This window comes from Macaca mulatta, chromosome 10 (genome assembly GCF_049350105.2).
Source record: "Macaca mulatta isolate MMU2019108-1 chromosome 10, T2T-MMU8v2.0, whole genome shotgun sequence".
In the NCBI taxonomy this organism is placed as follows: domain Eukaryota; kingdom Metazoa; phylum Chordata; class Mammalia; order Primates; family Cercopithecidae; genus Macaca; species Macaca mulatta.
The window spans coordinates 64,262,220-65,238,933 of record NC_133415.1 but is presented as its reverse complement, the minus strand read 5'-3'; the positions used below and the strand labels follow the sequence as shown (position 1 = coordinate 65,238,933).

The following is a 976,714-nucleotide window of genomic DNA, read 5'->3' as shown; positions in this document are numbered from 1 at the left end:
TCTTTTTTCTTAGTTGGGTTAAGGGTTTGTTGATTTTGTTTATCTTTTCAAAAAATCAACTTTTCCTTTTGTTGATCTTTTGTATTTTTTTAATTTAAATTTCATTTATTTCTGCTCTGATCTTTATGATTTCTTTTCTTCTAATTTTTGATTTTGCTTACTCTTGCTTTTCTATTTCTTTAAGATTCATCATTAGGTTGTTTATTTGAAGTTTTTCTACTTTTTTGATGTAGATGCTTATTGCTATAAACTTTCCTGTTAGTACTGCTTTCACTGTATCCCATAGTTTTTGGCATGTTGTGTTTCCATCCTCATTTGTTTCAAGAAATTCTTAAATTTTCTGCTTAATTTCTTTTTTCTTTTTTTTTTTTTTTTTAGACAGAGTCTTGCTCTGTTGCCCAGGCTGGAGTGCAGTGGTGCTATCTCTGCTCACTGCAAGCTCCGCCTCCCAGGTTCATGCCATTCTCCTGCCTCAGCCTCCTGAGTAGCTGGGACTACAGGTGCCCACCACCACACTCAGCTAATTTTTTGTATTTTTAGTAGAGACGGGGTTTCACTGTGTTAGCCAGGATGGTCTCGATCTCCTGACCTAGTGATCTGCCTGCCTCAGCCTCCCAAAGTGCTGGGATTACAGGCGTGAGCCACTGTGCCTGGCCAAATTTTCTGCTTAATTTCTTTGTTGACCCACTGGTCACTGAGGAGCACATTGTTTAATTTCCATGTGTTTATATGATTTCCAAAATTACTGTTGTTATTGATTTTTAGTTTTATTACATTGTGGCCAGAGAAGATATTTGATATAATTTCAATGTTTTTTAATGTTTTAATACTTGTTTTGTGGTCTAACATATGGTTTATCCTTGAGAATGATCCATGTGCTAAGGAAGAAAATGTGTATTCTGCAGCCATTGGATGAAATGTTCTGTAAATATCTATTAGGTCCATTTGGTCTGTAGTGCAGATTAAGTTCAATTTAACTTTGCTGATTTTCTGTGTGAGTGATCTGTCCAATACTGAGAGTGGGGTGTTGAAGTCTTCAGCTATTAATGCATTGGGATCTGTCTCTCTCTTTAGCTCTAATAATATTTGCTTTATATATCTGGGTGCTTCAGTGTTGGGTGCATATATATTTAGAATTGTTATGTTCTTTTGCTGAATTGACCTCTTTATAAATATATAATAATGTTCTTTGTCTTTTTTTATAGTTTTGGTCTTGAAATCTATTTTGTCTCACATGAGAACAGCTACTCCTGCTCTTTTTTAGTTTTCATCGGCATGGAATACATTTTTCCATCCCTTTATTTTTAGTCTATGTGTGTCTTTATAGCTGAAGTGTGTTTCTTGTAGGCAACAGATTGTTGGGTCTTGTTTTTTAATCCATTCAGCTACTCTATGTCTTTTTATTGGGTAATTTAGTTCATTTACATTAAATGTTATTATTGATAAGTAAGGACTTACTTATTCCATTTTGCTATTTGTTTTTCTGATTGTTTTATGGTCTTCTCTTTCTTCTTTCCTTCTTTCCAGTCGTCCTTTTAGTGAAGGTGATTTTCTCAGGTGATGTTTTAATTTCTTGATTTTTATTTTTTTGTGTATCTATTGTATGTTTTTTTGATTTGAGGTTACCATGAGTCTTACAAATAATATCTTATAACCCATTATTTTAGACTGATGACAACTTAACACTGATTGCATAAAGCAAACAAGCAAAGAGAAAACTAATAAAATCTCTACACTTTAACTTCGTCCCCTCACTTTTTAACTTTTTGTTGTTTCTATTTATATCTTATTATACTGTTTACGTCTTGAAAAGTTATTATTTTTGATAGGACCCTTTTTAGTCTTTCTATTCAAGATATGGAAGTAGTTTATATACCACAATTACAATATTATAATATTCTGTGTTTTTGTGTACTTAGTATTACCAGGGAGTTTTTTTGTTGGTTTGTTTTGTTTTGTTTTGTTTTACCTTTAGATGAGTTCTTATTGGCCATTAATGTTTTTTCTTTCAGATTGAAAAACTTCTTTAGCATTTTTTGTCGGACGTGTCTGGTGTTGATGAAATCCCTCAGCTTTTTCTTTTCTTTTTTTTTTTTTTTTTTTTGGTCTGGGAAAGTCTTTATTTTTTCTCTATGTTTGAAGGATATCTTAACTGGATATACTATTCTAGAATGAAAGCTTTTTTTTCAGGCCTTTAAATATGTCATGCCACTCTCCTGGCCTGTAAGGTTTCCACTGAGAAGTCTGCTACCAGATGTATTGGAGCTTTTCTGTATATTATTTGTTTCTTTTCTCTTGCTGCTTTTAGGATTCTTTCTTTATCCTTAACCTTTGGAAGTCTGATTATTAAATGTCTTGGGGTAGTCTTATTTGGGTTAAACTGACTTGGAGTTCTATAACCTTCTTGTACTTGAATACTAGCATCTTTCTCTAGGTTTGGGAAGTTCTCTGTTATTATCCCTTTGAATAAACATTCTACCCCAATCTCTCTCTCTACTTCCTTTCTAAGGTCAATAACTCTTAGATTTGCCCTTTTGAGACTATTTTCTAGATTTTGTAGGCATGCTTCATTTAAAAAAATTCTTTCTGCTTGTCTTCTCTGTGTATTCTCAAATAGCCTGTCTTCAAGCTCACTAATTCTTTCTTCTGCTTGATCAATTCTGCTGTTTATAGACTCTGGGCTGGGCCTGGCAGCTCCTGCCTGTAATCCTAGCATTTTGGGAGGCTGGGGCAGGTGGTTTGCTTGAGGCCAGGAGTTTGAGACCAGCCTGGGCAACAAGGGAAAACCCTGCCTCTATAAAACAAACAAACAACGACAAAAAAAATTAGCCCACTGTGGTGCACACCTGTAGTCCCAGCTACTCAGGAGGCTGAGTGGGGAGGATCACTTGAGCCCAGGAGGTCAAGGCTGCAGTAAGCCATGATTGCACCACTGCAATCATGGGTGACAGAGCGAGACCCTGTCTCAAAAGAGAGATAGAGAGAGCCTGGGTGACAGAGCAAGACCCTGTCTCAAAAGAGAGAGAAAGAGACAGGGAGAAGGGGAGAGAGAGAGGGAGGGAGGGAGAGACCGAAAGAGAAAGTGGCTTTGATGCATTCTTCAGTATGTCAATTGCATTTTTCAGCTCCAGAATTTCTGCTTAATTCTTTTAATTATTTCAATTTCTTTGTTCAATGTATCTGATGGGATTCTGAATTCCTCTTCCATGTTATCTTGGATTTCACTGAGCTTCATCAGAACAGCTGTTTGAATTCTCTGAAAGGTCACATATCTCTGTATCTCCAGGATTAATTGTTGGTGTCTTATTTATTTCATTTGGTGAGGTCATGTTTTCCTGGATGGTCTTGATGCTTGTGGATGTTTGTTGGTGGCTAGGCATTAAAGAGTTAGGTATTGATGACAGTTTTTGTGGTCTGGGCTTGCTTTTACCCTTTCTTCCTGAGAAGGCTTTCCAAGTATTCAAAGGGGCTTAGGTGTTGTGATTTAAGTCTTTGGTCACTGCAACCATATCTGCTTTAGGGGCACCCTAAACTCAGTAATGCTGTGGCTCTTGCAGACTCATAGAGGTACTGCCTTGGTCATCTTGGGTAAGATCCAGAATTCTTTGGATTATCAGGCAGAGACTTCTGTTCTTTTCTTTTACTTTCCCCTAAACAAATGAAGTCTCTCCCCTTGTGCTGAGCTGCCTGGAGCTGGGAGTGGGATGACACAAGGACCGCCATGATCACCACAACAGAGTCACAGCCAAAGCCAGCACAGCACTGGGTCTTGCCAAGGCCTGCAGTAACCACTGCCTGGTTACTACCAACGTTCACTTAGGGTCCAAGGGCTGCACAATCAGCAGGTGGCAAATCCAGCCAGGCATGTGTCTCTTAGTTCAGAGCAATGAGTTCCCCAAGCCTGGGAGCCGCCCAGAGATGCTGTCTGGGAGCCGGGGCCTGGAGTGGGGAACCTTAGGAATCTACCTGGTGCTCTGTTCTTCTGTGGCTGAGCTGGCACCAAAGCCCCAAGATAAAGTCCTTCCCACCTTTCTCTTTTCTTTCCTCAAGCAGAGGAGTCTCTTCTTATGGCCATCACTACCACAGCCCATGGTAAATAGTGCCTGGCTATTGCTGATGTTCACTCAAGGCCCAAGGGCTCTCCAGTCAGCATGTGGTGAATGCTGCCAGTCCTGAGACTCTCCCTTCAGGGCAGTGGGCTCCCCTCTGGCCCAGGGCAGGTCCAGAAATTCTGTCTAGGAGCAAAGGCCTGGAATCAGCAGCCCCAGGAACCTGCTTGGTTCTCTACTCCATTGTGGTGGAGCTGCAGGACAAACTCCCCTTTGCTCTTCCCTCCTTTTCTAAGCTGAAATAGACTTTGCTCATAGCTGCCACAGTCAGCAGTATGCTGATTTACACCCGAAGCCAGTATGGCTCTGAGTCTCACCCAAGGCCTGTGGTGAGTACTGCCTGGCTACCACTGCCAATGATTCAGGGTCCAAGGGCTCTTTAGTCAGCAGGTCATAAATCCTGTCAGGATTGGGTCCTTCCCTTGAAGGCCTTTAAGGCCTGGGCTGTGTCTAGAAACGTCATCTGGGAGCTAGGGCCTAGAATGCCTATTGCCCTGTCTACCGTGGCTGAGCTGGTGTCCAAGTTGCAAGACAAAGTCCTCCTCACTCTCCCCTCTCCTCTCCTTAAGCAGAGAGAAGGAATCTCTCTTGGAGTTATCAGCTTCTCTGCCTGGGGTTGAGGGAGGACATGCAAATACTCCCTTAGCTGTTGCCTCCCTAAGTCATGTGCACACCAAGTCCACTGACTCCAAGCCCAGCACAGCATCAAGACTTGCCCAGGAATTGCAGTCCTTGTGGCTTAGACTGCCTTTCAAGTTTATTTAGAACCCAGAGCACTTTAGCCCACAGCAGTGAGGCTTGCTGGAACTCAGGTTTCAACCGCTGGGATGAGCGATTCTCCTCTGGCTAGGGCTGGTCTAAAAGCTCTCTCCATAAATGTTAGCTGATTTCTGCCCAGTGTTGCTTTGCACTGTGACAGGGCACCACTGAGTTTCAATGCAAAGTGCCATAATCACTGCGCTGTCCCTCCTCTTAGAGCACAGATGCTCTCTCTGCACCATGTGGCTATTGCCAGGAGATAGGGGAGGGTTGATAAAAGCAACTCAAGACTGTCTTTCCTACCCTCTTCAGTGCCTCTTTCCTTCATATGATGTTTAAACCAGGTATTGTGATCATTTACCTGATTTTTGCTTTTTATGAAGGTGTCTTTTTGTGTTGATAGTTGTTCAATTTGGTGTTCCTCTGTTGTGTGTGTAAAAAGTAAAGTAGAGCTTCCTCTTCAAAGACTTTCCTCCCCATTTAACTAGGAATAAATAGTAACTTCTCTTAGAAGCAAAATTTATTCAAAGACCTGTGCTAATGTTTTTAAATATCTGCTCGCCAAAAAATGACTTCTTTTAGAAGGACAAACAAAGCAATTAAGTCAAAACATATTAAACAAGTTTGAAGAGGAATTATGAAATAAACAGAGGGGGAAATTGTAAAAAGTAAAATAGAGGGTCCTCTTCAAAGACTTTCCTCCCCATTTCATTAGGAGTAAATGGTAACTTCTCTTAGAAGCAAAATTCATTCAAAGACCTGTGCTAACATTCTTAAACATCTGCTAGCCGTGATAAAGAAATCAATGTACTTTATGTTTTTAGCTCCCACAATTTAGCCTAAATATTTGCCCTGGCATCCTTACACTGGCCCAAGCAAACATTAGGTCATAGTCTGTTCCTCTTCCTTATCTGAAGGTGTTTTTACCTTTCTCAGCATTCCACAAATTACTTCCTCCTTCCTTTATTCTCCTCTGGCTTTGCCTTTTTAAAAAAGTTCTAAGTTGCTAGCCAATTGGGACAAATACAGAATGTGAGGTCCCGTTCCAGCCAATGGAAACCAGACACGGAAGTAGGGTGGACACTTTAAGTTATAAATAACCCTGTCTCCTTTTTCCGGTGTACTCTTGTGGCAAAACTGCTGGTGAGTGTACCCTTTCTGCAGAAAGTAAAAATGGCCTTGATGAGTAAATTAAATTTATGTTCAAGTGCAATTTTGTTACGGCACTGGGGAACAAGCATTTCAAACAGGTGGGGGAACGATCGCTGGAGACTTCTATTTAGCCATCTTGTTCTGCCCCCTCCTTCCAGAAATCTCGGTTTTAACAAGCCTCCAGCTAATAGTAATGTGCCTAAATTTTGAGAGCCACTGCTTTAGTCTATTCCGAACAGGAGAGTGGCAAGCATCACATGTCTGAGTCTACCAGAGGTCTCAATCTAAGCTGCATATTACAGTCACCTGGGGAAGTTTTGAAAATCCTGGTGCCCAGGCTGCACCCAAAACCAGTGAGATTTCTTAGATGTCTCTGATGAGCAGCTGAGGCTGAGAACCAGAGGTGTACTAGCTTTTACATTGTGCCTTCCACCTTACAAAACTCTTTGATCATGCCCTTCTTCCTTAAAACCATAAGGATAATGCACATGGCAATGGTATCTTGCATTTGAAAATGCTCTAGCAGTTGTTACTTTTTTTCTGGAACAGATATGTGCCAGAGAAGATTCTTCACCACTGCACAGATGAGGCCACCTAGAAGGCAACTGACTTGCTCAAGATCAAAGAAAGTGACTGGGCCATGGCTCAAAACTAAGAATCCTGGGGCTCACTAATTTGTTTGTTCATTCATTCATTTATTCAACAGTCTATGTTGGTTACTGTGCTAGTTTCTGGACACATAAGGACAAATGTCACCGAGCCCTGACCAAAGGATTTATAGTCGGCTGAGAAGATGGACGGACAGACAGACATGCAGCCACAACAATGTGGAGAGTACTTCAGGTGGCAACAAGGTCTCCTGAGGTGATCCAGCAAGAATTCCCAAGCTTTTGGTAGAAGGGATAGCTGAGGAGAGTTTCCAGGGAAGCTTGGTTGGTGGTCTGGGACATGTAGGAGATGTCCAGGCAACAGCAGACAGCTTATATCAAGGTGTACCTAGAGAACAAACCTGGAGAAGCAGAGTATCCTGAGAATCTCAAGGAAGGCCTAGTACGCAGACATAATGCCCCATTTAAGACCTTGCAAGCCTTTTTCATCTTAGTCTTATTGTCCGTTAACAGGTTATTCAGTTACAGTGGAGCAGTATCTGAGGGCAATGCCAGCACTCCAGGCCCTGCACCATTTTTGGTGGTGTTCCAGAGAAAATGGGCTTTGGTCTAAGGGTCTTGTCTTCCTTTTCTGGGCCAAGTACAGGGATAGGTTTTGCCTTCTCTGTGGTATAATAAATGGGGTGGAACTCAAGGAAATGGTCAGTGGGGGTTGCTTGGTGCATGAAGTGGGAAACTTTATGCCCCAGAGCTCAGCATTACCAGAACCAGGTCTGGCTTCCATCCTGTGCAAGTTACTAGAGGCCTGACCCTTTCAAGTCATTTGACCTCTGCATCTCTCATATTTGTACGGCAGCCCTGCCTCCCTCATTAGGTTGCTGTGAGGCTTCAAGACAATAAGTCCTGTGAACAGGAACAGTGAGATACCAGCTGCTTCACTGATGCTGTCACAGTGGAGGGAAGCAGGGGGCTGGAAGTGGACGACTGTGCTCGCTATGGCTGTGTTCTCTCCAAACCCTTGACTCCAGATATGGGTTTCACTAGCCATGGGCTGAGGTCAGATCAGGAGTGAGAGAGCATGAGAGGGGCCTGCTGGGACTCCCTGGCTATGCGACTCTATTCAGGTTTTGGTTTTCTTTCTGGCACACATCGATGCAAGTGTTGCTGCTCAACAAGGAAACAGAAATGCCTCGTGGAGCACTCGTGGCAAATAATGTTCTCGTGGCAAATAATTCTCTCCCCACGTTTCCAAATAATGTTCTCGTGGCAAATAATGTTCTCGTGGCAAATAATGTTCTCATGGCAAATAATGTTCTCCCCACATTTCCTACTACTTCCTGAAGAGGGCTGGTTCTGCATGAGGACATGGAAAGAGGAAGCCCTCCCTGCCTAAAGATGGATCCCAGAGGGAGCCAAGCAGTGGCTGTGCTTTGATTGGAGAGTGACGATCCTGGGCATAATCATGATCCCCCCAACTCCAGCACCCATTTGGCTCCACCTAGAGTGGGGTCAATTTCCTTACACAGGCTGCTTCAGATGCCCCTCTCTCCTCAAGGTGATGGTCGCCCATTTTAGCAAACTCACCACTCTGAAAATCAGTCTGTATTAACAAGAATAACAGACTGGATTTTGGCATTTTGGGGTCAACAATATGGAAGAAATTAAAAATAAGGAGAAAAATCTCTGGATATCTAGGAATGTAGGATTACAAACTACTATGATAAATGACTTAAAAGTTTACTTTAAAGCTTTTCATTTGAAAACAATTTCGAACTTGCAGAAAAGTTTCAAGAATAGTACAAAATGTATCCCATGTACTTTATTCAGATTTACCTGTTGCTAACATTTTCCTCCATTTGTTATTTCTTTCCACCCCCTTTGCATATATACATTTTTTCCTGAACCCATTCAAGGATAAATTACCTTCATACTTGAGAGTAATTTACATATTTAATGGTTACTCACCTCTAAATACCTTAATGTGTATTTCCTAAGATTAGGGACCTCTTTTTACTTAACTACTGCATGATTGTCAACTTCAGGAAGTTCTGTTCTGTAATTTATTGTCTATAAGGTGTGTAAGAACAGTAAAGTGTGTGTGTGTATGTGTGTGTGTGTGTGTTTTGTTTTTTTTTTTTTTTTTAGTAAAAGGTTATATGAAGGCATGGGAATGTAAATTTTTGCTGAGGCTTAAAGGATTGTTTTAAGTTAGATAAAGCTTAAGGTTCAAAAAAGTTGTGGAAAAATAGTGAAAATTAAATTTGCAGAAGAGGTTCTCTGTGAGAATATGTTGACTAAATTCAAAAGGGTTATAAGGTTTTTGCTTCTTTAAAATTTCTGAGTCATGATTTTGGCAAAAAAAAAAATAACTTGTGGTCATCTGGAATTCTCAAAATCAAACTTCAGTTTCAAAATTGTCTTCCCCGGCACCTGACTTTTCAAATACTTCAGAAGGCCCCTGAAATGTCCAGAAAAGAGAGGTAAACAGGATGATTTGACATGTTTAGGTACCTGGGACTGCCAAAATGATGCTCAATCTTCTTTAGGTTACATTTTTGTGAATAATACTAATATATATTCTGAAATTTTATAGGATTTCTAAAATTCTAATGTCTAAGTATATGTTACCAATCACAATTATAGTTACGTTAGTTATTGTAAACCACAGAAATAACCAAAGGGCGTACGCCGTATATGACTTTGTAACTTTACTTCATCCTCTTCATTTACATAGGGTGTGCCCCAAGTAGAGGGTATTTAAACTCACAAAAGCTCTGTAACAGGGCCTTTGAGCCCCTGCGCTCAGGCCTGCTCCCACACTGTGGAGTGTACTTTCGTTTTTAATAAAACCCTTCATTCCTTCCTTTCTTTGTTTGTGCGTTGTGTCCAATTCTTTGTTGAAGATGCCAAGAACCTGGACATCCTCCACCATTAACATATTGACTGTTTCTTGCAGCTGGAGTCCATTTCCACTCCAGTTTGCCCTGCACACATGCATATACACACCCTAGCCCTGCACATGATGCTGCTGCCACTGCTGCCACTGCTACTAGTGTTTCATAGATGCTGTGTCCTGTGCTCCATTTCTTTCCTCATCAATTGATTGGCTAATTTAGTGGCTTAAAATACACCATTAATTATTTCTCACATTTCTGTGGGTTGGCAATCTTGGTAGTTTCTCTGCTGGTCTCATCTGGGTACACACACATGACTGTTAACCATCTTATGATTAAGCTGGGCTGAAGAGTCCAAGATGCCCTCACTCACACATCTGGCTGTTTGCAGGACACCTCAGTTCTCTAAATGGCCTCTAATCGTCCGGGAGGCCAGCGTGGGCTTCCTCACAGCATGGCGGTCTCAGGGTTCCAAGAAGTTGAAGATGGAAGCTGCAACAAGGCCTCTTAAGGCCTAGACTCATGAAACCACACACATCACTTCCACGATATTTTATTGGTTAAAATAATAGACAAAGCCAGCTCATATGCAGGGAGGTACAGAAATAAACTCCAAGGGTGAAGTCTTGATGGGAGGGAGAGCAATGCCACATCGTAAAGGGGCATGGACTCATAAGGGGCCATTATGATAATGATCTACCATACCCCATGATCTGGTTAGCAAGAATTAACCAAAACATACCCCAATAGGAAAAAAGCAAGGCTCTCTCAACTACAGCACTGGCATGCCAGCGAGTGATCTTTGGTGGCAAACAACAGAAACAGACTGTAGCCAACTTAAACAGAACAGCCACCCATGAGAAGGGCGTCAGAAAGTTCACAGGCTTGGTGGAGGAGCTTTGCAATGAGACCTCAAAAGCATCAGGAACAGGGCAGCTCTAGGGGTGGGGGGCAGTCTCTGAAGCAGGGATTGATGGACAGTCATTTGAGGGGACTACCATGGGAACCATTTTATTTTTGCTGACTTTGTTATTGTTGTTCTTTGTGTCATTTGGCTCAAGATTCAGATTTCTTGGGGAGCACTGGCCTGACTTGGGACATGTTCCCAGGGCTTCGGTGGGTAAGTGGGCAGAAACTTGATTGATAGGACCACATGGGGTGGCGACAAGGGAGCACCCCAAAGGAGAAGATAGACACTGTGGCAAAAAGTGGAGGAGGTGCCAGGCAGGCAACAATGCCCACTGTCCCCTGATGTCCAACTGGTTCCTGGGGGAGCTCACTTGGCTCTCTGGGGTCTGACAGTGATTTAGGAGTGATCACTTAAATCTAACTCAATGCTTCTGCTTTCACCCAATGAATGAAAACAATCATTAAAAAACGTTGTTCCCTCCTACATGCAAAATGTAATTTTAGGTTAATTTTGTCACCCTGGACCTTTTTGTCCTCATTCCACACTGTTTTCACGGGTCTCAAAATCCTGTGACAGACGTTTGGTCAAATTGATTCTGATTAATAAGAACTGATGTTAAAAACTAATAACTTCAAAAAACTGTCACACACACAAAAACAAATGGTCCACAAAACATTCTCCTTTCCTTCTGGAGGTTTTATGATGCATTTATTGTTCACCAGTCTTGCACTGTTAACTTAAATGTCGAATTGAAACAAACAGTTCTAAGACTGTTTCCACCACTGATTAAGACTTGGGTGGCATGTATTAGGGCTAATATTCATTTGGCCTTCTGAGATTTCTGGGCAGACTTGGTGGCCTAGCCAGCTCCTGCAGGCTTCTTGTCCACTGCTTTAATGACGTCCACAGCAACTGTCTGTATCACATTATCAACAGCAAAGGGACCCGGAAGATGGTCAGAGAAGCTTTCTACACACAGAACCATATCAACGATGGCAGTATCACCCGATTTGAAGAATCTGGGTTCATCTCCCACCTTCCCACCAGAATGGTGACCAACCTTCTCCATCAGCTCAGCAAACTTGCAAGCAATATGAGCCATGTGACAATCCAGCACAGAGGCACAACCAGTATTGATTTGGCCTTGATGGTTCAGGATAATCACCTGAGTGGTAAAGCCAGCTGCTTCCATTGATGGGTCCTTTTTGCTGTCACCAACCAGGTTGCCACAATAAGCATCTTTGACAGACATGTTGTTGACATTGAAGCCCACGTTGTCCCCAGGAAGAGCTCCACTCAAAGCTTAATGGTGCATTTCAGCAGACTTCAGTTGTGATGTTGACTTGAGCAAAGGTGCGGTACCCATTCTAGGCTTGAGAGCACCAGTCTCCATTTGGCCCACAGGGGCAGTATCGATACCACCAATACTGTGGACATTCTTGAGGGGCAGACTCAAGGGTTTGTTAGTTGGACAAGTTGGTGGTAGAATGCAATCCAGAGCTTCCAGCAGTAAGGTTCCACAGGCATGGCCATCTTTACAGGTGACTTTTCATCCCTTGAGCCAAGGCACGTGAGCACCTGGGTGCAGCCTTCTGTCACCATTCCCACTGATAATTGGCACAAACACTTCTGTGTCTGAGCTGTAGCCAATTTCTTAATGTAGGTGCTGACTTCTAATATAGGTGCTGAAAAATGACCTGAGCCATTTTGCACTCCCACCAGCACTGTAGTTCAAGCTGCTTTGTGTTCTTGCCAGCAGCTACTTTGTCAGCATGTTATTGATGTTGGTAAGAGAAACAATGCAATTAAAAAAATGTTTCAATATCATGGTGTGACTTTGGGTGTGGGGCAAAATAGTAACACACCTTTCTATTCCTCTATCACTATTTTTACTATTAAAAAAGCACACTTAATTTCAGCCTAATGCCTCCCATTTGTTGACCCATATAGTCACAAGTGGAGAATTTGGGGAAGTCTACCCCTTGAAATATTGTTTCATTGAAACCAGAGAAATGTCTGAAAATGTATAGACACAGCTTCTCCAATTGTTCCTGTCCTCTCTGCAGGATGTGAGCGCATGGTGGGCAGAGCTGTCCCACCACTGGTCCAGGGTAAATCGCTTCATCTCCCTGGGTTGTCCTATGAATGGGAAGGAGACTACGAATAAAGTGAATCAGATATAGCAGTTCAGCTTCAGGATCAGTCTGGAATTTAGTTGTCATTTTCATGTTGGATTAGGAAGCACATTCAAAGACAAGAGGCATATGGTTAGTAGCTAATTAATGGCCTTGATGGAATTCTTAACAATTCAGGACATTGTGCTGATAAGATGTGCTCTGTGCCCCCTCATCTCTGACTCCCAGAGTCTGCTGCAGAGTTCGATAAGGATTTTAGCCTGCACGCCCATCAGGACCCAACTTGCTGGGGCTGGATCTGATCTCAGAATCCCCAACTTCAGTTTTTCATCTACAGGAAATTTTTCTTGTCTTACCTTCCACGGCAATTATCTCAGCACATGATCCCTGACATCCAGAGAAATCCTTGTTATCAGTGTCAGGGTCTTTTAATAAGAGACTGGGCCCAATTTGTGCTCACTGGTGTGTGAGAAGAAGACAGAGAGCAAGGTGGGTGGAGGGGAGGCAGTAGAGCGGTGGTGAGCTCACTCATTCCAAAGAACCAAATAAATGATTCTGGATAATCCACCCTTTCAGTATTACCTTTTCTCCCCTCTTTGGTGCAGATGGCATGGGACTGTACTGATCAGGTGGTGGGAGCAGGACAAGGACCTGGTGAGCTGCTCAGGCTGAAACATCTCATCCCCTCTGCCTCTTTAAAAGTAAACCTAGGAATTGCATTTACTCTATTGTAATCCATTTTTGAAGCTTCTAAAAATATGAATTTTGTTGCCAAGCCTCAGTGGAAGTAATTCATTTCCCTAACAATCAGGAAGGAATTAAAACAGCATGCAATGGGGCTGGTGAAGTGTGTCCTTGTAAAATATTAGACTCGGCTTGTTGTCTGGTTTTAACTAATAAGCCAAACTATAGGTGTGGATATAACTTATTCCTGAATTCCGTCATGGTCATTTTATTGCATGTTTTCTCATTTGTGTATCTGAATTCTGAAGTGACAGAGACTCAATTTCCCTTTGATTCTCCTCCCCACCCAAGGTTTGACCCAGTGTATCAGTTAGCTTCTGCTATGTAATGAGCCACTCCAAAAGTCAGTAGCTTAGAATGACATACATTTTTTAAAAATAGACTTTATTTTTAGAGAAGTTTTAAGTTCATGGAAAAATAGTGCAGAAAGTAAAAAGAGCTCTTACACATCCTCTACCCCAACACATATGCAGCCTCCCTGACTAACATCCAACACCAAAGTCATACATTTGTTACGATTGATAAACCTACGTTGATACACCAAGATCAACCAAAATCTACAGTTTACCATAGGGCTCACTCTTGGTGTCCTATATTCTATGTGGTTGGGGCAAATGTACAATGACTTGTATTCACCATTATAGTATCATGTAGATTGGTTCACTGCCCTAAAATTCCTCTGCTCTGCCTGTTCATCCTTCCCTCTTTCTAACCCCTGATAACCACTCATGATTTTATTTGTCCCCCAATTTTGTCTCTTACAGAATATCATATATTTGGAATCCTACAGTATGTAGCCTTTTCAGACTGGTTTCTTTCACTTAGTAATATGCAGTTAAGGTTCTTCCATAGCTTGACAGCTCATTTTTTTTTAAGCATTGAATATTCCATTATCTGAATGTACCATGATTTATCCACCTACTGAAGGACATCTTGGTTGCTTCCAGGTTTGGCAATTATGAATAAAGCTGTATTAGTCCATATTTCATGTTGCTGATAAAGAAAGACATACCCAAGACTGGGCAATTTACAAAAGAAAGAGGTTTAACCGGACTTACAGTTCCACATGGCTGGAGAGGCCTCACAATCATGGCGGAAGGCAGGAGGAGCAAGTCACATGTTACATGAATGGTGGCAGGCAAAATAAAAGAGTTTGTGCAGAGAAACTCCCGTTTTTAAAACCATCAGATCTCATGAGACTCATTCACTATCACGAGAACAGCATGGGAAAGACCCATCCCCATGACTCAATAATCTCCTACTGGGTACCTCCCACATGTGAACTAGATGAGATTTGGGTGGGGAAACAGAGTCAAACCATATCATTCCACCCCGACCCCTCCCAAATCTCATATCTTCACATTTCACAACCAATCATGCCTTCCCAACAGTCCCCCAAAGTCTCAACTCATTTCATCATTAACTCAAAAGTCCACAGTTCAACGTCTCACCTGAGACAAGGCAAGTCCCTTCTGCCTATGAACCTGTAAAATCAAAACCAAGTTAGTTACTTCCTAGATACAATGGGGGTACAGGCATTAGGTAAATACAGCCATTCCAAATGGGAGAAATTGGCCAAAACAAAGGGGCTACAGGCCCCATGCAAGTCCAAAATCCAACAGGGCAGTCAAATCTTAAAGTTCCAAAATGATCTCCTTTGACTCCATGTCTCACATCCAGGTCATGCTGAGGTAAGAGGTGAATTTCCATGGTTTTGGATAGCTTTGCCCCTGTGGCTTTGCAGGGTACAGCCTCCCTTCTGGTTGCTTTTATGGACTGGTGCTGAGTGTCTGCATCTTTTCCAGGTGCATGGTGCAAGCTGTTGGTGGATCTACCATTCTGGAATCAGGAGGACGGTGGCCCTCTTCTCACAGTTCCACTAGGCAGTTCCCCAGTGGAGACTCTGTGTGGGAGCCGCCACCCTACATTTCCCTTCCGCACTGCCCTAGCAGAGGTTTTCCATGGGTGCCCCACCCTGTAGCAGACTCCTGAATGGACATCCAGGCATTTCCATACATCTTCTGAAACCTAGGTGGAGGTTCCCAAACCTCAATTCTTGACTTCTCTACACTCACAGGTTCAACACCATGTGGAAGCTGCCAAGGCTTGGGGCTTGCACCCTCTGAAGCCATGGCTGGAGTGGCTGAGAGGCAGGGCACCAAGTCCTTAGGCTGCACACAGAATGGGAACCCTGGGCCTGGCCCAGGAAACCATTTTTTCCTCCTAGGCCTCTGGGCCTTTGCTGGAAGAAGCTGCTGTGAAGACCTCTGACATGCCCTGGAGACATTTTCCCCATTGTCTTGGGGATTAACATTTGGCTCCTCGTTATTAGGCAAATTTCTGGAGCTGGCTTGAATTTTTCCTTAGAAAATGGAATTTTATTTTCTATTGCATTGCCAGACTGCAAATTTCTCAAACTTTTATGCTGTTTCCCTTTTGAAACTGAGTGCCTTTAACAGCACACAAGTCACCTCGTGAATGCTTTGAAATTTCCTCGCCAGATACCCTAAATCATCTCTCTCAAGTTCAAAGTTCCACAAATCTCTAGGGCAGGGGCAAAATGCTGCCAGTCTCTTTTTCTAAAACATAACAAGAATCACCTTTACTCCAGTTCCCAAGAAGTTCCTCATCTCCATCTGGGACCACCTCAGCCTGGTCCTTATTGTTCATATCACTATCAGCAGTTTGGGCAAAGCCATTCAACAGGTCTCTAGGAAGTTCCAAACTTTCCCACATTTTCCTGTCTTCTTCTGAGCCCTCCAAACTGTTCCAACCTCTGCCTGTTACCCAGTTCCAAAGTTACTTCCACATTTTTGAGGATATTTTCAGCAACACCCCACTCTACTGGTACCAATTTACTGTGTTAGTCCATATTTATGCTGCTGATAAAGACATATCCAAGACTGGGCAATTTACAAAATAAAGAGATTTAATTGGATTTACAGTTCCACATGGTTGGGGAGGCCTCACAATCGTGGTAGAAGGCAAGGAGGAGCAAGTCACATCTTATGTGGATGGCAGCAGGCAAAATAAAAGAGCTTGTGCAGAGAAATTCCTGTCCTTTAAAACCATCAGATCTCGTGAGACCCACTCACTATCACAAGAACAGCACGGGAAAGACCCACCCCCATGATTCAATCGTCTCCCACCAGGTCCCTCCCACAACATGTGGGAATTATGGGAGCTACAAGATGAGATTTCTGTGGGGACACAGAACTAAACCATATCAAAAGCTGCTATAAATATCCACGTGCAGGTTTTTGTGTGTACATAAGTTTTCAACTCTTTTGGGTAAGTGCTCAGGAGAAAAATTTCTAGATCTTATAATAATAGTATATTTAGTGTTGTAAGAAACAGCCAAACTGTTTTCCAAAGTAGCTGCACTATTTTGCATTTCCATCTTCAGTAAGTGAGAGTTCCTGTTGCTCCACATCCTCACCAGCATTTGTTGTTGTCAGTGTCTTAGATTTCTGCCATTCTAATAGATGTGTAGTGGTAACACTCATTTTTTACTTTTTAAGATTCTATGGGCTGTTCAAGTGGCCCTCCTCATCTGAACTTCTCAGGTGGGATGCCATGGTCTTGGATGATCTTAATTCTATTACTGGGGATTTGGCTGGAATGGTTGTGGCCTCACTCCATGCGATCTCTCATCCTCCAGCAGGCTAGACCAGGCTTCTTCACATGACGGTGGAAGGGTTCCCTATAGCAAAAGGGTATGTCCAAGTAGAAAGCATTTTTCAAGCTGCTATTTGGCTTGTTTGCTACATGAAAAAAAAATGCAAGTCACATGTCTAGGCCCAAATTGAAGAGAGGGAGAAGAGCTGGATTTTATTTCTTCATAGAAGGATTTGCTCTATTTTCCCCTTCGATAGCAATTGGTGACTGTGATGTCTAATTCAGCGCAGAGATAACCTCTGACATTACATCAAATCACTCTAAATCCCCATCTAAGGGGGCACCCATAACATTAGAGATTACTTGGTGGGTACAACGTATGATACTTAAGTGATGGGTACACTGACAACCCTGACTTCACCACTATGCAGTCCATGCATGTAACAAAATTACACTTGTATCCCATAAATTTATACAAATACAAATTAAAATAGATAAATAAAAACAGCTTCATTAGTTAGTACAGGGAAATATTATAGAAAGGAGATTAATTAATTTTGCTTTTCTATTTATTCAGTTGGTCTTGTTCCAAGGAGACAGTCATCATCCCCCTAAATCCCCAGCTGTAGGAGCTCACAACCTTTGGTCTTAATGTTCCATAAAATAAAAGCAATACATTTACTCTTGCCTGCATTCCTTAACTGCTAAACAAGAAGTTTTTGAGGTTTAAGGGGTGACAATTAATTGTACTTCTTTGCCTTCCATCTTTAGAATCAGTTGAGAAATAGATACAAGCGATGGGAGTTTAACATCAAAATCATACCTCTATTGCTGACAGCATTGGTCCAGAGAATGCAGCTTGGGGTACAGCCAGACGGGGCTCCTGCTTCTTCCCATAAGGACAGACTTGGGGTGCTCCTTGGGAGAAGAGCCTGGGTCTCCAGAGCAGGTCCACTGGCCTGGCCAGACAAAAGGAAAGCTGTTGCTTCTCACCTTCCAGATTATGGCAGTCAAGACAGAGGGATCAGGGAAGGGCTCAGGAACAGGGAGAAAAGGGGCCACTAGGCTGTGTGTGAGTATGGCTCCTTCTCCCACCTCATCACCAGTCAGCTACAGCCCTGCCCTTTCCAGGGGAGGAGTGAGGAGTGAAAGGATGAAAAATTAGATGGAAGTTTTTCCCAAATACTTTCTATTTTGGCTTTTGGGGCAATTTTTCCATAGGCATATTGTGTTAACTTCTTGTTGAAGCAAAAGATGTACACAGAGGAGAGCGCTCAACAAGAGCAGACAACTCAGCACATTTTCACAAATGGAGGACACTTGTGTAACCAGAACCCGGGTCAACAACGGGGCATTACCAGCCCCTACAAGCTGTATGGGTTCTTTTTGTGTCTGACTTCTTTTGCTCAAAATGATGATGGTGAGGTTCACCCATGTTGTGTGTAGATGTGAACTGTTAATTCTCATTCCTGTATAGTATTTCACTCTGTGAATACAATTGCCATTCTACTGTTGATGGGTAAACTGCATCAACAGTAGAGTGGAGTGCTCTGTGAATACATCTAGAAACCGGGTCTAATTTCTAGATTTGACTGATTAAAACATTCTGCTATGTGTCTTTTGTGAAAATATGCAGGTATTTCTGTTAGGCATATTCCTAGAACTATCCTTTAGAACCCAGAGGCTCCACTTACACAGATATATTTATAAAAGATGCTTAGAAATTTTAGACACTAAAAACTGTTTTCCAAAGTGGAACCGTGTGGCACTCCCACTGGCAGCATTATGAAAATTCCACATGCCCACCTCCTTGCCTCCCAATATTTTGAAAAGGGCAGAAGTTCTTGTTCTATAGATAAGTAAAATACCGAGAGAAAGAGAAAATAAGTCCCATTATAATTGAAAAGGGAAAGATTTTCCAAATAATTTTTAAAAAGAAATTTAAAAAATGCATCAATCCATCTTATTTTCTGATGCAGTTCAAAATAAGTTGCAGACAATTATTAATAACAGACAGGGTCTTTTTAGGTGCAATACCTCCTTACAAGCAGAAAGGTGATTTATGATCTAACTTTAGAAGCTTGAGATGCTCTCAAAGTCTCATCCAGCTCTGTGGAGGAAGGATTCTGCAGACAAGATGTTCCCTCCACAGAAATTGTGATAAAGCACCAGTTAGTGACTACAGCAAAGAAGTGGGAGTGTTTAACCTTTTGGGTGCACCAACAATGTGCTCCTTAATTTGAAAATATGGTACCAAGTGTTAGCAAGTAAAGAAGAGTAATTGTTCATCACTCAACTTGACATATCTCCTTTGCAGCAGAGGCAGGAGAAGGGATCCTCTCTGCTCCATTTATTTTGGCTTTCGTCTAACTTCTCTGAGAAAGGACCAGATGCTCTAATGAGCGGTACCGGACACTGAAACTATCTGGAGATCAGGATAAAACATGCTGACAGCTTTCCCCTTGAGAAGCCTACCTTTCCTCCGAGCTCCTTAGAGCATTTTATATGCATTACCCAGCAGCAAGTCTTATTATCCTTTTTTTTGCAAATGGTAGAAAAGTGATGCAGGGAGGCTGAGCTGAAAAAGCTCACTCGAAGATACCAGGGAAGCCAAATGTTCAGCTCAAAATAGAAACTGAGAGCTCTGGGAAACTCAGACAGCCTGAGAGCGTTCTCTCATCTCTGGACACTTCTGTATCTTTTCAGACAATGAGCCTTTCCCTGAAAGAATTTTCCCCCCTAATGACAGGGCTGCCAACTCTCCCTCCAGGATGTTGTAAAAAGGTGACATTTAACGGAGGAAATGGAAACTCTAATTGATTTCTCCTAAAGCAGAAAAATAAGTGGTCTGTATTCCTTCTCTTGGCCAGATGTTTGTAATTGTTCCCTTGGGATTCTACCTTGGGGGAAGCTTTCAGCCTCTTTCAGAGGGAAAACAAAATAGTCCACTTGAATTGGTCTATGTACACACACAAGAATTGTTTCTACTTCACGGTGGAAGATGTGGAGAGCCCATCCAAGAAGACAGTAGTTTCAGGAAGAGAATTCCAGCTCATGTCACTAGCTGACAGCCCCAGAATATCTTGCAGAGATAAATAAGGAGCTTGAGGCGAACCCTCCATTTTTAGATCTGGATATATGGAGGCATGTGCTTATTTGGATCAGTTGTGTTCCTTGCTTTGGATAATGGAATTTTAGCAGAGAAGATGTGAGCAAAGTCTTGAAATGTGCTTGTGTAGGATGTCTTGCCCTCTTGTGTCGCAGTCATCACCATGAGAAGAACATGCCCCAGGGAGTCTGTGGGTCCAAGGAGGATGGACCAGCTGAGCCCAGCCTACATGGACCAACTACTAGCCACTCTGAAAACATGTAAGCAAGAAATAATTGTTTATTATTGTGAGCCACTGAGTGGTGGTCTGTTATGCAGCACATTATGTTATAATGGACAAATATAGGGCTATTAAGAGTAGAATAAGTAGAGGAGGATTCTTAGTCTGCTGTGGACAATGCTTGCAAAAGTGTTTGGCTTAGGGTAGTCACATAGCAAGCACCTGGTAACTATGAGAGAAATGGAGCTCAACAGGTTGATTGTATATGATATAATTTAAAGATTAGAGTGAATCACATTAAATATTCTGAATGTCTGGACCGTCTGTCGATATCTTCCTATTAATTGCCAGTAACTTTTCTCTCTTTTTTTTTCTTTTGAGACAGAGTCTCACTCTGTTGCCCAGGCTGGAGTGCAGTGGCATGATCTCAGCTCACTGCAAGCTCTGCCTCCCGGGTTCACACCATTCTCCTGCCTCAGCCTCCTGAGTAGCTGGGACCACAGGCACCTGCCACCACGCCCGGCTAATTTTTTGTGTGTGTGTGTGTGTTTTTTGTGTGTGTGTTTTTTTTTTTTTTTTTTTTTAAGTAGAGACGGGATTTCACCATGTTAGCCAGGATGGCATCGATCTCCTGAGCTTGTGATCTGCCCGCCTTGGGCTCCCAAAGTGCTGGGATTACAAGCGTGAGCCACTGCACCCAGCCACTTTTCTCTCTTTTTTTGTATCCTTTTCCCATGACTTCTTTACTGTCTCTTCCCCAATCAGTATTTCATTATCTATCTATGACTATCTGTCTGTAACATCCATCTATCTATGACTCAATCCTGGGCTGAACTATATACTCACCACATAGATTCTGCAATTAATATTCTGCTGTATTTGTTTTTTGTATATGTCTATCTACGCTTGTATACATCCATCGATCCATCTTATTTTTTGATGCTTTTCAAATAAGTGGCAGGCATCAGTACTCTTCACCTCTACGGTGAATTTTGACAAATGCGTACAATCATTATCCCTGAAGGTGTCCTTAGGCCCCTTCCTAGTTAAGTCTACCCCCAAACCCCAAGGTGAACACTATTCTGATTTTTTCCCACCATAGATTAGTTTTGCCTGTTTTAGAACTTCATATAAATGAAATTGTACACGGTGTAATCTTTTGTGTTCAGCTTCTTTCATTAGCAAAATATTTTCGAGCACCTGTGTTGTTGTAAGGGTCCTCATTTTAAAACTAATAATTTGACAAGATCTTTGCAAACTGATCTTTACCTTAAAAAGTTGGACTTCTCTGATGTGTACATAAATATAGTAACCACTTTTAAATTAAATAGCCTAAATACAGTAGCCACTTGAACTAAGCTTCTGAAACAGACATCTCTTTCATGTGTCTGTCAGACCTTGTCTTTTTGTTTTCATGCTCCCCACATCCCCCTACCTTGTTTAGCATTGATAGATATTTCAAAACTGCAGAGGAAATTTATCGTATTTGTCTCACGGGCACAGAGCTTTTGATTTACTGTGTTCAGTAAGATGTAGGGGGCTAACCAAGCTCTTAGGATTAACTGCATCTGACTGTCCTTCAAAAGGTCATCAGCAGTACATCCTTAGTAGGCCTCACAGTAATGTGTCCACACTACAGGTTAGTGGGAGTGATTGAAAGGCTTGACGAGTTGTCCTGGATTTGCTCTGGTGGGGCGATCAGAGTCCATAGCACTGGGTGGGAAAGCATGAAAGAAAATAAGTGAAAGTGACGTATTCCTCCAGAATAGCTAAAGGTCAGTGCTCACCCCATTCAGCCACTGTATTCCCTAGACTTAGCATGACGCGGTTGTTTCTAAAAATCAACGCCACACTTAGCGTGGTAATGTGGCTTTGTACTAAGGCCACCTAGCTAAGCCGGAACTACGTTTCCCAGAATTCCCTTGCCTGTAGGTTTCCGGGGTTAGCGCAGGCCACGTGACCTGATGCGTGCTTTGTGAGGCGGAAGTGATGCTGCGTTGTCGTCTCGTAGGCTTGAAAGGTGGGTGCCGGAAGTTAGGTACTGTCGCAGCGCAGGGAATTGTCCCAGTCTGCTGTCTCACCTTGTGGGCGTGGAGCCCCTCTAACTTTCCGAACTCCCTGGCGGCCCGCGTGCCTGTGGCAGATTCAGCTCCCAGTACTCCACCTTCGGCTGTCTTCCACTTCAGGGCCAGGCTGTGCTACCACTGTCAGGCCCCCCACCAGACACGGAAGCAACAGCTGCCCCTAAGTGTTCAACTCGCTCCTTCCCGCAAATGTAGAAGCTCAAATCCCTATAGCAAATTCTATATTCTATGTCATTTTTTTTTTTTGAGACGGAGTCTCGCTCTATCGCCCAGACTGGAGTGCAGTGGCCGGATCTCAGCTCACTGCAAGCTCCGCCTCCCGGGTTTACGCTATTCTCCTGCCTCAGCCTCCCGAGTAGCTGGGACTACAGGCACCCGCCACCTCGCCCAGCTAGTTTTTTGTGATTTTTTAGTAGAGACGGGGTTTCACTGGGTTAGCCAGGATGATCTCGATTTCCTGACCTCGTGATCCCCCCGTCTTGGCCTCCCAAAGTGCTGGGATTACAGGCTTGAGCCACCATGCCCGGCCTCTATGTCATTCATAATGCTTCCATCTCTCTGGTTGAATCTAGAATGGATACAATCAGTAATGCACATTTACCAGACAGAGGATGTGCGGCGTTTACTGTTGATTTATCTCTTTTCCTCCCTTTCATCTCAGTTTGGTTCCAGGATCTACACTCCTCCACCATAGTCAGGAGATTCAGGAAAAGCTGGCAGGGTTCAGCTTTCAAGTTGACCCTTGACGAACCATGGCCAATCCTGCTAAGAGTCATGAAAGTCAATCCTAACCAATGAGACCGAGGAGAAATCACTGAAGAACTTGTGGAAAACAGGCCCTCTGGATAAAGAGAAATGTGTGGGGAAAAAGGATTTTTTTAATGTTATTCTGGATGTTTCCCAAAAGTACTGCTGCTGCCTTGCCTTTCTGACAGACACTGGCTTTGGATGACATGCCGCAAGAAGGAAGGACGGATCTGGGGTTTTTGAAGACTCACTGAGATGCGCAAGGAACCAACCCTGAAGTAGCCAACTCATTCCTGTTTGCATGTGTTGACTGAAAAGAATCAAAATAAACAAAATATAACTTTACTTCTAAGAGGTTACAACTTGCAGGCAGGAAGCAGGCCTCTACCTGAGGCCATAAAGCATACTTTTAAGGAGAAAAGGTAGGTATTTATGCTAGGTGGAGAGGTAGGATATACGTATTCTGTAGCATACAGGAGAAGCCTATGAAAATTAGTGGAGGAAACTTGTTAGACACATGCTACTGGGCTTACGTATGAGGAATATCTGAAAGTGGACGACCTATGTTCACTTTGGGGTGAAGATTTAACATTTAGATGTATTATAATTAGGCCATAAATGCAAAAAGGTGAAACACAGGGCACAAGTTCATGATCTGTGTGATCTCCGGAGACCAGTCTGATCTAGCCCGCAGCCGGCAGTCATCTGGGCTACTCTTTGTAGCCCAGAGTAGCTGTCAGGTTGGAACTATAAAACCAAAAGGAGGGCATCAGCGGTCAGATGAAGAGAAGTCTTTTGGCCTTTTGTCCTCTTGAAGTCAGCTTTGATAAGATCTGGTAACAATAAGGGGATGGGGATGGCTGCAGGTGGGACATGTCTGTTCTCTGTCCTGTCACAGCTGAGAGCTAGGAACTTTAGAGTTTTTCAGCCATACAGGGTCCTGTCATCCATTGAAGGGATCAGTCCATTGGGATTTTGCCAGTTTTAGCGTTGATCCTGTGTCCTGGGAAACCCCTCAATACTTGTCATACCAGAAAGTCAGCCACTCTAGCCCTACCTCAGGGCCTCTTTTATGGGAAAGAATGATTCCCTTAACTGCTTGAACCATTTGAGTTGTGGCTGCTTTTGGCACTTGTAATTGAAAGCATCCTGAATGTTCTGGGACAGTAAAAGAATGTGCCTTTATTTCTGACAGCAATTATAAAATCAATTATATGGTTATATTCTAAAAAATGTTTTGAGTAATCATTGGAAAAGTGCATCACTTAGAAAATGTATCTGTGTCCCGGGACCTGTTGTGGGGTGGGAGGAGGGGGAAGGGATAGCATTAGGAGATGTACCTAATGTAAATGACAGTTCACAGGTGCAGCACACCAAGATGGCACATGTATACATATGTAACAAACCTGCACGTTGTGCACATGTACCCTAGAACTTAAAGTATAATAATAATAATAAAAGAAAAAGCTAAAAATAAATAAAAATACAAGAAGAAAAAAAAGAAAATATATCTGTGTGTCAATTTTGTTTGTTCAAAATCAGTTTCATTAATTTATGGGAAGATACACCTCGTACATTTTAATTAAAAAAAAATCTTGCCAGTTGAGGATACCCTGATATATTCAAAGATAAACAACCTTTTTCAATTTTAGCTATTCATATGTCTTTGGGCCTTTGTTTAGTTTTGTCCTAAAATAGGATTGCTTTTATATGGGCCAGATTCCTGCAGCGATGCCATCTGGGAAGAAAGGGAGGGCATGATCTTTGTTCTACATGTTTAAAAGTCTCAAATGAGTTACTGGGATTTAAAAAATATATTCGCACTTGAGTTTGGTACAGTTCAGTGATTTTTTTTTTTTGAAAGAAATAAAGGTTTCCAGGGCTTGACACTGTCCTGTGGGTGTGGTCGATTAATTGCATTATTGGTCCCAACTCTTTACACCTACCCTTTGCCGTGTAGCCTGCTAGTGGCCTCTCACTATGACACTAGGATTTCCCATGTGATGTTCTTTGGCCAATAGGTGCAAGCAAAGGCTTGAAGAGCACTGGGGAGTTGAGATTGTTTGCTCATATCTCTGCTTTCATGATGACAGTGTGCCTCAGTTAGCCTGGGGAGAATGAGTGTCGCATGGTCCAAGCACCACTATTGCCACAGCTGATGATAAGTCAGATAACTGCCATATTTAAGTGGGCCCAGAGGAGACAAGAAGAATCACCCAGCTGAACCCAGCCTAAATTGCTGACACATTAACTCATGAGCTAAATAAATGCTTACTGTTTTAAGCCACTAAGTTCCAGGGAGGCTTGCTGTGTAGCATTTTTGAGTTATTTCATAACCAAGACATTTTTAAGCATTAGGGACATTTTGGGAAGGGCTGGAAGAGTTAAATATGTTGGCTTTATAGGCAGTTGTACCTTATACAGTTTAACTCAGAAGTTACTCAGTAATCACCCACTTATGCATGTGTGTGTCCTATTCAAAGATGAGTGCAACAGTACCATTTTAAGTATATATGTGTGTCTTTAGGCCTTTTGCCTTGCCCCAAAATGGGAGTGCCCTCAGATGGATCACATCCCACTAATGGGAGCTGGTTTCTGTTTCACATGTGTAATAGTTGTTGGGGGTTTTAGGAATGGGTTTTTCTGTGTTTGGTGTAATTAAGTGATTAAAGACTAAAGACTACATCCACCAGATTCCTGTGTAACTTCCTTACAGTAATTTATGACCATGTTGGGGTTGTTTCCTACAGTTCTGATGGGAAATCATATATGACTAAATTTAAGTTAATTATAATTAAATAAAATTAAGAATTCCATTTATCATTTGCACCAGCTGTGTGTGAAGTGCTCAGTAGCCACATACAGCTAGTGGCCACTGCTTTAGCCAGCACAGATGCAGAACACTTTTGTTACCTCAGGAAATTCTATCCAGCAGTGTTGGTGTCAATGCTTGTGTTCACGTTTTTTATTTACAGACTCTTTTCTGCCTAAACTAGTTTCTGCTGACCAGTTGCTTATGACAGATCCTCACTCTGGACCTCCCAGGAAAAATATTATTGTTCCCTAGTTTATTATATAAAACTCAAGCTAACTTGTTTTGACACCTACACCACTGAATGTTCTCTTAGTTTACAGGTCACAGAGCTAGCCATTAAAGTGGAGTTTTTATTTTACAGAGGGAGTTTCCATTCTGCCAGGGCAGAGTGAGGCTGTGGGAGGGAGTGATGGCCCCTGAGGAAACCCCCAGCTTGAGTTGTGAAAGCCCCAGCAAAAGCTGAGGGGAGAAAAGGAGAAGAAACCAAGGCACAGAAAAGGAATTTTGGGCAAAATCAGGAAATGCCCAGGTATCACTGGGCAAGGTTCCCTTGTATTTATCCTCCCACGTCCACCCCACTTTAGCTATGATTTACTAGAGGGGATGACCTGTCTCTGCTTTCTGGTTTCCTCAAAGGATTTTCCTCCAGTTTCTCTCCAAGCTTACTCAGATGGGGTGACCTTTTTGGATGATGAATCTAGGGAGTATAAACTAAACTCCTCAATGTCTGGAACTTTCCCTGATTGGACTCTTCACTACCAGCCTTATGTTCAGAGGCCTCCCAAAGAGGGTGACTGATGGGTGGGTGGGCACTCTGCCTTGTATTGTGGGGTTTAGTTGCAGGCCCATTGGGCCCTCATGTTGAGTCTTTTCTTTCAACAGTGCTTCTGTCAGGGATAAAGGCAAAATTTTGGTTTCCATCTGCCATTTTTTTTTTTTTTTTTGGTCTTATTGCCTTGATTTCTTTGAAATTCAAGTAGGGAAGAAAGATGCTGTTTGTTGGATGTTCCTGCAGACCTCAAAGTCTTGGTAAAACGTTTTCTGAGGCTGCTGTATACTTGCCTTGGACTGCATTTGTTCCCAGTTTAGCTTGTGTCTGACCCTCGTAGTCTGAAGTGTATCCAGGTCTATGTTCTTGTGGATTCTGCTGCATGGTGGTGGAAGGGCTTGATAAAGACTGATGGCATTTAACTGAGGTTTGAAGGAAGGACACAGTTTGGGTAAAGATAGAGGACAGGATGCAAAAAACCTAGAGTCAGGAAGCTCAAGGAGTGTTCAAAAGGGGAGTGTGAAGCCGTCTGGGTTGGACTGAAAGACTCCTGCAGGCACATGATAAGAGAAAGGTCTGGAGAGATCAGGATCATCAGCTGGTGATATTTCTCTTCACCTCAAAATCATTCAACATCTTTGCTCATTGTCCTTTCTAGACAGGAATAGGAGTCCTCCACACTCCTTCAAGGTCTACCTTCCTATTCCCTGCCACCTCCTCCAGCATCTTGTTCCCCTTAGTGCACCATTTTATGAGAAGGGTTAACCTTACTGAGCATTTATCTGTGTTGGAGACTTTCTATGGATTATTTTATTTTATCTTTAGAGCAACAACCTGTGACACAGGTAATATGGTCCTCTCTTTGTAGGTGCAGCGTCAGAGGCACCAAGTGGATAGGCAGCCTGTCCAAAGTCACACTGCTGGGGTTTAAACCAAGGCCAGGGTGAAGCTCTTAACTACACTACAGCTTCTTCCTATTTCTTTTGTAATTTCTTTCTTGTTTTACGCTCCCCTTCTGCATATAAAGATGTTCACATGTCCTTTCTCCTAAGAAACAACAACTTCTTTTAGTTGTCTCATCTCCTCAAGCTTTCCTCTGCCTCTCTCCTTCCTATTCCTGCCAAATTCCTTGAGGAGTCTGCATAGAGACACTTCTTCCTCACCATCATCTCCATTTTGCTGCTGGAAGGTGTGGCATTCAGTGATGGCTTTCTCTTTATTTTCACTTTTGCAGTTGTCCTGTAGATTTGACTGTTTTGACCATTTGTCTTCTTTCTATCCTTCTTTCCTCTTGGCTTTCTTTAAACTCAAACTTTCAGGTCTTTCTCTCTGCCTGATCATTCTACCTGTTCTGAAAGCCTCCCTTGCTCCTCCTACTTCCCTATCAATGTCTCACCTAGGGCTTTTAATGCATCAGAGAGCCAAGTCCTGATAGGTCCTTAAAGGCCGAGCACAAATGTCCTCCAAGAAACATCCTTTGATTCACCTCCCTCTTCCTGAACTCTCTGGCAATGTGTGTATTTTGTATCTGTTATCTATTGCTTCTAACAAGTTACCCCCACACTCATCAGCTTAAACATCAAACACTTATTATCTCACAGTTTCCATGAATCATACATTTTGGAGAAGCTTAGCTTGGTGGCTCTGTATTAGGGTCTTAATTGAGGTAGCAATTGAGATGTTGGCCGCAGTCATCTGAAGGTTTGACTGGGGCTGGAGGATTGTGTTCCAAGATGGCTCCCTCCATGACTGTTGGCAGGAGGCCTCAGTTCCTCACCACATGGAAGTCTCCAAGGAGGTGCTGCTTGGGCATCCTTAAACATGGCTTTTGGTTTCACCTAGAGTGAGTGATTCAAGAAGAAGCAAATAGGAAACCACAGTACTTTTTATGTCCTAATCTTAGGGGTTATATACCCTCACTTCTGCCATACTCTATTTGTTAGAAATAAATCACTAAGTACAGCCTACCTTTAAGGAAGAGGAATTAGGCTCCACCTTTTGAAGGTAGAAGTTTGGAAGAATTTGTGAACATATTTTAGAGCCACCATATGTATTCCTCTCATGGCACTTATAATTGGTTGCCTTCTGTCTTAGACGTTTATGTATATGTTTTTCTCAATTCTGCTAGCTATAAGCTGCTTCTTAAACATATTTACTTTTCTTTGTATATTCTTTTTTATTGTGATAAATATATGTATATATATGCCATTGAAACAATTTTTAAGTGTACAATTCATTGGCATTAAGTACATTCATATTGTTCTACCGCCACCACCACAGTCCATCTCCAGAATGTTTTCATCTACCCAGACTAAAACTCTGTACCCATTAAACAACAACTCGACATTCTCTATTCCCTGCGTCCCCTGGCAAGCACCATTCTACTTTCTATCTCTATGAATTTGACTACTCCGGGTACCTCACATAAGTAGAGTCTTAGAGGTTGTGTCCTTTGTGAATGGCTTATTTCATCTAGTGTAATGTCTTCAAGGTTTGTTCATGTTGTAGTGTGTATCAAAATTTCGTTCTGTTTTAAGGCTGAAAAAATCCATTGTACCTAATGTAGTTGACGGGTTGATGGGTGCAGCAAACCACCATGCACATGTATACCTATGTAATAAACTTGCACATTCTGTACATGTATCCCAGAACATAAAGTATATATTAAAAAATTCCATTGTATGTACAGACCACATTTTGTTTATCAAGTCATATGTTGATAAACTCTTGGGTGGTTTCCACCTTTTGGCTATTGTGAGAAACGCTGCTATGAACATGAGTGTACAAGTATTGGAGTCTGCTTTCAGTTCTTTGGGTATATGCCCAGAAGTAGAATTGCCGGATCACGTAACAATTCTATGTTTAATTTTTAAAGGAGGTACTACACTGTTTCCCATAACAGCTGCACCATTTTACATTCCCACAAATAGTGCAATTTCTCTGCATCTTTGCCAATAGTTGTTGCCTTCTTCTTCTTCTTTTTTTTTTTTTAAGACAGAGTCTTGGTCTGTTGCCCAAGCTGGAGTGCAGTGTGGCCATCACTGCTCACTGTAACCTTGACCACCCAGGCTCAAGCAATCCTCCCACTTCAGCCTCTCCAGTAGTGGGGACTACAGGAGTGAGACACCATACTCAACTAATTAAAACACATTTTTTCTGTATAGACAGGGCCTCATTATGTTGCCCAAACTGGTCTTGAACTCCTGGGTTCAAGTGGTCCTTCCGTCTCAGCCTCCCAAAGTGTTGGGATCACGTGAGCCACAGTGCCCAGCCGCCTTTTGTTTTTGTGTGTATTCCCAGCCCAGTGCTTTCCACACAATAGGTGCTTAGTAAAGATTTGTTAGATGAATGCATATGAAGGCATACTGCATATTGTCCAAATTCTTGTGGGATTTCTGGTGGAATGTAGTGAAGAAAAGATATTGGGAATTCTGGCACATCTCCTCTGTATACTTGACTTTTGGAAAGGGGTCACCAGGGGTCAGGCAGGTTATGACCAGGAGCTGTTGGAGTGGGAGCCCCTGCCTGCCTGAGGCAAGCAGCAACTTTATTTTCAAAGCTGGCTAATTGTCACCAGATAAAGGTGCAGATCCTTCCAGTGTAAGAAAAGCCAGAAATCTGGATCTTAAAATTTGACATCTCTCCCTTTTTACACGCCAGTAGCTATGGCAGATTGCATTTTCAGTCCCAGTTTTGTTCCCCTTGCTGCCTGTCACCTAGTTATGGCTTCATCATGGACACAGAGTGTGTCCCAAATCTTTGACTTTAAGCCTGGCTCTTGAGTTTTGCTTTTGCCATTGGTGCGTGGGCAAAATGGCTGTGAGCCAGTGCTGGGCCTTAAGAGGTCATGTGTGTTTCCGCTGCTGCTCTTATGCTGCTGTCATCATCATGGGAAGAACACACCTGGCTGTCCCAGAGAATAGATGAGTGACACGTGTGTCCTAGAAGAGCCGCCTAGTCAGTCTCAGCCCAGGTCTGTATTTCCGACAGACCTGTGAGAAATAAACAGTGAATGTTACATGCTGCTGAAATTTTGTGGTGGTTTATTTCGCTTCATAATGTAGCAAGAGTTAACTGATGTAAGAAGGAACTAAAAAGCTAACATTTTTGCATCATAATGCAATAATAACAATTGGTACTAATATGGAAACTAATTTAAAAAATAAAAATCCAGTATTCTAGATTTGGCTGTGACCTCTGCTTTAGAAAGAGCTCAGACCAGTAGCAATGCAAATCTGCTCACACATCTTTTTGCTTTTCAAGTCAGGTTTATTGAGGTATACTTTACATATTTAATTAAATCTTTCCAAGTGCAGTTCTGAGTTTTGACAAATGTAAAACTGTTGTGTAACCACTGCCACAATCAGGACAGAGTAAAGTCCCATCACCACCTCCGCTTAAAAAAACCCCAACAAAACTCTGTGCCCCTTTGCAAATAAAATCACTGTCTACCCCCAATGCCTGCAAACTACTGGTCACTTATTTTTGTTTCTGTAATTTGTCATGTTTAGACTGTCTTAAATGGAATCATATAGTGTGTTAGAGAATCTGACTTTTCTCACTCAGCATAATATATCTGAGATTCACCCCTGATGTTGAGTGAATCAATTGCTCATTCCTGTTTATTGCCATGTAGTATTCTAATCCATGATTACACCACAATTTGTTGATACAATTTCCTGTTGAAGAACAGAAGATGAAGAACCGAAGATTTGGGGCTGGGTGTGGCAGCTCACACCTGTAATCCCAGCACTTTGGGAGGCTGAGGTGGGTGGATCGCCTGAGGTCAGGAGTTCGAGACCAGCCTGGCCAACATGGTAAAACCCTGTCTTTACTAAAAATACAAAAAACTAGCCGGGTGTGGTGGCACGCATCTGTAATCCCGGCAACCGGGGAGTCTGAGGCAGGAGAATTGCTTGAACCCAGGAGGCAGAGGTTGCAGTGAGCCCAGATTGTGCCTCTGCACTCCAGCCTGAGTGACAGAGTGAGACCCTGTCTCAAAAAAAAAAAAAAAAAGATTTGGATCATCTCCAGTGTTTTGCTTTAATGAGTAATGCTGCTGAGAACACTCATTGTATGTCTTTCCGTAGACATACATATTTCTCTTGCATAAATAACTAAGAGTGGAAACAACAGATTGTATGGTAAGTCCATATTTAATTATGTAACAATACCAAGCCGTTGGCTTCAGAAGCAGCATCATTTTGCACTCTTATTAAAAGAGCACAGAGTTCCAGTTGCTCCATCTCCTCACCAACATCTGACATTGCCAGTTTTCTCCAATTTTAGCCGTTTTAGTGGGTGTGAAGAGGAATTTTATTATAGTTTTAATTCAAATTTCCCTAATGACTAATGATGTTGAGCACCTTTGCATGTGCTTCTTGGCCAGTTGCATTGGATTCCTCTAATTGTAGAAATACCTACCTGTAAGACAGACACTCACGAAGGGGGTGGAAACCTCTTTCTTTAAAGATACATTTTATTTCGTAATATGTAATAACAATTCAACAACAAACATTATTCCAGAAGGATCAGGTGAAACAAAAATTATGGTTTTGAAATGTCAAAACCCATAAACTCTTGGGTTCAAAGTAATTAGCTATGTGTCTTTGGACAAGCTACCCAGCCTCTCAATTTCCTCATTTCTAAGGTGAGAACAACGTTAGTAACTACCCCAGAATGTTATGAGATTTAAAGGACTTTACTACAGTGCTTGGAGGATTGTTATTGCTCAGTAAATATTAACAACAATAATAATAATATCAATAATTGGCTCAGTTGTTACGTACTTCAATATTTAAAAAAAACCTATAAAATAGCATAAGCTTCTGTCCACACAAAATTTTGCACACAAGTGTTTATAGCAGCTTTTTAAATAGCTGACAAAAGCTGGAAATTACCAAGATGTTCTTCGGTAGGTGAATAGATAAACTGTGTTGTAGCCATATGATATTATTTAGCAATGAAAAGAAATGAGCTATCAAGATATGAGAAGACATGGAGAAACCTTAAATGCATATTGCTAAGTGAAAGAAGCCAATCTGAAAAGGTCACACCCTGTATGATTCCACTATATGACATTCTGGAAAGGACAAATCTTTAGACGGTGAAAAGATAAGTGATTGCCAGAGGTTAGGGAGGAGGGAAGGATGAATAGACAGAACTCGGAGGATTTTTAGGGCAGTAAAGCTGCTCTGTATGATACTGGAGTGGTGGATACATGACATTATGCATTTGGCAAAGCCCATGTAATGCACCTCACTAAATGTGAACCTTAATGTGAACTGTGGACCTTAATTAAAAATAATGTATCAATATGGGCTCATCAGTTGTAACAAATGTACCACACTGAGGCAAGATATTAAAAATAGGGGAAACTAAGCAGGGGAGCAAGGAGATGAAGTGTTTCAGAGCTTTCTGTACTTCTCAAATGTTCTATAAACCTAAAACTGCTCTAAAGAATAGTCTATTAATAAAAAAGCAAGTGAAGAAAAAAAAAACATTTTTACTTGAAAATGTTTAAATTAAATGTTTCTTCTTAGTTTGAATCACGTTTTTCCCGTGTGTGTGTGTGTGTGCGTGTGTGTCGTAAACTTTAACCTAAAGACAAATTATGAGATAGTTTTTATTTTCAAACCAGCGAGAATGCAACAGGTATGTGGGTGATCATATTTATATCTATATCATCTATAACTATCTATATCTATATCTATCATCTATCTCTATCTAATCTCTCTATCTTTGTGTTGTAGTTCAGTATAGCCCACATTTTAATGAGCAGAGGAGTCATTGGGCATCCTGTTAAAATGTGGACACCAATTAAGCAGGTCTGGGTGGGATCTGAGATTCCACATTTCTAACAAGCTCTCAGGGATGCCACTGATGCTGGTCCACAAACATTTTAAGTAGCAAGTGTGTAGACAAAAGCAACTGAGTGTGTGGAGCCTGACTCAGGTAGGGAACGTTATGTCATCATCTCAGCCAAGCCCTAGCACTGAATGTGTCTGTTTGTCTGCTGTGTGGAAAGACTGCAGGCTGTAACTTCAGTAAGATTTGTCTAAGTACCGAAGACTTTGCCCATAAGAACTGGTTTGCAAGCCCAGCTATTACTTTTTTTGGACCTTACCACAGTCAGTTAGGGCCACAGTAATGCTGAGTAACAAACCACTTAAAAACTCAGAGGATTAAAATGAGCAGAATTTATTCTCATGGGTCTACATGGTAATTTCCTGCTTGGCTGATTTAGGTCAGCTCCACGCATGTCTCATCCTCCCTGGACCAGCAGCTCCCTAGGGCACGATCTTGTCATGGCCATGGCAGAAGCACAAGCATGAAAGCCCCACTGCACAAGGACATTTCAAGCCTCTGCTTACATCACGTCCGATAACATCCCGCCAGCCAAAGCAAACCCCATGGACACAGCCACCTTCATAAGGGTGGCGAATTTTGCTCCACTTACAGTGAAGCCATGGAAAGGTTATGGATGAATAATCCTACTACAGGTGTAATGGATTAAGACCTGTAATTTGACCTATCACAGTCTTTGCATCAACAGAGTAAGAGGTGAAATTCTACTTCGATAAGAGCCTCACTCACAGTAATACATGCCATTCCCTGAAGCCATATGAAATACAAAAAAATTGTTCACCACTGCCTCTGAACAGGTTTCCTGTTGCTGCCGTCACTGCAGTCAAGCTATAGGACATTCCCATTATACTAGAAAGTCCCTGAAAATCCCCCAACCCTCTGTCCCAGGCAACCTTGAATCTGCCTTCTGCCTTCTATCATTATAGATTAGTTTGCTGCTTCTAGAACTTCATAGAAACGGAAGCAAATGGTATGTAGTCTTTTGTGTCTTCCTGCTATATGCTGTTTGAGTCCATTTATTTTCTGATGTAATGGGGCCAGAGACATGCCATCCTAAAGCAGATTTTGGTGATCCTTGGGTATGGCAGGCATTACTGATACACCACCCATACCCTGCCCCCAACACAGTGGTGCCCACAGCCTGGCTCCCAGCTGGCTGCACTTGCCCCAGGGCTTTCTCTGGCCATTGACACCTGCCTTGTTCCCATCTCTGTATGCTGGAATTAATGTCCTGGGAGCAGTGGCTGATGGAGTGGGTGGATAAGTCCCAGCTCCTCTGTCCCTCATGGGAGTGGGGTTAACTTGTCTTACATGAGTTTCCTAGAGTTTTCCTGCAAGATTAAACTCCAGTGGCCCAGGGTAACTTCTTGAGTACACACCCTCTATTGGCTGGTTTCCCTTCTCCATCTCACTTCTGCATTCCCCCAACTTCATCTCACAAATAAACTACTTTGAATTCATATCTCAGGTTCTCTGTCTGGGGCGTACAAAAAAGATTCCAGGAAATGATGTAAGTTTCAGACAGGAGGCTGCTGGCTGTTGAGTGTGCAGAATGGGGATCCTGACATGCTACCTCACTGTCTTCTTCCCTAAGCAGTTATTATCATCTCTTCTCATAGTTGGATTTTTAAACTTGTGTGCATCTTCTCTTGCCCATGTTCTGAGTTTCTGGGAGCAGGGATCATGTGTCTGCCCTTCTCTGTATCCCATGCAGGCTCCAGCTCATTATGTTGGGCATGATTGGTACTTACCAACCCACAATTGAACCATCAATCCTGTGAGTATTTCTGGGACCCAGGCCAGACCCCAGCATTGTTAAAAATGTGGCTGGACTCAGCAGGGGCCAGGGAAGTGGGTGATGGTCCTACTGGAAACCAGATGGCCCACAGAACAAAGATTTTAGCCTTCAGAGGTGTTCATAAAAGTTGATTTCCCATCTTTGTCGACGCGCAGAAGGTGTGATGTCTTCTCCATGTGGAGATCCTGGTTTATGCCTCTGGTCTTTGGGTCTTTGACAGAGACGCTTTCAGGCCTTCCTCCAGGGACTCATGGTGACAGCCCCATGCTGCCAGGAAGCAGCCTTCCACCTGATGAGTGAAGAAGAAACCCCACCTCCTGCTTGTTCATGCTTCTCCACACACTGCAGATGGCTCCATGCTCAAGGCAACTGGGGGCTGTGGGCCACATGACGTTCAGATACTTAGTACTAAAATGTGCTATATTCAGGTGTGTGCATTGGTCCACTCTCAGCAAATGTACACTTAAGATTTGTGCATTGCTTTGTGTGTAAATTTTATATTAAAAACTAAACAAATATTGAACTGTAGTAAATGCTTTGCATGCTCAAGTGTTTGGGGTCTACTGATACCTTTAATTTACTTTGAAACAGAAAAATAAGATAAAAATAAGATGGAGAGCTTCAAACAAGTGCAATATAATGCAACGATAAGATATTGGTGAATATTTGAGTGTTCACTGTAGAAATCTTTCAACTTTGCAAAATGTGCCTAAAACTTTTGGAAAAATTGTATTCAATTAAAAAACCACAGAGTGAGTGCATGCTCATTACAAACAAAAGCAGAATACATAAAGTAAAAGGTGAAAGTCCTTTCCTTCTCCCCTCACTGCATCTGACAGCCAGGTGCAGGCACCTTGTCTGAGGCCCCAGGGCAAGGGTAAACTTGGTAACATAGATTTGTTCCCATGCAGGGGATGGGGCTGGGTGACACTTCTTAATCCCCTTCCCCCATTCTGTTAGACCCATCTGCCATCCCGACACCTGTGAGTGAATACAACTGCCCAGGTGCTGGGTTGGCAGGTGGGAGATGGATCTGTAAACTTTCAGAAAGAAAGCCCCCAGGCACATTTTGTTGCCAATGAGGAGGCTGGCAAAAGGGGAAATGACCTTTGATTATTGAAATGTAATGACACCAAAGCTCTCTAAAATGATGGGGTTTCTCCTTGTGGCCTTCCAAGGAGCAAGGGAAGAGGCTGTGGGTACCTGTGGTGGGCATTTGTCGCTGTGTAACACCCTTTTCTTTCCTGTTACCCCAACTCCAATTCTGTCCAAGGGATGGGGAGCCCTGCCCAGGGGTGTGAATCTTGATGGGCATGTGATTCAGTCCTTGCCAATGAGACCAGTGGAGGCCTTGGTACCTTTTCTTTCTGGTAAGCGATAGGTCCAAGGAGAGGCCTTTTTTTGTCCCTTTGGCTTAGGATGCTGTCTTGTGAGGATGTGATGGAAGGAGCCATGGCAGCCCAGCAGATGTGAAGTGACAAGCTGGGGACCAAAGGCAACACACTGAGGACGGTAGAATGCAAGAGTGGACACAGCACAGAGATCTTGGCTGACCTCTCCAAGACACTGAAAAACCCAATATTCAGACCATGGAGGGCTTGTTATAACTCTGATTGCTGGCATGATGGTTCACTTTATGTGTCAACTTGACTGGGCCATGGGATCCCCAGACCAGGGGTAAAACATTATTTCAGAGAGTGTCCATGGAAGTATTTCTAGAAAGAGGGGACCACATTTGAATTGGTGAACTGAGTAAGGCAGATGGCCCTCCCCAATGTGGGAGGCATCATCCCATCTACTGAGGGTCTTCATAGGATAAAAAGTCAGGGAAGGTGGAACTCACCCTCTCTACAGGCCTGATAGGTGGATTTTCTCCTGCCTTTGGACATCTGGGCTCCTGGTCTTCAGGACTTACACCAACCCCCATCGTCCTCCAGTCCAGGCCTTCGGACCTGGAATGAATTACACCCCCTGGCTGTGTCCCTCGTTTGCATGTGGGACTTCTTGACCTCCAAAACCATGTGACCCAGTTCCTATAATAACTCCTTTTATCTCTCTCTCTCTCTATGTCATATTGGTTCTTTTTTCTTTGGAGAATCCTGATGAATACAGCAGGGTCCCATCCCCAGAGTTTTTGATTCAGCAGATCTGGTGTGGGGCCTGAGAATGTGCATTTCCAAAGAATCCCTAGGTGGAGTTGATGCCACAGGCTTGGGGACCCCACTCTGGGACCACTGAATTGAACCATCATTAATTTTTATGGTAGTGGTTGTTACTTGAAGCTAAAAGCAGCCTACTTAATAAAATGGCTTTGCAATTTTTTATTTTTAAATTTTAATTTATTTGTATTTTTTAGGGAACAGATCTCTATGCCTCTCACATTCCTTTAAAGCATTTGAAGAATTCAGAAACGAAAAGCTACAAATCTGCCAGGACCAGATTCTTGGGTCTGAATGGCAACCAAAGGGGAAAGAATCTCAACAAGGCAGAGGAAGATTGTGTCCACTTAGAGGCGGCGTGTTTTCAAGACGCCCATGGCGTGGCAGTCAAGGTAGGAGAAGCAGCCTGCCACGGTGCAGATAACAAGGCAGCGGTACCTGTTGAGAATTTAAATAATAAAACTGACTAGACATTGTGTCTACTTTTATGATTTCTATTGGCGGACAATTCTAAACAATGTCATTGGGGAAGTGCTCCCTCGAGTCCTGGTGTGTTTTGGATTCTTATGTATGAGCTGTGGAACTGCGTTCCCCTCTGACACACTGTGGCAGGAGAATGAAAGCCCCATTGGGGACCTGCCTGAGTAATTTAGAGGGGACAACGCTGTCCTTGAGGAAAATGAGATATGGGCAGTGGTGGGGCTCAGTTCTCTGTTGGCTGCTTATAGTGAACTTGCTAGGGAACTCTTGCCCTCCTCATTTTAAAATCGCTGTGCTGATGTTGTCCATACCTGGTGACCTCATGGCAAGAACATGGTTTTGGAAGACAGGGCTTTGTTTAACTGCTCGACATTGATAACACCAGCTCATCCATCTTTGCAAATGTACTTTGAAGCCTTTTTCATTCTTCTGCATAATTCCCAGAAAGGACAAAGTTTCCAGCAACTCCATATAATGGAACTTTGCTTACACGTAAGAGCAGTTTGGTGTAGGAAAGATACAGGCTCCAACTTGATGAAGCTCCCTATGGCCAAATCTGAGACAATTTAGCAAGAAAATAAACAATGATAATAATAGATGATGACCCGCAGAATAAACAAATACCCACAAATTCATGCTGAGATAAATAAATGATTGAACAAATAAAGAAACGGGAGAGAAGAGGGTGCTTTCCCTTAGAGCAGAATTCCAGTTATTAAACCTCAAGGGAGTAAGAAACATAGAAAACGACTGCTAGGCCTACATCACACTGATTGCTGCAGGGGTGGGCCATGGATGGATGCGACAGAAGTGGGCCAGAGGATGATGCAAAACAGGCCATTTGCAAGGTCTCGAGGCTCCTCCCCCAAAGATGTTAATCACAAAGGGAAAAACAGCAACTCCGCAGTACAGAAGCCTGAAGGAGCCGCTTTAGCCAAGTGATCAAGGACGACATCGACAGAAATGGGACGTAACATCATGAACCTCTGCTATGGCACGGTGGGAAAAGCACAGGTCACCTTTGTGGTATTCTTGTCCCAAAGGCATAACCTCCACCTAACCAGGAGAAAGCATCAGGCAGTCTTCAAAGAAGGGACATTTTGGAGAATAACTGGCCAGTATTCAAGTGTCAAGGTAACGATGGACAAAGACCGAAGAGCCGTCCCAGACTGCGAGGCACTAGGGAGACCTGAAACCAGATGGATATGGCCTCATATGGTCTGTAGATTATTTAGTAGTCATGAACCAATGTGAATTTCTCAGATTAGATCACTGTATTGTGGTTATAGAAGATGTTAGTTTTTGGGAAAGCTGGGAGCAGGTTAAACAGGTACTATTTTTGCAAACTTTTTATAAGGCTGAAATTATTTCAGAATAAAAGGTAAAGAAATAAACAGGTGGACTTTGGAGTCATTCTGCCTCTCTTCAAATCTGGCTACACTACTTGCTAACTGTATGACATTGGGCAAGTTACTTCATTTCTCTCCTCAGTTTCCTTATTTGTAAAATGGGGATAAAAAGAATACCTATCTGGGAGGCCGAGGCAGGTGGATCACTTTAGCCCAGGAGTTTGAGACCAACCTGGGCAACATGGTGAAACCCCATTTCTACAAAAAGTACAAAAATTAGCAAGGTGTGGTGGCACTTGCCTGTATTCCCAGCTACTTGGGAGACTGAGGTGGGAGGATCAAATGAACCCAGGAGGCGGAGGCTGCAGTGAGCAGAGATCGCACCACTGTCATGCAGCCTGGGTGACCGAGCGAGACCTTGTCTCAAAAAAAACAAAAGTTACCTATCATAGGGGGTTGTAATGAGAGTTAAATGTGCAGTACTTAGAACTCTGCACCTTGGCCCAGCGTAAGGGCTATACTATTATGTGTAATTATCAGAGGAGACTGGCAGCATCTTCTGATCTTAGGGACATTTACTCTCTCTGTGTGTGTCTCACTGTGCTTCTGGAAAGTTTCTGATGCAGGCCCCTGGGCTGATTCCTTCTCCAATTGATTACTCTGGCCTAAAAGCATTTCCCTTTCTACCAGCAGCCAGATAAAGCCAAATTCAGTGTCAGGATCTGTAGTATTACCTTAACTTAAGTATTACCCACTTAATGGGACTTAAGTATTACCCACTTTTAGAGGAATAAGAATAACTTCTGTCTCACTTAGGGTTTCACCGAGGAGATGTCTGCATTGGAAAGACAGAGTTCATGTCACCAAAGAAGCTTCTGGGGCCAGTTTCCCTTATCCCCATTGCAGCGGGCAGACCTTTTGGGCTTGCAGGACCAACATCCCTGATTGGTTTGGGAGGGGGGTGTGTGTGTGGATCTGCCTCACAATGGCCTGTCTGAGCCCTTATCTGATGTCACACGTTAGCATTTGTTTGGCCAATAAGATGCTAGCACACACACCAGCTTCAGTCTCCACTTGGCCTTACCTTTGACGTCACAATCTGACCTGTGGGTATTAATCTGGTCACAGCTGCTCATGGACCAGATGGCAAGGTCCGGGGACTAGCACAGGAAGATGTGGAAGAGAAGTGGCCATCAACCCAAGATCAAAGCAGAGGATGGACCTCTGGCTGGCCAATTCGAGGTTCTGGGTTCAGTTCCAGAACCTGCCATGCCACATCCTCTAGAGCTGTCAGAACTCGAGAGCTTCTCGGTGTTTGAGGACATTAGGCTTCACATCAGGGAAGTGGGAGCTCAATTGGTCAAGAAAGTCAATGCCATCTTTCAGCTGGACATCACCAAAGATGGGAAGATCATTCTGCAGTGGACCATTGATCTGAAGAATGGTTCTGGGGACATGTATCCGGGACCTGCCAGGCTCCCAGCAGACACTGTCTTTACAATCCCGGAGCCCGTCTTTATGGAGCTGGTTTTGGGCAAAATGAACCCACAGAAGGCTTTCCTTGCTGGCAAGTTCAAAGTGAGTGGCAAGGTTCTGCTTAGCCAGAAGCTGGAAAGGGTTTTCAAAGACTGGGCTAAATTTTAAGCATGCAAAAATACCAAGGAAGAACTTCTCTTCGATGATAATGTCGAGTGGAAATCATGCTTAATCTGAAGATTAAAGTAAAAAGTATCCAATATTTTTACTCAAATTCTTCCTATTCAAGTTTAATTGATTTTCCTGCAGATGGGTAAATTTTCAGGGAGGGTTCTGAAGCAGTAAAAAGTGTTGCAGTGCATCAATTAGAATCTTTGTCTTTTTCTTTCTTTCTTTCTTTTTTTTTTTTTTTTTTTTTTTTTTTTAGCTTCATTTATGCTCTTTATGCTCCATTTATGCCAGGGTGAGAGCCACATGTAGAGAGATGGGTGATTATGATCATTGGAATTAAATACTCCAATGATGGTGTTCTTGAGACATTTTCCCCTTTTTTAAAAAAAGTTTAATGTTTTGGAGAAAGAAGTGATAACCATCATTGCGCAGGTGTGCATTCCGCATGGTAACTTGATTCCATGAGGAAAGTTTACTATGAGATTGTGGGGAGCTAAGCAAATTGGGCACCCCAGGTCTGTGGGTGGAACCCAGGCAACAGAGGGGATGGTGCTCTTGGTGTATTATAACTTCTGATGGTTTCAATTCCAGGATACTTGAAGGGCTTGGGAGGTGTTCTAGGCCAGTGGTTCTTAACTGGAGCATGCATCAGAATCGCCTGGAAGGTTGGTTAAAGTCTGGATTGATGGGCTCCATCTCAGAGCTTCTACTCAGGAGATCTGGGCTGGAGAGAATGCACATTTCTAACAAGTTCCCAGGTGACGCTGATGGCACCACCCTTAGAGAATTCCAGCTCTGCTTCACTTCATGCCAAAGCCCTCAGTATTGACTCTAACTATTCTATTCTAGGCCAATGAGATGGTGCCATTAGTTAAAGGATCTCCCAGAGCCAGATTCCACAGCCCTGTGTGAGCCATCTCTAAAGTATCCATGCTGTCAGGAGCTTGTGTGTTGAACATTTTACAAAATCAGAGGGCAGCCTGGGAGATTTCCCCTCCGGAAGCTCCCTTCACATGTTGTCTGGGAGAACAGAATGAAGTCCGATGCAGCTGATGCAACTCCTTGTGGGTGAGCGTGTGTGTGTTCTTGGCTCACATGTGGTTTGTGTGTACTTTTAACTTGTGGGCTAAATATACACAGCGCGGACACGCCGAAACCTAGAGGAATGTTTCATCACAACTGCCATGCTCAAACACCTGCACAGTGTGGACGCTCTGAAACCTGGGCGGCAGTTTCATCACAACTGCCGTGCTCAAATACATGCCTACCGAATGATCCCGCCATTCTGTTCTTGGGTATCTTGTCAAGAGATAAGAAAGCATATGTAAATGTATAAAATAAACACTCGCATGCATGTGACTGTTCATGGCAGCTGTGTTGGGAGTAGTCCTAAACTGGAAACAAGCCACATGTTCATCAACAGGTGAATGGGTGGACAAATGGTGCGGTGTCATACCATGGAATATTACTTAACCACGAAAAGGAAGAAATGATTGGCGTACACACAAACAACAATGTCGATAAATGACAAAATAATTATGCTGAGTGAAAGAAGCCAGAGAAGACTGAGCACATACCATACGATTCGATTTATATTAAATACTGGAAAATGTAAACTGTAGTGACAGAAAAAAAAAAAAAAGATTAGTGGTTGCCAAGAAACAAGAGCATGGGGAAATGGGGAAGGATTATGACAAATGTCATGAGGAAACTTGGGGGTAGTGGGTATATTCATTATCTTAATTGTGGTGATGTTTTCCCAGGTCAAAGCATCATCTTGTGCACTGCATATAAACACATGCAGTTTATTATGTGTCATATAAGCTAATTGCGTTGTTTTTAAGAACCTGCCACCCTCCCTTAGAAATAAGGCTTTTGTGTGGCTGTGTTCCTGAAGAGGAAGGATCCTCAACTCTCCCCTTCTCTCAGCAAGATGAGCCCTCTCACCTCGTCTTGGTTTAGTGTTCAGCTCCTGACTGATTTGGATAGTTCTGCAGAGGCCTTCCTCCATTTCATATTAGACAAAGGCAGAGTGAGAACTTGTTGCTTACCAAATATCATCCTCTCTGTGGGAAAGGAAGAGACCATTTGTCCTGAGAGTGCTTTACTCCAGGGTTAGACATTGCTAAGGGGATGGGCATGGACCTAGTGCACATCCTGGCTTCTTCTCTCACGTGCGTCATTAAAGGGGTGATCTGCATCTTGTTCCTGTCAGTGCCCCCAGCCTGTGAATGTCTCAGAGGCTTCCAGTGGATTCTGAGCTCTGTTGTGAGCACTCAGCTCCACTGGCCCAGGCCACTCCCATTCAACCATGTTTGAGTGTCAGACATGGAGCCGGCAGGTGTTTGGGGTGCCATTGTGCCACATTCCTTTTCTCTTCTTCTTTAGTTTTTTGTGACAAAGTCTCGCTGTTGTGCCCCAGGCTGGAGTGCAATGGCGTGACCTCTGCTAACTGCAACCTCCACCTCCCAGGTTCAAGCAATTCTCCTGCCTCAGCCTCCCTAGTAACTGGGATTACAGGCGCCTGCCACCAAACCCAGCTCATTTTTGTATTTTTAGTAGAGACGCGATTTCACCATGTTGGCCAAGCTGGTCTTGAACTCCTGACCTCAGGTGATCCGCCCGCCTCAGCTTCCCAAAGTACTGGGATTACAGGCTTGAGCCGTCATGCCCGGCCGTGCCACATTACTTTTTAAGAGAAATGGCTCACCTAAGCCCCTACTACCTGGGATACTTGCTCATACCATGTGTTAATCGTAGCCTCTGCTGTTTGGTCCTGAGATAGAGGTCGCTTAGAGGCAGGAGAGTGGGCAGAGGGGTCATGCAGGCTCATGCCTGGGCTGGCATCTGACCTAGGACCTATTCTGACTTGGGACAAAAAAAGTGACCTGAACTAACTCAATTCCTTCCTCAAGAATTTGGAACTGGGAAAGTGAGAGCCTGAGCTACAAGCAAGCAGTGAGAATGGAATCGGAGAGGCTGGGATGCAGGGGGTGAGGAAGGGCTGTGGGGAAGGGCAGCCATGGGGCAGGGGCTGGAGAGATGGAGGTGCAGGAGCCTGGAGTAGGGAGAGAAAGGTGGTCAACAAGTGAGGAGTGGAAAGCCCAGGCCTCAGAAACGTGACCGCAAACCTCTTTCAATCTCAAGAAAACGCTCGATGCTGGATGCCACGGGAAGCTGCTGGAAGGACTCTGATTCTGGAATCAGAAGCGGAAGTTTGAGCCCAGCATCACCATTTTACACCTGTCTGACCACAGGTGGGTACTGAACCGCCTCTTGCCCAAGCTTCTTCATCTTTAAATGGGACCAGGAGCCCTCTTGACAGTGGATTGCTGGGGAGCCCTCACTCGGGCAGCCCGACAGAGCTCCTGGCTGGAAGTCGGCTTCCCATGCATGTGAGTCTCTTCTCCACTGGCTGAGAGGAAGGGGCAGGCACTTAGACTGGCTCCCCACCGCCTCTGGGGACTTTCCTGCTTTTTCTCCTCTACTCGACCGGTGCCCTGGAAGGTCACATGTGTCTCAAAACACACATCTGTGTTTTGTTTGGTCTATACAAGGTGGACCAACACAGTGTTAGTAAAGTTTGAATTAGGACAATGTATATAAAAAATTGGATTTCTGTATTCTCTTTAAAAATTGGGTCATCTGGATACACTGAAACTGTATTCCTGCCAGGCAACAGCTGCGGGTGTGGAGCGAGTGGGTTCTCCAGATAGACCCAGGCCCCACTCCTTCCCGCTTGGCCTCCCTGGCTCTGAGGCTGAGAGTTGGTGGCTGCAATTTCCTTGGGCTGGGCCAGTCTTGCAGGGCCCCTGTGGGTATTTGGGCTCATGACCATGGCTTCCTACCATACATGGTCTTACTCTTCGCCTGTCAGTGTTCTATGGCTGTGTAACAGATTACCACACATTAAGCGGCTTGAAACAACACCCATTCATTAACTCGCAGCTTCTGGAAGCCAGAATTCCAGGTAGTCTGGGCTGTAGTCTCAGCTCCCATGGCTGACCTCAAGGTGTTGGCCACTCTGGGCTCTTCTCTGGGGGCTTGAGGGGAGAATCTTCTCCAAGCTCATTCAGGTTGTAGCAGAATTCACCTTCCTGTGGTGATAGGACTGTTTGCTATCAGCCCAGAATGCTCTCAGCAACTTGAGACTGGCCACATGGCTCCTCCATCCGCAAAGCCAGCAACGGTGTGTTGAGCCTTTCTCAGGCTTTGAATCTCTTTGAATTCTTCTGTCTTCATCTTCTGCCTCTTCATGAAAGGACTCATGTGATTATACTGGGCCACTCAGATAATTCATGGTAAGCTCCCTATTTTAACGTGAATGAATTAATAACCTTAATTATGTCTGCAAAATTCCTTCTGCCATGTAAGGTAATGCTGTGGAGTGAATGTGTCACCCCAGATTCATATGCCAAAGCCTTGAACCCCAATGTGATGGTATTTGGAGGTGGCGCCTTTGGGAAGTAATTTGGGTTAGATGAAGTCACAAAAGTGATTCCCCCATGACAAGATTAGCGTCTGTATTAGTCTGTTGTCACATTGCTATATGAAACACCTGAGACTGGGTAATTTATAAAGAAAGAGGTTTAATTGGCTCATGGTTCTGCAGGCTGTCTAGGAAGCATGATGCTGGCATCTGCTCCGCTTCTGAGGAGGTCTCAGGAAACTTACAATCATGGCAGAAGGTAAAGGGGGAGTAGCACTTCACATGGCCAAAGAAGGAGCAAGACTTGGGCAGGGGAGGTTTTACACACTTAAAACAACCAGATCTTGTGAGATCCCCATCAAAAGAACAGCACCAAGGGGATGGCGCTAAGCCATTCATGAAGGAGCCACTCCCATGACCCAATCACCTCCCACCTGTCCCCACCTCCAACACTGGGGATTCCAGTTTGACATGAGATTTGGTGAGGACACAGAACCAAACCATATCAGTGTTTTTATAAGAGGAAGAGACCAGAGCGCTCGTTCTCTCTCTCTCCTCTCTCTCTCCATCCCCTGTCCGCTTTCTTACTCTCTCTGCCATATGAGGATGTAGCAAGTAGGTGGCCATCTGTACGCCAGGAAGAGGGCCTTCACCAGACTGGCACCCTGATCTTGGACTTGCCAGCTTCCTATGATGAGAAATAAGTCTGTTGTTTAAGCCGCCTGTCTATGATACTTTGTGATAGAGCCCACACTAAGACAAATAATGTATTCATGGGTGTGACATCTCATCCTAGCCACAGTCCTGAAGACTGAGGTGTAGGATTTTCTTGGAGGCCACAATCCTACCAACTCCCCCGCCTCCACCATCTACATTCCATGCGTGTCCTCAAGGTCGTCCTCCAGGAAACTGCCTTGATTGAGCTGTTGTCTTTCTCTCCCACAATTTGTGTTCTGCCTTTGTATGGGTGTGGTTTTTTTCCCAGCTCTGTGTTCTGCCTTTGTATGGGTGTGGTTCTATTTGGGCCACACAAATGCCCTGGCTTGTCTAAGACATTCCCAGTTTGCCCTGCAGTCTTGATGCTCAGTTAGTGGAATCTCCTTCTTCAGAAGAGGCGCAGTTTGGATGACAGGTGACATGGCTCCCTCTGACCTCTCAAGACCTGTGAGTCTTGAGGGCAGAGATCAGTCAGGACCCTTGCCTGTTGCCTGCTTTCACTTTACTTCGTTCTCTCAATCCCTGGCACCTACACTAGATTCTCAAAATATTTGTTGAATGAATAGACAAAAGCCTGAAATTAGAAAAAATGCACGTGGAAAAAAAATCAAAATAATAGAAAAGGGTATACAGAGAAAAATCAGTTCTTTATACTTCTCCTGACTGCTTTCCCCAATTTTCTTCCCCAAAGACACATACAGCTACCAGCTTCTTGTGTTTTCTTGCAGATATGTGCACACAAGCATCACTGTACATGTTGTACATGCCCTACCTCCCTTTGTGGTTTTTTATCTTTTCACAGGGATGGAAGCCAACCCCAGATGTGATTCTCCACCTTGTGATTTGAACATAGATCTCTCCTTCAAGTAATGCCCTCCTGAAGAGTAAGAGGTTGACTTGACTTGCCCAACTGAAACTTTTCTCACATTTGGCCATGCTCTGTAGGAAAAATCTCACAAGGGGCAACTTTACAATTGAAGGATGCAACATGAACCCCTCTTCCTTGGAGGCAGGATTTATTTTTCCTCATTGTGTGAGCAAGCAGTCCTGCCAGTCTTCAGTATTCCAGGAGCCAGGAGCTAAGCTGGGATACTGACGGGACAGGAGAAGGTGCGGGTTGGAGTGCCTGAGCCCATCACTTCTTCTGACTCTCCTGTCCTTGCAGGCTTCTATCTGCCCATGGCCCGGCAGAGAGTGTTATGATGTGAGGGGCCCCAGACCGTGACAGGCATGAGGTTCTTTCCCTCTGGGACACTAAGAGTTGTCTGATCTGGGACAGAGTCCTAGCTCTAAATTGGGACTCAACAGAGAGAACTACAAAATTAGTTCTTTCTGCCACCATCAGAAATTGGGATAGGAGAGTGGAAGGCTCACAGTGGGGTCCTAGGTCTCCTAACAAGAATCTTCAGTTTATCTACAACCAGGAATATTCCATTCATTGCTTGAAGGAGACAGAAAACCTACTCTGATGAAGGATTTGTATCACTTTTCTGTTAGAGGTTAAGGAAACTCTTTTCTGGGAAACTGTCACCCCCCGACCCCCCACCGGTTTTATGTAGGTGTTAATAAAACCCATAAAACCGACACTTACCTGTCTTTCTGTTTCTCTGCCAAAGGGTGGGAGGAGGGAAATCAGGCCCAGGTGATGACCATGGACACCTGGTGCTGAAGTGAAGGGCTCCTTCCAGGGACAGCTCGGAGGTGAGAGTGTGTCAGCTTATATGCTGGACATCCCTGGAAAGTAGCCCTTCATTCTCTGTTTGCAACCTGCTTCACACCTTCCAAGGGACCTGCATCGCTCAGTCAGTGGGTGGTACATGGGAAGCTCTCACTGAGCACAAGACCTGGGCACTGTAAGAACCTAATGCCATCTAGAATTGAAATGTTATCATTTCATTGGTTGAACAGTTCATTCATTTAGCTGTTGATTGTGCATCTTCTATGTGCCAGGCTCTGTGCTAAGCATTGGGATGCAATGGTGAATGGAGCCCTTTCCCTCCACCCAAGAAGATGACCACTGGAAGATAATCCTGACAGCAGGAATCTGAGGTTCAGAGATTAAAGGCACGTCTAGGCAAGGCTACTAGAAGGGGTTACTGGCAGAGGTTGGGCTAAAAGAGCTCTCCCAGAGATCCCACCTCTTTTGTCTCTGAACAGGGTTTGATGCACACTGTGCCCTAGGAAGGATGGAGCAAATGGCTCACGGCCCCTGTGGGAGTCTCAGTGAGGTGAGCCTGGCTGCATGGAGACGAGACTGAGATTCTGGATCCTAGGGCAACTCTTAGGGACCTCACGATTTTGCAGGTGATTTTTTCCATTCTCCAAACAAGAAACAGGGAAGTAGGACTGTCTCAGCTCCCATGGGTGGATCTGTTCACGTGTGTTTTGGCACAAGAACCAGGACAGCACCACCAAAGATGGCAAGGTTTTTATTCAGGTTTTAAGTTAGGGAAGATCTTGGATTTTTAGTCATGAATTGCTAGTTTCATCTGTTCACTGACTGACTGAGCAATTAATCTATTTGTCTAAAAAATATTTTTTGAGCACTGATGATGTTTTAGGAGTGAATTACTTTTGGCAGGGCTGATAGTAAGCTGGGATATATGAAGCCAGGATTGGTTCTGATTGGTCAAACACCATTCCGGTTTTTCAGTGACCCATTCTGATGGATTTTTTTCCTTTGCCATATGGTTATGAAACATTTTGGAAATCACTCCTGGTTTGAGGAGCTGGTGGCAAGCAAGCTGAGGTTTCTCTTCTCCTGCAGCTTGTCTTTCCAGATGAGGGTTGTGGGTGGGTTGTGGGGAAACAAGCCATAGACAGCAAACAAATAACCAGAGAAGACACTTGAGAAAGGAAAAGAATGTGGCTAAAGGGACCTGGGTGGCCAGGGAAGGCCTCTCTGAGAAGGGGCTTCCTGAACCTCACGCTCCAGTGGCAGGCCCTGGGGCAAATATGCAACTGCCAGCTGTGGATTTGTGAGGTGATTCCAGGAAATACCCCTTGGAGAGTGGGGCAGTGGGACAGGGAGGGAAAGAAAGGTGATACAGGGCATATTATTGAGCACGTCATTTTTGAGGGGCTCAACCCCACAGAGCAGTTCAGGGAGACAGGGCAGAACACCACTCAGTGTTATCCAGCCCAAGGAAAGAGGGAGTTGCAGAGTTTTTAAACTAAATCCCATCAGTGTTTGGTTGAGTGCTTGTGATGGTAAATACTGAGTGTCAACTTGATTGGATTGAGGGATACAAAGTATTAATCCTGTAAATTCCTGGACACATACACTCTCCCAAGACTAAACCAGGAAGAAGTGGAATCCCTGAATAGACTAATAATAGGCTCTGAAATTGAGGCAATCATTAATAGCCTACTGCAAAAAAAGTCCAGGACCAGACGGATTCACAGCTGAATTCTACCAGAGGTACAAGGAGGAGCTGGTACCATTCCTTCTGAAACTATTCCAATCAATAGAAAAAGAGGGAATCCTCCCTAACTCATTTTATGAGGCCAACATCATCCTGATACCAAAACCTGGCAGAGACACAACAACAAAAAAGAGAATTTTAGATCAATATTCCTGATGAACATCAATGCAAAAATCCTCAATAAAATACTGGCAAACTGAATCCAGCAGCAAATCAAAAAGCTTATCCACCATGATAAAGTGGGCTTCATCCCTGGGATGCAAGGCTGGTTCAACATACGCAAATCAATAAACATAATCCAGCATATAAACAGAACCAAAGACAAAATGCACATGATTATCTCAATAGATGCAGAAAAGGCCTTTGACAAAATTCAACAGCCCTTCATGCTAAAAACTCTCAATAAATTTGGTATTGATGGAACATATCTCAAAATAATAAGAGCTATTTATGACAAACCCACAGCCAATATCATACTGAATGGGCAAAAACTGGAAGCATTCCCTTTGAAAACTTATGCAGCCAACAGACACATGAAAAGGCACAAGACAGGGATGCCCTCTCTCACCACTCCTATTTAACATAGTGTTGGAAGTTCTGGCCAGGGCAATCAGGCAGAAGAAAGAAATAAAAGGTATTCAGTTAGGAAAAGAGGAAGTCAAATTGTCCCTGTTTGCAGATGACATGATTGTATATTCAGAAAACCCCATCATCTCAGCCCAAAATCTCCTGAAGCTGATAAGCAGCTTCAGCAAAGTCTCAGGATATAAAATCAATGTGCAAAAATCACAAGCATTCTTATACACCAATAACAGACAGAGAGACAAACAATGAGTGAACTCCCATTCACAATTGCTTCAAAGAGTATAAAATACCTAGGAATCCAATTTACAAGGGATGTGAAGGACCTCTTCAAAGGACCTTTGTGAGAACTACAAACCACTGCTCAATGAAATAAAAGAGGACACAAACAAATGGAAGAACATTCCATGCTCATGGATAGGAAGAATCAATAACGTGAAAATGGTCATACTGCCCAAGGTAATTTATAGATTCAACACTATCCCCATTAAACTACCAATGACTTTCTTCACAGAACTGGAAAAAACTACTTTAAAGTTCATATGGAACCAAAAAAGAACCCGCATTGCCAAGACAATCCTAAGCAAAAAGAACAAAGCTGGAGGCATCACACTACCTGACTTCAAACTATACTACAAGGCTACAGTAGCCAAAACAGCATGATACTGGTACCAAAACAGAGATATAGACCAATGGAACAGAACAGAGCCCTCAGAAATAATATCACAGATCTACAACCATCTGATCTTTGACAAACCTGACAAAAACAAGAAATGGGGAAAGGATTCCCTATTTAATAAATGGTGCTGGGGAAACTGGCTAGCCACAAGTAGAAAGCTGAAACTGGATCCCTTCCTTATACCTTATACAAAAATTAATTCAAGGTGGATTAGAGACTCAAATGTTAGATCTAAAACCATAAAAACCATAGAAGGAAACCTAAGCAATACCACTCAGGACATAGGCATGGGCAAGGACTTCATGTCTAAAACACCAAAAGCAATGGCACCAAAAGCCAAAATTGACAAATGGGATCTAATTAAACTAAAGAGCTTCTGCACACCAAAAGAAACTACCATCAGAGTGAACAGGCAACCTACAGAATGGTAGAAAATTTTTGCAATCTACTCATCTGACAAAGGGCTAATATTCAGAACCTACAAAGAACTCAAACAAATTTACAAGAAAAAAACAACCCCATCCAAAAGTGGTCAAAGGATATGAACAGACACTTCTCAAAAGAAGACATTTATGCAGCCAACAGACACGTGAAAAAATGCTCAGCATCACTGGCCATCAGAGTAATGCAAATCAAAACCACAATGAGATACCATCTAACACCAGTTAGAATGGCGATCATTAAAAAGTCAGGAAACAACAGGTGCTGGAGAGGATGTGGGGAAATAGGAACACTTTTACACTGATGGTGAGACTGTAAGCTAGTTCAACCATCATGGAAGACAGTGTGGCAATTCCTTGAGGACCTAGAACTAGAAATACCACTTGACCCAGCCATCCCATTACTGGGTATATACCCAAAGGATTATAAATCATGCTGCTATAAAGACACATGAACATGTATGTTTATTGTGACACTATTCACAATAGCAAAGACTTGGAACCAACCCAAATGTCCATCAATGACAGAATGGATTAAGAAAATGTGGCACATATACACCATGGAATACTATGCAACCATATAAAAGGATGAGTTCATGTCATTTGTAGGCACATGGATGCAGCTGGAAACCATCATTCTCAGCAAACTATCGCAAGAACAGAAAACCAAACACCGAATGTTCTCACTCATAGGTGGGAACTGAACAATGAGAACACTTGGACACAGGAAGGGGAACATCACACACCGGGGCCTGTTGTAGGGTGGGGGGAGAGGGGAGGGATAGCATGAGGAGATATACCTAATGTAAATGACAAGTTAATGGGTGCAGCACACCAACATGGCACATGTATACATATGTAACAAACCTGCACGTTGTGCACATGCACCCTAGAACTTAAAGTATATATACAAAAAAATTAATCCTGGGTGTATCTGTGAGGGTGTTGCTAAAAGAGATTAACATTTGAGTCAGTGGGCTGGGGAAGGCAGATCCACTCTTAATCTGGTGAGCAAAATCTAATCAGCTTCCAGCAAATATAAAGGAGACAGAAAAACATGAAAAGGCAAGATGGGCCTAGCCTCCCAGCCTACATCTTTCTCCCGTGTTGGATGCTTCCTGCCCTCAAACATCTTACTCCAAGTTCTTCAGTTTTGGGACTCGGACTGGCTCTCCTTGCTTTGCAGCTTGTGGGACCTTGTAATCATGTAAGTTAATACTTAGTAAACTCCTAAAAATATATATAGTTTTGTCCCTCTAAGAGAACTCTCACAAATACAGGGCTGCTCCTGGGACAGGGGTTTTTGGTTCCCTGGCTTCTTTGGTCTGCCTCTCATGCAAGCAGAGTGGGGTCTGGGCATTTGAGAGAAAGCTCTCCAGCAGTTGGAAGTCAGGTGCAGCAGACTCTGTTGATGAGGTCCAGAGAAGGATCAGAGCACGTGCTGAGTACTGGCGATCTCCAGCAGCGCTTGCATTTGAAGGGGCACCAGGACACGGCAGTTAGAACTCGAACTCTGGAAGTAGACTGCTTGGGGCTGGATCTTGCCCCATTGGGCAAGTTGCTTTTATTTACTTTATTGTTTTATTAATTTTCATTTTATTTTGAGATGGAGTCTTGTTCTGTCACCCAGGCTGGAATGCAGTGGCACGATCTTGACTCACTGCCACCTCCACCTCCCGGGTTCAAGCGATTCTCTTGCCTCAGCCTTCTAAAGAACTACAGGTGTGCACCACCACACCCAGCTAATTTTTGTATTTTTAGTAGACACTGGGTTTTGCCATGTTGGCCAGGGTGGTCCCGAACTCCTGACCTCAGGTGAGCCACCCACCTCGCCTCCCAAAGTGCTGGGATTACAGGTGTGAGACACCGCACCTGGCCTATTTACTTATTTTTAAATGCATTTTTTAAATTGAAGAATAACATACATAGGAATAAGTCTACACATTCTAAGTGTGCAGCTCACAAACTTTCCCAGATGGAACACACCCGTGTAACCAACACAACATCTGGTTCTTGAAATAGGGTGTGACTGGCGCCCCAGGAATCCTCACTCACACGCCGTTCTAGTTACTATTGCCTCCAGGATAACCACTATTTTGACTCTAACGCCATAGACTTTAGTTTTGCCTACTTTTGTGCTTTATATAAATGGGACCGTGCAGTGCACACTCCGCTGTGTCTGGAGCCTTCCACTCAGAATTCAGTGTCTGAGATTCATCCACACTGTTGTGCACAGTTACTGTTCATTTGTTTTATTGCTGAGCAGTGTTCCATTGTATTTGATTGTTTCCAGTTTAGGGTGATTTTAAATAGTGTTGCTGTGAGCCCTCTTGTATACCTGTGGGAACGGAAGTCTCATTTTGTCACTTAATATTAGTTAGTGTCTTATCCAAGTTTGCAGTGGCAGCTACAGTGTGGTGTCTTGCACACAGCTGGTGCTTTATAAATGTTTGTGGCTGAATCAAGAGACAGGGCAAGTCCAGAGGTAGATAAACAACCCTTGCTGGGATTTGGCGTCTGGGTCACTGGTTCACCTGCTCCATGATTCTGGACTTTGGGCCCCACTTGCTGGGTTTCAGAGGGAAGCTGACAGCCACAGGGCAGAGGAGACAAAAACGAAGTCTCCCAGGTGTGCCGTTAACAAGCACAGCGCTTAACCATGTCGGGAACTATCCCCAAATGACAGCTGAGAATCCTCACTGATTTTTCTTTGAAGGAAAAAAAAAAAAAATTCTTCCAGACCTGTAGCTAGGCTAATCACAAGAAACATCTGTGACCTCCTAAAAATATCTGCTTGGTACCATTTTGTAGAGCATAATATTTATACAGCCCAGCAGTGTAATTAAATTGATGTTTAGTTAACTCTTGGAAACAGCTGAAGGCTCCCAAAGCCCAGGATGAGATCTGGAACGGGCTGGAAAGGGGCCCTGGGAGGTGTTCCCGCAGGCTCTTGGTGGGGTATCCTGGAGTGGCCACAGAGATGGGGGGGCATGAGAAACTGAGGAACATGCTGTGTTGAGGGACTGCGTGGCTTACTCAGGGGCAGTTGGATTATAGTTGTTTCTATGTTTCTGTCCAGCAGCCTCTGGAACATCATTTCCTGCTGAGGAAAGGTTTTCCCTTAAAGGACTAATCAGAAAGTGCCCTGTCTCAAAGCGCCTTTGCTGTTGTTTTGTAGCCTGAGGAGATGAAGTGGGACAAAGGTGAGTTTTTCTGCAGGATTTCATGCTTGTTCCTGGAGAACTGCTCGTATTGGTGGGGATCTCAGCTGGCAGGGAGTAGAGCCCGTGCTTTCTTTTTCTCCTCATCAATAAAGAAAGGAGCAAAGCTGAAGCAAGTTTTTTCTTTTTTGGAAAAAAAAAATTCAACTTTTATTTTAGATTCAGATGTGCAGGTTTGTTACCTGGGCATATTGCGTGATGCTGAGGCTGTGGATGACTGATCCCGTCCCCAGGTACTAAGCATAGTTTTTAGGCAAAGGGACTCCATAGCTTTTCAGCTGGGCAAGTTTCTCACTGGAGCCCCCGAGGCCTGCAAAGCAGGACTGGAGCCTACTGTGGGCAGGGCCTGGTGTGGGGTCTCCTCTGAAGTCTTGAGATGACAGAAAAACATCAGACCTTTATAGGGGTGCCTCCAGAGTGCAGTTATGGGTGGGATTCAGAAGGGTCTTTGGGGAGCTTGAGAAGTCTGGAGTTGGGAAGGCAGTCCAGGGACAGTACCTCCTGCTTTGGCCATCCCCTTTTTGTGGAATTCTGCTCTTTGCATGAGGAAAAGGGAAAACACATTGATGTTTTGAGCCCATAAGCATTCCTTTATTCGTTCATTCTGTGGTAATTACCAAGCAACTACTACCTAATGTACCTTCTTGGCCCTGTGCTGAGAGTAAGGGATGAAAGACTGAGCAAAATGGACACCTCCTGACATGGTTTGGCTGTGTCCCCACCCAAATCTCATCTTGAATTGTAGTTCCCATAATCCCCACATGTGGTGGGAGGGACCTTGTGAGAGGTAACCGAATCATGGGAATGGGTTCCCCATGCTATCTTCATGATAGTGAGTAAGTTCTTGTGAGATCTGATGGTTTTATAAGGGGCTTCCCCCTTCACTTGGCTCTCATTCTTCTCCTTCATGCTGCCATGTGAAGAAAGACATGTTTGCTGTCCCTTCTGCCATTGTTTTGTTTCCTGAGGGCTTGCTAGCCCTGCGGAACTGTGAGTCAATTCAACCTCTTTCCTTTTTAAACTACTGAGTCCCAGGTAGTTCTGGGTTCTAGCAGCGTGAGAATGGATTAATACACCTCCCATCCTCAGGGAACTCCCAGTGTAGTGCCTAGCTACACACACAGTGAGGGCTCAGGAGGGAAAGCTGAGGGACTCTTCATAGACTTGTAGGGGCTTAGGACAGACTTCCTGAGGAACAAGATCAGAGGAATGAGTGAGAGGTCCCTGAGATAGGGCAGAGATGAGACCATTCCAGGCAGAGGAAACAGCATGTGCAAGTGCCCTGTGGCTCACAGAGCATGATGAATTCCAGGAACAGAACAAGACCAGTGAAGATGGAGAAAGGGGGTCAGTGGCAGAAGGCTGGAGACTGGGGCCAGGCTTTGTAGACTGAAGCCAGAACTCTGGTGGTCATCCTTACATGTTCTGAGACCTGGAACCACCTGCTATGGGGTGGACTCCATGCTGGCCCTATTTTATTCTGGAAAAGAAGGTTGGGTGGAAAATGGCTGGAGTTGCCAGAAAGATTTAGGGTTTCTCCCCATCTTGAAATGTGTAACCCCAGACTCCTCCAAACCCTGATGGTGAACATCAAGATGGAGGTGGCTCTATGACATCAATGAAGGGACAGTGAACAAGGACCTAGAAACAAACCCTGATCCATGGAATTGAGGGCTTCATCTCAGTGTCTGTCCAAGCCACAGCCTAATAGGTCCTTAAACAGACTCAAAGGGAGAAACGGCCCAGGGAAGAAGGAAAGCCACCATTTGCATTTCCCAGTGGTGCCACTTTTTATTCCAAGTCTAAAGTTATCCCAAGGCCACACATATGTGGATAGGGGATGGTGTGCTTGGGTGGGCTTGTGGTGTTGTGCCATGGGAAGTGGTTTGGAGGATAAGAGAATGTGGTGCCCAGATCCGCAATGCCATCCTTGCCTCTCCAAAGGTTCTTGGGGTACCCCTCCACAATGGAGGGATGAGTCCAGATGGTCTCTGTTTCCCTTGGATATTTATAATCCTAAAAACAGATCAGTATTTAAAAGTTAACGAAGAAAAGGAAAGTTAGCTCAGTGACAACAATAAAAGGCATTCAGGGCTTAACATGTATTATCTTATTTCTTGTCACTACTACTTCTGAAATTAGCTCTATTTCCATGGGGAGGGTGAAAACCTGCTGAGGTTTTGGCCTTAGAAAGGTGGTGGTGCTTCCCCCTACTTCCAACCCATGTAATTAAAAACTTAAAAAGTAAAACTATGCTAAACCATAAATCAAGTGCAAGATAGATGAATCAAGTTCTGGGTGTTTCTCCACAATGACTAGTTTGATGTGTATTTTTCAACATTATTATACACAACTGTGGTTATTTTTATGTAAATTCGAATTATGTGATTCTGAAATAGTTTAATATAAAATAAAAATAAAGTCTCACTTTACAACCCAAATATGAAATAGAATACCAAGAGATTAAAGAGAGTTGGGAATCTCATAATTTCAAAGGCATTAAGATAGACTGGTCTGTGAGCTTTGCTGAAACTTGTCCAAGATGGGGCTGTTCTCAGCTGGTAAAAGGGAAACCCACCATGCTTTGTGTTGTTACTATGGAAAGGTTGGCCTGGACTTAATTGAGCTGGGATTTACATGAGGTATTCAGGAAGGTATGTCTCTAATAAATATAACTGCCATATAGCAAATTATGTTGGAAAAAAATCCCTTGGTGCCTTTGAATTATGTGTGGACACAGTAGGTACTTTCTCTGCCTCCTGGGTCACTTAGGGGAAGAGAAGTTAAGTGACTTGCATAACAGCACAAGGTCATGGAGCTGAGGTTTGGAAATGGGTCTGCTTGGTTCCAGGTGTCTTGTTGAGAGAGATTTAGTGTTCCTGCCCTCCTCTTTAAATTACTTTAAAAAAAAAAAAAGAAAAAAAAAATCAAAGAGCTAGACAGGGCTTTGAAACTCATTTAATCCAGGGCATGCATTTTTTTTTTTTTTTTTTGAGACGGAGTCTCGCTCTGTCACCCAGGCTGGAGTGCAGTGGCCGGATCTCAGCTCACTGCAAGCTCCGCCTCCCGGGTTTACGCCATTCTCCGGCCTCAGCCTCCTGAGTAGCTGGGACTACAGGCGCCCGCCACCTTGCCCGGCTAGTTTTTTGTATTTCTTAATAGAGACGGGGTTTCACCGTGTTAGCCAGGATGGTCTCGATCTCCTGACCTCGTGATCCGCCCGTCTCGGCCTCCCAAAGTGCTGGGATTACAGGCTTGAGCCACCGCGCCCGGCCCAGGGCATGCATTTTAGAGATGAATGAACTGAAATCCAGAGAAGAAAAACTGAATGACGCAAAGCCATGGTTGCTGTGCTTTGGTTGGCTTCACCAGTTTTCCAGGGAAGCTCTTGAAAGAGGCCTGAGCTCTACTTCAAGCTGGTTCTTAGCCTCACTGTGTGGTCACCAGGAGACGACTTGCTCTCTCTTGGTTCAAGCCCTGCCTCTCAGGGAAGCAGGTGGGTTGGATGAGGTGTCCTCTCACATTCCTTCAAGCTTGAAAGCTCTCTATGTCTGATTCCAGCCTCTTCTCATTGATTACTTCCCATTGTCTCTTGGGGATAAAATTGGGGTGGTGGTAAGGGGAGGCCCCATAAGAAATGGGGTGGAATAAATGAACCAAGAATGTAGAGGCAATAATTTTTCCAAAGAAAATTTAGTAAAAAGAAAATAAAATTTCTTTCCTTTTTATTTTAAAGAGCCGGTATCAGAGTTCAAGATGACTGACCAGTGTACGATGAATTTCCATTTTTCTTTATTACAAAGAATCATTCAGAGATGCTCTCCCATTTTCATACCCACACAACACATAAAGCTCAATACACACTTGCACACACATGCACATCAAACATGCCCTGGGAATGAAGCATCACAATGAGCTGAATGAATGAGTTGTTCAAGGCAGACAGCCCTGGGCAGGACTTGGTTATAGCTTTGGTGGGAGTCTCTTTGGAGAAGTCCATTTGGTGGGGTGCATAGGCACAGAACCTTGAAAAACTTTCTGAGATGTCACTGACCAGTTTGGCCGGTATCTAAAATTGTCTCCTGTTTATATTTTCTTCATCTTGAATAACTCTGTGACATATGATTAGTTATAAGGTTTCTCATATCTCCCAATATTTTCTCTGAAGTTGGATTCCAATGTCTTTTTTGAGTGGCAGTGTCCAAATTACTTACAGCCACAAAAACACTGAGTCACAAGCTATCTCAAAACTCTGCAACTTAACTGATTTATGCTCATGGACCTGCGGTGTGACTGAGAATCTGCTAATTCAGGCTGTCTGGGCCCTGCCCCTCCAGTCTCCTATCTCCTTTCCCTCCCTGCTATGGTTTGAGTGTATCCCCCAAATTTCATGTGTTGGATACTCAATCCCCAATGTGGCAGTATTGAGAGGTGGGGCCTTTAAGAGGTGATTGGGGCTCTTCTCTTTACAAATAGATGAGCTCATTCATGGGTTGATGAATTAATGAATTGATGGGTTATTGTAGAAGTGGAACTGGTGGCTTTAAAAGCAGAGGAAGAGAGGCCTGAGCCAGCATGCTCAGCTCCCTCACCACGTAATGTCCTGTACGGTATCGAGACTCTTCAGAGAGTCCCCACTGGCAAGAAGGATTTCACCAGACGTGACCCCTGACTTCCCAGCCTCCAGAACTGTAAGACATAAATTTCACTTCTTATAAATTACCCTGTTTCAGATATTCTGTTATAAGCAACAGAAAATGAACTGAGACACTCCCCTTCAGACCAGTGGCATGGTCCAGGCACATTTTCCCCATGGTGATGGCAGAGGGGAAACACATCATTGGGCTAACATCCCACAGGCCAGAGCAAGTGACATGGCCAAACTCAGAAGTAGGAAATATGGCATTAAAGTGCACGTCAGAAGTGAAGGAAGACAGTGGAAATGTGAAGAAAGTCATCGTGGTCAATATCCTCTGTGAAAAACTTATCAGTTGTGGTGGTTTTAAACATTTGCAAATTCTTTGTTACTCCTCCCATCAAGAGGTGGGATCCAGGTCCCCTCCTTCTGAGCTGGGGTGGGCCATTTTGGCCGCCTCGATGAACACAATGTGGCAGAAGTGACACTGCATGACTTTCTAGGCTTCTGCTGGTTTCTTGCAGACTTCTGCCCCTTGTGAGAAGTTCTGATTCCCCGAGGTCCCCATGTGGGGAGACCAGACAGAGATGCTCGGGGATGCCTGGACTCCCAGCGAGGAATCTCTGGAGAGGGCCACAGACACTGCATGTCTCTGGAAACACATGTGAGTCCCTGAGCAAGAACTGCCCAGTGGAACCCAGTTAACCCCCAGATCCATGAGCAAATCATTGTTCCGGTTTTATGCCACTGTTTTGGGGTGCCTCATTATGCAATATTAGATAACTGGAAAATCAAGGCTACAATTTCTAGCAAGGAATTGTGCATAGGGGTGAACTCCAGCTCCCCTGTTTGCCACCCGGTTGTAACCTTGGATAAGTGCTCTGATGTCCCTGAATCTCAGCTTTTTCATCTGTAAAAATGGGGATCGTGTTCCTTGCCTCCTATGATTACTGCCAGATTAAACACCTAGCACAGGCCCTGGATGGAGGCAGGTGTTCAGTCAGTATTGATGGAGTAAATAACTGCTTACTGCTCAGTGGGGCTCATAGGGTGAATTCTGGCTGGGTAGAGCTTGCAGGCCACAAAATGGGCAGATGGAATGACTGAAATAGTGCTGTGGTTCAGCCCAGGCTACAAATTATGACCGTTAGAGGCTATTGAGTGTGTGTGAGTATGTGTGTGTGCACGCTTTCAAATCTTCCTTTAATAAGGAAGTGGAGACCTTTTGCTTTTTTTTTTTTTTTTTGAGATGGAGTCTCTCTCTGTTGCCCAAGCTGGAGTGCAGTGGCGCCATCTTGGCTCACTGCCACTTCCGCCTCCCAGGTTCAAGCATTTCTCCTGCCTCAGCCTCCCGAGTTGGGATTATAGGCAAAAATTACAAGCCTGGGTAATTTTTGTATTTTGAGTGGAGATGGCCAGGCTGGTCTCGAGCTCCTGGCCTCAGGTGATCCACCTGCCTTGGCCTCCCAAAGTGCTGGAATTACAGGTATGAGCCACCACGCCTAGCCCCTTTTGCAGTCTTGATGGATGTGTGTGAAACCCATTTCCTGGAGCTCTCAGGGGAACACGTTTTTATGTGCGGATCCCTATTTCATGAAGTTGCAGGGACATAGAATATATAATTTGTTTGGGGCATTGCTTTGAGCAGGCTGATGAAAGTGGAAGCTAAAAAATTAATGTAGTCTCCTACTTCAGATCCTGTAGCCAGCCTGTTCGGGTTTCTTCCCCATCTCTGCAACCCAAACGGAAGGATCTTCCTTTTTTTGCCTCATATGATCCACAGGAAAGATCTTCCTTTTAACAAACTTCTTGACAGCACCCATACTGCAGAAGGTGCATGCATCCTGTGTTCATTTTGATGAAGTTTCGTAAACTACAGGCACCCGTATTTTCATAAACCAACTTCCAGATCCAGAAACAGAATCCCTTCCAGCACCCCAGATGTCCCTTCTCCCCTTTCTCATGAATACTTAGTCCCCGAACCCAGGGAAACCACAATTCGACTTAAAAATAACACCCTTTAGTTTCCCCAGTTTTTGCTCTTCCTGTAAACAAAATCATGCACTCTGATTTTGTGTCGGGATTCTTCAGCTCCACACTGTCTCTGTAACACTCATGCATTTCTTGCACATATTTTGGCTCATTCATCTTCTTAGTTGTATCATATTTTATTTTATGACTATGCCATAATTTATTTATCTGTTCTTCTGTTGATGGGTAGTTTCCAGATTTGTGTCCCATCTTCCTATCTCCCCAGCATGAGGCTTATCTCTTACCTCCCCAGCATGTGGCTTAAATACCTGGAACATTTGCTTGGAACATGAAGGAAGGAAGGCAGATTCTTTATAAATTCAAATCCATCTTGTCCGGTTGCCCACATTGTGCTGAATGTCCTCACTGGCTGCTCCAGCCTCCCACCCACATGGCTAGACTTCAAGGAGTGGAGGGTGAGAACCCTCTCCCTTGTCTGTTCCAATGACCAGTGCCCGAAATCCCACTTTGGGAGGGCCCTTCCTTTCCCACTGTTAAAATACAACACCCCCTCCACCCGGAAGGCATGTTCTCCAAAGTGAGCCTTCTAGGTCACTTGTCCCCAAAAAGAAGAAAAGAACAAGACTTCCTGAGAACTGATCTGGGCCAGGAATGCAGCAGCGCTTGATGTCTGAGGGAAGCGGTTTTTCATTCAAGAGGGAAGGAAGAGGAACGTGCCCCAAAGCGAGGTGGGGACTTTGACTACAAACTCAGTGGGGCTCAGCATTCTGCCTGTCTCTGGCTCATTTTCCTGGGCACTGCGACTGAAGCAGGAGATTAGACTGGGGGCCTTTAACTCAACCTAATCCCAAATGCACCTTTATTTTATGTCTCACTAAGGAAGAACTAACATTGCAATGGAAAACTACGGCATCCTGCTTTCTTTAGAATTTTATTTTTAACTTATTTGAAGGGGCTTTACATTTAATTAGGTAAAAATTTTTATAATATAGTACTTGGGTGAATATAAAAAGAAAAATATGAGCAAAATAAAATTGGTTAATATAGTCTAAATTTCTTAACATTGATCTGGTTTTTCTGATTCACTTTTGACTCCCAAATTGTTGTTGCCTGTGGTCTCCTCACTCCTCTGGCAATGCCATCCTGAGTGCCATGAAGAGTCTTGGTAATACAGTAATTCTGTTCTTTAATTTTATCTTTAACTAACAAATAATGATTGCATATATTAATGAGGTATAATGTGATGTTTTGGTATGTGTTTACATAGTAGAATGATAAAATCAAGTAAATTAACATATCTATCACCTTATGTACTTACGAATTTTTGTGATAAGAATATTTAAAACCCAATCTTTAAGCAATTTTGAAATACACAATGCTATGATTAATTATACTCATCATGCTGTACAATAGATCACTAAAGCTTTGACCCTCTGCCTGGCTGAACGTTGTACGTTTTAATCAACATCTCTCTTTTCTCCATCCACCCCCATCCCTGAGCCTTTGATAAACACCATCCTACTCTCTCCTTCTATGAGTTTGCCTTTTATCATCCAAGCATGAACTGAAAGTGTTGGCTCTGGGTTCTGAAGCTGGTTTTGCAGCCTGCTTCTGATTCCTGCTTTGGGGAGGGCTCCTGAAGGGATATTTTCCCTTCTCACTCCCAGACCAATTAGGAGAGGCTCCAGGATTTCCATGCACATGGCGGATACCACTCTCCAGGGTTTGACGCTGGTGCTTCTGATATTCATGCATGTAATAGTCAAGGGCAACTATGTGGCATGACTACTTCTTAGAGGAAGTGGTTGTAAGGAAGCTTTGATATATACTGAGATGCATCCCAACTTCAGAACTGCTAAGATACAGAAAAAAGTATAAGTTAGAATCTGCAAAAATCGCAGTCCCATCCCTGCCTGCTGCTCAGCTCTGCCATCCCCCAGAATCACGGCCTCCCAGAAGCCTGCAGCCTCGTAGTGAGTTATAACCTGTGTCTGAACACTCGATTTATCTTCATCTTTCTTGAAAGACTGTATGAAAACTGATCACATTGCTCTACTCCCCACTTCCCTCCAAACTAAACCAAGTAACACTATTCAGTGGCTTTTCTGGAGCAAGAGGACAGAGAGTGATATCAGCGTTCAGACCCAGGAGTGCTGTGGGTATGTTCATTATCTAGGCATAAAACAGCTCGGCATCAAAGCATCCCTGGGGAAGGTCAATATCCAGGCTGTCTTCTGCTTCTGCTCCTGATCTCCATCACACCTACCTCTTTGCAGAGTGTGCTGCGGGTCTGGACTGGTGAGAACTGAGCCTAGGAGAGGAGACCAAGCAAAGCTTAATTTTCTGCTCTGTTTTCCCCAGTTTGCCCGGGGATCATCTTTAGCGGTGGCAGATGGGAGGCTTTGTTCTTCATTGCTCCTCCGTTAAAGTGCTGTCCCTGAGATCCCTAGAAAGAGTTCGTTTTATTTGTTTTTTGGCCAGAGGTGCATTCAGAAAAAGGCGCAGGCAACTCCCCAGAGGAACTTTATTCTTTATTTTAGTGGCTCAGGAGCCTGGAGATATTAATCTTTTTCCACTTCAGAGCTTGCTGAGAAAGGGTTTGGGGGCTTGAAAGGGGATGGCTTACTTTTCTTTTGGTTCAGCATGATAACGGCCACAGACTCTGTGAGGGGACTCTGTCTGTTCTCCATGAGGTTTTGAACAGATTACTTTTCTCAGCCAGCTTCCTGGGGAGAGACTCACTTTCATTGAGAAGATGTCCTGAGTTTTGTAGAATAAAACAATGCTTCAGGCCGGATGAAAGAGACACCGTTCTGCAGAGGCCAGGGAAGCCTTTTCTTGACGTTCTAGAGAGAGGCAAAGCGGAAGAGAGAAAGGAGAGGGGGGCTGGGGACTGGCAGGAGGCCTCACTGTGGGAGCTCAGATCATTAATGTTAATTCTCCCACACCCCTGCCATGGCCCCAGACGTGGGGGAAGGGGAGGAGGTGTTTTCCTCTGACTTTACCTTTGGCTGTGTGACTTGTTTTGGTCAGTGAGATGTCAGCAGATATCACATGGGTAGAGGCTTGAGCTCTTGGGTGGGGATTTTGCTCTGTTGCACTCCTGACTTTTATCATAGCAAGAACATGCCTTGGGCATTTGTAGGACCAGGAACAAGAAGAAACACATGGAACAGACCTAGGCCCAACCCACAGCTTGTGCCAAGTCCACCCAAGTCCAGACTATTAGCCAAACCCCAGCCAACCCACAGATATGTGATCAGAGAATAAATTCTCATTGTTGTGCAATACTGTGCTTTGGGATTATTTGCTATGCAGCACATTGTGGCAATAGCTGACTAATACAGAACTCTTTCTTTACTCTCTCAAATCATTAATAAAGTCAATAAATTCATGAAATGCTTGGGATAAATGATGTTTTAAAAATGGGAACCAATGAGGGATTGTGTGTGAATTGTAAGGCCGTTTTGAAGAAGAAGGAAGCATTTGGAAGAAAGTTCCAGATGGAGAGAGTCTGTAGGGACAGCTTTAGAGCCTCATAAGGCCATGGAAATTGGGGCTGGGCTAAGTTTTACTGGCTCTCTGAGAGACGTAGATCACTCAGTGGATAGTCGCTTAAATAAGAAAGGATACAAGACAGACACCAAGAATACAGGTCCATTAGTCAAAGTTTTCCAGAGAAACAAAACCAATAGGACTTGTGTGTGTGTGTGTATTTATGCATATATATATATATATATTTTTTTTTTTTTTTTTGGAAAAAAAAATTTATGTTTTACAAGAATTGGCTCAAATGATTATAGAGGCTGACAAGTCCAAATTCTGCAGGGTGGGCTGGCAAGCTGGAGACCCAGGGAAGAGTCATTGTGGTAATTTGAGCCTGAAAGTAGTCTGCCATGGAGCCAGGAAGAGCCAATGCCATAGAACAAGTCTGAAGGCCTTCTCATGGTTGATTGCTTCTTGCTCAAGGGAGGTAAGTATTTTGTTCTATTTCAAGTCTTCAACTGACTGGACGAGGCTCACATTATGCAGGATGATGCTTTACTTCACCAATTTAAATGTTTATCTCATTCAAAACCACCCTCACAGAAACATCAAAATAATGTTTGAGCACATATCTGGGCAATGTGGCCCAGCCAATTTGACACATGAAATTAACCATCACAGTTGGCTTTAATTTTTCTCTAGCTCTACAAAAAGAAACCCATTTTCTCCATATTAGCAAGTTTTAAGTTACCAAGGAGAGAGCTAGCATCCAACTCAAATCACATCCCAAAGGATGTGACTTGTGGCTATTGTTGAGAAAATTTTCTACTGGGCCTACTGAATCCACCAAGCTTTGTCAAATATCATTGCTACTATTCTTTAAAAAGTCTTTATTGGGTTATAGCATACATAAGCAGAGTGCACAAGTCATAATGTGCATCTTGATGAATTTTCACAAAGTGAACTAGCACTGGGTCAAAAAACAGAATATTATGAACACCCCCAAGCCCCTCTCACATTCCCTTCTAGTCACTACCTTCTTCCTAAGGGTAACCATTACTTTTCCTTTTAAAACCACAGATTAGTGTTGGCTGCTGTGTACCTTATGGCAGGTGTATTTTCCAAAGACTGCTGCACTAATATATCCCATCCTTCCTTTCCTGAGAATGTGCTGCTGATATTCCTCCATCTCTGTTTCCTCCCTTTGAGTATGTGTGGACCTGGGACTGTAGCAGAAGTAATAGCATGCGACTTCTGGGGCTTAGTTATAAAAGACAGTGACTCCCTGATCCTTTTGGGGTGATCACCCTTGGAATCCAGCCACATGCAAGGCCAAGTTGATGTGTTCCAACCACAGCTCCAGTTGAGGTCTCAGCTGACAGCCAGCATTGGCTACCACCCATAGGAGGAGAAGCTTTCAGATGATTCCAGCCCCCTGAATTCCCGTCTTCCCACGTACCTCAGAATGGAACAGAGATGAGTTGTCCTCTACCAAGCCTTGCTCAAATGCAGACTTATAAAAAAAAGTTGCTGTGGTTTAAAGCCACTAACTTTTCAGGTCATTTGTTGCACAGCAAGAGATAGCTAGAATGTACTTTATACAAATGGTGTCATCCAGTAGGTGTACTTTCCTGACATTCCACATTATGTCTGTGAGAGTCTCCATGTTGTTGCATGTAGTCATAGACTGTTTATTCTTTTTGCTTTATAGTATGTGATTATATGAATAAAATACAGCTTATATATTCATTGTGCTACTGACAGACATCATATGTTTCTAGTTGGGGCTATTAATAAAGGCCAAAGATTCTAGTACATGTCTTCTGGTAAATGTCAGTACATGTTTCTATTGGGCATGTACCTAGAATTGGAATTGCTGTGCCTTAGAGTCCATCTGTGGTCCACTTCAGTAGTTACTGCCAAAAAGTTTTCTAATATTCTTTTTTGAACAAAATGTTAAAAGCCATGTCATAGGCTTGTTTATGGAGTGGTGCTCTGAGGTTTGATCCTGTGAGGGAGGGAGTTCGGATCAGAGGTGCCCTAGTCATCTCTAGAAAAGATACTAGGCCAGCACTTGGATTTATTCACTCTGTAACTCCAGGGCCAAGTAGGCTTGCAAAGAATGTGAACTTCAACAGCAACAATTTGTAGACTGGGAGCCTCCTGGTGTTACACGACTGTGGAGTAGCCCTTTCTTATATTCCTCTTTCTGACTTCCCTTTAACAAATTTGTGAAAGCACACACAAAGTCAAAGTTTGGCCTTGTCTTTGGAAACAATCATTGCCACAGTCCAAGGAAGTTTCCAGTAGGTGTTCCATGATTAAGAACATTCATGAACCATGCACCACAGGCCTTACCCTCTAAATCAGATTAGTCTGGAAAGACCCTGACGGAGTAAAGGGACAAGGCTAAATTGCCCTTTTATATGCCTTGGTTTGTATTTTAAATGGAAATTAAACCCAACAACCACAGAACCTGCAACGTACAACTGAAGTGATGACATAATGAACCATGACTGAGATCATGGCAAAGACAACTGTAGCATTGTTGCTGCCCATCCAACAGCAATTATGAAGATGCCATTTATAATAGCCAATTTCAGGTTGGTGAAATATGAAAAAATGTGCTTGTCAGAATGGCCACAACACAACATTTGAATATCATGCCCAGCCACAATCTCTCTCCTTTTGCCTGTGTATTTGAATTGTACATGCTGATTGTTGCCTCTGTCAGCTTAGATAATTAAAGATAACTTAAATGTGATTCCTGATTCTGTCAATGGTTTGAAATAAGTATTATACCTTCTCCATGTCCCTATGTCTGAATTTATCAAATGTTCAGGATGGACATTTCCCAAAAGGAAACATTTCTTGTACCTGTCACTAGTGTTGAGGAATGTTTGGGGTACTCCTAGTAGGAACTGTTCCCTTGGAAATGAGATCTTAGATATCACCGTTAGGGCAAACAATGTCTGGGAAGCTGCTGAGTGGTCCATGATGTGGACAAAGGAGAGAGCAGGACAGGGAAGTGAGAGAGAGAAAGACTGAGAAGAGAGAAGCAATGAGACAGCAGCAACCAGGAAGGCAGGAAGATGTGGAAGAGGGGAGAAAACTACAGCTGATAGAGATTGGTCAAGGCCTCAGAGGGCCTCCGTGAACTGCTCCCACTTTGGCTATAAAGCACAAAATAATGCGCTTGAAGGATTCTTGTGAGCTTCTTCTACAAAATGGGATGATGTTAATTATGGCAATCGTGATGATCTACATCTACCTCCTTGTGTTATCATGAAGATTTGTGCAGATGATACATACAAGGTCTTTATCTCAGCACCCAGAGGGTAAGTGCTTAAGAAATGCAGCAGGCATTTGCTCCCGCTGTTTCTGCTCCTGGGTTAACAATCAAGATGGTACATGCTGAAGCCTTTTCTCGTCCTTTGAGTCGGAATGAAGTTGTTGGTTTAATTTTCCGTTTGACAGTATTTGGTGCAGTGACATACTTTACTATCAAATGGATGGTAGATGCAATTGATCCAACCAGGAAGCAAAAATTAGAAGCTCAGAAACAGGTCACTTGGAGTGATATAGCAGGTTTAGATGATGTCATTACGGATCTGAAAGACACAGTCATCTTACCTATCAAAAAGAAACATTTGCTTGAGAATTCCAGGCTTCTGCAGCCTCCAAAAGGTGTTCTTCTCTATGGGCCTCCAGGCTGTGGTAAAACGTTGATTGCCAAGGCCACTGCCAAAGAAGCAGGCTGTCGATTTATTAACCTTCAGCCTTCGACACTGACCGACAAGTGGTATGGAGAATCTCAAAAATTGGCTGCTGCTGTCTTCTCCCTTGCCATAAAACTACAACCCTCCATCATCTTTACAGATGAAATAGACTCCTTTCTACGAAACTGTTCAAGTTCTGACCATGAAGCTACAGCCATGATGAAAGCTCAGTTTATGAGTCTCTGGGATGGATTGGATACTGATCACAGCTGCCAGGTCATAGTAATGGGAGCTACCAATCGTCCTCAGGACCTTGACTCTGCTATAATGAGAAGAACGCCTACAAGATTTCACATCAACAAGCCTGCTTTAAAACAGAGAGAAGCAACCTGAAACTCATCTTGAAAAATGAAAATGTGGATAGGCATGTAGACCTGCTAGAAGTGGCCCAGGAAACTGATGGCTTTTCAGGAAGTGACCTAAAAGAGATGTGTTGAGATGCTGCCCTCCTCTGTGTTAGAGAATATGTTAATTCTACATCAGAAGAAAGCCATGATGAAGATGAAATTCGGCCTGTTCAACAGCAGGACCTGCATCGGGCAATTGAAAAGATGAAGAAATCAAAGGATGCAGCATTTCAGAATGTTTTAACACATGTTTGTTTAGATTAACAGTAAAGATCACTTGTACAGTTCAGAGATCTAGTTTGGTGTGTCCTCTTATCAGTCAGTGGAAATAGAATGGAAAGAGTGCTGTTTAAACCATGAGGGAGCTCAGTGTTTATGGTTTTATACTCTGAATTCTAAGTTATTGAGATATAGTTGTTATGTAAGTGGTATTACTGTTTGTCAAAAATCACGAGGAGGAGCAGTTGAATCCAGCCTGAAAGTGGGTGCCTGTGTTTGACCTCTTTAGCCATATATTGTACAGCCTTATAGAATCTAAGCTGGTCTTAAAGCCATAAATGATTCATTGGGTCATTAGTGAGAAACAGGGATGTGGTTAGGTGCTGTTTCCTAGACATGTGAGTATGTGTTTGTGTGTGTGCGTGTATGTGTGTGTATATTGAATGTATATATCCACACATTTTATATTGACATTCTGTAGATATGTTTGAATACAGAAACATTTTTTACTCCAACTACTGAATCCAGGAGTACCAAATAATATATAGTAAAACTAAGATTTAAGGTTGTGTCAAAAAGGCACAGTGATTCAGCCATTTCCATTTGTCATTTCTTTCAACCTTTTTTAAGTTGAGTATTTTTCTTTCTGGAGTTGATTAGTTGGATCCTCCACATCTTGCATATATACACGGGCTCAATTATTATGTTTGTCAGGATAATCAAATAAAAATACTAGTTCATGGTCAGCATTGAATGGTTGTTAGGCAGTCATGTGCTCAACACTGATTTCACCTCTTTCTGTAAGTATACTGAGTATAAACTTTTTAAGTTTAAATTGATTTACATGAAAGTGGATTAAAAGACTTTTCAAAAGAAAAGGTTTCAAAAACCTCAGTACCCTTTAATACATGTACATTTCTTTCCTTTCTTCATTTAATGTACATACGTCTGTTGTAACTATGTTTCTTAAATATTATTTTAAGGTTATGTGTTCTTTAATTATGGTCAAATATAATTTGGTCAACAAAAATGAAATAATAGTTTAAAACAAGTAGTTGTTACTAAGTGTGCTAAAAATACTCATTTTGTAATTAATTTTAGTTTTCGTAGTATATTATAAATTGTGCCCTGGTCAAGTACAAATGTACACATCAGAATGCCCATATTGTATCTATCTGTAGTCATTTAATGTGAATTATATGTGAATTTTTTTTTCAATATTTTACTAACCAGAATTCTGTTATAGGCACCTAAACACGCAGCATGAGGAAAACGCCACAACACAATCTTGGGGTGCTTTCTAAATCATCAGATTAAATTGTGCTTCATGTTTTTGCTTTTACTGTATTTATTTTAAAACTCTCAATCTTTTTTCATGTCATACTGGATTAATTTATCCGATAATGTCTCTCACAGCAATCTATTAGATCGTTTATTCTTCGGTTGTACTTTGAATGGTGGGGTAGAAGTTTCAGTTGAACACTGGATAACAAAAAGCAAGTTATGGAAGATTGTGAAGAGGATGGAAAAATTGAATACAAGATACCAAAAATGAAAAAAAGTGTCCCATTTTTAATAACTATATTATACGATTATTTTATAAATGTGTAATAAAGGGGTCCCTCTTTAAAAAAAAAAGAAATGCAGCAAATATTAAAATTCTACACAGGTGGTAATATAGATTGTAAATAACAAACCTTGCTTGATAAAAATCCAGACAATAATCTGGCTATTTTTTTTTGTTTTTAGCACACATCAATGACCAGTTTTCAAAACAGATTATCATCAGGTAAATGTAATTGAAGCAAATAGAGTGACATATAAGACACCTTGGAATCGTGCAGAGTCCCAGGAAATCTGCTGGGACCATGCTTCGCTATAGGCAGTAAAGCCTTTTGGGCAGGAGTTTATGTACTGCCTGGGTTCAAATCCTGGCTCTGCCATTCACCAGTTTTATGGCCATGGGTGAGTTACCTAACCTCTCTGAGCCTTGAGCCTCAGTTTCTCATCTGTGAAAGGGAAATAGTGATAGTGTCCATTACATAGAGTTGTTGTGAAAGCTTAATATGGTTAGGTAGGCAAAAACTTAAATAGGTCTGGGCACACAACAGTCAGTATGGTAGTTCTCCTTATCCATGGTTTCAGTTACCAACTGTGAAAATAGTTGGAAGTGGCTGTGTCTTTCCATGACTGTAGCTCCTGTCTGATCCCTGCCCTCCACCCTACACCTGACTCCTCAAGGCTCTAGCACTCACTGGATTCCAGCTCAGACCTAGGTATGTTAATGATTTCTGAGAACTAAAAATAAAATCCTAAGCCCTGCAACTGACTGAATGGACCCCCTCTTGGCTAAGGGGACCCCAGAGAAACCTAAAAAACTGAGTTGCTGGCCATGACAGGATGGGAGGTCATACACACCTTATTACCCCTTCCCTTTTGCAGTTTAGACACAACCACTAGCATTAATGCTAAAACAGAGATCATACCATTGACAGTACAGGCTCTCTGTGGCAACAAGATACCAAAATAGGACCTAAGGCTGTGCCAGGCAAGGGTTAAATCATACAAGTAAAGAACTACACTAAAAGAATAAACTGTGTTCTACCTGCCACAAGGCTTTTCTTTTTCTCTATCAGCTAAACAAGTACTGGTCTTGAGACAGGCAATATTGAAGCAGTTGCAGCTCACCCACCACCAGATGCTGACCTCCACCTACTGTTCCACAAGTCATAACTATAGCTTTGATTGGACAAGAGACTGATTTCTGTAACTTACTCCTAGTTAAAGACCATTGACCACGGACTGGCTCTGGCTGGTTTTACAGAGGCTGCACACTTAAGTCCCTTTGTATCCCTGCTTCACCTTTTGACATATAGGGCCTAATTGTAATATAGTTAATGTTAAGTCTCCACCCCAAGATGAACACAGGTCTTATGTAACATACATGTTTATTCAGTATGCATGTGTTAAGATTCCCCTCTCATGAATATTCATGGAGCATCCTATAACCTGTTGAATATTTATACTTGGCCAACCCGCTCAGTAAAAATTCCTATCTTACCCCTTCCTCCTTCAAAGTGCCTGCTAAAGGTCTTTGTGGGAGACTATGCTTCCTGGCCTGTCAGGATGGCCACCTTGCAGCCTATAACCCTGTATAAGGCAGGATAATCACTTGAGCCCAGGAGTTTAAGGCTCCAGTGATCTATGATCATACCCCTGCACTCCAACCTAGGCGACAGAGCAGGATCTCATCTCAAAAGAAAAAGAAAGAAAGAAAAGAAAGAAAGAAAGAAAGAAAGAAGAAAGAAAGAAAAGAAGAAAGAAAGAAAGAAAGAAAGAAAGAAAAAAAAAAAGAAAGAAAGAAAGAAAAAATCTTTTCCAAATTTAGAGGTCTCATGATTAGCTATTTCTAGTCTTTGGGTGCATCAGCATCCCCTCTTTTTGATCTTTTAATCCTTTCCATTTTATTATTATTATTATTATTATTATTTTTGAGACAGGGTCTCACTTTGTTGCCCAGGCTGGAGTGTAGTGGTGTGATCTCTGCTCAATGCAGCCTTGATCTCCTGGGCTCAAGTGATCCTCCCACCTAGGCCTCCCAAGCAACAGGGACTTCAGGTGCACACCACAAGACCTAGCTAATTTTGTTTATTTTTGTAGAGATGGGGTCTCACTTTGCTGCTCAGGCTAGTTTGAACACCTAGGCTCAAATGATCCTTCCACCTCAGCCTCCCAAAGTGCTGAGACTTACAGGTGTGAGCTACTGTGACTGACAATACTTTCCATTTTAGTAAACGTCTTTCTAAAACTACCCAAGGTCATTTGCTGTTTTTGCTGAACCCCTAGAAGCCTTCTCTGCCAAGACTTGGGTTTTGCAATGTTGCTGCTGCTGCAGTTGTTGGTGTTGAGATTGATGTGTCATGATGAAGGAGTTCCTTGAATTTTGGAGGGGATAGACCTTGGGTGTTCTTTGAGCAAAATTGCTTTATAAAAGATCTTTTGAGTCTGTCTTCATAGCTATGGGACAGTAGATGACTGGGCAAAGAATCCCTGTGGCTGGCTGCAGAAGGTTGCAAAAATGGCCATACTTGTTCATTCCTTGCTGTATGCATCTGTCTTGCAATGTGACTTTGCAGCTCCTCCCGTTGAGAAGGGAGTCTATTTGTACGCCCCCTGAATCTGGCTTTTTTACTTGCTTTAACTAGTAGAAGGTAGTAGAAGAGAAGGTAGGTCAATTCTGGGACTGCGCTTCAAGAGGGCTTGCATGTTTCTGCTTGTTTTCTTTGAACTCCTGCCTCTACTGTGAAAATAATCCAGAGTACCCTGCTGGGGGACCACAGCCAACTAGTCCCAGTTGAGGCCCATACCTGTGAGAAAGCCCAGACAAGACCAACACAGCCAATTTGCAGCTGCAGACATAGGGGGGCAGCCAGCTGAGACCAGTATAATCGCCAGCTGAGCCTAGCCTAAAGTTCTGACTCACAGAATTGCAAGCTAAAGAAATTGTTTTAGATTAATGTGTTACAGAGCTATGCACAATTGTTATTCTGTCTGTTGGGTGGCCTAGGCTATAACCCCCATTTCCTGGTGACTCAGAGATATCTTCCAAGGGCATGTGGGTAGGTGGGCATTTTGGTCATGCCAGGCTGTTCATACTCCCCTATTGCTAACTTCATTTCTCAAGAGAGGGAACAAAGAAAAACTCCTTTGTTACTGAGCCTGATAAGGGCAAGAGGAAAGAAGCAAAGCAGTTACTTCTGCCTTCCATGTCAATCTCTCAGCTGAGAGCCGAAATTAGTGGTTTGCCACCTACCACTCCGCTCAGCACCGCTTCCCCTGTCCTGACTCCCCTGTTTTTCTATGGAAACAGCTGCTCCCTGCTTCTGGTATGTCTGTATTTCAAAGCTAATCCTGTTTCACAAAGGCAGACTCCAGAAGCAAAGAATTCTTGTGTCTTGACTGTTCAGCTGGCTTCTGAGCCATTCAGGAAGCAGTGGGAACCTGCCTGCGTAGTGCTCTAAATGGGAAATTAGCAAACACAATATGGTAAATTACCCCGAATTGGAAGGATTAATGTAAAGATGTAAGATGGACGGGAGCAAAAACTGTAATCAGGAACAATGGCGGGCGATGAATGGAGGGAAATGAGAACGCCCTGGCGGCACCAAAAGCCTCGTCTCAACGTTCCTTCCCACTCCATTCTTCTCCTCCAGCCTGGAAGCCGATTTTGTTTGCCAAACCCTTGCCATTGGCTTCCTTGCACCATGTCCCCAGCCACAGGGTGGGGTGAGCACGTCTGTGCCCTGCACGCTGGGCTGCCCAGACTCATGTGTTTCTCAGTAAAAAGATAGTGCAAATGCAGGCTGACCCCTCACTGGCCTTACTTCCTTCCTGCGGACTTGACTGCTCTTGGATTCCATGTCCTGGATCTACAAGATATTCTTTTTTTTTTTTTTTGAGATGGAGTCTTGCTCTGTCACCCAGGTTGGAGTGTAATGGAACGATCTCGGCTCACTGCAACCTCCGCCTCCCGGGTTCAAGCGATTCTCCTGCCTCAGCCTCCCAAGCAGCTGGGATTACAGATGCCTGCCACCATGCCCAACTAATTTTTGTATTTTTAGTAGAGATGGGGTTTCACCATGTTGGCCAGGCTGGTCTCCCACTCCTGACCTCGTGATCCGCCCACGTCGGCCCCCCAAAGTGCTGGGATTACAGGCATGACCCACTGCCCTTGGCCTCTACAGGGTATTCTTAGTGTGGATTCAAGGGTAGGGGAATAACTTAGGTTAGTGTTTCTCAGCCCTTATCGTCTATTAAATTGGTGACTGGCGAACTTGTTTTTAACCTTAACCCTAAGAGAGGAATAGGGGCATCTACAACCAGAAAGCAGTGGAATTGGAAACCAGACTGTGAGGAGTTATCTTTTTGGTGAGTTCCTGTATTTGCGGAGTCCTGAATTGAATGACTTTACAAAGACAGAATTAGATTCCCAAGAGGCAATTACTGATATGCTAGTAGTAACTTTGAGGGGAGGCCTGGAAACCTGGAGGTTTGTCTGACTGACTTTGGGATGACCATCTGACTTTGCTCTCATGACTCAAATGAGCAATCAAGGGGTTTGTAAACACGTAAGGCTTTTGATGTATGCTCAAACTGTTCTCCAGAAAGGTTGACTTGACATCTAGGCATGTGTGAGAGTGCTTTGACCCATCTCTTCATCAGCACCAGGAGTTGTCATGGAAATGGTAGGTGAAAAATATGCCATATTAATTTGTGCTGCTTTATTACCAGAGAGAGAGAGAATAAATATGCTTAATTTGATATTTGTATTTCTTTTGTAAATTGCTCAAATTGTTTTTTTTTCCTTTGAAGTTTTACAAATTGATTTTTGAAAGTTCATTATGTATGAGCTATTATTTTTATACTTCAGGCCACATCTAATTGGCATTGCCACATTTCTTAGTCCAATATAATAGGAAACTCTGGTTAGGTGAATTACATGTAGTTATTAAGTTTATCAAGCAGTTGTCTTTCCTATATGGCACACTTTTTTTTTTCTAGATTGAATTTTGCTTTTAAGTTTGAGTGGATAAGTGTGTTTTTGACATTCAGAAAACTTAAATTTATTATAATGAGATCAATCTTTTCTTTCAAAGTTTCCTCCTTTTAGTGCATAGAAAAAGCTTCTCCAACCTAGATTACATGGGTCTCTACTAATTCTATTGTCATTTTATCTCTTACATCTAACTCATTCAGGCATCCAAAATTTATTTTTGGGTTCACTGTAAGGTAGAGACCTAACTTACTTTTAGAAAATGGTATTTAGATGCCTTGATGGGCATCTAAATATGCCACAGTTCAAAGCCTCCTGGGTAGATGTCAGGAAGAGGCTGTCCCCATGCATGGCTGGCATCTTGAATGAAATTAAACTCTGTGTGGCATGGAGGCAGAGCATACCCTGGGCTAGGGGCCAGATGGATATTCAGCTATTCACTGACAACATGCTGCCTTCCTAGACCATTTCCCCAGACCAAGACCTCAGGAAAAACTCCAGGCAGGATGGTCATACATTTACCATCCAGCCAGGACACTTTTGAGAGTGAAAAGGACATCATTTATAATTACACAAGGACTACAGGCATAAACTGGGGTTTTCCGCAGGCCAGCTGGAATAATTTGTTATCCCACCCTACAGAAGACTGACTCTCCCTCTTCTAAGGTCTGAGGATTGACATCTCTCTGTGCAGGGAAAGTTGCCTCTTGGCAGCTCGTATTAATAGAGACCAGCTTCTGGGTGAGCAAAAGTTGACTAGCCAGATCCTTGGACAAATAGTATGTCTCTTTCCAGAGAGGAAACAGGAACAGGAAAGAAGTGAAGAGAAATCTACATGTTTCCATTAGGATGTGCATTATTCCTGAGAGAAGGAGGGACTGAAAACACGTTGCCTTTGGAAGGGATGCTGTTGGGCATCAGTTACATAGGAGATTGATGGGCATTTTAATGGACAATTTGCATATCCATGGATCTCTGCTAGTTCTGAGAACAGTAATTAATTTCCTGGAACAAGAATGACTTCATTTTCTAGGAAAAGGATGGTCTGAATGGTTTTCTGAAGAAACATGACAGTCACAAATATCTTCCTGTCTCTCCTTTCTCCCCTTTTCAGTGCCAGAGCACAGCAGCCCCAAGTGTAGATACTGGATTGGCTCTTGAAGGAAATTCAAACAATATCACAGTCTGTTGCTGACCTTCAGGCTTGAGGAGCAACATGCCTATTTTACTTGCTCTGCAGAAAGTTTGCTACCAATTGCTTGGATGTGTCATGGTGTCCCCACTACTTCATGAGGGGAAGAAGTGGTGGCGATAACTTATCACCATGACTGGGGTATCTTGAAAACAGAATCATGCTCTGGGAACAGGTTCCTGCTTTGAAAGCAAATCACTTCATCAGGAGATAGTTAAAAGACACCTTTCTGTGACAAATCATCACAGCCTTAGTGACTAAAAGCAACACCTTATAGACTTCCTTTACAGACCCTATGATTACATCTGAATCCACCAGATAATCCAAGATAATCTCCCCATCTGTGTTAGTTCATTCTTGCATTGTTATAAAGGAGTACTTGAGACTGGGTAATTTATAAAGAAAAGAGGTTTAATTGGCTCACAGTTCTGCAGGCTGTATAAGAAGGACGGCACTGGAATCTGCTCAGCTTCTGGGGAGGCCTCAGGGAGCTTACAATAATGGCAGAAGGCAAAGCGGGGCTCTTACTCACATGGGGAGAGTAAGAGCAAGAGAGAGTGGAGGAGGTGCCGCACTCTTTAAACAACCAGATTTCATAAGAACTCATTATCATAAGGACAGCACGGAACCATGACCCAAACACCTCCTTCCAGGCCCCACTTCCAACATTGGGGATTACAATTCAACATGAGATTTAGAGGGGACAACATCCAAACCATATCACCATCTCAGGGCCCTTAACTTAATCACACCTGCAAAGTCCCTTTCCCATGGAAGGTAACATTCACAGATTCCAGGGATTAAAATATGGACATACTGGGAGTTCAGCCTACCACTGAGTCACTTGAGATGCCTTTCAGAAAATGAATTCTAAATTCAATCAAGGCCAATGGCTCCACACAAAACACCTCTGTCAGGACAGGGGTGACATCTTTGATTTTGACAGCAAATCCCCCAAGCAGTGTTCCTCACCGGCTTCTAAAATGCCAAGCACTTTCAAATGCCAAGGGACATATTGATGGAGGTGGAGGGCATGTAGACGGCAGATGGCATCATGGTGTGACATGTTTGAAAGAATGTTTCCAAAAGCAAACTCCAAAATATCACACCAGCTACAGATCATGGGGAGGCAGTGGAAAAATGAAACACAGTGTCATAGAAGGGAACCAGATGGAGGCTCACAGAGCTAAGGAGGGTGAGGGTTGAGGGAGACTTGCCGCTTCTTGCAGGATACAGACAGTGGGGTTTTCAGAGGTGCTGAGTGGTTGTTTTTTTCCTCTAGCTTAGAGCACCAGAGTATCTTCTTGCATTTCATCACTTGCTCCACTGTCTGTAAATATGTAGGAGGTTTTGTATAAATCATATAGGTGAGAATTTCACAGTAGCCTCTGTTTAGTTTACAGTTAGCAGAATAGAGGAAGACAGCAGGCTGAGTCCTATGCCACCGATGCTTGCAGGCTCAGGGGATGACCAAGGAGGAGGGACAGGGCAGATGTCTGCCTTAATGGAGAGAACCTGGAAGGCCTGATATTTCAGAACAAGACAAGAAATTCCAAACCCTGCCTGGACAGAAAAAATAAGAGATGTGGTTTGGATAGGAAGTAAGTCTCCAAGACCTTGGACATTAAGGCTCAATGTGGTGCCCAAAAGAAGGAAATACCAGAAAAACTGGCCCCCAACCCCATATGTGGCACCTTTTGATCATGCAGGTGGACCCATAGTCATTCAATATATGATATCAGGAAGAGATTACTTTCTAAATAGGCAGTGTGAGAGAGTGAAAATCTAGGAGCTTTGGATTTTGGTTGGAATCTCTTTTTTAAAGACCCCGAACATTTGTAGACCATTTGTAAAATGAGGGTTTAACTAAATCAATGGTTTTCAGATAGTTTGGGGCCTCCTTGAAGACTCCCACACTAGTAGTTGTATCTTTTTTAATTGAAAGAATATATACGTGTAATGTAATTCAGAGATCATATAAGAAGCCATGGCCTCCTACTTGTATTCTGCCAAAAGCAGACCCCAAGACAAAAGCTTGAGTAGGGGGAGTTTATTTGGGAGGTGATTCCAAGGTAATCCAAATGAAGGGATGAGAAAATGAGATTGGAAAGAGAAGCAGCCAAGGAAGTGTGCACTAGTGATCAGGGTGGCCTCTGCGGGCAGTAGGGACTCCGTTCTGCTGGAGTCTTCCTGAAGAACTGCTTCTCAAAAGGCAATTCCAAGATCAGACACGTAGCATCATCTGGGAGCTTATTAGAAATGCAAAATCTTGAGTCTCCACCCTGGGAGCTCTATCATGAGCTTCAGCAATCCATGTCATGCAAGCCTTCTGGGTGATTCTGATGCATACTAAAGTTTGAAAACCACTGGTACAGAACATACCATAGAATTGTCCCACTGAGCGGTTGAGGGATGAGGAAGCTGGAGTGATAATCTGCCAACTCTCCTCCCTCGTGGGCTGAGGTTGCTTGGGAACTTGGATTCCTCAGCACACTGGGCTGCTCTGTGCATGGTCTGAGCAAGGTCCCCTGGTGTTAGAGAAAGCTCTCAGGCAGAGCTGAAAGGAGGAGGTGCTTCAGTGTGGATACTGCTGGTGTACACAGGAATTCTCCATCACAGCTGCAGGTGAATCCAAGAGGTTAGCCAAGGGGCTTGGGTGGGAAAGCAACAGAATCTACTACACAGGCTAAGAATTTGGGGGCATTGATCCATATTTGCAAATAGAGGTGCATATGTAGAGGTGCCTACATATATTCATTAAACATATGGTTAAGGCTAAGGTAGATGCGGAGGGGATACTTAGGGCCTTTGCATATTTAAATCAGTATAGAGTTGATATAGTTTGGATATTGTCCCCTCCAAATCTCATGTTGTAATGTAATCCCCAATGTTGGAGGTGATTGGATCGTGAATGGCTTAGCATCGTCCCCTTGTTTATAAGTGAGTTCTTGCTCAGTTAGTTCATGCAAGATCTGTTTGTTTAAAAGTCTAAGACCCTCCCCCTAACTCTTGCTCCCACTCTCACCAGGTGAAGTGCTTGCTCCTGTTTCACCTTCTGCTATGCTTAAAAGCTCCCTGAGGCCTCACCAGAAGCTGAGCTTATGCCAGTGCCATGCTTGTACAGCCTGTAGAACTGTGAGCCAATTAAACCTCTTTTCTTTATAAATTACCCAGCCTTAGGTATTTCTTCATAGTGATTCAAAAATGACCTAACACAAGGGTAGTGTTTTCACATCCATGGATTTACCAGTCATGTGGTATGTAATAACATAATTTTGCCTTGTCACTCATACTGTAGCTTGTATGGAGAGACACAAAATTGATTTTTCTGTGAAAAGTGATTCAAGAAAGAAAGTGATCAGTTCAGGTTAAGTCATATATGTGGAGAGAAACAAAAATTCTTAGCTAAAAGAGAAATGTTATTGGAGAAACAATAGGCAGTGGACCCCTTTATGAGGAATTTGGGGTGCTGGGTGGCGTGAAGGTGTTGGACTGTGGCTTTTCCAAATGTCAAAGTCTACTGGCCTGTGTCCTTAATTGTTTTTATTGATTCTCCCAGTGTAACTCAGGAAAAGGGGCTGGCAAGAACTAGGCAAGGTCCCAGCTGAGAGAGCTGGGGTACAATGCATATCCCTCGTTGCAGTAGAACTGACGTGTTGTCTTAGTCCGTTTGTGTTGCTAGAAAGAGATACCTGAAGCTTGGCACTTTATAAAGAAAAGAGGTTTATTTGGCTCACAGTTCTGCAGGCTGTACAAGAAGCATGGTGCCAGCATCTACTTCTGGTGAGGGCCTCAGGCTGCTTCCACTCATGGTGGAAGGTGAAAGGGAGCCAACTTGTGCAGAGATCACCTGGCAAGAGGAGGCAGAAGAGCAGGGAGGCGTCAAGGTCTTTTCAACAACCAGTACTCTTAGGAACTAATAGAGTGAGACTTCATTTGTACCCCGAAGAGGGCAACAGGCCATTCATTACAGATTCACCCCCCATGACCCAAACACCTCTCATTAGGCCTCACCTTTGACACTGGGCATCAAGTTTCAACCTGAGGTCTAGAGGGTCAAATACCCACACGATAGCAAGTGCCATGTGAAAAACGGAGGCGAAAGCCCAGTTGTCTTGTCTAAGCTTGTGGTAAAAATTAGGTGAAGCTTGGTGGACATTAAGATGAAGGGCTGCCCCTGATTGGACACATTCCAGGCCTGCAATACCAAGACAAATTGCTGCTCTCACCTGCTGGGTTGTGGGACTAGGAGTTTTCCAAGGCTGGGCGGCAGCAGAGGTGACCTATGAGGTGTTCTTGTTACCTACCATCATATTCGCTTGCTCCACCTCTCACTTCGGCTGCAGTAGCAGGTTGTATTTCCTGGAAAGCAAATGCGGGGTCAGTGCTAGGAATGCAAAAGATTTACCGAGAAAGGAAAAAGGAGAAAACAGGATTGCACAGGGGGAGCTGTCAGTCCCTGATACAGACCTCACAAAATCTGCACCCATCGAGATTGTGCAAGAGAGGAGTCCTGTGTTGGATGGAGAGGTCTCGGCCCTTCTTTATATTGCTGCCTTGCTCAGTTATTGGTGGGGCACTGCCCTGAGAAGAACCTGAACTTGGTTTGATGATCAAGGTGGATCCTGAGAGTTAACAACTGGAGGATGTCAGCAGGACCAGCAACATAATTTCTGAGGTCCAGGGAAAAATGAAAATGGGGGTGTCTTGTTAAAAATATTAAGGATGTCAATTAAGATGATGCCACCAGACTATTAAGCCAAGTGTGGGGCCCTTCTAACTATGGGACCCTGTGAGACTGCATGAGTCTTACCTATCCCAGCCCTGGCTGCCAGTTCACCATCATTTGTACCTCACAGCGTGTCCCATTTTGAAGGGGATCTTAGCACGGTCCTCCCATGTCCTCTGCAGGTCAGGACCTTCTCTGAAGTTGCAGGAAGTAGCCCAACCTGTCCCTGGGTGCCACTCATAGCTGTGGGTCTGTGAGTCTACTGGGGTCAGCCCTCAACCAATGGAGGGACAATGCTGAGGTGTGTTCTACAGAGTTCTCAGAGAGTTCCCAGCAAGAATGAGCTGCAATTGTCCACAGCAATGATCAACTCAGTAAAACGCATTTTTTTTTTTGGCTTGTCCTTCTTCCCTGTCCTGCTCTCTCCACTCTTTCACCCTGGCTTTTCAGAACCATCTCCTAGATAAGCCACCTGCACCTAAGTCCTTGTCTCGGGCTCTGCTTTCAAGAAAACTAAAACAAAAACACATGCTCTTGTTCAGGACTAACTCAGGAATTGGTGTCCCTGGCAGAACATGGCTAAAGAAGGAAGAAGCAGATATGCATAATATAAGTGATGTTTTCTCAAATTCCTAAAGGAAGAGACTGAGAGAAATAACTTGACTAACAACCAGCCAACACCCATTGCCAGGGGAAATGAGGTTATTATTTGCTTTGGCCACAACAGGGATTCCATCCACCTTTTCAGTTAGAGACCCACATGGTCATCGCCAGTCATCCTTCAGACCGGGGGAAACCTTGGATTGGGGCTTTATCGCAAGTGGATTGGCCACCCATGCCATGTAATGGGAGAGTGGGGTTTGCGCTAAAAGAAATGACTCCTGAGCATGGAGGGATCATGCCTTCTTTCGCCACATCAACTGATCACTGGATGCAGGCTGCCCCTGGAAGGAGGTATAACCCTGAGCCAGCCAGTTCCCAAATGGGCTAACGGCTGACAGATGTCTACCAGCAGCACTCTCAGAAGCTGGATTTTCATAAGGTGGATCTATACATCTCATAATCACAAAGCCCACCACAGTCTCCAAAATTAACTTATAGCAATAACTTTCTCATTTCTTTTAGCGCAAACCCCACTCTCCCTGACTTAAATTTTTATGAAGAGTTGGCACTTCACCCTGCTTGAAAGATCAATATTTACACACAGTTGAAGACAAAAGTTAACCAGGGCAGCCCTAACTTTTACAGACCTGTGGAAAGTTCCCTCCTTCGTTCCCCAAATTAGATGTAGAAGTCACATCAACTCAGGTCTTAATTGGAAAGAACCCATGCCAATAACCATTTTCTGAAGAGAATATTAACTCTCTTGGAGCTTCTCACGTTTTTCTACTAAGTGCCTCTGATGTCAGAAGAGGAGAAAAGCATAGTTTGGGAATGGAGAGTGTAGACTGATGCAGTTAACCATTGTTTATACTAAAGGTTCATGGAAGCTTGCATTCTACTCCATGGTGTAGATACACTATGTACTTAAAAGTATTAACCACGGAGTTGGAGTTCCCATAAAGATTCTACAGCTTCATCTCATGGCTTTGAGCCCTGTTTTCCCCCTCCATCAACTGCGCACACAGCCCTTCTCTTCTGATGTGTACATCTGATGGATTTAAGTCTGTTCTTCTGAAGCATAGATCTAGTAACCCACTTTGTTTTACTGATTGCCACTCAGATGCAGAGAAATGAAGTGGCCTTTGTAAGGTCACACAGCTATCTAATGAGAAAGCCAATTACTTCAACCTAATTTGCTTGCTTGCTTTCTTTTTTTCCTTTCTCTATTTTAGAGACAAAGTCTTCCTCTGTCACCCAGGCTGGAGTGCAGCAGTGCAATCATAGCTCACTGCAGCCTGAGACTCCTGGGCTCAAGTGATCCTCCCACTTCAGCCTCCTAAGTAGCTGGGACTACAGGCATGCACCAACATGCCCAGCCAATTTTTACATTTTCTGTAGAGATGGGGGTCTCACTATGTTGCCTAGGCTGGTCTCAAACTCTTGGCCTCAAGCAATCCTCCCACCTCAGCTTCCTAAAGTCTGGAATTACAAGTGTGAGCCACCACACCCAACTGAGAACCTGATTTTCTTAACCAGCAGCCAAGAAAAAGGAAATTAGACAGAGCAGCACTCCCACCTCCTCCTTGATCCTCAGGTGGGGACAGTGAAAGATTTGGCCCAATGCCCTTTTCTTTGGCAAGGAGAGTTTTGTATTGTTTTAGACCTCAACCTTGCCCCTTGCTGATGAAGCAATTGCCACCAGTTCCCCAGAAGGAAGAAGGGGTCTTTAGTTTTTCAGGCAAATAAAATTCCATCGTTCACTTTAAGCAGCCTTGGGATGCAAACACACACAAAATTCCCATGGGTTAAACTGTTAATACACCAGAGAGGATGCCAGCAAGTGGCAATAGCGATTAGAAACACAAGCATCAAACTGCAGGAAACTGCCCAGAAATAGCAGCCTCCTCCAACCCCCTGATGGGGATATTAGCATGTAAGGGGGAAAGATGACAGTGATGCAAGGAGGCATTTGGCTCTGTGTTCTGTCTGTTGGCAGAGAAAGCCTCTTTCTTCATTCTATGCAAGAAGTCAGCAAAGGACTAGCCATACCCCACCTTAGATGGATTCGCAGCATGGCAGCTGCAACCCACAGGGCCCTGTTGTGAAGGGCTATGAGCTGGCCTGCAGGTGTTCACCCCAGACACCAGTCCTCAGCAGACAGAGTGTGCATAGTGGTGGTGCCATGCCATGACTGTTTCATCACCAAGCCATGGTGGAGAGAAACAGAGATCTGAATTCTGTTTATGAATCCGCTATGAACTAGCTATGTGACTTTGGGCAAGTTACTGCATCTCATGGAACTGTTTCTTCATCTGTAAAAGAAAAAGTTGTTTGTTTATTCATTCATTCTCTTCCAAGCTCTGTTAATGACTATTAACCACTTCATGGCTGGCACAATGATGAGCTTCTAGGATACAAATGAGTAAGATAGGACTCCTACCACAGGAGCTTGGGGAAGATGGCATCATTGCCCTAATTCTCTATTCCACCCTGTATCTAGTCTATCCCCTTTGCATTTGATTTTTCAGCATCTCCTACTAAAGAGGTGGAGTCTATTTCTCCAATCCTTGACTTGGGGTTAGACTACGTTATTTGCTTGGGGTCATAAAATGAGGTGGAAGTAACTGCCAATTCTGAGCCTATGCCTTAAGAAACCTTGACATAGTTTCTGCTTGTGTCTCTGCTACTGCCATGAAAAATACATGTCCAGGCTAGCCCGCTGGTTCCACAGGAGGATGAGAGACACATGGAGCAGAGCCATGCCAGTTGAGGCTAACCTGTATCTGCTGACCCCAGTCAACTCATAGACACATAAACAAGTCAAGCTCAGATTAGCAGAGCCACTTAGCCCAGATCAACCAATTACTGGCTGACCTGTTTGTATGTGGCATTACTGTGGTCATAGTTAGCTGTAGAGAGTGCCCAGGCACTCAGACATTTCCATACAGGGAGATGAATACTCTGATAGAGGTAAGCAGAGGATGGTGGGGAGGTGGAGCTGGGCAATTTAAGTACAGAGAAAGGCACTTAGCCCAGTCTGGGGCTTGGGGAAGGGTCAAGAAAAAGACAAAGCCGTCACTAAGTCCTAATGATGAGTAGAACTTAATCAGATGAGGTGGAGGAAAGGGGTGTTGGGCTAGACTAAGGAGCAAGAACTAGAGACCTGAATTTTTTAAAAATATAATTCACAGTTGTGTTTTGTTTGATCTTCACAGTGTTTTAGAATTGTTAAATTAGTTGGAAACATTTAAAAATGGGAAGATTTCTTATTAAAGTCAATAGTTTTCTAGAAAAATTGAAAAATTAGTGACACTGGGACTGCTTCATTGGTGATGAGTAGTAGATTCCTCTTTAGATGGGATGCATCCTCTCTGGTCCCCTGGTCATCCCACTTCACTCATTTATGAGACTTCTCACTCCTGAAGACATCTGAGCCTTCAGATCCTGGCCTGGACCATCTTTATTTTCCTGGCTGCTTCCATTCTGAGTATTCTCTTGACTCCATCCAGCCAAGGTTACCCCATCCATTGTGCTTCTTCCCATGGCTGTATTTTTTAATTTCCAAGATTTTGGATGAGTCTTTTCATATACATCTCTTCTTTTCTTGTATCATTTTTAATTAAAATTTTAATTTTGAGGTAACTGTAGATTCACATGCAGTTATTAGAAATAATAGGGAGATCTCATGTAACCTTTATCTTAGTTCCCCTTAATGACATTTTGCAAAATTATAGTACAATATTACAACCAGGATATATACATTGATATAACCCTTCTTGTTTAGATTCTGCTAGTTTTACCTGTGTTCATTTGTGTGTGTGTGTGTGCGCGCACACCCGTTCATGTATGTGTGTTTAGTTCTATGCATTCTTATCACATGTCTAGGTTTGTGTATTCACTACCACAGATATGATACAGAACATTTCCATCACCATGAAAATCCCTTCTGTTGCCCTTTTGTAGTCACACCCATTTTCCTTATGTTCTGCCTCTCCCCTCCATCCTTACTCTGGCAACCACTAATCTGTTTTCCATTTCTATAATAGAATCATATAATATGTAACCTTGGGATTGACTTTTCTCAATCAGTATAATCCCCTGGAGATTCATCCAAGTTGATGTGTGCATCAATAGTGTGGAGTAGTATGCCGTAGTATGAATGGACCACAGTTTATTTAACCATTTACCTGTTGAAAGACATCTGGGCTGTTTCCAGTTTTTGGCTATTATGAATAAGGCTGCTATAAACATTTCTGTGCAGATTTTTATATAAACAAAAACTGTTATTTCTTTGGGATAAGTGCCCAAGAGTGCACTTCCTCAGTCATATGGTAATTGTGCATTTAGTTTATTTTTTACGTTTTTAATTGTAGTAAGATATGCCACATAAAATTTGCCATTACTATTTTAATTATTTTAACTATATATTGCAATGGCAGTAAGTATATTCACATTGTTGTGCAACCAATGCCAACATCTATTAATATCTCCAGAACATTTTTCATCTTGCGAAACTGAAACTCTACCCATTAAATGGTAACTCCCTGTTTCTTCCTACCCCCAGCCCCAGCAACCACCATTTTTACTTTCTGTCTCTACAAATTTGACTACTCTAAATACCCAATAGAAATTAAACTGTACATACAGCATTTGTCCTTTTGTGATCAGCTTATTTCAGTTAACATAATGTCTTCAAACTTCATCCATGTTGTAGCATATGTCAGAATTTCCTTCCTTTTTACAAATTATTACCTATTCATGTACTGATGGACACTTGAGTTGTTTCCACCTTTTGGCTATTGTGAATAATGCTGCTTTGCATATGGGTGTATAAATATCTGTTTGAGTTCCTGTTTTCATTTCTTTGGAGGCATATATCCAGAAGTAGAATTGCTGGATCATATAGTAATTGTATTTTTAAATTTTTGGCAAATTTTCTTTTTTTTAATTTTTTGTTTTGGCTGCACCATTTTACATTTCTATCGGCAGTGTACAATTTCTCTACATCCTCACCAACACGTGTTATTTTTCTTTTGTTTGTTTGTTAGTAATGGCCATCCGAATACATGTGAAGTGGTATCTTATTGTGGTTTTGATTTGCATTTTCCTAATGATTCATGATGTTGAGCATCATGAATACTGTACTTAACTTTTAGTACAGTGCATCTTCTGTGGAAAAATGTCTATTCAAATCTATTCCCATTTTGTTATTGGGTTGTATTGTTGTTGTGGAGTTTTAGGAGTGCTCTTTATGTTTTGGACATTAATCCTTTATTAGTTAAGTAACTTGCAAATATTTTCTCCTAATCTCTGGGATGACTTTTTATCCTATTGGTTGTGTCCTTTGGCACAGAAACATTTAAAATGTTGTTAAAGTCCAATATGTCTATTTTTTCTTTGGTGGCCTGTGCCTTTAGGTTCACATCCAGAAAATCATTGTCAAATCCAATGACATGAAGCTTTCCCTGATGTTTTCTTCTATGAGTTTCATAGTTTTAGGTCTAAGTCATTGATCCATTTTGAGTTAATTTTTCTATATAGTGTAAGGTATGTGTTCAACTTCAGTCTTTTGCATGTGGATATCCAGTTTTCGCAACAGCATTTGTTAAAAAGATTATCCTTTCCTCACAGGTGGTCTTGAAACTTTTGTTGAAAATTATGTGACCATAAATGTGATTGTTTATTTCTGCACTATCTGTTCTCTTTCACTGCTCTTTATGTCTGTTGTTATGCCAGGAACACAGTTTTGATTATTGTAGCTTTGAAGTAAATTTTGACACCAAGAATTGCGTGTCTTTCAATTTTTCCTTTCCTTCTTTTTTAACATCATTTTAGCTAGTCATATGGTCCCTTGAGATTTCATATGAATTTTAAGGTTTATCTATTTTTGCATAAAAACACTGTTGGCATTGACAGGATTGCATTGAATATGTAGATCACATTGGATAGTATTGACACCTTAGCAATATTAAGTCATCCAATACAGGAACATAGGTTGTTTTTCCATTTATTTATGTCTTTTCTATGAGACATAGAATAAATTATCCATGAGATAATTTATGTCTTTTCTATGAGATGTAGAATTAAAATTATCTGAGACAATTTTACTTCTTTCTTTTGAATTTGGTTGCCTTTTCTTTTTTTTTTTTTTATTTTTGCTTAATTGATCTGGCTAGGACTTTAAGTACTATGTTGAATAGAAATGGTATAAGTGGACATCTTTCTCTTGTTCCTGATATAAGAGGAAAAGCTTTAAGTCTTCTACTATTAAATATAGTAGCTGCACATTTCTTTTCTTTTCTTTTCTTTTCTTTTTTTATTTGACGGAGTCTCGCTCTGTTGCCCAAGCTGGAGTGCATTGGTGTGATCTTGGCTTGCTGAAAGCTCCGCCTCCTGGGTTCACGCCATTCTCCTGCCTCAGCCTCCCAAGTAGCTGAGACTACAGGCACCCACCACCACGCTTGGCTAACTTTTTTGTATTTTTTAGTAGAGATGGGGTTTCACCATGTTTGCCAGGATGGTCTCGATCTCCTGACCTTGTGATCCACTCACCTCAGCTTCCCAAAGTTCTGGGATTACAGGAGTGAGCCACTGCACCCAGCCCACATTTTTCATATATGACTTTCATCATATTGAGGCAGTTTTCTTCTATTTCTTGTTTGCTGAGTGTGTTTGAATCATCAAAAGGGTATTACATTTTATTAAAATATTTTTCTGCATTAATTGAAATGATCATATGTTTTTTCCCTTCATTCTGTTAATGTTGTGTTACAATAGTTGGGATTCTCCAGAAAAACAGAATCGATAGGATATGTCTAAACATGGAAGAAGATTTATTTTAAGAAACTGGCTGGTGTGATTATGAAGGCAAATAAGTCCAAAATCTATGGGGTGGGCTTGTAAGTTAGAGACCGAGAGAAGAACCAGTACTACAGTTCAAGTCTGCAGGCTGTCAGGCTCAGGACTCAGGAAAGAACTAATGTTGTAGTTCAAGTCTGAAGGCTGTCTGCTATAGAATTTCCTCTTGTTTGGGGGAGGGTTTATTTTTTGTTCTATTCAGGCCTTCAGTTGGTTGGGTAAAACTCACCCACATTATGAAGGACAATCTGCTTTATTAAAAGTCCATCAACTTAAATGTTAATCTCATCCAAAAACACCCTCGCAGAAATATCCAGAATAATGTTTGACCACATACCTGGGCAGCATGATTCAGCCAAATAGACACATAACTTTAACAATTACAAGTGTATTAATTACATTGATAGATTCTCATGTTGAACCATCCTTGCATTCCAGGATTAAATCTCATGTTGTCATGGTGTATCATCCTTTTAATATGCTGCTGAATTTGGTTTGCTAGTATTTTGTTAAGGATTTTTGCATTAATGTTCATAAAGGTAATAGCCTATAGTTTCTTACAGCATCTTTGTTTAGTTTGGTATCAGGACAATGCTGGCCTCATAGAATGTGTTAGGATGGTTCCTCTTCTTCAGTTGTTTGGAAGAGCTTGAGAAGGATTAATGTTAATTCTTTCTAAAATGTTTGGTAGAATTAACCAGTAAAGCCACCTGGTCCAGCTGTTTTCTTTGTTGATTACTTATTCAATCTCCCTACCAGTTATGGGTCTATTCAAATTTTAGTGACTCAGTTTTGGTGGATTTTGCATTTCTATATATTCGCTTATTTCATTTAAATTATTCATTTTTTCATACAATTGTTCACTGTATTTTTTTATAATCCTTTTATTTCTGTAAAATTGGTAGTAATGTCTTCACTTTCATTCCTGGTTTAATTATTTGAATCTTCTTTCTTTTCTTGTGGTCGATCTAGCCAATGGTTTGTCAATTTCATTACTTATTTAGAAGAATCAACTTTTGATTGTGTTAATTTTCTCTATTTCCTATGATTTACTTTACTTATTTCTGCTCTTACTTTATTAGTTAATTTCTTCTACTAGCTTTGAGTTTAGTTTGTTCTTTTTCTAGCTACTTAATTTGTAAGGTTAAGTTGTTTATTTGAGATCTTTCTTCATTTTATTTCTTATTTCTTTTGCTTAAAGCTGTTACAACTTTAATTTATTCTTTTTGAATGTAAGTGTTTATAGCTATAAATTTCCCCTTTGGCACAGCTTTTGCTGAATCTTATAAGTTTTCATTTTCATTCATCTCTAAATATTTTATAATTACCCTTGTGATTTCTCCTTTGATCAATTGGTTGCTTAAGTATATGGTTCAATTTTCACCCATTTGCGATTTTTAAAAATTTCTATCTTCATTCATTTGACTGATTTTTAACTTCTGTTATTAATTTCTAACTTTATTCTATTGTGATTGGAAAAGATAATTTGCTTAATATCTTAGTCTTGTAAGATCTATTGAGGCTTAATTTGTGGCCTAACATATCCTGGAGAATGTCTCATGTGTACTTGAGAACAATGTGTATTCTGTAATTGTTGGAGAGAGTGTTCTGTATATGTATGTATGTTAGATTTAGCTAGTTTATTGTGTTGTTCAAGACCTCTATTTCCTTATTTATCTTTTGTCTGGTTGTTCTATTCATATTGGGACTGAGATATTTACATCTCTGACTATTATTGTAGAATATGTATTTCTCCCTTCAATTCTTCAATTTTTGCTTCATAAACTTTGATAGTCTGTTAGATGTGTAAATGTTTATAATTGTTGTATCTTCTTGCTATGTTGAACATTTTATTAATATATAATGTCCCTTTTGTCAATTATAAAGTTTTTCTACTTAAAGTTTATTTTGTCTGATATTAATATAGCTGCCCTTCCTCTCATTTGATTACTATTTGCATGGAATTTCTTTTCTCATTCTTTTACTTTCACTTTCAAATTTTGGAGATAAAGGAGTCTCTTTGAAGGCAGCATATAGCTGGACGTTGTTGTTGTTTTTTAAATCTATTCTGCCAAATCAGAATTTGTAGGCTTTAATCTATTTATATTTAAAGTAATTATTCATGAAGAGAAACTTACTTCTGTTATTTTGTTATTTGTTTTGTATATGATTTATAACTTTTTGTTCCTCATTTCCTGAATTTGTCTTTTTTGCATTTAGTTGATTTTTTGTAGTGACATTTTTTGTTTCACTCTCATTTTCATTTGTATATTCTATAGCTACTTTCTCTATGGCTACCATGGAGATTACATTTAACATCCTAAAGTTATAACACTCTAACTTGAACTTACAGCAAGTTCAGAAGCATATCAAAATGCTATTTCTTTACAGCTCTGTCCATATCTCCTTTCAGTTATTGATGTCACAATGTTACATCTTTATGTATTTGTGTCTAAACATAGACTAATAATATTTTAATGCATTGCTCTCTTAAATCATACAAAAAACAAAAAGTAGAGTTACTAGTTAAAATTATAATAATACTAGCTTTTATAATTTTTCATACATTTACCTTTAGGAGAGATATTTATTTCTTTGAACAGCTATGAGTTACTCTCCAGTGGTTTTTGTTTCAACCTGAAGGATTCCCTTTAGCATTTCTTGCATGGTAAGTCTAGTGGTAAAGAATCATCTCAGCTTTTGTTTATCTGGCAATGTCTTAATTTTTCTATCATTTTTGAAGGATAATTTTGCTAGATATAAAATTTTCAATTGATGGTTTTTTTCATTCAACATTTTGAATTTATCAATCCACTGCCTTCTGTCCTCCAAAGTTTCTGTGAGAAATGTGTTACCAATCTTATTGGGACCTCTTGTAAGTATGAATTGTTTCTCTCTTGCAGCTTTCAAGATTTTCTTTTTGTCTTGGTCTTTTGAAAATTTCATTATATTGTCTTGGTGTGTGGTGTTTTGAGTTTATCCTGCTTGAAATTTATTGCTTCTTAGATGTCTTTACTCATGTCTTTCATGAAATTTGGGAGACTTTTAGCCAATATTTCCTCAAATAATCTTTCTTCCCCTTCCTCTCTCTCTTCTCCTTTTGGTACTCCCACAATGCATATGTTGGTCAGCTTGATGGTGTTCTATAGGTCCCTTAGAGTCTGTTCACTTTTCTTCAGTTTTCCTTTCTGTTTTTCAGATTCAGTAATTTCAATTGTCCTATCTTGAAGTTTGCTGATTTCTTCTTATGCCTGCGAAATCTGCTTTGAATCATTGTAGTTAATTTTTCTTTTTAGTTATTGTACCTTTCAGCTCCAGAATTTATTTTTGTTCCTTTTTGTTTTGTATCCTAATGTTTTATGTTTTCTGTACATCATATTCCTGTTATACTGTCTTTATATTTCTGTTTGTTCATACATCATTTTCTTTATGTAATAATTTGTCTATGTTTTGTTTTAGGTATTTGAGAATCTTTAAAACAGTCATTTTAAAGTCTTTGTCTAATAAATCTGCCAGTTATTCTTTCTTAGGGAGTTTCTGTTGATTTGTTTTCATTTGACTGGGTCATACTTTCCTCTTTCTTTGTATGCTTTTTGATTTTTGACATTTGAATCTTATAATTTGGTAACTCGGAAAATCAGATTCTTCCCTTTCCATGTGGTTTCCTTTTTTTTTTTTTTTTTTTAATTGTTGTACTGTGTTAAGAGTTTAAATGGACTGAAATTAATTGCAACTTTCCATTCAAGCTTTCACCTGGAAGTTGAAAGCCTTCAAATAGATGAGTTTCAAAATAGTTACATCAGACAGATCCTGCCAGTGTATTTTTTGTATTGGTGGGGAGATAGATTCTTGTGCTTTCTACTTTGCCAATCTTCCTGTTGTCACTCTGCATATTTAGTTTTATAAGAAACTTTCAAATGGGTTTCCCGCATGGATATGTCATTTCACATTCCTGCAAGCAATGAATGAACAATCCCATTTCTCTACATTATTACCAGCATTTGGTTTAATCACTACTTTTTATTTTAGACATTTTGATAGGTGTGTAGTGATGCCTCTCTGTAGTTTCAATTAGCATTTCCTGATGACTAAAGATGTTGAAAATCTTTTCATATATATATATATATTTTTTTTTTTGCCATTTGTATTTTCTCTTTGGCAAACTCTCTGTTCTTAAGGTAGCAGGTGCCTTGATTCAGCTCCTGGAATCAAGCTTCATTAAAGTCCTTCTACATTTCTTGGCCATAAATGTCATAATCTCAGGCAACAGCAGTTTACTTCCTTTTTGCCAGTCTCCACGGAAGCCTCGTCTTAGCTCCTGGCTGCAAGCAGTGACCCTGGCTTGCCCTCTTGTCTCAAAATGGAACACCTTTATTCCAATTACCCTAGCTGAAAAGAACCAAACTGGCCTGTTCCTGAGAAAATCCACACAGAAAATACATACTTCCTTTGTGTTCACTTAAGGCTTTCTGATTGTTCATTCCATAGCACCTGATTCTTTGTTTTCCAGAGGATGGATATTAACTCAACTTCAGGCATACGTGTTTTTTGAAGTTTTTCTGCCTAAAAGCCCTTTGGGTGACAGATGACTGGATGGAGGATGCTATGCTAGTGGGTAGGAGTTAGGTTGCGTCACTTGGTAGACACTGCAGCTACTCTGTCCATATCCTCTAATCCTGTACCAGAGTTCATCTGCAGGCCATTCTTGTACACATCATGGCTTCTTGCATCTCTCTGCCTTAGGGGTTCTGGTGGTAGGCATGTGCTCTGTCTGTGAACAGGGCAGCATGAAAGTGTTGGAGATTTAATGCCTCAGAGACAATTCTCAACCAAAGAGGAATAAGAGTTGGTGGATTAATGCCCCTGCTTCCTCCTGCCTCAATGATACAATATTAAGACTTGTTTTGCACAGACTTTGATCACGGTTTCCCACCAAGATTGAAGATTCTGTCATGTTTACTCATAAAGGCTCAATGTGTCTAAATAATAATGGGTTTTATTTTGAAATAGTTTCAGACTTAGAGAAAACTTTTGAGAATAGTACTATGGAATTCTTTTACTCTTTTCCCAGATGCCTCAAACATTAGCATTTATCATGTTTGCTTTATTATTCTTTCTCTCTATCTGACTTTTTCGCTCTCTTTTCTCCATGCCCAAAGCTTCAGTTTCTTAAAAGACAAGGACATCCTCTTGCATAACCACAGTACAATCTTCAAAATCAGGAAATTAGCATAGATACAATACCATATCTACAGGCCTTCTTCAAATTGTGTCAAGTGTCAATAGAATCCTTTATAACAAAACAACATTTCCTGATCCAAAGATTCCATCCAAGGTTATGAATTGCATTAGTCACCATTTCTTTCTTCTCTTTTAATCTGGAACTTATTTTTCAGTCTTTCTTTGATTTTCATGACATTGACATATTTGAAGAGCATAAGACACTTATTTTGTAGAATGACCCTCAATTTTGTTTTGTCTGATATCCCTCCTGATTAGATTTAGTTGATATATTTTTGGCAGTAATATCCCAGAAATGATGTGCATACATCTTTCTCAGTATATCATATCAGGAAGGAGATGATGCCTACTTGTTCCATAATTGGTGATGTTAAGACCAGTTGTTTTTTCTAAGTGAAAAACTTAAGAAGAAATCATCAAGTAGGAGCTCTGTTCTTAAAAATGAGGATTCATGTGGCTGGTGGAATCAGATTTCCCTTAGATATTCTTCATTCCTATCCCCTATTTACATGATTTGTGCCTTGAGGGAAGGATTATGCAAGTGAGAAGTGATGGATACACCCACATGTCAGACCTGAGCTCTGGCCTCAGGAATTGTATAAGATGAGGATTCTGCTCTTCTGCCCAGCTCCTTGGATTCAGAGGAAGTTGGGAAATGAGGAGATGGGATGGGGACAGTAATGTCCCTCCAGCATAGTCTGTTTTACCCAGTTCTGATTGAGACATGGGTTAACAAATCCAGTGGGATCTATGCCTATCTATGTAGGTTTTAGCTTCTTTGACCATAGACTAGGCATTCCAGCTGCCATGTTGTGTGTTTGTGGTTTACTAATGCAGTGCTGCCCATAAATACTCTTAGAGAATATCATGCAAGGTTTTAAAAGTTTCTTAAACTGTTAAATCCTAGTTTCTTCACCTGTAAAGGGGTGATCCTAATACTTTCTAGTGTAATTATGAGAATTAAATGTTATAATTGATATAAAATGTGGTAAGCACCTGGAATACATAAATGTTCAATAAATATTTTCTGTTAATGTTAATGGTAGTAACTAAAGAGAAGTCTGCACTGTGAGTTAAGGAATCTGAGTTTGAATTTCAACTTAAGTACTCCCTGGCTTAGTGAATTTGGTCAATCATCTAATCTCTGAGCTTTGGTTTTCTTGTCTGTAAATTGAGGGTAATAATATTGTTCCTAGCTACACCCTGGATTGTTGGAAGGACGAGGTAGTCTCATATGTGTGAAAGCCATTTGCACAGTGGAAGAATTTTGTAAATATGAGTGGACACTTACGTTCCATCTCTATACCATGCTGGGCTGCACATCCATGAAAATTGTCTGCATTTAGCTCATAGCAATGGGGCTGGAAATGACCACTGGCTCTAAGACCCACCAGGGAAACTTACATTTCCTGCCTTGTCCCTCCCATAGATCCTGACTGTCATTTAAGTCTGGCCCCAGAATGACCCTTGGAATGCCTTTGGTGGTTCCTATCCCCTTGGTGGCTGAATAGCCTGCCTGCTGTGGTATTGTGCCTCTACAGTCTCATTGCCCATGTGGAAGGCTGCTAGGCCATGTGGGGCCCCTAGGCCCTGCGGAGCTCCACCACTGACACTACTCACGTCATTCTGCTGGCCATGAGATGTGGAAGAACACTCTCATCTGTGTAATTGATATTGTTAGGCTTCATCACAATTTCTTACAGATCCATTGTACAAGTTGTTCTCAACCTTGGGTGCACACTGGCTATCACTTGGTGTGTTAGAGTTCATATATATTTATGATTCTCTTTCTGTGGAGTTACACACGCACACACACACACACACACACACACACACACAAATATATATGAGAGACAGAGGTTGATTTATTTAAATAATTGGTTCATGTGGCTGTGGTGGCTAACAAGTCCAAACTCTGTAAGAACATGCCAATAGGCTGGAAGTTCACGTAAGAGTTGATGTAGTCTTGAGTCCCAAATTCACAGAACAGGCTACCAGGCTGAAAACTGAGGGACAATTTATATATTGCAATCTTGAGACCAAATTCTTTCTTCTTTTGGAAACCTTAGTCTTTTTCGTTAAGGCCTTTAACTGGTTAGATGGAACCCACTCACATTATGGAAGGTAATTTGCCTTAATCCTTGTTTACTGGTTCAAAGGTTAATTACATCTAAAAAATACTTCCACAGCAAGCAACATTTAGATCGGTGTCTGACCAAACAACTGGCCACTAGAGTGTAGCCAAGTGAACACATAAAATTGGCCATCATATCTGATTCTTTGAAAAATACCAGACTGGAACCCAGATGAGTCATTCTGGGATTTTCCAGTTTTCTGTTACTGATTTCTAGTTTAATTCCATTTTGGTCTGAGAGCAGACATGTGTAATTTATATCCTTTTAAATTTGTTATGGTGTATTTTATGACTCAGAATGTTGTCTATGTTTAATTTTCTATGTGAGCTTGAGAAGAATGTATATTTTGCTTTTTTCAGATTAAATAGTCTATAAATGTCCATTATATCCAGTTGATTGATGGTGCTCTTAAGATCAACTACGTCCTTATGATTTTCTGCCTGCCGAATCTATTCATTTTTGATAGAGGGGCAATATGGCTTGGATGTTTTGTCCCCTCCAAATCTCATGTTAAAAAGTGACCTCCAATGTTAGAGGTGGGCATAGTAGGAGGTGTTAGAATCACGGGAGTGGGTCCCTCATGAATAGCTTGATGCCATCCCCATGGTAATGAGTGAGTTCTTGCTCTGGTAGTTCATGTGAGAGCTGGTAGTTTAAAGAAGTCTGGCTGTTCCTCATTGCTCTATTGTTTCCTTGCTTGCTCTCTTGCTTCCTCTTGCCTGCTCTCCCTTCAACTTCTAAACCATAATTGTAAGTTTCCTGAGGCCCTTACCAGAATGAGATGCTGGCACCATGCTTCCTGTACATCCTGCAGAACTGTGAGCCAATTAAACCTCTTTTCTTTATAAATTATCCAGTCTTAAGTATTCCTTTATGGCAATGCAAAGAGACTAACACAGAAAATTGGTGCCAAGGAATGGAGTGTTGCTATAAGGATACTTGAAAATGTGGATTGGCTTTGGGACTGGGTAATGGGCAGAAGTTGGAAGCGTTTAGAGGGCTCAGAAGATCATAGGAAGATGAGGGAAAATTTAGCACTTCTTAGGGACTTGTTAATTGGTTGTGATTAAAATACTGATAGTGATATAGACAGTAAAAGCCAGGCTGATGAAGTCTCAAATGGAAACGAGGTAGTTATTGGGAATTAAAGTAAAGATCACCTATGTTACGCCCTAGCAAAGAACTTGGCTGCATTATATCCATGCAAAGAACTTGGCTGCATTATATCCATGCCCAGGGTATCAGTGGAAGTTCGAATTTAAGAGTGGTGATTTAAGGTATCTGGCAGAAGAAATTTCTAAGCAGCAAAGCATTTTAGAAGTGGTCTGACTGCAGTGACTCATGGTAGAACCACTGCACTCCAACCTGGGTGACAGTGAGACCTTGTCTCAAAAAAAAAAAAAAAAAAAAAGAAGTTGCCTGGCTGCATCTAACAACCTATGATCAGATATGGGAGGAAATGAATGATTTAAAGTTGAAACTTATAGCTAAAAGAAAAGCATAGTGTATCAATTTGGAAAATTCACAGCCTGGTCACATGGTAAGAGAAGGAAAGAGCATTTTCAGGAGAGGAATACAAGCAGGCTATGGCTGCAAAACAACCACTTGCTAGAGAGATTTACATGACTGAAAGGGAGTCAGGTGCTAATATCCAAGACAATGAAAACAAGGTCTCAAAGTCATTTTAGAAACCTTTAGGGCAACTCCTACCATCACAGAACCTGAGGCCTAGGAGGAAAGAATGGTTTTGGGACCAGGCCCAGGGCACCACTGCCGTGCGCTACCAGTCACAGTGGGAGACTATTGCCCTGATCCTTGTTGCTCCAGCTCCAGCCATAGCTCAAAGTGCCCCAGGCATACCTGGGGCTGCTGCTTTGGAGAGTGTAAACCATAAGCCAAGGTGGCTTCCAGGTGGTGTTAAGCCTTCAGGTGCACAGAATGCAAAAGTGAACGAGGCTTGGTAGCATTTACTTAGATTTCAGAGGATGTATGGGAAAGCCTGGGTGCCCAGGCAGAAGCCTGATGCAGGGGCAGAGCCCTTGCAGAGAACCTCTACTAGGTCAGGGCTGAGGGTAAATGTAGGGCTGGAGACCCCACACAGAGTTCCTACCAGGGAACTGAATAATGGAGCTATGGGAAGGGGGCCACCATCTTCTAGACTCAAGAATGGTACAGCCACTGGCAACTTGCACCTTGTGCCTGGAAAAGACACAGGCACTCAACTCCAATCCATGAGAGCAATCATGGGGGCTGCAACCTGCAAACCCACAGGGGTGGAGCTGCCCAATGCCTTGGGAGCCCACCACTTGCACAGTGTGCCCTGGATATGGGACATGGAGTCAAGGATTATGCTGGAGTTTTACAATTTAATGTCTGTCTTGCTGGGTGTTGAATTTGTGTGAGACCTGTTGCTCCTTGGTTTTGCTTGATTTCTCCCTTTTGAAATTGGAATGTTGACTCAATCTCTGTACAACCATTGTATCTTGGAAGTAAATAGTTTGCTTATCTTAAAGGCCTATAGGTGGAAGCAGCTTTACTTGAGTCTCAGATGAGACTTTGGACTTTGGGACCCTTGAGTTGATGCTGGAATGAGTTGAGACTTTGGGGGACTACTTGGAGGGGTAACTGTATTTTGCAATGAGAGAAGGACATGAGATTTGGTGGAGGGGTGGGGGGAAAGGGGCTGAATCAGATACTTTGGATATTTGTTCCCTCCAAATCTCATGTAGAGATGTAATCCCCAATGTTGGAGGTGGGGCCAGGTGGGAGGTGTTTAAATCACAGGGGTGGATTCCTCATGAATGGCTTGATACTATCCTCAATGTAATTAGTGAATTTTTGCTCTGAGTTCACATGAGATGTGGTTGTTTAAAAGAGAGTGACACCTTTCCCTATCATTTCTTCCTCTCTTGCCATGTGATATTCCAGCTCCTTCTTTGTCTTCTGCTATGATGTGCTCCCTGAGGCTATCACCAGAAGCAGATACCAGCACCATACTTCCTGTATAGCCTGCAGCAATATACATCAAAATAAACCTCTTTTCTTTATGAATTACCCAGTCTCACATTTTTTTTATAGCAGTGCAAATAGAATAACACAAGGAGTGTTTAATTTCCAACTATACTAGTGAATGAATTTGTTTCTCTTTACAGTTCTGTCCAGTTTTGCCTCACATACTTTGATGCTCTGTTGTTAGGTGCATATATGTTAAAGAATTTTATGTCCGCTTGGAGGATTGGCCACTTTGTCATTACGTAATGCTGCTCTTTATCTCTGATAAATTTTCCTGACCTGAGGTCTACTTTGTCTGAAATTAATATAACCACTCCAGCTTTTTGTTGATGAGAGTTATAATATTTCTTTCTATATCCCTTAAACTTAAAAAAAATTTTAATACATATCTTTTACAAAAAATTTTTCAAAAGTTATTGGGGCACAAGTGGTATTTAGTTATGAGTAAGTTCTTTAGTGGTGATTTGTGAGATTTTGGTGCGCCCATCACCAGTATACAGTGCAACATATTTGTAGTCTTTGATCCCTCGCCCCCCTCCCACCCTTCCCCCCAGGTCCCCAAAGTCCATTGTATCTTTTTTTTATTATTATTATACTTTAAGTTCTGGGATACATGTGCAGAATGTACAAGTTTGTTACATGGGTATACACGTGCCATGGTGCTTTGCTGCACCCATCAACCCATCATCTATATTAGGTATTTATCCTAATGCTATCCCTCCCACAGCCCCCCATCCCCTGACAGGCCCTGGTGTGTGATGTTCCCCTCCCTGTGTCCATGTGTTCTCATTGTTCAGCTCCTACTTATGAGTGAGAACATGCAGTGTTTGGTGTTCTATTCCCGTATTAGTTTGCTGAGGATGATGGTTTCCAGCTTCATCCATGTCCCTGCAAAGGACATGAACTCACCCTTTTTTATGGCTGCATAGCATTCCATGGTGTACATATGCCACATTTTCTTTATCCAGTCTATCATTGATGGGCATTTGGGTTGGTTCCAAGTCTTTGCTATTATGAATAGTGCTGCAATAAACATACATGTGCATGTGTCTTTATAGTAGAATTGTTTATAATCCTTTGGGTATATACCCAGTAATGGGATTGCTGGATCAGATGGTATTTCTGGTTCTAGATCCTTGAGGAATTGCCACACTGTATTCCACAATGGTTGAACTAATTTACACTCCCACCAACAGTGTAAAAGTGTTCCTATTTCTCCACATCCTCTCTAGCATCTGTTGTTTCCTGACTTTTTAATGATCGCCATTCTAACAGGGGTGAGATGGTATCTCATTGTGGTTTTGATTTGCATTTCTCTAATGACTAGTGATGATGAGCTCTTTTTCATATGTTTGTTGGCCACATAAATGTCTTCTTTTGAGAAGTGTCTGTTCATATCCCTTGCCCACTTTTTGATGGGGTTCTTTTTTTTCTTTAAATTTGTTTAAGTTTCTTGTAGATTCTGTATATTAGCCCTTTGTCTGATGGATAGATTGCAAAAATTTTCTCCCATTCTGTAGGTTGCCTGTTCATCACTCTGATGATAATTTCATTTACTGTGCAGAAGCTCTTTAGTTTAATTAGATCCCATTTGCCAATTTTGGCTTTTGTTGCCATTGTTTTTGGTCTTATAGTCATGAAGTCTTTGCCCATGCCTATGTCCTGAATGGTATTGCCTAGGATTTCTTCTAGGGTTTTTATGGTTTTAGGTCTTAGGTTTAAGTCTTTAGCCCATCTTGAGTTAATTTTTTGTATAAGGTGTAAGAAACAGTCCAGTTTCAGTTTCTTGCATATGGCTAGCCAGTTTTCCCAACACCATTTATTAAATAGGGAATCCTTTACCCATTGCTTGTTTTTGACAGGGTTGTCGAAGATCAGATGGTTGTAGATGTGTGGTGTTATTTCTGAGGCCTCTGTTCTGTTTCATTCATTCAGACACATGTTGAATTCCTCTCTTCCTATTTGACTATGCTTTGTTGATTTCTGTTGCCTGATTGCCTGGGCCAGAACTTCCAATACTATGTTAAATAGGAGTGTTGAGAGAGGACATCCTTGTCTTGTGCTGGTTTTCAAAGGAATGCTTCCATCTTTTGCCCATTCAGTATGATACTGGCTGTGGGTTTGTCATAAATAGCTCTTATTATTTTGATATATGCTCTATCAATACCTAGTTTATTGAGAGTTTTTAGGGTGAAGGGGTGTTGAATTTTATTGAAGGCCTTTTCTGCATCTAATGAGATAATCATGTGGTTTTTGTCATTGATTCTGTTTATGTGATGGATTATGATTATTGATTTGCATATGTTGAACCAGCCTTGCATCCTGGGGATGAAGCCAACTTGATCATGGTGGATAAGCTTTCTGATGTGCTGCTGGATTTGGGTTGCCAGTATTTTATTGAGGATTTTCGTATTGATGTTCATCAGGGATATTGGCCTGAAATTTTCTTTTTTTGTTGTGTGCCTGCCAGGTTTTGCTATCAGGATGATGCTGGCCTCATAAAATGAGTTACGGAGGAGTCCCTCTTTTTCTATTGTTTGGAGTAGTTTCAGAAGGAATGGTATCAGCTCTTCTCTGTACCTCTGGGAGAATTCAGCTATGAATCCATCTGGTCCTGGGCTTTTTTGGTTGGTAGGCTGTTAATTACAGCCTCAATTTCAGAACTTGTTATTGGTCTATTCAGAAACTTGTCTTCTTCCTCGTTTAGTCTTGAGAGGGTGTATGAGTCCAGGAATTTATCCACTTCTAGATTTTCTAGTTTATTTGCATAGAGGTGTTTATAGTATTCTCTGACGGTAGTTTGCATTTCTGTGGGATCAGTGGTGACATCCTCTTTATCATTTTCATGGTGTTTATATGATTTTTCTCTCTTTTCTTCTTTATTAGTCTGGCTAACAGTATATCTATTTTGCTAATTTTTTCAAAAACCAGCTTCTGGGTTCATTGGTTTTTTGAAATGTTTTTCGTGTCTCTCTTTCAGTTCTGCTTGATGTTAATTATTGTCTTCTGCTAGCTTTTGAATTTGTTTGCTCTTGTTTCTCTAGCTCTTTTAATTGTGATTTTAGGATATCAATTTTAGATCTCTCCTGCTTTCTCCTGTGGATATTTGGCACTATAAATTTACCTCTAAACACTGCTTTAGCTGTGTCAAAGAGATTCTAGTACATTGTGTCTTTGTTCTCATTAGTTTCAAAGAACTTCTTTGTTTCTGCCTTAATTTCACTATTTACCCAGTAGTTATTCAAGAGCAGGTTGTTCAGTTTCCATATAGTTGTGCAGTTTTGAGTGAGTTTCTTAATCCTGATTTCTAATTTGATTGTCGTGTGGTCTGAGAGACTGTTATGATTTCTGTTCTTTTGCATTTGCTGAGGAGTGTTTTACTTCAAAGTATATGGTCAATTTTAGAAAAAGTGTGATGTGGTGTGAAAAGAATGTATATTCTGTTGATTTTGGTTGGAGAGTTCTGTAGATGTCTATTAGGTCTGCTTGGTCTAGAGCTGAGTTCAAGTTCTGAATATCCTTGTTAATTTTCTGTCTTGTTGATCTGTCTAATATTGACAGTGGGGTGTTAAAATCTCCCACTATTATTGTGTGGGAGTCTAAGTTTCTTTGTACGTCTCAAAGAGCTTAATTTATGAATCTGGGTGCTCCTGTACTGGGTGTATATATATTTAGGATAGTTAGCTCTTCTTGTTGCATTGACCCCTTTGCCATTATGTAATGTCCTTCTTTGTCTCTTTTGATCTTTGTTGGTTTAAAGTCTGTTTTATCAGAGACTAGGATTGCAACCCTGCTTTTTTTTTTTTTTTTTCATTTTCTTGGTAAATATTCCCACATTTCTTTATTTTGAGCCTATGTGTGTCTTTGCGCATGAGAGGATCTCCTGAATACAGCACACCGATGGATCTCCTGAATACAAGACAGATGGGTCTTGACTCTTTATCCAATTTGCTAGTCTGTGTCATTTAATTGGAGCACTTAGCCCATTTACATTTAAGGTTAATATTGTTATGTGTGAATTTGATCCTGTCATTATATGATGCTAGCTGGTTATTTTGCCTGTTGATGCAGTTTCTTTATAGTGTCAATGGTCTTTACAATTTGGTATGTTTTTGCAGTGGCTGGTACCAGTTTTTCCTTTCCATATTTAGTGCTTCTTTCAGGAGCTCTCATAAGGCAGGCCTGGTCATGACAAAATCTCCCAGCATTTGCTTGTCTGTAAAGGATTTTGTTTCTCTGTCGTTTATGAAAGTTAGTTTGGTTGGATATGAAATTCTGGGTTGAAAATTATTTCTTTAAGAATGTTGAATATTGGCTCCCACTCTCTTCTGGATTGTAGGGTTTCTGCAGAGAGATTCACTGTTAGTCTAATGGGCTTCCATTTGTGGGTAACCCAACCTTTCTCTCTGGATGCCCTTAACATTATTTTCTTCATTTCAACCTTGGTGAATCTGATGATTATGTGTCTTGAGGTTTCTCTTCTTGAGGAGTATCTTTCTGGTGTTCTCATATTTCCTGAATTTGAATGTTGGCCTGTCTTGCTAGGTTGGGGAAGTTCTCCTGGATAATATCCTGAAGTGCGTTTTCCAACTTGGTTTCATTCTCCCAGTCACTTTCTGGTACACCAATCAAATGTAGGTTTGGTCTTTTCACATAATCCCATATTTCTTGGAGACTTTGTTCATTCCTTTTTATTCTTTTTTCTCTAATCTTGTCTTCATGCTTTACTTCATTAAGTTGATCTTCAATCTCTGATATACTCTCTTCTGCTTGATCAATTTGGCTATTGATACTTGTGCACACTTCACGAAGTTCTTGTGCTGTGTTTTTCAGCTCCATCCGGTCATTTATGTTCTTCTCTAAACTGGTTATTCTAGTTAGCAATTCCTCTAACCTTTTTTCAAGGTTCTTAGCTTCCTTGCATTGGGTTAGAACATGCTCCTTTAGCTTGGAGGAGTTTGCTATTATCCACCTTCTAAAGCCTACTTCTGTCAATTTGTCAAACTCATTCTCCATCCAGTTGTGTTCCCTTGCTGTCAAGGAGTTGTGATCCTTTTGAGGAGAAGAGGCATTCTTGTTTTTGGAATTCTCGGCCTTTTTGCACTGGATTTTCCTCATCTTCGTGGATTTATCTATCTTTGGTCTTTGATGTTGGTGACCTCAGATGGGGTTTTTGCGTGGACATCCTTTTTGTTGATGATGCTATTACTTTCTGTATGTTAGTTTTCATTCTAACAGTCATGCCTTTCTTCTGCAGGTCTGCTGGAGTTTGCTGGAGGTCCACTACAGACCCTGTTTGCCTGGGTATTACCAGTGGAGGCTGCAGAACAGCAAAGGTTGTTGCCTGTTCCTTCCTTTGGAAGTTTTGTCCCAGAGGGACATCCACCAGATATCAGCTGGAGCTCTCCTATATGAGGTGTCTGTTGACCCTTGCTGGGAGGTGTCTCCCAGTCAGGAGGCACCAGGGTCAGGGACCCACTTAAGGAGGAAGCCTATCCCTTAGCAGAGCTCGAGCACTGTGCTAGGTGATCCACTGCTCTCTTCATAGCCTACAGGCAGAAACATTTAATTCTGCTGAAGATGCACCCACAGCCACCCCTTCCCCCAGGTGCTCTGTCCCAGGGTGATAGGAGTTTTACCTATAAGACCCTGACTAGGGCTGCTGCCCTTCTTTCAGAGATGCCCTGTCCAGAGAGGAGGAATCTAGAGAGGCAATCTGGCTACAGCGGCTTTACTGAGCTATGGTGGACTCTGCTCAGTTTAAACGTCCCTGCGGCTTTGTTTACACTATGAGGGGAAAACCACCTACTCAAGTGTCAGTAATGGTGAACACCCCTCCCTGCACCAAGCTTGAGTGTCCCAGGTTGACTTCAGACTGCTGTGCTGTCAGTGAGAATTTCAAGCCAGTTGATTTTAGCTTGCTGGGCTCTGTGGGGGTGTGATCAGTTCAGCTAGACCACTTGGCTCCCTGTCTTCAGCCCCCTTTCCAGGGGAGTGAACAGTTCTCACTGGCATTCTAGGTGCCACTGGGGTATGAAAAAACACTCCTGCAGCTAGCTCAGTGTCTGCCCAAAGGGCCGCCCAGTTTTGTGCTTGAAACCCAGGGCCCTTGTGGTGTAGGCACCTGAGGGAATCTCCTGGTCTGTGGTTTGTGAAGACCATGGGAAAAGCATAGTATCTGGGCCAGAATGCACCATTCCTCTTGGCAAGTCCCTCTCAGCTTCCCTTGGCTAGGGGAGGGAGTTCCCTGACCCCTGTGCTTCCTGGGTGAGATGATGTCCCACCCTGCTTTGGCTTGCCCTCTGTGGGCTGCACCTGCTGTCTAAACAGTTCCCGTGAGATGAGCTGGGTACCTCAGTTGGAAATGCAGAAATCACCCACCTTCTCTGTTGATCTCATGGGGAGCTGAAGACCGGAGCTGTTCCTATTTGGCCATCTTGCTTCAAATCCCCGTTATATCATTCTTATGCCTTTGAATTCTCATAGCTTAGCTTCCACATATAAGTAAGAACATACTGTGTTTGGTTTTCCATTCCTGGGTTACTTTATTTAGAATAATAGTCTCCAATCTCACCCTGGTTGCTGTAAATGCCATTAATTCATTTTTTATGGCTGAGTATTATTCTATTGTATCAATATTGTTTATCAACTCACTGATTGATAGGCATTTGGGTTAGTTCCACGATTTTGCAATTGCAAATTGTGCTGCTATAAACATGTGTGTGCAAGTATCTTTTTCATATAATGACTTCTTTTCCTCTGGGTAAATATGGAGTAGTGGGATTGCTGGATCAAATGGTAGTTCTACTTTTAGTTCTTTAAGAAGCCTCCACACTATTTTCCATAGTGGTTGTACTAGTTTACATTCCCACCAGCAGTGTGTATGTGTTCCCTGTTCACCACATCCACACCAACATCTACTGTTTTTTTGATTTTTTGATTATGGCAATTCTTGCAGGAGTAAGGTGGTATCCCATTGTGGTTTTGATTTGCATTTCCCTGATCATTAGTGATGTTGAGCATTTTTTCATATGTTTCTTGGCCATCTGTATATCTCCTTTTGAGAATTGTCTATTCATGTCTTTAGCCCCCTTTTTGATGAATTTTTTTTTTTATTACTGATTTGTTTGAGTTCATTTTAGATTCTGGGTATTAGTTCTTTGTCAGATGTATAGATTTTGAAGATTTTCTCTCACTCTGTGGATTGTCTGTTTACTCTGCTAACTGTTCCTTTTGCTGTGCAAAAGTTGTTTAGTTTAATTAAGTCCCAACTATTTATCTTTGTTTTTATTGCATTTGCTTTTGGGTTCCTGGTCATGAAATCCTTGCCTAAGGCAATGTCTAGAAGGGTTTTTTACAATGTTATCTTCAGAATTTTTATAGTTTCAGGTCTTAGATTTAAGTCCTTAATCCATCTCGAGTTTATTTTTATATAAGGTGAGAGATGAGGATCCAGTTTTATTCTCTTACATGTGGCTAGCCAATTATCCCAGCACCATTTGTTGAAAAAGGTGTCCTTTCCCCACTTGATGTTTTTGTTTGCTTTGTTGAAGATCTTTGGCTGTAAGCATTTGGGTTTATTTCTGGGTTCTCTATCCTGTTCCACTGGCCTATGTGCCTATTTTTATACTATGGCCTTACAGTATAGTGTGAAATTAGGTAATGTGATGCCTCCATATTTGATTTTTTTGTTTGTTTGTTTGCTTAGCCTTGCTTTGGCTATGAGGGCTCTTTTTTGGTTCCATATGAATTTTAGAATTGTTTTTTCTAATTCAGTGAGGAATGATGGTATTTTGATGGGGATTGCATTGAATTTGTAGATTGGTTTTGACAGTATGGTCATTTTCACAATATTGAGTCTATCCTTCCATGATCATGGGATGTATTTACGTTCATTTTTGTCATCTATAATTTCTTTCACCAGTGTTTTGTAGTTTTCCTTGTAGCCGTCTTTTGCCTCCTTGGTTAGGTGTATTCCTAAGTATTTTATTTTATTTTTTGCAGCTATTGTAAAAGGGGTTGAGTTCTTGATTTGATTCTCAGCTTGGTCGCTGTTGGTGTATAGAAGAGCTACTGATTTGTGTACATAAATCTTGTATCCAGAAACTGCTGAATTATTTTATCAGTTCTTGGACCTTTCTGGAGGAGTGTTTAGGGCTTTCAAAGTAAACGATTATATCATCAGCAAACAGTGACAGTTTGACTTCCTCTTTAGCAATTTGGATGCCCTTTCTTTCTTTCTCTTGTCTGATTGGGACAAGTCCTCTGGCTAGGACTTCCAGTAATATGTTGAAGAGGAGTGGTGAGAGTGGGCATCTTTGTTCTGTTCCAGTTCTCGGAGAGAATGCTTTCAACTTTTCCCCATTCAGTATTATGTTGGCTGTGGGTTTGTCATAGATGACTTTTATTACATTGAGGTATGTCCCTTGTATGCCGATTTAGATGAGAGCTTTAATCATAAAGGGATGCTGGATTTTGTCAAATGCTTTTTCTGCATCTGAGATAATCATGTGAATTTTTATTTTTAATTTTGTTTATGTGGTGTATCACATTTATTGACTCATGTGTGTTAATCTATCCCTGCATCCCTGGTATGAAACCCACGTGATCATGATGAATTATCTTTTTGATATGTTGTTAGATTTGGTTAGTTAATATTTTGATAAGGACTTTCGCATCTATGTTCATCAAGGATATCGGTCTGTAGTTTTCTTTTTTGGTTATGTCCTTTCCTGGTTTTGGTATTAGGGTGACGCTGGCTTCCTAGAACTAATTAGGGAGGGTTCCTTCTTTCTGTATCTTATGGAATAGTGTCAAAAGGATTGGTACAAATTCTTCTTTGAATGTCTGGTAGAATTCTGCTGTAAATCCATCTGGTCCTGGACTTTTTTTTTTTTTTTTGTAATTTTAAAATTATCATTTTAATCTCACTGCTTGTTATTGGTCTGTTCAGGGTATCTAATTCTTCCTGATTTAAGCTAGGAGGTTGTGTTTTTCCAGAAGTTTATCCTTGTTTTCTAGGTTTTTCTAATTTATGTGTGTAAAAGTGTTCATAGTAGCCTTGAATGATCTTTTGTATTTCAGTGGTGTCAGTTGTAATAGCTCCTGTTTCATTTCTTAATTTATCTGTTGTATTTTGTTGTTGTTATTGTTTCAGTTTCATTTAGTTCTGCTCTGGTCTTGGTTATTTCCTTTTGTCTGCTGGGTCTGGGTTTGGTTTGTTCTTGTTTCTCTAGTTCCTTGAGGTGTAACCTTAGAATGTCAGTTTGTGTTTTTTCAGTCTTTTTGATGTAGACATTTAGGGTTATGAACTTTCCTCTCAGCACCACCTTTGCTGCATCCCAGAGGTTTTGATAGGTTGTGTTATTATTGTCATTCAGTTTGAAGAATTTTTAAATTTTCATCTTGATTTCGTTTGTGTGTGTGTGTGTATCTCACAGTTTCTTTATCCGTTTGTCCATCAAGGGACGCTTAAGTTGTTTTCATTATCTTGGCTATTGTGAATAATGCTGCAATGAACATGGTTTGCAGATATGAGGTCCTGACTTTATTTCCTTCCAATATATACTGAGAAGTGAGATTAACTAGATCATATAGAATTCTATTTTTAATTGTTTGAGGAATCACCATACTGTTTTCCACAACGGTTGTACCAATTTACCTTCCCTCCGACAGTGTACAAGGGTTTCTTTTCTCCATATCTTCACCAACACTTGTTACCTTTTGTCTTTTTGGTAATAGACATTCTAACAGGTGTGACATGATATATCTCATTGTGGCTTTGTTTTGCATTTTCAGGATGATTAGTGATGTTGACTGTCTTTTCCTACATCTGTTGGGTATTTGCATGTTTTCTTTTGAGAAATGTCTACTCAGATCTTTAGCTCATTTATTTTTAAATCATGTTATTTGCTTTTTGCTATTGAGTTTTTTGAGTTCTTTATATATTTTGAATATTAGGCCTTTATCATATATGTGATATACAAATATTTTCTCTCATCCTGTAGACTACCTTTTTGCCCTGCTGATTATTTCCTTTGTAGTGCAGAAGCCTCTTAGTTTGATGCAGTCTCACTTATCTGTTTTTGCTTTTGTTGCCTCTGCTTTTGTTGTCATGTCAAAAAAATTATTCCCCAGACCAGTGTCAGGAAGATTTTCCCTTACATTTTCTTCCAGTAGTTTTAAGACTTCAGATTTTACAGTTAAGTCTTTATTAATTTCGAGTTGAGTTTTGTATATGGTGTGAGAGAAGGGTCTAATTTCATTATTCTGCATGTGGATATATAGTTTCCCCAGCACCATTTATTTATTTATTTATTTATTTATTTATTTATTTAAATTTATTTATTATTATTATACTTTAAGTTGTAGGGTACATGTGCATAACGTGCAGGTTTGTTACATATGTATACTTGTGCCTTGTTGGTGTGCTGCACCCATCAACTCATCATTTACATCAGGTATAACTCCCAATGCAATCCCTCCCCCCTCCCCCCTCCCCCCTCCCCATGATAGGCCCCGGTGTGTGATGTTCCCCTTCCCGAGTCCAAGTGATCTCATTGTTCAGTTCCCACCTATGAGTGAGAACATGTGGCCCCAGCACCATTTATTGAAGAGACCATCCTATCCCCATAGTTCTTGACATTCTTGTCAAAGATCATTTGACCATAGAGGCATGAATTTATTTCTAGTCTCTCTTTTTTGTTCCATTGGTCTATATGTCAGGGTTTATGCCAGTCTCATGCTGTTTTGATTACTTTAACTTTGTAATATATTTTGAAATCAGTAAGTGAAATGCCTATGGCTTTGTTTTTTCTCAAGATTGTTTTGGCTATTCCATATAGAAAAATCAGTAAGAAAACAGAAGAACTAAACATTTTACACTAAATGAACCTAACAGACATATACAGACCTTTCTACCCAGCAGAAGATGTACATTCTTCTTAAGCACACATGGAACATTCTTTAGGATAGGTCACATGTTAGGTCACAAAACAAATCTTAACTAATTTAAGAGGGCTAAAATCATTCCAAGTGTCTTTTCTAATCACAATGGAATGAAACTAGAAATCAATGACAGTAAGGAAGTAGAAAAATTCACAAGTACATGAAACTAAACAGTACATTCTTGAACATCCATTGGGTCAAAGAGGAAATCAAAAGGGAATTTAAAAAGTATCTTAAGAGAAAGAGAAATGAAAATACAACATACCAAAGCTTATGAGATGCAGCAAAAACAGTGCTAAGAGAGAAATATAAAACAATACATACCTACATTAAAAAAGAAGAAAGATTTCAAGCAACCTAACTGTACACTAGAAAAAAGACAAAATAAGCCCAAAATTAGAAAAAGAAAGGATGTCATAAAGAGTTGTCCAGCTTTTCACTTGTTATTAGGATGGAGTGGTGACTTCCAGGTTCTTACATGCTGGACTGGAAACCAGAAGTCTGATATGGGCCTTTTTTTTTTTTTTTTTTTTTAGACAGGGTCTTGCTTTGTTGCCCAGGCTGGAGTGCAGTGGCACTATCATAGCTCACTGAAGCTTCCACCTCCCAGGCTCAAGCGATCTTCCCACCTCAGCCTCCAGAGTAGCTTGGACTACGAGTATGCACCACCACATAAGGCTAATTTTTAAAATTTTTTGTAGAGAAAGAGTCTCACTATGTTGCCCAGGCTGGTCTCAAACTCTTGGGCTCAAGCAGTCCTCATGCCTTGGCCTCCCAAAGTGCTGGGATTACATGCTTGGCCTTTAAAGCTGCCCCAGTGTTTAAAGATTGAGAACCACCACTCTATGTGAACCAGAATTTTAATGTTGTGGGAACTCAGAGATAATCTTCCTTATATGGACTTGGATCTTCCTGCAGTTCAAGAGGTGGCTGTAATTTAACCGACTGGTTAACCAGGGGACCAGTGTGATAGAAAAGCAAGACAACCCCTTTAAGAGCATTGCAAAATAGTAACTAACATTTATCAGCCTTTAGCCAATTTTGACCCTACATGATTTGCCCTTTTGACTTAACTTTGAAACATTCTGTCTATAAAAGCATGGCTCTGGTACTCAAAGTTATTTCACATTTTATTTGATCCCAATAATGATTCTATAAGGTGAAGACTCATGTAAAACTCACTTTGCAGCTGGGAAAACTGAGACTCAGGTGAGTGAATAAACTTCACTAATTGCTGAGTGACATTATGCACAAATCGAGGTCTTACTACTACAGGTTACCAAAGTACTTGCATCTCCAACTTTTGTGGTATTTTCCACTTCTAGTACAGGACTGGGCACACAGTGGATATTTATTATAATTTATAAAAAGCATTTAATAAAACATGGCAAGTATTTGTAAAGTATCTTATGGTTTACAAAGAACATTCAGGTCCACTCTTTTTCTATTGAAATGCTTGCAAAAATTATGAATAAATGAATGGACACATACAGTTTTGAAATAGAATTTGGGTGTTTGCGCTAGTGTCCTTTCAAACTCCCTAAATATTCAGGGGACCAGTTTTATGGTCTGTGCCCATGGATAGCCTGCATCTCCAGTCCATTTAAAATTTTACCTTGGTTCCTCACTCCCACATCCATCCTTTCTAGCAACCAACCTCATCTCATGGAGTGATAAGGCCACTCAGAAAACACTTGGTTTTAATATTGCTTTTGCCACTGACTACCAAGGTGAATTTTAGCAAGTCATTTCTCTGGGTTTCAATATCTGTGCATGAAAAAGGAGAGAGCTGGACTAGACTGGTGGGCAAATACAAGGAAAGCGCATACATCTCTCCTCATCGTGCACAAGCCAGACATTGCTAATTGGTCATGCAATGTCCTTCTCACTGTATTTGGATACAGTCTTAGACTCTTTCTGAATCCAGAATTCCAGGCAGCCATTACACATTAGCTGGGATTAGCACTCAAGATGAAACTAATTAGTCATCTTGGCACCAGATGACATTCAAGTTTCCTTCCAGCTCTGCTATTCTATGGTTTTCTGGTTTTAAAGGCTGGGTTGCATGGATCTCATCCTGCAGGCTGTTACTTGAGGATGATCCCAAAGGTGGAACTGGCAGCATAACTTGGAATGACCAGAGCATTCATGGGGCTCAGAAATTTCTCTAAAAATTTCTTAGCTGTCCTAAGTTTGGCTGTACAGCAGAGTCACACTGGCAGTTTTTTCAGAAATTCAGGTAAAAATATATCATACATATGACAAAGTGGAACATTCTAATCTTAGATGTACAGTTTGATGGATTTTTACGTACATAACATCTGCATAACCACTACCTTAATCAAGATATAGAATATTTCCAGCACTCCAGAAGGAGACCTTATGTTCCTTGCTATCAACACTTGAAGGTAACCATTGTTCTGTTTTCTGTCACCACAGATTAATTTCACCTGGTTTTCAGTTCTGTATAACACGTGTGGTCTTTTGTGTGTGGCATCTTTTGCTCAACCTAATGTTTTTGAGATTCATGTGTGTTGTTGAGTGCATTGATAGTTCTTTTATATTGCTGCTTAGTATTTCATTGTTTGAATATGTTACAATTTATCCATTCCCCTGTTGATGGATGACTGAGTCACTCCCAGGTTTGGACTATTACGAGTAAAGCTTCTCTGCACATTCTTATACTTATCATTTTGTAGACCTATGTTCTCGGTTCTCTAAGAATGAAATTTCTGGGTCTGTGAGTGCATGTACAGTCAATCCTCATTATTCATGGATACTGTATTTGTGAATTTGCCTATTTGCTAAAATATATTTGTAGCCTCAAAAATCAATACTCATGGCACTTTCGCAGTCATTGATGGACATGTGCAGAGAGGTGAAAAATTTGAGTCAGCTGATATGCACATTCCCAGTAAGCCTGAACATGGCAAGACCCCGTCCTCATACTGCAAACTGCTGTGCAGCTAGTGCCCTGTATTTTGCACTTCTGTCTGTTTTTGAAGAGTGATTTCATTGTTTTAAATTCCAGCACCAACTGTAGTGCTGAAGTGTTATGTAGTGTTCCTAAGCATAAGAAGGCTGGGATGTGCCTTTTGGAGAAAATACATGGGCTAGATAAACTTTGTTCCAGGCATGAGATTAATATGAATGTAGCAACAACATACATTAAGTAAGGGGTCTTTAAACAGAAACACACATAAAATAAGGTTATGTATTGATTGGCTGAGTAAAGTCTTTTTATTTTTTAGACAGTGTCTCACTCTGTTGCTGCTGGAGTGCAGTTCTGAAGTCACCACTCACTGCAGCCTCAGCCTCCCGGGCTCAAGAGCTCCTCCCATCTCAGCCTCCCGAGTAGCTTGGACTAGAGGCATATGTAACTGCATCTGGCTAATTTTCTAAAAAATTTTTGGTAGAGGTCGGGGTCTGTATGTTGCCCAGGCTGGTCTTGAACTCCTGAACTCAAGCAATTCTCCTACATCAACCTCCCAAAATACTGGGATTACAGCCATGAGCCACCGCACCTGGCTAGCTGACCAAAATCTTGTGATCAAGGGCTGGCAGGCATCTAATCCTGCAGTTCCCCTAGGAGCAATGGTTCAGTATTCACCAACTCAGTATTCACTGTGACTTTATAGAACATATACTGCTGCGAATAATAATATACTATATGTTCAATTTTAATGGCTAACAGTTTACTAACATGATTGTATAATCTAGGGAGCTTTAAAAACTACCCTTGGTCAGGCTATGCCTAGACCAATTAAATTAGCATTTCTGGTGGAGGACCCCAGGGTAGGAGCCTTCAAGCTGCTCAAGTGGACCCACTCTATGGCTGATGTTGACCATCACGGGTCGAAATATAGGGAGAGAAGACAGGGCAATCACAACAGAGTGCAGCCTGTGCATCAAGCTGTCACTCAATAAAAAATTGTCAGTTTTACTTAACTATGCTCTCTTTGGTTTCTTTTTATTCCGCCTTTTACTCTCTTCTCTTTATGGATGGTTCATGCACATAAAAACATACAATCAATAGAAAAAGCAATCTCTTGCCTGGAAAATAAATGACAAGAACTACCCTCATACCAAGGTGGAACTCTTACGCACAGACCTGGGCTTAATTATAAAGAACAAACAATGGCTTGGTAAACAGAAAGAATCACCTACCGGACATATGAACATTCATCATCACCTATGATTCTGAGCAAAGGGAGGGAGGATATGTCTGTGTAGTAATCAGAGACACTGCAATGGGAAACAAAGGCGATGATTGATCGCCAAATGCAAAGGAACAGCTCCTTGTCATCAGGAAATCAGTATCTCCTACTCACAAAATTAGCAGGGCCAACTTCTATGGTAGTCTGCACAAATTTAGCCAAGAAAATCAAATTTCCACTGTCCCAAGAAGGTTAGCTCTGTTGTTGAAATTATTATAATCACTCAGTTTAAGGGGTAAGTTTTTAAGAACCACTTCTCCATTACCAAGGCAGACAGAGCTGTCAAAGGCACCCAGCTTACCTGGTCGTCAGGCACCATATGAAGGTACTTAGGTATTTACCTCCAGGATGGAAAACTCCAACCTTTAGCACTCAGAATTGAATTGGAAATTGCTGAAGTGGTGTCTGAGTTGGCCGGTGGTTCTCTAAGTGCGGTTTCTGGTCAAGCAGCATCAGCATTAAGTGAGAACTTGTTAGAAATGGGAATGTTTGGGATCCACTCTGGTAAGGTTGTCAGAAAACACACAGGATGCTCAGTGAAACTTGAGCTTCAGATAAGCAATAATGACTTTAAAAATAAATATGTATGTCCTATGCAATATTTGGGACTAAATACCAAAAATAATGTTGTTCAACTGAAATTCAAACTTGACTGGGAATCCTGTATTTTTATTTGTAAATCTAGTAACCCTACACCCTACACCCCAGACCTATGGAATCAGAAACTCCTGAGGGTGCGCTCAGTATGATGTGGTTCAGTGAGCCTTCCAAGTGATTCTGATGCCAGCCGAAGCTTGAGCTCCAGTGCTCTAGTTATAGTTCCCATCTTGCTGTTAATGATAACTCACTATCTTGCTCCCTTTGTAATTCATGTTGGTCAGGGCCCCAACTTTAAAGTGTCACAAATTGACCTCTCCAGATACAGGTGTGTGCTTCAGGGCTCACACCCCCTGGTTTCTGGTATCTGTGCCCTTTGCAGTTCACTGCCACTGGATGGGACCTCTCACCAGACAGACGGTGAGGCTGCCCATCTATGACTCATGGCAGCCATGGGTACAATCTCCTTTGCCTCCATTGCTGCCATACCACAGTAGCTGTTTGGTTTTGAGACCATCCTGGCTAACATGGTGAAACCGCGTATCTACTAAAAATACAAAAAATTAGCCAGGCGTGGTGGCGGGCACCTGTAATCCCAGCTACTGGGGAGGCTGAGGCAGGAGAATGGCATGAACCCAGCAGCGGAGCTTGCAGTGAGCCGATATCACGCCGCTGCACTCCAGCCTAGGCGACAAAGTGAGACTCTGTCTCAAAAAAAAAAAAAAAGTAGTCTTAGTTGCAGCAGGTCATATCAGCAGCCATTAGATAAAATTGGTTTCAGGTTATGGCAGGTAGTTCATCTGCCAGGCTTAGAGAGAATTACATTTTTGGAGCAATGTTTTGTGCCCTGAGTACTTTTTCCCCTGGCCTCTTGATTCTGTTTTAGTTGGGTATGACAAGAATGACTCAATTTGTATGATCAGCTTTCACAAGGGCAAGGGAGCTAAGATAAAAGAAAAAGTTATCCTTTAACACTTGTCTGAGTTGAGGGTTGAGATTCCTACCTGCTTCAGGTGTGTTTGTGGAGACAGAAATGGCATAATGATTGTAGGGAAGAAGGAACAATTAATTAGCTTTGTCTGGGGTGTGGCAGGGTAGGTCATGGAAGCCTTCACAAAGGAGATGATATTGAAGAGGGGTTGTGGTGAAAGTTTTGGGGTCAAGAGAGGAAGGGACTTCCAAACAGAATAAGCAGAATGTGGAAAGGCATGGACGTGGGAAACAGCATAGTGAGTCTAGAGGACAGTACCCCATCTGGTCCTCTGATCACCTCGTCTTCTAGTGCTGTAGAAGCCTGGGTTTGAGATGGGTCAGGGAGTCGGTGGGGAGGTAGGGATGGAGAGATGGACCACAGCCAGTCACAGAGGGTCTTATTTGTCTGGATTTTGTTCTATAAGCAAGGGGGTGGCATGGAAGTGTTTCAAATGAGGTCAGATTTGCATTTTAAGAAGACCATTTTGGCCAGTGTGGAAGGTGACTTAGGGCCACGGTGGGGTGGTGGTTGGGGTAGAGTGTGCAGGAGGGACATGGAGGCAGAGAGGCTGGCAGAAGGCTCTGAGAAGAGCTGAGGGTGATAAGTGAGTGCTGGGAGGGAACACGCAGGATTCATGAGATAAAGGAGCTCCAGAGAGAGAGGAGTTGAGATGGTGTTAACTCCTGTTTCAGCAACAGCAGCAATGCTGTGAGGTGGTTGTTAACTTCTCTTAACTTTTAAATTTTGATGAAGCTTCAGACTTTCAGAAAAGGTGTGAGATTTTCTTTTCCTGTTTGAAAATAAGTTGCAGATGTGATGTCTACTGTAGACCGAATGTGTTCCCCAAATCCATGTGTTTAAATGCTAACCCCTACTGTGATGGTATTAGGAGGTGGGGCCTTTGGTAAGTGATTAGGTCAGAGAGCGGAGCCCTCATTAATGAGATTAGTGCCCTTATAAAATAGGCCTCAGAGAGTGCCCCTGCTCTGTCCACCATGCAAAGACACAGCCAGCAAGAAGGCACCATCTACAAACCAGCAAGAGAGCCCTCACCTGAGACCAACTCTGCTGGTGCCTTGATCTTGGAATCTCAGCCTCCAGGACTGAGAAACAAATTTCTGTTTTTCATAAGCCACCTGGTCTATAATATTTGTTATAGAAGCCAAAATAGACTGAAACAATAACCCTTTGCATTTTTAGTTACTGTTTTTCCCTTAAACATAAATTCTCTTATATAACCATTGCACAATTATAAAAATCAGGAAATTAAATATTTATAAAATACTATTATATAAACTATAGACATGATTTAGATGTTGGTCCCTTATAGCAAAAATAAATAAACAAATAAATAAATAAACCAATAAATGAAACAAAATTCGTGACTGCTGCATTGAGTTCAGTTGTTATGTTTCTTTAGCCTCCTACAACAGGAACAGTACCTAGACTTTGTCTTTCATCTCATGTGTGTGTGTGTGTGTGTGTGTGTGTGTGTATACACATATATGCATATATATACATATATATACATACACACACACATATATATACTTTTTCATATACTTATTGTATACATATACACTTTTTTCATATATACACTTTTTGATATATTTGAAGTGCACAGGCCCATTGTGTTGCAGAATCTCTCTCCACTTGAGTTTGTCTCATGTCTCCTATGACTAGATTCAGGTGATTATTTTTGGCAGTAACACATAGAGGTGTGTTGTGTCTTCTCAGGGCATGTGTGGAAGTATGTGGTGTTGACATGTCCATTATGAGGGTGATAGCTTTAATCACTTGGTTAAGGTGGTATCTGCCAATTTCTTTTGGTTTAAAGTCGCTATTTTTCCCTTTGTCATTTATAAGTGCCTCATGGGGAGATACTTTGAGATTAGGTAAATAACCCATTATTCCTCAAACTTCTACCCTGAGGTGTTTACTCTTAACCCATACTTCACAGGTGAGGAAACTGATGCTCAGAGAGGTGGAGCAACTTGCCGGGCTCACGAGGTCAGCAAGCAAAACTCAAGTTAGAATTTTGTGACTGTAGGTCAGACCTCTTCACTTACCCATGAGTGATCTCTATTCCTGGCTTAATAATGTCAGTTTCTAAACCATCCTTTGTGTGGCAGATCTGCCATGCCTCACATTCCCTTAGCCCTTACATTTGAACCTTGCTTATGGGTGCAGCATCTGAGGGCTCAGCATGATCACAGTCCCAGCTCTGCCACCCTGTGCCCATCAGAGGTGGCACCCCCTGGGAGCAGCCCTGGACTAGTCAATGAACCCTCATACCAATCCGGAGTTGTTGTAGACATTCCTTGGCAACCTTGCCCATCGTGTGGGAAGCTCTGAGGTGTGTGCTCTACATGGTTTCCCAGAGGGTCCCGGCAGGAGGAAGCTGCAGTGCCCACCACAGGGACCTGCTCGAGTGATGTACTCTCATTGGTTTCCTTCACATCCGCATATCACCCGTCCCCATTAGTTCTGGGATCACCTCCTAACTAAAGCATGTGAATCCTTTTCTTGGACTTGACTCTAGGAAAATATAAACTAAGGCTCTTTGTGAAGTTTTGTGTTTCCTTTCCATTCTGGTCCCTCCTGTGAGCCCCCTATCAGTGTCTCTCAAAAGTCGTAAGCCCCAAAATGAGCACAGCCCCGAGGTGGAGTTTGAGCAGGCTAGGATGGAGCCTACTGAGTTCTCAGGAGGGCACTTGAAGGGTAATCAGAGGAACATATTCCCTTGCTCAACTCCAGCGAGCTGGAGTCTTCCAAATCGGAGGCTGGATCCGATTGTATAGTCAGAGACATGGTTGAGAACACACATGTGCCAGAACTGGAGGACTGAGCTCACTGCAGCCAGCAGTAGCCCTTCCCATCTCCCTTTAGGAGCAAGTGATAAGAGGAGTGTGAAATATGAAGTTGGCTTGAAGCTACAATGTTGGGGTGCACACATCTTTTGAGCTAGCACCTCAGGAGGGGCTTCCTTGAAGCAGGACCTATGACAATCTGTGTGCATGTGTTTCATTAAGGCAGGACTCTGGAGAGAAATTGAAAAGGCAGTATAGCAGGTAGGAGAGAGAAGCAGCAGCAGCAAGCAAGGGAGTAATTTCAGGTGATAGCGTGGGCAGTTCTGGAGTGTGAATTGCACCAAGAGTTCACTCCACCTCGAGGCCAGGGAGTGGGGCTTTCATACCCTGCACCAGGGAGGGCAGGGCCATCAACTCCAAGGCACTTCTTGCTTTCTTTGTTCTGGGTCATAGTTTCAGCAGTGCAAGGACATTGAAGTGGGTTGCAGGTGTGAGTGGTAGGAGTGAAGGCTGGGTGTGGTGGCTCTTGCATCTAATTCCAACACTTTGGGAGGCTGAGGTGGGAGAGTCGCTTGAGGCCAGGAGTTTGAGACCATCCTGGGCAACATAGAAAGACCTCCTCTTTACAAAAAATAAATAATTAGTTGGATACAGATATTTTGGTGTGTGCCTGTGGTCCCAGCTACTTAGGAGGCTGATGTGGATGGATTGCTTGAGCCCAGGAGATTGAGAGGGCAGTGAGCTGAGATCACACCATTGCTGTCCAGCTTGAGCAACAGAGCAAGAACCTGACTCAAAACATAAATTAAAAAAAAATGTGAAGTGCACAGAAGAGGGCTGGGCACCCAGGGGTGCCTTAGTCTGGTTGGGCTGCTATGACAAAATACTACAGATTGGGTGCTTTGAGCAACATAAGTATTTTTCTCACCATCCTGGAGGCTGGAAATCCAATATCAAGGTGCCACTGGGTTGATTTCTGGTGAGGGTTTCTCTCCTTGGCCTGCAGGTGGCCACCTTCCCAAATGGTGTCCTCGTTTGGCCTTTCTTCTGTGCCTGCACATCCCTGGTTCTCTTCCTGTTCCTATGAGGACATTAGTCACATTGGATTAGAGTTCCACCCTAGCAGCCTCTTTTTTTTCTTTTTTGCCTTTACCTGAGAATCTAACAGCTTTATTTAACCTTAATTACCTCTTTAAAGGAGTTATCTCCAAATACAGCCACATTGGGGGTTAGAGCTTCAACTTATGAATTTGATGGGACACATTCAGTCCATGACAAATGGTGAGAAGGCTCTGAGGTCATCTGGGTGGAGTCCCAACAGTATATATGCAGACACTTTAAGCTGAGGCCTCACAAAACCTTCTTTAGTGATCACTTCACATTGTGGGCTCATAGTAAGCATTCTGTTACCCAAATCCTCAACCCCAGAGCTGTCTCTAGCCTATACCTATACAGTTGACCATAGCCATGCTCTTGGTCTTTACCCATTTTCAGGGATGGAGCACTCCCCTAGAGCTGAAAAGATCTCTGAAAGGGCTGAATCCATGGCTTCATTTTGCAGATGGAAGAAAATAAGGCTGGGGAAAGTCAAATGCCTCCCTGGAAGTTGGTGTCCTCATGGCAGAGTTGGGCTCACCGTCCAGGCCTCCAGACTGAGCAGGGGAGAAAGACCTAGCTTTCACTGGATGCTTCTTCTTTTTTATGTGCAAAGGAATGTGTAGCTGTTTTCCCCCATCAGATTTGCATATTCTCTTCTGGCTGCCAGGGGTGCAACCTTTTTCTCAGGGTTAATGGTATTTACATCAGTCTGAGACACCAACAGGCGCTCAAGACCCAGACTTTGCAATTAAGACGTTCCATAAGCAAATAGGAGCTTATGGAGCTTTGTGACAGGTTGAATATTTATAAGCAGGCTTATCTTAATTAAGATTGCTGAGTGGCCAAGCTGGAATGTGTTTTCCTCTTTCACACAATGTCTTTCAGCTGGGAGGTCACTGGCGGTCAGGTTTTTGGGATGGTGGGTGGGGGAAGATTTGGTGATTGAATGAGCCACCTGCAGAAAATGAGAGAGGGTCAGCAGCTCACTCACAGGCCACCCTGAAGAAATTCTCTTGAGCAATCTGTTTACTTACCCAGCCAGCTCACGCTTAGCCTGGGGCTTGGCACAAGCTATCCTCTTCAAAGAAGCAATGTGTGCAATAAGCAACATATGCATCTGGCTATGGTTTATGGTAGACTCTGTCTGGTAGGCACAAAGCTATTTCATCTCAGCAGAGTCATCTTTTCTCCCTTGATGCAGCTGGCCAAAGCAAATGGCCTGTGGAACCAACTGGTCCTTCTTTGCCTGGGATGCTTCTGGTTTTAAAAGTCAAAATTCTATATCCTGAAAGTTCCCTCAGTCTGGTAGGTCACTCTATTTTTAGGCCAAGAAGAGAAATCTCATGGAATGAAGGCCCATTACACCTTGGCAGACCCTATTTTAAAAATTTTAACTGACAAATAATAATTATATATATATATGAGGTACAGTGTGATGTTTTGATATGTGTATACTTATGAAATAATTAAATCAAGCTAATTAATCTGTCCATCACCTCATCTACTTATTTTTTATAAGAATATTTAAAATCTACTGTTTTAGTAATTTGGAAATATATAGTATTGTATTAGTTCATTTTCACACTGCTATAAAGTTACTACCTGAGTCTGGGTAATTTAACAAGGAAAGAGGTTTAATTGACTCACAGTTCCACATGGCTGGGAAGGCCTCAGGAAACTTACAACTATAGTGGACAGCAAAGGGGAAAGGAACTTGGACCTTTTCACATGGCGGCAGGAGAGACAGTGTTAGCACGAGTGGGGAAAACTGCCTTATAAAACCATCAGATCTCGTGAGAACTCACTAACTATCGAGAGAACAGCATGGGGAAACGGCCCCCTTAATCTAATCACTTCTTACCAGGTCTCTCCCTAAACACCTGGGGATTACAAGTCAAGGTGAGATTTGGGTGGGGATACAAAGCCTAACTACATCAAGTACATTGTATTAATTGTGCTCACCATGCTGCCTCTTCTTTACAGTTCAGCTGGAGGCCAAGGCGTTTGGTTTCCTGGGTGTGATCACCTCTACCTCTCTATAGCCATTTTCTCCGTAGACTTGCTTGTAGCCTAAGGGATACTCCGTTCCCTGTTTTCCCTTCTATAACAGTTCTGTGGATGGCTGAGGGGATGGCAGAAGACTAAGGGGAAAGTAAAGGTGTAGGTGACCCAGTCATTCCTGTCTTAGGGGCTAGGTTGGCTGGATCCCTAGACTGAGAGGCCAGGCTGAGGGTGACCTGTGGAGACCCAGAAGGTTAAGAGGACTGGATATTGCCTTGCAGGGAACGGTAAGCCATGAAATGCTTTGGAATAAGGAGTGGCACATACAAAACATTGTTCCAGAAAGCGTTTTCCTTCAGGAGTTGATAGAATGGGCAGAGCCCTGCAGACTGGAATTTATGGACATCCCAGTGAGAAAGGGCATGACTCAGGAGGCTGTGGAACAGAGAGTGACCCTAGCCTGAGTGAGTCCCTGCAGTGTCTGAGAAATGATGTGGAGATATAACCACCCAAGAGAAGAGACAAGGGTCAGAAAACCCAGCTGTCCAAGCTCACTAAGGGGAAAGAACAGTGTTGCAGATGTGGTTGCTGCCTGGTCCATCTGTACCCAGCACTTGCCCTTCATCTCTCCATCCAAGGTGTGCGTGGTCAAAGCTGGGCAGGCTGGGAGATAGGACCCCAATGATGATGCTGTTTGATGGATAAATACCCCCACTTCCTCATCATTGTCCCAAGATGGGGACAGCTCCGAGCTGTGTTGTACACTGTCTCCCACAGTGCCCAGCATGATTGATGTCAGTGGCCTGCAGTGGTAACCCAATCAATCCCAGGCATTGGCTGCCTTCCCTTCCTGGCCTCACATTCCCCTCTGCCAGTGGTGGTTTTTGGGATCACCTCCCAAATAAGCTACTTATATTCAAATTCTTATTTCAGGGTCTGTTTTTGGAGGATCCTAATCTAAGACAGATTAAAACCAGATGCACTGGTATTCTGCATCTAGACATTCTCCTTTAACATTAGACAAATTACGATCACTGCTCTTTGAACTATGAGCTTCAGTTCTTTGTCCTTTTAGGGGAGGAGTTCTCTGGATTTACTTGTCCAGATGTATACAGGTTTCTGATGGTTTGCTGTATGATGTCTCACAAGTCCTCTACCCGTTCTGGGCCACTGCTTTCCTTTGAGTGTTGTGCTGTCTTCAGGTTTCTGTAAATCAGGACATTCGGGGACATGCTGTGAGAATCAGCTTTGCACTGTTTGGTGGCTCCGTTGATGGAAGAGGGTATGTGGTTGCTGTGTGGCATTTGGAGGCAAGGCCAGATCTAGGGATGGAGGATAGGTGGCAGCAAAGTCCTGGTCATCTCAGCTGGAACTTGTTATCCTTTCCTCAAAGTGTTGGGATGAATTTCAGTCTCTCTACTCCAGAGTTTGGAAGTCTTTTACTAGTCCTGACTGAGTTTTCCAACAAACTGACATCCCTGCCCATGAACCTAGCACCCTCCATAACCATATTGTTTCTGTAATTGTTCAAAGTTAAGTTTGAAAATGAAAAGCCAGCAGGGGGATGACTCCTATAAAAGCAAATTGAAGAGCACTTTTACGTCTTAGAAATCCACTCATCCACACATCTGAGACTAATAATTGTTAGTGCATGTGCGTAAAAGTAATTTGTTACCTCACTTAGTCTCTTTTTTACCCCCTTTTCTGAGCCTGACTCGACTATGGTTCTTCAGAGAGGGAAGTCAATGGAACTGAAATGGTTACTAATAGCGGGTCCCAAAGTGGGCAATGTAGCCCGAGCCAGAGAAACTATCAAACACTAAATGGGTATCAGAGAAGTTAGACAATATGCAAATATGGATTTTGAAGATCAAAAAGTAATTCTAAGTAACCAGAAGCATTAGTATTGTCATCATTCAGGAAACACAGTCGACGACTGAAAGACCCCATGGGGCACTTTTCTTAGGCAAATTTCGTGCCAATAATATTTTGAAGCCTCTTTGCAAGGTCATAGTCAAGCTCGAATTTCATCTCGAGTGTCTAAAGTGGACCTTTGTGACTACAGACATCATGAAATCTCTATTTCTTTTTATGTTCCCTCTGGAACTATGCCGATTCAAAAGGTGATTTTAGGACAAATTTACAGCAGCAACATAAATAACATTCCATCTGTAATTAGCTTTCACTCTGGGTCCAGGGGGTCCTGACAGCCTTTTGCATCCTAGAGAGCCCAGAGGAATCAGAGAAGGTATCCATCACCAACTGTTCTCGGTAACATGCAGAGGAGATGAAGATACTTTCCTTAGGGTGGTGGGAACCTTTGATGAAGGTATAAAAAGACTGATCTGGAAGAGGAAGGGAGTTGGATGAAGGTACCAGAATGAGCATAATTGCGAATCGTACTCCCTTCTGCACTAGATCTCTAGAAATTACAGAAAAGACATAAAACACATCCATTACAGCTGTAGAAAATTAGATCTTACTTTTCTTGGATGTGAAATTATGTAAGCTAGAAGCGAGCGGAAATGAGGTTGAAAGTGGAGTTCACTGATCAAAACACATGGAGGTGAGTTTTTTAAAAAGGCAGCAGTAGTCCGGGGGTGCTGCACAAGAGCCCCAGGAGAGCTCCCGACTTGAGTTTGTGGATGCAGAGGGTGAGGGGATTGCCTGAGGTCGTCTGTCCCGGTGATTGATGACGTGCCTCTGGTGCAGCCTGGTGGCTTGCCACCTATCTGTGTCAAGCAGCAGCAGACGGAAGCATTTTCTGCCGGGTGTGAGCAGAAACCGTGAGGACTTGGGAAAGAGAGGCAGGTACCGGGTAGCTGCTGATATTAGGAGCTGACAAACTACGGACACATACATTTAAGATAACATGTCGATACAAAGTATCTACCAAACACTATAGCGTTTCTGTCAAACCTGGAAAAAAGATAGCACAATTGTCACTGCCATTCAACATTATGGTAAAAGCCAGTGCAATAAGAGAGGTGAAAATGAGATATTCGAAGATGATATGATAATTTAGAACATCTAAGAAAATCAAATGACAAATTATTAGAACTTAGATTTCTACAAAGGAGTCTAATATAAAATCAACATTAAAAAGTCAAAAGACTTAAACATCAGCAATAATAAATTAGACAATGTAATACCAAATAGGATTCCATGATCACAAAACTGTAAAATACCTAACAAATATAATGACAAATGTGAAAGATCTACATAAAAAATTGTGAATCCTTATCAAGCATCACCAATAGAAATCTGAGTAAGTGAAAACCTATACTATGTTCCTATATTGTATATTTCTCAATTCTCACTAAATTAATCCATAAAATACCAGTGGAATTTTAAGAAAGCATATAATACATAGAGTAAGTCAGCCAATTTCTTTTTATGAAGAGCATGACAGGGTTCTTGTCTTATGAGATATGAAGTATATCATGAAGCTACATACAACAAATTAACAGTCAGATGTGTAAGTTGTAACTATAAAAGTATCAGAAGAAAATACAGGAACACTTGTTAGTAATCTTGAGATAGGGAAATTTTCTTAAGCAAGGCACAAAATACAGAAGGCATAATTGATAGATTTTGATAGACTGCATCAAAATGAAAACTTCTGTGTAACACACGATGGTATAAAACCACACATTAAGACAACTTAAATAACCAGAAAATATTTGCCACGTATGGGAGTTAAAGGATTATAAAAATGAGTGTGACTGAATCACAAAATTACCATACACTCCAAAGTGCAGATAAAGTATCTTCTACTTTATCTCCTTGCATTTGATTTCATCTCCTCTATAAGGCCTCCATAATTTTGTCCACTCTAGTAAGTGTAATATGAACCAGTGCATCCAAAAGTTTCTTTAGACAATGCAGATCTCATTTGGATGAAATGCCCAGACTTCCTCCCTAAGATGCAGGGGGTGTAGGAATGAGGCTGTGGCTTGTGTGGCCTTGCGATGCTAAGGACAATGGAGGATTCATTTCTTGTCTTCTGGATTTCCCCTCATGTCCACTTCAGTTCATGGATTAGTGACTGCCCAGGTGCAACTGGCGTCATGCCTGTCTGCTTAATTTCTGGAGGCACTTGGGGCTGAGGTTCACGTTGATGTCTTTGTTTCTGGTTCCGTTCCTAGCTTGGCCAATGCCTATGGCCCTTTTGTCAGAAGCATTCAAATCAGAGTGACTCCATCTTGAGTGAGGGCTAGGAAAATGAGGCTGGGACTTATCGGGCTGCATTCCCAGAAAGTTAAGTATATTGCTAGCCTCTAGATGTTTATGGTTAAGGGAACAGACTGATAACATTTACTAAACAGACCCAGACTTGAGAGTGTCCTAATATCCCAATATCTCGAGAACAGAAGCAGTCCTAATTTTGCTTTAAAGATAATATTGGTTCTTGCAAAATATAGTAATTAAGAAAATTAGTCATTTATCACGCATCCTTGTAGCAGAGCACATCTCCTGTGATCTTTGTTTCTTCTATAGAAATGAGTATTGTACCTAGGGTGGACGTGTTCCTCCTCTTACTTTTGGAAACACCCTGCTCTGTCTGTGGAGTAGCCGTGCTTTATTCCTCCACTTTCTTAATAAACTTGCTTTCACTTTACTCTGTGGACTCACCCTGAATTCTATCTTGTGTGAGATCCAAGAACCCTCTCTTGGGGTCTGAATCAGGACCCCTTTACGGTAATACTTTCTGGCTGACCCAGCCCCACTACTGCCCTCACTATGACCTTGCATGAGGTCTATGTGTGTCCCCAGACCCTGTGGCCTGTCCTGCAGCCCTCACCTGGAAGCTGCTTCCCGTCATCTCACGGGCTGTTTGGAGTGCTCCTGTCTAGCCATCTGGGTACCTCTGTACCTGCTCAGGGCTACAGGGAACTCTGGGTTCCCTTAGAGCCTCATGTAGGGAGTGTCAGATAAAATACAGGATGCCCAGTTAAATGAGAATTTCAGATAAACAGCAAATAATATTTTAGTATAAGTGCATTCCAAATATTGCAGGTCTCAAATATTACATTATATTAGTATATTAGTTGTACTAAAATAAACGTTGATTGTTTTTCTAAAGTTCTTATCTAACTGGGCATCCTGTATTTTTCTTTGTGAAGTCTGTCAACACTAGCCATGTGGGAGCCAAAGCCTGCTTGGAAGAGTTGAAGTCGAGGCCTTCCTTCTTTTGCCTGGCCACCTGGCACACTGGCTTGACTTGGTTGTGCTCACTCCAGTTAGGCTGGGGGGCTGAGCATAAAGCTGCCTCCTTCCTCTGTCTGGATAGAAAGTGGGGTCGAGGTTCTGCTGCTTTTTTATTTTTCCTCAATTTATCTCCTCTATGCCTTCAATCCAGAGCAATTAAACTAAGACAGTCTGTTTACACAGGCTACTGGGACTTCCCCCTATTTTCCTCTCTGTGTGGACTTTCCTTAGGTCCTCTAGACTCTTAATATGTTCAAGGAGGGAGATAAAGGAATTTAGAAAATCTCTTCTCTCTCCACAAAGCCTGGATTTAGAGCCCATTATCTTGCTGTGAATTCAAGCCCTGCTTTGAATGTCAGTCGCTGAATATTAATTCTTGGTATCACTGCTATAGATAATTCTAAAATCCCTCCCCGGTCCTCCACTGCAAGGGCAGTCAAATTCCTTAGGCTGATTAGGGGAAAGGCTGCTAGAATATAATTTCCTAGAAGTTGGAAACATGACTTTTATTCAAATATAAAGTGAACAGGTGTCAAAGATTTTATTTAGCTCATTAATTATCGAAGGGGCAAGTCAGTTGTTAGAAGAGATTCAAATCAGAATTTGAGTTACAAAGAGTTATATTCTCTTTGGGACAAAATTCATTTGCATTGTTAAGGACAGGAACCATTTACATTGCTACCAGTTGTCTTCACTTTAACTGCTGCCCCTACAGGCATGTAAAATAGACTAATAATGGAAAGTCAATCCAAAGGCACAGGCCTCTCTAGACTCAGATCATCCCAGAAGGTCTCCTAGGCAATGCCCAACACTCTACTGAAAGAATCCTCAGGGAATCTCTTTTGCCCATTTCCACATCTTGGACAATTTTTTCCTGACAAAGTATAATCTCAAAAAATTGTTTTTATCCTGTTACAATATGAAAAGATAATAAATTCAAAGAAGAGGAACTATAAATGGCTGACAAATATAAGATTAAATGCTCAACCTCACCAGCTTATTCATGGGAAACATATTAAAGCAACATAAGAGTTTTTGTCAGTTACTATCCCGGATGGAAAGACAGAGATTTCAATGCATTGATGTTGGAAGTATAAATTGGTTACATCTTTTCTGGAGCACGATTTGGTAGTGTCTATTGAAATTTTAAATGTGGGCATCTGTACGCAATTCCACTTACAGATATATCTTCTAGAGAAATAGTAACAAGCATGCAAGTGAATAATGGTGAAAGCATCGCTAATTCACTTACCAAATATTCATTAAGCACCTACTTTGTGTCAAGCTCAGAGATGCTTGGGACATACCAGTGAACAAACCAGCCAAAGCTCCTGTTTGCTGGAATGTGTATTCTCACAGGTGCAGGTGGACAATAAAAATATAAGGAATATATAAATCCCCTAGTTTTTTGGAAGATAATAAATGTGGAAAAAAAGAGTAAGTAGATTAAGGTAAGGAAGAATTTGTAGTACTGAGAGTTGGGGTGGGAGTGGGGTAACCAGTTTGAGTATTAAATATGGCGGTCAGGGTAGACCTCGTGGAGAAGGTGAAATTTGAAGGAAGATTTGAAAGGAGTGTGGGAATGAGTCATGTAGGTGTTTGAGGGAAGAGCAAAGGCAAGGACCCTGAGGTGGGAGTGTGCTTAGCATGTTGGAGAAAAATCAGGGAAGCCAGTGTCTGTGGATCCAGGGGAGGGTAGCAGGAAAGGGAGTCGGCGTGGATAACAGGACACCCACCTTGAGGGGCCTCACTGGACTTTGTAAGGACTTCAGCAATCTCTGTCAATGAAGAGGGGAGTTGGTAAGGTTTTGAGCAGGGAAGTTACACCATCTCAGTGTCATGTTCCCCGAATCCCCCAAGGTTGCTGTGTAGATAATATATATATGGTAGGAGCAGGAGGGTGGACACAGGACCAGTCCAGGAGTGTTGCTCCTGGCTTAGACTAGCCTAATGGGGCAGCAGTCGAGGAGTTAAACGTGGTCAGCTTCTGCAAGTGTGTGCGTATGTTTTAAACAAATTTTATTGTGTATATACAACATGATGTTATGGGCTATATATAGATAGAATAATTACTATAGTAAAGCAAGTTAACGCATTCACCATTAACATATCACATAGTTACCCACACTTTTTTTTGGTGACAAGGGCAGCTTAAATCTTCTCATTTAGCAGGAATCTCAAATAAAGTAAAATTTTATTACCTTGTAAACTAAAAATAAAATTCTACGCCCCTCAATCGACTGAATGGATCCTCCTCTCTGCCAAGGGCTTTCTGAAGTAAACCTGAAACACTAGTTCACACCATGTTGGGAATGGGTGGTCGGACATGCCTCACTTCCTTTGGAATTCAGGCAGAGCTGACCAGCACTAACTCTAAAACTTAAGACTCACGAAACGGACTCTTTGTAGCAATAAGATAGCAACATGAGATAGCAGGCTCTGAAAGAAATCAAAGTATTTACCCCAAAATATATTTCTTTGACATATTTTGAAATGGCCTTGCAAAGTTGTCTCTTGTGGGGAAAATCTACATTGTGTAGAGAATTCTCTTTCCTTTTCAGGTCTTTTTCCTGATCCAGGAGAGAGTTAACTAAGTGTTTGGCACCTTTTTAAATCTGATAAGAAACCTTTACAATGTATTCTCTCTGAAGCCTGGTACAGTAATAAGAAACATTTACAATATATTCTCTCTGAAGCCTGGTACAGTAATAAGAAACATTTACAATGTATTCTCTCTGAAGCCTGGTACCCGGAGGCTTCATTTGCCTAATAAGAACCTTGGTCTCCACAACCCTTTATCTTAACCCAGACACTCCCTCATATTGATTTTAGGTCTTTAAATAAACTCTTTCGGTCAATTGCTGGTCAGAAAATCTTTGAATCCACCTGCGACCTGGAAGCTCCTGCTTCAAGTTGTCCTGCCTTTCTGTACCAAATATACATCTTATATGTATTGATTGATGTCTTATGTCTCCCTAAAATGTATAAAACCAAGCTGTAGCCTGAGCACCTTGGACACATGTTCTCAGGATCTCCTGGGGCTGTATCACAGAACATGGTCACTCATATTTGGCTCAGAACAAAATCTCTTCAAGTATTTTATGGAGTTTGACTCTTTTTGTGGACAACCTGTAGTTCTCATGTTATACGTTAGATCTTGAGGCTTGTTCATGCTACACATCTGCTACTTACAGCCCCTCATTTCCTCCCCACTGCACTTGTACCCACTGTTTTATTCTCTTTCTCTGTATATTTGACTTTTTTTTTCTTTTTTTTAGATTCCAGGTATAAGTGATACTGCAATATTTTTCTGTCTGTGTTTGGATTATTTCATTTAGCATAATGTCCTAATGTCCTCCGGTTTCATCCATGTTATGGCAAATGGCAGGATTATCCTCCTTTTTTTTTTTTTTTGAGACAGGGTCTTACTCTATCATACAGTTTGGAGTGCAGTGATGTGATCACGGCTTGCTGCAGGCTTGATCTCCTGGGCTCAAGAGATCCTCTTGCCTCAGTCCCCCAAGTAGCTGGGACTACAGGTGTGTACCACCACATCTGGCTAATTTTTGATTTTTTATATAGATGAATTCTTACTTTGTTGACCCTGTCCCCACGTTGATTTACTAGGCTGATCTTGAACTCCCAGGCTTAAGCAATCTTCCTGCCTTGGCCTCCCAAAGTGCTGGGATTACAGGCATGAGCCACTGCACCTGGCTGATTTTCTTCTTTTTTTAAGGCTGAATAATATTTCATTCTCTCTCTCTCTCTATATATATATATGTGTGTGTGTGTGTATATACACACATAAAAATATATACATATACACATACACTCTACAGTTTCTTTATTCACTTATCTGTTAACAGACACTTAGATTGTTTCCATATCTTTCTGCAAGTGTTTCGAAGGTAGAACCCACATGATTTTCCACCATGTGAATCATTGAGAATCAAGGCGAACTCCTGGGTTTTTGACCTGAACAATCTGGAAGGAAGGAGTTGTCTGTCAGCTTCTGGGAGGCTGAGGGTGGAGTAAGGCTCCTTTCTGGTTGGTGGGGGCACATCATCAGGAGCTGAGTTTTATAGAAAAGAGGTTAGAAATAAAGTATTTTTTTGATAATAGCTAGAAACGGAAAACAACTTAAGAGATCATCAAAAGGGTAACGATTATGTAAACTACGGCTATACAGAATACAGTAGGTCCATTTTTCAGCATCGCGAGTATAAGGGCCAAAGAAGAACATCCCCTTTGCCCTCTGAAGGTTCACTGACGATGAACTGACAAAAGACAGGTTAACAGGAGGAAGGGCATGCAAATGTGTTATCACGCATGGGCAGGACCGCAGAGTGATCTCCCCCTTGTGCAATGGCGTAGAAATGGCTGCATATCTTCTTCTTAGGGGAAAGTGGGGATAGTAAATGATTTTTAGCAGAATTCAGTGGTCTACACATAGTAGCCTGAGACAAAGTTTATTGGGCCTGCAGAGTAGACAATGATTTGAGACAAAAGTCTGTCCGGGTAAGTTGAGAGATTTCAGTCTTTCTTCCTGCGACATGAATTCAATTAATGAAAACTCAGGGAAGGAACCGAAGGTGATTGTTTTCTTCTTTGTCAGGTCAAGACTTTAGACGGATCAGGGAACTTCAGGAAACGACTCCATCCTGTGCTTTAGGGGAAACAGAGGATTGAGGGTGGCAGGAGGTCAGAGAGGACATGAAGCCTCTGCTTCAGTCCAGCATGTCAAAGTGCTGTCTATTGGGGTATTGGTTTCTGGGCTCCAGCAGAAGATCTCCAAGGCACAGCATTACAGAAAAAAACAATGTTCAATACTACCTCATTCATCCACACACCCCAATGACAACACAAACAGAATTGTAGACTTTTATATCCATAGCGATGTGGATAGGTATCAGAAATGATACACTTTCAGCTTCCATAGATTTCTAACATAATCAGCTTTTAGATAATGCTCATATAATTTAAATTTAATGCATAGAAAACAAAAGAGAATGATAAAGAAAAACCTTGTCTCATCTTGGCTGGTGTCCTCATCTATAAAGTGGCCTGCAAGGTCCTTCTGCCTCTGGGAATCTGTGCTGTGTTACATCAGGTGAACTGGATTCTTCTCAGTTTGAAGCCAAGGTATGTTTACTCTTTTTGTAAACTCATACCTGGCTGTGACCAGAGAAGGACAGAATTTGGCTTTTCCCCCTTATAAAGTTGGGGGATCGCTTTGAAGTATGACTAAAATTTGGATGTACATTGGCTTTCAATTGAATTTCAGACAGGATTTAAAGCGAGTGGCTGCCTAGAAAGTTCACACCTGTCAACGTGGTCTCTTAGAAGGAGACAGTGACATGTGTGGTGTTCACCATCAAGTTCAAGTCAGACAGCAGTCTCATGACTGGGTGGTTGAAGCCTTGGGGCTTCCTTAGGAAATGTTTTCTTTTTACTTTACATGGTTGACCAACCTGTGGTATTTTATATACATGAGTTTTGTCCATGGTTTCCTGGTTTATAACTCCTAAAATCCTTAAGATCTCCAAAGGGCTGTCTTTTAGTGTGACTTTTGACTGACAGGTTCACAGCGGGGGCTGGTCACCAGAAAGATCAAGACAAGATTAGACGGCTGGACTTTCAGCCACCTCCCCCCATCTCTGGAGAGTGGCAAAGGGGGCTGAAAGTTAAATTAATCACCAATGGCCAATTGTTGAACCAACCATTCCTACTTAATGAAGCTTTTATAAAGACCCAAGAGGACTGGGTTCAGAGAGCTTCCAGATAGCTGAACACATGGAGGTTCCTGGAGGGTGGCACCCCGGGAGGGCATGGAAGCTCCAGGCCCCTTCCCCCATGGCTCGCCCTATGCATCTCTTCATCTGCACCCTTTGTAATATTCTCTTAATAAACTGGTAAATGCACATTTATAAATTTTCTCCAACTAATTAATCAAACCCAAAGAGGGGGTCATAGGAACCCCAGCTTGAATTCAGCCAGCTGGTCAGAACTTCTGGTGGCCTGGACTTATGACTGGTGTCTGGGGGGGCAGAATTGGGGTCCGAGTCCCCAACCTGTGGGATCTGACACTATCTTGGAGGACACACAGCTGGTGTCTGTTGTATGTCTGTTGTGACGAAACCCCCATACATTTGGTCACAAAAGTCTTCCTGTTTATTAACGATTGTTGTGATGTGACAGTAGAGGAAAAACATGGTGGGATGGAGTGTTTTTCTGACATAAACCCTTACACATATTCAAATAACCAAAGACCTACTGTGCCACTCTCTTCCTGACTGTTTCTTCTGTCTCCTTACAGCCTTAGCTCTCTGATCAGGTTAACAGTCCCTAATCACTGGCTGGTTGGATGTTTGAAAAGAAGGTTTGGACAGGGCATGATTCTGAAGGTGAATGTGTTTCCACTAGACACTCCCTTCCACATACCAGTGCCCTTTAGGATGACTCATGGTGGGTAAGGCATTTCTTGCTTCATTAAAACAAAGTGGCATTTATTTTAAGAAGCTAAGAATAAACTTAAAAAATATTTGATAGGCATGGCTTTTGAAAACTTCAAATTATAATACTTTCATTTAATTTTTTGATTATAAAAATCAATTTGTTGTACTGATATACAACAAAGTATACAGTCAAGTATCATCCAGAGGTAATTATCATTCATGTTTGGTTTATTTCCTTCCAATCTCTCTCCCATGTACATGCTGTTAAAGAAAATGCTATTCTGGCATTCATTAAAATGCTAAGGACAGCCTTATTCAGGCCTATTGTGATCAGTGTCAAGACTCACAATAGAGGAGAGATGGAGCTCAACTCTGAATGCAGCAAGGACAAGTGGGTATTTAATGGTCAATGAGCAAAATGAAGTGGTCAGTGGATGGAAAATTACAGGCGGAGACATCAAGGATGGGGGATTCGAAGCTGACAGGGTCCTTGCTGAAGACAGGCGAGGGTGATCCAATATCATGGGTGGATTTGAGGAATTTGATCAGATATTGAGTGTGATCAGATACCAAGTGTGATGGGACCAAGGCCAAGGCTGAGACCTCATTGAGAAGAGGGCTCAGAGGAGCCTGCCTGAAGTTTGGGCAAGGAGAGTCCTGGACAATGCAATGGGGACAAATGACATATTTATGAAGGACCATAGTTCCTCCTCCCATCTCTCTCCACACTAGCCCACCAGGCAGAATTGGAAAACAGGAGAGAAAATAGCAAGAATAGGATACTAGCAAGCCAGTTGTCTTGAGAAAGGTAAAGTAAGCTGAGCAGAAGAAAAAAAACTCCACTTGTTTTGAGGGTAGGAGAAGAAGGCTGAGTCAGAGAAAAGCAGTGGGAATCTGGACGTGATATGTACTTTCCTCACAGTGCCTCTTGATAAAAAAAATGAGGTTGAAAGTAGGGGAAGTAATATCTTTTTCCTGTCTCCTCACAATGTTCATGACCGAGACCCCTATGACAACTGATTAATGAGAGAAAGTCATACAAATTTATGTAATATAAGTTTTGTGTGTGAAGGAAGGCTTCAGAAATGATGACCCAAAGAAACACGGACACTGTGTGTTTTTATGCTTGGATTTGATGGTGAGTAGACAGTTATGCAGAAGTAGAATTGGACAAAGGGAGTGTGATCTAGTGGTAACAAGCTGAGAGGAGCTGAGCAAGGCTTGTTTGTTCAGATTCTTCTTGGCATATCTGTGTCTTTCTTCCAGGCATAGGACCCCTCTGGGATTAGGGTTTTATTACCTACTTTAAATAAAGGTCGGAGAATTCTTTTATGGCCTGCTTCAGGGAGAACAGCGAGAGAAAGCTAGAGACCCGTTCTGCTCCTTCTGTTTTGCTAAATGCCAAGGTACTATATTTTGGGGTAGTGTGTCCTAATCCACATCAGTGTATAGCATTAGATATTGGAATTAGTCTTTGGGTTTCCCCAGGGAAGCACCAATTTTGACCCATGATAGAATGGAGAGCCCTTTATTAGTCCCCGAAGAAGCCAGTCTTGAACTATGAACACACAAAAGACGAACTCGGTGTTATAAGAAGAGGGTCTCTGCATTTCATTTATTGGTCTGGTTCTGGTTAGTCGTGTGGCCTTGAGCAAATCACTTGCATTTCTGGGCTTCACTTTCCTTATCAGTGGGTAAATGAATGAACGGAATTGGTCCATTTGTAAGCCCCCATGTGTTTATAAAATTAGAGCTGTTGAGAAGGGAGATCTGTGCTCTGCCCTTGTCTGGGGCAGCCTCACCCACTTTCACCTGGGCAACTGTATGTGCCTTTGCAGTCCTTCAAGATGGCAACTGGCCCTTGTCTTCTCTCAGCTCTTATGATCTTTCTGGCAGAGCTCCTCCTGTTGACTCATCTTCCAACCTCAGGCTCCTAAGAAAGTAGAGACTAGCGATGACCAGGATGGGCCATGGTGGTTGAAGATTCAGAGCTTGGGGTAGAGTGAACCTGAGGAAAATAACATTTTAATGAGTTTAATGTGGGCAGTGAGATGATCCATGTGATGACAAGTAGAACTTAATGCTTCCTGCTCCCTCCCCTTCCTTCTCCCTTCCGCTCAAGGCTGGCTCCCCACCAGAATTGTGCTATTTAATTATCTTTGCTGATAAATGGCAATCATTCAGCTCCTGAATGAGTGAAAAGAGAAATTTCATGTGAGTCACCCATGGTCTTCTTCCAAACCTCACTGGAAACTGAGCTGTGGTTTTTTATGACTCCTGTGCTTTACAGGGACTCTAATTTCCCCCATCGGCGACAATTACAGTGCTTTATATAGAACAGTAAAACAACATGGCACATTAACCTTTGTGAATGACACAGTCAGAAGGTGCCTTCGTCAGCAGTGGGCTCTGATGTAAACATGGGGAAGTGAGACACAGCTTTGGTACAGATTGCTTTATATAACTTATGCCCCTGAGGCCCGGGTGACACTTTTAAGAGTCACAGACAATGCCAGCTTTGTCCCTCCCTGTTGGAGGTGGAGGAGGGGAGTCACAAATGGCCAGTTTAGAGCAGGATGTGGATATCTCACCAGTTCTCATGGCCTTCTCTGCTGCCACCATGCTCTGAGCCACCACCGCCTCTCCCCTGGACGATTGCAATGGCTTTGGGACTGGTTCTCTCTGTTTCTGCCCCCATGGTGTATTTTCAAATCAGCAGCCAGAGGAATCTTTTAAAAACATATTAGATTACACCACTGTTCTAGGTAACCCAGCTTCAGCTCACACTCTGAGTAGAAGACAAAGTCTTTCCAATGCCAAATGGGCTCAGGCAGTCTGCCCCAGGTACTTTTCTGTCCACCCTCCTGGCCTACATTACCTGGAAGGGCCTTGGCTCTGGCTGTTCCTTCTGCCCATAATATTCTTCACCAGATTTCTGCAGGCCTCTCCCTCTCCCCTTCTTAGGCCATTATTCAAATACTGTCTTTTCAATGGGGATCTTTCCTGTCTTCCTGTCTGAAGATGCAAACTTATCTCCCACATTCTCTTTCCTTTTTCCTAGCACTTATCAATGTCTTACATGCAATTTTCAAAATTTAAAGCAAAACAAATCCACTGGTTACTTCCAAAAGCACCAGTTTCATATCTCTAGTTAAATAAATAAATAATATATGTAACATTATTGTTATTATTTACCATTTATCTCTCCCAAGTGAAAATATGCCCCGTGAAGATGGGAATTTTTCCCTTTGTTCCCTACTTTTGGGACTGTATCCTTTAGGTCAGGGCTTCTCTAACTTTAATATGCCCAGGAGTCACCTGGGGTTCCTTTTAAAATGTAGATTCTAATTGGTAGCTTTGGGATGAGAACTGAGAATTTGCAGCTCCAACGAGCTCTCAGATGATACTTGTTATTGAACGAATCCGGGGTCTGCCTGCCCAATGCAGCAAACTCAAACACTGATATCGGGATTGCAGTGAGAGAAAATGGGGCATTTATGGTAGGGTGCTAAGCAAGGAGAATAGGACTGCTAAAGCTTAAGACCCAAATTCCCTGATGGCTTACAGATAAGGGTTTCTAAAGGTGGGGAGGCAGAGGTCACAGGCAAAGTCACGAGTCAATACATGGGGGCTACGCATTGCTTTGACCTAAAAAGGCAGGACATCTTGAAGCAGGGGCCCAAAGGTCATAGGTGGAGTCAAAGATTTTCTGATTTGCAATTGGTTAAGGAGGCGAAGCTTTGTGTAAAAAGTTTAGGATCAGCAGAAAAGAATGTTAGCTCTGGCTCATGGGTGTGACCTCCTCCAGGCCTTTTAGGAAGAAATTTAGAACAAAGGACAGCAGTGACAGTTTCCAGTCCTCAGTTTCTCCTTATCTGAGGTCTGTGTGCCAGTAAATCTGTTTGGTGTAGGTCCACATTTCTGAAAAACAACTCAGGTACATACTGATATGGTTTGGATCTGTGTCCCCACCCAAATCTTGCATTGAAATGTAATCCCCAGTGCTGGAGGTGGACCCTGGTGGGAGGTGATTGGATCATGAGGGTGGTTTCTCATGGTTTAACACCATCTCCACTTGGTGCTATCATAGTGATAGTGAGTTCTCATGAGATCTGATTGTTTAAAAGTGTGCGGCCTCTCCCCTCCTCTCTCTCCCTCCTGCTCTGGCCATGTGGAGCACTGGCTCCCCCTTTGCCTTCTGCCATGATTTTCTGAGGCCTAACCAGAAGCTGAGCAGGTGCCAGCATCATCCTTTCTGTGCAGTCTATAGAACCATGAGTCAATTAAACATCTTTTCTTTATAAATTACTCAGTCTCAGGTATTTCCTTATAGGAATACAAGAAAGGGCTAATACAGAAATTGGTACCAAGAAGTGGGGGCATTGTTATAAAGATGCCTGAAAATATGGAAGCAGCTTTGAAACTGGGTAGCCAGCAGAGGTTGGAACAGCTTGGAGGGCTAAGAAGACAGGAAGTTGAGGGAATGTTTGGAACTTTCTAGACACTTGTTCAATAGTTGTGACCACAATGCTGATAGTGATATGGGCAGTAAAATTTAGGATGAGGAGGACTCGGGTAGAAATGAGGAACTTATGATTGAAGCAACCATTGCAAAATTATAACAGAAAATTATTACAGTAAAATAGATCTGACCTAACCAACTTCATCTTGCTTCTAACCTCCAAGCTGTCCTTGTTCACTCCTGGGCATAGGCCAAACTAATTATGGGAGGAACTTATAGTTTAACTTTGAGGCAAAGATAATAACAGCCCTTTCCCAAAACAAACCCCCTTTCTGCCTGGGGACTAGACTGCCTTTGTAGGACTAACAAATTAGCTACAAGATTAGAAACTATGGTTTAGGAGTCATACAGCTGGAGGCTACAAGATTCTGACCCTCCCCAAATTGCTCCTGGGGATAACATCACTATTGTAAAACCTATGATCAGTGCTTGAGATATTGATAGATCAGCTGGAACCACCTAGACTGATAAACTGGCTCATCTGATCTTGTAGCCCCCACCTAGAAACTGACTCAGCACAAGAGGACAGCTTTGATTCCCTTTGACTCATCTCCAACCCAACCAATCAGCACTCTCAACTCACTGGCCCCTATGTACCAAATTATCCTTAAAAACTTCAATCCCTAAATTCTCCGGGAGACTGAATTGAGTAATTATAAAACTCCGGTCTCCCACAGAGGTGGCTCTGCATGAATAACTCTTTCTTTATTGCAATTCCCTGTCTTGATAAATCAGCTCTGTCAAAGCAGTGGGCAAGACATACACTGGGAGGTTACACTGGGAACTAGATAAATGTCACTTTTGCTATGCTCTAGCAAAGAGCCTGGCTGCATTGTGCCCCTGCTTTAGAAATCTGTGAAACTTTGAACTTGAAAGTGATGATTTAGGGTATCTGGTAGAAGAAATTTCTAAGCAGCACAGCATTCAAGATGTGGCCTGGCTGCTTTTAACAACCTATGTTTATATGTGTTAACAAAGAAATGACCTGAAACTGGAACTAAGATTTAAAAGGGAGACAGAGAATAAAAGTTTGGAAAATTTGCAACCTGACTATGTGGTAGAAAAAGAAAAGCGCATTTTCAGGGGAAAACTTCAAGCAGCCTGCAGAAATTTGCATAAGTAAAGAGGAGCAAACTGCTGGCATCTAAGACAATGGGGAAAAGGTCTTGAAGGCATTTCAGAGACCTTCATGGCAACCCCTCTTATCACAGGCCTGGAGGCCTAAGAGGGAAAAATGGTTTCCTGGGCCAGGTCCAGGGCCCTGATGCCCTGTGCAGCCTTGGGACACTGTTTCCTGAGTCCCAGCTGCTCTAGCCCTAGCCATGGCTAAAAGGGACCCAGGTACAACTTGGGTCACTGCTTCAGAGGGTGCAAGCCATAAGCCTTGGTGGCTTCCATGTGGTATTAGGCCTGTGAGTGCACAGAATGCAAGAACTGAGGTTTGGGAGCCCCAACCAAGATTTCAGAAGATGTATGGAAAAGCCTGGATGTCTGGGCAGAAGCCTGCTGCAGTGGCGGAGCCCTTATGGAGAACCTCTACAAGGGCAATGTGGAAGAGAAATGTGAAGTTGGCACCCCCTCACCGAATCCTCACTGAGGCACTGCCTGGTGGAGCTGTGAGAAGACAGCCACCATCCTCCAAACCCTAGAATGGTAGATCCACCAGCAGCTTGCATTGTGCACCTGGAAAAGCTGCAGGCACTCAATGGCAGCCCTTGAGATCAACTGTGGGTGCTGAACCCTGCAAAATCAGAGGGGCAGAGCTGCCCAATGCCTTGGGAGCCCACCCTGTGCACCAGTATGCCCTGGATTTGAGACATGGAATCAAAGCATTTTATGTTAGAGCTTTAAGGTTTAGTGACTGTGCTGCTGGGTTTCAGACTTGCTTGGGGCCTATAGCTCCTTTCTTTCGGCTGATTTCTCCCTTTTGGAATGGGAGTATTTACCCAATGCCCATACTCCCATTGTATCTTGGGAGTAACTAACTTGTTTTTGGTTTTACAGGCTCATAGGTGGAAGGGGCTAGCCTTGTCCTAGATAAGACTGCACTTTGGACTTTTGAGTTAATGCTGAAATGAGTTAAGACTTTGGGGGACTGTTGGGAAGGCATGATTTTATTTTGAAATGTGAGAAAGACATGAGTTTTGGGAGGGGCCAGGGACAGAATGATATGGTTTGGCTCTGTGCCCCCACCCAAATCTCACATTGAAATGTAATCCTCAATGCTGAAAGTGGGGCCTTGTGGGAGGTGATTGTTTCATGGGGGCAGTTTTTTTCTCATGGTTTAACAGCATCCCCCTTGGTACTGTTGTCACGTAGTGAGTTCTCATGAAATCTGGTTTTTTCAAAGAGTGTGACACCTCTCCCTACTTCCTCCTGCTCCAACCATATGATGTGCCAGCCCCCCTTCACCTTCTGCCATGATTGTAAGTTTCCTGAGGTCACCCCAGAAGCTGAGCAGATGCCAGCATTATCTTTCTTGTACAGACTGTGGAACCATGAGTCAATTAAATATCTTTTCTTTATAAATTACCCCTTCTCAGATATTTCTTTATAGCAGTGTGAGAACAAGGTAATACACACATGTTAGGATGTTATCTTTAGTTTCTATAGGGAATCAAACATCTAGTGACTCTAATGTCCTTGGCTATTGTTTTAAGCTATTATTACCTTCTTGCATATCAAGTTGCTCTCAGGGCTAGCCAGGTGCCTGGAATTTCCCTTGAAGGAACTCAAGATTTTCTTTTATTTCCATGCTTGGAAGGCCCTTAGGCCTCTAACGGGAGTCCCTGCTGTGTCTCACTGTGATGTGGAACAGCAAGGCTGAAGACCATTTGGTTTCATGCCTGGAGGCAGGACCACTAGTTGTTTTCTTTTTTCTTTTTCTTTTTGAGATGGAGTCTTGCCCTGTCACTAAGGCTGGGGTGCAGTGGCGCAATCTTGGCTCACTATAACCTCCACCTCCCAGGTTCAAACAATTCTCCTGCCTCAGCTTCCTGAGTAGCTGGTATTATAGGCGTGAGCCACCATGCCTTGCTAATTTTTGTATTTTTAGTAGAGACAGGGTTTCACCATGTGGGCCAGGCTGGTCTTGAATTCCTGACCTCAAGTCATCTGCTGGCCTTGGCCTCCTTAAGTGCTGGGATTACAGGCATGAACCACTGCACCTGGCCCCACCAGTTGTTTTCTTTCCAAAGTCAAGTTCAAAAACCCAGGGCTGAGTTGATGGTATCAGTCACATGGGAGAGCTTTAAGTTACAGATTCCTGGGTGTCTACCTCAGAGTTTGTGATTTAGTAGGTCAGAAGAGGGCCCTAGGAATCTTGCTTTTTTTTTTTTTTTTTTAAGATCACTGGTGATTTGGATGTGCAGCTGGGATGGGTAACCAATGATATGGAAAAATAAAGACTTTCTTACATATGCAAATCTGATTCTAGTTGTGGCCAAATTGTCATCTAGTCAGTACAAAATGGAAATTGGCATCTCAAATGAAAATTAAAAAATGTCTTTTTTCTTGTTGGCATCTTTTGGTTGAGTTCCAAAAATTTAATGATTTCAACAGGCAAAAAGGAAAATGTGTATAATCATTTCAGAATATCCCTATTCATCACTTTAAAATTCTATTTAGTACTATGAAAACAGCACGAGCATATAGAAAACAACTCAAACAGTAAAAAGGTATGCAATGAAAAGTGAGCTTTTCTTCTATTTTGGACTTCCAGTCTCATTCTTTGGAGGAAATTTTTGTTAACAGTGTCTTATCAATATTTCCAGAAAATTTCTAGGTACACACACACACACACACACACACACACACACACACCCACACACACCCACGTATTTCTTCTTTGTAAAAGTAGGGGAAGTGTGACCAAACTGTTTGTACCAGGTTTTTTCTTATTACTGTGTGTCTTGGTTAGCCATGTATGGAAAAGTGTATTTTTACCCTGAGATCTACGCTTTCCCAAGCCCCTGCCACCCCTCACATTGAATCTGGGTGGGCTTTAAACCTTTTGAATCTGGGTGGGCTTTAAACTATGTTGGAAGTGATACTACGTGACTTTTGAAGTTAAATCATGAAAAGTAATACAACTACCACCTGGTCCTCTTGGCATTCTTGCTCAAGAACCCAGCTGCCATGCTGTGAGGATGTAGAGAGACCACATGGAGAAGCCATGTTTAGGTTTTCTAGCCAACAGCCCTAGATGAAGTCCAAGACAACAGTCAGTATCAACTTCAGGAAATGTGAGGAACAAACTTGGGATGATTCCAGCCTCCAGCCTTAAGGTCACTCCACCATAGAGCACAGATGAACTGCAAAGGAACTGGAGACAGAATGTCCTGATCCCATTTAAGGGCTCGCAGCAGGAGTTACAGGAGGGTGGTATAACCTGTGTGTCATTCATGGGTGATCTTGAGTCAATCACTATGTGTTAGTTTAGCTAGTCTAGACAACACTGCAAGAGCAAACAAATCTTCATATCTCCCAACTTCACGACATACACATTTATTTCTCACTCTCATTGCAATCCAATGAGAGTCAGGCATCTCTCTTTCCTATCATAACTTAGAGATCCAGTTTCCTTCTATGTGGTGGCTCTTCTATCTTTGAGAACTTCCTTGGAATCCTTTATTGTATTCTTGTCATTTGGCTGGCCTATGAGTGGAAAAAGAGGGCATGAAAAAATCACATGGGAAATTATATGGCTTGGCCTTATATGAACTACATCACTTCTGCCCACAATCCAGTGTGGCAGATACAAACATATGGCCCCCTCCTAACTGCAAGGGAGTCTGGAAAATGTAGTATTTTTGAGTACCCAGGTAGAGGACACGAGTGGTGGGTGTCTGGCCAGTTTCTGCCACACCATGCCTCAATTTCCTCTCTTTAGATGAGAATAATGATGTCAACCTCCCCAGGCTTGCTGTAAAGATCAAACTATAAGAAGTTGTCTTATCTCTGATGAAGTTGAATGGACTATACACATTTTAGGTATTATGGTATTTCGCATCAGAGAAAGATGCCTGAGACACTTTTCCTCCACAGTCCAGGGGCCCCATAAATGATGAACAATGATAGGCCATTGCTCCTTCCCTGGGCTATCCTAAGTGTAACCACTGGCAACTACTGCCCCAATGCTAATGCCAACAATGCTTCTCCCCCTACGGGTGGAGAGAGTAACATGTTACAAAAGCAGCCCACCCACGTGCTATTCAGGCTCAGAGAAAAGACTCACAGGAACACAGCTGACCCCTCACCAGGCAACGTTCAAGTGGGACATTAAGCGGAGATACACTTGTTCTTTTTCTCTCCAGCTTTGTACCACACTGATGGCTACCCAGGCTCTCTTTCCACGGCAGCACATTCATTTCAGATGAATGAGAGCAAGAGAAAAGATTAAGTTAAAGGACCTGGGAGCAAACACTGGCAACTCTCTTAGGATCTGGTGGTTCACAGGCTTTCTTGTCCATTCCCTTAGTAAAAATATTTAAGTTCTGGAAAATCTCAATCTTCTCACTGGTAAAATGGGGATGATAATGATATCTGAGCTGCTGAGCATACACAGTGGTAGAGAGGATCAGGTAAGGGAACGCTTACAAAGGGCTTTGTAAAATTTATAAACTGCCCTAAACAGAGGTGAGTATAATGGCTCAATCATGATTCACTGCAGTCTCAAATTCTTATGCTCAAGTGATCCTCCCAACTTAGCTTTTTCAAGTTGCTGGGACTATAGGCATACTCCACCACTCCTGGCTAATTTTCCTTTCTTTTTTCTTTCTAAGACTAACCTCCATCCCCCAGCATTTTTCTTTTCTTTTTTTTTTTTTTGAGATGGAGTCTTGCTCTGTCACCCAGTCTGGAATGTAGTGGCATGAAGTCTGGAATGTAGTGGCATGATCTTGGCTCACTGCAAACTCCTGGGTTCAAGTGATTCTCCTACCTTAGTCTCTGGAGTAGCTGGGACCACAGGCATGTGTCACCATGCCTGGCTAAATTTTGTATTTTTGGTAGAGACATGGTTTCACCATGTTGGCCTGGCTCAAACTCCTGGCCTCAAGTTAGCTGCCGGCTTTGGCCTCCCAAAGTGTCGGGGGAATTACAGGTGTGAGCCACTGCGGCTGGACAGCCTAACTCACTTCTAAGTCTAACCCACCTCCTTATTCCTTACTGCTGGGGGGGTCCATAGCATGGTCACTACATCCATTATTTCATTCTGGATCCTGAGCTTTCAGCTGCATTTTTTTTTTTTTCAGAGAGGAGTCTCTCTCTGTTGCCCAGATTGTTCTTGAAACCCTGGGGTCAAGCAATCCTCCTGCCTCCACCTCCCAAAATGCTGGAATTACAGGTATCAGTCACCAAACCCAGCCATAATCATCCCTTCTTTATACACCTCTTCCCACTACCTTTTCTCTGATTAAAAAATTTCTGTATAAATCTTGGAAAATATGAGAAATAATAATTGTAACTTCTGCTTACTGAATAATTTCTATGTCCAACTGATGTGCCCTCACGGACAGGTGGTACAGTTCTGCCCTCCTACTTGGATAACAGACCTCTGAGCAGGCCTATGAGATTCCAGGTTGTGAAGCTGCTTGCTTAATCTGCCTATTTCCAAAGGAAGTAGCTCATCAGTTTCATGACACGTGTCAAGGGCCTTAACAGCATCCTTTTCCTTTGTCCCTGTACATTTCCTCCTAAGAAACTTCCCTAAACACATAATCTTTAGCACAGCCCAGGTTTATGGCCAAATATTAGAAGATGGTTTCTTCAGAGGTATTTATAAAAGTAGGAAATTAAAAATTTAAATGTCTGTCATTAAGGTAATCGGTAAGTAAATCATGGAACATTCATACAGTGACATGTTATATGACCTCTAAGGATCGTGTTTATGTTATACTGCTAATGACATAGAAAACTGTTTATTATGTAAAGGTTCACAGGATAGGCAAAGTTACGTACAATTTTATATCAACTGTGCTCAAAATGCACAGAATGATGGCAGGGAAGAAATAGGTCAAAATGAACTGCATCGGTTTTGGGTGGTAGAATTATAACAGACTTATTTTTCTGTGTGTTTCCCTACCCCCACCATCCCCTACTTTCTCATACCTTAAAAAGTTTCTACATGGAACAAGATTAGAAAAAAAAATAAATAAATAAAGTAAAATGGTGAATATAAAATTCAAAACCCCCCAAATCTCACTCTCAAACTGACGTTCCCTATCTTGACTCTCTTTGTCTAACCTATTTAGTTTCATTTGCTTTTCCTTATAAATGCGTAGGTTGCCACTGATGCTCTCAGAACGAGGTGAAATTCAATTCAAAATACAAGAAAACCGCAGCCACCCACTCACTAAGAGTTCATGTGCCAAGGAATCTTCAAAGGAACTGAGACGTAAGTGGTTCTCATATTAAATGCCCACCTTCAGTCATAGGTTAGGGAGCAGAGTTGAATGATTTTTATAATACTAAGCATGTCTTTTGCAAACAAGAGTAAGAGAAAACGAATGTTTATCATGAATCCAATTATAACTGCAGCCTTTTAGAAATGAACTGCTGCAAAGAATCAGATCAATGTAGAGAGTTCAAGTTTGCTAAAGATGCAAACAGCTTTGGTGTCCTTTAGAATTTGACAGTTGCTGTTAAGGCTCAGAGGAGTCTTGTGTGAGTGCAGCCTTCAAGGCTCTTGCTTGGAGGATAGTCAATGAAAACAACCTACAACTAGGATTTCCAAACCTTATCAGAAGAGGAATGCCCACAGGGGGACGTGTTTTCAGGATCATCTTGTCTAGCTTATCTGTTCATGCTGGCTATCCCCAAAGCCATCTTGAAGTTAAATAACATGTGGAGTGACTGCTGAGCAGAAGCCAATGAAGTGTGATGTGTATTAAATACCATTCAATGTATCCATTTGTGACAGAAACAAAGGCAAGGGTATTACTTATTTCTAAGCGTCAATATTTTATGAGGCCTTGCAGAGCCCTTAACAACTGGGACCCTACAAATATTTACTCTACATCAGAAGATGAGTCAAGTGCAGACTTCTTTTATTAGAAATTGCCTCAAAACTCAAAATAAAATATTGGTTTTGCTTGGGGTGTGGACTCAGTGAATCCTCTTGGTGTTTGCTGACCCTAACAATCTCAGAGACATCCACACTCAAAGTAAATCTCCAGATTGAGCCTTTAATGCTTTCTGATCTTTCCTGATTAGTAGCTGATGTCAGTCCATATATCAAGTGGGGCTGGTGTTTATCATGTGGCCTTGAACTGTTTTGGGAACAGAAGTGTTTGCTAAGTAGGATGTTATATATGAGATAGTTTAGCTTTGAGACTCAACCACATTTTACTTGGTTTGGTAAGACTACCATTTCCTTGCCTCTCTCCTCCTCTGCACTCACAAGGGGTTCACCAGCTCCTCTTACCTTCCTGGGCTCATTCTCACATTCCCCTTGCTGTCTGTCTGACCAGTTCTGGTTAAGGCACTGCCTTTCTCATTTGAAGCCCAGAACCTGTGTATATAAGTTATTATGGCAGGTTCTGCCATGTTTCCTGTCATGAATTTCCTGCTCTGGTGACCTGATGTGTACCCCTGCACACTCTTAAACCTGGAAACCTACTCTGCTTTTTCAGGATACTGCCAGATACTTAAGCCCTGCCCTGAAACCCAAGGGTAGGCCTTTCAGGTGCCAACCACTTCTAAGTCTAACCCACCTTCTATTCCTTTCTGGTGGGAAGGTGCATAGAATGGTCACCACATGTGTTCTTTCATTCTGGGCCCCAGAATGAAATGGCTGCATTTATGAAATTCAGCCTATCCTGAGGACAGCTGCAGAGAGATACTCCTCCTTAAGAAGATGCCTTTTAGATGACTCAGCTCCACTCCTCAGATCCAGGAGATGACACTAATTAACTCAAGTGACTGCTACCCAGAAGGTGGTGCAAGTTGAAAAGTGGACCTTCTCAGGCAGCTTCCAATGACACCAGCTTGTGTTCACTCTGTGTGAGTGAGATTGAAACAACAAGATTCAGAAGAAGAGATAGATCTCCTTGCATGAAAGGAAGATCATTCAGGAAAGTAAATAAAATTACAAGGGTAGTCTTACAGCCTCTGATGATGGGGATGGTACTGCCAAATATCCTCACTAATATCATGAGATTGTATAGTCAACTGTGAAACTGTCCACCTTCCTAAATGGGAAAACAAAACACAGATTATCTAAGGAGACTCTTTCCTGTGTTGGGTAGCTGGATCATATGGCCCAGGTCTTGTTATCCCAAAACTAACCTTCTTGGAGTTTTCTCACCTATGTTCCGGCTCAAATGGGCAATATAGCCCTTTCTCTTAATAGTGTAATTGAGAAAAGACTGACCTTCCTAAAGGTTTCTGGGTTACAAAATGGAAGTACACATCAAAAAGAACCATAAATTAGAAAATCTGACTGTAAGGTATAATACTTTTTAATTTTTTTAACATTTTTAATTCTTGGTTTGGGATGTTTGACAGAGGGTAGACTCTTCTTAGGCCCTGGATTGCTGCTATATTGGACCCTGGATAGAGGTTGGGAAGTCCATGGATGAATTTGACCAAGGTCAATGGATCCCCCGAGATTGTAATTGAATGCCTATGTGCCTATTTATTTTTAGGGAATAGAGTTCATAGCTTTCATGATATTCTCCGAGATGCTTTTGTATTCCCAAAATACAAAGATATTATAGGCATCTTAGTTATAGGCATTTAGCTATATGCATCTTCATCCCTGTAACTGAATCCTATGTACCTGGTCATCTCCACTACCACTATTCAAAGACAAGAAAGAGAAAGCAAGAAAGCAAGAAAGCAAGAGTCAGTGGATGGAAACTCTCTCCAGCTTCCTTCCTTGGGTGATTTACTCCAAGAATGATTCTTTTTTTCAAGGTGGGTCAACCTGCATTGATAATCAACTCAAAACACAACTCCAATAGGAATAGCATCCCAACATTTAGGATCATGTTTTATTATAGAGCCAACCTCTACCCACTCTGGAAAATATTCCATATAAATCAAAGTTCTTCATCTTATGCTTTAAGACAGGGAACAATTTTCTTTAAAGCCTGCATATCTTTTCTTCCTGGACCTCAAATGAATTGGGTTTTTAGAATGTTAAGCAAATTTTGTCTTGACAGACACTCAGTGGGGAGAACTTTAATCTGTTGTACGTTCTCAGAAGGTTAGATCAATAAATATTGTAGAAATAATACTGCATGTAGTCTCAGGGATAGCTGTGAATATAAAATGAGACATTAGCTTAATTTCCCCCAATGAATGGCTTATTGTCTTTGCCAGCAAATATGGCTCATGGGTAATTGGCAAAATCACACAGATGAATCTCCAAAGAATCCATGTTGGGCTATTAGGGGATCAGTGGCAAAAACACTGGTTCCAGCTTGATTGATCAGATGTTGATAGTAACTGATGGGGTCATTGCAAAGTAAAATGACAGTTTTGATGTCCTTTGGAAAGAATGCTACCCTTGGAATGGAGAGGCCAGAGTTCTGGAGCTGTATTGAGCACCAATCAGGTGTGTGAACATAGAGAAGTCACCTGGTCTGGCTGGATGCCTGTCTGGGTTCTTATCTGTAGAAAGAGTCGCCCTAAGAGCAGCTTTGACTTCCATTAGTCGCTTGGCTGCACAAATTTGAGTGACTCTGAAAAAGTCTTGGAGAGAACAAATGGCCTTAAATGTTGGCAAAAAGAGCAAGTGACAGAACAATTGTACTGTGAGTTGGGGATTGTACTGATTTAGGTCTCAAGCAATGGTCAATTTTAAAAAATTTTGGGACAATGATGATCTTAATTCGCTATCTGAGATGTTCAAGTAGGCGTTTCTGAATATATCAAATGATTGTATAATTTCCCACATATCTTTGTCTCTACCAGGCAAGCAAACTTGAATTGATCCCCAGAATAAGAAAGAAGCATAAACACATTTATTAATTAGCATCACATTTTGACTTCTACCCTCATTGGTTGGCCCCAGGGCACTCTCTCCTTCACTCATGGCAGTGATCTGAAGTAACAGGTGTACATTGGACAACTATGAAGTAAATTTTATGCTTATATTTCCTGGGAGGATTCTGATTCACTCAACTCCTGCCCTCAGGGACAAGGCACAACGTCCTAAGCTAGAGAAATACTATTTTCTAAGTAGCTCTAGATTAGAGCCTGAGTGGCAGACATGTGGAGTGATTTTCATTTGCAGATGTTGCTCAGCAGTTTAAGCAACCTCCATCAGTCTTGCCAATTATGTGCATGTTCCTCCCAGCTCTAACTTGGCAATTTACTGTTTTCAAAACCTGAAGCAATCGGGCTCAGTGGTGATTTAGCAAAAGCTGAGTGTCTTCACTTGAAGTGTCTACCAGCAAACTTGGATTTGAGCCCCAGAAATATTTTTGATGGATAAAATTTACAGTGACCCCATTCAAACTGTGATCCAACAGAAGGCACCATTTATAAGTATTTACCAATGGGACTAAGGAGGGCAGAGTAAAGAAAAATAAGAAGACATCCAACTGAAAATAAATGCAGTCATCTTATCCCTCATGTACTGAAAGTTTTGCTTAGACCCAGTCAGTGACCTGAGAAATTTTTGGCTAGAAAGGTGGTGCATCAAAATATTTCTGAGTAAAATAATTTTCAGCAAATATTATTGTCAAACATAAGCATTGTACTAAGCAGGACACAAATGCAAATCAGGTAGAGATAGTCTATCATAACTGAGCTTAAGGGGGAGATGAGTTCATAAGTGACCAGAACATGTAGTGCTATGGGTAGGAATATTTGAGAGGGAGGAAAGGAATATATGAGTAGGAATATTTGAGAGGAACAGTCAGAGCTGTTCAGAGCAAACCCCCCAAAATCTGGCCATAAACTGGCCCTAAACTGGCCATAAACAAAATCTCTGCAGCACTGTGACATGTCCATAATGGCCCTAACGCCCGGGAATGAGGTCAAGGAACACCTGGCCCGCCCAGGATGGAAAACCGCTTGAAGGCATTCTTAAACCGCAAACAATAGCATGAGCGATTTATGTCTTAAGGGCGTGTTCCTGCTGCAGTTAACTAGCCCAACCTATTCATTTAATTCGGCCCATCCCTTACGTTTCCCATAAGGGAAACTTTTAGTTAATTATTAGTATCTATAGCAACAATGCTAATGACTGGTTTGCTGTTAATAAACATGTGGGTAAATCTCTGTTCAGGGCTTTCAGCTCTGAAGGCTGTGAGACCCCTGATTTCCCACTTCACACCTCTGTATTTCTGTGTGTGTGTGTCTTTAATTCCTCTAGCACCCCTAGGTTAGGGTCTCCCCAGCTGAGCTGGTCTCTGCACAGAGCCATGGAACAATGGTGGAAAATGCTAGATGTGCACAGGAAACTGTAAGCTTAGCTTGGTTGGAAACTGGGTTGAAAGAATAGACTGGAGTCAGAAGCAGTTCATGATGCTTTTATTACTACAGGCTGGAATGACATTAACCTTTTGAAAGCGGACACGCTGACCTATCATATAGAGCTTTTGGACAGTTGGAGGCCCCTGGTAGTCAGGAGGTCCCCAGGAGGCCATATCCCAGCTGGATTGTCTTTCAATAGTTTTGAGATACTTATTGAACACCTGTGTAAAAGTATTCTACAAGGCCTAACAAAAGATGCTAAAAAGAATCACTTTTGAGAATCTTGAAGTGTAGAAACAATTATAAGTATCTTAACAGAGGTCCAAGGAAAGACAAAATAGATGCTGAAGGGGCATTTGGTGAATGTCAGTATCTGTTTCTTTTATAATAAAACTCTTTGAACTAGAAAGAGAAGGATGGGTCTTTAATTTGATAAAGGATAATTATGGGGGGCATTCACTATTTTGGATCATTCTGTATATTTAAAAATTGTTTTGTAGCTTGTTATTTCAATAGGTTTTTGGGGAACAGGTGGTGCTTGGTTGCATGAATAAGTTCTTTAGTGGCGATTTCTGAGATTTTGGTACCCATCACCCAAGCAGTATACACTGTATCCAATGTGTAGCCTTTTAGCCCTTGCCACCCCCCTTTTCCTCCAAATCCCCAAAGTCTAGTATATCATTCTTATGCTTCTGTGTCCTCATAGTTTAGCTCCCACATATGAGTGAGAACATGCAATGTTTGGTTTTCCATTCCTGAGTTACTTCACTTAGAATGATAGTCTCCAATCCATCCAGATTGCTGTGAATGCCATTATTTCATTCCTTTTTATGGCTGAGTAGTATTCCATGGTGTATATCTATGTATGTATGTATGTATGTATGTATGTATGTATGTATGTATCTATCTATCTATCTATGTTCTATCTATCTATCTAATCTATCTATGTATCTATCTATCTATGTATCTATCTATGTATCTATCTATGTATCTATCTGTGTATCTATCTATCTATCTATCTATCTATCTATCTATCTATCTATTACATTTTATCCACTCAATTGGTGGGCATTTGGGCTGGTTCCATATTTTTGCAATTGCAAATTGTGCTGCTATAAACATGTGTGTGCAAGTATTTTTTTTGTTTAACAACTTCTTTTTCTCTGGGTAGATACCTAGTAGTAAGATAGCTGGATCAAACAGTAGATCTACTTTTAGTCCTTTAAGGAGCATTCACAATGTTTTTCATAATGGTTGTACTAGTTTACATTCCCACCAACAGTGTAAAAGTGTTCCATTTTCATTGCATCCACACCAACATCTATTATTATTTTTATTTTTTTCAATATGACCATTCTTGCAGGAGTGAGGTGGTATTGCATTGTGGTTTGATTTGCATTTCCCTGATAATTAGTGATGTTGAGCATTTTTCCATATGCTTTTTGGACATTTGTTTATCTTCTTTTGAGAATGGTTAATGGTTTATTCATGTCCTTAGCCCACTTTTTGATGGGATTGTTTGTTTTTTACTTGCTGATTTGTTTGAGTTTTTTGTAGATTCTGGATATTAGTCCTTTTCCAGATGTATAGATTGTGAGGACTTTCTCCCACTCTGTGGGTTGTCTGTTAACGCTGCTGATTATTTATTTTGCTGTGCAGAAGGTTTTTAGTTTAATTAAGTGTCATCTATTTATCTTTGTTTTTATTGCATTTGCTTTTGGGTTTTTGGTAATGAAGTCTTTGCCTAAGCCAATAACTAAAAGGATTTTTCGGATGTTATCTTCTAGAATATTTGTGGTTTCAGGTCTTAGATGTAAGTATTTGATCTATCTTGAGTTGATTTTTGTATAAGGTGAGAGATGAAGATATGGTTTCATTCTTTCTACATATGGCTAGCCAATTATCCCAGCTCCATTTGTTGAATAGGGTGTCCTTTCCCAACTTTATGTTTTTATTTGCTTTCTCAAACGTCAATTGGCTGTAAGTATTTGCCATTTAAGTATTTGGCTTTATTTCTCTATTCTGTACCACTGGTCTATGTGCCTATTTTTACACCAATACTATGCTGTTTTGGTGAGTGTGGTCTTATGGTATAGTTTGAAGTCAGGTAATGTGATGCCTCCAGATTTGTTCCATTTGATTAGTCTTGCTTTGGCTATGTGGGCTCTTTTGTGGTTCCATATTAATTGTTTTGTTTTTTGAGACAGAGTCTCACACTGTCACCCAGGCTGGAGTGCAATGGTGTATCTTGGCTCACTATAACCTCCACCTCCCAGGTTCAAGCAATTCTCCTGCCTCAGCCTCCTGAGTAGCTGAATTACAGGCGCCTGCCACCATGCCTGGCTATTTTTTTTTTTTTTTTTGTATTTTTACTAGAGATGGGGTTTCACTATGTTGGCCAGGCTGGTCTCGAACTCCTGACCTTGTGATCCACCTGCCTCGGCCTCCCAAAGTGCTGGGATTACAGGCTTAAGCCACTGTGCCCAGCCCCATATTAATTTTAAGATTGTTTTTTCTGGTTCTGTGAAGAATGATCGTGGTATTTTGGTAGGAATTGCATTGAATTTGTAGATTGCTTTGGGGAGTATGGTCATTTTCACAATATTGATTCCATCCATCCATGAACATGGGATGTGTTTCCATTTGTTGCTGATTTCTTTCAGCAGTGTTTTATAGTTTTCCTTGTAGAGGTCCTTCACAACCTTTCTTAGGTATATTCCTGAGTATTTCATTTTTTTAATGCAGCTATTGTGAAAGGGGTTAAGTTCTTGTTTTGATTTTCAGCTTGGTGACTGTTGGTGTATAGCAGAGCTACTGATTTGTTTGCATTAATTTTGTATCCTGAACTTTTGCTGAATTCATTTACCAGTTCTAAGAACTTTTCGGATGAGTCTTTAGGGTTTTCTAAATATATGATCATATCATCTGCAGTGACAGTTTGACTTCCTCTTTACCAATTTCTTTTTCTTGCCTAATTGCTCTGGCTATGACTTCCAGTATTATGTTGAATACAAGTGGTGAAAGTGGTTCATCCTCATCTTGTTCCAGTTCTCAGGAGGAATGCTTTCAACTTTTCCCCATTCAGTATAAGGTTGGCTGTGGTTTTGTCATAGATGGCTTCTATTACCTTAAGGTGTGTCCTTTCTATGCCAGATTGAGGGTTTTAATCATAAAGGATGCTAGATTTTGTCAAATGTTTTTTCTGTGTCTATTGAGATGATCATGTGATTTTTGTTTTAAATTCTGCTTATGTCATGCATCACATTTATTGACTTACATATGTTAAACCATCCCTGAATCCCTGGTATGAAACCCACTTGATCATGGAAGATTATCTTTTTTATATGCTGTTGGATTCAGTTTGCTAGAATTTTGTTGAGGATTTTTGCATCTATGTTTACCAGGGATGTTGGTCTGCAGGTATCTTTTTTCATTGTGCCCTTCCCTGGTTTTGGTATTAGGGTGATACTGGCTTCATAGAATAATTTAGGGAGGATTCCTTCTTTCTCTATCTTTTGGAATAATGTCAGTAGGATTGGTACCAATTCTTCTTTGAATGTCTGATAGAATTAGGATGTGAATATTTCTGGTCCTGGACTTTTTTTTTTTTCTTGGCATTTAAAAAAATTACTGTTTCAATCTTGCTGCTTGTTATTGGTCTGTTCAGAGATTCTACATCTTCCTGATTTAATCTAGAATAGTTGTATATTTCCGGGAATTTATCCATAAAATGGTTGTGTATTTCCAGGAATTTATCCATCTCCTCTAGATTTTCTAGTTTATGTGCATAAAGGTGTTCATAGTAGCCTTGAATAATCCTTTGTATTTCTGTGGTGTCAGTTGTAATAACTATTGTTTCATTTCTAATTGAGCTTATTTGGATCTTCTTTCTTCTTTTCTTGGCTAATCTTGCTAATGGTCTATCAATTTTTAAAAATCTTTTCAAAGAACCAGCTTCTTGTTCCATTTATCTTTTGTATTTTCTTTTTGTCTCAATTTCATTTAGGTCTGCTCTGATGTTTGTTATTTCTTTTCTTCTTTTGGGTTGGGTTGTTCTTGTTTCTCCAGTTCTGTGAGGTGTGACGTGCTCTTCCAGATTTTTTGATGTAGGCTTTTAATGCTATGAAATTTCCTATTAGCACTGCTTTTGTCATGTCCTAGAGGTTTTGATAGGTTCTGTCATTATTATCATTTAGTTCAAATAATTTTTGAAATTCCATTTTGATTTCATTTTTGATCCAACAATCATTCAAGAGTATGTTATTTAATTTCCATATATTTGCATTGTTTTGAGGATTCCTTTTGGAGTTGATTTCCAAATTTATTCCACTGTGGTCTGAGAGAGTACTTGATGTAATTTTGATTTTCTTAAATTTATTGAGAATTGTTTTGTGGCCTATCATATGGTCTACTTTGAAGAATGTTCCATATGCTGATTAATAAAATGTACATTCTGTAGTTGTTGGGTAGAATGTTCTGTAAATATCTGTTATTTCCATTTGTTGTAGGGTATCATTTAAGTCCATTGTTTCTTTATTAACTTTCTGTCTTGATTACCTGTTGAGTGCTGTCAGTGGAGTTTTTAAGTTCCCCACTATTATTGTGTTGCTGTCTATCTCTAGTAGAAATTGTTTTATAAATTTGGGAGCTCCAGTGTTAGATGCATATATATTTAGAATTGTGATATTTTCCTGTTGGACTAGTCTTTTTATCATTATATAATGTTCCTCTTTGTCTTTTTTTTTTTTTTTTTGAGATGGAGTCTCGCTTTGTTGCCCAGGCTGGAGTGCAGTGGCCGGATATCAGCTCACAGCAAGCTCCGCCTCCCGGGTTCACGCCATTCTCATGCCTCAGCCTCCCGAGTAACTGGGACTACAGGTGCCCGCCACCTCGCCCGGCTAGTTTTTTGTATTTTTTTTAGTAGAGACGGGGTTTCACCATGTTAGCCAGGATGGTCTCAATCTCCTGACCTCGTGATCCACCCGTCTCAGCCTCCCAAAGTGCTGGGATTACAGGCTTGAGCCACTGCGCCTGGCCCCTCTTTGTCTTTTAAAACTGCTGTTGCTTAATGTGTATTTTGTCTGATATAAGAATACTCCTGCTTGCTTTTGGTGTCCATTTGCATGGAATATCTTTTTCCATCCCTTACCTTAAGTTTATGTGAGTCATCGTGTATTAGATGAGTCTCCTGAAGACAGCAAGTACTGGGTTGATGAATTCTTATTGATTCTGCCATTCTGTATCTTTTAAGGGGAGCATTTAGGCCATTTACATTCAATGTTAGAATTGAGATGTGAGGTACTATTCTATTCTTTGTGCTGTTTGTTGTCTGAATACCTTGTTTTTTTCATTGTGTAATTGTTATATAGGTGAGATTTATGCTTTAAGAAGATGCTGTTTTGGTGTATTCTGAGGATTTGTTTCAAGATTTAGAGGTCCTTTTAGTAGTTCTTTAGTAGTGGGCTTGGTAGTGGCAAATTTTCTCAGCATTTGTTTGTCTGGAAAAGACTATCTTTCTTTCATTTATGAAGCTTAGGTTCACTGGATACAAAATTCTTGGCTGATAATCATTTTGTTTATGGAGGCTAAAAATAGAACCCCAATCCCTTCTAGCTCGTAGGGTTTCTGCTGAGAAATCTGCTGTCAATCTGATAGGTTTTCTTTTTGTTTTTTAATTATACTTTAAGTTCTGGTATACATGTGCAGAACATGCAGGTTTGTTACATAGGTATACACATGCCATGGTGGTTTTCTGCACCCATCAACCCATCATCTACATTAGGTATTTCTCCTAATGCTATACCTCCCTTTGCTCCCATCCCCCAACAGGCCCTAGTGTGTGATGTTCCCCTCCCTGTGTCCATGTGTTCTCATTGTTCAACTCCCATTTATGAGTGAGAACATGCAGTGTTTGGTTTTCTGTTCCTGTGTTAGTTTCCTGAGAATGATGGTTTCCAGCTTCATCCATGCACCTGCAAAGGACATGAACTCATTTTTTTTATGGCTGCATAGTATTCCATGCTATATATGTGTCACATTTTTTTAGCCTGTCTATCATTGATGAGCATTTGTGTTGGTTCCAAGTCTTTACTATTGTGAATAGTGCTGCAATAAACATACATGTATGTGTGTCTTTACAGTAGAGTGATTTATAATCCTTTGGGTATATACTCAGTAATGGGATTGCTGGGTCAAATGGTATTTCTGGTTCTAGATCCTTGAGGAATCACCACACTGTCTTCCACAATGGCTGAACTAATTTACACTCTCACCAACAGTGTAAAAGTGTTCTTATTTCTCCACATCCTCTCCAACATATGTTGTTTCCTGATTTTTTAATGATTGCCATTCTAACTGGTGTGAGATAGTATCTCACTGTAATTTTGATTTCCATTTCTCTGACGACCAGTGATGATGAGCTTTTTTTCAGATGTTTGTTGCCCACATAAATGTCTTCTTTTGAGAAGTGTCTGTTCATATCCTTTGTCCACTTTTGGATGGGGTTGTTTGATTTTTTCTTGTCAATTTGTTTAAGTTCTTTGTAGATTCTGGATACTGGCCCTTTGTCAGATGGATAGATTGTAAAATTTTTCTCCCATTCTGTAGGTTGCCTGTTCACTCTGATGATAGTTTCTTTTGCTGTGCCAAAACTCTTTAGTTTAATTAGATTCCATTTGTCAATGTTGGCTTTTGTTCCTATTGCTTTTGGTGTTTTAGTCGTGAAGTCTTTGCCCATGCCTATGGCCTGAATGGTACTGCCTAGGTGTTCTTCTAGGGTTTTTATGGTTTTAGGTCTTATGTTTACATCTTTAGTCCATCTTGAATTATTCTTTGTATAAGGTAAAAGAAGGGGTCCAGTTTCAGTTTTCTGCATATGGCTAGCCAGTTTTCCCAACATCATTTATTAAATAGGGAATCCTTTCCTCATTGCTTGTTTTTGTCAGGTTTGTCAAAGGTCAGATGGTTGTAGATGTGTGGTGTTACTTCTGCAGCCTCTGGTCTGTTCCCTTGGTCTATATATCTATTTTGTTACCAGTACTGTGGTGTTTTGATTACTGTGGTCTTGTAGTATAATTTGAAGTCAGGTAGCGTGATGCCTCCAGCTTTGTTCTTTTTGCTCAGGATTGTCTTGGGTATACAGGCTCTTTTTTGGTTCCATATAAAATTTAAAGTAGTTTTTTTCTAATTCTGTGAGGAAAGTCAGTGGTAGCTTGACGGGAATAGCACTGAATCTATAAATTACTTTGGGCATTATGGCTATTTTCATGATATTGATTATTTCTATCCATGAGCATAGAATGTTTTTCTATTTGTTTGTGTCCTCTTTTATTTTTTTGAGCAGTGTTTGTAGCTCTCCTTGAAGAGGTCATTCACATCCCTTATAAGTTGTATTCCTAGGTATTTTATTCTCTTTGTTGCAGTTGTGATTGAGAGTTCACTCATGATTTGGCTCTCTGTTTGTCTATTATTGGTGTATAGGAATGCTTGTCATTTTTGCACATTGATTTTTTGTATCCTGAGACTTTGTTGAAGTTGCTTATCAACTTCAGAAGTTTTTGGGCTGAGACAATAGGGTTTACTAAATATACAATAATGTCATCTGCAAACAGAAACAATTTGACTTCCTCTCTGCCTATTGGAATACACTTTATTTCTTTCTCTTGCCTGATTGCCCTGGCCAGAACTTCCAATACTATGTTAAATAGGAGAGGTGAGAAAGGGCATATTGGTCTTGCGCCAGTTTTCAAAGGGAATGCTTCTAGCTTTTGCCCGTTCAGTATGATATGAGCTATGGGTTTGTTATAAATATCTCTTATTGTTTTGATATATGTTCCATCAATACCTAATTTATTGTTTTTAGCATGAAGCTGTGTTGAATTTTATCGAAGGCCTTTTCTGCATCTATTGAGACAATCATGTGATTTTTGTTATTGTTTCTGTTTATGTAATGGATTATGATTATTGATTTGCATATGTTGAACCAGCCTTGCATCCCAGGGATGAAGCCCACTTGATCGTGGTGGATAAGCTTTTTGATGTGCTGCTGAATTTAGCTTGCCAGTATTTTATTGGGGATTTTCACATCGATGTTCAGCAGGGATATTAGCTGGAAATTTTCTTTTTTTGTTGTGTCTGTGCCCGGTTTTGGTGTCAGGATGATGCTGGCCTCATAAAATGAGTAAGGGAGAAGCCCCTCTTATTCTATTGTTTGGAATAGTTTCAGAAGGAATGGTACCAGCTCCTCTTTGTACTTCTGGTAGAATTCAGGTGTGAATCAGTCTGGTCCTGGGCCTTTTTTGGTTGGTAGGCTATTAATTACTGCTTCAGTTTCAGAACTCGTTATTGGTCTATTCAGGGATTCAACATCTTCCTGGTTTAGTCTTGGGAGGGTGTATGTGTCCAGGAATTTATCCACTTCTTCTAGATTTTCTAGTTTATTTGCATAGAGGTGTTTATAGTATTCTCTGATGGTAGTTTGTATCTCTGTGGGATCTGTGGTGGTATCCCCTTTATCATTTTTTATTGTGTCTATTTGATTCTTCTCTCTTTTCTTCTTTATTAGTATGGCTAGAGGTCTATCTCTTTTGTTAATCTTTTAAAAAAACCAGCTCCTGGATTCATTAATTTTTTGAAGGATTTTTCGTGTCTTTATCTTCTTCAGTTCTGCTCTGATCTTAGTCGTTTCTTGTCTACTGCTAGCTTTTGAATGTGTTTGCTCTTGCTTCTCTAGTTCTTTTAATTGTGATGTTAGGGTGTCAATTTTACATCTTTCCCACTTTCTGATGTGGGCATTTAGTGCTATAAATTTCCCTCTAAACACTGCTTCAACTGTGTCCCAGAGTTTCTGGTATGTTGTGTCTTTGTTCTTATTGGTTTCAAAGAACATCTTTATTTCTGCCTTCATTTCGTTATGTACCCAGTAGTCATTCAGGAGCAGGTTGTTCAGTTTCTATGTAGTTGTGAGGCTTTGAGTGAATTTCTTAATCCTGAGTTCTAATTTGATTGCACTGTGGTCTAAGAGACTGTTTGTTATGATATCTGTTCTTTTGCATTTGCTGAGGAGTGTTTTACTTCCAAGTATGTGGTCAATTTTAGAATAAGTGCTATGTGGTGTTGAGAAGCATGTATATTCTGTTGATTTGGGGTGGAAAGTTCTGTAGACATCTATTATGTCTGCTTGGTCCAGAGCTGAGTTCAAGTTCTGAATATCCTTGTTAATTTTTTGTCTCATTGATATGTCTAATATTGACAGTGGGGTCTTAAAGTTTCCCACTATAATTGTGTGGGAGCCTAAGTCTCTTTGTAGGTCTCTAAGAACTTGCTTTATGAATCTGGTTGCTCCTGTATTGGGTGCATATATATTTAGGATAGTTAGCTCTTCCTGTTGCATTGATCCCTTTACCATTATGTAATGCCCTTCTTTGTCTCTTTTGATCTTTGTTGCTTTAAAGTCTGTTTTATCAGAGACTAAAATTTCAATCCCTGCTCTTTTTTTTTTTTTTTGCTTTCCATTTTCTCGTTAAATATTTCTCCATCCCTTTATTTTGAGCCTATGTATGTCTTTGCACATGAGATGGGTCTCCTGAATACAGCACACTGATGGGTCTTCATTCTTTATCCAATTTGCCAGTCTGTGTCTTTTAATTGGGGGCATTAACCCGTTTATATTTAAGATTAATATTGTTATGTGTGAATTTGATCCTGTTATTATGATGATAGCTGGTTATTTGCCCATTAGTTGATGCAGTTTCTTCATAGTGTCAAAGGTCTTTACATTTTAGTATGTTTTTGCAGTGGCTGGTATCTGTTTTTCCTTTCCATATTTAGTGCTTCCTTCAGGAGCTCTTGTAAGGCAGGCCTGGTGGTGACAAAATCTCTTAGCATTTGCTTGTCTGTAAAGGATTTTATTTCCCCTTCACTTATGAAGCTCAGTTTGGCTGGATATGAAATTCTAGGTTGAAAATTCTTTTCCTTAAGAAGTTTGAATATTGGCCCCTACTCTTTTCTGGTTTGTAGGATTTCTGCAGAAAGATCCACTGTTACTCTGATGGGCTTCTCTTTGTGGGTAACCCACCCTTTCTCTCTGGCTGCCCTTAACATATTTTCCTTTGTTTCAACCTTGGTGAATGTGATGATTATGTGTCTTGTGGTTGCTCTTCTTGAGGAGTATCTTTGTGGTGTCCTCTGTATTTCCTGAATTCGAATGTTGGCCTGTCTTGCTAGGTTGGGGAAGTTCTCCTGGATAATAACCTGAAGTATGTTTTCCAACATGATTCCACTCTTGGTTCCATTCAGGTACACCAATCAAACATAGGTTTGGTCTTTTCACATCATCCCATATTTCTTGGAGGCTTTGTTTGTTCCTTTTCATTCTTTTTTCTCTAATCTTGTCTTCATGCTTTATTTCATTAAGTTGATCTTCAATCTCTGATATCCTTTCTTTTACTTGATGGATTCGGCTGTTGATACTTGTGTATGCTTCACAAAGTTCTTGTGCTGTGTTTTTCAGCTCCATCAGGTCATTTATGTTCTTCTCTAAACTGGTTATTCTAGTTAGCAGTTCCTATAATGTTTTATCAAGGCTCTTAGCTTCCTTGCATTGGGTTAGAACATACTCCTTACTTGGAGGAATTTGTTATTACCCACCTTCTGAAGCCTACTTCTGTCAACTTGTCATACTTATTCTCTGTCCAGTTTTGTTCCCTTTCTGGCAAGGAATTATGATTTTTTGGATGAGAAGAGACATTCTGGTTTTTGGAATTTTCAGCCTTTTTGCACTGGTTTTTCCTCATCTTTGTGGATTTATCTACTTTTGGTCTTTGATGTTGGTGGGCTTCAGATGGTGTTTTTGCATGGGTGTCCTTTTTGTTGATCTTGATGCTATTTCTTTCTGTTTGTTAGTTTTCCTTCTAACAGGCCCCTCAGCTGCAGGTCTGCTGGAGTTTGCTGGAGGTTCACTACAGACCCTGTTTGCTTGGGTTTCACCAGTGGAGGATGAAGAACAACAAAGATTGCTGCCTGTTCCTTCCTCCGGAAGCTTTGTCCCAGAGGGACCCCTGCCAGATGACAGCTGGAGCTCTCTTGTATGAGGTGTCTGTCAACCCCTGCTGGGAGGTTTCTCCCAGGCAGAAGGCACAGGGGTCAGGGCCCCACTTGAGGAGGCAGTCTCTCTCTTAGCAGAGCTCAAGTGCTGTGCTGGGAGATTTGCTGCTCTCTTCAGAGCTGGCAGGCAGGAACATTTCAGTCTGCTGAAGCTGCCCCTACAGTTGTTTCTTCCCCAATGTGTTCTATCACAGGGAGATGGGGGTTTTGTGTATAAGCCCCTGACTGGGGCTGCTGCCTTTCTTTCAGAGATGCCCTGCCCATAGAGGAAGAATCTAGAGAGACAGTCTGGCTTCAGCCGCTTTGTTGCACTGTGGTGGGTTCCACACCCAGATCGAACTTCCCAGTGTCTTTGTTTACACTATGAGGGGAAAACCACCTACTTAAGCCTCAGTAATGGCGGATGTCCCTCCCCCCACCAAGCTTGAGCATCCCAGGTCAACCTCAGATTGCTGTGCTGGCAGCAAGAATTTGAAGCCAGTGGATGTTAGCTTGTTGGGCTCCATGGGAGTGGGATCTGCTGAGCAAGACCACTTGGCTCCCTGGCTTCAGCCCCCTTTCCAGGGAAGTGAATGGTTCTGTCTCTCTGGCATTCCAAGTGCCACTGGGGATGAAAAGAAAACCCCTGCAGCTAGCTTGGTGTCTGCCCAAATGACTGCCCAGTTTTGTGCTTGAAACCCAGGGCCCTGGTGGTGTAGGCACCCGAGGGAATCTCCTGGTCTGTAGGTTGGAAAGACTGTGAGAAAAGCATAGTATCTGGGCCAGATAGCACCATCCCTCATGGCACAGTCTCTCACGGTTTCCCTTGGCTAGGGGAGAGAATTCCCCAACCCCTTGCGCTTTCCAGGTGAGGCAATGCCCCACCCTGCTTCAGCTCACCCTCCCTGGGCTCACCCACTGCCCAACCAGTCCCAGTGAGATGAACCAGGTACCTTAGTTGGAAGTGCAGAAATCTCTCATCTGTCTTGGTCTTGCTGGGAGCTGCAGATGGGAGCTGTTTCTATTTGGCCATCTTGCCCTCTTCCTGATAGGTTTTCCTTTATGGGTAAAGCTCATGCTTTTCTCTCACAGCTTTAATATTCTTTCCTTCATCTTGACTTTAGATATCTTGATGATTATGTGTTAAATGATGATCGTTTTGTGATGAATTTCCCAGGTGCTCTTTGAATTTCTTGTATTTGGATGTCTAGGTCTCTAGCAAGGCCCGGGAGGTTTTCCTCGGTTATTCCCTCAAATATGTTTTCCAAAGTTTAAGATTTCTCCTTTTCCTTGGGAACACCAATTATTCTTAGGTTTTGACATTTAGTCCAAACTTCTTGCGGGCTTCATTTATTTTTAAAAATTATTTTTTCTTTGTCTTTGATTGGGCTCATTTGAAAGTCTTGTCTTTGAGCTCTGAGGTATTTTCTTCTGCTTTTTCAGTTCTATTGCTGAGGCTTTCCAGTGCACTTTGCATTTATCTAAGTGTGTCCTTGATTTCCAGAAGTTGTGAATTGTTTTTTGTTTATGCTGCCTATTTCGCTGAAGAATTTTCCTTTTGTATCCTGTATCACATTTTTGATTTCTTTAAGTTGGACTTCACCTTTCTTTGGTGACTCCAAGGTTAGCTTAATAATTGACCTCCTGAATTCTTTTTCTTGCAATTTAGAAATTTTGTCTTGGTTTGGATCCATTGCTGGTGAACTTATATGATCTTTTGGAGGTGTTAAAGAACCTTGTTTTGTCAGATTACTAGAATTGTTTTTCTGGTTCCTTCTCATTTGGGTAGACTATGTCAGAGAGAAGATCTGGAACTCAAGGGCTGCTGTTCAGAATTTTTTGTCTCATGGGGTGCTCTCTTGATGTGATGTTCTCCTCCCCACCCTAGGAATGGGACTTCCTGAGAGCCAAACTGTAGTGATTAGTTTTACTCTTCTGGGTCTCACCACCCAGTGGAGCTACCAGGCTTCAGGTTGGTACTGGGCAGTGTCTGCAAAGAGTCCGGTGATGTGATCCATCTTCAGATCTTGTAACCATGGATACCAGCACCTGCTCCAGTAGAGGTAGCAGGGGAGTGATGTGGACTCTGTGAGGGTCCTTGGTTGTATTTTTGTTTACTGTGCTGGTTTTGTGTTGATTGGCCTCCAGCCAGAAGGTGATGCTTTCAAGAGCACATCAATTGTAGTCCTATAGGGAGGATGCAAACTTGCCCTAGGGACACCTGGTTAAGTATTCAGGATTCTCATGTGGCAGGCAGGGCCAGGCCATAGAGCTCCCAAGAGATTACGACATTTGTCTTCAGCTACCAGGGTGGGTAGAGAGAGACCACCAGGTGGGGGCAGGCATAGGCATGTCTGAGATCAGGCTCTCCTTGGGCGTGGCTTGCTGTGGCTGCTGTGGGGGGTGGGGGTGTGGTTCCTAGTCCAGTGGAGTTATATTCCCTGGGGGATTATGGCTGCCTTTGCTGAGTCATGCAGGTTTCCAGGGAAGTAGGGGAAAGCTGGTGGTCAGTAGCCTCACCTTACTCTCATGCGGCTGGCAGTCCTAAAGGCTGGTCTCACTCCCACTGTGCCCTGCCAATAGCACCGACTCTATTTCCAGGCAGCCAATGGCCAGGGCTGAGAACTTGTCCCTGACTAAGAGCCTCCCTCTTGAGAAAGCAAGCCGACTTACAGTTTTTTGGCATCTCAGGGAGCCTGCAGCGGTGATCCAGTTTCTTCAAAGGTTCTGTGGATTCTCTTGGCTTTCCTGGTGTGTTCCTCTGGTGGTTCTTAGTAGCAAAAGTTCACAATGTGGGTCTCCACATGCTGCTCTATTTGTCTGAGTGGGAGCTGCAAGCTAGTCCTGACTCCTGTCCACCAACTTCCCAGGATGCCCTCTCTATATCTATTTTTAAATTGACTGAAGCTTGGCCATCATGATTTGTTCAGGAATGGGCAAGTGACTGTAAGTTGGGCCAGTATGGCACAAGGATATTTCCTCTGGCTCCTGGGAAAACAGCTCCCTAGAGGGATGTTCTCCTTCTGTTGTATGTGAACTAGAAAATACACAGCATTGAGTGGTCTCTGGCAGCCACTGTGGAACCAGGCGGGAACGTGGTCTTAGACACAGGCTGAGCAGAGAGCTGCATCGAGCTTTGCTTGGACTTGCTGTGGGACTTATATTTCATGTTATAAGCCAGTTTACATTTAGTTTTCTGTTACTGAAAACAGCTGGAAGATTGCTAACTGATTAAAACATTGACCTTAAACTAACTCCACCACATTTAATGGAGAAACAGAGACATTTTCATTGAGGTCAGAAATAAGAAAAAATTGCTGTGGTTCTTTCTACAACTGAATATTGTTTTATATGTTCTAGCCTTAGTTAGAACTCACATTGTGAACTCAGCCTTAGCTAGAACATACAAAAGCATAATTTTTGGAAAGGAAGACTTTGGAAAGGATGATATTATCATTATTTACCAATTATACAATTTTCTGTTTGGCAAATAATCAGCTGAAACAGTAAGAGAGTTCAGGAATATGGCTAGAATAAAATATAGGAAAAAATTTGTAATTTTTCTATATAACAGTAATAATCAGTTATAAAATATGATGGAAAATGAGTTCATTCATGATTGAAAGAAATAGTATATAGGATCATGTTTGAAAATAACAGCATTTGACAGAGGGCAAACATTTCAGAAATACATTTAAATAATCCACAATGTAAGTGGGAGTGCAGGCTCCCTCAGAACACTAATATCAATAATAACAAAAGTGGTATAATCGTTTTTGGAACTCTGTAAGGCAATGAGTACTAAATGCTATAACAGCCTAAAAACTCTTCGTTTCCTTGCCTTTATCTGTCAAGAAATTTATCCCATGAATATTACTAAAGATCTCTTCAAAGACTTAGTTCCAAGGATATGCACTGGAGTATTTTTTATAAATCCAGGAAATAATTGAAATGTAGCACAAAATGGATAAGGTAAATAAATTCTGTTCTATTCATACACAATGGAATAGTTTGCAATTATTGAAAAGATGCTTGTTACAAGGATATTTGTTGGTTTGGAAGGACTTATATAATATGATAAATGAAAAAGCAGTTTTCTCAGTAGTAGGTACAGAGTGACCTCATTTTAAAGCAGACATGATGTGACAGTGGGCAGATTTGGGAGAAAGACTGGACTAGGTGTTGTGGGGCTGTCACCTGGCATAGAGGCCATGTGTCTGCAACGTGGGTCTTCAGAAGGTGGCAGTTCTGAGAGGAAACACATAGAGACAGAGCCAGGGAAAAGGATAGCTACACTTATGTGCATAGTTCTTCCCTATGGCTCTACATGTCTTTAGTGAAACACTTCCCATGGTTGGATTTCTTGTGGAAGGTGCACGGGACTGAATTTTGCACTATCACTGTAGACAGAGGAGAGAGTCAGTTATTTATTGCTGTGTAACAAATTATCCCCAAAGTTAGTAGGTTTTATCTCACATGATTTATTATCTTACACAGTTTCTGAGGGTTAGGAGTCTGGGATTGACTTAGCTTGATGGTGCTGGTTCAAGGTCTCAAATGTCAGGCTTGACTGGGGTGGGAGGTTCTGCTTCCAAGCGACCTTCATTCCTTACCATGTGGGTCTCTCCACTGGGCTGCTCACAGCATGATGCCCACCACAGCAGAGAGAGAGAGAGAGAGAGAGAGAGAGAGAGAGAGGGAGGGATTGGGTACACAGGACAAAAGCCACAGTCTTTACAAGCTACTTTCAGAAGTGACATCCCGTTCTTCTGCCATATGCTACTAGACAGAGAGATTAACCCTAATACAATGTGGGCGGGCACTACACAAGGGTGTGAATGCTGGGACACCATTAGGGGACATCTTGGCGATGGTGGGAAGAGAAGAGAGAGTGGAGTTAGGGTGGAGAGTGAGCTCTGATGACACGGGAGCAAACAGTAGGGTGATCACAGGTAATATGTTGGATTCATCAAGTGGTAAATTAAGAGTTTGGAGCTGAGTTCATGTACATCTCCAAGGGGTCTTATAGGCTTAAATTGCCATATGGAATATACACAAGATTGGACTGAAACCTTTTGCTGTCCATTAGGGAAAAATTTGGGGATCAAAAAGAACCTGCTTGAGAATGGTGCCCTTCAACACATACAGCCCGAGCAGAGGGACTTGCAGTTAACATGAAGGATCTTTACAATGGAATGCAGGCCTGGAAGGAAGACGACTGCGGCTTTTGCATAAAAATGTCTACAGTTATTATTATTAATTAACAAATGGAAGGGGCCAAGTTGTGCTATAGGAGGAACATGTGTTCCTCGTGTAGCTGTAAATGCACAAGCCCTGCTAGCAAGTTCTCAAACCAGCAAAGAATTTTGGTTTTGGCAACTGAGTTGCACTCATTTCAGGTAGAGAAACGCAGAACCAAATTCAAGGACAATGGTTTCCTCCCACTTTTTCATCCCACCACGGTGAACCCACCCACAGAATCGAGCCACCCTGCTTTCCCATGGAAGAAGCAGAAGACTCCTTGGACGTCCAGCTGAAGCTTGAAGCAGCAGAATCTGTAGGTACAAAAGGAGAGGGGATGAGACTCTACTGCCCTGTGGAGAGGGGTCCTTGGTAAAAGATGGGGTCCAGCAGCAGATGGAGGAGGTCTTGAGGGAGGTCTATGAGAAGAGCACAAGGAAGGTTGGAGGATAGAGAGTTAGGAAGTTAGGGTGTGCCCTTGAGGGGCTCCTTCCAGAGGCCCCTGTGTGACACAGGATTCCAGGTAGCTAAGTAAAGGTGTGTCTCCTCATCTGCCTACCTGCAAAAAGGAAAAATGTAGATTTCTATCAAAATTCTGTGCCTGGTTTGTGGCAGACAGAAGAGGTTGTGTCAGGGAGAAGACAACCAGAATGCTGATAATCTGATAAGCAGTAACCATCCTGTGTGGGTGCCTGGGTGAAGGCCAACCAACCATGGACAACTCACAGTCCAAGATGCACAGACCTGCTTCCTCTGACCTGTACCTGAACCCTCCACACCCACCACCTCCTGCAAAGCACAGAAGGATAGTAAAGAATCCTAAGGCTCTGTTCTTCTACATACACATACACCAGGTGCACACACATACACACTCATGTGCACACATACATGCAGAGACATGTGGTATACATGACAACATAGGAATAATTTAATTTTATATAACTCACATAAAATCCAGCCCTTTCAATGGCTCAGTCTCAGTGCTGTGTCACATTCAAAGAAACAGTCTAGCCAACAAAGGCGACTAAATAGCCCATGCTATTATACTCTTGGCAAATATCTCCCAAAGAACATTAAAGGGGAACTAATTCTTAGCCCAGAACAATTTTTAAAAATCTCCTCTGCTCCCCTTTTACTGTTTCATGCCCTGCAATTGCTTTCCAAACTCCTGATTCTCTGTCATGCCAGTCCTCTGCTCTTACCTTTTCTTTCTCTCTTTTTTTCCCCCCAACCCTCAAGGAATGTTCCTCTATAATTCATCTTCCAAATCTCCAGGGATCAAGAAAGGGAGAGGTCCCATCTGCTTGTGGACAATGAGGAAATTGTCCCTGGAAAGGCTGGCATTGGAGATGCCCCCTGATGAGTCAGCGATAGAGAAAAGAGGGAGGACAAAAGGAGAGAGAAGAGATGGGGAGCTGCAAGTTACCTTAGAATCCCAAACTCATGGGTTCCTGAGCTGGAAGGGCCATTAGGGCCAGGCTTGGCCATGGGCAGTTTAACAAAGCTGCAAAGATGCATGATACAGTCAACACCTTCTAGGCTCACGTAACGGAACATTGACAGCAGTGGGGTGAGGGCAGTCCGGAGGTTTGCACTGGGAGATTTTAGGAGACAGAAAAAGGGCGGATGGGAGTTAAAGAAGACTGTCTGGGAGAGGGTGAGGCCAGAGGTGAGCTACCTTTTCCTCATATCCTCACTTGTCAGAGAAGAGAGAGAGAGAGAGAAAAAGAGAGAAAGAGAGAGAGAGAGATCTTTCTTTTGTCTCTTCATCTTATCCCATCATGAGGGCTCCACCTTCATGACATAATTACCCCCAAACGTCCCACCTCCTAATACAACCACATTGGGGGTTAGGTTTCCAACATTATGAATTTTGGAGGAGATATAAACATTCAGTCTATAACAACATACAGTAAGTGCTATCTGCTTCTATTATATATGTTACATATGCTATTATTATAGTAAATACTACTAATATATATTAGTATATTAGCAGATGTTTGTAATATTTATAATATATTTAAATAATATGTGACACATGATTTAAAATAATATATGATATATAATACAGTGTATATTATGTATAATATATTTAGTAATATGTATTATATATCAAATACTATATGATTGCAGGTACTGCTGGTGTAGATTCTGTATATATGATTACTATAAAAGGAATTATTATCATTGTTTTTGTTATTAGAATCCATTTGATGCCACTGATACTGAGATTAATAGGGAGATAGTGAAAATAACATAGAAATTGTGAATCCTGTTGATACTAGGACTAGAAACAGATCTGATTGTGTGTGTGTTTGTGTGTCTGTGTGCTCACGCACATGTGCACGTTGGTAGGTAATGAATCTGGCGAAAGAACTGATAGGAATACTGCAGACTATGTGGTCCCATTGCTCATTTGGTTGATGAGGAAAGTGACGTCAGTGCTTCATCAAGCAGCCTAAGGTCCCACTACTGCTGGCAGGTCTTGTCTCCTCCCTTCTTGAATTTGGGTGTAATCCAGTGAAGATGTTTAGCAAAGAAATGAGAGAGTGGTCCTGGGAGGAGGATCCTCTACTGGAAGATTCAGCTATTCTTCCTTTATGTAGCCTAGCGCCATGCTTCTGTCCTGCCCTTCTCTGCTTCTCTATACTTTCACTTCCCACCTTGGCATTTAAAACCTCTGTTCTCTGAGTAACAGTGATGCTAATGTTTGCCTTTTGGGGGCCTCCTTCTGATGCTAGGCTCAGAGGACATTCAAAATATTAACAGATCAGTGCTTCCGAAACCCAATTTAATACAAGAAGGAGTGGGTGCCTGTTTTGTCTTCAAGTCCAGAACCAGGTGAGTCACTGTGCTCCCTGTGGTCAATTTCCTGAGAGATTATCATATTGAGGAGGACATATCAATTACCCTCCAAGGAGGCATCCAAGACTCAGGACTGTTTTGCCAGCCCATGGAGTCCCAGGAATTGTTTCTTCTCTATTGATTGATTTCTTCTCTATTGATTGATTTCTTCTCTATTGAAGACCCTTATTGAGGACCAATTTTTTTTTCTCTGTGAATTTTCCACACCATCTTGGCTTGAGAGAATATATAGTAATTTTAGGCAGTTTGTGAGTCTAGAGGTGTTATGAAAGACATTTCCAAATACATTTTGGGATGTTGTTGGATAAATCTAACCCCTGCCTTCCCCCTGACTCCACCGCAGGATGACTGGGAAGCAAGGCTGTGATTGCAACTGGGTGTCTTTGCAGCATCTCAACCTTGTGTCCTACACCCAGTTCTTCTCCAGCATCCGGGACTTCCACGCTGTCGACCGGTATGACCTGAGGACCAGTGTGACCACTCCACCTGTCCTCCCTAAGCATGCCCCTGCCATGCCCTGTCCGTCCTCTGCCCCTGACTGGCATCGACCCCTGGTACCTCAGCCTTAGTGCAAGGACATTGAGCCAGGAACAGCAGATGGGGGAGCCAATGTGAGGATGGGGAGAATGAGGTCTGTCATGGTCTAGGTCTAGGCTGCTTTTGTCCAGTGACTCTCCCAGGGTGACCACCCCTGAAGTGGACATCATTTTTGATCTAAGTGGAAGAGTAAGACATAAAGGACAACTGAAGTGAGGGTGCAGGGGGCTGCCCCACTCAGGCCATGGTGTTTGTATCAGAAACTCTTCTCTGTAAGGGGAAGGTGGGAGCACCAGGATCTTGATTGTATTTTCCAGCTGAGTCTTCCTGATTTGGACACGTTTTAAAACTTTAGAATTTTTAGAGCATCAGTTTAGAGTGATGGCGCCCACTTCATTGGGTCAAGCATATGTAATTTACATAAAAGTACTAAACAGTTCATTTAAATTACAGTTACACACAACTCGATGAAACACTGAGTTTTAAAATGTCTTAGAAAATGGCATACCCTATGAAACACTTTTAATACAATTAAAAGCAACTAAAATGAAACAACATATTTTTAGAAAAATATGTGTTAAGACTATATGCAAAATGAAAAAGAAAATGTTAATCCAGGTGTGGTGGCGTGGCCTATAGTCCCAGCTACTTGGGAGGCTGAGGCAGGAGGATTACTTGAGCCCAGGAGTCTGATGCTAGTCTGGGCAAAACAGCAAGAGCCTGTCAAAAAAAAAAAAAAAAAAAAAAAAAAAAAAAAAAAAAGAAGATGACAATGAAAGAGAAGAGAGGAAAAAAAGAAAAAAAAAAGTTAAACCTTTGGTTAAGTTAGTTTTGAAGAGGTGGAGGAGAGTGTGGAAGAGAAGTGTGTATGTAGATATAAATTATTTCTAGTATTTTGGGTTTTGTGTTCATAATATATTCATAGATATTTGTTATATTAGATTATTAAAATAATGTAAATTCTAGTAATAGAAATGAAATTGTTCAGGCCAATTACAAAAATGAGTTATTGATCTAGTTAGCACTTATTCATATGCCGGGTAGTATTCTAAGCACTTTATATATACCATCGACTTATTGAATCCTCAAAACAGTCCTATAAGGTGGGATAATTATTATTTCTATTTCCATGGGGAAACGGAGGCACAGAGAGATCAAGTAACTAGCCCAATACCACACAGCTGAGTGGGAATTCTAACCCAGGCTGCGCGTCTCCAGAGTTCTGCTCTCTTAACCACAAATGTTGTGAATGAGGTACTTCTGTGAATCGAAGGTTCATTAAAAAAGAGTTACCTGAAGGAACTGGTTTCTACAAGAAGCAGGTAGAGCATACAGGAAAGGAGGATGTGTGGCCTTGGTCTGGGAGGAAAGCTGGTGGTTTTGTTTAGACTAATGTGTCGGTTGGTTACCATCTCTACCCTCCCAGGCAAAATACTTACACTTTAGCAAGGCCTTACTGGGTTGACTCTAATAGTGGGGATTCTGGGTGACGTGGCAGACTGATGGGAGACCATCTATTGACTGCATGAGTCTTTGAGCTCTTTTAGTATCATGCTGGTGATCTGGCTGCTGACTAGATGGAGTTAGTGCCCTTTTCTGTTTTGCCTCAAGATTGATCATCTATTAAGCAAATATTGACTTCTTAAATGAAATTGTAATGCTTCTTGCAACAGAAGTCAGTATTTGTTTGATGACAACTGGTGACTAAGTGTGGCGAGGTGGCTAGTCTACCCATCAACAAGACCTAGCATGGAGGCCTCCTTTTCCTTTAAGGCAGAGGCTCTCAGAGAGTAGTTTCCAGAACAGTAGGACTAACATCCTTTGGGAAATTTTTAGAAATGCAAATTCCTGGGCCTTGCCTCCGTTCGACTGAATCCAAAGAGATGGGGGCAAGGTCCAACCCCACCAGTGGTTTGCTGGCAAATGTTTAACAAGTGGCTCTTTGAAAAAAAATACAGATCTTTATGTACGTAAATTTTGCTGATACTTTGAATGTGTAGCACATAATTTACAAATAATAAAATATTCAATATTCTTTACTATAAATGTTATGTAGCCAATTGACTTTCGCAGAATGCTTTCATTCATTGTTTTTTTTGTCAAACTCTTGTATCAGAGACAACCTAGAGTTGCAACTGATGAATGAGTGTAGTTCCAACATGAATGTTGATATTTTTGCTTATATTAGGGAGTAAGATGAAAGTGAAACAAAATGAAGACATATGTCACAATGTCACCTATTTATCAGTGATGTGAACAATTTCTTTGCTGAATTAAATGTTGGAAGACTATTTTCTCAACTTTTTTTCTATTCACAATGTAATAGCTACAGGCTAACATATTTTGAAGCTTAATCTGCATTTTTACAATTTTCTCCATTACTTTCTTAAGTCTAGACAATCAACAAAATAATAAATCAAGCTCACTTGCTCATTCCTGTGGTGTAAATATTTCTGTCATGGCCAATTTCAAGCTACAACATGACACTACTGAACAAGGGGTTAGAAAGAGATGTGTGGCCCCACATCATTACGTACTATGTCCATTGTACAGACACAGTAGATGTAAATATCCTCCACGGATAATGGAAATATGTAGTACAATAATTACGAAGTTGCTTCTAATGCAATTTGTTTTTCACATAATTTATTTATCTACACATTTTTATAATTTATTTTTTTAATGATGGCTTGTGTTTCACAATTGGCTTGCAGAGTTCCTGAAAATTTAACAATGGCCCTCATGAGCTGGTATGAATTGGGCCCACAAATCTGTGTTTTAACAAGCCTTCCACATGATTCTGATGATGCGAAATTTTGTGCTTAAGCAGATGGTGAGGACAAGGAATGCATGTAGCTACACTTAACTGGTACTACATGCTCTATGTCTGGGCAACCAAATGCTACACTCAATGTTTAAGCAAGTTCACACTGAAGACAGTGGGGAAAGAAGGAAGTGTATCTAAAGGAGAACAGAGGAATGAGAAAAGGTTTTAATTTTAGATCTTTGACTTTTTTTTTCTTCTGGATTTAGACTGCTTTGGTTAACTGTTCATAGACATTCAAATAAATTAGGACTAAATTATGGCTCAATTTTTTCTCTTGAAACAAAATGGCAGCCAATGCAACTGCTCAAATGACATATCTTCTGAAGTCTAAAAAAAACTGGTTAGTTCATTCAATAAATACTTACTAAGTACCTACGATGTGCCAAGCACTACGCCAGGTTTTGGTTGTGCAGCATCGAACAAGGTAGATAAGAACCCTGATCTCAATGTTTTAGGAGGAAGAAATAGAAAAACCCAAGTTAGTGCCTTAGGTAAGCAAGATAATTCTTTGAGAAGGAAATTATGTGGGTGGAGGGTGTTGGGTGGGAAGGGACTGCTTTCTGACTGGGGGATTAGAGAGGGCCTCGTTGAGGAGGTATCAATAAGGTGGATGATGAATCCAGCCATGTAAGTACCTGGGCAAAGGGGACAATAATTGCAAAGATACTGAGTTGGGAACAGATTTGAGGTGTCGAAGGCCTGCCTGGTAAGAGGTCTGATGTGGCTGGAGCAATGTGAATGAGGCCAGAGTGAGAGAATATGTGTTGAAAGGCAGACAGGCAGGGGCCAGATCAAGTTTTAGGCTAAGCAAACATTTTGGATTTCATTCTGAGTGATGGGAATCCTTTGGAGGCTTAAAGCAGGGAGTGACTGGTCTAATTTCTGCTTTAAAAAGATCACTCACTGCTGTATAGAGAATGGGCTATAACAAGCAAGACTGGAAGCAGGAAAATGCACTGGGAAAATGTTCAAAGAGTCCCAGGTACCAGATAACATGGCTTGGAATGGAAGTGGCCAGATTTGGGAGGTAGTGTGGAGGAATAGCAGATTGTCCTGGTTGAGAGAGCATGGCAAATTCTAAGAACAAAATAGACCATTAACTCTACCATTTTTAAGCAAAGTAGACTAGAATCCTTTATATTTATGTCTGCTCATGTCTTACCACACTGGTTGATCTGCCTATTTCAGAAATATGTATATAGGATGTACTAGATAAGTGGTGGCCCCTTAACTGGATGGGTGGCTGAGGAGGTAACACTCAAGACAGTCTAAGAAGATGAAGTATAATCCTCTAACTGCAGCCCCATGAGCTTAGGAAGATAAGGGCCAAGCATGAGTAAGAATGGAGATCGCCCCATTACCTCCTCATTCCTGTGTGTGGATGTGAGTAGCAATTACTGGTGTGTGTCTGTGGGATTCTCACTGCTTGAATTGGGTGATGAAACCTGTGGCATGGGTCAGGAAACATTCACCTTTCCCATGCCATCTCCCCAGGCTTGGTGTGTGCATTTGCCAGGAGTGGGCTTGGAGAATAACCTTCCAAGGACTCTGGCCTGCAGGTGGCTTAGCCTGTGGGTAACTGATACGTCTTCTGATGCATACAGAATAGGAGCTGCCACAGGGAGACTCACAGGGATTTCCAGTCCGATGCTGAGGTTGTTACTGTGGTCCATATTTTGTGAATTATTCAACATATGATTTTTATTCAGTGACTTAAAAGAAAATATGAACACACTAACATTTATCCAGTATTCTTTGAGAATACAACATTCCATGTAAATGCATTTTTCACGTATGCCTTTAAATGTCAAGACAAATTTTATGTCATGAAACATTTTGAGCAGTTGGGAGAGAAGGCTTTCTATAGCAAGCGAGACCCTGAAGCAGAGAATCTGCATGGTTTAAACTTCCTTGAAGCCTCCTGTTCATCATTATGATTGTCAATTACCACTTCATGCTATAATGCAGTGACACAGGGACTTCAAGCTCTGTGAATCAGACTATTGTGCAAATTCCTCATTCCCTTGTTTTCTTTTTGGAGAACTAGGCCCCCCTTAGAGTGTTTTACGTCATTAACACCTAGTAATGGCACCCAGGGGCAAAGTACAAGCAAGCCAGGGTCACCTACCACAGCACTGTTTCTTGTTAGAAAACTGGTGCTTTTAAGAAGATGGTTCTTCCATAAGAGAGGTTTTGCCTAGTTGTTGTTCAGTTAGTTTTCTGGCCTGCGTTTACTGGACGTAGAAGTCTCAGAGTCTCCAGAAGCTATATCTCTGTTTTTTTGTTCATCTGAGTCAAGTGCACTGAATGTGACTCCCCCCCACATCTGTATTACTTATCGATACAAAAACTTAGTATTTTCTCCTCACTCATAAAAAGCATCCTTAACATCTGAGAGTCCAAAAGAATGAAAAGGAGTCAGAATGAGAAAGGTGAGATGCCTTCTGGGTTATCCAAGCAGAAGCCAAAGGAGGAAATTTGACTGCAGTAGACCAGGGTCTCCCTAGTATGTAAAATAGTGTCAGTGAGACCTGGGTCACCAGTCCCCACCATGGGGGCCATGCTGCAAGTGATCGTAAATAGGTGGATGCTGATGGGGAGCTCTGGGGCAAACAGGCACAGCTGTACTGTGTTGAATGTTCTCCTAGAGCCCGTTTGTGTGTTAAGATGGACCTGGCTCTTGGAAAGGCTACATCATAGAATCTTCTAGAGGTCTTACTACCTCGCTGTGATGTGTAATGGCTCCCTTGCTCCAGAATTTGTGACAAGAAGCATTTGATGCAGTCATTTACATTAAAAAATAAATGGTGTCCTTCTTCCAGTCCCTGGATCCTGGCAATCAGAGGGCTGTTTCTAGTGTGCTGTGACGGACATGCTTATCTTCCGCAGCAGTTCATCCTGCAACAGTAAAATTGCAGGCGGCACACAGACCAGTTTCTGCTGACACTCCAGATACCAAAAGTGTAGGTGGGAAGGTTCAGGGCTGCCTTTTGAACCAAAACAGAAGAGAGATGAACCAAGAAAATGTCTGCAGTTTACCTGCTGTTTTGTCCTTTCTTTGGGGAAATATATAATTACTTTGTATCTACTTATACACATATGCAGGTAATTTTTCTTTTTTAAAGAGAAAGGTCAAAGATTGCCTGTGTCGCATCAAACTGAAACTGCTTCAGCCTCTTCCTCTGTATTTCTGTGGTAATTGGTTCCGTGAGCTACAAATACAACAGACGTGGACTGAATAGAATGAGACCATCTGTGCCAAGTCCAGGCATGCTTTTCCCAAATGTGGAAAAAAGCAGGGCTGTCTTGGGCTGATGGCTTTGACTTGAAGAGAAATTTATGGTCTAAAGACTCTCTTTTTTTCTTTGTTTTTCACTTAGACCCAAGGGACAAGCACTCCATCTGTCCTGCAGTGGAGACTGTTGCCTAAGCCTGTGTCATGTAAACTGTCCATGAACCTTTACTCCCATTACTGACATAGTCTATGGTGCATCTCATTGTAAGTAAGACCCTGTTCTTGGGCTGGGCTTGAGATGCGTAACATCCATGACACCATCCTTCAGGGAGCTTACAGTTTGGTTAGATAAACAAGAGTGATGCCTGAAACAACAACAACAACAAGAACAACAAAAAACAAGACAAAACCAAAACCAGACAACAACAAACAAGACAAAAGGAAAACCAGACAGCATAACCACCTACCCCTCCAACCAACCAACCAAAATCAAAAACCAAGAAAACAGAAAAAAAAAAAAACCAGCCACCATCCCCCGCATTCCTTCCCTCCTCCCCTTGCAACGTAAGCAGCTAATTTTGTTATTGATTTCTCTTACATGGAAGGTTTTTGGGGGCAGAGGGGTGACCACTTGTGGATTTCTTGAGCTGGAGATTGTTAGAACTTCACACCCTATTAATGTGTCCAAAAGAGCTCTCTGTTTTCTAGGTTCAGGGACACAGTCTACAAATCACAGCCATCCAGGAAACACTTTACAAAGAGCTTTCTGAACACTGCATTTCATTTGTGGAGAGGAAAAATGCCTGCATTTAACTTCTGCCTCCCAATCTTCAGTTGACAGAAACGAGGAAACTGCTCAATTTCAGGTGTTTACTTCAAAATACCCCATCTTAGCCAAGTGCATGGCCGCTCCCTTCTGCGAATGCAAGGCTCCGCTATCATGCCTCATATTTTTTTCCTCTCTCCTGGTGTTGGCTTAATGCTCATGTCCAAAAAGCAGGCTTTCAGCAAATTGCACTCTGATTGACTGACCTGGTTTTCTGCTGGGGAGCCGAACACTAAAGCCAAATGAATTTGACCAAAACTTGCTTTGCTGAATTCCTTCAGTTTCTTCGGGGCAGCCTCAGACATGCTTTATAAGAGGGATGAAGAGCATTATTTAAGAAGAATGGTACAAGCTAGAATCACAATAAAGAGGGTTTTACAGTTGGATGAAATCTCAGGTTATTTGTCCTAAGCTATTAGCTATTCGCCTCCTGGTCTTCTTTGAAGAGCACCTATTGAGACCAGGTTTCTTTTCTTTTCTTTTCTTTTCTTTTTCTTTTTGAGACAGAGTCTCACTGTGTCACTCAGGCTGGAGTGCAATGGTGTGACCTCAGCTCACTGCAACGGTGTGTTCTCGGCTCACTGCAACCTCCACCTCCCGGGTTCATGCGATTCTCCTGCCTCAGCCTCCCAAGTAACTGGGATTATAGGTGTGTGCCACCATACCTGGCCAAGATCAAATTTCTAAATTCATAAAACCACGTGCCTTTGAACAATTAGATCTTGTTTTTTGACTTTCTGTTCACCTTGCCATTTGTTTTTAGCTTGAATCTCATACCCGTTTAATTCATCTAACTTAGGACACTGGTATCCAAAGTGAGGTATGGCCCCATGGGCTTTATAACAACACTTGATAGTGCTGGAGTAATGTGTTTTTGTTTGTTTGTTTGTTTGTTTGAGTTGGAGTCTCACACTGTTGCCCAGGCTGGAATGCAGTGGTGCAATCTCGGTTCACTGCAACCTCTGCCTCTCGGGTTCAAACAATTCTCCTGCCTCAGCCTCCCGAGTAGCTGGGATTACAGGCGCCTGCCACCATGGGTAATGTGGTTTTTTAAATGAGGTAAACTGGTAAAACCCAGGGATTTAGAATCTCCTGATTGTTCTCACAGACCGTTGTCTAAGCCATCCCCATCTTGGACTCCAGCCATTTCCTCTTTCAACCCAACAGCACTGTCTTCACAAACCCTAGGACTGTCACGGTCTTCCCTAGGCTAAACACTTTAATATCTCCCTATTAGTATTCTTTGAAATGAACTTTTTATTTTATAATGGCTTTAAATTTACAGGGAAAGTGCAAAGGTAGGAGAGGGTTTCCATATACTCCAAACCCAGTTTTCCCTTTAATAATATTTAATATAGTATGTTTGTTATGATAATGGACCAATACTTATGCATTGTTGTTACCTGAAGTCTATGCATTATTAAGATTTTCTTAGTTTTAACCTAAAGTCCTTGTTCTGTTCCAGGATCCCACCAGGATACTACATTGAATTTAGCAGGCATATCAGCTTCTGTCAGCTGAGATAATTTCCCAGACTTTTCTTGTTTTCGACAACCTTGGCAGTGTTGAGGAGTATTAGTCAGTATTTTGTAGAATGCCCCTCTAATGAGATTTATCCAATTTCTTATTCCTCATGATTAGACTGCAGTGGTGTGTTTTTTGGAGGAAGACCACAGAGGTCAAGTGACATTTTCCTTACCCTCAAATCAAGGGTTCACACTATCAAAATTACCTATCACTGCTGACATCAACCTTCATCACCTGGCTGAAGTAGTCTTTGTTGGCTCTCTCCACTGTGAAGTTATTCCTCTTTCCTCTTAGAAAGGAACTTATCATCAGCAGCACCCACTAAAGGAGTGGCAAGTTTTGCTCTGTCTCCTTGAGGGTGGAGTATCTACACAAATCATTTGGAATTCTTCTGCATGAAGCTTTGCCTCTTCTATCCTTATTTTGAGTTATTCAAACATTTATGTGTGTTATTATGGACTCATAGATATTTATTTTATACTTTGTATTGTTTTTGACAGAGTTTTGATCTGTCTCCCAGATTGGGGTGCAGTGGTGTGATCATAACTCACTGCAGCCTTGACCTCCGGGGCTCCGGCAATTCTCCCACCTCAGCCTCCCAAGTAGCTGGAAATACAGGCACACACCAACACACCCAGCTATTTTTTTGATTTTTTATAGAGATAGGGTCTCCCTATGTTGCCCAGGCTGGTCTTCAATTCCTGGACTCAAGTGATCTTCCCACCTTGGCATCCCAAAGTGCTGGGATTACAGGCATGAGCCACTGGTGGTGCCCCGCCTATTTTATACTTTGAGTTATAATTCAGTGCTAGTTTATTTTGTTGTTCAAATTGTTCCAGCTTTGGTCATTTGGAGCTCTTTCAGCTGCCTCTTGTGTCTCTTTGACATAAGCCTACCGTTGTGGAGGTTTTTTGAGCACTTCTTATTTCTGGTGGTACGGATACTCCAGGTTAGGTTCCTCTCGTATCTTTCATGTCCCAGTCTTTTTTCCAAGGTTCCTTGGTTTCCTCTTTATTTCTAAAGCTACTTAGGTAAACACCTGTTTTCTCCAACTTCTTCATTCAGGTTATTGCATACATTTTTAATACAGTTAGATTGTTTTATCACATTTTGCATTCCATCCTGGGATCTCCTGACATCCTAAATGATTTTTTTTTTTTTACATTGCATACATTAAGGGTCATTCATTGTGCCATAAAGTTCTATGGGTTTTAGCAAATGCACAGTGCCATGTATTCACCATTACAATATTTTCGTTGGCTGAATGACTCCTCCAAAAATGTGCGTGTCCTAATGAATATATTACTATGAACCTATAAATATATTACTTTACATGGGACCTATGAATGTATTACTTTACATGGGAAAAGGACATTTTCAGATGTGATGGATTTCACTTTTCAGATAAGTGAAGGATTTTGAGTTGGAGAGACTATCCTTGATTATCTGAGTGGACCCAATGTAATTACAAGAAGGAGACAGAGTTAGGATTTAGAGATGTAATAGAAGCAAGATATTGGGGCTATCATCCAAGGAATGAAGACAGCCTTTAGAAGCTAAAAGGCAAGAAAATGGATTTGCTCTAAAGCCTCTGGAAGTATTGCAGAATCTCTGGGACACAGCTAAAGCAGTATTAAGAAGAAAATTTATAGCGCTAAATGCCCACATCAGAAAGCTAAAAAGATCTCAGATCGATACCTGGATATGAGAATTAAAAGAACTAGAGAAGCAAGAGCAAACAAATCCAAAAACTAGCAGAAGACAAGAAATAACTAAGATCAGAGCAGATCTGAAGGAGATAGAGACATGAAAAACCCTTCAAAAGCAATAAATCCAGGAGCTGGTTTTTTGAAAAAATAAAATAGACCACTAGCTAGACTAATAAAGAAGAAAAGAGAGAAGCATCAAATAGACACAATAGAAAATGATAAAGGGGATATCACCACTGATTCCACAGAAATACAAACTACCATCAGAGAATACTATAAACACCTGTTTGCAAATAAATTAGAAAATCTAGAAAAAATAGATAAATTCCTGGACACATACATCTTCCTAAGACTAAAACAGGAAGAAGTCGAATCCCTGAATAGACTAACATCAAATTCTGAAACTGAGGCAGTAATTAATAGCCTACCAACCAAAAAAAAGCCTAGGACCAGACAGATTCACAGCTGAATTCTACCAGAAGGAACTTTGGAATAGTTCCAAACAATTGAAACCATTCCAAACAATTGAAAAGGAGGGACTCCTCCGTAACTCCTTTTATGAGGCTAGCATCATCCTGATACCAAAACCTGGCAGAGACACAACAAAAAAAGAAAACTGCAGGCCAATATCCCTGATATCCCTGATGAACATTGATGCGAAAACCCTTAATAAAATATTGGCAAACCGAATCCAGCAGCTCATCAAAAAACTTATCCACCACCATCAAGTCCACTTCATCCCTGGGTTGCAAGGCTAGTTCAACATATGCAAAGTAACAAACATAATCCATCACATAAACAGAATCAATGACAAAAACCACATGATTATCTCAATAGATGCAGAAAAGGCCTTTGACAAAATTCAACATCAGTTCATGCTAAAAACTCTTAATAAACTAGGTATTGATGGAACATATCTCAGAATAATGAAACTGAGTCTTGCTCTATCATTCAGTCTAGAGTGCAGTGGTGTAATAATGGCTCACTGCAGCCTTGACCTCCTGAGCTCCAGTGATCCTCCTGCCTCAGTCTTCCAAGTATGTTGCTTCTTTTTAAGAGCAGCAGTTGTACCCAGCTACTTTTTCTAGTCTCCTATCAGCTGGGTATGACCATGTGAATAAGTTCCGGCTAATAAGATATAAGCAGTAACTGTGAAATAGGACTTCTAGAATATTTTCTTAAATTGAGAGAAAGACTGACAGGGTATGCCTCTCTGACCTTTCCCTTCTTCATCTTTTCTGTGCCTGGAATGTAGCTAGAATGGCTGGAGATTCAGCAGCCATCTTGGCCCATTTGGGTAAGCTGTATGAAGAGGGAAGTCATATGATAAGAAAGGAGGAACAGAGAGAGCTAAGGAACCTAGGTTCTCAGTGGCTTTACCCCACAACTGTATACCACAACTTTATATCTGCTGTACACTGCCAACCTCTGGGATCAGGATCTGTAATAGTTCTTCATTGCTGTGTGACAAATCACTATACATTTAGCAGTTTAGGACAACATACATTCATTGTGTCACAGTCTCTGTGGTTCAGGAGTCTGGGTATAGGTAATCCAGGTCTTCTGCTCTGGGTCTTTCAGGCTGAAATCAAGGTGACTGGGACTGCCTTCTCTCCTAAGGCTTGGGATCTTCTTCCAAGCTCACTGGTTCTTACCGTAACTCATTTCCTTGTGGTTATAACTAGCAAGTCGCAGAGCCAGGCTTTGAACCCAGGCCTATTCTCAAATCAACTTTATTGTGCACAGAAATCACCTGAGAACCTTTTTAAAATGCAGATTCAAATTACCACATTTTACACGGCAAGTCTAGTTGCCTTGTGAGATCTGCCTCCAGCCCAGTTAAGCCCCCACGTGAATTTTCAGCTAATTCTTGAACTTACTTGCCGACTCCAATGATCAACTAGGTTGCATCTAGAACTCCTTATTAACCACATTCCAAGCTGAGCTTTTCCTGGCTTCCTAACCTCACCCACCTGATTACCGTACTGCCTGGTTGCTGAGCTAGAAGTCACAGGGATGGTCCTGCCTGCTTTCTCTCCTACTCCTGTAGATTCTCATTCCTGTTATCTTTCCTCCTGCCACTGCTCTGTTCTGATGCTCATCACCTCCTGTCTGGACCTGTGCAAGGGTCTTCCTCATGAGTCTTCGTTCTGTGTTTCCTGGCTTGTAGTTTGGATTATTGGTACCAATTCTTCACCCCTCTGTAAGAGAATTGTTCATCCATCCTGTTGCCATGACCTTATGATGAATGGTCCTTGGCCTGGGGCTTGGTAATGTGAGTTGATTTGTCAGATTGAAATGTTCACAAGTGTGATCTGAGCAGAGGCTTGAAGTGTGCTCGCACAGTTGGGCTTGCCCTCTTACACTGCTGCAAGCACGAAAATGCCCTAGACAGTTTTTGGTGCAAGAAGCATGAGAGATGTGTGAAGCAGACCCACACCCCACTTGTTGTCCAGAGCCATGCCCACCCAATATCAGCCCAGGTCAGCCATACTTAGCCCAAATGCAGGTGCAAGAATGAAAAATAAATGCTTATCATTGTTTTTAACGTGTTTGTTACTTAGCAAAAGCTGACTAATATACAGTCCTAATTTACTTTCTCCACTGCCAAAGTCACTGTTGTGAAATAGATCTATCTTGTTACTGGTATACGATGTCCAATTTATTCCACAGGATTAACTCCCAAATGTTTACCCTGCCCTACATGTAAGCCCATCTTGCTCAACCTCAGTCTATCATTCCTGTCTCATTCTGTCGTGACTCTGACTCATTTGACATTCAGAATACTTGAAGGACTGAAGCAAGCTTTGGTCTTTGACCACTTTAAACCTTTGCCTTCTCTTTCTCTCTGCCTGGACTCTTATCTCATATCTGCTTCCTGCCTCGTCAATTCCTGCTCATTCTTCAAAGCCTGCTCAAATGCCACCACTCTGAAACCTTACTTTGCTCTCCCAAAAGCGGCCCCTTGCTGTCCCCATAATAATGCTGTTAGAGTACTCATTTCAATGCACTGTAGCAGATTGTGTCTATGACCTGGCCTAGCCCAATAGCTTCAGGGAAGTGATTCTACATTATTCATGCGTGTGTTCCTTACATCTATGGCCAGCTCATGTCCTGGCACACAACAGATGCTCAAAACAGGTAAATGAGTAATTTTAAGGGGCATCATTTGGCAGTCTGCCCTTTTAGGCAATGCAGTGAGCTTGTGGAGAGCAGATTATTCAGAGTTCACATTCAAGCTGTGTTGCTGTGGTTCTCAGAGTAACTGCCAGGAAACGAGTTAGGTGTGTTGAAGACTTACCTGCCCTGCTCCAGGGCAGATGGTGAGTGGCATAGTGCCACAGTGGGAGCACAGGACTGAAAGTTGAGAGCCAGCCTGCAGCCCTGGCACTGTCCCCAACTTACCCTTATCTCTTTGAGCTTCACATTCTTTGCACGATGAAGCATGTAGATTTGAGAGTCAGCCCAGCTCCTGTTGACTCCGATGTCCAGTTGTTGCATTTTGTAGGAGTTTGGAATAGGAGAAGTGAAGAGCCATAAGGAAAGGGCCTCTCACAATGCAATTAGGGGAACCTGCCCCTTACTGTGGGCAGGGGACTTGGCTTTCACCAACCTCTCCCATACAATTGCTCTTGTTATCTATTTGCTGGGCAGAAATGGCACCCAAACTTAATGGCTTAAGACAGTAATTTTTTTTTATTATTTCTCATGCTTTTGTAGGTTGTATGGGCTTATCCGGGTAGGTTTCACTCAGGGTCTTCTATGCAGCTGCAGGGCTGGAGTTATTTGGGAGCCTGACTGGGCTGAGTACCTGGTATCTCATCTACACAGCTAGCAGTGATAAAGGCTGTTGGCTGGGGCTGTCAGCAGAGCACTGCTGTGTGGCCTCTGTGTGTGGCTTGGGCCTCTCGCAATGAGATGGCTGTGTTCTGAGTGGGAGTGTCCTAAGGCTGAGGGTTCCCAGTGACCCAGGCAGAAGCCGGGTTGACACTTCTTGCAAGATTTCTGATGACCTAGCCTCAGAAATCTCAGAACAATTTTGCCACATTGTTTTGGACAAGCAAGTCACGAAGGCCAGCCCAGATTTAAGGGTGGGGACTCAGACTCCCCCTCCTGATGGGAGAACGTTGAAGAATTTGCAGCCATCTTTCCTTGCCTCAGCATGGAAATGTGCTAAGAATCTTGCAATTTGGAAATAAATTAAGACTAAAAAAAGGCCAGATGAATAGCTCTAAATATTTTGGGGGTGCTTTGAGGTCTATCCTCAAGGCTGGTGGAGAGGCTTTATGTCTTATCCCATCTTGAATCAGAGCATCTCTCTGAGGTTCAGCTTCAGATGCTATTAAAAGAAGAATTCCGTGGCTTCTAAGGGTGATGTCATGACTAGGGTTAGGTGTGCACACACAGCCTTAGCAAACAAATGTATGCTGAGTGAGTTTCTCCTTGGGTGCCCCTAGGCCAACGTAAGTGCCTACAGCAGAAGACACAGATGCAGGCCTGGCCTGGCCTTATAGGGGCTACTTCCTTAGTAGGCAGAGCTCCGGGGACTCCGTTTCCCTATTCGGAACTTTGTTAAATTTCTCACTGGGCTGTAAATCCCTCAGCATCTTGTTAACTCAGTTTTCCACTTGGAAATTGGGTGTACAGACACAAACTGGAGCACTTGTCACATTTCTATCCTCTGCTGTATCACGAACTGTAAAAGGAGCTGCTAACAGGAAGCACTTTTTGTGAAAGTCCAAGAGTCTCATCTTCCTGGGCTGTTTGTTGCCATTCTACCTGGAATCTCTCTTAGTTTGCGTTTCCCTCCACAATCTTGCTGCAGGTGGGCAAGGGGTTTTCGCCATCTCTGTGTCCTGCTTGGTGTCTTATTTGCACACAAGAGGCTCTCCATAAAGTTGAGACTTGGGTCGAAGGAGTTAAAGAGCTCCACACTGTCCCACTGACAGTTTCCTTGGGAATCCCTCCAGGAGCCTCTGAACAGCTCTAACTTCACTGCTTTGAGGATGTTTTACTGCTAAAAGGGAGAGGGATGTCTTTTCTCTTTTGATGGATTGGTGGCTGAGCTGGAGGGAGAAGAGGTTACTCGCTGCAGAGGTCAGGGTGGACAGGGAGGCAAGGAGACCTTGGCTGGCCATGCTTCTTGGGGAACTGCTCCAAGTCTGGGCTTGTCATACTCCTTGCCTGCTTTTAGTCATCGGGGTCATTAGGCTCTGTGGCACATGGCTCTGACTGTCTCCTCGTAGAAGCATAGAAAGATTGGCTAAGGACAATCTAAGTCCAAAATGTCATAAATTTGTCATAATTTGATTTCCCTTTTTAGGCCTGCACTGTGTATGTATATTTATAGGTGCTTGATGAAGGCCTGGGAATTAGATAACTCAGGGACAGTTGGCTGTCTGACCACATGTTCTTGGCTCCTCTGGAATTAATGTTACTGGAGAAAATGCAAAAGCAGTAACTGGTCCCTGTAAGGGCAGTCTTCACTCTGCCTCTTCCCTCTCCCTGCAATGAGTGGTTGGTTCATCTCTTTTTTTTTTTTTTTTTTTTTTTTTTGGAGACAGAGTCTCACTCTATCACCCAGGCTGGAGTGCAGTGGTGCGATCACAGCTCACCACAACCTCGGCCTCCTGGATTCAAGGTATTCTCCCACCTCAGCCTCCTGAGTAGCTGGGTCTACAGGCGTGCACTACCATGCCCAGCTTATTTTTGTATTTTCAGTACAGATGGTTTTGCCATGTTGGCCAAGCTGGTCTCAAACTCCTGGTCTCAAGTGATCTGTCTGCCTTGGCCTCTCAAAGTGTTGGGATTACAGGCGTGGGCCACCATGCCTAGCTGGTTGGTTCATCTTTTAAGAATGACTGACTTGAATGATTCTTCCCAGTGTGTAGTTCCACGATGGGGGCTCAGGAGCAATCGGAATGACTCTTTCTGGGTCAACAAAGCCAGACAATTCTGAGATCCTGAGCCTTCAGTAATGGAATCTGTCTTAGTTTGAGTTTCCCTCCAAAAGTAGAACCTGAGAATAGAAAGATGAGTGCAAGTAGTTTTCTAGGGGGTGAACCCAGGAGTCAGGTAGGAAGAGCAGGCAGAATGAGACAGAGAAGAAAAAAGAATCAAGTTGAGAACGTGTTGCTTTGAGCAGCTCGACTTGATTTTGCTCAGACCTCTGAGAAGCAGGATGAGAGGCTGGGACACTTATCCATGGGCCTGGCTCCTCAGCTGGTTGTGGTAGCCCCCCGGATGCTGGCCTCCCTCTCATCTGGCTGCTCTGCTGCTGGACCTGAAAGGGTCTGGTGCACTGTAGAAGCAGACACTGGGGAGAGAGAGCAGAAGAACAGGGGGCATGTGCATGTGCTTGAGGAGAGAAGCTATCAGTGCTGGGTGAGTCTGAGCTCCTAAGGAAATGTCCACCACTCTGGCTGGAGTCAGAAGTGGGCTGAGCAGACAGGATGTAGAGCATCTTTTACTTTCAAGTGGGGAAAACCTCTGATGATGTCTTCAACCATAAGGAGGCATGGGTCCCTAGGACCTACTCTATGAAAGGGAACAGGAGCAATGGGTTAGGCGCTGGGCTTGATTAATTCTGCAATGTTTAGGACAGAATTGTTACCACACAGAAGACTCATCACTATTGTTTCCTCCTGGTTCTTCTTTGACCAACTTAAGGTAGTTTCTCATCTGAGACCAAAAAGCTACCCGTGGCCCCTTCTTTGGGTTAAAAAATATTCCAGGTCATGCCTACTCTTTTTTTTCCCTCCCTCTCTACTTCCTTCTTTCATACCCACACTTGTTTGCTCTCTTATCTTTCTCTTTCTCTTCCATTTGTCCTCCCTCTGCCTTCCATTTCTTCAATTTCCCTCTCCTTCCTTCCTCCCTCTCCCTCTTTTTCTCCCTGTATTTCAACAATTATTCTTTAATTTTCAAATACTTAAAGATTTTCAAGATTTCTTTGTTATAAGTTTTGAGTTTAATTCCATTGGATAGAGGGTATATTTTGTATGTAGAGTACATATTTTATATGCATATTTTATATGAATTGAATGATTTTAAATTTGCTGTGATTTGTTTATGGCCCAGAATATGGTTATTTTTGGTGAATGTTTCATTTGTACTTGAAAATAATGTGTATTCTGCTGTTGTTGGATAGTGGAGGTTCTTCTTTTTTTTTTTTCTTTTGAGACAGAGTCTCGCTCTGTCGCCCAGGCTGGAGTGCAGTGGCACGATCTCGGCTCACTGCAAGCTCTGCCTCCCATGTTCACACCATTCTCCTGCCTCAGCCTCCCAAGTAGCTGGGACTACAGGTGCCCCCTACAATGCCCGGCTAATTTTTTTGTATTTTTAGTAGAGATGGGGTTTCATCGTGTTAGCCAGGATGGTCTCGATCTGGACAGTGGAGGTTCTTTAAAGTTAAATAAGGTTAACTTGGCTCAAAGTATTGTACTTATCTCCCATATCCCTAACTGCTTTTCTGTTTACTTGCTCTGTTGATTACTGAGAGAGAAGAGATAGTTTCTCCAAAACTATAATTGTGGATTTGTCTATTCTCCATTCCCTTTTACCAACTTCTGTTTGATACATTTTGAAGTTATGTTGTTAGGCACCTACGCACTTAGTATTGTTATATCTTCTTGGTGAATTGTTCTCTGTATCATTACATACGGATACTCTTTATCCCTGGCAGTTGTCCTTGTTCTGAAATCTAGGAGGTCTTATTCCTTGTCTGATGCTGATACAGCATTCTAGCTTTCTTTTGGTTAGTGTTTGTATGGTGTACATTTTTCCCATGCTTTTATTGGTGATCTATTTTGTCTTTATATTAACGTGGATTTCCTGTTGAAAGCATGCCAATTTGACAATCTCTGTATTTCACTTGGGATGTTTTAAACGATTTAGACAAATTTAATGTAATTATTGGTATTGTTGACTTAAATCTATCGCCTTTCTAGTTATTTTCTATCTGTCCTATTTGTTCTTTGTTTTGTTTTGATATTTTTTTCATTTTCTTGCCTTCTTTTGGATGTGTTGGATATTTTTCATGATGCTAGTGTATCTCCACTATTGGCTTATTTTGCTTATCTATGTCTGTCTAACTTTATCCTGATTGGGGTACACAGAGCCTCTCACATCTGTAGTTTATAGTCTTTCATTAATTTTAGAAAATTATTGCCTATGATCTCTTCAATGTATTTCTTCTGTCTAATTCTCTCTCTTTTCTCCTCTTAAGACTTAAATTACATGTATATAAGACAACTTGATATTGTCCCACAGATTTTGCATACCTTTTTTTTTCCCTTTTGTGTTTCAGTATTATGGTTTTTATTGACCTATCTTCAGATTCACTGGATCCTTGCTTAGTTGGGTCTAGTCTGCTAATAAGACCATAGAAGGAATTTATCTCCGAAATTGTGTCTTGCATTTACATCTGACTCTTGTTTTGACTCTGCTGAAATTCCCTATCTGTCTGCTGGTGCATGTTGTTAACTTTTTCCATTAGATTTCTAACATCTTAATCATAGTTATTTTAAGTCTATGTCTGGTAGTTCTAACGTGTAAGTTATCTCTAAGTCTAGTTCTTTTGACTGTTATATCTTTCTACAATGTGTTGTTCTTTCTTGCTTTTTTGTGTCTTAAAATTTTTAATTGCATGCCAGACATTGATTGTAGAAAAACAGTAGAGACTGAAATAAATAGTATTTACACAAGAAATGAGCATGCCTCTTCTGTCAGCCTGTCAGCATGGATGGTTCAATCAATCTAGTCAGCAATTAGGCTGGATTTTGATTTTGTTGTTGCTATCACTTCCTTCAGTACATCACAGTCTTCATATACCTCTATCAGTGGACTTTTGTTAGTGTGGAGATTGGAGTGAGAGGGGTTGTTTCAGTTTTCCTGATTTATACACAGCTCTTAACAACAGTACCTGTGTGGCCAATTTCTCCAAGGTTTTGACCCTCCCCATTAATAGTCTCTGTTGCTTTTTACTTGGTATTCATGGTGGAGACTGGGGGTAGAAAGCGTCTCACCTTTCCTTGTCTAGCCTCAGACTTAGGTAGGGATTCTGTACCTGAGTCTTGAGGATAGAGTTTTATCAGTGTATCCCCGCTCCCGCCACGGAAACCAAACTCTGTTTTGTCTCTGTGTTGTGTCTTGGTTGGGAAAGAGTTTCCTGCCCCTTACCCAGCAGTAGCAAACCTCTGCTTTGTCTTGGTGCTGGGTGCAGGATTCTGAGCTCAAGAGCATTTTCTTCCCCTAATCTAGCAGCTTAAAGCTGTTGCTTCATCTGAATGCATAGGGTCTGGGAAGAGGGCAGGATGTGTACCTGTATTTCAGTGGCACCACCTGCACGCCTGCACCACTCTAGGGATGTTGTTCCAGTCTCTTTTCTCATGAGTTCCTGGTGAGGGCCTCTGGCAAAGAATGTGTGAGTGACTGTGAACCCTCCTGGTATCCAGGGATCCCGTAAGTGCAAACTGATATGCTGGCCCAGACATGATGTTTCATTAATATTTTAAATGATATCTTCTTGTCTACTTTTGTGGTGGGTGCTTCTTCTTCCTGTGCTCTGACAAAGGTGAAACACGTGGTGTGCCCCACCTCTCCTCAGAAGGGCTTTTCACCCTTTAGAATTTAGTTCATTTGGTTGCCTTGTGACCTCAACACTGACGGGCTCAAAAATGTTGGATTTTGTAGATTTCCTGGTTTTTCCTCATTGGTGTCATGGGGAGTATTCTCTTGTGGCTTTCTACATCCTAAGCAGAAGTGGGGGAACTCTTATCTGAATGTCTATGAAAAGCAGGAAACTGGGACAGGCCCTGGTGGTTGAGTTTGCACCATAACTTGTCCCTTTTGACTAATCCCCATCATTTGGACAATTCTTTGGCCACCTTTCTGATTTGTGGAGAAGCCACCACCTGGATTTATCCCTCAACTGTAAGCACCACAGTCTTGGGGAAAACAAGGTACGACTCCACTTCTGTGCCTGACATTCTGGGATACTGCCACCCCCCACCCTAACCCAGCAACACTTGCCTGGGAGAGACAGTGGACACATCTAATTTGCCATCTAAGGGCAGTGTGGTAGAGGGGGAGATCAGTTATGTTATCAGAACCACCAGCTCCATGAGGGCATGAACCAGGTCAGATGTACCTTTCAGCTTGTGGCAGATCCCTCTTCTCCAGTTTAAGCAGGTCTCCAGAACCCTGACTCGCAGTTTTCTTGTCTGTAGAATTAGAGGTTGGACTAAATTATCTTGGAATGGATGGCCCTCAGACCATGGTGTGCCAGTAGTTCCTGGGGTTGTGGATTCTATCTGCACATATGCATTTTCTCACTCAAGAGGCAATGAAAGGAAACTGCTGTTATGTGGGGTTAGGAGAAATGTTCTGTGTGCTCAGGTTTGGGAAGAAGGAAATACCTGCTGAGCTTCTATGGTTTTCAAACAGGGTTTCTAGATCTGCCCCACTTCATCCAGGACAAGCGCAGACTTCACATAGCTTATTTCTTGGGTTCCCCTCAAATGTCTGTTTGAAGAAAAGGTTTTGTGAAAAAAAAATCCACTCAGAAATCAGGTCAGTGGTTGCCTGGGAGAAGGGAGTAGGAGCACGGGCTTCAAAGAGGTGAGAGATTTTTTGGGGGCGGGGGTATTCTGCACCTTGAATATGGTGGTTGTTATAGGAGTATGAATTTTTGTCAAAACTCGTCGAGCTATATGTTAAGATGGGTTAAGTGTGTTTTATGTAAATCATACTTAAGTTGATTTGAGAATTGAAAACCACTGTTTCGGACCAGTGTTTCTCAAACTTTTAAATATCCATGCTCCTTTAGATTAGACTAAAAACCTCACTTTTTTTTAGTTACTGAGAATTTTGAAATGAATTAATGGTAATGGGAAAGATTAAATCAAAACGATGGGAATTTTAGAATATGCTCTGTTGATTTGGAGACAAGACTAATAAAGCGGGTACCCAGTTTTGAATTATTCAGAATTTGTATTTGCACTTTTTTTTTTTAGTATGAAGGATGTTTTCAGGACTCTGGAAGGTGCTAATCTGGGAAGTTTCAGATAACTTTGATAACTAAAACTTTTTTGATAACTATATAATCATATTAATCATACACATTTATTGATGCCTACTCTGAGTTTTAAACAGTTCATAGAAATGAATTCAGTTGATCTTATGCTGGTAACAGAGAGACTATTATTATAATCTCCACTTGGCAGATAAGAAACTGAGTTCCACAGAGGTCATGCAGTTTGCCTAGAGTCACACAGTTGGTAAGTAGGTGCACTGGGATTTGAACTCAGATACATACAGAATCTTTACTTTTAATTTCTACTGTACTACCCCACACTTAAAACAACACAGGGGACCTGGTTGTCTGAACTTTCAAGGGTTCCTCTGTAGAATCTTTGTGCAACTTTTAGTTTATTTACTTTGTTTTTTTATTTTTTATTTTTTAAATTTTACTTTAAGTTCTGGGATACATGTGCAGAACATGCAGGTTTATTACATAGGTATACACGTGCCATGGTGGTTTGCTGCGCCCATCAACCCGGAATCTAGGTTTTAAGCTTTGCATGCATTAGGTATTTGTCCTAATGCTCTCCCTCCCCTTGCCCTGCACCCCCTGTCACCCCTGACAGACCCTGGTGTGTCATGTTCCCCTCCCCGTATTTGCACTTTTTAAACTTTCATTTGTGTGTGTGTGTGTGTGTTTCTGTGTAAGGATAAAATATTATTGATACATTTGAAGTTCTCTTTGGCTACCACCATTTCATCTCTGTCTCATTTTGTCCTCCCTCCTTTTTCTTCCCTCTTTCTTTCCTTCTCTCTCCTTTCTCCCTATGGAGGGAACAATATAAAAGTATCCTGTACATTCATTCTTCCAGTCTATTTGTTGACATTTTTTCACACACACATATGTGCACACACACACACAGACACAAACACTCCTAAAAACAAAGTCTTATTTTGAACTTTTGTTTGTACATTTATGCAATCAGTCTCAGAGTATACAGCTCATTCTGCAATTTGCTTTTTTCTAATCAACATTTTTGAGATCTACTCATCATGGTATGTGTCTAGGTCTTGGTAATTTTTTTAACCTTTTACTGTTGTGTAGATTTCCATCCTACTAATATATCACAACCTAGTTTTCAATTTCCCTTTTTTTGTTGTTGTTAGTACCCTGTGGCTATGACCTTCCCTACACATGCAGCAGCATTTCTCTAGGTGAAATTTACAACTGAAATTCCTGTTTTATGGAGGTAGAATATGCTTTCCCAACTACACAAGTACATCCCAATTCTCGGCCGAAGATTGTGATATTCACATCTTCTCCTTCTGTTACTTTGGTTCAGTTGAGAGTCACAGCTATGGACTGTGAATGTGGGCCATGGATGGTGAATAGGGATTGTAACTGTGGGTTGATAAATGTTTTCTTAAAGATCCAAAAAGTAAATATCCCAGGTCTTGCTGGACAAGAGTTAAAATGGAGGAAATTATGTATAGAGAATATTTAAAATGTAACTATTAAAAAATGTGAAATGTGAAGATAAGCTGGGTGTGGTGGCTCATGCCTGTAATCCCAGCACTTTAGGAAGCTGAGGTGGGAGGATCGCTTGAACCTAGGAGTACGAGACCAGCCTGGGTGACATAGTGAGATGCCCATCTCAATAAAAGAAAAAAAAAATTATAAAAACTAAACTAAAATAAAAATGTAAAAATCATCCTTAGTTTGCTGGCTGCGAAAAAGCCGCAACTGGATGGATTTGGCTAATGCACTGTAGTTTACTGACCCGTGTCCTCCATGGTCTTCTAGTTCTAATGTGAACTTACTTATTAACAGATAGGTCAGTGCATGTGTTGAAACACACACACAGGGTTTTTGAGCAATGTGAGAAGTTAAGTTGTTGGCACACACACTGGCTGTGGCCAGCCCGGGGAAAACAGTATCCCATTTCCTAGAAGGCTGCTGTTGCCCTTTGCTGTCAGAGGCAGCAAGGCCTGAGACTGGCCTCATTTCTCACCCCAAGGTGCCCCCTGCCTCTCTGCCCTCTCCACAGGTGTGGTGCCCCTTCCTTGGTGAGTGGACACACAGCATTGGTGCTCTGTCTCAGTGCTAAACCCAAAGGCCCATCTTCCTCACCCTATAGCACCCTATGACACTCTCTTACAAGGAGTGTGAAGTATGTGTTGGGCGGGGTCCCTCCAGTGGGCTCAAGGACAAAACGCTGTGAGGCATTTGGAGGCACAGTGGAAGGCAGAGCCACAAAAACAGGCCGTTTTGAAAATATGAAATCAGGGACTGTCAAAGGGTTCAGCCTTTTTCCAAAGATGGGGTCGGAATGGGATATAGGCAAAGCTGATAGGGTGGAAATACCCGACCCAGCTTGTTCCCTGAGATAACTAGAAGAAGTAGGATTAATGGAATAAATGACAGTTTTAAAAAGGCTCAGGTAAAAACAGTTGTTTGTAAAACCCTTGCCCTAGGCCATTTCCTGTCCTTCCAATAGCACTGCATTCAGATTCACCGTGACCACTGACATCCAGTCTACTTTTTACCATTTCTGCATAAGGCATCTCTACAATCTCTTTCTCCAACAACTTTGAAGGTACCCTTTAGGAGGTGCCTGCCCTGGGGACTCTGTAAGTTCCTCTGGTACAAGGAAGGGAGTTTGCAGGGAGTGGGAGGGATTACAGGAAGAAGCAAAGAGTGAATCACCTGTGTGTGTGTGTGTGTGGAGGGGGGGGGGGAATACAGAAACTCTCCCTTTTCACAAATGTCAAACTTGCATAGAAAATACTGTTGCAAAGCCGGGCCTGGTGGCTCACGCCTGTAATCCCAGCACTTTGGGAGGCTGAGGCAGGTGGATCACGAGGTCAGGAGATCTAGACCATCCTTGGTGAAACCCCATCTGTACTAAAAATACAAAAATTAGCTGGGTGTGGTGGCACGCACTTGTAATCCCAGCTACTTGGGAGGCTAAGGAAGGAGAATCGCTTGACCCCGGAGGGTGGAGGTTGCAGTGAGCCGAGATCATGCCACTGCACTCCAGCCTGGCAACAGTTCAAGACTCTGTCTCAAAAAAACAAACAAAAAAAAGGAAACAAAAGAAAATACTCTTGCAAATCTCAGTGCCCACTTAAATTCTGTCAATTCCACCCAATGTGGATGAGTCCAGTGCTACCACTGTCCTCTCCCACCACCCTGCTTGCTTTTTGTTGCCCACCTCTCCAGATTAGGACAGCCCTCTTTGTATTTCCCTCCGACAAACACACTCCCTACTTCTACCCCAGCCCCATTCATTCAACAGAGATCAGAGAAGACATGACAACAAAGAAGAGACACAACTGTCTGAAATTCTTCAAGACCCAGGATGCACCTGAGTCCGTTCCAGGCCCCACACCTGCGGAATGGGGCTTATGCCACGGCTCTGTGAGGCAGTCCCATGAAAAGATGAGCTGGAACTGTCAGAGATGGTGGACCAGGTGAGGCCCCTGGCCTTCTTTTTCGAATCTCTCTACACATGCCATCTGTCTTTGCAGTGATGACTACACAGGCGAGGAGGTGGTTAGCTGGCAGGGCTGGCAATCAGGTGGAGGTTTCCCACTGCTGGTTTTGTCATCTGTTGACTCAAGCACTCTGCCTTTTACCTAGAGCAAACAACTCAGCAATGAAATCCCATGATCCCCTGGAGCTCGAGTTTGCTGCAGCCCACACATGGAGGGCTAAATTAAGCTGTGTGCACCTTGGCTGACATCTTCTAAATGGTTCTGTGGATAATGGTGTTTATCCCCTGTAGAGATGGGGTGACACAGAGGGAAGAACTCAAAGGTAGGATTCCGTGAGCAAACAAAGCTCACCAGTGAACTAACCATCCCCAAGTTTAAGTATTTAAATTATAGCTTCAGTGGAGAGGAGAATGTGTCATTAAATATTGTCAGGCTCCTGTGTTTATTCCCATAGCAGTAACATGGGGTTCACCGGAGAGTGTTTTATCTCCCTCTGGCCTTTGTGCGCACTGCTCCCTGAGCCAGGAGCTGGCTTCTCCCTCCCACTCTTCCTGGCTGACCTTAGTCAGGGGTTTGACGTCACTCTCTAGCTGCTCCTCCCATGCTCCTGCAGCACCCTGCACTCTCCTCATCAGAGAACTGATCAGAGTGGGTTGTAATTGCCCATGCACTTATCTAAGTCCTCTACCAGATCAGAAATAGCTGCTGCGTTGCTGTCCTCACAACCTGGACCAGGATGAACAGAGCTGAGCTGGCTCTGAAATGGCCAAAGACACAAGACTCAAAGAGCAGATTCCCAGAGTTCAAGGGTCAGAAAAGCAAGAGTCCTCTTCAAGCCAGTGGCACAGTGAAGGTGCAGTGAGGAGAGGCAGGCAGGCAGGAGCTGCGGGGGTGGGGACCAGGCCTTGGAGTAAAATTCCTGGTGGCTGGAGTTCCAGATGGCAGCAGTGAACTGTGCCAGGGTGCCCAGGACTCACTCCGGGGCTGCTGGCTGAGGATCAGGAGAGGCAGGCAGGGGTTTCATGGTGCTGGGATGGGCCAAAGGCTTAACATTGGGCACGAAGGTCCTAAGCTGGTTCTAGAAGCCCACCCTAAGGTGTGTCTGGCCTCCACAGCACTGGCCCAGAGAGTGTGGCAAACCCGGGAGTGGCTTGGAAACGGAAGCTCCAACAGTCAGGCAGGTGAGATGCTGCATATCAGGCGAGTTTAATTCACAGCAGGATTTATCTGGGGCTTGGGGATGTGGAGTGCAGGAGCCAGGCCCTGGAGGTGGGAGATGATACCAATAGAAGGGTTCCAGGGTCCAAGTGGAGCCAGCGAGGAAAAAAGCAAAAGCTTTTATTAGGCTGGGTTTTCCATGAAGCAGATGCTGTGACAAGGACTGCAGGTCAAGTGGCTTATTTGGGAGGTGAAGGAAATGGTGGGAGAGTGAGGCAGTGACCAGGAAAGGGAAGGCCGCTGAGGTGCGTTATGGGATGAGTGACTACTGTGGGTAGCTGGGGCTCTGTCCTGCTGGGAGCTCAGGAAACCGGGGTGGAATATATCAGGATTGCCCCACCTGAGGAGTGAGGGAGCTGGGGCATTTACCCACCACGTCCCATCAGCCACTCTTTGAGAGCTGGTCTCCAAGGACATTGACTTATTCTCCCTCTAAAGTGACTTTAGCACCGGAGGAGACCCTCAGACAGAGATGGGGGTGCTGGCAGTGGGAGGCTGGGCTAGTGTGCACTGGATTCATCAGGCCTGAGGGCTAAGCTGCTACAAGCTTCAATGTAAACACTCATCCCTGGATTATCAGACCTGAAGGCTGGTTTGGAGCAGCCACACGTCGTCGTGAGGCTGTGAGCGCGCTTGAGCAGGCTGCTAACGCACCTCCGCCTCATGGCTCTGCATGTGGCTGCTTCTGCAGGCAGCGGCTGCCGGGACTCCCCCTGGACTGAGTCACTTATGCAGAGAGACCCTACCTGGCTCCTCTGCATACCCCTGTCCCCCGGGCCTGCTGTGTAGAAGATCCTTTGGAACTACTGGTTGAACAGAACTAAAATCCAGTTTGGGAGGGTCAGAGAGGAGAGGGGACCAGCTGCTCACTTGAAGGCCCTGAGGCCACCATCAGTGACCTGTATCCCAGGTGGGAATGCCCACCGCACGTGAGCCCCCGGTAAAGAGCCGCAGCGGCCATCTTAACATCAGCTGACCACAGAAGGCTTTCTCCCGCCAGGCACGGTGCTCTAATGTTCACATACATTCTCTCATTCCGTCTCCAATACCCTCCTAGCTAGGTCCTGGAGGCATCCCCACTGTACAGATGAGGAGAACTTTGGCCCAAGGACTCAGTTTCTCTTGGATCTCTTCTCTGAAACCAGCTGCATGTAGGATACTTACCTCTTCCTTGCCTGGTACTGTGAATGCACAGCCTTTCCCAAACCCAGGCTGGTCATGCCAGGGTGAACTCTGAGCAGGATCCTTGCACTATGTGAGGGCAGAAGTGGACAGGACTCCAGCTCTCATTGAGCTCGGCCCTCATTTCACAGCCAGAAAACGCCTTCTGCAAGGTCACAGAGCTTGGCCTAGCAGCCCCCTCTGTGGACTCCACGGGTAGAGCTGTGGTTGTTCCTCCACACTCCCTCTCCTGCAGATCAAAGACAGTTTCTAAAATAATTTGGCTTAGGTAGCCCATTTTCTGGGCTGTATTTTCTCAGACGAATAACTTTTTTTTTTTTTTTTTTGGTGGGTAAGTGGATGACTTATGGGATTGTCATGCAACGTTTAGTCTAGGAGAAAAGGCCAATTTTTGGCTAGAGTCTTGTGGCTAGTAAGAAGAGCTCTGTGACCAGAGCAAGGGCTGAACCTTGGGGAAAAACACTGAAGGAAACTGAGGCAGCCCTCTCCTCAAGTGTCCTCAGCTGCCTGGTGCTGAGACGGATCTGGCCTAAGGGCAGGACTGGGCAATGCCCTTAGGAGGCCCGCTTTGTCTCTTTCCCTGGATTCAAAAACCCCACATCCTTATTCCAACACCAGGTCATTGTCTAGGAGAATGATTTTGACTGTTGCTGAAAAGGCATGTTTCTTCCTGGGATTTTTGGATGAGTTTCATTTCCAGTTGTGAAAAGTGAGAGCAATGTTTTTCCCACTGGGTCACCATCACTCTTCTGCCAGGCCTCCCTCTCCCTCCCACGTGCTCCTCTCTGCTGTTGGCTTGGGAGGGCCCAGGGTCAACCTTCTCCTTCAAGGCCCTGGAATGTTGTATCTCTGTCCTGTCCAACTCATCCTCCCTCAGGCCCAGGTTTCCAAGAGACAGAAAACCCGTGTGTCCCATTTCTATATCTTCTATTTGTCCACATCCAACGTGGAACTAGGCTGTGGTTATTTATCATGACTGTTCCCCATTATCACCTGTCTCTAGAATTAACCTGGAAAATGCCAAACTTTTCCATCAGATTCTGGGGTGGGGTCCAACATTGCCAGGCAGACCCCATTCTCTGTGGGAACTGAAAGGGAGTGGGTCTCGGGTGGAAGGCCCCCCTGGAGGCCTCCTTCTCCACATCCCACTCCCTCAGCAAGGCCACAGCCATGTTCACATAGTGACACTGGAGGAAAGGTAGTGGGAGGTGGTGGTGATGGAGGTAAACACAGCATGGGGTCCCAGACCAGACTGCATCAGCACATGTGCCTGGAGCGCTTAGAGAAATGATCAAACCTTGGTCTTACATCAGTTAGCTTTTCCTGCATAACAAACTCTTTCAAAACTGGATGACTTAATTTGCCAAGAAAGTAGATTTTAGATGCTCTTACCACCCACCTCCTCCACCAAAGAAAAGGATGTGAGGAGATGGATCTGTTAATTTGCTTGACTGTGGGAATCATTTCACTATGTAGATGTACGTCAAAACATTATGTTGTATACCTTAAATATATACAACTAGAAGAAAACACTTAATAGCTTCAAACACCAGCCGTTTATTTAGCTCACAGTTCTGTGGGTTTATTGCAGGAGGTCAAAGCCTGTCATTTGGACAAGCCCAGAGTCACATGGGATGGGACCCAGGGCCATGAATACGGAGAGGTGTGGACAAATTGGAGCATGGCTGCTGTCATTCACTGGATCTCTACTCCAGGCTAGAACGGAGCCAGGCTCTGGGGATGCTTTGACTCTACTTTTAGCCCATTTCCTGGGTGATTCTCACACAGCTGCACCACAGAAAGTCAGGTGGGGACCACTGTAAACAGTGACTGGCTGGGGTTCCCACTTCTTATTGTAACATCATCATGAGTTAGAACTCAAAAACTTACAAGTAATGTAGGTGCCTGAAGTGTCCGGTGCGAGGCAAGCCGGAGTGCTCAGCCTGGGAAACCCAGGCAGTCCACAGTGGAAGGAGCTCAAATTCAACTTTGCCACATGCTGACCAGGCCCAGTCTTGGGTCCGAGTGGCATGTGGCTGTAAGCTGGCATCCCTGGTGGGCTCAGCTCTATGGTGACTCTTTCACAGACTGTAAGAAAGGTCAGTGGTCCCAGAATGGGGGTCCACATCACCCCACACAGACCCCCATTTTCATCCCAGCTGTCCCAACCGTCGGGTCAAAGCAGGGAGAGGCGCTCAGCGGTTCCCCCTTCCTTTTATCTTTGACTCCAGTTCAGCCTCCTGTTGAAATCCTCCCTGTCATCCCCGACACTTGCCTACTTTATTTTCCCTCCTTACCACCATCTGATGCAGAGTTTCTCTGTGTATTTGTTCTCTGCCCCGCTCTCTTCCACAAGAACGTAAGCTCCACGGATGGACTCCTGTCTGTTCTGTCCACTTTGGGATCCTCAGGGCCTGCTGCACAGGGGGCCCTTATGAATAGGTCTTCCGTGAATGAAGCCCTCTCACTGGCATTTTTCACTGTAGTCATTTCTCTTTGCTGGCCAACCTGGCCTGCACCCCCCTCACAGCCCCCTGTGCTTGCTCTGTGGATGGAAGCTGTGTTGATGGAATGGAGCTTCCTCCCATGAAGGCACATCTTCCCCCAAGTCCATTTGCATTGCAAGAATTTTCTCTTGAGGAGTCTCAGAGAGATGATAAAATCTCCCATTTCCCTCAGAGCCAGGCCTCACCTGGAGGCAGAGGCAGGAGGGAGTGGGTGCGGGGCCTGAGTGTTGGAAGGTGTTTGGAGGCCTTGGCTTCTGGTGTTCCTCCCATCCCGGGTATGGAACATAGACCATTAGGACTAGAAAGTCCGTAGCTGTAATCTGTGCCAGAGAACCAGAGATGGGGAGGCTGTGTGAGTGTCCGGTGTGGGCTTGCCACTCAGGGAATCACAAGACCCCTTACATGGGGCATTTGAATTTGCACTCCCAGGTCTTACAAGTGAGGAAATAGAGCTGCAGAGATGTTAGAAATTTGCCCAGGGCCCCACAACCAATGTGAGACCCCACCTCCTACCTCCCACCTCCCACCTTGTCCCACTATACCATCCTGTCCCCATATATCTTAAGAGGGTGAGCAAGATGGAGTTTCTTTACCAAACCCAATTTTATTATATTTTATTTTTTATTTTGAAATTAAAATTTTAATTAATTAATTAATTAATTTTTAAAAATAAAGACCAAATCTTACTGTATTGCCCAGGCTGGTCTTGAACTCCTGGGCTCAAGCAATGCTCCTACCTTGGCCTCCTAAAGTGCTGGGATTAACTTGAGTACTCCTGAAGCAAAGAATATACATGGACCCTAAAACACTTTTAGCAAAAGAGGAAAGGATTTTACACTTTCATAAAGACAAAAACTGCCAGGAGGCATGGGGTCAAATTGGTTTAGGGAGAACCAAAGCCCTCCAGATAGACTTTTAATAAATCAGTTTACAATATAAAGGTCAAGGAAAGCAGCATGGCAGGACTCAGTCTCTGTGGCGTTTGGGGGCGATGTTTCCACAGCACATATTTGGTACCGTCATTTCTCAGACACCGTCATCCGACTGCTTGTTTTCCATCTTGCTGGAAGCAGCCGTGAGCAGCCCAGGCTGTTTTAGATCACGGTTTATTGGCTGGAGATGTGGAGCGTTTCCAAGGGCCAAATGTTTCAGGCAGACACACCATGTTCCTATTAGGAAACTCGGGACTTCTTGGATGAGAACATCTCACATAAAACATGAAAATTCAGCAGTTCCAACTATCAGAGAAGTTGCAGATCTGGGTCCTTTTCCAGTATGCCTCAGAACATGTCCAGGCGACCCGCTGGAAAAGACATGTTGCTTTCGGATGCTAGGAGGGTGGCCTGCAGAGGTCTCCCCTAGTCCAGTCCACAAGGGGCTGGTGGTGTCACCCCACCGGCCTGGGTCTGCGCCTCCAAAAGGGCTCAGCTCCACACAACACTCCTTCACAGGAGATGCTCTGGATTTCATTTGTGGGGCAGTGGGTTTCCCCTCAGCCTCCCTCCCAGGGACCTAGCAGAAGGGGAGGCTAATCCACCCCTGCCAGAGCATCCCAGATTGTAACCGGATCTGTGCATTGGGGCCCATATTGCACAAGGACAGTGTCTGCTCAACTCGCCTCCCCCAGCATCCTTGGCTTTAATGTCAACAGCCAGTGCCTGAAGCCAAAGGGGCGCTGATTCTCCAATGGTATCAGTGGAAGGACAGAAAGGGGCGATTCACAGACACCTCTCAGAGCCGTCAATCACCCAAGAGACAGCTACCAAGAGGCAAGCCTGGGGAGAAGAGGCCTATGGGGATGAGCAAAGGAGAGACCTGGACACGAGTGAAAGCCCAGCCCTATGCCCTGAGAATTTGGGAGCCACATAAATGTTCAAAATGTTTCCCTACTAAAGGGAGTCTACTGGGTTGTCTGAAGACCAAGAAGGGAATCCTACAGGGTTGTCAGAAGGATTCATTGTCAACTTCCAAAACAACTGTCTGAGCCCAGCAATAATCAGTAAAGGAGTTACAGGTACCCTCCAGTTTAATGGGGTTATTATTCATTTTTGCCCTCAAAGCCTTTATATGTTCATGTGGAGGCCAAAGCATCTCCATCTTGAGTGCTAATCTGCCATGTTGACTTCTGATGAACCTCTGTTCTGGGAACGCCTCTAAGATTTCCACCTTATCTACTAGTACCATAAATCCTACCCTTAGGTCAAATCGAGCTTGGCCATAGGTCCTGTCCTTAGGCAGGTCCACGTAGCATTCTTGCCTTTCCCTGGTGGGGAAGCCGGGTTTGGCTTTAATTGTCCTACACATTACTTCCCTATGGCATACAAGCCCTGGGTCTGGGGGTGATGGCACAGGGATCCACCATCTTATCTCACTGTCCCCCGAGACACAGACATGGCTTCTGCTCATAAGGCCCCTGTTAAATGTTTCTTTCTGAGAAACTGCTTATGTCAGCCTCTTTCTTCAGCCTCTCAGCTTCCTTGAACTTTTGAGGGGTTAGGTCTGCATAGAACAGTCTAGCCCAGATCTCTGCCCTGAAATTCGCATCTATCTATCCAACTGCCTATTTGGCATCTCCAATCAGATGCCCAGGAAGCATCTCCCATTTCACATGTCTAAAGCAAGCTCCGGACTCTTCCCCATCCACACCTCCTCTTCCTGGTCTTTCTCATCTCAGTTAATGGCAAGTCTACCCTTCCGGGAGTGTAGGCAAACTATTTTCCAGGCACCCTTGATGCTTCCCTTTGTTCACACTGTACATGTTCCTGGTGGCTTGACCTTCAAAATATGCCAAAACTGCCCATTTCTTACAGCCTCCACAGTCCCCATCCTGGTCCGGAACACTGTTACCTGTTGTGTGCAGTATTGTGGCAGTCTCCCATCTGGTCACCCCTTACCATCCTTCCTCAGCACAGCGGCTGGAGGAATTCTCTTAAAAACAGGTTGGATTATGCTGCTCTGCTTCGCAGTGTACTCAGAGTAAAATCCAAAGTTCTGACTGTGGCCTAGAAGGCCTGCATACTCTGGGCTGCCACCCTCTCTCTGACCTCATTTCCCAACCTGCTTCCCTTGTTCCTTCCTCAGGACCTTTGTGCTTGCTGCACACCTCTCGTTGAGCTAGCCATCATTGAAAGCACCTTTGCAAAATGATAATAGTGAGAGAAATCTGACAGAGTTGCCTCCATCTTGCTTCTAACTTCCAAGCTGTCCTTGATCACTCCTGATCATAGGCCAAGCTAACTTTGGGAGAAATTTAGTTTATAGTTTAATCTTAAAACAAAGATGCTTGATCAGGCATGGTGGCTCATGCCTCTAATCCCAGCACTTTGGTAAGCTGAGGTGTGAGGATTACTTGAGCCCAGGAGTTTGAGACCAGCCTGAGCAACACAGGGAAATCCTGTCTCTCTCTCTAAAAAAAAAAAAAAAAAAAAAAAAAAAAAGAAGAAAAGAAAAAGAAAATATAATAGCTGGGAGTGGTGGCATGCCCTTGTAGTCCCAGCTTTTTGGGAGACTGAGGTAGGGGATTGCTTGAGCATGGCAGGTTGAGACTACAGTGAGCAGTGATTGTGCCACTGAACTTCAGCCTGGGCAACAAAGCTAGACCCTATCTTAAAAAAAAAAAAAAAAAAGATGCTGATAGCCCTTCCCAAAACTAAACTGCCTTTGAAAAACTAATGAAAGGCCACAAGGTTAATATTTTGAGAGGAGAGCCTGAATTCTCTAAGACATAGGCTTAGTTAACCAATAACCAGCCATTGTTTTGGTGGTCACAAGTCTTGCAACATCCCAGATTGCTCCTATAGATAACATCACTACTGTAGAACCTAAGAGTGGTCTCTTGAGATGTTTTTTGGACTTCTGCATTCCTGATAACTGGCTGACTCCACCCAGACCAATGACCCATGACTCAATGAGTCCCGTGACCCCTACCCAGGAACGCACAAGGAACAATTCCCACACTCCTATGATTTCATCCCCAACCAATCAACATTCCCCATTCCCTAGCCCCCTGCCCAACAAACTATCCTTGAAAAACCCTAACCTCCAAGCCTTCCAGACTAATTTGATTGAAAACTTCATCTCCTACTCACCAATTAAACCTTTTTTTTTTTTTTTTTTTTTTTTTTTTAAGAAAGGGTCTCACTTTGTCATCTAGGTTGGAGTGCAGTGCTGTGATCATGGCTCACTGCAGCCTCCATCTCCTGGGCTCAAGTGATCCTCCCACCTCAGCCTCCCAAGTAGCTGAGACTACAGGTGTGCACCACCACACCTGGCTAATTTTTTTTTTTTTTTTTTGTAGAGATGAGGTCCCACTGTGCTGCTCAGGCGGATCTTGAACTCCTGAGCTCAAGAAATCCTCCCCCACCTTGGCCTCCCAAAATGCTGGGATTATAGGCATAAGCTGCCACACCAGGACATACATTCTTTTTTCTTTTTTTTTTTTTTAAGGCAGTGCCATGGTCTTAGTGAATTGATTTTGTCTGTGTAGCAGGCAGGAAGAACCCATCGGGTGATTATATTTCGGGGTAGTCAGGTGATGGCTTCCACCAGCTCTACTACGGTAGATGCCTTGGCACTTTGTCCATCTTTAAGGTGGCTCAGATAGACACTGCTGATGCCTGTCCATAGCCCTCAGTGCTCGTCTTTCTCATGGGTGTCAATGGCATCCTTCTGGAAGCACCTGCCACTCTCTACATAGAGTACTCATGGCTTGCATGGCACAGGCCAGGTGGGATTTCGGAATTATAATTCCTTCCTTGTCCATTGGTTGGGACAATTCTGAAGCACGTTTAACATGCTCTCCCAGAGTTCCCCACCAGAATCTCCACTGCCCATAGTGTTAACTGACCTGATAGCACATGTGTTATTGGCTTCCTTCCCTTCCCCACTTTCCTATGCATTTACTTGGATCACCTTCCAAATAAATCACTTGCTTTCAAATACTCATCTCAGGGTCTGCTTTTGAGCCTCAAGCCTCTGCTGGTGTGACAGCTATCTAGGGAGGCAAACAAGTAGCCAAGACCCTATCTCCTTGTGACTCAAAGCTCAGTGTGCAAAGTCCCTTTTTCCTAAAGCAGCTATTGTTCATGATTTCTACATGGGCAAATGACTGTAGGTCTCAAAAATGTAAAAGCAGATACATATTGGAGGCCAAGAAAGCAGTCCTGCTGTGGTTCCACATGTGTTCCTCATGACCCAAAGCATCTAGTCTGCAGTGAAAATACCCATGCAGACCCAAAGAGGTGCTGGCTGAAGTTGATGTAGCAGAGGATCGCGGCTGGGCTTGAACTGGGACCTACTTTCTTCTGCCAGGAGGTTGGGCGATTTCCCAGGCCAAGTGTCTGCATGTTCCTGCAGTCTTGCTCTGTTCCTCTCTCACATGCCAATGGACCATCATTGCTGGTGTTAGTGATTTAAGCTTTGATCACCCAGGTGGAAGGGAAAGTCAACCTTAGTTCCTATGAGACCTTGGAGTTTCAGAGCCCAGGTTTTTCAGACTGTCCTGGTAACTGTGGCTGTGAAGCAAACCACCTTAAACCTAGTGGCTTAAAACAATGACAACACTTATTTTGCTCGTAAATCTGCAATTTGATCAGGGCTTGGCAGTAGTTCATCTCTGCACCCATGGCATCAACTGGAGCACCTCAAAGGTCAAGGGCTGAAATCTTCACTCATCCATGTGTCTGGGAGCTGGTGCTGGGAAGATGTGAGTAGCCAGAGCTGGGACAGCAGGGGGCTACAAGAATCTCTCTCTGCTCTCAGTGGTCTCTCCATGGGATCGCTTTAGCGTGATGACTTTAGGGCAGCCAGACTTCTTACACAATAGCTCAGAGCTCCAAAGCTACATGTCCTGAGTGAGAGAGAGCCTGGTGGAAGCTGTGTGACTTTTTATGATTTAGCCTAGGAAGTTAAACAGCATCAGTTCTGGCACATTCTGTGGGAAGGAGTTATAAAGCTTCACCCTTATTTGGCCATGTTTGGTAAATATAATCTGCCACATGGATCTTTGCTTTGGAGTCTGATGGTGTGATGTTCCTCATGGCCCAAGGCATCTAGTCTGCGGTGAAAATACCCACGCAGACCCAAAGAGGCATTAGCTGAAGCTAATGTGGCAGGGGATCATGGCTGGGCTTGAGCTGGGACCCACTTCCTTCTGCCAGGGGATTGGGCAATTTCCCAGGCCAAGGGTCTGCATGAGTTATACACATGGCTTGCTGATGCTGTTGTTGAAGAGAGAGGAAGACTTTTGGCAGTAAAAGAAGAGAGATGAAATGAAGGGAGGGATGGCAAGGGGTGGTTCCCTGCCCAGCCTCTGAGACTGCTTGAAATTCCCAGTGGGACAGCCAGAGACAAAAGGCAATAGAGCTTGTTTACAGAAGGTGCTTTTGAGATGCTGAGTGCAAGCAGCCATACTTCAGGGTCCAGGCAACGACATGCAGCACAGAATGGGGGAGCAAGGAATCCTGTTCTGCTCCAGCACCTTGGGAACCAGGGTTTGGGCCGTTCTGGGAGGAGGGATTTACAAGGGTGTGCTCATGGAGGGCACTGAAAGTGATGGGCAAGGACCATGACAAGGGCCTGCAACAGAACATGGGAGTATCTGTGCCTCTACATTTGTAAAACACCACCTGGGAACATTCCAAAATAGTGGGAGGAGATGAGGAAGGACCTGTGTCCCGCCAGGTGCAGGCTCGGAGCTGGAACAGGTATATGATGTGAGTATGTCCTCATCGTGTTCATAGTCACGGGTGTTTGGGGAGGGTAATAGAAGGTTAAAGACACAGTCACAATCATAGCCATTTTTGGTAAATTGCAGTGGCAGTCATGTCTGTGTGTGTGTGTGGCTAAAAAGTGAAAGACAAAAGTTGAGTGGGTGAGTGGGTGAGACTGACATTTGCACTAAGTACCTGAGTCATTCTGAAGCAGGTGGCCCACCACACAGCCTTGTTGATTAAAAAAAAAAAAAAAGACCACTCTTCCATGGCATGTCTGCTACGCTGAGAATCCTGTCATTTCTGTGGCTGGGATTTGAATCTCAGCAGGAGAAGAGGAGTTGGGAATTTTTAACTGAAAATTGGCCATATGGCTTCAGTGTTTCAATAAGGAAGATATCTCCTAGAGACATCCTGGGGACATCGTAGCACTCCTGGACCTCTCCAGAAGGTGCTCACCATTTCGTGGCATGATTTTTTAACAACAGTCACAGGACATTTATAATTCCTTCAGGGAAAATTATGAGACTTCTAAATGCTGCTGTGTCCAATATATTTTTATCATTCAAAAAAGATTTTTTTCTCATTTAGCAAAATGCATGTTGACTTTTGAAAAATCAAAGAAAAATTTGAGTAAGCAAATAAGACAAAATCCCTTTACATCTTAACACTCAGATATATCCAATATTAATAGTATACATACATAAAAGACACAAAATAATAAATCAAAAGTGCTTGCATTTCTCTCCTCCTTTTCTGAGAAGGGATGTCTTTATTATTCTGGGTAGAGAGACTGGTGGAAAAGAAATCTGGACAAGCTGAGAGAGACCAGGTTGATCTATACAGGAAAGGGCATGGAGATACCAGAAGGAGGAAAAATAGGGAAGGGGAGGAATTTGGAAGAGAAGGGGGAGGGGTGCAGGGAGAGAGAGAAGAGGAGAAGGAAGAGGAGAGAGTAGTGAGGAAGAAAGGCAGAAAAGCTGGGAGTTTTGGGGGATGGGAGAGATAAAAAAGAGAATAGGAGGATATCCCAATAGCTGTAGTATTAAGTAGAATTTTAACGAAAATATGGCAAAATATAATTATTAAAGAAATATTTGTGGCCAGGCGCGGTGGCTCACGCCTGTAATTCCAGCACTTGGGGAGGCTGAGGAGGGCAGATCACAGGGTCAGGAGTTCGAGACCAGCCTGACCAACATGGTGAAATCTCCTCTCTACTAAAAATGCAAAATTAGTTGAGCCTGGTGGCGCATGCCTGTAATCCCAGCTACTCGGGAGGCTGAGGCAGGAGAATCGTTTGAACCCAGAAGGCAGACATTGTAGTGAGCCAAGATTGCACCATTGCACACCAGTCTGGGCACAAGAGCAAAAAACTCCATAGCAAAATAAATAAATAAATAAATAAATATTTGTTATCATACACCATCAGAAAACTTATTAACATACATTACTCTTCAGTTCTGGCTTGATGATTGGAGTTATATTAAAGCCTGAAGATGACCCAGTTGTATTTGGTGTATTTATATCCATCTGTATAATTTAATATTATTAAAAAATCAAAGTAAGATCTTATTCTGTGTATTCTGACCTGCCATTTTTACTTAACAACACGTGTAGAACATAACCTTTAATGGCCACATAACATTCCAGTGCATAAAATAATGTACTATGATTTATTTAATTTATTTTTCATCGATGATTGGGCTTGTTTCTTTTTTCTTCAGTCCTTTTTTTGGTATGATTCTAAGCAATATACCAATGATGAATAACCTTATAAAAAATCTTCGTGCACATGTGTGATGATTTACGTATAGAATGACTTCCTTTGGATACATTTCTTAAAGTGGATTTACTGAGCCAAAGGGATTATAAAATATTATAATTTGGCCGGGCGCGGTGGCTCAAGCCTGTAATCCCAGCACTTTGGGAGGTCGAGGCGGGTGGATCACGAGGTCAGGAGATCGAGACCATCCTGGAGAACACGGTGAAACCCCGTCTCTACTTAAAAAATACAAAAAACTAGCCGGGTGAGTTGGCGGGCGCCTGTAATCCCAGTTACTCGGGAGGCTGAGGCAGGAGAATGGCGTAAACTCGGGAGGCGGAGCTTGCAGTGAGCTGAGATCCGGCCACTGCACTCCAGCCCAGGCAACAGCGCGAGACTACGTCTAAAAAAAAAAAAAAAAAAATTATAATTTTTAATACTCATTGCTGGACTGTCTTACAGAAAACTTAACTAACTCTTCTCCCATTGTGAGTACAGCTCCTCACCTATTGATTCTAAACCATCTTCCTTTGCATTGTAACAATATCCTGAGAGTAAGTCAGCCAGAATGTTAGCTCCGGAAAGGCAACAGTTCCCTCTGACTTTACATAACATGAAGGGGAGCTCAATACACACCTTTGAATGAATGAATGATTGGCGTGCTGGGTGGCTGGCTGGGTGGAATTGGAGGACTCAAGGGCAGGGTTTCTATTTATCTGAAGCCCTCTAATGTCGGACACACTGCCAAGCACAAAGTAGGTATCTAATGCTAATACTCTCAGGAAGTTGGTTTTCGTCCAGCTGTATTGCCATTTGGAAGTCAGTAATACTTTTTAATCTAAGAAAGTGGAGAGTTGACTTGAAAATATCTGAATCCGGAAGAAGTCTGTTGCCCCAAGAATGGGTTATATTTCCTGGAGGATCGTCCACCAATATTTACTACAGCATCCATGCTAATAACCTCTGTTGATAAGTTTCTCTTGGCGTGGGCCCAACCTGAGTAAATCTTTGTTGTCTTCAGATAATAGACCAAGCAACCTTTTGGACATTGCTTTAAAAATCTGTGTTGTGAAGACTGAAGGAGAGAATGAGTGGGTGGCAACTAGCGCAGTGCCTGGCACAGAGTTGCCCCTCAAAAATGGTGCCTGTTACTGTGAGTAAGTCCATGACTCATCAGTGTTGCCTGGTCTCATCCATTCAAGAATAAAATGAGGCTGCGTGTGGTGGCTCATGCCTATAATCCCAGCATTTGGGAGGCCTACACAGGAGGCTCGCTTGAGGCCAGGAGTTTGAGACCAATCTGGGCAACGTAGGGAGACCCCCTCCCTACCTACAAAAAATAGAAAACTTGGCAGATGTGGTCGTGCATGCCTGTAGTCCTAGCTGCTTGGGAGGCTGAGGTTGGAGGATCTTTTGAGCCCAGGAAATCAAGGCTACTGTGATTCATGACTGTGTTACAGTAGGTAGCTAGTCAGGCATGAGCCCAGCAGGACAGGGCTCCCATCACCACCAGGAATATCAGGTGACCCTCAGGTGATAATCAGGTGGTTGTTACATTGTCTTTCTAAAGTAATAATTGGTCACAGCCAGTGCCAGGGAAAGGCAGTCTCCCAATAGATAGAAAAACATAAAACTGGTCATCAGCAGCTTCTGGATAAGATCTCAGGAGGTGGGCGAGTGGGCTCACGCATGCACACTAAGAGGCAAAACGGCGGAGCTTAACTGGTATAACCTTTCTCTAGAAACACTGTTAAGGGAACACCTCAAGTGAGCGTACACACAACTTCAGTAAACACACTACACATGAGGCCCCTCCAAAGTGCTGGAAGGCCGCGGTGCATGCTGACAACCCACCCCAAGAGAAGAATCGGGGAGAAGTAAGGCAACATCCGGAAGCACACCAACATATAAAACCCCAAGTCCAAAGGTCAATCCATGATCTCTCATGTCACCCACTTGGCTCTCTTTCAAGTGTACTTCATTTCTTTTCATTCCCGCCCTAAAACTTTTTAATAAACTTTCATTCCTGCTCTAAAACTTTCCTTGTTCTCTCCCTCTGCCTTATGCCCCTCATTTGAATTCTTCCTTCCGAGGAAGCAAGAATCGAGGCTGCTGCAGACCTGCAGGGATTCACCACCAGTCACAACTGCGCCACTGCACTCCAGCCTGGGCGACAGAGCAAGGCCAGTCCCATCTCTTAATAAAATAAATAAAATAAAAATAATGAAATGGCAGATAACTCACATTTTGTTACTTTTGAGTTTATTTCTCCGTATGCCGCAATAAGTTAGGTGTATCTTTTCCATTTAACCATTCAGGAAACTGGGGTTTGGAGAGGAAAGGCGACATTTCTGCCATCTCACAATGGTTAGCGGTCCGTTTGACTCAAGGAATGTGCGCAGCATCAGTTTTAGTCACTGTGCAGATTTCACCTTGAATGTAGCTGCCCTTTTGACCAGTCAGTGGAGATGAAGCACAGAGCCGCCTCTGTCTCTTGGGCACTGCCGGTTGCCTGGTGCTTGTTATGTCCTTGATGAAGGTGGAAGCCGTTTTCATCACAGCCGCCTTTCTGACATCCAGGCAGGTAGAGGCCAGCTGTGTTTAAGAAGCTCCACTGAGGTCAGACAGACAAGCTGTGATCGCTCAGGTCAGACACTGTCTGTAAAAAGGAAGGCAGCTCCTAAGAATTCTCTCACCAACACGAGGAGAAGGTCCTGTGTAGAAAGCACAGTAGTCAAGGTTCGTTGCATCAGGTTGAAAATGAAATGCTTATGTTGAAAATAAAACCGATTGGGAAAGGCCAAGTTTTTTTACCTTGGTTGACTCAAGGTGTGGACCTGGCACTTTATTTGGCCTGGGTTTATGCAACTTTTAGTCAACTCCTGAGCTGAAGGAATACAGTGAGTTCCTCTGGCTGGGCACAAACACTTGTTCTTCCCTTTCAAGGCCCTTCACTTGATCCTCTTTCCGTGTTTTCCCAGCTTTGCCAGCAGCAATGGAACAGTGAACTTGCTCATGTTGATTGCTTTTCCTTTTGGATGGGAGAGTTTTTGCTCTTGGGATCTTCATTGTGAACCAGACCTCAAAGTCTAAATAGCAGCTGTCTCTGCCCCGGTGTGAGGGATAAAAGCTGGTGTGTGGATCAAAGGCTTTTCTTTTATTCTCTCAACACTCAGCTCTCTCTTGCTCTGGACAGGGATTGCGTCTGGTGCCACCAACTTACCTAGAGGACTGTTAGGTGGACGGGACCGAGCAGGCTGGGAGGAGAGGCAGGCATGTGTACGTGTGCGGGCACACACATCACAGACATGGCAGAGAGCGGTTTCCTTTTCATAACTCTTCAAACTTGATTTGTGTGTGTGTCTAAACAGATGCCCGAAAGACATCTGTGTGGCAGACACTGTGCTTGCAGGCTTCTCAAGGGCATGACAGGGCTCTTGATTCTTGACCAGCCGTGTGACTTTGAGTGAATCATTTAAGCACATGGAACTTCATTTCTTAAGCGCAAAGTGAAGGCCAATGGTATCCTAGGTAATGTTAATATGTTGAAAAGGGCCCAGCATGTAGTGAACACATAATAAACTCCCAATTCCATCTTAATTCCGTCAACCTTAATTTTCATTCAAATGCTCTGGATTACCTCACACAGATGCCCTTTAGGCAGCTGATTGTAAGGACAGTCACTGCAGTTTGTGCTGGGTTGAACTGATGCCGCTTCTAAGGCATTCAAGGTCATCTTCTTAGGAAGTCTAAGAGACACATCTCAGACAGTGTTCATTCTTTTCCAGATGGAAAATGGAAAAATGTGGTCAAACATCCAAATGTTTGGTCTATAAAACACTCAAAACATTCAGACATTTGGTGTTGGGAGAATAAGGTGCCATCTAAGCATGTGAGTGTCATAAAGTCAACTGGCCCTGCCATTGGGATCTTTGGCTTTAATCCAGTTACCCAGGAGAAATAACCCTGGCGTTGTGGTTTAACTCATTTTTTTCCCTCTTCTTTAGGAAAATTTGAATTTTCATCCTCACTCCAGAAGGTTAAAAAGAAGATTGCTTTGAAATTAGTTGATTTGCAGGGGCTGGCTAAGATTCTTATAAATTATTAAAAAAGATGACTTTATAAGGATTCAGATTTGGATGTTGGCTCCTTATTTCAACCAAACTTGTTCCAAAGGAAATTCTGAATTTACCTTAAAGAAAAAAGAAAATAAATTGTTTTCAAGATTAGTTTTTTTAAAGCCAGATCTTATTTAGTTCTTTAATCTTTTTGGGTTAACATGTTAACCCAAAAAATATTTTTCATATTCCTTAGAATATGGGTTTATTTTCAATGCTGTTTGCAAATGGATGCCATAATGTTAAATATTTCCCTTAAAAAACAAATGAAAGTCTTGCCACCAATGTTTCCTGCACCCATGGAGGAAGAAAGGGCATTGGGCATATGAGATCCATGTGTCTAGGGTAGATTTGCTTACATCAATGGCCTCAGTTGACTCCTGGCTCAGCCATGTGGTTTGATTTGGCAATGGGATGTTAGCACATGTGATGTGTGACATATAAGCGTGAACAATGCTTCTATGTTGGGGCTTGTTCTCCTGCTGCTCTTGTAATAACCACAAGAACATGCTTGAGCTAGCTCGTTAGAGTGTTACACATGAAACAGAGTCCCATTTTCCCTGATCCCAGCCAAGGCCATCATGAACCAGCTGACAGATATGAGCACCCCACTGAGAGTAACCCCAAACCTATGGCTAACCAACTGCATGGAGAGGACTGACCAAGACCAGCAGAAGGCCCAGATGATCCACAAACTCAGGAGCAATGAGAAATAGCTGTTGTCAGCTCCTGAATTTCAGGGTGTTTTGTTACAGAGCATGATTGTGGCCATTTACAACTGATACATTGCTGTGTACACTGCCCTGTGCTCTGAAATCAAATGGACCTGCTTCACCCTAGCTTCATAGCATACTACAAGGAGCATGCTGCTTAATCTCTTTGATTGCCACTTTTCCCACCTGAAATACGAAGAAAACAATTCCTATCAGGCAGGATTGTTGAGCAAGTAGATATTAATTATCACTGGACAATTAATAAATAGCCCCCTTAATAAGGAGGCTACTATTGCCCTGCCTTCATCTTTATGGGTAGCAAATGGAGAGAGTGAGGCAGCTGATGTTTTGTTGCACCAGTGTGGATTTTATAGACCCTTTTGTTCAAAGTCCTTGGGTTTCAGAGACCCAATTATAAACTCACTCAGAGGGAAAGTCCTGGGATGTCCTGCTTGGAAAACAGTATGAATTTTACTGCCAGGAAATAAACTTTGAATCTGAATTTTGGCCTTAGTTTTCATTTTTCATATTGAAGTGAGGATAAAGTAGAGACCAAAGAAACCTAGAGACATTTCCAGACTGAGTTAGTCTCTTTAATCCTGAACTTTTGGATACCCAGGCAGGACCAGTTGATTGTCTCTTAAGCAAAGACATGTGAGCGGGGATGGAGAATAATATAGTTTCGGAAGAAAAATTCCACTGCCTCAATAGGTTTTTTTGAAATAGATATGAGGAATTGATCATCTGGGGCCCAATTCTTGGTTGATGGAATTATGGCACTGTCCTTTTGGGTTGGGTCTGTGTTTACATTCCAGGCTAAGAGATAAGAGAGCTGACCATGAGAAATACAGTTACGTTTCTACTACATCCCACTATGTTTCCATCCTATGAGGCCTCTTCATTCCAAAAATCTTGTTCAACAGAAGTCCCAACTCTTCAACTTCCTATAGAATTCAATCAGTGTCAGAGCATGGCTGAACACAGACACGTATTGAATGGCTGTTGGATGAATAATTGAGTGTATAAATGAATGAATTAATCCTTGCCACGAGATGGTAGTCTTTGTAAACAGAGGAGACCATTGATTAAGCATGGTAAGACTCTTAGAATGTGCACACTTTAGGAAGCACTTTGTTCAGTTCTCTCATCGACGAGGAAATAGTCTTGGACAGATGAAAGAGCTTGTCCTGGGTCACCCCAGGACAGACTTAGAAAGGGGCCCAGGGCAGGAATCCAGTTCTCCCATCTGCTATGCCACAGTTTCTCCTGCTCTGGCCTGCTGGTTCCTCACCCAAGATTCCCTTCTTATATGCCAAGTTATAATGTGTAGCCCAGGTGGTGGGCAGGGCTGGTCCCACACGTATAGCATTTTAACTTTAATGTGTGTACTGTTACCTTTGGGAAGTTCTTTATCAGAATTTTCCTAAAGTCCTGGATTTTACATATATACCTACACACACGCACACACACATATGTGTGTATAGTATATACATATATATTATGTGTGTTGTACATTATATATGTATATAATATATACATATATTAGATATACATATACAAGCGTATATTATATATTATATATGTAACATACATCATATATACATATATGTGTATATACATATGTATATACTATACTGTCCACATATATGTATATATCATATATAAGTGATATATGTGAATATTTATGTAATATCCAATCATTGTACAAAACAACTTTCTGCAGCCATTGAGCTATACCCATCACACTGGGGCTTCATTGTTTCCATAGCAACTAATGTACTACAAAGTGAGGAGCCCAGAGAGGAGCTTGGTAGAGGATTAAAAACTATACCAAATAGGGATGGTTAATGGCTACGGAAAAATAGAAAGAATATAATATCTAGTATTTGCTAGCACAACAGGGTAACTATAGTCAAAAATAATTTAATCGTACATTTAAAAATAACTAAAAGAATATAATTGGATTGTTTGTAATACAAAGTATAAATGCTTGAGGTGATGGATAAAAACAAAAAAATGACCCACCCTGACAAAAATACACCATATATGAGCATCAGTAAAATGTGCCATTGGATGGGGTGAAGGAGTGGTTCATAATCTTTTAAACTGATGCCTGCTTAGGAAATCTCTGCCTATCTGACTCAAGGCTTTGCTATTTATAAGCAATCAAAATTCTAGCATTCCTAGGCATTACATCCTCTCTACTGATGGTGCAGAGGTGTTGAGAAGCTGTTTGCTGCCTGTTCCTGACAGAGACATTTAACTGAAATATTGAGGTTTTCATTTTTTTTATTTGTGTGGAGACTTCAAGGACCACAGGAGGTTCCAACTTTCTACCACTGGCACTTGCGTGCTAAATCAGCCTTGCAAATTAGCACCCGCCCACATGCCTGGTGCTTGTTAGAAAGCTGGCCAGACTAGCAGATAAATGAGCTAGTGAACCACTAAGGGCTTTAAGGAGCTGGGCTTCTGTCCCAACCACAACTTCTTTCTTCCTTTTCCTGCTTTGTTTTGATTATTTTATTCTTTGGTTGCCTTTCTTTTTCACTTTTGTTTCCCCCTTCCCTTGTTTTTCCTTTGTCGTGCACGCTTCTAGTGCTCACCTTCCTACAACCCCTTATTTTTATCTGGATTGCCCATATGGCTATTCTCTCTGGTGTTTTATTGTTGCAAGCACTTGCTTTCTCCTTTCTCCCACATCAGGGACTCCTGAAGGACAGAAGCTCTGCTTCCTCCCAGCTCCTAGGACTGGGAGTAAGGGGTGCCTAATTAATGAGCCTAGGTCAGTGGACTTCGTATTTTAACATGCACTGGAATCTGGTGGGTTGCTGGGCTCCATGCCCAAGAACTTCTGATTTGGAAAGTCTAGGCAGAGATGAGGGCTGATAATTTGAATTTCTGATAGGTTCCCAGGTGATGCTGATGCTGTTGGCCAGGGGTCACACTTTGAGAACCAGGATCCTAAGTCAAGCATGAACCCTTGATCAAATGACATCTTGTGGTTTATTCCTCTAGCATTTCTCGCTCTTTCCTTTTTTTCTTTAGTAGAATTGGCATCATGCTGCACACACAGTTTTGTATTCTGTTGATTTAACCTCTCAGACCCATGGGAATATTTCCCTGTGGTGAATATTCTCTAAGCCCAGGTACAGATCAGCTCTAAAAAGCTAAATCTCACTTGAGGTCAGTGTTAATGGGAAAAAAAGGGTTTTGCTTTCTCTGAACAAAGTGGAAGAATTTGTGGTAAGTGGGTCCAAGAGTTCCAACTGAAAAAGCTACACTTGCTTTATCCCAGTGACACTCAGCTGAGCTCAGGACAAGGCACAGCACCGCTTGATGGCTGGAATGTGCTCCAGCTGAATGCCTTGCTGTGGATGAGCTTAGCTACTCACAAGGACAGCTAGGGCCCAAGATGCAGCTGGCAGATGCCCATCAAGGGAGCGCTTCTGCAGTCTGGGTGGGCTGGGTCAGCCTGGATGCTACAACCCCTGTTCTTGGAGCCTGGAGGAGCTGGAGGCAGCCTCCATGCCGAACTTCAGGCAGAAGCACAGAGACGTGGGTGTGAATATAAGGAACTCCTCCTTGGATTTCAAAGTACATCCACAGGGGATGGGTGTTTCTGCATGAGGAAAGTCCTGGAAGAGTCGCACTTCCATTTTCTGTGTGGTTTTTGATAATAAGCATACGATTTTTAAGGAGATGTCCTGCCTTTGAAAGAGCGCCTCATGGCATCCCCAAGGACACTGATGGGTCCATAAGTGCTTATGTCTGATTTCAGCCACTCCGAGGGGGACAGTCCATCCAAGCAGCAAGAGTGTAAGTGCAATCCAGATGTGTGTATGTGTGCACATATGTGTGGGGAGTTAATGCCCTGGGGCAACTCTTTTTCAAGGACGTCCAGAGCTAGTGATAAATACCCAGCTGTCCTTCCTTCAGGCAGATACTTCTGGGAGTACTGTGTACACTTCCCGGTGGAGTTGAACCCCTGTTGCTCAGCAGAGACCTCAGTAATGCACCCTTTCAGGGGAGTGCCTCTTCTCCCCGTCTCAGTTTTTTTTTTTTTTCAATCACTCTCCTAAAAAAATTACCTGTACCCAAGTCCTTATCTGAAAAGTCCTTACTTTTGGAAGAGCCCAAACTGAGATGGGTGACATGATTTGCTTGGTCTCTTCTGGGTGACCATAGGATGGCAAACCGCCATGACCCTCCATTCTGTGGGGCCATCAGCAGATCTCCAGACATATCCCTGAACTGCACAAAAAGTACCGATTGAGAGAAGAGGGCACCACACATTAGGACAATAGTTTGAACTGGGTTTTGTGGGAGCCTAGAGGTCCATGCAAGGGTTGAAGAGCTGCTGTAGGGTTGGGGAGGAGAGTGGACAATGAAGACCCCTGGCATCAACCACAGAAGCTCTTTGTTATCTACTTGTGGTGTGGGATTCCTAAGAAAGAAGCTTTATGAAACACATGATTTTGCTGCTAAGAAATGTCCCAGAGCCACTGGGTTAGGGCCTAATGCATGTCCTAACAAGAGTGAATGCTTTTCAACAAAGGGATGTAAGCAACACTCTTCTCCCATGTGTCTGTTCTGTGTTTGTGCCTTTCTTGGCAGGAGGAGGCTGGATGCACCATCCTGGGGGCACGGATGGGAAGTTGAGGCCCTTAGCTTCAAGATGTTCTCCCATTCCCTGGGATGGAGCTGGAGAGAAGGCTCTGGTCCCCACAGTGGTCATACTCCATGCCCGCCATCCCTGCTGGGTGAGGCCAAGGGCGAATCACATGCTCTCTGGAGCATTCCTGTTCATCTGAAACCAGGTTAGAACTCCCATCAGGGGTAATAAAGAAGGGGGATAGAAGTCACAAAAATGCACCATGCTGTCTGAATTAGGATTTAGGAAAAGTCTGAACCCATAAGGCAGAAAAGGGTTGATACTTTGCCATGGTGGATTGTTGTTGTTGTTGTTGTCGTTTTTGCTTATTTTGAAATGCCCATAGTAGGCCTAAAAATACACACATGGGTTTTGTGGGAGCCCAGAGGTCCATGCAAGGGTTGAAGAGTTGCTGTAGGGTAAGGGAGGAGAGTGGACAATGAAGACCCCTGGCATCAACCGCAGAAGCTCTTCGTTATCTATTTGTGGTGTGGGATTACATAACATAAACAATGTGAATGGATTTGAAAATCACTGGCCAGTGACCTCTATGTGAAAGCATCACCTTTCTAGGTCCGAAGTTCCTCCAGGGTGGTGGTTCTAAGAGATGAGTGGGGAGGTATTGAGCTGGCTGCCTGGACTCTGTCCCTGCAGAGTCTAATTCAGTACGTCTGGGGTGGGTCTTGGCATCTGGATGCCTTTTACATGCTCCTTAGGTTATTCTGACATGCAGCCAGACTTGGGAATCATCACGTTAGGGTGTGTTGGTCTTGTTTGTAGGTCATTCACAGCAAGAGCCCCTGTGGCCAGTTCTGACATCTTGAAAGCTGTGGTACAACCAGCTGTGGTAACCCCCTGCAACTCCCGGGGCTAGGAGACACAGCAACACTTGTACTAGCAATGCAGGGAAAAGGGCAGTGTTCTCTGACAGGAACTTCCAGAGATGGCGACAGAAGAGCTGGTTAAAGTGCAGATTGGATTAAATAGCTGCCAGGGACCTTGCCTGCAGTTCTTTCATGCCAATTTGAAATGTCCCAAGTTTTCAAATTTGTCAGGGGATTAATCAAGGCAACCCACTCTCCTTTCTTCTAGAAAGCCTAATATCATGGACATGAGTACACTAGTCCTATTTTATTCTGAAGAAAGTAGAAATGTAGACTGAGGAAGGCTTTGCTCCCAGGGTATTGGGAACTGGGAAGGGAGAGCAAAAGGAAGGAGAGAGCTGTGATGAGAAGAAAGAGGGATGTGGAAGAATGAGAGGGAGAGAGAAATGGAGAAGACAGAAAGGGAAGTGGCATAAGGGCTAGAAAAGTGAGAGGCAAAGGGCACCTGTGGCTTGCTCAAGACTTCATATCCAGGTGGGATAGTTTCCTCTATTCCATGGGGTAGATGCAGTTCCAACGGTGCCACTGAAGAGCTGGATTGTTGTGGAAACTGCTTTGAACCTTGCCTGCCACATATAATACCTAGATGTCAGGAGGCAAAATGGGAGGAGAGGTGTGGGGCACCCTGCATGTCAGGAAAAGGGCTGAAGTAAAACCATGGTAAAGCCAGAATCAGACTCACTGCCTTGATGAACACGGGATGGCAACTCTCTGTAGACAAAGTGGATCCGCAGCTAACCTCTCATCTTTTGGATTCAGTAGTTTGCATCTCCTTTTGGGAATCTGCCTGTCTCTTGGCATTTGGTTCATTTCAGGTTAAAATATGTTTTGTTTGGGATTAGCCTTAGTGTCCAGATTCATCTTTTTTTAGCACCGCCTTGCTTCTGACCTTGACCCTCTTCATGTTCCCCCTTCCCAGCTATGGTGTCCCTCTGATCTACCTGGATCACCAAGGGTTCTGGGGCATCACTGTTCTGCATTCGTTCTTTTATTCATTCATTCATTGAATACCTATATATTAAGTATCTACTCATTCATTCATTGAATACCTATATATTAAGTATCTACACAACCCTGTTGAGCCGGACACTGTGGTACTACTGAAGAAGCATTGCTGCTCTTTTGGGGCTTATGCTCTGATGCACCAGTTCTTAACCCTACCTGCACATCACAGTCCCTTCAAAGTCCCCCTGCCCAGTCCTTGTCTCTGACTTATTGAATCAGAATCTCTGATCTGGGAATTCAGCAGATTCTGAGGCTCCTCCAGGCTTTATTTTTTCTTTATTTTTAAATTTTTTAAAAATTAGCTTTCTCAGGTTAAATCCTCCAGACTCTGGAACCACTGAGAAAGAATACTCTCTAAACATTGGTATTATTTGGGTCTTCAGAACTGCACCCTAGCCCCCGGATGTGGGGGCAGGAAAAATAGCTGACTTTCCGTCTTTGCTCTGGGTAGCATTTCCTCCCTGGCTCTCTTGCTGCTGGACAGCTCCTTCCTCCATAGCCCTAGACCCACTGCTCATGCCAGCTGTGGCTTCAACTTCTGCACCACCAGTAACACCATTTCCTCTCTTTGTCCTTCCAGCCCTGCAGGTGGAGTGGCCTCCAGCTGTCACTAATCTTTATGTGGCTTCTCAGTGGTTCCATCACCTGTGTAAACAATCCTGTTTCATGAATTCCCTCTGTTTGAAATGTCTGGAGTGGCTTCTGTTTTCCTGACGCGATCCTGACTGATATAACCTGAAACATAATGAAAGGCCTCTGTAAAGCGGCACTTCTCCATTTCTTGTGAGATGGTGCCTGTGGTGTACAGGGAGGCAGAGACCAAGGTTGCTGGGAAAAGGATGTTCATTTCCTGCATCCAAAGCATCCAGAACAGAACTTTTTTTTTTTTTTTTTTTTTTTTTTTTTTGAGACAGTCTCGCTCTGTAATCCAGGGTGGATTGGCGTAGCGCAATCTCAGCTCACTGCAAGCTCTGCCTCCTGGGTTCACGCCATTCTCCTGCCTCAGCCTCCCGCGTAGCTGGGACTACAGGCGCACGCCACCACGCCAGGCTAATTTTTTTTTTTTTTTTTTTGTATTTTTCAGTAGAGATGAGGTTTCACCGTGTTAGCCAGGATGGTCTTGATCTTCTGACCTTGTGATCCGCCCTCCTCAGCCTCCCAAAGTGCTGGGATTACAGGTGTGAGCCACTGCGCCAGGCCTGGAACAGAACTTTTAATAGGTGGACCATGGCCTGCCTGCATCCAGCTCACCTGGGAAGCAATTCCTGGCTGTCACTGCAAAACGGCTGAATCAAATTCTCTGACTGGGGTCAGAAACTGTCAATTTAAAGAAGTTCCTCTGGAGGTTGATATGTCTCCTGATACGCGCAGCCAGGCTTCTACAGAAAGCTGCCCGTGACAGGACACACAAGTTCTTGCCAGGCACACTTCTTACAGGCCCAGTTTCCGTTCCACCTCTAACTCATGATCTCTTGGAGAAGGAGAATGTCCTTCCCTGCACAGGGCAGTTATTTGAAGTATGACTGATCTATGGTTGGAAAAGCACAAACTTACATGCAGCTCTCTCAAAAATCATGGTAGTTTTGGAATCGGGGAGCGGCTTGGTGCATAAAGCAGTGTGACCTGCCAGAGAGCAAAGGGCATGAGTCTTTGACCCTTTCAGGCCTGCATTCAGATCTAAGCTCAGGAAACCCTGGCTGGATCCTTAACCTCTAGAAATCCTCAGTTCTTTGACAGTAGCCCCTCCTTGTATGGTGGGGGTGAAGCATAAATGAAATAACAGCTCGCATACCCCCAGCATCTCTTAGGCACTCAGCAGTGATTGGTTCCCCTCCCCTTTCTCCCTTCCTCCCCCAAGTTGAAAGATGAGTCCAGCAGACGAGACTGAACATCAAGAACTATTTGGGTTTCCACTCGGCTTGGTCATTCCTTCCTCTTTCCTGTCACAGTAAACCATGGATCCTGTTGCTTGCTTTGGATATTTCCTTTCTATAAACTCCAGTAACACATAATCTTTATCATTATTTTTCTTCTTAAGTATTTACTGCTTTTTTAGCTAAGCTCTTTTGAGGGTGGGGACAGCATTACCTCATAGTTTCTAAGCATCCTTTTGGGCACATTATAGCTGTTCAATAAATATAATCTATTTCAGTTATTCTTCCAGTGATAACTACCACCTCTCAAACAGGATTGAATATGCAAGGTATATTCCCCTAGAAATGGAATACATTCTCTCAGATCCTATGCCTGCAAATGGAATAGCTGTCATTAGATGACGGTGTGGTACTGCGGAATGCCACTGGACTTGTTTGGCTCCTCATCAGGCATAGGGACTGATACAATACTATCCACTTGACCTGCTACAGAGGAAAAAGACCCTTTATCAAAACTACCTTGTAAAACATTTAGCTAATCCTCAATTAACTGCATCTTCTCTGATTTCTCTGCCCAGTCTTTTTCTGCCCGCTGCTTGTTATTTTAAGTGACATCACTGCACCCTTTTCTTAATTTACATTCTACTCACATATCCAAATAGCTCTTCCTAGTCCATGACTCTCACTTTCTTGTTAGAATGCTCACCTGAGTGCACTTACCTTTTAGGGTGGGAGGCTTTCCCCTCTCCTTTTAGTTTCATGAATCATTTACTAAGATTCTGCTTGCTGTGGAATAAATGCTTAATTAATCAATCTAGTAGCAGTCTTTCTTTTTTTTTTCCCAAGAAAACTGCAGAATTTGCTGGTCTGTAAGCTACAGCCATTCTCCACTGGGAGGCTGTTTACCTTTCTTAACATTGGAACTGAGCAAAATGGAGCTGGAGAGAGAACTTCAAAATGAGTGTGACACTGGTTACTTCAAAATGAGTGTGACACTGGTTACTTCAAAATGAGTGTGACACTGGTTTCCTCACAGTGCTCTCAGGACAGTTTTGTGTGGGTTCGTGAGACACAACTGTAATTATTTTCTAAAGTGTGATATAAGATTATGATTACCAGGAAAACCTCTCCGCCCTTCAAAGTTCAGCCTTCCAAGTTTTGGGGGTGAGAAGGTGTGGGTAGCATATGTGTGTGAGGGGGTGGGTAAGTGTAAGTGCAGAAGTCTGTGTTTGCCCACAGGGGCGTCTGGTGCACTTTTCTCACCCAGTCATCCTTAGAGTTCTGAAGTCTGAGCCTCTCTACACTTGCTTCTTCCTTGGGACATTATCTCCAAGCACAGAAACAGAATCTGCTCCCCATGCGTGAAAGCACAAACATCTTTTGAGTGGTGCCAAGCAGAAAGCCCTGGCTCTGAAATCCTTCCTGCTGAAAGGAGGGAAGGCGAATGAAAACTATTAATGGGGATAACAATATCTGATGCCATTTGGTGGCTGGCCTAGGGGTTTTATATGCCTTATACCCAAGCCTCCCTTACCGTCCTACTGCTGTGTAACCTACTGTGTAACTGCTGTGTTACCTACTGCTGTGTAACAAACCATCCCAAGACTTAGTGGCTAAAAATGATTATTGCCTTATAGCTCATGATTTGTGGGTCAGAAATTCAGACCAGGCTCAGCTGGTGATTCTTCTGCATCACACCCGTCACTCTGTGTCATTTGGTCCCACTCAGCTGGTGGATGGACTCCTGTGGAGGGCCCACATGGCTTTGTCATGCGCTTGGTCCCTTGGCAGGGACGACTGGAAGGCTGGGCACAGCTGGATGGTCACCCAGAGAACTTACACGCGGCCTCTCCAACAGGTGGCCTCGGGGAAGTCAGACTTCTTCCTCGGGGGCTCTGGACTCCCAGAAAGAATGTTCCAAGAGCTGCAGAAGAAAACTGAGAGTCCTCTGGCATTGTCCTGAAATTCCCACATTTCTCTGGCACATTCTCTTGGTCAAGCAAGTCACAAAAGAAGCCTTGATATCAGGAGATGGGAATTAGGTCTCACCTCCCAACAGAAGGAGTAAAATGAGGAGGAAATAATATGTGGCCACCATCCTCTACCTCGTCTGCTTTATATTCTCTTTCCTGTATCATGTATCACCCAACTTACTGTAAATTTACTGCTTATTGTTAATCTGTCCACACTTGAATATAAGCTACATGAGGACAAGGATCAGTGTCTATATTATTCACTATTGTATCTTAAACACCTAGAAATAGCGTCTGGCACTGTGGCAATTCCTTAAAGATCTAGAAGCAGAAATACCATTTGACCCAGCAATCCCATTACTGGGTATATACCCAAAGGAATATAAATCATTCTATTATGAAGATACATGCAAGTGTATGTTCACTGCAGCACTATTCACAATAGCAAAGACGTGGAGTCAACCCAAATGCCCGTCAATGACAGACTGGATAAAGAAAATGTAGTACACATACACCATGGAATACTATGCAGCCATAAAAAGGAATGAGATCATGTCCTTGCAGGTACATAGGTGGAGCTGGAAGCCATCATCCTCAGCAAACTAATGCAGGAACAGAAAACGAAACACCTCATGTTCTCACTTATAAGTGAGAGCTGAGTGAGGAGAACACATAGACATATGGGGAAACAGCACACACTGGGACCTGTCATGGGGGGTTGGGGGAGGTAGAACATCAGGAAGAATAGCTAATGCATGCTGGGCTTAATACATGGGTGATGGGATGATCTGTGCAGCAAACCGCCATGGCACACAGTTACCTATGTCACAAACCTGCACATCCTGCTTAGGTAACCCTGAACTTAAAATAAAAGTTAAAGAAGAAAAAAAAAAGAACATGATAGGTGATCAATAAATAATTATCCGATGTTGAATGAATTTCATTTAGTCCTCTCACTACCCTTTGAGGAAGCTTATTATCTCTATTTTACAGATAAGAAACTGAGGTACAGAGAGGTTAAATCACTTGTTCCCAGTCACATAGCTGGTGAGTGGCAGAGCCAGAATTTGAGCTCAGATCTCTCTGATGTAGTTTTATAGATCAGAAACTAATAATAAATTCAGCAGAGAAGAGAACAAGCAAAAAACTGTGATTGTGGCCTCTTCTTGGCCCTGGATCCATGGTTCTCCCTGGAAATGACTTATGACTTATCTCACACACTGGCTTTGCCTTTTATTTTTTTCCCCAGAAAGACGTGCAGGGAGAAAGCAAATGTGGGATTGTTGGATTCCTGTGGAAGATCGAGGGGGGGGTGAGCTTGTTGCTTCTCTCTCAGTGCTGATGGCACCAAGAGACAATATAGGACTCTTGGAAGTAAAAAAACGTTCTTCGTTTGATTGTGAAATCAAGCCAGGCCAAATGGGGATCAGCAGCAAATCAGCTTTCTGCATTCCTGTTGAATAATTCTACGTGCTGTCCTCCTGGCTATACTTAGAAGCAATTCATGGTCTCTATGTTTGCTAAGGAGACGGCACAACCCAGGGGACCTGTCTCTGAAGCCACCCCATGCAGAAAGAACTTGACATCTGCAGTCACACCTTTTCTGTCGCCCCGCCCCCTCTTCTCCCATTGCAAATGTCAAGCTTCCCAGCATCTCCAAGGAGAAGCTAACCTCCCTGGACACTTTTATGTTGTTGTCTCTGGAGTCACTTCAGTGAAATGACCTCATATTACCTTGAGATCTTTTCCCTCTAAATGTGAGTATTTGGGTGCGTGTGATTTCCTTCAGGAGGGAGGGTCAACATCCTGGCAGTCGGAGAAGTTCTCTGCAGTTTGTCATCTGTTTCTCTTTCTCTCTAGCTCTGGGATACCCCTCCCTCACTGGATTCTTTACTACAATGCTGCAGCCTTCTGTGTGGTCTGACTTTGAAGTGGTGTTTCCAGTTGGTGATACTGGAACTTTGGACGAATGGGCTTGGCAAAGGAGAGCTGGGTGATTCCAGGTGGACGATGGAAACCATGGCTTAGTGGGATTGTGTCATAGCTGGGTTAGCAAAGACAATTCGTGGAAGGTAGCAGACAGATATTTTAAGGTGGAGGGCGGGATCCAGAAAACCAATGATTGGAGGCACAATTAGATTAGGAACTAGAAGAAGCTAACCATAGGATCGGGGATTAAAACAGATCTGAGGTCCCAGGACAAGACTAGTTCATTCGTGGACTTATTCTCCCAGCAATATTTGCTGAGTGTGTAAAGTGTGCTCCACATTGTGCTGGCTTTGAGAATACAGGGATGAGCCAAACAGTCACGCTCTTCACCTCGTGGTAAAGTCTAGCAGCAGAGGTCATGGGGAAACAGGCTGACAGATACATGTACAATTGCACATGCGATGTGCATGAGACAGAAATGGGAGGGGTGCCTCAGGGGAGGCCTTCTGTCCTGGGGAAAACTAAGAGGGGTGGGAGAACAGTGTTCTTTCAGAGGAAAAGGCACTTGAGATGGCTGTGATGGTGATAAGAGTTTGGCATGTTTAAGAAATTGAACCAAGGCTTCAGGGAGAGGCAGATATTATAGGCAAGAGTGGGGGCTCCTGGCAGAGTGGCACCTTAGTCAGGTTTTAAGGGTGAAGTAGTTCATAACATAACTTCTTAAATATGTTGTGCAGTTTCTGACTATCTATGGAGAAAACACTTCTGTGCCCACCCTTTGATACTTCTGGAAGCCTCTTCCAGGAAGTCCCTCTGGATTTCCCTGCTAAAACGAGCCACTGCAGAATTCTGCACTGAGTGCTGCACATGCACAGCACCACTAACCCCTTCTGTCCTTAAAGAAAGGGTTGGGTGTTTCTTCATCTTTGCATCCCCAATGCCCAGAATAGGGCCAGGCACATCATATATGTGTAGTAAATAATTATGAATGAATGGTGTTTCAGGGATTATGGCTGCATTATAAAGCTTAGCAGCCTAAGACAACCGTTTTATCATGCTCACAGATCCTGGAGCTCAGGAATTCAGACAGTGCCTAGCAAGAGTGGCATGTGTCTGCTTTGTGATATTCAGGGCCTTGGCTGAAAAGAAGAATCCATGTCTAGGTAAGGTTCAGTGGCTGGGAATTGGAATTATCTGGAGGGTCTTCCCTCACCCGTGTGGCTGTTGATGCCGGCTGTTGGCTGGGAGCTTAGCTAGGGCCGTGTGTTCGTCGATTTTCATGCTGCCGATAAAGACGTACTCAAGACTGGGTAATTTATAAGGAAAAGGAGGTTTAATGGACTCACAGTTCCACGTGAGTCATGGTGGAAGGTCAGTCATGGTGGAAGGTCAAAGGCATGCAAGATATGCATCTTGCATGGTAGCAGACAAGAGAAAATGAGAGCCAAGTGAAAGCGGAAGCCTCTTACAAAATCATCAGATCTCATAAGACTTTTTCACTATCAGAAGAACAGTATGGGGGCAATCTCCCCTACGATTCCATTATCTCCCACCAGATCCCTCCCACAACACATGGGAATTATGGGAGCTACGATTCAAGATGAGATTTGGGTGGGGACACAGACAAGCCATATCAGGCTGTCAACTAGAACATCTACACGTGGCCTCCCCATGAGGTCTGGGCTTCCTCACAATATGAAGGTCTTGGGGTAATTGGGCTCCTCACACGACAGCTCAGGGTCTCAAAGTCAAGGACCCCTGCAGACTTGATAATGGAAGCTGCATGGGCTTTTTGGACCCTACCTTAGAAGTCAGCTGATGTCACCAGTACCATGTTCCCCTGGCTCTAAGTGAGTCACAAGCCCACCCAGACGTAGACTCCACCTCAGAATGGAGGGGTGGGGTTTCCACTGTGCTAGCATCCCTGGCAGGTAAATTGGAGTAGATTAATTCAGCTGAATCTAAACTGTGTTCCATGGAATGCCATTAGGACCCTTCCTGGAGCAGCATCTGATGCTCATCAGGTCAGTAGGAGGAAAGGAGGCCCAGGTGTCCCCACGAGGGACTTGCGGGCACTAGAGGACAGGGTGCCCTTCAGGCTCTGCCTTCAGGCAAGGGAAGAAGCCTGGTATGGCGTGCAGCGGAGGAACAGAAAGCCTTTCACAGTGACAAGATTGCACGATGGGGATGGGGAAGGACAGTGCTGAGACATCAGCTGCATATCCTGCTGGGACCTCAGGGCTGGGGGCTGGAGGCAGATGCCTGTGTGCCTCCTACATGACTCCACTGGGGAGGGGCAGGTGAGGGCTCTGCGCTCAATCCTGGCAGTCGCTCACATCATAGCCTTGGACAAACGCAGTGACCTCGTTGTGTCTGAGTCCATCAGAGAGAGGCAGCATTGAGAAGAGGAGTTGGAAAGGGCTGGGACAGCTAATCCTGGCTTCCTGGGCTCCATATCAGCCCGACACTGAGTCAGAGCTCCAGGGGTGGAGGCCGGTCTGAGTGCAGAGACAGGCCTTTCCTGTGATGAGGCTGCATTTATGGATTTATGGGACTGGGCCTGCAATTAAGCTCAGAGCCTGGAACTTGGCTGCATTTCTTTGCTGTCATCCTGGTTCCTGCCAGCTCACTTTTTAAAAATTAGAACAAAATTCACGTAACAAAATTCACCGTTAACCATTACTGTCATCTAATCCTAGAACATTTTCCTTACTCCATAAAGGAACACTGTACTCATTAACACTCACTCTCCATACCTCCTGGCCCTCAGCCCTGGCCACCTGCTGGCTCTTTGGACCTGCCGATCATTTCCTGTAAGTGGAATCATACAATATGTGTCAGCCACATTTTTGCTCCTCATGTGGGTGTGACAGCCATCTCAGGGTAGGGGTAACCTGGCCGCAGGTCCCCTTGCTGTATCTGTGTCCCTCTGAGAGATGGGACAGTCCTTGACTAATGGGGGACAGAGCTAGGGAGGATGGCACTCCCCTCCTCTCCATCTCAGATGACGATTCACAGGTGCAATGTGCACAGGTTCTCCAAGGAGCCCATCGGGAAGGAGCTCTGCTGGCTCCAGGCATGACCAGCTCAATAAAGCCTCTTTGGGTTGACTTTCTTCCCACTCATCCATGTCAATCCTGTTCCATGAGATCACCAGCACTGCCTCCCCAAACCATAGCATGAAAAGTAGCAAAAATTACTTCTCGTATGCAAGTCCTATCTCAGATTCTGCCTTTTACTGGGGATGGGGCAAATTAAGCCCATGCCTAAGAGAGGAAAACACCCAGAAAAGGGCTTTGCAGACTTTGTAAGTGGCTGTTCGGGCCCCTATGGATGTGGAAGGGGCCTGGCAGTCAGAGTCTGATTTGCACCCAGCTCTGCCTCTCAGGTGATTTTCACCAGCACTTAGCTCCTCTTATGCCTCAGTCCACCTGTCTATAAAATGGCAATAATGACCTGTTCTACCCTGAGAGGATGCTGGGAAGATTAAATGAGATCGTGTATGACAAGTGCTGTGCACAGGTCAGGGGAGGCGGCAAATGTTATCGTAATTACTGGGCCCCTTTAGCTCAGAAATTCTACTGAGTGCAAAAGGGATCTCCAGTCTAGCCTTACTTCAGCACTCCCAGGACCCAGCACTCCACATCTGTACTGTCCAGTCAGGAGCTACTGGCCACGTGCGGCCCTTTAAATGTTGATTGCTTAAAATTAAATAAAGTGACAAATTCAGTTCCTGGGTAGTAGTGGCACATTTCAAGTGCTCATGCCCACAAGGCTGGCTTCTCCCTCACTGCACTACACAGGCGTCGGCCATTTCCATCATCGAAGCAAGTTCTTTAGGACAATGCCGCTCCCACTGCTTGGAACTGTTCTTTCTTCTAGAAATATTTATTTTCTTTTCCTTCCTCTATACCTTTGTTCATGGTCTTCCTTTCACCTGACCGGACTGTCCACTCCCAAAATCTCACCAGCTGTCCGGAAAGGGTGGCACCCCCTGGGCCTGACCAGCGTGGGCCCCGCACCTCCTGTCCCACAGCCCTGCCCCGTCGGGTGACTGGCTGCAGCCTCTGTTCCCCATCGCGTGACTAGGAGCAGGCACATGACACTTCTTCCCACATCACACTGGCCAAGCAAAGCATGGTGGTGGGGTGGTGGAGGAGGAGGAGTTCATTCTGTCTTTAGCGGCAGGGACTGCAAAGTTACAGGACTAAGGGCATGGGTTCAGGGAGGGTTCCAGTGTTTCATTGGAACCCATGACTGAATCCACTGCTGATGAGGAAGTTTAGGATTCCACTCTCAGTCCCCTTCCCCCTCCTCTCTTAGAGGCTCAGCTGTTGGTCCTCTGGCGACCCAGAGGCTCCCCATCTGCACCTGAAGTTTCTCCCACTTGGACAGCATCCTATGTTCATAATGGGCTCTTCCTCCCTGTCCCCAACACCACGCTGCCTGAGAATATCACCATTCCGTCTCTGCTTCAAGGAAGGGGCTGCCTAAAGTATGAGTCTCTGAGAATTAACTCTGTGAATCCATCTGAGATATTTGCAGGCTAAACCAGGACCTTGTTTACGCACATCAGGGAGTCTTTAATGATGGTATTTTAGGCAGCATGACAGCTCTTTCGGGGCTCCATCTATCCTATCTGTGTATCGATAAACAGGAGCTGGGGCCAAGAATGATTCCTACGTGAGTCCTGCGCGTGACGTGTGTTGGATGGAAGGAGCCCTGTTAGGGGTGTAGTGTAGGAGCCAGGAGACTCGGGGTGGGGGCCTGCTCTTCATGGATCACCATTAGATAAGCTTCTTCCCATCTCTGGGCCTCAGTGTTCTTGTGTGCTAAACAGGTGCAGAGTAGGTGGTTAGGTTGATGGTTCCCATGCCTCTGATGCCTTTGAGATGCTGTGGTTCAGAGTCCTCACTCTGTCCCTGAGTGAGACCAGCAGTTGATCTTGGTGGGATGTGTCCTGCTTTCTAGTCCTTGTCTCTTCAAACCTTTCCAACCTCCGATCCTTGTTCTCTGTCAAAGAAACTGACTCCCAGACTCCCATAAAGAGAGAGTCTACTTCTTAGGGTCTGCTTTTTCCAGAAGGTCTATTCGTAGAGAGCTCAACGTGGACCGGGCCATGCCTGGACATTATAGCCCCACCTATAATTCTGCTCACCTTTGCTGGAGTGGGAGAAGGTCTTTCTAGAACATAAATGCCATGTTGCAAACTCAAGTCAAACTAAATCAAATTCTAACGATGTTCCCAGGGCAAATTCAGGATAACCGTAAAGGTACGGGGCTTTGATAATGAAGCAGACCCTGATACTGGCTCCCAGGGCTTATACCCACCTCTGCTACACCCACATGAGCATCAGAACAACGTGGCCTTTAATTTTTTACAGACAAACCCTAGGATTTTCTTTCCCAGGACTTACATCGACCAGCATTTATCCAGAATAATTTGCTGTTGGTTTAGAAGTTCATATTTGGGGACAAGAATGTTTCTGAAAAAGGCCCAGAAATAGCTGGAGAAAATAATCTGTTTGTTTGCTCTCCTGCAACAATAGAAGCAAGTGGAATGATTCATGGCTCCTGAGGAGAGACAGCTCTGCTCCCTGCAGGATTCTGCCTGGGCAGCACCTCTCCAGAAGCATTTGCCAGGGTCAGGGTGTCTATAAAAGGTCGGGAACTAGAAGTAAGAAGTGCTGCAGAGGGAATTTGGGAGAAAAGGTCTTGGAGGTGCTGAAGGCTGCAGGTGCACTGGCCAGGAAGGTAGACACCAGGGGGACGGTGATGGATTTCAGACACAGACTGCTGCAGGGGAGGGAGGGAGGGAGGGAGGGAGGAATGCCTGCCCTAATGGACCCGCTAGAGCTAGGGCTCTCGAAAATCGCCAGCCTGTCATCTGCTACTCACATCCCCCACTTGCATTTTATAGTCAGTGCCTAAAACATTTGTTCTGTGTCAGGTACTGTCTGAGAATCTAGGTATCTCAAATGAATACGACCCTTCAGACCACTAAGGTCATTGTGACAGTTAATTCTATATGATACAATGAATGTAACGGTTATACTAACAGAGATTTTCCAATACGCTGATGCATGTTCTTTTTTCCTCACTGTTACCTTAAAAGATAAACCTTGTTCTCATTTTATAGAGAAGGAAACAGTTTTGGAAAAATTAAATAATTTGCTTTAGATTATAGCTAAGTCAAGAGGGATTCTGGCAGAATAATCTATGAGAGCAGCACAGTCCGATAGAAATAAATTGAACCACATGAGAAATTGTAAATTTTCTAGCAGCTACATTAAAAACAGTGAAAAAAAGTGAAATGAATTTCAATAAGTATTTTATTTAACCCATTATATCCAACATATTATCACAGAAATGTATAAATCAATATCAATATTATTAGTGAATTATTTTGTATTCTTTTTTATGTAACATTGAAATTTGGTGCATTTTATATTCAGCACATCTCAACTAGGACTAGTCCATTTCAAGCGTGCAGCTGTCCCACACTTGAAGTGTGGCATCCATATTGGATGATGCAGTTGTAGAGGCAAGCACTGGGATTTTATGGAAGCCAGAAGGGGGCGTGCAGCCAAGTCCCTGTGTCAGGGGACATCAAGGGCAAGGTGCCACCTGAGCTGGACCGAGGAGGAGATGCTGTGTGGAAAGAGAGGCCACAGGGAGGTGACCTGAGGCCCAGACACGAGCCACACCAGCTGAGAGCTCGCACACATGAGTGAGACCATCTTCGCCCTCCAGCCCCTGGCCAGCTGCCGCAGCCAACACTCTGTGGAGCAGAGGTGAGCTGTCCCTGCCCAGCACTGCATGAATCCCTGACTCACAGCAGCATGAATTGTAATGTTTAGGCCAAATGGTTGTTGTTCGTAAGTCAGGAAGCTTGGGGAGATTTCTTATGCAGCAATAGCTAGCTGATACAACCCACAGGACTTTAACTGCTTGAGAGTGGGACCTGTATTGGTGCCCTTTTGCAACCCCTACACTTCAGTGGGAATTTGGAGAAGGCTGGAGAAATGCTAAATGCCAGGTAAAGGCCAGAGTGAAAAGCGCAGTGCTGTCCAGGCCAATGGAAGGCAGGGAGTGGAGAGTCATCATTCAGAAATATGTTCAACAAAGACCAAAGCGAAATGGAAAGGGCTCCTCTCCACATCAAGATGGAGCTCCTGGATTTGTGTTGGCCTTGCTGACCCTGCCTGCCATTTCGCGCGTCCACTTTCTGCTCTCCCCATGGCTCCAGCTTCCAGGCACAGCCCAAATACTTGAAGCAGTGGACAGCGGGCAGCAAATGGCTTCAGGCCACTCCTAGCAAGGCACTGGGGGCACAGCCTGACTTCCCATGGCCGTCCCTATGGTGATTCGGGTTCCTGTGGTTCTGTGACTCACCTGTCATTGCCAAAGATGCCAGGATGGGGCCTGGAACTTCAAGGCAGCCCAGGAAGGGAGCTGGCAGGAGAGGTCAGGGGAGTGTCCTGGGGTCCCAAGCCAGATTTTGCAGTCACAGAGGACTTTGGGGGCAGCAGCTCCTGGCCAGTCAGGTCTGACCCTTTTTTGGGACATGGGTACAGTTTGGGGGTACGGGCCTTGGAGCTGGAGAGAGGTGTGGCCATGTTTGCTTTAGTTCCTTTCAGGGAATCCTGTCAGGGCTCCTCTGTCAACCCCCAGCACCTGCTGTGGCCTCCAGAACCATCTCTCCTTAGTTACAGAGGAAGGGTGCCCTGGGGCTGGGCTTCGGGTAAGGAAGGGTGAGCCTGCCTTCATGCGAGTGGTCGCCATCCTGCGGTTTCCTTCATGCTTTTCCGGTGGGCTCACACCCCATTTCAGGGCACAGACCCAGAGAGAATGGCAGCCGCTTCCTGTGCTTGGCTCATGCTGGACCCTGGGCTGCTTTCAGGGTGCATGTGTGAAGATGTCTAGGGGACACGGAGGCTCCATGGTGGGGTCCCTCAAAGTGGCCCATGGCCTGGCACTGGTTCATGAGCTCCTTGTTACCAGTTGGTGACAGGATGAGCATTTAGAAACATTCGTGGAGCTTCAACAGAGCTGAAACACCCACACCTATGATACTGTATTTCTTTTTTCTTTTTTTTTTGAGACAGATTTTTGCTCTTATTGCCCAGGCTGGAGTGCAATGGTGCAATCTTGGCTCCCTGCAACCTCCGCTTCCCAGGTTCAAGCAATTCTCCTGTCTCAACCTCCTGAGTAGCTGGGACTACAGGTGCCCACCACCACGCCTGGCTAATTTTTAGTACTTTTTTTCTTTTTTTTTAGTAGAGACGGGGTTTCACCATGTTGGCCAGGCTGGTCTTGAACTCCTGATTTCAGGTGATCCACCCACCTCAGCTTCCCAAAGTGTTAGGATTACAGGCGTGAGCCATCGCACCCGGCTGATCCTGTATTTTACAGAAGAATAGTCCACAATGGATTGGGACAAAAATAAAATGGGTCCATCACTACAGAGAGGGAACACTGAGGTAGAAACCACGTGCTTTTCATGGATCCAGCAAGAGAACCACTCCCAGGAAGCCCCCACCAGCTGCACGCCCCTGATTTTATACTTACCAGCAGCGAGGAAGGAATCAAAGTTCCCTAATATTCCAGCCAGGTCCAGTGCACGGCCAGCTCTTCCTTCTCTGAGCTTCTGTTATTCCAGTGGCTTTCACTGTGTGGTCCTTGGACCAGCAGCATCAGCCAGATGTGGGAGTGTGTTCAAAATGCACATTCTCAGGTCCCTCCCAGACCTATGGACGCAGGCACTCTGGGGATGGCACCAGCTGCCTGTGGCATCTTGGAAGAGCAGTCACCCCCTTCCTTGCCACCTACCCCTAGGAGAAAAGGTGACTCCTAACTCGGTCCCCGGCTCCCTCACTCCCCGCCATGCCCCTGCTTAGGGGTTCATTTCCCTGCTGGCTGCAGGTCTCCAGCATGCCAGCCCCTCCCACTCAGGGCTCCCTGTGGCCATTCCCATTCCCTCCCCCTTTGTTGTCATTGTGCTCATCTTTCCATGCCTGGACTCTTTGTCTCATTTGGGTCTGAGTTCAAATGTCATCTCCCCAGGGAGGGTCCTCATGACCCCATAAAATGTCACCCGACCGATTTTGGCTGATTCCTACCTGGGTCCCAGCAACCTCACCTGTGGCTGGCACCCTGTGACTGTGGGTGGGACAAATGTTGAGTTTGGAGAGAAAAGGCTTGGGAGACTCAGCCCTGACTGGTGCGGATACAATGCTCTGTGCTAGCTGCCATTCTTTGTGCCCCATGGTGTGGGTGCTCTTTGGGTAGGTGAGCTTCAGTTTCCAGAGGCCTCTCCAGGACCCTCAGTAGACTTTTCCTGCTGCCACCTTCACCCTAAGCAGGGGCATGGCGGGGAGTGAGGGAACCGGGGACCGAGTTAGGAAGCACCTTTTCTCCTAGGGGTAGATGTCAAGGAAGGGGGTGACTGCTCTTCCAAATCAGAAGCGCCATGCAATGCTTAACATTCCCACATTCATTCCTCACAATACACAGAGCAAGGGGAACATGGGGAAGGAGTGTGCGGGATGCTTGCTTTCAGCTGCTGCCTCCCAATCTCAGGCTGGTTCCACACGATCCATATATCCTGCTGTCTGTTGAACTCCTTAGAAAACCAGCAAACTCCAAATTGAAGAAGGGACAACAAACCCATTTTCCTATGAGCTATGCGATCTTGGAAGGGGCATTCAATACTTATCCTTCATTTTTCACATCTGTAAGCTGGTGTACTAGTTTCCTGGGGCTGCTGCAATAAATGAACACAAACTTAGTGGCTTTAAACAAGGCTCTTTTCTCAGTTCTGGAGTCCAGAAGCCCAAAATTTGCTTCGCAGAACAAAGGTGCTCTGTGAGGGACCACACTCCTGCCAAGGGCTCTAGAGGAGAATCTGTTCTTTGCATCTTCCAGCTCTTGATGGCTGCTAGTGTTCCTTGACTTGGACCTGCATCATTCCAATCTCTGCCTCCATCTACACGTCACCTTCTCGGTGTGGATCTGTTTCAAAACTCCCTCTGTCTCTTCTTACAAAGATTACATTCTAGGATCCACCAGGATAATCCAGAATAAGTAACTCCTCTCAAGATCCTTCACTTAATCACACTGTTTTCCATATAATATCCACAAGTTCCAGGGATCTGGAGGGACATGTCTTTGGGGCCACCATTCCCACTACTTAGCTCACTACAGTTGGGAAGCACAACCTCTGCCTGACTCATTGCAATAATTGTTGACAAGATCTAAGGAGGTGTGCAACAGGATGCTGTATGGAAATGGAACAATTTCCTCTCAATCTTTGTTCTTAGTGACTTCTAGAAGAATGCAAAAGGTAACATAAAAGTGAGTTCTGGCTGGGTACAGTAGCACGCAACAGCACTCAGGGAGGCTGTGGCAAGAGGATTGCTTGAGGTCAGGAGTTTGAAACCAGCCTGGTAAACGTAACAAAATTCCATCTCTACAAAATAATAAAAAAAATTAACGGGGTGTGGTGGCACACGCTATAGTCCCAGCTACTTGGGAGGCTGAGGCAGAGAGTTGCTTGAGCCCAGGTGTTTGGCACTGCAGTGAGCTATGCTCTCCCCACTGCACTCCAGCCTGGGTGACAGAGTGAGACCCTGTCTCAAATAAATAAGTAAATAAAATAAAAACCAAAAGTGAGTGCTTGCACTGCCAAGTAGGCATGCTTGTGTGTCATCACTGAAATACGGATGGCACAAGGGAAATTCGTTCTGGCCTCAGTTCCCCGGATGTTGCTGGTCCAGCAGCCTCTGTCGGTGCCACAGGCATGCTCTGATGGCAGCTGCTTGAACTGATGAATGTTTTGCTGAGAAATCAGATAGACATGAGTAAACCAATCCAAGGACTGTAGCTCTCTCACAGTTTTGCAAGCTCAGCAAAGATAAGCAAAATTGCTTTGTGTGCAGAATGTCATTCCCTCTCTGGAAGGAAGATCACAGTTATCTTTCCATCAGGAGAATCTGGTGTCCAAGTTAACAGCACGCTCTACGCAGAGGTGAAGGCTGTGGGAGGGAGGTCAGTGGAGAGAATATTGAAGATTACCGTAGGGCACTTCCTGGTTCTAATTGGAGTCACCTGGGGAGTTTCAACGCCACTTGGGCTCCACCCCCACAGCTTCCGATGTACTCAGACACAGAAGAGATTTTAAAGCAAACTGGGTAATTCTAATGTGTTGGCCATGTTCAAGATCGCTGGGCTAGGTTCTGGTTAGAACAGGTTACAACTCCATCCAGGTTTAATGGTCTCAGGTTAAAGATTTCAGCCAGATCATTAGAGGGGGAGAGGACCTCTTAGAATTATAGTCTTGGGAAATTGGGAGTTTCCTTGGGAGTTCTGAAGATACAGATGTAGATACACACACCCAGCTCTCCAGGCGATTTGCATATAAACAAGAGCACCTTAGCTTTTCAGCATTATCTGGATTTGCAGAGCTGACTAGATAGCTCTGGGGACACCCTTGAGCTTTGCCTCCACCCCTACTCAGGTGCTGGCAGATCTCACCTACCTCACCCATCAGTGCTTCTCAGACTTTAAAGTGCACAATAATTGCCCAGGGATGTTGTTCAAGTGCAGATTCGGACTTGCTAGCTCTGGAGTGGAGCCTGAGATTCTGCACTGCTCACAAGATCCTAGTGATGCTGTTGGTCCCCAGGCCCATTTTAAGCAGTGAGGAGCCCAAATGTGGTCCATGTGAGCAGCCCACCAGCATCAGGCTCTTCCCAAAAGTCTTGTGTGGCTCAGTGGGCCCCTTCTAGCTGGGATTCCAGTGGCTCCTGGAGGCATTAGAGGCACCTGCTATCCCACTTCCCAATTCGTCCCTGATGGTATGCTGCCTGGAGCTGTTTCTGGTTTTCTCCCTGTAGTATCTTGACTCCCTGGAGCAAAGGCTTGCAAACTTGGGTTCACCTTAGAATCACCTGAGGAGCTTTACAAAATGCTAATGCCTGGGCCCCAACCCCATAGAACCGGATTTAATCATCTGCGGTGTCATCTGGGTATTGGGATTGTTAGAGATTCCCAGGTGATTCTAGTACAGCTGGCCTCGAGCCGGGAGTCTCAAAGTGTGCCTCAGACCAGCAGCAGCGTGGTATCTGGGAACTTGCTGGAAGTGCAGCTTCTCAGGCCCCCAGGCTTCCTAAATCAGGAACTCGGGGCTGCAGCCCAGCAGCCTGTGAGCCCACAAGTGCTCTATAGGATTCTGAACCCCCCCTCGAGTTTGAGAACCGCTTTCTTAGGACGCTGATGTACATAATGCTTGTCTGTAACCTCCTGACACCGCTGAGGTGTGTGGGTGGTGGGGAACAGCTGTGGTTTCCTGGGAACCCTGAGTAAAACCAGGTGCTCCTGGGGAGGCCCCTGGGACCCTGCAAAGCTCTGAACCTCGAAGCGACTCAGGGTCCTTCTCAAGCCCCACATGTGGGGACCGGCTGCTCTGGCAGCTTCCACGGGCCACCTTCCAGCCCCAGACACATCACATCAGCTATTTAAAGCTCAGCTGAATAATATTTTCCATTATGTGGCACAGACTTCACTTTGGAGTCCTTCGGGGCTGCCAAGGGTCAGGTTTCTCAGCTTATCTAGGACTGTCTGGGACCCGAGTCCATGGGAGAGATATCTTGTCTGTTTCTTCCCCTCCTAGTTGAGGCCTAATGGGGTGCAGGGGTTGGGGAAGAGAGAGAGGAAATGGCCTTGAGTGTCCCCTGCCCTGACAGGACTGTCTCCTTGGGAACATGTAACCTTCATCGCCCGTTATTCCATGTGACAGGGTGGCCTCCAGACAGGGCAAACCAGTGGCCCAAACTCACACAGCTCATGCGGGAGAGCTCCAGGTCTCAAATAAAAATCTCTGGGTACATCGGGCTCATTGTCCCCCACACTGTGTTTGAGGGGAGGCCTCTTGAGCCTCTCCACAGTCCTCCCTTTCAGGCTACCAGTCTGCCACCTGCAGGGATTTATTCCAGATTCAAGGTGAGGAGATACACACTGCCAGGTGACAGGAGGCCCCCTGCTGCTCCCTAAGATGCCAGGAGCTGTGTTTGCAAAACGTGTTTTGAGACGTGGGGATGTGGCACCCAGCAGCATCGCCTGGGCTGCCCAGGCTCCTGGCAGTGGGCAGCAGACAGGTCCTTTCCCCAGGTCCAGATCTTTGCCAAGGGCTTCCACAGGCCCAGTCTGTTCAGACGCCTGGGCAGATGGCTTGCTTTCCAGCCACCCCCATGGAGGGGCCATCTGCTCGTGTGCTCACTGTCTCCGGGCTACACCTAGGACACTGGCTCTGAGGTGTGCTCACAGTTACAGCACCTGTGGGGCGTGGAGCTGGTCAGAGGGGAGCTGAGCTTCCACACAGTCAATAGTCAACAGAAGCCTTGGACAGTGACCCCAGGGCCCTGGGCTACCGTGAATGGAAGCAGGGCAGCCGGGCTTTCACACTCCTGTGTCCACTAGGCGGAGGCTTCCCCTGCTGAAGGTGTAGACCAGGCTGGGGAGGGGCACATAGGGGAACACATCCCCTGGCCCGATGGGTGTCTGGAAGGGTATGTGGCACCCACCGCGATCACATGCCAACTAGCCAAGGCCAGTCCAGGCCAGCTGAGAGCGGGGTTGGGCTGAGCAGCCATGTCGCAATATAGCAGCAGAGCCAGCGTGGCCGATAAGATCAAGGCAGGAAGTACTTGGGCTTGAATCCCCCTCGGTGCTTACTACCTGTGGGAGTTTGGAGAGCTACATGATCATCTGTGACTCAGTTTCCTCCACTGTAAAACGGAAATATGACTAGCACATATTTTGTTGTGAGTACTAAGTGAATCATCTTATACTAAGAATTTAACTCAGTGGTTGGCAGGGTGCTTAATAAACAGTGTTTTTTTCTCGGGCAAGGGCTCAGCGTGCTGAGGAACTGCCTCAAACATAGAGAGGACGGAACCTGCAGTATTGGACCTTGGGGTGCGCTGCTTGCATGGAAAGATCAACAGGGTATGCCCCTTCCTGGCACATATTCACCCAGAAATGCAGAAAGAATAAGCCGGTTAACACTCAGGTTTTAAGTTTCTAAATAAACTTTGAAGCCCAGGAAGAGTTAGAAAATCCTAGGGCAAGAGAGCCCCAACAGGCAGCCCAGGTGGGGACTCCCTCACTCACTTGCAAGACCCCGGAGCAGGCAAGGAGGCTCTGGGAAGGTTCCCATGTGACCCTCCCAGGCTCCTGGAGCTTTCCTGGGCTCTGAGATGCACTCAGATTTCACGGTGTCCTCATGGGGGAGGACACAGAAGATGTGGGTCATTAACTCAAGCCTGATGGTAGTGTGGTAATGCTGAGAACCAGGTAGGGGGTATGCAGCTCAGCAGACACCGATGTGGAGAGCTCCTGTGGATGCCTGCGTCCCATGCGTGCCCACCTCCCCACTCCCTCAGCCACCGTTTTTTTTTTTTTTGAGATGGGATCTCATTCTGTCACCCAGGCTGGAGTGCAGTGGCGCGATCTCAGCTTGCTGCAAGCTCCACCTCCCGGGTTCACACCATTCTCCTGCCTCAGCCTCCCGAGTAGCTGGGACTACAGGCGCCCATCACCATGCCCGGCTAATTTTTTGTATTTTTAGTAGAGACGGGGTTTCACCGTGTTAGCCACGATGGTCTCGATCTCCTGACCTCGTGATTCGCCTGCCTCGGCCTCCTGAAGTGCTGGGATTACAGGCATGAGCCACTGCAACCGGCCAGCCACTGCTTTTATCAGGGAGAAGGAAGGCAAGGGGAAAATCCAGATTAAATCCAAGATGACTCAGGTTATCCTGACATTGAGATAGATTAAGCCTTCTCACCCCCATCAGGAGGAATGGGGGGTACAAAATAGTGATTCAGTTGTATTGTTGAAGAAAACAAATTACATTGGTGCCCCCTGCACTTTGGACCTGAATGTGTCATTAGAGAAATGCAAATCAAAACCACAGTGAGATAACATCTCATGCAAGTTAGAATGGCGATCATTAAAAAGTCTGGAAACAACAGATGGCTGGCAAGGATGTGGAGAAATAGGAATGCTTTTACACATTAGTGTAAATTAGTTCAACAATTGTGGAAGACAGTGTGGCGATTCCTCAAGGATCTAGAACCAGAAATACCATTTGATCCATCAATCCCATTACTGGGTATATACCCAAAGGATTATAAATCATTCTACTATAAAGACACATGCACATGTATGTTTATTGCGGCACTATTCACAATAGCAAAGACTTGGAACCAACCCAAATGACCATCAGTGAGACTGGCTAAAAGAAATATGGCACATATACAACATGGAATACTATGCAGCCATAAAAAAGCAGGAGTTCATGTCCTTTGCAGGGACATGGATGAAGCTGGAAACCATCATCCTCAGCAAACTAACACAGGAGCAGAAAACCAGACACTGCATGTTCTCACTTATAAGTGGGAATTGAACAATGAGAACACGTGGACACAAGAAATCCCGGGAACATCATACCCTGGGGCCTGTCAGGGGGTGGAGGGAAAGGGGAGGGAGAGCATTAGGACAAATACCTAATGCATGCAGGGCTTAAAACCTAGATGACAGGTTGATAGGTACAGCAAACCACCATGGCACATGTATACTTATGTAACAAACCTGCATGTTCTGCACGTGTATCCCAGAACTTAAAGTAAAATAAAAAAATAGATCTGTTCTTCCAAACTCTGCCCTTTAATTGGAGATTTAAATTCATTTACATTTAAAGTAATTAGTAAGGAAAGACTTATGCCATTTTGCTATTTTGCCTGTCCATATATTATTCTTTGTTCCTCTATTCCTCCATTTTTGCCTTCTTTTTGGTTCAACTGAGTTTTCATAGTATACCATTTTGATTTACCTCTCACTTATTTTTCTGTGTATTTTAAAAGCGACCTTCTTATCGATTATTACGGGGATTAAAACTGATACCTTAAATTTATAAGAAACTAATTTGAATCAATACCAATTTAGCTTCAATAGTATATAACTCCTCTATTCATACGGTGTTTTTCTTCCTTTAATATGTTGTTATTGTCACAAATCACATATTTATACATTGCCCATTAATGTAAATTTATAATTATTATTTTCCAAAAAAATATAATATGACACTGCATCCCAAAACAGTAGGACACTTATATTTACCCATGTGGTTAACTTTACCACTGCTCTTTATTTCTTTTGGCTTTAATTTACTATCTAGTGTTTTTTCATTTCCACCTGAAGAACTGCCTTTAGCATTTCTTGTTATGCAGGTCTTTGAGAGATAAACTCTTTCAGATTTTGCTTATCTAGGAATGTTTTATTAATTAAATTAAATTAAATTAAATTTTATTAATTAAATTAAAACATTTCTCCTTCAGCTTTGAAAGATAATTTTGATAGATATGGAATATTCGGTTGACAGTAGTTTTCTTTCAGTACTTTGAATATGTCATTTCACAGTCTTATGTGCCCATGGTTTTTGATAAGAAATTGGCAGCTAATCTTATTGAGAATGTTTAGTATGTGATGAGTTGCTTCTTTCTTACTGCTTGCAAGGCGTTCTCTTTGTCTCTGATTTTTCACAGTTTGATTTTAATGTGTCTCAGTGTGGATCTTTCCGTATTTAACTTATTTGGGGCTTCTTGAGTTTTTTGATTGTGTAGATTCTTGTCTCCCATCAAATTTGACAACGTTTTCAGCCAGTATTTCTTCAAGTATTCTTTCTGTACTGCCCTCTTTCTGCTTTCTTCTGGGGGCTTTGTTGGGGGTATTGTCCCACAGGTCCCTGAAGCTCTTTCCATTTTCCCCCAATCTTTTTATAGATTTCATAATCTTTAATGTTTCATTTTCATAATTTTTATTGCTCCATCTTCAAAGTTATTGATTCTTTCCTCCATCATCTCCATTTTTCTATGTAGCCTATCCTTTTTTAAAATTTCATTTATTGTATTTTTTAGTTATAAAATTTACATTTTATTCTTCTTTCTGGCTTTCATTTCTTTGCTGACATTTTCTCTTTCCATGGTTTTCAAGGATGTTCAAACTTGTTGGAGCATTTTTGTAACAGCTGTTAAAAGTCTTTGTCAGATAATTCTAACTTCTGTGTCATCTTGGTATTGATATGCTGACTGTCTCTTCCACTAAGAATTGTCATTTTCTTGGTTATTCACAGGACAAGTAATTTGGGATTGTATACCGGCCATTTTAAATACTTGCATTGTAAAACTCTGGATTTTGTTTTAATCATCTGTAGGATGTTGATATTTTTGTTTTACCAGGCAATCAACCTTTTGAGACCACAAGTTCTGACCAGTCTTCTTAGGTTGTGATTTCAATGTTAGTTACGTTTTCAAATCCTTGTGGTTTTAGTGGTATTAGTATCTGTCCCATGTGTCTCACCCAGTTCCATCTGGTATCTTGACAGCGATCTGTCCCATAGTTCAGTTCTTGAAGTCTATGGCATGCTGCTCGTGGGGAGATCCATGAATGCACAGCTTGCTGCTGAGCTGTAGATTCATAATGAACTTATGTGGCTGCTTTCCTGAGCCCCATCCTGTCTGTGACTTCCTTAGTACTTTCTGATTCCCTTAGAGACTTCCCTTTTCAGTCCTCCAGACAGAAACATGGCAGCATATTTATTCTGATCTGCCACACACCCTTCCAATTGTACCAATGTCTAGGGTCAAGCAGGAGGAGGAAAGAGAAAAAAAACAGGATTTTATCCTTCCCAGGGGGGATCACAGCTCCTCCAATTAGTGAGAAAAGTTTTCTTCATCAGAGTTTTAGGCTCCTGTGGGCCCTCATTATTGTTTTTGCTGGTACCACCATTGGCACTAGATTGTTTGGAAGCCAGAGTGTGCGAGAATAGGAAAACAAAAATAAGGGGGTGAAGATTTCTACACCTTGCTCTCTGAGTATTAGAAGACCCCTTCCACACTCTACAAGTCAGACTAGAGGGCTGCTCCTGGAGCTGTCTCTATTCATGCCAGTGGTCCATCCAAGTTTTGGGCTGCACTGAGTTCAGGCCAGGGAATACAGTAAGTTCTCACCTAATGTTGTCAATAGGTTTTTGGAAACTGTGACTTTAAATGAAACAATGTATGATGAAACCAATTTTACTACAGGTTACTTGATATCAACAAGAGTGAAGTTCCTAAGGAATATTTCTGGTCACAAAAGCATCACTAAACTTATAAATAAAGACCCAAAACACCTCGAATATTAAACATTGAAATAAATGTGAGCTATACATACACTTAAGAAAGATTAATAAAAACAAGTAAGATCATTATTTACACAATTTTTGGTGAATCAGTGAGTGATGGCAGTCATAGCAGTGGTGGGTTAAATCAAGGAATAAATGTTTGCAAAGTGAAAATAGTAAGAAGCCCCTCTCACCATCCCACAGTTCAAAAACAAGTAATAACAAATGTGGTGGCTCCCTGAGCACTTTCATGATGCATTTATTGTCCTGCATTGGTATGATTATTGTAGAGTTTATGAATATTTTACAATTATTTTCTTTCTTTTTCCTTTCTTTCCTTCCTTCCTTTCTTTCTTCCTTCCTTCCTTTCTTTCTTTCTTTCTTTCTTTCTTTCTTTCTTTCTTTCTTTCTTTCTTTCTTTCTTTCTTTCTTTCTTTCTTTCTTTCTCTCTCGCTCTCTCTCTCTTTCCTTTCTTTTCTCTCTCTCTTTCTTTCATTCATTTTCCTATCCACTTATTCCAGAGCAGGGTCACAGGTGATCAGAGCCTCCCTATCCAGGAACTCAGAACAAGTTAGGAACCAACCCTGGACAGAACGCCCTCTCATCACAGGGATGCTCATACTATGCTAACTTATGTTAGGACAATTTAGACATGCAATTAACTGAATGTGCACAGCTTTGGGAAACCAGAGAACCCAGAAAAAACCCACAACCCAAAGAAACACAGAGAACATGCAAACTCCACACAGACAGTGGTCCCAGTTGGGAATCAATGTTTTTCCTCATTGGGGTTATATGAAATGACTTTGAACAAAGCAAGGTAATTCAAGGACCTGTTGTATTGGAGGAAAATAAAACGGCACCACTGCCAGTTCAATGGCACTTGAATTCTAGTCTCCTTGCTCATCTGCCTGTCACTCCTTGTTTTTCAGCTCTTCACATGGCTGCTCAGTGCATCCTTTACAGGGATTTGGAAGCAACAGGCTTGAGTGTACTTACTGCATCTTACCCCAATCCAGAACCTCTTCTGGATCCTTTTTAGGCCTTTTTGGGGTCACTCTCATACCTCCCTCATTACTGAAAAGTACACTTGACCCCTTCCCTCTGTACTGCTCTTTTATCTATTCCTGAAACATCCTCCAACTACTGTTAAATTCCAGTACAAAATCTATTGTTAAGTTCAATGGTAAGAATGGTCAGCCCTACAAACTACTCTGCTCAGGATGGAACAAAAGATCCAGGCCCCTTTCCCCTGTGACCACTTGTCAGACAAGATTCTAAACCAAACATGTATTGAACAAGAATTATATAATTGGTAGGATACTAAAGTTGGAGCCCTTGTTGATCACCTGGCGTTTTTGTATCTTAAAAAGATATATCTACATAAAATATAGATAATAGGAACAGGATAAGGATGATGATAAAATACAATTAAATATTCTGCCCAATCACAACGGTAAGAGAGAAGTAGTCAACCAATATTTGCTAAATTAATAACAGTGCACATTGGTACAGCCTTCTTGGAAAAGAACTTGGAAAATGAAAACCCAAGAAACATTAAATCATTTATACATACTTGGGAATTTATGCTAAGGAAATAATTCTAAGAATGTAGTCATGTAATTAAAATGTCATTATTGTCTGGGCACGGTGGCTCACACCTGTAATGGGTCCTAGCACTTTGGGAAGCCATGATGGGCAGATTGCTTGAGCTCAGAAGTTTGAGACCTGTCTGGACAACATGGTGAAACTCCATCCCTACAAAAAATACACAACTTGGCTAGGCATGGTGGTGTGCAGTTGTCTTCCCAGCTACTTGTGGAGACTGAGGCAGGAGGATCACTTGAATCTGGGAGATCAAGGCTGCAGTGAGCCAAGATCACGCCACTGCACTCCAGCCTGAGTGACAAAGTGAGACGCTGTCTCATTAAAAAAAAAAGTCATTATTAAAGGATTATCTCTAACAAAACTAGAGAACATTTCATTACACATGGTACATAAATACTATGTTATGCAATATGGCAATTTAAAATAATTATTTTAAATATATGTAGGAGCAAACAAAAATGTTTATAGTATAATGATAGATCACTTGTCTTGCTGTGTAATTTTTAACACTTAGCTAGACCAGATGCTTTTTGTTCCTGAAACAAAAAGGATGCTACCCAAATGAAAGGGACAGGAAAGAAAGCTTTAACAGAATATTTATTAAAGCCCATCATGATATAAAAATGAAAACACTTTATATTTGTACTCCACCTAGCATGTTAAAAAAAAACTCAACTCGGCCGGGTGTGGTGGCTCACGCCTGTAATCAAAGCACTTTGGGAGGCTGAGGTGGGCGGATCATGAGGTCAGGAGATTGAAACCATGCTGGCTAACACGGTGAAACCCCATCTCTACCAAAAAAAATACAAAAAATTAGCCGGGTGTGGTGGCGGGCGCCTGTAGTCCCAGCTACTTGGGAGGCTGAGGCAGGAGAATGGCATGAACCCAGAAGGCAGAGCCTGCAGGGAGCCGAAATCGTGCCACTACACTCCAGCCTGGGCAACAGAGCGAGACTCCGTCTAAAAACAAAACCAAACAAACAAAAAACCCAACTCTACCAGTAACATATATTTATCTTTTATATTACCACACTGTTCAATCTTCATTCATTTAGCAGTGTTTTGGATTTTCTAAGTATGCAAGCATACAATCTTCAAATGAAGTTAATTTTGCCCTTTCATCTTTAATGTTAGTCTTTTTTCTTTATAGTCTCTTTCTTTGACTTCTATAATATTAGTCTTGAGTGATTTGTCTTACAGCAGAAAATGCTTCCCAAACAATGTTGTGATAGCAGTAGTGATATATAATACAATCCTTTTCTATTACAGAATCTTTAATGTAATTTATGATGTGAACAACATAAAGGAGAAAAAAAATACTATTGTAGCAAATAACACTTAGCAAATGCTAAAAAGGCATTTTACAAAAATTCCACATTCAATCTTTATGGAAGTTCTAATCATAATTGAAATAGGGAGGTGTAAAAAATGAAAGGAAACATTTCCCCCCCAAACTACTAACAAATACCTATTTTGTACCCCATTACAAAAATATATTCAAATAGTCATCAAAAGCCAAAATAGACAAATGGGATCTAATTAAACTAAAGAGCTTCTGCACAGCAAAAGAAACCACAATCAGTGTGAACAAGCAACCTACAGAATGGGAGAAACTTTTTGCAATCTACCCATCTGACAAAGGGCTAATATCCAGAATCTACAAAGAATTCAAACAAATTTACAAGAAAAAAACAAACAACCCCATCAAAAAGTGGGACAAGGATATGAACAGACACTTCTCAAAAGAAGACATTTATGCAGCTAACAGATACATGAAAAAATGCTCATCATCACTGGTCATCAGAGAAATGCAGATCAAAACCACAATGAGATACCATCTCACACCAGTTAGAATGTGGATCGTTAAAAAGTCAGGAAATAACAGATGCTGGAGGAGATATAGAGAAATAGGAATGCTTCTCCATATCCCCTGTATGGTGGGACTATAAACTAGTTCAACCATTGTAGAAGACAGTGTGGTGATTCCTCAAGGATCTAGCACTAGAAATACTATTTGACCCAGCAATCTCATTACTGGGTATATACCCAAAGGATTATAAATCATGCTACTATAAAGACACATGCACACATATGTTTATTGTGGCACTATTCACAATAGCAAAGACTTGGAACCAACCCAAATGTCCATCAATGACAGACTGGATTAAGAAAATGTGGCACATATATACCATGGAATACTATGCAGCCATATAAAAGGATGAGTTCATGTCCTTTGTAGGGACATGGATGCAGCTGGAAACCATCATTCTCAGCAAACTATTTGCAAGGACAGAAAACTAAACACTGCATGTTCTCACTCATAAGTGGGAACTGAACAATGAAAACACTTGGACACAGGGCGGGGAACAACACACTAAGACCTGTTGTGGGGTGGGGGGCTGGGGGAGGGATAGCATTAGGAGAAATATCTAATGTAAATGACAAGTTAATGGGTGCAGCAAACCAACATGGCACATGTATACATATGTAACAAACCTGCAAGTTGTGCACATGTACCCTATAACTTAAAGCATAATTAAAAAAAGAAAAAAAAAACTGTGTATGGTGACATCTAGGTACCATAATTTAATACATTTAATTCATGAGTTATTGTGTTGAATCGCATATCCTTGTGAACTCTCATTACTTTTTTTTTTGGTGGCATCACTTATCTCATAATTTTTTTTTTATTATTATACTGTAAGTTCTAGGGTACATGTGGATAACGTGCAGGTTTGTTACATATGTATACCTGTGCCATGTTGGCGTGCTGCACCCATCAACTCGTCAGCACCCATCAACTTGTCATTTACATCAGGTATAACTCCCAATGCAATCCCTCCCTCATTACTTTTTTTTAAGTTTTTTTTTTTTTTTTTTTTTTTTTTGGCACCATGTCTATGAACTCTTTGCTTAACTCAAAAGTCATGACTATTTTTTTCTAACAGTTTCATGTTTTTACATGTATATTTGTAATTCTGATCCATTTTGAGTTATTTTTTAATAAGATGTGTGCTTAGATGGATTGTTTTGCATATGAATGCCAAATTGTCATTTTTTGAAAAGACTATATTCTTCATCCAATAAATTGATTTTTTACCTTTCTTAAAAATCGGTTGGTCTTGAAAGGCTGAGGTGGGCGGATTACGAGGTCAGGAGATGGAGACCATCCTGGCTAACATGGTGAAACCCCGTCTCTACTAAAAACACAAAAAATTAGACAGGCATGGTGGCATGCGCCTGTAGTCCCAGCTACTCAGGAGGCTGAGGCAGGAGAATAGCTTGAACCCAGGAGGCGGAGGTTACGGTGAGCCGAGATCGCGTTGCTGCACTCCAGTCTGGGCGACAGGGCGAGACGCCGTCTCAAACAAACAAACAAACAAAATCAGTTGATCATATTTGTGTGGATCTATTTTTGGACTCTCATTTTCGTCTATTGTCTTAATTGCTATAGCTTTATTAAGCGTAAGTCTTAACATCAAGTAGTGTGATTTCTCTAACTTCACACTTCTTTTAAAAAGTCATCTTGGCTATTTTAATTCCTTTGCCATTCTATGTATATATATTTTAGAATCAGCTTGACTATATCTATGAAAAATTCTGTTGGAATTATGATTTACATTTCCTAAATTTCATAAGACATCAACTTATCAAAAAAAATGTATTCTTCTGGGAATTGAGCCATCTACATTTGTGGAATAAACTCTCCCTAGTCATAGTATATCATCCTTTTAATACAGTGATGGATTCAATTTGCCAGTGCTTCATTTATATTTTGCAGCTATAGTCATAAATAAAGTTGGTCTAGAGTAGTGGGTTTTATTTCATTTGTTTGTTCTTTGCTTTCTCTTTTTTGAAAAAATAAATCCTATATAAAGTTTTTCCAGTATGGTTACACAACTTTCATTGAACAGATTTGAAAAGTGTTTAATCTTTTTCTACGGTCTGAAATAGTTTAATATAGGAATTACCTATGTTTTTCTATAGACTTTTGGAGTCTCCACATGTCTAAATATATCTTTAGCTATGACAGATGATTGATATTGTGGCTGGATATATAGAATTCTTAGAATACTGTCTCCGTTCAATCATTTTTAAATGTTTTTCCAGTCTTACCTCTAGTGTTGCACACAAGTTGTCTGAGGGTAGCCCATTCTTTTTCCATTGTAAGTAATCTATCATTTCTTTCTATAAGTATGTAATATTTTCTTTTCCATAATTGGAATTCAAAAATTTTATCAGGACATGTTACTGGAAGTCTAGGTTTTTAAAAAATTATAATTAACTTTACTTGGGACTCAATTGCTTTTTGTAACCTAAAAACTCAAACCTTTTTTTTTCTAAGACATATTTTCTCTTATGATTACGCTATTTATTACTTCTCCATCTGTTCTCTCTTCCCTTTCTAGTGAACTTTTATTAGTCACATTCAGATATCCTGGATCTGTCCTCCAAGTTTCTTAATTCCTCATGAATTCCACATCATTTATAAAATACTTCTTCCAGTTGAGCTTCCAAAACAGTCATATGGTCCTCAGCAAAGAAAAGTGTCTTCTCCATCTATTGAACTTGTGATTTCAAAAATAAGTATTCTGGTTCTAGAAAATCTTTTGTTCTGTGCTAAATTTAATGCCCTTTGGGAGTTCTCATTTGTTTTTTTTTGTTGTTTGTTTGTTTTTTGTGGTTGTTGTTGTTGTTAAGTTCATCTGTCTTTTCCATTAGCTTTATTTAAACAATTGTCATCTGCTCTCCTTTTAAACTTAGTGTTCTCCCTCGGCTGCTGGAGTTCCTTAATCTGGCAGTTCTCAACACTGGCCACACATGAGAATCCCTCTAGGGAGGTTTTAAAAGTCCCAATGCTCAGGACACAGTGAAACCAATTAATAAAGACTTTCTGATGGTGGAACAAAGGTATCAGTAGCTTTTAAAGCTCCCCAGGTGATTCCAGTGAATCAGCTAAGAATAAGCATTACTTTCTTAAATGGGCCTCATTTTATTTATCTTCTCAGGGGTGTATATTCCCTTAGAAATTTTACAGGTTATAGCTTTGGTATTGCAACTGGCAGATGGTATAAGGGACAAACGTTTTTGCTCTCATTATGTGGTGGGGTAAAACCCAGAAAACTGGGTTCACTTTGCTGGATTATGGGAGGAGCCTCTCTGTCATTAGGTCTTTTGGGGGACAAGTGACAGCACTCCCTCATCTACAGAACCTGGTGTCAATGCACGTCAGTATTCAGCAGATTTCCAGCTTTACAAAAGTCTGTGGACTAGGCAGGCCTTCTAAGGACCACATGCAAAACGGAGCAGGGGCAGGCAAAAGCTTTCTCTTCAAAGGTGATTGTTGGTTGTGCCTTGCTAGTTCCAGATGGAGGTAAACAGCTATGCATGTAAACACCTGAATTTCCAGAATCCCCTCTAAGATTTCCCCCTGATAATTAAAACTTTATTACCATTTAGATTTGTATGATCAGATGATCAGTGTGAATGTAAAATGTCCACAGCCTCCAATTAGGTGCATCAAGAATTGCATGTAATCCATGCAACAACATGGATGAATCTCAAATGCATCATGATAAGTGAAAGAAGCCAGATGCATGAGGCTGAACACTCTTTGATTCATGTATATGCCATTCTGGAAAAGACAAACCAGAGGGATAGAACACAGATCGGTGGTGACCAGGGGCAAAGAGTCAGGGGAGGGAACTGGCTACAGAGGAGCACTGGAGGAAATTGGGTGTGATCGAATTCTTCTATGTCTTGATTGTGGTGTTGGTTACATCATTATATGCTTCTGCCAAAACTCACAGAACTGAGCATTAAAAATGCTGGGTTGTATTACATTTAAATTATACCTCAATAAACCCTTTTGGAAAAAAAATCACGTGTCTTCTGCATTATACTGAACTCTCTGCAGATCCCCCCACATCTCTCTTAGGCTTGTCAGTCTTTGTCTACTCTATTTTCTCTGCCAAGAAATTTTCATTTAATCGTTAGGACTTGGATTAGATGCTTTGTCCTCTGGGAAGCCTTCCGTTTTTCTGCATGACTATTCTTGGTGTTTCTTTGCTATGCCAGCCCCCTTTGTGTGATGTTGAGGTGCGTGTCTGTGTTTGTATTCTCTGCTAGACTGTAGGATCAGTAAAAGTAGGGATTTCATCTTGTTTATCATTATTGTATTCCTATCACCTACCTCAGTCTTGCTAAGTATCTCGTAATCTATAACTTGCAAGGGTAAAGTGGCTACTCTCCAGCATAGTCACCAGGACTTCCTGTTTTCAGAAACCTCCCTGGAAGCTCCTAAACATTAAGAAATATCCCAGAAATTACTCGCAAATTCCTTGCACTACAGCAGACATACTTGCCTGTGGTGCCACTGAGTGAGGTGGGTACCTAGAGGGAGATATTTTGAGAAGATGGAAGTGAGTTCCCTGAAAATCCACGGTCCATAACGCCTCATCCATTTTTATAGCTGCAATCGACAAGAATGCTCATCCTATTTGCTTTCCTTGCTTGACAATATAATTTCAGAGCCTGGTGAAAGATGTTCTCAGCACTAGAATCAACACTTCTGATTACGGCTGCTTTTGTGCTCATCTCTCCCCAGTGAAAACATTGCTGGGGAAGATGGGAAGATACATGGAAGCTCCATATCTCCTGATAGTTTAGCTCTCAAGAATCTGTCTGTTCTAATCAATTGCTGCATTTATTTTGAAGAATTTTGAAGGCAGGGGTTTAGGGTAAGAGGAGAGAAATGATAACTTTGAGGCACTTGTGGTAAAGCTGTTGTATCTGAACAAAAAAGGAGCCATACATCCACCTCTGATTCAGAACTGCATTTCTTTTCCTACAGATCCCAAGCCAAGGGCATCTTGTGAAAGCTCTTAGTGTAGTTGCCCCCAGATTTCTCTTAATCTGTACTTTCAAGGAATTCTCATTCAAGATGGAGGATAGACCACCTGCAATGAGAGAACGGGCCTTCACCTCCCCTGATAACCAAACTCCACAGAAATATCCATCTCAGGCCACACCCTCAGGTGAGCAAGAAATGCCACTTTCTCTGCTTGTCCTTAACAGAATTGATTTCTCTTTGCATTTGCCTGAGTGGTGGAGACTTTCTCTCTTTCATTTCAGGGTTTCAGTGAGGTGGCAGGTTCTTGGTTCCCTGGAGTTCCAGTTACTACCCCAACTTTCTACTTTATTGGAGTTGGAGATGGATAGGCTTGGGATACAAGTCCCTTTCTCAGGGCAGCTGTGAGAGTCTAGGTTACTAGACGCCATACAAACATATAGATTAGGTTGAACTGCATAAAATTGTCAAATTTTTTTGTTAGATCTGGTTCAATAATAGCAACTTTACACATTGTGAGCTATACATACCAAATTATGATAGACATTCCTCAATCTGTTCCTCAACTTTGCAAAGGGTTTTTTTTTTTTTTTTTTTTGAGATAGGGTCTTGCTCTGTTACCCAGGCTACAGTAATGCCATGGCTCCATCACAGCTCACTATAGCCTCGTCCTCCCAGGCTCAAGTGCTCCTTTCACCTCTCAGCTTCCCGACTGGCTGAGACCACAGACATGCACTACCACTCCTGGCTAATTTTTTGTATTTTTTGCAGAGACGGAGTTTTGCCACATTGCCCAGCCTGGTCTTGAACTCCTGAGCTTAAGCGATCTCCCAGCCTCGGCCTCCCAAAGTGCTGAGATCACAGGTGTGAGCAACCATGCCCAGCTGCAAAGGTTTTTGTTAGAATTCTTCCAGCATATTTTATTCTTCCTTGGTAACCTTTAGTTGTTTTTGCAAACTAATCAGAAGGTTTTGTGCTTGCATATTTTGAGCAAAGTATTTTAAAACCCCTTCATTTGGAAGATTGTCTACCAGGCTAGAAAAGGTCCTAAATTTTTAAAGTGTGAAAATAGCAGCATTTTTATAGGCAACACACATGATTTTGGGGGAAAAAATCCATGTCACATACCCAAACATCTCTTTCAAAAATGTTCTCTTCATAATACACATTTCTTTGGAAAACAGCATCTTTTTCCTCTTTGTTTAAATGTCATATTTACCTCAAGTGGACAGTGAGGCACTTCTTTTAAAAAGAAAATATTTGTTAGATAGCAAAGCAGTGACAACCAGTTGTCATCACAGAAGAGATCGGCAAATTTGAAACACTTGTCTTTTTGTAAAAGAAAAGTGTATAACACATCTTTAAGTCTGACAAATCTTTTAAGTACTTTGCTGTGAGATAACATACAAATCTTAATATGTCACAAAAAAGTTTTAAGTCCCCTTCTATTATGAAGTGTTATAGAAATTCTACCTGATCTTAAAGGTCCTAATTGTATAAGTTTTCCAACATCATTGACACCCTGTAGTCCTTGGTACTTCTGACTGTAATGTATTTGCCACAAGAGTGTGCCTATGCATGAGGTGATGTGTGATGTGGCATGTGTCATACCATCTTAGCAGCCCTACCCCAAAATGCCTTTTTAATCTTTTAAGAACTTGCATTTATTTAAGGAAATCAGTTGTTAAGATTATATCTCTCTTTGCACGTCTTTACTATATTGATCTCCTAAAATACTTTTTTGTGGATTATTGGAACCAAACTGGCAAATTCCATAAGCTAAAACTTGTTAGAAACATCTGTACTTGGTCTGTTTACAGTCTTCTGCACTGAATGCTTGCTCAAATGCTTATTTCCTCAGTGGCGTTTTCTGTGAGTATTCCAACAGTGTTTGCTGATGACGGGATGTGTTTTCATTTGTTGCCATATTGTTTTCTGTGGATTCTTTTAGTCATCTTTTATTGTTGAAGAAAGACAAGTGTTTTTTCAAAGGTAAGGTGGCTTTTTGTGCAACAATAAATAATTTTTTTGAAATTTTGTAAGGTAGTAAAGTAGTTTCAGTTAAACATCACTGAAAAAAGTCAAGGTTTGCCTTCTTGTTTTTGATGCTTTTCAAAAAATTGTCTTGCTGAACATGATGGTTTTATCGAGCCATTCTCAACTGAATTATGACCTACAGAAAGCGATTTTAATTTCTCCGTATTTCTCCGAGGAAGATGTATGGCCAGCTGGTACTATTCTAGATGCACAAGGTGAAGCTATTCTCTTACATTCAGTGGATGTCTTAGGTCATTAGGACTTAATTTCCTGGAATTTCAGTTGAGAAACCTACTGTATTAGTCTATTTTCATACTGCTTTAGAGAACTGCCTAAGATGGGCTAACTTACAAAGGAAAGATAGGTTTGATTGACTCACAGTTCAACATGGCTGGGGAGGCCTCAGTAAACTCACAATCATGGCGGAAGGTGAAGGGGTAGCAGGCACATTCTTCACAAGGTGGTGGGGCAGGATGGAGTGAGTGCAAGCAGGGGAAATGCCAGATACTTATAAAACCATCAGATCTCCTGAGACTCACTCATTATCATAAGAACAGCATGGGGGAAACCACCCCCATGATCCAATTACCTCCATGTGGTCCTGTTCTTGACATGTGGGGATTATGGGGATTACAGTTCAAGGTGAGATTTGGGTGGGGACACAGAGCCAAACCATATCAAGGAATATTTAAAATTTTAAAAAAATCACTGTCAATCCCTTTGCATCATAGAATTCTCTTCCTTCCTTCAGGATCCCTGGGGACATGACTAGCAGACAGATCCTTTGGCGATGCCAGGTCATTCCATACATTAACTCTCAGAAGGCTAAGGTTGCTTTGGTTTAAAAAAATATAAATATGAGCTTAAATATTTAATTCGATAAATATTTTCTTTCTGTACCCCCAAAGAAGTACCTGCCCTATTCCCTGGAATGTGGACACCTCATTCCAGAGATCATAAGTTTAGGGGTACAAGGTATCACTGTTCTTTATCTTTATTATTTATTTGTTTGTTTATTGAATAACCATGCCAGTAAAACTTTTGCATTGAGAACTGAGAAATAGTGAAAGGCGGTTAAAAATAAAGTCCAGTTTCTATAATAGAAAAAGGCTGGATGTACACGGGATCCCAGGAGTCTGTGGGAGATTATTTTCTTTGTTATGCAGCACTATTGCAGCGGAACCCTACTTATCCTGCAAAGGATGCCCCAGGTAGCTTCGTCATCCTAGGTTACAGAATGTAAGTTACACAGAGCAGAACAAAACTTGCCCTGTAGCATGGATCCAAGCTCAGCTGAATCCAACAGAGCTACGGCTGATCTGCAGATCCAGGAGTAGTATCACAACAAAATAATGGTGAATGACAGACTTTTGCACATAAACCTGTGAGTGTGCTCAGTATTGAGTCCAGCATCAAGGACCCTTTGCTCTCTCCAATCCTAAGTCCTATGAAGAGTTCTTCACACAGAGACAGTTACATGCACATGCCATTCTCTGAGCAGGTCTGCTCAGAATTACCTGGCTATGACTTTATTCTCAAAATATGTTGGTGTTTGGCAGCTATGTCAGACTATCAGCCAGTCCCTAAATACACCTTATTATTTCTTGTCATTTATGTCTTTGGGATGAAAAATATATCAGCCTGGTTGGTAAGAACAGAGTCACTAAATGTGTTAAAGAAATAAAGGGTTTCATATAGGATTGGGGCTTACCCAAACATGGGAGGGGCTGGGAGAGTCATGGTCTGAAGGCTGCAGTGAAAGGGTGGGAGAAACAGTCACCTGCAACTCAGAACTGGAAAGACTGGAACTCTTGGGGGTGTCTGAGAAGCTGCTGTGCCTGCCTGCCAGAGCGGGAGTGCCCAGTGAGGTTTGCTAAACCACATGCTCCACAAAACTGCTGCATGAGCCAACATGACCGCCCATGAGCTTTCCTCCTGCCTTCCCACCACAGGCTTCTCATTGGTAATAAGATTCACGTTCAAACCTGTAACCTCTTTGAGAAAGAAGTGCTAGGAAGTGGCTCCAAGTCTCAGGTGGGACTCCTGGGGGTGCCACGTTGACAACAGGTGATTCAGCAGAAGGACTGACATTTGTGTGTGTTTACCAATCTAGGGCTTTACGTACCTGAGTCTATTTGATTCCTGCAGCAACGTTGAGGAATAAAAGCTCCTCCAGGTACACAGCTGCTAAGTGGACAAGACAGGACTGGAGTTCTAAAGCCCGTGGTCTTCCTGCTTAGTTCTTTCCTGAGCATGTGGCTGGGGGTTATCCATCTGTTTTCTCCTCTAGACTTCAGGTTCCTTGGAGAGGGGATCTCTCTTATGCATCTTTGTTTCTTCAATTAAGCAGAATTTTTGTACACTTTAGTATAGCATCTGCATATGAAAAGAATTCAATACTTCTTCGGCTTCTTTTTTCTTTTTTCTTTTTTATAGACAAGGTCTCATTCTGTTGCCTAGGCTGGATGGAGTGTAGTGGTGCAACCATAGCTCACTGCAGCCTCGAACCCCTGGGCTCAAGTGATCCTCTCACCTCAGCATCCTGTGTAGCTGGGCCTACAGGTGTGTGCCACCCTGCCTGGCTGATTTAATTTTTTCTTTTTTTAGAGATGGGGTCTCACTCTGTTCCCAGGCTGGTTTTGAACTCCTGGCCTCAAGTGATCCTCCCACCTCAGCCTCCCAAAGTGCTGGAATTACGGGTGTGAGCCACTGCACTCAGCCAGAATTTAATAACATTTTTAAAAATTAAAGTGCTTAAATCTGGAAACAAAGAGCCAAGAAGATGCTCACCAAATTGTACTCACCAATGCATATCTTTCTTCTTGTCATTTAGGTTAAGTGTATTTTGAAACAGGAAATCTCGCCATCTTCACCAAAGCCATTTCCTTGAGAGGATTTTATCTGCTTTGTCTCCTTGACTCCAGCCAGGGTTCCATTCCAACCAGATGAAGATCATCTTTTATTTAATTTACCTTCTAATTATTTAGTTAATTTAAAGATTTTCTGCTCTCTCTCCTGAATTTGCTCAGGAATATGAAGAAAAGGGAGGGAGGCCAGACCAGTCCATTCCCAAACAGCATAGAACTTCCCAGTGACTGGATGAAATATTTGCATTTCAGAACAGCATCTGTTAGCTTGGTTGCTGGAATTTGCTTTCCCTCTCAACCCCAGCCAGCCTGTATCCCTCAGCTTCTAAAAATATAATCTTATTTTTGCTCTCTTTTCAACTTGAAATGGACATAGAATGCAGACATCTCATACATTTACACCCAGAAGGCTGCCAGCAGCGGCGCTCAGGGAGTGAGCGTGTTTAATCTTGAGAAGGAAATAGAATGTATACACACCCGGCAAACTGAGATGTTTTACATTGGCTCTGGCTCCTACCGCCCCTATGTGTGGCAGCAGCTACCGAGACTCTACTGTGAATCCCCATGGCTGTTAAGTCCCGTAGATCAGAATGATCACTAATGTTTTCCTGCTCCGTAGACTCTGGGCCCAGCCAGGCCACCCAGTCGTCATTAGCTGAGCTACTGGTCCAGCCCTGTTTGCTGACTCTACCTGGGGGAACTATTCTATGACAAGTTTACAGGAGGGGGAAATCAAAAGTACACCCTTACTCTTTGCTGGTCTCTTCCATCCTCTGCTGGCCTCATGTGACCTCCTGAACATGGCACAGTCATCACCAGGCTCCCGTTGGTCCCTGGGGTGGTTTGGCAGCAGTTACATTGGCACAGTCATTGGAAAAATCATTTCTGCAAATCGCATCACTGGTGCATCTGGGCTTCTGCCTGAAGCACATGTCAGGAGAATTGTTGGCAACCCTGAGGGCAGGGGCGCATCTGCCTTGGGCATCAGGGGTGGTGTGGCTTGCTGGAGTGGGAGGTGCGCAGCCCAGCAGGGTCAGACATTTCAGTATACCACCCCACCCACCACACCCTGCTCAGAGTGCAGGCCCCTGCAGCAAAAGGCTGTGCGTGTGCTTTTCTCTCACGGCCCTCAAGAGAGGCCAAAGCTTGTGTTACTCTCACTTGCATCCTCTGATGACCTAGAAAAGGGAGAGAGGTCATTTTCACAGGGCCAATTCTATTAGTTCTCTTTTTCTCTTCTCCCTTCTCCTCTTCTTCCTCTTTTTTTCTCCATGACATATGTATTAAAAACTAAAAAGTCCACAGACTCTGGTGGGAATATGATGAGTATGACCACTTTGATATACTGTTAGTTACATCTCATAAAGCCAAATAAATATACATACACACACACACTATGACCCAGCAATCTCACTCCTAGAAATAAACCCAATAGAAACACATGCAATTGTGCATCAAAAGGCATGCACTAGAATGGTCTTAGCAGCATTATTCATAGTAACCCCAAACTGGAAATAATACAAATGTCTATCCACAGTAGAACTGCTGAACAATTTGTGCTATATTTCCTACAGCAATGAGAATGAACAAAATGAACAACCTGCAGCAACATGAATGGACCTCACAAGCATAATGTTGAACATAAGAAGCCAGGCACGAAAGAGTGCATATTTTTGTGTCTGACTCCATTACATGAAGTTCAAGAATAGGAAACATTAATGTATGGTGTTGGAAGGCAGGGTGTGGGGAGGTAGTTGGGGTATGAGGAGGTTTTGGGGGTACAGGGTGGTGGCAGTGTTTTACTTCTGGTTCTGGGGGCTGGCTATGTGTGTGTTCATGTCATGTAAGTTCATATGCATTTCTGCAATTGCCTGTAAAGATGTCATACTTCGATAATATTAAAAATATGCAAAATAAAAATATAAAGCCCATTTGGCAGAGCATACTTCTCTGCATCTTTTTGGCGTATTGGCGATGAGTGGACAGAGGGATTGTTAACAGTCACCCTACTTGCTCACTGTGTTTGGTAGGATCCTCAGCCTAGCGAGTCCTACCCCATTCCCTGGTCCCCAATACCAAGCTCAAATCCCAGACTTCTCTCTTCTCTCTAATCCCACCACCAGCCCCTTCTCCCACTCTGCTTGCCTCCCAGCATCCCTAAGGCTCAACCCATGGCTCTAACTGCTGTGCCCTGCAGTGCAGGGCCTCAACAGGGCTAGCCTTATATTCCAGCAGCTCATGGTGCATATTGAGTGATTCAAAGCAAGACTGCCTTCTCTCCGTTTCTCTGCGGTATCTGCAACCTCCATATTGCTTAGTTGTTTCAGATTATGACATTATATATTCCCACTTAAATGTTAAAATGGAAGTAGCATGCTCATACTATCTTCAAATCCATCCATCAGTCCAACTTCGCATTCAGGTTCCCTGTGAGCGAGAGAACCTTCCATCAGTACCCGCTTGAAAGTGGCCATCGGGCTTCTGACCTTCAAGTTTTGAAGAATGGTCTGAACATTCTGTTTTCCTTTTGTATTTAATAATTGTATACTGTCCTTACTTGACATAAAGTTGTGGCTATTAGCAATATTTTTAATCCCAAAATCACTTTTGTTATCTGCTAAAGCCCTTCTTTTAACACTGTCTAAATGAGAATAGACACTCAGGAGAGATTAGAGCAAAGTTGTTGGGCAGCGGGGGAGGGGCTTTCCAGGGCCCTCTCAACTCCTTCCCAGTGTCCCCACACAGGTCAGTACGGGGGCCCGCAGGGTCAGGTCAGAGCATCGGGTAACTTGTCCAATCTCTTTATTTTACAGTCTCTGCTGCAGGTCACCCTGGCCACACTCCAGAGCCAGGCAGAGACTCTCCCTCCAAAACCAGGGCTCTTTCCTCTCTGTCCTAGAAAGGAATTCTGGCTTTCCATCTCACTTCAACTTTGCAATTAGCATCCCCTTCTCTGCTTCCTCATGAGATCTCTCCTCACATTGTGCACATTTTGACTGGGGTGTGTGCTTGCATTCTCAAGACTCGAAGTCTATCTTCTTAGACACTCATAATCCCTGATTTAGGTCTGCAGGTTTGTGCTAGTGGAAGTTGCTGGAAAATGAGTCTGAGTCCTGGGGCTTTCCCTAAGGAATCTGAGACTTGGCTTCCAGGTTAAGGGAGCATGGAGTGGGTTCTGCACAGAGAGACAACCAAGAGCCAACTGAGCTTGGAATCTGGAAGAGTCCTTCAGCTGGCCATTTGCTGAATTAGTTGCATATGAGGTTGTTGAATTTGGTGGACACAATCAAGCACTGAACACACTATTTAATGCCTTACAATGGTGTGTATGTGTGTATGTTGCATATGAACTGCCAAAGCCACACCAGTCAAAGACTCTAGGAACACACTTGTCAAGCAAGGCTGGGTTCATATAACTTTCTGCAGAAGAGGAAAGTACACACCAGGGGAACTGGGTATCTCAGAAACAGGACACTGGGATGGGGCTTCTGATAGGATGTGGGCTTGCTGGGTGATTCTAAGGAGGGTTTGGAGAAATGGAGGCTACTTCTGGGTTGGGTCTTATTAGAAAGCAGAAACAATTCTGTTGTTGAGTATCTTCGTAATTGTTATCTAGGAAGCTGGAGGATTAAAACGGGGCTAAAGTTATCACTTGGTAAAGAAACAGAAGCTAATTATTAGTTAATTTTGTGGTTGCAGTGTGCCCTTGCCTCTAATTAGGTTTAGACATGATTATAGAGGGGTCTTGTTTCTGTCTTGTTTCATCCTGGTCACTGAGTGTCCTTGTCTGAATACTTACATTCTGTGAAAGTTGTTTAAACTCAGTAGGCAGCACTACAGGCTGCTTGCTGTTTGAGGTCAGCTGTCATGGCTGTTTGTTAACCACATACACTCATAGTTATATTATATCCATATCCATATTCATATTTGTGCAATGTGGACATATTACTAAATGATATAGTGTATTTCCAAGTATCAAGCATGTGTGTCTGGCATATACAATCTGGAGAGGCAATCTCACATCAAGTTTAGTAGCATGAGCTTTGGAATCAGACAGATCTGGGGTTCTAATCCCTTAAGTAGATTTCTTCATCTAAGTTTCAATTTTCTCATCCATAAAATAGGGATGGTAATACCGATGATATATGTCTACCATGAGAAGTGAATGGATGTATGCATGCAAAATGATAAGCACAATGAACACACATACACATGTGGGTTAATCCCTTTGGTCCCCACAGCCATCTTGAGGTAGGGACTAGGATTACATGGCCAGGATTTGTGGCAGAGCATTCTGATGCCTGAGCCTGGCTGTGACAGTTGTACTCTGCTTCCTGGTACTTGGCAGATACTCCAGAGGTGGTTACTGAATGTCAGTGTACTTGGGGAGATTGTTCACATGAGTACTTCATCAAAGCCAATTGCAATTTACCAGCAGGAAGAAATCAGCCCTTCCACTGTTGGTGTCAGTGAGATGTGCAGGACAAGCAAGCCTGTCTTATTGATGGACAGTGGAGAACACTGGGGCCTATGACTGAGGCAGGAATGCTGCTTATACACCTGCTCTGACTCTGTTTCTTCTTAGAGAAGAAGCTCCTATGGGCAATGGAGTCACATGACCCAAACTGGCCACTCAGAGTCCTTTTCCAGGGAACTTGGCTTTTGTTGGTCTCTGTTGGGCGTTGACTGGAGCTGCCATGAGGGATGAGGCTGAACTCTTCCCACTAAGTGCTGAGAGGAGATGAGACCTGTACTCAGTGACAGAGGATGCAAATGAGCAGAGGGGAAGAGATGAGAAGCCATTAGCCTCTGGAAGAGTTTTGGCTAAAGAGTTAAGGATAAATTTGTCTCTTTCATTTCCCACTAAGGTGAAGGAAGGTGGTGATTGACTGTCACTTAGAACCCATGAGCAAATAAGTGTGATTTCTAGACTAGAAAGTACAAGACAGGAGATCTGTAAACCAGTGTTCTAAAAGTATGGTCTCCAGACCAGCAGCTAGAGCTTGTTAGACATGCAAACTCTCAGGCCTCACTGGAGACCTAAGGAATCAGAAACTCCAGGAGTGCAGCCCAGGAATCTGAGCTGTAAGAAGCACTGTGTGGGGACAGGCAAGGTGGCTCACACCTGTAATCCCAGCACTTTAGGAGGCCAAGGTGGGCCGATCATGAGGAGATCAAGATCATCCTGGCTAACATGGTGAAACCCTGTCACCACTAAAAATACAAATACAAAATAAAATAAAAAATACAAATACAAAAAAAAATACAAATACAAAAAATTAGCCAAGTGGGGTGGCATGTGCCTGTAGTCCCAGGTACTCAGGAGGATGAGGCAGGAGAATGGTGTGAACCTGGAAGGCAGAGCTTGCAGTGAGCCGCAATCACATTACTGCACTCCAGACTGGGAGACAGAGCGAGACTCCATCTCAAAAAAATAAAAGAATAAATAAAAAATAAAAGAAGCACTGTGGGGGTTCTGATGCTACTCAAGGTTGGGAACCACTTGTTGTGGGATGGCAGGGTTTCCCTCAACACATGTGTGGAGGTGGTCCTCTAGGTATGTGCCTCGCTTTGGAGCATAGTTCACAGTTAAGGCTGTTTAGTCCGTCTTCTTGCTCTGAGGATGAAAAGCCATGACAAGTGGCTGTGAGAAGCTGCAGGTCTCAACAGGGGACTACCTTGTGGGTTCCCAACCACACCTGGGTTCTTTGTGGGTTTTCCTATCCAATCCCAGATCCTAAGAGACCTGAAGATATCATGTCTCCAGGCTTGTGACAGAACCTGGGAGTTGCCCTTTAGGGCTATTCCATGTCTAACAAAAGTATGGACAAAGCTGAAGATGCCTGTGGAAAATGGTCTTAGCTTTGATTTGCTGCAAGAAGTTTTACAAAGTACTCTGTGTCAGCCCTGGGGTTTCTGGAATTAGGAAGCAGGCACAGAAAGAAATGGAGTTTACTGGCTAGCTGGGAAACCAAAGTGACTTTCTCGTTGGCTTTGGGAAGTTACGGATTACTGGTAGAAATAACCCTGTTTTCACTTTTCCCTACCAAGTTTTCCAGTGTCTTGGGCTTATTTAGGTTCCTTAAGGGATTCTCAAGGCCACCTCAGACTTGCCATCTTACGACCTGTCCAACCCAGTGGTCCTTCTCTCTCCTCTAAAAGCTTCAGGCTGAGCAGTCTCACACCCAGAAACACTGTTTTTTGGCCTAAACCTCCTTCTTTTGGTTAACCAAGCACAATGCACCAAATGGCATTATTTTACAGGTAAACAAATTAGCTATTTTAGTTAATTTAATTATTTTATTAAAATAATAATTTAATTTTTAAAAAGGCGTTCGTTTAATCCTTTTTGTGAAAACCAAAGTGTCACTATTTATATTAACACCAAAAAAAGTTCTTAGGTAAGGTATAAAGTGAACAAAACGTGCACAAGATGTATACATAATCTATGCAGAAAACTACAAAACTGTTGAAAGAAATCAAAGAAGATCTATTATTGATAATGGAAGGATGTTCTGTGTTCAGGTATTACAAGATTCAATATTGTTAAGATGTGTGCATTTCTCAACTTGATGTACAGATTTAATGCAATTCCAATGAAAATCCCAGTAAGGTATTTTGTGGGTGTTGGCAAATTGATTCTAAAGTTTACATGGAAAGGCAAAAGAACCAGTACAGCCAACGCAATAATAAACAAGAAGAGCAAAGCTGGAGGACTGACATTACCCAACTTTATAGTAATCAAGACAGAAATTAAATGATCAAGACAGTGTGTTATTAGTGAAGGAACAGATACATAGACCAATGGAACTGAATAAAAAGCCCAGAAATAGACCCACACAAATATACTCAACTAATATTTGACAATGGAGCAAGAGCAATCAATGGAGCAAAGACAGTCTTTTTCATAAATGATGCTGGAACAATTGAATGTCCAGAAGCAAAAAAAATCTGGACACAGATCCTCAACCTTTCATAAAAATTAACTCGCAATGGATCATAGACCTCAATGTAAAGCATAAACCTACAAAAAGGCAGGACAAACCATAGGAGAAATCAAAGTGACCTTGGGTGGGGTGATGAGTTTTTAGACAAAATACAAAAAGCATGAATCTATGAAAGAAAACGCTTGTTTAAATTGGACTTTGTTAAAAGAAAAATCATTTGCACTGCAGAAGACACTGTTAAGAGAATGAAAAGGCAAGTCACAGACTGGGAGAAAGTATTTGCCAGACAAATACTTGGTAATGGACTTATATCCAAAATATAAAAAGAAGTCTTAAAACTCAACAACAACAAGAAAAACTCATGTGGGCCCATCTGGAAATTGGGATTTTTGTCCAATTTAAATGAGCAAAAGATCTGAATAGCTCCATCACCAAAGAAGATGTACAGATGATGGCAAATAAGCATATGAAAAAATGTTCAGCATCATATGCCATTAGGGAATTGCAAATTAAAACAACAGTGAGATACCACTACATATATATTGGAATAGCTAAAGTCCAGAAATCTGACAATACTAAATGCCAGTGTCAATGTGGAGCAACAACTCTCAGAGGATCAGGGTAAGATGGCAGATAGGAGGCAGAACTAGCTTGCAGCTCCTGCTTGGATGAACAGAGCAGCGCATGGAGACACATCATGAACTTTTGCTCTAAGAACTGCTGCAGGAACATACCAGGAAAGTCAAGAGAATCCACAGACCCTTTGATGGCACTGGATCACTGCTGCAGGCTCCCTGAGATGCTGAAAAACTGCCAAATCAGCTTGCTTTCTCAGCAGGGTGGCTCGTGGTCTGGGACAAGTTCTCTGCCCTGGTCACTGGCTGACCAGAAACAGACTCGGTGCTGTTGCGGAGGCACAGTGGAAGTGAGACTGGCCTTTAGGACTGCCGGCTGCATGGGAGCTGGGTGAGGCCAGTGACTGCTGGCTTTCCCTCACTTCCCTGGTGACCTGTGTGACTCAGCAGAGGCAGCCATAATCACCCTGGGAACATAATTCCATTGGACTGAGAACCACACTCCCTTTCCCCAACAGGAGCCACAGCAAGCCACACCTGAGAGGCTGAGCTCAAACACACCTAACCCTACCCCAACCTGGTGTTCTTTCTTTACCTGCCCTGGTAGCCAAAGACAAAGGTCATAATCTCTTGGGAGCTCTATGGCCCTGCTCACTGGCTGAGAATCCTGAATACTTAACCAAGTGTCCCTAGGGCAAGTTTGCATCCTCCCCAGAGGACCACAGCTAATGTGCACTTGAAAGCGCCACCTCCTGGCTGGAGGCCAACCAGCATAAAACCAGTGCACTAAAAAGCATAACCAAGAACCATCACAGAGTCCACTTCACTCCCCTGCTGCCTCCACCAGACCAGGTGCTGGTACACATGACTGAAAGACCTGAAGATGGATCACATCACAGGAGTCTTTACAGACACTCCCCAGTACCAGCCTGGAGCCTGGTAGCCCACTAGGTGGCTAGACCCAGAAGGGCAAAAACAATCACTATGGTTCAGCTCCCAGGAAGCCACATTCCCAGGGAAAGGAGGAGAAAACCACATCAAGGAAGGACTCCATGGAACAAAATAATCTGAACAGCAGCTCTTGAATCCCAGGTCTTCCCTGTGACATAGTCTACCCAAATGAGAAGGACCCAGGAAAACAATTCTGGTAATATGACAAAACAAGGTTCTTTAATACATCCAAAAGATCATACCAGCTCACCAGCAATGAACCCAAACCAAGACAAAAATCTCTGAATTGCAAGAAAAAGAATTCAGAAGGTCAACTATTAAGCTAATCCAGGAAGCACCAGAGAAGGGTGAAGTCCAACTTAAAGAAATCAAAAACAGGATACAGGATATTAAAAAAAATTTCAGTGAAATAGCATAAATGAAAAACAATCACAACTTCTGGAACTCAAGGGCACACTTAGAGAAATGCAAAATAAACTGGAAAGTCTTAGCAAAAGAACCAAATAAGCAGAAGAAAGAACTTCAGAGCTTGAAGACAAGGCTTTTGAATTAACCCAATCCAACAGAGACAAAGGAAAAAGAATCAAAAAATGAACAAAGCCTCCAAGAAGTTTGGGATTATGGTAAATGTCCGAACCTAAGAATAATTGTTGTCCCTGAGAAAGAAGAGAAATCTAAAAGTTTGGAAAATATAGTTGGGGGAATAATCAAGGAAAACTTCCTCAGCCTTGCTAAAGATCGAGACACCCAAATACAAGAAACTCAAAGAACACCTGGGAAAGTCACCGCAAAAAGATAACCACCTAGGAACATAGTCATCAGATTATCTAAAGTCAAGATGAAGAAAAGAATCTTAAGAGCTATAGGGCAAAAGCATCAGGTATCCTATAAAGGAAAACCTATCAGATTAACAGCAGATTTATCAACAGAAACCCTACAAGCCAGAAGGGATTGGGGTTCTATTTTTAACCTCCTTAAAACAGTTATCAGCCAATAATTTTGTATCCAGCAAAAATAAGGTTCATAAATGAAGGAAAGATACAGTCTTTTCCAGACAAATACTGAGAGAATTCATCACTACCAAGCCAGCACTACAAGAACCACTAAAAGGAGCTCTAAATCTTAAAACAAAGCCTTGAAATACGCCAAAATAGAACTTCCTCAAAGCATAAATCTCAAGGACCTATATGACAATAACAATGAAAAAAACACACAAGATATTCAGGTAACAAATAACAAAACATTGAATATAAATGGCCTAAATGGTCCAATTAAAAGGTACAGAGTGGATAAGAATTCACCAATCAAGTTTCTCCTGTCCTCAGGAGACTCACCTAACACATAAGGACTCACATAAACTTAAGGTAAAAGGGTGGAAAAAGATATTCAATTCAAATGGACACCAAAAGTGAGCAGGAGTAGCTATTCTTATATCAGAAAAAGCAAATTTTAAAGCAAAAACAGTTAAAAAAAGACAAAGAGGGACATTAGATAATGATAAAAGGACTACTTCAACAAGAAAATATCACAAATCTAAATACATACGCATCTAACACTGGAGGTCCCAAATTTATAAAGCAATTACTACTAGACCTAAGAAATGAGATTGATGGCAACACAATAATAGTGCGGGACTTTAATACTCCACTGGCAGCACTAGACAGGTCATCGAAACAGAAAGTCAGAAAAGAAACAATGGACTTAAATGATACCCTACAACAAATGGACTTAAGAGATATTTACAGAACATTCTACCCAACAACTGCAGAATATACATTCTATTCATCAGCATACAGAACATTCTCCAAGGTAGAGCATATGATAGGCCAGAAAACAAGTCTCATTAAATTTTGAAAAATTGAAATTACATCAAGTACTCTCTCAGACTGCAGAGGAATAAAATTAGAAATCAACTCCAAAAGGAACCCTCAAAATAATGGAAATACATGGAAATTAAATAACCTGCTCCTGAATGATATTTGGATCAACAATGAAATCAAGATGGAAATTTAAAAATTCTTTGAATTGAACTATAATAATGACACAACCTATCAAAATCTCGTGGATATGGCAAAAGCAGTGCTAAGAGGAAAGTTCATAGCATTATACGCCTACATCAAAAATGTCTGGAAGAGCACAAATATACAATCTAAGGTCACACCTCACGGAGCTAGAGAAACAAGAACAATCCAAACCCAAAAGAAGAAAAGAAATAACAAAGATCAGAGCAGAACTAAATGAAATTGAAACAAACAAAAAAAAAATACAAAAGATAAGTGGAACAAAATGCTGGTTCTTTGAAAAGATTTTTTTAAAAAAACCTGATAGACCAAAATTGAGATTAACCAAGAAAAGAAGAGAGAAGATCCAAATAAGCTCAATTAGAAATGAAACAAGAGATATTACAACTGATACTACAGAAATACAAAAGATTATTCAAGGCTACTATGAACACCTTTATACATATGAACTAGAAAACATAGAGGAGATAGATACATTCCTGGAAATATGCAACCATCCTAGATTAAACCAGGAAAATATAGAATCTCTGAACAGACCAATAAGAAGCAGAGAGATTAAAATGATAATTTAAAAAATTGCCAAGAAAAAAATGTCCAGGACCAGATATATTCACAGCTGAATTCTACCGGACATTCAAAGAAGAATTGGTACCAATCCTATTGACATTATTCCAAAAGATAGAGAAAGAAGGACTCCTCTCTAAATTATTCTATTAAGCCAGTATTACCCTGATACCAAAATCAGGGAAAGACACACACAAAATATAAAACTACAGACCAATATCCCTGATGAACATAGATGCAAAAATCCTCAACAAAATTATTAGTAAACTGAATCCAATAGCATATAAAAAAGATAATCCACTATGATCAAGTGGGTTTCATACCAGGGATGCAAGGATGGTTTGACCTATATAAGTCAATAAATGTGATACACTACATAAACAGAATTAAAAACAACAATCACATAATCATCTCAATAGGTGCTGAAAAAGCATGTGACAAAGTACAGCATCTCTTTATGATTAAAACCCTCAGGAAAACTGGCATAGGAAGGACATACCTTAAGGTAATAAAAACTATGTATGACAAGCCCACAGCCAACATTATACTGAACAGGGAAAAGTTGAAAGCATTCCCCCTGAGAACTAGAATAAGACAAGGATGCCCACTTTCATCACTTCTATTCAACATAGTACTTGAAGTCCTAGCCAGAGCAATCAGACAAGAGAAAGAAATAAAGGGCATCAAAATCAATAAAGAGAAATCAAACTGTTGCTGTTTGCTGATGACATGATTGTATGCCTAGAAATCCTAAGGATTTGTCCAACAAGCTCCTAGAACTGGTAAATGAATTCAGTAAAGTTTCAGGATATAAAATTAATGCACACAAATTAGTAGTTCTGCTTTACACCAACAGCAGCCAAGCTGAGAATCAAATCAAAAACTCAACCCCTTTCACAATAGCTGTAAAACAAAGAAAGAGACAAACAAAAAAAAGCAAATCAAAATACTTAGGACTATACCTAACCAAGGACCTGAAATACCTCTATAAGGAAAACTACAAAACACTGCTGAAAAAGAAATCATAGACAACACAAACAAATGGAGACATATCCCATGTTCATGGATAGGTAGAATCAATATTGTGGAAATGCCCATACTTCCAAAAGCAACTTATAAATTCAATGCAATTCCCACCAAAATACTACCATCATTCTTCACAGAACTAGAAAAACTATCCTAAAATTCACAAATTTTATGAATTTATTTATGAATTTGTGAACCAAAAAAAAAAAGAGCCTGCATACCAAAAGCAAGACTAAGCAAAAAGAACAAATCTAGTGGCTTCACATTACCCAATTTCAAACTATACTATAAAAGCCATAGTCACCAAAACAGTATGGTACTGGTATAAAAAATAGGCACACAGATCAATGGAACAGAAAAGAGAACCCAGAAATAAAGCCAAATGCTTACAGCCAACTGATATTTGACAAAGCAAACAAAAACATAAAGCACCTATTCAACAACAGGTGCTGGGATAATTGGCAAGCCACGTGTAGAAGATGAAACTGGATCCTCATCTCTCACCCCACACAAAAATCAACTCAAGATGGATCAAACACTTAAATGTAAGACCTGAAATCATAAAGATTCTGGAAGATAACATCTGAAAACCCTTCTAGTCATTGGCTTAGGCAAAGACTTCATGACCAAAAATCCAAAAGCAAATGCAGTAAAAACCAAAAATAAATACATGGGACTTAATTAAACTAAAAAGCTTCTGCACAGCAAAAGAAATAATTAGTAAACAATCAAAGTGGGAGAAAATCTTCACAATCTATACATCTGACAGAGGACTAATAACCAGAATCTACAAAGAACTCAAACAAATGAGCAAGGAGAAAACAAACAATCCCATCAAAAAGTGGGCTAAGGACATGAATAGAAAATTCTCAAAAGAAGATATGCAAATGACCAACAAGCATATGGAAAAATGCTCAACATCACTAATTATCAGGGAAATGTAAATTAAAACCACAATATGATGCCACTTCACTCCTGCAAGAATGGCCATAATAAAAAATAACAGATGTTGGCATGGATGTGGTGAAAAGAGAACACTTTTACACTGTTGGTACGAATGTAAACAAATACAACCACTATGGAAAACAGTGTGGAGATTCCTTAAAGAACTTAAAGTAGATCTACTCTTTGATCCAGTAATCCCACTACTGGGTACCTACCCAGAGGAAAAAAAGTCATTATACAAAAAATATACTTGCACACACATGTTTACAGCAGCACAATTTGCAATTGGAAAAACATGGAATCAGCCCAAATGCCCATCAATCAACAAATGAATAAAGAAAATATGGTATATGTATACCATGGAATACTACTCAGCCATAAAAAGGAACATTTGCAGCAACCTGGACAGAATTAGATTCTAAGTGAAGTAACTCAGGAGTGGAAAACCAAACATCCTATGTTCTCACTCATATGTGGGGGCTAAGCTATGAGGACACAAAGGCATAAGAATAACACATTGGACTTTGGGGATTTGGGAGAAAGGGTGGGGGATGGTGAGGAAGACAAGACTGCACATTGCATACAGTGTACACTGCTTGGGTGATGGGTGAACCAAAATCTCAGAAATCACCACTAAATAACTTATTTATGTAACCAAGCACCACCTGTTTTCCCAAAACCTATTGAAATTAAAAAAATAAAAAATAAACCTCTCATTCATTGCTAGTGGATATGCAAAATGTTACAGCTACTTTAAAGACAATTTGTCAGTTTCTTACAAAGCTAAACATAGTCTTACCATTAATTTTGAAATTATGCTACTTAGTATTTACCCAAATGAGCTGAAAACTTGTGTCCACACAAAAACCTGCATATGAATGATGACAGCAGCTTTATGCATAATTGCCCTAAATTGGAAGCAACACAGATGTCCTTCAATAGGTGTATGGTTAAACAAACTAGTACACCCATACAATGGATTATTATTCAAGCCGTGAAAAATGATGGAGAAACTTTAATGTGTTGACTAAGTGAAAGAAACCAGTCTGAAAAGACTATACACTGTGTGATTCCAACTATACGATGATTTGAAAAAGACAAAACTATGGAGACATAGTGATTTTCAGAGTTTCAGGGAGAGAGAAAAGGGGTAAATATGTAAAGCACAGGGAATTATTAGGGCAGAGAAACTATTCTGCATGGTAATGTAATGGCAGATACATTACAGTGACATTATCCATTTGTTCAAACCCATAGAACATTACAGCACAGAGAATGAACCTTCATGTATACAAATTAAAAAAAAAACATTTTGATATTGAAGTCTCTCTCAATTCCCTTGGTGGAGTGTGTTACCTGCTCAGGGCATTCTCTAGATGGTTCTTAGGGCAGCTGCCTCTGCTTTGGCCCACCCAGGCTTACTAAGTCTGTCTTTGAACATCATCTTGCTGCCTGGGGTTATAAACAGTTCAACTTTAGCTATATTTTCTAATCCAGTTATCCATTCTGGGGTAACTGGGTACATTTCTGGATCCTAGCATGTAAGGCAACTCATATTAAGTGGGATGGAGAGGGTGCAGAGAAGTATCACTGGATTGTGTGAAGGTAGGAACTGGAGCTGGAAGGCCACTGGGATTGTGACTTATATTACACCAATAGCCCAGTGAGAAGATGTACAGGTATATCAATTAGACATGCTGAGAGTACCCAGTCAGTGAACTCTTGCCTATTGTACTGTACATGTGAAGTGTGATGGAAACCTGGTACTGTGGCCATCAATTATACAGCTGCTAGTACCTGAAAGTGGAAGGCCTTAACACACATGTTGCCTACAATAAGTGTCTTTAGCACAAACTTAATCTCCCCCGCAGTTCTGGCATGTGTGTGGAAAAGGAGTTTGGTGGTTGTTGGGGGGACAAACTTCTCTCCCAGGACAGAGGAGAAGGAGTACAGAGGTTCATCAGACAGAAGTGAAACACTCCTTGTTTAATCAAGGCAAGACTCAAGGAGTGAATAGGAAAAAATACTTGAGGAAGTTTTATAAGCTGTGTTTGTTAAATATTTGTGAATCAGGGTCTTTTGGGAATTAGGAAGAGAGCCAGTCAAGGTGATACAGTTTGGCTGTGTCCCCACCCAAATCTCATCTTAAATTGTAGGTCCTATAATTCCCATGTGTTATGGGAGGGACCATGGGGAGAATTGAATCATGGGGGCAGTTTCCCCCATACTGTTCTTATGGTAGTGAATAAGTCTCAGAAGATCTGATGGTTTGGTAAGGGGAAACCCCTTTTTCTTGGCTCTGATTCTCTCTCTTGCTTGCCACCATGTAAGAACTGTGAGTCTATTAAGCCATGTGGAACTGTGAGTCCATTAAACCTCTTTTTCTTTATAAATTACCCAGTCTTGGGTATGTCTTTATCAGCAGTGTGAAAACAGATTAATAATGTAAATTGGTATCAGTTAGTGGGGTGCTGCTTTAAAGATACAAAAAAATGTGGAAGTGGCTTTGGAACTGGGTAACAGGCAGAGGTTGGAACAGTTTGGAAGACTCAGAAGAAGTCAGGAAAATGTGAGAATGTTTGGAACTTCCTAGAGACTTGTTGAGTGGCATTCACCAAAATGCTGATAGTGATATGGACAATAAAATCCAGGCTGAGGTGGTCTCAGATGGAGATGAATAAATTGTTGGGAACTGGAGCAAAGGTGGCTCTTGCTGTGTTTTAGCAAAAAGACTGGTGGCATTTTGCCCCTGCCCTAAAGATTTGTGGAACTTTGAACTTGAGGGAGATGATTTAGGGTGTCTGGTGGAAGAAATTTCTAAACAGCAAAGCATTCAAGAGGTGATTTGGGTACTGTTAAGAGCATTTACTTTTAAAAGGGATACAGAGCATAAAAGTTTGGAAAATTTGCGGCCTGGTGATGTGATAGAAAAGAAAAACCCATTGTCTGAGAAGAAATTCAAACCTGCTGCAGAAATTTGCATAGGTAATGAGGAGCCAAATGTTAATTCCCAAGACAATGGAGAAAATGTCTCCAAGGTATGTCAGACACTTTCAAAGCAGCCCCTCCCATCACAGGCCCTGAGGCCTAGGAGGAAAAAATGGTTTCATGGGCCTGGCCCACCCACCAGGGTTCCCCTGCTGCATGCAGCCTAGGGATTCGGTGCCCTGCATCCCAGCCACTCCAGCCATGGCTAAAAGGGGCCAAGGTATAGCTCAGGCCATGGCTTCAAAGGGTGCAAGCCCCAAGCTTTGGCAGTTTCCACATGGTGTTGAACCTGTGGATGCACAGAAGTCAAGAATTGAGGTTTAGGAACCACTACCTAGATTATAGAAAATGTTTGAAAATGACTGGATGTTCAAACAGAAGTTTACTCAGGGGTGGGGCCCTCATGGGGAAACTCTGCTACAGCAGTGTGGAAGGAAAAAGTGGTGTTGAAGCCTCCACACAGAGTCCCCACTGGGGCACTGCCTAGTGGAGCTGTGAGAAGAGGGCCACCATCCTCCAGACCCCAGAATGATAGATCCACTGACAGCTTGCAGCGTGTGCCTGGAAAACCTGCAGGCACTTGACACCAGCCCATGAAAGCAGCCAGGAGGGAGCCTGTACCCAGTAAAGCCACAGGGGCAGAGCTACACAAGGCCATGGGAGAACACCTCTTGCATCAGCATGACCTGAATGTGAGACCTGGAGTAAAAAGAGATCATTCTGGAGCTTTAAGATTTGACTGCCCCGCTGGATTTCAGACTTGTATGAGGCCTGTAGCCCCTTCATTTTGGCCAATTTCTCCCATTTGGAATAGGTGTATTTATCCAATGCCTGTACCTCCATTGTATTTAGGAAGTAATTAATTTGCTTTTGATTTTATAGGCTGATAGGCAGAAGGGACTTACCTTGTCTCAGATGAGACTTTGGACTGTGGACTTTTGAGTTAATGCTGAAATGAGTTAAAACTTCGGGGACTGTTGCAAGGCGTGACTGATTTTGAAATGTGAAAATACGAGATTTGGGAGGGCCTGGGGGTAGAATGATATGGTTTGGCTGTGTCCCCACCCAAATCTCATCTTGAATTATAGTTCCCATAATTCCCATGTGTTATAGAAGGGACCCAGTGGGAGATAATTAAATCATGGGGGCAGTTTTCCTCATACTGTTCTCATGGTGGTGAATAAGTCTCAGGAGATCTGACAGTTTGATAAGGGGAAACCCCTTTTGCTTGGTTCTCTCTTGCCTGCCACCTTCATTCTCTCTTGCTTGCCACCATGTAAGACATGCCTTTCGCCTTCTCCCATGATTGTGAGGCCTCCCCAGCCATGTGGAACTGTAAATATATTAAACTTCTTTTTCTTTATAAATTACCCAGTCTCAGGTATGTCTTTATCAGCAGTGTGAAAATGGACTAATACACAAACTATCTTAAGAACTGGAAAGCATGCCTCTCATAGTTGCTGGTTATTCATCCACTAACTCATGGACTAGCTCAAGGACTGGGTATTCACCCACTAACTTAGGGGTCCTCAAACCCCAGGGCATAGACTAGTACCAGTTTGTGACCTGTTAGGAACTGGGATGCAGAGCAGGAGATGAGCAGCAGGTGAGTGAGCATTACTGCCTGAATTCCACTTCTTGTCAGATCAGCAGTAACATTCGATTCTCATAGAATTGCAAATCCTTTTGTGAACTGTGCAAGCAAGGGATTTAGGTTGTGTGCTCCTTATGAGAATCTAACTGAAGTCTGAGCATCTCCCTTCCCCCACTCCTGGTCTGTGGAAAAATTATATTCTATGAAACTTGTCTCTGGTGTCAAAAAGGTTGGAGACTGCTGCACTAGCTCATATCCCTCACTAAGTAAGGGTCTCAGCTGGGGTATCAGCTCCAACACTTCCTGCTTTCTTGCTATGGTCTGAATTCATGTGTTCCCCCCAAATTCATGTATTGGAAGTTTTTTCCTCAATGCAACAGTGTTGGAAGGTGGGGCCAAATGGAAGGTGTTCAGGTCATGAGGGTTCTGCCCTCATGAATAGGTTAATGCCTCGACAAGAAAGGACTTGCTGGAGTGGATTTGCTGTCTTCTGATCTTCTGCCATGTGAGGATGCAGCAAGAAGGCCCTCACCAGATGCCAGAACCTTGATCTTGGAAACTTTCCAGCCTCTGGAACTGTGAGGAAATAAATTCCTGTTCTTTATAAATTACCCAGTCTGTGGTATTTTGTTGTAGCAGTAAAAAATAGACTAACAGACTGCTTAAGCCCAGCCTGTTCCTGTGACTAGAGAGAGCTCTTAGGCTGGTAACCCTGAGGCCTTCCTTGAGTTCAGGTTACCTGCAGGTAGGCTGAGGGGCATGGGTGGCACCAACATTAGCCACTGCTTTAGAATTTTTGTGTTGAGCTGAGTGAGAAGGGCAGGGAAGGTGAGTTGAGCTGAATCATTCCTGGGGCAGGTCTGCAAGCAGATTGTCCAAGGCTCCTTATTGAAGCCTTTGTTGTTGAGCCATTCCTTCATGTTAGTGAGGTCTCCATGCTGCTTCTAAAAACATACTTATTTTTCCCACTAAATTACTTAAAATTAGTTTGTTTCTTTACACTTTCAGAGTGAACTGACACATTATTCTAGTCAACTCTAGCTCAGGAGGGATGAGACAGAAGAGTAGGGAAGATCTTTTTCTCTTCCACATCTTTCTGTGGTTTCTCACCTCACTGATTCTGCAGCCTTTAGCACCCTGCATAGCTGGGACTTAGCTGAAGGAGGTCACATCCTGGTGTAAGGGAAGAGGTCCTCTAAGCAGATGTGCCATGTGGCACCATGTTGCTGGTTCCCAAGCATTGGATGGGCTTTTTCACTCCCTTGGATGTTCTGACACAGAGCCTCAGACGTGGCAGGGCCAGGATCTCTGGGATTTTCCAAAAGGACTTTGAGATTTAATAAAATACCTCTTTTAAAGTAGTTTTTAATGGAGCTCTTATGATGGATTTTGTGCAGAACTAGAAAAGCAGGAGTTGGTCAGTCTCACAGAGCTGAATTAGGAAGTACCTGAGATAAAAATGTGAAGGGGGGAGAAATTTGTGTCCATAGCATCCTTTTTTCTCTTTTCATTCGTGAGCTGTTGGACTAGGTGACGTCTAAGGTGTTGATTCTCAAAAGCTGGTTCATAGAAGGGTGTCAGTCCATGATGACAATACCATATTTATCTTAGTTTGGGCTGCTATAACAAAAATACCATAGACTGGGTGGTTTAAACAAAAGAAATTTATTTCTTGCTCTTCTGGAGGCTAGAAGCCTGAGCTCAGGGTGCCAGTGTAGTTGGATTCTGGATGGGGCTCTCTTTCTGGTTTGCAGGTGGCAGTGTTCTCATATGAGAGAGAGAGAGAGAGAGGAAGCAAGCTCTTTCCATTCTGTTCTTACAAGGGCACTAATCTCATCACAAAGGCTCGACCCTCATGATCTAGCTACCTCCCAAAGGTTCCATCTCCAAATACCATCACATTGAGCATTAGGGTTTCCAACATATGAATTTGAAGAGGGACACAAACATTCAATCCACGGGACTGGTCCTTAGTAATGAGATAGAAAGGAGGATGCACTGAGTCTTACATAAAACAAAATATATTCAATTATTTTTAATGAAATAATTACCTTAATAACTATTTTGTAAATAATTAGTTTACAACTCTAAGCTATTTTTACAATTTATTTTTAATTTACTGATAACATCAGTCACTCAAATTAGGATGACTTGAGGACGGTTTAATAAAGAGACTATTTACAAAGACATGCTAGGGGTGGGAAAAGCCACAAGAGAGTACGGTACCCTGGGACTAGAAAGCTGGGCCCTGTTATCAACACTTGGCCTGAGTGGTAAAGGGAAGGGAAGTTTCCGGAAATTGAAAGGAGAGAGTCTTGTGGAGAGGGCCACCCTAAAGGAGACCCTTGATTATCCATAGAAAGACATCACCAGCCTGCAGAGACCTTGCAGGGAGGGAGCCTAGGAGTAACTACTCCAACTCCTGCCTCTCCTTCCCTCTAAGCTGTTGCTGAGTAGCCCTGCTGGCCAAATGCAGCAAGAAGTCAGAAGCCAAGGGAACTGTTGGATGTGGTCCACACAGGTTGACCTCCTGGGGCAAAGATCATGGAGGAGAAGTGATATGGACTGACTATGTCCCCACAAAATTTGTATGTTGAAATCCTCATCCCCAATGCGATGACATTAGAAGATTGGGCCTTTGGGAAGTAATTAGGTCATGAGGGTGGAGCTGTTAGAAATGGGATTAGAGCCCTTGTAAAAGGGACTCCAGAGGCCAGGCATGGTGGCTCATGCCTGTAATCCCAGAACTTTGGGAGGCCAAGGCAGGCAGATCACGAGGTCAAGTGATGGAGACCATCCTTGCCAACAAGGCTCTACTAAAAATACAAAAATTAACTGGGAGTGGTGGCGTGGGCCTACAGTCCCAGCTACTCGGGAGGCTGAGACAGGAGAATTGCTTGAACCTGGGAGGGGGAGGTTACAGTGAGCCAAGATCATGCCATTTCACTGAAGCCTGGTGACAGAGCGAGACTCCATCTCAAAAAAAAGGGGACCCCAGAGAACTGTCTCACCCTCTTTCTGCTGTGTGCAAACAATGAGAAGTTGCCATCTATGAACCAGGAAGAGGGCCTTTGCCGGACACTGAATCTGCCAGTGCCTTGATCTCTTACTTCTCAGCTTCCAGAACTGAGAAATAAATGTTTGTTGTTTACGCCACCCAATCTATGGCATTTTTGTTGTTGCAGCAGCAACTAAGACAAGAAAGGTCTAGAAGGCGTCAAACAGAAGGCATCTGCAGAGTCCATTCTTTTGCCGCTCACATCCCTTCTCTTCATCTGGGAAAAAATTCACAGAATATACAAAGTCCCATCAGAAACTGCATCATTATGAGATAATATCAATGAGGTTACATTCCCAGGGGAAATCTGAAATGTTAGCCACTACTGGTGTCTTGATTTCCAATTCAGTAGAAACAGTACTGCATTTCTAGAGTAATCATTCCTCCTTTGAGTGTTTCTAAACCTGCCTAAGAACATGGTAACAGGAAGCAAAAGTTCTTCAAGTAGGATATTAGAAGCAACAGTAAGAGGGACCATTCTTGGATTTTTGCTTACTGGCTATGGTAAAGAGAACACTCCATTTGGATGCTGGTTGAAAGCATGTTGTTTAGGGCAACACCCCAATCGCATAAAGTGTTGGCTTCCAGCTGGTGCCATGCCTGAGCCTTCAGCAGCTCATTCCAGCACACAGCAAGCCAGCCTCTGGGTGATGGGACACATGGAAAGACTAGTGAATTCTATGTGTGTGGGCCCATTGCCACAGCTCCTTTGCAGTAAAATGTTTCCTGAGCAGAAGCAACATTGTGTGGGAAACCATGGCAATGGATTGTGTGTTTTCTAAGTCCAAGAACAGTTACTCTGGCAGATGTGCTGCTGGCAGGGAGGGCACATCCCTAGCCACAATATGTGTGTGTCCCTGTAAGGACAAAGTGCTGTTCCTGCCATGATGGAAGGGGCCAATGTATTCAATTTGTCACCAGATAGCTGACTGCTGCCATATTTATTATAGCACTGGCAGAAACCGAGCAGAAGACAGAGGGTAAAGTTGCCGGTTGATGCTGCCCACACATGCCAACCTTCTCGTGGAGAGCCGAATGGAGAGAGGTGGAGAGCCACACATTGGTTCAGGAAATCCCCAAATTTAGGGCTCCTGCTCTGAGACCTCCACAAGTTTATGACGTTTTTGAACTTTCAGGCCCTTGTGGCTGCCTCTTCTCCCTCTGTCAAAACGGAGCCCTCTTGAGGATCTCTCCCATCTTGGTGGGATGTAGGGAGCCCCACACTGTTTCTGGAAGAGTTTGCATTTTAGCTTTACCACTTAAAGTGCTACTGCCTAAAGTCTGGCTCATTCCTATGTGGCCACAAAGTTGGACCCTTGGGAGCAGAGAGTGTTATTTGATTTGACATCTTGACTCTTAAAAACCACGAACACCTGGGGTTGCTGGTCACAGAGACATTTTGGGGAAGATTGATTTACAGCAATTCTCAGCTAATTTTCATAAAATGAACAAAGGAGAAAGAGCATGACTCCAGGGTCAGAAAAATACTGGGTTTAAGTCAAGGCTTTGCTTTGAGAGGTTCTAAAGGGTCACTTTGGGGATGTTGCAAACTCTTGGGGAGATTCAACTTTCCTCTTCTGTAAGCTAGGAACCAGAGTGACTATCCCTCAGGGCTTTAAGGAAGTTAAATACGTCTGTGCAGGTTGTAACACAATGAGGTTCCAGGGAATAGTAATAATGTACCAAGAGGATTTGGTCCCACACATTGCCTGTGATCCACCAGGCCCCCAGTAATCTCTGCATCACCCTTTGCCCCTTCAGCAATCCACAGAGTCAATAGTCATGTATTTTGCTAGGGGATCTCAAGTTCTGAGCCTCAAAGAGGAAGTTGAGCGTTACAAAAATTGAGGTGTTACATGGATAAAGCTGTAGCTTTTTACCAGGAAAACCCGCCACATCAATCTGTGAAGATGCGGTTCATTATTCTCAGGATGATGCAATTAGTCTTAATGACCTGGCAGGCGCTTGTGCGCAATGATTCTTAATAAAGCTTTCAGGGCTAGGGTGAAAACCACCCACTGCTTGTGTCTATTCATCTCACTCTCAAGCTTGGCCGTGCATATTCAGTCTGTATATGTGCTTCCTAAATTCATTTTAAGGGGAATTGTTTAGTGATTCACTATCATAGGCATCCTGGCTTATAGCTAAGGGATGGGTTTGCCTCTTTCAGCAAGAAAAACAGGCCAAAGTGAAGATCAAAGGCAAGGAACTGGTGTTCCTCAGGAATAAAGACTGGTGGCTTGAACTGAGCCATCTTTGTGCATCACCCACCGAGTTTAATAATGTACCAAGAGGATTGGTTTTGTATCCCATCCAAGGGGTACATGATTGCAAACTGGCTTTTTCATGAACCTCTTTCCAACTGGCACAGCCACATGGAGAGCTGTTTATCTGAATATTTATAATACTTATATAGTAGATTAATAATTGCTATATACCTGTTCAATAGCCATCCTTGACTTTCTTCCTTTCTGGCCGAAGGATACCTCCTACTCTGAAACAGACTGGATTCTAGCTTTCCCAGACACCCTTTCAGCTAAGAAATGAGCACATGGCCAATCTTGACCAAAAGAACTAGAGGGGAAGTCAGCTAAGAGCTCATGGAAAGCGTTTTCTTCTATATTAAAAGAGTAACACAGAGGAGGAACATACTGTACCTGTGTTTGGACAGCATATATGAGAATGCAATGTCAGCAATCTAGTGACCAAGGGAGCAAAGCTGAGAGAATCACAGAGAAACCACACCAGTTTAGTTAGTGAACTAATGGGCCCTGAAGCTGCCCACCTCTGAAAATCCTGTTTTATGAGATAATCAGTGCCCTTTAGTGCAGGTACTTTCAGGTGATGGTTGCAGACACAGTTGTTAACCTATGCAAACAAATTCCTCCATATTCTGTGCTAAAGGAATCCCAATTCAATTAATCTGGGAGGAGATCCTCTACCCTTGAGGGAGATGGGCTCAGCCTTTATGCTACTATCCAACCATCCTGGACGCAGGGATGTAAAGAGAAGTCCTCTGGAGGACCCTGGGAAAGACTCCTCTGCCCTAATAAGAGAGAACTTTGTGAGAATAAAGGTTCTGCCCGACTCTTCCCCTTTGAAAACAGCATATGAGGACAAGTTGCTGAGGACGTGGCTGCTTTCTTAGGATCAGAAGGAGATGAAAAGAAAACTATAGGGGAGACATCTTTCTTTGAGCTCATCCCTGAAGCACTTGCATGTGGGATTTTCAATAAAAGCCATTTAGTAGTATTTAATTTTTAGCCATGGGTGGACATTTTCTTGCTAAAGGGATTTTGAAGTGTTCAAGCTTAGACCCAGGGCCCTGGCAGGGGTTGGCAGAGGTAGGTTTTAAGAGTGATGCAGATTTATTTTCCAGTTTAAAAAAAGGGGGGGGCTGCATCTCATGTCTTTAGAGAGCAAGCGGGAATTGGACTGGACCAAAATATCCAGTCAAGTGAGAGAACTGGTCCTTTGATTAAGGGCTTTGTAAGGCTCTGAATCCCCAGGCAGCCTGGGACTGTGATCCGGCCATGAGATGTGGCACAGGGAACGGGAGATGCCCCAGTTGGGAAAATCTAGGGCTGTGGACCTTGCCCTCCTGGAGTGACCAAGCCACGAAGACAGGGGCTTCAGCAGAGCTGGGGCTGGGGCCTGGACACCTAGAGACCTGGGGCTGCATCATGAGTGGTAGGAGAGGGGAGGCAGCTGTTGCCACCACAAAAAGCTGGATACAGCTACTTTTGGAAAGTAGAAGGGGAAAAATACAGGTAAATTTCCGTAATTTGCTGGTGAAGGAAGTCAGTGACTGTTTTATCACCCAGGCCCGTAGCCCTGGATTGTACCACCAGGATGATGTGGCTTGGGAAAATGATAGATGCTCATGTTTACCCCCATCTCACCAGCTATTAGGTTGGTGCAAAAGTTATTGCGGCTTTTGTAATAGTTTTTAAGCACCTTGAAAGCACCAATGGTTTGTTACATTTCTCTGATGTTCCTGTGTGCAAGCATCAAATAGTTGATTTTTAATTTTAATTCAATAAATATATGTTGAGATCATGCTGTGCCCCAGGCACCATGCCAGACACTGGGATACAGCAATGGATGTCTGCCTAAAGGAGGCTTGTGTGAGTTGATGTAAGCTACCCCATAACCCTTGGGGTCGTACCCAGGGGAGTGCTTCTCTGCTGATCTGTGTCAACCACTAGAGGGCAGAAGAAGGGGCCCTTTTCCTGAGCCTTTAACATCCCCAGAGGGTTGGCACCTGGAGTGTGAGACCAGGTCTAGAGACCTGAGACCTAAGAGGGAGGCAGGGATGGGAAAAGTGCTCCTTATGATTATTTCTGAGTGGTGTTCTTGGGGGTGTTTTTTTTTTTTCTTCCTAAGGCATTCTGCAAACTGGAAAATCATTCAGTCATGCTAATTGTGACAGCGTGAGACCTCTGTCAAATTACTGCAGTGCCTGTGCTCTGGGGAACATTGCCTTTTGAGCTGTAAAATGTCTTCTTTTACAGTAATGAACATCTTTTAGCAGCATAAGAACACACCAGGGGGTTCCCAAGAAAATGAAATAGTTGGTTTCTCATGGGTAGGCTGCCCTACACTCGACTTGATCTAATTATAAAACGACTGGATTTTCCTTAGATAATGGAGATGATGAGGAAAATCTACATCACATATGAGCCAGAGCTTCAGACTGTGGCAGTTTTTTCACCCTTGGGCAATTGTGGTTGAGTAGCTAATTGAACAGCTTTGGGTATTGAGAAATAGCCATACGCCTTTATCTCCTTCTCAATTTTCTCATCCTTTTACATTGATTAACGTCTAAGCATGGTTGTTCCTCATGAATAAGAAAATTCTGAGTCTTTGTTTTCCCTCTCGAGAAGGGCTTTCTATCTGCCGTGGAGGGAGCCAAGTTTACCACCAGGGACTAACTGACAGAGATTCCTGGAGCACCTGCATGCTATGGGGGACTCGCTGGCATTTGCGTCAGGAGGAAGTCGAGATCTGAGGCTTCTCAGAATGAGCTTCAAAGAGTCAGAGAAAAGGTTAAATGTCCTGTAGTCTTATTTATGTGAGACCTCACAACTAAGGTGACTCTTTAAACTTCCCATGGAATTACTGGCATGAACGACTTGCTACATTACTTTGGAATTATATCCTAGATATTTTAGAAAAATGTCCAAGCAATGCACAACATTGAAAACTGCTTATCTCCAACCATTCGTTGTTTAGTCACCAAGTGCTGGCCATTGTCCAGATCCTGGGAGAAGCGGAATGTGTGTTGGTTAAGAGTGTGGAGTTAGACTATGTGGGTGTGGTCTGTATAGGGTGCAGGGCAATGGGAATACCTGAGAAAAACCTTAAGTTTATTTCTGCAATCAGAAATGTGTTCCTCCATTGGAAATCACTTCATCTTTTTAGAAGAAGTGAGAGAGATGTGGAAAGTGTAGATAGAAAATTTTAGTATGATTGCTAAAAAAATTCCCCCAGAAAGCTATTTCAAGTAGAAAATGGTGTTATATGGTCAGGGTGGGGCAAGAAAAATGAAATACACCAAGATTCTGAAGAGAGCAGAACAGGAAAGATGAGCTGTGATTCTTTGTAGCAATAGGATGTGCCAGAAGTGTCCTGTTGTGGTCACTTTGTCCTTTGTGTTAACTCCACATCCCCCTGCACTTCCTGTCCCCTCTCAGAGTTGCCCAACTCAGAAGCCCTCAGACAGGTCCCCGTGTCTGTCAGCAGCGTTGCCCTCAGCGCTGAGTGGCACCTTGAAGCACTGGCTGGATCCTGAACGGTTCCTTCCTGCCAGCTGTTGGCAAATGCTGCCTTTTGAGCAGGACACACCTTCCTGCAGTGTGGGAACTGGGTGTGGTGTCACCAACTGCTGGACTGTGACAACTGGCATGGCCAAGAATATAGACAGTATCTCCTGCCCTGTTCTGCTCTGCCCTTCAAGCCTGGGCACGTCTTCTGTTCTCCATTGTCCAAGGTCAAAGGAAGGGCTGGTTGACTCTTGGCAGTGGGATTCCCTGCCTGCCTGGGTACCCTCCCCAGCCCAGTGTCCCTCTAGGAGGTTGGAAAAAGGCACCAGCGAGCCTGGTGCCATGTCTTCATGGGAGTTGCTTATGTGGTACATCAAGTCCGGGTATAAGAGAGGGACCAGAAATGTCAACTGTTTTCTCGGTTCAGGATTTCTCCTTTGCAATGCCTGGAAGGATTTTTTTTATTTTGTTTTTTACTTTTTCTATTGAGATGTAACACGCATAAAATGCCTAAAATGCACTTAGGAGTGTACGGTTCTACTACACCTGTATAAATAGCACCCAGATCAAGATTTGGAACCCTACTAGTATTTCAGAAGGTTCCTTATTTTCCTCTTTCAGTCAATATCTCCACAGGCAACTATCATTCTGACCTCTATTTTTCCTGTTTTTGTCATCGTATGAATGGAATCATGCCATATATACCCTTTGTGTCTGGCTTCTGTGCTACTATGAACACTCTTGTATATCCTTTTGTGTGGCATGAATTCTTTCTCTTGGGTGCATGCTAAGAGTAGAATCACTGGGCTATAGGTCCGAATAATGTATTTTGATTATGTTAACTTAAGCGTGTGCGAGTTGGCACAACAAATAACACAGCTATAAATAAAAGTAGCGATAAATAAAGTATAAGCGAGTGCCCCAGGTTTCAATCATTCATACTACCAAATGGAAGCGTATTCATGTCATGTCAGGGAAAGGTGACGGCTACTGATTGCCTGGCTTTGAAGCTTTGCTCTGCCACTTCCCTGCTCTGCCACTGGGGAAGACCACATCAGCCCACTATGCCTCAGTTTCCTCATCTGTAAAATGCTGATACTATGGTAGTACCTATTTCCTAGCAGCAGGGGTGCCTATTTCGCACCCAGAGATTATTTCAATACGTCCTCCTCTATAGGACAAAATGATTCAATATTAACTACATAGTAATAAAAAATAACAACTTTCTTTATTTGTTCATTAATTTTGAAGAATTTTTTTTTTTTTAGATGGAGCCTCACACTTTCATCCAGGCTGGGGCACAATCTCTGCTCACTGCAGGCTCTGCCTTCTGGGTTCACGCCACTCTCCTGCCTCAACCTCTCGAGTAGCTGGGGCTACAGGTGCCCGCCACCATGCCCGGCTGATTTTTTTGTATTTTTAGTAAAGATGGGGTTTCACTGTGTTAGCCAGGATGATCTAGATCTCCTGACCTTGTGATCTGCCTGCCTCAGTCTCCCAAAGTGCTGGGATTACAGGTGTGAGCCACTGAGCCCAGCCAAAAAGAAGAATTAAAATGCAATTTTAAGGGTGTTGTTCAAGTTTAGTGAAACACTTGATGTATGAATTAAAACTTTCATTTATTAAGCAAAATTGGTGTGCCTTGCCCTTTGCATTCAGTTTTGCTGTTGTAACTCTTAAACACAAAACCTCCAAGTGGTCACATGGGATTGAAGTGACTCAAATTCTGTGTTGGTCTTCACAATCACTGTGCTATCCATCTATATTTAAAATCCTTTGTTTATGTGTGGGCATTGGAGACACACACCGAGCTCCAAGGCCCAAGCACGAGGAAGGATTCTGAATAATTATGACCTAACTCCTAGAGTGAACCTGTCTTGCTGATTCTGCATGTGTCTGAGGCCACCTCTGTTATTGGGAATTCTCCAAATTAACTTCCATGTAGAATATAATGGTTATTAGTGGGGAAGTAAGGAAAACATACCAATTTAAAGCTTACTTGTGTATTGCTAAAATGAAGCGGTAACTACAGTAATTATTTTTAACATAGTCCAACGTTTGGTAAGGAGTATTTTATCACTGATGTTGTTTAAAATTTCTGGTTCCTGGTAATAATTGAAGAAGGAGATGAACTTCTCATTGGTTTTCTTACTGACAATGCATCTGCTGACTTTCTGCACTCCGGGTGGAGTGCTCCACTTCCCTCTTCCTGCCACTCTGCTGCTCCCTCGGGCTGCTCTGGAGTCATTCAAAAATACTTGCTAAGCGCAACCACATGTAGGGCAGCACTCCCGACAATGAGGGGGGAAGTGAACAAAGCAGACTGCTTGACCTCATGGAGCTTATGTTCTAGGGAGGGGAGCAGAGAAAATAAACAAATAATTGTGTCCTATGTCAGGGAGTGACAGGTGCTCTGGAGACTAATAATACAGGTTAGGGAGGACAGAGAGGTGGAGAGGACAGTGTCATATGGATGGTCAGGAAAGGCCTCCCTAAAAAAGTGACCTGCAAGCAGAGACCTGGAGGAAGTGAAGGAGTGAGCCAAGCAGACCTCCAGGTAATAAGAGGCCCAGGCTGAGGGTGCAGAGGGCTGAGGCCCTGAGGAGAGGCTGATGTGTCTGGACCAGGGTGAAAGCAGAGAGGAGGAGGACAGAGAGTCAGGAACAGGGATGGGTCAGGAGGACAGGGCCTTGCTGGCACAGTGGGGATGCTGAATGCTACTCTAAGGATGATGTGGACTCACTGGGGGCTCCAATTTGAGCAGAGGAAGGACAAGCTCTGAAATGTCTTAGTGGAATCACTCTGATTGCTGAATCAAAGATAGATTTATGGTAGGATAGGGAGCAGGCAAGGGCAGCTACGGGAGAGCATTCTTGGCAACACGTCGGCGACCCAAGTGAGAAATGGAGGTGGCTTGGACCAGGCACTAATCAGGAAGGTGGGAGAAGTGGTAAGATTCAGGGAGAGTCAGCTGGGCTGCTGGAATATATAAATATACATATATATGTGTGTGTGTGTGTGTGTGAGAGAGAGAGAGAGAGAGAGAGAGAGAGACAGAGAAAGAGGGAGACAGAGAGACAGAATGAATGGTTAAGGATGACCACCTATAAGAGCTTTGGGCTGGCATCTGGGGAGTGCTGGAGAGGAGCAGGTTTAGAAAGAAATTGCAAGCTCAGTTTGATGCACCTGGTTTGAAGTGCCTATTGGCATCCCAGCAGGGAGAGATCTGGGTGGAAGGTAAGAATTCAGCAGTTGTCCGTGTGTACATTGTATTTAAAACCCTGAGACCAGCTGAGGTCATCTTGGAAGTGATGAGAAGAATGAGGAGCCTGGGGTTTGATGGAGTGTGGAATGGACTGAGTGTTTGTGTACAGCACAATTCCTATGTCATAATCCTGACCCCTGATGGGATGGCATTAGGAGGTAAGGCTCTTGGGAGGTGATTAGGTCACGAGAGTGGGGCCCTCATGAATGGGGTGAGTACCTTTAGAAAAGACGCCCAAGAGAGCTCTCTAGCTCTTTCTGCTGTGTGAGGATACATAAAGCCAGGAGTCTCAGCCTGCAAGAGGACCCGCATCAGAGCCCAGCCAACCTGGCACCCGGGCCTCGGACTGCCAGACTCCAGTACTGTGAGACATACATTTCTGTTGTTTAGGTCCGCACTCTATGGCACTTTGTTAAAGCAGCCTAAGCAGACTAAGACAAGGAGACTACCCATTAGAGAATTAGGAAGGTGGGGAGAAACCAATCAATCCGGCAACCTAGAAGGAGCAGCCAGGAGAGCGTGCAGTCCCAGAAGCCAGGAAGGAAAGTACCTCATGGGGAGGAAGGTGCGATCTCTGTGCTGTATGAGCTGTTGGGTTGGGAAGGATAGAGTGGGGAACTGGCCAAGGGACTTCTGTAGATGAACGGCATTAGTGTGCCTAGAAAAGGGCCTGGCCCCATGAGCACTCAATACAATAATCACTACCATCACCAGTATTGATTAATTTATTTTATTGTTCTTAACATTAATGTTATAACTATCAATATGAAAATATTACTTATTATTTTATTAAGTAATATTATAGTAATATTACTGATAGCCTTCAGATATCAGAGGGCTGCTAGCTCTCAGGCAACTGATTAAAAATCATTCTACATTTTAAGCAGGAGAGAAGGATTTTGATTTTTTTCTTTGTGATGATTATTTCCAGTTTCATGTTGCACCCTCTTACTAGCCCACTCCACTCTAAGTGCAGCTGCTGATGTTTAAAGAACTTGTTTTCTGCCTTTCTAGGATGTTGTTGTTTAACCCATTTATGTCCTGTTATGTAAAGGCATCATGTGAGCATGTTCTCACCCTCTTTTAGTTTTGTAATGAAGGCAGTGATGACGCACTCACCTTGGTAAACTGCCAAGTGCACTTATATTTTTGCTTTTTTCCTCAGCCACATCCTCTCAGCTCTGATTTTTCCTGCTAGATGAATAAGTTCATTCATTTGAGGATATTGACAAAGCTGGGGAATAATGGAGAGGAGAAAGTTTAGCCCTATATGTAACCCTGACAAAAAATGCCCAGGTGTCAATGACACATATCACACAAATACTCCAGCTGCAATGTCCCTCTGAGGGTCTAAGTCCCTTGTTTACATTGGTGGAAGTTGCTCCTGATGCCTCACACCTACAGGTATAGAGAATGGACAGCTGATGGCCCCTTATTTCTACCTCTCTGGAGCAGTAGGCAGAAACATGGCATGAGGGTGTGACCTAACATTACTGCTGTTTTCTTTTGAATACTACACACTTCCCTGCTTGATTCTGTCTGTTCTCTCCAGCCAGTGTTCTAGCCACCACCTGTGCTTGGTAGCATCTCCATTAGTGCACTCTGAGGACAAAGAAGACAGATATAGCTCATATTTACCTGGAGTCCTGGGATAGCCTGGAAGAAGATGTGACACCTGGGCTCTTGAATACAGCCCTCAGAGATGAACCATAGGCTGCGTAGCTAATTAAAAGTTGGCTGTGATAGAACTTAGTTATTTGAGACAGAGGGACAGAAACATTGACTGATTGGAACCCAGTGTTGCAACAAAGAGAAGTTTTGTGTTGTTTATCTGCTCACATGTGCCTCCTGCACATAAAATGAACCTTCAAAATGCCTGGACCTCTCACTAAATGCCACTTAATATCCAAATACTTGCTAGACATCCCAACTTGGATGTTAAATAATCATCTCAAAGCAGAGACATGTTTGTCTTACTATGTTCAGGCTTCTATTAAAAAAAGAAACCGTAGACTGGGTGGCTTATAAGCAACAGAAATTTATTTCTCACTGTTCTGGAGGCTGGGAAGTTGAAAATGAAGGTGCCAGCAAATTTAGTGTCTGGTGAGGGACCCCTTCCTGGTTCATAGCTAGTGCCTTATTGCTGTGTCTTTACATGGCTGAGGGAGCTCTCCAGAGCCTGTTTTATGAGGGCACTGATCTCATTCATGAGAGCTCCAACCTCATAGCCTAATCACCTCTGAAAGCCCTCACCTCCGAATACTATCACATGGGGGATCATGTTTCAACATATAAATTTTGAAGGGGATGTAAACATTTAGTCAATAACAATGTCTGAAACCAAACTCATGATCTCCCCTACCCCCAAAACTCTCTTTCTCCAGCAATCCCTGGCACAGTAAATGGCAATGTCATCTTTTCTTTGGCTCTTACACCAAACTTTGGGGTCAAATTTTGACTTCTTTATCAATTTTCTATCCCACGAAATAAATCCATAATCCAATCATTTCTCAAGACCCCCTCTTACTGCTGGGCCTGGGCTGCCTTTCTCTCTCAGATGGAACTTTTGGTGGAATGAGGACCGCTCTCCTAGCTTTCACCCTTGTGACTATCCCCCACTGCCCGCCATAGTCTATTTTCAGAAGCAGGAGTGAGTCCTCCCAATATAAGAGGTCATACTCATTCCCTGCTCAGAACTCCCTGGTAACTCCCATCTCACTCAGATAGCATCCAAAGTCTTCAGTCTGGCCTCAAGGCCCTGGACCATCTGACCCCCTTACTCCCTACTCTCGGTCTCTTCCCCTGTCCCCCCTGGCTGCCCTGGCCTCTTTAGTATTCTTGGAGAATGTCAAGCACATCCAGCCTTGGGACCTCTGCTCCTGCCACTCGTTTCTGGGGAATTCCTCCCCAGTATTCCCGTGGCTCTCTCCCTTTCTTCCAGTGCCATCTTCTCAGTAAGGACTTCCCTTACTACCCACCGTAAAATCCAGCCTCCCGGCCCCCTTCTCCTTACCACCTGCACTCCTTTCATCTCCCTGCTTTATTTTCCTCTATGGGACTGACATTCATCTGACATTCTGTTGCATAGAGCAAAATCATTAACAGCAGGGGTCCCCAACCACCAGGCCATGGACCAGTACCAGTCGTGGCCTGTTAGGAAACAGGGTACACAGCAGGAGGTGAGAGGTGGGCAAGCAGCAAACCTTCGTCTGTATTTATGCTGCTCCCCATTGCTTGTATTACCACCTGAGCTCCACCTCCTGCCAGATCAGCAGTAGCATTAGATTCTCATAGGAACACAAACCCTGTTGTGAACTGCACATGTGAGGAATCTAGGTTGTGTTCTCCTTATGAGAATCTAATGCCTGATGATCTGAGATGCAGCTGAGGCAGTGACGCTAGAGCCGGGTGTGGCCGCAAATACAGATTAACATTAGCAGAGAGGTTTGGCTGCACACAGTATATAATAAATCAATTGCTTGCAGATTCATATCAAAACCCTATCAATGAGTGGCAAGTGACAATTAAGCTGCATCTGGTGGCAGGTTTTATAGTGGCAGGTGAGTCAATATATTTCAATTGTACAGTTGCATCTAGTGGCAGGCTTTAAGTCAGAATTCGATGTTTATTTTAGTCTGCATGTGGCCCGCCCATTATTTTACTTACCACTTCCATCTGTGCCTCTTTCCTGCACTTTGCACTTGTCTCAGTCACCGTTTTGGTAAGCCCAAAGCTAACTCTAGCAGAAATGAGTAAAAAATAAACGTTATTGGAGAGCTTCTTTGCAAAGGGTAAAAGACCTAGTGATGAGACAGCAGAAGACTCTAAGACTGCCAACAAAAAGAAAGCTGCATTTAAAAGAAAATACCAAGTCTTACTTAAATTATGGGCTCAGTGCACCAGGTGATTCACATTCTCCAAGCTCACTTTGTATAATATGTGGTCACCAGCTATCCAACGAAGTCATGAAACTTTCAAAACTGCTTCACCACGTGGAGACCAAGAACCCTGCATTAAAAGACAAGCCTTTGGATTTAAAAAAATTCGAACATGAAGAACAGAAGCAATTATTGAAGGCCACCACTTCATCCACTGTGTCTGCACTGGCAGCATCATTCTTAGTGGCCAACCACATTGCTAAAGCTCAGAAGCCCTTTACTATCGGTGAAGAGTTTATCCTGCCTGCTGCTAAGGACATGTTGTGAACTTTTAGGAGAGGCTGCAGTTCAAAAGTGGCACATGCTCCTCTTTCCGCTAGCACTATAACTAGATGAATTGATGAAGATATTGAGGCACAATTGTAAAAGAGGATTAATGAGTCACTGTGGTATGCAATCCAGGTTGATGAGTCTACCAATGTTGACAGCAAGGCAACAATGCTTGCTTTTGTGCAATATATTTTTCAAGAGGTTGTGCATGAGGATATGTTATGTGCACTTTTGTTGCCAACCAACACCACAGCTGCAGAACTATTGAAGTCTTTGAATGATTCCATATGAGGAAAACGGAATTGGTCATTTTGTGTTGGTTTCTGCACAAACAGAGCAGCTCTCATGACTGGATGACTTTCTGGTTTCACTACTCGAGTCAAAGAGTTCACTTCTGAATGTGAGTCTAGGCACTGTGTCGTCCATAGAGAAAAGCTCGCTAGCCAAAAAATGTCACCTGAACTTAATAAAGTTTTGCAGGATGTGATTAAAATTATCAACCACATTAAAATACATGCCCTTAACTCACATCTACTCAGCAGCTCTGTGAGGAGATGGACGCAGAGCACACACGTATTCTGTTGTACCTAGAAGTGAGATGGCTTTTTAAAGGTAGATCACTGCCCAAAGCTTTTGAGTTATGGGAGCTGCTCCAGAGATTTCTTTTACAAAAACGGTCACCACTGGCAGCACATTTCACTGACACAGAATGGGTCACAAAACTTGCTTAGTGGTGTGATGTATGTATTCGACCTGCTCAACGAACCCAATCTGTCACTTCAGGGGAGAATGACAGCTGTGTTCCAGTCACCAGATAAAGTGGCTGCCTTCAAAGCCAAACTGGAATTATGGGGGTGACGAATGAACATTGTGATTTCTGACATGTTTCAAACATTAGCAGAGATTTTGAAAGAGAGTAAGACAGGGCTTCTTTCTCCCAGCTGATGCGTGATCACCTATCTCAGCTTCTAAAGAGCTAGAGCATTAGTACCCAACCGCAAAAGACCCCCAAACTGGGAAGGAATGGATCCATGACCCATTTGTGAATAAGCCAGGGGAATCGACTTTGTCCATGATGGAAGAGGGTCATCTGCTTGTGATTGCAAATGATGGTGGCCTTAAAATATGTTTGAGAAAACTTCAGATTTCCATACGTTCTTGATTAAAGTCAAGGCAGAATATCCCGAGATGGCCACAAAAGCACTGAAAACCCTGCTTCCATTTCCAACATCTTATCCTTGTGAAGCAGGATTTTCTGCAGTGACCGCAACCAAAATGAGATTACAAAGTAGACTGGACATGAGCAACACACTTTGGGTGTCACTGTCTCCATCACCCCCAGATGGGACTGTCTAGTTGCAGGAAAACAAGCTCAGGGCTCCCACTGATTCTACATTATGGTGACTTGTATAATTACTTCATTATATATTACAAGGTAATAATAATAGAAATAAAGTGCAGAATAAATGTAATGCACTTGAATCATCCCGAAACCTGAAATAATACCCCACCCCACTAGTCTGTGGAGAAATTGTCTTCCTCAGAACCAGTGCTTGGTGCCCAAAATGTTGGGGAGCACTGATTAGCAGCATGGACCCTGGAGGTAAACCAGTGCAGTGGCTGAGTGACCTTGGGAAAGTGGCTTAACAATCTGTGTCTCAATTTCCTCATTTGTAAAATGGAGATACTGGTAGTGCCTGTCTTATAGTGAATTGATAGATATAAATAGTGTTATGTAAGTATTGATTAATATTATTATATCTGTATGGTCTATTCCTACTCATTAGAGTATAAAATACTCTCATGAGGGCAGATAATTTTGTCTGTTTTGTTCATTACAGAATTCTTAATGCCTGAAATAATGCCTGTTACTTAGTAGGTGCTCATTAATATGTGGGAAATAAATGAAGGATAAAAAATAAGAAGTAGACAGTCCCTTCTCTGTTACTTTGAAAATAAAAGTCTACTTTTATGATATGTTTTTCATGCTTTTAAAAACTTCAAGTAATAGAGTAGAACATTCTAATTAAAACTCAAAACAATTCAGAAAAATGCACAATACACGTATGTTTATTGTAGTGATAGACTGGATAAAGAAAATGTGGCACATATACACTATGGAATACTAGGCAGCCATAAAAAAGAATGTTCTTTGCAGGGACATAGATGAAGCTGGAAACCATGATTCTCAGCAAACTAACACAGGAACAGAAAACCAAATACTGCGTGTTCTCGCTTATAAGTGGGAGCTGAACAATGAGAACACATGGACACAGGGAGGGGAACATTACACCCTGGGGCCTGTTGGGGGAGTTGGGGGAGGGGGGAGGGAGAGCATTAGGAGAAACACCTAATGTACATGACGGGTTAATGGGTGCAGCAAACCACCATGGCACGTGAATACCTTTGTAGAAAACGTGCATGTTCTGAACATGTATCCCAGAAATTAAAGTATAATTTAAAAAAAAGTATAACTGGGCATGGTGATGTACAGCTGTGGTCAAGCCATTTGGGAGGCTGAGGTGAGAGGATCTCTTGAACCCAGGAGGTCAAGACTGCAGTGAACTATGATTGCACTGCTGCACTCCAGCCTGGGCAACAGAGTGACACTCTGTCTCAAAAACAAACAAAAAAGTAAAGATTATTTTTATGCTCTCCCCATCCTTTTCCCAGAGGCACTTTCTGTTAAGTTTGCTACCATTTTTGAGACTTTTTATTTAATTACATAAATCACAAATAAATTTTGTTCCATTTTAGACTTAATCAATGGCATATTACAGGACTTTTAGTCTTTATGTAGTCAAATATATTGATTATTTCCTTCATGGCACTGGAGATTTGTGTCTTGCATAAGAAGATCCTTATAGTCTTTATATTCTAATTTTTAATACAGTTTTGAAATTGAGTGCTTTTGGAGTTTTTCCTCTTTATCTTATGGTTTAGAAATTTATCAGCATAGGTCTGTATGTGATTTTACAGTTATGTTTACTAGTTTTTTTTTAATCTCAAGATGCATGACTTTCTTTAGCACAGATAAATTCACGGATCTTTGATTATTTCTGCCTTCCCATTTTTCCTGATCCTTCCTTTTGGAAATCCTATCAGAGCAATGTTATTCCTCCTACATTTGTCCTACAAGTTCCTTAATGTTTCTCTTGTAACTTCGATCTTGTTGTCTGTCACTTCTTTATTTTGACTGGAGAACATCTGATAAAGATAGTCAGTCAGTAGGCCGGGTGTGGTGACTCGCGCCTGTAATCCCAGCACTTTGGGAGGCCGAGGCGAGTGGATCACGAGGTCAGGAGATCGAGATCATCCTGGCTAACATGGTGAAACCCCGTCTCTACTAAAAATACAAAAAATTAGCCAGGCGTGGTGGCGGGCGCCTGTAGTCCCAGCTACTCGGGAGACTGAGACAGGAGAATGGCGTAAACCTGGGAGGCGGAGCTTACAGTGAGCCGAGATCGCGCCACTGCATTCCAGCCTGGGCGACAAAGGGAGACTCCATCTCAGAAAAAAAAAAAAAAAGTCACTCGGTAAATAGAAACATTGGTTTGCAACATGGGTTATCTGCTCACATGTAATGTCTTTTGTGGGGCGAGTGCACAGTTATTGAAGTAAATGGCCATCTCCTCAACATACATAAACCTTATATCAGCTAGGGCCTTTTGACCCTTCAAACATATGTAAAATTGCCTTGAATCTCAAATCCATGGCTTGCTGAAGTCACAAGCCTACCCTAAGATGTCTGTGAGTTCCAGGCATGCTCAATGCTGATGACCTCTTGGTCTGGGGTCAATTGCTTTGTTGCATAAAGTATTTTTCCTCTATGTGTGTTTCCAGATAAGAAACTCAATCTCTAGTTCAGTTTAAAAGTTATCTTCAAGCAAAATACTGTGAGGTGTTACTAAAGATCTGGAAAGAGATTGTTTAATGGATCACATAAGAATCAACTTGACCCTTCATATATTAATACCTTTTCTTCTAAGTCCTTTTACAAAAAATTGGGTTTTGTTTTGTTTAGTTTTGTTTTGAGACAGAGTCTTGCTCTTGTTGCCCAGGCTGGAGTGCAATGGTGTGATCCAGCTCACTGCAACCTCCGCCTACTGGGTTCAAGCGATTCTCCTGCCTCAGCCTCCTGAGGAGCTAGGATTACAGGCACCTATCACCATGCCCGGCTAATTTTTTATATTTTTAGGAGAGATGGGGTTTCACCATGTTGGCCTGGCTCCAGGCTGGTCTCGAACTCCTGACCTCAGGTGATCCATCTGGCTCGTCCTCCCAAAGTGCTGGGATTATAGGCATGAGCCACCATACCCAGCCTGTTTTTTATCCTTACTGTATTTTCCAATGAACTTTTACTTTCATGATCAGGAAAAAAAAGACATTTAAAAGAATAGGAAAAAAGCAGCACAATCCCTGATCATCATTTTGAAACTGTCCTCTCTCCTTGTGGCACACGGAGCAGTCCACTGTGAATTACAGTTGAGCCTGCATCCGGATCCCTCTTCAGTGCTGGATTTGGGCTCCTTAATGGTGGAGCCCGAGTCTTGGTTCTTCCGGACCCCCTGCCTTGTACACACTTGGAATCTGACGAACTCTTGTTGAGTTGAGCTGCAGTGCGCTGCCCAGGTCTGACGTGAAGGACCACAGCAGGAATAAAAATGGAGAGATAAAAAAGAGCTGAGAAGTCGTTCTGAAGAAGGCGATGTGCACACAGGACATGAGTGCTCTGCTTTACCTCGCTGTGCCTCCCTTTATGCATCTGTGACATGGGAAGAGTAATAGTACCTCCTTATGGGGCTGAAGACAAGATGACTTGAGTTCACTGTAAGTTAGCTATAATTGTAATTTGTTCTAACTACTTGATGTTCTCTCTCAAATGCTGCTTCCCCCATCAGTCCCACCGTGGGGGACTATGCTCTGTGACTGTGTAACTGAGGCTGTGTTTGGCCTCTCAGTTCTCCCCACATTCTACCTTTTATCTGCTTCATTGCAAACTTCTTTACCCTCTGGATCACAAATCCTCTGAAGGTAAGCATTTATTAAGCTTTATATTTCCTTCAATACATTTCACCTGGCAGGTACTAAATAAAACATATTTAATTAACTTTAAAATAATGTGTTTATTTCTCTTCCCAGGTGCCCTGACTCATTTTTCTTTTTAAATCATAGTTTTTGTTAAACTCCAATGTAAATGTCCTCTGCTCTTTATGAAGCCAATTCCTAGAGAAAGGCATCCTTGGCTTCAACCTGCCTTTGGGAATGAAGCCAAGGATGCCTTTCTCTAGGAATTGGAAAGGCGGGGCTTTGGGAATGGAAAGAGATGTCATGGGTGCCAGCACATGGCAGTGTAGTAGTAAAGACATTCTCCAACCCAGGTCCCTTGTCGGGGTCTCCTCACTGCTGTGCCCCAGAAACTAATCTTCAAGGTTGACAGGAAGGGGTACACTTCTTATTTCCCATTTCCAGTCCTGTGTGGGTGGATAACCCTTGTGTGTGCACAGCTCCTGGGCATCCCACAATGTTCCAGTGGATGAATATTTATTTATCATTACATTCATCCACAGTTCCAGGTGGCTCAGTCACCCTCGCCCTAGTTCCTTGGCAGGTAGGGAACTGAAGCCAGTTTTTGAATTATTCATAGTTCTAGGGTTCTATTCACGTTACTCTCAGAGTAAGAGTGAGGAAGACACCCACGCTGCATCTCAGAGCCAGAGAGAATCAGCAGCCATTCCTTAGGGACCAGAGTTCGACCCTGGTAAATATAAATCACCATTTAGGAGGTGTTCTGAAGCACGGGGCTGGCTCCAAGTTCGCACTCTGTCTATGGAAGCCACTTGCTGGGTTACGTTAGTTAATGAGTTAACTCCATTAACTTGCTTGGTCTGAAGGGTGTCCGATGGCAAAGGGAGAAGCCAGTGTGCTGCCATCTGGACCTTCGATCTCCCCTGGGGGGCCAGGTGAGAATTCACGTGGAAATGACTGCTGGCATTTTTCAGGTATAAACGCTAATCAGCAATAAGCAGTTGCAGCACTGAGGTAGGAGCCTCAGGAGAAAGCTTCCTGTTTAATCTGCAAATAAAGCTTTCTGTGTTTGATGGGGGCTGGCCCTTGCTTTTAAGGGTAGTGGAGCGTGTGTCTTCTGGCTTATGGCTCACAGGCTGCCTTTGCCTGCCTCTCTTCAAAAGAGGGAGGATGCTAGCAGCAGGGCTCAAAAGTGATTTTTTAAATTAAAAACCTTATTTATATGTCCTCCAGAGCAATCCAGCCCCTTCAGGAGGAAACACAATGGTCTCTGTTTTGCTGGTGAGGCAGAAGAAACAAAAATCACATTATGTGTAATATCCCTGAAGCCAAATTACAATGTTTACCTCTGCATGTTAACTTGACGTGCATAATTATCTGTGCTTAGAACAGAAAACGGAAGAGAGGGTTCAATGAACAGCCACCTGTGCATTGTGAGTAATGTTGTTCCAACAGAAACAAAAGTTGAGGGGGAGGATTTAGGGAGGAGGGAAGGGAAGGCGGTGTTGGAGCTGCCTTAGGAAAGGAAGGAGAGAGGGGGAGTTGCTGTTGTGTGAGTGAGACTTCAAAGGCATGGCCTGGCGCATGGGGTCTCCCTTGTCCATTTATTGGTGATGGGACATCATTGAACAATTGCATCATCATTTTCCCCTCTGAACTAGCATTGGTGTCCTGAGTGATCTTCTGTCAGTAGCTTCAACACAGTGAGATAAGCTCAGTGAGCATTCAGCATCCTATGGCAAAGAATTAAGTTTAATTCTGTGCAAGGTACCACCACGGCCTTTACGACTGGCTCAAGTTCAGTTGGGCTGGGCTGTGCCCATTGCAGTACATATGCAGTGCTTTACCTGCACGCCCTCCCATCCTCATGGGCTTTCATTCCCAGCAGCCAGCACCTGTGCCTCTCTGGTGGTAGGCTACCGTCAGTGGTCAATGGCACAAAGAGACCCAGAAGGCCCTGGGGATTTAACTCCTCCAGGGGCTTTCTTGACCAATGACTGATGGGTGTAGGGGTGTAAATAGTTCCAGCTCTCTTACCTTGCTGTACTCCTGCCCCTGCAACATGTACAACTTAGACAGCTCTGATGCCTCTCCTGAGCTCCCCAGTGGCACTGAGTCAAAGTCCCTCCGTGGGATTTTGCTGGATACCACACAGTGGCTTCCTGATCCCACTTTCTATTCCCCTACCAGATTTTACAAGGACACTTCTGATATGGTTTGACTGTGTCCCCACCCAAATCTCATCTTCAATTGTAGCTCCCATAAATCCCACGTGCTGTGGGAGGAAACCAGGGACCTGGTGGAAGATAATTGAATCATGGGGGTAGGTCTTTCACATGCTATTCTCATGATAGTGAAAAAGTCTCATGAGATCTGATGGTTTTATAAAGGGGTGTTTCCCTGCACAAGTTCTCTTGTCTGCCTCCATGTGAGATGTGCCTTATGCCTTCCACCATGATTGTGAGGCCTCCTCAATCACTTGGATCTGTGAGTCCATTAAACCTCTTTCTTCTGTAAATTGCGCAGTCTTGGGTGTATCTTTATCAGCAGCATAAAAACAGGCTACTACAACTTATTAGAAAATCACTTAAACATAAACCCATAGACCACTGAGGACAGGTGGAGAAACATTCCCATGCGCAGAAACACAAGACTCTACTGCTCTGGCCACAGCTGATCAGAGCAAGGATGAGGGTTAGACCCAAAGCAGCCAACAGTAGATGACTGACTGAGGTCTGCCTAATGGTTCTGATCTTAGATGTTAGCTGGTTACCCCAATCATATCCCCTCTTACTCAATTGAAATTGGAGCTACACAATTATTTGGTGACCCCAGGAAAAGCAGAAGCAGCAATGGAGAACAGCTGTCTCATGAAAATGGTGAAGTGTTAGACTAGGGAGCCATTGGTCAGTGGAGAATGGACAAGCTTTACACCATTTGAGCTTATTTCAGCCTGAATAGCCTCGTTCCTGCATGTCCTTGCAAGATGCTGAAGACTGGCTGCATGGAGCTGGAATCATTCTCTGTCCTCTTTTCTTTGTACATTTCACATAACTCTCCCTTCTCCCCAACTAACAGGGCTGTGTTCCTTATGACCTAAAAAGGCTCAGCAGGTACAAAGAAGAATATGAAGAAACAACCCTCACATAATTCTAGAACTCAAAAATAGCACTATAGAACCTGCTAACATTCATTAAAAACGTATATGCCTATTCATGAATATATTTTACAAAATAGGGGTTATATATTATATATCATGGACATTTTCCCTTGCCCTAAAATACTCTTCAAGTACATAACTAACCATACTTTTTTTTTTTTTTTTTTTTGATATGAAGTTTTACTCTTGTTGCCCAGGCTGGAGTGCAATGGCGCGATCTCTGCTCACTGCAACCTCCACCTCCCAGGTTCAAGCTATTCTTCTGCCTCAGCCTCCCAAGTAGCTGGGATTACAAGCACCCACCAACAAATCCAGCTAATTTTTGGTAATTTTTTAGTAGAGACGGGGTTCCACTGTGTTGGCCAGGCTTGTCTTGAACTCCTGACCTCAGACAATCCACCTGCCTTGGCCTCCCAAAATGCTGGGATTACAGGGTGAGCCACCCGGTCATAATTGACCATATTTTTATGTAATCCTGATGTTCATCTCTGCATGGTAGAATTACTGGCTGTGAGGAATTCATGGATTTCTCACAATCCCTAATATGGCTGAGTCCGTGGTTCCACATTTGGCTGCACACTGGCATCCCAGGGGCCTTCAGACAGTGCTAATGTGGAGTCTCACCTCCAGAGACTGTGGTTTGAATGGTCTAGGGTTGGCCAGGGGCTTGGAATTTTCAGATTTTAAGGAGAACTCATGGGATGCTATTAAGAAGTGAGACTTGGCTGGGTGAGGTGGCTCATGCCTGTAATCCCAGTATTTTGGGAGGCCGAGGTGGGCAGATCACTTGAGGTCAGGAGTTTGAGACCAGCCTGGCCAACATAGTGAAACCCCATCTCTACTGAAAATACAAAAATCAGCCAGGCATGGTGGCACATGCCTATAATCCCACCTGCTCAGGAGGCTGAGGTGGGAGAATTGCTTGAACCAGGAGGCAGAAGTTGCAGTGAGCCAAGATCACGCCACTGCACTCCAGCCTGGGAGACAGAGTGAGACTACATCTTAAAAGAAAGAAGTGGGACTTCCTATGCTACATGGTTTTGAGGGCAGCTTTTAACTTTAGGTGGGGAGAGACTTTAGGCAGCTTGGAGTCCCATTACCACTTTGTTAATGGCTTTCAAGTCCCTGATGACCCTTGAATGCCAAGATGTGTGGTCAAAGTTGTCCTGGAAGAAATGGCTTAGACCTGAGTTTCTAGGAGCGCCTACCACATCCCCCTAACCCTTCTCCCACCACATCAACTTCTGGAATCTTAAGAGTTTCCATTCTCTTCTGGCTGGCCACACAGAGGCCTGTACTTATAGAAAAGAAGCTCACAATGACCCAGTTTTCAGAAGAGACTCTGCTCTGGCCTCCCACAGAGCTCCAAGCAGTTAACCAAAGAGTGATGGTGACCTGGATTATTAGCAACCAGGGGACTTATTAAACCAAGGCAATGGTAGCGTATGTATATCCCCAGACAAAGAAATCTAGTTGCTCTAAGTTTTGCTAGTGTGTAAATGACTGATCTTTAACGCTGGTTTGAGAATGGATTTTTAAAATAATATTGCCTTAAGACATGGCCATCATGGTGTAAACCCAGGAGGCAGAGCTTGCAGTGAGCTGAGATCCGGCCACTGCACTCCAGCCTGGGCGACAGAGCGAGACTCCGTCTCAAAAAAAAAACAAAAACAAAAACAAAAAAGACATGGCCATCAGGACAGTGCTGTCAGAGAACTATAAATTTTTGCTGTTCCACCCTCATTTCATACTTCATCCCATTTCTTGAAAGGCAGGCCCTGGGAACAAAAGATCTAAGATTCTAACAAAACCTAGAGATTAGGCTCGGTTCTCTCTGACTGAAAGGTGGTAATACTGCCTGCTTCAAGTAAGACAGAGAGAGAGAGAGAGAGAGATTGAGAGAGAGAGAGCTGGGGATATGATCTCCTAAAGGCAAACCCAGCTAATGCTTAATGAAGCTCAGTCCCCAATCGTCTTAGGATGCTACCCTGGGTTACAGGCTGAAGTTTTCACACTTGCCTTGCTTCCCAGTTTTGCAGTTCCCAGTTGGTTGGCATAGCCCACTTAGGGCTTACCCACAATGTCCAGCTTCTCAAGACCCAGTTGCTGGGCATGATTCTAACTGCTGAAGTGGGCATGTACCAGCTCGTGAGAACCAATTGTTAAATATTCAGGTATCGTGAGCTAGTTGTTAAACACAGTCATTGTTATTCATTAAATTACATAAAGTTAGTTATAATTAAATACATTGTACTATAAATAAATAGATAGCATGGTTCATCACTTCCTTGTTATTTTACTACATTCTCCTGTTTTCTCTGATTATTTATTGTCTATGCCTCTATGGAGTGGAAGTACTACACAGTAAATGGTGTGCCACTACACTCCTCCCAACTGTGACATCACTTTTGCATCTTGAAATTCACCATGGTGGCAGAATTTACACATGAAAATAGGAAATGCTACAAATCCAGGTATTTTTGTCCTCTCAGGGTGCTGGTTGTTAAACTGAGTTGGGATGATTAGTTGTTCCAAGTGCACACTTGGGAAATACCCATGACTGAGGTCTGTATGACACAGTGGCCTGGCCTTATGAGCAGTGGGAGACTACAGAAGCAGGTAGCAGGTTATGTCTAAGCCTGGCATAAGATCAGAAACCAAGCAGTCAGAAAGTGTGCAGAGGGTCTAGGTCAAAGCAACAAAGGAGATGAAAAACCAGTCAGAAGGACAGCCAATCAAAAGCACTCACTCCTGGGAGGCCTCCAGCCAAGACAACTGTGGCTGATGCGATGCTGTGGGCACCCCTCCCATGTCTGCCCAATGCCCACTGTCCTACAGGTGCTGACCCATCCTGCTATGAGTACCCGCAGCCTTCACCTGGAAGTGCCAGGAAGTTAGTGTCCTTGGTATTGGCTGGTGATGGACAAGAGTTGGAGGATAAACACTCTCACTTTGGTGCGGTATCTGAGATGAGTTCCACCATCTTCCCGGGGTTCCCTGGCTGTATATTTACAGAAACAGCACTTCAAAAATATCTGATACATCCAGCAACACAGAGCCCCATTGTCCATTCCTGTAACCTGTTCACTAACAGACTTTTGATTGGTTTTCTTCTTCTTGTTGCACTTCGCCACTCACCTATTGGTGTTTTCTGGGTTTACACTTCAAATAAAGCATTTGCACTCAAATCCTTGTCTTAGTGAGACGAGGAAAAGTCTTACCTGCTCCTGTTGAGGCCAGGGTCCCTCTTGGCATGGCTGGCTAGGGCACGGCTGGCTAGAAGATGCAGGGCAGGTCTGCTGATGTGTCCTGGGACAATGGTTGGGAGAGGAGGCGTGAGCAAATCCAGACATGGAGCCACCCTGAGGTAAACCTCCTTCCCTGTCCCGCGCTCTGGGAAAAGCCTCGCTCACAAGCCCTGCAGGGGGCATTTCACTTGGTAAGTGGGGGAGGCGCCTATCCTGAAATCCTGGCCCATTGCAAACTTGCAGTTCACCAGGAGGTAAAGGCACCACTCCTTTGTTTGCTTAACCTGGAATCACTCTCCCCAGTTGAGAGCCCTGCACAGTTATTTGATTCTTTGGCTGTTTCAGCAGTTCACAGTGTTGCTTGCTGGTGACTGGCTGTATATTTAGAGAAACAGCACTTCAAAAATATCTGATTGTTCTGTTTATCTCCTGCAGAGGCACCAGGTTTTTGTAAACTAAGGATCTGCTAATTGCCACAAGAATTCAATTGTTAAACAGAAAATGGAATAAATGCAGGCCCAGAGATACTATGCCTTCATCTTCTTCTTATATACACACGTGTGTGTGTATATATATATTATATGTGTGTGTATATAATATTATATGTGTGTGTATATAATAGACACACACATATATATGTATTTTGTATATATACATGTGCATGTAATATTTATGTATAAAAATATATATACACATGTATGTACATATATACATATTTGTATATTTATATATGTATATGTACATATATACATATTGCATACTATATAACATAATATATACTATATATTATATGTATAGTATGTAATATATGGTATATGTGGCATATATAGTATAGGATAATATATAGTATATTATTGTACAGTATAGTACAGTATATAATATATAGTATAATATATACAATACAATCTATATATACATTATATATGGTATCTATATTATGTAGTATATAATGTTTATATATACTATTATATAGTGTATTATATATACACACTTGTGTGTGTTTCTGTGTGTATGTATATATGTATATATTTTTAAAATTTGATTGAAAGGACTAGTGATAAATAGTGTGTCTCAGAGGACTGTTGCCTTTGCCATAAACAGGGTGCCTGTGTCTCCCATGAAGTTGTGCCTGGCTCAGTTCCACATCTGCAGAATCCAAGCTGACTTGCTGAGCAGTGGCCTGGTGGGAACGTGCACAGTGACTCAGAAAATGTCCCAGTGTGTGTTCCCATACATAATCTTATTCTATGATTCTTCTTTTCATGGATTTCAGTTAGGTTGTTGCTGTCTTTTTGTGCTGTGTTCTTGCACACATTATTTTTGGATATATTGGGATATACATAAATTTAGCATCATTACCATTGATAGTAATGACCATAATGGCGTTTAAGTAACCAGAGCTAGGCTGAAGCAGAACCGTCACTGGCAAATTGCCCAAACTTTTATATAAGTCAGGGGTCAGTCCTCAAATCAGAAATCATTCTAAGTCTTTCAGTGAAAGAATATTTAATACAGGGAATTAGTGGCACATATGATAGAGGCCAAGAGACAACAGAGGGGCCTGTGAGACAGCCTGGAGGAAGGTGGGGACCCCCGTGCTGCAGGAGAGAGGAGGAGAAGGTCAGAACCCAGAAGTTAAGACTGCCCATGGGTGGTGGGACCATGAAGGAGATACCAGGACGGTGGGGGGGAGAGAGAGAGAGAGAGACAGAGACAGAGACAAAGACAGAGACAGAGACAGAGGCAGAGCGAGAAGAGGGAGAGAGGAGAAAAGGAGAGGAGAGAAGGCACCTTACCTAGTCTTCCTTCTCTCTTCCGATCTTCCACCAGGGCTCTCACTGGCAAAATCTACCTGTTCCCAGCAATACAGAGTGGATCAGGGCATGGGCAGAAGATGGGTACGGCAGAAATGTGGCAGTTACTCAGCATGAGCTGCTTTCTTTACTCATGGACACAACCACAAATACCCACCTTTCTTTGCTCCCCACCAGCTTCCAGTCTTTTGCTTCTGCAATTTTCTCTTTTATTTCACTTTGCTTTGCCCTGTGAAGGCTTGTAGTTTTTTCCACTCCTCTTGTCAGTCAAGAAAGTTACTCTGATAATCCTTGCACACCAAGGTGGTAGCTGCATCCCATGCTTGATTTGGGGGATGGTGGTCCTTGGCCACAATTAATTCAAAGCCCACTCCAGCTGACTTAAGCAGAAAAAGAATTTATTAGAGGAAGTAGATGTTCCCATAGGCTACACACAGAGGAGAACAAGGCTTGGGGCACCTCCCCGAGGAGGACACCCAAGTGGCACCACGGCCCCACTGCCACGCAGACACGCTTTTGTGGGAGTGCCAGCCCTGGGCTCCACCCCTAGATGTCTGCTGCTGACTCTCCTGGAAATGGACGTATTTGCCTTTGCTCTTGCAAGCATGAGTACCAAGCACAGTCTGATTCTCTCTGTGGCTGTCATTCAACCCAAAGTCCCAGGAGCGCGAGTCTGGTCTGTGGAGCCCAATCACAGACCTTAGCTGCAAAGGAAGCTGGAACATGGGATTCAGAACTTATCTTGGGGAGGGAGGGACTCTTAACAAATTTCCCTAATGCAGTGACGAGTGATTAACTGTGTTAAACGTTGACAAATCCTCCATATATACTATATCACCTACTGAGTTAAAAAAATAGATAAGCTGCTATTTAATATGGAATCCGAGGCTTGCAGGCAGTGGGTGAGGGAGGTGAGAAGAGATATTTTGGGTCACAAAGGGAGCTTCTGAGGGTTTCTCAATGTCCCGGCATGGAAGACATCCTCTTTCACCAGCCCTGGGGTGCTGGCCCTGTGAAATATCATGGATTTCAACAAACTTCAAGGTGTGGTCTGTGAAACTTCTGTCTGCTAATTTGCAAGTAGGCAGGGAGGAAGCACCTTGGCACTTTTTATAATAGGCTTTTGGCAATTATTTGTTTGCTTATTTCTTTTTTTAAATTTTTTTAGTTTTAAACCACTTGCATTAAAAAAAAATACTATCTTTAAAGCTTTTACATTGGCCCAGATCGTCACAGTTTGCAAAGCCACTGCCCTTCTACCATCTCCTTTGACCCTGATAACAGCCTGGCAGTGAGCAGGCCAGGTGTGGCCTCCATTTTGCAGAGGAGGAAACTGAAGTTCTCAGTGTTGCAGAGAAGGAAACTGAAGGTCTTAGGGTTGCACAGATGACTGTGGCAGAGACAGAACTCAAACCTGACCTTTGGCCTTCCCAAGTGGCCTTTCCATACCGTTCAAGTTCTGAGAGACAGGGAGTTCACAGAGGTGGCACATGGTAGGTCTGACCAGCCACAGCCTGCTGCCTTCAGGGCAGGTGGCTGTGTGTTTTGAGTTCCTAAAGGCTGGCTGAGGCCAAGATAGATGGAAGGCATTCTGCCTTCTGCCAGCTGGTCTCTGAGCTCACTGTGGGCAGGGGCCACAGCTCACCTTCTGTCCCTGCACAGGCCCTAGCTCAGGGTCAGTGTGCATTAGATGCTGACTGAATGACCGATGAGCATGTGCTCATAGAATGTCAAAAACAGAAGCTTCCCTGAAGGCTGAGGTTCCAGGGACAGCATTTCCTGGCTTTAGAGTGACTTACACTCAAATTAAGAGAAATTCCACATTGCCTGTGACTTCAGAATCCTCTGCTGTCTGCTGTGGCCTGAGACTTCAGAACCCTCTCTCATATGCTAACTGAGGACTTTTCTTAGTCCTCGTCTCTCAAGAAGAATCAGGCACAAATTTCAGAAATGTCCACAGTGGCAGTGCTTGGTGGGCACAATCTTTCAGTGGGTTTGGCCTTAGCTCCTTTGCCCATCGTTGCTGACACTAGAGCAACCGCTAAGGGAGGCACCAGGGGCCTAGGGAGGGCATCCAGAAATGTGGGGCTTGGTAGGAGAGGAAGCACAGAGTCAGATTACAACTCACTTCCCAAGAGCATTTCTACTTTCGGGCAGGGTGTGTGCCTTTACCGTGAGCCAGGTGGGTTCCTGCACACTTTATTTGAATCATCTTGGTTAATGAGATAAGAAGGTAAGTAATATTTTAATCTCTGTTTTATGGATGAGGAAGCTGAGGCTTAGAGGTTAAGGTCAGGCAGCTTGGAAATGGCAGAGTTTGTATTTTAACTCAGCTCTGTCTCTTCAGAGTCCTTGCTCCTGCAGCTCCCATGGTGGGCTGAAGTTTACATGTTGGGGTTTCTGCCAGGCAACTCCCTGGACATCCTACCTCTGAGCCCTCACCTAAAACCACTGACAGTGGTTCTTATTTTGCTTATTGGACGAAAAAGAAACTGAGTTTCCAATGAGTTCGGTTTTTGGGATGACACTGGGTAATCTCCCATGACAACGACAAGGCAGCGGCTCTATAGGGATGGGAGGACAGAGACACAGGGAGGAAGTGCCATTTGCTAAGGAAGAACGGGGGCTCCTGAATCACAAACCAGGCCTGCATGTCCAACAGCTCAGTTTCCCTGGCTTGCGGGAAAGATGAAAACAGCCATCAACCCTGCACACAGCAAATCCAGCAGGAAGGCAGTTCTCTAAACTAGGGAACAGGTTCACGAGAAGAGTCAGCGACCACGCCATGTGGCCAACATCAGTAAGCTGGGCCTGTGTCCCCTGTGAATGCTTTAACTTGTCCTAACTTGTTAAGACCCTACACACTGCCCTGGCCTCTTTGTGTTATCTTAAGCTAGTCCCTTTCAACTTGGGATGATCTTACTCCCAAGAGGACATTTAAAAATGTCTGGAGGCATTTTCCGGGGATACTACTCGCATTTTGTGGGTAGACACTGACATAAAGAAACATCCTACAATGCACATAGTAGTCCCACCACAGGGAATGATCCAGCTCCAAATGTCATTAGTGCCACTGCTCTGATTAGTGCCATCAGTGCCATTAGCTCAGTGTTAAGAAACACTGAGCTAAGCAGAGCAGATGACACAAGATCAGCCCACTAACCCACAGACATGAGCAGGGAAAGAAGGTCCAGCCCAGAGCGTAAAAGAAAGCAGCTTAAGGCAGAACTGCAATTTCTGAGTTATCCCACTGGGCAGATCAGAGGTGTGTTCCTCACTAAGGGAGTATTTGCAGGAGCACAAAAATCATTTATAGCCCAATCTCCATGCCTCATTCTCTATCCTTTCTCAATAAAAGGCACCTAAGTTCTTAGTGTCCAGTTTCTTTGACAAAGCCAGAAGCAAAACCTGGATATATTTCAAACTTCTCCAAGTAAAAAATCCCACTGAGTGTGGTGCTTACTGTTGGAGAGGTCATTGTTGTTGGTCACTGTGGGGAGCTGGTCAGAACCATCCCACTGGACAGCTCTATGGAGGTATCACTGGCATTGTACTTTGGTGACACAGGCGCTGTCACCTGGGTCTTAAATAGCTCAAGCTTCGGGTCGCCTTTTGCAAACTTGGCCCCTAAATCTCAGCCTTGGAGATCTTTTCATGCAACTGTAATTCAAATTTTAATAACAAATCTAGATTTAAAAAAATCACAGTGCCAACCACATGGCCTATGTGACACATAGCAGGTTCTCAAAAAATACTTGAATGAATAAATGAATGAATGATTGAGTGAGTGAGTAAATAAAGCCCAGAGATAAAGGGTGACTCTCCCAGGGTCACACAGGGAAATAGCAAAGTGGTCTTGCTCTCCATCTCTCTTTTCTCTGGTAATACTTAATTTGGGGTTGATATTCTTGCAGCACTGACCTCTCTTGGCAGCAGTGAGTATCTGTAACAGGTGACTTATCTTTCCTGTTAGACTATACCCTTCCCAAGGACAGGTGTATACTGTAACACCACTTAGGAAACTTAGCCACGAGCCTTGCACACAGTAGAAAGTCAATAATGTGTGATCAACAGTGTGTTCCCTCTAATGCTGCACGTTCTGGGTCTTTGAGTTGGTGTATAGGACTTTTAGCAGCTTTCTTCTTTGCGTTGCTGTAAGTTGTCAAGTTTTGCTCTTATTGGTGCTTGCTTAATTTGTGGCTTTCTAATTTGTGTCTTCAATGTTGGCATAGGCAAGAAATCAATAAATCAAAACCAAAATTGAGTATGTACACACAAATACCACACACACGCACACACACACACACACACACACACACACACACAGTTATTATTCAAGGTCCTTATGTTCTATAAAGTCACTGCAAACACTGAATTAGTTAATGTTAGACCACTGTCCTGGAGGAAATACAGGGTTAAATTCTTGCAAGCCTCTGATCCCAACACAGAGCAATCCAGAGCCAGGGGCAAGGGATGGGGGTGGGGAGCCAAGGTCTGAGTCCTGACCACTTGGTCCAACCCTGTTCTATCCTCAGACATTCTAAATTTGTGAGCTAGCAAACCAAGCCAATTGGAGTCACCTTTTTGCTACTTCCATGTGAATGAGTTCTAATTAACTTATTTGTTCCATAAAAATGTCTTTTATTGTATTCTAGAAATGAAATACTGCTGATGCCACCTTATTTCCGACGACAGAAAATTCTTCATCTAGTGAAGCACTTTACAGAATACAGCTTTTATTAAAACACTTTCCTGACACACAGACATACAGAAACATTCGTTAAACACCAACAGTGGCCCAGGCGCTGAGTGGGCTTTGGAGATTACAAATGCATATGACAGTCTAAATCTTCAGTGGTTTCATGGTTTAAATTCTTTTCAACTTTAAAGAAAGTATTCCTTTTAACAGGGAAAAAATAACTTTCTTCTTAGCTTTTCTTTCACTTAGCTTTTGTTATAATAATGCTATGTAACAAACAACTAAAAAGTCTCCGTGGCATACAAGAGCTTGCAGTTGGGCTGGGTGGCTCAGAGGGCCTCAGCTGGGCTCACTGTCAGGTCTGCGGTTGGCTGGGGTTTGGCTGATCTAGACTGGATATGGCTGAGTGGCTCGGCTTCTTGTTCCCTGTGTGCAGGTTGGCTGAGATGGGGTAGCATCAGATTGCGATGCTGGAGTATCTGTTCCACATTATTCTCATACTCCTTATTACCAGTGGGCTAGCCAGGCATGTTCTTCTCATAGTAATAGTGGAGCTGCAGCAAGCAAAATGAAATATGTGAGGTCTCCTAAGGCACAGGCTCATTTCCACCTCATTCTGTTGGCTAAAGCAAGTCACATGGACAAGCCCAAAGTCAAAGGGGCAGGGAAACCGTTGCCTCTTTACTGTGAGAGATTGCAAAGTCATGTAGTAAAAGACATGAATACAGAGAGGAGTGAAGAATCAGGGTCAATAATGCAATCTTCTACATCATGCATTGGCCTTAGATCCACCTTCTAGAAATCCACTCTAGCTAAACACGAGAAGCAATCACTATCTTAAAGATGACTTCTACTTCTGTTTTGGGTTGCTCAGCTGGACTTGGGGATCTCACCATGGCTTTCTCCCCTCTGGGCCTCACTTTCCTCAAATGGGGTGCATGACAGGGGCCATCTGTCTTTGGAAGGGCCCAGAAAGTTGGAGTTGGTACCTTAAAGATGTGCTCTATTCATGAGCTCTCTGGAGGCAAGGCTCTGTTCATTCCAAGTTGCACTCTGCAAATTTCTAAGTTCCAGGGAAGCCAATATTAATGGCAATGCATTAGGAATGAGGTTATCTCTAATTTGTGTACTTGTTCCCAAAACTACCCTGAGAAACTGCATTAGGCTAATTTTGTTCATTCCTTTTGTAGGAACATGTTCTGGTAATAGGATTCGACAAGCTATGGCATTTCCTTTAAATCCTTGCTAGAGTAAGATTGATTTCTCCATGTGAAGTACAATGCATCCCTTCTATTAAACAAATTAAACTATTTAGGTCGAGAAGGCTACAAGAAGGAGCAGTGGTGTGCTGATAAATGTTCAACAACCAGCTCTCTGGGAGAAAATGTCTTGATTTGTAGTATTTGAGAATTTCCATGGTATAAGTACTCCTACGTGGCAGACTTTAAGCTGCCAATGTGATGATGTCCCAAATGAAGATTCAGAAGAAGTGCACTTGTATGAACCTGCTCTACCACCCTGCTGCTCATGCTGCTGTCCTGTTGAGATGGAGTCACTTGCTGGGTGTTCCTAGGAGAGAGGACATGGCATTTATGTGCTATGTGGAGTTTCTTAGAAGTTCAAGTCAGCACCGGATCAATCAGGATGAATCCAAAGTGCTTATGGAAAGGACTTTCTCTGGGACGGTGCTGTTTAAAAGTAATAATAACACTAGCTACTTTCCCCTGCCCTATGGTTACTCCATACCGGGCACTTTTTTCTGTATTTAACATGCATTAACATAATTACTTCTTGCCAAAACTCTATGACATAGGCTCTATTGGCATGAATAGTTAAATAGCGAGCTTTGGGCTTCTCTAGTTAAATAGTGAGACTGAGATTTGAACCCAGATGTTTTGGCTGAGAGTCCATGACTTCAAAGTCATGAAGCTATCCTGATACCCACTCAGAACCAGGGGAGTTTAAAATTGGGTCCGATATCCCTACTCACTCCCATATGAACAGCTCCCCCGAACAGTTTGCTCTTACCCACATTCTCCATTTGCAAATAAATCCTCTGCAAGATGCAGCAACAAGCATCCCCATCCCCACAGTTGTGTCCCACCTACCTGTGCCCCAGTCAGAGGCTCCATCCAGTAGTGTGCAAGCCCGGCTTTTACTGGTTAAAAGTTGTTTAAAAACATCTTCGAGAATTTTGCAAGTCATTATTAAAAATTAAATTATAAGAACTTAAAACTAAATCTCTCATATTAAAAAATAAAGGACATAAATACTCACCACTCACTACTTCCTAATTATTCTACTATAATCTGTGCTCTTGCGGTTATTTATGTCGATGGCATCTGTATAGTGGAAATATCTATGTGATGGTGGCCACTGAGCTTCTCTTCCCGACTCCATCACATCAGAAGTTTGAAATCATCATGGTGGGACTATTTATATCACAAAAATCAGCAAATGCTGCAAAACAGGTTTTGGTGTATTGTTTTGTTGATTGGCTAGACATAAGAAAATATCAGTGAGGCATATCAAACTTAGACGTCTGCCATGTCCGTATATGTTATGTTGTAAATAGCACAAAACTTAAATAAACATATTCCCAATATTTTAAAACTATGGTTCAATTGAGCAAAGAAATCCCTCAGTGATGAACAAATGGATATGCCAATGTTCAGCTTTGTGTCACTTTTGTCTCACTTGTTGATGTAAACAAAAATACCAAGTAACATTCATGAGGTAAGTATACTCATTTGTCAACTGCAATCATAGGCTGGCTACAAGAGTTAGAGAAAAATCAATGAAAGCAACTTTCACTTTCAGCCAAGATGAACTCGATTTACCCTGCCACCTGAAACAATGAAAAAAAGGACAGAATGTGAAAAATGGCTCTCAAGTCATTGGACACCAGGAAAGACTGGAAATAGATAAAGTGAGATCCATTCTTACGCCAGCTTACTGCCCGGAGAAAGCTTCAAGGCAGCAAAACAAAGGAGGGGGTCACTTTGAAGAATGAGGTATGGCTGGAAAGTTGGGAGACAGACAGAGAGTCCGGTTAGACTCCCAGTGTTGAGGAGATGAGGCTGGAAGTCTGGACAGACTAAAGTGGCCATAGCATCACAGCAGATTATCAGAGGAGAGACAGCTGCTCAGACGGAACACTTCAGAGCTCTTCAGAAGTCCCTCGTATTCAGCTGAGCATTCATCAACATGATAGCTGTGCATTACCTGCTCTTTACCCACCTCCACCAGGTTAAAGCCTGCAGGGTTATGCATAAATAATTGTTATAGATCAGATTTATGCGTCAGTAGGCACCGCTTTAAATTAATTCACCTGGACAATGAAAGAGCGAGACTTGATTTATTCACAGCACGTCTGGGATGAAGCATTATTAAGGTGGGGAGATAGAATGACATGCAATGCTTTGCAATGTGCCAACAGCTAATGGAGCTCTGCAAGTGGCTGTGTACATACAGATGCAGGTGTCAGCTTGGGCCAGGCAGCTGGAGCTAAAGCTGCTACGTTCTTGGGATTCAGAGTCGTGGGCAAGCTGGAGGGAATTATTATTTCTTCATGGCATAATTTTTTAAAAGCATTTATTGTGATGTGCGATGATGAAGTTATTGTGCTATTACCAGGCTGGATGGCGGGGTGGGGTGGACAGGAATGGACATCACCACTTGGGTTGGGAACACAGAATCCCAGTGCAGCAGCGCACAGGAGGGAGAAAGTTGACTTTTCTCATTTACCCAGAGTATCACTCTGGGTGCCTGGATGCTAGAAATTGTACTTATATAATGCCTCTAAATGCCGGTAATCAGAGTAAGCACCGCTTTAAATTAATTCACCTGGACAATGAAAGAGCGAGACTTGATTTATTCACAGCACTTCTGGGATGAAGCATTATTAAGGTGGGGAGATAGAATGTGTATAAAGCCACAGAGGTACACAAGATGGGCCTGGGTGTTCCAATGTGGAGAAAATCCTCATCCTACAGGTACTGCTACTAAAACTACCTTCCACTTGGGACTAACTGCATGTCAACTGTGCCACACACCTTTACACACATCATCTCACCTAATAGGGGCTGGGGATTTCCTCAGATAAAAATGCAGGATCAGAGATTAAGTTATTTCCCAAGGTATCCTAAGACCTCCCAGTGATGTTTGGTTTAATCCAAAGCTTGCTTGCATTTTAAACTTTCATACTACAAAATGGTTCTTAAGGAACCACACTATAAAACATTATTGTTCACAGAGTGCTTTATTGTTTAATATGTCATCATCTGATCAATCGTTTGAATACTCACAACCACCCTGTTGCGTACGTGTCTCTGACCCTGTTGTACAGGTGAGGAAACTGAGCTTTAGGCAGGTTGTGCCTCTTGCACATTTGGGGGCACCTGGGAGGTGGCAGAGCCAGAATCAAAAAACTGGTGCTTTACCCCAATTCCTAATCTTTTCCCATTCTACCTTAACGAGAAGAGAGTTCTGAAGAGCTTCTCGTTGTGCTAGAATATATGAAAGACTGGATCGAGTTTGGGCTGGTTTACTCAGAAGTTATTTCAAATCCTCTGCAAGTTTCACAGGGCTGCAGCACCTGGCTGGTGGTTTAACATGGCACTTATAAAGGACTCACACATTTGGACCTGGATGACTTTCTCTGGCCTCATGCTTAAGAGCTGGGCCTCCAGATTCAGTGGGTCTGGGTTGCAGTTCTAGCATCACCCCTCATGGGCTCTAGCCATTTACTTAACCTTTATGAGCCTCAGTTTTTCCATCTGTCAATTGGGAATAGAATAGAACCCACCTCATCTGGTTATTGTGAGGTTTAACATGAGATGACCCATGAGATCGAAGTTTTTGTGTCGTCACTATTGTCAGGACTGTTGTTTTGTAGCATGCTCAGGCTTCAGCAGACTCTGGGGCCAGAGGGCCCCCAGGCAGAGTCACCTGCTGCTGCTAGGTGTGCATGAGCATGGGGAACGCTGAAGGGAAGCAGCTGGGGTGCCTGCAGCAGCAGCATCTTCTACACTGCATCAGATTTTGTGGGGGACGGGGGCCTATTCTGAGAGATGTGTGAATGCCACTAAGAATTCTAAAAAGTTCTGGAGAGGGAAATTCTGGAGAAAGGTTAGATTTTCTGCAGAGCTAGCAAGCATGGGCCTGAAGTCATTGTAACATGGGGCATTAATGCCAACGCATCCTAATCATACTCGTGGAGGGCCGATCCTGCAACAAGCGGACAGCCATCCATGAGGTTGTGCTGTGTACAGAGGAGGGGCACTACCCTCTCTTGGTCCACACAATGCCATAGATGTTCCCCACACTGGTCAACACCCTCTGCATTTTATCTTCCTCTGCTACTTTCTCACCCGTGCACACCAGGCTTCATTATTGTAAGGAGTGAGATGATTCCACCAACACTTATGCAGAGAATTTTGCAGCTCTGAGATGTTTAAAAACCTGAATAGGGAATCCCAACTATTTTAACTCAAATATAATAAGGTTTTAGGTATTAAAAATATGATTTCAACACTTTTTATTTTAATTGGCCTCACATATCTACACAAACACTTGGCAGACATTTAGGATCTGCCGTGGAGCACTGCGCATTGTCACATCACGTTCTGGAAGCTGGGGTCCCTGAGTCCTGATTGTGGTGATGCCTCATTCCCTGGGTGTCCTTGGGAAGAACAAATTTCTAAATTTAGGCCTCTGAACCTAGTTACAAGGAGGGGCTTGGGAGCACCTGTTGTTCAATACCCATATCTTTCTTAATTTTGAAATTTTAAGTGTAAATAAATGCAAAATAATTTTTACAATAAGAAGAATGACAAATGCATGAGATCCTATATGCAGCACCCAGTTTCAGAATTGGAATATTACCATTTCTGCGACAGCCCCTGTGGGCCTCCACTCCTTGATGTGATCCCAGGATCTGCTTCCACACAGAGTTAACTACTGTCTTGGACTTTGCGTTTATTATGATCTTGCTTTTATTTATAGTTTGTTTACATATGTATGGGTTTCTAATTAGTATGTTCAGTTCTGTTCAGTTCAGTGCCGATGCATCCTAACCGTACCCTGAAGGGCTGACTACAATAGGTGGAATATCATCTATGAGGTCTTGCTGTATACAGAGGAGGGGCATGCTTTCTAACTTTAACATTTGACTCATACTCTACATATGCTTCGAGTCTTACTTTTCCCCCTCAGCGTTGGTTTTGAGATTCTCCCATTTTGTTTGAGTGGCCACAGTTCATTCATTTGTGTGGCTGTGTGGTTGTCTGTTGTTGCCAATGCCAAATATCATCTAACATTATGGATTCTGTTTGTCCGGTCTTTCTTTCTTGATCTTTCTTGCATTTTTTCCCGGATTACTTTTCTTTGTTTTTTAAAAAATTCCTTCAATTGCTGTGGAAGTTTTGCACTCTATTTCTTCTTGCTTTAATGCGTACCATAGAAATGTTAATTAACATACTTAATGAACTTTAAAATGTCTGAAATTAATCAATATCTTTACTTCTTCTGGAGCAACACTAGACTTTAAACATGTTAACCCTGCTTATCCCATTATCTCTTAGATGCACTTAATTTCTAGTATTTTAATTCAGTCTTGATTTTTAGTCCTCCAAAATTAGAGATTTGAAAACAAAACATTATTTCATGCAATGTTTGATTTTATTTACCCACATTTTCATCACATTTGTCCACTATTCCTTTTTATATTCCAGAACTTCCTTCTGGAATCTTCTGCACAAAGTATACCCTTCAGAGTTTCTTTCAGTGAATGTTTGCTACTGTGTGCCCGTGGTCCTGAAAATGTCTTTATTTGGAACTTATTCTTGAACAATTGCTTCACTATACATACAATTTTAGGTAGAAGTTTTTCTTTCCTAGGCACATGTAAAATGTATTTTTTTTTTTTTTAAATCATGTGGTTGACGATGTGAAGTTAAACTTCAGTTTACAGGCGATTTGTCTTTTCTTCCTGAATAGTTTATTTTCTTGTTTATGTCTTTGATGCTTCTGAAGCTTTCCCTTTTTTTTTTTTTTTTTTTTTTTTTTTTTTGAGACGGAGTCTTGCTGTGTCGCCCTGGCTGGAGTGCAGTGGCCGGATCTCCGCTCATTGCAAGCTCCGCCTCCCGGGTTTTTACGCCATTCTCCTGCCTCAGCCTCCCGAGTAGCTGGGACTACAGGCGCCCACCACCTCGCCCGGCTAGTTTTTTTTTTTTGTATTTTTTAGTAGAGACGGGGTTTCACCATGTTAGCCAGGATGGTCTCGAACTCCTGACGTCGTGATCCGCCCGTCTCGGCCTCCCAAAGTGCTGGGATTACAGGCTTGAGCCACCGCGCCCGGCCTTTTTTTTTTTTTTAAGACAGAGTCTAGCTCTGTTGCCAGGCTGGAGTGCAGTGGTGTGATCTCGGCTCACTGCAACCTCTGCCTCCCAGGTTCAAGCGATTCTCCTGCCTCAGCCTCCCAAGTAGATAGAATTACAGGCACGAGCCGCCACACCAAGCTAATTTTTGTATTTTTAGTAGAGATGGGGTTTCACCATGTTGACCAGGGTGGTCTTGATCTCCTGACCTCATGATTCGCCCACCTCGGCCTCCCAAAGTGCTGGGAATACAGGCGTGAGCCACCACACCCAGTCAGTGATTTTCTTGTTATTAATCCTGCTTGGAATTTATTCTCCATTCTTGGTTTTCTTCATGGATTCTGGAAATGTTCCATTATGTCTTCCCTGTCCTCCCACAGCAGGGCTGAGACTAAGCTGTCGTGGCTGAGACTATGAGCACTTGTTTTGGGCACAGAATTGAGGAGTAGCCAAAAAACTCAGTAATTGAGATAAATCATATTTTAATACAGTATTTTAAATATTTGTTAATACAAAGTCTAATGCAAAGAAACTTGTGGCCAACAAAATATCAAAATTTTCAATAAAGACAGGATCTGGTCGTGCCATGTTGAGATATTTAGAGCCTGAGGCAAAAAGAAAATCTGCACTCCTATGATTTTTTTTCTAGAACTTTAGTAATTTTCTAGAACATTAAAGTACTTGAAAAATATAAAAAATTGAAAGTAGGTATATTAAAACTTGACATTATTTTAAGTTTAAATGTTTCATTTATACCAAAGTCAGAATTTTTTTCTTTTCTAGTTCTAACAGAAGCAAACTCATCAAAAATATTTCTATTAAGACCATTAACCATTAAAAAATACATAAAAGTCTGTATATGGGTGCAGATTTTTCCTTTCCAGATTGTGTTTTCTCTATTCAGTGTTATTTTCCATTGCAGAAGTTTACATTTTAAAATAGTAGTAATGATGTGATGAAGATGAAGCATAGTTAGATTTGTTTAAATCTCTTCCTCTGGTTACAGACAGAGTTAGGCCTAGAATTCTGATGTTTTCTTCTTGGAAGAGCCTTTTCCAATTATATCTCACTTACTGAAACCAATATTCTCATCTTATGACCAAAATCTCTACAGGAGGTGAGGCCACATCAGGATCCTTGGGCCACGCAAATGTTGGAGGAGTGACATGCCCACCAGGGTGAATGAGCTATTTCTGGGTGTTGAACTGTTGAGCAGGGATATGACATGTGGGAACTGTGTTTACGTCAGGTCACTTGTTCTCAGACCTATCACGGGGCATGGCACTAGGAAACTACCAGTCTTGTGGCTCGCTATAACATGTTGTACTATTACTTTACCCTTTGGTGCGGAATCCAATGCCATCTTATATTAGATTCCAGTTTAAATAAACATGACATATATCACCCATTTAAGAAACATTTCTAAGAGAAAACCCTAAAATTGAGATAATCCTACTCATTAACTTACCCTTTTTTCTATGAGTCCTATTATTTTGTTTTAGTAGCTGAATGCCTAGTCTAACTGGAGATCCCCGGAGGCCTAGCTTGAAATTGACTGCCAGGTATCTCCTTCAGCGTAACTCTTTGATGAGAAGCAAAGCGCTTTGCTGGCTGCGTGAGTGGAAATGTGATCCCCGAGGTTTACGTTCCCATACAAATCTTTCGTGTGGTCTCAGAAGAACAACTCTCTATTATGTCTCAGTTACCAAATTTATCGGTTCATGTGTGTAGGGGGGAGAGTCAACTTTGCACAGATTATCTTCAATACCCCCTGTTTTAAGACTTTAGGGATGTTTGTACAAAACAGTCAACTATTAGCCTTCTTGGCACTTGGTTCTGTGGGAATATTCCTCCCATATTGGGAAGTCATGTGAACCACGGCTTACACGAAATCCTCGGCCATATCTTTTGTGGTCACCTATGTATGCACCACAGATGACTAGAAACTGCTAGAGTTAGGAAGTGGCTCACCATTTTACTACTGACTTGGAAAGAAGGCTCCACTAACCCCCAGACCAAGGATAATACTTTATCTTTTATTTTTTCCTTGTGAGATTAATGGTTTATGAGATGCTTTGTATACATTAGGAATTGAGAAGCCAGTGGGTGGGAGAGAGGAAGGTACTACTACAGAGAAGGAAAACACCGTCTCTGGACACAGGTCCAAGTTTCAGAGAAACTATTGTGAGTTTTGGTCAAGTGGACCCTTCCTATTGCTTCTGGATCTTCCAAATAAGTTCCCACAGTCTAAGATTTTATATTGTTAGCTACAAATATGCAAACAAACTTCCCTTCAACTTTTTTGCCTTACTGAGAAGAGAAACACAGTTTCAGGTAGCAGTTGCTTTAGATAATTTCTAGACTGCTACCCTTTGAAAAGTTAACCTGTAGTTCTTAGTGGGAAAGTGGTTGGGAGAAATTACCAGTGATATGTGCTCTAAGTGATTATAATTCATATCCAGGTCTCCTCAATTAGTTCTTCAAGCAAAATGATAGGATGGTAAGGGATGTTATTCACCCCAATGCTGAAAACAGGTCCACTTGAATTTCTTAACCTACCTTACCTAGTGCTTGTCAGGTCTAGAGCTGGGTTGCCTAATTAAAATATTACATTGAAAAAAGTCTAGATACGTTTTCTCTGATACTGTGGTCACTAGCGACATACAGCTATTTAAATTTAAGTATAATTCAACATTCAGCTCCTGAGTAGCACTAGCCACATTTTAAGTCCTCAGCAGTCACCTGTGGCCGGTGCCTACCATATTGGACAGCACAGATATGGAACATACCATCATAACATAAAGTTCAGTTGGGCAGTGCTTGTCTCTGGAGCACATAGCATTTCTGCCTGTTTCAGGTAGTGGAAGCAATATTCCTGAAATTCTGATTTTCTGGCCTCGGGCTCTTACAAAGTTGTTACTGTATCCTCATTTAACAAAGCTATGATAATAGCTTTATATATTATATGTTCTTTTAGGAAGTAGTTATTGTTTCTTTTATTGTTTCTACGTCTGCCACCCAAAATTACCTGAAGATCTGCTGCGACTTTGGCATTTATACTGCTTTGGTGAAAATCATAACTGTAGCATCTCCGAGATTTTTCTTTTTTACAGAATATATCCTACCGTTAGTTTAGGTAACGTTGGATGACTCTCCAAGTCTCTGTGTTTGGTTTTTATAAATAGTTGCAGTGAGTCCTGCCAGTTGGCAGAGGAATGTCCAGGGCTGGCACTAGGTGCCAAGCAGGTGCTGTGGTCCTCAGCTGTGCTGCATGTGAGGTGATGGGGAAAGGAGTGCCATTGCCTGGGTGCTCCTCTGGGGATACAGATAGCTGAGTTCAGGCCTGGTTTTCTGAAGTCACTAGGCTGCTGTTATGGTATAGATTGATTAAGATAAGGGGCAGAGACTTCTGAAAATTATCTTGTGGTAGTTTTGCAAAAAGGCTACAAAATTAATTGCCACTCCTCCCGTTGAGAGATGGGGATCTATGTTTCCTGCCCTTGAATCTCGGTAGGCTCCTGGGTGAGTTTCCTTTCTATTGATATGAAACAAATTACCACCAACTTAGCAACTTAAAGCAATAACCATTTGGTAGGTCTTAGGCCTGTTAGTCTGAAGTTCAGCACCGCCTGGCTAGATTTTCTGCTCCGGGTATCACAGGACTAAAATCAAGATGTTGGCCAGAATGAATTCTTGTTTGAAGGCTCTGGGGAGAAATCTGCTTCCAAGAAATCCAATCAGTTTGAATTTCTGAACTGAATTCAGGCTTTCGTAGAATTCAGTTCCTTGTGGTTGCAGGACTGGGGTTTCTCTCTCCTTATTGGCTGTGAGCTGGGGACTTCTTTCAGATACCAAAGACCACAGCATTCCTTTCTTCATGTGGCTTCATCCATCTTCAAGCCAGCAATTGTGCATTGAATCTCCCTTCTTCTTCAGATTTCCATGACTACCTCTTTTTCCATCAGCCAGAGAAAGCTCTCTGCTTTGAAGGACCCATGTGATTAAATCATGCTCACCTGGATAATCTTCAGATCTTAAGGTCACATATGCTACAGAACAGCACATAATCATGGACACTCACATGTTCTGTGGATTAGAGTGGAGAACCTTGGGGTGGCACTTTAGAAACTATGCCACAGCTTGTGACAGTTTGATAGAATATGGTAGGAACGACTCTGGAGATTCTTAGGCTGGGTCATAACAGGTAACACATGTTTGTGCACTGGGACGAACACTACTGCTTGGAGCCCCACCATACCATAGAAGAAGTCAACTACTCTGAGGCCACCATGCTGTGAGGAAGCCCAGATGCACATAGCAGCCACAGACAGGCACTCTGGTTGTCAGTCCTACACTCTTAGCCAGCCCTGACCAGACTCCGGACCTGGAAGTGAACTGGCCTTAGATGATTCTAGCCCCGGATGTGGGGTCACTCCCAGTCTTCAAGTCTTCCAGCTGAAGGCCCAGTCACAGAATGGGAAACAAGCCATTCCCACTGTGCCTTCCCTGTTCAAATTCCCAACCCATGAACTGGAGAATATAATAATATGATTGTCTAGGCCTCTACATTTGGAGGTAACCTGTTATGAGCAATAGTAACTGAGACAAATTTGAAGGTAAAAAAGAATGAACATTTTCTCACTATTTTTTGAAGGTCTCAGATACAGGTGAGATGGTGGGGCCTGCTAACCACCCCTGCCCACGAGGAGTTCTAATAGGTGATGAAAAACACCAGGAACAAAATTAATTCTAAAAACATTTATTATTTGTACGTACCCTGTGCAAAACACTAGGCTGAATGCTGGGGACATGGGTGCCGAATAAGGGGATAACATCTCTCCTTTCATGGAGCTTAGAGGCTAAAGAGAGTGAATTCCAAACATGTACATATGCAAAATCATTTTAGATAAAGATAACTCTTAAGAGGAAAATAAAACAGGGCATTGAGTTCAAGCCCAGTGGTGGTGGAAGAGAGGCTACTCTTGACTGGTGCCAAGTGAGTCCTGTCTAAAGAAGTAGCAGCTGAAATCTGAATTACAGTCAGTTCTGCTCTCATGCTTGTTTTGAAAATGTGAATTTGTTCCAAGGAGATTGCTATGTTAGGAAACAAGTTTTGCATTTGCTTATGCATGATTTTATCTGTAAAAACACTAGGTAAACAGAAAACTGCACCCAGCTGAACTGAGCTGTTTAGAAATACACAAAAGACACATGCAGGGCCTTAAATATCTAATCGTGACCTCAGCTCACCACAAGTGTTATGAGATACACCTATGCCTCTAGTGACACAGCTTTTGCTTAACTTCAGATCACCTCCTCCTGTTGCATTCATAATAATTCACAAGCTGCAGCCCCTCAGATGTCCACTTCCACAAGTAAGTTTAAGGCCTTTTTCAAGGTCAAGTGGCACATTTATTTTCATATTTATCTATATCTTATTCATTCACCTGAATAAAATACTGCTACCATTTTTATTAGGTTCCCATCTTTTTTTTTTTTTTTTTTTTTAATTGTGTCGCGTACGTTTTGAATGCTGGGCCCCTATCGCCATTTTCCTTACGAGCCCTGTCATTTTTATTACATGATTTTGCATAGCATGGTGATTTTTAGAAACACGTATCTCGTGTTATACAATGGACTGTGCACGATCCCATGAAGATCTTGGAACAACGAGTGCACCGTCTCAGAGGCAGAAATGAGCTCCATGTGTGATACGGTTTGGTTGTGTGTCCCCACCCAAATCTCACCTTGAATTGTAATAAAGTAAGATTATTACCTTGACATGGTCCCCACATGTCAAGGGCCAGGTGGAGATAATTGAGTCATAGGGGTGGTTTCCCCCATACTGTTCTAGTGATAGTGAATGAGTTTTCACGAGACATGATGGTTTTATAAGCATCTGGGATTTCCCCTGCTGGTACATTCTCTCCTGTCCGCTGTGATGTAAGACATGCCTTCCACCTTCCACCTTCCGCCTCCTGTTTTCCAACCTCTGCTTCTGCCTTCCATGATTGTGAGGCCTCCCCAGCCATGTGGAACTGTGAGTCTATTAAACCTCTTTTTCTTTTCAATCTCAGGTATGCCTTTGTCAGCAGCATGAAAACAGACTAAAATAATGTGTCTGAGGAACTGTGTGACCATCTGAACATGGCAGAGGTCCCGGAAGTGGGGAGGAGAGAAAGCCATGAAAGCTCGGTCACCTGGGGCCTAATAGTAAGCAGTTTGAATGGGACACAATAGAGGGAGTAAAATATAGCGTTGCTTCATTAATGGTGGAGTTGGATTGCAGAAGAGCAACAGAGGAGAAGGAGAGGGCGCGGTTCTCTCCTATACTGCCTGCTGTGGTCCGGTGAGTGAAGTGCCCCAGGCAAGCTCGAGGATGGGAAATGGGTTTCCTCCAACAACTTAACCCATCTTCTCTCAAGTTGCACCAGGGTCTAGCACAGCACTCAGAGGCAGACTAGGAGAAATGTGAGGTTGATCTTGGGAGGCACCTTCACCACTCCCTCATCTCCCCTCACCCTGGAGCGGAATGCTGTGTTGTGTTGTGACGTGTTATAGTATTGTATGGGAATATGTTCACAGTGGCAAAGCTGGGACTGGAAACAAAGTCTAATATATGATTGATTGATTGGCAGTAGATGAAAGCACATGTTTTCAATCTCTTGGGGAGTAGATGCCTTACATTCTTAGATACTTAACAATACCCACATGGAAGGGATTTAAAGAACTCATCGTTTTTCCTATCAATGTGTTCACAAGCATCATGAACTTCTTTGCCTGCACACTGGAAATTTTTTATTGCGACATTATTGCTACCCAGAAATTTTTGAGTCCTTGACTTTCGAATGCTGCTGAGGACAAAATGGTACTGCCCTCTCTGACCTTCCTTTGACTCCTCAGCAATTCTGGGAAGCTTTTTCTTGGTGTCGGGATGAGGTTTTAACAGGGCTAATACATAAGCAGTGAAGGAACTCCAGTTGACCTGCACATGTTGTAAGAGAAACAACACTGGCTCTATTCTATAGGGAAGGAAACTGAGGCCAGGGGCAGGGGTACACAGTAGCACAATAGAGTTCAGGTTTCCCCGTATGGCTCAGACTTAACGTATTACACTCATATTCTTTTTTTTTTTTTTTTTTTTGAGACAGAGTCTCACTCTGTCGCCCAGGCTGGAGTGCAGTGGAGTGATCTTGGCTCATGGCAACCTCTGACTCCTGGGTTCAAGCGATTCTCCTGCCTCGGCCTCCCGAGTAGCTGGGACTACAAGCATGCACCACCACACCCAGCTAATTTTTGTATTTTTAGTAGAAATGTGGTTTCACCATATTGGCCAGGCTGGTCTCAAACTCCTGACCTCAAGTGATCCACCAACCTCGGCCTCCCAAAGTGCTGGGATTATATGTGTGAGCCACTGTGCCTAGCCTGTACCCCTATTCTTTTCTCCCACCACCTCACTTCCTCTGCTATTCCTTACCTAACTTCAGAGAGGCCAGTGACCTTCAGGCCTTAGCTAGTGGTCCAGGAGAGCTGGTGGTGGTACTAATGGGTGCTTCCTTGGGCATTTCATTTCCTCATGTTCTGTGGCCACTCTTTAGGAATTATCTGATGACATGAAAGCTCTCTTGGTCTTCCTTGAGGTTTTCCTCCTTGAGTGTCGATTCTCCTTTCTCTTCAGAAAGGGACTTGATATGGGAATTCACCAGGATCTTCCCTCAGACTTGCCAGGCTTACTCCCCCATTTTCCATCATCCTCCTCTCACCACCATCATCCTAATTTCACACATATTCTAAGGCCTGGACACTTCTTGCTTCCTCTGAGATTATTCCTCTGACGATTTTGGCATATACCATGCCCTCTTATCTATACATTTCTGTAACCTTTACATTTCTATAGCTTGTACAGAATATATACATTTCTGTAGTCTTTACATTTCTATTTCCTGTACAGAATCTATACATTTCTATAACCTGTACAGAATCTGTACATTTCTGTAGCCTTTAATCGGACTGACCAATTATTGTAGCCTTGGATTCCCAATCCAAGGGGGGAATCTTTTATTTGTAAATTATTGACTGACAGAGGAGTTCAAGTTAGGAAAACCAAATGAAGGTAGTGTATGGGAAATTTACTCAAGAACAGAGAAAGGTCTAGAATGACTGAATAACTAGGCTTCTGGGTAGGATAAATTGGTCAGTTCCAAGAATGGAGTTGTCTTCTACTGCATCTCGAGCTAGCATAATCATTCTCTTTGTCGCTGTCCATCTATCTCCTTCTTTGCTTTTCTCTGTTACTTTCATCCAATCTTTCCTTCCCAACCTGCATCCTCTGAGCTTTTCTTCCTTTGGTGTTCAAAATGGCCCCAAATGGCTCTCCTGTCCTCCATTCTCTATGCCCACTGGTACCCACAGCTGACCCAAACCTTCCCTCTCTGTCTCTTAGTTCTAATTCCTGGCCCAAGAAGACTTTGGTAGACCCATTCACCGTTTTGAACCATGACACATGAACCATAGGTCTAGCTAACCAATGGGTGAACTTTCCTTGGGCCTCGTGTCCACCATGGCCCAACCAACTGTGATCAAAAAGATGAGACAGGGTCAGGCCGGGCATGGTGGCTCGTGCCTGTAATTCCAGCACTTTGAGAGACTGGGGCAGGCGGATCTCTTGAACTCAGGAGTTTGAGACCCATATATATATATTTACATAATTTTCTCTCTATATATAAAATAAAAATACATATATAGATTATATATATATAGTTCAAAAATATAGAGAGAGTTCAAAAACCTCTTCCTAGAAGCAGAGGTTTTCTTCCTGCTCTAAAGATCTATGAATTTATAAAAACAAAGCAGAATTACACCCATTTAATGGAGCTAAAGAAAGAGGTTCAGTTGATTATCTTATTGTAACAATAAAGGATTTGTATTTTCACAAACGAGGTAGGGTGACATCCTATGATGCCCATTCCACTGGGGTGTATGAATGGAGGCCTCGTTAAAGGCATGTTGGCAGGACAAAGAAAAAAATTGGCATCTTTAATACAACTTATGTTCATTCCCACAGAGTTTAATACTTAATCGTCCTTTTGGTGTTTCAGGTGTTTGAATCTTGTCTCCTTTATGAGATGGGCCTCTGGTGGCCCATCTGTCAAACAATTCCTGTTTGGCCAACTTCTCCAACAACTTCTTGTTGGGAGGATCAAAAGAACCGATGTCTGTGATGGTGCTTTAAAAACCAGATGTTAGCTTGAGTGTCCAGTGATGGGCAATTGATTCAATGATGACATAACTGTGCAAGGGAACACTATTTCATCATTAAATGAAGTTGCAGCAGAATATTTATGTGGCAAGATGTTTAAGACATTGCTAAATGGAAAAAGTGAATTCCAAGCAGTATACACATTATGATTCTGTTTTTGAGCACACAAACACATATTCATCCTTGTATTTGGAAAAGTTCTTACCAAAATATCAGCAGTGATACAGCCTGGGTGGCAAGGTTAGTGATGATGTAAATGTTATCCTGTTTTTCAAGCTATAACTTCTAAATTTTCTGCAATAAGCATCTATCACTTTTATAGCAAAAAAAAGAAAGAAATTTTACTAGAAAAAAAACCCTAAAATGTAATGCAAGGACGTAATTTCCTTTTTTTAGATGCCGCTGCACTAAGCATGTATAAAAGGCTCAAGAAATAATTTTTGGCTCCCTTAAATCCTGTGTGGAGAGGATGTGTATAAATGCACAGGTGTCCCTGCCTGCATATATGACCATGGAAAGATGTGGATACCCATCTCATTACATTGAGTGGCTTTCTTAGGTTGTGCTCTCTTTATTTGAGAAGTGATCCCAGGAAGCACCAATCTGAGAGCAGGTAAATGAGACAGAGAGTGGAAGAAAGCTGCTACTGGGCAACGGGGGCTTCATCCCACTGGGACCTCTGAGAGAAAGGGGGACACACTGCAGCATTATTCTTCCTGAGAAGCGAGGAAGCTGGGGGTATTTCTCTGCCACTTCCATCTGCTATTGGTTTAAGGATGATCAGAGAGTGTGTCAATTCTTTGGCACTTTCAGCCTCCATGCCCAGGCCGAGCAGGCTCCAGGTACCTGAAAAGCTCTTTACCTTGCCAGAACCACACAGCTCTTGCCATCTGAAGGCACCGGGTTGACACACACAAGCGTGATGAGGGCTGAGGGGATATGGGCCAGGTACCAACAACATCCACTGCCATAGCACTCTGCTTTTCTTGTTAGGCACCACCCCACCAATCTTACCAATGCTTCTGTCCTGGTGGGGCTGGGACTGTGGTGGGAAGGGAGCAGGAATGGTAGGGATGTAGAAGGTCCATAAGGGAAATCCTGTGACTGGGCTTGGTGTTATCCTGTCTCCTGTCAAATGCTTGGGTGTTCATTTAAAATGCTGACCCTGCCTGGTGACTCTGGGAATATTCAAAACAAAAGATGTGAAATCCAGGTTTCAACATTAACCCAGTATGGCGAAAGGAATTGAAGAATGTACCATGAAAACATGATATCAGAACTCAGAGATGTTTATTTATGAGTTTGGCAAGGTTTTTACAAATTTTTTTATGAAGCGTTTGAGTTCTTCTACATACAAGGCAAAATTCCATCAACCCGACAAGCCTATAAAACCCCTCACAAATCGTTTTATGATGTGTTTGAAATACCTCAGGCTGAGTTATTTGTTGACAATTTGTCCTTTATTTTTGACACCTTGGCTGGAGATTATCTTCCCCAAAATAGAATTGCTAACTTCTTGGAGACCTGTGACCACTATTTGCTAGCAACATCAGTCTACCAGGCACATAAATATTCATTTATTGGTGTCAAGCAGGTAGCAACAGAGTTCTGGATCTTAGTTGCTGGAGAAGACTTTCAGAACTAGAATCACAAATTGTTTATTTTATGGTTGAGGAAATTGAGACCCAAGGTCTCCCAGTCAACTTGGTGTGGAGCTGGAGTGAAACTCCACCATCTCGTCCCATGAAGCCGCCTATGCACAAGGTTGATTGGTGGCCCATTCTGGTTGGCTGATGAAGGACACTGGTTCTATAATTCAGCGATTCATTCTAAGTGCCAGATCAGGCTCCCTGTGGTGGGATTTGATCTCTTACTCTTATCGGCCACTGAGTGCTTGGTAGTAATTTCACCCATTATAGCTTTTCTGGGGCTTTTCGTTTCTAGATTCTAGATTGGTCAGGACTCTGTACTTCGGAAAAGACTGATCAATTACCTAAGAATATTGCCAATCAGCTACAATGAATTGTTATGGGATCCTAATATAATATTTTGGGGTGTCAGATACAGAGAGAAGAGATGGCTGGGAGCTGGCACGCTTAAATTCTCTGGCCTGGTCCTCTTCCCATCTTGGTGGAGGCAATTCTGAGGATAAATTAAATAAAGTATGTGAGCAAACTACCCTATGGTGAGGTTTAGTTCATTAGAGATTAAATGCTCAGAGGGAGAAAGGGAAGTTGGCGTCTTTGATGATTCAAAAAGAACGTAAGCTGAAGTCAAAGTACAACACGCTAGGGCTACCTGCTGGCTGGTGGAGGAAGGCATGGCTTTCCCACAGGGCAAGGACAGACAAGACAGGCAGATAATTACAGTTTGTGCTTGGGCAGTGCATGTGCAAACAGGGCGGAGAACTTGAATGTTATTAAGCCAAGGAAATAACTTTTCTCTGCTGCTATGCATTTATTAGTAAAATTGAAATAATTTTCATTTCTTTTTTATTGTTTGGAAAGATTAATTAGGATAAAATAGAAAAAGCACATAGAGCACTGCCAAGAATGCAGTATGTGCTGAGTAGATATTATCTGTGTATCTGTCATCTACCTATCTCTTTATCTATCTATCCATCCATCCTATCATCTATCTGTCCATCCATCCTATCATCTATCTATCCATCCCATCTTTATCTATCTACCTATCTATCTTATCTATCTATCTATCTATCTATCTATCTATCTATCTATCTATCTATCTATCCATCTATCTATCTATCCATCCATCCATAGGATGGATCTGTCTATCCATCCTATCTTATCTATCTGTCATCTATCTATATATCCTATCTAATGTATATATGTATGTATGTATGTATCTATCTATCTATATATATATCATATCCATCAACTATAACAATGGATTCATGACCAACAAACATGGCTTCCTGTTCATCTCCTGCCTGAAGCTTTGTAGTTTTATCTTCGCATCTGCCTCTATGCTCTTGCTTCTGAAGGAATTTTGAGCCCAGTTATAGCTTACCTTCCTTCATTGGCTATACATCAATGTAGACATGGGGCTCAATCCTTTCATATCAGTTTCCAACACTCTACCACTCATACAAGGTTTTTGGATGCAGATTTTACTGAAGGTTCTTAGTGGTTTAGGGGGTCCACGCCACAGCAGCACTGTGGCAGATTCACTTTATTCCTGTTCAACTGCCACTTCCTCTTTTTTGTTAGTTACAGAACCCCAATTTTGTTTGTGATGGCCACAGGCTTCGTTAAAAATAGTCACTCCTGCAGACTTTCTTGTAGCTAGAAGTGTGACGTGATTTCGTCTAACAGGGTAAGCCTTTGCTTTCCTAATACAGACAATACCTCCTTTCTCCTTTGCTATGTTGTCTTATTCCTATCTGGAAGGTAAATGTGATGCTTGGAGAAACAGCAGCCACCTTGTGACCATAGTGAAAAAAGGCACATGCTGAGGAAAACAGAAAGACTCCTTGTTCTTCATTACATTATAGAACAGCCAGATCATGCCTGAATTGCCAACTTCGGATTTATTGTCAGGTGAGAGAAAAAACAAATGCTCTATCTGTTTAGGCCTGAGTCAAATGCTGCCCCACCATGAAGACAGAAAAATGATAACAAAAACTGAAGACTCAATTTCATGTTTTGTTACATGAGTCCCTGGCTTTTTCTCCTGGTGTCCAGCTGGGGTCCAGCTTCCAACTACTTTCGTTATCGTCTATGCCCAGCCCTCCCCTGACCAACCACTCAAAAATTTCCTCACACTTTGTTTTCTAGAGAAAGTCAGCACTCTTTTTTTTTTCGCATTTCATCTGTCTTTTTTTAATTTTTATTTTTAGGTCAGGGATGTATGTGCAGGTTGGTTGTATAGGTAAACTTGTGTCATGTCATGGGGGTTTATTGTACAGATTATTTCATCACTCACTTTTTGCATCATTATTTCCCAGTTTTAACATAAAGGAGCCATCCTGTCATGAATTAGAGCACTTATTTAGAAGAGAGAATTGATTTAAATCCAGTATACATTATATAAGTTATATTACTACAATTATATATATATGTGTGTGTGTGTGTATATATATGTTAATATAAACTAGTAAGATAATTTTTTGGACACATATTTTAAATTTTTAAATGAACTTAAATTTTAAATGAACTTGCTCACTGATTGGCTCTTCAGTGTGTATGGAGGGAAAGGTAATTTGGATTCAAAGAAAGGAAGTAGGGAGACATTCCAGTTCTTGGCTCTGATAAATTATGAAGGGAATCAAAAGGGTGTTCTTAAAAGAAAAAGAAAAACCAGTATTTTCTTTCTTTTTTTTTTTGAGACTGAGTCTCGCTCCTCACCCAGGCTGGAGTGCAGTGGCACGATCTCAGATCACTGCAAGCTCCGCCGCGCAGGTTAACGCCATTCTCCTGCCTCAGCCTCCTGAGTAGCTGGGACTGCAGGCGCCCGCCAACACGCCCGGCTAATTTTTTTTGCATTTTTAGTAGAGACACCGTGTTAGCCAGGATGGTCTCGATTTCCTGACCTCATGATCCGCCCGCCGTGGTTTCCAGTATTTTCTTAAACAGAGCTTCATAATTTTGTGTGTGTGTGTGTGTGTGTGTGTGTGTGTGTGTGTGTGAGCGTGTGTGTTTAATTTGAGACAGTCTGGCTCTGTCGCCCAGGTTGGAGTGCAGTGGCACGATCTCGGCTAACTGGCTCCGCCTCCCGGGGTCAAGTGAGTCTCCTGCCTCAGCCTCCTGAGTAGCTGGGATTACAGGCGCCCGCCACTGCGCCCGGCTAATTTTTGTATTTTTAGTAGAGACGGGGTTTCGCCTTGTTGGCCAGGATGGTCTCAAACTCCTGACCTCAGGTGATCTGCCCGCCTCGGCCTCCCAAAGTTGTTGTGTTTTGAAAGAGAAACATATTCAGGGGTCCATACAACTTTAGACATTACTTAACTCAGCTTTCACTTTGCATATAGTAAATACAGAGTTATCAATGTATGAGATTCTTTTAGAGTGAAGATTTGCAGTTTTATAAGTTCTTTATGGATTATATATCTACTTCTCCTAATTCTACACTTCAAAAAATCCAGTCTAATTTCTGGGCACAGGCATGGTAGGAGACACCTCCGGTCTCAGGATTAGAGGAATCCTGAGAGTATTGAGGAATGCGGGGTTGAGGGGCTCTGCTCCCTCCATGGGACCAGCTTTAGCTCCATTTGTTGATAAGTCCTCATCGCAGGCATGGTGATGTCAGAAAGCAGGCTCTGTGTGACTCCTGAGGCTGATGGCCTCACAGCCCCTGCCTTTTAGTGATAGTGATAATAGCTGACTTTTCTTGAGCACCTACTCTGTGCCAGGCACTGTGATCCCAGGGACTCTGCACAAGCCCCCCCACAGAAAGCACCATTCTGTGCTGAGGGGCTTGGATCCCAGAAAGGGTGAGTTCTCTCGTCCAGGTCGTGGAGCCAGCCATGGGTGGAGGGACCCCAACCCAGTGAGTCTGACTCCAAAGCCTCTTAATTGCCATGGTGTGTGACTTATCTGTTCCACTTTTGTCTTGGTCAGTAGGGGCTGCTATAACAAAATGCCATAGACTGGGTGGCTTATAAACAACAGAAACTTCTTTCTGACAGTTCTGGAGGCTGGGAAGTCCAAGATCAAGGTGCTGACAGATTCAGTTCCTGGTGAGGCTTGTGGACAGGCTTCTTCTCACTGAGTCCCCACATGGGAGAGGTAGGGGGGCAGGGGCTCTCTTCTGTCTCCTCTTATAAAGGCACTGATTCCATCATGAAGATACCCCACTCTTGACCTAATTACCTCCCAAACGCCCATCTTCTAATACGATCACACTGGGGATTGGTGATTCAGCTGTGAATTTTGGGAGGACACAAACATTCAGTCCATAGCAGCTTTTATTTACTGATGATCATTTTATTTTGGAATAATGTATTTTCTCCAGCTTTGTCAAGGCAAATAAAATTATATATATATTTAAGGTGTACAACATGATGTTTTAATACACATATTAGTGATATAATTACCACAATCAAGTTAATTAACACATCTATTGACTTACATAGTTACCATTTTTGTTTTGTGTTAAGAACACTTAAAACCTACTCTCTTAGCAAATTTTAAGTGTACAGTATCATTAACTGTAGTCATCATGCTGTACATTAAATCTCCAGAACTTATTCATCCTGCAAAACTGAAACTTTGTGCCCTTTGAACAACACCTCCTCACTTCCCTATTCCCCAGCCCCTGGCAACCACCATTCCACTCTGTGCTTCCAGGAGCTAGACTTGTTTTAGATTCCACATGTAAGTGAGATCAGGCAGTATTCAGCTTTCTGTGCCTGGCTTATTTCAATTAGCATAATGGCCTTCAAGTTGATCCATGTTGTCACAAATGAGATTTCCTTCTTTTGAAAGCTGAATATTTCATTGTGCATATATACGTGTGTGTGTGTGTATATATGAATATACCTTACATTTTCTTTTTACAAATTCATTCATTTATTCACCACTTTATTGAGCTCAGTGAAGGCGTGTCTGTCAACACTGGGTGGGTTTGGGGAAGTTGTGACTCAATTAATGTAAAATTGTCCATCCTGCCCTCTTCAATGTGTCTTTTCTTATTTCTTTGCACTACCAAGGTGCTGTAATCTTTCACCTGGATGCTTGGGTTGATTTCACATTTTAGCCATTGTGAATAATGCTGCAATGAACATGGGTGTACAGATATCTCTCTGAGATACTGATTTCGTTACCTTTGGAAGTATACTCACAAGTGGGATTGTTGGATCATATGGTAATTCTAGTTTTAATTTTTAAGCTCCATACTATTTTCCATAATGGCTATATCAATCTACATTTCCACCAACAGTGAACAAGGATTCCCCTTTCTCCACGTTTTTGCCAAAGTTTCTTATCTTTAGACTTTTGATAATAGTCATTCTAGCGGGTGCAAGGTGATATCTCATCACGGTTTTGCTTTGCATTTCTCTGATGACTAATGACGATGAGTACCTTTTCATATGCCTCATGTAGCCATTTGCATGTCTTTTGTGGACAAATGACAATTTAAGTCTTTCCTAGTTCTCAATCAGTTTATTCATGTTTTTTGTTTTTTGTTTTTGTTTTTGTTTTTGCTATTGGATTGTATGATTTCCTTGTATATTTTGGGTATTAACCCCTTATCAGATGGATGATTGGATGATCTGCAAATATATTCTTCAGTTTCATAGATTATCTCTTCACTTTGTTGATTGTTTCCTTTGCTGTACAGAAATTTTTAGTTTTATGTAATCTCATTTGTTTACTTTTGTTTTTGTTGCCTGTGCTTTTGGGGTCATATCTAAAAAATCATTGCCCAGACCAATGTCAAGAAACTTCTTCCCTGTGTGTTCTTCTAGAAGTTTTACAGGACCGTACCTTATATTTAAATCTTTAATCAATTTTGAGTTGGTTTTCACATATGGCATTAGATAAGAGTCAAATTTTATTCTTCTGCATGAAGATATCCAGTTTTCCTAACACTATTTATTAAAGAGACTGTCCTTTCTCCATTGTATATTCTTGGCACCTTTGTTGAAGATCAACAATTGATCTTTCTTGAAGATCAATTGGCCCTAAATGTATGGGCTTATTTCCATGTGTTCCAATGGTCTATATGTCTTTTTAAAATGCCATGCTCTCTTGATTACCATAGGTTTGTTTTATAGTATGAAATCAGGAAGTGTGATACCTTCAGTTTTGTTCTTGCTCAAGATTGCTTTGGCTATTCAAGGTCTTCTCTTGTTCAATATGAATTTGACAGTTGTTTTTTCTGTTTCTAGGAAAAATAGCATTGGAATTTTTATAGGGATTGCATTGAGTTTGTAGATTGCTGTGGTTAGTATGAACATTTTGACAATATTAACTCTTCCAACCCATGAGTGTGAAGTATCTTTCCATTTACTTGTGTTTTCTTCAATTTCCTTTCTTAAAAAAAACAACTGATTTTTATTATTTTGGTAATGGTATCTCATTATAGGTAATCAGATACAGAATTTTTAAAAATTTGGTATATGAAACAGTAAAAGCTACATATTAATGCTGTTTCCCCAGAATCTATTCCAGTTACAACTCTGTGCTGTTGCTACTAGAAGCATATGTGATAAAATACAAAAATAAGGATAATAATTCATCCTTGAGTTATCTTAAGATGTTATGGTAGTAACATCTACCAAAGCACACCTTTTTTTCACAGTCCAAAAAACAAATCTGAGACCTATTTTTTCAGTTTTGAAAAAAAGCAATATTCTTACAAAGTCAAATCTTTAATATGTAAATGATGCAATTAATAAACAATATACTTTAATAGTGTAATAACCCAAAGTAAAAGTTCTGACTTTAAGGTACAGATCTTTAATCTCCTTGATTACATTTATTTCTAAGTATTTCATTTTCTTTGATGCCATTGTAAATGGGATTGCTTCCTTAACTTCTTTTTCTGATAATTTGTTATTAGTGTATAGAAATGCAACTGATTTTTGAATGTTGATTTCTGTATTCTGCAACTTTACTGAATTTATTTAATAATTTTAATAGTTTTTTCAGCAGTCTTTAGGGTTTTCTACATATAAGATCTTGTCATCTACAACCAGAGAAAATTTTACTTCTTCCTTTCCAATTTGGATGCTTTTTATTTCTCTTTCTTACTGAATCACTCCGGCTAGGACTTCCATTACTATGGTGAATAGAAGAGGCGAGAGTGGGCATCCTTACCTTGTTCCTAATCTTGGAGAAAAAAATTCCAGCTTTTTTGTTGTTGTTGTTGACTATGATGTTAGCTGTGAGCTATTGATTTATCACCTTTATTACACTGAGGTATATTCCTTTTGGACCTAATTTATTGAGAGTTCAATTTTGTCAGGTGCTTTTTCTGTGTCTATTGAGATGATATTATTTTTAGTCTTCATTCTATAATGTGATAGATCATATTTACTGATTTGTATATGTTGAACAAACACTGCGTGCCAGGAATAAATCCCACTTGATCATAGTGTATGATCCTTTTAATGTGCTACTGAATTTGGTTTGCTACCATTCTGTTAAGGATTTTTGCATGTATGTTCATCAGGGATATTTGCCTGTAATTTTGATTTCTTGTAGTATCCTTGTCTGGCTTTGGTATCAGGGTAATGCTGGCTTTGTAAAATGAGATTGGAAGTGTTCTCTCCTCTTTAAGTTTTTGAAAGAGTTTGAGAAGAATCGGCATTAAGTTTTATTTCAGCTCAGGACCTGATAGAATTTACAGGTAAAGTCATCAGGTCCTGAGCTTTTCTTTGTTGGGTGGCTTTTGATTACCAATTTAATCTTCTTACATGTTAATAGTCGGTTCAGATTATTTATTTCTTCAAGATTCAGTATTGGTAGGTTGTATGTTTCTAGGAAATTATCCATTTCTTCTAGGTCATACTGTTGGTTGCATATAATTGTTCATAGTAATTTCTTACGACCCTTTGTATTTCTATGGTAATTGTAATGTTTTCTCTTTCATTTATAATTTTACTTACTGGAGTCTTCTCTCTTCTTCTTAGTTAGTCTAACTAAAAGCTTGTCAACTTTATCGTTTTTTAAAAAACATTTATTTCCATTGGTCTTTTTCATTGTTTTTCTAGTCTCTATTTCATTGATTTCTGCTCTTATTTTCATTGTTTGCTTCCTTCCTGTAACTTTGGGCTTAGTTTGTTCTGCTGTTTCTAGTTTGTTGTGGTGTAAAATTTGGTTGTTTATTTGAGATCTTTTTTTCTTAATATAGATGTTTATTGCCGTAAAATTCCCTCTTAGACCTACTTTTGCTGTATCCCATAAATTTTGGTAAGTTGTGTTTTTATTTTCATTTGTTTCAAGATATTTATTTATTTTCCTTTTGAATTTGTCTTTGACTCATTCACTGTTCAGGAGTGTTTTCAGGAGTGGAGTTGCAGGGGTCACAGGGGCTGGCCTCATGCTGGGGTCCATGGAACCTGGGTCCTCAGGAGAGGGCCTGGAGTCTGGGTCTGTCAGGGCTGGATTCACTGGAAAAGGCCTGGTGCTGGGGTCCTTGGTGAAACTGGGTGCTCATCGCTTCTCTGAGCTCAGTGAAGGTATCTCCGTCAGCACTGGGCAGGCTTGGGGTAGGCGTTGCTTAGTTAATGGGAAATTGTCCTTCCTACCCTCTTCAGTGTATCTTTTCCTATTTCTGCGCACTATCCAGGTGCTATAATCTTTTTTTTTTTTTTTTTTTGAGATGGAGTTTCACTCTGTCGCCCAGGCTGGAGTGCAGTGATGCGATCTCGGCTCACTGCAAGCTCCGCCTCCCAGGTTCATGCTATTCTCCTGCCTCAGCCTCCCGAGTAGCTGGGATTACAGGCGCCCACCACAGGTGCTATAATCTTTTACCTGAATTCTTTAATTCTACTGAAAATTGTTTTGTGTGTGTGGATAGTGTTTCAAATTGATTTTCTATGAAGGGATGAGCTTTGAAATCTCCTATTCTGCCATCTTGCTTCGAAACAATTTTAAATGTGCAGAAATGCCATAGAGATAAGTTCCCACATGTCCCTCACTATCCAGCTTACCCCTTTGTTAGCATCGTATATTGCCATTGTTTCCCTTTTTAAAATGTCTTTGAATTTTAGGTTTCACATTTATGGCTATGAAAAAAAAAATCCCTGCTTTTCCTTTTTTCTTTTCCCTTTAGCTGCAACCTGCCTTATCCCCTTCTTTTGAAGAGGATCAGAACTTGAACTAGGGAGAACTGATCTTTCAGAGAAGATAAATTCACTCTGGCCTAGAGACAGAGAAGGGAGATGAGACACCCTGCTGAGCCAGACAGCCAGCCTCCTGCCGGCGCTGCCAGTACCCTCACCAGCTGGGCACCAGCTGACCTGGCACACAGACATCTCTGCCATCAGGAAGACCTGTAGGGAGTTTTCCACTGTGAATGCCAACAAGAATCTGTCTTTCTTTAACAAGTCTGTTTGCTTTAGACTATTTGTACCAGCTTTTCAGTAGAAGACAAAGACATGTGGTCATGAGAGCTAAAGCAAAACCACTTTTTTCTGTGTTGTTTATTTAAGATGGCAAGCTGTGTTAAGGGCATGGAGACCTTTGATCTTCTGCTGATGGAAGCATTTATATGACCCTGAGTGGCGTGCCGAACCCTTTGTTCAACAAACTTAGAGGGAAGATAGAGAACCAGACCTGAGCACACCCTCCTGGCTGCAGGTGCAGCTCACATGATGTAAGTGGAGAGAGGCCAATGGTACTGTTTCACCAAAGTATCTAATTCTCCCCCATCCCTACTTCCTTGCCATGTGTCAGTTACCCTCTCCAGCGAGGGCTCTGCCTTCTCGCCAAGTTGAATTTCACACATTCACACAGGAGTCTTGCGGTGGACCAGGATGATGGTGAGCACTGGCAGAGCTGCTTTGATTAAGGTGTAGATTGAATCCATTCTATAGCCTGAAAATTAATTCACCTCCTCATGCCTCGACCTGGCATCCGGGCTTCCCCACTCTAACAGATCATCCCTACACCTTGTGTGTCCATACCAATCCAAGTGAGGTGGAGGGAAGGTGTGTTAGGAGGTCTACTGGCCCACCCAGGGACTGGGAGCAGGAATCCTTATAGGAGGGGGTATGGATAGGGCACATACAAGCTTGAGATTCTTAAAACTGTGTGATTTAAAGTACAAAAACACTTTCACAGAAAAAGCAAATCTTAGGCTTATCTGTAAGGCATTATAGGATTGTCCATAGAGTAACGAATCTCAGAGGGCATTCATTTAGGAACAGTAAGACATTTGGGAGGTTACCCGATGTATTTGCCCTTTCCCAATCACACTGAAATGCTTCCAGAGAGATTTTATTGTTTTAAAAGTCTGCCAATGAGGGGACCCCACTCCCTCTCCCAAACCCATTTTGTGGTGTTTAGTAGTTCACCCAAAAGTGGTTAAAGCTTTCATCAAGCTAAAGAACAGAACTCAGTCTCCGTGGGGAATGTGGGGGCAATTCTCACGATTTGCAGAATATAATAGCCTTTAACCAGCGTCTTCCACTTTCTTCTGAAAATAGAACTTGTCCATTGAACAAGTAGCAGTAACAACCCCAGGGAATCCTCCTACCTCGATTCTCACAGTGCTGCTTATGCACTGAGGCATGTGCAAGTGCTTCCAAGAGGGTCACCAGGGAAAGCTTCACCCGGCTGCACTAGTTTTAAACTAGGCTACCAGATAATGAACATGTGTGTGTGTGTTGTGTATGTGTGTCTGTGTGTGGGTGCAGGTGTGCACATATGGTGCCTGTCTCCAAATGGTGTTTGTTTCAGTCAAGTCATGTGCAGAGGCAGAAAGACTCTTCTGTGCTTTGCAGGGACATCCTGGCTTGGGATTGCATGTACTCAATATTGGCATTCAGTTGTGGTAGTTCTCTCTTTCAGGTTCGGGGACTTCTTGTTTAGTTTATTTTCCTTTTTTCTCATTTTCTCCTACTCTCCTTCTATCTCTCTCTCCCTCTTGCTCTCCCTCCCTCCCTCTTGCTCTCCCTCCCTCTCTCTCTGTTGCTCCTTAAGGGTTTCGGGTCGGCCTCTGGAAAACAATTATGCTGACAGTTACTTACAGAGACTCTGCCACATGCTAGGAGCTTTACATCAGTGGTTGGAATCTTCACAGCAGACCTACAGAGCAGGCATTGGTGGCAGGGGATATCTGAGGAGTCACTGTAGCAGACGCTGCTGTCAGTACTTCACCGTGGCCGGTAGGATTTTATCACCATTTTTGTGCATACCCAGCGTGCATTTGCCTCCAACAGCCAGCCCTCGTGTCTCTGTTGGAGGATGGACTTCAGGCCTCTGGGACACACTCTGTCTGCACTTGGAGACCTAGAAGTCCTTGGAGAATGCATTTTATTTTGAAATCAAACTAACAATAAATGGGTAGGTTTGACAAGAAGCCAGTGCAGTGAGAAGCCAAGTTTGGAAGAGGTTTCTACTCCTTTCACTCTCCCTTGGCTTTTAAGCTGTTGAGATATATATATATGTGTGTGTGTATATATATATATATGTGTGTATATATATGTGTGTGTGTGTGTATATGTGTGTGTGTGTGTGTGTGTATATATATATATATATATATATATATTTTTTTTTTTTTTTTGCCATGGAATCTCTCTCTCTGTCACCCAGGCTGGAGTGCAGTGGTACGATCTCGGCTCACTGCAACCTCTGCCTCCTGGGTTCAAGTGATTTTCCTACCTCAGCCTCCTACGCAATTTATATTGAGTGCAACCTGCAGGCCTTGAGCTTTGCCTGATGTATATACCTGTGTAACTCCCACCCCTATCAAGATAATGAACATTTCCATCACCAGAAGTTTCTTTGGACCTCTTCCCAATTAATTCTGACCCTTCCAAGACCACAAACAACCACTTGCTGATTTACATTAACATCATTTAATTTTGCCCATTTCAGAACTTGATGTAACTAGAATCATAATTATGTACTCTTTTGTGTATACTTTTCCTTCAGGATTATGTTGTGTGTAGCAATAATTCCATCACTCTTGTTGTTGGATAGTATTCTGTCCTATGAATACAATTTGTTTATCCATTCCTCTGTTAATGGACACTTAGGTTGTTTAAGTTTGGAGCTACTATGAATAAAACTGCTATGAGCATTTATGTACAAGTCTTTCTACAGAACAAATATTTTCTTGCAGATATTTTTTTCCTCCTCTCTGTTCCACCGCATTTAGGCATCCACTTTATTCTGTACTTGGAGCTATTTTTTTTTGAGACAACTTTAGGGCAGAGAACGGGGAGTTTTATGATTAATTTCAATAATCCATGTTTTTACAAAGTGGCATCCTGAAATGTTTGAGGCTTAGACGAGACAGGACTTCTGTCCAGACTACCAAAGACTCTCTTGGATAGACTTGGTGAAGACAGATGGAGGGGGAGAGACACAATCATGAGGTCAGAGGACCCCAGGGAAGACAGACAAGATTTCAGGGCCAGGAATGAGAGAAATGTGAGCAAAGGGCCATGTAACTGGCTCAGAGTCTTGGTTACGAACAGAAACTAAGTTCAGTTAAATTAAGTGGTGGAGGAATGTATTGACTGGGTAAAAGGTGGCTGATATAATCAACAGAAAAGCTATGAAACCACTATCAAAAAATAGGAAGAAGTTTAAGGAACTGAGCAGGTTAGAAGAGTAAACAAGGTCATGGTGAAGGAGTAGCCAGGTTAGGATGAGATGTGGGTCATGAATGCAGCAGATGACACCACAGCAAGGTCACCCTAGACCTTGAATGTGCAGATGATACCATAGCCGCAACCACCATAGACCCTGAATGCTACAGATGACACCACAGCCATGGCCACTCTAGACCTTGTATGCTTTAGGCAACACTGCCACTCTTGCCGCTAGAGACTGGATGTAGAAGCTGACACTGTCACATTGTCATCTTGCAGACTCTGGATGCAGGAGCTGATGTCAAGTCGACTGCCATCTCCAAACCCTGAACACCGAGGCTAGTACCACCCTGGCCAACCACTCTGAGGCTCTGGATGCTGTAGCTCTTATCTTGAACTGCCACTAGCATTATAATCATGTTGAACACGATTCCCTCCCCCACTTCCAGAACAGATTCTAAACAGTCCCTGCCTCCGGATCCACTAGTTCCAGATTCTAGGACAGGCTTTTCTGAGGCCAAGCTCACATTCCACTCGCTGGAGACAGTGGGGATCTGGTCTTCTATAATTTATCTAGTGAAGACAAGTGCTGTCTCCTTGAAAGGCTCACATCGTGCAATTTCTAAGCAGAGCGAGAAGGGGCAGATACTGGTCAGAGTGAAGCACCCTGATGCCCAGCACAGTCACCCACAGGGGGGCTTGTTCACCAGGATTCATTGTGCCGTCACCTCAGTAACCACATTACCTGACTCCATTCAACAGGTAACATCCATTAACTGCCTCATGGCTTTGTCATCTGTCCTTAGGTATCCAGCAAGGGCTTTCCTTCAGCAACCGCTGGCCCAGCACTGTTGATAGGGACTGATGACTGCTCTGGCTGAAGTTCTTCTCAGTGCCCACATAACTTAGGCCATGTGGCCCTGTCTCCACTTCTAAACTCAAGAGAAGGCAGTGGGGCCTAGAAGTCCTAATGAAGAAGTGCTAATGAGAAGGTGAATCTCTTTCGTCTGAATCAGGGAGGTTTGCCTGAACAAACTAGGTAAAATCTTTTAACTTTTTATTATAGAGAATCTTGAACATACAATGGCTTCCAATCCATGAATAATTCTGCTCTTTCCACACCCACTTCTATATACCCCAGGTATCCCATCAATTTATTTCACTTATAAATACTTCAGTGTGTATCTGTGGTGTTTGAGGTCACACAATACACACACAACCGCTCTCACTTCTGACGCCTACTGCAAAATTAGAGATGGGGGTGCTCCACAAACCACTCTCAGGTTAGATAATTCATTAGAAGGACTCAAATAACTCAATGGTGGCTATTATGCTAATGGTTATAGTTTGTTACATGCAAAGGATACAGATTAAGTTCAACCAAGGGAAGGAGAACCTAGGGCGTGGCGTGGGAAAGCTTCTGTTGTCTTCTCCCCATGGAGCCATGGGCAGCACTACTTTGCTGGTATTGGTGTGTGCTGTGGACTGAATGTTTGTTCCCCTTCTCAGTGCATATGTTGAAGCCCTAACCCCCAATATGGTGATATTAGGAGGTAAAGCCTTTGGGAGAAAATTAAGTTAGATGTGCTCATGAGGGTGAAGCCTCAATGGTGTTAGTGTCTTCATAAGAAGAGGAAGAGATCAGAGCCACTCTCTCTCCACTATGTGAAACTCAGCAAGAAAGCAGCTGTCTGCAAGTCAGGAAGAGAGCCCTCACCAGAACCAGATCATGCTGGCACCCTGATGTTAAACTTCCAGCCTCCAGAACTATGAGAAATAAATTTCCGTTGTATACACTACCCAATCTGATATTTTATACAGAAGCCCATGCACACTAATACAATGTGTAACAATATGCACAGAGTATTGACAACCTGAGAAGCTCACCTGAGCTTTGGTGTCCACCTTCTTTACTGGGGCTCCATGGTCAAATGCCCACTTGACTAACCTCAGACTCAGCCCCTCCAGAGATCAAATTGATATCACATGACTCAAGGCCCCAACCATAAACCACAATTTTAGACTTTCTGAGTGGCTAGTACCAACCTCACACTAAGACCCTCCTATTAGGCATGACATTCCAAGAGTTTAGATTACCTCCTAGAAGCTTGGGGCAAAAGCCAGACCCTCTCTTAGGGCAAAGTTAAGTTCTCTACTACACAATATCTCTGAATAAATAGAACCATTTTAATAAGCATAACTACTATACAATTATCACCTAAAATATGTAAAATAATTTCTTAATGTCATCAAATATCTAGTCAGTGTTCAAATTTCCACTCATTTCCTAAGTGTCATATGGTTAACTGTTTCTCTGTTTGTTGTTTGAATTGGAATTCAAATAAGCTTTGCATGTTAGTTGATTAGTTGACATAAATTCAGAGTATCTTATTCTATAGGATCCCCCTCCATACTTTTTCCTTGCCATTTATTTTATTAAATAAACTGGTTGCTTAATCTGTAGAATTTTCCACAATCTGGATTTCACTGATGGCCTCTGCATGGTGTGTTTTAACATGTTCCTCTGTTCCCTGTATTTCTTTGTAAATTGGCAGCTGGTTCTAAAGACTCAACCAGATTCATGTTCAATTGGTTTAGGCAGGACTACTTCATATGTGGTGGTATCCACTCCATTGGGGGAGTCCTGCTACCTGGAATCTCTATTTATGTGATTTGAGGAGTCACTAATGGTCATTGCTTAGATCCATTAGTTCACTAGGGTTTGAGGAACGAACTGGATAAAATTAATCCTGAGCTGGGCCTGTGATCACACAGAGCTCTCCACTCCTTCCCATCCCCACATTTTTCATCCTACAGTTCAGGCATAGGAGGAACCTATATTTCTGCCTGTGAAAATGTTCCATTACCAATTTGTTGGGGACAATGATCATTCAGTTTTATTTTCTCATGTCATGGGAGATGTTTTCTATCTCTGTAGGTCCACAGGTCTCTCCACTGCTGCTAAGATGGGGAACTCCACCTCAAACCTCTTAGTGTGGTGGGGCAGAGAATCACAGACCCCTGTCTTTGCTGGAGGCTCCATGAGTTGATATTTCTTTACCCACTAATTCTTCCTTTGCATGATTTCCTCAGAGAAACCCACAGTGGGTCATGCTGCAGTTGTCTGACTTTGTGAACTGAAGGGTTGTAAAGAAGCTATAATAGGGCAGTTTGGGAGAACAGAGGGGGCTTCTCCTCTCCCTCACCCTACACTAGAGCCTTGCAGACCCAACCTTTAGGAAAGGCTACACATATGACTGCTCCTCTCTCAACCTCCCTTCCACCTTGCAGTCCCACCAGTCAAACCACACAGTCCTTGTGTCACATCTCCTTCTCTTGGGAGATGTCAGCTCCTCCCTCCTTGCTAACCTCCCCAGGCTTACTGGGATCAGGCTCATTTGGGCCACAGTGGCCTTCTCTCATTCCTGTGGGATCTGTACTCCCAGCCTCAGTGAGGTTCTCCCAGCCTCAGTGAGGTTTCAGCCCCTCTACCGGAAGAGAAGAGTTCTATCTCCCCACATTGCTGTTTATAGCTGAGAAACCTGAGTGAGAGAAGTTAAGTCACTTGCCCAAGGTTGCACAGCTGGAAAAGAGTGAAGTCAGAATTTAAACTCAGGTCTGCCTCATCCCAAAGTCTACACTTTTCCCATCCCCATATCCTATGTTATAAGCTATTAATACCTGGAGTTAAGAAGAAGGAAATTGCAGGTCAAAAGTCTTTGAGGCCAGGTGTGGTGGCTTAAGCCTGTAATCCCAGCACTTTGGGAGGCTGAGGCGGGTGGAGTGCTTGAGGCCAGGAGTTCATCAGCCCGGCCAACATAGCAAAACTCCATCTGTACTAAAAACATACAAAAATCAGCTGAGCATAGTGGCACATGCCTGTGGTCCCAGCAACTCAACGGCTGAGACACAAGAGTTGCTTGAACCCGGGAGTGGAGGTTGCAGTAAGCTGAGATCGTTGCATTCCAGCCTGGGTGACAGAGGAGACTGTCTCAAAAAAAAACTTTGACTAGGTGCTTTTTAATGTATAATTACAGTAAAAGGCAGGCAGGCTCAGGGCACAGGGGCCTGTGTGGGAGAAAATATAAATGACTGAACCTGGTGCCACAGGAGGATGCTTCTTAGGGTGAATGACGGGAGAGGGCAGCGATGCCCAGCAGGGTGACCCTGGGAACATTCTACAGACACACACATGGCTAGAGAGAGAAAGGGAGGGTGAATGTTTTATTCAGTTTTAGTCTTGTGAAAAATACATCAAAAAATTGTAGTCTGGGAAAATGGAACATGGGTCAGCTGAAAATTCAGAATTATTGAGGGGTGGTGGTCCCTTCCTGTGCCACCTACCGACAAAATGAAAGAAGGCACAGTTGAACATTAGACTGATTTAATTGTACTCACGAAATGCTGACTTTTATAACCATCAGATGCTCTGGGCTTTGAGGACTCCTGGAAAATATCTGCAAACACTTCAGTGTACTACTACGCAGGCTTTCTTGTTTACTCTTTCCCCAACATGGAGATGAGCCATCACTCTGGGAACATGACTGGCTTGACTACCACTGGGCTCTGTGCCTGCAACCCTGAAGGCAGCACAGCAGGGTCCTCTGAGGAGGGGGTGAGCAGGTGGAGACAGCCCAGATGCTGGGACTGCAGCACCACCTGAAGTGGCTGCACAGGTGCAGCTCCTGTAGCACTGCCTGGTCAAGGGCAGTGGTGAATGTGTTAGGGGTCAATGTGTATTTGCATGCTAAGAGATGTTATATTTATCAAAGTAAAGTATTGAGAGGAATAAATAAAGTATTGAGAGGAATAAATAATCAAAGTATTGAGAGGAATAAATAATTCTTTCTGTAGTAAAATAGGGTCTTCTGTCCAAGATTTATTGTTATCTTCATGCTTTTGGTAGAATAATAATTTGAAAGTATAAGAAAATCAACATGATTTTTATTTCTATCCCTTGTATGTTACACAGCAGCCATTTTGCAAAAATTGCCAGGTGAAGGGGGAGGTGGAGATGCCCTCTCAGGAAAGAGGCTTTGATGAAAAGGAAGTCCTGGATGACAGGAAGTGGAGATGAAAGCCCCAGGGAACTGTGGGGAGGCGGAGTAGTGATGGGGAAGAGATGGTGAGATGTACATCCTGATCCTCTCCAACCTGGGTCAGGGGAAACATAGAGGCAGAGGGACACCAGCTGTATTAGTCTGTTCTCATGCTGCTATGAAGAAATACCCAAGACGGGCTAATTTATAAAGGAAAGAGGTTTAATTGACTCACAGTTCTTTATTGCTGGGGATGCCTCAGGAAACTTACAATCATGGTGGAAGGCAAAGGAGAAACAGGCACCTTCTTCACAGCGTGGCAAGACAGAGTGAGTACAAGCAAGGGAAATGCCAGACACTTATAAAACCACCAGATCTCATGAGACTCACCCACTATCATGAGAACAGCATGGGAGAAACCACCCCATGATTCAGTTCTCTCCACCTGGTCCCACCCTTGACACATGGGGATTATGGGGATTACAATTCAAGGTGAGATTTGGGTGGGGACACAGAGCCAAACCATATCATTCCACCCCTGACACCTCCCAAATCTCATGACCTCACATTTCAAAACACAACCAAGCCTTTCCAATAGTCCCACAAAGTCTTAACTCATTCCAGCATTAACCCAAAAGTCCAAGTCCAAAGTCTCATCTGAGACAAGGTAAGTCCCTTCTGCCTATGAGCCTGTAAAATCAAAAGCAAGTTAGTTACTTCCTATGTACAATGGGGATACAGGAATTGGGTAGGTACACTCATTCTAAATGGGAGAAATTGACCAAAACGAAGGGGCTACAGGCCGCATGCAAGTCCAAACTGCAATAGGGCAGTCATTAAACCTTAAAATTCCAAAATGATCTCCTTTGACTCCATGTCTCACATCCAGGTCATGCTGATGCAAGAGGTGGGCTCCCATGTCCTTGGGCAGCTTTGCTTCTGTGGCTTTGCAGGGTGCAGTGCCCCTCCTGGCTGCTTTCACAGCTGGCCTTGAGTGTCTGCGGCTTTACCAGGTTCACCATCCATGCTGTAAGTGGAGCTGCCATTCTGAGGTCTGGAGGATGGTGGCTCTCTTCTCACAGCTCCACTCAGCAATGCCACAGTGGGGACACTGTGTGGGGACTTTAACCCCACATTTCCCATCCATACTGCCCTAGCAGAGGTTCTCCATGAAGGTTCTGCTCCTGCAGCAAACTCTGCCTGAACATTCGGACCTTTCCACATATCCTCTGAAAGCTAAGGGGAGGTTCCCAAACCTCAGTTCTTGTCTTCTGTGTACCCACAAGCCCAACACCACGTGGAAGTTGCCAAGGCTTGTGGCTTACACCCTCTGAAGCCATGGCCTAAGCTATACCTTGGCCCCTTTTAGCCAAGGCTGGAGCTGAAGCAGCTGGGATGCTGGGCACAATGTCTCCAGGCTGCATAGAGCAGTGGGGGGGCCCTGGGTCTGGCCCGGGGAAACCATTTTTCCTTCCTAGGCCTCCAGGCCTGTGATGGGAGAGGCTGCCATGAAGGTCTCTGACATGCCCTGGAGATATTTTCACATTGTCTTGGCGATTAACGTTTGGCTCCTTGTTACTTGTGCAAATTTCTGCAGCTGGCTTGAATTTCTCCCCGGAAAAATGGGACTTTCTTTTCTATCACATCCTCAGGCTGCAAATTTTCCAAACTTTTATGCTCTGCTTCTTCTTGAATGCTTTGCTGCTTAGAAATTTCTTCCACCAGATACCCTAAATCATCTCTCTCAAGTTTAAAGTTCCACAGATCTCTAGGACAGGGGTAAAATGCTGCCAGTCTCTTTGCATAGCAAGAGTGACCTTTACTCCAGTTCTCAACAAGTTCCTCATCTCCATCTCAGACCACTCAGCCTGAACTTCATTATTCCTATCACTATCAGCATTTTGGTCAAAGCCATTCAGCAAGTCTCTAGGAAGTTCCAAACTTTCCCACATTTTTCCTATCGTCTTCTGAGTCCTCTAAACTGTTCCAACCTCTGTGTGCTACCCAGTTCCAAAGTTGCTTCCAAATTTTTGGGTATCATCCCACTCTCTGTGGTACCAATTTACTGTATTAGTCCATTCTCACACTGCTATAAAGAAATACCTGGAACTGGATAATTTATAAAGGAAAGAGGTTTAATTGTCTCACCATTCCGCATTGCTGGGGGGGCCTCAGGAAACTTACAAGAATGTTGGAAGGCAAAGGAGAAGTAGGCACCTTCTTTATAGGGTGGCAGGGTAGAGTGAGTGCAAGCAGGAGAAATGCCAGATGCTTATAAAACCATCAGATCTCGTGAGACTCACTATTACAGAAACAGCATGGGGAAAATCACCCTAATGATCTGATTACCTCCACCTGTTCCTGCCCTTAATACATGGGGATTATGGGGATTACAATTCCCAAGGTGAAATTTGGGTGGGGACACAGAGCTGAACCATATTACTGGTCCTGTGTTCCACTTGGAGTTTTAAGCCCTCTGATTAGGCAAAGAAGGGGAAGAAAATTTAAGTTAGCACTTCCATGGCCTGTTGGTTCCCATGTGGCATGGTCAGAATCCAGGTAGACCTTGGGGATCTGAGCAGGGAGAATCAGAGGTGAAGCCTTGGGAGGCTGACAGAGGAGTTGCCGTGTTGGGGCAAAGTGGCTTGGTGCATCCAAAAGCTACAGAGAATGGCACCCAGGCTGGAGCTAGATGTGAGTACCAAGAAGATTTCTGCACCACAGTGTTGGGATGGGAGGCCAAGTTAAAGGAGAGAATTCCAGATTCTGATGGGGCCAAAAATCTGGACCACAAGTTTCCCAGCCACAACTGCAGCTTCTGAAAAAACAGGCATCTTGAGAACAGATGGATGAGGGCCTCTCCAAGGAGGCCATGGGGGCCACAGCTGTGTAAGACCTGCAAGCAGCCTGACTTTTACAGTTAATATTTTAGAAATTTAAAGGCATATAATATAGAAACAATTTTTAAAACTATTTGCTGTTAGACAATGACTTCTTTTCGTATTTTTTTTACGAGCCATTTTGAAACTCCAAGAGGCTTGGGGGCCATAAGAACCTCAGATTATCTTAGGAAAGAATCAGTTAATATTAAAAGTCCCTTCAAAAGAGAGAAGAGTTCACAGCCTGAAATTTCAGTCCAGCATTTTTATTTACCAGGAAACGTGGGCCATGAGACTTTTTTACACGTATTAAATTACAGTGTTCCTCTGTTGATTCCTGAATGCAATAAAAGGCAGAAAGATAATCACCACGAAAAACATTAGAATTGTGTATAAAAGGCCCTCAAGATCAGAGAGACCAACTGGCAAATACCAACAATACTTTTTTCCCCCCACCGAGGTTGCCTTGAGTTCTGTGGGCTGTCAAGACCCAGGTTTCAAACTACTCAGAGATGGACACAATGACTCTTGAGACTTTGGGCTCTTCCTCTTTAAAGAGAAGTTTAAACTATCTGGGTTATGTGAAGAGCAGTTGAATCTTCTTAGTTGGAGACATAGAGGCATTGAGTTGATTCAGGGAGTATGTGCAGGAGGATGTATATGGGTGATGAGTAGTTGGAGAGTTGAACATGCCAGGAACGTGTTGTTTCTCCACTCCCCACTCATTCTTCTGTACTCTTCCTCATGGGCTGGGGCTGGCATTCATGTATGCTCTGCCGCCTGCTCTGCAGGTGCCCATCAGTAGGGGCATAGAGGAAGACCACAAGGAGGGAAAAAGGACCTGCTCTTTCTCATTTGCTCCTTGTTCCTGTCTGCAGTTCCCATGCCTTGCTTCTCCACACAAGTGGTGACTGCCCCTACAGCAGCAGCTGAATCTAGTTTGCCATTTTCCCAACAGTAACAAAACCAGCTTTCTTGTGCTCCATTCCAGACACTAGCACCAGGTGGCCTGTGCAGCCTCCTCAGATGTCTTTATCCAGCCCCACAGGGCCATGCCTCTGATCTCAGAGGCACCAACACAAGCTGCCTGATGTCCTCTCCTCAGTGATGATACTGATAGTTTTACCTACATGGGACCCTTCCTCTAAGCATCTATGTTTTAATAATTCTACCTCTTCTTGGTGCTCCTCCAGTCCTAGAAGTGGGCACTACTTCCTACTGTTGCTGTCTCCATGATGACTTCGTGTTCTCTTTTTGCCTTTTCATGGCTCTAATCCCTAGGTAGCAATTTTTTACACTAAGTTCTCTTTGTAATGAGAACTGTCTCCTGACTATCAATTATGACTGGGTCCAGAGGTAAAAGCATCCAGAGGTAAAAGAGGGATGAGCACATTGCTTGCACTTACACTCCTATGTGAGTCTACACCTAGAGACATCCGGCTCCAGTGTATGTCCACCGTTAGGGACTCTGACGGGTGTTCCCTGCCTTGCTTCCCATCTGCTGCCAATCTTAAGGAGCCAGCTCATTTTTCCCTTTTGGGAGTGCCTCTAGCCTCTGCTCAGTCTTCAGGCACAACCAACCACATGGCTCCAGAAGGGGAAGACATTCTTCTACTCATCCCAGTGTAAGGCCTGTTTTCCCAGGCAATATATTGCAACCACTGTAGATGTCTTCCCAGTGGCTTAGATACAACTCTCTCTACTTGTGGGAGTGTGTTTGCTGTCTGCCTCTCAAAAGCCAATTATTCCAGAACAAAGGACACCAGGATCTGAACACATTGGATTATCCAGGCTTTGAAATACCCAGGGATAGAAAGACTACCCAGAATGTGTTGGGCTCCCAGCTCAGTTAATTTCCAATTTTGTCCTCAACATAAGGCACAAACCAGACTCCATGACTACATTCAACTTCTAGTCTGCTCACAGAAATTTACACATAACTCGTTAAGTACAAGCAATAACATGGCAGTGTAAATTCATACTGGGACTATATACATTTTTCCCATTTAAGCAACAAATCCTCTAGGCATAACTCTGGTAGAACACACGACAACTTTACATTCCCCAAAAAAATCCAACGCCTCACTCCCAATTACATGATTCCTCACAAAGAACACTGAAGTTAACAGTGGTTCCCCCAAAGAACGCTGGGTGTGCCCTTGATTTATAAAAGGTCATTGTGTTGATTTTCTCCTAAGAGTAAACCAGATCCTACTTCTTTTGAGTTAGAGAATGACCAAGACCTTTAAGTTGCTTTTTACGGTCACGGGGAGAAGAAAAGTGTCATTCTCGCATAGCTTAGGAAAAAGGCAGAACCCCTTTAGGGTGACAGGTGTTCTGTAATTTAGTTAAGTAATTATAACGGGTGTTGTACTGGGTTGAATATTAATCTCCCCAAACTCATGTCCATTTAGAACCTCAAAATGTGACCTTATTGGAAAATAGGGTCTTTGCAGATACAGTTTATTAATATGACGTCATTTTAGATTAGAGTGGGTCTTACTTTAACAACTGATGACATTATGAGAAGAGAAAGCAGAGACACACAGGAAGAACATCATGTGACAATTGGAGTGACGTGTCTACCGACCAAGGAATGCCACAGATTACTGTGGCACCCCACAGAAGCTAGAATAGGCAAGGAAGAATCCTTCCCCCATAAGCCAGAGGGAGCGTGGCCCTGCCAGTACTTTGATACCAGATTTCTAGCCTTCAGAGCTGTGAGAAAATAAATTTATCTTGTTTTATGCCACCAGTTTCTGGTGATATGTTGCAGCAGCCCTGTAAAACTAATATGGTGCATTTGATTTTGAATGATGAGAAACCCTTGATAATAGTTTTTAAATAATTTTTAAATTTAAATTTTAAATTTAAATTTAATTTCCTGTTAAATTAATTTTAAATTAAATTAAATTTAAATTTAAATTTCTAATTTTTAAAAAATAGTTTTTAAAAATTACAGTTATGGATAATAGTCTACAGTATAGTAGAAATGTTTAAGGTTTCTTTGGCAGCTGACTCAGTGAGGAAGGTGAGAGAGAATTCGGGCAGAGGAGAATTTGTAGGAGCTGATGACAATCCCAGGAAAATTCTTGGAATTCCCACTACACACAATTTAGGATCAGAGCCACTTTACTGGCACGCTAAAGGACAGTGTGACTCCAGAAAAATGCAGGGCTTGAGACTGTCTCATTACATGTGTTTAGAAAATTTTACTTTCCCCTGGAGAACTCAAGGAAATTAAAACACCATTATAAAAGTAATGCTTTTTTTGTTAATGAGGTAAAAGAGGGAGAAAAGAAGTTGGATTTTTAAAAAGCACAGTACAATCTTTTGCCAATGAACAGAATCAAGTGTATACTACAGAAAGAAATCTGGAAAATCGGAGTTACAAACGTGACGTATTTTGGGACCACGTACTACACAACCATGTCCACAGGAGGAAATGTGTGGTTGAACCGCCTCCATTCCTTCTGTTTGGCTTAATGGGTTTCCTGTGGGACAGGAGAAGCTACTCAACAACGGAACCAAAAATACACGGCATGACTCATTCATTCTCCATCTCTTTTTCTGTGCATTTCTCAGATGTTCCGCCAGAGAGCCTGTGCTCTACACCAAACAGGCGGGATAATGACACTCCCTTCCCTAAAGATGTCCACAACTTAATCCCTGGAGACTGGGGATATTACCTTACATGACAAAACCGGCTTTTAGATGTGATTAAGGTTGATAACCTTGACATGGGTAAATTATCTTTGATTATACCAGTCGGCCCAATCTAATCACACAAATCCTTGAAAGCAGGGAATCTTGTCTAATTGTGGTCAGAGAGATGCAGCATTACTGGCTTTGAAGCTCCAGAGGAAGGGCCATGACCCAACAAATGCAGGCAGCCTCTAGAAGGTAGAAAAGGAAAGAAAATGAATTCTCCCATAGAGTCTCCAGAAAGAAACGTAGCCCTCCAACATCTTGATTTTATCTCAGTGGGACCCATGTCAAAATAATGACCTACAGAACTGTAAGATAATAAGTTTGTGTTATTTAGCCACGGACTTGATGGTCATTTGTTATAGCAGCAATAGGAAACTAGTAAAGACCTAGTAGTATCCCTGTATTTGGCACCCTTTCATCATTCATGGCCTGGGATAGTCATGCAAGTTGAACTACTATGTGCCGGACATAGTACTACATATGGTGTCTCATCCCTCAGCACTCAGAAGCGGGCTATGATTATACCTCTCACTAACAAATACTGTAAACCCTTGGAGGAGGGGGTACTGTGTTGGCCTTAACTCTGCTGGCCTATACCATGGCCTAATGCACTGCCTAAAACATGGTAGATTCTCAATAAAGATTTATCAAATAAAGAAAAGGATGTTCAAGGAGGTTATACAACTTTCTCAGGATCAGGGGACAATATGGTTCTAAATCAAAACCTATCTATCTAAATAAAGGTCATATACTTTCCATTACAAGGTATGAGCCCCAAAATCATAGTACATGCATGTAAAAGCAAGAGTGCATACATGTATTCAGTTTCCAGTGTCCCAGATTCTTTACATACAGTGTTTCATTTGAGGCTTATGATGAAGACATCAATTATATGTATTAGATGGATTAGAAAACCAAGGCTCAGAGAGGTTAAGAAGTTCTCTCAAGTTTTATGAGTAGTTGTAGCAGAAATAATTTCCAATCCCAAGTCTGTAAATGTGTTATTTATTTTCATTTTCCTGGGTTCATGAGTTGCTTTACGAAAGCAGAATCTATTCTTCTCTTTGGATATTCTAACTACTTATAATAACCATGATCTTTTTGAAGGCAGAAACCGTATCTGTTCCTTTTCTTTTCTTTTGTTTCTTTTCTTTTATTTCTTTTATTTTCATGATTTTATGTAGCATATCACACTCAGATGCTATTGACCTATGACAGAGAATTTACTGGGTTTAACGAAGCTATCAGAGATATTCTTTTACTAAATAGTGCTATTTAAAAATTGTAGAACAACTGAAAGTATTTTTTCCAGAGTCATCCTCTCAAGACACTTTTTGGTTGCTTGTCATACGGAAGACACCATATGGAGCATAGAACAAAATCCACCTGCATGCAGTATTGTCTCGTGGTTAGACGCTTGGGATTTAGTCTGACATGATTGGGTTTGGGTCCCTGGACCACCATTCACCAGCTGTGGGACTTTAGCAAATTATACTACTTCCATGAACCTCAGTTCTTCATCTATAACAATAGTTCTTACCTACCAGCCTTTGATTTTTTGCTTGTTTTTAAATTATTTTTAAATTTGGTTTTGTTCTTTTTTAGTAAGGTTAACTGGAATAAATCTGAGAAAGTTTTTAGCATAGTGTCTAACTAGTGTTATTATTAGTTTAAAAATGATGTATATTTAATGTGCTTATTAGTGCAGTGTTTAGTATGTAATGAGCACTCAAAACTATTATATAATACTATTAATAAGATATGGTCACTGTCATTATGGAGCTTTAATCCAGATAAGAGATAAGACTGATGTGTAGTTTTAAAAGCCTCATAGTGAGGCTTTTGCTTTCCAATCTGCCATGTAAGGAGCTTGTAAGTCATCACTCCTGTCCTCACTACATGTCAAAAGCAGAACATGCTGAAAATCAGTTGTTCTTAGTTCCATCAGAGATTTGAGACCTTAGGGGAAATCCTTCACCCTCAAATTTGAGAGACAGATAGGCAGAAACAGAGAATCACAACTTACTGGACAAAAACTCAGGAATAGAAAACTCCACAGGAACTAGTACTAGAGAAGGAAAACCTGAATGTAATTGATGACTTACTGGAGGCTCAGTGTGGACAGGTCCTAGAATTACCAACTCCAGGTCTTAGGGAGGCCCCCAGGTTTCACTGAGTTTTCCCCTAAGGAACCCTACCAGGTCCTCACAGGGAGGGTTGGAGAAAAATTCCCTGTGCTTCTGGCAGAGCATTATGTTCTTCTTAACAAGCACCTGTTCTCAAGAGAAACTATTTTACCAGAGCCTAGCTAACTGGAGTTTTACCAGAACCTAAGTAATCTGGTAGAAGGAAAATACTCAATTCTATCTCCCTCTAGTCTCCCTGTATCACCCAAAGAGGGGAAAGCTGAGGAGCATTTGTGAAGATCACCTCCCAGGGCCATGGGCTCGCTAAAAGACCATGAGACCTTACCATAGGATAATTGAGTGTTCATCCTATCTCCACACCTTACCACCATATCAATAGGACTCCTGTATAATAATAGGGAATACAATGAAAATAACTAAGTATTAGACTTTAAGAAGAAGTATTTAGAGAAACCCAAAGACAACAAGAGAGACAAAGCCAAAGACATTCACAGCATTTTGGATTTGGACACTGACAGCTATGACAAACAGTAAACACAACCTAACCCTTGGCTATTCTAAACACCACACTAAACCCTTTTTTTAGTGTGATAAAACTAAATGCTTATTTGCCTGAGCTCCTTTTACCCAGGTCATCATGTCTGGCTTTCAACAAAAAATTATGTGTTATACTAATGAGCAAAAAACACAGTTTGAGCAGATACAGTGAGCATCAGAACCAGATTCACATAAGAGAGGTTAGAATTATCAAACCAGAAATTTAAAACAACTATAATTAATATGTTAATGGGTCTAATGGAAAAAGTGAAAAGACATGTAAGAACAGAGGGATAATGTAAGCAGAAAGAGTAAAACTCTCTCAAGAATCAAAAGGAAACACTCATTTATATATTATAATCATGCTAATACAACAGCAATGAAGATTGCCTTTGATAGGCTCACCAGTAGACTGGACATCTCCAAGGACAGAATCACTGTGCTCACTGTGCCTGAAGAAATTGTCAATGAAAACTTCTAAAACTGAAATGCAAAGAGGAAAAAGAACAGAAAAGACAAGATAATATCCAAGAATTACAGTTTAAAAAGGTATAATATACATGTAATGAGAATACCAGAAGGAGAAGAAGAAAAAAATGAACAGAATCAATATTTGAGGCAATAATGGCTGAGAATTTTCCAAAATTAATGTTCAGTACCAAAGAACAGATTCAGAAAGCTAGAATAATATCAAGTAGGATAACAACCAAAAACTACCCATATACATAACTCATTAAAACTGCATACAATCAAAGATGAGAATGTCTGAAAAGAAGCCAGAGGAAAAAAGCACCTTACCTATAGAGGAACAAGGGTAAGAATTACATTGGATTTCTCTTCAGAAACTATACAAGCAAGAGGAGAGTGGAATGAAATGTCTAATGCATCAGAAGAAAAACTCAACAGCTTAGAATTCTTTATTCACTGAAATTATTCTTCAAAGTAAAGAAGAAATATGTTTTCAGACTAACAAAAATTGTGGGAATATGTCACCATGAGGACTACATTGCAAGAAATGTTCAAAAATAAGAAGAGAAATTTTTCAGAAAGAAGAAAAATGATATAGCTCAGGAACTTGGATTTACATAAGGAAAGAGTGTTAATGGAGAAATAAATGAAGGAAAAATAAAATATTTCCATTTTCCTATTTTTAATTGAACAAATAAAAATTTGTTCAAAATAATAGTATCTACAATGAATTCAGTGATTATAGCTTATGGATAAGGGAAATGAATAATAGCAATGTTATAAGGAACAGAAGGGAGGAATTGGCAATACTCTGTTATAAGATGCTTACATTATACATTAAATGGTATAGAGTTATTTTAAAGAGGACTTGGATCAGCTAACATATTTTAAGTTAATATATTAGCTAAAATAATATTTTTGACTAAACTCAAGGGCAGTCACTAAAAGAAATACAAAAAGAAGTATGATTTGTATGCTCAGAGGAATAAAAAATTGAATCATACAAACTGCTCAATTAAAACCAGAGAAGGCAGGAAAAGAGTGGAAGAGTAAAAAGAGTTGAAAAAAGAAAAAAAATAAGGGCTACAGATAGAAAACAACAAAAATATGGTAAATATTAATCCAACTATATTAATAATCACTTTAAAAATCAATGGTCTATTATTCATTAAAAGACGAACACTTTCAGAGTGGACAAAAAACAAGATTCAACTATACACTCTCTTCAAGAAACCCAGTTTAGGCTGAGTGTGGTGGATCACCCCTGTAATCCCAGAGCTTTGGGAGGCCCAGGTGGGAAGATCAGTAGAGACCAGGAGTTTGAGACCAGCTTGGTCAACACAGTGACACCGTATCTCTACCAAAAAAAAAAAAATTAGAAAAGTGTGATGGTGCAGACTTGTAGTTCCAGCTACTTGGGAGGCTGAAATGTGAAGATCACTTAAGCCCAGAAGCTCAAGGCTGCAGTGACCTGTGATCATGCCACCATAATGCAGCCTGGGTGACAGAGTGAGACTGACTCTAAATAAAACACACACACACACAAAACCTAACAGGGACCCCTCTGGGCAAACCAATTAAAAAGAAAATGACTTTAAATATAAATACATATACATTAAAAATAAAGGCATAGAGAAAAAATATTATGCTAATACTAATCAAAAGAATTGATTTGAGATAATATAGATCTCAAAGAAAACAATTAACAGGAATAAAGAGTGCCATTACATAATAATAAAGGAGTCAACTCTCTAAGAAGATATAAAAACCTTTAATGTTTATGCATCTAACAACAGAGCATCAAGATATGTGGAATAAAAACTAATAGAACTGCAAGAAGAAAGAGATGAATCCACTATTATAGCTGGTGACGTCAACACCCCTGTATCTGTAACTGACAGATTCGTTAGGCAGAAAATGAGTAAGAACACAGATGAAGTGAGTAGTACCATCAATTAACTGAACCTGATTGAGAACTATAGACTACTTCATCCAACAACAACAGAATACACATTCTTCTTAAGGTCACATAGAATATTCACTTTATGATAGACTGCATTTTGGGGCACAAAATATACACTAACAAATGCAAAAGAATAAGAAACCATACAATGCCTGTTCTCAGACTATAATAGAATTAAACTAAAAATCAGTAACAGAAATAACTGGAACAGAATATGTGGACTATCTGAAAACCTTGAAGATTAAACAACACACTTCTAAGTAATACAAGGGTCAAAGAAAAAGTCTCAAGAGAAATTAAAAAATAGTTTGAACTAAATGAAAAAGAGAATATGGCTTATCAAAATTTGTGAGATGCAGTAAAAGAAGTGCTTAGAGAGAAACTGATAGCATTGAATGCTTCTATTGGAAAAGAAGAAAGGTTTAAAGTCAATAATCTAAGCCTCCAACTTAGGAAACTAGGAAAAGAAGAGCAATTAAATCCAAAGCAAGCAGAAGAAAATAAATAATAATAATAATTATAGTAGAAATAAATGAAATTAAAAACAGGAATTCAGTAAGGAAAGTCAAGAAAACCAAAAAATTTGGTTCTTTGAACAAATCAATAAAATTAATAAAACTTTAGCTAGGTTAACTAAGAAAAAAAGAAGACAAAAATTACTAATCTCAGAAATAAAAGAGGGGCCATCATTACTGATCCCATGGTACAGTAAATGGATAATATAGGAATATTATTACCAACACTTTACCCACAAATTTCATAACCTATTTGAAATTGACCAATTCCTTGAAAGACCCAGCCTACCAAAACTCACATAAGGAGAAACAGATAATATTCATAGGCCCGTATATTTGGAAAAAAAGAGTCAATAAGTAGTAATTTTTCAAAACAGAAAACACCAGGTCTAGATGGCCTCACCAGTGAATTCTACCAAACACATAAGGAAGACATTATGCCATTTATCTATAATCCCTTCCAGAAATAAGAAGCTGAGGGAATATTTTCTAACTCATTATTATGATGCCATCATTACCCTAATACCAAAACCAGACAAATATATTAAAAAAATCTACAGATCAATATTTCTCATGAATATAGATTCAAAATCCTCAACAAAATGTTAGCAAATCGAATCCAAGAATGTGTAAAATGGATTACACACCTCAACCAACTGGGATTTGTCTCATGTTTCCAAGTGTGGGTCAATATTTGAAAATCAATTAACACAACACATCACAACAGGCTAAAAAAGAAAAGTTGTATAGTCGTATTAATAGATGCAGAAAAACATCTGAAAAAATGCAATACTTACTTATGATTTTAAAAACTTTCTCTGGAAATAGAGAAAAACTTCCTCAACTTGAAAAAAATAGTATTTACAAAAACTTGACAGCCAACATTATATTTAATCATGTAAAACTAGGTTATTTTTCTTGTAAGATCAGGAACAAGGCAAAGATATCTGCTTTCACCATTTCTAGCCAAGATTGTACTGGAAATCCTCATTATATAAAACAAAAATAAAACAAGAAAAGGATATTATACAAGTATACAGACTGGGAAGGAAGAAATAAAACTGTCTTTTTTTTTTTTTTTTTTTCCTCAAACAAACTGATTAGGTAGAAAATCCCAAAGAACAGCAAAAATACAAACTGCTGGAATAAATAAGCAATTATAGTAAGGTGGTAGGATACAAGATCAATATAGAAAAGTCAATTGCTTTCCTATATGCCAAGGATGAACAACTTGAATTTGACAGTAAATACACAATACCACTTACGTCAACAACAAAAAGGAAAAGAAAAAGAAGTGTTTAGGTATAAATCAAACAAAACAGACACAAGATCTATATTAGGAACTCTATAAAACGAATGAAAAAATCAAAGGATTAATTAAATGATGATGTATTCCACGTTCATGGATAGGAGAATGCAATACTATCAAGATGTAGGTTCTTCACAACTTGATCTATAGATTCAATGCGATTCCAATAAAAACCCCAGTAAATTACTCTGTGGATATCAGAAAAACTGATTCTAAAGTTTATATGGAAAGACAAAAGACCCAGAATACCCAACACAGTATTAAAGGAGAAAAATAATGTTGACAGACTGACACTACCAGACTTCAACACTAAATATAAAGCCACAGTAATGAAGACAGTTTGGTATCGACAAAAGAATGGACAAATAGATCATTGGAACATACTAGGGAGCCCAGGGAAAGACCCCCACAGTTAGAGTCGATTGATGTTTTATGAAGGAGTAAAGGGAATTCTATGGAGAATAAATAGTGTTTTCAACAAATAATGCTGGAACAATTAGAAATTGACATGCAAATAAGTAAAAATAGGCATAGGCTTTATACTTTTTACAAAACGTAACTCAAAATGGATCATTAATTTAAATGTAAAATATAAAACTACATATCCCCAGGTAACATAGGAAAAAATCCTAGGTGACCTTGGGTTTGGTGATGACTTTCTGGATACTACATCAGAAGAACAATCCATGAAAAAAATTGATAAGTTGAACTTCATTAAAATTAAGAAAAACAATTGCTCTGAAAAAGACACTGTTAAGAGACTTAGAGGACAAGTCAGACTCAGGAAAAAGTCTCTGTAAAACACCTATCTGTTAAAGGACTGGCATTCAAAATATAGGGGAAAAAACCTCTTAAAACTCACAAATAAGAAAACCAATAAGACAACTAGGAAACTGGAAAAAGGTCTGACTAGATATCTCACTCAGTAAGATATACAGATGGCAAATAAACATGAAAATATGCTCAACAGCATATATCAGTAAAGAATTGCAAGTTAAAACAATGAGATATCACTACATATCTCTTAGAGTAGCTAACATTCAAAACATTAATAACACCAAATGCTGGCAAGGATGTGGGACAACAGCAACTCTTATTAATTGCTGGTGGAAGCAAAAAAGTGTACGGGCATTTTGGAAGATAGTTTTCAGTTTCTTACAAAATTAAACATAGTCTTACCATACGATCCAGCAGTTACACTCTTTGGTATTTAACCAGGTTATTAAAAACATGTCCACCAAAAATTTGCACATGAATATTTATAGCTGCTTTAATCATAGTTTCCAAAACTGGAAGCAACTGAAGTGCTCACTTCAATAGGCGAGTGTTAAACCAGGTTCCATCTAGGCGATGGACTATTACTTGGTCCAACAAAAGAAATCAACTATCAAGCCATGACAAGACATGGAAGAACCTTAAATACATGTTGCAAAAGAAAGTAATCAATCCGAAAAGGCTACATACTATATGATTCTCACAGCAGCCCTGACCTGTGAGGTTGGTATTAAGGTTATTATTGGTATTAAGGTTGTTATTGGCTCCATTTTATAGATGACTAAACGGAGACTTATCGTGATTAAGCCCTGAAGTCACACATTAATGGCTGAGCTGGAGTTCAAACCCACATCTGCTGATTCCAAGTTACAGTTCTTTTTGCTAACTGTACCAAATCTATATGCATTTCATTCTTTGACTGGGCCTTCACTACTACCCAAGCTTCCTATATTTTCTCTTATTGATTTCCTATTTTTTGTTCATCAGGATTCTAAAGTTTCTATTTTGCTCAAATACCACCTACATTATCAGATAAACGTATGCTCCTTCTAGCCATCTGGAGGGTGACAAAATCATAGGAGAGCTGTGCACACCTGTTGGGATCTGGGACCCTGCAGGAGACATTACTTCTCGGAAAAAAAGCCACCTGGGCAGATGACAAACCACGAACAGGAGAAGTGCCCTGGCCTCTTCCCCCTCTCTCTCTTCTGCCTGCCTTCTGCCAGTGCCTCCCGCTGGCCACACTCGCCTGGAATCCAGCTGGCAAGGAAGCTGAGACACACGGCTGGCCAGAGAAGGATGGAGCTTCTCCTTTCCCTGCCCCAGCTCTAGCTCTCCATGACGGTTTGGATACACTTGTCTTATATTCCAGTTTAAAAATTCAAGAAAGCTACCTGAAGGTTATTCCAAAAAATTATCTACAGATAACCTAGCCCAAACTTGGGAGGAAATTTTGGGTTATCCGCCAAGGCAGCCCTTACTCACACCATGTTCTGGAAATTTCCCTGTTCCCTTTCTCCTCTCTCCACCTTGATCTGCATGTTTTATTATCTTGCTTTTGTCCTGTCTTCCGATACAGGGCACATGACCAAAAGGTCATTTGTGGCCAAGAGAACTTCAGTTTCTTTCCAGGTCACTGGAGATATCACCTGCATACCCAGCATTCTGAGTAGAAGTGACCTTCGCAAAAACTGTGAAATAAAGCACACATACCAAAGGATGTATATGATTAGTGTGTACATTTTAAAGAACAATACTTATTTTATAAAAGTCAGATACCTGCGCTGGAACCTTTGGAATCTGTCATGTACCTCCCTCAGGTACACCTCTCCACCTCCTGCCCTTGCTTCACTTTTACAGTTTTGTCATATACATGTGTTTTTCTAAAAAATATATGAGTTGCTTTTCAACTTTATATAAATGGAATCATGTCTTCAGCATTGTATTAGTCTGTTTTCATGATACTGATAAAGACATACCTGAGACTGGGTAATTTATAAAGAAAAAGAGGTTTAATGGATTCGCTGTTCCATGTGGCTGGGGAGGCCTCACAATCATGGCAGAACGTGAAAGGCATGTTTTACATGGCAGTAGGCAAGAGAGAATGAGAGCCAAGTGAAAGGGGAAACCCCTTATAAAACCATCAGATCTCGTGAGACTTATTCACTACTGTGAGAACAGTATGGGGGAACTGCCCCCATGATTCAATTATGTCCCACCAGGTCCCTCCCACAACACATGGGAATTATGGGAGCTACAATTCAAGATGAGATTTGGGTGGGGACACAGTCAAAACGTATCAGACATCTTTCTAAAAGTTATTTTCTTTTTCCATCCAGCATTATCTTCTTGAAACTCAAAAATATTTATGTTTTCAACTGTAATGTTTTTCACTTCTTCCTGCTCCATTGTGAAATATACTGAACTTACTGATTCTGTCTACTTTCAATAGACAATAAGGTTATTTCTAGATTTTTTTGATACTACAATGATGCTATGGAAAAATTTTGTGCCTTTCACTTGGTGCACACCATTGTTTTTCTAGGGCCAATAAGGCAAATATGTTAGGGTAGGAATGCTCAATCATTGTGCACACACACACAGAGTCTTGTGTCTCTTAACCCCAGGGATATGTTCTGAGACATGCGTTATTAGGTGATTTCATTTTTGTGCAAACATTATAGAGTGTACTTACACAAACCGAGATGGGATAGTGTTCTACACACCTTGGCTATATGATATAACCTATTGGTCCTAGGCTATAACCGGTACAGCATGTTGCTGTACTGAATACTGTAGGCAACTATAACACAATGGGAAGTATTTGTGTATCTAAACATATGAAAGTTACAGTAAAATACTGTAAAAAAAGCTAAAAATTGATACACCTGTATAGTGCACTTCCGTGAACGTTGCTTACAGGACTGGAAGTTGCTCTGGGTGAGTCAGTGATGAGTGGTGAGTGAAGGTGAAGGCCTAGGACATTACTGTACACTACTGTAGACTTTATAAACACTGTATACTTACGCTACAGTAAATTTCTTAAAAAATAGTTTTCTTTCTTCAATACTAAATTAACCTTAGCTTACTGTAACTTTTTTACTTTATAAACTTTTACATTTTTTAAACTCTTGAACTCTTTTGTAATACTTAGCTTAAAACACAAACACATTGTCCAGCTATACAAAATATTTATATCCTTATTCTATAAACTTTTTCCTATTAAATTCTTTTTTCACTTTTTAAATTTTTTTTTTTTTTGGTTAAAAATGAAGACATAAACACACACATTAGCCTAGGGCCTACACAGGGTCAGAATCATCAATGTCACTGTCTTCTGCCTCCACATCTCGTCCCACTGAAAGGTCTTTCAGGGGGGCACTAACAGGCATGGAGCTGTCATCGCCTGTGAAAACAATGCCTTCTGTTATGGTACCTCCTAAAGGACCTGTCTGAGGCTGTTTTACAATTAACTTTTAAAAACAAATAGAAGTAAACTCTAAACAAATATAGGAATTATAGTAGAGTAAATATATAAATCAGTAACAGTAATTTATTGTCATTATCAAATAGGTACTGTACATACAAGGATTGTATGTGCTAGACTTTTATATGACTGGCAGCACAGTAGGTTTGTTTACACCAGCATCTCCACAAACACATGAATAATGCATTCTACTATTATGTTATGAAGTCTATGACATCACTAGGCAATAAGCATTTTTCAGTTTCAGTATAATTTTATGGGACCACCATTATGTATGTGGCCCCTCAGTAACTGAAATGTCATTATGGACCATATGACTGAATATATACATTGGGAAAGGGAGAGAGAGTCGGGTTTTCTGCTTAAAGACAAATTATTTTCCAAAATAGTTTTAAGCCAATTATACACCATAATTAGGTATGAGGATTTCCACTTCTCTAAATCCTCACCGCCACCTGGAATCATCAGACCTTTTATGTTTTTCATTTGCATTTTTCCCTGGTTACTAATCAGCTTGAGAATGTTTTTGTGTGTGTATTGGTCATTTGCTTTTACTTCTTGTCTTAATCAGTTTGGGCTTTTCTAGCAATCTATCATAGACTGGGTGGCTTATAAACAAAAGTAATTTATTTCTCAAAGTCTGAGATCCAGGTGCCAGTGTGGTTGGGTTCTGGTGAGGGCCGTCTGCCAGGCTGCAGACTGCTGACTTTGGCTGTACTCTGGCATGGCAGGAGGAAGATGAGAGTGCTCTCTAGGGGACCTTTTACGACAACATTGATCCCATGAATGAAGGCTCCACCTTCACGATCTAATTATCTCCCAAAGTCTTCACCTCCTAATACCACCACCTTGGGGGTTAGGATTTCAATGCAGAAATTTTAGGGGAACATAAATATTCAGTCCATTGCATTCCTCTTTGAAGTATCTCTTCAGGTTTACTAATTTTCCTATTAATGCTATTTATCTTTTATGGATTTATAAAAGGTATTTATATACTTTTGATTCAAATTCTTTACATTGTATATGTATGGCAGGTGTCACTTAATTTGTGGCCTGCCTTTTTATTTATCAAAGTATTTTATTGAACAGAAGTTCTCAATTTTCATATAACTTTTCCTGTCTTTTACTCTCTGATTTTTGCCTGTTTGTGTTTAAATAATTTTTGTTCCATAGAAGATGCTTTTGGTGCCCCAGATCACATCCCATCAGCGCAAGTTCTGATTCAGTATTATTCGTGTTGGGAAATTCTATATAAACTTGGATTCCCTTCAGTAATTTCATTAATAGAGTTTCTACTGTTGATTTAACCTTGCGTTCCAGGAATAAATCCACCTTAGTCATATTATACATATTATTTTCCTGTCTGGATTCAGTGTCTAATCTTCTGTTTAGCACTTTGTGCGTTTCTGGTCATGCTGAGGTTGTTTCTAATTTCCCCTTCCCTGTCCCTGTCTGGCTTTTCTATCAAATTTATGCTTCTTTGGGGCTCTGAAAGAGTTTTTACAGGAGTACAATTGCCTATTCCTTGAATGCACAAATGAATCCAACTGTTAAACTGTCTGGCGCTGATATTACATTTGCGGAACATTTTAAATTAATGATTAAATTTTATTAGTTTTTTTTTTTTTTAACAGCATTCAGATGTTCCTATTTATTTGTTGAGTCAGCTTTGGTAAATTATCTATTTCTAAGAATGTATCAGTTTCATCGAAATGTATTGGCATGGTCATAATATCCTCTCATTCCTCTTAATGTTTACAGCATTTGTAGTGAGGTGTCCTTTTTCTTTCCTGACATTAGACATTAGTCACAGGTGCCTTCTGCATTCCTCCCTCCCTCCTCCCCCACCTCTCTCTCCTTACTTCCCTCTCTCTCATTCTTATTTTTCTTTCTTTCTGATCAATCTTGCCAGAGGTTTGTGAATTTTACTAGTCTGTTCAGAAAACCTACTTTTGGCGAAATTGATTGTCTCGATTGTATCTTTGCATTTCACTCATTTTGTTCTTAGCCTTTTTATTTTCTTCTATTTCACTTCAGTTTATTGTTCTTTTACTAACTTCTTAAATTGGATGCTATGTTCATTTCTTTTCACAATTGTTTCTTATAAAATATGTGTTTTCTTGGTAAGGCTGTAGCTTTAGAAATGCCACTGTACCACTTTTGCAATGGCCCAAGAGTTTTAATAAGCAACATTTCATTAGTGTTAAAACTATTTTTTAAATTTTTATTTACCCTTGACCTATGGGTTATCTGGTAAATACATGTTATTCATAGATCAAGTGTGATAATTACTCTGTTCAAACCTTCTTTGATTTTGTCAGCTGTTAGTATACTTGATGTATTGATTATTGGGAGAAGTGTAGTAAAATCTAACAATGTTAGATTGGATAATAGATTAAAAATGTTAAATGTAAAGTTATGTTTTAGATGGTCTAAGTTTAAAATTGTTATATCTTCCTGGGACATTGGTATTTTAACCTACGTGTCATGAGCCTTTAGCTTTGAATTTATTTTGCTGGAGTGTAATATACCTAACCAGCTCTCCTTGGGTTAGTATTTGCTGGTATATTTCCTCTCCTTTTTTTTTTTACTTTCAATTTTTCCATGTTTTCATGTTTTAGGTGTGTCATTTTCACAATAAGAAACTAGGCTAAAACATAATACAGCATAAAAAAGTACTTTTTCTGTGCAGTTCATTTACACCGGTTATGATCACCGTGGTTATTTTTAGTCATCTTAGTTTTTACTTTTTATTTGTCTCATTTTTCAGTCTTTTCTCTCTTTGTCCCTTTTTAAAATTTCTAGCATTTTTTATTGTACTAGACTAGAAGACACATAATCAGTTGTGTGTGTGTGTGTGTGTGTCCTTTTTTCGAGACAGGGTTTTACTCTTGTGGCCCAGGCTGGAGTGCAGTGGCACAATCTTGGCTCAAGCAATTCTCCAGCCTCAGCCTCCCCAATAACTGAGATTACAGGCAGCTGCCACCTCACGTGGTTAATTTTTTTGTTTTTAGTAGAGACAGGGTTTCACCATATTGGCCAGGCTGGTCTCCAATTCCTGACCTCAGGTGATCCATCTGTTTCAGCTTCCCAAAGTGCCGGGATTGCAGGTGGGAGCCAATGTGTCCAGCCAGTTTTAATTTTTTTAGTGAATACGTGGGAAATTTAAACCAGCATATTTAACCTAATAATAACCAATATTAATCAGCAGCTTTATGATCTTCTCAGATAATACAATGATCCAAAAATTCCTTAACCTCATTTTTCCCTCTATGTGCATCTTCAAATTTCTGTTTTCTCCCATTCTGTGGTTTTTCAGTCTCTTGATAATATCCTTTTATGCACGACAGTTTTTAATGTTGACAAAGTGCAATTTATCTATTTTTATTTTGTTGCCTGTGCTTTTGGTGACATGTATGAGAAACCATGACCAAAACCAGTGTCATGCAGGTTTTCCCCTATGTTTTCTTCTAAAAGCGTTTATAGTTTTAGCTATTCTATTTCTATTATTGATCTATTTTGAGTTATTTTCTGTATGTGGTGTGAGGGATAGGCCCATCTTTATTTTTTTGCATGTAGATATCCATGTAGATATTTTTTTGCATGTAGATACCCAGCACCATTTGTTGAAAAGACAATTCTTTCTCCACTTATGGGTTTATTTTTGGACTCTCAATTTTATTCCATTGGTCTATATGTCTATCCTCATGCTAGGACCATACTGTTTTGATTACTGTACCGTTGTAGTAAGTTTGAAATCAAGAAGTATAAGTTCTCCAACTTTTTAAAAATTATTTTTTAAAGACACTTTTAGTTATCTGTGGACTCTTAAAATCCATTTCTGAAGAAAGAGTTGTTGGAATTTTGACAGAAATTACGTTGAATCTGTAGGTATTGATATCTTAACAATATTAACTTCTCTTATTCATAAATGCAGGATGTTTTTCCATCTATTTAGATCTTCATTTATTTCAGTAATATTTTAAAATTTTCAAGTATTTCACTTCCTTGGATAAATTTATTCCTCGGATTTTATTTTTTTAGATGCTATTATAATTGGAATTCCTTTTTTAATTTTATTTTGAATTGTTTATTACAGACATATATTATTTTTGTTTATCTTGTATCATGCAATTTTGATGAATTCATTTATTAGCTCTAGTAGCTTTTTTTTGCAGATTCTTTGGTATTTTCTATATATAGGATCATGCCATTTGCTAATAGATATAGCTTTACTTCTTCCTTTTTAATTTGATTGCCTTTTGTTTCTGTTTAAATTTCTTTGGAAAAAACTCCAATACAATGTTTACAATGTTGAAAAGAAGTAGTGATTCCTTCTTGGTATCAAGGATACCAAGAAGTTGGTGTTCCTTCTTTATTCCTGATCTTAGGAAGAAATATTTCAGTCTTTCATCACTGAGTGTGAAGCTGTGAGATTTTCACAAATGCCCTTCATCACGTTGAGAAAGTTTTATTTTATGTTGAGTTTTCTGAGTGTCTTATATTACATTGATAGATTTTTATATGGTGGATCACCCTTGCATTCCTTAGATAAATCCCATTTGATCATAGTGTGTTATCCTTTTGATATGCTATTAGATTCAGTTTTCTAGTATTTTGTTGAGAATTTCTCTACATCTATATTCCTAAGGTATATAGTACCGTATGTAATTTTTTTATGATGTTTTTTCTTGGCTTTGTAATGTTACCTTCATAGAATGAATGAGAAGTATTACTTCCTCTTCTATTTTTTGGAAGAGAATGAGACAAATTGGTGTTAATTCTTTTTTAAATATTTGATACAATTTACTAGTTGTGAAGCTATCTGATCCTAGACTTTTCTTTGTTGGAAAGTGTTTTTTTTTGTTGTTGTTGTTGGTTGTTGTTGTTTTTTTTTAAATGATTCAACCTCTTTGTTGCTTGTTAGAAGTCTGTTGAGTCAGTTCAGGTAATTTGTATGATTCTAGGAATGTTCCATTTCAACTAAGTTATCTAATTTGTTGGTGCACAATTGTTTGCAATATATTATTATGACCTTTTGTATTTTTGTAAGGTTGGTAGTAATGACCTCACTTTCATTTCTCCTTTTAGTTATCTACGACTTCTCCCTTTTTAGTCTGTCAGCTCAGCCAGAAGTTTGTCAACTCTTTTCAACCTTACTTATTTATTTTTATTATACTTTAAGTTTTAGTGTACATGTGCACAATGTGCAGGTTTGTTCATATGTATACATATGCCATGTTGGTGTGCTGCACCCATTAACTCGGCATTTACATTAGGTATTTCTCCTATAGCTATCCTTCCCCCCTCCCCCCACCCCACAACAGACCCTATGAGTGATGTTCCCCACCCTGTGTCCAAGTGTTCTCATTGTTCAATTCCCACCTATGAATGAGAACATGCGATGTTTCGTTTTCTGTCCTTGCGATAGTTTGCTCAGAATGATGGTTTCCAGCTTCATCCATGTCCCTGCAAAGGACGTGAACTTATCCTTTTTTATGGCTGCATAGTATTCCATGGTGTATATGTGCCACATTTTCTTAATCCAGTCTATCATTGATGGACATTTGGGTTTGTTCCAAGTCTTTGCTATTGTGAACAGTGCTGGGTGCATGTGTCTTTAGAGCAGCATGATTTATAATTCTTTGGGGGTATACCCAGTAATGGGATGGCTGGGTCAAATGGTATTTCTAGTTATAGATCCTTGAGGAATCGCCACACCATCTTACACAATGGTTGAACTAGTTTATACCCTGCCAACAGTGTAAAAGTGTTCCTATTTCTCCACATCCTCTCCAGCACCTGTTGTTTCCTGACTTTTTAATGATCGCCATTCTAACTGGTGTGAGATGGTATCTCATTGTGGTTTTGATTTGCATTTCTCTGATGGTCAGTGATGCTGAGCATTTTTTCATGTGTCTGTTGGCTGTATAAATGTCTTCTTTTGACAAGTGTCTGTTCATATCCTTCACCCACTTTTTGAGGAGGTTGTTTTTTTCTTGTAAATTTGTTTGAGTTCTTTGTAGATTCTGGATATTAGCCCTTTGTCAGATGGGTAGATTGCAAAACTTCTCTCCCATTCTATAGGTTGTCTGTTCACTCTGATGGTAGTTTCTTTTGCTGTGCAGAAGCTCTTTAGTTTACTTAGATCCCATTTGTCTATTTTGGCTTTTGTTGCTGTTGCTTTTGGTGTTTTATTCATGAAGTCCTTGCCTATGCCTGTCCTGAATGGTATTGCCTTGGTTTTCTTCTAGGGTTTTTATGGTTTTAGGTCTAACATTTAAGTATTTAATCCATCTTGAATTAATTTTTGTGTAAGGTATAAGGAAGGGATCCAGTTTCAGCTTTCTACATATGGCTATCCAGTTTTCCCAGCACCACTTATTAAATAGGGAATTGTTTCCCCATTTCTTGTTTTTGTCAGGTTTGTCAAAGATCAGATGGTTGTAGATGTGTGGTATTATTTCTGAGGGCTCTGTTCTGTTCCGTTGGTCCATATCTCTGTTTTGATACCAGTACCATGATGTTTTGGTTACTGTAGCCTTGTAGTATAGTTTGAAGTCAGGTAGTGTGATGCCTCCAGCTTTGTTCTTTTTGCTTAGGATTGTCTTGGCTATGCAGGCTCTTTTTTGGTTCCATATGAACTTTAAAGTAGTTTTTTCCAATTCTTTGAAGGAAGTCATTGGTAGCTTAATGGGGATGGCATTGAATCTATAAATTATACTGGGCAGTATGGCCATTTTCATGATATTGATTCTCCGTATCCATGAACAAGGAATGTTCTTCCATTTGTTTGTGTCCTGTTTTATTTTGTTGAGCAGTGGTTTGTAGTTCTCCTTGAAGAGGTCCTTCACATCCCTTGTAAGTTGGATTCCTAGGTATTTTATACTCTTTTAAGCAATTGTGAATGGGAGTTCACTCATGATTTGGCTCTCTGTTTGTCTGTTATTGCAGTATAGGAATGCTTGTGATTTTTACACATTGATTTTGTATCCTGAGACTTTGCTGAAGTTGGTTAAGGGGATTTGGGGCTGAGACAATGGGGTTTTCTAAAAATGAAATCATGTTCTCTGCAAACAGGGGCAATTTGACTTCCTCTTTTCTTTCTTTCTTTTTTTTTTTTTTAATATGGAATGCTTCATGAATTTGCATGACTTTCTCTTTTGCTAATTGAATACCCTTTATTTCTTTCTCCTGCCTGAATGCCCTGGCCAGAACTTCCAACCCTACGCTGAATAGGAGTGGTGAGAGAAGGCATCCCTGTCTTGTGCCAGTTTTCAAAGGGAATTTCCAGTTTTTGCCCATTCAGTATGATATTGGCTGTGGGTTTGTCATAAGTAGCTCTTATTATTTTGAGATACGTCCCATCAATACCTAGTTTATAGAGAGTTTTTAACATGAAGCAATGTTGAATTTTATCAAAGGCCTTTTCTGCATCTATAGAGATAATCATGTCGTTTTGTCTTTAGTTCTGTTTATGTGATGGATTATGTTTATTGATTTGTGTATGTTGAATCAGCCTTACATCCCAGGATGAAGCCAACTTGATCATGGTGGATAAACTTTTTGATGTGCTGCTGGATTCGGTTTGCCAGTATTTTATTGAGGATTTTTGCATTGATGTTCATCAGGGATATTGGTCTAAAATTCTCTTTTTTTGCTGTGCCTCTGCCAGGCTTTGGTATCAGGATGATGCTGGCCTTATAAAATGAGTTAGGGAGGATTCCCTCTTTTTCTATTGATTGGAATAGTTTCAGAAGGAATAGTACCAGTTCCTCTTTGTACCTCTGGTAGAATTCGGCTGTGAATCTGTCTGGTCCTGGACTTTTTTTGGTTGGGAGGCTATTAATTATTGTCTCAATTTCAGAGCCTGTTACTGATCTATTCAGGGAATCAACTTCTTCTTTGTTTAGTCTTGGGAGGGTGTATGTGTCCAGGAATTTACAAACTTCTAGATTTTCTAGCTTATTTGCATAGAGGTGTTTATAGTGCTCTCTGATGGTAGTTTGTATTTCTGTGAGATCAGTGGTGATATTCCCTTTATCATTTTTTATTGCATCTATTTGATTCTTCTCTCTTTTCTTCTTTATTAGTCTTGCTAGTGGTCTATCAATTTTGTTTCAAAAAACCAGCTCCTGGATTCACTGATTTTTTGAAGTTTTTTTTTTTTTTTTTTTTTTTTTTGTCTGTATCTCCTTCAGTTCTGCTCTGATCTTAGTTATTTCTTGCCTTCTGCTAGCTTTTGAGTGTGTTTGCACTTGCTTCTCTAGTTCTTTTAATTGCGATGTTAGGGTGTTGATTTTAGATGTTTCCTGCTTTCTCTAGTGGGCATTTAGTGCTATAAATTTCCCTCTACTCACTGCTTTAAATGTGTCCCAGACATTCTGGTATGTTGTGTCTTTGTTCTCATTGGTTTCAAAGAATATCTTTATTTCTGCCTTCATTTTGTTATGTACCCAGTAGTCATTCAGGAGCAGGTTGTTCAGTTTCCATGTAGTTGTGTAGTTTTGAGTGAGTTTCTTAATCCTGAGTTCTAATTTGATTGCACTGTGGTCTGAGAGACAGTTTGTTATGATTTCTGTTCTTTTACATTTGCTGAGGAGTGCTTTACTCCCAACTATGTGGTCAATTTTGGAATAAGTGTGATGTGGTGCTGAGAAGAATGTATATTCCGTTGATTTGGGGTGGAGAGTTCTGTAGATGTCTGTTAGGTCTGCTTGGTGCAGTGCTGAGTTCAAGTCCTGGATATCCTTGTTAATTTTCTGTCTTGTTGATCTGTCTAATGGTGACGGTGGGGTGTTAAAGTCTCCCATTATTATTGTATGGGAGTCTAAGTCTCTTTGTAAGTCTCTAAGGACTTGCTTTATGAATCTGGGTGCTCCTGTATTGGGTGCATATATATTTAGGATAGTTAGCTCTTCTTGTTGCATTGATCCTTTTACCATTATGTAATGGCCTTCTTTGTCTCTTTTGATCTTTGTTGGTTTAAAATCTGTTTTGTCGGAGACTAGGATTGCAACCTCTGCTTTCTTGTGTTTTCCATTTCCTTGGTAGATCTTCCTCCATCCCTTTATTTTGAGCCTATGTGTGTCTCTGCACGTGAGATGGGTCTCCTGAACACAGCAAACTAATGGGTCTTGACTTTTTATCCAATTTGCCAGTCTGTGTCTTTTTATTGGGGCATTTAGCCCACTTACATTTAAGATTAATATTTTTATGTGTGAATTTGATCCTGTCATTATGATGTTAGCTGGTTGTTTTGCTTGTTAGTTGATGCAGTTTCTTCCTAGCATTGATGGTCTTTACAATTTGGCATGTTTCTGCAGTGGCTGGTACTGGTTTTTCCTTTCCATGTTTAGTGCTTCCTTCAGGAGCTCTTGTAAGGCAAGCCTGGTGGTGACAAAATCTCTCAGCATTTGCTTGTCTGTAAAGGATTTTATTTCTCCTTCACTTATGAAGCTTAGTTTGGCTGGATATGAAATTCTGGGTTGAAAATTCTTTTCTTTAAGAATGTTGAATATTGGCCCCCACTCTCTTCTGGCTTGTAGAGTTTCTGCTGATAGATCTGCTGTTAGTCTGATGGGCTTCCCTTTGTGGGTAACCTGACCTTTCTCTCTGGCTGCCCTTAACATTTTTTCCTTCACTTCAACTTTGGTGCATCTGACAATTACATGTCTTGGAGTTGCTCTTCTCGAGGAGTATCTTTGTGGCGTTCTCTGTATTTCCTGAATTTGAATGTTGGCCTGCCTTGCTAGGTTGAGGAAGTTCTCCTGGATAATATCCTGAAGAGTGTTTTCCAACTTGATTCCATTCTCCCTGTCACTTTCAGTTACACAAATCAGACGTAGATTTGGTCTTTTCACATAGTCCCATATTTCTTGGAGGCTTTGTTCATTTCTTTTTACTCTTTTTTCTCTAAACTTCTCTTCTCACTTCATTTCATTCATTTGATTTTCAATCACTGATACCCTTTTTTCCAGTTGATTGATTCAGCCGCGAAGCTAGTGCATGCATCATGTAGTTCTTGTGCCATGGTTTTCAGCTCCTTCAAGTCATTTAAGGTCTTCTGTATGCTGTTTATTCAGTTAGCCATTCGTCCAATCTTTTTTCAAGGTTTTTAGCTTCTTTGCAATGGGTTTGAACATCCTCCTTTAGCTCAGACAAGTTTGTTATTACCGATCTTCTGAAGCCTTCTTCTCTCAACTTGTCAAAGTCATTCTCCATCCAGCTTTGTTCCATTGCTGGTGAGGAGCTGTGTTCCTTTGGTGGAGAAGAGGTCCTCTGATTTTTAGAATTTTCAGCTTGTCTGCTCTGGTTTCTCCCCATCTTTGTGGTTTTATATACCTTTGGTCTTTGATGATGGTGACATACAGATGGGGTTTTGGTGTGGATGTCCTTTCTGTTTGTTGGCTTTCCTTCTAACAGTCAGGACCCTCAGCTGCAGGCCTGTTGGAGTTTGCTGGAGGTCCAATCCAGACCCTGTTTGCCTGGGTATCACCAGTGGAGGCTGCACAACTGCAAATATTGCAGGACAGCAAATGTTGCTGTCTGATCCTTCCTCTGGAAGCTTCGTCTCAGAAGGGCACCCAGCTGAATGAGGTCAGTCGGCCCCTACTAGGAGGTGTCACCCAGTTAGGCTACTCAGTGGTCAGGGACCCATTTGAGGAGGCAGTCTGTCTGTTCTCAGATCTCAAACTCTGTGCTGAGAGAACCACTGCTCTCTTCAAAGCTGTCAGACAGGGATGTTTAAGTCTGCAAAAGTTTCTGCAACCTTTTATTCAGCTATGCCCTGCCCCTAGAGGTGGAGTCTACAGAGGCAGGCAGGCCTCATTGAGCTGTGGTGGGCTCCACTCAGTTCGAGCTTCCCAGCTGCTTTGTTTACCTAGTCAAGCCTTAGCAGTGGCGAATGCCCCTCCCCCAGCCTTGCTGCAGCCTTGCAGTTTGATCTCAGACGGCTGTGCTAGCAGTAAGTAAGGCTCTGTGGGTGTGGGACCAACTGAGTCAGGTGCAGGATTAATCTCCTAGTGTGCTGTTTGCTAAGACTGTTGGAAAAGCACAGTATTAGGGCAGGAGTGTCCTAATTTTCCAGGTACCATCTGTCACGGCTTCCCTCGGCTAGAAAAGGGAATTCCCCTACCCCTTGTGCTTCCCGGGTGAGGTGATGCCTCACCCTGTTTTGGCTCACACACTGTGGGCGGCACCCACTGTACAACCAGTCCCAATGAGATGAACCCAGTACCTCAGTTGGAAGTGCAGAAATCACCCATCTACTGCATTGTTCATGCTGGGAGCTGTAGACTGGAGCTGTTCCTATTCGGCCATCTTGGAACCTTCAATCAGTTCTTTTCATCCTTTCAAGAACCTACTTTTGGTTTTATTGATTCTCTCTATTCTTTTTATTCTCTATTTTATTTCTCTTTAATCTTCATTATTTCTCCTAGCTTTAGGTTTAGAGTGTGTGTGTGTGTGTGTGTGTGTGCGTGTGTGTGTGTGTGTGTGTTTATTCCTCAAGGTGCAAAGTTAGTTTATTGATTTGAGATTTGGCTTCCTTTACAATGTATGCATTTACAGCTATAAATTTTCCTCTGAGAATTTACTTCACTGCATTCTGTAAGTTATGGCATGTTGTGCTTCCATTTCATTCCTCTATAAGTATGTTTTAGATTTCTTTGTGGTTTTTTTTTCTTTGTCTTAATGGTCATTTAAGAGTGCTGTTTAATTTTCACATATTTGTGAATTTTCTAGTTTTCTTTTCACTATTGATGCCTAACTGCAATCCATTGTGTTCATAGAATATACTTTTAATCTTTTACAATTTTTGAGATTATTTTTGAGGCCTTGTATTTTCTATCCTGGAGACTGTTCTATGTGCACTTGAAAAGAATGTATATTCTGCTATGGTTTGGTGGAGTGCTTTATGTATGTCTGTTGTGTCTAGTTGCCTTTTAGTGTTATTTGAGTCCTCTATTTTGTTATTGGTCTTCTGTCTAGATGTTCTATCCAGTATTGGAAATGATATTTTGAGGTTTCTGACTTTCATCTCTGACTGTTTCACATTTTCTATGTTTGGGTTTTGCCTTTCCACTACTATGTATCTAGGCTAAATTTCTTTTTATTGATCATGTTTGGGATTTAATGGGCTACTTGAACTTTCTTTTTCTCTGTGCTTCAATCTGTGTAATTTCTTCATTTCTTTCTCCCATTTATCTAATTTTTTTTTTTTTTGCTAATTTTAAGCTGTTATTTAATATAACCATTGAGTTTCAAGTCTCCATTATTTAATTTTTTTCTTTCTCCCAGTATTATTTGGTTATTTGAAAAATTCCTGGTCAATATTGATAGTTTTTTGTCTCTTTCTCGTTGCTTCATAAAACTCTTTTCTATCTTTAAATATATTAAACATATTTATTCTATATTTGTATTTGTTAATTCTAATATCACCAGCCTTTATGAGTCTGACTCTGGGATTTGTTTTTTTTGTTGTTGTTGTTGTTAGTTCTTGCTCATGGTAACCTGTTTCCTTTTGGGCTTAGTGATTGTGTTTTGGCAGGTGGGGAGCAGGGGTATCAGGAGGGATGAGAGACAGAAAGAGCGAAAGAGTACTCATGTTTCCTGAACTTTTATCTGTGTGAATTATTTGAGGCCTATTTCCAAAGAGGATTCATTTAGAGAAAATTTCCTTTGCTCCTGCAAGGTGCCTATCCACCAGCTTGGGACACCTTTCAACTAATATTTTTGCCTTATACTTTTCACAGCAAATGAGGGTATAAATTTAGACCCATACTCATGGAAATATGGACTTGTAGTTAGGAATTTTCAGGGTAGAACTATGTTTTCCAGCTCTACCCAGAGTTAACATCAACTTAAATTTGACATATGCATACTTTCCTTCCTGCAGTAGAACAGAGGGAAGAGATCATGGGTCATTCTTTTAGGGCTTCAGGGTCCTGGCTTTTGCAGGAGTCTCCAGCATAACTTTCCATCCTGCTAGGGCCCCACACTCTCCCTCCTGCCACCATGTGCATGGCAACCACCAGGATGCGCAGAGGCACCAGAGCACATCCAACTGCTGTTCCCACTCACTCCACTGGATTTTCATGTTCTCATCACGTCTGGTCTTAGCATTTTTCACCACTTACAGTCTGCAGATTACTCCCCCAGCTAACTTCTCAGCCTAAGTCGGATGGCCTTCTTGTCAGGAACACAGTCTCTATATTCTGACTTTTAAGACATATTGATATATGTTCTACAAGCAGGGTAGAATAATTGAACTCAATGGATTCTCTTGCTTTCTAAACTCAGTTGGGCATTTAAAAAGATGTTTTGAATAACTTCCCCCAGTATTTTTAGGTATGTCATACCAAAAAGCATACATCTAAATTGGAAAAGCATATATATGAATTGGAAAAACATACATACAAATTTCTGCGTATGAACTGGAAAACTAGAAGAAAACAGTTTTATTTGGGGGACAGGATTGTAGGGGACAAGGGAGACAAGGAAAAAGAAGACAAAAAAGAGAATAAAAAGGGATAAGAAGAAAGAAAAAACAAAGGAAGGAGGAGGAAGAAAGGATAAAGAGAAAAATGGAAGGATGAAGTAAAGCAGGAAGGAACACATGTGCGAGATAGAAACTGAGTACTCCTTGAGTTCTCCATAGAATGCCTGTGTCTTATTCCTGGAACTGTTGCATTCCTGTCCTTGGGATTTGGGAAATGCCCTGGGTCTTATTTATTTATTTACCCATCTCAGTGTAGTTCCTGTTATTTGCCACCAAAAGTGCCCTCTGTATACTCCAGCAACTCATGTCGAAAACTGTGTGCTAGTTTTTTCTCCAAGTGTGTGGCCTCTCTGCTTTGCCTGCTTAGACACATAGAACTGTGCTCAACAGGAAGTACTGGAAGGCTGCTGCCCAAGTCCTGGCCACAAGGTACAATATCATACTTGTCAATAGTTCAATTTAAAGCAACAATATTCAGTGGAGATTGCTTAAAGAATGTCTCTTCTTTCAGTTGTCTTAAATTTTTACCCCCAGATTAGCCTATAATTAAAGAAAAGTAAGAACCCAGATGGCATCGTTCTGGTTCTTCCTGCTGATGATTTTACTACATATCATTTTTATTTGGGGCTATAAATATATATAGATATTTGTCATAAGAAATATGGTCTATGTGGTTTATGGGTACCTTGCTTGTTGTTATGTTTCAATTATACCCCTTCAAAGTCATATGTTGTGGTCCTATCCCCAGTATCTCAGAATGTGACCGTACTTGGAAAAAAGAGTCTAAAAGGTAATTAAGTTAAAATGAGTCAGTAGGGTGAATTATTATCCAGTGGGACTGGAACCCTTATAAGAAGAGGAAATTAGGACACAGACATTCACCAAGGGAAAACCAGGTGAAGACACAGTGAGGTGATTTCCATCCTCAAGCCAATGAGAGAGACTTAAGAAGAATCCAACCCTGGTGACACCTTGATTTCAGACTTCCAACCTTCAGAATTGTGGAAAAATAAATGTCTGTGTTTAAGCCCTTCGGTGTTTTGTTGTTGCAGCCCTAGCAAACTAGTACAGCATAAATCAGTCTATAACTTCAGGGTCTGAGTTTTCACTGCTTCTTGTCAAACAGGGTATTCACGTTCCTGTGAAAGCAGTGGCCAGTTTATTTGTGAGTGCAGTAGATTGTCTGGTCTCAATCTCTAGCTGTAATTACATTCTTGTCATGGCTTCCTTATGGGCAGAGTGTCCTTTCCTGCCCCTTGATTTTGGCCATGGCCATGCAACTTGCTTTCACCAGCAGCCTGTGGGCATAATTAACATGGTGCCAATTTCAAGCTAAGGCCTTAAGAGGCTTTCTGCATTTCCATGTTTTCCCTTGCACCCTTTCATTTCTATGAGAAGAACACAACCCACATAGCTTCAGATCCAAGGAGAATGAGAAACGTGTGAGCAGAGGGTCCCTAGCTTAAAGTAGAGCCACCTAGTCCACCCCAGCCCAAATCGGCCAGCTCCACCCAACCTGCAGACCTGTGAGTGAGCCCAGGTGACATCAACGGAACTGCCTCTAGACATTCTGTGGACATATGAGGAATACGTATGGTTAAATGGCACCAGGATTCTGTAATTATTACCCAGAATTGTGTGGCAGTAGTTGACTGGTACAATGAAAATGTGGCCTTAGATTGTTTAATCAAGATGGACGCTGTATTTTTTTTTTCAGTATTGTGAAAGAATGGTTCTTTCCCCTGAAGGAGCAATGAGCCTGGAAGTTTTGGGCAGCCATACTGTACCGTGTTGTAGATGATACTAAGGAGAAACAGGGAAATGAGAGCAATCTGTGTTCCTACACATGTGGAGTCAGGAGATCAAACAAACACTAAGGCTGGAACCACCTCTGAAATGCCCAGTTACATCAGAAAAGAAATGCCTTATCATTAAGCCCGGGGGATTTAGGTTTTCCATTAATTCAAAAATACAGACAGAAGACTTCTGGTTTTAGTTCCAACATGTGAAGAGCTTAGAAATGATTGCTCCTGGCCAGGCGCGAAGGCTCACGCCTACAATCCCAGCACTTTGGGAGGCCAAGGAGGGTGAATCACGAGGTCAGGAGATCAAGACCATCCTGGCTAACACGGTGAAACTCTGTCTCTACTAAAAATACAAAAAATTAGCCAGACGTGGTCGTGGGTACCTGCAGTCCCAGCTACTCGGGAGGCTGAGGCAGGAGAATGGTGTGAACCTGGGAGGTGGAGCTTGCAGTGAGCCGAGATCGCGCCACTGCACTCCAGCCTGGGCGACAGAGCAGGACTCCATCTCAAAAAAAAAAAAAAAAAAAAAAAAAAAAAAAAAAAAGAAAGAAAAAAAGAAAGAAAAGAAATAATCACTCTTGTCCTCACAATATGAAAAGTGCTGCACAAACTTCAAGCAAATGTTCTTGGATCCATCGATAATTCAAGATCAGAGGCAAACTTCCACGCCAAAATCTGGAGAGATGGGTAAGTACAGAGAATCTGCTCACCTGGAGCAGAAGCTGCTGAAGCCACAAATGGGTGGGAACACTTAGATAGCACTTGTGATGAATATCTGGAGGCTGAGTATGGACTAGTTGGAGAGTGAGAAACTCTTGTGGTCTGCAGCCTTAGGGAGATCCCACACTTTGATGGATTTACATCTGAGAGCCCAATCAGGTTCAATACAGAAGAATGAAGGAAGATCTACTTATGGCTTTAGCAGGAGGAGAGGAAAGGTAACCATCGTGAACTCAGAGAGCTGTCCATAGCATATGCTTATGTTCCAAAAGAAAGGATTTTGCCAGAACCTAACGGGAGGGGAAAAGCTAAGAAGCACTTGTGAAGATCATAGTCCAAGGACACAGACCTGTTAAAAGACTATACAGTTATAGAATACTTTGTTTTCCTCATACCTTACCACTACATCAATAGAGTTTTAGTATAATAACACTGGATTACAGCTGAAAGAGCTGCAAGGCACAGACTTTATTTAAGAAGCCCAAAGGCAATGGGGAAGCCCAAAGGCAACAGGGAAAACAAAAACTAAAATATCAGATAAATTTGAAGCCTCTGACACCTGCTGGTATAGCAAACATTAGACACAACCCAACTCCTGGATAGATTAACCTAAGATCTCACACTGAGGCTTTTACCTCAGTTCTTATTACCTAATACATCATGTCTGGCTTTCAATAACAAATTACAAGCCATGCTAAAAAGGAAGAAAAAACACAGCCTGAAGAGAAAAAAGAAGCATTGCAATCAAGCTCAGATATGACATAGATTTTGAAATGATTAAACAGGGAAGTAAAAGTACAGGTATACATCAGAGATGTTGTGGGTTTAGTTCTAGACCACTGAAACAAAGCAAATATTGCAGTAAAGAGAGTCACACAATTTTTTTTGTTTCCCAGTGCATATAAAAGTTATGTTTACACTATACTATAACCTAATAAGTGTGCAATAGCATTATTTCTAAAAAATAATGTACATAGATTAATTTTAAAATATTTTATTACTAAAAAATGCTAACAATATCCTGAGCCTTCAGTGAGTCATAATCATCTTTCTGTGGAGGCCTTTGCATCAATGTTGATGACTGTTGACTGATAAAGATGATGGTTGCTGAAGGTTGGAGTGGTTATGGCAATTTCTTAAAACAACAGTGAAGTTTGCTACATCAAGTGGCTCCTCCTTTTATGAAAGAGTTCTCTGTAGGATGCAATGTTGTTTGATAGCATTTTGAAAGAATGCTACTTCTTTCAAAACTGGAGTCAATCCTCTCAAACCCTGCTGCTACTTTATCAACTAAGTTTATGTAATAGCTGACATTCTTTGTTATCATTTCAAAAATATTCACAGCATCTTCACCAGAAGTGGATTCCATCTTAATAAACCATTTTCTTTGCTCATCCTAAAGAAACAATTCCTCATTCATTAAAGTTTTATCATAAGAGTAGAGAAATTCAGACACATCAGGCTCCACTTCTAATTCTATTTCTCTTGCTATTTCGACCACATCTGCTGTTCTTCTATCGAAATCTTGAACCCCTCAAAGTCGTCCATGTGGGCTGTAGTCAACTTCTTTCAGACTTGTGTTAATGTTGATATTCGGACCTCCCCCCATGAATTATGAATATTCCTAATGGTATCTATAATGCTGACTTATTCCAGAAGATTTCCAATTTGCTTTGCCCAGATTCATCAGAGGAATAACTCTCTAAGTCAGCTATAGCCATATGAAAAGTAGCTCTTAAATAATCAGACTTAAAAGTTGAAATTACTCCTTGGTCTAGGCTGCAGATTGGATGTTGTGTTAGCAGGCATGAATACAACATTAATCTCCTTGTACGCCTCCATCAGAGTTCTTGGTGGCCAGGTGCATTGTCAATGAATAGTAATATTTAAAAACTATTTTTTTCTAAGCAGTAGGTCTCAACAGTGGGCTTAAAACCATGCTGTGAACAGATGTATTGCCATCCAGGCTTTGTTGTTCCATTTATAGAGCACAGACAGAGCAGATTTAGCATAATTCTTAAGGGCTTAGACTTTTCAGAATGATAAGTGAGAATTGGCTTCAAGTTAAAATCAACAGCTGCATTATCCCCTAACAAGAGAGTCAGCCTGTCCTTTGAAGCTCTGAAGCCAGGCATTGACTTCTTTCTAGCTTTTAGAGTTCTAGATGGCATCTTCTTCTAATAGAAGGCTGTCTCATATACATTAACTATCTGTTGTTTAGTGTAGCCACCTCCACCAATAATCTTAGTTAGCTATTCCGGATAACTTGCTGTAGCACCCACATCAGCACTTGCTGCTTCACCATGGACTTCTCTGTTACAGAGATGGCTCCTTTCCTTAAACCTCAGGAACCAATCTCTACTAGCTTCCAACTTTTCTTCTGCAGCTAACTCACCTCTCTTAACCTTCACAGAAGTTAAGAGAGTTAGGGCCTTTCTCTGGATTACACTTTGGCTTAAGGGAATGTTGTGGCTGGTTTGATCTTCTATCCAGACCACTAAAACTTTCATATCAGCAATAAGGCTGTTTTCCTTTCTTTTTATTTGTGTGTTCACTGGAGTAGTAGTTTTAATTTCCTCAAAGAACTTTTCCTTTGCTGTCACAACTTGGTTAACTGTTTGGTGCAAGAGATCTAGGTTTCAGTCTTTCTTGGCCTTCAACATGCCTTCTTCACTAAGCTGCATCATTTTTAGCTATGAGTTGAAAGTGAGAGATGGGTGACTCACTGTTTTACTTGAACACTTACCATTGTAGAGTTATTAACTGGCCCAATTTCAATATCGTTCTGTCTCAGGGAATAGGGAGGCCTGAGGAGAGGGAGAGAGACAGGAGAACTATAGGTCAGTGAAGCAGTCAGAACACAGCATTTATTGATTAAACTTGTCATCCTGTATGTGCACAGTTTGTGGTGCTCCAAAACAATTACAGTAGTGCCATCAAAGATGACTTGTCACAGATCACCATAACAGATATAATTATAATAATGACAAAGCTTGAAATACTGCAAGAATTATGAAAATGTGAATACAGAGACACAAAGTGAGAATATGCTATTGAAAATATGGCACCAACAGACTTGCTTTGATGCAGGGTTGCCACAAACCTTCAACTTGTAAAATATACAGTATCTTCAAAGCACAATAAATTGAAGCACAATAAAATGAGGCACGCCTGTAAGCATGATTAGCTAGATTTAGCCATTCCACAATGTCTACATATTTTGAAACATGTTGTATATGACACATATATAAAATTTTTATTTATCAAATTAAAAATTTTTTAAAAAAACAAAAGATTACATTGTACACCATAAATACACATAGATTTTGTCAATTGTACCTCAATAAAGCTGGGCAAAAAGAAAAACATAGCCATGATTAATACGTCAAGGGCTGTAATGGAAAAAGTAGACAACATGCAAGAACACACAGGTAATATCAGCAGACAGCTGAAAACTCTAAGAAATAAACAAAAAGAAATTCTACAAATCAAAAGCACTGTAACAGAAATGAAGTTTATGATAAAGCCTTAAATGGGCTCATCAGTTGAACAAAGAGTGATTGAGGCTATGCCAGTAGAAAGTTCCCAAACAGAGGTAGTACAAACACACACAAAACAAGAATTAAAAAAGCAAAACAAAATATCCTAAAACTGTGGGGAAATTTCAAAAGGTATAACATACACATAATTGGAATATCAGAAGGAGAAAAAATGGAGCAGAAAAAATATTTGAAGTAAAAATGTCAGAATTTTGGAGAACATCAAGATAAAAATAAATAAATAAATAAATAAATAAATAAACAAACACCTAGGCATATTATATTCAAACTACAGAAAACCCATGAGAAACTTTTTTTTTTTTTTCTCTGAGACAGAATCTTGCTCTGTTGCCCAGGCTGGAGTACAGTGGCATGCTCTTGGCTCACTGCAACCTCCACCTCCCGGGTTCAAGAGATTCTCCTGTCTCAGTCTCCAGAGTAGCTGGGAATACAAGCTTGTGGCACCATGCCTGGCTGATTTTTGTATTTTTAGTAGAGATGGCATTTCATCATGTTGGCCAGGCTGGTCTTGAACTCCTGACCTCAGGCGATCCACCTACCTCAGCCTCCCAAAGTGCTGGAATTACAGGCATGAGCCACTGCACCCAGCCCAATGACAAACTCTTAAAAGACAAAGGAGAAAAAAAAGAGTATCTATAGAGAAACAGGATAAGAATTTCAGAGGACTTCTCATCAGAAACCATGAAAGCAAGCAGAGAATGAACTGAAATATGTAAAGCAGTGAAAAAGAAAAATTATGGAATTTCATATTCAGTGAAATTATCCTAACAAAAGGAGAAATAAAGGATTTTCTCAGTAAAATAGAAACTGAGGAAATCCATTGCTAGCACACCTGCCCTGCAAGAAAAAAGTTCTTCATGGAAAAAAACAATTATATAGGTCAGAAGCTTGGATCTACATAAAGGAAGACCACTGGAAAAGAAATAAATGAAAGTAAAATAAAAATTGTTATTTTTATTTTTATTGATCTAAAGGATACCTTTGTTTAAAATTACAGTAGTATTTTATGTGCTATAACAATGTACTGGGTGATTATAGCATATGGATAAATGCAGTGAATGACAGCAATGTCATAAGGGATGGGAAGGAAGAATTGAGAATACTCTGTTGTTATCAGGTAGCTACATTACGTGTGATGTGGTATCGTGTTATTTGAAAGTGGACTCAGATAAGTTGTAAATGTATATTACAAATTGTAGGCCAACCACTAAGAAATTTTTAAAAGGAAGTATAGATTTTATGCTAAGAGAGGAGAAAAAAATGAAATCATATAAAATGCTCAATTAAAACTAGAAAAGGCAGAAAAAAAAGAAGGGAAAGAGAGCAAGTGAAATTAATAGAAAACAGTTCGAAATATGGCAGTGTAAGTAGGAGGTGGTACTCAATCTAGTGGGTGGGGCTTGGACACTGGGCCAAATTGAGAACTAGCAGAAACAGGGATGGCGCAGAAGCAGCTTTCCATAAGACACACCCACTGTGTGCCATGTCAGCTTACCATTGCCATGGCAACATCCAGAAGTGACTGCCTCTTTCCATGGCAACAACCTGACAACCCAGAAGTTATCACTGTTTTTCTAGAAATGTCTGCATAATTGACCTTTTAATTTGCATATAATTATGAGTAGGTACAAATATGACTACAGAACTGCTTCTGGGTGACTTCTCTGGGCACACTGCCTGCGGGGTAGCCCTGCTTTGCAAGGAGCAGTTCCTCTGTCACTGCTGTACACAGCCGCTTCAATAAAAGTTGCTGTCTAACACCACTGGCTCACCCTTGAATTCTTTCCGGTGGTAAGCCAAGAACCCTCCTAGGCTGAACTCCAACTTTGGGGCTTGCCTGCCCCAAATCAGTAGATATCAATCTAATTGTATCAATAATTAACTCATGCAAATGGTCTAAATCCACCAATTAAAAGACAAGAATTGTCAGAGTGGATTAAAAAACAAAACCCAAATTACAGTGTTTATCAGAAACCATCTTTGAATATAAAGATCCAGGTAGGTTAAAAGTGAAGAGATAGAGAAAGTATACCATGCTAACACTAATCAAGAAAACTGGAGTGACTAAATTAATTTCAGACAAAGCTGACTTCAGGACAAAAAAAATCAGAGACCAAAAGGGTATTACAAAGTGATTAAGGGGTGAACTATCTAAGAAGGCATAACAATCCTAAGTGTATATGCACCTAGTAACAGAGCATCCAAATACATGAAGCAAAAACTAATAAAACCACAAGGAGAAACAGAAAAACATCACTATTATTATTGGTGAATTCAACACCCACTTTCAGTTTATGATTGATGAAGCAGGCAGAAAATCAGTAAGAATATAGTTGATTTGAACAGCACTATCAGTCAACTTGACATTTATAGACTACTCCATCCAACAACAGCAGAATAAACATTCTTCTCGAGCTCACATGATACTTTCACTAAGATTGACCACATTCTGGATTATAAAATACACCTTAATGAATTTAAAAGAATATAAATTATGTAAAGCATGTTCTCAAACCACAATGGAATTAAACTAGAAATCAATAACAGAAAGAGAGCTAGAAAATTCTGAAATATTCAGGTATTAAAAACACACTTTAAAATAAATATGGGTCAAAGAAGAAGTCTCAAGAGAAATGAACAAACATTTTGAACTAAATGAAAAAGAAAACACAACTTATTAAATACATACTCTTCACCAACACACCCATCAAGTCAGACTGCCAGAGAATTGCTTGTGCTATTCTGGGAATAAGGGCCCTTCTTCAGTGAGGCTGTTACCTAAGGATCTGCTTCAATTGCTCAAATGACTAGCTCCACTCCGAGGCATCTGGGGCATTCAGATGGGCTTCATTAGGTCTGAGGGGCAGGCACACTGTGATTGAAAGCTTCAGAGAATAAGCTCTTGGAGAGTGAAAGAACTCATCCATTTAGTTCATTCTGTACAGAATGTTCAAATGCTGTCTGGTTTTGATTATAGACACCTCAACAAAGCTGCAAAAGTTTTCACATCATAAATTAAAGTTATTCAAAAAATAACATTTGCATTCCCAAACAAGATCTGAGTCTCTGGTCTGTTAGTGATCACTTAGGCATTTTGAATTTAATCATGTTTAATAAGAAGTGCTGGCACCAAATTTAGGGATGTATCAAAGTTTAGCTTTCGCCTCAATATTGTACTCTGATCTGCTATTTGCCTTTGCCTGACCTCAGTCTTTAGCACTAGAAATAGCCTAATTTGCCTATTTCACCACTCTATTTTGCAACAGCCGTATATTGTATTTCATGAATGATCAAGTGATTGCATAGGTAACATATCCAATCAGAGACAATGCCAATAACAAGAATAAAACACGACCTTTAGATTTCAATATCTGAATATTTATCTTCAAATATAATCATCCCTCCTTGTCCATGGGGGATTGTTTCCAGGCCACCTCCCTATCCCCATGGAGACCTCCTCCCTATACCCATGGAGTCCCTTATATAAAATGGCATAGTGTTTGCATGTAACTCATGCACATCCCCCTGTAAATTTTAAATTATCTCTATTACTTATAATACCTAATACAATGCCACACATCACTTCATTAGCATGGATTCAATGTAGTACTCAGTGCACAGCAAGTTCAAGTTTTGCTTTGTGAAATTTTTCTTCTGAATATTTTTGATCCACTGTTGGGTGAATCCATGGATGCAGAACCAGTGGATACAAAAGGCCAACTCTACAGGCAAGCTAGAGATAACGTGAAGTAACAAGTCTGTAAATGTTGACATTATATCAAAGTATAGATATATATTTATCATTGTAAGAGTAGAGTGTTGTGCTAATTAATGATTGTGAATCATTAAATTTATGTATAAAAGTAAGTAGCATTTTCAAATATTTTAACAAAGAGATCGATAATTGTTATAATATAAATTTTAAAACTGAAAGCATTACCTAAATAACTTCAATAAGACCAACTATTTCATCCTTTCTGAACAAACAAATGTTTATCAAAAATTGAATAATAATTGTATTAGTCTGCTTAAGCTGCATAACAGAATACCACTGACTGGATGGCTTAAACAATGAAAATTTATTTTCTCACAATTCTGGAAGCTGGAAGTCCAAGATCAAGGATCTAGCATGGTTGGCTTCTGGCGAAGCCTCTTACTGACTTGCAGGCAGCCTTTTGGATTAGGGTCCTACTGCATGATGACATTTAACCCCTATTATCTTCTATCTCCAAATGCAGTCATATTGGGAGTTTGGGCTTCAACGTATGAATTTGGGTGGGATACAATTCAATCCATAACAAAAACATAAGGTAAAACAGTAATAATAATACCATTATTTGGTATACCAGCATCTATCTATAGCATTAAATAACATTTAAGAACTGTATTAATTTTTAGTTATTTAATGCCATTTAATCTATAAATCTTTTAAGAAAACATCTTATGTAGGACTTTTTCATATCTTATGAAGAAGGACAAATTAAAATCAGGACCTCAACTTTGCTACCTCAAGATTCCATGGAGAAGAAAAAAAATCCCTAAAATTCTGTGATAAAACATCTTCAGTCCAAATACGATAAAAAAGAATGAAGAAAAAAAATTTTGAAAACTATGTAAAAATAAACATTTTGTTCTCAGTAGTATAAATTCAAAATGAAAGAATTCAAAGTGTTTTAATAAGAAAATTCTTTATAGTGTTAACAGGCACTTGGTTTTTAAATAAAAATATGTCAAAATAAGAGCTTTAGATTGCAATCATCTCAGCAGTTTTAAATAAAGTTATGAATCCTATGTGAAAAGTTTCTTCTAAAAATGTTACAAGGGTATTTTACTGAATTCTACAATACTATACTCAAAAAGGGTAATAATCTTACTTAATATGCTGTTTTTGTAGCTTGAGTCAGGCCTTTGGACATGGAAAAGAAGAGGTCTTTTTTATCTTTGATAGCATGGTGGATATCTTACTAATAATTACTTTAGTTTCTCCTAGCTAGTAAGACATGAATCTGCTAAAGAAGCATTCTTGGCATGGAAATTCAGTAAAGGAAAGACCCATGCAACTGACAATGAAACATACATTGCGAAGGCCGGGAATGAATGAGGAGCTCACAAGGACGCCATGTTTTGTGTATATCTTCCAGTCATGTGTTCAAAATAAAGCAGAAGGTAATGAAAGAAAATTACTGGCCAGAAGTAGATAAATTGTGAGCCACGTTTCTTCAGCCACAGGCAGACTATGAAAGATACAGGAGATTCTGGAGCTGTCTTGCCAGGTGTTTGCACCAGACATGCACACCAGATACAGAGCAGCTGTTACATGTTTAAGTGGACTGCATGGACAAATAAATAAATAAATGAAAATATTTAACACTGCATTGTGCAGTATGCAAAACTTACAGAAGGAATTACTAACAAGAATGCATACTCTCAGAGAAAATACTTCATTTGCTGGAAACTACTGAAAAGTTACCAAAATGCGATATCTCGAAACTACAATTTGAAAAAAAAAAAAAACATGTTATCTGTCATAGAGGTCTTCATATTAATTTAGTTCAGACAATGTACTGAAAAGGAAGATGCTGATGGAAAGTCGGAGATAATTTTGTTATCCTGAAAGTTAATTATATCACTGTTACTATGTTTCTACATTTGAACTAAGGGACAAAATTTTCTCAAGTAATTGTGTGTTACAGCAAGTCCACATAAAAATAATACTGCTGCTTGTATATGTATCCTTATTTATATCTAGATATAGGTATCACCTTAACTTTGGCTCTGAAAATATTTGAAAAGTATCTACTTAAAGCAGAAAAAGTGTCATGTTTTAGTAAAATTTTTATCACCATTGAAATCTTTAAGTTCAGGAGTTAAAAGAAAAAAGAAAACTTAATTATTTGGTGTAAATGTCACCTAGGCTGGTAGATCCAGCCAAAAACGTTTTGCCCATCAATTAACAGTGAACATCAATTTAATATCACTAAGGCATAGTATGGCAAGCACAATGTACTCTGGTAGGTGATATTCTGGCACTGTGTCATCAAAATTTTAAAATGTGACCACTCAAAATTCTAATTAATACAATTATAATGACAGTAGAATTTCTTTTTGATAACATTTTAGATTTATTTTGGTATTCCAGAAGTTCATTCTAAATGATATGATATTTGCTTTCTGTCTTCACCCAAATACTGATTTAGCATCCAGCCATATTGCATTTGGCCCGATGTGTTATTTGATGCCCCTCCATTTCATACACATTGAGAGTGTAAAACGTTAAGTGAGGAGGTGTAAGGGGCCATAGTTTTCTGTGTGTTTCGTATTAACATCCTTGGAGGCAGGAGTTTGACTAAGAGAGCAAAAATCATCACAACATGAAAATATCCATGAATAAACTGTTTAAAAATTGTGTTTTCCCCTAAGCATCTCACCCCACTGAAAATTAGTCATCTATCTTTGCCCATCTGACTAATTTCTAAGTCTGTTTGCATTTTGGCCAATTGACTCATTTTTGTAAACCCCCAACAATTTGAGACAGATACAGCACAATTCAATTCCTAAGTGAAACTGCAAACCTAGCCAAAGGTGGATGCTTTTAAGAAGTCAATGAAAGCAGTGCTGGAGAACTTCTGGGGGCACCTACAAGACGATTGACAAATGAAAACCTGGCAGAGTGGGTCATGGTTAACGGCTGAGGAATGGAAAACTGACCGGGTGGATGACAGAAGCCATGCCTCAGAAAAGGATGATTTTAATATCAAGGGATGAAATGGGGTTTTTAGAAAACGGAAGAAGTTATACGTTTATTAAAAACCTCTTTTTGTCCTATTATGATAATGAAACATGATATAAATACAGTTGAAAATATAGCTTGAGCATCCCTAATCCAAAAATCCCAAACCCAAAATGCTCCAAAATTCAAAACTTTTTGAGCACTGACCATGATGCCACAAGTGGAAAATTCCACAATTGATGTTGTGTACAGAAACTTTGTTTCATGCACAAAGTTACTAACAATATGGTATAAAATTACCTTCCCGCTATGTGTGTAAGATGTATGTGAAACATGAGTGAGTTTCATAGTTAGGTTTCAGTCCTATCCCCAAGATATCTAATAATGCAAATATTCAGAAAATCTAGAAATATCAAAAATCCAAAACACTTCTGGTCCCAATCATTTCAGATAAGGAGTACTCAACCTGTAATAGCTAATGTTTATTGAATGCTTATTATGTGGAAGGCAGTGTTTAAGGTGTTTTTCATACATCAATCTTTTTTTCTCACAGCAATCCTATGAAATAGGCTAAGCAACTCTCCGAAGGTCACACAATTAGCAAATGGCTGAACTGGCAATACATATTCTTTCAGAAAAATTTTCAATTTAGGTATAATTTATAAACCTTAAAATTCACCTTAGTAAAATGTACAATTCAGTGGTTTCCAGTATATTAATGAAGATATGCTGGCATCACAACTATCTAATTCTAGAATCTTTCATCACCCCCAAAAAGAAACCTCATACTCACCAGCACTCACTTCTCATTTTCCTCTCTCCCAAGACCCTGCCAACTACAAATCTACTTTTTGTCTGTATGGATTGTCTTTTTCTGGAAATTTTATGTAAACTAGATCACACAATATGTGGTCTTTGTGTCTGGTTTCTTTCACTTAGCATAATATTTGCAAGGTTTTTCCATGTTGCAGCACGTATAAAAGTAACTTTTTATATATTTTGTTTATCCATTCATGAGTTGTTGAACAATTAGGCTTTTTCTACTTTTTGGCAATTATAAATAGGCTACTATGAAACTTCAGGTACAAGTTTATATATATCTAGGAATAGAATTTCTGGAGTATATATATATACATATATGTGTGTATGTGTGTGTGTGTGTATAGAAACTGCAAAGCTGTTTTCCAAAGCAACCACACTGTCTAATAACTAACATTCCCACCAACAATGCAAGAAGACTAATTTTTCCACATCCTCACCAACGCTCGTTATTGTCTGTGTTTTGATTATAGCTATTCTAGTGGTAGGTCATCATTTTGGTTGTGATTTGCACCTTCCTATGGTTAACGATGTGGTCTTATTGGCCATTAGTATACTTTCTTTGAAGTAATGTCTATTCAAACCTTTGCCCATTTTAAAATTGGGTTATTTGTCTTTTTAGTGTAGAATTACAAGTTCCTTATATATTATAAACATTAGTCTCTTATCAGCTATATGATTTGCAGATATTTTTCCCATTATGTAGGGTTTATTTTACTTTATTAATAGTGTCCTTTGAAGCATAATTACTTTTGATTTTTATGAAGTCCAATTAATCAATATTTCATTGCTTGTGTTGTTGGTATCATATCTAAAAAAACCATTGGCTAATACATGGTCACAAAGACTTACGACTAAGATTTCTTCTAAGAGTTTTATCATTTTCGCTCTTACATTTAGGTCTTTGATTCATTTTAACTTAATTCTTGTATATTCTGAGATTTGACTCTAAATTCATTCTTTTTCAGGTAGATACATAGCTGTTCCGATACCATTTGCTGCAAAAGCTATATTTTCCTCCATTAAATTTTTTTATCACCCCTGTCAAAAATTAATTCATCATAAAGTATGAATTTATTTCTGGACTTTCAATTATATTGCATTGATCTATGTGTCTACCATTACATCCATACCACACAGTATTGATTCCTGGAGCTTTGTAGTAAGTTTTGAAACTGGAAGTGTGAATTCTCTAACTTTATTCTTTTTTAAAGTTTGTTTTTACTATTTTTATCTCTTTCATTACCATGTCAATTAAAAAAATATACATTTAGCGCACTCACAGAAAAATTGGGCAGAAGGTACACGGAATTCCCGCATATCCCCAACTACACATAGCCTCCCCCACCCAAATTTTACACCAGAGCAGTACATTTATTACATTCAAGGGATCTACACTGGCACATTATTATCACCCAAAGTACACAGCATAGATGAGGTTTCACTGTTGGTGTTATTGGTTTTATGGGTTTTGACAAGTGTAAAATGATAAATATTTCACTATTATAATATCAAACAAAATAATTTATCTGCCCTAAAAATCCTCTGTGTTCCACTTACTCATTTCTCTCTCCCCTAGCCCACAACTGGAATCACACAGAATATAGTTTTTTCAAAATACTCAACACCCCTAATGATCAGGGAAATGCAAATCAAAGCCACAATGTGATACCACCTTACTCCTGCAAGAATGGCCATAATTAAAAAATAAAAAAAAATAGATGTTGGCATGGATGTAGTGAAAAGGGAACACTTTTACACTGCTGGTGGGAATGTAGACTGGTACAATCACTATGGAAAACAGTGTGGATATTTCTTAAAGAACTAAAAGTAGAACTACCATTTGATCCAGCAATCCCACTACTGGGTATCTACCTAGAGGAAAAGAAGTCATATGAAAAAGACACTTGCACATGCAGGTTTAGAGCAACACAATTCACAATTGCAAAAATATGGAACCAGCCCAAATGCCCACCAATCAACGAGTGGATAAAGAAAATGTGACATATATATAAATACACACACACACACACACACACACACACACACACACACCCCATGGAATACTACCCAGTCATAAAAAGGAACAAAATAATGGCATTTGCAGGAGCCTGGATGGAATTGGAGACCATTCTTCTAAGTGAAGTAACTCAGGAATGGAAAATCAAACATCTTATGTTCTCACTCATAAGTGGGAGCTAAGCTATGAAGATTCAAAGACATAAGAATGATACAATGGACTCTGGGGACTCCGGGGAAAGAGGGAGGGGGTGAGGGATAAAAGGCTATACATTGTGTACAGTGTACACTGCTCAGGTGATGGGTGCACCAAAATCACAGAAATCACCACTAAAGAACTTATTTGTTTAACCAAACACCACCTGTTCCCTCAAAACCTATTGAAATTAAAAAATGTCAAAAAAGAGCACCAATAAGCTACCACTTAACAAGAATACTACTAATGTTTAGTTCCATTTCTATCTCACCCTCACCTCACTCTGACTTCACCCTACCAATAACAAGCATCCCCATCTTGTGGTTACTTTTTACTTTTTTCTTTTTCTTTTCTTTTCTTTTTTTTTTTTGAGATGGAGTCGCTCTGTCATCTGGGCTGGAGTGCAGTGGCTTGATCTTGGCTCATTGCAACCTCCACCTCCTGAGTTCAAGCAATTCTCCTGCCCAGCCTCCTAAGTAGCTGGGATTACAGGCACCCGCCACCACACCTGGCTAATTTTTTACTTTTTTCGAAATCATAATCATATATGAATGTATCCCTAAGCAACATAATGTTTAATCATGCTAATTTGCAAGATTTGTAAAATATATATCATACCCAAGGTCACCAAGATTTTCTCCTATATTATCTTCTAGGAGTTTTATAGTTTGTTACATTTAGGTAATGATCAAGGTTGAGTTAATCTTTCCAAAAGGTGTAAGTTAATCTTTGTGTAAGGTCTGTCTAGATTTATTTATTTAAAAGTAGATGTCCAGTTATTCTAGCACCATTTGTTGAAAATGCTATCCTTTCTCCATTGAATTGCCCTTGCATCTTTGTCAAAGATCAATTGACTATATTTATGTGGGTCTATTCCAGGGCCCTCTATTCCACTCCATTGAGCTACTTGCCTATTCTTTTGCAAATCCTTTGCCAAGGCTTATATTGTTTTAAAGTCAGAAACTGTCAATCCCCTGATCTTGTTGTTCTTTATTATTAATATTTTTATTATTATACTTTAAGTTCTAGGGTACATGTGCACAACTTGCAGGTTTGTTACATATGTATACATGTGCCATGTTGGTGTGCTGCACCCAGTAACTCGTCATTTACATTAGGTATATCTCCTAATACTATCCCTCTCCGCTCCCCCCACTCCACCACGACAGGCCCTGGTGTGTGATGTTCACCATCCTGTGTCCAAGTGTTCTCATTGTTCAATTCCCACCTATGAGTGAGATCATGCAGTGTTTGGTTTTCTGTCTTTGTGATAGTTTGCTCAGAATAATGGTTTCCAGCTGCATCCATGTCCCTACAAAGGACATTAACTCATCCTTTTTTATGGCTGCATAGTATTCCATGGTGTATTACGTGCCACATTTTCTTAATCCAGTCTGTCACTGATGGACATTTGGGTTGATTCCAAGTCTTTGCTATTGTGAATAGTGCCTCAATAAACATACGTGTGCATGTGTCTTTATAGTAGCATGATTTATAATCTTTTGGGTGTATACCCAGTAATGGGATGGCTGGGTCAAATGGTATTTCTAGTTCTAGATCCTTGAGGAATCGCCACACTATCTTCCACAATGGTTGAACTAGTTTACACTCCTACCAACAGTGTAAAAGTGTTCCTATTTCTCCACATCCTCTCCAGTATCTGTTGTTTCCTGACTTTTTAATGATCGCCATTCTAACTGGTGTGAGATGATATCTCATTGTGGTTTTGATTTGCATTTCTCTGATGGCCAGTGATGACGAACATTTTTTCATGTGTCTGTTGGCTGCATAAATATCTTCTTTTGAGAAGTGTCTGTTCATATCCTTTGCCCACTTTCTGATGGGGTTGTTTGATTTTTTCTTGTAAATTTGTTTAAGTTATTTGTAGATTCTGGATATTAGCCCTTTGTCAGATGGGTAGATTGTAAACATTTTCTCCCATTCCGTAGGTTGCCTGTTCACTCTGATGGTAATCCCTTTTGCTGTGCAGAAGCTCTTTAGTTTAATTAGATCCCATTTGTCAATTTTGACTTTGGTTGCCATTACTTTTGGTATTTTACTCATGAAGTCCTTACCCATGCCTGTGTCCTGAATGGTATTGCCTAGGTTTTCTTCTAGGGTTTTTATGGTTTTAGGTGTAACATTTAAGTCTTTAACCCATCTTGAATTAATTTTTGTATAAGGTGTAAGTAAGGAAGGGATCCAGTTTCAGCTTTCTACATATGGCTAGCCAGTTTTCCCAGCACCACTTATTAAATAGGGAATCCTTTCCCCATTTCTTGTTTTTGTCTGGCTTGTCAAAGATCAGATGGTTGTAGATGTATGGTATTATTTCTGAGGGCTCTGTTCTGTTCCATGGGTCTATATCTCTGGTACAAGTACAATGCTGTTTTGGTTACTGTAGCCTTGTAGTATAGTTTGAAGTCAGGTAGTGTGATGCCTCCAGCTTTGTTCTTTTTGCTTAGGATTGTCTTGACAATGCAGGCTCTTTTTTGGTTCCATATGAACTTTAAAGTAGTTTTTTCCAATTCTTTGAAGAAAGTCATTGGTAGCTTGATGGAGATAGCAGTGAATCTATAAATTATGTTGGGCAGTATGGCCATTTTCATGATATTGATTCTTCCTATCCTTGTAAGTTGGATTCCTAGACTTTGTTGTTCTTTAATATGTTTTGGTTATTCTGGGTCTTTTGCCTCTCCAAAATATTTTAGAATTTGATATGGTTTGGCTGTGTCCTGACCCAAATCTCATCTTGAATCATAACTCCGACAATTCCCAAGTATTGTGGGAGGAATTCATGGAGAGGTAATTGAAAAAAGGGGGCAGGTGTTTCCCATGCTGTTATCATGTTATTGAATAAGTCTCACAAGATTTGGTGCTTTTAAAAATGGAAGTTTTCCTCCACAAGCTCTCTCTCTTTGCCTGCTGTCATCCACGTAAGACGTGACTTGCTCCTCCTTACCTTCTGCCATGATTGTGAGGCCTCCCCAGCCATGTGGAATATAAATCCATTAAACTTCTTTCTTTTGGAATTGCCCAGTCTTGGGTATGTCTTTATCAGCATCGTGAAAATGGACTAATACAGAAATAATTTATATTCACAAATAACTTTCTGGGATTTAGATTTGTATCGCATTGAAATATAGATGAAGTTGGGAAGAGCTGACATCTTAAAACTGTTGAGTCTTTATATTCATAAACAAGAAATGTATCTCCATTTATTTAGTACTTCTTTGACCTTTTCAAAGTTTTGTAGTTTTCCTCATAAAGTTGTTATACATATTTTGTTAAGTTTTTATGTAAGTATTTTATTTTTTAACACTAATGTAAATAGTATTGTGTTTCAAATTTCAAATTCCAATTGCTCGTTGATGGTAAAGAGGAAAGCAATTGGCTTTTGAATATTTATCTCATATCCTGTAACTTTGCCACAATTATCTATAAGTTCTGGGATTTTTTGTTTATTTTTTTTATCAATTTTTTGAATTTTCTACATAGACCATTATATCGTCACTGAAAAAAATGTTTTATGTCTTATTTTTCAATCAGTATACTTTTTATTTCTTTTTCATATTGCATTAGCTTTGATTTCAAGCATGGGATTGAAATGGCGAGAAAGGACATGTTTATCATGTTCCTGATTTTATTTAAAATAAAGATTTTAGTTTCTCACCATTAGGTATGATTTTTTTTTTTTTTTTTTTTTTTGAGACGGAGTCTCGCTCTGTCGCCCAGGCTGGAGTGCAGTGGCCGGATCTCAGCTCACTGCAAGCTCTGCCTCCCGGGTTCACACCATTCTCCTGCCTCAGCCTCCCGAGTAGCTGGGACTACAGGCGCCTGCCTCACCCGGCTAGTTTTTTGTATTTTTTAGTAGAGACGGGGTTTCACCGGGTTAGCCAGGATGGTCTCGATCTCCTGACCTCGTGATCCGCCCTTCTTGGCCTCCCAAAGTGCTGGGATTACAGGCTTGAGCAACCGCGCCCAGCCCATTAGGTATGATTTTAGCTGTAGGTTTCTTATAGATGCTCCTTATCAAGCTGAAGGTCTCCATCCATAGTTCGCTGAGGGTTTTTATCATAAAAAAGTTAGATTTTGTCAAATGCTTTTTCTGTATCTGTTTATATGACCATGTTATTTTTCTTCATTAGCCTGTCAGTGTGATGGCTTAGATTAATTGATTTTCAAATGTTGACTCAGCCTTGCATACCCCCACTTGAGATGGTGATAAATTCCTCTTGGTCTTGGTGTATAGTTTTTTTTTAAACATTGTTGTATTCAATCTGCTAATATTTTATTGAGAATTTTTGAATGCATGTTCATGAGAGATATTGGCCTGTATTTTTCTTTCCTCGCAGTGTCTGTGGTTTAATTGTCAGTTTGCCTCATATAATGTATTAGAAAGTAATTTCTCTGCTTCTACCGTACCAATGAAATTGTAGAGACTTGGTATAATTTATTACTTAAATATTTGGTAGAATTAACCAAAGAACCCATCTAGGTCTGGTACTTTGTGTGTTGAAAGGTTATTACTAATTGATTCAATTTCTTCAATACATATACACATATTTAGATTATCTACCTTTCCTGTGTGAATTGTGATAAGCTGTGTCTTTAAAGAGATTGGTCCATGTTATCTAGGTTGTCTAATTCATAGGCATATAGTTGTTCACACTATTTATTTATTATTCTTTTAATGTCCATGGAATCTGTAGTGATGTCCCCTCTTTAATATCTGATATTAATAATTTGTGTCTTCTCTTTTTTTCTTAATTAGGTAGGCTAGAGTCTTATCAATTTCATTCATCTTTTAAAGGACCAAATTTGAGTTTCTGATCTTCTCTATAGATTTCCTATTCTTAATTTTATTAATTTCAACATTAATTTTTATTAACTTTTTTCTGTTTGGTTTGGATTAACTACTCTTATTTTTCAGTTTACTAAGGAAGAACCTCACACTACTCATCTCAGATCTTTCTTCTTTTATAATAAATGCATTCAATGTTATAAATTTTCCTCTTAGCACTGCTTTTGCTATATCTCATAAATTTTGATGTTTTATTTTTATTTAGTTCAAAATATTGTAAAATTTCTCTTGCAATATCTTCTTTGATTTGTGTGTATTTGGAAGTGTGTTATTTAATCTCCAAGTATTTGGGGGTTTTCCACATATCTTTCTGTTATTTATTCTAGTTTAATTCTATTGCAGTCTGAGAGCAGACATTGTATGATTTTCATTCTTTTGAATTTGTTAGGACATATTCTATGGCCAAGAATATGATTTGTTTTGAGAATGTTTGTGTGAACTTGAAATTAATGTGTATTCTTTTGCTGTTGAATGAAGTATTTGGTATAGATGTCAATTATATCCCATTGTTTGATGGCACAGTTGAGTTTAACTGTGCCTTTGCTGAATTTCTACCTGCTATATCTGTCTATTCTCATAGAGGGTTGTTGAAGTTACCAACTACATTATTTTTAACCTGTATTTGTCTTTATATTTGAAGTGCATTCCCTGGGGGACACCCAAGATGGCCAAATAGGAACAGCTCCAGCCTCCAGCTCCCAGCATGAGTGACACAGAAGACGAGTGATTTCTGCATTTTCAACTGAGGTACCAGGTTCATCTCACAGGGGCATGTCGGACAGTCAGTGCTGGTCAGTGGGTGCAGCCCGACCAGCAAGAGCTGAAGCAGGGCGAGGCATCACCTCACCTGGGAAGTGCAAGGGGGAAGGGAATTCCTTTTCCTAGCCAAGGGAAACTGAGACACACAACACCTGGAAAATTGGGTAACTCTCACCCTAATACTGCGCTTTACCAAGGGTCTTAGCAAACAGCACACCAGGAGATTATATCCCACACCTGACCCAGAGGGTCCCATGCCCACGGAGCCTCCCTCATCGCTGGCACAACAGTCTGAGATCTAACTGCAAGGCAGCAGTGGGACTGGGGGAGGGGTGCCCACCATTGCTGAGGCTTAAGTAGGTAAACAAAGCTGCCAAGCTCGAATTGGGTGGAGCCCACCGCAGCTCAAGGAGGCCTGCCTGCTGCTGTAGACTCCACCTCTGGAGACAGGGCATAGCTTAAAAAAAGCAGCAGAAACGTCTGCAGATGTAAATGTCCCTGTCTGACAGCTTTGAAGAGAGCAGTGGTTCTCCCAGCATAGAGGTTGAAATCTGAGAACGGACAGACTGCCTGCTCCAGTGGGTCCCTTACCCCTGAGTAGGCTAACTGGGAGACATCCCCCACTAGGTGCAGACTGACACCTCACATGGCTGGGTACATCACTGAGACGAAGCTTCCAGAGCAAGAATCAGACAGCAGCACTCGCTGTTCAGCAATATTCTATCCTCTGCAGCCTCCACTGCTGATACCCAGGCAAACAGGTCTGGAGTGGACCTCAAGCAAACTCTAACAGACCTGCAACTGAGGGTCCTGACTGTTAGAAGGAAAACCAACAAACAGGAAGGACACCCACACCAAAACCCCATCAATATGTCACCATCATCAAAGACCAAAGGCAGATAAAACCACAAAGATGGGGAAAAAGCGGTGCAGAAACGTTGGAAATACAAAAAATCACAGCGCATCTCCCCCTCCAAAGGAATGCAGTTCATCGCCAGCAAAGGAACAAAGCTGGATGGAGAATGACTTTGACCAGTTGAGAGAAGAAGGCTTCAGTCAATCAAATTTCTCAGAGCTAAAGGAGGAACTATGTACCCAGCGCAAAGAAACTAAAAACCTTGAAAAAAGAATGGATGAATGGATAACTAATATAATCAATGCAGAGAAGACCATAAAAGAACAGATAGAGATGAAAACCATGACACGAGAACTACGTGACAAATGCACAAGCTTCAGTAACCAACTCGATCAACTGGAAGAAAAAGTATCAATGATTGAAGATCAAATGAATGAAATGAAGTGAGAAGAGAAGTGTAGAGAAAAACGAGTAAAAAGAAATGAACAAAGCCTCCAAGAAATACAGGATTATGTGAAAAGACCAAATCTACATCTGATTGGTGTGCCTGAAAGCGACGGGGAAAATGGAACCAAGTTGGAAAACACTCTGCAGGATATCATCCAGGAGAACTTCCCCAACCTAGTAAGGCAGGCCAACATTCAAATTCAGGAAATACAGAGAACGCCACAAAGATACTCCTCGAGAAGAGCAACTCCAAGACACATAGTTGTCAGATTCACCAAAGTTGAAATGAAGGGAAAAATCTTAAGGGTAGCCAGAGAGAAAGATCGGGTTACCCACAAAGGGAAGCCCATCAGACTAACAGCAGCTCTCTCGGCAGAAATGCTACAAGCCAGAAGAGAGTAGGGGCCAATATTCAACATTCTTAAAGAAAAGAATTTTCAACCCAGAATTTCATATCCAGCCAAACTAAGTTTCATAAGTGAAGGAGAAATAAAATCATTTACAGATAAGCAAATGCTGAGAGATTTTGTCACCACCAGGCTTGCCCTACAAGATATCTTGAAGGAAGCACTAAACATGGAAAGGAGCAACCAGTACCAGCCATTGCAAAAACATGCCAAAATGTAAAGACCATTGATGCTAGGAAGAAACTGCATCAACTAATGAGCAAAATAACCAGCTAATATCATAATGACAGGATCAAGTTCACACATAAAAATATTAACCTTAAATGTAAATGGACTAAATGATCCAATTAAAAGACACAGACTGGCAAATTGGATAAAGAGTCAAGACCCATCAGTTTGCTGTATTCAGGAGACCCATCTCACATGCAGAGACACACATAGGCTCAAAATAAAGGGATGGAGGAAGATCTACCAAGGAAATGGAAAACAAAAAGAAAACAGGAGTTGTAATCCTAGTCTCTGATAAAGCAGACTTTAAACCATCAAAGATCAAAAGAGACAAAGAAGGCCATTACATAATGGTAAAGGAATCAATTCATCAGGAAGAGCTAACTATCCTAAATATATATGCACCCAATACAGGAGCACCCAGATTCATAAAGCAAGTCCTTAGAGACTTACAAAGAGACTTAGATTCCCATACAATAATAATGGGAGACTTTAACACCCCACTGTCAACATTAGACAGATCAACAAGACAGAACGTTAACAAGGATATCCAGGAATTGAATTCAACTCTGCACCAAGCAGACCTAATAGATATCTACAGAACTCTCCACCCCAAATCAACAGAATATACATTCTTCTCAGCACCACATCACACTCATTCCAAAATTGACCACATAGTTGGAAGTAAAGCACTCCTCAGCAAATGTACAAGAACAGAAATTATAACAAACTGTCTCTCAGACCACAGTGCAATCAAACTAGAACTCAGGACTAAGAAACTCAATCAAAACTGCTCAACAACATGGAAACTGAACAACCTGCTCCTGAATGAATACTGGGAACATAACGAAATGAAGGCAGAAATAAAGATGTTCTTTGAAACCAATGAGAACAAAGATACAACATACCAGAATCTCTGGGACACATTTAAAGCAGTGTGTAGAGGGAAATTTATAGCACTAAATGCCCACAAGAGAAAGAAGGAAAGATCTAAAATTGATGCGCTAACATCACAATTAAAAGAACTAGAGAAGCAAGAGCAAACACATTCAAAAGCTAGCAGAAGGCAAGAAATAAGTAAGATCAGAGCAGAACTGAAGGAGATAGAGAAACAAAAAACCCTCCAAAAAATCAATGAATCCAGGAGCTGGTTTTTTGAGAAGATCAACAAAATTGATAGACTGCTAGCAAGACTAGTAAAGAAGAAAAGAGAGAAGAATCAAATAGACGCAATTAAAAATGATAAAGAGGATATCACTACTGACCCCACAGAAATACAAACTACTATCAGAGAATACTATAAACACCTCTATGCAAATAAACTAGAAAACTTAGAAGAAATGGATAATTTCCTGGACACTTACACTCTCCCAAGACTAAACCAGGAAGAATTTGAATCCCTGTATAGACCATTAGCAGGTTCTGAAATTGAGGCAATAATTAATAGCCTACCAACTAAAAAAAGGCCAGAACCAGATGGATTCACAGCCAAATTCTACCAGGAGGAGCTGGTACCATTTCTTCTGAAACTATTCCAATGAATAGAAAAAGAGGGAATCCTCCCTAACTCATTTTATGAGGCCAACATCATCCTTATACCAAAGCCTGGCAGAGACACAACAAAAAAAGAGAATTTTAGACTAATATCCCTGATGAACATCGATGCAAAAATCCTCAATAAAATACTGGCAAACCAAATCCAGCAGCACATCAAAAAGTTTATCCACCATGATCAAGTTGGCTTCATCCCTGGGATGCAAGGCTGGTTCAACATATGTGAATCAATAAATGTAATCCAGCATATAAACAGAACCAAAGACAAAAACCACATGATTATCTCAATAGATGCAGAAAAGGCCTTTGACAAAATTCAACAGCCCTTCATGCTAAAAACGCTCAATAAATTCAGTATTGATGGAACGTATCTCAAAATAATAAGAGCTATTTATGACAAACCCACAGCCAATATCATACTGAATGGGCAAAAACTGGAAGCATTCCCTTTGAAAACTGGCACAAGACAGTGATGCCCTCTGTCACCACTCCTATTCAACACAGTGTGGGAAGTTCTGGCTAGGGCAATCAGGCAAGAGAAAGAAATAAAGGGTATTCAGTTAGGAAAAGAAGAGTCAAATTGTCCCTGTTTGCAGATGACATGATTGTATATTTAGAAAACTCCATCGTCTTTGCCCAAAATCTCCTTAAGCTGATAAGAAACTTCAGCAAAGTCTCAGGATACAAAATCAGTGTGCAAAAATCACAAGCATTCTTATCACCAGTGACAGACAGAGAGCCAAATCATGAATGAACTTCCATTCACAATAGCTTCAAAGAGAATAAAATACCTAGAAATCCAACTTACAAGGGAGGTAAAGGACCTCTTTGAGGAGAACTATAAACCACTGCTCAGTGAAATAAAAGAGGACACAAACAAATGGAAGAACATACCATGCTCATGGATAGAAAGAATCAGTATCGTGAAAATGGCCATACTGCCCAAGGTAATTTATAGATTCAATGCCATCCCCATTAAGCTACCAATGACTTTCTTCACAGAATTGGAAAAAGCTGCTTTGAAGTTCATATGGAACCAAAAAAGACCCCACATTGCCAAGACAATCCTAAGCCAAAAGAACAAAGCTAGAGGCATCACGTTACCTGACTTCAAACTATACTACAAGGCTACAGTAACCAAAACAGCATGGTACTGGTACCAAAACAGAGATAGAGACCAATGGAACAGAACAGAGCCCTCAGAAATAATACCACACATCTACAGCCATCTGATCTTTGACAAAATTGACAAAAACAAAAAATGGGGAAAGGATTCCCTATTTAATAAATGGTGCTGGGAAAATTGGCTAGCCATAAGTAGAAAGCTGAAACTGGATCCTTTCCTTACTCCTTATATGAAAATTAATTCAAGATGGATTAGAGACTTAAATGTTAGACCTAATACCATAAAAACCCTAGAAGAAAACCTAGGTAATACCATTCAGGACATAGGCATGGGTAAGGACTTCATGGCTAAAACACCAAAAGCAACAGCAACAAAAGTCAAAATTGACAAATGGGATCTCATTAAACTAAAGAGCTTCTGCACAGCAAAAGAAACTACCATCAGAGTGAACAGGCAACCTACAGAATGGGAGAAAATTTTTGCAATCTACTCATCTGACAAAGGGCTAATATCCAGAACCTACAAAGAACTCAAACAAATTTACAAGAAAAAAACAAACAACCCCATCAGAAAGTGGGCAAAGGATATGAACAGACACTTCTCAAAAGAAGACATTCATACAGCCAATAGACACATGAAGAAATGCTCATCATCACTCGCCATCAGAGAAATGCAAATCAAAACCACAATGAGATACCATCTCACACCAGTTAGAATGGCGATCATTAAAAAATCAGGAAACAACAGGTGCTGGAGAGGATGTGGAGAAATAGGAACACTTTTACACTATTGGTGGAACTGTAAACTAGTTCAACCATTGTGGAAAACAATGTGGCAATTTCTCAAGGATCTAGAACTAGAAATACCATTTGACCCAGCCATCCCATTACAGGGTATATACCCAAAGGATTATAAATCATGCTGCTATGAAGACACATGCACACGTATGTTTATTGCAGTAGTATTCACAATAGCAAAGATTTGGAATCAACCCAAATGTCCATCAGTGACAGACTGGATTAAGAAAATGTGGCACGTAATACACCATGGAATACTATGCAGCCATAAAAAAGGATGAGTTAATGTCCTTTGTAGGGACATGGATGCAGCTGGAAACCATCATTCTCAGCAAACTATCACAAGAACAGAAAACCAAACACCGCATGTTCTCACTCATAGGTGGGACTTGAACAATGAGATCACTTGGACACAGTAAGGGGAACATCACACACTGGAGCCTATTGTGGGGAGCGGGGAGCGGGGAGGGATAGCATTAGGAGATATACCTAATGTAAATGATGAGTTAATGGGTGCAGCACACCAACTTGGCACATGTATACATATGTAACAAACCTGCAAGTTGTGCACATGTACCCTAGAACTTAAAGTATAATAATAATAAAAAATAAAATAAAAAATAAAGTGCATTTCCTGTAGACACCATATCACTAGGTCTTGTTTTTTGATCCACTCTGACAATATCTGTCTTTTAATTGGTTTATCCAGACCATTGACATTTGAAGTGATTATTGATATAGTTGGATTGATGTCTACCATACTTGTTACTGTTTTCTGTTTATTACTCTTGTGATCTGTTTTAATTTTTTTCTTCCACTCTTTTTCTGGCTTTTTGTGGTTGTGTTTGAGCATTTTATGTAATTGTATTTTCTCCTTATTCTTAGCTTATCAATTATATTTCTTTTTATTTTAGTGTTTGCCTTAGAAAAAGGCAAACTTTGCCTCAGACAAAGGCAAATTCATTGTACACTTACAATGAATCCAAGTCCACTTTCAAATAACACTATACTGCTTCATGTGCAGTGCAAGTACCCTATAATAACACATTACTATTTTCTATCTACTGTTCCTGATATCATTAATGTCATTTATTTCACTTGCCCATTTTATATATATAAGCATATATATAAATGTATATATATAAGGATATATATATAAAAGGAGGATTGCTGTTATTATTTTGAACAGATTATTTTCTATTATATCAACTAAGAATAAGAAAATTAATAATTTTCATTTTACCTTAACCAATTCTTTGTTGCCTTCCCTTTCTTTGTGTAGATCCAAGTTTCTGATGTATATAATTTTCCTTCTCTTTTACAGGATTTCAACATTTCTTGCAAGGCAGGTCTACTTGCAAGACATTCCTTCAGTTTTGTTTGTCTGAGAAAGTCTTTACTTCTCTTTCAGATTTAAAAGATAATTCCATAGGGTGCAGAAGTCTAGTTTGATGTTTTTTTTAGCGAACACTTTTATTTCCCTCCACTCTCTTCTTGCTTGCATGGTTTCTGAGAAGCGTGATGTAATTCTTATCTTTGCTCCTTTATAGGTATCTCCCCACTCCCTGTTTTTTGTTTTTTGTTTTTTCAAGATTTGTTCTCGAATATACCCTAGGTGTAGTTTTTTTGGCACTTAACCTGGGTAGTGTTCTTTGATCTTGCTAGATCTGTGGTTTGGTGTCTGACATTAATTTGGGGGAAATTTCCAGTCATTATTTTCTCCTCAAGATTTTTGTCTTCCTTTCTCTTTTTCTGATATTGCCATGTTAAGCTTGTTTATACCTTCTTTAGTTGTTCCACAGTTCTTGGATATTCAGTTCTATCTTTTTTCAGTGTTTGTTCTTTTTACTTTTCATTTGTGATTTTCTACTAATCTATCTTCAAGCTCAGAGACTCCTTCATCTGTGAGCTATGTCCAGTCTACTAATGAGCTTACCAAACTATCTCTAGCCTTTCACTTTGGATTGTTTATTAGAATTTCTATCTCTCTGCTTACATTGCCCATCTGTTCTTACATGTTGTCTACTTTATCTGTTGGAAGCCTTACCATATTAATTACAGTCGTTTTAAATTCACTGTCTGATAATCCCAATATCTCTACCATATCTACATCTGGGTCCAGTGCTTGCACTGTCTCTTCAAACTTTGTTGTTGTTTTTTTTTCTTTTAGTATGCCATCTAACTCTTTTTTCATACTTGGACATGATGTACTGGTTAAGTGGAACTGTAGTAACAGGCCTTCTGTGACATGATGATAAGGTGTGAAGTGGGAGGAAAGGAATCTACGGTTTTATGATTAGGTCTCAGCACTGTAGTGAGCCTATCCCTCTGACCTGTGAACTTCACAGAGCATCACAGTTCTCCCCATCCTCTGCACCTTTGCTGGGACCAAATATTTACAGTTAACCTGAGTTTGACAGTTCCCTTCTGTCAGATCAGTTAGTCTGTTACAAAAACTCCATTATTTCAGGCTCTGGTAAAATACTTTCCTTTGAAAGCAGGACTTGTTAAAAACAGTCCCCTGGCATATTTCAGAATGGTTATTTTCACCCTCTCCTATTAGAAGTATGAAGGAATTTTTCTCTGATATTCACCAAGAGAATCTGGTGGAGCATTTGAGAGGAGCATTTACAAAAGTGTAGTGGAGGGGTTTCTATGACTGCCCCATCCCAAAAGTGATTAACACTCAGATTTGTCCACTCTGAGTCTCTAGCGGTTCCAGAAACTTGTCGTTTCCTATCCTGGTATTGATTCCCTTGTAAATATCTGCTCAGGGGTTTCCACTCTGATAAGTTGTGATTTTCTGTATTTGCCTGTTTCCCTAATTTTAAGTACAGTAGTTTGCCTAGCTCTAATGGATCTAAGAAGAGTTGTTGATTTTTCAATTGGTTCAGGTTTTTACTTGCTAAGGCAGAGCAATGACTTCCAAGCTCTTTATATGCTGGATCACAAACTGGAAGTTCATTTCTACATGAATTTGAAGATCAGCTTGTTAGTATATGCAAAAGGGCACCTAGAATTTTATCAGTATTACATTTAAACTGTAAATGCATTCAAAGAATATTGTATCTTAATTCCAATCCATAAATACAGGATGTCTTTTCACTTTTTAGGTTTCCTTTAGTTTCTTTCAATGATGTTTTATAGATTTCAGTGCACTTTTTGTTAAATATATTCATATTGGTTTAACCTTTTTTGATAGTATTGTAACTGGAATGACTTTCTTAATTTTATTTTCATTGGGAATATTTTCTTCTATTTATACCTCTGTTGAGTATTTTTATCATGTAGGATGTTGAATTTAGTCAACTGCTTTTTTTGGCCCCACTAAAGGTGATCATGTGTTTTTTGCCCTTTACTCTATTGATACGCAGTTTCATTGGTTGATTTTTGTACGTTGAACTAACCTTGCATACCTGTGATAATTTCCACTTGCTCACGGTGTTAAAAACTATTTTTATGTGTTGCTGGATTCAGTTTGTAAATATTTTGTTGAGGACATTTTATCTACATTTAAAGGAATGTCAGTTTGTAGTTTTCTTTTCTTGTGATGTTATTGGTTATGGAATCAGAAAAAAATGCTGGTCTTATAGAACGAGTTGGAAAGTATTCCCTTCTCTTCTAATTTTAGAAGAGTCTATGAAGGAGTGGTGTTAATTCTTCCGTAAACATTTGACATAACTCATTGGATAAGCCATCTAGTCCTGAGATTTTCTTTATGAGAAGTTTTTTGGTTACTAATTTAATCTCTTGTTATAGGTATGTTCAGATATGATCTTTCTTCTTGAGTCAGTTTTGGTAATTTGTGCATTTCATGAATTTGTCCATTTCATCTAGGTTATCTACTTTTTTGTAAATAATTTTTATAATATTCTTATAATTCTTATTTTTGTAATTACTAAAATTTCTACTTTGAGTCTTCCGTCTTATTTTCTGGCTCAGTCTCACTAAAGATTTGTTAGTTTTGTTGATCTTTTCAAAGACTCAACTTCTGGTCTCATTGATTTCTTTCCCCTATTCTCTATTTCACTATTTTTACTCCAATCTTTATTCTTCCCCTCCGTGCTAGCTTTTGGTGTATTTTGCTCTTCTTTTTGTAGCTTACTAAAGTGGAAGATTAGGTTGTTTATTTGATTTTTTAAAAAATAGGTATTTATTTTGTCATTTTTCTCAAAGCACTACCTTTCTTTCTTTCTTTTTTTTTTAGTTCTATGGGGACAAAGTGCCTGAAGTTTACTTCTATACACAGCAGAATGTGGGTTCAGTTTCATAGCTGCATTAACTGGTTGGGAAAGGGTATGTAGCTTTCTATGAAGGCAAGTCACATGGGATTTTATTTATTTATTTATTTAAACAGAAATGTATTTCCACAGTTCTGGAGGCTAAACATCCAAGATCAGGGTGCCATGCATGGTTGTGCTCTGGTGAGGACCTCTTCTAGGTTGCAGACTGCTGTTTTTTTTGTTTTGTTTTGTTTTAATTACGATGGAAACACTTCTTTTTGTATCCTCACATAGCAGAAAGAGGAGGTGAGAGCTCTCTGGGATCTCTTTTTACAAGGGTTCTAATCCCATTCATGAGGGCTCCATCCTCAAGATCTCAAAGACTCCACTTCCTAATACTATCAATTGGAAATTAAGATTTCAACATAAGAATTTGGGAGGAACGCAAAAGTTCAGTTCCTAACAGATATTCCTTAATTTATGTAATCATTCTCTTACTTTTAGGCATTTAGATTATTTTCTGCCTCTGCAGTAAATAATACTATAGTAGTGAGCATTAAAAAAAATAAACCTGTGTCATTTTTTCCCCTATATATTTCCTTAGGCTTTATGAATGACTGAGTCACAAAGAGTGCAGTTATTTTTACGTTCTGAATATACAACTTTCCTGGAAGATTGTACTGCTTCACACTCATATCAATTTTCTCACTATACTCTTGCCACGATTTAGAATAACCTTTTTTTTTAGTCTTATTAACTTGGTAAAAACATTATGTCTCATTTCTTTACTTTTCATTTATTTGATTCTATAATGAAACATTTAAAAAGAAAATGATAGCATGTTTCTAATGGATAGTGTGTTCAAATATTGACAATTTGTAAATATTATTCACAAAGACGCGTCTGACTCCTTTATCTAAGATTTGGGGTCAAATCTGTAGGTGGTGGTCATGTGAATTCTGGGAATGCAATGTGTTTTTAAAGGACCTTCTTTCTAGTATATTGTCTTTAGAAGCATCTTTTGAAATTTTTTTGAAGCTCCCCTTTTTTTCATAGGTCCTTGAACCCTGAGACAGTAAATCAGTATTATAATCACAGCTAACATTTACTGAGTACTTAGAATTATTTGCTAGGTATCTTGCCAAGCACTCTACTTGTGTTATCTCACTTAATGTTCATAATCACCCTATAAGATGTACAAAGCTTTTATTTCTATTTTATGAATGGAGATTCTTGAGTACATAGAGATTAAGTTATTTGGCCAAAGTCACAAAGTTAGTAAGCAGCAGTACCTGGATCTGTACCCAGACATTCCGACTCTAAAGCCTTACTCTTAGGCACTTTGATTCCTGGCAAGATTACTGACTTTGGGATGGTTTTCTTCTAAACATGTAATCTGGTTTAAATTTTTTAAAAAATTTTAGATTCAAGGGGTACATGTACAGGTTTGTTACATGGATATACTGTGTGATGCTGAGGTTTGGGTTTCAATTGAAACCGTCACCCAGGTAGTGAACATAGTACTCAATTGGTAGTTTTTCAACTCTTGCTCACCTCCATCTGTCCCCCTTTTGGAGTACCCCAAAGGACTGTCTATTTGGAGTGTCTGTTCTTCCCATCCTTATGTCCATGCGCACGCAATGTTTAGCTCCCACTTGTAAGTCAGAACATGCAGTGTTTGGTTTTCTATTTCTACATTAATTCACTTAGGATAATGGCCTCCAGTTTTATCCATGTTGCTGCAAAAGACAAGATTTTGGTGTTTTTTTTATGGCTGCATAGTTTTCCATGCTGTATATGTACTTCATTTTCTTTATCCAATCCACTCTTGATGTGCACCTAGGTTGATTCCATGTCTTTGCTATTACATAGCACTATAATAAACATGGAAGTATAGGTATCTTTTTGATAGAATGATTTATTATCCTTTGGGTATATACTGAGTAATGGAATTGCTGGATAGAATATTAATTCTATTTATAGTTCTTTGAGAAATCTTCAAACTGCTTTCCATAGTGGCTGAACTAATTTACAATCCCACCAACAATATGTAGGCGTTTCCTTTTCTCTGCAACCTTGCCAATGTCTGTGACATTTTTTTTTTCTTTTTCTCTTTTTTGAGACGGAGTCTCGCTCTGTCACCCAGGCTGGAGTGCAGTGGCATGATCTCAGCTCCCTACAACCTCCGTCTTCTGGTTCAAGCGATTCTCCTGCCTCAGCCTCCTGAGTAGCTTGGACTACTGGTGCCTACCACCACACCCCGCTAATTTTTGTATTTTCAGTAGAGATGGAGTTTTACCATGTTGGCCAGGATGGTCTCAATCTCCTGACGTCATGATCCACCCACCTTGGCCTCCCAAAGTGCTGGGATTACAGGCGTGAGCCACCACGCCTGGTCTTGACATTTTAAAAACCGTCATTCTGACTAGTGTGAGATAGTATCTCATTATGATTTTGATTTGCATTTCTCTGATGTTTAGTGATACTGAACACTTTTTTTTATGTTTGTTGGCCACTTGTATGTGTTTTTTTGAGAAGCATATATTTATGTCCTTTGCACAGTTTTTAATGGGGCTGCTTTTTTTTTTTTCTTGTTGAATTGTTTAAGCTTCTTATAAATTCAGGATATTCGTACCTTGTTGGATGCATAGTTTGCAAATATTTTCTCCCATTCTGTAGGTTGTCTGTTTGCTCTGTTGATAGTTTCTTTTGCTGTGCAGTAGGTCTTTAGTTTAATTAGGTACCAATTTTCACTTTTTGCTTTTGTTGCAATTGCTTTTGAAGACTTAATTCTTAATTCTTTGTCTAGGCCAATGTCCAGAAGAGTATTTCCTAGGTTTTTGTTTGTGGTAAGAGATAGAGGTGCAGTTTCACTCTTCTGCATATAGCTAGCCAGTTTTCCTAGCACCATTTATTCAATAAGGTGTCCTTTTCCCATAGTTTCTTTTTGTCAACTCTGTCAAAGATTAGTTGGTTGTAGGTACACAGTTTTATATTTGGGTTCTATTTTTCTACCAGTACCATGCTGTTTTGGTTACTGTGGCTTTGTAGTATAGTTTGAAGTCAGGTAATGTAATCTGGCTTCTGTTTTTGTTCTTTTTCTTAGGATTGCTTTGGCTATTTGGGCTCTTTTTTGGTTCCATATGAATTTTAGAATAGTTATTTCTAATTATGTGAAAAATGATGTTGATAATTTGATAGGAATTGCACTATATCTGCAGATCATGTTGGGCAGCATGGACATTTTGATGATATTGCTTCTTTCAATTTATGAGCATGGAATGTTTTTCCATTTGGTAATTTCTTTCAGCAGTGTTTTGTAGTTCTCTTTGCAGAGATCTTTCACATGCTAGGGTAGATGTATTCTCAGGTATTTTAGTTTATTTTGTGGCTATTGTAAATGCAATTGTGTTCTTGATTTGATTCTCAGCTTAAACATTATTGGTGTACAGAAATGCTACTAATTTTTGTACCTTGATTGTATACCCTGATACTTTACCAAAGTTGTTTGTCAGCACTAGGAGTTATTTGGTGAAATGTTTAGGGTTTTCTAGATATGGAATCATATTGTCAGTTGAGAGTGATAATCTGACTTCCTTTTTCCTATTTGACAAACTTTTATTTTTTTCTCTTGTCTGACTGCTCTGGCTAAAGCTCCCAGTACTATGTTGAATAGGAGTGATGAAAGTGAACATGTTCGTCTTGTTCCAGTTATTAGGGGAATGTTTCCATCTTTTGCTCATTCAGTATAATGTTGGCTGTGGATTTGTGATAGATGGCTCTTGTTATTTTGAATTGTGTTCCTTTGATGCCCAGTTTGTTAAGAGTTTTTAATATGTGGGGATTTGGGATTTTATTGAATGCTTTTTCTGTGTCTATTGAGATGATCATATATTTTTTGTTTTTAATTCTGTTTATGTGGTTAATCAATTTATTGATTTGTGTATGTTGAGCCATCCTTGCATCCCATTAATAAAACCTAATTGATAGTAATGGGTTATATTTTTGAAGTACTACTGGATTTGGCTTGCTAGTATTTTGTTGAGGATTTTTGCATCTATGTTAATTGGGGATATTGGCTTATAGTTTTATTTTGTTGTTGTATTTGCTAGATTTTCATATTAGGATGATACTGGTTTTGTAGAATGAGTCAAGAAGGAATCTCTTCTCTATTTTTCAGAATAGTTTCAGCAGGATTGGTATCATCTCTTCTTTGTATGTCTGGTAGAATTCAGCTGTGAATCCATCTGTTCAAGGGCTTTTTTTGGTTGGTAAGTTTTTATATTGGTGATTAAATTTCATAGTTTATTGTTGGTATTTTCAGGATTTCAATTTCCTTCTGGTTCAATCTTGGGAGGTTTTGTGTTTCCAGGAATTTGTCCATTTTCTCTAAAGTTTCCAGTTTATGTGCATAGAGATGGTTGCAGGATTTTTTTGTCACTGAGGATCTTTTGTATTTCCGTGGGATTGATTATAACGTCACCTTTGTCATTTCTGATTGTGCTTATTTAGATTTTTTTTAATCTGTCTAGCTAGTGGTCTATCAATCTTGTTTATCTTTCAAAAAACAATTTTTCATTTTGCTGATCCTTTGTAAATTTTTGGGGGGCTCAGTTTTGTTTAGTTCTGCTGTTATTTTAGTAATTTCTTTTCTTCTGCTAAGTTTGGATTCAGTTCTTGTTTATTTTAGTTCCTTAAATGTAACATTAGGTTGTTAATTTGAGATCTTTATATCTTCTTGATATAGGTGTTTATCACTATATGCTATAAACTTTTCTCCTAACACTGTTTTTGCTGCATCTCAGAGGTTTTGGTACATTTTGCCTGTATTTAAATTTGTTTCAAATAATTTTCTGTCTTACATTTTTGTTTATCCAAAACTCATTCAAAAGCGATTTGTTTAGTTTCCATGTATTTGTATGGTTTTGAGAGTCCCTCTTGATATTGATTTCTAATTCCGTTCCACTGTAGTCTGAGCTGGTATAAGTACATTTTTTTTTTTTTTGAATTTGTAGAGACTTGCTTTATGACCAGCCATGTAGTCGATCTTAGAGTATGTTTGTGTCTGAGCACTGCTTAAGTTACATCTCATACATTTTGGTTTGCTGCATTTGTTTGTATTTTCATCTCAAAATATTTTTTAAAAATTTTTTCTGATTTCGTCTTTGGCCCATTTATTTATCTGTGTTTAATTTTCATGGATTTGTGAATTTCCCTCATTTTCCTTCTGATATTGATTCCTAGTGTCAGTCTATTCTGGTTGGAGAATGTATTTAGCATTATTTCAATCCTTTTCTTATTTTTTGTTTTTTGTTTTTCTGGGGGATGTCTAATATATGGTCTGACCTGTGGAATGTTTCATGTACACTTTTGAAGAATATATTTTTTTCTGCTATTCTTGGGAAGACTGTTCTATAGATGTCTATTAGGTAGAGTTTGTTTATAGTGTTGTTAAAGTATTAAAGTAATTTATGTCCTTGTTGATCTTCATCCTAGTTGTTCTATCCATTATTGAAAGTAGCCTATAGGGGTCTCCAACTATTGTTTTTGACCATTTCTCCATTCAATCACATTAGTTTTTGCATCATGTATTTTGAAGCTCTGTTGTTAGGCACATATATGTTTGGAATAATTATATTTTCTTGATGGATTGACACTTTTATCATTATAAAATGTCATTTGTCTTCAGTAATAACTCTTAAAGTCTGTTTGATTGATATTTTTAAGCCACTCAGGTCACTCTTGGTTACTGTTTGCACGGTTCATTGTTTCCCATCTTTTCACTCTCTGCTTGTTTATGTCTTTTAACCTAAAGTGTAGCCCTTGTAGATCGTATATACTTGAATCTTACATTTTTGTCTATCCATTGTGAAAATCTCTGCATTTGGCTTGAAGTTTTAAATCAATTCCCACATAATGTAAGTATTGATAAGGTAGGATTTATACTTGCCATTTGTTATTTGTTTTCTATATGCTCTATGTCATTTTTGGTCCTCTATTTTTCCATTGTTAGTTTATTTTGTGTTAAGTAGAAATTTTCATAGCATACCATTTTAATTCTATTGTCATTTATTTTACTAATGTTTAAACTTACTTTAAACTGGGGATCACAAAGAACATCTTAACACTGTATTTTCAGCTAACACCACCTTAATAATAAGAGTGTATACAAATTTTACTCTGACATGACTCCATTTCCTTCCTCTCTTTTATGCTGTTATTGTCATCAAGATTACATCTTTATACATAGTATACCCATCAACACAGATTTGTAATTATAGCTTCAAGCAATAGTCTTTAAAATTAGATAGTATAAAAAGTTGCAAACAAAAAGATAGTTACACTGTTTTTATATTTATCCATGTAGTTACCTTTACCAGTGTTATTTCTTCATGTAGATTTGAGTTGCTCTCTAGTGTCCATTCATTTCAGGCTGAAGGACTCCCTTCAGTATATCTTTACTTAAAAAATGGATTTTATTGTTTATATTTGAGGTTTACAATATGATGTATGGGTTACATATAAAGAGAAAGCTTACTATAGTGAAGCAAATTAACATATATATCAACTCATATAGTTACTTTTTATTGTAACAAGAGTGGGTAAATATCTACTTATTTAACAAAAATCCCAAATACAATGCAATTTTATTAATGATAGTCCTCATGTTGGACATTAGATCTAGACTCATTTATCCCACATATCTGCTACTTTGTAGCCTTTGACCTATACCTTCTCATTTCCTTCCGTCTTTGACCAGTAAACCATTGTTTAACTCCCTATCTCTGTATATTTAAAATTTTTAAGAAGATTCTATATATAAGTGAGATCACGCGATATGTTTCTTTCTGTGTTTGGCTAATTTCACTTAGCCAAACGTCCTCTGGGTTCATCTACATTGTGGCAAATAGCAGGAGCTCCCTTTTTAATGCTGAATGATATTCCTGTGTGTGTGTCTTTGTGTTGACAAGACAGGTTTGTTTATCTCCTCATCTGTTGACAAGTCTGCCAGTTCTGCTTTAAAAAAATATGGAAATGTCTAACCTCTTCTTTAATTTTGAAGAATAGCTTTACTGGTGTAGAATTCTTGGTTGACAGTTCTTTTTTTAAGCACTGTGAACATGTCATTTCACTGCCTTCTAAATTTCATGGTTTGTGATGAGAAGTCAGTTGTTAACACTATTAAGCCTCCATTGTATATAAAGAATCTCTTAATTCTTGCTGCTTTCAATATTCTCTCTGTATTTCAACACTTTGATTTAAATGTGTCTAGATGTGGATCTCTTTATATTACTTGAAGTTTACTGGACTTCTTGGGTGCATAACGTTTTAATCAAAGTTGGAACATTTTGGGGCTTTACTTCTTTAAATATTCTTCCAAGTGATTTCTCTGTTCTCCATTTGGGACTCCTGTGATGCATATGTTGCATCACAGGTATGAGGCTCTATTCATTTTTATTCATTCTCTTTTCTTTTTCTTTTTCAAACTACACAGTCTCAATTGATCTGTCTTCAAGTTTGCTGATGCTTTCTTCTGCTTGCTCAGATCTGCTGCTGAAAACCTCAGTGAATTTTTTATTTCAGTTATTGCACTCATCAACTTCAGAATTTCTATTTGCCTTATTTTTAAAAGCAGTTTCTATCTCTTTATTGAAAGTTTCTATTTTGTAAGACTTTTAAAGACATGGTTTCCTTAATTATTCAAACATATTTAAAATAGTTGACTTAAAATCTTTGTCTAGACTACACATTGGGTACAGTGTACACTGCTCAGGTGATGATGGGTCCACCAAAATCTCAGAAAACACCAATTAAAAACTTACTCATGTAACCAAACACTACCTGTTCCCCAAAAACCTACTGAAATAAAAAAAAGTAAAGTATTTGTCTAGTATGTCCAATATCTGGGCTTCCCCAGAGACAATGGATGTTAACTTCTGGTGGTGGTTGTTGTTATGGGTCATACTTTCTTGTTTCTTTACATGTCTAAAATTTTTTTCATTGACAACTGAACATCTCCAATAACATAACATGACAAGTCTGAAAATCATATTTTTCCTCCTCCTTAGGATTTGCTGTTGTTGCTATTAATACAAACTGGGCCAGGCATGGTGGCTCATGCCTATAATCCCAGCACTTTGGGAGGCTGAGGCAGGAGTACTGCTTGAGATCAGGAGTGCAAGATCAGCCTAGCAAGATCCTGTCTCTGCAAAGAACAAAAAAAGGAAATACAACTTGTAGAGGGGCCCTTCTGTTTTCCTCTACCCATTCCTTGTTGTTCATTGTTTGAGCACAGCTCTCTTTTCTAGTTGTCATTCAATGCTTCAGAAAAAATGGCAAATAACTGTTTACACGACAGTTGAATACCGTGGTAATCATTGTTGCAGATAAGATTCATCAATGGATGTTAAAATTAGTGGGTGAAATTTTGAAGACAAATAAAATTTGCATAGCTTCAAAGTACCTTTCCCAAAATATTAACTCCATGTTGTCAAGGTTAACAAGAGTAATAAGACATATTGATGTCAGAAATCCCATGGTATGAGGCAATGAGGAGGACGTGGCATAATTTCATTGCCATGATGCATAAACTCATCCAGATAACGAGAACATATTAGTCAAAAGTAAATTGAGGGGCATTTGTGAAACAAATCATCCGTACTCAAAAGTGTCAAAGCCATTAAGGAAAGACTGGGGAAAAAATTATGAAACTTGAATAAGGTCTGTAGTTTAGTTAGTAGTATTGTTGCTATGTTAATTTGTAGCTCTCATTATTTTACCATACATACACAAATTGATAACATTAGGATGAGATCCATGAAGGGCCCCTTGGGATTCTCTGTACTATTTTTATGACTTCTGTAAGGCCAAAATTAGCTCAAAATAAAAAGTTAAACAAAAATTGTTGTACCCAAGGTGAGAGGATCACTTGAGGTCGGGAGTTCCAGGCCAGCCTGGCCAACATAGTGAAACTGAATCTCTACTAAAAATACAAAAATTAGACAGACGTGGTGGCATGTATCCTTAGTCTCAGCTACTTGGGAGACTGAGGCAGGAGAATGGCTTGAACCTGGGAGGCAGAGGTTGCACTGAGCCAAGATTGTGCCACTGCACTCCAGCCTGGGCAACAGAGCAAGGCTCCATCTCAAAAACAAACAAAAAAAATTGTTATACCCAGTTTTTAGCATCTTAAAGGACTAATTTTTATTCCTTTAATAATTTTTGTCATCTTGCTCAAAAACTTGATATTTTTGGACATGGTATTTTAATGAGAACATGACTAATGCTGACTATGGGTAGGAACACTCTGAAAAATTAAAAATGATTTCACCAAGGTGTTCTCAAATTCTCATGATACCTTTTCATCAGGGTTTAAGTTTAAAACCCTGTTTTGTGTTTAAAATGCATTATATGCACTGGTATTGTTGAACTAACATAGTTTACAATGATGTGGGATTTAACTTTGAAATTTTTCTTTTCTATTTTATATGGAATAGGGTGTCTTGCTATTCACAGCTAAATGATGTAAGCTGGAATTACTAATGCTGTAGCTGGAATTCTTATTCCTTGGAGACTTTAGAAGCTATTGCTTGTAGATTACTTTAAATGCTTAAACATTGGGAATTTGGTTCTGGTGGTTTTCCATATTTAAGAGGTGTTTAAAAGCAAATGAAACATGGAAAGTTGAAAAAATGAAAAGGTATGTGTAATCTTGAGTGCTGTAACATATAGTTAGCTGTAAATACGGGTAGTTATGAATTCCTAGTCATCTCATTTATGAAGAAATATCAACCAAATCTATGCTTTTCAATCTGTGGATTTTGTTAAAATGCAAGTTCTAACGCAGTGGTCCTAGTAGTCTACCTTTCTAACCAATTCCCAGGTCATGCCACTAACTCCTAGTGCCCGCTGGTCCAGGGAAAACATTTGGAGTACCAAGAACTTAAATGACAGGAAAGAAAATGCTATGCATGAGTCCTGTCTATTTCTGGCAAAAACTTTCAAAGAAAGGGACTTAATTTTTTTAAAGTGATGTATTTAAGTACCTAAAGGAACTCTTTAATTTGAGAAACTCTTGCCAGTGAAACAAACTTGGGAGACAGGAAGAGCTGCATGTGACACACCAGTCATCTTAATGTCACATGTCACCTGAGTGGAAATGTGGAAAGAAAAGAGGCTGTGAAGTCAAAGATTAAGCTGAACCAGTCAAGGGCAGGTAGGAAACACCTCCTCTCAGGCACACAGAAATCCCCCAGGAGGAGATTTACCGCTGCCACCAGGGGGCGCACCGCCACAGCGATCCCAGGAAGAGCGTCTGGACCCAGTCATTCTGCAATTCTGGGTCTGGAAACCTGGGCGATGAACTGAGATAAGGAGATGGACACAGCACTGTATAATGTGAGACCATCCCATTAGCCTCAGGTCTCTCTGGGGATGACGGCTTGGTGATGGGTCGTGTATTTACCACTCAAGTTTTTGCACTGGACAGCTGAACTGGGCTTGAAATGGATTCCGCAGTCAGATTTGAGGCCTTGGGCAAGAGGGGTTTGCTGTGATTATCCCCATCAGAATAACACAGGGCTGTCTAAAGTACAAAGAGCCAACTGACATTGGCATTTCTTTCCTCTGAATGTTCTGTATTTTCAAAATGCTACATTGCCACAAAGCACCCTTCTGTGGAAGGGTTGGCATCATCTTTTACCACTGAGGAAACTGAGGCGCAGGGGAGGAATGGACTACACTTTAGATCTGTGGCCAAATCAGAATCAGAATACCAGCTTCTTGCTCCAGCCAACCACAGCAGACCACCTGGGGTGGGCAGCCCTCCCCCTGCCATCTCAGGGTTCCTCTGAATGAGCCTCGGGCATAGAGCTGCCAGCCAAGGCTGGGAGGAGTGGCTCCTTGGAAGGCAGGCCTGGAGGCCCAGCCTAGCCTCATGCTCAACCCTGCCAAAGTCAAACCATGTCAATTTCTTTCATTTAAGTCAACTTGTCTTAACTGCTGACACATGAACAGATTCTTTTTTCTTTAATTTCTTAATTAAAAAAATTGGACATACTGATGGAAGAAAAATAATTTTAAAGCTATAGAAGAGTATAAAATAAAAAGTGAAAGTCCCTCTTCATTCACTGACCCCCAACCCAAATCTTGTAATCCCACATCCCAAAGTAATCAGAGATTGAGTGAGAAACAGAGATGATTTTGCTTAACTTTACAAAAATGGGATTATACAATTCTTACTGTAACTTATTTTTTTTTTTCACTTAAGATATACTGTATATCATGGTCTACCAGGATGAAGTTTTGAAATTTAAAAATGCTAAAACATTTTTTAGATCTATTGTCTTGATTAAAAACATGGGATTCCTAAGCCTAATAATTGTATGTTCACAAAAATAACCCTTCAGGGCTCTCCCCAGGCTCCTCTGCCACACTCAGCACCTTGTCTGCCCAAGCTTACAAGGGCAAAATTAAATTAGTGGCATGTATATGTTTTCTTTCTGAATGATCCTGATAGAATCAACAAATTCCTCAAATCGTGAATACTTAATGTTTGTCCTCTGTGGATTAAAAATTTTAATCTTTTTATTATTTATGGGGTTCTGAATTATTTCTTACAGGAGTCTTTAAGAAACATAGTACTCGTGTGAAAAAGGAAATACATATAGACATAGCTACAGGGTGTGTTTGCATACTCTGTCTTTATTTCTTCCAAACACCCCAAACAAGACAATTAAAAATATCGACAGACAGGAGCTGGATGGTATATTTTTGCTTTTTAGACTTTCCCTACAGGATTTACCAAAAAATATATGCCAAGCTGTCCTTTTCTCTGAAACAGCAGATCTCAAACCTTAATATGAAAAGATACTTGGGACCTTGTAAATAGTGCAGATTGTTGAGCTTCCTGAGTCCCACGTCCTCAGGATAGGGCTGGGGATGCACATTACTAAGAAGCTCCCACGAACTTTTTCTGCCCAGCAGAAAGGAATTTGATTGACAGGATCCTCCATGAGTTTGTCATGGCCGGGTGTGAATCTTTCCTGATGGAACCTATTCTACTTTCCTCTGATTTAGAAGAAAAAGGAAATGGGTTGTACTGACTTTTGCCATTAAAAGTTTCCTCAAACTCTAATGTACATTGCAGGAATTCTTCTGTGCTTGTCTTTGACAGCTTGGCCCCCTGAAGTTTCCCAGTGGACCTGTTGTCCTGCAGTTTCCCTTGGGCTCCTCCTTATGTACTGATTTGAGAAGCAGCTGATGACTGTTTCAATTTCAACTGAAGTTCCTTACAAAACTAGCTAATCTGGGAGGTCATTTGTCTCTGATCCATATGTAGTGGTTTGATTATTCTTGGCTTATACTAAACTTGGAAGGGAACTGAAGCATTAGGTAAAAACAACCTACACCTTCACAGCGTGAAAAAGAACACACCACAGCTACACACACCGCAGTGGACAGACATCACAAAAACAAAGATGGGCAAAAGCAGCCTCCCTTTATCTGAGGCTCAAGGACAGGCAACAATGATCTAGGGTACAGGGTTGGGAAGAGGCGCTATCTCTGGGGAGTTACTGCCTGGTGAGGGGCTGGCACAAGGGAGACTTACAGGGAGAGCAGGAAATGTTCCATGCCTTGGTCTGGAACCTAGGAGGATGAATACACATATACAGTCATTGAGTTAATGCTTAAGCTGTGTATGTTTTGCCTCATGTATCTTATACCTCAACACATTTTCTTTTTCTTTTTTCTTTTTTTTTTTTTTCTGACACGGAGTCTCGCTCTGTCACCCAGGCTGGAATGCAGTGGCGTGATCTTGGCTCACTGCAACCTCCACCTTCCAGGTTCAAGCGATTCTCCTGCCTCAGCCTGCTGAGTAGCTGGGATTACAGGCATGCGCCACCATGCCTGGCTACTTTTTGTATTTTTAGTAGAGACAGCGTTTCACCATGTTGGCAAGGCTGGTCTCGAACTTCTGACCTCAGGTGATCCACCCGCGTCAGCCTCCTAAAGTGTTGGGATTACAGGCGTGAGCCACCGTGCCTGGCCAACAAATATTTTTTAAAGGCAACTGTGAATCTGACAATGGTCCACTAGGAAAAAAAAAAAATCTATAGTCATATTCATGTGGTGAGTTAAAAACCAAACAAATGCACACAGTTGGGCAAAAAAGAAAATTCAAAATTAAAAACTCTTCTAAAAGAAGCAGTCTATTTGAACTCCAGTCATAAACTGAACATTGAAAATAATGTGAGCTCACCTTGCAGACACAATACTCTCAAGAGAGCAATTTTTTTTTTGTCCTTCAAAATATAGCCAGTTAAGAAAGTGTCTGAAGAAGCAGCTTTCCTGGCTTTTTGATAAAGACGGTGGACAAGAATGGGGGTGAGAAGACACAAGTTGTTAGGTCTTCCTTAGTAAGGATGGGGTTTTGTCCAAGTCTATGTGACTGCGCAGGCGCAGGCGGATTTGTCTGGAGGTGATCAGTGCTATCAGTGTAGTGGCTTCCTGGGCTATGTTTGCGTGAGGCAATGACAGGAAGCCTGGCCCTTCAAGTCTCTAGGCAAGACGGGGATGCTGTATACAAGGCCTGTTCTAGGCATACTCCATGGGGGAATTTCTCCCTTTCATCCTCCCATCTGCTAACATTAGGTCTCACTGTGCTTAAAGGTTTTCCATGAACACCCAGGGGTCTTTCCCCTCTGAGCATGGGCCAGGTCTCCTTGTGTTATGGAACAGCAATGGTGAGAAAGTTGATGTCTCTTTACCAAGAAAGTGGCTTTTCTGATTTTCTCTTCCTCTCTCCTCCTCTCTTGTAAATCAATGGCTTGCCTGCCACACCTGGGAATGTTTGGTGTTATGGAGACATAACCTTGCTTTGTCCTGGAAACTGCTCCACAAGGTCTGGGCGCTGGTGGCAGGAGGAGGCTGGAGAGCTGGAAATAGCACAGGAGGGCACCGAGCTGCACCTAGTTTGGGCACAGATGAGGTCCCATTCACTGGCTGGTGGGTGATCTGGCCTGGGCTGAGAGTTAGCAAATATAGTCACAGGAGGCTTTCTATTCTTTGTCCTAAAGGCAGAACTGAGAGAAAGACTAACCACCTTTATTCACCACCTCAGTCAAGGTCTCTGCATGGACCTGAAAACAGAATGTTTATGGCAGGTCAAATCAGGGGGAGTAGACAGTGACCCTGGCACCCAGCCCAAGGTGGGGAGGTGCTCTGTAAATACACCTGTCTTATTCCTGAAAGGGTGAAGACCCCCACACATCTGGGAGTGATCTCTCTCTTTCCAGGCAAGAAATACTCTCAGACTGAAGTATCAGAGCACATTCTTCATTCCCACTCTTGCTCCTTTCACAGTTAAGTTTCTGGGGGAGCTTTCAAACACTGGAAGAGACAGGTAGGAGAAAAAATAACTGTTTTCTTTGGAGAGGAGCCCCTGAGGCCTGTCTCACTTGGCCATCACCTGGTGGGCTGAGGAACCTACCAGGTCTCAGCTGCTGCCAGCCTAGGGACCAGGATCCCCACCTTTCTTCCCTAGGTGGTGCCTGGTCGCCCAAGGAATTGCTCTTTGTGCTTTACTTTAATGGTGCCCTTCACTCCAAAATCTGTCAGAATGAATAGAAACCCAATCATCATTTCTATGTGTCACAGGAGTGCTCTCCCTCCACCCCCCCCCACCACACACACACACACACACACACACACACACACTCTCCTGGTGTTGAGATAATTTCCAAGAAATTGCCAATTCCTGGTTATTCTCCTTCCTCCTGGCTCCCTTCCTAACTCCCCCCTCCATCACCAGATTACACAATTCCTTGAGCCTATGGTATTTTGCCCTGGAGCTGGTGTTCATTTCCTAACTCAATTAATTCCAGATTCCTTCTCTCACCTTTTATTTTCCCTCGTTTTCACTAGAAAACACAATTTGAGTGTCTCTCCTGGTTAGCTGAATTCTTCTCACCTACTAAACTTTCTTTTCTGTGTCTCCAAAAGCTTGATGGAGATAACACAACTAGAGAATTCTCCCCACACGCTCCAGCATGGATGAACTCATATTTTTACATCCTCCTTAGTATCTGCAGCCAAAGCAAAGGGAAAACCACTCAGGCATTGTGGGGGAGGTACCCTGAGTGTCTGGAAGATGCCAGGCTGAGAACAGCAGTAATAAATGATATACCCAGTAAGGAAAAGTCTCTGGTCTTCCTGGGTGAAATGGCCTTTCTGTGGAAAGGAGGCCACCTATGACCACTTCCTTTGCCCTTTGCGGTGACCTTGCTGTCTCCAGATGCTGTCAGGAATTGTCTGGGAGGAGATCGGGGTGGCGGGGGGTGGTAGAAGGTCAGTCACAGGTGGGGACACCTTTGAACTCTGCGGGCCCTCCCTGACCTAGACTGGGGAGCCCTGTACAGAGGTTCCCTGCTTCCTTCCCACCTCCTTAGGGTATGAAGCCAGATTCCCTGATCTGAATGCATTCCATGGAGATAGTCACTCAGACAGACACCTGGTTTCAGGTGTTCCCTTTCTCAACAAGGACTTTTGTTTTCAGCCCCACCACAACGGCATCTCCTCCTCAGCCCAGCCAGCAGCCCCAGGGTAGCATCTGGGAATAATCCAAGGAAGCCCAATGAGGGAGAGTGGGCTGTGTCTGGGATGGCCAGGGGTCCCCTTCAAATGGGCACCTTCTGCAGGGTCGTGAGCCCAGCCATCTCTAAGGCAGCCCACACCTTCAGCAAGGAGGGGCAGGAGACCTGGAATGGGGAAAATGGGAGGACTAAGGCTCTAACGTCGGAGATAGGGCAGGCTGCTGTTACCTGCACAAGGCCAGGAGCCTCTTCAGGCCGCCTCTCCAGGGACCCTGCCCGCCGTCCCCACTTCCGATCAGCCACAGTGCTGGGCTTCGTCCAGCACGAATAGAAAGCGAAGTGTGAGCCCAGGCCAGAGGGGGGAGCCCGGACACCCTTATGGAACCAACAGCCACTGGGAAGGCCTGTTCCAGATCCCGAGTCGGGCGCACAGGGGGATCCCCGCAAGGGGGCAGAGGGAAACCCGGGAGGCCCGCGAGAAGAGGCGATGCCAGCGGCTGGGCTCGGGCAGCCAAGTGCACTCGCGGCGCCCCGACTCCAGGTAGCAAGTAGAGAGGAGGCTGAAGAGCCCCTCGGTTTTTCCGAAAGTTTCCAGCGAATCCTTCTTGGTGAAGATCGGCCTCTGGGAGGCAGCGTGTGTGCTTCCCTAGAGGGGGCCCCTGCGCCGTCCCCCTTCCCCTGGCACGGAAGGGTTGAAGAACTGCACACAGGGATCCCTCCCCAGCCCAGTCTCCTCCCCGCGCGCCCCCTCCCCGCCGTGCCGGCCAGCGCCGGGCTGTATCCCAGGCACTGCCCCCCGCCAACCGCGGCCCGACCAGCTTCGCCGCTGCAGGCTGCCGGGAGCCGCGCTAGCTCATGCTCCCAGCTCTCTCAGTGCTCCCTGTTCGCTCCGGCCCGGACCCGGCCCCCAGCACGCGGACCATGGAATAGGAGAACGGCCCCGCGAGGCGCTCCTGCAGCCGGCGAGGCCAGAGCCAGCCCGGGGTGGCTTCGCCAACCGGCGGAGTTGGCCAGCGGCGGGCCCTCCTCCCGTCGGTCCTCCCCCGCTCCTCCTCCTCTGCCCCAGCCGCCCCCGCCTCCCGGCCGCCCCCGCCGCCCCCGCCGCGCCGCCGCCCCAGGCCGAGCGCGGGCGCGGAGCGTGGGAGCCATGGCGCGCGAGGAGGAGCGGGACCCCGAGAGCCGGGAGGCGGCGGCGCGGGCGAGCGGCGAGGAGGAGGAGGAGGAGGAGGGAGGGGAGGAGGGACTGGGCGATAGCTACGACGAGGGCGACGACGAGGAGACGGGCAGCGGCGAGGAGGAGGAAGAGGAGGCGGAGGCGGCGGCCGGGTGGGAGCGCAGCGAGGACGCGCGGCTGCTGCGCGCAGGGCTGCCTCCTGCCGACGTCCCCGCCGCGGCCGCCCGCGATAGGAGCGGCCGCCGCCCGCCGAGGCCGCCGCCCGGCCGCCCGAGGATGCGGCCGCCCGGCGACGAGGACCGCGCGCGTCGCCGCCGCCGCCGCCGCCGCCGGAGGGACCTTCTGCTGAGCCAGCTCTGCTTCCTGGCCTCGGTGGCGCTGCTGCTCTGGTCGCTGTCGAGCCTGCGAGAGCAGAAGGGTGAGTGCACGCTGCCTGCCCCGAGTGGGCGCTGCGGCTCCGGCGGCTCGGGGCTCCCGGGGCCGGGCGCGGGGCTGCTGCGGGCGGCCCGGCCGGAGCCCCGGGATAAGCGGGCTGGCTTGGCGGGGGGAGTGGGGTGCCGGGCACGAGGACTCCCCCTGCCCCACGCAGAGGCATGGGAGGTGGGGACCCTGAGCGCCAGCAGCCGGCAGGCTTGGCCGCCTGGCCGACCTGGGAACATTTACCTGTGCCCGCCTGTGCGCTGCTTACTCGCGAGCTGGAGGGACTGCTGGTGGTGGTGGCGGGGAGTCTTGCCCTCCATCAGCCCCAAGGCCAGGGATAAAGTTGTGCTGGTAAACCCGGCTCCTGTGCAGGTGACCACCTGTACACTCCTCGGCTTGCTGAAGGATTCAAGGTGACTGCTTAACACACAGTTGTCTGTATGTTCTCCATACAGAAAGCTGGCGGGACGGCCCGAGTAGAGAGCTCTTCACCCCCCTTTCAGAACAGGTGCCGGGAACTTCGGGGAGGGAAAAAGTGTTGGCCCTCCAGCTACGGGCTAGTAGAGGACTTGTTCTCCTAAAATGACCACTCACTGGGAAGACAGGGACTTATTCCCCAGCATTCCCTTTTGCAGAGATACGGCTGTGGAAGAAATGGTTTGCAGTGGACCACGCATCACACTGTCCGCTCCTCTCCCGGTGCTCTGCGCAGGGTCTGCCCTTTAACCCACAACTTTTGTCTTGTCTTTGTCCTTGGCCTTTCTTGAGCTGAAATAGATCTTGTGTGCTCAGAACAGTTGTCTGCTGAAACAGTTTCTACCCTGTGATTCAGCTGTCTAAAAAACGAAGGAAAGACATGAGAGACTAACTGTTGTAAAATGGTTTTATATCCCGGCTGTGGAAGTGGCACGATTCGTGGGGAAACAACCGTGTAAAGGATTGTGAGGAAAGAAACAAAACAAAACAAAACAAAACAAAACAAAACAAAACAACAGTCACAAGTATGTGTGCTGTGGTATTAAGGTCGACGTAGCTCTAATGCAAGGTGTTATGAGGTGCAGAATAAAGACGTTTTGATAGTCACTATAAAATATTTTCAAAGGTGCCGTGAATTTAAAAAGGGGTTTCTCCCAGCTTGGCTGGTCTCCTGCTTGGTGGGGAAGCTGAACAGGCGTCAGTCTTCGTTCAGGTCTTAGCAGACCGCTTGACGGACTTCATCATATATGGTAATAGCAGAGAGTCCGTCTTGGTCTTCAGTGAAGCTGTTGAAGACTCCACGGCTCTCTCCATTGCTCTCCTGGATCTCAGATCCCGTAGCCTTGGGTTCTGACATCAGGAAGGGGGCCGTGCCGGTGTGAGGGAAGCAGAATCTCTCCCAGGGCAGATTCACATCTGCCAGACATCAGTCTACTGAGAGTCTCACTAAGGGGGTTTTCGCTAATCCCCTTTTTATTTTCCCTTTTTTTTTTTTTTCTAGTGAAAAACCAGTTTATAGTTCATGCCACCTTTGGAAAGGGCTATTCCAAGTGGATTACATGCTGGCCATTTTTTCTGATATTTTGGGACTCTATGAGACATGGAGTTCCCACCACTTTCAAGAACGTAAAAGACATTTTTTTCTGGGTGAAGGGTGGACCTTAAGTCAGTCAATGACAGGGGGCTGCCTGGGCCCTGAAAAGCTGGGATTTGGGGGCGGGGGGAGATGGGGCCAGACACTCTGCAAGCTTGAAACCTGGGGACCGGAATGTCACTTTGAAATGGTTTCCCTGGCAGTGACATTTCTGTTCAGGTGCCACTGACTCAGATTTAGTTCTATAGCACAGCCCTTTCCCCATCTCTCCTTCTGTCCCTTTCTCCTTTCTACCTTTCATATTCTTTTTTCCTCTCACTTCCTCTTCCTCCCTTCTCATCTCTGTTGGTCTTAGGACCCCTCCACACCCCAATAACTGAAGATCTAACGGGCAAAAGCCAACAATGTTAAGGAGGATGCCAGCCAGCCTCCCTGTGTTGCCCCCCAATGACATGTGAGTTGAAATGGTCTCCAATCACTTTTCTTCCATTAGGTATTGATGATTTCAGTATGTGATGCACAGTAGTATTTTGCAGCAACACACAGGTTTTTCGAGATACTTTTTAACATATTAATTAAAGGGTGAATCTGCAAATGATAATTTTGCATGGGGAATTGTCATTTGGCACACCTAAGCATTTGAATGGTGACTTTTACCCTGGAAACTTGGGGCACACACTACCTAGCGGTCCTTTTGGTACGGATACTGAAGTTTGGAATGGAGCATTGTTTTGAAGACCCTGTGGCTTAGAGAGGCTGAGTGATTAGCTTAAAGTCACACAGCATTCGAAGAGTAGAGGGAAAAACCAACCTGAGGTAACCTGGTTCTTTTTTCCCAACTCTGTCCTCTTGTATTCAGACCACCATTTGGGTGTAGCTTTGTAATATTTATTTAATCCCATAGGGGGTACCTTCATAATGATCAAAAGTAATATTTTCATTTAGTCACTTTGAAAGCCATGCAATGATTGTCAAATGTAACTTCTCAGAAGCTTGTTTTCTAACACATATTGACCTTTCCCTCCCTCCCTCCTTCTGTTGGCCCTTCCTTCCTCTCTCTTTCCTTCATTCTTTCTTCCTTCCTGCTCCCTTCCTTACTTTCTACTTTCCTTCTTTAAAGGACAGTTCTTTTACCAAAGCAAAATAGAGACGTGCGATACTTATCTTATATTATGTTTCATAACATAACATTTCTAATCATACGGAATTCGAGATCCCTTTCTAGACATCTGACGAAACTCAGATTTGGCTATGTACTGAAAAGTTTTGGTTATATACTGTATTCAGTATTTGGTTAAATGCAGTAAGAATCTACATTGATTCTTTTCTGCTGAGGTGTAACATGAGGTCTGCTTAATTTAGGTCAGGAAGAATTAGTGCTGGAATCAAGAAAAATGTTAATTCTAACAACAACAAAAGCAATAATAATAACTGGAATTTGGTGGGCTCTTATGTGCCAGGCAGTGCGCTATGCCAACCTTATAGGTATTATTTTATTTAATCTGCAGACACTCTTTTCAGAGGCATGAGCCTTCAGTGGTGGAAAGCAATGAGCTGTAGTTGCCCTATTTAGTTGTCGTGGATGAAGATCTCATTTTGATCTCTTTTTTCAAAGCCAATTAAAATAAGGTGTTAGATTTGCTGAGGAGGATTTTCTTTCCTTTTTGCAATGAGAATAGATTACTTTTGGATATTTTGAGTGTTTTAAAAGTGTTCTATTTTTCTTTGACGTAAACTACCCAGCCATTTTTTTTTTCCAGAAGTAGTGTGGATAAAGCCCAGGGATTCTAACTGAGGAGTAATTCTAGACTTTTTCTCTAGAAGGTTCTCAGGGAGGTCATTAGTAATTAAGAAAAAATATACACCAGCCTAGGCAACAGAGTGAGACCCCGTCTCTAAAAAAAATTTTTTTTAGTTAGCTGGGTGTGGTGGTGCATTCCTGTAATCCCAGCTACTCATGATCTGAGGTGGCAGGATTGTTTGAGCCCAGAAGATTGAGGCTGCAGTGAGCCATCATTGTGCCACTGTACTCCAGCCTGGGCAACAGAGTGCGACCCTGTCTCAAAAACAGAAAAAAAGAAAAAAAATACACACACATGCATATACACTACATATACATACACATATGTACATATGTGTATGTATGTATGTATGTATGTATATACTTTGAGATACTTTCTATACTAGTTGCTGCATACCACATCACCCCAAAACTTAGTGGTGTAAAACAGCCATTTAATTTTTTTGCTTATGGACACTTTGGGTCAGGAATTGGTTAGGGGTAATGGGGATGGCTTGTCTCTGCTCCATTACATCTGGGACCTCAGCTGGGAAGATTGCGAAGCTGGGTGGCTTGACAGCTGCATCTGGAGTCGTCCGAAGCGACACCTCTCCCACACCTGGGGTCGACGTGGCTGTTCGCTGGACCCTCAGAGCTGGGCTGCCAACCACAACACCCACACATGGCCTCTCCATGTGATCTCTTTACGTGGCTCGCTTTGAACTCCCCAAGAGCATGACATCTAGGTCGCGAGGGCAGGTATCCCAAAAGGACAAGGTGAAAATGTATGGCATGTTTATATCCTAGCCTCAGAAGTCACAGTCACAGAATGTCATTTTCACTATTTTCTGTTAGTCAAAGCAGTGTGAGATGTCAGCCCACGTTGAAGGAGAAGGGCATAGATACCAGCAGTCATTCAGTGGAGAAGTATAGGGTCACATTATAAGAGCCTCTGCTGTGGGAGATAATGTTGTGGCTGCCTTTTTAAAAACCCGAGGATCCGAAGGGATCGTAACTTAGTAGTGAATGTAGACATTTCCCAAGGTGGCTAAGGTGAATATCACATATGTGCATACATATAAACATATATAGACAGACATACACACAGACATATGTATGTATGCGTATATTATCTTTGAAATATCTTCCGCTCATGAAAATATTGCTGCTTATTTTAGCTGGTGTGGGATCTAGAAGTGGTATTTGAAAAAGAGGTTGCAGTGGGTATTTGAACTGCAAATTTAAATTGCAGAGCTGAGAGCCCGTCTTTGCCCTTGTGGCTGCCCCTTCCTCCTATAGCGATGACCACAGCTGTTTAATCCTTCTTATGGCCCAGTGTGAGGGTTGCTGGAATCTCCAGCTTTGTTTCCTCCTTCTATTTCCACACATCCCCACTCTGGCTTTTCCTCTGCTCCTCAAAAGGTCTATGATTCTTCTGATCTCAGATTCCTGGTGCATGCTGGTCCCACTGTCTGGACTGCTTTGTCCACCATGGCTAGTGAATTCCTCACTACCTGGCTCGAGATCTTCCTGACTGGGTCCCTCCATTTCTCTGTCTGAATACACCATATGTTCCCTTCATAGCGTTTATCACCGTTAGTAATTATGTGTTTATTTGGTCATGATTTGCTTGATCTCTCCTCTTCCCCAGATTCTAGGCTCCAGGAGGTCAGGGACCCTATGAACTTTCCTCACCTCTGTACCCCAGTCACTGGCCCCATAGTAGGAGCTCAGAAGATATATAAATATCTTAAATACAGAGGCAAGTGTGAAAGGTATTTGTTAAATAAAGATGCTCTTTTGATCGCTGAACTACAGTGCCTGTGATAAAAACTAGTCATCTTGTGTTAGGAGCCCATTGGCTGACATGGGTTTTATTGCCATGAGCAAAAGTAACTGAAGGTTTTGCCATTGATAACATGATTCTGCTCTCAGTCCAGCGGATTCAATATCGTTACCCATTTCTCATGGGATAGCACTGAGCTGAAGAAAGGGGGAGTGCAGTGCCTAGTGTCTGTTCAGTGGTGGGGTTTGAACCCAAGTCCACCTACGTCAGGGCTGCGTGCTGCTGCATTTTCCAGCCTCTGCGGAGGAGGACATGAATAGAAGACGGGGAATCACCCTGCCTTTTTCAGTTAACTGAGGAGTAAGGAGTAACAGAAGGTTGGTTTCATAGAGGCAGTATTTTAGAAACACATTGCTTTTCAACCTTTTCTATTTTTTGCATAAACATATATAGATATGTCTCTTTCCTCTTGGCTTTTCTTAGCTTCTCATCAACCCAGATTTTTCTCAAAGATTTCCTCCACTTGCAAGCCTCAAATCCTTGTGGGAAGTTTTTTTTTTTTTTTTTTTTTTTTTCTCTTCACCCTGGAGGGTTGGCGAAGCTAAAAGAATTGCAAAACTAGCTATTTGCTGAGAATTCCGAGGCCTGGTGGAAGTTGGCTGATAGGACAAAATTTTGGCAATCTTCTTTTTCTGTATGGAGGTTTCTTTTCTTTGAGCAAAAGAACTTTTTGGAGGCATAATAGTACATAGACTTTCATAATGGGGAAACTGAGGTATGGGGTGGTTAGAAAATGTTCCCAAAGTTGCAAAGCAAATGGGTTGTGCTGCCAGGAAGGTAATTTGGAGTTTTTTTTTTCTGGCCCATTTTCGCCTGCTTTTTCTGTTAATCTTGTTTGGCAATTATTTATATTTATTGTTTGCAATGGTTTCACAAACAGGATTATCCTATAGGATTTGAGAATGTGAAGTATTAAGGACCCAGATGGAATAAGGTTTTGTATGAACCAAGTGGCGATGGGCTCCAGGTGTCCTAAGATTCCCCCTGCTGTTCTCTTCCTGTTCCACTTCCAACCTGGAAAGGCAATGCTCCTTGCTGTTGCTAGTCCTGGACGGGCCACACTATCCCTTATTGGTTTCCCAGCCCTACACTTACCCTTGTAGACTGTTCCTTCATGAAACTCTCTCAGTGGGATCCCTTGAGGGAGTTCCTGTCTGGACCCCAGTTGTGTAAGACACAGGGACCTTCACCCGTTTGTTCATTTAACAAGTGGCAGGCTCTTTACTAGTTGCTAGAGTGGCCATGTTGTCTTTGGGGGACACCCTGATGTTCATCCTCATGGTGTTCAAGCTTGACTGAGAAGAGAGGTGCTGAATAAGTAATTTTCATGAATTATGAGAGATCGGGATGAGAAATACAGCATGGCATGGAGGAGGCTGTGGTGGTCAGGAAAAGTTGGAACCTGAAAAATAAAGGGAATAAGATTAAGGAACAATGGAGGATACAAAGGCAAACATAGAAAAATGGGCAAAAGATGCAGATGGGCAATTTACAATAAGGCAATTGCAGATGATCAACAGACACAAACAAACTTAATCTCAGTTTTAACAGGAAAATCAAATTAAAAATAATAAAATACCATTTCTCAATATCAGATTGGTAGATTAAAGTCAATTAAAACATGGGCTCACATCAAGGGTTTGTGCAGGTGCTGGAGATACAGCTGCTTTGGTTCACTTCAGAGGGGGATATCAGATGGCACCCCAAACACTGTGGGGGACCACCATCAGGGGACCTGGTTATAGGAATAGACCCCAAATGAAGCCTTGGCCATTTAATGTGATTGACATGTAGAAAGGGAGGTGGGTGGGATTAGAATGGCTATACATAGATATTTGAGGCTTGGGTAGAAACTCATGTTGGCTGGACCCATCTATGGACCATGGAGCATGTTGGTCATGACTTTTTCATGTTTAGTTGCTTAGGTGGGAACTCCAGGGAACAAGGAAAGACCTGCGTCATTCCTGGAACTGTCTGAACCAATAAACGTCACTTATTTAAATCATGAAATCTAGCAATCGTTGTTGGCTTGTCAATAGCGATTTATTTTTAGGAGAAAGTGAACAAATAAAGTCAGCTCATCTGTGACCTAGTTTAGGGACTTTCACATTTGCAACTTTTACATTTGCAATATTTTCAACAAATATTTCTCTTCCTTTCTCACTTTGCATTTCTGCATTGTTTGATCTCAGCAAATGTCATTTTCACTTTAGTCAGCCAGTCTGCCATGGAATTGAACCCGCAGAGGACAGAGAAAGGAGCAGGTTTCTGGATTAGGACTTTGACAATAGAACAAAAGGGGTGGGAGAAGGGATTGGTGACCTCAGCAAGTCAATAATGCCATGTTTAAAACAGAATATGAAACTTTTTTTGAAGATTTGTACTTTGAGAGCATCCAGATGGAATATAGAGCTGACAGTTGAAAGTCAAGATGATAAGCATTTGCGGCTGCAGATAAAGATGTTGGAATAGTATGCATGAGGGTAAACATTGCATCTGTGGTTAGCTCCGTGCTTCTCAGTCTTGTCTGCACATCGTAATCACTTAGGGAACGTTAATAATTACTCATATCCGAGTCCCACCTCCCAGAAATTCTATTGTCATGCTCCCAGTTGTGGCCTGGGCATTGGGATTTTATACAAAAGCGATACAGTTGGTGCCAGTGTATCTCAGCAGCCAAAGCTAAGAACCAAAGGGTTAAAGGTCGGTATTTACCTTATCACAAGCACATTTTGCTGTTCATCATTGAGCTACGAAATACACTGTACTTAAATTTCCTGTCCTGAATGTGAATGAATATGCGTTTTTCTGCTTCATTTTCTAAGCCTTCACCACAAATTTAAACTTAAACTTCTCTCCAGTTGCCTAGATTTATTTTTCTTTTTAGAGACAGGATCTTGCTCTGTTGCCCAGGCTGGAGTGTAGTAGCATGAACATAGCTCACTGCAGCCTCAAACTCCTAGGTTCAAGCAGTCCTCCTGCCTCAGCCTCCTGAGTTGCTGGGATTACAGGTGTGAACCCTCACACCTGGCTCTTCCATCTCCTCTCAATATGTGCAGGGACACTAAGTATTCCAGCACGTCGTCTTTGGAGGAAGTCTTCACCAGATTCCTCTGGCCTACTCTGATCTGGACAGGTCACTTGTAAAGTCTGTTGCCAGCTGTCATATTGCCATCACCTTCAGCTTCATCCTGCATATTTCTTTTAACTTTCCCTTGGGATGAAAGCCCTGCTCCCTGGAACCCAGGTATGCATCTTTCTTGGCTTATTCCTGAATTTTCAGTGTACATTTTTTGAGGGTCATACCCTCCAGGTGCCTCCTACAATAGGGAGTGTGGAAAGTAAAGATTCAAGACTGTATGTGTTTTAAAATATATTCCTTCTACCTCTACACTTAGAAGATAGTTAGGCTGGGTCAAGAATTTAGGTTGAAACTCATTTGCCTTGGAATTTTGAAGGCATTGCTTGAATGTCTTCTAGCTTCCATTGTTGCCTCTGAGAAATCTGGTGCTGTCTTTGGTTAATCATTTTGGAAGCCTGTATCCCCCACCCAAGAGCATGTCTATTCTTTGCTTTGCTCCTAATGGTCTGTTTTTTCCTCATCTTCAGTCATGTCACAATTATATGATTGGGGTGGATCTATTTTCATTCATTTTCTTGGATCTTTCACCAGGTTCCCTTTGGAAGCTTGTCTTCTTCAGGTCTGGGAACTTCCCTTTTATAATATTCTCCATCCTAAGTACTCCCTTTTCTCTTTCAGGATTGTCTGTTATTTGGGTGTTTGACTTCCTGGATTGACCTTCTAATTTTCTTATCTTTTCTCTCCAATTTCTCTCATCCTTTTGCTGTAATTTCTATAAATTTTTTTAAACCGTGTCTTCCAACTCTTATACTGGGTGTTTAATTTCTGCTGTCATATTTTTAATTTCCAAGAGCTCTTCTTCCTGTGGAAGCTATTTTTAGTAGCATCCTGTTCCGCTTCAGTGGTACAATATTATCTCCCATATCCCTAAGTAGATTCATAGTAGTATTGAGGTTTTCTTTTCCCCATATGGACTCTGTTTTTTCAAGTTGCTGTTGTTCCTTTGTTTTGTCTTGTTTTTCATGTTGTATATGCTTTCTTCAGATGTCAGGGGATCTTTGGCCACTACTCATATTTAGGTGGTGCTGTTGAAAAGATGACCGGAAATTGTGCAAAGAGGGTCTCGTTGATTGTGAATATCTCTGTAAGGCTATCTAACTGGGCTATTTTATTGGGCAATGCTTCGTATCTCAAGTTTTAGATCTCTATCGGGAGTGGTCAGTTTTCGCAGAGAAAGATCACTCAGTATCCTGTCTTGAGGGAAAAGACCTGGTTACTTCTGAGAATCCAATAGGAGAGGAATCTGGGAATGGGGAAGGTTTTTTCAACAGAAACAGTCTCCTAGACTCAAGATGTATTCAGCCCTCACAACTATGAGTAAGAAAGCGCTAAATAATTTATTTAGATATATAGCAGGGCCATCCCAAATTAGTTAACTTCTTTCCTTTCCTTTCCGTTCCGTTCCATTCCGTTCTGTTCCGTTCCTTTCCTTCCTCCCTTCTCTTTTAACTACTGTACACATGAAGCTGGGAAGAACTACTGCCTCTTGGTAGAACTAACGGTCAGAAGTAGAGAGAAGGCTTAATCTTCCCCATACCCCCTTTTTTTAAATTGAAAATTTTTTTTTAGAGAATTTCAGATTCACATATAGTCGTAAGAAGTAATACAGAGGGCCGGGGACAGTGGCTCACGCCTGTAATCCCAGCACTTTGGGAGGCCGAGGTGGGTGGATCATCTGAGGTCAGGAGTTCGAGATCAGCCTGTCCAACATGGTGAAACCCCATCTCTACTAAAAATACAAAATTAGCTGGGCAAAGTCGTGCATACCTGTAATCCCAGGGATTCAGGAGGCTGAAGCAGGAGGATCACTTGAACCCAGGAGGCAGAGGTTTTGGTGAGCCTTGAACCCAGGAGGTAAAGGTTGCAGTGAGCTGAGATTGCGCCACTGCACTCCAGCCTGGGCAACAAGAGCCAAACTCCACCTGGCAGGGTGGGGGAGAAGTAATACAGAGACATCTCTTACACATTTTCCCGTTTCCTTTCATGGTAACATTTTGCAAAACTATAGTATAATATCATAACCAGGATAATAACATTGATAGAATCCACTAACTTTATTCAGATTTCTCCAGTGTTATTTTTGTGGTAGTCCTTCAATATCCATGGAGGATATGATTCAAGACATCCCAGTGAATGCCTGAAACCATGGATAGTACTGAATGCTACATACACTATGCTTTGTCCTATACCTATAATAACTATGATAAAGTTTAATTTAGAAATTAGGCACAGGCCGGGCGTGGTGGCTCACGCCTGTAATCCCAGCACTTTGGGAGGCTGAGGTGGGCGGATCACAAGGTCAGGAGATCGAGACCATGGTGAAACCCCGTCTCTACTAAAAATAGAAAAAATTAGCCGGGCGCAGGGGCGGGCGCCTGTAGTCCCAGCTACTCGGGAGGCTGAGGCAGGAGAATGGCGTGAACCCGGGAGGCGGAGCTTGCAGTGAGCCGAGATTGCGCCACTGCACTCCAGCCTGGGCGACAGAGCGAGACTCCGTCTCAAAAAAAAAAAAAAAAAAAAAAAAAAGAAATTAGGCACAGTAAGAGATTGACAATAACTAACAATAAAATAGAACAATTATAATATACTGTAAGAAAGATTATGAGAATGTGGTCTCTCTTTCTCTCTCAAAATGTCTTCTTATTCTGTGCTCACCCTTCTGGTGATGATGTGAGATGATACAGGGCCTACATAAAGAGATGAAGTCAGGTGCATGACGTAGGCCTGTGACATAGCGTTAGGCTACTGTTCACCTTGAACCCAGGCACTGCCACACTGTGATAGTCGATCTGATAACCACGCTGGCTACTGAGTGACTAAGTGGCTGCAGAGTGGATCAGCTGGACAAAGGGATGATTTATGTCCCAGGCGGGACAGAGCAGGACAGCTTGAGATTTTATCACATTACTCAGAACAGTGGCAATTTAAAACTTAGGTATTGCTTACTTCTGGGTTTTTCCATTTAATATTTTTGGACCATGGTTGACTGCAGGTAACTGAAACAGCAGAAAGTGAAACTGAGGATGAATGAGGACTACTGTACCCACGGGTGTGTGTGTGTGTGTGTGTGTGTGTGTGTATGTATGTGTGAGTGTATTGAGTTACACACAGTTTTATCACCTGTGTAGGTTTGTGTGTTCATTATCACAGTCAAGATACGGTGCAGATCCAACACCACAAGGATCCCTTATGCTGCACACCCATGTGTCTTTTAGTACGAAAGGAGCAGTCCAGTAATTTATGTCACTTATTCCCCAAAAAAGTCAATTAAAAAGTATAACATCAAGAATTAAGGAAATTCTACCCCAAATAATTTTGCACTCTACACAAAGGATTTCTTGCAATTTGGGGCAGGTCAGTCTACATTAGTAAAATTGAACCATGAAGGGTTTTCTCCATGGATGCACTTTTATTACTGTCAGGTACCGTAACCTGAGCTACGTGCTGGAAAATGGCCATGCATGGCTTGTTAACAGTTTCTTTGATTAATGAATTTTTTTCTGTCATTTGCACAGTATTTCTGAATGAATGCTTCATGAAAATAGCTTATTTGAGTAGTTTGTTCATTCAAGCAGCTTAGCCATGGCCCTTGCAATGTTACTTTCACCATTATCTGTTTCCTAGAGTATTAGAGATGGAGAAACTCTTGGGGACCATTCAATCTTAACATCCTATTTTACTTTTGATGAAACTAATGTCAAAGGAAATTGGAATTGGGGCCAGAACCCAGGCTTTCTGATTCCTTGCTTAGTAAATTCTTTAAAAACTCCAGAAAGTTAAGGTTATAAAAAATATTTAATGCAAACTGACTCTTGGTAAAAATTTTTTTCAAATTCTGAAATTCTTCTGAAATGCTGGAATCTTTCTGGGAATGTTTTGGCGTTTAGTGTAGTTAGTACATGGGAAAAATTAGGAATTTTCAGGGTGAGCCACTTCTTGTGACAAAAAAGAGATTTGTTTAATCAGAAACACTGGCCGTTGGAATGCTCCTAGGTTGCTTCAGGAGAGAGTTTGCATCGTTGGTTCACCACCTTCTACCTGGGTTGTAACCTCATATGACCATTAGGATGATTGACTATTTTGAAAATGAGTGGCCATTAATTCGTTTTGTTAGGAGTCTTTGAGCTTTCGGGTTTTCAACTTTTTTCATCCTTGTTGTTGGAATTCTGGGTTGTGATTTGAAGATACTTCCAAAGAAATAAAATTTTCCTAGGACCTTCAGAACCCAGGCTTCATAAGCGTGATATTAAGGGCCTTTTGAATGGCATTCTGCAGTTTGGTTGTTTGAAATCACAGGTGGTTGTTGGGCCACATGCAGAAAGAAAACTCATTGTACCTATTTTGAGTAAATCTGGGCATGAGGACAGGTCAATTCCAGTATTTTTCCAGCATTGTGGAATATTTCTTCCCTTACAAATGTTAAAGTGATATCATACTACATATAATGTTTTGGATCCTGCTTTTAAAATGAAAAACCCTTAAAATTGAGTGACAGGGTGCAGAACAATGTATCACACCCCAAAAACTCCCTCAAGCTACCCCTTTGTATTCATACACTTCTTCCATCTCTGAACCCTGATTTGTTCTCTGTTACTATAGTTTTGTCTTTTTGGGAACATCATAGATGGAGTTCTATAGTTTGTAATCTTTTGAGACAGGCTTCTTTCACTCAGTACAATGCTTCTCAACTTCATCTAAGTCATTTTGCACATCAGTAGTTCATTCCTTTTTATGGCTGAGTAGTATTGCACTATACAGATGTACAATAGTTTGTCTATCCATTTAATGTTGAAGAACATTTGGGTTGTTTTTAGTTTTGTTAATTTATGAACAGAGTTGCTAAAAACACTCAGATCCATGGTTTGTAATTCCTTTTTCTTGACTTATTGCAATGGCTAAGACTTCTAGTACAATATTGAGTTTGAATGGACATCCTTGTCTTGTGTCCCTGATCTTAGGGGGAAAATATTTAGTCCTTCCCTGTTAAGTATGCTATTTGCTGTAGGTTTTTCATCGATTGCCTTTATCAAATTGAGTAAGTTCCCATCTCATGTTAGTTTTCTGAGAGTTTTTATCAAGGGTGGATATGGGTTTAACAAATATTTTTCATGTATCAATTGATATGTTTTGTAAGAGCTTTTATATATTTTATTTTACTTTGCCCTATTTCAAAAGTCTTGTTCATTCTTTTTTTTTTTTTTTTTTTTTTGGCATAGAGAAGATTCTCATGTTATCTGGCCCACACCGTATCTCTTTCCCTTGTATTTTTTCATCCTCCTATTCTTAGATTCAGGCTCTCAGTCATGTATTTATTCCACACAATTCTTTATGTCGCCCCACCCCTATTGGTATGGTTTACTTTTTTAAAAATTTAACTCTTTACTTCATTTGGAATTTATTTTAGCATAAGATTAAAATTTAGTTTAAATGGATTAACATATTTAATAGTTAATTCCAGAATTGTTTATTGACTACTGTTTCCTCTACCTCCACATTTGTGGTATCACTTTTATTCCATGCCTATTCTCTTATGTACCAGAGGCAAATATTTTATGATATTTATTTTGTTATATTTACTCATTAATTAATTGTAACTTATTAGCATGTTAATTATCTGGTAGGTCAAGACATCTTTCCTCTTGTTTTGAAAAAGACTATTTATTATTATCACTCATTTATCTTTCCAGATGAATTTATAATCCTTTACATTTTCTCCAAATCCTTCTAGGTTTTGATAAATCTATAAATAATTTATGGGAAATGGCATTTTATAATGTTGATTCTTCTTATTCGTAGTGTGCTTCTTCATTTGATAAAGGCTTTTAAAAAATTTGTCAAGATTCGTGATTATTTCTCTATTTCTTTCTTATATTTATTGATGAAGTTTACTCTGGTATTTATTATTTGTTGTTGCTCTTGTTTCATTCCTTAATAGTCTTTTAAAATATTGCTTCTTTATATTTTTTTCTTAAAAATGTGAAATTATACAATACTGAAAATAAACTTATTTTATCAACCAATATCTTTAGACTGATTCTGTAGCTGTGGAGTTTTTTTACTGTTGGAAGCCCATGTGCTGTCCATTGGGGTATGGATCCTGTTGGCTATTAGTGACACTGGTTATTTTTCATTATGCTGGGGAGGTTTCCTTTTATTTGTGGTTTTCCACATTAGAAAAAAATCAAGGCAGGGTGCGGTGGCTCACAAACTTTACAAAATGAATAGGTAATTTCTGTGTTCCTCCATGTTCTGTAATATCTTATGAAGCATGGAAATTTTGTATATTGAAAATTTGACGAAAGCACTTATAGTGCTGCCTGACTTACAGTCTTCTATGAAGATAATTTTGAACAAACTTTAATTTCTTTCACTGATACTTTTCTGTGTGGGTAATTTACGTTTTCCTAGAGAAGTGTTAATTGCATTAAGATTTTAGAAATGGACAAAATTATGAAGTACTTTTTTGATTTAATTTGTTCTGTAATTGCGATTATATAACCTTTTCTCAGTACTAACTTATTCATTTATTTTTTTCCTTGATAAAATCTGACTGTATTTGGTGTATTTTATCTATTTGTGAAAATTTGTGTCTTGTGTTTCTTCATTAATTTTTCTTTTTTCCCTTTTCCTTGAGTCAGTAAAGCTTTAATATTTATTCAAAATATCCTCTTAATTCCCGTGTTTATTTTCAAATATCTTGCATTAAATGCTTTATTTCCTTTTTATTATTTCTTGCTTTATAATGCATTTGATGTTTAGTGTAGCTTTAGACTCACACTATAAATTATAAAATGTCATGCAGTCATTATTGGTACATTTAAAATAGTCTTGTAATTATAGTTTTTATATTTTCTGCAATTAATTATTTGAGAGACTGAATTTTAACTTCTAAGTTGTCAAACACACCAAGTTTTAATTTTACTTCATTTTGCCCAGAGAATATGACCTTTAATTGTGGCTTCTTGTTGGTTTTGGTTTTGGTTGTTTCCCTTGGAACACGAACGGTTTGTAATTTGGGTAGTTATTTGGCTGTGTCTTCATCTTGTTGTCTTTTCCTCTTAATTCTGTAAGAGCCTATGATTTTTTTCCCCTTGGTGATTTGATTTTCAGCACTATTGGGTCTGCTGTCTGCTGCATCTTATTCCCATTTATGTTTTGAGTTTGCATTTCTGGTTTGTTTAACCATTTTATGTCTTGTCATGTCCATCTTAGCTGACTCCCCTTGTAATCTTAGCCTTTTCCATTTAGTGGTTTTTCTTTCATATATCCTATGTTTATTTGATATCAAGATAAAAAAATGGATTCTAAAATGTACATCTTCTTCCCGTAATATATGTTTTTTTCTTTTTAGAAGAATAGTGTTTTACTTCAGATGCTGCAGATAATTTTCAAAGTTGTCTTGAGTTATCAACCTTTGAAAGAGAAGGTCCAGGCCAGGGGTGTGCCTGTGAACAGACCCTCCTGTCCCTTCAGCACCCTCGCCACTCTCACCTGGCCACAAGGGTCAGGTTGCTGTGAGCATCACTTATGCTGAAGGGGTGGTTGATGTGCATGCTCCCTGGTCAACCTTCCAGTGTTTATGTTGACTTTTCTAGGGTGACTCAGCTTGCCTGAGAGGGGATCTCCTTCTCCTGCTGCCTTGTAGTTAGAATATCGAGGTGGAGCCTTATTCATTATAATTTTGATCAGTGATAGTTCTTCCTAGTTCTTATATCTAGAGACAGTGGGTGAAAGTCTGCCCCCCTGGTTTGATCCCTCTTGTGGCTCTTTCCATCGCCCCTCTATTCCGTTAATCTCCAGAAGGCTGCATACCACCCTGCTTTTGCTTCTTTAACTAGTTGAGTTGCATTTCCAGGAACTGGGGTCTCTGAATGGATGGGTATAGAAAGACATATTGATGGGGGATGCCCTTTACAACAGTTCCTTTCTGCAGCAAATGCCTCATGTTTCTGAGCTGGGATTCACACCTGGGGACCCATGTGCCCTTCCACACTCCATGTGTCACAATCCCTTGTGTATTAGGCACTCATCCACACTCAGCTTCTTTTATGCATCTCTGCATTTCCTTCAGTGGGAACGTGGGAAAGGGTGAATCACATGCCATTGGCTAATTACCGTGTATCACAGAATGCCTGTTCAGATTTTAGCTTGAAATTTTTAGTTTGTTACAAAGAAAAAGAAATTGGGATTTGGGAACAACTAAAGCTATCCGATATTAACTACTCTGTCTTAGCATTTTTTAGGCTCACACCTGTTTCTATGGTTTACCCCACATAATTATCTCTGCAGAACCATGGATTAGGTTATTATTATCCTCATTTAAATTAAAGTAACTTGCCCAAAGTGAAAAACAGGTAGACAGGGTAGTTTTGAACTTACACTTTCTGAGAAAACACTCTTATACTATTTCCCCCATGGTAAACATCTCTGAGGAAAGACATTTCTGAATATTTCTGCCAGGAAGTTGGACAAAGAGTTACCTCAGTGTGGTTGGCAGAATAGTGCTCCCAAAAGATGTTTATGTCAGAATCCCTGGGACCTGTGAGTTTGTTATGTTACACATCAAGGAGAAGTTCAAGTTGCTGATGGAATTCAGGTTGCAAGTTAGCTGACCTTGGAATTGTGAGATGATCCTGGCTTATCAGGGTGGGCTCCGTGCTATCACATTGTTCCTGTGAAACAGGGAGGCAGGAGAGTCAGCCAGAGAAGGTGATGTGCCAACAGAAGCCGAGGTCAGAATGATGTCATTACTGGCTTGAAGATGGAAGAGGCCATGAGCCAAGGAATGGGGGGGTGGGTGCCTCCAGGAGCTGGACAAGGCAAGGCTGCAGATTCTTCCCAAGAGCTTCCAGTAGGAATGCAGTCCTGCTGACACATTAAATTTAGCCTAGCAAGCCTTCTTTAGGATTCTGACTTCCAGAACTGTATGGGGCTGTTGAAAGCCACTAAGTTGGTGGTAATTTATTACAGCAGCAATAGGAAACCCACGCACCCAGTGTGTTGAATATTGGCCATGATCTAACTCTCTGCAGAACAGGAACAGGAAGTCCTGGAGTGATTGGCTGTGTGTGCACACCCATCACATGGAAATTTACATTAATGTGTAACTTGTTATCACTTGATTATATATTTTTTAGCTCATGTTATTGTTGTCACCCTCCCCTAGCTAGAATGTCAGCTCCCTAAGAGCAGGAACTTGGTCTGGGGCGTTCATGGCTGTATGCCCAGTGCCTCGTATAGAGGAGAGGCTCAAGTATTTATTGGATGATTACTTTTTTCCCAGGTGACATTGTACCAACTAAATGGAAGCTAACTTACGTCTTGTGGTGGAATACTGCAGATTATATAAGTAATAATAAGATTATATAAGTAATAATAAGAAATAGAAGAAATTGAGTTAAAATTATGCTGCCCTTGACAATCAAAATATTTTTCAGTGTTCTAGCATTTGGTCATATGTGTAAATATTATTCACGTAGGTAGTAAATATTTCTATTTAAGGGTCAGACATGCAACATACGACATTCTATTTATTTTGTGATGTTCAACTCTATGAATATTTTTATGAATAAAATAAGAGATGGTCATCACAAAATAAATGTAATGTTGTATGTTGTGTTTTTGACTTTTAAATAGAATGTTTCATGTTGCACTTTTGTGACAACATATTTGAAATAAAGGTCACTGAATTTTTTAAATAATTATCATCTCACAGGCGGGTTGGCATTCTGTTGATTGTATAGGTCATACTTATTTCTTGTTGGTTATTTTAAAAATTATCGTTTATTTGAGATATTTGAATACTGTTAACTGAACACCTTTGTGCATGAATTTGCTGTCAGTCATGTTAACTCTCCAGGCATCACCGAGGTAGTCCAGTAGCCTGCACTACCTGGGAAAGCCACTGACAAGGCCTCTGGAGCTAGAGAGCTTTTGCATATTGATAGAGAACTCTGTCAGCTAAGCTACCTGCCTTTAGGCTTGTTGCATGCTTTTATAATTTTTGTCTAAATCTATTTAGAGGGAATTCTCCACCTGGCATCAGGTGTCCTCACCTTGCCTCTTCAACCTCAGCTTGTGCTTCTTCTACGGAAACTCATTCCTCATCAGAAATGCCCAGAACCTCTATGACAAGTGTAGGCAAAAGCACAGTATGAATGGGACAGTGATGGCAAAGGAGGAGCTACCAACTTGGAAAATGAATCAACTCCTAAGAGGGTTGTTAGTATCAGATTAAATTATCTCGTTTAACTGCGTCACATCATGACCTTTACTTTTTAAACAGACATCTTGTTTTTCTTATCTTCTCTTCTTGTCAGTTGCTTCGGTTTTCCTACATACTGACTGCTCCTCTGATAACAAACTGAGAAGGGAAAACAAAATTTTAACTGTCAACTGAGTTTCGCAAGAGCGATGAGTAGTCCAGGGTGGGGAGGGGATCTCCCCAGGCTCCCCATGGTTGTACAAGCCAGCAGCGTTAACAGAATTGCACACAGCAGCTCCAAGCCTGGGAGGAGAAGGACGTCTGCTCCAGGCAACTCTGGACAGTTGTTTTGCCTAAGATGGCAAGAACATCATCCTTGCATCTTGAGCCAAGGAAACCATACATGGACACATCTTGTCCTGCATGGGAAGGCATCCTCCTGCAGGCTTCTGGGGTACCATAAGTGTCCCACGATGGCTCTTTCACCTTGGGGTTTGTTTTCCAAAGTTTTCTAAGTCCATTGGAAAGTAGAGTAGGAAGGAAAGGAGGAGGAAGGGGGGGACAAGAAATATACTTGCCTGCACGTGCACTTTTCTGATTAATGTTCTGAGTGTCAGCACACAGTGAGGGTTTATTTTAGAAGACACCAGGAATGAAATCTTTTATGTTGATATTGTGCAGGACTAATCTGTATTTTCTGCTACGAAGGACAGTATAACTTCATGATGCTCCTGCATCTTTGTAGTTCCTGTCATGAAATCATTCAGGGACAGGAAACTTGGTTCACAAGAGTGAAGGGCATTGCCTACAACAGGAGTGCTGGACAGTGAGTCTAGAGACAGGAGTTCTAATCTCACTTCAGCTGTTAACTTTCTGCATGTCCTCTTCTGTTCTCAGTTTCCTTATCTGTAGAATGGGAGCATTTATGCTAAGTTGTCTTTATATTGGTAACACTAATTTCTCTCCAATTTGATCATTGATTTTAAACCTCTAGCCTCCTGAAAGACGCTACCTTCTAAGGCTAATTTATAGCCAGAGTAATATGGCTTTGCTCTGAGCAGGCCCTGTATCATTATTTGTTCTTATTTCATGAGAGTTACTTTTGTAAATGTTATTTTCTATTGGTTTCACAGAGCCATTGAGATTGCACAACTCAGATTTCTTCTGCATGTCATAAGTTTTGCTAATAGTATAAACCCATGTTTTTCAAGGTGAGAGCCTTGCAATAGCAGCATCAGCATTGCCTAGGTCCCCTGTGAGCTTGTTAGAAATGCAGTCATGGGCCGCACCCCAACCTGCTGAATAGGAGCCTCTGAGGATGAGACCCAGGAAAGTTTACTTAACTCAGTTGACATGTATTGCCTATGAAAGAGAAGTTTGAGAAGCACTGCTGTGAAACAGGGCAGCCAGCAGGTGCTGTGATTTTGCCCTCTGCACATGGTCACACACTCAAGCATATGGTTCGCTCCTTGCACGACTGCACTTCAGATGAAATGCCAAGATTGAGACCCTTCTATGTTAGTGAAGCACGGGCTACTTTATTGAGAGCCTAGCAATATCGAGAGAGAAAAATGCAGACCTTCTTGGTGTAGAAAGGAGGATGAGTTTCCTTTCTTTATGAGATGGGATCCAGCGTCCCCACTACTCCAGACTTAACTCCTGAGTCTCTCAAGGATGGTGGCTTTGCTGACTTCAGAGGGAGCTGCAGGTGCACAGGAGCACCATGATGTCATTGGCGTGCTCTGAAGAAATGAGGCCATGAACAGAAGGTGAACAGAAGGTATTTCTAAAGGGTCTGGGAAGAGGAACAGCACCTATGATAATGAATATCATTTCTGTTGCACAGTACTTACTATTTTGATGGTTGGCCCTGGGCTTTGATTTCCAGCCCTGTGGTCACAGACACTCCTTATAATCATCTGTTCCCAGGAGAGGGTGTCATGAAGTCTCTCTGTTCCTCCAGCCTTAGCTGGCACTGGCCTGGAATATGGTGTGACTGTGTAGAAGCTGTTGGCATTGTTTCCGCATTGTAAACTCGCACACACTGAGTTAAATGCTGCCAAGTTAATGTGCCCACTCTGGCTATTTTCTACCCAAGAATACTTGACTCATTTCTTGTATCCTCTACTGTCCTTTAAATCTCAACAGTGCTCTATTGGGACCATTTAATGTGGTGGCACAAGACATGCCCTGCATAGGACGTCTGCTTCTGTTTGAGTGGGACTGAGACCCTGGCCTGGAGCTGTAGCTGCTTGGAGCAAGAGCTGCCTTTTTCAAATGTGCATGAAGGTGCTACCCACTCATCTTCCCTTCCTATGCCCCTACCCATTGTGGGAGTAAGGTGAGGTAGGGTGGTGCTCTCTCCAGTTTGTAAAAAGGACTAGCTGCGGCTCTGGGTCCCTGTATGGTGCAAGAAGAAACATTTATTTTCACTCAGGTGCTCTGCCTTGATCTAAAGCAAAATTCATGGACTTACCTCCTACACTAGGGTCCCTTCCTATTTACACACCTAGGTTGAATACCTAAGCCTCCTGAATTCCTGTGTCTTCATCAGAGCAGCGTCTGGGAAGCTGGGTCTCTGTACTAGCTCCTTCACAGCATCTCTCCCATGGCCCCTCATCTGGACTGCCATCTCATCTCCCCTCAAGTCCAGATTCTTGACACCTTGTACTTGCACCTTCTGGCTCCTTACCTGTCTGGCCCTCTAGACCCCAACCCCTTCCTCCTGACTGTTCCAGCACATCCCATGGACTGGGCTTCCTGCAGTAGCTTTGAGATGCTAACAGATGCATCCCCTGCAGAACATCCATTCGTATGTTCCAGTTTTTCCATTACCTACAAGGTGCAACTGAGCCCTGCAGCCTGTACCTGGAGCCTCCAGATTTCTGCTCCAGCCTACCTTTAAGATGAAGAACCAGTCCATAGTCTTCAGGGTCAAGGTGCACGTTGATCATAAATGCATTTAACACCATGAACACTGGGTGACAAACCCAATGAAGAAATAGTTTCACTCTTTCTTTGAACACTTGTGAAGTGCTCACGTATGAGTCAAATTTCAAGGCCTAATTTAACTCCAGTGTCCTGACCCCTTCTTCAATCTCATGGCGAACTTTTCTTTTTTTGAATTTATTCATAATTTAATTTGATATAATTCAACCAACTTTTATTGGGGGGCCACGCTCTGTTGGTAGCATATGGGTCTAAATAGCATATGCGACACAGTCCTTGCTTTGAAGGCACCTAGAGTCCAGTAGGGAGAACAGGCATGTACAATCAAAAGACTTTCATGCCACCTGTGAAGTGTCCTTAAAAAGCAGCATGGGAGTGTGCAGGGGCTGTCGATAGTGAGTGATATGGGTTCATTCCACAGGAGAGCTCAGGGGGAAGCCAGCAGTGCTTTCCTGGAGAAGCTTGGAGTCTCCATCCCTCCCAGGGGGTTGATAGACCGGCCCATATATCATAGTATGCTTCTATCCTCCATTCTACACTAGTTTTAGAGAAAAAACAAGCAGGCTTGTCATGGTGGCTCATGCCTATAATCTTAGCACTTTGGAAGGCTGGGGTGGGAGGATTGCTTGAGGCCAAGAGCTTGAGACCAGCCTTGGCAACATAGCAAGACCCCAACTCTACAAAAAAATGCAAAAATTGGCCAGGCATGGTGGTGCATGCCTGTATTCCCAGCCACTGGGGAGGCTGAGGAGGGAGCATCATTTGAGCCCAGGCGTTTGAGGCTGCAGTAAACTATGATTGCGCCAATTCACTCCAGCCTGGGTGACAAAGTGAGACCCTGTCTCAAAAACAAAACAAAACGAACAAAAAACAAACAAACGTAACATGAGCACCAAGGGCATACTGAAAGGTCAACAGCTGTGACAGACACCCGCAGAGAGAGAGGGATGCAACTGTGGAGATGGAGAGAGGAAGTGTCCCTTGGGGATGGTGGCTCATGTTTATAAACCTCACTCTTTATTTTTCAGTAGAGTTTCCCTCTTCTTTTTTCTGGGCTATTATTCTCCAAGGAACCACCTACGCTCTGGGCACTTCCAAGCCTTGCGACGAACTGTAAAATGTGATATTCATTACACTGTATAGCACTTGGCCTGAAATGATGATGATGAGAAATTATGGCAACACAACAAACATTTGATTAGCTCTGTGTCATTAGGATTCTTCACATTTTGAGTTTAAAGACGCTCTGGGTTTCAGGAGCTGCAGATATTCATCCATTTCACTTTCCTTCTGAAGTTCTTTCTGCCACGAAAAGAGAAATTGGGAGGAATTTCAGCACCTGGTGCTCCTGGGCCTGCAGTCGGGTGTCAGTGTCTGGTGTGGGTCGTGCACATGGATTTGGTTAGCCGGCTGGCCATCTGCTCTTCCCCTGCCTCAGCTGCCCATCTTCACCCGCTTTGCCATCTGTAAGTCATCCTGAGAAGGGATTTCATGAGAATTACCTTCGGAGAAGGCCCGGTGTGGTGTCCCTTTCAAGTCACGGATATCTGTGCTTTCTGGGTTCAGCGTCTGTTCCTGTCATGTGCTAGCTCCACTTGGGTCCAGTCTCTCTGAAACAACCAAACACCAGCAGGGCCAGGCTGGAATCTGGGCTCTAAGCTGATCCTTCCCCTGCTCTCCATGCATAGGACCTGTCTCTTCTCCTGCATCTTGTCATTGAATGGACAACAGCATGGGCATTGACCTGTGGCTGAATTCAGCTGGATTGAGATTCACTCTTGGTAAGAGGGAGACTGAACCGGAGAGATATGCAGATCTCATGAGGGGCTCTTGGTTTGGCCTCCTTCTCACCAAATTGCAGCCTGCTCCCCCACTTTCCTCGCAGCCTCCACCTCACCTTCTGATTTAAGCCTGGGCCCGAGTTTCGTGTCTGTCGGTTTTACTTTCAGTCGATTTTATGGGTGCCTGAGCGGCTGTAACATTTTCCTGCTGCCTTTTCTATTTTCAACCCAAATAGGAAGTGACAAAGATGGTTTTGGTGCAGAGAGAATGTGATTCATTTTGTTACTTTATTTAAAACTTTTTTTAAAGTTCAATATATGTACAGAAAAGGGTATCTATCATACGTATATATAGCTTGATGAATTTTCACTAACTAGACAGCAGCCGCCAGATTAAGAAAGACAGCAGGAGCTGCATCCCTGAAACCTGCATGTGGTCCTTCCTAGTCACCCCCTGCAGGAGTGATCACTGTCCCAGCTTCTAACAGCAGAGAGCAGCTCTGCCTGTTCTTGTGCCGTTTGTCATCTGTGTGTCTGTTCTCTGGCTGAGTGTTATGCTTGTGAGATTCATCCACGTGGTCATGTCTAGTTGTAGGTTATTCATTATTGTTGCCATTCACAGTTTTATTGTGAGAACTGATGGACATTTGTGTGATTTCCAGTGTTCATCTGTAATGAGCTGTGCAGCTCAGAACGTTCTTGTTCGTGCCTTTCCGCCATCACTTGCATGCATTTTGATCTGGCTTTTACTCCAGAGTGGAATGGCAGGGTCTGAGGGGATGCTCTGTTCGGCTGCAGCAGATCCCAATAAACAGTTTTCCAATATGGATGGTACCTATTTAAAATGTAACTTGGATTTTAAAGCAAAGTGGATGCTTGGGTTTGAACTTCATAGTCACATTTATTGGATTGAAAGGGCTCATTGGCAACCCACAGCCAAGAGGCCAAGAGAGGGAGGGAGCAGTCGCCAGTGCCCTGGTGTCCTGGTCCCCACCCTGGTCTGGTATTGGGTCTCTACAGCATGCAAAGGGGGTGGCCAGACAAGACACACCGAAGGCACACCTCCTGTCCTTGGGATGCTGATTGTTTCAACAAGGACGTCGATGATCATTGGTATTATTATTGATCTTTCTCTTCCTCCTCTCCTTCTCTTTCCCTTCTCCCCTCCACTTCACCCAAAAAAGGAGTTTTATTCCCATCTCTCATCCAGCACACACACGGGTGCTTGCACGCACACACACACACACACACTTACCCGCCAAATTCGTGGGAGGACCCACTCCTGAGGTTGGGATGCAGTTGGGAATCACAGTGTGGGGAAAAGTGTTAATCACACCGGAGGAAGTGTGATGCAATCACTGGAGCTCTTTGAGAAAAGCTTATTTTTTTTTTTTAAAAAAAAAAAACAACACAGAGTAAGAATGAGTCTTTCCAAAATTACAGTGTCTGGGGCCAGGCCTGGAGGCAGCCCTCTCCGTCTTTTATGCTCCTTGTGCAGTGTTTGAGATGCAGTAAACCCATATGAAGCACAATGGGAGAAACAGCCCCAGTACCCTCAGATAAAAGCAACAAGTTGTGTGTTTTCTAAATAGCACCTTGCCTTTCTAGTGCCACCTCCTGCAACTGGGGATCCCACTGCCAGCAGCCTCTCCAAGCACCCCCAAGGCTGTCTCCCACAGCTGGGCTAGGATATGGGTAACAGGGCTCGTTGCTCACCTGAGGACCTGCATGAGCAACTGGAAGGGGCCAGCTGGACACAAGAGGCACTGGGCGCTGTTGAAGAAGAGGGCGCTTCCTTGGGACATTTGTTAGCCCATCAGAGGATGGTGACCCCAGGGTGGCTGACCCTTCCTTCCTCCATTCAGTTCAGTTGGGTGTGGCAGAGGAGCTTGGACACGCATCCGTTGCATGTCTGCAGGGCTGGAGAGGTGTGCCATGGTAGCAGGTAACTGATTTGATCCACACAACCCTGTCACATTGTTTTCACCCCAAAGGTCCAGACCTCCAGCCTGAGGGATCTCAAAGATCCCCCTCGATGGCTTTGCCTTTGGGAACTGGAGAGAGTGGAGGCATGGGTGAGGAAACTGCCTGGACACAACCTGGGGGCCCTGTGAGCAGCCTTGGCACTAGTCCAAGGCTGGGAAGCTGCCCTCTAGGTCCTATAGCCCTCATTGGACTGTATGGGGTCCCATGGTCTGTGGTGTGGGAGAAGCACAATCTGTGGTTGTCCTGAGTCTCTTCTGTCTTCCTTCAGGCTGCCCAACCCCGAGGGCCTAGCAGAGATGATCAGTTTAACCAGGTTGAACATGGTGGTTTTGTTGCCTTCTTCTGTTAGTTTCTCCCAATGTCTTGGAAAATCTTGTTGACCAGGAAAGCTTTATTAATAAAGCATTCATTTTTTCCTTCCCCCCCTGAAAATCATCACAGATGCACACGACTGCCAGTGGGGGCTTCGGCTCACACTGCAACAACTGCTGTGACTACTGGAGTTTATCTAATGGTGTCTGAAACTAGAGGCGCGTGATGTTCTTGTGAGCCATTGCCGCCTCGGTGGTGTACATCTGAGGTTCCTGTTGCTTTGAAATAACAGCAGACCGTCAATACCACACTGTCCTACTTCTAGAAGGAGAAGTAGTTCTGAATGTGAGTTTGCATTGTTAAGCAGTTTTCTCCTTCCAGGAGTTTCCAAATTCTAAGTGACAGGGAACTCCAGGGATAGTAAAACTGTCTTCAGAGTGGACCAAACTCTGTATGTGCAGACAGGCTCAGGAAGCCAGGGAAGCCGGAGGAGGTGCTGCTGCAGTAACTCATCTCTTTTGTGAAGGTGGAAATGAAAAAGGAATCTAAACCTCCTTCTGTGGGTCACCCACTGTTTCTGGTTAGCGAGCCTGATTTGTGGGCAGGTGAGTAATTGAGGGAGGGAAGAAGGATAGGCTGGGGATGAAGGTCAGGTTGGGATGATGTCTCTGCTTGGGTTTGGCTGATCCATAGTGTTCTCTGGAGCACAAGCAACATCACACAGTTGATCTTATCTTGGGTCAAAGGGACCACTTTTTGTAGATCCACTCAGCCACTCACTAGCCCCTAGCTGCCCCTTGCACGGGGCAGGAGAAATGTGTGACTCCTAAGCAAGCGGCTTCTCTGGACATGGGGGCAGCTGAGAGCCAGGAGCAGTCAGAGCTCACAGCAGCAGGGTGCATGGCCGGCGAGGGTATCTGCAGGCACCTGCCACCTGTGAGCCTGGCTGGCCACAGGCTACCACTTGTCTCAGCCTGTCCCTGTGAAGAGGATTGGTGTAGATTTGTATCCTACTGTTTGAATAAGTCTCTGCAGCCCTGCAGGGATCTTGTAGTAGATTGGGGGAAAGCAAACCAATCATGTCCAAAAAGACCATGCCAGTGGGCAAAGTGGGGAAGCAGAGATGTGGCTGTCAGGGTAGGAGACGGACGGGAGGATCCAGAGGTGTGGGGAGGCGTGCCTGTCTCAGACCTGTCCAGGATTCTTTCTGGATGGCATTTCTGCTCAGCCATGTGTTCCTGCTTTGTCCATGTACTTTGAGGCCCCAGGGTTTGTGCACACAATACACAGGGCTTGGGAGCTCCCCATGTAGCTCAGAGCTGTCCACCCCCCACTCCCCAGGCATTTCCTCTCAGGCCAAAGATGCTTTTCTCAGGATGTCCTGGCCCTTTTCAGGCCACTCCATTACTCCATTTCTCCATTTCCCCATTTTTGTGGTGGGCCTATTGATTAGGAGAATCTCACCCAGTCTCGCTCCGTCTGGGGTAGCACTGCCACATCTGAATTCTTTTCAGAAATTGAAAAGTACTTGTAAGTAGATTAACCGTGCATGCCCAGGGGCGTTTCCCAAAGCCAGCACTGACAAGTAGATAAGAATGATTTATAACTAGCACTTCAGTCTGCGTCAGTGGTGCTTGTGGAGAGATAACGGTGTCTTCGGCTCGATTTCTTCTTGGCTGAATTGGAGATGCTCCTTCCAGGCTGGTGGCTCTGAATTCAAGAACTCTGGCACACTCAGCTGTCATTGAGGGCAATCGTGATGAATAATGAATCAGCTTCCCCTGACAATGGGGGTCATTTTACTGCAAAATGGCTGCCCTTTGTGTCTCTGGGAAAAGGGTGCTGAGAAATGAATGTTGAGGGCTGTAGAAATGCTGAATAATAAGTGAACTTGATCTCATCGGGCAGTGAGTCTGAATTGTTCCCTTTGGTTGACCCAGTTATACCTTCAAGGTCCCAGGACGGGTGCTTTGGATAAAGAGACTGGCTCCAGCTCATCTCCCTGTGCCTCGATGCTATCAGATCTCCATCGTGGACTCTCACTTCAATAGAATGTTAAGTTTTGAGAATAATAACTCAAAGAATTTCCTGGAAAAGGCAGAAGAGGTGAGGTGAGGGGAGGGATTGTGAATGGGCGTACTGGAGACCCAGCTCCAAGAGGAAGATTAGTTTACAACTCAGAGGGATGGGCCTTGGCTTAAGCTGGAGCCGTACTGCTTGGGCCCTGATGGGAATAAATAGCAGCCCCAGGTTTTGTAGGTGTTTCAACCTCATTCCTTTATTCATTCAGTCAATGGGCAGGTCTGGGATTAGGTCAGTTTTGCTTGTATTGCATTTGAGATGTCCCACATAGATTAAGGTTTGGACGATAGAGGTTTGTGTTGTGGGAGGAAGCAATTCTTTACTATTTTCCCAAGGCTGTACTGAAAGCAGCTGGGATTGCAGCTGATGTTTTCCACACATGGCTGTAATCTGAAAGTACAGGGCAGTTGTCAGTTGTCTCTAAATTCACGGGGCAAGTTTGCATCCCTAGTTAAGTAACCATTTAAAGAAATGGTTAATCATGACCTTCCTACAGATATAAAATAAACATGTGTTGAAGATTTTCTTTAACTCATTAAGAATGAGGAAACTGGTAAGATGTTATAGACATTTCAAAGGAGAATCCAAAGAACGGACACAAATATAGATCAGGAATATTGAAATGAATGTGCAAATGGAGGCAAAATTGGTTTCTTTCATAGTAGGGGAGAGAAGTCAATTGAACCTACTAGACAAAATTTGCACGTATAGATAATTATTTTGCGTCACTGTCAATTTACAGAGTCGTAAAAGAGCTCAAATGCAATGAAAAGTAAGAATAATCTGGAAAGATGTGCTCTAAACAATGCATAATTTCCTATTGATACACAATTTTTTTTCCTTTACTCGTCTTAGTAAAGTTCAATATTTTTTATCATTAAACTTGCTCAGAAAGTGTCTGTCTCTTTAAAATATGTAAGCAATAGTAAAAGTTTCTTTTTTATTTTGTAGTGCTTTATGTCTGTTTTTATGATATTAAATTTTAGGTAGAGCTTTTACTCTCCAAATAACTCTAAGAGTTACTGCAATTTTCCCAGGTGATTTCCTGAGACCTATATTAATGATTAGAAAGTATGATTTATAAGATTGATGTATATTATTTGTTAAATACTGGGGATATGAATAACATTGGAATAATGAGTCTGTGACCAGAATAAAATAGCTCAAACAACACAGAAGTTTTCAAAGCACAACTGTTATGGGGTGGGCTATGGGAGGTGAGGGAATAGGACACATTCAGAAACATCTATATAGTTTCAGAACACAACTTCCTCAAAATAACTGCAAATTTCTTCATGCATCATTTTTGAATCTCTGAGAACTTCTAGAGTGATTTAATGGAAGTTAACATTTTTCCTAGTTTAGAAGGACCCCACAGGGTAGATGCCTCTATCTTGTCTGCCTTTCTAAAGTTTATCCTGAAAAGATGTACAGGAGAACATGGAAAGGAGTAGGTAATTCGTGGCAGAATTGAACTTGCATAGCTTCTTCTGGTGTAATGTGGAAATTGTTCTTCTTGACCTTTCTGCAGCCTTTGACATTGTAGACTCAGCTCTCCTGTTGGAAACCTATGCCTCATTTCCTTAACCCCTTTACAGTCCCTGTTTCTCATCTGCTAGGGCTGCTTCCTGTGTCTTTCTCCGGCTCTTTCTTCTTTCCTTCCCTTGGTTCCGAGGACGTAGCCCCAGGCACCACGTTCCTTTCTCCCCAGAGCCTTCCCCAAGAACTGAATCCCCATGTGGAAAATCAGCCCCCACCTTGATTCAGATGACTGTGACCTTCATTCTGCTCCCCAGCATGATTCCAGTATTCCCCACGACCACTGGAGGTTCCCACCTGAATGTTCTTACACTCGATACTCAGAGCGACTGAAATGTAGATAATCAAATATCCTCCAGTGAAATATAGCTCCCTTTTAAATGTATTCTGTCATCCAACTGTTTGACAATTACCAAACATTGTCAATTCTTTCTTTTCCGTCTCTCTCCTATCTGACCTTTCCACTTGCTCCATTGTCAGGCCATAACCCAGGCCTTTATCCCTTCATCAAGGGGTCATCCTAATAGCTTCTGCATTCATCTTGATTCAATAAGCATTCCTTTAGTGACTTATGAGTAGATACTGTGAGCGGGGCGCTGACCTGCCTGGTAGGGCTACAGTGCCAAGAGGATGCTGGGAAGACAGACATCCATTAGATACTCATACTGTTAAGCATCTAATCATAAACTGCAATAAGTGTTAGAAAGAAGGTGTGGTGAGAACATGCAGTGGGCAACTGGACATTAGCCTCTAGGGCCAGACACAACATCTGAGTATCGGGAGAACCTACTCCCAATGGTTACATGGGTTCTTTTCTATTTCCTAGGTGTCTTGGCTGGTTTGAGCAATAAAGGGAAAGAGTACAAGAGAGAGAAATTTAAAGCTGGGTGTCCGAGGGAGACATCACATGTTGGCAGGATCTGTGATGTTCCCAGAGTCGTAAAACCAGGAAGTTTTTATTAGTGATTTTCAAAGGGGGAAGGAGTGCACGAATAGGGTGTGGGTCACAGAGATCACATACTTCACAAGGTAATAAAATATCACAAAGCAAGTGGAGGCAGGGCAAGATCACAGGACCACAGGATGGAGCGAAATTAAAATTGCTAATGAAGTTTTGGGCACGCAGTGTCATTGATAACATCTTATCAGGAAACAGGGTTTGAGAGCAGCCAACCTGTCTGACCAAAATTTATTAGGCGGGAATTTTCCTCATCCTGATAAGCCTGGGAGAGCTACAGGAGACTGGGGCGACCATAAAAGATGGCACGCCTTGAGGGGGCCGCCTATAAACCTACCCTCAGGGTGCATTCTCTTTCTCAGGGATGTTCCTTGCTGAGAAAAAGAATTCAGCAATATTTCTCCTATTTGCTTTTGAAGGAGGAGAAATATGGCTCTGTTCCGTCTGGCTCACCGGCGGCCAGAAGTCTTATCTCTGATGTTCCCCTGAACATTGCTGTTATCCTCTTCTTTTTTCAAGAGGCCCAAATTTCATATTGTTCAAACACACATGCTCTACAAACAATTTGTGCAGTTCATGGAATCATCACAGGGTCCTGAGGCGACATTCATCCTCCTCAGCTTACGAAGAAGATGATGGGATTAAGAGATTAAAGTAAAGACAAGCATAGAAAATCACAAGGGTATTGACTGGGGAAGTGATAAGTGTCCATGAAATCTTCACAATTTATGTTCAGAGATTACAGTAAAGACAGGTGTAAGAAATTATAAAAGCATTAATTTGGGAAACTAATAAATGTCCATGACATCTTCACAATTTATGTTCTTCTGCTGCAGCTTCAGCCGGTCCCTGAATTCAGGGTCCCTGAATTCCCACAACATCTGAGGAATGAAGAGGCATGACATACATCGAGGCGAGGTGGAAGGGAGAATTTACTAGGCAAAGACCCAGCAGTGGTCAAGTCTATGGGGTGGTTGGAGGCATGGCACATCAGAGAGACTGAGCATGAAAGGCCTGTTGCTAGAGTGAGGTGAGGAGGGGCAGAGCAATGTTGAAGGAGTTGGGGTGGGAGAAGGAGGCAGCAGGCCAGCAATGTGAAGTTGCAGTAGGAATTCAGGTGTCTACCTCAGGGCAGAGGTGAGTCTTTGAAGGGTTTAAGCAGGAAGGGAATGACACGATCAGGTAAGCCTTTTCTGAAGGTCATTGTGACTGCTTTGTGATGTCCAATAGACAAGATAACCTGAAAATCCTCCTGATCCAAAACAACAGGAAATGCTGGATAATATCACAGCAGAGCTGAACTTAGAAGCAGGTGAGAGATATCCTTGGAGATGTAAATAAAGAGGAAGCTGAATACCCAAGGATCATGTTGTCACTCACTACTGCATCTCCCCTGGTGGCATTTGCCCATCTCAGTAAACAAGAGATGTCTCTTTTAATGACTGCACAGGGACGGAAGACAAGGCTGGGGGTGTAAGTGGGTTGGGGAATTGGATCTGTGACCCTGCCATGAAAGAGGAGGCTTTTGATTAGTAAACGGGACTGTACGGTAAATCCGCTTCCCACAAAATAAAATGCTGGAAAGTTTGTCTCTTTTGATCTGGGCTCTAGGTGGGGCTGGGGGAGTCTTCTTTAAAAATATGTTATTGTGGACCTGCCCCAAGTGGATTTGGAGTTCTTTACACTACTTTCATGGTCCTGGAAACCTCATGCCAAGAAATTAACATATTATAGTAATGGGTTTCACACTGGTCATCACCAGAGGATTCCTAAAAGAAGAATGGAAATTTTCTCTGAAACTCTCAGTAGAAATAAACTCTAAGTAACTTCAAATAGTAATATTCATATATATTTATATAAAAGATATTTTAAGTATTTCAGACTGTATAAAGCAATAATGACTATGTAAGTATGATCAAAGTTGGTGATCAGAATTATAACATTTTAAGTCCTTGTATTTTTGAAGAAGAGAGTCAATATAGAGTGAAATTTAATTTTAGTAAATGAAATGTGTATGTTAAAATTAATGGGGAATTACTAAGATAATACATTCACAACACAAAGGCACAAATGGTTGAAAATAAAAGAATGGAAAAGTATGTAGTAGGCAAACACTAACCAAAAGACACCATTGGATTAGGTTGGCTATTACTATCCAATAAAGTAGATTTAAGAGCGAAACATTATTATTTGAGACAATTTTAATGCTAATGGTAATTTTAATGGTAAATGGTATAGTTTACTGGGAAGATAAAGCAATTTAAAACTTCTAAACATTTAATAACATAGTGTCAACGTGCTAAAATAAAAAAAACTTCACCAGAAACTGAAGACATAAGAAGAAACAAGAAATTTTTAAAAATGACAAATTTATAATCAGACTGAGAGATTTTAATACAATTTTTTGGTAACTAAAAGATCAAATAATAAAAATATTAAGGTATAAAAGATTTGAACAATGGTTTGATTTGATGGACATGTATAGAACTTTACTCTCAACAATATAGCATAATATTTTTCAAAATATATAAGCAGTAAGACAGGTATAAGAATTCACCTTGTACCTGACCATAACTCAAGTCTCAAAAAATGTCATTGAATTGGCTGGGCAGTGGCTCACGCCTGTTATCCCAGCACTTTGGGAGGCCGAGGCGGGTGGATCACGAGGTCAAGAGATGGAGACCATCCTGGCTAACACAGTGAAACTCCGTCTCTATAAAAAATACAAAAAATTAACCGGGACTGGTGGTGGGCACCTGTAGTAGTCCCAGCTACTTGGGAGGCTGAGGCAGGAGAATGGCGTGAACCCGGGAGGCGGAGCTTGCAGTGAGCCGAGATCACGCCACTGCACTCCAGCCTGGGCGACAGTCTCAAAAAAAAAAAAGTCACTGAATCAACATCACATCACACCAGTTAAATTATTTGAGTCCAGAGAGACATTTATAGCCTTATGTTGCATATTGTATATATCATCTTATGCTTTGTTATATCACAATAAAGGAAGACTAATTGTTCAGTGTGATGTTAGAAGAAAGAATAATAAACCTAAACAAATTAGAAGGAAGGAAATAATATATATGAGTAGAATCAATGAAATAGACAACAGCTATTATCAGGAGAATGGTCAAAACTGAAGTTTTGTTCATTATGAAGAACAGTAAAATACACAAAGTCTTTGACAAGCTTGATCAGCAAAAATGACTAATGTTAGGCACGAAAAGGAGGAGGACATAGGTACAACTATAGCAGAGATTATTAAAAAGATAAAGTGACTCTTACCAACATATTAGTCAACTCAGATGAGATTGACAATTTTTCTAGAAAAATATAACAACATGACTGAACAAGAAATCCAAAATATGAAGAGATGTATAACACGAAAAATTTTGATAGTTTAAAATATGTTTATTTAAATCTATAATGTAATTTATCTCATGAACAGTTAAAGAAAAAAGAACAGGATTATTTCAATAGATGCAGAAAAACATCTTTAAAATTTGAACCTATTATTTGCCTCTTCCTCTATCTCTGTCTTCTATCTCTATCTCTATCTCTATCTCTATCTCTATCTCTATCTCTGTCTCTATCTCTTTCTCTGTCTCTATCTCTATCTTGTTGTCTGCAAAGCAGGGTTAGTAGGGAGTAAAGAGTATTTATCAAAACCTGAAAGTAAATATAATTATCAATTAAGAAATAATAAAAGCATTTCCTTTAAAATCAGGAATAGGCAAGAGTGATCATTATCATCCCTTTTAATCAATATTTTATTTGTGGTTATAATCAGTGTAATAAGTCAAAAAAGGAAGTTAAAAACATCTCAACATAAGAAGTACATTTGTTTATAAATATGTTTTTTAAATAAAAAAGAGAATATAAATTCAATTAGTAGAGTTAGAAACAAAAATCAGCTTCATATGTCCACATCAGTCGTGAATAGAAAAGTACGTAGCATTTAGAAAGCAGGGCCAGTGACCCCTCTAGGCTCTCTGATGGCTCAGTGGGGCATTGCCTGGTGAGTAAGCCTTCCTCTTTAGGTACAGAAACAATTCTGTGTGCACTATATGCCCACCCTCCTACCTACCTTTGCCAAAGTTACTTGAAACCCCAGTTGCTTTGCATAATATTTTTTTTGACTAAAAGAAAATTATGGAGAAAAAAATTTAAATCCGATTTCTGAAATGTCTTCAGCTCTTTTTAGTGATCTATGACTTTCTCAGAAAACTCTTTAGGAGGAAAGGGTGTAATCCTGAGGTAATAATGTTGTGGATAAAAGTATGAGGCTCATAGCCACTGAAATGCTCATTTTTAGAGGCAGAAGGCAGTTCCCAATTCTCTCTGGTTTGGTAGCCAACAATCACGTGTAGCTGATGGAGCAACCTGAAATGTGGAATTGACATTTGCTATAGGTATAAATGTTCATCAGATTTTGAAGACTTAGTAGAAAAGAATGTGACTATTTCCTTATTAATTTTATATTAAGAATGTGCTGCATTGATATTTTTGATATATTGGGTTAATTAAAAGTTACTACACTTAATTTCTTTTAGAAAACTTCTAATACGTGAACACTAGAAAATTTAAAGTTACATATGTGGTTTGGTTTTTAGACATTTTATTTCTACTTGATGACACTGTTGTAGGTCCTCCAATTCCTAATTGTGTGGTTTGGGGTTAGTGCTTAATTTTCTCTCAGCCTCAGTTTTCTCCTTTGTAAATAAGTGTGATAAGTGTGTCATCTACCTTAGATGGTTGAGAGTATTCCATGGAGAAACCCATCCTTTAAAAGACAACTTGCTAAATGGTAAAGCTTTATAAAACCTACATAGGTTTGTTGTTTCTTATTTTTCAGTCCATTTTTGTTCCAGAGCATGACACAGTTCCAGAAATAGAAAAAAAAAGGGGGAGGGGGGTTAGAGAAAATCTACCACGTTGCTGGCAGGTTGCCTCTTTGTTGGAGCCAGACATCAGAACCAACCTCTAGGCAAGGTTTTGCCATTTGTCTTCCTTAGTAGCTTCTACTTTCAAAGAGAATTCTGTGTGCCCCATGTCCCGTTCATCATGCTGCAGTAGTACAGAATTGTAAATATTACCATGTAAGCTGAAACTATGCAATATGATCTAAATAATTTATTTAAAAATTATGATGGTTTTGTAAACTTTAGCATTTTTTCTCAAATCATTAAAAACTCTCTTAGTATTGGTTATAAAGCATAGTAAAATGGAAAGTAGTAAAACTAATATTTAGTCAGTACATTTAACAAAACATTAGAAATGTTGACATGGAGAAAAGGGAACCCTAGTACCCTTTTGGTGGAAATGTAAATTAATACAGCCATTATGGAAAACAGTATGGAGGTTCCTCAGAAAACTAAAAGTAGAGTTACTATATGATCCAGCAACTCCACTTCTGGGTATACATCCAAAGACTTTGAAATTGGTATGTTGAAGGGATATCCCCATTCCCATGCCTGTTGCAGCACTATTCGCAATAGCCACGATACGGAAGCAACCAAAGCGTCCATTGACAGATGAATGGATAAAGAGAAGGTGGTGTGTATACACAATGGAGTACTGTTCAGACTTGAAAGACGATGTCAGTTGTGACAACATGGATGAACCTAGAGGATACTGTGCTAAGTGAAATTAGGCAGGCACAGAAAGACAAATACCGCATGATCTCATATGTGGAATCTAAAATAACCAGACACATAGAAGCAGGGAACAGAATAATGGTTTCCAGAAGCTGGGCAGTGGAATGAATGGGCAGATGTTGGTCCGAGGATATGAAGCTTCAGTTGGACAGGAGGAATAAATGATGTGTTTGAGATAATGAATATGTCAATTAGCTTGATCCAATCATTCCACATTGTAGAGGTAGATCACAGCATCACTTTGTATCTCATGAATAAATCCAATTATAATTTGCCAATGTCCAGTTGAAAAGCCATTATAGTTTTGAGAACCAAAGTGTTTTATTTATTTGTAAAACAAACTTATGCAAGAGTAGTTTGAACAGTGCTTATGATGTGGACCGAGTATCTTTCCTAAGCCCTGGCAAGCGTCCGTACTCCTTTCTAAGTTTGGCTCAGCTTCCAACATCTTATCTTCTGTGCTCTCTGTGTCATGAAATATCTTCAAGCATTTCTTTAAGACATCATCCTTTTCCTCAAGACCACTTTCTTCATTTGTGTTAAGTTTGTCTTCACTAATTCCTGTGGCTCCAAATCTAGAGTGTCTGTACCTCAAGAGTGTCAACATCCCCAGGGTCAGCTGCTGCTTCTCTAGCTCCATTTATGTTCCATTCACATTTCATTTCCAGCATGAACACGTTTCATTTCTTTGCTTCACTTTCATATCATCTTGTTGGCCAGTTGTTTCTTTTGGTCATCTATCTTTGTAAAATGGGTTTATCCCTGGGAGACAGGAAGGCAACACAACTTCACAATTTGCTATCTGTTGGCGGACTGAGTAACTGATGCACAGTGACCCCTGGTGACTCACTTTGAAAAAAAATCAGCGTGTTAGTCATGGATCATGGTGCACATGTTAATTGCATGCTGATTTGAGGACTGAAGCATTGGGGCGAAATTTACACTTTTAGCAATTACTCACAGTTAATATACCGTGCTAACTGAAACTTGGACAGTGTTATTGGGGCACTAAATTAATGCCTATCAGAACTATGCCAAGTGAAGACTGCCTATGCTCAGCATGTTCAGAAAGTTGTTCCTTGGAGGAATCTTTGTCTCTTGTCTTTTGAGTGATCTGAAAGACCATCTTTCCTATTTGCAGTCCTCACATGCTGTCTTCTGAGTATTCCAAGTGTGCAGAGGAGATGTGCAGGGGTCGGCAGTCATTCAGTCATTCAGTCATTCAACAGCCATATGTGCAGTGTCCATGCTGTGCTGAGTTCAGTGCTGGGTGCTGGCATATTTGCTGGCAATTTCCAGTGCCTTAAATTGCTGTCATTTTTGGCTTTTGGCAGCTAACTTTCCAGCATATTTTCTAAACCACTGCTTATACAATTTGCACAGGGTTTTAGAGTTATTTCTTACTTGCACAAATTTCCACTATCTTGATTGCTGGGCTACACATACTGTCAGGAGCATCAGGTTCCTCCAGTTGGGATACAGTCCCCGTCCTGGCATGCCAAATGGGACAGTCCCTTTTCTAAACAGAACAATCAGCTAATGGACACAGTCTAAACTTGCATAGTTGCTGGTTAATTATTCAAAGCATGTTTCAGTAAAGCCAGTCCCATTTCTCAGCATCTTCTTTCTTCAGTGTTTTTAATTGACCTGAGAATTACCATACTCTGAAGGGTATGTTAGAGTTTATTTAGAATCAGTTGTCTTTGCCTGGAGCATTAAATTCCACTGAAAAACTACTTCAACCAGAAGAGAGGTATGGCCAGAGAGAGAGGTTCATAGTCTTAGAGCTTTTAAAAAGATTTTTAATCCTTTTGAGATTCTTTGCCATTAAATGTATTAAGTAGTTTTGGCAAATAATGTGTTTGCTTAAGAAATCCAAAACACTTTTTATAAGGCAGCTCCCTGGCTCCCACTGGTGAAGGGAACTAAACGTTTATGGATCTGGCAGTGTGCCAGGGACTTTCACATATCATCTGCAGTCCTCATAATGGCCTTATAGGATGGAAATTGTTATCTGCATTTTCACAGCGAGGAAACTGAGGCCTAGACAGGTAAATTAAGATGCCCAAGGTCTTACTTCTGTTTGATGTTAGAGCTGAATTTTGACTTTTTAGTTTGTCTGATTCCAAAATCGTTTTACTTTTCCGTATATAAGTGATTGAAAATGCCTGACATGCTGATCACCACTCTTCTATCCTGGTACCGTTACAGACATCACTAATTGATAACCTAAGTATTCACCCTGCCTTTTGTCATGCTGCTGCCCATGAACGCTGCTCAGAATGGAAAACCCAGCTCACCATCTGAATGGAAGATAATGTAAGCAAAGAGATTTTAGGGTAGACTGATGCTGGTGGGCAGCTTTTAGGCCAATGTAGCCATTCACTGCCGTTGGATTCGAGGTGCCCCTTCTTCATACTGGCATTTTCTTATGCCCTCTATTTCTATATTAGGGATAGTAAGAGAGCACTAAAGCATTCGCTGTGGAAGAAGCCACAGACAGGGAAGGAAAGTAAGAACTTATTAATTTAAAGTCTGTCTGTTTCGCCAGTGTCTTGGTTTGGGTTCCCCTAGAAGCACACATTCAGACAAGGACTTAGGTGCAAGGAGGTGACCTAAGAAGCACAAGAGAGAGAATGAGGTAATGAAACAGAATGAGGGGAAGGGCTGATAAAGGTGCATTCTTAAGCAGAACACTGCAGGGGACAACGAGGGCCCAGCCCTAGCGGGGGTCTCAGAGAGTCTGTGGAACAGGCCTCAGAATTGTCCCACGAGAGGGGCAAGAAAGCCAGGGTATTGATCTGCAGGTTGAGGGTTGCCCACATCCCTCCTCTCTCCTAGAATTAAATCTTATCTACCTCTCAGTTTGTCTGTGCTGGTCCTACAGAAAGCCCTCCAGGAGGAGCTGGGAGACTCCAGCCCTAGAGTTGAGGAGCTATCATCAGGACACTGCACCAGGGCAGCAGGGGCCCCCAAGGGGGCATGAGGGGGCTCCTCCAGTGTCTGTGTGCTCTCTAGCTGGCTCTCTTGGGTAACTTTCTCTGATGGTGAGCAGAGTTAAGTTGATCCCACTATCGTAACTTTAGAAAGTCGCTGAGATTCTGTATATCCTGAATGCCACCTAATGGGATATATAGACCACAGATGGCCTTTCTTTGTGGCCCGGCTACATTCTCAGTGGTTTCAGCCCAGCAGCATGGATTTGAAATTTATGGTGGTGGTTGATTCCACCAAAGACAACACAGAGTGTTGTGTGTAGCTCCTAGTAAATTCTTTGTTATCTTTTACAACCATCTCAGGCAAATATTGTTCCTCTTGACACAGTGGGCCATGTTAGCCAGAGCAAATGTTACCCCCAGACAACCGTGAATTGAAGATGAAAGAGGTGTTGCGGCCAAAATAACTAGCTTAGAAATGGAGCCAGTCTTTCAACAGCAGAAGGGGCAGATAGGAGGCAGGGTGAACTCAGACAACCTTTGTGCTGAAGAGACCTTTTGCTGTGTGAGGGTCCAAGCAGTTGCTGGTAGCAAAATCTTTGCCACCAAGGCTTGGAGTAAGAGGAAAAATCATGGTGGTGACAGAGTAACAATATACTTGTGGTCATAGGCGCTAATTAACGCAGACAGATGACTTTAATCATTGCTGTCATCTGTTGCAATCAGCTAGCTGACAGAGGGGTTCAGTTTCATCTTTTCCAATAAGTGAATATTCAAAGCTGTTCTCTTTTCTCTCTTCTTTCAGCTTAAAAAAAAAAAAAGCCTAAAATTGGAATGGGCGGGGGGGTGCCTGTTCCAGAAACCCCTTGCAATTGCCCTTCAGTCGTCTTGGTATATTCATTTGTATGTGACTTGTCTCACTGGATTGTGTAAACTAGGCAAAGAATAACTCCGCAGATCTTACTCAACAACTCCCGTGATATAAATTTGTTGGGATCCTCCAGTGGAGCCTCCAGTGTGGGGGAGGGGTCAGCATGTTTAGAATGAATGTGTCACTAGCCCTGTACTAAATTCTAAAGAGACACACAGAAGAGGTGGTGCTTGATTTCACAATCTCATGGTAGAGCTTTGGGTGCATTTAGATTTATGTAATTATGCAATGGGTGCTTCGCCTGTTGGAGTGAAGCAAGGTCATGTGGCAACTTGTGGAGCAATTCTTGGACGCTTGGGCTTCCCACGGGCTTAGGCAATCCTGCTGCTCCTCAGTGCCCCCAGGCAACAGACAGGATGGTATCATTTATAGAAGGCATCCAGCTTTGGCCCCATGGTCTCATCTGCTGATTCCTATAGGAGTAGGTAGAGGAGGGGACAGACTTAAAGCCTAACATTCTCTAGGGGTTTGTTGGGATGTGCCAGGGCCCTAGCACATTTTGGAAATTTCAACAAGGGAGTGCAAATGACCTGCCATGCTTAGTTGCAGGAGTCTGTCGTTTTCAGGGCATTTTCGCTTCAAGAGAGGCATGAAATTGTTTTAGACTCTGGGGTCTGATGAAGGTATGCGCAGCACAGGTTCATGTTGCCCTTGCCAGGCGTTACCCCTGTTCCCCTCAGGGGCTGAGCTCTTCTGAGCATTCAAGTTGGAATCCTCTAGTCTTCCTGAACCCTTTCCATGTTGTATTTGCTTCTGACATTTGCTTCTCGGATTGTTTCCTGGTTAATTTTGAATCATCAGCATCTTTGCCTGTAGGATCCACATCTGTACACCCTCCGTGGTCTTCTGAGGTCTTGGCATGGGTTGACCAGTGAGGGGCAGTGTAAAGTCACCCCATTGTTACCTGTGTCCTCACAGGTTTCCCATAGGCTCTTCTCATGTTGCATGAGAACCTATTGTGGGCCTAACCCAGTCTGTCAGGAAAAGGAGAGAAGGGAAGTGCAAGGAATGGTCCTGTCCTTAAAGAGCTTCTGGAGGAGATGGAGAAAGGAGGCATTCACAAGTGAGATGAAAACACCATAGCAAGACATGATAAGCTTGATAGGCCTGATAAGCCAGGCCACACCATCTTCTTCCATAGCCCAGTCCAGTGTGCATGTTCCCTGTCTAAATCAGAGGACCCAGTGGGAGACAGTAGGGAATAGTGGAGCCCGTGGTGAGCACAAAGGAGGTTTTCCTGTCCAACATGGGATAGACGTTCCCCTCAGGGCTTACATGGCATGAACTCTGGCCATGTTGCCAGGTCTTCTGGTTTTTAAGAGAAACTGTACATCTGGTTTTTATATGAAATTGGGGATCTTTTATAGCATTGTATGAACAAACTAAGCATGCCTGTGCCCATCTTCATCCAGACTGCAGCCTCTGGGCTGTGCCATCCTAGTGTGCTCCCACAGAGTGACATTGCTCAGGCCACCTGATGTCCATCTACCCCCAGCTGGATCTCAGAGTCTGGCTGCATTTGTGAGGTCACCTCACGTGGTCCAGGGGTTCCTTCACAGGTCTTGGGCTCCACTGAATGTTCAGTGAGTAGAGGCTGGGAGGAGAGCTCATCTGTGGGGAAGCGGCCTCCCCATGCTCACTATGTTGCTTGCCACCTCAAGCGAAGGTTTCTGAGGCTGCATTTCAGGCACAGATATCTGAGGCTGCACTCAGGTTGGGTAGGCACGTTTTGGGGACAAAAGCAGTGAGTCCATGTGTTGTAGAGTCTGGCATTCCTCAGCAACAAACTCAGCAGCTTTCCTTCCAATTTAATAAATCCAGACCCTTGTGGCTTGTATAACACGCGTGATGACAAGTAATGATAACTCACGAATGAAAGGAAGAAAACTTTTTTTGTCTTTCTGACTCATGCCTGTAGTGTGGGAAATCTGGTCAGGGTGGCCACACATGTTCCCTGGAGCTGGAAGGCGAGATTCCAGAGGACACACAGCATGGGCTGGGAGGTCTTTTGCTTCCACTGAGGAAGAGGAGACTTCACAGGGAAGGGTTTCCTGGAGTTCCAGGTTTCTCCACGGCAGCGTGGTGGTCGGGAACCTGCATCCTAGAGCCAGATTGTCTGGGTTGAAATGCTGGCTGCACCACTTACTAGCTCTGTGACCTTGAGAAAGTTATGTAAACTCCCTGTGCCATACTTCTTTCATCTTTAAATGCAGGTAATAATACCTCTCACACAGCGTTGTTAGGACTAAAGCTACTTCCATTACTATATACGAAAGGAAGCATGCATCTGCCTTGCCCTTTCCCAGAAGTAGTAAATGCTTTTGATCCACTGGGTGGGGATCCATGTGGCAATATTATTTATAAGGGATAGAAGTTCATTGACTGTCATTACTCAACAGACCTCATCTACCCAGGCGTGTTTGTACCTCATCTCCAGGGCTACCCTGCATAGCAGGAGATGTATGTATTGTTCCTCTGCCAAGGGGCCCCAGGGGAGTTGAGTGGCTTGTCATGGTGACCCATCAGTTTAACTCTTGCTGCCTGTCAATGGTGGCTACCGCTGAGAATTCCCTCCCCAATAGGATGGAGAGGTGCTCTCTTTAGCATGATTGTGGGTGGGCTGCCCCAACGCTTGTCCCACTGGGCCTGCGCCCTGGTTGAAAATCAAAGATGATTAAGATTTGGAGTGTTGTTGAGAGAGAAGCGTAGACTTCTACGGATGTCTGTTTAGCCAGATGGATTTCCATCTTTGTCCTGTCTAGGTGGCCCAAAGATGGGTGAGGAGGAAGCATGGTGCCCCTGGATGGTCCCAGGAATGCTTGGGTTCAAGCTCAGATGGAGCCATTGACTGGCATGTGGCCTTGGGCAAGTCATTGTCCTTCCAGTGCCTTTAGTTTCTTAAAAAGAGGTGGACTAGATCTATGCTCCAGTACTGGAGCCATGAGCCACAAGTGGCAACCGAGCACTTGCAGTGTCGCTTGCTAGATGAGATGTGCTGTGAGTATAAAATGCACAGTGGCTTTTGAGGGCTTAGTACAAAAAAGAATGAAAAATACCTCATTAGTAATTTTTTATCGGCCAAGTGCAGTGGTTCATGCCTATAATCCTAGCACTTTAAGAGCCCAAGAAGGGAGGATTACTTGAGGCCAGAAGTTTGAGACATCCTGAGCAACATAGTGAGACCCCATCTCTACAAAAAATAAAAATAAGAATTAGCTGGGCATGGTGGCACGTGCCTGTAGTCCTACCTACTTGGGAGGCTGAGGCTGGAGGATTGCTTGAGCCCAGCAGTTCCAGGCTGCAGTGACCTATGATGGTGGTACTGCACTCCAGCCTGGGTGATAGAATGAGACCCTATCTCTAATAATAATAATAATAAGAAGAAGAAGAAGAAGAATTTTTTACCTACACAATAGCAATGGAAAGGGATGGAGCACTGATGCTTGCTATAACACGGATGAGTCTTGAAAACATTATGCTGAATTCATAAGCAATTCAGCAAAGACCACATACTGTACAATTCCATTCATGTGACGTGTTCAGAACAGGCAGCTCCATAGAGACAGAAAGTAGTTTCATGGTTGCCTGGGGCTGGGCAAGAGGGTAACAGGGAGTGGCTGCTAATGGATGCAAAGTGTCTTTTTGGGGTGATGAAAATATTCTAAAATTAGATGATGGTGATGGTTACACAACTCTGTAAATATATGAAAAGCCATTTAATTGTACACTTCACATGGGTGAATTTTTATGGTACTAGCTGGTTGTTTGTAAATCTAGCACTTTGGGAGGCTGAGGTGGGCAGATCACTTGAGACCAGGAGTTCAAGACCAGCCTGGGCAACATGGTGAAACCTCGTCTTTACAAAAAGTACAAAAATTAGCTGGGCATGGTGGCACACACCTGTAGTCCCAGCTGCTTAGGAGGCTGAGGCATGAGAATCACTTGAACCCAGAAAGCGGAAGTTGCAGTGAGCTGAGATCACGCCACTGCACTCCAGCCTAGGTAATAGAGCAAGACGTTGTCTCAAAAAAAAAAAAAAAAAAAAAAAAAAGGAATTTTATGGTACTTAAGCTATGTATTGATAAAGCTGATAAAATAATTTTTATAATTATTGCATGTTGAAATGATAATATTTTGGATATATCAGGTTAGGTAGAATATATTATTGAAATTAATGTCACCTGTTTGGTTTTACTTTTTAATACATCTGCTAGAAAATCTGGAATTGCCTGCATGGCTCGCATTATATTTCTGTTGGAGTGCTGCACCGAACCATCTCTAAGGACCTTCCTAGTTCCAAAATTATATTCTTCCACAAAATGATCCCCAGGTTTGGACTTCTGATGACTCATCTGATATCATGGCTATGACCCAATTTGAAAAAAGTTCATTTGGGTCTTTTAAAAAACCATTTGCAAAAATAGGTTTATAAAGAGAAATCCTGAAAGGAGGCACAGAGTCACATAAGGTAAGCCCAAGAGCTGGGACCATCACTTTCTCCTGCCTCCATGAGCAGCCTGGAGCCATCTACAGCTGTGGATGGGGCTGTTTCAAAAAATTTATAGTCTGAGCCTGAACAGCGGTTTCCTTAGTCGATCCTCCTCTCGGACGGTTGACCTCGCTGAGACTGACCCTGCTGAGCATCAGGCCCAGGAGAATGGGCAGTAAATTCCCAGTCGGGGTCAGCCAAGAACAGGTGCTTGGGTTTCTCATATCTTTATGGTCCAATGGGAGACCAGGGAGGTGCCTTTGGATCACCAAAATGCTCAATGTCAAAACACAAATCTTGGCCTCCAGTTGTACTTCCGAGGAGGGGGCTGAGGATGATGTCAAGAAGCGTCTTTTTACCTTAGTTCTCCTGCAGGAATTAATTAAGAATGCCTGTTATGTTTCCTACCTTTTTCTGGGTGCTGGAGGGAAATTCAGAAGTCTCACTTATCTCTCTTTTCAGAGCAGCTTGTCCCCTGCAAGAACCAGAGTGTGTTCATGTCCATAAAAATCAAATCCAACCAAAACATCTCCCAAACTCCTGGATATGGTGTGTCTTTCCTTTGGGAGGTTGAGTCTTTCCTGTTTACTCCTTCTTCTGCTTCTTTTTATTTTTATATTTTCAGAGATAGGGTCTCCTTCTGTTGTCCAGGCTAAAATGCAGTGGGGAGATCATAGCTAACAGCAGCCTCAAACTCCTGCACACACGCCATCCTCTCACCTCAGTCTCCTGAGTAGCTGGAACTACAGGCACATGTGCCACTGTGCCCAGCTCACCTGCTTCTTAAAGGCTGGTAAGAGTCTCAGTCCTGGGGCTGTGAGCCCTTATCCACCTCTGTATTCTGCAGCACCTGCACTTAGGTAGTTTCCTGTTTGGAATGCTGTTCCTAAACTGCCTTACCTCCCTTTTCACCTGTTTTCATTTAAACAACTGATACAAGCACCGCCGTCCTGGGGAGGCCCAGCTGCAAGCTCCTGGAGGCTGGCGCCTTTGCTGCCTCTGCCCTCACAGCTCTTCTTCCCACCCCATGAACTCTTCTTCCCCATTTCAGGCTTTGGGCAAAGGCAAGGGGAAGAGGGCTTTTGGTAAAAAGCCACCCTGAACATTTTTCCAGAAAACTGGGCAAAAGCAAACTTCTTTGGGTACTGGGCATCTTTTTAGATGATAATTAGAAATGCAGAGGAATAGTGATAGAAACTATAATGATGGCGGGGCGTGGTGGCTCACGCCTGTAATCCTAGCACTTTGGGAGGCCGAGGTGGGCAAATCACGAGGTCAGCAGTTCAAGACCAACGTGACCAATATGGTGAAACCCCATCTCTACTAAAAATACAAAATTAGCTGGTCGTGGTGCAAGCGCCCATTTTACCCAGCTACTTGGGAGGCTGAGGTGGAAGAATTGCTTGAATCCAGGAGGTGGAGGTTGCAGTGAGCTGAGATGGTGCCACTGCACTCCAGCCTGTGTGACAGAGTGAGACTCTGTCTCAAAAAAAAAAAAAAAAAAGAAAGAAAGAAAGAAAGAAAGAAAGAAAGAAAGAAAGAAAGAAAGAAAGAAAAGAAAGAAACTATAATGATGAAGCAGATATAAGAGTGAACGTTTTCCTGTGGCTTTTCCACTAAGAACTGACTTTTCAGAGAACTCCAGAGAACAAGCAGCAGAGAGCGAGCTTGTGCAGGGTCGATCAAGCACAAGATAAGATCGGTGTCTTCAGGAATCAGAGCGGTTTGTGAGACACTTAAGCAAATTGCATTCAGGCCCTATCTCCTTCTGGCAATAATTCACCAGAGAAATGAGTCATTTCACTAGAAGATTTCCATTTTAATATTAGCGCAGGGACAAGCCTTGTTTCACAATTAAATTAGAGCCAGGTAAGTTTTCTAGTAATAGCGATATCTCAAGGAAGGATTGAAAATAGAGCCGCTCAGAGAGAATTTGCTTCTGAGCCAAGTTATTTCATGGATCTCCCAGGAGGACATCTTGCTGGTATGGCTTTGCTACGTAGGAGAAGCCCTCCAAGCCCCTCTGATGAGAAGATAAGTCACACTGCAGCTCTGGAAGGGGAAATGAAACAAGTGTGCAGCTTGAGAGACACTGAGGTGCTGGGATGCTCTGACTCTGCTGTACAGATGTCTCGGGAGTAAAGGATCCAGCACGCAGGAGACTTCTTTCTGGAATGGGCTGTTTCCACCCGCCTGACACCCCCAGGACGTTGTCTTGTCAACAATGGATGTTTGTCATGTGCCTGGCCACTGTGTTGGCACCATGTCACTCTGCTGGTGACAGTTCAGGCCCAGAGGCCTTTAATCACAGTAGAAACAGTTTCAGAAGCGGAGCACTGCTGAGTGGCAGTGACACCTGAAGGTTGGTGACCAGGCAAGGTGATGTGACAACACAGTGGCTACACGGCAGCCAGTCATGGCCACCCCGGGAGGGGTTCTTGGAACACATCGAGCTTGACCATAGCCCTTGCTGTTGCATTGATCTTTCTTCTTATCACCCTCAGAAACTACAAGAGGTTGTTATCAATATTAATGTACCACTGAGATATTGGAAACACTGTTTCTTCCCCAACATTGTATATGAAAATGTTCAACCGTACAGAAACATCAAAACAATTAGATGGTGAATACTCAGATACCCACCACCAGGATTTCACCATTAACATTTCACTCTATTTATAGTTTTTCCCCCCTTTGCTATGGGAACATCTCTTTTTGATGTTCCTGTCGTGTTTCCCTTTTAACAAAGTGGGTCTCTCCCTCCCATGTCTCAGATGGAAACATTGAGGGGAAGATCATGCCAGATAAATAGCATGTTAGTGAAGCCAAGGAAAAAATCCGTGTGCCCTGAGATTAAGGTAGCAAAATATTCAGGGAAGATCTCTGGAGTGGGAGCTGGAAGGTGGATGCCAGGCCCAGCTCTGCTGCTGCACAGCCTGTGAACCTGAGATAATCACCTTCATCATTGTTATTTTTTCTTTTCTCTTTTTTCCCCATTATATTCAAGATCACCTTTATTTTGCTAGGATGGTCCTAAGGCTGACATTGGGCTAATTGTTGCCTGCAGTATAGTCCTATGCAGAGATGACAGGTAGCCTGGGACCTTTGGCAAGTTGCTGGACTCAATTCTGAGCTATTGATTTCTTATTTCGGAAGTGAAGATAACAACACCCAGCTCTCAAACCTGTTGTAAAAGTAAGTAAAGTGTTGAGGTGAAAAAAAAAAAGTGCACAAAACCATGCCTGGCATGAGGTCAGCATACCCAGGATGTCAAGTATTATGACTCCTAGTACACATACTCCCTTGCCAGTGTCCAGCACATAATCTCCCTGAGGGTAAGCACTGCTGAAGTTAGAGCTGTGTTGTATTTAGAAATAATAATAGTAGCAAGAGCAGCAGTTATTGTAAAGTAACACTGAACTGAAAATGAAAGAACTCGAGATACAATTTCTCCATTCTCAATGTGTGCGTCCTCTGCATGAATTTATGAAAAGAGCTGCTGCACTTGTCTCTATAGAAGAGCATGTTTTGGTTTACTGCTTCCCAAAAAAGGTTGAGGCTATGAGACTGGTGTCCTCCTCTGCCACCCTTTGCAGAAGGCCTGCGAGACATCATTGCCATAGGCATCATTCGCAGTATGAGATGTGGTTACTGGAGCTCTGCCTGCCCAAGTTAGGTAACCCCCTCTGGCATGGACAGACACGTTCCTCTTACTCAGTGACTTCCTGTTTATCATCTGGCGGTAGACAGCTTGTCACTGGAGAGGACGGGATCAGCTCGAGTCACAGATTCAATGTGTTTCTAATTGGAAACCGAATCAGGGTGGCCTTGGAAGCAGAAGATGGTAATGAAGACTTTCTACAGCCCCTCAGAAGTCCCAGCCCCTTCTCATGAGGCTCAACCCTTGCTTCGAGCTGCCTTGCAAATCAGACACCACCATTCACAGTGCCTTTCCTGGCTTCACTGAACCTCTCTGATGCAAGGAATCACCTTGGAAAGATGGGAATTTATTCCAGAGACTCCTCATTCTGGTCTGTCCTCCCTCTCTACTGCAGTTTAGAGCTGAGGGGCACTAGACCTGGCTGACAGGCTGCCCTGGTGGAGACATGATGTGATGTGATGGACAGTGGACCCCTGAGAAGGAGGATGGGGTCTTTGTGGTGAGCATTCATTGTCCCAGTTTTATATTTTACTTCACTTTTAGAGACAAGGTGTCACTCTCATCCAGGCTAGAGTGCAGTGGTGTGACGTGATCACGGCTCACTGTAGCTTTGAACTCCTGGGCTCAAGTGGCCTCCCCCTTCAGCCTCCTGAGTAGCTGGTGTGCACCACCATGTCCAGCTATTTTGTTATTATTATTTTTTGTAAAGATGGTGTTTTGCTGTATTGTCCAGGATGGTCTTGAACTCCTGGCCTCAAGCGATCCTTCCACCTCAGCCTCCCAGAGTGCTGGGATTACAGGCGTGAGGCATTGTGCCCTGCCTCACTGACCTTCATAAAAATCTTTGTGTCCAAGCAGGCTCGTCTATGAAATAGTCCACACCTAGAGCCTGCTTCCAGGAAGAAGTTTATGCATTCATGAGGCCACGTGGGTCAGAAAGTTGCAGAGCAGTAATTTAAACCAAAGTCTGGTGTTTCTCATGACAGCGCTTATATCTTCTTAACAAAAGGCTTAATCTGACATACAAGTCATGAGGCTTCATGCTGTCAAAAATAAAAGACGCAAAATGCTTGACGCATTGGGAGATTTATCAGCAGCTGTTTCTGCAGGGAGTGTGGGTGTCAAGGCAGGTAGGATCAATGGGACAGTGATGTCATGAAGGACCCAGTGTTGTTTTCTCCTTTCCCTCCCTTCCTGATGTTAGCATCATTCCCAAAGAAGCTTCCTCCATGGTGGCAAAATGGCTGCAGCAGTTGCAAGCATTGCCTCTATACACAGAAAGAGAAAGAGAAATAGGACATCAGTAGCTCCCTCTGAAAAGTGAGAGGCCTTTATTCTCAGAAGCCACCAGTAAACCTCCCCTACCACCTCACTGGCCACTTACCTCTTCCCGAACCAGTCCCTTTGGCCAGGGAGATGCCGTATGCTAATACCCCCAATTATGCTACAATGATGATGGCCCATCCCTGGAACTAAGGTAAAGTCAGGCCACCCCTTCTCCCCTTTCTCCATAACTTTCTGCTGCTACTCAGTGGGGACTGGTGGAAGGGATCTTGAGAAAAGGACAATGTCTGTGGTATCTATGATGGGGACATTTACTAATCCCACCCACTTTACAATAACTACTGCTCTTGCTACTACAATTATTTCTGAATGTAGTACAGCTCTGACTTCAGAGGTGTCTACCCTTTGTGAGATTGTGTACTGGGCACTGACAAAGCTGTGTGTGTCTTTATAGTCTTTATAGTCACAATATTTGCCCTGAGCCATTTGCCCTTTCACCACCCCCTCATCCTTCTGCCATGGAGTGACCATATGGGATTCCAGAAGAGACGGACACGCTCCTTTGTTCCTAGAATCCCTCGCTCCATCACCCACCCCACACTTTGTGTGTGTGTGTGTGTATGTGTGTGTGTGTGTTCTTCTGTTGATCCCCCCACCTTTGTTCCTGTTTCCTTCACTTTTAGAAACAATGGAAAAGGATTTTCTTTCTGGCTTCCCATCAGAGGACATGCTGACCTTGGCTGATAGTGGCTGTGATGAGCAGGGTAGCTCACAGCATTGAGAAGGCAACAGTCTCATGTGGCTTTGGAGAGAGAGTATGGGCTGGAGAGAAGGACACAGAAAGCCATGCAAGGAGCAAACTGTGGAGAGTGGGACAGGAGCCCTCAGCTAGGGGCACACAGCCAAACCTACATGCTGAATATTGCTTGTTTTCAAGGGGGAAAGTTATTGGAAATCTGCACTTAGGTACCAGTGCTCCTTGTCAGGAGTCTGAAAAATAAACAAAGCCTAATTATTTAGGCAAATGCCTAGTCAATTAGAAATAGAGGGGTTCACTAAGGATGAGAGTGAGAGAGGCATTGCTCTCTGGCTGAAATATGCAAAGCAAGCCTCCCTGTTTCTCAGGAGCAGGTGGTGGCCAGGAAAGTTCTGCTTGCATCAGCCTGTCCTGGTCTGACTGAGCCACATCCTCTCTCCTTTCCCTGCCTTCTCTTACCTATCAGTGGATCTCAGACTCTGGGCTGAAACTGAGAAAGCATGGATCTATCTTTCTTTCCATTCAACCTTGCTATTCTCCTATTGCTGGTTTCAGTTTCCAACTTGGAAAGTTGCAAGCAATGGGCCAAAGAATAGGAAAAAGTGAGAAGAATAAAGTGGCTTTGTGTTTAAACAAAAGCTTCACTGCCTGTCCTCCCCTCAGTTCTGTCTTTCTCACTGTGAGGCACCGAGAGGATATTTTAGTTCTGGTGTCAAGTTCCAATGGTGAAAGGAGAAGAGAGAAACATTAGCAGAAAATCTATGGGCCAGGGGTGGTGGTGGCTCAGACTTTTAATCCCAGTGACTTGGGAGGTTAAGACAGGAGTTCAAGACTAGCCTGGGCAACATCGTGAAATTCCATCTCTTAAAAAAAAAAACAAAAAAAAAACTTAGTGTGGTGGTGCACGTCTGTAGTTCCAGCTAGCTAATTTCCACCACTACACTCCAGCCTGAGTGACAAAGCAAGACCCACCCCCCAAAAAATTCTTACTTCTATGGCTCTAGACCAAACACATCTTCCCACTTGTTTTAAGAGACATTGTTTCCAAGATGAGGTCTAGGTTACCTTCAGGGCTGGTATCACTTGGTGTCCCTCAAGGCAACCCCTCAGCTCTCCTCTGGTGCCAGCCTCAGGCGCCATGGGCAGTTCAGTGTAAGCTTAGACTCCCGTTGCAATACACCATTGCCCCAAGCATAGGCTATGTGTCTCTCTGCTTCCTGGCTCAGGGTCTTCCTGAGAGGTGGGAGTCAGCCTGACTCACTCAAAAGTGCAGTCTGCCCAGCACTTTGGGAAGCCGAGGCGGGTGGATTGCCTGAGCTCAGGAGTTCGTGACCAGCCTGGGCAACATGGTGAAAACCTGTCTCTACTAAAATACAAAAGAAAAATTAGTTGGGTGTGGTGGCATGCACCTGTAGTCCCAGCTACTCAAGAGGCTGAGGCAGGAGAATTGCTTGAACCCGGGAGGCAGAGGTTGCAGTGAGCTGAGATCGTGCCACTGCACTCCAGCCTGGGCGACAGAGCGAGACTCCACCTCAAAAAAAAAAAAAAAAAAAAAAAAAAAAAAAAAAAAAGAAAAAGAAAAGAAAAAATGCAGCCTGGACTCTGGGGAGTTTGTTCTCCTGGAGCAAGCCTCATCTAGTGAGGCATGGAAGCCACAGCCTCATTCTTCACTTGGACAATTTGGGGAAGCATTCCGAATGCATGTCTGAGCTTCCAGAGGGATCCTGCTCTTGTCACGAGTGGCAGCAACCTCTGTAATGCATTTTCCCCTTTCCCTGTCTTGCTTTCCACTTTCTTTCACTGTTTCCTGGGATTCTCTCCAGAATAAACTACTTGCACCCAAGTCTTTGTCTCAGACTTGGCTTTTGGAAAACCCAAACCAGGACACCTTTCAAGGTTGCAAACACTATGTTACAACGTAAAGCATTACTGCACTACTACAATGACATTTGAGGCTTTTTTGTTTGTGTGGCTGAGCCAACCTGTGCTGTCAGTTGGCCCAGGCTAGCCAGGTATTTTGGGGGGCTAGGTGTCAACTATCTTGTTCCACCATCAGTGGCCAGCCTTCTCCCCTTGTAGCTTGTACTTGAACCTTTTTTGTCCCATAGCCATCTTAATTCACAATTTAGAATTGTGAATTAGAGCTTTGTTACTCTGATTCATAGAAGCCACTTGAGAGGCTCTGTGTTCATGGCATGGCGAGGGACATTCATGCAAAGAAAAGAAATAGCTCTCTGCTCAGCAGTGCACTGTGATGAACACAGGATGAAGCCAGGAAGGGCTGGGGAAGACGCTACTGGGGTTCTGTCTGGGATTTCATCAGACTTTCCATAGGATGGGAATTTTTTTAAAAAGTAGAAGCACGTATCAGCTATGAGCTTCTCAGTTGCTCTTAGAAAAAAGCCAACCCAATCTGGCTCAGGTTAAAAAGGGAATACATTGCAACATGGAATCGAAAAGTTTATGATTAGTCTGGCTTCAGGTATCAGGGGCTGAAATGTGATGACATCAGGACCTTGCCTATCTCTGCCCTTTGGTCTGGGTGTACTCACCTTTATATGCTGTCTGCAGACTCTCAGCCTCCAGGTTCTCCTTCCAGGAGAACTCAGCCTTCCAGGTTCAAGGTCACTAGGACAGAGTGGGTGAGTCTCTTTCTGGGGGCTCTGCTTTGATTGGCCTGGTTCAGTTACAGGCACCTCTCAGAACCAATCATTATGGCCTATAGGATATTGGACTTGGGCCTTTAGTTCAGGCAGCATCTTTGCTGGTGGTGCGGTGGGTGGGTGGAGTTTCCTCCCAGAACAGGTAGACTTGGAAGGAGGGAGGGGTCTCTCCTAAAATGAAAATCTGAGGTTGGTTCTAACTAAGGGAGAGGGGATGCTGGGAGGGAGAAGTGCCGGCACCAAACTTGCAGTGTAGTTAACACTTTAAATTTCCCAGTGGAGTTTTATTGAATCTCTCTGTGCAAGTACTGGGGCCAATAAGAAAAAAAAAATGATGTCATCAGGAAGCTTATAGTCTAATGGGGGAAATAAAAATCATACTTGGATAACTGCAATGTAATAATTGTTTGGAGACACATTTCTTACTACTCTGTGTGCAGATGAAATGTGCTTTCTCACTGTTCACATGGTAGCTCCTCCTCCTTCTCCTCACCTCCTAGAGAGTCCCAATACTTGGTATCTTTGAAGAAAGGTGTTCCAGTCAGGATTGTGGAGAAGAAATCACTGCATTTCTCTCCCCTCTGCCTGACTCACTGGTGATATTTATACTCTAGGCATGAATTAAGAAAAGCCCAGAATTAAGGAAAGACTAGTTTCCTGCCCTGTTCTATAATGGCAGAGCCAAGACAGCCTGAGAGAAAGCAGCAGACAATTTTATGCTCATTCTCACGAATAAATTGGACTGTTTATCCAATCACAAAGGATGGAAATGGCAGTGATTTTGAGGAGCCAAGTGATGTAGAGTTGTCAAGTTGTACTCAACTGGAAACAAAAAAGTGAGTTTTAAAGAGAACTGAAGAAACACATCGGGCAGGTTTGCAGGGGCAAATATATTAGATGTATGAAAAATACAAGTGTTCGGAGTATATCAACAGAGCCCGAAGCAAGGCATATGTACAGCTGGAATGGACTATGTCATCTAAAACTGTGATCCTTAGGAAAGTATGTATTTTTTTTAGAAATTATGTTTAAGAAATACTGTAATATATATTATGTATATATATATGTATAATGAGATATCATTTTTAAGCCTTATACCTATCTTTGTATTTGTAAATATTTTATATTTAAAAGAGTGGTCTCAATATTACATAAACTTCAGGTCCCATAAAACCTGGATCTGCCCCAGATTTTTAAATACAATGAAAAATAAATGTAATAGGAATAAAATAGCGATGAAATAAACCATTTAAAATATATTACTTATATTTTAACAGAACAAAATGTGGAGTTTTCTAAACTATGATGATGTTAATGTTGTTATCTTTATGAGTAGTATCTTATTGAGAAAACATGATAGAATATACTTAACCATTTTTGAAAATATTAGTTCCACACTTTGAGATACAGCTAACAGAAGGTCTGCTTATTTTAATTTAAGGTTCAGTTTATTTGAATTTTGAAGTTTAATGGCTGTCCTACTTGTAATAGATAATTCCCCAAGATGTATGGATCCAAATGGAAGAAAAGCATTATGAGCTATAACTACTAAATCAAGATACTAAATTTTCAATTTCATTCACCAATTACCCAAAGACTGTTGTTAATATCTTCCCATCTTTTCTGACTTCAGTAGATTAATCTTGCAGCTTTTCAGAAGGTGTTGCATTTATATATTTCTAATAAATGGATTTATGAAAATCCATTTTTTAAAAGATATTGAATTTTAATTTCAAATTTCTAATAAAAGTCATTGAAGCTCTTTGTTTTGGAATTTGAAAATCAGGTTATATAATTTTGATTCCAAATTTTTAAGTGGAACATATACATGTTTTTAGAATGCACTGATTTTTATCATTTTCTTGATATAATTTATCATATGAAGACATACAAAGTTTTGATATTTATTTTCAAAATGCTCTGTCCATAGAGCAAATTTTTTAAGGAAAGCTTCTACTCTTTCACTGGTTGTTAAAGGTCACCTTGAGGGATGTGGAGCAAAAGCAGACATGAGGGGCAGTGTGTTTTCTGAAAATATCTGCTAGGTGCACACTTAGTTAGCTGGTGACCATGTCTTCCCAGAAAAGGTTAGCATAATTATAGCACTTGTCTTTTTATGAGAGAGAAATGCATAATTCATCTCTAAGTTCAACAGTTTTAAAAACTTCTTTGCCAAAAGACAATCAATGGACACGTGCATGGTATAAAAAGATTGCATGATCATGTCCCTCTTCTTCCACCCCTTTTTCTCCCCCTCCCCCTCCCCCTCTAACTCTCTCTCTGTCCCACACTCACACACATAAAATGTCCAATATGGGGTTTCCTCTTACAAAGTATGGAATGTTGGTGTCAAATTCATATATCAAAATCCTAACTCCCAATTGAGAAGTAATTAGTTCATAAGACCAGAATACATCCACCACATCCCAAGAATGGGATTAGTACCCTTGCTAAAGGGACCCTAGTGAGCTCTGTAGCTCTTTTTCTGCCACGTAAGGATACAAGAATATATCAGTATGCAGTTCAGAAGAGGACCCTCACCAGAACCTGACCATGCTGGTGCCCTGACCTTAGGCACGAAGTGCCCTGCCTCAAGTGGGCAGGTGACTAGGGTCACCTTCTTCCCTCTTCCCCTCTGGGTTAAAGGGAGGCCTGTCCTATTGGAGGGACTGAAAAGGCTCAACTTTTAATCTGGGTTTCCTCTTGGAGTGGAGGTGTAGCGCCTTGACACTGGCAAGAAATTTACATCCAGGTAAGAGTTGATGCCTGTGATTGCCGTCGCTGAGTTGGGGACATTAGTGGGAGACCTCGACCCAGGCCAAGGGGGTGTTCTCAGCATCCTCTTGCCCATTGAACAGGCTGTGGAAACAGCTCATGGAAGAGAATTTAAACAGAACCTATCACCTCCCGTGTCTTGGAGATCTTCTCCCAGACACCTTCTCTGGATCTTCCCTTCTCTGACTTTCTGGAAGCTTTGAGGCCATTGAGGGCAATGAATGTGTGGCCCTTTTAGCCTCCAGCTTCCTCCTGTCCTGCTGGGTTAGGAGAGCTTCGTTTGGAGGACTGCAACCTCTCCACAATTGGTGCTCCTTTCCAAGGACCATGAACAAAAGCATAGGGAAGCTCTTGCTTCAGCTGGAAAACCCATGAGAAAAATCCACCTGTACGAAGCCAGGGCCTCTACTGCTCCCCTCTTCACCCACAGAGGATGAGGCTCATCCTTCTGAGACTTTAGGGGGAGGGGCAGGAAAGGGGTCATTTGGAGAGCAGTGCTGCTCACTTGAGTCTGAAGAAGGCGTCCGCTTGCTGCTGGCTTATGCAAACCTGACCTCCAACCCCGGGGTGAAGACCTGGGGTGTACAGAGTGGAGGCAGCTGTGTAAACTGTAGGGTGGGGTATTTATAGCCTTAGTGAAGAGCACCAAACCAGCATAGAGAGCCTGAGTTAGTGCTGCCGCCCTTGGCTGTTTCTTGTGCCATTAACTGAGTGTTCCAGACATTCTTTCTCCAGTGTTGTATGAGGCTTTACAAGACTCAGTTTCTTCATCTGCAAATGGGAAGCTGTTGCCATGGCTGGCTGAGCGTTTCAGCTGGATGGTTCTCTGCATCCCAGTTTCCAAAAAGAAAAGCCGTATTCCAGTTCACAGGGAGGGGAGAGTTAATACCTCCCCTCCAAAAGAGCTGCTATGCCCCGAAGACCACTTCCCTGGGCTCCTGGAGCTCTGGGACAGGTGAGAAACACATAACTGAGCTTTGCAGTCAGCTGTGGCCTAGGGTCCTGGCTTGGCTGCTTATCCCCATCAGCATTCCCTGCAAGAGGATGGAGTGAGATGGTACAGGAAGGGTGCTTGGCACATAATGAGGGGCATAAAAGATAATTTTGCTGGTGACGCAGCAAACTTCCTCATCTGCTGCTGCCAAGGTGTCTGAAGGAGTTAATTCTCCCATCAGAGAGCAGGCAGCCCCACCTCTCCACCAGGCCTGGGGCTGGTGTTTGGAAGGGTTGCAAGCCCTATGGGACAAGGTTCACATAGGAGACAGTGTTAGGGTGAAGGCTGCGAGTCAAGGCTGTTTGTCAGGGGGCACGCAGGGAGATCCATTCTTGGTGTCAGAAATCCTTGGGCTCTCTAAGCCCCAGTTGTGGGGAGGAGGGAGGTAGGGGAAGGGAGGGAAGAGAGCACAAAAGGGTGAGCACATAGCTCTGTAATGGAAACTTGGCGTCCAGCCTCACTTTGTGTCCTTCCTTAGTGCATGCGCTTGCTTCTTGAGTTGAGAGCTTGATTTCCTCCCCTTCCAGCCAGCATCCCGTGCTATCCCGACAGCCCACTCCTGTCCCCTCTTCTCAGAGCCTGCAGTCCTGCAGGCTGCCTCCACTCGTGACATGTGACATGTGAGCCTGCTGCCTCCTCTCTTCATCCCCTACCCCTCCCCTGACTAATTAGGCCAACATGCAACTTCCAGGGCCTGGCAGATGAGGAGCCAAGAATGCCATGGACAGGGGCCAAGTGTTTTTGTTGACATTGCTCAAGTGTAGCTTTGCAGAGCGGCCTCTTTGCTGTAGCGGAGAAGTCCAAGGAAGCTGGGGAGGTGAGCGAGGGGAGAGCAGGGAGGACAGCCAGTGTGGGCGCCTCTCCGTATCCCCTTCACCTTCCCACCCTCCAAGGCTTCCCAGCTGCCCACCCTCTAACCCGCCTCCCTAAGTGCAAGAAGATAGCCCTCCATGTCATAATGCGTGCGACCAGCCTGGTGTCTAGGAAATCACACAGAGCAGAGTGAGTTGCACCCAGTGGGACTTTAGTCCTTCGTTTGTAAACCTTTCATGGGGGAGGCTCCTGCCTCACTGCTGTTCCTAATTCAATCACATGTCCCTTAACAGTGGGGATATGTTCTGAGAAATGCATTGTTAGGTGATTTTGTTCTTGTACCAACACTGTAGAGTGTATTTACATAAACCTGGATGATATAGCCTATTGCTCCTAGGCTGCAAACCTGTACAGCACTTGACTGACTGTACTGAATACTGTGGCAATTGTAACACAGTGGTAAGTATTTGTATATTTAAACATATCTAAATACAGCAAAGGGACAGTAAAAATATGGTGTTAAAATCTTATGGGGCTGACTGTGGTGGCTCATGTGTATAATCCCAGCACTTTGGGAGGTCAAGGTGGGAGGATCACTTGAGGCCAGAAGTTTGAGACCAGCCTGGGCAACATAGGGAGACTCTGTCTCTACAAAAAGTAATAAAATTAGCTGAATGTGGTGGCATGCACCTGTAGTCCTAGATACTGAGGAGGCTGAGGTGGGAGGATCATGTGAGCCTCGGAGTTTGAGGGTGCAATGCACCATTGCACTCCAGCCTGGGCAACAGAGCCAGACCAAAAAAAAAAAAAAAAAAAAAAAAGTTGACCACTATCATATATGCCTTCCAACGCTGACAGAAATGTCACTTTGCGGTGCATGACTGTAACTTCTAGGGAAATAACCTCTTTGAAATAAGTCCAGTGAGACTTATTTACCTCTTCATTGCTAACCTGTTATAAGGTGCAGGCTACATTATTGAGCTACTTTACTATAGCTGTATAATGAAACCAGGATGGATTTCATCCTATCCCAGGATCTACCAAGAATTTGTCCTTTGAGGTCACTAGACCTGGGTTCAAATCCTCATCCTGCTACTTCCTCACTGTGTGACCTTGGGCAAGATATTTAACCTCTCTGTCCATCAATTTCCTTATTTACAGAAAGGAGCTAGTATTTCCATGTAGGGCTTTCGTCCATGAAGATGAAACATGGTGAAGAATGGAAAGGTTTCTGCACATCACAGACATTCAGTGAATAGAAGCCATGCTAACTATGAAATGATGGTTGATGTAGCCATGGATTGACTCTGATCTTAGCAAATCGCTTATCCTCTGACTTATGTACTCTAAAGGTAAAGTGACCCCAGAACCAACTGCCTCTTCCTAGCTCAGCAGGAGTTTTGCGAGGACAGATGAACTGTGCTATAATATTGTCAAACTTGGTTCTCTGTGGGAAGGAAACGGATGCAATGTATTGCTTCATCATTTTTTTCTCAGACTCTGGTCTCTGTGTTGTTATGTCAGCCCTCAGTGGTCAAATACATTTTTATTGAGATAAAAGTTTGCACATTTTGGAATCCAGAGGTGCTGCCTTAAGAGTCTAATTCCTGAAGATATTGAATCATTATGTTTAAAAATCCTCTAATTTTCTGCTACAATAGCTGGCTTTATTTTTACATCTCTTAATTGGTATCAGCTTTTCTCTCAGAGTTACAGAACCATGGAAACTTGGCATATGAAGCAACTTGGAAGTCATTGGAAGGGATACTCCTGCTTCTTTTTAAATCTTTGGGGTCTTCCTGAGCATTAAGATTACAGTACCACAAAGCATGTCTCCTTGACCCAGATTATAAGAACAGTGGAATAGCCACGCTGCTGGCCACAACATGACTCTCTCTTTAGGTACTGCGTAGATGGGCAGATGTTGTGGTGCTCAACATATATTACTCGGTTCTGATCTCTTCAGTGCCATCTGGCACAGTGCAGCTTCTAGCACCTGCCTCTCATTGCCCAAGGCCTTTTTCTGGGCATCACCTTGGACCTCCATGTGGCAGATTGGAAATGGCTGGGGGATTATGTCCTCTTTCATCAGCTTCAACCAATGTTAGACCAGGAGTAGCTGGATGAATACCCAAGCTTCCTCACCTCTTAGGTGTCCGAGATGCTTGTCTACAGTGGTCCCGAGAGCTTTCCAGAGAGGTCAGTTTCTAGTTATTCATATTGGCAACTGACTTAAAATGCACCTACTATTAGCGTTTCCTGTCCTACTCTGCTCTTCTACTGATTCTTCTTGGGATCACCTCCCGTATAAACCACCTGCTCTCAAATCCTTCTCTCAGGGGCTGCATCTAGGGAAACCCAGTCTGAGACCGAGGAGATGCCCTTCTCCACACTTTCAGATTATTTGTGATAATATGGGAGTTTAAGGCTACTAACCTTATCGTTTCTTCGTGAGGCTTTGAAATTTTTTTGCCTCTATTCATCACTATTCTTAATCATAAGAATCCACCATTCAGGTTATCCAGACTACACAAATGCCTTGCTTTAACCTTGAATTATCTTCGATATTGTCCTCATAATTTGGGCTAAGCTGATACATGTGGCCGCCATGTAGAATTTTGTATTTCAAGAGTCTGAAATTATTGTTTCTTTTCATTAGACTCCACATTCTTCCTCCATTTTTTGGGGAAAAAACCTGGGGGGCTCTCCTGGATGGTATGCATAAACTGTAATTTGATATCTTGCTAAATTTACACGTGGAAGCAGGGTCTGTGTTTGAGGAAGACCTCAGTTCATGAGCTACTGATATTATGTGCATCATGTTAGCTTAGGTGAGGTGCCCACAGGCATTGTGATTTCCAGACACTTCCATGAGTCTCACTTTCTCCACTTATAAAGTGGGAATAATTATTTCAATGCATACCTACTGAGCACCTACCCTGAGCCAGCAGTGATCAGATGCCTGAGAGGCAATGTCCACACTCTCGTTTTCTTTCTTGAGCAGCGTTGTGAGGTTTGAGTTCAGTAACAAAGGAGAAATCATTTGGGAAACTGAATCACTGTAGAAGTAGAGGAGAGGGCAGGATGCCCTCCAGCTCTTCAGTGACCACTTCAGACACTGTGTTGGTGTGGTTGGGTGCACCATCTGGCCTTCTGTGAAGGCCACTGGGCCCATGGGTTAGGCCCACATCTTGTGTTTTGATCCATTTTCTGCCCACGGCAAGTTTGGACACTCAAGAGGCAGCATTGCCTCAGGTCCCTTCTTCAGTGCCAAGCCCCCGGAAAGAGCCACTTTGGCAGCTTGGCTTGCTGTCTGTGTCTCTCCATGGCCCCATAACGCCAGGTCCCACCTGTTATGTTTCTGCCTTCATCTTACCTGATCTGTCCATGGAGTTCAAGGCTGTTGGCTACTCTTTCCTTCCTGAAATTATCTTTCTGCTTACCTTCCACGACACCTGCTTTCCTTGCTCTTTTCCTTCCATTCATAATCCCTTCCTGAATCCTTTTGCTCTGTCTCCTCTCTGAAGGATATTGTGTTCTTCCATTCCTTCTCCCCAGTGACCCCTCTTCTCCACCGGGAGACCCCATCCATACATGTGCCTCTCACCTTTCCCTGTTGCTGATGATTTCCCTGAGGTTTGCTGTGGCTCTGCTTTTTACCCTGAGGTTCCTGCACTCACATTTGCACGGGTGGCATACCTCCCATTCCGTGCTCTGCAGACTCTTCAAACTCAGCGTGCCCCAAACAGAATGCACTGCACTGGCTGCTTCAGTGTGATCTTTAGCCTGTGTTCTTTCTTCTGGCACCTCCACCCCCACAGTCATTGCAGCCCTGAGCCCTGTTACCTACTCTCCCAACCTACTGTTTCCTAGTTCATGCCTTCATCTCTTGTTCATTGGAAACATGCTGTGTGGCACTCATGAATCTATGCTTTGGGGATGGCAAATTATGTCTTCGCTTGATAACCCCCAGAAGCAGATTCTGAAGTATGTTCAATGGTGGGTGGTTCATTTGGGGGCTGGTTTCAGGAGATACTGGCAGGGGCTAGATCTCAATAGGCTGGAGTCAGCTATTGTTGACTCAGTGGAGCTGATTGTGTCCATCTCTTCCGAACCCCATTTTCAATGATGTCATGTGGGTAGCTAGGCATTGGCTACAATGGGAATATTGACACCACAGAAATTGGCCAGTGGCTACAAAACAGAGCTTTTCTTCCCCTTTGAGAGTTGGTTGTTAAACATTTCTCAGGATGTCACTGGGAGCAGGGAATTGAGACAGGGAAGGGGGAGCAGTTGATCAAGTGTGCTTTATCAAGAGAGTTACACAGTAGACAACTGGAGCTTGATCCCACTGGGAAGAATCTAGAATCCAGTTTAGAACACACACCTCAAAGTCATCCCACTGGTGCGGCGAGGAAGCCATCAGGCAGCTAGAGGCAGGGTGGCCGGGAGTGCAGGCAGGGTTGAACAAGTGATGGCTGGTCGGGGCACCGGGCACGCAGTGTCAGCAGAAGCTGAAACCCAGCTGTGAATGACGTGTGGTTATTGTCTTTGTCTCCCCAGAGCTTGACCTCATGGACCTCATAGGGGAAGACAGAAAGTGGATGATGGGGAGGAAGCTCATGCAGGTGAACGACACTCTGACTTCCGAAGATGCTGGACTCCGGAACGGCAAGAACTGCACCGAACCAGGTAATAGTGCTGGCTACTCATGGGCAGCAGCTGTCATTTTCTCTTGTGGCTAAGGAAGAGGCAGCTGCTGTGTGTTTTCTTAGAATATTAATCCAGAGAGCTTCTAAGGATGTTTAGGATGGGAGCCTAAGAAACTTTCAGGTGACATCCTGAGGGACTATTAGGGTATGTTTTGACCTCTGTGTTCGTTTTCTACTGGAGCTGGGGCTGAGTCAGAGACAGTGACACTCCTGATGTGGTACTGAGGTCGGATGTGGAGACTGGTGCTGCCAAGTGAGAAACTAAGGCAGGAGCAGGATGGGTGAGGATGTTTTGTGGTTACCTTTGCTTTGATCACTTGGGTCCTTTCTGGCTGGTTTTTAATCAGGAACCTTGTTTCTATCACAGTAGAGACACCGGGATTGGGCCAGATCCTCACCCACGATGTTGATCTTCTTGGAAGAGGCGGATTTTCATTTATTGTTTGTTAGATTTGATATCTATTGCGCCATTCCCCAGAAACATATATGGAACATTTTGTCTCTGAGGTTACTGAACTGAAAAAGAAAACAAACACAAAGCAGATCAAAGGGAACGAAGGGCTGTAAGGACCCAGCCCACCAAGCCTCAGGGACATGACAGGCACCCCTCTGGATGAATGAGGTCCCTGAAGGTTCAGACGGGAGTTGGTAAACTTGTTCTGGAAAGGGCCAGATGGTAAACACTGTAGGCTTTGCAGGCCACATATTGCATCTGTAGTATATTCTTAAAATAATTTTTTATAATGCTTTATCAATTTAAAAATCATTCTTAGCTCACAGGTTGTACCAAAACAGGCGATGGGATGGAGTAGGTCTGTAGCCATGTTTTGTCACTTTGACTTGGACCTCGAAGCCCTCTGGGGCTTTCTGTCCTTACTTGGTGGGGATTGACCGCATGTGTGCCACTGTCCAGGGCCCAGGAGCTCAGTGACATGCTGATCTTCCATCCAAAGGCCTGTCTCATCTTTAGTGTCAGCATGGAAGGATATAAACAATCTCTGCTGCAGCCCAAAGAACTACAAGTTGTTGAGTACAGAAGACATGTCAGAGAATTGCAGGTCTGGATCTGTTGGGAAGATGGGTGGAAGTGCCCTTCCCACCATACTTAGACTCTTAACAATCAGCTTTCAAGCAAAGCTGAAAAGAATTCAAAATAGGTTATCTGCTCCATCTCCACCACCAAAAAAATATCCTACGTAGTCTGTGTTCCTCAAGCTGGGGAATCCAAAAGTTACTGTGGCTGTTGTTCCATGCTCACAAAGAACATTTTTCACTTGAAAGTGAAGCAGCACAAGGGCAGCTACGTGAGCTAGAAATGAAAATGGGTATGAAGGGGTCAAATGCCCCACTGAGGGGCTGAGCCACGTGTAGTCTAAAAAACAGAGATTTCCAAGGACTAGCCTGAAAAGGCGTCGCAGGGAAGGCACAGGTTCTGGGCCAAGAACAGATCTGGTCCTGTAGTCAGTTTTCAACATCTTTGTCCAACTAATAAGCTGATTAGTATTAATCAGCTAATAGTATTAGAAAGGCCAGTTGTCACTCCTGGTGTGGAAAAGAACGGAATCAGATAGGACATGGTGACCAGCTCTGAGCATTAGGTTCAGCCATATGCAGACCCAGCAAGGATGGGGGGATTCTGTTCTCTGTTGCTGGGGTGTGTTTTGGGGGCAGGTGATTGGTCTCTCTGTGAGTGGCATTGCTCTCTGTATTGGGAAATGCCTTTCTCAGAGTGACAGATGTAGAAGCATAAAGCGCATTAAAAGTCATTCCAAGAGAGGAAATGACTCAGCCTCACAGATAGAAAAGAAAATGTCTAGGTAGATAAAAAGAACGCAAACCCAGGACCTGCCCATGTTGGCAGGGGGCACACGGGGAAAGGGAAGAGAGGAAAGGCTTTAGGAGAAACTTGGGAGGAAGCAAAAGCAAGCTGAGTCGTGTTGCGAAGAGCAGGTCCAAAGGGAATATGGAACCAGGAGGGACAATCTTGATTTCCTTACCTGCAGACCAAAAGGACTGGGCTTGGTTTCTGGGGCCCTTGATTCAGAACCAAATTCCACAGGGAAGATGATCATACCCGAAACAGAAGTTCTGTTCAAATCCTAACACATCAAGGGCAGGCTCAGAGCCCATGTGCTTCATGAAGCTCGCTTGGACCACCCCAGACTGCAGCATTCTTTTCTGACTGCTGCTGGTATAAAATGTCTCCACATGTGCTGTTAAATGTTGTCATTCAATGGCAATTTCAATTCAAATGAATTCAAACCAACTAAAATTAAATATTCAGTTTCTCAGTTGCACCAACTACATGTCAAATACTCAATAGTTGGATCACAGTTGACAGCACAGGTCCCAGAACATTTCCATCATCGCAGAAAGAGCTATTGGACAGGTTGGTCAGAACTTGCAGTTGTCTTTGGACGTATCTCCTGTCTTTCCAGCCCAATTGCAAACATCTCAAGGGTGTAGAGCAAATATGTAAATCTGAGGGCCTTATCTCTAACTGGGGTCTTAGAGTCACGCTCACCTGAAGCTGTGGACTTCGGCCAAATAGCCAGGTTCTCTGAGTCTCTGTGTCCTTCTCTGGAAGTTGACATAATCATTCTGACCTTTCATGATTGCTGTGAGAATTAGTAATAAAGTGTGAACAGCTGAGTGTCCTGGGTTTGATGGCACCATAGTAGGAGTGTATTCGTGAATTTCCCACCTTCTGTCCTGGGCCATCATTATGGGTGGGGCACAGTGCAAGATTCCTAGAACAATATTCTCCAGCTACTCCCTGCAAGAGCAAGTCTGTCAACAGGACACACTGCAGGTAGCCCAGGTCTGAGCAGATCGTCATCTAGACAGGAGGCTTCAGTACCATCTACTGAGGTAGGCAAGCCCTGAAGACCTCAGGCATGGCAATGAGTGCCATCACCTCTGCTGCATCGACTATTTCTAACAACAGGATCAGAACATTGCCATAGACACCTGTGAGCCCTGGTTACCTCCATGCCCTTACCAGAATGCTGTCGAAGATGGCTTCTCGGTCTGGACTGGACAGATATTTTATGAAAAAAGTTGAGAGCCAAAGCACCCATAAGGTCCTGATTTAGAAGCATCATTTTAATAATATTCATCTTCTCTACCTCTAACTTGTTGTTGGGTGAAATGATTGAGCAGGAGTGAGGTGAGGGCAGGTTCATTCTAAAGCGTTGTTCAGTTTTCCTTAAGAGGCCCTGGGCACGATGAATATTACTTGTGCCGGTTAAACATAGTGCTGTCTGCCCTCGAAAATCTTAGAGAGGCTAGGAAGTGAGCCCTGTGGTTCCTGGACTCTCTCCCTTTCTATTTGCGATGATGTCAGCGGCAGCAGTACGCTTATCAGAGCCTGCAGAGCAGGCTTCCCTCTATGCTTGGAGAAGTGAGTGTTTGCATAGGGACTTGAGTGTTTGGGGTGTAGTGTGTGTCCTGGCTGTCTGAGTTATGGTGGCAAGGTCACAGGCAGGAGTTAATTTAGCATTTGTCATAAAGTACACCCAGCTGCCACTTGTGATGTCATGGGGCTTCTCGGACTGTGCTGTCAGAAACCCTGGCTTTAGATGCTATTAGAGGAAGGCTGTAGATTCAAAGACTGGAGACAGAGTTACCTCTATTCTGGCTATATTCCCTGTTGGGGCGTAAGGCTAGTTTGCCTCTCAGATGACCATTTCCTCACCTATAAAATAGATCTTCAACTACATTTATCCCTGCCCATGCACAAATCCACTTATTCCAAGAAATTTCAAGAATAGAAATTCAAGAAAACTTCTTCCCCTAGACACTCTCCCATTTCCCTTAATAACTGCTGTGTTTGCAGAATTCCATGCCATACCTCAAGCCTTCCTCTACTCCCTCTCCCCTCCTCCCCTTCCCTCTCCCCTGCCTTCTCCCTTTCTGTCTGTCTGAAAACCAGGAGCACAGAGTGCCCAGTTTTGGTGCCAGAGAAAGCCCAGGGTGCTATCTTCTTATGACAGCTGCTACTTTAAGGATATATTACTTTATACATTTTCTGCTTTCAAAAGAATGACGCTGGGCGCTGTGACTCATGCCTAAAATCCCGCACTTTGGGAGTCCAAGGCGGGTGGATTACTTGAGGCCAGGAGTTCGAGACCAGCCTTGGCAACATGGTGAAACCCCGTCTCTATAAAATATACAAAAGTTAGCCAGATGTGGTGGTGTGAGTCTGTGGTCCGAGCTACTTGAGGGGTTGAGGTGGAAGGATCGATTGAGCTTGGGAGATGGAGGTTGCAGTGAGCCGAGATCACACCTCTACACTCCAGCCCTAGGTGACAGAATGAGACCTTGTCTCAAAAAAAAAAAAAAAAAAAAAAAAAGCTCTTTTCCTTTGCCCCTTGAAGACCCAGTTTTGGTGGAAATTTGTGATTTTTTTTTTTTTTTTTTTTTTTTACCTTCAGAACTGCATGAACAAGACTGACCTCCGGGCTCCAACTTTTCTTTGCAATTGTTCCAGCTCTCTGTGAATTTTTAAGGTTGTTTTCTTAGCCTGACACTGCCGATTTCATCTGAAGCCTGGAAACATTTTTTTTTTTCCTTTTGGCAAGTAACACTTGAAATTGTTTACTCAGATGACCTATTAAGAGAAATTTAACTTTGAATAAATTTGATCCACGGAAAATTAAGTTAGCTAAATGTAGTATTGAAGATGGTAGACAACTGTAGCAGAAATTAATTCTTTGTAATATTTATTTGTACACTTTGCAGATTTTTATTTATTCTGCACTTTGCAGGCTGTCTCCAGAAAAATATATCATCTTTTGGTTTTTGGTTCTTTGATATTTTAAGGAAATGAGCTTTTCCTCAGAGTACTTTTTTCAAGTAAACTTTGGAAGAAGGAAAATATTTAAAATGATGGCCTTTGGTGTGGGCTTCTCTGCAAGATCACTGGATTTCCCTTGATAAAGGATCATCCCACTCTGTCTGGCTTAGCTGGGCCTAAGGCCTCGGAAGGTGAAGAGGACGCTCGGCCTGTGTTGCAAGACCAAAGTCAGGCTGGCAGGGCACTGCCCTGTGGGGATGGTCAGGAGTGCTTACAGGTCAGGTGTTGACTGGAATGGCCAGAAGCCCACGTTTAACAGTTAAATGTGAGCTTCAGTCGACGAGGGAAACCAGGAAGTCTATATGAGAGAAGCAACAGGAGGGGAGGTTCAAAGGGTGCCTGTGGTCCGTAAGCAAGAATTGGAGCCCAGGCACAGACCAACAAGCAGAAAATATGCATTCAGGGTACTGGCCATGAACAGTGTCAGGATCCTGCTGTTTGGGGTTTAAACTGTAACATCAGAGTGGGCTAGTTTAAAATCACAGGGCTGGACATGACCAGTCTACAAAGCATGATAGGGCCAACATTCTCATCTTTTACATGAAAAAAACAAGAACCAGAGGGGATAAACAACCTGCCCAAGGTCACAGGGCTTGTCAGAAGTGAAGTAGGGCCACCCAACACCCGTGCAGTGCTCAATACCCGTTAATAATTGAATAGAAAATCTGAGGTCTGCACAATCTAGAGTAGCACTGTCCAATAGGAACATAATGTGACCTACAGTGTAATTTTAAATTTTCTATTGGCTACATTACAAAAGTACGAAGAAACAGGTGAAATTAATTTTAGCAATATATTTTATTTAACCAAATGTTTCCAAAATACTAGAAGTGACAAATTGCAATCAGGTTAGTGTGGTTATTGCTGGGTTTGAACCCAAGAAAGAACTAAGTTTAAAGACTTAAGATTCATCTGGACATTATTTCACTAGCTCACGTAACTTGAACTTCTTTCTGAAGTTGTAATTCTCATAATGATTCAAATCATAGTTGTTGACATTCGTAAGTGGAACAGATTTGGAACTAATGTGATCTGCTTTTTAATTTGTATCAAATTGTTTGCTGAATTACTTAGATAGGGTAATAATAGCTGCTGTAACAGAGAAGTCCTCCAGATTTCTATGTTAATGCAAGAGAAGTTTATTTCTTTCTCATGGAATGTTCTAGTCTATAGTTGCACCTGTTGCAAGAAGGGGTCTATGAACTCCAGATCCTTCTATCTTTAGGCTTTTCCCTCCTCAAATTGGCTTCCAAGGTTGCTGGGCTTCTTTGCATTAAGAGGAAAGAGCATGGAGGATTTAGGGTAGCAGAGTTTTAGGGACTAGATGCTCACTGATGCTCACATTCCATTGGCAGAGCTTAGTCACGTGACAACTTCTGACCTCAAGGAAGGCTGGGCCATGTACATTAGTGGAATGTAGAAAGCAGAAGAGGAAACAGATTTGGTGAACTGCTAGCTAGTCTCTGCTACATTAATTTTCCCTAAACTTGTTTCTTTTGAAAAAGCAAATTTCCCAATTTTTCTTTATGCTTAAATCATTTTCAAAAGCCAAATACCACCATTATAGAAAAATCATAATCCAAATTTATGTCTGCCAAGGCTGACTATAGCTCTTGCTTTAATCTTCATAATTCTTGCCTCATCAAGTGAAACAATTTGATTCTCTTTTTACCTTGTGGGGGTCATCAGTGAGGTAGAAATTGTCCCAGTGGTGCCATTTGCAAATTGCATCTTTTCTTTGGTAATGAAAGAACCCTGGGGAAAATAATGAATGCTTTTGTATAGATGAAGTCATTTGGCAATTGTGTGGAAAGAGCTTGGGTTCTGGAGTAAATCCTAAAGCCCAATTCCATCACTTTCGACCTATGTGATGCCAAGTGGCTTGCTAAGCTCTTTGGACCTCATTTCCACCCTCTGGTAAAATGCAAATTAAGGTGCCTTTTTCCCAGGCTTGTGGTAGTCATTCAGTGAAGTGAGCTTTGCAGAGCAGCTGCGCCCTCAATCGTAGTACGTGCTTAATAAATTGTAGCCACATTATCTTTGCTACCAGAAATACAGTGGAAGGTAGACTGATGGAGATCATTTATGGGGACTTTACCTCTCTTCAGGCACGTTAGAACTCTGTGGGATTAAGATTGTTTTAATGATGAAGAGATTATTTAGTGTCACTCAGCAGCAATACCACATTCTTGCAGGTTGGGCTGCGTGTAGGAGACATCCAGTGGTATTAACTACAAGGCTTCTGACTAATAAGTTTCTGGCCTAAGAGTCCACTATGTCAACAAACAGGATGAAATAGGGAGTAGAGGATTTTCTACTTTATACTAATGAAGAGTTTAAAAGTCTCAGGCTCTAGGAGAAAGGGCCAGACACTATTTGTTTTTTCTAGCTTTGACATCCCTTTAGGGCATTTTTTAAAAGACTGTTCTTTAAAAGCAGCCCGGGCAGCCTAATTTGGTGAGTGGTGTCTGGAATCTTTCTGATACACAGGTGAAGGATGATAAAACTCTGCTCTTAGATGCAGAGATTTTGTGGATCTATTTGTAAAGTACTGTAGACATTTCAAAGCATTTTCACATTCATTAGCTCATTGGAACACATTTGGCCCTTGGAACAAATACCTCAAGGTCAGGAAAAACGGTATTATGATGCCCAGTTGATAGGTTAGTTAGTCTGAGAGCAAAGCAAGTTGAGTTAAAGAATTGAGGATTCAGAGTCATAAATGCAAAAACAAGCATGGTGATTATTGTGTCTAGTGGCTTCTAAATCCTTTTCCTCTAAGCCAGGGCTCAACAAACAAGAGCCCTTGGCCACAGGGGGCCTGTCGACTATCTTTGTGAATAAAGTTTTATTTTAACACAGCCACCACATACATCCATTTATGTGTTTCTGTGGCAGCTTTTGCTCTATGAAGGCTGAGTTGAGTAGTTGCAACACAGACCACAGGGCTTGGAAAGCATAAAATATTTATTCTTGGTTCTTTACAGAAATGTTTGCTGCTGCCCCCTAGTTCCAGGCTCTGTGACGGTTGCCTCATGTGCTCTGCAGGGGAGGTTGAGGCAGGAATGACATTTCCAAGGTCCTCTCTACTTTCCCTGATCCTTTCCCCGGGTAGTGCCTGTGCCGTATTGCATATTTTTAATGTCATCCCTGGGCTGGGGGATCTGTGATTCAGGTACTGTCTCCTCCTCCCACCCTTACCCACTTTCTCACAATCAAAAAACTCCAGTATTTTTCCTTTCATATGTTAGGGATCTGTTTAAAATTTTATTTGAGGAGTAAAATTTTACCGCCTAAAAGAGCTTGAAATCACAGGCCTGGAATACCCCTTGCTCCAGAGCATCCGGGTCTCCAGACCACATGTCTAGTACTCATTCTACCTTGGAATTGCTTTCCTCTGGGGTTCCACAGTAAAGCAGCCACTTAGGGCTGTACACCTGTCCTCCTGGCTTGTTCTGCACGAGGACAGTTTCCCCAGGGCTCATCTCACAGGCACCCCTGGAGCAGTGAGCAATGTACTCAACTGTGTGTAGAGGCCATCGGTATTATAGTGGGGTGCTGGGAACACCCACATTGGGGCAGTGGAGAGCCTGCAAGGGAAGTCCCCTCCTGGTCCCAGTACACCTCTTGGTTGCAGTGTGGCCTGTGACAGTGATGAGCCACATAGTGCTGCTTCTCCTGGCCTAGGAGCACATGTGGCCTTGCATGTCTCCAGCCCTCTGGGGTTCACTCCGCCCCACCTGGCTCCCCACTCCTCAGTCATTTCTGGAGCAGCAGTGTGCCCGGGGGACTTGGGGCTCTTTTCTTCCATCTTTTACTGAGATTGTTACACAGATAATCTCATTTTGCAGCTGAAGCTTCAGGTTTAGAGACATGAGAGGCATCTCCAGGGTTCCCTGCTAGTTGGCACTGGAGCAAGCACCAGGACTCTGAGGTTGCCTGTCTCCCAAAGCCTTGTTTGTGTGTGGTCAGCCTTAGGTCACATAATCTGGGTTGCCAGGTGGGCTCTGTTCTGCCCCCATCTAAGTGCTCTCAGATGTCTTAGGACCAGCAGCAGCAGCACCTGGGTGCCTGTTACAAATGCTCATCCTTGAGCTGCACCTGAGCCCTACTGGATTGGAACCTCTGAAAGGCAGACCCAGCCATCTGGGTTGTAACAAGCCCTCCAGGGGCTTGGGAGGCACACTCAAGTGTGAGGACCCCTGGCTTAGCTCATTGGAGGCACCTGTGGGGATTTTAAACCCAGGTCCACCCCAGGCCAGGAAAATCTCAGCCTCTGGAACTGGGAAGCAGGTGTCAGAGGTTTTCAAGCTTCCAGGGGGTTATGGTCTGAGTGTTTGTGTCCCCCTAGTATTCATTTGTTGAAATTCTAACTCCCAAGGTGATAGTGTTAGAAGGTGGAGCTTTTTGGGGGGGGGCGATTAGGTCATGAGATCAGTCCCCTCAGGAATGGGATTTCGTGTTCTTATAAAGGAGACCCGAGAGAAGGCCCTCACCCCTTCCACCGTGTGAGGCTAGAGTGAGAAAGCGTCATCTATGAACCAGAATGCAGGCCCTCCACCAGACACCAAGCCTGCCGGCATCTTGATCTTGGACTTCCCAGCCTTCAGAACTGTGAGAAATAAATTTCTGTTGTTTATAAGCCACCCGGTCGATGGTGTTCTGTTATAGCAGCCTGAACAGCAGGTGGGAATGCTGGCCTGTGACCCACCTCTGTGCATGGGCGGTCTCTGTCAGGCTGGCTCAGGGGAGAATAGTTGGGCTTGCCAGGCCTAGAGTCTTCAACAAGCTGGCAAACAGATGAATAAAGGGAGACCTTCAGCCACATGCAAGACACCAAACCTGTCTTCCAGCAGGGTCCATGTGAGTTCAGCACTCCTCCCAAGCCCTGTGAACATTGGTTTTTTTACTCTGTCTTGGAGGCCACAGGTTTTGTTTCTAAGCTTTCTTGCCCTGGGAAACACCAGGGTGTGTTTCACCCTAGCTGCATTTTAAAATCTCTTTGTATCAAAGTCAAGAGGGAATGTTCCTGCCTTGTCCTATTTGTGGGTCTAATCCTTCCGTCTGGTCCTCAGTTGCCTCAGCATTTGCCACTCCCACCCACTCAGAAGCCAGGGCTGGCCGAGGTACAGGGCAAGATGCCCATGGGACTGAGGACAGGGCCTTGGGGCACATCTCCCGGCTGTTCTCTGACACTCCCAGGTCTGGGTGGACTCTGGTGCTTCGGGGTGGAATGAGGCCCAGGGAGGCCCAGGTAGGCCTCGTCTCTCTCCCCAAAGGCTCTCCCAGCCTGACAAGTTTCTCAGCAGGCTCCATGAACAATGGGGGTGGCCTGGCTGAGGGCTGTGAAGGTCAGGGATGGTCTGAGCTACTTCAGTGAGCGCGCTTTGGTTTGGACAGAGGCACCGAGCACAGTCTATCCCTGGCTAGTGGGCCAAGGCCATGTCTCAGTTTGTGTGCCTTGGGGTAGGCCCCACTGAGGCCTAGGACTATGCTCACATGCCACCTTGGAGAGTAAGTGTAAATAGGTACATGTCTAGGCTATCCTACGGGCGCTTCTGAGGTTCCTGATAGAGTGTGAATCCCATTTTGCTTGGCTGAAATGTCTGTAATAGAACAATAAAATCCTTGAATTAAAGATTAGCAGTCTTTTTTAGAAGCTGACTCAGAACAAAATGGATTTGGGCCCAGCCCAGTGGCTCATCCATCCCTGTCAAAACTTTTGTGCCAGGAGCTCAGCCTGGCTCCCCAGCCCTGAGCCTGCAGGAGACCTCAGGGCCCACTCAGTGTCCACGTCGTTGGGATCAGGGACACTGGTATGGGGGGGAAAAAAAATGGCGACAAGCTGCAGACCCCTGGGACAGGCCATTCTGGAAGCAGCAAAGGACTGGGTCCAAAGAGCAGGCTGGACTCAGTGAAGCTTCTGTGACCTCAGTTGATAAATGGGAACTCACAGTACCCACCGTGTCTTGGGGTCATGAGGAAACCTTTCAGACAGAGAAGGAGAGGCCACATTTTGTAATTGTAGGTACTTCTGAGCAGAGTGAGAGAGGTAGGGCCTGGGCACCACAGGCCTGAGGAGGACCCATGGGCTATGGGACCCTTGACCGGCCACCTAATCTCTCAAAGCCTTGGTTTCCTTCCCTGAGAAGTGGGGATCACTCATGGGTTGGTGGAATAAAGCATGTTAAGTCTTTAACACACAGCCAGTGCTCGGTCCCTGAGTGGGTGTCCATTTTCCAAGCACCCACTTTGCAACAGTCCTGAGGGGTCCGGCAAACAGAGTCTCAGTTTGTCACACTTAGGAGATTGTGGTTATTATTCATGCTGCTGATTCCTTTCTCCAGTTTTTAGGGCATGGGAGTTTTCTACCATGGGAGGCAGGTAAAATGAATCTGACAGGCACTAATACTACAAAAACCCAGGCGGGAAGTAAAAATAGTCTTAGTTGTCAAAGCATAGGAGCCGGTCACAGGAACAGCCTGTCAGTATCAAGATAAGCCTCTCCGTGGAGCTTTTCCTGGGGAATGGGAATTCCACTTCTGCTGAAATATTGTTGACTTGCCCTGGACAAATGTATAGAAAAATCACGGATGATGGGGGTTTTGGTCTTTAGGCCGAGTATGCAGGCTGGGTGTGTAGAATGGATAGCAGCAGTCGCAGGGATGAGGTGGAGAGGCAGAAGCAGGTGGAAAAGGAGGGCTTGATCTGCACTTGATTCTGACCTTTTTGTCATAGTCTACTCGGGCTGCTAAAACAAAATGCCATAGACTGAATGTCATCTAAACAACAGAAATTTATTTCTTACAGTTCTGGTAGCTGGAAGTCCAGAGCCAAGGCACTGGCAGATTCAGTGTCTGGTGAGGACCTGTTTCCTGGTTCATAGTTAGCGCCATCTCACTCTATCCTCACGCTGAGGAAGGGGCAAGGGAGCCCTTTGGAATCTCTTTTATAGACTTAGGAATCCTATTCCTCATCACCTTGCCGAAGGTCCTACCCCCTGCCTTGGGGGTTAGGAATTTAACTTGAGGATTTGGAGGGAACATAAGGATAAAGACCATAGCACTCTTGCATCCGTAGGACCATTGAGGTGGGAGGCTGCCCTTTGGACAGTGTATTTCCACATTCCAGCAACACAGTGTCCCCACTGCCTGCTCCATTTTAACCACAAATACTAGGCCAATTTGTTAAATTGAGTTATTTGATACTGACTTTAAAGGAAGGAAAGTTGTAATGCAGCTGCACCTCCCCACTGTCAGCCATTTTTACCCAGTTGCCCTGGTTTCATGCAGGACATTGACCCCTTTGTGGAATCATTTTGTGTCCGTGGTTCGGAAAAGGATGTTTCCTGGCTGGGCACAGTGGCTCATTCTGAAATCCCAGCACTTTGGGAGGCTGAGGCGGGTGGATCACCTGAGGTCAGGAGTTCAAGACCAGCCTGGCCAACATGGTGAAACCCCATCTCTACTAAAAATACAAAAATTAGCTGGGCGTGGTGGCGGGTGCCTAGAGTCCCAGCTACTTGGGAGGCTGAGGTATGAGAATCGCTTGAACCCTGGAGGTGGAGGTTGCAGTGAGCTGAGATGGCGCCATGCACTCCAGCCTGAGTGACAAAAACGAAACTTCATCAAAAAAAAAAAAAAAAAAAAAAAGGATATTTCCTTTAGGGATGCCCAAGCAAAATTACTTGGTGCCTGGCTCTGCTTAGTGGTTCTCAGGGGGACAGAATTCCTCAATAATTCCAATTATAAATATAGAATTATCGTCCCATCAGTGCCACAATTTGATGTGCTGTTTATTTAAAATTTTGCTTCCTCTGTCTCCTCATTCAGTCTCAAGAATCTTGCCTTTAGGTCCAGTGGTCCCTTGGTATCCACAGAGGATTGGTTCTAGGCCACCCCTCTACCTCGGATATCAGAATGCACGGATCCTCAAGTCCCTGATATAAAATGGCATAGCATTTGCACATAACATATGCACATCCTCCCATGCACTTTAAATCATCTCTAGATTGCTTATAATACCTAATACCTAATACAGTGCCTATAAACCACTTCATTTACATGGGTTCAGTGTAGTACTTGGGAAGTGGCAAATTTAAGTTTTGGTTTTTGGAACTTTGCGGAATTTTTTTCCAATTTTTTTTTAACAGAAAACTCTAGCATTTTTTCATAAAATCTATAAATGGAAATCAAACCATTTTAATTGATTACTCTAGCCAAAATTACTTTTTGTCAATAAACACTTTTTTTTTCTTTAAAGAAGAAATTTAATTGTATTTTATTTTAAGTTCTGGAGTACATGTGCAGGATATGCAAGTTTGTGCCACGGTGGTTTGCTGCACCTGTCAACCCATCACCTAGATATTAAGTCCCATGTGTTAGCTATTTATCCTGATGATCTTTCTCCTCCTTCCCACCAACAGGCCCCAGTGTGTGTTGTTCCCTTCCCGGTTTCATGTGTTCTCATTGTTCAGCTCCCACTTATATGTGAGAACATACAGTGTTTGGTTTTCTGTTCTTGCGTTAGTTTGCAGAGGATAATGGCTTCCAGCTCCATTCATATCCATGCAAAGGACACGATCTCATTCCTTTTTATGGCCGCTTAGTATTCCATGGTGTACATGTACCACATTTTCTTTATCCAGCCTGTCACTGATAGGCATTTGGATTGATTCCATGTCTTTGCTATTGTGAATAATGCTGCAATGAACATATGCATGCATGTGTCTTTATTGTAGAATGATTTATATTCCTTTGGGTATATACCTAGTAATGGGATTGCTGGGTCAAATGGTATTTCTGTTTTTAGGTCTTTGAGGAATCGTCACACTGTCTTCCACAATGGCTGAACTAATTTACATTCCCACCAACAGTGTAGAAGTGTTTCTATTTCTCCATAGCCTTGCCAGCATCTATTTTAACAATAAATAGCTGTTGTTTCTGAACTTTTTAATAATTGCCATTCTGACTGACTTGAGATTGTATCTCACTGTAGTTTTTATTTGCATTTCTCTAATGATCAGTAACGTTGAGCTTTTGTTCATATGTTTGTTGGCTGCACAAATGTCTTCTTTTGAGAAGTGTCTGTGTCCCTTGCCCAATTTTTAATGGGGTTGTTTTTTTCTTGTAAAATTTTTTAAGTTCCTTGTAGGTTCTGGATGTTAGAATCATTTCCTGAGACTTTGCTGATGTTGCTTGTCAGCTTAAGAAGCTTTTGGGCTGAGTCCATGGGGTTTTCTAGATATAGGTTCATGTAATCTGCAAACAGAGACAGTTTGACTTCCTCTTCTCCTATTCGAATACCCTCTATTTCTTCCTCTTTGCCCTGGCCAGAACTTCCAATACTACACTATGTTGAATAGGGGTAGTGAGACAGGGTATCCTTGCCTTGTGCCAGTTTTTAAGGGGAATGCTTCCAGTTTTTGCCCATTCAACATGAATGCCCATTCAGGCTGTCGGTTTGTCATAAATGGCTCTTACTATTTTAAGGTATGTTCCATCAATACTTAGTTTACTGAGAGTTTTTAACATGAAGGGATGTTGAATTTTATTGAAGGTCTTTTCTGTGTCTATTGAGGTAATCATGTGGTTTCTGACTTTTTTTCTGTTTATGTGATGAATTACATTTATTGATTTGCATATGTTGAACCAGCCTTGCATCAGGGATGAAGCTGAATTGATCGTGGTGGATAAACTTTTTGATGTGCTGCTGGATTCAGTTTGCCAGTATTTTATTGAGGATTTTTGCATCGATGTTCATCAGGATATTGGCCTGAAGTTTTTTTTGTTGTTGTTGTATCTTTGCCAGGTTTTGGTATCAGATGACGCCGGCCTCATAGAATGAGTTAGAGAGAAGTCCCTCCTTCTAAATTGTTTGGAATAGTTTCCGAAGAAATAGCACCAGCTCCTCTTTGTACCTCTGGTAGAATTCAGCTATAAATCTGTCTGGTCCTGGGCTTTTTTTGATTGGTAGGCTATTCATTACTGTCTCAATTTCGGAACTTGTTATTGGTCTATTCAGGGATTTGAATTATTCCTGGTTCAATCTTGGGATGGTGTATGTGTCCAACAATTTATCCATTTCTTCTAGATTTTCTAGTTTATTTACATAGAAGTATTTATAGTATTCTCTGACAGTTGTTTGTATTTCTGTGGGGTTAGTGGTGATATCCCCATTATCATTTTTTATTGTGTCTATTTGATTCTTCTCTCTTTTCTTTATTAGTCTAGTTAGTGGCCTTTTTTATTTTTATTTTTTCAAAAAAAACAAAAAAACCAGCTCCTGGATTCATGGGTGTTTTGAAGGATTTCTCATGTCTCTGTCTCCTTCAGTTCCACTGTGATCTTGGTTATTTCTTGTCTTTGGCTAGCTTTGGGGTTTGTTTACTCTTGGTTCTCTAGTTCTTTTAGTTATGATGTTGGAGTGTTGATTTGAGGTCTTTCTAGCCTTTTGACATGGGCATTTAGTGCTATATATTTCCCTCTTAACACCACTTTAGTTAAGGAATCAATTCAACAAGAAGAGCTAACTATCCTAAATACATACGCACCCAATACAGGAGCACCCAGATTCATAAAACAAGTTCTAAGAGACCTACAAAGAGACTTAGACTCCCACACAATAATAGTGGGAAACTTTGATACCCCACTGTCAATATTAGGCCATTGAGACAGAAAATCAACAAGGATATTCAGGACCTGAACTCAGCTCTGGATCAAGTGGACCTGACAGATATCTACAGAGCTTTCCACCTAAAAACAACAGATTATACTTTCTTCTTGCAAAATTGATCACATAATTGGAAGTAAAACACTCCTCAGCAAATGCAAGAGAACTGAAAACATAACAGTCTCTCAGACCATGGCTCACATTTTCCAAATATTTTTTATCCACAATTGGTTGAATTCACAGATGCAGAACCCATGAATACAGAGTGCCAACTCTATTTTCTTCTCCTGCATTTTTTTATGAACATTTGGAAACATACAGAAAACTAGAATGAATTTTATAGTGAATGCATATAGACCCAGCACCCAGGTTCTATAGTTTACATTTTACCATACTGGCTGTTATCACATGTTTATCCCTCTACCCAACCCTGTGGCCATCCATCAATCCATGCTATTTTAGTAGACTTCAAAGTAGTTTCAGAAGTCAACCCATTCCCTCTCACACGTGTTGTTAGGTCATGTATATCATTAGCTAAAGTTTACCACTCGTTACCCTTCTACTTTGGGTTACGTTTATACACATGATGTGCACAAATTTTGAGTTGCATCCATGAGTTCTGATATATAGTAAACCTTTGCACCCTGCCTCTGTCAAGGTATAGGACATGCCATCATCCCAGGAAGTTCTCTCGACCCTTCTCAGGAACCCCAGCTCGGCATACCCCATACAACTACTCTTCTGATTCCATCACCATAGATTAGTTTGTGCCTGTTCTAGAACTTTATGTGCATGATTCCCACTGTATGTGCTTTTGGCTGTAAGGCTTCCTAGCACTCTGTTTTTGAGATTCATCCATGTATTTGTGTGTAGTCACATTCTGGACACAAACACATCCTCATATACATACATGTAGATACATATCTATACATATTGATGACATATACACCATAACAGACTTTTCAGGTAAATGTTAATTTGTTGCATGTATTTCTCTTCAGGAAATGCCTTATAGATTTTAGCCATTTTTCTTAGATACTTATTCAAGTCAACTTTTAAAGAGACTTTTGTGATAAATGGAAACTTAGAGCTTTGGTTGACCACGGAAAGTAACTTAACAAGGGCCAGTTATCCGTAATATCCCTCTCACTTCCCTCCAAAGCAGAACCGTGAACTGAACCCAGAAATCTTGTGCTAGGAAGGGAAGGGAAGAAGGAAGGGAGGAGGAGGTGTCCCTAGTCCTTGAGTCTTATAACCAGTCACACCTTTCAGGTGTAACACTGCACATTCAGCTGTGACAGTAAGTGGGAGGAGAGAAGCTAAGAGGGTGGGGGAATGGTCTGATTTGTTGAGTAAACAGCCATGTTATTCTGTAGTGGAAGCTGCTTCCAGTGGCCAGCCGCGTCCTCATTACAAACACAGCATCAGAGAGAGAAAGTAATTCCTTCTTCAAGTATGTTTATTGGGAAATGGATGCCTGGAATAGTTGTAGGGATACGAGGCCCCCTGCATGAACACGGGAGTTGCATGTGTCAGGCTCTTTGGAAGGAATGCAATCATCATTTTTTCCAGCAAACTCTGTCCCAGCAGAACCCTTCATTGGTGTGTATCCTCGTTTGTTTCTTTGTGATTCTTTTTTATGTGTTGGTTCCTGAAACGCAAGTTGATTTGGGGTGGGTAACTTGAGATGCATAAAAGACATGTACAGCAGTGGCACACCCTTGGTGATCATTAATATATTGCTCTGCCCATCAAGTGCCCTGCTAAGTTCTTGTTCCCCAGAAGCAGATTTTAAGACAAAGATGTGGGTGTGTGTAGTTTTTTTGCAGTTGATCCCAGGAAACAACAGTAGGGAATGGGGAAGTGAGACCAGGAAGGAAAGATGAAGCTCAAAACAGATCAAAAAAGAAAGAAAAAGAAAAAGAAAATGGAACTGAAAAGAAAATTCTGCCTAAGCTCCTTCTGCAGGAAAATAGAAGCTTTACTCACAAGGGTTCCCTTTGCCAGGGCAGACCTTTTTATTTTGCAAATTGATGAAATAGTTGGCATCATTCCCGAATACCACTGTGAGCAACTCAGTTTAATCTGGCTGGGGGCCCCAGGATACAATGTAGAACACATACCTCAGAGTTCTCCCTTCAAGGGGTGAGAGAGCTGGGGTATTTATACATCACTTCCATCAGTCATGGGCTAGGGGCTGTTCCCAGAGGTGTCAATGACTTGGCATGTCCAGCCTGCCCCTCACACAGGAAAAGCAGTCCCCATGGCTGAAGACAGCCTTCAGGTAAAAGAGTGCAGGTGCTGGCAGTTGGAAGTTGGGTCACTGTGGATGAGGGGAGAAAAGCCAGCACTGACAGTCATTGCTAAGCTTCCACATTCCCCTAACTACATGATTTCAATGTTGTTGAATGGGGTGGAAAGCTCATCCCAACCAAGAAGACCACATAACAGTTCTTCCCCTTCGTGTGTGTGTGTGTGTGCGCGCGCGCGCGTGTGTGTGTTTTCATCTTGCTAAGTCCCAGCACTCAATCTCAGCCCATTATTTTTCACTGCCTCATAACATGTGTTTGTACAAGTGCTGACTGCTGGCAAGCCATCCTGCCACAGGAGTGGGCTCAGCCGAACGGGTGATCTGAGGAGGCATTTCAGGCCTAGGTCTAGAATTAGAGGAAAAACATTTCTTCTTCTTTCCTCATTCATCTTTTACCACCTCCATCCATGTGTCAGACTTCTGAGGACTCCAGGGAAGCTCAAAACAGGTCAATTTTTTTTAAAAAGAGAGCCAATAAGAAAATTTTGCCTAAACTCCTTCTACAAGAAAATAGAGGCTTTACTCACAAGGGTTCCCTTCACCTGGACTGATCTTTTTATTTTGCAATACGAAAGTAAAAGAGTTATTTCTAGAAGTGTTGCTGGGGCCTGGGGCCTGGAACTTATGTAAACGCAGAGAGGAGACTCCATTTGAGCCGTGAGTAGAAGTTAGGAGATGTGATATCAGCACAGAAGCACAGTCTGTTCTGGAGGCTTTGACCTGTGTGTTATTTTAGGGGCATACACTAGCTTTCCTGGCTTCAGAGTCAAAAGAAAATGGAACTATATCCACAGGCAACTGGTTAATCCCTCACTGGGCTCTACCTTGTGTGAAATGGAATTTGTATTTTACACACAATCTTTGAAAGTGACTCAGTATGTTTAAAGCCAAGAACGCTGTGGCCCTGGCATTCAGGTCTTCCATGATTTCTTATTTCCAGAGTTTCCCAAATGTGGGCACATCCAACTCAGTGATGCTCCTTAGCCCAAAGCCAGGCACAATAAGAGGTAATTCCTGCCCGGGGAAGTGATGTGTGGATTCCTCAAAGGTGATGGAGTATAGTTTCTAGAGGAAGGGTTGTACCTGTGGTCTTCTAAAACACACTCACAGGTGCTTTGATATTTCTCTTGATATGAAGTAACTCTGATTCCCCTTTCCTTGAATATGGCTGGCCTTCATGACTCCCCTCTAACTGACAGATTTTAGCAGAAGTCATGTGCCTTCCAAAACTGGGTTATAAAAACAATACAGTTTTCACCCAGCTCTCTCCCTTTGAGCACAGCCACCCTGTTGGGAGGAAGCTCAGGCATCATGGATGACCCCAGCTGAGGTCCTAGCTGACAGGCAGAATCAACCAGAGGTGTGAATGAAGATACTTCCTAGGTGACCCTATCCTCAGTCACCACCTGACTGCAACCACTTGAGAATTTCTGAGTGAGAACTATCTAACTGAGACTAGTCACACCCAGAACCGGGAGACGTAATGACAAGAAAAGAATGCTGCTGTTTTGTGCTGCCAGTGTGGGCTGGTTTGTTATGCAGCCACAGTGACTGATACACACATACACTCATTTGTCACATGGCTAAAGAGCTTCCGGGGCTCATAAAGGATCTCCACTGTCCATCATTCACTTCCTTCCTTTGGTTCAATGACTGACTGGCTTCTTGACTCTCAGGAAATCAGTGTCTGGGGAGAAGAGATAAGGAGGGGTGTCTCTCTCTTGTTCCTGGAGTCTTCAGTTTGCTGCCAAGTTTTGTGACCTAGAGACAGGCAGGAGGTTTCCAGCTGTTTTGCCCTCAACAGGTTAGGAGTTGAGGGACTGTTCACTGTCTGGCTGTGAGAAGTGGGGGTGGCAGCTGCTGCCTTTCTTCCTCCAGATGAGATCACAGTGGTGGTGGCAGCTGCAGGGAACAGTTCTCCATGTTGTCCCCATGTGCTGGGCCTCTGGCCAACATAGCATACCTAACTTGCTTTTAGGTTGTTACCTCCACACGCAGCCTCGGACCTTAGGAAGTAGTCCATTTCAGGGTGCATGGCAATTGGCCCCAGTGTCCTTTACAATGCTTTGGTTCTGTAGAAAGCAGGTCCCTGTATGCCCAATCACAGGCCTTTCTTCTCACTTTCTCCCCTGCACCTCTCCCTGTTCGGCCTAGGATTGGATCTGCCATTTCTTCATGGGCTCTTGGGGAGAAATGTGAAAATGCATGTGAAAGGACTTTGAAAATCTCCAAATATGTTGCAAAAATGGAAGCTACTGTTAAGGGATTAGTGAGCAATTACTGTGTCAGGCTGGAGCAGGACACCTATCCAGCTGTTTCAGCTCCTCTTAAGACCATGAGTTAGTCATAAACTCTCAACATTCAGAGATTTTAAAAAAGCATGCAGCCCAGAAATCAGTAGAATGCTTGGATTTTCTTTGCAGCATCACTGCAAAGTGCTCTTCTGTCACGTCCTTGGTTATCCTCAGTGATGGGGAGCTCACTTACCACCTCCTTTTAGAGGTATTTTATTCCATGGGCAACTGGAATTAGTAACATTGTCTTCATTGTAGCGAGCCAAACTCATTTTCCTTTGAGTTATCTTGAGTTCTATAAAGTAAATTGTATTTCTGTTCCTCATGGCATACTTTTGAGGCCAGCTATTAAGTCTTCCTTGTTCAGGCTTCTCTCTCTTCAGTTTTTAGCAGCCCCCTTAAGTGACATGTTTTGATGACCCCCCTCACCGTCTCCCTTCTAGTTCCCTTCTGGGCCAAATGCTTATCTCCTCTTCAGCTCTTGAAAATTAGCCTCCTGTTATTATGTCTGAACAAGATGTGAAAAAATTGGACCTCACTCAGCCCATGTTTAGCTGTTGGATATAATTATTTCAGATGCAAACCCAGCATTCCTAAACTAGCACTTAAAGTCCTGCATTCTCTCAAGGGACAAAGTAAAGGAACCGGGCATTTGTTGAATGCCTCCTTGGAGCCAGGGCTGGGCTAAGGGCTCTAGCTGCAGAATCACCTTTATTCTGGTAACATGCCCATGAGTCAGGCATTCCAGAAACACCCAGAAAGGGCAGGGCATACAGGAGTTAAAACTCAGCTACACCTAAGTGCTCCTTCTAACCACCTTCCTAAACTGAACTTCAAGGAAGACTCTCAAGCTGATGGACTATATTTCCATAAGGAATGGTCTTTGCCCTGCATGTACTAAGCCCTGTGTGGGCAGGGGCTGGGGCTGTTTTGCTCACTATTAGATCGCCAGACTGTAGAGAATAATTGATACTATCTATAATGGTAATGGCATTAAATCTTTGGTGAATGAATGAACGATTGATTGAATCTATGTAACTTCTCTGTGACAATTTTTTAGTATTTTATCTTGAAACATCAAAAATTAATACAGAAAACTGTACAGGAAAATATTACAAACTCCAGTGTATTTATTCACCAAATTAATACATTTTTCACCTTCTTAAAAGAACATGAATATGAAAATTTCTCAACTAAAAGTCAAGGATCGAGGATCCAAAACTAACAAATCCCTGGAGGATGCAGCCATTTCTGTCTTTGGTTAGCTAACATTTTTATATTTGCTTCTAATCTTTTTCCATTTTTAAGAAATAAAACATTGCACATCAAGTTGACAACCTTTTTATTTGCTTTGTCAGGTCTTCTACTCCAGAAACAACCATCATCTTTACTTGGGGAGTGTCTGGCCTGTGTTTAATATTTTTACTTCATGTATAAATATAAATAAGCACTAAATAATTGTATGTGTTTTCACATTTAAGTAAATGTTGTTTTACTGTATTAGTAATTGTGATGTTCATTCCACTGATGTATTTTTTAGATCTATGTGTACACTCTACTTCATTTAACTGCTGTCTCGTATTCTACCTTATCACTTGATTGCCATTTGCTTATCCATCTCCCAGTAATCAATATGTGGGTTATTTTCAGTTCCCTGTTATGGGTAGTTAGTATTATCCTCACCCTAAGTTTTCAAGCAAGGAAACTTAGAGTCATCAGTTAAATGACCCATTTAAGGTGTCAATTTTAATAGGTTGTAGAACCTGATAATGAACTTAGTGATCTTTTTCTTTTTTAACTTTTATCTTAGTTTCAGTGGTGCATGTATGAGTTTGTTACGTGAGTAAACTGCCTGTCATGGGGGTTTTGCGTACAGATTATTTCATCACCCAGGTGATAAGCATAGTACCCAATAGGTAGTTTTGCTGATCCTTCCTCTCCTCCCACTCTCCACCTCAAGTAGGCCCCAGTCTTAGTATCTATGTGTTCTCATTGTGTAGCTCTCACTCATAAGTGAGAATATGCAGTATTTGGTTTTCTGTCCCTGTGGTAGTTTGCTTTGGAAAATGGTCTCCAGCTCCATCCATGTTGCGCAACGGACATGCTCTCGTTCCTTTCTTATGGCTGCATAGTATTCCATAGTGTATATGTCCCACATTTTCTTTATCCAGTCTACTGTTGATGGGCATTTAGGTTGATTCCATGTCCTTGCTATTGTGAATAGTGCTGCAGTGAACCTATGCGTGCATGTGTCTTCATGGTAGAAAGATTTATGTTCCTTTGGGTGTATACCCAATAGTGGGATCACTGGATCACTGTTAATTTCTTTGAGGAATCACCGTACTACTTTCCACCAATGGTCTTTCTCACTGTATCAGTTGTCTCTCTTCAGGAAAGGGAGTGAATTGAAGGAAATGTTGGACTGCTGTATCTTCTAAAAGCTCCAGAACGAAAATGATCATTTTTAGAGGAGACTGTAAATGTTTTATGCAAAAGGAAGTCACCATGATGTGTTCCAAGGATGAGAAAAAACTCATGCATGATAGGAGGTTATCCCTGATGCTAGGTCTTGCCTTCCTATCTCCCATTTTTGTTGTCACCATTAGGCGTGAAGAGCATTGTTACCAAGTCACCCTACTGTGTGACTGCTGACTATTCACCCATGTCTTCTGAGCAAGAGACAGATCAAGTGTTACAACCACCTTGAGGTCATCCCGTGTTTCACAAAAACCAGGAGGCTATGGGTGACCTTACTTCCCAGCTTCGAGGATCCAAAACTAACAAATCCCTGGAGGATGCAGCCATTTCTGTCTTTGGTTAGCATCCTTCTTTAATTTCAACGGAATATAATGTCTCCGTAGAGCAAGTTTAAACGAGTTAACATAGAAAAACCCTGATCATATCTTCTCTAGCTTCTCTTTAATACATAAGGCTTTGAATAACATTAGTCAAGTTTTACAAATTTACCAAAAGATGGTCTAATTTCTGCTACAATAAAAACCTTATTTTCCCTTTTCTAGGGATGGGATGGCATCGTGGTCTTTAAGCCACCTGGCTCTGTTCCTTGCTATTGAGAAGCTCAGGGGCAATTTGCGTAACTTCCCATAGTTTCCTCATCTTTCAAAGCAGATGTTGTTGATACCTGCCTCATTGCCAGAACAAATTTACCAGAAAGCCTGAGCCTGGGAGTTCTTACTTGCAATGGCCCTTCCAAGACGTTCCATCTCATTTCCTATTTGTAAATTTGGTAGACTTTTTTTTATAAAGAGGGTCCCCTGAGTTGATAAGCTCCGCTCCCTGAGCCCTGGCTCCACCTCCTTGTACACTGGGTTTTTGTAAGGAGGATGCACCCCTCGCTGTGCTTGTGGCGTCATTTGTGCCCGGTAATTGTTAGCTGTGGTTAGGTTAATTTTTTCCCTTCTTAAAAGAACATGAGTATGAAAATTTTTCAACTAAAAGTCAATGGTAAAACATTTTACAAGTGGGAAAAAAGCATATGAGAAAATGCTGCTTACCAACAAAAGCAGAGAAAAAATTGTTCCTAGAAAAGATGAAATTGTACAAGAGAGGAAAGGACTCGTAATGTCTATTCTTGAGCATCCTCAATGCCTGGCTTCTTAAATAATCTTCACCCTGAAAACTTGAACCAGACTATTTTGGCCCTGTCTGAACTTTAAGACCTGATGATTTTTTTTTCTTTCTTTTTTGAATGCAAAGTGACAGTTGTGCTTCTAAATTTAACTTTTCTTGTTAGCTGCTTGGCTTGGACTTTTTGCTCACGTCAGGCCCAAGTGGGATATGAGCGGCTCCCCGTGAAGGATCAACTCTGCCATGGGCTGTCACATCCCTGGGGAAAAATGGTCTCAAGGGCTCTGAGGAATGAGTGGCTCTTGGATGTCGCCATTCTTTCTGTGCAGTGACATTTTTTCCCCAGAGTTAGTTTCCTTGACTTCATATTCCTCAGCCTCCCCAGGAATCCCCAGCATTGTCTCTTTCATGAGGAAGTGTGGGAGGATGGTTGTTTCCTGTGTAGTTCTGAAAGCCGTTTATGGGATCTTTTTGCAGTTTCTAACCTCTTTGAATGCCTTCTCAGCATTCACCATGCCCTGGAGACCCAGACTGTTTGTAATTGAGGCACCCGAACCACCAGGAGGGTAAGGGATTTGGCCAAAGGTGCATCACATGCTAAGAGTGAATGCCACACCCTGACGGAGAGTAGAGGTAGGGTGCTGCTTCTGCTTGGACCTCCATTCTTGCCTTGCTTGAGTGTTTATACTTAGGATGTTTATACTTAGGATGTTTAACCATGTTTACACCAGGTTTATACTTAGGATGTTGACTTGTGGGGTTAAGAATGATCTCATGATACATAGACCAATGGAACAGGATAGAGAACCCAGAAATAAAGCCATATCTGGTCTTCCAAAAAGTCAACATTAACAAGCAATGGGGAAAGGACTCCTTACGCGATAAACGGTGCTGGGGTAAGTGGCCAGCCACATGCAGAAGAATGAAACTAGACCCCGTTCTTTCACCATGTACAAAAATTAACCAAGACCTCAAACTATAAAAATCCTAGAAGAAAACCTAGAAAAGGAAATATCATTCTGGACATTGACGTTGGCAAAGAATTTATGACTAAGTCCTTAAAAGCAATGGCAACAAAAACAAAAATTGACAAGTGGGATCCAATTAAACTAAAGAGCTTCTGCATAGCAAAATAAACTATCAACGGAGTAAACAGACAGCCTACAGAAAGGGAGAAAATATTTGCAAACTATGCATCTGACAGAGGTCTAATATCTAGAATCTACAAGGAACTTAATTCAATAAGCACAAAACAAATAACCCATTAAAAATGGGTAAAGGACATAAACAGACACTTCTCAAAAGAAGACATACATGTGGCCAACAAATATATGAAAAAGTGTTCAACATCACTAATGATTAGAGAAATGCAAATCAAAGCTATAATGAGATACCATCTCACATCAGTCAGAATGGTTATTAATAAAAAGAAAAGAATAGATGTTGGCAAAGTTGTAGAGAAAACAATGCTTATCTGCTGTTTGTGGGAATGTAAATTAGTTCAGCCACTGTAGAAAGTAATTTGGAGATTTCTCAAAGAACTTAATACAGAGCTACCATTCAATCCAGTAATCTCATTACTAGGTATATATTCAAAAGACATAGGTACTCATATGTTCATTGCAGCACTATTCACAGTAGTAAAGACATGAAATCAACCTAGGTGTCCATCAATAGTGGACTGGATAAAGAAACTGTGGTGCATATGTACCACGGAATAATACACAGCCATAAAAAAGAATGAAATTATGTTCTTTGCAGCAGTATGAATGGAGCTGAAGGCCATGATCCTAAGTGAATTATTGCAAGAACAGTAAACCAAATGCTACATGTTCTCACTTGTAAGTGGGAGCTAAATACTGGGTACACATGGACATAAAGACGGGAACAATAGACACTGCAAACTGCTAGAGGGGGAAGGTGGGGAGGGAGTGGGGGATGAAAAACTGCCTGTCAGGTACTCTGTTCACTACCTGGGTGACAGTATCATTCATACACCAAACCTCAGCAACACACAATTAACCCATGTAATAAACCTGCACATGTACCTGCAGAGTCTAAACTAAAAGATAAAAAAAATAATAATAACAAAACCTCTCACATGACACTGCATAGCTTTTCTATCAGTAGAAGTTTACTTTTCACTGACCGTTCCTCTGAGTGAGATCTGGGTCTCCCAAGGGCTTGAGGTCTTCTGAGCCTTCTGAAGGCTCTGGCTGTTCTCTTCCCTGGTGAGGATTTTGGTTGGAGTGGGATCAGCATTCTAGGTGAAATTGAAATAGCAATGAACTGGGAATCTAGACTAAATTTTGGTCATTGCCTTTCCATTGATCAGTGGAATGAAAACATCCATCCTCTCATCTCAAAATGGGGATATGAACTACATTACTGTGTTATCATGAAGAGTAAATGAGATAATATTTGCAATCATGCCTAATATTTATAGTACCGGGTGTATGATCAATGATCAATCAGTGGTCACTCCCTTTTGATTGTGTATATCAAATGTATGTCAAAATCCTTGGATTTTGTATATCAAATGCACAGACTGACTAGATTATCTTTAAGGCTCCTACTAGCACCAAAATGGAATGATTTTATCTTTTAAGAGGGATCTTTTAAAATCTGTTTTGATGTAGATGAAAAGCTTCATGTAGATGAGAAAAGATAAAACGTTTTAAAAAAGTGTCTTTCATCCTCAGAAAACTAACACAGGAACAGAAAACCAAACACCACATGTTCTCACTCCTAAGCGGGAGCTGAACAATGAGAACACATGGACACAGGGAGAGGAACATCACACACCGGGGCCTGTCGGGGGGTGGGTGGAAAGGGGAGGGAGAGCATTAGGACAAATACCTAATGCATGTGGGGCTTGAAACCTCGATGATGGGTTGGTAGGTGCGGCAAACCATCATGGCACATGTATACCTATGGAACAAACCTGCATGTTCAGCACATGAATCCCAGAACGCAAAGTAAAATAAAAATAAAGAAAAGTTTTGCCAACCAAAAAAAAAGTGTCTTGTGGCCGGGCGCGGTGGCTCAAGCCTGTAAACCCAGCACTTTGGGAGGCCGAGGCGGGCGGATCATGAGGTCAGGAGATCGAGACCATCCTGGCTAACACGGTGAAACCCCGTCTCTACTAAAAATACAAAAAGAAATTAGCCGGGCGTGGTGGCGGGCGCCTGTAGTCCCAGCTACTCCGGAGGCTGAGGCAGGAGAATGGCGTGAACCCGGGAGGCGGAGCTTGCAGTGAGCCGAGATCGCGCCACTGCACTCCAGTCTGGGCGACAGAGCGAGACTCTGTCTCAAAAAAAAAAAAAAAAAAAAAAAAAAAAAAAAAAGTGTCTTGTTTGTAAAGCCCTTTACACAGGAATACACATGGCAGGGAAACTGAGGAGTCCACCTTGGGACCAACCCTGCCTCTGTGGTGACCGAACAGACAGCGATTTGCATAAGCCAACTCAGCACAGGAAGATTTACATTTTTCTTATGCCTGATATTTACGGAAGCAAAGAATTTTTTAAAGTGAAATGTTATCTTTATTAACCATACTTGACCTCACGTCTATATGACACATGACACAGAGGTCCCCTCCACCAGAACACAGAGGGCCCTTAGGAAACGGATGTGGGAGAGTGAACCAGGTAAATCTTTCTTCCCTTCAGCCTGGCCATTGTTTAAGGAGGTATCCTATTTATCATATTTTAATTCGGTGCTATGAGGTTTTCTAATGGACTCATAAAGCAATCCGTTGAAAGGAAAAGGTCTCAGTGGTATATTGACCAACTTTGATGTCACCAACTTCTTGATTTTTAGTTTCTTCAACTCTATAGCTGTAAAGGTTGCTCAGATGGACCTCGCAAAAGGAAAGCTTCTAGCTAGACAGGGAGTGGCTTCATTCTGAAATTGCAAAAGACTGAAGTGACTTTCATTTTGTTATGCATTTTGTTTGGAGGGTGCAGAAATTAAACGTGTGAGTCTGCCTTCGCCGTCCTCAGGCAACCAGCTGAGGGGAGGGGACATTTGCGATGTCTTCTGAAAGCTGGTGTTGGAGAGCTGAATCATGCCAAGTCCCCCATTCATTTACTGTGAATTTGTGTGAGGGCTTATCAGGATAGATTCTATACTTGATGCACTTTGCAAACCTTTATTGAGCGATTTTTTATTAAAGTGTCTGAAATCAGCTGTGTCATTTGCAACTCGGGATGGAGAAATCCTAAACGGGGTTGCAGGAGGGGCTTTATTTCATTGTTAAGGAGCCTGTATTATGACTTAAGTACCTCATTTATCTGGCATCGTTGGGAAATCGTTTCTGCCTAAGTGGCTGCTGCTGAGGGTGCAGTTCCTTCCACATCTAGGAACTCGACAAATGTCTGCAGAATGTGGTTGAATGAACTAAATGAAACATCTCTGCAAATGCCAGGCCATTTTGAAAAGTGATAAGCATTTGATTGATATCTTTCTAAGTAAATTTAATATGTTCTTGTCTGTGAGTCACAGTGCACGGAATGTGGATTGGACATTCTAGTGAAAAATTGAAGCCATGGATTCGTAGAGGACATATGTTATTTTACCATCTTGTAATTCAGACCAGGGCCTCCTTTTTTGTTGCCACTGTGTCTGCTGTCACTTCCACTACATCCTAGGTTTGTCTACCTTTAAAATTTTCACACCCTCAGATCTTCTACAGTTTCATCCTGACAGCAGATCTATGGATAGAACATGAACTTTGGTGTCAGGCAGATCAGACTTGAAATCCAGTTCCTCTCATTTTCTTGCTGCAGAACTTCATCAGCTTTCCTAACTTCACTGAATATGGGCTTCCTCATCTATCAGATAAAGGATCGGTGCTTGACCTGATGACATTACCACTTCATTAAATTAGCTAATGTATATTAAAGGCCTAACCAGGTGGTTAGCATGTTCTCTTGCCTTCTGCTACTCAGTGTGGTCCAGGGGCCAGCCTGGAAGCGTCAACACCTCTTGGAAGCTTGTTAGAAATGTAGAATCTCATATTCCACCCAAACCTACCAGACCTATGGAATCAGAATCTGCATATTAACTGGCTCCCCAGGTGGTTCCTATGCACACTGAATTTTGGAAAACGCTGGCCTGGAGCTTGTATTTTTTCTCCTCTTTGGGAGAGAGAACAAGATGTTAACTTGAGTTTGTCAAAGCTTCAGTTTTCTGAAAGGATGAGGGGTTCTAAGCATCATGAGAAGTGGCCTTCGAAAAGAGAGCTGAAACTTTTTGCAAGCTTCTTCTCTGTGTGGCAGGTTAATTTGAGATGGCCCTTTATTGTTCGTTTCTTACCCATCCACATACCGACACAGAAGCATCATTTGGGGGATGCGAAGACGAGGGACTCCTCCTTACACCCTAGGAGAGCTGGGCTTCCAGTCTGTGCTCCATGCTTTCATGCCCCAGGAGTGACTCTGGGTCATTGGGACAGGTCAGGGAGGCAGAGCATCACACTCTTCCTGCTATCAGTGTCCGACCAGCCTGAGTCCCCATCCTGCACAGTGAAGAGTCCAGCAGGCACAGTGGGCCTTAGCAGAGCTGGGCTTGACATTGGAGGCAGCCCTGGGAGATGGTGCCTGGCCTCTTCATGGAGTTCATTACTTCTTCTGGCTACTTCATCTAGGTGTCATGACATCCAATAACTGATTTTTCATTTTCTTGAACCGACAGACCCTTGCTTTCACATTGCCACTTCTAACATGTTCCTGTCACATTCTAAACCCTTGCTACTCAGAGTGTGGTCTCAGGCTCAGGGGCATCAGCATGACTGGGAGCTTATTGGCCACACAGAAGCTCAGCCCCCACCAGGAAAATGCACTGAGTCTGACAGTGAATTTCAAAAGTTCCCAAGTGGTCGCGTGTACAGAAGACTTGGAGAAGTGCTGAGCTAGTAGTGTATGTTCAGTAAATATTAATTTTCTCTTCCTTTGTTAAACCTGGTGTATGAAATAAAAATCAATAAGGCTCTGCATGAGGGCTTGAGAAATGAGGAGCTCAATATCAGGGCAAGAATTCCATGAGGATTGTCTCTTCTCTAGTCCAGGCCAGTTCTCTGGAAGGTCAGGGTTGCTTCAAGACTAACCTGCAGCTACCTGGGAAGGAAACTTACTGCTCCGGCCACTGTTCTTCCTTATTGATGCCTGCAGCCTCTTAAGTTTTGCTGGGACAGTCATCTTCTGTGCTGCAGTCATTCAGGGCAGCAAGCATGTAAACAGAGCTTGATGCTGCCTTCGGCTTCCAGTTACATAACCTCACTTTGGAGTCATACTTTCCAGATGTTGTGTGTGGACATGCTCCCTTCTTGCACTACCTGTTTCTTTAGCCACATTCAACTTTTGGGGGAAAGGTCAAAAGACAAGCTCCAAGGACAGCCAGGGTACTTTAAATCTGAAAATCTTTTTGGAGCTTATTAAAAATCGTGTTTATTTGCTTTGCTGGAGTCTTTCTGAAAGCTTTTCATTTCTTTTTTTTTTTTCCTCTATGTAATCTTCCTTCCTTCCTTTCTTCCTTCCTTGTTTCCATCCCTCCTTCCCTCTCCTTCCTTGTTTCCATCCTTCCTTCCCTCTCCTTCCTTCCTTCCTTCCTTCCTTCCTTCCTTCCTTCCTTCCTTCCTTCCTTCCTCCCTCCCTCCCTCCCTCCCTCCCTCCCTTCCTTGCCTTACCTTCCTTTTTTTCCTTCCTTTCTTCCTCTAATGGAGAAGCACAGATTTGGGCCACTGGAGCTTGGGCTTTGGTTACTCATATGTGTGTAGAGACTTGAGTTCAGATCTGTGAGGAATTTGGGCATGAACCTAAACCCCATATTCAAGGGCTTACGGCTTCAAGATAACCCCAGGCTTGCAGTCAGCATCTTTTGGCCAGCAGGTCCCGCTGGTGGGTTCTCTGTATGCGGTGGATCATTCCGGGGCCACACACAGGAAATCAGGATGAGGTCACTCAACAGACCTGTGCTCCTTGAGCTTTCATGCTGGTCCAGGCATTCTGCTAGTGGTGGGAAGGTTTGGAGAAAGAAGAGATGCAGTCCCAGCCATCAGGGATCACATGCGGAAGGTAGCGGGGAGAGGAATCCAGCTACATCCACTCAGAGTGATCAGTGCTCTACTACAGGTATGCATGTTGGCCCCTGCGGAGAGCCAGGATGGATGGGAAAGTGTAGGGTAAAGGAAGGCTTCCTGGAGGAGGCAGTATTTGAGTCAACAAGTGTCTCCAAAGGAAAACAGTTAAATTAGATTTCACCAGGGAGGATGATGGTACTCATTTGAGGAGGTAGAAGCCATGAAATCAAGATAGCCTGTTAGCAACAATAGTATGCAGCTGTCTTTTTTCCCTATGGCCAGCAGAGAATTCATCTGCCACACTTACTTTCCATGCTCATTAAATACATGTTCCTAAAGGGTGGCATGGAGGAAACAGGGATGAAGTCTCCTGATGGGATCGAGGCCCACCGAGGAACACGGCTGCCAGTACTCTGTGTGTAGCATGAGGGTTTCCTTCCCTCTTTCCTCTGTTGTATGCATGCATTTGCTGCTCTTGTTCTACTTCATGTTTCAAACACAGGAAGTGAGCCTCTAGTATAAGAACAATAAACTCAGAGGTAGATCACTGCCTGGATTGAAAATTGCCTTGTGAACCAAAATGGCACTTGATTAATTCGTTAAGGGGAAAACATTTTTTTAAGTGGCAGTGGGTGTCCCTCAGTGAGATCCCAGCATTGGAAGAGCTCTTCAGGGGTGTGAGACACAGGGTTCCATTTTCCCTTTAGTGAAGGGCTTCATTCTTGCATGTAGGAAAACTCTTACAGGTGTGCCAGACTTCACTTCATCGGTGGGTAGCCCAAGGTGCAGGGGACAATGTTCCAGGGAACTGGTCAAAGCTCTAGGAATTTGTAAGTTAGAACAGTATAGGTCTATGTAGTTTTTATATTTATATAGTCAATTTTTTTAACCTTGAGGAATCATTTCAGAATGCATACATATCGTAGAGAACCCAAACAGTACTGAACTATACAGTTAAAATCATTCTCCACTTACAGCTTACCTCCTCCAGCCTCTCTGCACAAGGGTGACTGACCATTGTGAACAAGGAGGCCGAGAGGGTGGGATTCTTCATGACCTCTTCCTGTTCACTCACAAGTATGTATATAGGTTATTAATACACCAGTGAGATACACTTTACACTTTATTTCGGGACTTGCTAAACTGCTGCTTTGATGTTTTGTTGTGTTGTTTTGTTGCCCACATACCTTTTGTCTGGACTTTATGTTGACAAGTGTGATGGAGAAGGGCCTTGGGGTTGTGAGTTTTATCCCAGGATGTAAATGGAACCAGGGAGTTCCCCTGTGCTTCTGAGGTTGCTCAAAGCTCAGAGTTCCACTGGCCTGGTGTGTTTTATGTGGCAGCAGCCTGGATATTGGTAGCAATGGTGATGCTGGCACAGCCTAACCACTTGGGTTTCCCTGGCCATTGTATCGCACAGTTCCCCTGTTTACTTTATAGCAGTGTCAGGACCAACAAGATGAGGGAAAACAGAAATGTTCTCCAGAGTTTTCATATATTCTTCCTTTTCTATTGCTTTTTTTTTTTTTTTTGAGATGGAGTCTTGCTCTGTTGCCCAGGCTTGAGTGCAATGGCAGGATCTTGGCTCACTGTAACCTCCGCCTCCCAGGTTCAAGTGATTCTTCCCCCTCGGCCTCCCGAGTAGCTGGGATTACAGGCACGCCTGCCACCATGCCTGGCTAATTTTTGTATTTCTATGGAGACAGTGTTTCACTGTGTTGGCCAGGCTGGTCTTGAACTCCTGACCTCAGGTGATCCGCCCACCTTGGCCTCCCAAAGTGCTGGGATTACAGGCATGAGTCACCACACCCGGCCTCTCTTGTTTTTTTATGACCTCTTCTTTATGGGCAAGGGAGACGAAATGAAGCATGTTATTTCAGAGCTGCCCCTCCACCCAGAGGTGGAATTAAATCAGAGCCTTCCAAGGAAAAGCAGTGGGTGTCTGGTTCCTCCCCTGTTTGCTCCGGGCTCTGTACCTGAGTGGCATTGAGTAGGGCCAGGGAACCTGAGCTAGGCTGGAACCCAGCCCATTGTGGGTCAGTAGCCCATTTCAGCTCTGAGGTCTGAACTTGCCTCTCCTGCCACTCCTAGGTCTTTCTTTTCTTAGTTGACTTAGCAAGTCAGATTTTGAGATTTAACTAAGAATACGAGGCATTAAACCTAGCTCAGTTACAGTAATCTGGCTGCTGATTGCATGTGAACATGGAACAGCTCCTGCTTTCAGAGCAGGTCCTGGGGATCACGGTGATATAGGGTGAGTTTCTCTTGTGCTTGAACCTTTTCTTCTACCCTTTTCAAACTAGTAACAGGGAGGTACCACATTGACAAGTTTAATCCCTCTGAGGCTTTAGAAACTTGTGCTACTCCACTTCAACCCCATGAAGAGATGATACATTTCAAAGGATGGGCAGAGGGAGAAGGTGATGCCAGAAACATGAGCTGAACTATACAACTTCAGGTCTTGAGGTGTGGGAAGGAGAAAATTCATGCTATAGGCATCCCCTGATGAAATTCACAGACTGGTCACTCTGGTCATTTATCCAGTTCATGTTTACAGAATCCAGGGACCATTGATAAACAACAAAAGCCTTCACCTGTGAAAATATTCTGTCCCCAACTTTGTCTGTGGTTTTGCTGTAAGGTCCCAGGCCTGCAGACAGGTGTTCTTCCATGGGCCAGTATTTTTTGAGGAAGGTTGGAGTAAAGATGCACTGATCCCTGGTTCTATTCTAAACCCTCTTTTTGTTTTTTTGAGACAGGGTCTCACTCTGCCGCCCAGGCTGGAGTGCAATGGCGCAATCTCAGCTCACTGCAACTTTGACTTCCCTGGCTCAAGTGATCCTCCCACCTCAGCCTCCTGAGTAGCTGGGGCTATAGGCATGCACTGCAATGCCCAGCTAATTTTTGTATTTTTTATAGAGGTGGGGTTTCACCATGTTACCCAGACTGTTCTTGTACTCTTGGGCTCGTGCAATCTGCCCACCTCTGCCTCCCAAAGCTCTGGGATTACAGGTGTGAGCCACTGCACCCTGCCTTTAAATCCTCTTTACTGGAGTTCTAGAGGCTTGAGCATTCTCATTCCTTGTCTGCAGGATGAAGGGAGTTGCTGCGGAAGGTTCTCTGTCGTCAGGCAGCCTGTAACTCCTGCCATGCCGGCACACTGCCCATCCGTACTCACAGTCTTCCAGAAGGAGTGTCAGCAAAGCTTGTCATAACACACCTTAGTGGTTACCAGGCCTTGGCCTGTCAGTGTGTCTGGACATGAGTTATCGACTGCGGGCAGGAAGTCTGATGTTTCAGATGTGTGATTTACACATTGTGTCTGAAATGCAGAGAATTGCAGTATCACCCTGTCATCTGACATCATTAACTGCATGTTTTGGCATTTGGTCGAAGGCCACATATAAAAGTGCTGAAGAAGAAATTCGCTTTGATTTTCTAGGTGGTAGTGCCAGTGTGCTGGCAATCAGGTCACTTGCTTCTGGGACACCCACATTCTGTTCCATCTGCTCTGTTTTTGCTATTTTTGCAAAGAAAGGGTCCTTGGCTTTACTGTGCTCAGATTCACCTGTCCTTGTACCCACACCTGTCTCTACAGTTCACGCAGGGTAGATTGGTTTCCTCTGTGCTGGGCAGACCTGATTTCCCTCTTCTCCATCAAACTAGATATGTTTTAAATGGGAAATGGAAAGGAGGCTGCAGCAACAGCCTGGCAGTGGCCCCAGGGCAGGTTTTCCAGAACATGATGCTGTTAGGACCAGATCACTGGGGCTAGGGTGCCAGAGACCCCATTCCAATGCAAAGAAGGAAGTGTACGGTTGAGGGATTTTCCACCCAGCACCAAATAGAAATGGAATGGAGTTTTCTGGAAAGAGGCAAGATTTGTGCTGAAATCCTGGGGTCATGGTCTTAGAAAGTCTTAGAAAGCTAAGTGGGTTATATGGCTAGGGACAGATCCCTCAACCTCCCTGGGCTATGGATTCTTTCTACAAAATGCTGATGTCCCTCCCTCCTGGTTGTGGTCATAGAGATTATATGGAAGGGTGCACTGCTCAGGTCATGACCAAGAACGCATGTGCTGGTGACTTTCATGATCTATTATTGTGGATCCAGTGGCTCTTCTGGTAGGAGGGTCATCACCCTGCTGGAATATTACAGCGCTGTAACCAGAGTTCACAGTTCTTTTATTCACTCGTGTACATAAATATAGGTGATCCTCAATTTAAAATGGGATTATATGCCAATAAGCCGGAAAATATCATAAGTTGAAAATGCATCTAATACACCTAACCTAGCAAGCATCATCACTTAGCCTAACCTACATTAGACATGCTCAGAACACTTACATTAGCTTACAGCTGGGCATAATCATCTAACACAAAGCTTTTTATTACAAAGTTTTGAATGTCTCACAGATCTATTGAGTACAATATGCTTCAGAGTGCACTGGTGATGGCATGGCTGGGGGCGGCAGCTCACAGCAGCTGCCCAGCATCACCAAAGCCTATTGAACCACGTATTGCTAGCCCAGGAAAAGACCACAATTCAAAATTTGAAATACACTTTCTACTAAATGTACATCACTTTTCACCATCATAAAGTGGAGAAATCCCAAGATGAACCATCGAAAATCGGGGACCACCTGTCCTAAGGAAGCTCTAGTTAAGTGGGGGTTTCAGCAAAGACAAGGCCGCACAGTTTCTACCTCTTGGTGCTTCTGTGGAGCTGGAGAGGGGTGAGATAAAGGCTCAGAAGCACCCGGAGGAGGTAAGCAAGTCCCCAGGGTTTACATAAAAAGCCAAGGAAGGCAGTGTGCCTACGGCCACTGGGTCAGGGGCTGGGCTGAAAAACATCAGGGTTTGCTCCACCGCACTGGGAGCAAGTACAATGGTTCCTTTGACACAACAGGGTTTCCCTGTTTAATCCGAGCTATGGCTCGTAAATCAGTCAAATAAAAAAAAAACTAATCTTGAAAATGTCTAGCATTTTCAAAAACTCTGGGATTCAGCGAAGACGATGGGAGCCGTAAATCAGCCAGACACCAAGTCATGCCGACACTCCCTGGGTAGGAGCCTGGGGTCCAGGCCAGGTTGGCTCTAGGGACTGGGGAGAGGTCACCTGACCTGAAGTGGACTTTGCTGAGGAGAAAATGAGAATGATCTCTGTGTCTTTGCTGAGGAGGCAGACTTCTTTAAGTGTTCCCAATTAACTCTCTTTGCAAATTTTTTTAAAAATATAATCTCTTGATTTTTTTTTAAATTTTCAACTTTTAAGTTCAGGGGTACCTGTGCAGGATGTGCAGGTTTGTGACATAGGTAAACACGTGCCATGGTGGTTTGCTGCACAGATCATCCTATCACCCAAGTATTAAGCCCAACATCCGTTAACTATTCTTCCTGGCGCTCTTCCTTCTCCCACCCCCGACAAAAGGCCACACACCTACAACCATCTGACCTTTGACAAACCTGACAAAAACAAGCAATGGGGAAAGGAGCCCCTATTTAATAAATGGTGCTGAGAGAACTGGCTAGCTGTATGCAGACAATTAAAAACTGCACTCCTTCCTTACACCATAAACAAAAATCAATTCCAGATGGATTAAAAACTTAAATGCAAAATCCAAAACTATAAAAAACCCTAGAAGAAAACCCAGGCAGTACCATTCAGGACATAGGCACGGGCAAAGATTTCATGACAAAAATGCCAAAAGCAATTGCAAGGAAAGCGAAAATTGAGTCTCCTTGATTTCTAAGTGAGCTGCCGGGTAGCCGGGCAGACACATGCATTCAAGGTCTTAGAATCATCTCATTTCTGTTTCTCCTTAATTGCCAAGTATTACTTTTATTTCCACTCTGCTCTGCAAGATGACTCCCCTGTGACCTGCTGCATTCACAGAAAAGAGGCAAAAGGAAAAAGATCACTTCAGGACAAAGCCACCACAGCAAGGCCCATGGGCCATGCCTTCTCAGGCCACCCCTCACTCCTGTGACCCCAAAGGGTAAAACAGTTTCCCATCCCCCTGCAGGACACCTGTTTAGAAAGCTGATGAGGAAGATCTGTTCCTCCTTTGAGTTGCTGTAGACATGTACACTCATCTTTGGGGAGGGGTCTCTTTTGTTCTCCCCTTCACCAGCTCACCCCATCTTGCCAGGGAAATAGAATTGCTTGTCTGGGTGGATAAGCATGCCTTGTGTTTACAGGACACCTCTCTCCTGAGGAGTGTAAGCCTTTTACATAAAGGTGCCCTTGGGCATCCCAGCTGGTATAGTAATAGCTGCATTCTCTGAGTCTTTCAGGAAGCAGACACCACCCTGCCTGCCCATGGTTCGTTGCTCTTACCATGTTGGTGCACACTGGCCACATTCCACCTGCTCACACCTGCATTCCTTTGCCCAAAGGCTTTCTTTGGATGCCAGAGTCCACACTGCTTTGTGCATGGCAGGCTGGAAATGTCAGAGACTTAATAACTTCTGGAGCAGCCCTCAACCAATGGCTGATGGGAGGTGGTGTATAAATACCCCAACTCCCTCATCCCTACAGGGGGCTGGCTCTGAGACGCGAGTCTGCACTGTCTCCTAGAGTTGTCCAGTAGGATTATGCTGCACTTGCCCGCAGCCGTAACCTGCTGGATAACGCAAGCTTTATGAGCAGCCTTTCCCCCTCTCTATTCCTTCTTCCTCTTTCGTCACCTCCCAAATATGTTACTTTCAGTGTCTGTTCAGTGGGATTGAAAGCCAAGACATCTACTTGGATCCTTTTGTAGGTGGGTGATGGTAGACCTAGGGAAGAATTAGCCATGATGAGGAGGCTGAGAGACAAGACCCAAGAAAAACCAGAGCCAGGGGAAACAGTGGCACCTCTTCCTGGGAAGGCTGTGCTACTTCCTCATCCCTAGTACTGATATTCACGACTTTTCCAGAAAAGCCGAGTTAGCTCTCCTCATGCTCATTTCCTGAGACTAAGCTACTCTTATTACCAGGTATGAAATCAAGAGTGGGAAACACCACGTGTGCTCCTTTGCCATGAAGAGGCCCCCTTGCAATCCCCAGTCCTAGTCTCTTGCTCATCCCACAGGTAGAAGGGTAGGTGTAGGGAGGGAATACTGCTGTGCACCTGCGACACTTCGTTTTAGTGAGAAAAGACAGCACAGGGACATGTGGGATGCTCGTCAGGGCTGGAAGAGAGGCTGATGGGGGCGGGGCAGTCATGTCCCCAGAACTCCTGCCCTATCACTTGCAGGGTTACAGCCTGCCTCCGAGGGAAGATAAATATTCTGTCTTGTTCCGTGCTGAATGGCTGCCTTGGTCTAAATGATGCCTTTTTTTTCTCCTTTTGGGACAGTGTCTTTACTTCCACACAGTTCTTGCCCTTGTTACCAGCATTTTCCAGACCTCAGAAGAAAGTTCGAGAAGGATCCTGGTCTTGGTGATGTGAGAGCTCCCTTGTGCCACGTTTTAGAGCCTCTGTTTCTTTTTGCCTACCAGTGAGTTCACTGCACTGCTGTTCTTTGCCTCTTCCCACTCTAGACTTTACAACTGGTTTTCCAGGGTGAGGCTCTATTTCATTTAAGGAAGTAGAGATAGAAGATCAAAGTGAATCTAAAGGAACCATGGACTCTACTGTCCCATGAGCATGACACTGGTAGGGGCTGGCTGGGCTTAATTTTTGCTCCATAAATATGTGTGTGTGTTTATTACTTAAGAAGTGTATCTCAAGTAAGCATTTTCCAGCAGAACTGCCTTATACATAAATCAGTGCCTCAAACCTATTGTGGTTCATAGGCCCTGCACCTGAAACTCAGATGTGGCTCAAATGCAGTAGTGTGATACCCACCCACAGCCACTCGCTGCTGCTCACTCTCCCTCACTCACAAGCAGCCCTGCCTCATGGCAAGCTCCTCTTGGGTCCTTGGTGGATGCATTGAACTGGTACTTCTGTGGGTGTGGCTTCAAGACATGCTAGAGATGCAGAAATGAATAAAATAGACTCCTTGCCCTGGAAGCACCAGAGTCTAGGAGGCAGAGTGCTGTTTAAAATACTCAACAATGACAGAGTACTTGGCCCTAGGTTGGATGTAGTGAGATTTTAGCTCTTGGAGTTAATGGGTCATGGGGGAGGCGATCATGAGGGGTCCTGGTGGAGTAGGCAGCACGAAAGCACAGGAGGGGGCACTGGAGGCATTTGGAGGGCGGTTATTTACCACCTGGTACAGAGCATCTCGGTATTTTAACAGCTGGTACACCCATACATGTGTACCCCAGCTGGCCTGTGCCCATTTGACCATGGGGTCATGGGACGCACACCTAAGGAATCAGTGCACTGGGTTTGTCAAAGGGTGGGTGGCTCCACGCCAGGCACGGGGAGGTCACAGAGCTTCCTCCTGAAACTCCTGGGGCAGCCCTTCTAGATCTGCTCTACTTCTCGGCAGCTGCAGCATGGATTGGGAAAGCTGGGTCCTTGTAGCTTGCTCACCTCTAATTACGTTTGCTTAAATCTGTTGGCAGGTCAAGGCTGTGCCTGGAGCCCAGTGTGTTTAAATAAAAGTTGAGCTGAAGACGTGCCAATGTCCCTTGTCCTGCTCTGTAGCTGTTTCGTGGCTTTGTTTTCTGTCGGGCGCAGACGGGCCAGGCTTTGTCATTTGGAGAAGTGGTGTGCATGTGTTTTTGTTTCACTCAAAATATGGTAATTTACTAACATCATAAAGGTCGAGTTATGAAATTAACATGAGGAGATGCCTGAGTGGAACTTAAAAGATTATTTCCACCTCATTTAAGAGATTGATGCTGAATTGCTGTTCTGGAGCTCTTGGATTTGGACATCTGCTCATTTTTTCTGGGACAGATGTTATCCCTTGCTTTGTTCATGGGATGGTCATTCTGCTTTGAGTGTGCTGGCCTCATGAACACAGCTCATGTCTGGCTTTATGTCCACATCCTATGCAGGAGCTTTATCACATCTGCTTGGTCTCTCTCTTTTGTGCATTATGGACACACACATGCATGTTACATTATGTTGCACATATTTTATTACTATTCAGTTGTCTCTCGGAGTCTTCAGGGGATTTGTTCCAGGACCATTCACAGTTGCCATAATCTGAGGGAGGGTACCCAAATCCCTGATACAATCCTCCCATATACTTTAACTCATCTCCAGATTAATTATAATACCTATTACAATGTAAATGCTATCTAAGTAGTTGTTTTACTATGTTGTTTAGGGAATAATTACTAGAAAAAAGTCTACATGTTCAGTACAGATGCAAGTTTTAAGATATTTTCAATCTGAAGTTGGTTGACTCTGTCGATGTGGAATGCATGAATACAGAAGACTGACTGTATACAGAATGTGTATACATGTACACACACATATATATGTATTGAATATGTGGATGTATATGTATACATACATATGCGTGTATTATGTGTATATACAGTTAGTCCTCTGTATCCATGGTGAATTTGGAATCCACAGATATAGAGGGTTGACTGTGTGTGTGTATATATATGTATTTATGTATATAGTTTACTTGTTTTTTTTGTAAAAACATTTGAAAGTAAGCTGCAGACAGACGTCATGACCCTTTGGCTCTAAATACTTCAGCCTGATCTAGAAACAAGGCCATTATATTCCTATTCATAACTACAGTGTCATTATCGCACTCAAGACATTGGAGCAGTAACCTTAAGAAGTTTGAAAACAATACAAATAAGGTTTTTGTCACATTAAGGACTTGAGTGATGGAGCGAGCACAACGATGGCTGATTATGGACTAGGCGTTTCCCGAGTCCTTGGCATAGGCTGAACAATTCACTTAGCACTAAGGAGGCAACAGGCAGAGGGAAAACATGAATTGGTGAAGACAATGAAAATATGTGAAGGAAAGAAAAGGAAATTTAGAGAAGCTCATGCTACATGACTTCAATCTTGGAAAATCTTAGAAAATTAAAAGCCCCTTCTATCTCTAGACTGTCAGATCATCCAGAAATCAGTACAAATCATCTTAAGACTATCTTATGTCTTAGGTCTCTAAGACACTTGTTATATTTAAATGGGCTTAAAATAATTAAAACCATTTGTTAAGGGACAGTGGATAGAAGATGCTGTAAAGTTTTGTATAGTTACCTTCCAAGACATTGAATAAATACAGTTCCATTTTCTGGTCAAAAATAATGTCAATAATATCTAATATATTCCTATATTCTTATTTCTCCCAGTCGCCCCCCAAAGTCTATAGTTTTACTTTTTAAATTTAGAATCTAGTCAAGGTTCCCACATTGCATTTTAGAAAATCTCCTGCCATTTTTCTTTTTCTTCCAGCCACTGACATTTGGATGCATCCAGGCCTGTTGACTTGCAGAATGCCCCATGCTCTGAACTTGTCTGATTAACTGATTGCCTCTCTCTGATTAGATGCAAGATGAACATCTTTGACATCAGGGGTGTGATGCCCTTCCCAGTGCGTCACATCAGGAGCCACACGATGCCAATGTCTCTCATGTTTGTTAGCTCTGACTACTTGGTTATGAAGTGTCCACCAGGTTGATGCTTTGTCTATGTAAGGTGCTCCTGTATCTCAACAGCCTTTCCCCCTGTGGCTTTAGGATCCTTGGATCATTCTCTCCTAGATCTGTTATTATAGAAAGGTGTGCAAAATGGTGATTTTCCTATTCAGTAATTTTTTCTACATTAGCTGATATTCCTCTCTAAAAATACCCCTCCCCCTTTTAGTATCATTATGAGTTCCCAAATTGAGCCAGCCAGCCTGCCTGCCTGCCTTCCTTCCTTCCTTCCTTCCTTCCTTCCTTCCTTCCTTCCTTCCCTTTTCAACCCATTATCTTCATTGGTCTTTTTGATTCTCAAATTGTCCCAATTTTGGACATAAAAGCCCATTTAAGCTGACATGGTCCTAACAGAATTTCCAAAAACTCACCTTGTTCTTTCCTGCGGGGGCATTTTTGACTTTCAAAGGCTTGGGATTTCCCTCTATCCTACACCTACCTGTTCTGTGAAATTTAGTTAGGTTATAGCAATCTATCTTGTAATTTAAAATAAAAACATGTTCACTCTGCACACACAAGAGATGCAATTTGCACACCAGACCTTGGCCCACTGCTACAAGCTCCTGGAATGCAGCAAACCAAGGGCCTGTGGTTAGGCCCTTCTCTGAGCTTGTCAGGATGAACTCTCCTTATCAGCTGGAGCTGGCAAAAAGATGGTGGACATAAAGACAGTGGGGCTTGGAAGGAACCCATTTTGGATAAAGAAATTTTCCATTAAGAAGAAATATAACCTTCTTTATTCTTCAAGCTATTAGAGCATTGAGAATAGAGCTTTATAATTATAAGTAGAATGACCTGGAACAAAGTTTATGCATGGACTAGCGGAGGTTAGAGTGCGAGCACATCCATGCCACATAAGCTTTTGGATGGTCCAGCCTGAAAATGTTCCAGATTTGTCTTAGGACACAGAGGTTTCAACTAGAGTGGTTGTTTCTGGCAAGATTGGTCATTTCTTTTATATGTAAGATATTTTAAAATGTAATGGTACCTCGAGAACCAATGGAATAAGGCCTTGTGGAGCCAACAGGACGAAACCTTCGCATCCAGACAGCTGTCCATCCAGCGCATCCCTAGCCTGCTGCGGGGATGTCCTCACTGTCAGTTTTCCCCCTGTGAACTCCACATCCAGCGAGTTCACCAGAGGTTAATATGGGAGGCTGAGACCTAAGGGGAACTTTAGCTACCATTTATACATTTTATGGAACCTTCCATCAGAGAGGTGCTGGAAGCCACACTGACCCATGAGGAAAAGTGAAAGCTGGAACTTCATTTGCTGAGATGGCAGAAGAATAAGCTTTAGCTGGAAAATTGTTCCTTCCCACTACTCAGTTTTAAGAATTTTTTTTTTTGGTAGCTCTGCAAACCATTTAATTGATGTTATTATCATCAGCAGCATCATTAGCATTTCAAAAAAGTCTGCTAAATTAAGAATATTTGCTTTCTAGTCCGTCATAGATAAGAAGAATACCTGCCTCGCAAGGTCATTGATTGGTACACGAGATCACACACAGGGAGCGTTCATCACTGGGAGCCCAGAAAACACTGCTGGTGATGACTGAACAAGCTTGGTTGCTGCCATGATCTGGCCTGGGAACACTTCAGAATTAAAAATGCTCTTCCCAAGCCATTAAATAATTCTTCCTGTTTCAGTCATGTGAAATCTCCTGGCTGCTCACTGTGGTGGATGATAAGTCACAAGTGGATGTTAGGAGGCAAATTTGACTGTCCTTTCCCCTCATTAGAGAAGGGGAAATTAGCCAGAATGCTGCTTTCCTTGGTGCTAAAACTTCACTGGATTGGTTTTAAACCTTTTTTTATTTAAATATTTTTCTTAACCGCTGTGAGATTGGGTCACACAGATATTATCGTGTCTAAATTATACATCCTGTGGCATTTATCACAAGACATTTTCACTGCTCTAACAGATGAGTGGGAAGTTCTGCTTTTAAGAACGTGTCTTTCACAGGTTGGCACTAAGTGGTGTCACAATCCCATGTCCCCCAGGATTGTCCTGGCCTTGGGGTTCACTGTGCTCTCTGGCCACGCTTCTCACCGCTTCTCCTGACTCTGCACCATGAGGGTTTGACATTTTTACCCATCCGCATAATCAAAGGAAATCAAGTTATTGCTTTATTACTGAGGTTCCCTTAGGCTGTGTCTATAGAATACCAATTATATGGCTGGAAATTGGGATAAGTCAATTATCTTATTTTTCCCAAAGAGTTTAACACAATCTGATTTTTGGATTAATATTGTGACACATGCCATCCTGAGAAATGTCTCAGACTTTTGTTTAGCGAGTTAATCCTCTTGCTATCTTCACTTTTCAGTAGTCACCCTGGCAGTTGACATTCAAGAAGCACAGTTCTGCTGTTATGACAGCCTCGGAAGGTGAATGGATGGTAGAGCCTTTTTTTTTTTTTTTTTTTTTTTTTGAGATGACACCATCTCATTCTTACTCATGCTTGTCATTCTCTTGCACTCCTAAAATACCTTAGGTAGCTTTTCGGTCAGAGTGGGGTCACCCCCTTAGGAGAGAAGGAACCCAGGCCGGGTACAATAGCTGACACTTGTAACCCCAATACTTTGGGAGGCTGAGACAGGGGGATCCCTTGAGGCCGGAAGTTCCAGCCTGGGCAACATGGTGAGACCTTGTCTGTACTACAAAGTACTACTACTAATAATAATTACCTGGGCATAGTGGTGCATCCCTGTAGTCCCAGCTACTGGGGAGGCTGAGGCAGGAGGTTCCCTTGAGCCCAGGAGTTCAAAGCTGCAGTGTGCTGTAATGGCATCACTGCACTCCAGCCTGGGAGACGACAGTGAGACCCTGCCTCAAAAAATAAACAAACTAACTAAAAAGGGAATCCAGCTTGTAAAAGGGTTGTACAAGCTCTCCACAGCCTTGGGTGCTGCGTTGGATGAATCGTCCTTTCTGTTCTCAGAAATGATGGTGGTTTCTTCCAGTGCCATGTTCCTTCGTGACCACCTCCATGGAAGAGGAGGCAGCTACCAGGGCCCTAGGGATGTCCAGGTTGAGTGTTCCTTATCTGAAGTATTTCAGACCAGAAGTGTTTGGGATTTGGAGGTTTTTTTTTTTGTTTTTTTTTGATTTTTGGAATATTTGCAAATATACATATATATGTATATATACATGTGTGTTTATATATAGAGAGACATATATATGTATATGTGTGTGTATAGATACATATATATGCATATGTGTGTGTGTGTATATATATATAGAGAGAGAGAAACATCTTGAGGAGGGGGACCCAAATGTAAACATGAAATTTATTTATTTATTTATTTATTTATTTGAGACGGAGTCTCGCTCTGTCACCCAGGCTGGAGTGCAGTGGCCGGATCTCATACACCTTATACACGTAGTCTGAGGGTAATTTTGTACAATATTTCAAAGAATTTTATACACAAAACAACGGTTTGACTGCAACCGGTCACATTAGGTCAGGTGTGGTATTTTCCACTGGTGCCTTCATGTTGGTGCTCAGAAAGTTTTGGATTCTGGAGCATTTTGGATATTGTATTTTAGGATTAGGGACCTATATTTGAACCTATATTTCTCTCCGAGTGTGGTGTTCTGCCTGGAACGTGCTTTCTTCCTTCGGCATCCAGGATCTGTAAGCAACAGATGGGATATGCAAAGGGAGTAATACTTCATGAAGGGCCCCCGTTACCAAGATGTGGGCAGGACAAGGGAGCCAAGAGCAGATGGTGAAGCACCCAGAGGAGCCACAGTGAGGGGCCATCACCACTGTCTGCCCAAGGGAGCAAAGGAGGACAGGGACGAGCTGTGGACGCTGGGGACTTGATGGGGACTATGGGCTGGGAGAGAACTATGAGAATGAGAATCCTGACTACTCTCTTCTTTCACTCTTTAACTTCCTGCCATTGGCCAAATCCACCTGGAAGCCAGAGGGGAAGGGAGCCAGATTCGGCCCCCTGGGGCACAAACTAGGGGCAGCGGGTATGTAGAGCTGGATCAGGATAACAAGGAGAATTTCTAGCACATTCAGTCCTTTCTTTCCTTCTTTTCTTTTCTCCCTTTTCTTTTCTTTTCTTTCATTTTTCTTCTTTTTTTTTTTTTTTCTTGAGATAGTGTCTCCCTTGGTCTCCCAGGCTGGAGTGCAGCGATGCGATCATAACTCACTGCAGCCTCGACCTTCCAGGCTCCAGAGATTCTCCTGCTTCAGTCTCTGGATTGGCTGGGACTACAGGCACATGCCACCACAGCAGCTAATGTTTGTGCTTTTATTTTTTGTAGCAACAAGGTCTCACTGTATTGCCTAGGCTTCCCTCAAGTTCCTGGCCTCAAGTGATCCTCCTGCCTCAGCCTCCTAAAGTATGTTTTCCTTTTTAAAATACAGAATAAAGCTTGTTTCCTTTGTTTTACAGAAATAGATTATTTGGAAATCCAGGAAATGTAAATCCTGCCAGTAATTAGGTCCTGTTTAGAAACTCATTAGAAGGAGACTTTGCTCTAGGAAAGAGTTGCGGCCTTCCCATTCTATGAAGGATTACTGTTCTCTACATTTAATTTAACATTTTTATTTCTGTAATTTAAAAAATCTTACTAATATTTAGCTACCAAGTATTGGATCATTTTGTCCTGTTCTGTTTCATCCACCAGGAAGGTAATTTCTAAAGCTCTTTTCTCTGGTGATTACTGGAGTGGTAGATTATTGGAAATGCCTTGAGCTTCTCCAGCTACTGAGAAGGTCATTGTTGACTCCCGTGTGTCCTCACTCCATGGCAGGGTAGACAGAGCAGCAGGCAGCCACAACGGCTTTGTTCCCAAATGTCAAGGCACAGGGTTGTCAAGAAAAAAATCCTTCTTTCATTTCCCCATGCAAGATGCCCCCAGGTAGAGATGCCAACGGATGGAACATATGAGCAACAAATAATTTGTTAACTTCACAGACTTCTGCCAGAATAAACAAGAGAAGTGGCAGTGAGTGCTCTACCCAGAACACCCTCTGGAATCTCAGCATGAGACTTCACACATTACAACCTTTCTGACAAGGGTTGTACAAGGTCTCCATATCTTTCCCTCAAGTGGAGCTGGTCCAGAACATATGGTTCTGCTCTGATGACTCTCTGTTCCATTTGCATGTGGTCTTTGTCATCATATCATTGTTAGATGTTACTGACGTGAGCTTGTCTGCTCCCAGCCTCAGGACGCCTGTGGCTTTCTTGGTTTCCCCGACTTTCATGGTCTGATGCATGGGTGCATCCTTCTTGTTTTGTCTACATTTCCACAAGATTGTGTAGAAGTGCATTCATTCATTCAATATATATTTACTGGACACCCACTGTGTGTTGCTCGTTATGTGTTCTGGGACATAAGGACAAGGAACAAAGAAGGGAAAGTCCTTACATACATGGAGTTTCCATTGGGGTGGCGGGGGCTGGTGGTGAAGACAAACAAAAAACATACATAAATAAATGTAAAGTATGCTCGAAAGTGATACAGAAAAAAATGAACAAGGTGAGAGGGACGATGAATTGGGGGAGTTTGGAGGGCTTGCAATTTAAGGCCAAGGTTGAAGTCTTTGTGAAGGTGACATTTGAGCAATCTCTGAAGGAGGGAGAGAGGGAGCCCTGGAGAGTTCTGAGGAACAGCATCCAGGCAGAAGGGTAGCAAAGGCCAGGGATGGAAGCACGCTTGGTGTGTCCAGAGGATGGCACGGAGGGTCAGTGTGGCTGGAGCGGAATGAGGGAGGAGGAGAGGAGTAGGAGGGATGTCAGAGGTCATGGGGAACCAGGTCTCTTAGGGCCTTCGGGGCTGATGGAGGTCTTCTGTATTCACTGTGGAGTGGAGAGCTGCCTCTTGCTTCCCGTGACCAGGTGTACATTGTTAAAGGATCAACCAGAGTGTTGGATTGATAGTCAAATGTAGTGGGCAAGAGTGGAAAGTGAAAGACTCTGGAGAGTATTAAAATAATTGTGGCTCAGTTCAGAGCAGTAACAGGGGCGGGGTGAGGAGGTATCTGATTCTGGGCATGGTTTGCCTTCCTGCAGGATTGACTGGACATGGTTTGAATCAGTGACAACATCCTGAAGGAGTGGGTGTGGGTGAGAGAGAGAGCAATAGAAGATTGCAATTCCTGGCCTGAGCAGTTGTAGGCGAAGGTGAGGGGTGGGTGGAGTGAGCTTCGTGGGAGACCGGGTGTCCTGTGTTGGAAGTGCTCATTTTGAGATGTGTCCTGGGTATCCCAGTTGAGATCATGAGTAGGATGATAATGAGAGTGTGTGCATCTGGAGTTCAGGCTGTAGGTCAAGGCTGGAGATACCAAGGGGGACCTGGGAGGAAGACAGAAGCTTGTACTGATAGCCATGAGGTGGAGGGGATTCCCCACAGGAGCAAGCGTGAGCAGAGAGGGGACCAAGGGCCCAGCCCAAGCTCTACGAGGAGCCTGCAGAGGAGGCTGGGAGGAGCAGCCATCGAGGTGGGAGGAGGATCAGGAGAGGTGGCCTGGAAGTTGGGCACCAGGGAGGTGGGAGTGAGTGATGGGTTGCAGGCTGTGGATGCATCAGGCAACCCCAAGGCCATAGTGACATGGACGGGAAGAGTTGTGGTGCTGGTGGGAACAAAATTCTGATTGTAATGGGTCCAAAAGAGGATGGGAGGGGAAGGATTGGAAACAAAGCAGATGGATAACTCTTTTTAGTTTTGCTACAGAAAGGTGAAGTAGTATAGTAGTTCATAGGAAAAATGGGAATAAGATTTTTTTTTTATTGGTTAGAAAAAAAAGCTAGTTTTTATGCTAATGAAATGGTTTCTTGTTTACCTGAATGTACTGGCTTCACAGAGTCTTTTTTCTTTTCATATTAACTGATCTGAATTCATGTCTTGCACTCCTTCATTCCATGAGCGTACCTTCCCTCCCATCAGTACAGCCAGTCATTATTCCTATAGGCAACACAATGAGATGCTCTCGAGTCCAGTTTTAGTCATCTATTCCTTGGGCACTTATAAATCATTTCATATGCTCAAGAAAGAAGTTTGTCACATTACTTTGGTCATTATAATATCTGATTGTTATATTCTATCATAAAGCTATGAAGGCTATTTTGTATGCAGTATTATTGAATTTGTTGCCTAGCTTACAGGGCAGTGAGATATATTGTGGATTTATTCTTCTGGGAACAGATAAGATCCCTCCTTCTGAATCTTCTGCCCCAGAAATATTTTTTCCCCTTCATAGCTAAGTCACTCAAGTGAGTTAGTTTGTGGTTGAAAACATGTTCCTTGGTTCGGAGTTTGCTGTTTGCTTCATCTCATCTACTTAATACACAGTGAGTGCTAGCCTCTTACCTGTGCTATTTGAAGGTCAAGGCTTTGACCTTGGCAGCATGTGGGGACCCTCTGTGATCTGACGTATGTGAAATTTTGCTTGTTCCAGGTTAGAGGCCTGCCATATTACTGGACACCCCTCGAGCTAGTTGGAATTAGTTTTCATCATCTGCAGTCTCTGCACATGATTTTAACTCAGAAGGGCTCCTTAGCACACATCAGAGACCATTTTACACCATGTTTATTGCAGCAAGAGTTTGGGGCTAACCAGATGACACACTCATCTTCTGAAACAAAATCATGCCTTAGGACGGAACCATCTTAGTTGCTTGCAGGGATGCGGTGCTGTTGTCTCCTAGCCAGAGGTTTCCCTGGTCAGGGTTGGGCTGAGGAGGGCCTCCAGGCACTGGGTCTGGACCCACTCAGACTCCTCAGTCCGCTGGTTTCTCTTTGTCCCAGAGGAGGTGGTCAGGGACAGTGAAGAGCTGTGGCTGAGCCAATTAAATGGCCCCCAGCTATCCAGAGCCTTGATGTGGGAGAAACGCTTATTTCCCCATTAAAGAGGAAAAAGGGCATCTTTGAAGCAACCAGGATTTTATGGATGTACTTAAAAATTATCCCCTTTTATACAGAAGCCATTTGAAAGGGCTCTCACTAGCCAAATGTGGGATATTTCGGGAGAGGAGATAAAATATAAATCTTGAGAAGTAAGAATCCATAATTTCTTACCTATAATAAATAGTTAAAGCAGTGGAGAATCAAATGTGGAAGGAGAAGGGCTCTTGCTTTCAGTAGAACACTGACTATTAACTGCTAAACGTGGAGAAGGTGCTGAGTTGGAAACTCATAATTTTGTAGCAATCACAGTAAAGATTGGTCTGATAAAAGTCATCAGTAGACGCAAAATCCATGGGAAAGTTTGGATGAGGAAGAGGATATTTGCATGGTCTTCAAATGCCTCTCGTAAGTGTACGGTGAGAAATATGACTGCACCTTGACTGAAACTTCCTTGTTAAAGTTAACATCGCCAAGGAGACCAGATGGTCGTGGTGCCCTCCACATGTGATGCACCTGCCCTCCTGCAGTATTCTGGCAAGGAAGGCATGACTTGAATCTAGTTATGAGGAAGCACCAGAAAAACCCCCAACGAGAAACATTCTATTGAAGCAAGAGACTGTGTTCTTCCAAAATGCTGAAGTTGTGAAAGACACGAAGGCTGAGGAATAGTTCCACATTAGAGGAGACCAGGGAGGTGGGACAGCTAATTAACCACACCTGGATCAGATCCTGTACTGGAGGGAGAAGTGCTTTAGTGCACATTATCAGGTCAACTGACAGTTTGAAAATGGACAGAAGTTTAGATAAAAGAATTGTATCAGTGATAAACTTACTGGAATTGATGAGTGTGCTGTGGTTGTGTTAGGGAATTCCTTTATTCCTGGGAAATAAGCATTGAAGTATTTAAGGGTGGGGGCAATGATGCTTGCTACCTACTCTAGAACAGTTGAGGAAAAATGGTATAGATAGATGGATGGATGAGTGGCAGATGGATAGGTAAGTAGGTGGATATATTAGAATAGCTATGATTGATAGATGGATAGATAGGATAGATGGATGAATGCATAGATAGATGATACATAGATAGATAGATAGATAGAGAAAATAGATAGAGAAACGATATAGATAGATAAACAGAATGCTAACAAAAATGAGTACAATATTGACAATAGGTGAATCAGGGTAAAGGGTTTATGGGGAGTTCCTTGTAAGATTGTTGTAATTTTTCCACAAGTTTGAAATTACTTCTCTGCAAAAAAATAGAAGAAATAAGACCCCCTTTTTTATTGACTGATTGATGACTTCTCACAGGATTGATTGGTCATTGGTCCATCTCAGGCCCCATCTTTCATGCTGTGAGCCACACAGACAAGCTCCTGATTCTCATGAAGCTTCCATTCTAGGGGGAGGTGTCAGAATTAAGGAATAAACAAAGAACAATTCGAAAGCATCTGATTTTGATCGGTGTTACAGAAAAAGGGAACGAGGAATAGGTCTGATGGGAATCGATGGGAGGGGTCCTTTGGATCAGGAGCCATGGGAAAAAGGAATCTGATTGAGGGAAGGAGTCATTCCTATAACCAGCCAAGGAAGAACATTCCAGGCAGAGAGACCAGCCACTGCAAAGGCACCCAAGCAGGAGGGAGACGGAGTTTCTTGAGGAACAGAGAAGGACATTGCAGCTGGGGATTAGGGAGAGAAGGAGAAGAATTGGAGCTTCTTGCAGGGCTGGACCATCTAAGGTCTTGTCTGCCTTGGTAAGGAGTTTGGATTTTATTCTGAGTAGCAGAGGGAGTCCATGGAAAGTTGGAAGAATGAAGTGACATTGATGAATTCATGTCTCCATGTATCACTTTGATTATTGTGTGGAGCTTGAATTATAGTGGGACACTGAGCAGGAACAGAAACCAGTGGGCCACCGCTGTGGCCTCGCTGGGGACACAGCCACCCCTCAACAGGGAGCAGGGCAGCTCCCTGAGTCCCCTAGTCTTGTTTCCCCTCACCAGCCCTCACCTTCATGGGGTTGATGTCTTTAGGATTATAGCATGATTCTGGCACACCATCTCTTTCTATTTCTTTTATACAACACATGTCTTTAGTGCAGTCACTCAGTGCCTTTCAGCAACTCTAAAAATTGACCAGGTTTCTTTTTCCAACATGACTTTGACACATGCCAAGAATGACAAAAATGCATCTCTCTCCAACTGACTTCTTTCTGCTGTGGAGCTGCCTTCAGTCTTAAGCACTGGGGAAGAATAAATAGAAACCCAGAACAGGACTGAGGAGACCCAGTTCCACAGGGAACAAACCACCTCGAGGTTTCAGAGGGGCATTTGGTGAGGGGGGTACCAGGGATCCCTAAAATAGGAGGGTGGCAAGAGGACCCTGGTCCCATGGATACTCCAGCACTACATGGGATGCTCTGAGGGCACAGAGGCTGTGGCTTTTCTTGCCTGTTGGTGGATTCTGTTCTCTGCCTCTACCCTGTGTTGCCAGCCACCGTCATCAAGAATTTGGAATTCTGAAGTCTAGGGAGCCAGGACAATTTAGGGAGGATGCTCTAAATAGCTTTCTGGTTTTGGCTCCTCCCAGGGTCAGATGAACTGAAGTTTTTCTTTAGCAGGCTGAAGGGGCTGTGGCTGGGTTCTTGTGACTAATAGAGGACTGTTTTGTTGTGCCATCATCCTGCCAGAAACCAGGAGGGCCAGGGAAATGTCCTTCAAAATTGTGAGTGATTCTTTAAAGAGGGGCAGCAGTTGTAAACCCTTCACACTTCAAGCCATGTGTCTGTCTATCTGTCATCTGTCTGAGGAGTGAGGGGATATGTAGTGGGACAGTGGGTGTCCCTGGAAAGAAATTTATCCCTGACATCAGTAGTTGTGGTCATTCAGTTGGTTATAAAGAGTGGTGGTACCCTTTTATCTTCCCCCCCTGGATTTAATATTTATCTGCTTTAATGCATCTGTCCACTACAACCAGGGTGCTCAAACTAGGAACTGAGAAGCAGATTCTGGTGGGAGCTTAAGTGGCCCCAACAGATGCAGGAGTCTCAGGGGGAAGTGACAGATTTGGCCTGTTGCAAGAGCGATGTGGGAAGAGGAGGGAATCATTTCACCAAAGTGGTTTTTGGTATCAGTAAGAATCAGAGAACTAGGGAGAAATTGCATTTTTTAAAAGAATACATTTTTGTGTGGGAATTTATATTTCGTTGAACAAACAGTATGTTACTGGTGAGTCCAGTCTTGCTAATGTGTGTGTGTGTGCATGTGTGTGTGTGCAGTATAACTGATGATATTACTGCCCTGGGGATTAGGTGAACTGATGACTGAACATGGTAATTCTGAAAAATGGAGGGGAAGGAGCAACATTGGTATAACTATTGCATATTCTGTTGCCTAGCCTCAGTGGCAGTAAATTGTCCTCCACTGCATATGGCTTGGGCTTTGATTTTTGAATGTAGCCATAAGGTTCTTAAGCAGGAATAATGTGTGAGGTCGAACTGCCTGTTTCCATTTATGGTGAAAGAAGACAAGAAAAAACATGGCTGCACATCCTGTGAGTATACTAAAAAAAAAGGTGGAATTGTACATTTTCAATGGGTGAAATGTATGACAGGTGAATTATATCGGGAAAAAAGCTATTAAGAACAAAAAAGACAGCAAAGAGAAATAGACAAGTGTGACTATGAAGAAATCAAATTGTAAAAGTCACACAGGAAACAAAACATGTAAATGCGTGGTCGTTGTCTCCATGAGTATGGTCTGCTTATCCTAATGACTTGTTATTGGCCAACGGTCCTGAGAGCCAGACTATGGGAATAGCTTTCGGAGCCTGGGATGTGTTCCCTTCAGTATTCTCAATGGGGTCAAATATTGTCCCTGGAGAGTGGCTTGATTTTTGGAGATAGCTAAAATAATTCAAAAGTGGGTTTGGTAATTAAATGAAATGATCAAACTGAGAAATACCAACACAGTAAAAAAAATAAAGAGTGCTATAAAGCATGCAAAAGTATATAAAGTAAATCAATACAGTAAAAAAAAAAAAAAAAAGAATTCTGTAAAGTAAGGCAACAGACTTAATTTTTTTCTGAGCTCTCGTATATTGATTCCATAAATGATCATCTTTTTCACTGGTAAAGTTGGCTAGTTTTCAAACACCAAGATTCAGTGACAACATCAATGTGACTATCTTACAATTTGTGAACTACCAATGAAGTTCATTGTCTTAGGTGGGTTCCTATAGAAGGCAACCCAAGTCAAGCCAGTTAAGGGGATTTCAGCAAGCACATGATTGCTGTGGGTAGCTGGGACTCATTGCAATTTGGCAACTCTGGGAGCCTCTGTAGGACACGCCTCGGAGCTCTGTAAGCCAGGGAACATGGACACTGGGAGGCTCATCTGCTGATTCCCACCTGCCACTCGCTGAGCCCTGCTTCTAGGGGTATTTGTTGGCACTGCTGGCTTGACCCACCCTGCATGTGGGCCGAATGTCCCTTCCCAGCCAGAAACTGCATGCAGACACAGGGTTAGCGTGTCAGTAGTGAACAGCCTCTGCTGTGCCATATGCAGAAGATAGGCACAGAGCGCTGCAGTACCTGGTACTTTAGTCTGAATCAGAACTTTCTTTGATGATGGACATATTCTCCCTCTGCACTGTATAGTAATATAGCTTGAAATAGTACTGGAATATGACTGAAGAACTAAATTTTTAATATTATTTTAGTTTAATTTTAAATTGCTACATATGGTTATCGGCTACCATCATGGATAGTGCAAGTCCAAATAGAATATTAGAAAATGAATCCCTCAAAGTCTCATAGTCTCAAAGTTAGGAATTAAGAGGGCTAGAATGAAGTGAGTGGCATCCACGGATATATTTCCACTGCCTCTTAAATCTTGTCTTTTCTACTTTAGCTGGATGGGTTTCCAGCTTCTCTTAGCCCACAGATAGGACTTTGTGTGTTCAGCTGAAGATAATTGCTAATTAATGAAATTCAACAGGGTTTTCGAGGACCACTGTAGGAAATTGCTGTGGCCCTGCATCCTAGCTCTGCATGCAGAGAAGAGTAATTGCTGGAGCCTTCAGTGATAAGGAATCCATTCCTGCAGGACTGCCCAAGTGCTTGACTTAGCCTAGATAAAGGCTGCTCAGGTAAATATTGTTGCGAGGGGGTTACTGGAACTGTGCCTCCAGTTCAGTGCCCATATTTGAAGATAGTAGTGGTTAGGGAATTTTACCTAGTCCTTTCCAGCTTCAGTGTATTGACCAGCTCTTGACGTTTAAGGTGAAATGATTGAAGCTGGCAACCAGATCACTGAATCAAGGGTATTCAGAAGATTATTCACACCTGTTTCTGAAAAGCAGCCTGAATGATCAACAATTCATTTTAAATTGAGTTAGCGTCAATTAATTTGTATTGAAAATGGGTAATGATGATTAGAACATACATGACCAGTGTGTGGGATGTTTGACTCATTTCGTGCCATCTTTCTCCATTCTTTTGCCCAAGACAGACATTGGTAATCAATCACAGTGCCCTTTCATGTGGACCCACCATATAGCCCCTGGGTCTTTCTTAACACAGCATCCCTGGTACATAATTGCAAGTCCATCAAGATGAATATGTTCAGTAAGAAATAATTAGTCACTTCTGTCATAACTTACAGAAAACAATGGGTGATTCAGATATCACTTAGAAGTAGGAGACTTTAATAGACTACTTGTTGTTTCTTAACTCCAGGGAGTTAGGGCACCAGCATTACTGTGTATTTCCCCTCTTCTCTGTCTGTCCCTTAGGCCAGGGCTCAGGAAACTACCCCCATCTTGGTAAATAAAGGTTTACTGGACATAGCCGCACCTGTTGGTTTGTGTGTTATCTGTGGCTGTTTTTGTGGTAGAATGGTGCATTCAAGACTGTTTGACCTGCCAAGGTTGAAAGATTTACTACCTTGCCATTTATAGAAAAAGTTTTCTGACTCCTCCCCTGGACATTTATTTTTTATTTTTTATTTTTTTGAGATGGAGTCTCACTCTGTCACCCAGGCTGGAATGCAGTGGCTCACTGCAACCTCTGCCTCCCGGGTTCAAGCGATTCTTGTGCCTCAGCTTCCTGAGTACCTGGAATTACAGGTGCTTGCCACCACACCTGGATAATTTTTGTATTTTTGATAGAGGCCGGGTTTCACCATGTTGGCCAGACTGGTCTTGAACTCCTGACCTCAATTTGCGCCCACTTGGAGTCCCAAAGTGCTGGGATTAGAGACATGAGCCACTGCGCCGCACCCCCTGCCATACCCCGCCCCACCCACCCCATCCTGGACTCTTATTTTGACTTTTATGCAGGGAGAAAAGAAAAACACTCTTTCCTGTTGGCACAGAGAGCCACGTTAGATTCGCCTATGCTTGTCCTCTCCTAGACTGGGTAAAACCGGTAGGGCTTACTACTTACAAAACTTCCTCTTTGTAAAATGTACACGAAGCTGCTATGTGGCCATGATGGAAACTTTTAAATCCCAGCCCATCATATTAATTGATTACAGAGACAGAACTTCTCAAGCATACTCTGTATGCATGTGAGCTTGGGATAAGTTGCCCTTGGGTTCATGTTAGCCTCTCTGAGTCTGTTTTTTCATCGAGAATATTAAATCTCAACTCTTGTGTGTGGCTGCTGAGATAATGTTGCTGTGAAGATTAAATTACAAAGGGACTAAAAGTGCTTTTCCTAGTACCTCATACATATTAACAGTTCACACATCGGCCGGGCGCAGTGGCTCACGCCTGTAATCCCAGCACTTCGGGAGGCTGAGGTGAGCAGATCACCTGAGGTTGGGAGTTTGAGACCAGCCTCACCAAAATAGAGAAGCTTCATCTCTACTAAAAATACAAAATTAGCCAGGTGTGGTGGCATATGCCTGTAATCCCAGGTACTCAGGAGGCTGAGACAGGGGAATCGCTTGAACCTGGGAGGTGGAGGTTGCAGTGAGCCGAAATCATACTATTGCACTCCAGCCTGGGCAACAAGAGTGAAACTCCATCTCAAAATAAATAAATAAAATAAAATAAAATAAAATAAAAGTCCACACATGGTAGTTATTCTTGAAGCAGCGTGTTTTAGTAAATAAGATGATGGACTTATTATGCACTCAGAACAAACTCATATTTGCCCTGTGTCTTGGGGAAGGATTCTCTGTTTATGCCTTGAGAACCCTATTGTATCAGTTAGCTACACAGCTGTGTAACAAACTACCCTAAAACATGGTTGTTTCTAACACTAAGCATTGACTATGGCTCATGAGTCCATAGGTCAGCAGGGCAGTTATGTTGCTCTGGGCCAGGATCAGCTGATGGTTGCTGAGCTTGTTGATGCATCTGTGATCATCTGGTGGTCAGCTTGGGGCTGGCTGGATTAGGATGGCCTCGCATGTCTTGTGGTTGGCTGGCTTTTGGCTGGCACTTGCCTCTCATCACTCAGTAGTCAGCTGAGACCTGTTCACAGGCTGGTGGCAGGGGCGTGGAGGTGTGTGAGGCCTCTTGAGGGCAAGGCTGGAAAATGGCACAGCATCACTTCCTTCAATTATCTTGCCCATATCAAGTCACAAAGTTGGCCTATCTTCAGGGGATAGAGGCACCACAGGATGGGAGGAGAAAAATCCAATTGCAAAGGGCATGGATACAGGGATTAATGGAGAACTGGGGGAAAAAACATGTTGTAATTACCTATCACATTGACCCCTTCACCAAGATAATAGAAAATATACTCTTTCCTTTAATAGAAAGAAACTATGAAATAAAGCTTTTCATTAGAAAGTTTTGCATGGCAAACTCAAGCTCTCCCCTGCCCTGTCACTCTTGCACTGGCTTTGGTCAGCAGAGCCCCTGACATGGCAGGAGGTTAATTTGGGTCCTGCCTCCCAGGGTTTGTCTCTCGCGTGACAGGGTCGGCAAACCTCAGGGCCTGTTGGCTGGTTACATATCAGATTTCTTCCTCTGACATTCTCACAAGTTCCACAGCCCTTGGATTGGTTTATGAAGGAGCCCTCAAGTCCTCCACTTCTTAGATGTGTGGAACTCCCTGAGGCTGTCTCTGCAGATTGCCACTGAGACCACTTGAGAAGTGAGAATCGTGTCTGCTCAGTGTACTGTCTTGGCCTCTGGGATCACGGCCTCCTAGCCAACCTGCCCATATGATCACAATGCCTGTTCTATTTCAGCCAGTTGTTTGGATGAACTGTTGAGATGTATGAGGCATTTAAGAGCTTGGCTCTGGAGTCAAATACAACGTAGAAACCTGGCTCCTTTACATGCAGGTGTGACCTTGGGCAAGATGCTAACCTCAAGGGACTTCAGGTTTTATATCAATAAAATGGGAGTAATAACAGTGCTTGTGATATGGGGCTGCAAAGATTGCATGGGCTTGAGAAGCACCTTACCTGTGTGTGTGGAATAAGTACTCACTCGATGATAGCAGTTATTATCACGATTATTTTTATGACTCTGACCCCACCATATATGACGAGTTTCACCTCTTCAAATGAGTCTCCACCAACTTTTCTTAAGGCTGGGAAGGCTTAGTTTTAGCACATCCATGGGTTGTCACAGAGATGTCATTTTTGATTCACACAGGGACGTTCCACACTTTGAACGGGATAGCTGGTCCCCAGCAAAGGGACACTGCCAAGCTTCAGAAGAGCTGTGAACTTGCTGAATCGTGGAGAAGGATTCTTGGACACACAGTTCCCAACAAGACTGACTCTGTTTGTAATTAATTTGAATGCTTCCAGAGCTTCCTTTTATACCCTCCCTGTTGTAATTCCATGGGGAGTTCCTCGGGCCGGAGCTGCAGTTCAGATCATTGCGTTCAGTCCTCATTCTTACCATCTGGGCTACATTTGAGTAGAGGGCAGTTATTTTTTGCCTCCAGGTATCTGTGTTTTTTTTTTTTTTTTCCTTGTGCAGCATCTGTGGGTGTTTGTACCGCAGAGGGAAGCATGTAGATAAATGCACTTGATGAAGAATCCATAAGAATATTAATTCCTAAGTTATCACTCAGTCTATATAACCATTTGTAAAAGAGGAAAATGTCATTTCACTGATTTAGCTGTTCAAGAATTCTAATATTTCTCATTTTATAAGAAAAAGTAGAAGAAACAGGTTAGGAAAACTAAACCGAAGTATGACAGTGCTAGAAGAAACAGAAATTGTTAAGTAAATGCTGGAGTTGCATTTCACATTGCATCCCACATGGTGTTTTGGAGAGCTACCACCCTGATCTGCCTGCTGGAGAGAAGTTTGTCCTTAACCCAGAGCTTCAAAGTTTGCCAAGACTTGGGGGTTGAGGGCCAGAAACCAACCAGGAGATGGGGTACCAAGGTAACCTGGAGACAACCCTCCTCCAATGCACGTGGACACCTCTCCAATCCAGTAACATTTTATTAGGCATATTTGATTAATCAGGCTTAACCAACAGCACATTGGGTAGAGGGAAGAGGGGAGGAAGGCAGAGGAATTCTAGAAGGAAATTGAGTGAGTTCCGTATAATCTGCAAAAGAGTTCCTTCTGGCAGTTTGTGAAACAAGAGATATGTGATGAAGTAACATTCTAACCAGGACGTTGCACCTTGGCAGCCTGTCTTCTGTCTCTGGGACTTGGGGCATGTGGGAGATCCAAGGGGTGGGCTCAGGTGTTCAGGTTCGGGATGGTGTTGTGGATTGAATTGTGTCCCTTAAAAAAAGATATCTTGGCATCTTAGTCCTAACCCCCAGTAATTCATAATATGACCTTATTTAGAGATAAGGTTTTTACAGAGGTAATTAAGTTAAAATGAGTTTATTAGTGTCGTATTAATTCAGCATGCCAGGCGTCCTGATAAAACGGGGACATTTGAACACAGACATGCCCACAGGAAGCACTCCATATGAAGATAAAGGCAGATGTTGGGAGGCTGTGCCTGCAAGATGAGGAAAACCAAAGCTTAGCAGCAAACCATGAGAAGCTGGAGAGAGGCATGAAACAAATTCTGCCTAACAACCTCAGAAGGAACCAGCTCTGCCGACACCTTCATCTAGGACTTCTAGCCTCCAGAACTGTCAGAGAACACATTTCCACGGTTTAAGCCAATCAGTCTGTGGTAGTTTTTGACACCATCTCTAGCAAACAAATACAGAGGGTGTCGTGATAAAAGGCATGGATATTCTCACTGCATCACCCCACTTTCCTGTTTCCACCATCCCCACAGCCTGGGCAGGGAGGAAGAGTGAGGTGGAGAGAGGTCAGGGACAAAATTTGGGGATCAGGCATTCCCAGGTCCTCCAAAATGAGTTTGGGAACCACTTGGCAACTTAGATTCCTGTGTTTCAAATAAACATCCAGAAATAACATGACGAGTTCAGATTTCTGCCTCTTTTCTTGTCATCTAGTTTTTCTGTTTATAACAACAATGGTAATATGAAAAGTACAGTTGTATGATGTGATTTGTTGAGGGAGCGGCACAGTTGCACAGGGTAATTTGTGTGCAGAACACGTATTATCCCCACCACCACGGAATGAAGGGGGTCTCATTGGGCCCCTTTTGTGAAGCAGCTGACTTGTGTAGGAGGCAGTGACTTGTATAAGGTAAATGATAGAACCACAGTTCAAGTTCAGGACTCTTGACTTGCTTGCATGTAAGCTCTTGCCTCCTACCTGGAGGATGAGTGCACCAAGGTCTGGCTGGGATGGCCCAGAGAGTTCTGAAAGTACAAATGCCTGAACCATCCCCAGAGGGGCTGAACTAATTGGTCTGGGATGTGGTCTGGGTAGGGGGAGTTTTTGAGTCTTCCAGGTGGAGACCCACAACGGTAGGCAAACCAGCAAAGGATTTTAGGTTGACAGCAGCCTGGAGAAGTTAGCTTATTCAGAAGTTCTCAGTGGCTTGTGACAATCCCCGGGGAAGCCGTTCCTAAAATACAGATTCCTGGGCCCTGCCCAGACATACCAGATCAGAATTCCCAGGAGTGGAGTCCAGGAATCTGTATTTTACAAAAAGCCCAGAGGTCATCTGAGGATCACATCGGTTTGGGAACTGGACCTAGTCCATCCACTGTGCCTGTGGGGTGTGTTCTGGAGGGAGTCTAGGCAGTAAAGCACTCTGTTGTCTTCACTTAAAGCCTGTGCTTTAACACCTTACCCAGGAAACAAGGTCATCTGCTTACTTCAAAGATTCCAGGGGTAAATATAGTGTCACACTAGGAAGGACTCAGGACTCAAGACAGAGTAAACACTTCTTCACTCAGCAGCTGGGTACAACTCCCAGCCACCCAGGAACGCTCATTTGGAATTAAACAGAGACTTGCAGAAGTCCCCCAAAGAGCAGCAGTTTCCCATTCCATAGACCCACAGAATACAGCCTTTTTTGATATCATCTGTCTGAGTTCTTCATTCTGCAAATGAAGAAATTGAAGCCAATGAAGGTATGGTCGTCTAATCTCTGTGACGGGCAGATCTAGGATGCCCTCTGCAATGGGCAGCTCCTAGTGCCAGCTGCTGTGTCCTTGTCATTGTCTCTGTGTGTTTTTGACCCTGGACTCATCTGGCTGCAATTCACTGGCCACATTTGTAGATACAATATCTATTTTTGAAGTGTTTTGGAAGAGTAAATGAGATAGTGAGCATTAAAAGCACTTTAACACTTTATAAAATACTAGTTGTTACTGTTGAAATGTCAGTTTGCATTAGGGTGATATGGAAACTTAAGATGGGGCACCAACTTTGATTTGTACCTGTAAGAATAGTCATGTAACAATGTTGTTTGTGGATCTGATTCCCTTTTGCCAGTCATTTAAAAATTTCCTAATGTAATGCCCTATACAGTGAGTTAAGCTGATTAGCTCTCTGTTCTTCTGGAGCTTCAAGCCAAGACAGAAAATACTGGCAGTGGCAAAGATGACTGGGCCATTGGCCAGAGTGGATCCATTGATAAATCCATTTTTATGTCTTGCCCAAGCACTGTGGGAAACTGGAACAGAACTATGAGACCTATACTCTGCCAGTGTTCCAAAAATCAGGACTTAGGCATTCATCATGGCAAATTTCTGCTGAGTTGGCCATGTTAATCTTTGGACAGATCAGATGTTTAAGATCATATTCAATTATACAGCAATCATACATTGGAATATGGGGAACTCATTATAAATTAAGTTGTTGAATATTGAATGACATGGGAATTTATTTATGACAACTGTTTTAGGTACAAAAAGCAAGCTGCAACCTGGAAATGTATGTGCCAAATGTTAAGAATGAGTTTCTAGTGGAAGAAGGAGTGTCTTTTTATTTTCATCTTTGTATCTCTTGACATTTTTTAAAGAAATGCTAATTCTGCCAGATGAAGTGTCTTGACGGAAGAGACAACAGCGAAGGTGGGTCTTGATGGATGTGTAAGAGTTTGAAAAGGCAGAAGCACCGGGCGCGGTGGCTCACGCCTATAATCCCAGCGCCTTTGGGAGGCCGAGGCAGGAGGATCACAAGGTCAGGAGATTGAGACCGTCCTGGCTAACATGGTGAAACCCCGTCTCTACTAAAATACAAAAAAATTAGCTGGGCATGGTGGCGGGTGCTTGTAGTCCCAGCTACTCCGGAGGCTGAGGCAGGAGAATGGCGTGAACCTGGGAGGCGGAGCTTGCAGCGAGCCGAGATCACGCCACTGCACTCCAGCCTGAGCGACAGAACGAGACTCCATCTCAAAAAAAAAAAAAAAAAAAAAAAAAAGAAGCATCATCCAGAGGAATGAGAGTAGCATTTGTGGAGGCATGGAGTAGTGAGGGCCCATAGTTTGTTCTGGAACTAGTTGGCTGTTTCAGCTGGACCACATTCAGATGGCTGACTGGTTACCAAGGCTGTGTACCACTGAGATTGAGAGCAGTATGCTTAACCCACACAACCTGAGTTTGAGTCTTGGCTTCACCATTTCAATTGTGTGACCTTGGGCAAGTCAGTTTACATCACCTACTCTATGTGTTTTCATCTGTAATATGTGGATAATAAAAGGACCAAGGTATAGAGGAAGGTTAAGTGAGATAACACACGTGAAGCCATTAGACCCCTCACCTGGAGCATGGTGAGTGCTTAGCAAATGCCAACAGTGGTACAATTTAGTCTATCATATCTCATCATTATGGCAGATATTGTTTTGCACCCAATAGAAATGTACAGCCTTACTTCTCTGAGAGTTGAAAGAGAAAAAAAAATGGCGAGTTGGAAGTAATACTTCATGGAGGACAGGGTCTCTGTGGGACTGTTTGGAATTGTGCAGACAGAGGGAAGACTGGAGAGCATTGCCGTAGGAGAGTGGCACCAAGTGAGAGCAATTCTTCTGAGCTCAAGATTTAAAGCCAGTTCTAATTGGAACAGAAAGAGAGACTGGCAAGTGTTAGGAAATAATGTTGGATGCATTCAATGAGGCCAGATTATGGAGGGCCTTGTGGACCAGTCGGTAGGTGTCTCACTCACAAAAAGGAAAAGGGGATTAGCACGTGATTTTTACAGGTGATATATGCCTGGTGGAAATGTTAGAGCATAAAGGGCCTGGCCTCGGACTTGTTTTCTAAAGCTATTGGGTGATATTTCCTGTGGACCTCACCTGTAGCCAGTAATGATTTGGAAATATTTTGGACCTCCATCTCGCCACAGCCTTAGTAATAGGCCCTGGTTTCTGCACCTAGAAAGAACCATGGTAGACTTTTCTTCTGAATATTGGTTTCTGGTTTGGGGAAAGCAGATGATTATCTGTGAACATCTCCTCCTTCAGTGAATAAAGAGAACAATGTTGGATGATGGAAAGAGCAGTGAACATGTTGAAGCCACAATAAAGTGTATTGCTAATTCATTTTTTAAAATGTGTTTGCCTTCTTACTTTCCTTAATTTTTTACTACCACATTATTTTTGAAGTTTAATAATATGGTTGAAATACATGACTAGCTGGCTTTCTAGTAGATATGATACTCTGTCTCAGAGCAGTACTTGCGAGAATTGTGAATCCTAACCTTTTACACCATAGATAAAATGAAACCATAACTGCATATGTACATGGCTTGGTCTTGGGTTGGGTATACCACAGGTTTGTCTCCTAAAACAGGTGAGAATACTGTGGAGCATTTACTTACCAACTCCTGTCTGCTATTGGCTGATGGTTGTTTCTGGAGAAATTAACTCCCGGGCACTCCTGGCTTCTCCACATAATTGATGGGGCCTGATCTGTGGCCAGAGAAAGCTCCCAGATAAAGAAGATTGAATGCCAAGGGAAAATGGGTAGAACACCTGCTACTCCACGTCACATGGAGGGCTTAACAGTGAAAGTAATGGTGAGAAACTGGGTACCTTACCCCTAAGATCAGAAATAAGGCAAAAATGTCCATTCTCATCATTCTTATTTGACAACATACTGGAAGCCCTAGACAATGTAATGAGACCAGAAAAGGAAAGAAAAGACACACTGATTTGGAAGAAAGAAATAAACTAGTTTTGTTCACAGCTGACATGATTGCCTGTAGAACATCTCAAAGAATCAATAAAAATCTCCTGGAACTAATAAGTAATTATAACAAGGTTGCAGGATACAAAGACACAAGAGTTGATTGCTTTCCTATATACCAGGAATGGAGAATTGGAAGAGTATAATTATAACAAAATATATACAAGATTGATATGAAAAAGCTGCCGAACTCTGATGAAAGAAATCAAAAAAAGATCTAAATGGATATTCCATGTTCATGAATAGGTAGAGTCAGAGTCAAGTTCTTCCCAACTTGTTCTATGCTTTCAATGCAATTGTAATAAATATCGCAGCAGTTTAATTTGTGGATATCCATAAAGTGATTCTAAAGTGTATATTGAAAGGCAAAAAACCAAAACAATACTGAAGAAGAACAAAATCAGAGGACTGACACTATGAGACTTCAACACTCACTATAAAGCTACAGTAATCAAGACAATGTGGTATTGGTAAAAGAAGGACTAATATCCAGACTCTACAAAGAACTCAAACAAATGAGCAAGAAAAAAACAAACAATCCCATCAAAAAATGGGCTAAGGACATGAATAGACAGTTCTCAAAAGAAGATATACAAATGGCCAACAAGTATTTGGAAAAATGCTCAACATCACTAATTATCAGGGAAATGCAAATCAAAACCACAATGCAATACCACCTCACTCCTGCAAGAATGACCATAAAAAAAAAAAAAAATAGTAGACATTGACATGGATGCAGTGAAAAGGGAACACTTTTACACTGTTGGAACTAATAAGTAATTATAACAAGGTTGCAGGATACAAAGACACGAGAGTTGATTGCTTTCCTATATGCCAGGAATGGAGAATTGGAAGAGTATAATTATAACTCTTCCATAGTGGCGGTATAAATAGTACCGCCACTGTGGAAAACAGTGTGGAGAGTCCTTAAATAACTAAAAGTAGATCTGCTGTTTGGTCCAGCAATCCTACTACTAGGTTATCTACCCAGGGGAAGTCATTACACAAAAAAGATACTTGAACGTGCATGTTTATAGCAGCACAATTTGCAATTGCAAAAGTATGGACCCAGCCCAAATGCCCATCAATCAATGAGTGGATAAAGAAAATGATATATGGCCAGGCGCGGTGGCTCAAGCCTGTAATCCCAGCACTTTGGGAGGCCGAGACGGGCAGATCACGAGGTCAGGAGATCGAGACCATCCTGGCTAATACGGTGAAACCCCGTCTCTACTAAAAAATACAAAAAAATCTAGCCGGGCGAGGTGGCGGGCGCCTGTAGTCCCAGCTACTCGGGAGGCTGAGGCAGGAGAATGGCATAAACCCGGGAGGCGGCGCTTGCAGTGAGCTGAGATCCGGCCACTGCACTCCAGCCTGGGCGACAAAGCGAGACTCCGTCTCAAAAAAAAAGAAAAAAAGAAAAAAAGAAAACTATATATATATATATATATATACACACACACACACACACACACACACACACATACATACATACATACACACACACACACACACACACCATGGAATACTACTCAGCCATAAAAAGGAATGAAATAATGGCATAATAAAAAGGAATGAATAATGACATAATGGTATTTGCTGCAACCTGTGTGGAATTAGATACTATTATTCAAAGTGAAGTAATTCAGGAATGGAAAAGCAAACATCGTATGTTCTCACTCATATGTGGGAGCTAAGCTATGAGAATGCAAAGGCATAAGAATGATACATTGGACTTTAGGAACTCAGGGGAAAGGGTGGAGACTGTCGAGGGATAAAAGACTACACGTGGGGTATGGTGTACACTGCTCAGGTGATGGGTGCACTGAAATCTCAGAAATCACCACTGAAGAACTTATTCATGTAACCAAACACCACCTGATTCCCAAAACCTATTGAAATAAAAAGTAAAAAAAAAAAAAGAAAAGAAAAGGAATAATTATATAAATATCCCTGTTTAAACACACAAACAATAAAAGAATAGACAACTAGGCTAATGGAACAGGATAGACAACCCCAAATTTGGAAGCAACCAAGATGTCCTTCAATAGATATGTAAGTAAACTATGGTGCAGACGTTCAAAGGAATGTTATTCAGTGATATGAAGAAATGAGCCATCAAGCCACAAAAAAAAAAAAAAAAAATTAGAAACTTTTAATGCATATTGCTCAGCAAAAGAAGCCAATTTGAAAGGGTTACTTACTGTATGATTCCAACCATGTGACATTTTGGAAAAGATAAAACTGTAGAGACAGTAGAAAGATAAGTAGTTGCTTGGGGCTCCAGGGGGAGGGAGGAAGGAGGGATAACGGTGCAGCGTAGAGGGTTTTCAAGGTGGCAAAACTGTTCTCTTATGATACTGTAATGATGGATACATGACGTTACATATTTTCAAAACTCGTAAAATGTCAAACATCAAAAACTGACCCTAATGTTAGCCCTGCACCTCAGTCAATAATAATGTATCAATATTGGTTAATCAATTGTTACAAATGTACGTCACCAATGCAAGATGTTAGTAATCGGGGAAACTGGTTATCCTGGGAGCATTTGGGAACTCTGTACATTCTGTTCAGCTTTTCCCAAAACCACTCTAAATTTGTTAGGACCTTATTTTAAGGTTTATTGACAAATGACAAAAAAATTATGTAGATTGGAGTTTTAAAAACTAGTATGTGTGAGTATTAACTTACAAAATAAATTGGAACAGAATCCATTGTTTGCTTGTTAAAAAAAATGAGTTCCATTTGAAAGACAAAAGGGTGACGTTATAGAAATGGAAAATACTGTGTTTGAGATCATGCATGGTATAATGGAAGGCCACGGTTCAGGGCTTGGTCACTGTGTTTGAGTCCCCTCCGGCCTGTTTCTGAGAAATACTGGGACTTCAAATTACAAATAAGCTTCAGACTTCACATCTGCAAAGTGAGGATAGGGAGACCTACTTGGTGGGGTTGTTGTGAAGGTGGAGAGAGAGGAAGTCTGTCAAAGCAATTAGACAGCACCCAGCACGTGGAGCTCAGTGCCTCGCCCTGCTTCCAAACCTTTCCTGGTGCTGACCTGAATGTTTTTCTCTGATTCAGTCAACAGTTGCGCCATTTTTGGCTAGTGTTCTGTGGCTGGGCTGCCAGCCGATGACAGGCAGTTCCCCAAGCAGGTCACAACAAGGTGGCAATTGACCTTCCTCCACGAGGATGTCTGTTCGGGTTCTGCTAGAAGCCAAGGGCTCCCTGATGTGGGGTTTTGGTTTCACACTGCGGCACTCTGAACATTCTTTATGGGCTGGCAAAAGGCATTTCACACTTCAGATGGGCCCCAGGAGGATGATTTGCTTTCTTCAAGGAGAATTGAGAATTCTCAGATGATTGGAAGGTTCTGTACTCTCATTTTAGCACCTCCGATAGATTCTCCCACATGTGGCAAACACAGTCATAGCTGGAGGTCCATTGTCAGTCGGTAACAGGCAGGGAACTGTTGCTGAATCGGACAGTTCAGGCATAGGGCATTTCCGTCATCATAGAAAGTTCTGTTGGTCAGAGCATCTAAGGCATATTCGGCCTCTCCCCCTAGCCACCGTGTTTATCTCCTGCTTGCATTCCTCTTTGCTGTTTGTGCCGCCCCCACCCCAGTTCCAGCCCCCAATGCCTAATAACATCCTGATAGATCGATAGGGTTGTGTTTCAGCAGGTCTAACATCATGTTGTATCTCCGGCCTCTCAAATGGCAGAGCTACTCCTCTGCTTGGTACTTACGGCCTCACTGGGGCCCCGAAGGCCTGTGTCACCTTACAGTCTCCATCCTCCAGGGTGTGCCCAGGAGTGCATGGGGTGCACACACAGACTGCTTGCTGTTTATTGAGTAAGCTTGTCAGTCTGTGCTAGGTCTGTTTCACAACACACTCGCCGTCTGCCCTGGTCAAACTCTTCTCCATTGTGTATCATGCTGCTTATATATCACCAGAGACAATTTCTCCCTCAGGTAAACACCTGAACACTTTACGTTTCCCTTCCACGTGACACCCAGCACATCCTGCTTCATATGCAATTTGTCTGTCTGCATCCCCCAGCCTCGCTTCTTCCTGGAGTACTTATTCCCTTAGGAACAGGTGCTCTGGGCCTTCCTCTGTGTAGGCTAGCCCAGTGCCTTGCCAAGGAATACATACTTGGTAAATTATAAGACCCCTTTTCCAAGACACAATTTCCAAATTTCTTCTCTAAGAAGTTCTTTCCTAAACTTCCGTAGGAACAAGCCAGCATTCTTGCATTGACTCCACATTGGGAGACTACAGAATCGCTCCCTCAAACAATCCTCTCTCCTTGCATCAGTCTCCTGTCTCTGTGCCTCCAGACTAACATTCAGCCACACTAGCTGAGTGTCCCCTTCTGCAGACTAGGAAGATTGGGTTGTGTAGCAGACACTGTCCACACCTAGTTCGTATCTCTCAGGCCTTGCTACTTAGTATGTATTACCCGAGCCTCCCATTGCCTGAACCTGAATCTCTTTGCCTGGGAGATTCTCCAGTTCCTAAGAGGACCACGCCATCTGCCCCTCAAAGCAGACCAGAAGTTCCAGGAGAATAAAGACCCCTGAGAAAAGTCTTGACCAAGAACTGATGAGTCAGTGTGTAAATATCCCAGTTCCCCAGAGTGGGATGACTCTGAGGTGCATGCTCGGTGTGGTTTTCTGGAGGCCCCCAGCAGGATGAAGCTTCAGTTGCCCACAGCAGTAATTAGCTTGATAAATTACTTTGTTGACTCCTTTGTGGACTCCCTTCTTCCCTATCCCTTTCTCCTCACAAGAAACTACTTGCCATATATCTTTGTCTTGAGCTCTACTTCTGGGGAACCCAAATTCAGATTGAATGACTCCCAAGCAATCTTCCTTTCCAACTCTCTGGCTGCGTTGGATTTTGTCATCCTTTGATTTTCTCTGGTTGGTATTTTGCCTACACAGGTTACCACTGCGTGGCATATGTTTCTAAACTTCAGCTGAAATTATTGCCTCGCTCATGTCACAAGACTAATCCCTGTAAATGGTGTGTCCAACCAGGGACCCAGCAGGGTGAGAAGCAAACCTTGACAGCATGGGCACCATTGGAGGCCTCCAGGAGTTCTGGAGAAGACGCTACAGAGAAGCGCTTGGCTGCAGTAGCTCTACCTTAAGCCAGGGATTACTGAGAGTTACCCATTCTGCTATTTATAAGGACTGAATTCATAGCTAGGGAGTTTATGTATGAATAATGGGAAATAACTTTTTATGGGATATTTCATTTTGTTCTGTAGTTGGTAAAAAGAGCACTTTATTAAAATAGAATTTGGTAGATGAGATCAAAGTTACCTTGAAAAATTACTTTTACAAATTTATTTCTGTCTGAATTTGCTGCTGCTTTTCTTAATTCTGACTCTCCTGTTCTTTCTTTTCATTCTTCTCCTTCCTTTTCCTTCTGCCTCTTTTTTTATGATGATTTTTTGTGCTATTGCATTTAGGAAATAAGGTATTTTCTTTTTGAAATGCATGTACACATGATGTCATTTACTGATTTAGCTTTTGAATCTATTGGAAGATTCTAAACAAAAAGACATGTGTTGCTATCTCTTTGCCACTTTGCCTGCCAGACATCAATAGTCAATTGTAGCGTCATTCTCAATCTTGAGCTCCAGGGCACCCTGGTAATTGATGGGTATTAGCATAGGAGAGGAAACTGCTATGAGCTAATGGAAATGATTAGATTAGGTAGACCAATGTAGGCAGATACTTGATATTCTTTTCCTTTCATTTGTCCTTTGTTAGGAGAAGGAGGCTGAATGATTACTTCAGAAGAAGAGAGATTCTTGGACAACTTCTTGAGTTCCATGGGTTGTGAGTCTGTCTTGGGTACAGACTGTGCTGTTTCCCATCCATCTTGGAGAACTCCAAAAGAGACTAGAACCACAAGCTGGATTTTCCACTCACCTCTCTCCAGGCCCCAGTGGCAGTTTAATTCTCATTATGGACAGACGGGATGCTTACTTTTTCTCTCCTCCTGTGGACTTTATACATATTAATGCCACTGGCTTTCCCCATGGTCCAGCCTCCATTATTGACATTGCCTGTCCTTAGATGCTTTGATGTTTGGCTCTCTTTGTGATGGTGGCCAATGGCCCAGGCCCGGGGCTGGCCTCCATAGGGTCTCTTGGGAGGGTGATAGAGAGGAGACAGTTCCCTATGACAACATCTTATCTCAGTCCTCCCCAGAACCTTGGCCTTGTCACTGGGGCAGTCTGAAGTTCTCATTTGCCCTTCAGACTGTTGGATTTCCTCATACACCCAAATGTGAGGATCAGCTCCCACTCCTGCATACTTTTGCAAAGCTGAAGCTCATTATTTCCCCTCTATCTCACCTTCACATCATCAGCAGACAGTATCATCGCCTACCTGTGGGCTTAGCTGCTTTTCTCTAGGTCTGGATGTGCGATGAAACAGGAGCTCTTCCCTCTGACTTTGTGACCATCCGCCTCCCCAGCTTCTCCTTCCCTCATGTCCTTATGTCCTGGCCTGTGAGTCAACTTGGAGAGCCTTTCCAATTTTTGTTGTGGAACCTCAACTAAGTGATTAAGCTTCCCATGGGCCCTTGTGTGTGCAACAGCAGCGTTAGTAACATTTTCCTCTCCCAGCCTCCCCTAGGACTCCTTTACTGGGGTATCTGTCAGCATCTTTCATCAATAGTTGGACTGGAGGTTTGCCTTTGTCAGCTCTCTTCTGAACACTCCCCAAAGCCTCATGGATTTCACCTCAGTTTCCACCAGGTGGTTAGTTTGAAGCAGTCTGAACACAGTAATATTGAGAGACTCGATAGGTTTAATCAAACACAGAATGTGTAGAAAATGCCTTCATCTGGGATGCTTTCACACTCCAGTGGTTAGAGAGCACAGCTTCAAAAAAAAAAAAAAAAGTTATCCTTTGTGCCATTAATGCATTGTGAAGGAAATGGTGCCCCTCAAGTTCCTGGGTGTCATAGGTGGGGCTCCTAGAAGCAGAGCCTGAGGTGAGGACTCCAGAGCCTGTGTTTTATTGAGGGAGAGCTCTCAGGGGATATCTATAAAAGAGGGAGAGAAGCAGGACAGGGCCGGGGAGGGGCTGCAAAGGGAAGATGAAGGGGTAGCAGGGCAGCTCAGCCTTGGCCTGAACCATTGTCGGTGGGAGAGGTGGGGAGGGGGTAGTTCTCTGGCTTAAATCACACCCAGAGTTGCCCTTCTTGAGTCAAGGGCCTTAGCATTTGTACTTAAAGTGGTCGGTCATTGAAAACCCCCAGGGACAGAGTGGGGGTACAGCCTTCAATGAGGCCCTATCCAGGTGCCCTACTGATGAAGGGCAGTTCTGCAGAGAGTCCCAGCTTTAGCCCTGCACTCAGCAGCTGGCACTGTGGTACCAACCACTAAGAGAGACCTGGGCCAGCACCAATGGCAGCAACCGCCCAAGCCTTCTTGGCTCACGACAAAGGAAACTAACATTATTAATGCTGTGAGTAGGTGCAGTGTGGAGAGCTTCTACACCCATCTCCTCATTTGATTGTTGAAACAATCCATAAACATGTTATTCTTTTTCCTGATTTTCAAATGAAGACTCTGAGCCTCAGGGATTCAGGAACTTCCTAAGGTCTAAATTGTAAGCAGAAGAGATGGAATTTGAACTCAGATCCCTCTTTCTTGGTGTCTCTTCTCAAAGCCCAAGTCTGTATTGAACCTTAAGGTTAAATTGCTGCCTGGACCAGAGTCACTTGTTGCAACATGTGAAGCCTTAGCTGTTGGTGGGGAAGAGACATTCTGTAGGAATTTCCTGTACAATCATCTTTTAAAGTTTTAAGGTCATCACACAGGCCTATTTGCTTTTATTGTCATGTGTCGTGTACCAACATTTTGTCAATGATGGACCACTTATGCAATGATGGTCCCATAAGATTATAATGGAGCTGAGAAAACCTCATCACCTAGTGACCTCACAGCTGTTGTAATGTCATAGCGTAATGCATTATCTTTTCTATGTTGAGATACACTTAGATACACAAAATACTTGCCATGGTGTTCCAGTTGCCTGGCGTATTCACTGCAGTGTCGTGCTCTACAGGTTTGTAGCCTAGGGGCAATAGGCTATTCCTCATGGCCTAGGTGTGTAGTAGGCTATACTGTCTAGGTTTGTGTAAGTACGCTGTATGATGTTCGACAACCATGAAATTATCAAAAGGTGCATTTTTCAGAACATATCTTCATCATTAAGTGATGCATGACTGTATTTATACAGTTGTAAATTTAGAAGTCAAAACAAACTTCTTTGTCAGCTTCCCAAACAAGCCTACAGTAGATTCAAATCACCGGTTTGGAAGGTGGGTCATCTACAGGCAGGGAGAAGCTGAAGATTTGATGTGAAAGGAGAGACAGTTTAATCATAGCTATTTTAAAAAATAGTAGTCTTGGGCCATTCAGTTAGAGAAAGCTGCTGCTTCACACTCTTTAGTAGGTCCCAAGTATGTCATCAGATTACATCCTAGAATTAACTGGAATCTGTTTGCTCATCTTTTTTCAGTAGACTTATTGAGTACCTTCAGTGTGTCAGAAACTGTGCTAGAGATGCGATAACTATTAAGACAGGATTCTTGTGCATAAAAAGTTTACATCTTAAAAACTTCTTGGACACAGGGAGGCTGCAGAGGAAGCAAGAGACAGAGCAAGCACCTCCCCTGAGCAGGTTCTTTATCACATTAGCCAGACTAATAAAAATGCATTACCTGATACGCTTATAAAAGATGTTCAACATCATTAGTCATTGGGAAATGAAAATTAAAATTGCCGTGAGATAGTACTGCACTAGAGTGGCTCAAGTTTAAAAGCTGACAATACCAAGTCTTGTCAAGGATGTGGAGACTCTGGACTCTAATATATGGTTGATGGAAATGTAAGATGGTGCAGCCACCTTGGAAAACAGTTTGGAGTTTCTTATGAGACGTATGAACCAGCCATTCCACCCTTAGGTTTTTTACCCAAGATAAATGAAAATATGTGGTCACCAAAAAGATGTGCACATGAATGTTTATAGCAGTTTTATTCTAATAGCTCCAAACCAGAAAAATCCGGATGTCCTCCAACTGGTAAATGGATTAACAGATATAGGCACGTCCATGCAATGGAAAGCTACTCAACAGTTTCAAAGAATGCACCACTGAAACCCACAACCACGTGAACGGACCTCACAGACATCGTACTATTCTTGAGCTGAAGCTGCAAGGTAAAAATAAAATTAAACTAAAAAAAAAAACTAGAAATAAGCAATTCAAAAACAGAAAAAAATAAACAATTTAAAAACATGCCAAATGAAAGGAACCAGGCACAAAAGAATACATGCTTTGTGACTCTAGTTGTGTAAGAGTCTAGGAAATGCAAATGAGGCAATAGGAGCAGAAAGCAGCTCAGTAATGGTGTGGGGGTCAGGTGCAGGGGGGTTGGCCTACAGAGGAGGGCAACAAACTTCCAGGGGTGGCAGAATTGTACACTTTAAGTGGCCGCAGTTTATTGTATATAAATTATACCTCAATAAAGTTCATTTTTTTTTCAAAAAGCATCTAGTAGCATGCCTAACACATAGCAAACGGTCAATAAATGGTGGACTTCATAAAAAATTTATGTGTGTGTGTTTGTGTGTATGTATGACCCAGTAAGCTCATAGAATGATATTCAACATCATTAGCCATTAGGAAATGAAGATTAAAACTACAATTGATCAGGCGATCGTACTGCACTAGAGTGGCTTAAGTTTAAAAGCTGACAGTACCAAGTCTTGTCAAGGATGTGGAGCAACTGGGCTCTAATATATTGATAGAAATGTACGATGGTACAGCCACCTTGGAAAACAGTTTGGGGTTTTCCCACTGCATGCTAGGTTCTTGCTAGCCTCTCCCCTCAGATAAGTCCCTTCTCCTCCTTTGGGCAGCAGCAAGGTACAGAAACTCCAAGCTCTTCCCTGTAAGGCAAAAATGCCAACTTCAACTCACCTTCTTGGTGGCCTCTTAGCATCAGAGAAGGCTGCTTCCTGGCAGAAACAATCATGTTCTGTGCTTCATCTTGGCTTCCTTATGACCCCAGTCAGACTTTATCAGGCCTGTGTGCCGCTCCTCAGACTGGGCTGAGTCAGGAACTCAGCTGGCTCTCCATGCCTGTCCTCCACATGGCATCAGAAGGGAGGAAGCTACATGTGGTTCCAATCACTGCATTACAGATTCAGCCTGTATACCCTTCATTCTGTTTCGTTTGGAGGCCCCCTCGCAGACTTTATCCACTAGCTCAGTTCTTGTGTTAAATTTATCTCTGGGTTCAGAACACTTCACATGATAGCCACTGATTAAAATCCAAAAAATGAGACAGAAAGAAGACAAGATAAGAAGGATGATACATTCGAAAATAAGTGATCTTAATTCCTGGGCTTGGCATTCTCCATCTGCTAAGATGAACAAGTGCAACTTCCTTTGCTTCCTTGCCTTATGATTTGATTCTTCTCTCTGGCCTCTCCACCTGGAGCTGTAGGGACCCCCAGGGACTTTTGTTAGCCACTGACCTGACCACTGGACCCTTCGAGAATCCCCAGCCCCTCTGGAATATGCAGGGGTTTCTAACTCCATGACATTCTGGTGAAGAATTTTGTTTTTAAAAGCATAGCTTAAAATAGAACAACAGAAGGTATTTCCATCCTGTAGTGAATAAACAACCTGGAGGTGAAGGAATGTATATGCTTCTTTATCCGCACGTTAGTAGCAAGATCTGGTGGTGGGCCTAATAACTCCTGTCAGTTTGAATTGTTGATGAGCATAAATGCTATTTTGAGATGCCTGCTACATTGTAATGGACTGTAAAATACCTGACTGCCATTGGTGATAAAGTCATAGAAATTGCTGACACTGTGTGGTGTGCTGCCTACATTCATATCAGAAGGAAATGCTACATTTGGGTTAGAAGTTATTTATATATGTAGCTGAGTTCACTTTAGAGACCCCCTAAATTCTACCCATAGTTATCTAGGGGGTCTATAGACCCCAGATTAAGAACCCTTGGGGTTAGGACCAAACTCTCCCACCTGCCAGGTATCCTCACTGAGATGAGTGACCTGTCACCACTCCTGCCAGCAGCATACGCCACCTCCTAAATTATTTTTAAAAAGTGATAAAACATTTCAGATACAAAAACATATAGGGAGTAACACAATGAATATCCATATACTCATCATTCACCTAAGACATAAACTGTTTGCAAATATATTTTGAAATCCTCTGCAGACTTGTCACTGCTCACAGTTCCAATCTGTTCCTTTTTCCCAAGGGCAACCACTATTTAGAATTGTCTTTTGTGATTCCTGTATGTATCCTTATGCTTTTTCCACAAATGTACATACCCGTGAACAATGCCAAGTATCAGCTGCATATTTTTAAACTTGGAGTGAATGAGATCATGCTATGTGTATTCGCCTGCAATGTGCTTTTGCCTCTTGACATTCTTTTCGTGAGGTTTATCTGTGTCGCTGTATGGGACCCCAGCTCACTTATTCTCAATGTTGCATGGTGTCCTATAGTGTGGCTCTACCACAGGTAAGCTAGCTATTCTGCTGTTGATTGACATTTGGATTGTTTCCAGTTCTTCAAAATGACAGTACTCCACAGAACATTCTTTTGGGTGTCTCCTGGGGGGATGAATTTGTCTATCAGTGGAATGGCTGGGGAATAAGGTATGTGCATCCTTGGTGGCTACAGATTCTCCAGCATGGTTCTTCCGATAGATTTACACTCTAACTAGCAGGGGATGCAAGTTCCTGCTGCTCTACATGGTCATCAGTACTTCATATTCTCAGACTTTGTATTAATAATAATAATAATTCCTGCAGTCTGATGATATGAGATGGTATCTCAATGTGGTTTTAATTTGCCTTCCGTAGTTACCGCTTGTAATAATATAAATTGTACCCACAAATAGAGAAGGTCTTAATCCCTGGAACCTGTGAATATTACTTTGGTAAATTATTTTGCAGGTGTGGTTCAGTTAAGGATCTTGAAATGAAGAGAATATCTTGGATTATCTGGGTGGGCCCTAAATGTGATCACAAACGTCCTTATAAGGGAGAGGCAGTGGGAGATTAGACACACAGAGAAGAAGATGATATGAAGGTGGAGGCAGAGATTGGGGTGATGCAGTCACAAGCCAAGGGATGTTGGCAGCCCCCAGAAGCTGAGAAAGGCAAGGAATGGATTCCTTCTTAGAGCTTCTAGAGGGAGCCACGGCCCTGCTGACACCTTCAGTTTGGACTTCTGGCCTCCAGAACTGTGAGAGGCTAAATTTGTGATATTTTAAGGGACACAGTTTGGGGTAATTTGTTCCAGTAGCCTAGGAAGCAAATTCATGGATCAAGTTCAGCTTCTCTTCACAAGTCTATAGGGCATAGGGATGGCCTCTTCTATGGATTGATTATTCATCAACATTGCCTATTTTTCCTTATTAACTGTAAGATAACTTGATGCATTCCAGATATTAATGCTTTCTTGTTATTGTGTTTTGCCTATGGCTTGTCTTTTCTGTTTTTGGTGGTGGTTTTTTTATATACAGAAGTTTTAAACTTTAATGTAGTCAAATGTGTCATTTCTTCTCCTTGTTGATTTGTGTCATGTCTTGACTGAAAAGTCCTTACTGTCCTGAAATTGGAGATACATACATATCCTGTTATTGTCTGCTAAGTATCTCCTGCTGTGTCGGGGTATGGCCAGTCCCTGCCTCTTGGGTGAGAGACCCCAGCTGGGAAGGGTTGCCTTGCCCTTCAGATAATGGGCAAAGCCATGCAGATATCCCAGAGAGCCTGCCAGAGCACGCTGGACTGGAAGCGGGTGTTGGCTCTTTCAAACCTTCCTTTTGCCAAATGGCCATGCTAATGATTTTGATGTTGAGTTTATGTAGATACTGACTTCTCTGTTGCTAACATGTGCTTTTTAGTCATCACTTATACCATTTACCACTTTTCAGTTCAGTTAGCCCCACCGTAGGTCCAATGAAGGCAGATGTGCCCTCCAGCTCAGCTACAGGTTGTCAGGGTTGTTTTCCCTCATGCTCCAAGGGTGTCATCATTTTCACGTAGTTTATTAGTTGCAGCACCTAAAATTCCGGTCCTAACAGTTTTGTTTAGTATTTTCCTGTCAAAAATCCAGATTGCAGGCTATGATCTGGGGTGCCTTTGGGCTAAGGCAGGTGATACAAGAGCAAGGAGGTGAATGAGTGACCTTAGGGACAGTTGCGGAGGGCAGGCCCCTGAGGTCTCAGATTGGACTCACACATCCACCTGCGCCACACCTGGGCCCTGGGCTCCTTGCTGGATGGCCTGTTATAGACCTCCACCATGGAAACTTTGATCTCATTTTGGGAAAAAGGAGACTAGAGCCTCTAGCAGAAGAAATGACCCCTCTTGATACTTTTTGCAACCCTGACTAAGTCATTAACTGCCCTACATCTTCCTTGAGCTTTCAAATGGGATTACAGATGAGTGCATTTTGAAGACCCTTTCCAGCTCCTAAAAAGTGTCCAGTGACACTTAAGAAATCCAAAGGTGTCCAGTTTCATAGACTTATATCTTCCTTTTAAAAAAAACATGGTAAAGTATACATAACATAAAATTTACTGTGTTACTCATTTTAAGGTGTACAGTTTAGTATTATTTAGTGCATTCACGTTGCTGTACAACCATCACCTCTATCTAGTTACAGAACTTTCACCATCCCAAAGGATATCCTGTATCCATTAACAGTCACTCCCCACTTCCCCAGCCACCAGGCCCCCGGCAATCACCGATCTGTGTTCTTTCTCTGTGGATTAGTCTAGATTGGGTATTTCATATAAATGGAATCATACAATTTATGGCCTTTTGTGTCTGGCTTATTTATGGCCTTTTGTGTCTGGCTTATCATGTTTTCAGGGTTCATCCATTTTGTAGCATGTGTCAGTACTTCATTCACTTTTATAACTGAATAATAGTCCACTGTGTGGATATATCACATTTTGTTAATCTGTTCATTCATTGGTGGACATTTGGGTGTTTCCACCTTATGCTTGTAGTAAGTAGTGCTACTGTGAACATTTGTGTACAGGTTTTGGTTTGAACACCTAAACTTACTTATTTTAGGTATATTCCCAGGAGTGGAACTGTGGGGCAGTACAGTAATTTTATGTTTGATTTGCTGAGGAACTGCCAAACTGTTTTCCATGACAGCTGCACCGTTTGTGTTTTTCTTGATGCATTGTTTCCCCAATTAAAAAAAAAAAATTCTTGTTCTTTCAAATTTCCCATGTTTAAGATTCCTCTATTCCTAAAAGAATCCTTCATTTATTCCCACCCAGAGATTCCAGGAAGCATTTTCTATGAATGACCTGTGTAGCTTTTCAGTACCTTTTCTCCCCACTGAAGAGCCATACTGGGGGCTGCCCCAACAGAGAGCTGCCACCTGCTGTCACCCACACCATCTGGGTGCAGAGGGTGAGAAGCAGCCCCTCCAGGTCCCTGTGTGATGGGAGGTGGGTAAAGTCAGGGGAGAATGAGCATGTCCCCAATCTGGGAAGGATGTTGATAGAGATTAACGCACCTCCATAGGTTTCTATCCTCTCAGTGACCCCTGCTCCTTGAGGGCAGGTCCCTAGCCCCAGGTGCCTCAGCCACCCTTACGGATTGTAGATGGTTACACGACAGCCTGCAGAGAGAAATATGTCTCTTTTAGCAGGGATGGGTGTTCTGGCTCTGCTTTCTGACTGTTTGGAGACAGGACTGGTCCTTTGGGGATGGCTTAGGGTCCAAGATTGTTTGGGAGGTAATCCCAAGAGACACCCATAGGGAGCGTTACCACTGGGGACAACTTGGGCGCAGTTTCAGTGACTACCCTCTGGGAGACAGTGTAGAGCCCTCGGTGTTGAGGCAGTGACAGGTGAGGAAGGTGGGGTATTTATCCCCCAAATCTCATCCTACCTTGGTTGAGGGTCACTCCTGAGGTCTGTCACTCCAGTCTTCACATGTAAAGGCTTAGCACACTCCTAGGGTCAGAGAACATCCTCAGGCAGAAAGATGCAGGAAGATACAGGCATGGATGGAAACTGGGGAGACTTCCAACAGTGCTAACGCCGTGCTAACAGGAAAGAGGTATGGAAGAAGAATTTGACAGATATTGCCCAGAAATGATCAGTATCTATATCTTGGGTTTGGCTAATACCGTCTTATGTTTGAAGTCAGACATGAATGAGAAGGTCTTAACATCTCAACATGTGAATGAGTCAGCTGATCCTGTCGATGTCTGTACATGTCGACATGCAAAAATCTCCACAGCCAAATCTTCAAATGCCTCAACATCTGGGCCTGTGAATATCTCAAAACTTTAACATGCAAATGACCCAATATCTCAACGTGAGAATGTCTCTACATCTTAACATGTGGATGTCACATCAACAGCTGAATCTGTGAATGTCTCAATATCTCAGCATGTGAATACTTCAGCATTTCAACATGCAGATGCCACCTGTGAATAATATGTCAACTTCTCAACGTGAAAATGTCTCAACATGGAAATGTTATGGCATCTGAATCTATGGATACCTCAAAGCTTCAATATGTAAATGTCTTGGTATCTTAACATGTGGATATTACAACATCTGAACCTGTGAATGTCTGCGCATAACAACATGCAAATGTCTTGACGTCTCAACATGTGATTGTCAACATCTCAACAGTGTCTTGACGTCACAGCATAGGTGACAACACCACAACTCCAAAAGGTTGAGTGAGCCCTTATCTTTCTTCTCAATACAATTCCTCAAAACCCTATGGAAATACTAGCACACAGAAATGTTAACTTTTGTAGACGTTCTGCTCTTTTGCAGATCAGCACTGAATCTCACATGTGGAGAGATACCTGCTGAAGCTTTGCAACAATCCATCAGCTCTGCACTACATTTATATGGAAGTGAGGTTGCTGGATGTCTCAGATGCTTCCAGATCCTTGTTGGGAAAAGGCCACCCTGAGACCCATCCACTTTCCTCATAGTGGCGTTAGAATCCTTCTCACAATCCCACCCAGATAGTTGCAGATAAAACGAGGCTACAGATTAGAAACAGAGGCTCCAACACGTGTAAAGAGATAGTTGACTGCAGAGGAAAGAAAAGGAAAAGCTGTAGAAAGTAGGATCCCAAGGGAGTGAGAGTGGGATTGACTAGGATTAGCCCCAGGGAACTTCCTGGGACACAGCAATACTCTTTATTTTGATAGAGCTTTGGGTTACGCAGGTGCCCTCCTTGTCAAAACTAGGTGAATGTTCACCAGATTTGTACATTTTATTGTATGTTTTTAAATTGTATCTCAGCAGAAAAATACTGTAAACAAATATTGATATGATATGCTTGCTGAAGTATTTAGGGAAAAGTGTGTTGATGTTTGCAATATATTTTGAAATTTTTAAAATTAATATATTATATTTAAAAATTTTTAAGTATATTATTTATTAGTTAAAAATTAATATATTTTTTAAAAGATTGATGGCTGGGTAGTTAAATATATGTGTGAAAAAACAAGTATTTTACAATGTTATCATAGAATCTAGATGGTGGGTAACATTTTTTCAACTTCTGCGCATATCTTAAAATTTTCCTAATACAATATTCCAAAAGAAAAAGTAGGCTGGGAAAACTAACAAGTCCAGCCTTTGGGGGCTGCTCTACCCACATCATAGACTCTGAGAATGCCTCTCAGTCATATCTCATTTTCATGCCTGATACTCATTAATGATGGGCCGGGTTATTTTTAGAAATCTTAAATTCTGGTTCATGTGTAGTTAAGACAGCAAAAATGCATGTAATTACTTCTGGAAATTTTCCATTAAAAATATCTGCATTTAAAAAGAGTGGATTCTTAATTAGGGGTAAGCCTTAGATACTTGGAAAATCCCACTTAAGTGAAATCTCGCATTCCCTGACAACACAGACACAGATGTTATTTTAATTAGCATTTCTAGTTAGTGGGTGATCCCATCAGCTTACCTTTATCCTGGCTTTATCATTTCCAGGGCATTTTTACATGTTTCACCTCAGAGTTTTAGAGAAAGGGTTTTTGAGTTAGAGCTGCCTGAGTTTGAACTCTAGTGTGACCACTTGCTGAGTGTGTGACCGTGAAGTCACTTCTTGATTTGTTTGAGCTCATCGTTTTTTCGTGACAAGTGGAAACGGTGATATCTAAACTGCAGGCTTCTTATAGGAAATAAATAATTCAGGCAAACCACATTAAAGGGCCTGATCGGCCGTAGGTTCTTAATCGGATAGTGTTCTCGGCTTCAGTTATTTTGATGCAGGCACCATGAAGTTTCTGTGAAGGAGGAGAATATTGTTTTATCATTTCCCAGATGAGATAGCTGGTGTTTGGAGAAGTTCACTTACCTGCAGACCACCAACCATGTGGGTCTCCCAAAGTAGATGGAGGACTTGAACCCACATCTCTGTGTCCCCTGATGTTTCTATTTCAGCCAGCCTCCCTGCACCCCTGAGTCTGATAGGACAGTCACAAAAACAGAGTGAGGGGTACAAAGATAATTGAGCTGGAATCTCCATTGGTCTCGGGGCAAAAATAAGGTTGCCTCATGCTGTTGGGTGTCACAGAGAGTTTTGTTGAAAATTATTAATATCCATGATTGAACAATGAAAAAGGAGCTGAAATCACTCAGCAAACTTGCTGTGCCATTTTCAAACATGGTTAAGTCCATTTGGGCTTCCCATATGTCACTGGGGAAGCTTGGCTTAGGGCTACAACTGCCGAAACTTTGAAATCACAGTATAGGAACTGACAGATGTTTTCCTGGCCTGTGAGCTCTGCAGGTGGAGAGGCTCCATGTTTGCACGTCCTGCTGCTCGTCACTCCGTCCCCTGAGGCCCCTTACTTTCCACCTGACACCAAGCACTGGCGAGGAAGATTGGGGCATGGGTTGAGTGCACAAGCATGGATCAGTAGGGCAACAATGGCCTTTTGAAGGGCTGTGGGCCCTTTTCTTCCCCTTCTTTGGCCAAAGCTGTGGAGTTCCCGCACACAACAAGGAAGAATAGCTGTATTACTTGCCAGACCATTCTCCCAGGACATCAAATCTGCCTCAGACCTGGTCATTGGACAGCTTTATGCAGATATCTAAGTTCTAATGAAGACTTTCCCATCTTCTTAAGTTCGAATTGGCCACCAGCCTTGTTTTAGAATAAAAGAAGAAAACACATATCTATTGGAAAACCACGTCTGCTGTTTGAGTGCTCTATCAATGCTGAAAGGGAGAGCCCTGGAGCCCAGCGTGTGTCTGCTGGGGATGCCCATTCAGGGTGCTCTATGGCAAGATAGAGACCATGAGAGGAACAAAATACACTCACACCAACCCTGGGAGAGATGCTGTGGCCAAGGAACACACACCCTCATGTGGCTTATTGTTTTTAGAGCATGCTAGAGAACTACGACAGACTGTTTGGAGCCTTAACAATCGCTTATTTTGTATTGGATGTTTTAAAAAAGCAAAGGATTTTTTTCTTTGTATGTTACACGTATGCCAGGAAAAATAGTTCCTGCAGAATGAAAACAACATGAGGGTCAGTTTGCAACTTGAGAGGGCCCTTTGGGTCCAATTGCAAAGATGCCATTTTCTCTGAAGCAATGAGGCTGAGTGTCTGCAGGGAGACAGACTGGGTCAGGCAGGTGGGCTTGATGTCAGATGATTGGCTGTCTTTAGGGAGGGCCCAGTCAGGTCTTCAGTGGGAACTGCAGGTACAGTAATGACCTTGCCCCTGGCCAGTAGGAACGTAGGCTCCTGAAAAACTGGTTTCCAGATTTAAACCTAATGGGAAACAGAACTGAACTGTCCCAAAGCCTGGGGTGGTGGATTTTATCATTTCCAAGAGGAGATGGCTGGTGTTTGGAGAAGTTCAGTTACCTGCAGACCACCAACCATGTGGGTCTCCCAAAGTAGATGGAGGACTTGAACCCATGTTTCTGCATCCCCTGTTGCTTCCACTGCAGCCACCCACTCCCCTTCCCCGAGTCTGATGGGACAGTCATGAAAACAGAATGAGGGGTACAAATATGGCCTGAACTGGAATCTCCGTTGGTCTCAGGCTCAGGGAAAAAACAAGGTTGCCCTGAGATCAGTGGAGATTCCAGTTCAGGAATAAGGTGTCCACATATGGCTCTGGGTTCCTCAAGAACAGTTAACTTTTTTTTTCTTGAGACAGGGTCTCACTCTGTCACCCAGGCTTCGGGGCAGTGGTGCAGTCATGTTTCACTGCAGCCCCAAACTCCCCTCAGTTGATCCTCCTACCTCAGCCTCCCGAGTAGCTAGGAATACAGGTGTGCACCATCATGCCTGGTTAATTTCTGTATTTTTTGTAGATATGGGGTTTTGCCATGTTGCCCAGACTGGTCTCAAACTCCTGGACTCAAGCTATCCTCCTGCCTTGACCTCCCAAGGTGCTGGGATTACAGGCATGAGCCACCGTACCTGGCCAAGAGTGGTTAACTTTCAAAGTTCACCTTGCCTCAGCATCCCCAGGGCTGGGTTGGGAAACCCACCCAGACCTCAGGTTTTCTCTGGGCAGTGCCATTATCTGCAGGGCCAAGAAACTAGACCCTACCAGGAAAGTAGGCACAGAGGAGCAGCAGGAGAAATGAAAGGAAGAAAGCCAGAAAAGTAAATTCTAAGAACTAAGTAAGTTCACCCAGGGCTGCATCAGGCAGCCTCCATATGGACACAGAGAGGGGCTCCCGGAACCTTGGGCACGTCATCTGTTGAGAATTAGGCCCTCCCCATGGCTCCTCCATGGAGCTGTGCAGCTGTGCCAGGATGACCAATGCTGTCCCATGAGGCCTTGCACTTTGTACCATTATACAAGGATAATGATGTTCCCCTACCGGCACCTTCAGCTTGACTTTCCCTCAAGTCAGCTTCTGGGGTTGGTAGGAATCTTTAAAGCAGAGTTTCTCAAAGAGAGTTTCCAGTACTAACAGTGAGCTTCCCCTGGGAGAAGCTTGTGAAAAATGCACGTTTTCAGGCCCCGCCCCACACCCACTGAATCAGGAACTCTGGAGGTGGGCCCTAGGATCTGAGTTTTCCCAAGCCCCCCAGGTGGACCTGGTTCTAGATGCACAGCTGTAGAGGAACCATGATAGCTCCTGCAGAAAACAGATGGGGTGGGAATTCCATTGTGGGGCGTTTCTTTAATCTCTTTCACATTCTACACCCTTTCTGTTGGCTTTAGCAGAGTTTCTATATGGGAATGCATTAGGAACATTTGAGGCAGTGATCTGGCTGATAAGGGACACTAGGGAATTTTTTTTTTTTTTGAAGTTGCTATACAGAAAAGCACATGGTTATTACTTAAATGATATGTTGTAGATCAATAAAAAATGCTAAAATGTTTTAAATGATGCCTTTGTTCACACTTTACGTAAGAGTGAGTAAATGTCCGTGGTTCATTTCAATGGCTATGACTGTTGTCTGTGGAGGGCAGAGCTACCTCCAGCCTCACTACCCCCAGCTCCTCTCTGAGGCTCCATAATTAACATATCCAATTGCAAAAGTCTCCTGCTTTCTGGTTCAGGACACTGCCCTCTGAAAATAAAGCCTCCCCGCCCAAAACCTTTTATTTGATTTCTGATTTTTCCCTGACATGTGGGTCCTTTATTATCCGTTTTTTTTTCTCTGCCTCCAGGCAAGGACTATATTTAAGCCAATGCAAACTTTGCAAGTCTTAAAAATAACTCTCCCTTTGCTAACCCCTTCCAGGTTTGGCAGGGGCTTCCCTGGAACAGGAAATCCATCTCTTTCTACCTGCCCAACCCTCATGATTAAATTGCCCCATGATCTTTTCTTACTTTTTCAAGGTATTATGCTACAATTTGACAAGGTCATTGTTTTCAGTGGTGGTGGTAGGGGAGGATGGGGTCCTGCTTTTCCTTCCATTGCCAAGGGTCTTGATTTTTAGTGGTGAAGATTCACTTCTGTAAAGGCAAAACAGGCATTACGGCCCCTCATGGATATTCACACCTTGAATGAGTTCATCTTTATCTAATTGTTCCTAAAAGTTATCCCAGCCTTCTGGAAGTGAAAGCAACTATGGCTATTTTAAAAAACGACCTTTAAATGTCATTGATAATTATCTCCAGCGTGAATTACTTCTATACTGAAAGGAGGCCTCTAAAGAGTTCTCTTTTCTTGTAGTTCCTCCACGCAATGGGCTTTTGAGCACATTTGTGAGTTCCAGTCTCTCATCTCCCACTGCTTCCCATCTATCCCTAATGACCAGCCCTTATCCTGACATGTTTTTCTGTCCCTGCAAACCACTGCAATAATCAAAACTCTTCATCCCCTGAAGGGGCCTCCTACAACCATGCATCTCTCTTCACGGGACCCCGAGTAATGATGAGTGGGAATCTTTGATCACAGAGGGATCTTTGGTAAAATCAAATTTACTTTATTAAAAGTTAAGAAAAAAAAATAGGGGCTAGCAATTAGGCCCCATATTGAGGGGAACGTTTCAACTTGCTGAGAAATGTAGCATGGAAAATATTTGGAAGGTAAGAGATCAGTAAAAGAAGGATAAGTGCCAAATGATCTTCCGTTCCCTCCTCCCCACTGCCAGATCTACATACCCCGCACCTGATCACCATTCAGGGGTACACATGGAGACCGCATTCTGGGAAGTCCTTGAATGACTCAACCCCAAGCTCCTTCTACTTTGAAACAGATGCACCAATTGGCCAGCCCTGATATCCAAAAGAACTTATTGTGATGGTGGAAATATTCTCTGTCCGGTTGGTACCACAGCCACTTGCCAATGTGTGTACTGAGCAGTTGGCAAGTGGCTAGTATGATGGAAGAACTAAATTTTGAATTTTAGTTAATTTAACTTTAATTCACATTTACATTTAAATGGCCACATGTAGCTAGTAGCTCCCAAGTTGGACAGCACAGAGGTGGATAGAAGGAAGTGGAGTTGCCTGAGCAATGTTCTCTCTTCCTCAGCTACCAGAAAATTCCTCTGGACAGTGGTCACAGGAGCAGACTGGCTCCCCAAAGAGGAGTTCCTTACCAGTTTTAAATATTGAAGCTAAGGGAGGAAAAGACAATTGTTTGGCAAAGAAACAAAGATAACCAAGGCTTGAAATTTTCACTGAGGTGAAACAGAACCTTCATTATTAACAAACAGGCTTGGGATGAAAGCAGAGAGCTAAAAAAAAAAAAAAAAAAAAAAAAAAAAAGAGGACCTGCCTTTTCTTTAAAACCCTTCATAGGTATGAATCTCAGAAACGTGTGAGTGTTCAAGGCCTCCCCTTGCCTTGGAAAGAGGCGGAGTCACGGTTGTCTAATTAGATGCCCAGGTTCTCAGACTAGCTTTGGTCTCCCTGCCTTCTGTTTACCATCTGCTAAGCCACACCTTAGATGGGAAGGTAGAAGAAGATGGGAATGAACGTTAGTTAATTTCTTCCTTGTTGGCCAGGTTAATGAGAGGGTCTGTTGGGGAGGCTCATGAAACGCCACAGACAAAGTCTGGAAGATCACAGATAGCCCTGGGCCCACTTCCACTTGGCATTGGTGCATTGGCCGTGTTTGTCTGAGAAAGTTAGTTCTGTTCTGGAATGTTCCTTAGTGATGATCAACCAGCAGCCATCACTGGGTATCTGCTGAGTAACAGGCTCCATGTTTTATGCTAGGAGATTCAAAAGAAACATGATGTATTAGCATAGAGTATAACCTATAGAGTTGGAAAGATGAAATACACTCTCTTGGAATAGATGGTAGTAAAGGTAGTTATTGAAGTGTTATTTTTTAAGTAAAGAATAGGGCTTTGAGGGTGTGTATGAATGTGAGTGTGTGTATGCGTGTGTGTGTCCATGTGCATGCACATTTAGTTAACATGTTGGGGGCAGTCAGTGGGACAGAGTTTAGAGGGATATTTGGCTTCTTTTAACCTGAGAACCATCATGGCTGGATGGCTGGTATTTCTACTGAAGACAGGTCGGTAATTGGAAATGAGTAACACTGACACTTTAAGACAGGCAAAGTACAGCCAGAGAGAACATGAGACAGACAGAGTTAAAAGCAGCAAACCAAGATCCCAAGACTGCCCTGGATCCCTCGTGCCCCTACTGGCCTGGTCAGTTGCATTTTACTCCCTTTGATGATGGTGTCACGTCACGGTCCTCCTTAGCACATGCTGTCGGTCCTGCATCTCCATCAGCAGCACTGTCCAGCCTGGCTTGGCTTCAGAGGCTGGTGTGTGCCCTCTATTCATACTTTTGGCTGGCACCTCCAGTAGCAGGCCACTGCATTCAACTGAGGTCTGGGCCTTGGTTCTCCTTTCTGCGTGCTCAGGGGCACCACCCCCCATTCCATCTGCAGTCTCTGGTACATCTGCTTCACCTCTTTCCCTGGGGCAGGCAGCCATGACAACCATTGGCCCCAATACCCAGCAGTGTAGCCAAATGACGCATTATTTAGACAAGCATTTAACAAACATTACATCTATTCTGAAACAAAAATGGGGTCCGTGGTATCTCAGCATCCGGGAGAATTTTCCAGTTCTGACATATCAAAAGGACACAGGAGCCAGCTTGAAGAAGATCCCACTGACCAAAGCTGGCACAATTTGGACATCAAAATAAATAATGAAAATAACAGGTTATAATCCATAGAGTAAAATAAGAATCTGTGGGTCCAATGTGAGTGAATGAATGAACAAGATGAGAAAATTTCTTCCTTTGAGCAGGAGACATGATGGAATTAGAAAAATTACCATTTGCCAATCATCATCATAATAATTGTTTCAAGCAAAAATTCTGAACTAACACAAAAACTGGTGAATAAATGCTTGATAAACAGGATGTTTACATAGTTTCAAACTATATCCCCATAGGATACTTATAAATTACAAAGGAAAAAAGTAGTAACTTTGCAGTGGAGGAACCTGGCCGCCTCCCCTAACCGAGTGCTTGCAGTTAGCATCACCAGTGAAGGCACCTGCATTCTGCCTCCTGTTGAAGGGCAGCACAGTGTCCTGTCAAAAATGCAGAGCTTGACTATCATTTTGAGAAATCATCAGGCAAAACCAAATTGAGGGGTATTCTACAAAATAACTGGTCTGTGCTCTTCCAAAATGCCAAGGGCATGAAAGACAAGGCAAGACGAGGAATTGTCCCAGATTAGGGGAGACAAAGGAGATAGGATGGTTAAATGCAGTGTGGGACCCTTTGTTGAATCCTGGACCACAATTTTTTTTACTTTTCTTGTAAAGATATTAATGATAATGAGCAACATGAATAAAGTCTAATATAGATTAGATAATAGTAGTGTTATCCTTGTGAATTTCCATTTTTTGATAATTTCACAGTGATTATGAAATAGAATGTCCTTGTTCTTAGGAAATACACTAAAATACTTAGGTATACAGGGGCACAATACCTGGATTGGGGCCTCAAAGGAACTGTCCAAAATAATGGAAATGCTCCGTGTCTTTTTAAAAAATTTGTTGTAGAGTTGAGAGTTTCACTCTGGGCTCAAGCAGTCCTCCCGCCTCGGCCTTTCAAAGTGCTGAGGTTACAAGCATGAGCCCCCACACCTGACAGAAGTGTTCTGTATCTTGATTGGGATGTGGGTTACAAGGGGATTCACGTTTGTTAAAACTCATTAAACTGTGCTGGAAATCTAAGCTTTTTCCCATGTATAAATTGTGCCTCAATGAAAAGTTAAATTAGAGCAAATTAAATTCTTAAAAAAAAGATAATTCCAAAATCGCTGTATGCAAAGCCATGGAAGTGGGTGTAAATCTGTCCACAATAGCTACTTTGAAATTCCAAAGTATCCCTGAACTAAGCATATTGGGTTTTTTGGGGTTTTTTTTGTTTTTTTTGATGATTCACTACTTTCTGCTCACACGTCATTTCCTTCATAGCATTTTGCGTCATGTGGAACATAAATGTTTGTCTGTTGTTTGATAAGTGATGTCATTGATTGTAAAGTACATTTCATCTTCTTTGAGACCTGACAGACTGGAATGACATTCGTGTTTTCAGGGAGAAGCAGATGACCCAGGTCAGAACTTTCAGGCACCCACAGCCTCTGTGGGAACATTTTCCACCCTAAGAAATGTTTCTGCCATCTAATGCATGAAAGCGGCAAGCCTCATAGTCCTATGACTTGAAGTCAGACAGTCCATCGATTGGAGTATCCATTTAATGGACCCCAGCCGGCTCCCTGCCTTGTTTTGAAAAGGTTGGAGAATGTATTTGTTGCTTTTTGTATCACCCTCCTGTGCCAGGAAGCTTCTAGACACTGTAATCCCTCTGCCTCCAAATCAGAGAGAGTAAAAATTTCCTGCCAACCTATCCCAGGAGGAGAAATAGGAGGTTTGAGCACAGTGTCAGGTCTTTCAACTGAGGACTAGAGTTCAGGCCAAGGAAACAGGTTGAAGACTTCATCATGGGAGTTCTCACAGTATTGTGGCTCTGGTTGCTCAAGGAAAGAAACGCAACTCTCTGGTTAGGCCGGCACTGGACTGTCAGCAGCCTGGTGGGTCCCCGTGGTGGTTCTCATCCTTTAGTACAGTATTTTGACCTTCATTGGAAGATGATTAAATGGAGGATCAGAGATTTTAACTCACTAGAACCTGGGCTTTCTTCTCTCTTTTCCAGGGCTCTTGCCCATCTTGGTGTGGGTCTTCCCAGAAGCAGCTCCTGAGCAAGGATTTGGGTGCAGTGCATCTCTCTGGGAGGTGAATGAGGACAGGAGTTCTGGGGACAACTGGGCTGAAGTTTGTCCTCCATGGGATCTGGAAAGCACTGTAGAACAGGCATCTCAGCATTTCCTCCCCAATTAGGGAAGGAGCAGGGTACATATAGGCCAACAACTGGGCGGTAGGGGAGGAAGCTAATTCCAGGCACTTCTGTCCATCACTCATTTCAGCAAAGAGATACTAATGTTTGTGTGTGAGAGATGAGAATGCAGGCCCTGGGAGGGTAAAGGCCCCGGAGGTCTGGGGATCACCCAGCAGAGTCTGCTCCACCACTGTTTAGGTGTAGGCCCTGTGTGTGGAACAGCCGGGAACAGAGAAGGAAATGAGCAAAGCGTTATGGACAAGACCCCAAGCCTGGCCTTGGACTAGGATCACACTGCCTGGGAACCAGTGACTGGGAAGACACAGTTAGTTCTCTAGCTAGTTCCTGAAAAAGGGGTTTGGATACCCCAGGTTCCTACCATTGGTAATAAACCCCACCATCCCCCACATACAGGGACAACATCCCCACACTCTCCATACGGGGGACAGCTTTTGGTTGTCCATGTTTTTTAGTGGTATATTTCCCCACCTTTTTTGGGGTGGGACCCCAGACCCAGTTCTGATCCCATATCTAGACCCCGCCGGCCATGTGAAGCTGAGCAAAGTCCATAGACTCCCTGTGTTCTGCAGTGTACAGGTCTATGCAAACCTACCCCAGAGTCTGAAGAAGCTGATAGGCTGAATAAAAAGGCTGGCATGCGGATATGGATCCATATCTTAGGTGGGTATGCCAGCCTTTTCTTCAGCCCGTCAGCTTCCTCAGACTTCTCTGTGGAGGCTGTCTATGTCTCAGGCAGTAGTGAGGCAAGATGGTAGATCCCCATGCCATCACGCCCAGACCAGACCCAGGGCTTTTATATCATAGGGAAAAGGTATACATGCCTTGGAAAGGTTGTGTAGGACAATTGCTTAAGGGCAGGATTTATGATAAGGACATGCTCTTGCACAAGGGACAGTAAATAAACTGGAAACCTTAGAACTATGGTTGCTCAGAAGTCAATATGGTGGATTTTCATCCAAGATGGAGTTGCTTTAGCTTCCATACCTTGTGTCCAGAATTCCTCATGTGCTATATCTGTATTTGCTTGGAATCTTCTAACTCAGGGAAAGAAGCAGAAGTTGAGGGAAGGCAGGAATGAATGTAAAGAGACCACAGAGGAATCCTTTCAAGACAGGTGAAGCCTCATGAGGTACACAAGAAAGACAGGAACATCCACAGCTCACTGATGCTCTCACTCAGCGTCCGGCTCAGCCACACCCACTTTCTGAGGGTAAGGGATGCTCTTGCAGGACAAAGAGCAAATTGAAAAACAAGGAAAAAATGGTTCATGTGGGAATAAAGGCCGTGACCTTGACCTTATTAGCACTATCTGGGAGTAGGCTCAGTGTGTCGTTCAATTGTTTCTTAGGAAAATGGTGAAACAGAAAAAGGAACACATCAACAAACAGACTAACCAAACCTTGGAGAAGCTTCCTATCTGTTTACTAGGAATCAAATCCTGCTGGAGTGAGAAAAATGGGATTCCTTTATCCAAGCTCTGCTGGTCACCTTAGTTATCAAGAATGATGGAGCCGGAAGAAAGGGTCTCCAGGGAGAAACAGAAAACACAGGAAAATGCCGGGTTTTCCCTCCCCGAGCTCAGCACCACTGAGCAAAGAACACGGGTACAGCCAGCACATTTCATCTTTCTCTGTGGCGGCCAGAATTACAGATTTAATCAGGTGGCATCAGAAAGCAAATATTTGGACCTGTCTATGGAAAGTTCTTCTGATCCACAATTTCCTGTGGTGGCCCCAGGGCTGCATGGGACCAAAAGTGAAATGAATTGCACAGAAAGACACATGCCTGTCTTAGTTACTGAAAGAGAAATAAAGAAAGAACTTCTTTAGCTTTGGGATTTTTGGGCCCATTTGTATTAAAGAGAGAGATCCTGGCAATGTGCTCTGGCCAGGGCCTGCAGGCGGGATCCTGTGCCTGTCTCACTTTGTCCTTTCACACCGAAGCTTTTAGGTCTGGTTTTTGTTTGTTGCTGGTGTTTAGTTCCTGAGAGATGATCTGATTTCTGCAAACTAATTTTTCCTTCGGCAGACCCCAAGGGAAATCAAGGCCTCTCTCGGAGGCCCCTCCTTGTTCTGACCAGCACCAGCCCCATGGTCACCTCCTCTGCAAAGGCAGAGCCTTGGAATGGACTGAGGTCAGGGTGGGAAGTTCCAATGATCAGGGAGACCTGCTAGAACTTTCGAGAAGCCACCCCTTTTCTCTACCCTTTGGTGGTCAGAGCAGCCCACGTGCTGCCTGAGCACTCAGCAGGCAGATCCTTGCCATCTCCATGCCTTTTTCAAGGATGTTTTTGTCTGGGATGATGTTCCCAATTCTTGAGGGACACTGAGCCCATGGAGGCTCTGATTATAGTGGCTATTCATTCTGACTTAGATTTTGCACAGATTTTGAGGACAGTCTAGGCCACCCTGTAGATTCCTAGTTCCTGGATCCTAGGTTAAGGAGATTTTGTCCAGACTGATGTAGGTGGGAGAAGAAATTTAGTGGAGAAGGAGTTTCAGCTGCTGCTAAGCATCATCTTCCTGGAGTGGTTGGGCTTCTGAATTTGGAGGCGTCTACTAAGAGCATGACCTGTTTTTAAGTCAAAACAAAATGAAGCTGAGATCAGCGGTGGGAGCAGGGTGGGCAGGGAGGAGTGTGTGTCTATCTACGAACCCTAGATCCCTGGTAGGGTTAATCACAGTTTCTTTCAGGTTTTCCTTGGATGGGTTGAATAACTGAATGAAGGATTCCTTATCCAAGTAGTTGTCACTTGGCCACTAATGTCAGTTTTTCACAGCATCATTTTGTAATGTAGCATAGGTGCTTTAATGCCAAATGCCTTTGCTTGAGATCCGGTAAAGAATGAGCCTCAGATCAGGGAAGTGTAGAGGAATGGTTTATCTTGTGGTCTGAGGGCAAAGCAAGGAATTTCCATCATGCTTCAAACGTGAGAAAGTTTCCCAGTTCCTCTGCTTACCTGACCCTTAGATATAACTCAAATATCACCACTCTCTCAGTGACAGGGTGGGCCGTCACTCCTCCACATGCTCAAGTTGCCATTTCTTTCTGGTCTTGCATGAGTAACCATAACCCTGTTAAAATGACAAATGTTTCCCCTGAGCTGGGACACCGGTGAAGCAAGCTGGATTTGTGGACCTGAAAATTAGGCAGAGTGCCTGCCTGCTAAGCGCTCAGATGAGCAGAATCCTGACTGTTGAATGAGCCTCCCCTTTGCTGCTCAATTATAAAACATGGGGAGACTAAGCCTGCACACTTTCCTGTCTCTCCTGGAGTTCTGGGCACTGGTGGGCTCCCACCCATCCCCATGAGTTTATGGTTTAATTGCCCTTTGTAATTTGCACTGTGCTTTCACAGCATTACCTGACTTAATTCTCACCCCAAGCCTGTGGGGTAGGCATGATGACACTGTTTTCTCAATGTGAAGCTCAGGTATGGATCAGAGAAGTTAAAGGATGTCTGAGTCACAGCTCTGATCAGCAGCAGAACATGGATTCATAGGCTCTCATGGCCCTGATCGCATCCTTCACCCATTCTTTTTTTTTTTTTTTTTTTTTTTTTGAGATGGAGTCTCGCTCTGTCACCCAGGCTGGAGTGCAGTGGCGCGATCTCGGCTCACTGCAAGCTCCGCCTCCCGGGTTCACGCCATTCTCCTGCCTCAGCCTCCCGAGTAGCTGGGACTACAGGCGCCCGCCCCTGCGCCCGGCTAATTTTTTGTATTTTTAGTAGAGACGGGGTTTCACCGTGGTCTCGATCTCCTGACCTTGTGATCCGCCCGCCTCGGCCTCCCAAAGTGCTGGGATTACAGGCGTGAGCCACCGCGCCCGGCCCCTTCACCCATTCTTATCAGGACATCTGTATTCTTTTGTCAAAGGTCTTTCTCTGGCCACCTAAGTGTAGCTTGCCAGCCTTTGTGGTAGACCAGAAGTGAGAGGAATGAATGCTTTCTAGAGCCACCCATAGCTGATGATGGGAGTTGGTGTATAAATACCCCAGCTCCCTTACCCCTTGGGCAGGGTAATATTGAGTCTGTGTTTTTATTTTTCCCCAGAGTTTCTGTTGGTAGGAAGCCCCAGGTACTCCCAGGGATAACTGATGCAACCGCTCATGCCTCACTGGCTGGTGTCTCTTCCCAGTATGACCTCCTCACTCCCCAGCTGGCCCTATTTCACCTCACAGATCAATCACTTGTACTGAAATCCTTGCCTCAGGGTTTGCTTCTGGGAGAACCTACACTATATCCCAGATTCCTGGGCACCAAATCCTGGCTTTTCTGATCTTCCCTCTGGGCATAAATGTTCACCAGGCTCCTTAGGGAGAAGGCAAGCTGTGTCCCGATGCTCAGAACACCCTCTGTCAATACTGTGGTGCATAGAGTGTAGTTAAAGTTAATGGTTTTTCTTTCTTTCTTTTACTCTGGGAGAAAGAAAACTGGCCCTCCCTTATACACTCCCTCATGAACCACATAGATCAGCACTGTGTTTCTTATCATAAAGAGAACTTGGCTGAAACGGAGGCGGGGCGGGCAGAGACCCAGGAGGAAACCCCAGTGTCAGAGCTGCTGGCCTGGGAAGACAGATTGGACCCAGATAGGTTAAAGGGTTCATGGAGTGACTACATTTCTTCTGCACATTGCCTTATGTTATGTGAGAGGAGGAAGTGCCATATCAGACTCCATGACAGATGTTGTAAATCTTGGGAAGTGTGCTGCGGCCATCTCTACACTGTGGCTTGCAAATGAAGCCATCTGTCAAACCAGGGGCCAGGCGCCCAGCCCTTATTCACCTGGGCTGTGCCTCTGGCCAATGGCTGAGGTGAGCTCCCCAGGCATCCATGGTGGGGTATGTTTCTACTTTATTGAACACCCTTGAAAATCAGAGAAGCTGAAGAAACCACATCAAAATTTTCTGAGGAATTTCTTTCCTGCATTTGGCAAAGGTGAACTAGAATTTGCCATGTGAGTGAGGAGGACTTTTTTTAATGAGGCAAGAGCTCCACAATTCCCACAGCTGCTTAGAAGGTTCTCTTGCATGTCTTGAGAGAGACTGAAATAAAGAGAAGTCAAGGACAGCCAGGCTTTGTTCTTTGAAACTGCTTATGAAAGTAAGATCATCCTAAACCAATATGAGAAGTGTATGTGCAACTGTGTGAGCATGTGTTTGCTTGTGAGGGTACACATTGAAAGAAACTAAGGATGAAGGAAAGAGGAAAATAGAACTGTTTCATGGAATACATTGTGTACCTCAAGTAATGCTTCCTATACTTTTGTTTATTGTTTTGTTTGTAATTTTATTTATTATTAATGAAACTGCCAACTTGGGAATAACGTTTTAGGTGCTAGGCGCCACATTCACCAAGAACCCAAAGAGCAAAAGGACAAACGGAGGGCTCTCAGTGTTCAAGATGGCTGCCTGCTAGTCGTCCTGGTGAAGAACAGTAATTAAAGGATAAGAAAGGATTAATGGAAACTATTGAACAAAGTGAGACTTTCGAGTCATCTCCAGATTACCTTGTGCGATGCTGTATCTGTACCATAGCATGGATACTTGCGGCAGGCTGTCGTTCTAGCCCTGCTGGGAGACAGATTCCAATTCATTATTTCATTCCCCAGCATGAGCCAGCCAAGGGAAAAGGATATTCCCGGAACCAGAGTGTTCCAAGTTTTCTGAAAGGTCATTGCCACTTTTTTTGTTTTTGGTAGCTCCCAGCAAAGCAGAAACACTTGGAAGTCAACCCTGTCCCTTTAACGCTGCTGTGAGCTGACTCCATTTGTCTGAGATAAAACTTCCCTCTTGGTCCAGTAGCGTTCACGGCTGAGTTGGCCACGAGACAGAGGACCCTGTGTTCCTAATTATTTCTGGATGAAAAGTCCTGCAGGCGAGTGGAGATTCGGGGCAAGGATGGCCAGGTGGAGCCGTCACCAGCGTGCAGTGGATTGTAGAAATGGAGAGATAATTAAATTAAAAGTGCCAGGTGCAGGCATTGAAAAATAACCCTGGGTGTTAATTATGCAGTTCAATGTTAGCGGAGGAAATGCCACTGGCCTGTCCATCACGTGGCCGTTGAAAAGCTTGGGAAGGACACATTCATGGTTTCTAGAGAATTTGCCAGGGCTGCCTACTTGGGATTCTGGTGAAGCAGAGATTATTTATTAGTTGGAGTGTGTACATTTTCCCCATTTTCCACTAGCCAAGGTGGGCATTTGGTGAGTATTTGGTGTGTGGGGGATTAACTTTTGATCCACGTAAAAATTTGAACATTTGAATGTGTCGCTTGCAATTTAGGCACTTAGGAATACTTCTTCTCTTTCTGATTTGAAATGAATTTGATTTTAGGGGTCAGAGGCGATGTGTCCCTGTTGTGAAGATGGAGAGAATAAATGGTGGCATGTTCAGACAGTGGAGTAGAGCACAGTAATCAAAAGGAGGGGACCCAGTAGTGCAATAGCAGCATGACTGCGTTACAAGCACAGTTGAATGAATGAAAGAAGCCAGACCTCAAGACCCATTCTGCATGAAATTATTTTGGTGACATTCTAGAACAGGTTAAACTAAGCTGTGGAGGTGGATGTCAGGTCTGTGACTGCATGAGGGAACTTTATGAGGTAATGGGAATGTTTTCTTTGTTGGGCTAAAGGGCACATGAATGTAAATATTTTTCAAAATCTGTTGAATGCACACTTAACATTCTTGCATGGAAATTATCCTTCAGTGAAATAAATGTGAAAAGATCTTCCCATGTTTTGACCTTCCATGAATTTTGAACCCTGGTCAGTTCATTTCAAAGGGTGGTACGGATTAATCTGTTTGTGGTCCTTCCTGACCACCCAGCCTTTTCCGGTTCACAGACCTGTTCAGAAAAGACTTTCATTCCAAGGAAGCAGAATTGAAAACAGGGTGGCCCACTACAGCTTTTGGGCCAAATCTGCTCAATCACATTTTTGTAAGTAAAGTTGTATTGGGACACAGCCACGTGGCCAGTCATTAATGTGTCTTCTGTGGCTGCTTTCATGCCACAGTGACAGCCGAGGAGCTGCTACAGAGACTGATCCACCACCTAAAGTGTTTACTCTCTATCCCTTTACAGAAAAGGTTTCCTAACCCTTGGTCTAAATAATCTTTCTTTTTGGAACTTCTCCCTTCAGATCTGTGTGGGTGGAGGTTTTGGATGGAGAATGTTCTCCAGGAGTGAGAGCCCTATAGAGCCAGGTACTGAGGTTAAGCATGGTCACAATTTGGATAAGCTGTCGTTCATCCCGTGGAGTTCACTGGGCATGCGTGCTGTCACGGATCTACAACAGCACACAGAGCTTGGCCAAGCCACTGTAAAGAGAAGAGGAATAAATAAGGCCTGGAAGCTATCAGTGGCCAAAGCTAGACTCCTGTTTTAAACTCCAAGCCACTGGCTATAAATTAGCCCTGCATGGAAAATAAAACTAAGCTAATTGATTTTGATAAAAATAAATGTGATCTGGTTGAATTGGGTCGACATGGTTGGCAATGTTTGTTAAGCCAATGAAGGAACAAATTGAACTGATGTAACAATTCCGTTTTGAATTTGGGGCTAAATGAGCCATTTTGTTGAAGATACCCTGTGCTGCTGTTTTCTTCAGTAAGGTTTAAGCCTCCCTTCTCTCCTTTACCTTCCACCCAACATGAATGCATGTGACCAAGCAGGAAGTCTCTGGAGGATTTGCTAATGAGACACACAGGTCCCAAAGCTCAGTCTTTCTTCATTTTTCAAGTATTTATTTCCTTCATCTGTCTGCTTTCCCATTCCACAGTTACTGGAATTAAAGAGTTAGATCTTGGGGAAGAGCGATCAATAGCTTTTTTAATGAAAGGGGACAAATGCAATTGGTGTCACCTAAGGCTTGAGAAGTAGATCTCTACTGTCTTTAAAAAAAAAAAAAAAAAAACCCAAAAGCATGCAGTGGGGGTAATTATAGACCCCAAGAGTCCACCTAATTGGGGAGTCTTAAAAAGTCAAGGCAGTGGCTTGTATTATATTGGACTGTTCCTTAATGACCCCAGGTTACAGTGGCTGTGAGCAGATGAGGAATAATTGTTAGAAATGGAAAATTACCATTTAACCAAGAGGATTTCCGAAACAAGGAGATGAACCATGAGTGGTAAAAATGTGCTCTACGGAATGTGATTATTGCTGATTTCATCCTATGTCCTGGGCATCTTGGGTGAGAATTCACTCATTTACTCAGTCACATATGTTCAGAGCCTCCCCTAAGTCTGGCACTGTACTAGGAGCTGGGGGGACCCTTGTGAGAACCCCCCATGTGTTTCTGCCTTCAGGGATCTTCAGTCTGGAGTGGGGTGGTGGGAGTGGAGAATAATTGGAGATAAGGCTGGAAGGCCAAGATGCCAGCCACGTGGGATCAGGGTTTTGCTGAGTTTGTTATTTAAGCCTGTGGTCAGTGGGGTGCCATTTTTTGCTGTTTTAGGAATGAGGGAGTTTGATAAGTCCAAGTCTCACCAGATTTGTAGTGAATCTGACATGTTGTTATTTGTGCTGCCAGTGGTCCTGGGGAAGGACTCTCCATGGGCCATGGCGACCTGTGCTCACAGGTGAATACTCCCAGTTACCTTTGTTAACCAGAAGTTAGTCAGGGGTTAGCAGAATTAAGCCAGTGGCTGCTTCCACTGCATAATAGTGTCAAAAATGATTATATCTCTGTACAAACCTCCCCTCCTCCCTCCAGGCCACTGTATCTTACAACAACAATGACAAACACCACACCATTATCTGATTTTCCCCCTTCTAGCTTGTTTCATCTATGGATTTGGGATTGAAGGAGAACGTGATTGTCCATACTTTCATCAAGAGTGAAGTATTTGTTCTATATGTATTCTTATAGAATTGCTAAAATAAACCTATGACCCAGACATGGGCTGGCTAGCATTGTCTATGCATTCATTCATTTATTAACTCTTATATATGAAGCACATTGCTGTACGGCGAATACCCTACTTGGTGCTTGGGAATAAGTAGTGAACAAAAGCGAACCCAGTTCCTGCCTACAGGGAACTTACAGCTTAATAATGGGGGCAGGTAACAATCAAATAATATTCAAATATATGCTTGCACGTTTAGAAAAGGACTGTAAGTGATGCAATATGATGAGATGGCACAACAGGTCTGGGGGTCAGGAGAAGTTTTGCAGAGAAGAAAGTGACACTGGATCTGGAATCTACAGGAAGTGTATTGACCAGGTGAAGGTCAGGGGAAGGCCTGTTGGTGCAAAGAAGCCAGGCACAGTAGAGGAATTGAAAGAAGACTGCAGAGAAGCAGAAAAGGAGAGTGCGGTGTGAGACAGGGCTGGAGACACTGGCAGAGACCCGGCAATACCAGTCCTTGTGGGTTGTGCTAAGGAGGCCGGGTCTGATTTGAAGAACAGCAGGAGGCTGCTGCAGTGCTTTAATAAGGGCAGATTTACATTTGGAAGACACACATTTGGATTTACATTTTGGAAAGATCTCTGGCTGCTGTGCTGCTGTGGACTAGAAGGGGGAAGATTCAACCTCTGATGATGGCTTTCTGATGATTTGTTTTCCTTCTTTCACTTTTCTTCTGGGTTTGGGGGCTCTTGGCTGATTTAGTCTCTGCTAGCCTCTGAGGAAAAGCACTGGTCACGGGGTATTTATTAAAGGAAGCATGATGGATTATTTGGAGGGACATTCTTTGAAATCTGGAGTGAGAGGGAGTACCATATGCCAGCAGCAATGGGCAAAATGGGAGTTATGGTGCTAAGAGGTAAACTGATGTCCGAAATGATTCCGTCCACCAACCTTGGCCACGAGAGTGAAGTTCCTTTTTCATAAATGGGAGTATAAACCTAGTTTATCCAGAATAACGTGTAAGAAGTTTTCCTTGGCTGCAAATCTTAAATGATGGAGCCTTGGGGAATGATTTCTGACCCTTTATAATAATTAGCAAGGCCAGGATACGTAGATAAGACACCTGGTGACCAACAGCCTAAGGGTCAGGGGGCAAAGGGTGGTAGGACAAGTATAAAAATGCTTAACTCAGTGTCCTGCATAGATGGTAGCTATTAGCATACTGACTATTACTAATATACACACCACTATTACCAATAGAAATATACTGTATTGCTTTCTCATCTTTTAAATATTGATTCATTTATTCATTCATTCAATTCATTGTTTCAGTGAACGTTTATTGAACACCCACTATACTATGCATTGTTACGGGAGGTGGGGACTCAACGGTGTCAAAAACTAAGTTCCAGCCACCATGGAGCTTACATTCTGGTTGGGAGAGGAGAATAAACAAATAAAATTAAATAAATGAATGCATTATCTGGCAGATGGTGATAAGAGCTGAGAAGAGAAACACAAAGCAGGATAAAGAGATGGAGAATGATGGATAAGATGATCTGAGAGGGCCTCTTTGAGGAGGCACTGTGAGCCAAGCTCTGAATAGAGGGATTGAACTATGCAGATGACTGGAAACATGGAACAGCAGGTGCAAAGGCCCCACAGCAGAAGATGCTTGCAGGATTTGAGACGGAGTGCCCTCCACTGTGTGCCCAGAGCTTCTGTTATTCTATAACTACTAACCCTTAGTAACAGGAGCTGCCCCTTTTCCAGGGGGAGGAGATGAGCAGCTCTGACACAGTAGCATCCTCTGTCATTTTCTTTAGTTCTTAAGGCTCTTATTCCCACCTCCCAACTACGGTTTCAGCACAGGTTAGGTGGGCAGCTATTTATCTACTAGGTGAAGGTTCCCAGAATAAATGTCTTGAGATTTTGAGTAAGGCATAGTATTATCGTATGTCTCTTCTGACAATTTTCCACATTGACAAAAAAATCTGCATTTGTCTAGCAACATGGTGACTGGAGGGGCAGGCATTCTGTTCGACACGGAACAAAAGTCAGCAGTGGGAGTTGATGTGCTGAAGTAGCAATTGAAGGAAATACAGCTTTGGATAAACTGGAGCCACTCACATGGCATTTGAAATGTCTGCTCTGCATTCGATAGATGATGTTCTCTGCCGCCGGCATCCTTTTTGATATTTATGCAGACGTTTGCCACGTGTCAGTTCTCAGCTGGGGACTAGGAAGCATTCTTCAGGGTGTCAGCGTCTTGATAAACATGTCACCAATTTGTATGATTCACTACACATGAATAAATGCTAGGAGTTTGGCTGATCAATTCATATGCCAGGGCCTACAAATGTGGAGGAAAATCGCACTTCTTATCTGTGGGTGGAAATGCAAAAACCAGCGTGATAGTGCACAATGCATGATCTGAGTGTGTGAAAAGTTTTAGAGACTCGATTACTGTTGATGATGATGATCTGAGTAATTGAAACCATATCAAAATTAGTCTAATTTACTGCAGTGGGAGGAAGAAAAAAAATATTTATTTTTATAGTCGTGAGAATCATAGTGATTGAAATTAAGCAACTTCCTCATCTTTTTAAAAGACAACCTAGAGATGCTGTTATCTTTGTTCCAGGGGCCTGGCGGCTGGCAGACATGCGATGTGAATTTACTTATCCTTCCTGATTTGGGAGCTGCTCAAGCCCTGGGTGTAACAGGCATCTGTGTCTCTGCTTGGCTCCTGTCTCTCCGGCCTTGCCAGGCAACACCAAAACCTCCGGAGGGCATTAAGACTGGATAACCAAACTGCACAAATGTTGAGGGGAGAGAACGAGGTTTAATTACAGTTTCCCTTCATTGCCTGTCTTCTCCCACCCCAAAATTAATTTGTAAACAAACATAGCATATTGGGGTTTGAAGAGGATTCAAGCGGGAGGTTGTTTGGTTGTGGCCAGGATAGATGATGGGGTTGCAGTTTGCTCCGATATATTCAGTCGAGTCTGGCCGCCCCGTGTCTCTATGGCAAAGCCTGCAACATTGTGAGCATTCAACTCTGTACAATTACCCCTGACTCGGCTGCCAAAACGTATTTTCCATCCATTTTTGACAGAGGCTTCTGTCTAAATAGAGAGAAGAAGAGAGATGATCACTTTTAAAAGTGATTCCAGTCTGATTCTCAAAGTGCAAGTGGTAAAGTCACCAAGCCTAATTGGAATGCATTGATTTATCCTCTTTGGCAGCCCTGATCTGTACCCTCCCAAGAGACTGGACTACAAATGGGAGGTCATCATGATGATATGCATATTTCTTTGGATGCTGCTTGGCTCATCCAGTCCATTTTCCATAGATATTATCACTTAAGACAGCTGCTATTCTATCACTGGTCTTGGATTTTTAAATTTAATCCCGTACTTCAAGAAGAGAAATCTGTTGGCTTTTCGAATGCAGAAGAATTGCCAGAAAAGACATGGGAGGCAAACTGTTTCCTTTAACATTTTTCTATGGAAGTTAAGTTTTTTTTTTTTCCACTACCCCCAGGCAAAAACTGAATGACCATTTATCCTGTGAAATGTCCTGAAGCTACATATAGTATATACATAGTAATCATCTGCATTCTCCTGCCGATGTTCTGTGTTCATCCATCAGACCCATCAAGCCTTAGGTTGTCCTTCTGCCTGTCCTGCTTCACCCTGAGAGGACTGAGGAATATGGATCTGGGGGCCCAGCCTCTGAGTTGCCATAGTGTGTGATTTATCTGTTCTACTTTTGTCTTAGTCAATTGGGACTGTTGTAACAAATAGCATAGACTAAGTGGCTTACAAACAACAGAAATTTCTTTCTCACGGTTCTGGAGTCTGAGATCAAGGTGCTGACAGATTCAGTTCCCGTGAGGCTTGTAGACAGGCTTCTTCTCACTGAGTCCCCAGACGGGAGAGGCAAGGGAGACCTCTTCTGTCTCTGCTTATAAAGGCACTGATTCCATCATGAGCATGCCACCCTCTTAACCTAATTACCTCCCAAACGCCCATCTCCTAACACCATCACACTGGGGATTAGCGATTCAATTGTGAATTGGGGGAGGACACAAACGTTGAGTCCATAGCAGCTTTTAGTTTTAACTTTTGCTATTCTTTTTATTTTGAAATAATTTTATTTCTCTAGCTTTATCAAGGGATAATTGGCAAATAAAATTATATATGTTTAAGGTGTGCAGTATGATGTCTTCACTTACATAAATGTTGTGAAATAATTACCACAGTCAAGACAATTAACATATCCGTTGCCTCACATAGTCAGCATTTTTGTTTCATGTTAATAATCTTTGACATCTACTCTCTTATCAAATTTCAATTACACAACGCAGTATTATTAACTATAGTCATCAGGCTGTACGTTAAATTTTCAGAACTTATTCATTCTGCAAAACTGAAACTTTGTGCTCTCTGAACAACATCTCAATATCTCCTCCACCTCCTAGCCCCTGGCAACCACCATTCCACTCTCTACTTCGAGGAGCTTGACTTTTTTGGATTCCATATAGAAGTCCTATCATTTGGGTTTGTCTTTCTGAGCTTGGCTTATTTCACTTAGCATAATGCCCAGTAGGTTCACCTATGTTTTAGCAAACAAAGAATTTCCTTCTTTTTTAAGGCTGAATAGTATTCCGTTGTGTATGTATACCACCTTTTCTTTATCTATTCATCTGTAGGTAGAGGGACCCTTAGGTTGATTCAGAATCTTGGCTATTGTGAATACTGCTGCAATGAACATGTGAGTGCAGATATCGCTTCAACATACTGATTTCCTTTCCTTTGGATACATACCCCAAAATGGGATGTGGGAATCATAAAGCAGTTCTCATTTTAATTCTTTGAAGAATCATCATACTGTTTTCCATAATGGCTGTACTAATTATATCACCACCAAAAGTGTACAAGAGTTTCTTTTTCTCTACATCCTTGCCAACACTTGTTTTCTTTTGTCTTTTTGTAAATAATCATCCTAGCAGGTGTGAGGCAATATCTCTTAGTTTGCATTTCTCTGATGATTAGGCATTTTTCTTGTATACCTGCTGGCCATTTTTATCAGGTCCCTTGATCATTTTTTAATCAGGTTATTTGTTTTCTTGCTATGAAATTATTTGAGTACCTTATACATTCTAGATATTAATGCCTTATCAGATGTATGGCTTGCAAATATTTTTTCTCTGTTGATTGTTTCCTTTACTGGGCAGAAGGTTTTTAGTTATTTTGCAATCCCATTTGTCTATATTTACTATTGTTGCCTATAATTTTGGGATCATACCCAAAAAACCAAAATCATTGTCCAGACCTATGTCAAGAAGCTTTTACTCTGTATTTTCTTCTAGTAGTTGTAAAATAGTCTCAGCCCTTATGGTAAATTTTTAATTAATTTAGAATTGATTTTTGCATATGGTGTGAGATAATGGTTCAATTGCATTATTAAGCATGTTTCCCTAACACCACTTATTGAAGAGACTGTTCTTTCCCCATTGTGTGTTCTTGGTACTTTGTTGAAGATCAATCAACTGTAAATGCACAGATTTATTTCTGGGCCTTCCGTTCTGTTCCATTGACCTGTACGTCTGTTTTTACGCCAGTACCTTGCTCTTTTGCTTATTGGAGCTTTTCAATATATTTTGAAGTCAGGTAGCATGATGCCTCCAGCTTTGTTCTTTTTGCTCAAGATTGCTTTGGCTATTCGAGGTCTTTGTGGTTTCATATGAATTTTAGAACTGGCTTTTTTTTTTTCTGAGATAGGGTCTCACTATGTCACCCAGGTTGTAGTGCAGTGTTGCAGTCATAGCTCATTGCAGCCTCAACCTTCTGGACTCATATGATCCTCTTACCTCAGCCTTCCAAGTAGCTGAGACTAGAGGCACACACCACCATGCCAGGATCTTATTTTTGTAGAGACAAAGTGTCAAACTCTGTTGCCCAGGCTGGTCTCAAACTCCTGAGCTCAAGCAATCCTCCTGCCTCAGCCTTCCAAAGTGTTGGGATTATAGGCAGGAACCACCGGCCTATTTTTCTATTTCTGTGAAAAGTAACACTGGAATCTTGATAGGGATTACATTGAATCTGTAGGTCACTTTGACTAGTATGGACATTTTAACAGTATTCATTCTTCCAATGCATGAACACAGGATATCTTTCCATTTATGTGTGTATTTTTCATTTTTTTCAACAATGCTTCCTACTTTCTAGTGTATGGATTTTTTCTCTCTTAGGTTAAATTTATTCCAAGTATTTTGGTTTGATGCTACTCTAAATATTATAGGATTGTTTTCTTGGTTTCTTTCTCAGATAGTTTGTTGTTGGTGTACGGAAACACTGTTGATTTTTTGTATGTTGATTTTGTATTCTGAAACTTTACTGAATTTATTTATTAGTTCTAACAGGGTTTTTTGGTGTAGTGTTTAGAGTTTCCTGTATCTAAAATCATGGCATCTGCAAACAGAGACAATTTAACTTCTTCTTTTTCAATCTGTATGCCTTTTTGTGTCTTATCTGGTTGCTCTAGCTAGAACTCCCACTACTGTATTGAATAGAAGTAGTGAGAGTGGGCATCCTTGCCTTGTACTAGCTCTTAGAGTATAAGCTTTCCATTTTTCCCATTGATTGTGAGGTTAGCTGTGGGTTTCTCATAAGTGATCTTTGTCATGTTGAGGAAATTTTGCTCTATACCTAATTTTCTGGAAGTTTTTATTCTGAAAGGATGTCAAACTTTGTCAAATGCTTTTTAGCATCTATTGAGATGATCATGTGGTTTTTATTATTCATTCTATCAACGTGATTTGTCATGTTAATTGATTTGCGTATGGTTAACCAAACGTGTATAGCAGAGATAAATCCCACTTGGTCATGTTACATAATCTTTTTGATGTGTTGTTGAATTCAGCTTGATAGTATTTTATTTAGGATTTCTGCATCTATGTTCATCAGATATATTGGCCTGTAGTATTCTTTCTTGTGAGGTCTTTGCCTTTGGAAGAATTTAAGAAGGATTGGTATGTATTCTTTTTTAAATGTTTGTTAAAATTCACCCATGAAGCTACCTGGATCTGGGTTTTTCTTTATTGGGGAATTTTTTGATTACCGATTCAATCTCCTTACTCATTATTGGTCTGTTGAGATTTTCTATTTCTTCATAATTTAGTGTTGGTAGATTGTATGTTTCTAGGAATTTATCCATTTATTCTAGGTCATCCCGTTTGTTGTTATGTAATTGTTCACTGTAGTCTCTTATGATCCTTAGTATTTCTGTAGAATCTATTGTAATGTTTTCTCTTTTATTTATAATTTTGTTTATTTGAATTTTCTTTCTTTTTTCTTTAATTGTAGTTTGTCAATTTTGTTTATCTTTTTGAAAAACCAGCTTTTAGTTTTATTTATCTTTTTATTGCCTTTTTCTCTATTTCATTTATTTCTGCTCTGATTTTACTCTTCCTTTCTTCTGCTGACTTTGGGCTTCATTCTTTTTTTCTAATTCCTTGGTGTGTAAAGTTAGTCTATTTGAGATCTATCTTTCCACTTACGTAGGCATTTATCACTATAAACATCCCTCTTAAAACTGCTTTTACTGCATCACATAAGTTTTGGTATGTTGTGTTTCCATTTTCATTTGTCTCAAGTTATTTTTTAATTTTCTTTTTGATTTCTTCTTTGACCAGTTGGCTGTTCAGAAGTGTGCTGTTTTATTCCACATATTTGTGAATTTTCCATTTTTTCCTGCTTTTGAATTTCTGGTTTCATACCATTGTGGTTAGAAAAGACACTTGATATGATTTCAGTCTTCTTGAATTTGTTAAGACTTGTTTTGTGGCCTAACATGATCTATCCTGGGGAACATTTCTTGTGTGCTTGAAAAGAATGTGTATTCTGCTGTTGTTGGGTGGAATGTTCCGTATATGTCTGTTAGGGCCATTTGGTTTATGGTATTATTCAAGTCTACTGTTTCGTTGTTGATTTTCAGTCTGGATAATCTATCCTTTGTTGAAAGTAGAGTATTGAAGTCCTCTAATATTATTGTTTTTAATTTTTTTTAATTTTTAACTTTTGTGTGTTCATAGTGGTATATATATATCTATGGGACACAAGAGATGTTTTGATACAGGCATGCAATGCATAATAATCTCATCATGGAGAATGGGGTATCCATCCCCTCAAGCATTTATCCTTTGTATTACTTTTAATCCAATTATACTCTTAGTTATTTTACAATGTACAATTAAGTTATTATTGACTGTAGTCACCCTGTTGTACTATAAAATAGTAGGTCTTCTTTATTTTTTCTAACTATCCCTACTATTGTATTGCTTTCTATTTCTCCCTTAACTTCTGTTAATATTTGCTTCATATATTTAGGTGTTTTGGTGTTGGATGCAAATGTATTTAAAATTACTGTATCTTCTTGATGAATTTACCCCCTTTATCATTATATAATGACCTTCTTTGTCTCTTGTGACAGTTTTTAACTTAAATTCTATTTTGTCTGATATAAACATAGCTATCCTCTCTTGCTTGTTTTTAGTTCTTATTTGCATGGAATTTCTTTTTCCATCTTTTCACTTTCAGCCTATGCATGTTCTTAAAACTAAAGTGAATCTTTTGTAGTTAGCATATGGTCAGCTCTTGTTTTTTTAATCCATTTAGCCACTCTCTTTTAATTGGATAATTTAAGCCATTTAAATCTAAAGTACTATCATTTTAAAATTGTTTTGTGACTCTTTTGCAGTTCCTTTGTTCAGTTTTTCCAATCTTACTGTCTTCCTTTGTGATTTGATTGTTTTTGCAGTGATATGCTTTGATTCTTTTCTCTTTATCTTTTGTATTTATCTTTATTGTTACCATGAAGCTTAAATAAAACATCTTATAGTTATTACAGTATATTTTAATCTGATAACAGCTTACCTCTACATTTTAACTTCTCTTCCCCCCAAACTTTGTGTTATTAATGTCATAATTTATATATTTTATATATCATTATTAAATTATTATATATATAGTTGTTTTTAATACTTTTGTCTTTTAACTGTTATACTGGAATTAAAAGTGATTTATTCACCATTAGTATAGTATTAGAATACTCTCAATTTGACTATATTCTGACCTTTAAATTGAGTTTTATACTTTTATATGCTTTCATGGTGTTAGTGTTCTTTTGTTTCAACTTGAAGAACTCCCTTTAGCATTTCTTATAATGCAAATCTAGTGGTGATTAACTCTCATACCTTTTGTCTGTCAGGGAAAGTCCTTATCTCTCCTTAATTTCTGAAGGACAGTCTTGCTGGGTATAATATTCTTGGCTGGCAGGGTTTTTTTCCCCCCAACACTTGTGATTATATCACTGCACTCTTTTCTGGCCTCCAAAGTTTCTGGTGAAAAATCTTCTGATAGTCTAACAGATATTCCCTTGTAAGTGGCAATTTGCTTTTCTCTTACTGCTTTCAGAATTATTACTTTTTGTCTTTGACTTTTGAGAATTTTATTACAGTTGTGTCTTGGTGAAGATCTCTTTATTTTTAATATATTTGGAGCTCTTTGGAATTTATATATCTGAATATTAACTTCCCTTTCCAGATTTGGAAGATTTTCTGTCATTTTTTGTTTAATATGCTTTTAGCCCTTTTCTCTTTCTCTGTTCCTTCTGGAACTTTCTTATTGGTATGCTTGATTGTGTTCCATAATTCCCATATCCTTTCTTCACTCTTTAAATTTTTGTTGTTGTTGTTGTTGTTCTGACTGGGTAATCTCAAATGACCGTTCTTTAAGCTCACTTATTCTTTATTCTTTCTTATGTTTGATTGAGTTTGTTGTGAAAAAACTTTCAGTTCAGTCCTCGTGTTCTTTAGCTCTAGAATTTTTGTTGGTTCCTTTTTATGGTTTCTAGCTCTTTGTTGAACTTATCATTTTGGTTTTTTGTTTCCTGATTTTTATTTAGTTGTCTGTTACCTCTTGCAGCTCTATGAGTTTCTTTAAGATTATTATTTTGAATTCTTTGGCCAGACAGTTTATTAATTTCTATATTTTGAGGTCAGTTAATGTTTTTCATTTCATTTCTTTATTGGTGTCATGTTTCCCTGATTATTTGTGATCCTTGTGGCCACGTGTTGGTATCTGCCCATTTGGAAAAGCCCTTCACCAGTCAGCTGATCCAGAGATGCTCAATGGACCACCTGGTGTGGTCCATGGGTGAGCTTGCCACTAAAGTCCTTTATAGGCTTGCCTGGTGCCTCATTCATCAGTTCAGCAGGCCTAGTGCCTGGATTCACAGGGGCTGGCTTGGAGGTTAGGTCCATGTGTCTGGCCTGTAGTATAGGACCATGAGGAATGGCCTGGCACTGGAGCAGGCCTAGAGGCTGGGTCCGCAGAGGTCTACCTAGTGTGAGGATCTACAGGGCAGAATTAAGCGCTGAGTTTGCTGGACCATGGAGCTGTGGGGAATGACCTGTTGCTTGGAGTCACAGGGACTGGCTAGACCTCGAGCCTACATTTGCTGAATTTCCTGTATCAGCTATAATTGCTGGATTTCCAACATGGGAATTTGTAGCATAGGCCTGGCAGGGAGGCTGCATCTGTAGGTATTGGGCTGGTACCTTAGGCCAAAGGGACTGACATTGAGCCTGGGGAGACCTGAAGACTGGGTCTGCAGGTGCAGAGTTGTAGCTTGGGGTTGCAGAGGCCAGCCTTGCACTGGGTGGTCCTGAATTCTGAGGCTGCAGGGGCTTGCCTGGAAGTGTAGCAGGTCTGAGGGCTGAGTCTTTGGGAGCCAGACTATAGCCTTGGGCTCTAGAGGCTGGCCTGTCTCCAGTATGGGCTCTAAGCCCTGGGTTGCAAAGCCACCCTGGTTCTAGGGCAGGTCTGAGATCAGGGGCTGTGGGACCATCCTGGAGCCAGAATGGCTTGTTGTCACTGCTCATGTGGCATTTAACCCAAGCTGTCTTTTCTGATGTTTAACTGATTCAAGGAAGCCTTTTTACCCCTAACCCCACTAAACCCTTGATGCTTTAGTTTAGGCCTCAAGAGAATTTTCTTCTTTTTATATTTTCCAAGGCTACTAGCCAAGCTCTGGGCCATAGTGAACCACCAGTAGCGTCTTGATGACTTCTTGATAACTGAGTAACCGTGGGTTAATGAATGTGTCTCATAGTCCCTGGGTGTGAGTCTAGATGTGTGTTACTGAGGAATGTAGAGGGGTGTCTGGTCTGAGGGTAGGCTTTTCATATCTTCAAGGTGAAGCATCCTGTAGCCCAGTTTTTCTTGAGGGCACAAATGCAAAATCTAAACCAGTGGATCTCAGACTGGTGTCCCACATCCAGCAGGCCACACCACTTGGCAACTTGGGAATGCAAATTCTCAGGGCCCATCTAGACTTCCTGAATCAGAACCTCTGGGATGGGACCATGCAGTGTATGCTATAACTAGCCTCCAGGAAATTTGGAGGCACTCTCAAGTGCAAGAACCACTGGCCCAGAACACTGCATTTTTAGCTATGCTGCCAGAGAGAGCATAGTCTTTAGGAGTCTTCAGTCTTTGAGAGGGCCCTTGGCTGACCCCAAAAGAGTTTACATGGCCTCTATATCTGGAAAAAGTCTCACAGAAAAATGCAGAGGTTTTTCCTTAGCTAAAAAGACTCAGTCCTCTGGCCTCCTGAGGTCTGTGTCTGTAAAAAGACATTCTGAGGATTTGGCTTCTGTCCCTGCTACATTGACTTTGTGTCGGCAGGCAGGTAGCAAGCAGTGTCTCCAAATCTTGTGCCTGGAGAAGGGAACAAATGTTCTGGGTACTAGTGACCCTTCGTTTATTGTCCATCTTCCTTTCAGAAATCCAACTTCATGAGACCAGAGATAGAGTCTTGCTGTTTGCCTAGGTGTCAGAGGCACACAGTAGGTATACAATTAATGTTTGACTAGCCGGGCGAAGTGGCGGGTGCCTGTAGTCCCAGCTACTCGGGAGGCTGAGGCAGGAGAATGGCGTGAACCCAAGAGGAGGAGCTTGCAGTGAGCTGAGATCCGGCCACTGCACTCCAGCCTGGGTGACAGAGCAAGACTCCGTCTCAAAAAAAAAAAAAAAAAAAAAGAAAGGTCCTTGGAGCATAGATGTTAGAGGTCAGGTGAGGAATTAAGAGTTCTATCTTAACAGTTTCCTGAGCCTGAGTTGTAATTCTAAGGCGTAAACAAACAACAGTTACATCTGAAAGTCCCTTGTATTGGGCCCTCTGATCACCTGTGGGTACAGGTGGGCAGAAGGTGGTCATGGAGGGACGTAATTCATTCAGATGTCTTAGTCTGCCTCAAAAGCCCCAAAGCACATGGATTCCAGCATGTTCTGTTAGCGTTTCTTGAGAGTGGAGGATATAGGAGCCTTCTCAGTGTTTAAAGTTTTAGAGAAGACTTGTGGAATGATGAGAAATGTTCCAGCATAGCTCCCAGGGCTGGGCCTGGATACTTCTGGATTGGCTGTGAGCTTTGCTGTGGCTTCTTCAGCTTTTTGTGGGGGAGTGCTGACCAAGCAAGATTTCTCTCAATAAGAACTAGAACCAAATACAAAACTGAGGATGTGCCCTGGCTCCCATGGTAATGATATTGTAAGATTATTTTATGTGCCATTGAGATTGATGATCTCCCATTTGCCAGGTAGTGGTCCTCCTGTTACCCTAGCTGGATGACATCATTAAGCCATAGTGAAAGTGTATCAACCATTGACCTGTAACATACAGATCTGTCATGCTTGTTCATTGCAAATGACAAATGTGAGTATGACTTGTGGGTAAATCTTTACGAGAGAAAAGACCACAACAAAAGCAGGTGATCACATGTTTAGTTTGTTGACAGTAATTGAGTGAGCCTTTCCCTTCTTGCAAGGAAAGAAGAGATTGCAGTCAAAAGGGGAAAGATCCTCTTATCTTGTCCGTCTTTATGGCCAGAACAAAAATATACTCACTCTCTGTCTATCTCTTATCTCTGATCACTCCTAGTTATCCTCAAGCAAAGAGTACATTTTTCAGTGAAGTAGTTCAATCATGATCTGGCCAACAAATTATTGTTAAATAACTTTTAACCTGATTATTAAAAATATGCATAATCTCTTACAGATAACTTATGAAATATAGAAATATACACAGAAAACATAAAAATCACTGATACCCGTAGCCTGACATCATTCTTTATGATGAAAGACTGAAAGCGTTTTTCCTAAAATCAGGATGGCCATTCAGGGTACTTGAGGGTATGATAGAGACTGAAAGAAAGAAAGCACACTCACACCAACCCCTAGAAATGAGAATGCCCGCTTTTGCTGGTTTGCTCAATATATCACTGGAAATCCTAACCAGAGCAATTAGGCAACAAAAATAAATAAAAGGTATTGGAAAGGAAGTAGTAAAATTATCTCTGTTCATAGGCTCTGTTCTACATATAACATGATCTTATATGTAGAAAACAAATTGTTGTTACTAACAAAGAAATTTAGCCCAGTTGCTGCATACAGGATCAACATACAAAACTCAGTTGCATTTTTATAAAATAACAATGAATAAGCTGAAAATGAAACTAAGAAAACAATTTTATTTATAACGTTGTCAAAAAGAATAAAATACTTAGGAATAAACTTAACCAAGGAGGGAGGCAAAAGATTTGTACATTCAAAACTACAAAATGTTGATGAAATAAATTTTTTTAAAATGTAAATATATGAAAAGACATCCCATGTTTATGTAATGGGAATAGTTAATATTGTTAAGATGTCAAGATTACACAAAATGATCTACATATTTAATATAATACTCATCAAAATTGTAACAGTGTTTTTCAAAGAATTAGAAAAATCCACCCTAAAATTCATATAGAATCTTAAGGGACCCCAAATAGCTAAAACAATCTTGAAAAAGAATGAAGTTGGAAGTCTCACACTTACTGACTTCAGAATATGTTACAAAGCTACAGTGATCAAAACAGTGTGGTACTTGTGTAAAGACAGACATAGATCAATGGAATAGAATAGGTAGCCCATACATTAACCCTCACATATATGGTCAAATTATTTGCAACAAGAGTTCCAAGACTATTCAATGGGGAAAGGACAGTCTCTTCAACAAATGTTTTTGGGTAAACTTGCTATCTACATGCAAAAGGATGAAGCTGAGCTCTTACCTTACACCATAGACAAAAATTAAGTCAAATGGATCAAAGATCTAAATATAATATCTAAAAATATAAAATTCTTAGAAGAAAACATAAGAGTAAAGCTTTCTGCTGTTGGATTTTGCAGGAATTTCTCAGATATGACACCAAAGCCATAGGAAACAAAAGTAGAAATATATAAATTGGACTACATCCAAATGAAAAACTTTCACCAATTAAAGAACACTATCAACACAGTGAAAAGGCAACCTACAGAATGGGAGAAAATACTTACAAATTATATATCTGATAATAAGTTAATATCCAGGATATATAAAGAAAGTCCTGCATCTCAAAGCAAACAAAAAAAACCCAAATAACCCAAAAAAATCAATAAAGGACTTGAATAGACATTCCTTCAAAGAAGAGGTACAAGTGGCCGACAAGTGTATGAAAAAATGTTCCACGTCACCAGTCACTAGGGAAATGCAGATCAAAACTGCAATGAGATATCACCTCCTACCTAGTAAGATGGCTGCTACAAAAAACAAACAAAACAGAAAATAGCAAGTGTTGATAAGTCTGTGGAGAAATTGGAACCTTTGTGTACTCTTGGAGGGAATGTAAAATGGTGCAACCACAGTGGAAAACAGTATGGTGATTCCTCAAAAAATTAAAAGTAGAATTGTCATATAAGTAGAATTCCATATAAGCGGAATTGCCAGCAATTATTCACAGCATATGTTCACAGCAGCATTATTTACAGCAGTCAAAATGTAGGAGCAATCCAAATGTCTAATGATTGATGAATGGATAAACAAAATATGGTGTATACATACAACATTACTTAACCTTAAAAAGGAAGACAATTCTGACCTAAGTTACAATATGGATGAAATAAGTCAGTTATTAAAAGACAAATACAATATGGTGTCACTTATGTGAGGCATCAGTTGCAGGCCGACTCTCAGAAACAAGAAGTTGGATGGTGGTTGCCAGGTAATGGGGGGAGAAATAAGGGGAGCTATTGTGTAATGGTCATAGAGTTTCAGGTGTGCAAGATGAAAAAGTTCAGGGGACTGGTTGCACAAAAATATGCATATATTTAACACTACAGACTGTACACTTAGAAATGGTTAAAATGGTAAATTTTATGTCATATGCATTTTACCACAATTTTTAAAAGTCACTTATAATCCACATGATCTCAACATCAGAACTGACCAATGTTAACATTTTGGTATATAACTCTATCCAGTTTGTAGATTTTTCTTTCCTAGGTGTATGTGTTTGCAAATATGTTTGTGCCTACACACATACCAACACAAAATTAGGTCTGTTGGTCTGACAGTTCTGTAGGCATGTAGAGAACTACAAATTAGACATGATGGTTCCTGCTCACATGAGCAGAGAGATACTCAAATAATTACAGTGAAACCTAGCTGTGCTCTAGTAACTAAATGCTGAAAATGTCGGAACACTGCGGGAGCCAGAGGGGAATGACCTGCAAAGAAGGAGGCATCCAAGTTGGGTTTTAAAGTATGAGTAGGAATTTTGTAGGCAGAAAAAGGGGATCATAGCACTCCAGGAAGGAGAATAGCATGTGAAAAGGCATGGGGTTGTAAAAGGTTGTGTGTATTTGGGGAATAATGAAGAGTTCATGCCTATGTTTCAAGAATTGGAGTGGGGTAGGTAGTGGCAGGTCATGAGCCTGGAGGAGGTGGTTTGGGGCTATTTGAGGCTTTGGTCTTCTAGCTCTGAGTCAACAGGTCCCATATCCTCCAAACCCTGAGATGGTTGGTCTGACTGCTTTTAATAACGAGAATGATATTTTGGCTACAACATGACACAAAAATGATTACTAGGAATTACTTGTCATTGTAGAATTTGTATGATAACCCTTGAAAAGATGATCTTTTATGGCTCTGCAAAAGGAAACTACCAATATCCTGGTTCCCAGATATTTAAACTTCTAATGGGTATACGAGTTGGCTCGCAAAGGTTGATGTGCTCTTGCTGTTGCCTTTCAAATTGGTGCACTCTAAAATAGACCAAACAATGAGTATACAAGGTTTATTAATCTTTACTGTTTACAATAACAATAAAGCAAGACATAATAAACTTTTAAATTTTCTAATAGCTACATTAAATAAAGTAAAAATGAGCAGGTAGACTTGACTTGAATAATATATTTTATTTTACCCATTTTAGTATTGAGACAATATCATCAACATGAAGTCAGGATACAAATTATTAATGAGTTATTTAAATTATCTTTTTATAGTAATTCTTCAAAATCTGGTGTACATTTTACACTTATAGAACATCTCAATTCAGACTATTCACATTTTGAATGCCCAACAGCCACGTTGTCAGTGGCTATCCTATTGAATACAGCAGGTCTAGAACATGCAGTGGTTTAAATGCAATAAATAATAGCCACACATTGTTCAAAGGCTTTGGTTGGAATGAAACATGATCAGTATCAGCACTGTTTTAAGACTTTGTTCATAGTGCAGATCAAATTACTTCTCTGGCATTTAGGAAGGTTTAAGCTGATGGAGTATAATTTTCACTGACACTTTCATTTGCCAGGATCATATAGTGTCTAAAAAATATGCAGTCATGTCAAATCACGGTAATTAGTGCCAGAAAAAAAAAATGTGTCAAAGCATGCATGCAGACTCTAATATCTCCACTTGCCAACCTTGTGTGTGAATATTCTTTTGCATTTTCATCTCAGTCAACAGTACTGAATTCTGCTTCAGGATATGTACACATGGCCTGTGCTAGTATAGGTGGGACTGAATTTAGAACAGAACTTGGCCTGAAGGGTAAATGAGAAAGTGATCTTTAACATCGCTAAATATTGGAGGTAGCAAACGCATTGAGCATACACTAGACACTGATAAATGTGTTTGTATATGCATTTGCATTTCAACCCAACTCAATAGAATTCATTCTTTTGGTCTCAATGTAAGCATATCATACCCACTTTTCAAATTTTCCCTTATTCCATGTCGTGCATATTTTTAAGATACAGATTTGAAACTCTTAAATCATACATTATCTTTTTCTCATTAGCAAAATTTCTTCCACAATCCATATTTTTTCTCCTCTCAATATACACGCAATTTGTTTTACATCATAACCAGTTAGGTTCTTGCCAAAGGTATGAAATAATTTTTTGAGATGGCGTTCTCTTGACGCCAAGCCCTCCAATCAAGATAAGAAACTAGTTGGAAACCACAACAGTTGGAAAGAAAACAAGACTCGAGCCCAGGAGTTGAGTAGTGTTTTCAAACCTTGAAGAAAAACAGAATCCTAAAAACAACTTATTATGGATAACAGACATTTGTTGTCTTCAAAAGCAGAAATGGTTTTTCCATATCTCTTATTTCATTTTGCCTTAAAAATGTTAGCTTTTTTCAAAGTGTGCTTATAAAGGAAATGGTTGTGCCTTTTTTTTCTTTTCTTTTCTTTTTTTTTTTTTTTTTTTTTTTTGGAGTGGTAATTAAACAGATAAAGAGAACAAGGTAAAGATTCTAAAGTTTGAGACTGTTAAAGTAGTCAGAGTCTGCATCTATTAAATAAGTTGGAAGCTTCCAGGAAATAACATAATTTGGAACTGTTGTTGTGATGTTGAAAGGGCTGTTAGTTCTTGATGCAGTTGTGTGAGAGTCTGAAGGAGGAGGAGCTCTCGGGCAACAGGAAGTGAGATTCCAGTAGGAAGTGAGAGGCTCACAGAGATGAGAAAGCTGGCTATTCATCTGCCACTTAAGCAAGGAAGAAGCTCTGTGGAGAAAACCAACACCATTTTCTTAAAACACTGCTCTAGAGGAATAATAACCTACCTTATGAGATTATGGATGTTTTCTACTTCTTTTTTCTATCTTTGCTTCTTTCTCTTTAATTATTACTTTTTACTCATCTCAGGAATTAAAGCCTTCTCTCTTCTATTAGTAATCATTTCCTTTTGACTTATGATTTCACTTGTGTAACTCACCATTGATAACACCTTTATTACGTAACTTAAAGGCTCTGTAACTTTTTTCTTCTTCTTTAAAAAAGACTGTTGGGATTTTGATTGGGATTGTGTTGAATCTATAGCTCAAACTGGGGTGAATTGATATCTTAATGAGTCTTCCAACACATGAATATGGTATATCACTCCATTTACTTCAGTGTTCAATGTCTCTCAGCAATGTTTTTAAATTTTCATTGTGCAGGTCTTATACATCTTTTGTCAGATTTATCCCATTTTTGATGTTAAAAAATGTGTTGCTTTTTAAATTTTTGATATGTTGTTTTAATTTCAACTTTAATTGCTCATTGTTAACATTTTAAAATATGATAGATTTTTGCATATTGATTTTGTATTTTGCAGCCTTGTGAAACTCACATATTTGTTCTAATACCTTTTAGTCTACAACATTAAATTTTCCACATAGAGAGTCATAACATCTGCAAATGAAGACAGTTTTACTTTTGTCTTTCCAATGTAAAGAGAGACATTTTATTTATTTTTCTTGCCTTATTGCACTGGCTAGAACTTCTGTAATTTTGAACAGAAGTGAGGAGAGTAGCTATCCTTGTTTTGCCCCATATCTGGAAAATGCCTTTAATCTTTCACTATTAGATTAATTATTCTGTTTTAGTCTTCAGAATAATTCTGGCTTCATAAAATAAGTTACATGGGAGCTAACAAGTTTCGTGTGCAATTGGTATTATTTATTTCTTAGTTGGTAGAACTTACCAGTGAAGCCATCTGGGCCTAGAGTTTTATTTGCATTAACGTTTTTAACTATAAATTCAATTTCTTTAGTAGATGAGAGCTATTCAAAATATCTGTTTCTTTGGTAGTTTGTTCAGGAATTTGTTCATTTCATCCATGTTGTCAAATTTATTGACATAAGGTTGTTCAAATATCTACTTAGCATCCTTTACATGTACATATAGAATCTATGTTGATGTCACCTCCCTCATTCCTAATCTGCCTGAATAGTTATCATTTTTTATGACCATCTCAAGAATCAGCTTTGGTTTCATTGATCTTCTTAATTGTTGTGTTCTTTGTTTATTTTGTATTTCGTTGATCACACTCTGATCGTTATTATTTTCTATCTTCCACTTATTTTGAGTTTTATTCACTCTTCTTTTTCTAGTTTCTTAGGGTGGAAGCTGAGATCACTGATTTGAAACCTTTCTTCTTTTTCAATATAGATAAGGTCTATATTTTTCCACTTGATGACATCTGGCAATGTTTGATATGGTGTGTTTTTATTTTCATTCATTTCAAAAACATTTCTAATTTCTCTCAGAATTCTTCTTTGACATATTGATTAGTTAGAAATATATTATTTTGTTTCCAAATATTTGAGAGATTTTTCAGTTATCCCTTTGTGATTGATTTCTAGTATAATTCCACTATGGACAGGGAGCAAACTTTGTATCACCTGAATCCTTTTAAGTTATTATAATTGAGGCCAATTTTTATGGCCCAGAATATGGTTTGTTTTGACAACTGTTCTGCGTGCACCTGAAAAGAAGATGCTTTCTGCTATTGTTGGATGGAGTGTTTCATAAATGTCAATTTGGTCAAGTTGGTTGGTAGGGTTGTTTAAATCTACTATCTACTTACTGGCTTTCTATCTACTTGTTATATTAGTGATTGAGAGAAAGGTGTTGAAATATCTTTTTGTTCTCTTTTATTTTGGATAGTTTCTATTGGTATATCTTCGATGTCCCTAATCTTTTATTAGATTAAATATCTCATCTGCTGTTAATCTCGTCCAGCATATTTTTCTCAGATAGTGTGGTTTTCACTTAGAGATGCTCAATTTAAATCTTTTTTATATCTTCCATGTCTCTACATAACTTTTGGAACACAGAACAGATCGTTATAACAAGTTTTCCAACGTCTTTGCTCTAATTCTATCATCTGTGTCAGTTCTTGGTTAGTTTTGATTGATTGATTTATCTCCTCATTATGGGTCCTATTTTTCTGCTTCTTTGTACAGTTGGTCATTTTTGATTGAATATACAGACATTGTGGATTTTACCTTATTAGGTGCTGGATATGTTTGTATTCTTGTAAATATTCTTGAGTTTTGTTCTGAGATTCAGTTAAGTTACTTGGACACAGTTTGATTCTTTTGTATCTTACTTTTTTAACTTGTTGGGCAGGATCACAGCAGCGCTCACCAGGGCTAATTATTACCCGCTTCTGAGGCAAGACCTTTCCATTTGCTCTACCCAGTGCCCCAGGAATCTTTCCATTTTCCAGTCTTGCTGTTGAGAACAGGCACTATTCCTAGCCCTGTGTGAGTGCTGTGACCTCTAATCTCTTTGAGTGGTTCTTTCTCGGGTAGGCTCTTCATCTGTATGTGCTGATCAGTGCTCAGCTTAATGCTCCCATGGGACCCTCTGCAACCATCTAAAATTCTGTGTCTGAGCGGCTGTCTTCTCCCTAGTGCCCTTCCGTGAGGACTCTAGCTGTCTTGGTCTCCTTAGACTCTCAACTCCATTTCCTCAGTTCGAGGATCCTGCCAGCCTGCTTCTGTGTTTCCCTCCCCATGCGGCAGCATCTTGGAATCTCTGTCAAGGCAGTAAGCAGAGGCATTTCTTGGGCTCATGCCACTCATTTCCCATCTTTTGGGGATCACTGTCCTTTTATGCCTGATATCTATTGTCTTGAAAACTGTTTTATATGTTTTGCTTATTTATTTATTTTTGGTTGTTTAATGTAAGAGGGTAAATCCATTCCATTACTCCATCTTGATCAGAAGCTTAATCTGGGGGAAATATTTAAATCCCAGTTCCTCGATTTTCTCAATTTTCACCCATGTTTCATAAGGCTGTCATCAAGTGTGTGAGCTGCTTAGAGCATGCCTGGCATTTGATAAGCTCCCCTCCATTTCAGGAGGGAAAATGACTGAGGTCCAAAAGAGACAATGGTCCCAACTGCTCTTCCTCAGATTGTCAAAAGAATAATGAGACAGTTTCTAGAACATTAGGCAAACCTCTGAGGTCAGACAGTGGCTGAAGCATGAGTCCACAGAAGTAGGATGGCGCTGCCAGTGACCAGCCTCTCTCATCTCCCAAGGGTATTCTTGGAGAGTAAGAAGAGCTCATGCATCAAACTGGCATGAGTGGCAGAGGAATCGATGAAAGACTTCTAGATGGAAACAATTATTGCATCTGATAGTCTGCTTTCCATCTTGGGGATGATAAGAGGCATCCACACAGATATGTATTGGAAAGTAGTTCAGAGCCTCAAATAATCAACAAATGTTTCTGGAACTTTGGGGATCATCTCCTTTGGACCCATTATTGGGCTCATGAGAATACTGAACAATGGAAAGGTTAAGTGACTTGTCTCAAAGGATTTCCCAATAGAGATTGATTAGGAACCTGCCTGGCAAGTGGAGCAGCTGCTGTCAGGACCCTGCCTGGAGCTTCTCACCCTTACCACATCAAGTTCTGACTTCACTTCTTTGTCCAAGGGCTTTCTTTGACCCACAAAGCATGTTTTGCCTGTCAAGTGGAAGCGTGAAAGTGTAGGGAAATAATGCCCTTGTTCAAGAATCACTCTCAAATGACGGCTGCGGGAATTGGTGTATAAGTACCCCAGCTTCCTTCCTCAGGAGCAAATGCTTTACACTGCTTCCTGGAATTCACTCGTGGGATTGAGCTCCAGTTGTCTACAGTGGTAGCTGGTTTGATAACACACCTTTTATTGACCACTTTCACCTCACTGTCTCATTTCTCTACCTCCTACTAGTGTTTCTTGGGCTCACATCCCAAAAATCCTTGCCCTTGAATCCTTGTCTTGTTGTCTGCTTCTCAGAAGAAGCCAAAATAAGGCAGGGGCTACATGGGGACAATTTACAAGTTTCAGGAAAGGAAAAAACAACTAAGGCAGAAATCCCTTTTTAATGTAATGTTATGAAAGAGGAAAGAAAGAATTACTGCTCTGAAGCTCTAATCTAAAGATTAGATAGAAGCCTTGGAGGAAATGATCACAAAATAATCAAATCCTTGATGATCTCAGTAGGAATAAGCCAGAAAATGAAGAGAGTTCAGTTTACGAAAACAGATTTGCTTAGATTTTCTCTCCAACCTTTTCCCCTAACCATTACAGGAATGTGAGTGAAGGATGAATGGAGATATTGGAACTATTATTTAGCAGCCTAAAGTTTCCTTCAGAAACAAACTAACCAGGGTCTCAGAAGGACAAAAATGACGAGAAACCAACCAAGACCTCACTGCAGACTCCATGTAGTTAGGGCACATTGGAAATGAGGCCGTGTCCTCAAAGAGAAGTAGAATGAGACAGTCCAGCAATATTAAACGGGCCAACATTGAAAGAAGTTGTTACCAGCAAAGGGCGTAAAAATAATGAAAACAAACAGAACATTTAAAATCTATTGGGCAGAAGGAAAGGTCAGAGACGTTGTTTTGTTGATGGATGAAAGTTTTAAAAATCTTTCTCACTTCTGTCCTTTCAGAAAAGATCAGCAGTGAACATTTGGCTGCAGCAAGTTCTAGTTATGACATTAGGAAAGAAGGCAAACACTAGATAGGGAGTGATGTAGTTCAAGGTGACCCAGAAATATGGGATGCATTGAGCTTAGCAGGGCCCACACAGTAATATCCAAAAGGACTTTCTGCATGGGTGGGCACGGCCTGCCCCAGTGGTGTCCAGGACAATGGCCACTAGCCACAGATGGCTCTTGAGCACTGGAAATGTGACTACTGTACCCAAAGAACTGAATTTTTAAATTTTATTAACTTTTAATCACTGTAATTGTAATTAGCCATGTGTATCTGAGGGCTTCCATATTAGACGTCCCAGGCCTGGAATATATTCCCCCAGGTAATGGGAGATGTCATGGAGGAGCCACTGGCCTCCCATTTTGAGACATCACCTAGGACAGAGAATGAGCCAGAGAACTGGGGAAGGGCCAGTGTCATTGTTGTACTTTTCTAAGAGAAATGTGACCACTGGAAACTACAGGTTTGTCCAACATCTTAAGGTACATGGGATTGTAACCCCATAGTAACGAACTGTTATGCATCATCTTCATGCCTGTTAAACTTGTGATTCATTATCCCTTCAGGAAATCAGAGAATGCTTATTCTGTTCTGGAGAATGAAGTTTTGCCTGATTCTAGGATCACAAATAAAAGTCAATGAGTTTTTTCTTTAAAGAAATGGTTATTGAGTAATACACATGAGGTCAACTCTGGGAGCCACGTGGTGAACAAACAGACCCCATCTCTGCCTTCATCTCATGGAAATGTTCCTCTGGCAAAAAGAACAGACCTCTGACCAATAATCACATTGATGTATTTCGTTATAGTGTAACTATAAAAGGTACTGTCATTAAAGAGGACAAAGTACTGTGGGAACAAATAACGGGGGCCTCGGACATAGCTGAAGACAGCAGGGATGGCTCTTCTCGGGAAATAGCACTTAAGCAGGAGTTAGTCCAGCAGGTATGTAGCAGCAGCTGGGTGAGAAAGGGCATGCCAGGTAGAGGGAACAGCATGTGGACTGGCCCGGGGGAAGGAAGGACTTTGACATATTTCAGGAATCATAAGAATGCAGTGTAGCCAGAATGGAATTTGAAATATCATCAGATGGTAGAGCCTTTTGGGGCAATAGAGCCCAGTGGTTTTCCCAACCACTTATGATTAGCAGGGGAATCCTTTAGTCAAACAAAATAAGATGGGTAACCCTCATGATAAAACAGGTAAAAGCAGCTGTGCTCAGGTCTCCTGTGTGCTCCTGCAGGAAGTGCCTTCGCTAAGCTTTGGGACTTGATGAAGGTCACATATCTTGATAAGAGCGAGGGGGAATCAGCATTGTGGTCATCTGGCCCCACTGCCAAAGGATATTTCTACTTTACTGTAAAGCAGTAATTCTGAACCTGCTACCAGGGATTTCTTGTCACCCCTTTAAAATTCAGTTTTACTCAGCAAATATTTTTGAGTGCCTACTATGTGTGCCAGCTACTCTCCTGGGAGCTGGGAATATCTCGGTTAACAAAACAGACCATGGCACCTGGTGGAGCTAAATTTTTGGGAGTTCATATTTAGACAATGAAATACAACAAAATATGGGGCTGGATAAGCCAATAGCCTTTCTAGTTGCAGAAATCCTTAGGTTCTCATGACAGCACTGTGGACAAATAAAAATTCCCTTACCCACTTGTCATGGGGGTGTAGGTAAAAGTGGAAAAGCAAACGGGCAATGAGAGCCACAGTCAGTACTTTGTAAGTAGGGCTTGCAAAGGAATTGCCAGGAAACAAGAAATCCCCTGGAGCCTAAAGGGTCTAGTTTTACCCCAGTGTTTTCCTTGGCCTTCCATCAGCCTTTCTCCTTTCTCTGTATTTGTTCACACGCACCTAGCTGATGATTTGGGCATGAGTTTTAATCCAGTTCCATGCATTCTTCAATGTGATACAGTGTGGTTGCTAATGGGGCGCAGAGGTCGGGCTGGACACTCCTGTCGGGTGTGGTCTGTTAAGAGTGCAAGCATGTCCCCTTGCAACTGTATGATACATGCAGCTCCTCACAAGAGCTTGGCCATGGCTGAAGGACTGAAGGGGCTCTTCCCCAGGAGGCTGGCTCTTTCCCTATTTAAGTGGCAGTTCTTTCACCTGGTGCCCAAGCAAGATGGTCTTGCATTCCTTGTTTCTTTCAAGCATATTAGGATTGAGATGGTTCTATTTTTAAGAGGCCAGTCAGTTTTTTTCCACTCTCTCTCGGGGTACTTAGGACAGAGAGAGCAGGCAGTATGACACACCCCAAAGTCATCCTTCCCCAGTGACCACTAGCCAGCGCCCCAGGAGGTCCTGGGTCCACAGGGTGGGTTCTTGCTAAACACGACTTTCTCTGAAAGACAAAAATCACATCTTTTCAACTGCCCCTGCCCCAATCCCCACCTTCTCTGGAATCTTAATTCCAAGGTGCAGTGCATTTTTCTGTAGTCCCTAGTCCCCAGGTCTCCGGAGGGCCGGGGCCCACTCCTAGCATCCCCTCTGTACAGTGGCTTGAGTGAGAGGTTAGTTGGTGTGACTGAACCAGGACTTGGGATTCCCATGTTGGTGCTTCTTCCAGCAGCTCTTGAGAAAACCAGGAACCGCGAGCGCGTCAGTCTCAAGTTTGTCTTCCCATTTCTTCTGGAAAGTAAAAGTTACTGTTAGGAAAAAAGATTAATGTTTAAGAAAACAAAATGTTGGTGTGCCTTCTGTCAGTGGCATTCTAGCTGCCTCAAATTTCTTTTCATTTTGAGTCAGGGAATAAATGACCAAAATATCCTCAGTACCCTGGCCACATGTATGGAAGCCAAAGGCAGAATAGCAACTTGGGTTAGATCACAAGGGAGAAGCGTAATTTCAGCCACATCTATCTTCACTATCACTGCCCCTCTACATTTTTGTTGAAAACCATCCTGACTTAAATAACCTGATTCCCAATAGTGCATTTGGTTTCAGTGCTGTTTCCAACCAGTTTAAAACAAAATCACAAGCCTTGAAGAATTTGAAGAATTTAAATTTTATTTCTACTAGGGAAAATTATTGAAAGGTATAGCTTCCTGGGCTGATGGTCACACACTGGACAGTATAAAATGAAGGTGTCTTATTTTTGGCAGGTGTAGAAGGAACTTTGGGTGAAATAATGAAACGGTTTTAACACACAGATTTAGAAATGTATTTGTGTTTATTTCATGAATGATTTTCTCTGCTGAAGGATTGTGTTAATAAACATTCTGCAAGCAAATGGAATTTCTAAAAGGAACTTCTGAAAATATGATTTTGAATTGCCTCCTGAAACTTGCTGGAGTCTTGGGCCTGCCCCTCCTTCTTATTTAATTGCTTTAGAAAGTCCTTAGAATGCAGTCTAAGAGGCTTAACTGCCTTCAAGAATATTGTAGCAGCCCATCCCGAAGTGCTTAGTACATTAGAACATCTAGTGCTCTTAAAGATGGGGTGTGTGTGTGTGTGTGTGTGTGTGTGTGTGTGACAGAGAGACAGAGACAGAGAGAGAAAGAAAGCATATCTAAATGTTGGTACCAAATCATACCCCACTGGAAAGATTCCATTTTCTGAAATTCCACATAAGAATTTTTGTACTTATATATGAAGGCAATTGTGAAATTATAGAGAATTAGCAAAGTTTATTTAGAATTTGAGGGGTTTGGAGTGCAATTTTACAGCTTTTCTACCTCTTTTTTCTTTAATGTCCATGCAGAGACTAACGTAATTGACTTTTAGATCTTTATCCAGAGAATCAGTCCAATTCAATTCAAAAATGTTTATTGCCAGTCCACTCTGAACAAACAAGATGTGATTTCTACCTTAAAGGAATTTACAGTCTAGCTGGGGCTCAAGACACATGTTGACACATTTATTGCAATACAGAGTGATGAATGCAGTGAGAAAAGTGGGGTGAGCTACAGGAGCCTGGCAGAAAGAGTGAAAGGTAGCACAGAGGGGGAAATCATTACATTTGGGGACCTGGAGATGCAGTAGACATCACAGCATGCTCCATGCCCTTGGTGGCCAGTTCAGCACCCCAACTGGAATGAGACAGTGCCATGACCTTGCCATCCCAAAGCACGGTGAGGTTATTTGTTTGTTTCTTCTATTGTAAGTTAGAGAAATATCGCACCCCATTTATGAGGTCCTAAGTTTCCAAGACACAAGTACAATCCCTGGTGAAGTGAAGGGAGGGATCCAGTAAGAGATGGCAGTTGACAGACATGTGGTACTGCCAGGTCTCTGTGACTAGCACAGGTATCACTCACCAATCATGGCACTCTTTTCTGTTGATCTCTGACAACATGGTGAACCAGGCAGTTTCTACCAATCCATGAGTTTGGGATCCAGAGGATATCGATGGACAATTACCAGAGGATCCGTTTCTGGAAACTGAGTAAGAAGGTGGGGTCTTGTTGGATGTATTAATCCAGAGACGATGGAGGCATCCAAGGATTGGAGCTCCTCCTTGTCACAGAGTCCACAAGCAGCGTGGTTGAGCATTCTGGGAGTGTATTTGGCAGCAGCAGCACTGAGAGGATGGTGGTAGGAGACCTTTGGATAGTTGGAAATGCCCTTCAGATGGAAAGCATTCACCATCTTTAGTTTTTCTGTGTCCCAGTGCTGTGTCCTCATTCCTGTCTTGCTCCCGGGAGTTGAGAACGGGGCAGGTCGTGCTCTGATGCTGCAACTCCTGCTGCTTCCAGCATGAAGGGGCACCTGGCAGAGCAGAGCTGCCTTTCATGTCGGACACAGAGGAGGGAAAATAACAACAAAGTTTTCCTGGCTTTAGAAGAGAACTGCAGGAAAGATGCAGCAGAGAAAGCTCTTCATGGAGAATAAATGAATCACGGAAGTGTCTATTTTAGGAATCTTTACTCTTGACTAATCTCAGACATAGAAAGAAAAGAAAGGAAAACAAGTAGCCAAGAACAACAATAGTAATGATAGTTGTCATTTAAACGTGCTTTTCTTTTCCATGTTATATAGGTTCCTTTTCTCCACCATATTGATGGCTGAATCTTTTATATTTTAGCAAGGACATATTGGCAATGGTCAGTTTCTATCATGGCGTCTGCACGCTAACCATGAAACCACCACAAAAGAATTTGGCAGAAAGTGTCACTGAAATAGAAGTAAGTCCTACTTCTTTCTGCATTCGTGGTGGTTGGGACATACCAAGGATGAAGGCTGCTAATAGTTCTAAGGAAACCTTGTGGCTTTATGGGAGTAAACCTGTAAAACTGGTTCCTTCTTTGAACATTCTTTCTGTAACACTTAAAAAAATACCTACAGTTTGCAAAACACTTCTAAGAATAGAAAAGAAGCCTTCCCGTACCTCAATAAAATGTGAGAATAAAATGTTGCGTACAAATGCCTTTGAACTCAGAAACTGGAGAATTTGTAATATTTTACTTTGGTCTGATTGTGAAACACATGCATGTTCACTGGAGAAAACTCGTAAAACACTGAAGTACCAAGTAAAAAATATTAATTATATCATTCAGATATACCATTAACATTTAGTACATCTGCTGTCATTAAAAATTCTATAAACATTTTTTAAAGTCTACATAATGCTTTGCCATTCCTAAGAGATTAACCTGTATAATAATTTCCCCCCTTTTTCTATGTGAGGGTTTATTTTTGACACTAAAAATACTTTTTTTTTTTTTTTTTGAGACAGTCTCACTCTGTCACCCAGCCTGGAGTGCAGTGGCACAATCTCAGCTCACCGCAGCCTCCACTTCCCAGGTTCAGGCAATTCTCCTGCCTCAGCCTCCCAAATAGCTGGGATTACAGGTGCACACCACCACTCCCAGCTAATTTTTGTATTTTTGGTAGAGAAAGGGTTTCACCATGTTGGCCAAGCTGGTCTTGAACTTCTGGCCTAAAGTGATCCACCCACCTCAGCCTCCCAAAGTGCTAGGATTACAGGTGTCAGCCACCGCACCCAGCCTAAAAATTCTGTTCTGATGACCATCCTTGTGCCAAAATTGGTGTCTCCATTTTTGTCTATGTCATTAGGAGAGATTCCTAGAAGCAAAATACTGGTCAAGGGGTTACGGACAATTTAAAACTCCTCTGGGAATAAGGAACATCCATATAATGTGGCAAATAATGTACAAAGCATTTCACCAGGGAAATGAGATTTACCTTCATGCTTTCTTTCATTCATTTGTTCATTCAGGAAACATTTATTGAGCTCCTGCTGTATGCTTTCACTGTTCTGGGCACAAGAGACACAGGGATGCACATGAGAAACTGGGTTTGGTTAAAGGGAGAAGGCGACCCAGAAATACATCAAAGCACCAGATATTTTCCAGGAGAGTTCCATGAAGAGCTCAGTGTTCTTGGGTTATGTTATTGAGTGTGACTGGTGGGGAGGGAGACTTAGAGCTTCTTCAGATTGTATATCCAGGAGGCCTCTCTGAGAAGGTGACTCATAGGCTCGGACTGAATCACAAGGAGACACCCTACAAAGACCAGGGAGAAGGAGGAGCCCTTCCCACGAAGAGGCGCAGCAGGAGCAGAGGCCCTGGATGGGATCTCTGTGCATGGACGAGGGGAGGTAGAAACAGCTGCAGGGATGGTGGGTTCAGGAAGCAACACATGAGTGCAGATGTTGACACTGAAGGGCCTAGAGGCAGGATGTTTCCCATCAGGTGAAGACCAGGGTGTGCAGCTTTTGGACAGTATGCATGCCCTGAGAAGGAGGAGAATATTCTGTGCCTGATCAGACAAGTGAACTAGAAAAGGTTCTGAGCACCTTTGTGGATGAGCCACTGAGTCAGAAAGATTGCAGCGCAGTTATGCTCAAATGTCTCATTGGAGAAAGAGTAGGGGAGATACATTTCTTATATGATTGTAACAAGCAAGGAAAAATAACCCAAGTGTCAAGCTAGGAAAATGATGCAATAAATTATGATAGACCTGAAGCATAAAATATTACGTGACTATTTAAAATCATGCTTGTGGAGAATTTTAATAACATAGGAAAATACTAACACTACTATCTTAAATTTTAAAAAATCTAAAACTATACATAAAACTATACACCGTTATATAACTGTGCTATTATGTATAGTATAAAATGTATATATGTATAAATGTATATAGTATATATGTATAAAATGTCCTGGTGTAGAGTGGTCCAAAATGTTGTTAGTGGAAGTCTTTGAGTGGTAGAATTATAGTTATCTTTAATTTTTATGTTTATCCTTTTTTGCATCTTTCAAATTTTTAATGATACATGCATCACATCTAAAATCTAAAAAATAAAGTAGGTCAACAGTTTTTTGAATACCAGAATTCAGACGAAATTCATCACACAGTTATTCAATTACAGAACAAGGAACTGCAGAAAGAATAGAGGCATCAGCTAGAAAAACGTTGGAAGGAACCACGTAACGAAGCAAGTTCCTCCCAAGAAGCAGGAGACTTTATCAAACTCCTCATTAGAGGCCTAGAAAAAGTACCTACAAAGAAGCAAGAAATGTGGCACCCAGAGGGGGAAAAATAAATTATCATTTTAACAAAAAAAGGCATTAGACAGTGTCGTTGAGGAAGCGAACCCAGTGTGCGGTCATGGCCTCCAAAAAATAGAAGAAAAAGGAAAGAAAAAAGGAAACAGCCTCATTTGTCATGCATCTGAGGACACATTTAGAGGAGAAACAGAAAGTGCTGTGCTCTGACCTGGGTTGCTAGGCTGTCTCAGGCTATCTCACTGCAAGAAAGGTGGTCAGAGGAAGAGAACACTCAGGAACAATAAGTATGTATCAGATCATGAGATAACAAAATGGCAGAACTGGAAGAAATACGCCTCTTCTTCCCTGGTTGGGTTAAAAAACAAGCATGGTTCTCTCGGGGAGGTCTCTGGATTCCAAAAAGCTGAAACCACATCTAATTTTGGTTTTGGTCATAGCCCCAGCACCAAGAACATTGCCTGGCACATAATAGGTGCTCAGTAAACCCTGAAAATAAGTGAATGAAAGAATCCAATGAACCATGATTTGAAGGTATCTCAAGTGGTGACACTAGCAACATCTTCATTTACCAATTCATTCATTTTCTCTACAAACATGTATTGAACATTTTCCTGTGAAAGACACCGTCTTTAAAATAAAAACTGGCTCACAACAAATTTGATGAGCTCAGTGGGCCCACACTCAATTGTGACAGGGAGCTGTGGTGGGAGTTTTTTCTGGAAACATCCCAGTCTTTTGAATTGAAGTCTAGGGAGAGGCCACATAACGCTGTTCTGCATTCCTCGGTGCCTAAGAATGGCCATGCATTTACGATTTGGTTTCTGGGTCCCTGCTTTCCAGGTGATGTTCCCCTCTGCCATTTTGGACACCAATGTCCCATGGGCTGGCTGTTGTGGAGGATGCCTGCTTGGACCTAAGGTGATCACAGTCTGAATGGTGTGATCTGTGACCCCCTGAGCACACTTTTGCATCAGGGCTCCCATTACCCCTTCCTTAAGTGCTGAATCTCCCCATGTTCCCAAATAGGTGTTACCCATCTTGGGCCTGAATTGGTCTCTCTTTGAATTCCTGCTTCAAAAAGAAAGTGTTGGGTTTTTCTTTAGGGGGACAATGACATGGACTTTATTTTTTCTAACACAAGTCTTCAGAACCTTATGGTATCCTGTTAGTTGGCAAGACAGTAATGTCAATATTTTCGAAATGTCAGGACATGTTTGGATTTTGCCTTGGACATCACCAAGCAGATTGATGTTTCTTCCTCCCAAGTCTAGGACCTGGGTCTTTTAAGTGCATCCAAGCCAGCGGCAAGAAGGGAGTTGAATTTCCCAGGCAGCTGAAAACTCCGACTGTTGGAACAATCTTGCTCTGATGCATGAGTGAGTCAAGTAAGCCTGAGTGATTTGAGTGAAACAAATATGGAGCAACAGGGTATCACTTGAAGGAGGGTCTCACTGGCTTCCCCTCAGAGCTTTGGCCACCTTTCAGTCAGTTCGAATAATTGTAGGTTATGCTTTTGAAGAGCAGAAACACAAATGTTCCACTTGAGCAACCTCTGACGCAGTCGATCTCCAGTAGCACATTATAGCTTTGGGCATGAGGACACTGAATTTCCCTTGACACTTCCAAAATAGTTGAGGATTTTTTCTTACATATTTAGTGAACTTCCTTTGTGTTCATCTCAGGACTGTCGGTGTGTCAGAAATTCACAATGTGAGCTAAAGAAAAGCTCCATGATAGTCCCTAACCCCAGCCCTTACTTCTTCACTGTATTTTTAACTGTGAGTACATGGGGTCAGGGTCACAGCCTCTTCTTCCGCAACAAGCTAGGGAAAATTCTTGAAGATATGAAATTACAGTATTATTGAGTATACCACTAGGCAAATTCCAAACTCCAATAATTCTAGGAATTCAGTGCATTTGGACTGCAAATTTATCTCTTACTATTTTTCTTCAAATCCATCCTGTGCATCTTTGTTTCAAGCCTAATAAAATTAAGCCTTAATAAAATTATTCAGTCAGGAGTGACCCGGACAAAGAAAGACAGGCTTGGTTGGGGTGGCAAGACAGAACTGGAAATTCATGGAAAAAACCTTTTGATAAGATAAAGATGGGAAAGTCATGAAGAAGATTCTGACCATTCAGGTTCCCCTGTGAGTGAAATGTCAAATTGAAGAAGAAAAGAAAAAGAAGGAGGAGGAGGAGGAAATGGGGAGGAAGAAGAGGAAGAGAGGAGGAGGAGGGAGAATAGGAAGAGAAGAAAAAGAAGAGGGAATGAGGAAACAGGAGGAGAAGGAGGAAAAGAGGAAGAGGGAAAAGGAGGAGGGGCAGGAGGAGGAGAAAGGAGGGCAAGAAGAGAGAGAAGGAGGAGCAAGAGGAGGAGGAGCAGAAGGAGGAGGAGGAGCATCCGAAGGCAGCAGCACATCCTGATGAAATTCTTTCAAGATCTCTCACAGAATAGTATAGGGTGCATATTTTGGATGCCACTTTGACTTAATATCTTTTAAGAAAAGAGAAAATGGGCTGTTTTCTCATGGCCTGAATCCCTTGGACTTCTTCATATGTGCAGTAACAGCTGAATAGCTTGCATTCAGCCCCTAAACTCCCGGTAACCACCCAGTTGATATTATTTTGGAGGCCTCTTTCTCTTTGACGTATCTCTGTTGAAAACACCACAATGTTTTGGGGCTAAATATAAAAGATAGTCTGAAGTGGGAAGAGTGACTTAAATGAGGAAGAACATCCTAACTGATGCTTGCTGTCAGAATGCATCATCTTGGCATGAATGCTCTAATTGGAGATTTCTGATGCCCAGCTGGGACACTTCTAGGATCTGTTAGCTCCTGAAGTAATTTTCAGCCCTTTTGCCTTTGGGCTACCTACTTAGTCACTGAGAAAGACCAAACCCAGAAGTATAGGGCCAGGACTAGAAGTCTTCCAGAATTGGACTGGACCTATAGGTAGTTACATTTTCATAAGTCAGACCATTTTCTGAAAACAGAAAGAAAATGGAGAAATGAAAACTTGCATCATTACATGGTTTATGATGCTTCATGGAGTATCTTGAGCAAAACCAAGATGCAATGAATATTTGTTGTATAAATAAATAAATGGTACCAGACACTGGGGTCCCTGGTCTCTAGGACAGTGGAAAAGAGCAGAGGAATTGGAGAAAATGCTGAAGAGTTAGAAAAATTTTCTAACTTCTCTTCAAGCAAGGATTACTGTTTCAGGTGGGCACTTTGAGCTGCCCAGTTCTTTAAAGGAGCCTGTCTGGGAAGATGCCTCATGCTGAATGTTCTAGCTGCATTGATTGCCCCCCACTCCCCGCCCCGCCTGCCAGGTTGCTTGTTTGGTTTCTATCAAGAACACCCAGTAGTCACCTTTCACTTTCCCCTCAACCTCACCTTTGCAGCTGACTGATGATTACATTTTGATTTGCAACTTCTTGTTTTAAAACAGGTAAGCAGAAGGAAAAACAAATGTCTCTATGACATTCTACCATAGTTCCCTAGGACAGGAATATTTTATTCAAGCTCTTTGCTAGAACGGCTTAAAGTAAATGTATTGAAAGAAATCATGGTGGAATCAATCAATAGGTTAGACTTGATAACATTTTAAAATTTCTCTTTATAATGTTATCTCATGAGTAAAATCAACAGACAAGCATCAAGCTGGGAAATGTTTGAAACCAATATGTTGGAGAAAAAATATTAATATTCCTCATATATAAAGAATGCGTACAAATCAATAAGAAAAACATTAAGACCCAAAATAGATACCCAGGTAAAGGACAAACAAATCTCTGAAGAGGAAATGCAAATGGCAAATCAGCATATGATACAATGTCCAGCCCTCCTTGGTATTGAACAAAATGCAGATTGAAAGAGCAGAAGGACATCATTTGCCCTATCAAACTAACAAACATTCTAAAATGATGGTCCAAGAAAGGGGGCAGTGAAGTAGAATGTCATGTGCTACTCAGGAGAGGCACAGATTTTCTGGAAAATAACTAGTCCATTATAAATCAAGAGCCTTGAAATAGGTGGATATGCTTTGACCTAGGAATTCAGCTTCTAGAAATGTATCGTGAAGGGGTCATCAGAAATATGGGAACTCATTTATATACAAAGATATTAATAACAGACATTTGGTTTATTTAAATATTATCAAAGAATCAAAGTGCACCAAATCATGAGATTGGCTCAATGAATGTGGCTTATCCATTCCATGGAATGTAGAGCTGTTAAATATGGTATGTGTGTAAAGGGTTTTTGGTGGCATGGAAAAACTTTTAAGATATAACATTAGTAGAACAAAGTAGGAAAATATCACTATATGTCATTTTATATATTTTTAAAACCGTAAAGAGACTGGAAGAAAATACTCCAAATCCTCACATCGTTTATCTCAGGACAATGCAATTACAAGGAACTATTATTTTCTTTTTAAACATTTTTTTCTCCAGATTTTCCAGAAAGGGTATCTTTTCCTCTTAAAATAGAAGAGAGAATTGCACTCTCTCAGAGAGGCCCTCAGTCAAGATCAATGACCTCGTGGTTTAGTGTCATCTTAGAGCATGAACTCAATCTGTGGACAAGTAACCTGTAAATTACATAACGCATCATATCACGTTTCCGTTTCTATGTTGGCTGTCAAAAACCTAAGGCCGATTATAATGTTCAACCAAAATAAATAATTATCTTGACTTTGTATTGAGTTTTCTCCCACCTCTTTTTATATCACTTCATGAATTTTATATTTATTTTTATAGCCTTGTAGTGTGTATCTTTAGTTAGAAACCACCTCAGATTCTTTTTCTTTTAAACATAGTTGGCTCTCTCATTATAATACCTACAAATGTGTATATTGAGCTTTAGAGTCAGTAAAAAGCACTGACTATATTTAGTTTTGATGTGTTATCCAGCAGCAGGGGTCTTTGGGAAGTGATATAAGGATCCTAGTGGTGTTGAGAGTGGACATGCTTATGGATACACAGGTATGTGCACACCACTGACACACCTACTCATCCTTCATGTTCATTTGTAGAATATAAGCCTCAGGGCTGCACTTTTTCATGCCTGCATGTTATTCCAGAACTGTGTAGGCTCCTGTGTCTTGATTGTGCAGTGCACGGTGTGACCTGAATGACAGAAGCCACCTCACCAAAGTGAGGCAGAACTTTATTACAAACCCTCAAGTCCAGTCTCCTGCGGTCTATATAAAAGTTGAGGTGGAAACAACTGCTTCCAGCCATACCATTCATTTTTCCTAAAGAAACCCTAAGTAAGTATTCTAAGTTCCACTGTTTAAAAAAAAATGAGATAAAACAACCTTTCCAAACTAACTCTGGGCTCACCAGAATGTATACCTTAAATGTGTACAAGATTTTGTGTATCAGTTATACCTCAATAAAGCAAAAAAACCCCAAAAAAACAAAAAACAAACAAAAAAAAGACACAAAACTTAATCTAGGTCCCTGGTTAGGGATTTCATCTTTCTCTTAGGGTGAGGCATTGTTCAAAATTTGCACGTATTTCAGAGAATTTGTTCTGTCAGGTGAATTGTCTCATCTGATTATATTCCAATTCCAGGAGGGGAAAGCTAAGGTATACAATAAACCTGAAGTCATGATTTTAGACTTCCAAATAATGTCTTAAATTAAAAGGAAAACCCACCAAGGCTCTCTTGTCCTTGAAAGACCTTTTTCTCTCGATGTGAAAGGTGGTAGGCACATCATGGTAGCTAAGCAAAGGCCAGGGGGTCAGATACACCTGGCTTTGGATTACTTCTCTCCTGCTTATTAGCTCTGCAAGTTTGGCAGTGATATTTAACTCCACCGAGCCTCAGTTTTCTCATTTGTAAATAAACCCAGTAAAGATAGTTAATGTGTTACATGTTCACTGTGTGCCAAGCACTGGGCTGAGTACTTTGCATGTATCGACTCATTCCGTCCCCCACCACCTCACCAAGGTGGGTGCTCCATGGACTACCATGGCAAATGGGGAAACCAAGGCACAAAGCACAACGACAAAAACAACACAATCATTTGCTAAAGTTCTGTGTGAGCTTGTGAGTGGCATAGCCCAGATTCCAACTCAGGAAACTTAACCCTTGAGCCTGCGTTCGTAACTGGTAACATTTACCCTGGCTGGTAACATTTGCATCAGAGAATCACCTAAGGATCAGGGGAATGATGATGTTCTCAACTCCAGACAGTGGCATCCCAAGGAAGTCACCCTTAGGGCAGGAAATGTTGTAACTTGAATAATGTTCGAAGACAAGTGCTTGAGAACGAGAAACAAACACCAGTGCTGAAGGAATTCAGGGAAAGCGGATGACTTGACTCTGAGGACAGAGCTCTCCCAGAGAGCCAAGAGCCTGTCTCATGGCCCAGCTCAGCCACAGATACCCCATTGGTTCCTGGAAAGTTCCCAGGACCTTAGATTCTTATCTGTAAAATTATAGGTCACAGTGGGCTCATTGATTACTGAGGTCCGTTCTTGCTTTGAGACCCTAGAAACTAACATAGCTGAGGCTGGACCCGAACGCTGCCTCACTGATCCTCTGGTCAAATGAGATTCTGCCTTAGACACCCTGGCTTTGAGCCTTTCTTAAGACCTCCATATCGTCCCATTTCAGGTCCTAGTTTTCGACCTTATCTTACATAATCTCACATATGTAAGCCCTTTCCTGAGTTGTCAAGCCTCTAGCATATTAGCTTCGGGAAGACAACTCCAGCCTCGTAGTAGATTTTTATTTTATGGCTCACCAGTTAACTAAAATCCTTGTAATAATTTGTCCTTCTGCTGTACTCAGGCAGAGGGGCTTCTTTCTCTTATAACAAAGACCTTTGACTGATAAGGGTCCTTCTCCCTCACAGACAAGGACGCCAGTGAGGAGAATGGCTCTGCCCAAGGACACCTGCAAGCTCGTGCCCTGTCCTGCTGGTTCCCAATCAGTGCTCTTTACTTGACACTTCCTTGTTTGGAGTAAATTGATATAGTACAAGAGAGATTCAAGGAAAAGATGGAATTTTAACAGTTCACCAAAGAGAGCCTGTAACTTATATAGGAGAGTTGAGTAGGAATTTTAGGTTTGGAACCAAGAACCTTCACTCATTCCCTTACTTGGTCATTTCATTAAGACTGAGTGTTTACCACTTCCTGGGCTCTGTGCTAAGTACTTGAGATACGGATATAAGGAGTCTTTTAAGGAGCTTCCGGTCTGTGGGGGAGACATGCAGATACAATAAAATGCCACCAGTGCTATAGCAAAACTCGCATAAGGTATTGTGGGAGCACAGAAGGGGAGCTGTTAACCTAGAACCAACAGGAGCAATCTTGGATAACTTCTTGAAGCAGGTGGCACTTCAGTAATTTTTTAAGAATAAAGAGGAATTAGACAAATGAAGGGAGACAGAAAGGACAAGATAGACTGGAGAGGCCACATAGACAAAGGCCGATGGCAGGATAAATGTTAAGTGTTTGAGGAAATGCAAGTAATTTGGGGTGTATTAGACCAGTGAGGTAGGTAGGAAAAAAACAAGACCCATGAACAACCTTTAGCATTAAAAATTTAATTTTATCCTGAAGACAGTAAGGAATGGTCAACAGGAAGTAACATGATCAGATTTGCAGCAGTGTAAAAATAGATTGGAGACAACTGTTGGTTAAACACAGTGCATTATATATGTGATTATCTTTGTTCTCTCCAAAAACCCATGGAAATGATAATAACATAAATAAAAAGGCATTGCTCTACAAGTACAGTCAGAATGGAACAATAGCGGGCAGATGAGAGATGTCAACTCAGTTCTACAAAATGTCAAGTGGATGGAAGGGTGATACCTCATCAGTGAACTAGAGACAGTGGGATCCCTGCTTCTGCAGGATGGGAGAGGTGAGACACCAACTAGAAGCAAGCTGATTCACATTGGGAAACCTTGAAAGGTTCAGAAATCAAGGTGGCAGGTATCCATAAACGTACAGACTCGGGGAAGGGCTGAGAACAGAAGAATAAGTTGTTTATTAGGAACAATTACATAAACTTCTAGATATGCTCTTTTCCTGTACCACACAGTCAGGAAACTGGCCTGTACCCCAAACCTAGCATAACTCTGAAGGCACATTTTCTGAGTTGAACTAGAAACATTCTGACTCAGGCATCAGCCGAGGTGAAGGTGCTGGATGAGGCATCACATTACAATGGTGGAAGTAAGTGAAACTCTATATACTGAATGGTGAGACCCCTGCCTGGCACCCAGAAATGAAAGCCAGACCTGTTCTGTAAGTGGGAAGTTGGAGGAGTGGAAGAGTCCTTTTGGGAGAAACCGATCTGCTCAAAACAAAAGGCCTACATAATGTTGACATTGGAGGTCCCCTGAGAGATTGCTAGATTCCTGCCTGCCCACTCTGCAGTGAAACCCTGAAGGAAACAGTCTCATCCTTTACAGAAACAGAGCTTTCGGTCAGCATTTTAGCTCCTCACTCAAACATGAAAAAATGACAAGGGATCATTAGACACTTGAAAGGGAATGGCAGAAACCAAAGTGGAAAAGCAGGACAAAAAGGAATATGAAACAAACAGAGACAGCGTGGAGCACATATGAAACATCAAGAAAAGGGTAAGTGATAGCCTCAAGTCTAAGAGAAGCTACTGCACCCATGGAACAAGAACAGCATGCTATATAAAAAGAACATTCAGAGAACACAATAGAGCTCTTGGAAATAAAAATATGTAATAGCAGAAACAAAAAGTCCAAAAAAATAGTGCCAACATAAAGTTGAGGAAATCTCCCAGAAAATAGAATAAAACTACAATGAATGGAATAAAGGAGGGGGAAAAATGAGAAAATTAGTGGTCTGGTCTATGCAATCTAAAACCCAGATAAATAAAAGTTACAGAAACAAAACAAAACAATAAAACAGCAAATGGAAGAGGAGATGAAATTATCAAAGAAAAGATACAAGAAAATATCCAGCTCATAGATATGAGTTGACTACTTTGAAAGGGCTCATTGAGTGCCCACCTCCATGAATTTTAAAAGACCCTAATCTAAATATCATTCCTCTTGAAAAGAACGAGATTCTTGGAGAAGTGGATAATTCTAAGTCTGGGGCACAAGATGGAACATTATATCAAACCAAACAGCAAAACAGTCATGGAAATAAGTCTGTTTGGGTCATGTCAGTGGGACTCAGGAGCCAATTTGGAGAGATTCCCACTGGCCAGAGGTGTAATGATTTGAGCGTCACTTAGAATAATGACTCTAATGCATCAGATATGTTTCAAGCCACGAGTCTATTATGATACCTAAAAAAAGAAGAAGTCATTGGCCACCTTTGGAAGATGCTAGGAAATCAACTCATTATTTTGAAAGCTGATAAATAACAAGAAAGAATCAAGCATGTATTGTGTCTTTCATGTAAAACTATAGTTCAAGTAACCAAACAGTTGATGAGAGAAGGCTTCTCTTGATGCAAGTATTTCAACTCATAAACAAAGAAGGAATGAAAACAATTGTGAAATTCACCACATTGCATCTCCCAGTGAAATAAAGGATCTGGGCCAAGATCACTGATTATTGCTAACACCAAAAGGAGTGACAAGCAGACATTTGTGCTTCCTGGCGGAAGTACACACCACCACCTGTGAGGCCCTGTTGCCAAACTCCCTCTCCCGCTGGCACAAATCAGGCAGTAAACAGATAGCTTCTGATTATCTTTTTCCTGGGCATTTAAGCCAGAAGAGAATATGTTTTTCAGAGGCTCAGTTTACACTAATGCAGGGACTGGGGATCTGGTTTAAAGGTTTTTGCAAGTGATGGATATAATACTTAATGACCGATACAGAGCCTCTAAGCAAAAGTTCCTGAATCTCTGCCCAGAAGGAATGTTGGAGGTTTAACCCAGCTGTCCATCTATCATATGGACTATCTCTGCAGTCCCTCAGGCAGATCCTGAGGGGAGGGATGTGAAGGGGCTGGGAAAAGGGGGTACAGCCTCCTGGGTAGGATCTTTGCAGCAGCTGCCCTTTCCTGCCTTCCCTTGGGAGGCAGTGCTGGAAGCTGCACACCATCTCCTTTCACTTCCGAGGGCTTTCAGAGATGGAGGCCACACGGGCTCAGAGACATTAATCCCAGGTCTCGCCGTGTCTTCGACAGCCAAGTTTTGAGTTTCGAGTTTCTTCAACAGCTGAGCCTGAACGAGGGCTTCAGTTTAGGAGGAGGAGACAGGAAGCAAGCTAAGGAAATGAGACAGGAGAGCCAATATTGCTGCAGGACTTTTTCCTTAGTTCAGCTAAAGATGGGGGTCCTTATCACACGCCCATGAAAATTTAGGCTTGAAGATGATGTGAAGAGTGAGAAAAATGGGATTTATTGGGCAAAAAGGAAAAACAAAGTGGGAGGATGGAGACTTTTAGCGAAGCAAGAGAGTGTGCTTCTTGGTCATGGGCTTCGCGCCTCGCAGCTTGAATTCCAGGTTCCACACAGCAAGAAAAGGGGCCAGGCGTCTCCCTTCTGCAAAATGCATGAAATTCCGGAGGCTCCACCCCAGTGGCCCAGGTCGGTTAGAGTTTTGCCAGGGAGCCCTTCCCACCTGACTGTCTCAATACAGGATGTGTCAGGGAGCGAGTTACCACTGCGGGCAGCTGGAGCTCAGTCCCACTGGGAACCTCCCGGAGACTGTGAGGAACACGCCTCGGAGTTGTCTCATCCGGGGAACAAAGAAGTGGGAGTCTCTTTCAACCTCAGTGCTTGAGGGTCACTCCTGGGGTGCTGACTCTCTGGCACTTCTGGTCGATCCTACTGAGCGTGTTCTCTGGCCAGAGAACAGACTGGGTAGAGCTGTCTGCAGGTAATCTCTGAGGGAATCTAAGTCTCCCCTACACAGCTGGCAAATGGCAGAGCTCAGAGCAGAACCAGACTATCCGGGCCACAGTGCTGTGCTTGTAGCCACCACACTAAACAGGTCTTGGGGTTTTTAAATAAAACTCAGATCTTTTCCTTGGAGAGAGAGGGCAGGGTGCTACTGGCTAGACGTGCCTATGTCAAGCAGGTAGTGACACAGGTATTGTGTGCTGGGAGAGTTATGGGAGTAGGGCTGCCCCTCCATGGTTCTGGCATAATGCTTCCCAGAAAGAACTGAGGACGCTTGTGATCAGTGGGCTGTCAGGAACCTGGCTTCTGACCTGGGCTGTCCTGCTCTCAACATCTTCTGTAGCTTTGTTGAAAATGCTGACGGTAGTCCTCAACCCTGGCTGCACATTAAGGTCACCTGGAGAATTTTAAAAAATACTGATGCCTCTGTTCCTTCCCCAGAGTGAGGTAAGTAATTGGTCTGCAGTGAGTCCTGGCAGGGGGAGCTTTAAAAATCTCCCCAGGTGTTTCCAATGAGCAGCCACAGCTTATAAGAAAGTTCTAAAAGCTTAAGCAGGAAGTCTCTATTGCAAGAAAGTATTATTTTAGCAATCAGGAAGGAATTTCTCACCTCTTTACAAAACCCCACCCACTGAGTTGGGGGAAGAAAGAGCCCCCATAGAGGGATGTGTGAGTGAGCCCTTTTGCCTGCAGGCCTCTGATGGAATAAGAGAGTTACACATAAGTGTAATTGATTAGTAATTGATAAAGTTAGGAAGTCCCTTTTTAGTGTTACCTCGTGGCCATAAAACTCTGCTGATCAGTGATGCTACTTTAATTCCCAAACTTCAGTTTTCACATTTATAAAATGAGCATATTCATGTGACCTGAGCAAACTCCTATGGCTGGGCACCTGGCATGCTCAGGGTAGACACACAGGCAGCTCTTGTCCTGCGTCCAGCCAGTCTGGCCAAGAGTGGTTCAGTGTTCTGGGCCACAACTAAACTGCTTTAGCAGAACAGGGAATGTTCGATTTTCTCAGCCCTGCTGGTCATCCAGATGTCATGGGAGGGAGACATTTGAGGGGCCGAGCTCAGGAGGGGCCATCTCCCTTCCTCTAACTTTTCCTGCTTGCCCACTCAGCCCCGACTGCAGAAACTGAACCCTAGCAGCAGGGTGAGTGCAAAGTGATAAGGGGCCTTTGCTCAGTCTGAAAAAGATGGCTGTGGTAATTAGGACAAAAGAAAATGTAGCTAGGCCATTTAAAAACTTTGCAGGATGCTTTCCATCCCAAAGAATGAGCTAAGCAGGAGCCCCCGGGAGGTGTTTTTAATGGGGCTAAGCAGCAGGAGGGTTTGCAGAATTGTTTTCTCTGCTCCCAGGGGTTCTGTTTCTGTTTTGGTATAGGCACTGAACTTATTGGTTTTCCAGAGCCCCATTTGTTGTTATTAATAACACAGCATCATCCAGAGCTTGAGCAAAGGCAGGCAGCAAGGAAGCAGGAATCCTGATATTTAGAGAGGGCTGCGTGTTTAGAGACATCCCTGCCCAGCCCCCACAGTAGGCCGGTTCTGTGGACATTGAGGGTGCCAGGTCCTGATAGTGCACTCAGGATTTGAAGCCAGGTCTGCCTGGGGAGCTTACTGTTTAGTGCAGGATGCCAGGTTTGTCAGCAGTCAGCAGTTCATGTCCCACAACAGAGTGCATGATATGATGGAGGTAGGCACCCAAGCCTGGAGGCATAAGGGAGGGGTGTGCAGAAGAGGAATTTCTCTCACAAAGAGTCTTGTCTGAGATACGTTTAAAGGAAATTCCGAAGTTATAGCATGAAAAGGAAGGAATCCCTTAGTGGTGGGAGGGACCACATGAGCCATAGCGGAGCAGAGAGGAAAGGCATGGTGTGATCTAGAAACAGTAGACAAGTGGGGGTGGCTGGTGCAAGGGAGGCCAGGGGTGACAAGATATAAAGCTGAGAGATTAAGCAGAAACCAAATACCCAAGATAATTTCCTGGGTCCAGGAGCATAGACTTGACTCCAGCTCCTTCCAGCTTTTCATTTTGAAACTTACAAACCTGCAGAAAAGTTTCAAGAATAGTACCATAAATAACTGTACATTCTCCACATGGATTCCCAACTTGTTAACAGGTGCCACATTGGTCTTCTCTTCCTCTCTGTATATTTTTGCCAAAACTTTGAAAATAGGTTATAGACATGATGACCAAATAATTGAGCATGAGGCCGGGTGCAGTGGCTCATGCCGGTAATCCCAGCATTTTGGGAGGCAGAGGCGGGTGGATCATTTGAGGTCAGGAGTTGAAGACCATCCTGGCCAACACGATGAAACCCCATCTCTACTAAAAATACAAAAATTAGCTGAGTGGTAGTGGTGTGTGCCTGTTATCCCAGCTACTCAAGAGGCTGAGGCAGGAGAATCGCTTGAGCCTGGGAGGCAGAGGTTGTGGTGAGCCAAGATTATGCCACAGCACTCCAGCCTGGGCGACAGAGTGAGACCCTTTCTCAAACAACAACAACAACAACAACAACAACAACTTGAGCATGGGTCTCTAGGAGCAAAGGACATTATCTTACATTATCTTACATACCCACAATGTCACTGCTATACTATGGAATTGAACATTGAAAATATATTGAATTTATTATCTGACACTCATTCTATAGTTAAATTTTCTGAATTATCCCACAAAGGAACTTTATAGGTCTACTGTTCCTTATCGAGAGTCTGATCAAGGAAGACTCTGATCAAGGAAGAGTCTGATCAAGAACACTAATGGCCAATACCTGCAAAACACACCCGCTAATAAAAATTCAGGGGCCAGGTACCATGGCTCACACCTATAATCCCAGCACTTTGGGAGGCCAAGGTGGGCGGATCATGAGGTCAGGAATTTGAGACCAGCCTGACCAACATGGTGAAACCCCGTCTCTACTAAAAACACAAAAATTAGCCGGGCGTGGTGGCGGGTGCCTGTAATCCCAGCTACTCAGGAGGCTGAGGCAGGAGAATTGCTTGAACCTGGGAGGCGGAGGTTGCAATGAGCTGAGATTGTGCCACTGCACTCCAGCCTAGGTGATAGAGTGAGACTCCATCTAAAAAAAAAAAAAAAAAAAGAAAAAAAAAATGAATTACTGGGGACATTGACTCTTTTGTCTCTTTTAATGACCAGCCCAGGCCTTTCTGTTGTAGTTGTTTGTTTTTCTTGACATTATCATCCGTTAAGAGTGCAGGCCAGTCACTTTGTAGAAAGTCCCTCAGTGTGAGGTTTGTGCAATTGTTCTCTCATTATTAGATTGAGGTCGAACATTTTTGGCAAAAGTACCACATGGGAAAGGTGGTGTGGCCTTCCCATTGCTTCGGTTCCAGAGGCTCATGGTGCCAGTTTATCCCAGTATTGCTGTCCTAAGTTGTCCACTTGGTGTCTCTACAGTTTTTCCATTTTAAAGATGTATCTTACTCCTCATAATTAAGGGTGATTTTACAGTTCTATCTTTCATTCTCCATTTGTAGCTTGGCATTCTTCTCTGAAGAAAAATTCCCACCACACACTGCTTTAACTCATCACTGTGGACTCCTGGGATTCATTTTTTTATTCAATGCATTATAAATCATTAGTGTCATTCATTATGCATGTTGGTGCTCAGATTGTCCCAAATTAGGCCAGTGGTTGCTCCTTCAAGCCAGCTCGTGTGCCTTGATAGTCCTTACTCAATTTTGCGCACTTCCAGGCTTCCTGCCTAACTTTGTGCTTTCTTGCCCTGAACTTGGAATGATCACTTCTCCAGGGAGCCCTAGTTCCTTTTAGTGAGGAATAATCACTAGAAACCGAGGTCTGTGTGCTGACTCTGCTTTATTGCTACAGAAATGTCGCTGCTTCTAGGCCCTTCAAGTGGAAGTGCTTAGAAATGTCTATTTTCCCAACTTACTAGCTTATGCCGATAACACCGATTCAACATGAGATTCTTCCTCACTTCCTCCCATTCCATATCCCTACGTTGGTTCTCAAATATATGAATATATTTACTTATTTGTGCTCTGTATTACAATTTGCACAACATTGTTTCCAGATTACTATATAGGTAACACCACTAACAACGGCAAACTTACTAGGTTAAATATAAGATTTCTTGGAGATATTTTCCTTCTTAGAACATATCCCACTATGGGTGTACACTCAGAGGACTGTGTTTAAAATTACTTAAATATATTACTTGTGGTTAGATTCAATTGTTTATATACAACTTTACGCTTGTTTACCTTTGAATTTATTTTTTGGAAATGCGAAATGCTTACATTTCAAAAGTCAACACTATATAAAATTGTTTATCTAGCCAGTGTCCTAGGGATAGGCACTTGGATTGTTTCCAATACTTTGCTATCACAAATAATGCTGTGGTCAGTTATTTTGATTCATGGATGTATTTTCGAGGTAAACTCCTGAAAATGAGATTGCTGCATTGAAGGGCAAATGTGTGTCATTTTGTGAGATGTTGCCACATTCCACTCACTACCAGCTGTACCATTGAGTTTGTATTGGTTCTGTTGGAGAACGGATTTGAGAGGAAATGAGGTTGGACATAGGAGCATGGGTCAGGAGCCTACTGCGGACATCCAGGTGGGTGATGATGAATACCTGAACCGCAACAGTGGGACTGGGGAGTGAGAGGAGAGGCCAGGTTAGAGGTTTGGCCCTTGATTGGACATGGGCAGCAAGGGCATAAAAAGAACAGAGAACAAAGGAATAAAAAGATTCCCAGATAAAAAGATTGCCAGGTGATTAGATGAAGGGGAAGCAGGCAGTTTGGTGTCCACACCAGGACAGGAAATACAAGGGTGAAGAAGACATGCGTGTATGTGTATATGCTTGTGTGTGCATGTGTGTATGCATGTGTGTGTCTGTGCGTGTGTCTCTCTGTGCATGTGTATGCATATGTGTGCAAATGTGTAGATGTGTGTGCATGCATGCACAGAAGTGAATGCCATCTGAACACGTGGAGTTTGGGAAGCAGATGCCCAGGAAGCCTGGAACACCAGGGGAGGTGGGGCTGGCAGCAGTGAGACACCGGCATGAAGAAGGCAGCAAAAGCCATGATCGTGGATGAGATCAGTACACACGTCGCAGTGTCCCCAGGCTTGGGACACACAGGGAAAATGGTGTGTCTGCTTTACTTTTCTCAGGTGAACAAGTGAACTCATTGCTTTAAATTTCAAGGTATTTCATCTGAAGAGGCATCTGGAGGCTGAAGAAAAATATATTGAGCTTATTATGTAAAAATGTAAATAACTACTGTTTAGAAAGAAATCGATTTTATGTTTCTCAGCTTTTCAAACACCACTTCCACTTTAGTGTTCCGCTAGGTGCTGGGGGAAAAGGCAGGTGGATGCAGCCTTGGCCCCCAAAATGAGGTGTGAAACAAGCCGCTGTCGGGAACCCCGAGTCGATTCCCACTGCGGTGCCTCTGCCTGTTACAGGCCCTCCGACATGCCCTCCTCCCAGGCCTGTCCTGGGCTGACCCAGGGAGGATAAAGATCTCTTCTGGAAAAAATATTTGCTGGAGGCTGGGAGGAGGGACTCTGGGCAGTGGGAACCAGTGGGACCTGTAGAGGTTGTCTGGAAAGGGGTTTTTATCTCCCATCAGGGAACAGGCTCTTCATTTCCAGAGGGTAGTTTATGTTTCGCTCTGTGTATTCATGCACAACTTTAATATCAGTGGATTAATCCACAGTTTTAGAAGCTTATCAATAATTCTGCTTTCTGCACACATATAACAAAACAGCACATTTGCAGCAACACACTGGGGATCTTGCATTGCTGTGCTCCTCATATTTGAATTACTCAGATAATTGGAAAATTTCCTCAAACATCAGTTTAATGATGATAAAACACAACCCCGTTTGGTTTGGACGTATTTCAGTGCAGTCTTTTGAAAATGCGTTCTTGCCACCTTGCGCTGTGTCTCATGCACATTCCTCAGCCGTCTCTCCATGCAGTAGCAGCAGCATGAGCCCGGTCTCATTGTGGGTATTGCAGTTGCTGTTTGTTCCTTTCATGGGTGGCTGTCAGCTTCTACTTCTGCTACCTTCTGGTTTGCCTCAGCCAGCTCATTTCACACCAGTAAAATTCAATCACTGTGCTTCTTGTTTGCTGGCTTAAACATTCACTGAGCTTGGACACAGCACTCAATCCACACCGTGTTAATACTGTGTGTTAAGTAGGAGTCATTAGATTCTGAGGGACTTCTCAAAAATAAATGTCTGACTGGGGTTCGGGGCACTGTCGGCAAGGGCTGTGAAATTCTAAGGTGAGAACAAGAATGTGGAGGAAGTTCCACACATGCGTGGTGGGGTCTAACCACTGGCACTTGCAACAAACATTATTTCCCCCCAAAATGATAAAACTGCCAGAGCCACTGACCAAAGGAAGCTACAGTTTCATTGCTCATGTGGGTTCTCTCCTTTGAGTGGGCGGGGTATGGCATGGGCCATCCTTAATCCTCATCTGGGAGGCAGATGAGAAGCAGCCCTAGATTGTAGTTCTGAGTTCTTACCCACTCCAGATTCTATCACTTCTCGGCCATGTAGTGTTGGGTAAGTTGTAGCTTCCTTATCTACACCTTCCTTTTCTCTAAAATTGTAGCTATTTAACCTGCCCTGCCCAGGAGGTGGGTGTGAAGAGGCTTTATACAAGCGATGCAATCTACAAACATAAACTGTCTTCATCAGTATTGAAATCCTTATTTGCAAGTTGGGGATATGGCAAATGTGTAACAGACAAGTTATGAATTGTGGTTTTGTCAGCTACAGCAAGCATGGGATGCCTTCTTTCCATCTTCAGGTTCTTCCCTTCCCCTCCAATGTTTCCCCCCAGAAATTCAAAACAGAAATATAATGCTATTTTTAGAAATCAGAAATAATGTCCCCCCTACACACTATTAGCAGCCAGAAATCCATTCCTTTGAAGTAAAGAGGTATGAACTGTGTTTAACAAAACAAAAGCAAGCAACTCAGCTATCTTCACAGAATCACTCAACCATCCTCCACTGTTCTCACCTTTACGTCTCTTATCATTGAGAAAAGAATTGATGTATTGGGTTGACCCAAAGGAGGCTGCTGATATTTGATCACTTCTGGCATGTCATTTTTGTATGCTCAACCTAATTATTTCTGAGAAAAGAAATTACACCCTTGGTTCAGGGTTATCCAGGCAGCATTGCAGCATAATGCTGAAACTCTCATTTTTAGAGTGCAAAGTCTGGAAAGAAGCCCGTGGAAAGGGTGTGAGTAAATGCAGAGGTAATACACACACTATCTCTAATACTTTGTGTCTACTCCTCATTCAGCAGACACTGTTCTTTCTTGAGTCGAGCTTAGCTCGGGAAGGACGCATATTTACGTGGAAGATGAGGGACGTGGACTTGAATTTACTGTGTCATTTTAATAGACTGCTTCATCTACTTGACAATGAGATTCTTCCAGGATTGTCTTCAAAGCCCTGATGATCTGCTAAATAAATAATGTTCTGGGCCGGCCCACTCTATATATGGTCATCCGAGAGGGCCATAAATCTGTGTTCCTAGGGGAGCAGGAGTTCAATTGTTCCATTTTTATTTCTGACTGACCCATAAAAGGCATCTTCAGTGTTGCTGATTATGCTCTCGTCATTTGATTTGGAGTTATGTCACCCTAAAGCAGGGAGAATTTCCTCACAATAAATCTCTCATTTTTAATTCCGAGCTTCAGTGGGAAAGCCTGTCTGCACAGCTGAGAAAAAAAAAAGAGGAAGGCCTGGGCTGGGATTTAATAGGATGAAGGGTAGGGAGGCAACCACCCTAGGGGCTGCACAAAGGCATCTCTGGGGAAGCCCCTGGGAACTGAGTCCCAAGGGAGAGAGAGAAGGAAGGAGGAAGGGATTTGGTTTGATCTTTCTTCCCCAGCCCCAGACCCCACCCTAATTCTATGTCTTTCTTTGAGTTAAGATTTGGCTCTTGCTGGGGTAAAGCCAGCCTTTAGGGTTTGACTCCTTGGGGCCATCATCTCTGCTGGCACTGATCTTACTGACATGGCCAAAGGCATCATTGTTCTTCTGTTTTCTGGGCTCACTGAAGACAAACAAGGATTAAAGCAGAGAGGATCAATAATCAAAAGGGAGTTTTCCCTTGGCTCACCGCTCAGGCAGGTGCAGTCTCCAGCCCGACCAAGGATCTTGATGCCAAAAGAAAGAAAATAAAGGAAGGAGGGAAGTTGGGTGAGAAAGAGAAAAAAACAGGGAGGGAGGAAAAGGAGGGAAAGGACCAGGGAGGAAAGGAGAGCGAGGGGGAAGGAAAGACCATTCTCCCAGTTTATTTATGTGGAAATTAAAAACAGAACGTGGACCATAGGATTTCTGTAATCTTCAGGGAGAGTGCTAATGGGGAAAATAGTGCATAGAAATGCAGCTGATCCACACTAGCAGCCCTTCTCCCTTGAGATGCTCCTGCCCCAGCCTGTGACCATATACTCACACACACATACACATTTGTGTATGTGCACACTCACAGTCAAATTCACACGTGCATACAGGCCCATGCACAAGCACAGCTAGGTAGACTCACACACTTGCATGCATGCACACACACACACAGGCACTTGCACTCACAGACACACACACACGCACACACATGCAGGTACACAGTCACCTAGGGACACATGCACACACACACAGAGACACAGTCACACCCTACTCCATCCTGCCTGTTTTGAATCTTGGACTTTGAGGTTGTTGATGACTGATCAGTGGTGGAGTCTGCTCAAGGTCATGTCCTCCATCCTCTGCCTGCCTCAGGACCCCAGCACAGACAGATATCTCTGCTGGGGGCAAAAGGAGCACCCAGGCTTTGGGGTCAGGGCAGAAAAGCAGCTTTTATGCACCCTGGGAAGATGTTAACTGGCTGGTTGGCCAATGGGAAGGGAATGTTGATGAGCAGTACCGTGAGGACTTTGGTTCTGCCCTCAACCCAGCCCCATGTGACATCCCAAGGTCATCCCTAGGGCAAGCCTGGGTCCTCCAAGAAACGGATGCCAAGACAGAATGAAGGATGCAAGGGTTTTTTTTTAGCGAAATGCCTATAAAGAGGGCAAGGGAGCTGCGGGAGGGTTGGGATGGGCGATGGACCCCTATGCCATCTGACCCAAGTGAAGGAGGGAGAGAGGGAAGCAAGATTGTGTCAAAGTGTCCTTGTGTGGACGGCCGTGCAGTACAGACAAGGTTCAGCAAGACCAGCAGAGCATCACTGAGTCCTTGGTGCTCCTGCTGTGCTCAGTCACAGGCTGGGAGCAGCCCCTCCATGGGGCCGTGGGTTTCAGTCACCCTTTGGTCAGTGGTGAGGTGCCTGTCACTGGCCAGTTGAGCACCCAGAGCCTCCCCTCCCAGCTGCCTTCCAAACTACTACTGAGCAAATGGAAGAGGTAGATTGAAAACTTAGCCCGGAGTCAGAAGCAGTAGCCCCAGTCAACTTCATACTGAGTTGAAACAGAAAATCAACAATTCACTCAAGAAATAGATTCACTTCAAAAAAGAAAAAAAAAAGGTAAATTTATTCAAGTAATAACTTGTTAACAAGGTGTTTTCTCTATCTGAATTTGAGGAGTTCTCTCTCCATGTCCAGCTGGGCAACACAGAGGCACGGCTGTTATCAGCGCTGAGAAATGTCAGGGTTTTGAGCTGCCACAGGGAGCATTTAGCTTGAAAATAAGAAAGACTTTCTGGATGGTGAGGGGAGCTTTAAACATTGCAAAGGGTCATAGAATTATTTTTTTTTATAGAATCCTTAAAAATCCAGTTTAAGTCTTACCGTTTTAAGGTAAGTTGAGTGACTCTATTTGAGGGAAGATGCTTTGAAGTCCTAGCTTTGCAAACTACCTGAATCCTCTCAGCATCTGGCTGAGGTCATCAAAGGCACCAATGAGGTGACAGCAGAGAGAGGTCTTTGCTTTGAGGCCAACAAAATACGCAGAATGTCGATGCAAACACAGTACTTAGCAAAAGCCAGTCCCCAAGGCGGGTATCCTAGAGGAGGAGATAGTTGGCTACCATCATTTTTACAGAATCAAACAGATATATATATATGTTTTATATATATGATTATACATATATAATCATAATCATCCTAACAAACAATTTTCATCCTAATAAACAATATTCCGAGTTAAAATTTTAAAAATTGAATCAATCAAAGAAGACAAGAAAAATTGCCTGATTGATTTGAGAGTATTAGGTTACTCTTTTTCTCTGACCGTCTTTCAGTTCGCCTCTTAAGCTTTCTCTCACTGTCCACAATAATTCACCTAAAGGCAGATGACCCCATGGAGAATTCCAAGCTGAAGTCCGATTCTACCACTCTCTGCCTATCTAAAGCCCCAGGACATTCATAAACGGGGGTGGGCAGGGGGAAGCAACCAAAGTCAGCAGCTAAAGAAAGTCTTCAGTCAGAAGCTTGGGGTCTCTCTTGTCACCTGGGTGAGACTCAGGTAATATTGCCTTGCAGAGACTGGCTCAGCTGTGTTGTCTCGGCTAATAAGGGGAATGCTTTGCTTGCTCTTTGTAGCCAGATGTATTATTTACCTCGTGTTTACCGAAGCATCTTAAAACACTGACTTAGTGCTGTAATTATGAAAAGTAGAAATTCATGTGAATGCTTCCAGTTTTTTTGAGGAACTTTCAGTGGATGATGGTGGTTGTAATTGTCTGCTTTTTACTTATGCCTAGTGTTCCATTATTGGAACGTCAGCATGTGGCAGTTATTTATATCCTATTGCTCAAGGTCATCGCCAAGGTCTGATTGCAGAAATTCAAAAAATTGCAACCTCAAGCATAAATGGGTTAAATAACATTAGAAGGACTATAGTTCATTATTCAGGTAGTTCCAATTACAATATAGATGTTTTATCTTGTGCAAATAGCTCTCTCTCTAGGAAGTTCTCCTCACTCAGGATTTAATGGAATATGCCCTTTCTCTGCAATGTATCATCCAAGGCATTTCAGGTTATATGTGGGACAGTATCATCCTGTTATTTATTAATAGACTAATGATGGATGACCAAATTGTCGTACATAAGACATTTATATTTTATTTCTGGAGTTTGGGAATTGAAACTAGGTCAAATCACAGAGAGCTCTTACACAAACTAATGAGCTTACAAAATCCAGATCCTCAGAAATCATGCAGTGGTTTTAATGAATGTTCCGCAGGGAAAATGCACCAAGACTTTTTGTTTGAATAAGGCAGTGCCTAAACTCAGGTCACTTCAGGTAAGTTTTCTCCAAGACGCAGAGTATTAAACTTGCATCTGCATCTCTTTGATTGTTTTGCTTCCTTTTTAAATCACAGTTGCTGGTTTTTCTCTTTGAAAAGCAAGATAAGGATAAGGCCACCAAAATTCTTCTGCTGCCTTGTGGTAGGCCATGGAATTTGGTAAAAGTGACTCAGTGGAGACTCTCACTTTGAAAAAATATAAAGTATTAATAGAAAATGTGAAGTATGGTAAGGCCAACAAATTAGAAGACAACTGCCACTGAAAAAATAGTTTGTAGCAATAGCAAGCAATTTCAAAAGATGAGTACATAGCTCCAAGGGGAAGTAGGACTGACTACTGTCTCATTTTAATGTCTCTCTGGGCCCCATAGTTTAAAAGGGCTCACATTCTTCACATAAAGGTTCTTTTCTTTTCTCACTAGGTTTTTGGCATCTGGCCCTGGGGTGATCTGAACAGTGGATAGTGGTCCCAAAGTGGAGAGTGAGAGTCTAATAAAGGAGATAGTTGGGGTGTGGGCTCTGGATTGATTGGTTTGTGTTTGAAAAGCACATTCTTGGGTTCCCTATCTCTAGGAACTGGTTAACCCTGGGAGGGGCAGTCCCTCAGGGTCAGCAAGATGCAGTATCAGAGCATCGGAATACAGGAAATGAAAGATGATTAATACACATCACTGAGCTGAAATGCCAGTGGTTTATCAAACAAGATAAGTAAAGATTTAGGACTACATTTGTGCTCACAGAAACCCCCATATATGGGAAATTTTCATGGGCAGTGAAACCAAGGAACTGCTGAGCTGTATTCTCCCATGGAATTTCCTAAACCTGGCATCCATCAGCCCCTTTTGATCCCTCCACAGCGAGGGCTTGGGAAAGCTCTCTAGAGAGAAGCAGGCAGCTGAACAAGGGGCAAGAGAGAAGGAGCATCACTTCGAGTCTGAGTACATGGTGGGAACAAATGGGAAAACATTCTTCAGGTGACCTCAGCTCAACAAAGTGTACACTGCAGGAAGAACATTTCAATTCTGGAAAAAATGGAAAACTTTATAGAACCCTGGTCTGCACTTTTAACATTGGTGCATTGGTGACAAATGATTTTTTTTTTGGAGAATTTGTCATTTTTGCTCAGAAGGAAACAAATAATACCTACAGTGAGGCATGCTATCTACCATTCTCCTTTTTCCTCTGCATCCATCTAATAGGCAGCACAGCTGCCTCTGGGTGGTTATTTATTCTTGGCTAATTACAAAGTAAAGGGATTTTACAGTCTTACAGATGGGAACTTTCAGATAGGATGGTTTTTCTTTTTTTTTCTAGAAAGAAATGGAGCTCATTTAATGCCTAATTAGGGAGAGTCATGTGTGCAGGGCAAGGGGAATGGTGACTCCTAACCTGAAGGGAAGGAACTCTTTCCTTCTTGCTGGCATCATACAGAGATTCTGTCTCTTACTTTTGTAAGCCACTTAACAATTGAGAATTATCTTGGCAACAGCCAAGGGCTATCTTTCCTTTGTCTTCCCACTAGCTTGAGGTGCTCTGCGTGTCTTTGGACAGATACTTGTTGATAACTGATCCAATTACTCCAGCTTTGGATTTTGCCAAAATTATTTACAAATGCTGCCTTCTCTATTTTGAGACAATGCACAATGGAGAGTGAACAGGCTTCCAAGTAAGGCAAGGTCAGGTTTAAATCCTGGCAGAGCCAATTACCAGCTGCAGAAATTTGGGAACTTAACTCCCTAGAAGTTGAGCTTTCTCCTCTGTAAAATGAGCATAACAGCACCCACCCCGTCACTTCACTGACATGATTAAATGGTACTGCCCATGCAAGAACCTGCCATCTTATGGACTTGTCTTCAGTATATGTTTTACATTTCTACACCAAACAACATAGAAAAGGATTTTAGTAAAAAAAGGCATTCGTTGTCACCACTTATAGTCTATACTATAGCATTAAGTACAATTTCAAGGAGAAATGTTTTGGAAGGAGATTCATCTGCCCACTAAAATGTTAGGAATCCAGAATGATCTACTTGGCTAGATCCTGTGCTCCCAGTTTGGTACTGGACAGTTAGGGGTATCCTAGGGTAATTAGTATGTGCTTGAAGTACTCATGGTCACCTTTGGAGCTTTCTCCCCAGGCAAAGAGTGACCCAGCTGGAGCACCCACCCCTGGCAAGCACTGACCTGTAGACTCAGAATCCAAAGGTGACTGTAGTTTTCTCATCTGTCTAGTGAGAGTCTGTGATAGCTTTCCTTATCTTTAAAGTCTCTTCCAGTTGGAACAGTCCTATAACAGCTCATGGTCAGAGGAGAAACATAGAACAGAGAAAAGTCTACCGTGCTGACCTGCCTATACCTCACATTGTAGTGGATGCCCAGACTGGTTCCAAGAATGAATGATATAATGATGCAGACGCTCATTTTCTTGTCTCTTGGGTCTGCAGCTAATCACCTGAAACTCTCTGTACCAAGTGACCTGCTACATGTCCTTCCTACAAGTGCTGACTTGTACTTGGTAAGGGGACTGGTTAAAGATCTTCCTCAGTTCAGATGTAAATAGTGGAGATACTAATAGCTAACAGTTGTTGAGTATTTATCATGCATCAGATAGTGTCCAGAACTTGGTACATATCAGTTGATTCAGTCCTTACACCCTGAGGTGAGGACCACTGTTTTTATATCCCATAAGGTTATGTTTTCCTAGCTGGGGAAACTGAGGCCCTGAGAAATTCTATGCCTAGCCCCAGAGTTACAGGGCTAGGGAGAGGAAGCAGCAGAGATCGGTTTGCACTGAGCCACTAATGGAACTTCTAATTGACCCGTCCTTTCTCAAAGGTTGGGAGTACTCTCCTCTGACTTCCTTTAAAAAAGCCATGTAAAAGGACCCAAGTGGAATTTCAGCTCATGATCTTGGTGTTATTAGCATGACGCTCAGATGCATGTCCCTTGGACTTCACAGATGGATGTGAGAAAGAAGTCCTGCTCTACCTGCTGAAAAGGTCCAGGATGCTCATGTACATTTTCTGACCCCAGTACGTTCAGGGGCCTCTTCAGGGGATGTCTTCCCCACCTCAACCCTAGTTTCTGGCTGGATGCTGGCAGGAGCTTTGTGGCTGCTTTGTAGACAGCACTAGAGCAAAGGAGCCCAGGAGGTCTTCTGGCTGCCTCTCTCATCATATCAGTCTTGTTCTCTTTTACTGCTTTCCAGATGTGTATTCATGTATCTGCTTTCACAGGTAGCTGGGTCCAGGGTCACCACTATACCTGGACCCAATCTTTACATCTCAGCCTCTAGGGAGAAAGGGACTCTTCCCCATCTCTACTTAGGAAAACCCCAAAGAAGGGCTCTGATTGGTTACAGCTGGCACCTGTGTCCTTCCCTGGACCAATCACAATGGCCAAGAAAGTGAAGGACCATTTTTGGTTCAGCACAGGCCATGTCTCCACTTTTCACCAATTTCTGCAGCCAGGGGATCAGGGTCACATCAGAGGACAGCGGCCCCCATTGATGAGAGAGCTAGAAGGGCAGTGGGGGCTAGGTGTACCCATAACAAGAGAGATCAGGTTCCAAAAGACAGAACAGATAAATGAGTTAACAGAATAACATGGTGAGACATGTAAATGTTGGAGGAGCAATGAAATGGCCTTGTGGGGACATCAAAAGCAAATGGATTGTGTCAGTGTAGAGGGGAGAGAGGATACATAAGAGGAACGATATGAGAGTCGGTGATACAGTTTGGCTCTGTATCCCCACCCAAGTCTCACCTTGAATTGTAATCCCCATAATCCCCACGTGTCAAGGGCAGGACCGGATGGAGGTAATTGAATCATGGGGGCAGTTTTCTCCATGCTGTTCTCGTGATAATGAGTGAGTCTCACAAGATCCGATGGTTTTATAAGCATCTGGCATTTCCCCTGCTGGCATTCATTCTCCTCCCGATTCCCTGTGAAGTGGTGCCTTCCACCATGATTGTAAGTTTTCTGAGGCCTCCCCAGCCATGTGGAACTGTGAGTCAATGAAACCTATTTTATAAATTACCCAGCCTTGGGTACTTCCTTATAGCGATGTGAGAATGGACTAATATAGTCAGAATTAGTAGAAGTCAGAAGACAGAGCAAGAAGTGCTGGGGCCAACATCGTGCCCTCAAGAGTCCCGTGAGGAGGTAGGAAGAAGGCTCGGGCTTCCCACGTTGTGTGGGGTGAGGCTTATCAGGACAATTGACCCAAACAGCCGGGACAGGATAATTCCAGTGGGCATCTGGGTTTCCACAGCCTGGCCCTGCCCCGCAGTTCTCTATAGCAAACCCATGTGCCTGATGGGAGATGGTTTTCAAGACAGCTGGTAGGAATGCCGGGGAGCTCCTGCGCTCCTCAAGTGCGTTCTGATCCTGTCTTCATCCTCCTCCACCCTGTTCCCCCTGCTATTTGGGGCACAGCGGTTGGCCATGCTTCCCTCTAGCATAATTCCAGAAAATTCTCCACCACAATTTTGCCACAAGCTGGTGAAGGGACATTAATGAGGTCATTGTAAGGCCTGCTGCATTTTCGGAACAGAACTCTGCACATGAGTCTAACTGCCAAGTGAGCCGATGGAGAACACCACGGCTTTCCCTGAAAGGCTCTGGCATTAGTGCCCAAGCACTCTCACTGCCTCAAGGCCCCCTGTGTTTTTGAAAACGTGAAATGATAATTGAGAAAATGAAGTGAATCAAGTTTTGGGATCCTCGGTGTCTGGGTACCAGGCACTCAGCTGTGAAAGGAAGACGCTGGCCTTTGAGCACACAAAAGTCATCTGACAGAGTTAGAATGAAGGGGCTTTTCACCACTTCAGGGCAGTAAATTGAACTTTGAAAAGGGCACCTTTCATTCTGGGAGGACTGATTTGGACAGTCATCATTTCTGAGTGATATAAAGATGGTCTTGGAGATCTTCAATGTCTAGCTCCTGGACCATCACCTGCTTAGGGGGTGGTAGGTAATATAGACAGCAAGCTGCTTGCTGGCCTCTATACAGGACATCCCTACATGGTAGGTAGTGTGGACAGCAAGCTGCTCATTGGCCTCTGCACCTGGCACCCCCATACAGTAGGTAGTGTAGACACCAAGTCACTCATTGGTCTCTGCACCTAGCACCCCTACCTGATAGGCAGTATGAACAGCAAGCTGCTCATTGGCCTCCCCACCTGGCACTCCCACATGGTAGGTAGTGTAGACACCAAGCCACTCATTGGCCTCTGCACCCAGCATCCCCACAGGGTAGGTAGTGTGGACAGTAAGCTGCTCATTGGCCTCTACACCTGGCACCCGACATGGCAGGTGGTGTAGACACTAAGCCACTCATTGGCCTCTGCACCTGGCACCCCCACAGGGTAGGCAGTGTAGACAGCAAGCTGCATTTGGCCTCTGCATCCTCCCTCTCCAGTCCTCAACTTATGGTTGCCTGAGGCGTGGTAAATCATGCCCAGAAACAAGCGCACAGTGACACGAGTGCATAACCTGGAGGAAGAAGCCTTTGGCTGTGGCTTTCTGGGATGCAGAGTGGCCTCCCAGGAAATAAGGCTGATTGCCTCCAGGCTGGCACCCCACACCCCGTACAGAAGTTTCCATTCCACTGCTGTGCTTGTCTCCACTGCCACATCTTCCTTGTCCCTCCACCAGCCTGCTGCCCCCTTAGCCCTCTGTGACAGCTGTCCTGTTGGTGACCGCAGACCCACATTCAGTGGAGCATGGGATGCTGCTGGGCAGCTATCCCAGGTCTGAGAATCAGGCCTCCTTCATTTTGAGAAACGTTCCTTTACTTTCAAAGCTTTGTAGGAACAGGGCACGAAATTTTTGTCTTTGTATTTTTGCTTGGGTTTAAAATTTTTTTTTCTTCTGTGGAAAACAAACACACATGTAAACAAAAATTATATATTGGGACATAAGCCTGCCCTTCCTTGCCAAAAAACAAAACAAAACCCCAGATGGATTTGGCTGTTCCTGTCTCAGAAGTATATTTGTGAAACACGTATAACTCCACACAAATTTTGTTGGCACATGTGAGTAACTTCTTAGCACCCCACCGAAATGATTACTAATAATAGCCTGATTCACCAAAAACAAAGCAAAACTTATTTCCTTCCAAGCAAGAGACTTCCAGGTCATTTATCCATAAAGCATGTCTGTATAAGGTCAGAACAACTGATGGTTTGGATCTGTGTAGTGGGCAAGTTCAGAGGTCTCTGGATGAAAAACAGTGGAATGCCTCACTGATCCGAGTGACCGATTTGGCAATGACACGGTATCTCCATGTAGACATTGTTAACTCTTGCTGAGGATAAGAAGGGGAGAAAGAGGTTGAATTCAGTCTTAAACTGAGAGCGTTGTTGGTTTTGCATGTGGCCAGCTTTGGGTGGAAGGGGGATGTTAGTGACTGGGTTTCCGATGGGGTGTTGGGGTTTTAGTTCAACACAAGAAATACATATTCCTATGGATTTATTATATTTCACTTTTTCAGATATGGGAAAAAAAATCAAACTTAACCTTAACAATTTGTCTTTGCTGAAATACAGTGACGTGAGAATCCTCGAGCACTGAAAACAGACATCACTCTAGAATTTGCGTTTTCTTATCTGGGTATGAATTTAACTTATTTCAAAGCTCAGAGATATCCAGAGTAAATTTAAGAGCAGCACCACAGCTTATACTTCACTTTGATCATGTTAGTCCCACCTGACCATGCATCCACTCACCTTATCTGTCAAACACCTAGTTGTCAAGTTAGGTGCTGTGCGGTGTTTAGGTAGGAAGGTTCTATATGTAATCTCAGAAGGACTGGGCAAGACAGCTGGAGAGACAGAAGGAGATGAGTGTCCAAAGATCTGTTTTGTCTCTGACTGTAGTAAGTGCCTTACAAGTTGAATGCTGCAGAGATATGCAGAAAAGTAATACCCCATGTCACGCGCATCCCTGTGAAGAGACCACCAAACAGGCTTTGTGTGAGCAACAAGGCTGTCTCTTTCACCTGGGTGCAGGCAGCCTAAGTCCAAAAAGAGAGTCAGCAAAGCGTGGTGGGATTATCATAACTTCTTATAGGTTTGGGGATATGCGGTGGAGTTAGGAGCAATGTTTTGCGGGCAGGGGGTGGATCTCACAAAGTACATTCTCAAGGGTGGGGAGAATTACAAAGAACCTTCTTAAGGGTGGGGGAGATTACAAAATACATTGATCAGTTAGGGTGAGGCAGAAACAAATCACAATGGTGGAATGTCATCAGTTAAGGCTATTTTCACTTCTTTTGTGGATCTTCAGTTGCTTCAGGCCATCTGGATGCATAGTGCAGGTGACAGGGCATATGATGGCTTAGCTTGGGCTCAGAGGCCTGACACCCCAGCCCCTACAGTGCTTCCCAGCAAGGGACAAGCTACATTTGACCTGTTAACCTGGCTTCCAAACCACGTAAGAGAGAGAGGGTGGCAACAATGAACATTTCCTTACTTTTCTAACCAGAAGAGATTTCATTACTTGGAAAAAAATCTAGAAATAGTTGCCAGAGGAGAGGCCTCACTGAGGTTTTGTTTTTGTTTTTGTTTTTGTTTTTTTAAGAATGAATTTATTTAGTAGAATGAGTGAATTTAGTAGAATTTCAGCTACCAGAGGTAAGTCTAGCTCCAAGGAACTGTGTCAGCAGAGGAAGAAGAGCAATGAGAGTGTCCAGGGCTCTGCCAGGCATCTGGAGGGATGGATGGAAGATGAACTTAAGGGCCCGGGTGGAGGGCACTGGGTGAGGGCTCAGCACTGGACGGACAGCAGCCTCAGGGTGCATTTGGATACCGAGGGACTGTGTTTTCATCACATATGAGTGACAGGGGGGTTTAAATGGATGGGTTAAAAGCAAAGCCATGTGTTCTCTGAGTGGAAAGCAGGCTGGATTCTGAGACTCCACAGTCATTGGGATTTCACATCACATACTTGCAGCCACGTTTCAGACAAGACTGTGGACCCACTCCTGGGTGAGGCAGCTTTGGAAACCAAGCTGGAAGCCTTTAGCCTTCCTGTTGTCTCATCAAGCTAAGGATGGGCTGACCTCTGTATGGGACCTTCCCTTCCTTGCACTGTAGGAGCCCATTTCTGTTTTTTGTTTTTTGTTTTTTTTGAGACAGTGTCTCGCTCTGTCCCCCAGGCTGGAGTGCAGTGGTGCAATCTCAGCTCACTGCAAGCTCCGCCTCCCGGGTTCACACTATTCTCCTGCCTCAGCCTCCCAAGTAGCTGGGACTACAGGCACCCACCACCACGCCTGGCTAATGTTTTGTATTTTTAGTAGAGACGGGGTTTCACCATGTTAGCCAGGATGGTCTCGATCTCCTGACCTCGTGATCCACCTGCCTCGGCCTCCAAAGGCGCTGGGATTACAGGCATGAGCCACTGCGCCCGGCTGTAGAAGCCCATTTCTAATTCACATTCTGACACTGACAAACTCGGTTTGTTTGGTTACGTTATCTCATCTCTCATCTTCCTGGGCCCCGGCATCACGTCTGGGGGCCGGAAGTAATGACAGTTCACACCTCACAGTCACGCACAGGGCTAGCACAGCCTGCCGTTGACTCGCTAGGCAAGGGTCCTGTGCATCTGAAAACAAAGGAAGGAAGTGTGGTTAGGGCTGCAGTAAGCATGGACTCAACGCACAGTCCCCACTCTGCTAATCAGATCATCACTTCTTAGACCTCCAGGGAACAGAAATATATTTAATGTTTATTTGAGATATTTTAAGTTAATATACTTTGTTTTTAAGAGTAGTTTTAGAGTTACAGAAAAGTGAGTGGAAACTACAAAAAGTCTCATATCCCCATCACTTACCCATCTACCCCCATTTACCCTGTAAACGTCTTATATTAGTGTGGTACATTTATTATGATTGATGACAAATAATGATGCATTATTATTAACTCAATTTTATAGTTTATATTAGGGTTTATTCTTGGTGTATAGTTCTGTGGGGCTTGCCAAATGTGTAATGTCCTGTATCCATCATTCCTCTATCGAACAGAATTGTTTAATTGCCCTAAAAATCCCCAGTGCTCTGCTGATCCATCCCTTCCTCTCACCAACCCCTGGAAACCACTGATCTTTTTTCTGTCTCATAGTTTATTTCTTCCAGAATGTCTCATAGTTGGCATTATACAGTACGCAGCTTTTCAGGTTGGCTTCTTTCACTTAGGAATATGTGTTTAAAGTTCCTCTATATCATTTTGAGGCTTGATAGCTCATTGCTTTTCATCACTGAATAATATTCCATCGTCTAAATGTACCACAGTTTGTTTATTCATTCACCTACTGAAGAACATCTTGGATGCTTCCAAGTTTTGGCAATTAAGAATAAGGCTGCTATGAACATTTATGTGCAGGTTGTTGTGTGGAGATAAGTTTTCAGCTCATTTAGGTAAAGATCAAGGAACACAATTGCCTGATTAATCATATGGTAAAAGTATGCCTAGCTTTGTGACAATCTGCTAAGCTATCTTCCAATATGGTTGTACCATTTTTCATTCCCACCAGTAATGAACAAGAGTTTCTGTTACTCCACATCTTCACCAGCATTTGGTGGTGTCAAGTCTTTTGGATTTTGGCCATTGTAATAGGTGCGGAGTTGTATCTCATTGTTTTTTTAAATTTGCATTTTCCTAATGACATATGGTTTGGAACATCTTTTCATATGCTGATTTGTCATCTGTACATCTTCTTTGTCAAAATGTCTGTTCAGATCTTTTGCTCACTTTTTAATTGGGTTGTTTGCTTATTGTTGAGTTTAAAGAATTATTTGTGTAGATTGCTTACTAGTTCTTTATCAAATATCTGTTTTGCAAATATGTTTTCCCAGTCTGTGGCTTGTCTTTTCATTCTCAGAGCAGTGTCTTTCACAAAACAGTTAATTTTAATGAAGTTCAATTTATCTATTTTTTAATTTGTTTTATTTTGTACACTGCATCTCAAGAATCACCAAACCCAAGGTCACCTATATTTTCTCTATGTTGTCTTCTAGAGGTTTTACAGTTTTGCATTTTACTTTTGGTCTATGATCCATTTTGAGTTAATTTTTGGGAAAGGTGTAATGTCAGTGTCTATGTTCATTTTCTTTTGCATATGGATGTCTAACTCTCCCAGCACCATTTATTAAAGACTGTATTTTCTCTATTGCATTACCTTTATATGCATTACCTTTGTATACCTTTATATGCATATACCTTTATATGCATTACCTTTGATACTTTGTCAGAGATCAGTTGATTGTGTGGGTCTATTTTTAAGTTTTCTGTTGTGTTCCATTCATCTGTCTTTGCTTTCAGAAATATCACATTATCTTGATTACTACAGCTTTGTAAGAAGAGGTGAAGTCAGGTAGTTTTAATCCTCTGACATTATTTTTCTCCAATAATGTGTTGGCTATTCTGGGTCTTTTGTCTTACCATATAAACTCTGGAATCAGTTTGTTCATATTCACAAAATTACTTGCCATGATTTTGATTTTAGATTGCATTGAACCCATAGAGCAATTCAGGAAAAACTGATATCCTAACAATATTGAGTCTTCCTATTCATTAGCATGGAATGCCTCTCTTATCAGAGTTTTATATTTTTATATAGATCTTATACATAGTTTATTGGATTTAAACTTAATTTTTGTTATTTCGTGCTAATATAAATGGTATTATGATTCTACTTTCAAATTTCAGTCTCTCATTGCTGGTAGGTAGGAAAGCAATTGACTTTTGTAAATTAACCTTGTATCCTACAACCTTGCTGTAATTACTTTCAAGAGATTTTTGTTGTTGCTGTGGATTCTGTGGAATTTTCTATATAGACAATTTTGAAACCTGTAAAAAGAGAGTTTTATTTTTTTTTCCCCAATCTCCATGCCTTTCATTTATTTTTCTTGTCCTATTACATTGGATAGAACTTTTATTATTACGTTGAACAGGAGTAGTGAAACATCATTGCCTTATTCCTGATCTTAGGGGAATAATACCTGGTTTCTCACCTTCCCTTTTACTGTTAAACCCTCCCCATAATTGGGGAGTGCTCTAGCCATAATTGCCTTGGCATCCACTCTTCCCTGTTTAAGGCCTTTCTCTGGCCATGGATAAGGCCCAGCCCATAATGTGGAGAAAGCCAGGAGTGCTTGAGACTTAATAAAGCATCTTGTTCCTTACCATTAATGTTACCGTAGGCTTTTGATAGGTGTTTTCTGCCAGGTTCCACTCTATCCTTAGTTTTCTGAGAGATTTTTAAAATCATAAATCAGTGTTAGATTTTGTTAAATGCTTTTTCTGCATCTTTTGATAAGTTTATATGATTTTTCTTCTTTAGCCTGTGGATGTGATGAATTACATTAATTGATTTCAAATGTCAATCCTACCTCGTATAACTGGAACAAATACCACCTGGACATGGCATATAACTTTTTATATATCTTATTGGATTTGATTTGCTGATATTTTATTGATGATTTTTTTGCATCTATGTTCATGAGAGATGTTAGTCTTTAGTTTTCCTTTCATGTAGTTTATCTGGTTTGGTATTGAAGTAATGTTGGCATTACAGAATGAGTTAGGACGTAGTCCCCCTGCTTCATCTTCTGGAAGACATTGTAGAGAATTGATACAATTTCTTCCTTAAAGGCTTGTTATAATTTACTAGTGAACTCATCTGGGTCTGGTTTCTTTCAGTAAATTATTAATTGCTAATTCAATTTATTTAATGACACAGGCTTATTCAGGTTATATATTTCTCCTTATTTGAATTTGGTAGACTTTTTCTGTCAAAGAATTCTCCCATATCATCTAGGTTCTCAAATTTCTGGGCATAGGGTTGTCATCATATTCCTTTATTATCCTTTCAATGTCAATGCAATAAGTAGTGATGGTCCCGCTTTCATTTCTGTTGTTAGTAATTTGTGTCTTCTTTTATTTTTCTTTTTACCTGGCTTGATCAATTTTATTGTCCTTTCAAAAGAACCACCTTTTTGTTTTGCTGATTTTTGCTGATTTTATCTACTTTTCCCCTTTTTAGTTTCATTGATTTCTGCTCTAATTTTTATTGTTTCTTTTCTTCTGCTTACTTTGGGTCTAATCTGCTTTTGTTTTTTGTGTGTGTTTTTTTGGTTTTTGTTTGTTTGTTTTTGTTTTTTTTTACTTTCCTAAGATAGATGCTTAGGTTATTGATTTTAGATCTCTTTTTCCTAATACCTGCATTCACTGTAAGCACTACTTTCTGTGTCCCACACATTTTGATACATTTTACTTTTATTTTTATTTTATTTGAGACAGTTTTAGAAATACAAAGATAAGTTAACACACTCTGTATAACCACCAACCAGAACTGACCTTTTTCATGACCTTATATCTGCTTTATCTCTTTACAATAAAATCCAGTACAGCGCTACACATAATATGGATCTTGTCTTCTCACCATCATTAGTCTGCATCATTCCTCATCCCTTATTTCTAAATATAACCACTGGCTTGAAGTTAGTGTGTTCTTTTCAACCCAATTACTTCTACTGATTTGGGTGACAACCTTGATTACTCCTTCATCAACAATGTGGACCTCAGGAAGCTGGAAAGGATAGCAGTATAATAAAAGATAATAGCAGCAGAATTGATCGATATCTAGTCCGGAATGCAGGGATATGTATTTATGAACAATGCATCTGTCTTAGTTTGAAATCTCTTAGAGGCAGACTCAGGGTCAAGGATTCGAAGGCAAATAGTTTATTTGGCAGTGCAGAACAGGGAATTGAAATGTAAGACAAAGAAGGGAAGAACTCTGAGAAAAAGTACATTATCAAGGAAGTTATCACTTTGGACGACTGGAGTTTAATCCCTGTAGAAACTCTGGGAGGCAACATAGAGCACGCTGGGGAAGTGGGATATTCATCCGCAACACCCATCAGCCGTTAGTTAAGAGCAGCCCCCAGGTGTGTTGAACCCCTGGTACTTCTGGACATAGACAAAGTCAGCTCTGACAGCCAGAAATTGCCCTTGAGAGGGGAGATGTAGGTCCTCACATGCAGAAATCAGACAGATGGGTGCTGACATGGTCAAGTTGAGGAGATATGGGCAGTCCACCAACAGCATCTGCCCAAACCTCTTATTAAAAATTCTTTTTCTGAGGTTTAGCTTATTTAGTAGGTATATAAAAAGAATAAAAAGTAAGAACACTACCCTTACTGACTACATGCTGTGTACCAGGTCTCGGCATCTCATTCTATCCTTACAATAACCCTTCAGGGAACTGTTGTTACCTTTATCTTCATTGTCCAAATGAGGCCCATAGGGGTTCAGTGCTTACCAGTAGCCAGTGCCAGCACCAGAACTCTGACTCATCTGCCCAGGACCCCAAGTTGCTGCTCAGAGAGTGTGGCTTCAGTAACCCTTAAGAACATTCAGGAAGGAAAAGGCTGTAATGGCAAAGAAAGCTTATTTTGAGTCAACTTTTAGAGGGCAATGTATAATGAGTTCTGGGAGCCTTTTAATTAAACATGGAAAAGCATGAGAGGTTGAAAGCAAGCTGCTTAAATGGGAAAGCTAATATTTACAGATTTAAAAACCATGTAAAATCTGAAAATCCAGGTCTCTCATTAGGTGTGATATAATTACTGAATTTCCGTTTCCTAGCAATAAGGAAAAAGATGTTAATTCTCCATCCATGGATTGCATTTAAGCAGGTCTTGGATATGGCCACTGGCTGAAGCCTGTTGTCAAGGGATTTATCTTTGCACTTTTTAATGGAAGCAAGAGTTCGGGGAAATTGTTCTGCAAAGGATGGCGTTACTCTTATTCTCTGTATTCAGGTGACTTGGATTAGATGTTTGGGCAGTGAATGTCAGAACGGGAAAGTGCTCTTTATGTGACCTTGACTCATTCTTGCAGAATGTCTGCCTACAGGGAAAACACCTAGGCTAAAAACAAAGACCTCGGCTTTGCCACTAGCCAGACAAGTCCATAGACTTCTCTAGATTTAGAGTGACTTTTCGTGAGGTCCTGTTCAGCTCTGTTAATTGTACATGGCAGCAAGTGAACATGTGGGCAGTGGAGGCTTTGCCAAAAGGCTTTTGCGTGCACCTGCGGTGCTCATTGTCAGCTGCAGCCCACTTCTGCCACCAGCTTATCCCACTTTGTGTCATTAAATGGGTTTCCCCTTGGCATTAGGACTGACATATGACTTGGATGAGGGCACTAAAAGCATACACATCCACTTTATGGATCCCACAAAGCTGGAGCAATGAGCAGAAAGTACCTTGTTGAATCACTTAAGGTAGCCCTAGCTGGTGTAATAGGTAGGGCCCCACATTTCAATGGCTTAACACCAAAGAAGTTTATTTCTCACTCTTGCAAAGTCTGATGCTGTATTCAGCATTCAGCCTTCCATGCAGTGGAAGCCAGGAGCCTACAATTTTCTGCTTATTATCTGCTGAGACTTCAAGCATTCCCTTCTGCTTAGAAGATGAAGAGAGAGAATGGAGGATCACAAGGGAGAATTGAAGGGGCCAGGCTGAGAAGTGGTGCGTATCATTTCTGCCCATGTATTATTGACCAGCGCTCAATATTCCCCGGATGTAGAGTGCATGGGTTTTGGTGGAATCACAGCTGACTCTGCCTTAATTGTATGGAGTAGAAATGGGGTTCACAGAGGTCTGGCAGCCTGTATGAGGGGATACATGTTAAAAGAAAAAATTGGGTGGAAAAAAAATGAAATCGGGCTCTGGGTTACATGAAAGCCCTTTTGCAGAAGCATTGGACAAGGAGGATGTGGCTTAAGAATATCACACCTATCAGGCAACATCCAGGGCCTCCATGGCAGTAGAACTGGGTGAAATGCCTCTCAGAGTTATGTCTCTGCAGAGGTGGCTGCAGGCAGAGTTCTCCACCACCCCCGAACCTCGGTGGCTGAGGGCCAGCTCCCCTGCATTTCCAGGGACTGAGCAGCTTTGCCAGGCTTTGGAGGGAGTTCGGAGGCAGGAAAGCTGAGAGTGCTGCCGGCACTGACAATGGGATTCTGCCACAGACGTGGGATGTGCCTCAGCCACAGTGAAATAAAGGGTCTTCCTGCCCCACATGAGGCCCAAGCTCTGGGGCCGAAGACACACATTTCCAGGAAGATCAACCTGACAGAGTTCTGGGCTGGGGTTTGAATCAGGAATTTGGAAAATGCCTTGACCTCTGGCAGGAAAATGAAAGTTGTCAAGTCTTACCAGCCACAGTGAGCTTGGGTCTGCATTTAATGTACTGAAGCAGTAGCTAGTGTTTGCCAGGTTCTTTCTATGTGACAGGTATGTCCTGGGCATTTTCTTGCATTTGGATTCATTATCTCATTTCATTTTTACACCCACCCTCCTAGGTAAGTATTCCCAGCTCTGCATTTCACAGATAAAGACTCTGACGCTCAAGGAGATCAAATGAATTTGGTCAAGGTCACAAGGCTGGTGTGGGGCAGATGATATTCAGATCTATCTTGGGTTTGTCCAGGTTCCATTTCTTTCTATAGGAATGACTTTCTGAACCAAGGCAGAGTTAGCTGATGCTGCTCGCCTCCCTGCTAGACAGACATCCTTTGGACCAATGTTGTCAGTTCTCAATGCCCTCTTCTGGAAATGGGGAAGGGAGCAGGCTCAGTGGTGAGGGATGGGCATGGTGTCAAATTCCTGTCCTGGAGGGAAAGAAGGGTGCCTAGTGTTGTTTGCTCTGGAGAATGAGCATTATAGGTGGCTAGTCCGTCTACTGGAAGGAAGGGAAGACTGAATGGACAGGGTTTCAGAGCCCCAAGCAGTAGGACTAGGGCCTGAACAGGTGCAGTTATGGGAGGCAAAGTTTTGTTCAATAGAATCAAGTGCTTTTTTGCCCTAAAAAAATGGAGACACACACACACACACACACACACACACACACACGAAGTAAAGTAAAATAAAACAAGTAAATAAATAGAGACAGGAAGATGGCAGATTTACCATCAGTGGAAGTGTTTAGGTTATGCTGGGCACAATTTTCTGGCAGTGGTGTTGAGAGAATTCAAGCACATCTTGGTGGGGTGCAATGATGGTTGTTCCTCTGTGAAGCTGTACCAGGATGCCCCATAGGTAGATGGTCCGCTTGCTCCTTTGAGCCCCACTATGCTCTTGGAAGAGCCCTGTTTCTGCACTTGGGACACCTTAGTGAACTTAATTTCTGGGGTAGACTTAATCCACCTTCAGATCTCCAGTGGTTATCACAGAATGGGTACTTAGTGAAGGCTGTAATTAATGAATGAATGCATACATGCGTGAATGAATGTAGGGTTGGGAGGTAGGGACATACGACTTCTTAGGTCCCTCTGACCCCAGCATTTCATCGTTTCCTGAACAAAATGAGCTCGCTCTTCCCAGAACTGACCTGTGGATTTAGCTTTTCCGGCCTTAGTTGGCTCTAGGTTCTGGGGGAACCCCACACTTCCAGTCGTCCCTTCCTCCCAAAATGCAAGATGCAGGGTTTTCACTGCCCCTCTTGCACATGCCAGGATAGCTAGACCTGGTCTACAAACCCTCAACGGTAGTTCAGAGCCAGACACAGTGCTGGACCCCATGATCTGCGATTATTTTAGCATTACTAAGAACATTGTTGATATTATTAATAGCTACTATGTATCGGGTATTTACATACACAAGGAAGTGGTTAATTTGTATACTCTGTCTTTTAATTCCAGTAACCAACAGTAAGATAGTCTTTATAATTCACATTTTTCAATGTGCAAACAAAACCTTGAGTTTCAGAGGTTTTGGCTGATTCCAAATGCAAGCCTTGTCCGCCTAACTTCAACACCGTGTTTTCCCAGGTGTCACACGATTTCTCTGAATCCTCAAATCACGGCGTCCAACAGTTACCATTTTCCTTTTCTCCCAGAAGCAGTCTTGAGTGGTTTCCCTTGTCAACATTGTATCCCAGTGTGTGTGTCCATAGTGAATAGGGTGAGGCTCCCACAGTCATGGCTGGAGGTGTGAGACTGGGTTCAGGCTACCTTTGGGTCAAACCTGGACCACACCATTCAATAGCATATTGTTCTGAAATCCCTGCTGTCCCCTTTGTATAGTGTGAATGGCACTTGTGCCAGTCTTCCCAGAAAGTGGTCAAAGCGTCAATGAGAGAAATCATGCAAAGCCACTTAGCACAGACCTGGTGCCTACTCAACGCTCCATAAATTATTAGGATTTGAGAGAAAGCAGAAGACTGTAAAGCCATTTTCTCCTCTCCTACTAATAAAGGAGAGAAAATCACACTTCATGGGCAGGGAGAACGCAATTGAACAGCAGCCACTCAGCCCCTCCTGGGTGTGCACCTGGGATGGACACATATAGGGACCTGCCTGTTTTGTTCAGGAGTCATTTATTAATGAAGTGGGCAAGCAAAAGAAGCGAGTAGGGAGGGAGAGGGAAGTGGGAAATAGAAGGACCCATCAAGGGGCAACATCCAGGGCCTCCATGGCAGTAGAACTGGGTGAAATGCCTCTCAGAGTTACGTCTCTGCAGAGGTGGCTGCAGGCAGAGTTCTCCACCACCCCCGAACCTTGGTGGCTGAGGGCCAGCTCCCCTGCATTTCCAGGGACTGAGCAGCTTTGCCAGGCTTTGGAGAGAGCTCAGAGGCAGGAAAGCTGAGAGTGCTGCCGGCACTGACAGTAGGATTCTACCATAGACGTGGGATGTGCCTCAGCCACAGTGAAATAAAGGGTTTTCCTGCCCCACATGGGGTCCAAGCTCTGGGGCCGAAGACACACATTTCCAGGAAGATCAACCTGACAGAGTTCTGGGCTGGGGTTTGAATCAGGAATTTGGAAAATGCCTTGACCTCTGGCAGGAAAATAAAAGTTGTCAGGTCTTGCCAGCCACAGTGCTCAGCCCGGGGGGCTGTCCAGGCCCATGGCTCTTCAGCTGGGATCCTCCATCTTTTCCTCTCTTTGAGTTTGAACATGCCACTAATTCAGAAGGGGCTGGCAGACAAGATGAATGAGAACTTCTTCCTGGGCAGTCATGTTTGCAAGTTTTGAACTTAAACCACATGCCTTGGAGTTTCATGGGAAGAGGAGGAATAACTTGCTACAGTAAGTTCTCTGATAGGAACCTCATCTTCCCCACTGTTCTGTATCTAGGGGTCCAAACCCCAGCCCTGGAAGGGCTGCCAGTTGAGTGTTCATTCCAGATACACTTTATCTTAAAACTTTTTAGAAAGGAGCATTAAGTAGAAAATAAGGCAAAGTAAACTACCTTTCTTTTTTAATGACCTTTGCCCTCATTTATTCATTCATTCATTCAGTATTCTCATTTTTTTCAAGAAACAGAGCTGTGGTGTCCAGACCTCAAGGCATTGACAGTCTGGGGAAGGAGAAGCAGAAGATGTGTGCCACTTTGGAAAGGGTCAACACAAAACGTCAACCATAGGTGCCAAGTGAGAGCACGGTGGTTCAGAGGAGTTGGGTCTCTACAAGTTAATGTGGTCATAGCATACTTCTTTTCTTTGGCTCATAAGAAGTTAGGTGAGAAAGCTTCAGACAACATGATGGCAGTCCTCTCCACAAACAGTAAACTGGACTTGCTTCCAACAGTCAGACAGTGACGAACCAGCAACTTTCAGACTCCAGACAGCTCTCATGTAGGACGGGGTTGCATCCCTGGCACTTGTTACACTTTCTTTCTGCTCTCACTGCCAGTGAGATTCTTCTGGTTTCATCTCCCCAGCCCTGATCATGAGATACTATGATATTTACTGTGGAGAGGAGGAAGTGGCAGAGGGGAGGGAGGTTAAAGGGGTGTGGGCAGAGGAAGCCTTCCCTCTGTGCAACGTCACTTGTCATGTTACACTTGTCACCTTTGCACCAGCCCAGTCCCCCTCACCATATGCTAATTTCTTGAGGATAGTGGCCACCTTTCTTGAGACATTACCAGCTCATAGAGTGCTTTTGTGTAGACTTAAAAAGTGCCCCCTTATGATCATCACAGCCTTGTGGGCACTGGCTTAGTGAGTAGACGATACCTTGATTCAGATTTGTAAAACAATGGGCCAGGTGCGATGGCTCACACCTGTAATCTCAGCACTTTGGGAAGCCGAGACGGGTGGATCACGAGGTCAGGAGCTTGAGACTAGCCTGGCCAACATGGTGAAACCCCATCTCTACTAAAAATACAAAAATTAGCCGGGCATGGTGGCGCACGCCTGTAGCCCCAGCTACTAAGGAGGCTGAGGCAGAAGAATCACTTGAACCCAGGAAGTGGAGGTTTGCAGTGAGCTGAGATGGCACCACTGCACTTCAGCCTGGGTGACAGAGCGAGACTCTGTTCCAAAAAAAAAAGAAGAAAGCAAATTTGTAAGACTACTTCTGGGGTTTTGTTAATGCTCCGTTACGTGACCCAGGTGCTGAGTATGTGGTTGTGTTCAGTTTGCGAAAATTTGTGGAACTTATGATTTATGTACTTTTCTTGTATGTATGTAATACTTCAGTGAAATTTACAAAAAGATCAAAGGTAAAAGAAAACGCATATTTTAAAGTACTCCTTCCTCCAGCTTGGCTTGGCAAGAGGAGCTAGTGGCGGGATATCAGCACCCAGTTGCCTCTTCAGTCAAAGGTCCTTGTGCATTGCACATCCCACACAACTGTGCATGACTATTCTTGCCTGAATCAACATCTTATGTCTCTGGGGTTGGGGTTTTTGTAACAGTTCTTGGCCCCGGCGGGCTTTCTTATCAGTGGCTGTCCACTTGGTTCGTTCGTCATCATGTTGAGCCTCTGTAGCCCTTTGAGTGGAGCCAATCTTTATCTCCTTCATTGCTGATGATAAGTCTGCTGTGTGGCACAGTGCAGAGGTGACTTGTGCCAACTCAAGAGTTTTGTTACTTGAACTAATCCTTTGCTTTTGCAAGAGTGAATGAATGAAAGTTTGGCTGGCAGCTCCCTGTCGTGGAGATGTTTTGAATGTTGGCTGCAAAGGGAAGTAGGACTGGAAGATTCTCAAGGTCATCAGAAAGTTCACATTTTCAGCTGCCGATAAATAACTTTAGAGTGATTTCTCATAGACTCTGTCCCTTTCTGGTGCTGTGTTCCTGTCACTTCTTCTCTGCACGCCTGCCTCAGGAGTGCACCATACAGTCATGTCATGCACTGGCACCTCAGATCCCAGGCCATCCAAAGCGAATAAACTTGGTCTCTGTTTTTTTTCCCCCCTAGCAGTGCTAGAAATGAGCTTTCAGCCCCAGTAAAGTAAAAGAAGGAAATGTTTACCAAGAGCCTCCCTCCCCATCCCGTTTACTTTCCTTGACTTGCTTCAGTCTGTCCACATGTTATAAGACAGGATTCTCTCTGTGGCTATTTTCAGAAGCTCAGACCACATCTCATTACAGCGCGAGAACATAATTCAAAAGAAGCCCAGCTCCACTCCTGGGAAACATTGCGTGTGATAGATGAGGCGCTTAAGGCTTATCCCACAAGTGCAGTAGTGCTTTTTCAACCACAGACCAACATTTGAGAAGCCAAGAGGAAGACATGGTGTACTTTTTAAAGAACAGGGCTAGAATTTACCAAGGGGGAGAGGTTAGGTTCACATCAAAATCTACTATCTAGCCATCGGGCTCCCAGCAGTATTCCTGTCCTAATTGTTGTAACTTCTTAGTGGCAAACTTAGAAAAATGAACAGTAGGTGGCCTATGTGGGATCCTGTGTGTGTGTGTGTGTGTGTGTGTGTGTGTGTGTGTGTGCACGTGTCTGGGGGAAGTAAGGTGGTGGGGAGGAGTGTCCTTAGAGAAAGGAAGGGAGAATGTGAGAGTGATGGGGTACGCTGGGGCCCTTAACTGGGAAAGACTGAGGCACTTGGTGGAGTTGGAAATAGTCAGAGGGAAGAATTGACCCTTCTCTAAGAGGTCTGTGGGGACATTATGTTCCACCCTTCATAGAGCATCATACAGGGGTCCTGGGTGAATCATTCTAGGCCAGAGAGGTAATTATGCTGTGGATGGGATACAGCTGGTATATTAGCAACTGATTGAAAACAGCTTCAGAAAGGTGGTTTGTGGTTGGGCACAGTGGCTCAAAGTGCTGTAATCTCAGCACTTTGGGAGACAAAGGCAGGAGGATCATTTGCGGCCAGGAGTTTAAGCCCAGCCTGGGCAATATAACAAGACCCCATCTCTACAAATAATAATAATAATAATAAAATAAATAAATAAAAATAAAAATATTAGCCAGGTGTGCCAGGCGCAGTGGCTCATGCCTATAATCCCAGCACTTTGGGAGGCAGAGGTGGGTGGATCACAAGGTGAGGAGGTCAAGACCAGCGTGGCCAAGATGGTGAAACCCTGTCTCTACTAAAAATACAAAAATTTGCCAGCGTGGTGGTAGGCGCCTGTAATCCCAGCTACTCAGGAGACTGAGGCAAAGAATTGCTTGAACCCAGGAGGCAGAGGTTTCAGTGAGCCGAGATGGCACCACTGCACTCCAGCCTGGGTGACAGAGCGAGATTCTGTCTCAAAAAAAAAAAAAAAAAAAAAAAAAACCCAGGTGTGATGGTGCAGGCCTGTACTCCCAGCTACTCAGGTGACTGAGACAGGAGGATTGCTTGAGCCCAGGAGTTTGAGGCTACAGTAAGCTATGATCATGATCATGCCACTGCCTCCAGCCTGAGTGGCAGAGTCAGACCCTGTCCCTCAAAAAAAGGGTGATTTATGGCTTTGGTGGGGTGACTCTCTGTAATGGCATGTCTGCACTTGACCCCAACACCACCCTGATCAGGCTCTTTGATATATTGGTGGAGACAAGGAACATGCTGTTAACCACCAGAGTCTCTTGGGAGTCTGACCAAGCTCTGGAGGTCCTTGACTTCTGGCCTCAGGAGAATATTTGCCAACTTTCCAAAGACACATGAGAAGTGGGGCGGGAGTGGCCGATGGAGCCTGGAGACAGGTGGTCGGTGTTGAAGTTCTGCTTGAGGCATATTCGCAAGATTTGCTTTAGATACTCCCCATGTCCTTCCATTGCCATAGGCTCTGCTCAGACCTGTGCGCCCACCCCACCTTTCCTTTCTGCAGCACTCTAGCATGGTTTCACCCCCATTGGAGCTGGCTCCCTCTCCCCAGATCGCTTGCAGGGCTTGCCCACTGTGAGAACAACGAGGACATCAAAACACAGAGGCACAGGAGAGGGCTTTGGGGGCTTAGGGTGTTCCCAGACTGCCTTAAAAATGACTAAAAATACACATGAAGTCTTCATTTACTGCAAGCGTATGAACTAAAGAGCACCAACACCGCTGACAGAGCCATTTTTCCACTTTACAAGCTGCTATCTTCAGATGCTAATGAATTATTCCTTGAAGCCTGACCAGCCTAGAGATATTCCCATCTCAGAGTTCAGGAGGCAGACATGCTGGGGGTTAAGAAGCAGTGCTCAGAGCCAGTGATTTTGAGGCGGGTCTGATGTAATTGAATATTTATGGCCATGGTGTGGGGAAAGGCTGGGCAGCTGGCCTTGCCTGCTTCCTGCCCATCTAAGGAGTCAAACTGTCATCAGAGTAGCGAGGGGAAGACCCGTCAATGTTGTGTTCCCCAGCCTCTAAACCTCTGATCCATAATGGATTTAAGATTCATTGAGGGCATCTTTTGCACTGATAATTTATTTCCTGATTTTTGATAGGTTTTTCAGGCTAGTAATTCAGGACAATGAAATAGATATTTGGTCTTGATTTCATGATAGGACTTCCTGAATCTGTTATGCTGTGATTTTAAGTCAGACTCTGCTATGGATGGTATACAGCTGCTATGTTAGCAACTGGTGGAAAACCGCTTCAAAAATGTGTTCCTGGCCCAGGCTTTGGGGGACTCTCTATAATGCCATGTCTGAACTTGATCCTAACAAGTTTGACATTTTTACAAATGATAGAGAATTAGAAAAGTCAAGCCATAAAGAACTTCAGTGAAGACATAAAAGGCGTAATTATCACATTTGCAAAAGACCCAAGGGTTGTAGGAGTAACCACAAAGTATAATGAAGAACCGGGATTTTAGGCTATCTGCACAACCTACAGATGAATGAGATGAAATTTAATCAGGTTAAATGCAAAGTCCCTCATGTAAGTTCCAAGAACTAGCAATGTAAGTGCAGGATGGGTGAACTCTGTCTAAGGAGCAGTTCCTCTAGAAATTGAATACACATTGAATACACATTCTCAGCCACTGAGAATTATAGACACTGAGTCTAGGTGATAGTGTCACTCTCAGAGCTCCTTCCCGCCCCCTTCCATCCCTGTCTCTTGTTCTATGCCTTTTTTTTTATCAGCAAGGCAGGCTTTTAGTGCCCCCCAATACCTGACCCTCGTATTTCATGCCCATTCCCAAGCTAAGCATTTGCAAGTAGAATGGAGTCACCATTATTGGTTGAAGAGTACCGGGCTCGGAGGAGAACAGATCCTGTGAGCAAAAGCGGAACCCTGTTAGAAAAGAGGAAGGGGATAGATGGGTCTTCTGCAGAAACTGAACGGTTTTTGTTTTCTTTTTCCATAGACCCTGATATAGTGTTGAGTCATTGGTGGGTTGACTGATCTTATGACATTCATTTCTTATCATCACTATTAGGTAACCAGATAAACCTAATGGTTAGATGGATGAGATGTGAAGTTGTGTTAGATGCTCCCAGTGCTCTTCCCATGTTGCCTCAGCCTACCCCAGAGGTCACCTGTAGATACTTTTCATAAATGTATGTAAATGGATTCTTACATCTGTCTCCCTCATGTTATCTTTTGATCATGGAAGTATGCTCAGCATAAACATAGGCAGAGCCGAGAATGTGTGGAAACCAATACCCGAGGATCAATCTTTAATCAGCAAGAGATAAGAGTATAGCAGATAAACCCCAGCCTCTTCACCTCTTCATGGAGCAATAAAAGGTAATTCAGCATCCTCTCTCAGAGCATCCCCAGGGGGATCAAGCCCTAGCTGATGGAGGTAACACGCTCATGAATGTATGGGCCACCTTCTGGGCTCTGTCTCACTTCCTCACTCCCTTATGGTGCTTCCTGTGATCACCACCCTAATTTCACAGTCACCTTCTGGGGGAAGTCAAATGAAGATGGAGGCTAAATAATTAGAACTACTTGGTTGAGAGGCTAAAATTGTAAGAGTCACTATAATATATAATTGGTTCCTTAAGTAACATTTATTAGGCAACTATTGTGTACAAGGAACTACATCCAATGTTGGATATTTCTACATAGATGAATGAGCTATGAGTTTGTAATGTACTGGGGAAGGTAAAGTAAGTACATCCCACCCAGGAAGTCCTCTGTGCTGCCAGGCAGTGAAATCTCCACAAGTCCCGTGTTTGCCCCCGCTTTTTTTTTCATCTGTATCTGTAACACGTTTCTTAAAATTGAAGGAAAGACCCTTTAGAAAAAGAGATTTGGGCCCCACAGTTAGGGTAGTCTTCGGAGGAACACTTACGGCGAGAGAAAGACCTTTTATTCCTTCCAGGAGGAGACATACAACCAGATATGGTTTGGCTGTGTCTCCACCCAAATCTCATCTTTAATTGTATTCCCATAATTCCCATGTGTTGTGGGAGGGACCTGGGGAGAGAGAATTGAATCATGGTGGTGGTTTCCCCCATACTGTTCTCATGGTAGTGAATAAGTCTCGTGAGATCTGATGGTTTTATCAGAGGTTTCCAGTTTTGCGTGTTCCTCATTTTCTCTTTGCCTGCTGCCATCCATGTAAGACAGGACTTGCTTCTCCTTGCCTTCCACCATGATTGTGAGGCTTCCCCAGTCATGTGGAACTGTAAGTCCAATTAAACCTCTTCATTTTGTAAATTGCCCAGTCTCAGGTATGTCTTTATTGGCAGGGTGAAAATGAACGAATACACAACCCGTTCTTTAAATCCTTCCACATTGCCATGAGATGGCCAGGATGTCGGTGACCAGGCTGTCACCGCACTGCCCCTCTGCAGCTAGCAATGGCTCAGACATCCACTGTCAACTTATGAATCCCAAACCCTAGTCATTGGGCAAGACAGGCTGACAGGGCAAGGAAGTGACTGTGGGTGGTGACTTCCTGCCTTGGGCAACTTTGACCTGGGAGTCAGTGCAACACACCAGTCACCACTCTGGGCTTATTATACACCCCAGTACTCAATCTGGCAGGCACAGTGTACAGTGTGTTCACAGAGATAAAAGATGATACTGTGACTTTGTCCAGAACCTCTGTTAATGTCTTAGAAGCTTAAATATTAGAGCCTGAGCTTTCTCTTGGGATTAATATAAGAGGAGGCGTGTGCCAGACATGGCTCCTCCATGAGCTATCTGATGCTATAAAAAGAAAAACTGCAAAGGGCATCCAGAAAAATGCCTGGACCCAAGAAAAAAATGAATAATGTAGTACTTACTGACCTATGGCCTGGGATGTAAAGGGAAACCCTAATGGCATAATCCCAGATCCATCAACTGTGGAGTCTCGTATTTTATGACCAGACTTTCTAGTCGTGGTAGGGGAGAGCATGGAGGAGGACAGAGTCTTGCTTTCAGCTCTGCATCTAATTTGCTGCATAACCTGGGGCAAATCATGTTACTACCCTGAGCTATAACTTTAAAATGAAGGAATTAGGTTGGGTCATTTTCAAGCAATGTTTTCTTTTTGCATGATACAAATTCAGACTAAGACAAAAATTATTTATAGCCTACTTAATTTTCACTCAAGATGAAAATGCTTTATTGAATTCCATAAAAGAAAATATGTATTTTTACTATTTAGATGGTTTACTCTACTGAACAGGAAAATGCCAGTGACAAAGTCAACACTCCTTTTTAGCCTCTGAAGCGTTCATTAGCTGGGCATATTTGAGAAGTGGTACAGTGATGGAGGCTTTCTAACGTTCTGCCTTAAAACTGGATCTCTGGGCTGTCTTATGAAGCCAGGTAAATCCTGTACATCCTGACAGCCACAAATCACTCATGGGACCAAGGCCCCAACCTCGAGTTCCATTTGAGGACTCACATTCCCTGGGTCTGTGGTTCTAGCCTGCTGTGAATCCCATCTGGAAGAGGTTGAGGGAGTCAGCTGTGAGAGCTGAGCAGTCCCCAGAGAAAGAACTACACGTGGCTTCTGCAGGAATTACCTTCAGCCTGTGGTAATCGAGAGTGGCAGCTCCAGCTATGGGGTTCAGAAGTGGCAAAGCCTTGGGATTAGGTGGCCCCAGGCGAATCACAGAGCATCTGGAGGACCGTTGATGAATTCCTTCCCCACCTTTTCCCTCCAGAAATTTCAGGTTAAACTTACTCTGCCGTTTCATAATGGCTCTTTCATCCATGACTTCTGTAAGCCTAGGTTGGCAGGGCGGGGTAGGAGCTACAGTGCTTTGTAAGTTGGAAGTTCTGCTTGAGAATGTGTTCTGGACTTATTCTATATCCTGCAAAAAAGATGACTTCAAGATCCCCCCTCACGTGTGCGCGCGCACACACACACACACACACTCACACACACACACACCTACGTCTATGTGCATATGTGTGTTTCCGTATTCTTTTTATTGTTGGTTTCACTTGAATAGTGTCAGAGGCAGGCTTTGCACCCAAGCCCTTAAGGGTAGGTATATAAAAAATATTTTTTAGCAGATTGTGTTTTTAAAAGTTTCAACAGACCTGGTTTTCAAAATGGTCGTAAATATAAAATTTGCCTTCTTAACAGTTTTAAGTGCACAGTTCAGCTGCATTGAGTACATTCACATTGTCTATGCAGCCGTCACCATCAGCTATCTCCAGAACCCTTTTCATCTTGCAAAACTGAAACTCATCAAACAACATTAAACAATAACTTTCCATTTCTCCCTCCTCCCTAGCCTCTGGCAACCACCATTCCATTTTCTGTGTGTATGAATTTGACTACTCTAGGTACCTCATATAAGTGGAATCATACAGTATTAGTCTTTTTGTGACTGGCTTTAAGTTTTATCCGTATTGTAGCATGTCTCAGCAAGTCCTTTCTTTCTAAAGAAGAATATTCCATTTTATAAATATCCCACATTTTCTTTATCCCAGACTGTATCTTTCACAGTTGACTGAGCAGTCTCTTTTTTGTTGTTAATATATACCCTATGGCCATCCATTTTTTAAATAAGAATTATATATAATTCTGTGGAAGCAGCAGAAAAATTGATTTTTTTTTCACTGTGCAAGCATTGTCAAGTCCCTTACTTTGATGGACTTAAGAATTATAACCAGTAGAACTTGAGAACTTAGGACTGGTTAACACACTTGTTTTGGCCCATTGGAGTGGTTAAGACAGTAGTGTTATAGTCAGATTTGCTTAGAACTCACTTCCCCGCTCCAACATGAGCCCTGGGATCATTGAAATATTCTGAGATTTTGGAGAACTTGAGTCTCAGCACCTACCTGTGGGGACTGCAAGATTGATATGCGTGATACATCCTTCTTGGTTGACTTGAATTGGTTGACATACCTGGTTTACTGAGTTGCTTTCAATTGAAAATATATACATACAGATATATTTTAAAGAGATATTTAGCATAACCCTAAACATCTTGGCCGGTCTTGTTATATTCACCAGTATCTTCTGGTCTCCATTTAGTGCTTCCCTAACATTTCACCTGCCACCACGTGCCTCCACCCCCCTTGTGGATTGCCTGTGGTCTCTTGACCTCCCTTGTTAGTAACTGGCTCACTACTGTTCTTCACATCTTCCGGTTGTGGAATGAACAGGAACTTGGACATGTGCCTGACACATTTTGCTTTCAAGTTCTGGATGTCTTTGAGACATCTTGTAAATGTTTATTGATTTTCATTGCACAGACTCTATTGACATAATGCAATATTAAATAGAATCTTCGTACTATGGAACCTTATGGGGTGGTTGTTCCTCCATCCAAATACAGTGTATGAGCTTTGCTAAATATTTCATAAATGGTCAATAAATATTTCTTTTAATATAATCAGTGTAATGTCTCTCTGGAAGCTGAATATAGGTTTGTGATCTTCAGGTGGCCTGAGAGAGACTCGGGGAAACCCTTGGGGAATCTTCCTTCTGCTGATATCACTCGATCACCTCCCTCCCCCATTTGGACCAAGGCTGAGATGGCAAATGGCAGATGAGCCTGGGGTTTCTGCCCTTCCTTGCCTCTGCTACCTCTCAAACATCAACTGTGCCACTGTAAATCGCCTGGAGGTCTTGTCACTCTGCAGATTATGACATAGTAGGTCTGGAGCTAAACCCAAGGCCCTGCATTTCTAACAAGCTCTCAGGCATCTCTCACTAGTCCTGGCTCTGAAAGAAAGATTTTGGTCCTGGGATTTGAAGTCTGTTGTGCTGTTTGACCTGAGTTATCCTGGAGGCCAGTGCAGTAGAAACATCTGCCTGTTTGACCAACGATACCCAGTCTTTCCTGCTCCCTGAGCCATCTGTAGACAAAGACATGGGCTCATGTAAACGACCCCCACAGCCTAACCAGATGTGGGCAGGATTCTCTCACAGCTGGGTCCCTGTGGCTGCCCAGATAGTGCAATGTTTTTAATCAACCCAGATGTCCATCAGTGACAGACTGGGTTAAGAAAATGTGGCACATATACACCATGGAATACTATGCAGCCATAAAAAAAGGATGAGTTTGTGTCCTTTGTAGGGACATGGATGCAGCTGGAAACCATCATTCTCAGCAAACTATCGCAAGAACAGAAAACCAAACACTGCATGTTCTCACTCATAGGTGGGAATTGAACAATGAGATCACTTGGACTCGGGAAGAGGAACATCATACACCGGGGCCTATCATGGGGAGGGGGGAGGGGGGAGGGGGGAGGGATTGCATTGGGAGTTATACCTGATGTAAATGACGAGTTGATGGGTGCTGACAAGTTGATGGGTGCAGCACACCAACATGGCACAAGTATACATATGTAACAAACCTGTACATTATGCACATGTACCCTAGAACTTAAAGTATAATAATAATAATAAAAAGAATACACACACACACACACACACACACAAAAGACTTTTAGCATGATTTCTTCTGCATGCTTTGTGGTGCAATGTGCATGATGTCCTGTGGCAGCAAGCAGAAAGGATGCAGAGTGAATTAGCAGTGGGGCCATGACTTGAACCCAGGCAGTCCCCTGACTGGCTGTGTCTTAACCACTCTACTCAACTGTTTTATTTGGATGTTTTTCCCTCCAGGGTGTTTGTGGTGGATAATCACGTTCTCTTCAGCATGCTAGCTGTGTGGAAGGAGAGACTGCAAAGCCTCACACTGCAGGCCTTCCCTTGTTCTTTTACCCACTTTTCCTCTCCTCTTTGTAAGTCCATTGGTATTTAGTAAAATTAGGTTACAGGAAAAAAAAAAAAAGAAAAGAGTTGTTAGCCAACAATTGACCAGGCCTCCTCCAGTTGTGGACTTTCTGGGAGGGTCCCCATGAGTGAGGGGAAGGGTTTTAATTTTCCCGGTAGAGTCATGTCCTAGGGAAGACCAGGCTTTGGTTGTTTTAAAGCTAAGCATTTTTCTTAGCCAGCAGAGTGTTTGGGGGTATCTTCCCATAGCACATTGGGGTCTTCAGTTTCCGGAAGAGACCAAGTTGAGTCTGATGGACTTCCATATCTGGAGAATGCCCCGATCATCTGCCTTTTCAGAGGCTGCTTCTCAGCTCACCCTGTGTTTGTTGGCTTTAAAAAAGCCAAACAAGCTTCCAGGGGGGAGTGTAAGATGCCAAGCCTGAGTCCACTCCACGTTCTCTCGGTGGTCTTGGATAAGTCCCTGTCCTCCACCTTAAGTTTGGATTTTGTCCCAAGAAAGATTTGATTCTTAGTTCCTCTACCAGAAGAAAAATGGGAAAAGAAAAAGAAAAATATATGTACACACAAGTATACATACACATATGTGAACATATATACATATACACATACATGTATACACATATACATATATGTTCACACATATTATGTATAGTCTGTATATAATATGCATGCACTGGGCACTTATTATTTGCCAGATACTTGTCTTCTACATCCTTTGCTTGCTTGCTTGCTTTCCTTTTTTTTTTTTTTTGAGACAGGGTCTTACTCTGTCACCCAGGCTAGAGTGCTCACTGCACTGCACCCTTCACCCCCTGGGCTCAAGTAATTCTTCTGCCTCAGCCTCCCAAGTAGCTGGGATAACAGGTGCGCACCACCACACCTGGCTAATTTTTGTATTTTTCGTAGAGACGGGGTTTCACCATGTTGGCCAGGCTGGTCTCAAACTCCTGACCTCAAGCCATCTGCCTGCCTCTGCCTCCCTAAGTGCTGAAGTTACAGGAGTGAGCCATCGTGCCTGGCCTCCAAGTACCTTATCTACCTGTTTTGTTGATGCCTAGAAGCAATCTTAAGGGAAAGTACAAGCATTTTCCCCCATGTATAAGAGGTTAAGTATCTCAGGTTAAACAAATATTCAATGGTTGGTTAAGGATTTGAATTCAGGCGTTCTGACTCCAGCGTCTTAAATCATTTTTTTCTTTCCAATTTTTATTTTAGGTTCAGGCAGTACATGTGCAGGTTTGTTACATGGGTAAGTGCATGTTGCAGGAGTTTGGTGTACACATTATTTCGTGTCTTAAATCTTAACCATTAAAGCAGTAGTTCTCAAACTGAAGTTCCCCTCAGAGCCCCCTGGAGGGACTGTGAAACCCAGATGACTGGACTGCTGTCCTCAGAGCTTCTGATTCAGTGGGTATGGGGAGGCAGACGGCGGGTGGCTTTCTAACGGGCTCCCCGGGGCTGCTGTTGCATGGGGGTGGGGCAGGACACACACTTGAGAACCACTGCCCTGGACACAACCCAAACTTGAGAGAAGGCCCCAAAACTCAGTGAGCCACTTAACAGACATGGTGAGACTTGAGTCCCTGCTGGGATGAGCCTGGGAGAGGCATCCCTTTGCCTCTGGTCAGATGTGCTTGTGCACTGCTGGCTTGGTGATCACCTGGGAGTCCATCCTGAGTGGAGCTTTGGGCTTCCGTCCAGCCAGAGAGAGGCCCAGGACACCACTGAGGCTTCACATTGCCATCACCATGAAGTCAATGAGACCAGAGCTGGAAGGTGGTGAGTACAGATGGAAATGCATTGGCCTGGAGGGAGCACCATAGACCCCAGCCCTGCCTTCCACATCCCTAGCAATGCTTTCCCACTTAGAAAAGATGGGGCTGGACTATCTATCCCTGGCAGTTTGGAATTTGAATTCAACTGTATCACATTTTCACAGGTCATAGTTTGAGATTCTGTTTCTAAGTGCCTGACTCACCCTGCCCTAAGAAAATGTGTCTTATCCACCTCCCCTCTCTTCACTGCCCTGGGTCGGGTCCTGCCCCGTCTTTCAAGTTTCCCAAGGACTTTCATGTAAGTTTCTTTGTTTAGTTAGCAACATATTATTAACCTCTTTTCTTGTAAATAAAGAGAAATATTCCATAGCTTTCAGTAACGGTGTGACATTTACCTGTGTGGACCCTTCAGCTTTGTTTACTTAGACTTCTCTTATGAGGCGCTCAGGTGACTCCTGTTTTCTCTGTATCATAAACACACTGCATCCTTGTACATTCATCTTTCCTTATAACAGATTCCTGGGAGTGTATTCAGTGGGTCCAGTAATGACTGTATTTCCCTAGAGAGGTACTCAAGGGCGCAGGTGCCCACCAGTCTCTTGATCCGTTAACATTTCAGTCTTGGTGAAATAATGTCACAGGTTCCCAGCATCCCTCCACTGAAGCACTTATTTCTCACCACTGTGTTTTTCTATCAGCAAGTATTGAGGCACAGGAGGGCTTTCGATGTCTTTTCCATGACTTGTTTCAAGACAGGTCCCCGAGTGAATGCAGAGCATGAATTGGAGGTTGTCTCAGGATGTGGGTAGAGTTGGAGCATGGGCTGTCGGTCTGTCGCGCTGGGAACTGTGGTGGGCCAGCCAGGACTCAAGGGCGGAGAGTCCTTGCAGCCCTGACTGCCCTGCTGAAGAGCCAGGATGTGCATACAGGAGCACTCTCCCGGGCCGCATGTGGAGATTGAGAAATTCAGGGGAAAACCTGACTTGCGGAGGTGGCCAGAAAATGGGATCAGGGCTGGGAAAGCAGCGACAGGATGTAAGGGGCTCCCCCTGGCTACGCTGAGGCCTCTTGGGAAGGGTTCAGCACAGGTTGCACTCTCCTTGTCACCTACAGGGCTTTCCCAAGATTGCTGAGGGGCAGCCCTGGTAGTGTGTGGGAGGTGGCCCTGGTGCTTTCTCTGCCTACTCTTAAAGCCCTATTGAAAATAAAAGGCTTTTCATACAGAGCAGCCCAGTCGTGAACACTTGTGAAACACCAAGAATGAAATCGCAGTGCACTGCCACCTAGGCCTTTGGGAAGTTAGTAGTTTTTCCTCACCAGTGAAAAGATCAGTAGAACCTGGAGAAAGGTGTCATGAAAGGCTCTTCATCACAGGGGCTGTCAGGCCCTGCCCAGCCTTCTGGCCAACACTGGCTGCCAGAAATGGCTTTCCTGTGTCTTCTTAGGGCTGGACCAGTGTCTGGCTCGGCCACTCCTGCCACACAGCTCTGGCTCTTTGACTTCTGGGCTCTGGTTCATGACTTCCTTGTCTTCCTTTGTGACTGCCCCTCAGGACTCCTGAGGCTCTCAGTTCAAGAGTACATGTGTCCATATGAATGCATTCATACCACACACGTGCATGTGCACACGTGCATACACACACACACATGCACACACACACACAAAGCCAGTAAGAGGGATTGTGGATTTGAGCTCATTCACCTGCGTGCTCACAAAGCCAGGACCGAAGAGAGAGCTAGAGTCAGTTGGGAAAGGAGTGATCACATAAAACTCTCTCTGGTTTAGATCACCAAATGGTGAACTCTTCGTATTCTCACTCATTTGCTCTCAGTGATTTTTTTCTTCCTGGGCCTGGTGTCTGGGGGCTGTTTGTTAGTACTTAATGTTGAAATTAGCAACAATCATAGCACAATCTACATACAGAGTACATTTGTCTCAGCAATTTAAACTCCGTTTTTAGCAAGCCTTTAAGTATATTGAGGTCAAGAGAAAAAAGGAGTGAGTATGCCCATTATACAGGTTAAGAAACTGAGGTCTATAAATGCACCATGATTCCCCCTTTCCCCAGAGTATCATCATGGGTACACTTAGGCATTTGATTTTCCTTCATGTCTCCAGCCCTAGTCAGTATTGTCTAGCATCAGTTGGCAGGATACTGCAGGCCAAGAGCAGCGCTGTCCAGTGGATCTTTCTGGAATGATAAAAGCACTCTATGCCTGTACCATCCAGTGTGGTAGCACTTGCCATGTGTGTGGCTGTGGAGCACTCGAAATGTGGTTGGTGCAACTGAAGGCTTTATGTTTAAATTTTACTTTAACTCATTTAAATTTAGGTAGCCGCAGGTGGCCAGTGGCTACCACACTGGACAGACCACAGGCAGAGCGCATGAGAAGGAAAAAGTCCTTACCAGGGCAGATTTCACGGAGCGATAGCCAGCTCTCCTCGGCTCGTTTACATTGGAGATGCCATCAGGGCAGCAAGTTGGGGGGCGTGGAGGGCTGGGAACTCCTGGGAGGCCCCGGGGTGTGAGGGCATCATTGACAGCCAAGGAAGTGGACACAGTGCCCAGTCCTCTGAGAGAAACTTCCCATTTGGAAGCATCTCCCCAGCAGGGTTGGGGAATTTTTTTTTTTAATAAAAACACAAAAACACAAGAGACTTTTTACTAATGTTCTTTCACATGGTTTGCTAGAATGCATATTTGTTTGCTGCAATCCAGCCAATGAACAATGAAATTTATTTAAAATGCTTCCTGCAAAAACCAGAGTTGATGATGTGCCATTATATTATTGATTCTACAGAACAGGATCTATGTGATCAATTCATGCACGAGTCTAGGGGCTTCCAGGAAAACAAGATATCTTATCTCTGCAGACCAACTGTGGTCTCCTCTTAGCAGACGAAATTGATGTGGCCCAGCAGGTTCCCCTTTGTCATAGATGTGAGAAAATGTACAGGCAAAGTCGCTGCCCAATTGCACTCAGCAGTTCCTCTCTGTGATGTAATAGAATCTCACCCTGCTTTCTCTGGGCTTGTGCTTCTACCACTGGAAGCGCATTAGAATCACTGGAGAGCTTTCCAAATAACACAGTGAAACCCAGGCCTCATCCGAGGATAATTAAACCAGAATCTCTGCATGCAGCCTGAGAAATGACATCTTTTAAAGCTCTCCAGGAGCTTCTTCTGTGTAACCAGGGCGAGCCAGTCCTCTTTAGGTAGCCTTTCTCCTTGTCTCCCCAGCTGTCTTATTTTGTATTTGATGTCCTTGTGAATTCCCCCAAGGTCCATTTAGAAGTAGACTGGGATAAACCTTACATAAAATTCTATATTGTGTTTATTAGACAAAGTACAAATGTAGTTTCACTATATATAGAAGTTTGGCCTTTCTTGAATGTAGGAGTCTAAATAATAAATCTGAATAGAATTTCTGTAAAGTGTCAAATCATGTCATTATTTCAGGTTGATTCCACCCATACCTATTCTCTGCAATAGTTCTTTCAGCCACACCGTCTGGTTGCCACACGAAAGGATGCTGCAGACCTCTCCTGAGTGGTGATTAAGTGAAATGCACCAAAGAAATGAGGACAGTGAGCCACCAAGATGCCTGAAGCAACACTGGAAAGGGAGTCAGGTCTGAGCCACCTCTTTTTGCAGCCAATGTGCAGTGGAAGTGGCTCGTGGGTGTTCCATATTTGGATTGGAGAGCAAAGCGTAATCCCAGTGCTAAGGGAAGCCTCTTATGCTTCTGGAATTGTGCCCCATACTTCCCTGAAAGGGTAATAAAATATGTGCATTCACTGATTAGGAACAAATGTCAAAGCGTCCACTATGATGGAAGTGTCCGATTTCCATGGCTCTGATAAGTCGCCGCAGGATCTCATGAATCTTTAATGGCTGGCCTATATTTAGGGGCTTTCAGTTTCTGAGGGTGATAAAAGGTCTGCAGAGATGCTATTCTCCTAGCACACTGGCTTCTGCCAGGACCGGTGTCTATTTAAAGCACCTCTCGTCTTTCGAATGTACAGAGATTCTGCTGACAACAAGAAACTTTCTCGGGCCTGAAATTAGGTGAAAAGACCTCCCACTCAGAAAGTGTTGATTAATTTATTTAAAAATATGGTCTGGATCGTCCCCTACATATCAGGGCTTATTATGGGCACACTGAGGAATAAGACAGGGTCCCTGACCTCTGAGCTTGCGTTCTAGTTATTGGATACAGGCACTAGATAAGAAAACAAATAATCAAGGTAATGACCGTCCAGGGTAATTGCTATGAAAAGAATAAGCAAGGCAATCGGACATCGTTTAAGCACAGCAATGACATGAGCTTGTTTGCATTTTGAAAAATCACTCTAGCTCTTGGATGGGAAAAATGGATTGTAGGGGGACAAAAGCAAAAGCCAGGACACCAATTAAGAAGCCATTGAGTGGCCCAAGGAAGAGATGGTGGTGGTGATAGAGACAGAGAGAAGAGAGCAGATGTTTCTACATATATTTGAGAGTAAAAGAGAACGTGCTGGTGATTGGGACAGAATAGCAGAAAGAAAAGAAGCAGGAAAAACTCCAAATGGGTGGCTTAACCACTTGGTGGATTGTGATAACATTTCCTGAGACAGAGAAGACTGGGTTGTATGTATAAGGAATAGGTTTGGGGGAAATTTAAAGTGTACAATCATCTAAATTATCCAAGTATGGCTATTATCTAAGTGTAGATATGCCTAGAGTCTGGCTACAGGTCAAGCCTAGAGATACTCACTTTGGAGACATAAGCTTGTAAGTGGTACTGAAAGCTAGAGCTGACCTGGAAAGACAACTCAGTTAGAAAATGACCCCTTTGAGCCCGGACGTGGTGGCTCATGCCTGTAATCCCAGCACTTTGGGAGCCTGAGGAGCGTGGATCACCTGAGGTCAGGAGTTAGAGAGCAGCCTGGCCAACGTGGGGAAACCCCATCTCCACTAAAAATACAAAAATTAGCTGGGTGTGGTGGTGCACGCCTGTAAGCCCAGCTACTTGGGAAGCTGAGACACGAGAATAGCTTGAACCCGGGAGGTGGAGGTTGCAGTGAGCCGAGATCACGCCACACTGCACTCCAGCCTGGGTGACAGAGTGGGACCCTGTCTCAAAAAAAAAAAAAAAGAAAAGAAAAAGCCGTCTGATTCTTCACCCTGCAGCATCCAGGAGCAAAGGTAACCAAGATGGAGCAGCCAGTGAGGTATGTCCTAGAAACCAGGAGGAGAGAGAGTTTCCATAGGAAGGAGTGGTCACCAGTGAGCATGAGGTTGGAGAAGCCTCGTTGAGATGTTCAGCACCATGGAGCAGACAAGAGCAGTCTTAGACAGAAGTTTTAGAGTGGAAAATGGATTGGATGCGTCAAGAGTGACTGTAATCAGCAAGTAGAGTTACGCTTTTTCAATTTTGTCTTTGAAAACTAGAGCACAGGTACGGGATGGTAGCTAGATAGTGGATACTGAAGAAGAAAGTGATCTGTCTGTGGGCCGGGCGCGGTGGCTCACGCCTGTAATCCCAGTACTTTGGGAGGCCGAGACGGGCGGATCACGAGGTCAGGAGATTGAGACCATCCTGGCGAACACGGTGAAACCCCGTCTCTACTAAAAAATACAAAAAACTAGCCGGGCGAGGCGGCGGGCGCCTGTAGTCCCAGCTACTCGGGAGGCTGAGGCAGGAGAATGGCGTAAACCCGGGGGGCGGAGCTTGCAGTGAGCTGAGATCCGGCCATTGCACTCCAGCCCGGGCGACAGAGCCAGACTCCGTCTCAAAAAAAAAAAAAAAAAAAAAAAAAAAAGAAAGTGATCTGTTTGTAAGATAAGTGATATTTTTGAATAGAGATTCTGTAGCATATTTGTTTGCTGATGGAAATGATGGAGTAGAAAGGGAGATGCTGATGTGGCAAGGATGAGGGAGCTGTCAGAGTAAAGCTGTCAAAAATCCAAGGGGGGACTGGCCTCAGAATTCGAGTTCAGCAATCCGTTTTCTAAAGCAGCAGGGACATTTCCATTTTAACAGCAAGTGGAAGAGAGTATGGGTATAGAGACCAGGAGACTGGGAGATTTGGTGGAGAAGATGAAAGTCTCGTCACTCCTATTTTCTTCCAGATATACTCCTGAGTCGATGGAGATGGCACAGTCAAGATGAGAGAATAAAGCATGAAGCTGTCACCTCTAAGAGCAGGGAGCAAACATACTAAGACATTGTGATCTGATTGTCCCACTCTACTGGTGCCCCTTTGGGCTAGTCTTCCAGGATGTTTCATGTCTGAGTCGGGGAAGAGTGGCCTGAGGTCTCCATCAAGCCTTGGGAAAAACTAGCAAGCACACCATCACTTTAAGAATCGTGGTAAAGGAAATGGCTGTGGTCACATGCCCATTCAAGCATGTCACCTTGCCAACCTCGACTCTTCAAGCCTAAAATTATTGCCAGGCAAGAGTGACACCCATGTTCATACTAAAGTGGGGGGTCTGCCCACGTAGACCTCCTCCCTGCAAACTTATAGGTGCTCTAGGGCCAGCCAGGGACCCTCGCTTGAGAACCGCCGGCAAGCTCAGGTCGTTCCCACAGTTTTAGAACTGTACACAAGTGTGTGAAGGTGCCCCGTCACCAATGATCCTGATCAGTTCCTTGGCCAGTTCAGCTCTACCTGTCTTGTCAGCCAGTTAGAGATTCACACTAGAGACCAAAGTCCTACCCACAAATGTTCTTGCAAATATCCTTTCTTTTCCATCTGCTGTACAACTACCCAATGTGTCTGGTTCCCAACAGTGAAACAGCCTCAAATGTGGCTCAGAGATGACAATGCCCAAATTAGAGACAGGAGGCTGCACAGGTCCCTGAGCAAAGCTGTTACCTCAGCAACTCCAGGTGTAGGATTTTAGGGTGAACTTTTTTCCTCTGAAAACGGGGAGAGCTGAAACTGGGAGGCCAGGCTGCGCTGCCTGAGTATCAAGAGAGTGTTCTTCTCTCTCCCAAGTATGGTTTGCTCCGACCTTAAGATATGGATGACATCAGAGTCTGGGGAACGGTCACTCAGATGCACAGCATTAAGTCTGTACACTGAACTTCTCCCCCTCCTTTGCACATACACTCAGGTACATGTGCACACATGTATGTACACGCACATACACACATAGACATGACTACTATTGGCTAATGTGCTGACATTGACAATGCAAAATGCCAGAAATTAGACACAGAAAAAGACTTTGACCTGCTCATTTCTGTGTTGTCTGTGCATAAGGATTTGGCACCAAGTAGATCACATACGCATGCATGTCAGTTCATCAGTTCATACCTGTCAGTTCATCCCCACTCACAACCCAGACATTTAGGGAGGTGCAGTCTAGCTGAGGTGCAAAACACACACAATAGCTGTAACACAAGTGTGGTAAATGACATAAGAGAGATAGCAACAGAACACCGTGGGGGTTCAGAGCAGGATAGATTTCTCCTAGAAGGCATCAGGAGGGCCTCAGAGGGAGATGGCACGAGGTTGAGCATCTAAGATTCAAGCCAGCAGAGACTGGGAAAGGACAAGTCCCCAGCAGAGGGGGTGTCAGGGGCTTGGAGAGCACGTCTGGGGTTCTCAGGTCGCTGCGTAGTATTTTGATGTTTCTGGGTAGAGATGTGTTGAAGGCTTGAAGAAGAAGCGGAGTAAGAGGGGAGCCCCCATGCTGGGGCTGTGAGTGATGAGCTAGTGGAAAAGCCCCTTCAGTGTCTGCTGTTGCTGTGCAGCTGTCATCCATGAGAGATCCCCAGATTTGCCCAGTCTTCACTCTCAACTGCTGTTTTGGTCAGTCCATGAATATGGTCCTGAAGGATTTCAACCTTAATGAATATACTATCAAGATCAATGTGGCACCGATTTCTTCCTTAGGGTTCATTGCTAATGCATTTCTATTTTGGCACTGGAAGCTGGAAAGCCAGATGTCATCTCTGTGAATGTTTCTAAATGTTGACTGCATGTGTGTTCAAGGGAGTGGGGGCAGGGGTGTCCAGATAAAATGACTGGGTGGGAGAAGTCCCTTTTTCTGTGGTATAAATACCCTCATAATGGCCAATGTCAAGACAAGGACATTTAACAACTAGCCCGTAACATCCCTTCATGTTTCTACTTGGCCCTCAGAAGCTGGTTCAGGATGGCTCAGCCCATCACCATGTAGGGGAAGAGTGGGGATGAAGGAAAGTGTGCAGTAGATAGAGGTGGCAAAGTTTCCTTCCCTCCATACCCTGATGTCCCCTGCAGCATTGTGTATAATTAGTTGCTTTTTTAATTAAAAAGAAAAAGTTTTAACTGAATGGATGCAGCCAATTTATCTCCCTACATCCAAATTTCGAACCGTTCCTTTAAAAAGGAGCAACATTTGAAAATCGAAAATATGAAAGGAATAGTCTGCAAATCTCTGCATGACAGACAGATTATTGCTTTACAAAGGAATTTGCCATGTAGTTCTTTAAATCCCAAGTTCTCCTGGGGTTTTAAAATTATTCAATTTTACAAATTTTTAATGTACTGTTTCTTTTAAAATTCCTCTTGTGTAGAGTAGAAGTTCTTAATTTGGGGTCCGTGGATCCCTGGAAGGATCCCCTGGGATGGGAGTTTAGGAACCTGGTGAATGCTGTGAAGTGTTGCACTTGTGCTTTCCCTATGGAAACGGTGGGTAGCTTTCAACATATTTTTAAATAGATCCCTCACTTAAAAGGTAATGACCTATGTCACCTGCCTGGGGCCCTGTGTTATGCACATAAAAAATGCCTGGGTGGCCAGCTCTAGGGGTCCAGTGAGATGTTTTAAAACTGAAGGCACATTTAAAGTTGGTGCAGATTTAGTCTATGTAATGGCCTTCTTTACATTCCAGAGAAACTGGGCTTGCCCTGGGATGGCAGGTAGGACATGGGCTTTGCTAGCAAGCCTCCGCCACAGATTTTTGATGATGACAGTGCCAATGATGAGGACACTTCAGCTTCACACATGTGGGGAAGGGAACCCACCCAGAAACCAGATGTGTTACTTCCCTCCTCCAGCCAAGAGGACGCTCTGCCTCATTTTCATCTATGAATCTCTGGGGATCGTACCCGTTTCCTTCACCAGACCTTCCTGGGGACTCTGGAATAGTTTATCTAAATCTCCTGGTTAACTAGGGAAGCCAAGGCCTCCTACACTGGGTTTCCTGGGAACTGCAGGATTTTCTGTTGGATGAACGGGATTGTGGACATCCCCACTACCATTGCCTGAAATACAGGGGTGTGCTATGGTGAGTGGGTAGGAATAAAAACCACCCCATTTTCAATCATCCACTTTCACACCCTTGGGCATGTAGACTTCCTGGGCCCCTTCCTGGGTTCCCCTGCAGCTGCATATGTCTGTACAGGGCCAGCCTCAGCAGTGGTGGGAGCTGCTTGTAAGAACGAGGCTGGGAAGGGAACAAGGGGAGTTTAGCCCATTGAACAGCACACTCGCTGGCCACTAGGCCCTGTGGTTGCTAGCTGGGGTTTGGGGGCCACTGATCAAAGCTGGATCAGACATAACAGAGGCCGCTATGCATCTGATACCAGAGTTAGTATTTCTGGCCTCTCCCCTCTTTCCTGAACCCGCAGAACCCTAGCGTTGCCACTTTCAAAGTCAAAGACTTTGCTCCTAAGACTCAGAGACTTAGGGTTCTTTTACATGTTTCCTGTTGTTATCCATTCAGCAGAACCTGAAGCTTGTATCTGTGTGGCTGTTCAGGATTTTAAAGCACATATTCTTTAGAACTCTGTAAAACAAGACAGAGATTATTTATTTACATTATAAAGGTAAGAAAACAGAGGCTTGGGGTTTATGGAATTGGCTGAGATCAGAACTCGAGATTTCTAACTCGCAATCCACCACACTGCCTGCCCAGGAGAGATAACAACAACGATGAAATAGCAGTAGTGGTGGTGGCGGTGGTAATAACAACAGCAATGGCAGGTAACCCTCCTTGAGCACTTACTGGAACTATGTTAAGCCCTTGCCGTGACTTTCTTCTTTTCATCCTACAACAATCTATGACATAATTAAGTACTGTGTTACCATTTCTGAGGTCATGTAACTGGGGAATTGGGGAGCCAGGATCTGAACCCCAGAAGCTGAATTCCAACCTCTGAGCTCTCTCTGGCTTCATGAACCACCTCCTAGTATGGTCTGTGTAGTTCATGCCAGAGTCTCTTAGGAACAATGCTGTCTGCAGAGGGTCTGGCCACTGCTATGCAGAGGCTGACGAAGGGCTCCAGTAAGCACCCCTTCAAGGCTGTGTAGGTGAGACTGGGCTGGCCCAGGCCCTTGCCCCAGTGACCTCTCACTGTCCTTTACAATCAGATCAGTCTTTAATTCTGTGGTTTGGTCTGCAGAGACTCCGAATTAAAAGATGGGTTTTCTAATGAACTTTTATTAATTCAGCAATCTGTCTGGATGCTGAATTGTCATTTTTGCTAATAGAGAAAATGGTTTGGTTTATTTTCCAGAACAGTGAAAGTCACTCAACTTAATTAAACTGTCGGAGGAGATTTTCTACTTGTCTTACTCAACACGGGCCCCTGAGGGAGCTCGCTTCATAAAGCCTGTCAGCCGCAGTGGCAATTCCAGTCTTTTCTTTTGAAGTCAGGACGGATTTGGTGTCAGCTACTTCTAAAATTCCCTGTCTGGTCTCCAGCGGCACCAGCCTGAAGCAAGGCACAGCAGGACAGTGTGCGTGTTACATGATTTCAGGTGATCAAGAAGGCCCTGTATCCCCCGGGGCTCCCCCACTTCCCTCTGCCTGGTATCCGGAGAATGGTGGAGGAAGCCTTTTAATTCCCAACACAAGAAGACTGCACAACCCAGATTTTAAAATCTGATAGCGAGCACCCAAAAAGAAAATTATTAAAAATTCAGAATTGTTAAGGAAAATACTGACTACATTTGGCAGTACGTTAAAAGAATCATCTCTCATGGGCAGTTAGGGGTTTATCCCGGTGATACCAAGACTGATTAATGATAGAATATCTACCAGTGCCATCCATCATAGAGCTGGGTCTCCGTGGAGAAAATCATTATATGAAAGAAAAATATTTTAGGAACATTTTTATTTTTTCTGTATTGTATGTATTTAGGGGGTGCAACATGACGTTTTGATATATGTGTATATTAGGGGATGATTAAATCAAGCTAATTAACACATTCATCACCTCATGTTAGAATTTGTGTGTGTGTGTGTGTGTGTGTGTGTGTGGTGAGAACGTTTAAAATCTACTCTCTTAACAATTTTCAAGTGTACAGAACCTCATCACTACCATGCTCTACAACAGATCTTTAGAACGTATTCCTCTTAACTGAAACTTTAAACCCTTTGACCAACATTGCACTACCCATTTCTCTCTCCCCCAACCCGGGGTAACCACTGTTCTATTCTCTGCTTCTGTGAATTCAGCTTTTGAAAAATGGTTTGATGTGGAAGGAAGAGGTATCTCCTGATATGAAAAAGGCTCTCTGACACTAACAGTTCACTATAGAGGTGACCAGGAAATACACACACCCCATAAAAATTACTTCCAGGCCAGGCACAGTGGCTCACGCCTGTAATCCCAGCACTTTGGGAGGCCTAGGCGGGCGGATCACAAGGTCTGGAGATCGAGACCATCCTGGCTAACATGGTGAAACTCCATCTCTACTAAAAATACAAAAAAAATTAGCCGGGCGTGGTGATGGGCGCTTGTAGTCCCAGCTACTCAGGAGGCTGAGGCAGGAGAATGGCGTGGACCCGGGAGGCAGAGCTTGCAGTGAGTGGAGGTCGCGCCACTGCACTCTAGCCTGGGCCACAAAGCGAGACTCTGTCTCAAAAAAAAAAAATCACATCTAAGGCAGAGAATGGCCACCATTCCCATTTCTATGTAACATTTTAAAGGGTCCAATAGATGGCTATTGTAAATGCAAAGATAACTGCTATTATTTGCAGATAATATGATGGACATAGAAAATCATGAGAATCTAGTGATAATCTCTTAAAATTAATAAGAAAGTTTCAAATGATTGAACACAAGATAAATATGCAGAAACCAATAGTTCTTCCAATGACTGGACGTGACCATTAGAAGATACACTAAATCTTTTTTTTGGATTATAACAACAAAAAGAGAAATAATAAAATAACTAGGAATTGACTTTACTCTTGCATAACCTATATAAAGAAAACTATTTTAATTAGTACGTGTTCTTGGTTTGGTGAAAGATGGAAACTTATTTTTAAATGATTTTTTCAGTTTAATTTAAAAATCCCAAAGATTTATTTTTAGATTTACCTAAAGACCTGAAAATATTTTGATGGAGAGCAACAAAGAAATATTTTCTTCCTGCTCTATACTGGGAAATGTGTTTCGTGTTTTATTAAAACTACAGCATTAAACCAGACCAGTGAGGGGTGTGGAGGAGATAGCCCAGAACTGACATTAGGACTTGAGCCTAATCTATAACAAGGGAAATAGCCTTGGTCAAGTCAGACAGAAGGACAGTTTAGCATAGCATGTGGGAAAATAGGCAAATGACTTTGGAAAATTCACGGTGTATGTAACATCCTCCTTGATCTCCCATTCCTCTGTCAGACCCACGCGATCCACTCCCAGCTGGAGAGCTTGAGTCCTCTGCCTGCCCACCCTCTTCCTTGCTGGTCTTGCAGCTGGTTATATAAATGCCTCCAGAGATCCATTTTGATGAGCAATTGATATTAATCTGAGATGTTGTGGTTAAAAATAATAAGTCTGAGCTTGCCTCAGGTGCAAATCCTGGACTTGATGAAAAACAGAAGGAAGGGCATCCCTGGTGTTCTTACTGGTTAGCAAATGACTTTTCTTCCTGCTGTGCCATATTAAATGTAGGCCTCAATGTAAAATGCAAAACCATAAAATTCCTGGAAGATAACATAGGAGAAAATTAGGTGACTTTGGGTTTGGTGATAACTTTTTAGATCAATAGCAAAAACATGATCCATGAAGCGAAAATTTATTAAGCTGGCTTTCATTGAAATTCAAAACCTCTGCTCTGTGAAAGATACCATGCAGAAAATAAAAAGACATGCCACAGACTAGGAGAAAAGTCTTTGCAAAGTACATATCTGATAAAGGACTAGCATTCGAAATATGTAAAACTATACAAGATACTGCTGGAGAGAGTTAGGTGAATGCTTGAAGATGGTTGCTTCAGAAAGGAGGGAAACCCAGTTGAAAGTATGGGGCCTTCCCTAGCAAGGATGTCAGTGTCCATAGTTATGGGAACCCAGAGAGGGCTCCTCTCCCAAAGCACAAAAAATTCCAGAGGCATCCACCAGAGGAGGAATGATAGCATAGCAATGTCTGCTTGCTCATTAATCCTCTCTTCCTCTGACTCTTTTGCCTTCCTGTCTCTTCTGGGTACTATAAGGGCATTTTAGTGACTTAGACACAAATAATAAGGCAAGGAAGCTAAGGGCTCATTTTCCTTCCTGTGGGTAAATCCTAAGGGTGTCAGCTGAGCTGGGGTGGGATAAAGGCAAGATAAGAACTGGTGCCCAGCCACAGTAAGGACTGTGGACCTCACTCTGCTGACAGCTGAGCTGACACAGACTGTTACCTAGGCAGAAGAGACTGGGAAAGGAAGTACTCCTTCTTTATAATGGATCCAGCGGGTGGACTTCCTAGGACCTGGAGATGGCAATGAGGTGAGGAAGAGTGGAGGTGCTGCCGAAGCCAGCAGTAGATGGACCTCCAAATTTGGAAACTGGCTGGACCCTGGGCTGGGTCAAGGCTGAGGAGGTCAAGAGATTCCAGATCCTCTGTTCTGAGCCTGTGTGGATGCCACTAACATTTACAGGAATAACAAATCCAGCAGAAAGGCAGGTGTTTGCAGCTGGTAGAACCTGCAGGGAGTAAATCGCCAATTTATTTGGAGGCAAGCTAAGTCCAAAAAAGATGAGATTTTAATAGCAGATAAAGTTGTTACCCAGAAGTATTTTTGAGCTACAGAATTTCTCTTCCACAGCATATGTGTGTGGAAGGAACTCAACAGAGAGAGATCAGTGCTTCCTCCAGAGTTAAGCATCACAGACACCACAGTCCTTGGACAGGAAGAGTGTTTTTGGCTTTTGGTTCAACTCTGGCTCCTCCTGGCAGTGCTATCCTGGCATGAGGGTGCCTCGTGCCATGTACCTAAAGTGTCAGTGACATCCCAATTAAGGCAAATGGCTTGATTATGGTCTTGCTTCTCTGACAATTTCTCCCATTTGCCAGCCTTACACATGAATATAGTATACACTGTACCTACTGCCTCTACTGTGTGTGATATAAAACCATTAAGAATTGATCCAAAAAGGAACAAAACGACTACTATTGGGTTTTGCAGGTATTAGAAGTGAATGAAAGAATGTGGTTCTCATTTTCACAAAGGACAGTCTATACCGGAGGATAGGAAACTATCAAGAAGTAGAATGACCAGGTCCCTGGACATCAATTCCCCCTTTGGAAAGCCATCAGGAATCCCATCCTTGCTGCTAGCAAGAGGTCCTCAGTCATTCTCATTTATTGCCATCTGTCACCTTGGTTATTTGCAGGGATTTCATTTAGTGATCTGAATCCAGAGATTGTCCATCAAAGTCAGGAGCCAGGAGATGACCTTGTGTCCCTGGTTCTGGTCCTGTCTCAGCCTTCCTGAAATTGATAACTGACATCCCCCTCCCTCTACTCTCTAGGAGAAATGAAGTGCAGGCTCAGGGCCTTATTGATTTCCCATAACAACTGATGGATCTTTAGGACTCTATTTTTATTTCCGAAGTGGCCATCTGACCCGATCAGGTCTGTAAATGAGCCGATAAAATGTTTGCTGCTGTTGTTCTCAGCATGATCTTTTATGCTATGGTCTTTTCTTATGTTTGACATGGAGTATCTCCTTGGGGTTTAGGTACATCTCCTTCTTTTGAGGGGAGCTTTTCTGAGGTGTAACCTCAAAGACAGTTGTTAAAAGTGGAATGAAAGAACCACAGCCCACCATCCATTGTGGCTTGACTAGTCCAGCTTACAAAGCTACAGTGTGCCCATGTGTGGCTGTGTCCCCAGCCACCAGCAGTGTTTCTCAGCCCCTTATGGGGGAAGGGTGAACATTTTCACCAGCAGGAGGAGTCTAGGCCCATGGCCACACTCGAGAGCTTTTATGCTGTAAAAGAACCCTGCATGCCTTCTGTGTCCAATAGATACGTCTAGTCTCACCAGGCCAATCAAACTCTGCCCATCTCATTCATGTTATATGATGAGGAACTGCAAACCAAGCGCACTTTGAGGACAGGAGTTGTCTCAAGTTCATCTGCATCTCCAAATAAAGCCGAATGTCTGGCAGTCACCCCAGTGTCAATCAACTCCTGTTGACAGAACAAACCAATAGATGGTCTTGCTTGTCAGTGGCAGGTCTCCTTCAAAAGCAAAGCATTGTTCATGCACGGACTGTGGAACTTTCTCTTTCCTTCTCCGCAAAAAGCTGCTCTGCCGTCCCTTAACATGTTGCAGGTCCCTGAGGATGGTGTGGGATTTTCCCAGGCTTCTGACAGGCCCATGCCATGCTCGGTGACTGACTACCCCTAAGTTGAAAGATCAGTGCATCCAGAGAGTCATAGAGTACCAGTTGTCTTAGTCTTTCATGGCTAAGACATCTCCATATGCTTCCTTCCTGCCAGTGCCTGCTTAGTTTCAGCACCTTCACCAGGAATATCCGACTGTGGGCGAGCCACAGGTTCATTACTCATTGCCCATCTTCTACTTTACCTGTTTTGCACACAGTTCTTCTTGGCTTTGTAATTGCTCCACATCTGTATTTACGAGCGAAGCTTGCACCTCTAGACTGGTTTTCCTGACATCTCCTGTAAGTGTTTCATACAGATCTTCTCTTCTCCCTTCTCACAGATACAGAATGAAAACTGTCCTCTTTACTCATGCTAGCTTGGAATGGCTTACCCAAGGAGCAAACCTCTGAGTGAAGATTCAAGTGGCAGTGGTTTATTTGGGAGGTGATCCCAGGAAGTTTGGTGTGTGAGTGGGGAAGAGAGACAAGAGAGGGAAGGGAGTAAGATTCGTTGTGTGAGGGAGTGAACAGATTGCTTTTGTGGGCAACCAAAGCTGTCTCCAGCTGGAGATCTCCGGGAGACAGTAGGGGAGGGGAAGGCTGTGGGTTTTACCCTCCATCTCCCATTAGTCATTGGCTGGAGCTGTATCAGGGGCATTAACCCCTAGCTCTGGTCTGTCCCATTGTCCCACATGTTGGGTGAGGAAAGGACCTCGACACTTGCGTGAGGAACATCAATGCTCAAGGCACGTGGTTGGGACACTGACAGCCCCAGCTACCCTCAGGTTTTGAGAACCTTGAAAGAAAATGTTAAAGGGGTTTGGCCTCTCATTCCAGGGACTTGAACAAGCTGCTGAAACTCAGTGAGACTCAGTCCTTCCCTCTATCAAAAGGGACTGTTATGATGCATATTTCATATAGTGGTTGCAAAAATCCAGGAAATGTACATGAGGTGCTTAGTGCTGGCCTGGCTAAGAAAGCACAAAGACATTAGATTCATTAACAGTGTTGTAATCATACTCCTTTTTTCCTACCACTTTTGGACTGAAGTGTGTTCAGTATGGTGTGATGAGGTGTCTGCTACATGCAGCAGAAAGTTGCAGTTCCTAGGAGACAGAGCACTTGCGTGTCTGGCCTTAAGATGAGTGAGCTAAGAGAAGTCATTTCACCTCCCTGGGGCTGTTTTCCCCTTTGGACCAGAGGAGAGGCTCTAATCATTGATGATTCTGTGAAATGGTCACTCTTACATATAAATATCGTATTCTACATTGTTATCTTGGCTTCCCAAACCCACTCTTACCCAGATGAGCCATCCTGCCTTTGGGACTATATTACATCATTAGACACACAGCTGACCAAATTGGGGGTTAAAAAGTTGTGTCCAATTTGAGGTGCACTACTGCAGAAACTAGTTGGGGTCTTGCCCACCATGTTGCCTACCTGGCATGCGGTGGCATCCTCTGCCCTGGACTTGGTTCTATGCCTTTGTCTGACAATTAGCCCATTCAGCTCCTGGAACCCTGTTCACAGAGGAGACCAGAGCATTCTGTAGACTCCATGTCCCTTCTTCTCTGATTGGGAGAGCAACTCCGTGTGCCGATCTTCCAGAAAGGGGGAAGTCCCCCAAAGACTAATTGGCTTATCTGAGTTCCCTTGGCCAGTGAACTCAATCTAAGAGCTGGGTTTATTGTTCATGAATATTTGGGTTCTGGGACACCGACCCTTACTGGTTTTGTTGTTCTCCTGAAAGGCTGAAACAGCAGAACTGAGTTTAGTAAGCCAAGAAAAATCCAGTAGCATTCAACAAATACATATCGACTACCCTATTTAATATAAAACCTCTAAAAATACTTTGGGTTCTTGACGGGAACATTATTAATGCCTGTTTTCCTCACTACCCACTACATGCTTGGACTTATAAAATTTGTTGTGGCTCCACATTCATGGAAGTAGTAGTCATTATGGAGCACATTCAGGGCATTGTGACAGGAACTTGGGAACCAAACAGTAATGGGAAACAGCCCCTGCCCACAATGAGTTTCCAGTCCAGAGGAAGAAATAGATAGTGTAGGCAACACTCTCAAGAGAAGGTGCTACATTGCTACGTCCTGGCTGTCCATGTGCACAAAGTATGTTGAAGAAGACATTAAAGTGGTAATAATAATAAGTATTGAGCAGTGACTGTGTGCTGGACACCCATTTTAGCACTTCACATGTACTAGTGCTTAGTTTATACGGTCCTGTGAAGTGTATGAGGCCGCAGCCACCGTCTTAGAAGAGGAAATTGAGGCATATTTGGTCTAAGGTTGTCCAGCTGGTAAGTGGTGGAGTCACAGTGGAAATCCAGGAGGCTGGCTTTAGACCCAACAGAAATTCCATCCCATGAGCAGCAGAAGAATCTGGCAGAGATTCAGGAAAATTCACAATGACTCTGACTTCAGCTGGTGCCTGGAGAAAGGGTGGTCCCACAAGTCTACGAAAGGACTAGTGAGTCTCCAGGCTGGGGGAGAGCAGAGTGAGTCTGATTTGGGATAAGCAGAGTTTGATGTTGGCAGGACAGCTTGGGAGATTGTCCAGGGGGATTCCCTGAGGAAGTCAGGAAAGCAAGATCAGCATTTCATTCCCCTACAGAGAGCCCAGGGAGTGCTCCCGGAGTGACCTTCCTGCAGAGGACCCTTTTCTATAGAGTGAGTGCAAGGGCTTCCCCTCTTTGGCCCCTCCCCTTAGGGTTCTCCTTTGACCTCTAGCTCCATAATCTCAGGCTCTATAACCAGCGGACACCTCCTTCTGGAAAAGCCATAGGCTTTTCAAACGCTACACGTCCAAACTGACCTCTAGACCCATCTCCCAGACCCAGTCTTCCTCCCAGGTTCCCACTGTCTGTGCACACACCTCCACTGTAGAGCCAAGCACTTCTTCCTCTCACCTGGACTCCGCCATGGCCCATGTTGCTTCATTTGCCTCCAATACTCTCTACACATGACGGCCAGAATGATCCTTCAAGAAATTCAACCTGGTTGTGCACCCCCTTTTTAGAAATGCAAATGGATTCCCATTGCTCTAAGGGTGAAGACCAACACTTCAACCTGACCCTCTCAGCCCACCTGTCCCACCTGCCCTGCATTGTCTGGCACCCTCTGCACCGCACCTTCTCACCTTCATTCCTTGTTCTCTTTCCTCAAGCCTCATTCTCCTTCTTCAGCTGTGTCAACAACATGTTGTTCTCCCTCCCCCAGACTTCTCTGGGCTTTTCCTCTTCCTGAAACACTGGTCCTCCACATCTCCCTACTTTACTCCAAATCTTCTTGCCCCTCTGCCACGTAGGCCTGGGGAATCACAGCCGTCCTTGCACAGGTCTCAGACTCTCTGGGGGCATCTTCCTAGTGCTTATCAAGTTGAAACTTTGCATTCATTAGTGAAATTAAATCACCACTTGCTTTCCCACTACACGGTAATCGCTCTGTGTCCCCAGTGTCCAGCCATTGGCAGGCATATAACATATGCTCAGGAAATATTATTTGAATGAATGAGTGAATGATTAAATAAATGGAGCAAGCCCGAGATAGCCTCATTTCCTTTCCCATTGGAGGATTGTTCTTGCTTCTATGACAGAACCTATACCTTGCTGAAATATTCTGGACAGTGAGAACCCTTCTGCTGAGATTTTCCTTTAGCTCCTCACTTGGTGGGATCTCTGAGAAGAACTCTTGGAGATAGTTTGAGGACACCACAAGCACATGGTTCAGTCAATAGGAGGCTCTGCACCTGTGTGCGCTGAATTCAATTGCAGGGTTTATGATTCAGTGTGAAGACCAGCTTAGCAGATGGGAAGGTGGTGAATCACAGAAATGGCCCATGGTGCTGCTGTAGTCTTTCCCTCTCAGCGCATGATGTAGTTTTGCTGGCTTTGCTTACGTGCCAACACACTTTCTAGCTCCGCTGCAGGGATATAGGCTTGACAGCAATAAGTAACCTACTAATGATTAGCTTGTTTGTTTGTAATTAATGGCTGCTAAGGCCAGGCACATCAGGGGCAATGATCAGTCCTGATTCATTGACCAGACTGTCCCACTGTCCATGGACTCCAGAAGGCAGCTGCACTTGGTCACCAATAGTTTTCCTCCTACCCACCCTATCCCTGGGGAAGTTGCTATTTAACAAACAATAACTTCTTGGCAGATTTTTTACTGAGCTTGGCTTTCCAAACAAGTGGCATCCCTTTTGAGAAAAGTTATCTGCAATTGAAATAAATGGAAAATACATTTTGACAGCAGCCAGCCTAGGACACTGGACACAGAATTTGGCTATCACATTTCAGTGGATTGTGGAGTTGTGGAGTAATTGTGTGTGTGTGTGTTAACTAAAACTAAATTCAGAGTTTAGAATATTTGGCAAGTTCTTAAGGGTAGGTGGCATTTTTACCAACTGTGTCAGCTGCTTTTCTTGCCCTGAGGTTTACTGATGTTCTAAATGGAGGTGCCTCATTTGCTGTGGATAACAGAGTCAGGGCAACTGTGAACAGGAAGAAGGCTGCTGGATCTACATGGCCAAGGAGGCTCAGCTAAGGGTCCTGAGGACTAAGCCTGTGTGGAGTTGCCATGCTAAGAGCCCAGCTTCTTGCAACTGTGGGGCCAGGTTGGGTCCATGCTGCTGGTTTCTGGCTTTCTTCATGGGTCACACTGGAAGTCAAAATCCCAGAGTACCAAAGAGAGCTGAGGAACCTAAGAACAAATTCTGTGATGGGCTTGAGTATCCACGAAAGAGACTTCCAGGAACTGAGGTCTGGCTGGTGTTTAAGGGTTAGCTGGAAATAAAATGGCGTTAAAAGTTATTGAAAAAAGTCAAAATAGAATTACCCAGCAATTCCACTTTGAGGTATCTATCCAAAAGAATGTATATATCCAAAAGCAGAGTCTTGAAGAGATATTTGCACACCTATGTGAATGGCAGCATTAGTCACACTAGCCAAGAGGTGGGCTCAAATGTCCACCGAAAGATAAATGGATAAATAAAATGTGGTAAGGGTTGAGTATCCCTTTTCCCAAATGCTTAGGACCAAAAGTGTTTTGAATTTTGGATTTTTTCAAATTTGGGAATATTTGCATATGCATAATGAGATATCTTAGAGATGGGTCCCGATGCTAAACACAAAATTGATTTACGTTTTATATGCACCTTATACACGTAGCCTAAAGATTATTTTATACAAATTTTTAATAATTTTGAGCATGAAACAAAGTTTTGATTGCATTTTGACTGTGACCTGTCACAGGAGGTCAGGTGTGAGATTTTCCACTTGTGACATCATGTTGACATTAAAAATTTTAGATTTGGAAGCATTTCAGATTTCAGATTTTTGGATTAAGGATGCTCAACTTGTATATCTGTGCAAGGAATATTACTCAGCCTTAAAAAGGAAGGAAACTCTGATGTATGTTACACAATGGTTGAGCCTTGAAGACATGATGCTAAGTGAAATAAACCAGTCACAAAAAGGCAAATGCTACAAGAGTCTACTTGGGTGAGATCTCTAGAGTAGTCCAATGCACAGAGACAGAAAGTAGAGTAGAATTGTCAGGGTCTTGGGGGTGGTGGAAATGGAGAGTTGTTGATCAATGGGTTAAGAGTTTCAGTCTTCTAGGATGAAAATGTTCTGCCTAGTGGCTGCACAAAAAACATAATATACTTTACACTACTGAGCTGTTCATTTAAAAAGGGTTGTGATGAAAAATGTTATGTTGTGTACATTTTTACCACAATTAAAAAGAAAAAACTAACTTTAAAAATAGGTATGTATTTTTTTCAGGAGACTGAAAGATCCTCAGTCCCCTCTGTTATAAGCAAAAGTGCAAATTAGAGCTACCGTGGACAGCATTTTTCTTGGGCCATAGTGGCAGAGGATCAAAAAGTTACATAATTAATTGTGTTGGCAATAGCATGGGACTCAGGCACTCACTCTCATGCATGACTGGTGGGTGTGAAATTGGTATAAGCCCTTTGGATAGTATTTTATTTCTGTCAAAATTTTTTTAAATGTGCAGCACTTTTACCCATCAATTTCCCTTCTAGGAATTTATCTTCTAAATATTCTTGTCCAGATACACAAAGAAGTGTGCATAGGATGATGCTGCAGCCCAGTTTGCCAACCCTGGCAGCGGCCTTGATGTCTGTCACGGAGCCCCGGGTAAGGGAGTCATTCCTTGACATCCAGTCAGTGAATGAGGCAGCTGGGCTGATGAGTCCACATGGAAAGATTTCCAAGACATGTTAAGTGAAAATTGCAGTATACATACCATTGTGTGTAATTAGCTACCATTTGTGTAAAAACAAAGGAGGCTGTATTTATGCCTAAGTGCACAATTCTCATAGGAAAACACCTGCTAGGGCCTCGAGAGACTGAGTATACTGGTTGTATCTGGGCCAGGAGTTGAGCGACTGGGGACTTCATTCCTTCTTATCCCTTTGATGGCTACTTTTTGAAAGCATGTGTTACTTATTTGTAATAAACACATGCATATGTAATATATTTATTCAAACATATGTACACTTCTTTAGAGTTGGCCGTGATGATGAAGGTCCCAGTCATGCTGACCTCACAGCTCCTTGCAAGGCCTCTGATCCACAGCTCCTAAGGACCAAACCACCAAGATTCACCCACTCCCAAAACCCACCTACTCCAAGGATCTAACTCACATTGCTAGAATCTCAGCAGAAAGAAAGTGCCGCCCCATGGGAGAAAGAGATCCCCCTCTAGGCAGCGGGAACGATTACCCGTTGTCTATCATTCTGTTGTCCTGAAAACCTGACTGCTTTCCATTTCTGGGGTTAGGCTAGGTGGTGGTCCATTGAGGGTTTTGGAGGAGGCCATCAGTTGGCACTTTACCTGCAGGGGCTCTGGTGTAGGCGAGTGCAGGGTCTGCTGCAGTGTGGGGGTGTGGGAGGTAAGTGGGCTGGAGGGTAGGTGGAGGGAGTTGTAGCTCCATCTCACAGCCCTGCCTCAGGCTCACTCACCACCGTGCATGCCCCCACCACATCCCTAGGCTTAGCAAGTCCTTGCCGACCCAGGGGAGAAGAGTATCCCTTCTAGTCCATGGCACTAAGTAGGGAAGCAGAATTTGTAAAGACTAGAAATAAGTATTACCATAGTAAATTCTGTTCCTAAATTGTAAGAACAGAAAAACTGATCAGTGTTTGCCAAGGATTAGAAGTTGACTACCAGAGAATTAGGGGGTGATGGAACTGCTCTGTATCTTGATGGTGATGGTGGTTGAAAGAAGAAATGAAAACCTTTGTCAAAACTCCTAGAACTGTACACCAAAAGTGACGAATTTTATTGAATGTTTGTATTTAAAAAGTAAATGAAAATTTCCAAAAGAAAGTACCTGCCTGCTGGTGAGATAAATAAGGAGAATAACTGTTGTCATGTGACTAGTGTCAGCTCAGGGTCACAACCCGCCATTTGGGGGCCATGGCCCCACACCCAACCCACAAGCTCAACTTCAGGAACAAAAGTTTGTGGTTCTCATTTATCTCCTGTCTGCATACCCAGCTCCATCAACAGCACTGACCTCCACTTCACGAGGGTTATTCTTGTCTCCTGTTTTATCTTTGTATGCCTCCTCAACCCAATGGCTTAATCATGGGGACTATAAGTATCTAAGGAAAGAAGTGATGAGGTATGTCTCATGTTGTGGCTGAAGTGGAAGGAAGTGGATTCCACTTATCTTCTGCCAGGCGCCCAGGCCCTGCAGAATCAATAAAGACGTGCTACTGCATAGGAAGCCTGGGAATTAAATGCATCGGATACTGCTCCCATGGGCTTGGACACAACCGTGGTCAAGTTCCATGTTTGCCATGGAGCCCTGCTTCTCTGGAGGACAGTTAGAGGTACAGACACTGGGGCCCATCAAACCTGGGACTGAGTTCTGGCTCCAAGTCCTTGAACACAGTTATTTAAATGTCCTCAACCTCAGTTTGTTTGTCTATAAAGTGGGGATAATCATATCTTCATGGGAGAGTTTGGAAGATCTGTTAGGTGAATGTGGAGCATCAACTGCACACTTATGACCCTTCTGTAGCGTCTCCCATAGAGCTGAGTGCTCAGAACACAGGAGATGCCAAATTGATGCCTCTTGAATTGAATTAAATGCCCTGTAATATGATAAGGAAGGACTCCGAGTCTGGAGACCCCATGCATTAGGACTCTTTGTTTCCTTTCAGGAGCACAAAGAGACTTCTCTGCTTTCTTACCACCTTCATTCTCTTTTTTCCTTCATATTTCATTGTTTTCATATTTACTATTCCATTTTCCTCCCTGTACCTTAACTAAATCTGATTGCCTTTTTCTGTACCAGATCAGTGCTTCTAAATAATAATAACAACAACAACAACAACAACAGCACCATACAGATTTCCATAGCAAAATGCCTTTTGCCTGATTTGGTAGGAAACCAGGGTTCAGAGGAGGCACATGACACATCTGTGGTCCCCGAGCTAATACGTATTTGGTGGACCCAAAACTCTCTGAAGAACTGAATCCCAGCTTATTGCACAATAATATCAGTACTAGATGATATCAAGAAATTCCATCTTGACTCAATCACAGCCACTACACCTAGTCAGTCACTGTGAGCTGAGGTGAAGACAAAGATCTGTACGCCATGCTAATATCCCAGTGAATTTACAGAGCAAGCCATAGCTACCCGATTCTAGAAATATTTGCTGATCCCCAAGATACTGATGCCACTTGGAGGTCATGAAGCTTTATTCCAAGCCTTCTTAAAATGAGGCTTCTTTATGATTAGCTGCTGCTTCCATTTCATTGTGAAAATTCCTACAGAGTTTTGTTTTGTTTGTTTTGTCCTGATGAACCAATATATGTGAGTTGTTTTCTTCTTCAATATGTGGCCAAATTGAAAGATGTGTCAATGACCATCTCTGCATGTTGATGTCACCACATCCCAGATAGGCCCTTATGGACCTCCTTCTGCAGAAAACTGATGGGGCTGGTCAGGAGAGACTTTCTCATACCAAACAAGAAGAGAATTGGCATGCACTGGGTAGCATGACTGTTGTTACTGACTCTGGCATTTTCCCCCTATTGCAGCTGTAATCATGGGACCCCAGGCAGTGCTCAGTCCCCTCAGCAGTGGTAGGCAGAGACCAGAGGGCAGGTGCTTTGGAGCAGGGACTTGGCCCTCTCATCCCAGCTCTGCTTGCCCTCTGAGCACATCAGGATTGCACCTCCTCCTGCCTGACTTACTACTTCATAACCTGGACTGACAAGTTAGGATGGGAATCCTTCATACTGGAAAACAAAACAAGATCAGGGCAATGCTTCATTATAGAGCCTTATGTGTGAGGTTCTGTTCTCCCTCAGACCAAGGTCTAGGAATCGCTTTCTAGAAAGAAATGAGAATGAGAGCCCACCTCCATCCAGCCTAACAACCTTCTAGAGGGATAAAACACGCTGGGACTCTCGACTCTCCATTACTATTACCACCAGAAGATGCTTCAGTTGGAAAATTGGCCAAATTACATTTCAACCTAGTTAACGGTGGGCACAAGTACAGGTTGAGCATCCCTTATCTGAAATACGTGGGACTAGAAGTGTTTCAGATTTTTTTTTGATTTTGAAATATTTGCGTATACATAATGAGATATCTTGGGGGTGGGACCCAATCTAAATACATAATTTAATTACATTTTATATACACCTTATACACTGGCCCTGAGGGTAATTTTATACAATATTTTAATAATTTTGTGCATGAAATAAAGTTAGTGTACGTCGAACAATGAGCAAGCAAAAGTTTCACTATCTCAGCCCCACCAGTGTGGCATTATGTCACTGCTCCAAAGTCAGATTTTGGAGCAGTTGGGATTGGGGATTTTCGGATTAGGGATGTTCAACCTGTGGATTATTTAAGTTGTATTTACTGAGATCAGTCACAGAGCACATACCCGCATACATCTTCTTTGCTTTTTTCCTTTAACGCACTCAGGAAAGGAAAGCCGCCCTTGGAATTTCTGGGGAAGTCACCTAGCCTAATTCCATCTATACATTCAAAACTCCTACTGCCTATAATTTCTCAAGAGAAGAGGGCTTTGTCCCATGATAATATGGAGAATTACTAGACTCTCAATCCCTATCACAGGGATTATCTCAAACCGCTTGTAGGTATGATTGACTCATTGGCTATATGAGGTTTTTATATTCTCAGTGTATGTGGGTTTTCATGTCTTAGAATCCTGAGTTCAGATCACAGGTTTTAATGGCAAGCATCTCATTTTATTGTGTGTTATTTTATTTTAATTAACATTGCAGGTTAAAGCAGCACATGACTCAGAAATATAAACATCATAGTAATATATTTGAAGTCGGCTTTGTTTATAGTTGATGAATCATTTGTTCTTGGTTCACAATTTACATTTACTAAATGTCTGCAATTTGATAAACACTATTCTAAACATTTTCATATTTCTCTCTTTTAGGGATTTGTTTCCCAATTTACTTTCTCAAATGAGCTCAAGGGCCTTTGGGACATTCCAGTATATGACCAGCCAGGAACTACAATTCGGGGGCACAGAGGGGTTGATCAGGAGAATTTTAACCGTTGCTGAGAGCTTCCTAGTGGCTCCTCCTGAGGATCTGTGGGTCCTGAATTGTCTTTAGAACATCAAAGACAAATTATATATGTTCGGGAAAAAGTGAGTACTAAGTGTACAGTATATTAAGTGGCCTTTTTAATTGATGGCCCATATGTTAACATATGGTGTGTGCCTCTCCCTCTGGAATGTGCCGTCCTTCACTGTTCTGAATAATGGAGTTGAATGTTGCCGCATTTTCTTTCTGAATCCAGCACTAGATTTAGAGGCTCTGGGTAGGAGGAAATAGAAACTGTCTTTGGGAATGTGGAAAGTTTGTGTCCTTTGTGTATGTAGTTGGGGGGATCCTGAATTGCTCACCTGTCTCTATGTTTGTAAACTTCCAAATACTCCCCTGGATCCCACAGATCTTCCTTGTCACTCGTTGTTGGCCAGATTGGCCATCAGAACTGTTGCCAGTTCATTCAAATTGTCCTTTTGATCCAAGGCCACATGTCCTCCCATCTCTCACTCTGGATGGCAATGAGATGGAAACCAATCTTGAGCCCAGGGGTAGCATCCCTCCGATGCACAGCCCATGGCCCCTAAGGAATTGAAAAAATGGCTCCTGGTTTACTTTCCCAAAACAGAAACTCTCTCAGGCTCATGAAGAATCTGGCAGTTGAAAAATGTCTCCTACCATACACTTCATCCAGAAAGCTGAGAGAGGCAGTCAGCACCCAAGAATCCCACTGGCCTCCTTTGTTACCGAATCCCCTGACTTTCTGGAGAGAGGGATGCCCAGTAGTCTCCCAAGTTACCATGTGTATCATTAACCACCTTAAATAGCAGCTTTAGGTGCAGTGGTATTTGAACTACTGAAAAATCCTGACCTGGATGTCTGCTAAAAGACAATAATTATGACTCAGTAATTGATACAGTGAGAGCTATTATTAAGACTGGGATGTTAGGGTGAAGATTTTGCCAAAGACACTCTAGTGTTAAAAATGAACACCATTCCTCAGTTTGGTAGTTCCACACCTCAGACCCACCTTCCTGAGGGATGTGGGATTTCATGTGCTGTTGGTACACACATACAAAATCCTGGAGAACTGCCTAGGGGGCAAATGGGGACTTATATCCCCCATCCTTGCTCTTTGCCATCCCTTGAAGGTTTTAAAAATATGCATCTGTAGCCCTTGCATGGAATGAATGACTGGCTTGCAGCAAACAGGTCTTTCTCCCTGCTCCTCCATCATGGCAATCTGTACCACTGCCACTTTCTAATCTCTGATTGTTTCTCTGTTTCTTCTCAGTGAGCAGAAAGTACTTTATTCATATTTTAAAATATGGAACAGTCACAAAACTCAACTTTGCCTTTTCCTCCTTTCCCACCTTTCATTCCTTGGAGGGGAGGGGTCCTCACTGCCGTCCTTGCATTTAGATGCCAGGGATAGCAGCACCAACCTTCTTCCCCCAGGTCCCTCACCTGAGCTCACAGGAGTTGTCCAGAGAGGGGAAGGGCTTTGCACCCCTCCCTGTCCTCTGAGTATGCTTCTCATTCCGGTTCCTCCTGGTCATTGTGTTTCCTGCACATTGAATCCTCCTTCCTTGTTAGCTGTCTAGTCTGTAATTAACCTCTTCAAAGATGGTTCTTTCGACATGCTTTCGACATCCCAGCACCTATCTGTGTTGTCTGCTGTGTTCCTGAGTTGATTGAACAGAAGTGTCATCTGTCTTCCATGTTCCTTAGCACAATGACCTCAGGGCAGAAATGACCAACCCTTGTCCTCGGACAAAGGTGACCTGAGCTTCCAGTCACCCTGGCTTAGGCCTTTCCAGGCCCTGTCACCCAGGCACTGAGTGGCACTGCCATCACATTCTGGCACCCCCCACACCTCCTCTACCCGCCTGCTCATGTGTCAGACACCCCTGCCCCTCCTCTGTTCCCAATGAGGATGGGCTCCCCAAAAGTGCTTTCAAGAGAAGGACTTGTCTGCAAATCACTAAGGACATGCTGGTAAAGGAGTGGGAGAGGAAAGAGGAAGAGGAGGAACCAAATTGAGGGTATCACACCAGTCAAAACCCTGCCCAGGAAGGCTTCATCTTAACCCCACAGGTACTCAGTGTGAATTCTCCCTCCAGGATGCCCCAACACTGGGCAAGGGAGCTGGGCTTGCAAACACCTTCCTCCATCAGTGATTGGTTAAGGGACCTGGGCAGGGCAGCAGTATCGTTATTGCCCAGGCTCTTCCAGAAGTGCTCAAGGGCCCCCCTCTTCACCCCTCTTCAAAGATAAGGCACAGGTGCTGGCTGTTACAAACTGGAGGCACACTGAAGCAGGGTGCAGGTGAAAACTGGTGGTGTGGGCAGATAACCAAGTTGCTCACTGCACACTAGATCTGAATGTTTTCTACCTTTTGATAGGAAACTTTGCAAGTACTTCAGTGCCTTCTGGCCTTGACAAGGTCACGCATATTCTTCTTTATCCTATAGGCCAGATGCTTGCTTTATAGTAATCAGGACAACATTGTGTTTAAAAGCCTGGGCTCTGGAGTCCCAGAAAACTGGGTTTTAGATTTGTCTCTGCCACTTGAGTTTTGTGGCCTTGGGCAGATTATTTTCCTTTCTGAATCAAATCTCCACATCTGTACAATGGTGACAACTCCACTTAGCTGCCAGTGTGTTCGAAGGACCATTTGGGACAATGCTTCCATAGCATTGGCACCAGCGTCCAGCCCATCACACCTGCTCAGTTCGTGGGAGTTCTTACAATTATTCATTTTTCCCATCCTAGAAGCAGAGGATTCTGGGAAGTTAATACTGTGGTAGGATCCCACTCACTGTGGACCTTTAGCCCTTTACTCCTGAGGCCAGCGATCTGGTGCTTTAGTTGCCTGCATCTCATATTTACATGTTCACCATATCCACATACTCCCTGGAGAATTTTTATTTCCTTTATGCTTTCCTTAAACTCACTTTCAGAAACTATATTTCTTTTTAAAGCTAATTTTATTGTATTGTATTGTACCCAAATAAGTATGGATATTTTTATAATAATATTAAAATGATCATTATATAACTATTAACATTTACAAAGTTTGTTCTCATATGGCCTATCCTCATCTACACATCCCTGGAAGCACACCAAGCACCTTCCAGGCATCCTGTGTGTACTTCTCATACCTTAAGAGCTATCAAGCCATAGCGATGGGATTTCAACAGCCCTAGGGGTTTAGAAACAGTTCAGAGTATGGTATTTCTAATCTTTCCAATAATGTTTTATATGTCTGACTGCCGATATCTGACTCTGGGCATGGAATTATTTCTGGACCCTGAGGTTGCTTGTGAGGCCGTTGTGTAGCTCTCTGAATTAAATGGTTGGCCTGGCCTCGTTGCCATGGTGACAGGAATCGGCACAAGCCGACCAGGTGACCAGCTGGATGGGGAAGCGTCACAGGTGTGGGCCATTTCTTTGTCAGTTATCTCAACGACTGTCATTTCCATCCCCTTGAGTTGGTCACATAAGCAGTCACCATCTCAGATCTTATCTCTGACATAGCCGGTGGGAGGGCCTGAAGACTTTGGAAGTTGGTCTAGAATGCATACCGTGGAAAATCCACACAATTCAGTGATGTATTTTTAAAAGAGTAAGAAAGATAAGCAAACCAGGTGAACATTGTCTGTTTATTTACTGATGAACACAACACCTGTTATAGAGTTTGTACTCCAAAATTTTAATGAAGTGAATGAATAAACCAAGTACTAACACTGTACTATATAATAATCATATTATATATAATTGTATATATATGCTTCTTCAACCACCTTTTATTGACTATTTTCTGCATTCTTAGGACCAGGCTGAGGATAAAAGGGTAGAATAGCCTGAAAATGTGAAGCAATCATGGGATGTCAGAGGGTGGGTAAGAGGAGAGAATCTGGGTGCTTTCTTAGGGAAAGAGGATGGATCATAAAATGGGAACACTGGAGCTGGAGGGTAAGAATCTTAGTTGGGGGGATCAATTAGGCTAAGGGCAAGTCAGGGAAACACTTCTCAAGCCAATGGCCCGCTCATCCCCTGCCCTGAGAGAATGACTCAGCCCTCCACACTCCAGAAACACTGCAATGAGGCAGACTTTCTAGGGTCGTGCTGCAGATGGTCCACTATGCTGCTTGCCTCTTTGGCTCCTCACAGACCTGATTTGGAGGGAAATGCTCTCTCTCGGGTGTGCTTGCTGGACACTGTATCTCTTGGCTCCAACTTCCTTGGCCTAGCTTGCCGCATTCCAAGTCAAAATAGCTCACGCTCTTTCCGGGCAGCTCCCCAGGGCCTGGGGTGCATAGATCTGCATGGAGGGAGAGAGGGTCTGTGACTGGAGATCCTTCTTTTGATGGGTATCTCTCTGTGAGGCTCAGCCTCGGCCCCCAGGCCCCCATGTCCCCAGCAGACATGCTGTCTGTGTTATCTGAGTACTTAGACCCTGGGTTTGCCCATCTGTAGTCCCTACCCACCCAAATAAATCATGCCTGTGGAAAACTTTTTAGACAGTTTTAGTCCTTGTGATAAAGGAGAGCAAAATCTTTCTCCAGAATTGAAAATCCTTCAGCAGAGAAGTACTCTTGCAGTAAACTGGCTCCATCTAGCAGAGCTACAAAATTAGTGGAGAGAAACTTTGCAAACACGAATCTTTAGAGCATCTCAATGAGGATGCTTGGTTCTGTCCAGATTCATTGCCTTCCAAGTGATAAAAACATCTGGGAAACAAACTTATTAAAATATGAAACCCTTCCAGAATCCCTCTTCAAGCTTCAAAGGGAGATTTGGGGGAAGGAAATACTACCCCATCTTAACGATTGCAAGGATGTTTGGGGTGGGAGTTTGGGGGTGCATATTGTTTTTTGGTGTCTAATCCAAATTTGGTTCTGTGCTGTAGGTCAGTTTCCAGGGTACACAGCCTGGACTAGGATTTTCCTGAGCCTGGAATTTGGGACAGAAAGAGCTAGACCCAGTCATCCAGCTCTGGGCTGCAGTGACTTACAGGGATTAAGAGGCAAAGCTTGCTCTGGCCATCCCTAAAAGGCTAGAGGATTCACCTCTGATCCATTTTACAATTCAAAGGGATGCCCCATTCCTTTGGAGACTTAGAACAAAAGCCAACTGAAGAGGTTGTCTCGGTTTGGGTCCCCGAGACAGAGATTCTTGTGCAAGTCATTTCTCGCTGGAGAGATCTCCAGAGAAGGGGAGCGAGAGAAACAGGATCAGGCAGGAAAGGAGGCAGCAAAGGGGTGGTCTTGGCTGCAGATCAGCTTTAGGCGGATCCCAGGAGACCATGGAGTGTGAATGGCACCACAGAGCTGTCCTGCCTTGAGGCAGGAGCTGGCCTTTGGACCCTAGTGTCTACCACCCATCTGGGAGTGAGGACTTAATCTTCTAGGCATTTCTGGGTGAGGTTGCTTGCACCGGCCAAGTGTAACTCTGGAGAAGTTACTCTTAGCCTTTATCAGGAGGTGGATGCATCAGCCCCGGAAAGGGTTTCTGAGCGGGCACCAACAGCATCTACAAGACATAGTCATGTGGTTGTCCTGCCTGTATTTCACACTGGGCTGGAATACAAGTTCTTGTCACCTTTACAAGGAGACATCATTCATCTGTCTATGAGAACTCACTTTCCTTTCCAGCCCTTTCCTTCTCAGCTTGTAGACATGTTTTGTAAAAGTAGGGGAAGGGGTGGATACATAAGCGAATGTAGCTGGTCAGACATGAACGCCTCACTCTGTAGAGCATCGCCAGCTGTGGATGTAGCCACTCAGCTATTCATCCAGGCTTGTTAAAATATGAGAGCATAAAAAGAGCTGATTTCATTCGTTTTATGGCAGTACAGCTTCCCCCAGGAAAGGCAAGGCTGGCCAAAATGTGTGTGGTCCATACCTTTCGAGTGGATAATATTTGCAAGACTTAACTCCCTCGGCTGTGCCCAATCTTGCCCTGACCATTCACTTCACCTCTTGCCTTTTCTCTAAAACTTCCCTTTCTGTTATTTGGAAATGGTCACAAAAAAGTACCATCTTTTCCATTCTCAAACCCAACTTGCCATTTTCTTCCATACCATGTGGTTCTAATATCCACATCCTTCACAGCACTCCAGATTTCGGGCTGGGCATTCTGTTGTCACCTGAGTCTGTGCCTCCTTCCAATACACCAATACATAGCCACACAGTGGATTCTGTTTGGCTCTTTGGATCTGAGCTTCCGGTAATAGCAAGATTTTTTTTTAAAAATGATGTGACAGAAGAACATAGAAATGTCTGGAACGTGTTCAAGCCAGTGAAAACACTGAGAAGACGCTCTCCCTGCCTCCTCTCAGTGCAGACGAGTCAGACATGCCTCTGGGACACCCCGGCTCCCTTTGGCTGGCACAGGGAATGGAAACTTTGGCCACGGGTGGTTGTTTCTGCGGCTTCTCTACTCCTGGCCTCACCCGCTTCTCACTGATGATTTCCCAGAGCAAGCCTAGTCTAGCATCAATCCATCCTCAACACCAGCCAGCCGGTCTCCGTGCAGCAAGGCCCCATAGGCATGCTGGAGTCTCAACAGGAAATGTGCTTTTCCACTGAGCAAAAACAGACACTCAGGAGCTGACGGTCTGTGGAGTTATGTGTGTGGTTCACTCAGGACCCTGTCACATTAAAGGAGCATATGAAGCCATATCCCCACACAGCTCAGGGCTGTGGGGAACAAGTTGACATTGCCCACCCTCCCGCCTGCACTCACATGGTTGGATTCCCAATCTCTATAGCAATTTATTGCAGGATTCCTTTGGAATGATCAAGAGAATGTTTGTGGAAGAAGCAGCATTTATGTGGCTCCTGAGTTAGCCTGGGTTGCCAGAAGCTGAGCCTGGCATGAGCATTCCTGAGAAAGCCGTGCTGGAAGTGCTCCTTGGAAAAACTGGTGAGAGAGCACACAGTGTGACCAGGAAAAGGCAGGAGGTCAAGAAGGGCATGGTGTCAAGCAGAATCCCACAGAGGGGAACTTCAGCACAACGGAGCCCTGGGTGCTGGTTCCTGGGTGTGGAAGCAGTCTGGGAGCTGGAGTTAGCAAAATGGTAAAGCGAGGCGGACAGAACCCTGACTGCCAGCTTCTGTTCCATTATAGCAACTTTCAGAGGAGTTTATGGGAGCAATAACAGCATCAGGCCTGTTCTTCCCCAGTGTCTAAACTTATTTCTGTTGTAAGCTGGGCTCTTTTGCAAGCCCCAGTATCAACTCTTTCTGCCTTCTCCTTGTGGGTTCCAACACACCAAGTAGACATTGGGGTACCAGCCATTTACCCCATGGGGTACGGTCATTTACCCCATGGCCTTAAAATGTACACATGTGGAAAAGGGGCCCTGGGGCATAGAAAGAGTTCCTACAAAAGGTGCCAACATGCTTTCCATCAGGATGTATCTCAGGCAACAGGAGAATCTGAGTCAGCTCCTAGCTCATTCTTAGCCCATGACAAATGTTGGGACACAAGTAGACATTTCTGGCACTTAAATAAGGCAAGAACTCCAAACCAGTCCCTTTTTGGGTAGAAAGGGCTAGGACCATTTCATCTAAATAGGAAGCTCTAGCTGGAGAAAGATACTTACCACAAGGCCTGCAATGAGGAGCAAAATCCCAGACGCTACATCCTCCAGGGTCGTGTTTCTCCAGCCCGAGGCTTAGTAAAAGGCTAATTAGGAAGTTGGCCAATTTTAGTCTTGGGTCCCATTTTGGGTTCTAATGTACTGTGAAATTTAATGCAATTCCAAATGGTCTTGCAGATGCTTGCAAGGTGCAGTCATTTCTTTTGGATAAAAACAAAGTTAGGGTTTGCATAGGCACATTTTTTCCCCTTTGAGCCTGGGGAGAAATGTGAGCTAAACCATGTCTAATGTTGATTCTGAAGAGGCTGCTGTGGTGTAGAAGGAAGGACACTTGCCTCAGAAGATCAAGTGGATCTCCTTACTTTGTGAACTGGGCCTCAGTTTCCCACTCTGTGAAACGCAGAGCTCTCGAGTTCTCATGAGGATCAGGAAAGAGCATGCAATGGGAACAACGATATTAACATATTAAGAGATGCTACTGTTTCTGCTGGAGACCTTGGCTGTTTGTTCAAGCAGAAATGCATTAAAGCAGAGGTCCCCATTCCCCAGGCCATGGACCAGTACCAATCCTTAGCCTGTTAGGAACTGGGCCGCACAGCAGGAGGTGAGTGGTGGACGAGTGAGCAAAGCTTCATCTGTATTTACAGCCGCTCCCCATGGCTCACATTATCACCTGAGCTGTGCCTCCTGTCAGATCAGTGGTGGCATTAGAGTCTCATAGGAGCATGAACCCTATTGTGAACTGCACATGCAAGGGATCTAGCTTGCACACTCCTCATGAAATTCTAATGCCTGACGATCTGTCTCTATCTCCCATCACCCCTAGATGGGACAGTCTAGTTGCAGGAAAACCAGCTCAGGGCTCCCACTGATTCTACATGGAGGTGAGTTGCATAATTATTTCATTACGTAGTACAATGTAATAATAATAGAAATTAAGTACACAATAAATTTAAGTGCTTGAATCATCTCCAACCCCCTCCCTTCCCACCAGTCCATGGAAAAATTGTCTTCCACATAATGGGTCCCCATGCCAAAAAGGTTGGGGACCGCAGCATTAAAGAGCCACCACCTCGTTCAAACTCTGGATGGCTCTGCTCCTCCCCCACCCCCACACCTTGTCTCTGCTTCCCTGTCCACCTGAACTGCCTCCTGCAGTCCTTCTCTAAGGCTCCACTCAAGCCTGACTTGCCCCATGCAGCCTTTACTCACTGTGCTGGCTCACACTGACACCTTCCTTCGTGACCTCACTTCCCACTCACTGTCTGATCCATATTAATAGCTATCAATTGTTATCAATATGGTTATAGCTATGGCTATCAGTTCAGGTAGGAAGAAATAGTGGCAGATTGCATCTTCCCAAATGACCATAGCAAGAACTCCAAGACAACATACTCTTCTAGAATCTTGTCCTCCCCCACCAAAAATGAAGAGATAGGGTCCACTTCCCCCTCCTTTTAAGAATGGTTAGATCTTTGTAACCGCCATGACCAGCAGAAGGCAGTGGAAATGTTCTGCGTGACTTCCTATGCCAGATCATAAAAGGCTGTATGATTTCCTTCTGGCACTCTCTTGACATGTGCACGTGCAGCTCTGAGCCACTATGTGAGAAGTCTCCAAGCTGAGAAGACCACATGGCAAGAACACAGACTTGGAGAGGCCAGGGAGCCCCAGCTGTTCCAGCTCCCAGGTGTTTGAGTTCCCCTAGCCCAGAGGCCAGACAGGCAATGAGTGTTTGAGCCTTCACGTTTCCAGGTCCAGCCAGCATATGATTGCAATTGTAAGGACCACCTACCTGAGGCCGGTCAGCCCTTAAAAATGTGAGACATAACAATAAAATGTTACAGTTGTCTTAAGCCACTATGCTTAGAATGGTTATTATGCAGATGCATATACATACATACTATCTTAGTTCTGGCAGCTTTAAGAAAATACCATACTGGGTGGTTTATAAACACGGGAATTTATTTCACACAGTTCTGGAAGCTGGGAGTCTGAGAACTGGGTGGCGGCATGGTTGCGTTCTAGCAAGAGCCTTCTTCTGGGTGACGGACCTCTGACTTCTTCTTGTATTCTCACATGACAGAGAGCAGAGAGGGGAAACAAACTCTCTCATGACTCTTCTAGAGACAAGGTCTCGCTCCATCACCCAGGCTGGAGTGCAGTGGTTCTATCCTCCCACCTTAGCCTCCTGAGCAGCTGGGAATACAGTTGCATACCACTATGCCAAGCTAATTTTTCATGACTTTTATAAGGATACTAATCTTATTGGTGAGGGCTCCACCCTCCCAAAGACCCCATCGCATTGGGGATTAGGATTTCAACATATGAATTTGGGGAGGAGGGCATTCAGTCCATTACACATATACACCTATATGCTTACATATGCATATGTTTGTACATATGCACACACACATAGACGCATGCATACCCATATTTACGTGCATGTATACACATGGATGTATGCATACATACATAAATGTTTAGGGATATAGCTTGATTTCTTCAATCATCCTCCAGTTTGTGCGTTTGTGTGTGTGTGTGCTGGAAGCTGGCTTCCCAGCTGGGCTGTAAACTCCTGAGATCAAGACTGTGCTGAATAGTCCCTGTTACCCTCCGCCAGCTGAAGAATGACATGGTGGATGTAGCAACTCTACCCTGAACCCTTGAGTTATATTGACGGGGAAATGTGTGGTGAACACCTGTGTCCCTGAAGAGCTCATTACATGATGCAAGTGGGATCAGAGTCACTTTGGTCTTTGAATCTTTCTCAAAGGAACCTGTATCCTTGGAAAGAACCATTTACCTGAAATTGTTGAGAATAAGTCACTCGATTTGCTTCTGTGTCATAGACTCGGTGGAAGGAAATGCCGCTCTCACCAGTCTCCCAGCTGTGGATACTCAGTCGCCCCTTTGGAAGCTATTAGGCCGGGCCTCCTCTCCTCATTCAGGATCCCCATGGGATTTGCCGCTTCCATCTTCAGATTCAAAAGCAGCTCTTTTGCTTCTCTCCTCATCTTAGCGTTACCTAGGAGATCAGAGATTTTGAGTTAGGATTGACAGTCTGATCATATTTATGTGAGCTAGGCAAGAAAAGTTAAATATTGGAGTCTCTCATCGAATACAATATTATTTGGATAAAAAATTGTCTCAAACATTGAAAGGGTCGTTTTCTAAAAGAATTTATTTTAATAACTTTTCCTCCATAAATCTATATGAAATGCCCTGAAATTCAAAGTTATATAATACAGGAGAAAAGATCAAAGGAAGTAATGATATTAAATTCGTTTCCATCCTTGAAAATTCTGCTAAGTTATTTTACCCCACCCACTACATGAACTCAAACATCGTTACAAGAACTCAAACAGCCCGGTGAGGTGCAACGCAGCTTCTTCAAGTACCTGGTAAACCACTCCTCAGCTGGGAAGGTTGGAGAGTGGGTATTAGTATCTTTGATCAGCCTTTGACTCAGGTGGGCCTGAAATTTGTCCTAGCTCACGACTGTAAATGTATACGTTTGCATGAGGCCTCTGTGACATCATGACCAAGGTTATTACATCACAGAGTGGATGTTGCTACCACTACCTCTTGCATTATTTTGTCTTGTAATAATTGTATTTTATGGATCTCTTTTCATCTGTTTTCAACTCCAACCAACCCTGCAATCATATATAAGTACATGGAAAGACAAAGATGACAATCTTTGTGCCGATGAGACAAACTCGTAGGTTCCGAGGGGGAACAAGGAGTAATTGACTTACGATGGGTGATATGATGGCATTCTAACCTAAAAACAAAGTGAAACATTTTCCTCCTACTTCATGTCCACTTTTCCTCCTTGCTTGGAACATAAATTATAGTATTTATCATTTCGGTCTTAGCTAACTCAACAACTAAGCCAAATTTTCACTTTCTTCCATAGAGAAAGTAAATGTTGATACTCAGGTACTTTATGTAATGGCCAGACTTGGTCAAAAGTTTTATTTTCTGCCCACTTTTCTTTCCTCTTCATAAAGCTTCACAAGTTTCTCTATACTCGAAAAGCATTTATTAAACACCTACCTTGCTGCTGCCATGAATTTCAATTTGGCAACTTCACATGGGACATCAAAATCTGACACTTACAGGAAACATCTAAGAGATCCCATAGATTCTAAAGGAAAGTAGAACACAATTTCACCTTCTTGGCTGTAACTGGTTTCCAATATCATTTTGCCTCGAACACACGTTCTTGCCTCTGAGCCTTGGGGCATCACCTGTCAGAGACATTAGAACCACCACAGATGCTTGTTTGGGATGACTTGGCCTTGAAATATTTATAGTTGAGAGCTTTGGAAGGCTGCAGCGTCTCTTGCTGTAATCTCCTACTGTTCTGATTGCTCTTTCTGTCTGATTTTGGGTTTATCCATGTAAGTTGGCATGCAATTAGGTCACCTCCCAGGCCTTCCATCCTAGCTTGTCAGCCCATCCCAACGACCTTTACTTTCCCTAAGCTGTTATTTACCACCAGGCCACACCGTGACTCCAGGCAGCATAAGTTCCATGGAGGACTTAATGTGGCTAAGGGCGAGTTTGGGGAATCTTTAATGTGAATTTGATTTGCAGCCGCTTATGATGTAGAATATATTCCAGAGGAAAGTGAAGAAAGCAAGTAGAGACTGGAGGGGATATGAACCTCAGAAGAAAACTGCACTGACAAAGGGCTGTAGCAGTTAGCTTTTCTCCTCTGAAACCTCCCCCAGGTGTGCAGCATATGAGAGATAGAACTCAGGCAGAAAGCAGCAGTCTTATTCAGTTGAGGCATCAGAGACTAGAGCTTGGATCCCAGAGCAGCTGAAAATTGGGGGAAATCTCAGAAAGAAAGGAGTCAAAGAGGGAGAGCCCTATAGTAGACATATAAATTTCCCTCAGGTCCATGACTGACCGCTGACCCTCACATGCTTGGAGATGACTCCATGCGGCCCAGGGAAAACAACAGCTGAAAGGCTTAAAGCAGGTATGTCAGCTGCTGCCTGGCACTGGGGAGACAAACTGAGAAGTGCAAGCCTCTAAAGTTAAAGGGGCTTGATAAACAGTTCAGATGTTCCATTGAAAGCCTATACGGACCACATCTCGGGACGAAGGGCACACTTAAAACAGGCCTAAAATTACCACAGATGATAACCCGCCAGTAATTCAATCAAAGCTTAAAACCTAAAACCACCTCTGGTTTTGTGGCTAGTAATTACAATCCTCCAATAATTCAACTTCCTATTAGAACAAAACTCAACACTTTTCAGAGGAAGATGACAGAATCCAGAATCTCCTCAGCCATCATCCATGAAGTCAAATATATAATAAAAATATGTTTATAGGCCGGGTGCAGTGGCTTATGCTTGTAATCTCAGCACTTTGGGAGGCCGAGGTGGGAGGACAGCTTGAGGCTAGGAGTTTGAGACCAACTTACATGACATAGCAAGACCCTGTCTCTACCAAAAAGAAAAAGAAAAATAGCTGGGCATGTTAATGCATACCTGTTGGGAGGCTAAGGTGGGAGGATTGCTTAAGCCCAGGAGTTGGAGGCTGCAGTGAGCCATGATAGAGCTGCTGCTCTCCAGCCTTGGCAACAGAGTGATACCCTGTCTCAGAAAAAAGAAAAAAATACTAGATACACATCAAGTAGATTCTAAATTCTCTTGCTTTGATCTTGCTTGCTCTAAACTCTGACGGGTCTTCTTCTGCTATCTACAAGGCAGCACAGTGCCCTTCCTAAGATACCTCTCATGTCATCAGTTCCTGTTCTTGATCTGTAACCCAAAATCCTAGCTGGACACCAAAGCGCATTGTTGAAGCAAAAGGCACTTAGTATGTTTCATTCAGAGCTATAATGTGCCATTACCAGAGCCCTGTGACAGTTCAAGGAAATGGAGAAAAGTGAACAACTGAATTACTTTTTTGGTTTGAATTAATTATGCTCTTTTCTTAATTTCTGTTCATATTCAGAGGCAGATGTTGTCCAAGAGATGGAGCCTTGATATTTGGAATCTAAACTTTGGATGCACAAACTTAGCGATCTAACAAAAAATTATCGAGTTCAAATCTATCCTTAAAAGAGTTTCAGGTGTAATTTGCAGATTCTTTAGTGCTTTGACCTAAAATTATAGGTAAGTGGTCAAAAAATATTGAATATATGGTAACATAAAAGGAAAAATGATTTCCTGCAGTTAACATCTATATTTTCCCCTTAAGGAGGGGCCAGAGGTGGCCGAGACCAAAACTGAGCAGTAAACACAGCTTGTATTTTTTCCAGCTGAGCTAATCAATATTTTGTCTGCATATTTACGTCTTCCTACAACGGCTACGCATATTCTTAGATATTTATTTCATTATCATAAACTAGAATTCGAGCTAAAGATTAAAGATGTCTTAATAAATTCCCTGAAGATACCAAATACATTCAAGCAGATGGATTAGTAGTAATTCTCCCCCTTTTAAATGGATTATGTTCTAAAATAGGTGCAGATCAAACAAAATGATGTCAGGAATCCCTATTACCAGGACCGAGGAGTGCCAGTTATTCTTTCGTTTTAGGACCTGGTTAGCAAAGCTTCAGTATAGGGAGATAAGGAGCACATGTGTCCCTGTTCCCGTTCCCCTAACCATCGTAGACATTGCTAATAGATGGAGATGCTCTGGCACACTGAGCCCCATCCAAGACTCAGCCTATCAGTCAATCATTAGCAGTCAAGCAATGAACATGAATGAGACCAATCTTCTATCCTTAAACTTGGCAGTCGTGGAATAACAACACCAGGAGGAAAGAAAAAGAGCAGTTTTTAAGAGGGGAAGCAGAGGGAAACTTTTGTGCTTTTCGTGAAATTCTGTTATTATCCTCCCATCTATAAACCAACAGAACCATAAAGGTTATTTCCAGCTCTGAAATTTGACGAGTTAACATTAAAAAATGTCACTGATTTTGAAACTTCCAGCCATTTAGCATGCACACTTCACCTTCTATAAAATAAATGCTTAAAGATTAAAAACTTTCCATGTAGATTCCTGTAGGGAATTACTACATTCCGAAAGCACTACTTCAAGTGCATTTTTTTCTAGAAATGTTTTTCATGCAATCTCATCCTTTCTGAGGGCATTGAACAAGAATGGGCATTCCTTGTAACTTCCATGGGTCCTCTTGAGGAACTGCTTAGTGGGTTCCTGTGTGCATCAGCCTGTTCGTCTGGATCAACAGCAGACATAAGAACATGAGAGATGCATCACTTGGGTCAGACCCTAGGTCATCCATTCAAACATTCTGTCTCTGACGTTGGCACCAAGGGACACTTTGAGAAACAAAGGAGTCCAAGAAGAGCATCAAGTTCTGAACACCACAGGGAATTTACCGTAAATATTTCACTTTCTTTAATGAGAATTCATTAGTGACACAGCCTTGATAATCACATGTGAGCAACAAATGCATGCTGTAGGCTCTTGCCCTTGCAAACAGACCTCCTATCTGCTGCCATGTTTGTGGCCTGAGAAAACTACATTATTCATGAGATTGCTGTATTTTCTACAGTAGCTCCTGGCTGAAAGACATGAGCAGCACTGATGCCATGGTTTTTTATTATTGATAAAGAAATATGTTTCTAGTTTTTCAAATTACATTTCAGTGCTCTGCTAGGCCAATAGTCTAATGATTGGAGTTCTTTAGTTCCAAAAGAATGTCTGTTCTCTTCCAGGAGAAAAGTTTGTGGGCTGATTGTTTAAAATCTTCTGCCAATATGGACATGAGAAAAAGAGCTCTTAAGTGGGAACCAAGGGGCTTCTCATGATGTTGGATCAACTTCAGCATCATGAACAAGGAGCAAAGGCAGTTCCCCAACCTGCATTCAGGAGTGAGCAGTTCCATAATGCTATCTAGATTGCAACTCCACCACAAATTGTCCATACAGACTATTGCCATGATTTAGGGAAAAATTCATCCAAATGTGTTTAAGTTCTTTTCTGGAAAAACAAATCTTTGTTGAAATAGAGAGAGGGAAAAGTGCAAAATTCCTAACTCTCCTTTTCTAAATGTGGGTTTTCCAGAAGTAGTCCCAGAAACAGACACAAGTACAAGTTGTTTGTTTCTGAGATAATCCCAAGTATGGGAGTTGGGAAGTGGGACAGCGAGACAATGACAGATAGACAACCAATCAAAGGCATGTTACCACTGTGAGCAACCAGAGCTTAATTTTGCTGGGAACTCTTAACAGTGTAGAACACACCTCAACGTTATCTCATTCAGGTAGTGAGGGAGCTGGGGTATTTATACACCCGCCTTTCATCAGACTTTGGTTGACAGCTTCTCCTGAGAGAAAGAGTGGTATTAATTCTCCAGCATATCCAGCCTGCAGTGCCTGGGCAGGAGATCCTTTCTCAGCTCTGGAGAAAGCCTTCGGGTAAAGAGATGCAGGTGCTTAGTACAAAAGAAGTAGGGCCCCAGGACTGTGGGCCTGGTATTGATGTCTTGGGAAACACCCCTATCCATATTTCTCCCTCTCCATTATTTAATAAATTAGAAACAAACAGAGCTATCACTTGATAGGTACTTGCCCAATTTTAGATATTGCACATTTCATAAGCATCATCACTATCAATCCTCATAATAACCACATAAATGAGTCTTGTTTTCATTCTCCCATTTTGCACATTAACAATTAAGACTCAAAGAGGTTAAAGAATTTTCCCAAAGCCACAGAACTTATGAGTGGTAAAGGAGGGATTCAAATTCAGGCCTTCAGGCTTTTGCAAAATGCTGGTTGCCTGTGGTAAGCAAATGTTACCACATAAGCATTTGGCCGATCCAGCTTTTCTTAGCAAATTTGATTGGCAATACCATTTTGATTGACAGTTTGATGATCCCTCTAGGCCATCTGTTTCCATGACTTGTGGTTGCATCTTCCTTCACAGAGATGCTTCTCATGACCTTGTTTTCATTCACACATCAATCCATTTGAATCTGAACGTTTCTGGTTTTTGAAGGGAAGGACTTATGCCCTTAAAACCTAAGAAAAAACGGGGTAGTTTGTTCTTTCTAGGACAGTGGAATTAACATATTAGAAAGTTGGACCCTAGTTTGATCTCAGCTCTTCCGCTAATGTCTGAAACTTGGGCTGGTTACTTGCCCTCTTTGGGCCTCAGCTTACCTATCTGTACATTCTGTAAATTGGGATAGTGCTTCCTATCATATAGAAGCAATGAAAAAGTAATAAATATATTTGTAATACTTGATAAAGGTTATTTCCATTCTTAAATTCAGAGTACTTAAGGTATTAGGATGATTTCAAAGAGAGTCCCCCTGCTCCCAAGCTAACCTCAACTGTTAACTCCCCAGTGATAAGGGCTGTGTACCTTTAACTAGTGTTGAGTATGGTATCCAGCGGATGGTAAGGGCTGAAAGTAGTGGTGTTTTGGCACAGTATTGATTTAATAAATTTTCCAGTGTTATTAAGATATGGTCTTTAGAACCAGACAAAAATTCAAAAGATGATCTTAGAACAGACTGGGTCCCTGGAACACCCAGCACCTCCTGTTGCCAGATGCCTTCTCCCATGCCTGCCTGAGGTTTGCTTGACCTCGTTGAATGTAAGCATGCATTGAATGTCTCCAAAACATTTCCAAAGACTAAATATTTAGAAAATAAAGTTATGCATTTATGTACTTTCACACAGATTCTTTTGTGGATAATTTTGTTCAGTGGCCTTTTAGTTATGACAGATGTGTTAATTGCCTCAACCAACACTTAAGTGATTTGTGTGCCAGACATTTTGTTAGATACCAGGGCTGCAGAGAAGAATAAATATCCTACAACCTTAACCTCCCTCCCCCAGTCTATTGGAGAAGAGAGAAAACAACCAAAAATTGCTGCAAGGCAAGACCTGACATGCAAAAGGCTGTAGAGATGCCAAGGAGCAAGGACCATATGCATTTCTCACAAGGAGTTAGGATATGCTGGGTAACAAACAGCCCCCAAAGATCAGTGGCTACCAAATACAACAATGTTATTTTTACTCATGCTACATGTACAAAATGCATGTATCGGGGGGGTTGGGGATTCTGGTATCAGTCACTCAGGGATCCAGGCTGATGGGAGATGCACATTGCATCTTGATGTATTTTTCAAGAAATGCTGAGACAAGAAAATGCAAAATGGTGAGCCAGGCACTGGTTTGAAAGCCACATGCAGTCCACATCACTTTGCTCACATTTCACTAATCAAAGCAAGCTGCATGGCCTTAACCTAACTTTGAAAGGGATGTAGCAGTACTCCTCCTAGGTCTCTGGAACAATGAGAAATGGGGTATGTGTGAACAGCCCTCATTGCCACCAGAGTTGGGATCTAGTAGTTGGGAGTTTGACTGAGCTATCCCTCACAACGCCATTTCTCAGCCAATAAGTCTGTCTTGTGTTTATACAAAACCACCTCCTGAGAGAAAGGCCCTCTGCATTCAGTCACACTTGGTATTTGTTGTCCTCTTTCATGTATCCCAGCCTGGTGGGTGCTGATGACAGAGAGAGAAACGACAGGGCTCCTGTCCTCAGGGAACTGAGCTCATGGTGCCACTGAGTCCATGGTACACATGGACAAGCAAATGCCTACAGTGTGGTTGGAAATAATTTGATGAGCACTGAGACAATGTGATGGGGCCACAGAAAGAAAGGCAGGGAAGGTTTTGTGAGAGGCAGAGGAGGTACCGCACCCGGAAAACAAAGTTTTTACAATGCCCCAGGAAAAATGGGAGCAACAGGCTTTACTAAGACAGATGAAAGCATCTGAAACAGAAGCTTGAAGCCACTCATCACTGCAGGGGGAAGCTGGGTAGCATCCAGACCGCCATTTTTTGGTGCAATTCCTGACAGACTAATCCATCAAGCTGCATTGGGTATTTTGTCAAGAGAAGGTCACTGGGATGGCAGACTGGTATTCTGATGGCTGCAGCAGCCCACGTTCCTTTTGCTCAGACATGTTAAGGGAGCCAGGCTTTTTAGGATGTGTTGATCTTCATTTTGGGCTGCTCCATTAGATCAACATGTGATGAGTATGTCTAAAGATGTCATGAATGTTCCTGCTGCATTTTTTTCAAGCAAAGGAGAAAAGACTCTCTGCCTCTGCAAACCTCCATTTAGACTCATCAAACTCGGGCCTCATGAAAGCAGCCAGGAGGGAGAAGCAGGGAAGCTGATTGCTGTTGCCTTGGTAAGGGGAATCCACTCCACTCAGGTCCCTGTGGTTTCCATGGGAACAGCACTGCTTGTTTCTGCAGGCCCCCAGGGCTGGCCAGATGCACTGAAAGGAAAATTGGGGGATGAAAGAGAGGAGCAGAAAGAGACTTTGAGGACCTTGAAGGTATTTGGGGAATGACTCTCAGCTGGATGAGGCTGCTCCGTTCTCCCTGCATAGGTAGCTGCTCTTAACAGGCCACGTGGGCCACGTGGCCCCAACAGGCTGAGTACCGGAAGCACCTGCCTAGAGGCACATGCATTTATGCAGCTGTCATGGACTAACCACCATCCAGAGAAACAGATGCCAATGCAAGGAAGGAAGGAACTGGCAACATGTGGATTTCAACATCAAGGCCAGAGATGAATGTGCCCTCTACCCACACCAGGCCAGCATGTCGTTGTTATAATTTAGAATAATGATATGTGACCCCAAGAAGCACGGCGGTAGGTATTTCACATTCACTATCTACACTCTTCATAACAACCCTGCAGGGATGACATCAACACACCCATCTACAAATGAAGGAAATGAGGCCCCGTGTGGCACAGAAGATCTGGACCTGAGCCTGATTCCCCACTGTGGGATCTTATGCAAAATCTAACTGATCACCCAAGGAAAATGTTAGTTCCCAAATTCAACAAGCATCCTAGCTCAATCTTTAAAAAACGCGCTGAGGACTTTTGGATTTGGCACAAGGACACACACCTGGAGAGGGTGGCATCAGCACCAGCCATCAGCTGTGGGAGGCACTAGAGGCCCCACATTGTCTTACCTCTTGTTCTAGAAGTGAAGCAACTGAGGCCAAGAAGCCCTTGGCAGAGCCTTCCAGTCCAGTGCACCACACTGTCTGCATACTTTTCTTGGAAAGCTGCAGCTATTCAGAAAAGCGCATGCCCTACCCACACCTACAAGGCACTGGAGTGGGTCACCAACTGGAGGGCTGTTGCAGTCTCCAGGAGGCAAGCACAGCTGCTGTTGCGGCTCTTTTCTTGAACCCCACTGAGACTTATCAGGCATCTGCTGTGTGCACTGCAGTGTGCTGTGTTTGGACCAGAGGGAATGGGAAGGAGGATCCTCAGAGGCCATTTTTCAGTTGGTCAAAAGGCAAATTGAGGCCCAGAGAGATGAAATGACAGGTGACCAAAGCCACACTTTGGGCAGGTTGGCATTGAGCCTCAGATTTCCAGATTCCCAATTGAGGACACTTTTCTTGACTCCAGGCTGATCCCTTCCTTAGGAAGACTAAACACTGCAACACCAAATTATTTTAGAACCACAGCAAGGCAACACTGAGTGAAACAGCGATGTTAATAGTAGGCTGTGTACGTAACACACACATAGGAGCTGACAGAGATCAATGAGAAGTCTTATGGCCTCCCTAAACGAAGCTGCTTTGCCAGTGGGTCTCTAGACTAGGATTCTTCCTGATTTACATTCTGTTCTACAGGGTCATCTGGCAATGAATGCCCTTTGCAAATTAGTCAAAGAAGCTTCTAACATGGTGGAATTGGTTATGTAATATAAGAACATGTTACAACCCTAAGTCTTAACGTTGGGGTCCTACCATTGCTAGATTCAGAATGCAAGTCTTAATAACAGTTTATCCTGATTTTATGCTTGTACAGAGGGACTCCCTTCTGCCACCTCCACCCCATGCCCCACTGCTGTGTGCTGAAGCTAATTATGTGTATATAAGTTATGGTCTGTCCTTTCCTGGACATAAGATACCTTGCATCTCCTCTTCACTTCTTATGCAAAGGAGGCTTAGGAGATGCTGTGGACTGAGTGTTTGTTTCCACTTCCCAGATTCATATGTTGAAGCCCTAACCCCCAAAATGATGGTATTTGGAGATGGGACCTTTGGGAGTTCATTAGGGTCAGATAAAAGTATAAGAGTGGGACCCCGATGTTGGGATTAGTGTCCAAATAAGAGAAGGAAGAGACCAGAGCTTATTCGTACTATGACATGTAGATAGTGCACTGCAAGAAGAAGGTGGCCTCTGCCAGCCGGAAGACAGCCCTCACCAGAACCCAACCATGCTGGCACCTTTATCTCAGACTTCTAGCCTCCAGAGCTGTGAGAGATAAATGTCTGTTGGTTAAGCCCCCAAGTCTACGGTATTCTGTTGTATCAGGCTAGGGCAGACACAGGCATTCCTACACCCAGACATGTGGATGGTTTCTTGATATATCACCTGTGACTCTTTCTAGGGCCTTCTCTAGCCCTGGAAGCATGCTTGGCTTGGCCAGTGCAGGGCTCAGCAGAAGTATTGAAGGGTTAGTGCCTTTGGGACAGCCCTAAACAGTGACAGGCAGGCATCAGTGGACGGAGCCCCCCACCCTACTGCTGACCCGGCAGTAGACAACTCTGAGACCTGCTTCCCTCTGTCTCCCAGCAAGCTTGAGGCCACTCTGCCAGCCCCTTCCCCTCCCTGCCTCATCTCTCCACCCTGCTCCCGATGCTTCCTGGGATCACCTCCCAAACAAACTGCTGTCATTCAAATCTTTCTCTCAGGGTCTGCTCTTGAGGGCCCCAGTCTAAGGCATGGGCATTTGAAACCTATGAGGGAAGACTCACTTCTTGCAGGGCAGGAGAAGAGGGCTTAGCTCAATTTTTAGATGAAATCTCTCCTTGTGACTTTTTTTTCAAACGATAATGCATGTATAAAAGGGAAAATAAAATACATGTAGTATTCTTTGTAAGTTGTGAATGAGTCCTTTGAAACCATTTTTCTAATTTCGTGATTTTCCTGATATGTGTTTCCTGAGAGGAGCTGTAATGAAAAAGTAGTCAGAGTGGTTGGATGTCAGGTGAAGTCTGTTAGGTGAGTATTTAACCTAGTCATTCTTTCCACATTGCTATTGGCCACCAAATAAGACTTTTTATTATTCTTGAAGAACGGTGATTCAATACCCTTAGACTGACTGTCCTCTGCCTTCCCCACCCTTCCACCCACATTCAACTCAGTGAGGAGGCCCACAGTGCCGGCCGCTCCGTTCACAGGCTCTGCCACTGGGTGTGCCAGACTGGAGGCTCTCATTGCCCCATGGAGAATTTTCACACACTTCCTCATGGCCAGCTATGACTGCTGACGGGGGGCGCACTTTTGATAGAGGAGCTCCCAACTGGGCATGGATCAGAGAGCAGGCCCTGGAGAGCAGACCAAGATCAGGTCACTGGTAAGCTGCCCACTCCCTGAAGGGAGGGAAGAGAGGGTTGCTGAGCCTCCAAGGAAGAAGGACCCTGAAGAAGCTCCTGTGGTTTCTCCTTGGCTCACCCCTGCCCGGCCAGAACTTTGGGCAGCTTCTAGGTGGACTGCCCTGAGCCAGCACAGGGCCCTTTGGGTCCTGCCCCATCCAGGGCTAAGCCTCCAGTGTGTCTTCCCCAGGGGCCCAGCTGGGGCCACCATGTGGGCTGGCGTGGAGACCCCTGACAAGAAACCACCTCCACCAGAGAGCCAGGCCCAGTGGGATCTGTGTATCCATGTTGCTTCATTCAGCCAATTGATGTTCATATTACAGAGAACTGAAAATCAGAATGCCTGGATTCAGAACCCAAGCCTGTCACTTACTGACGTGGTGCTCTTGGTGGAATAGGTGCGCTCCCTGGCCCTTGGTGGCCTCATGCATGGGGTGGCAGTGAGGCAGGAGAACGGAGCTGGGTTGAGAGAACCCAGTGCAGATGCAGATGATGCTCATGGGGTGCCTTTCACTTCCTTCCTATGCTTCCTCCGTCCCTTGTTATTGATCACGGAGGAAGCTTGTGAGGCAGGAAGTAAAGAGGTAACTGGATGCCACATACCTGTACCCCCTCTACCCCTCATTGATAATTGGGGACCTCAAGCGGTTTCCACGTGTGATTCTTCTGCTTGGCACTGCCCTTGTTTCCCGTGGGTGATGGCTGTTGTGATTGATAAATTAACTCAGCATCCCATCTATAGCTTCCAGCTCTGGGACTAGGAGAACAATAGGAGAGGTGACCTTTGAACCCTAGGACTGGGGAGTGCCAAAACGCCCTGTGGCAGCTACACTGAAAAAATGCAAAGAAAAAAAAAAGCCCATTGCTTCCCCTCCAGGCGTGTGGCAGCTGAATGTAGATCAGATCAAATCCTTTGGGAGGAGATCACGGAAGGAAGAGGTCAGAGGGCAGAATGAAATTGCAGATCCATGCAGGAGGGGGGTGGCATGTGTGAGGGGCGTCCCCAGCCCTGGGTTTGCCGGGTGTGCAGCCCTATTCCCACTTTCCAGCCATGGAACCCAAGCATGTTGTCCCATCTGTCTTCCCCTTGGGTTCCTCACCTACAGAATTGAAATAATAACCTGTTTGTGAGGATAAGATGGGATCACAGGGGCAAAGTGCAAGGTACAGGGCTTGCCAGGAGCAGGTGCTCAATAAATGCTCACTGTTGTCATCCCTCTACCCCCACATTAATTTCCAGATCGTAGCTTCATTTTGGTCCCCAAGGGAAACTCCTCGAGGCTTCTCCCAGTTTATTTATTCATTGGTCAGAGGGGCTCCGTGCAGCCTGTTTAGGGCAACTTCCGCTTAGAAAAATCCTTGCATAATCTTGACATTCCTGTCTTTTCTTGTCTCCTTTGTTTAAAGGACCATACAAAACTAGAGAGTGTGATTAGCTGGACATACAGGTGGATCTTGCTTTTTAAAAACAAAAAACAACTTTATTGAGATATTATTGACATATAAAAATTGTATATGCTTAAGGTATACAACTCGAGATTTTGATATGCAGATGCATTGTGAAATGTTAACCGCATTTCAGTTCATTAACATATCCATTACCTCTACATAGTTACCATTTATGTGTGTGTGTGTGTTTGTGTGTGTGTGTGGTGACAAGATTTAGATCCACCCTCTTTGCAAGTTTCAAGTATATAATGTAGTATTTTTAACTCTCCCCCACTTGCTGTACATTGGAAGGTGAGCCTTGCTTTATATACTAAATGTATCCTTTGGCCCAAACACCTCATGTGGCTCCAACCCAAGACCTGCACAATGCCTTAAGCAATGCTGCCTTGGATGCAGAGAGCAGAGCCTTTTCGAGCAGTGACCGATGGCTTGTGTCTTGCACAAATCCTCTGGGCAAGCCAGGGGTCGCCAGCAGAATTGGGCCTGGGTGTCTCAGAGGTCATCCACTCACTCCTTAGCACCACTGTCTTTGTCTCTTCTCCCCTTCCTGGCTGCATTGCCTCTCTCATGCACAGTGCATCCTGGAGTCACCTCCCAGATAAACCACATACCTCCACATCCTTGTCGGAGGGTCTGCTTTTAGGGGAATCCAAAATAAGACAAGAGGCAAACAACTATCATCTAGCACATCCTCCCCATCAAATGGTGGTGATTTCTCTAAGAACTCACTAGAGAAAGACTTGGAGACCTCATCAAGCTCAGAGGAAGAGACTTCTTTCAACAGCCAGTGATGTCTGCCCATGTGGGGCTGTGGGTCGGGGTACTGTGTGCTGCTCCTACCGTGCCTGATGGGCACATCCTCCAGCAAAGGAGCCATGGATTCCTATCTGAGGGACCACAGGAGGCTTCATAAAGGAGAGGAGATGTGAGAACCTAGCCCAGAAGGTTGATTGGATTTTATGAGAGGAAGGGACAGGAGGCCCGGTTAGTGGTGGAGGACCTTCTTGGTCAGTTCACGGACTCCGGTTTTCATCTCATGGCAGAGAGGTTTCGGAACATTGAGAAGGCATGAACATCCCTGTGGTTGGCATTCCAGTCCAGCCACAAATGGAGGTCAACTTAGAAAGGGGAGCAGTGGGAGGGAGCAGGGAGGGGGTTGTTCTAATAGCACACGGGGCCCACACGCTAAGCCAGGTCAGGCAAAGTGGAAAAGGAGCAAAATGAAGACCCACTTAGAGCAGGGGCCTCAAATCTGTCTGAGCCACAGACTCCTTTGATGATCCAATGAAGCCTACAGCCCCTGCTCAGAAAAGCAGTTTTCAATGCGTGCATGCAGCAAAGTACATAAGGTTACACATGGAGACTGACTGTGTGGAAATGAAGCTGTCAAAATATTAGAAAACAAATTTTCAACATGGTAGTTTACGTGCTTCCTCATTAACACTTTTAAGTTGCAGGTGGTGACCTAACAACCACCATAAGATTGAAGCAGTGGGTGAGAGCTGCACAAGTATGATGGTATGATGTGTTATGAAAATATCTGTGGGGCCGAGTCCCAGGTTCTGCTAACACACTGTGGTTGGTTGCCCATGTTCTTATCTGAAGGAAACACTCAATTCTGGTTGGTTTTGTGAACCTAAAGATGTAGGGTTTTTTTCTCATCCAAGTTCATGGACCCCATGTTAAAACCAAGACTCTAAAAAGGGGCTGGTAATGCTGTCCCAGACCTACAGCACTGAAAATGTGGTCACCTGTGCTGAGACGATTTTCTTTCTCTGTTCTTTAGCCCTGCATGAATTCCCCAATGACATCTTCACCAACGAGGATAGAAGACAAGGCGCGGTGGTCCTCCATGTGCTCTGTGTAAGTACCCCTCTGTGCCTCTGCCCGGAGGGTCCACAGGCCAGGCCTAGGGGTGTGGGGTGAGGCACCTGAGGCCCCCAGTGGAGTCTCTCTGCCCTCCTGTTCACACGCCTGGTGGGGGTCCTCCGAGCCCTATAGGGGGCCATCACCAAATGGAGACGAAAGACTGCAGCTTTCGAAGGTGGAGCCATCTGTTATGCACTTTCCCTTCAGGTTAGTGCCCAGAGTGCGAGCTCTAAAGTGAAACAGCCCCAGTCTCCATGACTTAACCCTACTCTCTGCTCAAACACCACCCTCTTGGGGGAGCCCTTTCCTAACCAGCCTTTCTGAAATGCCGCCGTATTTCCTCTTACCCTGCTTTGTTTTCCTCCATGCTACCTGCCATTGCATAGTTATTTGCTTTTCAACTTTTCACCCTCACTCACACGTAAGCCCCTGAGAACAGGGACTTGGTTTTGTACACGACTTCATTCCCAGACCCCTTCTTGGCACGTGGTAGGGACAGAACATTTGCCCACTGAGTGGATTCTATGTAATGTCAACTGGCACCATGTCTGACACAGAAGGCGAACAAGAAAAGCTTGTTCTCTTCCCATCTGGCCTCTTACTGTCCACCACTGCCCTAGCATCTTCTGCCACAGAGCCAGTGGCTCTAAAGTCTGTGGTCCCCTTGTCCCCATTTGGAGGGTTTGGGGGAAGGTATGCATGTGACAATGTCTAAGGAGTGGACAGCTGTCCAACAAGAAATCTCTGAGCCACGTTCTGGACTAGGTACATTACTGCTCCCCCATCTCTGCGGCGTTCACTCTCCCCCAGAATTTCCTCTCCCCTGAATTCCATTCTAGTTATTTACTGCTGTGGAGCGAACTCCCCACGTATAGTGGCATGCCCCGTCACTGTGTCATTTTGCTTTGGGTTGTTTGTGGTGAGTGCTCAGAAGGAGCAGGGTGGGAATGCTGCTCCACGGAATCCAGGGCCTCAGATGGACCGACTCCCATAGCCGTGGCTGGGCCACTGGTCCTAAAGGATTTCTCTCTCCCATGCCTGGTATGTGGAGTGGGATGGCTGAGGGACTGGCTCAGCTGTGGCTATTGAGAAGAACACCTACAGTGACCTCTACAGTATGGCAGCCTCAGGCAGTCCAGAGAGCTCAGAAAGGGAGGGTGACTGAACCTTGAAGTCCCACGGTGTAATTTCCACCGTTACAGTCGCAGCCCACTGTGATTCAACGGAGGGGTTAGAGACCTTGCTTTCAACCCACAGCTGGAGCAGGTCAGCAGGCACAGCCTGGGCTCTGGAGTCAGAGAAGACATGGGCTTGAAGCCCACTTCTGCCGGCCTTACTCTATATGTCACTTCCGGGAGGACACTTGACCTCTTAAGACTCACAGGCCACCTCCATCTTGACTCCTTTTCTGGGTAAAATCAATCAACTCTTCAACTGGTCTCCCACTCCCCAAAAAGGGAGCATGAAAAGTCTCTTTTCTACAAGGACATTCTCTAAAAGTACCAAATGAGTAAGGAGAGCCTTTGCAACCGCCCAGCCCTCCCTGCCTTTCAGGGAAGTTGCGTGCACTGAGCCATTAATATGGATGTCACCTTCGGCACCAAGGAGGCTACCCTGTCACAAGGCTGAGGAGCCCCAGGCACTGAGTTGGATCCGGAAATCTCTGGCAGACATTAGCATCCTGATGCTTTGACATCTGAGATATGAGATTTCCACTCTGGACCCAAACACTGCGTGCTTTCGGCCTCCCGAAGAGATGTTGTCGCCTGCAGCTGCATGGCCCTTTCTCCCCACCTCCACCTCCCCTCTGGACTCACTGAGTCATCAACTGGAGGTGGACGAGGTTCATTTTTCTTGCTCTTCATGAGCCCAGGATACCCAGGAAGGTTTCTGCTGTCTGTGGTAGTACATTTCCAGGCTGACATAAAGGCAACTTGGGCACAAATGCATACTATCCTCCTTAAACACTTCCCTAAGAGTGGGCATGAGCCTACAGGTTAGCACTTTGTAATCACTGGAATCCAGTGCCACTGTTAGCCCCTGTCCTGGGCTCTACACTTTAGAATCCACAGGGCAAGGAGTTCATGGACCAAGAGTAGTGCCCACCCCTTCAAGATTATGTTCCAAGCACACAGAAGCCCAGAATTCTCCACCCAAATAGCCGTGAGCCTGCTGCCAAGGCCTGTGCACGTCTCCTCCCTGGCTCCACCTCTTGGAGGGAAGAGACCCAAGTGGGGCAAGTTTCAACACACAACATACATGACTATAGTCCAGTGTGATGCCAAGTGGGCAGAGCAGCAGGGCAGAGACAAATGTTAGGGTGGACCTGCTGGTGCCATCCCCAAGGCCCAAGACCAAATCTTGTTATCCTATCCACTAGAACATAAGCCCCCACCACCAGAATGTAAGCCCCAAGAAAGAAGCCCCTTCGTACTGTGTCCAGTCATTGAATGCCTGGAGTTGCACAGTCACTTTTTGTTCAGGGCAAGAGTAAATTATTCCTTCTATCCCCTTTACCTTCCATGTTGTGCGGCACATTTAGGATACTCAGAAACTGTTAAACAAACATCACTGGATGTGAGGACTGCTGGAAGAGTAACATCTGGCATTTGATTGGCCAGCAGGAAACAAATGAATGCACGGGTCAAAGCTGCAAGAAGCGAAATACAGACTTCCTGCACTTGGCCATCTAGAAAGCATTTCTGAGTCCTTCTAGATGCTCAGGACATGGCCTCGCTCTGAAGGAACCTGCTGTCTTGTGAAGAGAACCACTTATGATCGGCACCTGCCATGCACTAAATGCTAACGAGGGTCTATACAGCCTGCTGTGCTGTGGGAGCTTAGAGGAGGCACCTCAGTGTCAGCAAGGTCGGGTGGTGCTGTTCTTGAAGAGTGGGCAGGCAGATTCCAAAGGAGCATGGAGAAAAGGGACTCCACACAGGAATGGGAAACCTCATGGTCAGAGACACAGAGAGGTGAGAGTCAGGGAGTCTAGAGAGAGCACAAACCAAGGGTGTGGGTGGTGGAGAGTGAGCGAATGTAGCGTGGAGAGACCAGCGGGATCTCACATGGGAGGCACCACACGTGATTTAGCTGCTGCGTTGGAGTGGTGGGAGATTCTTGACCTCACCGTCCCTCCTTGCCTAGGGTTAGTGCTGCATTAGCTCAGGCTTCACCAGAAGTGACCCAGAGTCATCTGCCCTACAGTCAGTTGATAAAGACCCAGGCAGGACATAGAAAAAGGCTCAGGGCCGTTTGGGCAGGTGATCCCAGAGTCCCAGGGGCCCTGGGTAATATCCAGGAGGGAATGTGGAGGACAGAACATCCCCAGGAGACTGTTTCTAGGCTCCTGACGAGCTGGGACTGCCTTATCCAGGCAGGGGAGTGATGGCCTTCTGCTGGAGAGTCCCCGCGGGGTGTCCTGCCACCCCAGGCTTCCCCTGAGAGAAAGCCATAGGGCTGCCTTTTCCTGGGGTTCACTGCTCTTAGTCATGGATCCGGAGCAGAGGGCCTAGTCCTTGCTGCTCGAGTTTGATCCGAAACCTGATCACACTCAGCATTGGCACCTACACTCAACCTGCCCCTTTTCACTTGGGTCCCACGAGTTTGCTTTGCTCCTGAGGCTTGCAGCCTTCAGCCTCAGTTTGGGTAGAGCTCTGGGGACACAGATGGTTCTGACCCCTTGATACACTCTTTTAAACCTTGAATGACAAAGCTTGCATTCTTTTTTTTTTTTTTTTTCCTCGTAGATACTTCCCTGTTTTGTGTGTGCTTTGTAGAATCGAACAGCTGAATCGTTCAACTTTCTGAATGTTCCCTTGGATCTTTCATGTTCTGTGTATTTCAAAAATCCTGAGCCTGAGAGTGCACTTTTTAAAAAGGTTTCTGTTCCTTCTGGCTGTTTGTCATGTAGTGGGGAAATTCATGATCTTGACAACTTTTTCAACAAAAGATAACCCCAAGAAAACACTTGTCTTAGAACTCGCTTTATATCTGATCTCTTATAACATTGAAACACTAAAAGCAGGATTTCCTGTCTGTGAGGAAATTTGCACCCTATAGATTCATCGAGCCTGCCCCAAATAAAGGAAGAAGGCTGTGAATAATTTTCTAGAATTGTAGTTTGTTTGTGATTTATCAAGATCTTGTGAAATTTTGCTCATTATCCCCATGACACAAATAGCTGAATCTTAGAGATGATAAGCCAAGCTACACATTTCCCTTCCAGTAAGAGGTTTTAAATAATCAATATTTGGAATTCTTTCTTGAAGTTGGTGTGGGTGGCTGTCTATCTTTTAAGAGATCAGACTCCACAGCAGGAATAAATACTCTCTGCATGCCCTGCCAGCTTTCAGAAGTCTTCTTCCTAAGCTTTGAGCCTTGCTTTCCGATTTTTAATGTCATTCTTCTCTTCTGGCAGGCAGATATTTCTATATGCCTGTGTGTATGAGAGTAGAAGGTGTCACACATTTGAAAATGATTCTGTATCCCATACCAAGGCAAGCTCTTGTTAAGTGAGTCTGTTTGGTAGGAGGGCTGCTAATTAGTCCAGCAACCCAGACCTGTCATAGATGTGCTGGGGAAAGACATATCAAGGAGAATATTTTTGATGTGCATCTTCAGTTTCTAAATCCTAGGCATGCCCCGAGATGTCCCATAGGAAACTTGGGAATTCAGGCAGAAGGGACGTTTCCCTCCACTGAGCTGTTGGGGTTGCTGCCATCTGGACCTCCTCAGGCTGCTCAGAGCAGCAAAAGGGATGTTCTGGCCACGTGGGAGGTCCCTGGTCATCTGCCTTAGGCCCCTTCTGTTTAGTGGTAGGGACTCCCTTGTGCACATCTCCATCTTCACACTCCTATGTCCAGTGCCCATTAGGGGCTCGTGTGTATTAAAGGAGATAGGCTCTCTACAGCGCGGGTCATTCCGGAATCCAAGAATCCAAGCAGGATTCTTGTGCTGAGCTGAGCCCTCAAGCTGGCGCTCCCTACAAGTGGAGATTCTCCAACAATGAGGAAGAGGACCGTTAACATCACTCCTTTTGGTGTCCCCATGGTGAGGGTGTCCAGGGCATGATCTCAAGATTGGTGGTCTCCCCCTGTCCCCCACCTCAACACCTGTCCACACTTCTTTCTTCCGCCCCTGGACCCAGGGAGTTTTATCTGGTCTGGGAATTGGGGAATCTCACTTATGAACTTACATCCAAATTCTCTCTTATTCCTAGATAAGCTTTTAAACTTAAGAACGTGCTTTCTGTCTCATGATCCCGTGGTGACCTCCTTGCTCCCCAAAACTGCGGAGGAAGCTGATTAGCATTGGAGGGTGGCCTTTGGTACAGAAGTGATGAAAGTGATTGGAGTACTGGGGAAGGAGGGAGGCTAGTCACATCTTCTCCTCCCTCTGGCTTTGTGGTTTTCAGGTCCATTGTCTATTTCTGGATTTAGTGGTATTCCTAGCCCAGCAGAGTACCTCGGTGACCTGGACCATGCTCTCCTTCCCTCCTTCCCTCCTTGCCTCCCTCCCTTCCCACACAATCCCTGTTCTCTCAGAAGAAGTGTGTCTCTGCCTCCACTCTGGCCCTGGCTCTAGCTGGTGTCATCTTTTGTGCACCTGCCCTACTTCTTCAGTACCTCCCTGCACTGGTCAGTTTCCTAATTTATAGTCCCCAGAAGTCTCTAATTATTGGCCCAGCTCATACTTTTCCTGCCTGGCCATGGGGTGACCGTCCCCTATGGGTTGACTCGCCCTGGTTCAGGTCTTAACCAGTCAGTGTGACTGAATCACACAGGTTTCCTTAGGAGGCCTGGAGGGAGAGGAGTCTCAGCTCTCAACTCCACCCTCCCCTCCTCAGCAAGAGTGGAGACTGATGTGGATGTGTTCTTGAAGGAGCCTGAGGCTGGGACACCTCCTGGGAGAGTCCAGGTTCCAAGTGGAAAGGGGCCTCTTCCTCCCAGCCAACTGCTCCTCTTTCAGGCCTGGGGGAGGAGAGGGGCAGGAAGCTCTTCTTTCTGGAAGGAGCCTCACCAAATGGATGTCGTTTCCTGGGGTCTGAAGGCCTTCCAGTTATTTCTGCTGTTTAATTTTAATAGCTGAAAGAATGATTTCCCTGGATGCACTTTCCCGGGCCCAGATTGCTTTTGTTCAGAGCCAGAGAATAATGATGCAGTAGCCAGTTCTTAGGGGACAGAAGACCAGGGTCCCAGCAGGAGGTGCAGAAGGCCCCATCCCCAGCCGCCATCTCTTCCAGCATTTTTTATATTTAAGCTCACTTTCCACCTCACTCCCAGGGGTATTTTTTTTTTTTTTTTTTGGTCTTTCAAGGATGTCTTTTCACTTTTTTGGCCCTAAGACTCAACTTTTCCATCACTGTCTATCAGACCTTCCCCAGCTGTCCAATAGTCTAGATTTGTGCTGTCTAACATGGTAGCCACTGGCCATAGGAGCTGTTGAGCACTTGAAATGTGGCTAGTGTGAATGAGGAGCTAACTTTTTTTTTTTTTTTAATTAACGTAAGTGTAGATAGCCACATGTGGCTAGGAATCACCCTAGAAGGCCTAGCGATGAATTCTAATTCAGCATCTTCCCTTCCTCGTTTATGTCATCAACTTGAAATCAAGAAGCAGAGGTGGCTGGAGAAAAGGTTGTTAGCAAAGAGACACTGCTGCTTTACTCAGTCCTCTCAAGGGCTGGCCTGGCTTTAGCCATCCAAATAAGCAGGATGTATAGAAGGCACTGCCAGGCCAGTGGGCTTACCAAAACGAGGGCAGGATGAGATGTTCTGGTAAGGAGGAAGGACACCCAAGTTAAAAGTCAGAAAAACATGTATATGACCAACCAGCTTCCTGCTTTGGAACAAGTCCCAGAACTTCTCCTGACCTCAATATCCACATCAGTAAAGTGGGAACGCATGGTAGGTGCTCAGTCAGTGTTTCGGTTTTCGATCTTCACCGTCTCTTCCCCCGCAAACGCCACCAAAGGCAGCTCAGCTGTGCTTGCCGACCCCACCACAAAGCACCTCCTTTCACAGGGCCAGAGCCCAATCCTTTCAGATGCAGCTGCCCTCCTTGTGAGCAACAGGACGGGGTGGTGCAGGAGGCCTCTCTGCAACTGGTATTCCCGCCGTGCCCAGGGCTCCAGGAGAGGCTGCTCCTGCAGTGTTTTTTTTGTTGTTGTTGTTGTTTTGTTTGTTTGTTTTTGTTTTTTACTGAAAAACAATAATCATATATATTTTGGGGGTATAATGTGATGTTGCAATTACGTTGTAGAATAAGCAGATCAGGCTAATTAATATATTTATCACCTCACATTCTTATTTACTTGTGATGAAAACATTTAAAATCTATTTTAGCAATTTTGAAAAACATTTTATTATTAACTATAAAATAGGAAAGGGGAAGTGAAATTGTCTACTAATGACATGATCTTGTATGTGGAAACCCTTAAAAACGCTGCCAAAAGACTGTTAGAACTGATGAACAAATTCAATATAAAGGTGCAGGGTACAAAATCAACATACAAAAATCGGTAGCATTTCTGTACACTAAAAACAAACTATCTTCAAAAGAAATTAAGAAAACAAATTCATTTACCATGGCATTAAAAATAAAATAGGAGTACATTTAAACCGGGGGGGTTTAAAATTTCAGGGAACCTACATGATCTGGTCAGAAAGGTCCCAGCAACAACTCACTTTTAGGGCAGACGTGTTTAGTTAAGGGATTTTATTCTGGAAGAGAAAAATCATTAGAATAGCTTGTGGAATTTGCTGTTTACTCTTGGAAAAGTGCTGAACATGTCCTTAATTTGTCAGTGTCAACACAAAGCTAAAACTGGTGTCCAGAGAGGATTAGCACAAAGAGAGTAAATTATGTTTCCATACATCAGTGATTTAAATCACTGCCTCATCCCCTTGGTCATGAGACTTAATTCAGAAGGCCCGGGTCTAATCATTCAGCCCCACAGGCCCCACGGCTTGCTGGTGGGTTGATACCCTAGGACCTGAGCTGGATATAAAGCATGACGGTTTAGAGCATATGCCCTTGCAGTGAAACCCATGAGTTGTAGTCCTGAATTTTCCACTTTAGCGTGTAGCCATGGGAAAGCTGTTTTGCCTTCCTGAGCCTCAGTTTCCTCATCTGTCACTGGAGATAAACACAGCACCCACCTCATCAGGCTGCCTTGAGGAACACCTGAAAACAGGTGGATGAAGCTCTTGGCAGAGTGTCTGGCACTTAGTAGACCATACCCTACCTGTCCCCCCTCTTAGTTCTTGCTACCTGTGCATGCCCACCCAACTTTCAAGCTCCAGCCCTGCAACTCTGGGCGTTTTCTGGACCCCCGTATCCTATTCTACCTGAATACTAGACAGGCAAGAAGTGCCAGGAAATCAGCATCCCCCAGTAGAAGGCCTCAGACAGACAGGGGATTGGTGGTGGATAAATGCCTGTTCCCTCTTGCTTCAGCTGGGCTAATGGAAACGCATGTTCTAGCCTGCCCCCCAAAGTACCCCCAAAGGAATAAGCCCTCCCTGCCTGTCCCAGTGCCCCACTTGGTAACACGCCTTTATTAGCTGCTCTTCCTGCCCTGACTCACTTCCCTGCTCCTCTCCTGGAACTTCCTGGGGTCCAAATTAAATGACATGTACTGAAATGGAGCTGCTTCTGAGGCACAGCCTCCATAGATGTCACCTACCATTATTATTATGCAAAACCCACGAAGACTTCAGGATATACAGAATCAGGACATCAACAATCCTGGTTGATTTGCAACCAGTTTGGTTAATGTCTTGAGCCTGGGCAAGATAGAAAGATGTTTGGGGAATGAGCTTTGAAGTAGACAGTTTCCAATTTGATTTTATGGTGGCGCCAAATGGTGGTAGGGGAGACATAATTTTGTGTTTTAGCTCATCCCTGCCCTGCAATAGAGAGCTTATGCACATTGCTTAGATACCAAATGTTTACATGTGGAGATTAGATACATGCAGCCTGCTGTATGCTCCTCTTCATCTTATTTGTTTATTACTCGATCCACCTGTCCCCCACTTCATGTTATTTCCTTTTTATATATTTATTTTTACAGTAAATAAGCTTTATTTATTTATTCTTCTGGGCTGACGTTGCAGCAGTCACAGATCTGCATAACACAGTTATGTGTTGACTATATCTACGATTTACAGGAGTATTTTTTTCCTCTGAAAAACATAAGTACAAAAGCTAAGTAAATAATGAGGTACTACTATTTGGAATGATCATATGTCATAACTTAAAGAACTGGTCTTAGCAAATATTCAGCAAATCGATCTGGATAAAATAGCCAACCAATTGCTCTAATTTATCAGGACAGACTCCATGTTGGTGTTCAATGGTTTTGTCTCTTTGTCAATAGTTTTCTGACAATTTTGTACCTGGGAAAACTGCAGAACAAGACCTGCTGCTTATCATGACTTGAGACTTCAGCATAAACAAAGTGGGAGCTTTGTTTTTATACCATCCTTCCTCTTTCTCTCTTGAGCCAGCCCCCCTTATATAGTAGAGACTCCAGATAGGGGTTTGAAGCTTAACAAGAATCCTGATCTTACAGCAGAGAAGCTGCCCTGTCCCAGGAACCTGGATATGCAGTATGTTCTGTAGTCAGTGTCTTGAGAGTCACTTCCTCCTGAGGACCCACACCAGAAGAGCTATGGGAGCCAAGACAGCTGTCTCAGGCTGACTCCCCCGGAAGCCAACCCTCAGACAAGGAGGCCAGGGCAGGGACTTCGTTTGGAAGGTGGTCCCAGGAAGCCCACTATGGGGCGTGAGGCAGAGAAGGAAGGCAGCCCCGAGGGTCTGTGGGAGAGCCAGCGACCGCTGGGGAGAAGGAGGCTGGAGCTTCATCTTACTGGGGAACTGGCAGGTCATGGAGAACATCCACAGCTGATGATCCCAGGCAGGGCAGGGGAGGAGGGGCATTTATCCACCAGCTCCCGTCTATTGTCTGTCCAGGGCTACTTGCGGGTCCCAGACTCATAGCATTTCCAGTCAGCCCCACCAAAGCCCTTGCACAAATGGACGTCGTGGGGTTAGCATACTCAGAAAGTGAGTGGCCGAGGACGAGGATGGGCACCAACAGTGCCTGTGACAACACACACCAGGTTCCACCCAGCTGGGCCACGAAAAGAGGGGTAGACTTGCACCTGTGCCCACCTCTGGGCTTCAGCTGAAGCTCTTGGCCTGCACACTCCCCCTAAGTCTTCTCCCCAACCCCACATCCCACAGGCACGGCTGTGCAGTGAAGATTCGGATGCCGCATGAGGGTCCTCTGGGAGTCTCCTGAGGCAGGTGGCTCTGGCAGATTCTCCTTGAGTTTCTGCAGTTCTTCTGAATCAACTTGGAGGTAGGGGAGTGGAAGAGGATGCCCTGCCTCTCATCCAGCTACCCAGCTTCGACATTCCACCTGGAATGGTCACGCCCTCCGCAGGTGTGCTGTGTCACCCTGCTGCCCCTCTCCCCGACAGCTTTTCTTTCTATTCAGCCTGCATGTTTCCCTTCCTACCCGCTGAGCCATGAAGAGCAAGCATCTTGACTGGTCCCAAAGCACGCTTGTTCTCTTCAGTGCATTTCCGCCAGTGCTGGCTCTGATTTTGGACTTCACAAGTCCTGTTGGCCCTCCCACCACTTCCCAGGATTAGTGTGGAGGTCAAGAGTGCAAGCCCTGGCTATGCCATTTACCGCCTGTGTGATCCCTAATATTCTGGACCTCAATGTCTCCATCTGTGTATATGGATGAGGCTAGCACCTACCTCACGGAGATAAAGACAATAAAGTGTGTAACATGTTTAATCCAGTGCCCCGCTCGCAATAAGCACAAGGAAATGTTAGCTCTCATATTATCTTCATCTCTTCTATGCTGGATCAGACTATGGTCACTTTTTGACTAATTGACCTGCTTGGATTCAGTCTATTCTCTTCCAATCAAAATTTAGCTCTACCAACACCAGATCAACCTCTTGAGAGCAACGTCCAGGTCGCAACTTTGCTCGGAACTACCTTTCCTCCTTCTCCCCCACTATCAGAGGGTTTACACGGCATAGTGAGGAGAGTGGGTTTTTAGAGTTAGACTTCCTGGGTTCAAACCCTAGCCTCGCCGCTTTTTAGGTACATACTACCTAAAGTAAGAGTATAAGTTATTTTCCTTCTCTGTATCTTGGTTTTTCTATAAAATGAGGATAATGACAGTATCTACTTCATAGGGCTCTCTGCATGAGAATTAATCAATCCATGCCAAATGCTTTGAGCACAGCAGGGCATTTAGTAAGGACTCAGTAATTGTTGGCCATTGTCGTTATTGTTATTTCAGTAACCCCATAATCCATGTGACAACTATTTTTGCAGTCTTGCTTTTCTCTTCTCATAAACCCCATGTATCGTGGTCTAGCAAAAATTGATTATTCATCACCCACCAAGAAATCCGAGGGCCTTCCTATTCCCAGTTCCTGCCTAGGCCCCAAAACCTCTGGTCTCCCTGAAATCCAACTACAAAGTCCAACTAGAGGTCACTGCCTCCTTGAAGCTTTCTTTTATGTCCTATAAGGAAGAGTGGGACTTTACACTAGCACAGATCTCCCTCTACTCTAAATTCCCGCTTTCCTTTGTTGCTCTCCTGTAACGTGTCCTTCCCCTCTTCCCAGAATGATGTTGGAGACCTGGGACCATGCCTTAGTTATCTTTATGTCCCCATCATGCCCAGCATGGCACCTTGTATGGAAGAAGTACTCACTGAATGTGTAGTGTGAGGGTAAATGAATGAATGAAGTGTGCTTAAGATCTTGGTGGCTGAGTATAGGGTCTGTCCACTAAGCTGGTAAGTGAGTGATTTAGCTGTGGTTTCATAAGGGTCTGGGGGTTTCGTCAGTCCTAAGTATAACAAGATGAACTTTAGGGGGCCAGACCTTCCTTAAGAGACGTGGACTAAGTTAAATACTCAGGAAACCCATGCTCATGAGGCAAGAGAGAGCAAGTTGAAGTAAGAACACACAATTCTCTTATGCCAGTGGCATGCCCTTTCTCTCCAAGAGGTCCAGATAGCTTGGGCATTGCAAAGATCCAGGGACAGCAGAGACCCTGCCCTGCAAAAACATGTGCATTTCACAGTTTAACAGTGACTCAGAGCCCTTTCTGGACGTTTGCACAAAGACAGAGCGTCTAAACAAACATCATCATTACTGAGGATCACAATGTTCTCCAACTTTTATTGAATTAAATTCTTTCCCTGAAGGATTGGTCTCTATCTACTGAGACATTATTTCAGCAGCCAAATTCAGTGTCCCACATATGAAAGGTACCCAAACATGTCACCAGCTAAGGGTGGCTGGAGTGAGGTTTGTAAATGTGGCTTTGGTTTTCTAACCCCATTCAGCCTGAGAGGCAGCCACCAGAAAGTAAGCAGTCCTGTTTGTCCCCGGCTCCAAGATGCCACCCAGTAAGCCCAGGAGTCCAAGCTCTTTAAGACCCCTTTGTTTCCCTGAGAGTCTAAATCCTTTTTTGTCCTCTTTAAAGGCTCCTGAAAATTCTCCCAAGCTGTTCCTATTTCTGGTGCTTCTTTGTTCTCACAGTTTAAAGAAACTCAAGGGTCCCAACGATAACTTGCCCTTCCAGTTTGAACAACTTATTGAGGAATTTGGAACCAGATCTCAAAGTGCTGGTTTAGGGAACATTTGTAATAAACTGTCAGCCATCAACCCTCCCACTCACCATAAGCTGGGGACACAGGTTGGTGCCCATTTTCCCATCTCTTTACCTTCCCGTCTCTTTACCTTCAGTGCCCTTAACCCTTCCTTGTTTCCTAAGATGCCTCACCTTTTCTCCCAAGAATCCCAGAAGCTATTTGCAAATAGATTTTTTGATGGCATGTCCTTTTACTTGGAAATCACCAAGCATGTTGGAAAATTAGGTCTACATGTGGCCCTCACTATTGGGACTTTGGTTTGGATGCTTTTTACTGATTCTCAGGATGTATCCTGAGAATACTGAAAGATTCCCTGCTGCTTGCCCCTGAGTGGATTCCAAAGGCAGTCATGAAACCTGCCTTTTCAGCTATTTCATTAGCACTGTGATTGCTGCTGTTTTATGCACCAAGGTAGAAGCCTAAGGATTTATTTTTTCCCTTACTGAACTTGTTCCAGCTGTCTTTTCCTCTGTACTGTGGACCACAGAAATTAGGCAGAGGGGTATTTTTGGCAGTTAGCATAATGCTTTTTAGCATCGGAAGCTTTCATGGGACCAGTAGTTTGACTGTTTGTGGGCCTCTCATTCTCTCCTGGACACAAGCCCAGGAGAGAATTCATTTGACTTCGTGCCTTTGGTTTTTCAGAGTTAGTTTGGGGCAAGACCCATTACTCTTCTTTATAGAGGGCCAACCCTGGAGGATACTTGTATCCCCTTGCTCAGATCTCAGTGCACGCATTACACACACACAATATATATTTATGGTACTCCAACTCTTTCGTAAAATACAATAGACACTAATTTTTAACATATTAGGCACAGCTCTTTAAAGTGTGATTCTGAATAAATAAATGTACATTTGTATGTACGTGACATATACATGTATGTGTGTATATATGTGTGTGTATATATGTATACACACACACACATATAAATTTGTGTCTCCCATGGCAACCCATACAACACTTCTTGGGTTTACATGGAGTCTGAATGCAGTTTGAAATGGAGCTATGAGGTTTTAAAAGACAAGATTATTTCATTCTTCTTGCAAAGCTGTTCATCTCTTAGCTGTGCCATGTCAATAATTGTCACCACCATGCATTGAGCTGCACATGCTGGAATCCTAGAACTCATCCTTGATTTCTCTCTCTGTAACCCCACCCATCAGTGAGGTCTGGCCACTTTCAACCTGGGTCTCCATCCTATCTCCTCTCCATCTCCACAGGCATGGCCCTTGATCAGGCCACTGCCCATGGCAAGAGCTCACTGATGGATCTCACCCTCACATTCATAGTCCATGTGATACTTTAGAAACATACATGAAGATCAAGACTGCACAATCTGGCCCCGACTATCTTTCCAAGTTCATCCCCTCCTCCCCGCTACCTTCATGGCACTTGGGCCTCAGACCTTCCTCCTGTTTGTCAGATAATCCAGGCTCATCTCATCCTAGGTACCTGGCTGAGTACAGCCCCTTTTTTTGATATCACTCTGACCTTACGCCCTGCTGCCTGTGCCATTTGTTATACACGTCCCAGTTCGTGTTGCGTGTGAACCGTCACCAACAGCCTGCCACCTGAAAATTTGATTCCACTCTTTGCTCTGCTGGCAAATGAATCTGACCTTTCTATACCAAAAATAGCAAGAATTGAATCTTCTTGTCTCCCTTCCTATAGTAGATAGACTATATAGTAGATAGACTGAGTCAGCTCAGAGAGGAATTTGTTCAAACTAGAAGGGGCTCAGCATGACTAAAGAGATGGACTGACTATGTCATTCCTTATAAAACCAATTGGACTTTTTATTTATTTATTTATTTATTTATTTATTTATTTATTTTAAAAGAGTGTTGGAAAGGAAGTAAAAAGCTCCTCTGTGAATGTATTCATATGTACTTGATTCAGTGATGGCGTTGGCATGGAGACACAGCATGAAAGGGGAAGGGAAGGGTTTTCCTGCACTATAAGACATGGGCAGAGACTTTTGTTTTCTACTGTGATCCCTCTAATAACACAACATAGAGAAACCGTACTCACTGGGCAGCAACAGAATCACCGTGCTACTCTGAGTGTCTTGAAATCAACTGAGTGCCGAGGGCCTCCCTCTCTTTGTCTTTTGGGGGAAGGTGGTGATGGAACTGGTTCAGTGGTTAAAGGAGGGAGAGTCTGGATGGGTGAGGATGTCAGTAGCAACAACTTGTTGATTCCCATGATAGCTCAATGGTGGTGGGTCATTCTGTCACAGAGCCACCACTGACCAGCTCTACGACCTTGAATATGTCACTTGCCCTTCAGGGTTTTGGCTTCTTCATCTTTAGAATGAGGAAAAGCTTCTTAAGGTCCAGCCTAAAGGTTCTCAAGGTCCAAGATCTATGATTTATATAGTGAAAGAGGAAGGAGCTCCTGGGTGACCTGAAGCATCCATCCCTAGGCAGCAGGGACATTGTCTGATTCCCCAGGATGCAACCACTTCTGATGAGCTTGAAGTTCCGGGAAACAACAGAAGGCTTGATATTGCCTGATGAAAAGTCCCTCGACAGTAGCTGCTAGCTTGAGCACTGGGGTCTAATCAGGCACTCCAGGGGAAAAGGCTCCATACCTACCTGTCCTGAGTAAACAGGTACGGCTCCATGCCCTGGGGTTAGACAGAGTCACATGACCAGTGCGGGTGGAACAAAGGCCCACAGCTGCTCCATAGAAGGAATAGGACTCTATCACAAATAACAGCGATTGTCCTCAAAATAATAATCTTAAAGGTAGGGGCAAGACGCTAGCCAGTGCCTGACTTAGGTTGGCTGTGGTTCAGCCTATCCATGTACTGTAGTCACGCCAATTCTGAATCTGTCCACGTGCATCAAGATGGGAGCTGAGCAGAAAGGCCCCCTGATGTTTATTGCTGCTCTGCTGTAAGCCCAGCCACCAGGTTAACAGGCCACTGGTCACCCAGTTTATTTTTCAGTCACAAATGGAACCAGAAGTGGGTACTGAGTGCATCAGAAGTTTTCCTGGAAGTTCCAGAAAACAAAACAAAGTGAAACAGTAGTCAATCAAGTAATTAGGAGGTCTTCTGTCCTACTAAGTTGCTTACAAGGAAGAGTGGAATAAAAGAAACATGGCACATGGAAATATGTCAAGTACAAATACGGCAGTTCAGTTGTTTTGCTCCCAGGCCATTAGGAGGAGAACCGGCATTGACTGGGGCCCACTGTGTGGCAAGAGGTGTCTGGGGCCTTCCCCATAATCTCTAGAGTGTGGATTAAAATCCATCCAAGAACGTACAATCCTCCCTATTTTATAAATCAGTAAAGTAAGGCTTGGAGAAGGAATTAGTCCAAGGCAACAAACTTTTTATATTGTGGTTAGCCAGTGTATGTGTAAATACCTCAAGCTCAATCAAATGAAGGAGTATTACGAAGAGCTTTGTAAACGAGTGATGCAGAATGGAGACAGGGAGGGATAAATAAGACATGGCCCCCACCTCTAAGGAGCCTGGTATCTCCCAAAGTATGAACTGGGAAACATTAGACCACAGCAAAAAGTGAAAGCAGCTTTCCAAGGCCCTGCATGGAGATCAGAGTGTCCCGACACGTGCCTGTTCTCACGTCCGTTTTGCAGATGGATAATTAAGGCTCAGAAAGGTTAAATGCGTTTCCCTCCTGTGACAGAAGTATTATCTTCTCCATGTTAGAGGTGAGGAAACTGAGGCACAGAGAAATTAAGCAGCTTTCCCAGGGCATGCAGCTCACGAATGGTGGAACTGGGGGTTGACTCCAGGCCATGGGGCTCCAATGTTCCAGTGGTGGGGAGGGCAGTCCCCTTCCCATGGCAACGGCTTAGAAGGAAGTCCAGGCTTGAGCAGTGGACATGTTGTTTGATCAGTTTTCTCAGCTTTTGATCTAGACGATGGATCTAAGAACAACGTTCTTTGATTCATATATGCAGCCAGGGGACCCAGGAGGCCGTCAGTAGAGACAGAGACTATGGCTTTGCTCTTAGGGCCCAATCAGCCAGCCTCAAGTCAGGCACAAAGCAGGGCTGCATACTTGTTGACAGACCCCACAGCCCTCCATGTCTAGACTCCTGAGTGCCTGGGTCTGTCCTCACTGCTCCCTCATCCTCAAGGGGCATTGCATCCCCAAGACCGTCCCAGCTTCTGGTGCCCAAGTCCACTGTGGTTCATGGAGTCAGCACCACACTAGGGCCCCATCTTGGAAATGAGCCCAGCTGTCTATCCTGGAGGAGAATTCCTGGGGTAGTTATGGCAGAGCCTCCCACCAAGCGATTCACCTGAGTTCATCTTCTGGAAAAAGGGCAGACAACAGAGGACCAAAACCAAGCATCCATTTTGCTACCTTTGACAAGCACTCCTGAGCATCTGCAGAATGGGGAGCTCAGTGGTAGGTGACATGTTCAGAGCTGAAAGGTTCCACCCATGGAGCACTTGCAGCAGACACCGTGCTAGGTGTTCCACACACTATCTTATTCCACTCTGGAAACCCTCAGAGCTAGGTACCATAGAGACCTGAAGGTCTCAGAAGTAGGGTAACTTGCCACAGCTGAAAGGTAGGATATTAATTGGTCAGCACAGGCTATTAAGAGAGCACATTGGCAGCCCCCTGATTGGGGTGTCATTCAAGATATTTAATAACTGGAGGCAACAGAGATGCTGATCAAGCAGACGGATATCAGCTGTCAACAGCCAGTTCAGCCAAATCAACACATATTAGCTGAATTTCAGAACTTCCTGATTCTTCTTGGGCACAGCGTGAGCTACCTTTCTGGATATCTACTGCTGCATTACAAAACACCCAGTATTTAATGGCTTAAAACAATTTGTTATCAATCCTGGGTCTATTGGTTGACTGCGCTCAGCTGGGTGGCTCCTGCTTGAGATCTCTCATGCACTTGCAGTCAGACGACAGCTGGAGCTAAAGTCATGTGAGTGCTGTATGGGGCTGAACATCCATGATGGCCCCATTCACACAGCTAGTGTCTCTATGTTGCTTCAATTGGCTTCTCTCTCTAAGAGAGGACGCTGAATGGTTTACACAGAAGCTTGGATCTCCAAGAGGCAAAAAGCAGGGGCTGCTGGGTACTTCGTGGCTACCCCTGAAACTGGCCCACATCACTCCTGCCTGCCCGGATGTGAGGAGTGCCAAGGTCACACTGCAGAAGAGCAGGCGGAATGCAGTGATAATTCCATGGCCATCTTTGAAAACCATCTGCCACAGCAATCTTAGAAGAAGAGGCAATACCTATGTGGAGCCAGGTGAAGGGGGCAGGGAAGGGTCCAGGCAGCAAGACAGTGTATGCAGAGGCAGAGGGGAGAGAGAACACTGAGCACCTGTGCTTATAAATATAAGGCACTCACTGTGGCCTAGATCTTTCAATGTCTCCAGTGCCTAAGGAGTTTAGATTTTATCCCAGCAGCGTTGAAGGCCATTAAGGGGATTTGATCAAGCAAGGAGTTGACTCAACCAATCTATATCTTGGAAAGATTTTGCTGGCTATAAGATGGAGTAGATGAAGACCGGTAGACCAGCTTTCTTCCCCTGCTGTCCCACATCTCAAAAGAAGAGCTACCAGGATAAAGCCTTGTTGTAGCTTTGGCCTTGGCCCCATCCTGGTTCTTCGTTCTTATCTGAGCAATGAGGCTGCATAAAAGAACAGAAGCCCTGGGGCAGTGGTGTTTGCAGGGTTCAGTTGACTCTATCTGTTATGCTCATTTGTCTGAAATTCCAGAAGCCTTTGAATAGCACTTGTGATAATTACAGAATCCCCACATATATTGATGAGAAACAGCTACATAAATAGCAAAGCTTGGTATTTGTGAAGTGCCAGTTTTCTGTAAATATAGAATGTTGGCAGTTACTGCTATGTGGCTTGTCTACTCTCTGGAGCCAGCACTGGTTGTATTACAACCCTTTCCAGGGAGGGTTTTATACCCTGCCTACCTGTGGCCAGTCTACTGGCCTCACAGGTACAATTGCAAAAAGCAACAGGCAATCTGAGACTAAGAGAGGCAATCCCTTTTAAGTGTAGAGAATCCTGTTTGACATCCAAAAAGATTTTTTTTTTTGAGACTTTGAGACAGAGTCTTACTCTGTCACCCAGGCTGGAGGTCAAGTGATCCTCCTGCCTCAGCCTTCCATTTTCTAATTAGATTGTTTGTTTGTTTGAGACAGGATCTTGGTCTGTTGCCCAGGCTGGAATTCAGTGGCACAATCTCAGCTCACTGCAGCTTCTGCCTCCAAGGCTCAAGCGATTCTGGTGCCTCAGCCTTCCGAGTAGTTGGGATTACAGGCACACACCACCATGCCTGGCTAATTTTTTCATATTTTTAGTAGAGACAAGGTTTCACCATGTTGGTCAGACTGGTCTCGAACTCTTGACCTTATGATCCACCCACCTCCCAAAGTACTGGAATTACAGGCCTGAGCCACCATGCCTGGCCCCAAAAAGTATTTTTGACTATTCCTACATCTATGTGTAGAAACTCGTGACCGCCTTAGTAAGTTGAGGCTCCTTAGCAGGTGTACAAGGTACAGATTGGAAACCAAGGCTCATTTGTAGATCTAGACCAGCATTTCCCAAATTGTTTTCTCAGGACACTAGTGAAAGAATGATACTCATAGGTATTGTATAGACAATGAGGATCTCTTAATCAAGTGTTTAGGAAATGCTAACTTACTATGTATTTTCTAAATGCAGGGTTTCTCACAAACTTTAAATATGCTAATTTGGGCCATGACTCTGAACAAAGGAAGTATAATAGCTGGGCTTTCAAAATTGACCACAGAACTCTTTTTAATAGAGTATTTTACAGGAGTTTGAAAAGAATTCTACTTTGAATAATGATGACTAACCATCCTTAGGGCTTATTAATTGATCTCAACTCAACTCTCAAAGAAGAGATATTGTATCAGTTAGCTTTTGCTGTATAACAAATGATGCTACAATTTAGTAGCTTAAACCAATAGCTGTTTATTTAACTCATGATTCCCTTGGTCAGTAATTTGGGCTGGACTCAACTGGGTGGTTCTTCTGGTCTTGGCTGCCTTTCTCATGTTTCTATAGTCAGCTGTCAGCAGTTAGACCCACTTGATTTTGGACAGTTAGTTGGCTGTCAGCTTGGTCAATGAGAGTAACTGAGTCACATGCTTTGTCATCCTTCACCAGGTTAGCCAGGTTTATTCACATGGCAGACAAACAGGGTTCCCAGAGATCAATTAGAAGCTGAAGGTCATACTGAGACCTAGGCTTAAAACTGATGCAACTTGCCCTCCAGTACATTCTATTGGTCAAAGCAATTCAAAAGACCAGCTGCTATGATTTTCAAGCCAAAGAGAAATTAGCTTGAGAAATAGGGGCTTCCACATTTTTATATAAGAGAGTCTTAGAGGAGGTGATTTGCTTGAGAGAGTAGGACTGGGGTTATTTTTGAAGTAGTGCCTGCATAACAAACAAAAAGAATCTTGGACCTAGATTGTATGTTTCTTTAGGGTGCTGGGAGGGGTGTCTCAGTCCATTTTGTGATGCTATAACATAATATCACAGACTAAGAAACTTATAAACAATAGAAGTTTATTACTCATGGTTCTGGAGTCTGGTAAGTCCAAAATCAAGAGGCTGGCATCTGGCAAGGTCCTTCCTGCTGTGTCACCCCATGGCAGAAGGGCAAAGAGAGGGAAAGGGAGGGAAAGGGAGAGAGAAGCTAGGGAGGCTGAACTTGTTTGTTTGTTTTAAGGAGCCCACCCTCACAATAATGGCATTAACCACCTCTTAATTTTTCACATTGAGGATCAAGTTTCCAACACGTGAACTTTGGGGGATGAACTCAAATCATAGTAGGGAGAGATGCTGCTGATGGAGATTATGTAGGGCTAAAACCACCCCTCAATCCATCCCTCAGTACTCTCACTGGAAGTGAGTCTAAATTTCTCTCTCTCAATAAATAATATACCCAAAGCCCACCAACTGAAGATGACTGGGAACATATTTGTAGTCACACACAGTACAAAGTTAGATTTTTTAGCAAGCAGCAACAAGGTTAGACCTGCCCAGAGGAACTTTGGGAGTGTTTCTGTAAGGGGAAGGTTGGCTTTGGGATGCATGACTCTAAGGACTGATGGTGGAGTGGGGCAGGTCTGGGTTGGATGCTGCTAAAAAGTGGGTGTAGTTTGGTAATTGGATATGTCCCTAGTGTCTATCCGAGATGCAGTACATGTTAAGCCATGGTGTGGTTTCCATTGGTAAGGAGGTGGCAACGGTCACTCAAAAGCAAGATGTTGGCCATTTCGGGTTTGCGGTTCAGCCTTGTCTATGTCCTGCTAGACACATTTCTCAGGATCTGCTGGCCTGTATAGAAACATCAAATTCTCTTGGAAATAGTGTGATTTGATTGTCAGTGGGTAGATTATTGTTTCATCACAAACCAGGATGCAAGTTGGTCAGCAAGAGACTTTACTATAGATAGAGATAGAGACATCCAACATAGGATGCATACCCAGAATATGTATTTTTAAACACTGTTAAAAATCAATAAGAAAATGACAGACAACCCCATTTAAGGAAAAAAGCAAAAAGACTTGAACTTCATAGATGAGAATGTTCAAATGGCCAATAAACATGAAAAGTTGTTTGACTTCATTATTCATTAGGGAAATTCAAATTAAAATCACAGTGTAGTACCACTATACACCGACCAACATGGCTAAAGAAAGATGAGCAAAACCAAGCGTTGACAAGGATCTGAACAAAGCAACTGGAACTCTCATCTGCTTCTGGAGGAACATAAATTGATGCACTTATTCTGTAAAAGTGCTTGGTACTAAGTAGTAGAGCTGAACATATGCATGCTCCATGATCCAACACCGCCACTCCGCGAATCAACAGAAATGCGTATGTATATACATGCACCAAAGGTACTAGAATGTCCACGGCAGCACTGTTCATGCCAAGCACTGGAAACTACCCAGCTGTCTCTCAATAACAGAAAGGATAAATAAATTATGCTGTGTTCAAACAACAGAATACTATGCAACAATGGTAATAATCTATCATGACCCACAACTGCATGCAACAACATAGTTGAATCCGTGAACACAATATAATACGAGCCTGACACAAAAAAATATGAGCTGTATGATCCCACTTCTATTAAGGCACAAAAACAGGCATAACTAGCCAGTGGTGATAGAAGTGAGGATGACGGTTAGAGACTGTGGGGACGTGCAAGAGTTTCTGGAGTGCCAGTCACATTCTGTTGTTTCTTGGGCTAACTACAGACTACAAAGTTATATTCACTGTGTAAAAATTCACTCAAGCTATTCACTTCTAATATGTCCACTCCAATTAGAAGGCAACATAACATCAGAATCCTTGTGTTGTTGGTGACACGGCAGCTCTGGCCACACTGGAGCACAGTCTTCCTCCTGCTCTCCCCGCCTCTGGGCAGCAGCTCAGGGTGAAACCCCATGCTGGATTTCAGCTGGGGACAGGGTTCCTTCACACCTTCCAAGTCGGCAGGGACACAGCTGTGAGCCTCGTGGCCTTGTGTGGGGTCGTGAGCTTAGTCTCTGGAGCCAGCCTGCCTGCAATTCTCTGACTAATAAACGTCTGTCCTCGTAACACTGAGACACAGTAAGCACCATACTCATTTTGGCCGTTGTTTTCTGCTCCATTTTACAGATTTAAAAAACTCAGATTCAGAGCGGACAGATGACTTTAGAGGAAGAAAGGGGAGATGCCTTTCCTCCCCATCATAAGGGTCACAGCTGACACTTCTACAACAAACTGCAGGTTAACAAGAGAAAAGCATAACAAATTTATTTAATCAAGTTTCATATGACACAGGAACCTTCAGAAATGAGGACCCAAGGACCCAGGGAAAATTGTCTGTTTTGACACTTATGTTTGATGAAAAATGGACAGCTATATAAAAATGCGATTGGACAAAAAGGGTGTGATCTAATGGCAGAAGATTAAGGGGGGAACCTAGCATGCCTGTCTGTTCAGCTTCTTGTTAGCCTCTCTGACTGGGATGTTTTCCACCTGGGTAGGAGATGGGACTCTTCTGGAATGAGAGTCTTCAAGGGAGATGGGAGAAGGGAGAAAGTAACCTTTCTAGGTTGTATGGCTTGCTTTTGGGAGAGACCTGTTTTGGGAAAAAGGAATTCTGGTTTTCTGTGATTCACTTTTGGGGGAGAAGAGGGATGGGAGACAGGAGGACAGAAGGTCAGAGAGAACTTGCTTCTGAGCCCCTTCCAGCATCCTTCAGCTCAAAGTACACAGCATACCAAGGTGCCACACTTCGGGATATGATGTTCTGAGTCCCAGCATGGCCCATCCCAAGTCATGCAGTAAAACACGTTCAGTGCAGAGCTGCAGCTTGGACCAGCATCTCCTTGACTCCAGAACTTGTGTTCTGAAGGATTTAGCCCTTTGGCCAGGAAGGGGAGAACAAGGAACTCAGGGAGTGGTGCTCCTCGTGACGGACCTGCTCTCTCTGCCACCGCTGGAACAGCCGGAAGCCCCCAGAAGCCCTCCACACAAGGGCTCTGCCTGAGCACTCATTTTTAAATGCAAACTAATTCTTCAGTCTGCCTTGGAAACGCAAAAGCTGTTCTTTTACACAAAGATGAAACCAGCAGGCTCTCAGAGGCCAGTAACACCCACTCCCCCACATCATAAGTTCCAAACAGTGTGTGAGGGACAGAGCCAGCGCCACGATGAGGAGTAAACATCACACACGCCACACGTGGGCGGTTAGTACTGCATGAAGCCCGGGGGAGGCCCATTTCCTGGCATTCTGCTTCTACGTTTTAGTCAGTGCTGCATTCATGGGTAAGTGTGCATTTGATTTGCTGTATTTCCAAAATTATTTCCAGCAATGGAAAGGGAAGTTGAGAGGAAAAAACCAAAACATCTCCCATCTTCCGTCCCTTTATACAGGGCAGCATTAGCCCACTCATTACATCACCAAAGATCCATTGCAAATGTCAGTGAAAAGAAAATCTGTTTTGATAACAACGTCACTTTAGATGTATTTGAAATGTCTAAATGTTGGAGCAATTTTGATACTAATAATCCTCCCCCTCTCCCAGCCCTACTTTTTGTGGGTGACCCGGCACAACGATCCTTGGTGGGAATGTCAGATGAAGACTTGAAAGGCAACTGCTTTAAGAAAACCCCATACGCACAGCTCATGTGTTCTTCTGATTTAAAAGCAGCTTTTGACTCTAGTCTACCTTTGTAGTGGACGTATTTAGCTTAAACCTTACAGCAAGATGTACCTTTCAGGATAAAACTCACGTGGAAACCTTTCAGGCAGAAAAGAATGGCTTGTATGGAAGTCTTAATAGTAATGGTAATAACAAGAATAATGGCAGCGGCTGCAGCGGGGAGATGTCTCTGGAAGATGTTGGAGCTATCCTAACACTCCTCCATCCCCGTTCACTGCGATCTGCTCATCCCTGAAGCCTGGCTCCCTTCTCTTCTTTTTTTTCCCACTTTTAGGAAAGCCCGTATCCAGGATCAGCCTCCCTTTTGTTTCCTCCTGCAAGCCCTCTGTATTAGCATGTGTCTGTCTATTTACACGTACCATTAAGTGCTGTCCCTGGGTTAGAACAGGAGCTGAAGGAAGAGGATTGGTGTAGTCTGAGGATGTGGGGCACCCCCGCGCCCCCCACACCCATCCACTTGGAATCCCAAATCCCTAGCATCTTAGAATTGGGAAGGGTCTCAGGATTCATAGTCTCACTTCTATCGAAGCCATTGCTAGAGAACATAGTTGCCATTTCCAGAATGCTCCTATTAAACTATAAAAATTCTACCCGAGATTGTAAAAACTTTTGCACTATTTTGAAAAAAGTCAGGGAAATGTGCTTCCCAGTTGGCATTTTAGTTAGCCACCCTTTTGGGGTTGGGCGGTGTGTGCGGCTGTGGGTCCATCTCTCCTCTCACACTTTCTCGAGGTTTGCACGTCCTTACCTGTAATTAGTCAGAACACACTGTGGTGCTCCTACTGTGTGCACTACCAGCCAGCCTGTGAGTAAGGGAAGCAATGAACAGGGAGAGGAAACAACCTCAGCTCTTGCCCTTCCGGGTTTTCCAAACCAACATAATACCAAATGAGAATCCAAGATATCTCACTCCACAGAGTATTATCAAATCAAATGAAGGGGGACCTGCAGCCAGGCTGGAAGGTGGCATTGAGAGGGGAGAGATAGCAGGTGGAGCAGTGTTCAGAGGCAATGCCCAGAGGAGAAAACACCCTTGAGTTGATGTGGAATGTTGAGGTCAAGGTGAAAATTGCAGTTCAATTTATGTAGTCCAATCTTCACCTAGAGAATGTGAAGTTGGGAGCCTGCGCATGCATATGTTTACCGGGTACTGAAATTGTATAGATGAGTAATTAATGTGTTTGAGATTGAAATAAGCTGCTGGTCATCATTTTGAAATCTCTGTCTCTGGACTTCCTCTTCGTTAGAATGCAAACCTCAGGGCAGAGCTGCTGCATCAGGGCTGTAAAGACTGGAAACCAGGCCCAGGACTTGCAGGTCAAATCACCTGTGCTTTGTTTTTGAAGTTGCCAAGGTTTATTTTCTCCTTGCTGTGTTGTTGTTGTTGTTGCTTATGACTGCAAGATGAACATTAGAGTATCAGTAGAATCTGGGTCTGAGGGCTGATAGTCACCCCAGAATGAAAGCTGCCTTCCAAAATGAGAGAGAAATGTTTCAGTATATAGATGCCCGCTGACACATCTTTGCTACTGTAATTCCATAAGTGTTCAGCCCAGACTCAGGCTGTGCCTAGGGAAAAATAAAAGGAATATACCCAAGAGATTGAGTATGGATGGGGGGCTATGGAGAGGGAGGGATCGAAAAGCCCCCTGAGGTCATAAGCCCATGAGGGAGAAGGAGGAGCCTCCTTCAGAAGACAACCGTACACCAGACATGTCTGGACATTTATTCAGAATCTCCACGATGGTCTATGGAGTTCAGGCTGACCTAATTCTCCTTAACAGAGTGACCTGGGGAGGTTACTACTGTCCCACAGGTTGTTTTAGCATCTGTACAATGGGGATAATGAGGAGGCCTAACACATAGTAAGTGCTCGGTACACATGGGATTTTTATTATAATGATCTGGCCTTGTTTATTCTTCAGATGAGCCAGGGAGGCTCATCTCACTGTCCCCATTATACAGGAGAGTCAAAAAGAGCTTCATAAAGATTGAAAGCTCCATGAGATGTAATCACTTCTTCAAGGTTATACATCCAGTGAGTGACAGTACCAGGAAGTGGCCACATGCGTGTCTAATCCTCACGTGGGTGTTACTACTCCTGGAGATGAGCCTATGGCAAGGAAAGAAAAAACCGGATACCAGTGGCTTTTTGCAGAGAGAGCGAGCTTTGTTTTGAAACGATGTGTCACAGACAATGTTGGCAAAGCTAAGGATGTTAGGCTGTAAATTTGAGCCTCTGGAGGGCTCGAACTATGTAGCATTTATTCAGTGAGTACTTACTGACGTCCTATGATGTGCCAAGGTGGTGCTAGTGTTGATGATGCAAAAGTGAGTGAAACTGCCACACTGAAGCAGAATGCAGCTGCCAGACCGGGGAAGGAGGCCAACCTGTGGTGGTGCATGAGAGGTCTCCTGCAGCAGCAGAGGGAGGGAGGGGCCCACCCCCACTGGGTGGGAGGGAAATCTTCACGTAAGCCACAGAGGAAGCATGGCATGTTGGGCTCTGGGATGAAAACAGTCACCATGCTCTGTGCATATCCAACCCCCAGTAAATACTGGTTGAATTGCTGAATAAACTAGGTTTCCTAAAGGTGGTGGTACCCTTATCTGCAAAAAGGATAGCAAAACTCTGAACATCAGAATCCAGTCCTGCCTCGGGTATAATTTACGGCTGTAAAGAAGGAGGTTTATCTTAACAGACATTCCATAATGTACACCGTGAAATGAGTGCTGCCCGCTTTGGAACAGCGTCCTGAGTGACGACACATTTATTCCTGTGATTTTTGCCATTCTCCCAAACAGTTTTGGAACTCTTCTTCTTTGTCAGGTGAAGAGTTTTGATGTTTACAGGTCCTACCAGAAAGTCAAAGTCAATTTGTTACTGCAGTCGTACTTCATTTCTAACCAAAAATATTATTCTCCAGCCTGGCTGTCCACTTGATTCACATATTTTACCTCCACAGGGTTTTTAGACCATTTTCCAAATTCAAAACACCCTCTAAGGACCCAGTTTGCCGCATTTGAAGTTGTTAGAAAGAATAAGCCACAGGCTGTAAAAGCAATTCCAAAGAACAGGAGCAACACTACAGAAATCCTTCCTCAAGGACCCCTGGGAGGTGCCCAGTGTGCACGTGGCCCTGTAGAAACCCTTGAAAAGTGAGAAATAGACCAGCGTGAAAGATACAGCCTTTTCATTCTCTGCCTTAGTTCTGAGAGATTCCAGCTATCCAGATGTTACACAGCAATAGACTCAACAGAGAGATCGAAAGAAAAAACAAAATAAGCACGTAAGGAACACGTGAAATTCTGGTGCTTGTGTACAGATGTGGGAGGGGAAGCCTGACTGAGTGATACCATTTTACACCAGGGTTAAAGATTGTGGGAAGGGAGATTGTTAATCATAACACCCACTCTTCCTCTTTGGGGCATTTCTTAGCAAAGGACAATAGAAAATTAGAAATTTGATATGCATCTGATAACCACCAGTGCAAAATTCCAAGAAAACTGGATTTATACACTCCAGCCTGAGGTTCAAGTGATTCCTCTTTCTCTCTCTGCATTGGATCCAAGATGGCAGTGGGCAAAATGGACCTGACAACCCGGATGGGACAGAAAGAAATGGAGCGAACAGGAACCCAAGGTAGCTTGAATTAAGCAACCCCAAGCAATAGTAAAGCATGGCCACCATGAACTTGAACTCTGACCTCAGATTAGCTTCCTTGTCAGAGCCAATAAGGGAAATGAGCAGGGAAATAGAAGCATGGAAAGGAAATGCGACCTCCTCCTAGCACCAGATCCAAGGATTAAGGAAGAATATGGCTCTATGGGCATATTCATAGTTTTTTCAAAGACCTAGTAGAAGATAGATCACATGGGGTTTAAAAACAATGCAGCTCTATTGTTTTGCTTCCAAAGCCTAGTGTTTACTAGGCTCCAAGTGGTGAGAAGGAGAAGTGGGAAATAAACATGGGAAATGCATGAAGTGGCTCTTAACTCAAGATGCTCACAATGTAGGTCGGAAGGCAGCACATAATTAGATGCAATTAGCCAGCTCTGCAAGAGCAGATATGAGTTCGTGAGCAGTCCAGACAGCAAGTGTGGATAAACGCAGCTCAGGAGAGGAATTCCCTGTTTCCATATGGATCTCCCATCACTCGGCTTCTGCAAGACTCCTCTTCAGAGGCGCTCCCCCTGGAGTCAGCTGGCCTGGCATCCACACTTGGACAGAGCTGCTCCCTGTATGCAGATTGGGTTTAATTAAGACCAGATTAAATGGCTGCTTTTTTTCTGACTCTTGCTCCCATGTGGAGTTGAAAGAAATCAAACAACTAGGTCAGCCACACCCTCTGGCCCCGGGAAGACAGTGGTGTTAGCAGGTCCCTCTGAGACAGACATGGGGACATGAGGGGTCTGGGCCCTGCTGTGTTGCCACCCCTCACCCCTATCTTCTGGTCTAATCACGAGACTGCCTGCCTCCCACTGCAGCATATCCTGCAGTATTTTCTCAGGACTGGGACAAAATGCAATGACTGGTTTGGAGGCATGTACCTTTTCGGGTTCCCGGAGGAGTCAAAGAACTGTGTAAGTTTTGTTTTTGCTTTTCCTGATGTAAATGGATTGATTAGAATAGTGCTTTCATTTCTTTGGACATGAACACCATTCCTTACAAGAACCCATAAAACAGGTCATCAACTTGAGCCTTCTTAGCACTCCCTTCCCCAGGACGTGGTTGAGAGGAGCATCTTGATGCTGTAATGAGTCTTCATCCTCCCTGCCTACACCCCTGAGCATGTGTGGGAACCCGCAGCCAAAAGATGAGAGAAGGCTTTGCAGTGACTGCCAGAAAGCAGGCCACATTCCTGTGACACCCAAACACTTTCCTTCCTTCTCCCATCTTTTAAAGTAATAGATTACAAACCAAATCTCATCAGTGCCTAAAACAGAGCTGCTTGACAGAAGTGGACTGGAAGGACCGGAGCCCTGCACCCTGAACCCCATCACCCTCACGTCTGTCCCACTCTTCACCTCGTCCCCACAAGGCAGCTGCATAGAATGTTGGTAACTGGACAGCACAGCTTGAAAATGCTGCCTCCTTTTTTTGAGGGGGAAAGGGGTGGCAGGCAGACAAGTGATTTTTAAGGTCCTTTCCAATTTGGAGTTTCTCTGATTCCCTGCGGCATAGTCACATAATACCCTCAAGCCATCTGCTCATGGGAGTAAATCCAGGCCTTGCCTTCACAGCCTGGTTTCTGCCTAGACCACTGCAGTCACCCTGCCTCCAGGAGGGGCAGCTCTGGTGCATTCACACTCCAGAGTCCACCCTGGGGTCAGACTGAGGCAGCACCCTCCACGCCTTCCCTTTCCACCCACCCACTGCATGCCCACAGGCTGCTCCAACAACTCTGACCTGCTTCCATTTCTTCAGACGACTAATCTCTTTGGAAAATTAACTACTGCTCCTCCCTGAGGTCTCAGCTGAGAGGTCCCCCTCTCTGAAGGTGTTTATGACCACCCAGGTCAGATCCTGTATCCTGTCTGCATGAGCTAGTCTCCCTCTGCACCATTCCTGTGGTAGCTATTATCACAACATGTAATTATACACTGTGGGATTACTTGATTAGCATCTTTCTTCCTCTTAGTCTTAATCTCCATAAGGGTAGGACCGTGTCAATTTCACTCATCATTCCATCCATAGGGCCTAATTCAGTGCCTGACACACCATGAATGTCCCATAAGCGTTCAGCTAAGTGCAAGAGGCTAGGTCTAAAGGTCTAGATGCTATATGATTTTAGTGATATGAAATTTCTAGAAAAGGCAAACTAATGAGGCAAAATGCTAACCATTGGTGGCCTGAAGATGGGGATAGGAGTGAGGACTGGCTGAAAATAGACCTGGGGAAATATTTTGATGTGATGGAAGTGTTCTAAAACTGGGCTGTGATGATAGTTGCATGATTTCATAAATTTGCTCAAAATGATAACTGTACACCTACAATGGGTAGATTTCGTGATATGTAAATTATACCTCAATAAAGCTGTTCAGAAAATGAAACGAAACGAAGCCGTATCTCACAGGTGACTGCATTCACTCGGCTGCTGTCATATTTCCCTCTCTCCTTTGTCCAGCAAAGAGATGTGCACTATCAGCAGAAGCTGAGTGAATGGCCAAGCCAAAAAAAACTGCCTCTCCCACCCTCCCCTTGCCCTGAGCCCAGCTCAGATGCAGATGCTGAAACTGCAGTTCCTTTGATGGTATTCCAGAGCCAGGGCAAGAGAAAGATTCATGATGTCTAATAACCCTCATCTCTGGTTGCAGCTCTGTCCTCTCTCTAATTAGAGAGATCTCCTTTGGGCACAGCCCAGAAATCAGGACATCTTCGCAGCTATCACTGCAGAGTTCAGCAAAATAACCAAGTATTGGGAACTGTGGTACAGTCCAGGATTTTTTTCCCCCAGATCAAAAATGCCCGGCCAAGTTTTGTTATTTTTAGAGTTCTTATTCTGACTGCATTATTTTCTCCTCTGAATTAACATGGTCTTCTCAGTCAGCATGCAGAATAGTTCAGTCCCAGTGCATGAAGAATGTGGGCCTGGTATGAAAAGGGGCTGATTTGCAAGCACGGCTGATGTTCCGCGCTTCTCAGCTCTTATCGGGCCAGCATCTATCCTGAGTTGTTGGTGCTCATACCTTACCTGGCATTATGTATTTGGATGACCCCTCTGCTTACAAGTAGCACACTTGTCAAAATCAGAAGACTTGGCCTCCAATGTAAGTTTTTTGTTTTCCCATATGCTAACACTGTAAATAATGGCCCTGGAAGAGCTGTCATTAATTAGGAATTTTCACTATAGCAGTTTTTTTAATTTAACAATGAGATGTTATATGACATTTGACTCTAAATAGGTCTGTGTACTAGTACGGTAGGCTAATTGCAGTAACAGATAAACCCTATGTTAGTTTTCTATTGCTATGGAATGAATTACCACAAACTTAGAAGCTTAAAACAGCACCCATTTATCATCTCAGATGTCAGACACAGCATGATGGGGTTCTCTGCTGAGGGTCTCACAAGGCTAACGCCAAGGTTTCAGCCATCAAAGGAGAATATCCGTCAAGGCAAATGCTTCTTACCCTTGGAATCTCTTTCAACAGAAAAAGTGCAGCCTCTTTTGAGGACTCCCCTGACTGGGTTGGACCCACCAAGAATAATCTTCCTCTTTTAAGGTCAACTGATGAGAGACCTTGATTACACTTGCAATATCTGTTTTCAGCAGCACCTATATTCATATTTGAACAACGCCAAGGTGTGTGTACATCGAAGGTTATCTTAGAGTTCTGCCTACCACAAACGCCTCAATGCATCATGGCATGAACCTAATAAGGGATTATTTCTTCCTCACACAAATATTCCAAGGTAGTTGCAGGTCGGGGCAGTAGGGTTACCTCTTTCCATAGAGTCAATCAAGGGCATAGACTGGTGAAGGCCCTGCTATTTTCAACAAGTGGCTTTCAAGATCTTTCTGAGCCTTAACAGCCAGCCAGCAAGAATAAAACACAGAGGCACATGAGACAAAAGTTCCTTATGGGCCAAGCCTGAGAGTGGTGCCTGTCACTTTGCCTGCTCACATTGGATTAAATAGAACTCAGTCACATGATGGCACCTAACTGCAAGGGGTGCTGGGACATGCTGTCTTTAGCTGGGTAGCCACTTCTCTGTGATGGCTTTACACCACGATTAAAAGAGCATCAGTCTTTGGTAGATAGCTAGACATACCTCTACCGTGACTGAATTTTAGGGAAACGATCCGGAAGGAATACATGTAAATGAGGTACATTGTCCTCCAAGATTAAAAGTTGATACTGGAGAATCAATATCTCAGGTTCTGACCAAAAGACAGATCGTTTTTAAAATGTCAACATTTGTATTACTCATAATTTAATTGCTCAATGTATTTACTAGATTCAACCTCAAAAAACTTTGACTTGGCCAGGTGCAGTGGCTCATGCCTGTAATCCCAGCATTTTGGGAGGCCAAGGCGGGTGGATTACTTGAGGTCAGGAGTTCAAGATCAGCTTGGCCAACATGCCGAAACTCCATGGCTACTGAAAATACAAAAATTAGCCAGGTGTGGTGACAGGCACCTGTAATCCCAGCTACTTGGGAGGCTGAGGCACGAGAATTGCTTGAACCTGGGAAGTGGAAGTTGCACTGAGCCGAGATCATGCCATTGCACTCCAGCTGGGGCAACAATGCAAGACTGTCTCAAAAACAAAACAAAACAAAACAAACAGAAAACCTTTGACTCTTGAAAAAATTGTATCCACTTCCAACTGATGAGTGGTTAAACAATTGAGATTGTCCCAAAGAACATAACGCACGTCATCAAAATCTGAGTTCCAAATATGTTTTGAACAATAGAAAACATGAGAAAAACTACATACCCTTCCAAAACCATTACTTTGAATTGTGACATTTATTTGAAAATAAAACTTCCAGGCATTTTATTTAAAGAATCTTATGTTGAGTCACACTTCATCATTATCAGTCCTTCCTATCAGAGAAAAGTGTGTTTGGGAGAAATACAAATAAAAGTTTTGAGTTGCCAAGATAGCATTTACTAAATTTGGTCTTAAAAAATGTTCTGGGGCCGGGTGCAGTGACTCACGCCTGTAATCCCAGCACTTTGGGAGGCCGAGGCGGGCGGATCACGAGATCAGGATATCGAGACCATCCTGGCTAACATGGTGAAACCCCGTCTCTACTAAAAATACAAAAAATTAGCTGGGAGTGCTGGCGGGCGCCTGTAGTCCCAGCTACTCAGGAGGCTGAGGCAGGAGAATGGCATGAACCCAGCAGGCAGAGCTTGCAGTGAGCCAAGATCGCGCCACTGCACTCCAGCCTGGGCAACAGAGCGAGACTCCATCTCAAAAAAAAAAAAAAAAAGTTCTGAAACTTACTTTCCGTATGCTGTTCTAGATGCAGCTCAAGAATTACAGAAATTTCCTTTTTTCTGCATTCTTAATTTTTCTACTTTATGTATTTCTTTTTGGCTCTTTAAAAGGCAACAGATTTAAAAATTAGAGGAAAAACATTTGTTCTACTAATGTGTCACTTGAGAATCCCAGGCAATACATAGTATCATTGAGCTAAAATGTGTTGTAGCCTATAGAACTTAGCACTTCTCACAAAGAGAGAAGGGGAGACCCAATGAGAGAGGCAGAAAGTAGTGTTAAGAGACTTTCATGGGGTGAGGCCAATGAACAATCAGAAATTAAAAAGAGTAATTCTACCTTCTTGACTTATGTGTAGCAACTAAATCACAATTAGAGAAAGATACGTGTGTGTGTGAGTGTGTGTGTGTGTGAGAGAGAGAGAGAGAGGTGGTGTGATGTGTACAAAGAAAATGGAAAATGCATTTCTACTTGGTGTCATAATGAAACCAGGATTTTGGCCAATATATTTTCCTTTTGCCTTTGCATATCTGTGGCCTGCTCAACCCTTATATTGTACGTGTGTAGAAAGGAAACCTCTAAGTCTAGTTGAGAGGCAAAGTGCCTTGAAGGCTGTGACCCATTAAGGAACCATATTGAAAAAATGTAAAGCCAGGCAGTAATTAAGAGCAAATGAGGCCAGAGATGAGCATGGTAAGTAAATTAGACCCAAGTGGGCAGTGAAATCTGAGAGCAAATGAGAGTGGTGAGGAAAGAGGATGAGAAAGTAAGGCATGGGCCACATGGACTCTGCATCTTTAGAGTGCTGTTTGGCCACAGGGAGAAGAAAAGCCAACTAAGAGTGGCCTAACTCCTAGAGGCCTGTTTCTCTGAAGGGAATGGATTCAGAGGAGCCACTTCAAAAGCTAGTGGAGTGCCTTTGCAGTTCCATTAATGCATCAAGCCCCTTCCATCTTTTCACTTAACAGAGCTTCTCTTTGGTCCTCATAGTTTCAAGATGGAAGTGAAAGGATTGTGGGAGTCAGGACCTCACATGGAATAAACCAGGAAGGCAGGAGGTGGAGATGAGAATGGAATGCATGAATTTGAAGTTGAGGAATGTACCGTAGGTATTCATAATGATAAGGTCTACTATGGTATGATAATGGAGGTGAGTGAGGTTGGGTGGACCACAAGACCCTTGGAGAAGAAGTCAAGAAACGGAGAAGCAGGTATTAAAAAGATCATCTACAGGTACACTGATACCTCCAAGTATTAAAACAGAAGTGGTATTTTCAATGAATTATGACTCCCCCCTCCCCATCCCACATCCTATAACCTTCCGTTGTCTTCATGATGGGTGTAGAAAAATAAATGCCTTGGTGGAGTTGCTGTAACATGCCATGAGTCGCTTATTTTTCTTCATGTGTGGTTTCCTCCTAGCCTCTTCTACAGACCGCATATTGTCCTGTGTTGGAGAGAGTGCGCCCTTTAGCCTTCTACAAAGAAGTTCAGAAAAGTAAATGAATCTTCCTATTTCCCCAAGTTAAGACATTTCTTGCCATTATTTGGTTGACAACAGAAACCATTCCTTTACTGTTTACCAGCTGGGTCTCTGGGCTCCAGCAAGGAGGCTGAATCTAATTTCATTATGAAACAGCACCTGATTTCAGCTGATCCCATTCACTTTTCACTTTGAGGTAAAACACTTCAAAGGATTCTTTTTTTTCCCTTCTTTCTGGCCCCTCTTTAAACTCCCTGTTTGGCGTTTCTCAGCTGCCTGCACTCTCCCTGGCCTGTAATCTCACAGACACAAAGTCTCCCTCCCTTGACTCCTCCAGTGTCAGTTTCTGTGACAAATATGGACAGGACTAGTCTGTGTCATCTTGCTTCATCAGAGGAAAGGGGAGAGGGCCACGATCTGTAGACCACAACCAGCAGGAATTTGTCCTGGGCAGTGCAGGCCTGCCAGTGTCAAGGCTTGCAAGGTCCCCAGACAGGCTTACCTTTCCCTCCCTCCCTCCCTTCCTCCCTCCCTTCCTCCCTCCTTTCCTTCCTTCCTTCCTTCCTCCCTCCCTTCCTTCCTTCCTTCCCTCCTTCTTTCCTTCTTGTCGTTTTCTTTCTTCTTTCTTTCTTTCTTTTTTTCTGACTGCCTTTCTTTCTTTCTTTTTCTTTCTTCTTTCTTTTCCTTTCTTCTTTCTGTCTTCTTTTTTTTTTTCTTTTTTTTGATGTGGAGTCTCACCCTGTCACCTAGGCTGGAGTGCAGTGGCTCAATCTCGGCTCACTGCAACTTCTGCCTTGCAGGTACAAGTAATTCTCCTGCCTCAGCCTCCTGAGTAGCTGGGACTACAGGCACACACCACCACACCCAGCTAATTTTTGTATTTTTAGTGGAGACGGGGTTTCATCATGTTTGCCAGGCTGGTCTTGAACTCCTGAACTCAAATGATCTGCCCACCTCAGCCTCCCAAAGTGCTGGGATTACAAGCGTGAGCTACCGCACCCAGCCTCTTTCATTTTTCCTTCCCTCCTTCCTTCCTTCCTTCCCTCCCTCCCTCCCTCCTTCCCTCCCTCCCTCCCTCCTTCCCTCCCTCCCTCCTTCCTCCCTCCCTCCTTCCCTCCTTCCCTCCTTCCCTCCTTCCCTTCCTTCTTTCCTTCCCTTCCTTCCTTCCTTCTTGTCTTTCTAAAGTTATTCTGACAAATCACAAGCAGCTTACAGAACACAGGGCAGCGTCCGCATCTTTGTGTGCACCTGTATGTCCATGTGCACACCTCTGTGTGCACATCTCTAGGTATGTGTGCACCTGTGTGTACACCTCTGTATGTGTGTGCACCTTTGTGTGTGCACTTCTGTGTGTGTGATCAATGTAGGTGATGACAAGTATTCACAGTACACTTAAAAATCATGGGGAAATAGTACATAGACCACAGTTTCTGTATGTGACTTGCTGCTTCACTAAAGAAGTAAGGTGACTTTCATGGTGAGTGGGATACACTCAATTCAGGAAATCGGAAATCTCATGTATGGAAGGGTAGAATGGCCTCTCTGTAACACAACTGTGTACACTTCAAGAGGTCACAGTTCAAATTGGAATAATCCTTCTTTCTCCCTCAGAATGTGTCCTTCATATGATGAAAGGTCCAGCATGGTACTCAGTAAATAATAACAGAATGACTGGCGAGGTGTGTAAAACTAATGCTGACAAAAGCACTTGGTAGCACCAATGCTGTCCATGTCAGCTGACTGATATGGCAACCACAAGCCTTGTAAACAACATTATGAAGTTGAAGGTGACTCCGAAGACTGAGGAGCAAGAGGGCATGCATTGGACTATACAGGTGTGCCTGAGAATGTTTCCAAAATGTACCCCAAGGGAAACATAAAATATTCAAGTGCAAAAAAGAGGGAGCATATAAAGACACAGGCCAGCCTGTGCATTTTTGGGGTGAAGTTGTAGATAACTTACATTGGCAGAGTAGACAATCTGAGAATACCAAGAGGGTAGCAGGCAGAGTTTGTGAAAAGGAGGAAAATAATTCAGGAAAGGCAGAAAGTGACTCTAAGGCATTGAATGCAAATGAAGAAGAATTACTCCAATGGCAACAATGCAGTCTAAGAAGAAATAACCCAGAGACTGGAAATTGGGTATCCTTTATCCAGTATGGTGGCCAGCAGGCATGGATGGCTCAGGCACATGTGAAAGTGCCTGAGCACGTGTGAAAGTGCCAAGTTTAAACTGAGAATCGCTGTAAATGTAGAACACATGAGATGGTAAACAGGAGGATAAAGAAGGTAAAATGTCACATTAATATTTTTGTATGGATTCCATAGTGAATGATAATATTTGGATATATTCAGTTAAATAAACCATTATTAACATTAATTTCATCTTTTTTTAGCCTTTTCGAACTAAACATTTTACTTAAGAAGTAGAAGTTTTTTCATTGCATATATAGCTCACGTGATAGTTCTCTTTGATGGCCTTGCTCCAGAAGTACTTCTAACACAGTTTGTGGAGAGAAGAGAAAAGGTGGAAGAGAGATAATATTGTGGTGGTCGAAATTACACTGGGCTTAGAGTTCACTTCCTGGGTATAGGTTATTGAGTGTTACATAATTTCAGAAAACCTCAGTTTCCTCATCTGTAAAATATGGTGCTTGCTAATAATGTCTGTTTGATGGAGTTGTCATTAAGCCTAAATAGGAAACCACGCAAAGCCTCTAATGGGATACTTTGCATGTTGCAGAAGGTCCTCAAAGAGTAGTTCTTTTCTTCCCTTCCTTTCCCCCACCCAGAGTAATACATCAGGGGCTCCAGAGGCAGCAGGCAGAGCTGAAATAACCTTAGTGAGTTCTGAATGTGCCAGGTTTCTAAATGCATTGGATTGCAGGAGATGGGACAAGTGAAAGGGGAGTAGAAAGCTCGGTGGAGAAGTCAGAGTTTAGCAAGGACTGCCGCCAGTCTGCAATGACAAAGCCACCCACCAATTTAAAGGGAGCGTAGAATGGCAACAGAGAACAAGCTCTGATGGGTAGCAGGCAGGACTTAGAAGTGCCCTGTCCAGGTGCTGGAGTGGATGTGGAGAAATAGGAACACTTTTACACTGTTGGTGGGACTGTAAACTAGTTCAACCATTATGGAAGACAGTGTGGTGCTTCCTCAAGGATCTAGAACTAGAAATACCATTTGACCCAGCCATCCCATTACTGGGTATATACCCAAAGGATTATAAATCATGCTGCTATGAAGACACATACACACGTATGTTTATTGTGGCACTCTTCACAATAGCAAAGACTTGGAACCAACCCAGATGTCCATCAATGATAGACTGGATTAAGAAAATGTGGCACATATACACCATGGAATACTATGTAGCCATAAAAAAGGATGAGTTCATGTCCTTTGTAGGGACATTGGATGAAGCTGGAAACCATCATTCTGAGCAAACTATCACAAGGACAAAAAACCAAACACCCCATGTTCTCACTCATAGGTGGAAATTGAACAATGAGAACACATGGACACAGGGTGGGGAACATCACACACTGGGGCCTGTCATGGGGTGGGGAGAGGGGAGAGGGATAGTATTAGGAGATACACCTAATGTAAATGATGAGTTAATGGGCGCAGCACACCAACATGGCACATGTATACATATGTAACAAACCTGCACATTGTGCACACATACCCTAGAACTTAATGTATAATAATAATAATAAAAGAAGTGCCCTGTCTGGTTTTGCTAAAAGCTGCTGTCAGATACAATTGGATTAAGCAGATAGGTTTCCTATTACGTAAAGGAGTATGATTTTCTAATTCTTCGTGGTTTTGTAAAGCCAACTCTGAGTTAGCCATAGCCTCAGCAACTTGCAGCAATAATGCATCTTCAAATAGAACTTAGCAACCCTGAGAAAGATGCCAAAACTCATGCTTAGCGTTGAGCTAAGAGACTCACAAAGAGAAGAACTTATGTACTTGCTACTCATAAATAAGCCACCCACCAAGGGACGCCAGATACCAGTGAATGTCCCAGGATCCTGAAGAGGCTCAGTGGGGGCAGCAAAAGCAGATTATTTCAGAGGCCCCTGGTCATGATTTGACACTTCTTAAAGAAACGATACTGAGGCCAAGGAATTCTGATGAATGAGAAATTCATCCAGTTCCAATCTACTGGATTTATACTTCAAGAATGGTCATGTTTCTTCTTCCATTAGTCTCGACAATGGGAAAGAAAAATAGATGCACGGCTATCCTAGAATGGTAGATAATCACCAAATTACTCCAGGAAGTATTACAAAAACCACTGGTCAATAGAGACTTAAAGAGATCTGCTTCTGCTCTAATGGCACCAGTGACTTGTTCCTTCCCCACTGAGAAAATTGAGTCTCTCTTCTATGGACCTCAGTTTCTTGATTTGAAGACCATTAACAGAGAACAGGGCATCGTAAAACCAGTTCCCTTATTTTATGCATTCAAAAGAAGCCCCTTCTTTGTACATGACTGAAGAATGTTGTAAATTACTCTGAGTTTTGAAGGACCCCTCTCCTCTCTATGACAAATATACCACACCGAGGGTTTCAAAAACCCAAGTCAAGTAAATGCTGGTAGTCATAAAGATGTACAAAAGGACATGGAATGTGTCTTAGTCAATTCAGGCTGTAATAATTAACAAAATAGCTTAGACCAGTGCCTTATAAACAACAGAAGTTTATTTCTCACAGTTGTGAAAGCTGGAAGTTCCAAGATCAAGGAGCCAGGAGATTTGGTATCTGGTAAGGCCTTTCTGGTTCAGAGACGGCACCTTTCTGCTATGTCTTCACATGGTGGAAGGGGCAAGGCGGCTTTCTGGGGCCTCTTTTATAAGGATATTAATCCCATTAATGAGGGGTCTTCTCTCATGACCTGATCACCTCCCAAAGGCCCCACCTCCCAATACCTTCCTATTGGTGATTAGGTTTCAACATATAAATTGCGGGGGGAACACACATATTCAGACCATTAACACCACCGATATCCAGAGTTGCCTGTTTCTCATCTCCTTCTCTATGTGCCTTAGGCATAAGGAAAATCCAAAAATACAATTATTTTCTTGCTAGCAAAGTATTCTAGTGGGAAAATCAGTCATGGTGTTAATAATCTGTTTGTCTTATTAAATTGTCCTCTCTCCCACCCCATCATCCAAATTAGTAGAGAATTTGGAGTCAGCTGAATAATTTCACCATTGAGTTAAGTCATTTAATAAGTGTGGGTTTTCTTCCAGCAAACCCTAAATAATTATGTTGAATCAAGAAAAAGATGTTGTTTTTAGCTAGAGTGTAAAAATGTCACTGTAGTGGCCAGTGTGTGAAAAAAAAGAAAAGGCAATTTTAGCTTGGTGGCTCAGACAACTCGGATTTAAGTCACTGCTACAAACGGCTTGTCACACCTGGTTGGGACACCTTTGCCCAAGATTCTCAAGTGATTAGTTTCATGTAATTCTTCCACTAAGTGGTATTTTCTCTCTCAATGCAGAGACAGGACGGTGCCACGTCTTTACTGACCTCAAAACCCAAAGTAAGAGAGAAAATAAGTCTAACTAGAAAATAACACCAGGCAATCATGACGTCTGCAGACGGCTTGTGGGAGCTGAATATTCCTTCACTTCTCAAAACAAAACCCATTTTTTTTAAAAAAAAAAAAGTCTTCACTTCATTTCCAGTGGCCTAAAATGTAAGGTCTTCTCCATGATCTGACTGCTCCTTGGGCCTCTGCTATGTGCTGCCAATGAGATGCCCAAGGTTCTCTGGGCTTGTCCACAGCCCCAGCCCTTTGGAGATCCTTCCCAGTGGGGCTCAGGTTCCTGCAGGATTTAGAAGTCTGCAGCTCATGCACTCAGCAGGGCAAACTGTGGTTGTTTACTCTTCCTGTCATCTTGGTTCTTTTGTCCTAGTGACATCTTGACTTTTCTATGGCTTTTATCAGCCAGATAAAGAGGTCTTTTCCACCTCCAAACACTTGTGAGATCCTCTCACAATTATCAGTATACTGAGTCCTGTCCCCAGCATGTCTGTGCAGTGGTGTGCTGGAGATGGCCTGTGCTGACCTGCAAGAGTCAATTATGCACAACTCTTCCCGACTTTGACATCACAGGGGTAGCCTCCAATCAACCATGGTGGTAGCATTTGCACCATGAACATCAGAAAATGCTACAAATCAAGGTTTCGTCCCCCAGGCTCAGTTACTAAACATTTGCAAGCTCACCCCTGTGTCCATCTATTGACAAATCACTTCCTCAAACTCAGTAGCTGTCTCCAAAACCACCTCAAGTGTGGGGAATATTCAGCTCCCATAAGCCGTCTGCAGACCTCATGATTGCCTGGTGTTGTTTTCTAGTTAGACTTCTTTTCTCTATTACTTTGGGTTTTGAGGTCAGTAAGAATGCAGCACAGTTCTGTCTGTGCATTAAGACAGAAAATACCACTTAGTGGAAGAATTATACAAAACTAATCACTTGAGAATCTTGGCCAAATGTGTCCCAATCAGGTATGACAAACCTATTGTAACAGTGACTTCAATCTGTGTTGTTTGAGCCACCAAGCTGAACTTGACCACTTTCATTTTTCTCAAAGGCAAGTTTCTGAAAGTTAGACCTAAATGGAATGTTTTGAAATATAAAGTTATTGAAATTTTCAAATAGTTGTTAGCAATAATATCCCCCATTTTTAATGGAGTCATAACAGAATAAATATATTTATGTGTGTATGTGTGTGCAATCATGAGTGGGTGGATGGATGGATGGATGGATGGACGAATGATGTTAAAATAGAACTAAATGGGTTGAACCATAACCTGCAATCGAGGAGGGGGGAGGGAAATGAGGATGGGGCTTCCCCTCTTTACTGTGTCCTCATTTCAGGGCCCTTGAAGAAACATCAGGTTCTCCAAGTCACAGTTTGAGAAACACGGGTTTACTAAGTTTTTAAATCAGCTTTATTGACATATAATTTAACGCAAAAAAATATCATTTTTATAAACTATTTATTTATTTATTTATTTATTTATTTATTTATTTATTTTGAGACAGAGTCTTGCTCTGTCACCCAGGCAGTGGCATAAGCAACTTTTTATTTTGAAATAATTTTAGATATACAGAAAAGCTACAAAATAGCACAGAGAATTATCTTATACCCTTCACCCAGCTTCCCCTAATGTTAACATCTTACGTAATCACAGTACAGTTATCAAGATCACAAAGTTGACATCTACAGACATTTTTAAACGTCACCAGTTTTCCCACCGAGCTCTTTGTCTGGTCCAACCAAGATCCCACAGTGCATTTGGTTGTTGTCTCTTTAGTGGCCTCCTCTCCATGTCAGATCCTTGGTCTTTGCTTATTTTTAGGATCTTCAAAGTTTTGAAGAGCTTGGGCCAGTTTAGGTTTGTCATCTATTTCCTCATGATTTGGTTGAAGTTATAGATTTTCAGCAGGAATACGACAGTGACGTTGTACAACTGTCAGCATATCATATCAGTAAATGGTGTTGATATGCCTTATTACTAATAAAAATGTTAACCTTCACGACTTAGTATAATGCTTTTGAGATCCATCCATATAGTTGTATGTATGTGTTGTGTGTAAAGAGGCAGTTTATTCCTTTTTATTAACAAGAAGAACTCCATTGTACGGAAGTACTAAAGTTCGTTCATCCATTCACTAATTGATAAACATCTGGGTTGCTTCTGGTTTGGGGGTATTACGAATAAAGCTGCTATGAACATGTATGTACAATAGTTAGTGTCTGCAGATTTTTTGTTTCTCTTGGGTAAATATCTGGGAGTGGTATGTAAGTATAGGTTGAATTTTGTAAGGAACTACCAAACTGTTTTACAACATGGCTTTACCTTTCACATTCCCATATCTGAGGTTCCAGCTGCTCTATGCTCTCACTAGCACTTGATATTGTCAGCTTTCTTTACTTTAGTCATTCTAGTGAGTGTGTGGAGGTATCTCATTGTGGCTTCTATTGTTTCCTTAATGACAAATAATATGAGCATCTTTTCATCACCTTCTTGTTCATTATCTTTTTGGATGAAGTGTTTGCTCAAATTTTTTGTTCATTTTAATTTGATTATTTCTTTTGTTTTTGTGTTGTATGTATTCTTCATACATCTTGAATACATGTACTTCATAAGATACATAGTTTGTGATTATTTTCTCCCAGTCTATGGCCTGCATTTTAATTTTCTTCGCAGCATCTTTTGAAGAGCAAAGTATTTTTATTGTTAAGTTTTGTTTGTTTGGTTTCATTTGATGTGGCTCATTTTATCAATCTTTTTTCTTTCCTAGTTTTTCGTTTTCCTTTTGTGTGTTCTGTCTAATAAATCATTGTGTAACCCAAGGTCACAAAGATTTTCTCCTATATTTTCTTCTAGAGGACTTTCAAGTGGCAACAGCTCCTGCTATGTTTTCCTTTTGGTTTCTCTACCTATTCCCTTAACTCTAAATCTAGTAACAGATTCTCTTCCACCAGTTAAGTGCCCTGAGAATCATTAGTCCTTTGTTTAGTGAAGAAATATTTGTAATGATTATGAGAAATTTTGATTCTTTTGTTACCATAAATATTCATGTGTTGGCTTCTGTGAGCACTTGCTGCTCACACTTGTGGTTTCTGTGCTCCCAAAAGCACAGTGTGCTCATAAATATTTAACAACTGGCTCTCCTCAAATAAATAAATAAATAAATAAATAAATAAATACCCTGACATGTAGCATTTGCAGATTTCCGTGGTGTAAATACTCACATGGCAAATTTTCAACTACTAGTGTTACATCAACTGATTTACAACAGTCCTGAATTTTTAATAATTGTCTCTCATGACAGTTCATAAGATAAAAGCCTACTGCAGCACAGCCCCAGGTGCAGGCAATTTATTTGAGGTGATCTCCAGAAACCAAAAGTGAGGGAGTGAGAGAAATGAGACAGAAAAAGAGGAAGCCAACAAAGGGGGAATTAAAGAGCTGATAACACTGAGGACAACTGGGGCTTGATCCTGCGGAAGAGTCTCAGATGAACTGTGCAGACCACAACTCAAAATCGTCCCAAGGAGGGTGGAGAAGACCAGGTCACTGAGGCACCGATTCCTACTCCTGTCTCTCTGTTGTTGATCATTGTTCTTGGGTTGTCAAAACCTGGACATTTTCAGGGTGCTCTGCACATGGACTGAGAAAAGTTCTCTAGCACTGGTAGGAGCTGCAGGCAGAAAAGTAGAAAGTCATAGGGTGAGGTGTGGGTAGGAAGCTGTCACGGGTAGGAAGCTGCCAGTCTATCTTACGTTGTCCATTGTCAGAAGTGGGCAGAGGGTACATCTGCTCCATGTACCAGACATTTTAAACACTGGATCACTGCTATTCCACAACACCTCCCATTAGATCCACAGTCAGAGGTATGATTCCCTGTCTGGTGTAAAGTTGATGATAAAATATAAGAAGAGGGACCTTCGGTGTCCATTAAATATTGCTTTCTTTATTGGCTGATGTCAGTGGATTCAAAGTCCCCACCTGACCAGACCTTAGTGGCACTGGCATTCCCTACAGGTGCATGACTTTCCTCCTTCTGTTCAATTAGTACATTTTGTATTCTTCAAAGAAGGGGTAGTTCTTTGTCAGTCCTTAAAATATATGTAAGTATAATTAGTGGAATCCAATCAAATAATTTCTCCATCCAGGCCACTTAATAATTAGAATTATATGTATGTGTGGATGGGGAGGAGGGTTGTCTCGCAAACTGATAGGCAAGTCAGATTCAAATATTTTTTTATCTCCAGACTGTCTCACTGTGGTAGCATCTTGAGCTCCAGTAAGCCATCTACATTCCGGGAGTATTTCCGCTGACCTTTCCTTGTTTGGACGTCCGACCTAATGTTTCTGTGGTTATGTAGATCAGAGAGAATCTTATCATGACAAATAATAAGATATTTTCTTAAATGCAAAATCCCAGTCTTTCTTGGGGCAAAAAGAAATTGGCTATGGCTCTGTCTTCTCTGCTGGGGAAATGTCCCACAGATGTGGAACAGATGGGCCTGGATTTAGATACCATCTGCTTTTCAGTTGTAATTAACATCGGATCCAGGGGCAGATTGGATTTTACCATTGCGTTGGTCATCCCTTTTGACCGCTGGGGAATCCTAAATCATGTGTTTGTTAGAACGTGAAATCTGGGTTGGGTTTCTTTGGATGGGTAAAAGCTCTTAGGAGTCAAAGGAAGAGAAATAAACCAACCTCTTCAGCGCACCATTCCTATGTGTCTGTTTCTGTGGAAGTGGCCCCCACAGATGCAGTCAGAGAATAAGCCTGCTGACCATTCCTGGTGATTTTGTAAAGAAGAACATATGCAAAGCTTCCCCAAGTTCACTTCTGCTCAGTAGGTCCCACTTCTTGAACAAGTTGTTTAAAATAATAATGACCCCAGCAACAATAAAACTATCTAGCACTGACTGAATGCTTGGAACATTCCAGCTATTGTGCTAAGAATTTTGCATGCATTATCCACTTTCAAAACAACCATATGAGGTTGGCACTATTATTTTTCCCATTTTACACACAAAGGAAACTGAAGCCTTAGTGAGGTTAAAATACCTCGAGTCACACAGCTGAAATATGGACCCAGGCTGTCTGATTCCTGCTTTGTAACCACAGTATTGTTACTACCTTCACTGACTTATTTACATCTGGGGAGAGCAAGGGTAACCAGCTAGCAAATTTCTTCCATTCCTGTTTTGTAAGGTGCAGAATAGAACGGCAAAAACTCAAAGCTACCACTATACTCCAGGCTCTTTATGACCTCAAGGGAATTTATTTATCTCATGCTTCAGCATGCCTTACCCCAGTGTGCCTTTACACGATCTCCTGGATTCCCATTTGCGACTCTGCTTCTTGCTTTTTCTGAGCCCTGGGGAAGGTAACTGGAAGCAAGATTAAATTTTAGCTCTCTGCTTTGCAGCCATGGCTCCTAACATTGGTGTTAGCATCTGCAAACTGCAAGTGTAGATCCTTCTCATTAACAATGAGAATATCTCACATTGTTCTTCTAACAACAGTAGAACCAAAATGTTGTCTGAGAACATCTTTCTCTCGAGTTCTGATTGCTCTGTAAGGGCACACTGGGTGAACAGATTGCAAGAAGGACATGCTGAGACCAGGAGTCATTTGTACTGATGTCCAGGTACCAAGGTTTCCCTGGAATACCCCTGAATTTCAAGCTGGCGTATATCAGCCAGAGACAAAGGAGCCCATGTGCCTAACTAAGCTAATTGTCTAACAAGAGAGGTTTTGAACTTCCTAGTTAAAAGTCCATCATAATCATCTGCTAATTATTTTAATGGGTTGTCATTGAAGTGTGAAGTTGAAAGTGCTGTAATAAGAAGGTTCAGTCTGGCTTCATTAGCTGTACTAAATCTTAAGCAATAAAACCGAAGGTCAGAGTTTAAACCCCACACAAGTCTATTAGCTTTGTTCATTTACACACACGGCCTCAGATTGGACCCCTACCCACTGCCATCCAGCTTGTTGGCTCTTTGCACCTATCATGAGAATGATCAGGCTAGAGACCCTAGGATGACCTAGTTGGCCCATCACCACTAATGAGAAATCATATTCCACCCCAGGAACACATCTTATGGGATTAGGTCAGTTCTGGCAATAGGATACAGTATAGAGAAGCGGTTAAAGAAGTGATCCCAACCTGGGAATCTTACCATGGCTTTTAGCTGCTGGGTGCACAAAGCTAGATTGCATGGTGACCCCTGAGCACCTTCTCAGGGTGTCGATCTACAATGGGCACTCAAATATCATTATAATAAACTGGAAAGATGGTGTTGCTTAACTTGGATCTCCACATCACAGAAGTCATTACACAACTGAAGACAAATTAATCCACACAACTGAAGGCAAAAACCCATCCCCTCCACCTGAAGGATCTTTTTTTCTTCTACTGTTACTAGCCTAAATATACATATTACGTATATCTCATAGGTGCTCACATTGTCCCCGCCAGCTGAGATTTTAAAATTGAACAGTGTGTGGTAGCTACCCGTGTTAAATAAAATGTGTTCACTATCTAAATATTAAATATTAAAACTTCAAATTCACCCACAAGTTGCCTGCTTGAGAAACATACGAAAGAAACTTGAAAGAGAATAACAATGAAAAGAAAGTGGGAGAAATTTTGCAGAATTGTTTGCAGAATATCGACTATGCTTGTGCCAGGGGAAATGAATTAGTAAGAGGCTTTATTTCTATACACATTTTTTCATTAATAGATTAGTTTTCTCCTCCCTCCTACACAGAATAAATGTTGAATAAATATTTAAAGAATATGGGCTTGAAGAGGCGCCAGATTACGAGCCTGCTGGCGTCCCGTGTCCCAGACCTATTCTGTTTTTGGAAGTCGTGGTTGCTTGCCCTTGATTGGCCAGCAGTTCCACTGTCTGATGTTATCTGGTAGCGGCAATGTCTATCAGCTCCCGAGTCTGAGTTTGCAGAGAGAACAAGAAAGTGACAGAAAGGCAAGAACGCAAAAATCTTGATAAATTTAACCAGTCTTGTATCTTTTAAAAGCACAATGTTGGGCAATAAACATTGCTCTAACTCTGGCACGAAAATTCCTACCTTATTGTGATAACCCTCAGAAAGGCTCAGGTTACTAATAAGAACCTTTAGGCAAGAAGTAGGTTTCTTACGAACCTTGAAGTAAAGAACTCTATCATCTTGTAGACAGTTGAATGAGTTTTGAAATTTAAAAGGCCTCTAGAAAATTTAAATGATCTGATATTTACAATAGATACCTAGATAGAAGTCATTATTCTCACTTCTCAAGTAAGCCTGAAGAGGAAGATCCCAGTGTTGGCAAACAGGGCCTCTAGCCAGACAGTCTTTACCTGGGATCAGCAGAGCTCCCACAGGGTATGCCACTGGGGTTTAGAGGAGTAGTGGGGAGGGAGTATCATTGAAAAGTGGGAGAGGATAAAAGGGAAGAAAGAATCTGATGAACCAGGAGAGGTCACGGGCATTCTGAGCTTCCTCTCATATTGCTGAAAGCAATCAGGGTTAAACCCATGGGTTCTGGCTTGGATTGGGGTCACACAAACAGGATTGAAGTCCCATCATCAATACCACCATCATCACTATCATCATCACCAACATCTTTGTCATCATCATCACCATCTCCTCCTCATCACCATTACCATCATCATCATCATCATCATCATTGTCCCCACCATCATCACATCACAATCACTATCATCACCATCATCATCACCACTACTATCAAAATCTCATTCATTATCACCATCAGATAAGATTCATCTAGTGGAGTCAGCAGTGATTCCTGTTCAAGACAGACAACCTGAACTTATGCATCCAAATAGCGTGGTCCTTCCCGGAATGAACTTTACCTGTTCCTCCAGTCTCATCTGTTTGTACTCCTTCATGCACAATCTACATACTAGCAACAGTGAATAATTTGTAGTTTTCAAGATAAACCGCATTAATTTTTGACACCATGCTCTTACTCATTCTGTTCCCTTGCCACTTCCTTCTTAACTACTTTGCTTGCCTAATGCCTGTTCATCTTCTCAGATGTTATGTAAGTATCAGTTCTTACAGATAATCCTACCATATTATCCTCTCACTCTCAGCTCACTGCAACCTTTGCCTCCCGGGTTCAAGCAATTCTCCTGTTTCAGCCTCCCAAGTAGCTGGTGTTACAGGCATGCGCCACCCTGCCCGGCTAATTTTTGTGTTTTAGTGGAGATGGGGTTTCATCATGTTGGCCAGGCTAGTCTTGAACTCCTGACCTCAGGTGATCCACCCTCCTCAGCCTTCCAAAGTGCTGGGATTACATCGTGTGCCAACACACCCGGCCTCCATCCTCTCACTCTCTAAAACCTAGGTTAGGTGTCCCTCCTCTGTGCATATGTGGAATCCAGTGAGTAACTCTAGAGTTAGCTTTAATTTCAAAGGCTCCACTTACATATGTAGAAGACATGTTGGGGTTCCAATAGATCCACATGAATTCTCTTTACTTGTTTGTGTGTCTATCCAGCAGCTCTGTGTGCTTTGCTACTAATGCTTCACCCCTACAACCTTCAATGAACTACCTTAGGCTACGGGAGCCACTTCACCTGGATGCGCTGAGAGTGGGAAGCACCTGGGAATTTGCATTCTCAGGGGGATCAATAATCAATGACTGATTGCTATAGTAGTAGGAAACTCCAGCTGCTTTGCCTCAAGGTGAGACAAGTTCTGTGGTGCAATCCACGTTCTGTGCAGGGTGAGACTAAGGCTGAGGTGTCACCTGGCATCACACCCCTCATTGGCTGCTGCTTCTTCCTTGTCTTGCCTTTGTCACCACCTTATTGGTCTCCCATTGCATATGGATTCTTATCTGAAGGTCTACTTCCGAGGAACCCAATCAAGACCTCAGAGCCTTTTTCCTTGTATTGATTCCTATAAACTGAAAGCCAATTTCCCTCTTACACTAAATGGCACCTTTAAATGAATGAATGGGATGGTGACCAGACAGGTAGGGAATTCTGCATCTTCAGTGCCTGGAGTCTACTGATAGTGGAGGCTGTGTGATTCAGATGAGGGACTTTGAAGTCATGTGGCACTAAATTTGGATGAATGCTGACTCTGTAAATCAGGCATCTTTCTTATTTCCTCCAAATGTAAGTTTACTCATCTGTGAATCACAGATTCAGTAGGCCCAACTTCTGTATGTTGGTTATTGGGAAGATGAAATGAGCTAATGCGTATCAAGCACTGAGCCCAGGGCTTGGTCCACTGAAAGCTCATTCACTCATTTATTCATTCAAATTCCAGAAAGAGTACCAGGTACTGCTCTGGAACTAAGGATACAAAAGTAAACTAAACTGTCCCAAGATCATTCAAGCAACAGCCAGGAGGCCAGTGTGCCTGGCACAGAGGCAGCAGCAGCAAGGGAGAAGGATCTGAGAACAGAGTGGCTACTTAGTGTCCATTACTCAAAATCAAGAGATTGTATCTAGAAGCCCAGCTTTGCAGCTTTTCTTGAAGAATCAGAAGCTTTGCCCACACCAAACACATATTCTCTTGCAACAACTGGCTGAGTCAAAGATGGGCCTCCACCGTTTAGCGAGCAGTGGGCCCTACCTCATTCATTTCTACATTCCCACACCCTGCTGCTTCCTGTGGGCAGCTGAGGTCATGGCCCAGGCAGTAGCCTCTGACAACACCAGGGACTCCCATACTTCTCATTGCTCACTGCCTCCACCCTGTGCCTGTCATTCTTTCCCTCAGCCACAGAATGGGAATAAAGAACCTCAATCATCTGTGCCTGTTCTTGTATAAACCAAATGAAGACTTCTACTGGGTAATACTTTGAAAAGGAAGGAAACCCATATAGATGTAGGAGGAATTAACATTCCTTATGCTACAAGAGAGGCCCTTCCTTGGAAAATAATTAATGGACTCAAACCAGGAAGGCATCTTCCTCTAGAATCATGCTTCACAGAGTATGTGTGCGCTTGCCAGGGGAGGGTTGCCAGGAAAACCAGGGAACATTTCTGCTTCTCCATCATACTTGGCAGCAGGGCTTCAGGAGGATGGCAGTGAGAGGGGATTTCACTTTTTCAAAAATGAACTTTCTTAAAGACATAAAAACACAGCCAACAAGCACATGAAAAATGCTCAACATCACTAATCATTAGGGAAATGCAAATTAAGACCACAATTAGATGCCATCTCACACCAGACAGAATGGCTATTATTAAAAAGTCAAAAAATAATAGTTGCTGACAAGGTTGAGGAGAAAAGAGAATGCTTATACATTGCTGCTGGGAATGTAAATTAGTTCAGCCACGGTGGAAAGCCATTTGGAGGTTTCTCAAGAACTCAAAACAGAATTTATCATTTGACCTAGCAATCCTATTACTGGGTATATACCCAGTATATAGAATATTTTACAAATCATCCAAAAGAATATAAATCGTCCTACCATAAAGACATTGCAGGCAGCACTATTCACAAAAAGCAAAGACATGGAATCAACTTAAATGTCCATCAACAGTAGACTAGATTTTTTAAAATGTGGTACATATGCTCAATGGAATTCTACACAGCCATAAAAAAGAATGAGGTCACGTCCTTTGTAGCAACATAGATGGAGCTGGAGCAAATTAATAAACAGAAAGTCAAATACTGCATATTCTCATTTATAAGTGGGAGTTAAACATGGAGTACACATGGACACAAAGCTGGGAACAACAGACACTGGGGCCTGCTTGAGGGTAGGGGGAGGGAGGAAGGTGAGGATTGAGAAACTACCTATCAGGTACTATGCTTATTGTCTTGGTGACTAAATGGTCTATACAGCAAACTCCTGCAACATGCAGTTTACCCATGTAACAACCCACACATCTATCCCTGAAACCTAAAAGTTGAAAAGAAAAAAATAAACTTTTAACCAACTCCAAAACCATGTCTCAATCACCTTCTCTTTGCAGCAGAAAAATAGATATATGGATCATCACACACGCATTAGAGTGGCTGAAAAAATAAATTGAAATACATCAAAAATTAAAATTTTTGTCCATCAAAGGACACAGTCAATAGAGTGAAAAGGCAACTCACAGAATGGGAGAAAATATTTGCAAATCATGTATCTGATAAGGGGTTAATATCCAGAATATATAAAGAGCCCTTACAAGTCAACAACCAAAAAGCAAACAACTTGATTTCAAAATGGGCAAAGGACTTGAATAGACTTTTCTGCAAAAATGATCTATAAATAGCCAATAAATATATAAAAAGATGCTCAAAATCACTAATCATTAGGGAAATGCAGTTTAAAACCACAGTGAGATACCACTTCACACCCATTAAGATGACTACTATCAAAATATCAGAAAATAATTGGTGTTGGCAAGGATGTGGAGAAATTGGAACCCATTGACACTATAGTTAGGAATGTAAAATGGTGCAGCTGCTGTGGAAAATAGTATGGCAGTTTCTCAAATGATTAAAAACAGAATTCCATATGATCCAGCAATTCCACTTCTGGGATTATACCCGAAAGAATTGAAATCAGGGACTCAAAGAATATTGCATCATTCACAATAGCTAAAAGGTGGAAACAGACCATCCGTAGACAGATAAATGGATAAGCACATTTGGTATAGATATATAATAGAATATTATTCAGCCTTATAAAGGAGGGAAATTCTAACACATGCTGCAACAGGGATGAACCTTGAATATATTATGCTAGGTGAAATAAGCCTATCCCAAAAGAGGAAATATCATATGATTTTACTTGTATGAAGTACCTAGCACAGTCAAATTCATAGAAAGGAAAATGATGGTTACCAGAGACTAAGGAGAAGGGGAAATGGGGAGTTATTGTTTAATAAGGACCGAGTTTCAATCTGGGAAAATGAAAAAAGCTCTGAAGATGGATGGTGATGATGGTTTCATGGTATGAATGCACCACTGAACTGTAGATTTAAAAATTATTACAATGGTAAATTATGTTATGCCTATTTTACCACAATAAAAATAGTTTAAAACATTTAATCCAAAGTAATAGATATGTGGGAATATGTACAATATTTGTATATGTTGATACATCCAGTATATACTACGTATATATGAACGGTGACTAAAATAGATGGAGAGATATACAGAGGCTTTTTTAGTGATGCAGGCCCTCCCAGAGATATTGGTCCTTCCCGTTCCCCAATTAGGTTTGCTCTCCTCTGTCTTACTTAAGAAAACCAATACATAGGCTGACTTAGAAATGGAAATGGTTCACAAATCCCAGGAAGCAGTCCAGCTCAGGAACCCAAGAAAGAGTGGGTCAGGGAACCCCTGTGGGAGGTCAGACCTGCCCAGCTGTAATGGATCTGCCCTTCTCTGGCCAGCCCCCAGCACTTCTGGGTGGCAAAAATCCACATGGGATGTAAAGTGCAAGATGTCGTATCAGTGTTCTTCTGTTTCTTCCTCTTGACACACTACTTGTATTTTTATGTTTCCTGTGTCTTGATGCTTTGCACGTACTTGTTTTGTACAATGATTTCATCATGTATGTACTTATTTGAGGGCCTTAGTAAATCGGCAGTGAAGGCAAGGAAGTGATAAAGGCCTGATGTCTTTATGTTGAGTTAGACTTAAGGACTTCTTCATGTCCCTTTCCTCATCCTTCCACTCCTGTGGCCCTTCTGTCCCACCTGTGCCTCCCGTTTCCTTTCCATCCTTTCTCAAGCTTCCTGGGTAGTTATTCTGTGCTCCAACCTCTCTCCCATTTTCCATTCTTCTCTGCCCTGCTCTGGACAGGGAGATCAGGCTCTAAGGACCTTAGCCCCAGGGCTCCCACACCTCTAGCTTTCACCTCAATTGATGGGAAGCTGCGACAGGAGAGGGGAGGGCAGGAGGAATAAGAGGCCCCGGCACTTCTTTTTGCTCCCTCCTGGCTCTCCAGGGTCTGGCAGCAGCTGCTTCCCTCCACTCCTGTGATCATCTACGTGCTCTTAACCCCCTTCCCCACACTTACCAGGCTGCAGCAACTCCATGTCCTCTTGCACCTTCAGGCCAAAGGTTCCCATTGTTGCTAGGCTCTGGGGGTCTCCGCCATCTTTGCTGGTTCCCCTAATCCTGACTGCACTGCTGCAAATAAGTCCTTCATTAAATTCTCTTCAGTCAGAAAGGAGTTCTCTTTGGTCAAACACTTTTGAATTGTCTTCTGCTTTCTGCCCAGACCCTGACAGGTACACTAGACCTCCCCACTATTCTGGATGTATTAGTCTGTTCTCACACTGCTATAAAGACCTACCTGTCACTGGGAAATTTATAAAGAAAGGAGGTTTAATTGGCTCACAGTTCTGCAGGTTGTACAGGCTTCTGCTTCTGGGGAGACCTCAGGAAACTTACAATCATGGCAGAAGGTGAAGGGGAATCAGGCACATCTTCACATGGCCAGCAGGAGAGAGAGCAGGGGGAAGTGTTACACAATTTTTAACAAGCAGATCTTGGGAGAACTCTTTCAGAAGAATAGCATTGGAGAAGCTGCCCCTGTGATTCAATCACCTCCCACCAGGCCCCTCCTCCAACATTCAGGATCACACTTCAACATGAGATTTGGGTGGGGACACAGAGCCAAACCATATCATTGACCCCTTCTCAATGAGTTTTATGGAAACAGACCAGGAAATGTCCAAGAATGTCCCCAGTGTGATCCCATGCACCACCTGGTGCTGGTTAGAAATGGAGATCCCTGGGCCCAACCCAGATTGCTAAATGGATCCTCTGGAGTGATGCTAGGGACCCCCATTTTATCTGCATTTCCTGGTGACTCGGGGATAAATAAAGTGATATGGTAACATAGGATACTTTGTTAATACATTAGATAGAAGATCTAGCATTAGGTCTCATAGCTACTTATTTTTGAAGTAATGATGAACACAAATGATAGTTTGATAGATACTCTGAAACATGAGTAATGTGATATGAAAGATCTGTGACTTCTGCTGGGGACATATTCCCAGGTTTTGCCAGTATTATTGTGGCATATTGCCTGTATTCATAGTGGAAGGAAGTGCTGAATTCCAATTACAGGTTAGTGAGAACAAAGACGTAATTTGTTCGCATCCTTAGCAAACTCACAAATCCTTTCTGAGTGCTCTTTGGAGGATAGAGGGGCTTATGGACCCCAGGGTAAGAGCCTCAGTCTCCATAGAAGGGGATTTGAGGCCTGATGGAGGTTAGAGCTGTAGACGTTCCTCTAATAGAAAGTAGGCTGTCCTCTTCCTGGAATGCTATGTGGTATGGTGTGGTGTGGTGGTCAGGATTTGAACCCAGTGGGTCACCTGGGTTCAAATCCTGCCTCTATCACTTACTAGTCATGTGGCCTGAGCTGCTGGGCTTCTCTGTGCCCCAGGTTCCCACTTGTGAGGCTAGATGAGGCCCATTGTCCCCTGCTTCAGGTGGGGAGGTAAATGGAGAAGGTGTGTACTGGACTCACAGTATAGCCCTGTAGGGGGTACATCAGCATCAGCCTAGCTGCACAAACCTTGTTCCCAGAGCCTGCCTTCAGTGGGTTTCGAGGGGAAGCAGCAAAGGTCACCCGAGAAACTGACAACCAAAAGAAATAAATGACTTCCTCAGTAACACAGGAGTCAATATCTCAGCAAGCGGACACTGTGAAAAAGGCATCTTCAATGAGGAAGAGGGAGAGAGAGGAGAAAAGGAAGGAGAACCAAGGGGGGAAAGTGAAAGAATCTTTTCCTGCTGAAACATTTCTCCAGAGATGGCAAATCTCTCATTCCCAAGACTCCAAAACAGGGACCCCAGTATGGTGACCTTGAAGAACACTAAATGACCAAGGACACATCTGGGCACCTTAAACTCCTTTAAAGTAAAATAATCCAAGGATTTATGTTAATGGTGCAGGTACATTCACATATGCTCATTTCCCTTGGAATTTGAGCCCCTGCAAGATAACTAATTCAGCTGGTAATGGCTCCCAAAGACTTTCCCAATGCCAAATGACTAAATAACCATAGAGTGGGACTCAGGAGAGGGTCCCGTATATATTAGGAAGGCAGTTGTTTCTGAGAGTGGCCCATTGTGATTTAAAATTTTATTTCATTCCCTTCACAATCTTCCTTAACTCACTTCCCTCTTGTTTTACTGTGGGCTCTCTCAGAAGCAGACCCTGAGACAAGGATTTAAATGTAAGTGATATTGGAAAAGAGGAAGAAAACATCAGTAGGGGAATAGGAAGTGAGACAGGAAAGTGAAAGCTACTAATAAAAGGTACATGACCTGAACCAGGTGCAGTGGCTCACGCCTCTAATCCCAGCAACTCAGAAGGCTTAGAGGGGAGGATCGCTTGAGCCCAGGAATTCAAGACCAGCCTTGGCAACATAGGGAGGAGCCCCCCACCTCTAAAAATGTTGTGTAAAAAAAAATTAGCAAAGCATGCCTGTAGCCCCAGCTACTCAGGAGGCTGAAGTGGAAGGATCCCTTGAGCCCAGGAGTTTGAGGCTACAGTAAGTTATGATCATGCCACTGCACTCCAGGCTGGGCAACAGAGCATGACCCCATCTCTAAAAAAAGAAAAAAAAAACTAGGTCCATAACCAAGCCAGCAATGCAACATAATATTCTGGGCACCTGAAACTTAATTCAGCTGGGAAACTCTGGAGACAGCATAGAGTTAGCCCAGTCACGGGTACTGATATGCCAACTCTCAACATTTGAGGGCTCCCATGGGTGTTAATTTTCAAGCATTTCTTGACTTCCTCGTGTGGTTAAATCAAAAGTCTTCAAACAAATTGAGGAATACTCTGGTCTTTGAAAGTCAATGGAGCTTTCTAAATTAATGCGGCCTGAAGAATATGGTGAAGGGAAGGGGCACCAACAGCCTTCTGCTACATTCCTCTTCCCTGCAAACTCCCACCCCAAATCCTCTTGTTCAGAACCTGGACTGTGAGACTGAGCATTTCTCTCTAGTGACTAGAATCAATGAATGGTTCCAGAACAATGATATCCACACTGGTAGCAGCACCCTACAGCAGACCCATGGTCAGTTCCACCTTGTCCTCATGGGGCTATTAGATACAGAGCCTGTGATCAGGGAAAATAAATTTTTAAAAAGTAACTTTTCTCTTCCAAGCTTAATTATATGTGATCACTTGAAACTATGAAAAAGAGGAGGAAAAGGAAGATTTTATTATGATGATTCCAGCCATGTTCCCTGGGAGATTTAAGATTTAGAACAATTTCCACCAAGGCCACAGTTCTGTAGTGCTTCCCTAAAAATTGCTTCTCCACAACACCTTCACTGAAATTAAAGACAGAGAGACAGGAGTGCAGATGATGTAGTAAAAAGAAATTGTTTGTGAAAACCGCTGACTGTCGATGCAACATAAAACAGCAGGGTTAAAGTCCTGCTATTCAAATACATTTGCCCTCAGTACTCAGAAGCCCTTATGTAGATCAACATTCCAGCTAGAGCCTGCTCACCTCTATTATGTCATGGGCCATGATGATTTCCTGTTATCTTAGGTGTTTTTCCGTTTAACCACTGTAGACAAAGTTCTTTAGTTTTATTAGTCCCAATCAACCTTTGAAATTACCTGATGAGGTACTAATTATTTCTCAGAATCCTGGGTCAACAGCCACTTCCTCTATCTTCTCCTTGCACTACCTCTACCCAGCATATCTTTTGTGGCCCACATCAGTTAGGGAAGCACATGGCTTCAAGTACAGAGCGCCCGGCTAATGGTGAGTGAAGCAAGTAAGGAAGTCATTTTCTCACATAGTTAGAAATACGGAAGAAGCTGATTTCAGGCATGAGTCCAGATGGTGCATGGTATCCTCAGCGCCCTGCTGCCCTCAACATGTTGGTGTGTATCCTCAGGCTTGTTATCTCATAGTCATAAATGGCTGCTGCCATTCCAGACATCACATCCAAGTTGCAGGCTGGAAGATAGGGTGACTTTAGCTGAATATGTGCTTTCTTCTCATTGGCCAAAACTGTGTCACATGGCCATGACTAGATCCAAGAAGGCCAGAAGAGTTGAGCATATCGTTACTCAGAACAAAATGGAAGTTGTGTTTGCAAAATTAAAGGTTTAATAACTATGAATAGGCCACCAACAGCATCTGCGACATTACAGAACTCTATCCTAAGATCTCCACACTGAGTTAAGGTGAACTTCTTATGTTGGGTACTTCCAACTGGACCTCAGGCCATTCTTCTTTGTTGAAGGACAGTAACTTATTAAATCTTAGACCCTTCCCACCAAACAGTGCATCTGGCTTTGAGTTGGTGCTGCACACAATGTTGTTGAATTAATAAATAAATAACTCTTCAAATCCTAAGGCAGGTCTGCCTCAGAATAGAATCATCATTTTCCTTGGTGGCCTCTGAATAGTGTATGCTTTAAACATATAAATATTATTTCAGCTGAGTGGAGCTATCCCTGAAAGTTCTACCTTGTCATTTTGTCTGTTAGGAATTTTTCAAGTCTGCTTCTTGGAAGTTACTCAATATTGTTTTTTTCACTGTGGCTCTTTTAATTATCTGGGCTGTATCTGTTACCTGTACATCAAAGGACACTATCAACATACTGATTGCCTCAATAATGCTGCGTAACAAAAGGCCTCACAACTTCAGTGACATACAATAAACAATTCATTGGTTCATGGGTTTTTCTGGTTCAGCTGAACTGTTGAACTTGGGCTGGGCGGGGCCTGTCTCATTTGGGCTCACCCACGTCTAGGGATTAGCTGCTTGCCGTGTCTCTTTTCCTCCAGCAGGCTAGCTTGGGCATGTTCTCATGGCATCCTTATTGTTGCCACGACAATGGCAGTGCATGAAGGGCTGTGCTATGTCTAAGCCCCTTTGCTCATTGCTTTTCATTTACTTCTCACAACAGCCTTATAAGCACCAGGGAGCATGCAGTGATGAGGCCCATGTTGAAGGGTAAGCAAGATAAGAAGAGTCACACAAAGTCACACAGCTTGGAAGTTTCAAGTCTAGGACCTGATGGGAGATCCCACACCATGCCCCGGGCTTCCTCCAAGGCTCCAGGCTGTGTTGCTTTTAGCAACTGCTTGTACCCTGTCCGTGCTACTTGGGCATTTCCCTTGCTAGATTACACCAGGCCAGGTGCGGTGGCTCACAGCTGCAATCCCAGCACTTTGGGAGGCCCAAGTGGGTGAATCACTTGAGCTCAGGAGTTTGAGACCAGCCTGGGCAACATGGTGAAACTCTGACTCTTAAAAAAAAATACAAAAAAAAAAAAAAAAAGCCATGCATGGTGGCATGCACCTATAGTCCCAGCTACTCAGGTGGCTGAGGTAGGAGGATTTCTTGAGTCTAGTGGAACAAGGCTGCCTGGGTGACAGAGTGAGACACTCTCAAAAAAAAAAAAAAAAAAAAAGGCAACGCCAGCTACTCCATGAACACTACCCTCCTTGGGATCCATCACTTCATATAGAGAGAGCCCACGCTTGGGTGGGGTGGATATTAATATGTGAGGACACAGATGCTACCCTCAGTAGAAGGGAGGCCAGATACATGAACATAAAACAAAAGGGAGTCCAGAGACATGAACATAAAACACGGCTCACAGTCCAGGCTACACACGATCAATGCCAAAGCAGATTCCCACTCAGGGGGTTCTGAAAAATTCCCTGGTAAGAGAAGCCTTGTGGTCATGAGAGTAAAGATGAAATTCCAAAAGACCCCCCATCTTCTCTAGATGCCCATCATTCATTGTTTCCAGAAGGCACCCCACATTCACTTGTACCGGCTGCTGTAGCCAAGCCATGGGCTTGGGTTCCAGGGTGAGTTACAGCATGTTTGGGCTGCCTCAGGGTGTTGGGCCAGCCCAAGCATTTTCGAGAGTTCAAATCTGTCTCATATTTTGTAGTGCATCTGGTAAAAATAATAATATTGATAAAGAACTTCAATGACTCTGACAGGCAGCCCCAAAAAGTGGATGGCTGGAATTCTAAAAATATCCCTCGCTGTCTGCAGTTGGAGAAGACAGCTCACTAGTAGATGAGCTGAACATCAGAAAAAGTGGAGATGGGGTGGTGAACCAAAAATGATCTTTATACAGGGAAATAGCTGGGCTCTGCGGGAAGGCTTGGAGGGAGTCCTGGGGTCAAATTTAAGCCCTGCCGTTTGCTGGCCATGTGTACTTGGGCAAGTTCCTACACGCTCTGCATCGTCTGGGAAATGCAACCAGTAACTCCCTGCCTCATACAAGATTTAGAAGAACTGAGAAAGTCCGGGTAATAAACCTGGAGCATGCCTGGAATTCCTGTCTCAACAAACAGTGGCAAATGTGATTATTATTATTATTGTCAATGATATTAATATATCCTTTGAAAATAAAAGAATGGTCAAAGTAACCTAAAGATGCCTTACTCTATTAAAGCTATTTGTGCTAGTTGTATTCATAGTACCATCAACTAGTAGGTTTTCTGCATCTTAAAATTTGACTTTGAACCTACATTTTCTTCCTTTGTTCTCTTTGCTTGTGCTGCAGGAACCTGTTTTCCAGTGGGTAAGATGAGAGAGAGTTAGAGCAGAGTGTTTTGTAGCCAGAGTGGCAGGCCCACCCTCAGGTGCCAGGAAGGGCTCTGCAGCTGGCAAGGGTTTATCGCCTTCCAGGCCTCTCTGGGTGCCCAGAGGTGCTATGTCAAAGGGCATCTGGTTAACAGTGAGCATCCCCACCTCATGCTGCCCAGCTCATGAGAACTCACACAGCTTTCGACAGTCACTATCCTCAAAAGTCCTGAGTGCTTGGCAGATCTCATTTCTCACCCCCCTCCAAACATGGATATAACAGTGTTTTAGATGGAACTTCTTGCCACAAAACCAGATCAATACGTAATACTGGAACATATTCTTGGTGAGATGGTTTATGGACTTCTAGGCAGTGTTGGCTGTTTCAGTGAGTTGAATATGTCAGCTATGGACAGCTTATTTAGATCTTGATTAATCCACAGATGTGCAATTCTGTATCCTGATTACCGAATGTGAGTGTCCTTTCAAAGCTAATCTTCAAACTTGCATATCATTGAATCAGCCAAGTCATACAGCAAAAGAGGGTTTGAGTCCATTGCAATTTGGGAATGTATTTTCCGATTTTTCCCAGGCTACAAAATACAGCAAGAATTATTCTTAATTGACTATTTTCAATAAAAAGCCCATTGGCAAATAATTTTGTACAGATTATGAATGGATCTATTAATGAGTTATTTTTGAGATTTTTTCTCCATGCCAAGCATCCCAGGTTCCTCAGAAATTAAAGAAGCATAAGACAGAGTTCTTATCTCTAAAATCTCCCATCACCTACAAAAGTTACAGAAGAAATACTATTTCAGAGTGAAAATGTTGATAGGGATAATAAAATACAGATAGAGTCACACCAACTGAGAGAGAAATGTAGCCACTATTTTGATTAATGGCTTTACAAACTCTTATATGCAAATATATAATGTGTGTATGTACACATATACATAGATTATGTAATAAAAAAGAGATTGTAATGCTGTTTTTCATTTAGCAATGTATTGTGAATGCCTTTCCTTGTCACTTCATATTGGATTTACACAATCCCTTTTAAGGACGTCTTATTGAATGATGAACCACAGTTTATACAACCCATTCCCCAAGGTATATTTTGCTAAGTTTGATAACTTATTGTAGCCAGCAATTGTGGAATGAAAATACTAGTGCATATGTCTTTGTGCATTTGTCTGATATTTCCACAGGATCTAGCATTAAGGTATACTTTAGAATCTTACGATCTCATGGAAGAGACCAAACATATATGTGAAAAAGCAAACAAGCTCATGCAAAGCAGGGACCCTGGGGGTACATTAGTGCAACTGCCAAGAGTCAAAGGCAAGAGAGATCATTTCATGCTTGGGTTGCCACAGAAGGCTTCATGAAGGACGGTTGCAAGTGACAGAAACTTAAAATTGCTTAAGTGTAAAAGGCCTATTATTGGCTCATGAAATTGGAAAGTCCACTTTGATTTTAGACTGGAGCTGGGGTCAGGGGTCACATGGTGTCATTTGGGATGTGTGTGTGCCTGTGTGTGTGCGTGCATGTGCCTATCCCATCTCTTGGGTCGGCTTCTCACTGTGAGAGCAGCATTCTTCTCAGGCAAGTTTTCTCTATATGACAGCTGCCTCTAGCAGCTCCAGATGTGGGGTGTTTATATCCATAAAAAGAGGGTGTCTCTCCCTCAGCTTCTCCATTTATCTCTGCTTGGCCCCTTACAGACCTGTCCTTGACTCTCCACTGTGTGACAGGGCATGGATGATCTATGGCTATCCTGGGTCATGTCTGCGCCCTGTGTGAGTTGGAGAGGATGTATGACTCCCATCCTGAGGAGCACTTCTCAAAAGGAAAAGAGACTGGGAGGTCAATAAATGAACGCAATGTCACTGCTGAGGTTGCTGGAACTTGAACCACACCTATTAGATGCTTTGAGAAGCAAGTAACAGAGATGTTCTAAATCAAACTGGCCTCAACAGTGTTCATGGTATGTTATGAAGTCAAGAGGCAGGGTGGGCACTTGATCAAGGGCTCAGGGATGTTATCAAGGGCTTAGGTTTTTTTTTGACTCAGGGTCAACTTCCTCTCAAGTCAGATTCCTTCAATATGACTGTCAGCGGCAATGAGGGCTCCCAGCTTCCTCCTCCACAACCAGCAACAGAGGGTGAGAAATGGCTCCCTTTGGCAAAAACTAAAAGCCTTTCCTGCTCTCTAATTGGGCCAGCCTAGGTCATGTGCTCATCTCTGAACCAATAGCCACAGCTAATGAATACTACATACTGATTGACCAATCAGCATCCACTCCTGGAGAAAAGGATAGGGTCACCTTCCACATGCGGCATGGTGGATATTTGGACAAAACTGGGGTCTCCTTAGGAAAGAGTGGGAGAAGGATGTTGAGTGGTCAATCAACACTGAAATCCTAGTAAGATTTCATTAGTTAGAGAGGAAACATGGGGTTGAATAGAGTGGAGAGGCAATTTCTGGCCAGAAGGTAGAATTCCAGGTGATACCCTGGTCATAGCTGACCAAGATGCAGAAGCAAGTTTGCAAAGCTTTCCTGCAGGGATCTGGTGAGTAAAGAGGTTCAGTTGGAAGTGTTCATTTATTTATTCCCTCATTTCACATACCTTTATGGAGTACCTACTATATACCAGGCCCTGTGCTGACTGCTGGGGATATGGCAATAATTACATGAAATTAATTATATGACATCGTATCCTCATGAACTTCTGGTGGAGGAGACAGACAATAGGTGAATTAATTTAACATATAATATATCGGGAAAAACCAAAGAGATAAATGAGATAGAGAGAAATGGGAGTGGGCGAAAGAGGTTGCCATCTGAGCAGGGACCTGAAGGGTGTGATGGCGTGATCCAGTGGGCTATCTTGCGGGAGAGTGTTCCAGGCAGAGGGAAGAACAAGTGCAAAGGCCGTGAGACAGGAATCCATGGCATGTTTCATGGAAAGGGAGGTGGGCAAAAGGAGAGTAGCAGGTGATAACATCAGAGAGGAAGCTGGGACCAGGTCACAGGGGAGTGTTGTGGGCATTGCAAAGACTTGGTATTTAAGATGTTGAATTCACGATGACAGAAGACATTATCAAAGCAGAAGGTGGCTGGACCCTCATCTTCCTGGCCCTGCCTCGCTCTAACTTTAACCCCTTTTATCTCCTCTCTTCCAGGCCATATACATGTTCTATGCGCTGGCCATTGTGTGTGATGACTTCTTCGTCCCTTCCTTGGAAAAGATCTGTGAGGTACGTGCCTCATATTCTTGGTATGTGTGAGCCAGACTGGGGACTGAACCTGTGCCCTGTATTGTTCCAGCCTCCTCACCAAGGTCCTGGGGAGCCCTTGCAGGGCAGCTGCGGTGGAAACACTAGGCATCAGCATGTTTGAGAGCGATGGTCATTATTAGCACAAAAGTGCCATCAGTCCACTGAGCATTTCATGACACCGATCAATAATCAGATGAAAACCCAAAGGACCAACCTCCGCAACTCCATTTAGACCTAACTAATGGTGCTATTTGTATTTTCCTTCCCCATTTTCTTTTCCTTTTAACCTCACTCTTCCTTTCTCTCTGTCATTTCCTCTACCCCTCTCTCCTGCGTTTCCTTCTGCCTCTATAACTCTCCTTTGATGATCCTTGGGGTCCTCACAGGATTAAAAACCTCCAACCGCATACCTCTGCCACACTTCCTCTCTCTGTATATATACAGAAATGCTCCAAGTGGAAGCACTGAGATGAAAGAATTGGCCACAGAGATCAGGAAAGTGTCCTTGTTAGAAATCATCACAGTGCATGCCAGGCTGAACAGCAAGTTAAACCCCTTTCATCAAAAAATATTCAGCAGATCTAGAACTCTTTCATTCTCCTGCCTCTTTCAACTCTTTGTCTGTTTGGAAATGTAGTTTCCTTTATCTGAAAGCTTTCCATTTTATTTATTTATTTATTTTTAAATTCAGAATCCCTGTTTCCAGAAGGCATCTCCCTCAGACACATCTGTCCGGAACTCGGTTTCTGTATGCCAGTAGTTCTCAAAACTGGTTGTGTCTTCCCTTTCCTTCTCTCTCCTGTGAGTACCTGATCCAGTAGGTCTTGGGAGAGTGGGAGGGGGTAGAACTTGCATTTCTAGTACGTTTTTCAGGTGATGCTGAGGCTGCTGCCTGGTGCAGGAACCACAGACTTAGCGAACCGCATACCCTAAACAGTTACTTCTACATCCTGGAAGTTAGTGTTGGATACTTAAATAAATAAAAAGTGTCCCACAATAAGAATATTTAGAGAGTCACAGGAGGGGCTCCCTTCCACGGTAGCACAGAATAAGTGAGGTGGCGTCTGAAATGCACAGTGGGCAGGTGGGGAGGCCCTTTGTCCGAGGACTCCCACCTGGGAGTGGGGTCACGTTATGTTGAAGGGGAGGAGGTGTTCCTCACCTGTAACTGGAGTCCTCTGTGATCTCTGAAATACCACCATTGGGTGGTTTATTCTTCATGCAGAGCAAAACCACTCTCTCTCTTTCCCATGCAAATTTTTTGGTGTGAACATCAAAATTATATTCTGGAAATGTCAATACAGCTGTCAGCACGTGTTCTACTCAGTTGAGGAAATCCACAGAACCTGTGAATACTCACGCCCTTGTAGGGGGAGGCAATCAAAGAGCCAGAAAATGGCAGAAAAAGAGGGCGGGGTGAGTCTTTTAACAAAAAAAAGTTTTAAGGAGAGGAAAAGGAAAAAAAATGTTTAAGTAGGGGGTGTTATTTTACTAGGTCCCTGATATGGTTCAGTCGCTAAACAGTGTGTATGACTATGTCTACTTGTCTTTCATCATCTCAAGAATTCTGCCAGGTGACTGATATTATCCCCTCTTTACAAACAAGGAAACCAGAGCTTGAGAAGCTGAGCAACTTGCCCTGGGTCACGGGATAGAGTCACTATTTGAGCCCAAGTCAGCCTGAGTCCCAAATCTTCAGACTTTTTGCTGCTCCACTATCCAGAGACGAGCCTGGATCAGGTCATGGTGTTGTTAGAACTGGCTGCACTGCCCGGACCCACAGCGATACTGGAGGAGTGGGCACAGAAGAGCAACCACCTTTTCCTGGGCTCTCCCTCCTTCCACCCCGAATCTGGTCTTATAAGCAAGATTCATATAACAAGAGTAGGTGCCTCGTGCCTGTCTCCTGTAAAGATAGTGTTGGCTCCATGGACCTTAAACAGCCTTAATTGCTGGGGAAACGTTATGTCTGTGAATGGTGGGTGGGCTGAGGTCAGAGCTTACATGTATTTAGAGATAGAGATCCTGACATGTTTACATCTTCTAAGAGTCGTGGGATCAATTCTCCCTGGAGTTATACTTTCTCACAAGATGAGAGGATCATGGTGTGGGTCCACCAGCAGTGGCCTAGAGGGCCTCTCGGCGCTGGGCTCTGTTTACTGCCTGTGCTTTCCCTAATCACTTTTTAATGATTCGATATTGTGTGTTTCATGGTTGCTCGTAGACTAAAACTGAGAGTAGGGCAGAAAAACACAGAAGGATGTTGTTTCCAGCTTTTGTGAAAGATGAGTAGGGAGAGAAATCCACACGATTCAACAAATCATTGCTTGGAGGTCAGGGCAGATTCTCACTCAGTCTCAAATACTTTAAAGTTAAAAGCAGAAAAATGTGGAGTTCTGGAAAAGGCAAAGAAGAGAAACTGGGAGAAAGAGAAGGAGATAAAGGCAGTGATCCAGGATCTGAAACTGGGGTCCGGCCCTGATGCTTGCAAAGCACCTGCTCCATGCCAGCCCCTTCCCCTGTCTGGACCTCACTTTCTCCTTGTGTCTGGACCTCACTTTCTGCTTCTGTGAAATGGCAGCCCCTAGATTTTGAACAGCCAAGAGATATCATTGCAGGACATGCAGAGAGGGTCTCCAGAGTTTAGAGAAATCCTGTGTGCCACAGTAGACAGACTCGGCTGCACTGAGGTGGAAAGGGAGAGAGGCATTTCAAGAAGAAGAGTGAACATGAACCAAAGCTGAATGAGAGGAAGGGCCTGGCATCTCCAAGGACCATGAGGTGGCAGCTTTGGGCTGAGCAGAGGCTCATCTAGGAAAGATGAAGTCAGATGGGGAGGGTGGGAGGCTTTGGGACCCATGTGGAGGCTTCCAGGACAGCAGTGGGACATTTGAGCAGCGGAAGATGTGACAATAGTTCTGGAACACTACTCACCCCTCTGATGTCAGCACTAAGCTGGGCTTTGCCTGGACCAAGCTCTATGCCAGAGGCTGGGAGGAAACTAGATCACACACAGTGTGTCCCATCCCATCCTGGGGCTCCTAGCTGCAGAGCAGCTCCAGGGTAATATCCACAGGGGGCTGAAGGAAGTGGCGGGGAATTGGCAAGTGCAAAAGTGCAGAGAGAGTGGGGGAAGGAGAGGTTGATGCTGTGAGGGATAGAGTTGGGAGGAGATCAAGAAAGGGCTTGTGCAAGGGGCAGGATTAGAGCAGCCCTTAGAGGGAAGGTGTTAGTGGCCAAGTATTTTGAGGAAGGGTATTTGGTGAGAGAACATCTGAGCCGCAAAACCAAGATGGGGTTTTGCACCAGCATACCGGCAGCCCTGCATGCCAGGCTGGGCGTTAGGAATTATTCCAAGCTCTGGAAGGAGCTGGGGAGGGCTTTAGAGGGCTCTGTCATGGTAGATAGGAGTCCAGAGTCAAGAAGACTAGAGTCCTGTGAGATGTTGCCAGGGCTGAAGTGAACTGAGGATGATGGAGGGATGTAAGAAGATATGGAGGAAGAAACAAACTGGCTGGATGAAGGAGAGGGGGGAACTGGACATGAACCCAAGGTTTGGATACTACAACTAATACCCCAGCAGGACAGAACCACAGCAACACACGGCTCCCGCCTCCTGGCAGGTCTTGGCAAAGCATACAGGTTGCTGCGAGCTGTGGGTCAGGCTACCTCACTCACAAACTCTTAGCTCCATGGGACGGGAGTGCTTGGACACCCCTCACAGCCTCACCTTGCAACTTTGCAGTATGTGTGCCTCCATCTTAGGGTCTGCTCAGCATCCCATGTGAAGCTTCGCTGTCCAGCCGACAGCGAAGCGACCCAGGATCCTAGATTAAAATCCTCCATTAGGACTCCTCCTGCAGACTATTCTGAGTCAGTCAATGGAGGCCAGTGACCTACACCAGGGCCACACTGCCCCTCTCTGGCTGAGCAAGGAAGTGCAGCTGTTGGTGCCACTGGAAGAGGAGGATGTCACTGAAGCTTGACTGCCAGGAGGGAACTGTCATACTCCAAGTATGCTGGCAGCCAGCAGCACACTTTCTGGGTCATGACTGAATGCAGAAATGCAAAATCTGGTAACCAGCCTCTAATGTATAATTGCCTTGTCTTCTTGCAAATCACCTTTTGGTTTAACAAACAGGGTAACATGGAGAGCTCATTGTATAAACTCCATCTTGGCAGGGCTGATGCCTCATTACTTTCTTCTCAGCTTTAAGCCCCCCCTCCCACTCTCCAATCCCGGGGTTTCCAGACTGCCTCAAGGAAGGAGAGTGGGTTTCAGTAGGGTGATCCCCACATCCACACCCCAACATGCCTCCATAACCTCCTAGAGTAAAGACTCACAAACTGGTTACCATGAGCCTCATTTAGCCTGAGATCAGCATAGTATCACAAAAATCAGGAAGCTTTGCATAAAAGTTTGGATTATTGGCATCTCTTAAAAATCAGAATATCTGGCCACACTGAAGGAACTGGGCAATGCTCCCATAGAAAGAGGTGAATGCCCCCATCATAGCCTCAGACATACTATCTGCTGTGGCCTCCCATGGGCCCACCTCCACTCCTGACTGTCATCTGCACAGCCCCTGGGGGAACTGGGTTGAAGACTCCTAGATCTTCCCAAGAGGCTTTAGCTCATAAGGACATGCAGTTCCCTCCCCAAACCTGTCCCTTGAGGAGGGCATTGAGAGGAGCTCTGGCTCAGCAGGGGTTCGGCAACAGTGGCTGGGCTCTGTGAGAAGGAGAAGGGGGCTGAGAGGGACTAAGTACCAGCCCCAGGTCCCATCGTTCCTGCTCTCACTGAAGCCCCAGGCTTTGCTTCTCAGGGCTTGAACTTGTTGTCACAGTCACCTCTCTTCCCAGATGGAATCCCAACTCACCTGTGCTTTGTCTTTGCTCCTCTGTAGCGCCTGCACCTCAGTGAAGATGTGGCTGGGGCCACATTCATGGCGGCGGGCAGTTCGGCCCCAGAGCTGTTCACATCGGTCATAGGTAGGTGACAGACTGAGGGACATCTCAGCCCTTCACTGTCTGAAGGAAAGGGGCTCTGGGAAGAGATGGCCCCCAGACCGAGACTGTCTGCCTCTCATAGAAAATGATAATCCAGGGGCCCCAATGAGTAGAACATCAGCCTCCCATCTGCTGTTGTTTTATTTAAGTGATGCTTTTACTGTGCATGAACTTGTCCCAGACCCCGAGCCCCCCACACTCCTGTGCAGCAGTCATCCCTCTGTAGATTAGAAAGCTCTCTCCACGCTCAGCTGTTTCCTGTAGATTCTGAGAACAATCTAATGCTTATGAAAGGTTCCCCACGCCCACTTTGGAATGCAACAGGGCCACAGCAGCCAGGCTGATGTGGGATCTGTGTTACAGGGGTCTTCATCACCAAAGGCGACGTGGGAGTTGGCACCATCGTGGGCTCAGCGGTATTCAACATCCTGTGCATCATTGGTGTCTGTGGGCTCTTTGCTGGGCAGGTAAGACTGGCGGCTTCTTTGTGATGGCAAATGTGATATTGGGGAAAGGGGAGTCCTGGAGTTTAGGCAGGAGATTGTCTTGCTGGAACACAACTTGTATCAGGGCCCAGTGGTTTGGGCAGCAGTGATTTAGGACCTCACATCCCAGGATGCTGGCCCAGCTGGAAGTGGAAACTGGTAAGCCACCATTGGTTGGTCTCCATGTTGATGATAGAATGCTCAGGTCCACATAAATAATTAACCAGCCTGAAAGATGTGGGTTACAATCTGAAGGGTTCCACACTCATTTTGGTATGTTACTGATCTGAACTAGAATAGCCTAGAACACTTTTAGGTATGATTTTTGCTCAGTGGAAGTAAAATACATGAGAATCTGCTAAACACAATGTGCAGTCATCGTGGTTTAGGACACAGTCTAACCTTTTTCGACTATAGTAGAGCATTTCATTTCTCTGTTTTAGCGTGCCTTTGGGGTCATGAAGGGCTTTGCAAGCCTGCAGTTTACCTATGGAGTTGATGCCACTTCCAGGTGGTGTCCTGGTATCTGTGTTCTTTATGAATACTGGTGTCTGTTTTGGAAAGCTTGGGGAAGGTGCTCACTGCAGGGGAGGCTCTGGGCGACTGAGACTACAGACACTGCAGCAGCGCCTGGAGGTTTGTTTGCAGGGTTTGCAACTGTTTTGCCAACTCTGATATCCTAAATTTCTTCATAGGAATTTTATTCAGAAACAACACAACCTTGAGGTCTCTTCCCAAATACCCACAACTTTGTGTATCTTCTAGTAAAAGTCACTTCTAAAAGCTTGTGGAGGCTACTCCACTTACAATATCAAGGAAACTGTTGATTGTAATCACTTGATCAGCAGCCTTGACATGAACAGTGCGCTGTTCTACTAGAAGCAGCTGATTGGGTCAGGGGGCTAAGGAAAGCCCCGGGGCAGCCTTCCCCACACCCTTTGCCAGGCCCCTCACCTCACAACAGCGCCAAGGGGCACCCCATGCTGCCCATTCCGCTGATGTAGACTCAAGGGTCTCCATGCAGGACACCCCTGGTCCACCATTGCATTCCCCGCTGCCCATTTTTACTTCCGTCATCTTCATGTCTATTGATTTGTCTGGATTGCCTGGTGTATCAGTTGCTTTCAGGTGACACGCAGAGGGATACCTGGGTCTCATCGGGACTCAGCTCCAGGGCCCACAGGTGGACGGGTTCCTTCTTTCAGGAGAAGGGGCTCCCAGTACGTGGTGACTGAGCTCTGCTCAGCTCCCTAGACTGAATGATTTCCCTCTTGTCATCCTTTCGGTCAGTGAGCTCATGTCTTAGATTTTGTGGACCCACAATATGTGCTTTCTAAATCTCCCATAAATGTAGTTAGTATTTTTTAAAAAATGTGTCTCTGCCTTTGCCTTTGGTGCTATTTGCACTTCCCTGGCTCTCCTTTGCCTTGGACACCTGCCCGTGGCCTTCCAGAGATGAACAGCAGAAGAGTCTGTCGCTGTTAGCACTCTCCTAATTGGCATTGTCACCATCAGCAGTATGGTTATTAGTCTAGCTGTTATTAGTGTTGTCATTAGTTCATTCATCATTTGTACCTGAAGCTTGATTCAAAAGCAAGCCCAGAGGAAGAGAGATAATGTAGAGAAATGAAACAAATGACTGGGGAGCATCTAGTCAGTGCCACACAACTAATTACTTATGAAATGGCTTGGATGCATGTGTGGCTCATCACTCATTAGCAACGCGGCTCATCCCAGCTTGGTTGGAACACCTGCATCAAAGGCAAAGGGCTCTCTGAACTCCAAAAAATGCTGGTGCTTGTCCCTTCACTCACTCCAGAAGGTCTTTGCTGGCTCACCTCACAACCCCATAGCCATGGACAGAAGTAACAGCCATGACTGTTGGGAGAAGCAGTCCACGCGATGACTCTGGATGCCAACCTTTCCTTCTGAGTTTCCTGTCCTGTGCCCACTTGGAGATTTTCAAGGCCATCCAGCTCAGGGTTGTGTAGGATCCTTCAAGTCTTTGCAGAGAAAGCAAAATTATGTTTTGGAAAGAACATGGGCTGGGGAATCAGGTGGGTCTGGGTTTGTATCTTGATTCTGCCATTTTCTGGCTGTGAGACCTTGGAGAAGTTACTTATGTTCTCAAAGCCTCATTTTTCTCATCTATAGAGTGGGTATAAGCACACCTACTTCCTAGTGTTGCCATCAGGATGAACTATAGCACCTGTTCTACATGGTAAGTCAGTCTCAGTTAGACACCATTAGCAATGCTCAGAATAGCATCCCTGGGGTTCTCCCCTCCAAATTCCACCGAGATCACTGTGATAATTTGACCAACTCATTGATAGAACTTATCTAACAGTCAAGGGTGTCTACAGCTTAATTAACAGACACAGGATACTCAATGGGAAGGGAAGAGATGGTCAGGGAGAAGATCTCCTAAATGGAAATCAAAGTAAGGAGATGTTCATAGAAAAACAATCTCAAAAAACTGGTACTTACTTCTGTGCTGTCTACCAGTAGGAGGGAAAAAAAAAGAAATGGCAGCTTCCCAGCCTCACACAGGGAGAAGCTCTCCCAAGCGGTGGAGTTGGTGCAGTGGAATGTTATGGCAAAGGCTGGATATTGGGAATTGAAGCGATTAATAAATCCAATCATGGGTCTCACTTAGCGTTTTATTTATGTTGATCTGCACTTTCATTTGGCTGGGAGAATTACCAGAAAGTGCCCGTGGGCCTCCCTCTACGAATTTCAGCATGGAGGGTTGCACATGACCAAGTCTGTTATCCATCTGAAATTAAAGTAATTAAGCTATAAGGTTTGAGTTCCTGTCTCAATTAGGGTTTTGATGAATTCAGTGTAATTAAATGTCTGCTGTAGTTGCAGTTTGCAAACATAGCCCTCGCTTCAGTGTTCGCCTAAGGTGCTTTGGGGAGTTTTATGGGACAAAAAGGAAATTGCTGCTTAGAAAGTGGCTTACAGAGAGGTTCTTGGCATCACTGCGAGACATTTACAAGGCTGTGGTCCTACAAGTTTCCTTTATTTAAAAACGAAGCATAATAACAACAAAGAGAAAACACTGAGCTCTTGATGCAACATACTAATGAATTTTGCACATTGTATTGAAAGGACTTCATGCCAGTTTTGTAAAACAACGTACTTATGAATTTCAATCTGCCGTTCAGAGCATGTGAAGATTTAAATGCATAACCACAAACAGAAATTATTCAGTTTAACTGCATCCCAGGTTAGGACTTTCATATTCAGGTTATTACAGGCCGGCAGATGGCTCCAGTTTATAATAAAGAGCTCCAACATCAGCCCTACTGGCATCGTCAAAATGTGCCTGATGTTCTTTGGCAAGGCCCGTCTCATCTTGGCTAGATTTGCCTTTCTTCAAATAATACTGGCTCGTTTAAACAAACCCTAGCAGCACCCAGAGGTTGCACCTCTGAATTGAAATCCGCCTGCATTTAGGTTTCCCAGGGAGATTCTAAGCAAGGATTCAAGTGCAAACAGTTGATTTGAAAGGTGATCCCAGGAAGTGCTTGTGGGACAGTGTGGAAGGCAGGCAGGGAAGAGAAAGGAGCGGAGGAAAGTGTGTTAGCAAGCCAGTTATCACTATGGGCAACTGAGATCTAATTCTTCTGTGGGAACTTGGAGACAGTTTAACGGGAGAGCCACTAAGTTATCTCACGTAAGGAGGCATGGGAGCTAGAGTATTTATCCACAAGCTTCCGTCATTCATTGCTTCAAGACTGCGCTTAAGGGATATTAATTCCCCAGCATTCAAGCTTGCTGGGCCCGGGCAGAGTGGATTTTGGGGCCCAGGGGAAACCCCCAGGCAAAGAGATCTAAGGACAGCAGTGGAAAGGGCCTGAAATGGTAAAGGTGGGGAAATATGAGTGAGCTCATAATAAAGCATTTGCTACAAACTCAAGACAAAGGCTTTAAAACAATCCACTTGGTGGGTCTCATCTTCAGCTTCCTTAGATGAAACAGAAGCTTTAGTACTAGGCAGACTATAAAATGTCTAAGGCCAGGACATGTTGCATTTAAAGAATTTCCTCTAATGTTAAAAATAACAGCTACTGTTTATTAAGTTTCTCTAACATTCAGGCACCACACTAGATTCTGTATAAATATTTGCAGAAATACACCCACTGAGTTTTAAGATAGTTATCATCCTTCTTTACAGGCAAGAAAATTGATACTGGGGAATTCAGTACCCCCCAGATGGCAAAGGGTCTATTGTGAGGTAGTTAAGACTGAATTTGAGCTCACATCAGTTGGTTATAAATTCCATTCTCCTTCCAAATGGGGGATCTATGATTTTAAAATCTCCAGATGTTATCTTTGCATTCTTATGATTAGCCTTGGATTTTATGTGTTCTTTGGAAGTTTGGGGCGTAGGAGCTGGGGTCAGTGCCAAGAAAACAGACACATTAGCAAAATGGTGGTAGCCCGTGATCAACAATGGAAGTATTAGGTTGGTGCAAAAGTAATTGCGGTTTTTGCCATTACTTTCAATTACTTTTGCACCAACCTAATATTGTACTTAACCCAAACAATGTGCAGCTAGAAGTTTCTCTTATACTTAGATGGCATCTCCCACAGCTGGGCTTTTGCTTCCACCACAGATGGAGGACTCAGGCTAATAAACACAGCAGGAGACCCACAGGCTACCCCAGCTTACCCCATATGCCTTGATTTCTAACTTATTGTTCCCCAGACAAAACCCAGCACATCATCTCCCCTGTTCCAATCCTGAGACACATCCAGATTTTCCAAGAAGCTGGAGACAGAGGACAGAGGAGGCCAAAAACCACATGCCAATAGTTTTGCCAAACCTAAAAATAGGGGCCGGAGGCCTAACATCCACTCCAAGGAGGGAGATGAAATTGCAAGGAAGAGAATGAGTGATCTGTCGAGAAATCAAGGGGGCAGGTATGGGAGAAGGCCTCACCCAGGAGCCAGGGTGCTTTCATACAGGATCCTGTGAGTAGCAGAGAGCAGAATGTGTGGTGCAGGAGTAGACCAAGGCCAAGGTCAGGTCCAGCTGAGGCAGCCAGTGAATTCCATCACACCCAGTAAAACTGGGTTTCTCCCAGCATCTTCTGCAGACTGTGGCATCAGAAGGCAGACTTCTGTTAGAAGCAGAGCCCTGGCCCTAGCCCCAGGCCAGCTGAATCAGAAAAGCAGCTCACCTGCTTCAGCTCCATCTGCAGGCTCGTCCTAGACCAAGCGTGGCACTGGATGAGAGGCAGCCTCCAGCAGTTGGTCCAGGCAGGGTAGACAGTCTTGCTGAGGCCCCAGTCCTATGACTGACCATCTGCCTGAGGCTGTCTCTTACACTGTCCCCTCGTAGTTTCTTTTCCTGGTCATCCCCACTCCAACCCCCTCAAGGCCAGGTCCTGACAGGGCCCCACAGCTGATCTCCCCCTGACAGATGCTGTTGGTTCCAGGCCCAGAGTTCTACTAAGGCCACCCACTTGGCTCTGTGCTGCTCTGTTTTCATTTCCTCTACAACTTCACCCCGGATCTCTGTGTTAGCTTTGACCTTGGCTCACAAAATTTGTGTCTTGCTTGTTCTACTTCTTTGATATGATCTCCTGAAATCAGATTCATTCTCAGATCCACATCTAGACTAATTAGAAGCTTTCAGTCTTAGGTAACAACAACAAAAAAATCCCAACTCTAATTGGTTTCTTAAATGAAATAAATGTATTGGTGTCTCTGAAAAACACAAACGAAAATGAACATCAGGTATGGCTTGATCAGGACTTCCAGTCCCATTGTTGTGGTTCTTATATCTCTACTCTCCTCTGCTTCCTTCCTCAGACTAGTTTTTTGTATGGCAGAAAATAACTGTAGCATTTTCAGGCCTCGTATACACATACCACATTGGCAAGGAAAGAGAAAGAGGATGTCTCCTTGGCTGCCACACCTCATTCCCCATCCCCTCATAGCATCATCAAACAAAAATCTGATTGGGCCAACTTAGGTCACCTGACCATCCCTGAACCAATCATTGTGGCAAAAGAACTAGTTACTCAGTTGGTTTAGGTTAATCAAGAACCACATACCCATTTCTCCCTTCCCTCCAGAGCTAAGAATCTAATCACTTCCACCCCAAATACACAGTTTTTGGTTTATTATAAAAAGCAGACAGGTTTATTATGAAAAGCAGACAGGTTTATTGTAAGAACCAGACTATAAGACAAATCCTATGCAATATCATATGCTGCCTCAATGTCTGCTTTCCCTGGGCTGGTAGAACACAAAGGAAAAAATGCACATAGATCCACTCTAGGTCTTGGTGTGGACATATGCTCTCATTTCTTTCAGGTAAATAACCTAGGAATGGGATTACTGGGTTGTGTGCTAACTATGTTTGTAAGAAACCAACAACAACTTTGCAAAGTGGCTAAAGCATTTGTATTTCTACCACCTACACGTGGGATTCCAGGTGCCCCACATCATCACCAGCACTTAGTATTATCAGTACTGTTCTGTTCTGTTTTCATTTTAGCCATTCCATTGAGCACGAGTGGCACCTCGCTACGGTTTTAATTTGCCTTGCCCTGATGAGTCATAATGTTGGGCATTTTTTAACAGACTTCTTTGCCATCTTCTTTGGTGAAAAGTCTGTTTAAATCATTGCCCATTTGTTAGTCAGGGGTTTTGTCCTCTTCTTATTCTATTGTCCAGGCAGTTTCTAAATCATCACACACGACTAAGCACTCCTCTGAATCCTTCCGTCTAATTTATTTCCATGGCCAAATCAATAGTGGGTAGAGCCATTGGAAATGATTTAGACTGATCATGGCAATGTTTTATTAGTTCTGTTGCTTGGATTTGGGTTTGCAAGAGAGGTACTCATAATCAGCACTGTGCAATGGGGGAAAGAAAATGAAGCAATCATTTCCCTTTAGTATGGCACACCTGGGTGTATCTGAGATGCATCATTCCAGAAATGTGAAGAGAAAAGCAGGAACCTCTCGTAGCCAGCATTGAGGACTCCTTCCATGTAGTTTTCATGATGCTCCTTGAAAGTGAGTAATTTTCATGTTTCTTTTGAAACTCACTTTCAAGGAGCACCATGAAAATTACTGGAAGGAATATTCACCTCCTGAAATTCACTGCCTGCATCCTTGGCAAAGACTTTCTTTTTTTTTTTTTTTTTTTTTTTGAGAGAGAGAGAGTCTCATTCTTTTGCCCACGCTGGAATGCAGTGGCACGATCTTGGCTCACTACAACCTCCACCTCCCGAGTTCAAATGATTCTACTACCTCAGCCTCCTAAGTAGCTGAGATTACAGGTACCCGCCACCATGCCTGGCTAATTTTTGTATTTTTAGTAGAGATGGGGTTTCACCATGTTGGTCAGGCTGGTCTCCAACTCCTGACCTCAGATGATCCACCTGCCTATAAGTGCTGGGCTTACAGACGTGGGCCACCGCACCTGGCTGGCAAAGACTTCCAATGTATAAGGAGCCCAGAGTCTTACCACCATCGCAGCTGAGCGCTGTCCCAAGATGAGAGTCCATCTTTGGGGCACAAATGTCATTTCTTTCCATGACACCATATTCCCCACACTGCCTCCTATCACAGGCGAGTGGGGCTCTTAGCAAGAATCTGCCACGTGAGCCCATGGCTAATTGAACCAAAGCCAGGTCACCAGTTAGCGAAATCACAGAAAGAGGTAGAGACTGGGAAGCCAGGCAAGTAGCTGAACCTGGCAAGTAGCTGAACCTGAGTTGAAGGTTAAGTACAGTGAGGACAAAAGCCAGTCAGAGGGGCAGATGCTTATTTTATGGATGCTTCCCTTTAACAAGCACACCTACAGAACTTACCTTGTGGCAGGCACTGTCTCGCAGCATTACATATGTGAACTCATTTTGATCCTTTTAATAACTCCTAGAGAAAGACACTGTTGAGAAAAGAGGAAACCAAGGCTCAGAGAGGCTGAGTAATGTGTCAGCCACAGAACCAATGAGTTGGGAGATGCTGAGGGCTGCAGGGGTCCAGCTAAACAACATAGGCAAGGCAGGGTAACTGCTTCCTCAAGCCCAGCTCCCAGAGTCGATTTAGACCAGGGGCCTCACACCCTAACCCTCCCTCCACAGTGTGGCTGTCCTCAATATTCCTTCACAGCTCAGTGCCCTCTTATCACCATGAAACCCACCTCAGCAAGTAATCAGAGGGGTACACTTGGGTGCAAAGGGACTGGCAGCTCAGCAAATGCCTCCTTCCCCACTGCTGCAACATGTGGCATCTGCTGAGCTTTTGTTCTCCTGCTGGACGTTCTGCTGTGGGGCCGTGTTCTCCTGTGGGGCCATTCACTCCTGAACCCCACAACTGCCGGGTGGGCCCAGGCACCCTCAGCCTTAGCACAGAGACCCCTCATCTCCACACCTGTCCTTTCTGCATGGGCAGAGCTAGCCTGCACGCCAAGTGAGGGGAGGCCAAGGATTCCAGTCATGGCCTTCAAACTCCACCCCAGGGCAAAGAGGCACTGGAAAGCTTCAACTGATAAAAGGGCACACAGGACATTAGCAAGTCACAAAAATGTATGTGTAGCAGGCAGGGAAGGCTTCCACCTCTGTTTCTTCAGCCAGTGTCCACTGAGGACTCCCTGGTCTTCCCTCCTATCAACCCCCTATACAGGGCACTGTGTGGGCAGTGACAGAGCGGACCAGACTTCATGCCCTAAGTCCAAGAAGCTACAGTCCAGGTAACTATGGCATGAACCATGCCAGCACCTGAGGCCTGAGACCACCTAGAATCTAAAAATGCAGGCCCGTCTTTACACAATAATGTGAATTAAAGGTGGTTTGTCTCGTAATTATTTGTGAATTTAAAGCCAGGGTCGTAGTCCAGTGATTGTGTTCTAGGGAGAAATTTGTATTATTGTCTTCTTTGGACAGTAAGTTCATTCACTGATTTAACAAATATTTACTGAGAGCTTACTATGTGCCAGGCACAGTTTCACACACTGAAGAGACACTAGAGAAAAAATTACAGGCTTCGAAATGTTAAATACTCAACAGAGATGATAGATTGGTAGGTAGGTGAGTGAGTGGGTGGGTGAGTGGATGGATGGACCGATAGATGGAAAGAGAGAGAGAGTAAGATATTAATATAGTGGGATAGTGAGATAGGGAGAAGATATATGGAGTCAGGTGGTGGCCAATGCTATGAAAAAGCAATACAGCATGGTAAGAGTTAAAGAAAGTACTTCACCCTCGCTAAAGCTGTTCCTCCACCTTCTCCACTGTTCACCACCCATCCCATTGTCCAATGCATTTCCATCAATAACTTTTGTCTTCTATTATCTGATCATTGATTGGTTTAGATGCTCCTTGCCTGTGTTCTCCCATGGGTCTGTGAGCTCTAGGAGGGAAGGAACCTTTCCTGTCTTGTTCACCTCAGTATGCTTTGTGCCCGCCCCTAATAAGCAGTGAATGGAAGTCCACATGAAACCACTAAGAGAGAAGTTACTGTGTTAGAAAGAGTTTCCAGGGAAGACACCTCTGCAAGCACTGATAGCATAATGCAGTGAAAAAATATTAAGACATTCCACTCTGCGAAGAAAATGGCACCATTTAAAATGTAGACTCTGATTTGGTGCAGTTTTGAACATGAGTCACTCTCTGAGCAGAAGGAATGTGCCATCCCAGCAAACTGCCAGCCATTGCCCCCAGGAACAGTGTAAAATGCTGGTCTTCTAGGCTCACAAGCTAGAGTAAGAAAACAGCAAGGCCAAGGGCAATAGGAAGAGGCATATCCATCGACCATCCCCATCCCTGGCAACAGTGAAATGGATGTTGTGTCTGCTTGGACACATCATGCATTTTTTCTGCTGAGGGAATCACCCTGCTAGGCTATGAGTTCCCCAAGAACCCAGCCCGTCTCTGCCTGTTCCTCACGCATCTGCAGCACCAAGAGTAGTGTGGTACATGGTAAGGTCTCAAGCATCTTCGATAAAGGTCTGGCTAACTGATATCCTGCTCTTGACGCAGGGCAGGGGAGGATGGGTATATGATCAGTTCACAGGGCCCATCAGCTGGCACAGACGTGCTCAGGGACTATTCTAGGGGTGCCTGGGTAGTCAGATGGGTGCATGGATGAATGAATATCATAAGTTGCCACCAAATGATATCTGACACCAAAGACAAGGTGAGTTGAAACAGCACAAACTCTATGGGTAGCATTTGAGACACAGTCACGGAACAGAATTATTGGTTTCATGCGGACTTCCATTCACTGCTTATTAGGGGCAGGCACAAAGCATACTGAGGTGAACAAGACAGGAAAGGTTCCTTCTCTCCTAGAGCTCACAGACCCATGGGAGAACACAGGCAAGGAGCATCTGAACCAATCGATGGTCAGATAATAGAAGACAAAAGTTATTGATGGAAATGTATTGGACGATGGGATGGGTGGTGAACAGCGGAGAAGGTGGAGGAACAGCTTTAGCTAGGGTGATCAAGGGAAGTGTCTCAAAGAAACCCCAAATCATGACAACAACTCCAACCAAGATCTGGGAGAAGAAACTTCCAGGTGGGAAGAAGAGTAAATGTTCATACAGAAGCAAGCTTGACATGTTCGAGGATCATGGAATAGGCTGGTTTGGAGCCTGGTGAAGAAGGGGAATATGGCTGGGAGTGCTCAGAGGGGTGGTAGCCGGGGGCAGATCATGTCCAGCCTTGGGTCATGCTGAGGATGCGGGTGCATTGGGAAGCTACTGGAGAGTTTTAAGCTGTTGACTACCATTATGCAATTTATATTCTGGGAATATCACCCCAACTGCTTGGTGGAGAAAGGATCCTACGTGGGCATGATGGTGGCCAGGAGACCAGGTAGGAAGCCTGTGGTAAGACTTGAGTGGCATAGTCAGGAATAAAGATAAGAAGTGGTTGCTGTCTTTAGAATATTTTTTGGAGGTGATGCCAAGAGGGTTTGCAGATCAGTTGGAAATAGGAGTGATGAGATGGAGAAAATCATGGAAGAGTCCAGGATTTTTGTCCTAAGCAGTATAAATGGGTTACGGAATATATGTTGACTGTGCAAATGAGTACAAATCGCCATGAGCAATTAGCAGCTTGTATTCAGAAAGTAGGCATCCTGTTATCCAACACATTCTGAGGTTGACCATTGTGTGTCAGATCCGGAAAGTTGGTCGGGTCCCTGAGTAAATGGTGAGATTTTAATTAAAAGTTGTTGATATTATTCACTGGCCCTGCCCAACCTCCTGAGCCGCCCAACCCTCTTACAGTCACAGCTTCCCTTGGTGGCACTTATAGTGAAAGCCCTGATTGGCTCCTTCTAGGACTTCAGATACAGTGACACCTATGTCCTGGATAGTACTGCCCGTCTCCAGGTCAACCTCAGTCTTTATGAATTTGAAATTGGCACCTAGGAGCTCCATAGACCCCTGGTGGCCATGCTTTTGCATATGGTGGAGCAGGATATGAACAGGTGAAATACACAGCATTTGCTACAGTGTGGATTGACCCATCTTCTTCTCTGTCCTCTGCCTTCTCACACCCCCTTTCCCTGCCCATCCTAGGTCCAGCTACAGTTTGGATATTTTATCAGACTCTGCTAGGCTGCAGTCTTTATTCTGTGTTCCCTGAGCTCCTGACAAGCCTTATCTGTACTTGCTAATCCATCAGGCAAGAAGGACTCAGTTTGCAATTTTATTTTATTTTTTAATAAATGTAATTTTTGCTAGGCACAGTGGCTCACACCTGTAACCCCAGCACTTTGGAAGGCTGAGGCGGGAGGATTGCTTGAGCCTAGGAGTTCCACACCAGCCTGGGCAACATAGTGAAACCCCATTTCTAAAAAAAATTTAAGAATTAGCCAGGTGTGGTGGTTCACACCTATATTCCCCGCTACTTGGGGAGGCTAAGGTGGGAGGATCCCTTGAGCCTGGGTGGTCGAGGCTGCAGTCAGCTTTTATCACACCACTGCACTCCAGTCTGGGCAACAGAGTGAAATAACCCAAAAATAAAAATAACCCCAAAAATAAAATAAAATACATGTAATTTTAGAAAACACATATGGGATGCATATTTTTGCATATTTATGAGGTACATGTGATATTTTGCCACATGCGTGCAATATATAATAATCAAATCCGGGTATTTAGAGTGTCTGTCACTTTCAGTATTTATCATTTCTACATGTTGGGAACATTTCAAGTCCTCTCTTCTAGCTACTTGGAAATATACAATACGTTGTTGTTCATTGTGGTCACCCTACTCTGCCATCAAATATTACAACTTATTCTTTTTACCTAATGGTACATTTGTACCCATTAACCAACCTCTCTTCATCTTCCTTCCTAGTTGCTGGTATCCATCATTCTACTTTCTACCTCCATGAGATTAACTTTTTTAGCTCCTACATATGAATGAGAACATGAGATACTTGTCTTTCTGTGCCTGGCTTATTTTCACTGAACATGATGATGTCCAATTCCATCCATGTTGCTGCAAATGACAAGATTTCATTCTTAGTTATGGCCAAATAGTATTCCCTTGCATGTATAGGCCACATTTTTACCCATTCATCCATTGTTGGACCCTTAGGTTGATTCCATACCTTTGCTATTGTGAACAAAGCTGCAACAAATGGCAGTGCAGCGTATCCCTTCAATATTGAGTTTGCAGTCTTAAAATGGAGAAGTGAAGGACACAACCAAAGGAAAGTTTGAGGGGTGTTTTGGGGTTTTTTTTTATATGACAAAACACTTCTCTAGTCAAATCCTTTTATTTTCTAGGCCAATCTCCTTCTATTTTTTGTGAAGTAAGACATTTGTGGCCTCCTGCTGCAGCTGCTCTTTCCTGCAGGGGAAATCTCACCCTGCATTTGAATGGAAACCTGGAGCCTGGACCTGAGCCTGAATCTCCAAGTTAGAAAGAAACAAATGCCATTAACCTTTCCAGATGGTGTGCAGACCATCTAGGGCAATGGGAGGGCTCACACACCACGTGTCTGGCTTTCACTGGCAAAGTAAGATTGTGTTACAGTTGGCTGGGGGCTCTCCCTCCCCGACCCAACCAAGGGGGTGACTTATCTTGTGTGTGGCAGGGAGGATGAGTTCCTTCTTCCCTTCCCTATAGTGAATATACATGAGCTGCCATTCCTTGGGAGATGAGAAAGAATAAAGCACACTGGCCTCAGGGTGCTTTATTTACTTGTGACTTTTTCCCACAATGAAATTGTGGCTGCAGTTGGGGTATGGAGAATTAGAATTAGAGCACTTGGTGAGGTACCAGCAGCTGGGAGACTCAAGGCGTGGGTACAGCTGTTAGATAATGTTAAACCCCTACCCTTTTTCATTGTAAGATCTTGGTCATTATACAGGAAACTTTACTTTTTCCACTCTTTTGCTCTGTCTTTGATTACTGCAACATGCAGCTTCTAAATACATGTGTCCTGGCCTCCCCATGGCATCTTTGTGCTTGACCTTTTTCTTGAAATAAATAAAAATGTGTGTAATATATATATATATACACATACACACACACACCTTCTACTCCCAGTTACTATTTTTATTTTTAAATTAAAAACAGTTTTCATATGAATAGCTAATCTTTACTGGGAACTCGGTTGAGTCAATGTAAAATTATATGCATGAACTCGTTTAATCTTTGTATCAACCCCATGGTGTAGATTCTGCTTTCTTCATTGCAGGGATGAGAAAATAGAGCCCTGAGAGGGAGGTTGAGAAACATACCCCAGGCCACACAGCCAAGAGTAGCAACACAGAACAAGGCAATTTGGTTCCAGAATTTGTGTTCTTGATCTCTGTGGGGCACACATGAGTCAGTGGAGCAAAACAGGACAGAGGGGCTCCCGTCCTGGAGGTTGTAGAACACGTCTCCCGAATGGAGGAGGAGGGCGTCCTAGATTGTCTTGCAGTCCCTCCTGCACACTTGGCGGACTGCGTGTATGATGTGGTCTCTCCCTCGCGTCTGGAGGTCTGCGTGTATAATGCGGTCCCTCCCGCGCATCTGGAGGACTGTGTGTGCGATGTGATCCCTCCCACACATCTGGAGGACTGTGTGTGTGATGCGGTCCCTCCCGCGCATCTAGAGGACTGTGTGTGTGATGCGGTCCCTCCCGCGCATCTGAAGGACTGTGTGTGTGATGCGGCCCGCCCCCTCCATCTGGAGGACTGTGTGTGTGATGCGGTCCCTCCCGCGCATCTGGAGGACTGTGTGTGTGATGCGGTCCCTCCCGCGCATCTGGAGGACTGTGTGTGTGATGCATACCCTCCCGCGCATCTGGAGGACTGTGTGTGTGATGCGGTCCCTCACGCGCGTCTGGAGGACTGTGTGTGCGATGTGATCCCTCCCGCGCATCTGGAGGACTGTGTGTGTGATGCATACCCTCCCGCGAGTCTGGAGAACTGCATGTGTGATGTGATCCCTCCCGCGCGTCTGGAGGACTGTGTGTGTGATGCGGACCGTCGCGCGTCTGCAGGACTGCGTGTGTGATGCGGTCCCTCCCGCACGTCTGGAGGACTGTGTGTGTGATGCGGTCCCTCCGGCGCATCTGGAGGACTGTGTGTGCGATGCGATCCCTCCCGCGCATCTGGAGGACTGTGTGTGTGATGCGGTCCCTCCCGCACGTCTGGAGGACTGCGTGTGTGATGCGGTCCCTCCCGCACGTCTGGAGGACTGCGTGTGTGATGCGGTCCCTCACGCGCGTCTGGAGAACTGCGTGTATGATGTGATCTCTCCCGCGCATCTGGAGAACTGCGTGTATGATGTGATCTCTCCCGCACGTCTGGAGGACTGCGTGTGTGATGCGGTCCCTCCCGCACGTCTGGAGGACTGCGTGTGTGATGCGGTCCCTCACGCGCGTCTGGAGAACTGCGTGTATGATGTGATCTCTCCCGCGCGTCTGGAGGACTGCGTGTGTGATGCGGTCCCTCCCGCGCGTCTGGAGGACTGCGTGTGTGATGCGGTCCCTCCCGCGCGTCTGGAGGACTGCGTGTGTGATGCGGTCCCTCCCGCGCGTCTGGAGGACTGCGTGTGTGATGCGGTCCCTCCCGCGCGTCTGGAGGACTGCGTGTGTGATGCGGTCCCTCCCGCGCGTCTGGAGGACTGCGTGTGTGATGCAGTCCGTCCCGCGCATCTGGAGGACTGTGTGTGTGATGTGATCCCTCCCGCGCATCTGGAGGACTGTGTGTGTGATACATTCCCTCCCGCGCATCTGGAGGACTGTGTGTGTGATGTGATCCCTCCCGCGCATCTGGAGGACTGTGTGTGTGATACATTCCCTCCCGCGCATCTGGAGAACTGCGTGTATGATGTGATCCCTTTCGCGAATCTGGAGAATTGCGTGTATGACGCGGTCCCTCCCGCGCATCTGGGGTACTGCATGTATGATGTGATCCCTCCCGCGCACCTGGGGGCCTGCGTGTATGATGCAGACCTTCCCGCACACCTGGAGAACTGCATGTATGATGCGTCCCTGGGCCTTTTTGGTTTAGAACACCTGATAGACTGTGCTGAGCCCGGCTACCCAGGTGCTCGTCTTTGAGTGGAACACAAGATGCTGCCTCCTGTTAGACACTGAGACTCTATCCCGAGCTACGTTTATGCATGCGCTCATTATGGAATTTAGTAGGGATTGAAATGTAGTGTGGGACTAAATGGAATTTGAGGCCTTTCTGATACCATTTCCTGATACCCATACGCTCTGGTGCTGGGACGCTCTGCAGAAGGAAGCATGGGAAGACTCCCCTTCTCTCATCCTGATGAGTTTGTTCAGCCCATTCTGTTCCTGGCATCTACTCTCTTTGGGAAGAATTGACTCTGTTTCAGGGATGAGGAGGAAAACTTGAGAGGGGAGCAGCCAAGAGATTCTTCTATGACCCACGGAGTCAAAGCTCAGCCATGTCCTTGATAAATGTGTGCTTTCCTGTTTTGGAAATATGTTGGTGTTGGGGTCCTTGGAGGGCTTGGCTTGGCTTATTCTACCTGTGAAGGTCCAGGGGCCAGGTTGAAGGCTTGTGGGGGTCTTTCTGAGGGAAGGGCTCAGTGCTCTTGGTACAGAGTTGAGAATCAGGTCAGGGTAGAAAACATGTGGCTTTCTGCCAAATAGGGGTTGATCTCCTAAGCAGGGGTTGGGAGATCCCAACCAGCGCTCCCAGCCTCCCCTCGGCCCCAGCTCCAACTCCAGACCCTCCCAGCTTGGCCTAGACAAACGCCATTAGGAGGCACCATTTCTCCCTGGACTCATAAATTCTGCACAGCAGTTAAGCCCAGAACACCTACTATGAGTCATCATATTCATATGAAGGCTTCAGGAGGGCCTCTGAGAGCCCTTTTAAATGCCATCAAAAAACTCAGCTCTGCAATTTCATATAAAAAAACAAGAATATCATGATCAAATATATCTCCTTAATTTCTATGACAATAAAATAAGAGAATTTTGCACATCTGTCATCTCACATAAATAAAAATGGATTTTAATGAAGTGCTACTCTACAAGTTTGAACTGAAGAAAAATGTTTAATATAAAATGTGCAGCTCCAAATCTGGCCCTAGGCAGAGAGAGTAATTGTAAGTATTAGTCATATTGTATTATTATGCACAAGCACTAAGCTAAGTGGGTTTTGTGTGTGTGTGCTTTCTTAAAAATATTTTAGAAATGAGTTCTTGTCCTGTCACTCAGGCTGGAGTACAGTGGCATAATCATAGCTCCCTGCAGCTTCAAACTCCTGGGCTCCAGTGATCCTCCCACCTCAGCCTCCTGAGTAGCTAGGACTACAGGCAGGTGCCACCACACCTGGCTAATTTTAAAAAATGTTTTTGTGGTGACAGGGTCTCCCTATGTTGCTTAGGCTGGTCTCGAACTCCTGGCCTCAAGTGATCCTCCCACTTCTGCCTTCCAAAGCACTGAGATTGCAAGTGTGAGCCACTGCACCTGGCCAAGGCTAAGTTTTTTATATGGTTCTGGAGGCTAACTGCCCATATTCAAATCTTGGCCTCCCCACATCTTAAATACATGAACTTCAAAAGTTACTTAACCTTGCTTTGCCTAAGTTTTCTCATCTACTAAATAGGAGTAATAATAATATCTACCTAATAGGGTTGTGGTGTTCATATATGTTGATATATGTCAAACACCCAGAAGACCCTTTCGCCTTTTCCTCTACCTCTGTTGCCAGCAAGACCGTGGCTTGGGCTTTCTGCCCAGCACAGAAGCTTGTCTGGGGAGAGGTCCCAATCCACTTTTTCATGGGGCCCTCTTGCCCAGAGGCTCTAGGTCTATTTTCAGCCTCTGTAACTGCCCTCTCAGAAAGCTCCTGTTTCTTTGGTGCCCCAGTCTCCTGGTCTGTTCTGGCCGGCAAGAGCTCAAGGAGTTGGAATTCCCTTTATATGGGGATCCACACTTCAAAAAGAATAAAAAAGCAGGCACCCACAACCTCTGTATCTGCATCATCCCTCCTCCACTTGTGGAGATCACAGATGCAGGGTAAACCCATGCTTCACCCTTCTGACTCCAGCCCCATTGACAAAACCAGGGAAGTCACCAATACCATCCTACTCGTTCCACAGAAAGCTGAGGTTAGACGTAGCCCTTTCTCAGAACGGTGTTGACACATGATTCATGCAAGGGCTCCTGAGACTTGAGAATGTTTGTGGCCATGCTACAAGCTGCGAGTGTGAATCTGACAGTCCTGCAAGTCTGATCTCTCCAGTCCCTCCATGCACGGCCTCTCGGCTGGCTCTGGTCTGCAGTGCTGGTATTTTCCATAAAATAGGGGTGTAAGTTAATGTTTAAGACTCCTATTACTAATAATAATTGAAATAGTAATAGGAGTAGTAGTAGCATTAAAGTTATTATTATTGGCCAGGCGTGGTGGTTCACACCTGTAATCCCAGCATATTGGGAGGCTGAGGCAGGTGGATCACCTGAGGTCAGGAGTTCGAGACCAGCCTGGACAACATGGTGAAACCCTGTCTCTACTGAAAATACAAAAATTAGGCAGGCATGGTTGGTGGGTGCCTGTAATCCCAGCTACTTGGGAGGCTGAGGCAGGAGAATTGCTTGAACACGGGAGGCAGAAGTTGCAGTGAGCCAAGATTGTGCTACTGCACTCCAGCCTGGGCGACAAGAGCAAAACTGTGTCTCAATAAATAAATAAATAAATAAGTTATTATTGTTATTATTATACCTAATATGTATTGATGGCTCCTGGGCACCACGCTTTGGTCTTTATAAACATTATTTTATTTAATCCTTTCTAGAGTCCCCTGAAAAAGTACTATCATTGTCCCCATTTTACAGATGAAAAATCAGAGATGTAGCTCATCAGTGTTGGTGCCAGTGGATGGCTCGGGAGGGCTTTTGCCCACCTACTCCACACACAAGCCCCTACACTGTCCTTGCTATAAAGATATGACTTCAAAAAAAAAAAAAAAAAACCCTCTACCTTCTCCTTTACCCAGACAGATGCCCCGGGCCTCTTCTTTAAAACTTTGAAACCACAGCTGGTTTTCAGTTTCACCCAGGTAGGAAATGTCCAATCCACACTTCCAACCCAGATCTGGCCAACTCTAGGATCCAAGCCGTACCACACTGTATGCTATTATATATTTGCCAAAAGACATATATATCTATCAAGAGAGTCCCCATGCTAAGCATGGCTTGACTTGAGAACTCCCTCTTCACAAGCACCAATATCTAAAAGAGTCTCTCATCACATTCACGAAATCCCTGCTTATGGCTCTGTCCAGAGGAGGCCTGTCCAAACCAGATGGGGAAGGCACGGGAGTCCCTGGCTCTCTCTCTGCGCTAATGAATCAGCAGGCAGGTGTGTGGGGAGTTGAAACTCAGCCACATGTCCTGCAAGCAGACCCCTCTCCTACCACTGGAGGCATCAGCCAGCTGAGGTGGGCTTATCACACCCACACCGTGGTTCAACTGAGCAAGATTGCTTAGAAACAGTCTGGCACGTTCATGGTGCATGGGGAGTTAAGTCCTAGTAAAACAAGTCAGGGTTTCAGTCTCTCTGGAATTGTCACCCCATTTAAAGTCCTGAAATCACACAGCGTGGCACTAGTCATAGAACCAAAGTTCATCTACCAAAGCCCCAAGTGGTATTTAGAAGTAAACGAATCCTCACACATAATTGAGTCTCTGGCCCTGATTTGAACAGAGTTGGACCTGACTCAAGAATTCCCTGGTCCTAGCTTAACTTTTGTGGGGGTTTTGGTCTGGGCAGTCCTGGCCACACCACAGCATCTGCCTGCTGAACAGACGCAGCTGTGGAGTCAGGCAGCCCAGCAGGGTTGATGGCATATGCTGAATTTTGGCATCTTCAACTTTGTGTACCCTAATTTCTCTCCTTTTCCAAAGAAAAGAGCTCCGTGTGGGATGGGGGCTGGTGGTGGATATTTCTGAGGTTGTTTGCCTGCTTTTGGTGCTCACCTATCAAGTGGGCCCATCAGAGAGAGAATCAATAGACTCTGTAAATAGTCCGGAATGACTTCCTATTTGTGACCCAATCCCTCCTGAGTCTGAACACCTGTTCGCCCAGCAGGCTGGCTGTTGTCAAACCACTTGGCAGTTGTTTGAAAGCAGGAAGTCTTTTCTCTATCAGAAGAAAGAAGAGGTTTCCCATAACTATCAGAGTTCGGGTACATATTTTCCCTTCAGTTCTTTTTTTATTATTCCTTAAATTCATTGTTCATTTTGGAACTAAGTGTGCTGTCTATTGCTGGCCTTGGAGCCACATTATGCACGTATTCAAAAAAAAAAAAAAAGGCTGTGAGTTCCAGGGGTGCCACCTGCAGCTGTCCTGGCATCCTGGTGCACACCAAGCTGGTGCATATGAGAGCAACTGAGCAATGGTAGCATCTGTTACCCCTGGGTCTGTGCTGAGCCCCGTCATTCACATGTCTCTGTAAGGACTTCGAAAGGAAGCTCAAGGTTCCCATGCTACTACATCATGAAAGGCAGCAGAGGTGTCTGCAATCCCTAGACAGCACAGTGTGGTCCAGTCACTTACTCCATCAGTGAGTATCTTTTGAGTGACAATTCTAGGGCTTGGGGATATGATGGTGATGAAGACAGGAAAGGGCCATGCTCTCTGTGCTTCCAGAGGGAAGGTAGATGATCAATAAGGAAAAATAAATCGACAAGGTAATCTCCGGTAGGAGTGGTCTGAAGAGAGTAAAATAGGGGGACGTCAGGGCCTAGTGGGAGTGAGGGGCTGGCAGGAGCCACCACAGATGGGAAGGGAACGAAGGCCTCTATGAAGAGGGAATCTTGGGGCTGAGACCCTAATGGTATGAAGGAGGATCCATGTGAAGACCTAGAACATTCCAGGAAGAGTGAACTCCCACTCCAAAGCCATGAGGCAGGAACAGAGTGACTCGGTTAGAGGAACAGAAAGAAGACCCGTGCTGCTGGAGAGCAGGGTCCTGGGGGAAGCCATGGGCTAGGCAGGGCTGGGTGGGGGGGTCCTGGGGCCCTGGTGAGGAGTTTAGCTGCAATTGGGCCAATGATCTAGGAACCTGCAGTCCTTGGGAGCAGTGAGAAATCACAGAGAGTGGAAAGGAGTCAGAACTTCAGGTGTTAACCTAGATCTCTGAAGGTGCTCAGTGGTTCTAAACCAGCTTATTGTCATGGACCAAGCATTAATAACACGACCCCAAGTGTGAGCCTCCACCAGAGCCCTGGATGCCTTTGAGTGTTGGCTCAAATCCCCCGACTGCAGGCTCTGAGGAATTTCCACCGTTACCCTCTGCCTATCCTCCTCTTTCAGGAGCTCTGCATCCCCAGTTCAAAGCACTTCACCTTCCCTCAGTCTTTGTTCCATTCCTGAGAGATTAAGCAGGTGGTTAGGCTTAACTGCCTTCTCCTCATTGTCTTGTTCTAAATCTCATTCTTTTTCCGCAGGCTGTGAGCATTCCCCTCTTACAGGTGACCGTTTTGATTAATGGGTCCCAGGCTTTAGCATTTGCCACCCTCACTCTGGGGACCATTTCCCTTCCATCCCATTTTTGTATTGGAACACTCGGTCTGACCATGGTTTATGCTATTTTAAAGTATAAGAGTTAAATTAGGAAAAAAGCATGCTGGCCTCATCTCAATCCTAGAATGGTCCTAGATTTGGGGAACTCACAGAGAGTGTGGGATGGTCAAAGATAAAGCAAAGAGATTACTTTCACCATTTGTATAAAGTGTATGATTGATCAGATTTACTTAAAGCTCCATCATCACCCAGTTTAACCACAGCTGTCTGATGTCTAAAGGCTTTTACACTGTGTTTATTTCCAGTTCTTTCTCCTGTGATTTTTTTAAATCACTTACATCTACTGGCTAAATAATCTGTTTCCAATTAAGAATTCTACTAAGCTTTCTCTACGAAAGAGGTTTTTCTTTTCTTTGCTTTATAAAATGCATCCTTGGTATTAGAACATAATAGCAACATATGAGTTTCTGAAGCTAAAGTCAACCGATTCTTAGCAATTCTTAGAATTTATATTGGCTGCCACTAAGAGATTAATGTCAACCCCACAAGCCTGCCATATCAGTTATCCCTGTATTTGTTCATTCAGAGCCGTAACGCTGTCTGTCTTCTTTTTAATTCAGCATAGGCCTTCTTACATCTACCCATCGAGTCTCTGTTTAGTGACCTGATTTTTCAACATCTTCCCCAGAAAGTCACAACCACTGCATTTTTAAGCTTCAGTTTGCCCCTTGAATCAACCCATCAAATGTGCCAAACCAAAAGAAAACTAATAAAATTTAATAGCGTTGAAAAGAAAAACAAATTATACCTATCAGACTGCTTTTTTTTCCTAACTCCTCCACTCAGGAGGTTTGGGGAGACTGAAAGGGAAGAGGCTACACCTCTCTTGTCCTCCCTGCTCTGAATGACTGTGCCCACTTCTGAAGCCAATTCTGACACCCAGCCCTGAATTTCTAGTATGGGAACAGATATTCTAAAAGCCTAGAAACATCCTTAGCTTAGGTCTCATGATGTCCCCCAGCCGGACTTGCTATTTGGCCAGCACGAGCAGCAGAGCAAAAGAGAGTTGGCCAAACTGGCAGTTTCCCAGTCTTCCTCTCCGTCAGGGCCTGTGGCAGCACGCCCTAAGCTGTGCTCAATAGATTCCTCTCCCTGAAAATTACCCAGGGATGCAGATGAGGCAGACCTACCTGCCTGTCTGTTCCACGTGAACACACCACTCGCCAGTGTGCATAGCCTTGTCATGTTCTAGTTACTGCTTTCTGAGTGCTAGAGGCTTCCAATATGGGGAAGGATGACATATTTAAATTAGCTCCTTTTATGGCAGGAATGATTCTGGTTGACATTGGCTCAGGCGGTGCCCATAGAAATAATAGCAGTTGGTATTGATTTTATTTTTTATTTTATAGCTCAGGGTGTTTAAAAATGTTTGGTGCTGAAATGCAAAAACAAAATTTTTGCAGGGGATTTAAGTTCCACTAAAGCTCTAAAACCTCTCACTAAATCTGAATCTGGATGACTGCTTTGCAAATGATATTCATCTGACTTTGATGAGTGAATTTTTAAACTCAGGGAAGTAACCGCTTCTTTGTGCATAAATATAAATAGGAAGCATTTGTGAATTCCTCATATGTAGGAGGGAGATGAGAAAAGCAGGGACTTATAGGACTGAGGATGCAGAGGGAAGAAGGCCAGGAAAGGTCATGAACCAGAGGAGAATGCCCATGGCATAGAAGGATGTCAGAAACCAGGAGGTCCAGTCCCTCATTTTGCAGGTGAATGAACTGGTGGTCAGAAGTGGGTGTGGCCTGTGCAAGTCCACACAGTGAAGAACTGTCAAACTAGGACTTGAACCCCACTGTTCTGCTTTGGTACTTCCAGTGTATATGTGGACAGTGTGCGACCAAGCCATGCCTCACACTTGGTACGCCTATCAACCCTTGTCCCTCTGCAGCCCTTGAGGCCCCTCTGTGAATTAAGGAAGAGAATGTAGGCTTAGAAGAGGGTTGGGCGTGTGAATGAGTTCAGTTGGTTATCTTCAAGGAGGCCACCAGAAATATGAGTCAGTTCACAGATATCCTTTGAGATCCCATAACATGGGACTTGCCTCCTTCTGTCTGATCCCCAATTTAAACTGATTCTTTAGACTCCCCATAGATCTTTTTCCTGGACACCAATCCAGTGAACAATCTCATTGTGCACCCTCTCCACCTGCTCTATTCTACAAAATGCTTTCTTCCTCCTGAAACCCCTCTTTTCTCACCCCAAATGGTAGCATTCCTTCCCCAACAGAGCTGCTCTTGGCCACACCTCCTTCAAAAGGGATGATCTCATCTGCTGTCATGACATCAGTCCCCTCCTCTGGCACCCCACTCCTCATCCTTATTCTTGATTTTTCTCCCATCCTCAGGACATAGTTTGCAAATGGGTGCCAGATCTTTCCAGCCTGGGCCTTCTGAGGCAGTCTCCAATTGAGGATCTAAACTATGAACTAAATTACTTGCTCATTAATGTACCATTTCACCTGAGTTCTGGTGCATTGGGTGCACTTTTGTGGTTTCTGTCACTCAGCCTTTAAGCCTCAGCCTCATGGCCGACTGTCCACATCCAGACTACTGTCAAATCTAATCAATTCTTCCATTGTAGCATTTCTCATCCTGCCCCTTGCTTTCCAAGTCCACTGCACCATCCAATCTAGACCTCCACTCTTGGTCACCTGGACTACCAAAGTCCCCTCACCCCTGTCTCTCTGTCGTTTATCCTCTGCTCCATCAAATTCATTTTCATACTGATAAGGTTTCCTGAGCCTCTACTTTGACCTTGCCTCTTGCCTGAAAGTCCCCCTTTGATGGTCACATCCCAGTAGCCCTTTCCCATGTCTGGCTGGCTTTCCTCTGTCCATATCTACAGCAGAACTGAACTGCTTATTGTGTCTTACCTTCATTGTCTTACCTGTGTGCTTGTGCTTATGTTGTTCTTCCTAACCAGAATGCCCTTTTTCATCTCTGTTCACTTCAACCCCTCTCCCAATTTTAAAAGTGCAAGTCAAGTCATTTTTGTCCTTCAGAGCTATAGTCTGTGTCACCTCCTGCAGGAAGCCTTCCCTGATTTCCCCAGGTAGACACAATCTTCTCTTCTTTGAACTTCCATAGCAATCTTTCGGTTTTATCTTGTTATTGGTGTGGGCCGATGATTATCTTTAATAGACTCCTAAACTTGTTTGTCTGAATTGATTGTTCTGGTGTTTGCTTTCTTTGGTGATGATGATATGGAGTAAGAGTGTACAGAAAAATACATACACAGGTGACTGTTAATTAGCAACATAAGATTTAAATACATATTAAAGACCACGGAAATGTGAAGTTACAGGTTGGTAAATGATTACCAAATGGATTGTACAGACTTCAAGATCCCAATGCATCATTCTACAACATGAGTTAAAGTCAGTCCTTTAATATCTGTGCCATTTGCTGGTGTCTTCTCATTTAGGACACACAGTTCTATAAGAAGCATAACTAGGTAAATAACTTTTCTTTGCAGATTAGCAATACTTGCTCCATTTTTCATGTATGCTTTGGTTGTTTCTATAGAATGACCATGTCACAATAAGCCTTTTAAAAAGAATAACAATATGTTTTTTAAGTTGTCAAAAAGGAGGGTGTGATGTATAACGGAGGCAGGGGTTCTTCGCTGATCTAAGTTCAGCATTCATCATCTGAATCACTGCTGTTGGCAGGTTGCATAGCAAAGTGAACTTGTCAAAACACGCAATATTCACTAATGAACTAACCACTTTAAAAACCTGGGCCCCCTCCTACTTCTTTTCCTGCTTAACAATAGCATCTCTTCCTAATCATTACATAGGCCAGTTTTGGGCATTTGTTGGAAATTATAACATGCCCATAAAAATACAAACTGACTGCAAACTGAAACTGAAAATCTGGCAGAGACAGAGGGTTTCATGAAGCGGACGTGTTGAATGATGGCCCCGTCCCATGTACAAAGGCATTAATGAAGGAGGCTCCTGCAATCGAGGAAGAAAAAAGTCAAGGATGATGACCCAGGTTCTATATCCCTCCAAAGAAAATGATTCTAATATTAAAGGATTAGGATTAAGACTTGGAAAACTTGATGAAACTCTTGAATATTTTTCCCCAAACTCTCTTTATGACCATGTGGGAAAATGAAATATGAACGAGGGGGTTATTATCTTATGTTCTTCTACCATTTTATGGGGAAATTACACCAAGGAACAATTAACTTGGTGGCAGGGCATGGTTGCTATTATAACCTGATTGGTTGTTTGTTTGTTTGTTTGTTTTCAGTTATAAAGACTTTTATTTCTGTCCTACCACAATAGAGAAATCTTAATTTTTTTAGATTTATTTTTATGTATGGATATATTTATTTTTTAATTTTACTTTAACTTCCGAGATACATGTGCAGAATGTGCAGATTTGTTACATAGGTATACATGTGCCATGGTGGTTTGCTGCACCTATCAACCCGTCATCCAGGTTTTAAGTCCCGCATGCTTTAGGTATTTATCCTAATGCTCTCCCTCCCCTTGCCCCCAACCTCCAAGAGGCCCCAGTGTGTGTTGTTCCCCTCCCTGTGTCCATGTGTTTTCATTACAACCTAAATTTTTAAGGAAACATTAGGTTCACGTTTTGCTTTTCAAGATAAAATCTCAACGCAACCATTCTTTACTTATGCAGCTTATTCCCATTTCAGGTAGTTTACCTGACCGTGTCTTTTTTACCAGCTATCCTCATGTTTATTAAGTTTAAATAATGGGAGAAGTGTCTTTCTCTGAAAAAGGATGTTGAGACCACAAAGAGTTTGGTTTGGAGCTGTGTGCCTGTGGGTCAGGTAGAAGTGATAGCAGTAACTGGAACTTTGTAGTGTTTGCCAACAAATTGAACAGGCTTTCATTCATCTTAGGCTTAACTACAAATCCTCCATTTCTACTTACTGAGTCAACACATCTTGAATCGCAGACCAGGAAACTCAGGTGGAAAACTGCTCATTTTTTTTTTATGAGCTAACTACAGTCCATCACCCCAATTCCAGTGAAACAAAACTCTTTGTGATGGTTGGTACTTCTTTCTTATTTTTCTTTCCTGTTTCTTTTCTCTTCCTTGGCTTTCTTCTTCTCCTTTTCCTTCCACTTCCTTCTTATCATTCTCTTCATTCTCCCTTTCTTTTATTTTTCTTTTTGGTTTTCATTCTGGTTTGTACCAAATTGTTGTTTCAGTTACAAACACTGGGATCTCCTAGATACAATTTCTCTTCTCCAATGTGTACAACATTAATGCTAAAATAAACCGGAGAGATGAGGTGGTCCACCCCACTTTGGCCTAGAGACAGAACAGTGGGGCTGGGCTGGGGCCCCACAAATGCACAGCCCCAAGCCACGTCCTTAGGCAGCTGCCTGCCCTGCCTCTTGAGGGATAGCCACAGAGGGAATTGACAAGAATCTAGGGATATCAAATCTTGGAGCCTTTTATCCACATCCAGTTTTGTATTCCCCAGAAGTAGGGCCTCAGATAAAGATTCTAGAGCAGTTAATTTATTTGGAATAGGATCCTAGGAAACACTGAGTGGGGAGTGGGAGAGAAAGACAAAGGAGAGAATGAAGGCAACCAAAGGTGTGTTATTAAGCAAGTCACTGCTCTGGACACCAAGGTTTAACCTCATGGGGAAATCCTGGAAGATGGTGGGGGACACATACGTCAGAGTGACCCCTGAGGGATCAGAGAGAGGGGACATTTGTACACCAGCTCCCATTAGTCAGTGCTGCCCCTTGAGGGTATCACTCCTAAGCACATCCAGCCTGCCCATGTGAGGGCAGAGCGGGCTCGGGCCACCAGAGCACTTGGACAGAGTTGTGGGCACTGGAAGCTGAAAGTCCAGCCCCCATGCATGGAAAGGGCTGGTATGATACACAGGCAGGAACCAGCTGTATCTGCCACACACCACATCACAGAAACACACTGCAGAGGGCACAGCGTCCACTCTTCTACGCTCAGGTAGGAAGATGCTGGCTTCACGGATGCTAAATTCCCTTCTCAACAAGGATGGTAGGAAGGGGTCCTAGAAGGCCAGGACAGACCTAGATCCAAGTGACTCCCTCCCAGAAGGAACCCCGTGGGGAAGGTCTCATCAACGCGCTCAACAATGCAGATTCAACAGGCGGGCGGACTCAGCTTAGAGTAGAAGATGGATATCATTCCTCCCGCCTCCACTGCAAGATTCCTCACTTCTCTGTCTTTTTCTCAGTCATTAGAGTGAAGGTCGAATCTGTCACTGAAGTGGTTCTTGGGACAGAGAAGAAAAGAAGTGGCTGTAACCCGTTGAGAGACTTTTTGAATACAGGAGTCAGTCTGATAGCTCAACCAGGATTCTTGATCCCCACTCAGGACTCTCTAAGCAGAGTAGCCCATACATGATTGTCTTCATTTCCATCCATAAAGCCACTGGACAAATGGATGGAAATGGGAACATATACCTGGCTGCAGCAGAGCCTTTGACCAAGTCCAGAACCTTTCCAAATCCTTTTTTGACTTTCAGGAATTGGGATGGTTTGTTCCTTCACCTGCCCTTCCACTAACCAGACCAGAATGGAAATCATAAGAGCACAGAATAATCTCAGGGTTCCAAGAGGACATTAGGGACTATTCAGTTCAAATTTTCTCCCAATACAGTACTCCTTGAAGGAGCTCTTGGTCCCACGCCCATCGGGTTGTGTCCCTTTGCTTCACAATCACTGCCCTTAGCAAGAAGTCCCTGCATGGCTGAGTCTAACACTGACCCTTGGCCTCTTCCTCCTTTACATAAAGCAGCCTTTGGCGCACTTGTTGACTCCTCCTGGAAACATTGCTTCCTGCAGTCTCCAGGCTCCCCGTTGCCCTGGCCATCCTCTTACCTCCCCTGCCTGCCCACCTTGGTTGCATTTTCTTTTTCTTTTTCTTTTTTTTTTTATTATTATTATACTTTAAGTTCTAGGGTACATGTGCATAACGTGCAGATTTGTTACATATGTATACGTGTGCCAGGTTGGTGTGCTGCACCCATCAACTCGTCAGCACCCATCAACTCGTCATTTACATCAGGTATAACTCCCAATACAATCCCTCCCCCCTTCCCCCTCCCCATGATAGGCCCCGGTGTATGATGTTCCCCTTCCCGAGTCCAAGTGATCTCATTGTTCAGTTCCCACCTATGAGTGAGAACATGCGGTGTTTGGTTTTCTGTTCTTGCGATAGTTTGCTAAGAATGATGGTTTCCAGCTGCATCCATGTCCCTACAAAGGACACAAACTCATCCTTTTTTACGGCTGCATAGTATTCCATGGTGTATATGTGCCACATTTTCTTAATCCAGTCTATCACTGATGGACATTTGGGTTGATTCCAAGTCTTTGCTATTGTGAATAGTGCCACAATAAACATACGTGTGCATGTGTCTTTATGGCAGCATGATTTATAATTATTTGGGTATATACCCAGTAATGGGATGGCTGGGTTATATGGTACTTCTAGTTCTAGATCCTTGAGGAATTGCCATACTGTTTTCCATAATGGTTGAACTAGTTTACAATCCCACCAACAGTGTAAAAGTGTTCCTATTTCTCCACATCCTCTCCAGCACCTGTTGTTTCCTGACTTTTTAATGATTGCCATTCTAACTGGTGTGAGATGGTATCTCATTGTGGTTTTGCTTTGCATTTCTCTGATGGCCAGTGATGATGAGCATTTTTTCATGTGTCTGTTGGCTGTATGAATGTCTTCTTTTGAGAAATGTCTGTTCATATCCTTTGCCCACTTTTTGATGGGGTTGTTTTTTTCTTGTAAATTTGTTTGAGTTCTTTGTAGGTTCTGGATATTAGCCCTTTGTCAGATAAGTAGATTGCAAAAATTTTCTCCCATTCTGTAGGTTGCCTGTTCACTCTGATGGTAGTTTCTTTTGCTGTGCAGTAGCTCTTTAGTTTAATTAGATCCCATTTGTCAATTTTGGCTTTTGTTGCCGTTGCTTTTGGTGTTTTAGCCATGAAGTCCTTGCCCATGCCTATGTCCTGAATGGTATTACCTAGGTTTTCTTCTAGGGTTTTTATGGTATTTTCTCTCCTCCCTACTGAGGTGTTCTGTCTTCTGACAATGTTCCTTCTCTCTCCACACTCGCTTTCAGTCTTATGGCTTTCAATACCTTCCGTGTGCTGATGAGGCTAGCCACCTGTCCCTAGTTGTCTACTTGACATTCTCAAATATGTCCAGACCTGCACTCTTGGCCCTCCTCCCAACATCAAATCTTCTAAGTAAATGGTGTCTCCATCTTTCCAGCAGCTCCAACAAACCTTGGGGCCATCCTTGGTTGACCCTATGCCCCATATCCCACGTCAAAGCTAACAGGAAATCCTGCAGCTCTACCTTCAAAATACATCCAGATGCAAAGTTACTGCTAGATGGGAGGAAGAAGCTCTGGCGTTCTGTAGCACCGCAGGGCAAATATGGTTGACAGTGATTTACTGTATACTTTCAAGAAGTTAGAAGAGAGGATTTTTAATGTGCACAACACAAAGAAATGATCAGTGTTCAAGGTGATGGATCTGCTGTGTACCCTGATGTGATCGTTAAGCATTGTATACATGTATCGAAATATCACTCTGTATCCTACAAATATGCACAGTTATTTAATATCACATGTCAATGAAAAGTAAAAGGAATAAAATAAAACTCAAGAACCCTTAAGAAAAGTGTGTGTGTGTATGTGTGTGTGTATGTGTGTGTGTGCATGTGTGCGTGTGTGTGTGTGCGCGTGTGTGCGTGTGTGTACAAAATAAATGTTTTTAAAAATACATCCAGAATCTGACCACTGTGATCACCCCCTCTGCTGCCACCTGGCTGAGCTGCCATCATCCCTCCTTGGGATGTCTGCAGGAGGCAAACCTCAGGGCTCTCCCTGTTTCTTTCCTCATCTCCTGGTGGGTGCTGTGTGCCCCACCAAGCAGTCAGAATCATGTCAGAAGGTCTGAGTAGAGCCACTCCACTTACACCCTCTACCAGGGCCCCATCACACTCAGAGTAAAAGGCAAACTCCAGGGCCCTGAGGCCCCATTAGCCCTCAGACTTCCTCACCTACAGCCCACCACTTCCTCAGGCCCCTCCAGTCTCCCTGACCACCTTGCTGTTTCCCACACGGTCCTGCCTTGGCACCTGCTCTGCCTTTGTTCATGGATATCCGTGCCCCACACTTCCACATGTTCGCTCCCTCATGCCTTTCCAAATGTCACCATCTTGGTACGGTCTTTTGTGGTCACCCTACTCACATGTTCACACATGTCCCCACCCAGAACCCCCAGTTCCCCTTCTGTGTCTTTTAAGCTTTAATTCTCCATCCTATGTATCATCATGAACATGCTGCATAATTTACAATCTATTTGTGTATTATACACCTTCCTCCAATGGGATGTGAGTATTATGGAGCAGACAGGTTTATCAGTTTTGTTTCTTGCTGTGTCCTCAATATCTGAACAGTGCCCAAGATCCACTTGGTGGCTGGCTGATGGCTGAACAAACACCATAATCAAGTACCTATCCCCAATGGCTTATTGTTCAAGGATAAAGAGTCTACCATGTTACAAGGCATTTCTATTAATTTTTAAAGAGTTCCTTTTTAGATTATCATGCTGAATTCTCCCTGGAATGTGTGGCACTTGGTTCCGTTTCTGCATTCTCTGCCAAAACAAAATACATCTATTCCCCGTTTTAATCAAATAATCTCAGATCAATTCCTGGGCATCACTTCTGCCTATGATGGAAACCGTTCTCTGCCTCTTGGCCTCAAGACACCTGTTCCTCCTTGGGATATTCACGCATGGCCAGTGTCTCCCTTGCAGAGTGGGATCCAGCCCTGGAGGATATTATTCTCTAGAAGTGTAGTGAACAATGCTGAGCATGGAGAGATGCCCACCTCTTCCCCATCACATGAAAAACCTTTTCACCCAGATGAAGGCTGCATTGGTTTGTGTAGCTGTTGATGCTCACCCTTGACTCATGGGAATGTTTGAGCAGCTCCAGTCTCCATTATTTTTCCCATGCACCACCCTGTTCTATATTAAGATATGAGATTCTTTGTGTTCAACCCGCTTACACCACTCTTGTTTGTCCTGGCGCAGGCTGTTGATATCTTTTTAAATCTTGATTCTCTTATGCAGGGGCTGGCTCTGCCTCCCAGTTGTGTATATCCACAGATCTGATGAGCAGTTTCAACAGTGTGATGAGGGTGGGCCAGTTTGCATCTGGAATCTTTAAGAGATTGCAATTGAGAGTGTGATTAAGAGCTTGAGATTTACAGCCAGACTGTTGGGACTAAAATCCATCTTTACCATTTGCTATCTGTATGACATTGAGCAAATTAATTAAATTATCTGTGCCTCAGTTTCCTCAACTGTAAGATGGATTAATAATAATAGCTTTACCTCATGGAGCAATTGCATTAATTAAATGAGTTAATACATTCAGAGTACTTAGAATGGCACCAGGTATATAGAAAGTGCTCAGTAAAAATGACCTGTTATTATGTTCTTGGACATGCAACATCTTTCTCCTAGAATGTGCTTCCTGCAGGGCTGGGCCCAAGCCCATCCACTCCTGGAAGCTGTCCCTTAGTGCCACAGGCCCGTTGATTCTCCTTCCTCCAGACATTAGTTTTTACCCCAGAACCTGGCAAAGATCTATTCAGATCCCATTCTGCCTTTCTTGCCCACTTAGCACATGTTATTCTGGGCCACGAAGATGGACTGTGGGCAAGGGGAGAGCGAGTGCCATTGCACAGCAGGTTCTTATGAGCCAAAGACACAGCCCAAATTGTAGAGTTGGGAGAGTGCACTTGGTGACACTGAGGCCTCTGTTGGTGCCATGTGGATTCAAGTTAAAATGCCACTGACTCTGCAGCTGCTGTGATTTTGCCTCTTTTCCTAGGTAGATCCCTGACCTGGATCACTCTGCTAAGAACACTAAGACTGGTAACAAATAATGAGACTGGATTAGAAGGAAGATCAATGATCCACTGGGTTAGCGTTTAACAACTCAAATTGAAATTTGCTGGTGGGACATGTGTGTGTGTATGTGTGCACTGTGATTAGTGAATCTCTTCTGTTTGCTCATCATCCAAACCATAATCTTTTTGTTAAAGCCATAATCTTTTAAGCTTTAATTTTACAGACTATGTCATCTTTAGCTTCATCCTTAAACAGATCTCTAAGGGATAAAGCATCTTAACCACCAAGTGGTTTAATTCCTTCTCCAGTTGGTTTTGTTGTTATTTGGTTCAGACTTTCTTATGTTTTTGGTGGGGGAAGGGGAGAGTCATTAAAAAAAAAATCTGTCATGGAAAGATCAAATCAGAGTCCAGAAGTTGTAAATGAATTAATTAAATGCTGTCACCAGTTGGGTTGTCTGGAAGCAGACACTAAGATGGAGTTTTGAGTGCAAGATGTTTTTAAATCAATACCTATGTTAGTCCGTTCTCAAATTGCTATAAAGAAATAGCTGAGACTGGGTAATTTACAAAGAAAATAGTTTTAATTGGCTCACATTCTGCAGACTGTACAGGAAACATAATGTGGGCATCCGTTCGGTTTCTGGAGAGGCCTCAGGAAGCTTACAATCATGATGGAAGGTGAAGGGAGAACAGGCATATCATATGGCCAGAGCAGGAGCAAGAGAGAGCAAGGCAGGAGGTGCTACACACTTTCAAACAACCAGATCTCCCAAGAATTCACTCACTATCCTGAGAACAGCAAAAAGGGGATGATGCTAAACCATTCATGAGAAATCCACCCCCATGATCCAGTCAGCTACCAACACCAGAACAAAGCAGGCAGAACAAGAGGGGATAGCTTTGCTTGGTGAGTCTTCTGGCTCTCTTCTTCTTCCCACACTGGACCCTTGCTTCTGTTCCTCCTGCCCTTGGACATCAGACTCCAGGTTCTTTGGCCTTTGGACTCTGGGACTTGAACCAGTGGCTTCCTGGGGCCTCTTGGACCTTTGCCCACAGACTGAAGGCTACACTGTTGGCTTCCCTGCTTTTGAGGCTTTTGGACTCAGACTCAGCCACTACTGGCTTCTCTCTTCCCCAGCTTGCAGACAGCCTGTGGTGGGACTTCGCCTTGTAATTATCTGAGCCAATTCTCCCTAGTAAACTCCTTCTGTAGGTACATACATCCTATTGGTGCTGTCCCTCTGAGACCCCTAACTAATACAATGCCTGTGAAAGGAAAGGAGAGGAAGATGAAGTCAAGCAGTGATGCAGGCTCACCAGAGTCCCAGCCAAGTTGACAAAGAGGTCTGGAACAAATGTGGTTCATACTGGGCCCAAATTGCCAGGAATGTATACCACTGCCTCTGTGTCAGTGGAGGTGGGCCTTCCAGGAAGGGCGTGATGTAGGTGAGGTAGCTCTCTGTGGCTGAGGTTGACCCAGCCCAGTGGAGCCAACAGCTTGAAGCCACCTGATGGCCACATCCATCTGCAGCTGAACAGCAGACCCTTCCTTGTAGGGAGTTTGTGTGTCACCTCTCCATGCCTGCCACGTGTGTTTTACAGCCCTCTAGACAGAGTCATTCAGGACCTCTGAACACTCACAAACACGTAGGCAGGGGACAGCATGTTAAGGGAGGTGGGGTGAGTGTTTGACAATTTTTTAACAAATGCTGTGACCTCCCAGTTCTCAGGCCAACTGTCCATCTGAGATGGCTGACCTAGGTCTGCCCACGAATGCTGGGGCCACCCAAACAGTAGGCACTTGGACTGTGAATGAAAAGTTTCCATGGCCAAAATCACCTCCAAGAAAATGGGTTCCAGGAAGTGTCGAATCATCTGGAGGACATTGGAAGATCTAGGGGCCATTTAGGAGTTTTGACCAGCAATGATGAGCCACCCCCTCAGGGATGTCAGTATGCCTCCCACCTCTCATTCCCCCTAAAGATGTCTTCAGCCAAGAGCCCTAACCTGCTTCTGTCCAAGGTGCTACTTAGGCAGCTGAGGACCCCCCTTAGGGCCTGTTTGATAAATAGGAGGAAGGAAAGAAGCAAACCATGTCCTGCAGATGCCCCGAGTTCCCCATTGGGCAGAAGAACCATGGGCCAAACACCTACTCTTTCTTTCATCCATTCAATGTTTGCTGAGTGCCTGTTTGTAGTGAACCAAGCAGATGAAGTCCCTGCCTTCATGGGCTTTAATTCCGTGGAATACATGGTGCATCAGACACGATGCTGGAGATTGCATGTAAAGTCAAATGGAATGACCCCAGCCTTGAAAGCAAACAATCTTATGAGTCAAAGCTCAAAGTGAATCTGACTTCATAGGGCTCCTCTTGAGCAGATCCTTTGAATTCATCTTCCCTGGACTCTCAAGTTTGATGAAGTATGAGAATCTAGACAAGGCCATGGAGCCTGCCTGGTGGCCTACAAGCCAGCGCATCTGTGCTGTGCCACCCACCCCTGCCGGTAGTTAGAAGGACAAGGACAGCATGCCCCTAAAGCACCTCTGAGTATTACCTGGAGGTGCTGGGCACGAAACTCCCAGGACTGTGGAAGCCACAGACATATATCCAGGCCCTTCTCCCGCTGCCTCTAGCACTGGCCAGCGAGGAAGGGAGCAGCACCCTGGGACTTAGAGGGCTTAGAGGTGCCTGGTGGAGCTGGCCTTGATAGCACAGTCTTTTCTTCTCACACAGGTTCAGGAAACACTGTACATGACTTTTGTTTCAGGGAAGATCTGGGGAGGCAAATAGTCGTGAAACCTCTGCTGTTGCAAACCAAGACTGCCTGCAGGAGGGCGGCTTGGGCTTCCTCTCTGAGGTCTGGAGCCAGGGACTGTCCCCAGTGGGGAAGTTTGCTGCCCACAATCTCTATCCCAAACCACATATTCCCAGATTCCACCCCTAGCCCATAAGCTTTCTGCCTGTCACAGCAGCAATTATAAAAAGAGGGATTTAATAAAAAGAATGGTGGTGTCCCAGCAGGAATTTCCAGTCTGCGGTTCAGATGAGGCAGCATGTTACATAACGAAAAGACTGAAGGGCCCTGGGACTTTCTTTTTGATCTCCAACTTCCAAGCCGGATCCCAGGGAGCTTTAAAACGCCTCTCATCTTATTTTAAATGATCTCATTTCAGGTTCTGTTGTGTTTTTGTTTTTTTGTTTGTTTGTTTGTTTGTTCGTTTTCCTTCTTCGCTTTAAATTGACTTCTCCTCCTAGCATTTCCACGGAGCATCTACCTGGAAATTTGAAGGAAAGGAGTGTCAGCCTGTCCTAAAACATGTTTGGTACTAGTGGTGGGGAAAGATGGGGAAGAAGGTCACTAGTGGGGACCCCACTTTCCAGCCCCAGCAGTGGGATGGGTAAGAGTCAGGCTGTCTACACCCAGGTTCCAACATCACTGCTGTTAGTCTACTTGGGCTGCCAGAGCAAAGCACAGCAGAGTGGGTGGCTTACCCAACAGAAATTTATTTTCTCACACTTCCGGAGGCTGGAAGTCTGAGATCAAGGTGTCAGGAGGGTTGCTTTCTTCTGGCTTTCCCTCCTCACCTTGCAGGTGCCGTCTTTCCCCTCCCCATGTCTTCACAGGCTCTTCTTTCTGTGCATGTCTGTATCCTAATTTCCTCTTCTTATAAGGACACCAGTCAGACGGGATTAGGGCCCACCCCTATGACCTCATTATAATTTTAATTACCTCTTTAAAGACCCTTGCTCCAAATACAGTTGCCTTCTGGGATACTAGGGGGTAAGACTTCAACATATGAATGTTGGGGGAGACAGAACTCAGCCCATGACAATCATGTACTAACTAGGTGATCTTAAGAAGTGCTTTTTAAGCCTCTGTGCCTCTGTTCCCACATATGAAAAATGGGCACAGTGATAGTGCCTACCTAGTGGGGTTGTTGTAAAGATTAAATGAGTTAATACCTCATGAGTTAGGTAGGAGTTAAAACAGTGTTGGGAACTGTTATTTCAGATGAAAGTTGAGCAGATTCTCAAGGCATAGCCCTTTCCTTCTTAGGATCCATGGGATCGAGGCATGCCCAACTTTGTCCTCAGATCCAGAAAGCTTGTGTGACCAGTTATTTTTACTGTTGGAAAGTGCTGAATTGTTCAGATTCCCACAAACCAAACTGTAAAACCACGGCAGGGGGAACCGCCAGGACAGCCCAGAGCTCTAGCCAGCTACCCCACTTTGCTCCCCCAGTGCCCCACATCTCACCCTGCCTAATTACAGAGGCTTAAAATGTGACAGCAAATTATTTTATTCTCCTCCCACCAAAAAGTGGCATCTAATTACCCTTCCCTTGATAAGGAGCCAGCCCAGCAATTCCCTTACAGCAAATATGAGGCAGAAGTGACCTTGCATGGCTCCCAGGCTAGGTCAGAAAAAGCATTATGGCTTTCCCCTTGACTTGCTCTCTCTCTCTCCCTTTCTTGGGACATTGATCTTCGGAGCTGGTAGCCACCATGAAGCAAGCCCAGCTACCAGCTACCTAAAGGGACCATGCTGGAGACCATACATGGAGAGAGATGCTCAGGGAGCCTCAGATGTTCTCTCCCCAACTGTTTGAATGTTTCCAACTGGGAAGCCAGACTGATAATATGTAATATGCGTATGGTTTCGGCCTGCAATCCTCAAGCCACCCCAGTCGATGCCAACTAACGCAGAGATGAGCTTTCCCATGGATCCATAGGATCTGTGATCACAAGAATGGTTGTTTTATGCTACCGCATTTTGGAGTAACTTTTTAAGCAACTGATATTACTGGAGCATAGATACATAGATAAAATCCAGCCACTTTCAGACAAGGCATTGTGGGTGTTTCTCAAGGCCTCTAAACAAGGAAGTGGCTCCAGCTCCTCCCTTTGGTGCATTGAGTTGTGGATCTATGCTAATGAGCTCTACATCCTTTTTTGTTCGTATGTGGTGTGTGTATGTTATTAAAAACCTCCAGAAGGAACTTTTGTTTGCCGGTGAATGACAGTTGATAGGGTCTTAAAAGAAGACCAAGTCTAGTTATATAACAGCCTTGCAGGTAAAAAGCGATGGGTACAGATTAAACTATGACAAGGGAAAATCTTGGCTGAGGGGAAAGTTTATCAAGAAAAAGGTCTGGGACATACCTACGGTTTTGGGATACTTTATTCTGCAGGAAAAAAAATCCCCTATGACTCACCAAAAGGGTCACAAGACCCTTGGTCCTTCAGCCCTATTTTGCATTTTCAGACGAACTGGACCACTTTTTTCCTTGGCTGACTCACTCCACAGTTTCCAATGTTAATTTAGGAGCTGGACATCCCGTCAGTCTATCTAGCCTGAGGGTCTCCCAGCACAAAGAGGCTATAATCCTACAAATCCACCCATGACACCTTTACTAGTTAGGCAGATCTTTTTATCAGGGCAGCTTCCAGCATGTTAGAAATAAGATTAAACGATTACTCTTTTCCCTTTGGAATAAAAGAAATGATGATTGGGGAGTCTTAAGTGTCTGTGTGTTGTCAATCTTTTTTGGCGGGGGAAGCTTGAAGAGGTAACAATTGCACTCAAGCATCTCAAATTCAAGACTCTTTCAAAACCAGTATATTCTGCAGTGCTCTGCAAGGAGAAACATTTCAGAGGGTGAGAGATTAGGCGTGATTAAGAGAAAGAAGCTGGAAGAGGGAAAAATGACCTTGCCAGACGCTCAGCAGTTTGACATTAAAGCTTGGCAACAAAGCAGAAGTTCATCAGGGAGCAAGCAGCTGGAATATTCACACCAGTTGTCCTTGCTGTCACTGGGACACTGGCACATTCTTGGGGAAATCCGGATAAGGCCCCACCTGCTGGGACATTATCAGGTCTTGTCTTGTGTTTACAGAGAGGCTGGATAGCTAATGCATGTGTTGCTTACCTGAGAAATGAAATTTGAGCTTCCGTCCTGGGAGAGAGATGAGAAAGGAGAGAATATTTGTGGGGCTGGAGGAAGCAATAGCTCTGGCCTGGTTTGCCGTCTGCTTTGCAAAGACAGAGAGGGAGAGAATGATGGGACTCACCAGCTCTCGTTGCATTTACCAGAGAAAATGTTTGCAAAGCCCAGACATTTTTCAAGGGACCTTCATTTTCTGCAGAATGAAAATATTACTCTGAAAAGGCTTCTTACTAGAAAAGTAAAAGTCTCCAAGCTGCCAGATTCTTTTTGGAATGGGTTTGATGTGAAAGGTGCCTTTAAGATTATCTGTTCTCTCTTTAACGGCCACGGAGAGTTCATTTTCTAGACTCTGCGCCCACACCATTTGCAGGTAACAAAAAGAGGCCAATAGCATAATTTTCAGCAAGCACAAAGTAAACCACTGAACTTCCTGTTCTTAAGGATTCTTCCTGATTGACATCTCCCCATCTGTGCCTTCCTCTTTGTGCAGCAGTCATGCAGGATGCTTGAGTGGATCTCCAGAGACTGACATTATCAAACCAATGACTCAAAGCAGGCTCATTTCTCCTTATGTCTCTCATCTCCTTGATGGTTACCCTGACTCATTCCCTCACCAGTAACCCCTTAGCCCTTAGACCTAACTGCCTCAGAAGCAGATTAGTAGGAGGGTTGTTGGTTGGTTTGTTTAGTTGTTTTTAACTAAAGATACTTAATATTGTTTGCCTAGGTACCCTCTTGAGCCTCTTGGTCAGAGTGTGTTGGTTCTGGTCCCCTCAGGAATTTCCAGACACATTCAGTAGATGTCCCTTCTTAGTAGAATTCATGTCCCTTAGGTATGTCCCTGATATCTATTTACTTTTAGACCAGTGTTTCTCCCATTTTATCATGCACATGGATCACTGGGGATCTGGTTAAAATGCAGATTCTAATTCGAAAGGATTGGGATGGGGCCTGAGATTCTGCATGGTTCCAAGTATGGCAGCTCCTGGGTTCTGCTGCCACTGCCATACCCAGAACCACATGAAAGAACAGCCTGTTGGACATATCCAGTCTTCTGCTCTTTCCATCTTCCCTGGCACCACTGGCTCCACCCACTTCTCTTCAGAAACACTCATCTTAGCTGGTATGTTTATGAAAGGTCATTACCAGGAGGCATTAAAGCCCAGAAATGCCAAATCTCCTGGTTGCCAATGCAGATCTGTCATGCTCATCAGCCCCTACCCACCCCACTTTAAATGTGGATTGAGCTCACCCCCCGTGCCAACATCAGGCAAGATGCAGGGAGGTGATGCGCTCTGAGGAGCTCTCCTCAGGGAGTTTCTGTGCATTTGCAGAGTCAGGGACCCAGAAAGAAAACCAGATGAGAGAGCAAGAAGTAAAGGACTTCAGTGCATGATTGCACTAAACCAGTGCCACGAACCTTCAGGAACTTGAAAGGAGACTGGAGATGGAACAATTAGAGGCTTAATGCAGAAAAAGAAACTGGAGCTGGGTTCTAAGGTGTATGGAGAAGGAAGCAATGTGGAAACCAGAGTGAACTCAGGCTCACTGGAGGAATGAGCATGGGGCCATTAAGGGCTAACCTGCAGAGAGCTCAAAGTCTATGGAGAAGGAGAAAAACCAAGATAGTATGGCCGGGTCATGTCCAGAGTGTCCTTTAGTGAGCTGGTAAAAGTGCTTAATGATAGTTCTCTGCTTGTCATCAAACAGTGCTATAATTCACACCCTTTGAGGCTGGGTTTCTGAGCAGAAAGAGCTGAAAAAGGAAAAATCTATTTCAGGGAGCATAGTTCAACACATTTCCACTCTCGTTCTTGGAGTCTGTGTTGACTTTTGAGAAGGTCATTCACAACACACCATGCTTTGGGCTAAACTGGGGAATAGAGTATCTGAAAATAAACTTAACATTCCAACCATGCTAAATTATTTTCCAACCCTGGAGCATACAGGTGAGTTCAGATGAGTTCAGTTGTGTGTTAGCCCATTTGTGTTGCTATAAAAGAAATACCCAAGGCTGGGTAATTTACAAAGAAAAAAAAATTTATTTGGCTCTCAGTTCTGCAGGCTATACAAGAAGCTTGGCATTAGCATCTGCTTGTGGTGAGGGCTTCAAGGAACTTCCACTCATGGAGGAAGGAGAAGGAGGAGCAGGCATATCCCATGTTGAGAGAAGGAACAAGAGAGAAAGAAGGAAGATGCCAGGATCTTTAAACAGTCAGCTCTCATGTGAACTAATAAAGTGAGACTCACTCATTATTGGGGGTGGCACCAAGCCATGTGCCCCATGACCCAAACCCTCTTGGTTCCACCTCCAACACTGGAGATCAAATTTCAACATGAGATTTAGAGGAGACAAATATCCCAACCATAACACGTTCTAACTGTTTTTTGTTTGGTTTTATTTTTTAAACAAGAAAAGCTATCAAATACAGTGACTTGAATTCAGAGTCTAATTGAACAAGTGGTTCCCATGGGCTCCGGACACTGAAAAAGCCAACACCACAGGCCCATGTTTCTGTTGTCCATTTATCAAGATGGCGGCAAGTCTAATGCCATAAATGCTTTCTCAAAATGAACGGCTCTTGGTAGTTGAGAACTTTGTGTGCTCACCACCAGCATCAAGCATGCTCAGCTCTGAAACAGGAACTGCAAAGGACCATCAAGGCTGTGACTAGTTTACAGAGGCTTAGCTTTCCAGTAGCTTTAGATTTTACATTAGTAATGTCTATTAGAGGTTCAGAATGTATTGGGGTTGGCCAGCACAATGCCATCTAGAATTCTGCTGTCCAGAAAGGTAGCCACTAGCCACATATGGCCACCCAAACTTAAGTTAATTATTTTTTAATTAAAAATTAATTTCCTCAGTCACACCAGTTATATTTCAAGTGCTCAATAACCACATGTGTTTAGTGGCTACCATATTGGACAGCACAGGACTATTTTCATCATCACAGAAAGTTCTATTGAGCAGCTGCTCTAGGAACTAATCACATACATTGTCTTAATATCCAGTGGTGGGTGGAGAATGGGCCTAGGGTAGGAGCGAAACATTTATGGAAGAAGAGCAAATATATGTCCTTAGGAAGAAAGACTGCACCAGTATGATGCCAGGTGGACTAAGCTACATACCAACAGCACAAACACTTGGTGGCCAGCCACATCCCTGTGACTCAGGAAGAAGAGGTGGAGTTGAAGAGCATGCTTTCTTCTCCACAAAAGCTTCTTTTTCCTGAACTAGCCTGACAATTCCCCCTTTTATCACAAGCCAGAGCACACCCCTTTCTCAAAAGAGCCAAGGCCTCCAGAAATCTTTTCAGATCTCACCTCCTATTATTATACTTTGCTTCAAGAACTTACTTGCTTTGCCTGGGTACCTCTAAGCTATTGTTTTCAAATATTTTACCTGTCACCTGCATTTCTTCCCAGTTCCTTCTCTCTGATGTTTTGATTGGACTCTCTGCTTGGTTTGATCTTGCCTTGGCTTCTAAAGGTCATTTTTCCAAAGTCACTCAGTGACAGCTCTGTAGGCAAGTATCCTGGAACCCAGCATTCTGGAACTCAGGCCTAGAACAGTACCTGAGACACCCACTTATCTGGGAAGGAAATGCATGCATAGCGGCAGTATCAAAATAAAGTTGTATGTATGAAACAGCTATTGCTGTGTAACAAAAAGCACCTAAATCTCAGTTGCACACAAGAACAAACATTTATTTCTCACATATCTGTCATTCTGGGGCCCAAGACAAAATAGCAGCAGGTACTCGGGGGGAAGTCTTCTCATGGTGATGGCAAAAATACAAAAGGAAAACTAAAATATGCCAGGCCTCTTAATTCTAGGCTCAGAGCTGGCAAACCATCACTTCCACTCTCATTCAGTGTCCAAAGTAAGTTACATCACCACGCACAAATTCAAGGGGCTGGGAATCACATTCTACATTTTACAGGAAAAAATTACATAGTTACTGAAATAGGGTGTGAGTTCACACTGTGCATGACCACTTATCTAGATCTTGGGAAGAGGACATGAGCAGTCAATCATACAGTTCCCACTCATTGAGTTCTGATTCTGTGGATGAGTTCTACATAGTGTCATTTATCTATTGCTATGTCACAAACTGTCCCAAGATTTATTGACTTAAAACAACAAATTTTATACAGCTTATAATTTTTTGGGTCAGCAATTTGAGCTCAACCCAGTGGAATGGTTCTTATGATCTGGGCTGATCCTGGCTGGGTTTGTTTAAATGTTTCAGGCTGGGAAGGCTGCACCTCACATTCTCCAGCAGGCTGTCCCAGGCTTGTTCACATAGTAGTTGAAAAGTTCTTGTCATGAGCGTGGATGCTCAAGCCCTGTTAAAACCTAGGCTTGGAACTGAAGCTCCAATGCGTCTGCTGCATCCTATGAATTAAAGCAAGAGATCAGATTCAAAAGAGGAATTGGGGAATAGACTCCATCTCTTGATGGAATGATCATCAAAGGATCTCAGATTCTTGTTTTGCCATCTACTAGATGCATCCAGGATATATAGTCCATTACTGGAAATAACATTGTAAGGCTTGGTCCCCATCCAGAATTTACCGTATAGAGGCAACTTGAGTGACATATATTAAGTGCAGATAGAGTTTGGAAGATGTATTTCTTTCCTCAGTTGCTCCCTATACAGTGGGACATCTTTGCATGCGCTGTCTTGAAGAGACAATGTCAAAAGTATGTTGAAGTTATATAATATACTATGATGGCAGCCAGTTATTACCAACTCAATGTCACACCAGCAATTCACCGGGGAAATTCACTGGGTCTGAATTTACTAAGAAAATCCCCATGTATCTTCATCGTCAGTATTACCACCTGTCAGTTCTTTTCTAGTGGATGGAGTTACAGCTGCTAATAACAGCTGTCAATAGCAGCTGCAATCATAACCCTAAATCCAAGTTTCTATAGTTTCATTCTTTCTGGGAGCCAAAATGACTGCAAGCATATATTTTGTCATTTATTCCTACTGAGGTATATTTATTCAGAAACAGTTGGGCACAAGTGAATGCAAGTAGTAACTCCCTAAATATATATATATATATATATATATATGTATTTTCCTGAAGTCCCAGTTTCCCATTTCATCCCATCAAGAGTGTTAATGCGACACTTTCTCTTACTTCAGGCATTGTAAATCTATTTGTCTGGTTCATGTTTCTTTTGGATTGTTCCTTTCTCCACCTTTATTGAATTCTATTTTTCTTCCTATTTATCTAGGGGCATAGTTTATTCATTTTTCCTGAGTTTAGCCCACTTGACTATAGCTTTATAGCCTATTTGTGAATTTTTTTAGTAATAATTATTATATTTTAATATATTTGGATTCATAAAACATTAATTTTCAACTTATAATAGTCAATAAGTCAAATCAAAATCCATCAGAATTCAGATAGAAAGGAAACCACATTCCAAGCTCTACAGTAAGACTTGACATGATCCTGTTCATCCTCATGTCAGTCCAGAAGGAAATGCATATTACTTCCGTGTTTCAGCTGAGAGATATGAGGCTTAGATCAGGGAAGTACCTTTTCTATGTTCCAGGATAGTCATGAAGCAGAGCAAGAATATTCTTATCACTTCCTGATAATGAAACTGTGATGTAAGTTACATATAGAGAAAGAAATTCCAATTTTTTCTAAAAGACACTTATTTTTGTACATTGTTATAGAAGGTGACAAAAAAGGATGTTGAGTTGAACAGAATAAAATCCACCTTCGGAGTAACTATGCAACTTATTTCAAGAGTAGGTGAATATTTCTTGGTCCTATTCTCCTGGGTTCTAAGTAGTTCTTCCCAGGAAAACATAAGAGAGATTAAGTTTAAGTAGTTAGTGCTTCCTTGTAAATATATAGTCTTAATGCTGGCACTCTGTTTATACCACAGCCTGACACATATAAAATAACGCTAGTGGCCTTGCTCCATCTCATAAGCATCCTAATCATCAAGCACCAGGAGTAAGAATGAGCAGTGTAGATGTGGAGAAAAAACATTTGTTTTCATGATCTTAGTCCCCCAGTTCTACTGAGAAGGCCTTGGGTATTTTGATTACTGGCAATATGCCTATTTGATCATTCCTCATCCGTTTCAAAATGAATATAGGCTGTCACGTAGAGCCAGTTGAATCCTGTGAAAAGATCACAGTGGAAAGTCTTAAAGGAGACCTTGGACAAGAACCTGGATTCCTGCTTCTAATTGAGAACATCCTACAAGGTTATACAAACTGGTAGGAGATGGCTGACCTACTGGAGATCTGCAGATCGATCAGGAGGGAAGCCCCTTAGAGCGTATCAGATTCTCTTGTTATCTGCAAAGCAGGAATGAGTCATTTCATTGAGCTGTCGGCATGCAACAGGCACTTAGGAAAGATCTGACGAAATGAAAGTATCCATTTGGGACCTATTCTATTCAAATATGTACCTACCCTTAAGATGCATGTATCTGTCTGTGTTGTTTCTTAGAAGTGGTACAACTGCACATGAGCCATTCTTCCCAACCACCATCTCCTTCATTTTAACATGTAAAAATATTGTTACTCCATTATGTCTAAATTCTCCATTTTCTTGACTCTCCCACTATCTCCATAGTATTTCCACGTGTAAGGTGTGGGCTTTTGTGAGAAAAAAGAGAATTCCTTTAATTTGTTTCAGCACTCATTAACCTAACATGATTCTTGACCATTCTACATGGAAGTCCGCTTACACTTTCCATGGACACAAAGGAGCCTTGATTCTTATACTTACTTGGCAGATGGACTGAGGATGGGGGAAAAAAGGCACAGAATGAAAACAAGTAAATATTCTGGGGGGTCAGGGAGATTATGATAAAATAAATAAAGAAACAACAAGCTGTAAGAAGAAAAGAAAAGAATAAGTCACCCCGATCAACATTATTTTAATTGTTCCACTACATGAATTAGTGGAGGGAGGAACACCATGGTGCCCACCCTTGAGAAGAATATTGTGTTGAGTGATTTGTGAAACATTTAACTATCACATTCATTGAGCAAGTATAAACACAGAGTAGTAATAAGTGACAAGGATTCTATAAGGAGATGTATGTTAGCACAGGTGGGAGCAAATTTGAAGTAATTTTGAGGAAAATGTAAATCAGTCACCAAGAAGATCACTTTAAGAAAATACCCTCAGCTGGGAGTTGTGGCTCTCTCCTGTAATCCCAGGACTTTGGGAGGCTAAGGCGGACAGATCATGAGGTCAAGAGATTAAGACCCTCTTGGCCAACATGATGAAACTCTGTCTCTATTAAAATTTTTTTTAAAAATTATCTGGGCATGGTGGTGCGCACCTGTAGCCCCAGCTACTTGGGAGGCTGAGGCAGGAGAATCGCTTGAACCCAGGAGATGAAGGTTACAGTGAGATGATATCGCGCCACTGCACTCCAACCTGGTGACAGAGCGAGACTCCATCTCAAAAAAAAAAAAAAAAGGAAAAAAGAAAAGAAAAGAAAATACCCTCAACCTGCAGAAGTGAGAGTACTCATATCATTGATGAGTAGAGAGAGCATCAGTGATTTCAGAAAGATGGTGGAACAGGAAGCCCCAGATCCTTCCCCCATGGAGACATAACTTAACAACAATGTATAAACCACATTGCCTTTGTGAGAACATCAGAAACCAGTTGACAGGTTACAGGACCCCAGGTGAGTACAACACCGAGAAGAGACACATTGGAGGAGGGAAGAAAGTTTGTTGGACTTACCTACTATATTCCATCCTCCAAACTCATGGCTTCTCCTTCAGGAGTAAAAGAAAAAGGTAGAACATGCACCCAATGTCTGGATTTTGGGGGTGCTTCTCAGGGGACTGGTTTCTTTCTTGAGTGACTTAGAATGCAGGTGGGGAATCAGCACGCTTTGAACACCTGGGGGCCACTGAGAACCAAGGCGGCACTTCGGCCTGCCACACCACTACCAGAGAAATTAAAGCTTCACAGACAGACACTAGGGGGAGCTACTGAGTAGAAGCAGGCACACCACTTCACCGGGGAAATTATACTGGTAGGTCCAGAGATGATGCAACCCCAGGGAAGATTTGAGAGACCTGCAGAATCTCTAGTGGGGCTAATTGCAGAAGATGTTCCCTGTCTGAAGACAGTCCATAGAGACTGGGAGAGATGGTTGTTTTTTCAAATGTCCACATATCAACAAAATAATATCATAAGACATACAATAACAACAAAAAAAGAAAACATGTCCCAATAAAAAGAAAAGATAAATTAATAAATCTCCAGTAAATGACCCAAAAGAAATAAAGATTTACGAATTACCTGAAAAAGAATTAAGAATAACTATCATAAAAATGCCCAGTGAAATATAAAACACACACACAGACAACTAAATGAAATCAGGAAAACAATAAAACAATATACAAACAAAATGAGAGCATCAGTAAAAAGAAACTATAAAAAAGAACTAAACAGAAATTCTAGGGCTAAAGAATAACAACTGAACTGAAAAATTCACCAGAAGGGATCAACAGTATACTGTGATAAGCAAAAGAAAGAAACAGCAAACTTCAAGACAGGTTATTTGAAATTATCAAGTCATAGGGGAAAAAATAAAAAGATGAAGAGAAGCAAAGTGCTATTAAGAGACATATAGGATACCATCAAGTGGACCAATGTACCCATTATGGGAGTTCAGAAGGAGATGAGAGAAAGAACAGAGAGCCTATTTGAAGAAATAATAGCCAATAACTCCCCAAATTTGAGGAAGGAAATTGATATACAAATTCAAGGAGCTCATATAACTCCAAATATAATTAATCCAGAGAGACCTTGCCATCAAACACACTGTCATCAAACTGTCAAAAGTAAAGACATGAATCTTGAAAGCAGCAAGAGAAAAGTGACTTGTCTTATACAAGAGAAAATCCATAAGATTATCAATGGATTTCTCAGAAGAAGACTTGCAGGCCAGAATGGATTGGGATGATATATTCAAAGTGCTAAAAAAAAAAAACTGACGACCAAGAACACTGTGCAGAAAAACTGCCATTAATTAAGATTTTCTTATTTAAATAAAAGCTGAGAGAGTTATCACCAGTAGGCCTGCCCTACAAGAAATACTTGAAGAGACACCTTCAAGTATTTCTAAAAGTTTTTCTAAAATGTGGGCTTCAGACTCTGGGAAATGTGAGTCTGGATCTGACTCCACTGTTCTCAACTGTGGGACCTTGGGCAAGCCTTTCTGCTGTCCTAAGCCTCTGTTTCCTTCTCTAGAGAATGGGAGTAACCACATGAACCTACACAGGATCGTTGGAAGAGTTAAATTTGTCAGGCTCATTAAAGACACTCACTCCCCATGCACAGAAACAAAAGGATTCTAGAAAGCAACGCAAAAGTATACAAAAATATGAAGCTCTCTGGTAAAGGTAAATACATACACAAATATATTATATTATAGAGTCCCATAGCATTGTGATGTTAGTGCCAAATCACTTAATTCTGGTATAGAATTATAAAGACATAGGTATAAGCTATAACTATAAATTATTGATGAGTAAAGAGAAATCATCTTAGAGGCTTAGGGCACAAAAGATCCTGTGAAAAGCCACTATGGTTTATTCTCATAAGAGATTCCATTTTGAGTAGTTGCCCAGATGGAGATGAGGGAGATTGTCAAAGGTTAAAACATTATACAAAGTTGGAAAATAAGATTAAGACAGCTAGTAATTTTGAAGATTTCTGTTCAATAATCACATTAATAACAGTAAGTTTGGGGACAAGAAGAAGCCGCCCAAATACTTATGAGATCCCTCTATGTTTGACTTAAATGATCGAAATGACTTGAGATATACGAAATGAATTTGCCAAGTCTATTTCTGTAATCTTCAGGTCATCTGCCACTTACACTGACCAGGTAACTCTAGCTTCGTTTTGAAAGCAGATCTGATGGTGAAATTAAATAACAAGCTAGGATCAAGGAGACCATTTGAGAAAGAAAAGGATCCAAATTCTAGTTCTAGAATGGGATCCCAGACATAACATATAACTGACCCCAATTATTCTTTAGCTAAAAGTTTTCCTTTTCTACAACAGGATTGCAGTCATTCTTTTCCAATTGACTCAACAATATATTACCTCATTTTATTATTTAACTTTATTTTCATAGCTCTGACGTAAGCTAAACTCCATTTAATCCAAAAGGATTTTAAAAGCGTCTATACTGGAAAAGACTACAATGGAAAAGGACTGACTTTGTACCTAGTGCAGGCCAGGATGAAAACATACCCTAGGACCAGAACAGCAAGGAGGGATGGCTTTCAATGGATGGTGCTCTGAAAACAGCCTCTTGAAATTTAGGTGCTGGCCCTTGAACTAATTGTGTGGGTGGAACACATTAGCTGCTTCAGAATAAAAGCCAATTATATTAACAACCACCCTCATTATGTAGGACATAATCACCATGACCATGTCAATACGTGTGTGGAATATGGATTTTAAGTATTTTATTATAAAAGTATTGTGTTATTGTGTGTTGGGCACAGTGGCTCATGCCTGTAATTGCAGCACTTTGGGAGGCTGAGGTGGACAGATCACTTGAGCCCAGGAGTTCGAGACCAGCCTGGACAACATGGCGAAATTGACTCTCTACAAAAAATAAATAAATAAATAAACAAATTAACGAAGCATGGTAGTACCATATGTAGACCCAGCTACTTGGGAGACTGCAGTTAAGTCATGGAGATGGAGGTTGCGGGAAGCTGAGATCACACCACTGTGCTCCAGCCTGGGTGACGGAGTCAGACCCTGTCTCAAAACTAAAATTAAAAAGATATTGTGAATGTTTTGCAAAGTGTTGTAAGAACATATCCATCATGGAATATCTAAAATAAAGCCAAAATACATCAACTCTTTTATTTTTAAGTATAGGTGCTCCTTGACTTATCATGAGGTTGCATTCCAATACATCTATTGTAAGTTGAAAATAGTTTAAGTTAAAAATGCATTTTCTACATTTACCCTATCAGTTGTTTACCCCCATGGTCACATGGCTGACTGAGAGTTGTGGCTCGCTGCCACTGCCCAGCATCACAAGAGCATTGTACTGCACGTTGCTAGCCCAGGAAAAGATCAAAATTCAAATTTTGAGGTATCCTTCCTACTGAATGCATATCACTTTCTCGCCCTAGTAAAGTAAAAAAATCTTAAACCATTGTAAGTTGGGGACTATCTCTGTATCTGTGTGTATGAGTGTGTGTGTGCGCGCGTGTGTGTATAACCACAATTTTTTAAAAGTTTTTCTAAAATGTGGGCTTCAGACTCTGGGAAATGTGAGTCTGGCTCTGACTCCACTGTTCTCAACTGTGGGACCTTGGGCAAGCCTTTCTGGTGTCCTAATCCTCTGTTTCCTTCTCTAGAGAATGGGAGTAACCACATGAACCTACACAGGATCGTTGGAAGAGTTAAATTTGTCAGGCTCATTAAAGACACTCACTCCCCATGCACAGCCTCAAATGCAGGGTTTGGGGGCACCAGCTGGCCTAAAGAAAGCAAGCCTTTCTTCTCTCAGGAAAAGATTTGGAACCCCTCCTTTAGAATACTAGCTGTGCGTGGAGTAGGTGGAGTCAGAAGCACTTGGTGACTCGCATGCGAAGTCGCACTGCAGCGTAGGTGTATTAGCTTCCTATTGCCTCTATCACAAATTACCACGAATTTGGTGGCTTAAAACAACCCACATTGACTCATTTACAGTTCTGGATGTTATAAGTCTAAAACTGAGGTGTCAGTAAGACTGCAATTCTTCTGGAAGCTTTTGGAGAGAATTCATTTCTTTGCTTTTCTCAACTTGTAGCGGCCACTTACCTTCTTTGACTTGCGACCTCTTCCTTGTATCACTCCACCCTCTTGTTTCCATCATCACATCTCTCACTCATCATCCCTCTGATCCTCCTTCTTCCCTCTTGTAGAGGACCCTTGTGATTACATAAAGCTCACCCAGATAATCCAGGCTAACCTCTCTATCCCAACATCCTTACTCACTTCTGCAAAGTCTCACTTACAAGGTAAGCTAACATATCCTCAGATTCCAGGGAGTAGGATACAGACATCTTTGCAGGCCCCTTATTCAACTGGTCGTACCAGGCACTCTGTTTTTATAGGAGACCATCAAAGAGATTGTTTACATCACCACTGAGCTCAGCACAAGGGAAAAAGAACAACTCTGCTGCAGGATAGGTGTGCCTGACAACAGCTCTGGCATGCTGAAAGGCTCTAGGCACCCCATCCTAGAGGGTCTTTTAAACAATGCTAGGCCTGGTCCTGCAACTCTTAGCGCTGTTTGAATTCGAGAACTGGACCATGTATACTTTGCCTCCTATGCAGAAATTTGCCTTCACAGTAAGTTGTAAGCTCCTACAAGATACGGACAACCTTCCGTTTTATTTTTACTACTTGAGAAAAATAGTTTTTTTATAAAATGCATGTAAGCATAGACTTTCGAGTCATTCAGCTGGCTCCATTCCTGGGCATATGCAGATTTATCAATTTACCGTGATCCTTGGCTTTCCACATCTGTACAATGGAGACAACCTTATGTAGCATATTCTTAGTCAGCCAGGGCTGACATAATAAAATACCACAAACTGGGTGGTTTAAATAATGAAAATTTATTTTTTCACATTTCTGAAAGCTAGAAGTTCAAGCTCAGTGTATTGGCAGAGTTTATTTCTTCCGAAGACTTCCTCCTTGCCTTGTAGATAGCTGTCTTCTCCCTGTGTCTTCGCATGTTCTTCACCTTGTACGTATCTGTGTCCAAATTCATTCTTATAAGAATGCCAGTCATATTGGATTAGGGTCCACCTAATGACCTCGTTTTAAGTTAGTTCCCTCTTTAAAGACTCTATCTCCAAATACAGTCACATTCTGAGGTACTGAGGGTTAGGACTACAACTCATGAATTGGGCTGGGGGAAAGGCACAGATGCCCCCATGACAAGCCCCCGTCTTAAGGAGTTGTGTGAGAATTAAATTAATTAAAGCATGCAGAGGAAAGTCCCAAGGGTGATGCCTGGCATTCATAAATATTCAAAAAATGCTGCTGCTGTTATTGTTTGTAAAGGAAGTTGTCCAACACCCCCTCCCACCTCTTTCTATATCTGCCATAAAATAGTTCTCATGTTTCTAAGAAAAAAAAATTCTTATGCCTTCCGTTTCTTTTCAAGTTCCCTACTCAGCATTTATTTTTATAGGCATGGCCATTCCTAAATACTGAGACATCAGCAGTCAAAGGGGAAGCACTGTCAGCTTGTGCTCCATAGTGGTGGTGTTGATGTGCTACTTAAAGGGAAGCTGCCTATCTCTTTGAGATGCTTATTATCAAAGCATGCCTGAGTCAACTTTTCCAGTGCAGTAATGCTGGCTTTGATTTTCACAGACCACTTTTGATATGATTAGCTCGTTCTCTCCCACTCCTGGGAGCCAGCATCTTCTCACTTACAGATGCTGGTTGCCCAGCTGCCACCAGAAATTCTGCTGGGGAGACTCTAGTTCATTTAAGGAGGAAACAAAGGGCTTTAAAATATATAGATCTGAAGCACTCCTACAGTGTTCATCAAAAGGCTTGTCCCAAAATGTTTATATCAACTTTAAAAAGAATACCCCAAAACCAATAATATCCCAAATATCTATCAATTGAGAAATCAATGAACAGATCTAATAGTGCTCAACAATAAAAGAAAAAATTGCTGATACACATGACTTAAATGAAGCTCAAAAATATGCTGAGTGAAAGAAGCAAGCACAAATGTATACCATATGATTCCACTTATATGAAGTTCTAGAACAGTGAAAACTAATCCACAGTGATAGAAATCCAATCTGTGGTTAGCTGGGTGGGGATAAATGAGGTGATTGACTGGAAGCCACTCGGGGACACTTTTCTGCATGGTAGAAATGCTCTATGTCTTGACTGAGGTGGTGGTTACAGGGGCATACAACATCTTATATGCATAAATTTTATTGCTTATAAATGATACCGCAAAAATTTTATTTAAAAACCAATCAACAAATAAAACACCATCCAACCAAGATAGAAGAAAATTAATCTAATTATCTTCACAGTGTGTATGTCTAGGAAAAAGACATTTGACTACATTTTTCATATTTGCGCATGTTATGTCATAGACAAAGCCTACTTCTAACTCACTGATGGCTGTGAAATGTACCCAACTTGAGTAGAGGATCTATCTCTTTCTGTGAAGAATCTCACTGCTGGTTCTCAGAACGGACACTTACCTCCCTGGTCTACAAGCTCGTTGAAATAACAGCCTGATACACAAAGGGGAAGGATGAGTTCATCACTGCCCAGATACCAAGAATGCATAGAAAGGCTAGTCTAGAATTTTTAATGAATTTCCAGAGAACAGAAATAAGACATGGTCATATTGACCTGGAGTATGAAAATCCTTAAACTAAAACACACACAGGAAAAAAGCTGAAGTGGGGATCCTAGAGGGTCTCTCTGAACTTAAAGCACAGAACCAGAAGATTTGGTGTGTGAGTAGGTTGATGGACAAGGAGTAATCAGGTTAATTAATTAATTAAACAAATCTTTGTGCTTCAGGTATCTATTGCTGTGTAACTAGCAACCCCAAACTTAGTGATGTAAAACCACCACCACATAATTCTTCTCAGTGACTCTGTGGTCCAAGACTTTGGACAAATCATAGTAGGGATGGCTTGCATCTTTTCCACTGGAAATACGGGAATAGCTGGAAGTGACATGAATGGCTGGAGCTGGAATTATCTGGAAGATTCTTCACTCACATGTTTGGCACCTGGATTGGGGTGACTTGAAGACTGGGCTCCCCTAGGACTATCACCTGGAGCACCTTTGTATGTTCACTCTATGTGGCTGGGGCCTCCTTACATCATGGCAGCCTCAGGTTATCAGATTCCTTTCATGGCAGCTTAGGGCTCTGAGAGTGAATGTTCCAGAAAATAAGAAAGATCTCCCAAGGCCTTTTATGATCTAGCCTCAAGAGTGACATAACACCACTTCTGTCATGCTCTATTGGTCAAAAAGCCACAAGTCCACCTTTATTCAAGAGGAGGAGACATAGATCCCCAACTCTTGATGAGAGGAGTGTCAAAGAATGTGTGCCATATTTGAAAACCTCCATCCATCGAGCAAATGGATCAGTTGGTCCTTGTTCGTCACTATCGACAGACTAATGGCTTTCCCAAGACAGTACCAGAAAGATGCTCTTTAAGGCACATGAAGATATGTCTAAAGAGGTTTGTAACTGAGAGAGAAAAAAGGGGTATCTTTGAACTTTCACAATGTTCAATATTGCAGGGGTCTAACCAGGAGCCAAGCATACTTAAGTATTACATTTTTCTTTATTTTGGCTTTTGAGCCTATCACACTGACCACACACCTTACAGTGAAGCTTGCCAGTCTACACATCCTATTTACCTCCACAGAGCCAGCAATCAGCCTTCCTGTTTGGAGGAATTTGGGCAAATAGACCTATACACCTGCAAAGAAAACTCATGCTAGCTGCCACATCACTCATCCTCGCGATTAATCCATATGTATAGGCTGCTTCCTCAGGCTGCCAGGCGTCTAAGGATCCTTCCCAAAGGAAGGACCAAAATGGGTAAACAGAGCAGCTGTCTACCAAGTAACCGAAGATAATTCCAGTAATAGAAATCAACTTCCTAAAAGTTTTAATTAGTATCCTCACAGAGCTTCACAGGGATATTGAAGCCATAAAACAAGAATAAGCTGCTATTTAAAAAAAAGAAGACGACGACGGCAGAAGGAGTAAGCAGTAAAAATGAAATTGTTGGCCGGGCGTGGTGGCTCACGCCTGTAATCCCAGCACTTTGGGAAGCCGAGACTGTGGATCACCTGAGGTCAGGAGTTCAAGATCAGCCTAGTCAACATGGTGAAACCCTGTCTCTACTAAGAAAACACAAAAATTAGCCAGATGTGGCAGTGCATGCCTGTAATCCCAGCTTTTTGGGGGGCTGAGGCAGGTGAATCACTTGAACCCAGGAGGCGAAGGTTGCAGTGAGCCGAGATCGTACCACTGCACTCCAGCCTGGACAACAGAGTGAGACTCTGTCTCAAAAAAAAAAAATGTTCTTAAAATGTTTAAGTGTGACTTCCAAAATGTAAAATATCACGAAAAGGACCAAAATAGTGGAATTGATATGGTGATGACCAAAATAGAGACTTGAGAGACATACAGAATATTTTTTTAAAGATGATGTTTCAGATAACAGGTTCTGTTTTATCTTAACATAAGAACATAATCTTTTGAATAGGGAGTAGGCCAGCATGTTGAATCCATACGAAAAAAATATGTTCCTAGCACACTATTTGGCTCCACTGTGAGCAATATTCGCTTACTAGTAGCAATAATATAACTGCTATTTATTCTTTAATCCACATTTAAAGCCAATCCTTAGATAAGGCATAGACAACTGAAAGAGGATGACGGATTGGAATGTAAATGTTTTCAATGTTGACAGTGTAAGAATCAAGTTATATCTAAGAAAAGATTAAGAGCGAAGATGAAGAGAAGAGGTGGCTAGATAAGAATGTGAACATTTTTGTTCTACCTAATATGGAATCAAAAGATACTCCTGAAAGCTAATGGTATGTGATACAGAGGAGAAAGCTTCAAAGATAGTAACCCTAATAATTATAACTATCAAATAGATTAGGAGTATAAGAGAATGTAGTGCATAATATAAATTAGCTAAATCTTCATTTTTCTTTTTATTTTATTTACATGTGCAGAACGTGCAGGTTTGTTACATAGGCATAAGCGTGCTGTGGTGGTTTGCTGCACCTATAGACCATTTCTCTAAGTTCCCTCCCCTCACCTCCCACTCCCTGACAGACCTCGGTGTGTGATATTCCTCTCACTGTGTCCATGTGTTCTCATTGTTCAACTCCCACTTAGGAGTGAGAACACGCAGTGTTTGGTTTTCTGTTCCTGTGTTAGTTTGCTGAGGATGATGGCTTATTTTTCAGAGTAGGATTCAATAGATGATACTAAAAGTAGATAAATCTAGAAAGGCCTATTATGATTCTTTTTATTTGGCATTATATAAATAAGAACTCAAAGACCCCAAAATGAAAATAAATAAAAGTGCATACTGCTGCGATATAGGAGGGATGAGATAAGGAACAGTTGTTTTTCATTATCAACCCTTAAGTATTATTTAATTTTGTAATATGTGCAATTTAATTTTATTTAATATGGGAATAAAGTCCTTAAGATAACCACTTGAGGAAGTCAATTTCAAATACCCAAGAAAGGAGGAGTGGGGTGAGGGAGAGGAGAAGCAATGAGAGCAGCTGTCACTTATCATATAAACTTTATTACACACCAGGCAGTGTTCTAAATCTGTTACATATGTCAGTGCATTTGATCCTCATAAAGACCTTAAGGGGGTGCTATTATTATCCCTATTTTGAAGATGAGGAAACAGAGGCACAGAGACATAATTAATAGCTTGCTCAAGGCCAGACAAGTAGTAGCAGTAATGCAGGCACAAGTGTGTCCTTTTTTTTTTGTCTTTTCTAACAAGACATCAATAGAAAACAAGATAAGAAGTAGAAGCAAAATACTAGGGTTAGTTTATTGACACCTGAAATAAGGACAAGCAGAAATTTTAAGAATGCTGACCCCAGTGAGGAAGGCTGGGGTAAGGCAAGGAGGGGCCAGAGATTTTTGCTTTTATTTTATACTCAGTTGTCCTGCTTGATTTTTTTAACCATAATCATCAATATCTTTTTTTTCCCTTAAGATATTCAGAGTTTTATTACTTGAAAGCTTTCTCATAATCTGAAGAGAGTCCAGATCTGTGGCAAAAATGAAGCAGAAAACAGGACTTAATTCGCCAGTCCTTGAAGATTCTAATCTTTTTTTTTTTTTTTTTTAATGAGACGGAATCTCACTCTGTCATCCAGGCTGAAGTGCAGTGGTGCCATCTCTGCTCACTGCCATCTCCACTACCAGGGTTCAAGTGATTCTCCTGTTTCAGCCCCTCGAGTAGCTGGGGCTACAAGCGCCCACCACCATGCCCAGCTAATATTTATAGTTTCAGAGGAGATGGAGTTTCGCCGTGTTGGCCAGGCTGGTCTCCAACTCCTGACCTCAGGGAAAGATTCTAACCTTTGTGACAGGATCCACAAAGATCTGTAAATTTCCTCAGTTGGAGTAACAGCAGTCTTTCAGCTTTCAATGGTCTCACAACTAAGTCAGCTAGGCATTGTACGATTCTTCCTAAGGATCTGTTGGAAGAAGAGAAGCTGGTCATAGGAAGTACTAGTAGTATGAGAATTGAAAGTACAGTATAGGTAGTATTGTTTTCTTTTTTTGTTGTTGTTTTGTTTTGTTATTATTATACTTTAAGTTCTAGGGTACCTGTGCACAACGTGCAGGTTTGTTACATATGTATACATGTGCCATGTTGATGTGCTGCACCCATTAACTCGTCATTTACATTAGGTATATCTCCTAATGCTATCCCTCCCCCCTCCCCCCACCCCACAACAGGCCCTGGTGTGTGATGTTCCCCTTCCTGTGTCCAAGTGTTCTCACTGTTCAATTCCCACCTATACAGTGAGAACATGCGGTGTTTGGTTTTTTGTCCTTGCGATAGTTTGCTGAGAATGATGGTTTCCAGCTTCGTCTATGTCCCCACAAAGGACATCAATATCATTTTTAAATAAAAATATTCTTGTCACAACTGTAATTCTAGCACTTTGGGAGGCCAAGGAGGGCGGATCACTTGAGGTCAGGAGTTCAAGGCCAGCCTGCCCAACATGGTGAAACCCCATCTCTGCTAAAAAGACAAAAACTAGCCAGGTGTGGTGGCGGGTGCCTGTAATCCCAGCTACTCGGGAGTCTGAGGCAGGAGAATCACTTCAACCCAGGAGGCGAAGGTTGCAGTGAGCTGAGATCACGCCACTACACTCTAGCCTAGATGACACAGCGAGAATCTGTTTCAGAAAATATATATATATTTTTATTTTTGTGTCATACAAAACCTACAATTATCACTGAACTTTTAAGTTAAAATCAGATCGAAATAGGAAGAAATTGATGAAAACTCAGTTTATGACCCTTTGTCTCCTAAGATTGGAGATATAATTTGTATGGGTGTGTGATTTTTGCAACCAAATGCACCCTTAGGAAATTTGACTTAAATATTTTATTATGTTAGGTGTTTGTTTCTTTTGAAGGAAAACATATTTACATTTTCTTGCCAGTAATTCTATTCAGTTTTTAAAGGCCGGTAATTAGATTTTACCAGTCTTGTGCATCAGATACAAAGTGAGACTGACTATCTGACCCTTAAGGCCACACCATAAAAGACTATATGGCTTCTGCCTGTCCTCTTGGGACACTTGCATTTGGAGCCTGAGCCCCCATTTAAGTTGTCTGACTACCCCGAGGCTGCCCTACTGTAAGGAAACCCTGGCCGCAACTTCGGCCCGTAGACCCATCTGAGATCCCTGTCCACAGTCAGTGTCGGCTACCTGTCGTCATTCTGGCAAACAAACCTTCAGACGATTTCAGCCCCAAGCCTCTGAGTCTTCCCAGCTATAAAATTAAACCCAGCAATTCCACACATTTTGTTTTATGCTGATGGACCTCTCAAAGTAAATTTTTATTATAAACATAAAAGGGATATTAAAACAGATCTGCCTTAGAGGCAGAGTGATGGATAGCAGTGCTGCCGGTGTGTGGACTCTGAGATAATCCTGAAGCATGTACAAAATGCACTGTGACTTCTCGAAATCTCATCCACATAGATGGGGCTCTCTTCACTGTTGTGTGGGACTGGGGAGTGTTAGGGTATTTCTCATTTTTTTATTGTCTCACATCTATTAGCCTCACAGAGTGTAGCAGGAGGGAGCAGTGGTCTCAGTCCCTATCTCATGTTAGAATTACTTGGGGGTATTTGAAAAACCCCAGTGGCTGGGCCACAGCACAGCTCAGCTAAATCAGAATCTCCGGGGGTAGGACCCAGGCATGAGTATTTCATAAAGCTTCTTGGTGATTCCAATGTACAGCCAAAGTTGAAAACCAGGGCCTCCCTGAAACAGTTTGATTCAGAAGGTCTGGGGTAGGTGGGCCCGGGAATCTGTACTTATCAAAGAGACCCAGGTCATTCTTACAATGATGTAAGTTAGGGTCTTACCTCAACAAGGGGCTAACCATGTGCACTCTGCAGTAATTCAGACCGGGCTCAAAATGTAGCCCTATCACTTTCAAACTATGAACCTCACCAAGCCTTAGTTTTCTCATCTGTGAAATGGGAATATTAAAAGTTTGCAAGAAAAACAAAGGCATGTAAAGTGCTGAGCACAGTGTTTGACACTTAAGAACCAGTTGTTAAATGTTGGCTTTTGCAGGGAGAGGCTTCAGCACAGGCCATGACCTCCTGGAAAACAAGAGGTTCCTGACAGCCCCAAATCATTCGGGGGGGTCTTTTCTTCTCTAGGAATGAGATAAGGTGCTGTAGTCAAGGCCACTATTTGCAAATGTTCACTGTCCCTTATGTGTATATGCACAGTAATCCTTTCATTCTGAAATCTTAGAATCTTCTCATACGTTTTTGCATGGATTCTTACACATTGCTGAGCATCTGGTATGGGTAAATATTACCATTCCAGGTGGAAAACTGAAATAAGGAAGTGCATAGGCAGCACTCTTGATCACACAGTACAGGAAGGGTGAAGGTGAAGAGAAACTCAGGTTTCCACGCCCCACACACACACCCTAAAATATGGAGGAAAATAAAGGAAGGAGATGAGGCTGCAGATGGAACCCATTCTCCCTTGTCTCAGCCTTCTCTGCACAATATAAGCACATATTTTTATCACTGTACTTCCGGGCTGCAAATTGATTACCTTTCTGATCCCGTGAACAGCTAAGGTGCTAACTACACTCTGCTTAGATGGTCTTCATTTGCAAACTGAAAATCCACATAAATACTTTGATAACACAATCTTCCCCTATGTTTTTGGCTAAAAAATATTCAGCTCCTTAAGGAAGGGTTCTTTGTTGGCTGGTTGACTTATTGACTGCCTTAATCACCCAATTCCCTCAGCTCTCGTCTTTATTGTCCAACACAGATCAAACCTAGATGTGTTATTGATGTGGTACTTTGTTTTAATTCTCAATTTCTTTAATTCAGGGGGGAAATATCTTTCAAGCACACATTAAAGAAATGTTCTTGTGTTCAATTTGCCCTGGTTGCAGAATTGATTCATGAGTGTCACCTGCTTTCCCTACCCTGAGTCATAGAAATTACTTAAAATAGATCATCTGAAGATCAGCTGGGACCAGATGAGCCACACAGTCCTAGCAATCAATATTGTTTAGTATAAAAATATCACTGTTCGCCCCTAAGAGAAGAGGGTGGCCGGCATCTGCATCTGAGGGGGACAGGTGTTTCCCTTCCAACCTAGAGCTCACACCAAATATGTAGAAGGGTTTTACTTGGGGGGTTGGGAGGAGTCACCCACATTTTTAAACACATGCTCCATTTTAAGCCAGAATAGCTCCTGATACTGTGAAAGTCCCCTTCACTGCCAAACACCAGGTAGAAATCTTAATTTTAAAAGCACAATCAACTTTTCTTCTTGGTTGTTAATTGATGAAACCAGAAAACCTTGGATCCTTCCAGATATGAACCAGAAACTTCTAAATCCATGTCCAAGCCTGTGAATTGAAAAATAGCTGGCTCTTCTGTCTTTCTATTCTCTTTGTTTTTAGCATTTTGATTTTTAGAGGGATGAGAGAAAAATGGAGCATCTGTCCCATGTGATTCTATTACTGGCTCTCCTAACACCATGAAAAATATCAGCTTCTGCATTCTGATAATATTATAGATGTCAAATGCTAGTGTAATGATGTATGTAATTTTAGGCAGGGTCTTACTTCCAAAAGCTTAAACTCAAATGCATAGTCTTAGCTGTCTGATTTCTGAACTCACCTGGTATATATTCACTTCCATTTTTGTCAGCACTTCAAATATAATGTTGAGTGAACTCCACACTATTTTGGAGACCAAGTACTATGATGGTGTATTCAGATCAGGATGCCAAAAGGATTCCTCAAGCTAGAGATTGCTCTTAGGTTTTGTAATTCATAAAACAAGGAAATAAATATTTGCTCCCCACATAGATCTAGCTACTAATCTGGCAGGTATACATTTTAAGATAAATTCAGCACCCCTCTGGTTTGGAGTTCTTTATACCGTCTTTTGAGTGGAAGGAATAGGAAGGGTTGAGGGGAGCAGGAATTTTCTAACATGGTTCTATCCATTGTACAAAAGGATGATTTCCCCCAGCATCTTCAACAGGGTTGCTGCTCAAAATAGATGAAATATGAAGCCCCATACAAGTGGTGCTTCTAACTTGCAACTTCAGCCCGTGCAAGGAGTCACAAGGTGTCTCAAAGGTCCCAGATGACTCTCTGTGCCTGCTGCATCGCGTCCAGATCCCACTTCTCATGGGGAGGGCCATGGACCTCCTCCTCAGCCTCTCACTCTTTGCATTTCCAGTTTCATGGGTGTGACTCAGACCCTGAATTCTCTGTTCTCTAAGCGAGCAGGACTCACACTACAATAAGCACCTGAGCCACCTGGGCACGTTGGTGGCCTGCAGGTTCTGATGCAGCAGGTCTGGAGGGAGGCCTAAGAGTTGCTTTTCTAACCAGCTCCCGGGCGATGCCGACACCACTGTGCCCATGTGTTTTGGGATAAGCAGCAGGAGGCACACACTTAGCTGTGGGGAGAGTGTCTATTCAGTCCTCACAGAAATGACTCCAGTTCCGCACTCACCAGTCTGAGGTAACAGAATTAATATTGTGAGCCACTTTAATTCTTCCTGCAAAACTGTAAATATAACCAGGTTTCTCTCTATGATAATGAATTTAACAGACAGCACTCTTAATCAAAATCTACAGATAACCCCAAACAGTGTTTTTGCCATTAGTTTAACCTCCTCCACCTGAATTTGTATCAACATAGCCAGAATGGGCTGAGAGCCCATTTCCTCCTGTCCCCTTCTCCAGAGGACAATTAGATGACCAAATGCCAGGAACTAAAAAGGAGTAGTACCTCAGGGCTTCCATCTCTGAAAACTAGATTAGGGGGTGGCTGAGCATGAATGAGAAAAAATATATACATCTTTATTTTCACCAAGCAGTTTTATCTAGCATTTGGTCTCATTATACGTGAGGCAACAACCATAGTCACATCAGCTGTATCTGTGATGTTGTCTCCGATAGAAATGTGAGCAATCACGTGCTGGATTACAGTCACCGCAGTTATCTCAGAGCTCTTCTCATTCGTCACTACTTCGGAGTGAATGACTAACTCTTCTTATAATAAAGAAATGTGGCTGGGCGCGGTGGCTCAAGCCTGTAATCCCAGCACTTTGGGAGGCCGAGACGGGCAGATCACAAGGTCAGGAGATCGAGACCATCCTGGCTAACACGGTGAAACCCCGTCTCTACTAAAAATACAAAAAACTAGCCGGGCGAGGTGGCGGGTGCCTGTAGTCCCAGCTACTCCGGAGGCTGAGGCAGGAGAATGGCGTAAACCCGGGAGGCGGAGCTTGCAGTGAACTGAGATCCGGCCACTGCACTCCAGCCCGGGCGACAGAGCAAGACTCCGTCTCAAAAAAAATAAATAAATAAAATAAAATAAAGTAAAATAAAATAAAATAAAGAAATGTACTGGCTCTTGTTAATAAGGAAACACATATATTAATGAATCTCTATTTTTCAATGTTTTGATAACTAGATTTCAATAAATCAGTTTCCTAGTAATTCTGTTATTTATTTTATGCCTTTTAACACACTATTCTGCAAAGGGATCCACAGAGCGTCAAGGGGTGCATAGCACAGAAAATGTTTAAGAACCCCAGAGCACCATGTCAAATGTGGAAGAGATGGCAACTGATTGTGTTCAGCATTGTTGATGCTAATTAATATAATTGTTTTAGATCAGGGATCACAAATGCATATTCCTGCAAGCCTCAGCTGTATAGAATAAATAAGCGGAGTGGTTGGGTCTAAGGATAATAAGTAGTATATGGCATCTGACTCTTGGCCTTAGGAGTTGGGGGCAATGAAGAGGTGGGTGACCCATGCAAGCAGATGAATGCACATCCCATCTAAAGCGGGCACCGCTGAGCAGCTCCACAGTGACACAAGTTGCCTGGTCTTCAGATTTTTCCAAGAGAAACCAAAAGTCTTGATGTTGTGGACGTCCCTCCTTAAAAAAAAAATGCAATGTGCACTTTAGCAACTATTTCAACTAACAAGAAACAAAGAAAAAATTCTAATCAGGCCAAACAACCAAAATAAAATAGGGGCTAAGGCCGAGGACAGTGGCTCACACCTGTAATCCCAACACTGTGAGAGGCCAAAGCAGATGGATTGCTTGAGCCCAGGAATTCCAGATCAGCCTGGGCAACATGGTAAAACTCCATCTCCACTAAAAATACAAAAAATCAGCTGGGCATGGTGGCATGTGCCTATAGTCTCAGCTACCTGGGAGACTGAGATGGGAGGATTACCTGAGATTGGGAAGTTGAGGCTGCAGTGAGCCGAGACTGCATCACTGCACTCCAGCCTAGGCAATGAGAGTAAGACCCTGTCTCAAAAAAAAAAAAAAATAGTGGTTAATATCCAGCATAAGATAAATAGGCAACGTAGAACAGGTTCAACTTGCCCTTTGTCCTAAGAATATTTAGTTCAAAATCACTAAACTTCCAATCTTGTGCTTATCTAAAGAAAGTCAAAATCGTTATTTTAATGAACATCCGAAATCTAGTAAGTATGGTTACTAGATTTAGCAAACCAGAATACAGTATATTACATTAAATTTTAATTTTAGATAAGCAACTATACTATTTTTAGTATACTGTATGTTCCATGTGATATTTGAGATGTGCTTATCTCAAATATCCAAGTTATTTTTTTATTTGTATTAAAAAATGACTTGGTATTTTCCTGAAATTCTGATTTTGCTGGGCTTCCTGTATTTTAGCTGGCAACTTTTCTAATAAGCCAACCCCACGTTGTGATGGAGTAATTACTATTAAAATTAATGTGTAATATTAACAATAACAGTTAACATTGTAATTGCATTTGTGTTTTGTTTGAATAGCGTTTTTGTTGAAGCACCACATACACTTAAGAAAGTGCACCTGTCCTAATCCAGCTCCATGGCATTTCACAAAGTGGGTACACCCGGTAACCAGCACCCTGATCAAGAGGAAGAACAGTCATGGCCTCTGAGAGCCCCTCGTGGCCTCTTTCAGATACTAGCCTTGCCTCCAGGGGAACACTACTCCTGACTTAAAATGACATGAATTAGTGTGGACTGCTTTTGAGTCTTATACAAACGTGATTGGGTTGTACTTTAAAAATTACAAAATTCTCTGTGTGTGTGTCTGTGTGTGTGTGTTTGTGTTTATGCTTTCTCTGAATATTGGATTACTGTGTAAGTCCATGTTTTTGGCTACAGTAGACAGTGCTCATGCCCCACCCGTGGCCTCTCACCCTTACCAGTTCAGTTCCCACTGGCCTGACTTCCAATAGCCAAAACCTGCATTTCTTTGTCTGGGGGCTCCTCTCGGTCACAAAAGCCCATAATTTCTGCCCTGGGGATAGGAAGTGCCAGAGAATTTACACTCCTAGGTGCAGCTCTCAACCAATGACCAATGGGAGTGGGTGGATCAATACCCTGGCTCCCTCTCCTCTCAGAGGCATGTTCCATCCATGTGGTCTCCCAGGGTCCCCACTAAGATGGAGCCCCAGTTGCCCACTGCCATGACTTGGTTATTATCTTCCTTCCACCACCTGCCTCACTTCCCACTCTCCTAACAATTATCCTAGAATCACCTCCCCAGATAAACTATTTGCATTCAAATCTGGGTCTGTTTCTGGGTGAATCCAAGCTAATATATTTGGTTAAATTAAATTACCCTAAATGCCCTACATTTATTCAACAAATTTGTATCAAGTACCTAGTACTGCCAAATGCTGTGCTGGGTGCTGGCACATCAATGCCTGGCAGTGAATGTAGATGTCCTTACACCCGGTACCCAGAATGGGCGAAGGGAGCCAGGGGCACTGCAGGGAACAGCCCTGTGTCGTCAAGTCCAGAATTTTCTTCCCTACAGCAGAGCTGACTCCCTGTGAATTCTGATGTGTAGGGGAACACTCTGAACTACCAAATTTTGAAGGCCTAGCAGGAAATAACTTACACTTAACATGAAAACTGCACATAATTTTGTGGATGATTGAGAAGGCATGTCTGAGTCCCGAGGCATCTCCAGGTCATTATGAGCATCTGTGGTTATTGTTCAGCAAGATCAATGAAGAGCACTCAAGAGATTATTCTATGTCTGCACTGTCCTGATGTGGCCTTATTTTTATTTAAATCTGTCTCCACTAGAAGCTTGTTTATTTGTCATTTGTTTTTCTTACACAAAACTAGAACTCAAAATGAGTTTTCTTTAAAAAATTAAATTAAAAATGTGAATTTATTTGTGTGCCTGGTTGGGAAGATTAATAAGCAGCAGTTCACTGTATTTTGCAAAAGCATGTTATTGTCTTTTTACATAGCTCAATTATTACTGTCCATTTTCGATAGTGAACTTCTAGAAAACAAGAGTCATTTGTATTTCAGTGATTTTTCCCAGCATAGAAGTTTTTTAAAAGTGTACTTCATGAGCAGACAGTAGCACTGAGGTTTCCCTGTGGGAGGAAAAACCCACATCAGGCCTGTCTGAACTTCAGCACCACTTAGTGTCCTTAGGTGGTTTCAGGGACACCCCAGAGCCCCATCCTCACTGCAGATCAGGTGGCTGTGTTCCCCGAGATGAGAATTGGCTGTAGAAATTGTGTCAGCTCAAAAGCTTGGAACAAAACTCATGTTATGATTTCTCAAATCCCTTTTCCATGAAATATGTGTGAAATAACAACATTTCTCATAGACAGTAACAGTTTTATGTTTTATGTTATGTTAACGATTATGTTGTTTTGTTTGCTTCAACTGTTTTTTTTTAAGAGCAAGTACTCACCAATTGAGAGTATTTGTGCCTTTTAAAAGGTTCCTGCAGTGTCAGGTGATATTGTTCATCAGGAAAAGTTATCATAAATATTGTATCATATTACAGATACACAGTCTATCCTCATATATACTATATGTGTATTATCATATATACAAATAGCTGTATATAGATTCACAATGCATATCTGTACCCAGAAAGTGTATGGTTTTATCATAAACTATTACTTTTAACCTCTTAGAGGCAGCCAGAATTTCAGAAGAGAATGTGTTGTTTTGAAAGTGTGAATTATTTTTTGCATTATGCCACTCTGAAACTAAATGAAAGTGTAAGAAGCAAACTGAAGCTGCATGTTCAATGGAGAATGTGTGAAATGCATTCCATAAATAGAAAAAGAAATATCAGGATGAAATTCCAGCTGGGTGGGATTCCTAGAACTATAGGGGGAAAACAGAGCCTCTGGCTGAATCTGTGGAGGAGTGGATGGACTCCTGTAATCTGCACCATCTATGTTATTGATCAGTGAGGTCAAGGACAGAATTACTCACTGTTGGTTTTCTCCTGGGACCTCTAATCTGGTCTCTTTGCCAGAGTGATTTGTCTTTCTTCCATGCAATCATTTTGCAAAGGGCTACAGAAGGTGACCTGTCTTCTCATCAGCCTGCTGTGGCTTGGGGGACACCTGCCAACAGATGCAAAGAGACTCCCATTTGATGCAGAGATGCTAACATGTCTCCCTCTGCCAGGAGATGTGTTCAGGGCTGAGCCACATGGCTTCTGGCCTTCATCTAGAGATAAGTGATCCTTCACTGAGAGGCAAAGGGAACCATATGGAGTCCAGAAGACCAGGGTATTCATGTTTGTGAAACAGTGAAACACTCAACCCACAATGAGCTGTAGTGGTGTTTTATTTTTGTAAATTAAACAGGTCAAATGGACAGGTAGTTTCAGTGTTTATTTAACTGATTCTCTTCCTCCTAGAATATATCCATATCTAGAATATATCCTTTCCATATCTACATTCCTATCTACAGTCTTTATAGTAACTCTTTTTTTGCTTTGATCACTTACCTCGATTCTCTTGAAAGCAGTTTATTTTAAAATGTAGCTGTGGTCACTGGTTTTTTTTTGTTTTTTATTTTTTATTTATTTATTTATTTTTTTGGTCTCTCAGCCTTCAACTATTCTCTTTTTTGGCTACAATTTCTATTATACTTGTTTTAATGGCTACAGTGAGGGAGAAAGGAAAATCCCCATGGGAGGCAATCGCAAGTAGGTGCCTGCTTTTCACCTTTGCCTGTAGTGAAGCATTGTAGTATAGTGTCTGGGAACAGGGACCCAAGGCCCAGGCTTCCTGGATTCAAATCCCAAACTCTTTCACACTGCTAGTATTACCAACCTGGCTTAGTACTCAAATTCATCAAGCCCAGGTTGCTAGGAAGTGAGGGTAAGTCAAATGGTATTGGCCTCTGCAAGGATACAGAACCCTTCTAAACCTTCTTCTTTGCAGGAAGGGTCAGATAAATATTGCTTTTGTGGTGAGTGGTGGTGTCAGAAAAGTAAGTCAGAGGTGGACATGAGTTCATGATCACAGTTCTCACTGTAAGTACCATAGAATTGTGAATTATTTGGGTGTGTATGCCTTTCTAAATTCCTTCTAGAGTGTGGAAAGAATTCTTTGGTTTGATGCCTTCTTACCTGTGCTCCAGTTTGTCACCTCTATGCAAAAAAAAAAAAAAAAAAGATTTTGCTCTGAATATGGGGCTGAAACTTGATTACAATCCAAACATTGAAAACTATTCTATTTATAAAGAAGAAAAAGGATATCACTATCCACCCACATTTGACATCTAGACCTAGTACAAGATATATTTCTTGCAGAAGTAAAACTAAGTGGATAATTTGTGATATGCTTTCCTATCTTTATTTTTATTAAAGTTATATGGGCACAGAGCTTAAAGAGGCAACCCATTCTAGAAAGCTTATTATGGAAAACAGCCATCCTCCAGTCCCACCATCACCATTTCCCCACTCTTCTAAGGTAACTACTTTCCATTAGTTCCTGTTCCTGATATTTGCTCAGTATCTCTAAATAACCTACTTAGATGGCAGCTACTTGATTTTTTTCGGTTACAGGCATTCTCCATTTATTTCACAGTATAGAAGAGGAGGGTTTGCGTCTCTTTTAGCCTCACCCATCTCACTACCCAGCCCCCATCTTCCCCTAAAGAGTTATAAGTTTGGTTAGAAAATATTCTGCTTAGTTTATTATCACTTTATGACCACTCTTCATAGTTGAGCCATTAATATACAATGGTTCATCTTCTTTGGGGCACAGTCCTATGTTTACCTTGTGGCTTATAATTGTCTTTTTTATTGTTTGCTTGCTTAGTTTTTTATGTTCTCTTCTTAGAGTTCTCTAATCTTCTTTCTGTAGATTCAAAATTATCAACTGCTCCATCAATTTTGTCCTTCTGGCAACATTTTTTCTGTAGTCTTCTGAGTCACTCCAATCTGGCTAGGTTGTTCTCTAAGCCTGCTGTAAAAATTTCATTTTGGAATTTCCTTTTATCATCCTTCTAAATTCTCCCTTCACTGTCATTCTAGAAATCCCCTTTAATTATCATCATAGATTCTGGTTGCTTGGTATTATGTTTTATTGTAACATAATTATATGTAACAAGTGCTTTACTCCCTTATTTTGGTGGAGTACATTCTCCAGTAGCTTTTTCAGAAAGGACACATAGGAGGCAAATTTTCTGAGACAACTAAAATTTTATTTTTATTCTTTTCTCATTTTTAATTAATAATTTGATTGGGCATAGAAATGCAGTTGTTTTCCTTTCTAATTTTGAGAGCATTACTCCATTTTTTGCTAGCTTTCCATGTCTTTGTTGAGTACAAAATGTCACTCTAGTTTTTATTTTTTGTATATAAACCTGCTTTCCTCTGTCTGGTAATTTCTAGGGTCTGTTATTTGTCCCAGTGTTCTGAAGATTTATGATTATCTGCCTCGATGTACGTCTTGTTTTGTTTATTGTGCACTCAGTGAGATAAACTCAGAGGACCCTTTTGCTATGAAAATGCATGTCCTTAACTTCTGGAATGGTTTCTGAATTATTTATTTGATCATTTCCTCCCTCTGTGTTCTCTGTTTTCTGGAACTTCAATTCTTCAAATACTGGATCTCTTATTTTCTATTAAGGTAAAGAATGAGCATTAACTGGGCTGTATGAAGTAAGGAAGGAGGTTTGGAGAATAAATTCTTAAACAGTCTTTTGATTGTTCTGTTTTCAGGTCCATCTTTATTCTAACTTTTAGAACATTCCCAATTATTCTTCTGCTTTCCAGCTTCCAAAATTTTGTTGCTCTGATCAGCTCCTCTGTTCCTTTTGCATTGTGGGTTTATGACCTGTTTGCAAAAAACCCTTTAGTATTATCTCGTTATGGTATAACAAGAATGGTAATGGTATGTGTTCAATCTGCCGTTGTTAACTAAAAGCCCAAGTAATGTGTTAAAGAAATTCAAAATGGATATTTGCCACATGTTTTAAGCCCATTTGTCTGATTATAATGAAGTGAATAAATACAACCTTTTATGACCTGCTGGAAAATGAACAATTTAGTCCAATTTAATCTATTGCATAAATGGTGAGTGATGACCACAGATTCTAAGAGTTTACAGTACTGACAGAGAATGATAAAAGGGTAAAGAATACTTTATATTTATTCTAACGTGATTTTTCTGATGTGAGTTCTCTTCTTGACAACCCTGTCATGTGTGACTTAGATCTGCAAATGCTTCACCTAATAAGGCAAAATTAGCTACAGGAAATAACTAAGTGTTCATATAAGAAGTGGGGAATGCGTTAATGGAAAGAGACTGGCCTCGTTATTCATTTATGGTCCTATGTAAGTCATGCCTTTCATGTTATTTGAATCCAGAAAACCTCCAGTTTGACTTGGTCTGATCTTTACAGACTTGCACAGCAGTCAAGGAGGGTAGAGGCTCAGGGACTGCACGTCCCTGGGGTTCCTTTTTCCCACTGTGTTTGGTGTAGCGTGTGCCTGTCATTACCCCTGCTGAGAGTGTTGACTTGTGCTGTCTCTTTTTTCACTTACTAGGCCAAGGGCAAAGGTAGTCAGGCAAACATCCTGTGCCTATGGGGTAGTCGGTACTCTTCTAGGGAAGGGAAAGGGACTTGCCAGTGACAGCCCTTGGGACAAGGTGTGTGAACTCTCCCAGACTTATTCGTAAGGTCTGCCAAAGTGAACCTACACTGTAAAGACAGAAGAATACTAAATATTCCTTAATAAGAGACTTTGAAGAACTTTCCAGGGAGAAATAATTCTTTCTCCAGAACAGAAGCCTGAACCTGACATCCAGAGCTCTCTCCCCACCACTTCTAGCCCTGGCTCCTCTGCCCTCCTTTGGACCTGGCAGCCCCCTCCTCTTGCAGGGCAAGGCTGCTTTAGCCTCCAGCAATGTGCCTATCAGCCTCGTCTCAGCAGAGCCAGCATCTCTTTAAAAAGGGACATCTCCAAATGCCAAGAACATTTTCCCCTGGATCAGTGTGCAAATCAATCTTTCAAAGATTCTGATTAAACCAGGGGTCAAATGCCAGCAAGACCAGGCATACAATAGAGATGAGGGAAGAAGGTCTGGCAGAGACAGGCTTGTCCACACCCCTTCTGAAGGACGGCAGCGGCAGCCCAGCACAGGTTGCTCACTCCACGGGGCAGGACAGGCTGCAGCAGACGCTAGAGTCATGACAAAGGCACAGGTTAGGATTGCTCCTCCTATCCCCTTGACGTTATGGATGTCAAGGCAGGCCTGTTCCTGGGGCACGTGAGTCTCCTCTGATAGGCAACTTTGCATTAAGGATTCCCTGGGCCTCGCTGCACCTTCCTCAGACTGCCTGGCAGCTGGGACAGTGCACCCAACCATCCCTGTCTTCTTTGCGGGGGTCAGACACGCATCACAGGTGGACAGGCTGCATGTCCAGCTCCCCCGATGCCCCATTTTCTATCACCGGCTCTTTCCCCCTAACAAAATTGTTGCAGGTTTAAGTCCATCTTCATGTCTGCCTCTCAGAAGATCCAGACTAATATGCCTAAATACTTGAATAAATTCCTATTGATTGGCAGATGGATTGGGTGCAGGACAGGAGGCCTAGACAGGAAGCTGGCTGAGCCTGCAGGAGTCCCGCCGTCTCATTTGTACAGTCTATATCCTGTTTGACTTTGTTTCCCTTCTCCTGCAGGTTGTGGCTCTTTCCTCCTGGTGCCTGCTGAGGGATTCGATTTACTACACGCTGTCTGTGATCGCGCTCATCGTGGTGAGTCGCTCTGGCCATTTCAGCTCCCATCAGTGCTCTTTTAAGCACCAGGGGTGGTGTGCGGCTCCTCCACGTGGAGTTCACTAGAGGTCACCGGTGGCGAGTGCGTGATGCATGTCTTTGCTTGGAGGCAGATTTCTTTCTTTCAGCTACTTTGATCACCCAGAACTCAGCCTGACCAATTGCTGGTCAGAACTGGCATTTAGACTTGGGTTATCTGGGTCTGTGAGAGTCCATGGCCGTTCTCTTGAGACCCTGCTGAGCATGGCTCTTCTGTCACTTCATTGGCATCCCTAGCTTTGGACATCACTTCTCCCCCTTCTCACTCTGTATGCTCTGCCAGGACTCCCTGCCCTCCCACAGAGCCCATTACCGTGGCCACTTTTGTGCCAACACCAACACCCGTATACTCAGCTACTTAGCAGTGACACCTCCCTGAGGTCCCGTGGTGGATAAAGAACTCTCTACTAGACATCTCCATGCCCCAACTCAACACGTCCCTAAATAGAATCCTTCCTTTTTTTTTTTTTTTTTTTTGAGATGGAGTCTTGCTCTGTTGCCCAGGCTGGAGTGCAGTGGCATGATCTTGGCTCATTGCAACTCTGCCTCCCAGGTCCAAGTGATTCTCCTGCCTCAGTCTCCCGAGTACCTGGGACTACAGGCATGCACCACCATGCCTGGCTAATTTTTGTATTTTAGTAGAGATGGGGTTTCACCATGTTGGCCGGGCCAGTCTCCAACTCCTGACCTCAAGCGATCTGCCCGCCTCAGCCTCCCAAACTGCTGGATTTACAGGTGTGAGCCACCGCACCCGGCCCCTAAATAGACTATTGATGTTTTCCCCAGGACTTGCCTTTCCATATATTTCAGTCCCCGTTCCTATCTTAGCCACAAACTGGGAATGAGATTAAACTGACCTTTCCCTCAACTCCCAGCATACCCATGTGGCTTAGTTGTTCTGTGGATTTCAGCTTACCACAATCTCCCCAGTGCATTCCTCCAGAACTGACTTCAGCTGAGGCTCTCTGCATTGCAGGCCTGACACAGCAGCTGCTGCAGTTCATGGCGGGTCAGTGTTTCCGTGCAGTGCATCTCCACCGCTTACTCCCCGCTTCTCTCTACCCCCAGCCAGTCCTCACGGCCATCCAACTGGCGTCTCCACAAAGAACCCCTGCAAATGCTTCTATCCCTTGTTCAACTGCTCAGTGGCTCTGTGTCGTCTATGGGGAAAAAATCATACTCTTTAGCGTGGCAAGCTGGGCTGTCCACAAAAAGGGTGAAAAATTGGAAAGAAGATTGAAATAGGAGTCGGGAGATCTGACTCCTAGTTCTGCTTGCCCCTTTACCATCATGGTTAACTTTATGTGTCAACTTGACTGGGCTAAGTTGTGTCCAGATGGGCTGGTGAACGTATTTCTGGCTGTCTGTGAGAGTGCTTTTCAGAAGAGATCAGTGTCTGAATCCTAAAAGATCACCCTCCCTACGGTGGATGAGCATGATTCAATTCACTGAGGGCCCAAATAGAACAAAAAGGCAGAAGAAGGGTGAATGTGCCCTTTCTGCTTGAGCTGGGCTATGAATCTTCTCCTGTCCTCAGACATCAGTGACATCAGTGCTTCAGGTTCTTGGGCCTTTGGATTCAAACTGGGACCTACAGTCCTGGCTTCCCTGGTTCTCAGGCTTTCAGGCTTAAACTTGCACTACACCACAGGCTTTGTAGATGGAAGATCGTGAGACATCTCAGCCTCCATGGTACTGTAAGCCAATCCCTCACAGCAAATATCCATTATATATATTGTTGGTTCGGTGTCTCTGAAGAGCCCTGACTAATGCAGCCTTCACTGGCTCTCATGACCTTGGAGAAATCAATCAATCTAGGTTTCAGTTTTCTTACCTACACAATGGGGATGGATCAACTAAAGGGTCTACTCACTTGTTTGACGAAGCTCTTAACAGTAGATTATTTTATTGTAAATCTTTATATAAATAAAATGAACATGAGGGTTGATGTGAGATTTTCCCTGAGGAACCAGACAGGTACTTCAGTGACCAGCAGTTTCTGACATTGAAAATCTTGAGTTTACAAACCATCACAAGGTTTGCCAGGAGGTCAGTGTTCCCTTAAAATGTGCTCTCAACCTTGTCCTCCAGCGTCCCCAGATTAAAACAGGAAGGGAACTGGACCTGCCATGCTCCCCTAATTCCAGGGGCCCTTTATCACTGGGAGGGTTGGAACCCACCCCACAGAGCAGAGAGGTTCAGAATGTCATGCTGGAACTGAAGACATGCTTCATCTTTTACACTTCTGGTTAGGAGATTTAAGGACATACATGAACTATGTTCTTGTTCTCAGTTATTACCCGTGAAAAGGGTATGATCCCCTGGAACCCAAGGACTCTTCCCAGACTTCTCTAATACCCCTTCCAGTGAGCTTCATCCTTCTATGCACAAACCCACAATGACTGCGTGCCCTCTGCTCTTCTGCCATTACGGGATGTTGGGATGATTTTTGAAAATTATTTTTTTAAAAAAGACATGGTTAGGGAACAGTGTCAATGAACACAGCCCTCTACTTTGCTGAATTCCAGAAGGAGATGACTGTGCTCATGAAAACAAGGGGGTGGAACGGAACGGAGCAGATTCGGATCTCCTGGGAGCACAGACTTAACCACACATTCCCAACAGCAGTTCTGCTGGTGTTGGCTTCTTTCCCTGTTTTCCGCATAGACACTAACTGGACTATGTGCGAAATCACTTGTCTTCTGTTCAGTGTATCTGGATATAGCCAAGATAAAATGAATATAATTGTTGTTAATGACGTGTGAAGAAGTAAAGAGGTTTTTCTTCTTTGGGCTTTGAGTAACTCCCTCACCGAGTCTGGTCTTTGGGCAAAGCAATCATCTGTCCTCGGGGTGCAGTGTATAAACCCCAGAGCTGAGCTAGCTGAACACGCAGGCTGCCAGGACAGCTCCATATTTCATTCAGACAGCAACAAGCCACACAAGCAAATGATTCTTTGCTGTTACCTGAAGATGTGGACTGTACATTTACAGACCAGGTGTCAAGGCTAGAGTTTTGTGATTTGAGAAAAACTACATCTCTCCACTGTTAAGAAGAAATAGGAAAGATAAAGTTTGAGTTCTCAAGGTCAGGTCTTGGTTCTTTTTACTTTAACTGATGTTCCTACAACTTCAGTCTGCACTGGAAACACCCAGGATGCCTATTTAGTTCAACAGCCTCTTGGTTAGGACCTGGGAAATTGCATTTTAACCAACATCTTCCCTCAACCGCAGGTGATTCTGATGCCAGTAGCACCACACTGCATCTTGAGAAACACAACTTTAAATATGGCTGGAAACTGTTTCCTCGGGGTATTCATCTCTGGCATAGAAATGACAATTTCTAGAGTCAGTTTTGAGATTCCCAAAGGAAAGGAATCATAGCAGCCTAAGTAAGTTTAGTTGCCGGGATTTCTGACTATTGCTAGTCTGAGTAGACTCTTAACTCTTGTTAAGTGGTGGCCAGACTCCCAAGGTCATTTTTACATGAGATTTGAAAATGTCCATGAGGGTTAAAACAGAGTTTCACACCCAAAAGTGCTGCAGTTCACAAAGTACTTCTCACAATGTCTCCACATCTATTCCATGCCCCCAGCCAGAGGCTACGGCTCACACACACTCTGTGTCTTTTTTCTTATTTTCCTCTTTCTATTTCCCCTAATATCATGGTAACAAAATCATTTTTCCTCCAGTTTCCCTTAGGTAATACTAAGCTTCTCTATAGGACTCTGCAACGAGCACTTGAAATTCCTTTATTTAAAGGCCCTTTCTGCTACCCACCAAATAATTACCAACCTTCCCAAACAATGCATTCAACTATTCGGGTGTTTTCAAACCCTCCTCCCTACTATACAGCACTGAAATGTTCAGAAGGCGTAACTGTCAGTGTCCTGAGGTTGTGCAATAAAGAGCTCCTTCACCCAGAGGGCAAGTCAGGATTCAGCAGGACCAGATGCTGTTCTGTGTACATGCCCACCAAGGGGTTCTTCAGACCTCAGCAGAGGAGCCCTGGAGACAAACCGTGGGGCCTGGAGACCCACAGAGAGGCACCGCGACTTCTCCAGAGATGCTGATGGCTGCTGAGGGGCTGAGGGCTCGGAGGAGGCCAGGAAAGTGCTAATAGAGTCCTTATGACCTGGATTCAAAATGGCTGAAATGTCAGCCGATGCGGGCGGGACATGGGCGGGGCCGACAAGCAAAACCACAGGAGCAGGAAGCGCACGTGCATTCCAAAACTGACAGAGCTCACCACAGTTCATTCAGATGGAGACGCAGGGCGATCCACTTCCCTGTTCGGGTGTTTCACCTAAACTTTCCTCTGTGCTATTTTCTAGTTTGTTTGTTTGAAGGAGAAGCAAAAGAAATGAATTTAGTCAGTGTCCAAAGCAATTACAATTTCAAAAACATAAAATGTGTGCTTCTCGGGGCCCTTCCCCCGCCCCAGTCAACGTTCCCTTAGCCCCGGTGACATTCCATACTTTGAAACATCTGGCCAGCCGTGGAGAGGCTGGACAGTGGCTCTGAAAGCATTGAGGAGGCTCCCCCAATGCCTTCAGTCTCTTTTTGCAAGACAGACATCACCTTTTAAGTCCTGAAAGAGTTCTAGATTCTTTAGAGCCCTTCCTTGTGCCCATCCACCCAACAGCCAAGTGCAAGTCATTGCAGATTCGTCGCTGCTTCTCCTCTGCCCGCAGTGAGCACTTCAACTGCGGGTATGTCCGGCCTCCCAGTCCTCTCTTTTCTCCAAATTCCAGCAGGCCGACAGTTTTTTGTATTGAAATGTTACTGTAATTTACATAATCAGATAATTTACATAAATGCAAATGATTCATTACATAGGCAGTCTAACAGCTGCTCTAAAAGAAATACTTTATTTTTACCCTTCCTCTCTTCTGGAGGAGGGGGATTGTGAACGTGGAGAGGAGGGCAGCCCCCAGGGGAAGCAGATAGGCCTATGGGACAGGTCCCAGGTAAGGTGGACTGGCTTGAAACTCCAAATTCACAAGTGCTGCCTGTCTGCTGATGGGCCAGGTGAGCCCTTGGCAGCAGTTTGGGGCTCTTCAGGGCAGCCCGAGCACTGGCACAGCAGCGAGGTTCCTTCATGCCAACACATCTCCTTCCTTCCTTGGGACATTCATTGTCATGGCCCCAAGTGGATGGAACCCAGGAGGATATGAGAGAGCTCAGCTGACTCACCTGCCACAGGTGCCCAGCACTTCTAGCAGAATTTACATGGTGATAGAAATGGCCTGCAATCTGTGCTGTCCAAGGTGGTAGTCACTAGTCACACGTGGCTACTGACAGACAACTAGTGGAACTAAGGAACTACACTTTTTATGTTATTAATTTTAATTTTTAACAAGTATAGACTTGATCCTCAAGAGGGGACTGTGTTGGATCTACTGATAATGACATTTTAGTTTAATACTTGTGACTATGCACGAAAGCTATTTGTTGAATCCCACCTTAGAGATGGCATCACCAGGGCTCCGGTGGTTAAATGGTTCACCCAAGGTCAGGGACTGGTAATACCTCGAGTTTGCCAGAGCAGGCGTCTGACATGGTGCAGCTCTACTGCCCCAATATAGAATTTGGACTTTCCCTCCAGTAAAATCCTCCTCTTACAGTCTTTAAAATCATCCTTACCCCACCGCCCACTCCCCCTGTTAGAGATGAGCGTCACCTTCACTAACTTTGCGGTCTAGTTTTTCGGCAGAAAGGAACAGCTTCAGCCACCCCCCTGCTAGAATTTTTTCATTAAAATAACTAATCTGAAATAATCTGGAAATGATTGTATCTTGCCCTTTCTGTGAGAGAAAAGACATCTCAGAGGTCGTGTGGAAGGCTGTCCTTCACCGGCAGCTGGCTGGCCTCCAAGGCCCTGTTCCTCTGACCCATCACCCTCCCCTCCTGCACACATTTTTCATGGGAATTAAGCTTTTCTCTCTCCAATTTAGAAAACTTGGGGTTCTTATTTTTTTATTTCAATGGTTTTTGAGGTACATGTGGTTTTTGGTTACATGGATGAATTATATAGTGGTGAAGTCTCAAATTTTAGCATGCCCTTCACCCGAGTAGTGTACATTATACTCAATACGTAGTTTTTTTAATCCCTTGTCCCTCCTCCCACCCCCTCTTCTAAGTCTCCAAAGTCCATAATACCACTGTGTATGTCTTCGCATACACAAAGCTTAACTCCCACTTATAAGTGAGAACATACGGTATTTGATTTTCCGTTCCTGGGTTACTTCACTTAGAATAATGGCCTCCAGCTCCATCCAAGTTGCTGCAAAAGACATTATTTAGTTTCTTTATGTGGCTCAGTGGTATTCCATGGTGTATATAACCACATTTTCCTTATCCACTCATCAGCTGATGAACACTCAGGTTGGTTTCATATCTTTGCAACTGTGAATTGCGCCGTGATAAACGTACTCACGCAGGTGTCTTTTTGATAGAATGATTTCTTTTCTTCTGGGTAGATACCCAGCAGTGGGATTGCTGGATCGAAGGGTAGATCTACTTTCAGTTCTTTAAGAAATTCTCATACTAGAAAACTTGAGGTCCTTCAGCTCATTGTGCCTTCATTACATTTCAGCTCTCTTTCTGGCAAAGTCGGAATAACTATGGTAGCTAGAAGATCCTCACTTTGAATTCTGACTTTGACAGAATTTTAAGATCCTTAAACAAATCAACTATGGTCTTACAAAGGTCGCCTGCTGTCGACAGGAGGAAGGAAAGGCCTGCTTTAATGACACTGGGTAAACTAGGAGACCGGTTACACTCGCATTTGCTGCTTGAACAGAGAAGTGCGTCCGCTGGCCTGGAGACTCCAGAGAGGAGCCTCTCATCTCTAACAAGAACAACTTGGAAACTTTAGCTACGTGTTTAATTTCGGTTTTCCCTGCCTAGCAAACATAGTCTTTTTGGTTGAACTACCCCCGTCTCCTTTATCCTCAGTACTTATCCTTTTTTCTTCCCTGTAGCCTGCCTTTATGTATTTATACAACATGATTAGCTCTGCTAAAGCCCTGCCCTTAGGTCATTTATTCCCTGCCCTCCTGCAACCACAGCCTTCATCAATCAAGCCAGCCTACAAGATATCCTGAAGTGGGAATTCCTGCTTAACTTTGAAATATAAGCGATATTGGTGCCTAACAGCCAGCTTTGCAATGTATTCCATCGGATCCCTCTCCTCAGTTGAAATCACCATGGCCTTAGCTAAGCTGTCTGTACCCCCACCCGAGAGCTGAAGAAGTGAGAATTGCACCCACTCAAGGGAATTCCCGTGATGTTGAGTGGGAAAAATCTACGGGGGACTGTTTTCTTTACAGCAAGGAAGGAAAGAGTGTCAGGTTTCAGTCTCTTGAAAGAAAATGATGATGTTGATTTTCTCCTATTATTTTCACTGCTTAAAATTCTCATGGTGCCAGTGATTACAATACATGCTATGAAGTCTTGGCTTCAGCAGTGCGGCCTCTCCTGCTTCATGGTTACAATTTACAGTAAGCAAACCCAGGGGCTGACATGGCGATGTTGAGACAGCCACCTGCCTCCCAGCTCAGCCAGCCTCTTTTCTCCCGCATATACCAGGGGCTCCTGGCTCTTCCTCCCCTGCTTCTCCATGTTGAGCACTCCATTCCCTTGGCAGCTATCTGGGTTGTTCTGATATCCAGGGATTCGCCAGCCTGCTGTAAGCCGGTCTTGCTTGGAAGAATTCTGGAGCAGACACCAGGAATGAAATGCCGGTTTCCATGGTACCCAGCCGTTTCTCTGAAGCCTGGAGGAAATGAGTGCTTTTTTCAAATTCATTCCTGTTTAACATTTCGCTCAGCAGCAGAACACGTGGAAACCTTAGGGTGAAGCCAAGGGTGACTTTGGATGAAGCACATGTGGGTCAGAGGGCAGAGGCCCCCTGACCAGCTGGTGCTCAGCAGATCTGAGACCCAGCTATCAGGATCACCCTTGGTGGTCTCTGGGCTATCACAGTGCCTGGCCCCCAAACAGAACCAACAGGGCACAGAGAGAAGAGCTGCTTACCCATGGCTTGCTTTCACAAATCTGATGGGGAAGAAGCTGAGTCAAGTGCAACTCATCGTGAGGACTGAGTGTTGACCACAGGACAGAGCACCAGGCAGGACCTGCCCCTGGAACACCACCTTGCCCCGTGACAGCAGTGGCTGAAGCCGCCTTCAGTAGGCTGCCTGCTTTGAGGTGCTTCCCTTCCTTCCAGGAGATTTAATAGAGCTGCGAAAATGGACTTGAACTGACTTCATTTCAACTTCACTACCTTGGCAGGCTGGACATGGAAGGAGGACTGGAACGTGAGCACCACCTAGTGGTCATTGGGGGGAACTGTGGGTGCAACTTCTGGTCTAGAAAGAAATGATTTCAAGTTTTCTTCTACACTGGTAATACTGATCTAAGGGATGGGGGATGTTGCTTTTATTTCTTTTACTCTCAGCCAGTAGAGCATAAACTACAGAGGGATATACAACACGTGTATTAAGTGTATTGAATAACATGAAATCTTTAAGGAATAACAAATTCATTTCCTAACCTTCAGCAAACTCAAGTGAAAGGAACCTCATCCTTGTTGTTTGAAGAGTTTTCCGAGAGAGCGATTCAAATGCTCCATCAAGATGGTCCAGCAAGGTACCCTCCCGATGGAACGTTCTGCAAACAGTACCAGTCCTCATTTCCAGTCTTCCAAAGAGGCAACGACCAGCTGTTTGTTCTCCAAATAACAGCACGGAATGCTCACAGGCAGTTCATAGCTCATCTCCACCTCCTTTCTCACGATGAGGAAGCCCTGCTTCTGTTTAGAGTGTTTTTAGAGACAGGGTCTTGCTGTCTCCCCAAGGCTGGAATGCAGTGGTCAGATCATAGCTCACTGCAGCCTCAAACTCCTGGTTCAAGTGATTCTCCCACTTTGATCTCCCAAGGTGCTAGGATTACAGGCATGAGCCACTGTGACAAGCCAATTTAGATTTTCTAGTCCCCTTTGTTCATTTCGTTGTTCTTTTCTGAGTCCTCTCATTCCTCCGCACAATCCTCTTAAAGGAGAGGGATAAACCAGAATGATGTTTGCCGTCAGCCACAGGGTAAAGAAGACCTGGCTTTGTGGACGCCACCTCCTCCTCCTCCTTCTCCTCCTCCTCCTCCTCCTCCTTTCTCCTCCTCCTCCTCCTCCTCCTTTCTCCTCCTCTACCCTTATGCATTCTGAGTGATGGAGCATCTTCACACCAGGCAGAGATCAAAGGGGAAACTGTATCAGTTATTTGCATGTTTCCAGATCTCCACCATTAGTTAGTACTTGTAGTGAGATCACCTGCATTTCTCTCTCCCTGTCTGCCTCCCTGAACCATATCCCCAACCACAGCTCCCCAAGCCATAACCATTCTCTTGACTCCAGGGTCATGAAGCTCTGGCCCTAATAGCATATTTTGTCCAGTCTCACCCGGATTTGCCCACTGTTTCTGTTTCTCTGATTATTGTGTGCCTATTTGGGGTACCTCATACAATTAAGCCCAATCTCATTTTTTCTTTGCTATGATCATTGAAATGATCAGTAGCTAAAGTCCTATGAATCTCGGGGCTGACTGCTAGCAGACAGGAAGTTCACTTTCTTCCAGGGTGAGTGATCTCCAAGCTTTTCCTTTGCAGAATCTGTGCCCCAGCTATGGGGAGGATCACACAGAATCAGGGCTTTCTGAAAGCTGCTTTCATATTCTACGGTATTGCCTGCCTTCCCTGATAGAAGAAAATTAAATTGGCCTGGTCTAATAAACTCTTTCTCAATATCTTCTGTTCTCTTAAGTGGCTACAAATTGATTGTTCCAGCATGCTGCAAGGGCTGATATTGAATTAACTTCAATTAATAGAAAATGTTTTCTATCTTAAATAATTTGATCTGCTCCATGATTTTTTGACAACAATCTTTTTTCATAAAAAGAAAGAGGGTTATACAAAAGAGCTGTCAGTGCCTTCTAGGAGATGGCTTCCATGCCATTCAACGTGGATTATGAGATTGTTGCGTATATTTCTTTAATTCCCTGCCCATTCTAGTTTGATGTCGTCATCCCAGTGTCAACTTGTTGAATCTGATAACAAAGATGAAAGTAACAAAAATGATGAAGCCCACGTTTCCAATGGCTTGTTAGGAAGAATGAGTTACAAATGAGCACAGCTCCTTCCTCCTCACCCTCATTTTGACCTTCGAGATAATTGGAAAGAGTTCCTTTTATGCACTTTGTGACCTGTGCCCTAAGGTGTTCTCTACGTCTCTACCCAGCTGGTGGTTCCTGCCCTGGCTGAGGGCTGATGCCATGCCCACTTTGTTAACTGAGTTTCCCATCTCCAAGCTGTGATGGCGGTTGATACCCAGAGTGTCCTGCAAGTGTCTGCTTCAGTCTGCAGAGGGCTGCTGCCTCTAAAGGAAAGGCCACTCTGAGACAACCATACTCAAAGCAGTCGTCCTTCAGGAGTGTGGGAAGAAAGAGCTACGAACCATGTCCTCAGCCTCCTGCTTCTATGAGATACAGGTGTACTCGTTCGGTTTCGGCAACATGTCATTAGCCATGTGTGTCCTGAAAAGGACACCAAATTCGGAGCTGGGGCTGAGTTTTCGAGCCAATTCTGCAGCAGATGGAGCAACCCCAGGAAAATTACTTATGTTCTCTGTGACTCGGTTTCCCTGTATAATCAAAGGATTACACTAGATTCCCCCTCCCCCACCCCCACCCCACAAGGTGGGAAATGATTTCAGATGGTATGTAGACCAGGACTTAAGTAGATTAAATCCTGCCATGTATTCTCTCTGTATTCTCTTTCAAGTCCCAACTGATGAGTAAACCTCAGTGGGATGCTAGTGTGCCTTTGATTGCTTCTGACTCCTAATAATCTTCCTTACTGAAAGGGCAGACCATGCCCAGGGCTTGGGCAGCTGACAGTGTCCAACTGGGATTTGCAAACACCATTTGTTGTGATTGCACTTATTTTTCAGGGTGATGGCAAGGGGTGTTGAGCCCCTACTTCTGGTTGTGATGTGAAGTTTCCTTTGAAAATAAATTATTTTAAGGAAACCAAAAAAAAATCTATTAAAAGAAAAAATGGAGCCCATAGAAGTCCAAGCACTTGCATAAAAACTGAAGATGCACAGACATGCAGAAATCTTACAGAGACTAATACTTGGAAGTACCTGCTGAGCTCCTACATCCCCTTGCAGATCTAAGATTCTACAATGAGCCTTGCTTTACAAAGCAGGTTAGTCACACTTGCCTGTCACTCTGATGTTGTACAGAAATTGCAGGAAGAAGGGAATTACCTGAGGCTGCTCCTTTCCACACATGCCCACCCTGATCTGCCTCCTTCCACTAACACTGGCCAAAGGCAAAACCAGTACAGAGGGGAGTTTACTCATAGGGACTCCAGGTCTCAGGACCACCCAGTCCTGATTATACCATGCCAGGAACAAGGTGGACACTGTGTGCAGCCTTAAAGAGTATGGGGTGTGTGTGTGTGTGTGTGTGTGTGTGTGTGTGTGTGTGTCTAATCTTCTATTCTTTTTATTTTTTCACAGTTCATTTATGATGAAAAAGTTTCCTGGTAAGTACCTCTTTTTCCCCCTTCTCATTTCCGAATGTTATGTTGTAGAGCCAAATATATTGAAGACCAGAGTTAGGATTCAAGAAAGAAAGGGAAATGTCATGACAGCTTATAATGAGGAGAATTTCCTGGGAACCCTCTGCACACCCCAGGAGAGAAATTAAATTCATTTTCACAGAGTAAAGACCTTTTCTCTTGGGCTAGAGTGAGGGGGTTCCATTTGAGATCTTAATACCTAAATGTCTTTATCATCCTATGTCTGGACATCATGGCTTAGCTGTGTCTTTCTACAGTTGGCCATGTGCTAGGGCAGAGTGAAGATCTGACTGATCTTTTGACCTGGTGCAGTGGCTTATGCCCCTAATCCCAGCAGTTTGAGAGGCCCAGGCGGGTGGATCATGAGGTCAGGAGATCGAGATCATCCTGGCTAACACGGTGAAACCAAAAATACAAAAAATTAGCCAGATGCGCTGGTGGGTGCCTGTAGCCCCAGCTACTCAAGAGGCTGAGGCAGGAGAATGGCGTGAAACTGGGAGGTGGAGCCTGCAGTGAGCCGAGATTGCGCCACTGCACTCCAGCCTGGGGGACAAAGCGAGACTCCCTCTCAAAAAAAAAAAGAAAGAAAGAAAGAAAAGAAAGGCCGGGCGCGGTGGCTCACGCCTGTAATCCCAACACTTTGGGAGGCCGAGGCAGGCGGATCACGAGGTCAGGAAATCGAGACCTTCCTGGCTTACATGGTGAAACCCCATCTCTACTAAAAATATAAGAAAAATTAGCCGGGTGTGGTGGCGGGTGCCTGTGGTCCCAGCTCCTCTGGAGGCTGAGGCAGGAGAATGGCGTGAACTGGGGAGGTGGAGCTTGCAGTGAGCCGAGATCACGTCACTGCACTCCAGCCAGGGCAACAGAGCAAGACTCTGTCTCAAAAAAAAAAAAAAAAAAAAAGATTTGACTGATCTTTTAAAATTGTGTCCAAACCAAGCTCCATGTTTCCAATCCCATGTTTATTTTAAGAATTAGGACCCAGACACTTCAGTGACCATTAACCCATTAAAGTTCCTCCTGACTTTCAAAAGATCTTAGAGCTCTGAAAATTGGTATTGTTGGGGATTTTTTATTTTGATAGACAGAAACTGTTGCCCAAATTAAATATATGGGAAGACATTTTCATTTGGGCCAACTGTTCAAATCCTCGTTTTTGAGATGGGTTCTGAGCAAGTCGAACATGTTTGAAATGGAAATGGAAGTTGAGTGTATTGTGCATTTTCGTTGCATATTTTCTAATATTTGATCTACAGAGGTAAGCAATGTGAAATAACATCTTAGGAATACGCGTAGGTAGAAAATTTCCCTATTACTGAAAGCTAGGAATGAGCCAGAAAAAGTAGAGTCCACCAGGCTTCACTTTCCGCAAAATGACTGCTAACTCTTTTGTTGGAGTGGGCCTCTCTGTGTCTGAGGACATCTCTCATTTTCAGGATTAGTGGGAGGTGGAGAACCCATCACATTGATGATACATGTTACGTGCTATGTCAGGGTATTAAGATACTTTTGCTAACTCTGTCTCCTCTGCAAGAAGGAAGAGGAGGAGAGACAGCTAGGAGAAAATAAGAAGGAGATCTTCTTTGAATGATCATGACCAATAGGCTGAAAGGAATTGATCTCCCCAGGAGCACCCCAGATCAGAGAGCCTCCTTGTTATATCATCCTGGAGGTGGCTGCCAAATGCAACGTGGAGTATTTTTCCCCCATGTCCTTGGGGATAAAGCGCCGCACAAGAAAACTTCCAGAAGCCGATGGCATAGTTCGCACAACCACTGCTCTGCCTTAGCAAACAGTAGGTGCTTCAGCATTGCTTAGTGTTGCTAGTCTTTGCTAATGACACTCCCCAAAAGACAAACAAGTTGTGATCACAGTTGATCTCAGAAATGTGTGTGCTGCTGTTGTGCAGAAACATGTTAGGAAAGGTTACCCAGGATGATTTGCTGTCAGCCTTGGAGGAAGCCGTCTTTTCTACTACCTCCGTGGCATTGCTGAATGAAAGCGGTGGCAAGTGAAGAAAGCAGGCTTCACCATCAGCCCATTTCACTCCGTATCCTCAAAACATCTCAGGATAGTTCAGATGGTTTGGAGCAAGGAAAGGAGTGTCTATTTCGTCTTCCTTCCTAAGACTTTTCCAATGATGTTAGGTAACCCCATCCTAGGGTAGGTGCCCAAGCCTGCAGCAGAAAGGTCTAGATTCTGGAAGGCACAAGTCACCAGAGCCCTTGTCCTGAGCATTGAGGCTCCCTCGCATCCAGTTAGGAGTGAGAGGCTGGGAGGGCCATGGATACATGAGTTGTGAATCCCCAGGAGTGTCTTGATCTATCTGGGGGATGTTGGAATCATAAGTCATGCACAGTTGTGGATTCCAGGGAAGAATTGGCCTGGGAGGCCTTGGTGGCACCAGAGCTCCATTCTTCCCAAACCGCTGGCCCGTCGTGTAACTTGTTATTACACACATGGGCTGATGAAGAGCATTTTGCACATGAGTGAGGCTGAGAAATTAAAGTCTGTGCCACTGGCCCTTATCTACCTTGGGACTCCCAGGGATTTCAACTTCTCATTTAGTAGATGAAAAATATATGGAAGTTTAAGAATTTTTTAGTGTTCACTTCTTCTATCTTCTTACCAAGCCAATCATGACCATTCATTTTGCTGAAATGGTGCATCTAGGTGCTGATTTCTCTCTTTAAAATCAGAGTCTTCAGTCTGTGCAATTAAAGCACAGTAACATTTTGAAAATACCTTTAACAGAGAGTTCCATTCCTTGTTATAAAACATTCCAGCATGGCCTAGAGATTTCAAGGCAGGTAACCAGTTCAACCCCAGAAATCCTCAAAAGGAAACAAATTTCAGTTGTGTTTATTTTGAAACTACAGTACTCTTTAGGAGGAAGTGAGCTTTGTCAAATACAAATACACCAGGACAAAGGACCCCTGTCATACAGCTCATATTCTTTCACCATTCCTGAAGCAGCCTTCTGCAGGAAGTCACATTCAGTCAAAAAATGGCAGTTGACAGTTAGTCAGGAAAGATTTTAGTAGCAGGTACTAGAAGAACCAGCTACAGCGTATTGAAAACATAGTGGTGTGTTTTTCTTACATATCGGTGCCCTGAATGTACGTGGTGCCGTGGCTCTGCATTTCCCCTGACCTTTGCTTAATGGTCCCAAGATGGTTGCTGCAGTCCCAGCCACCAAGTTCATCCTGAAGGCAGGAGGGAGGAAGAAGGGGGCACTGTTGTTATTTTTGGCACACTTCCACCTTGCATCTCTTTGGTCACTACAGGGTCTGCCTTGACCACTGAGCAGCCAGGGAGATTAGAATGACCACTTTAGACCAACCATGATTCATCCTCAGGGCCTAGGGGCAAGGCGCACCCTGTTTGAGATCAGAAGGGCTCCATATGCTGCCTCGACCTAGTGGTTGGGGTTCCCTTAGCAGGGAAGAGGCAGGGGAATAGTGGTGAGTACTTTTCGGTTAGGTGCCTGTGCACTAAAAGGCATTGAAATAGGAAGCATCGGCCGGGCATGGTGGCTCAAGCCTGTAATCCCGGCTCTTTGGGAGGCTGAGGCAGGTGGATCACTTGAGGTTAGGAGTTTGAGACCAGTCTGGCCAATATGGTGAAAATCCGTTTCTACTAAAAATACAGAAATTAGGCAAGTGTGGTGATGCACGCCTATAGTCCCAGCTGCTCCGGAGGCTGAGGCTGGAGAATAGCTTGAACCCTGGAGGTGGAGGTTGCTGTGAGCCAAGATTGTGCCACTGCACTCCAGCCTGGGCGACAGAGCGAGACTCCGTCTCAAAAAAAAAGAAAAAAAAGTGTCAGAGGCCCAGCTATTAGGATGTACGCTCGACTCACAGAGCAAGGCCCATAATATTGCTGGAAGGAATTTGGAATGTGCCTCCAGGGAGTCTGAAGACCCAACAAGAAAACTAAAGAATGCAGGGCGATGGTTTGGTTTCTTCTTTTGAGTCCAAAGCTGTGACTTTGGGAGAGAAAAGAGACCGTGGGATTGCAACCTGGAAACTCTTCCTGGTGGGGCTGGAGAACAGCTTTTGCTGTTCACGGCTGTGCTCAGGAAACCTGAGCAAATGGTGCACCCAGGTGAGGAGAGGAGCAGTCCTCACATCTGAGAAGGAACCGTCTTTGGTGAGAATCAGGGATCCGTTGAAAATGATTCAAAATGGAAGCTTGGGGAGGGAAGAAACAAACCTAGATCAGCCACAGAACAGGATCCTCAGAGGACAGCGGGTGAGGTGTGCTCAGGAGGAAAGGGGAGAAGGTGCACAGCGTCCTAGGTGAAAGGGCGAGGAAAGCTGAGTGACTTCCGAAGTCTGGATGCTTCCTAAGCACCTCTTCTACACCAGGGAAACATGTCATACAAAACCAGAGCTGGCCTGACCTGGAGCTCTCTCAGGCTGGAGGGATGCAGACCCTTGACATGTCAATATGGGGCCACATGGAGAGGCTCACCACACTGGGAAGAGGGGGTGGGGGGAAGGGGTCCTGAAGAGCATTAGGCCAAGGCTTGATGATCCAAACTCAATCAGGTCAAAAATGCACAAGGAACAGTAGGAGGGGCGCACAGAGGCCTCCTAGAGCCCACTGGGTTCACTGGGGAGAACGCCTGGTGAGTCCTGTGTCTGAACGCCAACAGAGCAAACTTGAAATGTCAACAAAAGCAAGGAATCTCATCCTACAGGCATCTCTGCAAAATGGCCAAAGAGAACCTGGTTTGAATATTGCAACAGAAGGGCTTTTGATGAGTAAAAAATTGAAAAGATCTGAAAGAATTAGAAACAGCATACATAGACCTGTTTAGAAAGTGCTGGACTTAATTCAATCTGACTACAATATTTCATTAAAGTTGATTCATTTTGTGGCGACTTCTCACTGAATCTATTAAAATGCATCTAAGCAATAACGTGACATCCCTTCAGATCCCGGGAGTCTGTTTCTTCCAAATGAATGGGCTGTGAATGAATCTTACTTTTCACCATGAAGTGTATGCTACTTGTACATTGGTTTTGATGAGATAAGAACCATGTTCAGGCCACTGGAGGCGTTTTGCAACTGAAAATTGATGTTTGGAGGGAGTGTCACCTGCACAGATGAGCTGAGGGTTGCTTTGTGCTGGGGAGAAGAGGCGAGTGGGCAAGACCTGAGGGTGTCTGCGTGGGGAGAAATCAGCTGTCGGCATTTTAAATCTCTGGAAAATGAGACACCAGATACCAGGGAAGGTGTCAGGTGTGAGGAGTGGTGTCAAGTGACTGCTAGAAACAGGTGTGTGTTAGATAATAAATGAGTAATAAATGTATAACAAGATAATCACAGACTGCTTAGAGGTTTAAAGAACATAAACAGGGTCACGTGAGAGAAAGTCGGGCAGGGACAGGCAGGGAGGATTGCTTGGAGGAGGTGATATTTAAAAGCTGGTATCTGCAGGATAAAAGGGGCCAGCAAAGGAGTGAAGAGAAAGGCATTCCTGGTCCAAAGAACATTCAGTGCAAAGGCTCTGGGAGAGGGAAGGAGATGGCTGTGTGCAAATGAAAGGCCAGTGAGGTGGGGCACAGACAGGACACAGGACAACTTGGAAACACAAGAAAAGGCCAGGAATTGCAAAGTAAAAGGAAACTTTCATTTTTTTCTTAAGCGTTTTGAGAAGTAAGTAAAGATTTTAAGAAGTGCAGTGACATGCTCCCATAGTATCAAGGAAACCAGTTCAGAGGTTGAAGTGAAAATGACCTAGGGAGGGCGCAGTAGAGAGGAAAGAATCGATGACGGATGAAATACTTGAGTCACAAAGTCTGATGAATATGGGAGTGAGGAAAAGGGAATGTTCCTTATTGATTTCCAGATTCTGGGCTTGACTGGGCAGGGAGTGGTACAGTTGACTGAAATGACAAAGCCCAGGTTTTTGTTTTTTTTTTTTTAAGGAGGCTAGGAAGTAAGAATGAAGAATTCGTTCTGATAGACATTTAGACTTCCAGGTGCAGAGGCCCGATATATTAATCTGGGGCTGGAGAGAGGTGTGGCATGGATGTGTAAATTGGGGGTCATTATCACGTATTCGGTGTTTAGAGCAATCGGTCAGGATGAGGTCTCCTAGGGAGAAAACATAGGCAATAAAGATGGCTCAATAATGAGAGGATGAACTGAAGGAGTGGAGGAGGCAAAGGAGGTGGAGAAGGAGAAGCTGGGGGCAGGAAGGAAGCCAGGGGTATGGCCTCTCAGAAGTCAGAAGAGAGGGTTTTATGAAGTGGGGCAGACGATCTCCTTTCAGATGCTACCAAGAAATGGAACAGGATGAGGGACAACCACCCACTCATTCTTGGATTGGTGTGGATGGAAATCACTGGTGCCCTTGACAGGCGATTCAAGAGATCGGTGGGTGTGGAAGTTAGGCTACAGAAATTTGCCAGCTGAATGAGAGGCACTGAAATGCAGTGTGCACAGCCCCTTAAGAAGTTTTGTCACGAAAGAAACTGAGAGATGTGGCGGAAATTGAAAGGGCTTGGATACCCTGATTTCCTCTCTCGATAGTGCATCCTGAGCACTTTCTAGAATAAATACATACATCTTTGCATAATTTGTTTTGGAGGGGAGAAGGAAGAAAGGGTTTTACTCTGTCGCCCAGGCTGCGGTACAGTGGTGTGATCATAGCTCACTGCAGCCTTCATCTCCTGAGCTCAAGCAATCCTCCCGCCTCAGCCTCCCCAAGTAGCTGAGACTCCTGGGGCACACCACCACACCTGGCTAATTTTTTAATTATTTTTCTGGAAGCTGGATCTTGTTATGTTGCTCAGACTGTTCTGGAACTTGGGGACTTAAGTGATCCTTTCCCCTCGGCCTCCCAAAGTGCTGGGATTACAGGAGCGGGTCACCGTGCCCAGGCTGCATAATCATTCTTAATGGATAGATGAACATACTTATCATTTATGTACCCAGTGCCCCATTTTATAACCATCTGGCCTCTTTCCAGCTTTTCACTTTTTTATAAACACTGCTGCAAGAAAAACCCTTGTGTATGTATCCTTTTCACATTTGACCAAATATTTCTCAAGGATCAGCTTCTAGACATGGAATTTGAAAAGAGAAAAGGAAGGATGGATATAACCTGGAGTTTCCTCATCTGACCATTCTCCAGTAACCTACCGTTGAAGCCAAAATTACTCCCTCAATGAGCCGATTTAATCCTGTAGCTAAAGCGAAACCGGGAAAACAAGTTCCTGGTTTTTAGCTGTTAGCCACTAAGATAAAGAAAACAGAAGTATTCAGACTATTAGAAGCTCAAGGCGCATTCCAGTGGGTTTTTCTTTCCTTCCTTCCTGTGGAATGTCTTCCCACTTATTCCTTCTTACTCTTTGGCTGGTACCTTCCCTGCCCAGGTTCCATCTGTCTGCCTGCCTGCCTCTCTCTCCCCCTCTACCCTTTTGGCGTGGCTCCTGTATACCCAACAATCCCTCAGGCACCCCTGTCAATTCCTCTAATTTTAGTTTCCCCTTGTAAATATATCTGAATAGTTTCAGTGAATGATTAAGCTGAGGCCAGATGTATACATATTGACCTATATTCAGCAACATGTATGAAAGGCTTGTTGCTTTCGAACTCTTTTAGGTGACAAATAACAGAGAGGAAGGGGCATTTTCCCTTTAGATGAGGAGAGAAGAGAAAGATGGTTGACAGCCTTATGCAGCATAGAGAATGTCTCTAGACCAGGAAGTATCCATCACTGGCAACGTCTGCCTTCTCCTTACTATCCTGGCCGTTTGCATCAAATGTGTCTTTAGAAAGGGGGCAGGTGAGTTTCACAGATGTCTATGACTGTCTTTAACTGTTCTTGGTTTACATGCAGGTGGGAGTCTTTAGTCCTTGTGCTGATGTATCTTATCTACATTGTCATCATGAAGTAAGTAAAATTCTTCATTTCTTTTCCAAAACTGTTTCTTGCATTCCACATTATGTGATGACATAGAATAGGGTTGGGGTGGGTATCTGACTGGTTTTTCAGTGTGTATCATCACAGTCACTTGGCTCCCTGCCAGACTGCTGTGAGTCACTGTAATTTTGATTAGTATCAATTGTAGTGACCCTTCCAGCCCATATACGATGATAAACTCAAAGCTTCAATGTTTCACTTGATAACTTTCTAGAACCTCTAATCTCTCTTCAGGATCTGGCAGCCTAGCTCTGGAAGGTTTCTTCACTCTCTTTCTTAACACAAAGGAGATACAACTCAATACGTTACACTGCAATAGAGGGTGAGGGAAGATACAAGGTAGTCTGCTGCCAGTCTACTCAATATGGTGGCCAACGTGAGCCAGCCCTCCGGTGGTCTGTGTAGACCCAGTATCTAGGGCTTGCTTGTGGAAGGAATTCCTAGGGTAGGACCTTCATCAAACATATTCTGGCATGGAATTATCGTGAGGTAACTGATGAAGAGTTAGTTAAGAGACAACTGAAATCATGGATCAAATATCTGTGGACTTCCTTTATTTGCGTGGTATTAGTCATCCACTGCTGCATAACAAACTATCCCGAAACTTAGTGGCTTAAAAGCACAAACATGTATTATCTCACACATTATCTGAGAGTTAGGAATCCGGGAGCAGCTTAACTGCAAGGTTCCAGCTCAGAGTCTCTCATGAGGTTGCAGGTAAGAAGTCAGCCAGAGTTGCCATCATGTACCGGACAGGTGTGGGAGGACCTGCCTTCAAGTGATGCTGGCTCTTGACTGGCAGGCTCAGTTTCTCACCACGTGGGCTCCTCCTTAGAGCTGCTTGAGTGGCTTCCCCCAGAGCAAGTGATTCAAGCAGAGAGCAAGAAGGGCCCTGCAACACCTTTTATAATATCCCAGAAGTCACATGCCATTACTTCTACCGTATTCTGTTTATTAGAAGCAAGTCGTTAAGTCCAGTCCACACTCAAGGGGCTGGCATCACCTAGTGAAGGGAACAGTGTCAAAGAACTGTTGATATATTTTAAAACCACCATGTCATGTGTTCTTTTCCCTCCTGGAGTTGGGGTAGCTTATTTATATCAAGAATTTGCCAGGCATGGTGGCTCATGCCTGTAATCTCAGCACTTTGGGAGGCCAAGGTGAGCAGATCACTTGAAATCAGGAGTTCGTGACCAACCTGGCCAACATGGTGAAATCCCGTCTCTACTAAAAACACAAAAATTAGCCAGGTGTGGTGGTGCGTGCCTATAATCCCAGCTACTTGGGAGGAGGCAGGAGAATCTCTGGAACCCGGGAGGCGAGGTTGCAGTGAGCTGAGATCACGCCACCACGCCAGCCTGGGTGACAGAGTGAGACTCCATCTCATTGGAAAAAAAAAATTATATGGCCAATGTTTCCCATGCTCTAAATTGTAAGCACCATGTAAGCACCATGGTTGTGAGCCTGCTGGTTCATCTTTTTGCCAGGCACCACTGGGATGAGGAGGTTATAAATAATGCAGACATGTTCTATGCTACAGCTGCCCACCCCTGTGGAAGCGGCTTTTTTTCCTCTAAATTAGCCCATGTTTCTCCAGCATATGTAGCTGTAGGAGTGACTGCCTTCTCTAGGGGCAAGAAAGTAGAAATCCATCGACAATGGCCAGTTTGGACATATCAGGTAGCAGTCTGGAACTGACACATTAAGGTTTCTTATTGTTGAGGCCTGACAAAAGTTAATTCTGGTGACCAGTGACTGGGACACTTGTTGAGAGAAATCAGTGTGGACATTGGCAAATATCACAGGAGCAAGCACATCTGGAGCTTAGTGGAGAAGGGCATTCCTAGAGTAGGACCTTACTCATACATGTCCTGGTACCATAAGGTGACTAATGAAGAAACCAGAAGTCACACACCATGAAGTCACATACCAACAGATGAGCTCTCATGAAACCCAGAGCTGACCCAAAGCCTTTCCAAAGTTTCCAGCCCCTAAAGGAAAAGCCTTTAAAGATCAGAGCACCCATCTTATGCCTCTTTGCCTCAAACAGCAAAGCTATATAGCGAATCAGTGCCAAGTGGGGAAGCCTCAAACTGCTGTCTGTGTGTGTACTCACACATCTTCTTTTGTTGTTTTCTAGTGCATTGTTTCGATTTTTTAACATTTTGAGGGTCTGATTGAGCTCTCAAAAGTGGATTAGTTGATTATTCTGGAAGAATCGCCGTACAGTGTCTGCTCTATGCCCAACATTAATCTTGGGTCTTGAATCTTAATTTTCAAGAAAGTATGTTTCAAAATGAATTCACTAGGGGCTTCACAGAGTTAAGTATTCTTCAAAAACAGATGTGACCAGAGGGAAGGAGAGTTGAGGAATTTTGCTGTCATGTATCCTATGGCCCCTGCTCCCCTTTCTAAGCCACCTTGAAGCCCATGGGTTGCTGGCAGAACACGTGGACAGTAAGATAGAACAGCAAACACATCCTCTCCTCTTCCCCAAACCATACCAAATGTGGAAGCTAATGAGGTGTGTTTCTGCTGATGCCTCACTTTTACCAACATTCCAGCTGTTCAAACCAGCAGGATACAAACAAAACCGGGAATGGAAGCTACTGTGCTCATGAAATTTTCTGCATAAATTCTGGTCCTAAGTTCTAAATTGAAATCTCTGCTCTTTAGCCATCCCCCTCTGCAATCAGAGGCTTTAATCATTGGGTTTTATCAAATCTGATTTATAAAATTGCATGCTTCACAATAAAATAGCTTCAGGGTGCAAGCACAAAATTTAAAACATTCAATTAAAAATATAAAACAGCAACAGTAGTTTTAAAAAAAAAACACCAGCATATATTAAAATCGTCAGCAGCGTCCTAGGTGGAGAGTTTTTAAAGGACTTTAAACATTCTATCTGAAGGTCAGAAAGCAATTTCAGATTGTCCAGGTTGGTAGAAACCTTCAGGGAGCATGAAGCATGCCTGGCCTTGGCAAGGATTGATTTCTGTACATCCCCGGTCGCTGCTCTGGGATTTGTTACCTAGATGGGTTATGTGTGCTGGTGGTTAAGAATCAGTGCCTCACATTCGGCCCTGACAGCGGAGCCCCCTGCCACTGACAGCCGTGGGACCTCAGCCAAGTTATTCAGCCATCTTGAATCTCAGTTTCCTCTTCTGCAAAAAAAGATTAATAATAATTTCTACTGTTATTATATATATTCCATGAGAACGGAATGCGACAGCTTAGTTAAGCTGTCAAGCTAAGATAAGCTTAGTTTAACTCTGCATCCAGTTTCAAGAAAGCCCTCACTGTATAGTATTATTATCCTGTTCTCTAAACCCTGATAAATGTATAATACATGGGTTTGCTTTTGTACTTTAAAAGCAAAACCTAATCACTGGGCACTGTGGTGCATGCCTGTGATCCCAACTATTCAGGAAGCTAGAGTGAGAGGATTTCTCGAGGCCAGGAGTTTGAGACTAACCTCAGCAACATAGCAAGACCCTGTTTCAAAAAAAAAAGCAAACCTTTATGCAAGTCAGTATTTCTTTCAGGAAAATGGATTCTAAGTCAAGATGACAGAAACACCGCCTCTTTCCCTGTCGCCCTATGGGGCAAGGCATCCTTGTTGAGTCTATAAAGTGTGGAGGTCTTTTCACTAACGGGAATTTTGAATATATATAAGAGTCAACAGAATAGTATAATGAAGCCCACGCACTCATCACCAGCCCCAGAAACCATCAACCCACAGTTGCCCCATCCACACTATATTCACTTCCCTTTTCTTCTGTAATTTGGAAGTCCCAGACATCATACTAGCTCATCCACAAAAATTCCAGTATACATCTGGACTTCTCTAGACATAGCTGGATACTCTTTTAGGATTCTAAAAGGACAATTGTCTTTAACATAACCACAACATTATCATCACACCTAAAATTAATACTAATTCCTTAATGTCATAAAATACCCAGCGTTCAAATTTTCAGTGGCCTCACAAATGTCTTTTTGATTGTTTTCTTTTTGTTTCATGAATATCATAAATATTTAAAAAATGAGAATTCAAATAAATTCCACTCATTAGAATTGGTGGCCTTTGACTGAGTGCCGTGTCTGTGTGTGTGTGCATGTGTGTGTGTGCATATGTGTGTGTGCATATGTGTGTGTGTGTGCATTTTCCTTGCACTTTGTTCTTTAATGAAGTTTGGCTGTTTGCTCTGCAGAGTTGCCCACGGTTGGAAAGTGTTGATTACATCCCCTGATGTGGCACAGTCTGTTTCCTTGACCTCTGTGTCTGTGTATGTGTCTGTGTGTGTCTGTGTGTGCATGTCTGGGTGTCTATGTGTGTGTGTCTGTGTGTGTGTGCTGCATGTCTGTGTCTGTGTCTGCGTGTGTGTCTGTGTGTCTCTGTGTGTCTCTGTGTCTGTGTGTGTGTGTCTGTGTCTGCGTGTGTGTCTGTGTGTCTCTCTGTGTGTGTGTCTGTGTGTCTGTGTGTGTGTGTGTCTGTGTCTGTGTGTATCTGTGTGAGTGTCTGTATATGCGTGTGTGTGTGTGTGTGCATTTTCCTTGCACTTTGTTCTTTGATGAAGTTTGGCTGTTTGCTCTGCAGAGTTGCCCACGGTTGAAAAGTGTTGATTATATCCCATGCTGTGGTGCAGTCTGTTCCCTTGGCCTCTGTGTTTCCTGCATGTCTGTAATTGATCTGATTCGGGCTAGACTATGTCCCAAGTGGTGGTGAGTTCCATCATCAGGAGGCACGGCGATGTCTGCCTTTCTCTCTCTGTAATGTTGGCAGCCATCAGTGCTCAGTATCTGGATCCATTATTTCATTTGGATTGCAAAATAGTGCTGTTCTAATTCTATGCTTCGTGTCTTATGAACTACAAATGGCACCTGTCACTTTGACTAGTTTTCTGTTCTCTCATGCAATGTAGTAACTGCATGTTCCTAGAGTGTACAGGAAAGACCTCATGGACGAGATGGTCCAGCTACAGAGGACCTCTTCATCTCTCTGAGGTCTTGTTGCCATAAGCCAGCCACCCTAGAGCTGCCCCCACTGAAGAATCAGGCGCAAGGGAGATAGCTGGGAGGGAATCCAGAGAGCTTCATGTCTGTAGCAGCAAAAGAGTTGAGGAGGGGAAGAGAAACATAGGTTGAGTGGCCTTCCAGCTGGCAACTTAGGGTCACCATGCCTAGCTGCCATTCCTATGGGAGGCTGGAGGTCAAACTGGAGGTCCCCAGTGAGCCGTCCCATGGCCAGGTTGAGTGGCCTTCCAGCTGTCAACTTAGGGTCACCATGCCTAGCTGCCGTTCCTATGGGAGGCTGGAGGTTAAACTGGAGGTCCCCAGTGAGCTGCCCCATGGCCAGTAAACGATGAGTGGGGAAAAGCAGTAGCAGCCTTCTGTGACCTGGAAACTGTGCCTGGCTGTCTTTGCCCATGAGTTTTTATGAGTTTTCTAGAATTCGTCTGTGGGAATCTTCTCATACTAAAGCTAGGGAGACTGGAACATTTACTTGCAAAAAACCACCCTTGGAACTTGTACAAGCTTCTTCCCTTCCCACCTGAGCCTGCTGGGACATGTAAGGAACACTGCACAATGTATTCACTTGATCATTCGGGAGGATCCTAGCCTAGAAGTTTTCATAAAGCCAAAGGCCCACTGGATCTGGAACTTAGGCACGATAGTCATAGAAATTTGCAGAATCCCAATCCGTGACCTCAGGAAACCAAAGACATAGAGACCTAGATGGCCAACTGACCTGTAGCACATAGACTGTGACACACAGCCACTGCTTTTGGGGAGTGGTGTGGATGAGGCAGCTTCCTCTTCTTCCAAAAAACTGGTCCCTGATTACAAAGGCCCTGGAGATGTGGCCCAGAGGAGGTAGACCTTGACCATCCCACTGAGTCTTAGCACAGTCCTTCCATATGCAGACTGAGAAGGGGAGCTCAATCCCAGAGAGGCCTCCACTGGCATGAAAGAGGTTGCAAAGTAAGCAGTGTGATCTGGTTTATTTCTATAATGGTGGTTTTCTTTTCACCTACCATTTGTTCATAAATTGGGAAATGGGACAGGTTGTATATTCTGACGGGGAATGGGTTGAGAAAATTAGAACAGTAATAACTTGAGCTCTGGGGACTGTACATGCAGACTGGGAGAGCTCCCAGGAGCACTCGGTGGGAGCTAAGACATGGCAGAATGGCAAACACTGATGGACTCTGCCCACTTGTTACTTTGCTCAGATATAATGCTTGCATACATCAGTGCTTTGAGAGGAGGACAAAAGGTGCCGGGAACATGGTCAACGGATTGGCCAACAATGCTGAAATTGATGACAGCAGCAACTGCGACGCAACTGTGGTGCTACTTAAGAAAGGTAACCAAGGAGAGCATTGTGGGGGCCAAGGCAGCAGGATCACTTAAGCCCTGGAGTTCAAGATCAGCCTGGCCAACATGGCAAAACCCCATATTTACTAAAAATACAACAAAATTAACTGGGAATGGTGGCCCAAACCTGTAATCCAAGCTGCATGAGAGGCCAAGGCACGAGAATCACTTGAACTCAGGAGGCAGAGGTTGCAGAGAGCCAAGATTGCTCTACTGTAGTCTAGTCAGGACAACAGAGCCAGACCCTATCTCAAAAAAAAAAAAAAAAAAGAAAAGAAAAGAAAGGTAACCAAGGGGATACTGTGTACGAGAAGAAAGTGCTAGAATATGAGCCCATCTGCCCACTGTCATAGCCACACATGGGGTGTCCTAGCTGGCCTTGAGAAGACACTCCCTGCCCCAAGATAGAGCAGAAGTTTCCAGTCCTCCAACCCTCCCTTTCGCTACAATGTCATGGAGCCATCTCATACCTGGTAAGCCCGTTGGAGCTCAGAAAGCCCCCTGGAAATTTCCAGGCAACACATTTGCTGGGAGTGCTGCAGAGAACAGGATGGCAAAGGAAAGGAGACCCTAGGTTCTGAGATACCGGTTCTGTCCCATTTTGGCTGTGTGACTATGAAGCAGGTTATATAACCTCTTGAGCCTCAATTTTCTCTTCTGAAATATGAGAATCATTTTTGTAATAAGCAAAGCAGATAAATATGTATAAGAGTTTAGTGCGATGCTCTATAAATGACAGGTGTTATTAGTGTATTACTAGATCCAAATTCACTTTAAGGCTACACTAACTCAGTTTGCAAGCTGCAAATAGAAATAGAAAAGTACCTTCCCCTTCAAAGTAATTCTTATATTCAATCAAGTCTTACAAAACAGCTGAGATACTAAGGGAAATAATATGGCGCTCTCAAATATATAATATTTTTTCTTAGAGGAACTCAGAAAATAATCATTGAATTTTGCCTGGAATGTGTTTTTTTATTTAATTTTTTAAACTTTTCTCTTGAAATGTAAGAGTTTATTTTTTCTTGTTCCCATATGGTTGCTTTGCAGGAAGGAAAAAAAAAAGAAATTAGAAAGGTTATTTTCAAATACATCTATGGGTTATTTTCGAACATATCTCTGACATCACTGCATCATTATTAGATTTTCAAAATTAAATATTTGATATATTTTTGTGAATGATTATACATATGTTTAACAAATGACTTAAGTGATTTAGTACCATTTCACATGAGGATTTTATTGAGTTTATTCTCTTCTGGGTAGTTTATAACCATAAAAGGACTATGCCAAAGAGAGCTACCTAGGATTAGCTAGTGTTTCCAGAGATCCTTTCATGCTTTAGTGGCTTGGAAAACAGGAGCTAGTACTACAAGAGGCTGCAGCCAAGTACCCTTGAGCTGTGTGCATATACTGCTCATTCACAGAGAGGGAGCTGGACCCTTCGTGCCACATTTTTTTAGGCCTTCTGGTGAATTATCACACAGGATTTGTCCCAAGCACCCTTCTGACCTCGGTTCTCTGTAACATGAACAACTCACCCACCCCTTGTCAGCTCTGCTCATAGACTGCACTGAGGGAATGTGTACATTTCACCACCATGTCCCCCAGTGCAGAACTGCACTAACATCAATCCAGTAGCATTTAACAGCTCAGGATGAATATTGCTGACATTTGAAGGGCATATAGGGTACAAAGTTCTTAGAGTCTTCTCTGTACCCCAGATCTGAGTGGTGGGAAAAGAATCCTTTGAGGACAAGGAGGAATTCTCTTATGGTATCATTAATTCTTACCATGTCAATGAATGATGCTTAAATTGTTTCAAGTCCTTTCAAAAGATTTAACATTAACACCCATGGAAAGGAGATTTTGACTTATTCAAAATTTGTTCACTGCAACCCTTCCTGGCTGGCTGGATGAATGGAAAGAAGGAAGGAAAGAAGGAATAAGGAAAGAAGAGTGGATGGATGGGTGGATAGGTGAGTTGGATGGATGGAAAGAAGAATGAATGGATTGATCGGTGGAAGGAAGGAAGAAATAAGGAAAGAAGAGTGGATGAATGGATCGATGGATGGATGGATGGATGGGTGAATGGATGGGAAGAAAGAAGGGAGGAAGAGAAAGGAAGGGAAGGAAGAATAAATGAATGCCTCTTTCCTGTTCCTGGCCTCAATGTTATTTTACCTTATGTTTTCCATTTCCCTAGCAAATTTCCACCGCAAAGCATCAGTGATCATGGTGGACGAGCTGCTGTCGGCCTACCCACACCAGCTTTCCTTCTCTGAGGCTGGCCTTCGAATCATGATCACCAGCCACTTTCCCCCCAAGACCCGGCTCTCCATGGCCAGTCGCATGTTGATCAATGAGGTACCTTGGAAAGCACTGTCCACTGACACTGGACAGGGGTGGGAAACTCTGGGAAAGAGAGAACGTTTCTTGTTTGAAAGAAGAAGCACCTAACTCAAAGTTTAACACCGCAGCATCCCTCAGCCATTTCCCAATCTTAGTTCCCTGGACCAGCTGTGTATCTGGCCCTTGCTATTCCCTCCATGTGTTGAGACATGGACTAATTCCCATTTATATAGAAAACTCCCCTGTTCCTTCTCCCTTTCACCCACATTTTTCTTCTATTGTTCCATTTGAATAAAGCTCCCTGACGTAAACTTGCACAGAAATTGTTGCTAACTAAGGGTTACCTTAGTTTAAAGTAATACAGAGTCCCTAACTTGAATTTTGCTGTGCATTCCTTTTCTGGAGTGTAGACTTGTTGATACACTAGTCCAAACACAGTTGTTCAGCTTTCTCACATAGGGACCCAGGAACTCCTGCAGTCTGGGGAAGAAAGATGACACCACAGTACACAGAGTATCAAGGAACTGCACATCCCAGACACAAGAATTTTCCTCTAAAGGGATTTGCAAATTCTAATTTGCAAATTCAAATTTGCAAAAATTAATCTTTCCTCCCAGAAGGACGTTGTCTCGAGTTGGTTATCACATTGAGAGGCCCCTTAAAACTTGACTCCAGGGTCTTCTGGAAGCATCTCGTCAGCTGCCAGGAAAAAATCCCAACAGTTCGTGTTCTGAGTGTAAGGTATTTGCAATCCCGCTGACCGTGGTAAGAGTGCACCTTTCTCTTTCCAGAGACAAAGATTGATAAACAGCAGGGCTTATACCAACGGGGAATCCGAGGTGGCCATCAAAATCCCAATTAAGCACACTGTGGAGAATGGGACAGGGCCCAGCAGTGCCCCAGACAGGGGCGTGAATGGGACACGGAGGGACGATGTTGTGGCTGAGGCTGGCAACGAAACAGAGAATGAAAATGAGGACAATGAGAATGACGAGGAGGAAGAGGAGGACGAAGATGATGATGAAGGACCATACACGCCATTCGACCCCCCCTGTAAGAGGTTCTATGTCTGGGCTGGGGTTGGGAGCTATTTTGAGCCACTGAGTAGATGCCCCTGACTTGAATGATCTTTTTACCATTCAATTTTTTAAAATCTCTGTATGAACATGAGAATATGTATATCAAGTCTTCTTTGGGCAGGACTTTGTTGTAGAAGTTCAAAGATGGCCAAGATGGGGGTCCATGATCATTGGTTGAAATGTGAGCTCTTTAATCAGCTGTGTTTTGTACAAGTGTTACTGAAATGCCAGGGATTTGGTCTAGGTCCTGCTCATCAGTGCACAGAAAGCCAATCACTGAGACAACGAATATTGCCAGGGAAAAAGGCTTTAATCAGGTGCTGCAGCCGAGGATATAGGAGATCAGTCTCAAATCCATCTAACTGAGCAACTGCAATTGGGGATTTATATAGCAGGGAAGGAATGTAGCTACCTTCCGGCAAATAGGAATTAGGGAGAAGTAAGGAAGAGGAGTTGCTCCACAGGAAGTAGGCAGTCCATCAGGCATCTCGATGAAGGAGAGATCTGACTCCTCATTGTCCAGACACAACGATCTGGTGAGTTTCAGTTCCTTGATGCCATCTGGGAGGCCTAATGGTCCATTTCCTGAGAAAAGAGCTCAGAGAAGACAAATGAACGTTTCTCAAGTTTTAAAGCTGAGAGTCAGTTTTTATATTAATTCAAAAGAAACTATAAACATCAGTTCTATGGGACAGTTGGGCTGGTTTCAGGGGATGGTCTTATCTTACTTAGCTGTTCTGCAGGAATTTTTGGTATGAAGGAGGAAATGCCCATGACCCTTGTGGGCAAGGCAGTTTGGTGCACAAAAGGAGAGGCACATCACTCACCTCCACCCATCCCATTGTACCTCGCCAGGAGAGCTGTCCTGCCAAGGTCAGCCCTGGTGGACGCCAAGCCCTGAAGAAGCTTTCAGGACCTCAGTCGCCAGGGCAGTGTCCTCCTCTCCCAACTGCTGCCTCCAACAAGGACTTGGTTGTTCCAGAAACTGTTTCACCCCACCCCACCCATTATCGGAGCAGTTGGACCAAGCCCAAAGAATTCTGCCTATTTGCTGGACCTTCCAGAAGCTTCTGGCTGTTTCAGGGAAGAGTACACTAGGCTGATTCACATTGACTGTCAAGTGTGTGAGGCTCAGTATACATGTGCAGCAACCTCTTTGGGATGTTTGAATGTGCAGGATTATCTGAGGAAACGTTTGATCCACTTGAAAGCCCATTTAGTGGTAGGACATGGTGCCGAGTGTCAGAGTCCAGTGTTAATTTCAGATGCAGGGTCTTGCTGTGCTCCAGGGGAGCTCCTTTCTGTCCAGAGGACAGCAAGTAAAACTTCAATCAGAGCTGCCCTGTGCCCACTCAGGGCACCCAAGATGTCAACCTCATCAAGAACTTACCAAAACGAATCAGAAAATATTCATCCACATTCCTATAACCCCCCATTCCCTCACCTCCCACCCAAAGCTGAATCATCACTTGTTAGTACATTATCTTCATAGAAAAAATGTACACTCGTCCTTTATCCATTTTGCCACCATCGGATATATTTCTTGGCAACCTTTCCCATCAACCAAGACAGAAACATCTTAAGAATTAAATGACAAAAAACACTCCTTTCCTCCCTTTTAAACCCTTCCATTCATTTTCTGTTGCCGCCTAACAAAATACCACATATTTTGCAGCTCAAAACAAGACCCACTGATTACCTTACAGTTCTGTAGGTCAGAAGTCCAGCTGGATTCTTAGTCTCACAGGCCATAATGAAGGTGTAGCCAGGGCTCCATTCCTTTGCAGAGGCCCTGGGAGAAATCATTACCAGGCACCAGTTCACTGTGGCTGTACAGCTCCTTGATGGCTGTCAGCTGGGGATGTCCCACTGTTCCTAAAAGCCATGGAGCCCCTCCACCTTCACCTGGATGTGTGGACCTCTTCCCACCATCATTCCTAATCTCTCTGGCTCCCCTTTTACTTTTGAGAACTCTTTGCAACTAGATCAGGTACCTGCACAATCTCTCTACCTAAAGGTCAACTGTGCCATACAGCACAGCAGAGTCACAAGGCTGATAGCTCATCCCACTCACAGACCCTGAGAATCTTAGGGACCCATGTCTAGAATTCCGCCTACTCAGCCCCTGCTTTCAGAGTCCACCATTGGCTGGCCATAACCAAGCTCCAGTAATGCTTATTTTGCTAAACTCTTTCACTAATTAAAGAAATAGTCAAGCCAGTGGAAGGTCTGTAAGTGGCCAAGTTCTATGTTAGCATCTTGGGAGCCCAGAATCCCCAAGTGCACCCCTCCAGGGAACAATGAAAGATGCATGAGTGAGATGAGGCCAAGTCTGGCCCAGTGCCTGGGCCTCGTTACTGACTGGGACCCAGCGCCCCCTTCAGATCCTTGGTTCCATATTTCTCGTCTGGATGAGAGCTCACCGTGCGGTTTCAAGGTCTTTGAAACTCCTGCTCCCAACCCTCTGTCTCACTGTGATTAGGTTGCAGATGATGGAGGCCTCAGACCTTCCAGCCACACCTTCTGGGCTCCTGTGTATTAGGAGACATGGCTGCAGGCATCTCACCCCAACAAATGTTGCACCTGAGGCTCAGGAACCCCACATCCCCTCCCATGTCCTTCTTGAAGCACAGGCAAGAGAGAGGAGATGATATTCTGTGTGGTCATACCATCCCGTGGGGTCTCCATGTCATTCAAGGACCCCCAGCTGCCAAGATAGAAAGCAGAATTCCAAGTTCTTCTCTACCAGCCCTTCTCACCTGGGCTTCCTTAATGAAATGCACGTTCTGATTCAGGAGGTCTAGGGTGAGGCCCGAGTCTGCATTGCTAATCAAGAACCCCCCGCATCCTGCGACACTGGCGCTGCTGGTCTGTGTGCCACACTTGGAGCACCGAGGGGCTAGAGACCTAGAGGCACTCAGCGATCATCCCAGTTCTTCTAAGATGCACGAAAGCCTGATTCAGAGCCCGAGTCTGCCTTTGAAAAGAGTGAACTCCCCCAATTACAACTGTCTCTTCCCCTCTACCAGCTGCTAAGGAATCCCAGGCCCAGAATTAGGAACTCCATTTTAAGGCAAGGGGACTGAATGCCCAGCCAGGCCCCTTGCAGGGGCAGACAGGCCTCTGCTTACGGGTGAGAAGCCTGAGGGGTGCTTCTGACCAGCAGAGGGCATCCAGAAGCCAGGGAGTCAGTTCTGGGAGCCCCAAGATGGGTTCCTATCAAGTCAAGTTCCTGTGGCCTGAAAAGGGTCCACCCACACGATGAGGACATGTTTCTCTCTCATAGTCATTCATAGTCGTCCTGCAAGGCGTGAGTACCCTGTGTTTCCAGCACCCAGCCGCAGTGCTTTCTTCTCTCAGGACTTGACTAGAGTGGGTATGATGATTACCAAGAAAGTAATTATTAAGAGTATGTGAATACTGTTTGTGAATTCGTATATGTACATATATGTACAGTGTGCAATTCAAGATTGATACAACATATTAACATGCACATGTGTACTGTATACACTCAATATATTGTATACATGTATAATATATGCACAGATATTAACATATTTATGTTTATATATGTATATACTATATTATAGGTTATATACACATAATATATATTATATACTCCTACACTTGGTATATGCACATACATGCATATAAACGTGCAGCTGTTGTTATCTCTTGGGTGAAGAAAGCCTTATGGTTGACAGACAGCAAAAGAAACCTTTTCTTGTGTATATAGGTAAACACATTTCCATGGGAAAGAAAAACTAGAAGGAAATACACCAAAATACAAGTAGATTTTTCCAAAGCAAAATTATATTTTTCTATATTTTTTACCTTAAAACAGTGTGCATTTTTATTGCCTATATTATCGGAACAAATGCATATATTTAAGTCTAGGTCTAAAATACTGTGCAATAACTTTTTCTCTCTCTGATAGAATTCAGCTTTCTTAAAGCTGACTGAGGAACATAATTTAGAAACAAGTCTTTTTGCTTGCTAAAGCCAAGTCCAACCCAAAGGGATACTATCATGCTTATGGGCCCGGCTCAGGCCCCTGGCTTCAGCTCTCAGTTGCTGGCTGACTTTTGTGAAATCAGGTAATCACCAGCACATCAGGTCCATGTGCAGGGAAGTTTTTTCCCTTAATTCATTGCTGTACCCCCAGCACCTGCAGCAGTCGGCCGGCACAAAATGCCATAGAGGGCATTCAACAAATATGTATTAAATGAATGAATGAAGAGTAAACCTATCCCCTTTGCTGCTCTATTTTGACCCAATGGTAATAGAGCAGAAGATGGAAAAAATGTCCAGAAATGTTGTTGACTCAAAGAGGAAAGGAAACCTTTTTAACCCCTTTATTCAGAAATGGAAATTAAGGGCTGGGCGCGGTGGCTCACGCCTGTAATCCCAGAACTTTGGGAGGCAAAGGGAGGATGCGGATCACCTGAGTTCAGGAGTTCAAGACCAGCCTGGCCAACATGGCGAAACCCCGTCTCTACTAAAAATACAAAAATTAGCCGGGCATGGTGGCGCACACCTGTAATCCCAGCTACTCGGGAGACTGAGGCAGGAGAATCACTTGAACCTGGGAGGCGAAGGTTGCAGTAAGCTGAGATCACACCACTGCACTCCAGCCTGGGCAAAAGAGTGAGACTCTTGTCTCCAAAAAAAAAAAAAAAAAAAACAGAAGGAAAATTAAGACCAGCTAAAATGTGGGTAATCATTATTTGACTGTCTTTGCTCCTCAAAATCATTTTTAAAAGACACCTTATATTTGTACCTTATATTTGTTATATTTGCTGTGTTACTTTTAAATATATGATTCAGATAATGCTCATTGAATTTCTAGTTTTAAGGTGGTTGTTGTTACAAAGGGGCAATAACTTAAAGCAAGCATATATATCATTGAAAATGACATTTTCCAGATAATAATGCCCTCCCAGTGTCCAGTCACAAATTTTTAAAACAGTTGATAAGAACTCAACATTCACTGGCACTCACACTTCTTGCAACTTTGTCTAATCAATATCATTTTCCAAGCTCTTGCACTTGTAAGTTCTGACTTCATTTTTTCTTCCCTCTATTTATTTATTTTCTGAAAAATGTAAGAGTCAAGTTGGGATTATTTCTCCTCCTCTTCATGTGTTTCTTTGTCATCTTTGATTGGGTGTGCATTTTAAACTAAACTAAGTCTCTCTGTCCGTGTGAGGGCATCAGCCATATGGAAGGCCATTGAGGAGATTCTAGGAGTTCTACATGGGTAAATGCCTTATCAGCACATTGCAGGATTTAGGAATGTGCAGAATTCCAGGATGCACGTGGGATCCAAAGAGCTGCCCATATCCTGGATCCTGCAACATTTGGAAGCCCGTCTCCAAACAACTCTCAGCCAGGCATCCTGGTTTACAAAGCAAGCACAGTCTCTATGTTCTCATCATTCACTTGACCGTCTCCAAATCTTAAATCTAACAAGATTCATAGCAGCTAATAGGAAAATACTTCTCCTTTCTTAGTACTTTTTTGTTTGCTTGCTTTACTATGTACTTGTATTTTGGATAGCCTTAGATTCTCAAAAACAAGTAATTTTCTTTGGTCTGTCTGATTAGATTGTTCATAATAACATTATTACTACAATTGTTATTGCTATTTACTGAAAATGTGATATAAGCTCAGGACTATTCCTGCCTTTCAAAATCAGGTGCTAAACAAGTGAGAAGACCCCTGTTCTCATAGACTTTATTCTAATTTGATGGAGACCGAAAATAAATTAAGAAACAAACAACCCTGATGGTTTAAGACAGGAAATATTTGGATGAAACAAATAAAAAGGAGTATAGAAAAGCAGGACTGAGATGATAAGGGTTATATTTAGATTTATCTGAGGACCCGATGACATTTGAGCAGTGAAGTGGTCTGCGTGACAGGGCAGACTCTGCCATGAGAAGATCCAGGCAGAAGACCTGTGAGGGCAAAGGCCTTGAGGCAGGAAAAGTCTTGGAGTGTCTGAGGACAGAAAGCAAGCCAAGACCAGGGAGTATGTGAGCAGGGAGAGTGGCAGTTGGGGCAAAATCAGGCAGTGCCTTACAGACCATGGTGGGGAGACCTGGTTTTACTCTAAGGGCAGTGGAGACCAATGGAAGGTTCTAGAACAATTTGCTTTTTGAGACTCTTTCCTCTGGCTACTGGTAGCAAACAGATGGAGATAGGACAGGCATTGGAGCAGTAGTCCCCTTAGGAAGCCAGGTTGTCAGCCAGGCTTGGTGAACCTGGCCCCAGCGGAGGCTGTGGGAATAGTGAGATGGTGGGAATACCCTGTCAGGTTGCCAGGGTTGGCTGTGGGGGATACAAGAAAGGGAAGAATCAAGAATGACTCCCAGGATTTTGACTGGAACGACTTGCAAGCTCATGTTGTCCCAGCCGTCGTCCTAATATCATCTTATTTAATTCTCCAAGCAACTCTGTCAGCTCAGTGCTGCTGTATACACATTTTCATAGATGAAGAAACTGAGGTGTACAGAATTTAAATAACGGAGTCATTCAGCTCATCAGCCACAGAGCAGGGACCAGAGCCCAGCACCATCTGATGAGAAACCCCTCTGCCTCCCAAAGACACTGTGCCTCGGCCATTTAAGAGAGGCCAGAGGGTGCCCGAAATAATGTTAGATAATTGTTCTATCTATGCAGTTTTTAGAAACTATTGGGAGATTGGTAGGATATATGAAACAAATACTGGATACTGGTCTAAAATTTTAAAATACATTTTATTAAACATTTAATTACTGTTTAAATGTTATAAAAATTCCTCCTTAACTCTGGTGGGAATATAAAATGGTTCAGTCATTTTGGAAAACTGGCAGTTTCTTATAAAGTTAAATAAATACCCACCCTATGACTCAGCAATTCTCCTGGGTCTTCATCCAAGAGAGATGAAACATGCCCACAAAAAGACTTGTACAAACAGTGTTCGCAGTCATCTGGCTTGTAATACCCTCACACTGGCAACAAACAAATGCTCACCCACCGCCATATGGATAACAAATCGTAGCACACTCATAGGATGGAATACTACACAGCAATTAAAAGGAATGGATCACGCAACGTGAATGAATCTCAATCACATTAGGTTGAACAGAAGAAGGTAGGCACGAAAACATCCTATATGGTTTTATTTGAAGTTGGAAAACAGTTAAAACAGTATCTATGGTGGTAGAGGGTGAGGAGTTGACTAGAAAGAGGCACGGGAAACTTTCTGGAAGGTAGAGACACTGTGTATCTGGATTGCATTGAGGAGTACATGGAAATATGTATGCATATTTCTTTCTAGAGGTGAATTAGCAGTTAATCAGGACAGTAATACAAGTCTAGGCAGAGCCTTCAAATCCTCTTTGAAGATTCCGGCCCACTGACAGACCATGCTGAGAAATTCCACCAGGTGGCGCTGCATCCGCTGACGCTGTATTATTGGGAGAAAACGTGGAAAACAGAAGCCCACTGGTGGTCTTCCTAGCTCCCCACCCCCATTTCGACCCCCTACACCTGCACACATTCCGCCTCTTTTTCGTCCTGAGTATCCTCTTTTTTCCCACCTGGCCATCTGCCAAACCATCCCCCAAGTCCGGTGTTACTAAGAAGTGATTCACCCTCTCATTTCGGAGACCTAACTAGCAGGTGGGCAGTGGATAATTTTTTTTTTAATTCTGCTTGGTGTTGTATGTCAGGTTTCGTTGGTGATGGAAAGTCATTTGAATGTTTTAGGAAAAGAGCAATATAATAAGGTTTAATTCTGGGGAAAGCAGTACAGACACTTGGCAGCGCAGGGAAATAAAGCTAACTGGGGTTCTTTATTATTTTTTTCTTTTTATTTCTTTTTGGCCGTTTTCATTTTTCCAGCGGGTAAACTGGAAACAGTGAAATGGGCGTTCACCTGGCCACTGAGTTTCGTCTTATACTTCACTGTACCCAACTGCAACAAGCCGCGCTGGGAGAAATGGTTCATGGTGACGTTTGCTTCCTCCACGCTGTGGATCGCAGCCTTCTCCTACATGATGGTGTGGATGGTGAGTGCAATTGGGACCCCATGGCACTGTTAAACCTCTTTAGAGGAAAAAGAAGGGAATAAGAGTCAGGGTTTCAGCCTATAACTGTACCAGTCAGCTATTGCTACAATAAGCTGCACAACGAACCACTCCTAAACTTAGTAGTTTAGAATTGCAGGCATCGATTCTCCTGCTCACACCTTTTCGGGTTGACTGTAGATTTATCAATCTTAGCTGGGACTTGCTATGCAACTGTCTCTCAGGCTTCAGGGTGGTTGTGTTTGATTCAGGCAGCAGATGGGGTCCATGTCTACTCCACATGTCTGCTCATTTTCTTTGTACTAGAGGCTAGCTACCTGGGATATTCTCTTCTCACAGTGCATCATTAGAATGCAAGAGAGTACATGAAAACACGAGATGCCTCCCTGGTCTTCTCCTGGCCCTGGCTTACCATCACGTCCACTCACATTTTACTGGCCAAGCCCCACATCAATGGCATGGGGGAAATGTACTCCACCTGCTCCAGTGGGAAGAACAGCCATGTCTCAGGGCAAAGGACATGGAGGAAAGGCATGAAGAATTGGGAAACGGTGATCAATCCCTATCAGCAACTTAGTTTCTTCAACCAGACAATGAGGCATTGCATTAGGTGATCACTCAAGGGTCCCTTCTGAGGCTAAAATAATGAGTCAGTGATTCACATTGGTTGATTGACATTGACTGACATTAGTTGATTGACATTGATTCAGTGGCTTTGACATTAACAAAGCCATTTTAGGAAACCCAGCCTTCCAGAATGCATTGCCCATTTATGGCTATACTTTTTAACGGGGGAGCAATTCCAAATCATTAGAATTGGCCAGAAATTAAAAGGCATGGCAAAATGATGCAAATCCAAATTTATCTTGCCTTGAGTGTTGGACAGATGCAATATAAATCTGGAGAATTAAACTCAAGAGCTAAAAAGAAGGTTCTGAAAAAGGTATTTTGGTAGGACCAAAAATACCCAGAAAAATTTTGTTACATGGATTGCAAATTGGTAAACCTGACACAACTAATTCATAATCTTCTCTTTCCTCAATATCACAAACATTTTTTAAAAACCCAAGGTTTATAGCCAGGGGTTTCTCCCTCATCCTGCATTCACTAATGTTTTTATCTGACATATGCACCAAGTGCCACCTCTTATCTGGGTTTGGGGGACAGTGTTGGCTGTCCCTGACCTTAAGGTGCTATGTGATTTTCTGTGCAGTCCCCTAACCAGCAGTCTAACTGACCTGACTCATCTGAGGTTCAACCTCCTTCTGTTTGCTTCCTTTGCCTCCAGCGGAGGTTCTAGTAAGTCCCAATCAATGCCCAGGACTAAGGGAGAAAACTAGGAGAAGCCGGAGACCTGGTCCCAGCCACCTGAGCAGTCTGCTCCCCTGAACTCCAGACTGAGCCACAAATATGATCATGAAAATGATGAGCCAGAGGCCAAGCCTGGCTGAGCCAAACCAGATTCCTACAGGGACTGAACTGAGGGTTAAAAAGGAAAAACAAGGTTTGGCCAGGATGCCGGTAGCTCCATTTGCTGCAAAGCAACAAAATAGAAACAGCGTGTGTTTCTGCAGCTCACTTTCCTCCCTGGAGACTGGAAGTCAGAAAGCCCTGTGGCCACCCCAGGTTCAATTCTGTTCAGTTCTGCTCAGTACTGAACAGAAATGAGCTGCATTCTCTGGTTTGAAAGGAGGCAAGGCAGGCATCTGTATGGATTTCACTCACATCCCCCCAGTCTTTGAACAGGGAAGGAGGGATTATGGCCTCTTTGGAGTGAAGTCAGGGTTCCGGGTGTAGGTGTCTCTCAAGGGCTGGCCCAGGAGGAACTGTGAGAAGAATGTGCTCCTCACAACATGTGGTTTGCATTTCCTGTAGTTTTATGGAAAGTGGCATCCTAAAATGATCTAACAGTTTCAACTCTTGTGAGTTATCTTCTCCTTGGGCCCACGTGCAGGGAATATGTCTCTTTTTCCAGTTACCTCTTTTTTTGCCACCAGCTCCCTCATCATCTGCCTCATCAACTGCTTTTGTTTTTTTAAGCATGCTTACGTTTGCCTTTTCTATATTTGCATAAGTTTAAGCGGTACAAGTGCAATTTGTTACATGGACATATTGTGTGATGGAAGTGACGAAGTCCTGACTTTAATGTATCCATGACTGAGATAATGTGCCTTGTACCCATTAAAGTAATTTGTCATCACCCACCTCACTTCATTCTGTGCTGAATTTAAACTGGGGTGGCCTCTGGCCTTCCTGACTTTCAGTCTCCAGGGAGGAAAATGAGACGCAGAAACACAACATTTCTGCGCCTGACCCTTCTGAGGCTCCATTGCCTATCATCCCACACCCATGTCCAAGTGTACACATTACGTAACACCCACTTATGAGTGAGAACATGTGGAGTTTGACTTTCTGTGTCTGAGCTGTTTCACTTAAGATAATGGTCCCCAGAAGCTATTATGGTGAAGATGGACGAGGACAGCAAATTGCTACCAAGCTTCAAGGAACAGAGAAAAGGAAATGCTAGCTACGGCTTTCTTTTTTTTTTTTTTTTTTTTTTTTTTTTTTTTTTTTTTGAGACAAGGTCTCACTCTGTTGCCCAGGCTGGAGTACAATAGCACTATCACAGCTCATCGCAGCCTGAACTTCCTGGGCTCAAGCCATCCTCCTGCCTCAGCCTCTCAAGGAGCTGGGATCACAGGCATACACCACCATGCCCAGCTAATTTTTAAAATTTTTTGTAGAGACAAGGTCTCACTATGTTGCTCAGGCTGGTCTAGAACTTTTGAACTTAAGCAGTCCTCTCAACTTGGCTTCTCAAAGTGACAGGTTTACAAGCATGAGCCATTGTGCCCAACCTTAGAGTTATGCCTTTTCTGACAAGTATGGATACTGTCAAATCCAGCCCCTTTGCAGTTCTAAATTCCTATTATGCATCCCCCCTGACATGGACACTCAAATTCCAAGCAAAGCATCCATCCATTCTGGATTCCTCAGGGCCACCCGTAGTTCAAATATTCTGTCCCAATATTAAGAAATTCTATTTTCTCTTCTCAAACCACCCACCTCACCTGAAAAGAACAAGTGAAAAGACCAATGTTTTGTTGGAAAGCATGGGTCCTATTATAGCACTGTCCCCTGACCTGCAGCCCCAGCCAGCATCCACATAGTATTGATACAGAGAACAGACATTGCACCCCACAGAGATAGCCCAGACGGTACCCTGTTGTGAGTCTCCATCAGAAGAACCATGGGCCGGTGGGGCTTGAGGTGACCCCTCAGCTCACCATCTCTTCCTGCTCCTTCTAGGTCACAATCATTGGTTACACCCTGGGGATTCCTGATGTCATCATGGGGATCACCTTCCTGGCTGCCGGGACCAGCGTGCCTGACTGCATGGCCAGCCTCATTGTGGCCAGACAAGGTGGGACTTCCAGTGGCAATGGGGAAGGAGGGAGGGAAGAAAAGAGGGAGGGAGGAAGGGAGGGAGGGAGGGAAGGAAGGAAGGCAGGAGGGAGAAGAGAAAGGAAGGAGAGAGAAGAGAAGAAAAGAGGGAGGGAGGGAGTGAAGGAAGGAAAGAGGGAAGGAAGGAAGGAACGAAGGAAGGAAGGAAGGAAGGAAGGAAGGAAGGAAGGAAGGAAGAGAGGGCCTCTCTACCTGGGGTACCTACCTGGCAATTAACAAGGTTTGGAAGGAGGGAGGGTGATGCCATGTTGGTTGAAAGGTTTCCTGGGATCAGAAGAACAGAGAAATGATCCAGAAGGTCCCACCCTTGAGGAAAGCAAAGACATTTCCAGGTAGCACCCGTAGCCTCTTCTGGAGGCTGTATCACCATCCTTCTATTATTCAAAGTAGTGGGAAATGTACTGACAGCTAACCTTTGCTGAGTAAAGCATCGCAGATGCAGTATCTTATTTGATTTAAACAACAGCTCTGTGAAGTAAGCATAATCATACCCCCATTTTATGGACAAGAAAATTGAGGCTTAGAGAGGACAGATCCCATCCCTAAAGCTGACCCACCTGCAGTGCCCTCTGAGTGACAGGTCCCAGAGGTCAGTTTTCAGAGTGTGACAGATCCTTCCCTCCTTCAAAGCCAAGCTCACAGGCTCACAGCTCACTTTCCCAAACAGATGCCACAGATGGTCACACCCTTCTGCAGCACTCATTCTGATGCATCTGCCTGATTTATGCTGGAGGGCATTTGTTTCAAACAAATGTGTGTTGAGCTACAAAACTTAGCCCAGTATCCCATAGACATCCTCAAGAAGCTCTACTATTGTCTACACTATTGTTCAGTTATTCTGAAGAAGGCCTAGAGACAGTGCAGGGCAGTTGGAAGATGACCCAGTGTGCAGGTGTGATCTCGGGAGTCACTTTCTAGAATGGTTGAGTTTATTCCTTTCCATAAGGATGTCTCAGAATCTCCAAAATCCTTGAAATCATCTGTATTAGTGTGTCTCACATTGCTGTAAAGAAATGCCTGAGGCTGAGTAATTTATCAAAAAAGAGCTCTAACTGGCTGATGGTTCTGCAGGCTGTACAGGAAGCATGGCAGCATCTGCTCAGCTTCTGGGGAGGCCTCAGGAAACTTCAGTCATGGTGGAAGGTGAACGGGGAGCAGGCATGCCTTACATGGCAGGAGCAAGAGGGTGGGGGGAGGTGCTACACACGTTTAAACAACCAGATCTCACGAGATCTCACTCACTGTCACAAAGCTGGTACCAATGGGGGATGGTGCTAAACCACTCGTAAGAAACCACCCCCATAATCCAATCACCTCCCGCCAAACCTCACCTCCAACACTGAGGACTACAATCCACATGAGATTTTGTGGGGACACAGACACAAAGCATATCACTGTATTTGGTTTTTTGAATCACTTATATTCAGTCAGTGATCATGTTTGAAGTAAAGGTCAACCATTCAATAGAACGTGTGTTTCTATGCTTGATAATTGGTGTCATCCTTTCACATGGGTGATGGCCTTGGAAGAGAAGCACATATGTGAGCTTGCAGAACCACACTCTGGCTGTGAGATTAAAGGTTTGGGAGAGTCCTATGTGGGGCCCCTGCACTCTCCTGGGTTCCCTTCCCTCACTTAAGTGACCTCTTGTCGCTGCAGGGATGGGAGACATGGCCGTGTCCAACTCCATTGGGAGCAACGTGTTTGACATTCTGATTGGCCTCGGTCTCCCCTGGGCTCTACAGACCCTGGCTGTGGATTACGGATCCTACGTAAGTGGTTTTCTCCAGGACTTCTCCTGAAATCCAGGGCTACGTGGACTCTGTTTTAACAGCCTTGGCCACAGGGTCTTTGTCTCGGGGCAAAGGGGGTGTAGAAATCGTAATATTGAGGGGAAAACAAATTCTCCTTGTCAAAGGCCTTCCTAAGTCAGGCTTGCAGGGACATTCAGGACTTTAGAGCAGGGGCCAGCAAACTTTTTCTGTCAAGGGGCAAATACTAAACATTTTAGGCTTTGTGGGCCAAAGGATGTTTATACAGCTCTTCAGCTTTGCTGCTGTAGTAGAAAAATGGCCATAGACAACAAATAACCAAATGGGCATGTCTGTTTCAATACAACTTTCCTAATAGAAACTGAAGTTTGAATTTTATATCATTTTTATATGTCATGATATATTACACTTCTTTTGATTTTTGTTCCAGCCATTTAAATATGTAAAAACCATTCCTCACTAGTGGACTGTGCAGAAACAATTGGTGGGTCAAATTTGGCCCATGGGTCATAACTTGCCAACTCCTACTTTAGTGTACTTAGACTTGCTTCACCTTATTACAGGCTAAGTGATGCATGTCAGAGACATATTGGAGAGATGCCATCCAGGTTGGCCACTGAAAGGGCATCACCCACTACAGGGGGTCACAGAATTCCAAATAACTCTTCTAAGTTCTGCAGCCCAGAGGGTGAGACTTTTGCAATCAGGCTTTTACGAATTGACTCACATCAGCCAAATTCACAAGAGTTTGATGTCTAGGATAGAATGTCAACAGATGGTAGTAACAGATGGTAAGATATATAAGGGCTGTGCAGAAAGCATATGCTTATTTTGGATGATATGTTCTCTATATTCCTGGAGAAATATCTTATGTGGGAGTTATTTTGGGCATCCTATGACCATCCTCTAATTCAGTGTTTCAGGAGTACTCACAGATTACATTCATGGCTAAGGTTTATTATAGCACAGGATATGGGATAAAAGGAGCTGGAAAGTGAAATGCATCAGGAGAAGCCCAGCATGGTCAGCTGCAGGCCTCTAATTCCTTCCCTAATGAGTCACACAGAACGTGCTTTCTCCCTTGCAGGGAACATGCATGAGATGTCTCTGTCCAGGGAAGTCCACTGGAGGCTGAGGCTTTTGGGGAGGGCTGGTCTGGTAGGCGCATTTCTGCTGCACGAACAGCCGTGATGCCTGAATCTCAGAACCACAGCATAGATACCAGGTAGACATTATACAGTTTGCCAAATGATCCTGACAAGTTGGTACAGCATGGCCTATCGCTTCTGGGGTGCAAACCAATGTCATCAATTGTAACATCCCAAGGGTCACATTCATAGGGGTTGGCCAAAGGTCAACCATGGTTCTGGACTCTCCTGGAGGTATGCAAGGATTAGATAACCAGGCCTGCTGTGTCAACAACTTTCACACAGAAGGTCAAAGTATTGTTTTATTTTTCAGAGTAAATGTTGCTAGCTACTGTGTTACCAAAAACCCCAAAATTCCACTGGAGTAGCCCAACAAGGGTTTGGTTTTTTACTCAAATTCCACTGCAGATATTCCCATCCTGGCAGCTCCCATGGGCTCTTCCAAGCAGAAACTCAGGGTTTGTGGCACAGTCTATCCAGTGGTTCTACCATCTTAAAGTCCTTCTCCCATAGCAACACAGAAAGCAGAGAAGGCAAGGGCATGGAATATTATGTAGATCATTTTCTGATGAGGCCCAGAAGTGGTATCTGTCCCAACTGTTCTCATCCCACTGTCCACATAAGTTACATGTGCCCACTTGGATGCAAGAAGGATCCAGGTAATTAGTTTAGTGTTGTGCCTGAAATTCATATAGCCACATGTAGCTTGTGGCTGACTGTTGGACCCTGCAGCTCTAGAGGATTAAATGACAATCCCCCAGAGTCTAATCCATAGATAACTATTAACATTTCAGCATATTTTTCTTTCTCTAGGTTACTTTGTATAGCTAAGATGATCCTATAAAGCCAATTTTATACATTGCTTTTTATACTTCCTGTTATATCAAACATGTTTTCCTCAAAATCTAATTGGAAACATCATCTTCAAGGTGACCTATTATTACAGTATGTTCCAGAATTTATATAATCATGCTGCTGATCTTGGACACTTATGTTGATTCAAACCTTTCACTGTTTCAAGTAGTGACACCACAGACATCTTTGTACATTAATCTATAAGTTTTAGAGTTGTACATAGATCTATACTTTTCAAGTTTACATTTCAAGTTTTTTTTAGATGATTTTTCTCAGTGTTGGAAAAGTTCCATAAAAGAATGACAGATTGACATTCCAGAATGACAACATTTTTTATGTGGTTATTTGTCCAGATTCATTCCTGAAGTTTTGGGACAGCTTTATGACACCCTCGTATCCTGACCACAGGAAGCTCCACGAAGGCTGACATTGAACCTTTCACTTGTCTGTCTTCTTCATGGCACACAGTATGGGGCAGGCACATACTCAAGCCATGAAAAGCCTGTTGAATAAATGGGAATCCATGTTTAGCTCTTCCATGGCCTTTCTATTCACTTTCACCAGCAGTGAAAGTTACCTTTCATGAATTAGAGGGACACTTCAGGTCCAGGCTGAGACATGAGGGCATGAATAACCTTGTAATTTGGTGCCTCCCAAAACATATTTTTATTTAAAAAAATATTTCAGCATTTATTTTCAAGATGAGATAAAATGTTTCATGAGCAAAGGGTGGAGATAGGAGATGACTGGTTTCTTCAGTTATGCAGTCTTCCCTTGTTATCAGGCAGTTCAGCTCTGAACTCAAACTTGCATATCATGCTCTGAACAAATGCTTTGCAGTTAACACAGCCTAACTTCTTTAAAAACATTTAGTGACTTTCTGTTCCTACTCGGTCTTACTTGACAAGGAAGCCAATAAAGATGCTCCTTAGCCAGATTCAGAGTGCTGCATACAGGGGTCTGATGAACTCATTGGCAGTCCATCTGGTTTATTCCTCAGCTTGTTTCACTTCCCCATTTACCTCTTATCAAAGTTATGAGGAATTAAAAATCAGACCTATCTCAATTTTAACTGCTTTGTGTCCCTCTGTTGAGGACTAGAAGACAGTGGTTTAAAAATGACATCCAAAAGAAGAAGAAAAAACTGGGTTCTAAACAACCTGATAAATTCATCCCTGCATTATATATTTTTACCAGGATGACTCTCCAGTGAGAGAGAGACAGGCAGGACCAGAGAATGAGAAACTTTCAATGTCCTTCAGATCCATGATATTTTTTCTTATTTTACTTTGATTAAAGGGGACAATCATAGAAGGTGAAATCAAAAACTTTCAAAACAAAATGAAAACTCACCCCAGAAGCAAACTAGTTTATCTTACCAACTTTGAAATCTTCCTGACTAGACATGGATATCAGGCCTGAAATTCCAACTCAATTCAGCACACCATAAATCATTCCCCTAATGATCTCTCCTCCTTTCCTCTCCTTCTGACATTCCCCTAATACTCTTTAGAGAACAAACAAATTAAACGTTATTCTTCTATCAGTAATTCCCAGAGCTATGAAAGCATACTCTTTCCAGATCTCAATGTCTACTGACATGGTGACATCATGAAAACAAAAATTCAGGCTTTAGTGGATGTTTGGCCCAAATTCATGTTTTTCATCTGAAGATGACATAATTGGATCACTGTGGTCATTCTGCTGGAATTGTACAAGAGCCACATTAAGTCTTGAAATTGAAGATCTACTTTATCCTTGGAGTCAAGGGGGAAATGCAGGAGCAGAAACCACTCTGGCTTGTTATGATCAATAGCCATGACACACACAAGAGTCCTCTTGGGGGAGACTTGGTTAGGAAGACTGTAGAGAAAGGTGTGTCATGTTGTGTTTCCATCCAAATGCTGCTGTTTCTGTAATCAGTGCAAAAAACAAACAAACAAAAAAGATCGTTTTATTCTGGGGATACAAATATCCAATGTAGACCACTCTCTTGAAAGTAAAAAATCAGTAATATAATCAATAAACAGTTTATGAACTCCAGGGAAGTCAAGGAGATTCCATTTGATATATGGTATGAGGTAGGGATTCAATTTTATTATTTGGCACATGGATATATAGTTGTTTCAGCACCCTCTGTTGAAAAGGAGATTTCATTTTGAGCTTTAAAAATTCAATGGAAAAATTTCTGGTTAGCCTATTTTTCAGTAATAATCACAACCTAGGAACTACTAGAAAGCCATGATTTGGTTAAAGCTGTGAATGTTGCATTTCATAAGTAATGCTAACTTCCACTATTTGGAAAAGTTTTTATCCTGAGTCAAGACTAAAATGTAAATGAACAACAAACAGGGACAGATTAACCTGGTGAACTGAATCAGGGAGGTGAGAGTCATAAAATCAGCCCCAGATCCTAGTGGCATGCTTTAATATTTTGCTTTCTTCTTTTATTCAAGTAGTTTGCTCTCTTTCCTTGAGAGGGCATTTAATAAGGGAAGAATCCCTATGAACAGAAGAACCCCAAATGCTCCCCACATCCTAAATCCTAATCCTTATAAGCTCTCCCCAAATGCATCCTCACACTGCACATAATCTCTTTCCACATCCCTGTTGACCCATCCACGTTCCTCCTTGTTTCACAGTTATTTACCACATCTCTCTCTGCTGTTAGAGTCTGAGTTTAAGGCCTCATCCACTTCGTGTCTGCCACCAATATCCATCTTACACATATGTAGGGTCCAACCCCACAGGGTTGGTGGGTTTTTCTCCCCATGTGTGGAGAAGAGAGATTGTAGAAATAAAGACACAAGACAAAGAGATAAAAGAAAAGACAGCTGGGCCCAGGGGACCGCAACCACCAAGACATGGAGACCAGTAGTGGCCCCGAATGCCAAACAGCACTGATATTTATTGGATACAAGACAAAGGGGCAGGGTAAGGAGTGTGAGCCATCTCCAGTGATAGATAAGGTCATGTGGGTCACATGCCCACTCAACAAGGGGCCCTTCCCTGCCTGGCAGCCGCGGCAGAAGGAGAGAGACAGCTTACACCATTATTTCTGCATATCAGAGACTTTTAGTACTTTCACTCATTTTGCTACTGTTATCTAAAAGGCAGAGCCAGGTGTACAGGATGGAACATGAAAGCGGACTAGGAGTGTGACTACTGAAGCACAGCATCACAGGGAGACAGTTAGGCCTCCAGATAACTGCGAGTGGGCCTGAATGATGTCAGGCCCTCCGCGAGAGGTAGAGGAGTAGAGTCTTTTCTAAACTCCTCCGGGGAAAGGGAGACTCCCTTTCCCGCTTTGCTAAGTAGCGGGTGTTTTCCCTTGACACTGACGCTAGCACTAGACCCCCGTCCGCTTGGCAACAGGTGTCTTCCCAGACGCTGGTGTTACCGCTAGACCAAGGAGCCCTCTGGTGGCCGTGTCCGGGCATAACACAAGGCTTGCACTCTTACCTTCTGGTCACTTCTCACTATGTCCCTTCAGCTCCTATCTCTGTAATGGCCCGGTTTTTCCTAGGTTATGATTATAGAGTGGGGATTATTATAATATTGGAATAAAGAGTAATTGCTACAAACTAATGATGAATGATATTCATATATAATCGTATCTATTATCTATATCTAGTATAACTATTCTTATTTTATATATTTTATTATACTGGAACAGCTCGTGCCCTCGGTCTCTTGCCTTGGCACCTGGGTGGCTTGCCGCCCACACAATAGAAGGACATTTTGTTTGTTTAAATAGAGAATAAATTTTATTTTTTCAATTGCAGCAGCAAGCAATCCCTTTGTACATCGATAGCTCCTGAGATCTTTGCCATGTGTCAGCCCAGTTAAATAATTTATATTAATGGTGGTGATCCTGAGTCATTCAAGCAAAAGTTAAGTTGTATCTCATACCCTCTAGGATAAGCATCAAGTGTATGATCTATTTCAGAGTGAAATATTTCATCAAAAATAGTTAAGGAACTAGCCTACAGAGAGGTAGACTTAAATTTTCCAGAAGCTTTTGCTTGTACAGACTATGCTTCTTTGACTAATAATGTTAGGTCAAAATAGTAACAGTATTTGGCCCAACCAAACTATGCCTTTTGGTTTTCTTGGAGGCTGGGGGTCCCAGAAAATGGCTGTCTGAACTCAGACCACGTGGTTACAGGGGCCCCCCACCAGGGGCTTCTTTTTTTCTCTAGCTCATCCTTCAGGTATCAATACAGATGTTGAACTGGGATTTCCCAAGCCTGGACCAGGTGTCATGCCTGTGTTCAGCAGTTCTCATCAGAGTGCTTACCTTTACCCCTTGAGCTGAGTCTCCACCTGGAGAAGTGACCTCCCTGAAGACAAGAACTGTGCTCATCTTATGCATTTTTTATTTCCTCTATGCCTAGCTCAGTGCCTGGCACTTGTAACATATTCCAAAAATATTGGATGGATGGATGGATGGATGGATGGATGGATGGATGGATGGATAGATGGAGAGATGGATGAATGGATGGAGAAATGGATGGATGGATAGATGGATAGATGGATGGAGGAACATGTGTGAGCAAAGAAGAACAAAGCAGTAGGATGATTTGAGAAGAGAGCAGGGGGCAAGCACAACAGCAAAAAGAATAGCTAGAATTCACTGAGCATCTAGTCTGCACTGGGCACTGTAGGGACACTGTTCGCATGGTCTCATCAAATCCTTCCAACGCCTATATAAGGAAATGATTATTCTTTCAACCAGGGCTTATTATGCACCCACTATATGCCAGGAACTTGTCAAGGCAATAGGGATTCAGAAGTGAGTAAGGTAGACAGGACCTTTCCTCTTAGAGTATACATTGAGTGGGAAAGGATAGACAATACATACATGAGCAAATGCCTGATTGCACTAACTTCAGAGGACAAAAGCCTTATGCAGATGATGAAATGAAGTGATGTTTTAGAGAGTGAGGTGCAGGTGTCACTCTGTATTTATTGAACAGGAGATTAAGTTCTGTGTGGAGTCATGAATGACAAGAGCCAGCCACGGGAAGAGAGGGGTGTGTGGAGAGCAGGGGAACATTCTGAGAAGGAACTGTACTTGCAAAGGCATTGAGGCAGGATGTGTCCTAGAACGGGAGGCATGCTGGGCAGGGTTAGTGTGGAGTAAGGTGGGCAGGGGTCATACTGGGCCACCAAGACTGGCCACAGGGCTCAGGTTTCATGCTAAATCCAATCTAGTTCTTACCTCAGTTCTGCAGATTAGGAAACCAAGTGGCAGAGGTTAAATCACACAGCCAGAAAGAGGCAGAGAGGAGTGCTTTCCTCAAAGCACTGACAACTACTGCCAAAGCAAATCATGCCACAGCGGTCACCCTTGCACAACTCTGGGCTCAGAGGAGACATTTCAGACCAGATCCATCCCTGAGTTGGAATCTTTGCTAAAAGACAGGGCGGGGTCTGCTTATTAATGCTTAGGTGGCCTCTTCAACTTCATATAAAGAAGCGAGCAGCTAGAAGGGGAGCAAATTCTGATCCCCAGTTTTCTATCCCAAAAGTACCAACAGGCATCATGGGGGCTGCCCTCATTGCTGCCCTGGGCCATGGTAAATGATATTTTTACAGGGAGTTTCTGTCTGATGGTTGGAGGAACTGCTCTGGATCCTTTGTTCAGTCCCTGGTCCCTCCCTGGCTCTCTTTGGGTGCCTTCAAGTGGCCAATTCCTCATGCTCAGCCACACTGGGCAGGGTGGGGGGACATCACCATGAAACTCATACCGAAATGCAGAAGTTATTTGGAAAAATAATCCCAGGTTCATGGAAAAGCAGATCTAGGGCTTATTTGCTGAGAGCATTTTGATCTGCCCTCTTCTCCACCACAAGCTTTTCCTAGGAGAGGCTTTATTTCCAAAAAGACACTCGAAAGCCTCCTTTCATGTAGCATGGTAGTGACCGCATGACATCTTTCTGCATCTCTGACATCAGAACTGAGCAGCCACTGTGGGTTTAATGGCCTCTCCTAACCTCACAAGGGACCTGCCAACAATTTTGAAGCAATTTTTCCATCTCATCTAGATGGGATTTCCAAGTCATAATTATCTGATAATTACCATCCAGACAGCTGTTTTGTGCATGGCATTAGGTTTAAGCATTTGGCAGGGAAGGATGAATGCAGTTTTACAGATTTTGACATTTCTTAGCACCTTGTGGCTTGCTCAGAAAGCAGCTAGTTACCTAAGTGCCCAAAGTAAGAAATCTTTCTAAAAGTCAAAGCTTGGAAAATGAGCACTTCTTGTTCCATTATGGTGATGAACGTCTGTTCCACAAGCTTTAAGAGAGCTGAGAAAGTCTCATGCAGGCTCCAGGAAGCCAGGGCAAAGCACATACTTCCAAGCTAGGGCTTAGAAATGTAAAATAAATCTGAGATGCAATGGAGGGAGGGTGTCTGTCTCTCTGTCTCCAAGCAAGACCACCAGAGTCCAGAAACAACAGAGACAAAGAGAAGAGCTGTCCAGAAATATTCTCGCCCCACACTGTCTGCCTGGTTTATTCTTTCTTTGACCAAGCATTAATTGAGTGCCTTCTGTGTACTCCACTAGTAACCACTGGAGATGGTGCAGTAAGCAAGACAGGCAGAAGCCTATGCTCCTGGACATACAGCTATGGAAGGAGAGAATTGCATAAGCAATTCCAAAACAAGATATGATGCCTGCTTTCCTAAGGGCTGCTTATACAGAAGTTTAGGCAGTGTATGGCAGCGATCAGGGGATCTGGAATGCTGGGGTGGAAATGACAGTTATTCTGAGAATCCAAGATTATCAGGACAAGCAGGTGAAGAGAGATGAGAAATTTTTTTTCCAAACAGAAATAAGAGCTTGTAGAACACCAAGATATGGGAAAACTTGTTGCACTGAAGGACCCAAGGGCTGCTTCTGTGGCTGGGGGGAGTACGGGAGGGGTGAGGAGTTGGAGAGTTGAAACAAAGTGGCAGAAATGAAACTAGAGACAGAGAGAAGCTGCATGGTAAAGGCCATGGTAATGGAAAGAATGAAGGGTACATGAGAAGGAGAGGTATAGTCATGTGTGCCTTTTAGAAAGGAGATTCTGACAATTCCATAGAGAAAGCATTAGAGCCTGATGAGACTGATGGCAACAAGATCAGTTATAAGGCATTTGCAGGAAAGAGAAAATAGGGTGATTGGATTAGGATAGTTGTATCTGTTAGCTATGGTTACTCCATATGCTAAGTAACAAAAGGCAGGCATCCATTAGCGTATATTTCTCAGTCATACCTTTGTGGCTGACAAGTGTGTGGCTGGTCTGGGCTTGGCTGCAGGCTTCATATGAGTCTGCTCCATGTGCCTCTCATTCTCTTTGGACCACTGGCTTCTCAAGACAGTCTTCTCATGATGTGTCTCAAAGAAGACACATCCTGTTTTGCTCTTCTCAAAGCAAGAGCACAAGAAGACGCACCCAGCTTCGGAAACACATTTTGGATTCAGGCTCATATCAGGTCAGCTAACACCATTGGCCAAAGAGTATCACACAGCCAAGCCCCAAATCAGGAAGCAGAAAAAATGCATCCACCCACCATGAGGTTATGGAAAGTGTGTGGATATAAAACCTATTATGGGGAGAGGAAGTGAGACCAGCAGTTTGCTCTGCCTCCACAGTAGCTGTAATACTGGAGATCAGTGGAAAGCTAAGCAAGAGACTACAGAAAAAAATAACAGGACCTGGTAATTGGTTTAACTTTAGCCCCTAAACAGCTGTTCATGCGGAGGTGAGTCGGGAGAGGCAAGGATTTTGTAAACTATTGCAAAATTTCCGGGTGCTATTATAACTACGATTGAGGATTTTAGCAAGGCAAGGGCATGATTCACTTTACATTTTAAGATTCCATTCAATGCTGTTTGTAAATGCACAGGAGGCAAGAGTGGATGAGGGGAGACAGGTCAAGGAGCTGATGACAAAAATAGATTCTTTTTAAGGGAGAATTAATAAGGTTTTCTGACAGATGTATGGAGAGGGTAAGAAGAAGAATCATAAGTAACATATGATTCTTTGCTTGGGCAACTAAGGGTATTGTGGTGCCATTCATGGAGATGGGGAGACAAGCTGGGAGATGAGGAACACATTTAAGGTGAAATACCAAATGTTCCATTTAGGACAAATAAAGTTTGATATGTTTGCGGGTCATCGGAATGGAGATGTCAAGCAGGTAGTGGAAATGATGAGTCTGAAGTTCAGAGGCAAGGTCTTGGTTGCAGATAAGAACTTGGGAGTCAAGAGCATTAATTGCAAGTAACAAAGTAAGAAGGTAAGTGTAGATAGAGGAGAGGGCCTAGAACATGTTGTGATGTTGGATGGGGGAAGAAACAAACATTCACTGAAGGAGACTGAGGAAGGGCCAGCCAGAGATGTGGAGAATCAGAAGAAAGGGGGCCACAGAGCCAGAAGAAAGTTATAAGGAGGTTGGAGCAACCAAGTATATCAGATCTTGTCCAAGGTCCTTCTTCTAAGGCCAGCACTTTCAACCAACCATCACCTCCTCCAAGAAGCCTACCCTCCGCCAAATTTAGTACCTGTATGACAGCATGGGGGTATATTCTGTGATGTGTGTGCCTCCCCCTTAACTCCCTGAGGGCAGGAACTGTATCTGACTCAACTCGTGCTCCTTAACACCTAGCAGAGGGCTTTCTGTGGAATGAATCAATGAACCCATTAGTTCTGGATATCTCCCACGTCTTTCATTCTCACCTTGTATGGCAACCATTCCCAATTCAGGCTCCCAGCACCAGGACACTGCTCCCTCTGCTAGAACCAGCCTTCCCTTTTCTGCAAATTCCTTCCCTCGCCCCCAGGGACAGTAGGGTGCTGGAGCCAACTCATACAGCCTCCAGAGAAGCGATCATGTGCAACTCTTCGTAGCTTCCTCCGGTGATGCCACATTGGTAGTCTGAAATCAGCCGTGATGGCAGTATTTACACCACAGAAACAGGACCATGTCAGAAGGCCACTGCTAGGGTCTTCTACAAACTATCCCCACAGGAACTAGATAGGTAACTTGGGGATTGTGTATGATGTCTTAATGAATGAGGCCTCTCAAGGTTATTCAAGCATAGCTCCTGGGAGCAAAAGTATCACCACCCAATTCCCTTAATATTGACCATTGAGTTTCAGGCTCTATGTCAGGAAAATTAGGTGATGCCCGGGGGAAGGAAGGGTTCTTCCAGATCCTACTGTGGAAGGGCTTACCTAGAAAGCCGAATCAGTCTCTTTGTTCATCACAGTTTAGGTCCCTCAGAAACTATTCATTTCTAAGATGAGGGTCCAGGGTAAAGAGTTTATTGAGGGGGAGCAGTATGACAGTGGAGAGAGAGAAGGAGGGAAGGCAGCTCACAGCAACTGTTCTAGCAAGACTACTACCACAGTGGGCACCCAGGGCTGACTCCCACAGTGGGAGTCTGGGAAACAGGGGACAGCTTCTGTCTCAGAATGACTCCATCCGAGAGGCAAAGGAGCTTGCACCCACTCCTCAGAGTCATTGGCTGAGAACAGCTTCTAGGATTGCTCGTTTCTTGGCACTTCTGTGGTTCAGGAGAAAGTCCTAGGCACGGAGGCAGGAATGGCTGTTGGGAGGCAGCTGGCACCCACCAAAATGGCACCTCAGGGAGATGGGGGGATGTGGGTGAGTACTGATGGCAACTGCTACAGGGGCATCTGTGATTCTTAAAGTTCATTCAGGACTCTTACAAACATGGTAGGCAGACATGGTAAAACCCTGTCCTACTAAAAATACAAAAATTAGCCAAGTGCGGTGGCACACACCTATAGTCCCAGCTACTTGGGAGGCTACTTGGGGGGCTGCGACAGGAGAATCACTTGAACCCAGGAGGAGGAGGTTGCAGTGAGCTGAGATCATGCCACTGCACTCCAGCCTGGGTGACACAGCAAGACTTCATCTCAAAAAAAAAAAAAAAAAATTTGCTAGGCAGGAAAGGTCCAGATGCACTTCTGAGGGCTCTTAGAGGGTAAAGGGAGGCTATACCCTGGATTTCTGCTGTGCCTGGCAGAGTATAACAAAATTGAGAATTTAGGGTGCAAAGCCCAACTCTAAGTGCAGACCTGACCCCTCACCAACTTCATAAACTTGACAAAGTGGTTTAACCTCTCTGAGCCTCAGTTGTCTCATCTTTCAAATGTGGAGAACAAAACTCACTCTGCATACTTCATGAGTGGCCACTAGAAGTAAACGCACTGTGGTACTAAATGACTAAAGGACTTAGGGATGCAACTGTCATGAAATTGCTTCTTTTCTGTGGGCTTGGTCACTGTCTTACCTCATTTAATTGTTCAAACAAAGAGATTCCCACCCAGTGATATTATACAATGTAAAGCCACAGCTGGGAACGTCCATTTGGAAACTACACCCAAACAAGTGTAAAACTACCCAAATAAGAAAATGTGAAATGACATGCCACATATGTTCCAAGTTAGAAATAAATTAGGAAAAATGCCGGGGCTTCTTATTTTTCCTAAAAGAATTTGTTGGTTGGGTCGAGCTGACCACAAGCCATAGAGAGATTTTAAACTGTAGTACTGGGGAAATCAGAATCTTTTAGGGTGGGGGTATGGGCTCTCCAAAGGTAATAGGGTTCAAAGAACTATTTTATGAACAGCAAGTATGCATGAAACTTGGTATGAATGAGTATCTGTGTCTGCATCCGTACTAAAAAATATACATGCACTGTGGGCTAAATTCCTGTTGACTTTGGAAATAGCCACCCTCCTGTTTCCTCCACAACAACTGCCAAGAGGGAATTAGAGAATGAAAATGCATGCTTCTTAAGGCAAGCAATGAAAACAGCATTAAATGTCAAGACTGAACAATCCAAGATGTGCCTCACATGCTCTCAGATCAGTATTGCCTTGAAGATTTTCTGCACTGGCACTTAATGTTCCTTGTGTCTGTGAGGCAGGGAGGAGGGAGATGATCTAGTTCAACACTGTGCAGGCCTTTCCAAAGGTCATTCACGGATGAGAAGGGTTTGGTGATATCATTTGGCTTAGCATGCCTCAAGAAAGTGTTTTGCTGCCTTCAGGAAAAGTTACTGGGATGATGAAAATGTTTTATATTTTTGTTGAAGTGTGGGTTACATGAGTATATGCATTTGTCAAAACTCATCCAGTAGTAAGAACACTTAAGATTTGTGCATTTTACTCTATGCAAATTATGCCTCAATTAAAAAACAATTTGGTGCCTCTTGCTTTGTTACTTGCAGAGATCAGCTTAAAGCCAACTCTCACCATGGCCTGTCTCCCAATCAACTCTCCACTCTTGCCCTTTGCTGTGCAGCCTCACTGCCTCCCAGTATGCACATGCATGCACACGTGCATACACACGCAGGCAAAGGCACACACACATACGCACACATGCAAACACATGCTGGCAAACGCACACACACACGCATCCACACATGCAAACACACAGGCAAACCGCACACACACACACATGCAGACACACACAGGCAAACGCACACACACACGCAGACACACGCAGGCAAACGCACACACATGCAGACACATGCAGACACATGCAGGCAAACGCACACACATGCAGACACGCAGGCAGGCAAATGCACACACATGCACACATGCAAACACATGCAGGCAAATGCATGTACACACACATGCAAGCACATGCAAACGTGCACACATGCATGCATACATGCAAACATGCCACACACATGCATACACACATAGGCAAAGGCACACACACATACGCACACATGCAAACACATGCTGGCAAACGCACACACACATGCATCCACACATGCAAACACACAGGCAAATGCACACACACACATGCAGACACACACAGGCAAACGCACACACACACATGCAGACACACGCAGGCAAACGCACACACATGCAGACACACGCAGGCAAACACACACACATGCAGACACGCAGGCAAACGCACACACATGCACACATGCAAACACATGCAGGCAAATGCGTGTATACACATATGCAAGCACATGCAAACGTGCACACATGCATGCATACATGCAAACATGCCACACATATGCATACATGCAAGCAAGCACACACATCCACACATGCAAACATACACAGGCAAACGTACACACATACATGCAAACATGTACAGGGAAATGCACACATGTGCATGCTCACATGCAAACACATGCACATATACACACACGCATGCTAAGAATCACCAGCAAATGCTTTTTTTTTTTTTTTTTTGACAAGAGTTTCACTCTGTCGCCAGGCTGGAGTGCAGTGGTGTGATCTCGGCTCACTGCAACCTCCGCCTCCCCAAGGTTCAAGCAATTCTCCTGCCTCAGCCTCCCAAGTAGCTGGAATTACAGGTATGCACCACCATGCCCAGCTAATTTTTGTATTTTGAGTAGAGACAGGTTTTCACCATGTTGGCCAGGAATGTCTCGATCTCTTGACCTCATGATCCGCCCGCCTTGGCTTCCCAAAGTGCTGGGGTTGCAGGTGTGAGCTACCGCGCCTGGCAGCAGATGCTCATTTTTTTTGTTTGTTTTGGAAAGGGTTTTGCTCTGTCACCCAGGCTGGAGTGCAGTGGTGGGATCACAGCTCACTGTAGCCTCGACCTCCCCAGCTCAAGTGATCCTCCCACCTCAGTCTTTCGAGTGACTGGGACTACAGGCACATGCCAACAGAATTGGCTAATTTTTATTTTTATTTTTTTGTAGAGATGGGATCTTGCTATGTTGCCCAGGCTGGTCTTTAACTCCTAGATTCAGGCAATCCACCCACGACACCTTCCCAAAGTGCTAGAATTACAGGCATAAGTTACCATACCTGGCCCAGATGCTCATTTAAACATACAGTATGTGGAGCCAGGGACTGGAGGGGTGAGGAAATTAGGTGCTAGAGTGAGGAAAAACTCACAGGCCAGGCATCCGCCTTCTGATCATTTGGACCTGCTGGTCTGGTAAGAACGTGCCCCAACCCAAGCACAAGCAGGATGACATCAGCACCATATGGACAATGGTGAACTTGGAAGAGGCAAAAGGACTTAGGGCGGGATGAGCAGGGTAGAGGTGGGAAGGAGGTGAGACCCCCACCTAGCTAGACCGAAAGTCTCAAAGAGGGTTCAGGAGTGTGCTTAAAGTGCCAACTACAGAGAAGGGGTGCAAGGATGTGAGATAGTGACATGAGGTCCTTAACAGAGCTCCTGACCCTCCTCGCATCTTCCTTAATGGCTAGCCTGTCAGGAAGGAGGAGCCCTACAGGCCTCTTTTCATTTTGTTTTTGAGTTATAAAAGTAATATACATTAATAGCCCAAAATTGGAAGCAGCCGAGATGTCCATCAACAGGAGCATAATTAAACACACCATGGCATATTTACACTGCTGTAAAAATAAATGAGCTGTTGATGCAATGAAAATATTGAAAGAGTCTTTTAAAATGATGCGGACATAAAAGAGTCCACGCTGCAGGATTCCGTTGCTATGAAGCTCTAGGACAGGCTGAACTGCCCTGTGGTGGAGAAACAGGGCAGTGCCTGCCTCGGGCGAAGTTTGCGGGAGGGCACCCGAGAACTTTCTGGAATGACGGAAGTGTTCTGTGTCATGGTAGAGTTTGGGTTGCATGGGTGTATGCATTTCTCAGAACCTGTTGAATGGTACAGTTTTGTTGTGGGAATTTTACTATATAAAAATGGCATCTAAGAATAAAAGACCCATGGACTGTGAATGAACTCTACTTAATGAGATGCAGACAGGAGTGCTCAGGGGTGAAATGGCCTGGTCTCTGCAGTTTACTTTGAAGTCCCCACAAGCACATGTGGACATGCCCTGCTTTTTAAAAAAAAAAAAAAAAGATGGCCGGGCGCGGTGGCTCAAGCCTGTAATCCCAGCACTTTGGGAGGCCGAGACGGGCGGATCACGAGGTCAGGAGATCGAGACCATCCTGGCTAACACGGTGAAACCCCGTCTCTACTAAAAATACAAAAACTTAGCCGGGCGAGGTGGCAGGCGCCTGTAGTCCCAGCTACTCGGGAGGCTGAGGCAGGAGAATGGCGTAAACCCGGGAGGCGGAGCTTGCAGTGAGCTGAGATCTGGCCACTGCACTCCAGCCTGGGGGACAGAGCAAGACTCCGTCTCAAAAAAAAAAAAAAAAAAAAAAAAAAAAAAAAAAAAAGGATGGTATAATTCTTGCAACTTTCCTGAATGCTTGAGAACTTTCATAGCAGCATGCTGGGTTTAAAAACACTACATAGACTCAAAATAAATTAAGTAAAGTGGGGAAGGGAGAGAAAGAACATTGGGCAGAGACCACATTGCTTCTGGAACATTATCCAGGGAATGGCATCTGGGGTCTCTCTGCTTCCAACCTCACTCTGACCAGTCCCCGCTGCCCCACAGAACACTGGCCTCCTTATAATGCATATTCAAAATGAGATCTCATGGACATGTATTATTCATTCATCAATTATGTTTTAAGCACGTGGTCTGTGCCCAGCCCTGTGCCAGGTGGAGGGTAAAGTCAGACGTGGTTCCTACCCTTGCAGTGTCTGCAATCTAGTAAGCTATTTTTCAGTGATAGGTTTAGAAAAGAAGCAGCCTCGGGTGCAAGGAAGTGGACCCAGCCCCCAGTTACTGAGAATGTATTTTACCCCAGGCCCTCTTCAACCATTTTAACATGGATTAATTCAGTTCAACTTCATAAGCACCGACCAAGCAGGAACTGTATTATCCCCATTTACACTTTGAAAGACTGGGGCTTAGGGAAGTTCAGTTACCCGTCCACGATGATACAGCAAGTGAGTGACCAAGCAGAGATTCAAAACCCAGGAAGTTAGCTCCGGAGTCCATGCCTTAAATCAGAGGGTTGCAAACATTTTCTATAAGGGGCCAGAGAGGAAATATTTTAAGCCCTGTGGATCATACCGTCTCCATCAAAACCACTCAGCTCAGCTGCTGTCATGTGAAAATAGCCATTGATGACACATAAATGAATGAACTGAGTCCCAATAAAATTGTGTTTACAAAGACAGGCTGGAGCCGGATGCAGTGGCTCATGCTTGTAATCCCAGCACTTTGGGAGGCCAATGCTGGAGGATTGCTTGAGGCCAGGAGTTTGAGACCAGCCTGAGCAACGTAGCAAGATCCTATCTTTACAAACAACAACAACAACAACAACAAATGAACTGGGCGTAGTGGTGTGTGCCTATAGTCCCAGCTACTTGGGAGGCTGAGGCGGGAGGATCACTTGGGCACAGTTCAAAGCTATAGTGAGCTGTGATTTCACCTCTGCACTCCAGCCTGGACAACACAATGAGACCCAGTCTCTAAAAAAAACAAAAAGAGGCCATGACTCCTGCCCCAAACCATCCATAGCTGCAGCAGCCGGGAGATGTTTGAGCTGGGCCAGAAGGCAGCTGAAGGAGCCCTCATTCCTGCCTGTCACATCCTTGTGGAAGTACAAGGGTCAGACAGCAAGGAGTAAATATAGGCTTTGAGAGCCCAGGTCTCTCACAATGAAAACACAAAAATACACTCCTGGGTGCGTGTAGCAGTTCATGACCAAAGGAAGGCTATAGAGAAAAAGGTGAGAAGTTAAAAACACATAGAAACTCCACAAAATAGTGAGTTGCCTTTGGCCTCTGGAGCCAAATTTAGAATTTCAGCCACACTGTTCGAGATTTCATGTGAACACAGGAAGAGTAAAGTTGAAAAACTTTGGTTTAACAGGATTCCTTTTGAAAATGTTTGACCAAAGAGAATTTTCCTGCTAGGAGCTTCGCTCTCTTGGTTTCTTAAGGGCATGAAATCACTTTACTAAGTTCTTGTTGCTGACAAGGATTTGACCCTGGAGCTCAGAGGGCAAGCCGTGCTGGAAATGCATTGCCCCTCATAGAAGGCATCTGTGTGTGCAGTGCTGAAAGTTAAGAGCTCAAAAGGATTCCTGAGTGTTTATCTACAGTTTCACATCTACCCAAGGGTGACTGAGGATAGCTCCAAGAGCCTCTTCCTCTCTCCTAGGGGTTGCCATCTTGCTGTGAGGAGCCCACCTCTCCCCTTCAACAGTGACCAGAACACAGGGGATTATCATAGTCAGTGTGGACAGAATACTTGGAGGAAGAAAATCTCCTTCAATACAACACATTTGTGACGCAGTCCTGTGTGTCAGCCTCTTTACACCAACCCAGCTGATGAAAGTAGGACAGTCTACCCACAGTCAGGTTGAGTGTGTGCATGAAGTTAAGCCACCAGCTGGACTGCGATGGGGCCAATCTGCCATTTTTCCACACTGAATTAACCAGGTTAAGCCACTGCTCTGGTGTCATAGAGCTATGATCTGAGCCTTTCCTTATTCTCAGGAAGGCATTTGGTGGCAGGGAAGCATATTCCAGCTGGGGGCCAGCCAATGGTTGACTCGCAGGGATTGCAGATCACTGGAGAAAGAGTCCAGCTCAATCCCTCCGTGACAGGACATCCCTAAGTCACATCTTCACAGAAAGGGTTGGCTGTTTAGGGCATATGGTGTGTCCATATTTTCTGTCCTGTCAGAAAATAAACCTGACACACCCACTTATGGAGACACCTTCCGGTATGCACACACCAGTACTGAACTGGTGCTGTTATGGCACAAGGTACCTTAAACCGTGTCAGAAGGGCCCAGAACCACTCTTACTCAATAATCACCACTTAGTTGTTTAACGAAAACAATGCAGAAATCAGCCAGCCTCACTTTCCCTTCCCATGAACACAGAGAAGCTTTTCACTCCCTGCAGGATAGTGTACATTGATTGGGGCCTGTCGTCCTCAAACCTGAATGCACACAAGCATTTCCAAGAGAGCATGTGGAAGATGAATATCAAGATCCCTTCCCCAGAACCCTTGGAGACCAGAAGAAGTGGATCTGAGCTTTATACTTTCTCTAAATCAGTGGTTCTTAAACTTTCCTGTGCATCAGAATCACCTGGAGTTAAAACACAGATTCATGGGCCCTGCCCCAGGGTTTCTGATTCAGGAGTTCTGAGTGGGGCCTGAGATCCTGCATTTCTAGCAAGTTCCCGCATGCTGCTGCTGCTGCTGGCCCCAAAAGCACCCTCTGAGAACCACTGCTCTAAGGAATCTCTTCTCTTTTGGGGCAGCCGGCCTCGTGACTTTGGTCAAAGGCAGAAGCAGTGTCTTCTCTACATCATGAAAGAAACTATTTGACCTTTGTCGGCGAAGTCAGCACTCCAGTACTCTCTACCTGCTCTGCTTGATATTGTAGCCACAGTCACATGTGGCTCTTTAAATGTAAATTTGGTTAAGGATGAGATTAAAACTGCTTTTTTTTTTTTTTTTCAGTTGCATGAGCCACATTTCAAATGCCCAACAGCCACTGGCTCCCATGTTGGAGAGCACAGATATAGAACCTTTCCATCACCACAAAAAGTTCTGCTGGTCAGTGCTATTCTATAGAAACTCCAAGGCTGGAAACTTTGAGAGCACTTTGGGATGCTTGTAATGGGCACTTTGAGAGGCCAAGGTGGGAGGATCACTTGCTTCCAGGAGCTCAAGACCAGCCTGGGCAACATAGTGAGACCTAGCCTCTACCAAAAAATCAAAAATTAGCCAGGTGCGATGGTGTGTGCCTGTAGTCCTCAGGAGGCTGAGGTGGGAGGATCACTTGTGGCTGGGAGGTTGAGGCTGTAGTGAACCAAGATCACACCTCTGCACCCCAGCTTGGGTAACAAAGTGAAACTGTGTCTCAAAAAAAAAAAAGAAGGAACTCCAAATACGTTTCTCTCTTTCCCTTCATTGGCTGTTTTCCCCACTGTGTGAAAAACAAACCTCTCAAAATCCCTTTACTAACATCAGAAATGGAATTTTAACTTTTTCTTCTGTTTTGTTTGCCCACAACAGCGACCCTCCTCCACTTCTTCCCATCAAGTTAGGGTAAGGACAGAGACATTTTGGTGCAAAAGAGATGAAAAGTTTATTCATATTTTTCCATTGCCCATGTCATGAAATCCATACTAAAAGCAGTACGGGTTTGAGACAGCAAAAGTTCCCCGGAGGTAAAGGAACATGTGGACAGGGATATGTTGTGGGCCACAAGAATCTCTCAGTCCCAGATGGAGAGTTCAGGTGGCCGTGGGGCACTCCAGCCAGGACCCTGCTGTTGAGGGTAAGGCCAGGATGGGACTGAGAGTGGACAAGACAAAGACAAGCCTTGGGTTTCCAGAAGAGCACACGTCTCAAGTGTAAGCTGCGGAGCTGGCTGCGGAAGCTGTCTGTTGGTTTTTCATTCTAGAGGGGAGACGTGGAATCACTGCTACTCAGAGTTGTGTGGGCAGATGCCCTTTCCAAAGCCTAACTCTGCTTTGGAAGCCTAGCTTGTCAGAAGCCTAACTCTAACCCTCTCTTACAGATCCGGCTGAATAGCAGGGGGCTGATCTACTCTGTGGGCTTGCTCCTGGCCTCTGTTTTTGTCACGGTAAGTTGGCAGCTCTCTCCTCGTACTTGTGTTTGCCTGTCCTTTCCTCCCCTTGGGTCCTTTGGAGACCGGATGAGCTTGGCCTCCTGGTGACTGGAGACAAGCAACCACCGTGTCCCATCTCCTGGCTCTTTCTTTTAGAAGTGAGTCCTAGCAACCCACTAGAACACCTTCTCCGTTTCTGAAAGAAGCCGGCCTTCCTCTCAAAGGCATGACCCTATCTTAAGTAGAACACATACTGTTTTCCCAAATGCAAAGAGAAGATCCCACTTTGTCTGCAATTCTAGTCTTGGAAAGGTAGATTCCAATTCATTGATTGTTCCAGGTTTCCGCATGAATCCATGAATTTGACTAATACTTGGAAACTAAAAATATATTTTATTGACAGTACATTTTGAGGCCATTCCACTGCTGTCTCAGCCATTACGCCCACTTGTGTACTTTAATATTCCCAATTCAACTGATGTGTTTGGAACAAGTTCACACCAACGCATAGACTCATCCACATGAAGCATCCATTAACATACAAATATGCTGTTGGCATTAATAAGCATTGAGACACAATATGTTTTTTTCTTAATTTTTCAAGGAAGTAGTCATTGAGTTACACCTGGCATGTTGTTAGCATAAATATGCCAGAGAATGGGAATTCAGAAGGACAGGCAGGAAGCAAGATAAGTAGTTTATAGGATCAGGGTGTGAATTGAATGTCAAGATTTCACCAAAGCAAATACTGCCTTATGCAAAAGTGAAAATCTACATCATTCGTGCTCTTATGGTTTAGGAGGTCCTGCAGTTCTTCTATGTTGTGGAGTGGTGACAGTTGTAGTAGCCAACACCGTATACTTAATGTTTTGTATACATATTTTCCCATTTGGAGCTCATCATGCCCCCCATGAGGTGTCACTAATGTCAGCCTATTATACAGATGAGCGACTGAGGCCTAGAGAAACTAATTGACTCATTTTTATTGACACCGAGTGAATGGAGGAACAAGCCAGCTGACACCAGGGTGCACACTCATAGCTACCGTGTGACTTTTTAGGCTATGCTATAGTTATACCATCTACAGGAGACCTGGCTAACCACTAACTGGGCTGTCAAAATGAGGTTGCCAAAATGCTGAAGAGAGGCAAGTTTGGGGGAGGAAAAGCAATTTTAAACATCTTAGGTTTGCAATGCCTGTTTGACATCCAGGGGAAGAGGTCAAGAAAGCCATTGGAAATATAAGCCTAAGTTCACGAGAGATGTTCAGTCTGGAGACACCATAGTGTAGACGGTATTTAAAGCCCTGCAGTTGGGAGAGATCACCAAGGGAGTGAGTGCACACAAAAGAGAGAAGAGGCCCAAGATCTCAGTGTTGAGGCAGTCTGACACTCACAGGTCAGGCCGATAAGGAAGAAACACCAAAAGAAACAGAGAAGGAACAGTTTGGAGATGCAGGAATAAAACCAGGAGAGTGCGGGGTCCTGGAAGCCACCTACTGGAGGGTTTTCCAGGTGGAGGGAGCTATCGGCTGAGTCAGGGAGAGGAGCCCTGAGCACTGGTCATTGGAGTTAGCAATGCAAAACCGTTGGTGCTAATGAGAGGGTAGTGCTGTGCAGTTGAGTGGAATAAGTTAATAAAGAATGGAAGGAGTGAGATTGGAGACTGTGAGCAGACATTCACGACTCTTTCATGTTATCTGACTGTAAAGAAAGGGGAAAAATGGAAATTCAGAAAAAAGTGTTATTTTAAGATGAGTGAGACAACAGAATCTTTGTATGCCAATTAGAATAACCCAGGGATGGAGCTGGGGCATGTGGCCGGCAAGAGAGGGAGTTGCTGGAACCAGGTCCTTAAGCAGTGTGGGAGATGGGATCTGGGGCATGCAGGGTGGAGTTGAGCTCACTGCCAGGAGAGAAGGCAGGGAGGTGGGGTTGGGAGCTCTGTGCCATGGGGATAAGTGAGGATGGGGAAGCGAGTGTTGGAGATTGGAAGAGAGGGGAGAGGTGTGAAGTAGCCATCTGGGGAAGGGAGAGACAAGGGACTAGGGAAGGATGAGATGCCTGCTGAAAAGCATGAATGACCCACTTAATGTCAGTGGTCTCGATTTTTAAAATAAGACCCATCAGCATGGCTGGCCGACTTCCTCCAGCCCTGATGGTCAGCTGCACGGACGCGGCATGAACCAGATTGGGACCTGACTTGAACTGGAGGGCTGTGGCTTAGCCAAGCAAGGACAACCGAGCAAGAGAGAGGCCAGGGAATCAGGGTGGATGCCCCAGAGTGACTCTAGCGAGTGTGGGTGGAATTGAAGCAGAGGAAGGAGAGAAGGAAAGGGGCAAAGTGGGTGAAGCCTACAGAAGTGATGGTATCAATGAGGTGTGGACTATGGGCATTTGCAGAGTTGTGGGAGCTGGGGAATCGGGAGGAGTAAACTAGAAAGGAAGAGATTGGAGTCAGAAAGTGGGATGTGTGACGCTAAGATAACACAGATGCTTCTGTCAGTGCCAATAGCAACATCTAGGCCCCAGTGCCACCCAGCAGACCTTTCTGCAGTGAAATGGCCTGCACCTGGGCTGGACAGTACCACCGGCTACGGTTGGCTGTAGCACTTGAAATGTGGAGCTGTGTTTTAATTTTATTTCATTTATATTTGGGTAGCACATGGGCTGGTGGGTGTGAGTGGCTGAGGCCAGATGAAGGATGAGGACTTGATGGGGCAGGGTGTTGGAAAGACCCTCTCCCCTCCGGGGGCATTGAAATCACAGAGAAAGTCAGCAGGAGTACAGAGGAGATTGGCAAGAGCTGGGGCAGAAAGCTTCAAGGATGGGCAGTGGCCGGGGTTACATTGTTGGCTGCAACAGGAGGAACCAAGAGGAACTGTGGGAAGAACCAAGATTCCAGGCTCAGTGTTTTTAGGGAGGAGAGAAGGAAAATGGTCTGGAAGCAGCCGTGAGGAGCTGTGGGGAGGGAGCAACTTCCTCACCTCCAGAACAGCCATGGAAGAGATGCAGCCGCCGCCGCCTGAGGACTGAGGGATCAGTGTGCCCAGGGGAGCAGGGGTCTGCTTAGAGCAAGATGGGGAAGGCCCAGAACAGATGAAGGGCCCACAGGCGTGTGGTGTTGGAGCTCCATGGAAGAGGGTTGGCTGCTGGGATGTGCTTGTGAGTCCTGCCATTTGTTTTAGTTATTTTTCTACAACCAGCAGCTTCTGGCTTCCTTTATTCCTGATGTTGATGTTTTCACCTCCCACAGTCGAAGACGAGAGGTGGATTTTGCAGGCTCAAAGAGGATCAGAACCTTGCCCGAGGCCCACAGACAGCAGCCCTTCCCTGGGTTCCCTGGGTCCCCTGGGTTCCCCTACCAACCCCCCAGAGGCTGCTGCCTCCTCCTGGTGCCCTCTGAACCTGTTCTGTGCCCTGCAGGTGTTCGGTGTCCACCTGAACAAGTGGCAGCTGGACAAGAAGCTGGGCTGTGGGTGCCTCCTCCTGTATGGCGTGTTCCTGTGCTTCTCCATCATGACTGAGTTCAACGTGTTCACCTTCGTGAACCTGCCCATGTGCGGGGACCACTGAGCCGCTGGGTGCCCGCAGAGGCTCAGCTCCTTCTTTTCTGTGCAATACGAGACCTGGCCGCACCCCGAGTCACACAGGACCCTGGGGCCACGGCGTTCGTCTCTCCTGTGCTGTCCTCAGGCCTCCACTCCTGTTTTGGTGGCCCAGGCTCTCCCCTGCCCCATCGTCACTTCCCCAATCCTAGGGTCATGCCCACCCACCCTTTCCTGCCTCCTCCGTGTGAAGACATCCAACATCCACGTGACTTTTCCAGCTCCATTTTGGAACAGTGACTGAGATTCTAGAAAAACTGGCTGCTAACTGGCCTGAGCCAGGCAACACTGATTCCAATCCCTCCTCCTTTTTTAAGTTATTTGATGGAAGACTCACCTAATTTGTGACCTGAGACTGTTGAAGAAATAGAGAGGAGGGGGCCTGTTGATTACAGAGTGTTTGGGATTTTGTTTGGTTTGGAGATGATGCCTAGGTTACTGGATTTGGGGGGATTGTTTTCTTTTGGGGGCCTTCCCCTTTTACTCCTTTTCTTCCAGAGATCAAGAACTTCTCTTGCATCTTCTTCCACTGGGCTCCGGATTAATCAGTGACCCAAAGGTTGCACCTGCCGTGTTGTCTGGGCCTGCGTCCCAGACGTGTTGGAGTATGCATGGATGTAGAGCTTTTTAGAGGAGCCACTGAGCAAGGCCACCGAGAACAAATGCATGACATTTTATAGCCAAGGACGCCTCGCTAAAGTCTTATGGGCGTCCCCTGGGGTTGGGGGGCACAAGGTTTTGGAGGAAGAAGACAACTTCCCTCATGTCTATCATCACCATCTCTTTCTCACTAGGTTCTTTCTAGTTTTCAAGCAATAGTTCTAGCCTGCCTTGGACAAGGGGGCCCCAGTTAAACTACCCATCCATGAGGTACCAGGCAGTCAACAACAGAAGCTTCCCCGACTTGTGAGTCCCTGAGATGCGCTCTTGTTGTTTGGCATTTGGGGTGACAGGGAGTGACCCAGAGGCCACCACTGCTTTTCATGCAGGAGTTACAGACACTGGTTTCTTGGAAAATGGAGAGAAGCGCACTTTGCACAGACGTCGTCAATTAAGTCCCAGTTTGCCACTTGGTATTGAGTACACTGGACCCTGACCGCTGGCTCTTGGGCAAACGTCCTTCCTCACGGGGCGCCTCCGCCAAGCCGGCCCAGCTGCACCCCTCCCTTCCTGGAGGGATGGCCAGGGAAGAAGAAAACAGAGAACTGACACCTTTGAAACCACAGAATGTGTTACATGCAGACTCGCTCAAGGGCGTAAGTTATTGTGAACGTTTTTGCCAATCACCGCTCAACAGCCCTGCTAGATTTTGTATGATGCTGAATTATTACGCAGACTAATTCCACCCAGTCAAGACACACCCATGCTTGTTCACTTGTATTTATTGAAACTGTGGATTCTTGCCCGTGCTGTCCCTTGTATTTACTTTAAGCACTGATCACTTATCATTCATTCGGTATGGTTTTCCCTGTCCCTTGTACACATTCTGGTATGAATTTGTAAAAAATAACCTGCTACAAATTGGTTGAATGTTTCTGTCTATGATGCGAGCCAGCATTAACGAACGGGGCACGTGCCCAACTGAGGAACAGGAGAAGAAATCACCAATTTGGGCTCTCAGAGCTAAGACACACTTATTGATTCTGTTGCACATTTTGCACTGGTTTATGGCGATTGTTTTCTTGGACGGATAGTGTAAAATAAACTTCTCTGTTCTCTATCCTTCCCAGAGCAGAGTGCATTACTTTCTCCCCTGGAAGGCTGTGTGTTTTTCGTTGAGGAGAATGGATGCAAGGTAAAATGTTTGCAGTCACTATGTGTCCAGGTATTTGCCACCTGCTGTTTCTGCGTTGCTTCACCTGGAAAGCTGGCGTATGTGTGGCAGATTATGAGAATGAAGTGGCCAGCTGTGGGTCTCCTGTAAATCTTGAAGGGACTTTAGGCCTATCATCCTGTCATAGAATTCTAGAACTCCACCTGTCCTAGAATACATTAGTTAGGAATTCATTGTTTCCGTTGAACATGAGAGAAGGAGCATCACAGGACTGACAATGACATTCTGGAGTGGCCAAGTTCTCCATTCTGTCTGATTTTAGTAGTTCTTAATTGTGAAAATTAGGATTTCTCCAAAGCTGATTCCTTAAAAGTGACAATAACATAGTTGTAATAAGCCGTGTTCTGATGCTGGGTGATGCTCAAGAAATAACTACCCAGATCTAAATTAGTAAACACAGACAGCTAAGCTTCCACCAGAAATGCAGCAAATTCGTTTATAAGAGGCAGAAGAAAAATAACCACGAATCCACAGCACCACCTTTTTTTAACTGTTGAAAAATATATATTCCTGGGGTGGGAGGAATACTAGGTACTTAGCATGTTTTCAGTGCTTCTATCTTCAAATGTTTTATTACTACATTTGTGTATTTTACAAATATACCTTGGACACAGGGCAGGGTATTTTCATTATGCTGATCAGTGCCCACAAAGCATTAGATACTTTCATGTTAAGTATCTTGTTAGACTAGTCTTAATTAGTTTCACTTTTAACATTAAGCAAAGACATTTAGTCAGAAGTTTGATTTAAAAAAAAAAAATACGTTTTCTGTGAAATCTTTAGAAACTGCAATTCATGGCTGAATTTCTCAAAGTGAGAATTCTGGGACTACGTAGAGTTTTCATGTTTCCATGCATAATGATTGCCAGCCCAGGAACTGTGGGGGTTTCCCTTCTGAAATGAGAATTTAGCCTATTTCTGCCTAGATCTGAGGCGTGCACAGCTGATTCAGGTCGTGAGTTGAGAATGGGGTTTGAAATGAGCCGGCTGTACAGTGATGCCAGATTGCTCTTGTCATGGCTTCTGCTGAGCTGGGATTTAAGATGGGGCTGGGATAGGTCAATATCCCCAAACCTGACCATGTCTACTAGAGAAACCCTCATGGCAATTTTCTGAGCAGGCTGAACTCCCCAGGCTGCAGCCGTGCACAAGTGGGACGTCTCCCTGGCCTTGGCCAAGGGAAGATGGGCACTGGGGCTCACACTTCCTCCTGAGTGCATCCTAGTGGCCTCACCAGCTGGCACCTGGAGAAGACCCTCTGTTCCTGGAGATTCTTTTCCCACCTTGCTGAGAGTCACTACCAGGAGGAGTCACTGAAGCCCTCAAGTGGCCTCAGATACACAGAGAGGTCACAGCAAGGGAATATTTCCATGCACAGTGGAAAGATAGCGTCTGCCCCTTCTACAGAAAACTGCTGGCCCTACCTTTTTAGTAATAGTTCACTTTTGTAGGTACATGTTTTGTATTCACCTCCAAAAGATATCTGGCATGCGGGGTGAGTGGATATAAGCCATTTATATTTTCCTAGGTCTTTTGCTGCAGACCCTTATAGTTTACAGTCATAGATTTGCATACTAGGGATCCGAGATGCCGTATAACTCAAGCAGCAAATCTGAACTCATTTTAACCATTCCAACTTCAAAGAAATGAATGTTCAGAAAAAGATAAGGAGTGATAACATTGTAAAATCCAGACCGTTTTAAGTTGTGGTGTATAAAAGTAAGAATATCCAACTTAGAATAAATGTAACAAAAGAGTGTTCTAGAATTTTACCTAATTGTTCTTAAAAATATTCAGATTGTTGGGAAAAATTAGAAGTGAGAAATTGATAATGATGATAGTGCTTTTTCCAAGATTTATTTATTTTCACTTTTTAAACATAGAATAATTATCCCATTAACAGAATAATTATCCAGTTATTCTGACCCATTTCCATCAACTGTTTTGAAATAGATGAGATATTTTCATATTGGATTTTGTAGTCTCATACTAATTAATGAGTCTCATTTATTTGGTTATTTTGTGTGATGACTCTCCATACCCACACACGTGTGTGCACACACATACACACACACACCATCCATCTGATACCAAAACTCTGTATGAACACAAGCCAGTGGATCATTGCAATTTTTTCAAAAAAGTTCTTCCATCTGCCTATTATTATGCAAGAATAATAGAGGCGGACTCAGCAAACTTTTCTCTGATAAAGAAAAAGCTCTATGTTCATTGTCTCCTCATCCAAAGATGTGGGCCCTGCTGAGATGCTGAAAAGTGAGGAGCTGGGCTGTGGAGATCAGAGAAGATTAGCAATGTACATGAGATAGATAATGCCAGGCCCCAGAATTGATTTCACATTGAACTTTATGCTTACAACACAGGGCAGAGTAATAAAACTCCACCAAAGTCTTTCAGATGGCTAACTGTTACACTCAGGCCATTTATTTCTTTAAAAACGTGTACCCAGGCCGGGCGCGGTGGCTCACGCCTGTAATCCCAGCACTTTGGGAGGCCGAGGCGGGCGGATCACAAGGTCAGGAGATCGAGACCACGGTGAAACCCCGTCTCTACTAAAAATACAAAAAAGTTAGCCGGGCGCGGTTGTGGGTGCCTGTAGTCCCAGCTACTCGGGAGGCTGAGGCAGGAGAATGGCGTGAACCCAGGAGGCGGAGCTTGCAGTGAGCCGAGATCGCGCCACTGCACTCCAGCCTGGGCGACAGAGCGAGACTCCGTCTCAAAAAAAAAAACAAACAACAAAAAAAACGTGTACCCAGTAGTCCCATGAATTTAAGAAATTCTTACTAAACCTTAATGTAGCAAACATTCTTGCCACGTTACAGAGATTTAAACCTAGTGAGTAGCCACAGTTAATACTCATTTTGGTCTTGGTCTTTGTTTTTGCAATAAGAGGGAGGAAAGGGAAGATTTAAAACTACAATTTTGGCTTTCACAGATGCCACTTCAGGATTTTTCTACTTGAACGAATTTACATAAACATATGCATGTATACATAAATTATGTTTCTTCTTTATATAACTTCCAACTTACCCTATTTATCAAAAGCTGAATTTGGTGATGTCACATCTTTTGGTTTGTTGGGACAATCAATCCAGTAACTGATTCCAGAAAACTACACACAAAACTTGGAATGAAATGTGATGAGGAATTTCAGAATCCTTGCAATTGCTTTTTTCAGTGCTTCCGAGCCATGTTTATAAATCATTGCTTAAAAGAGAGATGCTTGTGGGTGAAGGTGCTTCCAGTACAAAACTAATGCTTTTTAATTCTTGCAGAATAAAGTATACTCCACTCAGTTTTACATCTTTATTTTTTATATGCCAAGTTAGACGTTTCATCCCTCTCCCATGATTAATGAAGGATGATTAATTTTTGAAATACTACATACTAAATCTGTACTGTGTTTGGTCATCATTGCTCTAACCACCAAATGACTAGTGCTTTTTTCTTAGAAGAATGGATTTTGTCTGCTGGTTACAGATTTCTGATATACCAGTTCTAGCTTTTCTAAAAATGTATTGTCATAGCAGGTGGAACTGTTTCTTACAGTTGCTTAAATATTCAATCCAACTTCACATGTGAAAAACATGTTTACCTGCATTTATTCATCATATAATCTCAATCAATGTTTCCCAAACTGATGCATACGTCAGAATTATCTGGAGACTTCTGGGCTTCATCCCAGAGTTTCTAACTGAGTAGACTCAAGGATAAGTCCAAGAATTTTCATTTCTCACCAATGCCCACACATTACCACTATTGGGTCTAGAACTGACTTTAAGAACCACTGGTCCAAATCATTTGCCCATAAACCCACATTTTTCTTACACCAGCCCCTACCAGTATCATAGGTTTACAACTTATGAAAAGGATACACACATGCACACAAATAGTATTTCTTTCATTTTCAGAATTATTTTTTCCTTCTACTTCCACTGAGAGCTACGAATAGCTAAGAGTGGGAAAATAGTATGTTTAATTCTTCATAATCTCCATTTTCTACCATTCTGCAGTCTGTCTGTTCCCATAGCCAAAGAACTTTTAAATTAAAACCAAATCAGATGAAAGTAAATGATTTAAGATAAAGACACAGGAAAGCCAAGATTCTGTGTGGGATATTCACTCTGCAGAGATGGAAGCAGGTGACTACCAATTTCATTTATGGTAAAAAGGATTTCATTATAAACTATGAGAAAAAGTAATGTTGCATATAGGAGAAATTTTCTGCACATGAACTCATATTTGCATATTACAGCTATGTGTAGCTAACCTTCTCATCTAAATGTGTTATTTTGATGCACATCAATCCAGGAAATATGTCATGGTTTAGAAAATAAATAATAGTCCTGCACAAAAGTGAGCCACCAAGTGCTTCAGATCATCACACGAAATGAGAGCAGCACACACCCTGCCCCGTGTCTCTTGCCCAGGACTCAGAAACTTCCATGGACAGGCTGTGACCAAGGGTCAGCTCCCAAGTGGAAAATGATTGAGACTCCCACTTGAGAGACGGAGACAGGCAGGCTTGTGTCTATGGCCAGACCTTAACTCGGGCGTGGGTTCTTGCATTATCCACAAGAACTCAGAGGACACGCTGGGCTCAAAATGACCTGGTAAAAGCCACAGTTTTATAGAGTTCACTAAAAGTTTTGCTCTGAGTCAGGAAGTGGGTATAAATATTGGCAAGTGGAACCCAGGGAGGGCCAGGCAATGAGGAAGGGTAAAGTGTTCCTCTCTAGAAATAGAACATTTCACACTTGGCCTGAGCCAGCAAAGGGGTAATCAGCCCAAAGGCAAAGAGGTGTGGGACCTCACCCTCAAATCTCTGGATGCTCCGAAAAACCACAGTGTGGCTCTCTTCCTAGTGGTGGTATTGCCGATGAAGAAACATGGGCCAGCAGTAGGAGATCATCCTGTAGTCCCAGCACTTTGGGAAGCCAAAGTGGGAGGACTGCTTGAGCCCAGGAATTTAAGACCAGCCTGGGCAACATAGCAAGATCCCATCTCTACAAAATTTTAAAAATTAGCAAGGTGTGGTGGTATGCACCTGTAGTCTCAGCTACTCTGGAGGCTGAGGCAGGGGGATCACTTGAGCCAAGGAGCTCAAGGCTACAGTAAGCTATGATGGCACCACTGCACTCCAGCCTGAGCAACAAAGCAAGACCTTGTCTCCAAAACAAAACAAAACAAAAAGTCCACTCTTCTGTGGTAGCATTGTTACTGTGAGACCCCTTTGCCACTGTACAATGGAATACAAGGTATTTCTTCCTATTTCTAAACCCCTCTGTGGGCCAGGTGCAGTGACTCAAGCCTGTAATCCCAGCACTTTGGGAAGCCTAGGCAGCCTGATCACTTGAGCTCAGAAATTTGAGATCAGCCTGGGCAACATGGCAAGAGCCCCGTCTCTTCAAAAAAAAAAATACAAAAATTAGCCAGACATGGTGGCTTGCACCTGCAGTCCCAGCTACTTGGGAGGCTGAGGTGGGAGGATTTCTTGAGCCCAGGAGGCAGAAATTGCAGTGAGCTGAGATCACACTACTGTACTCCAGTCTGGGTGACAAAGGGAGACCTTGTCTCAATAAATAAATAAGTAAATAAATAAATAAATAAATAAAACCCTCTGTGATGGAGGCAGCCTGCTTACACTTCTAGACAGAATCGAATCTGCCACCTAAATGTTAACTGTTGGCACTTCTTAGGAGGAAACCAATAAGTTTGAAAAAACAGAAGAGATCCATGCCAAAAAATTCACTCATCTGTTAAAAATGAGGCAAGTCTGTCATACATAAGGCAGATCAATTATTCGAAGGTGTTGGTACTTACTGTGCCTTGGATGGGCATTAACAGAGTTACTTGTGTTGCTCTCAAAGGGAATCTAATACAATTCCAAGTTTTCAACTTTATGATTTGTTTCATTAGGAATTATGTCCCTGATATGTTTTGGCTGTGTCCCCACCCAAATCTCGTCTTGAACAATGGTCAATTCCAAGTGTTGTGGGAGGAACCTGGTGGGAGATAATTGAATCATGGGAGTGGTTCCCCCATACTGTTTTCATGGAATTAAGTCTCACGAGATCTGGTGGTTTTATAAGGGGAAACCCCTTTCACTTGACTCTGATTCCTTCTTTGCCTGCTGCCATGTAAGACGTGGCTTTCACCTTCTGCCATGATTGTGAGGCCTCCCCAGCCACGTGGAACTGTGAGTCCATTATACCTCTTTTCCTTTATAAATTACCCAGTCTTGGGTATGTCTTTATCAGCAGTGTAAAAATAGACTAATATAGTCCTTTTAATATTTTAACGTGGGTTGACTGGCTACACAGAAAGTTTCACAATTCTTTTATTTATTTATTTTTGAGATGGAGTTTTGCTTTTGTTGCCCAGGCTGGAGTGCAATGGTGCAATCTCAGCTCACTGCAACCTCTGCCTCCTGGATTCAAGCAATTCTCCTGCCTTAGCCTCCTGAGTAGCTGGGACTACAGGCATGTGCCACCACACGCGGCCAATTTTGTACTTCTAGTAGTGACAGGGTTTCTCCATGTTGGTCAGGCTGGTCTTGAACTCCCGATCTCAGGTGATCCACCTGCCACGGCCTCCCAAAGTGCTGGGATTACAGGCATGAGCTGCTGCGCCTGGCCGAAAGTTTCACAATTTATATGTATGAATTCTGGGACCAGGCAGCCTTTGAAGGTAAGTGGCAAGCTCTTCTCTGGCCCTCATTGGGGAACCACGCTGGCTTTGCTGTATCTTCTGAGAGCTCCCTCTGTGACTCAGTGGTGTGGGAAGCTAGGAGGTCCTAAATCCTGCTTGCTTGCTCATTTCTCGCTCGCTTTACCTCCGTCACCATCCTGAGAGTTCCCACATGGCCCCTTTTCACAGGTCTCAGGCAGTCTGATGTGACTTCTCTCACTTTTGCTGGCCTGGCAGTGGCCAGATGTAGGATCCTCAAGGGTCCTCATCATCAGCTGAGCTGCGAAGCTTACTCCCACCATCAAGAGACCCCAAAATGGAGAGAGCTGGGGTCATGGCTTACCCAGGTTCTATGATGCATGAAATGAAAACAGGGAATATTTCTAACCCAACTTTTGAATGCTAGATAAATATGCAGTGGCCATGATATGATCCTGCTTCTCGTGAAAGCCATAATCAGGGGGCCAGCAGGCTCTGGGTTCAAGGGCAGGAACCCTGGCCCGTCCTGGAAGAATGCATCGGGGCACATGGTCACCGAGGTCCCTGCCAGCTTGAACAGTGTATTAACTTAGAAGAGAGAAGATGATTTCCCTCCAGAAATCAAAAATAATAATTATATATGGTATGTAAATACAGCAAGACTGGCGTGAGTTTTGATATAAAATACTTCACAAGTTCTTCTGGTCATTTGCTCTGTGACTGAAATTCCATCTTTATTGTAGTTGGGGTTTTGTAATGTCTATAATTTTGGACATCATCTATAAGAAAAACAACCTGTTTGTAAAGTCCCATCCCTTTGTACTTCTCGGGAAGCATTGTTGGGGTTCAGGAGACCAGACATGCATTTATTTTAAAGGAGATGTAGAGTGTGTGCTTGTTGCCTGGCAATGGCTACATGTATCCTTTCCAACATCATACACGGTTTGAGTTCTGGGCCTCTGAGAAAAAAAAAAAAATCTTCAAGAACTGGTCATCTTGGGGACAGGAAGCTTCCCAAGAGGCAGGGATGGCTGGAGCTGAGCTGGCACAGGGCATCAGAATGTTCCAGCAGAGCTGGTGGTGTGGACAGGAAGCCAGGCATCCTTAATGAGTGCCGTAAGCCATGTTGACACGCGTGCAAGGTCAAGAACCTCTCAGTTCACTCCCTTTGTGCATGTAAGTCACTTTAGGGACAGACAAAAAGTATTTCAAATATGTATAATGCATAAAGCAGAGAAAATGCTGCTGTCCCTGTTGGTTACAGGTCACCTGTTTTCCTACAGTGCTCTGTGTGTCTTAGGCTCACCAGAAGCTAAGTCACTTTTTTCTTTGCTTACACTTAAAATTTACTATTTCATGTAGTACAATGACAAAAGGAGGGACAATAGCAAGGCAAAATATGCTTAATGTTATAAATATTTGTTAATAACAGTTGCAGGGCTTGAGATTTGGAAAATAGCTATCTATCCACCATGCTTTCTATTTAGACAATGTCAGCCGTGGGGGAGAAAAAAAAGACTGTTTTCTTGAACGCTTACTAAATTGGGAGGAATTTTCCCCCAATGAAAATCAGAGTCAAGAATGGTAAAATCTGCACGATACATTATTAAAGTATCGTGCTAGCAGCTTCTCAGGAGACGTCAGTGCATTTTTTCATTGTAAACTATGAACCATGCCTGAATGGCCTGGCCTGACGAGGGATAAACAGCAGTGATGCCTGCAGTTGGAAAACCTATCCACACATATCAGGCATGGAAGTCACCCTTGACCAGGGGTCCTTTGACGTGTCTTAGGTTTTGTCTTTACTTTATTTCTATTTTTTATTTTTTTTATTTTTATGGGCACATAGTAGAAATATAAATTTATAAGGTACCTGAGATATTTGATACAGGCCTACAAAGTGTGATAATCTCATGAGGGTAAATGAGATATCTATCACCTCATGCATTTACACTTTGTGTTACAAATAATTCAGTTATACTCTTAGTTATTTAAAATGTACAATTAAATTATTATTGACTATAGTCCTCCTGTTATGCTAGCAAATACTAGGTCTTTTTCATTCTTTCTATTTTTTTGTACCCAATAATCATCTCCACTTCCCTTCCCAACCTCCACACTACCCTTCCCAGCCTCTGGTAACAAACAATCCTTCTACTCTCCATCTCCATGAGTTCAATTGTTTTTATTTTTAGCTCCCACAATTAAGTGAGAACATGTAAAGTTAGTCTTTGTGTGCCTGGTATATTTCACTTAACATAATGACCTCCAGCTTCATCCATGTTGTTGCAAATGACAAGATCTCTTTTTTTTTTTTTTTTTTTTTTTTGGTGGCTGAACATTACTCCATGATGTATATATACCACATTTTCTTTTCTTTTCTTTTCTTTTCTTTTCTTTTTTTTTTTTTTTTTTTTTTGAGATGGAGTCCCACTCTGTCGCCCAGGCTGGAGTGCAGTGGTGTGATCTCGGCCCACTGCAACCTCCGCCTTCCAGGTTCAAGCAATTCTCTGCCTCAGCCTCCCAAATAGCTGGGATTACAGACACCCACCACCACTCCTGGCTAATTTTTGTATTTTTAGTAGAGGCGGGGTTTCACCATCTTGGCCAGGCTGGTCTTGAATTCCTGACCTCATGATCCACCGCCTTGGCCTCCCAAAGTGCTGGGATTACAGGCATGAGGCACGGTGCCCAGTCTATGTACCACATTTTCCTTTTCCAGTCATCTGTTGTTGGACACTTCGGTTGCTTCCAAATCCTGGCTATTGTGAACAGAGCTGCAACAAACATGGGAGTGCAGATACCTCAATATCCTGATTTTCTTTTTTTTTTTTTTTTTGGTATTGACCTAGCAGTGGGATAGCTGGTAGCTTTATTTGTTGTTTTTTGAGGAATCTCCAAACTGTTCTCCATAGCATTGTATTAATACTAATTTCCATTCCCATCAACAGTGTATGAAGGTTCTCTTTTCTCCACATCCTCACCAGCATTTGTTATAGCCTGTCTTTTGGATAAAAACCATTTTAAATGGAGTTGAGATGATGTCTCATTGTAGTTTTGATTTGCGTTTCCTGATGGTCAGTGATGTTGAGCAGTTTTTCATATGCCTGTTTATAGGCCTGATTTTTAAATTGGTAAGTGTGGGTTATACACAGGCACAATGTCAAATAGGCCTGGTCCTCAGTCTATTTTTCAACCCAGCAAAAGGAATCTCTGTGGCCAACTGCCAAGAAAAGACCATAAGTGATACTAACAAAATAGAAGGCACTTTGGAAGCATGTCAGGTGTATGTGGACCTATGACAGCTCAGGTACTCACAGTGATGTGGTCCATCATCTGGACCATGTCATTATTGCAGTACGAATGCCAGTTCAGCTGAAAAGCCTACGCTGTCTTTGCTGTGATTGGTGCTGCTTCTAAACAGGTCTTTCTAGCCTCCCTGTCCATTTTTCTGAATGCAGTTACATGAGCGTAAGGCAGAAACCAGGAAACTTTGCTTTTAAATCTTTATAAAATGTATTCTTTTCCTTTCTTTTTTTTATTTTTATTTTTTATTTTTGTTTCAGATGGAGTCTCTCACTCTGCCGCCCAGGCTGGAGTACAGTGGCGCGATCTCGGCTCACCACAACCTCCGCCTCCCAGGTTCAAGCGATTTTCCTGCCTCAGCCTCCTGAATAGCTGGAATTGCAGGCACGCACCACCACGCCCAACTAATTTTTGTATTTTTAGTAGAGATGGGGTTTCACTACATTGGCCAAGCTGGTCTCTAACTCCTGACCTCATGATCCACCTACCTTGGCCACCCAAAGTGCTGGGATTACAGGCGTGAGCCACCAGGCCCAGCCAAAACGTATTTTCTTAATGTATGCATCTGGCACAGAGAGTTCAAAATCTCAGGAGAAACCCTTAATGTGTCCCTTATATCCACAGATACTCATCACATGGAGAGTCAAATCCAACCAAAGATGAAATTCCTCACCTGTAACTATTTGCGTGATTTTCATGGGCCTGCCTGGCCCAGACACTATTCTTTTCCCAGTGACTGGAGCATTAATGGGAATATTGATGGGTGTAAGAAATGTGTTAACATAAAAATGTTTTATTTTCCCTTCTTGACTTTCATAAATGAGGCAGGTTTCAATACGGGGATGCTTGAAAGCAAAGAAAGATCAAAATGAATCTCAGTGTTCCTTCAACGCCTGCCAAACATCTCTTCTCGTGTGAGAACGTCACAGTGAAGCTAAGTTTCTTAGTCTCTATTAGAAATGTAAAATTGTTATTATTTTGAAAAGCTTCAGTCCAGTTTCTCAGAGACTTCACCTGAAAATGGAGGCACTGAAAAAGCCATGAGGTGCTAAAAACAAGCGGAGTATTTTGAGAAGCCCAGAAAATGTTTCCTAGCCCTCCTCACACTGTGTGTCAGTTCTGGGCATGGCACTAAATTCAGGGGGAAAGCACTGATTCCTCACTTTGGGTCCACATCAGAACCACCTAGGATGCGTTTAAGAATACCCAGGCCCAGCCACCAACCCCCAACCCATCTTTGGTGTCTGACACACCACAGGACCTCAACTTTTGTTTGGGACTCCCCAGTATTTCTGATATGTATCCACGGTTCAGAACCACTGGCTTAAGGAAGCATAATCACACCATTTGGGATCTTTCATTGTGTAGATTCCAAAAGGAACGCCCTGTGTCCTGCAGGTCTTTGCTCTGCAGTGTGAGTGGGTCTTAACCCAGCAGCTTTGATGAGAGAGAGAGACAGAGAGAGAGAAATGATTTTTGGAGTTCCTGGAGAACAGCGCTGTCCGGCAGGACTTCCCATGATGATGGAAATATTCTTTACCTCTGCTGCTCGGTACAGTAGCCACCAGAGGCCTGTTGCCGTTGAGCACTTGCAATGTGGCTCATGCAACTGAGGAACAAAATGTTTAACCTTGTTTATCTTTCATTTAAATCTGCATTTAAAGAACCATATGCAATTAGGGGCTCCAATATTCACAGAGCAGACAGTGTACTGAGGGGCCAACTTGGCCAACAAAGGCCCTAGACTTTCTTCCATGGTGTAGAGAGAACATTGCTTCTGCCTTTGGCAAAGGTCGTGAGGCCTTCTGCCCTGAAACAGACGGGATGCTTCAGAGCAACAGTTCTCAGAGGATAGTCCCAGAGCCAGCAGAGTGAGCAACAACATCACCGGGGAACTTGTTAGAAATGCAGACTCTGAGGCCCCATCCAGACGGCCTGAATTAGAGCCTGCATTTTAACAAGATCCCCAGGTGATTTCTGAGAATAGTCAAGTCTGAGATGAGCTGCCAATAGCTGTCTGCTCTGCTCTTCAGAAGACAAGAAGCCGGTTGCACAGAAGCCTTGTCCAGGAGGTCACTCTATATTAAGTCACGGGTATCCGTGTGTATTACAAGACTTGCCAAATGTGGACAGACAAGAGTTACGGAGAGCAACACATTTGAAATTGAGGATAGACTGGTACAGTTTAAAGGGCAAAAGGGTTATCTTTTAGTTCCAGTAAGCCTTTGTTTTGATGGGGCAGAGGGGAAACTAGAGAGCTCAGTTGAAAGATAAAGATCTAACTCAAGGTGTTTCCTACTTGATTTTCAAATTCATTCCAGTTGTTTCTTTAGAAGGGGACTCACATCAGATATCTTGCTAGCATAGAAAGTTCCTGAGCTGTACTGACAAATAAAACAGGCCCGTAGCCCTGTGACACTGTGTTTCACTAGCAAGCTAGATTTCTCTTTTCGGGCTAAGGGAGGGGGGACAAAAAACAAAAAAGCCTCAACCCAGAAATTCAACACATTTAGAAAAGGGGGCAGAAAATAGGACAAAGAAAAAAGTGGTTTATGTAACAGCAATTTTTTGTAATAAGTGTGGGGACAGGTCCCATCGGGACGACATTAGGCTGTTAATTTTGAAATGATCATTGGAACCCAGCTGGATAGCAGCAAGGTTTGACGCCAGGAGCAAACACAGCCAGGAAGTGGAGGAGCAGATGACTCAGCCCACAGGGCACCAGAGGCGGGATAATTTCTTTGCCCAGGGGAGTAGCAATAGTCATCTGTGGTGTAGGCATTACCAAGTTCAATTGTGTGAGCGAGAACGGAAATCTGTTCTTCTGCAGCTTGTGAAAGAAATTAATCACAGCTCTCTGCATGACAAATTTTGGATATTTAGCTCAGACAGTCCCTGAATTTTCCTTCAAGTTAAATTTTCCTTTCCTTGGGACCTCCCGTTACCTTTACTACACCCCAACCCTCTCTTGCCCATTTTGCACCCCTAATCCAAATATAAAACAAAACAACTGGGAATTGGTTCCAAATGCCTCTTTCACATCTGCTCAGGCCATCATTACAGAATTTCATTTGCAAAAAAAAATTCAAGATGAAAACAAATAAGGCATTTTATTCTGGCATTTCATTTTATTCTATATACAGATAATGACAGGGCAGTGAGGAGTTTTGGTCTGTGGCCTCTTCCCAGGACTAAAAAGGGCCTGACACAAGAAAACGCACCCTTGGTGCTTTTATTAATAACCTTTTTCTTTTCTTTTTTTTTTTTTTTTGAGATGAAGTCTCGCTCTGTCGCCAGGCTGAAGTGCAGTGGCTCGATCTCGGCTCACTGCAACCTCTGCCTCCCGGATTCAAGTGATTCTTCTGCCTCAGCCTCCTGAGTAGCTGGGATTACAGGTGCCTGCCACCATGCCCGGCTAATTTTTGTATTTTTAGTAGACAGGGTTTCACCATGTTGGCCAGGATGGTCTCAAACTCCTGACCTCAGGTGATCTGCCCGCCTCATCCTCCCAAAGTGCTGGGATTATAGGCGTGAGACACCACGCTTGGCCTTAATAACCTTTTACTAAATTTATTTATTAAGTTGATGGGGCAGAGGAGAAACTAACTCTCTAGGTTGCTCACCTTTGTAATCCCAGTGCTTTGGGAGGCCAAAGCCAGAGGATTATTTGAGATCAGGCGTTGGAGACCAGCCTGGGCAACATAGCAAGACCCCACTCTACAGAAAATTTAAAAACTAGCCAGCCATGGTGGCATGCACCTGTAGTGTAGTTCTGGCTACTTGGGAGACTCAGGCAGAAGGATCACTTAAGCTCAGGAGTTCGAGGTTGCAGTGAGCTATGGTTGTACCACTGCATTCCAGCCTGGGTGACAGTGTGAGACCCTATCTCTAAGAAAAGAAATGAACAAGAAATAAAAAATAGAATAACCTCTTGTAGTCCACCACCAAAACAAGGATACGGATTAAAAGTCCAAAACTGTGTGAAAGCACACAACTCAAAAATCTTTCCAAGACTACTCTCATGGAAAAATAAAATAAGTAAAGGTTTGAGATTTCTTAGTTTATTAACACAATAATCAGTAAGGTGGTAAATGTAGCTCAAAAAGCGTGTTGAGGACGTCAGGATGTATAGGTATACACAAAGACTGTGAAGAGTGCTAGATTTCAGACTAATTAATGATCTCCAGCGCAACCACATTCATAACCCCTCACAATCTTTGCTACCTGATAGAAATGATTTGCCTTTCCCAGACAAGATACACATGTTGAAGTGTAACTTCATAAAGTGTGAGTCCTCGATCGACAGTAAAGAGTGAGTCAGAGGTGCACTCTCCTAGTTCTCACAACAACTCTTGGGTGTGTCTGTTGAGCAATGTTTCAGTATGCCACTGAAAGGAGAAACTAACCTTAACCCTAACCTTAACCCTCTCTTGTCCTTATTTCCCAGTGCTGGGTAATTATGTGAAACTATTACTGGTTTCAATTGAAATCATTCCTCATACATGCATGTTCATAAGTGCTTCAGCTAAGTGGGCCTGAAATGCCTCTAGTGTCCTGGAAATTTCATTACAAGCCTTTGTCCTTCCTGAAATGTCCCCTTTTGAAATCCTATACTTCAAAGTATCAGCCTTATACTGTATACTTATGTACAGGATAAGATATTAATTCAAAGAAACTTAATCCAAGCAGCTAAATTCCTTTCATCTAAACATGCCTTTCTTCTTTCTCCTTGGTGCTACATTTCACTCAAAGCTGCAGGAAAGCATAGCAGGAAAAATGAGCTGAGTATGTTCTGGAAATAGGTCAGGCTGAAGCAGGCATGTTTTCCTGTGCTGAATTAAAAGTTTTCTGTTTCATTTATCAATAGAATTAAAAGTTCTCTGATGTTTCTCTAAGCATCATACATATACAAAACAATGTGAAATTGAAAAAAAAAAATCCACATGCTGTATTGTCCATCTCTGTTCTTTGGAACTCTACAGTTTAAAAAAAAAAGAAATTAAAGAATTTTGAAAGTAAAAGTTATCTTTCTTCTTTTTTTTTTTTTTTTTTTTTTTTTTTTTGAGACGGAGTCTCGCTGTGTCGCCCAGGCTGGAGTGCAGTGGCCGGATCTCAGCTCACTGCAAGCTCCGCCTCCCGGGTTCACGCCATTCTCCTGCCTCAGCCTCCCGAGTAGCTGGGACTACAGGCGCCCACCACCTCGCCCGGCTAGTTTTTTGTATTTTTTTAGTAGAGACGGGGTTTCACTGTGTTAGCCAGGATGGTCTCGATCTCCCGACCTCGTGATCCGCCCGTCTCGGCCTCCCAAAGTGCTGGGATTACAGGCTTGAGCCACCGCGCCCAGCCTATCTTTCTTCTTAATGAGATTTTTTATCTTTAAAGCAGATGCAGCAAGGACAAACTTTAGTTATTATTTTTAAAGCGATATAAACTGATTTGTTTCATGCTTATATGAAACTGATTTCTCTATATTTGTTTTGCCATTTATTATAGAGGAGTATTTGCCTTTATACTCTTTTTCTTCTTGTATGCACTAATTAGTAGTTTAAGAGAGGTGAAAGCACTTATTTTTCCATTTTTCAGTAATCTGAGTATTTACAAACCAGTGTTTGTGTATTTGAAAAAGTGGCTATTTGTGAGCCTAAGAAAATTTCACAACACTGTTGTTGAAAGAATAAGATGTATCACATTTTAGTGTTTAATTATCTTTTAATTTACTTTGATAATTATTCTGGGTTGAATTGTCCCCCCTCCAAAAAAAAATATATGTTACAGTCCTATCCCTCAGAACCTGTGAATGTGACCTTCTTTGGAAATACGGACTTTGCAAATATGATCAAGTTAAGATGAGGTCTTAGGTGATTGGGGTAAGTGCTAATCCGATGACTGATGATGCCCCTTCGAGAAGAGGGAAACGTGGGCCGGGTGCGGTGGCTCACGCCTATAATCCCAGCACTTTGGGAGGCTGGAGCAGGTGGATCAGCTGAGGTCAGAAGTTCAAGACCAGCCTGGCCAACATGGTGAAACCCCATCTCTACTAAAAATACAAAAATTAACTGGACCTGGTGGCTGGGCCTGGTGGCGTGTGCCTGTAATCCTAGCTACTCGAGAGGCTGAGGCAGGGGAGCGCTTGAACCTGGGAGGCAGAGGTTGCAGTGAGCTAAGATCGTGTCATTATACTCCAGCCTGGGCAACAAGAGCGAAACTCCATCTCAAAATAAATAAATAAATAAAAAGAAGTAAATGATAAAAAGAAGAGGGAAATGTGGCCACAGACACAGAGAGAGAACGCCAGGTGACCTCGGAGGCCGAGAGTGGAGTAATGCTGCCACAAGCCGAGGAATGCCAAGGACTGCCAAGGACTGCCAGCCATCGCCAGAAGCTAGGAGACGATGGAACAGGTTCTCCCCGTGAGCCCCAAAAAGAAAACAACCCGGACCGATTATGGACTTCTGGCCTCCAGAGCTGTAAGCGAAAAATGGCTCTGTTGTTTTAAGCCATCAAGTTTGTGGTAATTCGTGACAGCAGCCCTGGGAAACAAGCACAGTGGTGATTCAGATCCTACCCTGAAACCATCCCAAGTTGATGGATGCACCAAGTCTTTGTAATTTGAGCTTGACTACTTACAGGAAAGAGTTGTGACTATCGATAAAGGTGAGAATATTTTACAATCCTGTTTAAGACCTCTGTATCTATTTCCAGGGTAGGGCCATGGTATAAACAGGACAAACAGAACTCTCTGCTTTTGCTACCACTGAAGTAGCATTTCTGTGGGAGATCCATACTAGATAGCACCTGGAGATGCCAGGACCACAAAACCACTGCCCGGCGTCACACACACATACGCCCTCCAACCCCTAGGATGGGATCAGATCCCTCTGTGATTCTGCCAAAGGCTGAGGCTGGCCATGGGTTTGTGGGATGGGGCTGAGACGAGGCGGCAGGATCACCGTCTACTGGGGATGGTATGCATAAGAGAGATTAAAGCTTCTGCAGCTTCCGCTGCCATGCACTCTTACGTAAGAGAGCTAAGGGCACTGGCCAGAAGGCAGACAGACAGGGGAGTGGGCTCTCTCTAGGAAACATCAGCTCCAAGGGGTACTGAGCTCCTTTGGAAGGAACCGGAGCCAGGGTGAGATGGGGACAGACACCCAGATAGATGGGATGATCACGGTTCCAGCCTTTGGACATCTGGAAGGCAAGTAAGGACGCAAAGCATGTGGGAACTGGGGCAGACAGTGGCCTATTTCCCACTCTGCTGTGTAGGCATCAAATGTTCCCCCAAGGGGGCTTCTAGCTTGAGAGAGCCATTGTTCTCAGCATTCATTTGCCCAATGAGCCGTGGTTTTGGAGACCAGGGTATGATTCTCCAAAACACAAGCGTGTTGGACCCACCCACATAGGAGACCCATGGAGAAGACTACGTGTCAGTCAATTCCATTTCTCCCATAGCGGCCCCAGTCCACATCCTGGGAGGCATCCTACTGGTGGTTATCATTATTTATTCACTCTGCAGAGATGCCCTTTTTTCCTCCGGCCTTTCCTCATTGGTTCATGTAGGTTTCTTCAGCCACCCAGAGGGAGTGGCAATCCTATGGCGCTGTCTTAGGCCTGTGTGCCTCAATACCCCTCATCCTTAGTTCTTCTGACCCCACACCATGCTAAATGAAAGAGAGCTCCACAGTCTTCCCACATCACTGGGCACCAGCCTGGAAAGGAGACGCAGAAGCCCTGCTAGTCTCAGTTCCTCATTCTCTGTAGGGAATCTATAATTCCTCCTGATCACAATCAGGACTTACCAGGGTAAAGGGCACCCGAGGCTTTTATCCAGAGGGCTTAAACTTACACAATGTCTGGCCAAAACCATCCCATGTTAATTTTTTATTATTTCACACTTGAATAAGTAACATAATGTTTAAGTTTAGGATGCAACTCAAGTGCCAACTACAAATCGCACTGAAATGGAAGAACTCAAATGCATGCCTGGACCAGCATCAGGTGCCTTCCAGAAGTACTGGACATGTAGAGTTTAGGCAGTAAGCTGCCCATATAATTTCCATTCTGCATAAATATAAGCATAGGACTAGTGGAAATTGCCCAGAAGATATTGGAATATTCTTTTCTCTTTTTTTTTTTTTTTTGAGATGGAGTCTGGCTCTGTCGCCCAGGCTGGAGTGCAGTGGCCGGATCTCAGCTCACTGCAAGCTCCGCCTCCCGGGTTTACGCCATTCTCCTGCCTCAGCCTCCGGAGTAGCTGGGACTACAGGCGCCCGCCACCTCGCCCGGCTAGTTTTTTTGTATTTTTTAGTAGAGACGGGGTTTCACCGTGTTCGCCAGGATGGTCTCGATCTCCTGACCTCGTGATCCGCCTGTCTCGGCCTCCCAAAGTGCTGGGATTACAGGCTTGAGCCACCGTACCCGGCCTGGAATATTCTTTTCTATTCAGTTAAAAAGTGATGTCATAGTTTGCTTCAGGGCAGAGCACATGGAAGTCCCCTTGATGTCACTTCTTCAGGTCACCACTGACAGAGCCAGAGTTTCCCTAAGAGGTCATTCAAGGATCTCTGAGTCCTTCAGTCTTCTGGAGTCATCCTTTCCTTTAATATCCAAATAAAATGTCTGAAGAAGTAGAGTTCAAAATGGTAGACTAATCACCTGCATTTGCTTCCCTACCCTCCCCAAATCCCTTAGAATGAAAGTAAAGAGCTGCAAGAGGAATTAAATCCATAACAATAATGGGATCTGTATGCGGCTCCTCAAGAACTGTGAGACTACGGTAAATTAAATGAAAACACAAGCAGACATGAGGATACTGATGGATAAAACAAAGCAATGAATGAAAGATCAAGTCCAGACAGAATCTTGTGAATTTTACAACTTGGGGAGATTAAAAAAAAAAAAAAAAAAGTCTCCAGAGGAAAAGAAAATGAGATCAGCTGTAAGGAGAAAGAGATTCAGACTAACATTGATTAGATTTCTTTCATCAACACCAGTCAGTAAAGCACAGTGGAGAAATGCCTTCAAATTAAGAGGGAAAAATATTTTGAACTAAAATGTCATTGTTAGCCAAAATAACTCTTGAACATGAATAATATATATTCTCAGATATACAGAGCCTCTGAAAGCCTTTTCTGCAATAAAATGAGAGAGAAAACAAAACAAAAGAGGAAGACTTGAGATTCTAGAAAACAACAGATTTACCCCCAGAAGTACAAAGGGAAAAAAATGCCTTGGGTTATAGCTCCCAGCAGGTCTAGACAACAGCCAATTTAGATTGGAGCAGAAATGCAGGAGTCTCTGGAAACATGGCTTTAAACAGAAAGTAAATCCCTTAGTTAGTATGATTAAATAGCTGGATATTTCTGAAGATGTGTAATGATAAATGTCCTCTGTTGACAATATAAATGGAAGGAAGGAAGGAAGGAAGGAAGGAAGGAAGGAAGGAAGGAAGGAAGGAAAGAGGGAGGGAGGGAGGGAGGGAGGGAGGGAGGGACTTCAGCGGAGGTCCTATTTAAGAAAATGATAGTTAAAACATGAAGCAAGCTGAAATATAGCATGGTTGTGATTTTGAGGAATTGAAGGATGGCAAGAAAAGAGAATTTATTTGACCTTGATGCTAGAAACATTTCCCTTTAAATGTTACAGAAATAGTGATGTATAATTCACAGAGCAAAAAAAAAAAAAATGAATTTTAGCCCACTACAAGGCTTTATAGTGAACACCAGTTATAATGATGTTAATATGATGGCTTATTGAACACCATCTGTAAACAAAGTCTAGAAAACAGAATCAACCTGTAAAGAAGGTCTAGAAAACAGAATCAACCTGTAAAGAAGGTCTAGAAAACAGAATCAACCTGTAAAGAAGGTCTGGAAAACAGAATCAACCTGTAAAGAAGGTCTGGAAAACAGAATCAACCTGTAAAGAAGGTCTGGAAAACAGAATCAACCTGTAAAGAAGGTCTAGAAAACAGAATTGGGATTATAGGGCAGATTGTGCCTGTTATAGTAAATCTGAAGCTGATAGAGAGGATAGGAAGAAAGAGTTCTATCAATTAAAGTAGTCAGAAAACATTTGTTCTCCATAAATTTTCTCCTCTTCTGTATCCTTTAAGTTATATTGTTTGTTCAACAGCCATGCACAATCCCACCTTCACACATTTGACCTTGAACTTCAGCCTCTTCCCTCAGCCTAGCTAAGCCTACCCTCAGGCTCCAGCCAAGGGCCAGCTTCTCCATGCTCTCTCCTTTGACAACCCAGTCTACAGTGATCTCATTGCTGAAACCAAAAGGATGCTTTGGGACTGCTTCAGAAACTCAAACTGACACACCAGATGGAGAATCTGAATAATGTGCTCTTAATACTGCTTATGAAAATCAAAACACATGCAAAATTTAGTATCAAAGGGAAATTTCAACTGCTTGTTTAGAAAACTTTCCTGAAAACAGGGAATCTGATCTACGCTTGAATTAATATTCTCGATGATTTCAACTTTCAGAGCAAAAGCAACCCGGAGCCTTATTTTCTGACCACCATTTTATTAATGACATTTAAACCTGAACACCTGCCTCTTTCCTGATTGAGGAGAGCAGAAAAATGAGATTCAGTCCCTGTGAGCGTTTTGCTACCTGGATGTCAAGCCAGGGTGTGCTAGCGTCACCTAGAGAGCTTTTAAATGTCCTGACACCCAGGCCACACGCCAGACCAATTACATCACAGGGGAGGCCCAGGCACCAGTGTCTTTTAGAGCTTCTGGGGTGATTCCAGTGATCAAGAATTGCTTAAGGGCTATAACTTTTAAACAGTGACACTTCCAGAACCTTAGATACATATTAGAACCACCTGGAAGCTACAAAATTTCTTATGCCTGGGTCCCATTTTAGAGGCTCTAATTAGGGTGTGACCTGGGCATCAAGATTTTAAGACTCCCCAGGTGACTATAATATACAGCCAGCGTTGAGCCCACTGCCCCACAATAGAACAGAGCACTAAAGGGGACGGGCTCTGTACCAGGAGTTGAAGGACCCCACACTTAAGGAGATAGTAGAAGAGACATGGAAAGCCATGGAGGCAAACTATGACATTTTTGGGAGCGTAAGTTTTTCACTTAGAGTATTAGAGAGCTAGAGAACCAGGGAGTGAATTAGAGATTAATTCTTGCTAACTGGGTAGACTGGTGCAGGTAGGGCACTGAGAGAAGAGTTTGAAAGGAATCTTCTAATTTCTGCTCCTGGCCTCTTTCACACAGAAATCAGCCACAGCCACCAAGCTGCAGGTGTTAGAGCGAGGTTCTCAGGGCAGCACACAACCCTCTGTGCTGGAGGACCATTGAAATGAGGGCCGGCACAGCACTAGTGGAACTGGCTTCTTTCCAGTGCTCCTTCTTCTACAAGTTTAAAGGTGAAATCCCAAGCACGGATGTCATCTGGTGGAAAACCGATGAATGGCAGTGACCAACAGTTGTTCTCCAGGACCTGGGCTCTCCTTGTGGGTTCACTCTCTCTCCTCTCATGTTAGGCACTATCCTAAGTAGTAGGGAAAATGCCTGATGATCTCCAGCCCCAGAGTTATACTCCAAAGAATCCTCCCTCTTCAGTGTGGGCAGGACTTGTGACTTGCTTCTAACCAACAGAATGTGTTAACAGTGATGGGATGTCACTCCCGTGATTATGTAATGGCATGTCATAAAATGCCATCTTCCCAGAATGCATAAGAGTGAGAGATGCTCTTCTGCTGACCCTGAAGAAGTGCCCATGTAGATAGCTACCTGGTACGGGACTGCAGGTCTCCTAGGGAGCTGCAAGTCTGAACATATAAAAGGACAACGGCCAGACCATCTGTAAAAATAGAACTCTAACCAGCAACCTGCAGCAGCTAGCCTAGGAAATCAACCAATTATCTGTAGGAGCCAGCCCAGGAAGCCAGTCTGCTACTTACAAGTCAATCTTATGTAGGAAGTCAGACCACCAAATCTAACAACTGGTCCAAGGAGCCAAATGATAACCCCTATAACAATCAGTCTCACACTGCCAGGACTTGATTAGTCACAGACAGCTTCCCTCATTTTATTGCTAATTTCCAACTAAGGACAAACCAGAGAGAACTAAATATGCACTTCTAACCAACCACATGGGACAACCTTCTTCCCTTAGCCCACCTACAGATTCCTCATCACAACAGCCTCTATCAAGGCCCACCTGAAGCCTTCCCTTTCTTCCTGGATAAGGTTTTCCCACTCCTCTGCCTGGGAGTCAGAATTAGCAGCATCTTGGACAGTAGTGACTTCGACAAAAGCCATTTTAGTCTAGTACTAGGGACAGACTGGAGCAGGCTGAAGAGCAAATGGTAGATGAGGAAGCCAAGACAAATAACATGGACAAGAGTAACAGAGTCTAAGAATTATAGGTGATCTAGAGCAGCAGTGAACAAACTTTTTGTAAACAGCCAAATAGTATATTTTAGCCTTTGTGAGCCAGATGATTTTATTTTATTTTACTGAAATGGAATCTCGCTCTGTCGCCCAGGCTGGAGTGCAGTGGCACAATTTTGGCTCACTGCAACCTCCACCTCCCAGATTCAAGCGGTTCTCCTGCCTCAGCCTCCTGAGTAGCTGGGACTACAGGTGCACTCCACCACGCCTAGCTAATGTTTTGTATTTTTAGTAGAGATAGGTTTCGCCATGTTGGTCAGGCTGGTCTTGAACTCCTGGACTCAAGTGATCTGCCTGCCTCGGCCTCCCAAAGTGCTGCGATTACAGGCATGAGCCAGCGCGCCCAGCCCCAGATGGTCTTTTAAATGTAGGTTTAATTATTATTCAGGTATGGTGAAGCCAACAAGTCATTGAATGAGATGATTGCCATTGAAAAGATAGTTTGTTACAGTTCCCAAGAGGAGGAGCACATCGTGCAATTGAGGGAGGTCACACTGTGAAGTATCAGGGTTGGTCAGGAGGCCGAGGACGTGATGGGAAAACGTGGGCAGGAGCCTCTGTGTGTGTGTGTGGTTTCGTAGGAATGGGCAAGTCAAGGTAAAGAGGCTTAGGACAAGCTGGTTTGAATAATTTCGGTGAATGGGCAAGTCAAGGTAAATAGGCTTAGGAGAAGCTGGTTTGAATAATTTCGGTGGGCTGTGGGGCACAGTGACTGTCCCTAGTTTTCTGGTGCCTGGCCCTGGGGTGATTAGAAGCGGGTGGATAGTGGTCCAACTCTGAGAGCCCAACAAAAGCGGTGGTGGGTATGGGTTTCAGATGGGTTGATTTGCATTAGAAAGCAGCATTCCTGGACAGAGTTGTTTGCTATCTCTAGGAATTAGCTAACTCTGAGAGAGGCAGTCCCTTCCAGTGTCCGCAAAGCCCTGTATGTCAAAGCCTCAGAATAAAAAAAAGAAAAACATGCTTAATACAGATGTTCTCTGTTGCAGCTACTTAACTCTGCTGTTGAAGTGTGAAAGCAGCCATAGACAATATATAAATGAACGGGTATGACTGGGCCCCAGTAAAATTGTATTGATGAAAACAGGTGGCAGGCCAGGTTTCATGCAGGCTGCAGTTGCTCACCCATGTCTAGATGAAGGAATCATTACAATTAGAACCGATGCAGTAATCAAGGGTTTCCCTAAAGAAAATGTTTTAGAGCTGAAAAAGAAATCCTTGAAATAATATCAAAAATTTAACTCTGTTTTATACCAAATCAATGAAGAAGTATTCATACTCCAACACATACTGGGAAATAGCTTAAAGTAGGAAAATAAAACAAATTCTTAAAGTATGTAAAATTAGTGTCTATAATAATGAGGAAAGACAGTCAGGTTGAACCCAAACTTGTCACTGAGATTAAACATTAGAAAGTAATAAAGCAGTGTCTAATGAGTTTTGAAGGGAAATGGTATCAGTTATCTATTGCTGTGTAACAAACTACCCCAAAACTTAGTGGCTTAAAACAACAATTACTTATTTTTCATCATTATATAGGTTGGCTGAGCTCAGCTGGTGCTTCTTCTGCATCCTGTGTTATCTGTTGGGGTCACTGACATGGCTACATTCAGCTGGAAACTCAGCTGAGGGTTTCCATCTGAGGGTTGGATCATCCAAAATGGCTAGATCCTCAACTAGGGTAACCAGATGGCAGAAAGCTGTCTGGCATTCTCTCCACCTACATGGTATCTTATCATTCAACAGTCTTTCCCAAGTTTCTCTACATCATTTTGGATCCTATGATGACAAAAATTGGGGTAGCCAAAGCTTTAAAGTCCCAAGGCAAAAAAGTATCACAGCATCATTTTTGCCATATTCTCTTGGTCAAAGCAATTCAGAAAATGAGACTAGATTCAAATAGAGGGGAAATAAACCAACCTCTTAATGAGAAAAGTGATAGATGTGCATATACCAGGATGGGAAAAACTGTCAGGACCATTTTTGCAGAAAATCTACCACAGAAAACAAGAATTCCATACACATTTGTGTGTAAAGAGATAAGAAAAACTTTTTCAGAAACACATATGCTTAGAAAACTTATGATCTTTATGTTCTTCTTGAAAAAGTATTTTGTTATATTCTTTCTATTCTGATGAAAAGGTGTATCGTTAAGAATGGCAAAGACAAGATATGAAAGACGGGGAAGTAGATATTGAAACAAGTTTAAATAAATAATTAAATCTAAGTAATTGTTATAAATAGAATTGAAATCTATAGATACAAAATAATTCTTGAAAGACAAGTCGTATAGTCTAAAAATAATGATTCATTAATCCAAATATTTGTTTTAAAGCTCAGAGTGTATAAACAAATACCAGAGAAAGAAGAGAGAGGCTGGGCATAGGCTGTGAGTAGGGAACTGGGAAGCATGATAAATTCCATCTTGACATGGGCAAAGCCATGTATTTTTTATCCTGGTAGTTAAGGTAGGCAGTTTTCAAATACATTAAAGATAACCGGAACTCTATTTTCCACCCCCTTAAACTGCTCCACGATCCACCCAGGCACTCAGCAGAAAGCCTAAATCCATGTATGATCTCTCTTTTCCTCCCCTGAACATGCCCTGAAACCTTATCCTCTGAACATTTGCAGGAAACGTTTAATGTATGTCTTAGTCTGTTTTGTGTTGCTATAACGGAATACCTGAGATTGGGTAATTTATAATGAAGAGAAATTTATTTTTTGCAGCTCTGGAGACTGAGAAGCCCAAGGTCAAAGGGCTGGGATCTGGCAAGGGCCTTCTTGCTGCATCATCACATGGCGGAAGGTGGAAGGGCAAAAGAGAACAAGATGAGGCAAACTCACCCTTTTATAAAGACCTCGATCCCACCTTAAGCCCTCACAACCTAATTCTCTCTTAAAGGTTCCACCTTTAATACTGTTGCAGTAGCAATCAAATGTCAACATGAGTTTTGGAGGGGACAAACATTCAAACCATTACAAGGTGTAAACACATACCCACATGCATGTATACAAGCACGCACACATTTTTTAATGCCACTATTTCATTATAACTTCTTATTGTAAACATTCTCAAACGAGACAATGTATTTTCAGTTAATGTAAACAAATATTTGGTACTTTAAGTCACCCTACAAGTTTAATAAGTTTATTGATAGCTAAATTCAACTGAAGTATAATCCAAATTGTATTCAAATGTACTACAGGAGAGATATGTAAAATAGCTTGCCCAGTGGGTCCTACCTTCAAAACTTACCTTGAATTCACCCATTCTATTCCATCTCTAACCCTCTACCTAATCAATCTACCATCCCTTGCCTGGGTACTGCAAGTCTACCTCTTTTGTCTCCTTCTACCATTCATTGCTCATCTCCTCCCTGCTATCCTTTCTCCCCACAGCCTTCTTTGTGGCCATTTTTAAACATACAAAGCTGACTGAGCCATTCCTTGCTGGAACCCTCCCCAAGGACTCTCCCTAAGCCTCTAGCTCCAGCCCCAGTGGGCTTCTTCGTATTCCCTGACACCACCTTAAGGCCTTGTCTCTGGCTGTTCCTTCTGCCTAGACTGGAAAATTTCTCAGGTACTCTCTGTCTGCATCCTTGTTGTCATTTATCTCAGCTTAAGCATAACCTTCTCAGGGAAGTCTTCTCTTGATAGCCCAAATTAAGTCAGCCCCCAGCCACTCTTCCTCACACTATTCTCTTTGTTTTATTCGTGGTATGCATCATGTCCTGCATATCTTCATATTTAATTGTTCATGTGTTTATTGTATGCCACCCGTTAGATGATAAGTACATTGAAGGAAAGATTTGATCTGTTTCATCACATATCCACAGTACCAAGGACAGTGCCTGCCACCCCACAGATAATCAAAAGTTCTATATTGAAAAAAGAAATGAGGCCAGGCTCAGTGGCTCACACCTGTAATCCCAGCACTTTGGGAGGCTGAGGTGAGTGGCTCACGAGGTCAAGAGATTGAGACCAGCCTGGCCAACATGGTGAAACCCCGACTCTACTAAAAATACAAAAATTAGCTGGGCATGGTGGTGAGCACCTGTACTCCCAGCTAATCGGGAGGCTGAGGCTGGAGAAATGTTGAACTCAGGAGGTGGAGGTGGAGGTTGCAGTGAGCCAAGATCACACCACTCCACTCCACACCAGCCTGGTAACAGAGCGAGACTCCATCTCAAAAAAAAAAAAAAAAAAAAAAGAAGCACTATGGTTAAACAATAAATACTTTCCAAATGACTGGAGAATATATAAAGAAATAAGAGCACAGTCAGTTTAACCAAAAACATTGAACTTAGGAATTGGCAGGGTTTCATAAAACCCAAAAGCATAAAACAATATGGCAGAAATTAAACCAAATTCATTAGTTGGGTTTAAAAACAAAATCCAATCATGGTATATGTTGCTTTAAATGGACTCCTCCAAAATAAAATGCTGCAGAGAGACTTAAAACAAAGGATGGACAAAAATGTACTATGTGGATGCAAAGACAAAGAAAGCAGGGATCATGATATGAATTTCAGTCAAGGAAAAGATTAAGGGAAACACATTGAATGGGGTAAAGGAGTTTTATTACACCAATAACTGTGTAGCCCGTGGTGACGTGATAGTACATATACATATTTCTGTACTGTGTAACACAGCATGAAAATGCTGGAATAAGAGCAGTTGAAAGTCAAAGAAAAATGTCAGAATTCTGATTGAAATGGAAGATGTTAATACACCCATCCTAAATCCATTTTCTTCACAAAGATGGGTAGGGGAGAAGGCAGAGTATAGTCTAGAAGACTGGAAGATGAAATAATAAAGTAAATGATGTAAAGACTTAGAATAAATATGCAAGATGAATGAACATTTAATTATTGCTCATGTTCACTGATAAACAATTTTTTTAACAACTACTATACGCTCAGCCTAGAACTAGATTATGGGGCTTGGTTAATATGCCTTCTGTTCAGATAACTATGGAAATCTTTTTTCAAAATTGATCATACACTAGATCACAAAGAAAGCCCCAATTAATTTCAAAAAAAAAAAAAAAAGCAGAAATTGAACAAGCTACATTTCTTCACCACAATGCAATAAACCTGGAAACTAATAACAAAAATTTAAAGAGCAGCAACAAAGAAATCTCAACACTTGGAAATTTTTTAAGTGATTTAAATACTAAAGTCAAAGAGGTTATCAAAATCTTAAGTAATTATAGATAAGATTGCCTTCACACTTGTGCTTTCAATTCTCTCGCCAGAGCGACTCCATCTTGAATACGGGATGGGTAAAATAAGGCTGAGAACTATTGGGTGACATGCCCAGGAGGTTAAGGCATTCTTTTTTTTTTTTTGAGACGGAGTCTCGCTCTGTCTCCCAGGCTGGAGTGCCGTGGCGTGATCTCGGCTCACTGCAAGCTCCGCCTCCCGGGTTCCCGCCATTCTCCTGCCTCAGCCTCCCGAGTAGCTAGGACTACAGGCGCCCGCCACCACGCCCGGCTAACTTTTTTTTTTTTTTTTTTTTTTTTTTTTTTTATTTTTAGTAGAAACGGGGTTTCACCATGTTAGCCAGGATGGTCTCGATCTCCTGACCTCATGATCCACCCACCTCGGCCTCCCAAAGTGCTGGGATTACAGGCGTCAGCCACCGCGCCTGGCCGGTTAAGGCATTCTTAGTCACAGGATGAGACAGGAGGTCAGCAGAAGATACAGGTCACAAAGACCTTGCTGATAAAATAGCATGTGGTAAGGAAGCAGGCCAGATCCCACCAAAACTAAGATGGGGATGAAAGTGACCTCTGGTTGTCCTCATGGCTCATTATATGCTAATTATAATACATTAGTATGCTAAAAGACACTCTCACTAGCCCCATTAAAGTTTACAGATGCCATGGCAACATCTGGAAACTATCCTATATGAACTAAAAAGGGGAGGAACCCTCACTTCCAGGAATTGCCTGCCTACCGCTTTCCAGGAAAACTCATGAATAATCCACCCCTTGTTTAGCATATAACCAGGAAGTAACAATAAGTATAAGCAGCTGAGTAGCCCAGGCAGCTACTAATACACTTTGCTTTCATTTTACTCTATGGATTTGCCTCCAATTCTTTCTTGGTGAGAGCCAAGGGCCCTCTCTTGGGACCTGGATCGGGATCCCTTTCCGGTAATGCTTTTTCTTCGGATTAACTAAGGATTCTTACAATATTTAAATATTTAAATAATTCATAAACATGCAACTTGAAAAGTTAAGGGCCCATGCCAGGCACAGTGGCTCACGCCTGTAATCCCAACACTGTGGGAGGTCAAAGGCGGTGGATTACTCGAGTCCAGGATTTTGAGACCAGCCTGGGCAGTATGATAAAACCCTGTCTCTATGAAAAATACAAAAATTAGCCAGCCATGTTGGTGCTTACCTGTAGTCCCAGCTACTTGGGAGGCTGAGGTAAGAGGATCGCTTAAGCCTGGGTGGTGGACGTTGCAATGAGTCAAAATTGTACCACTGCACTCCAGCCTGGGTGACTGAGAAAGACTATCTCCAAAAGAAAAAAGAAAAAAAAAATGTTAAGGCCCCAGTATTCCCACACTCCAGGGATAATCACTGACTCTTTTAGATTCTGAAACAAAGATGTAAGTTAAAAAGTAGAAAGAATGTATCCTTTTCAATGTCCCTTCCTTTTTAGAACCTCCTCTCTTTTGAGAACCAAATCTTTGGAGAGGGAGATGCAGAGTTATATAAACACTGCTTAGGTAATTTCTAATACATGGAAATAGTTAAGTATCTACTGATATTCTCTACCATCTTCTGGGATGGCTATGCTATGGGGCTTGAGCAGGGTGACGTTACCCAGTATCAGCAGCCACCAATAAACAAGAATTGCCATCATGATTATGATGATTATTTTATAGCTCAGACCCCAGAGTAAAAAATTGCACTTTTCAAATCATTTACACATGACACTCACCTCTACCTGCCCTGCTCAACAGAGGAGAGAAACAAATTGCTGAGTTGCCAGCTCTGGGCAATGCTTCCAGAACCAACACAGCTTGGTTTACTTTAAAGGGCAAATAACTTCATTAGAAATGACATTTTCTTGGCTAGCCGGTCCCCAAGCTTGCAAAAGTGCCCCACGAGCACTTGTGCTCTCTGCAGCTGACTGAAGCAGCCACTCAAGTCTCTTGGGACCCTGGGATGGGAGGTCAAGTCTGTCAAAAATGAGATAAGTCCATGTATCCTCACGGTTTTCTTTGATGAGTGGCTGTTTTACAGTGCAGCCTCCCCAGCACTCTCTCTTCCTCTTCCTGGTTTAGCTTTTCTCTATGGCTTGAATACTACACGTTCACCTTGTTTGTCTGGTTTATTGTCTCTCCCTCCGCATTAGATTGTGAGTTCGCAGAGAACACGGGGATTTTTCTGTTTAGTTCACTGCTGTAGCTCCAGTGCCTATGACAGTGCTTGGCACATAGTAGGTACTCAATAAATCGTTTTGAATAAATAACCCCCAAATTCATTTCTACAGTAAAAGATGTTTTTCTAGGGAAGGGCAGAGCAAAATGGCCCCCAAGTTCTGGAAGAGACTGAGCCTCTGGGACCATCCATGGTGCAATGTGGGCAGAGGAAGGATGTTTTCAAGAGAGTGGGTGGAAGGGGAGAAAGGAAAACTGGACAGGAAGAAAGGAGCAGAGGTCAGGTGTCTTCAGCATTTACCTGGCACCCTTTGTCTATAAAACTGGGTTACTCTGCGGCTGAAAAAGGAAGAGAAGAGAGAGGGACATGGGGCCAGGTCTACCTTTCTGTCCACCTTTCCCTTTTGCCCATGTATCCAACCTCTTAGGAATTGCTGCCAGCTCGACCTTCAAAATAAATAAGAATCCAACTAGCTCTCTCCACCACCCCTGCTCTGAGCCTGCTACCAGCCACCATCTCTAGCGTGAACTATTTCAATCGCCTCCTGGCTTATTTCCACCTCTACCTGGACAGTGGGCTCTCCAAACAGCATCAGACTGAGTTCTCAGCAATAACAGATCAGGTCATCCTCTGCTCAAACCCTTAAGGCTCAAATCCCACCTTCCCCGAGGACCACCCTGACCACACCGGTGACCTATTTAATTCTGTGACCTGCTCCTGACACAAGCACTCTGGGCCCCCATATTCTTTTTCTTGTTTTGCCTGACACCGACTTCTTTCAACACCCCAAATAATTGACTTAGGGGTGGCCATGGTTTACCCTCTGTCTCCCACCTCTTCCCCACAGGACTTCAGCTCCCCCAGGTGAGGGAGACTTTCGCTTTGTTCACCGACACATCCCAAGCATTAGAACTTCCTGGCACCAGCAGGTGTTCAATTATTTATTTAATGGGTGTCTTGGAGCAGAAACAGAAGTGCGGGGGGCTGTTTTCCCGGGATCTGAGCTGATGCTAAATGATAAATAAGTCTTGGGATTTTAGAAGGCAGGAATCACGAAAAGCAACACCAATGACATCCAAGTCTCCTCTGCTACTGTCTGAAGTGGAACAAGAACAGAAATAAGGTTTGTTTTCTTTCCGCTTCGCTCTTCTGTTTCTGCCCCTAACAACTGTCTCTCTGACACCGTAGGTTCCCTCTGTGACACTGACTACTTTGTAACTCTAACACTGTCAGCAATTAATTCCCAAAGGTGAGGTCCTCGTGGGAGGTGGGAAAACCCAGCGAATCACCAGGGACGTGCCTGATTCCGAAAGGGCTGGATGCTGGCGGGGAACCGGCCCCGCGGCTCTCGCGTCCCCGCCTGCCTGCGAGGCCTTCTGTGGGGTTACAGAGGGCTCCCAGCACCGATCCAAACCGCGTTCCAGGCGGGGTGGGCGGGCCCCCGGCCAGCGAGGCCGAAGCAAAACAACCCGCCCAGGCGTCCAGAGCGTGTCCAACCCTGGAGAACCTGCCCCGGGATCAAGAGGCGCAGCCAGCTCAGGCCTCTGGAGTGGGGCCTTTCCAGCCCCAGCGACAGATCCCGGGATCTGTAGTTGGGCGGAGGGGCTCGTTATGGGAAAGGGGTGCGTGCGCGTTTGTGCTAAAACAAGAAAGGCAAGAAATCTCCGACAACAAAACTCTGGTCCTCGCCTGGCCGGGGAGCGCAGAAGACGGGGGCGGCGGCGTCCAGGCGGGTCAGGGGCCGGTCCAGCCAACTTTGCTCCGGCTTAGATAAACTTTCTGATGGCAGTTTTTCCTGGTTGCAGCCTGGGTTCCTTGTAACCGGTAAGCGTAGCGGGTGGTTGTCAGGAGGGGCGGGGGCTTGCGGTACGAGGGAGTGGAGGGATGGGCCGGACCTGGGGTCGCGCAGGCGCCTTGGTCGCTGCCTCCGATCCGATCACCCCCGCCCCATCCACTCTGCAAGCTCTGGAAGGTGGCTGGGGGAGGGGGATGGCTCCCTACTGCCGAGGGACGGCCCGAGGCAAACACAAAGCCCTTCCCTCCCCTCCTCCTTTTACCTCTCCTCTCCCCTCCCCTCCCCTCCTTTCTCCCCCTTCCTCCTCTTCCTCCTCCTCCTCTTGCTCCTCCCGGGCGGTGAAACCCAGCCCCGCGCTCATCTTTGGGGCCACCGGTCGCCCCCGCCTCCGGGACCTGCGGGCAGGGCCCGCGCGAGGTAAGGGGCGGTGGCAGCCGAGACCCCACCCCCTGTGCCCGCACCCAGAACCCGGAGAGGCTCCGGGCACGGGCGGGGCTCTCTGGGGTTCCAGACTCGGGTGCTGCTGCGCGCACCCTCTCCCCACTCGGGAGGGGACTTGGGGAAGATAGCCAGAGCGCGTCCTCGGGGATCGTGGGAGTGGAAGCAGGGAGGGGGATCAGGGAGTGGGGACAAGGGGCAGGGTGACATTCCGGAGCGCGAGGTGGCCGCTGGTCCCGGCAGGGTCACCGGGTGTCCTCAGCTGACCTGTGCGGGGCTGGGGTGAGGGGCAGCTGGAGGGCACTATGGCTTGAGGTGCGGGTGTGCGTGCGTGTGCAAGGGACGGAGTTTGGTAGGGACCTTTGTGGAGTTCTACCTGCAGGGCTGCCTGTGGGGTATCAAGTGCTCCCTGCGCCTGAGCGCGCGGGCTAGACCCGGTGTCGCACAGCTTTGATCTCCAGCGCGGACCCCACTGGTGCGTCCAGCCAGTGTGCGGGGCAGATGCTCCGACCGGAGATTTCCTCCCCCGGGTGGAAAAGCAGGAGGGTTGTTGTGTTGTGTCCGGGCAGGGGGCACTTGGGCTGTTGCGGTGATTGATGGCTGCACAGCGGACGGAGGAGGAGCCCCGGATTCCTGCCGGGAAGGGATGGGGCCACTTTCCCACTTTGAGGCCTCCCCGCCCCCTTCTGGGCTTGGCCTCCACCCTTGGCCTGGGCTCCCACGGGCTCCGCGTCCACCCACCGGCGGTGGCGCTCCCCTCGACGGAGCGGGGACAGCAGGATTTGCAGAAGTTCAGCTTTAAAGCCTGTGATATGTTGCCAAGAAATACAGGGCAAGATCGGTCCCCTGGGCCCTGAGAGGCGCCTCTCTTCTCAGAGCTCTCAAATCCCTGGAGTTTTCCTAATTCCGCAGCGTAGCCGCACTTCCTTGCGCGGTTTTGGGCACATTGGGGTTTCTTAGGAACACGGTGTCATCAGTAAGGAAACATCAGAGTACTCTTCGACCAAAAGGACTGTAAATACCGAAGCAAAAAGAAACACTTGCTAGGAGTGCAAAGGGTTTACTGGGAAAAAAGAAACACACAGGGCAGCACTCCATCATTAAGATAAATAGTATTTTAATACGATCTTTTTAACACAACCAAATTGAATGTAAAAAATCCATGATAAGCAAAAATCAACATTTTAAATAAAGGTGGGTGTTGTTAGAACCCTGCTTCATAGGCCGGGTGCAGTGGCTCACGCCTGTAATCCCAGCACTTAGGGAGGCTGAGGTGGGCAGATCACTTGAGGTCAGTAGTTCAAGACCAGCCTGGCCAACATGGCGAAACTCCATCTCTACTAAAAATACAAAAATTAGCTGGGTATGGTGACACGTGCCTGTGGTCCCAGCTACTCGGGAGGCTGAGGTAGGAGAATCATTTGAACCCAGGAGGCAGAGGTTGCAGCGAGCCGACATTGTGTGACTCCACTCAGCCTGGGTGACAGAGTGAAACTCTCTCTCTTAAAAAACAAAACAAAACAAAACAAAACAAAAAACACTGCTTTATTGTTCAATGGGAACAGTCATATCCAGTCTCCCTCCCCAGCCTCCCCATTTGTCTGTTCCCTTGGCTGGTGGTTTGAGAGTTGACAGTGGCATGCAACAGATTGAGCAACTCTGGCTTCAGATGTAGTCATGTTCACTGACTGCAGAGCTTTTATGAACTTTTTACCTAATTCAAATCCGGGAGGATGTTGTCATACGTGGATATAGAGGTGCTAATTTTCCTTTTTGCCTCAGGTTCTAATATTGCCTCTGGAATACCCACAGTGTGCACTCCCATGCTTTGGCACCTCTGGAGAGAGCATCACAAGCTAGGGATTGGTAGGGTCCTGGGACAGCGAAGCACCCTTGCTTTTGAAACTTGGGAAGAAGGCTGTTGACAGGAGCTTTTGGGTTTGGAGACTTTCAATAGTTGGAGGCTGGAGACATGGGGAAAACCAATCTGCTATCAAGACGTCTCTTGTCTGGAAACATTCTCCTTCAGACAGTTCATCAGAGCAGAGGAGGAAACTGAAATAGCCCACACTTGACCTCTAGTGTAGGGCAGGTGGGAAGGAGCTTGACTCCCAGGATGGCTATGGCATGTGCTTATTTTTTTTTTTTTTTTTTTTTTTTTTTTGAGAGGGAGTCTTGCTCTGTCGCCCAGGCTGGAGTGCAGTGGCCGGATCTCAGCTCACTGCAAGCTCCGCCTCCCGGGTTCACGCCATTCTCCTGCCTCAGCCTCCCGAGTAGCTGAGACTACAGGCGACCGCCACCTCGCCCGGCTAGTTTTTTTGTATTTTTTTTTTTTTAGTAGAGACAGGGTTTCACCGTGTTAGCCAGGATGGTCTCAATCTCCTGACCTCGTGATCCGCCCGGCTCGGCCTCCCAAAGTGCTGGGGGCATGTGCTTATTTAAAGTTAACTTCACAGCAGCACTCTTATCCCCACCCAAGGTGCCCTGCCACATACCTTATCCAAAGTCAAGGGCCACTACCCACTTCAGGACTTCCACTTTCCAGAAAGAACCTCCTCGCTTAGCTAAATCCTCTTCCTTTGCTTGGAGGACACAGATGAATCAGGTATCACAGATGAAACACAGGGTATGCTACCCTGGGAGGTCCATGCTCATGTGACCCATTAATGGGAGGCCCATTCTTCACATACTCTCCGTGTTACAGTGTTTTGACCTTGTGCCCAACTCCCCTTGTACATCCAACCTTCCTAATGATCCTTCAAGAATCCTGATAGTTTCAGCAAGAAAGATTTCCCTGACCCCATCCTGCTTTCCCTGGTAAGACACCCCCTCACCACCACCAGAATTCCGTGTGTGTGTGTGTGTGTGTGTATCACTTAAAGCAATGCAGTGGACCTCACTTGCCCACTGTCTGTAAGCCTCCTGGGGTTGAAAACCAGGCCATAGCCCTTAAGACCTACCAGTAGAGGAGGGGGTGTTGAATGAATGAATGAATGAGCAAAAGTATCCCTTTGTCAAGGCATTTGGAGGAGTTGCACAGCAAGAAGTGCACCCTCGGGACTGTAATGCCTCTGAAGAAAGCAGATAACATTTTTGTAGCACATTATAAAATGGCTTTACAGATAGTATCTCAGCCATTCCCACAACAGTAGTATTCATTGCATTTTGTAGGTGAGGAAATGGAGGCCTAAAAGTAGTCTGTCATTCTGCCGCAGCATAGCGGACCTGCCCAGAGGCACGCTCCATGCCGTGTGTGTACAGAGCAGGATTCACCGAGTTGTGTTTTAGGATGCAGTCTTGCTAAACAATCACTAATGAGTTACAGTGATAAAATATGTTAGGGAAATGCTAATGTTAATCTGATTTTTATGGCAGGACTTTAAGGAGTCTTTATTATTATACCATATATTGGGACTCTCTAGAATGACACCACAGTATGGGATGCTTGCCAACTTTCTTTGGCCACAGAACACTCTTTCTCATGAAGCATCTTCTGGATCCATTGTTCCAAGAAATTCACCTTGGGAATTGTTCAGTTCTCCCAGAATCTTCTAATGTCCGGGTCAGCTTCCAAGGAATGTTGACTCCAAGTAATATGTGGTATTTTGGATAGTAAAAATGTGTATTCTGGACACTAGAAAAGCATAATAATCCACCTTTGTAAATTTAGAGTGGATTGTTGATCTATGTATCCAATTAACTCAAGTAGCTTCCCTGCATCCGATTAATATGAGTAGGTTCTTTGGGTTTGATCAGATATGATCTGAGGGAACCCCAGCCTCTGGAGAGCACTGCCTTTTTGCTGCCCAGAAGCCTTCAGATCTCAACCAGCCTTCCCAACTCTGAGAATGTCCTCACACACAGCTCTGTAGATGGGGTGGTAACTTGAGGGTTCTTGTCCTGAGATCACTATTTCCTCTTGGCTAGTTACATCCATTGAGTGAGAAAGTACTCCTGCTCAGTGAATTTTCAGTTCTCTCACTTCCTCTCTCCCTGGGTGCTGGCCAAGTGAATTCTCTAGGGTGTCTAAGTGCGTGTGGACATTTACTTATGAAAAGATAGCAACCGTCATTCTCTGGGTGTCTCAGACCTGGAACAGAGCCTGCTAATAGCAATCCCTCCTCATAAGAGCTGCAGCCCCCTTTCGCAAACACCCACTGTTTGAAATGAGGTATTTTTAAATTAGAGTTTGCCTTCAATCTACTGTTAGAGCACCTTCCACGGACCAGTAACCTCAGCTATTGAGGCGTTATTGCAATTAAGGAAATGAAGTGGGGAAGTTGGAGTTAGAATTTCAGGGAGTCAAAGGAGTATTGTGGGCTAATGGAGGAGGCTTTGGAAAGTGATCAAAGAGGCATGGCTGTGCAAATTTAACATTCATCTGCAGACATTTCTAGGTCTCCAATGCTGAGCAAATGTATCTCAAGATTTGTTTCGTAGATTTTTCCAAAGCACAAAAAGTAAAAAGTCTCATTTAGAGATATGTATTAAACAGGGTGGTGTCACAGAAGTCAAGGGAAGGAGTGTTTTGAGAAAAATGGACCTATCAGATGGGGCGCGATGGGGAGTGACAAGGGGAGTTGAAGAAGAGACTAGAAGGCTGATGAGTCATTAGGCAAGCCATGGAGTTCAAGTGTGTGTGTGTGAGCATGCACATATCATCGTGCTGTGCGAACAAGGGAGAAGGTAGGGAGGAAATACTGACTGTGATTTATTTATTTATTTATTTTGAGACAGAGTTTCGCTCTTATTGCCCAGGCTGGAGTGCAGGGGTGTGATCTCGGCTCACTGCAACCTCCGCCTCCCCGGTTCAAGTGATTCTCCTGCCTTGGCCTCCTTAGTAGCTGGGATTACAGGTGCCCGCCACCACACCTTGCTAGTTTTTTGTATTTTTAGTAGAGACGGGGTTTCATGATGTTGGCCAGGCGGGTCTCAAACTCCTGACCTCAGGTGATCCGCCTGCCTCAGCCTCCCAAAATGCAGCGATTACAGGCATGAGCCACTGTGCACAGGCCTAAGTGTGATCTTTAACCTGTTGAGTTTTAAAGTTCTGGCCAGGTGCAGTGGCTTATGCCTGTAATCCTAGCATTATGGGAGACTGAGGCAGGCAGGTCACTTGAGGTTAGGAGTTCAGGGCCAGCCTGACCAACATGGTGAAACCCCGTCTCTACTAAAAATACCAAAAAAATTAGCTGGACCTGGTGGCAGTCCCCTGTAGTCCTCGCTACTTCAGAGGCTAAGGTAGGAGAATCCCCTGAACCCAGGAGGCGGAGGTTGCAGTGAGCCAAGATCACTCCATTGCACTCCAGCCTGGGCAACAGAGACTCTGTCTCAAAATATAAAAAATAAAAATAAAAATAAAAAAATACATATGTATATCAGCACAGAGAAGTGTGGAATGTCAGCTGAAAGTGTGAATAGAACCACACAAGTTAACACAGCCACTAGCAAAACCACTCAAGAGCATAATCACATAATGAATGAGTGAATGAATGAATGATTAAATGACACTGTTTTTTTGTAGCAGAAATGGTTTTTAAACTCACTAATGGTTAGGTGAAAGTTTAAACACACCCATTTTGTAAAAGAGTCTAAGAAAATAAAATTGGATTTTTTTAAGGCTATGGGCATTCCAGCCTGTGTGAGATATCTTATTCTGGTCAAAAATCTTTGGTTGTAAGAACCTCCATTACTAACTTTGAATTACCCCAAAACTTGATGGTCCGTGATTGAGAGCCCCTGATTCAGTTTGATGTAGGAAAGGCTATAAAGGTATGCTGGTTTGTTTTAAAAATCATCCTAAGAGTGATTTAAAAGACATTGCTGGGTTTTATAGTACCCAAATGAGGAACGGATCTGGGAGGTGTCCTAATTCCTACTATGAGTGTATATCTCATTTTTATTTGATGATGCCATCTGGCCAAGTGATAGTACATGGAGTATTAATACATAATCCCCCACTTGCTTCAAATTCTCAAAATCTGAGTCATTTTAAAAAGCAAATTTGGAAACATTTGTATTTTTAATGAGTGAAGTCTTTTTTTTTTAAGTAATTTAATCCAATAAATTGGATAAAGAGACTTTTGGTTTTTTATGTATCTGATTTTATTTGGTAGATCAGGAATTCAAAATTTAAAAAATAGCTAGTTTAAATAGTTAGCTGGATGAACTTTAGTTGTTAAGAAATTGTTACAGATTTTTCCCAAATACTGAACTCCCCCATTGCATTTTAACTATGGCTTGATTATAAGAACACTTTTAAAACATGAATGGAGGCAGATGTCTGTCCTGTGTGGTAACTGAGGGCAGCTGCACTAGTCAGATTGCATGGAAACCTTTGAGTCTCGGAAAGTGAGCCAGGATCCCACACCAGGAGTTGAGTGCTGAGACCAGCCACCTTGTCTGTGCAGGACCTAGCAGTCCCGGTATGTCTGACTTCAGCACACCCGTGTCCGGATAAGGGACGTGGAACCTAAACGCTCATCGTCTTGCTGTCCAGACTTTGTTTAAGTGCTGAATGTTTATCGCTTCAGTGATATACATTTTGTTATACAAAATCTTTAACCTTTTGCATCATCAAATGTTTGTGCTTTTTCTTAAAATTTCCTTAATGGCCCCTCTGCATAGAAAACCTTTCCACTTCCTCCATCAATTACCTAGCCTTTTATATTTTCTTCTAATGTTTCTGCTTTCAGTTTTTTAGATTACTACTTAAATTCATTTGGGATCATTTGGTAAGCGGTTTATAAAGTAGGAACAAAAGTTTATTCTTTTCTCCCCATAGTTTTCCCCCAGGTCTGGCATCATTTGGTGAATAAACCTGCCTTTCCCCAGCTCCATAATACAAACAAAGTATACTAGGAAGGGCAAGTCCCGCTTCACTCTCTGCCCTTTTTTTTCTGTGTTTCTTTCTTTTTTTTTTTTTGAGTCTTGCTCTGTTGCCCAGGCAGAAGTGCAGTGGCATGATCTCAGCTCACTGCAACCTCTGCCTACCAGGTTGTATTTTTAGTAGAGACGGGGTTTCACCATGTTGGCCAGGCTGGTCTCGAACTCCTGACCTAACGTGATCCGCCTGCCTCAGCCTCCCAAAGTGCTGGGATTACAGGCGCGAGCCACCGTGCCCGGCCACTTTCTATGCTTTTATCTTCTCCCCCACCCCCAAATTTTTTTGGCAAATTCACTCATTAATTCTTCCAGTGAAATTGTATTCCGGCATATTTGTTTGGAATTATATTAAGCCTAATTTGCGAAGACCAGAAAGAAAGTTTAGGATCCTCTTTTTCCGGGAAACCATGACACTGAATTAGAGCCAGTGGGCATTGATTGTATGTGTTCAGGCCACATGAGCACACTGATCCCTGGGGTGGCTGGTGAGGAAGGCACAAACCCAGATTGGACAAGACCAGCTTCTGGTTTCAGCTCTACTGGGAGGTGTGGGATCTTGGCTGGCCCAAAGATTCATTTGCACTCATGTGTGCAGGTGCTCCTTTAAGATTCCGGGCCTAAAGGACCTCGCAGCCTAGCAGGGGATACTTAGACTGGGAAGGGCAGGACAGTGTGGTCAGTGCTTGACTCGAGAGACAGACATATTTGTGTTGAGTTTGAATTGGAAAACCCCTAATTCAAGTGCTTGTTGCTGTCCTTTGCAATGGTTTTTCTCCTTGACAATTCAGGGATCCCACAAAGTCGGAGGCTCTTGTCTTTTTAGAAAAGGTATTTATCAGCCGGGCGCGGTGGCTCAAGCCTGTAATCCCAGCACTTTGGGAGGCCGAGACGGGCGGATCACGAGGTCAGGAGATAGAGACCATCCTGGCTAACACGGTGAAACCCCGTCTCTACTAAAAAATACAAAAAACTAGCCGGGCGAGGTGGCGGGCGCCTGTAGTCCCAGCTACTCGGGAGGCTGAGGCAGGAGAATGGCGTGAACCCGGGAGGTGGAGCTTGCAGTGAGCTGAGATCCGGCCATTGCACTCCAGCCTGGGCGACAGAGCGAGACTCTGTCTCAAAAAAGAAAAGGTATTTATCCCTCTTCCTTTTATGAAGTAAGCACAGGGACCTTGGGGGTGGGATGGGGTGGGTTTAGGAGATTCCTCTGGCTGTCTGCTAGACTAATGTTGCTGAAGGAAGGAGACTTCATCGTCATGGATGGCAAGACCCTTTGGAAGGTTTCATGGCTTTTGAGCAAAGGAGCCTACAGAGGGAGGGAGGGAAGGAGGGACAGCCAGTGGGACGGACTAGGCACAGATGGGGAGAATGGTCCTCCTAGGTTGACGAAGGTGCTTTATTAGGGTGGCTTCTTCAAAGCTTCTTATCCCCTCAGTCGGGTGAGGTCTGATGTATGAAGTGACAGTCAGACAGCTCCCTGTCCCTCCCCCATGGTGGGAGCCCGCTCCTGGCCATCTGTCACGGGGAACCCACCCATCCTCTCTGTATTCCGGGATTCCTGCCTTAACAGATGGTGTGTGTTCCCTATGACAAACACTTTCTCTGGGCACATCTCATACCCCCGTTTTCCCTAATATTTGTAGCTAATGTCTTTCCCTAAACCATTTACAGGATGACCTTAGACTACATATATGATCTAAATAATACAAATAACCTACTACACTTTAGTGTTGGTTCAGGCAATCTCCCTGTTTTAAACTGTGCTTCCATGGGACCTTGGGATCAGAGGTAGAGTAATTTCAAAGAATGGGGCTAGGAAAGGGCAGATTCAAGGTTGGTTCCCAGGCCACTTTCTATTCAAGGACAATGTGGTTGCATACAGAAGGGGTACTTCATCCTTTCCTGGGCATCAGAAAAGGATTCACAATGGAAGGGATGTCTAAGCTATGGTGGATGGAATCATCAGTGTTAACTAGTAACACGTGGGTTCCAGGCAGGAGTGGTAAGTGCAAAGAGTGAGAAATAAGCTGGGTGTGGTGGCTCACACCTGTAATCCCAGCACTTTGGGAGGCTGAGGCAGGCGAATCACTTGAGGTCACGAGTTCGAAACCACCCTGGCCAATATGGTGAAACCCCATCTCTACTAAAAATGCAAAAATTAGCTGGGCGTCGTGGCACACACCTGTAATCCCTGCTACTTGGGAGGTTGAGGCAGGAGAATTGCTTGAACCCAGGAGGTGGAGGTTGCAATGAACTGAGATCATGCCACTGCACTCCAGCCTGGGCAAAACCATGAGACTCCATCTCAGGAAAAAAAAAAAGAAAAGAAAAGAAAAGAGTGAGAAACAAGAGAGGCTTGGAACACCTAGGGAAGGAACATGTAGTTTGTAGGGGCCAAGGGAAAAGTTCTCCTTCACCTGCTGAAGGTTTGCTGTAAAATCAACTCAGAAAAGGCAGGTTAATTGGGGAAAAGGCATACAGATTTACTTAAAGTGTATACAGAGGAGCCTTCAGAATGAAGACCCAAAAATACAGGGGAAGTTGTGTTTATGTTTAGGTTCAACAAATATGGACAGCCATGTAGAAATGTGATTGGACAAAGAGAGTCTGATTGAGTGCGAACAGACTGCTTGGGGAGACCCAGCAAGGCCTGTCTGTCTAAATTCCTCCTGGTCTCTCTGAGCAGATTCCTTTCTTCCAGGTATGGAGCCAGACCCTCTCTGGAATATGCTCATGACCTACAGTTAGTCACAGCAGGTCAGACAGTTTCTTTATGGCCAGTTTTTACACAGAATGGTGGAGGGAAAGTTACAGCAGTACGTTTAGGTTTTGTGGCTGGCTCTGGGGAAAAAAGGTTATGGGTCCTATGACCCACTTTGAAGGAGAATTCTAGTTTCTCTGGCTAGCCTCAGGGAGGATGTGGCTGACAGACCAGAGGGCAGAAGGTCAGAGAATGACTTTTGCTTCTGACGCCCTCATTTTGGGGTATTGTTTTCTGAGCTCCCACGAGTTCATTATGGCACCACTTAGAATGCGAAGCTCCTGGCCAGATGCAGTGGCTCACACCTGTAATCCCAACACTCTGCGGGGCCAAGGGGGGTGGATCACCTGAGATCAGGAGTTCAAGACTGGCCTGGCCAACATGGTAAAACCCCATCTGTACTAAAAATACAAAAATTAGTTGGGCGTGGTGGTGGGCGCCTGTAATCCCAGCTACTCAGGAGGCTAAGTTAGGAAAATCACTTGAACCTGGGAGGCGGAGGTTGCAGTGAGCCGAGATCGTACCATTGCACTCCAGCATGGGCAACAGAGCAAAACTCTGTCTCAAAAGAAAAAAAAAAAAATCAATGCAAGCCTCCTGCGAAACATGGAGAGAGACGGAGGATGTGACCCAGACCCTCTGAGGGCTTCAGTCCGGGGAGGCAGGCAAGAACTGTAACTGCGGGACAAGTGGAGGACAACTTAGGAAAGCGTCATGTCCCAATGATCCAGACTGTGTGTCTTGATGGAGAAAGTCCGTGAGGGAAACAGTATAGTCCACAAACAAATGCTTAGGTTCTGCCTGGTCTTGTTCCCTACGTTTTGATCTAAATAGAATCTCAGGCTCCTTGTCTATAACAGGAGATGAGGGAAGGTCTCAGACCAGGTTCCCTAGAAGCAGACCCTGAGGTGAGGATTCATGGAAAATAGATGAAGAAATATTCACAGGAAAAGAGGAGAGAGGGGAAAGGGGGCCAGAAAGCAAGGAAGCTGAGCAGCGGTGCAAACGGGAACGCTCTGTAGACACTGTGGACCCCACAAGAGTAGCCAGATTGGAGGCCAGCTTACTGGAGACGCTATACCCCTGCATCAGTCAGACTAAGGGTTGCCCTAAGTGCTTCCAGCTCTCTCTGCAGGCAGGCAAAGCAAGTCCCATAGAGAGCTGTCCTCTGACAGAGACCCAGGTGCTGGCTGTGGAGCGCAAATGTGAATGAAAATGGTTTAGGACTCTGAAGGCACAGGGACAGGGCGTTGGCAGCATTTGCCAGACTGGGATACCTGTTCTTATTCTCACACAGGCAGACAGGGTGGATTGTTATGAATAATTCATTGTCATTTCTTGTGACCTCCTGATCGTATGAGGAGCAGGAGTGTCTTACTGACATTACACAGCATGATGCCAAGTGTGGCTTACTGGCCCCTCAGAGGTTATGCTGACCCACCAGAAACCACCTGTCCTATACGTGCTTATTTCTCACACTTCTGGTGCTGACTTTTATGCCTTTAGACCTTATTGGAAATATTCAATATAATTACAAGATACATATATATATATATCCTTTTTGGAAATAGTTTGCTTTCTGTTCCTTTTTTCTTTTTTTTTCTTTTTTTTTTTTTTGAGACTGAGTCTTGCTCTGTCACCCAGGCTGGAGTGCAATGGCGCACTCTCGGCTCACCGCAACCTCTGCCTCTTGGGTTCAAGTGATTCTCCTGCCTCAGCCTCCTGAGTAGCTGGGATTACAGGTGCCCGCCAACACGCCCAGCTAATTTTTGTATTTTTAGTAGAGACAGGGTTTCACCATGTTGGCCAGGCTGGTCTCGAACTCCTGACCTCAGGTGATCCACCCCTCTTGGCCTCCCAAAGTGCTGGGATTATAGGCATGAGCCACTGCACCCAGCCAGCTTTCTGTTTCTATTATTATTGGCTCTGAGTTCCTTAAAGGGTAAGTAATGAGTAGGATAGAGGACACTGAGAGCTTTGGGTCTAGGAGACCAGAGAATGTGAAGATATGAAGAAGAATCTCCTAACCAGGTCAGGGCACAGAAGCGCATACCGTCACCACCCAGGCTAGTAGTCTGTCAAATCCTTACTCAAATACACATGAGTATCTGAATGCATAGGCACCTTCCCACCTCCATCCTTTCTGTGCTGTCGTCATCATCATTGCCCCTCCATCTCTGGTAGGTTGCACAGGCCCTGCCAGTGAAGTGTAACAGGGTTGGATATGTAAATTACTTCAAGCTAGCAAATCACAAGAGATTTCAGAGATGAAGCACTTTGTTGTTACCAGGCGGCTGCAATTTAACATGAAGCACCTACCAGTGACAAACCACTAGTAAGAATTCCGTGTGTCTGCTATTCTGAGCATGTAACAGCTGGAGTAATGGCTGAGAAAGCAGAATAACATGACAGGGCCATATGGAATCAGATACTTTAAATACTGTGTTTCAAGACCTCAGGAGGTAGATCATGATAAGGTCTAATTTGAACTGCTGATATAAGGTAGAAATCAACCTCTTTTAAAAGTTTTTTACTAAGGTATATTTCATGTAGCTTAAGAATCAATAAACCATAGGCCGGGCGCAGTGGCTCATGCTTGTAATCCCAGCACTTTGGGAGGCGGAGGCGGGTGGATCATGAGATCAGGAGATCAAGACCATCCTGGCCAACACGGTGAAACCCCCACTCTACTAAAAAGTACAAAAATTCAGCCGGGCGTGGTGGCAGGTGCCTGTAGTCCCAGCTGCTTGGGAGGCTGAAGCAGGAGAATGGCGTGAACCCAGGAGAAGGAGCTTGCAGTGAGCCGAGATCATGCCACTGCACTCCAGCCTGGGCGACAGAGTGAGACTCTCCGTCAAAAAAAAAAAAAAAAAAAAAAAAAAAAGAATCAATAAACGATAACAATAATTATTGTAAGAGAAAAAGTTATCAACCCTAAGAGCAAAAGAAAATGAACAGCAGAAAAGAAAAAGTGACTATTTTAGCTACACTTTCCTATAAGCCCATTTAAACCTCTTGGTTGTAGTTGGTCTTTAACATTCTGAGGAATTATTTCTATTTCTCATGGAAGATGGTGTAATGAAGGTATAAAAGGCTCCAGAGAAAGCTATGCTCAAGTTTTTTAGAGAGACAAAAAGAGCCTGGCATAAGAACCAAGACTTCATATTTCACAAGGATTATGATGCTTTTATAAAATAAATATCATTCCTGAAGCAAAGATAAAAAGTAATAAATTTAGCAAAATAGCTGTTGAAGGTTGACTGAGCTGAAGGAAGGATTATTTAATTTAACAGAACTGCCTTTGAGGAAAACAATGCTGGGTGAGTGCTGGAGAAATTGACCCAGCTATGATACCATTTGACTTCAAAATTGTTTACATGACATGTGAAAAGCCCAGTGCAGAGGCAAGGAGAAAGCCCTCTGACCCTTAAAGCATTTCCCGATCAGCCATTTAACAGAACCTCTCTGCAAATGAGCGTTTCTAAGGGGACACAATTCCCCTGCCCTCCGTCTGGAGGAGGAAATGTGAAATTTTGTTTTCCCTGCGGAGCTGTTTCCGCTCAGTCACCACCAAGTCCTGCAACCCATAGCTCTGCCCCTGGCCTCTGTCCCTCTTCCATCTCCTGCTGCCTCCTTCCCAGCAAGAATTCCATGTTTTCACGTATAACCTGTACGTGAAAAACAAAACAAAAACGTGTTTTTCCTCTGCTCTCGCAATAATCATCAACATGGAAGACTTCTGTGACCAAATGTGTGGGGATTTTCCCCACACACCAAGCAGTCGACACCAGCTGTGCATCCTCCAGCTCAATTCCCACAGGGTGAGGGCTGAGTCTCGGAGACTGCCCCCCCCCCCGCCCCGCCCCGCCCCGCCCCGACCTTCCCACAAGTCCCGGCCTCCAGATCTGCTGACCGACCGGCATCAAGCCGGGGTTCCCCCAGCCCCTTCTTCGAGTTCAATTAATTTGCTAGAGTAGCTCACAGAGCTCAAGGAAATATAAATATTTACTGGATTATTGTAAAGGACATTGCAAAAGATACAGATGAAGAGAAGCATAGGGGGAGGCCAGCTTCCAAGAAGCTTTCTGAACACAGGCCTTTGGCGTGTTTGTGGTAGCTTCATTACCAAGGTCTGCTTGGTCAAACCATTGGCCATTGGTGATCAACCTAACCTTCAGTCCCTCTCCCGTCCCTGCAAGTGAGACAGTGGCTCAAAGTCCCAGTCCTCTAATCCGGCCTTGGTCTTTCCCGTAACCAGGGACTGCCATCTGTCAATCCACTCATTAGCATGCAGAAACATCTTTGGAGAGTCTAAGGATTTTTGGAGTTGTATGGCAGGCAACAGGGTTAAAGACCAGGTATATGTTTCATAATATAACACATAACACCTCCTTTGCGTATTCCTCAATTCTCTTGCCTGGTCTCTCTCAGGGCACTCCCTGGGCTCAACCCCAACCCCTGCTGAAGCACACTTGCCCTGGGCTGTGCCTGCACCAGGCAGACGGACACGGCCAGGAAGACCACAGCCTCCTTAAGGGATTCACAGCTGTCAGTCTCGAGGGGTCCAGCTCCCTTTTCTTGGTCCATCCACACACCTCTTCAGCTCCATCTTCGACACACTTGTTTTTTAAAATTACATTTTTATATGTGTAGGAGTGAAGGAGAGTTCGGGGAACTAACACTTACTACTTTGGTATTTCCTTTTTTCTTCTCTCTGATCCTATCCTCTTTCATTTCATTAAAATGCTCTGACAGCAGCTTTTCTAAATTGCTTTCACAACCCACTAATGGGCTCTGAAAAAAACATGCCCTGGATGATTATTCCACTCTGTCCCTCCCTTCTCAAGCCTCCTGCCTCCTCCTGCTCTCCTCGTTTTTTTGAGACAGGATCTTGCTCTGTTGCACAGAAACTAGAACTAATCCGCAGAACTTCCAGAACTCCCAAACCCCTCCCAAACACTACCAAGCCACCTGCATGCCGACCATAGGCTCCAGCTCCCTCCTGCTTCCGTGGATAGAACAGATGCGCACTCTCAGGTAATGCAGTCCACCCAGGCTTCCGTGGATAGAAGAGATGCGCGCTCTCAGGTACGCAGTCCACCCAGGCTTCCGTAGATAGAACAGATGCGCGCTCTCGGGTAATGCAGTCCACCCAGCCTTCCGTGGATAGAAGAGATGCGCGCTCTCAGGTACGCAGTCCACCCAGGCTTCCGTAGATAGAACAGATGCGCACTCTCAGGTAATGCAGTCCACCCAGCCTTCCGTGGATAGAACAGATGCGCGCTCTCGGGTACGCAGTCCACCCAGGCTTCCGTAGATAGAACAGATGCGTGCTCTCAGGTAATGCAGTCCACCCAGGCTTCCGTGGATAGAAGAGATGCGCGCTCTCAGGTACGCAGTCCACCCAGGCTTCCGTAGATAGAACAGATGCGCGCTCTCGGGTAATGCAGTCCACCCAGCCTTCCGTGGATAGAACAGATGCGCGCTCTCGGGTACGCAGTCCACCCAGGCTTCTCTCAGATACTCAAGGGCATTACAGCAGCAATTGTCCCGCTCTTTGCTGGGTCACCAGTTTCTCACCCTGTCTCCTGGGTCATTTCCATCCAGGTGCATTCATACTGTAGTATGGCTCATCTTTAGAGAACCTTCTCTTGACTCCACATTTACTTCCAGCTCCCACCTCTTTTCTCAGCTTTCATTCTACATAGAACTCTTTTTGAGCGCGTCGGTGCTCACTGTCCCCAGGTCCCTTCCTTCGCTTCTTCTGTTGTACCACTCTAGCCAGGATACTGCCCCGGAACTGATTTTGCCAAGGTCACCGATGACTCCCTCGTTTTTAAATCCAGTGGTCAGTCTTTGATCCCCATATGATGTGATTTTCTAGCAGCATATGACATTAAACCAAGGGTGGGGCCCTTCTAAATGCAGGGCCCTGTGTGACTGAACAGTTTGGGTGTCACGAAGCCAGCCCTGGAACCATGCTGATCTTGGGTTTCATGTCACAAGAGACACGAGCTTCCACTGCCAAGCACTCCAAGATCCCAAGGAATAATTCCAGCAGCTACAAGGGTCCCGGCACCGCCTGAGCCAGACCTCTGTTCAGGACTTCACGTGGGCTGGCCTCATCTCAGAACCCTGACCAGCCTGTGAGATGATCACTTCGTGCGTCACCGCCGCGGTACGCATGAAGTCGTTTTATGCTTTTTTTTTTCCCCAAATTATAGAAACTGAGGCACGGAGAGATGGAGTGATTTGTCTGTAGTCACAAAGCTTGAAAGTGGGGAGCCACAATTCACTCCTGGTCTGTCAAACACCAGGACCTATACTTGTAGCAATGACTGTAATAACCTCAGAATGTATCTGTGTAGAAATACAGGCATGCATTAATATTCTAGGGTTGCTGTAACAAAACACCACAAACAAGATGGCTTGAAACAACAGAAATTTATTGTCTCACAGTTCTGGAGGCCAGAAGTCTGAAATCAAGGTGTCGGCAAGGTTGTGCTCCCTCTGAAGGTGATAGGGAAGGAGCTGTTCCAGGCCTCTCTCCCGGCTTCTGGAAGCCTCAAGCATACCTTAGCTTGTAGATGCATCCCGCCAGTCCTCCATGCTCACACAACATTCTCCCAGAGTGTCCTCACATGGTCCTCCAGGTTTCCCCTTTCCTGTTGGATTGGGTCTCATCTGATGACCTCATCTAACTTAGTTAAATCTGCATAGACCCTATTTCCAAATAAGGTAATATCCAATGCTACTGGGGTGAGAACGCCAACATATCTCTTTGCGGGGACACAATTCAACCTGTAACTAGGTGTAAAATTAGAAACTGATCAAATATCCAGGAAGTGTGACCAGTGCATGCAATCAGAAAACAGAGTCAGGCATTCTCAGCAGTAAATATTTATTACAGGTCAAAGGGCCAGGTATAAGTTGCCTCCTTGCCTTGTTCTGCTGTTGTTGGGGAGGCCTTAGCACCTTCTGAGGTGGGTGAAAGCAGAGAATGGGAGCTGAAGGCTTAAAGAAAGGGCCAAGTGAGGTGGGCGTTCCAGAACTTTGGTTTGGTGGCATGCTGTCTATGATTTCTGGCTGGTTTCTGTGATCTCTTGATGGTACTGCTGAGTGCCAAGTACATCTCTTTGGAGGTGTTGATGCTTAATGAACTGCAACTTCTCCTTCCTGCTGGCCGAGGTGCATGAGAGGCCAAATGACTATATTTGGGAGATGTGCAGTACAATTTCAAAATGCCTGATAATACAGTGATTCTGATTACAATCACTATTAAAATCACATCATGGATTGTGATAATAAAAATAAAGTAATACGATGCACTAGATGATAAATATTATAAAATATTATATATGTATCATAAAAATAAAAGAAATAAGTTTAGCTTCATATAAAATTCACCATCGTGCCCTTGATTTGCCCCTGACCAGCACCCAGTTCCATGACCTTGGAGCTTCTGTCCCATGGAACAACCGTGTTTATGGGCTGTCAACCAGCTAGCATAGGCAGGGGGTGGAGGCCTTTATAGGCTCCTCTTTTTTATCTCACAGGGAATTTTTAAAGACAGAGCTTAGGTTTCTGAACTCAATTTACATGATGCATCTAAAATGACATAAATATGAATGTATCTCCCCTCTTACCCCCAAGCAGCCAAGTACCAGTTCACTGAATCAGGAGAGAGCACTGGGATTGCTGAAGAGAACAGGATGATGAGGTTGCGTAAAGAACTCGACACAACCCAACTCTCATTGATTTCTCCAAAGGAAGTCAGATAGGAATGTGGACTGGGTACGTTGTATTTTTCTTAAAGTAGCATATTATAAAAGCAATATTTTTGCAACTAGAGAAGAAGCGGAAAAAAGATGAAGAGCCAGAGATTGCAGAGAGGATTTCCAAGAGAATCTTTAGTCAGAAAAAGCCATGAGTCTCCCTTGTCTTCT

General features: G+C 43.0%; 3 protein-coding genes, 3 long non-coding RNA genes and 2 pseudogenes across 13 annotated transcripts in view; 5 read left to right on the top strand and 3 right to left on the bottom strand.

Annotated features, from left to right (window-relative positions):
* Positions 1-11,252: 11,252 nt before the first annotated feature.
* Positions 11,253-20,051, bottom strand: LOC144331501 (putative elongation factor 1-alpha-like 3; annotated as a pseudogene).
* Positions 20,052-22,226: 2,175 nt separating this feature from the next.
* LOC114670438 (uncharacterized) lies at positions 22,227-24,595 on the top strand. The gene is made up of 2 exons (XR_003720037.2): positions 22,227-22,278; positions 23,004-24,595. It is a non-coding gene; the product is annotated as an uncharacterized LOC114670438 (long non-coding RNA).
* Positions 24,596-36,056: 11,461 nt separating this feature from the next.
* SCP2D1-AS1 (SCP2D1 antisense RNA 1) lies at positions 36,057-61,561 on the bottom strand. Its single transcript, XR_013400144.1, has 3 exons — positions 61,379-61,561; positions 56,401-56,482; positions 36,057-36,820 (listed from the first exon to the last, which is right to left on the bottom strand). It is a non-coding gene; the product is annotated as an SCP2D1 antisense RNA 1 (long non-coding RNA).
* On the top strand, positions 40,411-41,163 carry SCP2D1 (SCP2 sterol binding domain containing 1). Its single transcript, NM_001193890.2, is given in 1 exon segment — positions 40,411-41,163. A coding segment is annotated over 1 exon segment (471 nt). The 5' UTR covers positions 40,411-40,499; the 3' UTR covers positions 40,971-41,163.
* A 6,387-nt stretch (positions 61,562-67,948) lies between the features above and the next one.
* Positions 67,949-68,995, top strand: LOC701383 (outer mitochondrial transmembrane helix translocase pseudogene; annotated as a pseudogene).
* A 354,515-nt stretch (positions 68,996-423,510) lies between these two features.
* On the top strand, positions 423,511-926,949 carry SLC24A3 (solute carrier family 24 member 3). Of its 4 annotated transcripts, none has more exons than XM_077951123.1 (18): positions 423,511-424,342; positions 486,011-486,139; positions 719,640-719,716; positions 782,388-782,462; positions 787,391-787,475; positions 787,857-787,960; positions 858,313-858,387; positions 870,028-870,053; positions 877,951-878,004; positions 884,271-884,404; positions 886,344-886,394; positions 886,622-886,782; positions 887,559-887,820; positions 895,737-895,903; positions 899,231-899,345; positions 901,046-901,158; positions 921,570-921,635; positions 925,046-926,949. In XM_077951123.1, exons 1-18 carry the CDS (start codon positions 423,898-423,900, stop codon positions 925,193-925,195), a joined length of 2,289 nt encoding a protein of 762 aa, XP_077807249.1. In that variant the 5' UTR covers positions 423,511-423,897; the 3' UTR covers positions 925,196-926,949. The 4 variants fall into 4 exon arrangements, with proteins under 4 accessions (XP_077807249.1, XP_077807248.1, XP_015005055.3 ...); XM_077951122.1 differs by having other exon boundaries at positions 423,865-424,342; positions 886,347-886,394; XM_077951124.1 differs by lacking the exon at positions 423,511-424,342 and adding an exon at positions 424,739-424,757.
* Positions 926,950-957,824: 30,875 nt separating this feature from the next.
* Positions 957,825-958,327, bottom strand: LOC144332031 (uncharacterized). Its single transcript, XR_013399735.1, has 2 exons — positions 958,186-958,327; positions 957,825-957,981 (listed from the first exon to the last, which is right to left on the bottom strand). It is a non-coding gene; the product is annotated as an uncharacterized LOC144332031 (long non-coding RNA).
* RIN2 (Ras and Rab interactor 2) overlaps positions 958,191-976,714 on the top strand; it is a 254,564-nt gene continuing 236,040 nt past the window's right edge. For 2 of the 5 annotated variants that reach the window (XM_015149572.3, XM_077951117.1), the window contains exon 1: positions 958,794-959,101. The gene's annotated coding sequence lies outside the window, so the exon portion shown is untranslated. Of the gene's footprint in view, positions 958,714-958,793; positions 959,102-976,714 lie in introns of those variants that run through there. The other 3 variants (XM_015149571.3, XM_077951116.1, XM_077951113.1) reach the window with 3 other exon arrangements.

Bases quoted from the DNA above. Each gene is read 5' to 3' on its own strand.
- SLC24A3 (XM_077951123.1), top strand. From the start codon at position 423,898: ATGGCGCGCGAGGAGGAGCGGGACCCCGAGAGCCGGGAGGCGGCGGCG. The intron at 486,140-719,639 runs GTAATAGTGCTG...TCTGTTCTTTAG, and splicing joins CAAGAACTGCACCGAACCAG to CCCTGCATGAATTCCCCAAT. The intron at 858,388-870,027 runs GTGAGTCGCTCT...ATTTTTTCACAG, and splicing joins CTGTGATCGCGCTCATCGTG to TTCATTTATGATGAAAAAGT.